At 35.1% G+C, this 1,153,433-nt stretch overlaps 13 protein-coding genes, 2 long non-coding RNA genes, 2 other non-coding genes and 1 pseudogene across 18 annotated transcripts; 13 read left to right on the plus strand and 5 right to left on the minus strand.

The window, feature by feature from the left end:
• The first annotated feature begins 41,154 nt into the window (after window positions 1-41,154).
• LOC123667480 (uncharacterized protein DDB_G0283357-like) lies at window positions 41,155-50,338 on the plus strand. Its single transcript, XM_045601374.1, has 5 exons — window positions 41,155-41,288; window positions 41,963-42,308; window positions 48,033-48,131; window positions 48,387-48,467; window positions 49,329-50,338. Exons 1-5 carry the CDS (start codon window positions 41,155-41,157, stop codon window positions 50,106-50,108), a joined length of 1,440 nt encoding a protein of 479 aa, XP_045457330.1. The 3' UTR covers window positions 50,109-50,338.
• Window positions 50,339-81,716: 31,378 nt separating this feature from the next.
• Trnaa-cgc lies at window positions 81,717-81,788 on the plus strand. The gene has a single exon. It is a non-coding gene; the product is annotated as a tRNA-Ala (tRNA).
• A 531-nt stretch (window positions 81,789-82,319) lies between these two features.
• Window positions 82,320-83,049, plus strand: LOC123667595. Its single transcript, XM_045601470.1, has one exon. It carries the CDS (start codon window positions 82,454-82,456, stop codon window positions 83,030-83,032), a length of 579 nt encoding a protein of 192 aa, XP_045457426.1. The 5' UTR covers window positions 82,320-82,453; the 3' UTR covers window positions 83,033-83,049.
• A 2,247-nt stretch (window positions 83,050-85,296) lies between these two features.
• LOC123667638 (lactoylglutathione lyase) lies at window positions 85,297-90,658 on the plus strand. Its single transcript, XM_045601498.1, has 5 exons — window positions 85,297-85,425; window positions 85,527-85,599; window positions 87,255-87,478; window positions 87,915-88,025; window positions 90,187-90,658. Exons 1-5 carry the CDS (start codon window positions 85,322-85,324, stop codon window positions 90,311-90,313), a joined length of 639 nt encoding a protein of 212 aa, XP_045457454.1. The 5' UTR covers window positions 85,297-85,321; the 3' UTR covers window positions 90,314-90,658.
• A 7,334-nt stretch (window positions 90,659-97,992) lies between these two features.
• On the plus strand, window positions 97,993-100,084 carry LOC123667482 (putative uncharacterized protein DDB_G0286901). Its single transcript, XM_045601376.1, has 2 exons — window positions 97,993-99,669; window positions 100,079-100,084. Exons 1-2 carry the CDS (start codon window positions 97,993-97,995, stop codon window positions 100,082-100,084), a joined length of 1,683 nt encoding a protein of 560 aa, XP_045457332.1.
• Window positions 100,085-107,176: 7,092 nt separating this feature from the next.
• LOC123667544 (probable ATP-dependent RNA helicase DHX35) lies at window positions 107,177-163,694 on the plus strand. Its single transcript, XM_045601425.1, has 16 exons — window positions 107,177-107,210; window positions 107,690-107,955; window positions 135,259-135,423; window positions 142,073-142,153; window positions 145,801-145,860; window positions 147,229-147,391; window positions 148,524-148,621; window positions 149,587-149,833; window positions 150,997-151,138; window positions 152,977-153,096; window positions 154,795-154,958; window positions 155,865-155,992; window positions 158,867-159,007; window positions 160,429-160,519; window positions 162,751-162,901; window positions 163,470-163,694. The coding sequence occupies exons 1-16, from the start codon at window positions 107,177-107,179 to the stop codon at window positions 163,582-163,584; spliced, it is 2,166 nt and encodes a 721-aa protein (XP_045457381.1). The 3' UTR covers window positions 163,585-163,694.
• On the plus strand, window positions 119,178-120,411 carry LOC123667545 (ceramide phosphoethanolamine synthase). Its single transcript, XM_045601426.1, has 2 exons — window positions 119,178-119,817; window positions 119,857-120,411. The coding sequence occupies exons 1-2, from the start codon at window positions 119,178-119,180 to the stop codon at window positions 120,291-120,293; spliced, it is 1,077 nt and encodes a 358-aa protein (XP_045457382.1). The 3' UTR covers window positions 120,294-120,411.
• Window positions 163,695-166,092: 2,398 nt separating the features above from the next.
• Window positions 166,093-166,164, plus strand: Trnaa-cgc. Its single transcript has one exon. It is a non-coding gene; the product is annotated as a tRNA-Ala (tRNA).
• Window positions 166,165-213,444: 47,280 nt separating this feature from the next.
• On the minus strand, window positions 213,445-748,162 carry LOC123667622. The gene is made up of 29 exons (XM_045601487.1): window positions 748,005-748,162; window positions 455,234-455,405; window positions 380,719-380,873; window positions 308,187-308,357; window positions 274,275-274,421; window positions 260,182-260,339; window positions 242,057-242,074; window positions 237,513-237,663; window positions 236,876-236,987; window positions 233,389-233,567; window positions 232,367-232,543; window positions 231,459-231,599; window positions 230,392-230,500; window positions 229,665-229,822; window positions 229,305-229,363; window positions 228,176-228,343; window positions 226,902-227,028; window positions 226,419-226,503; window positions 224,247-224,452; window positions 222,846-222,928; window positions 222,317-222,491; window positions 220,956-221,090; window positions 220,441-220,474; window positions 217,350-218,083; window positions 216,826-216,930; window positions 216,369-216,478; window positions 214,824-216,038; window positions 213,997-214,724; window positions 213,445-213,471 (listed from the first exon to the last, which is right to left on the minus strand). Exons 1-28 carry the CDS (start codon window positions 748,066-748,068, stop codon window positions 213,999-214,001), a joined length of 5,874 nt encoding a protein of 1,957 aa, XP_045457443.1. The 5' UTR covers window positions 748,069-748,162; the 3' UTR covers window positions 213,445-213,471; window positions 213,997-213,998.
• On the minus strand, window positions 315,154-315,689 carry LOC123667624. Its single transcript, XR_006745465.1, has 2 exons — window positions 315,658-315,689; window positions 315,154-315,374 (listed from the first exon to the last, which is right to left on the minus strand). It is a non-coding gene; the product is annotated as an uncharacterized LOC123667624 (long non-coding RNA).
• Window positions 429,557-429,675, minus strand: LOC123667657 (annotated as a pseudogene).
• A 56,860-nt stretch (window positions 748,163-805,022) lies between the features above and the next one.
• Window positions 805,023-808,607, plus strand: LOC123667483. The gene is made up of 2 exons (XM_045601377.1): window positions 805,023-807,342; window positions 808,210-808,607. Exons 1-2 carry the CDS (start codon window positions 805,023-805,025, stop codon window positions 808,605-808,607), a joined length of 2,718 nt encoding a protein of 905 aa, XP_045457333.1.
• Window positions 808,608-851,080: 42,473 nt separating this feature from the next.
• Window positions 851,081-856,285, minus strand: LOC123667484. The gene is made up of 2 exons (XM_045601378.1): window positions 856,102-856,285; window positions 851,081-855,639 (listed from the first exon to the last, which is right to left on the minus strand). The coding sequence occupies exons 1-2, from the start codon at window positions 856,283-856,285 to the stop codon at window positions 851,081-851,083; spliced, it is 4,743 nt and encodes a 1,580-aa protein (XP_045457334.1).
• A 48,154-nt stretch (window positions 856,286-904,439) lies between these two features.
• LOC123667566 lies at window positions 904,440-908,024 on the plus strand. The gene is made up of 2 exons (XM_045601446.1): window positions 904,440-907,353; window positions 907,627-908,024. The coding sequence occupies exons 1-2, from the start codon at window positions 904,440-904,442 to the stop codon at window positions 908,022-908,024; spliced, it is 3,312 nt and encodes a 1,103-aa protein (XP_045457402.1).
• A 3,653-nt stretch (window positions 908,025-911,677) lies between these two features.
• On the plus strand, window positions 911,678-923,371 carry LOC123667524. Its single transcript, XR_006745439.1, has 3 exons — window positions 911,678-911,760; window positions 919,849-919,851; window positions 923,358-923,371. It is a non-coding gene; the product is annotated as an uncharacterized LOC123667524 (long non-coding RNA).
• Window positions 923,372-1,107,024: 183,653 nt separating this feature from the next.
• LOC123667600 lies at window positions 1,107,025-1,110,375 on the plus strand. 2 transcript variants are annotated; one of them, XM_045601474.1, is made up of 4 exons: window positions 1,107,025-1,107,070; window positions 1,107,271-1,107,359; window positions 1,108,322-1,108,677; window positions 1,109,902-1,110,375. In XM_045601474.1, the coding sequence occupies exons 2-4, from the start codon at window positions 1,107,293-1,107,295 to the stop codon at window positions 1,110,169-1,110,171; spliced, it is 693 nt and encodes a 230-aa protein (XP_045457430.1). In that variant the 5' UTR covers window positions 1,107,025-1,107,070; window positions 1,107,271-1,107,292; the 3' UTR covers window positions 1,110,172-1,110,375. The 2 variants fall into 2 exon arrangements, with proteins under 2 accessions (XP_045457430.1, XP_045457429.1); XM_045601473.1 differs by lacking the exon at window positions 1,107,025-1,107,070 and having other exon boundaries at window positions 1,107,087-1,107,359.
• Window positions 1,110,376-1,115,775: 5,400 nt separating this feature from the next.
• On the minus strand, window positions 1,115,776-1,134,691 carry LOC123667567 (RNA-binding protein 25). Its single transcript, XM_045601447.1, has 18 exons — window positions 1,134,576-1,134,691; window positions 1,131,964-1,132,132; window positions 1,130,886-1,131,137; window positions 1,130,674-1,130,832; window positions 1,130,129-1,130,388; window positions 1,128,654-1,128,747; window positions 1,127,793-1,128,069; window positions 1,127,390-1,127,500; window positions 1,126,994-1,127,053; window positions 1,124,265-1,124,471; window positions 1,123,806-1,123,974; window positions 1,122,687-1,123,150; window positions 1,122,171-1,122,369; window positions 1,121,542-1,121,755; window positions 1,120,659-1,120,706; window positions 1,120,345-1,120,556; window positions 1,119,443-1,119,598; window positions 1,115,776-1,116,791 (listed from the first exon to the last, which is right to left on the minus strand). Exons 1-18 carry the CDS (start codon window positions 1,134,651-1,134,653, stop codon window positions 1,116,699-1,116,701), a joined length of 3,222 nt encoding a protein of 1,073 aa, XP_045457403.1. The 5' UTR covers window positions 1,134,654-1,134,691; the 3' UTR covers window positions 1,115,776-1,116,698.
• A 4,076-nt stretch (window positions 1,134,692-1,138,767) lies between these two features.
• On the plus strand, window positions 1,138,768-1,139,551 carry LOC123667568. Its single transcript, XM_045601449.1, has 2 exons — window positions 1,138,768-1,139,049; window positions 1,139,135-1,139,551. The coding sequence occupies exons 1-2, from the start codon at window positions 1,138,768-1,138,770 to the stop codon at window positions 1,139,549-1,139,551; spliced, it is 699 nt and encodes a 232-aa protein (XP_045457405.1).
• The last annotated feature ends 13,882 nt before the right edge of the window (window positions 1,139,552-1,153,433 follow it).

Consider the following 1,153,433-nt stretch of genomic DNA (forward strand, 5'->3'; position numbering starts at 1 on the left):
CAAGTCAACGTGCGTAAAGAAGTTTTTTTTAGTATATATATATATACATATATATATATAGATCTTACATAGGAGACGCAGATATAGCCGAGTTCAAAAAACTAAATAAAATATATAAGCACCTTACATTATCGTGAAGAGAGTAAAACATATCAACTCTATATCATATCATAAATTAACAAAATATATAACCCCCTTTATAGGTGTACCATATATTAATATATAAGAACCCCCACACAAGTTATATATAGTAATAAAACGTCTAAATAAAAGTGTGACAAAGCGCTGTTTACACTAGATTAACACCCAGGCGTGTGAAGTCGGGTGTGATAGGTTGTAAACAAACACATTTCTATTTTCAACCTTACCATCTATACGATAAGGTTGGAAGTAAAAGAGAAATCCTTATTAAGTTACATCGTGTATTTGTTAGTTCTGTAAATACAGTGATAAGGAAAATGTGTGTATTTTTATGTTTATCCGACTTTGTAAAAAGAAGAGTACGACGAGTAAATGAAAATATATTTTTGTAATTGATGCTACTGGTTTGATATGATAGGCCCTTTTTTATTTAACTGAAGTTATAATAAAAAAAAGAGTATAATACTGTTTATAATAATACTGTTTTCAAGCAGTGTTGTATTTCAATTGGTCAATAAGGTGACCAGAGCTCCTTGGGATTGGCGATAGAGTCTAACAATCTGCGCCAACGTGCCAGTCTGCTGTGAGATATGAGTGTAAATTATATATAATTTACTAGCTGACCCCGCAAACGTTGTTTTGCCAATGCCATCATTCCAGCCTATTGCAGTCCAAGCTGGACATAGGCCTCCACAAGTTCGCGTCAACAACATCTATTTTTCATATCCCTAAGTTATAAGGGAGGAAGGTTTAAGAGGATAATAACATATATAGCAAAACAACGTTTGCGGGGTCACTAGTTTACATACAATATTATTATATGCCACATATATATTATTTTATACTAATGTAAAGTGTCTAGTAATAAATTCAGTTAAAATAAAATTTGAAATATTCTCGACGATTGTACAAAGTAAATAAAATTCATATTATCAGATATAGGCTTGTTCGTGTTCAGCGCGCATCAATATCTGACATCAAATCAAAAGATAACATATTCAAGTAGGCTTTAAAAGCGCTTTTGAAACGATGATTTTATTTGACATATAGGTTATTAAAACATGATTTTCTATGATATATTTTAATTATAAAATTCCCGTGTTACAATAATCCTTCGAAACGGCTGGACCGATTTTTATGAAATTTTGTGTGCATATCGTGTGGGTCTGAGAATCGGCCAACGTCTATTTTTTATACCCCTAAGTTATAAAGGGGAGTCATTAATGGTTAATAACATATATGGCAACACAACGTTTGCGGGGTCAGCAGTATCTCTATATAATATATATATATATATATATATATGTATATAGTTGAGGCTATCACAGCATTTGTCAATAAAATTTTCATACTAAAATTATATTGAAATTATTAAGGATAATCAATAAGATAGTTAAGTATATTTAAGTATATATATATTCTTATATATAAAATAGAGTCAATATAATAAAATCACATATATTGCATACCATTTCTAAGCAACAAATTAAATTAACCTTTAAGTATGGACGTGGAGTCTCACAGGCTACTCGATGTTTTCGTTTTCCTAGTTTCACCTATTTGCCCTAACTCCCAGTGGTTGAGCAGCTCAGTAGCTTTTGTTTTAGTTGTAAAACTACCAACGGGAGAGGGGGTTGCGTCTTTCAATGAATATCACCTAAGTAATGACCATCAAAATATTGAGCGGAGCCTGTCAGGCTACACGTCCATTTTTTCCCTATGATATATTTTACAAGAGCGATTACGTTTGTATCAGATTTTGAAGTACAAAATGTCAAAAAACAATGAAGCCGGTAGTGCTAAATCAAAACGACCATCTACGAGTTCTGTTCAGGACCCTGTGAGAAAAAATTTTGTGCAGGAGATCCACTTTTGTGGTGAAGTGAGTTAGTTGTTATTAGCTTCGGATCAGTCTGACAATGAAGAGACTACTGAAGATTTTATTTTATATTGGAGTCTAAACTGATACAAAATCATGAAAGTGACAGTGATGATGACCAGGACCAAGACCAAGACATAGAAGAAGAATCTTGTAGTTATAGAGATAGCCTATGGTGTTGCTATATCGTGTCCTAGACTTGAGTGCCATGAATGCGTACATCTTATATAAGATGCACCAAACAAAAGCTGCGGAAAGAGATTTAAAAAATTAGTACATGTGCTTGTGGTGCCTTATGTGCAAAGACGTTTTATAAATACACGACTGCCAGAAGAGCTGAGGTTGACCATGACTCTAGTTTTAGGTATTTATATGGTTACAGAAGATGTCTAAGATCAAGAAACCAGTCAAGAAACCAGAAGAGCATATAAAATCTGTTCCACGAAAAAACATAGGATGATTTCCCATGTTTGTATTGGGTGCAACAAACCTGTGTGTCTCCAATGTTCTACACCTTTGTGCACTGACTGCCAATAAATTTACGTTATTTGACTGTTGTCAAAACTTTTTATATTTGTTATATGAAGTAGTTCTTTTGTGTTTTTGGTTTGTTGTACATTATATTTTGAGAAAAAAAGACTTATTTTGTTATAGGAATAAGTTTGGCTGCTTTTATTACCTAAAAATGTAACTTAAGTAGATTTCGACTGAAAAGAGTCATAATTTTAGATTTTTAATATTTCTATAATTTTTTAAACAAAATTTGATTATATAAGCACGTTATTTAATTGCTAAACTACATAACTTAATTATGTAATTAGTTTTAAAGCGATCTTATATCAAATTCCCCAAAAAAATGTGTGTGCATATAGGAGCCTGTGAGACTACACGTCCACAGTAGTGTTAAGAAAAAATGACGTCCATACTTAAAGGTTAATAGAATTAGTCGTTAAGGCACAACATAGACTTATAATTGAAATTAATCCACTGCTTCCATTTACCCTACTTTTTATTTTTATACCATTTACTTAACTTTCTATAATATAAAAAGAAAAAAGTAAAAATATTCTTCTTACTGTTAACTGAGAGATTACTTTCGAGGCCATTTTTGTAGGTATCCGATACGTGACCCGTATGACTGCTTGTCCCGCTCATACGCGTATACTAAGGTTAGATAAGTCAATAGAAGTTACTACAAAACTATGAAGAAATTTTCTTTTCCAGTGTCAGTTTCCAGTTTCCAGTGTCCTTCAAGTCGGTTGTCAATTCTTTATTAATCGATGATACCACCTACCACACATACATACTGTAGGACTTTTTTTTTATGTCACTAGGTCGGCAAACAAGCGTACGACTCACCTGATGGTAAGCGATTACCGTAGCTTATAGACGCCTGCAACACCAGAAGCATCGCAAGCGCGTTTCCGACCCAATCCCCAATCCCCAGGAGACTATAGACCCCCAGGGACTTATATAATTTCAACTAATATGATTTATTGGAACGAAGTTCCTTATGGGGCGTTGTGGAGGGGTACCCTAGCCGGCAAAAAACGTCCGTTAAGTTAAAAAAAGCGTGAGATATTTATGTATAGTCTACTCGTATGTATGATGGCTATACAGTGTCTAATGTACAGTCTACGTGATGAATGCTATTATTATTGCAGTTTGCTATTATTATTGTATCATTCGATAATTATTATATATTTTTATAAATCATTGTAAATAAAACAAAGGTGTTAAAATTATTTTTTTAGTTTTTTTTATTTTTTTTTTATTTTATCAATAAAAAATCATAATAAAAAATGTATAACGGCATAATTATTTTTCCTTATACCTCGAATAGAATTTGAAATTAATATTTTATAATAAAGAACTTCGTCCTATCTGGTGTCCCACGACAACAAGCGGTTTTTTTTTGAGAATCATGTTAAGCAACATTGACGTTAGAGATTTAAGCTGAGAGTGATTCCTTACAACGCTATTAACTGTTGATGCAAGATGTATGTATATACCAGCATTTACTATACCGCTATGTAGGTTTTTTTTATGTCACTAGGTCGGCAAACAAGCGTACGGCTCACCTGATGGTAAGCGATTACCGTAGCTTATAGACGCCTGCAACACCAGAAGCATCGCAAGCGCGTTACCGACCCAATCCTCAATCCCCCCAGGAGCTCTGGTCACCTTACTCACCAACAGGAACACAATACTGCTTGAAAATAGTGTTATTTTGCTGTGATCTTTTGTAAGGTCGAGGTACTACCCCAATCGGGCTGCTCCATATTTTGAGCAGGAAATTCCTGCTGTGCCCTACCTCAGGTCTGTACCTGAGGTAGGGCACAGCAGGAAAGCCTCAATTTATGTTTTTATATTTAATTATTATATTTTAGAGTTTTATTGCTTTAACTAGTTGTGTGCCGTGATTTCACCTTAATTTGAGACTAATTTACTAAGATATTTATAAACATAAACCAGCGCAAAGCGCGACATAGCGCGTCGTTTCGTTTGACTATCTCCTAAGTTATGATTACAAATTCAAAGCTATAAAAGATAAAGTTTTGGCTGACGCAGTATTTTTCATTCGTAAGGATACATATGCCTGACTGATAAAAATGCAATAACACCTTTCATGTTTGAGACCATTAATTCCTTGCAAGGCTATTTTAAAATTATGATATCTTCAAAGATATTCATTGAAGCGGATTGATGTGAAGGACGATTTTGTTCAAAAAGAAATACTTGTGATGATTTATAATATTATATTTTTTATAGATTAAATCACTTATGTCACGACAAATTTACTCCTTATCACTGTTACGTTAAGCTGTGGGCCTACGGCAGTAAAAAATATGGCCACCCCGTCTCTTCACGAGGGTGTCGTAAGAGGCGACTAAGGGATAACGCAGTTCCACTATCACCTTGGAACTTATATAACCATCCAACTGCAGGCTTTGAAATACATAGGCCGAAGACGGGCAGCTTCGTCGGTGTGACTAAGCCAGCCTTGCGGTCACCAACCCGCCTGCCCAGCGTCGTGACTATGGGCAAAACACATGAGTTCACGCCATTTTTGGCGCAAACTTGTGTAGGCCTATGTCCTGCGGTGGACTGCGATAGGCTGAAATGTACGGTTAAGTTTTCAAAGGAGTAAAATTCCTGTTGGGTTTCGAAACTGAGAGATATACTTTTTTGTGGAACAGTACAGTGACTTAACCTTCGACCTTTCTTCTAAATGACTGATGTATTCTTCATGTATTCTTCATGTATTCTTCATGTATTCTTCATGTTTGGCGTACATATAATTGTCTGTTCCTAAATTAGGCAACGTAATATACATGTCTGTAGTTAAAAAAATGTGTGTGTGTCAGCTCTGACACACGACTGGGGTTTTTTTCCTTCAGATCGACTGTAAAAATAGGCACAAAAAAGTCTTACTAGTCTAAGAAAAATATTAATACCATATCAAATGGTAAATAAACGAATCAAATAACGCAATCTACAAATTGGGTTGCGTTAGACGACGACGTTTTCTTAGTAATTTATCTTTCCGATAGATGGCGTTTCGAAAAACGTAACGAGGTCTTTCATTCATTCAGTAGATTTTACTCTTCGTATTTTTTTATACCGGGTTTTTTTATACCTTTTACGAAAATCGGTTTTTAAGGAGTATACTCGAAAATTTCTATAACCCAAAGCTTTGACCGCTGCCCCATTGTGTCGTCAAAAAAACATCATAAAACTATTAATTGATCATTAAGCTACCATTCTAAAACAATTATAAACCTGAAACAGTCATTAAATACTTACAAACTGAACCGTGATAATCGTTTCAAATAAGACTTGGAGCTCAGAAACCAAATCCAATTTCGGTAAAATCGTGAGACTTACATAAATGCGGCTTCTGCTGCTGATTGTTGAGTGATGGAAATTCATTCTATCGATATTATTTATATTTAAATATTTTTTAATGTTTCGGTTTTTTGATTCATGTGAGATAGTTTAGAAAATAAGTAATTCTTAAAAAATAATAAATAAAAGGTAATGGCGACTATAGTTCAAGTGTAGTTATGCGCTTTACGTGACAGCTTTGTCTACTGAGCCAAACTGCTATTGCCCTGATGTACAGTATGATAATGATCTAGGGAACGATGCCTATGCCCAGCAGTGGTATGCTACAGGGTGAATTCGAACAAAGACATAGAGATCCCTCCAAAAACATTTCTTATCATCAATTTATAAATGCATAATATAGTAGACGAACACTGAAGTTTTGGAGGTTTCTAATGTGATGTCGTAAATAGATTGTTTTGCGCTTACATTGCAAATGTTAATTTATATTTTATATTTAGTACCAGCATTGCACCCGTGCGTAGCAAGGGTGTGTCGCCAGTTATATAATATATAATAATAGTTTTATAATATTGGTTCATTTTTTTTATGTCACTAGGTCGGCAAACAAGCGTACGGCTCACCTGATGGTAAGCGATTATCGTAGCTTATAGACTAGTGTTGCCCAAATGCAAGAACAAGACGAGACTTAGCCAGTCTTGGTCTTGGTCTTGCGCCAATACACCTGGTCTTGGTCTTGGTCTTGGTCTTGCGCTCCCAGTCTTGGTCTTGGTCTTGGTTTTGCAGCAAGAGTCTTGCAAGTCTTGCAATTACCTATTAGTCTATTACTATTTATTAAAGTTTACTTTAAATCTTAGAAAAACGTATTAGAATTGGAACATTGTGAGCTTGAATTAACATAGCCATAGTAAAGATCAAGCAGATTAATAAATAACTGAAGATTTGATAAGAAATTCGAAAAATCAACTGACCTATATGTCGTTTTCCATGGAAGTAACTGTTTCTTAATAAACATTTATGATTTATAAGCTTACATTTGCTAAAACATGTAAAAAAACAAATTAATTACAAGGCTTTTTATTTTATTAGTAGGTAAGTACCTACGCTTTTTATATTATTTTATTAGTTTTGTAGAATTTTTTTACACGTTTCAAGTATATTTAAAAGTTTTATATTTTTAGTTTATATAAAAGTTATATATTTTTAGTTTATACAATATTTATTAAACGGGTGATATTTGAACACTTTTTGCTATTTTTCTTGTAAAAACTTAAGAAATATAATGACTAAATGTACAATAATAGTACCTAAGTAATTAGTTTAAAACCATATAAGTAATCAATATTATAATATATACTTACTAGAATGAATTAATATGACATCTACTACCTATCCTTACCATTTTATCCTAATCATAATACTACTTGCGTGATCAGTATAATGTATTCATTTTCATTCTAAGCACTCTGAAACTTATTTATTCTTTGGAACACCTGTAGGTACTCTTAAAATTCGAAATTATTTTGCATGAGTATACCTACGCCCTATGGCGGCAATCAAATAGTGTCAAATGTTATGATTTCGGCGTGGCGGCAACGATTGTTTTAGATTTCAAAAGAAGCCGCCGGCGCGTGTATCATAACCATGTACTTCCGAAAAGCGGCAAATTTCTTTGAGAAGTAAGTACAAAATCTTTGATGCCGCATTATCAAAGTGCCGATGGTTAAAACATAACTATGCATGCACTCAGTTTGATTTTAATAGATATTTTTTTATTCGCTATGTTTATGGTATTAGTCGTAATGCGCATAGGTCCAGTTTTTCATATTCTTTGATACAGTTTTTTGCGTCTCATAGAATTCCTAAGCGTACCTACCTATACACCAAACTGTTACACCTAACTACTCAGTGAAATAGCGCTAAGTCCTAGCTGCAAGACGCAAGAGTCTTGCAGGCTATGTCTTGTTCTTGCTCAAGTCTTGCACGGTCAGTCTTGGTCTTGGTCTTGCTAAAAATACGCGGTCTTGTTCTTGGTCTTGGTCTTGCAAAAACGCAAGAACAAGACCAAGACTGCAAGACCAAGACTGAATTTGGGCAACACTATTATAGACACCTGCAACACCAGAAGCATCGCAAGCGCGTTGCCGACCCAATCCCCAATCCCCCCAGGAGGATTCATATCATAAAATAATAATAGTTTGAATTAAATGTGTTGAGTAACTAACTAGGTGTACCGTAAAAGTTGTTGTTCACTTTGCAGAGTTATAGCTACAAAAAATAAATTTCTAGAATAAAAGTAGCCTAAGTTACTCCTTATTACATCAGCTATCTGCCAGTGAAAGTCCCATCAAAATCAGTCCAGCCGTTTCAGAAACTAGCCGGAACAAACAGACAGACAGACAAAAATTGTAAAAAATGTTATTTTGGTTAATGTACCGTGTATACATCCATATGCATTTAGTAAAAAGCGGTTATTTTAATATAACACACTCACAACAGACACTCCAATTTTATTAATTTTTATAAATAAAGAATTCCTTAATAAAGTAACTCGTTTCACTTAAGTTTTATTCATTTACTCATGATAAACAAAACCCTGCGAATGTGCAATAAATTCAAACCAGCGTGCAGTTAAGACACGGTTACTATTAAAATCTATTGTCTGGGTTTTAGACTGAAAATACAAAACACGAAGTTTCCTACCTTTATTTAAATGAAATTTATATATAATGCTTATAATAAAATTATAATTATGATCACGGTGTACAATGCGCGTATTATCATAGAATGTGGTGACTTAACTTTTTTTGTTGGAAATTGTTTGAAGTAAGCTTTGAAAGTATTTATTTTTTTCTATGCCGAAAAACAACGGTCACAAATTCTTAGTTACCCGTGCGTTCTTTGTGTACCTACCTAGGTATATCATGAAAATTTTCCTATCCACGTACGTTTTAATATCTATACTAATATTAATATCTATACTAATATTATAAAGAGGTAAAGTTTCTAACTTTGTTGTTTTATAGGGGGTGATCTTCAAATTTCGAAATTCAGTGAAAAATCTTATATATAAAATTCTCGAGTCACAATGTTAGTTACAATACACCTCCGAAACGGTTGGAGTGATTTTTATTAAATTTTGTGTGCATATCGGGTTGGTCTGAGAATCGCCCAACATCTATTTTTTATACAGCTGTTATATGGGAGGGAGGGGGGGATTAAGGGGCTTAATGACAAATATAAACAACGTTTGCGAGATCATCTAGTATCTTATAATATCTTATAACATTCACACACGGTCGTCTGTCCCTGTGATTAGCAACTTAATGCTTGTGTTACAGGTAACATCCGACTGTTAGACCTATTTTTTAAATATACATAATTACATACATATAATACATATATAAATATATAAATATAAATTGTACGCCCAGACTCAGGTGGGAATCGAACCCGCAACCCGGAACAGAAAGCAGTGCCACTACAAAATGCGCCAATGGGCTAGTTAAGGTTTTGTAATGTCACATCAATCTCTTTGAAATTATATAAATTTAACATTATTTATTTACTAACGATAAGTCATCGTACTTATAACACAATCTGAAATGTATTTAGACATACAATACACATATTAATATTTATTTATTTTCTTAAATATTTATGTGTATAAAGAAATTATAGACATTTTTCACAATACGATTTTTAAAAGTGAAATAATTAAATATGGAAATTTTAACAGCCACAGGTTCTCATCAAAATCAAAATCGATAATATCTTTATTCAAATAGGCTTCAAAAGCACTTTCAAATCGTCATTTTACAAATTAAAATTTTAATTATTTTTAAAAGTGAAGCTACCACCGGTTTCGAATGCAGATTCTGCAGAGAAGAATCAGGAAGAAACTCCGCAGTCACTCTTTTTGAAAAAAAAAAAGTATAAACTGTGTTTTTATACTTTGGTAATCTTTCATGAAGTACAGCGTCACTAATCATTACTGAATAAGTATTAATAAAAATCAGATATCATTACTAAGATATAACTGTATTTGGTGAATCCTTTTTTCGTGCTTGAGTAACTAAACTGATATTGAAGTAAATAGGTGACATTAAATTCCTACCATTAAAATTTATAATAAGTTTCTTAGACCATCACACGCTTCAGCCTGTAATATCCCACTACTGGGCATAGGCCTCTTTCCCCATCCAGGAGAAGGATCAGAGCTTAATCCACCACGCTGCTTCAATGCGGATTGGCGGATATATTCCCTACTATGAGTAACGATCGCTATCAGGACCATCACACAAAAACCATTAATTAAAGAAGACTAATATAAAATGTTTGATCGTTCGAGACAACTACTCACGTGTCATTTGGCTGAGGTAACAGAATTACGAGCTGACAAATAGACGGACATTATACGTAAGTCCCCTTAATGGGGACAGTTTACTCCGTAATGATGTTTTTTTCTACGTAGATTGATGTCACCCTTTATTCTCTTTTAGAATGCGGTTTGATTGGTTAAGCGAAGATATAGCTTTAAATTTTCACTTACCCGCCGTTCTTTAAAATCTCTAGATTGGATATCTCTAGATTGGAACGCATTCAGAAACGTTTTATGTGGCACCTTACTTTTAGATTTGGCTTAGCTTATAAAATACCGCATTATCGTGATAGATTGAGTCACTTTAATATGAACACTCTCGAAAGTCGAAGATGCTTGCTTGATAACCTGTTTCTGCATAAACTAATTAATGGTGTACTGGATTGTCCTGTTTTGCTTAGTTCTGTTTGCTTATCGGCACCTACTAAATGTCTACGTGTAAATAAACGAATGCTATTTTATTGTACCTCAGCTTGTTCTAACTTGGGCTATCAGGCACCTTTAAACAGGATGATGAGATCCTACAGCATTATTTCAAAAAATCTGGACATAGATATTTTTAACGACACAAATCTTAAATTTAAAATAATGATTAAATTGTATTTATCAGCAGTGATCAGAATTTAGTATTTTACAAATTATTTCTTTTTAATGTTTTGATTTCTTTTGTTCAATCTTTTAATGTAGTTAATTTAACTGTATAACACTATCTTAAGTTCTTGTCGTATGTATGTTATTTATGTGTGTTATTAGTGTATGTTACTCAAATTTAATGTAGTTATCACCTATAATTAAAGTTACACTCAGACTCTACTGTTATTGTATATGTACTTGAAATTTGGTGTATACTTTGTTGGTGTTCTATAAATAAATAAATAAATAAATAAATAAATAAATAAATATTTTTTGATATACTTATATTGAATTTTGGTAAAATATCGTAGAATCCATCGTCATGATACAATTGTTGATGTGATAACGTCTTATAAATCGATGAACACCGACAACACGCACGAAAAAGTATCACGTTCCGCCTGAGCCGCTCTGTTTCGGCCCAAACGTTAGCTTGTGACACATTTATCTCTCTTCTCGCGTGACGTCAGAGCTAGCAGTTCGAATAAATGTTAATTAATCCTAGTATTTAAGTTTTATCCACTTAACAAAACAAATCCACTGCTGGTTATAGGCATCTTTCCCCATGTAGAAGAAGGATCATAGCTTAATCCACCACGCTGCTCCAATGCGGGTTGACGGGTATATTCCCTACTATGAATAACGATCGCTATCAGGTGTACATACATCCGGGACCGACGACTTATCTTGCTCTCCAAGGCATGGTAGGGAGATCCCACAAGGATTGCACAAACACCCAGACCACGGCAAACATCTATATGGCCGAAATAATGGAGCTATAGTATAGCTTGTACATTAAAACTAAATCCTTTTCAGTCGCTGTGACGTTGAAATACGCAGAAGACAAAGTAATGCGAGATGAAAACAATTTAATACACGCCTTATAATATTAAAGCTGCGACGGATTTTATGTTATTTACAAGCCATAGCTGCAGTTATGTTTCCGTTACTTTACACATATGTACACTTACATACATACACGGTCGTCTGTTCCTAAGGTAACTTAATGCTTGTGTTTATGTTATAGTCGACTGTATATATAACTAAATGACACACTAGAGTACATACAGCTGGAAATTTCATGCTCAAAATATGGAGCACTCCGACTGGGGTAGTACCATCGACCTTACAGACGAGCAAAGCTAAATAACAATGTTTTAAAGCATCGTTGTGTTCCTGATGGTGAGTAAGGTGACCAGAGCTCCTGAGGGGAATTGAGGATAGGGTCGGCAACCCTTTTGCGATGTTTCTGGTGTTGCAGACAACTATAAACTACTGTAATCGCTTACCATCAGGTGATTGAGTCTCTTCAGTGTTGTGGGTTTGACTCCAGTAATTATAATATTAGTGTAATATCTATATACTTATTCTAAGTACTAGCTGCCCGGACAGATTTCGATGTGTCAAAAGTTAATAGTAATTTTTTTTTTTAAACCTTATGTGGGCCTTAAGGAACATACAAAAAATAAATAAGCCAAATGGATCGAGCCATTCTCGAGTTATGCGCTTAGCAACATTAATTTTCTTAATATTATTATTTTCAATAATTTAAGAATATATGAACGTGTGTGTATGTTAAAAAAGCATTACTTATTTTTGTGCTTTACTAAAACTATTCACATTCTCCAAAGAGTGAATTTTATAAAAGGCTTCAACTAGGAAGATATAAAATATTTAATAATCCTTCCTTATTAGTTGTTTGGATCTCAAATGGACGCCACAAAGGATGGGAGGAGGACCATGAGTGTTTACGTCCGAAATATTGAGGAAAATTTGAAATTTATCCTGTGTACGTTTCTTATTTACATTTTTTTCTATCTATAACTTAATGAACCTCCTTACTTCTCTGTAATCTAAAAAGTCTATTCTTTCTCTGTAAATATATCTTCAAAAAAAGAATTATTCGTTACTTAAATATGAAATTAAAAGGATGTATTTTTCCCAGTAATAACAAAAATACAAAGTAAAGCATATACCTTGATACACACACACCTGCACGAGTACACATTATCCTTTACAAGCACACACATTTATGAATATAAACACAAATACATACACATTAAAACATTTAACTTTACAAACACACCTCTAACAACAAAGGCGAAGATAGAATATAACCGTTTACGACTTTAGTATAGCGCTTATAAGTCGTGCAGATCGTAATAATTAAGTTATTAATATTAGTATAATCTTATTTTAGGCATATTAAGAATTAAATAATACTTTATTATGATATTGTATCAAAAAGCCGTTGGATTATCTCATGTTTTTATGTTACAGTCGACTACTATTTATGTTACTGTATATATACCAAAATGACACACTAGGTTACAGCAGGAAATGTAATGCTCAAAATATGGAGCAGCCCGACTCGGGTATTACCTAGACCTTACAGAAGATCACAGCAAAATAATACTGTTTTCAAGCAGTACTGTGTTTCTGTTGGTGAGTAAAGTGACCAGAACTCCTGAAGAGGGTCAAGGAGGCGCGAAAATGCGCTTCAGATGCTATTACTGTTGCTAGCGTCTGTAGGCCACGGTAACCGCTCACCATCAAGGGTACCTTACGCTTATTTGCGGACCTACTTCTATATAAAATAAATAAGTTTATTTTTAAAAAAAATTCTATCTCTTCTATGTATAACAAATACACTTATGACGTTTTACTTCAATACTAAGATGTTACAAAGACTAGCTCGAAGCCCTCCTACGATGTTTTCTCAACCGCCAACCATGAAATGATACGTTGTAAAACTTGTCAAACTCGCTTCCTTGGATTTCAAACCCTGATCTCCTGCTAAGAGGATTTATTCTTTCCGCTGGTGCGTCTTAACGCTCGCTGTAAACTATTCTGTCGTAACGTTGTCTGAAGTATAAGCTGTGCATTGGGTATTGATTGTGAATAATGTTATTTTATAGAATTTTTACTCTATTTATTTATTTATTTATTCTTAATGTACACCGAAATATAGACACATATAAAGAAAGGTACAACAATGTGTATGTACAAAGGCGATCTTATCGCTACATAGCGATTTCTTCCAGATAACCCTTGGGTACTGGACACGATACACTAGCAGCGGTTAGAAGTGTCCACTAATTAAGGAGGAAAAATCAGTAATAAATAGATAAAAACTACGATATGATAGACTTATATAATTATTAAAGAAAAAAAAACATATAAATAATATTATATATAAATAATATAATATATTATATATATTATAGATAGTGTTATTAATTTCTAGTGGTTATAGGCTCCCTATATATCAACTCTAGTTTATAGTCTAGTTTCTGACTACGAAAAGCTATATTATAATATATAGTACTTCAATGTTATTTAAATTTTACTAGTTTAGGAGTAAGCGGAGGAGTACTTAAGCCTTTTTTAATAACACAAATCGATTTCTTTTCTTTTTATTTTTCCATTTATTTTTCAACTCATATTTTTAATTTCTTTCCAAATTCGATTTTGGATTGTTTTGTTCTCTTTATCGTTTTTCTAGCCTTTTACACAAAAAAAAAAAAAACGTTCGACAAATATTCACATATCAAACCTTCTTATAAAAGGTATAGAGATTTACTTTTAAATGTACCCGGAATATTTCTGGAACAAGATTTTGTCTTTTGATACGATTATCAATACATATAATAAAAATGTAACGGATCGCTGTCTGTGCATTTAAGATATTAGAGAAAAAAATATTATTGGGACAACGTAAATAGCCCCCAAAACAATGATTGTCAAATTTTTTGTCTGTTTGTCTGTGCGTGTTTGCTCACTAATCTCAGAAACGGATTATCCAATTTGAATGTGGTTTTTATTAATATATTGTGGCAAGCTTAGCTTAACATTTAGTGTTTGTTTCGTGTCAATTGGTTCATAAATAAAAAAGTTATGCCTGTTTAAAGAATCACGTTGAATATGTAAAGTCACTAATCCATGTGAACGAAGTCGCGAGCACAGCTAGTATCAGAATAATATTTCTCGGAATCTTAGGATGGAAATATTTTTACTTGGAATATATTTTTGGTTAAGTAGAGTATTATTAAGTTATAAGTTGAAACGCTTTTTATTAATTAAATCACGCAATGATTTACACCAACGAATTTGTTAGAAAAATCAAAGCTTGCAAAATCACAACAGGAAACATTTAAGTTTTACTGCGCAAAATAAATGTCTCTTTTGTGGATTATGGTATTCACATCTATACTAATATTATAAAGCTGAAGAGTTTATCATCCTGCATGTCATGTCAATGTCTGTCTGTCTGTCTGTCTGTCTGTCTGTCTGTCTGTCTGTCTGTCTGTCCGTCTGTCCGTCCGTCCGTCCGTCCGTCCGTCCGTCCGTCCGTCCGTCCGTCCGTCTGTCTGTCTGTCTGTCTGTCTGTCTGTCTGTAGCAAAAAAAATTATATCTTAACACTGGGTACATTACTAACTTAGGTAATATACACAGTCGGTTCGGTAATATACATATCGAAAATTTCGCTCGAGCGGGTGCATCGTTCCATAGCTTAATTGGCTAGAGCGCCGACACGGTACGTCGGAGACGCGGGTTCGAACCCCGCTGGAGCGGTCAATTTTTGATATGATATTCAAAAATGTTTAGAATTCCTAATGTGGGTAACACAAAAATAAAAATCTTAGATATTAATATACACAGTGTTATGTGCAACCTTAACTTAGTTAAAATTTTGTACTAAAACATAGTTTATATATTATTTTTAAAAGTTTAACTGCGAAGTTTGTTGACGATTCTTCTCTGCAGAATCTACATTCCGAATCGGTGGTAGCTTCACTTTTAAAAATAATCATTTAGATATTTTATTGTAAAATTTCAATTTGTTAAATGACTATTTGAAAGAGCTTATGAATAAAGTTATTTTGATTTAAATTGACTTAACAAAATTTCGTATAGACATTTTAACACTTACCCTCAAATCCGCTGCATTCAAGACCTTTATGTACCCCGTCTATTTACGGAGCACAAAATCATAATATTTACTGCATTGTGCATGCATGACATTACATACGTGTGATATAAGCGGGAAATGCATTGGGTGCTTTGTATGCGGCGCTTGTTTCGTGAAACGGGCTTATTCTGATCACTATAATGTACAAGAAAATAGATTTTATTATCCTTAATATATTAATAATTGAAGTATACATTTTTTACGCACGCTTGACTTTGGGGTACTGTGTGGCTACGGTACTAAAGAATATAGCCACCCCCTCTCTTCCCGTGGGTGTCGTAAGAGGCGACTAAGGTATAACACAGTTCCGCTACCACCTTGGAACTTAAAAAGCCGACCGGTGGCAGAATAACCATCCAACTGCTGGCTTTGAAATGCACAGGCCGAGGGCGGGCGGCAGCGTCTTCGGTGCGACAAAGCCAGCCCTGCGTTCACTAACCCGCCTGCCCAGCGTGGTGACTATTGGCAAAACACATGAGTTCACGTTATTTTTGGCGTAAACTCGTGGAGGCCTATGTCCAGCAGTGGACTGTATAGGCTGTAATGATGACTTTGGGAGAAGCTTGCGAATGGGTGACGAGAGCGTTGCGAAAAGTGTGAATGGGCGAGGCGAACGAAAGTTGAGAGGGAGATAAGTTAGTGAAGATCGAAAGAGAGTTACGTTTCGTATATTACTGTAGGAGATAAAGAGGTTTTACTTCAGTCGTATGGTCTAAAACCCACTCCTTTTCATCCTTAGTTATCGTTTATCTTTTTGTGATTTTCATTTGTACTGTGGCGACATCTATCGCGCGACTATTTACTACGTAATTAGAGAAATCTGACGTATCATCGCGCCATCAGAGTTTTCAAAGTGATTGAGTATATATACAAGAACCAGACAACAACCGTCGGGACACAACACCGTCTGGTCGGAGGATCCTCCCTTTTCAGTGGTGGATACAAACCTTTTTCTGACAAACAACGAATACAAAAAAAAGAGTTATTCCATTTGGTGCAGTTGTTTTGAAGTTACTACTTATAGTTAGTCTAATTCTACAGATAGATCGGTGACGTTAAAATTTTCCGCAATTTTATAGAATATTATATATTCTCCCTATAAGAAGTTTCGCTTCGAAAATACGGCTGTATTCAATTAGCTGTGTCGTTAGTTTATTGTTATAATATGACTAGCCCGTTGGCGCAGTTTATAGTAACCCTGTTGTGTGCTTTCTGCTCCGAGGGTTGTGGGTTCGATTCCCACCTCGAGTCTGAGTGTAATATAAATATTTATTTATATATTTATATATGTAATATTTATAAGTATGTTTATCGAAAAAAAAGTAGCTATACCAGTCGGCTGTTACCTATAACACAAGCATTAAGTTGCTTACTTTAGGAACAGATGAACGTGTGTGTATTGTGTAGATATTTGTAGATATTTATATTATATTATATGTTGACTACAAAACATTGATTTACGAAGACGTTAAACACATGAAAATATAAATTAAAATAAATTTCAAACAATCTTGCTCCCAGAATAAGTCGTTTTCGAAGGATTTTCCCAGGTTTAAAGTTATTACGGGGTTAAATAGGCGTGCAGCGGGAACAAGTCCCTATCAGTTGAGTTTTAAGAGTTATTTTCAGTAAAATCGACTCAAGAGCCCTCGTGAGTCGTCTTGAAAAAATTTTGTGCAAACTCTAGTGAATTTAAATATGTATATTATTCAATCATTAGCGTTTAAATTTTTGAAATAATTTATGTAAATAATTTGTTTTAATGGACTGCTTTTTGTTAAAAGTTTTTGAGCTCAATCCGTGAAGGTGCTTTAATACTTGAAGTGTACAAAAATTTTAAAGAAAAAAGCAATTTCAAATTATTTCTGCGTAATTATTACCTTTTTACTATCAATTTAAAATATATATTAATTAAATATTAACAATTCCATTTACGTAAAGTTAAAAATATACATAAATCATATTATAAACTATACAGAACTGGAAAAAAAAGCTTGTGAAGCCTACTTAACTGTAATTTTTATAGTAGATAGTCTATTGAGGAAGGCTATATAGCCTTAGGCTGTTTGATATTTTAGTACATTTTTCCACTTATTAATGCTGGTGAAACCACAGCTATCAGAGAATATACTTATAAATATACTAGCTGACTCCGCAAACGTTGTTTTGTCATATATATTAATCCCCTTAATCCCCCCCTTATAACTTAGGAGTATGAAAAATAGATGTTGGCCGATTCTCAGACCTTTAGCTATGCACACAAAATTTCATAAAAATCTATCCACCCGTTTCGGAGGAGTGTGGTAACTTACTTTGTGACACGAGAATTTTATATATAAAATAAAGATCGCTAAACGCATAACTCGCTCTGTACCAAACCGGTAATTTTAATTTTATCTTGTGCTTTGTTAAAAATTTATATTAAATAAAAAAAATGTATATATAATAAGTATTCGATTAAATTCCATGCAATCGCTTGAATACACGAGAACAAATGGAGTGACGATAAAAATCTAATTTACAAACATCAGGGACGACGTACCAGCCGCTCGTCTACGAGCATATTCAAATTGTTGTTTATTCGATGTTGTTAGCTGTGATGTAGGATCACTGGATGAAACTGGTCTTGATTTTAGACTCCTGTTAGATTTGTAACGGTTTTTATATTACTCTCAAATGTTTACGCGAATTTCACTCATTATAATGAAACAACTTTTTTAGAAGACTCCCGTGACCATGGTTGCTGTAAAGTATCCGAAACGTCGGGCGTGAAAAAAACCTAATAAGCCACGATAAAATCTTAAAAAGTTGTTTCAATCTTAAATTATATCACAAAATATATTATGATTACTGCTGCATACGATAAAGCATTCTACTAAAACCGTCAGAATGACCAGAATCACTCTACATTACCGCACACGTTCTGGAACTTATTAAAACCAACACATAATACATTACAATAAAATCGGTTTCGGATACTTTACAGCAACCCAGATAACGGGAGACAGGACAGGCGATATAATTCGAAAAAGCTGTTTCATTATAATGAGTTCGCGTAAACATTAGAAAACAATTTAATTAAAGATTTTTAGATTTAATTAGATTTCCATAAAAAAAGCAAATCTTTTTATTTGATACTCGTTTGTAATTATAAATTGTATACACTAAAACACACCTATAAACACTAAACAGTAGACCAACGTGTTTTATGTAACTTTTTTTACATCGAATAAGAAATATATCAAACAGCCGACTTAGAATTTAAGGCTGTATGGCTATAATAAAGAATAAAAAAAAATTATCACATCCAGCATCTCTAGATTCATCTCATGTGGTTATGCCGAAGCACGTTTAACCTTTAAACTGCTTAGTTACTTTTACGAGACACCTTAGCTGCTATTTTTATGCGATTTTGTACAGAACGTCCCCTCCATACGTGTCTTGTTGGAGGAGTAGATACACGTATCCGTAAAATAAATATTTACTTTGATTAGCTGATTTTAAAAAATATATTTAACATTTTATAATTAAATAAAAAAAATTTAATTGTTTGGACGAATGTTATTATGTTGAAAGTGTTTCTGGAGCCAAGACACAGGAGCAAACGCTACTGAAAGCCTTTGACTGTACGATGTACAAATAATTTCTAATTTTGTAAAGAATTAAAAAATAGGACTCCATCTTTTTTTTAGTTTATCTTCATTTACGAATTCTTACGAATGTGTATAACTTGGTTAAAGTTGCTGTACTGAATGATTTTATCTCCATCACGAATACAACACGTTTTTCATTATAAAAAAAATCTAAAAACATGCCTTTTGATCGTCTTCGTCTATCGTTGATGGTAGGCGCGAAAACGCGCTGGCGGTCGCGGGTTGCACTGGCTGTTGCGCTGGCGGTCGTGGGTTCGACTCCCGCTCACGACAGACATATGTATCGACCATATAGATGTTAGTCGTGGTTTGAGCGTTGTGTTTGTTTATTGTGTGTGTCTCCGGACCCCCAACACAGGAGAAAATCCTGTGGGATCCGTTGAGTGTGAAGCGTTTATTAATTCTTAATTCTTTTTAACCGACTTCCAAAAAAGGAGGAGGTTCTCAATTCGACTGTATTTTTTTTTTTTTTTTTTTTTTTTTTTTTTTTTTTTTTTTTTTTTTTTTATGTATGTTACATCAGAACTTTTGACCAGATAGACCGATTTCGACAAATTTTGTTTTAATCGAAAGGTGGTGTGTGCCGATTGGTCCCATTTAAATTTATTTGAGATCTAACAACTACTTTTCGAATTATATCTAATAATGCGTTTTTACTTGACGCTTTTTTCGTCGACCTACGTTGTATTATACCACATAACTTTCTACTGGGTGTACCGATTTTGATAATTCTTTTTTTGTTGGAAATGGAATATCCCTAGTTTGGTACCATGATAAGGAAACCAGGATCTGATGATGGGATCCCAGAGAAATCGAGGGAAACTCTTGAAAATCCGCAATAACTTTTTACTGGGTGTATCGATTTTGATAATTTTTACTTTAATCGAAAGCTGATGTTTATCATGTGGTCACATATAAATTTTATCGAGATCTGATAACTACTTTTTGATTAATCTTTGATAACGCGTATTTACTTGACATTATTTTCGTCACCTTACGTTGTATTATACCTCATAACTTTTTACTGGGTGCACCGATTTTGACGTTTCTTATATAAATTAAAAGCTACTATTCGTCACGTGGTCCCATTCAAATTTAATTGAGATTTGATTCGTAATTTGTGAGTTATATCTAATATTGCGTATTTACTTGACGGTTTTTTCGTCACCCTACGTTGTATTATACGTTATATCTTTTTACTGGGTGCACTGATTTTGATCTTTTTTGTATAAATCAAAAGCTAATACTTGTCATGTCGTCCGTTTTAAATATGATTGAGATATAATGAGCAATTTTTGAGTAATCTTTGATGACACGTATTTACATGACGATGTTAAGACGACTGTGGTCATGTTCAATACTTTGCCACAACGCCATCTATCAAAATGTTATGAAATTACTTCGTTCACTATCGATCAAATTACAATATTCCACTAGAGTAGAGAGTAGCAGTTTATTCGTTATAAATATATTTGAGCTTTTAATTTTTGAGTTATTGCTAATACTGGGTATTTACTTGGCTATTTTACGTCGACCAAAGTTATATTAACCTCATTACTATTTTACTGGGTGGACCGATATCGATGTTCTTTTTTTAATCGATAGGTGGTGCTTGTCATGTGGTCCCATTTAAATATAATTGAGATTTGACTCGAACTTTTTGAGCTATATCTGATATGGCGTATTTACTTGACTGTTTTTGGAGTTTTCTCCTTAAGAATCGATTTTCATTTAAGGCCCCGGAATGAAAAAATTGAACAGTAAAATCTACTGAACGAATGACCTTGTTAGAGATGGCGTTCAGACGTTTTCTAATAACGCAATTAGGTTCCGATAGATGGCGTTATTGCATTCATTTATTTACAATTTGATATAGTAATAATATATTTCTTAGACTAGTAAGCCTTTTTGTGCCTATTTAGACAGTTGATCTGAAGGGGTAAACTCCAGTCGTGCATCGGAGCTGTGTGAAAACATGAACATTACATATTTTTAATAAAAAAGACATAAACCGTAATTCAATATAAATCCGCTTCAGCTAAAAAACCCGCCGTAATAAGCGATGTCAGCGCTTCGCGCGAATCGACGACGGGCCTTTTATGAAATTTCTGCCTACAATCGCTAACAAAATGTTAGAAATAACAGTAGGACATTATATAATTCTACAATTTTATAATGTCGCGTTATATGGAATACGAACAAAGTATTACTATTTTTTCGTCGATCTACGTTGTATTACTCTTCGATGTAATTGAAGTCGGTTTTTTTTTCGTTTGCGAGCAAACACAATTATTTCACTCATCATGTCATATAAGTTTGTAAGCTACCGCGATAACTACCAACACTTATTTATACGTGACTCAGTTGCCTGTGACCGTAAGGTGTACAACGTCGCCAAAATATCGGAAATTTCAATCAGTCCATTCAAATCAGATAAGTCCCGTACCTGTAAGTAAAAACTATTATTTTAGTACTAGTTTACACGATAAACATCACCTCCTGTCTAGCGTCATTGATAGCGTATTCTGAGACTTTACTTTTTTCTGAAAAGGAATAGATAACTTTGCCATTAATTAGTTCGCCATTCTGTACTTTAGTAATGCATTTAGCGATTTAGGATTAACGCAAAAAACTTTTTTACTCTAGTTTCATTATACTTCAATTTCCTCTTCCAGTTATCAACAACTCACTAAGTGAATATTTGTAGAGTATTATGTAGATCCGTGTTTGTGTTACCGTTAATCTCGTAACTGCTGGACCGGTGAGCAAATCCCACGCGAGCGAAATCACAATAAACAGCTTAGTTCATATTCCCATAGATTTTAAAGTGTTTATGTTGCTTTAGTTACTCAAAAAAACTACAAAAGCTTTATTATTTTAATTTTACAATGAGAAATAAAGAAAATTATTTATAAATTTCTCATTCTTTAAGTTTATTTTGAAAAAATTTAACGAATTTGAACAGTTTGTTACACTTCAAAAAATTACACGGTTACATTTTATACTTTCTGATCTTTTTAAGAAGATAAAAATTAATTGTTTGATAATATATCCTTTAAAAAATTAAACAGTTATGGTATGTAAACTTCTAAATACATCTGCTCACAATTGTGTTGAAATCATTAAATAATATAAAACAAAGTCGCTTCCCGCTCTCTGTATACTTAGATCTTTAAAACTACGCAACGGATTTGGTGCGGTTTTCTTTAGTAAATAGATTTTCAGAGGAAGATTTATCTAATATATAAAATTCTCGTGTCATGGTGTTAAACATTGAACTCCTCCGAAACGGCTCGACCGATTTTAATAAAATTTTGTGGGCATATCGGGTAGGTCTGAGAATCGGCCAACATCTATTTTTCATACCCCTAAGTTATAAGGGGGGATTAAGCGGGTTAATAACATATATGGCAAAGAAACGTTTGCGGGGTCAGCTAGTATATGTATATAATACATGCATAATGTAGTAGAGGAACACTGATAGTTTTTGCAACTGTGCGAAGCCGGGGCGGGTCACTTGCTATAATTTAAGTAAAAATGTCTTTATAATATAAATTTTACTACATCCCTTACGTATGCTTTTGTACAAATAAATTGAAAATCGATTTACAACTGGCATTGTAACCATATCGGCGAAGTAGCTAAAAATATCGTACACATTTTAAAAGTTGTTTAAAACTGCTTAAAACTTACTGACCCAAATTTAAAAGCGACACCTTTTGGTTGAGATCAATGTATAGAATCCTCTAAACTATTATAACTCATAGAAAAAATAATAAGAGAAAAAATATTACCCAAAAACATAGATCAAGTAAAAAAAGGTAGATAATGCGCGGCCTTTGTTGTTACTGAAGCCACAAAACTCGGCTCCTTCAAGTAAACACACGCGTTCACGCACACATATGCATCAAACTACGCTCATTTTCGTTAGTATCTCACGGGGCCTCGTACAGTAACTTTGCCTTCAAAATGCCGTTCTTATGTAATTAAATGGTGCAAAAACAGTACCAAAGTGAATAAAAAGTCTGAAGAAATATCGTTTCACACGTAAGTACATACAAAACTTTATATTTCTTGTCATTCCAAAATAATATTGAGGTTATTCGAAACTTATAATTTCGATGTTCCGAAATGACGTACCGAGGGAGTGTTACCAGTAATTTTTATTTCCATTAGCCCAAAATGCGGGTAAGTAAATTGTAGGCAATCATAGAAAAATAATTAAGTAGAAAGTGGACAACATTATTGTTTTTTTTTATCGTGTGATTTTTATGTTTTTCCTAAATTGAAGTCAAGTTAAATATGAATTTTTAACTCGTTTGTTTCTGTTTAAATTTGTGAATTAACTACTCATATTTTACTACTAAATATCATGGTTTCCAACGAATATTTTAATAGGAGATGAATGGGTAGCTGCTTTACGACTGAGCCGAAATGAACTACAACGACAGCCATCCTCATCTAGTTGGTTTGTTCAAACCATTTTGATAAAACTGACATGTACGATACAAAATGTTTCTATATGTGATAGCTTGTTATTAGCTTTTTTTTTATTCATATTCTGTATGAGGTATAGTTATAATAAGCTGTAAGCTATCCAAATAAAATAAAATAAAATAAAATAAAACGTTGACTTCGCAGAGTACCATCAAGTACATACTGCTACTTATTACTACGTATTTTAATGTTATATTTTTTGTTCTAGGACCTAGCGGATGAGTCTAAATCAGTCGTTAACCAAGATTCAATCTTTGATACACCTAGAAAACATAAACTAAGGGAAAAGTTAAAAAAAACAGGAACTCAAAGAAAAATAAAAAATGTAAAAATAAAATTTATTACAGCAAAGAGTTAGACGTCTTTAAAGCAGGAACTTGCCCCTCAGAGGAATCATCAATTACTTAAAAACGCAAATTTTCATCGACACAGATTTATATAATTAAATAAATCAAAACACGGCTACAATAGATTTATGTAACAATTTGAATCGAAAAAAGGAGTAAATATATTTAAAACTATAAACAGGTTTTTATTTCCACATACCCATTTTACCTATATTAAATTAATTGTTTAATTAAAATTTTAGGGACTTTTTTTAAAAAGTGTCAACACTTCACTCACTCACACATCTTTAAAAAAGTGGCTTCACTTTTCTGTTCTAGGTGCGTTATCTATTTTTTTTTACTTTATCTATGCCCAAAAAATATATATACAATAAACTATTATACGACAAAATCTAAAAGAACAGTCAAGACATAATAAAATGCAATTTTTATGAACGCTATACCGGCTTAGGTTGTATTTTGGGAAAGTGCCAAAATAATAATAGGCTTACTTATTCAGATGTAAAATGATCGACACACTCTTCGCTTTATAGGTCTTTCGAATTATTTGAGCATTTCTAAGTATGAGTGTATTGTGTGCTCGCAAATGGATAACTATGTATATGTAAGTGGACTGTATAGGCTGTAATGAAATGGATAAAAGTCAACCTCAGTTACATCGATCAATAAAATATAATGCAATTGTAGGTTGACGAAAATATATTCAAAGTTACTCAAAAAGTACTTGTCAGATCTCGATTATATTTAAATGGGACTACATGACACGCACCACTTTTTCATTAATAATTGTGTTTACTTGCAAAAAAAAAAATATCGACTTAAATTACATCGACATGTAAATACAACGTAAGTAGACGCAAATAAATAATAATTTCCGCGCTATCAAAGACTACTCGAAAAGTGTAAAGCTATTTATAAAAAACTAGCTGACCCGGCGAACTTCGTATCGCCTAACACAAAATTTATCGTATGGTATTAAAGTTCAAATTGACTTTTAAGTATTATCCCAAATCTTTTGAATGGGAGTATAGAAAAGTGTTGTTTTTAGACTTTTTCAGGAAATTAAAATTTTTTTTTTAGAATTTTTCTCTCCGTAAGAACCATCCTCGTACTTCAAGGAATATTTTTAAAAAAGAATTAGCGAAATCGGTCCAACCGTTCTCGAGTTTTGCGCTTAGCAACACATTCAGCGACTCATTTTTATATATAAAAAATAAACTGCTACTGCCCTCTAATGATTAATGTAGCTCACAACGTTATAGTAGATCCATAGTCCCAACTGAAGTAGTTTTATGAATGCCGATAGATGGCGTCGTCGTGCACATTCGCATAAATATGCGTCATCAAAGATTGCAAAAAGTGCTCATTATATCTCGATCAAATTTAAAAAGATCTACAAGACAAGCATTAGCTTTCAACTAAAACAAGAATCATCAAAATTGGTATACACAGTGAAAAGTTATGCGGTATAATACAACGTAGGTCGACGTAAAAATAGTCAAGCAAATACGCATAAGTACACTTAACTCGAAAAGTACTTGTCAGATCTCACTTTAAATGGGATCACATGACCCGCATCACCTTCCGATTAAAGATATCTTTGAAATTGGACCACCCAGTCAAAAGTTCTGAGGTAACATACATTTAAAAAAAATAGATTGAATTGAGAACCTGCTCCTTTGTTGGAAATCGATACCAAAAACTAAAACCTACCCCGTGTAGGAGAAGGATCAGAGCTTAATCCACCACGCTGCTCCAATGCGGTTTGGCGGATATATTCCCTACTATGAGTAACACTACCTAACAACTAGTTGTAACTAAAATAAATTTCATAAAGAAGATTTGTTACTTTCGTTCTTTAGGGAAATCTAATGCTATATGAATTACTCTCTTAATGTAAGTCTCTATTTATGTTACATGCGATATTTTATCACCTTAAGGGTCATCCATAAACTAGCCCTTCCCGACCCCCCTTCGAAGGGGTCAACGAAGCGTGACATCGTATGACAAGGTGTCCCCACCCCAAAATTTTGTGACATAACATTTCAAAATAATGTTATTATAATGTCGAAACTGATGTTTTAATTAAAAAAAATAACAATTTATATTTAATAGAAAATTGCAAAATATGTTACGTTACACTAGATATATGATCTCATAAGTGACTATCTGTGACAAGGACGGGGAAGGGGTCCAAAAGTCGTGAAATTCGTGTAACGTAATTATGGATAGCCCATAATAGAAAAATCTTTATAATGTTACCTGATAAATTGAACAATATAAATAAAGATTTTAATAATAGTTACAAAATTAGGAAGCTGTTTAGCAAGAAATAAAACAGGATTGGAAACTCTACTTGTCAGTCACATAATACACTCAGTGTATTGAAAAAAAATTAGCTTAAATGGAAAAGAGGCTGAAATCCCGATAAATGCCTAGTTTTATATAAGAATCCATTGGGTATTGAGTGTTAAGATGACCCAGTGGATAGACACGTACGATGTCGAGTTTTTCATATGCTAAATTTGCCTTTGAAATTCTACGATCGCTCGGCACTGAAAGACAACATTGTGAAAAAAAAAATCTGGTGTCGGAATAAATTGTGAGATAACTGAACCCACTAACCTAAATCAAAGCAGTGTGAAGCATTAAGCTTTTATAATATACTCAGTCAGTTCAGCCTATTGCAGTCCACCGCTGGACATAGGCCTTCGTAAGTTCGCGCCAGACATCCCGGTTTATCGCGATCCTCATCCAGCCTACACCGGCAATCTTACGTAGATCATCGGTCCAACAGGCCAGAGGACGTCCCACACTGCGTTTGCCAAGACGCGGTCTCCACTCCAGGACACGTCTGCTCCAACGGCCATCGGTCCTGCGACACAAATGACCAGCCCACTGCTTCAACTTGCTAATTCTGTAGGCTATGTCGGTTACTTTCGTTCTCTCGCGGAAAACTTGTGGACCAGTCCCTTCGTCAGTGTCCACGTCTCGGCTCCGTAGGTTAACACAGGCAGGACGCTTTAGTCGAAGACTTTTGTCTTTAAGCATTGCGTAATCTTCGAAGTGAAAATATAATTATAATATACTAATATAATATTATGAAACTGAAAAGTTTATTTGTTTATTTGTTTAAGCGTGCTAAATTCAGGAACTATTGGTTTCGATTTGTAAAATTATTTTTGTGTTAGATAGCCCATTTACTAAGAGAGGCTATAGGCTATCTTTTTCCTAAAATTCACACGGGTGAAACCGTGGAGCCCAGTTAGTCAATTATGAAACAAAGGTATAAGTAATTACTACCACTTAATGGTAGTATGTTAAAATATCCGGGATATATGATAAGAGTCGCTGAGGCATTGAGTTGACATATTTACTCCGAAATTTCAAAAGAACCCGTGACGATCGGTGTTAATGGGCCAAAAAGAAATTGTCTACAAAGGCTGTATAAAAGTCTAAATCCCGCAGCCACCTCAGTTATTTACCATACAACCGAGGTTGATATTTTTGGTCATTTATAATATTTCACAGCGATACCATCTATAATGCAAAGTTTATTGAGTAACTGACTTGCTTCCATTGTTTAAACTCTGGCGTTGTTCCATGTTCATTTGTTGTCTTGTAGGTCGGTTTATTACTTCCTTGTTTATTACTATTCGCTTTTTTAACAAATAGAATACAAATATAAATACTCTTTTTTGTACACGAACAGAGAAAATTTTTTACATCGAAAGGAAAATATAAACATGTACAAAAGGCGGTCTTATCGCTAAAAGAGCGATCTCTTCCAGGGAATCTCTACCATGAAATGGACATGACAAAAAATTAGACGGCATAGAGGTGTACCTACATACATAATTATATAGATTGTAATCATACAAGTAAATAACATACGACAGAAGAGAGAAAGGAACGGCTACAGTCATTGACAATAATATACATTTAGCAGTAAATTAATTTATAAACTTATAACGTGACTCATGAATTTAAATAATGTTTCTTTAGATAACTTTTAAAAGTTTTTTTTTTAAATATCAGATCAAAAATTGCCGTTCCAACGAGGATCGAACATGCATCTCCGAATGGGGCACAGAAGGAAAATTCCTGCTCAAAATATGGAGCAGCCCGACTGGGGTACTACCTCGACCTTACAGAAGATCACAGCTAAATAATACTGTTTTCAAGCAGTATTGTGTTCCTGTTGGTGAGTAAGGTGACCAGAGCTCCTGGGGGGATTGGGGATTTAGTCGGCAACGCGCTTGCGATGCTTCTGGTGTTGCAGGCGTCTATAAGCTACGGTAATCTTTTACCATCAGGTGAGCCGTACGCTTGTTTACTGACCTAGTGATATAAAAACTGACCGTGTCGATGCTCTAGTCAATTAAGCTATGGAACGATGTACCCATTGGGTCGAAATTTTTGATATGAAGATTTTACGGATCTAAACAACCGTGGCACCTTCTATAGTGAGTCCTTTTACAGAATTTGTAAGTATTCAAACTTTCATATAACAATGAAAATCTTTGACAGGAGACGCTACCATGCTATTTTTTATTCTTTTTTCTTCTTTTTTTAATATGCCTAATATTATTCTGTGACAGTCGATCTGCAGTCTTAAATATTAAATCAAAATTAAGTTGCTTTATTACAAACGTTTATAAACACTTGACAGCAATATCTAGAAAGAAAAAATTATAAGAAATAAATAATAAATCGCCTGTAGGATAAGCATATAATGCACGATGTTTAATAAAAGGCATGGACAATTCAGAGCCAGTGGATGTTAATTTTAACTTAAAAAAAAATCTTCTGTAAACTGCATTGACCACTTTACCACCAGATAAGCTCTCAGGTTCATAATTTTATAATAAATGACCATTTATAAAGTTTCGATCTAGAATATTCTCCGTCCATACATCACTTTCCGTGCAAATTGCTGAGTCATATTTGAATTGGGTTTAAGGATGCGAGATACCAAAGAGTCCGATAGTTTTGGAATAATTTATCACGTGATAGACAAAACCTATGCTTTATTATATTATAAATTATTTAATGTGTGAGAAAAATAATTGGATAGTTTGAGTGAAGATTATTTGATTTCACTTCAGCCTATCGCAGTTCACTGCGGGACATAGGCCTCCACAAGTTCGTGCCAAAAATAGCGTGAACTCATGTGTTTTGCCCACAGTCACCACGCTGGGCAGGCGGGTTGGTGACCGTAGGGCTGGCTTTATCGCACCTAAGATGCTTGCTACCCGTCTTCGGTCTGTGTATTTCAAAGCCAGCAGTTGGGTGGTTATCCAGCCATCGGTCGGCTTTTTAAGTTCCAAGGTGATAGTGGAACTGTTTTATCCCTTAGTCGCCTCTTACGACACCCACCGGAAGAGAGGGGGTGGCTATATTCTTTACTGCCGTAGCTACACGGCATATTATTTAATGTATAGGCTGTAAAACATAAAATGTCGGATACCATATTTGGTTTAGTATTCTAAACGAGGGCTACCTGTAGCTAAGTGTATTTTAGAAACATTTTTAAATTTAAAAGACTGCGGCAAGGATATTAAATTATCGTGGATCCCATCTCATTCAGATTTCATTGGTTCAATGTTGCAGATATTGGTGCGAAAATTGGTATTGTAGACGATATAACTGTGAACCGTGTGGAAAGAGTATTTTCATTAGTGATTAAAATGTATGTTTTGTGTGTGTTATGTGTAGTGTTTTTGTCATGCCGGTCAATGGGGCTGACACAGTTGCTAAACGACCAAAGCCTCTTTTATGAGTAAAGAAAAAAATCGTTTATGCACTAAGATGACAACGAAGAATTTGGTACGCCTGTAACACGAAGAGTGTTACAAGACCCTTAACAGTAGTTCCAGTTACCTTACTCGCCACAAGAACGCAATACTACTTGTGACTAATATTATTTGACTGTAGTGGTGAGATTTTTTCATTAGTGTTATTCTAAATTTTGAAAAATTTATTTCACGTTTCGCCAAGTCCAATGAACCTTGCATCAATTTCATCCCCTTTTACTTACACTAAATTTTGTCGACAAATATTATTTTCTTTTAAGCTTATTTTTGTTTTATTTACTCAGTGCTAAAGTAGCGCCGATGATTTATCCTGTCATGTAGAACGGAGATGGAACAAACCAAAAAAATAAGTTGAAAATAGATTATATTATTAATTATATTTAAATGACCAAAAAATCATGAGTGATCGACAACGGAAGTGTATATTTAGTGCAGACGGATCACGACGCGACGACACGACTTTTACATAACGGATTACGGTGGTTCGTGAACTTCCGTCTTAGAGTTCCGTAGTAAGAAAATCCCTTGTAAAGCGTTAAAGAAAAAAAAATGTTAAAGAAAATCAAAAAATGTGCAAACGAATCGTTTGTATCTACTATTTCAGAATCAAATTAAAACAGCTGTTACTACTTTACATACATATGTAGTTATTTTAATAAAATTAAAATCAATTGTTACTTTATTGAAAGAGGCTTTAAAAGCTCCTGCGAATCATCATCTTATAATTTTTTTTTTATTTTTTTTTTTATTTTTTTATTTTTTATTTTTTGTTAAAAGCGAATTTATAACGTATTCGGAATGTAGATTCTACAGAAAAGAATCGGCAAGAAACTCCGCATTTACTCTTAAAAAAAACTGTGTTTGATATAAAATTGGCAATATCTTGAATGAAATACAGCGCAACTAAAGCCAAATATTTTTATCATTTATATAATCTTGCTACGAATAACAAGCTTTAGCTTTTGATTTCGTTTAAAACAAACTTCAAAATTATTTTCGATAATCATACTGAACGTACGTCTCCACAAGTTCGCGCCAAAAATAGCGTGAACCCATGTGTTTTGCCCATAATCACCACGCTGGACAAGCGGGTTGGTGACCGCAGGGCTGGCTTTGTTGCACCGAAGACGCTGCTGCTCGTCTTCGGCCTGTATATTTAAAAGCCAGCAGTTAAATGGTTATCCCGCCATCGGTCGGCTTTATAAGTTCCAAGGTGGTAGTAGAACTGTGTTATCCCTTAGTCGCCTCTTACGACACCCACGAGAAGAGAGAGGTTGGCTATATTCTTTAATGCCATAGCCACACAGCATATTATTCACGATATAAGCAGTCAATTTTGAAATTAGAGGTTCCATCGAGGTCGCCTTTGTGCATAATATTGTTTTGCAAATTTTATTTTTAAAGATGTATGTTATGTTAGCTTGTAATATGCACAATAAAGTATATTTCTTCTTCTTCTTCTTCCATTTTTGTACGCAACGCTTTATTGTAAAATGATCTTTACTACAGTAGTTTGTATGTATATCAAAATCGAAAGCAGCCAGTTCTCAAGTGTTGCACTTTCAAACATTGACCTAATTTGTTATAATTATTTGTTTTCAGTATTTTGAATACAAATATTAGGGTAAATTATTTTCTTAAAAGAATATTTGTTGCTTAAATCCCGAACAAAAAATTTCGGCGGAACAATTACACAGTATAATGATAACTTCCGGTATATTTTAACAAAACGCTCGATTGCCTTAAGCCGTTTATTGATCCCTATTGTTAGATGTGTCTCAATGGGTCAAACTGGATTGAGTCGAAGTTAAGTAACAAGAAAATAAAATAATTAAAAAACCGAATTTCGTACAAGTTTCTTATATATTTTAAACATTTTATTCACGTCTACTGTGATAGGGAACAGCTGGTATATCTCACTCAAAAGTTGAGCAGCTGTCTATAATATAAACATGTGTAAATAAGTAATGAATATATTGTATATAATAAATTACATTAATTAATTATTTATAGACAAGTAAATAAGTAAATTATTACCAACACTAAACTGCCACGGCTGGTGGTCGAAAGTATAAATTATTATCTAGTCCGTTGACGCAGTTTGTAGTGGCCCTACTTTCTGTTCCGCGGGTTGCGGGTACGATTCCCGCCTGAGTCTGGGTGTACTATTTGTATTTATATATTTATATATGTATTGTTTCTATGTATATTTATCAAAAAAAATATAGTTATAACAGTCGTCTGTTACCTGTAACACAAGCATTAAGTTGATTACCATAGGAACAGACGACCGTGTGTGTGTTATAAGATATTTATTTATTTATTTATTATCCCTCGTGGCAAGTAATCCTGCAGATCCAGATCAGTTCCCGATGTTGAACGAGAAGATATACTGCTGGAACGGCCTCAGTATGAAATAGCAACCAGCAAAAAAAACTCTGATGTACGGTGTAGCCTACACCATTGAATTAGCCGTAGTTACTCCTTGAAAACTCCTCCCGAAGACGGGCAGCAGCGTCTTCGGTGCGACAAAGCCAGTACTGCGGTCACCAACCCGCCTGCCAAGCGTGGTGACTATGGGCAAAACACATGAGTTCACGTTATTTTTGGCGTCAACTTGTGGAGGCCTATGTCCAGCAGTGGACTGTATAGGCTGTAATGATTGATGATTGACTCCTTGGAAATAAAACCGCTAGCTAAACTTCATAAAGTTATAGAAAAACAGGCATATTTTGGTTCTTTGATCTCATCTGAAGTAGCACTCACGCTTGATTTTCAAAGTTAAAATCTGACTTTTTCATCAATGCTTAGTAATATTATTTGTAATATAACCCTAGAAACATAGGGTACTTTTCATACCAAAGTTCCCAAAAACTATATATTTATTTACACTTAAATTTACACCATAAAATACAATAACAAAAAACTAAACATGCTTATTAAAATGATAAACTATGAAGCGCAAGGGGGAACTATAGCTAGTTAGCCATTCCTTCGGAACAACCAGAAAAATCGAAACCAAGTAGAGCTGCAGTTTCAAGGTTGTATTCATATAAATACAATATATACATATGTACTTTTGTAATTTTGTACTAAAACACAGTTTTTATATTATTTTTAAAAAAAGTAACTGCGGAGTTTCTTGCCGGTTCTTCTCTGCAGAATCTATATTCCGAATCGGTGGTAGCTTTACTTTTACAAAAATAATAATTTATTTTTAAAGTTTTAATTTGTAAAATGACGATTCGAAAATGCCCTTGGAGCCTATTTGAATAGCTGTTTTTGATTTTGATTTTGATTAATAAACTGTTATTAATCTATACTAATGAGTCGGATTTTTTGTTCGATTATATTGCGAAAACTACTGAACTGATCGTAATAATACTTATACCATTAGATGTAGCGTATTTCGGAGAAGGTTTTAGTGTATGATATGTGAATGATTAGTTATCATGTAAAAAATTATGGACGGACAGAGGTCGCTAGTAAATTTATATAGCAACTACGCTGCGGGCGCACACAAATACGGTAAATTGGCAATTAGCATTTTAATTAATGCTTTAAAAATAAGAATTTTCCCATACCTTAGGGTAATTTGCGTGATTAAAAGTTGAAGGTTCTTCTAACTTAATACTTAACTTGGCTTTTCTGTTCATTTAGCTCTACCTCGCGGTTTTGCCTACGTAACGTTAAAAACTGATGGCGCTATAGTAATATCAAGAAAAAAAGTTCCCTATATAATGCTCTTGATCGCCAGCTTCGACATACTAAATTTTATTACAATTGGTTTAGAGTTGTTTTATTGAGTTTGCGATGGTTGCATCGAAATCAACGGCCCCACTAGGATTTCTTCCTGGAGGAGGGGGGGGGGTCAGAAACAATACACAAGCACATATGCCCAGGCTATACAGACACATGTATGGTCTATAATTCTATACAGTTGTTTGAGAGTGAGATATGGTTAAGTATCTTAGAGTTAGTTTTCTTGCGGCTATCGCCAACAGGACTTTATAAATCCATACAAACTTACAAAAGTTTAGCTTTATTATCTTAGTGAATATTGACAAGATACTAGTAACAACTTATCTCATTTTATATATGTAATTATCTTCGTTTCATAATGAATCCTTCTCATACAGGGATGAAGAAGCCTATGGTCAAAAGTGGGATTTTACACGCTTGAATACATGAATGGAAAACAAATGGCTTTTACACAGAAAATTATCAATTCATTATTTATATATCAGGTCGTAATTTGAGAATCGGCGTTTAATTTCTTTCAAACCAAGCCTAATATATTGAAAAAGAATAGTTGAGTTGGTTCGCAAACGAAAAAAAACCGACTTCAATTACATCGACAAGTAATACAACGTAAGTAGACGAAAAAATAGTAAATACGCATTATCAAAGATTACTCCAAAAGTTGTGATCAGATCTCGATCAAATTTAAATGTGACCGCATGATAAACAAGGTGTGATAAGCTGTATGGCTACGGCAGTAAGAATATAGCCAACCCCCTCTCTTCCCGTGGGTGTCGTAAGAGGCGACTAAGGGATAACACAGTTCCAATACCACCTTGGAACTTAAAAAGCCGACCGATGGCGGGATAACCATCCAACCGCTTGCTTTGAAATACACAGGCCAAGACGGGCAGCAGCGTCTGCGGTGCGAGAAAGCCAGCCCTGTGGTCACCAACCCGCCTGCCCAGCGTGGTGACTATGGGCAACACACATGAGTTCACGATATTTTTCGAGTGAACTTGTGGAGGCCTATGTCCAGCAGTAGACTGTAGTAGGCTGAAGTGAGTGAGTGAGATAAACATTAGCTTTCGATTAAATTAAAATTAAAAATCATCAAAATCGGTACACCCAGTAAAAAGTTATACGGTATAATACAGCGTAGGTCGACGAAAACAGCCTATTACAAACGAGTTTGCTGAACAATGTCGTGGATAAAATTTTAGAAAATTTGACTTGAATAGATTTGAAGATTAGCTCCTAATTTGATTATAATATCGCCTAAATTTTGCTTAAAAGCTAGTTCACTTTATAGGTGTAATTGTTCAACAATAAAAATAATAATTCTTATTTATTATCAAAAGATGCAACACGATTACAAAACTGGCAGCTTATTGTCGGCACAACGATAAAAGTCGTTGACAGAGACGCAATATACATTCAAAATCGAACAACCGCGCTAATAACAGCTGACAAAATTAGACGCCATCTTTTTTTATTATTACTTTTTTTGTAATTTATTTATTTTGTGCCAAGTTTTTTTTTATTTGGAATCTATGAAGTGATTTTTTTTTTGTGATAAAATATAATTTAGTGAATTATTGATATTGTGTTAATAGGGTTTAAAGGATATTTGAGTAAGTAAAAAATAAAATAACAATATTTTGACAATTTTTTTAAAGATTTTAAATATAGTGGTGATTTCTTTTGTTCGTCGTAATAAGACAATGTATATACCTACGAAATTTAAAAAAAAAAATTAAAGAGGAAGAAATTTGGTTAACATTTGGATGGAATTTAAAAAAAACCTCGTATAAAATGCGTTTCATTGATCCCATAAGGCAAGGAATGACAAACAAAATGTGTCGTAGTCCTAGCTTTTTTTCAAATTTTATTTAATATTTTCTTCATTATTATTTTTTAAATATTCTATCAATTTTATAATTACAATTTATTTATTTATGTTTAAAATTTTATTATAACTTGGATATCTTCAAATCAAGAGTGAATAGGCATCTTCTAGGCAAACGCGCACCATTTTAGGCTGCTCCTTCTCCACTTACCATCAGGTGAGATCGCAGTCAGGCGCTAGTCTATATGTTAAAAAATTGCCTAAGTTCGAACGAAGTAAATGTGGATGATGTGGATATATTTTATTGTATCTTGGGTTTAAAATTGTGTAATGTATGTGACGCCACTCTGCAGAATAGAGCTTAGTATTGTTTAAAATGTAACATCTTTGTCTACCTATTTTCGTAATACAGTGGATTTGAATCTAATTTATATATTATATCTTTCTTTATTTTCAAATGTGTTGCAAGCAAGTAAAAGAATGTTTCGAAGTGTAAATTATAAATTACATGGCTTTGAAAGCTTATTGAAGTAATGTAGGTAAATTGTCCTTATAATCAAGTTATTATGAAATAAGATACTAATTTAATTTTTACAGTATCAGTAAGCTTTAATTTTTTCTTATCTTATCTAGAGACACTTATAGTTTTAAAATAATTATTACAGAACTACTAATAATAAATTACTCAACTATAAATTGTAAGTAGCCCATTATCTTTTTTCTTTTTTACGTAACTAAACATCTTTGACACGTAGAAATAGCTTTAAAAGTCCTACTTTATTACGTACAAAAATATAAATAATTTCTAAATTAAATTAAATATTTTTAGACCTAGTCAAACGACTTACTCTGAATCAGCCAATACCTTACTTACACTCCGTAGCGTGCATTCCATATAGGCAGAAAGGCACTGCCTACCTTGTCATGTTACTAAAATTGATATATAAAACTACATACATTACATATTTTTGAAAAAGACATAAACCATAATTCAATTTAAATCCGCTTCAATTAAAAAACACGCCGTCATATATGCGATATCAGCGCTTCGCGCGAATCGACGACGGGACTTTTATGAAACTCATGCCTACAATCGCTAACAAAATGTTAGCAATGACAGTAGGACATTATACAATCCTACAATTTTATAATGTCGCGCGTCATATGGAATACGAACAAAGTATTGTGTTTTTAACATTGGTCGGTTTAACAGTGCGAGTAGGCACAGCCTAAGAATAACCTTTCAAATCAAATTGTTTTGAATTCGATACCTATGTTTGACACAAACGAAATTATCAGAGTGCCAGCCTTATGAGGTCACAGTCTATCCAGTAACTGATTGTATTTGTATGCCTGCATTATTATAAGTATAAATGCACTTTACGTGTCCAATAATTTACTTGTATGTTCTTGAAATTATCTAAAAGCTTCTATTCCAAATGGAAAATGGAAATAAATTAGGAAAAAATTGCGAGAAAGTAGGTGCAGTATGGCTAGTCATTTTTTTTTTGAAAGCCTACTCTGTCTAAAATCCTTAAGCACGCCTCTGCTTACACTTAACGTTTACATGGAGTAATTGACAGATAGTCAATACTCGAATATTTGAAGAGAACGCATCCGACATATTGAAATCTGAATCAAAGGTTACCAACGCTAATTTCACTTTTATCAAAATTGGTATGTAGATAACATTTGTCAATTGTTAATATAATGCGACAGTGAAACCGAAAAAAAAAAGGAATTTAAAAATTGCTTGAAGAAAATATAATGTACAATGTCGATAGCAAAATATCGTATAAATTAAAAATGTCAAATGTATCATCATTAAAGACATACAACAAATTATATACAACAAATTATCTCTTGTCTTCTGGTGGAAATTAGTACTAATATGTAACAATATGATTTACCTCCTTATATTAGTATATGGAAAAATTACCGATTTATGGATAATTAAGCTCTGCTTACTGTTCTTAAAATTAATGGTAATTATGACAAAATACCACAAAATACGCAATAATAATAACATTATCAAAAATTTCTTTACTATTACAATACGGTAACAATACGTATCCGCCATTTTCTCACGCATGATTGTTAGCTCGACAAAGCAATATGGCGGACTATCTGTGACAGGCCGTTCACACGAAACAATGATGCAATCACGGCGGTAAATACGATGTTTTTATAGTTTTTTATTCAATTTACACACATTTATACCGGTTTTGTGGCACGACGTATTACTTTTGTTTAATTAATTGAATACTTGCGTGTTAAATTAAAAATTACGTTGAATATCGCCCGCCATTTTGGAAGGGATTTTTAATTTAACGTTTAAATTTGTATTGATTTATTGAAGTAAAACTTCTTTACGCGTGACTTGGGGAGTAAGCTGTTGAATGCGTTACAAGAGCGTAATGAAAAGTGTGATCGGGCGCTGCGAACGGAAGTTGAGAGAGAGATAGAGAGAGTTGAGTTTCGTTTAATACTGTCATAGATCAAGTAAAAATTACTGATGATGAATTACTGGTGATCTAAAGCACACTCGTTTTCTTTTATTATTATATATATATATATCAATAGGTCGACAAACAAGCGTACGGCTCACCTGATGGTAAGAGATTACCGTAGCTTATAGACGCCTGCAACACCAGAAGCATCGCAAGCGCGTTGCCGACCCTATCCCCAATCCCCCAGGATCTCTGGTCTACTACCCCAGTCGGCTGCTCCAGATTTTGAGCAGGAAATTCCTGCTGTGCCCTACCTCAGTTATTTAACCAATTACTACTCAGTTAACTACTCAGTAAACTACTACTCAGCTAACTACTCAGTTATATAACGTATTTATACAGATAATTAAACATGAAGTCTGTTATAAACAAAACAGTAAACTTGTTTTACATAAAGTTAATCCATCAAAATAAGTAAAACGTAAATTACGTTCTCAAACAGGAGAGCATCTCATAAGAAATACAATTTCATCTGTCTGTCTGACAGACGGACAGACAAATTGCTTGATTCAGTAGTGATATATTACCTTTAAATTGTGTTAAAATGCTTTTTTAACTTTATTAGACTTCGAATAGGTATTTCTAGTGCTTTAACAATATTTATGTTTTACTAGTGTTTAAATGCGTTAGCTACGCCTTACGATTACACGATTACCATTTCTCGATGTATTAGGCCATATTTTAAATAGATTTTGTATCGGCGGTAGCTTCTTTTTAACCGACTTCCAAAAAAGGACGGGTTCTCAATTCAATTGTATTTTTTTTTATGTATGTATATTACTTCAGAGCTTTTGACTGGGTGGACCGATTTCGACAAAATTATTTTTAATCGAAAGGTGGTGTGTCATTTGGTCCTATTTAAATTTATTTGAGATCTAACAACTGCTTTTCGGGTTATATCTAATAATGCGTTTTTAGTTGACTATTTTTTTGTCGACCTACGTTGTATACCACATAACTTTTTACTGGGTGTACCGATTTTGATGATTTTTAATTTAATCAAAAGCTGATGTTTATCATGTCGTCACATTTAAATTTCATCGAGATCTGATTACAACTTTTTGAGTAATCTTTGATAACGCATATTTACTTATCTATTTATTCGTCTACCTACGTTGTATTACTTGTCGATGTAATTGAAGTCGATTTTTTTTCATTTGCGAACAAACACAATTATTTAACTTTAATTTATTAACAAACCCTTTTAAAAGTTAAGTTATCAAAGTGATTGTGTATATATACAAGAACTCGACAACAACCGTCGGGGCGTTAGCCCGCCAGACACAACACCCGTCTGGTTGGAGGATCCTTTGCAATGGCGGACGAGGAACTGAACACCTCGTTCCTCCACATCCCCAAACTAGTGACCCCGACGTGATTCTTCACACTCCCAAAAAGCAACTACTCGCACCGCTACACCAAAGCGGTTGTTATTACATACATACATATATACATACATACATACATATAATCACGCCTCTTTCCCGTAGGGGTAGGCAGAGACCACTTCTTTCGACTTGCTACGATCCTTACATACTTCTTTCGCTTCGTCCACTTTCATTATTCCCTTCATACATGCTCTTCGATTTAAGGTACTCTTGACCTGGCCTTTTTTCAAGACGTCCCTTATTTGGTCTCGGAACGTCCGCCTAAGTCTACCCCTTCCAACCCTTCTATCCACACTCGCTATATAAAAAAGTGTATACACTTTTTTCGTCATCGTCCATAGAGAGCCGGTTGTTATTAGTTAAAATATTAGTATAGATTACACAATATTAGTCATTACTTAAATTATACAAAGTTGAAACAATGTAAGCGCTTCGAAAAAATACAAACTCACTTTAAATAATTAAGGGTTTATTGTTTTTTTACTCCGCTCAACGTTTAATATGAACAACAATGGTACGCAGCAGATTAATAAATGTTCGATGGATTTACAAAAACATTGTTTTTGTATTATCCCTTCTTCATTATTATGTCGTTGTTTTTTTTTTTTAATTTTCGTTTTGTTTTAGAGAAATTTGAGTTTTGTCCGTCTTTTTGGAAGCTCGTTTGTCAATATCATATTAAGGAGCGCGGCGGTTACTAAATGCTACAAATCCGGTAAACCAATGGTTTGTAGATACTTCAACCTTTCCACTGCACCAGGTATCATTTCATGCCATGTAAATTTCTTTTGTTTTCTGTCTATTCCGCTGTCAAACTGCTTAAACAGTTTTGTGGGATTTTGTTATTACTGTTATTATAAAGTTACCTATTCGTTAATTACATAGTATAGAACAAAGTCGCTTCCCGCTGTCTGTATGATTAGATCTTTAAAACTACGCAACGGCTTTTGATGAGGTTTTCTTTAGTAAATAGAATGATTCCAGAGGAAGGTTTACATGTATACGCTTCAGCCTGTAATATCCCACTACTGGGCATAGGCCTCTTTCCCCATGTAGGGGAAGGATCAGAGCGCTGCTCCAATGCGGGTTGGCGGATATATTCCCTACTATGAGTAACAATCGCTATCAGGTGTATATGATAACAACCGGGACCGACGACTTAACGTGCTCTCCGAGGCACGGTGGGGATACCCACAAGGACTGTACAAACACCCAGACCACGGCAAACACCTGTATGGTCAATACAAATGTTTGTCACGTGCGGGGATCGAACCCGCAACCGCCAGCGCAACAGGTACACTGTGACCGTTGCGCCAACGCGCGTTTACATATATACATGCATTATATAGTAGAGGAACACTGATAGTTTTTGCAACCGTGCAAAGCCGGCGCGGGTCGATAGTTAGTAAATAAAATTAAAAAGACCTCTCTCACGTATTTATCACTAATATATAATAAAATAAAAGATTGAACATTTTTTTTCCAGAAACATAAATAATGCTCATCATACTCCTCCTGATAACTGGAGCCACAACTCAAGAGGAATCAACTCCAGCTAGCCTCCTTCGACCCAGGAATTTTAATTACCACCCATACCAGTTCTTACAGGAAAATGAAGTTAAACCAACCGAGTAAGTTACGAAGTTCTTCCATATTTTAAATGAGAATAAAAAAATAATAACTGATTTTTTAAATAACTAAATAATAATAGATAGGCGTAATATTGCAAAATTGGAACGTGACACTAGCTAAGGGGGTTTCATAAATATAATCTGCTGACAAGGACGGGGAAGGGGTAAAAAAAAACGTAAAATTCATGTTACGCTATTTATGGATGGCCGTTAGATGGCCGCTAACAACACAAAGGAATATATTCTCAACACCAATATACATCACTAATGTTCAATTTCCCACTAAACCTCCCGAAGATCTATTTTGAGCCGTTTGTCCAAGTTTAATACTATTTTCATTAAACAAGAGTCGTTAGCTGGGATGACTAAAAGTTTCGTTCATCTGTTGTATTGATAGCTTTTACTATGGATTTCTCATTAGCAACTGGTAATTATTAAATTATATTAAACATTTTGACTTATTATCTTATAAACAAAATTCTCGTGTCACACTGTTAGTTAAGATAGTCAACGGCTGGACCGATTTTTATGAAATTTTGTGTGCATATCGGGTAGGTCTGAGAATCGGCCAACATCTATTTTTCATACTCCTAAGTTAACGGGTGGGGGATTAAGGGGCTAATAACATAAATGGCAAAACAATCTAGTACTATCGTAATTCATATTACTTCCAGAAAAGGACCAGTCCTCTTCCCAAACGACGGACCACCACCACCAAGACGTCCCCTGGTGGTGACATCGCGACCACTGATCGAATCGATCATCAGAAGTGATCTAAACCCAAATCCACCAGAAACCAACAATTCCATCCCCCAACCTTCAGAAATAAATAACATCTTCAAACCATACGCAAATATTAACCAGAACTTCGGTCAAGATCTCTTTGACAAAGATATTCCAGATGCATTTAATAATGTTGAGTACCAAGCCAGTTCGTACCCAGGAGTACCTTATGCAGATAATTTGAAGAATGGAAGACGAAATGGATTTTATAGGAACAACGATTATATGGATTACGAGGTAAGTGCTGATATTGCTTACTCCATGGGATTTTTATGTTTATTATGGAAAGTGCCCATAACCCATTTTTGAATAGAAATAGCCTAATCAGCCTGTGTACTTCTTAAATCTGAGCATATATTCAGTTCCGTTAAGACTACCCGAACATCGAACATATATCGACTTAATTTTTAATAATTAACTACACCTCGCTACTTTACCGGCTTAATTTCCCTATCCCTTGGGAATATCAACGTACCAATTTTAATTATAATCAGTTCAGTAGTTTTCGAGTGAAAGAGCAACAAACATAGATTCAACAAACAAACATGAATTCTTAAAAAGTTTCACATTTATATGAGTGATAAAAAAATTTTTTTTTGTTAGTATATACTGGATACGTATCAATTATTGTTATTCTTGGGCTTAATGGCTTTCAGTTGTGCCAGGGGCACTGTCGATTTCGCCAATGTCACGTGGGATAGGAAAGACGCGAAGGACAATGATCCGTGTGGTTGATATTGTAAGCTACATTGATTATTGCAAACAGAAAAAAAAAAGTCTGACTTTTGTTGTTAAACCACAACCTGAAGCAGATAAAGTATCAAAACAATGCCAAGCTATCAATGAATTGATTACAAAAAACATTGTTTATATTTTGATAGGAGAAACTCAATCAAAATCAAAAACAACTTTATTCAAATAGGCTCCAAGAGCACTTTCGAATCGTCATTTTACAAATTAAAACTTTAAAAATAAATTATTATATTTGTAGAAGTGAAGCTACCACCGATTCGGAATGTAGATTCTGCAGAGAAGAATCGACAAGAAACTCCGCAGTTACTTGAAAAATAATATATAAACTGTGTTTTAGTACAAAATTAGTAACAAGTTGCATGAAATACAGCGTCACTACGTCCACACATCTTTATCAACTATGTAACCCTGCACCGAATGATAAGCTTTATCCATCATATATCATATAATTGACAAGCGCGAAGTCATGGACGATAGCTAGTTTAAAATATCATCATCATCATCATCATTTAAGCCTATTGCAGTCCACTGCTGGACATAGGCCTGCACAAGTTCGCGCCAAAAATGCGTGAACTCATGTGTGTTGCCCATAGTCACCACTCTGGGCAGGCGGTTTGGTGACCGCAGGGCTAGCTTTGTCGCACCGAAGACGCTGCTGCCCGTCTTCAGCCTGTGTCTTTCAAAGCCAGCGGTTAGATGTTCCAAGGTGGTAGTGGAACCTTGTTATCTCTTAGTCGCCTCTTACGACACTCACGGGAAGAGAGAGGGGGGCTATATTCTTTGGTGACGTAGCCACACAGCACCATATTTTGTATAGTTTAAAATATACAGATTTTCAACAAAGTTGTTACATACAAAAATACTCTAGGTTCTAATAAATCTTTATGAGAAATTTAAATTTTCGTAAATAAGCAAATATTCTAATAATTAAGCTCCATTGTGCAATAACTTCAAAGTTAATTATTATGTCTGATTCAAAAACAAGATCGTAATTAAGAGGCTTCGTGGGTTTTATTACAATTAATATCGATTAATAGACCTTAAATGGCGGTTATTAGAATAATAATTGAGAAATATTGCTGTATTAGCATCGCGTTTGTTAAATTTTGTACCAATTTGACAATAATAGCATCTCCCACCATAAATCTACCATAAATCAATGATTTATGGTATGAAAAGATAAACGACAAAATCATTGATCTACACTTTTCTTTTTATGGGACTTTAGCGATTGTCATTTATAAAGTCCCTACGTTATGTGATATGTTTCTTAATCTAACGGCTTATGCTGATACTAAATACTCAAAAACACAACTGATTTTATTAAAAACTAGCTGTCCCCGCGACTTCGTCCGCGTGGAATTCAACAAAAAAGTAATTGTTGATTTCGCAGTTATAAAATAAATAAATTACTAAAATAAAATTAGCCTAAGTTACTCCTTATGACATAAGCTATCTGCCAGTTAAAGTCCCTTCAAAATCGGTTCAGCCGTTTCAGAGATTAGTCGGAACAAACAGATGGACATATAAAATCATAAAAAATGTTATTTCGGTAAATGTACCGTGTATACACATCCATATGCATTTATTAAAAAGCCGCTATTTTAATATTACAAACGGACACACCAATTTTTTTTATTTGTATAGATTTATCAACTTTTCAAACTCGGAACATGACTTTTTTTACCTATAACTTTTTTATACGGGCTTTCTGTCGATTTAAGTCCAATCTGGTTAGTTAGACAAGAACTTTTTAACATTTTTTTTCTTTCTTTTTTTTAATAAATAATAATAATAATAAATGTCTACATAATACACATACGATCGTCTGTTCCTAAAGTAAGCAACTTAATGCTTGTGTTATAGGTAACAGCTAACTATAGTATAGGTATATTAAAAGTTACCGCCAGCTCTGTAACTTTACAACATATTGCATAGGCTCTCATAAATAACTTCTAGAAACCAATATGAATATGTCAATACGTCTATCCGTCTCAATAATTTCAACTTGAGGGCATATTGTTCTACTTCGAACAAAGTTCTGCCGGCAGGCTTGAGTGACAATCCATAGGGCTAAATAGGGCATCTTCCTTATTGTGGCTATCCAGCATGACTTGCCGTAGGGTGAGTTGGATACAAGTGAAGGGCCATGAAAAGAGCGGCATAAATTGTTAATAGCTATATAGTCAAGTACCGTTTAGTGTTGTAGGCCTTAATGCCAACGATTCCCGCTTGGATTCTTATTGGATATCCATACATATTTGTGTTATCATCACAGACTAGTGGCAGTAGTAGTAGAATTGTGGTAACTAGAATTTTTTAAGGTGGGCAAAACAAGTAAATGTAAATACTCGATTTGTAATCATCATCATCATGTACTGTGTGGCTACGGTACTAAAGAATATGGCCACCCCCTCTCTTCCCGTGGGTGTCGTAAGAGGCGACTGAGGGATAACACGGTTCCGCTACCACCTTGGAACTTAAAAAGCCGACCGGGTGGCGGAATAACCATCCGACTGCTGGCTTTGAAACACACAGGCCGAAGACGGGCAGCAGCGTCTTCGGTGCGACAAAGCCAGCCCTGCGGTCACCAACCCGCCTGCCCAGCGTGGTGACTATGGGCAAAACACACGAGGTCGCGCCATTTTTGGCGTAAACTTGTGGAGGACTATGTCCAGCAGTGGACTGTATAGGCTGTAATGATGAATCATCATCATCATCATTTCAGCCAATCACAGTCCACTGCTGGGCATAGGCCTCCACAAGTTCACGCCAAAAATGGCGCGACCTCGTGTGTTTTGCCCATAGTCACCACGCTGGGCAGGCGGGTTGGTGACCGTAGGTAGTAAACAATATAGCCACCCCCTCTCTTCCCGCCGGTGTCGTAAAACCCGACTAAGGGATGACACGGTTCCACTATCACCTTGGTACTTACAAAGCCGACCGATGGCAGGACAACCATCCAACGAGATCTGATAACTAATTTTTGAGTAATCTTTGATAACGCGTAGTTACTTGACTATTTTTTCGTCGATCTACGTTGTATTACTCGTCGATGTAATTGAAGTCGGTTCTTTTTTCGTTTGCGAGCAAACACAATTGTACATGTGACATTTGTATGTCACGTCCCTACTTCCCTACTAATATTATAAATGTGAATGTAAGTTTGTTTGTTACGCTTTCACGCGAAAACTACTTAATCGATCATCATGAAACTGTGTACACATATTCTTAGAGGTATTAGAAGTAACATAGGATAGTTTTTATTAAAAAAAATGCGGGCGAAGCTGGTGGTAAAAGCTAGTTTTAATATAAATTGAACGACTACTCTTTTCACTCACTCGCCGTTTTAATAGCTTCTTACGTCAAAACGATTCCCTGTTATTATTTTTTTTCCTTGCATTCGCCCTTATGGCAAATGATTGATTACATTTCATTGTGCAGGTGTTGCCTTGCGATAAATCCACAAGCGTTGTTTGTCATTCCGTAATTGTTCCATTTAAATATATATTTATGTTCGATCATAGCTCGATTATATTAGATTAATCATTCTTAATCATTTTTCTTTCTTATTTGCGCTGAAATAAATATTTGTTTGTGTTTCTAATGAGTCACTTTATAATATCTTAGAATTGTATGTATATATATACTTATATATATATATATATTGGTCAATGGTCAAAAGTGGGTATTATGCGTGTATACGTATAATTACAAAACTTTGGCGAAGCCTGTATGCGTACTTTATTACTTGACCGGAACATACATATATAATATAAAGAAAAAGAGTTTGTTTGTTACAGCGTGTCTTAAAATTAAATAATTTTGCTTTTCCATAAGAAAGATTATTTAAGAAGAGCAATGGAAAGAGAGAGAGGATAAACTTTATTTTACACTACTTAAAAAGGAATTTGCAGAAATTTCCCAAATATACAAACTTACTGCACAAAGGCGGTCTTATCGCTAAATCGTAATAATATCCTTAAATAAAATAATTAAATTACATGAAATAAGCTTGTATTACAAAACACTATTCGAAAAGGAGCAGCGTTAAAAGTAAGAAAGAAAAAAAGAAAATTTTTTTATTGGCCATTCACAGTTTACAAATACTGAAATTGAACACATGTACATTATAACAATATATAGGTATATATATTGGCCACAGCATCTATAGTAGATGATTGTTGCAGTGCTAGTGGGTTGGTAGGACCCCACATCGTCATTGATGGCTATAGAGCCCTATTGCGGCCCGGCATTTTTTGCCAGATCGATTGCACTCAAATTGCGAATCCGCTGGAGGAGATGACGCATAGCGCAGCTTTTTCTGCTTAATATTCTCGAGCCAGTCATATCACTCTATAAAAATATGACACAATAAAAAAGAAAAAAAAGGACAAGGAATTCATACAACTAGGTTACTGCCCCAACATTTTTAAACAAAGACTTTTTTTTCATTCTTTTGATTTAACTCTGACCTTTTTCCTACATTGAAGAAAAGGACTATTCCCAGGAGTGAGATGTTACAGGCTGAATCAAAAATCATCAAATTTCAAAAAATTACTTTTAACTTATAGCTCTCGAAAGACTTTATTAGACTGAACAATCCATAATTGTGTTTGCTCGCAAACGAATCGACAAGTAATACAACGTGACTACGATTTTCGAGGGTTTCCCTCGATTTCTCTGGGATTCCATCATCAGATCCTGGTTTCCTTATTATTGTACCACACTTGGACACTTCCTTTCCAACAAAAAAAGAATTATCAAAATCGATTCATAAACGACGAAGTTATCCCCGACCATACATTAAAAAAATATACGAGTATCTAATAATATATAAAATTCTCGTGTCATGGTGTTAAACATTGAACTCCTCCGAAACGGCTCGACCGATTTTAATAAAATTTTGTGGGCATATCGGGTAGGTCTGAGAATCGGTCAACATCTATTTTTCATACCCCTAAGTTATAAGGGGGGGAGATTAAGGGTGTTAATAACATATATGGCAAAACAACGTTTGCGGGGTCAGCTAGTAAGTATATATATACACGATTGAATTGAATAACCTCTTCCTTTTTTGTAGTGGGTTAAAAAGGAAATTTCCGTAATCGCACCACTAAATACAACAAATACTTCTTACTACTAACTTCCCAAATTTAAGATGTTAAAGGCAAAATATGTGTTTATAACTAAGTAAAATCTTTACAGGAACGAACGCCTCTCCCTCCTATATACGACGCGTTATCAGATCACGCTCAACAGAATCTGCTGAACTTGCAAAAACAAAAACTTTCAAACAACTTTCAGGTTCGTACAACATGATCTGAATTTATAATAAACATCGGCGGACTTAGTTTATAGATATACTTATAAATAACAATGGCTGATAATGGCCTTTGAGAGCATATTCTCTATGAAGCAAAACTTAGTAAGAACACTCGTACCATACACTTGATTGCTACCTTTATATAAAAATCTGTTCAAATCAAAATGTGCGTATTTTAATTCTTTTATTGATAATATAAATTGTATTAATCGTAATGTATGTTTATATATTTTCAGCTGAAAAAACCGAATTACGTAAACCATTATGAAAACAACGACGTATCCGATGAAAACCACAATCCCGAATACAGCGATGAGGTATCATTTTTGTAATTAACTAGACACACTTCGCGGTTATTCGCGCTTTGCGTTTTGATTTCAGAATTGTTAATGTTTTTTGGTAGTGCTTCGTTCCTACAGTGGTTTTTTCAAGTATCTCTAAGGTATTTTCTTAAATATCTGTTACAAAAATATTATTTATAATCTGATTAGTTATACCTAGTCTGCTTCGTAGAAGAAAAACTAGATTTAGAAACGACTGATCGTTTTTGAGGAGGACATAAATACACACCTATACATACACACACACTCACACACTCGCGCACACATCACACACTCACCTTTAAATTATCAACGATTCGTTTCAACTTTATTACAGTACAGTTGAAGTCTGTAGACTTCAATTTTGTCTACCGTTTGTAAGTATATTATAAGTATGCGTACAAACTCCTATTATTTATCGATAATTGTTTACTTGTGGGATAAAATCTTTGTTATCCTTACTACCAGGTGTTTCCACACAAAATTAATTTATGTGTGAATGTGCTTGGCCAAACGATGCATGCTGAGGTATGTAATCAAATCTTTAACTTCAAATATCTGAACTTTAAGTTACATTAAGATTATACTGATATCGTAATGGTTAGTGTATGTGAGTGTATGTGTGTGAGAGAGAGAGAGAAAGAGATAGAGATTAGAGCGATAGTCAAGAAGTTTATTGGTGAATGTCACACAAATTACACGCAAACATAACCACAAATCGAGGTATCTTGAATATAATTATTCGTAGTCGGTACGAAGTTTTAGAATTATTTGAGCCCATATATGTATATTAGGTATAATAAAGAATAACAGCTAAAGGATCAATCAAGTAATATTACAAAATAATTTGTTTTTCAGAATCAAAACTACGCTTTCTCTTACACGGTACGAGATCACAAAACTGGTGATGATTTCTCACATTCTCAACAGAGCAGTGGTTCAGCTACTAACGGAGAGTACAGGGTTCGACTACCTGACGGTAGAACACAAATAGTTTCGTACACTGCTGATGAAAACGGCTATAAGGCAGACGTGAGATACGATGATGAAAAACCAAAAACAGATTACTATAACACGAATAATAATTATAGAAATATTTATAACAATAATCCCGTTAACGGTAATGTTAACAAAAATAATAATCAAAATTATAATACAAATATAAACAATAACAAATACGAAATACCAGTTAAAGAAAATTTAGAACAATACAATTCCAAAGACTATTATGACTATTCCGCGGAATATAATAATAACTACCAACCTTACAAAACAAAATTCAATTTCAATCAAATTACAACCGCAGCTCCGGTTAGACCATCGTATGATGAAATCAAAGACTTATTCACTAGATCTCCGGTCCCAACTCCATTGTATACAGATACAGTGTCAAGTAATAGTCAAAATCTTAATTATGGTACTACAACAGAGAATGTAGTATTAATTGGTGGGAAAAATTTGTATAATTTTGAACCAAATCTTGTTGTAACAACACCGCGTCCCACTCATTTCGTTGCGTCAACTCCAGCGGCGTATTTGGCATCGACAATAGCAAGTTTAAGAGATCGTCTCACCGCAAAACCTATACTATCAAATAGTTTTATCAACAGAATTAATAAATATTTAACATTTAAATAATAGATGTTAATTTTAATTATTAATACAAAGTTATCTGATACAAGATATTTGTATACTTTAGTATTTAAGGCTATTATTTCATGAAATGTTCATTTGTATTATAACTTTTTTAATTAATTTTAATGAAAATTGTGTTGAATCAAAGTCAAAATTTACTTACAAATGAAATTAATTTAATAAAAAGTAAGAGTTAGTGCGTAAGGTGATGTAAATAATTTATTATTTTTTTAAGAAATAAAATATTTGTATTGAGTTTATTATTTTATTATATCCTCACATTTTTAGAGTAAAGAATATTATCTACTCGCTGATAGAGGTGATATCACAAAGTACGCGAAGTCTAGTGGCGTCAGCCAGCAATAAAGTTGTTATTACACCTTTTAGAACTCCGGCAAAAGCTTATATTATACTCGTAAACTTGCAAGCTTTTAAATCAACCCAAGAGCGGTGAATTAGCATTGTTCACAGCAACCAGCTGTTGCGCAATAAAGGTAGCCCGCTCTAACAACACGTGTATGGACTGTATGGTCCATACAGATACCTGTCGCAAATTCGTCTGGTTGTTTGGGTATCTGTATTTTCAGAAAGAGAATTCTGCATCTATGCGCTCTTTTTCCATCATAGTGACATAAAAAAAATATATATATGGGCTTGTGCACGTGCGCGTGTGTGTGTGTCCGTGTGTCTGTGAATGTGTTTTATAAACAAGTGTTGTGTTTATTTTATAATCGTTTATATATAATAGCGATAAATATATCGATACAGTTCCAGCAGGAGAGTAAACCGTAACAACCGTAATGCTAAACTCGAGCGAGCTAGTATCCATCAAGAAACTTGGCATACGTCTCGACGTAACGCGCCGGATCTAAACGCTAAATATCTGCGGTGGGGCGTCCTACACACGGATAGACCGACTGAGCGTCTTTTATTTTATATAAATATGAGTTATTTAAATATTATAATTGTATTTGCTCGCAAACGAAAACAAAACGACTTCAATTACATCGACAAGTAATGCAACGTCAGTAGACGAAAAAAAGTAACAAACACACTAGTCGTCACTACGATTTTCGAGGATTTCCCTCGATGTCTCTGGGATTCCATCATCAGGTCCTGGTTTCCTTATCATGGCAGCACACTTGGGATATCTCCTTTCCAACAAAAAAATAATTTTTAAAATCGGTTCATAAACAACGAAGCTATCCCCAAACATACATACATATATATATATATATATATATATATATATATATATATAGTCGAATTGCGTCTTCGGTGCGACAAAGCCAGTACTGCGGTCACCAACCCGCCTGCCCAGCGTGGTGACTATGGGCAAAACACGTGAGTTCACGTTATTTTTGGCGTAAACTTGTGGAGGCCTATGTCCAGCAGTGGACTGTATAGGCTGTAATAATAAAATAGTCGAATTGAGTAACCTCCTTTTTTTTGAAGTTGGTTAAAAAAATTATACCCTTCTAGTTCTGATTAGACATTGGGTAATTGTCCTGTTACATTGATGAGGGTAGTTACCGTATCTTGGTTGCAGTCTGCAGATACGATTCCTGCTCATGAGAGACTTTTGTATTTATACATATATTTTATTTTAGTGTGCTTGTATGTCCTTCTGATGAAAGGAAATAAAATTACGAATGAAGTCGCTTCAGTAATTCATTTATAAGCCTTACATTGAAAGGTTCCTAGCTTACAATTTAGTGTTAAGTATGTGTACACAATATATACAAAGGCCCAGATCACAACAATAATCTGTATCACCTGAATATAGTACAAGCAATTGTAATTAGCAGAGATTAAAACTAAAACCGCTAACACAACAAACAGCTACTGCGGTCACGTAAAATGCTAGTAATCGCTAGAAAACTACGCGTTAATCCCTAATTTAAGTAAATAGTGGTCAGTATTGTAGTGATAAAAGTATTGTATGGCATAATACTATTTGTTATTGAGGTAGGCCTCAGCAGGACATATTTCTCGTGAGATGTGGAGCAGCCCGAATGCGGTAGCATCTCAAGCTTAGAGAAGGTTACAGCTAAAGAATTCTGCTCTCAATTAGTATTACTGCGATGGCTAAGGTAGCCAGAGCTCCCGAAGCTACGTGTATCGACAGCGGGGGTAGAACCGGCAACGAAATGCTCCTGGTGTTACTGACCTCCATTAGCTACGGTAGCCGTGTCTTATGCAAGCTGTTTGTATACTTGGGTCCCGTCCAAGTCATTTCTAAAACTACCTTTCCGCGTGCATCTTCACCCATGTATGCTACACGGATTTAGCTGTTCCGTTTCCTCCCGTTAAATTATAACCTATTTTACGGTAGGTAGCCTTATGCTGGTAAAAGACTGCTTAAAATCGATCCACGAGCTTTTAAATTTATCCACTACAAACGGGAAATATCACTCTTATACTCTTTATAATAATAGGTAAATATATAAATGAAAATATAAATTATTTATTTATTTATTTATTTTTATTTATTTATTCTTTATTGTACACCACACAGAGTAATTTCATACAGAATTGTAAAGAAAAAAAAGTATAATGCACAATGAGGCGGCCTTATCGCTCGATAGCGATTTCTTCCAGGCAACCTTAGGGTTAGGATTAGAGGAAAAAAAAAGAAATAAGTAGGTGGTGCATAATAAACGTACATCAAACAAAATAAGATACAAATAATACAAATAAAATAAATATGATAAACTATTCAATATTCCTATAGGTATAAATATACACGTACATAACAATAAAATATAAGTACACGGTAAATAATACACACATACATATATACATACATACAAACATTTATACATATATATATATAATTAAGTCCTATTAAGAGACAGATAATGGTCTTTTACAAGTTTTTTAAATGAACCAATGCTTTGAGCTTTGCGAATGTGTAAGGGTTAAAGTATTCCACAAAATAATAGCCTGAACAGCAAATGAACCTCGATAATATTTGGTCTTATGTACAGGCATTCTAAGCGTAAGATTTCCAGACGAACGAAGTACTTTACTGTGATCTCCAACGAATTCAAATTTGTTCTTCAAGTATAGAGGACTAGTTGGTTTAAATAGTACACAATACAGAAGTGAGAGAATGTGTAAATTTCGGCGAAGACGGATAGGAAGCCACTTAAGCTTAGAGCGAAAATCCAAATATGAATCGGATTGCAACATTTTGAAGCCGCTCAAGTTTATTAAATTGATCTTCAGTTAGGTTGGTATAGCTTGCTATTAAAAATAAATAAATTTGTTAACGGAATTGCTTGTTATTTAAAAATAAATAAATTTGTTAACGGAAATTAATAGATAAAGCTTATTATTCGTTGCAGGATTACATAGTTGATAAAGATGTGTGGACGTAGTGACGCTGTATTTCATGCAACATGTTACTAATTTTGTCCTAAAACAGTTTATATATTATTTTCAAAAGAGTAACTGCGGAGTTTCTTGCCGATTATTCTCTGCAGATTGTACATTCCGAATCGGTGGTAGCTACACTTTTAAAAATTATTATCACTTTTATAGTTATAATTTTTAAAATGACGACTCGAAAGTGGTTTTATAGCCTATTTGAATAAAGTTATTTTAATTTGATTCGTGTTTTATATTCTCAAAAACCGTATGTAACGTGAGCAAGACTTGCTCTTAGGCTTGTTAGTCAAGTTACGGAGCGTGAGAGCTTACCAATTGTTGCCGTAACTGAATTTATATGTATTATCACATATGTGTGTTACATAACGTACTACTATGAAAAAATAACAAAAAATATATCGTCTCAATAAAGGAAAATGTGTTGTTTCTTATGAATATATACTGTTTGAAGTTTATAAGAGTTTAGACCTTAAGAATCAATTCTCATATAAGGGTTATAAGGCCCCCGGTATTAAAAAAATATGAGGATTAAAATCTATTGAACGAATGACCTAGTTACGTTTCTCTTAACGCCATCTATCGGAACTCAATGTTGCCGATAGATCTTAGATGATAGATGATGCTAGATAGACGATGTTATTTGATTCGTTTATTTACCATTTGATATGGTATTAATCTTTTTCTTAGACTAGTAAGACTTTTGTGCCTATTTAGACAGTCGATCTGAAGGAGTAAGCTACAGTCATGCGTCGGAGCTGACACACATACTTTTTTTGTTTTATAATAATAATAATAATTAATAAATATATACACAATACACACACGGTCGTCTGTTCCCAAAGTAAGCAACTTAATGCTTGTGTTATAGGTAACAGCCGACTGGTATAGCTACATTTTTTTTTCAATAAATATACTTATAAATAATACATATATAAATAAATAAATATATATATATATATATATATATATATATATATATATATATATATATATATATATATATATATTTATTATACATATATATATATATATATATATATTACACCCAGACTCGAGGTGGGAATCGAACCTACAACCCCCGGAGCAGAAAGCAGGGTCACAACAAACTGCGCCAACGGGCTAGTCACGTAGTATATAACTTGACACGTATTCAGATCGTGACTTCTTGATTCGATATCGCCAAAGAGTTATTATATTTAGAAATATTGCTTGATTTAATAATTATTAGGACATTTGTTTAAATAGTAATTTGTTTTAATAATAATAATGATAATTGAATATAATTATAAATAATAATAAGGGAATAAGATATCCCATTATTTCATGAAATATATTAGTAGGAGGCATGTATTATTTAACTAAAAGCATGAATTCAACTTTTAGATTTTTTGCTGTAAAAAAACACTTATTCCAGAATATTTAAACATTTTCCTTGAGGAAGGAGGAAACGAGAAAATGTGTAATATAATATTATATTATAATATTTAATTATACTAAATGTGTTCTCTTTAATCTTTAAAGTGAATTGTTTTCTTTATTTATGAAAAATTTAAGTGGTTTTCCATCTTGAAATTAATTCGTTTGTTATTGTAACACTATTCAGTTAAATTTTCATATTTCTATTGAAACAATTAAAATTGTTTATACGAAACCTATTTAAAGTAGAGGAATTCCGTCTATCTAGAGAATACGAGTATAACATAATTAAAACCTAAACTTGGTCTATAATATTTTTAACCGACTTCCAAAAAAGAAGGCGATTCTAAATTCGATTGTATCTTAAAACTTTTGACTGGGACCGATTTTGATGATTTTTGTTTTAATGAAATGGTAGTGTGCATGTCATGTGGTCACATTATAATATTTAATTGGAGATCTGACAAGTAATTTTCGAGTTATATCTAAAAATGCGTATCAGCTTGACTATTTTTTCGTCGACCTACGTTGTGTTATACCGCATAACACAAATAAATGTCATAAATTTATTAAACAAGTATTATTGTTAATCAATAATTGTATTTGCTCGCAAACGAAAAAAAACCGACTTGAATTACAGCGACAAATAATACAACGTAGGGAGACGAAAATATAGCGTAATAAAATAGTAGTATATAAGTAAATACGCGTTATCAATGATTACTCAAAAAGTAGTCATGATGATCAGATCTCGATGAAATTTAAATATGACCACACGATAAACATCAGCTTTCGACTAAATTAAAAATCATCAAAATCAGTATACCCAGTAAAAAGTTATGCGGTATAATACAACGTAGGTCGACGAAAAAATAGTCAAGTAAAAACGCATTATTAGATATAACTTGAAAAGTTATTGTTAGATCTCAAATGAATTTAAGTGGGACCAAATGACACACACTACCTTTCGATTTAAAAAAAAAATTGTCGAAATCGGTCCACCCGGTTAAAAGTTCTAAAGTAACATACATAAAATAAAATAAAAAATAGAGTCGAATTGAGAACCTCCTCCTTTTTTGGAAGTCGGTTAAAAACCTATCTTCCAACGAGAGAAAATAATATGTTTTAGGACCTTTAATTGCCTAATTCATTACGTAGCAGTAAACTCTTTGTGTTTTGTAACAATTATTAAAAAAAAAATTAATTCCCTGACTTTCAAATACTTATCGAGATATATCGAAAATCCTCTTCAAATAAAGTACCTACGTATATTTCAATAACTATATTTCTAAAAATACATTCTATATAAATAACAAAACAATTTATAACAGCAAAGGAAGTCTTATTACCGTTTTCAGTGCTTCAGAACGGAACCCAACAAAATTGCAAGTCTATATAGTTCCGCTGGAGATAAGGCACTCAGTGCGGTCTATGAGCTGTCGATTATTGCAAACGATTCTCATAGTAATGTGCTTTTTATTTATCGATAATTATTTTATATAATTAAATACGATTTAAATTTTTTATTTTGTTTGAGTCTTGTTTGCGTGTTATAAGTCTGTACCTGATTTTTAAAATACATTGTTGAAGCATCGTGCTCAACTTCACTCCACAACAGAGTTGCCTTTATATTTTGTCAGGCGTCAACTGATCAAATTAGTGACGGTGCTAATCATCGAGTCTTATTTCAACTTTCTTAAATCCCTAATTTTTTAGACTCCCTGCAAACACTTGCATTAATATAATAGATCACACTAAAAACTTAATTGGGATACCATTTTTAAAATCGTATAAAATAGTAATAAATAGATAACCTTAAACTGACATCGTGCCATTTTTGGATATTTACTTTGAATAGTGACGGAATGTAGATGTAATCCTTCAGGTTGTTAAGTCTAAGCAAAGTTTTTTTTATATCACTAGGTCGACAAACAAGCGTACGGCTCACCTGATGGTAAGAGATTACCATAGCTTATAGACGCCTGCAACACCAGAAGCATCGCAAGCGCGTTGCCGACCCAATCCCCCCCCCCCCCCAGGAGCTCTGGTCATCTTACTCAAAAACAGGAACACAATGCTGCTTGAAAACAATATTATTTAGCTGTGATCTTCTGTAAGGTCGAGGTACTACCCCAGTCGGGCTGCTCCATATTTTGAGCAGGAAATTCCTGCTATGCCCTACCTCGTTAAAGTTGTAAGAAAGTCTGCAAAGTTGTCCTACTCGTAATCATCTTACATATATGAAGTATAAATATTTAGCAATTTTATTACTAAATTTATATTTACTAAAATAAAGAACATTTAATTTTGTTTTTGCAATTTCAGTAAAATAAATATAAAGATATTTAATTAATAATAATACTTAAATAGTTATTTTTCTATTAAATCAATAGTAACATACAGTAACTACAAAGTATGATCACGTGTTCAAATACAAAGTTAATCAAAGTCACATTTTAAACAAAAGTCATGTAGCAAATTTTAAAACATAAAAATCGACATATATCGATAACCGAATCCATCGACATCGTGCCCTCACTAGAGACAGTGCATCACGTGTTCCGCTGACTCGGTTGGCGCGGAGCCAGCGCGCTACAATATGTACTGGGACAAAACCTTGAGGAATTTATTAGCCTCATTGACTTTCTTTTTGGTATAGCTTTAAAACTTCTTATAACGATACAATATAAATATATTTTAATTTTTAACAATCCTATGTACGAGAACAGCTAAATTTTTCTACAGCAATTATAAGTCATATATTTTTTTTAATTTACATTTAACTAAATAACCCTGTACTAAATCCTCTTTCTTGTCAGTTACTCATTTCTGATTGACTGAACATCACACTGCTGGGCTCGCCTCTTTCTTCATGTACAAGGATCGTAGCTTACTTCACTGTGTTAAGTCATTGTGGCTTTGCTGACGATTTCCTTACTCCTGGAAAAGAACGTTATAGTAACAATGAGATCCAACATAAATACTCTTCGAAGCTCCATAGAAAAACCTACAAGGACATATATTTCTGGTCTGACCAGCAACAAATCCAAATATCTGCCACGAGCGGGAACATGATCCGTTCCTGGTGCTGTTTAGTCAATTATCGCTACTTCTATATCAGACCTGCTGCCTAGAATTTCCATACCAGACTGGTAACAATAAAAATATATAAGATTCAAAATAACAAATACGCTGTTCGAATCTTGGATCACACTTAACATAAATATATTACTAAAAAGATTATCTTTATTCTCTACAAATAATAATATAATAATAAATATCTACACAATACACACACGGTCGTCTGTTCCTAAAGTAAGCAACTTAATGCTTGTGTTATAGGTAACAGCCGACTGGTATATAGCTACATATTTTTTTTTCTCTACAAATAAGAAAACATTTAAAATAATTACTCGTTTGAACCGCGACGAAACTTATTCCTCGCGAAGTTAACTTTACGCCTAAGCTGTTTTACTTCAGACTTATTTACGTTGTAGAGTAGATATCAGCAACGAGGATGTATGAAGTACTCGACGCACCACCAACCGTGCACACGGGTAAATGTACAAACACGCAGATGTGTGGTCGTGATGATGTATGGTCTGGCCATATACATGGGCCCAACCTAAATTTGAGATATTGGCCCAAAAAAAAATAATATCAACCTATTATACTGTGTTAAAAGATGAGAAGACACAACCACCTGTTTAATGGATTTGATTTGATCAAGACTATTATATATCATGTAGGGTAGGTCTCATATACTTGTAGGATTCACATTGGCCTCTACTGACAGGTGACGTAAAGTAATGACATTTGATGAATGTATTAAAATCAGAATTAAAAAAATAATAATTAATCAAAATCGAGTTTAAATTCTCTCAACTACACGCAGAATCGCTACAATTTTTACACCAAATTGGCGCCATCATCAGCGTGTATAATGCGTGTATAATGAACCTCTTATACAAATTATCTGGATATATATAAGTAAATAATTTTGCAAGCAAACGTAAAAACAAACTTTAATTATATCAACAAGTAATATAATTGTATTTGTTCGCAAACGAAAAAATAAACTGACTCCATTTACATGGACCAGTAGTCCAGTAATACAATGTAGGCCGACGAAACAATAGACAAGTAAATACGCATTATTAGAGATAAGTGAAATAGTTATTTATAACAATATTATGTTATATATGTATATTCACCAAAATATTCATTGTTTTGAAATAAATAGTAATAATCGCATTGTAAACACAAGAAAGAATAACAAAATTGTAACTCCAAGTTTCCGACTGCGCAAAGTAAACGTTTCCTTTCTGGGTCATGGTATTCGCATGTATAATAAAATCCCACAAACGATTTTGGAATTGTCACAAAATAAATTTACAGTTTTTATTAAAAAAAATAATAGATAAAGCTTATTACTCGGTGCAGAATTACATAGTTGACAAAGATGTATGGAGTTAGTGACGCTGTATTTTATGCAACATGTTACTAATTTTGTACTAAAACACAGTTTATATATTATTTTCAAAAGAGTAACTGCGGAGTTTCTTGCCGTTTTTTCTCTGCAGAATCTACATTCCGAATCGGTGGTAGCTTCACTTCTACAAATATAATAATTTATTTTTAAAGTTTTAATTTGTAAAATGAGGATTCGAAAGTGCTCTTGGAGGCTGTTTGAAAAAATCTGTTTTTGATTTTGATTTTAATTTTGAGTAATTATCAGATCTCCGTCATATTTTAATGGGACTAAAAGACAAGCACCACCTTTCGATTAAAACAAGAATCATCAAAATCGGTATACCCAACAAAATAAAATAGGTCAACGAAAAAGTAGTCAAGTAAATACGCATTATTAGACATAAGTTAAAAAGTAATTATCAGATCTCCATCATATTTAAATGGGACTACAAGACAAGCACCACCTTTCGATTAAAACAAGAATCATCAAGATCGGTATTGGGTATACCTATCAATTAATATTATAAATATGTAGGTTATGTTATTAAAGATAACTCGAAAATTTGTAATCAGATCTCGATGAAATTTAAATGTGACCACATGATAGACATCAGCTTTCGATTAAATTAAAAGTCATCAAAATCGCTACACCCAGTAAAAAGTTATGCGGTATAATACAACGTAGGTCGACGAAAACATAGTCAAGTAGAAACGCATTATTAGTTTTAACTCAAAAAGTAGTCGTTCGATCTCTCGTCTTTCGATTTTTTTTTTATCGAGTTCGGCCCATTCCGTCAAAAGTTCTGAAGTAACATACATAAAGCAAAATACAATCGAATTGAGAACGTCAAACTTTTTTGGAAGTCGGTTAAAAAGTAAGTTAAAAACACGTAAGAAATATTTACTCATAACATATTTTCTAATTCTGTATATCCAATATAATTTATTTAAAAATACTCCTTCGAATCCAATCTTAGTATATTTTTCTTTCTGTTTATCAAATGTCTTACATAAAAAGGCCCACTATAGCAAGAACGCTTCCATTAACCCTAAGTTTCTCCCCAGAGAGAGGATATTTGATGAGAAAAAACCATCCCAAGTATTGCTCGATTCACGAAAGGTAAGCCTTTTTTTCAGTTTAATTACTGCCTTTAGCTTTTTTATTATTCGAAGTGTTTTTGTTCTCTTGAGTTTTAATTCTAGAGGCTTTGACAAACTTTTTAGTGACAGTCGGATACCACAATCTATTTCTGATTTAAATTATAAGAGATATGATTAATAAATAGACTATTGAATATTCTAACGACAGTAAAAAATATATCGTAGCTTTTTACAGAACAAACAAAAGTTTCGATCTTTTGATGTGACAACGTCTAATAAATCGATGAACGCCGGCTGCATGCATCAAAAAGGATGACTCATTGTCCCGTAACGCTCATTATGCGCTTGGGCCGCATCTATCTCTCTTCCACTCGATTGGCCTATGCATCTGAGGAAATGTTTTCTTATGACGTTGTCACGTAAACCAACTTTACAGACAACTATTTTTTTTTTTAATACTTTAGGGTGGTACAAACAAGCGTTCAGCCCGCCCAGTGGATATCGTACCTTATAAAGGGAGCCAGGAGCATTTCAATCGCGTTGCCAACCTTACCACCGACTCTCCCCAGGAGCTCTTAGGTATTTGAGAGCAATGTTATTTGGCTGTGATCTTCTTTAAGCCTAACGTACTTCTCGAGTCGAGTTACTTTAAATTTGAAGATATTTAAAGCAATAAATCCTTGTATCCTTGCTCAATATTTTTTTTTAAACTTTGGTCATTAATTTAATATTCATTTATCTTCTAACAAAATGCCTTCTCCAAAACCTTCCATCTTCAAAACACATCGCGCTAATATATTCCACAAGTGTCGGCGCTCGAAGCTAAAATTGCTAATGAATTTTGGACAAAACAATTGCATTCGTGTTTTAGGTCCATTGTTTCCCTTGTTTACATAATACCTATATTATACTATGTGTAAGGTTTTAAGCCCGATCAATCAACCATACAGATAACACCTAAATATAACCGTTCTTAAGTCGTGTTATGTTCCTGTGATGAGTAAGTAACCAGAGTTCCAGTAGAGGTCGTAAATAAAGTCGGCAACGCGCTGCCAATGATCTTGATGTTGCAGGCGTTCACAGGTTACGGTATCCTCTTACCATCAGACACGCTCGTTTGCTTGATATTTCCTATTGTGCTTTACCTCATTTTTTTTATAAAAATGTATATCCACGGGCTTATAGTGCCCGTGCTTTTGTTATTCCATTTATTTATGTTCGTTATTAATCGATATATTGGTTCTTACAGCTGCAACCTTACATTAAGAAAACTAATTGGCTGACTAAACTAAGCTTAGTCTCTCTAAATCAGACGTGAGTCCACCGACCAAAAATTAAGAGTTACGCTAACTAAATTTACTTATATGTATTTTTTTTTCTACGTAAACGTGAGGGTAAGATTTGGAGCACCAAATGTTACCTTCTTCCAACGACACAAAATTAAACACAACGCTTCAGCCTGTAATATCCCACTACTGGGCACAGACCTCTTTTCCCGTGTAGGAGAAGGATCAGAGCTTAATCCACCACGCTGCTCCAATGCGGGTTGGCGGATATATTCCCTATTATGAGTAACGATCCCTATCAGATGTACTTGATAACAACCGGGACCGACGGCTTAACTTGCTCTCCGAGGCACGGTGGGGAGACCCACAAGGACTGCACAAATATCCAGACAACGGCAAACACCTGTATGGCCAATACAAATGTTTGTCATGTGCGGGGATCGAACCCGCAACTGTCAGCGCAACAGGTACACACAAACGTAAAAAAAAGGATTAGGAAGGAATTGGATCATGTGAAACGTTACCTATAACACCTACAGAACCTCCTCATTTAAAGGGACGTAATTAGGACTCGATTACCATATCTAGATAAAATAAACATGACAAACCACTCGGGCTGTCAAGAATTTATATATATATATATATTATAGAATATTCTTTAGACTGTGCTTAACAACTTCACAACCTCCTCAATCTAAATACTAGTATCCAGATATAATTGACATCCTATTCGCACGAAGCGTTTCTCACCCTAGTTCCTGACACGAATCACAAGAGTGTGAAACATCCTGCCAGCATCCGTGTTTCCTGTCACACATAACGAGCGTACCCTCGTGAGTATAGTGAAGATTCAACACGCTAGGTAATTCCAGACGCGTTCAATCCTGTCGATTTGCGAAATGAAAATTTTATATACAGATTGTTAAAAAAAAAAAAACACTCAATTAAAAATCATTACAACATTATATTACTCCTGCAACATTCGGTTAAAACAACGCAATTAAAAAATACGGTAAGTAGTACGTCTAATGACTAGATATAAGATACGGTTACGAGCTCCGCCATTTTGAGATCGCGGGCAAATGGCCGCCGTTACGGCGGGAAAATGTATTTGCTTTAGAAATTAAAAGACTGGGATTTTTATATCAATAAGTAACAGACGTTACTTTAATTTTATACCCGCTATCTCGTTGAATAAATTTTCTGTAAGTATTAAAAACAGATGAAAATATCGTAATATTTATTTCTTTTATGATATTACTTTTATAATTAACCTTTGATCTAATTTATTTTTAATGAAAATTAGAACAGTCGAATAAAGAGAATAATGGTTTTTTTTTGTTTGTAAGAAATCGATAAAGAAAACAAAATTTACTTAATTTTAATAATTATTACAATTTGATAAGGTACCTTCATCATCTGAAAAAAAATGATTTAGTTAATAATGAATTTTAGACAACTAAACAAATTACGTTATTATAATTGTGTTTGCTCGCAAACGAAAAAATAAACTGACTTCAATTACATCGACCAGTAGTCCACTAATACAACATAGGCCGACGAAACAATAGTCAAGTAAATACGCATTATTAGAGATAAGTCAAAAAGTAATTATCAGATCTCCATCATATTTAAATGGGACTAAAAGACAAGCATCACCTTTCGATTGAAATAAGAATCATCAAAATCGGTGTACCGAACAAAATAAAACAGGTCAACGAAAAAATAATTAAGTAATTACGCATTATCAGAGATAAGTCAAAAAGTACTCGTTAGATCTCGATGAAATTTCAATGAACACACGACAAATTCAGCTTTCGATTAAAGAGAATCATTAAAATCGGTTTGCTGTGTGGTTACGGCAATGAAGACTATAGCCACTCTCTCTCTTCCCGTGGGTGTCGTACGAGGCGACTAAGGGATAACACAGTTCCACTATCGCCTTGGAACTTAAAAAGCCAACCGATGGCGGGATAACCATGTAACTGCTGGGTTTGAAATACACAGGCCGTAGACGGGCAGCAGCGTCTTCGGTGCACAAAGCCAGCCCTGCGGTCACCAACCCGCCTGCCCAGCGTGATTGACTATGGGTAACACACATGAGTTCACACCATTTTTGGCGTCAACTTGTGGAGACCTATGTCCAGCAGAGGACTGTGATACACTGAAATGATGATGATGATGATTAAAATCGGTACATAGTAAAAAGTTATGAAGATGGAATCATCCTACAACGAAGTGCGACAAAAAAAGACAAAGAAATAAGCATTACTAGAGGGGGTGGCTATATTCTTAATGCCGTAACCACACAGACAAAATAACTACCAGAGAGAGAGGGAGAGTGAGAAAAGGAGAAAGAGAAAGATGAACTGAAATTAACTACTGAAGATAAAGACATGCTGTAAACGAGACCTCGTTAATATTGTTTGAAGAGCTCTTTTCATTTTCTACATTAATGCATTACATCCGTCTGAAGCCCTGTCCTCAGCAGCTTAATAATAAATAAGCATAAACTTCAAGTTTTCAGGAGAGTTTTTAGTTTTAAAGTTAATAATAATACTATGATATTATAAGTATTGTAAATATGTAGGTAGGTACTGTATAAAAATTTATTTCTTAGATTCAAAATAATTAGCAATAAAAAGATATCTATATATTAATACGTGAAGCAAAAACTTTGTAACCCTTTTTACGATAATTGCGCGGACGGCGGAGTATGAAATTTCGTACACTTATAGTTTACTAGCTGTGCCCGCGGCTTCGCCCGCGTTGAAATCAGTGTGACACAAAGTTTTCTCGGCAAACTTCCAGTGAAACTCTAATCATAATCGGCTTAGCCGTTTCGTAAGCTTTCTTCTTGAAGCCCTCTCTTCATTGGTGAAACCGCATGAAAATCCGTTCCGTAGATTTTGAGGGAATCGATCACATACACTTTTGATGACTTTGTTTTATAATACACTAACTGTTGCCCGCGACTACGTCCGCGTGAAGCGCGCGTCGCGTTTAACAAAATGGTTCGTTGAATCCGTCTGAATTGTGGTATGAAATAATGTAGTAATAATATAGTATTGTAGTGTAAATATGTTTAAAATATACTGCATGCAATTTAGTTTTTTAATATGGCTCTACGTAACTATATATACCACGGAATAGCGTAACGCACTCTCCTCCGTGACGACAGGGGTAAATAAAAAGTATCCTAGCAACGTAAAGGTTTAGATATTGTAAAAAATATATTTTTTTGTACTACTTATGAGTGATCAATATAAATGTTTCTTGAACACATAGGGTTGCAACGCGGTTATTTTGCTTTAAAACGACCTTGCTGTATATATTTCATACAAACTATTAACCCCAATTAAACCCCTTTAGCGGTGGAATATCGCAAAATCCATTCTTAGCGGACGTCTACTAATTATAATCTACCTCCCTGCCAAATTTCATCTTTGTCCATCCTGGATGAATGGACCAACCAGCAGTTTTTGAGTTATCGTGATCAGTGAGTCAGTGACCTTTCTCTTTTATATATATATATATATATATGTATATATATATATATATATATATATATATATATATATATATATTCCGATGCATTATTTGGACACCTCCTCACTATCAATAGAGTATACATTTTAAATTTCAAGTCTCTTACTTTAAAAACATAGGACTTTCATACAAACTTGCAACCCCCGTTTTACCCCCTTAGGGGTCGGGTTTCATAAAATTCGTTCCTAATAGATGTCTACGCCGTATAAGGAACCTATCTGCCAAATTTCAAGTTTTTAGGTGTTAAAGTTTCGGAGATTTCGTGATGAGTGAGTCAACCTACCATCCCCCGTTTTAACCCCAAAAAGAAATGGAATTCTAAAGATAAATTATTTGAATACCTTGTCACTATCTATAGAGCATAAATTTTAAAATTTCAAGTCTCTTCCTTCAAAAACATAGGACTTTCATACAAATTTCCAACCCCGTTTTATCCCCTTAAGGGTCGAGTTTCATAAAATCCGTTCTTAGCAAATGTCTGCGCTCTATAAAAAACGTGCCTGCCAAATTTCAAGTTTAAATCTGTTATAGTTTCGAAGATTTCGTGATGAGTTAGTCAACCTACCATCCCCCGTTTTAACCCCAAAAGGGAGTTGATTTCTAAAGATACATTATTTGAACACCTTCTCACTATCTATAGAGCATAAATTTTAAATTTCAAGTCTCTTCCTTTAAAAACATAGGACTTTCATACAAATTTCCAACCCCCGTTTTATCCCCTCAAGGGTCGAGTTTCATAAAATCCGTTCTTAGCAAATGTTTGCGCTTTATAAAAAACGTACCTGCCAAATTTCAAGTTTGAAGCTGTTATAGTTTCGAAGATTTCGTGATGAGTGAGTCAACCTACCATCCCCCCTTTATCCCCAAAAGGGAGTTGATTTCTAAAGATACATTATTTGAACACCTTCTCACTATCTATAGAGCATAAATTTTAATTTTCAAGTCTCTTCCTTCAAAAACATAGGACTTTTATACAAATTTCCAACCCCCGTTTAATCCCCTTAAGGGTCGAGTTTCATAAAATCCGTTCTTAGCAAATGTCTGCGCTTTATAAAAAACGTACCTGCCAAATTTCAAGTTTGAAGCTGTTATAGTTTCGAAGATTTCGTGATGAGTGAGTCAACCTACTATCCCCCGTTTTAACCCCAAAATGGAGTTGATTTCTAAACATACATTATTTGAACACCTTCTCACTATCTATAGAGCATAAATTTTAAAATTTCAAGTCTCTTCCTTCAAAAACATAGGACTTTCATACAAATTTCCAACCCCCGTTTTATCCCCTTAAGGGTCAAGTTTCATAAAATCCGTTCTTAGCAAATGTCTGCGCTCTATAAAAAACGTACCTGCCAAATTTCAAGTTTGAAGCTGTTATAGTTTCGGAGATTTCGTGATGAGCGAATCAACCTACCATCTCCCGTTATAACCCCAAAAGGGAGTTGATTTCTAAAGATACATTATTAAAACACCTTCTCACTATCTATAAAGCATACGTTTTAAATTTCAAGTCTCTAACTTCAAAAACATAGGACTTTCATACAAACTACCAACCCCCGTTTTACCCCCTTAGGGGTTGAGTTTCTTAAAATCTATTCTTAGCAGATGTTTATACCCTATAAGGAACCTACTTACTAAATTTGAAGTTTGTAGCTGTTATAGTTTTGGAGATTTCGTGATGAGCGAGTCAACCTACCATCTCCCGTTATAACCCCAAAAGGGAGTTGATTTCTGAAGATACATTATTTAGACACCTTCTCACTATCTATAAAACATACGTTTTAAATTTCAAGTCTCTTACTTCAAAAACATAAGTTTTTCATACAAACTACCAACCCTCGTTTTACCCTTTTACGGGGTCGAGTTTCGTAAAATCCGGTCTTAACAGATGTTTACGCCCTATAAGGAACCTACCTGCCAAATTTTAAGTTTGTGGCTGTTATAGTTTCGGAGATTTCGTGATCAGTGATTCAACCTACCATCCTCCGTTTTAACCCCAATAGGGAGTTGATTTCTAAAGATACATTATTTGTACACCTTTTCATCATCTATAGAGCATATATTTTAAATTTCAAGTCTCTTACTTCAAAAACATAGGACTTTCATTCAAACATCCAACCCCCGTTTTACCCCCTTAGGGGTCGAGTTTCGTAAAATCCATTCTTAGTGGTAGTTTACGCCCTATAAGGAGCCTACCTGCTACATTTCAAGTTTTTAGATGTTATAGTTTCGGAGATTTCGTGATTAGTGAGCCGACCTACTATCCCCCGTTTTAACCCAAAAAGGGGTTGATTTCTAAAGATACATTATTTGGACACCTTTTCACCATCTATCTATAGAGCTTACATTTTAAATTTCAAGTCTCTTACGTCAAAAACATGGGACTCTCATACAAACTTCCAACCCCCATTTTACCCCCTTAGGGGTTAAGTTTCATAAATTCCGTTCTTAGCGGATGTCTACTTCCTATAAGGAGCCTACCTGCCAAATTTCAAGTTTGTAGGTGTTATAGTTTCAGAGATTTCGTGATGAATGACCTTTCGCGTTTATATATATTATAGATATAGAGAAGGAGTGCAGAATGCGAATATTTTTTTTAATTATGCATAAAAATATATTAAATCAATAGAAAAAAACATTACACACACTACCATGTATTTGACACACACACGCATATTATACTCTTTTGTTGTTTGTCAAAGTCTGTAGTCAAAAAGAAAAATTTTAAAAAAGGTTCTTTATTTTCATAATTTTTCGGTTTTCTTTCATTTGAATTTTTAACTATGGTCGAATTTCGTCCTCTGGGCGACCACTAGTATTAATAAATATAAGAATAAACAAATTACTATAACACATTCCAAAACCCCAAGTACCTGTACCTGTTTTAGGGATTCGAAATCCCAAAAGTAACTTAAACAGAGACTAACAGCTATATGGCCTACATGAACAATTAGCATGAGCGTTGATGATGTTACTATGATATAGCGGAAAATTCCGTGCTCGAAATCAGTAGTGCATTAAATAATAATTTCAAGCAGTGTTGCGTTCCTGTTGGTGAGTAAGGTGACCAGAAGAAGCCCCTGGGGGAAATCGGAGATGAGGTCGGCAACACGCTTGCGATACTTCTGGTGTTACAGATATCTATAAGCTACGGTAACCGCTTACCATCAGGTGAGCCGCGTGCTTGTTTGCCGATCTAGTTGTAAGTATAAATAAATAAAATGATAAAATAAAAAAACGATAAAACAAAATTATTAATTAAAAATACCTAGACAATTTTGATCTTTATTTTTGAGAGGTCTCGGTAGATGAAAAACCATCATGGTAACTATTCAATTTTTAATAAGACCTTAAGTTAAAAAAAATCGAGCAGGCAACTACACTTATCCACGCTAATAAGAAAGTAATGACATTTACACCGTATCCCCGACTAACAAGACCCTTATATTAAACAACAACCCGGGTTTTATATGAAAACATTAAAAATCTATCGCCAATCGTAATCATTTCGTAAACAAAGGGAAGTGATCCGAGACGCTTATCTTGAAAATATCGGAAATTCGTAGGAAATCATTTTAAGATTATCTTATCAGATTTTTAACTGGTTGCGAAGAGACTAAAGCGTGTCATGCGTTTTTTTTTATGGTAATGCATATCTTCATCAATCATCTCTACTAATATTATAAAGCTGACGAGTTTTTTTTATATGTTTGTTTAAGCGCGCTAATCTCATGAAATACTGGTTGAAATTGATTTTTTTTTGCATTAGATATTCCATTTTCTATGAAAGGCTATAAAAATTTGACTGAGGTAGGGCACAGCAGAAAATTTCCTGCTTAAAGTCTGGAGCAGCCCGACTGGGGTAAAACAGCTAAATAATAGGTACTTTTTTCAACTAGTGTTGTGTTTTTGTGTATAGCAGAATCATCGAATTTACAAAAAGAGCTTATAGAACTAAAAGAGAGAAAATAATTATATTTATTTCTGATTTTTACTTTCAATTCTTTATAGTAATAAAAAGAGTTTAAGAGAGCAGCCCGACTGAGGTTATACCTCGACCTTACAGAAGATCACAGCTAAATAATACTGTTTTCAAGCAGTATTGTGTTCCTGTTGGTGAGTAAGGTGACCAGATCTCCTGGGTGGGATTGGGGATTGGGTCGGCAACGCGCTTGCGATGCTTCTGGTGTTACAGACGTCTATAAGCTACGGTAATCGCTTACCATCAGGCAGGCCGTACGCTTGTTTGCCGACCTAGTTAGTTATATAAAAAAATTTAAGCTATGTAATATTTTAGTTTTTTTTTCTCAAATTCATCATTACATCATCATAATAGCCTATATAGTCCACTGCTGGACATAGGCTTCCACAAGTGTACGCCAAAAATAACGTGAACTCATGTGTGTTGTCTATTGTCACCACGCTGGGCAGGCGGGTTGGTGACCGCAGTACTGGCTTTGTCGCACCGAAGACGCTGCTGTCCGTCTTCGGCCTGTGTATTTCAAAGCCAGCAGTTGGATGGTTATCCCGCCACCGGTCGGCTTTTTAAGTTCCAAGGTGGTAGGGGAACTGTGTTATCCCTTAGTCGCCTCTTACGACACCCACGGGAAGAGAGGGAGTGGCTATATTCTTTAGTACCGTAGCCACACAGTACGTAGTTTTCTCAAATTAATGCGTGTAAAACCACGGGGTACAACTTGTAATATTATATAACTAGCCTTCCGTCTGCGTTGTCGACCGTCTTTGACTATATCACTTCTCTTCTTCTCTCCCGGTCAAAGATATTTTAAATCCGCCCTGTAGTTTTATCCCTTACAAAAAAAAAATTACAAAAAATCAAATATTTTCTCTTTATAATATTAGTATTAATAGCTAAGTATAGTAGAATATACATTGATATACAAGTATTTTTTATTAAGTAACGAGCTGACCCGTGAAATTCGTACACCTATCAGTTCATCCATGAATATGACTTTTATTTTACTTTTATACAAAGCTTCGGTTAGAAAAAATCACAGTGATTGGGGCATAACGTTGACATATCACGCGTATTTGACGACGCGTTGGCGCAGAGGTCACAGCACCCTAGCGGTCGCTAATTCGCACATGACAAACATTTGTATGGGCTATATAGATGTTTGTCGTGGTCTGGGCATTTGTGCTTGTGTATTGTGTTCCGGAGCCCCTACAGGAAATAATCCTACTGGAGGCCGTGGAAAAGTGAAGCATTTATTTACATATTTCACACGTATTAAATTTTCTTTGACCGCTTAATTCCTAAAGCACAAAAAACAACCAACAAACCCTTCAACCTTGATGTCTTTCTAGAAACTTGTATCAAGATGCTTAATTAAAATTCAATCAGATATTTCTAGTTACAGATAATATTCTGAACATTTCAAATAACCTTACACAAAAAATACACGTGTATTTTTGGCGTGGCGATAGTCTAACTCTCTCGAATCTCACCAAGTATTACCAAGGAGTTAAGGAGCCAAAAACTTGCTAAAAACATCACATATTTTAATGGAAGACTTTATACCAAATCTGACACACTTTAGGATATTATATACAATTGAGGAGTGTAATTTATGGTTAAACGAAACTGTCGTTAAACGTTGTACTTCTTAAGTTAGATAAGTTAGGGTTACTTTTTTTTTTTTTTTTTGTTAAACGAAACTGTCGTTAAACGTACTTCTTAAGTTAAATCATCATTACAGCCTATACAGTCCACTGCTGGACATAGGCCTCCACAAGCTTACGCCAAAAATAACGTGAACTCATGTGTTTTGCCCATAGTCACCACGCTGGGCAGGCGGGTTGGTGACCGCAGTACTGGCTTTGTCGCACCGAAGACGCTTAAGTTAAATAGGTTAGGGTTATATTTTTTTTTTTTTTGTTAAACGAAACTCCTCGATTATACATATTTACCACACTTTATAAGCACAGCCAGTCACAAACGTCAAATAACTAAATAAATGAACGTACCAAATAGCATTACACATTCCATTTGCCTCGCAAACGCTGAATCTGTATCAAACAACGTTAACTGCACTTTGTGTTGTTCAATCAAACCTCCAGTCATATTCAAACGTTTAGTATTCGCTTTGTTACCTAGGTCTTGGTATCGGTTCTAGTTGAAATGTTTAATTATTAATTTAGCTAAAATTAATTGGTCATTTGTTGTAACTTACTTGGGTATTTATCAAGATTGACAGACACTTGAAGATGTACGGTTTTAACAATATGACGAATGATATGATAAATATAATTGTGTTTGCTCGCAAACGAAAAAAAACCGACTTCAGTTACATCGACAAGTAATACAACGTAAGTAGACGAAAAACATTGACAAACGCACTAGTCGTCACTACAATTTTCGAGGGTTTTCCTCGATTTCTCTGGAATTCCATCATCAGATCCTGGTTCCCTTATAATGGTACCATACTTGGGATATCTCCTTTCCAACAAAAAAGAATTATCAAAATCGGGTATACGACGAAGTTATCCCCGAACATACATTTAAAAAAATATGTATTACATCAGTTGCAATAGGCAGCCTTATCGCTAATATAGCGATCTCTATTCCAGGCAACCTTTGGGCAGAGGACTAACATAGAGAGGGTGAGATGGTGCGCAAACATTTTATGTAATAGGAATATTTATGTACATATACAGATACATACAAACAGACATACCCAGTTACCCACACATGTACGTATATTAATGTTTATAGTCGAAAATGTTTTTTTGTTTTTAATCGGCTGCCATAAAAGGAGGAGGCTTACTTTATTTATTAACCGTTTTCAAAAAAAGGAAGTTCACAATTCGACTGTATTTTTTTTTAATGTATGTTATTTCAGAACTTTTGATTGGGTGGACCGATTTCGACAAAAATGTTTTTTATCGAAAGGTGGTGTGCGTCATTTGGTCCCATTTAAATTTAATGAGATCTAAGAATTACTTTTCGAGTTATATCTAATAATGCGTTTTTACTTGACTATTTTTTCGTCGACCTACGTTGTATTATACCGTATAACTTTTTACTGGGTGTGCCGATTTTAATGATTTTTAATTAAATCGAAAGCTGATGTTGATTTATAATAATAATAATAATAATAATAATAATCCCCACCAGTTGGCTTGGCGACGACAGAGTCCCAAGGGACTCAGCATTCGTTGCCCGCCGCTGGTGGAGTACGTCGCATGAGATGGACACCGAAAATGAACGAGAGTGTCATGCGTGCGTACTATAGGGCTGTAGGACGTGAAACCGGGCGCACTGGCTACCGGGCAGTAATGCACCGCGAGTTCCTACTGCTTGAGCCTACGCTAACTGTTACGGAACAGAACCTGGCAGATCGAGCTCGGTACATCCAACGAAAGGGCATATTTGACGCCGCCGAGCTCGAACGATTTCGACGTGAGGCTGCTCCTGAAGTCGAACCCGTGTCCACGGTGCGCAACGAAGTGTCAACGCAACAAGAAGGCGTTTGTAGCGAAGCGCCTGTGGAGGTGATCACTGAGGGAGCAGTCGCCCAAAAAGTAGAACAGATGAGAGGGATCTTGCAAGAGGCGATTTCCGAGACTCGAGGCGCTCCTCTGGAATTGAGACCGCGACTCTCTCGCCTCCCCCTCAATGCCGCGACGCGGAATGCCATTGAGGCAGCCAACAGACTGTTACCTCCCTATTTGGAAGGCAGCCTCAGCTTGGAGGATACGGGTTCTATTCTCTTCGGCGCCGCTCTAGCGGTGCACCGCCTTGTCGGAGCCAAGACCCAGGAGTCTGGACGCGCTACTCATAAGAATAGCGACGTACCAGCCTGGAAGAGGAGAATATAACGCCGTATCAACCTGGCCAGGGCCCTCATTGGTAGGCTGCTAGCTTTCAGGTCGGGCAACACAAGGCCAAGGATTGTGCGCTCTGTTAGAATGGCCTTCAACGGGCTAGGCATCAGCCTCGATCAGCCTGACATAGCCGATAAACTAACGGAGCGCATCGACGGCCTGAAGCAGAGAATCGCGGCGTGGGGAAAGCGCATTCGCAGGTACTCTGAGAGAGTTGAGCGCTTTCGACAAAATCGCCTCTTCGTGAGTGATCAGAAAAGGTTCTATAGAAAGCTGGAGAACCCGATATCGGGCTCTGCTTCCCTAAAACCGAGTACGGTTGACCTCGTCGCCTTCTGGCGCAACATATGGTCAGGGGAGGTGGAGCACGAGGAGGGCCCTTGGATTGCGGCGGTTCAGGACGCATGTGCTAAAATCGAACCGATGAACCCAATCGCCATCTCTACGGAGGACGTCAGTGGTGCGGTCCGGCGGGCTCCGAACTGGAAAAGTCCGGGGGCCGACGGTCTGCATCACTACTGGCTGAAAGGGCTCTCGGTCTGCCATGCGACCTTGGCTCGACAATACCAAGAGGCAATAGATCGGAAGACACTCCCGAACCTTTTCACTACCGGGATCACTCACTTAGCTCCAAAGTCCACCAACACCGCAGATCCCACCAACTACCGCCCCATAACGTGTCTGACCTCCATCTACAAGACACTGACGTCCGTTCTGAGCTGTAAGATCTCACGACATATTGGGGAGTTTAATATCTTGTCTGCAGCTCAGAACGGATGTCGTGGAGGCGGTCGCGGTACAAAGAAGCTCCTTCTCATCGACTCCGTGGCGGGCCAGCTTGTCAGACGCAACCGTCGGAACTTTTCGGCCGCCTGGATCGACTACAAAAAGGCTTTCGACTCGGTACCTCATTCATGGCTCCTGAGGGTCCTCGAGCTGTACAAGATTGACGAGGCAGTTCGAGACTTCCTCGGAGTATGTATGGGGCAATGGAGCACGATCCTATGTCTCCAGGGCGAGCGACTGACGGGTGCGGATGACCCAATCAGGATACGGAGGGGTATTTTCCAGGGTGATTGCCTGAGTCCACTATGGTTCTGCTTGTCCATGAACCCTCTAAGCACCCTGCTGGAGCGTTCGGGGACAGGCTTTCAGTTCCGGAGAGGAGGTACTAAATTCTCCCACCTTCTTTACATGGACGACCTCAAATTGCTGGCACCTAACGCTGCACGCCTGCAGGAACTGCTGAAAATCACTACGGAGTTCAGCAGTTCCATCAGGGTGCAGCTTGGAGTGGATAAGTGTGCGGTCGTGCATGTGGACAGGGGTCAGGTGACTCAATCGTCGCAGCTTAGCCTCGAATTAACATCATTCAAGACCCTTTCCGAAGCTGAATCTTACCGGTATCTGGGCATGTCACAATGCATAGGGGTGAAGGAAGTGGACATGAAACAGGCAGTTTGTGAAATCTTTTTTCGACGGCTGACAAAAGTTCTTCGGAGCTACTTGTCTGGAGCCAACAAGGTCCGAGCCTATAACGCTTGGGTCATGCCCACTCTCCTGTACACCTTTGGCATACTCAGATGGACTCAGACCGAACTTGACGCCCTGGACAGAAGAGTCCGCACAACTATGACGCACCATCGCATGCACCACCCTAAGTCGTCGGTCATGAGACTGTACATCCCGCAGAAGTGTGGTGGTCGAGGCATGTTAAGCGCTAAGACTATGCATAACCGCGAGGTGTGCAGCCTCAGGGCCTACTTTGAAACGAGACGGGACAGCGCTTTGCATGGTGACGTTTCAATGTGTGACAAAGGACTAACCCCCCTAGCCTTGGCCAAAGAGAACTGGCAGAAACCGGTCGTACTGAGCACCTCTGACCGGGAGACCGTATGGATGGAGAAGGAACTGCATGGACGGTTCTACAAGGCGCTTCACGCACCACACGTGGACAGTAAGGCCTCCGTGCAGTGGCTGCGATTCGGCGACCTCTTTGGGGAAACCGAAGGTTTTGTCTGTGCAATACAAGATCGGGTGGTCAAGACGAACAACTACCGAAAGCACGTCCTGAAGGATGGCACTCCCGACTTCTGTCGAGCCTGTCGTCATCCCGGTGAGTCACTCAGGCATGTGCTTTCGGGTTGTTCCGCGCTTGCTAATACTGAGTATTTGCACAGACACAACCAAGTGGCCAAGATTCTCCACCAAGAGCTTGCTCTTATGTACGGTCTCCTGGAACAGAGGATGCCGTATTACCAATACTCACCGGTGCCAGTACTCGAACGCGACGGAGTCCGGCTCTACTGGGACCTGCCTATCGCCACAGACAGGACGATACTGGCGAACAAGCCTGATATCGTGGTGATGGACAGGGCACGGTCGAGGGTATTTTTAGTGGACATCACCGTCCCGCATGACGAGAACCTCGTGAAAGCCGAGACTGAGAAAAAACGTAAATATCTGGATCTGGCGCACGAGATTGTCGACATGTGGGGTGTGGGGTCCGCTGAAATAATCCCTATCGTAATATCTGCCAACGGTTTGATCCCGGTTAGCCTCGCTCACCATCTGAGGCAACTGGGGATCCGGGACGGTTCGCTCGCAGCCAGGATGCAGAAGGCGGTGTTACTTGACTCGGCTAGGATTGTCCGCCGGTTTCTCAGCCTACAGCCCTAACCCCCGGCCGTTTGATCTCCCTGCCGGGGCGTATTCCACCACCCGCTTATATTTATACATGTAAGTATAAGTAAATTTACTATATTATTTATATAAGTAGTTATTATAATATATGTATCTATTATGTATTGGGCGGGCGGAGTGACATTCAGTGAAATAATAATAATATTCTTTATTGCACACCATTAAAATATACAAACAAAAGTAGTATAATTAGAGGAAGATGTACAAAGGCGGTCTTATCGCTAAAAGAGCGATTTCTTCCAGACAACCTTTGGGTATAGGACAGCGCATAGAAAAGCGGTTAGGAAGTGTACAAATAATTGTTATAGAAATTATAATACATCACAATAGATTATAAAATTATACATACATATATACATACATACATATACTTACACACTTACATACATTCACATATAGACATATACTCATATATAAATATAAATAATTCATACATATTTATGTGATCCAAAGATGAAAAGATAATCATGGCGAATTTAGTGACAGATAGTGAGCCTTAAGATACTTTTTGAAGCTAAAGACTGATTGAGCTTGTCTTATAGAGAGAGGGAGAGAATTCCAGAGCTTAACAGTTGTTACGGAAAAGGAGTTGGCGTAGAACGAAGAAGTGTGATTTGGAATCTTATGAAGTAGATTTGAGTCAGATCGAAGAGACCGATCATGGGTGTCGCAGAGAAACGCAAAGCGTTCTTTGAGGTAGTGAGGTGTGTCACGATGGAATAATACACAATATAATAACGAGAGGATATGAGAATTCCTGTGAAGACGGATTGAGAGCCACTTGAGTTGCTTACGAAAGTTGGAGACATGGTCATATTTGCGGAGACCAAATATGAACCGTATGCAGAGATTCTGAAGACGCTCAAGCTTATTCAATTGCTCCTCGTTGAGGTCAGGATAACAAGTATCAGCATAGTCAAGAATTGGTAAAAGAAGTGACTGTGCTAACGCAATTTTAGTGGGCAGTGGAAGGAAATATTGAAGCCTTCGAAGTGATCCGACGGCTGCAAATAGCTTGCGGCTCAACTCGCTCATTTGAGGTACCCAAGAGAGATGGCTATCGAAAATGACTCCGAGATTTTTTACCTTGTCGCTGTAAGGAATAGTGGAATTATTAAAAATGACAGGTGGTATGTGTGACCAATTTATTCGGCTCACTAGTTTTGGACTACCAATAATAGTCACTTGACACTTTGATGGATTGATGTTTAATCCATATGAGTTGCACCAATTAAGTATGTTATCTAAGATTTTATTTTTGTGTTACCCACATTAGGAATCAATCAAAATGTTTAGAATCAAGTATGTTGTTTAAATCGCTATTTATTCTTTGAATACATGTTGGTAAGTCAATTAGTTTGGCGTGGGAGTAAATCTGGAGATCGTCTGCGTAAAGGTGGTAGGGAGAAGATATATAGGGACAGATTTATTATGTGGTCACATTCAAATTTTAACGAGATCTGATAACAACTTTTTGAGTAATCTTTGATAACGCGTATTAATTGACTATTTTTTCGTTTACCTACGTTGTTTTACTCGTCGTGTAATTGAAGTCGGTTTTTTTTCGTTTGCGAGCAAATCAATTATTTACTTATTTATTTATTTAATAAGAACCACCAACAGAATTACATGTTAAAAAAATTACAATAAATTATATGCTTAGGTATTAAATATATACTAGAGGTCGCACAGTGGTCGAAATTCGACAATAATTAAATTAAGTTTGAATATTATTAAGGTTCTGTTGTCAAAAACTATACTTCTATAATAATAAACAAAAGAGTATTATGCGTGTGTGTGTGTATGTCAAATATGTGTGTCAAAATTACACACAATACCATTAGTATGTGTAATGTTTTTTTATATGGATTTAATGTATTTTTTATGCGTAGTTATAAAGAAGTATTAGCATTCTGCACTCCTTCTCTATATAAACCATAAGTGTGCGAAATTTCATACTCCTCCGTCACAATTTTCGTAAAAAGGGGTACAAAGTTTTTGCTTCACGTAATAATATATAGATATAAATATAATTATACTTAAAGGCAGTTACAGCATGCGCTTTAGACAATTAAGTCGTTTACCTATTTTAAGAATTTCAAATATTTCAGAGGTTAAGAAAATAGTAACAACAGCTCTGGTGTGCGTGTAGTCACCTAAAACACCGAGGGCTTGCGGGTTCGATTCCCGCTTGTAATGGATATTTGTTTTTGTACAAATATCTATTTCCGGTTTGGATGTATGTCATTATGGGTCTCCCCACCGTGCCTCGGAGTGTACGTTAAGCCGTCGGTCCCGGTTGTTATCATGTACACCTGATAGCGATCGTTACTCATAGTAGGGAAAATATCCGCCAACCCCCAGTGGAGCACGTGGTGGATTAAGCTCCAATCCTTCTCTTACATGGGGAAAGAGGCCTATGCCCAGCTGTGGGATGTTACAGCCTCAAGCGTAACACCAAAAATGACTGTATCTATAACGCATTAAGTGAAGTGAAGTGAGATAAAACTCAATAATTTGATTCTACCTGTATTTATTTCTACTTGGTATAAAGTGAAAAACACTTTACTTATTTATTTCAAGGTCCTTAGTTCAGATATTACATAAATATAATTCTTACTAAAATGTCCAAAATGACTTGAAACCTCTATTGTTGACAAACCTTTAAAAACACGACTCATCTTAAGTTGGACCATCTTTATCCCCAAGCCATAATGAAAAAGATGGTAATGTTATATTGAAAATATGTATTTTACAAAGGTTGTATATCATAAATATTTCTAAATGTACCTTTATTTTTGAAATAAAAAGAAAGCGACGAATATTATTTTGTTCTCGCCTAAATACTTTCTTTTTTGCTTATTTTAGGTGTAAAATCGTTCATACAAAGTCGGGTCAGGTCATTTATTTATAATAGTAAAAGATAATATTAAAAATAAATCTATGTAGTTATAAATCTACATACCTATGTACGTTTTATCTGTCCCTTTTTTTACGTAATCGGTTCAATTCATTAAAACAGTTTACATCATGTGGTTGATTAGGGGAGAATTGGGTAATGGGAGTCAGCGGGCAATGGGAGTCACCCTTATTCCCACGAAACAGTACATGCGAGTGACGCGTAAACAGTGTCCTTACCATCCGCTCGGGCTCTTGGCGTAGCCCCGAACGACTCGCGCCAGTCAGCGCCCGCGCCACTGAGAAACTACCGTTTTTTGTTTTTGTGCTCCGCTGATGTAATTTTACGTCAATGCAAATTAGAAGGTAGATGTCGAATATCTTGCAGTATGTGATTAAGACATTTAGACGTACTTAGTTACACGTTCAAAATTTTGATATGCAATTCAGATTATATCAGTGTATTAAAGGTTTTTTTTTATTTTAATTTTTTTATCATTAGTATCGTTGTGGGTAATGAGAGTCAGGTGACTCTCATTACCCGCATGTGATCACTATTGTCCGCAAGTTTGCATGTTTGGTGTTGCTGCTAAAATAATAGTAATCCCTTTTTCAAATGCTCAGACAACGGCTGGATCAATGATCATCTTATTGTTGATACGTTTTAAATAGCACGCTAAGCCGTCTGCAGATGAAGCTATCCTTTTAATACTAGATGGTTATCTAGTATTAAAAGGATAGCTTCATCTGCATCTGCATCTGCATCTTCATGCTAGTCACATTTCTCTTTCCGTCTACGAATATTGCAAGTCCAATCACATTCATATGTTGTCTCTGCCACCACACACGTCTCAAAAAATGCAGGCCCTGGATGTTTATTTTTTGATTCGCTCAAAATGGCCTACAAAAATGAATGTGACTACTTTTTAAAAAGTCGGGTTGTAGAAAAGATAACCCCTTATGATAGGGGATATATTGATATATTAGGAAATCATTTAATAATGTTGTGTCTATTAGTAAAGGAGAATTGGGCCTTAGATCAACTGGAATATTTCCACTAAATCCTGAAGTATTCACTGAAGAATATTTCCTTGCTGCAGACATTCTCCAATCTGAGACCGTTGCTATCCAAGATTGCGATGAATCTCTCGCAGCTCCCAGTACGATTCCCAGCTCTTCAAAAGAAATTCACTCGCCAGTTCTGAGCACTTCAAAACAAATTTATTCACCAGCTCTTAGGATGTCTAACCAATTAGTATTCTCACCTGATTCTGAACCAGATGTTGCACCACCAGTTTCTGGCACACCAAACCAAATCAGTACTACATTGCATGATTTAATCAAGTTTCCAGAGAAAACACCTGTTATTAATACAAGACAGGGCCGAAAGAAGCAATACGCTACAATTTTAACTTCACCACCAATAAAAGAAACTCTGTCAGAGAAAGAAAATAATAAATTAAAGAAAAAAGGTGACAAAGGAAAAGAAAAGAGATGGAAAGGCAAAGGACGGGGAAAAAAAGACTAAAAATACAGAAGAAGGGTGCTGAAAAGGCAAAGCGCCAAGTATTACTAGAATCGAACGAAACTTCTGTACCAGATGTTGACACTGACAACTTATGCCAGGATGATGAGGATGACGAAACAATAGATGCTGGAAACAGATGTCTAGTATGCCATGAATCCGGAAGAAACAACGAGATGTGGTTCAGATGCACCTCGTGTGGGCTATTGGCTCACGCAAAGTGCACTGGTTGGAACTCAGCTGAAGGTTATGTTTGCGATATGTGCTAGATTTGCGTTGACTCCGATTCCCCCCAGGGATGATCACCATTACCCCTATGTCAGTGTAATGGGAGTCAAATCTTCTTTTTTTTCTTACTTTTATAATTTCCAGAGTTGATTGCTAAAGTGCCTGAAATTGGTCTCTAATGATAGTTCAATAAGTAAATTATGTTAAAGGGCGGTTGCAATAAATACTTATTTTTTAATTACAATTTTATTTGAATTCTCGCTTAAGTGACCCCCATTACCCTCTTTTACCCTAAGTAATTTTTTAGGGTCAAGAGAACTGATAGCAAGCCCGGAGAAAGATCTCACTCTGCTCAAAGCAACGTAAGCCTGACCTTTAGCAAATAGGTGACTGCTTAAATCAACAACTATTAGTTTTAATATAATGAAATTATTATTAAAATTATTTGTTTGTATTTGGTATTATTTATTTGTTATTGATTTTATTAATGTAATTGTAAATTGGTGTGACATTTATTAATTTTTATTTGTAATTTTAATTGTATGTTTTTTTTAACCATTGTATTTTATTAGAAAGGCTACACCCCGAAGTTGATCGTCGCCTAGGAGGCGAGTTTGGCATGGCATAGGCGTGAGAAAGAGCAAAGTCCACATTTTTTAAACTTTAATATTGTATTTCTTTATTAGTATTACGGTAATAATAATCATGATATACCTTTTTAAAATCCTTGTATTGTGCCCTTCAATTTGATACCCATATTGTATACCCATATGTAGAGTTCGAGAAAAAAAAATTTTTTTCATTAACTACAATGGCTTCGCGCAGCCGCCATGTTTGATTTTTTTTTAATGTCACCTATCTAAGAACACTTGGGCAGCTAAGACGAACCTAACGATACCTCAATTATGTAAATCCGTTCAGTGGTTCTGGAAATATGAGGTAGTAAAGAATATTACATACAAATATACATACATACAAGATACGCGCGAAAAACATCCTTCCTTGGCAGTCGGGTAAAAATATATGATAATTATATCTACCACTACGCGATCTTCCTATAACCCTATTTTCACAGTTATAAAAAATTAATAAAACCTATTTTCACAGTTATAAAAAAAAATAGTAATTCAAACTGTGTAAATACACTACTAAGAAATAAAATTATGGTATTTAATTTCACCTAACATCATATCAGGGGATGTAACTCAGTGGTAGAGTGTCTGCTTCGCATGCTGAAAGTCCTGGGTTCAAATCCCAGCATCTCCAAACCATTTTTTTTCAATTACTTTTTATATTGCATTTCTTTTTCATTACATTTTAATAATAATAACCATAACACACAGCTTTATGCGAAATCTTCATGTGTATAAATTATTGACCCAATATAACAAGGTGCGTTCTAAATACTCAATCTCTAAATCGACACTCCAAATTTATTTATAATATGTACCTATGTGTAACATATTTGTGTTATCTATTATGTATAAGTAGTTAATATCATTGTTTAATAAAATTTTATTTTTAAATTAATCAATCACTGAATGATGAGCAGTTTGTATGTTCGTAAATCGTTCTAAAACCTTTTATTTATTTCCATAAAGTTTCTGGGTGTATTTTTAAAAAAGTATTTTCATTTAAATACTTTTAATAAGCAATATATAATACATATTATAATTATATTATTATAGCATCATTTAGAGAATAAAAATATGGTGACGATCTACCTAATGAAAATAATCTGTAATTCTGTACACCTACGATTGACCTTCAGCATTTTTGTCGTAAACTCGTAAGGTTGGTAAAATTGCCGTTATGTCAGTTATGTTTACAAATTTTTATTTTTTATTTTTGGTGTCATTAATAATTTCGAACTTAAAATTGTATCCAATCAGCAGAATTTAAATAAAAACAAAAAAGAGAACTGTGATTGTATGAAATTTTCCTTAATACTTAAATTCAGTTTAACAGTTATGGACAATTATCAAAAACAACCTCTCAAGCTGTACATACAAGACATTTTCCGCGCCAAAAGAACCGAAGATAACAAATACGTATACGAACTTTTTAATATAAAGTTTAAAAATGTTATGATACACGGCGTAATCACTTCTCTATATAATACTACAAATAAGTCCTCTAATTTCGAAATAAGCGATCCCACTGGCTGTGTGCAAGTTTATTACGATTCAACGAAAAATAATTCTAATATATTTGATGACACTATAAAAGACCTTTTAAAAAGTTTCGCAGCAGTTTCTAGAAGCGGAGACGATAACGCACCCACAATGGCCGCCTTATTGAATTCTATAGAAAATAAGTATAAAAATCCGATTGATTTTGAAGAAGGATCTCATGTTAGCGTCGTTGGTGATATTTTTGTTGACGATTTTAGAAATGCTAGGATGGTGTCAGCATATCAGTGTAGAACTACATCAGTTGAAAGAGATATAGTTTGGTTGGAAGAATTAAGTTATTTATATGAAAAATATTATTTGAAGAACATAAAATAATAAATGATTGAACCTGTTTTAATATAGATTACTTTAATCAAAGAAATATACTTGAACAATTTTATAAAATATATTTTGTAACTTTTTAATGATTCTAGTGTATGAAAATATTGTTTATTAAAAGTTGGGTACTATTAAACAAATTTTTATAATTCTTTATACCTTATATTTGTTAAAAATCTACATTATCTGGTAACATATATGGTATCTTGTTGGTGCAACAAATAAATAAACATGCTGTTGATTTATTTTGTAAGATAGGGTATAAATTTCAACATTTTACAAAACTGAAAACAACCTGCGGGTCAGTTATTATAAATTTTGATTTGAGTAAAATTTACTCATGTCTGCAGAAGGCTATTAATTTAAACAAGTAGTAATTAGGTCAGTAATGAAGTCAGTCGGAATATCAAAACTAAAATTCTGATGTATTGGTGCAGTGGTGCAAAGATAAGTTTGTATAGGGCATACAGATATTTGTATGGGACGCTCGGATGCTTGTCCTGTTCTGGTCATTTGTATTGTGTTTCTGCACTTTGGACATATTTACAATCAATAGGAGCCGTTGAGTTTGAACAATTTATTTCTTATTTCTAATCTAGTAATGCAAAGTGCGCTGAGTAGAGTTAAATTAATTTGTAATTTAATTATTTCAATATGAGCGCGTTGCCAGTTATTGGCAAAATTTTGATGATTTTATCAAATAATTACGTTTTAAATTTTTGCTTTTTAAATATCGATGTAATCTATATCTATAATATATATAAAAGCGAAAGGTCACTCATCACGAAATCTCCGAAACTATAACACCTACAAACTTGAAATCTATAATCTATAATATATATAAAAAAAAGCGAAAGGTCACTCATCACGAAATCTCCGAAACTATAACACCTACAAACTTCAAATTTGGCAGGTAGGCTTCTTAAAGGACGTAGCATCCGCTAAGAACGGATTTTACGAAACTCGACCCCTAAGAGGGTAAAACGGGGGTTAGAAGTTTGTATGAAAGTCCTATGCTTTAGAAGTAAGAGACATGAAATTTAAAATGTATGCTCTATAGATGATGAAAAGGTGTCCAAATAATGTATCTTTCGAAATCAACTCCCTTTTGGGGTTAAAATGGGGGATGGTAGGTTGACTCACTCATCACGGAATCTCCGAAACTATAACAACCACAAACTTAAAGTTTGGCAGGTAGGTTCCTTATAGGGCGTAAACATCTGTTAAGACCGGATTTTACGAAAATCGACCCCTACGGTGGTAAAACGGGGGTTGGAAGTTTGTATGAAAGTCCTATGTTTTTGAAGTAAGAGACTTGAAATTTAAAATGTATGCTCTGTAGATGGTGAGACAAAGATGAAATTTGGCGGGGAGGTAGATTATAGTTAGTAGACGTCTACTAAGAACGGATTTTGCGATATTCCACTGCTAAGAGGGTTTAATTGGGGTTGATAGTTTGTATGAAACATATATACAGCAGCTATAAGTTTGCCTGATAGGTTATAATATTGCAGCCTGAAAATAAAACTAAGAATATGGTGTATAGAGAGGTTTTGTAAAAATAACTATTAAATTATACTAAATTGTGCCATTTAAAAAGTTGCTCACTGTGATAAGCCTTTCAAGTGACTGAAATAAAAAAATAATTTGCGTAAAACATCTTAATAGAAATTCATATCTTCATAACCACGCGGACGTAGTCACGGGCAACAGTTAGAGTATTATAAAACAAAGTCTCCAAAAGTGTATGTGATCAATTCCCTCAAAATCTACTGAATGGATTTTCATGCGGTTCAAGAGGAAGGTTTACGGAACGGCTAAGCCGATTTTGATGAGAGTTTCACTGGAAGTTTGCCGGGAAAACTTTGTGACAAACTGATTTCAACGTGGGCGAAGCCGCGGGCACAACTAGTAATATTATATATTTTACATTATAATTCAACTTGTTTGAATTGACCACTTTAAATTGTGGTGGTTTTTTTTAATCGAAAGAGATCTGACGAGTGCTTTCTGAGGTATCCCTAATAACGCGTATTTAATTGATTGTTTTTTTTTAAATGCAACTAGGTAGGCAAACAAGTGTGCGGCTCACCTGATAGTAAGCCAAGTATATGTATATATATTACAAATTTGTCGTTTCACAAAATTGTGTGTGAATTGTGAGTGTGAGTGATTTAAATATTATACAATACATAGTATTGTGCTGTGAACTGCTGTGACTGTATTAATGGCAAATGGCTTTTAATTGATGGCAGTTTTCTGCACTCAAAAGTCAAATTTGACAATATGTCATTTAAATCTACTTTGTCAATTCGCTTTATCAAACCTCTCTATAAGTTTTGTACCTTTTCTCCGGTTAATAAAGTTACTTATCTTGGACAAATCGTAAGGTAATTATGAAAATTGCACATCTAAAATACTAATAAATTTAATATCTTTTTTTTTTTAAATTAAAGTATAGAGGTTATGTCCTAATATTTATTGTTTTTAGAACTATGGCCAGCGAAGGTATTTCACCGCAAGAAATCGAATCATTATGCCAGACACCAAGTCCTACGACAAAGGTATATTAAAACTCAATACTAATGCAAACTTGACTATATTATATTAATAAGTAAATAACTTGACGAGCCCGTTGGCGCAGTTGATAGTGACCCTGCTTTCTGCTCCGGGTGTTGTGGGTTCGATTCCCACCCCGAGTCTGGGTGTAATATATATATTTATTTATATATGTATTATTTGTACGTATGTTTATAAAAAAATATATATGTAGCTATACCAGTCGGCTGTTACTACACAAGCATTAGTTTGCTTACCCTAGAAACAGACAACCTTGTGTGTATGTTGTAAAAAAAAAAAGAAAAATAACACCTTACACTCAATACCTTCAATAGGATTTTTTCCTGTGTCAAGGTTTATAATATCTTTGCCATGAGTGGGGATCGAAACTGCTGTGGCAAGCTTAACAACCAGTGCTGTGAATTCTATCCAACATGTCAATCTACTGGCATTCTTTAAAATTCCAGATATCTAACTTAAAATAATTTTTTCATTTTTTAAGTTAGTATTTCAATAAAAAAAATTAATACTAGTAATAAATTTTCACCAATAAACTGTAAAATAACTTTATATTCTTTTTTTACTAATTGGAATATATTATTATCAAACATAAAATATAAGCAATTATCTCAATTAACACTTTGTAGTGATAACCGTTTAACTTGAAGTCAATTGTGATAAGCTTATCAAAATGACAAGAGTCATAATGTAAGAAAACTGAATTTGTCTGAAACAATCAATGTATTTTTAAACAATTATATTTTACTAGCTATTTTGACACATTGAACACTGCCTTGATTGTTTAGTTTGTCTATCTGGGCCATGGGGGACACCATGTAGTCGACATACAATTTTTCCGTTGGTGTTGCGGGGGATACAACATGACTGCAAGCTAGAGTCAACTTAAAAATTATGTCATATAATGTAAGGAAAAATAAATAAGATCTTTAAGAATAGGTATAGTCATGCAATAAAAACTTATCATAAAAATTTCGTAAAAAACTTAAACTGGCCCGCCCCATGGACTAAACAAGTGAGGCCGAACTGGCTTAAGCAAATTAGTATGGCAATAATAAACAGAAAAAAAAATGAAATTATCTTGTAAAAGTCCCTGTAAAAGTGTTTTATGTCCATGGGCGACGGTAGCCGTTTAACATCAAATGGCTTCATCTGCTCGTTTGCCCCCATTCTTATAAAAAGTATGTTGAAAGCAGAAAGAAAATGATTAATAGGTAATTAAAATCTACTCCTCATTTACACATAATTACCAAAATTTTATATGCAAAAGTGATCTCTTTTAGTATTCAACATTAGTACATAAAATTTAAATTTCAAAAACGATGTATCTATATGAGCCGGCTGTTACTTAAAAAACAGGTATTAAATTGCCTAACTTAAGACTTACCTTAGAACGGAACAATGAACTATGAACGGACTATTATATATATATTGAATACTAGCTGTACCCTGCGCATGTTGGTACGCTTTTTTTTTGGTTGTACCAACTCAAAAACGTGTGCTCATGCACAACACTTTGCTGAAGATGAAACATGATCAAATGCATAGTTTACGATTCTATAAAGGACATACAGACAAACATTCATTTTTATATATATCGAATATGTCATTTGTCTAATCTCATGATAATAAAATTTTTCAGGACTTTATGTTCCAACAAACAATGTACCGCATCAAAGACCCAAGAAAGTCTATACCATTTTACACTGGAGTCTTAGGAATGACTCTGTTGAAACAATTACATTTCCCCGAGATGAAATTTTCTCTATTCTTCATGGGTTATGAAAATCCAGCCGAAGTACCGAAAGATGAAAAAGAAAGGACAGCTTGGGCTATGACTAGAAAAGCTACTTTGGAGTTGACGCAGTGAGTATTGCTATTAATAATTATTCAACTAGGTTGGCAAACATAATTATATCACACCTACGCTCAAGGCGGGAATCATTTTCTAACTGAGGTAGGGCACAGCAGGAATTTCCTGCTCAAAATCTGGAGCAGCCCGACTGGGGTAGTACCTCGACCTTACAGAACTCTTACTCGATCACAGTAAAATAATACTGTTTTCAAGCAGTATTGTGTTCCTGTTGGTGAGTAAGGTGACCAGAGTTCCTGGGGGGATTGGGAATTGGGTCGGCAACGCGCTTGCGATGCTTCTGGTGTTGCAGGCGTCTATAAGCTACGGTAATCGCTTACCATCAGGTGAGCCGTACGCTTGTTTACCGATCTAGTGACATAAAAAAAAATAAAAATAAAAAATAATTTATAACACATTTTACAAATATGTTTTTATTTTCTTTTCCAGTAATTGGGGTACAGAAAGCGATGATTCAACTTACCACAACGGTAATTCAGATCCCCGAGGCTTTGGACACATTGGTATACTGGTACCTGATGTTGACGAGGCTTGTAACAAGTAAGTTGTTATTTAAGTATAACTTCTTTACGCACGCTTGACTTGGAGAGTAAGCTGCTGAATGCGTGTCCAGAGCGTTACGAAAAATGTGATCCAGCGAGGCGAACGAAAGTTGAGAGGGAGATATAAGTTAGATGGAACTAAAGAAGTTTTACTAGCCCGTTGGCGCAGTTTGTAGTAACAATGCTTTCTGCTCCGGGAGTTGTGGGTTCGATTCCCACCCCGAGTCTGGGTGTAATATATATATTTATTTCTATATTTATATATGTATTATTTATAAGTATGTTTATCGAAAACAAATATGTAGCTATACCAGTCGGCTGTTACCTATAACACAAGCATTAAGTTGCTTACTTTAGGAACAGACGACCGTGTGTGTATTGTGTAGATATTTATTAACTTCAATCGTGTAGTCTAAAGCACATTCGTTTTTTTTTTATATATTTTTATTTATTCACTTGTGTACACTCAATCCTAACGCTATATAATACAATTTTTTATTTAAAGATCTGTTCCATCATTGTGGATAAAGGTTATCCTGCACATAAGTTACATTAACAGCAAGAGATAGAGAATAGGCTGTTAGGAACTCACGATTCAGCCTGTAACATCCCACCGCTGGGCATCTTTCTCCATGTAGGAGAAGAATCAAAGATTATTCCACAACACTTTCCCAATGCGAGTTAGCTGGGGGTTACTGGGGGTCGTGACCCCTTCCACTGACGACTTTCCTTCGAACGATGTCGCGCCATGTTGCTCTGTGGGTTGTGACGTGCAGTGCATCGTGGACTTTCGTGTCGAGTGCTGTGCGGATTTGATCCGACCAATACATCGGGCTCCGTCGTCAAGGTCTATTTCCTTCCACTTTGCCGGTGATAACAATCTTTTCCAAATTGCCACCTTCCCTTCGGGCAATGTGACCAAAGTGCTCAAGAATCCTCTGTAGGCAGGTAGTGGATAGCCTTTTCGTTACTTTGAGTTGTTTCAATGTCGATGCCTAGTTGGTCCTGCGTGCTGTCCACGGGATCTGGAGCATCCTTCTCCAGCGCCACATCTCGGAGGCATCAATGCGTTGCCGATCAGCTGCTTTAATTGTCCATGTCTCAGACGCATACAGAAATATCGAGAGGGCAAGTGCACGGACTACGTGGTGTGCTGTGTGGCTACGGCACTAAAGAATTTAGCCACCCCCTCTCTTCCCGTGGGTGTCGTAAGAGGCGACTAAGGGATAACAAGGTTCCACAACCACCTTGGAACTTAAGAAGCCGACCGATAGCGGGATAACCATCCAACTGCTGGCTTTGAAATACACAGGCCGAAGACGGGCAGCAGCGTCTTCGGTGCGACAAAGCCAGCCCTGCGGTCACCAACCCGCCTGCCCAGCGTGGTGACTATGGGCAAAACACATGAGTTCACGTTATTTTTGGCGTAAACTTGTGGAGACCTATGTCCAGCAGTGGACTGTATAGGCTGTAATGATGAAGTGCACGGACTAGACGTACTTTGGTTTAAATAGAAATGTGTCTATCCCTCCAAGTCCCACGCAGCTGAGACATTAAGAGTTAACAATATTATAGCAAAATTTATTACAATGTTGTTAACATTATAATTCGGCCGTTAGCAAATGTAGATAAAGACTAGGTCCTAACTGTAAATCTTTGCCCAAAATATCACTTCCGTTTCCTGCATATTTTGTGATTTGTTAAACCATTCTGATTATTATGAAAACTATTCTGTACAATCAACGTCAGTTAATATCAAGAAGAATAGGACAGATTGTGTTAAGGTAAACTGAAGTAGGGCACGGCAGGAAATTTCCTGCTCCAATATGGAGCAGCCTGATCTCGACCTTACAGAAGATCACAGCTAAATAATACTGCTTTCAAGCAGTGTTGTGTTCCTGTTGGTGAGTAAATTGACCAGAGCTCCTGGGGGGAATCAGGGATAGGGTCGGCAACACGCTAAGCAGCTACGGTAATCGCTTATCATCAGATGAGCCGTACGTTTGTTTGCTGACTTAGTAATATAAAAAATAGATGATTTTTTACGTTTGCGAGCAAACAAAATTATAATTAATTTTATATCAACTGTGCTGCTTGTACGTGATACTTCTAAATTGCATCTAAAAAGTTCTTATATTTATGATTTTTATAACTTTCAGATTCGAGCAACAAGGCGTTAAGTTTATAAAGAAACCGCAAGATGGAAAAATGAAAAGCCTCGCTTTCATACAAGACCCGGACGGCTACTGGATTGAAATATTCACTTCTAAAGTTGTAAATCAATAGATAAAAGTTTTATAAACGGATCAAAAAAATAACAATGTCAATAATAGTTTTTACCAACTTTGAAAGTTACTAAGTATTGCGGATTAATGAGATATCCATATTAATTTTAAGTTGATTTGAACCCATAATGTGTAGATGTTTTTTTGTCAACTTTGAAAAACATAAATATAGGTTACTTGGTTTCCTATTATATATCTATCAATTGTGATTTGATTTGAAACACTTGTGTATCAAAATAGCCCAAATAATCGTTGTTTACTACAGTAATAAAATAAAAACTTTTTAAGAAATTATTCGTAAGTAGAAATGTCTTAAATCAGGAAAAATATACAATTTTAACAATGATGTTTTTATATTATTTCAAGTTTTGTTTTGTATATAAAGGAAATAAAATGTTGAATTGTTTATTTTGACTTTTATTGCGGTCATTTCATTCAGCTAGTATTTGATACACATAGATTATTAAGCAACCTACAAATAAAATACAATACATTGTTAAAATTAATGTTATTAATTCATACATACAAGAGTACCTACAAAGTTATGCTTCAGACACAAGTCGTACGAAAAAATAATATGAGAATAAAGAAAAAGAAATACAAATGTGGAGACATAGATGAAGTAAAAAAAAGTAGATAATGCGCGGCCTTTGTTGTTAGTGAAGCCACAAAACTCGGCTCCTTCAAGTAAAGACACGCGCTCACGCACACATATGCATCAAACTACGCTCATTTTCGTTAGTATCTCACGAGGCCTCGTACAGTAACTTTGCCTATAAAATGCCGTTCTTTTGTAATTAAATGGTGCAAAAACAATACCAAAGTGAACAAAAAGTCTGAAGAAATATCGTTTCACACGTAAATACATACAAAACTTTATATTTTTTGTTATTCCAAAATAATATTGACGTTATTCGGAACTTATAATTTCTATGCCCCGAAATGACGTACCGAGGGAGTGCTACCAGTAATTTTTATTTCCATTAGCCCAAAATGCGGGTAAGTAAATTGTAGTCAATCATAGAAAAATAATTAAGTAGAAAGTGGACATCATTATTGTGTTTTTTTTATCGTGTGATTTTATGTTTTACCTAAATTGAAGTCAATATGAATTTTTAACTCGTTTTTGTCTGTTTAAATTTGTGAATTAACTACTCATATTTTACTACTAAATATCATGATTTTAGGTTTCCAACGAATATTTTAATAGGAGATAGATAGAATAGGTAGCTGCTGTGCGACTGAGCTGAAATGAACTACAACGACAGCCATCCTCATCTAGTGTGGTTTGTTCAAACCATTTTGATAAAGCTGACATGTACGGTACAAAACGTGGACTTCGCAGAGTACCATCACGTTTATACTACTACTTACTACTAGGTATTTTAATGTTGAATTTTTTGTTCTAGGACCTACCGGATGAGTCTTAAATTAGTCGTTAACCAAGATCTTTGATACACCTAGAAAACATAAACTAAGAGAAAAGTTAAAAAAACAGGAACTTTATTTTAAAAAAAAATGTAAAAAAATTAAATCATTACAGCAAAGAGTTAGACGTCTTTAAAACAGGAACTTGCCCTTCAGAGGAATCATCAATTACTTAAGAACGCAATTTTCATTGACACAGTATTATATAATTCATTAAATCAAAACATGGCTGCAATAGATTTATTTAACAATTTGAAACAAAAAAGGAGTAAATATATTTAAAACTATAAACAGATTTTTATTTTCGCATACCCATTTTACCTATATTAAATTAATTGTGTTTAATCCCATTTAATAAAATTTTCAGGGACTTTTTTTAAAAAGTGTCAACACTTCACTCACTCACACATATTTAAAAAAGTGGCTTCACTTTTTTGTTCTAAGTGCGTTATCTATTCTTTTTACTTGATCTATGTGTGGAGATTAAAATTAACAATACCATCAGAATAGTTAAAAAAAATTAATATGTCATAAAAATGCATGACAGTGGATAGAAATCATTAAAATTTTAACATGTCAAAATTAAAAAGAAAATACACATATGCAAAATTGAAATGTACATCATCATCATTTCAGCCTATCACAGTCCACTGCTGGACATAGGCTTCCACAAGTTTACGCCAAAAATGGCGTGAACTCCTGTGTGTTGACCATAGTCACCACGCTGGGCAGGGGGGCCGGTGACCGCAGGGCTGGCTTTGTCGCACCGAAGACGCTGCTGCCCGTTTTAGGCCTGTGTATATCAAAGCCAGCAGTTGGATGGTTATGCCACCATCAGTCGGCCTTTTACGTTCCAAGGTGGTAGTGGAACTGTGTTATTCCTTAGTCGCCGCTTGGCTCTTACGACACGCACGGGAAGAGAGGGGGTGGCTATATTGTTTTATGTCGTAACCAGACAAGATAATTTTTGAAATGATTAATGAAAATTGAAATGTACAATAATTGAAATTTAGAATCGTAGTAAAAAAATAACGAGTGTGCTTTAGACCACACAACCGGAATATAATTGTGTTTGCAGGCAAACGGAGAAAAACCGACTTCAATTATATCGACAACTAATACAACGAAGGTAGACGAAAAAATAGTCAAGTAATTACGCATTATCAAAGATTACTCCGAAAGTTGTAATCGGATCTCGATGAAATGTGACCACGTGATAAACATCGGCTTTCGATTAAATTAAAAATCATCAAAATGGGTACATCCAGTAAAAAGTTATGCGGATTGTCGAGAGTTTCCCTCGATTTCTCTGGGATCCCATCATCAGATCCTGGTTTCATTATCATAGTATTCTTTCCAACAAAAAAAGAATTATCAAAATCGGTTCATAAACGACGACCATACATAAATATATATATATACATACGGTCGAATTGAGTAACCTCCTCCTTTTTTTGAAGTCGGTTAAAAACACATATACATCGCAGATAGTTGATGTAATAAGGAGTAACTAAGGCTTCTTTTACTTTAGATTTTTTTTTATTATTATTTTATAACTGCGAACTGAATAATTATTATTTTGTTAAATTTCACGCGGACGAAGTAGCGGGCACAGCTAGTTTTAACATAAATTTACTGGAGATACGGTGTATTGACGAGGCTCAAGCAACTGAGAGCGAAATTAAGATAGATGGTGTGTGTGCGGGTCTTCCTGACAGGCCCGAAGGTCTGTCCGGGTACGGGCCTCGAGGTTACCCTCTTTACCCGGGCTTTCTTCTCCGGGGCTTCGCCTCCGGGGTCATATCATTTCAGCTCTATTGGGCCAGGGTCACAGTGCCCTTAGGGTCTTCCTCTTATTTAGGGTGTCTCATCTTGGATAGGTCTCTCCTTAATATTGGCCTTCTTTGTTATAGTGATGGGATGTCCTCCCCCGCGTCGTCCAAATCGTCGCCACCACTGTCCGCGCTGGGTCGGCTCGGCGGTGGTTGCAGGAGCTCGCGTGGTAGAGGACGCCCTTCTGGCGGTCTCGCATGTAGGGGTGCGATCCCGTGGAGGTGTACGCACGCGCCATTGTCCGCGCGAGCAAACATGGCGCGCTGTGCCACTATATGCTTCTCCACAGACACTAAAGATGGCGTGCGGAAATTAATAAATACTTTTTTATTTACTACATAAAGATAGATAATCAATGACAATACATATATAGCTTAATAACATCACTACTGTTTGAAATTTATTATTCTTGCTTTGCTTTATTTTCCATAAAAAGTAATTTGAAACATTTAGCATTTTTTGCATCATACACACGAAAACAAGGCTATGAGTTTATTTTTACAGTACGATTATAATAACCAAATTACACGCACTTATGTATATTTATCAAATTATGTACACTGTAATTTCACACCTATACAACAGACTAACTACACTATTCTATATTATCTATCTCAAATTCTTAATAACTTTTAAATACATACCTAGTAATGGAACTTTCTAGTTAACTATCTTTATTATTTATTATAAAAATTAGAAAATTGTTTGTTTGTTTAAACGCGCTAATCTTAGGAACTACTGGTTCGAATTGTGAAATTCTTTTTGTGTTGGATATATGCGGGTTGGCGGATATATTCCCTTATTATACTTATTATGTGTAACGATCGCTATCAGGTGTACAGTACACGATAACAATCGGGACCGACGGCTAAACGTGCTCTCCGAGTCCTTCTAGGGAGACCGACAAGGACTGCACAAATCCCCAAACCACGGCAAACATCTGTATGGCCAATACAAATGCTTATCATGTGCAGGAATCGAACCCGCAACTGCCAGCGCAACAGCCACAAACCAGTACTGTGACCACAGAGTATTATGGTATAAACAGGGCTGTGACCGTTGCGTCAACGCGTCGTCACGTTTTTTTTTTGACAGAAGAATTTTAATTATTTTAATATTCAAAAACAATACTTTAATGTTTTAGGCAAACCAAATCAAACAAGCGCAACCTCGGGCACGAATAATTGAACGCCTCCAATGTAACATTAAAAGTTTAAAACGTATGTAATTTGACATAATTGAGTAGGTATAAAATATTCAATGTTATAATAATCAATTTATAATAAATAAAAACGAATAACGCATTGTTTTATATTATAAACAATAATTAGACTTTACAAACAATTTCACACCTTATCGATATAATTAAATAAAACCACGCATGTTGGAGAATTCATTTCGAAAAGCGGCATTGTGTAGCAATGTTGCTGGCTTTGGTGTTGTTTTCTTGTGCCTCGTCACTTCTGGCGTTGAAAGATGAGGTAATTATTTCTTATCTATTTCATTTCAATTCGGCTAATTTATTTTTTGTATGTTCCTCAAACCCCACGGAAGGTTTATATACCAAAAAAAAAAAAAAAAAACTATTAACTTTTGACAGAATTAGTTCTGTCAAAAGTTAATAGTTTTTTTTCGTCGTTGTCCGGGCAGCTAGTTAATAATAAATACAGACCTTGTTCCATCTTCCGAACTATCAAACGTGAGGCTTTAATAATCGTTAGATTATCAACATTTTTACAATATTCAGCGCATTTTTTTTTAATTTTCATCCATAAGAACCTTCTTCAAAGTATTAAAAAACTTCGAACAAAAAATTTGCCAAATTTCTCCAGCTGTACTGGAGTTTTGGTCTTAGTAATACATTATTTAGCAATTAATTTTTGTATATATAGATTATTAATTAATTATATTATTTATATATTTTTTAAACAAATTCTTCAGTTGAACTAAAGCCAACCTTAAGTTTAAGTTTTTTGTTATCAGTTACAAACTTTGATTCTGATTTAATTATATCTAAAATTAATTATAAGACGTGCAGTGGAGCTTCGTGGTGGCAAAGACAGTTTTGAAAGGGGTGTTTGGAGGGAACAAACAAGATTTTAACAGGAAATAAATGGTTCTTCTATTTCGCTACTTTTGTCGTTACTAACTTTAGTTTTATCGAAAACTTTTATAGAAACGTAGGGACAGAATATTTGAATTTACATTGTTAATTTAGAATTAGTAATTATTGGAATGCTGGAAAATAATTTTTCTTGATATAAATTTTAGCTGTCGACATACCAGTTCGATAGTTTTGACTTGTTAAATTGATTTGAGTGCATAGATTGTACAAAACTGTTTTAGGTTGTCAAAACTGTATTCTGGTAGTGGTGTGTGCACTGGGCACTCACACACCGGCGATATCGGGTTCGATTTCCGCTCGGGATGGATATTTGTATTTTTACAAATATTCCTTTTCGGTCTGGTTGTATGTCCTTGTGGGTCTCCACACTTTACCTCGGAGAGCACGTTAAGCAGCTGGTGGTAACCGTTACTCATAGTAGGGAATATACCTGAAAATTCGCAGTGGAACAACGTGGTGGATTAAGCTCCGACCCTTTTCCTGCGTTGAGAAAGAGGCCTATGCCCAGCAGTGAGATGTTACAGGCTGAATCGTGATCGTGATCGTATATGGATAAATTTAATTAGCAAAAGTTATTTCAGGGAAATAACTTACCCTGTGTTATTAAATAATATCTTCATTCAATACACGACTTTTAATAATGTAAAAAAAAAACAGGTAATATCGCGTAGGAGACAAAAGTATGGACGTCAGGCCCGACACGCGACTGGAGGTTACTTTTCAAGAAAATTACCATGATATTTAAAATATATATTTATGTATTTCTCGTAACTTTCCCACTTTATTCATACCACGTTTTATAAACTTATTCTTAAAAAGAAAACATTAATAATACTTTACTTATTATTAATAATGATTTACTTAAGACTTTCTTCCACAGACCAACACTTTGTCTATACAAGATTCTCCAGTCCATCTACCTCTCGTTGACGTATCTTCCTTGCCAATAGAACCCCGGCAACCAATTAATGCAAGAAGCGAAGGAGTTCAGGTACATTACACTTGATACAATTATCTATCGTAAAGAACTTTTAGTTAAATAGGAAATGTCATGTTCAAAACGTCCAGCCTGATTGGGCTAGTACGTCAAACTTGCCAAAGAATAGTTACTGAAGCAGTGTTGTGTTCCTGTGATGAGTAAGCTGGCCAGGTCTCCTGGGAAGGAAGGTCAGGGGGTGTGTAAAATTATGCACATTTGTTGCTATTGTGTTGCGCGTCGCTTAGTTACAATTTGGTTATTTCAAAACTTCTAAATCGATTAATATAAACTCTTATACAATATATATATATATATATATATATATATATATATATATATATATATATATATATATATAGTATATCATTATCATTACAGCCTATAAAGTCTACTGCTGGACATAGGCCTCCACAAGTTTACGCCAAAAATAACGTGAACTCACGTGTTTTGCCCATAGTCACCACGCTGGGCAGGCGGGTTGGTGACCGCAGTACTGGCTTTGTCGCACCGAAGACGCTGCTGCCCGTCTTCGGCCTGTGTATTTCAAAGCCAGCAGTTGGATGGTTATCCCGCCATCGGTCGGCTTCTTAAGTTCCAAGGTGGTTGTGGAACCTTGTTATCCCTTAGTCGCCTCTTACGACACCCACGGGAAGAGAGGGGGTGGCTAAATTCTTTAGTGCCGTAGCCACACAGCACATCAATAGTATGCAATGAATATATTCAATGTAGGTTTCCAATAGATACGATTTCAAATAGCGTGTTTACCGTACATCGGTCTAGTGTAGTGGTACATGCACCGTGTGCCATGCCATATCATGGTATAAGGTATACAGGTAATAAGGCATATTTATTTAACACTAGCTACACGTACGCGGTTTTAACCGTTTGGATGATCGGCATTTGGCCCCTTTAAATATGGCCTATATCACGCATAATCAGTGATACGTATTTTCTGGTATATGAATTCCTAAAAATGCTCCAGTAGTTTTTTAATTTTCCATTACACAACAGCAAATAAAAAAATCTTTGCCTTTAGTGTGTACTTGTCATAAGCCACATTTTTAAAGAAAACCTTTTACAGATGTCACACGCATCATTACCAATATTGCGGAAAAGCGTAAGGGTACCGGAAAGCTGTCCAAATGTAGATATAATACTAAAACTAGTTAATTCACTGGAAAAATTGATACCGAAAAATAATAGACTTGTACATTTGAAACCTCGAATCCTTGAAAATGTATTGTCGATCCTTAAAAGTTTATTGCAAAGATTGCCGGATACCCAAATTAATAGCAATCCTTACACCAATTTAAATATGGAAAATAATAATCCGAATTACGCTAATTCGAAACTTATTGATAACAGCATTCAAATGAGGGAAAACAGAGTCTTGGAGACAAAACAAAAGAATGAACGCAGTAGTTCGACTTTTGAATGTCAAATTATTCTTCAACTTCTCGTCGATACTGTAAAAAATGCATACAATCAGATCAACGCATATTGTATCTCTAGCGGAAAATGTGACTTGACCAACGTTGCACCTTTAGCTAATGATCTGATTTCAAATAATGATGGGAGTTTACCGGGGCATCAAGCTATTAAACAAGTTTACAATACGATGAGTCTACATCAACATTATCACCATGGCTTGCATAATCACGCACATAGCTCCGAGGAAGATGAAAAACTACGACCCAATACCCTCGTTAACAATCAAACACCAAACGAATTAAATCATCTGCTGAAGAAAGAGGAATTATCAAACTTACACAATTTGTTGTTGCAAGAACTTATTAACAGCAATGCCAGGCCAGACGGTAGCCTTAGCAATGTAAACTCTCAAAATTTAAATGGTTTGGGATTGAATGAATTACTTATGCTTAATAATATCAGACCAGAAATTAATGATAACAACGTGGCTCCTCAAATACAAAATCCAAACATATTAAACAATGCACAAGGGTCAGATGATTTGACATTGCAGGAATTACTTTTACTGAATAACAATGTTAAATCAGATATTAACGATAACAACGCAAATTCTCAACTACAATATCTAAACACATTAAACAACGTACAGGGGTCAAATGATTTGACATTGCAGGAATTACTTTTACTGAATAACAATATCAGACCAGATATTAATGACAACAACGTGATTCCTCAAATAAAAAATCCAAACATATTAAACAAAGTACAGGGTTCAAATGATTTGACATTGCAGGAATTACTTTTACTGAATAACAATATCAGACCAGATATTAATGACAACAACGTGATTCCTCAAATAAAAAATCCAAACATATTAAACAAAGTACAGGGGTCAAATGATTTGACATTGCAGGAATTACTTTTACTGAATAACAATATCAGACCAGATATTAATGACAACAACGTGATTCCTCAAATAAAAAATCCAAGCATATTAAACAAAGTACAGGGGTCAAATGATTTAACATTGCAGGAATTACTTTTACTGAATAACAATATTAAACCAGATATTAACGAAAACAACGCAAATTCTCAAATACAATATCTTAACTCATTAAACAACATACAGGGGTCAAATGATTTGACATTGCAGGAACAACTTTTACTGAATAACAATATCAAACCAGATATTAACAATAACAACGCAAATTCTCAAATACAATATCTAAACACATTAAACGGCATACAGGGGTCAAATGGTTTGTCGATGCAAGAGTTACTTATGTTGAATAACAATATCAGACCAAACATTAACGAAAACAACGAAAATTCTCAAATACAAAGTCCAGACGTAATAAACAACATACAGGGATCAAATAGTTTGTCAATGGAAGAATTGCTTCATCTTAGTAAAAATTTTAAACCAGATCTTAATGGAATGAATCAATTACATAATCCAAACTTGATCGGGACACCGTCACAGTCAAATTACCGGGAATATCTACAACAGTTATTACTTAATACTTTAAACTCTCATTCAAACGAAGCTAACGTGGGACAAGTATCACAAAATCAGTTGAATAATTTATCTTTGCAACAGCTTTTGGCGTTGGAATCTCAGCTTGCAAGTCAAAATAATATTAATTCGCAAATATACGAAAGTTCTTTGAATGATAACAGCTTTAAAAATTATAATTATAAAATTTTGAAAGACATAATGTCAATTAAAAACAGTCCAGGTGCGAATATAAATGCAAATATCCTTGGGCCACTACGAAATAGAATTGACTCATCATTATTGTTGGGAGTTAATAACTTTACAGAGAACAATAATATTATCAATGGTGAACGCTCACTACACAGCGGAAGTCAATACATACTTAACAAACTTTTGCCCTCAAATGCTTATGCAAACCAGTGGAACCAACTTTCTTACTTGCTCTCTAAAAATGTAAACGGTTACGGACAAGACGTGAATATAAATAAAATGTACGACAGCTATCCTATTACTGACAATGCACATAATATCTATTCTTCTTTAAATAATTATATTCAGAATAATCAAGCAGGCTACATGCACAATTCATATCAAAATCAAATGGATACAGTTACGGCTAAAGTCGATTTACAAAAACAATCCGCTTATTATAATAAATATTTGTCCTCTAATAATATATTAGGAATTAATCAAGGTACTCAAGACAGTTTGTATCCCGGTATTTCAACGTCACCGAATAGTTACGTCAACCCGAATCTTATTAACACACTTGTTCCAAATAATGAGAAACATGTAAACTATGATAATCAATTATTAGTAAATTCGCCACAAACGCCGAGTGTATCCAATTTAGATAAATCGAAACTTGTACAAACAAATAACAAAATTATCGAACTAACGTACGTTCTGAAACGTCACAAGTACAATGAACAACCTTTATATTACGTGAAATATAGGATTCCTTACAACAAATTCCTCAATGATATGGAGAACCTAATTACCCAGAAACCGTATTTGAGAAATCAACAGAACAGATTATATTCCCAACTTATTAGTACTTCGAATATAATAGAAACTTCGAAAAATTTGATAGACGTGAATGCCGAAGATCTCGTTAAACTAACACATAACAACGGAACGCTTATGGACGCTAAAGTTGTAGAAGATCAAATTGGATTATCAGACGAACATCTGAAATTAATTCGTGATATGAATGCCGATTTGTCTCAGAGTAATCTGTCGAGTTCAAACGCAAGTATCTATAACTCGATGAATTTGGTAGATAAACTCATTGCATCGGCGAATCCAGCTACAATGGTAACCACTAAAAGTATCGCATCTCAAACCCCCGGAGCAGCAGCAGTAGCACCGAGTGGTATTTCTCTGAACGGAGTGGGTGTTAATTCACTATACAATTCAAACTCCGTCATAAATCCAAGTCTTAATTACAATTTAAACACCTATTCAAGTCCAAGTCTAAATTACAATTCTAACGATCTTTCAAAGTATAACATGAAATACAATTACAATACTTATGGTAAAACGATAAGTCCTGCCAATTATTATGTATCGCAAAGACCTTATATCAATCCCTTATATAGCCAAACCGTTGGATATGTATCGCCATATGCGACTAGAGTTGCCTATCAGCCATATCGGGGATAATTATTAAAAGCGTATAGTATATTAAAACCGGCTTACTATTACGGAGTACTTAAAAGTGATAATTGTCCTATATCTTCATTTATTTAACCGTTTGGAATAATGGCTTTCATTTTTCACCGATGACATTTATTTGTAACGGTACTATTTTTAACAACTTTCTTTTGATCAATCCGAAGATATTTTAAAATCTGTATGTTTTATCAGAAAAATAAATATCTTAAAACATATTGCTTGTTTTTTTTGTTTTTTTTTTTTATTACCTACTTATTATGCTATAATAAAAGTTGTCTAAAGCGTAAATGGTAATAACCATTTTGGTAAAAACCTTAACACTTGACATTATTTTTTACACCCATAGCTGTCAAAATTATTGCAAATCTATAAATTTTATAATCTTAACTTTAAAAACCAGAATTCTAATCCAAATCAAAGTGTTTTACAAAACTTTTAAATGTAAATGTCAAAAAACAGTTTTGTGGCATACACTTAAGAAAATCACACATTTTAAAAGTACCTATTAATTGGTTTAACATCTTGCTTACATTAATAAAGATTTAAAGGAGTTGATTCAACTTAATAAAAATAGTTTTTATGAAATATTTCACCAACAAGCGTTGGTCACGCTAAGTGTGAAAAAAACAAGCTACAAATAACAAGCGTGACACACTTGTTATTTTATTGTGTTACATAAAATCATCGAAATAAAATTTTCATTTTAGTATAAAGCCAGTTACGACTATAATGATACTTCTTTGTCTTTTGTATTTAATAATCTTCTAAACTAATATTATAAAGCTGAAAAGTTTGTTTTTTTACTTAAGCACGCTAATCTAAAAAAAATCTCTTTATGCTTGATAACCCATTTATCACCCATATAGCCAGATAACATAGGTGAAAGCACGGGACACAGCTAGTTAATAATAAATTAATAATACCTATACCAAAGAGAAAAGTGCCCGTAAGTTTTTCTTGAACTTAAAAAGAGAATTTAACATACTCGTAGTGTCTGTCCCATTTCACCATCATTTCACTCAGACTATTTACAAAGCTTAGGATTTTTGACCTCCACTTGAATATCCTACACTGCTAGTTTAAAAGATTTTCAAAGTGGATCAGAATTAGTATTAAGGTTAGTATTGCTGTTGACATACATCATATAAGGAATATGATTGGTTGATTGATTGGTTTAATGAGGAATATGATGGGAATATGTGTATAGACATATCGCACCTTCGGTGGAACAAGGGCGTATCTTACAAAAAATCGTAAAATGAGTTAAATATGCAGAAATGCCCAAAAAACACTCTAGTATCTAGTGGGACAAAGACTCCCATTAGATTCACTTTAAAAGTCCCTACACGGCAATAGTGTCTTTGTCATTTTGGATCGAATTGGTGGGCGTTTTGGCGCGACATCGTCTCATTGGTCAGTTGCGCCGTTGCCCCCGCGCGCAATGTTTTTATCTTGGAGCGCCAAAGCCGCGAAGGTAAATATGCCTTTTGATATTTGATATTCCTGGAGAGACAAAGTCATATTTAGCACACTTATGCCTTTTTCGCGAGCAAATGTTTGGAGAGACAAAGCCATTGCAACATTTGTGACTTTGTACTTCCAACATTTTTATTATTTTATAGTGTTATGAACAAATGTGGTGTTGTTATTCCAATACATGTTTTATAAAATAGGCATAAAAACAATTTATACTTTCTCATACCGAATTCCTTTCTAACTCTGAGTAGTTGATTACACTGTGACAAATATTTTTTTTTTAATTTTAAAATGGTGTTGCTGTTTAAACTCTGAAGCTTTATTCTAAGTTATACAGTTAAATTTTCAGGGAAAAATGGGATCCCGAAGTGGAAAAGTTTTGATGATGTTAAATGATGACAAAGACATTCAGAATATCGAAGAAATGCATGTGCCTCAAATTGATAGCATCCCAGCCACCTTCATTGAAGACCACCAAAATAAAAAAATCATCATCATCATCATCATACCAGCTCATGGACGCCCACTGCTGAGCATAAGCCTCCCCTAATGCTTTGGACGACGATCGGTCCTGCGTTGGTTCTTTTTTTTTTTGGCAGCGGGTCTTGAAGAACTTAGACACCACCGCACGGGCATTTTCCACCAGCCCGTCGTTGAGCTCGTCCACATATACGCAGTCGGCCAGGCGACAGGCCAAAGCGATTTGGAGTTCGAGTTGAAAGCTCTCGGGGTTTTGAATCTGAGCAGGCGCAGGTCGAAGCGCAGACCCTATCAGCCGACCCCTCTCAAACTTGACATCGGTATTCAATGTGCCTCGGACAAGTCGGTGATCACTTCCTGTTTTCACAGCATTGATCACTGAGACATCACTAAATATGTGCTTGTTCGTCGACATGATAAAGTCTATCTCGTTCCTGACGGTGCCGTCGGGACTCAACCAGGTCCATTTGCGCCGTTCCGGCTTCCTGAAGAAGGAGTTCATTATAAAGAGTCCCTCCTTCTCCATGAAGTCAGTCAGTAGCCAGTCCCGGGAGTTCCGTTGCTCGTATCCAAATTACTCCACTCACAACTCATCACCGCATCGTCTGCTTAGCTTCGCATTGAAGTCCCCCATCACAGCAGTGTAGTGGCATGTAGAGCTATGTATGGCTGTAGAGATTTCCTCATACATAGCTTCCACTTCGTCATATGGATGTGTCCAGGTCGGTGCGTAAACCTGTATGACCTTTAGCGAATATCGCTTGGATATTCTGAGTATAAGGTACGCCACCCTGCTCGACACTCTCCTGATGACGTCGATGTTGTTGACGAGAACCTTGCGGACGAGGAACCTGACACCACCCTGGGACTGTTGGTCACCCTCCCGATAGTACAGCAGGTTGCCAGACTTGAGACATCGAGTCCTTTCTCTCTCTTCGGACTTCAGATAAGCCTATAATATCCCAGCTCAACCTGCTGAGAGCTTCTTTCAACTCAATGAGCTTCGCGTCGGTCCGCAGCGTCCTAGCGTTATATGTTGCCAGGGCCAAGTCTCGTCGTTGGGTGTGGTGGCCTGGCTTCTGCCGGAGATTATAGCCTCCTGCCCCGCCGTTATCTAGGCCTCCACCGTAGCCAGGACTAGCGGGGCCGCCGGGGACTGGGGGACAATTTTTTGTCGTGTCTGCCATTTAGGGGGATTTGGCGTAATCGCCACGCTTGCTAGGCTGTGCTTAGAAGGCGCTGCTGCCCACCCTCTAGTGGTTTTTCCTCTATCGCCTCTTACGATACCCACGGGATGAGATGGGGTGAAATTACAGATACCTTTTTAAGGGATAGATCTCGTGCTACGTTATTCATTTGTTTTCTATGAAAGCATGGTTGCTATTATTATTTTAGTTTCTTAGATACCTACGTTTTCTTTTTTTCGTTTTTTTTTTTTTTTTTTTTTGTTAAATATTTACTGTAAAATGCCAAAGTGGTCTGTACAACAATAACTATGAAGATTGTTTGTAGTTTTATGTTTGTTAGTTTTGATTTGTTTAAGTGGAGTTAGTAAGTGAGTTTGATTTGTAAGAGTAAAGTAAAAACGGACTGATTACTATGGACAAAGATTTTATAACGTTAATATTGACGCTAATTTTAAAGGCAAATTCCAAAGAGTTTCGCTAGAGTTTTTTAAGATTTTTCAACAGAAGTTCTTAAAAAAGATGTTTAACTATAAAATAAAACATTTTTTGCAACAAATAAACTAGTTTCTATTATTCAAAATCTTTAAAACACGAACGATAAATATGGTCATAATTACAAAAAGATTTAAATGTTGGTGGAACAAAGGCATAAATGTACACCTTATTTTGAAAAAAATATTAATAGCAATTAACAAAAAATATTTGGCACTTGCAAACTACATGGCCATATTCACAAATAAAATAATAATTAAAAACAAAACAAAAAACCCGCCTGCGTGAAGAACAACTAATAGAAAATCAACTGAAAAAGCTGGAACAAGATAAAAATTCAATATGCACACAAAGTCAGCGAAATAAATAGAAACAATATCAAACATTTTGTGCTGTACATTTAAAATATATTAATACGGTAGTCCTTCGAAACTTTATACAACGTCGTAGATAATATGCAGTCGGAGGCATGAAATTGAAGGATAAGTCAAATCATTCTCTCTTTGTGCATGTCTCCGACTGCATGTTATGTACGATGTTGCATAAAGTTTCGAAGGACTACCGTATTAATATATTTTAAATGTACAGCACAAAATGTTTGATATTGTTTCTATTTATTTCGCTGACTTTGTGTGCATATTGAATTTTTATCTTGTTCCAGCTTTTTCAGTTGATTTTCCAATAGTTGTTCTTCACGCAGGCGGGTTTTTTGTTTTGTTTTTAATTATTATTTTATTTATGTCTTTTTAGTCAGACAAATTACGTAATCGGTTCAATTCATTAAAACAGTTTACATCATGTGGTTGATTAAGTAATTTTTTAGGGTCAAGAGAACTGATAGCAAGCCCGGAGAAAGATCTCACTCTGCTCAAAGCAACCTAAGCCTGACCTTTAGCAAATAGGTGAATGCTTAAGTCAACAACTATTAGTTTTAACATAATGAAATTATTATGAAAATTATTTGTTTGTATTTGGTATTATGTATTTGTTATTGATTTTATTAATGTAATCGTAAATTGGTGTGACATTATTTTATTAATTTTTATTTGTAATTTTAATTGTGTTTTTTTAACCATTGTATTTTATTAGAAAGCCTACACCCCGAAGTTGATCGTCGCCTAGGAGGCGAGTTTGGCATGGCATAGGCGTGGGAAAGAGCAAAGTCCACATTTTTTAAACTTTAATATTGTATTTCTTTATTAGTATTGCGGTAATAATAATCATGATATACCTTTTTAAAATCCTTGTATTGTGCCCTTCAATTCGATACCCATATTGTAGTATTCGAGAAAAAATTTTTTTTTTCATTAACTACAATGGCTTCGCGCAGCCGCCTTGTTTGATTTTTTTTTTAATGTCACCTATCTAAGAACACTTGGGCAGCTAAGACGAACCTAACGATACCTCAATTATGTAAATCCGTTCAGTGGTTCTGGAAATATGAGGTAGTAAAGAATATTACATACAAATATACATACATACAAGATACGCGCGAAAAACATAACCCTTCCTTGGCAGTCGGGTAATAAATAGGTCGTATTTCATACAAAGAACAAACACTTTGAAGCAGTACAAAGACGAATAATACGACTCGGAATGTAAAAAAAACTTTAAAATGGCTCTCCTGTAAAATTACAAAAAGTGGAGTTGAGCCCTTGTTCCACCGAACGTGCGATATGTCTAAAGAGTACAATGGGATGTGATGGCTTCAAGACTCAAGTGCTTTCTGATTTCAGTCCTCGACGAGACCGACATGGTTAAATACAAACCAGAAATAACATCAATACAAATATGTACCCCAAGCGGGGAAACGCAGCAACTGCCGGTTTTATTTCTGAGGGTCAAGCGGGGACTGCGGCTAGGCTTTATTTGTAACTGTTACAATAAAAAAAAATATATTCTAAACCTTATTAAAATTTATTTTTGTTGAGAAATAAATTAAACTGCAGAAAAATAAATACAAAAAAGTAAATGCACAAAGAAATAAGAAAATTGGATTACACGGCGAAATATATTTTTCTGATAGTTGGTAGCTTTTATAGAACCTGTCAAGGTATATTAAATAACATATTAGTAATCTGTGGAATAGTGAGAATGTTATGATTCTGAACAATACCTATTTTGCTTATATTCAATTTAATTTATTAAAGAAAATATAATAAAATAAATTACTATGAGACTAGTGTGATAAAATAGTGCTAAATAACAGTGCTGTGATTCATTTTCAAGGGACATTTTCGTAGAATTTAACGTTTAAAATGCTTTCACGAAAACCAGTGTTTTTAAAGCCCGGTAAGTGATTTAAAATATCTATTTAAAACATATTAAATTTATAATTTGTTATAAAATAGTATACGTTTTAATGAAATGATAAAATTTTATGAATAATATAGATTTACTTATATTACGAGGAACTTTGTCGCAAAATTTATAGGTTAACTATTTATTTTTTAAAAATATTATTAAAAAGAGACTTTTAAGTATATTAGAAGTACGTAAACTAGCGTAACTTCTAATTTATTTAAAAGTAGTAATTAGTTTTAGAAAAATTTGAATGAGACGCTTTTGAATTTTTTTTAATTATTAAGTAATCTCTCAATATTGTAATTTCGAGGTTCTCGATATTTTGGAGACGGTGCAGACGCATGAGACGGTATATGTGGGTGGCGAACATCAGATAAATTAATAATCATAATAAGTTCCTTTTAAACAATTAATAGTGATAGAGAACACTTAAAAACATAATATCTATAAAATATTTTAATTTTTAGGAGATGACACACTATACCCAGCAAAGAATAAAGATGGTGTCATAGAAACACTCGTCAATCCCAACATAGACTCAGCGCTATCTATCGACGGAGATTCTAAGACAAACTTTGTATACAATCGTTATCACCACCTACCACTCGAGGCTCAAAGGAAGAAGTTACCGGTGTTCCAGTACAGAAATCATATATTATATCTATTGGAAAAATATCAAACGTTGATTTTGATTGGTGAAACTGGATGCGGAAAGTCTACACAAGTTCCTCAGGTTAGTTATTGTTATTGATTTTTGTAGTTATACTGCTTTTGGCGCGTTAGGGAAACATTATGAGAGTAAATGTTAACGATGCATGTGCACACTGTCACGAAAAACCGACACCCTGAAGTTAGCTAGTAAATAAAGAAGAAGTGAAAGTGAAGTTATCTAGCCAATGAAGTATAACTTCTTACGTGCGTACATAAGTACACACAAATTTTTTTTTTTATTCATGTTGGGTTCAGAAGAACTTTTGAATCATCATCTTCAAGTATAATTATATTACTCTTGTAGAAGGTTAGAGTATAAAATACTGTAAATTAGTTTTCTGTAGAGATGTTTCCTTAATGAATTTGATACCTATATACGAGAGACTACCATTGGATTGATACATATAGCAACTGACAAATCTTATTACGAAAGGAACCCCTGTCGTATTAAAAATATTCTGTTTTTAAAATAATTATTTTTTTATTTTATTATTTTAATTCACAAAAGACAAATAATCCAGCAACTTATAATGTCCTATATAATGTCTTAGGATGCTGATTCGGAAAATAAATTTTGCTTAGAATAATAAGCTAAACTCGACTGTTAATTTATTACTTAGTAAATTGAGACTAATTAAATATTTTTTTAATAGAAAATAAATATATGCTATCTTACTGACCTTCATACTTTATATTCTTACTTTAATATATCTTAATACATAAAAAAAAACGAGTGTGCCTTAGACTACACGAATGAAGTAAAACTTACGAAGACAATTTTCGTTCGCTTCACCCGATCACACTTTTCGTAACGCTATCTTCACGCATTCACCAGCTAACTCCCCAAGTCAAGCGTGCGTAAAAGTTATGAGGTATAATACAACGCAGGTCGACGAAGAAATAGTCGAGAAAATACGCATTATTAGATATAACTTAAAAAATACTTGTTAGATTTCAATTAAATTTAAATGGAACCACATGACACGCACCACCTTTCGAAAAAAAAACCATCGAAGTGAGAACCTCCTCCTATTTTGGAAGTCGGCTAAAAATATAATCGTAACAAATTTTTTATTTCTTGTTGGCTTTGAAATACATAGGCCGAAGACGGGCAGCAGCGTCTCCGGTGCGACAAAGCCAGTACTGCGGTCACCAACCCGCCTGCCCAGCGTGGTGATTATGGGCAAAACACATAAGTTCACGTTATTTTTGGCGTAAAATTGTGGAGGCTTATGTCCAGCAGTGGACTGTATAGGCTGTAATGATGATGATGATGAAATTTCTTAGTAATTACTCTATTTGCCGCTAGATGGAGCCGTAGATAGATTATTCGTTTTTCTTTTAATTAAAATTTGTTACCTGTATTTTTAGAAATCGATGTGGTCCGCGGTTTCACACGCCTTAATTTGAGGAAAAAATAGCTAATACTTCTAGCATAATACTTCTTCGGTAAATGGGATATCCAACACAAAAAAAAAAAAAAAAAAAATTGAAACAAACAAACAAAATCTTTCGTTTTATAATATTAGTATAGATGATATAATATTAGTATGGCTGCTAACTGTATTTTAAAATAGGGTCTAAACAACAAACATCAATTATCTATAATATAAAAATGAGTCGCTGAATGTGTTGCTAAGCGCAAAACTCGAGAACGGTTGGACCGATTTCGCTAATTCTTTTTTTAAAATATTCCTTGAAGTACGAGGATGGTTCTTACGGAGAGAAAAATTAAAAAAAAAAAAAATTAAATTTCCTGAAAAAATCTAAAAACAACACTTCTCTATACTCCCATACAAAAGATTTGTGATAATACTTAAAAGTCAATTTGAACTTTAATATCATACGATAAAGTTTGTGTTAGGCGATACGAAGTTCGCCGGGTCAGCTAGTTTATTATAATTAGTTTACAATTATTAAGAGTTACAAAGGAATGTTACATGTTAATATAATTTCATACATACCGCTAAATACAAACGCTAAATTAATTACACTTCCTTTGTTATACCCTAGTTTGGTAATAAACAAATTGATAATTGTTATTGAGATATGAACCGCGTATTTGAAATAGTTACCACGCTATTTCTGTCTAACTCAACTCGAGTACCAATGACATGTAAATATTTCGTTTTACTTTTAACTTAAATAAAATAACACACACGGTCGTCTGTTCCCATGGTAAGCAACTTAATATGAATAATTAATATACTTATACAATAAATCTAATATATAAAAATCTCGTGTCGCGGTGTTTGTAGTTAAACTCCTCCGAAACGGCTTGACCGATTCTCATGAAATTTTGTGTGCATATTGGGTAGGTCTGAGAATCGAACAACTTCTATTTTTCATTCCCCTAAATGTTAAGGGTAGTCCACCCCTAATTTTTTTTTAATTTTTAGATGAATCATATATTTTTCATTTATTATGGTTTGGCGTTGAAAAATACATACAACCCTAAATTTTCACCCTTCTACCACCAACCAAAACTTCGCCAACGGGCATGTCAAAATCAGGAGCGAATCTTTTATAAAAAATAAAGTGACCTTTAAATTATACTTTAGGAACAAAATTTACAAGAACTTTCTACTCTAGTCCATATCAAGTAACGCAACTAAATCAAATAAGCCAAATCTTAGCCTTAAGAATTTTTTAATTTTTAAAGGGATTTTTTTTTTTATACAAAAAGGTCGACAATTGAGCGTACGGTAAGCGATTACCGTAGCTTATAGACGTCTGCAACACTATAAGCATCGCAAGCGCGTTGCCGACCCTATGCCCAATCCTCCCCGGAGCTCTGGGCACCGTACTCACCAACAGGAACACAAAACTGTTTGAAAGCAGTATTATTTAGCTGTGATCTTCTGTAAGGTCGACTCGCACTCGGGCTGCTCTATATACATATTGACAGGAAATTTCCTGCTATGCCAGCCTCAGTTGAAATCTAAATCTACTATGTAGGAATATAATATGTATGTATATGTATATGTATAATTTTATATTGTATTGTAATTTATTCTAATTTATAGAACAATTATTTGTACATTTCCTAAGCGATAAAACTGACTTTTTGTACATCTTCCTCTAATTGTACTATTTTTGTTTGTATCTTTTTATGGTGTACGATAAAGAAGATTATTATTATAATTCCACCAAGGGCCAGAGAGGTTTGCTACCTACATTTATAAAAAAGCTGCACTTCGTGTTTCTACCTGCGTAACATCCATACCTCGCTAATGTTGGGAACAAAAGTAGTGTTTACGTTGGATCTCCAGACCTACCTCCCAAGTTTCATTGCAATAAATGTATGAGTTTTTTTTTAAATATATAACGAGATCGGCAAACGAGCGTACGTACACCTGATGGTAAGCGATTACCGTAGCTTATAGACGCCTGCAACACCACCAGGAGCTTATATAGGTTATTTTCTTTAATTTCAAAGTACTTTCCTTTCGAGAAAAAATAGTTAACGTCTAGTTTAACTTTTGCGATTGTCTTTATCTATAATATTATTAGGATACAATTAATCTATCGTACTATCGACTGATGGCGGGATAACCATCCAACTGCTGGCTTTGAAATACACAGGCCAAAGACGGGCAGCAGCGTCTTCGGTGCGACAAAGCCAGCCCTGCGGTCACCAACTTGCCTGTCCAGCGTGGTGACTATGGACGAAACTTGTCCAGTAGTGGACTGCGAAAGGCTGCTGTGATGTGATCTTATTATTTATAATACGTGAAGCAAAAACTTTGTACCCCTTTTTACGAAAATTGCGCGGACGGAGGACTATAAATTTTTTGTACACTTATTGTTTAAATAGAGAAGGAGTTCAGAATGCCAATATTTTTTTATTAAATATTACGCATAAAATACATTACATCAATAAAAAAAAATTACACATACTACCATGTATTTGACAGACACACCCATATATACTCTTTTATTTATTGTTAATGTCAGTGGTAAAAATTGAGAATAGTTTATAGATTAACATTGTTTGTATTTACTGAATGACAAACATTATTAAATAAATTCATTTATTACAATAACTTATTATTTAATTTCGTTCGAATTTCGAACACTAGTTATATTAAATTATTTTAATACGAAAATGTTGAAAATGTTTTCGCTTCAGCCTGTAATATCCCACTACTGGGCATAGGCCTCTTTCCCCATGTAGGAGAAGGATCAGAGCTTAATCCACCACGCTGCTCCAATGCGGGTTAACGGAGTAACAATCGCTATCAGGTGTACATGATAACAACCGGGACCGACGGCTTAACGTGCTCTCCGAGGCACGGTGGGGAGACCCACTAGGACTGCAATGTTTGAAAATGTTTTAATCTATACACCTATATAATGATGAAGCACTATTTCCCTTGATCACGTCATCATGCGTGAACGGCTGGACCGATTTCGCTAATTCTTTTTTTGTTTTTAGCCGTCTTCAAAAAAGGAGGAGGTTACTCAATTCGATCGTTTATATACAGGGTGTGGCGTAAATAGTGGTCCACCGTTAAGGATTCGATAAACCAGGTAATTTACTATAACATATTACAATTTTATCCATTTTTACCCAAAGGTTCCGGAAATATTTTTATTTTTTATTTTTTTACGATATTTGTACCCCTTGTTACAAATTTGGTTGTAGTTTTAACAAATACCATTATTTTTTCATTTTGATTACTGGTAATTACTGCTGAACACTAGAGCTATCGTTAAATAACATGTTTTTAATATAAATTTAAGGCTTTTGAAGGAAAAAATTGGGTTTACTCTACTTTAAGCCCAAATTTTTAACATATCATGCTAATTCAAGAGCGATTTTTGTAAAAAAAATGTACTAAGCTGTCAGTGCCCATTCATTTAAAAATATGCCTACTAAATACCAATTTCAAAATGGTATCACAATAGCAGATCCTTTTGTTTAACAGAAAGATATACAATTTTAATTGAAGAAAGGAAGATTTTCATTAAAATACATTTTAAAATTTAGTTGCGTTAATACTTATGATTTTTGTAAAAAAAGTAACTACACTGTCAGTGCCTATTCATTTTAAAATATTCCTACTAAACACAGATTTTAAAACGATTTGCCATCCCATTAATAAAAAAAAATTATGGCAATTTTAATTGAAAAAGACTTAAAATAAAAATAAAAAATTACTACTGTTACAGAGTGATCTTGGCCTAACTTGTAAATTAGAACGAGGTATTAAAAAATAATTGTGTTTGCTCTCAAACGAAAAAAAAACCGACTTCAATTACATCGACGAGTAATACAACGTAGATCGACGAAAAAATAGTCAAGTATCTATGCGTTATCAAAGATTACTCAAAAAGTAGTTATCAGATCTCAATAAAATTTATATGTGACCACATGATAAACATTAGCTTTCGATTAAATTAAAAATTATTAAAATCGGTACACCCAGTAAAAAGTTATTGCGGATTTTCGAGAGTTTCCCTCGATTTCTCTGAGATCCCATCATCAGATCCTGGTTTTCTTATCATGGTACCAAACTAGGGATATCTCCTTTCCAACAAAAAAATAATAATCAAAATCGGTACATCCAGTAGAAAGTTATGCGGTATAATACACCGTAGGTCGACGAAAAAAGCGTCAAGTAAAAACGCATTATTAGATATAGCTCGAAAAGTAGTTGTTAGATCTCAAATAAATTTAAATGGGACCAATTGGCACACACCACCTTTCGATTAAAAAAAAATCTCGAAATCGGTCCACACGGTCAAAAGTTCTGATGTAACATACATTAAAAAAAAATACAGTCGAATTGAGAACCTCCTCCTTTTTTGGAAGTCGGTTAAAAACAAGTCATACTGTCATCGTTTATTATTATTCTTTGACATGATTACAAACACTGTATATTCGACGTTGCAGAGCATGTATAGCTGCGAATGGGGGCCATTTCGAGCATTTGGTGTAATTTTTACAGTGTTTGTAATCATGTCAAAGAATAATAATAAACGATGACAGTATGACTTGTTTTTTTTTTTAATACCTTGTTCTAATTTACAAGTTAGGCCAAGATCACTCTGTAACAGTAGTAATTTTTATTTTTATTTTAAGTCTTTTTCAATTAAAATTGCCATAATTTTTTTTATTAATGGGATGGCAAATCGTTTTAAAATCTGTGTTTAGTAGGAATATTTTAAAATGAATAGGCACTGACAGTGTAGTTACTTTTTTTACAAAAATCATAAGTATTGACGCAACTAAATTTTAAAATGTATTTTAATGAAAATCTTCCTGTCTTCAATTAAAATTGGATATCTTACTGTTAAACAAAAGGATCTGCTATTGTGATACCATTTTGAAATTGGTATTTAGTAGGCATATTTTTAAATGAATGGGCACTGACAGCTTAGTACATTTTTTTTACAAAAGTCGCTCTTGAATTAGCATGATATGTTAAAAATTTGGGCTTAAAGTAGAGTAAAACCAATTTTTTTCTTCAAAAGCCTCAAATTTATATTAAAAACATGTTATTTAACGATAGCTCTAGTGTTCAGCAGTAATTACCAGTAATCAAAATGAAAAAACAATGGTATTTGTTAAAACTACAACCAAATTTGTAACAAGTGGTACAAATATCGTAAAAAAATAAAAAATAAAAATATTTCCGGAACCTTTGGGTAAAAATGGATAAAATTGTAATATGTTATAGTAAATTACCTGGTTTATCGAATCCTTAACGGTGGACCACTATTTACGCCACACCCTGTATATATTTTTATATATGTTCGGGGATAACTTCGTCGTTTATGAACCGATTTTGATAATTCTTTTTTTTTTGTTGGAAAGGAGATATCCTAAGTGTGGTACCACGATAAGGAAACCAGGATCTGATGATGGGATGCCAGAGAAATTGAGGGAAACACTCGAAAATCCGCATAACTTTTTACTGGATGTACTTATTTTGATGATTTTTAATTTAATTGACAGCCGATGTTTATCATGTGGTCACATTTAAATTTCATCGAGATCTGATTATAACTTTTAGAGTAATCTTTAATAATGCGTATTTACTTGACTATTTTTTCGTCTACTTACGTTGTATTACTTGTCGATGTAATTGAAGTCGGTTTTTTTCGTTTGCATGCAAACAATTATTTATGTTTGTTATTGTCAGAAGGTTGTTAGTTATTGAAAGAAAAAAATTAGAAAATTTCGCAGAAAATTAGAAAATTTAAGAATACTTAACCATCATATAAAATTATTTCTAATCTATCCTTGGCACACAATATATACTTTTTAAGGTAAGCTTTTGACGTTTGACATAGAATTTACAGAAGATTGGAAGTGTAACACTTTTTTATTTATTTATTTTTAAATTAATTATACCAATTCGAATTCCATATTCATAGTCAAAACAGGACAAAGACTGTCGGGTCAGCTAGTGTCATACAATAAATTTAATTATTAGTCAATAAGGAAAGTCACGTTATGCATATCCTTATAAATGCCCTAGCTGCTGCCCGGGACATCGTCTGCGTGAACGCTATACAGCACCAAAAATACCTACCATTATACCTTTTAAAATAACATTCATTTACCCGTTTCTTCTTTACATTTCATATCTACAGAAAAATCTCATAGATGGCGCTGCTTTAAAATTGTCTTGTCTACTTATATTCATTTAATTATGTTTATCAGCTTAGTTACTTATATTGCGTGATTTTTATAGTGTGAAGCTAGCTTATATAGCATGGTTATTAACATAATAACAACAACATTCAAATATGCGTCGTTAGATTACACGTTGTTACAGAATGCGTTGAGGAAATAAAGGTTCACTGCTCGTCCCCGGTAGGTGATAGCATGATAATATATGTTGACCCGACTTCTTAATGATATTCGAACCAAATTTGAAGTTAATTCATGCGGTACTTTTTGAGTTTATCCCGGACATACATACAGACAAACAGACAAAAATTCTAAAAACTATATTTTTGGCTTCTGTATCGATTGTAGATCACACCCCAAGTATTCTTTTTAAAAAATATTCAATGTACAGTTTTGACTTTCCTACCATTTTATTATATGTATAGATATAGATATGTATAGATATCACACAGATGCGCAATTAATACTAACAACAAAAACTTTATCTTAATAAATGCCCCGCGGTTTTGCCCGCGTTAATTTGAGGAAAAAATAGCCTTACTCGATACTGGGCTGTCACACAAAATAATTTTTCGTTTCGAAGTAGTTGTAAGATTAGCTGTCAGCTTTATAATATTAGTATGGTTGTGATTCGCTAGCGAAAATTGTCGTATTTAATATAAAACGTTAGGTTATTATATAAATCTATCTGGGAGGTAGGTACTTGGGCACAGATAATCCCGGATAAAAGTAGCTTATATGTTGCTCCACAATCTCTTCTATTTTCTTGCAAAAGTCCCATAAAAATCAGTTTAGCCCTTCCGAAGATTAGCTCTGACTAACGGAAAGACAGACAGACAGACAGACAGACAAATTTTCTAAAATCGTTTGTTTGCGTTTTAATATCGTGTAAATAACTACATACTACAGACAACAGCACTTGAAAAAACACAGTTATTTTGAAAATCACTGTCAGACAGATAACTATATAGATATATACTTATATAGATTACTAGCTGACTCGGCAAACGTTGTCTTGCCCGCTAAAAACAAGGGTTGGTGGTAGAAGGATTAAATTTTAGGGTTTTATGTATTTTTCAACGCCAAATCATAATAAATAAAGAATAAATAATTCATCTAAAAATTAAAAAAAAAAAAAAAAATTGGCGTGGACTACCCTTAACATTTAGGGGGATGAAAAATAGATGTTGGTCGTTTCTCAGACCTACCCAATATCCACACAAAATTTCATAAGAATCGGTCAAGCCGTTTCGGAGGAGTTTAACTACAAACACCGCGACACGAGAATTTTATATATTAGACAATCCTTCTGTTCGTTTGTTTGTCAACTAAGTTTTCCTCGCCTCTGGACCGATTTTTTTAAAATTTCTTGTATACATCTGAATGGGTTAAAGGATGGTTTATGGTTAAACAATTAGACCCGGCAGGTGGCGCTGCTGTCGGTATATCAGCAATCAAATTTGCTAGTTGCTATTTCGGGCAGGACAGAGGCTTTCGACTCAGCTAGTTTCATATGAAAATTTGTCACAGGACAAATTACACAGTCTTATATAGTAGAATTATGAAATTATTATTTTTATTATTTGTATTTTAATAACATATGCATATATAATTAATTTAAGGTAAAATAATTCATTTAAGTCTATAAGGAAAATGGATTTAGTATTATCTTTAAAAATACATCTCCGTATTCTGTAATGTAATTTTAATTAAACATTTAATTAGCACTTAAATAATTAAATATTTAAATAAAACCGATTACGTTTTAATGAGTCATTAACTGCGACGCTAATTAATTTCATAATTTAATTTCCATTTATATTTTATTTCAACTAGGTACTGTGTGGCTACGGTACTAAAGAATATAGCTACCCCCTCTCTTCCCGTGGGTGTCGTAAGAGGCGACTAAGGGATAACACAGTTCCGCTACCACCTTGGAACTTAAAAAGCCGATCGGTGGCGGAATAACCATCCAACTGCTGGTTTTGAAATACACAGGCCGATGACGGGCAGCAGCGTCTTCGGTGCGACAAAGCCAGCCCTGCGGTCACCAACCCGCCTGCCCAGCGTGGTGACTATGGGCAAAATACATGAGTTCGCGCTATTTTTTGGCGTAAACTTGTGGAGGCCTATGTCCAGCAGTGGACTGTATAGGCTGTAATTATGATTTTATTTCAATTATGAATTCTGTTTTTTGTTTCACACACACACACACACACACACACACAAAAAAACGACATTTATTTACATAAATAAATAAATAATTAATATTATAATATACAAGAATTAATAATCATAGATCGACAAGTACAGTACTATGCAAATCATTAGGGATAAGAATAACTCAAAGTATTGCTAAAATTTAAATTAGACAATAGGTACGACAAAACTTCTTAATAAAAAAAATTATCTAAATCAACACACCTGTATAAAATTATGATCTAACACGTCAAAAAAAAAAAAAAAAAAAAAATACAGTCAAATCGAGAACCTTAAAATGAGAACACCATCAACGTAGGTTGAAAAAATTGTTCATTAAATATTTTTACATAGCATTATTTAGGGTAACTCAAAAAGTAGGTAATCGTCAGGTCTCTCTCAAATTTCCAATAAAAAAAAAAAAAAAACAATCATTAAAAGTTGTGAGGATTTTACTTGAAAATAATTACAGTCGACATAAAATTGTTTCTTTTCAATTCGATATTTTTTTTTTTATATCTTTATTAGGGACTTTTATACATATGTACACGACAGTCCTATACTATACTTATCCTGTATTAAAACTAACAATTTTAACATTTTTAAATAAACTAAATTATAATACTAAATTATTACTAGATCTTAACTTAATACTACTAAATACAAACTCTAGTATAGATTTGGCACATTGGGATGTTGGTTCAGACATGATCTGATTGAACAAGCCGACTTCCAATAAAAAAGTCGATTGTAAAACGCAGGTTTAGTATATTATTCAACAAAGTCAAAATTTGACAAACGTTAAGGCGGGAATCTTCCCCCGTCGTCCGACATTCCGTCTCCAGACGCGGCACCATGCGCACGCATGTTGCAGTCCCGACGCGCTCCACACTCGCGTTATGTAAACATTGCCTGCTGTTTGTGTTACACGTTTAAAATTTAAATAATAGTTACGTTCCCGACCAACCATTGTTCGATTACTGTTTTGATAAGACATCCGTCGGTCGCACTGATTCGATTAAACGGATCGTTTTACGTTCCGATGCGGTAAAAAACTCGTTTTTGTGTACCGAAATAAAGAATGTGCGAAGTGTGTATGTGATAAAATGTCCGTAACGAAGACTAAGTGGTGTGTTGAGATTTTTAAAATATATATACAAATAGAAACCATCGGTAGTTGATATTTTATTGTTAAAAATTTTCACGATAAAAAGCGAAACGCAAAGATTTCAGCGTTATTAATAGATTAGTGTTGTTTCGTAACCCACGCGTAACAAAACATCTGCGGTTATCGAGATGCTTTCGAGCTGACTGGAAGCCCTACGAGATCCATTGCACGCCCTCGGCTAAAGATAGCCAAGAATTAACCACATGCGTAAATCACCCTATATTTAATCAAAATGATGTGGCCTTCGTCACAAGCTAGTAAAATCCTAACGCTTCTCCTCGTAATCGTCGTCGTGTACTGTATTTATATGGACACGTTTCTATTTTTAAGGATAAAGAATTATAAGATTGATTTATTTGAACCCGTTCAAAATGCAACGACGCAGACGTCGACATTTCAGTCGGTGAAATCATCGAACTACGAAGATGTTACTTGGATACCTTGTAATATTAACCCTCTATGTCACCCGACTGTGAAAGCTCTGATGGTCGATCACATTAATCATTACATATACGGCCCGCTGTGCGCGATCGTCGATATAGGATTTAGCATATCAGAAAGAATGCTATTTCTGACGCCGAATATGATATCCCTGTTTCACGTATTCGTTGCATGCATTGGAGCGAAACTGTTGACATGTCAGAGTTTAGTAATACGTCGTGTTGCTATTGTTTTGTTCCAAATTAGAATGTTCTTGGACGATCTAGATGGGCACGTAGCTAGAGAGAGGAAGCACATAAAAGGGGAGAGGTCTGAAGTCGGGAGTTTGGGGTACTGGGTGGATGGTATATGTGATTTAGTGGGTGTAACAGCTATGATGATTGGTATTCTATTGTATTTAAAGACTAATCCTCCAAGACGGGGCTACAAAGGTACCCCGGTCAGCACCCTGCCCTATCATCAATTGAAAGAGATAAACTCAAGCGAGGATATTGAGAGAGATCACACAGCCGAAATAGGCATATCGTATAAGACAAAAGTGCCCCTGCAGAGGATAATTCAAGTGTTGGGTCTGTTTTCCGGTCAAATGGTGCTATCTTCGCTAGCTTGGAATAGGTATATAGATATATATCAGGATTTGTTGGAGAATTGCACGGAATACGATGTTGTTAGGCGGGAAGCAAGTTTCACTTCAAAAACGTTTTTCTTCGCTACGGGTCTCTGGAGGATAGTTAATCCACATAGTTATTTACATCTGTTATCTTTAGCGGTTTTCTGTGATAAGACTTGGTCGTTATTGAAGGCAGTGCATTACAGCGGCTACATTTGTTTGGTTGTAGCTGTCGCTACTTCTGAGTATTTGGTCGAAAATACAAGAACATTTGTCGTTAAAAGTATGGATGTCTGAACTCTTCCCTTGTTTTGGTTTATTTAAATTCTAACAAGTTATTGTTTAGTTGTGACTATCGACGCATCGTACTGTATATTTTATATCACGTTTAGTATTAAATTTAATTATTATTAAATTTATTTATATCATTGTTCCAAATAGTTAATAATTGTTGTGCGACATATTTTTTAAAGTAATTTTATTTTAATCTTTATATACATATAATGTAAGTTTACAACAAAATAGCGAATTATATCATCCAAAACGAGTCGTTAAATATCTGTGTAAAGTAACACGTACTCGTAAACGTGTACTCCTAAAAGTAAAGGTGTTAAGGCCGGCCGCAAGATAGGCATTTTTAACCGACTTCAAAAAATAAGAGGTTCTCAATTCGATTGTTTTTTTTTTGTATGTTACCTCAAAACTTTTGACTGTGTGGACCGATTTCGATGTTTTTTTTTTTTAAATCGAAAGTTGGGGTCATGTCATCCCATTTAAATTTAATTGAGATCTGATTGGTACAATAGTTTTTGAGTTATTTGTAATGATGCATATTTTATGACAATTATTTGACGATTTACATTCCAAACATTTGTAGAGACATACAGTTGTTTGCCGTGGTCTTGGCGTTTGTGCTTGTTATTGTGTTTCTGGACCCCCGACAGGAGTAAATCTTAGCGGGGGTCGTTGAGCGCGAGGCGTTTATTGTTTATTAATTATCAGAGTTGGAACCCAAAATATTGATATAATCATTAAATTCAACGTCAAGCTTTTGAATTTTTTTTGTAACAATTTGAACGAAAACGATAATTATACAACAAAATGCTATCATTAAATCCAACGTCAAGCTTTTGCAGAAAATGTAACAATTTGAACGAAAACGATAATTATGCAACAAATAATTCAAAATTTGATTTTAGTTACTCCAAAATCTAATTATCAAAATATAAGTGATAGAATAATAATTTTCTCTTCAAGGGGTGTTACTGCTTTCGTTTCGATATTTTGATGGAATTATCTACTATTTTATTGTAAACTTATTCAATATAATTCCTAAGTAAGTAATAGATATATTATATTTATATACATAAGACAAGGGTTATATGAAATGTAATCTGACAGTTATTTAATATAAATTAAATAGTTTTATAAATATTTATCGAATCTTAAAAAATTCTATTATAGAAAATGTCCATAAATCGTATAACTTCAAATATTCATGGGATCATAAATAATATATGTCTTTCTATAAATATATATATCGGAAACGGTTCGTATATTGAAATATTAGTGGAGATAGATTATTAAAACCGTCCGTAAGTTACTTTGGTCATAAGATATTATAATGGAAGTGGGATCATAATGAACGGATGGTCTCAATAATCTATCTATTTTACTTATTATCGATTGATTTTGAAAACGATTCGTATGTCGTAATTTTTTAGAAACTTTTATATGAAAAAAATTAATAAACGAATCGTTTATTTTTAATATAGGAACCGTTAAACCCTGATTGATATATTCATAAAACGGATCGTTCACCGTCATGTTAGCAAAACGAATCGTTTTATGAATATAGAAACGATATTTAGTAAGTAAAATCAAAAGTCTTCGAACCATCCGTAAGTCACTTTTGTCAGTTACCTTCCTAATTATTTTAATGCTACTTCCACGTACTGTACTGGTGTATTAATGTGATATTAGGGATTCTGTGCCAATACAATAAGGATATGGTTATATACGTTGCACCAAGATAATTAGATGCATCCTAGGCTATAAAAGGTATAAAAAGTAACAAGTGTCTATTAGGTTCTCTTTAACCGGTTTCCAATAGTTTCAAATAATTGTTGGACGTATAACGGTATCCAATAGATAAAAGTTAGTTTTTCATCATCATCAAATTAGCGTTAATCTGCCACTTAAAATTTCACGCAGTGGCGTGAGTTTTTTGCGTTTTGAAATTCGACAAAGGTAGAAAAATAATTTTAAAACTTAAAACTAGTAAATAATAATTGCTAAACAAAAATTAAATAAAAAATTGTATTATGATTACCAATCTAAACGTAGTTTATGGGATTATAAATTATAAACGGGATTAAAGATTATAAATTATAATTATCGACCCTATCGATCACAGCTAAGTAATACTGTTTTCAAATAGTGTTCTGTTCCTGTTGGTGGGTAAGGTGACCAGAGCCCGGTTACCATCAGGTGAGCCGTATGCTTGTTTGCCGACCTAGTTATTTATATAAAAAAAGCTTAGTACAATAATGAAAAATCAGCTATAAATAATGTTTCAATGTAACAAAGTACATACAAGGTAAGCGGAGGTCAGGTAGTTGGAGCGTTCACAGATACGCCTAGTGACGATTATGGGTGCAAAAAAACTTAGGTCAAGATTCCTTTATGGTGTAAATGTACCCTTATAGTATAGTATATTCGTTGGTTAAACTTCAATCAAAAAAACTTAACTCGATCGATGCCTTTATGGTATGATTGTACTGTTAAGGCCATATTGAATTTGGTTAACAAAATTTGACTTAGAGGAATACAGAAAAAAAAATATGGCAATAGATATTTTTTCTATATTAAAAATTTCATTTCTGAAAAAAGATAAGTTTTGTGCTATTCCAGATTATGACCTATATCTGGACCCTTTTTCATCCAAATCCGTTAAGCCGATCTTTCGTGATAATAACAAACGTATTATAGGTTGGCGACGGCAGCCATATAACAATTGCTACCGTGAGCCTTGCTCCCCTAATTATAAAGAAGAGAAACGCTCAAATTTCATACTCGAATGACAGTAATAAGATAGAGGTAATTAAAATACAAATAAAAAGGCGCCAATCATATAATCCCATCCTCTATAGCTTCAGTATAAAGATCATATGGATAGTGAACGCTACGTATTATAATTGTTTCAGAAATTCTGTCTGTACGAAAATCATCGCTTCTTAACCGTTACGATATAGTAATCGCTTTCAGTGCGTCACGATCTTTAGTAGACTGTTGATATTAAAGCATTGTGTTTATTTAAATATAACGTTCATTTTAAAATATCAGCGAATTTAGGTTAGCGTTATAAGTTGAATGTTTACATCTGGTTTCAATAGTAGATAGTGTTGTGACGTAAGCTTTATTCGAATTTAATTTATTGAAATCGCTAGTATATGGAGAATAGTTTAATGTTTTCGAATGGTTCGAATTGTGTATGTCTAATTTTAATCTTATCTAAGACCTACAAATCTTCTCGATTTCTTTTCATTAACCTACTAGCTGTGCCTGTGAATTCGTCCGCGTGGAATAAAAAAGAAACATTGTTCAGTTTGCAAGGTTACAAAAAAAAAAATCTAAAATAAAAGTCGCCTATTTACTCCTTGTTACATCAGCTATCTGTCGTGAAAGTCCCGTCAAAATCGGTCCAGCCGTTTCAGAGATAAGTCGGAACAAACAGACAGACAGACAGACAGAATTGTAAAAAATGTTATTTTGGTATACGTACCGTGTATACATCATGTTATTTTAATATTACAAACAGACACTCCAATTTTATTTATTTGTAAAGACGATCTCTCGATTAAGGCTTCCAAGTGGGTACATGCGATCAGCTTCAGGCGACCCAAAGATTTTTTACAAACAATGGGGTACGGTAACCAATTATCATTAGGCGAATAAATAAAGAAATAAATCAGCAACGCGTCTAATTATCTTGGTGCTTAAAATATGTAGGTATACCGCTAGGAAACCCGACTGATTTTCGCGTAGGGTGTGATTATAATGGTAAGGAATAAAGTTGCGTTATTTTTAAATATATAAGGCATTTGACTGCAACAATATATGCTATTGTCATGATTTAGAATATAAGGACGGTTTATGCAGAACTATTTTGCCCGAGTAACTCTCATATAAGGACGAAGTAAAATTTAAAAAAGGTTTAGTTTTTTTTTCATGTTTAACGTGATCTATACCACCTACAGAACCATTTGAAGGACCGCAGTTAGTTGTCGAACACCTTATATGTATAAAAACCGTTTGATTATATCCCGGTTTCTATATTCGAAAACGATTCGTTTTCCGAGTATAGGAACCAGGATACAGTTATAAAGTTGTAAATTATTGTATTATTTTTATATAATGTTGTTTTTTCATTTAATGTTTAAGTTGATAATTATTAAAAAATAATTTTAATAGGATACTTTTAATATTTATAAAATGAAATATGTTGGAGGGAAAGTATTATATTTTTACATAAAAAAAAAAAATCCATAAACCTTAAATTTTCAACAAACGTTTCATTTGTTAACATCATTGTATGTTGTTTTTTTTTAATGTGTGTAATAAAGTTAAAAGATAAGGAAATATTGTTTACTTATTTAAAAAAAGTGGTTATATTATATGTTATATACAATATATAAAATTATAATGCGTCTTATGTATTTTATTAATTTTATTAATTTTACAAAGTTGTATTTAATATAAAGATAAACTGTGATTGATATGTTTTGACGATGTTCTTATAATTTATTTATATGTTAAAAATAAGTATATGTACATTGATATATTAAATTGAAAAAAAAAACATGTAAGACAAATTAGTCGCTAGTTATTAAATCATGCGACAGTCGTAACATTCGTTATGTCGATATGTACACAGCCTTATAGTTTTTGATTGTTACGGGTATATGTATTTAAAAATAAAATGTTATAAATATTTTTTTTTCTATAAATTGACCTTTTTAACGATGCCAGTGATTCCGACCTTATTTTTTTATATTAAAAAAAGTTACGCACGGATGACTGTAGTTTTTTTTTTATGAACTTTTTTTTACAACCTTTTTTTTACATTTTTATTGTAAATAATATTTAGGGTGATTTTTTGATTGATGTCTGTGGCGTATCCACTTATATTCAGGCTTTTTATGTAGAAATAATAATGAAACGTCATTTCATTTTTATAAGTATATTTTTTGACAGATGTCAAGAATTTGTATTTCGAATTCTTTTTTATAATTGATATTTTAAATTGTATTAATTCTATTTCATATTTTGCTACGGCATGTTTCGTTGTATTGGAATTCTATTATTTATTTTGTTACGTGCACATCGTTTTATATATTACTAGCTGACCCCGCAAAAGTTTTGCCATATATGTTATTAAACCCCTTAATCCCCCCTTTATAACTTAGGGGTATGAAAAATAGATGTTGTCCAATTCTCAGACCTACCCGATATGCACACAAAATTTCATAAAGATTGGTCTAGCCGTTTCGGACGAGTATTTTAACTAACATTGTAACACGAGAATCTTTAATATAATATTATAAACAGTCGGTGAAGATATCGATATATTATATTTTATCTTTACTTAATCCGTTATAAAAGCGCATCTGCTAAATGTCGATATAGTTTTTATTTTTTTATTTTTTGCTAATAAAATGTGACTTTATCGACGCTGTGACATAACCGCTATTGTGCTTGTTCAAGCAATCCAGGAAAATTTTATTCATTTATTTATAGATTTTCAATAAAATCACATAGTTATTAAATGGGTAGCTGAACTGTGTTCTGCGATTACACTTTTAACTTGGCAGTATATCGTTGTGATCATCTTGTATTATTAAACTAATAGATTTAATTGATCTCAAAGACAAAGCTCAGACTTTACTAGTGGCGTTTTTTCTAACGTTTTTTATTAAATTATAAACGTCCAAAGCATGTGATTTCAAAAATGTTGACACAAGTAATTCTTAAATAAAAAATGATAAAAAAATAAATAAAAAATTATCAATTATCTACTTACTTCAAAAGTAAAGTATATTTTTTCATAATTTAACTATCGTAAAAGGGAAGTTACCACCGATTCAGAATGTAGGTTCAGCTGAGAAGTACCATTAACTGAGGTAGGGCACAGCAGGAAATTTCCTTCTCAAAACATGGAGTGGCCCGACTGGGGTAGTACCTCGAGCTTACAGAATATCACAGCTAAATAATACTGCTTTTGAGCAGTGTTGTGTTCCTGTTGGTGAGTAAGGTGACCAGAGCTCCTGGTGGGGATTGAGGGTAGGGTCGACAACGCACTTGCAATGCTTCTGGTGTTGCAGACGCCTATAAGCTACGGTAATTGCTTAAAATCAGGTGAGCCGTACGATTATTTGCCGACCTAGTTGTATAAAAAAAAACCATCAAGAAACTTCGTTGCTCTTTAAAAAAATCTTTGTTTTATTACCCGAGTAGAAATTTTTTCGTCTTCCTTAGAAGGACCGGACCAGGCATGCCTGATCAGGACTAGATAAGGCATGTAACGCAGATGATTGGTCTGGACCTGATCAGGATGAGATGAGATTTCCTGATCTGGACCTGATCAGGAAATCTCATCTCATCCTGATCAGCGGGTTCGGTTCGGTCCTTTTAAAAAACACGAATGTATATTTTTGAAAAAATTGTTTAACAAAAAAATATGGGAATTGATATAAATATGTATTAACATAATTATGATAATATTTATTTCCGTTTATTTTTTCCAATGTATTATTTATTTATGTCTTTACTTTAAATATTAATTATTTTTATTTATTTTTATGTTATTAATTAATTATTATTATTAATTAAATTTTATTTATTAACTTCTAATGATTAACTACTAACTACTATTTCCTATTACTTACGACTGCTCCACTGTGTAGAAATGGACTCCCTGCTAGATTGTCCTGATAACTGTATATATACTAAGTGCGCTTAAAAACATTAATAGCGCGATTCAGGCTCAGTTCGCGTCATTTCTTTCAGGCCATCCTGATCTGGACCGGACCAGGTCCTGATCCAGTATGCCTTACCATACTTGGTAAGATTTTACATCAGGCTAGCCTTGTCTGGACCGGACCTGGTCCTGATCCAGTATGCCTTACCATACTTGATTATATTTTACATCAGGCTATCCTTGTCTGGACCGGACCTGGTCCTGATCCACTATGCCTTACCATACTTGATTATATTTTATATCAGGCTATCCTTGTCTGGACCGGACCTGGTCCTGATAGAGCTTGCCGGATCAGGTATGCCTTATTCTATCCTGATCCGGTCCAGATACATGATCTGGTTGAGCCTGACCTTTTTTCTACTCGGGTATAAAATTAGTAACATCTTGCATGAAATTAAATTATTTATAAACGGGATATTTACCATGTTTGTTTTATTTTCATTTTGCTGACCTCGATATTTCGAAATTATCTACGAATGTCGTGTTCACGAGTCTCATACTTTTAGTAATAAAAATAATCATGTTAATTTAAAATCTTATATGAAACTAGCGACCACTCCCCGGCTTCGCACAGTTGCTAAAAATATCAGAGTTCCTCTAATATATTATGCATGTATTATACATATAAACCTTCTAGAATTACTCTATTTACTACCGCGTCAAAATCCGTTGCGTAGTTTTAAATATCTAAGCATACAGGCAGCGGGAAGCGACTTTGTTTTATACTATGTAATGATAATTATTAACAACTTAAATTACCATTTTTTTTTACTTCCAAATCCAGAAAAAGTTCCAAAGTTCCATCCGTACTGACTAGCCTGTTGGGGCAGTTTAAAGTCGCTTTGCGATTTGTCGCACGAGCGCAGCGAGGGCTCCTATAGTTCGAGGGTGCAATTGATGCTTACACCCGAGCTAACTATTCTGCTTTACATCTCGATTGTGAGGTAAGAAAAAAAAACCGGTATTACAAGAATAAAACATTTTATCATTAAAAAGAATCAAGTAAAGAACTTTTTAATTTTTTTTTCAAGATCGAAATTGAGTTTCGGCGTTCGATATTTAAAATTGATGACTATTATACTCACACGAAGACAAGGCTGAATAGCAAAGCGACCTCTTTGGTCATTGGGCTGAATGCATGATGTCTATTGGCAGTATGATGGTTAGATGAACGCGAACTTTTTGAAAGAAAGAAGTGTTTTTTTTTTAATTACTTACCGCCTTAGGGCTTTTCTAGCTACATTATTATCCTAGAGTGTTAATTAGTCACCTACAACTTACAAGCCCCATTTGGAGGTAATAAGAACCTACTTACCGAACATGAGAGATGTAAAATATATATAAATATATAAAAACACTGTTACATGCAGGTCTAATTAAAAAAACTAACTCTAGTTTTTAATATGATGTCATTTCCTCTACAAATGCATTGAGTGACATCATTTTTTTGTATCGCGAAGGGAGAGGGGACTGTAGAAGGTATTTGACCTCTTGTGGGCGAACCCAGATTCTTATTTCGACATACAACATTGAAGCAAGCTTAGAAAACAAACTTTGTTTTGCTGTTGTAAAACGTTGTTCTCTAAACAATTCAACTGCAAATATTATGTTGGTCTTCCAGTTTTGTGCAGTCGAGCTATATCTAATAATGCGTATTTACTTGATTATTTTTTAGTGTACCTATGTTGTGTTATACAGCATAACTTTTCACTGGGTATTCCTATTTTAATGATTCTTGTTTGAATCAAAGCTAATGCTTATCTGTTGTCCCATTTAAATCTGATCGAGATCTGGTGACCGTTTTTTTTAAGTCATCTTTTGATGATGCGTATTTACTAGACTATTTTTTGTTTATTTACGTTGTATTATTTGTCGATGTAATTGAAGTCGATTTTTTTTTCGTTTGCGAGCAAACACAAATATGATAGTAATAGTAAATTGAATACAACAGTGGCTTAGCGTGGTTTTTTGCCACCCGGGACCAACCGAAAATTTGCCGCCAATTCGTTAATTTTTTTTTTGTCCAAATTAATTTAACACACTCATTGCAAGCATCATTTTAAATATGTTCATTAACCACCTTCAATAAAGGAGGAGGTTCTCAATTCTACTTTATTATTATGTGTGTTATATTGCGGACGCAATTTTGAATTTTGAAAAAATATCGTGGTAATTTTGCCTTTCAAATCTGACCCCCCAGGCACCGCCTCCGCTACGCCACTGTATTACAAAATATACAAATAAATAATTCCATGTTACTTTGTATGTAATTTGTATACAGCTTCTCCGTCGTTTTGTATATAAATAATTTAATCACAAATGTATTACGTTACAAAGTACCACGTGTATGTACTGCGTAATATTCATAGTCCACGTGTGGAGCGAAATTTATAGCTGTTTCGTTATTTAGTAGATGTCCATTGTGATTTGATGGATTAGTGTGTTTGTAGTTTTTTATCATCATCCGCCAACCCCCATTGGAGTAGCGTGGTAGACTAAGCTCTGGTCCTTCTCCTGGGGATGGGGAAAGAGGGCTATGCCCAACAGTGGAACATTACAGGCTGAAGCGTTTACTTCAGTCGTGTGGTCTAAAGCACACTCGGTTTTGATAATCATTTTTGTCTTTGAATTCTGGTTACCTATTTGAAATTAAACGAAATGTGAAGATGTTTTTGAGATCTCTTAAAACGTGTATTGTAATGCTATTTACATATAATATACTTATCGACATAAAGTCGGTTTTCATTTTGTTTGAGAACAAATAATTATGATATAAAATAAAACAATATAAAACAATGTCGTCGTTTTAATGGCATAGAAAGACATGTGGTCCTAATATTAGACTTTTTTGTCTAAGAATAATATGGTCTCAAAGTCATAACTGTTGTCTCACGCTTCCAACACGTGATTTCAATGTGTGTATTTTCTAGCGGTTTTTATTCTGATTAAATCTACTCGTAGGTATACAATTCAAGGTCTAGAAAGTTGATTGATAAATAAGACAAAGGATTATTTTTTTATTTTTGATTTTGACATTTTATTATAGTTACTGTTGCTAGGCAGTTTCTGTTGTTGTTTTTTTTTTTTTAAATTATAACTCACGACATCCGTGAGCTCTTAGTTGCCCATGGCATTTGTAATACATAAAATATTGGTATTTTTTTTATTTTATTTAAGTGATATACTCACAGGCTTATTATGCCCGTGCTTTTGTTATTCCATTTTTTTCTTTTTTTTTTTTTTTTTGTTTAAACATGCATCGGTACTTCACCGCAACTTTAGAATCGTAGAAGAGTCTTAAAATTTCTAAAAGTCGACGCGAGTCCACTGATCAAGACTATTCTACATATTGCTTATTTATACATTTATATAGTAATTATTTTTATTATATTTACACTTATTTGCTAACTACAATATATGTAAACTTATTTTCTAGCCACAATATATGTACACTTATTAAAACTGTCTTGAATCGCTTATGTAGATTGGTTATATTCGGCTTATAAAAATATTACTTATGTTCGGAAATCGAACATTCGACCTACCACATCAGTCACTTGCTATGGCAACTGCGCTAAGGCGTTAGGATGCAATACGTATCCAATTAATATTACTAGGGGTCGCCCAGTGGCCGAAATTCGACCATAATTAATTTAAATTATATGTTCGAGCATTATTAAGATTCTGTTGTCAAAGTCTATCTAATATACATATAAAATTCTCGTGTCGCGGTGTTTGTAGTTAAACTCTTCCAAAACGGCTTGACCGATTCTCATGAAATTTTGTGTGCATATTGGGTAGGTCTGAGAATCGAACAACATCTATTTTTCATCCCCCTAAATGTTAAGGGTAGTTCGCCCCTATTTTCTTTTTAATTTTTAGATAAATTATCTATTTTTTAAATTATTATGATTTGGCGTTAAAAAATACATACACTCCTTAATTTACACCCTTCTACCACCAACCTCTATTTTTAAATAGAGTTTAGCGGCAAAACAAGTACTTCTATAATAATAAAGAAAAGAGTATAATATGCGTGTGTGTGTCAAATACATGGTAGTGTGTGTAATGTTTTTTTTATTGATTTAATGTATTTTTTATGCAAAATTGTCGCACCGAAGAGGCTGTTGCCCGTCTTTGGTTTGTTTATTTAAAAACCAGCAGCTGGATGGAAATCCCATCATCGGTCGGCTTTCTAAGTTCCAAGGTGGTAGTTGAACTGTTATCCCTTATTCGCCTCTTACGACACCCACGGGAAGAGGGAGGGTGGCTATATTCTTTGCTGCCGTAACAACAGCCTAGCGGCCAGCTCTGCGGTCACAATTAACCTAACAAAACTGCCATTTATTGAGAAATGGAAAAAAAATGTGTTTCGTGTTAATAGGGAGTTTCCAATAAAGTTTTTATACAACGATAACCGTAGCTTATAGACGCTTGCGACACTAGGGTCGCAAGCGCGTTGCCGACCCTACCCCTAATCCCCAACTGGAGCTCTGGTCATATTGCTCACCACAGGAACACAACACTGCTTGAAAGCAGCAGCAGAAGCAATTAACAATGTTCGAATTTAAAAGGTTCTTCAGCAAAACGATTAGTTTTTCGAATATAGAAACCCGACGAATATCTCACCTCAGCGGTACCAGCTGATTGAATTAAGAATGTCTAGATAATTGGAGACTGAGATGTCGTCATCCCAGTCATAATTATGTGATCAAATTAACCTGACAACATTGTCGCTTTAGATGACTAATTATTAACCGATTTGATAAAAAGAATATACGTTAATGTAATTTGATTAGCTCGTTTGTGCAGTTTGCAGTGAATCCTGCTTTCTAATCCAGGGGTTATAGGCTAAATCATAATCAAGAAACATCCTACTGCTGGACATAAATCTCTTTCACCATGTAGGAGAAGGATTGGAGCTTTATCCACCACGCTGCTACTACATTTCTTGATAACAACCGGGACCGAAAGATCCACAAGATCTAACAACCAGACCGGAAGTAAATATTTGTATAAACACCGAGAAATATCCGAGCGTGAATCGACCTCGCGACCGTCGGTATTTAGGCGCCGCCGACACGTCACACGCATCAATACACTAAAGCGGTCGTCAAGCGGTGAATTTATTTATAAATCTATGTATTAATCATGTAATCTACACGGACGAGTCGTGCATAAAACTATTTTTTTTATACAACTGAGTTGGCGAATAAGCGTACGGCTCACCTTGATTTCGGCTTCATTGAATATTTTATTCGACAAACTATGCCGGTTCAGTTTGTAACACCACACTAAGTATAGGCCTCTTTCTCCGTGTAGGAGAAGGACTGGAGCTTAATGTACCACGCTGTTCCGATGTGTCTTGTCGGGTATACGCGTTCCCAACGCGAAAAGATCGCTATATCTATCTTTGACTCGTTCGTTGGCGTACTTTGCAGTGACCCTGATTTCTGCTTCTTAGAGCATATGTATGGGTGTATTTATATAAGTACAATATGTATGTATTTATCGAAAAGATATGTATATCAGCCGGCTGTTATCTGTAACACAAGCATTAAGTTGCTTACCTTAGGTACAGAGGACCGTGTGTGAATTTTATAAGAAAAAAAAAAATATTGTATATTTTGTAAAACAGCGTAATACAGTCTACATTCATCATACAACTGATCATTGCCAGGAGAAAATTAATCTTACCAAATTATTATATCACTTGGCATGAAACGTACAATCTGGAAAGGCGAATAACCTGTTGACCTAAAAACAGATATTTTAATTTTGTCATCTATCGCTCACAAATTTGTAATTTTTTTTTAATTTTTACTATACAACTAGGATGGCAAACAAGCGTACCGCTTACATAATGGTAAGTGATTATCGTAGCTTATGGACCTTCCCTCCCCATCTGGCCACTATACTCACCACAGGAGCACAACACTACTGGAAAGTGTGTGTATTTTGCTGTGATCTTCTGTAAGGTGGAGGTTCTTCTCCAGATTTTGAGCATGCATACATCCCGCCCTTCCTCATTTATTGCTATATTATTTTTATTCTATCATTTTTCTAAATATTTTTAAAGAATATGAAGTAGCGCATGTCATCTGACTTCGAAAACAACAAATATCCGAAAACAAAGTCATGTTAATTCTTGCGCTTCCGCCTGTAATATCCCACTGCTAGGCATATGCTTCTTTCCACATGTAGGAGAAGGGTCAGAGCTTAATCGACTACGCTGCACCAATGCGGGTAGGCGGATATATTCCCTACTATGAGTAAAGATCGCTATCAAGTGTACATGATAAGAACTAGGATCGACGGCTTAACTTGCTCTCCGAGGCATCGTGGGGAGACCCACAAGGACTGCACAAACACCCAGACCACGGCAAACATCTGTATGGCCATAAACCAGTGCTGTATCGTTGCCGTTCCTTATTCTGTGAAAAATAAAAGTATGTATAAAATAATCATTTCAGCCTATCACAGTCCACTGCTGGACATAGGCCTCCACAAGTTCACGCCAAAAATGGCGTGAGCTCATCTGTGTTGCGCATAGTCACCACTCTGGCTCAGGGCTGGCTTTGTAGCACCGAAGACGCTGCTAACCGTCTTCGGCCTGTGTATTTTTCATTTCAAAGCCAGCAATTGATTATCCCGCCATCAGCTTTTTAAGTTGTTGTAGTGGAACTGTGTTATCCCATAATCGTCGCTTACGACATCCACATGAAGAGAGGATGGCTATATTCTTTACCGTAGCCACACAGCGAAAGTATAAAAATTCCTCTCGTATCTCAATAGGTCTGGACTTTATATATTGTTTCACATTCTTGACTATTCTCTCTATAATTTAATGGTGAAATCGACGTAACGTTGCGTAATTTTCTCGTCGCTAGCGTGTTTTATTGGTTTTTCCTATATTTAAAAATAATTGCTTCCACTGATAAGCGTAGAACGTGTCGGAAAAGTTCTTCCATATAATCAATCATAAATTATGTGGTTTTTAAAATATTTTGAAATCTATACTAATATTATAAAGCTGAAAAGTTTATTTGATTGTTGTGAGTGAAACCGGGGGGCGTATGAAATTATTTTCGAGCACGAAGATTCGTTATAGATAAGATTTGAGATTTTCGGGTTGGTTGGAATTGGGCATCTTTTTAGCATACCTGAGTACCCTCGTAACGTGAGACGCTCTCATCTAGATTCTATATTCTTTATATTTATCGAAGGCCCTGGCCTGGTCTTGATTCCCAAATATTGGTTAGTGTTCGTACAGTTCTTATTTTGAGCATATCCGTGAGATAAAAATATATTTGCTTGGCATAAATTTGTTGATACATTAGTTTAAACAAAAAAAAGCCACCCCATTATTTAATTATTATTAAAAACTTTGAAATAAGAGAGTGAGTTTATCTGAATTTTTATTTTTACCATCGTTTTGTTTACAATATTTTGACACTGATTATTGATTTTTACTCCAAGCCTGTCCTCAAGGACGAGTATTTCTCTTGAGATAGAGTAATGTCGCTACCATGAATTAAAAATTGAAATAACGTATCGCTTCAGCCTGTACTATCCCACTGCTGGGCATAGGCCTCTTTCTCCACGTAAGAGAAGAATCAGACCATGGCAAAAATCTGGATGGCCAATACAATGTTTGTCATTTGCGATGATCGAACCTGCAACCGACAGCGCAACAACCACAAACCAGTGCTGTGACCGTTGCGCCAACGCGTCGCCAAAGAGTCGTCGGCTGATATATATAACGTATATGATGTTTGTATTTTATGGGTATCTATACTATTTAAGGGATTGTGGACTATTTACTATTGACAAGAATTAGGTACATAGATGATACAAAGGGTTTATTTGTGGGAACTAGATGATGATCTAGAAAGTATGGTCTTTCGCGCCTTCGGCTTTTTTATTATGCAATTCGACAAATAAGGCATTTGCTATTGTGCCCACGTAAGAAGTTATACTTCATTGGCTGGCTAACTTCACGTTGCTAACTTCTTCTTAGTTGCCTAGCTAACAGGGCGTCGGTTTTTTGTGACGGTGTGTGCGCGCATCGTAAAAAATATATACTCTCATCATTTCCCTTAATGTGCCAAAAGAAGTATAACTTCAGAAACATTTGTTCTTTTGTTGCCATCAGTCCTGATTATTATCGGCAATATTTTGCAGATTTTAGTCGAAAAAATTGCCAAATCCATATCTTTGCAGTACGTCTACGAGATCGGTCACAAAGTATGCGTGACACAGCCGCGTGTCGCCGCAGCTCTGTCTCTTGCGTGCCGAGTGGCCGACGAGCGAAGCGTGCAACTTGGGGACGAGGTCGGTTATAGCGCCGCTATGACCAGCATGAGGAAGCCTGATACCGGTATTGTGGTGAGTAGAAAAGTGCATTACATTAAAGACGTATGGGCCTGGTGTACGCAGGATCTTTCTGTTGCTCCAGTAAGCGCATATGACAAACATTGGTTTAAGCCTTGCAATTGGCCATCTTCGGTGTGGTTTAGACGCTTTTTGACTTTCCTGACACGGGATTAGTCGTTGGTAATAGTAGACATTTGTGGTGATCAGAAAAATAGCATGTGTTCTAAAAATTAAGTAAACCCTGACAGCCAGCCCTATTTACAATTATTATAGGAATAATTCTGACTAACCCTTTGGCGTAGTTTGTTGTGGCCTTGCTTTCTACCCCGTAGGTGGCGGGTTCGATTCCCGACTGAGTCTTAGTGTAATATTTGTATTTATATATGTATGTTCTATTTCTATGTATATTAATCAAAAAATATCTCGCTATATCAGTCGGCTGCTACCTATAACACAAGGATTAAGTTGCTAACCTCAGGAACAGACGACCGTGTGTGTGTTATAAGATATTTATTACTTATTATTATTTATTACTGAGAATCTATTTCAGTTCTTTTGTATTAACTTGATTTTAGTTCAAACGTCAAAGCCAGCCAAGGGACGTCCTTTAGTATAATACCAATAAAATATAAAGTACCGTAAAACCAACAAAAGTTTTCCGGTATAACAACCTTCTTGGATACAGTTGATTAGATTTTGGTCTGTATATCTATGTACATAAAAATTCTAATCGCTTATCTTAACTTGATTATCATAACTAACTAATCGCTTATATAATAAGTTATTTTATTTTGATCTCTCTTGCACTGGAAATAAGGTGTATATAATATTATAAATAGTCTCAAGGGCTATAAGGCAAATGCACGTATTGTGGCCAGACTTTGAGCCGTAAAAACGAAACGTTACTGAGACGTAATCGATTTATTATTATGATGTGAACGAAAATAAATAATAATAAATAATAAATAATAAATGTTTATTTCATCAATAAGTTCATTCATTTGAGCCTATTTACCGGTTTCTGTGTAAAAAGTATATCTATCGTATAAGTTGCTGATAGACTACTTTCACGATTCCATCATGATTCAGTCTTTAACGTGGGATATTATCCCACTGCTGTGCATAGGCCTCTTTCCTCATGCAGGAAAAAGGTTGGAGCTTAATCCATCACTCTGCTCCACTTCATGTTGGCAGATGTCTGTGAGTAACGATCGCTATCAGGTATTCATGATAACAACCGGAACCGATAGCTTAACGTGCTCTTCTAGGGACGGTGGGTTAACGGGGGTAACTCACAAGGACAGACAAATAGACTGGAATGAAATATTTGTAGAAATACAAATATGCCAACCCGCATTGGAGCAGTGTGGTGGATTAAGCTCTGATCCTTCTCCTACATGGGGAAAGAGGCCTATTCCCAGTAGTGGGATATTACAGGCTGAAGCAACAAATATCCATCTCGAGCGGGAATCAAACCAGAAATCGTCGGTGAGTGAGCGCCGACACGGTGCACGCTCCACTACACTAGAGTGACGTCAGCCTCCATCAAGGTTGATCCGTATGATTTAGGCCCTGTCTAAATTTCCATTAACCGATATCAATTATAAAATTTATGTATCATATAAGTTACTGATAGGCTTTATTGGTTGCAGATATATTAGGGCATAAATTAGCGCCTGTTTCACTTTAAATAAGTTCACTTATTATAATATAATAATAAATACCTGATGATATTTTACTGAGGTCAAAATTAACTTTATTCAAATAGGCTTTAAAAGCACCATCGAATCGCCATTTTATAAATTAAAATTTTTAAATGCTTCTTAGTTTTTATAATTGTGTTTGCTGGCAAACGAAAAAAAAAACCGACTTCAATTACATCAATAAGTAATACAACGTAGGTAGACCAAAAAATAGTCAAGTAAATACGCATTATCAAAGATTACGCCATAAGTGGTAATCAGATATCAGCGAAATTTAAATGCAACCACATGATAAACATCGGCTTTCGATTAAATTAAAAATCATCAAAATCGACACACCCAGTAAGAAGTTATGCGGATTTTCGAGGGTTTCCCTCGATTTCTTTGGGATCCCATCATCAGATCCTGGTACCACACTTAGGATATCTCCTATCCAACAAAAAAAGAATTCTCAAAATCGGTTCATAAACGACAGAGTTATCTCCGAACATACATAATATATATACGGTCGAATTGAGTAACCGCCTCCTTTTTTGAAGTCGGTTAAAAAGTGAATCTACCACCGATTCTGAATCTAGATTCTGCAGAGAAGAATGGGCAAAAAACTCAGCAGTTCCTATTTTAAAAATAAAAAATAAACCGTGTTTTAGTACAAAATTAGTAACATGTTGCATGAAATACATCGTCACTAAGTCCACACATCTTTGTTTCAATTCGAATCAGTACTTCAAACAAACACAAAAAAATCATTAATTTTTTTAAATAGCTAATTATGTCCATGACCTTAGCTAGGTCATCGCATCGTCTTAAAAATACATTTTTTTCTTGTTAAAACTAGTTTTTTGTATTCAACCGTCACATAGATAAACTAATTTACATATTTAAGTATTGGGTTAGATTTATTGAACGTCTGTTGGCGTAATTTGCAGTCACTCTACTTTCCGCTTCCGGGTTTTTGCTTTGATTTCCATCGCAAATTGGGTCTTATATTTATTTATATATGTATTTTTGGGTAGTACCTCGTAGTGTGTTGAGGTAGGGCACAGCAGGAAATACCTCGCTCGAAATTTGGAACAGCCCGACTCGTAGTACCCCATTCTTGTAGAACAGGGGTACCCAAACTTATTTTGTCTACTGCCCACTAAGAGAATAAATTATTTTATAGTGTCCAGTTTGAGGAATCTTTTAATGAATATTAGTTGATGTTCACAAGTTGTAGTCGAGAATCCTTATAGATTAAATGACAAATCTCTACACAACGGCACCATTTTTTTCTAGGTCTCTTACCATTTAGTACTGCAGCGCCCACAAGGGGGCGTTATCGCCCACTTTGGGGAAACACTGTTGTAGAAGATCACAGTCAAATAACACTGCCCTCAAGCAGTGTTGTGTTCCTTTGGTAAGGTGGCCAGAGTTCCTGGATCGAGGGTAGAGTCGGCAACACGCTCGCGATGTTTCTAGTATATATTTAAAAAAGAATGTTGGGAGGTTAAATTTTTTTTTGTTGTGAATTTTTTCTACGTACGATTGCCTTGGGAATAAGCTGGTGAATGCGTGACGAGAGCGTTACGAAAAGTGTGATCAGGCGAGGCGAATGGAAGTTGAGAGTGAGATATAAGTTTAAGATTTAAGGAGAGAGAGAGTTACATTACGTAAGTTTTACTTCAGTCGTGTGGTCTAAAGCACACTCGTTTTTTGATAATTAATTCGTAGAGTTATTTTAAAACTATGATCTCTTCTAAGATATTCATTGAAATCAAATAATGTCAAGGACAGTTTTGTTCAAAATAAATATTTTTGACGAATAGGGTATTTATATGTTATATATAATGTATTATATACGTAGTTAACCTTCATTCATTTCCGTCATATTATATTTAGTTTTTGGGTAGGTTTAACCGTTAACCGAAGTTACGTAACGGAAGCCTTAAAAAAGAATATTTTTCCCGTTTTCGTAACATTTCTTATGAATGCTCAGCTCCTGTTGGATTTAGCGTGATGTTATATAGCCTATAGCCTTCCTCGATAAGTGGACTATTCAACAAAAAACGAATTATTCAATACAAATCAGCAATTCCTGAGATTAATCAAAGAAACAAACTCTTCAGCTTTATAATATTATCTTATCTATAATCTATAATCTATAATCTATAATATATATAAAAGCGAAAGGTCACTCACTCATCACGAAATCTCCGAAACTATAACACCTACAAACGAAATTTGGCAGGTAGGCTCCTTATAGGGCGTAGACATCCGCTAAGAACGGATTTTACAAAACTCGACCCCTAAGGGGGTAAAACGGGAGTTGCAAGTTTGTATGAAAGTCCTATGTTTTTGAAGTAAGAGACTTGAAATTTAAAATGTATACTCTATAGATAATGAGAAGGTGTCCAAATAATGCATCGTAATCTATATATCTATAATATAAAAATGAGTCGCTGAATGTGTTGCTAAGCGCAAAACTCGAGAACGGTTGGACCGATTTCGCTAATTCTTTTTTTAAAATATTCCTTGAAGTACGATGATGGTTCTTACGGAGAAAAAAATTAAAAAAAAAAATTTAAATTTCCTGAAAAAGTCAAAAAACAACACTTTTCTATACTCCCATACAAAAGATTTGTGATAATACTTAAAAGTCAATTTGAACTTTAATACCATACGATAAATTTTGTGTTAGGCGATACGAAGTTCGCCGGGTCAGCTAGTATATATATAAAAGAGAAAGGTCACTGACTCACTCATCACGAGAACTCAAAAACCGCTGGATGGTCCATCCATCCAGGATGGACAAAGATGAAATTTAGCAGGGAGGTAGATTATAGTTAGTAAACGTCCGCTAAGAACGGATTTTTTGATATTCCACTGCTAAGGGCATTTGATTGGGGTTGATAGTTTGTATGAAACATATACAGCAGCTATAACTTCGCCTGCTAGGTTATTTAAATTGGTATGCAGACTTTCTGTGGAATAAAAGCGAGAAGTATGACAAAGAGGACTAGCTTAAATAATATAATAACATTGTAAAAAAGGACTCCGAAAAATAAAAATCGAAGGCGTAGGACAACTAAAAAAAAAGGAAAAAAAAAAACTAGAGATAACTCCTTCAGATCGACTGTCTAAATAGGCACGAAAAAGGCTTACTAGTCTAAGAAAAAGATTAATACCGTATCAAATGGTAAATAAACGAATCAAATAACGCCATCTATCACGTTTAAAATTAATATCGGATTGATGGCGCTATCTAGCGGATGACGTTATTCGAAATCGCCGTCGTCTATCCGAACCCTATTCGGGTCCGATAGATGGCGTTGCGAGAAACGTAACGAGATCATTCGTTCAGTAGATTTTATTCGTCATATTTTTTTCATACCGGGGGCCTTATATGGAAATCGATTTTTGTAAAATGTGAAGTAAATTCCGGTGTCAAAACAATCGAAAGGTCAAAAGAAATCGACATTTTTAAGAAACTTTTCTATTAAAAATAGAACCGTCAAAATAACGCAACAATGACCTATTGTTATTTGGCCTTGTCTTAAATTTGTAGTGACGGGTTAGGTTTGTTGTAGGTATAGATTTAGTTGACATTTCAAACTTTTTTTTTTTTTGTTGATGTTAAGTGGTCGTCAGGATTCCTTGGTCATTGAACCTATAGAATGTTTAAAAATAGACGACGCGTTGGCGCAGCGGTTACATCACTGGCTGGTGAGCTGGCGATCGAGGTTTCGATCCTCGCTCACGACAGACATTTGTATACAGGCGTTTGTACTTGTGTGTTGTGTTTCCGGACCGCCGCAGGAGAAAATCCTACTGGGGGTCGTTGAGGTAGAAGGGTTTATATGAAGCGTTTTTCGTTGAAAGCAGTATTATTTAGCTATGATCTTCTGTACGGTCGCGGTACTTCCGGGAAAAATTCCGGGGAAATTTCATGTGGTGGGTTCAAGGGTGTTTGATTTCAGACGGGGAAATCAGTTAGTTGTTAGAAATACTTGTTTTTTTTTGTTTGTTTGCAATAAATAAACTCACAAACAGCTAGACCGATTATAACATAGGCTGTTTTAACGCAAGAAACGGAAAAGGCAAATCCTAGGTACCTAGTTTTGAATCTATAGCAAGTCAAAGATACGACGAGTCATGACTAATATTACAGAGAAAATTAGTAAACTTTATTTTGTCCAATCTGTATGTAAGCAACTATCATACAATTACGTACGTGCCTGTAATATATGTGTCATAAGCTATATAGAACTCACGGCTTTTCCCGTTTTAAGTTTACGGTTATGTTTATTTTTTTGCTAGCTGACCCCGCAAACGTTGTTTTGCCATATATGATATTAAACACACTTAATATCCCTTTTTGGAAAAATAATTTATCAAAAATTAAAAAAAAAATTGTGGTTGACTACCCTTAACATTTAGGGGGGTGAAAAATAGATGTTGTTCGACCTACCCAATATGCACACAAAATTTCATGAGAATCGGTCAAGCCGTTTCGGAGGAGTTTAACTACAAACACCGCGACACGAGAATTTTATATATTAGATTAATATTTTCAATAGCTGTGTGGTTACAGCAGTAAAGAATATAGCCACCCCCTCTCTTCCCGTGGTTGTCGTAAGAGGCGACTAAGGGATAACACAGTTCCACTACCAACTTAGAACTCAAAAAGCCGACCGATGGCGGGATGTCCATCCAAATGCTGGCTTTAAAATACACAGGCCGAAAACATCTTCCGTGCGACAAAGCTAGCCGTGCTGTCACTAACCTGCCTGCCCAGCGTGGTGACTATGGGCAACACACACGAGTTCACGCCATTTTTGGCGCGAACTTGTGGACGCCTATTTCCAGCAGTGGACTGCGATGGGCTGAAGTGAATATTTTCAATTGTTATAACACAAAAATAATTTTCCAAACTATTGTATTGTATTCTTTATTAATAATTTAATGTTTTATTACAGTTTATGACGGAGGGGGTTCTGCTTAGGGAGATGTTCGCATCCCCACTCCTTATGCAGTATACCTGCATCGTGCTTGATGAGGTAAAGTATAGACTTTATTATCTATCTTTACCGTAAGGGGTGATAGTAGGGGGATGACAGGGCTTATTACCCTTCATGTGTTCCAGTTTGATTCCGTTGCTTACCTCTAATAATACCATTTTTACTATACTAAATAAAACACTCCTGGATCACTTACACCTGTGCCGTAAAGTTAGGCCTTATTTTGTGTTTTTGTAGTGAATACATGAGTAGCTATTGGTATCACAGAAGGTCACGTCAAATGATGAAGGACCTTAAACGTTACAATTAAACTACAGCGCAAATAAGATACAGCAGTAATGCCATCTATTGGCCTTCGAAGTTAATTATCAACAGCAGTTTGTTTTTGCCATTTCATAAATATTTCTGTCGAAATATGCAGACCTCTTACGATACTTACGTCATTCGTCCAACTTTGCACGTTGGCGCAACGGTCACAGCACTGGTTTGTGCCGGTCGATCTCCGCACATGACAAACATTTGAATTGGCCATGCAGATGTTTGCCGTGGGCTGGATGTTTGTTAAGTCCTTGTGGGTTTCCCCACCGTGCGTCGGAGAGCACGTTAAGGCGTCGGTCCCGGTTGTTATCATGTACACCTCATAGCGATCGTTACTAATAATAGGGAATTTATCCGTCAACCTGTTTTGGTGCAGCGTGGTGGATCAAGCTCTGATCTGTCTCCTACATAGTGAAAGAGGCCTATACCAGTGGGATATTACAGGCTGAAGCGAGCGAGCGTCCCACTTGTCTTGTCCTGACCAATTTTTATAATAAAGGAGAGTGGCTGAAAATTATTCAACCACGATTTTCCACCGTGGTTGGTGTATAATCGAAGGAGAAATCATCGTTTCCTATCAAGCTCAATATGAATTTTGAAAACTCAATTCGCCAGACGGCTCATTAACTCAGTGCAAACTTCATATTGTTACATAAGATAATTGTGTTTGCAGGCAAACGAAGAAAAACCGGCTTCAATTATATCGACAAGTAATACAACGTAGGTAGACGAAAAATAGTCAAGTAAATACGCATTATCAAAGATTAATCCAAAAATTGTAATCAGATCTCGATGAAATTTAAATGTGACCACATGATAAACATCGGCTATCGATTAAATTAAAAATCATCAAAATCGGTACACCGAGTAAAAAGTTATGCGGATTTTCGAGAGTTTCTCTCGATTGCTCGGAGATCCCATCATCAGATCCTGGTTTCCTCATCATGGTACCAAACTAGGGATATCTCCTTTCCAACAAAAAAATAATTATCAAAATTTGTTCATAATCGATGGAGTTATCCCCGAACATACATAAAATATACATACGGTCGGATTGAGTAACCTCATCCTATTTTTGAAGTCGGTTAAAAAACACTGGGTAGTACTGTGGTAGTCTGTGATGTATCGTATTTTATAATTTAGCAATATTTTAATTGTCAATTGACTTTGCTACAATGACTTTCTGTTCTTTTTTCAAGTGTAATTTTTTTTCGATGTTCGTTTTGTGTGTGTACCGTATGGCGAAGTAAATGTTTTTATTTTATTAGCGTTTTTATCCACTACGCTATCTTAGACCAAGTATTTACTTTCCGCCTCAAAAGTGTATCTCCTAATAAGTTGACCCTAGTGATAGATTTTTAACTTCGCGGAACACTTGTTTCATAGAATCAGTAATTTCTCTCTGTTAATTTTATAACTGATAAGTGATAAGCGCAGTGGTCGATACAATGAGCCAATGTGCCTTTCGTCACGGGTGTTATTTTAACGTCGACGTTAAGGGGGTGATAGACGTGCGAACTTAAAATACGCGGTTTTAAGATCGCGTACTTACTCGGCTCGACATCGGTGACACACGTGAAGCTTACTCATTCTGTATTGCGATGTCGTCGACAGAAGAAGCTTTGTGTTACTTACGAATTGTATCGTATTACATTTTAAAACCCAAAAAAGACGAAGTTCTGAAATAATTCATTTTGAGTAATTTCTCAATCGAAATTAATAAAAATTACAAATACCTACACTACAAGCGTTGCGCGTTCACGGACTAGCGAAACATTTGTGTTTTAAAAAAACCGACTTACACAAGAATTTCATACAATTCTTGCGATTAAATTAGTTTAATCACTACTTAAATTTTAATTTTGTTTCGTGCAACTCGGCGTTAGACTATAAAACAGTCACGTAAATACGCATTATTAGATATAACCCAAAAACTACTTATTAGATCGCAATCAAATTTAAATGAAACCACACGACACACACTACTTTTTGATTAAAACAAAAATCATGGAAATCGGTCTACCGAGTCAAAAGTTCTAAGGTTCTGAATTAAATTGAGAACCTCCTTCTTTCGGTTAAAATTGGCGGCTCTCGGCTCGCAGTGCTGCCACACGCACGAGCGGAGGCGGGTTACGAGTAAAATTTCAAACTTGTTGTATCGCCAACGAATTTATTCGGCGGTTTTAAAGTACGCGTACTTAGGGTGACACGTCGTAAAAGGTCGTCGAGTCACAAGTTCGCGAACTTATTCGCACGTCTATCACCCCCTTTAGATGCGTTGAGACGTGTGCCATGACTTATGTACATTTTGATTTAATTTACAAGTAGCTTAAAGCCTATGTGTATAGCTCTTATCATGAATGAAAAAAAAAATATTGATTAAAGTTAATTAGTAGACGTCATAATTTTTTTTTATTTTTATACATTTTTAGGTTAGATTTTTTTTAAAATCAAAATGAGAAGGTATATGATATGCGTCTGGTCTTTTACCTAAATTGTTATAATATACCAGATGTATCATTTGGTTTCACATGTGCTCGTATGATAGAAACGTAAGATACGAACAAAAATAGTACAATTAGAGGAAGATGTACAAAGGCGGTCTTATCGCTAAAAGAGCGATTTTTTCCAGACAGTCTTTGGGTGTAGTAGGTTTGGGTCAGGTATTTTGTATAGCTACAATTTTCGGTTAGGTCGGCCAATTAATTACCAATTTTTACTAGCTGACTCTACAGACGGTGTTTTGCCATATATATTAATGTTACTAACTTATTAACTCCCTTAATCCCCCCCCCATTATAACTTAGGGGTATGAAAAATAGATGTTGGCCGATTCTCAGACCTACCCGATATGCACACAAAATTTCTTAAAAATCGGTCCAGCCGTTTCGGAGGAGTATTTTAACTAACATTTTGACACGAGAATTTTATATATAAGAATATTACATAACTACCAGCTGGAGAGAGATGGGGGAGGGGGTCTTACTTTTCCTAGCAATTAATCACGTGATGAAGATTTTGCGTGATTTGAAACTAAATAGACAAATACAAAGACACGACGAATTGTTAACGCTTCGACTCCCACATAAATACAACCCAATACAATAAATAGGTTGATTTTATAATAATAATAATACTACAAAATTTTAAGTCCATATTGGGTTAGTACAACAAAACAAATTTAAATTAAAAAATCAATAAGTAAAAATAAAAATAAATAAAGTAAAAGTAAAATTAAAAATCAAATATCAAAAAATTCAATAAATTCAAAAATTATGTGTATAGGGTGTTCAAAGATATAGGTCAAATCTTATATGACCTGAGGTTGTCTAGACAAACCTAGGAATTATACTACTTTATTGTTCCAGGTACACGAGCGTTCGCAGATGACTGATGTCCTGATGGGACTCTTAAAGAAGATTGCCAAGGTATTACACAGATGTAGATTATATAAACAAACTAGTTATTGTTCAAAGTAACTAATACTAGTAAAATTATTGAATAGCTAAAGCGTTTAACTGACGTCGGGCACAGCAGGAAATAACCTGCTCAAAATATGGAGCAGCCAGAAGATCACAGTACAGAAGATCACAGCTAAATAATACTGTTTTCAAGCAGTGTTGTGTTCATGCGATGAGTAAGGTGACCAGAGCTCCTGGGGGGGGAATCGCGGAACTTTTGTTCGGGTGAAATATAATGCTTGTCACGTGGTCCCTTTTAAATTTGATCGAGGTCTGACGACTACTTTTTGAGTGTAATCTTTGATAATGCGTATTTACTTGACTATTTTTTCGTCTACTTACGTTGTATTACTTGTCGATCTAATTGAAGTCGGTATTTCTTTCGTTTGCAAGCAAATACAATTATCTAAGAACAAATCATTACAATAAAACTGTTCCTATATATTTTTTATACATATTATAGTATTCCATCATAAGTAATAAAGTCTAAAATTGCTTCAACTTTCATTCTTTAGGCATTTGCTCTATCATCCTAAATTTCCTATTCATAGAAAAACAAACTTTCCCGTTTAAAGAATAAAGGTTAAAATCGTTTAAAAGTTTTATTCGTCTGACATTTTGTTTTCGTTTCCGTGCTACGATACTAGATGGCGTTAGACGTCGTTTAAATCGCGCTTACGTTAATCTTACAGAATAATATATAGCGAATCGTAAAGTTTTTTACGTTTGACATACAGACAAACAATCTAAAATATTTTTGGGTTGTAATACATCAGTAACATGTTGTATTACTTTTAATATTTTCGAACAAAGCATATTTTAGTTTGTATTTAAAAATTTAAGTGTCAGATAGTGAAGTTATAAAGTTTTGATTTACCGTTTCTTGATGGGTTATATATCGCATTTACTATACGAAATACTGATAGCTTATCAGCAGTATATAAATATAAAAAGGTCTTCAAAATTTCATTCAAAATCAAAAATTACTCGTCTCAAGGCTTTAACGCCGAGTTTTACGCCGAGTTGCACGAAACAAAATTAAAATGTAACTAGAGATTAAACTAATTTAATCACAAGAATTTCATACAATTCTTGCGATTAAATTAGTTTAATCATTACTTAAATTTTAATTTCTTTTCGTGCAACTCGGCGTAAGAGACTCAAATCGTCATCGAGTACATTCTAATAGAAATTTCGATCGAAATCGGTCAACATAGTAAAACGTTCTAAGGTAACGTACATAAAAAAAAATACTGTCGAATTGAGAACCTCCTCCTTTCTGGGAAGTCGGTTAAAAAGACAGTAAATAATGATTTGAATTCACTCATTTTACAGAAAAGGAAAAATCTAAAAATCATCATATCCTCAGCGACAATGGACGCGGGTTTCCTAAAGGACTATTTCGATTTAAATGAAAAGAGAGCTAGTAATAAAAGTTCGTCCGTCATTATGTCGATGCAAGGAAGGACGTACCCCATTGACGTATTTTACGTTGAAGGTAAATTTGAAATTTATCTAACAGTTATAATTAACTGTAACATTGTATACCTTTGAAGTAAAACTTCACGCTTGACTTGGGGACTAAGCTGGTGGATGCGTGATGAGAGCGTTACGGAAAGTGTGCTCGGGTTAGGCGAACGGAAGTTTAGAGGGAGATATAAGGTAGATGGATCTAAAGAAGTCTTACTTCAGTCGTGTGGTCTAAACGCTCGTTTTTTTTATTGTGATGCGACACAGTTAGAAACGTGTTTCTTACTGTTTCGTATCCAGAATTTTGTATGTGGCAAAAACCAGTAAATGTAGAAATCAATAAGTATAAAAAAAATTAATTCTTTCTAACTATTTAAATAATTTTGACGTTTTAGCTAAAATTTCCTCATTCAAAATCTAAATTACTACCTTCGAGTCGGGATGGGGCAAATGGTACACCCGTGGTAGGAAATGCTTGGGTTTTAACCCAGGACTTTACTTTTTAGACTCTCTACCACACATTCCAAGGTAGAATCTTTAAAGGTAGAATATATATTATTAATATTATAAAACTGAAAAGTTTGTTTGTTTGACCGAACTAATCTCAGAAACTACTATATTAAATTGAATAATTATTTTGTGTTAGATATCTCATGTATCGGGGAAGGCTATAGGCTATATTGTTTCTTAAATTAATGCAGGTGAAACTGCAGGGTATAACTAGTATATTCGCTTCAGCCTGTAATATCCCACTACTGGGCATAGGCCTCTTTCCCCATGCAGGAGAAGGATCAGAGATTAATCTGTTCCAATGCGGGTTGGCGGATATATTCCCTACTATGAGTAACGATCGCTATCAGGAGTACACGATAACAACCGGGACCGACGGCTTAACGTGCTCTCCGAGGCACGGTGGGGAGACCCACAAGGACTGCACAAACACCCCGACCACGGCAAACACCTGTATGGCCAATACAAATGTTTGTCATGTGCGGGGATCGAACCCGCAACCGCCAGCGCAACAGGTACAATCCATAGCTGTGACTGTTGCGCCAACGCGGCGTCTAAGTATAACTAGTATATGTTATATGGTATATTATGGTATGATATATATGGTATATAAAAGAATTGCATATTTACCTAAACTTCGTATTTTTCAGAGCCCGTACCAGACTACGTGAAGGCAACTGTCGACACAGTTATAAGGATACACGAAAACGAGCCGTTTGGTGATATATTAGCGTTTCTAACGTCACAAGTAAGTAATAAATAAATAACAAATAATTGTGTTTGCTCGCAAACATAAAAAAAACCGACTACAGTTACATCGACAAGTAATACAACGTAAGTAGACGAAAAAATAATGAAGTAAATACGCGTTATTAGATGTAACTTGGAAAGTACTTGTCAGATATCAATTAAATTTAAATGGGACCACATAACACGCATCACCTTTCGATAAAAAAATATATATTAAAATCGGTCCATCCAGTCAAAAGTTCTAAAGTATCACATATAAATAACAGTTCAACTGAATACGTCTTCCTTTTTTGAAGTTGGTTTAACTTCATTTTCATTAATTTTTTCCTAAAAATACAGAATTTTAAAATATAGATCGCTTATCATTTTGACTAGTCCGTTGGCGCAGTTTGTAGTTGCTGGTTCGATTACTGCTCGAGTCTGGGTGTAATATTCGTATTTATATATGTATTTTTCCTATGTATATTTATAAAAAAAATAATTAGTAATAACCGGCTGTTACCTATAACACAAGCATTAAGTTGCTTACCATAGGAACAGACGACCGTGTGTGTTATAGATATTTATTTATACTATTTACTATCTGACGTATAGTGATATTCAAGAGACAAAATGTGACATTCGTCTTATAAAACCCGATAACTTTATTCAGAAAACGTCTCGTTTCGCTAACGGATCGTTTATATACGTACACATGCATTAAATTTCAGACATGCTGTGCGTGTGATAAACCAAATAATCACAATAAACTTCAGAATTTGTGTCTATTCCTATATTCATAAAGGAAACGAATCGTTTGTGCTTTAGACCACACTAAAACTTAAAAACGTAACTGTCTCTCTTTCTATCTTCACTAATTTATACCTCCCTCTCAACTCCCGTTCGCCTCGCCCGATCACACTTTTCGTAACGCTCTCAAAGTAAGTCAAGCGTATATTAATATACAGTTCCCTATAATTCCAGGAAGAAATATTATCAGCCCTCAATACTCTAGAAGAATACGCGAGACAAAACAACGAAACGAATAAATACAGGAAGACATTTCCGAGCGGTATCAGCGCCGCGAACTTATCGATACTACCGATGTACGGAAGTCTACCGCATTACAAGCAAATCAAGGTGTTTCAGAGCGGGGACAGAAATGTGCGGAAGGTTGTACTGGCGACGAACATCGCTGAGACTAGTGTGACGATACATGGCGTTGTTTATGGTGAGTTGTTTATTTATGCATAGAACACCATGTATACATCAAAACAGATGTAATACATTTCAGAGTGATTTTAACAGATCATAAGGTACAAAGGGCGGTAAAGCGATCTCTTCCAGGCAACCTACGGGCAGAGTGAATATATTTACTTAAACACAAATCTTAATATATATATTTCTTGTGTGCGTGTGTGTGTCACTGAACTCCTCCTTGACGGCTGGATCGATTTTTATGAATTTTTTTGTGTGAGTTCAAGGGGATTCGAAGATGATTTAGATTCACAATTTTGTCCCCTGGAAAATGTTTATTTAACTAATTTTTCATTTATAAGTAGTTGTTTTGGAATGTTTTACATTTGATCCGGTAGACTGCGCTACCATCGCAGCATCAAATATTAAATATTATTCTATTTTAATTTCAGTTTGTCCCGACAGTTGGTGCCGTTAAAATCGAGAAAAATATTTGAAATTTTGTGTTATGGCAAAACAACGTTTGCGGGGTCAGCTAGTACACATACAATTACATACATACATACATAATATATAAGATAGTGTTTTACAATACGATAAGCTACAGTAAAAGATTAAAACGAAAAAAATCAAAGAATTAAACGAAAACAATTACTAACAATACTAAAAACTAACCACAATTAAGCTTAATTTACTGATAAATATAATTTAACCAACTTTTTAAGTTTAAAAATAGTGTTAAAAATAAAAAAAAAAGTGTATGTGTCAGCTCCAGCGCACGACCGGAGTTTATTCCTTCAGATCGACTGCCTAAATAGGCACAAAAAGGCTTACTAGTCTAAGGAAAAGATTAATACCATATCAAATGGTAAATAAACGAATCAAAAACGTAACGAGGCCATTCGTTAATAGATTTTACTCATATTTTTCATACTTCATACAAAACGAGGGACCGTTTAGTATGAAGTAGGATTTATTCCTGTGTCGGGGTCCGGAAACACAATACACAATTACAAACGCCCAAACCACGGCAAACATCTGCGTGACCAATTCAAATGTTCGTCATGCGCGGGGATCGAACCCGCAACCGCCAGCACAACAGCCACAAACCAGCGCTGTGACCGTTGCGCCAACGCGTTTCATATCGTTTGATATCGTTTGATATTTGTTTAATATTATTTTTTTTTCTTTGTGTAGTGGTAGACTGTGGCTTCCACAAGCTGCCCCACTTCGACCCCTCCGTGGGGGTGGAGAGTGTGTCTGTCTGCCCCATTTCAAGACACAACGCCACCCAGCGGGCCGGTCGGGCGGGTAGGACCAGCCCTGGGAAGTGTTATAGGTAATTATCAGTTATAATTGATTTACTAATTCAAATATACTTTATTGTACAACCAGAAACAATACATGTAACGTAGAAATATGCAAGAAAAAAAAAAAGAATTGTACAAAAGGCGGTCTTATCGCTAAAGAGCGATCTCTTCCTTTAGAAAAACGACATACTTAACCATACATACACTTAAATAGATATATTTGCAGGTATGAAACAACATATACATACATAAACATATATAAATAATAATAATAAAAAAAACTAATAGAAATTATGAATATATACGACAGAGAAATAAGTAACAGTATTATAATTATATTTATTGATATTATTTACCTATTAAGTTCCATTGGTTTTAGATAACACTATTTCACGGCCGACTATTTCCGATATCCAACAGATAAAAATTATTAATATATTATTCTTTTTTAACCATCGAACATTCGAATTTTACTATATTTTTGATATATCTTCGCAAATATGAATATAAGAATCGTCGTGATGAGGAGAAACCGGTCCTATTGGCTTATCTCACCTCCTGCCGTTAAAGTCTAGTCGTAACTTATTTGCAGGATAAACATTATCCAGACAACTAATGCAAGGACAAGGTCCAGAGAATGAGGCATAGAAACTAATAAAAACTGAAATGAACATAATAAGGCGTGAAAAATCGAAATCAAAATATACACATACAATTATACCGATTACATTAATTATTTTGTTTTTGTTTATAAAAAGTGATAAATTGTGAAGAAAGAGTATTTAGCTCCATCTAACTTATATTTCCCTATCAACTTAAGTTCGTCTCGCCCGATCACAGTTTTCGTAATGCTCCTTTTTTTTACGTGGGGAAAATCCATCATATACCCTCCCTCCAGATACGAGCGCGGGGCGCCGGAGGGTTATGTCAGACTCCTACTGACTAAAAACCACCACGTGTTAGCAGTCGTTCGCCTCGGTCGGGCGAGGTGGGGTCGCGCTAGCATTCGCCACCTCGCCCCGGCGGTAGGTCCGGACAAAGCCTCCGGGTTTCGGCACAATGGTGGGGTGGCCTCGCTCACAACAAGGCCACCCCTCAGAAGTGTGGGGCCGTGTCGTCCGGCCGGCCGAAGTCCCCCGACTATCGGCCGCCGACCCCACTATCACGAGGGGGGAGGAGGTGGGCAAACCGTCTCCCCCTTGCCCCCGTACGCCTGCGCCGGAGTGGGTCAGCGGAGACGTCATTCTCCCTGGCCCGCTCCGCGGCCTCCTTCTGCGTCATTACCTCTTCGCAAAAGGAGACCGCCGTCTGCCACGATCTCTCGCTTCAGATCATGGCTTGTACGACGCTCGGCAGTGAGAGATCGTGGCAGGCACTTACCGAAGCACCCGTGTCCGGAAAGTACCTGCACCAAACGGAAGGTCAGCGGCCCGAACCGCCGCCTCACCCAGTTCCGAAGGACCGGCCTGATCGCGTCCACCGTCCACTGCCCGGGGACCGGTGGGATCAGGTCCTCCGTCCTTTCGAAACGCTCTCCTCTAGCATTCACCAGCTTACTCCTCAACTCTCAAAGAAGTTTAACTTCAATAAGTTTGAAATGCTTTTGGGTTGACTTTTTATCAAGTATAAAATTTATGATTTTCATTTGAACTTAATAATAATAATAATAATAATACTCCTTATTGTACACCATTAAAAAACAAAATAAAATAATAACACAAAATGAAATTTGTACAAAGGCGGTCTTATCACAAACAACTTTTATGTCTAAGACGTGAACAATTAATTCGTATGGACTTTTGTGTATAATGTCAAAAATGTAAACAAAATATGTCTAGAATGTATTTTTTTTTAATATTTTCCACAGATTATACACAGAGGACGATTACGATAATTTACCGGAAAGCGTTCCGCCGGAAATGTGTAGAAGCGACCTGTCCGCTATGTTCTTACAGTTGAAAGCCTTAGGGATCCACAATTTACTGAGGTATTTATAAATTTACAATAATATCTTTTAATCATATATAACGAAATTAATATAATAAAATTAATGTAATAAAATTAATATGAAACAAAGTTACAATGCTAAAGGGTAAAGTACAAAAAATCCATTATCCAATCCATTAAACGGTGAATTTGAAGTAATTTTGATAACAAACCAGTGATTTTTCAAAAAAATTAAAAATTAAAAATCAAACTAACATCCTAAGAGACGATAAATCTTAAATATTTGTTTTATTCTTTTATGTATAATTTAAAAAAAAAAAAATACGATTTTAAATTTAAAAAAGTACTGTTTTTTTTACAAACTCACTGTTTATTTTATCCCATTAGAGGATCGATTTCGAAAAATTTGAAATGTATAAAAAGTTACCGTCATATATAAATATAAGTAAAGAAATGTGCTATTTTTGTTATTAAAACTAGCTGAGCGAAAGCATTCTAAAAAGCCTTCCTTGTTAGATTGATTTATCAAATACAAATGAATTTTTCTATTCGAACCAACAGTTCATGTGATTAGCGAGATGCTTTAAAATAATTATGTTTGTTCGCAAACGAAAAAAAAAAACCGACTTCAATTACATCGACAAGTAATAAAACGTAAGTAGACGAAAAAACAACAACGTTGTAACATTCCACTGCTGGGGATAGATATCTTTCTCCATTTAGGAGAAGGATTGGAGCTTAATCCACCACGCTGCTCCACTACAAGTTGGCGGATATGTTCCCTACTATGAGTAACGATCGCTATCAGGTGTACACGATAACAACCGGGACCGACGGCTTAACGTGCTCTCCGAGGCACGGTGGGGAGACCCACAAGGACATATATCACAACCGGAAAAAAATATTTGTACAAATATCCACCCCGAGCGGGAATCGAAGCCGCAAACCGTCGATGTTTCAGGCTACTCGCAACACTACACCATAGCGGTTATTGTTGGTTGTTATTTATGTATACACATACTAGCTGGGCCTGCGATTTCACCCTTGTTAATTTGAGGAAAAAAGTCTTCATTCTTCATAAAGCATACCTAACCTTCCTTTTTAAATAGTTTTAATTTTTAGTTGTTATCGCCGGTAGAGCAAGCAATTATCTATAAAATGGTATATAATTCACGTGGAGTAATTGTGAGAGTTTTGTCTAAAAAGGGAGGCAAACATCTTAACCTTAGCATATTAATATATATGATGACTAGCTGACCCCGCAAACGTTGTTTTGCCATATATGTTATTAACCCACTTAATCCCCCCCCCCCCCTCTTATAACTTAGGGGTATGAAAAATAGATGTTGGCCGATTCTTAGATCTATCCAATATGCACACAAAATTTCATGAGAATCGGTCAAGCCGTTTCGGAGGAGTCTAACTACAAATACCGCGATGCGAGAATTTTATATATTAGATTGGAGTTGATTCTTTAAGAAAGGGTAGAGAACATGAAATTATGTGAATAAAACTGATGCTAAGTGACATTTTAGCGTGTCTTTAGCTGTACTTAGGTATAAGTATGTGGGATTTATTTTTTTCGAATTGTCGAGTGCTGTTGGCCCTATCGGCCTTGATATCGGCCCGATATGCCCACAAAATTTTATTAAAATCGGTCGAGCCGTTTCGGAGGAGTTCAATGTTTAACATGATGACACGAGAATTTTATATATTAGAAGAGATTATATATTTACAGGTTTTCATTCCCGACTGCCCCTCCAGCTAAAAGCGTATTATCAAGTCTAGAAACTTTATACGCGCTAAAAGCTATCGACAAAGAAGGAAATTTGACCGATGTCGGAACCAAGATGGCGGAAGTGCCTCTCAAACCGATGCTGGCCAAAATGTTGTGTAATTGTGGTGAGTTTGTTTATTATTATTATTATTATTTAATTGAACAATAGACTCACTTACTGTGAGTATTTGGATCTTTTTAAGTTTCTTTTGTACAAAATTTGTCCCGATAACAGCAAACGATATTTGTGTTTGCTTGCAAACGAATAAAAAAGTGTGTGTGTGAGTTCTGACGTACGACCGGAGTTTACTCCTTCAGATCGACTGTCTAAATAGGCACAAAAAAGGCTTACTAGTCTAAGAATAAGATTAATACCATATCAAAGGATAGAAAAACGAATCAAATAACGCAATTAGGTTCCGATAGATGGCATTAACAAAAACGTAACGAGGTCATGAGGTTTTAGTAGATTTTACTCCTCATATTCTGCTCCATATTTTGAGCAGGAAATTCCTGCTGTGCCCTACCTCAGTTAAAAACCTACATTATATTACTCGTAGATGTAATTGATGTCGGTTTTTACAATCTACTCCTTAAGAATTGACTTAATTATATTATAAGGTAGATTTTTATACAAGGGTATGAAAAGAATCATTTCATTACAGCCTATACAGTCCACTGCTGGACATAGGCTTCCATAAGTTCGCGCCAAAAATGGCGTGAACTCATGTGTGTTGCCCATAGTCACCACGCTGGGCAGGCGGGTTGGTGACCGCAGTACTGGCTTTGTCGCACCGAAGACGCTGCTGCCCGTCTTCGGCCTGTGTGTTTCAAAGCCAGCAGTTGGATGGTTATCCCGCCACCGGTCGGCTTTTTAAGTTTCAAGATGGTAGTGGAACTGTGTTATTCCTTAGTCGCCTCTTACGACACCCACGGGAAGAGAGGGGGTGGCTAAATTCTTTAGTGCTGTAGCCACACAGCAGACAATAAATTTATAACAAATGAAATAATTAATTTTAATTGTTTTTTAGATGAATTCGGTTGTATAGATGAGATGCTGTCGATAGTGTCGATGCTTCAAGTCGACGGAGTCTTTAGTAAGCAAGCGACGGGTAAAGACAGTATCGCCTCCAGGATATCCAGGAGAAATAATTTTGAGGTATATATTTATAAAAAATGTATATGAACTAGCGGTCGTCGAAATTATAAGTCTGAACATTATGAAGGTTCTGTTGTCGAAGAAATACATTCCTATAATAATAAATAAAGGAGTGTAATATGTATGTTTGTGTCTGTCGTGAGTTTCTTTGAAACGATTACTGTGTTAATTTTAGTAATTCGTTATTGTAAATGTGTTATAAATAAAAAGTTTAATAAATAGTAGTATAATAAATAAAACAAACACAATGAAATGTTTTTTTAAGCGTAATTAAGATCGTTACATTTTAAGCCAAATTAGCGAGACGAGAAGCGTGGGTTTAACGTCCAGAGGCTTAGGGCGGATTGGTGGTCTGATCGACAAAGTTTCGTGTATTATTTCGTATTATTTATTAATTATATTTCCGTGAAAAAAGTTGTCATTGCTTTAAATTGTTATAAAATTTTATCAAATTTTAATTATATCGATCGTATATTGTATATATTCTTTATTGCACTTTAAAAAAAAATCATAATTACAAGTTTACAAAAAATGTTGGCAAGGGCGAACTTATCTCTGTAAGAGATCTCTACCAGTCTACCCATGGTGGTGAGAGAAAATGTTATCGCGGGACTCATAAGCGCATTTGTGATATAAAATACGTATATACTTAAATACTTACACAGTTACATGCACATATGCATGCGTACATACCCACATACATATCTACACATATACATACATAAATACATACACATATACATACATATATATATTGAGAGTACAACAATTATGAGAGATTCATAGCTTCGGAGAGAAGATGTTTCCTTAGCCTGTCCTTGAAAGCATAAATTGAAGTGCTGTCTTGGATTACTCTCGGTAGATGGTTCCAAAGTTTTGCAGCGCGTATTGTGAATGAATTGAGGAGGGAGTTGGTGTTATGTCTGGGGACTTCGAGCATCGATGTGATGCAAGACCTTCTAGATCGTGTTGGGGTAGGAGAAAGAAGGAAACGGGACCGAAGGTAGGAGGGAGCATTTTGGTCATGGAGTATGTTATAGACAAAAGAAAGGATGTGCATATACATACATAGGTTTGAAGTATCGTACACGTACGATAATTATTGTACACTTGGGATCACTGACCGTCGTGTGCTAGGTTTATATATATATATATATATATTCACATGTACACATATGTACACGTGTGTACATATGTGTACATGTGTACAGAGGCCCCGCAGCGCTCCGCACAGCGCCCCCACTCCCGCGGCGCTCAAGCCGAGCTGCGCTCTCGCCAGGAGACACCCTTAGGACGGGCGTTTGTCCACGAGCCTTCCCAGAGGCTCCTCTTCTTCGCGGCCGGTATCTGTTATACTTGCATTCATTAATATTTGATATATATTCATTACGACAATGAAACCGTAGTTCAGTTTTTTATCTGACGTTTATTTTTCTTTTTCCTCTTACATTCGTCACATAGCAAATCTAATACGAAAAGTTTAAATATAAATTATACAACGGTGTCTATAGTACCCGACCCCTCTCACCGGCGACGCTGTAAAGGCCGATAGCCAATAGCACTCGACAATTCGAAAAAAATAAATAAACAATACGGTGGCTCATCCCACATACTTAGTATAGCTAAAGACACGCTAAAATGCGTCAGGTTTTGACGTGACAACGTCTTATAAATTGGTTTGCCGGGTGACACTTCAAGAAACTGCGTTACGCTCCGCTCACGTTATGCGCTCACAATGAGAGCGAGTGAGAGGCACGCGTCCCTTCCACTCGGGCATGGTTAGCCCGCCTAAGAGCGAGAGAGACAGACATAAAAAGTGAATGAAATTCAGTGCGAGATTCTTTGTATAAATTAATGTTTTAAATATAATTCTTTGTATAAATAAATGTTTTAAATTGGTACTATTATTTCATCCTTCTTCCTACTATACGAATGAATATTCACATTAAAATTATTTTACCACTCAAAGTCGTTGTCACGTAAAACTTTCGCCCGTATACCGACTTTACAGGCAAACAATTTTTTTTTTTTACATATTTTATGTTTTATCCTTACTTAAAGAATCAACTCCAATCTTAATATATAAAATTCTCGTGTCTTGGTGTTTGTAGTTAAACTCCTCTGAAACGGCTTCTCATGAAATTTTGTGTACATACTGAGTAAGTCTGAGAATCGAACAACATCTATTTTTCATACCCCAAAGTTATAGAGAAGGTATTAAGGGCAATTAATAACACATATAGCAAAACAACATTTACGGGGTCAGCTAGTAATTATAAAAATAATATCAATTCAAAAAGTTGTTTTAATGACTAAAGTGCTTAGAATTTTTATTTTATTAAATTTAAATGTTTGTTAGTATTGAAATTATATGTAATTGTTATGCTTTATTCAAGTTAACTTCAAAATCACATTTAAATTTTACAATTTAAAATAAACAATGATTGTGTCACTGTATTATGCTCTAAGCTTGTTGAAATAAAATTTCTTAACACACGCCTGACTTAAGGAATAAGCTAATGAATGCGTAACGAGAGCGTTACGAAAAGTGTATTCGGGCGAAGCGAACAAAATTTGAAAGGGAAATATATAAGTTAGTGAAGATAGAAAAAAAGTTACGTATGTTTTACTTTAGTCGTATGCGTGGCCATCTGTGTCGCAGGACCGATGGTAGTTGGAGTAGACCTGGAGTGGAGACCGCGTCTTGGCAAACGCAGTGTGGGACGTCCTCCGGCCCGTTGGACCGACGATCTACGTCAGATTGCCGGTGTAGGTTGGATGAGGATTGCGAAAAACCGGGATGTCTGGCGCGAACTTGGCCTATGTCCAGCAGTGGTATGGTCTAAAGCACACACATTTTTTATATATTTTCAGGTAGCAGAGGGCGATATAATAATGTATTTAAACATAATGGATTCGTATTTAAAACTTCGCACTGATAACGAGAAACAAACGAAGAAAGCGAGTAAAGACTGGTGTCAAAGAATGTTTCTTAACTACAGAGTTATGGAAAAGGTATACCATTATAACACTAAAATAAATATGTATGTATACAATCAATCAATCAATCATTACAGCCTATACAGTCCACTGCTGGACATAGGCCTCCACAAGTTTACGCCAAACATAACGTGAACTCATGTGTTTTGCCCATAGTCACCACGCTGGGCAGGCGGGTTGGTGACCGCAGGGCTGGCTTTGTCGCCCCGAAGACGCTGCTGCCCGTCTTCGGCCTGTGTATTTCAAAGCCAGCAGTCGGATGGTTATCCCGCCATCGGTCGGCTTCTTAAGTTCCAAGGTGGTTGTGGAACCTTGTTATCCCTTAGTCGCCTCTTACGACACCAACGGGAAGAGAGGGGGTGGCTAAATTCTTTAGTGCCGTAGCCACACAGCACTGTATGTATACAATCGAGATTAATAATTTATTGCCACACTCTTGTATTCTACGTATCGAGATTTAAGTAAATATATATAACTCGTGTTTACTTCGTTCGATAATTGTAAAAATAAAAATCAATTAGTTCAATAAGTTAATTTCCTTGTTTACCTACATCGGTAATCTTTTCGCGATTCGTTTTTATATCATAATTATATAATATCGATGGCTCCTAAGTATACTGAGTCAACTCTACTTCTAATAACTTTATTTTTTTGTTACATAGGTAGATAGGAAATGAAGTAAATGTTATTAATATCTTAAAAAAATGAAATAGTCAAAAGTTGTCAGTTGACTCAGTATACTTAGGAGCCATCGATATGTGTATATTAACATATATTAATATTTGTATTGTGTAGATATTTATGCAACACGTTACTAATTTTGTACTAAAACACAGTTTATATATAATTTTCAAAAAAGTAACTGCGGAGTTTCTTGCCGATTCTTCTCTGCAGAATCTACATTCCGAATCGGTGGTAGCTTCACTTCTACAAATATAATAATTTATTTTTAAAGTTTTAATTTGTAAAATGACGATTCGAAAGTGCTCTTGGAGCCTATTTGAATAAAGCTGTTTTTGATTTTGATTTTGATTTATTTATAAAAATATATATATAAATTGTAAATTTTGGTAGTAAAAGTTTTAAATGAGATGATTATTTATTATTATATTTTTTTTTCCTTTTAATTGTCGGTTGAAAGTATTCACCGCAGGAACACAACACTGCTTGAAAGCAGTATTATTTCGCTGTGATCTTCTGTAAGATCAACGTACTTCCCAGTAACTTTAAATATTATCGCTTCAGCCTGTAATATCCCACTACTGGGTATAAGGCCTCTTTCCCCATGTAGGAGAAGGATCAGAGCTTAATCCACCACGCTGCTCCAATGCGGGTTGGCGGATATATTCCCTACTATAGTAATGATCACTATCAGGTGTACATGATATTTTTAAATGATAGTTTTTAAATATTATATCACAAGAAAATTATTACAGGCCGTTGAAATAAGAAATAGTCTGGAGAAACTAGTGAAAGAAAAATTTCTGATGAAGAATAAAGAATACGATGGTCCGGATTTAGGTTCAGGTGAATATATTATATTATATTTATTTTTTATATTATATTTCAAGGATAAAATAGCACGTTATTTATTTGTATCTATATAATAATAATAATAATAAATAACAATAAATATATAAAAAATACACACACGGTCGTCTGTTCCTAAGCTAGCAATTTATTGCTTGTGTTATAGGTGATACATTATTTTTTTTTTGATAAATAATCTATACATATAATAAAATGGTAGGAAAGTCAAAACTGTACATTGAATATTTTTTTAAAAGAATACTTGGGGTGTGATCTACAATCGATGCCGAAGCCAAAAATATGGTTTTTAGAATTTTTGTCTGTTTGTCTGTATCTATGTCCGGGATAAACTCAAAAAGTGCTGCATGGATTTACTTCAAATTTGGCACGAATATTATTAAGAAGTCGGGTCAACATATAGGCTACATATTATCACGCTATCACCTACGGGGAACGAGCAGTGAACCTTTATTTCTTCAACGCATTCTGTAACAACGTGTAATCCAACGACGCATCTTTGAATGTTGTTATTATGTTAATAACCATGCTATAAGCTAGCTTCACACTATAAATAAAGACATTCTGTAGTCTACTTAGTATCAACATTGCACCCGTGCGAAGCCGGGGCGGGTCGCTAGTACTTATATAAATACAAAGATCACACCCAGACTCGAGACAGAATCGAAACCACAACTCCCGGAGCAGAAAGTAGTGCTAATGAAAACTGCGCCAACGGGCTAGTCAGATATTTCTATATAAAATTCTCGTGTCATCATGTTAAACATTGAACTCCTCCGAAACGGCGACCGATTTTAATAAAATTTTGTGGGCATATCGGGTAGGTCTGAGAATCGGCCAACATCTATTTTTCATTCCCCTAAGTTTAAAAATGGGGGGGGGGGGGCTGGTTGAGGAAGTTACTAACATATATGGCAAAACAACGTTTGCGGGGTCAGCTAGTATCTATAATATACAATGTAATTTTATTTTTCTTAATACTGACTATTAAATAAAAACGCTCGCGATAAACGCGCAACTATCGTTTGTTTAATTGTCAAAATTGAAGAAATAGTAAACGTATTGTATTTATTGCTTATCGCTTGCTGTTTGTTTGCCTTCGAAGTTGATACTGAGCTGGTTTTATGAACAAATATCTTACTGAAAATAATAATAAATAACTTTATTGCACACAGTAACATATAACAATTACATAAGTATAAAGCTTAAAGGGAAAAAAAATAATAATTACGTCGCATGCAACGGGCGGTCTTATCACTAGATAGTGATCTCTTCCAGACAACCCACCAGAAAGGAGCTTGTTGAATTTAAGGGCTTGTGCAGCTTAAGAATATAATATAATCTATAGTTAAATAATAATCTTAGTGAAAACGTTAGTTTTGTTGTAATAATAGGAATGAATTAATTTTCGAGAAAGACTAAGCGTAAATCATTTTTAGTTAATTATTTATTTGTCATTTACTAGCTTGTGCCCGCGATTTCGTCTGCGTGGAACGGGTTCTTTGGGCTAACTGGGGAAACTCTCAAAACGAAAAAAAAACCGATTTCGAGACATTCTTCATTGGTTCTCCGCTCCTATTGATCTTAGCGTGATTATATATAGCCTATAGCCTTCATCGATAAATGGGCTATCTAACACTGAAATTTTTTTTCAAATCGGACCAATACTTTCTGAGATTAGCGCGTTCAAACAAACAAACAAATGCGTTTAAAAATTTGCAAATTAATTTTTATTTACCTGTTCACAACTTGATAGTTTAAAACGAACATAATTATCACAGAGTAATGTTTTTTTTTACTATTTTATTATAAAAACTATTTTTTATTTATTAATTCACTGTTTATAATAATTATGTACTGTTTGTTCTTACTTAACATATAATATGCTAATGTGTTTCTCGTAGGGAATATTATTTTTAACCGACTTCAACAAAAAGAAGGAGGTTCTCAATTCGATTGTATTGTTTTAATGTATGTTACGTCAGAACTTTTGACTGCGTGGACAGATTTTAATATTTTTGTTTTAATTGAAAAGTGGTGCGTGTCATATGGTCCCATTTAAATGTAATTGATATCTGACAAGTACTTTCCAAGTTATATCTATTTGTCGATGTAATGGAAGTCGGTTTTTTTTTCGTTTGCGAGAAAACACAATTACATAATGTATAATTCTAATATTTTTCCTATTTAACATAAGTGACACGTCTCAGGCAGGTGCACCCGGGTAATGAAGGCGGTAGTGTCCGGTCTATTCCCGCAGGCGGCCTTTTTGAACCCGGATAACACTTACCGGGGTATCCGGGGCGCCGTACTTCACATAAGTCCGGATAGTTGTTTGTATAACGTTCAACAACCTAAATGGTACGTATTGTTCTTAATACGTTTCTTCTATATTCTTCTTAAGGCTAAGCTATTGGCTATAAGCAACAACAAAAAAAAACAAAATTAAAATTGTACAGATAAAAAAAATTAAGATGGGTATCTCTTCTATATCTTATGGAAATATTAAGATATCGTAACAGAAAAAATTCCATGAGCGCCATTACTAGGCACTCATAGGACTGTCGACCTGCAGTCTGAAGTGATAAATCTTCAGTAGGATAAGCATAATTATAATGTACAATGTTTAATAAGTCATGTACACTTTTGAGTCTATGGATGTTTATTTGTATTTGTATAAATATTTCTTTCCGGTTGTGATGTCTGTCCCTGTGGGTTTCCCCACCGTGCCTCGGAGAGCACGTTAAGCCGTCGGTCCCGGTTGTTATCATGTACACCTGATAGCGATCGTTACTCATAGTAGGGAATATATCCGCCAACCCGCATTGGAGCAGCGTGGTGGATTAAGCTCTGACCCTTCTCCCGCATGGGGAAGAGACAGATGCCCAGCAGGATGTTACAGGCTGAATCGTGATGTTTATGTTTTCAGGGTTGTCTTCGCGAGTGTCCAGAGTTCCGGAGATAAGACATTCATGAGAGAAATGATGGTCATACAGAAAGACTGGCTTCTGGAAATCGCACCTCATTACTATAAAGAAACTTAAATAATATACATTATATTTATATGTAAAGTGTTTTCAGCTTATTTCTGTGATTTAGTCAATGAAACACAATTGAATTTCTCTGTAATAAAAGATTTATTGGTTTTATTTTACATGTTAAACTATGATTAACGTGAAATTAGTTAATAATAAGAAAACCTTAGGAAACGTACCTATACTACGTGATATGATCAAGGGGGTGGTCTTAGGTTTTGGTCACATAGTCAATAATCTCTAAGAAACTTGAGCCAAAATATATTTTTTTTATTTTCCGTTTGCAAAAAAATATTTAGAAATATGGCTATACTTCTGAATTACTACGTGAAAACTCGAGGGGGGGGGGGGGTCTTAGCAAATACTATGAGGGGGGGTCTTAGCAAATACTACGAGGGGGGGTCTTAGCAAATACTACGAGGGGGGGGGGTTGTAAAAACGGGTCACGTGGTTTGGGTACGTTCCCTTACATACCTGTAATAAAAGAAATGACACCTAAAATCACAATCAGATTAATTTTAGGAATTAATTTGATAAGACTGAGGAAACGTTTTTTTTTTGATTGATTATCTTTACCATAGATTACATTCGTTTATGTTTCGATGGTTTGTTGCGCGGGAAAATTTAAATTAAAGAAAATAATTTTCTGTACATAATGTGTGTAAATAAATGGATTTTGTTATAAAAAATATTGTTTTACTACTTTATTTTTATTAGGTAGGTAGTTTGAATTCGTAGATTTTTTTTAAATTTCGATATTTTGAAATTGGAGACCTATTTTATTTTATGGGTTTAGATTTTTATATATATAGATAATCGTGTTTGCTTAAAAACGAAAATAAAACCAACTTCAATATCACCGACAAGTAATACAACGTAAGTAGACGAAAAAATAGTCAAGTAAATACGCTTTATTAGAGATAATTCAAAAAGCAATCGTCAGATCTCAGTCAAATATAAATGAGATTACATGACAAGCACCAGCTATTGATCAGAAAATGAATAATCAAGATGCACACAGTAAAAAGTTATAATGTAACACACAAATAAATATAGTCGAATTGAGGACCTCCTATTTTAGAAATTGGTTAAAAAATTAGGCATATCAATTGTATTTCTTAATAATTAAATTAAAACTACATGGATAAAATGTTGCATACTAAATTTTTGATATAATGATTTTATATTCGGTCTAAGCGACCGTGGCGCTGTCTAGTGAGTTCAACTCGTAACTATTCAAAGTTTTATATTACAATGAAAATCCTTTGACAGGAGACGACACCGTGCTATTTTTAATTCGTACGATTTATTTTTGTGTTATCCACACATTAAGGAATCTATACTAATATTATAAAGAGGAAAGATTTGTTTGTTTGTTTGTTTCGAATAGGCTCCGAAACTACTAGACCGATTTGAAAAATTCTTTTACCATTTGAAGCCGACATTATCCCTGATGAACACAGGCTACTTTTTATCGCGTTATTTATTAACCAACATATTTTAATTTTTCTATCTTTGTAATTCAGTAACTAGCAACTGTCCGTCGTCGTAGCGTCTCGCTTGTTCTAAATAATTTTATATCAAATTTCGATCTAACGGGTACATTTCCACAGCTTAATTGGCTAAAAGCCAACACGGTCAATCGGAGATGCAGGTTCGATCCCCGCTGGAACGGTCGATTTTTGATATGATATTAAAAATTGTTTAGAATTCCCTAATGTGTGTTGAGTTGAGGAATAAATAAAATCGGCTTAACCTTTTCTTTCTAAACAAGATGATGTGAATATTTGTCCAGCTAATTAATATTTATCTATACTAATATTATAAAGAGGTAAAGTTTCTAACTTTGTTTGTATGATCCGATCACGAAAATTCTTTCACTGACAGAAAGCTACACTATTCAGGAGTGACATAGGCTATATTTTATTGTGATTGAACAAAAAATTCAGTTAAAATCTTATATCTAATCTTATCTAATCTTATATTCTTGTAAAAATAAAATACTCCTCCGAAACGGCTAGACTGTTTTTTTATGAAATTTATATCGGGTCTGAGAATCGGCCAACATCTATTTTTCATACAGCTAAGTTATATTAAGGGATTACGCGGGATTATTAGGGGATTACACGGGGTTAATAACATATATGGCAAAACAAAGTTTGCGGGGTCAGCTAGTTCTTATATAAAAACATAGAAGGCAGGAAATTCTTTCTGGTGAAGATTATGAACTTCAGAAGTGACAAAGGCTCTAGCCGGTGCCACACTAACTCCATCTAGTATTTGTGAGTCGAAACGTAAGCTAGGTTAGACCGTGTCTATGTACGGCTGAGTATACACGCTGCTTCTTAATAAACAATGCCGTATATTTTCCAGAGGCACATTAATGTAAAATACATTTACAATTTTCTTCAATGACTTTTTAAATTGGAGCATTTTTACATGTAAGGCTTACTACACCATTATTTTGCAATTTTCGGATTTTAAATCTAATAAAAAAATTCCGTATGCAAGTTATACGGGGATGTAACTCAGTGGTAGAGTGTCTGCTTCGCATGCTGAAAGTCCTGGGTTCAAATCCCAGCATCTCCAAATGTTAATTTTGTAATTTTTTCGTGGAAATAATAAGTTATATTTGATTAAATACTTTTTGGTAACAATCTATATGAATTAAAATTAATCATCGAAAGTTATGTAACTTCGAAAGTCGAACCAAAATCGAACATTTTTTTATTGTGTTCATTATAGGTTAGGGCAAGGTTTTTTAGGAAAACAAAATTGTGTACTTTAAACCACACGACTGAAGTAAAACTTATTTAACAATAGGTCTGCACTCTGTCTTAGATATACGAAACGTTATCTATCTATGAGATAAAGAGAGAAAGAAAATGTGTGTTCGAAACCTTTCTCTCTTGCTAGGTTCGCCTCGCCAATCACACTTGTCGTAACGATCCACCACGTATTCAGAAGTTTTACTTCAAAAAGTTTTATTGGGTTCACCCGTTACTATCAAAATTGTGTTTAGGTACTTGATAATATAGTTAAAAAACGTCTTAATAATAAATAAATCCATTCCACGTGGCTTAACAACATCTTAATTAAAATATTTAAATACAGTTTAATCGTCACGCGTCACGACGATATATCGTGGCGACAGGTTATCGCCGACATATGAAATTTTACATCCTTGATGTAATTAGATGTTTACTTTGATTTTATTTGTATATTTTCTTTATATTGTGAGCTAGACCTGCTTCCTGCAAAAATTAGACCTTAGATAAAATGCCTCTGTTACGTACTTATGTACAGTTTGCTAGAAGCATGAAAAAAAAAAATTTTCTAAGTTTTTTTTTGGTCACGAAGAAAGACTGAACTAACTGAGGTAGGGTATTTTTATTTTTTTTATAGTAAGAATGGGGGCAAACGTGCAGACGAAGCCATCTGATTAAACGGCTACCGTCGTCGCCCATGGACATCTGCAACATACGAGGAGTTGCAGGTGCGTTGCCGACCTTAGTAAGAAATATCCAGCTCTAAATCTGGAGCAGCTCGACTGTGGAAATACCTCGACCTTACAGAAGATCACAGCTAAATAATACTGTTTTCAAGCAGTGTTGTGTTCCTGTTGGTACGAGATCCCACTGCAAATTAGTGCATTCATCGAAGTTTTACTAAAAAATCAAATTTTTATGTATACCTATTTATGATTAGGAGAATATATATTGACCAAGATGCCTATCAAACTGTGGCCGCTAGTATTTACAAGTAAATTTTTGGTAAAAAGTTCCGTTCACTTGTGTTTTCAACATTCTGTAAAATCACGGCTGCCGTTGTGCACCTGGCCGCACCTCTTCGCAGCCAGGTGTAAACAGGTACGATTTCGATACGTTTCTACGTTCATAACGAACACATGATAAATATATCAAATTAAAGCTATTTTTTCTATTTATTATTATATATGGCTGCCTAATTAAATATGGCCACAGATAAGCGTTTCTGGTTGTTAAAAATTGTAAATACAGTCGACTCTCGTTAATTCAAACCTGCGATAATTCGAACATCTCTATAATTCAGTCATTATGAGTTCCCTACAAAATCTCTTTATATTTCGAACTAAATCAATACATTTTTATATACTCGACAATTCAAAGTTGCAGGGAGAAAGAAACAGAAAGCTTAGTACATTTCGAGACAAAAAAGTCAAACTTGTACATTCATGTATCATCAAACACGTTTTTATTATGATTAGTTTGACACACACTTCCGTACGAATTGGTTTGTTTAGTTATGTTTCAGTTACTGTTACTCTTTCGTTGTATACAGATTAAAAGTTTGTGTTAGTTATGAGTCCTAAAAAGTATAAATGTTTGACGATTGTTGAAAAGAAGAAGTTAATCGAAAAAGTAGAGCGAGGTGAAAAGAATGATGACTTTTGTCATTGTTAAAGAATAGCAGTTAATAAATTTGTATGTAATAACTGATCAACACTTAATAATTCGAAGTTTTATTTAATTTCTCTCAAAAATTTCGAAGCATTTGATATTTCAAACAGTCGATAGTTCGTAATATTTTTCGAGTCCCCTGAGTTTCGAATAACGAGAGTCGACTATTTAAACCCGTATTTATGTAACGGTGCGTACGCTTCGTTGTCGTAACGAGAGATGGCGTCATCGGTTCGAACTATCGAATAACGTTGTGAGTTACCCGTATTATCCACTAGAGGGCAGTGGAAATTTCTTTTTTATAAACAATATTGATGTTTCTTGTTTTAATCGTAAGTTAATGGTTGTCTTGTGGTCCCATTTCAATTTGATTGAGATCTGATGACTACTTTAGTAATTGAAGACGGTTTTTTTTCAATTTAATAATTCAATATTATTTATATTTATAAACAATAAATTGCCACTCTCCTCTAGTGGATTATACAGGTAGCTCACAATGTCATACGATTTACGTATCTGTACTAATAAATGGAGAGCCGGTTTTTTTGTTCTGTTATACTGCAAAAACTATAGAATTTTATAATCTATTGTGATGTATTCTAATTTCTATAACAATTATTTGTACACTTCCTAACCGCTTTTCTATACGCTGTCCTATACCCAAAGGTTGTCTGGAAGAAATCGCTCTTTTAGCGATAAGACCGCCTTTGTACATCTTCCTCTAATTACACTACTTTTGTTTGTATCTTATAATGGTGTGCAATAAAGAATATTATTATTATTATTAACCGCTTGAAATAATACCCACACCATAGGATGCAGCGCATCTCGGAAAAGGTTTCATATATTGGTGATTACTTATTGTGTAAAAAATATGAACGAACAGAGGTCGCTAGTATCAATATATATAGGGTCATTTATCATATATAATTATTATATAATTACATCCGCCAACCCGCATTGGAGCAGCGTGGTGGATTAAGCTTTGATCCTTCTCCTGCATGGGAAAGAGGCCTATGTTGTGGGATATTACAAGCTGAACCGTAATATAATTACATCTAATTACACATATATATATTTTTTTTACCCGGGTCCTATAGCCCGTGAACGGTACAAACCTTCAGCACCAATAATACCACAAGGATTACCAACCTCATATCTGCTATCGCTATGCTACATATATAACAGCGCGCCTCCTGGAACTCTGTTTACCTTAGTCATCAATTTTATATCAAAAGATAGTTTTTTTATAGTAACTGCGGAGTTACTTGTCGATTCTTCTTTGCAGAATCTCCATTCAATGGCGAATTGCTTTAACTGTTTAACACGACCCTACGGTATGGTGCAGAGTCCTTATATATTTCTTGCTGTGCTCTATTTGACAAATAATATAATTTTAAAGGTGTTCGCCCCCTAAAATATTCTGCCTACTTGTTCTAGGAAGTCAACATCTTAATCCTACTGAGGAGAATGAATTAAAATTCTAAACTGCGTCATTATTTTCAAAAGGTGTAAAAGCGAGGCTATTAGAATATATCAATCGTCAATAATTATTGAAATTGAAGTTATTTTGGATGTTTTTTAAGTATATAATATATGACTGGCTTTGAGAAATGAGATTTTCAGGATGAAACAAGAACTCAAACGAAAATAAGTATTGTTAAATAAAGTTCAAGTTACTTGCTAGACCTTATTTATGATCGCGGGCGGGGGCTAGATGTGGATTGCAGACTACTGATATATTTGGCACGAACATAGGAAGGCCTATGTGCAGCATAAGACTGCGATAAGATGAAGAGAAAGGAAAAAAAGACCTTGAAAAAAATAATGGTATATTAATCAGTTACTTGAAGTAAAGCAACGTAGCAAATATTACTTACATCTTTTCTTTCTTAAAAGAAGAGAAAGAAAGAAAAGAAGAGAAAGAGAAATTATTTTACGAGAACATTTCTTAACTCAAAAAATGTAAAATAGGTTTTCTCTTACGAATCCAAAGCCTATTTATTAACTAAACTAACACATTTATATCACACTTAAAATATATTATATATGAGTATAACTAATACTGGGAGGTTAATTATTATTTTATCAACACGTGTAAGGTCTCTGTTTATGTCAATCACAAACCTCCATCATGATACATTAGTGAGGCTGATCGTAAAATAAAGGTTACACGAGAGCAGTAAGTGTGAGTATTACTATTGTTCTGACTTCAGCTGTATATATATACTCTTTTTTTATTTGAAAAGACATTTCGGACGCGATCTTCCAAAAAAATTGTGGTCAAAGTTTGTAAATCCCTGAACGAGTTATTTCAATCAGATAAACTTTGACAGAGGACTATGTCTTAGAAACGGTAAAAGGAAACAAAAAAAAAATCTTATAGAATTTGTACAAATATCTCTCTAAAATCAACAAACAAACAATATAATTACACGATTAGACAACGCCCGTACCCATCGACTCATCACTCATCTCATCTTTTGACTTCTGATCTCTTAACATTTTTGAATATCATATCAAAAATTGGCCGCTCCAGCGGGATTCGAACCCGCGTCTCCGACTGACCGTGTCGGCGCTCTAGCCAATTAAGCTATGGAACCATGTATCCGCTAGAGCGAAATTTTTGATATGATGATTTTTACTTTCGGTTTAAGCGAACCGTGGCGCCGTCTATAGTGAGTTCTTTACAGAGACCCGTAACTATTCTGACCTCTTAATCGGATGCTGTGGCGGTGGGCGTGGCCATCACTCCTTTCAACTAACCCAATAAAAATATATTCCTTATATATACGACTGGCATTTTAATTAAAATATATAGCGGCAGATGTTGTCCGAACTTGCGAACTGTCAAAACGCATACAGTTAAAATGGAAAAAAAATTCTATATAATATAGGGGAAAACCGGGATGGATGCCTCACTTTTTGAAATAGCCACCTAATTTTAAAAATATAATTTTTATACGAATAATTTATATTAATGTAGCTAGCTTAATCCCTTATGTTGAATTATTACTATTTTTTTAACCTACCCAATGCAGATTAAGCAGAAATTAGCTTTTCGTGAACACTTTTTTTTGAGGATAGATGCCTACCTATATGGATAGTTGCCCCACCATGAAAATAGTGAGTAGGATAGATGCCCTTTAAACTGTGTTAATGAAAAACCCAAACCAAATGTTAGGTAGTTCTACTCCTAAAACATCGATTGTCTCAAAGAAACATGGGCCATAGTAATGAAAAACATTTTGTGTTTTTTTATATCTTTTAATTGTTATAATTAGAATATAATTTTTATATCACACAGATACTATACCTAATTAAATTTTTAAAGCTTTTGTTTAACTAAAATATAAATTCTTAAGTTTCAACATGAGATATATGTAGGTTTTCTATAATCCAAGAACATACTCAAGCTCGCATTCCTTCCTTTCTTTTATATTTTCGTGGCATAGCTCTGCTAGAATCAGTAAAACATCCAAAAATAAATATACGTAAATACATAAAAAATATAAAAGACACAAAAAAATTTAAACATATAAACTTACTCTGTATATGGTGAATGAAGGGATAGATGCCCCTAAGGACCTATACCTAACCTATACCTCAAAAAATCAGGACAACTATCCTTTGTGATTGGGATAGATGCCCACGTATTTTTTAAATAAATTATAAACAAAATAGCATCTATTTACAACTACTAAATGCAGACTATTCTATGCAGACTCAATGACCTAGTATATTGACGTGATAAAAAATATAACGGAATTTATTAATTATTAATTATAAAATTATACAACCTTAAATACTAACCTTGAAAATTTTGACGTGTTTGTGTTGACGTGTTTGCCACGGAGACACACACGAGCCAAACGCGTCCTTGCCACACGAATATCTGTGGATATCTGAGGTACGGGGTGACTTCGACTCCTACTTATACGATTAATTTTTATTTGTGAGTTCGGGATGTTCAGTTTTTAGAACATGAGGCATCTATCACACTGCGGCATCTATCCCGGTTTTACCATACGATAACTGAGATGAGGCACAGCGGGAAATATCCCGCTCCAAACCTGCAGCAGCGACTGGGGAAGTACCCTTACAGAAGACCACAGCTAAATAATACTGCTTTCAAGTAATGTTGTGTTCTTATGGTGATTAATTTGACCAGAGCTCCTGGGGGATTGGGGGTAGAGTCGAAAACGCGCTTGCGATGCTTGTGATATTGCAGTCGTTTTTTAATAAACGCTTGTTTGCTTACCTAGTTTTATTAAAAAAAGACGGTATATTAGTTTTTTTCACGTTAGCCGAAGAGCAAGAAATTTGTAGATATAATTAATAATTTCTGCTAAAAATTAGCGAAATTTTATCTAGAATAATTTTTATATCTTTTATTATAAAGTCAAGTTGACTATTGAAATTTATTTAAACAAATTATATTTATTTAAGGTTTATATCATCTGGTTCGATTGTGACTCGACAGTTTATACTTATTTTATTAACCATTTAAAATAGGAGGACGTTTTCAATTCGACTGTATTTTTGTAATAGTTTTACTGATTTAGTTAGGTGTTAAGTGTCATGTGGCACATCATCACACATATTAAGACGCTAAGGTTAAGACGTTTGCCTCCCTTTTAAGAAAAAACCCTCACAATTACTGCACATAAATTAAATATCATTTTATAGATAATTGCTTGCTCTACCGATATCAACAATTAAATAATTGTGTTTGCTCGCAAACGAAAAAAAAACCGACTTCAATTACATCGACAAGTAATACAACGTAGATCGACGAAAAAATAGTCAAGCAACTACGCGTTATCAAAAATTACTCAAAAAGTAGTTATCAGATCTCGATAAAATTTATATGTGACCACATGATAAACATCAGCTTTCGATTAAATTAAAAATTATCAAAATCGGTACACCCAGTCAAAAGTTATTACGGATTTTCGAGAGTTTCCCTCGATTTCTCTGGGATCCCATCATCAGAGCCTGGTTTCCTTATCACGGCACCAAACTAGGGATATCTCCTTTCCAACAAAAAAAAAAAAAAATTATCAAAATCGGTACATCCAGTAGAAAGTTATGCGGTATAATACAACGTAGGTCGACGAAAAAAGCGTCAAGTAAAAACGCATTATTAGATATAACTCGAAAAGTAGTTGTTAGATCTCAAATAAATTTAAATGGGACCAATTGGCACACATAACCTTTCGATTAAAACAAAATTCGTCGAAATCGGTCTACCCGGTCAAAAGTTCTGATGTAACATACATAAAAAAAAAAATACAGTCGAATTGAGAACCTCCTCCTTTTTTGGAAGTCGGTTAATAAAAATATTACCCGCCCCGCTTCGCACGGACGCAATGCTGATACTAAATACCTATCTAATATATAAAATTCTCGTGTCGAGGTGTTTGTAGTTAAACTCCTCCGAAACGGCTTGACCGATTCTCATGAAATTTTGTGTGCATATTGGGTAGGTTTGAGAATCGAACAACATCTATTTTTCATACCCCTAAGTTATGGGGGGGGGGTTAAAAGGTTAATAACGTAGGTATATGGTAAAACAACGTTTACGGGGTCAGCTAGTAAGATATAAAATAAATATTTACAATGGAAGCACAATAAAATGTGTTCATTTACGAGATCACATTAGAAAACTCTAAAACAAGCAGTGTTCCTCTACTATATTGTGCATGTATTATATACATACAAACCTTCCTCTGGAATCACTAAGAAACTAAATTAGTAAAGAAAACATACAGACAGCGGGAAGCGACTTTGTTTTATACTAAGTACCTAATGATGTAATATAAGAGTAGTCACGCGGATCACTTCTACTCGTAACATATGAAAACGTGAAAAGTTATACAAATAGTTGTTACACGTACGAAAATGTTATCTTAATATTTGTAGTTGACAAAAATGCGTTCACAAATAAAACTAAAAATGGAAACTATGTTAGTTTAAGCATTGTAATAGATCACGAGGATTAACTGATCAAACTCAGACTGATTATTTAAGAAGCTTGTCGGTAATAAAACATCGCGCTGTGACTTTTAAAATTAGACAAGATACTTTAAATATTAAGTAATCTGTTGCCAAGCAAACTCAACTCGTTTAAGATAAATAATAATGTTCAAAAATTACGAACGAGTGATGTGTATACTTTTTCATCAAACAGTATTTTCTAAGGAAAAAAACCGTTATCTTCGGACCACGTCCTAGTTTTACTAGGCAGTCACAGGACAAAAAAAAAACAACTCGTTACCCGCGTTACATTACAAACTTATTTACATACGCTTCACTTGGGGAGTTAGCCGGTGAATGCGTGATGAGAGAGTTACGAAAAGTGTGACCGTGACAGGCGAACGGCAGTTGAGAGAGAGAAACATTAGTTAGTAAGATAGAAAGAGAGAATTACGTTTCGTAAGTGTTACTTCAGTCGTGTGGTCTAAAGGACACTCGTTTTTTGGTAAAACTTCTTTACGCACGCCTGCCTTGGGGAGTAAGATGGTGAATTCGTGACGAGAGAGTTACGAAAAGTGTGATCGGGCGAGGCGAACGGCAGTTGAGAGGGAGATATAAGTTAGTGAAGATAGAAAGAGCGAGTTACGTTTCGTAAGTCTAACTTCAGTCGTGTGGTCTAAAGCACACTCGTTTATTTCTCTCTAGTTTCCTAGTTGGGTCATATTTTTTATTTTTCGACTGAAAAATATAGTTACTCAGAAGAAGACGTGTGATGGTTTTTTTTTATATATTTGAGTTTTTGTACATTATGTTTTTAAGTAGAATTATTAATAACCGTGCCTCGGAGAGCACGTTAAGCCGTCGATCCCGGTTGTTACCATGTACACCTGATAGCGATCGTTACTCATAGTAGGGAATATATCCGCCAACCCGCATTGGAGCTGCGTGGTGGATTAAGCTCTGATCCTTCTCCTACATGGGGAAAGAGGCCTATGCCCAGTAGTGGGATATTACAGGCTGAAGCGATTAATAACCTCTAAATTTTATTTTATTTAAATCTATATCTATTCTACTAAATTTAGAGCCGGTTTTTTTGTTTGTTTATACTGCGAAAAATTTTGAACCGGTCGGAATAATACTTATACCATAAGATGTAGCGTGTTTTGGAGAAGGTTTTAGTATGTATGATATGTTGGTGACTACTTATCGTAAAAAAAATATACATGGCAAAACAACGTTTGCCGGGTCAGCTAGTATCCTTATCCTTATAAATGTCTAAATATTCGAACATCGATAATTAAAACAGTTCAGGTTTACAGGCTTAAGTATAACTCTGGGTTGACTGGAAGAAATGGCTAAATAGCCATAAGTCCGCCCATTGTACTTCACAGTCTATTTTTTTTAAATGTGTTTATTGTTTAAAATGTAGTTGTGGTGTACAATAAAGTATAAATAAATAAATAGATAATATAACTCTACTAACTATATAACTGGTGGGCACAACTTTGACAATGAAGTGATCAGTAGACATCGTTCGATTTTCGATTTTTCGAGGCAGAATTTTAGAAGCTAAATAATCATATTAATTTATTGAATCACAGTACACACTGAAGAAGGAGTCAAAATATGTTAGAATGAAGACAGCGTTTACGTATGCGTTCTGGAAAACCCGATGACTTATCAGACAGTTGAAATAAGAAATAGGACGGATTTATTTAATGGTCTATGAGTAAGTTAACTGAGGTAGGGCACAGCAGGAAAATTCCTGCTAAAAATATGAAGCCGACCGACTTACAGAAGATCACAGTTAAATAATACTGAGGTCCTAGAGGGAATAGGAATAGGGTCGGCAACGCGCTTGTGATGCTTCTAGTGTTGCAGACGTCTATAAGCTACCGTATGCTTGTTTGTCGACTTAGTTGCATAAAAAAAGAAAAATAAAAAAAAAAACCTATGCTTAATAGTGTTGTATAGAGTATGGTTTGTATTGCCTTATCATTATTAATAATTTTATTTTTCTAGTGATTAAAATTGTCAACAAGCCGAAATCTTCAATCAAAAACGTTTGTCATATCGGAACAGGAATTCCGGACACGCATGAACAAAACTGTCTTATCGATGTGTATTAACCCTCGTAGTATCATTATTTAATATTCGATCGAGTTAATTAATTACAGGAAGTGTTATTGTGTATCATATAACGATATTTATCTATAGTTCCGTATGGATGATTCGTTTTCCTACCAACATTATGTGTTAAAAATTTAATCGCCTTAGTAAAGGTAATATAAATGATAAATATTAAGTTTTTAATTAATTTCATTAATGACCAAATCATATTTTCGATGTTTATAGTGTAAATATTATTGTATATAGTATATATATACTATAAATATGCTATTGAAATGGAGAGATTTTTTGTGGTTGATTTGCCGCCGCTTTTTTGTCGTTCAGTTCCTGGTGCTTTCACTTTTCCTGGCTATCGCTGGTAGAGTCTGGATGGGAATTGCGGAGAACCTGGATGTTTGGCGCGAACTTGGGGAGGCCTATGTCCAGAGTGGACTGCGATAGGTTGAAATGATGATGATGAAAATCTGGTCACCTTACTCACCATAGGAACACAACAAATAAATAAACAAGCGCATCACACTCAACGCCAAAGCAGTATTAGTTGGCTGTGATCTTCTATAAGGTTGAGGTGCTTCTGCAGCTGGGCTACTCTAAATTTTGAGTGGAATATTACTAGCTATACCCTACCACAATAATAATAAATAATAGAAGGATTCTGCTTAAACAAATAACATAGTGACTGATTTGATGAAAAATAAAAATCACATCATCACAGAAACCTTTCGCAGTCCACTACTGGACATATGCCTCTACCAAAAATGGCGTAAACTCATGTGTGTAGACGAGTTGGTGACCGCAGGGCTGGCTTTGTCGCACCGAAAACGCTGCTGCCCGTCTTCGGCCTGTGTATTTCAAAGCCAGCAGTTGGACGGTTATCCCGCCATCGGCCGGCTTTTTAAGTTCCAAGGTAGTAGTGGAACTGTGTTATTCCTTAGTGGCCTCTTACGACACCCACGGCAAGTGAGGGGGTTACTATATTCTTTGGTGCCGTAACCACACAGCAGAAAATAAAAATGAAAATTCACAATTTTAGCCTTCAGTTAACGTTGAAAAATGTCATCATGCAATCATTGTAATTTATTATACATAACATTTAACTGGCTTACTTTGACTTGATAAAATTAGTAGTTATAAGACATTGGAGTTCTCTAAAATCGAACCAAAGTTGTTATTCCTAATTAGCGCCGTTCAGGTAGGTATAAAGGAATCTGACATTGGTTCAATTGCACAAATAAAATAAATAATATAATTAATGTGTCACATTAATTATGTGTGATAAGAGGTGTGAGTTGGTTGGCTTGTTTTCATATTTATTAAGAGATGTGCTGTTTAAAATAGAAATATATTAATAGTTTTTAAACGTTAATTGGTATTTTTGTACTAATTAATTTGATCACACTTCTCTTAATGTTGTGCAATCCCAGCTATTTTTATAAATATATCTACAAAATTAGAAGTAGAGAAGCCTCATTTGAGTGGCAAGCTAAAAAAATAAGAAGAGGATAGAAATGGACGAGGATACTGAAACAGAATGTTGTCTTTCGACTATATCATTCGCCGTAAAGATTATACTAACTGGCCACTACTTCTCCCAAACTGTTATTTTGGATGCCTATTTTGCATTGATAAAACAGTGGCGAATCATCAAATCATCAATCGAAATAAATAAATAATAAATAAATAAATAGATATATAAATATATAAATAAATATTTATATAACACCCAGACTCGGGGTGGGAATCGAATCCACAACCCTCGGAGCAGAAAGCAGAGTCACTACAAACTGCGCCAACGGACTAGTCAATAACTTTACAAGAGTCGATTCTCAGTCCAAATCCGCCAGAAATCGTCAGCAACTGAGTACTAATAACAAGTTTATCCACTATATTGACAGCAATAATCATCATTTTTTTTTGTTTATTTATCTTTCTTTATATCTTTGGTATATTTTTGTACTTTAGGTATATATTTTTTTACTTAAATATTTATATTACATATCGTTCAAACGCCATCTTTAAATGTCAGTGAACAAACGTATGCGTTTTTTCAACTGGGGAGGGACATCACCCTTACAGATGATAACAGGTAAACAGCGCTACTCTCAAATAGTATAGTTCCCGTGGTGAGTAAGGTATGTTCGGCCACGCGCTGATAATGCTCCTGGTTTTGCTGGCGTATATAAGTTGTGGTATTCGCTTATCACCAGGAGAACCGTATGCTTGTTTGCCACCCTTGGAATAAACAAAACCGTCGAACACAAGGTTCTCTCTGTTAGTCTAACGGTCAAGACTTATGATTTAATTTTTTTACAGTACACACATTAGTATTACACTACTTAATTACATTTAGTAGTACACATTAGTACAGTCATTAGTATTGCAACTTCGGGTTTATTAGGTGATACACGGCTATTTAGGTTTTTCTATGAATTTCTACATATCTGATATATTAACGTGAAGACTCGCTGACCTCTTTAATGTCGCCATGTTAAGGGGATTTTGAAGAGAAGATTTCGCAAAATTTCCTAAGTGCCACTTAACCGGACTATATTTAGCAGTTGTCATGTCGCGGGACACAACTAGATATAGCATATTTCTATGTTTCTATAAAGGGCTGAGTTATATATATAAAGTTCGCGTGTCAAAATATTAATTACAATTTACCATACTCCTCCAAAATGCATATCGACTAGGTCTATGACTCGGCCTACATCTATTTTTCATACACCTAAATTTAGGGGTTAATGACATATATGACAAAACAACGTTTGGGGGGTCAGCTAGTATATCTACAACATTAAGTCCACCATATCGTCATTGATCGAACAAAAAGTGATAGCAATTAGTCTAACATTAATCTAGTACATAACAACAAAGGCAATGAGGATTTAATCGAAATCGATAATTTTTTTAAACGTCACAAAAAATAATTATCATCAACGGATTAAATTGACAAATGACACACATAGCGACATGATAATAACTGAATAATAATAGTGATTAATAATTAACGCTTCACATTCAACGGCCCCCAGTAGGATTAATTCCTGTGTCCGGAAGCACACACAATACACACGCACAAACGCCCAGACCACGACAAACATCCATATGTCCAATACAAATGTCTGTCGTAAGCGGGGATCGAACCCGCCAGCGCAACAGGCAGTGCTGTGACCGCTGCGCCAAAGCGACGTCGCATTAATATGTTAACATATTTTTAACCATTATTACCCTACCATACATTACCATACATTACCATATATTATTTGTAATGTGTGGCTATGGTACTAAAGAATATAGCCACCCCCTCTCCTCTCTTCTCGTGGGTGTCGTAAGAGGCGACTAAGGGATAACACAGTTCCGCTACCACCTTGGAACTTAAAAAGCCGACCGGTGGCGGGATAACCATCCAACTGCTGGCTTTGAAATACACAGGCCGAAGACGGGCAGCAGCGTCTTCGGTGCGACAAAGCCAGTACTGCGGTCACCAACCCGCCTGCCCAGCGTGGTGGCTATGGGCAAAACACATGAGTTCACGTTATTTTTGGCGTAAACTTGTGGAGGCCTATGTCCAGCAATGGACTGTATAGGCTGTAATGATATCGATTGTAGATCACACCCCAAGTATTCCTTTAAAAAAATATTCAATGTACAGTTTTGACTTTCCTACCATTTTATTATATGTATAGATTTAATTGTTTTCTTGGTTAATCTTTATTGTAAAATAAAATAAAATGAGGCTGCTTTAGACCACACGACTGAAGTAAAACTTCTTTAGTTGGCCCTACAATACTATACGAAACGTAACTCTCTTATTATCTTCACTAACTTATATCTCCCACATAACTTTCGTTCACCTCGCTCGATCACACTTTTCGTCACGCTCTCGTCCTGCATTCACCAGCTTACTCTCCAATTTAAGCGTACGTAAAGAAGTTTTACTTAAACAAAATCTTTGTATTTATAACTTTAAAAAAATGTGTACGAGTAATATGTTGATGCAATTTTTATCCAGAGAATCGATGTTGGAATTCAAAGGAGATAATTATGCTGCCATTATCTGTAAATAATTATTTAAGTTAAACATTGTAAACATGTATAGTAATTATGATTAAATATTTTAATTTAATTGTGGCCTTCGTCAAGGGTCTATACTTAGACCATTATTATTAACCTTTACATAAAGAATATAAAAACATTGGTCTGACGGGTGACTTAACTTATAATGTTTTATACGCAAATGATAAAAGTTTATTCTACTTTGGCCATTGTATGCATCTGGTAGTTTCGATCTCAAAAAGATTTGAGAGTATGAACGAATGGTTTTCTTCCATCTTGTTGACAATAAATACTAAAAAATTGATTACGGCATTGCAAATAAATAAAGAAGCCATTCATTAAAATAAATATGAAAAATAAAATATAATATATAAAAATATAATATTATAAGTATAAATAATATCAAAATAATTCCATTTACCGGCGCACTATGAGTTACAACGTTTTCTGTCACTGAACTTGTTTTAAACAACTCACTCATTGATTATTTAGTTGAAGTATGGGGCCCAGCTCGCAAAGCGTAACATACTGATAGAACAAATATCTTAACATTCCTTATTTCATTTTGATTATTTAAAAGAAACCGCTTAAATCAACAAAAGATTTAAAATTATCAACATCTGAGTATAACTCTTGTATTTTAGTACGAAAAATATTGAAAAAAGATTTCTATTCGTCAATATAATATCATGTTTCCGATATCTCAGACAAAACTATGGAAAAAATACCTTATTTACGAGGAACTCATACTATACAAGAAACTACCTAACATTATGAAAGAAATTAAATCCTCTGTTAAATTTCAAAACAAACCGAAGAAATGATCATCACTCACTTCAGCCTAGTCTACTGCTGGACATAGGCCTCTACAAGTTCGCGCCAAAAATGGCGTGAATTCCTGATATTTCTTGCTCAAAATATGGAGTAGCTCGACTAGGGTAGTACCTCGACCTTACAGAAGATCACAGCTAAATAATACTGCTTTGACGCAGTGTTCTGTTTGTATGGTGAGTAAGTGCCCAGAGCTCCTGGGGGAGATTTGGGGTAGGGTTGACAACGCGCTTGCGATGTTTTTGGTGTTTCAGGCGTCTATAAGCTACGATAATCGCTTACCATTAGGTGAGCAGTACGCTTGTTTGCCGCCTAGTTCTATATAAAAAAACAACACAGACTCTTTTCAATTTAGCTGAACAGCAAGAAGTTTGCACATATAAATAATAATTTCTGCTAAAAATTGGTCAAATTTTATCGTTAATAATGTTTATATAATGTGTTTTAAAATAACCACGGGTCAACTTGATTATAGAAATATTTTTGAACGAATTATTCTTTTAATACTTAAATTATCTAAATTCGACAGTTTTTACTTGTTTTATTAACTGACTTCAAAAAAAGGAGGAGGGTCTTAAAACGACTGTAATATTTTATGTATGTTACCTCAGAACTTATTATTAGGTGGACAGATTTTGATGATTTTTAAGGTGGTGCGTCATCATCATCATTTCAGCCTATCGCAGTCCATCGCTAGACATAGGCCTCCACAAGTTCGCGCCAAAAATAGCGTGAACTCATGTGTGTTGCCCATAGTTACCACGCTGGGCAGGCGGGTTGGTGACCGCAGGGCTGGATTTGTCGCGCCGAATACGCTGCTGCCCGTCATAGGCCTGTGTATTTCAAAGCCAGCAGTTGTATGGTTATCCCACCATCGGGTGGCCTTATAAGTTCCAAGGTGGTAGTGGAACTATGTCATCCCCATGTCGCCTCTTACGACTTCAACGGGAAGAGAGGTGGTAGCCACCCCCTCTAATATAGCCATATTCTTTACTGCCGTAACAACACAACAGACAGATGTATACACTAAACTGCACACTTAAGCAAAACATATATGTGAATAAAAATAAGTTAATTTAAAATCTAACTAACTTTTTAACTACCTTTGATAAAATAATAATATTTTTAAGTGCTACCTACTGATAGGCTTGAAGTCGGTGTCAAGCCAAATGTAACACTCACCGCGACCTTGAGCGGGGAGCTTTCGTCTAGAACAAGACAACCCAAACCTATTAGCAATTCCATTACAGTAATTTAAAAGTATTACCGGTTATCTGATAAAAAAATAAATGCTGCGTGGTTACGCCAGTAAAGAATATAGCCACCCCCTCTCTTCCCGTGGATATCGTAAGGCGACTAAGGGATAACACAGCTCTACTACCACCTTGGAACTTAAAAAGCCAACCGATGGCGGGATAACCATCCAACTACTGGCTTTAAAATATTCAGGTCGAAGACGGGCAGCGGCGTCTTCGGCGTGACAAAGCCAGCCCTGCGGTGACCAACCCGCCTGCCCAGCGTGGTGATTACGGGCAAAACACATGAGTTCACGCCATTTTTGGCGCGAACTATGTCCAGCAGTGGACTGCGAAAGGCTGAAGTGATATGTGAGTGACAAAAATATATAATATGCAATATATTATACAATAACTCGTTGCTTAAGGTATATTCGTTCATCTTAAAATCGCTGGAAATACCCTATTTATGTTTTATTTTTGTATCGAAAGCATTTTAAATTAATTTAAAATTGTAACAACATACAGAATTATATACATAGCCAAATAGTATGCCCTCGAGTAGTGTTTTATTCCTGTGGTGACTAAAGTAGCCAGAGTTGCTAGGGTTCCATACAGTTTGCTTGTTGCCAAGCTGGTATGATAAAAGAATTATAAATCCGCGTTATTGAGTTTGGAAAGATTAATCTTTTTTTAGTATAAAGGCCATCAAAAAATTTACGTCATTTGTTTAATTATTATATATGTAACGTATATTTAATTAGAATTTCTCGAAGAAAACAAGATATGTCAAGTTAATGACCATTTGATTGTTTTGTCTGATGAGTAAATCATTCGTAAACAATACGTTGATTTTATATTTATGTTCTGGTCAGACTTAATCTCACGTTGTCTCAAATACCTAATAGTGTGAAGACGAGATGTAAATATCCCGTTTTAAATAATTTTATTAAAGTTGTTATTCCTAATTAGCCGCCTCAGTTAATTAATTTACTCTGTGTGTGGTGTACAAAAAAGAGAATAAATAAGATAAATGTATTATTAATATTTACACAAAACGGTATACATCCATATCAGTCGGCGGTTGCCAACCATAGGAACAGCGAAAGACGACCGAGTTTGTACGTTAAGTGTATTTATTATTTATTAGCTCTTAAACATGATATAAACAATAAAAAAACCTGCCGAGTGCGAGATGGACTCGCGCACCGAGGGTTCCGTATAAACAAAATTATTAAAATATTTTTATTATATAATGTAACTAAAAATTTATGCTTTTCGCAATTTTTCCTTTATTTTTGCTACAAGACGTTGCTTCTTATTAAATTTTAAGATTCTGATATCACGGGAACGTTCACCCTGTGGGTTATGATTCCCTTGCGAGTGTCGAAAATTCGCAGCATAAACGGCTGTATCTTTTTTCACAACTCCAAGGGACAGCAGACCTGAAGTATTTGATATGAATTTCAGCTTAATACCTCCACGCGTTCCTGACAGACAGACGGACAACAAAGTGATTCAGGTTAAGGCAGGTTTAAGGTTTCCGTTTTTTTCTTTTGAGGTGCGGAACCCTAAAAAGTGTGTGTGTAACTTATCTACGCTCGTAAGAAGTTATACTTTATTGGCTAGCTAACTTCAAGTTGTTAAACATTTTTGAATATCATATCAAAAATTGACCGTTCCAGCGGGGATCGAACCTGCGTCGCCGACTGACCGTGTCGGCGCTCTAGCGAATTAAGCTATGGAACGATGTACCCGCTAGATCGAAATTTTTGATATGATGATTTTATTTTCGGTTTAAGCGAACCGTGGCGCCGCCTATAGTGAGTTCCTTACAGAAACCCGTAATTATTCAAAGTTTCATATTACAATGAAAATCTTTGACAGGAGACGACACCATGCTATTTTTAATATGTATGTACAATTTTATTTTTGTGTTACCCACACATTAGGAATTCTAAACGCTTTGCTTCAACCGAAAATAAAATCATCATATCAAAAATATCGATCTAGCGGGTACATCGTTCCATAGCTTAATGGGCTAGAGCGCTGACACGGTCAGTCGGAGACGCGGGTTCGAACCCCGCTGGAGCGGTCAATTTTTGATATTATATTCAAAAATCACGTTGCTAACTTCTTCTTCGTTGATTAGCTAACTTCAGGGTATCGGATTTTTTCGTGTCGTTGTGCGCGCGCATCGTAAACATTTACTCTCATCATTTTTCCCAACGCGCAAAAAGAAGTATAACTTCGATATTTCATAATATTTCAATCATAATTCAAACCGGAAACACAATTGAACCTATAAGGCACCGGTGTTTAGGCACCTACATGGCACACACACCACTACACCTGGCCAGTCGTTGTTGTTCCAATCTTTATCACTATTGGAAAGGATTACAAAAGATTATTATTATTGAAATATTAGTGCCCGTAGTGTATTGAAAGTCTTCAAAAAATACGGTACACAAAAAATAAAAGAACAAAATCAGGCGGTGGTGGGTTTTTACATCAATAGCGAATGGAACTCATATTGTTTCTTTTATTATTGTGAATCTACACAATAAGTTATAAAAAGGGTCTAACATCTATATATTAATACGGGAAGCAAAAACTTTGTACCCCTTTTTACGAAAATTGCGCGGACGGAGGAATATGAAATTTCGCACACTTATAGTTTATGTAAAGAAGGAGTGCAGAATGCTAATATTTTTTGAAAATTATGGTTAAAAAAATATATTAAATCAATGAAAAAACAAATTACACACACTACCATGTATTTGACACACACACACGCATATTATAATCTTTTGTTGATTGTCAAAATCTGTAGTCAAATTGAAAATTTAAAAAAAGGTTCTTTATTTTCATAATTTTTTGGTTTTCTTTAATTTGAGTTTTTAATTATGGTCGAATTTCGACCTCTGGGCGACCACTAGTATAATTAAAAGGGTCTGAATTTACCAACTTATTTAACAATCGCTTTACACAGTCTATAATAATTTATAAAATTATCAAATATTTACATTGAAGGGGAGTCTCCAACAATAATACACACATAATTGTGTTTGCTCGCTAACTAAAAAAAAAAAGACTTCAATTACATCGACAAGTAATACAACGTAAGTAGACGGAAAAATAATCAAGTAAATACGCGTTATCAAAGATTACTCAAAAAGTTATCATCAGACCTCGATCAAATTTAAATCAAACTACAAAACAAGCATCAGATTTCGACTAAAACAGGGATCATCAAAATCGGTACAACCAGTGAAAAGTTATGTGGTATAATAAAACGTAGATCGACGAAAAAATAGCCAAGTGACAACGCATTTATAAATATAACTTTAAAACTACTTGTCAGATCACAATTAAATTTAAATGAGACCACTACCTTGAGATTAAAGGACATCATCGTAATCGGTCCACCCGAGAAGATTCATAAAAAAAATGCAATCGAATTGAAAAACTTCTCCTGTTTTGGAAGTTGGTTAAAAAGCGTGAACACGCCTATGTAATAAATAAGAAAGTGTTTCATATTGTGATAGGAATATAGCGGTTTATAATAATGAAAATAAAAGCCGAAATCACCTGACTGTGGCAGCTCAAACACGGTAGATGGGCACTGATGACTATTCTGTCACTGCTAAAGCACGTGCCGCGAATGTGTTTCTCAGATAAGGGAAGAAACATACATATTATGCCCGACGCTTGTCTACCACGTTCATACACTAGTACAACGTGGTACGAGACAGACAAACGTACTTTTTTATAGTTGAGTGTTGAGTGCGGAAGGAATTTAAAAAATGGTGACGATTTGTTTATCACTGGTGAGATTTCTTATTTTTATTTTTATTTTACATTAATAGGCATATTTATAAAAATATTAAATTTTAAATATTTTTTGTAATAATAATAATATCATAATTGGTTTTATTAATAACCTCAATATAAAATACTATTATTATTAAATAATTAACTTATAATTTAATTTTAAAAGTTAAATGTATGCAGCATAAAATTGTTTAGTAGTTAAATAAAATTGAAATTTAATTTATAACAAATGATATAATATAAAAAGAAAATAATTTAAATGTTTTTAACTTTTATCGTTAAATTATTTTAGTTTATTTAAATCGATATTCTGAAAAAAAACCTTTTATTTAATTAAATTTTAAATTAAAAATCATTTACCAAACATATAATATTCGAAGTAAATAAATATAAAAAGAAAAAAAAAACTACGTTAATTAGGGTTATCAATTGTTTTTATTTAAATATGTGCCATTTTAGGCATGGGTCGCTTAATTATAATTATAAATATTACAATACCAAAAATAAACATGCTTAATGACATGACATCGGTACTCAATACTTCATTATAGTTTAAAAAAGGAAAAGGGGAGCCCTTTAGGAGGGCTCGGGATGTCCGTTCGTCCTAAGGGTGTCGTCTTAGCGAAATCGCACCTCAGCTTAGGATAAAATTGGTATGGAAGAAAGCGGGACTCCGAGCACTGTATCGAGGTACTAGTGGCCAGCTACGTGCCTAGGTGCATGCGAACCGTCGGAACGCGGGGAACTCGTATCCGCTAGCGGAGACGGTGTGTCGTGTGTGTCTTAGTGTACGGGGCATTTTAGGTCGTAATCCTATCGAAGAGTCGGTTAAAACGTGCATTGGACGTCTTAGTCGAGTCTGTAGTTCTTCTCTACCTTCGTATTTCCAAGCCTCTGCTGTAGCAGAGGCTTGGAAGGAGGGTTAGGGTAAATGCGCGCTCTCAAAATACACTGTATGATTATTTTGAGAGATTAAGTCTCGTATGATGCGCATGGCATCTGGCAGTTCTAGATGGTAAGAAAGAATGAAAGAAATCTTGTTTATTGGCCATTCACATAAACAGTTTACAAATGATAAAAGCGAACTGATTAATAATGTGCTGTGTGGCTACGGCACTAAAGAATTTAGCCACCCCCTCTCTTTCCGTGGGTGTCGTAAGAGGCGACTAAGGGATAACAAGGTTCCACAACTATCTTGGAACTTAAGAAGCCGACCGATGGCGGGATAACCATCCAACTGCTGGCTTTGAAATACACAGGCCGAAGACGGGCAGCAGCGTCTTCGGTGTGACAAAGCCAATACTGCGGTTACCAACCCGCCTGCCCAGCGTGGTGACTATGGGCAAAACACATGAGTTCACGTTATTTTTGGCGTAAACTTGTGGAGGCCTATGTCCAGCAGTGGACTGTATAGGCTGTAATGATGATGATGATTAATAAAATAAAAGATTACAATAAAAAAGAAAACAAGGATAAGGAACATAGGTAGAACTTGTATATCAAGCCTTTATACCAGACTTTGTCGAATGCTTTAATAACATCGAAGAAAAGAGCCACCGTTTTGAGGGTTCGGGACTTGGTGAGTCCCGCTAGGATATGCTCCGTTATACGGTGTACTGGTGGACGGAAAAAAGCTGAGCTCGGAATCGGAATTGCTCTTTGATGAGTGGAGGTCGCATTCGTTCTGTAACCTTGAGTCAGATGCAAGTCATTTTCTCAAAAACTTTTCCGAGTATATTGAAAAAACAGATGGGGCGATAGCTGCATTCCTGGGTTTGCCAGGTTCGAGGATAACTATCACAGTGGCTTCGAGCCACTAATCGGGGAACTAGCAAGGGCGTTGTAAATCATACCGAACACCATGATAAGCTGCTGGGGAAGGCATTTTAACGTCTTGTTTGTGATTCGGTCATTTTTCTCGTGGAGTTTTTTAAGGATCGATTCTACTTGTGCGTTTCGTCAGATGGCAGTGAAGCCGCCCTGAGTTCGAATTCCAGGTCCATCATTGAAAGGTGTCCGGGATCAGATGGCTCAGTGTTTGGAGTACATTGGCTCTCAAGGCACTCTGCCTTATCCGGGTCATCGAGGGGTGGGAGATTCGGTCTAATGGAGGGTAACATAGAGGCGATGGAATCGCTTCGGAGTCTGTTTCCACACATGATTGATTTGACCTGTAAGTGGTGTGTAACGGAGTGAGTTCTCCTTAGCATCTACCGTAGTAGTCATCCCTGAGTTCGGCAAATCGTGCCTTCACCCCCTCCCCCCTCTGTAGGGCACGGAATTCCCTCAGTTGTAGTCAGTCGATTATGAGTAATTGGGTCTGGTCTGTGTGCTTTTACGCCTAATTAGATCTCTTAACTCCTCCGGGAGCTGCCAACGCTCGCCTGGGCGGGTTTTTCTATCTGTCATAACAATATTTTTTATACGGCTAAGTCGGTAAACAAACGCACGGCCTTCTTGATGGTAACCGATTATCGTAGCTTATATACGCGTATAACACTAGAAGCATCGTAAATGCATTGATCACAACGCGTGATCGCGCACGCGGATTTCATGTCACTTGTTGTGCTATCTTTTCTTTGCGTTTTTTTGCCAGCCCTCCCCAGCAGCTCTGCCCGCTTGCTCGAGATTTTAAGCAGAATATTTCCCACTGTCTCTCATTGATATGAACACAATCAGTTCAAATTCTATCTAATGGGTACCAAAACTTGTAAATCATTCTTAAATTGGAAGCGGTAAAGTCCAATTACATTACGTTATCTTAAACTTTTAGTAATCCACGAACAAAGAGGATAAAACTGGCTTACTCCAGTATCAGTTAGTTCAGACTAGGTGAAAGTAATTTTATAAAATAAATACAAGTTGATTACCAGATCGAAATGTTACGTTATGTTGTAAACATAATTTAAATCTATACTATTCATAATATAGCAAAACATTACTTCGGCGTGGAATAATTGTGGATTGTCCGTTCAAGGTAACTTGCCGCTTTATATTCGGAATTACTTTATTATTATAGTATAAAAATTTTATGTAAAATTTCATTTCTATTATATTTCTTTTGACACATCAATAGTATAAGACACTAGTTTTCACGCTTCAGCCAGTAATATCCCACTACTGGGCATAGGCCTCTTTACCCATGTAGGAGAAGGATCAGAGCTTAATCCACCACACTGCTCCAATGCGGGTTGGCGGATATATTCCCTACTATGAGTAAGCTTAACGGGCTCTCCGAGGCACGGTGGGAAGACCCACAAGGGCTGCACAAACACCCAGACCACGGCAAACACCTGTATGGCCAATACAAATGTTTGTCATGTGCGCGGATCAAGCCCGCAACCGCCAGCGCAACAGGTACAATCCCTGGCTCTGAGCGTTGCGCCAACGCGGCGTCTATCACTAGTTTTATATATAACAATTTATCATCAATATAATAATTAGTACAAGAATAAAAAATGTGCTCTTAGCATTCTCTCAAAAACAATGTAATAGTACTGTAGTCTAGTTGCTATAAGGAAATAGCAATTAACAAAAGTATTTAAAAAATGTTATGCTGTGTGGTTACGGTAGTAAGAATATAGCCACCCCCTCTCTTCCCGTGGATGTCGTAAGGCGACTAAGGGATAACACAGTTCCGCTACCACCTTGGAACTTAAAAAGCCAACCGATGGCAGGATAACCATCCAACTGCTGGCTTTGAAATACACAGGCCGAAGACGGGCAGCAGCGTCTTCTGTGCGACGAAGCCAGCCCTGCGGGGTGACTATGGGCAAAACACATGAGTTCACGCCATTTTTGGTGAACTTGTGGATACCTATGTCCAGCAGTGGACTGTACTGGCTGAAGTGATGGTGATGATTAGAAAAAAAGTGAAGATAACCTATTTAGAAAGATTTATACTGACACCATAAAAGAGTAAATTTTAAGTAAAATACCTACATGTTTGGGTATATTGCGTGGAGATTATTTACAGAGATTATTATTTTTTATTTTTGAACTAACGATGGACGGATTGAGAGATAGCTGGATGGAAACAGCAAAATATAACGAGATGTATAAGCAAAAATATTATATATCTTGTTGTCATACATGTGTGTTAATCTATAATGTTAACTGTGTTTACTTGCGACATTTAATTTATTAATAACTAGCTGTGTTCGCGACTTCGTCTGCGTGGAATAGTGACTTTACATGTTCAACGTGATTCTTTAAATTGGCATAACTTTTTTATTTATCCGATTTAACCGATTAACGTGCAACTAACACTAAATGTTAAGCTAAGCCCGACTAGAAAAAAGGTCGGGCTCAACCAGATCATGTATCTGGACCGGATCAGGATACAATGAGGCATGCCGGATCCGGCAAGCTCTATCAGGACCAGGTCTGGTCCAGACAAGGATAACCTGATGTAAAATATAATCAAGTAGGGTAAGGCATACTGGATCAGGACCCGGTCCGGTCCAGATCAGGATAGCCTGATGTAAAATATAATCAAGTATGGTAAGGCATACTGGATCAGGACCCGGTCCGGTCCAGATCAGGATAGCCTGATGTAAAATATAATCAAGTATGGTAAGGCATACTGGATCAGGACCCGGTCCGGTCCAGATCAGGATAGCCTGAAAGAAATTACGCGAACTGAGCCTGAATCGCGCTATTAAAGTTTTTAAGCGCACTTAGTATATATACAGTTATTAGAACAGTCTAGCAAGGAGTCTATTTCTACACAGTGGAGCAGTCGTAAGTAATAGGAAATAGTAGTAGTTAAATATTAGAAGTTAAGAAATAAAATTTAATTAATAACGATTAATTAATAACATAAAAATAAATAAAAATAATTAATATCTAAAGTAAAAACACAAATAAATAATACATTGGAAAAAATAAACGGAAATAAATATCATAATAATAATGTTAAGTAACATTTATAATATCGTCGTTTTTTTTTTGTTAAACAATTTTTTCAAGAATATACATTCGTGTTTTTTAAAAGGACCGGACCGAACCGGCTGATCAGGATGAGATGAGATTTCCTGATCTGGACCTGATCAGGATGAGATAAGATTTCCTGATCGGGTCCAGACCAATCATCTGCGTTACATGCCTTATCTAATCCTGATCAGGCATGCCTGGTCCGGTCCTTCTCAGGAAGTCGAAAAAATTTCTACTCGGGAGCTTGGCACAATATATTAGTAAAAACCACATCTAAATCGGATAAACCGTTTCGAGATTAGCGTGCACAAACGCACAGAAAAAACAGACAAAAATTCTTACAATTTTTGTTTTGGGTGCTATTTGCGTCGATAAAGATCCAACAAACAATATTTTTTCTCATATATCTCAAATGTACAAACAGTGTTACGTTTTTATTATATGTATTGATCATTATAATTAGTGGCTTTAACTTTCAAAGCAGTGTGTTGTTAGATGGTTTTACATTTTATAATAATTTAAAAAAGTTTTAAGTTTTTATTTATATTGATTGAATATAAACTTTTTTATAAAGTTGATCTATACAAATAAATACAATTGGAGTGTCTGTTTGTAATATTAAAATAACCACTTTTAAATAAATGCATATGGATGTATACACGGTACATATATCAAAATAACATTTTTTACAATTTTTGTCTGTCTCTCTGTCTGTTTGTTCCAGCTAATCTCTGTAACGGTTGGACCGATTTTGACGGGACTTTATTAGCAGATAGCTGATGTAGTAAGGAGTAACTTAGGCTACTTTTATTTTAGAAATTTATTTATTTATTTATTTATTTATTTATTTTATAACTCTGCGAACTGAACATTAATGTTTTTGTTAAATTCCACGCGGACGAAGTCGCGGGCACGGCTAGTATAAAATAAAATGGGTTTTGAAAAAAATATATAGTTCAAAACAATTTTAAGCGATTTTATTCAAAATAGTGTCAGTATCGGTCAAAACGAAACGTTTTTTAATTGAAGTAATGTGACTTACATTTTTAACGTTTAGGCTAATTAAAATAGACGCAATATTGAAATTGTGGTGATTTTGTAAGTTTCGGTAGCTTTCTGAAATAATTCGGATGACTAATCTCAAAATTTTAGATATGTCTAGTAAACAAAATCAGAAAAAGGTCATTGAAACCGTCCGTATAAGTTTAATAAACATACATAGTTCCTCTATTACGAGTCATAGCGTCCCGACTAGAAAAAAAGGTCAGGCTCAACCAGATCATGTATCTGGACCGGATCAGAATAGAGTAAGGCATGCCAGACCCGGCAAGCTCTATCAGGACCAGGTCTGGTCCAGGCAAGGATAGCCTGATGTAAAATATAATCAAGTATGGTAAGGCATACTGGATCAGGATCCGGTCCGGTCCAGATAAGGACAGCCTGATGTAAAATATAATCAAGTATGGTAAGGCATACTGGATCAGGACCCGGTCCGGTCCAGATCAGGATAGCCTGATGTAAAATATTATCAAGTATGGTAAGGCATACTGGATCAGGACCCGGTCCGATCAGGATAGCCTGAAAGAAATTACGCGAACTGAGCCTGAATCGCGCTATCAATGTTTTTAAGCGTTTAGTATATATACAGTTATCAGGACAGTCTAGCAGGGAGTCCATTTCTACACAATAGAGCAGTCGTAAGTAGTAAGAAGTAGTTAATTAGTAGTTAATTATTAGAAGTTAATAAATAAAATTTAATTAATAACAATAGTTAATTAATAATATAAAAATAAATAAAAATAATAGATGTTTAAAGTAACAATATAAATAAATAATACGTTGTAAAAAATAAACGGAAATATCATAATAATTATGTTAAGTAACATATTTGTAATATCATTCGCTTTTTTTTTTATTAAACAATTTTTTCAAGAATATCTATTCGTGTTTTTTAAAAGGACCTGACCGAACCGGCTGATCAGGATGAGATGAGATTTCCTGATCTGGACCTGATCAGGAAATATGATCTCATCCTGATCAGGTCCAGACATATCTTCTGCGTTACATACCTTATCCGGTCCAGATCAGACACGCCCTGTCCGGTGCTTCTAAGGAAGACGAAAAAATTTCTACTCGGGGTTATGATTAGCCTAGCTTACTTTTAAGCAGTCTAGATTTCTAAATTTAAATTTTTAATGACCTACTTAGACACCTAGAGACTAGTAAAGACGTTATTACAACTAACAAACAAACAAACAAATCAAAAAATTCTCATATATGTATATAATATTGGTTTAGATAAAGATTTGTCGAGACGAATACGTAAGTCCGATTAATTTAATATTCTCTAAGATAGTTTATCTAAATTTATTTCCAGTGATAATATTACCGCGTGAGATAACAGTTTCTGCACGAGTATTATATTATCTGTACGTTTATTGACACGTTTTTATTACGTTGACTAAATTTTTAAGTCTAAAGAACATCAATTAGGATGCTAACACCACATTTTTGCACACACCTAGGTCGGCAAACAAGCATCTTATGATGATTATAGCGCCTGCACCCCAAGAAGTATCGCAAGCGCGTTGCTGACTCTATCCCCAGTCCTCCCCAGGAGCTCTGTTCACTTTACTTACCAAATGGACACGACACTGCTTGAAGGCGGTATTACTTAGCTGTGAACTTCTGTAAAGTCGAGGTACTTCCCCAGTTGGGTTGCTCCAGATTTCGTTACTGTAAAGTTATTACCAATATACAGTACAATCTATATGTGACATCCCCCCACCAGGGATAGCTATCTGCCGACATATTGTTACCCAGACGTATCAATATGTATATTATATTATATCAAATTTCGCACAGCAAATTTCGTATCGTTGTGCAATTGATTGAAGATAAAGATATGAGTATTGAGTACATAAAAACTACTATTGATTAAATTAAAAATTTACAAAACAATATAGCGTCTATCGTCCCCATATATGATTTTTATTCCCCCATACAAGTTTATATGAGACAATCTCGACTATAGGTATAAGATTTGATGCACTAAACATGTTAAGAAGCATTACCATCATCGTCATCATCATTACAGCCAATACAGTCCACTGCTGGACATAGGTCTCTGCATAACATAGGCTGGCTTTGTCGCACCGAAGACGCTGCTGCCCGTCTTCGGCCTGTGTATTTCAAAGCCAGCAGTTGGATGGTTATCCCGCCACCGGTCGGTTTAAGTTCCAAGGTTTTAACGGAACTGTGTTATCCCTTAGTCGCCTCTTACGACACCCACGGGAAGAGAGGGGGTGGCTATATTCTTTAGTACCGTAGCCACACAGTACATACCATCAATGGCTTCTATAATCGGATGGAAACATTAATGTTTCGAATAGAAAAATCTTAAACTTTGGTCTACATTAATTACGAAGAGGAACAAAGTAGTCATTAAGCAATAATAAACATTTCAAAAGTTTTTATTTACATAAGCTAATTTTAACTTGTAGCGCTTGTTCTCACTTGGTCCCATTTATATTTTTAAGAGTCCGTTAGGGCTTCGAAACCTTGAAACGAGGCGAACCAATAACTTTTATATTTATGAAAAGTTACTTACAAAGTCAACTGAAATCGTATGTATTTCAATGCATATAAATTAGAACGGGTAAAATATTTTAATCTTTTAAATTAAAATATCATTTACATTTTGAAAATTGGCAAAAAACGAAAATGATCATACATGTAAATGAAATATATGCGCTAGCGCAGTTGCTTTATGCATTTAAATATTTATACATAATAAATATCATTAAAATTTCTTATTTCAGACTTTTTAAAGATTTAATTATTTAGATAGGTAGTGTAAAACTATTTCTGTCAACATCTACGCTTCAGCCTGTAATATCCCACTACTGGGCATAGGCGTCTTTCCCCATGCAGGGAAGGATCCGAGCTTAATCCACCACGTTGCTCCAATGCGGGTCGGCAGATATATTCCCTACTATGAGTAACGATCGCTATCAGGTGTACATGATAACAACCGGGACCGACGGCTTAACGTGCTCTCAGAGGCACGGTGGGGAGACCCACTAGGACTGCACAAACACTAAGACCATCTTAACATTTAAATCTTAACATTTAAATTTTGTAAGCGATATAAACCTAAACTAATAATAGCATATTTAAAAATTTTATTGTTATGAAAATTTATTACCTGACAGTTGCACTTAAGTTAATTTTATTAAAACTTTCACTCATTATGTCAGAGGGCATTCACCCACACGTTAGTTAGTGCATATACATATTTAAATATAATTGTGTTTGCAGGCAAACGAAGAAAAACCGAATTCAATTATATCGACTAGTAATACAACGTAGGTAGACGAAAAAATAGTCAAGTAATTACGCATTATCAAAGATTACTCCAAAAGTTGTAATCAGATCTCGATGAAATTAAAATGTGATCACATGATAAACATCGGCTTTCGATTAAATTAAAAGTCATCAAAATCGGTACACCCAGTAAAAAGTTATGCGGATTTTCGAGATTTTCTCTCGATTTCTCTGGGATCCCATCATCAGATCCTGGTTTCCTTATCATAGTACCAAACTAGGGATATCTTCTTTCCAACAAACAAAAAAAAGAATTATCAAAATCGGAACATAAACGACGGAGTTATCTCCGAACATAAATAAAAAAAAAAATTACGGTCGAATGGAGTAACCTCCTCCTCTTTTTGAAGTTGGTTAAAAAAATATAAATATTTGACTTTGTATATCGTTCAAATACTAAGTATAATGTGTATTGAAAGAAAAGAATGAAAGAAAAATACACGTATTTGGGACATCACAAACATCGCGGAGACTTGACGACTAAGAATAAATAAATAAAAAATAAACAAGATAAATACAAAGTTAACTAAAAATAAAAAAGTATACAATACTAAATTATAATGAATAATTGTGTTGTGTAGCAAACGAAAAAAACGACTTCAATCACATAGACAAGTAATACAACGTAAGTAGACGAAAAATATTAACAAAAGCACTTGTCGTCACTACGATTTTCAAGGGTTACCTTCGATTTCTCTGATCATTAAATCATTAAATCCTGGTTTCCTTATCATGTTACCACCCTTGGGATATCTCCTTTCCAACAAAAAAAAAAGAATTATCAAAATCGGTTCATAAAAGACAACGTTATTCCCGAAAATACATTAAAAAAAACATATATACTTGTATATACGGTCGAATACAGTAACCTCCTTCTTTTTTGAAGTCGGTTAAAAATGTATTCTATTCTATTCTAAAAAGTAAAAAGAAAAAAAATATCTAAGAAAGAACAATTTATTGGTTATAATTATATGAATACAGACGTATTAATTAATCACCTGGCGATAACGTAGCCTTTGACTTGAGATTGTGATGGATAAGTTAAACACTAATTAATAATACGGAATTTTAATTAACTTATCTTTTTCAATTATATAATTAACAATCAAATTGACGTAACTGGAATTTCCTGGTGCAACATTGTTGTAAAAAAGGTTTCTCAGTTAAATCTGAAACAGAATCTCACTAATTAATTAATTAATTTATTTATTAATTTTATTATTTATTTACTAGGGATGGTACAAATTACAACAAAAGTTATGAAAAAATAAGATTGAAATATAATCATAAATGATGAAACGATAAAACCGAAAAAAAAATACAAATTTATGTTCAAATTAAATAATAATGAATTGAAACCGGGAAGCTTAAATTACAAACCATTAATGGTAGAGATGACATAATATTAAAAAATGTTAATAATAGTAAAGATTAATTATGTGAATATTTAAGAAAGATATACCAAAATATATTTTATAATTTTTTGGAGCCATTAAAAAATCTAAGCTAATTGTTTACTGTATGGGTAAAAAACTATTTTTAGATTATTAAAAATCAGTATAGGCAAAAGGCTTAGCTTGGCTAGGCTTTTTAAATAAACTCCTCCGAAACGGCTTGACCGATTCTCATGAAATTTCGTATGCATATTGCGTAGGTCTGAGAATCGAACAAAATCTATTTTTCATTCCCCTAAATGTTAAGGGTAGTCCACCACAATTTTTTTTATTTTTAGATAAATTATTTATTTTTTATGATTTGGCGTTGAAAAATACATACAACCCTAATTTTTCACCTTTCTACTACCAACCCCTATTTTTAAATAGCGTTACAAGACAACATTTGCCGAGTCAGCTAGTCTAATATACAAAATTCTCGTGTCGCGGTGTTTGTAGTTAAACTCCTCCGAAACAGCTTGACCGATTCTCATGAAATTTTGTGTGCATATCGGGTAAGTCTGAGAATCGGCCAACATCTATTTTTCATTCCCCTAAGTTATAGGGGGGGGGGGGTCTAGAAGGTTAATAAAATATATGGCAAAACAAAGTTTGCGGGGTCAGCTAGTATCATTATATAAAACATCGATCTGTGAGCTATAGGATAGGCACGGCTAACGTAAACATCGACCAATCTTCCACTAATTTGAACGCAATCAATATTTAATCCGGATGAAACAACGAACGCACTCAGTAAACAAATAAATTTGAAAAAAAAAACTACACGTAAGTAAATCCTTGAAAAAATATTATTAAAACCGATCTATCGTCACCCATATTATAATCAAATAAAATACATTTATTAATAAGGATTTCATTGAAATAGATTATTAACTTATCTAGTGATTAAAAAAATTTGATATGCATAGACAATCTGATAGCAGGGAAAGGCTATGTACGTTATTAAAGCCAGTTATAGTATACGTGCAAATCAGTGTATTTCAAATGTATCTTAACCATGGCCTTCTACTAATTTTATTGACTTCGGGCACAGGATATAATCCTGCTCATAATCTGGATCAGCCCGTTTGAGAAAGTACCTCGATCTTACAGAGGATCACAGCTAAATGATACTGCTTTCAGTGTGCAGGAGTGTTGTGTACCTGTAGTGAGTAAGGTAGGGAGGTTCGAGGGTAGCGTTGACAACACGCTTACGTTGCATCTGCTGCCCGAATAGAAATTTTTTCGTCTTTATTAGAAGGACCGGATCAGGCATGCCTGATCAGGACTAGATAAGACGTGTACCGCAGATGCTTTGTCTGGACCTGATCAGGATAAGATGAGATTTCCTTCGATCAGGAAATTTCATCCCATCCTGATCAACCGGTTCGGTCCGGTCCTTTTAAAACACACGAATGTATATTCTTGAAAAAAATTGTTTAATAAAAAAAAGCGAATTGATATTATAAATATGTTACTTAACATAATTTTTATGATATTTCTTTCCGTTTATTTTTTCCAAATTTATTATTTATTTATGTTTTTACTTTAAATATTAATTATTTTTATTTACTTTTGTTATTAATTAATTATTATGATTAATTAAATTTTATAGACAGTAGATGTGAATACCATAATCCACAAAAGAGACATTTATTTTGCGCAGTAAAACTTAAATGTTTCCTGTTGTGATTTTACAAGCTTTGATTTTTCTAACAAATTCGTTGGTGTAAATCATAGCGTGATTTAATTAATAAAAAGCGTTTCAACTAATAACTTAATAATAATAATCTACTTAACCAAAAATATATTCCAAGTAAAAATATTTCTATCCTAAGATTCCGAGAAATATTATTCTGATACTAGCTGTGCTCGCGACTTCGTCCACATGGAATAGTGACTTTACATATCAACGTGATTCTTTAAACAGGCATAACTTTTTTATTTATGAACCAATTGACACGAAACAAACACTACGGACACATTCAAATCGGATAACCCGTTTCTGAGATTAGCGAGCAAACACGCACAGTCAAACAGACAAAAATTTTGACAATCATTGTTTTGGGGGCTATTTACGTTGTCCCAATAATATTTTTTTCTCTAAAATCTTAAATGTACAGACAGCGATCCGTTACATTTTTATTATATGTACTGATAATCGTATCAAACGACAAAATCTTGTCCCAAAAATATTCCGGGTACATTTAAAAGTAAATCTCTATACCTTTTATAAGAAGGTTTGATATGTGAATATTTGTCGAACGTTTTTTTTGTGTAAAAGGCTAAAAAAACGATAAAGAAAACAAAATAATCCAAAATCGAATTTGGAAAGAAATTAAAAATACAAGTTGAAAAATTAATGGAAAAATAAAAAGAAAAGAAATCGATTTGTGTTATTAAAAAAGGCTTAAGTACTCCTCCGCTTACTCCTAAACTCGTAAAATTCAAATAACATTGAAGTACTACATATATCATTTAAGCTTAATTTTATAACTACTAATTAACTACTTCTTACTACTTACCACTGCTCCACTGTGTAGAAATGGACTCTCTGCTAGACTGTCCTGATAACTGTATATATACTAAGTGCGCTTAAAAACATTAATAGCGCAATTCAGGCTCAGTTCGCGTAATTTCTTTCAGGCTATCCTGATCTGGACCGGACCGGGTCCTGATCCAGTATGCATTACCATACTTGATAATATTTTACATTAGGCTATCCTGATCTGGACTGGACCGGGTCCTGATCCAGTATGCCTTACCATACTTGATAATATTTTACATCAGGCTATCCTGATCTGGACCGGACCGGGTCCTGATCCAGTATGTCTTACCATACTTGATTATATTTTACATCAGGCTGTCCTTGTCTGGACCAGACCTGGTCCTGATAGAGCTTGCTGGATCTGGCATGCCTCATTCTATCCTGATCCGGTCCAGATACATGATCTGGTTGAGCCTGACCTTTTTTACAGTCGGGTGTTGCACGCGTCTATAGGCCACGGTAACCGCTTACCATCAGGCGAGCTGTACGCTTGTTTCCCGAACCAGTCAGTTATATAAAAATATACCCCAAAAAGATCGCAGTGTGCACAATTACTATATTAACACGAGAGTAACCGCGATAATTGTCTAGTGTATCCAATGTTTGTCTTATATTTGTATCTGGACCATACAGGGGTCATTAATCATTGTTAGAATCGAAATATGAATCGCATATTATGTGATTAATTATAATTTATTGTATGAATGTTATCAATCGTTTGAAGATGGGAGATTTATTGTTCTGTAGTACTATTTACTATGATTCGATAAACGAAATTGGGACGTATTACAACTTTGGAACTTGAATAACAGCCTTTACGATCGGCGATTTGTTATTTTGTAAAGATAAGGTAGTTGGAGCGACATTGGCGTATTTTTAACCGAATTCCAGAAAAAAGAGGAGGTTCTTAATTCGATTGTATTTTTCTTATGTATGTGACCTCAGAAGTAATGACTGGGTGGACCAATTTCGATGATTTTTTTTAATCGAAAGGTAGTACGTATCACGTGATCCCATTGCAATTTAATTGAGATCTAACAAGTACTTTATGAGCTATATCTAATAATGCATAATGACGCTTCAGACTGTAATATCCCACAGCTGGGCATAGGTCTCTTTCCCGTCTAAGAGTAGGGTCAGAGCTAAATCCACCACGCTACTCCAGTGCAAGTTGGCGGATGTATTCCCTACTATGAGTAACGATCGCAATTAGGTGTACATGACAACAACCGGGACCGACGGCTTAGTGTGCTCTCCGAGGTACGGTGGGGAGACCCACAAGGACTGTACAAATACCCAGATTACAGCAAACATCTGTATGGCCAATACAAATGTTTGTCATGTGCGGGGATCGAACCCGCAACCGCAAGCGCAACAGGTACAAACCAGTGCTGTGACCTTTGCGCCAAATTATTTCGTGTACCTATGTTGTATTACTTGTCCGAAGTGATTGAAGCCATTTTTTTTGTTTGCGTGCAAACACAATTATCTTATTAATGGGATGTGTTAATTTTTTTGTATGTTTTGGTTATGATGAAATCTTTAGACGACAAAAAGTTAAAATATTAGTAATACAATATTCATAATCATTCTATCATTTGGGTTGTAATTTTGTTTTTAATGTTAACAATAGTTTATTAAACATTATACATATTTACAATTCACAACTTTCTACAAATCATGTCCGTCATTACCCCATTGAATCGCTATGCCGATTCTCTGGGCAAAAAATGCACCAGCCCTCTTGTCACCAGTGGAGGCAATAAGGCGAGGAGTTATCTAATTTAAATAATTTTTAGCACTGCTACTTCAAGGTCCAAGTGTTTCGACTGCAAACGGCCCACAGATGTAAATGTATATAAAAATCATGTAAAAATATATGTCTTATGTTTTTTTTTTATTGTAAAGGTAAAAAAATTACAAAAAGTTTAATACTTAACCTATAATAAACTTTCTTTCAATAACAAGTGGTATCCATTATAAAATTTACTTATTTAAAGGCTCTTGTGAGAAAAAAAATGAGGTCCGAATGAATATATGGATTATTAATATAATCTGTGATGATTTAGCACAGTAGGAAATTTCCTGCTCAAAATATGGAGCAGCCCGATTGAGGTAGTACCTCGACCTTACAGAAGATCACAGCTAAATTATACTGTTTTAAGCTGTGTTGTGTTCCTGTTGGTGAGTGAGGCGACCAGAGCTCCTGATGAGCTAATTATGATTTTGTCATTGCAGACGCCTTATAAGCTACGGTAATTATTTACTATCAGGTCAGCCATATCCAACAATCGAATTTATCTAAATCGAATAATAAGACAAGAAAATTGCCAAAGAGATTCATTTTTTCTCGAAGTCAGATACGTTTCGGTATTTAAGTGTCGAAAAAAAAAACTTCAATTCTTTATCAGTTTTTCGTCAATCAATTTTACGAAAATTCGATCACCTAAAATAAAGAGGACAAAATGGACTTAGAAACCTCCTTTCCTCAAAATCGGTTCATCTCAGTATCTTTAAGATAAGATATCTAATAAAATTGGCAGTTGTGACACTACGATGATGTCGATAGCGTCACAACTGACCCAGTATACAATGCAATGGTACTCACCATTCAAAACAAGATTGACCCAAATCAACATTATCATTCCCATTGTTTTATCAATTGTAATAAATATTATTGATTAGGTAATAGGTATTGTTCGGAAAACAGATTTAAATTATTTTCCTCGTGAACTTTGGAATATTTTGCTTGTATACCGCTTATCAGAAGTAAGTTAGCATTAGAGGTAATTTTTACGCGTTGATACTTTGGAGCTGATATGACTTGAGGTGATGAGCTAATTTTTAGAAATGTTGATTTTTGTGTCCTATTCATCAGTTGCGTAGCTGCGTAGTTGGGTAGTAAGACTTGAAAGTCTCTCTATAATAGACACAAATAGTGTAAACGTAAATGAACCCGTACGGTAGACGAAAGAGTTAGTATACTTACTGATGCTCATTACTTGTGAAAAATTTCAATCAGGCAAAAAACAAAGCTTAAAACTTTTCAAAGCACTTTTGTTAAATGATTTTAAACTATCAAAATTTTTGTAAACAAAAAAAATTAGGGTATTAAAGTCTAAATGCAAAAATTTGCAGGTGTTAATAAAAAATTTCTAACATAAGAAAGACATTGTTCCTCTTATTGTAAAAACATGACCTGTGTTGTGTCTAAACAAGCTTGATAACGAAAAATATCTTTAAAGATTTGTTGATTCTATTGTTTCTAAATTTCCCCTTGATAATAGAATTATATATATTTAGATATGACTGAAGAGATAACCAGAAGTAGGTGGTCACCCTGTTTCTCATTTAAAAATCTCATTGAGGTAGGTCATAGCAGTTATTGAGTTTTACCATGACACACAATATCCCGGTCAAAATCTGATGCAGCTCTATTGGTTAAGTATAGTAATCGGCGCGGATATCCAAAATCAAAATCAAAAACAACTTTATTAAAATAGGCTTAAAAAGTTTTTACAAAAAAGCAGAACTTACAACTAACACCTTAGCGTGTATGCATTTACATAATATTTCCATGTTATATATAACCTTTTCATTTAAACAAATTAAATGTATTTTTTTTGTTAACAGAAAAACACCGTAACGACACTTCTTGTACTCATATGGATATCAATGATGATCCACGAATCTAATGCTCGGCCGCCCTGGCTACAACCTGGAAGCGGGGTCTTCACTGAGTCAGCTGAGTGTCATACTGATGTAAGAAATATCATATATTGGACTATTCGTTTTAGCCTGTAATATCCAACTGCTGGGCATAGGCCTCTTTTCCCCATGTTGGAGAAGGATCAGAGCTTAATCCACCTTATACTACTATGATTAACGATCGCTATCAGGTGTACATGATAACAAACGGCATCGACGGCTTAACGTGCTCTCCGAGGCACGGTAGGGAGACCTACAATAACTGCAAAAACATTCAGAACATCTGTATGGCCAATACAAATGTTTGTCATGTGCGGGGATCGAACTCGCAACCGCCAGCGCAACAGCCAACAACCAATGCTGTGACCGTTGCGCCAACGCCTTGTATATTGGACTATATATTTCTTTTATAATATTATTATTGTATTGTCTTAGTTTGGCACACTAATATTGAAACTTTAGTAATACGTTTGTATTAAAACTTCTTTACGCACACTTGACTTGGGGAGGAAGCTGGTGAAAGCGTGACGAAAGCGTTACGAAAACTGTAATCAGGCGAGGCGAACGAAAGTTGAGAGGGAGATATAAATTAGTGAAGATAGAAAGAGTTACGTTTCCAGTTACGTTTCGTTTATTACTGTAGGGGCAGCTAATTTTTTTTTACTTCCGTCGTGTGCTCTAAAGCACCCTCGTTTTTTTAACCGACTTCAAAAAAGGAGGAGGTTACTCAATTCGACCGTGTATATATATATATATATATATATATATATATATATGTTCGGAGATAACTCCGTCGTTTGTGATTCTTGATAATTCTTTTTTTGTTGGAAAGGAGATATCTTTAGTTTGGTACCATGATAAGGAAACCAGGATCTGATGATGAGATCCCAGAGAAATCGAGGGAAACTCTCGGAAATCCGCATAACTTTTTACGGGGTGTACCGATTTTAATGAATTTTAATTTAATCGAAAACCGATGTTTATCATGTGGTCACATTTAAATTTCATCGAGATCTGATTACAACTTTTGGAGTAATCTTTGATAATGCGTATTTACTTGACTATTTTTTCGTCTACCTACGTTGTATTACTTGTCGATATAATTGAAGTCGGTTTTTCTTCGTTTGCCTGCAAACACAATTATTAATAAATTACATTAAATTAATTGTTATTTACTGTATAACACTTATTCTGTCTCATATATTTTTAGAAACTTGTCCAATATTGTTTCCAAACTTTATACTTGTAAATGAAAAACAAAAATAGTTTTACTCTTTTTACAGGACGAGCTTTTAGACTTATGCCAGAGGTGTGCCAAGCTGACTAAATCAAAACTAGCTTATCCAGCTTGCTGCTCAACCGACTTACAAGCACGAAAGTGGTGTTCCGACTACGTTTATTTTGGGAGGGGACAGTATGATTTTTACTTAATTTGAGACTTAATATAGCCTAAGAAACTAAAAGGTATAGGGCCACGCATGCAATGTCGAATTTGATAAAATAAAAAAAAAACTTTTAAGGGTGACCACACATTTTATGAATTCACGAATACAACAATAAAAACACAAAACCAACAATATAAGATTTAATATATGGCCTTCAAAAACTTCAAAAGTGAGCAAACGTCTTTTCCTATTTTTCTTACAATTTATACAAAATTTATTTGAAAAGTGGTTACCCAAATTTATATTTAAATGCTTTTGCATAGCAAATACGACGATAGCTTTAGATATATTTCTTTTAACTTTGTAAAGGTTCTAGATGTAAGTAAATATATTTGTGTTAAAATTGTTTTCCATGAAATGTATATACTGTGTATAGATTAGGTAATGTTATAATAAGCCATATTATTGTTAGTGTATTATAAATAATTGTGACAATATAAACGTTAAAATAGAGATTTATATTAACGTATTTATGAGCACTAGCATTCTATATATATATATATATATATATATATATATATATATATAGAATGCTAGTGCTCATATATATATATATAACCACCGTAGCTTATATATATATATATATATATATATATATATATATATATATATATATAAGCTACGGTGATCTCTTACCATCAGGTGAGCCGTGCGCTTGTTTGCCGACCTAGTTATATAAAATAATTGTGTTTGCTCGCAAACGAAAAAAAAACCGACTTCAATTACATCGACGAAAAATATATTCAAGTAAATACGCGTTATCAAAGATTACGCAAAAAATAGTTATCAGATCTCGATAAAATTTATATGTGACCACATGATAAACATCAGCTTTCGATTAAATCAAAAATTATCAAAATCGGTATACCCAGTAAAAAGTTATTGCGGATTTTCGAGAGTTTCCCTCGATTTCTCTGGGATCCCATCATTAGATCCTGGTTTCCTTATCATAGTACCAAACTAGGGATATCCTCTTTCCAGCAAAAAAAGAATTATTAAAATCGGTACATCCAGTAGAAAGTTATGCGGTATAATACAACGTAGGTCGACGAAAAAAGCGTCAAGTAAAAACGAATTATTAGATATAACTCGAAAAGTAGTTGTTAGATCTCAAATAAATTTAAATGGGACCAATTGACACACACCACCTTTCGATTAAAACAAAATTTGTCGAAATCGGTCCACCCGGTCAAAAGTTCTGATGTAACATACATAAAAAAAAATACAGTCGAATTGAGAACCTCCTCCTTTTTTGGAAGTCGGTTAAAAAAAAACCTTAGACTAACACAGATTAATTGATTAATTTAGCCTGTAACATCCCATTACTGAGTGGGAGAAGGACGGTGGTCTGTGACTAAATATACAAATTCATAAATCAAAACATTATTATATATGAAACACCAGCTTTAAACTTACACAATAATTGATTATTAACCAAAATTTTCAAAAGCTTTGCTATTTACATACGTAGTAATAGAATAAAACATTACTTATCTCAATGTCTGTGTAGATGTTTCCATGAAATATTTTTAGGGTAGGTGAGGTTTTTAAGGGTGGTGAAATATTTTTAAAGTAGTAGAAGAGAAAAGCATGTCTGTGATATTGTTAATTTAGGTTTTGTAAATGATTATGAACAAAAAATAAACGTTTTATTATAAATAATGTTTTTTTTTAACTTTTTTGATATTATAAGTATATAAACAAACGAATCTGAACAAAATAAAAAAAACCCGTGGCTTCACCATGCTGCTCCAATACAGGTAAACGAATAACTTTTTAACATATCGCATTCAGCCTGTAACATCCCATCGCTGGGCTTAGGCATTTTTCTGCATGTACGCTGCACCATGCTGATCCACGAGGGCTGATATATTACCTACTATGAGTAATAACCGCTATCAAATATTCATGATAACAACTGGGACCGATGGCTTAGCGCGGTCTCTGAGGCATGGTGGGGAGACTCATAAGGTCAGACATCCAAACTGGAAAGAGATATTTGTACAAATACCAATATCGTATATCGGAATTCAATCCGTATACCGTCGATGTTTTATGCGATTACTCGCACCCCTACACCAGAGCGGTTGTTGCATGAGTCATTGTTATCAGGTATCTATGATAATGACGGATTGAGTTTTTTTAGAGCTACGACAACAAATGGTGTCTTCGAATCTTTGTGGCTAATCTTCTAGAACGCAAACGCTACTGACGGCGACTGATGATTTAAGAAAACCGAATTTGTTTTAAAAAACTTTGTTATAGGTCTGCCAGTATAATTCCATTAAAGCAGGTACAAATATTTGCACAAACATATATCTGACCTGTAACCACTTGCACCTTTTGAACCTATTATCGTTGATTTGTGTATTCAAAGCAATTGGGAGATGTGCTAGCTGAAGCGGAGAACCCATCCTTGAGACCATGACAATGTTTGTTAGGCAATGTAGATTTCTTTGTCTGTGCGTTTATGTTGTCGATATTTCTAGACCTTTCTAGATATTCTACTAGACAAAGGGTGAACTTCAAGGGTGACAAAAAAACATGCCCCACATGATGTTAAGCAGTTACCGTAGCTTATGAAACACTAAAAGCATCGCAAACGTATTGCCGTCTTATTACCGACCCTCCCCCCCCACGAGCTCTGGTCACCTCCTTCACCACACTTGTGGGCAGGTTATTTAGACGCAATCTTCTCACCCAACTGGGCTACTAAAAATTTTTAGTACAATATTTCCTGTTACTACCTATGTATATCCTCTAAAATATCCTCTTCCAATGTGATATCCTCTAATTCAACAATGTTTGTTATTAAATATTTAATTATTATTATTTAACATTATTATTAAATTTTGAAATATATTTATATAAAAAGAAAAATAAAAATATTTAAAAATAATAAAATAGTTGTCCTCCGGTGGCAGCTTGAGGCCCAGGCCGCCGGTAGTTCAGGCTCCAGGCTGAGGAACCTCCTTACAATGCGGGCCGTTTCAAGCAACACTTGCTTTTGAATCCGACCCTTGATCCAACCGTCAAGCGAGAATTTCTTAAGGTGTTGGTCGAAACTCTTCGCTAATAAACCATTGACCGACACAACAATAGGAACAATTATTGTTGAGTCTACATTCCATATGCTGGTAATCTTGTGGGCAAGGTCTTACTTAATACTTACTTACTTATTTTTTCTTTTACCGTCTTTATGAGATTATTGTCATGTGCAACTGTTATGTCAACAATAATTATATATTATTATTATTATTATTATTATTATTCCAGTTATACTTCTTTTGGTGTGTTAAGGAATAAAATAATTTTTAACAAAAAAAAAACCGACTTCAAAAAGGAAAAGTCGGTGCCAAGTAAAACAATAACTACTCTAGTATATCTACTCGTAAGTTGTAGTCAGTTTTCTTTCATAATTTGTTTCATTGACTATTAGGTTGAATACTGTTATTATTCTGTTATTGTTTTGACATATCTAATAATATTTTTTGTACTTGTTTGTTGTGTGTGTGTGTTGTTTGTATTTGTTATTGTAGCCAGGTTGTTGTAGTATTTACTTGGCACCAACTTCAAAATTATAAAATATTTATTAAATCATTTCTGATTAACTAAATCAAAATACGAATTACTTTGTACTAAGTAAATTTATTTTTCACTTTTTAGTTTCCTTTTTGAAGTCGGTTTTTTTTTGTTAACAATTATTTTATTTTACAATTTTTAGTGATGGGTAGACCTAACAAGGATGCTTTTTCTCTTATGTCGGGGGTTCGAAAACATACACAATACACAAGCACAAACACCCAGATCATGACAAACATCTATATGGCCAATACAAATGTCTGTCGTGCGCGGAGATTGAACCCACTAACGCCAGCGCAACAGCCGGTGCTGTGACCGCTGCGCTAACGCGTCGACATACTATGAGTAAAGTTCACAATCAGGTGTACCTAATAACAACCGGGACTGACAGCCTAGCGTGTTCTCCGAGGCTAGGTTGGGAGAACTACAAGGATTAACAACTAGACCGAAAATAAATATTTGTATAAACATAAATATCCACTCCGAGCGGGAATTGAACCCGCGACCGTCGGTGTTTAGTCGCCACCGACACGGCACATGCACCATTATATCAAAGCGGTCGTCAAACAGCAGCTGTAAATTGTTGAGAAATTCCCTCGAGTGTTTATGGGCTCCATCATCAAACCTGGTCCTGCGACACAGATGATCACACAGCAGGTAATTGCTATAAATCGTTGAAAAGTTCCCTCGACTATTTTTCGTCTCCATCATCAGACTGAAATGGCACTTGTAACTCATATAGGTGCAAAGTTCTCATCAATAGAAACGAATTAAGTTCAAACAGCAGGTAATTGCTATAAGTCGTTGAAGAGTACCCTCGACTATCTTTCGTCTCCATCATCAGACTGAAATGGCACTTATAACTCATACAGGTGCAAAGTTCTCATCAATAAAAACGAATTAAGTTCAAAAAGCAGGTAATTGCTATAAATCGTTAAAGAGTTCCCTCGACTATCTTTCGTCTCCATCATCAGACTGAAATGGCACTTATAACTCATATATATGCAAAGTTCTCATCAATAGAAACGAATTAAGTTCAAACAGCAGGTAATTGCTATAAATCGTTAAAGAGTTCCCTCGACTATCTTTCGTCTCCATTATCAGACTGAAATGGCACTTATAACTCATATATATGCAAAGTTCTCATCAATAGAAACGAATTAAGTTCAAACAGCAGGTAATTGCTATAAATCGTTAAAGAGTTCCCTAGACTAACTTTTGTCTCCATCATCAGATTGTAATGGCACTTATAACTCATACAGGTGCAAAGTTCTCATCAATAAAAACGAATTAAGTTCAAAAAGCAGGTAATTGCTATAAATTGTTGAAGAGTTCCCTCGACTATCTTTCTTCTCCATCATCAGATCGACTCCAGACCTTTATTAAATAGTAGTGCTTTATAGTACTTAATGAACACGTGATTAAATTTACTAGTCACCCTTACGATTTTTGAAAGTTTCCCTCGATTTCTCTGGGATCCCATCGTCAGATCCTGGTTTCCTTATCATGGTACCAAACTAAGAATATCTCCTTTCCAACAAAAAAAGAATTATCCAAATCGGTTCATAAACGAAGAAGTTATCACCGAACATACATAAAAAAAAAAAAATATACGGTCGAATTGAGTAACCTCCTCCTTTTTTTTGAAGTCGGTTAAAAATGCACGCGCACGCCGTCACAAGAAACCGACATCCTGAAGTTAGTTAGTCAACGAAGAAGAAGTTAGCAACGTGAAGTTAGCTAGCCAATGAAGTATAGCTTCTTACGTGCGTGCATAAGTACACACGAACACTTTTTTTTTTAGTTGAGAATTGTAAATAAATACTATCTGACCCCGCAAACGTTGTTTTGCCATAACACAAAATTTCAAATATTTTTCTCGATTTGATCGCAGCACCAACTGTCGGGACAAACTGAAATTAAAATAGAATAATACTTAATATTTGATGCTGCGATGGTAGCGCAGTCTACCGGATCCAATGTAAAACATTCCATAACAACTACTTATAAATGAAAAATTAGTTAAATAAACATTTTCCAGTGGACCAAATTGTGAATCTAAATCATCCTCGAATCCCCTTGAATTCACACAAACAATTTCATCAAAATCCGTCCAGCCGTCTAGGAGGACTTCAGTGACATACACACGCACACAAGATATATATATATATGTAAAGATGTATAGTATTCTAAGATTTTGAAATAAATCTGTGGTATTATCTTCTTTAACATTATTTACTTTGTACTAAAATTATAAATATAATTTTGAAATTGTTGTGAGATTAAAATGAAACAATATGACAAAATCCATAAATTATTTATTAATACTATTTGACAATATTTTAACAAGTTACAATATGTACAAAATCTGTTACGTTTTATTTCCATCTACTTTCGTAAAGCGGATTGAATTGGACATTTATTTGATAGAATTTTAATTTAGTAATTAATTTTGTTAAAAAAATAATTTATGAATTAAAATAAAAGTTCAAAAATAAAAATAAAAAGTAGGAATAAAAATGTTAATGTTAAATTCAATCCGCATTTTTTAATTCTTATTGACTAATGTGCTCATTTTTAATAAAAAAGTTTAAGTTGAATGGAATTAAAAATACACGTTCTTTGTTAACAAGTCACAAATATTAGACAAAATGTTTTAAATCGTACAAAAATCGTTTTCATATTTTTTTTATTTACATTAGTAAAATAAATAAAAAAATTGTTAAGTCGCACAAAATGTTCGAAATGAACAATATTAAAATTAAATTAAAAAAAAAAACACCAAAAAATAAAACAATTCTTGCTCAGTACGCCTGAAACTGTTAAATTTTTTGACAGTTTGAAAATAAAAAATAACTTCAACGAAGCAATAAAAAATATAAATGCCGATTCGTCTACGGGCCGTTGTTTCGTATTTTGAACACTTCTACGTATCATTTACTTTTTTCCTACTACTTACTCGAAAATTTCAACTATACATATAATTATAATTTATACTAAATTTTTACAGAAATGGGTTCAGCTAAACACAAGTAGGTATAGAATTCCCGTTTGGACGGACGGTGATAGAATTAGCGGTGTTCCTACAAAAGCTTTGCTATTTTGTGAGAACTTTGTAAATATCAGATGGGAATATAAAAATTGAATGTGAAAAAAGAGAAGAAAAAAATTAGGTCTTTTAATGTAGTCTTGGGAACAAATTAAATATTTTTATTTTAAAAATGAAAATTAAAATTAAAAATTAAAATAAAAGCAATATAATAAACTGATTTTTATTAAATTAACAAAAACTTATTCCACATCTGAATTACAAAGAGTAAAATAATCAATTATTATTATATTTTAGCGGGCGTTATTATCGAGACTAATTTTTGGAACCGCGTAGTCTTAAATTATTTGTAATAAGAAAACTACAATTTATTTACAGCACTGAGTGTTCTGTACATTGGGGTCACGATTTTCTTTGTATGATTTTCACGTTTTCGTTTATAACCAGTCTTTATAAACACAATTCTTCGAGTTTTAGTGATATTATAATTATTATTGGCATTGTTAATTGTTATAATCATTTATATTTAGCTCATTTTTGGTCAGTAATTATAAGGCTTAGGCAAATTGTATTTCTTTAAAGGGTTTTAACTATATTTATTATTTTACATCAAACCAACGTTTTACTTTTTTTATTTTTATTGTTTATAGTGTATAAACCTACCTTATGGCTTGTGTATACCAGTGTTGATGGTAAATTTAAAAATGTTTTTCATCAAAAAAAAAAAAAAAAAAATACATCGCCGTAGATTTACGAATTTTACACTTTCTTTGATTAAGGAACTCTTTCGGATTTTATCGCGGTTTGTTAAGTTTTTTAAATGCCTGATGTTTCGGATACTTTACAGCAACCATGGTCACGGGACGACTAAACCGCGATAAAATACGAAAAAGTTGTTTCATTATATTGAGTGAAATTCGCGTACACATTAGAAAACAGTATTCCTTTAAAGAAATTCAATTCGAATTTAGTTTGTTAAATTTCAAATAATATATTCGAACAACCGTAACAATTATTAAACTTTTACTAAACTTTTAGTCGTTTTATTAATAATTAAGAACTTTTAAACAATTTGCTGTTTTTTTATTATTATTAAGAATCATAGCATATCCTCTTCGGGGTGTTCCTTCTCGTGTATTTCTTGGAGTTTCTGTTGATTTTTAATTTTCTTCATTTGAGCGTATATAGAAGCCGCTTTGTAGTTTATTGGCCCGTAATCTTTCATGTCAGCGTCTGCGTAGATGAACTGATCCTCTGGTCTGAAAGGCTGGAAAGAAATTTTTTATTAATAATAAATTATTAAAAAATTAAATATACAAGTGTACTTTATACTATCATTTAAACATAGGAAATTGAATATTTCAGTTTTACTATTACTTTTAATTTTTTGTCTACGCGATTCAGCTGTGATGTATATAGCATAAGAAATAAGTAAATAAAACAAATATCGTCGTTCCTACGGTAAGCAACTTAATGCTTGTGTTAAAGGTAACAGCCGACTGATATGTATAGCTAAATAAAAATATATAAATACAAATATCACACCCAGACTCTTGCGTGAATCGAAACCGCAGCCCGCGGAGCAGAAAGCAGGGCAGGATGTATTGTACGCTGGTTTATACATTTAGTTATATTACAGTATAGTACATTGTTAAATATATAGAATAAAAGCATATAATTAATGTAATTTTATTATGTTCATTTACGTCTCTTATTCAGCAGAATTTTTATAATTATAGATATTGTTATCTGGGTTTATTATTAATAGAAATACTAAAAATTATTGTTATTAAATGTTTAAAATAACTTTATTTATAACTCATGCATACTTCATATTACAAGTTTTTTTTTTTTAATTTTGAGTACGGTTATAATTTATTAAATTTTCAATTCGTATAAAAAATGAGTAACGCTTCATGACACGTTATGTTACATTGATAAATTTGGAACACAAAATTAAATGTACCGTACTTTTGTGTTACATTAAATTTAATCAATTCTAATACTATTTTTACGTACTATATTAGATTATAAAATACTTTTAAAAAAATATTTTTTTTATATAATTGTAATTATATATAAAACACAATCTGCCAAGCTATTAATAAAACTACATACAAATATATATATTATTACGTATATATAAAGAATAAATATCAGCGTTTGTTATAATTAAAAAGCAATATTAAAATTTGTAAAATATTATTAAATACGTCGCGAAGCATTAGCCACTAACAGTTAAATAATTATTAAAATATTACCTTTTTCTAAAAAATGTACGTGTTGCTCTTGGCAAAGCGTTCCTATGAACAGAAAGACAAACATAACGACACTGTCACATGCTGAGAATATTTAATTAATTTTGATAAAAGTTATTAAAATTCTGATCAAAAGTTTTAAGCTAGATATAATGTATCTATAAATTAATTTCGAATTTGCGTGAACATAACTGCGAAGAAAGCAAAGTAAAATTTTCAGACGTGCATTGTGGAATTTATTATACAAAAAATCTGCTGAACATCAGACGAAAATAGACAAAAAAGTACAATGTTGTGTTTGTTTTGACACACAAATAAAGTCAAGAGCCATATTTTTATAAATATAGACTTATATTGATGTTTTTTATTTCGTTTTTAATTAAAAATGTTTTTAATTAAAAAGGCACATGCTATAATTATTACGTTTTATAGTAAAAAACTATTTTTTTTTTACTTTTAAATATTTCGAAGATGAGATTCAGTCTGCAAGCACTGTGATTGTTAGAATATTATTTATATTGTTAGTTATTAAGAATTAAATAGTTATAACGAAAATTTTATTTGACTTACCTCTACACGTCGATCTCATTGAACTTCAGAGTCGCGTAGTCGCTTCTCTGTTGACTACTTTTTCTTTGGCTACTAGATACGTTACTTTTATGACTACTGTTAGTATCTTCATTAGGGTTATCGACGCTACCTATAGTATATGTATCGTACAAATGTCTATTTGAATTGACTGTATTCTTAAATTTTAAATTATGATTACCTAAAGCTAAATCTGCGTAAACTAATTTTTTATTTTTAGGTCTATCGTCTTTCGTATTAAAATTTGAATTGTAATTGTGTTCGGGACCTAGGTTTCTCGTCGAATTCGATATGTAGTTTCCTTTGAGTAGTTGCAAGTAGGATTTCCTTTCTGAATCGTTATATTCTGGTTCCGGGTAGTTGGGTTTCTCGTAGTTATCGTATACTCCTACGCATGATAGTTTTTCCCTTAGGCTTTCGGATTTCTTTAATCGATTCAATTTCTGACTGTGTTTTTCTCGTGTTCGGTTTAATGTTTTTGTGTAGTATTGTGTCTCTGGTGGCTGGTATATCATTGGACCTATCGTGTTGTTGTAGGAACGCTCTTGATCTACAGGAATTCTCTTATCTACCCTTATCGGTTGAAAGTAGCAGAAGCTGTGGTGTTTTTGCAATGGTATTTGAAAATTTTTCTTATTTTTTCCTTTCGAACTAAGATTCGTGAAATGATTTCGTTTTTGGAGATATTGCTGCTGTAGTATATTAGTATTCTGGAAATGAGAGGTTAGTTTGTTAGTACGTTATAACACATAATGTTATATGAAGTGATAAATGATAAGAAAAAACGAAAACATACAAAGCGTTTATACCTGAACGATCTCACTATCATTAGGTAAACTAATTTGTACAGAATTACTACGTTGAACTATTGTTCTTTTTGGTATTGGTTTTTCTGACAATTTTGGTATTTGTAATGTTTTATTTGGAACTATCACTTGTTTTTTTGTTGGTTTGACTTTGTTCAAACCTTGGTCATTTAACTGATTCACAACTGACTTAACTAACGACGTAGACGGTAACATTATGGGTGTAGTTCTTTTAGGTGTAGCTCCAATTATATTGGGCTTCGTAGTATTTCTCTCGTCATCTTTTTCTTGTTGTTCTTCAACAGAATTGTTGTCTGATACATCTTTGAGACTTATCGTTCTTTTTGGCACACTTAAAATATTACTAGTTTCATTTCTTTGGATTCTTGACTTTGATATGTTTTCTTCTGATTTTGATGGTCTTACAGGAGCATCGACTGTGTCAAATGATCTTGGATTCATTTTTATCAACGGCATTGATAGATTTACGTACACGTGATCAGATTTTGATGGCGATGTTAGCGGTGATAGTTTAGTTCTTGGAGCCGGTACTGGCCTATTCAATGAAGATGTTGAAGCTTTTATTTGATTGCTACTCTCTTCGCAAATTTGTATAGAATCGGTTAAATTTTCAAAGTGCTCTACGCCACTTATATTAGAATTGATTTTAAGGACTGGTGGAAAATTTTCGTAAATGTTATCTTCAGAATCTCTCTTATCGTTATCTGAATCTGAATTGTTTTTATTATTATTAATTTCAACAAAATTTTCTCCATATTCAGTATTAGGATAAAATCTTTCGATATTTCTTTTCCTTACGATTCTCATTGATTGAAATTTAGGCTTTGACTTCATATTCCTAGTATTCAATGAACTGAATTTCTTATTACTTTGTTCATCCGTTTCTTCAGTTATAGGTGGGAATTGCTTTAAATAAGATGTCGGCATTGGTGATAAATATGGATTCAATAAAACTGTTTGATGTAAAGGATACATTTGCTGTATTGGAGATAATACTGGTATTCCATAAGCTTGATATTGTGGAGTTGAAGGGGCTATAGGTGATATCGGAAAATTAATTGAATTCTGGACAAACGGCGGACAGACAACTCTTGGCGTGAACGATGGATTCGTAGTCAATTGCTTTTGTAAGGCTTCAATACCTTTCGTATTTTTTTGGTTAGTATCTACAACTCTAGGTTGTATCGCTTGCACAGGCTGTTATTCATGCCAAAACAAAACATGAAAAAAAAAAACAAATGCAAATTAATGATAGAAGCAAGAACATAAAATAAAAAGTTCATATCATAAGTATAAAATAAATTTAATTTAGTTAAAAGGAATTAAAAAAAAAACAGATGCTATTAAATACTGTAAGTATTTAGAAAGAAAAATTTGGTTTTGATGTTATGTGACTGTACTTTAATAAAAAACGTTGAAACATTCTTTGTCAATCAATCTCTAGCAAAAATAAAAATATTAATTTTTCTTTCTTTAATTTATTTAAAGGATAATGTTGAAAATTAATTGTACGTAATCAAGGCTTACTTTGTTTGGAGGTTGTTGGAGACCGTGGAACGGCAGGTTCTCGTAGAGTCCTGGGTTGTCCGTTCCTAAGTTGCCGTTCGCTGCATTATCTACGCCATTCGTAGGTGGGCCTGAAATATAAGACGAAATATTCTGAATAATTATATCAATAAAAAAAACATAGATAGATAAGGCTTCTTTTTAATCATGTTTTCTGATTTTTTTCTTCAGAAAATTACTTCGAAATACAATTAAGGTGATTTTACTTATATTAAGTAACCACAAAAATTGCTTAGTCCACAAATCGGGAGTATAAGCTTAGATCACAAATTTTGTATTAAAATTTATTTAAATATCAAAATAAAAAAATACACAGGTGTATAAAAAAGTGGAAATAATATAACTGTACTAATTTTTAAAAATAAAATTAAAGTCGGAAATAAAATTAAAAGAAGCGCAAACTCGTGCATGTACTCACTGTCACCTGGTTTCTTTCGTTTTCTTGTTTGCCTCTGCTGTTCTTTGATCGGTTCAATTTTACCATTCGTTGTGCATATTCTATCAGGTCTTTTAAACGATACAACTAAAAACATGCAAACAGTCAAACAATAAAAAAAAAAAAACGGCGAAAACAAAAAACGCAAGCAAAGCACATAAGCAATAAAATTTTGATTTACTCATGCAAAAGTATTAAAGAGAATTTGTCAAAGTATTTCAGTGCGCTGTAAAAACGAAATTAAATTTCACTCATGATTAAAATTATATCTGAAATGAAAGCAGTGCCTTAAATATATTCTGAAAGTGATGTGTGGTGTATGAGATGATATTTGTAAGTATGAAAGAAAACGTAAATTTTGAAATAATATAGAAAGAAATGGCCAATAAAGAAAAAAAAAATATGTAGGTAGATTTTAGCTCTTTGAAAATTTGGTCATCTATATAAATATTATCTCACACGTCTGTAACGTGGTGAATATACCATTAAATCTTTATAATATCTACCTCCTTCAGTGACAATGACGTTTGGTCTTTCGCTTTGAAAAAAAGATCTGATACTTCTTTTAGGTCCATAGCTCTTGTTTAAAGTCACTAATGATACGGCTCTTTTATTGGATTTATTTATTTTTTTATACTTCCCACTATCATCATCAGAAGAGTCACTTTTGCGTCTTAAGTTCTTTAGAATTCCTGTCACAACATTTTGTGTATTTTTTCTAGGTTTACCAGCCTTTTTGGAATAGTCGATTTTAGGTGGTGTTCTATTATCTTCATTTCTTGGTCTTTCTAACAACCCCAAGTTATTTTCATTGTTATTTTCATTTTGAACTCTATTTTGTAATCTTGCTTGATTTTTAGGACTAAGCGTATGATTAGAATTGACATGTACTAAAACTCCTGGTTTTAATGGCCATTTATTCGGCGTCACTACTGTTTGAACTTTATTTGTATCAACTTTAGGTTCAGATTTTTGATTTTCTGAATTTTCAATTTCATTATTAGCTTGTGTGTTAGCGTTATTTGCTTCTGGTTGTAAGTTACTAGCTTGCAAGTTACTTGTTGATCTCTCGTTGATTGTCATTTCTATGTTATGAGGGTAGCTCTGTGATTCAACTAGTCTAGTTCTATCTGGTGATTTCGGACTGAATGATAAATTTAAACGGGGCGATAAAGCGGGTAAAGCTTGCGATATAATAGATTGAGCTATAGACACTTCGTTTAGACAGCTACCATCCGGACTGTTTAAAAAAACATAAAAAAACAAACTATTGTTAGGGAGCTGATGATATTATGATTATTTTTATAAATATATTACACGTTATTCTGAATTTTTAATCTACTTAACAAGCTGATCCATCTCATATTTAATTGTGAAAACTGTTAGATAATTTTTTTAAAGATATGTTCGCTATTTGTAATCAAACACAAAAATCAAATGAAAATGATAATAATAGTAATATGAATAGATTACATACAATAAACAGATAGAGAGTAGAAAAATAAATAGAACAAAGTAAATAGATATATAAAACAAGAAGAATGCTTTCCGAAATTTCCATGCAGTGATAAAACTTGTTTTCGATAAACTACATTCAGTTTTAGTAACTACAAAAACACACATGTCAAATTGAGCAGCATTAATGCAATAGATGATAAAATAGCAGTAAACAATAAGAAAGCATTCTCCATCTATGAAGAATAGTTAATATTTGTTAGTAATGTATACCTGAAGTATTTATTGTCGTCAGTCTCAAAACATCTGGTGTTAGAGCGGTTAGGAACCTACGCAGGAATAAAAATTTATATAACAATATAATACCTAATAAAGTGTTAGACTGTATAGTATTATTTAGACATGCGATTAAAAATATAGGAAGTTAGAAAGCCCTAAAGGTATCTAAAGAGGCCATTGGTCCAAGCATTTGTATAAAACAGCCGAAAACTCAAACTGTATCACACAAGTCAAAATTTCTTGACATTAAATTACACAATAGGATAAGGATATATTTATAACTAAGTAAAAAAAAAGTATATGCCTATTTGACTGATTTTATGGTAGGGATTCATTTCAAATAGTTAATCCAATTCATTAATTTTTTCTATCGGTACACGTTTATTATACACAACGTCGACATAAATATGTATTTGTTTAAAAAAAAAATTAATGTTCGAAATTGGAATTATAGTTCGCAAAAATTAAAATAGTAAGCAAGGGTAAGGTCAACTATGAAGGTAGTTACTACTTTCACGAACCAAAAGTAAATACGGGGTGTAAAAAAGGGTTAGCATGGACGCGATGATGTAATCCAAAAAGTCAAGAAATTTTGATTCGTATGTCTTTAGCGACCTTATTGTCCTCGACCTTTATCAAGAGTGAAGCGCGGGAACTATTAGAGGCGACCTCGACGGAGGCATCGACAACGTGTGCCAAGAATCTGCACGGACCAATGGCGCTGAAAATTTTCATTACAAAACAAAGAAAGTTCAGTTTCTAAATCAAAAGAAATTGAAGACTATACTAAAAAGTTTAGAGGTGTAATGTTATAGATATATTATGGAAAATAAAGGAAAAATAAACTTCGAAAAATAAGTAACTATATAAGAACTTATGACGCCAAATTTTCATTTATTTCTCAAAACCTCAAAAAATAGGGATTCGAAACTTCCTTGTTCCTTTGGTATAATAAAGATAGTCATACCAATGATCTGGTCTTATAAACTTTTATCCAAAATTTTTACTTAAACTAAGTAACATGACAAAATATTGTCTCACTCCAGTTATTTTAGGAAACTTTGTTTTAAATTTTACATTTTAGTATCACGTATTTTATTAGGTTTTGCTAAAGTACTGGTAACTTTTTCTAGGCTTGTTCTTAAAATATTCACATCGTCGTTTCATCCTGACTTTTTCAGTCATTAGCAGGTTATATTAAACTAACATTAGATTACACTAACAAAGAGACAATTTAAGTACTTTGTGAGTGAGAGATTGGGAGTTTAATGTTTTTATTTCGATTACTTCCCGTACAAAGAATCAGTAAAAATTGTTACTCATTGTGAGAACGCTTAGATCATGAAATCTAATCCTGTTTTTATCTGTTCTTGTATTTAAAAAAAAAGACGAAATTTTGTAATGCAAAACGATGCGATATTACGGAAAGATATATTTCATACAACAATGTGCGTTATTCAAATCTTTAATTATTAAAATTTGAAGTCGATTGAGAAATATGTCATGTAATATAATGAAATGTCTTTATCAACCCAAAATTTTTATTTTACTCTACTTAATTTTGTACTTTTAAACACAGTATGTTGTAAATAAAATTCTTAAATAAATACATAAATACATAGATCTGAGGAAAGAAAGATATACAAGATTATTAAATATATATATTTGTTATATACATATAATATGTTCTTAAAACCAAATTATAATATAGTTTCTCAATTCGTCTATATTATAATTTGGTTATATGTCCATTTTTATTGTAATATATTACTAGTGGCAGGGATAAGGTTAGTCATTCTCATATATATGTAATATACTTTTATTCATAGGTACTTAGTAAAACTTTTATCTGAAGATACTTACTTTTCTCTCTCCTCAAGTTCGACTGGATTATTGTCTAGATTTTATGATATTAGTCCATGTTTAGTGTTAGCGGCAGCCACGAAAAAAAACAAAATTAAAATAAGTCAGTAATCTGATAAAAAATATGAAGTATTAGAAAAAAAAATATTTTAATGATATTTGTAATTAATAATGAGTATGACAAAACAAACGACAGCAACATAGAGAACACTTATTAGTTATATTTATGTTATGACCATGACTTGACCATAAATAGACATATCTGATATAAATTTTATGGACAAAATATTAAAGTCAAAAGTTTATTATACCTTCTTTATGAGAGATAAATAACTGAAATATTTTTAGATGTTTTGAATTTAGTTTCACGATATATCATTGCAGTAAAACATTATGTAAAACAATTTTTAAATACGTGGTCACTCTACACTATGTTACCCAAAACGTGGTCACTCTATTCATGGTCAAGGTCACGTTTGCAATCAAAGCAATGACCACAAAGGAAGTTAACTTACATTTAGACTTCGCTCGCATTCGTCTGCAAATGCAGATGATAATAATGCAAAGTATGACGGTGATGACTAGAACAGCAAGAACGATTCCTCCGATCAACATTAGTTTTTGTTGATCACGCCACCATACTTTAGTACCTGGTGGGAGTAAAAATGTGTGTGAGTCTTGGTCAGTAATAATTATAATATTTGGTGTATTTTGTAGAATTCATACCAAAATTCATACAAATATTGTAAATTTGATATATAGTATTAGAAAGGTTGAAGTAGCGATGTTAGTGTGGGCAAAAACATAATTATTCAATACGTTAGAGGTGATTATTTAGTAGGAGACTATTTGAGGTGAAAGAGACAGGCTTCACTAAATGACTACTCTAAAGTATCGTTTATATACCTACTACGTAAAGGTCTTATCGTGGATTTTAGGACAAAACATTACTCAAAGTGAGGTAACTCAATGAATTTTTGGATAATCGACTCTGTTTATGATCACAATACATAGAATAATACTATGCTAGACAACAACAATAACAACAACAATAACAATTTTACATTTTGGTAAGTAATGACACATTTGATGCAGTGTTACTTTTCAGTTCTCTATACTTACTATAATTTTCCAAGTTGGCTGCGTGAACAAAAATTGTCAATAGAGTAACAGTTTTCAAAAAACCAAAAGAACGAAAATGTCATTATGTATTTCTGTTACCTTTTAAATAGTTTAAGGTAAAATCTATTATTATAAAATTGTAAAGCTGACAATCATAAATGTAACAAAAAATCCGAAAAATATACACTCGACAAGAGAAAAGTTACTAGAAAATCTATTATATTATATTATTTATTAAGTTAAGTTGGTGTCAGGTAAGTACTTTTAGTTAGTAAGCTAAAACTCATTAAAAAAATTTTTTGATAGAGAACTACCTATAAAGTAATAGTCAGATATCCGTAACAAGAATTTGATAAACCTTATATGGATAATGTTTATATGTACAATGTAATTAGTACGAACTTTAACTAATATAAGAACGTAATAGCAATTTGAATATGATGAAACACAAAACATTGCATATAGATACTATTTTTGTGATATAATATTCACTCACCCATGACGTCCCGCTCGCAGGGCCGCGTGGCGCTCACGTTGTTGTTGGCGACGCACAGGTAGGTGCGCCGTGCGTGTATATATGTGTCTGCGTGTGTGTGTGTGTGTGTGTGTGTGTGTGTGTTTACTCACCCATGACGTCCCGCTCGCAGGGCCGTGAAGCACCCACGCTGTTGTTGGCGACGCACAGGTAGGTGCGGGTACGTGTGTATGTGTGTGCGTGAGTGTGTGTGTGTGTGCGTGTGTATGTTTCACTCACCCATGACGTCCCGCTCGCAGGGCCGTGAAGCGCCCACGCTGTTATTGGCGACGCACAGGTAGGTGCGCGCGCGTGCCGCGTTCGCAAGCCGTAGGAAGCTGTGCGCGCCGCTCTGCCACACACGCTCGTCCGTCAGGCTGTCATTGTCGTTCTTTAGGCGCCACGAGAACGACACCTGGGGTGAGAGAGCGGTGACGTGCTTACTATATACGTGTAGAGTATAGGAAATGACGAAAAGATGGCTAGGTTTTAGACAGTCGGGCACCGACTTACGGGGTTTTGGTTTTCGGGGTTAAGTGGAGGAGAAGGGGGAGGAGTGAGTTACCCTCTGGTAGAACTCCCACCGTGGGGGTGGTAGATCCCCCTCTCCACCCCAAACCCCATAAATCGTCACCCGATTGTCTATAAACTTGCCGAAAAATTAATAAACGGAAGTATATATATTTTTTGATTTGGTGAGTAGTGAAGGTCAAAGGTAAGTAAAGTAAACTCAATCTTAACTCAACTAATAGTCATAAATGAAACTTACCTCAGATGGGTTGGCGTACGCGGTGCATACCAAAACTTGGTCGCCTTCCATTTCAACTTGCTTTATTCCACATTCCGGTATAACTGTGGAATAATAATAAAAATAAATTAGTTAATTAAAACTTTTGATAAAAATAAATAAATTAAAAAAATCGTGCTAGTTAAGGAAATTTTTGTCATCTACATTATTTCAAAAATTTAACCTATGACGAAGCTTTAAAGATCTGTTTTTTTTTTTTTTTTTTAAATTAGTCATCTTTATAATTATAAAAATTTTAACTATGGAGAAATTTGAAAGAATGTTTGTTTTACAATCTATTTAAAATAGGAAAAAAAAAACTAGAAATTATATTTAATAAAATCAAGTCACAAGAAAAGAAATAGTATAAGTACAACAAAATATAAGAATAAATATATAATTTATAATTAATTAAATATTACAATGTAAAATAATTGTATAATTCTGAAATAAGAAAATAAAATAATGTGTGTGCGTGTGTGTGTGTGAAATTCACACACAGCAAAAGTGAAATTTCTGAAAAGTTGCACGAAGATAGGCCTTTGTGGTTTGTTCTATCGACGATGATCACGGTCTCATTAAGAAGGTCGTAAGCGCCATGCAAAACGCGTCACTTATGTGTTTTGAGCTGTAATATACTCTATCTCATTTTCTCCTTATGCATTTATGTGTTTTTTTCTTTATCATGACGCATTATCGTTTTATTGCATTTCAAAACACAGCGATTCTAAAGAAGTTTCACTTCAATAAAATCATATTCATTGAGGTAAGGCACACGTAAATGTCATATTTAAGAACTCTTCAACATTACAGAAGATTGCGGCTAAATAATGGGTCTTACGAAGTATTGAGTCATCATCATCATCATCATTCCAGCCTATTACAGTCCACTGCTGGACATAGGCTTCCACAAGTTCGCGCCAAAAATGCGTGAAATCATGTGTGTTGCCCATAGTCACCACGCTGGGCAGGCGGGTTGGTGGCCGCAGGGCTGGCTTTGTCGCACCTAAGACGCTGCTGCCCGTCTTAGGCCTGTGTGTTTCAAAGCCAGCGGTTAGATGGTTAACCCGCCATCGGTCGGGTTCTTAAGTTCCAAGGTGGTAGTGAAACCTTTTTATCCCTTAGTCGCCTCTTACGACACCCACAGGAAGAGAGGGGTGGCTATATTCTTTGGTGCCGTAGCCACACAGCACAGAAGAAGTACTGAGTAGGAAGTAGTAAGTAAGGTAGAGCTCCTGGGGGATTGGGGGTAAGGTCGGCAACACGCTTGCTATGTTTCTGGTATTGCAGGCGTGTATAGGTTTGTCGGGTACGCTTGTTTGCCAGCCTAGTTGTAATTAAAAAAAAAAAATTATAAATAAAAATAAATATAGCAGTACTCACACATGACGTCCAGCAGCACGGTGGTGTTGACGGCCCCGTGCCGGTTGTACGCCTCGCACACGTAGCGGCCCGCGTGCGAGCGCGCCGCGCGCCCGAGCAGCAGCGTGTTGGAGGACGACAGCGCCAGCGGGCTGTCGCCGTGCGCGCGCGCCGCGCTCTTGGTGGCGCCCTCGCGCCGCCACGAGTAGCTCGGCATCGGGAAGCCGCTGGGGGCAATGGTTACTTTTATTATACCCATATATTTATTATAACAAGGACTTATAATATATATATATATATATATATATATAATGTCTTAATTTATAATTATTCTTGTATATTATGGTAAACAGTAAAATCATAATTGCGTTGCTAACGGTAAATTAGACCGGTAGGTTAATAAACGGTCTAATTCTGAGTTCAGATAGGTTAGGGTTATTTTTATTATTATTTAAAATGAACGAAATGAATTATTATCATATAAAATGAACTAAAATATTGAATATTTTTCGTATATAACAGTAAATAAATTAAAATAAAATATATTTAAGTAAAAAACATAACACAAAACAAGGCTGTATGGTCTTAGACCTTTGCCTTTACAGTTATTTAAACAAAAACAATGAATTTATGCTTACATTGCTTTGGAGCGAAACGATAAGTGTCGCGCCATTTTTCATTAAAAGATCTATCTCGCAGTTATTAAACATCAGTTGTATCGTTTGTTAAAAAAGCGTGTGAAAACGTTAAATTAACGTGTGGAATATTTAAATCATGTGCGAAATGTGAAAATAACATTTGAAAGCTACGGAACGGAGCATGAGTAAAGTAAGTTGTATTGTTTGTTGATCTTGGAGTCGAGATCGTTTTTACGTACTCTTGTTTTAAAATAACTTGTGAAAATAACTTATGAAATGTGAAAATAACGTGTGAAATGTGAAAATAACGTGTGAAATGTGAAAATAACGTGTGAAATATAAAAGACAGCTTGTAAAATGTGAAAATTACGTGTAAAAGCTGCGAAATCCTTTTTCTAATCTCAAAACTTTAACCATGGATATCTCCATAACCATGGGGTTTCGAAGTGTGACAGTGGTACAGGGGGTAGCGTTCACCACCCCCTTCCCCCCACAATCCCGAAATTCGGTTTTACCTAATCTAAAGCTTTACCTATTAAATTATTTACAAACTAACATGAAAAGAGAAACAACATTTAAAGCTATTGTTTCACCAGTTCTTAATAATAACTATTATTTAAATATTTACAATTACAATATAATTCTCACAATCGTTTGATATGAAAAAAAGAGCTCCATAGCAACCAATTCATAGATCAAATATCCATCAAAGAACAATAACAAATTATGCTAATAGCTTAAATGAAGTGTCACGCACTTTGTTTACACACACACACATATATATATATCATATCAAAAAATAAAAAAATGAATGTTGCTAAGCGCATGACTCGATAATGGCTCGACCAATTCGGCTATTTTTTTTATGTTCCTTAAGGCCTAAGGAAGGTTTTAATACTAAAAATACATAAAAAAATAAAATAAAAAATAATAACAAATAACTTAATTTTTACTATTGACTTTTGAACAACGACAATTTATAACTTGTGCTATACAAATAAGAATAAAAGGCATGCTTCCACAAACTAAGTATGTCTTGAGTATATGAAAAGCTTAGAATCTTTTTTCATCTACTTTTTTTTCAATTAAATGTCCATATATGCTGAACTATTTCGATATTTAGTAGTTTAACGGTATTTATGGCTGTCTATACAAAATACGAATAATTTGATAATTTGATCATCAGACTTATTTACATCTCATCAGAGATTGTAATCCTAGCTAGTTATGCATGCACCTTAGACCTCCGTGTTAAATTAGTACGTGACTGTTCCGCTGATCTAGCATTGCTACCGGGCAGTTCATAGAATTAACCCCGTGAGACAAAACATAGATATTAATTAATTCTTGGACTTGTTTTGAAGAGACATGAATGTAATAATATACCTACTATGTAAGAATCAGAAATATAACAGCCTCCAAATCGGCATCATTCTCATTTTACTTTCTAAGTTTAAATATAAATAGTTATTTAAAAACCCCTTTGTCCAAAGGGAAAGTTTTTCCATTAGTTATTCCTATGTTAGTAAATATTAATAATATCATATTATCTTACTTTGCCGAGCAGACAACTTTAGCTGGTATTTCATTTTCAATAACAGACACGACGCTTGGCGTTACTGTTATGTTTTCAGGTTCATCTGAAATGAGAATAAAATTATAAAATACTGGATGAATAGATGAGATAATAATAACAAACGATTCACACTCAATTGCCACTAACTAGGATTTGGATTCTGAGCTGGAAGTCTAGTAACACAAAATAGGCAATAAACAACCAGACCACGTCAAATATCTCTACGATGTGAGTAACGATTGAACATGTGGTCAGCTAGCGCTGCACTACTGGGCTAAAGTGTCTTCAAAATCTAATTATGATATACATACACGTACACACTCAGATACACAGACGTAGTTGGGCGACGATCGGTATGTGTAGCGCGCCGAGGTCACACACAGACACATACACACACAAACACACACACACACACATAGACACACACACAATACACTGCACAGAGCACACGGCAGTACTCACACTCGACGGCGAACTTGGTGGTGGAGGCGACGGGCGGGCCGGCGTCGTTGCGCGACGAGCGGCACGTGTAGCGCGCAGAGTCTCCGCGCGACAGCACGCCGCCCGCCCACGCGGACATGTTCCAGTGCTGCAGGAAATCGAATGTTGGTCAGTTACAACTGAATTCACTGAACTCACTTCAAATCAGGGCGACTTTTAAATACAAAACTAGAGAGGCAAAGAGAGAAAGAGAGAAAGACGTTTTATCGCACAACGCCTCTTGCGAGAAAGAGAGAAATATATGTTTTAAATCTTCTTCGTTCTTATGTTTCTAGTTGAGTATTTTTCCATATTTATTTTTAAAAGACGGAAAATCGAGTACTCTTTCTTATCGTCGTATGAAGCCTGTGCCTACAACTTATTCTATGCTCAGAATTGACGAGAACTTAGCGATGAAACCTACTTATCTCGTAAAGATATATTAAAATATATTTTTATTCTGCAATCTGTAGAAAAAGTAATCCTTTGATGTGACAGTAACACGATACATTCGATAATGTTTTTAAATTAGTAAATATTGCCTACAAAGTCAGCAACATAATCAATATTTGTCAGATACCGTTAACCTTGAGGTTTTCGACCAATTAGACTAAAAATGTAGCAACATATTAGCTAGGCGCTAAAATAAAAAATGGCAGAAACACTGCAGCTCATTTTTTAAGATGAATGACTTTTCGAAATGAAAATTAAAGAATGTTGTGGATGATAATATTAATTCAGGAAACACAACGATTTTTTTTTTATATAACTAGGTCGGCAAACAAGCGTACGGCTCACCTGATGGTAAGCGATTACCGTAGCTTATGGACGATTGCAATTCCGAAAACATCGCAAGTGCGCTGCCAACCCTTCCCCCAATCAGGACCTCTGGTCATCTTACTCACTAACAGGAACACAACACTGCTTGAAGGTAGCATTATTTTGCTGTGATCTTCTGTAAGGTCGCGGTAGTCGGACTACTTCATATTTTGAGCAGGAAATTTTCTGCTGTATCCTACCTTAGTTAAAACCATTATTTAAACTTCACGCGAATGCCAGTTTGTAACAAATCATAATCTGTCAGGTGTGCATGGACATCTTAAAAATTTTAACTGAGAGAAAAATGGACCAATGACCTAATTAACCTAAATTTGATTTCTAAATGTTCTTTCGTTAATAAAGTACCTATTTGAATTATAATTATTTGTATAATTATAATTGACATAACAGGTCTTAAATTTACAAAATAAACTCACCAAAGTAGACTCAGTAGCTTCAAAGTCGTTCCTATTAACTTGGGGCTCTATCTTCCTCTCGACGACATAATATTTGTCTGTCTTTTCAGGATCGATACGCTGTCCATCCTTGAGCCATTCCACTGTGCACAATGGTGCACATTCTACTGTACATGATAGTGATATATTCTGAAAAAATAATGCGATTTTATTAGGTTTTGGTAACCAGATCATATAACAAACCAAATTTTTAAACTCGTTTAAAATTTCGGCTGTTTTAGTTTTTGACATCAGTATTTGTTATTAAATCACCTTGCTAATTACGCAATAATCATTTTATCGATGACACATCGACGGATATAGAAGTAAAGTGTTTTATCTCCAAGTCCTAGCATTTAATCTTCATAGATACTTCTTGACTATGGACTAAGCACATGAGTTCACGCCATTTTTGGTGCGAACTTGTGGGGCTATGTCCAGCTGCGATTGGGTGAAGTGAAGTGAGATACTTCTGTGGTCTGTACGCACCTACAGCAAGCAAATGGTACATGCCACACTAAATGTCAACAAAGAGTGCTTTTATATCATTACTCATATATTTTTTGTTCAATCTGGCCACAATTGGCGCACCACTCACACAGTCTTTCACGTACATGGCCATACAACCTCCGCTAGTTTCATCTTCAAGTTATTTTAAAGATAGATTATATATTTGGCTTAAAGGACCAACATTTCATTGTACGGAACTGATGTCATGTACAGTATAAATGCAATGTTAAGTACAAAATAACTAAACTCTAAGTACTGTTTTTCCATTGAATTTATTATATAATCGCTATGCCCGCGATTATCCACGTGGAATTTAACAAAAAAGTTATTGTTCTTTTCGCAGTTATAAAATAAATAAATTTCTAAAATAATATTAGCCTGAGTTACTCCTTATTACATCAGCTATCTACCAGTGAAAGTCCCGTTAAAATCAGTCTAGTCGCTTCAGAGAGTAGCCGGAAGAAACAAACAAACAGACAGACAGACAAAAATTGTAACATTGTAACTTACATTGTAACCGAAGCATAACAAATAGTTCGTTTCGCTTCAGCCTGTAATATCACAAAGTTGTGTTATAAATGTGCAAAAGCTAAATATTTACCTGTGATTTATACAAGGCACCGCTGTAGTGATTCATTGCGTATTTGAAACTTGGTGGAGCTGTAAAAGATATACCAGTATTTAGTCTGGTTAGAAAAAGAAAAAAAAAAATAGTAAGAATATTTTTTATTCCAATGTTTAGTTAAAATTTATAACATGTAACATGTGTCGTGTGTCGTGTGTGTAGTGTGCGGTACGTGTCACGTGTCGTGTGTGTAGTGTGCGGCGCGTGTCGTGTGTGGCACGTGTCGCGTGTCGTGTGTGTAGTGTGCGGCGCGTGTCGTGTGTGGCACGTGTCGCGTGTCGTGTGTGTAGTGTGCGGCACGTGTCGCGTGTCGCGTGTCGTATGTGCGGCACCCACCGAGCACGTCGACGGCGACGCTGGCGGGCGGTCCGTCCCCGCCGGCGCTGATGCCGCGGCACGTGAAGGTGGTGCGGTGGTCGAGCGTGACGGGGTCGATGGTCCAGTTGGCGGACACGATGTCGCTCACCGCGCGCCCGCCGCGCGTCCAGCGGAACCTGCGTGGCGTCATGCAATGGGTTAAACTCGAAGAATATGTCGCGTATCCGCAAACATACAAACTTTTATATTAGAAAATAATCAAACCGCATTTCATATTTTTATATTTGTATATAAATATTTGATAGATGTCAAAAATTTGTAATATTGAATTCTCCTTCATAATATATATATATATATATATATATATATATATATATATATATATATATATATATATTACATTGTATTATTTCATTTATATATTCTGCTACGTGAACATTGTTTTTGATTCTATTATTTTTAAATAAAATTGCTTCATTGGTTATCTATAGCCTGTAATATCCCGCCGCTGAGTATATGCCTTCTTCGGTAGGAAAAATGAATTACTAGACATTTATTTGAGACACAGGAAGATCCTTCTTTCTCCTCCCCTCTCATTCGTTCTTTTACAAAAAGATTACAATGACACTTAGTAAGAGTATGTTTTATTTCGTTTAACTTGAGATGAAATTCTCAACTCTACTCCCACCACTAGACCAGAGCGGTTGTTACATACAGTAACAACGAAAGTGTTGAAGTGTCATACCTGTGCGTCTCCGGTCGTCCCTTCTCTTGTATACTACAGCTGAGTACAAGAGACTTGCCCTTGATCACTCGCCACGGTGAGTAAGTTAATTTTGCTGGTCCTGGAGGGTCTATAAAAGAAATAGTTTTTTTCGTAAATAAACTATTACAATAAACTTCAAATTTCATGAGACACTACTGATGTAAAACAACTGGTCGACTCCTAAAGAACCTTAAAAGATTTGAAAGACGAAGGCGTAACTGCTACATTATTCTTCTTTAGGAGGATCATCACTTCAGCCTATCGCAGTCCACTGCTGGACATAGGCTTCCACAAGTACACCCCAAAAATGGCGTGAACTCGTGTTTTGCCCATAGTCACCACGATGGGCAGGCGGGTTGGTGACCGCAGGGCTGGCTTTGTCGCACCGAAAACGCTGCTGCCCGACTTCGGCCTGTGTATTTCAAAGCCAACAGTTGGATGGTTATTCCGCCATCTGTCGGCTCTTTAAGTTCCAAGGTGGTAGTGGGACTGTGTTTTCCCTTAGTCGCCTCTTACGACACCCACGGGAAGAGAGGGGGTGGCTATATTCTTTAATACCGTAACCACACAGAAAAGTATCTGTAAGCAGACTTTAGGAGGATATCATTTATTAATAAGCCAAAGTTTCCTCGACAGCAGTATTGTGTTCCTGTTGGTGAGTAAGGTGATCAGAGCTCCTGGGGGAATTGGGTATAGGGTCGACAACGCGCTTGCGATGCTTCTGGTGTTGCAGGCGTCTAACGGAAATCTCTTATCATCAGGTGAGCCGTTATATGCTATTATCTCACATCAGGATTTTTTTTAGACTTCATATGGTTCCCTTGAGATAAATTAATTGTCATAGTAACTCATTTAAAAAACAAACACCAATTATTCTTCAATTTATCTTTTTAAATAGCCTACATTTAATATTTTCAATTTAACTAAAAGATCTTACAATATATATAGAAGATAGAAGTCTGTAAGGATCGTAGCAAGTGGAAGTGGTCTCTTCCTACCCCTACGGGAAAGAGGCGTGATTATATGTATGTATGTATGTATCTTACAATTAACAACTAGCTCTGTCTTCTCGCTTTCGTTCCCCCAGCCGGCGTAGTTCTTCCCTTTACACGAGTAGTTCCCGTGGAAGCTCTTCGTAGTGTCTTGCAGGAGGAGCATCGATGGGTCTACTTCGTTGCAGAGAGTATCTGTGATGACATGTGTTTTAGTTTTTGAAAGAATAACGAAAGAATTTCTTATCGATTCTTTTCTGTAGACACAATATTTCAAAATGATGATTGCTTTATATTAATCAACTAGCCGTGCCCGCGACTTCGTTCGCGTAGAATTTAACAAAAAAGTAGTAACGTATTGTTCAGTTCGCAGTTATAAAATAAATACAATTTCTAAAATAAAAGTAGCCTAAGTTACTCCTTACTATATCAAGTGTCTGTAAGTGAAAGTTCCGCCAAAATCGGTCCAGTCGTTTCAGAGATTACCCAGAACAAACAGACAAACAGACACACAGACAGTCAGATAAAAATTGTAAAAAAATTTTTTTGGTATATGTACCGTGTATACATATCCGTATTTAGTAAAACATGGTTATTTTAATATTACAAACAGACACTCCAATTTTATTTATTTGTATCGATTAATTTTTAGAAAACAGGTATGTTTCTATTTTGTAAAATGATTTTAATTACTTAAAGGCGTACTTGAACAAAGTTAATTTGATTTTGAATTCACACATGTGCAAAAGATTTGAGGAGTTATCTGTTGCGCTCTAGATGTTATAAGTTCAACCAATTCTCTATGTATATTATAATTTTTAGTAACTTTATATGCTGTATTTATTTCAGCGCTGTGCAATAATAATATAAATTATTTTCGTTTTCATTCTTTAATTCCCAAAATGATATCCTAAACATAAGTCAGATCGCTAATACAGTAATTAATCAAGCGAATATCTCACCATCAGTTCCATTGCACTCGGGCAGATGCTTGAGTAATTCTCCATCGAGATACCACACGACCTCATCGAGTAAGGGAGGGTTACCGGCCGTCACCTCGCACGTCAGCGTCACGTTACGATGTTCTGTTTCAAGCACTGGGCTTACTGCACTCATCGTCAGCTTGACGACCGGCTTGTCTGGAAATTAAGGTTGGAATATTTTAGGAAAGTTTCTATATTTAGAAAACGATCCGTTTTTCTTATGGTTCCTATATTAAAAAATGATACGTTTTGCATATAGTTCTCATATTTTCAAAAAACTATTTGTATTGATATCGGTTTCTTTGACAAAAATCATTCGTTTTGCATGTGACTCTTATATTCATAACGGTACGTTTTGCGTATGGCTTTTTTATTTATCGTGCTTACGAAAAGTTTTCGAGAAAAATAAGTTCACGAAAGAAACACACTTTCATTTTGTAAGAATAATTATTACTTTTACTCAGATGTTAGATAAATATTGAGAGTTGATTAAGTTAATTAATTTAACAAGGGCAATACGAAATTATAACATAAGTAAAAAAAAAAAACCGACCAAGTGCTAGTCGGACTCGCGCACGGAGGGTTCCGTGCAAAAAATATTAAAAATATTTTTATTATTATAAGATGTAACTAAAAATTTATGCTTTTCGCAATTTTTCCTTTATCTGTGCTATAAGAGGTGGTTTCGTACCAAATTTCAAGATTCTGAGTTCACGGGAAGTACCCTGTAAGTTTTGATATCCTTTGCGAGTGTCAAAAATTTGATTGCGTTGGAAGTTTCATTTTTTCATAGCTCTAAGGGACAGTAGACCTGAGTATTTGTTATGAATTTCAGCTTGATATCTCCACGCGTTTCTGAGAAAAAGGATCTTGACAGACACACGGAACCCAAAGTGATCCTATAAGGGTTCCGTTTCTTTCTTTTGAGGTACGGAACCTTAAAAACTGTAAAACCAAAAAGTACTGATACAATTATATGTCAACTCAATGATAACACTTACAATACACATTGACACTAATAGTTTCATTAGTCGTTCCGTTCCCAACTGTGTTGGAAAGTAGTACCGTGTAGTTGCCCATGTCTTCTCCAGTGGCGTCCAGGATGATCAGGGAATGTTGGTCGATGGTACCGCCCTGGTAGTGAGAATTGGTGACGTTCACTTTTTTACCATCTTTGAACCTGTAATATTAAAGACAGGACCAACTTAAATAAGTAAGTTCAGTTCATCATCATCATCATCATCATCATCATCATCATCATCATCACTTCAGTCTATCGCAGTCCACTGCTAGACATAGGCCTCCACAAGTTCGCGCCGAAAATAGCGTGAACTCATGTGTGAACCAATAGTCACCACGTTGGGCAGATGGGTTGGTGACCGTGCGTATTGGTGAAGTTCAGTTAGCAGTGTTATTTTCCTGTGGTGAGTAAGGGTGACCAGCACTTGTGAGGAGGGTAGGAAGTAGGGTCGGTAACCTTGGAAGTTTGCGATGCTTCTAGTATTGCAAACGTCAACCATCAGGTGAACTGTAAGCTTACTTGCCGATCTAATTTTATTAAAAAAATAAATAAATCTGAAGACCAACTTTTGAGAGAATTTGTTGAAGTATAGCAGAAAATATCTGGCTGAAATCTGGCATAGACTGACTTAGAAAATACTTCAACCATACTGTAAACAGTCAAATAAATATTGCTCTCAATCAAGCTTGTACTCGTGTGATGAGTAAAATAGCCATTATTAGATTACTAATAAAAAAATTCGCTTTTATTTACTATCGCGTACTTAATATACATATCATATAACTTTCACGTGTTTTTCAAACATTGGAAAGTATTTTGGACATCAATACATGCGACATCATTTATAATTCTATTTGTCAAAAATATAGACGTCTGAAAGTAACGCCACTTGCTGAAAGAAAAAAAAAAAACGAAAACCTGTTTCACTGAAAATGAATAACGGTTTGAACGTGTTTGATAAAAAAGTAAAATTAGTCTAACGAATTTAAACCTACAAAGATCTCTTTCAATAAACATCAAAGAAAAGTAAATTCTGCTCAACATAATCGAAAGATTTCTCTTTAATTTGTAAGAATTTTCTGAAAGTAGGACACAATCCCGAAATTAAATACTTGCTCACATCAAAGACTGATAAACCAGATTGTATTTGAAAATTTTCGTTAAAACCATGATGAAGTTACTTCGGTATATTTCCTAAATACGAAAGATAGTACACGGGTCTTACGTAATTATCTTATATTGGTAAATAAATTTGAAAATTGACTCCTTGTAGGGAACTTAAAATATTATATTAATGGGTTCTCGCTTCAGCCTGTAATATCCCACTGCCGAGCATAGGGCTCTTTCCCCATGTAGGAGAAGGATCAGAGCTTAATCCACCACGCTGCTCCAATGTGGGTTGGCGGATATATTCCCTACTATGAGTAACGATCGCTATCAGGTGTACATGATAACAACCGGGACCGACGGCTTAACGTGCTCTCCGAGACACGGTGGGGAGACCCACAAGGACTGCACAAACACCCGAACTACAGTAAACATCTGTATGGCCAATACAAATATTTGTCATGTGTGGGAATCGCCAACGCGGCGTCCCTTAATGAGTTATATTGGTATATTTCAGCGAGTTATTACTATAAACGGAAGTAGGAATAGATCATATTTTTATATTAGTATATAATATTGTATGTAATTTAAGTATTATTACTCTAGAATCACAGTGCACTATTAAACTGCTAATTGTTTTTGCTGTACTGTATCACATAAATTGTATCTTTTTTTGTAAATAAATAAATAAGATAATCACAGTAACCTCTGACCTTTGACCTACATTTTTAAGTTAAAACCGTGACCTCTGATTTTTGACCTGTAACTTTCATTTTATACTAAATAAGCCACGCAGGGGAAGTTCTACAAGCTTAAAATAATGTCAAATTATTTGAAATTTGTTACTATTATACGCTTTACGGAAAAATTTATATGATCTATAATACAAAAACATTTTTGCTGCCATCGAATTTATTGTCTTAATTCTTTCTTCTTAATATCGAAAATACTTTGGCAAAATATCTCAAGTAAACAATAGATTATAATAAAATTCTAATTTCATACACGATAAACGACGCAGAATTTTCCACATCTTAACATAACGTAGAATATTTTTAACGTTTTATAATCCAGACTGTAATATAATTGTTTTATCAAAACACATAAGGAATCCTAAAACATAATAGGTTTACGTATTACGTTTCAACCGCGCGATAAATTAGATTCTTCATTCCCGTATTCATGGAGATTTCTTGATTTCAAACGAGACAAAACACGTGTATTAGATTTAGTAGAATACAAATGAGGTTAACATGGAAATTAATTCATCTATACAAATAAATAAAATTGTAGTGTCTGTTTGTAATATAACAATAAACGCTTTTTACTAAATGCATATGGATGTATACACGGTACATATACCAAAATAACATTTTTTACAATTTTGCCTGTCTATCTGTCTGTCTGTTTGTTTCGGCTAATTTCCGAAACGGCTCGGCCGATTTTGACGGGACTTTCACTGGCAGATAGCTGATGTAATAAGGAGTAATTTAGACTAATATTATTTAAGAAATTTATTTATTTTATAACTGAGAAAAAAACAATAACTTTATTGTTAAATTCCACGCGGACGAAGTTGCAGGCACAGCTAGTTGCTTATACGATTGTCGTAAGGTATCTTAATTTCGGTTTGTGTCAATCTAATTATATGTATGCTCTAATATTTTAAGGCAGTGTCTTGTCACAGTAATATCTTGCGTAAAATTTGGAGCAGCGTGACTAGTTTTTTTGTTTTTTTATACAGCTAGGTCGGCAAACAAGCGTACGGCTCACCTGATGATAAGCGATTACCATTAGACGCCTGCAACACTAAAAGCATCGCAAGCACGTTGTCGACCCCACTGTAAATCCCAAACAGGAGCTCTGGTCACCTTACCCACCAACAGGAACACAACACTGCTTGAAAGCAGTATTATTAAGCTGTGAACTTCTGTAAGGTTGAGGTACTTTCCCAGTCGGACTGCCCAAACTTTGAGCAAATTATTTTTATGTACTTCTAGGTTCAGCCGAGGTAGGAGATAGCAGGAATTACCCTGCTCAAAATCTGGAAAGTAAGTCGTGTCATGTTTCTGTGATGAGGAAGGTAGCCAGAGCTTTTGAGAATCTGTACCATCAGATGGACGGTAGGTTCGTGTACCATAGTTGTAAATGTAAAATCACGTAAATATTTATCACTTCAGCCTATCGCAGTCCACTGTTAGAAATAGGCTACCATAAGTTTGCGCCAAAAATGGCGTGAACTCATGTGTGTTGCCCATAATCATCACGCTGGGCAGGCGAGTTGGTGACCGTAGGGCTGGCTTTGTCACACCGAAGATGCTGACGTAATGTTAGCGCAGATTAAAATAATATCAACTTACCATACAACTTCAGTAAGTGATGACGGGTTGCTCTCGTATTCACTCTTGAGAAGGATCTTCTGACCCTCAACCACTGTGACGTTTGGTGGACCGACGTGAACGATTGGTGGGTCTGGAAATGAAATTTTTGGGTAATGCTTTTAAAGTGCACTTATTTTTTCACAATACTTAAAGTTATATTATAAAGAGTAAGTTTGAATGCACTAATATCAAGAACCACTAGTTCCAATTGAAAAAATATTTTTTCAATTGGAATGGTTGGATAGTCCAAATACCGAGAAAGGCTATCGCCGCTCTGCTATGTAATATTTTTTTATATTTTCCTTCGCTTCAGCCTGTAATATACCACTACTGGGCATAGGCCTCTTTCCCCATGTAGGAGAAGGATCAGAGCTTAATCCACCACGCTGCTCCAATACGGGTTGGCATAATTGTTATTTCTTTTGTGTTACATTATTGGAACATATTAACGTAGTGCATAATATATGTAAATCTGCAGAATATTTCAAAATAGCTAATTTAAGACCAGGGGGGAGTCTTTTGTGAACCTTATGTTTTAACTACTGCTTCTATTTTTTGTGTACATTCATTCAAATCGTTTCATACAAATACAGATAATATCATAAAATATACTTACACCAGATCTCCAGTTCAAGTGTGGCGTGTATGGGGTGATCCTTCGTCTCCAGCATGACGTCGTTCACCGCCTTGCAGATAAATTTTCTTCCATTTTCGTAACGCGTCGCTTCAAATGTTAGATTCGATTGCGTTTCGAAAGTCGTGTCGCTCTGAAATATTTTAAGATTTAAGAAAATATTACCTCTCTTACAAAATATTTTATAAATTTTTGTCCAGCCAGTATTTTCTCTAATTTTACTAAGATATGCATAATGTTCTATGATGTTGTGAATTAAATTATTTTGAGGGAATCTGCTTGAAAGGAATTGTAAGAGAAGAAAAGTGTTTTCTTAGTACCGTTTTAAAAAATATATTTTTTTACACAATAAACACACGGTCGTCTGTTCCTAAAGTCAGCAACTTAATGCTTGTGTGGTAACAGCCGACTGGTATATAGCTACATTATTTTTTCGATAAACATACAATCAAATTTCACACATTTCAAATTAATACTTCTATAAATATATAAATAAATATTTATATTACACCCAGACTCGGGGTGGGAATCGAACTCACAACCCTCGGAGCAGAAAGCAGGGTCACTACAAACTGCGCCAACGGGCTAGTCAATATATTGATTAAAGTTATTGTGAAGCTACCACAGATTTGAAATGGAAATCCTGCTGGAAGGTATCAGCTAAAAACTCGACGTACTCTTTATACGTCAATGGATTTAACGGTTCAGTATAAATCGCACTGTGTGGCTACGGTACTAAAGAATATAGCCACCCCCTCTGTTCCCGTGGGTATCGTAAGAGGCGACTAAGGGATAACACAGTTCCACTACCACCTTGGAACTTAAAGAGCCGACCGGTGGCGGGATAGCCACCCAACTGCTGGCTTTGAAATACACAGGCCGAAGACTGGCAGCAGCGTCTTCGGTGCGACAAAACCAACCCTGCGGTCACCAACCCGCCTGCCCAGCGTGGTGACTATGGGCAAACACATGAGTTCACGTTATTTTTGGCGTAAACTTGTGGAGGCCTATGTCCAGCAGTGGACTGTATAGGCTGTAGTGTTGATGACGAATGGTATAAATCGCAAAAATATCCGAAGAACGAAAGATGTTTGTCACTCATTCACATTGAAATAACAACATATCCCAAAAACCCAAAACTCCAACGGGACCTCATAAAAGACCATACGATTGTATAACAAAATTACGAATATTTCAAGCGAAAATAATAATCCACAAAGAGCAAAGTGTTCCTTTTAAATGTTTCTGACGTACATCAGTAACGAAAATAACCGTTTCAAAGTTACTATTTAATGGGTCTACAGTTTACGAAGTTGTTGTTATTAAAATTGTTAATTGCTCCCCCTTGAGGCTCTTAACAATTTCGAACTGTCAGTCTGTCTTCGCTGAGTTGTTGCGGATATAGAAATTGTGGACATGACAGATCTAAGAGGACTCTTTGATGGAATTTTCATTTGAACCTAATATTTGGTTTGATAAACGGGTAACTATATGTAGTTTATTGTAATATTAGTGCTGAAGTTAATAAGCTTCAGTCATATTTATCCGAGATCTTAAGTTTAGGATGTCTTTGTTGTTTTGATTACTAAGTAGGCCTTGATATTTCAAGTAACAGAGGTGTCATAAATTAATAATAAAGTGGGTATGGCCAGTGACGCAATGTGATGTGCTGATGTGCTAGGCGTTGCGAGTTTGTCTATAGACACAATTACCGTGAATTCGAGGTTTGTGTTTGTGATTTGTGTTTCTGGTCGACACAGGGCTTAAATCCTACTGGAAGCCATTAACTTTGAAGGTTATTTTTGTTAAAATCTTTGATATGAATGATTAACTGAGGTAGGGCACAGCAGGAATTTCCTGCTCAAAATATGGAGCAGCCCGACTGGGGTAGTACCTCGACCTTACAGAAGATCACAGCTAAATAATACTGTTTTTAAGTAGTATTGTGTTCCTGTTGGTGAGTAAGGTGACCAGAGCTCCTGGGGGGGTTGGGGATTGGGTCGGCAACGCGCTTGCGATGCTTCTGGTGTTGCAGGCGTCTATAAGCTACGGTAATCTCTTACCATCAGGTGAGCCGTACGCTTGTTTGCCGACCTAGTGACATAAAAAAAAATATCATTTGGTGAGAGGCGATAATACCTTTTTATTTTTGGCCAATCTCTTCCAGTGAACGTTATGAACGTTTATGCGTAAGTATTTTCATTTTAAATAAGAATTAATACATTATGCATATATTTAAAGATCTGATGGAGTTACGTCGTCTCTGTTTACAATAAATTAAGTTCTTGTTCGCTTCATTGAACTAAAGTTACACTGGGAAACGTTTTTGAAATTCCTTAAGAAATTGTTTTTTAATTTTGAGATATTAAAGCCTTAGACGTTCACGTAGATGTTTTAGATTTTAGAGATTCCTTGAGAGGCGTGGTATGAAAAATATGGGGTCACGGCTTTCTATATGTACTCGTGACAACAATTGACGCTGAAAACCGATGTTTTTTTAAAGAATCTAATATATAAAATTCACGTGTCGCGGTTTTTGTAGTTAAACTCCTCCGAAACGGCTTGACCGATTCTCATGAAATTTTGTGTGCATATTGAGTAGGTCTGAGAATCGAACAACATCTTTTTTTCATTCCCTTAAATGTTAAAGGTAGTCCAACCCTAATTTTTTTTTTTTAATTTTTAGATAAATTATTTATTTTTTATATTTTTTTATATTACAACATTAAAAAATACATAAAACCCTACATTTTCAATCCTCTACGATCAACCCCTATTTTTAAATAGCGTTTAGCAGCAAGACAATGTTTCCCGAGTCAGCTAGTAATTTAAGCTAAGGTTTAACATGTTTGCCTCCTTTTTTAGCCTCACAATTATGCCACATAAATTACTATAATTATATAATTTTATAGATAATTGCTTGCTCCACCGGCATCCACAACTAAAAATATTATAAAGGCTTTTGTTTTTGAAAATTAATTATTAAAATTATACATGTATACAATGTGACACAACGTCAGCATGATTGACGGTCAGTACGTTTTTGTTCAAATTCAAATCAGCTCACACATATTTGGGGATGGTGTATAAGGAACAGGGTGTTCAGTTCCTCGTCCGTCGTTGAAAAGGGAGGATCCTCCGACCAGACGGATGTTGTGTCTGGCGGGCTAACGCCCCAACGGTTGTTGTCGGGTTCTTGTATATATACTCAATCACTCTGATAACTTTGATAGCGCGATGTAGGATACGTCAGTTTTCTCTGGTTTGTATTTCGCGAGATAGATGTCACTACATATAAATACTTTTTTGTTATTTTGTAAAGTGATAATTATTATACTTATTTAGTGCGAATTATTCGCACGGGCATAGCTAGTTTTGTAGTATTTTGCCTATTCTTCAATGTGTATCGGTGATAACCTCTTATTAATCGTAACTAATTTACAAAACACTAAGATAATTAGAAAATTACTATTCAAAAGTAAAATAGCAACAGCTCTGGTGTAGTGGTTCGTGTAGGCGCCTAAAACACCGACGGTTTGTGGGTTCGATTCCCCGTCGGAACGAATATTTGTATTTGTACAAATATATCTTTCCGGTTTTGGATGTCTGCCCATGTGAATTTTCCTACCGTGCCTCGGAGAGCACGTTAAGCTGTCGGTCCCGGTTGTTATTATAAATTTCTGATAGCGATCGTTATCCGCAGTAGGGAATATATCTAACCCGCAGCGGAGCAGCGTGGTGGATTAAGCTTTAAGGAAGGAAGCTTACGCCCAGCAGTGGGATGTGACAGGCCGAATCGATTCAAATGTATATTTAAAACTACTCAAATAAATAAGTTTTTGATTTTAAAAAACTTCGGACTAGTAATCCTACTTAGTAAAGCTACTAGTATACTAACAAGAAAAAATCCTCTTACGTAACAGACAATTTCGTTACACTGAGGTACACTCAAAAGCTCATGCGAGTGTTATTTACTTTGACATTTGATGCTTGGAATACTCAGAATGTTTTTGGTTTTCTCTGTAATTTATCAACGGTTTATGTAACACCTAAAACTGAAGTATGTGAAGTATGGTAAATTTTCTTGGTAGATATTAACGCAAATTAGAGAATAGATATATTATCATCATTCATCATCATCATTACAGCCTATACAGTCTACTGATGGACATAGGCCTCCACAAGTTTACGCCAAAAATAACGTGAACTCATGTGTTTTGCCCATAATCACCACGCTGGGCAGGCGGGTTGGTGACCGCAGGGCTGGCTTTGTCGCACCGAAGACGCTGCTGCCCGTCTTCGACTTGTGTATTTCAAAGTCAGCAGTTGGATGGTTATCCCGCCACCGGTCGGCTTTTTAAGTTCCAACGTGGTAGCGGAACTGTGTTATTCCTTAGTCGCCTCTTACGACACCCACGGGAAGAGAGAGGGTGGCTATATTCTTTAGTACCGTAGCCACACAGTACCTACACATTATATATTATATGTATTTATAATCCAGAAAACATTTAAATTTTAGCACTCACCGATTCGTACTCCTTTTGCTGCTCGGAGGAACATGAAACAAAAGAAAAACGTCATATGAATATTATGTACCTATATATATATGTTTAATAACATCGCCTGTAAAACAATCAATATTAATACATAATTATAATAATAATAAAAACATATGATTTATATACTTTATTGCACTTAAAAAAGAATATACAGAAAATTATACGTATACTCGTAGTTGATGGCAAAGGTAAGGGCTAGGGTAAGCAAGGGCTTATCCTTAGAAGAGATCTCTTCCAGTCAACCAATGGTCATGAGAGAGTGTCATATAGCGGGCGGGGGTGGGGGGACACAGTGCCAGAAATAACGACGTAAAGAAAATAGTTACATAACTGTAATATATTACAAACTTACTAGTATAAATACATACAATTACATATACACAATACATATTACAAAGCTGAGAAGCTTCTTTGCTTTTCCTTCTCAGGAATCTCAGGAACTACTTGTTCGAATTGACAAATTATATTGTATTGGATAGCTCAGTTACCGAGGTAAGCTTTGGGATAACTCTTAGTACAAAAATCGTATAATAACAACCAGAAAATACTCTATACAAGAATCTACAAATAAAATAACAGCAGTATGTGTTAAGTCTCACGAAATGAAGAACTAATGTCAAGTAAGATGAAACGTGAGCACTTGGAGCTGATCTCTTCGAATTGGATTAATTATCTCTTAAGGCATAATTACTAAATCCACCTCCGTTCTGATTAGTGACACAATGGTGACGATTCTCATAATATTCTTAGGATTTCAATTAACGGTAAGCACATTCACTCGTCGAGATAAATGTTTGAGAGCATACGTAGAGATGGCAAGGTAATTTGTATATTGGGACGAAATTTGTCTTGATATTAATCTATGATATGTATATTTTTCAATACCCAATGATAATTTTTTTCTGGTCTTTTCCGTAAATGTGGAAACAGTTCTCTGGCTCTTTTGCTTTTAGCTGTGCTTTTTGCTCCAGGGTTTGTAGTTTTCATCTCAATCACTGGAATTATCATTCTTAATTTTCTGTTTTTTTGTCTACTACCACCATTTATTAATTTTGGAATTTTTTGAAATTTTTTGATTTTACTTTTACTTTATTCATTTTTTACTTATTGATTTTTTATATTAATTTTGTTTTGTTTTATTTTAAAATTTGTTTTGTTGTACTAATATGGACTTAAAATTTAGTCTGAAATAAAGTATTATTATTATTATATTTATTAAATTCCTACATTATTATTAATGTTACTTGATTTTTTTTATTTCTTGTTTGGTGTACAATAAAGTGTAAATAAATAAATAAGTCCGCCAATCCGCATTGGAGCAATGTGGTGGATTAAGCTCTGATCCTTTCTCCTACATGGGGAAAGAGGCCTATGCCCAGTAGTGGGATATTACAGGCTGAAGCGTATAAATAAATAAGTTGCCTACCTTAAAATATATGACCTTGTGTGTGCTTTTAACATATTGTTTTAATTACGTTCGTTATATTTTATAAAGTTTCGATTACTTTCGAATATTCTATCAAATATCGAAACGATACGGCTTAGTCATCGTTCCAAATTCGGTGTACAAGAGACCTTACAACAAAAACAGCCGTTTCGGAAGTCAACACAAATTTCCTGTTTCAAGGAATCCCGGATAGCGGCGAGTTCACTTAACACTAAAACTTAATTACAGGAGAATGAATTTGCGTGAGATATTCGAAATTAATTATGAATCACGAGTTATAATTACTGAAAGCGCGGTACAGCGTTAGTTGGTGTACATATTTTCAGAGCTAATTATATTTTAGTATGTAATTAACTTGATAATGTGTGAAGTGTTGCGTTTAAATTTGTTGTATTAATATTAGTCTTATAGTTACCTATTTGTTTAATACCGGAACAGTACAGAGATGGTGATACCGTTTTCTGAATTAATTATTCGCTTCAGCCTGTAATATCCCACTACTGGGCATAGGCCTCTTTCCCCATGTAGGTGAGGATCAGAGCTTAATCCACCACGCTGCTCCAAGTCGGGTCGGCGGATATATTCCCTACTATGAGTAACGATCGCTATCAGGTGTACATGATAATAACGGGACCTACGGCTTAAAGTGCTCTCAGAGGCACTGTGGGGAGACCCACAAGGACTGCACAAACACCCAGACCACGGCAAACACCTGTATGGCTAATACAAATGTTTGTCATGTGCGGGGATCGAACCCGCAACCGCCAGCGCAACAGGTACAATCTATGACTGTGACCGCTGCGCCAACGCGGCGTCTATCATTCATTAAATCATTTCATCATTCATCAAATTAATCATTCATTAATCATTAATTTCTGTTAATAATAAAAATAGCCTATAATCATCCTCGACAAATGGGCTATTTAATACAAAAAAAAAATTCCAATTGGAACCAATAGGTTCTAAGAGTAGCGCGTTTAAACAAACTTTTCATCTTTATAATATTAGTATAGATATTAGATACTGGTTAATTCTTGAAAATCAAAATCAAAATCAAAAATAGCTTTATTCAAATAGGCTCAAAGAGCACTTTCGAATCGTCATTTTACAAATTAAAACTTTATAAATAAATTACTATTTTTGTAAAAGTGAAGCTACCACCGATTCGGAATGTAGATTCTGCAGAGAAGAATCGGCAAGAAACTCCGCAGTTAGTCTTTTGAAAATAATATATAAACTGTGTTTTAGTACAAAATTAGAAACATGTTGAATGAAATACAGCGTCACTAAGTCCAGGCTTGCAGTACACCGCTCTTAAATAATAAAAAAATGTTCCAACAGCCTGAAAATATCACTTACAGAATATTGTATTGAGATATTTCAATGCTTTCAAGAAACTAATTGGTCGGAATTTCACTTTGGCCGAGTCTTTGTTACTTTTTCTTGTTATCTTGTTTAGTGAGGGGCAAGTGTCGATAGTTTTTTTATCGATGATATTATAATTTTTGTAGTTTATTCCTTAAGTAATGATAACTGAATGAATCCATACTATGAAAAATATGTGGAGAGTGAAATCGTTTGAAACAACTGACGCTAACGCTTTGCTACACTGACGCTCAGTGATGCTGAGAACCATTTATGAGTGACGTTTTGCAGCGCTTTTAGCTGTTTATGTAAGACTAACATCCCGCCCCGGATTCACACGGGTATTTAACAAAAATTTCAAAATAATAAATTTTCTATGCTTGTAGCCTATGTCACCTGCGGACATTGTAGCTTTCCACTAGTAAATTTTTCAAATCGGTTCTGTAGTTTTGGAGCCTATTCAATGTAAACAAACAATCATATCTTTCCTCTCTATAATAATTAGTGTAGATATAGGTGTAATAGTTATACCAACCTGTTTGTCATTTAATTAATAAGATGTAAGACAAATATTTTAACGTATATATTTCCTAATTTGTACAGTAATTTTGTTAACAAAAACAAAATATTTAAATTGTAACGATTAGGGAAAGATCAACGAATTTATATTAAAAGTGAACGTCGTGAACTTCGTGAACTAGGTACGTCGCTGCTCGGGCGCGCTATCCACTGCCCTTTCACACGGATGCCGGTGCTTTGGTTTATTCATTTTGTCAAGAGATGGCGCAATTCGTAACACAACCTTTACTACGATACGAATCGCAAGTGTGAATTTATGTTCTAACTTTAGAGTTTAATTAATTACAATTTGTTTAATTAAATAGAAAAATTTGAATATTTTAAATATCGTAGTAATCGTTCTTACGGAGTTATAAATAACAGTTCCGTGCTAGGTACAATTTTTTTTATTTTTTTTCAGTTGTTAATCTCGAATTAAATTAAAAAAAAATGTCAATGATAGTCAAAAAAATAAAAGAAGCAATCAAAAACATACCTTAATTCTCACTTGTATCATAGTTACATAGTTCCTCAAAGTACTGAATAATTTTCATTTAACCCATTTTTTTTAATGAGAGGAAAGCACTATTAGGGAAATTATGATTATCATGAAAAGAGAAACTAAGAATAAAAACTCTTTGGAAATATTTAAATATAACATTAAATCTAAAGCTTCCTTAGTATTCCTTCTCTTAGCGAAACTCTTGACTCTCAATTTCTTGATGTTCCAAAAAACTTAAATATCATCCATATTAATGCACAGAGTATTCCTGCTCACTATCCTGATATGTTGTCCTCTTTCCAAAATAATAATATTCATGCGATCTTGGTAAGTGAATCTTGGCTTAAGCCCTGCTTATCATCAGTTTCCTATTCCCTCCCAGGTTACGATTTAATCCGCAACGACCGTGTTGGGCGACCTGGAGGTGGCGTTGCCATCTACCTTCGCTCTCACATCTCCTTCAAAATCGTTAGCCAATCTACTTCCCACGATGGTATGGCCCAGATCACCTATTCTTAGAAATCCACCTGTCTAGTACAAAGCTCCTTCTGGGTGTTTATTATTACCCACCACCCGCTGTTGACTATTTTGCGTCCCTTGAAAATCTCTTAGAAGTACTTACACCACAGTATAGTCACACGGTAGTGATGGGTGATTTTAACACCTGCCTCCTTAAGCGAGACTACAGAGCTTCACGCCTACGCTCTCTTGTAAGCTCTGTAAGCATGCACATCCTTCCCTTGAACGCCACCCACACCCTACCCACATGCTCTCCATCTCTCCTTGATTTGATATTTGTCTCCTCTCCAGACTTTGTTGTTAAGCATGGACAGTGCCCGGCCGATGCATTCTCTTACCACGATCTTATTTTCCTTTCATATAAAATCAGACCACCAAAGGCAAAGTCGAGAATTCTTCTGCAGCGCAGTTTTGGGGGTATGGAGTTGAACCGCCTACGTGAGGATGCTGCTATGATTGACTGGTCAGCGTTGTTTAGCTCTTCTGGAGTGGATGAAAAGGTTGATATCTTTAACTCCTACCTGATACGCCTATACGATGTGCATGCTCCTGTTCGACCCGTGCGTATTAGACATCTGCCTGCTCCCTGGCTTACAACGGAAATTAAGTCATTACAACTTCTAAAGAACAAAGCAAAAGTCAGATATAAGGCCGACCCGAGCCCGTCGAACAAGGAGAAGTATAGAATATCTCGGAATCGCTGCAACAAGGCATTTAGGGATGCACAACGACGCCATATCCATACTTCTGTTTTAGAGGAAGCAGACTCTGTGAAAATTTGGAAATTCCTCAAATCACTAGGAGTTGGCAAAATCAAACAAAATATAGCTTCAAACTCATTTAACCTTAACCAACTTAATAAATATTTCACATCCTCTGTCAATATAGACTCTATCACTAAATCAAACACTCTCAATCAACTTTCTGCTATTAGGACTCCTTTGCTGTCATCATCTTTTACTTTCTCTCAATTGTCTGTATGTGATGTCAGGAAAAGCATATTAGCCGTTAATTCAGATGCCGTAGGATCTGATTCTATTAGCCGTAATATGATCATCCCTATCTTAGATTCCCTCCTGCCTGTTATAACTCATATCTTAAACGAATCCTTGTGTACCAATACCTTTCCTACCTGCTGGAAAGACGCTCAAATTATTCCTTTACCCAAGAAACCTAATTCCATGGCCTTTTCTGATCTCCGTCCAATATCAATCCTTCCTTTTTTGTCCAAAGTCTTAGAGCGTCTTGTCCATCAGCAGCTTTCACTGTTCCTGAACTCAAATAATCTCCTAAATCCTTATCAGTCCGGCTTCCGTAAAGGTCATAGTATGGCTACGGCTCTGGTCAAAATCACTGATGACATTCGATTAGCTATGGACGGACAGAATCTCACGGTATTGAGCCTGCTAGACTTTAGCAATGCGTTTAATACTGTCGATTTTGATATTCTACTGGCTATCTTGTGTTCTCTTGGCATATCTCCATCGGCAATTGGCTGGTTTCATAGTTACTTGTGTGGACGGCGGCAGCGTCTGCGTGTCGAAAATTCATTTTCAGACTGGTTAAACGTAATTGCCGGCGTTCCACAAGGTGGCGTGTTGTCTCCTCTCCTTTTTTCGATCTTCATAAACTCTCTCGGTCCTCACATATCTTCTCCCTATCACCTGTATGCAGACGATCTCCAAATTTACTCTCATGCAAAATTAGTGGACTTACCGACCTCCATAATTGAGTTGAATAATGACTTGGACAAAATTCATAGTTGGAGTAAATCATACGGTCTAAACGTCAATCCTTCCAAGTGTCAAGTCATTATTATCGGTAGTTCAAAACTAGTGTCTCGAATTGACTGGTCACTTATACCACCCGTCATTTTCAATAACACCGTGATTAATTACAGCGATAAAGTAAAAAACCTCGGTATAATTTTTGACAGTCACCTCTCGTGGACACATCAACTGAGTGAGTTAAGTCGCAAATTATTTGCAGCTATCGGATCCCTCCGTCGGCTTCAATATTTTCTTCCTATACCTACCAAAATTGCGTTAGCACAGTCACTCCTACTACCAATTCTTGACTATGCTGATATTTGTTACCTAGATCTTAAAGAGGAGCAGTTAAATAAGTTTGAGCGCCTCCAGAATCTCTGCATACGGTTCATATTTGGTCTTCGCAAATATGACCATGTCTCCGATTTTCGTAATCAACTCAAGTGGCTCCCTATTCGCTTTCGCAGGAATACTCACATCCTTTCTTTACTATATTGTGTACTTTTCCATCCAGATACACCGCTTTATCTAAAAAATCGCTTTGAGTTTCTCTGTGACACTCATGAGCGTTCCCTCAGGTCATCTTCAACCTTAACACTCAAAACTCCTTCCCATACTACTTCCTTTTATTCAAACTCCTTTTCTGTTAAAGCTGTACAACTTTGGAACTCTCTTCCTCTCTCTATAAGAAAAGCTCAATCTCTTGCTTGTTTTAAAAAATATCTTAAGGCGCATTTTTTGTCACTAAATACCTCATAAATATCATTATCAGCTCCATATATATATATATAATGTAGTATTTTGTTTATGTAGTATATATGTATATATTTATTCGCATATATGTATGTGTATGTATACTTTGTGTATGTGTATGTGTATATGTATATTTACTTCTGTTAATATCATACTGCTTGTTAGCATTATGCCAATTCTTTATCAACTGTTTGTACACTTTCCCTACCGCTTCTCTTTTTCTTCGCTATGTCCTATGCCCAAAGGTTGTCTGGAAGAAATCGCTCTTAGCGATAAGACCGCCTTTGTACATCTTTCTTTTCATGTATCACTTTTGTTCTAATGTTTCTTTGTGGTGTGCAATAAAGAGTATTTATTATTTATTATTAAATCTAATTAAACTCTTCAAAATAATACGAACTCATCTGTAAGCGCACACCGCAATTAAACCCATAAGATTACATGCGTGGGTGTAACAAAAATCTTTACAATTTATAACGTTTAATAACTTTACCACACATATATTAAAAACACGAAAGTTATCATTTTCATTCTTAATTAGGATTCAGTAGTGTTAAAATACGACGGATTATTTCGGTAATACTACGTAAAGTGAAGAAGAAAATGTGGAAGGTTAGATAGTGTTTCACTCAGTCAACCCAGAAAGGCTTAAGCCTGGCTAGACGAGTTGAATTAAACTAAATGATGTATCATCCCACTGCTGGGCTTTGGTGTCTCTTACCATGTAAGAGATGTGTTGGAGCTTAATCCACCCCACTGCTTCACTGTGGGTTGGGGATATATTCCCTACTATAAGTGATCGCTATATAAATCTGTTATATGATAACAACGTGGACCGATAGCTTAACGTAACGATGTAGTAACCTAACAACTTGTCACTTATATCCTACTGATATTATAAACGCGAAAGATTGTATGTATGTATGTATGGATGTTTGTTCCTTTTTCACGCAAAAACTACCGAATGGATTTTAATGAAAGTTTACAATAATATAGCTTATACATTAGAATAACACATATGCAATAATTTTTAAAGATATTGTGTGAATTGTACAAAATATAACGATGACTGCCAAGTAAGTCGGAAAAAAAACTGCCATCTGCGAGCTATTCTGGCGTACGCTGCAAAAACTGTAGAGTTTACACGTAAATAATGTATGAGAAAAATGTTTATCTTAGTTAGTCCTACAAAAAAGTCCGCGAAAGCTATCTATCTTTTATGACTAAGCCATTATCGCAAAAACAGTGAGCCATAATTACAATAAAAATGATAATATATTATTTCTAATACACATTTGGTAGTAATAAATTGATTTTTATGTCGCTGAACCAATTTTGATGAATTTTGGCATAAAGATAGATATTGAGAAGATAATAAGCTACTCGAAGTGGTTACTAATCCTGCGCAGACGAAGTCGCGGGTACCAGCTAGTAAAATTATATTTCTAGGGTAGGAAAGTTCCGCGGGTAGATTTCGGTTCTTTTTACGTTGGAAGGCCCATTTGCTGAGTAAGGCTGTACGCTATTTTTTGAAATTAACACATGTGAAACCGCGGGATACACCTAGTATTTAATACGGGTAAACCAAAAAACTACTGGAATTATTAAGGAAATTCTTTCAACAGTAGCATGATATATTATAAAATATAACAATAGGCTATATTTAAAAATATTATTATAAATTAAAAATATTATTATAAATATAGCCTATAACAATAGGCTATATTTATAATAATATTTTTTTGATGAGATTATATTTATCGATATAAAAATGTCGCATCACTATGACTTAATCCGATTACTATAGGCTGCATTTCAAGGCATTTTCGAGTCTCGAATGTTGTCTGTTTTTATAGAACTGATGCTGTGTTTCAACGTTTCCTTTTAAATTTGTATATCTTTTCCGTCATTAAAGTCGTTCCCTATGTTCAATTGTAGTGTATTCTTTACGGTTAGTTCATTATTAAATTCTTATTTTTTTTTACAACTAGGTCGGCAAACAAGCGTACGGCTCACCTGATGGTAAGTGATTACCGTAGCCTATATACGTCTGCAACCCACCCCCCAAGAGCTCTAGTCACCTTACTCATCAAAGGAAAACAACACAGCTTGAAAGCATTTGGGCTGCTCCAGATTTTGAGCAGGATATTTCATACTGCGCCTTTTTTACGTGGGGAAAATCCACATGGACACCCCTCCAGCGCAGGGGCACCAGAGAGGCTATGTTAGACTTTTAATGACCAAAAACCACCACGTGTGAGCAGTCACCCGCCTGGGTGCTGCGAGATGGGGTCGCACTAGCATTCGCCACCTTTCCTACTATGCACGGTAGCTATACCGTTTCTAAGCTACATTATTTTTTATATACCTTAAGGGCGGCAACCAGCATACAGTCCACATGATGGTGAGCGATTAACGTAGCCTATACAGCCTGCAAAACCAAAAGCATCGCAAGCACGTTGCCGACCCTACCTTTTTACAATATTATGTAGCGTAGATGAGAATGTATAAATTAATCAACACTTTCTTAAGAAATTATAATTTTGAACAAAATATCTCAGAGGGATAATTAATTAATTCTGATATTAGTTTTATACGAAGAAATTAATTTTTAGCGCTTGTGATTAATGACCTGAGTTGTGATTTGATTCTACGAGTACACTTAGGTCTTTTTAGACCTGTAATATGAATAAGTCTACATTTTCATTAATTGATTGATATAGTGACTGTTGCGTTGGATTGTACCTGTTGCGCTGGCGGTTGCGGGTTCGATCCCCGCACATGACAAAAAATTTGTATTGGCCATACAGGTGTTTGCAGTGGTCTGGGTGTTTGTGCAGTCCTTGTGGGTCTTCCCACCGTGCCTCGGAGAGCACGTTAAGCCGTCGGTCCCGGTTGTTATCATGTACACCTGATAGCGATCGTTACTCGTAGTAGGGAATATATCCGCCAACCCGCATTGGAGCAGTGTGGTGGATTAAGCTCTGATCCTTCTCCTACATGGGGAAAGAGGCCTATGCCTAGTAGTGGGATATTACAGGCTGAAGCGGTTGATACAGCTAGTAATATCCCACCGCTGGGAAAAGGCCCGTGTCGCTTTATATGTTCTCTTATAAAATGACAACCGATTACAATCACATGGACTAGTAATACAACGTAGGTAGATGAAAAAATAGTCAAGAAATATGTATTATCTATACAAGTAAATTAAATTGGATTGTCTGTTTTTAATATTAAAATAACCACTTTTTACTAAATGCAAATGGTTGTACACGGTACATATACCAAAATAACATTTTTTACAATTTCTGTCTGTCTGTCTGTCTGTTTGTTCCGGCCAATCTCTGAAACGGCTAGACTAATTTTAACGAAACTTTCACTGGCAGATAGCTGATGTAGTAAGGAATAACTAAGGCTACTTTTATTTTAGGAATTTATTTATTTCGAATAAAACAAAAATCATCGAAAGCATTCCACCCAGTAAGAAATTGCGAAGACACACACAAAAAAGTCGAATTGAGAACCTCCTCGTTTTTTACAAGTCGGTTAAAAATGAGAATTCCTAAATTAAGTATTATCAAAAAATTTAATAAAAGTGTTCAGATTTTAAGAAAGATTTTAAGCATTTTATACCCTGGGTAATTTCGTCTACAGTAAGTTTAATGTATGAAATTTCCCTCATAGGGTAAAGTGGGGTAAATTAGCACACGTCGATCAGTTCATCTCGAAGAACGTCGGTGACAGAATGAAAAATTGCACCGACCTAATTTACCGCGTTCGAGTTATAAAGAATATTGATGTGGCATAATTTATTAGGTACAAGGATTCTTTTGAAAGTTTTTTTGTCTTTTAATTTATATTAATTACGAAAATAAAATCGACTTTTACTTTTAGTTATTAAGATTTTTACTAACATTATTCGATTTTTTGTTGTCCGATTAATATATATTTTTATTTTGTTTTTATTTGTATCGACAAGTAATGTCTATACACAATAGTAGTGAAATTAAAATTTCAAGCGTTTGGACAATTCTTGTACGAAGATCGTTTAAAAAAAAAGAAACAATATTTTATCCGCGATGTATACAACGTACGTAGGCGAAAAAATAAATAATAAATAGATAAATATCTATAGCATACAACAGATTCCTAAGATCCGACCAAAAGAGTTTTTTTTCGATAAACTTACTTATAAATAATACATATATATATAAAAACTATATACATAAAATGTGTTTGTCTGTATGTCCTTTATAGAATCGTAAACTATGCATTTGATCATGTGTCAAAGTGTTGTGCATGAGACCACAAAGGTTTCTGAGTTGGTACGACCAAAAAAAGCATAGTAACGCGCGCAGGGTACAGCTAATATATACATATATATATATATATATATATATATATTAATATACATATATTTATTAAGCCCAGATGAGGGTGGGAGTCGAACTCATAACCCTAGGAGTAGAAAGCATAGTCATTGCACACTGTGCCATCAGGCCAGTCAAAGTGTATGTGAAAAAAAAAAGATTGTACGATACAATATTTTTTCAAAATTTGATATGTTACAGATTCTAAGTCATTAAGTCAAAACTATTTTTGTGCTATATTAATTTTATTTTAAGACCCTTTGTATTGTCTGTATATTGATTTTTGATTCAGCTTGCAACGAAGAAGTTGGAGCTTAGTTCACCACGTTGTCCCACTGCGTGTTGGCGGATATATTCCTACTATGAGTAAGTATCGCTATCGGTTATATTTAACAACCCACATTATTTGTGTATCCCGAACAAATATATATTTATTTATAACTTATCTAGCGTCTAATATATCGCTTCCAGTAATCTAAATAATGGGGTAGAAGATTCAATTTCCTGTACGGGGGGTGAGGGGGGCGTTAATTAAAGACAACCCACACGTCAGATTAATGTACTCATATTGAAAGGGGATATTTGGATAGTTTAAGATTATTTATATTAGCATTTTCGTCTTACCAATTGTAGTGACTTACGAATTTAATAGACGGAATTTTGCTAAATTCTTTTGTATATAGGTACGATTTTTTTGGGTTTTATTTGTGTTTTTTTTTATGTCACTAGGTCGACAAACAAGCGTACGGCTCACCTGATGGTAAGCGATTACCATAGCTTATAGACACCTGCAACATCAGAAGCATCGCAAGCGCGTTGCCGACCCAATCCCCAATCCCCCAGTAGCTCTGGTTACCTTACTCACCAACAGGAACACAATACTGCTTGAAAACAGTATTATTTTGCTGTGATCTTCTGTAAGGTCGAGGTACTACCCCAGTCGGGCTGCTCGATATTTTGAGCAGGAAATTCCTGCTGTGCCCTACCTGAGTAAAATTTTATTTTTTTATTGTATATATTTATACCAATTTCGTTTATTCTCTTTAGGGTTTCTTATCTTCGTAAGCGAATAAATCGGTTACACAATGTGGCAATAGAAAAAATTTTACCTATTTTTTTACAAACATTTATTTAGATTTTTTTTTAAAATATAACTAGGTCGGCAAACAAGCGTAGGGCTCACCTGATGGTAAGTGATTACCGTAGCTCATAAACATCTGCAACACCAGAAACATCACAAGCGCGTTGCCGACTCTACCTCCAATTCCCCCCAGGAGCTCTAGTCACCATACTCACGAACAGGAACACAACACTGCTTGAAAGCAATATTATTTAGATTACAGTATTATTTCGGTCACCAACCCGCCTGCCCAGCGTGGTGACTATGGGCAAAACACATGAGTTCACGTTATTTTTGGCGTAAACTTGTGGAGGCCTATGTCCAGCAGACTGCGATTGGTTCAAGTGAGTGGGTAAGAAATTTTCAAATATATATTATTAACACGTACCACACAAGAAACATTTATTTTGTTTATAAATCATACAAACAATCACAACGAGCAGGATCGAAGTCGCGAAGGTACCAATACGTCATTGCTTTTTTAATCATCGGATTATGACCATTACGTCAGCAAATCGTCACAAGTAAATAAAAAATAGAATTTTTCTTGCATTTCAACTAAAAAAAATACGTATCATTTATTTAATGGTTGAAATAAGACAGTAATATTTGGATAACTGTAATAAAGTATGGTTCGCGGAAAGACTACAAGAAAAACTGGAATCGGGCAATTTTCTCGGATCTTACACAAAAAAGACCTTATATTTTTATCGCAATCGTTAAGGTATAAGAGGTAGCGATAAATTTATTTTTTACGCATAAGTTATACGAACGATAAATTTAAATTGTATATTGCGAGATATTATCGAATAGATGTCAGACTGTACATGTACATTAACTGACGTTCTCAAAAAGTTACTCTCAAGATGATTTTTACAATTGTGTTTGCTCGCAAACGAAAAAAAAAAAACAATTTCAATCACATCGACAAGTAAACACAACGTAGGTAGACGAAAAAGTAGTCAAGTAAATACGCAATACTAGATATAACTCGGAAAGTATATGTCAGAGCTCAATTACATTTAAATGGGACCACATGATACGATACACCTTTTGTTTAAAAAAATCATCGAAATCGGTTCAACTAGTCAAAAGTTCTGAGGTAACACACATTTAAAAAAATAGTTCAATTAAAACTCCTTTTTAAATTTAAATACAGCGTGGTGACTATGGGCAAAACACATGAGTTCACGTTATTTTTGGCGTAAGCTTGTGGAGGCCTACGTCCAGCAATGGACTGTATAGGCTGTAATGATGATGGTGATGATGAAAACCTCCTTCTTTTTTGGAAGTCGATTAAAAATCGACGCCATACAAAACAAAATTTCTACCTACAAAGGAAATTTTGAAAAGCTAGATTTGCACATACTTTAAAAATATATTCAAACATCGCAACAGCTTGTAACTTGCTCGGTGACATTAAGTCGCGCAGCTTGGAGTAAATGAGAGAATGAATAACGAGCCGCAGTTAGAGAGATGTCCACGATTAAAATAAGCACACACAAGTTTGTTAAGGGAAATGTTACGTTTCTCTGTAACGGAATACTGTAGGCACTGTTTGTTTTTTTTTTTATTGAGGTTAAACTTCTTGGGCTTGACTTGGGGAGTAAGTTGGTGAATGCGTGACGAGAGCGTTGCGGAAAGTGTGATCGGGCGAGGTGAATAAAGCAAGAGAGAGAGGGGTGCGAACTCACATTTTCTTTCTCTCTTTCTCTCATAGTAACGTTTCCTATATCTAAGACACAGTGCAGGCCTATTGTACAGGCCTATCAATTGATAAAGGAGTTTCATTTCAGTCGTGTGGTCTAAAGCTCACTCGTTTTTTTAACTGACTTTAAAAAAAGGAGGAGGTTTATATATATATATATGTATATATATATATATATATATATATATATATATATATTATATTATATTTTAATGTATGTTCGGGGATAACTTCGTCGTTTATGAACTGATTTTGATAATTCTTTTTTTGTTGGAAAGGAGATATCCCTGGTGATACCATGATAAGGAAACCAGGATCTGACGATGAGATCCTAAAGAAATCGAGGGAAACTCTCAAAAATCCGCATAACTTTTTACTGGGTGTACCGATTTTGATGATTTTTAATTTAATCCAAAGCCGATGTTTATCATGTCACATTGAAATTTCATCGAGATCTGATTACAACTTTTGGAGTGATCTTTGATAATGCGTATTTACTTGACTATTTTTTCGTCTACCTACGTTGTATTACTTCTCGTTATAATTGAAGTCGGTTTTTCTTCGTTTGCCTGCAAACACAATTAATTTATTTTTATATTTTCCAACAATAAAATAACACTTAGAAAATAAATATTACTTAACCCAAAACAGTTATTGATATTACAGCATATATGCTTATATTTAGTAATTCGATTCGATAATAAGCCTTATGCCCAGCTGTGGGATATTACAGGCTGAATAGAGATCATGATATATTTGATAAAGGAGAAAAAAATTAAATAAAACACTTCTTTCGTACTTCACTTATTCCATCCCTTTAAGATAACGTTTGATAAAAGTATACTACGAACATAAAAAAATTGTTTTCAACTTGAGTTGACAGTGAAGGATGGCCGGTTCGGCTTTTAAGATATAATTTTAATTAAGTTGTTCGCACCTTAATTATGTGATAACTTATTCAACTTTGATTAAAACTTTAGGGACTTTTTAAAATTTAATTTGTATTTTAAAATATAGCCCATGTAAATAAAAAAATCTCCATAAATGCCGTAAAGCAACTTTGTGAATTTAGTTTTAAGCCTTCCAAGGAGGTTTTTTTTTAAGGAAAGAGGTTTTTGTCCAGTAGTGGGATATTACAGGCGTAATCGTGAAAACAAATAAATTACTTATTGATTTTAATGTTTTCTTATAAAATGACTTAAAGTTCGTTGTATTGGAAAGAAATATTTGTTAAATAATTTATAGAAAACTAAACCTATTGAGCAAACCGGCACAACTCACGGCTCCGTAAATGGGTTAGCCAACACAAAAATTACTTTTCAATTCGAACCAGCAGTTTTTGAGATTAGCGCAAAAAAAACGAAGCTCTTCAGCTTTATATTATTTGTATATATTAGGTTATTAGTTTGACAAAAAAATATGTGACAGAAAAACGCATTGACGGACATATTTATGTGTCAAACATCAAAAACACATACAACAAAACGTGCACAAATTGCCAGAATACAACAAACATAATAAAGCCTATACAAACATTCAGCAGGGATTGAACCCACGATTTCAAGATTAACTTTAAATTCCCGTGACAAAGACGCCATCTTGTAATTAAAAAAAAATTAAATAAAACGAAATTCTTCATTCTTTTAAAATTCATTATCACAGAATTACATAATTTAATCGCAGAATAAAGTATTAAAGTGCTTGATTAATTAATCAATTTAAATTAAATGACACGGTCCCGTGAGCAGCTATTCAGAAGGCCGGCGGGACCCAAATTTAATTATTTCAAATGCGTTTGTCTTTTACAGAAGTTTTAACATTTAAGACGTGATTTTTGCACACTTGCGTTTTAAGCGCGCGTTTTTTTTTTGACGCGTTTTATAATTTAAATTTGATTGTGTGTGTGTGAACATGTGATCCACCAACCAGTAGTGGAGCAGCATGGTGGATTAAGCTCGAATTTTTTTCTTACATGTAGAAAGGGGCCTATGCCTAGCTGTAGGATGTTACAAGCTGAATCGTGGTAGGGCACAGGAGAAAATTTCCTGTAGGGTAGTACCTCAACCGTACAGAAGACATAGCTAAATAACACTGTTTTCAACCAGTGTTGTGTTCCTGTTAGTGAGTAAAGTGACAAGGGCTCCTGGGGGAAACTAGGGTTGCAAGGGTTGCGTCTGCAACGCGCTTGCGATGCTTCTGGTATTGTAGACGTCTATAAGCTACGATAATCGCTTACTATCAGGTAAGCCGTACGCTTGTTTGCCGACCTAGTGATATAAAAAAAAAATACCCTGCTCAAAGTTTGGACAGTACGCTTGTTAATAGTTGGAGTTGTTTAATAAAAAAAAATAATAAATAATAAATAAATAAATAAATAATAAATAAATAAATAAATATCTACACAATACACACACGGTCGTCTGTTCCTAAAGTAAGCAACTTAATGCTTGTGTTATAGGTAACAGCCGACTGGTATATAGCTACATATATATTTTTTTTTTCGATAAACATACTTATAAATAATACATATATAAATATATAAATAAATATTTATATTACACCCAGACTCGGGGTGGGAATCGAACCCACAACCCTCGGAGCAGAAAGCAGGGTCACTACAAACTGCGCCAACGGGCTAGTCAAGTCAAATGAAATAAATAAAAAAACGCACGATTAAAATTTCAACGCCGATTCAACGGCAGTGCGTAAGTAAGCCACCTGCGTTAAAATGGTCGTCGATTTGTTCAAAACTTCAGCCCATTATTAATTAGTCACTCATTAAAGTTTAAATTGTTATTTTAATAGAACCCCGGTTGATTTTAAGCATTCCCTTCTTTTGTACAATTGTTTTAGTTTTAAACGCAAATTGGGAATTGATGAATATTTTATAGAATTAGACATTTTGTATGATGCGGCCTTACTTGTGTTTTTTAATCTTCGACTTTGAGTCATAATGTGTCGCTTTTTTACAACACTTTTTTTATTAGCTTGGGTTGTATGTATGTAATGGAATCTTTGAGCATCATTTTCTGAAGTTTGATTAATTTGAAACTTTGCACACGTATCAAGGACCGATGACAATGCCATGACATTCAATAACAGTTTCCCAATACCCTTATTAGGACCGCCAGGATTAATAAATTTTTTCGTGGATCCTCTGTAAGGAAGTAAAAGAGATAAAGCTAGCGCGCGATCATGCCTGTAGTTTCGGACTTATTCTTTCGCTCGAGCACTCGGCACAGGACAACGGAGGCAAATACATTTTCAGGGCTAGTTGCATTTTTACCTTGTTTATTCCTTACTAACTGTTTCCCGCCCGCTTCTCGTGGCGTAAGTTTGTGGCTTCGCTCCGCGCGGTACAGTTATTCTTTTATTGTTTATATTAATAATGGAAAACTATCACATGTCCGCAAATAATTAATTGAAAAATTGAACTAAAAATAAAAAATAATTTATAATAAGAAAATGACTAAAAAAAACCACGCTTTTATAGCTAATCGAAATAAAAATTAGAAAATAATTTTTAATTACAAAAAGTTTATATTACAGTAGTCGAAGATTGAACAATCAATCATAATTAATTACTTCAAAATAAAATTTATATTATTAAAAGAATAATTCAATTCAGAGTAAAAAGGGTGGGGTGCTAGATATATTAAACGTAACAATTATTCTACTTGCGTTGCTATCTATGTGTGAGGAGTTATAAAAACATAGTAAAAAAGTTATGAAAATATAGTAAAGTGCACCCCACGTTTTTTGTTAAGTATTTTTTTTTATTTAGCATTGTATTTTTTTAGTCATATTTTTTTATGTACGACATCTATTTCATAATCTTTTAATTTGCAACTTCTTGAAAAACCTAGTTTAAAAACATCGACATAGTTTAGCGCTAAACCTTACGTGTTATTGTGTTATAATAAATATTTTTAGCCAACATTTGACATTTTCATAAAAATATCAGTTCGGTTCAGGACTCACCTGAATATTTCGGTTCTCAGGAGTAAGTTTCTGCGTGCCGTTGAACCATTCGATGGTGGCTGCTGGTCGGGCGCCAGATACCTTGCACATTAGTGTCAGCAGCGTACCTTGCGTCGCGTGGTCCTTGATCCCGGATATGGCGATTTTGTTTGGTGGAACTGTGGAAGAAAATTATCATATTAGCATTTTTATCAGACTTTAAAAAGTTGTGATCAATTTGACGAGCAGATTGAAAATGTTGTGCTCAATTCGATTGTATTTTTTACACATGTTGCCTTATAACTTTTTACTAGGTGTAGCCATTTTGATGTTTTTTTTTAATTCGAAAACTAGTGTTGGCATTGTGGTTCTTTTTAATTTGAACGTGATCTGACAAGAAGTTGTTGAAATATCTCTATCTAGCTGTGTCCTGTGGTCTGGTCCACCCCCGTTAATTTCAAGAAAAACTTATTAAAATATTACTGTATAGCCCTTCCCCGGGAAATGGACTATCCAACATGAATAGATTTTTTTTAATTCGATTCAGTAATTCTTGAGTCTAGCAAACGCTAGCAAAGCTAACAAAAAAATATATTTCTTAAAGTTAAGTAAAACATTATAAAAACTGAGCTTTTCAGTATAACTATCTAAGCGTTAGATAACTCCATTATCAGTCAATATTTATTTTAATTTAACCACATTATTGAGCTGAAGGTTTTCCAGCGCATGCTCCCAACCCCGGTAGAAGCAATGGCCAAATTCACAGTGGCTTTAGCGGATACCGAGGCAAAGGTACCTTCTTCACCCTCTCGGACTCTTGGGGCTTAACTTTTTGTCACTTTACCAATAGTTAAAAAAATAAATACTTTCATTAGAACTTGGACCATAATAATTTATTGGTAATAAATACCTTATATGGAATACACAAGAAGAACTAAGAAGCGTTTATTAATACCGCTATCGATAGATAATCGAAAAACAATTGTATCATACCAACCAATATCATACGGTGTAAATATCAATTTGATCAATGAGTAGAATAATACTGCAGTCCACGTATGGTATATCAATTGCTAATAGTTTTTCAAGGCACAGCGGAATATAATGTGTCCAAAATAATTACTTGATTCACAGTTTATTTGTAACTGACTTAAAAAAAGAACGTTCACAATTAGGCACGGTTCATTGTGTGTGTTACCCTAGGAACTTTTGATTGGGTGGATCGATTTTGATGATTTTTTTTAAGGTGGTGAGTGTTATGTGGTCCCATTTAAATTTAATTGAGATGTGATAAGTTCTTTTTGAGTTATCACTAATTATGCGTATTTTTCATTTGACTATTTTCGTATACCATTAACTGAGGTAGGGCACAGCAGGAATATCCTGCTCAAAATCTGGAGCAGCCCGAGTGGGGTAGTACCTCGACCTTACAGAAGATCACAGCTAAATAATACTGATTTCAAGCAGTATTGTGTTCCTGTTGGTGAGTAAGGTGACCAAAGCTCCTAGGGATTGGGGATTGGGTCGGCAACGCGCTTGTGATGCCTTTGGTGTTGCTGGCATCTATAAGCTACGGTAATCTCTTACCATCAGGTGAGCCGTACGCTTGTTTGCCGACCTAGTGATACAAAAAAAAAAACCTCCGTGTATTATTGGTCGATGTAATTGAAGTCGGTTTTTTTACGAGCAAACATAATTATTATAAGTCAAGTAAATATATGAATAGTTTAAGAAACATAAAATCATAATATTATTTTGTTTATTCTTATTTAGCAGTTTTGATAGTCAATGATAAGATCAACGAGTCTTTGTAAATTAATTACATGAACATTTATAAAGTATGATGGTGATAAGGTTGAATGCGAATTTTCAATAAACATTTATAAGTTTGCAAATGTTTGCTTCTGGTCTACTTATACATCCTTGTAGGTCTCCCCACTATGTCTTGAAGAGCACGTATACCTATCTATTCTGAGTGATATTATAGGCCCTAAATAATGATTCTTACTAAGGTTAAGGAAATTATTCTCCGACAAACAGTAGAGCAACATGATGGATCCAACCCTTCTTATAAAGAGAGGTCTTAGCTCAACACACAGTCTCTTATACAGGCTGATACAGTATAGTTCATAAACATTTTATAATAAAAACATTCTGCCGCAAGACTCCGTAATATATCTGTATATCTGCAAAATAATATGTGCACATATCCTAGTTACATATTCTAAGTTGCTCCATATTCCAGTAACATCCAAAGTCAAAGCCAATCATATAGTAATTGACACGCCCAGACAATTATTTACGTTAGGTCTCTTCGAAGGACGCCTGGGGTCTAATACTTATAAAATAGGCATCGGTCCAAGTTATAAGATGTGAGAGTTTTTGATAATAATAATATCTAAAACTCTTTATTGTACATCAAGAGTGAGAAAAATTACAAAAATAAAAACAGGAGATAAGTAGAAAAGGCGGCCTTATCGCTAATGAGCGATCTTTTCCAGGCAATAATATAATAATTTAATGATCATTTAATATTTCACTGGAATAACTTGAAAATTCGTATGATTTTAATCGTTCGTTTTCGATTTATAATCGTTCATTTCTTTTTTTATTGGAACTTACTTTTATATTACTAACTTTAAACTAAAGTTTATAAACTTTTTAACTAAAGTTTATAAACTAATAATTTTATTCCATTCTCAATGTCATTGAAAAATGAGCTGCACAACAAATCGAAAAAAATATATACTAGAATATATAAAAGTCACAGAAATAAAAATTCAATTAAATAATTCTATTAATTCTACATGAATTACTAAAGAGCATATTTGCGACAATGTATGTAACATTAGTTGTTAAGTACAGCGACGCCCCTGACGTTAGCGCTTGAGCTTGTATTGTCGAGACTTGTATCCTCGTTTCGTTTTTGATGCCGTTTCTTCTTCTTTTATAATATACGTTATCAAATACAGTCCACTTAATTATTCATCCAGCACCGGGTAGCCAGTTTTACCTAACACAACGGACACAAGGCACTGGCCCCGAAAATAGCATTTTTTTTAATATTTAAAATTGTACGGTAGCCTATTATGACAGTAGTCAAGACACGCTTTTTATTTTTTTATTTTGGAGGATTGCCAATAGATGATACACAATTTTTTTATATAACTAGGTCGGCAAACAAGCGTACGGCTCATCTGATGGTAAGCGATTACCGTAGCTTATAGGCGCAGCACCAAAAACATTGCAAGCGCGTTGCTGACCCTATCCGCAATTCCCCCAAGACCTCTGATTACCTTACTCATCACTGGAACACAACACTGATTGAAAATAATAATATTTAGCTGTGATCTTCGGTAAGGTCGAGGTATTACTTCAGTCAGCCTGCTCTATATTTTCAACAGGAAATTTCCTGCTGCGTCCTATCTACCTCAGTAATTTTCATATGTAAAAGCTATCTGAATCGAAATCGCTAGTCACCCATCACTCAAACCACCCACAAAGCCATTGAATGTGATGATTGGCCCATTACTTACAGTGTAAGGGGTTCTGACCCACCCATATATCTCTTAAACAGGGTCGTAGTTAGCTTGTTTAATTAGATATTAATTTTATATGTATACTAGCTACTGCTCGCCACTTCGCCTGCATTGATTTCTTCTGCGTTGTTTTTTTGTATTATTACTTGAAAAAAAAATTCCTCATTAGTGCTCCGCTCCTATTAATCTTAGCATGATAATATATAGCCTATAGCCTTCATCGATAAATGATCTATCTAATACTGAAAGAATTTTTCAAAGCGGACCAGTAGCTCCTGAGATTAGCGCGTTCAAATAAACAAACTCTTCAGCTTTGTAATATCAGTATAGATACTCGTAGTATTCAGATAACCAAGGCAGTGATATTCAAACATTCATTTTTCATAAAAGATTCTTGACTTTAGTGTACAGATTCGAAATTAAGACTAATTTTCAAATTACTAGTTGTGGGATGAAATGAAACTATATAGAGTCTGTAAGGTTTAGATTTTAAATGGCAATTTAGTATAAAAATAATTAGCGCTAAGTTACTATAAAATATTCAAATTTTCATGAGCAACCAAATAATTAATTACAATAGAGACCTACAAACGTATAAATCTCCCTTAATTAGGTAATAATGGTTCAGCCAAATTAATGTTTTAGCCGAATTCCAAAAAAGGAGTATTGTAATTTTCTTACATATTATGTTACCTCAGTACTTTTGAGTGAGTGGGACCGATTTCGATGATTTTTTTTTTTTAAATCGAAGGATGGCACGTGTCACGTGGTGCTATTTAAATTTAATCGATATCTGATAACTACTTTTTGAGTCACCTTTGATAACGCGTATTTACTTGACTATTTTTTTTTTCATCTAGCTACGTTGTATTACTTGTCAATGTAATTGAAGTAGGTTTTTTTTCGTTGGTGAGCAAACAAATTTTTTTAAAAGTTATGATTAAATTATTGTAGTTAAATAAGACGACGCGTTGGCGCATCGGTCACATCGCTGGTTGTTGTGCTAGCGGTTGCGGGTTCGATCCCCCCCCCACATGACAATTATTTGTATTGGCTATACAGATATTTGTCGAACACAGGAGATAATCCTGCTGGGAGACGTTAGGTGTGAACCATTTATTTATTTATTTATTGAACAATTTATGTACACTAGGATTGCAAAAGGAAATAGCTCTTATAAACAATGCTGGTACAAAGGCACTACTTATCCCATGATGGAATCTCTTCCAGTAGTCCTGCCACAGGAAACTTCATAACAGTCGCAAAATTACATTTATTTATTTATTTTATATTAGCTACAAACTTCTGAATAGCGTTACTTTTATTCCTAAGATAAGCAATCCAATGCATGAGTTTCAGGTGAGTTACTAATATACACTCAAGATAGGAATTGAACTCGGAAACCGGGAAGCTGGTGTTACTTGGCTGTCACCAATCAACCTCCTTCGTGTATTCATTATATGCGGCAGTTTATTATTTATTAAAAAGTTAATTTAGTTTTTATCAGTTCATTCAGCTGATTACTATTCTTTTAACACCATTGATTGGCTGCTGTCTGGTTACGGCAGTAAAGAATACAGCCACCCCCTCTCTTCCCGTGGGTGTCGTAAGAGGCGACTAAGGGATAACACAGTTCCATTACCACCTTGGAACTTAAAAAGCCGACCGATGGCGGGATAACCACCTAACTGCTAGCTTTGAAATACACAGGCCGAAGACGGACAGCATCGTCTTTGGTGCGACAAAGCCAGTACTGCGGTCACCAACCAGCCTGGCCAGCGTGGTGACTATGGGCAACACACATGAGTTCACGCTATTTTTGGCGCGAACTTGTGGAGGTCTATGTCCAGCAGTGGATTGCAATAGGCTGCATTGATATAAATATACAAAATCCTAATAGAAACCCATCATTAAACATAGGCTGTATTAATATAATATTTATGATAGTATTTAAAATAAATTACCCTCAACAAACAGAAAATATAATAGGTTTATTCAATAACAACATTATTAAATAAATACACAAAATCCACCCCTGTAGAAATAAATAGTGCGGTCGCAGTATAAATCGAGAGTCGATATATCGATGCTTCTACCAAGTAATCGCTTTAACTCAACTAATGTCCTCTTGGCAAACTTTGTTATTTATTGTTTGTTTAAGCGGTTGTAATTTGTCTGGTATAATAGGGTTGCTGCTTTAATATATGATATTGCCTTTTCTTAGGATTATTTTGGAATTGTATAGTGCCTTAAGTAGCAGTTTGGTAAAATAGTTTTGATGTTCTTTTTTGGTAATGTGGCTTTCAAGTATATGTAATATTACTGTTGTTGATAAATTTTGTTAGCGTATTATGTACTTTCTTATACAAGTAGGTCGCCAAATAAACGGACCACTCACCTAAAAGTAATCGATTAACCGCAGCCTATAGACGCCTGCAACAATAGAGGCATCGCAAGTGCGTTGCTGATCCTACCCTCAATTGTTTCCAGGAGCTGTGGTCACCTTCCTCACAACAAGAACACTACACTGCTAGAAATCAGTATTATTTAGCTGATGATGTGATCTTCTGTAAGATTGAGGTAAAAGGTATAAGGTGAGGTTGTACGAAAACAATTATTAATCAAATATCTATGATACTTACTAGCTGACCCGGTAAACGTTGTCTTGCCGCTAAACGCTATTTTAAAATAGGGGTTGGTGGTAGAAGGGTGAAAATTTAGGGTTGTATGTATTTTTTAATGTTGTATCATAAAAAAATAGAAATTAAAAATTTTGTCTAAAAAATAAAATAAAAAATTTAGGGGTGGACTACCCCTAACATTTAGGGGGATGAAAAATAGATGTTGGCCGATTCTCATAGATACCGGATAAGCACAAAAAATTTCATCAAAATCGGTCAAGCCGTTTCGGAGGAGTATGGCAACGAAAACTGTGACACGAGAATTTTATATATTAGATAACCCAAAAAGTCTACTAAAATAAAATTAATATCTATTACGTGGTATATGAAGGCGGCAGCTTCTCAAAAACTATAATTAGCTAATTAAAAAATATTTTATACCTTCTAAAATAATTCAAGTCCATTACAGAAACAATTAAAATCTTAACCAGTCTAATTATTTCACGGTAAAACAGACAAATAAAACCCGTAACAACCCTCTGCAAGGGCTAAAGCAATGAAAAAAGATTGTAATTAACTTTGAAATCAATTTCTGTCTCTCAACCAGACCCTCGACCGTAGCTGAAATTACCAGACACGTATGACGTCACAGCATGATAACAATTAGGGTTGATTCCACCGATTGTGAATAAATATTTATCCAGAGACTTTAACAGGAGGCAGAATAGCCTACTAACAAGTGCCCCCTCAAAAAACTATAACGATTAGATTCAAATTTGCAAATAGAAATACTTTATAAATATAGTGAAATTCATTGGGTAAATAATTGTGTTTGCAGGCAAACGAAGAAAAATCGACTTCAATTATATCGACAAGTAATACAACGTAGGTAGACGAAAAAAATAGTCAAGTAAATACGGATTATCAAAGATTACTCTATCTAGGATTAAAAGTTGTAATCAGATCTCGATGAAATTTACATGTGACATTAAAAACATCGGCTTCCGATTGAATTAAAAATCATCAAAATCGATACACCCAGTAAAAAGTTATGGAGATTTTCGAAAGTTTCCCTCGATTTCTCTGGGATCCCATTATCAGATCCTGGTTTCCTTAGCATGGTACCAAACTAGGGATATCTCCTTTCCAACAAAAAAAGAATTATTAAAATCGTTTCATAAAAGACGGAGTTATCCCCGAACATACATAATATATATATATATATATATACGGTCCAATTGAGTAACCTCCTTCTTTTTTGAAGTCGGTTAAATAAGATATATATATCGAAAATTTATGTCAGTCAGTCAGTGAGTCAGTTCAGCTTATTGCAGTCCATTGCTGGACATAGGCCTCCGCAGTTCGCGCCAGACATCCTGTTCTTCCGCAATCCTCATCCAGCCTACACGATTAGTTAACTTAATTCGCTTAAAATTGTATTAGTCATAAATGGATCATCAACATAATGTTAAACGTAATATATTTATTATTTTATATATTCCTTATTATTTATATGTATATTATATGTATTTACATCCTTTACCACGCAATTTTATTTAAAGCTTAACTACAAGCACACTTGTGGTGCTTGTAGTTCTAATTAATTTTACGAAAGGTCAAGAGTTCATTTGAATGCTCTAATGTACATATTTATCAGACTAAAATAATTTATGTATTTATATATATTGACAAGTTAAACCCGTAACTTCGTTTGTGATTACTTGATGTATTTTTTACTATCATCAGTACCCATTTGAAAATAGTGTTAATTAATTTTAGATAAAAGTATCCAGTGTCATGTTAAAATCTTATTAAAATATCATTCAAATTCATTCGTTTAGTGAGATGTGCTTCTCAGACAAACATACATAAAATAATTGTGTTTGCTAGTAAAGAAAAAAATACTGACTTCAGTTCAGATTGATAAGTAATACAACGTAAAGTAGTCGAAAAAATATTTAATTAAATACACGTTATTATAGAGATAACTTAAAAGGTACTCATCATCGTCATCATCATCATTTCAGCCTATCACAGACCACTTGCTGGACATAGGCCTCCACAAGTTCACGCCAAAAATGGCGTGAAGTCATGTGTTTTGCCCATAGTCACCACGCTGGGCAGGCGAGTTGGTGACCGCAGAGCTGGCTTTGTCGCACGGAAGACGCTGCTGCCCGTCAATGGCCTGTGTATTTCAAAGCCAGCAGTTGGATGGTTATCCCGCCATCGATCAGCTTTTTTAAGTTCCAAGGTAGTAGTGGAACTGTGTTATCCCTTAGTCGTCTCTTACGACACCCACGGGAAGAGAAGGGGTGGCTAAATTCTTTAGTGCCGTAGCCACACAGCATATAAAAGGTATTTATCTGAACTCAATTAGATTTAAATGTAAGAGGTAATACTTGAATGACCCCCAAGCACATGACAATCATTCGAATAAAGAAGGAATCGTCAAAACAGAAATAATTGTGTTTACTCGCAAATGAAAATAAACCGACTTCAATTATATCGACAAGTAATACAACGTAAGTAGACGAAGAAAATTAACAAACGCATTAGTCGTCACTACGGTTTTCGAGGATCCCTCTCGATTTTTCTGGCATCGCATCATCAGATCCTGGTTTCCTTATCATGCTACCTCACTTGAAATAAAGGCAATATTTATCAACAAAAAAAATTATCAAAATCAAAATATATATATATATACGGTCGAATTGAGTAGCCTCCTTTTTTGAAGTCGGTAAAAATACAATCGAACCGAGAGAACCTCCTCCGTTTTCGAGGTCAGTTAAAATGAGGTCTAACACATTAGAGATATTTTCAGGTCTAAAAATTACACTAGTAAAATTCACGTGTCTGGTACAATACATACTTATATACAAAAAATTTGGTGACATTAAATTTATATACATTCAATAAAGTAGAGAAAATCGAATGAAACCGCGAGAAACGTCTAGTTTTATGTATTAAGCCATCACTTAGTTCACTAGTACACCGGTGGGCAATTTTCCGAGCCTACCCGGTAAATTGCGAGGCTGTACAGCTAATAAGTGGCAAGATAGTGTTTGATAGTGACGTACTGTGTGTAAGCTGTAATAATCATATCGATAAAACGGATTAATTATTTCATAAGATTATCAACTTTTGCTTTTTTTTTAATAAAAAGCGTGTGTGCTTATGTGCGCACGTAAGAAGCTATACTTAATTGGCTAGCTAACTTCACGTTGCTAACTTCTTCTTCGTTGACTAGCTAACTTCAGGGTGTCAGCTATTGTGACGGTATGCGCGTGCATCGTAAAATTTACTTTCATCATTTTTCCCTAATGCGCCAAAACAAATATAACTGCTAAAGTTTTTTCATTTTCATATATGTTGTTTGAATATAGACTAGTATTTAGGTTAAGAAAACTAATATATCAAAACTCTATTGATACAGTTTTAGTTACATTCATACTGAATTTGAAAATCATTTCAGAATATTTTCCAATTCCTTAGTGCACTAGTAACAGTAAAAGCTGTTATTTATGTATTTAACAATATTTCTGCGTAAAAAGCTATATACAAAATATATTTGTCATGGAGACTAACGTATAATGGGTGTGCTTATTTTCTTCCAGCACAACCAAAAAGGAACGGTTACAGACACAAATTAAAGTAGGTAGACGTACAATAAGAAAACATTAAATCATTGTTACATTAGCGTTCGCGAGTTTGACAACTAATATTCAACTAGTTAATACTTTATGCCGTAGATATAGGCATTTCTTATGATCAGAACGTTCACATGTTTGTATGGTAATATAATAACGAAAAAATAGATAGTAGGAAATCCAGAAAAACACACGATTCACGGTTCAGCCTACAACATCCCACTGCTGAGCATAAGTGTCTCTCTCCATGTAGGAGAAGGATTAAAGCCGAATCCATCACGCTACTATAAGTAACGATCGCTATCAGGTGTATATACCTAGTCCAGCCATAAGTTCTGTTACAAATAAAAAAGCATTTTTTTTAATGAAGTAATAATAAGTAATACTTTTAAAATAATTTACGTGTTCCAATTTCAAAATAATTAAAAAGTTGAAAAAAAGAAAAAAGTTTTTATCTAACAGTATTTATGGCCAGACTAGTTATATAACAACCGGGATCGATAGTTTAACGTGCTCTCCGAGGCACGATGGGTAGACCCACCAGGACATCCAAACGGGAAAGAAGTATTTCTAAATACAAATATCCATCCCGAGCGGGAATCGATTTCGCAAACCGCCAGTGTGTGGTAATCACAATAACGCATAAGCAACTTATTTACCAAACATTCCCACGGCTTTGGAAACAACGCATGTAGTCGTGATACGCGAATAGTCATGCATACACAAGTTAATTTGTCACCCTGTAAATAAATTGTATCGATAAAGTAACATCACTAACACATCAGGGGTCGGAAATTTTACCACCTTGCAATATCGACAGGACCGGGTCGGCCGTGGTAAAGTGGAGTGATAAATGAATTTGAGAAGTGACTACTTGGGTGTCACTCGTACATTGATATCGTGACATCACTTAAGATGATTTTATTTCTTTTTAAATGTGCCCATAGGGAGTTATGAAGTCATGTTGTTTGTAGGTTATTAGTTTTAAAGTTTTACAACCTTACTACGATATTCATTTTGGAAGTCGCGATATGTCGGGGACATTGCAGACGTTGCGATCACGGATGACTCTTTGTTTTAGGCTTTTGAAAACTAGCTAATTGCGAGTCGGTTCCAGCCATGATATAATATTTAAATGTAATTTAAGGAATTATTATTGACGGCTTCTTTATTTTAGATTATTTCACGTTTGTGCATGCTTCTGTACTTCATTGAAACACAAAGTATTTTTTTTTTTAATATTTATAGCCTTTCTCAGTACACAGGTTATTCAATGATAAAAAAAAATCAAATTGAATTGTGTAAGTATTTATAATGTATTATTGTAAATATTATTCTAATATTTAATTTTATTTAGATATGGTGACATTATTTTTTTTAAATGCTTTATTCTGATTGGTCAGTTGCCGTTTTCAAGATGTATCCGAAAAACTGTAGCGCCATAAAAATGATAAGTTGTAAGTGGTTTCTCCCCAGTTGGTATTAATTATTGTTTGAATGGGGAAGTTAGGAATTATTAATGAGTGGTGTGTGAAAGTGGGGAATAAGTGTTGCCAACTTTTTTAGTGTATGTTGGGATTTATTTACGAAATATTAGTCGAGCTCGACTGGGGATCTATCTCGACCTTGCAGAAGGTCATAGCTAAATAAGCTTTCAAGCAATGTTGTATTGCTATGGTGAGTAAGGTGACCAGAGCTCCTAGGGGAGGGATGTTGCTTGCCATCAGGTGAGACGTACGCTTGTTTGCCGATCTTGTTTTGTTTTTAAAAGAAATTTGAAAAAAGTACTATAAGTGAATTCATTTCAGCCTATCAAAGTCCACTGTTGGACATAGGTCTCCACAAGTTTGCGCCAAAAGTGGCGTGAACTCATTTGTATTTCCCATAGTCACCACGCTGGGCAGGCGGGTTGGTGACCGCAGGGCTGGCTTAGTCGCACCGAAGACACTGCTGCCCGTCTTCGGCTTGTGTATTTGAAAACCAGCAGTTGGGTGGTTATCCCGCCATCGGTCGGCTTTTTCAGTTCCAAGGTGGTAGTGGAACTGTGTTATCCCTTAGTCGCCTCTTACGACACCCACGGGAAGAGATGGGATGGCTATATAATTTACTGCTGTAGCCACACAACAGTGACACTATAAGTGAATATAAGTCTTATAATAATAATAATCGCGGTAATTCCAGTAGAATAAAAATTATTTATAGAGGAAGTATTTGTACAAATACAAGTATCCAATAAGTGCGAGAATTGGACCCGAGAACGCAGAAGGTTAGGTGACTACAAGCACCACTATACCAAAACAGTCGTCATACAAAAGTATTCTTACGCGCTTCAGCCTGTAATATCCCAGTCCTGGGCATACGCTTTTTTCTACATGTCAGAAGCATCAGTTCCAATGCGAGTTGGCGGATATATTGCCTACTATGAGTAACGATCACTATCAGATGTACATGATAACAAACGAGATCGATGGCTTAACGTGCTCTTCGAGGCACAGGACCTACAAGGACTGCAAAAACATTCAGAACATCTGTATGGCCAATACAAATGTTTATCATGTGAGGGGATCGAATCCGTAACCGCCAGCGCAACAGCCACAAACCAGTGCTGTGACCGTTGCGCTAACGCGTCGTCTTACAAAACATACTTATAAAGTATACTCAATTACTTTTTTTATATATGACCTTCATTTTTTATCTATCGTACAGCGAAGTTGGGGGAATTGATAGTTTTAAATATTTTCAATTTACTTCGCAAACACCATTTCCCACTATATCTGAAATCGGTTCGTGCGATACAAAAACAAACAATTTATACGTAGATGCGAAAAACATCGTTATTTTGTTTGTTTTTCATTCCTTGTTGTAAATATTTGTGATTTTTTTTGGTTTAATTTTCCTTTATATTTTACCGATTGATGGCGTTGAGAAATATTGTCTTAGTGTTATGATTGAAACGGATTATTTTTATGTGAAAAGTCTATATTAATTAGACATTTCGGCTTCGAAGAGCACTTAAAGACAACGGTGCCAGCTTTCATCAAAATCTTCTGATATCTTTTGCTACTTTTAATCGAAAATTTATCTTCAAATCTAAAGAGAACATTTTTAACTGAAGCTTTTACAATACTTCTAAGCAAAAAGGTTATTAATTTTTTTTCTGTAGCTTTTATTGAAATTTTCAGAGAGGAATTCTGAGTTGATTTTGTGTTTGAAAGCTAAGTTTTTCAATTTGTAGGCTGTTGCATACACTTCAGCCTATCGCAGTCCACTGCTGGACATAGGCCTCCCCAAGTTCGCGCCACACATCCCGGTCTTCCGCAATCCTTATCCAGCCTACACCGGCAATCTTACGTAGATCGTCGGTCCAACGGGCCGGAGGACGTCCCACACGCAGGACGCATTGCTCGAAAACTTTTGTCTTCAAGCATTGCGGAATCTTCGAAGTGATTCCGCAATGGCTGTTGCATACTACAATATAAACCATAAAAGTTGAACAACATTTATAAATCCGAATGAAATGACGTAAATCATCCAATATTTAAATGAAATGTAAATTAGTCCATTGTGAAAATCCTGAGGAAGGTTTTTCGTATAAACGTCATCCCAAGAGACATCACATAAATCATCAATAATCTATAAAAAAATGTATCAAAAAAACTCACCCCTTCTAAGAGTATTAGCTAAAATTGCTCCGAACCATCCTTATCGTCGTGTCCGAGGTAATTACCGTCATTAATAACTCACTATCAAGTTATGTTCTTAATGAAAATTTATTCCTTCGCGAAATTAAAACGGGCAAAAACGTAAAATATCACTAGTCTCGGGAAGTAAGAGAAATTAAGTGAAAAGTTTTTGAGGGGATTTAAAAAAGATTCGGTAAGATAATATTTGTTATGCTTGACTTAACACCTTTTATGTGGAATTATTTTTAACGGTTGCGACTTACAAATACAGGGTGTGTGATGGATAAGTAATCATAATATTTTATTTATATAGAAAATATATAAAACCTGTTTTCTAACACAAATAATTATATTATTGTAATGTGTATATGTATTGCTTGTAAGTATTAATGTGTAGGTATTTCTAAGTTTATTATGATATAGCTGCACCACACGATCTTCAAATAAATAATACTCAATCCTAATTCGGGTTTTCTAGAACAAATGGCTAACTAGCCATAAGACCGCCTCTTGACACATTCTTAAGTTGTCTGTATTATTATTATTTATTTGCATATTGTGGTGTACAATAAAGAGTAAATATATAAGTAAATAAATAAAAGAAAGACAACGGTTTTAACTTACCTTTGACATCCAACTTCACTCGTCGTAAGATAGGTTTGTCAAGGGCGGCCGAAGACACGTTGCATACCAGCTGCCCGGCCAGCTCCGTCCGTGTGACAGTGAGCGGCAGGACGTGTTGTAGTGACGATTGGTCGGTAATTGTACGAGCTGGAACAAGAGATATATGTTAACATAGGTACTTGTATCTAGAATATTTAAGACCGTGTTTTTTGTTTGACACTTTATCATATAATTATATAGTTGTGTTTGTTGTGGTGTACAACATACGCTTCAGCCTGTAATATCCCACAACTGGCCATATAAGCCTCTTTCGCCATGTAGAAGAAGGAACACAGCTTAATCCACAATGCTGCTCCAATGTGGATTAGTGGATATGTCGCGACATCTATCGCGCGAAATACGAACGACTACAAACTACGTAATTAGAGAAAAACTTACGTATGCTACATCGCGCTATCAGAGTTTTCAAAGTGATTAAGTATATATACAAGAACCCGACAACAACCGTCGGGGCGTTAATCCGTCAGACACAACACCCGTCTGGTTGGAGGATCCTCCCTTTGCGATGGCGGCCGAGAACTTCACAACCTATACCATCGCACTCCCAAAGATATATTCCCGACTATGAGTAACGATCGCTATCAGGTGTACATGATAACAACCGGGACCGATAGCTTTGTGTGATAAATACTAATTATCACAAATAAATATATGTACTCTCGTAATTGATATTTGTATTTACAAATATTTCTTTCCGGTTTCTGACCGTCCTTGTGGGTCTCCCCACCCTGCCTCGGAGAACACGTTAAACTGTTGGTCTCGGTTCGTCATAAATATCTAATAGTGATCGTTACCCATAGTAATCTAATAATGCGTTCTTACTTGACTATGTTTTCGTCGATCCACGTTGTATTATACCGCATAACTTTTTACTGGGTGTACCGATTTTGATGATTTTTAATTTATTCGAAAGCTGACGTTTATCAAGTGATCACATTTAAATTTCATCAAGATCTGATAACAACTTTTTGAGTAATCTTTGATAACGCGTAGTTACTTGACTATTTTTTTGTCTACCTACGTTGTATTACTTGTCGATGTAATTGAAGTCGGTTTCGTTTTCGTTTACGAGCAAATACAATTATATTTCTCAGTCTTATTTAATAATCAATTAAAATTAAAATAATATCTAAAAACTTTAATTTACAATGACTGTACAATAATTACTCTCTGATTAATATAAACAAATAATTCGAAACACGAAAATAGTTTAATCACTCAAAATAGAGTTACAATAGTGTTCTGTTAATTCCTCGTTAAAGTTCCGCCCCGTCATCGTCTTACTCGTTCATTATTATAACAGAAGGCTGGCGTGTTTACAGATTGTTATCTAAAGCAAATTCACGATCACTGAAACTTAACTAACATTTTACTGTGAGATTTATAATAATCTTATTATAGTTAACACACTGTATATCTTATTCTATTCTTTATTCTGATAATTGTAACAATGTATCGATGACAAACATAATATTTTAAAAAATCTTTTTAGACTAACATATACAGAGAGAATGAAATGACCGCATTTATTATTTTTTATGATAATTATTATTATTCTTTAATCACTTTATGCTCATATTTTTTACCAATTATATTCACATGTATAACCGATTATTTCTATAGCTTAAAGACATATTTTTACCCGACTGTCAAGGAAGGGTTATGTTTTTCGCGCGTATCTTGTATGTATGTATGTAATATTCTTTACTACCTCATATTTCCAGAACCACTGAACGGATTTACATTATCGTTAGGTTCGTCTTAGCTGCCCAAGTGTTCTTAGATAGGTGACATTAAAAAAAATCAAACATGGCGGCTGCACGAAGCCATTGTAGTTAATGAAAAAAAAATTTTGTATTAGTTTATAATATCATTTGTACTTTAGTATTATTACTTTAGAAACACAGTGCACTGTTAAACTGCTACTTGTTTTTGCTGCACTATTTATCAAATAAATCGTCTATATAAATATTTTTTTCTGTAAATAAATAAATAAATAAATATACGCGCACACTTCCGAACAATTGTACAAAACCAGATTATTTTTAATGTTTGTTTTTGTTAGGACAGAGTTTGTGTAAAAGAAAATTAATTAAAATATATATTAACAAAAAAAGTATGTCGTTATGATATTAAATGTCAGATATTAAATAATCATTAATTAATAAGTAGAATACAATTAATACAAAAACTCTTATCTGTTGTATATCATTATCCATCAAATAGCGTTATCCACAATTGAGTAAACACGCCCTTAATAAAATATAAAGTTAACACTAAATCAAGTAAAATAAATGAACATACATCTAGTAACATAACTACGAAATAAATCTAAACAAAATTAAATAACATTTTGTGATTTCCAAACTCCACGCTCTAAACTTTTTGGAAATTTACTGGCCCAGCAATTATTTTGTCGTTACAACTGTAAATACATACATATGTCTCGAGATAGTTTTACGTTTGAAATATATTATTTAAATTAAATGCCACTTGATGTATTTGAGTTTTGTATTGTTTCATTTGTTAAAGTTTTATTTACGTATGTCGTCGATATTATAATATTTGTCAACACTACCGCTGTCATACGCAATTAGAAAGGAATTTATAAACAACAGATGCAACGATCGCGCCACCTGGCACATCGTTCGATAGTCATCTACCCTCATTTATTATATTACTCGAATTATTCTGACGTGTACGAAACGAACGGTGCAACCGTCGCTAAGGCAGTCTTGGCTCTGGCTTGGCACGATACACTTGTTGTATCCTGCTAGTAGCTTAACCTAGACTCGTTCAATAATTAATTTGTGCAATCGAATTAGTTATTACCTATTACGATTAATTTGGCTAGGCGGGACGTATAACTCGAGCAGTGAAGGTGAGCGTTGATGCGCATTGCAAAGGGGGCCTCCTTAAACCTACACCTGGGTCGCAAGTCCTAGGCACTGCTCTGAGTTACTCCCTATGCCACACGATAGATTGGATCGGATCGCATTACAATTTTGTTATAATCATTTTAAGTACTACCTATATAGTATTGTAAAGAGTGTGAGTATAACCTACGCCCGCGCCCTGCAAATATAGAAAAGGACCTTCCAATCAGTCGAAAGACTACATCAGAAGTGGGATAAGATCCACCCCCACTTTCAAAATTTAACTAATTCAGTTAGTTACATTGAACGAAGAAATGTCTCTCTTCGCTTCTGGTGTGGAAGCTATTTCAGAAAATAGCTGAAGCTGAAGCATAGGCCCACCTCCTGACGATACATCTGTTTTTAGTGAGTGTGCAAGTTAGTTACAATATTTGGTGGTGATTAGTGGGTACATCGATCATCATTTTATTTTCTTTTATTAGTGGGTACATCGGTATTTTAGTTCTTTCCGTACGTTCTGTTGTATTCTAATCGATTAGTAAGCTGGTTGAAGGGGCCTCGTACGCCCGGGCCACGCTATGTTATGAAGGGATGAAGGGGCCTAGTACGCCCGACCCACAGTTAGAAAGCTGGTTGAAGGAGCCACGTACGCCCGGGCCAAGCTATGTTAGGAAGGGATGAAGGGAGCTAGTACGCCCGACCCGCTAGTGAATTACGGTCTCAGCGTTTTGGTCAGGAATAGCCGAACAGTTATTAATGTTACCCGTTACTGTTGTATAGGTCGGGAGTAGTAACGCCGAGTTGGCGGATGCACGACATGGACGCACGAGGTCGTGCGATTGTCAGGGTTGGCCGTATCAGCAATAGCACTGTCGTACGCAATTAGAAAGGAATTTATAAACAACAGATGCAACGATCGCGCCACCTAGCACATCGTTCGATAGTCATCTACCCTCATTTATTATATTAGTCGAGTTATTCTGACGTGTACGAAACGAACGGTGCAACCGCCGCTAAGGCAGTCTTGGCTCTGGCTTGGCACGATACACTTGTTGTATCCTGCTAGTAGCTTAACCTAGACTCGTTCAATAATTAATTTGTGCAAACGAATTAATTGTTATGTATTACGATTAATTTGCCTAGGCGAGGCGTATAGCTCGAGCAGTGAAGGTGAGCGTTGATACGTATCCCAAAGGAGATCTCCTTAAACCTACACCTGGGTCGCAAGTCCTAGGCACTGCTCTGAGTTACTCCCTATGCCACACGATAGATTGGATCGGATCGCATTACAATTTTGTTATAATCATTTTAAGTACTACCTATATAGTATTGTAAAGAGTGTGAGTATAACCTACGCCCGCGCCCTGCAAATATAGAAAAGGACCTTCCAATCAGTCGAAAGACTACATATTCATTTAAAACAAAACCTCGTACTTTATTTTTAACCGAATTCGACGAGGAGGTTCTCAATTCGATTGTATTTTTATTTATGTACGTTACCTCATAGCTTTTGACTGGGTTTATCGATTTCGATGTTGTTTTTAATCGAAAGATGTTGTGTGATGTATGGTCCTATTTAAATTTATTTGAGATCTAACTAGTCCTTTTCGAGCTATATCTAATAATGCCTATTTCCTTGACTTACTTTTACTGGATGTACCAATTTTGGTGATTCTTTATTTAATCGAAAGCTGGTGGTTGTAATGTGGTTTTAATTAAATTTTATTGATATCTGACGAGTACTCTCAGAATTATCTCTAGTAATGCATATTTACTTGATTATTTTTTTGTCTACCTACGTTGTATCACTGCTCGATGTAATTGAGTTATTTTTTTTTGTTTATTATTATTATTTTTTTATGTCACTAGGTCGGCAAACAAGCGTACGGCTCCGGTGGTAAGCGATTACCGTAGCTTATAGACGCCTGCAACACCAGAAGCATCGCAAGCGCGTTGCCGACCCAATCCCCAATCCCCCCAGGAGCTCTGGTCACCTTACTCACCAACAGGAACACAATACTGCTTGAAAACAGTATTATTTTGCTGTGATCTTCTGTAAGGTCGAGGTACTACCCCAGTCGGGCTGCTCCATATTTATTAGCAAACATAATTATATTTAATAAGATTTTTACCCTTGCCAACTTGCATTGCAATAAAAACGATCTAAGGAGCAATTAAAAATACACATTAGCGTTATAGAACAAAAAATTTGCAAATCTGTTACATTTTTATACTTATCCGTGTTTTTAAACGGTTTTATTTAGCTCACCCCGTTTGTTTTATTTTTTATTATTCTTGGGTCAAATTTAGTAATTCAAATTTCACCCTCTTCCTGTCAACCGATTAATCTGAAATTTTGTATACACTTTGGATTTTGGTGACAATACAATTATGTTTATTCATTATCATTATAAATTCAAGATGGCCGCCGCTACAAAATGGCGGATAATTTATGTTTTATTAATCCCATCAATATGGGTATCAAATGAAAGGGCTCGACAAGCATAATACAATATACTATAAAAAATTGAAATCCAAGATGGCGGCCGCTACAAAATGGCGGATAACGTAGGTTTTATAAATCCCATCAATATGGGTATCAAATGAAAGGGCTCAACAAGCAGAATACAATATACTATAAAAAATTGAAATACAAGATGGCGGCCGCTACAAAATGGCGGATAACGTAGGTTTTATCGATCCCATCAATATGGGTATCAAATGAAAGTGCTCAACCAGTATAATCAATGTACTATATAAAATTAAAATCCAAGATGGCGGCCTCTACAAAATGGCGGATAACTTAGGTTTTATCAATCCCATCAACATGGGTATCAAATGAAAGGTCTCAACAAGTAGAATACAATTTACTATGCAAAATTGAAATCTAAGCTGGCCGCCGCTACCAAATGTCTGATAACAATTTTTTATCAATCCCACCAATATGGTTATCAAATAAAAGGGCTTGACAAGAAGAATAGAGTGCACTATACAACCTCAATATTTAAGATGGGCCTTGCAATAATGAAGCACTAAATGAATTAAACAGAATGCGAAATAAAAACTAAAAACTAGAAAATAAAAATAGGTAAAAAAACTTTTTAAGTTAAACGATTTTATGTTAAACATACATTGCAATGTTTAAGATAAATGTACTAAAAACAAAAAAATAATAAAATAGATACAGTCGTGGGAATTATAAACATATGCATAGACTAGACTAAAATAAAACCGTGGGGCACGTCAATTGTCTACAAATTATCGACTTAATGTGCGATAGAAGAATCGTTTAATTCGTCGTTAAAATAGGCAGTTGGCCCGCAGACGGTGAGGAAATTACTTACTATTTTCTTGCTCATGGAAATTCCAATAGTTATACACTCCATGTAAATAAAAGAGATGTTTCAACTAGTTTATCGTTGGACATTCACACTGCTGGCTGGCGAGGGATCGTTTCACTGCTCGTAGTTTGTCTTTAATCGACAAAACATATGATAAAAGTACTACTCGCTCACCACTATGAAACCCTAAAACTCGCTTATAATCGAGCTTGCTAGCTTGTTTCCACATTCTAGTCTACTTATCACACGTCCATCGTTGTCAGTTGACAACTGCCTAATTATAGTGTAACATTACAAAACAAACATTTTAATCAACGATTGTAGACAATTGACGTGCCCCACGGTTTTATTTTAGTCTAGTCTATGCATATGTTTATAATTCCCACGACTGTATCTATTTTATTATTTTTTTGTTTTTAGTACATTTATCTTAAACATTGCAATGTATGTTTAACATAAAACCGTTTAACTTAAAAAGTTTTTTTACCTATTTTTATATTAAAAAGATAACCTCGCGAGCGTTTAGTGGAAATGTAACTTCAAAACAAACGAAGTATTGAAATTAACGAAACAACAATTTAAATAAACTTCTCACAACTCATCTGTGTAATTTATGTTCAATTTTAACCTTTTGATGTTCGTCATTTGTTTATTTTACGTTTATGTTACAAACTCTCTCTCCCTTTCATTACTTTGTAAGTAATAATTGTATTTGCTCGCAAACGAAAAAAAAACCGACTTCAATTACATCGACGAGTAATACAACATAAGTAGACGAAAAATCATGTACACTTGATAGCGATCGTTATTCATAGTAGGGAATATATCCGCCAACCCGCATTAGAGCAGCGTGGTGGATTAAGCTCTGATCCTTCTCCTACATGGGGAGAGGCCTATGCCCAGTAGTGGGATATTACAGGCTGAAGCGCGAGATGAAGCAATAGTCAAGTGAATACGCGTTATCAAAGATTACTCAAAAAGTAGTCATCGTATCTCAATCCATTTTAAATGAGATGACAAAAAAATTATCAGCTTCGATTATCAAAAGGAACATCAAAATTGGTAGGCCTAGTAAAAAGTTATGAGGTATAATTGTATGTAATCAAGTGGACGAAAAAATAAGCAAGTAAATGCGCATTATTAGATATAACTCAAAAACTACTAGTCAGATCTCAATTAAATTTAACTTTGCATTGGAGCAGCGTGGTGGAATAAGCTCTGATCCTTCTCCTACATGTGGAAAGAGGCCTATGCCCAGTAGTGGGATATTATAGGCTGAAGCGTAAGCGTAAATAAAGACCCGCTTGTAACTGCAGGTCATTCCTAGACTGGATCTTATCAAGGACAGTTAAACAGTGAGAAATTCGAAGTTGACAAGTTCGTTGCTGTAAATAGCTGTCTTTGCAAGTATTGTGGAGATTTATTTACTACCCACGTTTAACGTGAGACGATGCTAATACAAATATATACCGTGTGCAGGGATCGAACCTGCAACGGCAGCGTGACAGCCACCAGCTAGTGCTATGACCGCTGCGCTAACACGACGTTTTTTTTTTTTTTTTTTTATAGAAGATCACCTCCGACATGGGGATCGGAGTCCTTACTTAAGCTACTCGTTCATACCAGTTCTCGCATTTATTCTTCTCGTACTTTCATCCTGCATACTAATTTTCTTTCTTTCATTCTTCCACATTCACACACTGGGTGGGTTCCCATCTACGCTAGTCCTAATTTCTAATTTTGTTTCTTATTCTATTTTTTTTTTATTGCTAACACGACGTTAAACTCATATAGTTTATTTGTAGTGTAAGCGCATATTGTCCAACATATTTTTATGAAACGCCATTTTACGGGAACGTATTTTCCTTCCTTCTACTTTAGTATTTTTGTAATGTTATATTTTATAAAGTTGAAAATTTCGATTCGTATTTTTGAGCAAGCGTTAAGTATTATTGGATCGAGAGAAACAAGAGATGTGGTTTTAGAATGGATAGCTTCATGCAGTGGAGAATAGTGGATTTGGATTATAAGGTTATTTGGGGTGCGAGGAATAGGTTGTGAAGTTCTTCATCCACCCTCACGGTTGCTGCCCTAACGGTTGTTGTCAGGTTCTTGTATATATACTCAATCACTCTGATAACTTTGATAGCGCGATGTAGGATACGTCGGATTTCTCTAGTTTGTATTTCGCGAGATAGATGTCGCTACGCTTATATTTTTATTGAAGTAAAACTTCTCTACGCACGCTCGACTTGGGAAGTAAGCTGTGCTGGTGTTGACAGCGTTAGGAAAAGCTTGATCGGGTGAGGCGAATGGAAGTTGAGAGTGAGATGTAAGTTCGTAAAGATCGAAAGAGAAAGAGTTACGTTTCCTATATTACTGTAGAAGCAAAGAGGTTTTACTTCAGTCGTATGGTCTAAAGCGCACTCGTTTTTTTTTTCAATTCGCTTTTTATTTTCCATTCGAATTTCGTATAAAATTACCTAACATAATTTCAAAAAATAGACAATCTCGTTAAAATGTCATTTCATTTAAGTTTTAGTTTCACATTTCGTGAACAATGCTTACAAAATCATTTCGGTTCGTCAAAATTTAAATTTTGCTATTTATTAATACTTGTGATATTACAAGTGCGGTTAAATTAAAATATGAAATAAATTTTAACTGAATTAATTTGTAAATATTATAAGCACATATTTCATATGCACTGCATAAAACCATCCATTTGAAAGGAAAGTCGACGTACCTTCAGCCTTTCCTCGGACCGAATTCTCTTTATTCCTGAAGTGGCAAGTTTTGTGTGCATTTTTGCGAGAAATCTAAGTTTTACCACTCGGAATGGGTTCAAATTCAATAATTTATTCAGATATCCATAAAGAACTCTTTAAAACTTATCGAACTCTTTAACGGATTTCGAAAAATTGTTTGAAAAATTTTTTCGTTTCAATTTGAATTTTTTATATCTTTATTTCGTTCGAAAAATTTCGTGTATTCAATTTTTGTTTACTTTAAGTTTTATTTTCGTCCAGAAGGAAGAAGAAAAGAAAAGAGAAGTGTGAAATCTTTTCGACATATTGACAATAGGTATGTCCATATACTGTCTATAGCTATGAATTGTACAGACATATTGAAGAGTTATATTTTTACAGTATCCCAGGTTTAACAAGGGACATTAAATATACATGATGTCGAGGGAATCATATTTATTATTAATACTCTAAGTGTTAAGATGTTTGCCTTTCTTTTTAGAAAAAATCTCACAATCACTCCACATAAATTATATATACTTTTACAGATAATTGCTTGCTCTACCGGCATATACAACTAAAATATTTATTATTGCTTTTATTTTTGTCCATTAATTAATTATTAAAATTATATATATGTAGATATACATTGAGACACAACGTCAACATGATTGACGGTCGGTAAATTTTTTAATTATTTAGTGCGAATTATTCGCATATTGCTAGTAATAAATTAACTTGATTTTTTAGAAGATTGAATACTTTCAAGATTACGATAAATACACAGACAAACGACATGAGAAGGATAGAAAGATATACAACAGACATTACCCTTTTGTTCTATCAACTAGATACAATTTTTGGAACCTTTCATGATACCAATTAAGTTTTTATATTTCTGAATAGTTGAGGTATAGACAAATAAACTATATCCATGATAAAAATAGCTTCTTTTATATATAACTAGGTCGGCGAACGAGCGTACGGCTCATCTGATGGTAAGCGATTACCGTAGCTTATAGACGCCTACAACACCAGTAGCATCGCAAACGCATTGCCGACCCAATCCCCAATACCCCCATTAGCTCTGGTCACCTTATTCACTAAAAGGGACACAACACTGCTTGAAAACAATATTATTTAGCTGTGGTCTTCTGTAAGGTCGTGGTATTACTCCAGACGGGCTGCTGGCATATTTTGAGCAGGAAATTTCTTGCTGTTCCCTACCTCAGTTAGCTTCAGATGTATATTTCTGTATATATAGTTTGCAATAGTGAAAATTACTTCTGTAGTTGACTTAGCGAGGAATTACACAAAAACAGCGAACCGACGGAAGTGTAATAATAACGGTGAACTGTCTAAGACAACTTCGGACCAAGTTTCCGTCAACACGGCTAAAATCTCCACAAGTTTGTGAGCTTTGAGTGACATTCAAGTTACGAGAGATATGATGAATATGGGAAAATATTAAATCACGTTTAAATAATAAAGTTGGAAAGTTATTTGTTTCCACGAAATTATTTCGAGGTGTGTAAGGGAAATATTATTGCGTTAGATAGCCGGCTTTATGATGAAGATAATATAACTTTTTCAGAATCTAGTGAAGCCCAACAGGAAAAGTACTTTGACCTTACAGAAGATGATAGCTAAATAGTCTGCTTTCAGTGTTGTGTTCCTGAGGCGAGTAAGGTGACTAAAGCTCCTGGAGGGAATCGGAGGTTGGGTCGGTATGGAGTTTGCGCTTCTGGTTCAGGCGTCCATAAGCTACGGTATCTTACCATCAGGTGAGATATACGCTTGGTTGCCAACCTAGTTGTATAAAAAAACTATCTCAGCTTTACAAAAGATCGCAGCCAAATAATATTGATCTCAAATATAGAATTTCTGAGGTAAAAAACATACAAGTAGCTATGATATTTGAGGAGAGTCAGGAATAGAGTCAAAGTTACGCTATGATGCTTCTAATGTTATAAGCGTTTAAAGGCTATGGTAACCTGTCGCTATTGGGTCGTACGCTCAATTGTCACTGTAGTGGAAAAAAACAGGTTGAACGTTCATGTGTTTGCCAAAGTTTACCAGATTTAAGTTTGTCATTAATTGTCAAAGAAATAAAAATATTTTCTCCTACAAATATCTGACCTCTTCAACAGAACTAAGTTATATCTTCACTGAATCCTAGCTACTTATTTAAATGTCAATCTGTTTCGGTCTTTTCTATTTCTTATAATTTTAACATGCACGTTCTCGTTATAAGAACGTTATGTATTCCGCTACATCTTGGAATTCAGACCAGCCAGCAAATCTTCTATTAGACGCGGAATCTGGCGACAAAGCATGTGGTCTAGAACTCAATTACATGAGCTGCAAGTTCTCTAGTGAACCGCTAATATGCATATATATATCCCTGTGGAATAAATGTACGCTTCTCAATTCTATTAGTGCTTCATATTTCAATTTACTAACACATACATACACACTTGTACGTCCTTCTCATTTGTGTACAGACGTGTTCAAATTAATTCTAGACTGTATAAAGATATTAGACAAATTCATATCAAAAAAAGGTTTCTTTAAAAAATACAGTCATTAGCGCAGATGACAGCACTGATTGTTGCGATTATGTTCGCGGTTTACATCCTTGCTCATGACAAACAATGGTGTAGGTTATATAAATGTTAGTCGTAGTCTAGGCGTTCAATCATTACAGCCTATACAGTCCACTGCTGGACATAGGCCTCCACACGCTTACGCCAAAAATAACGTGAACTCATGTGTTTTGCCCATAGTCACCACGCTGGGCAGGCGGGTTAGTGACCGCAGTACTGGCTTTGTCGCACCGAAGACGCTGCTGCCCGTCTTCGGCCTGTGTATTTCAAAGCCAGCAGTTGGATGGTTATCCCGCCATCGGTCGGCTTCTTAAGTTCCAAGGTGGTTGTGGAACCTTGTTATCCCTTAGTCACCTCTTACGACACCCACGGGAAGAGGGGGTGGCTAAATTCTTTAGTGCCGTAGCCACACAGCAGTCTAGGCGTTTGTACCCATGTATTGTGTTTCCTAACCCCTAACACAGGAACGAATCCGAATAGGGACTTTGTGTGTTAGGCCTTTATTCATTTGTTTCAAAAAAAAAAAAAAAACGATAAAGTAACGAAACAAATATGGCGGTACCAATTTCGCAGGAGTTAGATTTAATTAGATATAAAAGTACAATTCAAGCTTGATGGTCGTGGCTGCCGGAACCATCTACAAAAGAATCAAGATATATTGACGAATGGGAAGGTCAGCGGTGAAATGGTATCTTTTGAGCGATTTGTCTCTGTCCTTTGCAGATAAAAGGGTGACGTACAACTATGGCGATATTTCCTTTTACCCTCAAATTGACAGAAATCGCTCCTCAGCATTAAAACCGCTTTTTACTTGTGTTATGTGACTGTATTTCTTTGTTTTGTAGTATTAAAAAAAAAATATACAAATAAATAAAATTGGAGTGTCTGTTTGTAATCATAAAATAACCGCTTTTTAGTGAATGGATATGGATGTATACAGGGTACATATACCAAAATAACACTTTTTAAAATGTTTTCTGTTTGTTCCGGCTAATCTCTGAAACGGTTGCTTTTCACGGAACTTTCACTGGCAGACAGCTGATATAATAAGAAGTAACTTAGGGTACTTTTATTTTAGAAATTTAGTTATTTCACTTTATAAAAAATTATTTAAAATTACGTAACATTAACAACGATTAATATTATGTAGTATATTATACGATTTACTATTATGTGTTTAATTAATAGCAAATAGTTATTGCGTGTGCCGTGTCGGCGCCTAAACACCGACGGTCGCGAGTTCGATTACTGCTCGGAGTGAATATTTCCGGTCTGGTTTTTAGTCCTTGTGGGTCTTCCCACCGTACCTTGGAGAGTACGCTAAGCTGGCGTGGTGAATTAAGCTCTGATTCTATCTGAGGCCTATGCCCAGCAGTGGGATATTACAGGCTGAAGCAAAGTTATATTATGTGATTTGATTTATCATATCTTACTTGTATCCGTCCAGTATATTAAACGTAATAACGATTAAATATAATTATAATGAATTTGAAAAAGCAAATAATAATATAGGACCTGGGTGACCGAGCTTAGCTCGGTATTTTTAGTAAATCGTGTTTTTTGAAAATCATATTTAAATACAAATTACATATTGATAAAATATGAATAATATTTTTCGATTTTATTTTTTTTAGAAAAAAAAAAGAAAAAAACGATAATCGATCTGGAATACGTGAGGATTCGAACCATGATCTTTTCGGCCGAGCGCGATCGGCCGATTTCCCCTGAGCTATTACAACTTTATTGACAGATGCGAAATTTACCTTCTTATTCTAACGATATTGTAGCCATTTTTTCATTGCCTAAAAACAGGGATAAAACGACATTTTCTAAAAATGAATCCTAGCTAGATTTATTTATCTCCCCCGTAATCCCCTGTATACTAAATTTCATGAAAATCGTTGGAGCCGTTTCCGAGATTCAGATTATATATATATATATACAAGAATTGCTCGTTTAATAGTATAAGATATCTAGAACAACATGGCTTACAACTTGCCTATATCTAGAAATTCGGTCTATTTCCGGATAACCATTTAGTAAGTAAACATGTTTGAAATTCTCAAAGCAAATATCTCGTCCACCCTAACAAATAAACATAAGTGGCTGCATTAGCTAATAACATTACTTTGCTTACTCTATATTGATTCTAATAAGCAATGTTGTATTAATTTTGCAGGTTCTAACATTGTTAATCTTACTATTACTAAAAATATTTAATAAAGCCCCATAAACTATTACTCGTTTCTTGAAAGTTTCTTCAATGAATTTAAAATGTATAATTCTATATTATCTATTCAAGAATGTATAATTCTATATTATCTATTCAAGAATGTATAATTATATATTATCTATTCAAGAATGTATAATTATATATTATCTATTCAAAAAGTAAAGAAAACTGAAGTCAAATAAGTAAGCCCTAGTTTTTCTGTAGCTATTGGCTTCCTCTATGAAAACGGAAAATGCAACCCTCATGCTGACCACAATCCTTAGATATGAGGGACTGACTCCACAGAGAGAAAGATGAAAACAAGTTAGAGCCAATTCTTTGTATATGTCTACAAAATCTTTCAGAAAGTCTTTGTTCAGAAAGTTTGAGCACTGACCCATAATAACTCAATCGTACGTGGACAAACTATCATCAATTAAAAAACATGAACTAATGGACTAAACTATGGATTGTGCCGGTTGCACTGGCGGTTGCGGGTTCGATCCCCGCACATGACATACAATTTGTATTGGCCATACAGGTGTTTGCCATGGTTTGGGTGTTTGTGCAGTCCTTGTGGGTCTCCCCACCGTGCCTCGGAGAGCACGTTAAACCTTTGGTCCCAGTTGTTATCATGTACATCTGATAGCGATCGTTACACATAGTAGAAAATATATCCGCCAACTCGCATTGGAGCAGCGTGGTGGATTAAGTTCTGATTCTTCTCCTACATGAGGCCATGAGTGCCTACATGAGGCTCTGTTCCAAAATACATGACACTATTTTCTCATGTACTATAATTCTATCCTGATAAAAGTTCTGACATGCCCTAAATTTGACCTTGAAAACTGTACTAACGAGTGCAACTAAGTCATTTGACGACGCGTTAGCGCAGCGGTCATAGCACTGGCTGTTACCCTGGCGGTCGCGAGCCCGATTCCTGCTCAAGACAGAGATTTGTATCAGCCAAATTATAGATGTTTGTCGTGATCTGAGCGTTGTGCTTGTGTATTATTGGTGGCCGTTGAGTGTGAAGCGTTTGTTTATTATTTATTTATTTATCTCTTCTCACTTTACCACAAAACATAAATAATTCCACAACCCGAAATAATATAAGGAAACTAAAATAACTGGCGACAAGGGAAATCAAACGGTCTTAATTTAATTAAAATTCATAATTAAATCGCCTCGGTGCTACTTTTATCGCGCGTGCATTGTGTTCATCTAATTATATCTGCAATACTAAAACTTAATGAGGCGAGTGAACTATTTAAAAATTAAATCTATACATATAATAAAATGGTAGGAAAGTCAAAAGTGTACATTGAATATTTTTTTAAAAGAATATTTGGGGTGTGATCTACAATCGATACCGAAGCCAAAAATATAGTTTTTAGAATTTTTGTCTGTTTGTCTGTATCTATGTCCGGGATAAACTCAAAAAGTACTGCATGGATTTACTTCAAATTTGGCACAAATATTATTAAGAAGTCGGGTCAACATATAGGCTACATAATATCACGCTATCGCCTACGGGGAACGAGCAGTGAACCTTTATTTCTTTAACGCATTCTGTAATAATGCGTAATCTAACGACGCATATTTGAATGTTGTTAATATGTTAAATAACCATGCTATAAGCTAGCTTCATACTATAAATAAAGACATTCTGTAGTAAATTTAGTATCAGTATTGCTCCCGTGCGAAGCTGGAGCGGGTCGCTAGTCTTAAATATAAAATTCTCGTGTCACAATATTAGTTACAATACTCCTCCGAAACGGCTGGACCGATTTTTATGAAATTTTGTGTGCATATCGGGTAGGTCTGAGAATCGGCCAACATCTATTTTTCATACACCTAAGTTATAGGAGGGGGTTAAAGGGGGTTAATAACATATATGGCAAAACAACGTTTGCGGGGTCAGCTAGTATATATATAACTTTTTAAAGTGACATACGACGAGTTGAACGAATAACGCCGAGTTTCACGAAACGAAATTAAAATTTAGGTAGTGATTAAACTAATTTAATCGCAAGAATTGTATGAAATTCTTGTGATTAAATTAGTTTAATCACTACTTAAATTTTAATTTTGTTTCGTGAAACTCGGCGATAACTATATACATATTCTATTGCTATAAAACGGGATATTCAGCAACTTTGTTGACACATTGTTGTTTTATGCAATTCGATGATGGGTCTTCCTTTCAAAGTATTTTCATTAAAAACGTAAGACTAGGTCACGTTCAAAATAACTTTCATATTTTTACTTGTCCTACATCCGTTTATTAAAAAATAAGATGTGTATCAGTCGGGCATTTTTGTTAAACCTTATAACATACACACACGGTCGTCTGTTCCCATGTTAAGGAACTTAATGTTTGTGTTATAGGTAACAGCCGACTGTTATAACTATTTTTTTTTATATAAATAAACATAGAAATAATACAAATAAATACATTGCTTAAAAAACGACTTTCTTATCATAGCTTATGAACAGACGACCGTGTGTATAATTCATATTTTATGTTTTATTTACAGTATAGTGATAATTTTTTTTTAAATATAATTGTAATATTTATTTATTTACAGTTACTCGACGTCAATGTTGCCATAATTATTAAGGCTTTTTTATTTTTTTAACTAGCAGCTGTAGCCGCGACTTCGTTCGCGTGGTATTTAAAAATAATTACTGTTCAGTTCGCAATGTTACAAAATAATTACATTTCTAATTTAAAAGTAGCCTATGTACTCCTTAATACATCAGCCATCCAGCCGTTTCAGAGATTAGCCGGAACAAACAGACAGACAGACAAAAATTGAAAAAAAATATATGTTATTTTGGTATATGTACCGTGTACACACCCATATGCATTTAGTAAAAAGCGGTTATTTTAATATTATAAACAGACACTCCAATTTTATTTCTTTGTATAAATAATTATAATGCTAAAATATATTTTATTATCTATGTATGTTTTTGATTATTGACCGTTGGCTCAGTTTGTAGTGCTGCTCTCTGTTCCGCGGGTTGCGGGTTCGATCTCCGTCTGAATCTGGGTGTAATATTTGTATTTATTTATGAATTATTTCTATGTATATTTATTATTAAAAAAAGCGTTATAATTGTTGGAGTTGCTTACCATAGTGTTACGAACACACAAAGTAACAATAGGAACAAACGACAGTGTGTGTGTGTTATAAAGTATTTATTTACTATTATAATATGAAAATTATTATCTGATAACGTGTAATAATTTTTATTTTTATCTAATTCCTAAAATACATTTATATGTACCAGTATAACTCTAAGCCATCTTTATTCATTATACAAATGGGACTCGGGGAAGCAGCAGAGTTTTCATTAAAATACTAAATCGCCAATGGCTCAGTATCTCTGCTTTTGTGATTTCATTCGAAGATGTAAAACTCTTAAATGGACGTTAGCTTATTGCAGTATTATTAAACAGAGGTTATTTGTTTTATTTATGCCAACAAATATCACGCATTGCGATGCGTAATGTTGAATGCGAAAATAATAATAATAATATTGATTGCGAAATCGAATACAAATGAATACTTTGAGATACCATAAAATATTTTTTTTAACTTTATTAATTAATCAAGTAACTACACAAGTTTGATGGTTATAAACAGTACCTAATACACTATTATTAGATAAATATAAAGGTATTTGTTATGGGTTTGTTTTTGCGGTCACCAAACCGCCAGCCCAGCGTGGTGGCTATGGTCAAAACTCACGAGTTCACTTAATTTTTGGCGCGAACTTGTGGAGGCCTATGTCCAGTAGTGACTATATTAGGCTGAAGCGATGAAAGGTATTTGATAAATTAAAGAAATTGTAAATAAAAAAGAAAATGTACTAATTTTGTTTGCTTGCATACCAGTAATTACAACGTAGATAGACGAAAAAATAGTCAAATAAAAAATCATTAAAAAATCATTATTAAAGATAAGTCAAAAAAGTACTCGTCAAATATTGATCAAATTTAAATAGGGCCATACGATAAGCGCTACCATTCGATTAAAAAAAGAATTTTTTTTATACCACTAGGTCGACAAACAAACATACGGCTCACCCGATGGTAAGAGATTACCGTAGCTTATAGACGCCTGCAACACCAGAAGCATCGCAAGCGCGTTGCCGACCCAATCCCCAATCCCCCCAGGAGCTCTGGTCACCTTACTCACCAACAGGAACACAATACTGCTTGAAAACAGTATTATTTAGCTGTGATCTTCTGTAAGGTCGAGGTACCCCCAGAGAAAGCGTATTTTACTTCTTAATGCTTTATTACAAAAAAATATTAATAATAGGTATTATAATTGTGTTTGCTCGCATACGAAAAAACCCGACTTCAATTACATCGACGAGTAATAAAACGTAAGTTGACGAAAAAAAAAAAAATAACAAACGCACTAGTCGTCACTACGATTTTCAAGGGTTTCCAATTCCAGTTTCTCTGGGGTTCCACCCTACCCCAGTCGGGCTGCTCCATATTTTGAATAGGAAATTCCTGCTGTGCCCTACCTCAGTTACTTATTAGAAGTTAGTTAGAATTATCAAAATCGGTCCACCCAGTAAAAAGTTATGAGCTAAAAAAAAAAAAATCGAATTGAGAATCTCCTTGTTATTCGAGGTTAGTTAAAAATAAATATAAATATACAAAAGTATTGGGTCCAAAGTTAAGAATTTATTTATATAATTCATGAACATGCCAGAAATGCTCAAAACACATCTAGCATTCCTATTTCCCCGTTCTCAACCAGTGTTAAGATTAGTCCCTGCATTGTATTTTATTTTCAGCGCTGACAATACTCGCTACTGATTAAAACGTTACTTTAAAACTTAAGGTTTCAACGTTTAATTAAAATCTCGTGTGTCTTTCACGTTGTTTCTTTTGTGTACGTGTTAATATCTTATGTTTGGAATAGTAATCGTGTTGTTTCTTTTGCTTTGAAGCATCTTTATTGTTAGATCTTTGTCTATTAGTTTTCTTATAAGATCTTATGTTTAGTAAAGGAATAAGTATGGAACAGTGAATAAAAGTTATAAATACTAAATGTAAAGAAAGGAAAGGGTATTTTATTTTTTAATACTTTATTACAAAAAAATATTAATAATAGGTATTATAATTGTGTTTGCTCGCATACGAAAAAAACCGACTTCAATTACATCGACAAGTATAAAACGTGAGTAGATGAAAAAAATTAACAAACGCACTAGTCGTCACTACGATTTTCGAGGTTTTTCATCGATTTCTCTGAGATTCCAAGCGACTCAGTTAAAAAATGCATGTCAATATTTATAAACACAATTGATACAGCTAGTTTTTGTTTTCACTCCGTCGATACGGATGGATCAACATTTATCGGAATGACATGAAAAATTCGAATTTAACCGCTTCAGACCGGCGCGAGTGACGACCGGCGGCTCTCAGAATTGTTTATTTTCATACGAATTTTATTTGACAACTGATTGACGCTTGTTGAAAATGAAATAAAAATACTCTTGATATACTCTTAGTTAGACATTCATCGTTTGGAATTGGATTCGGTTTATTTTATGCATAGTTTTCATTTTTTGACCTCATCATAGTCATGATTTGTTAGTTGTAATTGATAGAGGACAGACTTGCTTATGATGTCGCCAGATATTAGCAAATATTGTGCATTCTTAGGTTCTATGAGTATTTTTTTAATTTTTAAATAGGAATTTGTAACAGTTTTGATTTTTTTTTCGAAAATAAAATCAGACTTAACGCATACAAACTCGCAAACCTTCTAAGATGATAATTCTTGTGGTTAGCAGCCCACTGTTTTTTTTGTTTATTTATTTATTCAACAATTTATATACGTACAAAATTATAAACATAATATATTTGTCATGGAGACTCGCGTGTAATATAAGTTGTACTTATCCCTGTAAGAGATTTCTTTCAGCACACCCAAAAAGGAACGGTTACAGGTTAATTAAACTAGATAGACGTACAATAAGAAAACATTAAATAATTAATCAATATATATATTTGGTGTAAGCAGCCAATTTTTTACAATTCTTTGTTTCCGATTCACTAAACCATTTCATGTAACAAGACACTCTCACTATATGATATTAGTTGCACATAAAAAGCTCCAATCGTGACTGAAATCTACTCCTAAAAAAATTAAAAATTAAACCAATCAAATTATAATTAATTAAAAATATCAAAACTCTAAAATCAAAACATAAATGCACGTTCCTATCGATTCAGTAAATGATGGTACTACTATATCTATATCATAATTAAACAAAAAATTTATAAGCGCTTTAAGATGTCACTTTCAGTGTCACTAATTCAACTTTGTCTCAGACGATTTCACTCTTCATAGTTACCGCACGTTTTATATCGATCCTGAAAGACTGAATTCTAATTAAACCTTCCGATGTAGTGCAGTAAACAAAACAAAAACGTTACATTAAAAAATACCTTCTCATTCACTAAATTCTTGCCGCTCAAATTCGTTCTTCTTTTACGATATTTCACTTTCTGTAACAAAATGCTCAACTTTGTATATTTCTGCAGTGTAAGCATAATCTCTTACTCGTCCTTATTTAATTAAAGGCGTATTCCTAAAAACACTAACAACTTCTCGTTCGAATTCCCGTTTCCTGTTTTCAACATGCCGTGTTTGAATTTCGTTACTTTTCACGGTTTGCCCTCGATTTTTTTCTCCTCTTTTTTCCTATTGAGTAAACTGCGCAGAAAATATTCGATCCGAGAGACGAGGTTTCCGTGATATTTGATATTGCAACGATTCTTTTTGTTCGGAATTGTCCAGAACGAACGTTTTGTTTAGATACGGCGAAAGGTTTTAAAGAATTTCGTGTTTAATGTCGGAGATATTTTCATTGGAATGATTTTGGGCACGTTGATGGAATATTGTAAGACTTTTGATTGGTTAAAACTTTGTGTTTACGAGTATCAATGAATACCTTAAAAATTTTGATGATAAGGCATGGGATTGTATTAGGCTTGACCAGGCTATCTCTATATTCCGTCCTGTCTTCTGACAAAGTTCCAAATATTGTTAGAGATTGCATGTGATGATTCCGGCACACATCATTGTCTTTGAATTTTGTTTAATTTTTTGTATAACGACCTTAAACTTGCAAAAGAGTACCGACAATTTTTTCCTCCAGCTTTTTTTCCTCTCGACCATTAGGTTATATAAGGTAGTATCTTAAACGACAAAAAAAAAGAACTTACTCGTACTTCAATTTCTTTGTCGAGTAATACAACGTAATTAGACGTATATATAGTAAAGTAACTACGCGTTATCAAAAAATTACTCAAAAACTAGTCATTAGATCTAAATCAAATCGGGACTACAAAACAAGCATCAACTTTTGATTAATATAAGAGTCATCTATACCCAGTGAATAGTTATGCCGTATACGAAGTAAATCGACGAAAAAAAAGTAGCCTAATAAAAATGTGTTATTAGATATAACTCGAGAATTACTTGTTAGATCTCAATTAAGTTTCAATGAGATCACGTGACACGCACCACGTTTCAATCAAATCAAAAACAAATCAATCTAATTCAGAACCATCTCTTTTTTTGGGAATCGTTTAAACGTGAAAATCTTTAACAGCCAGACAAAAGATGTAAGGTAATTCAAGTTACAATAGATGGAGAAAACAGCCAGTTTATAGGTATTCACGTAATTTGACGCCGCGTTGGCGCAACGGTCACAGCTATGGATTGTGCCGGTTGCGCAGGCGGTTGCGGGTTCGATCCCCGCACATGACATACATTTGTATTGGCCATACAGGTGTTTGCCATGGTCTGGGTGTTTGTGCAGTCCTTGTGGGTCTCCCCACCGTGCCTCGGAGAGCACGTTAAGCCGTCGATCCCGGTTGTTATCATGTACACCTGATAGCGATCGTTACTCATAGTAGGGAATATATCCGCCAACCCGCATTGGAGCAGCGTGGTGGATTAAGCTCTGATCCTTCTCCTACACGGGGAAAGAGGCCTATGCCCAACAGTGGGATATTACAGGCTGAAGCGAACGTAATTTGTCATGTAGGTAAACAAAAAAGTAATATATTTAAAGATAATTCCAGTTTCCCCGATAAAGGAGCTCCGTCAAACGACTCTCACGTAAAAAACTTCGACAAAATCTGCATGTTAGGTAGCTTGGTGTAAATTTGAAAAGTTTTTAATTTCGTTCCGTTTAACGGTTCTACTTGAAGATTATTCGATGAATAATTTTTGATTATTGAAATGAAAAAAAATTACGCACGCTTGACTTGCGAAATAAGCCGGTGAACGCGTGATGAGAGCGTTACGAAAAGTGTGATCGGTACGGTGAATGGAAGTTTAGAGGGAGATGTAAGCTAGGCATCTATTAAATTAAGTAATGAAGTAAATGATTTCAAAGACTTTTTTAACCGACTTCAAAAAAGAAGGAGGTTACTTAATTCGACCAATGGGGATTACTTCGTCGTTTATGAACCGATTTTGATAGTTCTTTTTTGTTGAAAAGAAGATATCCTAAGTGTGGTACCACGATAAGGAAACCAGGATCTGATGATGGTATCCTAGAGAAATCGAGGGAATCCCTCAAAAATCCGCATAACTTTTTACTGGGTGTACTGATTTTGATGATTTTTAATTTAATCGAAAGCCGATGTTTTCCATGTGGTCACATTTAAATTTCATTGAGATCTGATTACCACTTTTGGCATAATCTTTGATAATGCATATTTACTTGACATTTTTTCGTTTACCTACATTGTATTACTTGTCGGTGTAATTGAAGTCGGTTTTCTTTTCGTTTGCCTGCAAACACAATTATTATTACTTTTTACAGCAAAAACTGCAGATTTGAAATAAACAAATGATTCAAAATAAAACAAACTAAAGGTTATCTTAGAAATGCTTCAATAGATGGAAATATGTTTATATATATAAAACACAAAGATTTAATCCCTTCAGTTCGATTTATTACATAACTTCGTAAGGAAATCTTAGAAAATAATCTTTTAGTATAATAATCTGGTACAATGATATAAAAGTCACGCAACTTGTATAAATACATATGTACTAGCTATACCCGTGCGAATAATTCGCATTAAATAATTATAATAATTATCACTTTACAAAATAACAAAAAAGTATTTATACGTGAGTTGATTTGAAATAGAACAAAAAAAATTACCAACCATCAATCATGATGACGTTTTGTTTTAAAATAAAAGGCGTCATATGTATAATTTGAATAATTAATTAAATTACAAAAACGAAAGTAATAATAAAATTTTTAGTTGTCGATGCCGGTAGAGCAAGCAATTATCTATAAAATGATTTATAATTTCTGTGGAGTAATTGTGAGGTTTTTCCTAAAAAGGGAGGTAAATATAACCTTTTAATATATATGATATTCATTATCTGATATCTGCTTTGACATGTGAACGCTGTGTCACCTACAAAGGTTACAGAATTAATTTGTATTTTCTATTACAAAAATGTTATCATGTGTGTACTGCTGGTGTCCTATTTAAATAAATAAATAAATAAATAGCCTTAGTATTATTTAAAGAAGATTAAGCGTCATCACCTTTACATAAAATTTAAAAGAAAATATGACATTTCAAAATAAATAAATCTAAGCCAACTGTTTACATTACGAACGAAATAAGCCACACTTTGATCTTAAACAAAGCTCACACCAAGCAAACGTGAAAAAGAATTCGCTCTCGACGGAGCTGTCAATATCTTTGTTTAAAGCATAAATAAAAATAGCTGGAAAAGCGTAAAGTGAAAAATGCTCAAAGATACTTCATATTTCGAGAATTCGAAGCGTATTTCTTCGAATTTTTAGATTTCCGTTAAAGTGACTGAAATATTTGTAGCGGTTGAACTGTTCGCCTTTTATGCGGTCTGCGATGTTGTTTTGACATGTTTTTTATTTGATTTTATGTCGAATATTTGCTAATTTGATATTATCTTTCACATATCTGTATAAATATCTAATATATAAAATTCTCGTGTCGCGGTGTTTGTAGTTAAACTCCTCCGAAACGGCTTGGCCGATTCTCATGAAATTTTGTGTGCATATTGGGTAGATCTGAGAATTGAACAACTTTTATTTTTTACCCCCTAAATGTTAAGGGTACCACCCCTAATTTTTTTTTAATTTTTAGATAAATTATTTATTTTTTATTTTATTATGATTTGACGTTGAAAAATACATACAACACTAAATTTTCACCCTAATACCACCAACCCCTATTTTTAAATACTGTTTAGGGGCAAGACAACGTTTACCGAGTCAGCTAGTTATCTGTATGAATAATATATTATAAAACTTGAATTGTTGTTTTGCGCACTCCCGGTACATTTTTACTAAACTATTTTCATTAAAAGTTACCGGGAAGAGATCTCTATAAGCGATAAGGCCGCCTTTGCATACTTTTTGTTTTCTATCTAATGTTTCTAAATTGTATCTTTCTTTTAAATATATATCTATCTATAAATAAAAATGTATCGCAGAAATACATACGCGCGCATAGTTACCGAACGACTGCATCGAATCGGAATTCGTTCCTTTTTCTGTATTTTTGAAGTTATACTTCTTTTCGTGCGTTAGGAAAAAACGCGCGCACCGTCACAACAAAACCGATGCCCTGAAGTTGCTAATCAACGAAGAAGTTTTTTTTTTTTGTTTTATGTCACTAGGTCGACAAACAAGCGTACGGCTCACCCGATGGTAAGCGATTACCGTAGCTTATAGACACCTGCAACACCAGAAGCATCGCAAGCGCGTTGCCGACCCAATCCCCAATCCCCCCAGGAGCTCTGGTCACCTTACTCACCAACAGGAACACAATAATGCTTGAAGACAGTATTATTTTGCTGTGATCTTCTGTAAGGTCGAGGTACTACCCCAGTCCATATTTTGAGCAGGCGGCTCCATATTTTGAGCAGGAAATTCCTGTTGTACCCTACCGAAGAAGTTAGCTACGTGAAGCTAGCTAGCCAATGAAGTATAACTTCTTACTTGCGTACATAAGTACACATACACAAACTTTTTTTTTCAATATTACAATACGATGCATTTCTGTAAATTTGGGTAACTGTTGTCTATGATAACAACCGGAACCGACAGCTTAACGTACTTTAACCTAGGCACGTTAGGAAGTCCTACAAGGACAGACGCCCAGACTGAAAATAAATAGACCTAACTTTACTACAAATGGTAAATAAACGAATCAAATAACGCCATCTATCGGAACCTTTTTGGGTTTCGGTAGATGGCGTTAACAAAAACGTGACGAAGTCATTCGTTCAGTTCATTTTACTCCTCATATTTTTTCCATACCGGGGTCCTTATATGCAAATCGATTCTTAACAAGTAAACTCCAAAAGATACAGAATATTACACAAATATGTCTTACGTATAACATTTGAGTAAAATTACCATATTTCAAAATTCAATATATAAAAATAGTATTAAGTAAACTACATTCCTATGGAACCACAGAGAGCGTTTTATATATTCATAGAAGTAATTCCAGATATCGCTTGAATAAAACGATCGTTTGTATTACAAACGTTTCGTTTCAAAATTGCATATACGGTCTCTTGGGAACGCGATAAGGCATGGTCTGGAATTATGAAAATCAAACCTATGTTTGACTCAAATTATTATAGTTAGGTCTCTTAAATACTTTTGGGTAAATTAATATTACATTATTAATAATTATTATTTTATTTATAAAGTTGCATTCGAAAATTAATATTTTCGATTCGCAAAATCATTCCTGATTTTTTTTTAATTTGCAAAATTACAAAATTTTAATTAAAACAATGTTACAAATACTAAAAAAGCAAAAAAAGTGTTAAAAGAAGCAAAGAGCGACAAATGAAACTTTGGGAAGATGAAGAAAGTGGCTGTTTCAATGTGGATGAGAATAGTGAGAGACAGATCAATGTGCAAAGCTTTAGAGGAGGCCTACGTTGAAGGACAAGCTGTTGTTTGAAACTATTATCGATAGTAAATTGATATAAAAATCCTATTATTTCTAAAAATCGTGGTACTGTAATAAAGGCTTATGTTATTTTATTTTTAATACTTAGGTGTCTAACCTTTAGAGTATTTATACAAAAATCACAAGATTATCAAAAGTTAACATAACATAACAATACACTTTATTGTACACCAAAAGAGAAATAATACATATTAGATTGATTTTTATATATCGCAGTCAACTGCTGGACAAAGAACTCCACAAGTTCGCGCCAAATATGGCGCGAGCTCGTGTGTGTTGCCCATAGTTACCACGCTGGGCAGCCGGGTTGACGGCCGCAGAGTTTGCTTTGTCGCACCGAAGACGCTGCTGCTCGTTTTCGGCCTGTGTATTTCAAAGCCATCAGTTGAATGATTATCCCGCTATCGGTCGGCCTTTTAAGTTGCAAGGTGGTAGTGGAACTGTGTTATCCCTTAGTCGCCTTTTACGATACCCACAGGAAGAGAGGGGTGGCTATATATATATATATATATATATATATATATATATATATATATATATATTATTTTATTTTTTTTGTTTAAAAAAATGAGAAGTAATAATAAGCTAATTGCTGAGTATTTAATGTTTGATCTAGTTTTTTATATTGTTTCAATTCACGCTGCATCTTCTGGTATAAGTATTATTCCGCTCGGTTCAGTAATTTTTGCATTATAACCGAAAAAAAACCGGCTTCCATTTTTTGGTATAGATATAATAGATTTACAGGATACCTCTGTGTATCGTGTTTGCTTTAATATGGTTTTTCATTTAGAAACGTAGTGTTTGATAAAATTTAAATTTAAATTTACCATAAATGTAATACAACTGCTAGCAAACAAAACATTATAAAAGCAAACAGAGGTTGAATCAACAATTAAAACAATGTTATATTAGCTAATAGGTTACCAATCAGTCAATTGCTCCTTCAATCGTGTAAATTTGATTTAATATTAAATGAATTACATTAAGATCTATCCGAGTTAAGAAAATAGTGACACTTCGCTGAAATTTAGTTTCACCCGACGACAAATCAAATCGTCCTAAATTGGTGCCCTTGTACAAAAGGGCTTACTTCAACTGATCAATTTGAACACGGCATTCTTATTTAGAACGATATACTATTTTTTGCGATTTTGACAATTGGCTGAAATTCAAAATCTTAGACAGACTAAAATAAAGAATGTGATAAGCATTTGAACATACAAAATAACCCTCATCGATAACCAAACTGCGAACCAGATGCATTTCGACGTGGCGCTGTACATCAGACGCGGTCGACGAATATAAAACACCTCGAATGTATTGGCAATACGATGCTAACATTTTAAAGATTCCACTTGACGACGCCGAGGAGACTTTTAGATAGGAATGATATTCTAAATTTATATGTACACTAGCTTTAGCACTTATAAAAAAAACTAAAATAAAATGAAACCTAAGTTACTCTATATTGCATCGCTATCTGCCAGTGAAAGTCCCGTCAAAATTGGTCCAGCCGTTTCAGAGATTAGTCGGAACAAACAGATAGACAAACAGACGTAAATTATAAAAAACGTCATCTTGGTATATGTACCGTGTATACATTCATATGAATTTAGTAAAAAGCGGTTATTTTAATATTACAAAGAGACACTCCAATTTTATTCATTTGTATAGATTACACTATAATATAAATAATGTGATATATATTAATACGCTAAGGTTAAGATGTTTGCCCCCCTTTTAAGAAAAAGCCTCACAATTACTCCACATAAATTATATATCATTTTATAGATAATTACTCTACCGGCGACAACAACTAAAAATTAGTTATTGATTTTATTTTGTAAATTAATTAATTATTAAAATTATATATATGTAGATATACATTGAGACACAACGTCAACATGATTGACGGTCGGTAAATTTTTTGTTTAATCAACTTACTTATAAATACTTTTTTATTATTTTGTAAAGTGATAATTATTATACTCATTTAGTACGAATTCTTCGCACGGGTATAGCTAGATATAATAAATGTCAAATCTTGATCAAATTTAAATAGAAACACGTAATGAATACCAATTTTCGATTCAGTAAAAATGAGGTAACACGTAAAAAACAGTCGAAATTAGTCCTTTTTTTAATCTGTATTTATAAAAATTCTGTCAACGATAAAGCCAACGCCTTTGTAGATTAAAATGTCCTCTGTGAAACTATGCATTACGTCCTACAGTAAATATTATGATTGTTAACATTTAAAACAGCCGAACTGGAGCATGAAACTGAAAATGTTTACCTCGGGGACGTAGGTTCGATTCCTATTTATTGTATCCGCACTGCCTCCGAATACAAAGTGTTGTTTATTGTCTGAACGGTTTTAAAACTTTATTTATTCACTGAAGTTTCGCTTGTGGAGTGATTTTTAGATATTGTTTTTGGGAGGTTTATTCTGTGTTCACTATTTTTAGACTCAGTAAAAAATGACTAGTAAATAATTTGATAGCGTTCATAGGCATCTTTATTTTATAACCATTGGACAGCTAAATCATAAAATAAAACTTAATTTTAAATATATAAGAATATTATAATCACACTATTATTCTATATTATTATATAGCCACCCCCTCTCTTCCCGTGGGTGTCGTAGGAGGCGACTGGGGTATAACACGGTTTCGCTACCACCTTGAAACTTAAAAAGCCGATCGATGGCGGGATGGCCATCCAACTGCTGGCTTTGAAATAAACAGGCCGAAGACGGGCAGCAGCGTCTTCGGTGCGACAAAGCCAGCCCTGCGGTCACCAACCCGCCTGCCCAGCGTGGTGACTATGGGCAGGGCACATGGGTTCACGTTATTTTTGGCGTAAACTTGTGGAGGCCTATGTCCAGCAGTGGACTGTATAGGCTGTAATGATGATGATGATGACTATTATTCTTAAGAGATCTGGACCTATACGGGACAAAAGTGATGCCACAATCTGCTCTTAACATATGTAAACTTGTCCAGAGTTTAGCGGCACATACAAACGATGAGGAAATCTGCATGAGTCACAGGATGGGTGAGACATGTATGTGTATCTACAGCCAAAGTGCGACGTAATGGATTAAGCCCCGGATCATTTCTTTAAAGGTTCGTTTGCACTTGGCTAGTAATTTAGTCGAGTAACGACCGCTTCATTGAGTGTTGGTGATGGTTTTATCATGGACATTTGCCGGGTACTTTTTACTTGGAGCGAATATTTTTCTTCTTTAGAAACATGCGTTCATGGTCTAGATTGTTTTTGTTTGCCTTGGTTTATATGGTAAGGCTACTTATTATATTCCTGCTAAGCAAGTAACGCTGCCACGCTTTTTATTATAAAAACTTAATAATCTCGCTCTTGGTAGAAAGCTTAACTAGAATATTTGGCAAAGTAAATTTTAAAACTCTCGTTTAAGAGATATGATCTTTGACCAGCTGTGGGAATCGTATAGTTCAATTTAATTCAGCCAGTCAGTTTGTAACTAGTACACACAACTGTCCGACATCTGTTTGCAATTTGGTAGTTGGGAATAGTACACAGGTAAGTGATAATTTAATGATTAATTAGACTTGAGGGATCGTTTTAGACTTGTTTAGACGTTGAAGAATTGATGAACTTCAGTTGAGCAACTTAGCACTTACATAAATTGTCAAACTTGACGATGTTAAACATTATTTACTGTTAGCTAAATTTATAAGTATTTTGTGGGTACTTTTATTTCATACAAATTGATGGCAGGAGGTCGTAAACTTAAAATAAAAAATGTCTATCAAATTTTTGTTAGACATTAACGATGAGATATTTTCAGGAAATCTAGATTCTAAAAACTAAAAAAACCTTGCTTTAGACTAAAGGATTACAGAATATAATGTAAAAAGTCTGAACGAGCCTTCACATAGAATAAGGGTTCTTTTTACGTTGGGCTGTTAAGGAAAGTGATTGTTCTTCAAAGAACTTAACAAGACCCTTTTGGCTTCACTCATAATTATAGTCTGATTAGTTGCCATTTCTTGATCTGTGATGTTTTAAAGGATACAAGTTACGCCATCTGGTTTTGTTTGCGTAATTTTTAATTCTCTGGTTTGTAGTTTAAAAGCTTTTTAATTATCAACATGGTATAATTTAGCCGCCTATTATTCTGAAAATGTCGCCTTTATAGTCGTAATATTGGTACGAACAACTTTCCTTAATAAACAGGCTGAGCAGTTTGAAATTAATTTTCGAAATTGTACCGATATTTTCTGATATTACCGTTCACACACAAACAACAAAAAAATCGGCCGTATATTATCAGTAACTGCATTCTCTATAGCTAAATATAAAAAGAAGGAAGAATTTATTGTTTCATATTAAAACATATATTGATGATTTTAAGTATATTTTGAATTACTTCTATTCTGCAAATAATCTTTCTATTAATGACTTTGATTACTAGTGCTGGATTATTGATCAAATTCTTATGGAACTTGTGGAAATATACCACTGCTGGATGAAAGCCTACATTGCATAAAAGCAAAATTGGTACAATAAAATTTCTGGTAGAATGCAATTTTTATAATAAGATGTTTAGAATAACAAACAGAACCAAGGATTTATTGATACTGTTGGTTAGTTCGTATACAAAGAAGTAGCATCGTTCTTACGTATTCGTTTGATTATTTCGTTGGTCTTGTTTGCAGTGAGACAGCCTTCTGATCCGGAGGCTGTAGGTTCGATTCCCGGTGTGATATATTTATTTATATAAATATTAGTTATATTTATTTATCGATAAAAAAAAAATTAGCTAACCAACTGTTACCTATAAAGCAAGCATTAGTTGCTTACATAAGAAACAGATCGTGTGTGTACGAATTACGATTAGGATTCAGCTAGTAACATCCCACTGCTGGGTATAGGCCTCTTTCTCCATATCGGAGAAAAATCACAGCTTAAGCGTCCACGTTGCTCCAATGTGGGTGTGTAATAATTCTACTCATATCGCGCGGTTCTCAGTGTGTTTTATACAGATATTTATTTATTATTATTATGCTTCAGCCTGTAATATCCCACTACTGGGCATAGGCCTCTTTCCCCATGTAGGAGAAGGATCAGAGCTTAATCCACCACGCTGCTCGAATGCGGGTTGGCGGAATTATTATATAATTATTATTAGTTACGCTTAAATGAATTTCACCAGTATCTCACAGTTTCACCACGATACCATACGACCCAAACCTAGAACAATATGCTCTATAATATATCACCTAAACAGCACGAATCAAATCAAATTCTCTATTGAATAGAGAACTGGCTGTGATTCGTAATTTATCGATAGATAACGCTTCTAGGTGAGCTAGTTAGATAACAAGGCATGCACATGGAACTAATTATATATCTGGTAATTAGAACAACCGTTCTGGTGTAGTGGCCCGAGTAGTCATCTAAAACACCGACGGTCGCGGGCTCAATCCCCCTCGGGATGTATTTCGAATAATTAATTCCGGTTTGGACGTCTATCTTTGTGGGTCTCCCCATCGTGTCTCGGAGAGCACGTTAATCCGTCGGTCCTGGTTGTTATTATAAATACCTGATAACGATCCTTACTTATAGTAGCCTTATCCGCCAGTACGCAGAGAAGCAGGTGTTGGATTAAGGTCCAATCCTTCTTCTACATGGAAAAAGAACCTATACCCAGTAGCGGAATGTTACTAGCATAATTGTATCGTATCGTAATTAGAATGGAATATCTAGGTACCGAAATTGCTGTATATTTGAAGATCGATTTTATTAGTTTATTTGATGTGCTGTTTGGATTCTAATTTTGGTAACGCATCACTTAAATACTTTCTAGATGAAATTATGTGCCCCAGGCAAGGAAATATCTATTACATAATCAAAACTGCCAAGAACAGGATAAATAATTTACGCTCTGTAGAGTCGACATTAGTGGGAATCAAACTGGCGACCTCATAATTTGAAAACTTTATGTGGTCATTACGTGATCATTCAAAATTAAATTTGATATTGTAGTGGGATAATTTTTAACTCACTTAAATTTTGTAAGAATCTCTTCATCATTATTTGTGATAAAGATTTTGATAGCTTAATAAAACGTGAATCATTACATATCAGAACGATCACAGATATAGCATAAAACATTTTAAAATACCGCATTCTGATATATTGGTAGAGTTCGATGCAGCGTGCAAAAAAGACGTAGAAATGTTAAAACACAAAATACAGGCGAAACAAAAGGGTATTTTCAGGTAAAACCGCAAAAGGAGCCTGTTCACATTTAATGGAAAAAAATATTCACGTCAGCGTTTGCAGAATTTCTAGAACATTTCTTTATTCTGATCATCATTTTCATTTAGCAAGCTATGGGTTGTGGTCTATTCTAACATCTTAAATTCTTTCCCACTTAAATTAATTTTATGGTTCTGTAAAAACTAATTATGAAAGATTTGTTTTCTTAAATAAGATAGTACTTAATAATTGATGAGACCTCTAATCTTGATAAACTGTTATACTTTTATTTTTATTTTTATACAAGTGATATAGATCCACGGGCTTTTGAACCCATGTCCTTTTTTATTCAAAAAACATGCAATTTTTATTTTTATATTTTTTTTATATCAAGGTAGGCGTTACTCAGTAACATCGCTGTTCAAGTTAGACTAACTTAATGTCTCTAAAAGAGACGTGAGTCCACCGACCGGTTCTTATTCTAATGAATGGTATAATTTATCTATGTTTTTATTATTATTATTATAGATTTTTTCCTTAATTATAATAATATACTTATGTCTAGCTTAATCTTACATTATTTACATGTGTAACGTTTACCTACTCCTCCCAAGCAAAGCAACCTATTGGAATTTTATTTTTAACGTTATACTAACTGTTATACGTTATGTAATGTAAAAATTGACCGTATACAGATATTATGTACTGCATGCAATTTTTACATATTTGGTAAGATCAAAAACGCCATGAGTTTGAAAGTATATTATGAAAAGAGCAAGTGAGAATTGGACTCCCGCGTAAATAATTGAGAATCATTGTCTAGTTCATGTTAATTAGTACTGAATAAAACGCGTTTATTCATTTATATTCAAAGTTCAGTGCCTAGAAAATACTTATTCGGCTCAAATTTTAAATATCATAATTATAAATTAAATACTGTCTTTTGCGAGATAATTTATAAAATTAAAGATACGGAGAGAGATCATACCTGATTTGACAAACATACGAAGAGACAGATCATTTTATAAAAAAAAAACAAGGCTAGTCTTCAGATTAAGACCCGTCAAATTAATTTTGTAACAAAATTATGCCAATAAACGGTCAAATTTGGAAAGTTAGATAGGTTAGGGTTATTTTTTTTTGTAAAGATTTTGAGCTTAGGTATGTTAGGTTATTTTTTTTATTCGACGGCTCTTAATCTGAAGACTGACGACCAAAAACAATTTGGTTTTTTGTCCTAAAATTTATCTCTTATATGACAGAAAATCGATTGGAAACTACTTAGTAGAAAGTTATTTTCCGATTAGCTTTTAGTTTAATCTTAAAAAATTAATTATGTACGTAAAATTATTTAGGAAATTTAGTATTTTAGAAAATAACAAATACCGTAAAGTAAAATAAATCAAACAAAATAATAATAATAATAATAATAATAATTCAAACTATTAAGTAAAATAAAAAAAATGTATCTTTATTTATTTTTGTCAACAGTATAAAATTACATAAATAATTTAAAAAAAGTTTTCTAGTAATTTTTTAGTTTTACAAACGTCATATTATACAGTCGTGTGACTGATATTACGTCACTTCCGTTATATATTTTTCTTACGGTTTTGGTATCACATTTTTTTCAGTTCGGTCGCCCAGCCAAATGACAAACCTGCCGTAAGGAACTTCGTTCCAAAAATAGTACAATCTAGTTCGGAATACACAATAAACGGGTTTTGCCTCAATTTTAAATGAAATAAGGTACTCACCATCCATTTTTTCCTTTCCATTGAAGTACCAAGTGACCTTCGGCTGTGGTTTCCCACCCAACACCAAGCAAGTGATATTGACCTTCGTCCTCTCTAGCAGAGGTCCGAAGACTGCGCCTTCAGATAGCACCAGACCGTCGCCAGTTCTGATTTCCACGGATTTAGGTTTAACTGGAACAAGAAAAAATGTTTTAATCTATAAATATTTATAAGTATTAACGAGAAATCTCAAATTTACGAAAATGAAAATTATATTATTAATTTAATCAATGTATTTAAATTATTCTGATTACAATCAACTTGAACAAGAAAAATCAAGCTATTGTTTTATCATTTCTTAAAAATCCTACATATGTAGGTTTTTTTCGGTTATTTTAAAAATGTAGATCTTGTTAAAATATAATATTATATATAATATTACTTTTTAACAACACGATTTACTATTCTTCAAATTTAATATTTATTGAAAGTATTAAAGTCACTTCAGCTTATCGTAGTCCTCCAAAAGTTCGCGCAAGACATTATGGCGCTATATATACACATTTGTTTTGTCCATAGTCACCAGGCTGGGCAAACGGGTTGGTGACCGTATGGTGCCTGCACCGCAGACGCTGCTGCCCGTCTTCGGCTTGTGTATTTCAAAACCAGCAGTTGGATGGTTATCCCGCCATCGGTCAGCTTTATAAGTTCCAGGGTGGTAGTGGAAATATTACAGTAACAAAATCCAAATATAAAAACATAGTAACTCCAATCAGAAAATTAACTGACGTATTTTCATTACAATTAAATTTGTATAATATTTTTAAAATAGCAAAAGCTCGTTAACGGGCTTAAAAGATTTAAGTGTACCTTGTCATTATTCTCCTCGTTTTGAAACGTACACTCGCGTGCATAAAGCTTGGATAGTTTTTTTACAAGCTTTAGTATGGAAATTTTAATTAGATGCTTAATTTGCTCACAACATATCTAGTACACTGTAATGATGTAACATTTTGTATCATTTTCTAGTTTACTGTTTTATTAATAATATGTAACTGTGTTTGTCGATATATGTTAATGAGCGTCGAGTTTATTTCAAATTGTATTTTATTTACAAAAGTCTTATTTATTTTATTGTTTGCTAATGTTTACGCGAATTTCACTCATTATATTGAAAAATTTTTTTCTATGAGGGTTTATTTTGTATGTTGAAATGCTTATCACATTCTCTATTTTACCTTGTTTAAGATTTTGAATTTCAGCTGATTGTCTAAATCATAAAAAAATATCTCTTCGATTTTTTTATTTTTATTATTATAATGTTTATTATGTTATGTTGTTATTATTATTGTTTATTATATAATATTTATAACAACTGTTTCGGATTTTATTGCGGCTTATTAAGTTTTTTAGATGCCCGACGTTTAGGATACTTTACAGCAACCATGGTCACGGAGGACTGTAGTGTCAGACGTCCTAAAGTTAGGAAGTTATTCGAAATATTTTAATTAGTCTACGCATAAATTTATTTGTATTATTTTTTTTATTAAGTTGAAGTTAGGTTTTATGAGGTTGAGGTAAATATATGTTTATTTGAAATATTCTAAAATAGATTGAATATATATTGTATTAAACATTTTTTTTATTCATTAAAATCGCCAAAGAATACTATGCCAATTGAGTTTAAGATATTTTCTTTATTTTTAAGCTATTTTTTAAACATATATTTACTATGAGCTTAATAAATCTATATATTTAATCAGCTGAAAAAGGTAGTAACAGGAATAACTAGGAATTTCTGTATTTGCATACCTGCAATAAATAATTGTATTTGCTCGCAAACGAAAAAAAAAAAACCGAGTTCAATTACATCGACAAGTAATATAACGTAGGTAGACGAAAAACTAGTCACATAAATACGCGTTATCAAAGATTACTCAAAAAGTTGTTATCAGATCTAATGGAATTTAAATGTAATCACATGATAAATAGGTATCAGCTTTCGATTAAATTCAAAATCATTAAAATCAGTACACCCAGTAAAAAGTTATGCGGTATAGTACAACGTCGACGAAAAAATAGTCAAGTAAAAACGCATTATTAGATATAACTCGACATGCACCACCTTTTGATTTAAAAAAAATTGTCGAAATCGGTCCATCCAGTCAAAAGTTCTGAAGTAAAATACATAAAAAAATACAATCGAATTGAGAACCTCCTCCTTTTTGGAAGTCGGTTAACAGCTCAGCAGAAAGTATGATCAATGCAAATACGCCAAAAAATAATACAAATTTAAACAGTTATGTGAAAGAATGTCCCTTTCCGTACAATCACGAGGTACTTAATGTCATTACTTGATTGCTCTGATTTTGTTTTACGTAATATTCATACTGATACGTTTTTTTAATAAATGATCATGATTTTTAATATTATTTGATTGTTTACGATCTTAATTTTATATTACCCGTTACGAGCGTAGAATTTTAATTGAAACTGTGAGCATTGATTGTGGGGATCTTTTTTGATTGAGTATTATTTGATATGTAAATGTGTACTGAATATGAGTTTGTTATACTGATAATTAAATTTGTATGTTTATTAATGTGATTATCTTTGACATCCTTTTTTTTACGTAGGGAAAATCCTTCATGGATAACCCTCCAGCGCGGTGGCGCCAGAGGGTTATGTCAGACTCCTACTGACTAAAAAACCACCACGTGTGAGCATATCCGCCTGGGTGGGGCGAGATGGAGTCGCGCTAGCATTCGCCACCTATGTTTGACATCCTAAGGTAAGCTAATGCCTATGTTTTCGTGATAGCCATTTTCGTAATTTTAATTTAATTTAATTTCAACAGTCAATTGATAGACATAATCGCACTTCATTATAGAAAATATATACTAAAATAATATATTATCTATAATCTGGTTGGAAATCAAACACGCAAACTTGGATCAGAAAGCAGGGTAAATGCTAACTGTGCAAACTAGACAGCTTTTGTACCTTCGAACGTATTTAAATACAAGATTTGGTCCACTGTATCACACTCAACAGCTTGGCAATACATAGTTATAATTTAATAATCTTTTCCTGTTAGTTTCAATATTTGACTTAAAGCTTTGAGATTTCTCAAGAGGTACGTACATATATCCCAAAGTAAATCGTCTATATATGGGTATAGAAAATAATTATGTTTGCTCGCAAACGAAAAAAAAAAACAGACTGAATAGTTACGGATTTCTGTAAAGAACTCACTATAGACGGCGCCACGGTTCGCTTAAACCGAATATAAAATCATCATATCGAGAATTTCGATCTAACGGGTAAATCGATCTATAGCTTTATTGGCTAGAGCACCGACACGGTCAGTCGGAGATGCAGGTTCGATCCCCGCTGGAACGATCGATTTTTGATATGATATAAAAAAATGTTTAGAATTCCCTAATGTGTGGGTAACACAAAAATAAAATCGTACAAATTAAAAAAAAAAAAACCGACCCCAATTACATCGACACGTAATACAACTTAAGTTGACGAAAGAATAATCAACAAATTATGCGTTATAGGGATAATTAAAAACCACTCAGCATATCTTTAAATTAAAACCGGATCATATGAAAAGTTTTTGGTTAAAAAAAGAGTTAACGAAATCGGTCCATACAGTAAAAAGCTATACGTAACATCCATAAAAAAATACAATTGAAATGAGACCTGCCCCTTTTTTGAAAGTCGTTTAATGAAAATGAAACATTCACATTGTATAATCTCTTTATAATATTAGTGTAGATTAATTTACAAAATTCTTTAACAATATACAAACTTTTTGATATAGGAAAAAAGTTGACAGAGTATAATAAAGTCGTAAAAAAAACTATTTATTGACACATCTGTCAAATCTCGCGCCAAATGAAATGTCACGCGGTAGCTGTCAATGTCTTTGCCTTTTTTTATGAAACCGTGACGAGGGACGTGAATAAGCGAAATAATGGATTTGTTATGTTTGTTTTTACTGATGACGTATAGACATATTTGTTTTGTATTGTCTTGTCTTTATATATACTGTTTTAGAATTATTGTATCTATAAAATATAAAATTTAGTAATTCTAAATAAATACTTGAAGGTTTATATTAAAATTATTGAGAATGTTACACCCTCATTTACTAATAATTATTTTAATTTATTGTTTTCATTTTGATTTTTTCAATTTGTATTAATTAAAACTAATATAAATATATTTATTACTTTAATTTAGTGAATATATATATAGTTATATTTTTTTATAATTTTCTTCAAAATTTTACTAGATTTCCTAATATATAATTTTACTAGAAAAAATAATATACTAACACATTCATTTCATTTACAAACGTGAATATGACTTATAAATTAATAAAAACCAATATTACACAAATCAATTTAAAAATAAAATAAAATTATAGATAAAAGTCATAAATTAAACGGAACGCACAAAATAGAATTATAGAAAAAAAAACAACGCAAATATTTTTACTCTATAAACAATCCGTCATAACGGTTATCTAAATTGGCGGGAAACCTGACATCGGTTGTCATCTGTCATGGCGCCCGTTTATTTGTTAGCGTTTCATAGTTTTGTTTCACTTGACGTTTTGAATTAATTTCGCCTCAAAAGTGAATTAGATTTGTTCAACTCGAAATAAATAATAACTGACGTTTGTGTGGATTTAGTGGTTTGTTAATATCTGTAACTAAGATTATTATATTATTTTAGCCATAAACATTGTGAGAAGTAAGTTAGTAAGTTTTAAACATTTGAATTGAGTTAAATATTACAAGTACTAGAAACCATAGATAAAATATCCATATTTAACATAGGAACATAGAGGAACAAATATCAGTAAAGACTATTAATCTACATCCTAAATCGTACTTTTGTTATCTTTATTACTTTAAGATTTAAGAAAAAAGTCTAACGCCGAGTTGCACGAAAAGAACTTAAAATTTAAGTAGTAATCCCAACAAACATTTTTGTCATATAATCAAACAATTATATGACTTTGAGTCTTATTAAAGTTATATTACAGTATTTTTTGTAACTCTACGTCATGTTATGGTGCATTATGTGTCCAAATAGACATATAGATTTTTTGTCGTATAACATTGTCGTATAGACGTTATTTCGACATTTCTTTACAATCGTCATATAATAGTGTCTATGAAGACATCTATAAAACTTGCATATACAACTTTTCGTCGTGTAAACGTTTTCGTAGTGTAAACGTCATAATACTATTAATTTTGTCATATAATTACCTTTTAAACATCTGCTAAACGAATAGTAATTGTTTACACGTAGTACTTGTAACCATTATATAATAAGTGTACTAGTGTAACTTGTATACATCCTAAAGTATTACAAAAATGATAATACAACCGTTATTTAATTAATACTCATATTAAAGGGTTATAATAACCTTGTAAACAACTTCCACCATTTTGAAATCAAAGTCATATTAAAATTTATTTACTTGTTTTGTACAACATGAATCGAAAAAATTGGAAAAGTATTAAAAGAAGTGGTGCATTCAAAAGAAAAGTTAAAAACAACTATCATTCGCTTCAAGCACGTACTTTCATACAAAGTAATAGAACTCAAGCTCAAGCTGTGACTGAGGCAAATAAGAAGGGTTCCGTATCACAGGTAAATGCAAGTTTAACCAAAATACTACAAGTGTACACCGCAGTTCATTTGCCGAAGTTCAGGACTCTTGTTCATATTCTGAAGTTGAAGACAGTTATTCAGCGTCCGAAAATGAAGACAATGCTTATCCTTTTGAAAATAAATTAAGTTAAATAAAGAGAATGATTAGAAATGGAAATCGGCCACTTCAGAAAATTGCTAATAGTAATAGAAAACTTAAGAAACGATACTACGAAGGATAGTTATGAACTATCCTTCGATGAAAAGTTACAAATATGGAAATAAATTCAAGACAGTGATTCAACTTGAAACCTTTATCCTCTCAACTGATAATGGAAATAAGTGGTTTTTGGCTAACAACAACCACCTTGTTGAATTGCGTTCTGCTACCTGCAACGAGGGATGTATTCAAATAAATGGAAATCTAATTTTAAACTTAAGGAACAATGTTTATGAAACGCCTATGAAATCTTCATATCTTAATATATTTATGATATATGAGGATGAAATTTCGAAAACTGAAGCCAAATATTATATTACTGATATACAAGTGTAAATTGGTTAGTGTTTCATACAACTCAAATATATATTATGTTCCGCTTATTCATACATTTAAGAAATAGGTAATAAAAAAGGTAGTAAAAATTGTTTAATTTTTTATTTATCCTCAAGAACGTTATTAATATTTCAAGTTAGTCAAAATGTAACACTTATTTGAAATCAAAATTAAGCGAAGCTTTGAAATATTGCTAGATTTGGAAAAACTGAAATCGCCTTTTGATCCATAAATGTAAATTAACAAACTAATACCTTCATTTGGTTTGCCATATTGAAACATCTTATGTAGCTAATAATCTCACAATAGATTATACAAAATTACTATACAACAGGCAACTTATAAATATTTCTTGAAAACTAATAATAAGACTTTAGTAAAAGTTTTAATCACGTTTAAACCCGTTAATGTGCGTTAATCGTTACAAACCTTCTTATATATATATTTTTTATATTCTTTTTATTACTTTTCTTTTACATTATCTTAATTATCTAATAACATCATCAAAAATTACAAAAAATAAAATGTCACAAAAAGAACATAGGTACAAAATCGCAACATAACAAATAATAAAATTTAAATTTGTAATCTTTTTGCTTGCTAAATAATTATATAATTTACAAGTGGAAGGTTTAGGTATCACACCTACCCACCTACCACATTATTGACTAATTACAATATTCGCATTCGTCTTCTGGAAAATGATTATAGATAGCAAAATACTTGCAGTCGGGGCACCAAAATAAACCATAACGTAATAAATTATTTACATTTTTGTCTGTTAAAACAAAATGTAACGGTCTATTTCCACGGGCTATCTGGAAACCACATCCATAACAACGAGAACAAAATATAAAATGAGTTAATGACCACGGCCATTTCAAATGTGCGCATATCATTTCGATGAAGTCCATCTTCGATAAAAACTTATCAACATCCGCATAAATATGGATCATAATTGTGGGGTTTACCTAAAAAAAAAGTATTATTCAGACTTAACTAAGTTATATGTCTCGTAAATTCTTCTGTCCTGAAAATATAAATTATTTGAAATAAGTTAGCTAGGCGTTTTATTATTTTATTATTGATCCCTAAATCAACTGTCATGGCGTACACATTTACAATATGTACGCAGTATATACGTCGGGAAGTTATATAGTTGTCATATAACGCAGTCACTTAATAAATTATTAATAAAAATATACGAAAACATTAAAATTTTAAAAGCGCATGAAAAATTTGTTACAAAGTTACCTCACATTAATCAGTAAATTTGATTGCACAATGGTTTGTAACTGATGAAATGGTTTTATCACATCAACAAAGTAAAAAATACAATATTTTAACTCAGCTGTCAAAAAAACTGCCAAATTCAATTAGTGTGTATTATGTTTATAATCTGTTACAATTTTTCATTCGTTCAATATAAAAGTATCATCTTTAAATGACAATAATACAACGAATACGTTAGATAAACGTCATATTGTGTGCTATTACTCGACACGAAGTCGAATACACGCCGCGACAGCTATCATTACATGACATGTAGTCAAATCGCCAACGTGTATATGACTCCTATGCGACTATATAGGTATTTATATGACTGTTACACGAAACTCTTAGCGCCTTAAGTTGAATAAAATGGGCCCTAATGCCGTCGAGTAAACGTTCTAATGTCGTTTATACGATTATACTAAATAACATTAAGTTGTCACCAAAACGTCTACTCAACGTCGTAAATGTTTGTTGGGAATTAAACTAATTTAACCGCAAGAATTGTATGAAATTCTTGTGATTAAATTAGTTTAATAAATAATATAATTAAGTAAGAAATTTGTGGAGGCCTATGTCACGCAGTGGACTGCGACAGCTGATGATGATGATGATGATGTGTAGGTAAAGTTACTATTTGACTAATTTTCTTATTCGTATCTTAAACACGGTATGTATACGTTGTTTTATTTAATGCTTTTCTTAGTGTTATATAATAAACAGGAGTCCTACTAGTCTAACAATAGCCATAAATATTGATACAAGTAAAAAACTAGTTTTTGTGAAAATTATATGAAAAATTTTAACATCTACGATTTGTATTGAAATTCAACATTCTCGAGTTGCAAAACTAATACTTTCAAGGAGATCATTTGAAATTATTCGTAAATTGTTACTGTTATTGAGGTCATAACGGCACTAAGTTCGTAACAAATCGCCCGTTATGTAAACAAAACTTCATCACTAAATCATACTCTCGATATTCAGGAAATATTTCGAATTTCGATAAAATTTCAACTTTTGTTAAAGTTCTGAGAGGAGTGAGTTATGTTGATTCTACATTGAAATGTCTTTTTACTTTCGAGCTAAATTTAACTCTACTGCATTAAAATAAGGTACATTTCACGTAAAACTTCCTTTAACCCGAATATTGCCTCTGGAGAAAACAAATTTGAAAACGTTTGAAGAGAGATGCGTTCCTTTTTTTTTCATTTTAAAGTTCTTAGGTCGAGTTGGTGTGTTCTGCGGATGTTTATTTTTGGGCGGTTTTTTTTTTTTTTTACTATTTACCAAATTGTTAACTTTTGTAAGTGCTTTTTTTTGTAAGTCTTGTATACTAAGAAGAATTGCGGTACCATGGTCGATACTTGTCAAGATCTTATTTATTTATTTATACTTTATTGTACACCACAACTACATTTTAAACAATAAACACATTTAAAGAAACATTTACAGACTGTGAAGTACAATGGGCGGATTTATGGCTATTTAGCCATTTCTTCCAGACAACCCAAGGATCTTTTGGAAACTACGCTAGAACGAGCAAAAGTTTACAAGTTTGTGAAGTGATTATATTTAAAACCATGTGTATTAATATATATTTTTAAATTAAGCTATCAGTTAGTTTAGACAATTGATTGATTATAGCTGTAGACCACAATGTAACAATGTAAGATGCAGAATGTGATGTAATTTTTGACCAGGTAAAGCTTAGGTAAGTAGCTTAGCTTAGGTTAGGTAGATTAGGTAAAACCGAATTTCGGGACCGTGGGGGGAAGGGGGGGGGGAGAGGGTGGGGCACGCTACCCCTGGTACCACTGTCACACCTCAGAACCCCATGGTTATGGAGATATCCATGGTTAAAGTTTTGAGGTTAGAAGAAGAATTTCGAAAGTTAGAGGAATGCTTGGCTCCGGCGCTGCGGGAAGTGCAGCCCTTTCGCCCTTGCGTGCGAAAGCACGCTCAGTCATGCTCCGTTCCACAGCGTCGCCGAAGGCGACCAGCCTCAGCCGCTCCTCTACGCATTCGTTCGCGCGCTTTCGCACGGCGGGCGAAGGCTGCCCTCCCTCCGCGCCTACGCGGCACAAAAAAAACACTCTAGGGGTAGGACAGACCAAGGCCACGTGGACAGTGGGGTGCTCCGATTCGGTTTTGGGTATTTTTCCAATTTCTAAACCTATATTCTAGCACGCAATGTTACTAATTTTATTAGAATATTATGTCTGAAGCGTTATTTTGTTTAAAAGTGTCGATTTGTCACAGTCAATACAAACAGTACGAGCTCAAAGGTATTATAATAGCTTTAAATTCTTCTTCTAACCTCAAAACTTTAACCATGGATATCTCCATAACCATGGGGTTTTGAGTTGTGATAGTGTTACCTTGTATAGATTCCCCTACATCCTCCACCCTCCACACCCAAAAACCCCATAATTCGGTTTTTCTAATTCGATTTTACCTAGTCTAGATCTTAGCCTTTGACCATTATTTTTTATAATAATTCTCAAGTAATAAAGTTGAAAGAGTTTAGAAAATAAATGAAACTATCAATATTATAGGTACACAATAATTTCCAGCTATTAACAACAGAAAATACTTTTTATTGTACACACAAAAAAATAATAACATTGATGACAAACATAGAAATATGTACAAATGCTAGAATCTCTTCAGAACAACCTTCTGGTACTTAGGACATGGAAAACTACCATCAATTTTTGACGTTTTGAGGATAAAATTTTGTCTGTTCCGTTTTCGTCCGTTAAAATATAGGCTTTGTCAATCAGTGATATCGTAGCATTCTCCATGTGACAGAACTTTTTAAATCAGTGTAGTAGTTTTTAAGATTATCTATTACTAGCTTTTACCCGCGACCTTGCTCGCATTGATTTTTTTTTTAATCAGTAGTATCCTATGTTACTTCTTATACTTCCAGGAATATGTGTACAAAGTTTCATGATGATCGGTTAAGTAGTTTTCGCGTGAAAGCGCAACAAACAAACTTACATTCACATTTACAATATTAGTAGGGATAAACATCACACCACGGTCACGATTCAGTAACATTTCACTGCTGGGCATAGGCCTCTTTCAACATATAAGAGAAGGATTGGAGCTTAATCCACTATTCAGCTTTAATGCGGGTAGACATTTCCTGCTGTACATAATATCCACAAATATAATATCCATCCCGAGCGGCAATTGAACCTGCAAACCGTTGGTGTTTTAGGCGCCTACACGCACCATAACAGAGCAGTTATTATTATAGATATCACAGTTGTGATGTTGACTGTACTTACTGAGAATATAAATAGAATATAACTGAGGTAGGGCACAGCAGGAATTTCCTGTTAAAAATATGGAGCAGTCCGACTGGGGTAATAGATGGGGGAGAATAATACTGTTTTCAAGCAGTATTGTGTTTCTGTTGGTGAGTAAGGTGACCAGAGCTCCTGGGGGGATTGGGGGTTGGGTCGGCAACGCGCTTGCGATGCTTCTGGTGTTGCAGGTGTCTATATGCTATGGTAATCGCTTAGGTGAGCCGTACGCTTGTTTGCTGACCTAGTGACAAATATATATATATATATATATATATATATATATATATATATATATATATATATATATATATATATATATATATATATATATATCAGTTACATAATAATACATGTATGTACAGCTTAGTATAGCTTTAGGAAAGTCTAGATTTTGTGAATTCAACTAAAACTACTTTTATCGTAATATTTATTCAAATTTAAACTCTAATTCAGAATGAGGGTATATTTACATAAATTTACGCCATATGTTCAGAATGTCCGTAATTACATTTTGGATTCTCTGCTTCACGTGTGGAGTAACAGTTATCTCGGAACTTTACATTATTTATAACTAACGATTTTGATAATGAGTTTATTGAAACTTTTTAATTACTAATTTAAAAATAATTTTAAAACGAAATTTTCGTTCATAAAACATTTTCCCTATTTTATTTTCTCATTTAATTAGGATTAAGCTGATAATACAATCTACCAAGCATTAAAAAAAATCATTAAAATTTTATTGAAGGTTTGAGGTAAGGAATATTAAAAATACATAGAGATATAAAAATTTTCTTTTTTCAAGTCAATTAAAACTTGATCACTATTAAAAAATTAGAATTAAACTACTTAAGATAACCAATTACATAGTCCTACGATTTGAAAGTATAACAAAAATGTAACTAAGCCCGTTAATAGTGATCTTTCTTCGTTCACAATAATCAGGAATACAATAAATCAATAAATAAATATCTCATAACATTCACACACAGTCGTCTGTTTCTAAGTTAAGAAACCTAATGCTTGTGTTATAGGTAACAGCCGGCTGATATACTTAGCTAAAAACCGACTTCAATTACATCTCCTAGTAATACAACGTAGGTAGACGAAAAAATAGTCAAGTAAATACGCATTATTATTCATTATCTCGATCAAATTTAAAAGGAAACATGTTACAAGTAGCAGCTTTCGAATAAAAAAAAAAAAAAGAATCAAAATCGGATTACCAATTAAAACGTAAAAATGGAATTATCTAAATCGGTTCATAAACGACGAAGTTATCCCCGAAGATATATACCTTAATATATATATATATATACAAATATTACACCAAGACTCAGGCAAAAAACGAACCCACAACAAATTGTCAAGTAAATACGCATTATTAGACATTTAAAAAAGTACTCATCAAATCGTAAAATTAAAATAGGATTACATAACAATCACTTCCTTCCACCTTCCGATTATAAAAATAATCACCGATATCGGCCTACCCAGTTAAAAGTTATGAGGCATCACATATAAAAAAGTGGGTTAAAAATTAATATACATCTACCTCTCATCCCATCTTCACAAAATTTCAATACACATTGGACCTTCAGCGAGAAGGGTTTACATTTCACTGACATTGTAATGTGACTTTTTTTCCGTTTAACCGGTTCTGACGTGGGAGACGTTTCAATTAATCGGAATAATGCGGTCATTGCGTGGGGGATATGTAAATAAAGATGTAACATTATGTCAACTACAGAGAAAGGGTTGAACAATAAGTATATTTATATAATATGTTAGCTGTAGTAATATTTAAAAAAAGAAAATTAACAAACGTAGATTAAAAAAACAATGTATAACAGACAGATATAATAAGAACTACTTTATTTTTTATTTTTATTTGTGGACACATTTTTGGTTAATGTTTTTGTTTGCAAATTTATTTATATTGTATTTATTTTAACTGTTTGTCTTCCTCAACAATAATTAATAAAAAAAAAAAAAAACTAATATTAACGATGCGCAGTCTAGTTTATGAATAGAAATCTATACTAATATTATAAAGCTAAAGTTCAAGAAGGCTTTGTTTGTTTGTTTTAACGCGCTAATCTAAGGAACTATTGGTCCAATTTGAAAAATTCTTTCAGGGTTAGATTGCCCATTTATTGAGGAAGGCTACATTTTGTTTTTAAAATCAACGCGTGTGAAACCGCTGGGAACAGCTTGTCACTACATAGTATAAAATAAAGTCGCTTTCTCTGTCCCTATGTATGCTTAAATCTTTAACACTACGCAACGGATTTTGATGCGGTTTTTTTTAATAGATAGAATGATTGAAGAGGAAGGTTTATATGTATAATACATGCATAATATAGTAGAGGAACACTGATAGTTTTTGTGACCGTGCGAAGCCGCGGCGGGTCGCTGGTAGCGAATAAATTATACTTTAAAAGATAATCTAGTTGTCTTAGTATAAAAATGGGAATAAGGTCTTACTTCCAAATCTTTTCTAAGAATATCTTTTTTACAATGCTTTGATTTTTATTTACGCTTCAGCTTGTAATATCCCACTACTGGGCACAAGCCTCTTTCCCCATGTAGGAGAAGGATCAGAGCTTAATCCACCACGCTGCTCCAATGCGTGTTGGCGGATATATTCCCTACTATGAGTAACGATCGCTATCAGGTGTACATGATAACAACCGGGACCGACAGCTTAATGTGCTCTCTGAGGCACGGTGGGGAGACCCACAAGCACTGCACAAACACCCAGACCACGGCAAATACCTTTATGGCCAGTACAAATGTTTTTATTTAAATTACAAATAAATCAAGACACGAGTGTCCGACTAATATCTCTAACACGTTTTGACGGACACATAGAGCGGCGCTCTGTTCTGCCAGAATAAATGTCATGAAAAGGCAGCAATTTCTGACAAACTTTTATACACACAGACATTTTATTTTATTACTCATGGCACTACTTTCAGAATAGTCAAGTGATACGCTTTATGTTAAGTGATTACACGAAACAGATAATGCAATATATGAAGTAACAGAAATAGATAAGGCGATGAAAGAAGTTATTGACATCCTCTTGATAACCATATCGCATTAATACATTTACTTTTTTAACCGACTTTAAAGAAGCAGAAAGTTTTTTATTCCACACACACAACAATAAACAGATATTTAATACACACACACGCATGTTTTTTTAAATGTTCTTTTTAACCGACATCAAAAAAGAAGGAGGTTACTCAATTCGACCGTATATATATTTTTTATGTATGTTCGGGGATAACTTCGTCGTTTATGAATCGATTTTGATAATTCTTTTTTTGTTGAAAAGGAGATATCTTAAGTTTGGTACCATGATAAGGAAACCAGGATCTGATGATGGAATCCTAGAGAAATCGAGGGAAACCCTTGAAAATCGTAGTGAAGACTAGCGTTTGTTAATTTTTCTATCTACTTACGTTGTTGTCGACAAGTAAGTCGATGTAATTGAAGTCGGTTTTTTTTTGGTTTGCGAACAAACACAATTATTATTACTTACTGTTATAATTTTAGGCCAAGAAATTATCTGCTACATTAGTGCAGCGAGAAGAAAGAAGCCCCAATCATTTTCCTACAGAGGAGAAGAGTTTTACTCAAGAAGAAAAGAGAAGATGAGAGAACTGCATCAAATTGATAATAAACGGTTCAGGAGTATATTGTCAATTTGCCACAAATATCTATCCTACCATATCTCCACCCTTACTTTATACATCTAAAATATTCATAACGGTAAGCAAAGATACACGCTAAAACATAATATTATCAGCACATAATAAAATACAAAGTCCTTAGTGTACAATATGGTATTATTGCATTTACAAGTTAAATTTCGAGCAGAAATCATACCACAAAATACCGTAGGAAGCGAGTTACTGGTCAAGCAGAACAATGCTGAATATTCATGTAAGCACATAATACCCAGGACATTCAGTAAACACTAGGTTTTCAGGCGGTCCGCCAAAACACATGCCACATATATTAGGTCTAGGATGCCCTGATAAGCCTATGACCTAATTTCGTTGCTCGGTTACGATCGGTTCAAAAGCAAAATTGATTTTAAAAATTCATTATTGGATTTGCGGTTAAATGCTCTAATATGTAAAGCACAAGTAAATGCATAAGCAGCGCTTACTTCATATCTCTCTGTTAACTTGTACGTCAAAACATGGAAGTTTATTTTCAAATAATTATTTTTAGATGAATGTTTTACTTTTATTGCACTAAAAGGGTCGCATAAATGCGTATCCTCAGCCTAATAGCAAGCGGATATCATATTATATGAACTCCTGCGACACGTAAAACTAAAGTAGGGTACACCAGATATCCTGCTCAAAATCTGGAGCAGCCTGACTAGGGATGTATTGACCTTACAGAAAGTCACAGCTAAATAATACTGCTTACACACGGTGTTGTGTTCCTGTGGTAGGTAAGGTGACCAGAGCTCCTGAGGGGATTGGGGGGTAGTGTCAGATACACGCTTTCGATGCTTCTGGTGTCGCAAGCTATTTGTAATCGCTTACAATTACAACAAACAACAAACAAGCGTACGTGAGCCGTACGCTTGTTTATCGACCTAGTTGTATTCCAAAAAATTGACCCTCTCGAAGAGCATTGGCTAACTTAACTACTACAGAACTTCTTTAAAAAGACAAAAAAAATTGTTCAGGAATATCCAAAGAAATTGAACGTCCATCAACAAAGGAAAACTTTAAACACGAAAGATAAAACGTAAACATACATTAACCGAGATAAAAACGAGACGGTATATTAAAATGGCCAGACCTCGTAAATTAAAATAATTTGCTCGGAGAATTTTTACGAGCTTCTTTATACCGAGCATAAATCAACATTTAATATGATTAGACCCGTTAGGTAAAGATAATATTTTAAGGTAAATATTGAGAATGTACATTGGCACTAAAGATTATAAAATAAATCTTTTAATGGTAGTTAATGGTCAATGGAAGAAGACTTCAAATGGTGTTTTTTTTTGGATATTGGGTTTAGAAAAAACTACTCAATTTGTAATTTTACTTAGTAATAACTAATAATAAATAGTGATAACTAGATAATTTGGTTTGTACTAACAATGACGATGTAATTCTTTACGTGTAAACCAAATTGTATTAAAACAGCTTTCAATACCCTATTTGGCTAAGCTAGAATAATGTGGGTTCTTAATCAGCCACTGTGCTCCACTGCGGGCTGATTGTATAATAATCGATAACTTCTATAGCTGCTGAACAGATTTTAGTAACTTTTATTACCCGACTGCCAAGGAAGGGTTATGTTTTTCGCGCATATCTTGTATGTATGTATGTTTGTATGTAATATTTTTTACTACCTCATATTTCCAGAACCACTGAACGGATTTACATAATTGAGGTATCGTTAGGTTCGTCTTCGTCCACATCGTCGACGACACACTTCGTCGTTCGTGACATTAAAAAAAATCAAACATGGCGGCTGCGCGAAGCCATTGTAGTTAATGAAAAAAATTTTTTTTTCTCGAATACTACAATATGGGTATCAAATTGAAGGGCACAATACAAGGATTTTAAAAAGGTATATCATGATTATTATTACCGTAATACTAATAAAGAAATACAATATTAAAGTTTAAAAAATGTGGACTATGCTCTTTCCCACGCCTATGCCATGCCAAACTCGCCTCCTAGGCGACGATCAACTTCGGGGTGTAGCCTTTCTAATAAAATACAATGGTTAAAAAAAACATACAATTAAAATTACAAATAAAAATTAATAAATGTCACACCAATTTACAATTACATTAATAAAATCAATAACAAATACATAATACCAAATACAATCAAATAATTTTAATAATAATTTCATTATATTAAAACTAATAGTTATTGACTTAAGCAGTCACCTATTTGCTAAAGGTCAGGCTTACGTTGCTTTGAGCAGAGTGAGATCTTTCTCCGGGCTTGCTATCAGTTCTCTTGACCCTAAAAAATTACTTAATCAACCACATGATGTAAACTGTTTTAATGAATTGAACCGATTACGTAATTTGTCTGACTAAAAAGACATAAATAAAATAATAATTTTAAAAAAATATATTTTTAAGATATTTTGATTTTGTTTTTTTTTTTTTATAGCACTAGGTCGGCAAACAAGCGTACGGCTCACCTGATGGTAAGAGATTACCGTAGCTTATACACGCCAGCAACACCAGAAGCATCGCAAGCGCGTTGCCGACCCAATCCCCAATCCCCCCAGGAGCTCTGGTCACCTTACTCACCAACAGGAACACAATACTGCTTGAAAACAGTATTATTTAGCTGTGGTCTTCTGTAAGGTCGAGGTACTACCCTAATTGGGCTGCTCCATATTTTGAGCAGGAAATTCCTGCTGTGCCCTACCTCAGTTTAAAAATCCAATTGCAACAGATACATAAATATATTTTTGTATATATTAACTTTACTTTGAGCTCATAAATAAATTTCATATAATCTATACTAATAAATCGCCGGTTTCTTTATTCGTTTATACTGCGAAAACTACTGAACCGATCGGAATAATACTTATACCATAAGATGCAGCGTGTTTCGGAGAAGGTTTTAATATATGTGATATGTTGGTGATTACTTATCGCGTAAAAAATATGTAAGGATAGAGGTCGCTAGTGTAGAATATATTACTATAGCATATGTTTATCTTAAAGTGTGTGCTGTGTGGCTACGGCACTAAAGAATTTAGCCACCCCCTCTCTTCCCGTAAGAGGCGACTAAGGGATAACAAGGTTCCACAACCACCTTGGAACTTAAGAAGCCGACCGATGGCGGGATAACCATCCAACTACTGGCTTTAAAGTACACATGCCGAAGACGGGCAGCAGCGTCTTCGGTGCGACAAAGCCAGTACTGCGGTCACCAACCCGCCTGCCTAGCGTGGTGACTATGGGCAAAACACATAAGTTAACGTTATTTTTGGCGTAAACTTGTGGAGGCCTATGTCCAGCAGTGGACTGTATAGGCTGTAATGATGATGTTTATCTTAAAGTATACATTATCCCTATCTTTCTACCTCTAACAACTCCAAGCTAGGATCCTTCAAATAATTATCCAAGTAACATACATACATAAAATTCAAACTTTACAAGTAACTAAAATAAACAATTTTATACACTCTAAAATGTTTTGTTCAATACATTTTTCTATTGTCCACGAATACGGACAGAAAATATTATTAAAGGAGTAAGTCTACGACAAAATTTTATGAACGAAGTTATTGGTACACCTTTTTCTTTTTATAAGTTTGGCTAGCCCGTTGACGCAGTTGTAGTGGCGCTGCTTCCCGTTCTGCGGGTTGCGGGTCTGATTCCCGTTTGAGTCTGGGTGTAATATTTGTATTTGTATTTATATATTTATATATGTATTATATCTAAGTATATTTAAAAAAAATAGTTATAAGAGTCGGGTGTTACCTGTAACATAAGCATTAAGTTGCTTATCATAAGAACAGACGACCGTATGTGTATGCTATATAATATTTATTTATTTATAGATAAGCGGTGGGTAATGGGTGTAGAAATCAACGATTAATAAGAACAAATAATAGATCTTAAAGTAACTTAGAATGCATACTATTTAACCGATATCAAGGGATCCTCTGAGAACTGAAATTAGCCGGAGAGGGTTCCGCTTGTTTATTATATGTACTTTATTACACGTAAATGGTGTACTTAGAAATCAATAAAAAAAATATGCTTTCTTCACGTAATACTTAAAGCCAAATAGCCTTATCTGCCATTCGACCTTAGGACAAAGTACGAGACACATTGTTGGGGTGAACGTAATCTATACAAATATATAAGAAATATAACTGGAGTGTCTGTTTGTAATATTTAAATAACCGCTTTTTACTATACATGATACATAGGTATACCGACCAAAATAAAATTTTTACAATTTTTGTCTGGTCTGTCTATCTGTCTGTTTGTTTCGGCTAATCTCCGAAAGTGCTGGACAGATTTTGACGGAACTTTCACTGCCAGATAGCTGATACAGTAAGGAGTAACTTAGACTGTTTTTATTTTAGAAATGTATTTATTTTATAACTCTGCGAACTGAACAATAACTATTTTGTTAAATTCCACGCGGACGAAGTCGCGGGCATAGTTAGTAAATAAATTTAAAAAAATTGTTTAAATTTTTTTTTAATTTCAACTGGTGCTCCGCTACTTCACCAGAATAGCTGCAGGTTTGAAAAGGAGAGCTTATGATATTTATAAGTAAAATTTATAAATCTGAAAAAGAATCTAAGACAAAGTGACGAAACTCATTTTATAGTCACCCTTTCTGTAATATGCTATATAAACATATCTCAAAGACTTTTTAGTAAGTATATTTGAGATAAACAAACATTACACGACAAAAGAACCACGTCTATGGAGTTAATAAACTAACTTCTGTAATTCTCTATTATAGTTAAGTTTTAAATTTCGAACAGCTCGAAATAATCCTAGCTAAAATTAACATTTCAGCGCAATAGGATGCACAATTTCAGAAACATTATTTCCACTATCTTCACAAATACAACAAAGCAATAAACAAATAAATTTAGTGCACAAATTTAGTGTTCAAATGTGACCTGTATTCGCGAATTGCTGGTATTTATTAAGTGCAGCTGCGGTACTGAGATAGTATTGAAATTAACATTGAAATAGATGATATAGCGATTACTGGATATGTTGAGCGTACTATTTTAATATATTTAACATTTTTTAAACCACTATTTTTGCTGTGTGGTTACGGCAATAAGAATATAGTCACCCCCTCTCTTTCCGTGGGTATCGTAACAGGCGACTAAGGGATAACACAGTTCCACTACCACCTTGGAACTTAAAAAGCCGACCGATGGCGGGATAACCATCCAACAGCTAACTTTGAAATACACATTACACAGGCCGAAGACAGGCAACAGTGTCTTCGGTGCAACAAAGTCAGTCCTGCGGTCACCAACCCGCCTGCCCAGCGTGGTGACTATGGACAAAACACATGAGTTCACGCCTTTTTTGGCGCGAACTTGTGGAGGACAAGTCCAGCAGTGGACTGTATTAGGCTGAAATGATCATGATGATGATTTTGGCAGACAAGAGTACATCTGATGGGAAGCGGATACCGTAGCCTATAGACGCCTGCAAAACATCGACAGTCTCTAAGAGCCCTGGCAATATTACTCATCACAGGAACGCAACATCACTTGAGAACTATATTATTTATCTGTGATCTTCTGTAAGATTGACGTACTCCTTCAGTCGGGTTGCTACAAATTTTAGGCAAGATACTTTTCACTGTTCCATAATTTAAAAAGCATAATTTTATATCTTTCAAAACTTTTGACTATTATACAGATCAAGTGGGTTTTAGTTCGAAGAATAAATTGCAGAAGTTATTAACTTAAAATTTAACGTTAAAATATTACGATGTTTCGAGTTTTAGGTCTTGGGAACTATTTTATCCGCTTAGAAGGTGATTTAAAATATTACTAACTTACTCCACTATCGTAATATTTCGAGAAGATAAAGTACTTTAAATCGCGAAAAAATTTAAAATGATGTGAATCGAAACTTTATTGGAAAGAAGAAATATACTTGAATTAAGAAATTACTGAGTAAATTCAAAAATATGGTTGTGAAGGCTCTTAAAATGAAATCTACATTAATATGATTCATCAATTTACTAATATCCTGCTCAAAATCTGGAGCAGTCCAACTGGAAAAGTTCTTCGACCTAACAGAAGGTCACAGATAAATAATATTGCTTTCAATAGTGTTGAGTTTCTGCGTCGAGTTAGATGACCAAAGCTACTGAAAGAATTGGCGATAGAGTTAGCAATGCTTGCGATACTATTAGTGTTGCAGGCGTCTATAATCTACGGTAATAGCTTACCATCAGATGAGCTATCTACTTGTTTGTCGACGTAATTATATAAAAAAAACTAATATTTTAATAAGGAATATCTAGAACACTATAATCTGCGTCGAACTAGGTAGAACAATGGCCAAAGCGTTGATTACAGCGTGATTATTTCCTGCTAATTAGGTCACTGTACCGAAAATTTCCACACATAACTAGCTGTACGAAAATTCGGTTAAAATTAATTTCATAACTATAACGTACTTATGAAGTTTATATGACACGGTTCCAACATTTGAACAATGTGTTGGAAGCTCGGTAATATATCGACGGTTTTAGAACCTTGTGTATTTACGACGTGAAATGCATTTTTCGATTTTATTTTTTAGTCTGAAAGTCTCTATTTTCGTATCTTTACTAGTCTGTGGATGTTTTGGAAAATGATAATTTTAATGATAATTATATATTTTGTTTTCATATTTTCTCGGCATAAGGTAACTGAGAAGGTGAAGGTTCTGAGGTTCTGAAGAACCAGCAGTTTCTTAGTTTAAGTCGATTGCTAAATTTTTTTTAGAAAAACTATAGAGAAAAAAATAATGAACTATAAGGAAAAAGTCCATATAGAAACCCATTGCTAATTAAAAAGACGGAGACGCCACAAAAAAACTATGCAATTAAATTGTTTCTCATTCCAGTATTTCATTTACCTTTGTTAAGCTTTTTCAACTTGCAGTTCCCAACTGTATATATGCAAATTTATCAAAACCAGCTCCAAAAGTCTTCGCATAATATACCTATTCATTTCTAAAAACCACCGAAACTACTTTTTCATTTTAAAATTGGAAAACGGAGTGAATCCGTAACGTGGAACTAGTTTGAAATTCAATAACAGGAAGCCGATGTAAAGTTTGACGTTTCCGGCCGCGGTCGGGTGAAGATGACGCCATCTTACTTCCGGATTGAAAAGTCAATGGTATGAAGATTTAGTGAAAAAATTCACTTCGATTTGAATTTGATTTATCTGGAACTTTTACATTTAAACCAAATTCCATTTTCGAATATCGTCACTATGGATGGTAATTTGGAAATTTTGTGTCCAAGGATTGGAAGAGTATTGCCGATTCTTAATAAATTAAATAATGTTCTACGTAATGTTGGTTAATGTTGGGTAAGACGTTGGATTCAAATAATGATCCAACGTCTCAGTATCAATTGTAAGCTTTGTAATGGAAATTACTTTTAAACTTGTGTGTAGATAGATAGGGATTCCTCTTACAGAAAAGTGCTCGAAGAATGAAGGGCAAAGTGTTTTCCAGCAGTAATTGTAAAAATTTAACTGAGGTAGGGCACAGTAGGAAGTTCCTGCTCAAAATCTGGAGCAGCCCAACTGGGGTAGTATACCTCGACCTTACAGAAGATCACAGCTAAATAATACTGCTTTCAAGCAGTATTGTGTTCCATCTTCCTATTTGTGTTTCCTGGTGAGTAATATGACCAGAGCTCCTGGAGGGGATTGGGGATCGGGTCGGTAGCGCGATGCGATGTTTCTGGTGTTGCAGGCGTCTATAAGCTACGGTAATCCCTTACCCATCAGGTGAGCCGTACGCTTGTTTGCCGACCTAGTGATATATAAAAAAATAACATATTTTTGAGAATTATTTAGTCTTCGAATTTTTCTTGATTGAAATCATACAGAATAGTTTCTTTACTACCAAAAATGAACTACATTTTATTTAAAATCGAGTTAAACACTGAAATTACTTTTAAGATAGGAACTGTCAAACGTTATATTTATTTTTTATTTATTGTTATAATATAACTCCGACACTTCATATATTTTTTCTTTTTTTTTTTAAATACCTTCACAATACACTCATGATCGTCTGTCCCTAAAGTAAACTTAAAGTTAACTTAACCTTTAAGTATGGACGTGGAGTCTCACAGGCTACTCGATGTTTTCGTTTTCCTAGTTTCACCTATTTGCCCTAACTCCCAGCGGTTGAGCGGCTCAGTAGCTTTTGTTTTAGTTGTAAAACTACCAACGAGAGAGGGGGTTGCGTCTTCCAATGAATATCACGTAAGTAATGACCATCAAAATATTGACCGGAGCCTGTCAGGCTACACGTCCATTTTTGCCCTATGATATGTTTTACAAGAGCGATTACGTTTGTATCAGATTTTGAAGTACAAAATGTCAAAAAACAATAAAGGCGGTAGTTCTAAATCAAAACGACCATCTACGAGTTCTGTTCAGGACCCTGTGAGAAAAAATTTTGTGCAGAAGATCCACTTTTGTGGTGAAGTGAGTTAGTTGTTATTAGCTTCGGATCAGTCTGACAACGAAGAGAGTACTGAAGATTTTTTTTTATATTGGAGTCCAAACTGATACAAAATCATGAAAATGACAGTGATGATAACCAGGACCAAGACCAAGACATAGGAGAAGAATCTTGTAGTTATAGAGATAGCCTAGTGTGCCAGATAGATATAGTGTTGCTATATCGTGTCCTAGACTTGAGTACCATGAATTCGTACATCTTATATAAGATGCATCAAACAAAAGCTGCGGAAAGAGATTTAAAAAATTAGTACATGTGCTTGTGGTGCCTTATGTGCAAAGACGTTTTATAAATACACGACTGCCAGGAGAGCTGCTTTTGACCATGACTCCAGTTTTAGGTATTTATATGGTTACAGAAGATGTCTAGGATCAAGAAACCAGTCAAGGAACCAGAAGAGCATATAAAATCTGTTCCACAAAAAAACATAGGATGATTATCCATGTTTGTATTGGGTGCAACAAACCTGTGTGTCTCCAATGTTCTAGACCTTTGTGCACTGACTGCCAAAAAATTTACGTTATTTGAGTGTTGTCAAAATTTTTTATATTTGTTATATGAAATAGTTCTTTTGTGTTTTTGGTTTGTCATACATTATATTTTGAGAAAAAAATACTTATTTTGTTATAGGAATAAGTTTGGCTGCTTTTATTACCTAAAAATGTAACCTAAGTAGATTTCGATTGAAAAGAGCCATAATTTTGGATTTTTAATATTTCTATAATTTTTTAAATAAAATATGATTATATAAGCACGTTATTTAATTGCTAAACTACATAACTATAATATGTAATTAGTTTTAAAGCGATCTTATATCAAATTCTCCAAAAAAAATCTGTGTATATATAGGAGCCTGTGAGACTACACGTCCACAGTAGTGTTAAGAAAAAATGACGTCCATACTTAAAGGTTAATGCTTGTGTTATAGGAACAGCCGACTAGTATAGCTACATATATATATTTTTTATAAACATACTTATAAATAATACCTATATATGTATATTCCACCCAGACTTGGGGCGGAATCGAACCCACAACCCCCGGAGCAGAAAGCAGGGTCACTACAAACTGCGCCAACTACCAACTAACGCTAGATAATAGATTATTTCTGTCTAAAATATACAGTTAAGATATACCTCATCGTGACAGTTAGACAAAGGATAATAAAAGGATAACGGAGTTTTAATAACAGATTTTAATTGAAGACTGTCTGGTCATAGAACTGCCTATAATAACATTTAAAACAGAAAAAAGCTTATTCAATTATATTCTACCAAATCAAACAAAAAACGAAATAAATAAAAATAAAGAGAAAGACATTGCCAGATAAACGAAATTATCTGTCAATAAAATCCACTTAGCTCGTCTACTGAACCTTAAAACTGTTCAATAATATCGTAAATATTTTTAATACTAGTTAAAGATTCTTTTTCACACACCATAAACTCCGTATACCTCAAAGATGCCAGTTCCACAAAGCTTCATAGGAGCGGTTTTAGTAATAGGGTCAGCAGTCCGTTGTTGTTGTTTTTGTTGTTGTTGTTGTTGTTGTTGTTGTTGTTGCCCGTTGTTAGTGTTGAATCCATAAACAACGGTATCTCCTTACCATCATGTAAACTATTGTTTATGTAATTTTATAGTAATTGTAAATATGCCCTTGGATAGAAAGGTCAAACCAGTGTATACCAAAAAGTATGAATGTAAATAAGCTTTAGTTAACATCAGAAAAAAATAATGGAACAGATCAATCATGGCGTCACGAGTACATTAGCTGCCTATTGTAAGCGAAAGGTTTTTATAATTTCGGTCGTTTGGACAAAAAAAATTGACACAATCATTTTCGTTGACCATAAAAACTCTATATAATTTAAGTGAGTCTTAGGTTACATATATGTATATAATTTTAGAAAATATCTAAATAAATAAATAAATATCTAGACAGTACACAAACGGTCGTCTGTTACTAATGTAAGCCACTTAATGCTTGTGTTATAGGTAACAACCGACTGGTATAGCTACATTTTTTTTTCGATAAACATACTTATAAATTATACGTATATTCAAATATAAATAAATATATATATAACGACCCCACTCGGGGTGGGAATTGAACCCACAACCTTCGGAGCAGAAAGCAGGGTCACTACAAATTGCGCAAACGGGTTAGTCCGAATATCTAGCAACTAATTTTTTTTTTCTTTATTTGGGAAACAAACGATACAATTAAATTCTTACAAAACACATTTATCAATATAGTTTCCACTATTAATAATAAACAGACATCTAATTTAAAAATTCGAAATTCAAAATTAATTAATAGAATATAAAGTGAAATACATTTACAAATAAAATACATTTAAAGTGTTATTTTAGATCCTAAACTTTTTTGATTTTCATGAACTATAGCAGATTTAAATTTTCGACTAGAATGCTTTTAAATATATGACAGTTGACAGACGGAAACTAAAAGCGAATGACATAACGCGGGACTGTTGTATTTAAAACTAGCTGTGCCCGCGACTTCGTCCGCTTTCCGCGTACAAAAAAAAGTTTTTGTTCAGTTCGCAGAGATATAAAATAAATCAATTTCTATAATTGTGTTTGCAGGCAAACGAAGAAAAACCGACTTCAATTTATACTGACAAGTAATACAACGTAGGTAGCCAAAAAAAAGTCAAGTAAATACGCATTATCAAAGATTACGCCCTAAGTTGTAATCAGATCTCGATGAAATTTAAATATGACCACATGATAATAAACATCGGCTTTCGATTAAATTAAAAATCATCAAAATCGGTACACCCAGTAAAAAGTTATACGGATTTTCGAGAGTTTCCTTCGATTTCTTTGGGATCCTATCATCAGACCCTGGTTTCCTTATCATGGTACCTATCTCCTTCCAAACAAAAAAAGAATTATCAAAGTCGGTCCATAAACGACGGAATTATCCCCGAACATACATAAAAAAAAATATATATATATACGGTCGAATTGAGTAACCTCCTCCTTTTTTTGAAGTCAGTTAAAAATAAAAGTAGCCTTAGTTACTCCTTATTACATCAGCTATCTGCCAGTGAAAGTCCCGTCAAAATCGGTCCAGCCGTTTCAGAGATTAGTCGGAACAAACAGATAGATAGGCAGACAAAAATTATAAATAAGGTTATTTTGGTATATATATCATGAATATATTGATATGCATTTGGTAAAAAGCGTTTATTTTAATCTTACAAACAGACACTCCAATTTTATTTATTTGTATAGATAATAAAATGTATTTTGTTCCATGATTTAAAACATAAAAACAATATACATAAAACTTATAAACATAAAAGCATATGCTAAAAAATAAATATTATATATAGTTATTGGTTTGATTGGCAGGGTTACAGCAGGAGATAATCTGAAGCCGCCCGACTGGCGAAGTACCCTAACCATACAAAATATCTCAGTCAAATGATACTGCACTTAAGTGCCCTATGAAAAAAATCACATAAAACATGGACAAATGCAGACCAGATTCTCATACGGAGTTATGAGAGCATAAGAGATCTCGTAGACTCATAACTCGGTATGAGAATTTGGTCTGCATTTGTCCATGTTTTATGAAATTTTTTCCATAGGGTGTGTCTGTGCTTTGTTTCTGTGGTAAGCAATGATCGTAAGATACAAGTCAGGCGGTCACAGGCTACAATATCAAAAATGAAGAACAAAGCCTTTTTCGATGATAACAATAAAAGGCGAAAAATTCTAAAATAAATCTTTAAACACCAATTTCACACGAAAATGACACAAAAGTCTCACATTCAAATGTTCTTAAGATAAATCTCATACATTTAAAGTCCGTGGAGAGCCAATAAAGATATCCTACCGTATCTCGAACGTGACTAAACGCAGTTCCGTTACGATATATCTCATGATCGGAACTAGCACATCAGTGTTGGGATACATCGATGTGTATTTGGCCTAGCGCCATCACTAGTGCTACAACATCCGTATTTATCGACAAGCCGGTGAATTATCGTGAAAGTATGTCGTCAGTAATTATGTAGCGTTTGTTTAATCGCGTCGCTAGATGGCGTTGTGTGCCAAGTGCATTGGACTTTAATTGTTTTGGGAATAATTGTTTTAGGATTGAATTGATTTTAATTCAATTAATATTTATTCATTTTGCTGAAAAAAATAATAATAATAAAATTAGTCAAACAGTACGCTTGTGCACGCAACAACTGGTAACTGGTTTAAAAAAAAATCCTTAATTCTCAGTCATCTTACTCGCCACAAGAACACAACACTGCTTGAAAGCAGCATTATTTAGCTGTGATCTTCAGATACGATCTTAATCATAAAGTCGAATTGACAATGAGTCGAATTAAAAATGACTTAAAACATATTTTCAAAGATCTCCAACACTTTTCTACTTGTACATATATTTTTACTGTCCTAAAAATTCGTAAAACTATTTATTTTTAAAAATTAAATTCTTTGAAGGTGAAAATTTTATTTAACGAAAAAGAAATAAATATAAAAGGAAAATAATATAAGCTTATATACTAGCTTATATACTAGCTTTGACCTGCAGTTTCGCTCGCATTGGATTTTTTTTTTAGTAAAAAGTATCCCATGTTACTTCTAATACCTCCAAAAATATGTGTACAAAGTTTCATGACGATCGGTTCAGTAGTTTTCGCGTGAAAGCGTAACAAACAAACTTACATTCACATTTATAATATTAGTAGGGAAGTAGGGATGTGTTTTAAGCGTTTGATTAAATGTGTGATATTTTATTTATTTTGAGACGTAAACAGCATAATACACACATAAATATATCAAACGCTAGCTCTGGTATGAACTGTATGGCATACACACAATATATTATATATAATTGTAGTCGTACGTTCCAATTTCAAATATTTCTATTTCAAGAAAATATTTCCACTACATTATCGATATTTTAAATTGGCAGCACTAGCGACGCCCTGCATCCGACAGATTTCCTACAAGCATACCTATGGAGTTTAGAATTTAAAATTTGAAAAATATAAGCCATTTCATTCAGATTTTCACTCCAGTTCGATGTGAGTTAACTGGAGGAGAAGAGGGAGGTTCTGGATTTGTCGTGTATTTTTGTCGCTGTACCATTTATGAAGTAAAACCTCTTTACGCATGTTTGACTTAAGTAAACTGGTGAATGCGTAGCGAGAACGTTATTAAAACCGTGATCGGGTGATGTGAACGGAAGTTGATACGGATATAACTTAGTAAGTTAGTAAGTGGTTTTATAAAGATAATAAATACTTGTTAATTTTATTTTAAATTTTTTTTTTTGTCAACTAGCCTAAAAATATTTATTTCCGATTGACGAAGTAAGTCGACTTTGATTTTTTTTTCTAAAATAAATGTATAAGTGTAAGCAATTGTCCTTAAAATCATTAAAAATACAAGCAATAATAGATTCTAATGTCATATTTTCGTATGGTAAGTAAAGTAGTAGTAGTTTATATATTATTTTCAAAAGAGTAACTGCGGAGTTTCTTGCCGATTCTTCTCTGCAGAATCTACATTCCGAATCGGTGATAGCTTTACTTTTACAAAAATGATAATTTATTTTTAAAGTTTTAATTTGTAAAATGACGATACGAAAGTGCTCTTGGAGCCTATTTGAATAAAGCTATTTTTGATTTTGATTTAAAAAAAATATAGTAATTTAATACATTTTTCGTACATAAAGTGTTTAAGTACATAACAACTAAATAGATTCCGACGCTTTTCGAGTTGTGAAAATTTTAAATGTAATTTAAACGTCCAACGAGTGAGACTTCGAATTTAAAGTTTTTTTATCAAATTGTCAAAACTTTGTCATGCCGTTCTCAGTGCTATGGATTTATGTAAAATACAATTTTGGGACAAAGGTATTATATTTAAATTTTTTTTGTAACATACCTAGGTGATATTTTGTAAACTAGATATAAGGAAAGGTCATAGTTATGAAAATAAGGATTTATATTTTCTGTAGTGTATGATGTAAAAAAATGTAATTTTATTATTGTGTTTAAGACAATGTATACGATATGGATCAAAATTACATAAATAATTATTTTCTAGGGAAAAAGACTATAATTATAATATAAAACATACGAAGACAATTAGTTTTTAACCGACTTCAAAAAAAGGAGGTGGTTACTCAATTCGACCGTATATATATTTTTTTATGTATGTTCGGGGATAACTCCGTCGTTTATGAACCGATTTTGATAATTCTTTTTTTGATGGAAAGGAGATATCCCTAGTTTGGCACCGTGATAAGGAAACCGGGATCTGATGATAGGATAACAGAAAAATCGAGGGAAACTCTTGAAAATCCACATAAATTTTCACTGGGTGTACCGATTGCGATGATTTTTAATTTAATCAAAAGCCGATGTTTATCATGTGGTCATATTTAAATTTCATCGAGATCTGATTACAACTTTTGGAGTAATCTTTGATAATGCGTATTTACTTGACTTTTTTTTGTCTACCTAAGTTGTATTACTTGTCCATATAATTGAAGTCGGTTTTTCTTCGTTTGCCTGCAAACACTATTAAGAAAGTTCTCGAACTTTATACAAATTCTGACTTCTTTCTCTACTTTTAACTGAAATAAATATTACAAATTCTCATGACAAACGAGTGAAAGAAAAACTTTTCAATTTTTCAGTAATTTTAACAATATTTAATAACAAGGTCTACAAAGAAAAATAATTAAAAAAAAACTTTGTGTTTTCAGATTGACAAATGAAATAAATATTTCTCTTTCCCTGGGTCACCTTCTCGAAATAGATTATATCTATAATTATATAAGATGTATATACTGTGATGGAGGACTATATATATATACTAGTACACTTAGAAAGCACTTAGAAACTTTCAAATGTTCGTTTATTAAATTTTAATCTAATCTAGATTTTACTAAAACAATAAAACATAGTAATTTTAGTCTTAATATCTTAATTATAACACCAAAAATGACTGTATAACGCTGTGAGACATTTAAGGAAACTTTGACTGTTAATAATCTTTATTGCAGACACAACCCATATTTTACTAAAAATAACTATCTCCCAAAGGCTTTGTTTGATTATTTGTTTGAACACGCTTATCTCAGGAATTACTGGATCGAATAATTTTTTTTTGTGTTGAACAGTCAATTTACCAAGGAGTGGCTATATGATATTTTAGTTTTTTTTTTTCTCAAATTAATGCAGTCGACACCGCGGGGCGCCGCTAATGTACAATAAACAGTCCATATCACTTAGTCTGCATTCAGTCTGTATCAACCCACTGGGTATAGGCCTCTTTCTCCATGTAGGAGAAGGAAAGGTTGGTGGATATGATCGCTACTTATGAGTAACGATCACTATCAGGTATTAATGATAACAACCGGGACCAACGGCTTAACATGCTTTCAAGTCAAGGTGTGGAGACCCACAAGGACAGACATCCGAATCGGAAAGAAATATTTGTACAAACATAAATATCCATAGCGGGAATCGAACCCGCAAACCGTCGGTGTTTTAGGCGATAGTCGATGTTATAGACCACTACACCAGAACGGTTGTTATCACTTAGTCTTAGCCTTACATATTTATTAAATCCTCTCTTACAAATACTAATACTTCTTTCAAATCAGAATAAAAATAAATAAAACAAGATCTATATTTCATTTTGTAAAGGAATTTCAACGTCTAGACCACTCGAATCGACAAAAAAATATATAACCAAAATGTCCACTCGTTAGAAATAACATTCCTAATGACGATCTTTGAATGCAGCGTCAAGTCAAAGCGTCTCTTATTGGAGTTTTTCAAATGCAAAGAATATCATTCCGAGACAATTATGATTCTGAAAAAAATGTCTCGGGTATTTTGTATTTTATATTTAACGTCTGGTAGCTTCTAACTTTAATCCGATTTGCACACCCTGTTAAAGGTTATTCATTAGTTTAATATGAAAGTAAGTCTGTTGGAACGAAGTTCCTTACGGTAGGCTTGAAATTTGGCTGGGCGATCGAACTGAAAAAAATGTGATACTAAAACCGTAAGAAAAATATATAACGGAAGTGACGTAATATCAGTCACACGACTGTATAATATGACGTTTGTAAAACTAAAATATTACTAGTAAACTTTTTTTAAATTATTTATGTTATTTTATACTGTCGACAAAAATTAATAAAGATATATGTTTTTTATTTATTTTTTAACCAACTTCCAAAAAAGGAGGAGGTTCTCAATTCGACTGTATTTTTTTTTTTATGTATGTTACATCAGAACTTTTGACCGGGTAGACCGATTTCGACAAATTTTGTTTTAATCGAAAGGTGGTATGTGCCAATTGGTCCCATTTAAATTTATTTGAGATCTAACAACTACTTTTCGAGCTATATCTAATAATGCGTTTTTACTTGACGCTTTTTTCGTCGACCTACGTTGTATTATACCACGTAACTTTCTACTGGATGTACCGATTTTGATAATTTTTAATTTAATCAAAAGCTGATGTTTATCATGTGGTCACATATAAATTTTATTGAGATCTGATAACTACTTTTTGAGTAATCTTTGATAACGCGTAGTTGCTTGACTATTTTTTCATCGAACTACGTTGTATTACTTGTCGATGTAATTGAAGTCGGTTTTTTTTCGTTTGCGAGCAAACACAATTATATTTCGGTTGTATCCTATTATTTGTTTTGTTGTTTTTCCTTTTTCATATAACTAGTTTGCCAAAAAAGCGTACGGCTCATCTGATGGTAAGCGATTACCGTAGTTTATAGACATCTGCAACACCAGAAGCATCGCAAGCACGTTACCTAATTCCCCCCAGGAGCTCTGGTCACCTTAGTCACCAACAGGAACACTATACTGCTTGAGATCAATATTACCTAGCTGTGATCCCAATGAGGCTGCTCCACATATTAAGCAGAAAATTTCCTGCTGTGAAATATTTATACGTTTGTTCTACTCAATTTAATTTTTAACCAATGGATATTCGTAATTGACCTTCATAATTGACCTTCATAATTATAGTTTTTTTTTTGTGCTGTGTAGCATCCGTAATAAATAAATAAATAATCAATAATCAATCGTTGAAATGCTGGATTGGACAATTTCGTGGAATTAATTCATTAAGAAATTTATCATTATTCATTAAGAAATATATTTTTATTATATATTTATTATATTATATTTATTTATATTTCTCAAGGCATAAACTATAGTTGCGTGCTGAAACAGAAACACGTGCTTTTTGAAATGAAACTTCATTAGAACCATGATTTGAAATACGATAAAAGGAAAAATGCATCACGCTTTGTATGGCGCTTACGACCTTTTTCACGAGACCGTCATCATCGTCGATAGAAATAATAGCAACGGTCTACTTTCCTATGACTTTTGGGGACATCCATTAATTACTTTTAACTGAGGTAGGGCACAGCAGGAATTTCCTGCTCAAAATATGGAGCAGCCCGACTGGGGTAGTACCTCGACCTTACAGAAGACCACAGCTAAATAATACTGTTTTCAAGCAGTATTGTGTTCCTGTTGGTGAGTAAGGTGACCAGAACTCCTGGGGGGATTGGGGATTGGGTCGGCAAAGCGCTTGCGATGCTTCTGGTGTTGCAGGTGTCTATAAGCTACGGTAATCGCTTACCATCAGGTGAGCCGTACGCTTGTTTGCCGACCTAGTGACATAAAAAAAAATTACGAAGCTCAGAATGGCGGGGGAAGGGGTCCAATGAAATCTCACCAAATATCATTTAAACCGAGGGGATAATCGAAAATCTCACCTCAACTTCAAAAAATATAAAATATTACAGATATTAAAAAATATATTTTGAGTGTACATTTTGCCCGTCAAAATAAATCTCATGGCTATTAAAATAATTGAGTTTTTGGTTTGAAGTTTATTTTATTTAAATTAATTAACTATAGTATAATTGAACAGTTTATTATTTCCCGTCAATCTTTATTATATTTAGCGTCAATCTCACGTAAGGGGAGGGAGGGGTCCAGGCAAATCTCACTAAATCTCACCTAAGGGCGGGAGGGGTCTAAACTGATCGAAAAATAGCTCACGTAATTAATGGATACCCCTTTCAGAAGTTTCACTTTTAGAAATTGTTCATTGCACATACACACACACTTTTTTAAAATTATTTTGGATTATTTTGTCTCACTCATGATATCATATAGGGAATATATCCGCCAACCCGCATTGGAGCAGCGTGGTGGATTAAGCTCTGATCCTTCTCCTATATGGAGAAAGAGGCCTATGCCCAGTAGTGGGATATTACAGGCTGAATATAATATAATGATATCATATTAATACTTTAAGAACACAGACGGTCTGCAATCAATAATGCCTCACGAAAATCTCCATAAAGTTCCGAAGATAAAACGTAGATTTATCATTCGATGCCAAATCCAGATAATGCAGGTCCATCAATATCCCATACGAAATCTATTTACAACGTGTGTCATAAAAAGGATACACTTTTCTGCATCAATATATGTATAATAAAAAGCTAGAGAAAAATTGTCTGTTTGTTTAACGTAATAATTTTAATTAAACAATGAAACAAGTGTATGGCTCATCTGAGTGTAAACGATTACTGTAGCTTATAAACGTCTGCAACACCAAAAACACACACACACTTCAGCCTAATACAGTCCACTCCTGGACATAGGCCTCCACAAGTTCACGCCGAAAATGGTGAACTCGTGTGTGTTGCTCATAGTCACCACGCTGGGCAGGCGGGTTGGTGACCGCGATCTGGCTTTGTCGCACCAAAGACGCTGCTGCCCGTCTTCGGTCTGTATATTTCAAGGCCAGCAGTTGGGTGGCTATCCAGGCATCGGTTGGCTTTTTAAGTTCCGAGGTGGTAGTGGAACTGTGTTATCCCTTCGTCGTCTCTTACGACAACCACGGGAAGAGAGGGGGTGCCTATATTCTTACTGCCGTAACCACACAGCAACACCAGAAGCATCTCCCCTCAGGAGTCACCTTCCTCACCACATTAACACAACACTGCTTGAATGTAGTTTTATCTAGCTGTAATCTTCTGTAACGTCACGGTTCTTCCCCAGTCGGGCTGCTCCATATCTTGAGTAGGGAATTTTCTGCTGTGCCTTACCTCAGTTAAATAAAATATAATTTAGACTAAATGACCCACAGGCTGACATACGTTGTCTTGTTGAACTGCCAAAGGCGTGAAATTCTAGTTATAATTACGTTTTCTAAATTGTTTAAATTTTCAGCTCAATTTCTTATACCCTGGGAATCTTCTACAAATAATAAAAAAAACTTCCAAAGAAAAACCTCATACACATTACACGAAATTTAAGCGTCATAAGCAATCGGTAACATGTACCAAAATTGAACACGAGTGAAATCACGAGACGCGTCTCCCATAGTAAACAACGAGAGCTCTTGGCATCAGCCCAGATGATAACAGTTCAAGATATTTTTCCAGCCGAGTCGTTGTTGAGATAATCACCGTAATGGCTCGGAGTAAATCCTTGGCTATACTTTTCTTGGCCGGTGATGTATTTGATTTCACTTTGTTGTTTTATTTTAGTTGATTGGTTATCGACTTTTGTGAATATTGCGGTGATAGCTTTGGTACTTTTAGCATTATTTTTTCTAAAATCAAAGATTAAAAGCATATTTTGTGTTATTAATTTTACGATTCTCTATTAAGTATGTTTATTTCTAGAAATAAGTCGGGCTTATTGGGACAAAAAAGAAAATTCAAAACAGATATGGTTCCTAAATAAATCTTGATTTACTGATATGGTCAGTAGGTCTACTTGATTGGAACGTTGTTTGTCAATACAACAAATATAGTCGATATCTATAGAAATAAATAAAATTATAGTGTCTGTTTGTAATATTAAAATAACCGCTTTTTACTAAATGCATATGGATGTATGCACGGTACATTTACCAAAATAACATTTTTTACAATTTTTGTCTGTCTGTCTGTTTGTCTGTCTATTTGTTTCGGCTAATATCGGAAAGGGCTGGGCCGATTTTGACGGAACTTTCACTGGCAAATAGCTGACGTAATAAGGGGTAACTTAGGCTTTTTTTTATATATAGACTAGCGCTTGACTGCGATCTTACCTGATGCCTTAAGTAAAGATGCAGCCTAAGGTGGTGCGCGCTTGCCTAAAAAATGCCTATTCACTCTTGATTTAACTAGGCTACGTTTATTCTAGAAATTTATTTATTTTATAACTCCGCGAACTGAAGATTTTTTTTATTCCATACGTACTGTTAGGATGCCGACCCTGTTTGTCTTTTTTAAAAAAAACTATACTACTTTACACCGCTAACTGCTTTATTCAAAAGATTGGACACAATGTTGGAAATTGACTTCCGAACTTTAATTGATGTCCGATCTACTCGGGGCTCTGAGTCTAACTGACTGTTTTTTAATAAAAATAATATTAACGAAGAAACAATATAATTCAATTGCTGAGTAATGATAAAACTATAGGAAAAATACAGTGTATAATATTAATGCTTATGAAGCTTTTACTGCGTTGTAAAATGGGATATAACAGCCCCCCCCTTTTGACTGAGCTTTTTCTAAATTAAGATGAAGCGAAGTTTCGAAATAGAAAAATCATTAGAGTTCAGAAGTCATTACAAAATATAGAAATAGAAAATAAAAATTATAGTAAAATATTGCAAAATAATTTTGTAACAGTATAAAAATTCGAACAGTTTTACAATTAAATCGTATAAAAGAGACAGAGTAAAATTTAACAAACAATTAGTATACAATTGAATAGTAAAATTGTATAAACATTACACAAAATTGTACAAAAAAAAATAGTAAATGTTAGTTTTTTTTATGAAATAGTAAAATTAGAAATTAAACTAAAATGTAAAACATGTATTAAACAAAAATAATGAATTTTGCAAATAACATAGTATGCTTAGCGAAATAGTAAAAATATAGCAATTAAATTTATTAGCTTATTAGCTTTATTAGCTTATTATAATATAACATTTGTTAAATAAGTAAAACAAGTCGTTTTACAAAAGATTTATGATTTAGTAGGATACATTGAAAAAAAATGATATAGTAGAAATAGTAAAATAGCATGACATAGAAATTAAAATTTTATAGTAATTAAAATTCATTTCTTAGTACTAACAAAGTACAACTTGAAAAATAAAATAAGACATGAATTAGTTATTAAGATTTCGTGCAGAGGAATAGTGAACCTTGCTTACAGTTTTATAAGGTTCATAATTGTTACAATTTGGTAATGATTTTACCGATTTATTATCTTCTTCAGAAGTTGACATATCAGTTATCTCAATTGAATTTGTAATTTTAGAACTATGTTTCGATGACTTTTTATTATGACACTGGTTAAATATTTGGATACAATATCTATCTTTACCTTGACGATTTCTGAAACATTTAAATAGTTTATAGGTTAAGAATAAAAATAGGAATACAATTAAAATATACGTAAATGCGGAATAGTATGAGCCATATTTAATAAAATGTGATTCATTTTGAAGATTATTTAATTCTAATTCTAAATTATTCAGCTGATGATTCGCGTATTTCAAAGAATCTAAATTAATTTTACTTAAAGAAATTGGCGTTAAATATGGTAAACTTTTATTAAATATGCTCTTTTTACAACAATCGTCTTTTGTTATATCGAAACTTATATCTATAGCTGATTTAACAGAAAATTGATACGTAATTGATGGCACTAGTTGAATAGTTTTAGAATAACCAATACAATTTTCAGTTAATTTGACAATGCCTGTGCCAATAATAGAATGATCAGTGATATCATCATTACATTTTATTATTAATTTATTAATATCAGATTGTACATAAATCCATCTGTTATTTTTTAATTTATGCCAAATATCGATTTGGCCGAATAATAACTTAGCGTTACATTCAGAAGGTAAAGAAAGAGTTACTTCTGTTAATAATTTCGATTCACAATTAGGATTAGTTATGCTAGACAATATAGTAATTTGTTCACAAATAGAATAGTTATTATTAATAAATTTACAATCATTTAAATCATTAAGCATAGCATAATGTATTCTATTGTCACTTAAAGCGGTATAAGAATCAGAAGGTTGGATAAGCGCAAAAGTTTGTACATGTGAGTCATCGTGAGGAGTCGGTAATGGGATATTTTTATAAACAGTGAACTTATCCGGTGTTATTAACGGAATTTGCAAACTGAAAACAATCTTATTGTTATAATAATATGAACTAAGTTTCGAAACATCAATCAATGAATGAATATTATGTATATTTAATTGAACTGGAAAGTCTAAGTGTTTGTTTATTTGATTAATATGTTTAGTTAATTCATTATAAAGACTTAAAGGGCTTATTACACTAGGGTGCAAAATATTTAACTTTGAGAATAAAATAGCGTTTACAGTTGTATCTAGCAAGTTAGAAATAGAAAGTAAGGAACTTTCAATTATATTTAGCAAATTATTTATCCTAGAAATATGAAGAAGCAAATTATTAGTTTTTGTAACTTGCGAAAATATTTCATTCATGTTATTAATTTGGTTATTTAATCTTAACTCATTTTGGTTTAATTTATAAATCGTGGCGTTAAAATTATTTATTGTCGATTTAATTATGTGAATATTATCTCGAAATAAATTGAATAATTCTGATTCACTTTTCCGACAAGATTCTATCGCGGCGTCGTATTTTCTCGCGTCATCTGCGTCTAGAGTACCAAAGAAAAATTTAAGGATTTCCCCTCCAAATTCTAGAGATCTTTTAACTTTATTTGACGATTGATTATTAATTATTATATGCTCTAAAGATTGCAGTTTAATGTAATTGTATTTTATTAAAATTTCAACGGGATTTGAAAAATCTTTACATTGAGAAAATTCGTCAGTATTTATTTTTGAACAAAGATTTAAGGTATCGTATAGTAAATTTTCAATTTTATTGAGATACGGATTTAAAGATATAAGGTCTATATATGTTATGACTTTCCAATAATCGTTATAAAAATTAATATTCGTAATAGGTTCAAAATAAATTCCAGGACTATGAGATATAGGAATGATACTTGATTCAGCGTGGCTTCGGCTTCCATAGCATAAAGCTCTGAAAAATTAAAAATGAATAATTTTAAGGTGCGGAAATGGCAGGCTTAATCTCGTTTGTGTGATATTTAATATGTTTACGACCTATTTGTATCGTTACATTATGTTTATTGTGTACTTTTATGATTTTGTATGGACCTTTCCATATCGGTGATAGAGCCTTACGGAGTCGGTGATGGTATTTTACATATACTGAGTCACCAGTTTTATATGAAATTTCGCGTGAACTATAATCATAATATTGTTTAGACTTTTCTTTGCTATTAATTATATTTTGAATAGCTTTTTCCCTACTAACACGCATTCGATATTGCAAAGATCGAATATATTCATTGTAAGTTGTATTGTTATTGGTTTCATATAGAGAATTAGGAATGTTAGGTTTATGACCATATAATAATTCATAAGGGGTGAAATTAGTAGTGCAATGAGGGGTAGTATTAATAGCTAGTATTGCGGTAAATAAATAGCAATGCCAATCGTTCTGGTTTTCGTTTACGAATGATTTTAAATATTCTTTTAATGTAGCATGTGTGCGTTCTAGAGCTCCATTTGTTTGTGGATGATAAGGTGTAGTAAATAAGGCTTTAACTTTTAGGATTTGAGTTAATTCTTTGAATAATTCAGACGTAAAACAAGTACCTAAATCCGTTAGAATTGTTTTAGGGAAACCGAAAAGGGACATAAAATGTACAAGATTTCTGGCTATTTCTTCACTGGTAGCCGTGACCATGGGATAGGCACTAGAAAATTTCGTTAAATCATCTTGTAGTGTAAGGATAAATTTAAATTTTTGATAACCTGCTTCAGGTAAGGGACCAACGATGTCGAGAGCTAAACGTTCAAATGGTCTTGTAGAAGTAGAAGTTATCTCCATTGGAGCCTTATTTGACATTCTTAATGGTTTATTAATTTGACATAATTGACATTTCTTTACGTAATCTACGATATCAGAGCGCATACCTTTCCAGTAATAGGCAGCTTTAATTCGATTATACATACGATTTGACCCTGGATGACCTGCAATAGGTGAGTCATGATTTTCTTTTAAAATTTTAGGAATTTCCACGGGAGTAGGATAAATTAGTTGGTTCTTATATATATGAATTTTAATATTAGTGTTATGGAAAATATAAGCAATCATGTTATATATTTTAATATAAGCTAGTTTAGAAAATGGATCTGAAAAGTCTGATAAAGCGAGATCTGTAGTATCAGGTTTCTCAATTATAATTTTATTTCTAAGTTTTATTAATAAATTGTAAATATCTTTAAATTTAGTTTCTTCATAATGATGAACTTTAGTAAACAGAAAATAGTAAGATTTATTTTTGTCGTTTACGCATTGAATTGTAAAAGGTTCGCGTTCAGAATTTAATAAGTCCTCGGGCTTTTCTAACTGCGCTAATATTTCTTCACAGTGAGGTATCGATGAGTCGAAATCTAAAGAGACGGGACACACAATGATTTTTTGTTTAGATAAATGTAATCCTTCTGTGCATTCCAATATTGTAGTATTCGAAGTAGAAAGTTTATTAGTAAATTGGTCCTTAAAATATTTTTCATAACTAGAATTATTTAAAGTGTTAATATTAATAACATTGACGGGACAGCGAGATAACGCATCGGCGTTAGAGTTAAGGCGACCTTGTTTATAAACGATTTCGTAATCATACTCTTCGAGTTTTAGGCGCCAACGAATGAGTCTACTACCGGGATCTTTAACGTTAAATAACCATACTAATGGTCTATGATCGGTGACAATTTTAAATTTGTTACCATAAAGATAGGGACGGAACGTCTTGACTGCGAATAAAATTGCTAAAAGTTCCTTTTCAGTGGTCGAATAATTACCTTCAGGACGATTTAAAGTACGTGACGCGTAAGCTATCGGCTTATCTTTACCTACAGGACCTTGGGATAAAACTGCACCTACGGCGTAATTACTTGCGTCCGTGGTTACGATAAACGGTTGAGAAAAATCTGGGTATTGAAGCAGCGGGGCATTGATTAATTTTCCTTTTAAAATATCGAAAGCGATCTGTTGTTCCTGAGACCAGTGAAAAGTTGCGTCTTTTTTTAATAAAGAAGTAAGTGGTTTAGTTAATTTGGAGAAATTTTCGATAAATCGGCGATAATAGCCTACTAGACCTAAGAAAGACTTAATTTCTTTAGGATTTTTAGGAACTGGGAATTGTGAAACGGCCTTTACTTTATCAGGATTTGGGGAAACACCTTTGTCGGTGATAATATGGCCAAGGTAAGTGACTTCGTGTCTTAGAAACTCGCATTTGTCTGGCTGAAGCTTTAAGTTAAATTGGCGAAATTTGTCGAATACAAGTTTTAATTTAATCATGTGATCTTGTAAATTTTGACTGTATATTATACAATCGTCTAAATAAATATAACAATGTAAGCCTTGTAACCCTGATAATACGGTATTCATTAGCCTTTGAAACGTGGCTGGGGCATTTTTTAACCCAAAAGGCATTCTAGTAAACTCGTAGTGTCCAGACATGCTTGAATTTGTGCTTATTGTGAATCCTGTTTTTGGAGCATCTTTGGGACATGTCTTTAACTGATGGAAGCCACTTGTAAGATCCAGAGTACTAAAATACTTGCAATGACCTAGTTGGTCAAGGATGTCGGTGATAAGAGGTAGTGGATAAGTTTCGGAAACGGTGACGTCATTAAGGCGACGGTAATCAATTACTATTCTCCACTTTTGTTTGCCAGAAGCATCCATCTTTTTCGGAACTACCCATACCGGGGCGCTCCACGGCGAAATAGAAGGTCGGATAATATCTTGGTCCAACATCTTTCGAATTTGGGAATCGACTTCCTCTTTATGGCACTCGGGAAACCGATAAGATTTGACATGAATAGGAGGTGCATCACCTGTATTAATAGTGTGTTCAATAGCATTCGTGAAGGTTAAGGGTTCACCGTCTATATGAAAAATATCTGTATATAAAGAACAACACTCTAAGAGAGCTTTTCGCTCTTCATCATTTAGATGTGAACAGCGTATAAGACTTAAAACCTTATTTGCACGATCAAATTTATTAGTCGAAATAGAATTAATATTAAAACAAGATTCCGAATCGAAACAATCACGTTCAATTGGCGTTAACGTTACATGATAATTCTTTACTTCAATATCGTTTTCAGTTGTATTTAAAATAGAAAGATTTATTTTCTTATTTGGTTTTACCTTTACTATACAATTAGCGACATAAACACCTTCACTTAAGGTGTGATTTAATACGAGAGCTTCATCGTTATGATATAAGTCGGGCGAGTAATTTGATACAGTGCACTCGATAACGGCTTCAGCACGAGCCGGAATGATATAAGTTGGCTGTGTATAGATAATCGGAATAGAATGATTCATTATTGTCATAAATTTAGAATAATAATTAATATTTGATTTAAAATAATTGCAAAAATCACTACCGATAATTCCATCATAATTATTTAAATTAATATTATCTTCTGTTACGTGAAATTTATATTTAAATATTTCGTTAGATATATTAAATTCCATTTGAAAAGTACCTAATGTTTCCACAGGATTTTCAGAACTGTTAATTCCTTTTAATTTGACAATTTCATTTGATAAATTTGGTATTTGTAATAGACAGGAACTTTTTATAATACTGATAGATGATCCTGTATCGACAAGGAAACACAACTTATTCGAGGCAAGTTTCGAATTTAAATAAATATGAGGTAAAGATACCTTTTTGCTATAATTATTAATTTCATAAATAAGTTTGGATTTGCAATTAGTATTTAAGTCACATGTATGTAACATAGTTTTAATATTAGAGTTAGTATTTTGGCAATTAATTTTACCACTAGAAATAGTAGAATTAAGTTCGTTTGATCGAGACATACATTTAGAGTTATTTAAGTTAGATTTGAATGATATATTCTTAGAGTTAGTAACATTTTGAGACTTATGATGATTAGTTTTGCCCTTAAAAATAGTAGGACTCGGCTCTTTTGGCTGAGATATAGATTTAGTAAAGTTAGTAGGATTCAACATTTTTAGTTGAAATTTAGATTTAATAGAGCTAGTAGGACTCAACGTTTTTGGTTGAGATTTAGATTTAGTAGAGTAAGTATGACTCAACACTTTTGGTTGAGATTTGGATTTAGTAGAGTTAGTAGGATTCAACATTTTTTGTTGAAATTTAGATTTAGTAGAATTAGTATGACTCAACACTTTTGGTTGAGATTTGGATTTAGTAGAGTTAGTAGGATTCAACATTTTTTGTTGAAATTTAGATTTAGTAGATTTAGTATGACTCAACACTTTTGGTTGAGATTTGGATTTAGTAGAGTTACTCGTAATAGGATTCAACATTTTGTGTTGAAATTTAGATTTAGTAAAATTAGTAGAAAAGTTAGAATATGGCGTGTCCTTATGACCTTGAATGGATTTTGGCAGACACGGAACCAAAATCCTTTTTAATTTAAATCTTCATGACGATTAATCGATTGAGAATCATTTATATAATTATGTGATTCGTTTTCACATGTATGTGCACCGGCAATATTAGAATTAGCATTTGACGTGTCATGTTGCACGTTGCTTGTATTCACACGGCGTTTCATATTAAATTGACGCTTGCGACATTCCAAGATCGTATGACCGACGTGTTTACAATAATTACACGTTTTATTATAAAATATATTAGAGTTTGTATTTAAATTATTTTTTGGATTTATGTGAAATAGTTTTCGCGAATATTTAGGCTCTTTATTTTTATAGCAATCTGAGGAACTATGTCCCATCTTATTACATAGTGAACACTGTTTCTGAGGTCTTGAATTAATTTTGTATAAATTAAATAATTTTTCCTCGTCAGTTGCGTATTGTATCGCATCACTGAGAGTTAGAGGGTTTTTACACCTGACGATATAAGAAATTGAAGGGTTAAGCCCTAATAAAAATGAATTTAAAGCAAGGTCTTCCATGGCAGCAATACGGCCAGGGAGCTCGCTCTCGTCCTTACAGCTATAATGGATATCTGAATGTATTCGCGTTAAAATTTGCTCTATCCTTAATGAATATTTAGTTACGTCTTCATTTGGCAATTGTTTAGAATGTTGTAAATCGGATAATAAATGAGTCGCATGTTTCTTTTCTCCGAATGTAGACCTTAGAAATGTTTTTAAGTCTGACCAATTTGAAAAATGTTTTAAACTGCATGCAACCTGAGCTTTACCTTCTAATTGCGATAATATGAATTTACATAAAATTTGTTGTTGGTCTGAATTAGCTAGTGACATCGCATTCTCACAATTAGTGAGAAATGCAGGGAGTGATTCTCTATCCCCACTATATGATTTTATAAATTTTGTTAAAAAGGATAATGTTATTTTTTCAGACATTTCGGTTCTTTTCAATGATTCCGCTTTAAGAGACATTAGCTTAAAATACTATTATGTATGCTGAGCTTATAATAGGACAAAAAAATTACAATAAGTACAATATGAATATATGAAATGCTTAAATCTTAAATTAAGTAGATTTAGAGTTTATACGATTTAGAACACTGATTTAGAACACTGATTTATAAAACTCTACTAATTTGAGCACTTTTAGCTCTTAAATTTTTTGATTTACTTATTAAGTTATAAATATCACAAAACACTTACAAGAAAACGGCAATACACACTCGCATGTCGTCGCGTGGGAACCGGTGTCGCGTTGCTGTGACGTCTCTCGTAACTGGAGCGGATGGAATTTTCTTGGTGTGGTGAGCTAGACCTGGAGACCCGGAGACTTGGAGCGGGCTCAGACGATATGCTGAGGCTGACCGTCGTCCTGGATGCAGTAGCTGGAGCGGGCTCACGCTTAAGAGCGGAGGCTGATCGTCGTCCTTTGAGCGGCTGGAGCGGGCTCACGCTTAAGAGCGGAGGCTTATCGTCGTCCTTTGTAGTTGACGCAGGCTTAACCTTTGGTCAAGGCTTACTGTCGGTCAAAAATTTAGGGTGGCTCTGTTCGGATACCAGCGTCTGTTGTTTGACTCTATGTCGTCAGACTTCTCTGGTATCCCACTTCTGACACCAATTTGTTAGGATGCCGACCCTGTTTGTCTTTTTAAAAAAAAACTATACTACTTTACACCGCTAACTGCTTTATTCAAAAGATTGGACACAATGTTGGAAATTGACTTCCGAACTTTAATTGATGTCCGATCTACTCGGGGCTCTGAGTCTAACTGACTGTTTTTTAATAAAAATAATATTAACGAAGAAACAATATAATTCAATTGCTGAGTAATGATAAAACTATAGGAAAAATACAGTGTATAATATTAATGCTTATGAAGCTTTTACTGCGTTGTAAAATGGGATATAACAGTACGAAGTCGCGGTCACAGCTAGTTTTAAATTATATTGATTCGCGTTAATCTTACTATTTCAATTAAAACAATTCTTTAATCTAGCAATACAGTTTTTGTTAAGTTTTAATTATATGAGATAAAGGTTTTCTTCATTATACCTTTCTATATTTTTATATTTTAAGATTAAAATATCCATCTCAAATTTCTCGGACTCTTTTAGGTACTTTTCAAAATTATATGAAAAATTTAATAATATTCCTAGTATTGGAAGTTTTAAATTTCCGTACTGAGTCGTATTTCACATTCAAGGGTGTGGTTTCCTATACATATTTATTTACGAAGTCTGGCCAGTATCCAGGGGAGGCGTGATGTTTGAAATCACAAGACATATCCGCAATTCCGACTAAAATAATGCCATTTTTCTTTGTAGCCGATTTTCTAGTTATTTGGGTTGGTTTCAAAGTATTCTTGGGTTTTAATTAAAACTGTCTTTTTGAAATCTCCTTATTAACATTTCTGGAATTTCCCAGGGTTTTTAGTTTGTTACCGATTATGACTGTGCAGTTTTAAATTAAGAAATGTGAAATTGCGGAGAACAAAATTTTTCAATTTTTTTTTTTGGTATATTAGCTGGCCGGACAGACTTTGTTCTGTCAAACGTTGATGGTGAAAATAATTTTTTAAACTTTTTTTTTAAGTATTAAAACCTTCCGTGGGCCTTACGGAACATACAACAAAATAAATTAGCCGAATTGTTCGAGCCATTTCGAGTTATGCGCTTAGCAACATTCATTTTTATTTATATAGATTAGTATATCGTTATAACGTAATGGATATTAAATCTTAATCTGTAAATTATCAAAAGCATTTTTTCGCAAAATAATTATGCCTTTTACTAAGATCCTTTAAAATTTTATTTTAGAATCATTAAAAAAATCCCGCTGGAGCGGTCAATTTTTGATATGATATTCAAAAATGTTTAGAATTCCTAATGTGAGGGTAACACAAAAATAAAATCGTACTTATCATTAAAAAAAATCGATAACAGATACATCAATTTTTTTTATCACGTCTCATAAAGCATATTAATTTAAAACGTAAGTCAAATTTACAGCTCTAAAAATATCAAACTATCGCGTAAATAAAAAAGAGTATAGACACGCCAACTAGCTCACCGTTACCCCAAAAACAATTTCATGCCTCAAAGTATATATTCACCTTCTGTATATAAGTTTATCTTCTGTATATAGTATATCCTCTATTGTTTCAAAAGTAAACATAGTTACGAAGAAAACCTTTAGCGAAATGATAAATAACATACATAAACTATATGTCATATTTTAATGGAAAAATTCCACACAGACTCGACTTTCAACTTCACGCCAAAATTTTTGTTTAGCTTTAAAAGAAATATCGCTAGAATAAACAAACAAGTTGGCCGTTGAAAGGGTATTCTGTTTTGTAAGATAAATGGCGGATTATGATAAAAAATTGACTTGTCTGGATGTTCTCAAAAGGAATAACTGACACATCTTTAATTTACGTTTGATGGGAATTATCTTTTGCATTTCGGCGCTATCTTTTTTAAATATATCTTTTAACTTTTGTTTTCTTAGCTTGTTTTTTATTTTTATTTTTGACCGACTTTAAAAAAAGGAGCAGGTTACTCAATTCAACCGTATATATATTTTTTTATGTATGTTCGGTGATAACTTCGTCGTTTATGAGCCGATTTCGATAATTGTTTTTTTGTTGGAAAGGAGATATCCTTAGTGTAGTGTGCAGATCTTGGATTCCTCATCATGATACATGATGAGGAAACCAAGATCTGATGGTGGGATTCTAGAGAAATCGAGGGAAACCCTCGAAAATCCCTAATAACTTTTTATTGGGTGTACCGATTTTGGTGATTTTTTATTTAATCGAAAGCCGATGTTTATCATGTGGTCACATTTAAATTTCGTTGATTAAATTACAACTTTTGGAGTAATCTTTGATAATGCTTATTTACTTGACTATTTTTTCGTCTACCTCTGTTGTATTACTTGTCGATATAATTGAAGTCGGTTTTTTTTTCGTTTGCCAGCAAACACAATTATTGTACAAGTAGAACAATTCAGTTCGATACAATTGTTTTGCTTTTTTGCTAAATGAAAAAGCAAGCATTGTGTTATGAGCCCCTATGTTATTAAGTAGTACATTGCGTTCTGTATAATACAGCTCACTCTCGGCTTCAATCCGGACACATTCCGTCAAAATGCGATGTATCTTCTATTCTTTCGCACTCTGCTATTTGATTTTTTTAATGTCTCGACCTGATTAGGAATAAGCACCATTATGCTATCAATCAAAGTGGGGAGTAGTCTAGTTGAACTGTAAGGTGTTTGACTCCAGTCTCTCTGAAGATCCTTGCGGCTTGATCAGTTATATATCGAGCATCTACTTCCCTAGCTACTTCTAGTTTTAACGCCCCAACGTATACATGACTGCAGAGTGTCCAGAAATGTGGTTCTTGGACCGCATGAACACCGGCTAAGCCTACAACCCTAGTATACAAGTTTGGAAGCGCTCTTTCGAATGTCACTGGAGTCCGTTGATTTAAAACACCACCAGAATCCATAACTAACGGGAACACACTCGCTAAAGAGCTATCGTTGGCGCAGTTTGTAGTAGCCTTGCTTTCTGCTCTGAGGGTTGCGGACTCGATTCCCGTCTGAGTCTGGGTGTAATATTTGTATTTATATATTTATATATGTAAAATTACTATGTTTATTTATTAAAAAAGTATTTAGCTATATCAGCTGGATGTTACCTATAACACAAGCACGAAGTTGCTTACCGTAAAAACAGACGACTGTGTGTGTATGTTATAAGATATTTATTTATTATCTATTTATATATGCTAAGATCTGTAGTATTCTATGATTCTGATATCATCAAGTTTTTTCACGTATCCGTATAAAACTCTGGACGTTGCTAATATTAGTCAACACTTATTCTCATTTTGCAAACTACCCTTACTTTGCAAAATTAATTCTTAACTTTTTTGGGATCTTAAGATGCTCCCCTAAAATGTTTCATAACTTCTTTCGGATCAATATTATTTTCATTAAAATAAGCTATTTAGGCTTATCGCAAAATTGAATCTAATATTATGACACACTTGACGTAGCTCCTGAGATCGGCGTGCTCGAAGAAAATAGGGTGATATTTTTTAAAACGATTCACACTTTCCGCTAAAATTTAAAATTAAACAATACCTAAAGTTCGTTTCTTTCTAAATCTACTTCTTTTATTTGTAGAATAGATTTGTAACGTTGTACAATTAACTATACGTGTGTTATATTTTATCTTTTTTTTTTCTATTTTATCTTAAATCTTTCCAAATTAATCAATCGCTTAATAATTGTGTTACGTAAACGAAAAACCGACTTCAATTACATCGACAAGCAATATAACGTAGGTAGAAACAACGACAAAATATGTAGTCAAGTTATCATATCTCCATTAATGAGACCACAAACATGACAAGCCACATTACAATAAAAAAAAAAACAAAAATATTTGTACGATTTTATTTTTGTGTTACCCACACATTAAGAATTTTTTTTTATTTTTTTTTTTTTAATATCATATCAAAAATCGACCGTTCCAGTGGGGATCAAATCCGCATTTCCAGCTGACCGTGTCGGTGCTCTAGCCAATTAAGCTATGGAACGATGTATTCGGTAGATCGAAATTTTTGATATGATGATTTTATATTCGGTTTAAGCGACCGTGGCAAAGAAATTTTTCCACCCAGTAAAACTTATAATACCACACAAAAAAAAATACGATTGAATTTATTTGCCATTTTTTCTGATACTAAAATTTTAAAACTCCGTGCGGTATTATTCGAAATTCTCTTCCATTCAGATAGGGCTAAGTACGTTTCGATTGTGTCTGAAATCTTAACATTTTTCACGGTTTGAGAGCAAAGGTATTTTTCTCAATGATTTTCGTATTACGCTTTCAAGAAAGGGTATACACTATATACTATATCACTGCTCTCAATTAATGTTGTGTTCCTGTGGTGAATAAGTCGGCCTGAGCTCCTGCAAACCTCTATAGGCTACGGCAAACGCTATTAGGTGGGCCACTAGCTTTCTGGCCTAGTCGTATAAGTAAAGCTACTTTTTATCCGGATATTAATGAATGATTAGGAATTACGCAGGTAAAGCCGCGAGGCACATCTAATTTTATTATAAAGTGTACAATAAAATTAAAATAAAAATAAAATTAAAATATGTTAATAAAATCAATCGTTGAACGTGTAGCTCAAAGCAAACCTCGTAAAGCTCCAGTCAGGGAAAAAATGGCAATTGTTTTAAGGTTTTCTAATATTTTTCGAATATCCTAAAGCAAAAATTAAGAAGATTAAAAAAATATGGAAATGTTACGATTATTTCAAATTAACACATATACAACTGATATCTTTATAGTAATATATTTCATACAGGAATATTTTTTTTTGCGCGTGCAAATGTGAGATGTCAGAGGTAACCGCACATTTCATGTGTAATCAGCCCGGTGTCGCTGTAACGTTTAGTACAAATCATAAGCGGTGGCGTTTACTTATAGCGAGTAACTTACCGTCTGTTGCAATTTTTGCTTGTTCCTCGTCTACTTGTATGCTAATAAAAAAAATAGAGAATCGAAAAAAGGTTGTATATATTATTCACGACTGGTATATTTTTTTATATTTACATACCGCACCTTCGGTGCAACAAAGTCACAACAGCTCATTTCTTAATTTTACAGGAGAGGACTTTTAATTTTATTTTTTCGCATTTACTTCCTCATTTCTGGATTACTATTTATGGCTTGGAATCTTTATAAAATTAATAGTTTACTTTCTTTGCTATAGTTTAAAAATCTTATATTGAATTATCAAAAAGTTCTAATAAAAGACATAAAAAAATAGTCCTGAATTGTGATTTTGTTGCACCGAAGGTGTGGAAGGCGTGTATTACACGTAATATTTTAGAGTGATTCGATGTTTATTAATTTTTTAAATTAAACAAAGGATACAGTAACATGACGAATTAAACACCTTCTTTATATATAAAATATATATTTGCTTGGCAGTGCAACATTTTCAGATTGATTTTATAGATATTTCAAAAAAAAAAAAAAAAAAAGTACACAAATAACAATTTTATTTTAGTTTTAAGTACGATATTTTTTTTTAAATTTTTATCACCTCCTTTGAACTCTATTAAGTTTTTTATATTGTTTTTTTAAAAGTATTTTTAGTTTATTAAATAAAACATTAAATTAATAATAAAAATTTCACCTTTATGCCTTGGACCACTCAGTGGTCATTGTGTGGGTCAACTCGAGTAATGTCACGTGAAATGAGACGTCCCGGCCATTCGAAGTGATGTGCTGACGTTTATCGACATTTGCCAACTTTTTTACTTAATATTTGAGTTTCATATGCAATTAAGTCCGTAGATATATATTCAACATTTAATTATATACCTATGAAGAAGATATAATGTGTAAGTTTTTGTTGCAGTTACAGGTGTAACTTTAATTTGGACCTGGTATTTTAATCGTTAAATTCCCCATCCGATTGCTAAAAAAATATAGTTATTTAATATGAAAAGTATATCTTTAATATATATGATGATATAATAATGAATATGATGTGATATAGGAGTATAGGTATGCAATTATGATATCTTATTTCAGCCTTAAAATAATTCAGCATTAATTGATATTTAAAAAATACAATTAAAAAAAATATTTTAAACAAGCTTTTACCATCGACTTTGCCCGCAAAGCTATTAAATAAGTATTAGAGAGAGATTTTATCTTCCACATTTTTTTTAATAAAAAGTATCCTATGTTACTTCTAGTACCTCCAAGAATATCTATACAAAGTTTCATGATGATCGGTTATATAGTTTTCGCGTGTAAGCGTAACAAACAAACTTATATTCACATTTATAATATTAGTAGGGATGTCTCAAAAGAATAATAAATATTACATTCATATTAAATTAATGATAATAAAATAAAATAGTTATAAAAAGAAAAATGTCTACATAAATGAAAATAATCAACTAACAATTTATCAAATATTAAAATTAGAATAAATTTACAATGACATAAGAACCTATTTTTTTTAAATATAAAACTAGGTCGGCAAACAAGCGCACGGGTCACCTGATGGTAAGCGATTACCGTTACTTATGTTTTGTCTTCAACACTTTCTATCCCCAATTCCTTTCTGAAGCTCTGGTCACCTTACTCACCACAAGAACCACAGAACAATACTACTTGTAAACAGCCTTATTTAGTCATGATCTTCTGTAAGATCGAGGTACTTCCCGGCCAGACTACTCCAGATTTTTAGCAGAAAATTTTTTGTTGTGCCCTGCCTTAGTATTTAATATCAATCTATTAAAAATATCATGTTGTAATTTATATTTACAAATCTCTCACATAGTAAATAAATACCCTTTGAAAAGACGCAGCTAATAAATGCAGTTGCAAGCTTACGTAACGGTAAAGGAAAGATCCAATTTCGAATTCCTTTTGACGCTGATACAGAATTTTTATAATACCTAATCTCTATATTTTACGAACGATTTATTTTCTATAAAAGGCTTTGGCGAGTTTTTTTAATAAACCCTTTTAGATTGACTTAAAATTTTACAGTGAAATAATTGATATTAGCGTGCGCAATGTACGCGCCTAAAAATCAACGGTATGCGGGTTCGATTCTCAGAATATATATTTGTATTTATACAAATATTTATTTCTGGTCTGTCCATGTAAGTCTCCCCGTCGCGCCTCGGGTAGCACCTTAAGTTATTATACACCTGATAGCGAACTTTAAATCATAGTAGGGGAATATATCTACAAACCCGCAATGGACTAGCATTGTGGATTAAGCTCGGATACTTCTCCAACACGGAGAAAGAGGCCGAAGTCCATCAGTGGAATCTTACAGACTGAATAGTGATTAAATTCTAAGTGTAAGCTTTATTAGTTATAATAGAAATAAATAATATTTACTGTATAATTTTCATTTATAAATTTAACATATTCTGTTGTATAACACTAGCTTTGCCCTGCCGTTTTATATGCGTTAATTTGAGAAAATAAGCCTTACAGCCTCTTTCGTTAAATGGGTTATCAAACACAAAGATTATTTTTAAATTCGAACCAGTAGCTGCTGAAACTTGTGTGTTTAAACATACAAACTTTCGGCTTTATTATATTAGTAAAGATCCAAAAAACTGTATGTAAACTGTAGTGCCGTTTGAATGTATATTTATATTCACTATATTCCCTTTTGCTCTTTTAAAGCGTAGTTATTGTACTTATGTTATAAGTAGCGTAGTTATTGTATATATGTATATGTATATAATAGTCATTATAAATCCTTACTAATATTATAAATGTGAATGTAAGTTTGTTTATATGTAAGATTTTTATTTTTGTGTTACCCACACATTAGGGATTCTAAACATTTTTGAAAATCATATCAAAAATTGACAGCTCCAGCGGGATTCGAACCCGCGTCTCCGACTGACCGTGTCGGCGCTCTAGACAATTAAGCTATGGAACGATGTACCCGCCAGAGCGAAATTCTTGATATGATGATTTTTATTTTCGGTTTAAGCGAACCGTGGCGCCGTCTATAGTGAGTTCTTTACAGAGACCCGTAACTATTCAAAGTTTCATATTACAATGAAAATCTTTGACAGGAGACGACACCATGCTATTCCTAATATGTACGATTTTTATTTTTGTGTTACCCACACATTAGGGATTCTAAACATTTTTGAAAATCATATCAAAAATTGCTTCCATAGCTTAATTGGCTAGAGCGCCGACACGGTCAGTCGGAGACGCGGGTTTGAATCCCGCTGGAGCGGTCAATTTTTGATATGATTTTCAAAAATGTAAGTTTGTTTGTTACGCTTTCACGCGAAAACTACTTAACCGATCATCACGGAACTTTGTACACATGTTTTCGGAGGTATTAGAGGTAAAATAGGATACTTTTTACTAAAAATAGTTTAGTGCAAGCGAAGCCGTAGGAAAAGCTACTATTTAATAAAGCATTTAAATCAAAAATATTAATAGAATTTTCATAGATTTGTACATCAAAATTTACTTGCAAATAGAATATGAAAACTTTACATTAATTAATTATAGATTTTTGGAATTGATGCATAAAAATAAGTCAGAAACAATCTGTAATAAACTAAATAATAAATAATAATCACAATGTGATGTGTAAGTGAATGAATTATAATTATGATGAAAAAATAAAGTTGTTAAGCATAAAATATAACTAGATTAGCGATTAAGCATTTACACATAAAAAATGTACGTATGTATATTATTAGATAATTTTTATTACCAACCATTATTTAAATAAATAAATAAACAATATTATTCCATCGATACCCATAAAACGTTCTGTTGATAAAGCACATCACTAGCACATAAGCCAAAAATTTAAAGCCATTACGACTTCTCATTGGATGCGGTAATTATTTCAAAAATGTTCATTGCTTCTATTTATTGACATGTTAATTTAGCTTTTAATCTTTTGTGAATAGAGTCGTTTTTAGATTAGACATATAAAGTATCTAGATCTTAGAGCATATTGAACTTATGACTTTTTGTCTTTCACTGGATACCTTTGAGATTCTAAGCTTCGCTGACTGATCAATGTACAGGTTTACTCGAAGTAAAACTTCTACGCAATAGGCCTGTACTGTGTCTTACATGTACGAAATGTAACTAACTAACTAACTAAACGCTATGAGAGAAAGAGGGAAAGAAAACGTGTGCTCGCATCTCTCTCTTGCTCCGTTCGCCTCACCCGATCACACTTTTCGTAACGCTTTCACGCATTCACCAGCTTACTCCTAAAGTCAAGCGTGTGCTAAGAAGTTTTACTTCAGTATCTATTCAAACACAAATTTTAAATAAAAAAAGAAAATTCCTTATTCATATGTAGTTTTAAAAACACTTAATGATTTCTCTTTTTTCTAATTAAAATTCGAAATGAATTGAATTAATAAAACGTGAAGCTACCACCGATTCAGAATGTAGATTCTGCAGAGATAAATCGATAAGAATTTCTGCAGTTACTCCTTTGAAAATCGTCAATAACTTTAATATGTCTTGCACCACATACCATTGTTCGTATTTGTGGCATGGTGGTCATATAACCAATACCATTCTAAGAAGACGAAAAAAAAGAACAAAAGAATGAAAAAATTCAAATGAAAATTAAAAGGAAAATATAATTGCAATTGTAAAGGTTTCCATTGAGAACAATAGGGCATTGTGCATGACCCAGATCTAGCACAATAGCCAGGAAACTTAGCTTAGCTAAGATCACTGTCTCAAATTGTAGCAGGGACATTTGTCTTACGAAACGTTCAGAGACCGGAATGCTGGCATTATGAAACACCTGCATTGAAAATTAATTATATACGAGTATAATATCTGTATGTTTCTTGATGTCAACCGCATTTATATAAAGATTACTGGTTTTGACACAGATATTTTTATACTTCTGTTGAAAAACTGAGAAAAAATTTCTAGGTTATAATTTCTTATATTGGAATGCTTTCACTTTTCGGTCATAACACGTGTTTCTAAGACGTTAAAATAATTATTGCTGTGTGGTGTCAGCCGAGCAGAATAGCACTACCCTATTTCTTTCCGTAGGGGTCGTAAAAGACGACCGCGGGATAAACCTGGCTCGAAATCATCAGGGTTCTGGAGAAGGAGAACTTCATTTGAAACCCGGAATGGGGTCTCCGTCAAGTATTCGTTGCATAGCTCTAAAATACGAAAGACTTTTGCAGCCGAACTGGTTCCACATGTATCGACTCGTCGTTCCTGTGGGCCTAGGCAGTGAGATCGAGAGGGTGGCGCAGAGCTTAGGCAACTCTGCGTTTACCTGAAGAGTGTCCTAGGCGACACAGTGTCTGTCTGACGCTGTCTAAATCGTCTGCAATAGACGGACTAAGGCCAATGATTGATTGAATATAATTATTAATATCTTAAAAACACGTGTCAATAAATATAAATATGATTATCAGTCATATTTAAGTCACATATATTTACTAAAATGAAACAAAATACATTAAATAATAGAGTTATTTTGAGGTTTAAAATTTATAATAATATTTTCGGGTGATAAAGCTTTTTATTTTATAAATATTTAAAACAATTCTGTCATATCACCAAACCACACAAATCAATACCGAACGGTGAGGTGGTTTAAACTTTTATAAATAATTCTGTTGGGTGAAACGGAAATAAGTCAAATGAAAAATAATATAAAATATTGAATGAAATGATTTATTTAGTTGACGGTGCATTTTTCATACGAATAGTGCACCGATGGATTGACTTTTTTTTTGAAAACCTAGCGAAGCGTCATTGTCGATGGTAATTTACAAGTTAATAAGGTTTAATTAATTAATTAAGTAGGGTTGATGGCTATCTATTGTGCCAGTAGGGCACGGTTGATTTCGCCGATGTCAAGTAGAATGGAGAAGAATTGTCGATGGTAGACGAGTGGCCATTTTGACACAAGCAGCCTTGGCAAGATGGCGTCCACTTAAAATTAAAATCAAAATCAACAAGTTTCAAAAGCACATTTGAATCGACGTTTTAAAAATTAAAATTATATTTGTCTTAATTAATTCTAGTTAAAAGTGAAGCTACCTCCGATTCGGAGTGTAGATTCTGTGGAGAAAAATCGGTAAGAAACTCCGCAGTCGTTCTTTAAAAAAAACTGTTTTTGTAACGAAGTTCCTTATGGCGCGTTGCGGAGGAATCCTAGCAGAAGGGCCCTAGCCGGCAAAAAACGTTAATAACGTAAAAAAAACAGCATAACATTTTTATGTATAGTCTATGAATGATGGCCATACGGTGTGTTAAAAATGAAAAACACACGCGTTTACTTAACTCGTAAGTATATTTCATATAATTTAAACTCGCCAATTTAAACTCACGAAATAACACAATCAGAAGTCTCTTAAGTAAGTCTGTGAAATGCCATATATGTGAAACAACGCCATCTATTATTAAATGACGGAACTAAATACATGAGCCTTTACTCGGGCGCACAACGCCATCTATTAGTAAATGAAGGAACTCAATACATTATTCTTTATGTCAAATCAATTTTAATCCTTTACTCAGTGTCTAACGTATAGTTTACGAAATGACTGTTATTATTATTGAAGTTTGCTGTTATTATTATTATATCGCTAATTATTATATATTTTTATAAATTATTGTAAATAGAATAATAATAATTTTGTTAAGTAGTTTTTTTGAGTTTTATTGAAAAAAATAATAATAATTCAAAATCTATACCCGAATAATTATTTTCTTTCTACCTCGAATAGAACTTTTTAATAATATTAAGGAATTTCGTTCCTATCTGGTGTCCCACGACACTGCACGGTTTTTTAACCGACTTCCAAAAAAGGAGGAGGTTCTCAATTCGACTGTATCTTTTTTTTTATGTATGTTACATCAGAACTTTTGACCGGGTAGACCGATTTCAACAAATTTTGTTTTAATCGAAAGGTGGTGTGTGCCAATTGGTCCCATTTAAATTTATTTGAGATCTAACAACTACTTTTCGAGTTATATCTAATAATGCGTTTTTACTTGACGCTTTTTTCGTCGACCTACGTTGTATTATACCACATAACTTTCTACTGGATGTACCGATTTTGATAATTCTTTTTTTGTTGGAAAGGGGATATTCCTAGTTTGGTACCATGGTAAGGAATTCAGAATCTAATGATGGGATCCTAGGAGTGATATAGGCTTTATTTTATTGTTATTGAACAAAAAATTAAGTGATAAAGAATAGTATATGTAAATAAATTCGGAGAAATGCGAGCGAGATGAAAACTTTACTATATATTGGCATCAATAATAATAATTAACGCCCAACGAAGTGGGAACGGGTTAGCTAGTTGGCAATATAACAATGTCCAGTAGGTTTTTTCCTGTGTAGGGGGTCCTGAAACTCACACAATACTATATAGCCAATACAAATGTCGGCCGTGAGCGGGGATCGAACCCGCGACCGCCAGCGCAACGGCCAGTACTGTGACTGCTGCGCCAACGCCTCGTCAATAGTCTATAGTTAAGTTTAAATAACCTTCAAAAGTAATCGCATCAGCCTGTAATATTCCACGGCTGGGCATAGGCCTCATGATGACATGATAACAACCGGGACCGACTGCTTAACGTGCTCTCCGAGGCACTGTGGGGAGACCCACAAGAGCTAACAACCAGACCGAAAAAAATATTTGTATACTTACAAATAATTACTCCGAGCGGGAACTAAACTCGCGGCCGTCGGTGTTTAGGCGCTGCAGACACGGCACACGCATCATTACACCAGAGGGGTCGTCAAAAGTAAAAGTAATATAGAATCGTAATTTTAAGAATTGTAATCAAATTACTAATTTATTTATAAACATAAAGTATATTTTACTATTGATTATATTACATTTTGAAAAAGAAAAGGCTTATAACATTTCCATCTGCAGTAGATGTATTTACAAAATGAATTCTTGACGATCTCGTTACAATTGATTTTAGGGTACTAATACAAAGAATGGTACCTATATCACGATGAACCTGTACAAAGTTTTAAATTATACCATAGTATATATAACTTTTATAATGAATCCAATTTCATATTGCAGAGTTTCTTTTACTATTATATCTAAATAAACAGACATTCTTAAAATTATAATATATATAGGCTATATTTCATTTCATTTTTAACCGACGCCCAAAAAAGGAGGAGGTTCTCCATTCGATTGTATTTTTTTTTTAATGTATGTTACATCAGAACTTTTGACTGGGCGGAACGATTTCGATTAAAAAAAATAAATGAAAGGTGGTGTGTGCCAATTGGTCCCATTTAAATTTATTTGAGATCTAACAACTACTTTTCGAGTTATATCTAATAATGCGTTTTTACTTGACGCTTTTTTCGTCGACCTACGTTGTATTATACCGCATAACTTTCTACTGGATGTACCGATTTTGATAATTCTTTTTTTGTTGGAAAGGGGATATTCCTAGTTTGGTACCATGGTAAGGAATTCAGAATCTAATGATGGGATCCTAGAGAAATAGAGGGAAACTCTCGAAAATCCGCAATAACTTTTTACTGGGTGTACCGATTTTGATAATTTTTAATTTAATCGAAAGCTGATGTTTATCATGTGGTCACATATAAATTTTATCGAGATCTGATAACTACTTTTTGAGTAATCTTTGATAACGCGTAGTTGCTTGACTATTTTTTCGTCGATCTACGTTGTATTACTTGTCGATGTAATTGAAGTCGGTTTTTTTTTCGTTTGCCTGCAAACACAATTATTATTATAAAATAGGTAATATATTGTATGAAATAACAGCTAATCTCGCTTGTGACGAATCGCTTAATGCTATATGAATTGCTATAAGCTTACTAAGAGAATTAATATAATTCTACGTTTAATTATTTTTTATTTAAAATTAACATCCATAGGTTCTAAAATGTACATGCCTTTTATTGAAAATCATGCATTATAATTATGCTTATCCTTCATACTCTTGGCGAGTCCTGCGACTGCCTATTAAAGTTAGAACGTGGTCCGACGCTGACGGTATTTTTCTGTTACAAAAAATAATATCTTCATATTTTTTACTGTTTTTATAAGAGTTTTTTTTTTATATTCACATACATGCTCTTTTACGAGTGTAAGAGTCATACATGCAAACGTAAATACACACACACATTATGCAATAAATTATTTTATCTCCGTATATATTACATACGATACCTACAGATGAGTGATATTTTTATATAAAATTTAAACTGACATGGTCGCTATAAACACATTGGATTTTACGGAACCCACTGCGACTAATATTCCGAAACTCCCAACACCTCGGCGTAGATGCTTGTTATGAGTCTCAAAATACCAATCACGCAACGTCCTGTAAGATCGAAAGTGATCTATTTATGTATAATTTTATGTTTATAAGAATAATCGTATTTTTTATCTTTACAGAAAATAAAAAATTACAACTGAAACTTGAAGAACAAATATCGATAACAGGCACCTAGCTATCACTTACATATTACTAGCTGACCCCACAAACGTTGTTTTGCCATATACTCGTATGTTATTAACCCCCATCCCCCCCCCCCGTATAACTTAGGAGTATGAAAATAGATGTTGGCCGATTCTCAGAACTACCCGATATTCACACAAAATTTCATAAAATGCGGTCCAGCCACTTCGGAGAAGTATGATAACTAACATTGTGACACGAGAATTTTATATATAAGATTAATATATTTTTGTATACAAACTTTCGTATAAAGCTGGTCATTTTCCTCTAACTATCCTTAAAGTTGCGTAAATCTTCTTTACTATACGCCTATGTCAATTATTATTTACTCAAAATGGCTAGAGAGTTAATGTCTATTACTCCCAATAAATTAGGCAAAAAAGTACCAACATAACTATTATTGTCATATTTATTTTAAAATTGCTTCGAATTCGATTTTCAAACGTCCAATTAACTCTTCCCGCATCTAATTACAGAAGTATTTATGAAGCCGTTAGAAAATGATGTCTTTGTCGTCTGTTATTATGTAAATAAGCGATGGACGGCAGTAGTTGAACACATTATTAATAACACGTCACACGTCTGTCTTTGATGACTGGTAATACTATGGTTGAAGCAGGGTTTTCAGTACTTATGATATTTTTTGTATAAGCTAAATCATATAGATTCTTTGTTTTTTATTATTATTAGTTATTTCCCTATATTTTTTTTTAAAGTTTACTACTTTAGAACCGATTTTGATATATGTACGCCGCATACATCCCCGGTATGAAGTAAATATGAAGAGTAAAATCTACTAACCGAATGACCGCGTTACGTTTTTGTTAACGCCATCTATCGGAACCCTATTGGGTTATTGGATTCGTTTATTTAACATTTTATAGTTGATTTAAAGAAGTAAACTCCAGTCATGCCTATAATTAAAATTAGTAGCCAGTAAATATTTCTCCTTACTAATTGATGATGAGGTTATTTTTTAGTCTAATTAACCTAATATACGAAAACATTTTAGGACTTATCAATTCGATTGTATTTTTTATCGCATATCGTTTTACTAGATGTATTGATTTTGTATTGCATTATATATTTGAAACCATATTAGGGCCCATCAGAGAAATTAGTCATGACTCCCTGGGTCGCCGTCATCGAAATCGATGAGGACGACTACTACATATTTGAAACCTGGTTGTTGCTGCTTGGAGTGGATCTGTTGAGAAGTTTTTAGTTATATATAGATACTAGCTTCTGCCCGCGACTTCTTCCGCGTGGAATAGAAACAATTCTGTCGTACATGATTTTTGCGAAACTATAACTGTTTACGTAGCGCACCCCGCGAAAGCTCCCAAAAAGAAAAAATTCCGATTTTGAAATATTCTTCATTGGTGCTCTACTCCTATTGGTCTTAGTGTGATGATATATAGCCTATAGCCTTTCTCGATAAGTGGGCTATCTCGTTGAAGCAAACAGACATACAAACTCTTCAGCTTTATAATATTAGTATTGATAAAATAGTGTGTTTTGTATTATAAAGTGGGCAAGTTGACTCGGAAATATTTCGAACATTTAAATATACAAAAACCATTCAATCCTCCTTATCAAACTAAAAGATATATACCAACCATCATTGTACGGGAAATTCCACTTCTTTGTATAAACATACTATTGGCAACCCTGAGCAAGGCAATTTTCACCCCATTTCGCAGAACACCCCTCACCTTTCTTATTCTGTTTAGACATAGTTATTTATAAAAAAATCTGTTTTTGTACGGAAAAATAATACAAAAAAAACTTGGCACCCAAGTAGTAACTAGCAGACCTATACAATTTTTTTTAAAGTGCCTATGTCAGGGTGACCAGAAATGTAAATTCAAAACAATTACATTTTTGAAATTACTTGCGTACTTGCAATTTGGTTTCTGTTTTCACATTTGACTTTCATCCCTATTCCAAAAACCATACCAAGAGGGCTGGTGAATTTTTTGCCCAGAGAATCGGCACAGCGATTCAACGGGGAAATGCTTCCAGCATTCTTGGCACCATTCCACGTGGACATAATTTATACCATAACTATTTGTAAATAATTAATTCTTAAGTCGTGAATTGAAATGTGTATAATATTTCAATAAATATAGAAGAATAGAATACATAATGTCCTAGCTTGCAAATCACATCGAAATTTTACTGAGTATCATAAAAAATCGTTTTATATATTTGTCATGTGATACACGAGCAAGATGGAAATACGGACGAAAATTAAAGAAGAAAACAGAATTATGGATTTTATATCAATTATACAATGTCTCTCAAAACCTTTTTTCCTCTTAAAAATTTGTTAGTAAAAATAAAATTCAATACGTAAAATCGTCCTCGTGACGATCCTGCCATACGTAACATTTCTAACTCCAATATAAATAACTCCACAAACACAGATAGTTAATAAAAGAAAACAAAACCAGCAAACACGACCTACATACCAATGCGAAATATTCGAATAAAAGGTCCAAAAAGGAATGGCAACGAAAATCCATCGTGCGAAAAGACAACAACTCACGATGTACATTGTGTTATGGTTATAACAAGGAAACGGATGTCCAGAACAACGCGCGCAATGTATGTGATGTATGATGTTTCGCACGATAACGTTAAAGTGAGTAAGTGGGTACCGGAAATACGGCACAACTACCCTCCACTTGGGCATGTAACGTATTATTTTACAAATAGGTACTCTTTCAGTTCTCTTTGGTTTGTTATTTTACTTAAGTTTTAAAGTACTTGAAACTTATTATTTTTCTTAATCTATACAAATAAATAAAATTGGAATGTATGTTTGTAAAATTAAAATAACCGCTTTTAACTAAATTCATAATTATGTGTGTATACACGCAACATATACAAAAATAACGTTTTTTAAAATTTTTGTCTGTCTGTCTGTCTGTTTGTTCTGTCTCTGTTTTTTTTCTATTACTTTTTGTAATTTAGCTTAACATAAAAAAAAATATAGATTACATTATGTAACTCAGTTTTTATTACAATAGATACTTGGAGTAAAGCGTATTAAAGAAATTCGAGATATGAAATGTAGTCAATCTAACATGATTTAAGAAAATATATCATGTTCTTGCAAATAATTTATTCTTTCATGACATACGAAAGAATGAAAAATTAAAGGACTTTTTTACAAAATACAGAAAACGACGTATAAAATTATATTAGTTAAACTCCTCCGAAGCGGCTTGACCGATTCTCATGAAACTTTGTGTGCATATCAGGTAGGTCTGAGAATCGAACAACATCTATTTTTCATCATCATTACAGCCTATACAGTCCACTGCTGGACATAGACCTCCACAAGTTTACGCCAAAAATAACGTGAACTCATGTGTGTTGCCCATAGTCACCACGCTGGGCAGGCGGGTTGGTGACCGCAGGGCTGGCTTTGTCGCACCGAAGACGCTGCTGCCCGTCTTCAGCCTGTGTATTTCAAAACCAGCAGTCGGATGGTTATCCCGCCACCGGTCGGCTTTTTAAGTTCCAAGGTGGTAGCGGAACCGTGTTATCCCTCAGTCGCCTCTTACGACACCCACGGGAAGAGAGGGGGTGGCCATATTCTTTAGTACCCTAGCCACACAGTACACACACACACACAGTACAGTAAAGTAGTATTATTTTTTCATCCCCCTAAGTTATAAGGGGGGGGGGGGATTCAGAAAGTTAATAAAATATTTGGCAAAACAACGTTTGCAGGGTCAGCTAGTAAATATATACAACGTTCACAGTTCGACAAAACAGAGCCACCTAGCGTGTATAGAAACTAAAATTTTATTATATTTTTATTAAAGTTAATATCGATAGTATTACGTTGCAAACTAATAACTAGATGGCGCTGGAACGGAAATCTATAAAGCCTTAGACTTTTTTTTAATTAGTTTTTTTCCAACGCTCATCATACAGATGTAACACTGAACTAAATGTTATACTGAAAATGAATAAATACTATCGAGAAACTTCTAAACGTTTTAATCTAACTTTTTTTTTAATTTTCAGGAAAAACGTACTTTCAATTCAACTCTTTCAGCGATTCCGAAGTTAGGCGGCGTTAAGGGGTGATATATTTCAGGAGTTTTTACTCAGCTTACTGTTAATTCAAGTTATGTTGTTTCTTTGTATCGCTTCAAATTTTTTTTTATATTTTTAACCGACTTTCAAAAAAGGAATAGGTTCTCAATTCGACTGTATTTTTTTTTTTTTTTTTTTTTTATGTATGTTACATCAGAACTTTTGACCGGGTAGACCGATTTCGACAAATTTTGTTTTAATCGAAAGGTGGTGTGTGCCAATTGGTCCCATTTAAATTTATTTGAGATCTAACAACTACTTTTCGAGTTATATCTAATAATGCGTTTTTACTTGACGCTTTTTTCGTCGACCTACGTTGTATTATACCACATAACTTTCTACTGGATGTACCGATTTTGATAATTCTTTTTTTTGTTGGAAAGGGGATATCCCTAGTTTGGTACCGTGATAAGGAAACCAGGATCTGATGATGGGATCCCAGAGAAATCGAGGGAAACTCTCGAAAATCCGTAATAACTTTTTACTGGGTATACCGATTTTGATAATTTTTAATTTAATCGAAAGCTGATGTTTATCATATGGTTACATATAAATTTTATCGAGATCTGATAACTACTTTTTGAGTAATCTTTGATAACGCGTAGTTGCTTGACTATTTTTTCGTCGATCTACGTTGTATTACTTGTCGATGTAATTGAAGTCGGTTTTTTTTTCGTTTGCGAGCAAACACAATTATATTTATAACGCATTGACGAAAATATTTGCCATATATTCCTTATTAAATAAATAGTATAATAAATCCCTTCAACGTCTTTGAATAGGACGCAAAACAGTGTTCTATTTAGCGGAGCAAACAAAACAGAAAAATATAGTCAAACAAAAACTAAAAAACAGTGAAATTTAATAGCAATGCCATAATTTGGAAATATTTGTTTGACTGTAAGTCTTTTTATGAGCAGGAATCGATCCCGTGACCATCGCAATACCATGTGGCGCTGTTCGGATTCAACCGTCAACCACGTTTCTGGAATACGAAGTTATGTTATTAATATTATATTATGTATTGTGCTGTGTGGCTACGGCACTAAAGAATTTAGCCACCCCCTCTCTTCCCGTGGGTGTCGTAAGAGGCGACTAAAGGATAACAAGGTTCCACAACCATCTTGGAACATAAGAAGCCGACCGATGGCGGGATAACCATCCAACTGCTGGCTTTGAAATACACAGGCCGAAGACGGGCAGCAGCGTCTTCGGTGCGACAAAGCCAATACTGCGGTCACCAATCCGCCTGCCTAGCGTGGTGACTATGGGCAAAACACATAAGTTCACGTTATTTTTGGCGTAAACTTGTGGAGGCCTATGTCCAGCAGTGGACTGTATAGGCTGTAATGATTGATGATAATGATATGTATTCTATTTTTTGTTATTATCTGTTGTATCTAAACAAGAACCACAGAGGAATCGCATAAAAAATAACAGCTTAGACATTACTAGATAAAAAAAAACTTAGATAGTAATCGAAGCATTAAAAGTCGATAAATATATTAACCTTTTAACGTTTTAAGTTCATTCTAAATCACCACGGGGTACATTTTACCCCATCTTATTTCAGCAATTATTTAGTTTCAGTAAAATTTACATTTGTATGTAAATTAGGAATATTCTCAATCAACCGGCAAAGGCGAGCCTTATTTGCTTAAGATGAGATTTTAATGTATTTCGGACGGCGTTATTTAATAACGATTGAATTAATTTACATTTTGTTATTACTTTATGAAGATTTAAGAACAGATTAATATTCTCGATTATTATTTTAAGCTAAAGGTCAAATTGGAAATGTTTTTGATAAACAAATAAAAAATAATAAATAAATGCGTAACGATGCTTATTGTGACACAGCACAACATCGACACAGCAAAAAACGAACAATATCTAATTAGAAATTTTAATGCTATCGATTGCTTTGTGTGACTTTTTGCTTGGCTATCGCTTTCGTAATCTTAAAGTACTTTTAAATTGATATTCTTTGTAATTATCCAATTGAACTGTAAACAACGCGAACCTAAAAAGATAAAGAATGAACAGTATTTTTATGGTTTTTATTAGCTTTGATTAACAAACACGTTGGTACATTCGACCCTAGTTTCCACTCCTGACCTAAAACTTAGTTTCCCAAGTCATTCCATCTCAAGTTTGCGTATAATGTATTTAAATTTATTTATTTTTCATTTATATTTTATTTTTACCAACCATTTTAGTTTATAGTCGACTAGATACAGACATTAAATTACTTATCTTAGGAGCAGAGGTAGTTACACAAAAAAATATAGTATTTTGTTCTAATAAAGACTCGTTTACTTAAAATTAATATTAATTTATGATAATGTATTGAAATAACTTGAAATTAATTCAACCTGAAAGCGCACTAGGTCTTGGAAAATCACCAGACCCTAATAAACGAAGGTATATTGGGTACTGACCGAGAATAATAAAGATAGACGTAATTTTAGGTCTAAATATAGGTAATAGAATTCCACCACTTAGCGGAAAAACCTTAATTTTAGCCTAAAGGTAGATTTTGTAAGCTTATTAGAATATTAATAATATGAAACTATAATTGACTGATGTCTGTAAATGAGAGACATTTAGAAAAATAATTGTATTTGCTCGCAAACGAAAAAAAAACCTGTCTACAATTACATCGACAATAAATACAACGTAGGTAGACGAAAAAATAGTTAAATAAATACGCGCTATCAAAAGATTACTCAAAAAGTTGTAATCAGATCACGATGAAATTTAGATGTGACCACATAATAAACATCGGTTTTCGATTGAATTAAAAATCATCAAAATCGCTACACCCAATAAAAAGTTATGCGGTATACTACAACGAAGTTCGACGAAAAAATAGTCAAGTAATAACGCATTATTAGATATAACCCGAAAAGTACTAATTAGATCTCAACTAAATTTAAATGGGACCAAATGACCCGCACTACCTTTCATTTATTTTTTTTAATCGAAATCGTTCCGCCCAGTCAAAAGTTCTGATGTAACATACATTAAAAAAAAAATACAATCGAATGGAGAACCTCCTCCTTTTTTGGGCGTCGGTTAAAAATGAAATGAAATATAGCCTATATATATTATAATTTTAAGAATGTCTGTTTATTTAGATATAATAGTAAAAGAAACTCTGCAATATGAAATTGGATTCATTATAAAAGTTATATATACTATGGTATAATTTAAAACTTTGTACAGGTTCATCGTGATATAGGTACCATTCTTTGTATTAGTACCCTAAAATCAATTGTAACGAGATCGTCAAGAATTCATTTTGTAAATACATCTACTGCAGATGGAAATGTTATAAGCCTTTTCTTTTTCAAAATGTAATATAATCAATAGTAAAATATACTTTATGTTTATAAATAAATTAGTAATTTGATTACAATTCTTAAAATTACGATTCTATATTACTTTTACTTTTGACGACCCCTCTGGTGTAATGATGCGTGTGCCGTGTCTGCAGCGCCTAAACACCGACGGCCGCGAGTTTAGTTCCCGCTCGGAGTAATTATTTGTAAGTATACAAATATTTTTTTCGGTCTGGTTGTTAGCTCTTGTGGGTCTCCCCACAGTGCCTCGGAGAGCACGTTAAGCAGTCGGTCCCGGTTGTTATCATGTCATCATGAGGCCTATGCCCAGCCGTGGAATATTACAGGCTGATGCGATTACTTTTGAAGGTTATTTAAACTTAACTATAGACTATTGACGAGGCGTTGGCGCAGCAGTCACAGTACTGGCCGTTGCGCTGGCGGTCGCGGGTTCGATCCCCGCTCACGGCCGACATTTGTATTGGCTATATAGTATTGTGTGAGTTTCAGGACCCCCTACACAGGAAAAAACCTACTGGACATTGTTATATTGCCAACTAGCTAACCCGTTCCCACTTCGTTGGGCGTTAATTATTATTATTGATGCCAATATATAGTAAAGTTTTCATCTCGCTCGCATTTCTCCGAATTTATTTACATATACTATTCTTTATCACTTAATTTTTTGTTCAATAACAATAAAATAAAGCCTATATCACTCCTAAATAGTGTAGTTTTCTGTTAGTGAAAGAATTTTCATGATCGGTTCAGTATTTGCGAAGATTACCCCCTACATACAAACAAAGTTAGAAAACTTTACCTCTTTATAATATGAGTATTGATAGAGGTAATTTAATTTCAAATTGATTTTATAACTCCTTTAGTTAATCGTGTGTGTCCTTGAATTAAATAGTTTCAATATATTAAAGCTATTACCCAAAACCCAATTCACACTAAGGCTGAATGATCATCTAAATATAGTATGGTATAGCTTTAAACTTTTTTAAGTCGAAATATATTCCAACTATTATAATTTTTAACATTAACTACTTTCGACTTTTTTATTATTATTATCGCACAGTGTTAGGTTATGTATTATTATTATTTATTATTATTTTTTTATGTTATTAGGTAAGTAATGTAACAACGAAATCTTAAACAATTACGGATATACAAATTTAGATAAGGATTAGAGTGATCAGGTTATTCATAATTTTTATTGTCTTATGTATTCCAATATTGTCCTAAACTTTCAAGTTTAATACTAGTGATGCGACAGATTTTTAACCGACTTTTAAAATACGAGAAGGTTTTCAATTCGAGTGTATTTTTTTGTGTGTTTTTCCTCATAACTCATTACATGGTATACCGATTTCGATGATTCCTTATTTTAATCGAAATGAAGTACTTGTCATGTAGTTCGATTTAAATTTAACTTCTTCTTCAGGTTGAAATGGCTTTCAATAGTGCCAAATGAGCACATATGATTTCGCCAATGTCACGTAGAATGGAGAATACATGAAGAAGATTGATCGGTGCGGTCGAGATTACAACATTCGTTAATTTACTTAAAAAGTATATAGGATTTAAATTTAATCGAGATCTGATTTCTTTTTGACTTGTCTTTAAAAATGCGTATTTATTAACTATTATTAGTCTACCTGCGTGGTAATGGTCAATGTAATTGATGTCGTTTGTTTTCGTTTGCGTGGTTAATCCTAAAAAATGAAGTTTAATATAGCATCAATTAGCGATATATACCTAATAGACAAATACCCTAATACCGCAGATTAATTACATTAATTGCCTCGTTTCGTCTGACAAAGGGCTACATGGACCGCAAAATCTATTTAAGGGTTAAACCATATTGCTTTTCTATAATTTACTTGTAATTTATCTATCGTGAGTTATTTATTTATTCAGATAGGGTTAAAAATACAGTTATGTAGAAGTAATTGTTTGTTTAGTTTTACTGTTTATTTTGATGACGGGAATAAGCGACTACGTGATAATGATACAATACAATACAATACAACACAAATATACTTTATTGTACAACCAAAAACAATACAAATAATATAAAAGAAAAAGAAACAAGCGAGAAATAATAATAATAATAACAAAAAAGGAATGTACAAAAGGCGGTGTTATCGCTAAAGAGCGACCTCTTCCAGACAACCTTTAGAAAAAGGACATGAATAAGAATGAAGCGGCATAGAGGTGTACTTTAAAATAATATATGTAAACACATATAATTATATAACATGATGAACAATGATTTATGAACAATGATTTGAAAGTGTTGGCGAGATCCGTTTTCATTTCGATATAAATGGATTTATTTGTATATAATAATACTAGTTTAATCCTGCTTAAATAAAGCCTATGCTACTCAGTGATAACAGTATTCTACTGGTGAAGTAATTTTTACTGTCATTTCAGTATTTTTTTCAGTTTATTTACGTTATTTATTTAACTTTGTACATTATTTAACTTCTTTAGATTAGTATTACAGTATTCTGATTCAGGATCAGCTTGCAAAATCCCACTATTGAGTATAGGCTTCTTTGACCATGCAGGAGAAGGGTCGATGCTTAATCTACCACGCTGGTCCTCTGCGGGTTGTCAGATATATTCCCTACTGTGAGTAGCGATCGCTAACAGATGTCTTTAATAGATAGCAACAATTATATTTAATTAAACCTTCTTTACGTTCGCTTGATTTAGGAAGTAAGATAGCGAATGCGTGAAGAGAGCGTTACGAAAAGTGTTATGGGGTGAGGTGCACATTTTCTTTCTTTCTTCCTCTTATAGCCCGCTACGTTTCGTATATCTAAGACTTTTACTTCAGTTGTGTGGTCTAAAGCACACTCGTTTTTTTATCATTCTATCTAAATTGATCATAATATAGAAAATTATATCAACGTTAACTAATGAAATATACATGAAATCATTAATAATATCATAACGAAACAATCTTGAGCTGTAACGAAACTCTAAACAAGCAATCAAATAAAATATACTATTTCTCTTCATGAAGTAAACGAGACAACAATATGAAATGTAAAAGAAAAGAAAGGGACAAAAAATAACGATGAAATCCCTTCGCTCCGAGCGGTATGAGCGCAATATCCTAGAAATGTGAAAATAGGGTTGCCGGTTGGGCTTTATCGACATTATATTATATCGATAATTTTATTTGGAGGGTCGTTTTGTTGTACAGTTTTGAGTTATTGCTTAACACTTGTGATGTATATTTGTAGCTAAATTTATATTTACTTGTTGTTTTAGTTGTTATAGTTAATTATTTAAATGTAAAAGAGATTTTTTCTCATTTCAATTTCAATTACTTCGGTATTGCTTTAGACGTAATAATTTACGTGTATTACTACAAAAGAGCCAATGTTTTATGCATGTTTTAAGCTTATTTTCAAAAGTTATTCTTTACAATAGTAAATTTAGCGTTGAAAACGTACTAGGAGACATATCACACACTATAATCAACGCTTAAAAAATAATGAACCCATTTTTTGTATTTTATAGCGGTTTATTAGGCGTTTAAGAACCTAACAAACCGCGACAAAATCCGAAAAAAAAAATTTCATGATAATGAGCAAATTCGCGTAATTAAACACTAGAAAACAATACTTAAAAAATACATACTTCAATTAATAGTCATAAAATATTTTAGAACTCACAACGAGAAAAGCAATAAGATTTGACACTTTCAAAATGTCATTTAAAAAAATCTACATTTAATTATAATACAATTATTATCGATATTTAAAACGAAATATCACAAATGAACATCACTAAAACGGTTTCGGTTCATTTCGATTGACTCAGCCACTTATGGTACGTGTTAGGAATTACCCCAGTATATAAAATGTCGGACCTCCTTCTGTTACAGAAATAAATATTATTTGTGCAGTGTTGTTTATTGTTTTTATGTTTTATTTCTTTGTCTTACTGTTTATATTTGATTAGTTGGAGATTGTTTAGTTAAAGCACTATGTATATAACAAAATATATTTAACTTTGTAATTGATATATATTTCATATTGTGACTAGCCCGTTGGCGCAGTTTGTAGTGACCTTGCTTCCTGTTCCGTGGATTGCGAATTCAAATCCCACCTGATCTGGATGTAAAATTTGTATTTATATATTTATATATGTATTATTTCTATGTAAATTAATCAAAAAAATACAGTTATAACGTGTTATAAGTGTGTTTGTTATAAGATATTTGTTTACTATCCTTATTATTTGTTACATACACTTAGGTCAAGAGTCGAACTCATAAATAAAATCCGCCAAAATGCTACTCACAAATAAAATAAAAAATACTTCATAACTGAAATTTAAATAGTTGAATGTGATCCAGTGATCCAGTACAATAAATTGCAAAAGCTTTAAATACACAATTACTTAACCAAATGAAATTAAACAGAATTTTAAACAAGCAAGCGAAATAATGAAAACCCGATCAATTAATTATGGACACGCTTAATTGATTCACATCAGTTTTATATTAACTTCTCTTGCGTATTAATATTATTATATTTTGTTTTAAAGATAGAAGCGGGTATTTCACTGTGTAGTTTTTTGGGCAGTGGCTTGTCGTGACAAAAAAACTGGTAAGGACACAGCAGCAACTGACAGAAGGTCACAGATAAATAATAGGTACATAATAATATAAGGTACAGGGCTAATATAGGTACAGGCAGGGCAGGGTTAATATACATTCAGGGCTGTTTACCTGTGGTGAGTGAGGTAACCTGGGCTAAACAGAACTCCTGGGATTGGTTCGGTAACGCGCTTGTGTATTCTTGGTATTACAGACATTTATATGCTACGGTAATCATTTACCATCAGGTGAGTCGTACGCTTGTTTGTCAACCTTGTTGTATTAAAAAATAAGGTATGTTCATATTCAGGTTTGAAGCATTAGTATGTCAAGTTCTAAGTATCCGTACTTTTTTCAGTGCAAATGAAAAAAAAAAAAACGTAAAAAGCTAAAAATATTAGGGGAAAACGTAAACTTTTTTGTTGTTCGAACTTTCCTGTGTCATGAAGGAGTATCGGAGTTTAAGTAAGAAAAATTTATATCTTTTTAAGAAATAGAAATTGAATGAGTTCGACATATATTCATCAGCACTAACTCTAAGATAGATTTTCCCAATTTTTTTTCCTAAATTTCTAATCTCCACAATCCCTTTATTTAACCCATAAAATACTATAATTTAATCATTCATTTTACCAGTAAATAAAATTTGACATGAGCCAAATATTTCATCTTTTCATCGACCCAAGTGGTTATAAAATCTTGGCGTTTTATTATCAGTGTTATCGTACTTCAGTCCGCAACAAGTTATTATTGGATAATATATTATATATCGTCGTAATTGGCGACTAAGGGATAACAAGCTTCCACTACCACCCTGGAACTTAAGAAGCCGACCGATGGCGGGATAACCATCCAACTGCTGGCTTTGAAATACACAGGCCGAAGACGGACAGCAGCGTCTTCTGTGCGACAAAGCCAGTACTGCGGTCACCAACTCGCCTGCCCAGCGTGGTGACTATGGGCAAAACACATGAGTTCACGTTATTTTTGGCGTAAGCTTGTGGAGGCCTATGTCCAGCAGTGGACTGCAATAGACTGGAATGATGATGATGATGATGATGATATTATATATATACTAGTGACCTCTGTCCGTCCATGATTTTATACACAATAAGTAATCACCAACATATCATACACCAAAACCTTCTCCGAAACACGCTGTATCTTATGTTATAAGTATTATTCCGATCGGTTCAGTAGTTTTCGCAGTATAACCGAACACAAAAACCGGCTCGCCATTTATTTGTATGGATTTCTTCATATGTATACATTTCTTTTTACAATTTAAAAAAAGGAGATGAAAATCGCTTAAAATTGACGAGCACCCGGTAGGTGATATTTCAGATGTCAGAAATTTTTATTTTAAGATTTATTCATATTTTTCATTTTGTATCCTATTTTGTCCTATTAACTCTATACACATTAGGTAACATTTCAGATATCAGAAATTTTTATTTTTAGATTTATTTATATTTTTAATTTTGTATCCTATTTTGTCCTATTAACTCTATACACAGTAGGTAACATTTCAGATATCAGAAATTTTTATTTTTAGATTTATTTATATTTTTAATTTTGTACCCTATATTGTCCTGTTAACTCTATACATAAAAGCACTTACTGTATGTGTGGAAATCAGTAACTTGAACAGTGTTGCAGTCTTCGCCAACTTGAAGGTAGGTGATCTCGCAGCGGTAGACGCCTTCATCGTCAGGCTGAACGTTGGTGATCACCAGCTCCGCATACGTCGCGTTCGTTTCGTGTGATATTGACATTCTGAAACGAAATTGTTGTTTTAAAATCTTTGAAACAATATTTAAAATGGGTTCAAATTGAATTAACATCATTTTGTAAAATTTTGGGATTAAAAGTGGCATTGGGTTCTACTATATATGTATATATAAAATTTTGTACCAAGCGCTTAAAATATTTATTTTATTTCAAATAGTAATTATAACACACTTATGCTTTATCAATATTTTGTTTTATAGAAGAAAAAAATATTGGTAAAAAATAAAGGTACAATTCACACTTTTACAATAAATTTATCTTGAAAGATATAACAAAAATTCTGTTACTCTCCGTCAATACAAAGTTATGAAAAAAAAAAACGAATGAAAGGCCAGTACGAATACGAAAACTTCAAACTCTCATTATTCAAGAATTACATCGAACAGCTCGAAATAAACAAGCAACATAACAGCAAAGTTAAACAAAATTTCAATTTCGACAAACAGCTACATAAATATATTTCATCGCACCAAAAAAATATATCCAGAAAGTTGATTAATTAAAAACGTTATTAGGTTCGCGCTTAATCCAAAGATTCGGAGTTTCATAATAAAATTTTACAAAGTTTCCATTTTTTTACAACATTTTTCACTCTGTTACTTTAATAATTTAGTAGATTGAGTCGAGTTAAGTTAATATATTTATTTTCTGATTAAAAAATATCGCTAACGTGTAATTAGCGTACAACTTGTATTTGTGACTTCAAAAAAGAGGGTGGTTCTCAATTCGATTGTTTTTAAGCTATTGCATAGCTTTTATCGCGGGCTTTGAGCGCGGCAACCGAATACCTAACCTAACCTAACACCCCCACTCCGCCTACCACGTAGCTCGGCCACGTGTATATGGTACGACTATACGAAGCTCGCACGGATCGAGACGAGCTGCTACATGTATTGAAGATAATAAATATATTTTAACCGATATCATCTTCTCATTTATTTAATAAAAAAAAAATGTTTTCTTATCGGTCACCACGCTCAAAACTTGAATTAATATCAAAGAAAAAAATACTGCATAAAAATAAATAAATAAATATATTGCATAAGTTGTTATGTGTGTTGGAACTTATAAGTGGGTCCACCGATTTGAGTGATTCCTTTACTAATCAAAAGGTGGTGCTTGTCATGTAGTTCCATTTAAACTTGATCGAGATCTGACGAGAACCTTTTGATTTATCTCTAATAAGGCGTGTTTGATTATTTTTTCGTCGACTTACGTTGTATTTGTTGTTTTTTTTTTTCGTTTTCGAGCAAACATAATTATGTCAACTGTTCGTACAGCTAAAACTTTTTTATCTATTTATTTAGACGATCAAACATTTTAAAATTAATTATAATTGATTTCATGTATTCGTAATTCAAACACTAACCTAACACCTAACATAACTTTTATTCGAACGCAAATTTCGAAAAACTAACATTTACTTGCCAAAAAAATACTTCCATATACGTTCTAAGTATAACGATGACGCGTTGGTGTAAAGGTCACGATCGACGGTGGGTTCGATACCCGCACATGAAAAACATTTCTATGAACCATACAGTTGTTTGCCGTGGTCTGAGTGTTTGTGCAGTCATTGTGGGTCACACCACCGTGTCTCGGAGAGCGCGTTAAGCCATCGGTCCCGGTTGTTATCATGTATACCTGATAGCTATCGTTACTCATAGTAGGGAATATAGCAGCGTGGTGGATTATCAGCGTGGTGAATTAAGCTCTGATCCTTCTCCTACATGGAGAAAGAGGCCTATGCCCAGCTGTGGGATATTACAGGCTAAAGCTCACGTTTGAAGTGTCAGAACCTTTAATTAAACGTGATTAATTTATTTCAAAAAATACGAAATATGCGAAAAAAATATGAAATATATGCTTTATTTACACACGCTACTTATTGTTTAAAAGCGGTCTATAATCAAATCGTTCGATGTTGCTCCCCAGAGCTTTCAGCGTTAACGAAAGCTCGTGCGCTCCGAACGTGCTTACAAATATCCAAACTTTTAGCTCAACTATGTCTAATAGTTTTAGAAGCGGACAGTTTGTAAATTTAAGTTAATTTTATGTTTTATTGAGTTCGTTGTGAACAGAATAATAGAAAATAGTTAAATGTTTTGGAATATTTTTTTAAATGGCAACTTATTTACACATTATTTAGTATATTATGCTATATATTAACTATTAAACTTCTCCAAAATAAATTAAAATATCTTCAATTGAGATATGCAGATTACAAAATTAGCTCAATCTATTGTTAAGTTAGTTTTAACTGAGGTGGGGGTACAGCGGGTAATATCCTGCTCAAAACCTGGAGCATCCCGACTGAGGAAGTACCTCGACCTTACAAAAGATCTCAGCTAAATAATACTGCTTCCAAGCAGTGTTGTGTTCCTCTGGTAAGTAAGGTGACCAGAATTCGTGATGGGATTGAGGGTAAGATCGGCAACGCGCTTGCGATGCTTCTGGTGTTGCAGACGTCTATAAGCTACGGTAATCGCTTACCATCATTCAAGCCGTACGCTCGTTGCCGACATAGTTATATAAAAAATACTCTATTCTACTGGTAAGACTTCAAGAAATATTGCATATGAAAAGTTTTTAGTTATTTCAAATAACTCATATTTATTTGACTATTTTTTTCAACTACCTACTAATATTGTTTGAGGTCGGTTTTTTCGTACGATAACATATTTTTTTGTGGAGGCCTATGTCCAGCAGTAGACTGTATAGGCTATAATGATGATGAACATATTTTTTTGGGATATCACATTTTGTACCGATTTTCAAATTTTCCATAAACAAATAATAAAATCGATAAAGAAATTAATATATAATCTAATTAAATAATTAAATCTAATCTAATTCAATAATTAAATCTAATTTTGCCTTTTTTTAATGTATATTTTTATTTCATATTTACTATTTGATTATTGCATTTTGTGATTACCTTTAAAAAGAAATACAATTAAACTTCTTTAATCAATTGTGTAAAATAATTCTTTTGTTTTTATTGTCGTAATTTCTGTTGGTAATCTTAATAAATAAATAAATAAATATATTTAATTTTTTTTTTTTTTAATAATTAATGCTAATCTTAAAGTTAAACGTCTGAAGCTCGTTTTCCAGTTATCTGTCTATCTCTGGCTTAGCCTAATAGCGATAGATTTTTGACACAATTTGTTGTCGTTGTCAATCAAAAGTAAGCAAAGTCAGAGATGGATAACTACGTGACATTGGCGAAATCATCTGTGCTCATTTGGCCCTATTGAAAGCCATTAATCAAGAAGAAGAAGAAGAAGAGATGGATATTTTTTTCTAATGTTTACGCAAATTTCACTCATTATAGTAAAACAACTTTTTCGGATAAGTAAAGTGTACGAGATACTACCCAGACGGGCCGCTCCATATTTTTAGCAGGAAAATTCCTGTTGTCCTTTACCTATATTAAATTTAAGTAAACAATGAAAATAACATATCAATATTAATATAGATTACTAGATTTAACTAAAAAAAATACAATAAGACACTTTAAAAACAACTCGGCTAACTTCAAAAAGTAATTCTACTGTCGAACTAAATATAATCCAGCGCATTATATAAATGGAAGATGGTATTACTTAACTACCATTCTCGTAAACAAGTCGGTTTATATTTCTAAGCGAGAAAATTCAAAACTTTTACGACACTCGACATAAAGACAGACACTTTATGATAGCTTTTAAATGGCTTATGGAGTGGAAAATAGTCATTTGTTTCAGACTTCATTTTTATAAGAAAAAAAACGCAATTCTGATCTCGTCGGTTGAATTTTACTTTAGCTGTATGTTACAGGTTATTTTTTTACAACAGTCGTGTTTTCGATTTGCGGTTTTTAACAGTTTAACGTTTTTATTTTTTTCGTTGCATCACGAATGTAATATTTTTATACGGTTTAATTAAAAAGGTCTCGATTGGAGTTGTTAAATAAAGTTTTTTTTTTTTTTTACCGGATATTATTAGTAAATTATAAGCTATTGCAGTTGTATAGATTGGTGCTTTTATAATTTGGTAATTTTATCCAATCTGCTGTGTGGTTACGGCAATAAAGAATATAGCCACTCCCTCTCTTTCCGTGGGTGTCGTAAAATCTTCGTTCCTATCTAGTTCTCCACGACACCACATGTTTTTTTTCTTGAATTTAGTTGTTCGATACATTTACTATACTTTTAAACTTGTAACTACATAATCCTACATCCTATCTACATAATCCGAAGAGACTATAATATATAATATAACTACAAATGTGTAGTTTTATATGAAGTATATCATTTTTGTTTAATAAAGATTTATTATTATTTTTATATTTTTATTCCTGACCCTCCTTGGGCGCTCTAGCCACCTTACCAAAGGAACACAAGCACAAGATTACTTTGAGAGCATTGCTATTTGACTGTTATCTGCTGTAAGTTTGAGTCGCGCTGCACGTTGCTCCAGATATTGAACAAGATTATTCCTGCCGTACCCTACCAAAATATTGAGATGATGTTACATAATTATATTTTACTATCTATACATATAATAAAACGGTAGGAAAGTCAAAACTGTACATTGAATATTTTTTTTTAAAGAATACTTGGGGTGTGATCTACAATCGATACCGAAGCCAAAAATATAGTTTTTAGAATTTTTGTCTGTTTGTCTGTTTGTCTGTATGCATGTCCGGGATAAACTCAAAAAGTACCGCTTGGATTTACTTCAAATTTGGCACGAATATGATTATGAAGTCGGGTCAACATATAGGCTACATATTATCACCTACCGGGAACGAGCAGTGAACCTTTATTTCCTCAACGCATTCTGTAACAACGTGTAATCTAACGACGTATATTTGAATGTTGTTGTTATTATGCTAATAACCATGCTATATCGGCTAGCTTAACACCATAAAAATCACGCAATGTAAGTAACTAAGCCGATAAACATAATTAAATGAATATAAGTAGACAAGACAATTTTGAAGCAGCGCCATCTATGAAATTTAGATTGTAGATATGAAATGTAAAGAAGAAACGGGTAAATTAATGTTATTTTAAAAGGTATAATCGTAGGTATTTTTGGTGCTGTATAGTGTTCACGCGGATGACGTCGCGGGCAGCAGCTAGTATACAATAATTGTGCTTTGACTGGCCCGTCGGCTCAGTTTGTAGTGGCCCCGCTTTCCGCTCCGGTTATGGGTTCGATTCTTTAGCCTGGGTGTAATATGCATATTTATTATACTCTCTAGTCACGGATTCACCAGCTTACTCCCCCAGTCAAGCATGTATAAAGAAGTTTTACTTCAATATTTCTGAGCTGTTATAGCTCTAGACTAAAGGTAACTAAATAGAGGTTTCTCGAGTACATGTAAATCTTCTTTCAGCAAATTTCGCTAGGTTGAGCTCGTTTGCATAATGTATTTATGCTCGCTGTGAGCTTGATATATACATTCTGAGCTAAAACCCGACACCGCTAAGACTGCTCTGCTATGAGAGATGATAGTCTTTTGAAATAAGCAGATCTTTGTTATAAGTAATGTGTGTTGATATAAGTTGGTATTTTGTTATTGTATATTTTTTAATAAAAGGTAGTGAAAATCATTTTCATGAAATAAAATGATTTTCCCTTTTGGAAGACAATAGCGTTTGTTACACTACTTATATATTGAGAAGCAGCTGTGGTCACTAGTGGGATTCATCATTAACGTTACTGAAAAAGTGCTGAGAAACCCAATTTAATTTTTTTTTTCTGGGCATCTATAAAAGAAGAAGACGAGTAGATAAAAGATCTATCTTCAATGAAGCTTAAAGAGCAGGACATTTGTTGACAGCAAGAGGATAATGAATGCCAAGATCTCCAAAGAAGAATATATATTTGTCCATAAGTGAGACGACCATGATAGAGTATTTTACAGGCCCATATAGGGACCCATAGCACTGACCACAATATTGGTATAATATCAATTTTATAAGACCATTAATCCCATTATTAACAGCATGTTTCCTTGAAAAGTAACATCGGAATTTTTTCCCGAAGTTATTCCGTGTACATATTCCTCGAGATCGGTAAGTGGGTCGCCGTAGTCAATTGGCGCGTAAAATCGCCGCCGGCCTGACTTTCCCAATTGTTCTCGTACCCAAAGTCCTGAACTTTGATTATTAGGGACGAATTTTTTCCTTCCCACTGGCGCTATGTTGATTTTACTTGACGAATTTTTTCGCAGGAGTTACAACGTTTTTGCAATTTTATATTTTTGATTTGATTAAATTTTATTTTATATTAATTAATTTGTGCAGATGATAAATAATGTTTTTAATTGGCTCTTGTCTATACAAACAAATAAAATTGGAGTGTCTGTTTATAATATTAAAATAACCGCTTTTTACTAAATGCATATGGATGTATACACGGTACATATACTAAAATAATATTTTTTACAATTTTTGTCTGTCTGTCTGTCTGTCTATCTGTCTGTCTATCTGTCTACCGGCCAATCTTTGAAACGGTCTGATCGATTTTGGCGGGACTTTCACTGGCAGATGTGGTATGATGAGCTGATGTAGTAAGGGGTAACTTAGGCTACTTTTATTTTAGAAATTCATTTATTTTATAACTCTGAGAACTAAACAATAACTTTTTTGTTAAATTCCACGCGGACGAAGTCGCGGGTACAGCTAATTGTAGAATAAGAACAAAGATAGTAGTAGTAAGAGTAGAATTCGTAAACTGACACGCAGAGAGTTTAAATATGAAGTGGAGTGTGGTAGCCTGTTAATGTTTACAGCACCAGGTGCATTGTGAGCCTACCACACTGGTTAACGCCAGGTTCATTGTGAGCCTACCACACTAATACAGGAACACAGAACTACTTGATGGCAGTGTTACTTCGTGATGATCTTCTGTAAGGTTGAAATGCTTCTCCAGACGGTCTGTTCTAGGTTTTGAGTAAACCAGCATTTCCAAAGTGGACAGCAGTCCACTACCTCAATAAACTTTGAAATATTTTGAAAAGACTTCAAAAAAGGAGGAGGTTACTCAGTTCGACCGCATATATGTATATATATTTTTTAATGTATATTCTGGGATAACTTCGTTGTTTACGAACCGATTTTGATAGTTGTTTGAAAGGATATACTCTAAGTGTGGTACCGTGATAAGGAAACCAGGATCTGATGATGGGATCCCAGAGAAATCAAGGGAAACACTCGAAAATCCGCATAACTTTTTACTGGGTGTTCCGATTTTGATGATTTTTAATTTAATCGAAATCCGATGCTTATCGTGTGGTCGCATTTAAATTTCTTCTTTAATTTAATCTTTGATAATGAGTATTTACTTGACTATTTTCGTATACCGTTGTATTACTTGTCGATGTAATTGAAGTTCGTTTTTTTTTTCGTTTGCCAGCAATTATTCAGGTATATTTAAGCAAAAAAACTAGACGTAAAAAAGACCAGAAGTTACAATGATTAAACGGCTTGGGTGAAGTTCTGAAATATGGTAATCCGCTGTGGGAGAACGTGGGGGATTAAGATCCAATCCATATCCTTAATAAGTGAAAAAGCTTCAGCTAAGCGGTAAGATATTATCGAGCTATTATAAGATTAAGTACTTTAAGATACATTTTTGAGCTTAAATCTTGTGACGTCATCCTTATTTTTCGTAAATTTTACAATGTAAAAACTAGTTTTTTTATTTAAATGCTAAAAAAACTAGCTTAAGCTCCAGTAGACTATCAGAGTAGTTCAAAGTTAAGAATCAAAGCAAGGGTAAGTCAATGAGCACTTCATATTCGTTGTAAGCAGAAACTTCTAGTATGACAAATAGCGAAAGTATATGTGGCTCACAGACCTTAAGTCATAATCGTGTTGGTATGTGTGTGTAAAGATTGTGTGGACTCAGTTACTATGTGTGCGTATCAAGAATTACAGTTGAAGTTATAGTTGTATAAAGTCTCTTTAAATAAGTTTTTGTAAGAAATGTAAGTTTTTTAGTTTCAAACACACACACACACACACACACACACACACACACGGTCGTCTGTTTCTATGGTGAGCAATATATAAATTTTCTATTTATATTTATAAATTACAACCAGATCCATGCAGGAATCGAACCCACGACCCCCGGAGTAGAAAGCAGGGCCACTACAAACCGTGCCTAGTCAGTAGTAGGGTAAAAGTACAGAAAATTTATACATTTGCATATTGCTAAGTATTTATGCTTTGTGTTATTAGACCACCAATAAAGGATGTCACGGTTATAATTTATACAGGTCGGTAAATAAGCGTACGGCTCACCAGATGGTAAGTGACTGCCGTAGGTTACAGATGCCTGCAACGCCAGAAGCATCGCAAGCGCGTCGCCAATCCTAACTCCAACCTCCCCTCCTCCAGGTGCTCTGGTCACATTGCTCAACACAGACGCACAACACTGCTTAGAAGCTGTAATATTTTGCCGTGATATTCTGTAAGGTCGAAGTATTTCCTCAGTCGGGCTGCTCCAGATTTTGAGCAGGATATTTCCTGCTGTGTCCCACCTCATTGGAAAGGGATTATGTATGAAAGCATCAAACCTTTTGAATCTCAGGGTAACCTTGTATTTCTTTCATATTTTTCCTACATTAATACATGTGAAGACTGGGTGTCTTAGTAGTTTATCATGACAATAAACACGAACGTATAGTGACGGTAAAACACGCATAAAATATTTTATCACGCCTTACTTTTATAACGTTAATATCTTTTATATAATTTTTTATTACCATAATCCAACTGCTGGGTTTTAAATACACAGGACAAAGACGGGCAGCAGCGTCTTCGGTGCGACAAAGACAGCCCTGCGGTCACCAACCCGCCTGCCCAGCGTGGTGACTATTGTCAAAACACAAGCAGCGCCATTTTTGGCGCGAACTTAGAGATGCCTATGTCCAGCAGTGGACTGCGTTAGACTGAAGTGATTACCATCATAATAAATTTGCGTGTTACTTAGAGAATCATTAATTAGTTTTTTGATCCGACTTCTGTATATCAAAGAACCTGTTTTATTAATGTAATACGTAGCAGAAAATATCCTTCTTCAAATTTATATTTGCCCGACTAGGTATTTCAACTTCACAGCAGATCACAGCAAAAATATAATGGTTTCAAGTAGTGTTGCGTTCCTGTGGTGAGTAAGGTCTCCAAACTTCTGCCCGACTAGGTAAGTTTCTCAACTTCACAGCAGATCACAGCAAAATTATAGTGGTCTCAGGTAGTGTTGCGTTCTTGTGGTGAGTAAGGTCTTCATATCTCCATACTTCTTGGGACTTGGGAAGGCTCAGAAATAAGGTCGTCAAGACGCTGGAAATTATTCTGGTGTAGCAGGCGTTTATCGCACTTTTCCACATTTGTGACAAAAATAGAAAACGTGGGATATTTTGTGCTTTTTTGTGTTTATAATTTTCATTAGCATAGGCCTCTTTCTCCATGTAGGAGAAGGATTGGAGCTAAATCCACCACGCTGCTTTAATGCGGGTTGGCGGATGTGTTCCCTACTATGAGTAACAATCGCTATCCCGTGTACACTAACAATCGGGACCTCCACTTAACGCGCTCTCCGAGGCACGGTGGGGGGAAAAACCAGACTGTAAATAAATATTTGTACAAACACATATATCCACTCCGAGCGGGCGACCCCACGACCGTCGGTGTTTTACCGTCGCCGATACGGTACACTCACCATTACACCAGAGCGATCGTATAGTTTAACATGTTAAGTACCTCCAATAATTATTACCTGCCTACAACAATCTATTACAACCAATATTTAAGAATTAGAATAATTGCTCAGTACTCAAATGGTCTAAGTAGTATCAAATTGTTGTGTCGTTGGTCTAGACCAGGCGTACTCAACCATTTTTTTATAGGGGCCACAAACACGTTTCAGTCACGGTGTCGCGGGCCGCAAGCAAAAACTATTTATGAACACTTTTTAAAACTTTTTTAAGGTCTGGTTTAGCGCTACACGCTATCCTTATTACATCTTCCTGATGAGAGTCTGTAAGTTTGTTTCATTGTAGTAATTACAATTTGTATCGTCTCAAATTTTTGATCCGAACGCCCGTTTTCTAGTGGACATAAAATTTAAATTGGTTTACAATAAATTGGTAACTTCAGGTGGGCCAACAACAAGAGCCCGGCGGGCCGCAGTTTGAGTATAACGGGTCTAGACATACACAACGCAAGTAAAAAGGCTCGGACCACGACAGCCATCTGTATGGCCAATACAAATATTTGTTATGAACAACCATTAATAAAATCCTTCATGAATTAATTTAAAAAACATATTGGGTTGTAAATTCTTTTGCTTTATGTAATAAAACTGTAGCTTAACACGTTTCTTGTTATTCAAAAACTATAAACAACATTAACAACTTTAAGTGTGTGGTCGGGTATGAGAGCGTACGACCTTAATAGATCCAGGTACAAATTTTATGACGCCCATAAAGCTGTCCCCATCTCCCCACAGCAGTTAACTGTTAATAATAAGTTTTACTAGCATTTAAATTATGTATAACTTATATACTAAATTATAAAGCTTGAAATACATATAGTGTTGATACATAGAAAAATATTATATATAATAATATTTTTTATTATGATACTCTCCACAAGATCACAGTATAGTCACACAGTAGTGATTCGAGGGCGGTATTATTTATCTGTGCCTTCTGTTGAAATGAGAGACTTCCCCAGATTTTGTACAATGTATTTCCTAATATATATCGTATAAAAAATCCTATAAAAAATGTTTAAATATTTCCTATTGTGCTCTATCTTCAATAAATTTACTACTCTTTATTTGATTATGAATGAATTTATTAAAATTAATTATTTTTTAATCTCATTCGAAATTTCCAATATTAAAGCGAACTTTGAACACTAAAATTTTTCACTACTATTGTATGTTTATATGTTTATATATAAAATTTCTTAAAAAAATGTTTAGAATTCCTAATGTGTGGGTGTAACACAAAAACAAAATCGTACATATTAAAAATAGCATCGTGTCGTCTCCTGTCAAAGATTTTCATTGTAATATGAAACTTTGAATAGTTACGTTACATTCTTGACCCGTACGGCCAAAGAATGGAACTCTCTACCAGCGTCTGTGTTTCCTGAAAGCTATGACCTGGGGATCTTTAAGTCGCGAGTGAATAGGTTACTTCTAGGTAAGCGTGCTCCATCTTAGACCGCATTTTCACTTATCATCAGGTGAAATAGCGGTCAAACGCCAGCCTATCTATGCATAAAAAAAAAAACGGGTTTCTGTAAAGAACTCGCTATAGACGGCGCCACGGTTCGCTTAAACCGAAAATAAAAATCATCATATCGAAAATTTCGATCTAGCGGGTACATTGTCCCATAGCTTAATCGGCTAGAGCGCCGACACGGTCAGTCGGAGACGCGGGTTCGAACCCCGCTGGAGCGGTCAATTTTTGTTATGATATTCAAAAAAAGTTTAGAATTACTAATGTGTGGGTAACACAAAAATAAAATCGTACATATAAAATTTCTTTCCAGTTTGGATGTCTCTCCTTGTGGGTCTCCCCATCGTGCCTCAGAGAGCACGTTAAGCTATCGGCCCCGGTTGTTAACATAAATACCTGATAGCGATCGTTACTCATAGCAGGGAACATGCCAACTCGCAGTGATTAAGCTCCAGTCCTTCTTCTGCATGGAGAAAGAGGCCTATGCCTAGCTGTGGGATATTACAGGCTGAATAAGTTATGCTTGTATATGTTTAATTATTAGACTATTTATCATAAATCTATTTCAAGTTGTAGACCTATGCTGACCCTAGACCATTTCTTTTGCCCCAAAGTTGCCTAGAAGAGCTTTTCAGCGAGAAGGCCGCCCTTTGCACCTAATGATAATTTATTAAAAATCTTTCTTTCTTTTCTGTGTATTATTTCTTTTTTTGGGTGTATAATAAAATGTTTCATTATGATTATTAATATTCTATTATATTTATAAAGATTAAGTATTAATCGAATTAGCGTAACGTTATTGAAACGAGTTAGTAGAAAACTAATGGACCACCTGCGTCCGTATCGATCACGCGTTATCTTGTTAACTTCGTATTTTTACTTCAGATAATAATTTTTATACATAAAAAATTACATTAATTTTATAAATAATGCATGTTGTATATTTTCGACCGTTGGGACGTCCTCCGGCCCGTTGGACCAACGATCTACGTAAGATTGCCGGTGGAGGCTGGATGAGGATTACGGAAAACCGGGATGTCTGGCGTGAACTTGGGGAGGCCTATGTCCAGCAGTGGACTGCAATAGGCTGAACTGATGAACAGATGATACTGCTGTACCAGCGTGTATCATATATTTATTTGTTACTAAGTACTTACTACTACCATACTAAGTACTAAGTTTGGTATAAGTACGATTCATCAGTCTTTAAATATTTATAAAAACATTATGAAGGTACTTTGTTATTATTAAAGAGACAAATACGAGACCACATGTGAAGGTAAGCAATTTTTAAGGATTCCGCCCCTAAGCTCACAGAAATCCAGATTAACACACATTCGGGCCGCGAGATCAGCGGTGCTTATAGAAACGCGAAAGCTTCTAAAAGGTCAAATGTGCATTGTTAGAGATAGCTCCGCAACGATTAATCAGATCTTGCTCAAATTTGAAGATTCTTCAAAATCAGTGCGCCTCATACAGTTTTGATGTAACACACATGAAAATAAAAACGAGCGTGCTTTAGATCACACGTCTGAAGTAAAACTTCTTTAGCCTTCAGAAACCCAGAAAGAGAGAAAGAAAAAGTGTGTTCGCACCTCGCTCTGTTGCCCCTACAGTAATGTACGAACCGTGCCTCACCCGAACACACTTTTCGTAACGCTCTCGTCACGCATTCACCAGCTTACTCGCCAAGTCAAGTGTTGTAATAAAGTGTAATAATGTAAATAAGTTTTGCTTCAAAATACAATCGAATTTAGAACTCCTTTTAACAGACTTCCAAAAAAGGAGGAGGTTCTCAGTTCGGCTGTATTTTTTTTTATGTATGTTACATCAGAACTTTTGACCGGGTGGACCGATTTCGACAATTTTTTTTAATCGAAAGGTGGTGTGTGTCAATTGGTCCCATTTAAATTTATTTGAGATCTAACAACTACTTTTTGAGTAATCTTTGATAACGCGTAGTTACTCGACGATTTTTTCGTCGACCTACGTTGTATTATACCACATAACTTTTTATTGAATGTACCGATTTTGATAATTCTTTTTTTGTTGGAAAGAAGATATTCCTAGTTTTGTAGCATGATAAGGAAACCAGGATTTGATGATGGGATCCCAGAGAAATCGAGGGAAACTCTCGAAAATCCGCATAACTTTTTACTGGGTGTACCGATTTTGATAATTTTTAATTTAATCAAAAGCTGATGTTTATCATGTGGTCACATTTAAATTTTATCGAGATCTGATAACTACTTTTTGAGTAATCTTTGATAACGCGTAGTTACTCGACTATTTTTTCGTCGATCTACGTTGTATTACTTGTCGATGTAACTGAAGTCGGTTTTTTTTTCGTTTGCCTGCAAACACAATTATTTGAAGTCAGGTTTTTAAAAACAAAAGAATGTTCATAATACTAATCGTAGTATGTCTCCGTCTGTTTGTAGTTTAAGTTTTTTTATACTAAAAGTATGGTCTAAATTTATTTGACGAGTAATAAAAACTTCGATTTCATGGCTCAACAATATAAACAAGCAGCTTTCAAGAGATTATCGTCTTAAGAATTACGTGTGTTTCGGCAGCGGGGTTTTTTTTTTTTTTTTAAGTAAATAAAGGACTTGTCACTTTGCCAAATCCTTTTAAAATTACACATTTTATATTAATTTTCGTTTTTTCATGAGTATAATTTATTTCATTATAATCTTTCACGTAACGTTGTATTTTATATTATTATCGAAATACTATCTCATACACACCAGCTGAGGGTAAGTTGAGACTATAATAGCGATTTTTAGTGGTGGGGAGTAATAGCGAATGCGACTTTATGGAGATTGGACGTACATATAAGCTGTTTACTATTGCGAGCCCAGATTTTTTTTAATAGAACTAGGTCGATTGTATTTCTGTAGCTTATAGACGTCTGCAATACCAGAAGTATCACAAGCGCGTTCCCGAACCTCTCCCCAATTCCCCACAGGATGTTTTCCTCTTCCATTCCTCTCTATTATTCGTCACTTCAGTGCTTACTCCTTTCTTTCTCATATCCTCACTCATACAATCCATCCATCGCTTTTTCGGTCTGCCGATCGCTCTTCGGCCTTCGACATTCATCCCTAACATTCTTTTACCAACATAGCGTTCATCCCTCCTCATTACATGCCCATACCACGCTAACCTATTGCTCCTCATTTTCTCTGTCACGGGTGCTACTTTCAAACTTCACCTTACCTTGGTCACCTTACTTATCAACAGGAATACAACAATGCCTGAAAGCAGTATTATTTATCTGTGATCTTCTGTAAGGTCGAGATACTACCCCTGGTGGGCAGCTCCATATTTTGAGCAAGAAATTTCCTGTTGTGCCGTAGCTCGATTAACAACCTTTAAGCAGACGGGTGAAGATCATGTCTAGTTCGGATCTGAGAGTAAAAAAAACTACAAAAGTAGTACCAAAAAGCTACAAAACGATAATCTAACAGTACTATAAGGTCACTTCAGCCTATCACAGTCATCGACATAGGCCTCCCCAAATTCACGCCAAAAATGGCGTAAACTCATGTGTTTTGCCCATAGTCACCACACTGGGCAGGCGATTGGTGACCGCAGGGCTGGTTTTGTCGCACCGAATGTGTATTTCAATGCCAGCAGTTGGATGGTTATCCCGCCATCGGTCGGCTTTTTAAGTTCCAAGGTGGTAGTGGAACTATGTAATCCCTTGGTCGCCTCTTACGACATCTGGGAGAAGAGAGGGGGTGGCTATATTCTTACTACCGTAACCAGAGCCAAAGACAAATCTATTCAAAAAAGGCTGATCTCAACACTGGCAGTAATAAATTATAACCCCTTGTTTTCAGAACGAATCTGTTTATGAATTATTATGCTTATTTAGAGGATTTATGCTATGTGAGTTATATAAATAATCATGTACAGACTCAATCAATCAATACATGGGAAAAAAATTATCTGACTCAACTAATCTGAAGCACTACTGAACACAATGCAAGCAAAATTGCATGGCAAAATCCACCTTACATACAAAAATATCCATTTTCAATCCATTCAAAATACAATAGGACTCTGGTATGTTCAAACATGCAAACAGTTAGGTACCTCTTTGTTCGCTTCAATGCGTGTGCACGTCTGTTCGTCCTGTTTGCTCTAACATAACCTCGAATGGTGCGTAAAGGCTCCCATTCGTGATCCAATTGTCGCAATGACTATGCGTCATGTTTGATTGTTATTCCATAATATGGTTTTGCGACTGTTAATCATTATCGTTAGTGTGAATCCGAAGTGGAAATGTGTGAAGTGAAAATGTGTGAAAATGAAGTGGAAAGTGGAAAAATAGGTTTTTTTGTGAATTTGACTCCCACTGGGAGTGAATGTTTACAGTTAAGAAAATTTGTGTCGTTTTAGTTTATTCATCATTATCATCATCATTACAGCCTATACAGTCCACTGCTGGACATAGGCCTCCACAAGTTTATGCCAAAAATAACGTGAACTCATGTGTTTTGCCCATAGTCACCACGCTGGGCAGGCGGGTTGGTGACCGCAGTACTGGCTTTGTCGCACCGAAGACGCTGCTGCCCGTCTTCGGCCTGTGTATTTCAAAGCCAGCAGTCGGATGGTTATCCCGCCATCGGTCGGCTTCTTAAGTTCCAAGGTGGTTGTGGAACCTTGTTATCCCTTAGTCGCCTCTTACGACACCCACGGGAAGAGAGGGGGTGGCTAAATTCTTTAGTGCCGTAGCCACACAGCACAGTTTTAGTTTATTACTTCGGGTCTAATTTTCGTGACTCCCAAAGGAAACCAATAGTTTTACTTAGCGAAATATATGTAGGTACGTGTTTTATTTCTGTTTTGTTGTTTTATTTGTGCTTGTTGGTATTATATTGCGGTTATCGCGTTGTCGCTCGATTCCCGCGCATAGTACTTTTGTATTGGCTATACAGATATTTGCCATGGTCTGTGTGTTTGTTCTTGTGTATTTTGTGTTATTTCCCCTACACTGATGTAATCTTAGTTGGGCCTGTTGAGTGTGAGTTGATTTATTTATTAACTATCGTGACCCCCAAAGGGCAACGAATATTGTTTGTTACTCAGCAAAATATAAGTATGTGTTTTCTTTTCAATTTTTGTATAACTTTATTACACACGATATATGGATGAAACATTACAACACAGATAATAAAATAAATATGCAATAATAGCCTTATTACAAAAAGCAACACACACACAGACTCAATCAGACCAGACTCAGACCCAGGAGTTACAATAATCACACATAACGAACGTGTATTGGTTGAAAAAACTCAAAATCGCCTTCATTACTTTTATTACGGAAATGATCATTCTACCATTAGTTGGATACTTTGAGATGTTCAGGTGAGATATACGCGGGCAGATAAATGCATATACTATTAGTATGATTACAGATCAAGTAGAACACATTGCTTTACATCAAAACAACGGCTAACGATAATAGAATGACTAACGAGGGAAGGGGTTGTACAAGGACTTTTAGGGGACGAGGATAATATTGGGCTAGGTATTAATGACAATTATTTATTACAATTAAACAAAATTCTTGGATTTTAACGCGGTTTATTGAGTTTTTTAGATGCCCGACGGAAGTCCTCCCGTGACCATGGTTGCTGTAAAGTATCCGAAACGTCAGGCATTTAAAAAACTTAATCAACCGCGATAGAATCCGAAAAAATTGTTTCATTATAAAGAGTGCAATTTGCGTAAACATTAGAAAACAATAATTATTTAATTATTATTGAAATAAAATCTACGTAACACGCATGAGGGTTCAAACGCTTGTATTTATTAGTTGAAATATTTCAGCTAAATCAAGTATTTCAAATTCATTGAAAAATGTAATGTAAAATTCTCGTGAAGTATGAGGGGTCAAACTCCTTCGAAATGGTTCGACCGATTCTTATGAAAATTTTTGTGCATATTCGGTAGGTCTGAGAATCGGTTGTAAACTATTTTTTATACCTCTAAGTTATAAGAGTGGCCAGCTCTAAGACATTTTTTTTTTTTCATTTTTTTGGCACATTTTTTTATTTTAATTTTATTATGATTTTTAATTGAGTTTAGCGGCAAAACAACGTTGGTCGGGTCAACTAGTAAATATATAATTTAATGTTGTTAACGCGAGTTTTTTTACACTATCAGCAATGATATACTGATTGTCAGATCCTTGTTATACGTCCAACCTCCATCAACTTGTCATAACTCGAAAAGAAGCCGAGCAAACATTTCTGCGGTTTCGTTCACAAGATCACGTAAAGTTGTTGATTTCGGAATTTATCACAAATATATGATAGTAGTCAACACTTCTATTCTATGACAAATTTTTATTTTACAATTACATATTTCAGTGTTAAATAAAAAAAGTTCGTCATAACGTGAATACACAATTAAGCGGCAGCAAAGTCAATGAAAATTACTACATTACAACATTAGATAGTACCTGATATATACAATACAAACTTAGGTAATGCCCAGCCAGTGTTATGCAATAATCTTAGATAATGACAATATATATTTACTCACAATATCAAGATCGAAACAGCTGTTCACAATAATTCTATTTATAAAAATACTAGCGACCCACCGCGGCTTCGCACGGTATCAAAAACTATCAGTGTTTCTTTACTATATTACGCATGTATTATAAATATAAACCTTCCTCTGGGATCGCTCTATTTCTAAAAAAACCGCATCAAAATCCGTTTCGTAGTTTTAAAGATCTAAGCATACAGACAGCGGGAAGCATTGTTTTATACTATGTAGATGGTGTGCGAAAATAGACGTTGAAACAAAAATATGATTAAGAAATTCTAATCACGTCATACGTCAACAAAGTGCGTCTGTCTTGTCACGAATGGACTACCCCTCTCCATTCCACCCACCGTCAATAGCAAACGTGACAAATCAAGATGTATCGTACACGATGTAACGATGTAACTTTGTGACACTATGGGGTAACATTAAGGTAGTGAGTTATAACTCCCTCGGCGTTACAATACGTAAAAATGGACTTGGTATATTAAAAGAAAAGAAAATGAAGAGACAAGAAATTTTGTGTGGCTTTGTTTGAATTAAATTTTATTTAAATGAATTTATTGTACCAGTTGATTCAAGGTACAATCTTTAAGTACTTTCGAAATATTGCGTTCAGCCTGTTAAATCCCACGGCTGGGCATAGGACTGTTCCTCCATGTAGAAGAAGGATCGAAGCTTAATACACCATGCTACTACACTGCGTGTTGGTGGATATGTTCCCTACTATGTGTAACGATCGCTATCAGGTATTTATGATAACAACCGGGACTGACGGCTTAACGTGCTCTCCGAGGCGCGCTGACGACACATATAAGGACATACATCCAAACCGAAAAGAAATATTTACAAGTACCATCCCGAGCAGCAATTGAACTCGCGAACCGTTTAGGCAACTACTCACACCCCTACACCAGAGCGGCTATTTAATTCCACATTAATTATATATTTGCTGTGTGGTTACGACAGTAAGAATGTAGCCACCCCCTCTCTTCTCGTGAGTGTCGTAAGAGGCGAATTAGGGATAACACAGTTCCACTACCACCTTGGAACATAAAAAGCCGACCGATGGCAAGATAACCATCCAACTGCTGGCTTTAAAATACACAGGCCGAAGATGGGCAGCAGCGTCTTAGGTGCGACAAAGCCTGACAAAGTCATGCGGTCACCAACCTGCCTGCCCAGCGTGGTGACTATGGGCAACACACATGAGTTCACGCACTCTTGGCCCGAACTTATTGGAAGCCTATCTCCTGCAGTGGACTGTATTAGGCTGAAGTGATGATGATCGAAACCATAGAAAACAACGCTGCTTAAAAACAGTATTATTTAGCTGTGATTTTCTGTAAGGTCGAGGTACTACTCCAGTTGGGTTGCTCCATATTTTGAGCAGGAAATTTCACGCTGTTCCCTACCTCAGTTGTTTACCTTCCCAGGTAAAAGTGAAGAATCCGACTCGAACTTGTCCAGATTTTCTTTGTAACACTTCCGTAAGTTTTTCGTCGATTCATCAGTTCGTTAATTGGTTTATTGACTTAACGTAACAATGTTCGCTAATAAGCGTGAGTTCCTCATTAACAGTTTTTTATCTCGTTAGCGTAATACTTCTTTGTATGCAAATTGAATTTATTTCAAGAAAAATTTAAATATTTTTGATTTTAAGACTTTTCCTTTGTTAACGTTATTAAAGTTTAAAGTCGCTCAACGTGCAATGGAACGGCGCTCTCTGGGGTCTCTTTCTAAGATATGATCAGAAATAAGACTATCTGTGAGAGAACAAAAGTAACCAACATAGACCTCGAAATTAGCAAGTTGAAGTGGCAGTAGGCTGGTCATCTGTATCGCAGGACCGATGGTCGCTGGAGCAGACGTGTTCTGGAGTGGAGACCGCGTGTCAGCAAATGCTGTGTGTGACGTCCTCCAAACCTCTAGATCGACAATTTACGTAACATTACCGATGGTGGCTGAATGGGGATTGTGGAAAACCGGGATGTTTGGCACGAACTTTGGGAGGCCTATGTCCAGTCAGTGGACTGCAAAAGCCCAAAATAGCCCGAAGTAATAATAAATACTATTTTAATAATGATAATCCAATAATTAATTAAGAATTCACAACAATCTCTGGCCAGTTTTTTCAGCAAAGCCAATATTCCAAACCCAGTAGTCGCTTTCTATATAATTTATTGTGATAGATTTAAAATAATTTCAACTCCCTTGAAAATGTATTAATAAGATTTTTGATACATCAAAAATCACCGATTATAACGTTGGCATAAAAAAATAAAAAATAATAATAAAAAAATATACTAATTCACAATAAACGATAGCTTTAACGTGTCATACTTTCTACTATCCAACATGCTCTTAAAACACTTGTAATCCAAAAACGGTTATCAGTCGCAAATAAATTCAAAACACCACATCACATTATACATTCATACATTCCCGTCCCACGGCAAATAAAGATAGATTGCTCTAGTCCTATAAAGAGAAGGGACGGAGGGACCTTTTTAAACTTGTTCAAATTACCTTTGGTCCAAAGTTTGTCTTGCGTTCATTAAACTACACGTGTTTATTAGAGCGGTGTATGAACGACTTGAAGTCCAAAGTAATTTTGTGGTCGTTTCGGAATTATATTTGCAAATACGGTGTTTATTTTGTCTTAACTAAACGGAAGTTAATCTGATAAATATTCGGGTTGTAACTCTTCTAGCGTTTAGGTGGTTGGATATAAATTTTCTGCATTGAATTTTGGGTTAGCAGATAATTTCCTTATCCAGTAAAGATCTTTATATGTTTTTGATAACAATAAGGTCCGTTTGTTGTCGGCCGAGTAGAATAGCATCACCCCTTTTCTTCCCGTGGTGGTCGTAAAAGGCGACCGAGGGATAAACCTGGCTTAAAATCCTCAGGGTCTTAGAGAAGGAAAACTTCATTTGAAACCCGGAATGGGGTCTCCGTCAAGCATTCGTGGCATAGCTCTAAAATATGAAAGATTCCTACAGCCGAACTGGCTGATATACGTATCGACTCGTCGTTCCTGTGGGCCTAACCAGTGAGGTCGAGAGGGTGGCGCAGAGCTTAGCCAACTCTGCGTTTTCCTGAAGAATGTCCTTGGTGACACAGTGTCTGTCTGACACTGTCTAAATCGTCTGCAATAGACGGACTAAGGCCAATGATGATGATGAAGGTCTGTGTATGTTACACCAACTAGCTGCTGCTTATTATATTGTATATAAAAGATATAGAAATAGAAAATAAAAGTATAATTCTTAATTCTATAATTAAAGTATAGTGAACTTACTTCATGTAGCTATTTGACTAACTTGTTGGCGCCGTTTGTAGTGGCCCTGCTTTCTGTTCCTTGGGTTGCGGGTTCGATTCCCGTCTGAGTCTGGGTGTAATATTTGTATTTATATATTTATATAGGTGTTTCTATGTATATTAAAAAAAAAAAAAAATTAGTTATAACAGTCGGGTGTTACCTGTAACACAAGCGTTAAGTTGCTTATCATAAGGACAGACGACTGTGTGTGATGCGATGTTATAAGATATTTATTTATTTATTTATTATTTCTTCAGTGCGTGTGTTTGTCACTAAACACCTCTTAAATGACTGAACCGATTTGCTTAAAATTTTCTACGTACATTTCAATGGGCCTATGAATGGTTTGAAAATACAATTGGACTCGGTAAATAGGCCTGCTATCGGTATGTCAGCACTCAAATTTGGTAGCTGTATTCCGGGCAGAATGTCTGTTAGGTTTGCTACTCTGCTAGTATAATTTAAATGTTAAGCTAATATTTTTTGTTTGTTGTTTGGATAACTTTAAATACAACGGAATAAATTTACCCCATTAATCCTAACCTGAAAACATAAAAAAATATTGAAAGCATCTTTCCCTCTTCACACGTAAAAGGTACTTCGACGTTTGCACCGTGATATAAAAAAGGCCGAGAAATTAATATTATTCCATCGGGAGTTTCAAAGAAAACACGTTTGTATCAATTAGGGCAAACTCTAGAGAGAGAAAATAAATCAATTCGTCTTGGAGACATTGAAAAACTGTCACATGCGGGAAAAAAATAAAATTTTGCCATTTCTTTGCGAATAACTAAGGTCGATGGCGTATGGTACAATGTATTAGGGATGTTTATTACATTCGTATTTTTTATAACAATGACGACGATTTTTTATATGTCAAATATATATTTCTACTTTTACCGACTTCAAACAAAAGAGGTGGTTCTCAATATTAATCTATTTATTTATTTATTTTTATATAAATTTAATCTAAAATAGACCAAAAGTTTTAGCACAATTTGAAAATTATTTTTTTCAGTCATTCATGTATACAATTTTTTTTAATTATTTTTTAACCGACTTCAAAAAAAGGAGGAGGTTACTCAATTCGACCGTATATATATATATATATATATATATATTTTTATGTATGTTCGGAGATAACTTCTTCGTTTATGAACCGATTTTGATAATTCTTTTTTTGTTGGAAAGGAGATATTCATAGTTTGGTACCATGATAAGGAAACCAGGATCTGATGATGGGATCCCAGAGATATCGAGGGAAACTTTCAAAAATCGTAAGGGTGACTAGTAAATTTAATCATGTTTTCATTAGGTACTATAAAGCACTACTATTTAATAAAGGTCTGGAGTCGATCTGATGATGGAGAAGAGAGATAGTCGAGGGAACTCTTTAACAATTTATAGCAATTACCTGCTTTTTGAACTTAATTCGTTTCTATTGATGAGAACTTTGCACCTGTATGAGTTATAAGTGCCATTACAGTCTGATGATGGAGACAAAAGTTAGTCGAGGGAACTCTTTAACGGTTTATAGCAATTAACTGCTGTTTGAACTTAATTCGTTTCCATTGATGAGAACTTTGCATATATATGAGTTATAAGTGCCATTTCAGTCTGATGATGGATACGAAAGATAGTCGAGGGAACTTTTCAACGATTTATAGCAATTACCTGCTGTGTGATCATCTGTGTCACAGGACCAGGTTTGATAATGGAGCCCATAAACACTCGAGGGAATTTCTCAACAATTTACAGCAGTTACCTTTTGCTGTTTGACGACCGCTTTGATATAATTGTGCATCTGCCGTGTCGGCGGCGCCTAAACACCGACGGTCGCGGGTTCTATTCCAGCTCTGAGTGGATATTTATGTTTATATAAATATTTATTTTTGGTCTAGTTGTTAATCCTTGTGGTTCCCCCAACCTAGCCTCGGAGAACATGCTAGGCTGTCAGTCCCGGTTGTTATTACGTACACCTGATAGCGAACTTTACTCATAGTATGTCGACGCGTTAGCGCAGCGGTCACAGCACCGGCTGTTGCGCTGGCGTTAGTGGGTTCAATCCCCGCGCACGACAGACATTTGTATTGGTCATATAGATGTTTGTCATGATCTGGGTGTTTGTGCTTGTGTATTGTGTATGTTTCCGAACCCCCGACATAAGAGAAAAAGCATACTTGTTACCCATACCCATCACTAAAAATTGTAAAATAAAATAATTTTTAACAAAAAAAAAACCGACTTCAAAAAGGAAACTAAAAAGTGAAAAATAAATTTACTTAATACAAAGTAATTCGTATTTTGATTTAGTTAATCAGAAATGATTAAATAAATATTTTATAATTTTGAAGTTGGTGCCAAGTAAATACTACAACAACCTGGCTACAATAACAAATACAAACAACACACACACAACAAACAAGTACAAAAAATATTATCTAATATGTCAAAACAATAACAGAATAATAACAGTATTCAACCTAATAGTCAATGAAACAAATTATGAAAGAAAACTGAATACAACTTATGAGTAGATACTAGAGTAGTTATGGTTTTACTTGGCACCGACTTCAAAATTATAAAATATTTATTTAATCATTTCTGATTAACTAAATCAAAATACGAATTACTTTGTACTAAGTAAATTTATTTTTCACTTTTTAGTTTCCTTTTTGAAGTCGGTTTTTTTTCTGTTAAAAATTATTTATTGTTAATCACCACTCTGGTGTTGTTGTGCGGTTGTTTTAATACTTTTTGGGAAGGATATTTGTATTAGTAAAAAAATATCTTACCGCTACTCATAGTAGGAATATAACAGCACGGGTGCGGTGCGTTAAGCTCCGAACCGTTTATATATGTATGTATATGTATGTATATGTTATGTATATATGTATATATTTTAATGTATGTTCGGGGATAACTTCGTCGTTTGTGAACCGATTTTGATACTTCTTGTTTTGTTGGAAAGGAGATATCTCATGTGTGGTACCATGATAAGGAAACCAGGATCTGATGATGGAATCCCAAAGAAATCGAAGGAAACCTTCGAATATCGCAGTGACGACTAGTGCGTTTGTTAATTTTTTCGTCTACTTACGATACTACTTACTTGTCGATGTAATTGAAGTCGGTTTTTATTTTTATCGTTTTCTTAAAAATATATTTTTAGACTTCTTCCCAGTTCTTATAATAAATAAAAATCGCTACCTCCTGTAATCAAACTCCCAAGACAGATTATACGCGGTATAAATCAACCGTCCTCGGGTAGGGCGGGTATGTAAATCCAAGGGCTGAGCTTAAGGGCTTGTGAGAATAGAACGCGTTTTGATATAAGGAATAGGTTTGTACACCACAAATTAAACTTTATATATTAATATATATTTAAAAGGCAGTTCAGCCTATTGTAGTCTGCTGGACATAGGCCTCCCCAAGTTCGCGCCAGACACTCCAGTTTTCCGCAATCCTCATCCAGCCTACACCAGGTATCTCACGTAGATAGTCGGTCCAACGGGCCGGAGGACGTCCCACACTGCGTTTGCCAATAAAATTATGTAAACATTTATTCGTAATCCAGAAATAGTTTAAAGGAAGGAAGGCCTTGGATATTAACATAGGAAATAGACCAAAAATTAATATAGTACTATGGCAAGCAAGCGTACGACCCATCTGATAGTATGCAGTTACCGTTGCCTTTGGATGCTTACAATACCTAAAGTTTGACGACTGCGTTGGTGACCCTACCCCCAACCTACCCCAGGAGCTCTGGTCACCTTACCCACCACAGAAACACAATAACACTTCAGAGCTGTGATATTCTGTAAGGTCGAGGTACTTCCCCAGTCGGGCTGCTCTCGATTTGGAGTACGATATTTCCTTTTGTACCCCCCTTTGGTAGTATTTTGCGCTTATCGGTAACAAAGAAAGGTACAAATCATTCCATATAACATTAGCATAGATAGGAATCACATATACACAAACAAACCGCGTATTCTGAAACCGCACCCTTAGCTAGTGTAAGAATTATGACACCCTTATCACACCGAGGGCTGGGAACTCGATTTAACCTAATCACGGGAGATTTATATTATAAGTGTCTTTAAAAGCTTGTCTATTATCCTTTAGATTTTGTACTCAAGTATTATAATTCGCTTTTATTCTTATATAATGAATGCGAAGTTTTTTTGATCATTCGCGAAAATTTTTAGACATAACAAATTGATCATAATAAAAAAGTGTGTGTGTCAGCTCCGATGCACGACTGGAGTTTACTCCTTCAGATCGACTGTCTAAATAGGCACGAAAAGGCTTACTAGTCTAAGAAAAAGATTAATGCCATATCAAATGGTAAATAAACAAACTAAATCCTGTTGGGTCCCGATAGATGGCGTTATTAGGAACGTAATGAGGTCATTCGTTGAGTAGATTCTACTCCTCATTTTTTTCATACCGGGGGCCATATATGAGAATCGATTCTTAAGGAGTCATCTCTGAAAAAGTTAGACCAACAGGATGGCAAACAAGAAAACGGTCGGCCTGATGGTAAGCGATTACCGTAGCCTTTGGACGCCTACACTACCAGCAGCATCATAATCCTGCTGCTGACCCATACCCTGATTCTCCCAGGAGCTCTGGCAACCTTTCCACAAGAACAAAATAATACTTGAAATTAGTATTAATTGGTTGTCTGATCTTTAGAACGACGCGTTGGTGAAACAGTCACAGCACTGGTTTGTGACTGTTGCGCTGGCGGTTACGGGTTCGATCCCTGCACATGACAAACATTTGTACTGGCCGTATACATTTTTGCCGTGGTCTGGGTGTTTGTGCAGTTCTTCTGGGTCTCCCCACCGTGCCTCGGAGAGCACGGTGCCGTCGGTCTCAGGTTATTATCATAGTAGGGAATGTATCCACCAACCCGCAGTGGGGCAGCGTAGTGGATTTAAAGCTCTGATCCTCCTCCTATAAGGGGAAAGAGGCTTATGCCCAGCAGTTGGATATCACAGGCTTAAGCGTGATCTTTATAAAGTTAAGGCACATACTTCCTCAAGTGACCTTCAAATTTTAAGCAATATATTTCCTAAATTTACCCCGCCATAGTATACAATGCTTATGAAAAGCCTTTAGATCATCAATTTTAAATTATGTATCATAGTTAACGAAAATCAAGTATTGGCTCGGTATATAAATTTCACCTCAAACCAAGAAACTAAACGGTAACTAACTAGACCCTTTATATAATATTCACGTAGTTTATCAAGTTCGTGTTACACCCTAGTTATACAATCCGCTGAGCAACGCTCATGCAGTTACTTCAACATTTTACAGCACTTTAAAGCGCTGCATTCTTAAGATAAAAGTTACTATATAAATAAATAAAAAAGATAACACGATTTTCATGTTAAAATATTTCCAAGCGTAAAGCGCTAAGTCGATTCGAACAACGATTCTCTCGTGGAACTTAAAATAGCGACGATGAAAAAATATATTGGGAAGTTTCGTCTGCCAAGTTTCGTCTTCTTTATGCATTGTGTCTTTGGACGTGTTACACCGATGTGTTTTTTATTATTATTTTTAAAATATTTTATTGCAAAACAAATGGACAAATTAATCGTATAACTATGTCTCGCAAATGAAAAAAACCGACTTCATTACATCGACAAGTAATACAACGTAAGTAGACGAAAAAAATTTACAAACGCACTAGTCGTCACTAAGATTTGCGGGGGTTCCCTTCGATTTCTCTTTGATTCCATCTTTAGATTCTAGTTTCCTTTTCATAGTACCACCCTGGAATAACTGCTTTCCAACAAAAAATGAATTATCAAAATCAGTTCATAAACGACGAAGCTATCCCCGAACATACATAATACATATATTTTATATATACATATACGGTCGAATTGAGTAACCTCCTCCTTTTTTGGAGTCGGCTAAAAACACATTACTTACTTACGTAATATTTCTATCGTTTTCTCAATTCGTTAACGTAAAACTACTCTCGAAGTAATTTTTTTTAAAGACTTGTTTTTTAATTAACAATTGATAATTATGTTTGCTTGTATAAAAGAAAAAAGGAACCTACTTCAATGACATCGACAAGTAATACAACGTAGGAAGAAGAAAAAATAGTCAAGTAAATACACATTAAATTAATCGAAGAATATTCAAAAAACCGTAATTAGATCTCAATCAAATTTAAATAACTCCACAAAACAAGTATCAGCTTTCGATCAAACTAAGAATCATCAAAATCGGTATACCAAGTGTCGACGAAAATATACACAAGTAAATACGCGTTATTAGAGATAATTTATAGAGTACTTGCCTCGATGAAATTTGGATGGATTTAATCAAATATGGATGGAATCAAAGATGGATAAATCAGTTAAATTCAAAAGTCAGATAATGCTCTAATAAATTTTATTTTAGTATTAAAAGTTACACGTCGGTGTAACAGTCAGCTACAAATGCTAAATAATACTCAGACGACGCGTACTTTAAGTGGGAGAAACTTTTGGAATCCAACTTTTCTTTTAATTTATTTGTAATCATTTAAACGCTCTCATTCCCTCTCCGCAATAATTGCTGATTGGGGATTAAAATTGCTTTGATTTTAATTATTCTCGTCCTTTTTTAAGATGTATTAGCGAAATAATTTAATTATACTATTACTATTTACGTCAACGGACGTTATCAATAATGTATCTATATGTAAGCGGGTAATTGACTTTAGTTACTGCTGTCTGATGTTTTTTTGCGCACTGTGTAGCTACGACAGTAATGAATATAGCCACCCCCTCTCTTCCCGTGGGTGTCGTAAGAGGCGACTAAGGGATAACACAGTTCCACTACCACCTTGGAACTTATAAAGTCGACCGATGGTGGGATAACCATGCAACTGCTGGCTTTGAAATACACAGACCGAAGACGGGCAGCAGCATCTTCGGTGCGACAAAGCTAGCCCTGTGGTTACCAACCCGCCTGCCCAGCGTGATGATTATGGGCAACACACATGAGCTCACGCAATGTTTGGCGCGAACGCGTGGAGGCCTATGTCCAGCAGTGGACTGTGATAGGTTGAAGTGATGAGTGATGGTGGTTGCTTTATTTATAACTTATATTTTTATGCATACTCTGTATCTATCATTTATTTGGTTTTGTAAACAAAATAAACCTAGCAAAAAAAATTGTAGGTTGCATTAGTAGATATTTACGATAACAGCTGGAACCCGACAGCTTAAGAGTGCTCTCAAAGGCACGAGGTGGGGAGATCCACACGACAGATATCCAAACCGAAAAGAAATATTTCTACAAAAACAAATATCCATCCCAAGCAAGAATCGAAATCGCAAATTGTCGATCTTTAAGCCCCTACATTCACCACTGCGCCAGAGCGGTTGTTATCGCTCGAGAACCAAAAATAAATTAACCATTAATTTCAAAGAAACAAGAAACTCAAGGTAGTTTTACATTTAGATTTCCCGTCCTTAGTTTAGATAACAAACCTTAATTAAAAGGTAAAACACTTTCTCACGGCTTATAATCATAATTATTTCATTCCTTATCACTTAAACGAATCGAAACTTTCCACAATTCCTCATTCTTATCAGTTTGATCCGGTTTTAACCGGCCTGAACAAGTTTCAACCGGTTTCAACTGTTAATTAGTAGGAAGTTTTTGCTTAATCCTTGAAAATTAACTTGCTTTTTGTTATGTGGTTTCGTGTAATTAAATGGGATTAGTTGTTTAGATTTAGTAATTTGATAAAGTTCTATTAACTATACGTGACTGAGTTTGTCCCAAAACTAATTATTTCTTTTTATTTTAGTTTCTTTTGTTTCGGAATCTCAAAAAGGGAGAAGGAAAACAGTAAAAAAATCTATAAAAATAAATAAAATTAGAATGTCTGTTTGTAATATCAAAACCGCTTTTTACCAAATGCATATGGATGTATTCACGGTACATATAGCAAAATGACATTTTATAAAAATTTTGTCAGTCAGTCTGTCTGTTTGTCTGTCTGTCTTTTTGTTCCGGCTGATCTCTGAAACGGCTGGACCGGTTTTTAAGGGACTTTCACTGGCAGATAGCTGACGTAGTAAGGAGTAACTTAAGCTACTTTTATTTACAAATTTATTTATTTTATAACTCTGCGAACTGAACAATAACTTTTTTGTTAAATTTTACGCGGATGAAGTCGCGAGCACAGCTAGTAATAAATAAAGGCAACATAACGTGTCCAGTATCTGTAAATTTCTTATAAATTTCCTAAAGTCAAATAGAAAGTAAAGTTGAAAACCTGATCATTCAGGCTCGGGTAAATTGATTGGAATTTCCGTAAGAATTAAGCATTAAGCGTCAGATTTCTCCATATTATTATTGTAAAAAAGGTGTGAATCACAAATCGTTTCATCAGTGTCTCTAGTTCCATTATGCCTTGATACCTGTTAACGCTGCAGTTTTTCTCATTGACAACCTAAGCATCCTCGTCTCGAAAGTCCTTACCCATACAGTGTTTTGTACTAATTACTGCAACTGATTACCTGTAACAAAACAAAATAAGTTTATATTAAAAAAAGCAGTTAAATCTATAAAATTATACTGTGATAAATAAATCGACAAGAAAATTTATTTTTGTTTAGTAAATTTTGTATTTCAGGTGTACTACACACATACACACTTCAGCCTATCGCAGTCCACTGCTGGGTATAGGCTTCCCTAGTTCGCACCAGACATTATGGAGCGAACTCGTGTGTTTTTCCTATAGTCACCACACTGGACAGGCGTGTTGGTGATTGCAAGGCTGGCTTTGTCGCACCGAAGACGCTGCTGCCCGTCTTCGACTTGTCTGTTTTAGGTAATTTTTTCTTAAATTACTATAAAAACTCTATTTTTAAATTGAATGTTAGAATGTATAATAGCTGTAGCTCTTTTAATTATGAAAAATTAAAAATGAAAGTTTTATAATTTTCTTTATATTAGTTAATAGGAGATCAACTAAGGTAAGGTTCAGCAGAAATTATCCTGTTCTAAATCTGGAGCAACGCAACTGGGGAAGTACCTCGACCTTACTGAAGATCACAGCTAAATTACACTACTCTCAAGCAATGTTATGTTACTGCGATGAGTAAGGTGACCAGAGCTCCTGGGGGAGGACTGGGTATAAGGTAAGCAGGTTAGGCAATTCGCTTTTGGAGTTGTAAACGTTTATAGGTAATCGCATACCATCAGGTGAGCCGTATAAGGTATGAATAAGAGCCTTAACCAGTGTCACTGTAAACTGCTCTGATGGATTATAGTAATAATAATACTCTTTATTGTACACCATTAAAAGAAACAAAAAAAAAAAAACATAAAATGAAAGATGTACAAAGGCGGTCTTATCGTTGAAAGGGCGATCTCTTCCAGACAACCTTTGAGTATAGGACACGAAATAGTAATTGCAGTTAGGAAGTAAACAAATAATTGGTGTGCGAATTAGAATATTTGAATAAAGTACAAATAGATAATATTGTTACGAACACACAATGAAACTAGCGCCATCTAGCGGCTAGTGAGTAAAGTCTCCAAAAGAGTCAGCAGGTCTTTCTCTCCAAATCTTTCGAGATAATACTTACATATATAAATACATAATAAATATATATTAATTATGTAAATCCATTTAGCGATAAGCAACTTAAAGAATAAAGCTCATTGATATGGAAGATATTATGCAGCAAATATGACCGGAAAGCACTCATAGAAACATCCCAACAATCATAATTTAGAACAATGATATTCATAGCTTAGTAATTAAATTGCAATACTGGGCTTTAAGAGAGCTTCCGAAGTGCATCATTAGTGTTATCCGACTTTCCGAACAAGTTCGAGCTTGTTAATACCGGTCTAAACTAAATAGTTTACAGCACTTCAACAACAATGTATAACAACATTTCAATGTACTTTCGTACAACGTATTTGTGCACTTTTAGTCTATAGTCTGCGCAGTAAAGTTTTGTTAAGTGTTGAAGTGTTAGGCTTTATTTGGACAAGGTGAGAAATTACTAGATAGATATTTATAATAGTCATCGATATTACATTTTATTAAATTACTAGCGACCCGTCCCGGCTTCGCACGGTTGCAAAAACTATCAGTGTTCTCTATATTATACATGTATTATACATATAAACCTTCCTCTGGAATCACTCTATTTACTAAAGAAAACCACATCAAAATCCGTTGCGAAGTTTTAAAGATCTAAGCATACAGACAGCGGGAAGTGACTTTGTTTTATATTATGTAATGATAAACAAACTTTGATAAAGCCTATAACATCCCATTGGGCATAGGCCATTGTCTCCATGTAGGAGAAGGAATCGGAACTTGAAACACCACGCTGCGAAACTGCGGGTTGACGAACATATAATCTACTATGAGTAACGATGGCTATCGGCTTATCAAACGCAACATATATGATGTATACAACGATTAACTAACTCATTAGCCGTTTAATTAAAAGCCTTGTTACCAAACGGTAGGTACGGCTAATTTGATCGGCTGAAAAATTAAGCCGACAGCTTATATGAAATTTAGCCTAGCCGTTAAACATGATGAGACAACTTTTATATTTTTTGGGTATTTCTATATTTTATCTAAAATTATTAATATTTATTTTGTTAAAGTTTAAATTTTGAATTTATTTATTTTATCAATAATCTACTAGTTCATGTGTAGCTAATTCCTATTTTTAACCGGCTTAAAAAAAAAACCTGAGGTTCTCAATTCGACCGTATTTTTTATGAATGCCTCTGATGAAATTACCCCAGAACTTTTGGACTGGGTTGAAGAAAAATGTTGCCTGTCATGTGGTCCCATATAAATTTAATTGAGATCTCACAAATACATTTTGAGTTATCGCGAAAAATGCGCATTTACTTGACTATTATCTCATCGATCTTCAATGTCTCATACCTCATAATTTTTTATTGGATGGACCGATTTCGATCATTCTTATTCCATTAAAATTTAATCGAGATCTGAGTAGTACTTTTTGGGTTATCTCTCATAATGCGTTTACTTGACTATTTTACGTGTACTTACGTTGTATTACTTGTCGATGTAATTGAAGTCAGTTTTTATTTTTCGTTTAGTTAATGATTCGTTGAGCATTTGATTAATGAGTCGTTAAGGTTTTTTTTCTGTTTTTCTTTTTTCTATGCCCAATGAATTGGGTTACTGCCTGTAACGTTAGGTGTGAGTAAACATGAATATTTTTTTGAGTATTATTTGTTAATCATATTTAGTACACAATATTTACCTAACCTCTTTTCCCGTAGGTGTCGTAGGAGGCGAAAAAGGGATAACACAGTTCCACTACCACCTTGGAACTTAAAAAGCCGATAGATGGCGGGATAACCATCCAAATTTTAACTTTGAAATACACAGGCCAAAGGCGGGCAGCAGCGTCTTCGGTGCGACAAAGCCAGCTGCGGTCAACGGCGTGGTGACTATGGGCAAAACACATGAGTTCACGCCTTTTTGGCGCGAACTTGTGGAGATCTATGTTCAGAAGTGGACTGCGATATGCTGATGTGTGTGTGTGTGTTTGTGTGTAAACAATATTTACCGAAGGAATTCCAAAGTAAAATTTAAAAATACGAAATCATACTGTAGTTAAAACAAAATTCAGTAAAAGATTATTTGCAAAATTACATCTGTCAGATGACAAAATTATCAAAAGAACTCATTTGTAAGTAAAAAGTTAAAAAGATTAATTTCACGGAGCCCTTTTGCGCTTCCTCGTCGACGTCCTCTTTTGTTTTCTAAGTAATTTATTTCTGTTTAATTATCTATTTTGTACTGAAAATATATAAATGGAGCAGTAATTCTATCTTTTAACTATATTTAATTAATTTAATGTTACGAAAACTACAACGCAATAACGCTGCTTGGAACATTTTTTTAAAAATAGCACCAAAAAATTACTTCCATAGTATGCGTACTTCTCTTCCTTTGTTTTTTTTTTATTTTTATTTTCATCTATATTTCGTTTGAGAATCTCGACAGGATCTACATTCTTTTTGTGTTGTTTTACTTTATAAATGTTTTCATAATTTCCTTAGTTTTTGATATAGGTTTATTTAAGTTCACCATAAACTATTTTTATGAAAATACCCTACATTGTTAATAGTAAATAAGTCGTAGAAATAACCGTTTAACAAATAATAAAATAATTCACGTACTTGTTTGATAATTTTATCATTAGTAATATATATGAGTTTCCAAGTTTTATTTCAGTCATCAACAAAAAAAAAATCAAAATCATAAATAACCTAATCAATAGATTTCAAAAGCTCTTTCGCATCGTCATTTCTCATTATCGGTTATTTTAATCTCATGACGAGTATCGTCTTCAATATTACAAAGTCCATCCCTAATCACTAAATTATCATCGACAAAATTATAAATTATTTAATATTTTTTGATCATTGTTTGAGTTTTGGAAAGATGCATTGAGCAGAAATAACGATGGCTATAAAATAAAACGGCAGTCATAAATGTTAACGCGGAAAAAACCAAAAGGAAAGTCTAGTACATTACGGAAACACCATATATCTTTATGTTCCAATAAAATAAAATAAAATGTTTATTTTTACTTTTATAGATAATATACGAATAATTGTTCTTCTGTTGGGATGCGAGTCGCCTTGAGATATTTGTAATTGTGAAATAATTGTTTGCTGGCAAACGAAAAAAATCGATTTAATTACATCGACAAGTATTACAACGTAAGTAGACGAAAAAAAATTAACAAACGCACTAGTCGTCACTGAGATTTTCGAAGGTTCCCCTTGATTTCTCTAGGATATCATTGTCGGATCTTGGGAACATCCTTGGGATATCTCCTTTCCAACAAAAAAAAAAAGAATCAGCAAAATCAGTTCATAAACGACAAATTTATCCGTGAACACACATTAAAGAATATCATCATCATCATATCAGCCTATCGATGTCCACTGCTGGACATAGCATAGCCTGCATAAGTTCGTGCCAAAAATGGCATGAACTCATGTCTTTTGCCTATAGTCACTACTCTGGGCAGGCGGGTTGGTAACCGCAGGGCTGGCTTTGTCGCACCGAAGATACTGCTGCCCGTCTTCGACCTGTGTATTTCAAAGCCAGTAGTTGGATGGTTATCCCGCCTTATAAAAAAAATGCCGCCGGATAAAAAAAAATATACGGTCGAATTGAGGAACGCCTACTTTTTTGTAGTTGGTTAAAAATGGTCTATGGTATAGTTTAATGACTTTATAGATCTACCAACGTGCTTCAGAGAGCACGTAAAACAGTCGGTACCGAATTGTTACCACGGATACTTGATAGCGATTGTTGACCGCAGTGAAGTAGTTTGTCGGACTTCGTTTATCATCCATGAGATGCAAATTATTTCTTATATAGAGAAAAGGCATTTATCCAGCAGTTGTACTCTTAAAGATTGATTCAGTTAAAAAGGTGATACAAATAAATATCTAACATCATTCGCATGTAAAAGATGATCTTTCACATGCTGAAAATAAAGAAAAAAATAGTGAAAAAATATAAATAAGAAATCACAAGAGACGAAATAACAGTCTATCAAAATATACGTAAAACATTAATATTTTCGATGATAGCCAATCACAAGACTTCGTAATAATGTAACCAAATTTTCCATCGATGATTTGAATAATTCATTCGGCACTTTCAGTAAAAATGACAAAAGATTTATCTCGCTGATTGGAGAATTTCCAAACAGAAAAAAAAATTTCCGATAAATCTCTTCGATTTTCCACGTTAGAGCATCGTACTCGTTTCAATGTAAAAACGATGGAAAAAAACCGTAAAAGCCTGAATTAGTATCCTCTGTAACAATAGTAATATGTTCTGCTGTATTGCCAATTAGCTGATGTATCGATTTTATGCTAATCGACGTAAAGAATTCTATTTCGCTTTTTATGCGGGTCTCATTTCGATGTACCATTTCATTGTGCCAATTAGATGTAAATTTTGTTCCTTTTTCCTTCAAAGGATCTGTTTCAGCTTAATATTTTAATCGATTATAATGTCGATACTGTGATTTTGTTAACTGTGCCCTAGTTTAATTCGTACAGCCATTTCAGAGTTCTAGGAAAGGTAAGATAATTTTAATACCGGAAATTATTTTTCAAATTTAGAATGAGATTAAAATGAAACGCCCGTTACGAATTTCGAATATTTAATCTTTTACAGCATAGATCATAGAATACATCATCTACAACCACAGATAAAATATGAATACTATTTATAGCTTTATTTTGATATAAGTAAAAAAGAGATAATTATTCTATATAATTTATGATGTTTAGAAGCACCTGCAGAAACATTTATTATTCTTGTGACGCTACAGTATAAAAATTTCAACTTCAAAGATTTTCATTGTAATATGAAACTTTGAATAGTTACGGGTCTCTGTAAAGAACTCACTATAGACGGCGCCACGGTTCGCTTAAACCGAAAATAAAAATCATCATATCAAAAATTTCGCTCTAGCGGGTACATCGTTCCATAGCTTAATTGGCTAGAGCGCCGACACGGTCAGTCGGAGACGCGGGTTCGAATCCCGCTGGAGCGGTCAATTTTTGATATGATATTCAAAAATGTTTAGAATTCCTAATGTGGGGGTAACACAAAAATAAAAATCGTAGGTATTAATAATAGCATGGTTCCGTCTCCTGTCAAAGATTTTCATTGTAATATGAAACTTTGAATAATTACGGGTCTCTGTAAAGAACTCACTATAGACGGCGCCACGGTTCGCTTAAACCGAAAATAAAAATCATCATATCAAACATTTCGCTCTAGCGGGTACATCGTTCCATAGCTTAATTGGCTAGAGCGCCAACACGGTCAGTCGGAGACGCGGGTTCGAATCCCGCTGGAGCGGTCAATTTTTGATATGATATTCAAAAATGTTTAAATTTCAACTTGTCAACTTTCACACTACAAATTCTTTAAAAAATTATTCTAGTGAAGTAACATGGCGGCCTTTTGTCTGTCAATGTAGAGCACTTGCAAAAAATTAAGTTATAAATAAAAAATAAAATCGTTTCATACTGGATAAATGAATAATGTGACAAACAATTAAAAATAATTGAGGGAGAGCACAGAAGGAAATATCTTACTCAAAATTTGGAGCAGCCCGACTGGGCTGGGGGAGTGTTATGTTCCTGTGGTTAGTAAGGTGACAAGAGCTCCTCATAATTTTTTTTTCAAAAAAACTTTTTTCTTCACAAAACATAACCAGATACCAGAGCTCCTGGGGGGAGGGAATTTGAGGGTAGGGTCAGCAGCGCGCTCGCAATGCTTGTGTTGTTGCTGGAAGTCTCATGAAATTTTACAATTGTTGCGGTCACACCGATTTGCTACAAAATATTTAATTATATTTACGCATAGCAACACATTTATATAAAAAAGTTATACTTAAAGCGAAAGCTAGGTTTGAAACAACGAAGGTCGAAAGTCAGCTTACCAATTTATAAAGTAATAAATTTCCTTTTTATTATTTAGAGATACTTGTTTTGGATTATCTCTATATCACATGTATGTTTATGTATGTATTTTAAGTGTATGCATATTTATGTATGTGTATATATTATTTTAATGTACACCTCTATGCTGCTTTAAATAAATAATAATAAAAATAAAAAAATAAAAAAAATAAATAAAAAAAAACAAAGCTATAAAATTAAATCGTTTCTCACATTCCCACGTACCTTAAACGTTTGCACCAAAGACGGGTGTATAATTCAGACGTACAAATTGAAATGTTCGTTCAGCCCTTACCACCTTCCTCACCTTATGCCATATCCATTAACCCCACCCTACCATCTATTTCCATCCATGTTCTCAATCTGCAGCTCGGCTATAATTTAATCTTCACTAACTAATAACTTACTTCGTTTTACCGGGCTTCAAAAAGAGTAGGAAGTATTCAATTTGACTGTATTTTTTATGTGTGTTATCTGACAACATTTTTTCGGGTGTACCGATTATGATGATATTTATTTTAATCGTAAGGTGATTATTGTCGTGTTGTTTCATTTGAATTTGAGCGAGATAGTATGAAGAGTACTTTTTGAATTTGTGACTATTCTTTGGACTACTTACATTGACGATGATCTCATAATATCCTTTTATTACAGGTGTGTAAAACTCGATTTGTCAGAGGGCCATAAATTAAATTTAGAATGTGTAGGCGGGCCAGATTTAAATAAAAAAAAATGTAGTGTGTGCATTTTAAAACTTCCGTAGAGGAATCGAGTGAAGTCATGATTATTCTTTCTGTGACACATTGCGATCGCGGGCCGTATCTTTGACAACCCTGTTTTATTACTTCAATATGACGTGTACATAATAATTACTTACCTTTTGTTCGTTAACAAATACATTTACAGACGCCGCGTTGGCGCAACGGTTACAGCCATGGATTGTTACCTGTTGCGCTGGCGGTTGCGGATTCGATCCCGCACATAACAAACATTTGTACTGGCCATACTTCCTTGTGGGTCTCCCCATCGTGCCTCGGAGAGCTCGTAAAGCCGTCGGTCACGGTTGTCATCATGTACACCTGATAGCGATCTTTATTCATAGTAGGGAATATATCCGCCAACCCGCATTGGAGCAGCGTGGTGGATTAAGCTCTGATCCTTCTCCTACATGGGGAAAGAGGCCTATGCCCAGTAGTGGAATATTACAGGCTGAAGCGTAAGTAAATTCAAGCTTATCTTTGTTAACTATATCCATCATATCATGAAAGTCCACATTTACCTTTTCCTGGAAAGCGAGCCTTGTTACACGAACAGGTGTTGATTCAGTTTCACTTGAAACCAGGTCTAGTTTGTTATTATGAGTAAATTGCTCTTGTCGAAATAACAACGTAGTTCTGACTTTATGTAAACGTAATTAGTATGTAAAATATTTTGTCTAAATAGGAACTATGTTTGTTTGGGTTAGTGAAAGTTGTTGATGAAGAAGAATTGAAGAAGATTTGAAGATTTTTTTCGTTTGCAAGTAAACACAATTATTAATCTTGAAGAGGTTACGATGATATAGATTGTGCTGAGAAAAGTCAGCAAGATCAGTTACTTAATTATGTATGTATGTTTGTATATATGTATTTATGTATGTATATATGTATGTATGTATCTATCTATGTATGTCCTTATATGTATATGTGTTTAAGTAAATATATTCAAACGTTTATGTCTCAATTTGTACACCTACAACTACATTACCATCTCCGCTGCCTCTAGGTTGCCTGGAAGAGATCGCTTTTCAGCGATAAGGCAGCCCTTTGTACCTGATGATACTCTGTTAAAATCAATCTGATATGTATCATTTCTGTATTGGTGTACAAACTGTATTGTTATGTTGTTTTTATGTTATTTACAATACAAAACCATCAAATGTTATTCCGCTTCAGCCTGTAATATCCCACAGCTGAGCATAGGCTTCTTTCCCCATGTAGGAGAAGGATCAGATCCACCACGCTGTTATAACGAAACGAAATTATCTTTTATCTTTTATCTCGAATTCCAGAAACGCTATGACAATTGACGACTTTCAATTCATTATCAGCGTCCTATTTCCTAATACGGTAATGCCCTTCATATAAATGCATGCTACGGACATGAGATAAAAGGGCAACCTATAAATCTTTATCAAAGTGAGTTATGTCTTAAGATCTGTCCCTCGAGGCTGTAGAGTACGCTTAAGAATATAAAATGAGGAATGCAAATTTTGTTTAGATGAATACGTGGTGGAAATTATATCGTTGATTGGAGAATTTTGTTAATTTTCGTGTATTTTTAACTGAGGTAGGATTACCTGCTCAAAATATGGAGCAGCTCGACTGGGGTAGTGCCTCGATCTTTCAGAAGGCCACAGCTAAATAATACTGTTTTCAAGCAGTATTGTATTCCTGTGATGAGTAATAAGACCTGAGCACCTGGAAGAAATTGAGGATAGGGTCGGCAATGCGCTTGCGATGCTTCTGGTGTTGCAGGCGTCTATAAACTACGGTAATCGATTACAATCAGGTGAGCCGTACGCTTGTTCGCCGACCTAGTTGTATATTTAAAAAGACATCGATTCTGTGTCAGTGGTTCAAAAAGCACAACCAATACAAGCACAAAACATGTGGGGGGGGGTCGAACCCGCGACGTCTACCACGTTACCCAGTTGCTCTGGCTACCTTATTCACCACAGGGAACTAATAGTATTTGAGAGCCTTGTCCCCAGATAATTTCGAGCAGGATGTTTCCTGCTATGCTCAACCTCATATATACTGAAGGTATAATTTATATAACAATATAAAAAGCCTAAACAATTCAAATGAAATCTTAAATGAAAATCATTTACAATCTGTTGCTACGAGCCTTCGAACTTAATTAAATATATCTGTGTGTGTGTTTACGTAATTTATTTGAAATAACATAAATTGAAAATGGACCTCATCTAACCGGACAGAGAATTATTTGGAAGCATTCATCCGAACCCCATACATAACATATTTAGATGGAAATTCTTAGTAAAATGTTTTTAAAAGTCTCGTCCATACATTACTCTGTGGTAATCACGTTTCCTTTTTATGTTGTTCCGGTCCAAACCCAGGGGTATAAATATGTTTATATGCCTATTGTAATGTAACACAACCTACAAGCGGCATACTTACACAACTCAAAATCAACTCAACAGAGAAGAATTTTTTTGCCATAAATTTTATAATATAAATTAATTTTGCATATTATTCTTAACTAGTATTTTTAAGGAAAATGGGATTATCAAAAACCAAAAAAAAAAATCTACTCGAGCCAGTAGCGCCTCAAATAAGAGCGTACAAGCAAACAAACATTTCACTAATATCTATAACACACTCACAAAATCGTATATTTACGGCAAGCAACTTAACGTTTGCGTTATGGGTAACAGCAGACCGTTATAACTAAATATACATATTGTTTATAAACGTACATAGAAAGAATACATATAAATATATAAATTATATATATACAATATTTTTTAAAGGATAACTGTTCAGTTACAACAGAGGCAACATTTCAATACGTTGATAGTTTATATCTAGCAAAATATTTTATTAAACAATGACGATTCATAAGTGCTTTTAAACTGACTTGAAATCTGCCTAAACTCGCTTTTATTCATTTGATTTTTCTGTTTTAATTTCTTGAAAAAAAAAAAAAAAAACAATCCCAGCAAATAAAAATTTATAAATTGAAAAAAGCATCATTTTATTATATTTACATTTAATAAAATTATGCTTTGCTTTTTTTGGAAACAAAAAAAAGGTTAAAACAATTTTGTTTTATTTATAAAAGTTCAATAAAAAATAGAAAAAAAAAATCATCAAAAGTGATGAAGCTGCACGCATGTCGTGATCCTGAAAGTCTAGCTTTATGAATTTATTGGGTCAAATTACACTCGAATGGTTAAGGTTTTAATAAATTTACTATAAATGATACCTTTGGTCGCGTTGACGTCTCGTTATTGTCTGAATATTTACAACGCTTTTTGTTTTTGACGGTAACGCTGTTCTCGATATAATATGGAGATATTAAGGTTAGTCGTGAATATTACTTATATAATATACTTGCTGACCCATCAAACGTTGTTTTGCCATAAATATTATTAACCCCCTTAATCCGCTCCCTTGTAACTTAGAGGTAAGAAAAATAGATGTTACCCAATATGCACACAATATTTCATAAAAATCGGTCCAGCCGTTTTGGAAGAGTATGGTAACTTTGATTGTGACAAGAGAGTTTTATATGTAAGACTAGACTATTAAAATTAAAAATAAATTCAAAAATAATTATCACAAATTATTTGACTATTGTAAAATAATACCATGATAAGATTAAGCTCACCTTATTAAGTGAAGATTTTTTTAACGACTGCTTAAAAGTATTAAAGAATTTAGACAATAGTAACTATATGTTACTGTTACCGAAATACAATAACTTGTACGATAAAAGAAAATTAAGGTATTTAATACCATTTTGTGATAATTATGGTATTATTGTATATCTATACAAATAAATAAAATTGGAATGTCTGTTTGTAATATTAAAATAACCGCTTTTTACTAAATGCAATATAAATATACACGGTACATATACCAAAATAACATTTTTTTTAAATTTTTGCCTGTCTGTCTGTTTGTTAGGGCTAATCTCTGAAACGGCTGGACCGATTTTAACGAGACTTTCACTGGCAGATAGCTGATGTAATAAGGATTTAACTTAGGCTACTTTTATTTTAGATTTTTAAAATTTATTTTATAACTCAGCGAACTGAACAATAACTTTTTGTTAAATTCCACGCGGACGAAGTCGCGGGCACAGCTAGTCTTATATATAAGATGAAAAACGAAAGCATTAGTCAAACATAACTTTCAAATTACATTTAAGCTTAACACTCTAATGGACCCTTACAAAAATTGGTTTTATAAAAATATAACACTTCCATATTTGTCACGTTGCTAAAATGTAAGCCTCTTTTAAAAGGTCAAGAGCCCCTGGAATTTACATAAAAAAATATATCCAAATTCCATACACTAAGTGGTTATGTCTACGTGCTTTTCCAATCACATTAACTTGAAAATATTATGTGATGTTTTGATCACGTGATAAAAATATGGTAAATATGTTATTGTGTACTTTGAGTAGAAATTGAACAATGAGCATTTCTGTTGAGATGTTTTATTTGGACTTTTGATGTTTCTGCATACACGTGTAATGTTGATTAAATATGAGAAACTGTTTTGAACCATTTACGTGATTTGAAAGATTTAGAAACGGCTCAAGATTTAGTGGAGAAAATTAGAGTCCTCTAAAATAACTTGATTCAAATAAATAAAAAAACAAGTGTGCTTTAGACCACACGACTGAAGTAAAACTACTTTAGTTGTCCTTATAATATACGAAACGTAACTCTCTCTCTTTCTATCTTCACTAACTTATATCTCCCTCTCAACTTCCGTACGCCTTGCCCGGTCACACTTTTCGTACCGCTCTCGTCACGTATTCACCAGATTACTCGCCAAGTCAAGCGTACGTAAAGAAATTATACTTCCAAAAAAAAAACTTGTACATGGTTACATATATGGTTTTCTTTATTAATTTATTCATATACATTTTCAAAGAGTTCACAAACGCTGTTTGCTATCATAATTTGACGAGAAAATTTATTTTATACAAGAAAGACCTTTGCCTAAACATTAAACATAGGATATTTTCAAGTTGTTTAATTTTAAATAAGTACATGTTTTTATACAAATAGGTTGGGAAAAAAACGTACGTCACAACTGATGGTAAGCGATTACCGTAGGTTACACAATATTATACAAGACGTGGCTACTTGGAGCGAACGTTGCTAATACATGGTGACTTTTATTGGTAAGGTTGTAGCTACCCTCATATGTTGTTGGTTTTTTACCGTACCCTATAGACGTTTGCAATACCAGAAGCCTCGCAAATGCTAGCTGACCATATACCCAATCCCCCCAGATCTGGTCACCTTACTCACCACAGGAACAGAACACTTCTTGAAAGAAATATTATAATGCTGTGATTTTATGTAAGATCGAGGTACTTCCCCAGTCGGTCTGTACCAGATTTTGACCAGGATATTTCATGCTGTACCTCAGCTGAGTACTTTTGTTTTTATATTGTTAATATAAATAAACTGTCGCATCATAACACATAATCATGTTTAAAAAAACCCCATAAAGTGTTAGTAAATGGTTCTTCAGTAAATCTGTGTAATATCTTCTGTATTCGTATCGCAGATAGGTATTTATTTAGGATTGCTTTCAGGACGATGGTTCAAGTGTTAAGGGGGTAGTGATTTTGAGAATATTTCAAATTCAAGTAATAATAAAAGTTTATTATTACGGTACTTAGTGAAATGAAACCTTCCTCCTTTGTTATGATTCAGGAGTCATAACAAATATTTATACGATTTTTAATTTTTTTTTTATATATAGATGCTATGACTATTTTATTACTGTTAATTTCGGTACTTAACTGTGTAGAAATCTATAAATTACAATACATAATAATACATCACATGTAAAAGAGAAAATAGGAAAGTTTGTGTGTTATCTCTGACAAGCAATTGGAGTGTTTTTCTTAAATATCTTTAACACACACACACACACACACACGATCGTCTGTTCCAAATTAATGTAAGCATTTTTATAAGTAACAGCCGACTGTTATATCTAAATATTTTTTTGATAATTATAATAGAAAATATACATAGAAGGAATACATGTATAAATACAAATATTACAAACAGACTTAGGTGGGAATCGAAGTCGCAATCCACGGAGCAGAAAACACAATAAACTGCGCCAACAGGCTAGTCAAAGATAAAGAAAGATTGCCGTGACATTTCAAACACACACTTACCCTATTCTCGCAAGAGATATTTCACAGTAAATTATCTTTCATTGCAGCTCAAATCACTGCAAGCGTTACTGTCTCACACAATTTTAGTACCCAAATTTTTTCATGTCACGTGCCTTATTTTCTACATAACTAGGTTGGCAAACAAACGTACGGCACACCTGATGGTAAGGAATTACCGTAGCTTATAGGCAACACCAGCAGTATCGCAAGTGCGTTGCCGACCTTATCCCCAATGCCCCCCAGAATCTGGTCACCATACTCACCGACAAGAACACAACACCGGTAGAAAGCAGTATTATTTAGCTGTGATCTTCTGTAAGTTCGAGGTACTACCCCAATCGGGCTGCTCCATGTTTTGAGCAGGAAGTTCCCCGCTGTGCCATTACTCAGTTATATCGTTTTTAAAAGAGTTAACTCCAAAAATTCTTAAACAGATCTCTTTTAACTTAGCCCACACCTCAATGTATTCTGGCTTGCCCTTAGGGCGACAATAAACACTGTCCGCGCCTAACAAAACTGTTTGGTCAACGCGTCCTGAATACGACCACGTGTTTATTCTGAAAGCGGTTAAAAAGATTTTTATATCCGGCGGAAGTCGGCCATGTTTTAGTTTATTGCTTTTATGTAAAACGTGATCTGCCTTTATATAAGCGAATATGCTGTTTAAATTCATGCGTTAGTAAGTAGTGTGATAAAATTCTACTCTGGTTTTTTTTATTTGTCCAAGCCTAGATTTCTTAGAAGGATTATATATATATATATATATATATATATATATATATATATATATATGTATATATATATATATATATGTGTGTGTGTGTGTGTGTGTGTGTGTGGTTGTGTGTGTGTCTGTGTTTAATGGACTTAAGAAGTAATAGTGCTAATGTAGGAAGTTTTTTTTATGTACTAAGTTGGTACTACTCCTTTTATTTTAAAATCTCCTGCACAAATTATCCTAATTTTTCATTCAGCTAAAACTTACAACTGGTCAGACTACAGCTGGTCAGATATTTATGTAAGAAAATTGTCGGGGTTAACCCATCATGCTGCTCCGCTACAGGTTGATAGATCTATTTCCAACTATTAGTAGCGATCACTATCAGGCAGATAGGAGATATTTAGCTGCGTGGCTACGACAGTAAAGAATATAGCCACCCCCTCTCTTCCCGTGGGTGTCGTAAGAGGCGACTAAGGGATAGCGTCTTCAGTGCGACAAAGCCAGCCCTATGGTCACTAACCCGACTGCTCAGTGTAGTGACTATGGGCAACACACACAAGTTAACACCATTTTTGGCGAGAAATTGTGGAGGCCTATGTTCAACAGTGGACTGCAGTAGGCTGAAATGACGATGATGATGATGATGATGACATAGGAGATCGCATCATATATACTATATATTCTGTTGTCAACACTGCAGCCTGCAATATCCCACTGCTGGGCATAGGCCTCTATTCCCCATGTAGGTGAAGGATCAAAGCTTAATCCACCACGCTGCTCCAATGCGGGTTGGCCGATATATTCCCTACTATGAGTAGCTGTTATATAGATACTATAAATCAAATGTTTTCAGTGAAAAATTACGAAAAAAAAAATTTTCTCGTTCTAGATATCATATTATTTCCTTGAAATTGGATTCAGATGCAATATTAACTTCATATTGCACACAGTGAAACCGTTTTGAAGATATCAAATTTCGTACTGACGCCGAGCAGTTGTATGTTTCATCATGGTGAAAATATTACGTTTTTAATTTTGAAATTTTTATTAGTGTCTGAATTTCGGAAATTGCTCATTTAACTTGTCGTGGACACAAGTTGGCTGAGGGGTGAAGGTAATAAAGTGCATCGTCTAAAACTGAAAGGAACACATCTCAGTTATTATCATCGTTGAAGTTTTAACTCTATGTATGTTAAAATTACCAACTTTTCAGGAAAGCGAAAAAGTATTTACTTTTGTAATATCATTGTGTTAATTGTTAATTATATTCTTTATTTGATAAGCTTTTTAAAATGACGACGAATTTGAATTTGTAAGACCACAATTTTTCTGACTCAGTCGACGATCCAATTTAAGAAGTGTCATGGGTGATAAAACATCAATTTTAACTTTCGTCTGAAAAACCTACCTTTATCTTCTATTCCTTTTTTTATAATTTAATCTTCAAGTAGACACCTAACACTAAACAGCTTTCGAATTTTATAATAACAGAATTTACTCTTCCTGAGTGCTCTCGAAGCGCACACAATATTCAAGCATAAACACCTGGACATACAGCAAACAGTGTACAAACGAGGTACGTCAAGGTAGATTTAGTATGACAAAGTTTTTAATTAATAATAATAATAATAATAATATATTTTTTATTGTACATCAAAATATAAACAACCAGTAGTAACTAAAAAAAAGATGTACAAAGTCGATCTTATCGCTGAAGAGCGATTTCTTCCAGATAACCCAGTGGGCACAGGATATGATATAGTAGTGACGGATAGGAAGTGTACAATATCCTTAAGGATGAATAAAAATAGTGTATGATAGATTCATTAATTCATACGCATACACATATACAAATATCCATACATAACTACTAGTTAAATATTTATTATTCATCTAAATTTTCACCTAAACAATCTGAAAGTTTTTGTAGTGGTTTAATTTAACCAATCATACGAATCGTTTCTATAATTTTACTAGATGACCCAGCAAACTTTGTTTTGCCATATATGTTATTAACCTCCTTAACGCCCCCCCCCCCCGTTCACAACGTAGGGGTATGAAAAATAAATGTTGGCCAATTTTCAGACCTACCCAATATGCACACAAAACTATAACCTATAACTTGACTATAACTTGATTTTAACAAGAAATATCTACCGCCTCTGAACTTTTTAATTACTATATTTTTCTAAAATTTGCAATAAAGTATTAAAAAACAATTTTTTAAATGATATTTTACAGCGCTAACTCCAACTATCAACGAATCTTTCATTTATAAAAACCTATTTTAATATCGCCTGTTCACCGGAAAATTCCGGTTCAATCCAAGTTATAACTGGTTGAAACTAGTGAGTACTGGTACATGTTAACGACTAATACTTTTTTCAACTCCACGCTGTTACGGTTTCATTTTTTGACGCTATCGCAATATGGAGTGAATTTTGGAAGCTTCAAATTGTTAAAAGCTTGAGGCTTTAATTTTTGTATTTAAACAATTTTTTTTTTCTAAATTCTATTTGTGACAAAAGGTAACGTCTTGAAAAATTTGATACGTCATATAAATAAAATCGTTTTGTGATATTTATATATTAATACGTGAAGCAAAAACTTTGTACTCCTTTTTACGAAAATTGCGCGGACGGAGGAGTATGATATTTCGCACACTTATAGTTTATATAGAGAAGGAGTGTAAAATGCTAATATTTTTTTAATTATGCAACAAAATACATTAAACCAATATATAAAAAAAACAATATACACACTACCATGTATTTGACACACTACCATCTATTCGATACATACACTATACTCTTTTGTTCATTATTATAGAAGTATAGTCTTTGATAACAGAACCTTAATAATTTTCAAACTTATAATTTTAATTAATTATGGTTGAATTTCGACCGCTGGGCGACCACTAGTTTCGCGGAAGTGCTTGCTCGCGTGCAGGCGAGCGAAGGAACACCCCAGAGGTTTTAGTCCGTGCGAATCGGACATACCCTCCAGCCCCCCCGGGCTGGAGGCATCCGTTAGGGATATTTACTGGGTCAACAAAAAAAAAAAAAAAAAACGACCACTAGTTTAAACAAATAGTCAATAAAGTAAATATGAAATTAAAATACAAGCATTTTAGACCAGAGAGATATATGTTATGGATTCTGTGCGCAAGATATGAGGGATTATATTATGGTGACCCGGGTGGCCGAGATAAGCTCGGTATTTTTAGTAAATCGTGTGTTTTTTGAAATCATATTTAAATACGAATTACATATTGATAAAATATTGATAATATTTTCCGATTTTACCGACATAGTAATAAAAAATATCAACTGGTTATTTAAATAAAAAATCACGAGTGCAATTAGAAAAAAAAGGAAAAAAATAATCGATCTGTAAATATGGGGATTTGAACCGTGGTCTTGTCGGTCGATCCCGACCGGCCCATTTCCCACCAAAGCTATCACAACTTTATTGACAAATCCGAAATTTACCTTCGTATTCTAACGATATTGTAGCCATTTTTTATTTATTAATAAAATGACATTTTTTAAAAATGAATCCTAGCTATATCGATTTATCGCACCCGAAATCCCCTGCATACTAAATTTCATGAAAATTGTTGGAGCCGTTTCCGAGATTCAGATTATATATATACAATAATTGCTCGTTTAATGGTATTAGATATGAAAATTTTAAACATTCTAGAGTGTTAAGGATTTCAAATCGGACCAGTGCTTCCTGAGATTAGCGCGTTCAAGCAAACAACCAACAAACTCTCCAGCTTTATAATATTAGTATAGATTGAAGAAAAACATTTAAGGTTTAAATAATTATAAACCTTTTAAAGGATATACATCACAAAGGACGTTAATATAATTAGAATTTACGAAGTTCTCGATTTTATTTACACAAAAAGTATTACAGGAGTAATAACAAATACTGAAGACACAATACACTTTAATACTCACAAGTGACAAAACAGTAAAAAACGGGCAAACAAAAATATATCCTATCGCAAGTGTTTAAAAACGATATTTATTGGCATCTATATATTTTCCCTTGAATCTTTCATTAATGTTTTTAAAAACTTAGTTTCACTCTTTGTCTGAAAATTTGTATAAAATGAAAATGTTGTTAAGTATAATAAGATAATGCTTATAAACAAGATACAAATGAGGAGATTAGAGGAAAAGTTAGTTAACAGTATGATACAATGAATAATAATATGTTCCAATTGTTCCATAATAACAAACAATGTTTTATATATGTTTTACAAACTGAAAAAACAAAAAACAAAAAGCCAACGTCACGCGATGTTCCCAGGTGGTCACCCATCCAAATACTGACCGTACCCGACGTTGCTTAACTTCGGTGATCGGACGAGAACCGGTGTATTCAACGTGGTAAGGACGTTTAAAAATTCGTGAATCGTGACGCCGTGACGCGTTTGATTGGTAAAAATTTTTCACCTCATGCACCTAAAGAAATTTCACTTCAAAATACAAATGGTGCTTTAAACTGTGATGAGATGAGTCCCATGACCGCTGGTGTAAAGAAGGTTACTCGTAATACTATACAAGATGTAAGATATTAATTAAGTTTAGCATAATTTTGGTCGGTGGACTCACGTCTGCATTAGGGATAGTAAGAAAGAATAATTAGTTCTCTTAATGTAAGCTGCAGTAGTGTAACAAGTAAACGATCAGTATTAAAACTAAAAATCGGAATAACAAAAGCACGGGCACTATAAGCCTGTGGACATAACTTTATATATAAAAAAAAATACTATACAAGAACGTTTGCAAGGCCTACAATAGTGTGAATAGGTATGAAGATAAAACGCTGTTCCACTAGATTTGTATCTAAATTTTCTTTCACTATTAGTTGCATATTCGAGCCTCTGAATTCTCCGATTCCATTGAAATGGTTCAACAGCTAAGCAATATTAAATTTAATTCTAGATAAGTCCGAATTCTTTGAATGTCAACGCTACGCCGTAGAATTTTCATCTACGTATTTTGTCTTTTTGTATATAAAAAATAAAAATGAATCCCTACTGGAAATAATATATTACGCGTATATCTTCGCATAAGTGACTGCATTAAATAGGATATTTTTTTTTGGTTACATGTAATTGGTCAGGTTTTTAAAAACGAAAAAAAAAACATCGACTTATTCGCGAAAAAACAATATGGCGGCACGAAATTTGCCCTGTCAAATAGTTTGTAATTAAAACTTTATTACAAAATCAAATCCCGAAGTGAAAAATTAAGAAAATTGAGCAGAAAATAGTAAAAATTCTAAATAAAAGTAACTATTATTTCACCTTCACGTGTTTAACAGTTCGTAAGACAGGTCATGTCAGGTCAGTCATCTGTCAGGTCAGTTATACAAATATATAATAAGGCTTCATATATATATATATATATATATATATCTATATCTATTAATTAGATCTTCAGAATTAAATTTTCCTTAACTTCTTATCTTCTATCTACTATTCTTTACCTTGAGCTTTTAAGGAAAGGTGAAGTATATAGCCAGTCAAACAATATAAATGGCAACATAGCCAGTCAAACAAAATAAAGTCTTATATATAAAATTCTCGTGTCACAATGTTAGTTACAATACTCCTCCAAAATGGCTGGACCAATTTTTATGCAATTTTGTATGCGTATCGGATAGGTCTGAACATCGGCCAATATCTATTTTTCATATCCCTAAGCTATAAGGGGGGATTAAGGGTTTTATAACATATATGACAAAACAACGTTTGCGAGGTCAGCTAGAATATACAAATATATACCATAATCCTTCTCCCATGTAGTCCCCAATTTGACTTTTACATAAATGATCATCGTCAGCATTCAAAATAGTTCGAGTAATTATCGTTTTGCTGCCAATTCTGCGGGTATCGGCGAATTCACTACCGACATTAGCGATCCCGTATTTCGCATTGCCAGGAAAATTTGCTTCGTGCGCTATCGCTTAATATCGAATCCACGATAATTATAATAGTCGGATTTTTTTTTTTTTATTTGATAGTTGTTAGATTGCCAAATACTATCGAAAGCGATTATTTGAAGTGGAAATTTTTACAAGAGGTCTATAGTTGGGAAGTTCTTAGTGACGTTTGTTTTTTATTATTATATGAATAATAAATAAATGAATTAATTAATTATGGTCAAAAGTCAAAGAAGCTGCTACGTTATACACCAATTTTCACTTTTACGGACTGCACATTGTTTGTATTCTGGGCGTCTATTTCTAGACCCATAATAAAGAATTATTAATTTAGTAGATAACTATCGCTTAGCTACGAATAAGCGTAATGTTTTATTAACCTTTTATTTATGAGAACCACTCTCGGAAATACCTATGTATGTACAATTTTAGAAGGAAAAGGGGGGTTTGACTTAGTATGACATTGTGACAAGGGGCGTGAAAAGGGACCAACATTTTGTGACAACACATTTCATATATAATAGGTATACCTAAATAATTAAAGTAATGAACTGTTGAAACTGATGTTTTCATTTAATAAATAAGAATATATATGTGTGAAATTGTACAATATGTGATGTCACACAAGGTAGTGTGTCATAAATGTGACCATCTGTGACAAGGACGGGGTCGAAAAATCGTGAAATTTGAGTCTCGTAATTTATGGATGGCACTTTAGCAGCCTTATTGTTAAATATCGATCTCTGCAAGTAAATCAATTTTCAGAGGACTTTGTTTTAGTAAGTATAGTATAGATGTACTTCTAATAAATAAAGCTAAACAATTACGTAATTCAACACAAGAAGATGAACATTATAGATCCTGTAAATTAAACAAACGTTTAATTTACAGGATATAATATTTTGATTCATAAATAATATGCTTAAATAGAATCATAATAATTAGAATAGGTATTGAATTTAATTTCGTAATTACTGGTTCTACACGAAATATAAATCAAAGCGTACAGAAGTACACTAATGGGAATGAGATTTAGGACAGCGCTATCGATGTCTACTTCTGAATTTTAGGCTTTTGTTAAAGCCTTCTAATAATGATGTATTTCAGCTTGTTCCACGATATTATCTAAGAAGGAAAATAATAAAGCGGTTAGTTTTTTTTCGAAATTATTAATGAAACTTTCAAATGTCGTCTTGTTATACTGTCCTTTAAAAAAAAGTGGTAGATTAACGTCTCCTAAGCTTTCTATTAGTTGGAAAAAGGGTTGTTGTTATAGTACTGGGATGTTAACAGGTGTAATATGACAAATATGTAATGCAGCGGTTCCCAAACTTATTTTGTCTACTGCCTACTTTGAGATCAATTATTTTATAGTGCCCCCATTTTTTCACCAACTTAAAAAAAAACCACTATAACTTCAAATTAATTTAATTATTGCGAGCTATATTAGCGGAGATTAAACATTAATTGTAAGCGAGACTTTTGCTATAACCCGCAAGAGTTAACTTGAAACCTGAGCGCAGTAGGTAGTACACAGCGGCACTTTATTAGACAGAATATCTTTTATTGAAAATAAAACAAACATAATCGATTCTAGTATAAAAATAATGTGAAGGATGATTTAAATCGCCCCCTAAGCCTCTACACAACGACACATTTTTTTTCTAGGTCTCTTACACTACTTAGGCCTGCAGCGCCCACAAGGGGGCGTTATTGCCAACTTTGGAAAAGGCTGGTGTAATGATTACTAATTGATTTGGCTGTATTTATAATACTGTTACTGATTTTTAACCGATTTTAATGATTCTTTTTTTAATCGAAAGGTTGTATTCATGACGTCCCATTTAATTTAATACGAAATCTGACATGTACTTTTCGAGTTATATCTCATCACGCGTATTTAATTGACTGTTTGTTCGTTGGACTACATTGTATTAGTTATCGATGTAATTAAAGTCGGTTTTTTTTTTCGTTTGCAAGCAACACACAATTATTATACACACTTTTTATATTAATATGTACCTACACATTTTTTTTAATTTTTAGTTAGGTACATTTCATTAATTTCGTTTCAGGATGTAGACGAATTTTTGAATGATGGCGAGCCTATGTATTACATTTGTCCCTCTGTTACTATGTAGCAAGTTTCGTCACAATAGGAGTAGGTGTTTTTGCTCGAATCAGCGACAAAAGTTCATGATATTGACCTGGCTCTTTGGCGTAGTTTGAAGTGACCATGCTTTCCGGTCTAGAGCTGTTTCACCGATTCGATATCCACCTCGAGTACACTCTTAAGTAAATATACATATTATAATATTTCATCATCATCATCATCATCATCACAGCCTGTTGCAGTCCACTGCTGGACATAGGCCTCCACAAGTTCAAGCCAAAAATGGCGTGAACTCATGTGTGTTGCCCATAGTCACCACGCTGGGCAGGCGGGTTGGTGATCGCAGGGCTGTTTTTGTCGCACCGAAGACGCTGCTGCCTGTCTTCGGCCTGTGTATTTCAAAGCCAGCAGTTGGATGGTTATCCCGCCATCGGTCGGCTTGTATAAGTTCCAAGGTGGTAGTGAAACTGTGTTATCCCTTAGTCGCCTCTTACCACCGGAAGAGAGGGGATGGCTATATTCTTTAATGCCGTAGCCACACAGCATAATTATAATATTTAGAAGTGTCATAGCTCGGCTTGCTATAACACAGACTTATAGAAAAGGTTAAGGACAGACGACCGTGAAAATATTTCGTATATTTAAACATATTATTTGTCAATACATCAAACTAAACAAAGTCGTCTGTCGTGAGGGTAGACACATTAATGTATATGTTTTAGTTGGCAGATAAAGACTAATGTTAGTACTGAAAATACTTTTAGATAACTATCATAAATAAATATCTTTATCAAACATGTTCGTCTGTTCCTAATTCAAGCAACTTAATGCTTGTGTTATAGGTAACAGCCAACTGGTACAGATTTTTTTTTTTCGATAAACATCGCGCAAACGGCGCAACGGTCACAGCACTGGTTTGTGGCTGTGCGCTGACAGTCGCGGGTTCGATCCCCGCACATGAAAAACATTTGTATTGGCAATACAGATGTTTGTCGTGGTCTGGGAGTTTGGGCAGTCCTTGTGGGTCCTCTTCTTCGTGCCTCGGAGAGCACGTCAACCTGTCGTTCCCGGCTGTTATCATGTACACCTGATAGCAATCGTTACTCAAAGTAGGGAATATATCCGTCAATCAGCATTAGAACATCGTGGTGGATTAAGCTCTGATCCTTCTCCTACATGGGGAAAGAGGCCTATGCTCAGAAATGGGTCATAACAGGCTGAAACATAGATAAAAAGTGATACTAAAATGTTAGATGTTCTGTCCATCAGGTACTGTGCTTAGTATATATAGCTTGCGGTAAATCCTAGCGTGTGGTAAATCCTAGGCTTGTATATAACAAGTTGGGTTCTCTTGATGAGATAATAAGTATAAACTAATTTATAAGAAATCGTTAAACAATATTTTGGTTTAAAACCTCTGTTAAATCTATATTAATAGATATGATAGATATATGAATTACTTAAATGTATATAGTGCACAAAAATTGGACTATTACTTTTTTGAGTTAATTTTTGGCAGGTTACTATAATTGAAGATAAAAAAAAAAATATATTCGAATTTCGTCAGGTTGGCTTTCAGATATAGCTTCCATGGGATAAAAAAAATTAAATATTCCAAAAAAAAAAACATGCTGATTTTTACAAAAAAAGTATGTCATCACGATGCTTACCGGGTCAGCTTGTATTATATAAAATCTCCATTGCTTCACTAACTTCTCAGTAGTTAGGTCACCATATAAACGAACATTCGAGAGAACGACTATCATAACCCCTAATTGTTATCGCTAACATTTTACGAAAGTTAACCAGCGTTACGCCTGCTTCCTTAACAGTTAGAGTTTCAAGTTAGTTTTAGCCGTGTTCCTGCTAATTAGCCAAGTTGTAATGTTTATTTTACTGGGTTATAGTTATGGTTATGCATTTTGAATTGTATTTGAGTTTTGAAATTTTTAACTGGCTTTCGAAAAATGAGGAGTTTCTCAATTCGACTGTATTTTTTTTAAATGTATGTTACCTCAGAACTTTTGACTGGGTTGACCGATGTTGGTTTTTTTAAATCGAAAGTCAATGCGTGTCATGTGGTGTATTATACACAATATTATAATGTATTGTTACTATAGAGAACAAAAAAAACTCGTATATTTTTGAGTTTTCTGTAAATCAATTTATCTGACTTTCATTTTGCCTATTAATCTATAATAATATATATAAAAGCGAAAGGTCACTCACTCATCACGAAATCTCCGAAACTATAAGACCTAAAGGCTTGAAATTTGGCAGGTAGGCTCCTTATAGGACGTAGACATCCGCTAAGAACGGATTTTACGAAACTCGACCCCTAAGGGGGTAAAACGGGGGTTGGATGTTTGGATGAAAGTCCTATGTTTTTGAAGTAAGAGACCTGAAATTTAAAATGTATGCTCTATAGATGATGAGAAGGCGTCCAAATAATGTATCTTTAGAAATCAACCCCTTTTTTGGGGTTAAAACGGGGATGGTAGGTTGACTCACTGATCACGAAATCTCCGAAACTATAACACCTACAAACTTGAAATTTGGCAGGAAAGTTTCTTATAGAGCGTAAACATCCGCTAAGAACGAATTTTACGAAAATCGACCCCTAAGGGGGTAAAACGGGGGTTGGAAGTTTGTATGTAAGTCCTATGTTTTTGAAGTAAGAGACCTGAAATTTAAAATTTATGTTCTATAGATGATGAAAAGGCGTCCAAATAATGTATCTTTAGAAATCAACCCCTTTTTGGGGTTGAAACGGGGGATGGTACGTTGACTCACTGATCACAAAATCTCCGAAACTATAACACCTACAAACTTGAAATTTGGCAGGAAAGCTCCTTATAGAGCGTAAACATCTGCTAAGAACGAATTTTACGAAAATCGACCCCTAAGGGGGTAAAACGGGGGATGGAAGTTTGTATGAAAGTCCTATGTTTTTGAAGTAAGAGACCTGAAATTTAAAATTTATGCTCTATAGATGATGAAAAGGCGTCCAAATAATGTTTCTTTAGAAATCAACCCCTTTTTGAGGTTAAAACGGGGGATGGTAGGTTGACTCACTGATCATGAAATCTCCGAAACTATAAGATCTACAGGCTTGAAATTTGGCAGGTAGGCTCCTTATAGGACGTAGACATCCGCTAAGAACGGATTTTACGAAACTCGACCTCTAAGGGGGTAAAACGGGGGGTTGAAAGTTTGTATGAAAGTCCTATGTTTTAGAAGTAAGAGACCTGAAATTTAAAATGTATGCTCTATAGATGATGAAAAGGCGTCTAAATAACGTATCTTTAGAAATCAACCCCTTTTTGGGGTTAAAACGGGGATGGTAGGTTGACTCACTGATCTCGAAATCTCCGAAACTATAACACCTACAAACTTGAAATTTGGCAGGTAGGCTCCTTATAAGACGTAGACATCCGCTAAGAACGGATTTTACGAAACTCAACCACTAAGGGGGTAAAACGGGGGTTGGAAGTTTGTATGAAAGTCCTATGTTTTTGAAGTAAGAGATTTGAAATTTAAAATGTATGCTCTATAGATGGTGAGAAAGTGTCCAAATAATGTATCTTTAGAAATCAACCCCTTTTTGGGGTTATAACGGGGGATGGTACGTTGACTCACTGTTCACGAAATCTCCGAAACTATGATACCTATAAACTTACAATTTGGCAGGAAGACTCCTTATAGGGCGTAGAGATCCGCTAAGAGCGGATTTTACGAAAATCGACCCCTAAGGGGGTAAAACGGGGGGCTGGAAGTTTGTATGAAAGTCCTATGTTTTAGGAGTAAAAGACTTGAAATTTAAAATGTATGCTCTATAGATGATGAGAAGGCGTACAAATAATGTATCTTTAGAAATCAACCCCTTTTTGGGGTTAAAACGGGGATGGTAGGTTGACTCACTGATCACGAAATCTCCGAAACTATAACACCTACAAACTTGAAATTTGGCAGGTAGGCTCCTTATAGGACGTAGACATCCGCTAAGAACGAATTTTACGAAACTCGACCCCTAAGGGGGTAAAACGGGGGTTGGAAGTTTGTATGAAAGTCCTATGTTTTTGAAGTAAGAGATTTGAAATTTAAAATGTATGCTCTATAGATGGTGAGAAAGTGTCCAAATACTGTATCTTTAGAAATCAACCCCTTTTTGGGGTTATAACGGGGGATGGTACGTTGACTCACTGATCACGAAATCTCCGAAACTATAATACCTATAAACTTGAAATTTGGCAGGAAGGCTCCTTATAGGGCGTAGAGATCCGCTAAGAACGGATTTTACGAAAATCGACCCCTAAGGGGGTAAAACGGGGGGTTGGAAGTTTGTATGAAAGTCCTATGTTTTAGGAGTAAAAGAAATTTAAAATGTATGCTCTATAGATAGCGAGAAGGTGTCCAAATAATGCATCGTAATCTATATTTATGAAAGAGAAAGGTCACTGACTCACTCATCACGAGAACTTAATAACCGCTGGATGATCCATCCATCCAGGATGGACAAAGATGAGGCAGAGAGGTAGATTATAGTTAGTTGATGTCCGCTAAGAACGGATTTTGCGATATTCCACCGCTAAGAGGGTTTAATTAGGGTTGATAGTTTGTATGAAACATATACAGCCTGAAAATAAAACTAAAAATGTGGTGTATAGAGAGGTTTTATAAAAATAACTATTAAATTATACTAAATTGTGCCTTTTAAAAAGTTACTCATTTTGATAAGCATTTCAAGTGACTGAAATAAAAAAATAATTTGCGTTAAACATCTTAATAGTAATGCATATCTTCATAACCACGCGGACGTAGTCGCAGGCGACAGTTAGTGTTTTATAAAACAAAGTCCCCAAAAGTATATGTGAAAGATTCCTTCAAAATCTACTGAACGGATTTTCATGCGATTTCACCAATGGAGAGAGGGCTTGGAGAGAAAGGTTTACGGAACGGCTAAGCCGATTTCGATAATAGTTTCACTGGAAGTTTGCCGGGAAAACTTTGTGACACACTGATTTCTACGCGGGCGAAGCCGCGGGCACGGCTAGTATCTTTATATAAACACACGAACACAATAACTTAAGCATACACATTAGCTTTTAACCTCACATTATAAAAAAAATACCTTATTTTATATTATATACCTACCTGTGCCCGCGACTTCGTCCGCGTGGAATTTAGCAAAAAGTTTTTGTTTAGTTCGCAGAGTTTATATCTTATATATAAAATTCTCGTGTCACAATGTGAATTAAAATACTCCTCCGAAACGGGTGAACACATTTTTATAAATTTTTGTGTGCATATCGGGTAGGCCTGAGAATCAGCTAACATTTTTCATAACCCTAAGTTATAATGGGAGGGATTAAGAGGGTTAATAACATATATGGCAAAAAAACGTTTGCAGGGTCAACTAGTAATAAATAAATTTCTCAAATGAAAGTAGCCTAAATTACTCCTTACTACATCAGCTATCTGCCAGTGAAAGTCCCATCAAAACCGGTCAAGCTGTTTCAGAGATTAGCCGGAACAAATAGACAGACAAAAATCGTAAAAAATGTTATTTTGATATGTACCGTGTATACATCCACATGAATATAATAAAAGCGAATATTTTAATATTACAAACAGACACTCCAATTTCATTGATTTGTATAGATAACTGTTAGACTAAGCCTACTTAAAAAGTAAAATTTTAAGAAACAACAAGAACTCAGGAATCTTAAAAGCCCAATACTTCATGTTGTTTAAATATTAACAAATTTTCAAGTTTTTTAACACTTTTCTACAACTTAATCGCAAACTATTCGAAGGTTTACTTAGTTTGAACGAATGGGTAAAATTCTTAGGAATTATCAAAGCTGATGATAAAGTTTATCTTGCGGATAAGTTGCTGTTAGTTTTATCGAAAAGATAAAAGGGTTCTTAAGGTCTGTTTCACCTTAGCTAATAAAATATAAGATTAGGGTTATCAGGTTGTATATATGAATCAACATGGAAAATGAGTATAAATGTTGAAACAAACGAGTGTGCTTTAGACCACAAGACTGAAGTACGAGTATAACTTCTTTAGCAATAGGCTTGAATAATAGGCCTGCACTGTGTCTTAGATACGAAACGTAGCTGGCTATGAGAGAAAGAGGGAAAGAAAATGTGTGCTCGCACCTCTCTTTCTTGGTCCGTTCGCCTCACCTGATCACACTTTTCGTAACGCTCTCGTCACACATTCACCAGATTACTGCCTAAGTCAAGCGTGCGTAAAGAATTTTACTTCAAAAATGAACAGTTACAAAAAGCAGTAGTTAAACATTTAAAGATCTATGTATTTGTTTGTGTTTTGTCGCTTGTCGTTTTGTTACTTTTTCCCTACATAGTGACCGGTCTTACCATCGATGTAGAATAAAACAGAATAAACTTTATTGCACACCACTCGGATTTTTTTTTACATAAAACAGTTATTTACACATAAAGACAGTATATACAAAGGCGGATCTCTTCCAGACAACCTTTAGAAATAGGAAAATATGCATTGAAAAGGTAGGTGCAGCAGCGCAATTCATGCGTTTCTACCCTCACTTTTTAGCTTTTTGTGACGATATCGTATAATGAACTATTGTATATTACCGACACGCTCGGCTAGAATTATTGTAAACTTATAGATATTTATAAATGTATTATTTCTAATGTATTTCTCATATAAGTAAATTGTTAATTCTTATGAGAATAAATATCTTTGACCTGAAAGAAAAATATATGATAATCTGTTATCTGTTGGATATCGTTTAACGTAAGATAGCTCAATCAGTAATCGGTCAAACAGGCATTAATACTAATATATCTACTATATATATATTATATAGACGCCGCGTTGGCGCAACGGTTACAGCCATGGATTGTACCTGTTGTGTTGGTGGTTGCGGGTTCGATCCCCGCACATGACAAACATTTGCATTGGCCATACAGGTGTTTGCCGTGGTCTGGGTGTTTGTGCAGTCCTTGTGGGTCTCCCCACCGTGCCTCGGAGAGCGCGTTAAGCCGTCGGTCCCGGTTGTTATCATATACACCTGATAGCGATCGTTACTCGTAGTAGGGAATATATCCGCCAACCCGCATTGGAGCAGCGTGGTAGGTTAAGCTCTGATCCTTCTCCTACATGGGGAAAGAGGCCTATGCCCAGTAGTGGGATATTACAGGCTGAAGCGTTATACAGCTTTTTAATATTCTATATTAAAGGCTGTAACGCCACGATACGTCTTACAAGATATGAGCTCTAACCTGAGGTAAAACAGCTGATAAGTATCAAAACTAAATGTGAGTGAAACTGTTGAATGTCTAGTATCAAATAAATCTTTTCTGCATCTATTTTGCACATAGCTTCCAAACGCCCGCAACAACTTCGTTTATTTTTTTGTGTAGTGCTACTGTTTGAGTAGTTACTACTGTCAAAACATTGTATATACGGAAGAAAATTTAAAAAATATAAATCGATAAATTCAATACTGGCAAAAAAAATACTGACAATGTGTAAACATATTTTGTATGAACTATTAAAATGTAACAAGTAGAAGGACAAAGTCGGAACTGTAATCCTCATAACTTGAAGAACTCGAGTTATATAAATTTAAATTCCACGTAGTTTTAATGTGTGGTGTAAGTTAGGAGCTCAGGCATTATTTTAGCACACCTATATATATATATATATATATATATATAGACAGTGTTCACAACCCGAACCAAGGCAGCTATCGTACCAGAGCCGTAGAATTATCGTATGTGGATCAAAATTTTCGTATCTGTCAAATTTGTGTCAATTTAGATCGATGTACGCTACTATCGAGGGAACTATCGAACATCGTAGTAGGCACGAAATTATCGCATGTACGATAATTTGATCGAACGGTTGCGAACACTGGTGTATTTCAGGGTTTTAGCATTTTTCTAAAAAGTAGTGTCACAGTGATATACACATTGGCGTTACGTAGCTACTATAGTTAGATAAGTCAAATCAAATCAAAAATAATTTTATTCAAATAGGCTTCAAAAGCACTTTCGAATCGTCATTATACAAATACAATTTTAAAGTGATTATTACTTTCATCCGCCAAACCGCATTGAAGTATCGTGGTAGATTAAGCTCTGATTCTTCTACTACACGGGGAAAAAGGGCTTAGCCCAGCGGTGGGATATTACAGGCTGAAGCGTATTATTTTCAAAAGTGAAGCTACCACCAATTCAGAATGCAAATTTTGCAGAGAAGAACCGGCAAGAAACTCCACAGCTACTCTTTTTTCAAAATAATATATAATGGATAAGGATATAATAAAGAGTCTTCAATTAATCACGTGATCTTTTTTGAAAACTTTTTGGACCCTCTACCGCCCTTGGTGATATTTGGCGAGGTTTTAAAAGAATCTTGCTATTTTGTTTGTTGTAACATACTGAATACGTGTTAATAAACGAACCAAATGAGTGTGGCCGTCGACAATGCGGTAAATTAACATTGTAGAGTTACACATGTAATGTATAAAGTATATAGTGTATTATAAAATAATAATGCATAGAGCATGTAGCACGAAAATAAAACATAGTCGTAAATAACTATCTTAATTATTAACCTAGATAAATATATACGTATATATAGGTATATGTATCTCACACGGTCAGTTTTGGACTCACCATCGAATTAGAGAAAATAAGCTTTAGTTCGCCATTTGAAGCCTACAGTGTTGAAAATAATACGCCTCAACGTTTTGAAAATAAAAATGTAAATAAAAAAGGCATGGGCACTTAAAAGCCCATGTTAAAACTTACGAACTAAAATATATAGAAAATAGTCGCAAAAAGCGTACTCCGTTTTATATCCGAAGCAAATATAATATTGTTACGAACACACAAAGAAACTAGCGCCATCTAGCGGCAACCATTGAAACCACACAAAGACAGCGATAGCATGAAACTCTCTACTCAATACTAGATGGCGTTAGAGGAACTACTGTGGAACTATATAGAAGTATAGTCTCGAAAACCGGGTACATGCGCGAACTTTCCAGAATAATCTGGGCCTCGTCTCGGCCGATATAAATAGCCGCAGGGAGGCGAGCGAGTTCAGTTCAGTTTGAGCGATCTTCGAGGCGACTTCAAAGTGAAAACTAGTGATCAAGAGTGGTACCAGCGAAACCTACGACATTGGCTACGACTGAGGACATTGTGAGTGCTTAGTGTTTGAACTTAGTGCTTAGTGTTTGAACCTAGTGCTTTGTGTTAGACCTAGTGCTAGTGAATAAAGTCTTGAAAAGAGTCAGCAGGTCTTTTTCTCCAAATCCTTCGAACCCTAACACGTAACAACTGGTGTCGGAAGTGAGATTTGGAGATGCCATTGACTCCGAGAGAAGACTTTAAGGACGTCAAGGGCGTCAGGACAAGGGCGCAACGAGCTGCGGAGGCCACACCTACTGGGGACCAAGCTCCGCCCACCGTGGACCAAGCCCCGCCCACTGACCCCGCCTATCATGCCCCGCCCACTGACCACGCCCATCAGGCCCCGCCCACTCGGGCGCAGGCCCCGCCCGCTCAGGCTCAGGCCCCGCCCACTCGGGCTCAGGGCCCGCCCGCTCAGGCTCAGGCCCCGCCCACTTTGTCTCAAGCTCCACCCACCGGACCCGCCCACCTTACCACGCCCACCAGCGACACCGTAGCTTCTACAGACTCTCAAGTGGCTCTTCAATTAGCAAGTTTAATTAAATTAATGGAACTGCAAAAGGCTGAAATTCGTGGTGCTTTGCAAGAATCACAAGAGCAACAAAAGGCTGAAATTCGTGCTTTGCAAGAATCACAAGAGCAACAAAAGGCTGAAATTCGTGGTGCTTTGCAAAAATCACAAGAGCAACATAAGGCTGAAATTCGTGGTGCTTTGCAAGAATTACAAGAGCAACAAAAAGAGCTCCAAGAAAAAACGCTAGGGGCTGTAAAAGATGTTAGTGACGCGGTGACTAAGCTTCGAAAAGATGTCGACGTAGTGGAAGAACGAGTTACCGGGTTAGGATTGGATGTTGAAAATATGAAAACCGGCCTCACTGAATTACAGAAGAAAGTAGTGCGCCTTGAAACCACGGGAGTCGCGATGTCTAGTGGAAGTACCGGAGTGGCGCAAGGACCGAGAGTGAAAGTGCCTCCGTACGACGGCACTAATCAGAAAAAGTTAAACCGCTTCTCGCTCATCACTCGTACCGCTTAACTTACGTGACCGCCGCACGATCACGTAGCAACATTATCAGCAAGTTAGTTAATCAAGTCACTAGAGTTCCCGTTACACGCTGGACAAATATTAGACGCTAGTTATTGTTGCCTTACTATTAAAAAGATTTTTTGACATCCTGATGTGCAAGCGAAAGCACGGAACGAGCGATAGAGAGGCACGATCGGTCCAAGCGTTCGCTTGTGACATATTTATCTCTTTTCGCGTGACGTCAGAGTAATAATAAATAATACTCATAAATTTATATGTATGTACTAGCGACCCGCTCCGGCTTCGCACGGGTATAAAATATAATTATAGCCTATGTCATTCACTGAAAAAATGATTAAAATCGATCTAGTAGTTTTGATTTATTCATTACTGCCCGTGACCCGCGCGCGTCAACTTTAGAGTAAAAGCCGGCCGGAACCGCCGCAAACGCTACGTCATGCAATTTTTAAATCTGTAATATCTTTGAAAATATTCATTTCAATCATATGCTGCAAAAAGCCATATAGATCTCTATTAAATCAACAATATATTTAAGGTATTATATAGTAAGGTATTATATATAGCGACTTTGTTTTATACTATGTAGTGATACACAATAGTACGGTACATAATTATACCAAAATAACATTTTAGTTGGTTTATCTGTCTGTCTGTAATCACTACATAGTATAAAACTAAGTCGCTTTCTCTGTCCCTATATCCCTATGTCCCTATGTATGCTTAAATCTTTAAAACTACGCAACGGATTTTGATACAGTTTCTTTTAATAGATAGAGTGATCAAAGAGGAACGTTTATATGTATAATAACATCCATCAATAGTGGAGAAATACTGTTACTTTTGAGGTTTCTAATGTGATGTCGTAAATAATTACATTTTTTCCGCTTACATTGCAAACGCAGGCTGAACCCTACAAGATTTATCAAAATAATGTACTAATTATTGTACAAATTGAAAAGTTCTACAGAAAACTTCGCTATGGTATATGTCTATCTCATATGGATATCCCACAATAACATTTTTTTGTCATTTACTTTTTACGACAAATAATGGCTAATTTTCGAAGCGATTTTAACCATTTTTTCAGTGAATGACATATATTTTATATCCGTGCGAAGCCGGAGCGGGCCGCTAGTTTTGTATAATTTTTATCTGTCTGTCTCTCTGTATGTCTGTCTATCTGTTTGTTCCGGCTAATCTCTGAAACGGCTGGACCGATTTTGACGGGACGGGAGTATCTTTTACTGTACATTTATTTTAATTTTATACCTGCGAACTGAACAATAACTATTTTGGTAAATTCCACGCGTACTAAGTCGCGGGCGCAGCTACTTCAGTGATAATAATTCAATTAAATTTTTAAAACCATGCAATTTTTCATCAATGTTTCTTTTTGACATTGCCACGTAAAAGTATCGTCCGTAGACCGACTTTACGGACAAACATTTTTTTCTTAAAAATATATCAAGAGAATTTTTTTTATTTAAAAAATTAATGAAGGTTTTAATATATGGGTCACTAGATGGCGTTAAAAACGTATAAAGGGTCTTCTTAAGGCCAGTAAAAACCATATGTATTATTTTTTATTTAACTATTATTTAAACAGAATTTTTGTCTATCTGTCTGTATATTTGCCCAAGCAATGTAATCATATTCTATACAACTAATCTTAATATATATAAATCTCGTGTCACAATGTTTGTCCTCAATGGACTCCTAAACCACTTAACCGATTATAATAAAATTCGCACACCATGTGCAGTTTGATCCAACTTGAAAGATAGGCTATATTTTATTTCGATATATGCAATTATTATATTTAAGAAAAAAAATAAGGCGATACGAAGTTTGCCAGGTCAGCTAGTATATATATATATATATATATATTAATTAAAATAAGTTTTCAATTTCTAATACCAATGTCTAAAAATATTTAAGCTATCGCTCGTAAGCATTAACCACATTTAAATATTCAACGTGATAAATTATAAATAACTATTGATGGAATCGAGCTGTAATTGGAAGAACAGCTCGTTTCAAATAAATGTTAAATCAGCTTTACCAATTACTGACTAATTCCATCAATTATTAGGTTTGAAGAACCAAAAATGGAGTCATGCTTTTTTAAATAACTAGGTCGACAAACAGCGTACGGCTCACCTAATGGTAAGCCATTAACGTTGTCTATAGAGGCAAGTCCAGAAGCATCGAAAGCACGTTGTCGACTCTACCCTCTATTGCCCCTGGCCACCATGCTCATCACAGGAACACAACACTGATTGAAAGCAATATTAATTGCTCCGTCTGTAATGTTGTTGATGACTTTTACCACATATTGATGGAATGTGCCCGGAACAAGGACATCAGAGATACATGTCCTTTTATTAATGAGTTGGAAAATGTAATACCATCGTTGCAGACCTACTCTCAGACTTGGCCCGAATGTTATATAAGTTAGTGGATAGGAGAACTTAAGTTGTGATTATGTGATTAATTAATCTACGTCTCCTAACCAGGGCGATATAATCGCCCTTGCGATAAAGCCCTTAAATCTGATTTAAAAAAGGAATATTATTTAGCTATGATATTTTGTAGATAAGCGAGTTTTTAATCTTTTTATCTTTATAGCATTATTTCTTAAAGAATAACTAGCCGTAACCTTTGCGTTTTGCTACACTTTTCTTTTTTTTCAGGTTGTACCAACTCAGAAACCTTTGTGGGCTCATACAGAACACTTTGCTGAAGATCATGGCATGATCAAATGCATAGTTAACGATTCTATCAAGGACATACAGACAAACATTCATTTATATATATAGATATAACAAAGATAATAAGGTAATTAAGCTTTTAAGCAAGAAAATTCACGAGGGAGACGGTCTTTTATAAGTATAAATGAATCTAGTCCATTATAAAATTCAAAGCAATCCTAGTCTGTAATTACAAATGCTAGTCGGAAAACCGGTGTTAATATTTTAAAAGCGTACGGCAAGTGGTTTCTAAATCTGTACGTTATTGGAATAATAATGAATATAGGTAAGATTTTTTTAACGTTATTCAAAAGATGTATGCTATAAATAGTCAAGTAAATACACGTTATCGGATATAACTCAAAAAGCGCTCATCAAATCTCAATCAAATTTAAATGTGACCATATGACAAGCATCAGCTTTTGATTAACAACGTTTTTATGAAGAATGTGGTAAATATATGTTAAAAGTTTTGACACACACATACACACATACAGGAAAAAACAAGTAAAAAGTTTATTTATGTGATGTATTTTGACCAAGTTTTGTATATATATAGTATAAAAATATACTTATATACATTTTACTTAACGTTTTGTTATACTTTTTAAAACATATTTGTGAATTTGTTAATTATAGGTAGTTTATTTTTGTCAGAAAGTTGTCTAAAGTATTTATTTTGTGCACTGAGTTATTTCGCTCATAAGCATATAATTAATAGATATTACGTATTCCTAAGAATTTTCTCCAAGACACAAATTCAGTACAAAGTGCAAGTTCTAACTTTCCAAAGTCATTATTATAAGTCATATGCAAAGCTACGAATCCGTAGACGTGCTACGAAATAGCTACGAACTACGCGGCAAAGTTCGTATGTGCAAATATGAAAACTGCCAACAGTAAAGTTTGTGTTCAAACCAACAAAATTATTGTATTACTTTATACATTATTGTGATAATTAGGAAAGTGTATTCATGTGATTTAGCATTTAAGGACTTTTTAAGTGTGTGTAAGCTTGTATGTTTGTTTGAGAATCTCAGCAGTGGGATGCTACAGGCTGAATCAATTACTATAAAATCTAATATTCGACGATTATTGAATGGATCATTGTATCATTAGATTCGTCAAGTAAAGCAATTGATATAATTATGATATGTACATATTTTCTATATTCTTATGCCCACACTCCTACTACTCTAAGGTTTCGTTCCGTTTTGTTGGAGTTGAATTTGTATCATGCTAATTAGTAGTTTTCAATGTCAAAAGAATTATTTTTAGGTAACTGTCATTATTGTCAATTTTAAACAAAAAATGCTTTGGTTAATATTATAACTGATCCAAACCAGTTTACGTGTTTCGACTTTATTGCTTACTTCCCATAAACAATATAATTTGTATAGATAACTTATTGGTAAAAATTTCCACAGAACAGACAAAAAATAGAACAGTTATAAATAACGGTAAACACGGTATTGGTATTTAATCGTGACATTTGATAACAAGTATAAATAACTAATGGAATTCGCACGTAATGGACACGCCATTTCGAACTCATTTTACATTCTATTAGTTTTACAACGATACAAGCTACGTATGCGTCACTAATAGCTCTTAGTACCTTGTAATAAAGTTTATTTCGCTCTAACAGAGTGTAATTTAAATTTGCATGACATTTATATCAGGGTTGTCGAACATGGTAGTTCTGAGACTTTATAGGTCCTGAATTGGCTTCAAGTTTAAAATGACCGGTTCTTTATTATGCATTTGAGTGTTTTTAATTTTAAATATAACGTCGTTTTAAATAAAGTTTATTTGATTTTATCATGTATGTGACTTAAAATTTAATTTTATCATAGTAGCATTAATTCGTACGAATTATTTTTGTGTTACCCACACATTAGGAAATTCTAAACTTTTTTTTAAATATCATATCATAAATCTACGGTTCCAGCGTGGATCGAACCTGCATCTCCGACTTACCGTGTCGGTGCTTTAGCCAATTAAGCTATGGAACGATCTAGCGGATCGAAATTTTTGATATGATGATTTTATATTCGGTCTAAGCGACCGTGGCGCCGTCTATAGTTTTTTTTTGCATATTTACCCATTAAAAATCATCAATACAAATAATTATTAGTAGAATCAACAAAAAATAACTAAGTCCTAAGTACCCTAAACAAAGTTCACTATAATTGGAACCTAATATAAAATTCCCGAACGACATGCCAGCCCTACCATTGACCGATATCAAAATAAATTATTCAAGGAATTAACCGCTTTATTGTTGAAGCAATAACGTCGGTATCTGCGTATCCATATTTAAGTTGACATTACCTGTTTGCATTTGGTATATATTTGCTGACCATGTATTGGTATTGTGTTACCTGAAACTTGCTAGCGGTGATTTCTTTTCAACTGACTTCCAAAAAAGGAAGAGGTTTTTAATTCGATTGTATTTTTTTAGGTATGTTACTTCAGGACTTTTGACTAGGTGGAGCAATTTTGTAGTATGTCATGTAGTCTCATTTGAATTTATTTGAGATTTAACAAGTGTTTTCGAGTCTAATCATTCGAATTAATTTGACTATATTTTTCGTCGACCTACGTTGTATTATACCGCATAAATGTTCACTGGGTGTATCAATTTTGATAATTTTTATTTCATTCGAAATAAGTATAATTAAAATATCCCTTACAATAATTTTATGATTCTAAGCTTTTAAGAATTACAAAAACACTATAAAGATATAAACTATTATTTTAAACTTCTTAAATTATTTTAGATTTCATGCCGATATTTAAGGACTTCACTGTCAAATATGATATAACTTGAGAACTTACGTTTCAGAGCTCATAGCTGGAATAACATTAGTTTGTACGACTTTATTATTGTGTTACCCACACATTAGGGAATTCTAAACATTTTTTTTTTTAAATATCATATCAAAAATCGACCGTTCCAGTGGGGATCGAACCTGCATCTCTGACTCCGACCGAGTCGGATATGATTTTACTTTATTTTGGAAACAAACGGTAGATAATAAAAAAATGTTTATAACATTAGTTTATATTTGTAAATCAAAATCAATAATAATGTATTTAAAATAGGCTTTAAAAGCACTTTCGAATCTTCATTTTACAAATTAAAATTTTAAAGTAATTATTATCGTTAAAAGTGAAGTTACCACCAATTCAGAAGAGTTTCTTCAGAGAAGAATCGGCAAGAAACTTTGCAGTGACCCTTTTGAAAATAATACATAAACTGTGTTTTGATACAAAATTAGAATTACCAAGAATTGAAATAGTCTCCATAAAGTTGTGTCAAAGATCTTCATTGTAAAATGAAACTTTGAATAGTTACGGGTTTCTGTAAAGAACTCACTATAGACGGCGCCACGGTTCTCTTAAACCGAATATAAAAATCGTCATATCAAAAATTTCGATCTAGCGAGTACATCGTTCCATAGCTTAATTGGCTAAAGCACCGACACGGTAAGTTGGAAATGCAGGTTCGATCCCCGCTGGAATGGTCGATTTTTGGTATGATATTAAAAAATGTTTTGTCTCCAGAAGTCAGATTTAGAACCCGTAGAACAAATCTTAGTAATATATTCTTTATTTTATATCGTTAAAAGATACAAAAATAAACAAAAGTAGTGCCATTAGAGGAAGGTCTACAAAGGCATACTTATCGCTAAAAGATCGATTTATTATTGACAACGTTTGGGTATAGGACAAGGCATAGAAAAGCAGTTAGGCAATGAACAAATAATTGTTGTATAAATTAGAATTAATTACAATAGCATGCAATAAATATTAAACATAAATGAGTTAGGGTACAGCAGGAATTTCCTGCTCAAAATATGGAGCAGGCCGACTGGGGCAGTACCTCGACCTTAAAGAAGATCACAGCTAAATAATATTGTTTTCAAGCAGTATTGTGTTCCTGTTGGTAAGTAAGGTGACCAGAGCTCCTGGGGGGATTGGGGATTGGGTCGGCAACGCGCTTGCGATGCTTCTGGTGTTGCAGGTGTCTATAAGCTACGGTAATCTCTTACCATCAGGTGAGCCATACGCCTGTTTGGCGACCTAGTGATATTAAAAAAAATGCAATAAATATTACATTATGAACATCTTCAGTTACTTGTATTAGTCCTTTTAAAAACTCAACCCTAGGATTCATTTCAAATCGTTTTACAACTTCTAAGTCTAACAGATCAAAATGGACAGATCCAAAAAATAAATTTTTGGTATCATCAAATAACAAATGAAGTCTTCAAACTGTTTTTCATTTAAGTAATGTGCTTTAAGCCTAAAAATAAAAACGTGTGTGTGTACTTATGCACGCACGTAAGAAGTTATACTTCATTGGCTCGCTAACTTCACGTTGCTAACTTCTTCTTTGTTGACCAGCTAACTTCAGGGTGTCAGATTTTTTCGTGACACGCAAATCATAAAAATTTACCCTCATAATTTTTGCCTAACGCGACAAAAGACTTATAACTTCAAAAAAAACTCAGACATCAAAGAATTGGACGTAAAGGCATAAATTTAACAGAACTGGAAGAGGTGAACATTTTATACATTTAAGCTATAACTAGCTGACCCCGCAAACTTTGTTTTGCCATATATGTTATTAATCCCCTTAATCCCCCCCCACTTATAGCTTGGGGGTATGAAAAATAGATGTTGGCCAATTCTAAAAGACCTACCCGATATGCACACAAAATTTCATAAAAAATCTGTCCACCCGTTTCGGAGGAGTATTTTAACTAACATTTGTGACACGAGAATTTTATAAATAAGATTACAACTATAATTAAACACAACTATAATTTTGTAACAATTTAAAAGTTTAACATTGTGACAACAGCATACCAAAGAGGTTTTCTATTTTATTTAATTTTTAGTAAATCCCTGACTTGAATTAAATTAGAATCATTTGGAAGTCGTCCAAATAATGATAAATCTACCTTAAGTACCAGAACTGACAAGGTTGGCTAGAAATTTGGTGAAACGCTCTAGTTGGTCTATTAGTCCGTAATAAGTATCACTGTATTATTAGGTTTATTTAAATGTTTCTGAGAACCAAACGCGTAATTGTAATAATATTATAAAGCTGAAGAATTTGTTTGTTCGAACGCGATGGTCTCAAGAACTACTGGCTCGAATTTAAATTTTTTTTTGTATCAGACACTCACTCACTTCAGCCTATCGCGGTCCACTGTTGGACATAGGCCTCCACAAGTTCGAGCCAAAAAATGGCGTGAACTCATGTGTGCTACCCGTAGTCACCACGCTGGGCTTGGTGACCGCAGGGCTGGCTCTGTCGCACCGAAGACGCTGCTGCCCGTCTTCGGCCTATGTATTTCAAAGCTAGCAGTTGCTTTTTGTGTCAGATAGTCCAATTATCTAGGAAGGCTTAGTAATTTTGCTGTTAGTTAAATTTCCTATAAATAACCATTGCTATATTTTCCTCGTTTCAAAGGAAAAATGTTTCTCTGACCGACAAGCGATATTTATGATTTTAAATGCGTATTCCATAATATATTTTAATTGCATATCCGCCAACCCGAAGTTGAGTAGTGTGTTGGATTAAGAACCGTTTTTCTCCTATATGGAGAAAGAGGCCCATGCCCAGTAGTGCGATGTAACAGGCTGAATCGTATCGTATTTATTGTACTTTTAAACTGAACTAGATTCGTATGATTTATTTTTGTGTTACCCACACATGAGAAAATTCTAAACAATTTTTAATATCATATCAAAAATCGACCGTTCCAGCGGGGATCGAACCTGCATCTCCAACTTACTACTTTAAACGGCGCCACGGTCGCTTAGACCGAATATAAAATCATCATATCAAAAGTTTCGATCTAGCGGTAACATCGTTCCATAGCTTAATTGGCTAAAGCACTGACACGGTAAGTCGGAGATGCAGGTTCGATCCCCGCTGGAACGGTCGATTTTTGATATAATATTAAAAATTAAACTAGAGTCTCTAAAAGTGATCTCTATCAGTCAACGCATGAACATATCAGGAAACTCAGAAAAGTTAAGATTTAATTCAATGTGACAAATCCCGAAAGTTAACGCAAGGAAAACCGCAAAGAATGTCCAGCCATTTTATTAAATACAACGAAAATAGCGTTCTTTCCATTTAAATAAAAAGAAATAAGTCAAAACAAGTCTCATATTACAGACATCAGTTCTCAAACAAAGCATCAAAGGTAATTTTGTCACGAAGTCATATTTTTTCGCACCTGTCCAAAAAACAATTACGAGACGAAACTTTTGAAATAAACTTACTTTTTAAATAAAATCTCATTGTCTGGCGAAATTTTGATGTTTGAAGTTGTATATTACGAAAATTTTAATTCAAAACACGCAATAACTTTACACTTTTGACTTACTACCTTTTACTCGCGGCTTCGCTCGCATTGAATTTTTTTTAATAACAAGTATCCTATGACGACGCGTTGGCGCAGCGGTCACAGCACTGACTGTTTTGCTGGCGGTTGCGGATTCGATCACTGCTCACGACAGATATTTGTATTGGCCATATAGATGTTTGTCGTGGTCTGGGTTTTGTGCTTGTGAATTGTGTCTGTTGTCGGAATCCCGACACAGGAGAAAATCCTACTGGGGGCTGTTGAGTGTAAAGCGTTGAATGTGAAAAGTTTATGATATTTCTAATACCCCCAAAAATATTTGTACAAAGTTTCATAATGATCGGTTAAGTAGTTTTTGAGCGTAACAATCAAACTTACATTCACATTTGTAATATTAGTAGGGATATCATAAAAAGATGCTTTTGGATAAAATGTAACGAAACGTGATATAAAATAACATGTTAAAAAAATTACGACCGACAGACCCGGTAGGGTTATAACACATGAGAAATTATCTTAGTACACTTTCAAAGTACCTTTTTAATAATTTTCGTGTACATATTATAAAAGAGGGTAGTTTTACGTTATACTTAAATTTCACGGCAGGTAGCGGAATAAATTATGTAAGTACATAATCTTTTTATACTCAGAAATTACTAGATTGTTCCTTGAAAATTTTATCCTGTTTAAATTTGTAATACCTTTATTGCAATCCACCATCGTGTGGCTGTATTGTGGGTTCATTGGTGTAGCGAAAAAGATCTTAGCCAGCAACTAATAGGTTTTATTGAGGTAGATAGAGCAGGAAATTACTTGCTTAAAGTTTGGAGCAGTCCGACTGTGGAAGTAACTCAACATTATAGACGATCACAGCTACATAGCACTGATCTTAAGTAGTGTTCTTTTTCTGTGATGAGTAAGATGACCAGAACACCTGGGGAGATTCGGGAGTAGAGACGACAACGCGCTTGTGATGCTTCTGGTTTTGAATAGGTTATGGTAACCGCTTATCACCAGGTGGGCCGCTTGTTTGCCAACCAGTTCACTTAAAACAAAATTTCTCGACGTGTAATCTTTAAGAAAAACACGTTAAATAAAGCATTTTACATTTGTACATTTTACACAAGATTTAGTGACATTAGTAGATATTTAATATTTTGAATTAAGACACATTATAATTAATGTAACATAACAGGTTGTAAATTACAAACATATTTATGACTGTGAATTCAAAGACAATCTCATGAGACATTTACATGATTCAAGTCAGGTTTAGAGCGCCTGTTTGAAATAAATAGCAATACGCAGATAGTTGTTTTATTGATTATTTTAATTAAGGCCCGTTTTAATTGAAAACCTAAAACATTTATCTTTGTAAATTAAATACGCTGTTTTATTATAAAACTAGACGATGAAAAGATTAATTTTTCGTTATAATTTTGTATTCTAAAACATTAATAATTTTAGAATTTATCAGAGTAACAACTGACTGCCCCCGACTCTTCTCGGCTGAATAAAGCTTTGACAGATATTTGTGTGCACATCAAGGTTTATTGTATAGATGTTAATTAAGTCTCCTTAATTTTTATGTTGTGTGGGCTACGGCAGTAAAATATATAGCCACGCCCTCTTTTCCCGTGGCTATCGTAAGAGGCGACTAAGGGGTAATACAATCCCACTACTACCTTGGAATTTATAAAGCCGACTGATAGTGGGATCCAACTGCTGGCTTTCAAATACATAGGTCGAAGACGGGCAGCAGCGTCTTCGGTGCAACAAAGCCAGCCATGCGGTCACTAAACCGCCTGCCCAGCGTAGTGACTATAGGTAACACATATGAGTTCACGCCATTTTTGACGCGAACTTGTGGAGGCCTGTGTCCAAAGTGGACTGCGATAGGCTGCAGTGATGATGATGATGTTAGTTTTTTTGCTACTGGGCAATTATCAATGAGTAAATTACTATACATTATCAGTACTAGGTATATATTAACTACCTGACCCCGCAAACGTTGTATTGCCATATATGTTGTTAACCCCCTTAATCCTCCGCCCTTATAACTTAGAGGTACAACAAATAGATGTTAGATTCTCAGACCTACCCAATGTACAAACAAAATTTCATAAAAATCGATTCGGCCGTTTCGGAGGAGTATGGTAACTAAGATTGTGACACGAGAATTTTATATATAAGAAGATTATATAATTATTATATAATTACTATATACGTACATATACATTAGTTTTCTTGCCATTGAATTTCATCAATACAATAGGCAATACAGGCGAAGTCGCAGGTCTACATAAGGCTTACTAATGTGATTTTTTTTGATGATAAGACCAGATTGGCACAGAAGCTTACAGCCAATTTGATGTTAAATGGTTATCGTAGCTTATATATTATTTAGCTGTGATCTTATGTAAGGTTGAGAGACTATACGACACGGGCTGCTCCAGAATTGAAGCAGGATATTTCCTGCTGCGCCCCATTGTTAACACTAATCATACCTGTCCATCATGTCTCCTTCAGGTCGGTTGATAGCTGCGTCTTTAGAGGCTGAGTACACGTACACTCTCGTATCAGCCTTGTACCATTTGATGCTGTGCATCTCGCCGCAAGATTTGCCATCTATTCGGCATCTCAACCGCGCTGTGTTACCAACGAGTGCCGATGCGTGATCTGTAAACAAAATTAATAATTAATTTCCTTTATAATCTTTCAACTCTGCGTTTTCCTGAAGAGTGTCCTAGGCGACACAGTGTCTGTCTGACACTATCTAAATCATCTGTAATAGACGGAGTAAAGCCAATGATGATGATAATCTTTACTAATATTACAAATCTAATGAGTATGTTTGTTTGATTACGCTAATTTTCAAAAACTACTGGTTCAAACTGAACAATTATTTTTGTGTTAGATACTAGTTTTACCAAGGGATGGGATAGAGTTTATAATATTTTAATACGTTTTTTTTAAAGCGGATGGAACCACGAACACGGTCAATTTTCCTATAATAATAGACAATTGAACGCATGTGTTTAAGAGAATAGACAACTGAGATGCAGTACCTATCTATACGTATAATAAAATGGTACGAAAGTCAAAACTGTACATTGAATATTTTTTTTAAAGAATACTTGGAGTGATATCTGCAATCGATACCGAAGCCAAAAATATAGTTTTTAGATTTTTTGTCTGTTTGTATGTTTTTCTGTTTGTCTGTATGTATGTCCGGGATAAACTCAAAAAGTACTGCACGGATTTACTTCAAATTTGGCACGAATATTATTAAGAAGTCGGGTCAACATATAGGCTACATATTATCACGCTATCATCTACGGGGAACGAGCAGTGACCCTTTATTTCTTCGAAACATTCTGTAACAACGTGTAATATTGAATGTTTTTGTTATTATGTTAATAACCATGCTATAAGCTAGCTTCACACTATAAATAAAGACATTCTGTAGTGTGTTTAGAATCATCATTGCACCCGTGCGAAGGTGGGCGGGTCACTGGTAAAAAAATATTTCTTTTTTATTTAGTACCTATACAGAAATTCCATGGTATATAAAAAGGGCTTACGAGCTCTCGTCACGCATTCACCAGCTTATTACCCTAGTTCACACTACCCAAAGAAGTTTTATTTAAAAATTGTGTGGATATAATTCACACTGCAGAAGTGAAACTTCCGAAAAGTCGTAGGCAGGTCGTTGCGATTTTTTCTATAAATGATGGTCTCGTAAAAAAGGTGGTAAGTTCCATGCAAAACGCGTCGCTTACACGTTTTGAGCTGTAATGTATTCTTTCTCATTCCCTCCTATACACACACCGACTTACACACCTTTATCGTGACGCATTTCGTTTCATAGAGTATCAAATTACGATTCTAAAGAAATTTCATTTTAAAAACAAGATTACGACGCGTTGGCGCAACGGTTACAGCCATGGATTGTCAGTACCTGTTGCGCTGGCGGTTGCAAGTTCGATACTCGCACATGAAAAACATTTGTATTGGCCATACAGATGTTTGCCGTGGTCGGGGTGTTTGTGCAGTCCTTATGGGTCTCTCCACCGTGCCTCGGAGAGCACGTTAAACCGTCGGTCCCGGTTGTTATCATGTACACATGATAGCGATCGTTACTCATAGTAGGGAATATATCCGCCAACCCGCATTGGAGCAGCGTGGTGGATTAAGCTCTGATCCTTCTCCTACATGGGGAAATTACAGTAGTGGGATATTACAGGCTGAAGCGTAAAACGAAGAACCAGTAATTTAATAGAGTAATTAATTTAGTAACTAAACGTGTTTGAATCATTTGAACAATTCAATGAAAAGTTAAGTGGGTTCCAATTTGTTAGATTATTTCGGACGAGTAACGCTCCAACCACACATTACTTACTGGGTCATCGGATAAACAAGTTCAAACTCACCACTTTGGTGAATTACATTACGTTTCTTAGGAAGTATTTGAGTAAAATAAATAAAATTGCCCTGGTGTAGTAGTGCGTAGTCGCCTAAAAACACCGACGGTTTGCGGATTCGATTCCTGCTCGGGATGGGTTCGGGATTTGTATTTGTACAAATATTTCTTTCCAAACTGGATATCTATTCTTGTGGGTCTCCTTACCGTACCTCGGAGAGCACGTTTAGCCGTCGATCCCGGTTGTTATCATAAATTACTGATAGTGATTTACTCATAATAGGATTTATATCCGCCAGTCCGCAGCGGAACAGCGTGATGGATTAAGCTCGTTCTACATAAGTCGGCTGTTACCTATAACACAAGCAACTTGATGCTTGTCTGAAAACACTCAGCTCAAAAGTACAAACATCCAGGCAAAAAGAAATATATTATGTATGTCCTATACAAACATGTTTAACGCGAGTGAATATAATTAAAAATATGTATTGCTTAATATTAAGTGATAAGTTATTTAATTATTTATTTATTTATTTATTTTTATTTATTTATTAATTATATTTAAGAGTGGAATAAAACTTGAAAAGGTAGTGTTTTGAAACATTTCAATCACAAAATTCAAGAAAAAAATAAGTCAATTCAGTCAAAAATTCAAAATGAAAATAATAATAATTTCAGAATGCAGTATTTCCTTAGTCTCGCTCTACCGCCCTTTTCAATTTCATTTTTTTAAACTTTATTTGCCGAAAAAAAAACATTAAAATTTATAACCTCCAAAAACAATACACAAAAGAACTCTTCATTAATATCACAGCTAATAACCAGATATAACTGGAATTTATTGAAAAAAAAAAAAAAAACAACAACATTATTTAAAGCAAACGGGTACAACATTGACCCGAAACGAATAATCCTGGGATTCCCGCCGATCCCGGAATGTCCCATTCAATTAAATAGTGGATCGGAGTTATTTAAAACATCGAAGCGAGTATTTGTTCCGGTAACTGCAGAAATGGATGGCATTTGTTTCGCATTGGCGCAGTATTGCTTCACCAATATTATATGGCTGTATTAGTGAAACAGTTGCGTCATCCGTGTTAATGTGTGTGTGGATTTTTATCAGTGTGTATATTTAAATGTGTGAAAATGATTTTTAAAAGCAAAATGTTCCAATCTGTATATATGTGTGTGTAGAGTGTGATAGTTATAATAAGTTTCTCTGTATGTGAATGTGTTTGATAAACGCAAATGTTCGAATAATTATCTATGTGCGTGTAGTAAGTGTGATATTTTAATAAGTTTTATGTATGTATAGGTGTTATGAAGTATGAAAATGTTTTGGTATATGAAATATAGTGAAAATATGTGTTAAGCGTTAATTCGAATAACTATCTATGTGTGTGTATTACGAGGATCTACTTAGCGAATTAATTTTTCGATGTATGAGAAATTATGAATATTTGTGATGTAACCATTAAAAATGTTGATTCATTTTGATTTATATTCGTTCAATACTTTTGTTTTTTTACGATCTTGTTGTAGTTTATTACGACGTAGTAAAATTCCTACGAACAAAGCTGATATTAATAGCTTTGATATGCACTTGTTTATATTAGGTGATCTTTGGAAGACCTTTGATAAATAATTAATCCATAATTTGAACAATTTATCCGTAATTACTTAGAAAACTATTTAACTGACTTTCCTATAGTTTTAAGTTATTTTAAAAGATATCTTATTTTATCGTGGTAAGTACAAGCAGGTACCGGTCACACAAATTAAATTAAATGCTTTGAGAAATAGATTAGGAGCAAGTTTTTTTATTGTGTCATTTATATTTCGCTTCAGCCTGTAATATCCCACTACTGGGCATAGGCCTCTTTCCCCGTGTAGGAGAAAGATCAGAGTTTAATCCACCACGCTGCTCCAATGCGGGTTGGCGGATATATTCCCTACTATAAGTAACGATCGCTATCAGGTGTACATGACAACAACCGGGACCGTTGGCTTAACGTGCTCTCCAAGGCACGGTAGGGAGACCCACAAGGACTACACAAACACCCAGACCACGGCAAACACCTGTATGGCCAATACAAATGTTTGTCATGTGCGGGGATCGAACCCGCAACCGCCAGCGCAACAGATACAATCCATGGCTGTGACCGTTGCGCCAACGCGGCGTCATTTATATTACTAGTATAGAAACCAAAAGAACCAGTAGCAGTAATATAGTGTACAAGAATGGTAAAACCAAGAGGCTCTGTTTTCTGAAGAGATTAAGATCTTAAAGTACCTAATAGGGAAGAGCCATTTAAAGCGACGATAATCACGGCGTTTCTAAGCGATTTGTACATATAAAAAGTTATTCAATATGTTTATGTTATATGTTATGTTTATTTTATATGTTTGTCCACGCACACACACCGCAGTTCTATCCGCTCTTTTAATCCATATTTGCAAAAAATATGCTAGGATTTTATTACTGTATCCGTCCATATTTTTCCAAATCACAAAAAAGATACTTTGACTGTAATAATATATGTATTCTCTAACGTTAATCCTATTTTATACTTAACTAGCGACCCGCTCCGGCTTCGCACGGGTATAAAATATAATTATAGCCTATGTCATTCACTGAAAAAATGATTAAAATCGATCCAGTAGTTTTGATTTATTCATAACTTTAACTTAACTTTAGAGTAAATGCCGGCCGGAACCGCCGCAAACGCTACGTCCTGCAATTTTTAAATCTGTAATATCTTTGAAAATATTCATTTAAATCATATGCTGTAAAAGGCCATATAGATCTATATTAAATCAACAATGTATTTAAGGTATTTAATTAGATAAGGATTAATGCTGTATTGGTTAAAATCGCATTGAAAATTTAAATAACATTTATTTGTCGCAAAAAGTAAATGACAAAAAAATGTTATTGTGGGATATCCATAAGAGATAAATATACACCATAGCGGAGTTTTCTGTAGACTTTTTCAATGTGTACAATACTTAGTACATTATTTTGATAAATCTCGTAGGGTTCAGGCTGCGTTGCGTCAAATGTAATTATTTACGACATCACATTAGAAACCTCAAAAATGACAGTATTTTTCCACTATTTAATGGATGTTATTATACATATAAACCTTCCTTTTCAATCACTCTATCTATTTAAAAAAACCGCATTAAAATCTGTTGTGTAGTTTTAAAGATTTAAGCATACATAGGGACATAGGTACATAGGGACAGAAAAAGCGACTTTGTTTTATACTATGTAGTGATTAGACCGTTATTTATATTATATATTATGTGTGTTCGGGGATAACTTTTTTTTTGGAAAGGAACTATCCCAGGTGCGGTACCATGATAAGGAAACGAGGATCTGATGGTGGAATCCAAGAGAAATCGAGGGAAACTCTTGAAAATCCGCATAACTTTTTACTGGGTGTAACGATTTTGATGATTTTTTATTTAATCAAAAACCGATGGTTATCGTATGCTCAGATTTAAATTTCATCGCGATCTGATTACAACTTTTACTTGACTATTTTTTCGTCTACTTACGTTGTATTACTTTTCGATGTAATTGTAGTCGGTTTTTTTCGTTTGCCAGTAAACACAATTATTTTCAAATCAGTTCACCGGACTATTAAAAACAAAAGAACAAGCAAACATCCCAAGAACTAATAAACTAAAGGCTTATACACATTCAACGAAACAAAGTTGTCTGTTGAAGTGTTTCACTAAATCTCATTACAACAGAATCAACAAGAAATCCAGTAGCGACGAAATTAAGCTGTTTCTGGAAATAAAATTACTCGTTGTTAAGTGTTAGTGTACGTGTGGTCCAATTTTTACTGGATTTAATGATAATGATATATATATATATATATATATATATATGCGTTTTTGTGTGTGTGTGTGTGTGTGTGTATGTGTACACGTGTCTTTGCGTCTGTGCGTTCTATTAAGTATAGTACTCCCCTAAACTAAATTAAGACACTGAAACTATTTAATACGATTTGTTATAAATTTGATTGTGGTTCATGGTCAGCATTAACATCCTAATGGTTACCGTTGAAAACTGCACTGGAATATTTTGACGAAATATATCTTTTTATTTTTAGTTTTTCTCTTAAGAAAATCTAATAGAAAAAAAGGGTCGTTGTCAATTCAACAATATGGTATAACTATTAACCTCTATCCGGTCAAAAATTTTAAATTCAAAACGCTAATCCCTTGTAACTTAACTCTTATCAATATAATAGGTCTTTACCTATAACATTGCCGCCGACATTAAGTATTATTCAAAGTAATTACCCATGGAATCAATGCATTTTTGCCAATGTAGTGGTAAAAAAGTGGAAGTCCGTAAGGTCAAGATCTGGTGAGTACGGTGGATGACGGAGAACTTCCAACCCCAGCTCTTGTAACTTGGAGACCGTCTTCTGTGCAGTATGAGATCGTGCGTTGTCGTGCAGGAGCAGTGGAGCCGAGTGATTGACCAAAGCCTGTGATGAATTACACCGGCACTAGACCACCAAACAGTTACCATCACATTCTTAGGGGTCATTTTTCGTTTAGGGCATTGTTTAAGTACTGAACCAGGATCTAACTAACTAGTTGAGCGCTTGCGATTGTCGAATAGAATCCATTTTTCGTCACAAGTAACAATGCGATTCAATATGCCTTCAATTGTGTGTCTGTTGAACAGTACAAGGCACGTCTCGACGCGTATTTCACGCTGGCGTCCATTCAATTCGTGAGGCACCCATTTGTCAAGCTTCTTTACCTTGCCAATTTGACGCCAATTGACCAATATTGTTTTAGTGCTAACTTCGAAAGCTGCTGCTAATTTAGCTGTAGTTTGAGAATCATCAGCCTCCACAATCACCTTTAATTCGTCATTGTTGACCAACGTTTTCGGCCGACCACGTGGTTAATTTCTTAGGTCAAAATTTCCGGAACGAAAGCGAGCAAACCAATAATGGGTGGTACGATCGTTAGTAGTGTTAGCACTTCAAACGTCGTTGATGTTGCGTGCCGCATCTGCCGCTTTACTACACGACGGAACTCATACTCCATAATCACTCGAATTTTTAACATGTCCATGATGACGAAAAACGTACAAATGTAAGTGCAATGCAACAGAACGCTGACCATTAAACAAATGACTAATTATAAAAAAATAATTCTATATTTTTAAAATAAAAATAGTTTGAAATACGAGTTCTAAGCGATTTTTTTTTTATTGTTTTCTAATGTTTCCCCGTCCCCCCGTGACCATGGTTGCTGTAAAGTATCCGAAACGTCGGGAATCAAAAGTTAATAATAAACCGCGATAAAATCCGAAAAAAGTTGTTTCATTAAATGATTTTTTTTTTAGTTTTGAAATAGCCAGTACGACGAAACAGCAATTTCCTAGGTAAAGACCTAATAGTTTGTTCTGGCCATGACATTTGACAAGCGATATTAGGACTAACTAACTAATAGCTGGTTACCCGCAACATTATACAAGATGTGGCTACTGAGCTGGAGCAAACGTTGGTAATACACTGTGACTTTAATCGGAGATATTTTTTTATATTATTCGGTATATCGCTAGTTGCAAACAAGCGCACGTCCCACCTGATGTTAAGCAGTTACCGTAGCTTATAGAGAGCTGAAACACCTGAAGCATCTCAAACACGTTGCCAAACCTGTTTCTGACCACAGGAACACAATACTCTTTGAGAGCAGAGTTATTTAGCTGAAATATTTTGTAAGGTTCAGGTACATCCCATGACGGAGTGCTCCGAATTTCCCCAATGAAATGGTTAACTTGTACTTGTAGGTACAAGCGTACAACTGGTTGAACCCTGAACCAATGAACCCAATGAAGGAATTTGTATGGGTCATACAAATAATTTAAATTTTCGTTTCTTGTTAAAATTACGGCAATACTTGGGACAAATTCTTCTCATATATAGTTTGCTAGCAATGTAATGTTTATTAGTTTTGAACGTAAAGTACATGCACAGAAGCAAACACACACACACACACACACACACACACACACACACACACACACACATATATATATATATAAATTTATGTGTTGTGAGTCGTAGATCAGATTCAAAAGTACAAAAGCTAACAAAACAATTATACACTTAATATTATATAATTGAAATAACACCCCACCACAATCTCACGTATACTCAAATACGACTTAATAAATAAACAAATCAATCCAATTCCTTATTTTCATCAAACGAAGTACTCCGTTCATAACATTACGTTCCCACCGCACGCGTGTTATTGAGTTAGCCGCACGTGTCTCGACAGACGGTTCTTGGATTAGTTCGCTTAATCCAAGACTTTCAAGGGATGTGACGAAAGAATACATGCAAAGATTACGTATTTCTTTATTACCGACTGAAAAATTTCGTAATATATCTTAGCGTATATGTTTAGATTGGTATTTAAATAATTATATTCAAATATTGTTACGAAAACTTTTAATTTTGTACGACTTTTTTATACAACTAGATCGGCTAATAAGCGTACGGCTCATCTGATGGTAAGCGATTGACGTAGCTTATAAACGTCTGCAACACCAGAAGCATCGCAAGCGCGTTGCCGACCCCCAATACCGCCAAGAGCTCTGGTCACTTTACTCACTATAGAAACCAAACACTGCTTGAAAGCAGTATTATTTATGTGTGATCTGTGATCTTTTGTACTGTCAAGTGTACAAGTTGTAAGTTGTGTCAAGGTACTTCCTTAGTCAGGCTAAACAGATCTTAGGCAGTACATTTCCTGTGACCTTCTTGTCATTTTGAAACTCTTCAAACTTTCGGTAACTCGTGCCTCATATCGTTTCTTAAGAAGTAAAATTCAAATGTAAACATAACTACGCAGTAAATTGAGAAATCAAACAAAATACCCTCCATAACTAAAGTAAGTAAGCTAACAAAGTGTACAAAGCCGCAAGCAGGAGCTAGTATAATATTAAGTAGGAAGAACGTGTCCTGACAGACGAAACTCGGCTAACAGCTCCTACTTGACAAACATTTCAGTCTAGTTAGACTTAGATTAGTCTTAAGAACTAACCATAAATGTTGTCAATGACATTTTAATCTATAAAAATAAATAAAATTGGAGTGTCTGTTTGTAATATTAAAGAAACCGCTTTTACTAAATGCATATGGAGTTATACACGGTAATTATACCAAAATAACATATTTTTTTTCAATTTTTGTCTCTCTGTCTGTCTCTTAGTTCCGATTAACCTCTATAATGGCTGGACCGATTTTAAAGGGTCTTTCACTGGCAGACAGCTGATGTAATAAGGAGTAACTTAGGTTACTTTTATTTTAGAAATCTATTTATTTTGTAAGTCTGCGAATTGAACAATAATTATTTTGTTAATTTTCACGCGAACGAAGTCGCAGGCACAGCTAGTTTGAAATAAGAAGCGATATACTGTTTTATTGACTTAATTCTTAATATTGATTTTTGAATCTGTTATTTTAGTAATGACTTTTGAATATTTATGTTATTTTAAGATAAAAAATATTATTTGCATGTGTTTTGATACACATATGCTTATGTGTGTGTTGTGTTGTGTAAGTACAGTAAGTAAAGTAATACAATATTGAGTTGTCTTGAATTTGTAAAAACTCATTATAATGAAACAACTTTTTCGGAGTTTTGGAAAAAAAAATCAGTGTTATTTTTTTTTTATGTCACTAGGTCGGCAAACAAGCGTACGGCTCACATGATGGTAAGCGATTACCGTAGCTTATAGACGCCTGCAACACCAGAAGCACCGCAAGCGCGTTGCCGACCAAATCCCCGATCCCCCCAGGAGCTCTGGTCACCTTATTCACCAACAGGAACACAATTCTGCTTGAAAACAGTATTATTTTGCTGCGATCTTCTGTAAGGTCGAAGTACTACCCCAGTCGGGCTGCTCCATATTTTGAGCAGGAAGTTCCTGCTGTGCGCTACCTCAGTTTAAGTAAGTAAGTTTAGTAAGTAAGTAAGTAAGTTTGTTAATTTAAGCATCGATAGTACACCAAATATTGTTCACATTATTTGTGCACTAATTTCACTTTTTGTCATATCAAAGAGAGTTTGCCTATACTGGTAATGGCATTACACTTCACATGGCATTTTACTCCCTTACATGTTTATTTCTTACACTTGACACTTCAGCCTAATATAGTCCACTGCTGAGCATAGGTCTCAATAAGTTTGCTCCAAAAATAGCGTGAACGAAAAGTGTTACTCGAAGTCATCACGCTGGGCAGGCATATTTATTTTTTAACGCTTACAAAAGTAAACATGTAAAAAAAAGCTTCTAAAACGTGTAACATTTTCAGAAAACTCGAAAACAACTCTGATTAATCATTATACCAAGCAGTTATATCGTAGATGCTAACTTATGATATTAGTAACGTCAGCAAAACAAACAGAAATAAAATATACTTTTTTTCTTAACAATAATTCTAATGAGGAATATCATAGAGAATCTTGTAATTATGCTTCGAAAGAAAATCTGATTTACATACATATGCATAATTGTCATGATTGGATCAACTATGAATTAATCAGTTGGTGGGTTGATCTTTTTTAACGGGCATTTAGATCTTTTGTCTGAGTATCACTTTGTATGTATTAATGTGTGTGGTGTGTGTGTGAGTGTGTGTGAGTGTATATATATATGTGTGCGCGTGCGTATTTGTGTAGAGTAAGAAATAAATATTTTGACAGAAATATTACTAGATCAACTATAGTTATAATGTACTTGTTCAAAGAAATTTATTGGCAATATTTGTATTATAGTAACCTATAATAGCATATTATAAATAATACACATAATTCAAACAATATGACTAAAAATAAGTTTTTGTAAATAATATCATAGCGATATATTAAATATAGGATAAATTATTTACAATTATATACACATGTACATATCAATACAAGGAAAATAAACACAAATAATAATAATAAAAAAATACGAAACCATGTCAACGCTGACTCTACCAAAACTTTGTTCATATATCTTTTAGAACGTGTAAAATTTCGTTACTGGCTACATTACCGGTAGATTAAAAGTTTTATCGCCGTGAAACTTGGAGCGTTTAAAACGTTTCTGCTAAATAGACATACAGCACGATAGGCTAATTAATATATAGTGCCGTGACTCGACGGTATATATCAGGGTCGTTAAGGATATTGGAATTTTGCGGATGGAATTTTTACGTGTTTTGCGAATGTAAGCGACCTGGGCGTGTGTGATGTTGAAAATGTGTATGAGTACATAAAGGCGGATTTTATTTTGTGTAGCTTGATAATATGTCATAAAATAATGTGGGTGATACGCTTCAACCTGAAGTATCCCACTGCTGGGCATAGGCCTCTCTCCATTTAGGAGAAAGCTTAATCCACCACGCTGCTTCACTGCTGGTTGGCGGATATATTCCCTACTATGAGTAACGATCGCTATCAAGTGTACATGATAACAACCAGGACTGACGGCTTAACGTGCTCTCAGAGGCACGGTGAGGAGACCTACGAGGACCGCACAAACACCCAGACCACGGCAAACATCTATATGTCAAATTCAAATGTTTGTCATGTGCGGGGATCGAACCAGCAACCGCCAGCGCAACAGCCACAAACCAGTGCTGCTACCGTTGCGCCAACGTATCGTCAACTATATAAAAATAATCTGGAACCGAATAATAACCAAATGAAACATCTAAAGACATCATTGCTACAAAATCCAATTTTCGAACATTAGATTTGTATCCTGAAATTAAATAAACAAAGGTCGACCTCTGTCCGGTCCCGGTCCGAGCCCGGAGGACTCCGGATCACAACCGTTACGTTGTTAAGCCCTTCACAATTACATCAGTATTACATTTACAACATTAGATATTCAATTTACATTTTGTTGAACGTGTTTATGAGATTTTATCAACTTTCTAGAGAGTTTTTGAATGATTGACTGATTTTTTACTGTCATTAATATCTGATAGCTGGGCTTAGGCTTTTACAAAATAAGCTTAGTCTTTATATCTTTAACATAATCTCAATTATCTCGTGCCAAACTATGATATAAAACATCTTAAAAAATTCTGTACGTAAAGTAATTTGTTTATCACAATTATTGAAAAAGTATAGACTGATGTCGGAAATAAATTATTGTTATCAGTAATTGCTTTATTATTATTAGTAACCAGTGTGGGACGCAGTGTGGGACGTCCTTCGGCCCACTTGACCGACGATCTATGTAAGATTGCCGGCGTAGGCTGGACGAGGATTGCGGAAAATCGAGATGTCTGGCGCGAACTTGGGGTGGTCTATGTCCAGCACGAGCAGCATATGGACTGCATAGACTGAAGTGAGTGTGAGACAGTAACCAAACATTTATTTTAGTATAATTTTGATTATTTATTGTAGTAATTGCTGTGTGGTTACGGTATTCCCGTGGGTGTCGTAAGAGGCGATTAAGGGATAACACAGTTCCACTACCACCTTGGAACTTCAAAAGCTGACCGATGGCGGGATAAGCATCCAACTGCAGGCTTTGAAATACACAGGCCGAAGACGGTGCGACAAAGCCAGCCCTGCGGTCACCAACCCGCCTGCCCAGCGTGGTGACTATGGGCAAAACACATGAGTTCACTCCATTTTTGGCGCGAACTTGTGCAGACCTATGTCCAGCTATGGACTGTAATAGGCTGAAATGATTGTAGTAATTATATTTAGAAAATATTTTGCGTTTTAGCGCCATGGATTATTTCCAATGTTTATAAACGTTCGAAGCGAAGGCGAATTAGCTTTGAAATATCCCTGCTATAGTCAAATATTCAAAATGAGGTACCCAGCAAAATCGTACAGAAACAAGTTTACAAATAAAACTAGTGAATTACTTGACGTCTTTGTTAATATACATTACGAGCGAAGTTGGACGCGGACTGACAGATTTGTAAAATGACAAAAGTTGCTCGCCTTTATAAAGTGTATTGTGTACTATAATGAAACTGGAGATTAATTTTTGTTTATTTTTTAAACGACTTCAGGACTTTCAAGGAGGAGGTGATCACTCACTTCAGATTATGCAGTCCACTGCTGGACATAGGCATCCCTAAGTTTGAAATCTTCATCACAAAACTTTTACGAGAGAAGCAGTAATCAATAATGTTAAAGTTTAAATAAAACCACGGAAGACATTAAGACCTAAAATATAAATAAAATAAAAAAAGAAATGGTAAGGGAAAGTCCTTTATAAATTAAGTAATTCGGGAGATTTGCTTTTGTAATACGCTTTTATTGGTTAAAATTTTATTTTCCGGTTAGACGCCCGCAAACTAATTGCAAATAAGGTTCATAATACAGATAAGTATCCCATAGTAGCCCGTCTCTTACACGGAGGCCTACGCCCAGTTGTGAGATGTTACAGGCTAATTTAGGCTGTAACAAAATTATAAAAAATGAAATAAACAACAACGTGGATACGTATGGTCTATTCCAAAAATTTGTCAAAAGAAAGAATTAAACTCAATCGTCAACAATAGTGATACAACTGAAAATCAAATGGATGATCTGCAGATTGGTTGGAATGAAACATAACATCTTCCAAAACATTTGAGAGGTGACTCAAGACCCAATAGTTAATCATTTCCATATCACCTCTTTCATATACTTTAAGATGATTCCGAGCAATAAATTCTGAGACACGACTCGTAAAACTTTTCAAACCCATATCTCCAAAAACGCCGAAGATGACCGACTTATGCCGAAAAACGCCTCGTAACTTTTCAGCGTAATTTCAGACAATTACAGACTTACAATTTTATGGAAGAACTTCTTTGGAATAATTCCTTTTTATTGCTCTAGTTTTTAAAAGGTCGATTGTGACATATTTATGAATGAGTTATTTGTAACTATGGGAAGCAAGTGGCTTGAAAAAGGTCGTTTAACTTTTGAATTGTTCCCCAAGTGCTGTTTGTCACCAATTATACGGTGGTGGTTCCAAACTAAATTTTCGGTCGCCAGAATTCCTCGAAGGGATAGATGGAGTAAACGATATAGTTGGGAGGACGAAATACACAATTTTATTTAAAATATTATGCAATTTCAAATTATAATACTTAAAGTTCTAAGTTTTCACTTCTATCGGCATCGGCATCTCTATAACTGCCATTTTTTTTACTATATCATGTCCTGTGCCCAAAGGTTATCTGGAAGAAATCGCTCTTCAGCGATAAGATCGCCTTTGTACATCTTTTTGTTGTAATTACTACTGTTTGTTTATATTTTGGTGTACAATAAAGTATATATTATTATTATTATTATTATATCTTTATTGTTACCAAATTTTATTAAATGCTTTTTAATGCTAAGAATATAAACGATATTGGCGACTACTTCAGCCTCAATATCATCCCTCAAAAAAAAACTTTTAATTATTTTACGTATATTAGATATATTACATTTTAAACGTAACAATAGGAAGTAACTGGTACACAATCGGCGTTGTTTCAAATACAAATTACAATTCCTATACCCTATAGGGTTATGTTTTATATTAGCCTATTAGCCGTGCCTCGTAGTTTCGCACACCTTAATTTGAAAAAATAATAAGAAAGGTATAGACTATCCAACACAAGAAGAATCTTTCAATTTATTATATATGTTATAGATAATCTTCCTAAATTAACAAACTTACGAAGATAAGAAAAAAATTGTATGAATTATAAAAATGTATGACCGTTTTTTGTGGTCTAACGCTCCAGCCTGTAATATCCCACTGCTGGGCATATGCCTCTTTCCCCATGTAGGAGAAGGATCAGAGCTTAATCCACCACGCTGCTCCAATGCGGGTTGGCGGATATATTGATATAATGATCTAACGCTAACAACTAAACAACAAAACATTAAATTCTAAAAAAGAGAACACACTATAAAACAAATCCCAAACAACTCGATAACAGCGCGTTAAGTTAATAAAAACAACGTTACAAAATAAACTAAAACTTATAATAACATGAACGTAACAAAAGCGAAATAAACTTTTACAAATCACATACAGATCCTCTTGCCGAAAGAGTTTTTATTAGATAACTTTGTTCATTTTCACGCGTAAGTTTCTTAGAGACTGACCCCTGAAACAAAGTTGTCATTGCTGCTTAATTAAACTTGCTTAAAGGTTTTTGAGTACGTACAGGTTTATAAATATACTAGCTGACCCACAAACGTTGTTTTGCCATATATTTTTATTAACCTTCTCAATCACCCCCCTTATATTAAGATTTTGAGTACGTACAGGTTTATAAATATACTAGCTGATCCACAAACGTTGTTTTGCCATATATTTTATTAACCTTCTCAATCTCCCCCCTTATATTAAGATTTTGAAACACCGCGACACGAGAATTTTATATTTTAGATGAATATATATATTTTTTATATAACTAGGTTGGCGAACAAGGCTGACATGATGGTAAGCAATTACCGTAGCTTATAGACGTCTGCAACACTAGAAACACCACAAGCGCATATCCGACCTACCCCGAATATATACCGCAGGAGGTTTGGTCACCTCACTCGCTACAAGTACACAACACTGCTTGAAAGAAGTATTGTTTAGCTGTGATCTTCTGTAAGATCGAGGTACTTCCCCAGTCGGGCTGCTCAAGATATTGACCAGGATATATTCAGCTGTTCCCTACCTTAGCGCATAATAATAATTATTAGGGTATAAAGTTTTTATAAACACATATAATACTATCTTTTATTAATAGGAATGCGGTTGGAAGTTATAATTCGTTTATTATTATTATTATTATTTTTTATGTCACTAGGTCGGCAAACAAGCGTACGGCTCATCTGATGGTAAGCGATTACCGTAGCTTATAGACACCTGCAACACCAGAAGCATCGCAAGCGCACTGCCGACCCAATCCCCAATCCCCCCAGGAGCTCTGGTCACCTTACTCACCAACAGGAACACAATACTGCTTGAAAACACTATTATTTAGCTGTGATCTTCTGTAAGGTCGAGGTACTACCCCAGTCGAGCTATTCCATATTTTGAGCAGGAAATTCCTGCTGTGCCCTAGCTCATTATGGAAGTTATAATTCGATTGTTGGGAATATACCCTAGTATAGCAGAAAGATATAGCTTGACTGGGGAAGTTTCAACCTCTAAATAATACTACTATCAAGCAGTGATGTGTTCCTGTGCTGAGTAAGGCGGCGAGCTCCTGGGAGGGGGGGGGGGGGGTCAGCGATACAGTCAGTAACTAGCATGCGTTGCTTCTGGTATTGTAAGCGTCCATAGATTGTCGTGACCACTTACCACCAGGCGTACGCTTTTTGATGTTCTGGTCGTATAAAAGAAAAAAATGTTTTTATGTCACTACATTTTCAATAGAATTTATCGCTTCAGCCTGTAATATCCCACTGCTGGGCATATGCCTGTTTGCCCATGTAGGAGAAAGATTTGGAGCTTATCCACCATGGTGCTCCAATGCGGGTTGGCGGATATATTCCCTACTATGAGTGACGATCGCTATCAGGTGTACATGATAACAACCGGGACCGACGGCTTAACGTGCTCTCCGAGGCACGGTGGGTAGATCTACAAGGACTGCACAAACGCCAAGACCACGGCAAACATCTGTATGGCAATACAAATGTTTGTGATGTGCGGGGATCGAACCCGCAACCGTCAGCACAACAGCCGCAAACCAGTGCTGTGACCGTTGCGTCAACGCGAACAGTACAATGAAATATATATCATATCAATAATAATCGTATTAAAATAATAATTCAAACAAAACTGCAGGATAAAACTAGCAAAATATATTCTTATGTTCACGTCGTGCGTGCACAATATTTGCGTGTTGGAGTTAATGTGCAAAAACTCATAAAGTGCTATGAAGTACGTAAAAAATAATTTAGTTCATAGTATATTATGAGCACTAAAAAATTTCTACCAAGGTCGAATAATTCAGTTGTACTGTGAAAAATGTGTTTAATACCGTTTTAGTCGACTTTAATTAAAGTTAACAATTAATTTTCTAGAAGCTTGAAGGTTAGAAGAAAACGAGATCGAAAGATTAAGAACAATTACTTGATTACCTCTAAAATAACGGAACATAAAATAGTTATATTAGTTTTAGACTAAAGTTAGACCTCTAAACCTTGGGCAAATCAAGAAATATTTAAGAAATTAACATCGTAAAAAGCGTATTGCCTTTTTACTGCCAAGTATAAAGTAAACTATAAAAAGAATCAAGATCAAATTTCTCATTAATGTTACTCTTATTATGAAGTAATTAATCCCTCAATACAGGTTCTAATTATTATTGTACTTTATATTTTATTTTATATTTAAAATAATTATAAATGAACATAAACTTTTTATAAATTTTTGAAGTGAAAACTTCTTAGGCGCACCGCACACACATTTTTTTTATAAGTTAGGCTGATCCGTCATGCTCTGAGCTGAAAGGCTCAATCGGGTGAACTCGGGACCGCCGAGTATACCCGAGCGAGAAACATACATTAACATTTAATTGACAATAAAAATGAATGAAAATCACTGTTATAGATAATGGGTGAAGTCACGTAAGACGCCATATTTAAAATTATGTTTGCTCGCAATCGAAAATAAAACCGACATAAATTTACACCGTCAAGTAATACGGCCTAGTCAGTCAAAAGGATCGATGAAACACGCTTTATTAGGTAGATATAGCTCAAAAAGTACGTACGATTACGCTCAAACATAAATGGGATCATACGACAATATAATAGAAAAAGAACCATCCAAATCAGTACATCCAGTAAAAAATTATGAGATCGCGGTATTTACACATAAAGTAGATCGAATATAGAACCTCCCCTTTTTTCAAAGTTGGTTAAAAGAGAAAATACCTTTAGTCAGAACAACTGGCATTTGCCAACAATCGCAACAATTCGTAAAACAATATCTCTTCCCGGAACAATAGCTCTTAACGTAAACGTCAAAACACCGCCAAACTTCCGAAACTAGTTACAAGCCAAAATGTCCGGAATATTATCCGCGTCATTACCGCCAGTACATAAATCGGCTAATACGAAGGCGAAACTTTTCGTCAGTCATCCGAAACGCAATATTATAGCCTAAGTATGCTTTTGATTTACCGCAGTTGAAAACAGTTTTTATAACGTTGTAAATAACAATATATCTCAACTTGTGAGGCATAAAAGTAAAAAATACACTTTCGTACTGGCTAGAACCAGTTGGAACCGGTTACAAGCAACTACAACTGGATAAAATGGAGTTATGATAAATTTTTGATTTATTAAGAAGTGGAAGCAGTCTATATTGATTGTTTTTTTTTTTATTTCTTCACTCTAATGATCTGATGATGACTGTGATTTATGTATGAACGTGGCTTCGCATTATTTATAATTTGTAATATGGAACTACTTAAATCAAATTGGAATAAGAATAATGATATCATATTTATCATGATATTCTTATTTATAATACCTTTCATTTACCAACATAAAATGAAGAGGCTACGTAAAATACGATAAAAAAGGATTACGAAATTTCTAAATTCCTAGGTAAATTTTTTTGTATATATTATATTGATGATTAGAGATATAATTTATTTATACTTTTAAGGTACACCATAAATACATTGATAGTCATACCTTGAAAATCCGATAGATTGTGAAGCGTTACAGGCGAACTAGCCTTTTTTTACGTGAGGAAAATCCAACATGGATAACCTCCGGCCAGCCGGCCTCCAGAGGGTATCGGGTATCAGTTAGAGGGTAGAGTTATGTCAGACTCCTACTTACTAAAAAAACCACCACGTGTGAGCAGTCGTCCTGGGTGGGGCTTGATGGGGACGCGCTAGCATTCGCCACCTTGCCCCGGGACAGGCCAAATAGCCTTGGCCAGATTAGACTAGCCTTAGCTAATTATATCATTTCCTCCAAACAACCAAAAAAACATTCTCAAGTTATTAATATATATATCAATTCTTGAATTGAATAAACAGTTGAATCTTATGCATTTAAAGATACATAAGAAATAACTCGTTGGCTGAACGTTGCCTGCGTTCGACGTATTGAAATATCACGAACACCGCAAACGCAGCGAACGAGCCCATTAAGTGATCGAATTGTTATTTATGTTGCAAACGCTTTGGTTTAATGGACTGGAGTTTGTGACTCTGTTATAGACTTTAGCAATTTCGTTTACCATAGACTATATTTGAAATGATTTCATCTTTATACTGACTAGTGGTCGCATAGTGGTCGATATTCGTTCATAATTAATTAAAATTATAAGTTTGAACATTATTAAGACATCTGCAACACCAGAAGCATCGCAAGCGCGTTGCCGACCCAATCCCCAATCCCCCTAGGAGCTCTGGTCATCTTACTCACCAACAGGAACACAATACTGCTTGAAAACAGTATTATTTAGCTGTGATCTTCTGTAAGGTCGAGGTACTACCCCAGTCGAGCTGCTCCATATTTTGACCAGGAAATTCCTGCTGTGCCCTACCTCAGTTCCTGCTAAATATCTGTATTACAAAAGATCACAGCTAAATAATATTACTTTCAAGCAGTGTTGTGTTTCTGTGGTAAGGTGGGCAGAGCTCATCGATTTATTTAACTGTCACCCTCTGTAAGGATTCTTCCCTTATGGGGTTGCTCTGAAACGGTGAGCCAGATATTTGCTACTGAGGCCTACCTTAATAAATTTTTGGCTACCTACACAATACAGGCAATGAGTATGAAATTTGCGCAATATATATTTAAATTACGAAAATGAACACTACACAAGCTTTGTATGTATTATTTGACTAGCCCTGTGCTGTGTGGTTACGGCACTAAAGAATTTAGCCACCCCATCTCTTCCCGTGGGTGTCGTAAGAGGCGACTAAGGGATAGCACAGTTCCACTACCACCTTGGAACTTGAAAGGCCGACCGATGGCGGGATAGCCATCCAACTGCTGGCTTTTTAAATGCACAGACCGAGGACGGGCAGCAGCGTCTTCGGTGCGACAAAGTCAGCCCTGCGGTCACCAACCCGCCTGCCCAGCGTGGTGACTACGGGCAAAAACCCCCATGAGTTCGAACCTAAAAATAAGGCCCTCAGTTCCCGGCAGCCCCACTATTCCCGGCTACGGCAGCGGCCGTGGTAACGGTGGGGTAGAGGGTGCTAAGAATCACCGGGGTACGGGAGGCTGCCATAGAAAAATATTCCTGGCTACGTATAATGGACGCACGCTACGGTTGGACCATCACCTCACCGAACTTGAGGTAGAACTTAGTCACATTAAGTGGAGCATACTGGGGTTGTCTGAAGTCCGAAGAGAGGGAGAGGACACGATGATCCTGGACTCCGGGCACTTGTTCTACTTCCGTGAAGGTGATGGGCTTTCCCAAGGTGGCGTCGGTTTTCTGGTTCACAAGACTCTCACTAACAACGTTGTGGAAGTCAGTAGTGTGTCGACCCGGGTAGCGTACCTTGTACTTAAGCTCACCGACAGGTACTCCCTGAAAGTGATACAGGTATATGCGCCGACCTCGGCACACTCTGACGATGAGGTCGAAGCCTTGTATGAAGATATTACAAGGGCCATACATGGCACTACTTCGACCTTCTACAGCGTTGTTATGGGAGACTTCAACGCTAAAGTGGGAGTACAAGGCCGCGACGGATCGAGCATCGGACCACACGGATTGGGGCACAGGAATCACAGGGGGCAGACGCTTGTCAACTTCCTCGAATCGGAGGGGCTCTTCTTGATGAACTCATTTTTTGAGAAGAAGCCCCAAAGGAGGTGGACATGGCAAAGCCCCGATACTGTGACGAGGAACGAGATAGATTTCATCATAGCGGATAAAAGGCATATATTCAGAGATGTCTCAGTGGTTAACAGGTTTAACACCGGCAGCGACCACCGGCTAGTACGGGGCACTCTGAATATATGTCTCTGAAAGGAGCGGACCCGCTTGATGAAATCTACTCTCCGACCTACGCTGCCCCAAATACTATGTGGCTCCGAGCAGTTTCAGTTGGAACTCCAAAACCGATTCGATTCGCTGGAAACTACTAGCGACGTGGACGAGATAACCGACAACGTGGTGAAGACGGTGTGTACACTGGGTCGCAGGCACTTTCCACCAACAAAGCCAACGAAGCAGTCCAAACTTTCTCCCGAAGCCTTGGATCTGATGCGGCAGAGGCGCGAGTTGCCGGCTGCTTCGCCAGAACAGAGGGCTCTTTCCAAGAGGGTACGGAAAATTATTCGCCGAGACCTCCGCTGCTCAAATACAAGAGAGGTTGCTACTCTGATTGAGCAGAATAGGGGGTCCAAAGTTTTCCAAAGACCATTGGGGAGAAGCCTTCTTGCGAAGCTTAAAACAGCAGATGGCAGAACCGTCTGCTCTCGCCCTCAGGTCCGAGAAGAGGTTGAGAATTTTTATGGACAGCTGTACTCGTCGAGCGCACGCAAGCCTGCGACTTGGGACACCGAAGATCCACGGGCACCATTGTTGCGCCATTATTCGGAGTGTATCCCGGACTTCGAAGAGGATGAGATTGGTGCAGCGCTCGGGCAGCTTAAAAACGGAAGGGCCCCGGGGGATGACGGAGTTACCACTGAACTCCTTAAAGCCGCAGGGCGACCTGTCCTGAAAGCCTTGGCAAGACTATTTAACGCCGTCATCCACCGAGGTACCACGCCGGAGGCGTGGTCCAGGAGTGTGGTGGTGCTGTTCTTTAAGAGAGGCGATAAGTCTCTGTTAAAGAATTACAGACCGATCTCACTTCTGAGCCACGTCTATAAGCTGTTTTCGAGGGTTGTTACGAATCGTCTCGCCAGAAGACTCGACGAATTCCAACCACCAGAGCAGGCTGGGTTTCGAAATGGCTACAGCACCGTGGACCACATCCATACTGTTCGGCAGATTATCCAAAAGACGGAAGAATATAATCAACCGCTGTGTATGGCATTTGTGGACTACGAGAAAGCCTTCGACTCCGTCGAGACCTGGGCTGTCCTGGACTCTCTGCAGAGATGTCATATCGACTGGCGATATATCGAGGTACTAAAATCTATGTACGACGCGGCGACGATGACCGTTCATGTCAATGACCAAAGAACAAGACCTATTTCCCTCCGGCGCGGGGTAAGACAGGGGGATGTAATATCACCGAAACTGTTTACCACTGCGCTAGAGGATGTTTTTAAGACCTTGAATTGGGGGGAACGGGGCATCAACGTCAACGGTGAATTCATCTCTCACCTTCGTTTCGCCGACGATATTGTCATCTTTGCGGAGACGCTGGATGAGTTAGGCCAAATGCTGGCCGGCCTAAACGAGTCCTCCCGACGTGTCGGTCTCTGTATGAACTTGGATAAGACGAAAGTTATGTTTAACAACCAAGTCATACCGATACCGGTATCGGTCGATGGTACCCTTCTCGAAGTTGTTCAGGATTATATTTACCTAGGCCATACTATCCAACTAGGCCGCAACAACTTCGAGAAGGAGGCCGATAGGAGGATTCGGTTGGGCTGGGCGGCGTTTGGCAGACTCCGTCGAGTCTTCACTTCGAAGATTCCGCAATGCTTGAAGACAAAAGTTTTCGAGCAATGCGTCCTGCCTGTGTTAACATACGGAGCCGAGACGTGGACACTGACCAAGGGACTGGTCCACAAGTTTAAAGTCGCACAACGTGCAATGGAACGGGCTATGCTTGGGCTCTCTCTCAAAGACAGGATTAGAAATGAGACTATCCGCGAGAGAACGAAAGTAACCGACATAGCCCACAGAATTAGCAAGTTGAAGTGGCAGTGGGCTGGTCATCTGTGTCGCAGGACCGATGGCCGTTGGAGTAGACGGGTCCTAGAGTGGAGACCGCGTCTTGGCAAACGCAGTGTGGGACGTCCTCCGGCCCGTTGGACCGACGATCTACGTAAGATTGCCGGTGTAGGCTGGATGAGGATTGCGGAAGACCGGGATGTGTGGCGCGAACTTGGGGAGGCCTATGTCCAGCAGTGGACTGCGATAGGCTGAAGTGAATTTGACTAGCCCATTGGCGCAGTTTGTAGTGACCCTGCTTTCTGCTCCGAGGGTTGAGGGTCCGATTCCTTATTTGACTAGCCCATTGGCGCATTTTTTTGGTGACCCTGCTCTCTGCTCCGAGGGTTGAGGGTCCGATTCCCACCCCGAGTCAGGGTGTAATATAAATAATTATTCATATATTTACATATGTATCATATTATGTATAAGTAAGTTTATTGAAAAAAATATGCAACTATACCAGTCGGTTGTTACCTATAACACAAGCATTAAGTTTGCTTACTTTAGGAACAGACGAATGTGTGTGTATTGTGTAGATATGTAGACATATTATTATTATTATAATTAAGATTAACAAAAGCTTATTAACTCTGCCCATGATCCTAATGCACATTTAATTTATTTTTCAACTACCCCCGTTTTAGATGTTATAATTTTATTAATTTTCCATATAAATCAAAGCAATTGTGTATATGTAGCTTAGAAATGAAATGTAGCATATGTGTTTTGATCCAATACCTCTCGCTAGTAAATACCTGTATGTATCTTCCATCGATTACCAAGTCAAAACCCCGCATGAAATTCAAATCATGCATTTGACACGACGATATTGACTGACGTATCTGCTTTCGGACACGTCTGAGTTTCTATTTGATTCACAAAAGTGATGCTTCTTTACTTACGTAGTTAAACGTTACGAGTTGAATGGAGCGATAATCATGTTACGATTTTATTAAAATTAAATAACATTTAACTTGCCCAATGGCGCTGTTTGTAGTGGCCCTGCTTTCTGCTCCGAGTATGGCATATGTATTGATTTACTTATATTTGTATTATTTATTACTAACCCAGTTGTATGTAAAAAAAGACATGAAGAATACAAATAAAACACCGCACTGGTGTAATAGTGTGAGTACTCGCTTAAAGTACCGACGGTTTGCGAGTTCGATTCCCGATTTTGATGAATATTTGTATTTGAACAAATATTTATTTCCGGTTTGGATGTCTGTCCTTGTGATGTGATGATGTAACCCACCTTGCTTTGAAGAATACGTTAAGCCGTCGACCTGTTAGTTATCACTTACTTTACTCATAGTAAGGAACATATCCGCCAACCCACAACGGAGAAGCGTGGTGGATTTAGCTCTAATCCATCTCCTACGTGCAGAAAGAGGCCTATGCCCAACAGTGGGATCTTAAAGGCTGAATGCGACAAATAAAACATATCGATAGTAAATAAACAGACAAATAACAATCGTTCAACGTCCCTACGCATCGTAATAACGAGGAACGAAATGCGATCGAACGCTACGATAAACGAACCGCTCGCCGTTCCAAAGGATTACTGAGTTCTTATTTATACTGCGGGAATTCTGATCGAAATAGGCCTGGATTGCAAAAATTCAAGTGTCTATCTATAACTTATCTATGTACAAATGGGTCAATTTCAAAGATATGCTTATAAGTAGTTAAGTAAAAGGACTGAAATAATGTAGATAATAATGTATATAAATAAAAATTAATCGCCAAAATGTATGTACGAGTACAACGTTTGAACGACTGCGTCGAATTGAAATTTTATTTCTTTTTTTACTTGAAATCTTATCATGCTATTATCTTGTTATCTATTTATGAATAAAAGTTTTGTGTTTTACACGAGCTGAACAAATAAAAGTGTAATCAAGAAATTTTACCTATAAGTTTTTTTTTTTTTTTTTTATGACAAATAGGCAGGCATTTGACCACAATCTCACCTGATGTTAAGTGACGATGCGGTCGAAGGTGGAGCATGCCTGCCTAATAACAGCCTATTCACTCTGGCCTTGAAGGCACCCAGATTGTATCGTTCGGGAAACACAGACGCGGGCAACGAGTTCCATTCCTTAGCTGTGCGCATCAGGAAAGTAGAGCCAAAGCGTTTTGTGCGCGTAGGTGGCATATCGATGACATAACGATCGACCGCGCCTAGTGTCCCGATGGCGGAAGGTTGTTGGGGGAATTAGATCGTGTAATTCCTTCGCACACTCACCGAAATATATTTTGTAGAACACCGACAGACGAGCTACCCTACGCCGATGATCGAGACTCTGCAACTTGGTGTCTGTCAGAGTAGGGTCACCTATGAGTCTCTTAGCTCGTTTTTCCACCGAGTCCAAAGTTGCCAGTTGGTATTTGGCGGATCCATCCCAAAGTATTTTCTTCCCGGGAGAGGGTTTTTTTCAGAGACTTTTGTCTACACAGACATGCCAGCCCCATCATACCCTAATTCCCACTATGTCTAAGAAATGAAAAAAGAATCATTGATGATGTAAGACCATATTAACTAACAAATTTGCTGCATCAGACAAGGATTCTGTTAACACAGATAAAAATGTACTGTTGGGCTTATCAATTAAAACACTTCACTTTTAAATATTTGATTTAATTTTGAGACACTAGGAAGTTACAATATTGCAATGTTAACACTTCAAGACGTAGTTATAAACTGAACAGATATTATTGAATTACAGTGAATTTATATTCTTCTTAAGGAAGTCATAATCACAACTATTTTAATAAGGAGCTCATTTTTGTATACTACACTCGCGTGCAACTGAATCGACTCAAGCCGTATATTGGTATATAAGTTTGATTTTTCGGAAAATGGCTTATCCGATTTTTGTAAAAGTTATTTTTATTCCAAAGACATATATTTTTTTTCATAAATATAGCCATTTTCAAATAAACAATGAAAAAACTTTTTAAATAAATACGGTCAAACATGAGCGTTACAGAAATTACCCATTGCGGTACCCATGAGTTGCGAGACTAAATCATGTATAAGAGCTCACGTGACCCATATTTCTTATCAATCACTCGTCAGACGTTGACAGGTACACATCTCCTTAAGCTCCCAGTATTTTAATCGCGATCCAATGGACACTACCTCAGAAGCAGCTGTCCAAGTTGTAGGTTTGTTGCAAGCGGGCCATAATCAAAGGCAAGTCGCTCGTAAACTTAACATGAGCCAATCAGCTGTTTCATGAGTATACAGAAGGTTTCAAGAGACTGGTGGCTTTGTTTGGAGACCACAAACCAATAGACACTGGAGCACATCTGAGACGGACGACCGCTTCATTGTCTCAACTTCGTTGAGAAATCGTTATCTCACGGGCGTTGATGTGCAACAGGAGCTCAGAAGGGTTCGAGGAGTGGCTGTCAGTCAGTGGCCAATTAGAAGACGGCTGAAGAAATCCAATTTAACTCCTAAACGGCCAGCCAGAGGCCCGAAACTGACCGCAGGTCACCGTCAAGCCCGACTTTAATTTACTCGTGAACACCTCAATTGGACTATTGAGCAATGGAGCTCCATCCTGTTCACTGATGAGAGCAGAATGTGTCTCCATGGCAATGACAGAAGAGACCGAGTATACAGGCGTCCAGGGGAACAGTTCTCGCAATGCTGTTTCGCTGAAACAGTAGCATATGGCGGTGGATCAGTCACGATATGGGCTGGAATATCATATGAAGGGAAGACCGAGCTTGTTCTCGTGGCTGGTGGTGGTCGGAGTGGTGGTTTAACAGCTCAAAAGTACGTGGAAAACATTCTCCTCGATCATGTTGTACCTTATGCAGGGTACATAGGAGAAGATTTTCTATTGATGCATGATAATACTCGGTGTCATACAGCAAGTGTTACTCGCCAGTTTCTTTAAGAGGTGCATATTGAGACGATGATGTGGGCAGCCCTCAGTCCTGATCTGAATTGCATTGAGCATTTATGGGATGAGCTCAAACGGAGGGTGCGAGCTAGAGATACGGCTCCATCAAGCATCGTCGAACTCAAAACTACACTAGAGGAAGAATGGAATACGATACCTCAAGATTTTATCAAAAAAGTGATAAAATCAATGAAAAATCGCATGCAAGCCGTTATAAAAGCTAGGGGAGGCAATACAAAGTATTAAAATTTTTAATTTTCTTTACTGCTATCAAAAATAATTTTTTTATCCATTATGTTGTTGTTTTCATTTTTCTTCATTTTTTATGCATTTCTGTCAAATTAAATTTTGTCAATAAATACTTAACCGATTTTTCTCATTAGGATAGCATTTTTTAAGAGAAAAGATTAGGCTTTCAAACAAAAAAAAGAACAAGAAAATCGGATAAGCCATTTTTCTAAAAATCGAACTCTTATACCAATATACGGCTTGAGTCGATTCAGTTGCACGCGAGTGTATATTCATAAAACCAACATGTACCCATATCAAATTAAAAGGCTTAGACTTTGGTATAATCGTAATATCATGGAGCGCTAACGGTTAAAGAGTTTCAGGTCATTAGCTGAAGTATTGACTGAATTGAATTTAAGGAACATATATAATGTCCCATTGTTGAGCAAACACATTATATCTTAAAGGCGTCCATCATAGATCTCCTCTGCTGATAACCTTATTTATTTATAAGCCTAGCCTAATCCCCAGCAGTAAATCCCAGTTGGGCTTATAAAAATAACGTAATTATAGTTTTTTTGATTTGATCGACTAGCCCGTAGGCGCAGGCCGTTGTAGTGGCCCTGCTTTCTGTTCTGAGGGTTGCGGGTTCGATTCCCGCCTGAGTCTGGGTGCAATATAATATTTGTATTTATACATGTAATATTTATAATATGTATATTTATCAAAAAAATATAGTTATACCAGTCGGCTGTTACCTATAACACAAGCATAAGTTGCTTACTTTAGGAACAGACGACCGCATGTGTGTTATAGATATTTATTTATTTATTATTTATTATTTGATTGTCCTTTTTATATATTCATTTAATTCATAAAATGAAATAAAATTCAAAATTATGTATAAAACTAATCCAAATATAATGAAATGCCAAAATTCAAGAACAAAAATTTCGTAAAAGTACGTCATATAAACATAAACGAAAAAATTTCATATAGTTTCGTTCATACGTTTAATATATTAAAACACGAGCACAAAAGAATTCCGTCCAATATCTCATTACTCAAGGGACAAAGCGTTTGTTTATATTTAGTCGGATTGCTTTTTAACCCTATAATTATAATATATGGACGCGTATCCTATGTCCATTTCGTTTCCATCCTCACAACTTTGTGTTATTTGGCAAGTTTTCTATTTTTCTTTTTAATGTTAAAATTTTTGTGTTTACGGTAGTGTAAAAATTTGTGTAGTGTAGCCATGGATTGTATCTCTTGCGCTGGCGGTTGCGGGTTCGATCCCCGCACATGACAAACATTTGTATTGGCTATACAGGTGTTTGCCGTGGTCTGGGGGTTTGTGCAGTCCTTGTGGGTCTCCCCACCGTGCCTCAGAGAGCACGTTAAGCCGTCGGTCTCGGTTGTTATCATGTACACCTGATAGCGATCGTTACTCATAGTAGGGAATATATGCGCCAACCTGCATTGGAGCAGCGTGGTGGATTAAGCTATGATCCTTCTCCTACATGGGGAAAGAGGCCTATGCCCAGTAGTGGTATATTACAGGCTGAAGCGTGTGAAATTGGAGGTTAAAATTCTTGTATTGTGAATGAATCGTTTGGAGATTCCTAACTATCTTCTAAAAAAAACGAGGAGGTTCTTAATTCGTCTGTATTTTTTTATGTATGTACCTCAGAACTTTTTAGTGGTTGGACCGATTTGTGCTTGTCTGACTGATGCTTGTCTTGTGGTCACATTTAAATATGATCGAGATCTGATGACTACTTTTGTAATTGAAGTCAATTTTTTTTCGTTTGCGAGCAAACACAATTATTTATAACTAGTAACTGCCCACGACTTCGTCCGTGTTGAATAGTTACTTGAAAAAAAAACCGCACCGCCGATTTTGAAACATTCTTCATTAGTGCTCCGCTTTTATTGATCTTAGCGTAATAATATATAGCCTATAGCCTTTCTCGATAAATGGGCTAACTAACACTGAAAGAATTTTTCAAAGCGGACCAGTAGTTCTCGAGATTAACGCGTTCAAAGAAACAAACAAAGAAACAAAGAAACTCTTCAGCTGTATAATATTAGTATAGATAATATTCAAGTTTATTTTTATTTAGCCTTTATATAGTGTTTCTAACTTTCATTGATTGAATATTTTAATGAAGCGTAAATAATATGCTAATTGGTAATAATTGTTTGCTAGCAAACGAAAAAAAAAACCGACTTCAGTAATTACATCGACAAGTAATACAACGTAGGTCGACGAAAAAATAGTCAATAGTCAATTAAATACGAGTTATCAAAGATTACTCAAAAACTAGTAATCAGATCTCGATAAAATTTAAATGTGACCACATGATAAAGATCATCTTTCGATTAAATTAAAAATCATCAAAATCGGTTCATCCAGTAAAAAGTTATGCGGTATAATACAACGTAGGTCGACGAAGAAATAGTCAAGTAAAAACGCATTATTAGATATAACTCGAAAAGTAGTTGTTAGACCTCAAATAAATTTAAATGGAACCAAATGACACACACCACCTTTTGATTAAAATTTTTTTTGTCGAAATCGGCCCACCAAGTCAAAAATTCTGAAGTAAAATGTCGAATTGCGAACCTCCTCCTTTTTTTGGAGTCGGTTAAAAATAAATATAAAATGTGTGTTGAATTTTTTTTATTGGTTTAACAATTCATTCTGTTTCCTTTGGATTTTAAATATTTTTACTCGACGCTCGCTCTGGTGTAGCGCGTGCCGTGTAGGTGCTTTGACGCTGGCGTTAGCGGATTTTTTTCCCGGAGTTTGTCCTCGTGGGTCCCGATGGTTATCATAGGCTATAATATATGCGCCAACCTGCAGCGAATCAACGTGGTGAATTTAGGTCGAACCTTTGTCCTACATGGAGACTGCCCAAGCCCAGCAGTGAGATGTTACAGGCTGAATCGCTCGATCTCTTAAATATGCTATTTAAATTAGTTTTTAATGAATCGAAGTAAAAGCAATATCATGAATTTATAAATTTAATTCAAGTGAAACCGTATAGGTACACTAGTATTCCTAAGACTAAAAATTTAATATAAAAAATGATGGATACTAAAAGATTGAGTGTGGAAACTGTTCGTACTCTTACAACGCGCGAATAATTTTCTACTTTCATTGACAGATAGGAAATGGCGGTCATACTCAGCGCACGTTTATATAGCACACTAGCTGTGCTCGCGACTTCGTCCGCGTGGAATAGTGAATTTACATTTTTAGCGTGATCCTTTAAATTGCCATAACTTTTTTATTTATTAACCGATTGACGTGAAACAAACAATATATGTTAAGCTAAGCTTGCCACAATATATTAATACAAACTACATCTAAATCGGATAAGCCTTTTCTGAGATTATCGTGCACAAACGCACAGACAAACAGAAAAAAATTCTGACAATCATTGTTTTGGGTGCAATTTGCATTGGTAAAGGTCCCAATATTTTTTCCCATTTAACCTAAAATATACAGACAGCGACTCGTTACATTTTTATTATATAGATTTATATGTTAGATATTTTCTAATTATCTTCAATATATATATTATAATAAATTGTGAAATACGCTTAACAGGATGATGGATTTAGTGACGCTGTATTTCATGCAAGAAAAAAATTCGTAGACAATAAAATAAAATCATTGACGTATTGTAAAAATGGTGGTCTTATCGCTAAGATTACAATCATTTACAGATAGGCTTCAGGTTATAAATAACATTGGATTCATTACAGCGTTAAGGAATATAAAATCCCACTGCTGGGTCATAAAAGCTTCAGCCTGTAATATCCCACAATTAAAATATATGGAACCACATAAAACCTACCAGCTTATTGATAAATAAAGAATCATCAAAAATGGGAAACTCAATAAAGTTATAAGGTAAGGAAACACATTAAATAAATACAATCAAATGAAGAGCCTACTTTTTTTTAAATCGATTCAAAATAAATATTTATTTGAATATTTTAAGAGTTTAGATAATATCCAAATATCTTCTGGTCTACTTTTAAATCCCCTCCCTGTCCAAGTGTTTCCATTAAAATACAAAGGAAAGTAACAAAACAAGATCCATCCTTCACGTCATTTCCGGAAGCGAGTAGAAATATGATGCAAGCGCCATTTTGAAATATAAATAATATTTTTATGTCCATTTACTCGGTTGGAGTTCGAGGGAATAACCATACGTTATTTTTTTATATTTTTAACAAATAAGAAATGAATAGAATAAACAAAATTAACTTGGCCATGTTCTGATTTAATTTCCTACTAAAAACGTTTAGTATTACGACCCCCTAAAAGTTTTTTTTTTTAGTATTTTTTGTTACAATTGTTAACGTTATCTGTAATAGTGAAAGTATCAAATTTAGAATTAGCAAGTTGAAGTGGCAGTGAGTAGGTCACGTATGTCGGAGGTAAGTACCTCAAGGACAAGTGTCCTGGACCGCGTCTACGCAAGTAATAAGTCGGACGCTCTATAAGATGGCAGCTGGACCAACAATTTGCGAAGATTGTAGACTGGATGAGGATTGTATATATTTTTTTTTTTTATGAATTATTAAGGCATATACTTTGTCATAATTTATAATAATACCTTAAAACTCGTGATGTACTAAACCTAGGTAACAGATAATACACAAAGAAAAAAGTTTTGACTTTAGTATAATATCTTAGCTACCGATCTCAGAATCTACCAGGTTGATTTTAAGCAAGATTATAGGCCATAATATAATTATAACGTAGATCGCCGGTGGGCGATGGATGAGGACTGCGGAGAACCAGGAAGTTTGGCGCGAATTTAGGGAGGTCCATATCCATCAGTAGACTGAAATAGACTGAAGCGAAGCGATAGGCTTTATTAAAACATGTATACATGTATCCAAAAATACAGGTGATAACTCGTAGTATTGTACTCTTTATAATATATAGTATATGGGAATGTGACATATTTCACAGTCAAGTATGTAAGTAAGGAATCTTCTGTCAAGGAAAAGGATACGAGACTTAATTCATTTTTCTGCTTCACTGCGGATTATAGCGTTGATGCCGGGTTTATCCCAAGCACCGAGTAATATCGCGGTATTCTCCTTTACTTGCTTCGAAATTTTCCTAAGCCGTGTTTATTTGTACTCTGTATTACCAATTTTTGTATTAAAACACAGTTTATATATTATTTTTAAAGGACTGCGCAATTTCTTGCCGATCCTTCTGTGCAGAATTTACATTCCGAATCTTTAAATATAATAATCATTTCAAAATTTTAATTAGTATGTGGCGACATCTATCACGCGAAATATGAACGACTACGAACTACGTAAATAGAGAAAAACTGACGTACGCTACATCGCGCTATCAGAGTTTTCAAAGTAATCAAGTATATACATAATTGTGTTTGCTCGCAAACGAAAAAAAAAACCGACTTCAATTACATCGACGAGTAGTACAACGTAGATCGACGAAAAAATAGTCAAGTAACTGCGTGTTATCAAAGATTACTCAAAAAGTAGTTATCAGATCTCAATAAAATTTATATGTGACCACATGACAAACATCAACTTTCGATTAAATTAAAAATTATTAAAATCGGTACACCCAGTAAAAAGTAATTGCGGATTTTCAAGAGTTTCCCTCGATTTCTCTGGGATCCCATCATCAGATCCTGGTTTCCTTATCATGGTACTAAACAAGGGATATCTTCTTTCTAACAAAAAAAGAATTATCAAAATCGGTACATCCAGTAGAAAGTTATGTGGTATAATACAACGTAGGTCGACGAAAAAAGCATCAAGTAAAAACGCATTATTAGATATAGCTCAAAAAGTAGTTGTTAGATCTCAAATAAATTTAAATGGGACAAATTGGCACACACCACCTTTCGATTAAAACAAAATTTGTCGAAATCGCTCCACCCAGTCAAAAGTTCTGATGTAACATACATAAAAAAAAAAATAAAAAAAAATACAGTCGAATTGAGAACCTCCTCCTTTTTTCGAAGTCGGTTAAAAATTATATTTATGCTATTTTGCTATTGATTTCATTATTTTTCATTTTGTTTGCCATTATTAAGCGCTTAACAACTCTAATAAAACAACAAATGGGAATATTTAAATGTATGAATATGTATTCATTTTAAAATTTATATTACCTACAATTTTTTACAATTATGAAACATATATGTCATGCACGACAGTATTACATAACCAACATTGGTTAAGCCTGTTCACTTAATCTTAATCTTGGCGCGTTAGGGAAAGATGAGAGTCGATTTTCAGGATGCGCGCGCACACCGTCACAAAAAAAACCGACACCCTAATGTTAGCTAGTCAAACTTCTTCTTCGTCGTCAGCTAACTAGTTAGCCAATGAAGTATAACCTCTTTCGTGCGTACATAAGTACACACACACACACACACACACTTTTTTCTTCCATAGCTTAATTGGCTAGAGCACCGACACGGTCAGTCGGAAATGCAGGTTCGGTCCCCGCTGGAACGATCGATTTTTGATATGATATTAAAAATGTTTAAAATAATGTATATTTGATACAGTTAAATTCATTACATAACATTACCATTTATCAATAAATTTTCCACTCGTAGGAGATCTGACCATGAGACGAACTTCACCCATCTGTTTAACGGATAAAAATAATTTTGTTTTTATTTCTATACTAGCTGTGCTCGCGACTTCGTTCGCGTGGAATTTAACAAAAAATTTATTTTTCAGTTCGCAGAGTTATAAAATAAATAAATTTCTAAAATAAAAGTAGCCTAAGTTAGACACTCCAATTTTATTTATTTGTATAGATATTAAAAACTAAATCACGAACAGCTGGCTAAAAAATTTCTACCACAAAGCAGATGGGTGAAGATCGTGTGTAGTTCAAATCTTAGACTATAATAATACATCCGTCAAGCTAATGCAAAATCACATGCACATTTTCAAAGTAAATACAAGCTCATTATTAAAAATAACATTCAACAAAGCGGGAATTTAAAATTCAAAGATGACTTCGTATAAAATGCGAACTTTACAAAGTTTACATTTTTCAGTGAACTGAAAGCAACTCGTATTAATCACGTCTCGCCGTATATTGAAGGGGATCGCTGATATTTCATTTCTACCGTCAGCATAATATGAGAATATTGAAATAAATAAATAATTGTATCTTTTACCTGTATGATTTCGTATGAAGTCTACACTTTATTTAAAATATTTTAATTTAAATATTTAGTACGCCTTAAAAATAGGTCATGGCCATAATATTGACATGTATTTGTACAAATTAGCATTGGCATATGCCATGTATATGCACCGTATCTGTTATTTTTTTATCATGTGCCGTTTGGTGTACGTGTGTATGTGTATATGGGTGTGTGTATGGATGTGTGCATGTGTGTAAGTGAGCATATAGAATAAAGAAATAAACTCCTATAGTAGGAATTTCTTTAATCTTGGAGCTCATAAAACACACACAAGCACAAACGCCCAGACTTCGCGATCGCCAGCACAACAGCCAGTGCTACAAATAATATGAAGTAACTTGATATACATTCAAATCAATATTTGCAATTTTGAATTTTAATGGCATTATCCTTCCAACAGTACATTGTAATCCTTAACATGCCTAATACGCAGTACGTAGCGAATTAAAACTTTCGCAACACGAAAACCCCTGCAGGGGTCAAATTTACACTCCTCTCAAACGCCTACGGTTGTTGTCAAATTTGAAGGAATTGTTATATTGTAACATTTTGTGTCGCTATTGTAATGTAAAATAACGAACTCGAAAAAAGTAGAGACTTTCTCCTATTTAACCATTAGCCTTGGGCAATAAATCAAAAGAAACTTAGTTGAAAGAGTGGAATTAATTTATTATGGCATTCCCGAGAGCTACTGATCCAATTCGACCAAGATTTTCTGTATTTGATTTGATATTACGTTAGGGTGATTTTTAATTTGAATGTAATTTTATAGTAATACATTATGAAAAATCGAACTTACTGTACGAACTATTTCACTTTAATTTAATCGGGACTTATTGAATATAATCCCGTGCTACAGAAGATCATGGCTAAATAATCGTCATCATTTCAGCCTATCGCAGTCCACTGCTGGACATAGGCTTCCACAAGTTCACCCCAAAAATGGCGTGAACTCGTGTTTTGCCCATACCACCACGTTGTCACCACGGTGGGCAGGCGCGTTGGTGATCGCAGAGCTGGCTTTGTCGCGCCAAAGACGCTGCTGCCCGTCTTCGGCCTGTGTATTTCAAAGCCTGCAGTTGGATGGTTATCCCGCCATCGGTCGGCTTTTTAAGTTCCAAGGTGCTAGTGGAACTGTGTTATCCCTTAGTCGCCTCTTACGACACCCACGGGAAGAGAGAGGGTGGCTATATTCTTTATTGCCGTAACCACACAGCAAGGCTAAATAATACTGCCCTCAAGTAGTGTTTTGTTTCTGTGATGGGTACGGTATCCATAGAGTCTGGGGAAGATCAGGGATATAGTCTGCAAAGAGACGGCAGTTCTCTTGGCAGATACCAACAGACGGACCAACGCTTGTTTGTCACCTTTATAATAAAAATGTAAATCAGTTTCCTTTCAACACTATCGTCTAACTCAGTACCACAATGTTAGCTCTATGATAACGTTCACTCTTATTAATACTCTAACAATACATTTCAATAAGATTCCCTCTCGTTAATGAAAAACCTGATTGACCGAGATCTAAAACGCTTTGATACTTAACAGTAGTGCGCTTCACATGATTTTGTATTTGCAGTTTATTTCATGATTTTCAGGAGGAAAATATCGTGAGAAAACGCACGTTTCTTTATAAATGTTTGTAACATCGTACAATTTTGGAGAGCTATGTACTTGTCGGTATTATCAAGTTGCCTGATAAGGAAACCAGGATCTGATGATAGAATCCCAGATAAATCGAGGAGAACTCTCGAAAACCGTAGTGACGACTAGTTCGTTTGTTAATTTTTTTCGTCTACTTGCATTGTATAGTAATATTCGATGTAATTGAAGTCGTTTTTTTTTTCGTTTGCTAGCAAATACAATTATGTATATTATACTTTAGAAATAGTATGTAATGTGGTTTAATTTTATTTAGAAAATACCTTATTAACAGTCCTCGATTAGAATTATAAAAATTAGATCTAGTTGAAGTTAATAACTCAAATCCATGGAAAAGATCGAAAAATTATATCAAAACTAAGTTAAAACTACATTTAGCTAACTCGACTGAAAAGTTTTGATGTTTCCAGCCAAGAAAATATCAGCTAATTTGTTTGAAATCCAGCCAACATCTGAAGTAAATGTTGTACCGCTGTTGAGGCTGAACGTTATAACTGATGCTTTTAGTACTTACTTATTTCCCAATCATTTAATAAAGCATTATTTAAAGTCTCTTGGAGACTTCATATCATCTTCATTATTTTAGCCTATCGCAGTCCACTGCTGGACATAGTTACTTTTAAGCATCTTTTGGATTTCACGAACCATGAAACAGATTATCAATAACTATTATAATTTCCAATAAACAATGTTTACATATGACTTATTTGCTCGCAAACGACAAAAACTATTATTATTAATAATAATGATTTACGTCGACAAGTAATACAACGTAGGTAGTCGAAAAAATAGTCAAGTAAATACGTATAATTAGAGATAGCCCAAAAAAAATCATCCGGTCTCGATCAAATTTAAACAGAACCACATGATAAGCACCAGCTATCGATAAAAAAATCTTCAAAGTCCGCATACCCAGTAAGAAGTTATGGAGTTTAATACATACATAAAAAAATTTCGGTTAGTCCAAAATGATTAAAATACATCTTCAGAACTTCATAGGCTATAAAACATATTTGAAATAACTATAATAACTTCCAATAAATAATGTAGAAAGAGAGACTAGACTAAAAACAGGTTACAAACTTGAAATTAACGTACGCATTATGTTACCTCGGAATCAAAAGTTCTGCAGAGCTCGTTAAATAAAACTTGGACCTTCTATTTTTACCCCTATTATATATAACAAGCTTTGAGCAGTGTTGGCAGTTTTTGTTTAAATTTAAAAAATATATCTACTACATCGTTTTTAAGCGTTGTATTTTACTGAATAGTAGAATAGTAGTAGAAAATAATAATGATGATTATTATGATGACGATGATGATGACGATTATGATTATGATGATGGTGATGATGATGATGATTATGGTGATTGTGATTGTGATTATGATGATGATGATGATTGTGATTATGATGATAATGATGATTATGATGATGATGATGATGATGAATTCGTTTGGTGTTTGACGGTGAAAATAATTTCGTTTTGAATCCAGTTTGTATTTTATCTACTAATAGAACATAGCATCAAATAGACGTATATACTTTATTTCCATATAAAAGAGATATCTAATTACACTAATAAGTACGTGGGAAATTTTTGCTTTGCTTGCTTCAGCCTGTAATATCCCACTGTTGGGCTCGTTCTTGTTGTGTGTGGGGGGGGGGGGGGGGGATTGGAGCTTAATTCATCACGCTGCTCCACTGCGGGGTGGCGGATATGTTCCCTACTATGAGTAACGATCGCTATTAGGTATCTTTGATAACAAGCAGGACCGACGGCCTTACATGCTCTCCGAGGCACGGTGGGGAGGCCCACAAAGACAGAAATCCAAACCACAAAGAAATATTTGTACAAATACAAATATCCATCCCAAGCGGGAATCGAACTAGCTAACCGTAAATGTATTAGTTGTTTTTTTTTTTTAATTTAAAAAACGGATCGTGTACTTACTAAGTTTCATAACATTGACATTATTATACAGACAGATATCTATACTCTATACATACAAATAAATAAAATTGGAGTGTCTGTTTGTAATATTACATATACCAAAATAACAATTTGCCATTTTTTGTCTGCCTGTCTGTCTGTCTGTTTGTTCCGGCTAAACTCTGAAACGGCTAGAACGATTTTAACGGGCTTTCACTGGCAGATAGATAGCTGATGTAGTAAGGAGTAACTTAGGCTATTTTTATTTTAGAAATTTATTTATTTTACAGCTTTGAGACCTGAATAATAACTTTTTAGTTAAATTCGTACGAAGTCGCGGGCACTGCTAGTATTAAATATTAGCCTATGAGAGTTCAATGTTGGACATAAGCCTTCCCATCTTCGCACCAACATCACGGTTATCCGCAACCCAGACCCGGTCTTATTGTTATTATGTTTTTATTTTAGAATCAATCTTATAATCCAACCACCATACTTGGCCACCAGTAAAGTATTTACACTAAAAAATTAAATCATAGCTTCTTACCTCAATTTAGACCAATTTTACTTTTACCCAAGTTTCGAAATGTCTACAATACTTCTTCCTTAAGTGCTTCCACTGTCAGTTTCAGAATACATTTACTATAATAGATACATGTAAAATATTCAACAGAAGATGTGCTTCGACAGCTGTGTTTTACTCTATCTATAGACTATCTTAGTGTTGAAGAATTTCTTTGTTCGATTATGGAATCTCGAAATCTGTTGGAATTATTAATAACTCTCCGTATTTAATAGCTTGTGTATTAAAAAGGCAGTAAACATGAAAGTCTAAATAAGTAACAAAAACTTCGACATGTCTGATAAAAACATTTTTTTTTATATCACTAGGTCGGAAAACAAGTGTACGGCTCACCTGGTGGTAAGAAATTACCGTAGCTTATAGACGCCTGCAACACCAGGAGCATCGCAAGCGCGTTGCCGACCCAATCCCTAATCCCCCCAGAAGCTCTGGTCACCTTACTCACCAACAGGAACACAATACTGCTTGAATGTCTGATAGTTATGTCTAATAGAATCAAAATCAAAAATAACTGTGTTCAAATAAGCTTCAAAAATACCATTAAATTGTCATCTTACAAATTAGAATGGTAACTATGGTTAAAAGTGGAGCTACCACCGATTCGGAATGTAGATTCTGCACAAAAGAATCGGCGAGAAAGTCTGCATTTACTGTAATACATTAAATAAATATCAAAACTAATCACAAATGAAACTGCTTATCTCATGCAAAGAAAAGTCATATCAAATTGACAAGTCCCAATATGTTTGTAAAAAAATCCTGACTCTGAAGAGGTGGAGGTACTTGTTTTCTATATCTAGTAATTTTACAATACCTTTATATTAATAGGGGGAGCCCCCCACCCCCTGCTTACGCTGAGATACGTTTCCTTATTTCCAATATTTTTTCTTCAATGAAAATAAAATGATGTTGCTTACATAAGAAAATGTTAAATGATTGACTGAGAAAATATTAGAATCATCAAGGATCACTAATATCGCTATAAACTCACCGAAAACGCGAAAACTTTATACATCCGAGGAACACAAATCAACTGGCTCGTTAACGGGTGAGCCGTCACGGGATCGAAACGATGACGTGGGAGATGACGTCACCGCTCGAGTAACGACCCTGACGATAATTTTGGGTCGCTTCAATTTCCCATACGAAAACTTGTGGAATATATCACTTCATATGATTTTTTCACACTAATATTATATTGATAGTTTTGTTGGGTTAAAATGTTAAGTGGTTGTAATAATTTTGTATATAGTAACTAATACTATATTTATAAACGGCATTAACATGTTTGTAATTCGTTATGTTTGGCTTAGAAGGATAGGTTAAATACTGCAAAATTATGTTTCTATAAAGATAAAAATGTACACGGTAGAGAGACTATCAAAATCAAATTGAAAATATATTTATAAGATTTTAAATTCACATGGTTATTTTTATTGCTAAAGTTATACTATAATTGTGTTTGGTAGCAAACGAAAAAAAAAACGACTTCAATTACATCGATAAGTAATACAACGTAGGTAGACGAAAAAATAGTCAAGTAAATACGCATTATCAGAGATTACTCCCAAAGTTGTAATCAGATCTCGATAAAATTTAAATGTGACCACATGATTAACATCGGCTCTCGATTAAATTAAAAATCATCAAAATCGGTACACCCAGTAAAAAGCAATGCGGATTTTCGAGGGTTTCCCTATATAATCTTTTATGTATATAATCTTTATTGTCCTTATAAATGCATTTTGTTGTGATTTTAATTATTAAATTTATTTTACACAGTGGTATAGCATGTTGTGACTGCCTATAAAAAGAAGTACAATGATCGTCGTTTCTGTTGGTTGTCCATAATATCTAAATAAATAAACTTTTGACTGGGTTGACCGATTTCGATGATATTTGTTTTAATCGAAAGATGATGTGTGTAATGTAGTCCCATTTAAATTTAATTGCGATCTAATAAGTAAAGTAATTTTTGAGTTTTATCTAATAATGCGTATTTACTTGACTATTTTTTCGTCGACCTACGTTGCGTTACTTGTCGATGTAATTGAAGTCGGTTTTTTTTTTCGTTTGCGAATCAACACAATTATTTTTGTTAAGCGTCTTATCATCCAAGTCAATCGTTTATTTCCAAACAAATCTTCCCCTTCGATTTAGTGTTGATCTACCTTAGTTTATATTTTCTTCCTAATTGTTCTATAAAGCTGTTATGATTGATGTACGTAAATTATGTTTGTGTTTACTTGTACTTTATTTCGAACTTTTCCTTTGTGTTTGTTTCGACAGTAATAAATGGTACGTTATTTATATTAAGGGCATTTGAATTGCTGATTATTTTGATACGTTCGTTACATTTGTTTAGGAAAAAATAGTGTTCTTTTTTTAAGTTTTATGTTATTTGTTATTTTATTTGTGTAATTCAACACACTTTTAGACATTTTTGTAGTCATAATACAAGCAAAATATCTTCGAATTAAAGGATAAAAAAATTTCAAATACGAAATAGACAATTCGGTATGTAATGTTTTTTTGTTATGTTGGTACAATTTAATTATTTTTTTTCAATTTTTTTTTTTTTTTTTTATGACAAATAGGCAGGCATTTGACCACAATCTCACCTGATGTTAAGTGACGATGCGGTCGAAGGTGGAGCATGCCTGCCTAATAACATTTTTAATAATAATTATTTTGTTGTGTTTGTTGTTGGTGCTGTGTGGCTACGGCACTAAAGAATTTAGCCACCCCCTCTCTTCCCGTGGGTGTCGTAAGAGGCGACTAAGGGATAACAAGGTTCCACAACCACCTTGGAACTTAAGAAGCCGACCGATGGCGGGATAACCATCCAACTGTTGGCTTTGAAATACACAGGCCGTCTTCGGTGCGACAAAGCCAGTACTGCGGTCACCAACCCGCCTGCCCAGCGTGGTGACTATGGGCAAAACACATGAGTTCACGTTATTTTTGGCGTAAACTTGTGAAGGCCTATGTCCAGCAGTGGACTGTATAGGCTGTAATGATGTAATGATTATTTTGTTGTCACATTAGTCTATGTACGTTTTAGAGTGTTGCGTCTATTTGTTAATACGATTGTAATGTACGATAAAAATATTGTACAATTCCAATTTAAGTGTATGACTAGTTATTAGTATTTAATTTAAAATGTTGTGAGTTTAGTCACTCAACTTATTTACTGCGCCGTCTCGCTTTCCTTTTGACTGGCGACAACCAATCAAAAACGAGTGCAGTCGGTAAAATATTCGGTGACGATGGATCATTCAATTACAAAAGTATGTAGCCAATAGTTGTCTACTTAGTAATTATATTATTTATTTACTTAGATTAAATTGAAACAGTTTATGCCAAGTTATTGGAATCAGTTCATTTCATCAAAAGACAAACGTTTGTGTTTTAATTGTGCTTCATTCTGCTGTCATCTAAATCACAAGTATTGACGACGCGTTGGCGCAGCGGTCACAGTACTGACTGTTGATCTGGCGGTCGCGGGTTCGATCCCCGCTCACGACAGATATTTTTATTGGCCATATAGATGTTTGTCGTGGTCTAGGCGTTTGTGCTTGTGTATTGTGTGTGTTTCCGGATCCCAAGGAGAAAATCCTACTGGGGGCCGTTGAGTATGAGGCGTTTATTTATTTATTATTGAGTTATTTGACTTAGAAAAAGACGAGCGTATCCACTCATTTAATACATTTATAAGATATCTACCATACCTATATGTTATTGAAGTAAAACTTCTTTGTTCGTTATACGTGCGCTTGACTTTGTTACGAAAAGTGTGATCGAGCGAGGCGAACGGAGCAAGAGAGAGAAGTGCAAGCACACATTTTCTCTCTCTTCCTCTCATAGCCAGTTATGTTTCGTATATCTAGCACACAGTGCTGGTCTATTGCTAAAGAAGTTTTTCTTAAGTCGTTTCGTTTGAAGCACGCTCATTTTTTTTAAATTATGTATTAAAGTTTCATTAGAAACCCTGTATCCTCACCCTGTATAATCAGCCCACTGAACCGTACCGACTTTACGGAATCGTTTAAGCAGGTTTGTAGAAATACGCGGGTCATTAATAACTGTCGCATTAAATTCAGGAGACGAACATATTTTCGGTGACGTAATTAATTGTAGTGGCGTTTAATTTAATTTGACAAATATTTCCACTCCAGACGCGTTGACTATTTTTGTGTGTTTATGTGTGTGCATGTCTAGATTTTCTTTTTAAAGAATTTATATATTACATAATAATTAATTCAATTGTTTTTTTGAGTTATTTAGATATCTCATACAATTAAAAAAGCGAATTAAATAGTTTTTATTTAAGGAATATATGAATTAGTAAGTTATATATACATGGCCGACTATTTTTGTGATATGCAAAATTAGGTGCCTTTTTTAAATAGCAAAATAAAATAAAATAAAATAAAAGTTACTTAAATAAAGTAGACTTCAAATGCACTTTTGAATCGTCATTTTAAAAATTAATAATTGTGTTTGCTCGCAAACGAAAAAAAACCGACTTCAATTACATCGACAAGTAATACAACGTAAGTAGACGAAAAAAAATAATAATAACAAATGCACTAGTCGTCATTACGATTTCTCTGGGATTCCATCATCAGATCCTGGTTTTCTTATCATTTTACCACACTTAGGATATCTTCTTTCCAACGAAAAAAGAATTATCAAAATCGATTCATAAACTACGAAGTTATCCCCGAACATACATCAATGCTACATACACACTTCAATACAATAAACGGAAAATATATCTTAATAAATATTAAAAATATTACTCCACGTTTAAAGTACCACTGAACAATGTCTCCAATAAAATCCACCAGGTACTCAATACCAAGATAGTGATCACACAAAAACACACTCCTATATCACATGAAATCAGTAAATTCTCACCAAGGCATTTTCCGCCATCATGAGGCAATCCCTATGAAGGATCGCCCTCTCAGCAGCGCGGGTGATTTGTGGACACATTTTTTTGTCCTACCCTCGATATCGTCATAAATTATCGGGAATTGCCACCGATATGTTGAAATGTGATTCGGAATATTAGTTTTCCTCTAGTTTTTTTTTTTTGTAATAGGTCATTTTAATTCGTATTAATTTTAGGTAATGTGTATAATAAAGTATATATGCCTGCGTCAACAAGCAATTTGCAGCAAACCTGCTTCCTGCGGGGGTTTTGGGTCACTCCCCTCTGAGACTGGGTGTAATAAATATTTATATATAAATTATTCATATTTAATACTTGTATACATATATAATCTGAATCTCGGAAACGGCTCCAACGATTTTTATGACTATGAAGTCTAGATATAGCTAGGATTCACTCTTAGAAAATGTCGTTTTATCCCTGTTTTTAGACAATGAAAAAATGGGTACAATATCGTTAGAATGCGAAGGCAAATTTCGCAAATGTCAATAAAGTTGTAATGCTTTAGGGGGAAATCGGCCGGTCGGGATCAACCGAGAAGATCACGGTTCGAATCCCCATGTTTTCAGATCGATTTTTTTTTTCCTTTTTTTTCTAATTGCACTCATGATTTTTTATTTAAATAACCAGTTCATATTTTTATTACTATGTCGGTAAAGTCGAAAAATATTATTCATATTTTATCAATATGTAATTCGTATTTAAATATGATTTCCAAAAACACGATTTACTAAAAATACCGAGCTTAGCTCTGTCACCCGGGTACTGTATATTTAATGGGAAAAAATAATAATCGCTACTCTGGTTCCGTAGTTATGCATACTGTAAAATATAAATATATATAATATAAAGTAAAATATTAATACTAACTGCCGCACCAATTAAAGACTGCACGTGCAAACGAATTATCGTTCTCGTGGATTTTTATTTTTATTTTAAATTAAAGCCTTATTAGTACGACACAACTCTAGTACTTACACGTTCAGAAAAGGTATCATGCAGAACGAGTCTATCAAAATAGCTCCTCCATTTAGCCAAAGTCAAATTTAAAAAAGGGCTAGGATATTTTTTCTGTGGAATTAATTATGTATTAAATGAAAACGAAAGCATAAACATTACCTTCGCTCCTCCAAATCTTCGCTCCAAATAAATTTCCAATATGGGAAGTAATTAATTTTAACGACGCTTATTTGCTTCAATACTAGACGAAGTATGAGGTAATCGCATTAAGTGTTTTCAACTTTGATACATTTTTTAATTGCACTAAATATCCTATTACTCAATGAAAATAATTACTCAAAATTTGAAGTTAAGAGTGTTAGTTTTGTTTGTACGTCGTTGATAGTGTAAAATTAATGAGTGCTTTCAAACAGTGTAGTCCTTCGATGGGTAAGGTGACTAGTACTCATGGGGATTGGGGGTAGTGTCAGCTACGCGTTTGCGATGCTTCTGGTATTCCAGGGTTCTATAGGCGACGGTAACTTACCACCAGTCGAGCCGTGGGCTTTGCCGACTTACTTGTTTAAAAAAAATAGCCTTCTAAATATTTATGATGCTAACATAATTCCTCGAGGCTTACAGCGCTGGTTTTATTTGTATTTTATGTAAAATGAAAATTAAAAATTACTTATAAAAGTATTGTGTATTTAATATATATACCTCTTAAGTATTCCAACCTCGTACAAGCTTAATTAAAAATGTTCAAAATCCAACCTAACTTTCACAAAACTATTTCTGCCTGTAGACCTAACACAACACCTTTTGAAGGTCTATGGAAGGACGTAGGTATTATTGGACCTGAAATTTCGTAGTTAGTGACTAGCTTACAAGGTATAAAGGTTCCTAATTTATTGTAATTTTCAAGGTCGTACGATGGAATAAAGGATACCCTCCTTATATAATTTATTCCTGAAATTAGTCCTAATAATATTATGACGCAGTGTGAGACGTCCTCCGTCCCTCTGGACCGACGATCTATGTAAGATTGCCGGTGGTGACTGGATGAGGATTGCTGAAAAACGAGATGTCTGGCGCATACTTGGGGAGGCCTATGTACAGCAGTTGACTGCAATAGGCTGAACTGACTGACTGACTGACTAAACTAAAAACGAATGTTTGTAAGGATGGACGAATGTATGTTTGCTACTCTCACGTGAATATTACTGCTCTGATTGTTATTAATCTCGTTAGGTAGATAGGTTAATTTCCAGAATAATACATAGGCTACTTTTATCCCGGAATTCCAAATGATAATAAAAATTATATAAAATTAACATATAATGTGACATTTTGTACAATTTACCACAAACCAATTATTACTGTGATTATAAATGATAATTAAATATATCTAACTTATGGTTTAGTTTTAATAATTAATGTTTATTTTTAAAATTAAAAAAATATAATTAATAAAATAAAATTTACACAATTACTAAACTATGTATATAAAAATATATGTATAAGTTATGACTGTAGAGGAAATGTCTACCAAAAATTAAAAGGAACTTCGTGCTGGCCGATAGTCCATAGACCCCTTACGTCATTTTCCGATTCTAGTATATGAAAACTACTGAGGTAGTATCGTTTGAAATTGTCTTTTCAAGGTTAAGACTAAAGTTGTCACGCGTTTTGTGTGTGCCATGATAATAGTTAAATTGTATTCGGATCTAAAATACAGAGACCAAAGCGTCATTATACAAATACAAATGATCATACATACTTAACATACCCACGGTCGTCTGTTCTCTTCAGATTTTTCTGAAGCAGGGTCATTGCAAACTGCATCAACAGGATAGCCATAGATTCACAATTAAGAAAAACACAAAGACGTACCATTAAAATGTAATATAATCAATAATATCTAATAGATTCCGCTAAGAAGCTCCCTAATGTTTCCACCACATTAATTCAATATGCAAATAGCTTGGTAAGCGAGGTATGTTCAGAGTTGCTCAAGTTTGCTCGCTTATGTTAGGCATTTGACAAAACTTCGTGAACGTGTAACTACGTCAATGGTTAGATAAACTTCCTAATTGAATTAATATTGTGAAAGCAAGCAATGATTAATGTCAACATTTGATCTTCGAGAAAGTTTTAACAAAGGATGTCTTGAAGAAATTGTCTTCATGTTGTGAGATGAACTTGAATATTTTCCTACTGAGAATTGTGACAAAGTTATATTAACATAATGATACTGGTGTAATGCTATTCTTCAACACAATTATTCGAAAATGTGACGAATAAACGAAAACTTCAATTTTTTTTCAAATAATTTGGTCTAGTGCGAACATAAAACTCATGAAGGATTCCACGGTGTGATGTTTAGAGCCTGTTTAATTTCTAGCTTCCGATAATGTTTATCTGACACATAATTTACTTTACAAAATTTTTTAGGATCACACTTTGCAAATAGAAAGGTGAGAGATAAATTGAAGTTTAATATGGAAAAAAAATATATTCTTATATATTAACTGAGATAAGCACAGCAGGAAATTTTCTGCTCAAAATATGGAGCAATCCAACTGGGGTAGTACTTCGACCTTACAGAAGATCACAGCTAAATAATACTGCTTTCAAGCAGTATGATGTACCCTGTTGGTAAGTAAGGTGACCAGAGCTCCTGGGTGGAATTGGGGGTAGAATCGGCAACGCGCTTGCTATTCTTCTGGTGTTGCAGACGTCACTTAGCCACGGTAATCGCTTACCATCAGATTAGCCAACCTACTTGTGTAGAAAAAAAAACCTTATACGTCAGATAGCTGTAGTTGCTGCAGTTATTAGTGAAACTGACCCTTAACAATTAATATTCCTCTAATCAATTATTTTAGCGTCTTCGGTGCGTCAAAGCCATCCCTGTGGTCACCAACCCGCCTGCCGAGCGTAGTGACTATGGGCAACACACACGAGTTCACACCATTTTCGGCGTGAACTTCTGGAGGCCTATGTCCAGCAGTGGACTGTGACAGGCTGAAATGATATTGATGATGATGATGATGATGATGATGATGATAATTTTAAATACAGCAAATAGGGCTGCATTTGGTTTTTAAAGTAAGGTAAGACTAATACTAATATAAGGCTGCTAATACACGATGTATGATTTCAAATCAGCCAGACATCAAAATTAATGTACATTTTAATTGAATGGGCACAGGTCCCGCACGTAATCCCTTGCGCTCTGTTAGGGAGATTAATTTCAAAACTGAAACGGTGTCTCGCTATAAGTGCCACTTTAGAGCTCTGAGTTACTAAATTTACGGTCACTTTTGTAATCACGAAATCGATGGTATGAATTTACACCAGAATAGCGTTCTTTTATGTTATATCACTAAATGACTGCGTGATTTTGTAGACATCTGTAGTCTCTGCTAATAATGACTAAAGATGAATAGTAGTGTCATATCACATCATATAGCCTATATATATCATTAGTCAATTATTACGCTACATGGCGCTAAAATTAATGTGAAAAATCGATAACAAGAATCTTGTTTTAAAAAAGGAACACTTTTTAGCTGTCGAATAAAATCTATCAAAAAAATATCTATTTTGTCATTCAATTTCTAACACATTTGTTATCCTATCATTAACCCGGTGTGAATGATGTGAGAGATTGTTACACCAGCTATTTGATGGGTGGGAGATACCCGAAACTTTATTGTTCAATTTTTTTATATTGTGGTCGTATAATCAACGTTTTTACCTAAGATATTATATTAATAATAGTGACCATTCAACAAGATAAGTAAATACAACACCATCATTAAATAAATAAAAAAACTGTTATTATCAAAGTATTTTAAATTACTTTAGCTTATTTTCGAATAAAAATGTAACAAAATTTTAACTTTTTTCGTAAGTTAAGATAAAAATAGTATCTTATAAATACGAAAAAAAGGAAAAACTAACTTAAACTTACACCTAAGAATTAGAATAATGTCCGCATATAAAAATAGCGTAAATATGTTTGGAAAATATTAGTTTCTCACATTTTAACAGCAGTTTTTTTCTGTTCTTTTGTCTTTTTTAAGTAAGTCTCTAAAATTGATGGTCCCCTAAGTGATGAGCAATCCTCTTTCATGTGTCTACGTATATCTCTCATTGCCTCCGGCGCAATAATAAACTCGACGCTGTACCTCATCCCTCTCACCCTTACATTCAACAATTGCAAAGAAAAGACCCGCATGGAAACAGTGAAGTTAAGTAGTTGCGTTTAAAAACTCGTTCTCGGGTATGACATACCCGACCTAACTATGCCGGGTTAAGCACGTAATTTATTCTGAATTAATATTTATATTACTAAAGTTGACTGAAATTGCGGTTTAGTGGTAGTATAACTATTTACTGAGTGGCTAGAACCCAATCGTACGGGCTTGAGGACTAGTCATCAAAGGAACTCACGATCAAAAGGAAATGTTGTTACAAGTCCGTAGTTGGTCACTATAAACTAACGTTTAGCTCATTTCTGTCAAATCAGAAGGGTTACATAAATATAGCATTTAAATAATTGGTTAGTAATTGTTTCAAATATGATAACCATTCGGGTTTACAAATTAATAATTGTGTCAAAGACATTTCTTAAGCATTTTCAAAGATCTCACGAAATAAGAGAAGAAATTCAAAATGTTTAGCAAATATGCCAACCAAAAAAAAAATATATATTAACGCTAAAACTTGCCTAGAATAAGTAACATAATTATGTAGACAAACGCCAATTTTTGTCAAGAGGTTTGGATATAGGCCTGAACGAGCTTTTGTCAGAAGAGACCTAGAGATCTTTACGCCTCTATGAGTAATCAATTGAATAAAACGTATAACAAAGTGACAGTTTTAAGTTAGTTCGATATGAACTACAAAAAATTATTCCTAGCTTGATTTATGAAAATAAATAAATATATATTCTTGAATATCAACCTTGTTACCAATATAATCGTGAAACTTTTGTACCTGAAATAGACATAAATGGATGTATTAAAAAGGCCAAACAGATAAATCTGAAAATATCACCAAAATGTCAGAAATATTTCAACTCGTTTCGAATGAAGCGGACAAGTTCAGACTTGCCTACAATTGAATGAAATTTTAATATTTTCTGTAAATGGAAAAGTTTTGATTGCTGCTGATGTCTGTTGATTGTGAAATATTTTCGCTTTTATGTCTATTTCTGTATTTATAGTATACAGGGTGATTTATAAACGGCTAAGCCTATTTCACCAACTGTGGATAACGATATTTGACGGATGATGATATTCAACCAGATAAAAGTTTTTGATGAATTATTCTTTTTCATCAATGAAATCCATTGTACTTATATGATATTTTTATTTGCAAAAATGAATCTAAAAGCTGTTTATTAATTGAAGCGCAACAGGTCCTAATAGTTTTTCTACCTGCTGCTGTTAAATTCTAATTTGTAACTTCTTTGCACGATAAATTTTATTCACAACTCATGAAACAAGACCTAAATGTTCGACGTGGTTCCATATACACTTATATTTTAATTTCGACTTTAACTATCATGGAGTACTAAATGTGTCTTTTTCGGAAAAAAATCTTGTGCTAAATAATTTTGAAAAACTTTGTGTATTTAGGAGGGGATTTTAGTGACATACATACATACATATATTTATCAATTATAACTTAAGGAGAGAGGTTGAATAAACTTTTAATTTCTCAACTTCTGAATAGAAGAAAATAAGTTTGTCCAGCAGTGGATTTATTCTACACATATAATACAGAAAATTTCTACAACATTATCTCCTGTAAATATTTAGTAAGTAAACACATATTCACATATGAATGGTTCGATATCATAAAATTTCCAACTTTAAAATGACATAGTAAATAGCCTGAAAATTCAGAATTCAAAATGGCTACATTGGCTACTTCAGCTATCGCCCTGTTATCTGTTTAATGAACTTACATTATCATCAGCTTTGGACGATTGTGGTAATTTAAATTTCGCACTTCATTATATAAAATATATTTCTACTGGGAAATATTGTTAAAAAATATTACGTTCAGTCTTTTCATTAAAAATATACCTACTAGTTTTCCACCCACGGCATTTTTTACCTTAATTCAGCTTGTAACATCCCACGGTTGGGCATAGGCCCATCTCCATGTTGGAAAAAGATTCGAACTTAATGCACCACGTTGCTCCTCCGCGGGTTGGTGGATATATTCTCTACTATGAATAACAACTGCAATCAGGTATTTTTGATAAAAACCGGAACCAACAGCTTAATAGGCTCTCCGAGGCAAAGTAGGAAGATAAGGACAGACATTCAAACCAGGAAAAATATTTTTACAAATACAAATATACATCCAGAGTGGGAATCGCGAACCGCCGGTGTCTATGCGCCGACACACATGCATGACTACATCAGAGCACGACTACATCAGAGCGGTTATTCATATGGATTATTTGCTGGCTGTTCTATTTTCTTCCGTTTTTGTGTTTGTTTATACAACTAGGTCGGCACTAGGTATATTAGCGTACATCTTGCAAAGGCAAGCGATTACCGTAGCTTATAGACGCCTGCAACACCAGACACTGCACACTATTCATGATTTTTTCATACCGCGCGTCAAGTAAACTTCAAAAATCAAATTTCCTCTTTACAAATTTGTATAGATACTGAAACTGCTTTTACAAAGTTGAGTACAAAGTTACTTATATGTGACAGAGTCTTGTAATGAAGTTTCCTCGGTACGCGTGGCAAATGAAGCATGTTTATTTTCTAAACATTTTTCATCCATGTTTCTCATACAATATCTTAGCTGTGTGAAATACCTTCCCGGCGTTCGTGTTTCCTTCCAATTATAACTTGGTAGACTTCTAGAGAAGCGTGAAAAGACATTTTCTAGACAAGCGCACTTCTACTTAAGCCTTATTTATACTTTTTTTATCAAAGTTTACTGTTTACTAGTGATCGCCCAAAAAAAAAAAATGAAAATGAAGAACCTTTTTTTAAATTGTTCACTTCAACTACAGACTTTGACAGTCAACAAAAGAGTATATAATATGCGTGTGTGTGTCAAAAATACATGTTAGTGTGTGTAATGTTTTTTTAATTGACTTAATATATTTTTATGCATAATTAAAAAAAAAATTAGCGTTCTGCACTTCTTCTCAATACAAACTATAAGTGTGCAAAATTTCATACTCCTCCGTTCGCGCAATTTTCGTAAAAAGCGGTATAAATGTTTTATTTCACGTATTAATATATAGAGTTAAAGTTTACTGTTTATTATGCGTGATTATTATGTGTTAATAACTAAATCTGGAATTGTCTGGCCTTAATTGTCAAATCAATAACATCCGATGAAAAACGAGGCTGTTCGAATATTAAATTTTTGACTTAAATACTTTTTTGATATTTATTGAACGCCTTCAAACGAAATCACCAGACCAAAAAGAAAATATCTTATTGAAGTTATCTCTGTATTATGATAAATTCACACAAATATACGGCACGATTTTGTTGAAGTATATTTTATCACCATACTAACACACTCATATTATATAAATCAAAGTTATACTACAAAACATTACTTTTAAAAGTTAGTTTCAATCGTGCTTAATACTTTGGGTATTGATTAAAAGCGACAATAATATAATTTATATTCTTTTTTTGGATTTTGATGCACATAGTGTAAAACGCAACATTAAAACTGCCAAAGCCAGTGCCAAATTTGATAAAATATTAAAGAACATATACATACATAAATATAGACTTGAACTAAAGCCTTACATCACCACCGAAACTCGGCGAAAATTCACACCCAACACGAGGGCTTAAAAAACATCGTCAAAGTAATCCCATGATCCTTGTCCTAATCAAATTTACTCCTGTGTAACCTTTAAATATTCCCTATGTGAAACAGAATCGAGGCTGTGATATAAGTCTTGCCGCCTAGCTTTGCACAAAACAAAGGTGCTCTTAGAACCGTCATCCACGAAGAAGGCACTTAGCCTCTGTTACAGACCTCTGTTGATCTTTTAAGTCGTCATGCGAAATTACTACTTCCTTCGCAAGGTATGAAGTTTCCAGGAAGAATTTTGAATTTAGACATTTTTTTTTTAGTTTAGACGAATTTTTTTTTTATTAAAATGTTTTGGTCGTACCAACGCTGTAACTTTTGTGGGCTCATGCGCAACACTTCTGAAGATTACATGATCAAATGCATAGTTTACAATTATTCTATAAAGGACATACAGACAAAATGAATATATATATATATATATATATATATACATCCTTTTATATATATTTATATTTCCTTTTCGATTAAAAAATATTTCCCAGACGATCTCATATTCCATTCAAATTTATGAATATATCTTTGTTTTAATAATTCTAGTTCGATATTCACGTTTCTATGAATTTCTATTTATATTGATACTTTGAAAGAAAAATCAAAGAGTATTAGCGATATTTCCTTTACCTTCGAGGTACTCCTATTATGTGGTTCTGGGAATCCACGTACGACTATATATTATAAATCAATATGCTAACTAAATAGAAATGAATCTAAATTCAATATGAAATTTCGTAAACAATAATTCAGTATTTTCATTTTGATCGCTTCAACAAATGAACTGATTGGATACGATTTTTAATACACGAACTAAATGAAAATATAGTTGTTATGGAAAATAATTGGCTATTCATTTAAAAGCACGTGATTAAAATACATAACAATATATTTAAATAACAAAGAAACGTGACAAAATGTACATCAAAATTACTTCGAAATATTAAGGCATTTATTTAAACTTAAACTAAAACATGAGGAAAGAGTCAAAACAACGTAAATAAATTTATTACGTTGAAAAAAAAATTACTTTTAAAAGTCACTATTACTCCAGCTCATTGATCTCCAGCATCGCACGTGTGACGCCTTCGAGCGCTCTCGATGAAGTGACAACCTCTCAACAGGCGCTTTGACGCTAACGACAGCGCGATCGATTAAAATGACAACGCTATTTTCAGCTACCCTCGATAACTGTCTTTTCTTTTTTAATTGTTATCAATAATATGTTTTTTTATTACTATAACAGTACTATATTTAAAATTATAAATAACAATTAATACACTATTCTATATAATTATTAGATAATCATTTAAAAAAATAACCGCTTGTTATATAAATTACCATGTGTGGTTTATTTCTTGATATTTTTTGTTGTATAGTTTATTAAAAATATTCGCTCTTGTTGATACTCGTATTCCTTAAATAAACTCTATTAGTGGTAGAAACTAAATGCTTACTATTTCATTGAGGTGAGCTTTACAAATAAACATAATAAATCTTGTAAACACTGCTACTGTATCGTATCCTATGTCCAAATGTTATCGAGAATAAATCGCTTATCAGGGATAAGACCGCCTTTGAACACCTATTCTGTATATTTTATATCCATATGTCTCTGTATTTTGATGCAAAATCACTACATAGTATAAAACAAAGTCGCTTTCTCTGTCCCTATGTATGCTTAAATCTTTAAAACTACGCAACGGATTTTGATGCGGTTTTTTTAATAGATAGAGTGATTAAAGAGGAAGGTTTATATGTACAATACATGCATAATATAGTAGAGGAATACTGGTAGTTTATGCAACCGTGCGAAGCCGGGGTGGGTCGCTAGTAAAGAATAAATAAATAAAAAGCACCTATTACACAATAGGACTCATTGTCTAGGATAAAATCATAATTATGTCTATCAAATACAAACACAATAACCCCACATGAGCATACACATACAAAAATAATTGTCATTACGGGAAAGTCACTAAAATTGACGCACATTTATATTTATATGTATTTACATAGCTATTATTTATTACTTCAATATATATCCGCGTTAAAGCCCATGAGATATCGACCAGAATCCGTAATAAAGGACTACCCAGTTGTGTCAGATTAAAACGCCGTAATCCAACGTGGTTACCGGATTAAGTCTGAACACACAACCGAAGTACTACAAGCTTGTATACATACAATGCTGGAATATATTCACCTGCGTACTAGTAACCGACTGTGTCTTCGTTCATGAAAATAATTCTATATGAAATATTAATTTTAAAAATATAATGTGCAAGGTAGTGGGACAGCTTCAAACCCATTCTCCTATTTTTTTATATACAATTAATTCTTTATTTCTTTTTTTTTTTAATAAACGCTTCACACTCAACGGATCCTCCAGTAGAATTTTCGCCTGTGTTGGGGGTCCAGAAACACACACAATACACAAACACAGCGCTCAGACCACGACTAACATCTATATGGTCGATATACATGTCTGATACGCGACCGCCAGCGCAGCAGCCAGTGCTATTACCGCTGCGCCAACGCGTCGTCATTATAATTCGGCAAAGAAGCGTACGGTTCACCTGATGGTAAGCGATTACCGTAATTTACACATCTGCTGCACTAGAAGCATCGCAAGCGCAATTCCCAAACTTAATTCACAGCAACATGACACTGCTGGAAAGCAATATCATTTAGCTGTGATCTTCTGTAAGTTCAAGGTACTTCCCCAGTTGGGCTGCTTTAGATTTTGAGCCAGATATATCCTGCTACGCCCTAACTTACTGATATCACTTATATTGGCGATATTCGCTCCACATTCAATAGACCTAAGGATGTAGATAATGTAGCTCTGTAAACAATGAAAGCCTGAAATCACATACTCATGACATAAGCACCAACATTTGTCATGAGTTGCCGGCAAATAAATTTTAGAAGTGGGCATTCCCAAGTATGGCATGAGGTTTTTTAGTTCAACATAAATCAGAAAACATTCCACAAAATTGTATAATTCTCAAATTTAAATTATTACTTTACAAAAGTTAAGTATATTATGGAAAATGAAATATTTAAATTAAATTAAATAAAACAAAATATACGACAGAAATAATTTCTTTTGAACGTTCAAAATTTCATTTACAATATTCATAATTACATCGAGCTATCAGCTCGTGACCACCACTGGTACAACAGTAAAATTTCGAGCCAAAAATAAAAGATAATATAATTATCGTCATAGTAATACTCGTTACACATAAATCCCACTCGTCTTACGCTCTTTTAACTTTTATTGATGCTTACAGCTACAGTTTTGCCACCGCAGCGATGTGCTGTTTTATAGCCTATTTTACGCACTTGTATTTTTTGGGAGCGAAATTCAGACTTTATTATGAAACAGGTATCTCTTTATCTTTGTTATGTTAAACTGTCATGCTCAACGACCTTAAGAGGGATAATGAAATGAAACGAAATGAAAATATTTAATTCAAAATAAGCCGAAAAAAGATTAAAGAGTCACGGTAGCAAAACAACTAACAATTTCAAACTTGCGACAATTTTTCATCAGGTATAACTAACTTAGTTAATGTACCCAGTTTCATAATAACTAACATTTTTTTATATTGGTCTAATTTCTAGTGTTTCGCATTGCTATTACCTCAATGGCCTAAATAAATACTAGATGTGCTCGTACCCCGAAGTTTCCAGGTTAATTTAATAAAAAAGAGTTACTAAAATATTATATTACAGCCTATAACATTCCTCGATAAATGGGCTATCTAATACCGAAATAATGTTCCAAATTGGACCAGTAGCCCCTTAGATTAGCGCGTTCAAACAAACAAACAAATAAACAATCTCTTCAGGTTTATAATATTAGTATATATTATAGCAAAATAACTTATCCTAAGGGATATAATCCCTTGTCAAGCGTCCTAAAACACACATGTAAAAGACAAACATCTAGGCTTATGACAAATATGTATCTTTATTGTCTGCTAAATGTTTGAGATAAGCAGCGACCGATCTCATGACTGCCAGAATAGTGGCCAGATGCTGCAATCACTGCACTTCTGCAAAATGTCATCAAAGTTGGGTTTAACAGCAAATATCTCACTGAAAATTTGGAGCAACTTGCCTGGGGAAATATTTTAAGCTTACAGAAGATCACAACTAAATCATACTGCTTTCAAGCAGTGTTTTGTTCCTGTGGTGAGTGAGGTGACCAGAACTCCTGGGGGGGATCTTGAGAGGAGTAGAGACGGCAATGCGCTTGGTATATTTCTGGTACTGCAGGCATCTATAAACTATTGCAACCGCTTGCCAGTAAGTGAGACCTACGCTTGTTTATCGACTTAATTTAATTTAAAAAAAAAGATTGTCAAAAAATGTCCCCAAATAGTGTTCACGTGATGATTTCAGACGTTCGTAGTAGAGCTTTTGAAGAGTGTCTAATATTGCATAGTAAAAGTGCTTGTTATATACCTAATAAAAGCAAGGCTTCCTATAAAAGTAGAGAGGAGTAATGCTTTTTACTAGCTTATCAAGTGTACAAACATAAATATCCATTTCGAGCGAAAACCGTACCCGCAAACCGCTGGTATTTGGGCACGGTATACGCTGCGCCAGAACAGTTCTTGAGTTTCAGAGCTTTTTTTCTTGATTCTCCACTAATTTTTACTTACAACAATAAAAAAGATAATATTATAAGATAAAGGCATTTATAAAATTCGGTTTTGCGTTGTGTATTGGAAAAAAAGTAAGATTTGGTAATAGTAAATTTGACACGATATTAATCTTTTTAAGCTTCAGCCTGTGATATCCCACGACTGGGCCTCTTTCCCCATGAACGAGAAGGATCGCTTAATCTGTGGGTTGGCGGATATATTCTCCACTATTAGTAATTATCGCTATCTATGTCATATCGATCATCACTTCAGCCTATGGCAGTTCACTGCTGGACATAGGCCTCCCCAAGTTCACGCTAGACATCCCGGTTTTTTGCAATCCTCATCCAGCCTACACCGGCAATCTTACGTAGATCGTCGGTCCAACGGACCGGAGGACGTCCCACACTGCATTTGCCAAGACGCGGTCTCAACTCCAGGACCCGTCCACTCCAACGGCCATCGGTCCTGCGACACAGATGACCAGCCCACTGCCACATCAAGTTGCTAATTCTGTGGGCTATGTCGATGTCTTATGTAATTAAATAATATCTTTTAAGGATATCATTTAATTAGATGTCTTGTAGTAAGTATGACTGAAAACCATCACACTTAGAACTCTTTATTACAATGTATTATATAACTATAAGTTGAATATCGTAAACGTTTTAATTCCATTTCATAATATTTACAATATCAAATTCCAGAACAAGTAGATAATGGAAAATAATGTCATTTCAGATCATCTCTTTTGCAATTAGTTTCGCTTCGATGAATGATTAAGACAATTATGAAACAAAGTGAAGTCAAAACGAAATCACACGCAAATGCCCTTCAGAAGTTACCTTCAAAGACTACCAAAATTATTACCAAAGATTTTTGGTGAAGTTTAAATTTAATTTTCCTTTGTAGTTACTGTTGCGTGAACTAAAATTGAATTTTCATGTTCCTTAGGTAGAACGATTGGTGATAGTTAAAACTGAGCTTTGTCATCAGCGTGCAAGGTTTAATTTAGATTGTAATCTAGATCGTCTTCATTGCAGTGTTGCATAAATCGATTAAGTGGTTCAACCTCGATTGTACAACATAGATTAGTTTAGGACTACGAAAATAGCTATTACTGTGATGAATACTGAAACTCTTTAACGAAATATTTTAATGAAAATTTGTTCAACACCTAGACCTAACTTCAAATAATTGAAAATTAAAAGTATATAAGGATAGGTCTTTCGAAATCAATTAAATTTTAAACCAACACGATATTAATTCTAAATACATATTTTAAAAATAATAATGCATTAGGTACCTGATGACGCGTTGCCGCAACGGTCACAGCACTGGTTTGCGGTTTTCGAGCTGGCGTTTGCGGTTTCGTTCCCCGCACATGACAACATTTGTATTGGCCATACAGTCTGGGTGTTTGTGCAGTCCTTGTGGGTCACCCCACTGTGCCTCGGAGAGCACGTTAAGCCGTCGGTACCGGTTGTTATCATGGAAAGAGGCCTATATGCCTAGACCAGCAGTGGGATATTAAAGGCTGAAGCGAAGCGACATGGAATATTAATTAAATATAGAAATCAAGAAATTCTATTAAAGTATTTTACAAATTTTACACATTAGCATTATAATTGTTACATTTTACAAATTACCATTGTAATTGTTTTAATGATTTAATAAAATTCAAAAATGAAGCTTCCACCGATTCGAAATGTAGGTCCTCGTAGATTTAACAGGGAAGAATCGGCAAGAAACTCCGAAGTTACTCCTTTAAATAAAACTGTGTTATCTTGTATTAAAGACATTAGACTGGTCCATCTTCAACATAATCTTGAACCGAATAATACGCTTTAGTACTGTAAGGCGAGTCTAGGAGATGAGTGAGTCAAACGACTGTTGCTATAAGACTGCCCACTTAAATAATAAATGGTTAAACATACATAGTATTTACATGTTTATACTATTACAGCGGTTTTTCTGCGAAATCCGTTTCGGACATAATTTCCAGCTGTCAATTAGTTTGTTACGCCGGCGTGGCGATCACGTTTTATCGCGTGACGTGCGTGGCGTGAGTCAATATATCTGGTTGCGACGTGTATCGACATGTCTGAACATGTGAATATTATATTAGACTATATTTAAATTTTAAGATACATTATGTCTATTGTGTTTACGGAAATGTGATTTGGTTTGCATATAAACAGTGATAATTACAAAAAAAATGTATACGAAATGTATACAAAGACGCCGTTTTGGAGCAATGGTCACAGCACTGGTTTGAGACTGTTTCTCTGGTGGTTGCGGGTTCGATCCCCGCAAATGACAAACATTTGTATTGGCCATACCAATATTTGCCGTGGTGTGGGTGTTTGTGCAGTCCTTGTGGATCTCACCACCGTGTCTCGGAGAACACATTAAGCCATCGGTCCCAGCTATTATCATGTACACCTGATAGCGATCGTTACTCATAGTAGAGAAAATATCCGCCAGCACGCAATGGAGCAGTGCCCAGTAGTGGGATATTACAGTCTGAAGCGTTCCATATCACACACATCCATATTACATCTGTAACAAACTTAGTAGATTCGAGAATCAAACAGTAAAATTCCACCAATCAAACAAGTCGATAGAAGACAATCGTTCCGATACCCGGTATCAAGCCATCACGCTGTCACGATGTTAATCACGTCGTTTGCGATCACAATGTCACGCTTGACATGCGGTGTCAGTTAGCATGTCACGGCACTATCAAGCTTCAGCTGTCACGAGTGCGTTGTTAATCAAGCGAGCTATGTCCTAATTACTATTGGATTGTTCAAACATTTTACTACAGGCATTCTGATGTTGTTTCAGCACTAAATCGAATTGGTATGAGTTAATGAGGCGTAATTTTTAATTTTTTATTGTTATAATAGGTTTTTATTTTAAATATTACTTATAATAACGTACGGCTCACATGATGGTAAGCGATTACCGTCGCTTATAGACGCGTGCAACACCAGAAGTATCTGAAGCACGTTGCCAACCCGACCCCCAATCCTTTCCAGGTGCTCTGGTCACCTTACTCATTACAGGAACTCAACACTGTTTAAGAGCAGTATTATTAAGCTACTATCTTGTCTAAGGTCGAGGTACTTCCCCAGTCGGGCTGCTCCAGATGTTTTATTTGATTTCATTATTATATTCACGTGTCACACTTATTTATTTAATTATTTCTTTAAGTATCTTAATCTAAAATTACAGATTCTGAACACATAAAGAGTCAGACATTTTAAAAATGTTCTGCATTTGACGTAGAGATACCGATTTCTCTTCATTTGAAGCGCTCTCCGGCCGAGAGGTGACCGGGATTTAATTAGGAATCGCGTTTTGATGTTCACTGGTGTTTGAAGTGTTTGTGGATAATTTTCACGTGAAATTTTCAACGTTTATTTGGTGTTTTGCGTTAATTAGTTTGTATGACTTTGCTTCTACTAATAGTACAAAATAAAATGTTATAGTAATATTAATTTTAAGTTTGAGTTTCTAATATTTTAAAAAGTATGTTAATAAATTGTAATAATGCTTCGCTTTAGCCTTCAATATCCCACTGCTGGGCGTGCTGCGTAGGCCTCTTTCCCCATGTAGGAAAAGTATCAGAGCTTAATCCGCCACGCTGCTCGAATGCGGGTTGACGGATATATTCCCTACTACGAGTAACGTAGTATTGAGTGTACATGATAACAACTGGAACCGATGGCTTAACGTGCTCTCCGAGGCACGGTGGGGCACAATTGTAATTTTAAGGATATATTTACAAAAGAAGCGATAACACGTTCGTGTTGTTGTCACAGCAACTTGCTAATGGCACCACTGATCGTGGTTTTGGTCGCCGTACACGACAAATATGTGTCTAAACTATCGACATATTCGTCGTGGTCCAGACCTTTGTGCTTGTGTATTGTGTATATTTCCTGACAACACGTCTATTTCTTTCATAGCTGTGTGCACTTTTGTGCCAAGATTACGCAAATATGCATTTGTATTTTCTTGTATATAACTTGTGTATGTGTGCGTTTATATATATAAAATATTCTCGTTGGACATATCAATTACTCACCAATGCCGTTGAAATGTTATTAGCATTTTTCTTACCTGAAATAAAAAAGGATATCATTAAAATTTAATTAAAATAAAATAATAATTATAAAATGTACACATTTATTTGCGTAATATAAACGTGTTTTTAAAATAAATAATTATAAAAGAATGACAATAAAAATTTACGAAATAGTAATGTAATTAGCTCGCTCTCTGCTTGGAGCTCCGTGTAAAGGAGAATATTCGAGGAATAAACAAAAGACGGTAGATCGGGCGAACGCCGTACAAGTGCTTTTATCTTGATACACACAAGCTGCAAGAAAGCGTTTGTATCATAATAGCGTTACAAGAATATTTTTGAAGTGATACTTTTTTAGGCGCATGAAGGTAAAATTTTTACGGATGAAACGCGTCACGGCGTCACGAATATGCCAAGCCAAGGAAGTTTCTGAAATTCAGGAATTCAAGGAAATTCTGACACATGATTGTTATATATATGATTGCATTTTGGCCATGAGTTGATATTTTCGATCGTCACACTAAAATAGGTGGCAATGCATCACATCAGCTGATCGCAATCCACTGCTGGACATAGGCCTCCCCATGTTCAGACTTAATATCCTGATTGTCCTTGTCCAGTAATGTATAAGAAGGTTACATTCATCTCAATTCCCATTTAGACTCCGTTTGCGCAGTTTGTAGTCACCCTGCTTTCTGTTACACGTTGCGTGTTCAATTCCCGCCTGACTCTGGATGTAATATTTGTATTTATATATGTATTATTTCTATGTATTTTTACAAAAAAAAAATAGCTATAACATTCAGCTGATACCTATAACTCAAGCATTAAGTTGGTTACCGTAGGATCGTACCGTAAAATGACTATGTTTGTTGGAAGATATTTATTTATCATTATTTTCATTATTAATAATTTATCCATACATAAAAGCACACACAAATACACAAACAAGCAAAACAAACTCGAACGCCTAAACTAGTAATACCTATAACATACCGAACAAACCCGCGTCCCGCTCTCAAATATGAAAATCGACAATAAAACAACATTTAATTATATAAAACTTTAGAAATACCGTATAGCGTTTGAAACACCTTTTTCAGACAGTATCTCACGTAAAGTATTACAGTCTGAACATCCGTACGTACCGTTATCTCAGTCGACGCCCGGAGCGTCACTTTCAACGGAATAACATTTTTGATAGTGTCATTTCTTCTCAGTCTCCTCTGGGACCGTTTCCAGATATATTTTATTGCATTCGTCTGTATTAGCATTTTCTGTTTTTTTTTTGTTCTATTTATTTTTTTTCTTGGTGACGAGAGAATAATGGAATTAATGGTATAAACTTTTGGTCATAAATTTTGATCTGGTGGGTTTTGGAGATATGGAAATTTTTAGAAGATTTGACTTAGTATGTAATGTTCTCATGTATGGTATCTAGAATACTGGATGGGTGGATGGATGTTATATTTAGAACACTGCCATTATTCTAATGAAAGTGTAATATGTATGATTTTAACAGGACTATTCCGATAGAAATCCTCTGCTAGAAATCACAGTAAGGTAGCCCTTATCTGTTATTAAATTGGTACGCTATGCATGTCTTTGTATTTTTTTGCTCTTTTAGTCCATTAATCATATTCACTAACTTGATACAATTAATAACAGAAAGCGGAATTAAACTTCGCAAATGCGACATTCCGAATTCATTTTAATTTCGAAATTCCATTTCCAAATTACAACAATTTTTCTCATTAACGAAAACACCTTCATAAATATAATTCCATTTACGTTTCAAATCTTTCTTAAGTTCGTCGTAAACTCTTTTGTTACTGACGGCAACAGTTTCATTTCAAACTTCGAAATTTGACTCCTGAAACTTATTCGTTAATATTGCCGGTCCTTTCATTATATGAAACTCAATAGAAAACATTTCGTTTTACTCCTCGTCTGTGCTAAACCCTTCTGTTCTAATTACTTCTGTATAAATAACTTCTATTTCTGTCTGTTTTCTAATTAATCACTTATCATTTCGACTAACCCGTTGGCATAGTTGGCAGTTCTCGTTCAGAGTCTGGGTGTAATTGTGCATTATTTACTTTAACTTATTTCGACTGTGTATAAATAGACGAGCTACTTTGTTATGCTCGTTCAGCATAATACCTTTCGTGAGCGCGTAAGAACGGCTACAATTTACAATAAAAACATTCCACAAGAAAAATAATTCGTTTTAATATGCGGTTCTTTAGTTGTATGCGGCAGTTATTATTAATATTTCAATTTATCGACGTTTTTAGGGCTGAGAAAAATTGTTCTGGACGGTTATGCAGAAGTATGTTGCCAGTTTAGCTCGTATATTAAGACAAAGTAAAATGTAAGAATGGGCTACGAATTTTATTTTCACGTGGAACATGATCTACAACACCTACAGAACCTCCTATATAAAGGAACGCAGTTAGAAATCGAACAGCCTGTATATATCCAAAAATAATAATGAAACTATATTGATCACTTGCTAAACAAGGGCTGAATTAGGAATAGACGACCGTCCGCGGCGAGGTGATGAATGTTAGCGCTACCCCATCTCGGCCCACCCAGTCGGACGACTGCTCACACGTGGTGGTTTTTTCGTCAGTAGGAGGCACTGGAGGGTATCCATGATGGATTTTACCCACGTAAAAAAGGAAAAGACGACCGCGTGTGAGCATTGAAGATATTTTTATATTTATTATTGGAGTTCATACGCGTGGCGACGCCGCGTTGGCGCAGCGGTCACAGCCATGGATTGTATCTGTTGCGCTGGCGGTTGTGGGTTCGATCCCTACACATGACAAACATTTGTATTGGTCATACAGGTGCTTGCCGTGGTCTGGGTGTTTGTGCAGTCCTAGTGGGTCTCCCCACCGTGACTCGGAGAGCACGTTAAGCCGTCGGTCCCGGTTGTTATCATGCACACCTGATAGCGATCGTTACTCATAGTAGGGAATATATCCGCCAACCCGCATTGGAGCAGCGTGGTGGATTAAACTCTGATCCTTTACTAAATGAAAGAAGGGAAAGAAGCCTATGCCTAGTAGTGGGATTATAACAGGCTGAAGCGATTGGAGTTCATCTATAACAGATGAACATAATACATATGAAAGTTGGACGCCTATTTTTCACGTTATAATTATTATCATTACTATAGAATTCGCGATGGAAATTGATGTATGTATATAGTTGAAAATGTAATGTACATATAGACAACACAAAAACTTACATTAAGACCACGGACAATGGATTTGAATACAGGAGTGAGTGTGTTTCAAAAGTTTTAATGCCCCTTACGAGTTTGCGTTTTTATATGCCACAGCTAACTCATATAAAAACTTTGGAGGCAGCATTAAAAACTTTTTCAAAATTTTCTACTCATAATCCTGATAGCATATTGATGAATTGTTAAAACTACATCAGTATTTCTTTAAAGCAACAAGATGTCTATTGACATGAGGCACAATAAAAAATATCGTCCTCAAAATCTGCAGCAACCTGACTTAAGAAGTAAGTTAATGTTACAAAAGATCACAGCCCAACGATCATCATCATCATCATTACAGCCTATACAGTCCACTGCTGAACATAGGCCTCCACAAGTTAACGCCAAAAATAACGTGAATTCATGTGTTTTGCCCATAGTCACCACGCTGGGCTGGCGGGTTGGTGACTGCAGGGCTGGCTTTGTCGCACCGAAGACGCTGCTGCCCGTCTTCGGCCTGTGTATTTCAAAGCCAGCAGTTGGATGGCTATCCCGCCACCGGTCAGCTTTTTAAGTTCCAAGGTGGTAGCGGAACTGTGTTATCCCTTTGTCGCCTCTTACGACACCCACGGGAAGAGAGGGGGTGGATATATTCTTTAGTACCGTAGCCACACAGTACCAACCCAACGATACTGCTCCTAATTAATATTGTGTTTCTGTGGTGATTAGGTAGTTAGAACTCCTGGGTAGATGCTATGTCGACAGTGATGGTACGGTCAACAACGTGCTTTAAGCATCCTCAAGCTACTGCCACTCACCATCAGGTGGACCATAGAAATTAAAGCTTAGTGCTGGACTAGCCCGTTGGCGCAGTTTGTAGTGACCCTGCTTTCTGCTCCGAGGGTTGTGGGTTCGATTCCCACACCGAGTCTGGGTGTATATAATATAAGTATGTTTATCGAAAAAAATATGTAGCTATACCAGTCGGCTGTTACCTATAACATAAGCATTAAGTTGCTTAATTTAGGAACAGACGACCGTGGGTGTATTGTAGATATTTATTTATCATTTATTATTATTAGATATTGGAACAAACCAAGCTTATTTTAAGCTCACCATCAACAAGTCTATTATCCTAGAAAGTAAATATCTTGAATCAAAATATTACATTGACAATTTCGTACAAACGAAAATACTCTTTATTTCAATTAACAAACGAGAAGAGAACACAGTTTAGAGTTGGTTAAAGCAGTATCCATTATCACGTACGTATTCACTATTTATATATTCAGTGTTAACTAAAGCAATCAAGTAAACACGGAGCTGAGTTTCAGCAGGTCAGCCATAAATCTCCGCTTCTGGAAAGACACTGTAATACTATATAAATGGTGTATGTGTTAAGCTTTTAGCGGTTCACTTTCATTGTTGGGCTTTTAATATGCTAATCTGAAAATCTAGAGATTTAATTTAAAATTTATCTTATATTTTAGAATGTCTGTTTTGTTCGTCTCGTGTATAGCACTTGATTTTGGATTGTGGCTGTTGCGCTGGTGGGTTTGGATTCAATCCCCGCATATGGCAAACATTTGTATTGGCCATACAGATGTTTGCCGTGGTCTGGGCGTTTGAGCTTATGTATATTGTGTTTTCGGACATAGGAGTTAACCTTAGTGGGAGACGTTAAGTGTAAGGCGTTTATTTGTTATTTATTTATAGATAGAATATTTCTATTATGTCAATGGTTATCATAATAAAGATTTTGGAATTGAAATATGAAAACTTTTCTTTTCTTTGCTAATAAACTATACAAAAATATACGTTCTTCAAGTGGGCTTCGAGAATACTTTAACTTAGTTAAATTCAGTTTTTGTTGTCATAAATTGCAATTAAGCTTTAGCTACCATCCATTTTAAATGTATTGTTAACTGTATTAACGATGATAAATTAATAAATAATTGTGTTTGCTGGCAAACGAAAAAAAAACCTACTTCAATTACATCGATAAGTAATACGACGTAAGTAGACGGAAAAAACTACAAACGCACTAGCCACCACTACGTTTTCGCAGTTTACCCTCGATTATTCTGGAATACCATCATCAAATCCTGGTTTCCTTATCACGGTACCATCTTTGAAATATTTCCTTTCCAAAAAAAAAAGAATCATCAAAATCAGTTCATAAACGACGAAGTTATCCGCGAACACAAACAAAAAAAAATATACGGTCGAATTGAAAAACCTCCTTTCCAAAATCTCTTTTGAAGTCAGTTAAAAATAAAAGTTGTCAAGAAACTAAAACATTGTAACCAACAAAACATCGGGATTTTATAACGTTCATGAAATTAATTTCAATATTACGGTAGTAATCTTCATCGTATTAAGGATTAGAAAACTCGTGACATATCAACGCTTAACACTAAGACATACATTTATACATACAGACATACATACATTTGATCAAATATTTCGGTTCCGTTTACATCTTTCTGATTCTTGCTATCTCATCTTTTTAATCTTGCGTTATTTTGTCGGGTCATACTGTATTTTAGCGTTGATTGATTTGATACTCTAACTTTTGGACTGAATTATCATTTGAACTTATCATTTTTTTTATTCGTACTCACATTCGAATTAGATCGATTGACGTTCAGTATTATTAAACGCTACAGGGTGATATTTTATAACTTTGTTTGACAAATAGTTTTTAGAAAGCAGAAATTATATATGCGGTTTATTTCAGTTAGAAATAAATTATTTAATTTGTAACGTTATCAAATGCTAAGTGAATGGTGATAATATTATGTTTGCTAGCAAACGAAAAAAAACCGACTTCAATTACATTCAAAAGTAATACAACGACGAAAAAATCAACAAACGTAACTACGATTTTCGTGGGTTGGCCTCGATTTCTCTGGGATCCCATCATCAGATCCTGGTTTCCTTACCATAATACTACACTTGGAATATCTCCTTTCCAACGAAAATAAATTATCAAAATCGGTTCATAAACGACGAAGTGATACCTGAACATACATTATACGAGTATATATACATACGGTCGAATTGAATAACCTCCTCCTTTTCAGTAAAAAAATGACCATTCCTTGTTTAATTTTGTTATAATTGTAATAAAAAATTTGATACTCAAATAGAATTAATTAATTTAAACTAGTATCAATTACTTTTAATAATATCTTTTTATATAAAACTTAATCTAATATATAAAATTCTCGTGTCGCGGTGTTTGTAGTGAAACTCCTCCGAAACCGCTTGACCGATTCTTATGAAATTTTGTGTGCATGTCGGGTAGGTCTGAGAATCGAACAACATCTATTTTTCATACCCCTAAGTTATAAGGGGGGAGGGTTAAAGGGGTTAATAAAATATCATGAAATTTTGTGTGCATTACGGGTAGGTCTCAGAATCGGCCAACATCTATTTTTCATTCCCCTAAGTTATGGGGGGGATTGAGAAGGTTAGTAAAATATACGGCAATACAACATTTGCGGCTAGTTAAATATAAATTCGTTTTTAAAACCTCTTACTTCGCTGTCTTGACTTATAAAATTATTATAGGACGATAATAATATTGACTTAGGACATAAAATATTCACCGTTATTAAACAAACAAACGGTACAAATGAAATTTTCAACACATTTTAAAAGAGAAAAGCGTCAAATGTTCCAGCTCGTGTTGCGGCATCCAAGATTCATCTCGCGTGCTGCAGTAAAGCGATCTCGCATTCATTGTTCTAGATCCATACAATAAAACTGTCACGAGACATTCATACATGTTTCATACATTTTATCAATAATGTTGTATTGTTTTCCTTGCATGGAATTGAATTGTATGCACCTGGTTGGTGAGTATTACAGAGCTACATGTAAAGTAAAGGGAATTAGGGGAAGAAGATAATTAGTTTTCCACGGGCTCAAAATGCCCATGCCGTAGTAAAACTATATCATTTTGGACGATGTATTGTTTAAGCCTCCGTTTGAAAATAACGAATTTAATAAAAAATGAATCATATAATTTTAGTAAAAAGTAAGCTTACGTACATAAAACTACATTCGAATTGATAGCCTACGTCGTTTTTGAAGTCGGTTACAAATATTTAAGATGAAAGAGCAATAAAAAAAAAAGTCTAACTATAAAACAAATGTAACTCGACATCTTTACATACATTCAAATAAGATTGTCTTGTTTGTTCGTTCGATGTTGGGGCGGTGCAAAGTATTCTATCGGATTCCTTATCAGAATCTGCTAGAACGATTTTTGATTTTTATAAATTATCCCTTGTTGATTTATTTAATTAGATTTTAGTGATTGAGTTATTTTTGTTTAAGTTTTTTTTTTTGTAAAAGTTACAATGAGACTCCTTGTAGGGCGTTTCCTTGTAGGACAAAAGTTCCTAAAATTAATAAAAAAAAAGATTTATTAAGCCCGATGGTGCAGTTTGCAGTGACCCTACTCTTGGTTGTGAGAACGATACCCGGTACGAATTTGGGTGTAAAATACGTATTTGTAATTATTAATATATGTTTTACTAGCTGTGCCCGCGACTTTGTCAGCGTGGAATTAAACAAAAAAGTTATTGTTCAGTTCGCAGAGTTATAATCTAAATAAATTTCTAAAATAAAAATAGCCTAAGGTACTCCTTATTACATCAGCTATCTGCCAGTGAAAGTCTCATCAAAATCGGTTCGGCTGTTTCAGAGATTAGCCGGAACAAACAATCAGACAGACAAATATTGTAAAAAAACGTTAATTTGGTATATGTACCGTGTATACATTCATATGCATTTAGTAAAAAGCGATTATTTTAAGATCACAAACAGACACTACAATTTTATTTATTTGCATAGATTTATATAAAAAATAGAGGAGGGAAATTGAGGGTAGGGTTGGCAACGCGCATGCAATGCTTCTGGTTCTGCAGGTGTCTATAGGCTACGGTAATCGCTTACCATCAGGTGAGCCGTACGCTTGTTTTCCGACCTAGTTGTATAAAAAAAAGTATAACAATAAAAATAATAGAATGATTAAACAACCAACACAAGCATAAAATTGCTGGCTCGTAATAATGACACGTTTCGCTTAGAAAAGCTGTACACATTTTTATAATGTAAGCATAAAACCACATTGTTACGTTCATAGCTAATAAAACTTCAAATCCAGAACATTCTTTGTTGAAAGATTACATATAACATTTCAATACATTGTAGTTTAAAGTGTAATCAATTTCACATATTCGTCACTTAAACATAAGAGTTAAACTTTGGACTAATCGACCAAAACCAACTTAAATCTATACTAATATTATAAAGAGGTAAAGTTTCTAACTTTTTTTGTATGTAGGGGGTAATCTTCGCAAATACTGATCTGATCACGTAAATTCTTTCACTAACAGAAAGCTACACTACTCAGGAGTGACATAGGCCATCTTTATTGTCATTGAACAAAAAATTCAGTGAAAAATCTTATATATAAAATTCTAGTGTCACAATGTTAGTTACAATACTGTCCCGAAATGGCTGGACTGATTTTTATGAAATTTTGTGTGGATATCGGGTAGGTCTTGAGAATCGGCCAACATCTATTTTTCATACCGCTGTTATAGTGTGGGGGGATTAAGGAGGGTTAATAACATATATGGCAAAACAACGTTTGCGGGGTCAGCTAGTATATATAAAAGAGGTTGTTCTTTAGTTCTTAAAAACCTTGAAAATGAGGAACCAATGTTTTTATGCTATACGAAAATAGGCTATTAATCATCACGATACTTGTAACTATATATTAAGAAATCATTAACACAAGCGGAACCGCGCCAAAATTCTAGTCAGCTACAACTTTGCGAATACATTAACTAAGTTTCAGCAATTCAAAAAGAAAACAATAAACAAAAAAAAAGTTTCCACAGTAGCCAAAATTACAAGTGCGAAATATTCACCAATTACGACACGAATCCTGGCCTTTACTAAAGGCCTGAAGTGGTGAAACTGGGGTCGAATAAAAAGCTAATTCTTCAAGGAAACGACATAACTCCGAGCCGCGAGTTTTCTTATTTACGACGTGGCACGGAAATCGTAAACCACGATGAAATATGCTACGATGTTACAGGGAAATCGTTTTTCTTACTGCTGGAAGTGCTCTGTTGGAGTGAAAATTTAATTTGCAAACTAATTTAAGTTACGAGCGCTTAGACATATATGACGCCATATAGAAATCATCTAATATATAAAATTCTCGTGTCGCGGTGTTTGTAGTTAAACTCCTCCGAAACGGCTTGACCGATTCTCATTAAATTTTGTGTGCATATCGGGTAGGTCTGAGAATCGAACAACATCTATTTTTCATTCCCCTAAGTTATAAGAGGGGGGGGGGGATTTGGAAAGTTTATAAAATATATGGCAAAACAACGTTTGTGGGGTCAGTTAGTACTTATACATAAATAAATAAATATATCACACCCAGACACAGGCGGGAATCGAACTCGCCATCCATGGAACATAAAGCAGGGCCACTACAAACTGCGCCGGGCTAGAGCGAGAATTATTGGATATAACTCTGCTGCATGATCATAGTACTCAGCAACTTTATTTAATTTTTATTTTTTATTTTTATTTCAACTTGGCACATCCAGCAATATCTATATATCTTCGCCATGGTTATATTTCCGACGAGTTATGACCGCAAAACTTTCAGTTTACGGCGTCGTCACCGCTTTCGCGCGGATCGCTCTGATTTGACGTATCTTAAAATGAATATAATTACACAATTTAATGAAACAATCTGTTCCATTATTATAATTATAATTTACGAACCGTTTATTTCGTAACAATAAGCGAATTTAACTAATACTACTTATTATATTATACGGATGTATGCTTCTAAGTTTGGCACTCCACGGAACTACAGAATGATTTTGAAAATCCATTCGTTGCTAGAAAACTTTAATATTCCTATGTATTATAGGCTATATTTCATTTCAGTTATAATATGTTTTAAATAAAAAAAATCGCAGAACAATTTTTTTAATATCATATCAAAAATCGACCGTTCCAGCGGGGATCGAACCTGCATCTCCGATTTACCGTGTCGGCGCTCTAGCCAATTAAGCTATGGAACGATGTACTCGCTAGATCGAAATTTTTTATATGATGACTTTATATTCGGTCTAAGCGACCGTGGCGCCGTCTATAGTACGAATAGTGAATTAATCTATAGTGCGTTCGGAGTAGCGGTACCAACACTTCTATACACTTTTGGTTTTGGACTCACCATCGAATTAGAGAAAATAAGCTTTAGTTCGTAATTTGAAGCATGCAATGTTGAAATTAATACGCCTCAACGCTTTGAAAATTAAAATGTAAATAAAAAAGGCACGGGCACTCAAGAGCCTATGGATGCTAAAACTTATATCTATTAAAAAAAGAAAAAAAAAACACTTCTATACACTATGTAGCCAGTCAGTTCCTAGTCGTACGAATTAAAATTGCAGAAATTAATTATGGTACTGGCTGTACCGCCAAAAAAACCTGCCTATTTAGCCTTCCTCGATATCCAACTCATCAAGAATTTTTCAATTATAACAACTAGTTCCTCAGCCTAAAATACCCACAAAAAAATTCAACTTTATAATATTAGCTGTAGTATTAACTTCTCTCTAAATCCACCCTTAAAGTAAAAAAAAACAGCCTTTAAGTGAAAAAAAACTACAGAAAAACAATCTCAAAATTTCAACACCCCATATTTGATTGCGGATAAAAACGAAATAAAATATGAAAGCGAAGAAGCTTTTATAATACGTGGATCAAATCCACACCCGATCCTGTATATTCCAATAAGTCACCTCTCTTTCACACCTGTACTTCTTCATATATATCCATCCCTTTCCCTCGGTAAGAGGCAAGAATTGAACCACAATGCGATTTGACTAAAAGCACCGATTTGTTTTGTATCGTGATGGATGCTTAAAATACATTGGAATAATTTCACTATATATGTAGGTGCTGCTTTGATTTTGCTCTGCTTTTCTGTCGCTAACACATTTATTAGGACTTCGACTATGTTATTTACTTAATAAATAATTTTAAAAGGATAGGTTAGGTTTAAATGATGACTTGTCATGTACAGAAGCCTATAACATGGATCATGACGTACGCTTAATGCACCTTTTTTATAGAAGAGGGGGCGGACAGTTGGCTCACTTGGTGGTGAAAGTGACTTTATAAAATTATATAAGTGAAATAAGTGCACCTTCGCCATGCTTGTGTGTGTGTGTGTGTGCGTGTGTGTGTGAATGTGTGTGTTAATCTATACCGATATCTTTGGAATTTCTAGTATTTTCCAACCCACTTTTTGGTTTAGTTGGTGAATCGAATCGGCTCAACTGAACTATTAAATTTTAGCTTAACATTTTTTTCATAGCAAATCATATTTATATACAAAATTGAAGTAACACCAACTTCGAAACAAGGCAACAACTTAAACGTGGAATATTCTCAGGAAATATGAAAGAAACAAGTCCTAACTTGAATTACATTAGCGACGCTCCCGTCAGTTCTCATACATTCGTCTTATGACGCCATCTTACATTACACGCTGGTACGTTACGAGTCATTTTCGATAAGGGAATCTTCACACTGAAGATGAAATGATGTCACTCCAAGTTTCTGCCTTTTTTAACGGACTTCAAAAGAGGAGGAGGTTACTCAATTCGACCGTATGTATATTATGTATGTTCGGGGACAACTTTGTCGTTTATGAACCGATTTTGATAATTCTTTTTTGTTAGAAAGGAGATATCCCTAGTTTGGTACCATGATAAGGAAACTAGAATCTGATGATGGGATTCCAGAGAAATCGAAGAAAACCCTTGAAAATCCGCATAACTTGCTTACTGGGTGTGCCCATATTCATGATTTTTAATTTAATCGAAAGCCTATATTTATCACGTGGTCACATTTGAATTTCATCGAGATCTGATTACAATTTTGGAGTAATCATTAATAATGCGTATTTACTTGACTATTTTTTCGTCTACCTACGTTGTATTACTTATCGAAGTAATTGAAGTCGATTTTGTTGTCGTTTGCCAGCAAACACAATTATTAGTTTAAGCCAAGATAAACGTTTCCTATGATATATTAGCACTGTCTCTTTTGCAGGACCGCAAAAACCGCTCTGGTGCTATACGTGTAACAAGAGAATTGAGACCCTGGCCCAATAGGGCCGAAAGGATGTGACCCGGAGACGAAGCCCCGGTGAAGAAAGCCCGGGTAAAGAGGGTAACCTCGAGGCCCGTACCCGGACAGACCCTCAGGTCTGTCAGGAAGACCCACACACGTGTAGTCACTTAAAACACCGACGGTTTGCGGGTTCGATTCCTGCTCGGAATGGATATTTGTATTTGTACAAATATTTCTTTCCGGTTTGAATGTCAGGATTTAATTAGTTCGGGATGATAAAGCTAGAAATAGCGTCTCAATTTATCGTGACTAACGGCGTATAACATGACTGTGTTTGGTTGAAACAAAAAAACCGTCTTCAATTACATTAACAGCTAATATTACATATATAGTCGGTAAAGCGGTTAATGAAACATGCATTACTAGTGATAACCCTAAAAGTATTCATCATGTCACGATCTAATTTAGAAAGAACCACACGAGAAGCACCTGCTTTGGAATGTAAAAAGAATCATATAAATTAATACAGCGATTACAAGAGTATGAGACACATAAAAGAATGCAGTGGATTACATGATGTTCTGTTTTTTTTTTTTTTTTTTTTTTTTTTTTTGGAGCCGATTAAAACTTAGTGCAACTATCACATTTACTATTTCAGGTGAATAGTAATATTAGCTGTCACATACAATATCGGAGGTACCAAAATGTCGAGGAAGGCTTCATAAAATTCTTCGTACAAAAAGATGAAAATTTTTGGACACCTGCCCACTGAATTACAAGCTGTAGTTTGACAACCTAAAAACTATCTTGCTTTGGGAGTAGCGGTGCCAAAACTTCTATATATTACTAGCTGACCCCGCAAACGTTGTTTTGCCATATACCTTATTAACCCCCTTAATCCCCCTACAACTTAGGGGTATGAAAAATAGATGTTATTCGATTCTCAGACCTACCAGATATGCACACAAAATTTCATGAGAATCAGTCAAGCCGTTTCGGAGGAGTTTAACTACAAACACCGCGACACGAGAATTTTATATATTAGATGAATCCAGTCAGTTCCTAGCGTTGCTGACACGCCATCGCCAGCTGCTTTTAACATGAAAGCAGAAACACTCTTACTTTTTTTTATGTCACAAATGTCTATGTTTAAAAATGTTAGTTCTGGAAATTTTGGAATTACCATTCCTTGTATAAGTAACAATATAAACTAGTGATCGCTCGTTGGTCGAAATTCGTTGATAATTAATTTAAATTATAGCTTTGACCATTATTATTTAACTGAGTTAGGACACAGCGACAAAATTTCCTGCTCAAAATATGGAGCAGCCTAACTGGGGTGGTAAGTACCTCGACCTTACAGAAGATCACAGCTAAACAATATTGCTTTCAAGCTGTGTTGGATTCCTGTTGGTGAGTAAGGCGACCAGAGCTACTGAGGGGGATTGGGGATTGGGTCGGCAACGTGCTTGCGATGCTTTTAGTGTAGCAGGCGTCTTTAGGCTACTTACTTACCACCATGTGGGTCATATGCTTAGTTGTGTATAAAAAAATAAGTATGATCCACGATAGGCTAGTAAGGATTTTTTTTCATCGTATATATGTGTACATATACGTTATAAGTCGAATTAACTCAATATTTTTTTTGCATAGGTCAGATAATAATAAAATCACTTTAAAAAAAAGTAAATTTCATTTGCTTTCGAAATATTGATAAATTCAAATAGGTTCGTGATGTGTTTAAAAATTCCGTTGATCACGTTTCGACAATTTTTAACAGGCCATGGTGGAATTTTAAGCTGTAAATGTTTTTATTTTTTTAATTTTGTGTAATTGGGGTTTTTTTATTGTGATCGTTAAAAGTTTCAGACTTTTATTATTTAAATTTGTATTTCAATTTTGCAAGCGCTTTATAACTCTCATTTGGATGATTAAGATTTTATATTTAGTGATCTTAGTACTCTTTTATCAGATATTGAAATTAAAATAAAAGAAAACGAGTGTGCTTTAGACTACACACTTGGAGTAAACCTTCTTTGGTTGCTCCTACAGTATTATACGAAATATAACTCTCTCTTTTTCTATTTTCACTAACTTACATCTCCTTCTTCCCCTCGTCCGATCGCACTTTTCCTAACGCCTTACCAAAGTTAACCAAAGTTGTTGATCTTTGATTCATGATCATTATTTGTGGTTGATTTTAAACTTATTAAGACAGTAAGATTAATATTTGTATTTACATATTTATATATGTATTATTTCCATGTATATTTATCCAAAAAAAATAGTTATAGAAGTCGGCCTTTACCTATAACACAAGCATTAAGTTGCTTACCATAGGAACAGACGACCGTGTGTGTATATTATATGATATTTTTTTATTTATATATTTATATTTATATATTGTAGATGAAGCTTTAAAAAGAATGATATATGTTTTAATTTACAAAAGATAACAATAAATTTCAACTATCTCAAATTAAAAATTAATTAATGAACATAAAAATGCACTTGTAAGAGAGTAATCAAGACGAAATCGCGACATTAAAAGAACCTAAAGTACCAATTTGTTGAAGCAGAATTTTGGGCGCATTTGGCAACTTATAGTATGACGTTCGCAGTGTTATAAATTGTTGCTTTTAGCCGAATTAAATCCGTAACGCTTTCAGAGATAAACGAGACACACACACAATGTGTATGGAATAGAAAAGGATAGATATACGTTCCCTGTTGCGGTTATAAATCTTATAGAGGGCGCCTAAAATGGTTTGTTTATTGTAGGCAGTTTGGAATGATGTCTTTTAATAACGCGTTGCTAGTAATAAAAGACCTCTGTTCTTTACGACAATGCAAAGAAAATGTTTAAGTGTCGTTTGTAAATGTATGGCAATAGAGGTCATTTTTCTATGCAATCGTTACAGTAATGGCGTCGTTGTAGTTTAAGTGTTTTAATATTGAGAGATGTATGTTCGTATAATGTGATACTCAAGTTTATGGGGAAGTGTTTGTTTCCATGTGAGTAATAAAACTGTGTTTGTATACGAATGAATTTTGTGACTCGTCGGGTAAATCGGCTAGGTTCGTGTTTTCTCGGTTTTTGCTCCGTGACGTTCTTCTCATATTTCCTTATTATCAATTATTTTATCATTAAGATACACGCAGATTCAGTTGATTGGATTTTATAATATTTTCATGTTGGAAGTATCTGCTTAGTAAGGTTATAGAATAAGCGATTATTACCCTATACTGTTCTCACTTCAGTAATTCTGGCTACACTACTCACCACAGCAATATGGTGTGTCAATACTTGATAGCAGATAGGGGTACTTCCCTATTTGAGCTACTCAAAATTTTGAGCCAGATATCTCCCACCTTATTTCAACAAAACAAAATACACATGATAAAATTATACTCATTTACAACGCATATAGTTAAATAATTTAATTAAATATGAAACGGGCCTTCTAACTTATTACGTTCTAGTACACTCAGGTAATATACAAATAGAAAATGATTTGATATTAAATAAAATTTTCGTTGTTATGTGAATCCTCCCTCGTACAAATCCAGTACATTATATACGGAAAAGATTTTTTCTTTATAAATCTCGGTATTTCATAACTGAATGAGGCTTCGTACCTTATGTACGTTTTAATGGAATTCTTGTAATATTTTGCGTTTTGTTTGATCTCTACCTATCCTTGGCCTTTCTATTGCACTCGAATTATTGTTTGCAATATCTAAAAAATATATTTATTTCGTTTTTCTGATCTATCGGTGGGCTTTATAAGTTCCAAGGTGGTAGTAGAACTGTGTTATCCCTTAGTCACCTCTTACGACACCCACGGGAAGAGAGGGGTAGCTATATTCTTGGCTACCGTAACCACACAGCGGCATTTAAATATAATCAAATTTACAAATCAAATCAAATTAGGGATACAGTTTCGCTACCACCTTGGAACTTAAAAAGCCGACCGGTAGCGGGATAACCATCCAACTGCTGGCTTTGAAATACACAGGCCGAAGACGGGCAGCAGCGTCTTCGGTGCAACAAAGCCAGCCCTGCGGTCACCAACCCGCCTGCTCAGCGTGGTGACTATGGGCAAAACACATGAGCTCACGTTATTTTTGGCGTAAACTTGTGGAGGCCTATGTCCAGCAGTGGACTGTATAGGCTCTAATGATGAAATTTATATTTGAAGTTAGAGTAGGTAGAGTTGATTTATAAATTCTAATAACAAATATAAAAGTCTGCGTTATGTACACGCTCGGTTAGCAGTAAATAAAATATAACGCATGAAATAACTCCTATATCCAGCAATAAATACAATATGAATCGTTATACGAGTAATGGCTAATGGTAAGTTTGTCAATCGAAAAACATTCTTATTTTTTATGCAATAAAGGCCAATATAGAATTGAAAAAGAATTATGATATTATGTCGAAACGTGTCGATGTTTTTATTTGTCGACGTAATTTATTTATTTGACGAATGTTTTTAATTACAAACATAAATAATTAAGAGGATTTGTATTAATTTAGAAAAGTAAATAAAATTAATTTTTCCTGTTTAATAATCCATTTAGATAAACAAGTGAATCTCGACGGAGGGTCGTGGGTTTTTGTTTGATTATACACATTTGTTTATTTAAGTTAACCAGAATTTAATATTATTTCTGACTTTCCGAACATTCTCGATGTTTTCGGTTTTTCTAAATTTTGTGTTTTCAAGCGTCCCTACATATTTTACAAGAATTATGATTATAGTTATTTGTTTATAAACATCATAACTATACTATTCATGGAATAGATTTTGAAAGAGAAATCTATAATTTTTAACATCTACTAACTATAAATTATTTTCCGGCCAAATATCGTTTTTATCCGTCGAGCGGTTTTTGAGGTTTGTGATTTGAGTGTATAGAGGGAATAACCTAAAAATTGTATGCATATAGATTCAGTCAAAATCTTTTGGGATTTCAGTTGTTGTTGGGCGCTTCAATTGCCGTATTTAATTGAAAAATGTTTACGCTTCAGCCTGTAGTATACCAATGCTGGGCATAGGCCTCTTTCCTCAAGTAGGAGAAGAATCAGAGCTTAATCCACCACGCTGCTCCAATGCGGGTTTTTTTTTATACAAGTGATATACATCCACGGGCTTTTGAACCCATGTCCTTTTTTATTCTAAAAACATGCAATTTTTATTATTATTTTTTTATTTCAAGATAGGCGTTACTTAGCAACGTCGCTGTTCAAGTTAGACTAACTTAATGTCTCCAAAAGAGACGCGAGTCCACCGACCGGTTCTTATTCTAATGTATGGTACAATTTATCTATGTTTTTTTATTATTATTATTATTATTTTTTTCTTTTTTTTTCCTTAAATAATATACTTATATCTAGCTTAATCTTACATTATTTACATGCGTAAACGTTTTCTTAAAAATATATATTTTAATATTAGCTATATGACCAATGCGGGTTAGCGGATGTGTACTATGAGTAACAATCGCCATCGGATATTTATGATAACAACCGAGGCCGATGGCTAAATGTGCTCTCCGAGGCACAGTGGGGAGACCCACAAAAGTTAAATGTAACGCTAACTATAGTTAATGTGAGAAAAAATTCCTTATACAAATATTTATAGATTAAAATATCTAATCAACAATTAACTACAAAGATCAGGTACCTGAAACTCATTAATATTCCGCTTGGTGTCTATGACAAAACTAATAATCCCATTCGATCGTCGAGTTTATTCAAATCTACGAAGCGATTTTGAAGAAAAATATAAACATTAATATTCCCGCGCCGTTATCTGGTTAACCGAACTTTAAAACGATTTCGAACGCTGGAAATTTTTCAAGTGAGTCCGCTTAAATCTTTTAAGCCGACCGAGTCCTATCACGAATTCGTCGGAGCCTTACAAAGCCGCCAAGTATTTACAGAACAGGCTTTGCGGTTACTGCCGATGGAAGTACAGTGGCAAGATATCGTTAAAAAATCTTTGGACATTTTTTTTCTTGCACGTGATCTTAGGACTGACCTTGTATTAATATTTAAAGGTAATTTTATACTGAGTTATATTATGATTATAATAATTGACTTATGTTAATCATGTTTTGGACAGATCAAGGAAGGCTATATAAACCTTTTTTTTCTATATGTATTTACTTTACTATAATTATTACTATTTTTATTTAACAGCACTTTTGTATAAAACTGTTTGATTTGTGTGATGTCCCGAATGAACGTGTTTCTTTCTTTCTTCTTTCTTTCTTTTTTCCATAAATAACACGTATGAAATAATGTATATAAAATTGTACCTAAATAAGGCATAAGTTATATTACATGACACCAAAAAGCTATTTACATAATATTTCTATCATATGAAATTCCCGGTATTGATGTACATTACCGCTTTTATGAAGAAGTTACTTCTGAAACAAATAAACTTTTAAGCAGTGGAGTGAAAACATGTAAATGTGATATTTTTCTATTATTTTCCTCGAAACTTTTCTAAGGATATAAGGATTATTTGCAGGAAGTATTGTATTAAACTTGGGAACAAGAGTTTTTGATATTTTGCATGTATATTTCATGACTGAGTACGACAATTTCGTGCAAACTTTTACGAGTTTTTCAACGATGATTTTTGTAACATTATTACTCCTTAGTTTATAATTATCAACAATATTTTCATATATATTTTTTTAGGATATTATGATAATTTCAACCCCTCTGGTATAGTTATGCATCATCACTTCATCATCACTTCAGCCTATTGCAGTCCACTACTGGACATAGGCCTCCACAAGTTCGGGTCAAAAATGATGTTAACTCATGTGTCAACTCAGGGTGGCTTTGTCACTGCTGACGCTGATGCCCTTCTTCGGCCTGTGTATTTCAAAACCAGCAGTTGGATGGTTATCCCGCGGCTTCATAAGTTTATATAAGTTATCGGCTTTATATGTTCCAAGGTAGTAGTGGAACTGTGTTATCCCTTAGCCGCCTCTTACGACACCCACGGGAAGAGAGGGAGATAGTTATGCATGTAGTGGATTAAAGACTGACTGCCGCATCCCAGCTCGGGGTGAACATTTGTGCTTGTACAAATAATACATCTAGCCCACATGGAGCAGCATAGTGACTTAAGCTCCAATTCTTCTCTTTCAGAAAGAGATTAACTGAGGTAGGGCACAGCAGGAATTTCCTGCTCAAAATATGGAGCAGCCCGACTGGGGAAGTACCTCGATCTTACAGAAGACCACAGCTAAATAATACTGTTTTCAAGCAGTATTGTGTTCCTGTTGGTGAGTAAGGTGACCAGAGCTCCTGGGGGGATTGGGGATTGGGTCGGCAACGCGCTTGCGATGCTTCTGGTGTTGCAGGCGTCTATAAGCTACGGTAATCGCTTACCATCAGGTGAGCCGTACGCTTGTTTGCCGACCTAGTGACATAAAAAAAAAAAAAAAAAAAAAAAGAAATCTATGCTCAGCAATGAAATCCTACAGTCAGACTCAATCAATCGAATTCTCATTACGAGCCCACTTGTGGTTTTCATTCCAACTTTGTAAGATTACAAGATGAAGACAATGTACAAGCACTTCAAGAGTGTATTAAAAATACTTAGCTTCGAAAATCTCGACGTCTTGAGAACAGTAAAACGGCAATCAGTTACAAATTAAACAAGACCACTAGACTCCTATAAAGTGGCAATAACGACCACTACTCGCTTTATGATCAAATAAAAGTACAATGTTCAGAACCTAGGTGCAATGAAAAGGTAATATACAATGTCTCTCGTTATGGGACCTACAAAGATATTTATTAGAATACCATATTCTACTGTAGAAAATTCTGCCTTTCATCTGAAGCATCAGCATGTAGAGTTCTAAGTTGTCTGTGGTTATTTCGTGAAATTATTTATCGGAATTTAAATTAGACTGACTTTTAATACGTACACTATAATTGAAAACAAGGTTTTGGACAGTTTTGGACTAGTTTACTAGAATTAGGTTTCTCACGCACATTATATTTAACACGCTTCAGCCTGTAATATCCCACTACTGGGCATAGGTCTCTTTCCCCATGCAGGAGAAGGATCAGAGCTTAACCCACCACGCTGTTCGAATGCGGGTTGGCGGATATATTCCCTACTATGAGTAACGATCGCTATCATGTGTACATAATAACAACCGGGACCGACGGCTTAACGTGCTCTCCGATGCACGGTGGGGAGACCCACAAGGACTGCACAAACACCCAGACCACGGCAAACACCTGTATGGCCAATACAAATGTTTGTCATGTGCGGGGATCGAACCCGCAACCGCCAGCGCAACAGGTACAATCCATGGCGGTTACACCGTTGCGCCAACGCGGCGTCTCTCACGCACATTATATTTAACACATTATGAATCTATCTTATCTATAACTTTTTTTTGTCATTGACTACTGTTATGTTCCCATGATAAATGGCAATGTAATAAAAGTACTATTATTGTATTACCCATATCTAATTTATAAATATATGTTAACTGTAATGCACATGTTTCTTGTATCTGTGCACTGAAGAAATCTATAAATTTTTGGTCGAAAAGTGAATTTATTATTATTTTTATTTTATGAATAAGTTTTAAATTTTGATCTATCACACTGCTTCACTGTTTATTAGCCGATAAATTTCAATATCAAGAGTAATAAATTAAGATAATTAGTTTTTTTTTTTATATACGGTATATAGGTTCATTCCTATAGACGCCTACAAAAACGGAAACATCGCAAGCGCGTTGCCAACCCTACCCTCAATACCCAGGAGCTCTGGTCACCTTACTCACCACAGGAACTCAAAACTGTTTGAAAGCAGTATTATTTAGTTGTGATCTGCTGTAAGGTCGAGGTACTTCGCCAGTCGGGGTGCCAGTAATCACATGTCATAGATTAAGTAAGGATCAGAGATGACAAACCAGACCAGAAGCAAATAATTTTATAAATAAATAATATAAGGCTGAAGAGTTTGTTTATTTGTTTAAACGAGTTACTCTCTAGAACTGGGGGTTCAAATTGAAACATTTTTTATTTATTGGATAGTCCATTTACCGAGGAAGACTATAGGCTTTATAGTACTTTAGTAGCTTGTTTTTTTAAATTAATACGAGTGAAAACATGGTGCACAGTTAGTAATTTTATAAATAAAACTAGCTGACCTCGCAAACGTTGTTTTGCCACAAATGTTATTAACCCCTTAATTAACACCCCCCCCCCCCCTTAAGCTTAGGAGGGTAAAAAATAGATGTTGTTTAATTCTCAGACCTACCCGATATGCACACAATCATGAGAATCAGTCGAGCCGTTTCGGAGGAGTTTAACTACAAACACCGCGACACGATAATTTCATATATTAGATAATCACTTCGGAGACAGCGACTAACCCATTACTGTTGTGAATGTAACTTTCGCATCATAAAACTAGAAGAGTCATCAAAAACAACATAATTGTACACAAAACGTAACAATGTAGTTTGTACAACATAAAACCGAACTAAAACGGGAATTTCATGATATTATCATATCTGAAACTTTGGTACCGAAAAGTGGCGGGAAAATATTATCATCATGTGAAATTTATATGAATTTTTAGTGGTATATGGTATTTTAGTGGAATAATTTTATAAGTTACAAGTGCATAGTTCAATAGGTGTATTATTGATAATGTTCGCTGAAGGAACTAAATGCCTTAGTACTTTTTTAGACGTAATATAGAAATGAAATGCATTTTTTTGTTGTTTTGAATTTTTTGGTTATTTTTGCGCTCGTATCAGCTCTGGCTATAGCTATCGCTATGGCATTAATAGTCAAAACAAAGCTTAAAACTGAGAAAATGAATTATGAGCTAAGAATTATTAAGCATGGTATATTAATTATTAACACTAAAAGCAACTTTATTATCGAAACCATTGTACAAGGATAAATTTGGCCTTAAATTGTATGTTTTTCGGACGCATAGCTTTAGATGTGCGGGAAAATGAACATTAACGTTGGTTATGGCGCCTTTGGACAAACAAAAAATATTTGACGGCCAGCGAAATGGCGTACGTATTTCGCTTGTAGGTTATAAAACAATACTTTGATTGCGGTGTAAGAGTTGTAACAATTTACTTTTTTATATTAACTACTAGCTGACCCGGCAAACGTTGTTTTGCCAATAAACTATAAACTATAAGTGTGCGGGGATTCACATAATAGAAAATAGGGGTTGATCGTAGAGAGGTGGAAAATTAAGAATAATATAATTTTTTTTATTCTAAGCCATGAAAAAATAAAAATAAAAATCTTGCCAAAAAAATTAAAGTTTATAATTAACAAATAAAATATAGGGGTTAAACGTAGAGGATTGAAAATTTGGGGTTGTATGTATTTCTTAATTTCGTATCATAAAAAAATAAAAAATAAATAATTGATCTAAAAATTACAAAACAAAAATTTAGGGGTGGACTACCCTTAACATTTAGGGGGATGAAAAATAGATGTTGTTCGATTCTCAGAACTACCCAATATGCACACAAAACTTCATGAGAATCGGTCAAGTCGTTTCAGATGAGTTTAACTACAAACACCGCGACACGAGAATTTTATATATTAGATATGTTTTTATTTACATTATACGGAGGATTTTTTTAAGGTTTTTAAAGAAAGAGCTCAGAAACTACTGGACCACAGGTACACCCAGTAAAAAGTTATGAAAAAACACACATTAAAATACAGTCACTTGACAATCTTATTTTTTGAAGTCGTTTCGATAGATCAATTTTAATAATTCTTGTCCTCTGAGAATGCTGCGTTATCACTTAACGATCTACTGTTTATTTATGTATTTATTTATAGAACAAACAGCTTATACATACAAATTTTATCACATAGCATACAACAAATAATATAGCCAAAACAGGTTTTCCTAAACTTCCTTTAAGAGGAATTATATGTATATATTTAATACCTTTGCATATAACTAATTGTATTTTTTTTAAACATGCAATTCTGTTGGTGGTTCTAATTAAATAAATAAAATAAATAAATTAACTAATTGGTATAATGGAAATAACATTGACAAAAAAAAAAGAAAATAACAGTCACAATCAGTACACAAAAAATGCTTGTAATAGAATTTTGTTGATGAGAAACAGTTAACTATCACTTAGCAATACACATACATATATAACATAGTAAAAATTTTAATAAGAAAATACGGATTAGCCAAAAATCGTATAATCAACGCGATTGACGCCGCGAGCGAATAGTTATGAATAAGGAACAAAACATTAAGATAGGATTAGATTCGCAAAAATTTTCTTTCACGTTTGGTATGGGAAACCATAAAAAATACTTTTTTTTATATTAAACAATTTATTATAGTAGCAGAACGCACACAATCGTTTCGGCGTCTAGGCAGGAAGAGGGAAGTAGTGTTGCCAGAGATAGCATATTTTAGTCTCTGATTCCATAGACCACACAAACAATATAATATTAACATTATTACAACTGTTTAATTTTTATGTTGGAATTTATTAATTTAACAACGTTAAGCCCTACTAAATTCACACAAACATCTCGACTGAGGATTAATTAACAAAAACTTTAGGTCCAAATACACAAACAAAACTCAAGTGTTCAGCAATTCAACTAAACCTGTTGTTAGGTTACACGTGAGCACTAGATAAACACTAGATTGAGTTTCCCTAACTGACAATGAGTTTAAAACTAATCTAGAATCAGACAGTATTTAATGAACTAAAATTACACCTACATTGTGTCCCGTCTGTTCATTTAAATTGCTTCGCTGAGGACAAAACGTAACAAAGTATGTTAATTCGTGTATACATATTGTAATGGTCGTTTTGTTGTATTGATGATTGGATTGAAATGTATTTCTTTGACCATAAATTACAGACAATTTGTAAATATATATTTTTTATGTATGTTCGGGGATAACTTTGTCGTTTATGAACCGATTTTTGTTGGAAAAGAGATATCCCAAGTGTAGTACCATGATAAAGAAACCAGGATCTGATGATGGGATCCTGGAGAAATCGAGGTAAACCCTCGAACATTGTAGTGACAACTGGTGCGTTTGTTAATTTGTTTCGTCTACTTACGCTGTATTCCGTTTTCCGTTTGCGAGCAAACACAATAATTTCGTCTATGTTATGTTACAGTTACGATCACAGAAATCTAAATAATACTGACTTATTATTTAGATTTCTGTGGTTAGGATGTAACTATAATTGATTTTTTTTTCGTTTGCACTCTATAATTTTCTCCTTGACATAATGGTTCCCAAACTTTTTTGCCAGAATTTCCCTGAAAACGGCTGGACCGAAAGAGCTTATAACTCCGTGAACTGAACAATAACCTTTTTGTTAAATTCCACGCGGACGAAGTCGCGGGCACAACTAGTTATATAATAAAAAAAAACCATTAAGTATTAAACATTTCACCAAAGAAAGTCTCGTAGAAAATTAATCAAAATATTATTTTTAAAGGAATAATACTCCCAACTTTAGTACACTTTCCACTGTAAGAGCGAACATGAAAATTAACTGATCTCCATTTTATTGTGAGAAATTAAACTAACTTCATAAGCTCTCGGTTAATTTTAATAAATTTAACAAGTTCTTAAACAAAATTGAATATTTTAATGTCTAAAATGCTAATTAAGTTTTTGGGGTTAAGAAGTTATTTAACACTTTAAGTGTCACGTTTTTGTAGTTTTATATTTGTGTAGTTATAAAGTAGTTTAGGCGCCGCGTTGGCGCAACGGTTACAGCCATGGATTGTACCTGTTGCGCTGGCGGTTGCGGGTTCGATCCCCGCACATGACAAACATTTGTATTGGCCATACAGGTGTTTGCCGTTGTCTGGGTGTTTGTGCAGCAAAAAATATTTAAATTTTGGTGTTACATTTTAAAGGTAAACAAACTAAACTAAAAAAAACAAAAATCTACAATACTCACAGTGCATTACGCGAGTTGTTTTTATATCCGTAAATATCGACTTGATCGTCAATTTATTCATAATTTTTGTAAACCAAAATCTATATTCAAACAACGTTTTGGTGTTAACTCAATAAAATTCGTTTTAGGCACAATTTTGCTAATATTTTAAGATTCCATATTTTTCGCTTAAATACATGTAATATAGTTATAGTGTTTATTCACAACTATACGTTTCACGTGGCCTCACTTGCGTTATGATATCTATGATATTTGGTGGTATTCAGAACATAAATATGGTATTTAAATAATACCTAAAATTAAATTTAGAAAAGTCTAACTTTAACTCTTACACTACACCTATACTAGCTTTTGCCCACAGTTTTGCTTAGTAGAAAGTTAAAATTCAATTTTTTTCATATAACTAGTTCGGCAAACAAGCGTACTCACCTGACGGTAAGCGATTACCGCAGCTTATAGACGTCTGCAACACCAGAAGCATCGCAAGCGCGTTGCCAACCTTATCCCTAATTCCCCCCAGGAGCTCTGGTCACCTTACTAACCAACAGGAACACAACACTGCTTGAAAAAGTATTATTTAACAGTGATCTTCTGTAAGATCGAGTTACTACCTCAGTCGGGCTGCTCCATATTTTGAACAGGAAATTTCCTGCTATGCCCAACCCCAGTTAATACAACTGCATACTGTCATAAGTTTGACTGAGTTTTTAGTATTATTAAGCAATGTTTGAATATCAATGCTTTTTTGCGGTAGATTATTGAACAGTTTACTTATTTGTCCAAATTGATTTGGTCGGAAATATGGTTGCTATTTGATGTCACGTTTGAAGGTTCAGCGATCTTTGTCAGACAATGTCGTCTTCAAAGATGAGTAATATATGAAGGCAATGAAAATTTGAAATACACATGATTTGTCAAATCATAAATATTGAGTTATTCATCAAGTAAGTTTAACTCGCCGTGCCTCGGAGAGCACGTTTAGTCGTCGGTCCCGGTTGTTATCATGTACATCTGATAGCGATCGTTACTCATAGTAGGGAATATATCCGCCAACCCGCAGTGGAGCAGCGTGGTGGATTAAGCTCTGATCCTTCTCCTACATGGGGAAAGAGGCCTATGCCCAGTAGTGGGATATTACAGGCTGAAGCGACGACGTTTTAACTTCAGATTTTTCAAGACATAATTATGTCCATAGATATCTTCAAGTGGGCATATTGCAGCAACTACAGAGTTAACAAATTTTTTTAAAGGCAATCATAGTTAATTTAGGTCACAAATTTAGTATCCATCAAACAAGTTATCCTAATGGAAAACAAAACCAACCATAAGCCTATTATGTACAAAAGTCTAAAAAGACAAAGATTTAGCAGACTATATTCTGCAACCAACTTGTTTCAGGCGCTATTCGTTTTGGCGTCGTGCCAATTGTGCTAGTTCGGTTTATTAGACCAGAGAAGGTGCTCCAAATATTTTTTAACTAAAAAGCCTTTGCAGTTTCACTTGGTTTGATTTCGATTTATATGGGTAGCATAATCAACCTCACACTCAAGCGCCTAGTAAGATTTACTTTTGGGTCAATCTGGAAATAGACACAATATACAAGCAGATATGGCCAGGCCACGACAAACAAATGTATGGCCTAAACAAATTTTTCTAATGAAAGAAGATTGAACCTTCAAATACCAACGCTACAAGCACACACAGAATTGTCATCACTGTCCCAACACCTCCTCAAACATTATAAGGACAACGCTGAGGTAGCCCAGTGGTAAGGACATATGACTATTTCCTACAGTAGGTAGCGCGTCTAAAACTGTCTACATTAAGTCTGGCATCTCTGTGGAACAGCACATATTACCACACATGTTACTATTTTTTTTCTATGTACTCAAAAAGGCTTTGTTATTTAATTGAAACTTTACAAAAAAAAAATTGTGGAACTTAAAAAGTATATTTGACTAGTCTGTTAATTAATCTATATAATTTTTTCTCCGTTGCACGGTGAGGAGACCCACGAGGACAGACATTAAAACGGGAAAGAAATTATACAAATACAAATATCCATCCCGAGCGGAAATCGAATCCGTAAACCGTCGGTCCTTTAGACTATTCGCACCATTACACCAGAGTGGTTGTTAGTTAGAATTACATATACACTCCTAAGATAAAATGTTTAGGCTTGTACAAATAAAAAATAAAGATACCGCAACAGAAAAATACCGTCAGCGTCGGACTACCGTCCTAACTTTACCAGCCAGTCACGGGACTGTCGATCTGCAGTCTTAAAAGATAAATCGTCTGTAGGATAAGCGTTATTATAATGCATGGTATTAACATAATTGTGTTCGCTCGCAAACGAAAAAAAAAACCGACTTCAATGACATCGACAAGTAATACAACGAGGGTAGACGAATAAATAGTCAACTAGCCTTTCTATCCTTTTTTTTTTGTAAATTTTGAAATGGCTAATCGAAATTATTAATGTTGTGGTGTATATGTTTTGTATATTTTATATTTTTAAAGACCTCAAGATTTTTGTTATTTCGCTGCAAATTATTTTGTTAAATGTATATTACTGTTATAACTATTAGTGGAAACTTGTTTGAAAAATGTGTTAGTAGTATGTAGTGTATAAATGTACTATTTATTTTGTTTGTTTCCTAATAAAAATGAAATAAAAATAAAAGAAATAACTACGCGATATCAAAGATTACTCAAAAAGCACTCATCAGATTTCAATTAAATTTTAATGAGACCACGTGACAAAGATATAATTTTGATTAAAATAAGAATTAATGAAATCGGTGCACCCAGTGAAAAGTTATGCAATATAATACAACGTAGGTCGACGAAAAAATTGTCAAGTAAATACTCATTATTAGATGTAACTCGAAACTACTTGTGAGATCTAAATTAAATTTAAACCACATGACACGAACCAACTTTCGATAAAAAGAAATCATCGAAGTCAGTCTTTCAGCCTACACGACACTAGGTCGGATCTAGTCAAAAGTTCTGAGGTACATCAGATCCTCATTCAATACATTAAAAAAAAAACATTTGAATATGTAATGCATTGAAAACATTCTCCTTTTTTGGGATTCCGTTAAAAATACTGTCATCGTCGGACCACATCCTAACTTTATCGATCTGTAGTCTTAAGTGATAAATCACCTGATAGATAAGCGTAATATAATATAAAAGATATGGGCATTTTAGAGCGCGTCATCCACAGGCATTATTCAATTTAAAATTAAAAAAAAAGAACTGCTAAGAAAATTATTACAAAATGAATAAACATTGTATTTAAGTTAAAGATTACACGAAAGGTGATTCGTTACTATGGACTATTTACAAGAAGACAATTTGAATACTTAATACATTTTAATATTCAGTAACAACACCTCAAAGTGTTCCTTCACCTTTCACCTTCACCTTCACGTTATTTTTGACGTAAACTTGTGGAGGCCTATGTCCAGCAGTGTATAGGCTGTAATGATGAACTGTAATGCACATGTTTCTTGTATCTGTACACTGAAGAAATCTATAAATTTTTGGTCGAAAAATGAATTTATTATTATTTTTATTTTATGAATAAGTTTTAAATTTTGATCTATCACACTGCTTCACTGTTTATTAGCCGATAAATTTCAATATCAAGAGTAATAAATTAAGATAATTAGTATTTTTTTTATATACCAATAGTAGGTTAATTCCTATAGACGCCTACAACAACGGAAACACCGCAAGCACGTTGCCATCCCTACCCTCAATACCTCTCCAGTAGCTCTGGTGACCTTACTCACCACAACTGAGATCTTATGTAAGGTACTTCGCCAGTCGGCTGCTCCAAGTTTTGAGCAAGATTCCAGCTGTGGCCTACCTCAGTTATCACGTGTTTTTGACACCAACCGATAGTATAGATAGAAGACAAACCAGTCCAGAAGCAAATAATTTTATAAATAAATAATATAAGGCTGAAGAGTTTGTTTATTTGTTTAAACGAGTTACTCTCTAGAACTGGGGGTTCAAATTGAAAAATATATTTTTTTGGATTGGATAGTCCAATTACCGAGGAAGTCTATAGGCTTTATATTACTTTAGTAGCTTGTTTTCTTAAATTAATACGAGTGAAAACATAGTGCACAGTTAGTAATTTTATAAATAACTAGCTGACCCAGCAAACTTTTTATGTGTTTTCTCGAAAATGAAAAACATCCGACTTCAATTTATAATGTAGTTTTATTTTAGCACAATTAACAATTGAGACGCCATCTTGACCACGCCTTGTTTTTATGCCTAGTGTTGTAACATCACACTAGTGACGTTACCTAATCATAACATCCTCCTTATTTTAAAAAAAATTAAATAATTATAATTTTACAGTTTGAGACTAAAAATTAAATAATTATAATTTTACAGTTTACAAAGAAATTACTTAACTCTTAACAATAAGTCTTGACAACAAAAAACTGTTTAAATAACTCAAAATAATATAGTTTTTGAACTAAATCTTTATCTACATAAATTCTAGACTTAACCAAATCAATCAGTCCTTCACAGTCATTGCTAAAAATGTTTGCTTAACGAAAGAAATATTAACTTACTTATTTAGTTATCAAAATGTAACCTTCTTGGTGGTCTTATGACTCTTCCAAACCTAGTGCGTATTTCAACTGGAGTTGTACGCTCTTCAATAGATGGTGCTACTGTTTGAGAATTATCGGATGTCTTGACAGTTAAACCTTTTTGACACATATCTTGAGATGCCGTTTGAGGTGACTGCGGAGGCTTCAAAATATGCTGTCTGTTTCTCCTTCCTATAAATCCATCTGACCCTTCAACAGTATAAGATCTAGGCTGATCACATTTGGACCTTATTGTACCTGTAATCCATGGACTATCTGGCATTTTCTTAAAATAAACTTCATCTCCTTCTTGTAGTTCCGGCAATGATTTAGTCTTTCTGTCATAGTAATTCTTCATTTTATTTTTATTTTCTTCCTTCTTTTTTATATATTGTTGAAAATTTACTATTCTTGGTAATAAGTTTTTTGTGACTGTTGGTAATTGTGTTCTAAGTGAACGTGACATTGATAATTGCGCTGGAGATGGTAGATTTCCTCTAGGTGTATTCCTGAATTGAAGTAAAGCCAGATATGGATCTGTCCCTGACTCTTCTGACTTGGTAAGAAAACGTTTATATATCTTTACTGCTGATTCTACCAAGCCATTTGACCTTGGTATGTAGGGGCTTGACGTATTATGATGTATTCCCCACTCCCAAATAAACTTCTTAAACTCTGCCGAATTAAATAGCGGCCCATTGTCAGAGAATAACTCAACTGGAATACCATGTCTGCTAAAGATACTTTTAAGACAAACAATTACTGTTTTGGCGTTAGTAGTGGTCAATGTCATTAGTTCAATATAATTTGAGTAATAATCTTGTACTACTATGTATTTTTTAGATTTATAATCCATAAAATCAACACCAACTTTTTCCCACGGAAATAAAGTAACATCATGTGGAAGAAGTGGTTCTGGAGCATTTGAGCTTCTATGTGACAAGCAAATATGACATGACTGAACAATATTTTTTATATCAGTTGACATAAATGGCCAAAATACATGTCCTCTAGCAAACGCTTTTGACCTTTCAATTCCCAGATGACCACTGTGTATTATTTTTAAAATGTCTGGCCTTAATTTTTTAGGTATGACTATACTGTTACTTCTGAAAATTAAATCATTTTCTGTATGTAAATCAAATCTATACTGCCAATACTCATGCAAATCTTGGTGAATTTGAGTTTTACTTGACGGCCATCCTTCTTTACAGTATTTTTTTAAAATTTGCAGACTTTCATCTTCATTAGTGCCATTGATTAACCACTGTAGACGTTCTGATGAGACTGGTAATGACTTAATCAGTAAATTTACATGAACAATAACATCTTCATCTAATTCATCCGAACTTGTTTCAGAAAGTGCCGCTCTTGACAAGGTATCAGCAATGTACATATGACTACCCTTTTTATAAACTACATTTAGATTATAGGGTTGTATTTTTAACATCATTCTTTGGAGACGCGTTGGAACCTCGACTAAAGACTTTTTAAACAACGTTATTAAAGGAGCATGGTCTGTCTCTACAGTTACAGTTTGTCCATATATAAATTGATGAAACCTAACGCAGGCAAAAACTATTGAATAAAGTTCTTTCTCTATCTGAGCCATTTTCTGTTGTGTCTCTGTTAAAGTTTTTGAAGCATAATATACTGGATGTTGATTTTGTAACAACACCGCTCCAACAGCACTCTTACTAGCATCACTTTGTAGAACAATAGGATCATGAACATTAAAATGTGACAACACTGGAACTTGACATATTAATTGCTTCAGACGAACAAAGGTTGTTTCATGATTGGCAGTCCACTGCCAATCAGTCGATTTTTTTAATAATTGACGTAGAACATCTGTCTCGCCTGCCATATTCTTAATAAAAGGACTTAAATAATTAAGCATGCCTAAAAATCTTTGTAAATCCTTTAAACAGGTAGGAGAGGGCATCTCTTTGATTGCTCTGACTTTGTCCGGATCAACTGTGATTCCATCCACTGAAAAAATATGACCCAGATATTTAATACTTTCCTTGACAAATGAACACTTTTCCTTATTAAACTTGACATTATATTTCTTTGCTCTTTTAAATACTATATTAAGACGCTCATTATGCTCTTGTAGTGTTTTACCACTTACTAATATATCATCGCTGTATACTGCCACCCCTGGTATGTCACCAAATATTTCAGTCATAATTCTGTGAAAATACTCAGGAGCACAGCTGACTCCATATGGAAGACGCTTAAAGCGGTATCGACCAAAAGGTGTATTGAAAGTTGTGAGGTAAGAACTCTTCTCACTCAATCTACACATCCAAAATCCGCTGCTCGCATCCAGGGTGGAGTAAAATCTTGCACCAGCCACCTTGGCACGGACCATGTCTACCGATAGAATAGGATAATGAGTCCTCTTAATTGCCTGATTTAAATTACGGGGGTCTAGACATACCCTTAATTGACCATTTTTTTTTTCTATTAAGATTAAAGAACTCACCCATTCAGTAGGCTCTGTGACCTTGGTAATTACATCCATTTTTTCCATCTTCTCAAGTTCTTGTTGAAGTCTATGATGTAATGCAAATGGTACCTTCCTCGGAGCATCGACTTTTGGCTTGACCTCCGGATTTGTACTTATGTGACACTCACCAGGAAGACAACCAAGACCGGTAAAAACAGAATTATTGTATTCAACAAGTTTATTTACATTTATATATTGTGACTGACTTGATTTTAATGAAAATGACTGTGATTGACTTTCTGTTACTTTAGGACATATTACTGAATCTAATTTTGAGTCATTTTGACTTATTTTAGAAAACGTTTTATTATTATCACACTCTGACATTTGCATGCTTGTAGTGTCTACACAGAAAACTCTTTTAACTAGTCCAATTTCTGAGCAAGTAAGTTTACCTAATACAGTTGGAGAATTCACATTTGCAATTATAAAATTAATTTGTTTTGACATATAGAGTTCATTAAGTTGAAATTTACACTCTAAGTTCTGTTGACCTAGTACCTCTAGACTATTACCAGTATATGACTTAATTTTTACATCAGTTTTAAACAATAAATTCTTTATATTAAGTGAATCATAAACAGTTTTTGACATAATATTGACATCACTACCTGTGTCAATAATACAATTTATTTGTGAATTATTTATATATAAATTAATTGTCCACTCACTTGACAAAGACTGGGATGACTGAATATGACCTATAAACAATTCATCTTGTTCTGCTTGTACCTGTTGCTTATTACTATCTGAATGTACATATCTTATTGACTTTGACTGAAATGACCGACAACAGACTGCAAAATGACCGACTTTTTCACATTTTCTGCACCTTATACCTAATGCTGGACACTTATAACGATGCACCTGACTACACCTTGTACAAACTTCCTGTCTTGACTGTTGACTATATTGACTGACGTTCCTTGAAGACTTTGATCTTGATTGTGACTGACTAGTATTATAAAAAATTGCACTTTGTTCTGCCGTCAATTCATCCGTTTGATGTCTGGAAGCAAGCATGGCCTTTGCCAACTCTAAGGCCTTATCAAGATCCAGCTTATCCTCCAGCAATAATTTTTCTCTGATATAATTGTATTTTTGATGCATATTACATATAAACATTATTTTAACTAGACGTTCTTGCAGCTATCCTAGTTCACAGTTTTGTGACCTTAATTTTAATGTACAAGCAAAATCGTCCAAGGTTTCAGTTTCACCCTGTTTGTATGTAAAAAAATTATGACATTCGTAAGTGAGGTTAACTTTTGGGGCAAAGTGATCTTGAAATAATTTTATAAGGTCGTCGTATGTTATGTTATCTTCGTCTTTTCCAAATGTATTAAATACATCAACACCCTTTTCACCTATGACATGCAAAAATAAAGCTACCTTTCTGCCATCACTCTCTTCATCCAAGCCTGATGCGCGTAGATAAAATTTGAAGGACTGCAGCCATTTTTTCCATTGCTGTGCGACGTTACCGTTCATCACCATGGGCTGCGGACTAGACATTCCAGAAAGTTTCTTCGGCTTTTGATTTTCATCAGACATGACTATGAATTTCGCAATGATTTAATGTAAAATGAATTAATGAATAAAAAGACACAGATCGCGAACCGCTTCTGACACCAGGTTTTATGTGTTTTCTCGAAAATGAAAAACATCCGACTTCAATTTATAATGTAGTTTTATTTTAGCACAATTAACAATTGAGACGCCATCTTGACCACGCCTTGTTTTTATGCCTAGTGTTGTAACATCACACTAGTGACGTTACCTAATCATAACAGTTTTGTCACAAATGTTATTAAACCCCTTTAAGCTTCATCATCATCGTCATAATCATTTCAGCCTATCACATTCCACTGCTGGACATAGGCCTCCAAAAGTTCACGCCAAAAATAGCGTGAACTCATGTGTTTTGCCCATAGTCACCACGCTGGACAGGCGGGTTGGTGACCCTTAAGCTTAAGGGGGTAAAAAATAGATGTTGTTCGATTCTCAGACCTACCCGATATGCACACAAAATTTTGTGAGAATCGGTCAAGCCGTTTCGGAGGAGTTTAACTACAAACACCGCGACACGAGAATTTTATATATTAGATAATCACTTCGGAGACAGCGTCTAACCCATTACTGTTGCGAATGTAACTTTCGCATCATAAAACTAGAGGAGTCATCAAAAACAACATAATTGTACACAAAACGTAACAATGTAGTTTGTACAACATAAAACCGAACTAAAACAGGAATTTCATGATATTATCATATCTGAAACTTTGGTACCGAAAAGTGGCGGGAAAATATTATCATCATGTGAAATTTATATGAATATTACTCTCCGGTGGAATCATTTTACAAGTTATAACTGCATAGTTCAATAGGTGTATTATTGATAGTCTTCATTGAAGGAACTAAATGCCTTAGTACTTTTTTAGACGTAATTTATAAATGAAATGCATTTTTTTGTTGTTTTGAATTTATTGGTTATTTTTGCGCTCGTATCAACTCTGGAGTATGTTTTATACGATACGTGTATCTTACATAACCTTCATCAATATATTTTCTAAAACAAATATGTAATCGATCTTGTAAAGTCTGATAACAAGGATGGTCGATATTTGATCAACAGTTTGATGAATGCAAGTCTGATAGGCAGCGCTCGAGGTATATCACAATTTTGTCTCTTAGTCTTCTATAATTGAAGAGAGAGAAAAAGGGGGGGGGTAGAGATTATGAATCCTTATAACTGATTATGAAATCTGGAGCAGCCTGATTGGGGAAGTTCCATGGAACTGGAAGGTCCAGACCTTGCAGAATATCACAGCCAACAAATACTGATTTCAAGCAGTGCTGTGTTCCTGTGGTGAGTAAGATGGCGAGAGCTCCTGGAGGGATTAGGGGTAGGTCGGCAACGCACTTGCGATGCTTGTAGTGTTGCAGGCGTCTATAGGCTACGGTAATCGCTAACATCAGGTGAGCTTTACACTTGTTTGCCGACCTAAAAAAAATATATTAAGAAAAATATTTTTATATGTAATTTTCAAAACGTAGAATTTTAATCAATATCTCATCAAAAAAAAAACCCGTTAGTATCTTTTGTCCAACATGTATTTAACTCATCATCGTCATCATCATCACAGCAGGCTTTCGCAGTCCACTACTGGATATAGGCCTCCACAAGTTCACGTCAAAAATGGCGTGAACTCATGTGTTTTGCCCATAGTCACTATGTATTTAACTGGTAGTTAATAATCTAAAATATGTCATTGATAGTCAAAACAAAGCTTAAAACTGGGAAAATGAATTATGAGCTAAGAATTACTAAGCATGGTATATTAATTCTTATGACTAAAAGCAACTTTATTATCAAGACCATTGTACAAAGATAAATTTGGCCTTAAATTGTGTTTTTCGGACGCATAGCTTTAGATGTGCGGGAAAATGAACATTAACGTTGGTTATGGCGCCTTTGGACAAACAAAAAATATTTGACGGCCAGCGAAATGGCGTACTTATTCGCTTGTAGGTTATGAAACACTACTTTGATTGTGGTGTAAGAGTTGTAGCAATTTACTTTTTATATTAACTACTAGCTGACCCGGCAAACGTTGTTTTGCCAATAAACTGTCTACTGTAAGTGTGCGGGGATTTAGTTAATAGAAAATAGGGGTTGATCGTAGAGAGGTGGAAAATTAAGAATGATATAAATAAAAATTATTCTGAGTCATGAAAAAATAAAAATGAAAAGCTTGCCAAAAAATTAAAGTTTATAGTTAATCGTAGAGGGTTGAAAATTTGGGGTTGTACGTATTTCTTAATTTCGTATCATAAAAAAATAAAAAATAAATAATTTATCTAAAAATAACAAAACAAAAATTTAGGAGGAAGTTTAACTACAAACACCGCGACACGAGAATCTTATATATTAGATATATTTTTATTTACATCATAAAGAGGATTTTTTTAAGGTTTCTAAAGAAAGAGTTCAGAAACTACTGGTCCAAAGGTACATCCAGTAAAAAGCTATGAAGAAACACACATCAAAATACAGTCAATTAACAATCTTATTACTTGAAGTCGTTTCGATAGATCTAGTTCAATTTTAATAATTCTTGTCCTCTGAGAATGCTGCGTTATCACTTAGCGATCTAGACTATTTGTTTATTTATGTATTTATTTATAGAACAAATTTATCACATAGCATACAACAAATAATATAGCCAAAACAGGTTTTCCTAAACATAACTAATGGAATGGAAATAACATTGACAAAAAAAAAAATAACAGTCACAATCAGTACACAAAAAATGCTTGTAATAGAATTTTGATGTTGAGAAACAGTTAAATATCACTTAGCAATACACATACATATATAACATAGTAAAAATTTTAATAAGAAAATACGGATTAGCCAAAAATCGTATAATCAACGCGGTTGACGCCGCGAGCGAATAGTTATGAATAAGGAACAAAACATCAAGGTAAGTATAAAAACATTAAGATAGTATTAGATTCGCAAAAATTTTCTTTCGCGTTAAGCCCTACTAAATACACACAAACATCTCGACTGAGGATTAATTAACAAAAACTTCGTCCAAATACACAAACAAAACTCAAGTGTTCAGCAATTCAACTAAAGCTGTTGTTAGGTTACACGTGAGCACTAGATAAACACTAGATTGAGTTTCCCTAACTGACAATGAGTTTAAAACTAATCTAGAATCAGATAGTATTTAATGAACTAAATTACACGTACAATGTGTCCCGTCTGTTCATTTAAATTGCTTCGCTGAGGACAAAACGTAACAAAGTATGTTAATTCGTGTATACACATTGTAATGGTCGTTTTGTTGTATTGATGATTGGATTGAAATGTATTGCTTGACCATAAATTACAGACAATTTGTATATATATATTTTTTATGTATGTTCGGGGATAACTTTGTCGTTTATGAACCGATTTTGATAATTCTTTTTTTGTTGGAAAGGAGATACCCCTAGTTTAGTACCATGGTAAGAAAACCAGGATCGGATGATAGAATCCTGGAGAAATCGAGGGAAACCCTCGAAAATCGTAGTGAAGACTGGTGCATTTGTTGATTTGTTTCGTCTACTTACGTCGTATTACTTGTAGATGTAATTGAAGTCGGTTTTTTCCGTTTGCGTGCAAACACAATTATTTCGTCTATGTTATGTTACAGTTACGATCACAGAATTCTAAATAATATTGACTTATTATTTAGATTTCTGTGGTTAGGATGTAACTATAATTGATTTTTTTTTCGTTTGCACTCTATTATTTTCTCCTTGACATAATGGTTCCCAAACTTTATTGCCAGGATTTCCCTTCCGACTAACACTCTCACCCTTTGCGTTGTTTTTGTATGAAATTTGTATGTTGGATAATTGTTTGCGATGTGTTTTTGTGTTAACACAAATATTCGTTGCTGGTTTGGTTTTTATGCGGTTTTTCACCGTGCCTCCGGAGCCCGTAAAGTCGTTAGTTCTAAAAATTATTCACCACGACGTGCGCCACAATATAATAGAGAGGTGACATAGCTCCAACTCTTTTTAAACATGGTTTAAACGCCCAGACTTTTACATGATTTTTCAGTTTATATAAACATCGAATTTTAGTCATATTTCTATGGTATGGGGTCTCGAAGACCCCAAGCTACTAATATTTCACAAGAAAATAAACATAAAAAATGTATTTATTATATCTATACAAATAAATAAAATTGGAGTGTCTGTTTATAATAATAATATAACCGCTTTTTACTAAATGCATAATATGGATGTATTCACGTTACATTTATCAAAATATTTTTTTTACAATGTTTGTCTGTCTCTCTGTTTGTTCCGACTAATCTTCAAAACGGCTGGACCGAAAAAGCTTATAACTCCGTGAACTGAACAATAACCTTTTTGTTAAATTCCACGCGGACGAAGTCGCGGGCACAACTAGTTATATAATAAAAAAAAACCATTAAGTATTAAACATTTCACCAAAGAAAGTCTCGTAGAAAATTAATCAAAATATTATTTTTAAAGGAATAATACTCCCAACTTTAGTACACTTTCCATTGTAAGAGCGAACATGAAAATTAACTGATCTCCATTTTATTGTGAGAAATTAAACTAACTTCATAAGCTCTCGGTTAATTTTAATAAATTTAACAAGTTCTTAAACAAAATTGAATATTTTAATGTCTAAAATGCTAATTAAGTTTTTGGGGTTAAGAAGTTATTTAACAGTTTAAGTGTCACGTTTTTGTAGTTGTTCAAAGTTATATTTTATAGCCTAATATAGTTCTGGATAAAGAAATTTACTTAAGGTATATAACATACAATTTAATATTATTTAATAAATAAATAACCGCCTCACACTCAATGGCACCCCATGCCCCATAGGAATTTTCTCTATGTATTATTATTGTCTTGTAAATACATACAACACACAAACAAAAACCACCCAGATCACGAAAATCATCTGTATGGCCAATATAAATGTTAATTAGTAGGGATCGAACCAGTGACTGCCATTGGCTATGGCCTATGACCGCTGAGCCGATGTGTCGTCATTTTAAAAATATCTTCAAATATCGACTCATCATCATCATCACAGCAGCCTTTCGCAGTCCACTATTGGACATAGGTCTCTACAAGTGCATACCAAAAATGGCGTGAACTCACGTGTTTTGCCCATAGTCATCACGCTGGGCAGGCGGGTTGGTGATCAAATATCGACTGCTAATATATAAATATAGATTTTTTTAAATAAATATTGGCGGCTGCGGGTTCGATCCCCGCACATGACAAACATTTGTATTGGCCATACAGGTGTTTGCCGTGGTCTGGGTGTTTGTACAGTCCTTGTGGGTCTCCCCACCGTGCCTCGGAGAGCACGTTAAGCCGTCAGTCCCGGTTGTTATCGTGTACACCTGATAGCGATCGTTACTCATAGTAGGGAATATATCCGCCAACCCGCAGTGGAGCAGCGTGGTGGATTAAGCTCTGATCCTTCTCCTACATGGGGAAAGAGGCCTATGCCCAGTAGTGGGATATTACAGGCTGAAGCGACGACGTTTTAACTTCAGATTTTTCAAGACATAATTATGTCCATAGATATCTTCAAGTGGACATATTGCAGCAACTACAAACAATTTTTTTTAAAGGCAATCATAGTTAATTTAGATTACAAATTTGCTTTCCATCAAACAAGTTATCCTAATGGAAAACAAAACCAACCATAAGCCTATTATGTACAAAAATCTAAAAAGACAAAGATTTAGCAGACTATATTCTGCAACCAACTTGTTTCAGGCGCTATTCGTTTTGGCGTCGTGCCAATTGTGCTAGTTCGGTTTATTAGACCAGAGAAGGTGCTCCAAATATTTTTTAACTAAAAAGCCTTTGCAGTTTCACTTGGTTTGATTTCGATTTATATGGGTAGCATAATCAACCTCACACTCAAGCGCCTAGTAAGATTTACTTTTGGGTCAATCTGGAAATAGACACAATATACAAGCAGATATGGCCAGGCCACGACAAACAAATGTATGGCCTAAACAAATTTTTCTAATGAAAGAAGATTGAACCTTCAAATACCAACGCTACAAGCACACACAGTATTGTTATCACTGTTCCAACACCTCCTCAAACATTATAAGGACAACGCTGAGGTAGCCCAGTGGTAAGGACATATGACTATTTCCTACAGTAGGTAGCGCGTCTAAAACTCTCTACATTAAGTCTGGCATCTCTGTGGAACAGCACATATTACTACACATGTTACTATTTTTTTTCTATGTACTCAAAAAGGGTTTGTTATTTAATTAAAACTTTGCAAAAAAAAATTGTGGAACTTAAAAAGTATATTTGACTAGTCTGTTAATTAATCTATATAATTTTTTCTCCGTTGCACGGTGAGGAGACCCACGTCAATGTCTGTCACATTAAAACGGGAAAGAAATTATACAAATACAAATATCCATCCCGAGCGGAAATCGAATCCGTAAACCGTCGGTCCTTTAGACTATTCGCACCATTACACCAGAGTGGTTGTTAGTTAGAATTACATATACACTCCTAAGATAAAATGTTTAGGCTTGTACAGATAAAAAATAAAGATACCGCAACAGAAAAATACCGTCAGCGTCGGACTACCGTCCTAACTTTACCAGCCAGTCACGGGACTGTCGATCTGCAGTCTTAAAAGATAAATCGTCTGTAGGATAAGCGTTATTATAATGCATGGTATTAACATAATTGTGTTCGCTCGCAAACGAAAAAAAAACCGACTTCAATGACATCGACAAGTAATACAACGAGGGTAGACGAATAAATAGTCAACTAGCCTTTCTATCCTTTTTTTTGTAAATTTTGAAATGGCTAATCGAAATTATTAATGTTGTGGTGTATATGTTTTGTATATTTTATATTTTTAAAGACCTCAAGATTTTTGTTATTTCGCTGCAAATTATTTTGTTAAATGTATATTACTGTTATAACTATTAGTGGAAACTTGTTTGAAAAATGTGTTAGTAGTATGTAGTGTATAAATGTACTATTTATTTTGTTTGTTTCCCAATAAAAATGAAATAAAAATAAAAGAAATAACTACGCGTTATCAAAGATTACTCAAAAAGCACTCATCAGATTTCAATTAAATTTTTATGAGACCACGTGACAAAGATATAATTTTGATTAAAATAAGAATTAATGAAATCGGTGCACCCAGTGAAAAGTTATGCAATATAATACAACGTAGGTCGACGAAAAAATTGTCAAGTAAATACTCATTATTAGATGTAACTCGAAACTACTTGTGAGATCTAAATTAAATTTAAACCACATGACACGAACCAACTTTCGATAAAAAGAAATCATCGAAGTCAGTCTTTCAGCCTACACGACACTAGGTCGGATCTAGTCAAAAGTTCTGAGGTACATCAGATCCTCATTCAATACATTAAAAAAAAACATTTGAATATGTAATGCATTGAAAACATTCTCCTTTTTTGGAATTCCGTTAAAAATACTGTCATCGTCGGACCACATCCTAACTTTATCGATCTGTAGTCTTAAGTGATAAATCACCTGATAGATAAGCGTAATATAATATAAAAGATATGGGCATTTTAGAGCCTGTCGTCCACAGGCATTATTCAATTTAAAATTAAAAAAAAAAGAACTGCTAAGAAAATTATTACAAAATAAATAAATAAATAAACATTGTATTTAAGTTAAAGATTACACGAAAGGTGATTCGTAACTATGTACTATTTACAAGAAGACAATTTGAATACTTAATACACTTTTAATATTCAGTAACAACACCCCGAAGTGAGTTAAAATGTAAAATAACACACAAATGTAATTTATATTGTAATTCCCCAACTTTGTAAACAAAGGATAATGTTTTTTTATGTAACTGGATCGGGACATTTGCAACACCAGAAGCATCACAAGCGCGTTGCCGACCCATTTCCCAGGAGCTCTGGTCACCTTACTCACCAACAGGAACACAACATTGTTTGAAAACAGTATTATTTAGCTGTGATCTTCTGCGAGGTCGAGGTACTACCCCAGTCGGGCTGCTCCATATTTTGAGCAGGAAATTTCTGCTGTGCCCTGCCTCAGTTAGAAAAGGACTTTCAGACCAGTATGTAGATTTGTTAGGATCTTGTTCAAATTTCGGAGCATCCCGAGTGGTCAAATACATCAATCTTACAGAAGATTAGAAATAATACTATACTCGGGTCGTTTGTGTGTTGTGGTACTGCGATAACTAAGGAGGCCAGAGTTCCTGGAGAGGATCGGGATCTGGCGACGCCTTGTATTGTATTTTTACGGTCACGTCCCCCCGTGACCACGGTTGCTGTAAAGTATCCGAAACCCTGGACAGCTAAAAAACTTAATAAACCGCGATAGAATCCAAAGAAGTTGTTTTATTGTAGAGAATTTTCAAATTGGATTTTTCGACAAGTAAAACAACATGTTAGTTTTCCAAATAACGAATAACATAAATGTTATCGAAACCCGTATAAATATTTTGAAACGAATGAATAATTCAATAAATTATTAAAATCATTCTCCGAACACTCGTATATGTTATAGAATTACGAGAATATTCGACTTTGATCTATGTCAATGATAGAATATTATATTGTAACATGTTATAAACGTATTTATCTAAGTAATTTCATTCAAATAAATATCACATTTCAATGAATTATATTAAAATATATTAATGTAATTTATTTTGACTAGCCCGTTGGCGCAGTTTGTAGTGACCCTGCTTTCTGCTCCGAGGGTTGTGGGTTCGATTCCCACCTCGAGTCTGGGTGTAATATAAATATTTATTTATATATTTATATATGTATTATTTATAAGTATGTTATCGAAAAAAAAAAATATGTAGCTATATACCAGTCGGCTGTTACCTATAACACAAGCATTAAGTTGCTTACTTTAGGAACAGACGACCGTGTGTGTATTGTGTAGATATTTATTTATTTATTTACTATTTATTTATTTTAATAATCATCATCATCATCATTCCAGCCTATTGCAGTCCACTGCTGGACATAGGCCTCCACAGGTTCGCGCCAAAAATGCGTGAACAAATGTGTATTGCCCATAGTCACCACGCACGGCTTTGTCGCACCTAAGACGCTGCTGCCCGTCTTCGGCCTGTGTGTTTCAAAGCCAGTGGTTAGATTAGGTTATCCTGCCATCGGTCGGCTTTTTAAGTTGCAAGATGGTAGTGGAACCTTGTTATCCCTTAGTCGCCTCTTACGACACCCACGGGAAGAGAGAGGTTGGCTATATTCTTTGGTGCCGTAGCCACACAGCAAAAAAATAAAATTGTAATTTATATCCTAATTATAAATTGTATTAGCATGGCAACATTTTTCTCTGACGACGCGTTATCGCTGTGGTCAAAAGCTGTCGCGCTAAGCATCACGTGTTAGATTCCCGCTCATGACAAAAATTTGTATTGGTTATTAACACGTGTTTGTGACGTCTGTGCTTGTGAGTCTTGGATTCTATTCTACTGGAGGTTAAATTAGAATCGTTTATTTTAACACAAAATAAAGTTTTATTGACGCTCATGGTCCAATTTTCACTCTTTTGTACTCCAGTTGATGAGCAAGGCAACAACTAAATAATACGGTTTTAATTGTCAAGCAGTATTGTGTTCCTGTTGGTGAGTTAAGTGACCAGAGCTCCCGGGGGAAATTGGGAATAGAGTCGGCAATGCACTTGCGATGCTTCTGGTGTTGCAGGCGTCTATAAGCTATGGTGATCCTTACCATCCAGTGTGCCGTACGCTTGTTTCGCGACAAGGTTACATAAAAAAATATTTTAAAGAATAATTTTTACATACAATCTTCAAAACATAAAAAAAATGTCTACTCCAAGCTGAAATTGAGACTACTACGATGAAGACTCTTCACAACTATACCGTTAGTTAGTAATTAATATTTTTTACTACAAAACACTCAAATGTATGAGCGACTCAGCCCTCAGAGTTTGTAAACTGCATCGTGATGCGGTAAAAAATCTCGAAAACTTCCACGTTCGAGACTTACGAGGCCTATTTTAATTTTTTAACTACATGTTCCTGTAACATTCGTTCACAAGTGCAATGAAAACTACATACATACATACATAAACATACTCATTAAATATTCTCAGGGAGTTAGTTGAAGATAAAGTTTATCCTGCAAATAAGTTCCGATTAGAGTTTAATAGGAGGAAGTAGAATAGGCCGTTAAAACCTTTTTCATGTCAATTAATAAACTATAGGCAACACACATGAGTTCACGTTATTTTTGGCGTTAACTTGTGGAGGCCTATGTCCAACAGTGGACTGTATAGGCTGTAATGATAATAAACTATGACTTAGATTTAATATTTACGATTAGACATATCTTATAGATATAAATCTTATATATATATATAACTGGCTTTTACCCGCGGCTTCGCCCGTATTAATTTTTTTTTTTTGAATAAAAAGTATTCTATGTTACTTCTAATACCTCTAAAAATATGTTTACAAAGTTTTGTAATGATCGATTTAGTAGTTTTCGCGTGAAAGCGTAACAAAAAAACTTACATTCACATTATTTTATAATACTAGATGACCCGGCGAACTTCGTATCGCCTAACACAAACTTTATCGTATGGTACTAAAGTTCAAATTGACTTTTAAGTATTATCACAAATCTTTTGTATGGGAGTATAGAAAAGTGTTGTTTTTAGACTTTTTCAGGAAATTTAAATTTTTTTTTTTTTAGAATTTTTCTCTCCGTAAGAACCATCCTCGTACTTCAAGGAATATTTAAAAAAAAGAATTAGCGAAATCGGTTCAACCGTTCTCGAGTTTTACGCTTAGCAACACATTCAGCGACTCATTTTTATATTATAGATTAGTAGGGATTCTCGTGTCACAATGTTAGTTATCATACTCCTCCGAAACGGGTGGACCGATTTTTATGAAATTTTGTATGCAGGTCTTGTGGGAGGTCTGAGAATCGGCCAGTCTATTTTCATACCCCTAAGTTACAAGGAGGGGTTGGGTTGAAGGGTTGATGACATATATAGCAAAACAACGTTTGCGGGGTCCGCCAGTACTAATATATATATTTATTAAAAGCTTTTATCTGATTACCGAGTCGTTTAAAAAATTCATTTAAATTATAAATTAATTAAATTATCGCGGAAATCATCATCATCATCATTTCAGCCTATTACAGTCCACTGCTGGACGTAGGCCTCCACAAGTTCCTGCCAAAATATGGCGTAAACTCATGCGTTTTGCCCATAGTCACCACGCTGGGCAGGCGTGTTGGTGACCGCAGGACTGGCTTTGTCGCACCGAAGACGCTGCTGCCCGTCTTCAGCCTGTGTATTTCAAAGTCAGCAGTTAGATGGTTATCCTGTCATCGGTCGGCTTTTTAAGTTCCAAGGTGATAGTGGAACTGTGTTATCTCTTAGTCGCCTCTTACGACACCCACGGGAAGAGAGGGGGTGGCAACACTCTTAACTACCGTAGCTACACAGCAGCGGAAATCTTGCAGCAATATCGCGACGATATAGTCATGGTTTTTATAGAACTACGTCGGCAAACAAGCGTACGACTCACTTGATGGTAAGCGATTACCGTACCTATAGACGCCAGCAACACCAGAAGCATCGCAAGCGCTTTGCCGACACTAACCTAACTTACCCCTAACCCCCCCAGGAGCTCTGGTCACCTTACTCGCCAAAGGAACACAACACTGCTTGAAAGCAGTGTTATTTAGCTGTGATCTTCTAAGGTAACGTCTAAGGTAACTTCTAAGGTAAGGTAAGGTCGACGTCCTTTTCCAGTTTTTTTTTTAATATATAATATATATCCACAGACTTATAATACCCTTACTTGAAAATCGTAGTGGCAACTAGTGCATTTGTTAATTTTTTTCAGCTACTTACTTTGTATTACTTGTCGATGTAATTGAAGTCGGTTTCTTTTCATTTCCTAGCAAACGCAATTATATATTACTTAACAATACAGATAAAAAAACATCCATGTATTGAATGAAGTAAAACACACATAATTACATAAAAAAATATACATTAAATTGTACACTCAACATAGAATCACAAAAGCATAAGAGAACATTAATAAATCCGAAGAGAATTTCAAACAAGAACTGACAATAATTCACGCAGCATTTTGTGTTCATTCGAATTCAAATCGTACAAAATTTCCATCTGAATTAAAACACTGAATATTTTTCATTCGTCCGCTGGAGAGTCGCGGACATTGTGATCAGTTGTACGCTGCTGTTATTAATTTATTTACAAACTCGTGTGTATTTTCTGAATGAGATGTATTTGTTAACCTTAGTTTTATGTGCATAGAAGTTGTATTGAAACACGTTTTTTTTAGTTTCGTATTTTGTATTTGGTTTTAACTGAAAATATATATAGAAAATTTATATTTACTATATATCAAATTCACATCTCATTTATAATTGTATGTCGTTTTATAAAAAAAAAAATATATGGGTTGACTGGAAGAGATCTCTCTCAGAAATAAGTTCGTCCTTGCCAACTTCCTATATTATAAAGACCATTGTAAAATTACTTAGTGCAATAAATTATATATGTGTGTGTGTGTGTGTGTCTGTGTGTGTGTGTGTGTGTATATAATAGACTTGACAGTATCACTGGAAAATAATTTCACATCAAAAATCAAAATCAGAAATACCTAACTTTATTCAAAGAGGCTTCAAAAGCACCTTCAGCTTGTCATTTTAGAAATTAAATTTTTAATTATTTTTAAAAGTGAAGCTACCACCGATTTGGAATGTAGATTCTGCAGAAAAGAATTCTTATTTGTAATTATGGCAATTAATATATAATATTTTTATCAACTTATATTCTATATAAAAAAATATATTAGTATCTCGTTACTGGGTTATATTAAATTAACTTTTACTACATCAAATAAAAGTTACCTATGTTGTGTGGTTAGGGCAGTAAAGAATATAGCCACCCCCTCACTTCCCGTGGGTGTCGTAAGAGACGACTAAGGGATAACACAGTTCTACTACCACCTTGGATATAAGACCGACCGATGGCGGGCTAGTTATAAAACTGCTGGCTTTAAAATACGGGCAGCAACTCGGGGAGGCCTATGTCCAGCAGTGGACTGCGGTAGGCTGAAGTGATGATGATGATGACATCCAAAAATACGAAAGTCATATCTATGTTATAAATATATTATCTATAATCTATATCTATAATAATATATATAAAAGCGAAAGGTCACTCACTCATCACGAAATCTCCGAAACTATAACACCTATAAACTTGAAATTTGACAAGTAGGCTCCTTATAGGTCGTAAACATCAGCTAAGAACGGATTTTACGAAACTCGACCCCTTAGGGGGTAAAACGGGGGTTGCAAGTTTGTATGAAAGTCCTATGTTTTTGAAGTAAGAAACTTGAAATTTAAAACGTAAGCTCTATGGATGATGAAAGGGTGTCCAAATAATGTATCTTTAAAATTCAACTCCTTTTGGGGTTAAAATGGGGGATCGTAGGGTGACTCACTGATCACGAAATCTCTGAAACTATAACACCTACAAACTTGAAATTTAGCAAGTAGGCTCCTTATAGAGCGTAAACATCCGCTAAGAATGAATATTATGAAACTCGACCCCTAGGAGGGTAAAACGGGGGTTGGAAGTTTGTATGAAAGTCCTATGTTTTAGAAGGAAGAGACTTGAAATTTAAAATGTATGCTCTATAGACGATGAGAAGGTGTCCAAATAACGTATCTTTAGAAATTAACTCCCTTTTGGGGTGAAAAAGGGGATAGTAGGTTGACTCACTCATCACGAAATCTCCGAAACTATAACAGATACAAACTTGAAATTTGACAGGTAGGTTTCTTATAGGACTTATATATTTGCTAAGAACTGATTTTATGAAACTCGACCCCTAAAGGATTGAAACGGGGGTTGGTAGTTTGAATGAAAGTCCTATGTTTTTGAAGTAAGAGACTTGAAATGTAAAATGTGTGCTCTATAGATGATGAGATGGTGTCCAAATAATGTATCTTTAGAAATCAACTCCCTTTTGGGGTTAAAATGGGGGATGGTAGGTTAACTCATTCATTACGAAATCTCCGAAACTATAACAGATACAAACTTGAAATTTGGCAGGTTATTTCCTTACAAGGCGTAGACATCTGCTAAGAACTGATTTTATGAAATTCAACCCTTAAAGGGGTAAAACGGGGGTTGGAAGTTTGTATAAAAGTCCTATGTTTTTGAAATAAACGACTTGAAATTTAAAATGTATGCCCTATAGATGGTGAGAAGGTGTCCAAATAATGTATCTTTAGAAATCAACTCCCTTTTGGGGTTAAAACGGGGGATAGTAGATTGACTCATTCATCACGAAATCTCCGAAACTATTTCCTTATAGGGCATAAACATCCGCTAAGAACAAATTTTACGAAACTCGACCCTTAAGGTGATAAAACGGGGGTTGGAAATTTGTATGAAAGTCAAAATATAAAATATTTTATTAAAAATATATTATGAAATTTAAAATATATTATGCTCTATAGATAGTGAGGAGGTTTCCAAATAATGCATCGTAATCTATATATATATAAAAGAGAAAGGTCACTGACTCACTTATCAAGAGAACCCAAAAATAGCTGGAGGGTCCATCCATCTAGGATGGATAAAGATGAAATTTGGCAGGGAGGTAGATAATAGTAGTAGAGTAGAGAGATTTTGCGATATTCCACCGCTAAGGGGTTGATAGTTTGTATGAAACATTTACAGCAGCTATAAGTTCGCCTGATAGGTTATTTATACTGCAGCCTGAAAATAAAACTAAAAATGTGGTGTATAGAGAGGTTTTATAATAACAAGTATTAAATTATACTAAATTGTGCCTATTAAAAAGTTACTCAGTGTGTGTGATAAGCATTTCAAGTGGCTGAAATAAAAAAAAAATGCGTTAAACGTATGTAATGCATATCTTCATAACCACGCGGACGTAGTCGCGGGCAACAGTTAGTGTATTATAAAACAAAGTCCCCAAAAGTGTGTATGATCGATTTCCTCAAAATATTCTAAACGGATTTTCATGCGGTTCAAGAGGAAGGTTTACGGAACGGCTAAGCCGATTTTAATGAGAGTTTCACTGGAAGTTTGCCGAGAAAACTTTGTGACACACTGATTTCAACGCGGGCGAAGCCGCGGGCACAGCTAGTATAATATATAACTATGATTGTTATAAAGCATCACACTATTATATTCAGTTGAGTGTTCCAAAGATTAGAAGTTGGTTGAAACTTTGTTACTCAGCGATAAGACCTTATTGTCTTTTGTTAAATATGTTTATGAAGTCATTTGTGTTAGAGCTTTACTTTGTATAAGAAGGGATATTATTACAATATTAACCGACTCAAAAAAAGAGAGTAGATTTTCAATTCGACTGTATTTTGTTATGCGTTAACTCATTACTTTTTACTGTATGGACCGATTTCGATGATTCTTTTTAACCGACTTCCAAAATAGGAGGAGGTTCTCAATTCGACTGTATTTTTTTTTATGTATGTTACATCAGAACTTTTGACCGGGTGGACCGATTTGACAATTTTTTTTTAATCGAAAGGTGGTGTATGTCAATTGGTCCCATTTAAATTTATCTGAGATCTAACAACTACTTTTCGAGTTATATCGAATAATGCGTTTTTACTTGACGCTTTTTTCGTCGACCTACGTTGTATTATACCGCATAACTTTCTACTGGATATACCGATTTAGATAATTCTTTTTTTGTTAGAAAGGGGATATCTCTAGTTTAGTACCATGATAAGGAAACTAGGATCTGATGATGGGATCCCAGAGAAATCGAGGGAAACTCTCGAAAATCCGCAATAACTTTTTACTGGGTATTTCGATTTTGATAATTTTTAATTTAATGAAAAGCTGATGTTCATCATGTGGTCACATTTAAATTTTATCGAGATCTGATAACTACTTTTTGAGTAATCTTTGATAACGCTTAGTTACTTGACTATTTTTTCGTCGATCTACGTTGTATTACTTGTCGATGTAATTGAAGTCGGTTTTTTTTTTCGTTTGCACGGAAACATAATTTTACATTTATTAAATTGTCGACACAAGAAAGTATAAATACAACGTTAGTAGTATTTTGTTTTATCGGTATTATAAATTATTAATAAATAAATAACTTTTTGAAGATGACTTTTCAGATAAAAAATGCAGTGCAGCGATTAATAATAATAATAATAATAATAATCATTTATTTCAGAAAAAATCCATAATAAAAATTAAATTAAATTAAATTAAATTAGGTGTTAGTAACAAATAGACTTCAAATAAAATAAAACAAAAAGAGGGTTAGTAACAATTACATTATATAAATTAAATTAAACTAAATTAAAATTTGTGGTTTCCGGTGAGACTCCCGTACTAAAAATAGTAGTCCGCAGCGGGAGCATGGAGCATTAATGAGGAATTACAAGAAGATGTCTAGTAGAAGCGGATCTATCGTAAGATTGTTTTTAAATAAATAAATGATGTGGTGTCATGAGACACCAGGTAGGAACGAAGTTCCTTCGGATAGTATAGAAGCAACACAATTTGAAAAAAAATGTTGAAATTAATATAGGTATATTTTCTAGTTCTTGATTTTTTTTTTTTTGATTTTGTTGGTTGGTTTTTAATTAAGTACATAAAAGTATTTACGAAATTTAGTATTTTAGAAAATAACAAATACCGTAAAATAAAATAAATCAAACAAAATAATAATAATAATAATTCAAACCATTCAAGTGAAATAAAAAAACACGTGTCTTTATTTATTTTTGTCGACAGTATAAAATTACATAAATAATTTAAAAAAAAGTTTACTAGTAATATTTCAGTTTTACAAACGTCATACAGTCGTGTGACTGATATAACGTCACTTCCGTTATATATTCTTCTTACGGTTTTAGTATAACATTTTTTTCAGTTCAGTCGTCCAGCCAAATGTCAAGCCTGCCGTAAGGAACATCGTTAAAAAATATATTGGATATTTTTAATACCCTTTTAGACCTTTCTGTGCACTTTCAGCTGTCAGTCCCGATTGTTATCATAGACACAATAGCGCTCGTTACTCATAGTAGGCAATATTTATCAACCTGCAGGGAAGCAGCGTGGCAAATCAGGCCCCGACAATTCTCAATGTTACAAGCTAAATATTTTATCTGTAAATCTTGTTCATTAGTCTGCTAGTATAAGCCTATGGTAAAATGAAAGCAAAGAGCTTTTTCAAGTCTTAAATGAATTCTCAGAATTGAATCCCACTAACAATTTGTATTATATAAATCTGCAACTCAAATATTTCTCAAGTATAAGGCATAAGAACTTAAAAGCTCTTAAGCCCTTCTAAGCTCTTCGAGGGAGGGTTATGTGCATGCCCTCACATGTGCAAACATGCGGATTTAATCGTTAAATTTATTTGCCTAGTCATATTGCAATGGGTTCGCTTTTCGAGTTCTCCGTAAACATACTAAAAGTGTTATTATTACTTTTATTACTTTTTATTAAGGAATTAAATATTTAAATCGTAGTTATATATATATATATATATATATATATATATATATATATATATAAAAAACGATATTGCTTTAGACCACACGACTTAGAATCTTAATTATAACTTAGATAGGGCCCAGCGTGAAAGATCCTGCTTAAAATTATGGAGCAGCCCTATTGGGGTGGTATCTCGACTTTTCAGAAGATCACAGCTAAATAAAACTGCTTTCAAGCAGTACTGTGTTCCTGTCGGTGTCGGGAATTGGGGATAGGGTCGGCAACGCGTTTGCGATGCTTCTGGTGTTGCAGGCGTCTATAAGCTACGGTAATCGCCTACATCAGGTCAGCCGTACACTTGTTTGCCGTCTTAGTTATATAAATAAAATTAAGCTGCCACCGGTGTACTAAACATGGTTCCCTATCAGAATGGTAGCTTGAAATCATGAAACCTTTTTCGACCAATCGGATTTATAATTTGTAATTCGAATTTTTTTTTAATTATTGAATTCCACGTAAACTCGCAATCGTCAGCTTTTATGAAAATGTAATTATTAAAACACTAAAACGATCTCAAATAAACATTAAAAAAGTCATAACTTACTCCACTAACAGATAAACTATATTTATTATTTGAAGAGTAAAATACTGCATTGTACACATCAGTCCCGCAACGTCAAAATGCTGAAAATAAATTGCATTGATGCATATTCCTCACTGTAACGGCAAAACTGTTTCGAACAAACATTACACATTCCAGCTTTTAGAACGATGTCCAAACTATTTCTACCCTCTATGCGGTTAATGTAAACCTACCTTATCCATTATCTCGTCAACTCTATAAACACCGTGGACGGTCTAAAAGACCGCACGTTCGAATTTAATTTTGTGGAATATATTTTTTATAATATTTATTGTTAAGGTTCATTTATTTTTAAATATAGAATTTTTTTACATAAAATATATTATTTTAGGATGTACTCGTTAATATTGTTAACATTGTTGCCTCGAGCTGAATACGGGAGGTACGCTTTTAACAAAACAAGTATATTTCTGTATTTTTTTATGTATTTTTTATAAAAATAAATATCTATATATGTCTATTCTTTTTGTAACGTTATGACTTTTTTTTTGAATTTTAGTTTCTTATTTAAAATAAATTTTTTTAATGGTCTTCGACAGTTTTCAACACAATAGTTGAACTGAAACAACAAAAAACTGCCCGACAAAGAATTTTATAAAGTCACGTACAATTATTTTGAATGATTAACGAGAAATAAAATACTTCATTTGGTAATCTTGAATGAAGTATACAAGCAAATGAAAAAATCTTCTCATATTCGCATGTGTATGTAATAGAAAGTTAATCTGGTGATCCAAACCTAACGAATATGAATCTAACACTTTTATTCAAGAAAATCGATAGTATTATAAAGCCAGAAGTATGGAGCCCTAAGCAAAAATAGCAATTTTGCAAGCAATAAACTAAATTATACGAAGTCATTGACATCACTTTAGCGTCTGTGCGTTAACTCCTATAGTATCTTAATTATGTAAAATGCAAGCCATATAATTGTGTTTGCAGGCAAACGAAGAAAAACCGACTTCAATATTATATAGACAAGTAATACAACGTAGGTAGATGGAAAAATAGTCAAGTAAATACGCATTATCAAAGATCACTTCAAAAGTTGTGATCAGATCTCAATGAAATTTAAATGTGACCACATGATAAACATCGGCTTTCGATGAAATTAAAAATCATTAAAATCGGAACACCCAGTAAAAAGTTGTGCGGATTTTCGAAAGTTTCCCTCGATTTCTCTGGGATTCCATCATCAGATCCTGGTTTCCTTATCATGGTACCAAATTAGGGATATCTTCTTTCCAGCAAAAAAAGAATTATCAAAATCGGTTCATAAACGAAGGAGTTATCCCCGAACATATATTAAAAAAAAATTAAAAAATATACGGTCGAATTGAGTAACCTCCTCCTTTTTTTGAAGTCGGTTAAAAATACATAAAAACTTAAATTAATTGACTTTTGAAAAAATTTCACTATTATTTCGAGCTCAACAAGCCAACATACAATGCACCAACTCACTAAATGCATGCTAATTGATATCCAAATCCCATCTCAATAGAAAAGGGGTGCAAGGAGCAATAAACATCCAATAAACAGGCGCTATCTCACAATATACACTCTAGGGCTTAAAAGTGGTATTCAGCTTGAATAGCCAAGTTTCAACCTTTCATTTACAACAGGAGAAAATACGGCCTCTCATTCAGTATTGAAATAGAGAATGGTTGTTAACGTTACGACTTAATTACGAAATTCAGGTTTTTCATGCTTTCACTAGCTGAAGTTGTTTTATATTTTATTCAACATTTTTTATCTAGATTGTTTTGAATTGAAATAAAATGTGCGACAAATTGTAGGATGTTACATTTGTGTCATGAATGAGTTATTGAAGGCTCAATTTTCTGTAGGTGTTTAAGTAACTAAGGTTATTTATAATATAACTAAATAATTGGATGTTTTTGGGTATGAACTACTAAAGTTATTATTTAAAATAAAAAAATACTACATTATAGTATATAACTATCAATAATAGTATAAAAATAATAATGAATAAAGAATACACTGGAGGGCTTTTAAGCTTGTTTTTTTTTATATATTTTGCATTATTCAATTATTTTACTCTTTTTTAAGGTTTTTGTGTGTAATAACTTATATGATAATGTATACTAAAGGTAAAATCGAGTTGAACTACAAGGGTACATAAAAATCATATCTAAGGCGTATAATTTAATGTCACTAGGTCGGCAAACAAGCTTACGGCTCACCTGATGGTAAGCGATTACCGTAGCTTATAGACACCTACAACACCAGAAGCATCGCAAGCGCGTTGCCGACCCAACCCCCAATCCCCTCAGGAGCTCTGGTCACCTTACTCACCAACAGGAACACAATACTGCTTGAAAACAGTATTATTTTGCTGTGATCTTCTGTAACCAACCCGCCTGCCCAGCGTGGTGACTATGGGCAAAACACATGAGTTCACGTTATTTTTGGCGTAAACTTGTGGAGGCCTATGTCCAGCAGTGGACTGTATAGGCTGTAATGATGATGATTCTGTAAGGTCGAGGTACTACCCCAGTCGGGCTGCTCCATATTTTGAGCAGGAAATTTCTGCTGTGCCCTATCTCAGTGGAATTATATATATATATATATATATATATATATATATATGTGTGTGTGTATGTATGTATAATTTATTATTGTGACCATTATAAATAACAAGTTATTAAATCTATGTATACTTTACTTAGTTAAAAAATGATGACAAATATTTCTTTTCACCGTATCATTGATTATTTAATATAATTTTACCACGCCCATCTATGAAAACATTTTAAAACTGGAAATAATATGTTTAGACAAATAAATACAGTAAATACACCCGTAATGAATGGATACATACAGAAAAGAAACTTCGAATGAGAGTTAAAACGAGCCTGGAATTTCTTATTTTTTTCAAGACTTGAATTTGTAATAGCCTCTTCTAAAATAATAGAGGGGGCCTTAAGTACCACTCACGATACGAGCCCGGTTGAATGCAGAGGGCACTTCAGTCCGGGTAGACATTTACGGGTTGACGGACGCCATTTTTATACAAATTTCAAATCGTCAGCCGTCTTAATTAGCGTTGAAGCTTGAAGCATGTCACATAATATCTTAGAAATTTTATATTTAAATAACTTCGTCTAGCGGGGGTATAAAATAAGATGGTATTACATGGAACAGCCGTGAAGACCCTTGAGATGTTTGTTACATTAGGTATTTTAAAATAAAAACAGTTTTATCAAAAAAGCATTCTTAGTTAATAACAAAATTTAGATTGCCTGCTTGTAAATTTATGATGCATTTTAGTATACATTTATTATTGTATTCAATATTATCTATAGAATAATACGTGAAGCAAAATCTTTGTAACCCTTTTGACGAAAATTGAGCGGCCGGGGGAGTATGAAATTTCGCACATTTATAGTTTTTTTAGAGAAGGAGTGCAGAATCCTAATTTTTTTTCAATTATGTATAAACATACATTAAATCAATAAAAAAAGAACATTAGGCGCATTACTATGTATTTGACACACACGCGTATATTACACTATTTTGCTTATTTTTATAGAAGTACAGTCATTGACAACAGAATCTTAATAATGTTCAAACTTATAATTTAAATTAATTATGGTCAAATTTTGATCACCGGACGACCACTAGTTATAAGTATAACAATATATAATTGAATTGTTTTGGAAAGGATAGAAAGACCATTCTGGGCATTATTTAGACTATTTTTTTTTACATACAAACTATACTTTCTATATAAATATAAATATCTACACAATACACACACGGTCGTCTGTTCCTAAAGTAAACAACTTAATGCTTGTGTTATAGGTAACAGCCGACTGGTATATAGCTACATATTTTTTTTTTTCGATAAACATACTTATAAATAATACATATATAAATATATAAATAAATATTTATATTACACCCAGACTCGGGGTGGGAATCGAACCCACAACCCTCGGAGCAGAAAGCAGGGTCACTACAAACTGCGCCAACGGGCTAGTCGAACAGTTGAACTATTGTAAGTTTTAAAATAAAGACCACGCTGTTTTAGAAATAACATACGATGTAACCGTATTGTAATTTTTAAAATTATTTTATAATATATGAATAAACTTATTTTTATTTATTTTTTATTTATTTATTCTTAATCTACACCAAAACATAGACACATATAAAGAAAGATACAATACAAGATGTACAAAGGCGATCTTATCGCTACATAGCGATTTCTTCCAGATAACCTCTGGGTACTGGACATGATACAGTAGCATGTAACAGTAGGAGAAGGTTTGACATATCGCACTAATTGCAGATTAACGGATAGTAAAAATAGTTACAATAGTTATGAGGTATCCTTGACAACGACTTATAATAACAAGAGACTTTCGATCACTCAAAACAACGATAAAAAGATCGAAAAGAATCAGACCAAGAAACAATAAATATATAAATACAAATATTCACAGCTAGAATATTCGAATCGAATGTTCCAGTAACTTTCGCATCACGAAGCAAGAGCAGTCATCATACACAAGCCAATATACACTTAGTTTGCATCAATAAGTATATCAGTCGCTCGAGTCATTTCACGCAGATCTCTTCAGCGGGTAAGGAAATTAAATCACATGACGTAAGGAACAAAAGACGTTTAATGTGACTCTCGGCGACGGATTCAATTTCACAGTTCCAAAATCCTGAATCCCTTCACGGTACACTGTTCTCGTTCGATTTGAAGGATTGTACTAATGTTATTTGATTGACCTTTTTATTTTTCTTTCTCTCTTTGGAGTATCCTTATGGAGTCTATAATCACTACTATATTGTAAACTATCTGAAAGAGTCTATAAATGTCGTAATTCTAGTCTAATGATAGTCTGCGGGTGTTTGGATATAATGTGTTTTTACACGACTTTTTTTACTTTTGATTACAAAACGATGTGTAGGCAAACCTAGCCGCTTATGAGAAATTAATGTCTCACGCTAAAAGGTCAGGGTTTAGTGATTGAAATGATTTAATTTTTTGAATCAACGTTTATGTACGAAATTTAGTCATCTGAACTTTATTAGGGACCCATTTTATTATTAAAAAATCTAATTCTTTTTATTAAAATTTTATTGAAAGAACAATTTTAAATTTCGAAATATTGGAACGTTTTACAAACGATAACACCAAGGTATTTTGTGATAGAGGTTCAAAGCCACGCGTAACACGAACACAAATACCCAATCGACAAACAGCAGTATATGGCCTGCATAATATTGACAGTTTCGGAGACAATTACCAAATGACAATTTGCAATACCAACATTTTCGATAAATATTATCTCTTGTTATATGTTGCTTGATATTGGTACAATCATCTGTACACTTTTGGTAATATTTTTGAAAACCGTTTAATAATAATTTATTTAGATGCTAGCAACTGCTCTATAGATCTTATTTCCACATATTTTCTTGATCTATCTGATTGATATAAGTTTGATATTAATTTATTAAAACTTTATTGCATACAAAAATATATCTCCCTTCCCGTGGTTATCGTAAGAGGCGACTAAGGGATAACACAGTTCCACTACCACCTTGGAACTTATAAAGTCGACCGATGGCGAGATAACCATCTAACTGCTGGGTTTGAAATACACAGACCGAAGGCGGGCAGCAGCGTCTTCGGTGCGATAAAGCCAGCTTTGCGGTCACCAACCCGTCTGCCCAGCGTGGTGACTATGGGGAAAACACATGAGTTCGGGCCATTTTTAGTGCGAACTTGTGAAGGCCCATGTCTGGTCATGGCTGATGTGTGCGTGTGTGTGTGTGCGCACAAAAAGAAAGATATAATTTAGAAACATAAGATACAAAACAAATAAGTATGAAAAAGCGGCCTTATCGCTTATACCGATCTCTTCCAGGCAACCTTTAATGAAAGTGGTTTACTAAAAATGTACCTGGAAGAGTGTGCTAACAACGCAAGTTTATTATACATACTAAATACAAGTTAAAATACTAAACATAGTTATATAATATAATATTACATCAAACGATATATACATATACATACATACACAGACGCAATAGTTTGATATTATAAATGTTTGTATACTAGTTTTTTTAAAGTGTCTTATGATTTTATTGACAGTTTTCGTTATGCAATGATTACCTATCAGTCATTTATTTATTACATTTGTGTCATTGTATACTTGTTATACTCATACATTTTCTTCTGTGTTGCTTAATTGACCACTAATTGTCCTATTTTTATTTAAATTATGATTTTTTTAAATAAATGGTACCATAAAGACACTACAATGTCAAAACTAAACTTACCCAAACTTTTGAAAACATTAAATTAAATAAGTTAAAGATAGAACTTAAAACATGATTGCGATGGCGTAAAATAAATTCTAAATTAATAGATTTCATTTTAGCGAATAAATAAATTAAATATATTTGAATACACCGTGGTTCAGAAGACATCTTAGTCAGAGTTGTTTAATGCAACCATTCCTAAAGAGAAATGCGAAGGGGAAATTGAATTTCACAACTGTAGGTAAATTTTGAAGTTGTTTTACATTTACTGAAAGCCAAGTTATTCGTCCCTTTTAGAGTGAAATGTTAAGATTCTTCAAAATAAAGTATTTTTGTGATGCAGTAACTGGACTTGGTGAATCTAAAATACTGTATAAATGTCCTACAGTTGGGCAAAACATCTTTCCCGACAGATTATGAGAATAGCTTAAACAGTATGCTGCCCCACTGCGGATTAGTCAATAATTTCCTTTTCAGGTGTATCAAATGTCAGCTATCAATAGCTTTATCTACTCTGATACAATTCCGCAAGGGAGCTGAAGTCAAAGAAGAAGAAGACCAACAACTTTAAAGTTCTCAACAGCGCTACTGACAAATCGACAAGGACCAAGCCAGATAAAAAAATACAAACATTCAATTAGGATTAGGCCATTATTTCAACACCACTTAATTGGATTATTTTGTCATTAATATTTAAAATTTCAACTTACGTCGACTATTATGAGTCAGTAGGATATTTTACTAAAGTCCTTTTTTAACTTTAAGGCTTATCATTTTTTTTTTCTAATTATGAAATATGTTTCATCACTAACTTTAGGAAAGATTGCTCAAACAATCTCAAGTAAATTGTTTTAGGGTCCCATAAAGAGGGTGCCAGAGAGAACTTTTTATTAAAGGGCATAACATCTGTGCGATTCGTCCATTAATTAAGCGGTCGTGTCTCACGAACTGCACTTTGTGACTGACACAACTTTCTCCATAAACAAGCTTCTTAATACAAAAGTATTTTCTAAAATCAACCATTAACATCAATAAGCTGAAAGACCTAGAAAGTAAATAGGTAATGTTAAACTGATGTAAGGCATAGCATTGGAACTTATAAAGCCGAACGATGGCGGGATAACCATCCAGCTGCTGGCTTTGAAATACACAGGCCGAAGACGGGCAGTAGCATCTTCGGTGCGACAAAGCCAGCCCTGCTGAGTGCATGCCTGCCTCAGCATGGTGACTATAGGCAACACACATGAGTTCACGCCATTTTTGGCGGGAACTTGTTGAGGCCTATGTCCAGCAGTGGACTGCAATAGGCTGAAATAATGATGATAATGAGGACATAGCAGGATATATCCGCTCCAAATCTGGAGCAACCCGACTGGGGAAGTATCTCGACCTTACAGAACCAGAAGAACACAGCTAAATAATAGATTAGTAGTTTTGCGTCCCAGTAGTGAGTAAGGTAAAAGATTCCTGGAGGGCAACGTTAGGGTTGACAACACTCTTGTGATTTTTTTTTATTCTTTTCTTTTTTAGGCTCTTACGATGCTCCTGGTGTTGCAAGCGTCTATAGGGTACGATAAACCCAAGACCTAGTTTTTATATATACATAAAAAACGTGACAAAAGGTTACATACTAAGAATATATTTATTGAAATGACTAGCAGTTTGTAGTGGCTCTACTACCTGCTCCGCGTGTTGCTGGTTCGATTCCCGCCTGAGTCTAGGTATAATATATGTATTTATATACATTACTTCCGGTTGATATAGCTATATACATTATTAGTATTTAGCTATATCAACCGGATGTTACCTATAACACAAGCATTAATTGCATACCATACGGACAGACGAGCATGTGTGTATGTTATAAGATATTTATTTATTATTGATTTAAAATAATATTAATATGTCACCAATATAAATGTCGTAAAACCCATTACTACATAAATACAAAATACAATTATTTCGCAGTGTTCTCGACGCGCGTCTGTCACACGCTTAACTATTTTATTTTATTTTTTTGATATGTCTTGCTGATAAAGTTCGTTATAGGATTTACAGTTAACTGGAGCATGTAAAGAGATACAATTATATACAAGATAATAATATTATGCTCTTTGTTGACTTATTAACAGACTTCAAAAAAGGAGTAAGTTACTCAATTCGACCGTATATATATATATATATATATATGTCTGTTCAGGGATAACTTCGTCGTTTATCAACTGATTTTGATAATTCTTTTTTTTTTATTGGAAAGGAGATATTCTAAGTGTGGCACCATGATAAGGAAACCAGGATCTGATGATGGGATTCTAGAGAAATCGAGGGAAACTCTCAAAAATCCGCATAACTTTTTACTGGGTGAACCGATTTTGATGATTTATAATTTAATCGAAAGTCGATGATTATTATGTGGTCTTATTTAAATTTCATCGAGACCTGATTACAACTTTTGAAGTAATCTTTGATAATGCGTATTTACTTGATTATTTTTTCACCAATTTCGTTGTATTACTTGTGGATGTAATTGAAGTCGGTTTTTTTTCGTTTGTCAGCAAACACAATTATTATTTTAAACAATGTTCTATATTCTTCTGTATTATTATATCGTCTGATTATATCTGAAATATTTTGAAGTGTTACCGTCATTCTTCTCACATAACAAAAGTATTTTACTTTTGATAGCGTATACCTACAGTTACATTTTTTTTATTTCACATACACAAGCGGTCTTCTGTTCCTAAGCTAAGCGACTTAATGCTTGTTGTAGGTAACAATCGGCGTATATAGCTACACATTTTTTTCGATAAATACACATCAATAATACCAACATAACTACACACATTTATCACACCCACACTCGAGGCAAAAATCCAGCCACAAACCCCAGGGTACAAATCAGGGTTACTGCAAACAATGTCAAAGGCTTAGTCAAAGTTACTGTTTAAATGTTTGAGTTATATGATCATTTTGCAGCTCATAATCTTTCATAATATCATCATCATCATCATCATTACAGCCTATACAGTCCACTGCTGGACATCGGCCTCCACAAGTTAACGCCAAAAATAACGTGAACTCATGTGTTTTGCCCATAGTCACCACGCTGGGCAGGCGGGTTGGTGACCGCAGTACTGGCTTTGTCGCACCGAAGACGCTGCTGCCCGTCTTCGGCCTGTGTATTTCAAAGCCAGCAGTTGGATGGTTATCCCGCCACCGGTCGGCTTTTAAAGTTCCAAGGTGGTAGTGGAACTGTGTTATCCCTTAGTCGCCTCTTACGACACCCACGGGAAAAGAGGGGGTGGCTATATTCTTTAGTACCGTAGCCACACAGTATCTCCATCTTTCATAATAGTAGATAAATTATTTTTTTGGGAAAGAAATAATAAGTCTGAGAAAATTTCGTTGAAATATAATAAACAAACTTCAGCTTCATTGTATTTCTTTAATATCTTGTTTCAAATTAAAGAAACAAATGAAAGAACAACAAAACTATGCACACATCGTTTCTAGACTTGCCAGTTGGTGCAGTTTGTAGTGGCCCTGCTTTCTGCTCCGCGGGCTATTTGTTCGATTCCAGGCTGAGTCACGGTGTAATGTTTTAATTATTTGTATATGTATTGTTTTTGAAAACATAGCTATAACAGTCGGCTGTTACCTATAACAGCATTAAGTTGCTTATATGTATGTATGCACTCTAATGGTCTTTTTACCGGTTATGACAGACACACAGACAATTCAAGGCAATTCATTAAATATCTATACATATAGTAAAATGGTAGGAAAGTCAAAACTGTACATTGAATATTTTTTTAAAAGAATACTTTGGGTGTGGTCTACAATCGATACCGAAGCCAAAAATATAGTTTTTAGAATTTTTGTCTGTTTGTCTGTATGTATGTCCGGGATAAACTCAAAAAATACCGCATGGATTTACTTCAAATTTGGCACGAATATTATTAAGAAGTCGGGTCAACATATTATCATGCTATCACCTACTGGGAACGAGCAGTGAACCTTTATTTCCTCAACGCATTCTGTAACAACGTGTAATCTAACGACGCATATTTGAATATTGTTGTTATTATTAAGAAGTCGGGTCAACATATAGGCTACATATTATCATGCTATCACCTACCGGGAACGAGCAGTGAACCTTTATTTCCTCAACGCATTCTGTAACAACGTGTAATCTAACGACGCATATTTGAATGTTGTTGTTATTATGTTAATAACCATGCTATATAAGCTAGCTTCACACTATAACAATCACGCAATATAAGTAACTAAGCCGATAAACATTTAATGGATATAAGTAGACAAGACAATTTTAAAGCAGCGCCATCTATAAGATTTTTCTGTAGATATGAAATGTAAAGAAGAAACGGGTAAATGAATGTTATTTTAAAAGGTATAATCGTAAATATTTTTGGTGCTGTATGGCGTTCACGCAGTCGACGTCACGAGCAGCACCTAGTAAATAAAATAAAATAAATCCCTATATACCCTATAAAATAAACCGATAATATAAAATGGAGTACATGCTGATTTCTTACGAATCTAAAAATTTACTTAAAATCTTTAAAAGAAAATACGATTGGTACATTTTTGAATCTCATTGCAAATTTTCACAAAAATAAAGTTTTATCCGTGTCCAAGAATTTCAGAGAGAATTTCGTCTTTTACTTGTTCGCGTCATACGAAAGGCACATTATTGGCTGCAGAATTTATTGCTCCCTACGTTACAAGTTCGCGTCAGCAGTTCGCTTAATAAAAGTGCACGTTGGGCGTTCAGGACTGTCTGCAGTGTGTTGAGTAACGCTACGGTTGAATTGCACCTGCGGGGGCGATGGCTAGGTGTTGTTATAACTACCTTCTGTTTTCATATGACGTTTATCACTATCGTACTTTGCTAAATGACTTTAAAATAGTAAAAGGTTGTCAATTCGACTGTATTTTTTTAATACTTTTTAAAACTTCGTAACTTTTTAATGGGTCTACCGATTTTGATGATTCTCTTTTTAATCGAAAAGTGCTTAGTGTTTGGCGTGTGGTTCATTTAAATCTGATCGAGATCTGACAAGCACTTTTTGGACTATCCCTGATTATGCGCATTAATTACACATTTTTCTTCAAGCAAACACAATTATATAATTCTGTGTTAAAGGCAGCAATCTAATGCAGAACTCAATAACTGATGTCCTTACGAGCTCTATGAGATACAGTAAGAACACATCCAGGTCAAAATCAAACATTTGTATAAATACAACTATTAGCCGCTAGCGCTACTCGAACCTACCACCTAATCTACAATCAGCGTTCATTTCTTACACCACACCCCACCCCACCCCACCACCCAAAACTGTTACTATCGATTCATAGAAAGCACATTTTAATCATATTTTTAACTGACTTCCGAAAAAGGAGGTGATTATCGATTCGATTGTCTTGTAAACCCATTTAAATTTGATTGAGCTCTGATGACTATTTTTTGAGTAATGTTTGGTAACGCGTATTTACTTGATTATTTTTTCGTCTACCTCGTTTGCGAGCAAACACCATTATTTAATATAGTTAACCCTGCAATGTCATTATAACTGTCAACCTGCAGTAGAGCAGCCCGGTGGATTAAGCAGACCTTAATCCACCGCGCCAATTAATTAACCCTTAACCTTTATGGAGTAAAAACTTGGACCAGCAGTGAAATTGAAAGAAAAGGCTGAATCATCATCATCACCACAGTTGTTATAATTTTTTGACACCAAACGACAGTAAGAAAAAAAAGCCAAATTTTTCTTGCTTCACAATAAAAGTTTTAGATGTATATTCTCTGCCCAGAAGTTTAGGCTATATTAGGAACATATCTGCGAATGTGTGCACAAATAAATATAAACCCACCCTCGGAACTTTCTCAAGACTAATACTATTACGTGACCTTGTGCTGCGACACCACAGGATTTACGCTTCGTCGCGCGCTCCTTGAAACGACTTTTATACATTACGATTAAATGTCGTATCAATTAAAATAGCGTAAAATGCGTAAAAATTAGAGTAATTTTCTGAAGACTTGTATTACGCGTGTTTTTATTTACATAATTTTAATCTAAGAATCCCTAAAAACTACTTAAATATTTTTTTCTGTATGTCAGTGTCTTGTATTTAGTTTAAATAGTGAATCAGTCGATAAATTATATTATGGGTTGTCTGGAAGAAATGGCTAATTAGCCATAAGTCCGCCCATTGTACTTCACTGTCTGTAACTATCTTTATGCTTTGTTTGTAATATATTTGTTGTGTACAATAAAATATAAAATAAAATAAAATAATAAATAAATTAAGAGTATATTTGTACCAAATAACAAAATAATACTAATATACAAAATACTAAATCACATACATACACAGATTATGTCGCTCTGGTTAAGAGACAGATTATTACATATATATATATAACTTACGTACTCTTATCCACTAACTTATACAGCATTCGGGCCATGTCTAAAAGTGAGTCAGCCAGAATACTATTACATCTTCCCAACTCATTAATAAAAGAACATCTATCTTCGATGTCCTTGTACTGGACACATACCATCAATATGATTCATTCATTATTAACAACATTACAAACGGAGCAATTCGTAGATAAGATTGCAACTTGAATAAATTTCAATTTTAAATTTAGTTCTTATTGTTTAGTTTTTAAACTTTAATGTACACCACAAATATATTACAATGAGCGGACTTGTGGCTAATTAGCCATTTCTTCCAGACAACCCAGACATAAAAAGGAAACTTATTATATAAATGTTTCGTATATTTAGGTGGATGTTTGAATAATAAAGCGTAAGGTGAAAGATAAATATTTCTAAAGGTCGTGGAAAAAAGCAGAAAATCCTTCAGGCGTTTTGTGTTAACTGTAAATTAAAACAAATATTTTAGTGAGGAGAGGAAAGTAACATTGAGACTTTTAAATGTAACTATTATTATGCTGAATTATCCGTTGTATTAAACGCCATAACCTCAAGATATATTTGTTCGAATTTAAAAATTATCTTAAATATCGAATAGCCTATTTATCAAGAATACCTATCGGCTATTTAACATCATGTTACGACAAGTAAAAGCGGAGTAATATTAAAAAAATTGTAGAAAAAAAACAGAAAGAGTGTTTTCTTTTGAAAACACAACACATGGAATAATAATAATAAAAAATCTACAATGACAAATCCGCGGGTAGCAGAAAGTATTTAATACATATCTTAAGCTCTTTATTATTTCAATGTGTCATATTTATTATTTTTAACATTTTCAGCCATTTGATAATTTTGTCATATCGTATCCGTACGACATTTTCATCGTGTCGTGAGGTGTAAATCGGGTCGTAACGGACGTGCGACAGCAGTAACCACGCGAAGGATTCACGGACGGATGATCAACGCCCTTTTATAAATATTTTTTACACTTTCAACGGTTTTTTGTCCTTAACGTTATTCTTTATTCGCTTTCATTGTTTCTTAAATATTTATATTTTTTGTTTTCGAAATTTGGTATCACTTTGTCTCAATGAAAATTAATTTAATTCATTAAAATTACGACTTAAAATGATCCAGTGGTTCTGATAATAATTGGGTTTGAATTTGACTGTATATTGCGCTAGCGGTCGCGGGTTCGATACCCGCACATGACAAATATTTGTATTGGCCATATAGTAGTCGTCGGGGTCTGGACATTTGCGCTTGTGTAGTGTTTGCGGACCCCTGACACAGGAGAAAAATCTACTGGGGGCCGTTGGGTGTGAAGTTATTTATTTTTGAATTAACTCTTTAAGGTCTTAAATTACCACGGTTCCTGTGACAATTAGATGACTAGACCGTAATTCCAACTCCATATGAGTAACAAGAACAGTTTTTAAAGCAGGCGTCCCTTGGCTCCTCGACTCTCTCACGCGGTGCATCGATATGAACGCTCGACACGCTCGGGTTGCGACGATATTCACATAAAGTTAAAAAAAATACCGTCAAGTGTGAGTCGGATTGAAGTTGGTAAATTTCGTACTGTTTAATTATACACTTTTGTTAACTTTCTTCTATATGGAGAAAGAGGCTTATGTCTAGCATGAGATATTGACTGAATGTAACATCCCACTGCTGGGCCTCTTTCTCCATGTAGAAGGATTGAAGCTTAATCCACCACGCTGCTCCACTGCGGGTTAGCGAATATGTCCTTCACAATGAGCTGCGATCGCTATAGGTAATATGAAAAACCGGAACCGATGGCTTAACATACTCTACGATGCACAGTGAGGAGACCCACAAGGATCGATATCCAAACTGGAAATAATTATTTGTAAAAAATACAAATATCCATCCCGAGCGGGAATCAAACCCGCAAACCTTCGGTATTTTAGGCGACTACTCGCATCGCTACATCAGAACGGTTGTTATAGTTGTTGTTATAAATACTATTGTAAGAATGCGGATATAAAAAGGTAACAGCTTTTTTTTTTGTTATTTATGCTCACACTTTTAATTATTACAAGCTGAACTAAATTAGTCTGTAAAGTGCCCAGAGCTCTTTTTTTATACAAAGATAGGCTTGCGTTTGACCACTATTTCACATGATGATAAGTGAAAATGCGGTCTAAGATGGAGCACGCTTAGCTAGAAGTAGCCTATGCACTCGCGACTTAAAGATCCCCAGGTTATAGTTTTCCGGAAACACAGACGCTGGTAGAGAGTTCCATTCTTTGGCCATACGGATCAAGAATGTACTAGCGAATTGCTTAGTTGCTTAGTGCTATAGGGGGAATGGCAACCAATTAAGGGAGCTGGTCAAAGAATGTCTCTTCATATGGAAGGAAGGTCTAAGTTCAATCTACAACGCTTCTCAACTACTGCATCAGATGTCTATTACATACGTTCTAAAGGAAGACGTGACGTGGTCTCTGAGACATTGACCAAACTCACAAAAACATACACCTGCCGTAGAAACAAATATTTCTATAAATACTAAAATCTGCTTCGAACAAGAATCGAATTCGCAATAGTGTTCAAACCACTAATCAAAAAGGAAATTGTTAGAGTCGAATGGATCGGTATAGGTATATGTATGTATTATTTTAAGTATGTTAATCAAAAAAAAAAAAAACTATGCCAGTCGGCTGTTACCTATAACACACGCATTAAGTTGCTTACTTTAGGAACAGACGATCGTGTGTTATTGTGTAGATATTTATTATTACTATTATCAACATTTGGTTACGGAATCCTAAAAAGCAACGATAATGATATAATTAACATTTTATGTGTAGATATAAAGATAGGGGTTCTTAAGACAACATACATATTGTAAATGTCGGTTTGTTTACTGTTCTTGTGACGCCATAATCATTGTGTATTACGAGTCCACAATATACTCAAGTATTTTCAATTAGCTGTATACCGCGGTTTTGCATGCGTCAATTTGAGGAAAACATATCATATAGCTTTCCTGGGTAAATGGGTAATCAGACACAAATATAAACAAATCAAAAAACTTTTCAGCTTTATAATATATCTAAGTATAGATAACCAGCTCGACCTTATCCACTTTATTTTAATTTAAAATTTAACAAAATAGTTATTGTTCAGTTCGCATAATAAAAAAAATCTAAAATAAAAGTAGTCTAAGTTACTCCTTATTACATCAGCTATCTGCCGGTGAAAGTCCCGTCAAAATCAGTCCAACCGTTTCAGAGATTAGCCGGAACAAACAGACAGACAGACAGACAAAAATTAAAAAAAAATATTATTATGGTATATGTACCGTAAGCAGTGGCGTGCATAAAGTTTTTAGACAAGGTAGGCAGTCAAAAAAAATTTGTAGAGCCACACTGCACCTACTTTCTCGCAATTTTTTCCTAATTTATTTTAATTTTGTTGGGAATAGCGGCTTTTAGATAATTTCAAGAACAGACACGTAAATTATTTCACACGTAAAGTGCATTTATAGTATTTATACTAATAATGCAGGCATACAAATACACGTACAGCAACCAACTGATACCTATTACACTTGGGTAACTCATGAGTGAATGTTAAACAAACGAAAAATTAAAAGTGAATTTTCACAATATTACTCTGTTGAATATTGCGATTACGCGACAAGAGACAATTTAATTTGACACGTTATTCTTAGGCAGTGCCTAATTTCGTTGTTAAACCGATCAATGTTAAAAACACAATACTTTGTTCGTATTCCGTATGACGCGCGCGACATTATAAAACTAGGATTATATAATGTCTTTACTGTCATTGCTCACATTTGTTATGCGATTATAGGCAGAAGTTTCATAAAAGGCCCGTCGTCGATGCGAACGAAGCGCTGGTTTTTTTTGAAGCGGATTTAAATTGCATTATGATTTATGTCTTTTTAAAAAATATGTTTTCAAAAATAATTGTAATGTTCATGTTTTATATATCATTTTTAGTAACATGCCAGGGTAGGCAGAACCTTTCTGCCTATATGAAATTCACGCTACCGACCGTAAGTATCGATCGATATTGAACTTAGTAAAATGCGGTTATTTTAATATTACAAACAGACACTCGAATCGTATTGATTTGTATAGATTAATTACTACAATGACTGACATACTCATAGTATTAAGAGTAGACTAATAGACAGAAAATAAGTTAAAGCGTAATTAAGTGTATTCTAGTAAATATTGTAAGTTATCAAACTTAGAAATCACTTACAATATTATAAGTTATAATTATGCGTGTGATTCATAAGTTTATTATCAGCGTCCTAGTGATTCCCACGGAACAAGTTCAGAATATCGATACGCTTCGTTTGACGTTCACATTCTCACCTACATAATTATTAGAAATAAGGTTATACTTTATCTTTTTAACCGACTATGAAAAATAGGGGTCTGTTCAGGTGTAAATTATTAATTTACTTTTTTATATTTATATACTAGATACATCTATTCATATCTTTGAGATTATAGACTGAATTTGTGATGTACTAATTAATTATTATTGTCGTTTCAAATGTTATAAGTCGAAAAGTTTGTTAACCAACCGACCAGTAGGTCGGAGTTGAATAAGTCTGTGTCGGATAGCCCAGTTACCGAAGAAGACTATAGGCTTTTTTTCTCTCAAGTAAACGCATGTGGAGCCGCAGGGTACAGCTAGCGTAAAATATACTGAAACAACTTGTAATTGTTGAAGCTTGAAGATATGTGAAAATTAATTATAGTGTAATGTGAAAGTTAATTATAGAGTATACACTCTATATTTTTTATAGATCTATGACTCAAATCAAAGAAAAAGTGAGTATGAAAATTACACGCCACAGTACAAATTGCTTAATTTTTACTATTTTTTCTTAAAATTTTTGCTTATTATATATCGACTTGAAGACTACAAGAAAAAAAAACTTTAATCATTTTCTTGATACAAGGGTAGAGACAAAGTGCAAAATAGTCTATTCCTTTCTCTTTCTCTCATACGACGAGTAATAGAGACAAACAATAAGTAACAGTTGGTAGTTTGAAAAATAAAACCATACCTGACTATTAAAGAAAGATGCACTTTTTATAGCAAAATATAAAAAGCAAAAAAAGCATCAACTCGACGTTTCAAAGGCTTCATATTATATTACAAAAACCAACGCAAGATGACCCTTTTATCTCGAGATAATAACGAAAATGACTTAAACGGGATACTCTATACGAGGTCTTTTGAACTGGTCCATAGCATGTGGTTAGCGTTCGTTGACTTGTACCGACGAAATCGAAAACAATAGTACTAAACAAGGAAATCGAAACAAAATATAAGCTAAGTTACTGGCGAAAACTACCTAATTTCGCTAACAACTAGGCATTACTCTAATGTAATGCTAAGTAAATTTGCACTCAAACTCGTCGTGATAGGACACAAAATACAGAAATACACTTTCTTAAAGTGCATTCGAAATCGCAATCACAAATTCGAACATTTCCATGTACTTTATTTGTATGAGCATAACGTTCAAATTTGTACAAATTACACAAAAATATCGACTAACAAAATGAACTCTATCTCTAAACAAATACTGCGCAATATTTGGAAAACTATTCGAAGTATAGACCAACGAAATTTGGGTATTCAAGGGATTATAGACTTTAGTGTGTAAAAATAAGATCTAATTTTGTTTGATAGTGCGAGTAATATACATAGCATTTAACGCTTCGTTGCATTTGATAATATTGTTATTGTATAGTTTCTCACGGATTTTGTGTCGCCATTTTGTGAGATCATAGCTATGGAATGGTGTTGTCTTCTTATAAATTTGGTTAGAATTTTTATAATTAAACGTTCTAACTTTGTTAATATTACTTAAAAATAATTTAAGTTAATTGGGGGGAATTGGGGGTAGAGTCGCTAATGCGCTTACGATGCTTCTGGTGTTGCAGGCGTCTATAAGCTATGGTAATCTCTTACCATCAGGTGAGCCGTACGCTTGTTTGCCGACCTTGTTGTATATGTATAGTTAAATTAACATATTAAAATTCTGACTCGGGCTGGGAATCGTATCAACAACCCCCGGAGCAGAAAGCAGGGTCATTGTACACTGCGCCATCGAGCTATAGGTACATAATTTTACGTAACTAATTTTTTTTGGACTAGATTGCCACAATAAATATTATATTACAATATTGTTATAAAAAACATGCAATTAATAAGTAAATATGAACCTATAGAACTTTATTTCTATAGATTCATATATATTTACTTATTAATTGCATTTTTTTTACATTTTTTTCCATAATAAATATCAGTATTATATCATCTTTTTTGGTGTATAAATAATTACAAGATACGAAAAAAAATCCGTAATAAAAGGTCCGTTTATATCTCCAGACATTTTTGTTCATCAATCAACCTGACTGCGACTTCCTTAGTCCTTTTTTCTCGCTTAATTGACATCTTTCCTCGGTTTTTGTCTCGCTCTAACGTATGGTACTCTGTAATGAGTGACAGAGATAAATTGTGCTTATACTTTCGGAAGTGTTGCATAATCTTGACCGTTTTGTTACTCGACAATATTTATAATACGTGTAAAACTTTATTACTGATATTTACTACTACTACAAATAAAAGAAATATGTAAAGATATAGCTAATGAATGCATGCAAATTGATGAATTTTCCTTCCATACCATATATATATATACCATACGATTTGGGGCGGGAATTTAATCCAAGACCCCAAAATGGAAAACAGAATCACGGCTTTGACTAGCCCGTTGGCGCAGTTTGTAGTGACCCTACTTTCTGCTCCGGGGGTTGTGGGTTCGATACCCACCCCAAGTCTCTGTGTAATATATATATTTATTTATATATATATTATTAATATGTATGTTTATCGAAAAAAAAAATGCAGCTATACCAGTCGGCTGTTACCTATAACACAAGCATGAAATTGCTTACTTTAGGAACAGATGATCGTGTGTGTATTGTATAGATATTTATTTATTTATTTACTCCAAGCTGCACCAACGGGCTGGTCTATCTCGAAAAAAATATATTTATTCAAAAATCCTTTTGCGAAGAGAAAGCTTCGTTATCATTGAGTAACATGGGCTATATTTTAACATAAAATGACGGAACAGCCAAAATCATAAAATCCGTGCAGTCGAAGACCTGTGAGAAGAGCTAGTAATGAATAATATAAAATATATGAGTATGGATTTTATTAAAAAACTGATACAAGGATTGTTAGCCTGTATTTATCTGTTTCATCAGAAACGCGGGTATTGTGATCGATTCTCCAGTCTGACCTACATTTTTAGGGCTGCCGATAGGCATTGTTTTCAGATATTTTTTTGAAGTAGTCTAAATTAAATACACTTAAATATCTAGGGCATTAGCTAATTTGGTTGAAATTAGATTTTTATTTTTATTTGGCTGGAGTTAATTTTTAGGGTAATACGGAATTAGTTTGATAAACAACAAGGTTTTGGTAGTTAATTTGATAAATTAGCTTATCGTCTACTAAAATAGAAATATTTTGGTATTTTACGTGGTATGTTTCGCTTAGAATCAAATAAAATGAAACTTATAATGACTGATACAAAAATTGAAACAACAAAAAAAAGTAAACAATTACAAAAAAAAAACATAAAAAGAATGAAAGTTCATTCAAGTATTCAAAATTCGAAATTTAATTTGAGTAAAGAACGCCCCAGCCCTACCAACTGCGGTCGCACACATCGCATCCCGTTACAGCTGAAAATATTCACATTCGCATCAGCAGCGCCAGAACTATTTGGGACATGGAATAATTCGATATAATTAGAAATTACACACTCACACATTCACAAAGACATGTATTTCCATACATTCGTGTACTCACACTCATAAATAAACACACACATAGACAGTCACGGTGCGTCAAAAGCAGTCGTTTTCGTTGAATGCGTTAATCGCTTGCATTAGATCAATCTAATCTAAAATCAGATTGATTTGTGCGTATAATGTAATATTAATATGAGAAATACGATTGGATATATGAGTTACTTCTATGGGTTAATTGCAATGAAATTTAGTAAGTATAAAACTCAAGTTCTAAAAAATGTAAAGGCGAATCTTAATATTTCTGAACTGGAAGATACGTTGAATTATTATTATTTACGTAAAAATATATATTTTATAAGTAATGGTGGATAATCAAAATCTCTCTGTCAATCTATCTCTCTCACTGACTCACACACACACACACACATACAAACACTCACACACAAAAACACACACTGACGCAAATTCTGAAAACTGTTTATAGAGAAGAGTTCGAGTAGAAATTAGAATTTTTAAACATTGCATTTATCTTTCTACCAATATAATTAACACAGATCAACTTATACAAATATTTGAATCATCTAGCTCTTGATCACGTCACAACGATAATGATTTGTGATAACATAAAGCTCCGAATATTTTGATTGGGTTTGGCGTTGCGCTTAACTGACTTCCGGAATGGATAATATCGTGCAAGTTATGTTTAGGTTAGTCTTATTATAGCAAAGAGTATTCATAGTTGAGAATTAGTCATTATTAATGCAAAGCAGGTCACATTTTTCCGCATTGGAGCAGCGTGGTGGATTAAGCTCTGATTCTTCTCCTACATCGGGAAAAAGGCCTATGTCCAGTAGTGGGACATTACAGGCTGAAGCGAGGTCACATTTGAGTTATCTATGTTAATACTTTTATAGTTTGTGCCTTTACTATACAATGTAAAAATAAGTATGTTTGCTCGAAAATGAAGTGTTATGTTCCTGTGGCGAGTAAGGTGATCAGAGCTCCTGGGGGGGGGGGGGGATATAGGGATATGGTCGGCAACGCAATTGCGATGCTGCTGGTGTTGCCGGTTTATAAGCTACGGTAATCGCTTACCATAAAGTTAGCCGTATGCTTTTTTACCGACCTAGTTGTTTAAAAAAAGAGAAAAAAATCTGACTTCAATTTTCGAAACGCAAGTAGTCGGAAAATAGTCAATGCGCATTATTGGAAATAACTCAAGAAGTGCTAGTCAGATCTCGATCAAATTTAAACAAATAAGACGTTATGACGTTATATTAGCTTTCGACTGAAAAAATTGCATCAAAATCGGTATACCCAGTTAAATATAAGAGGTAACGCACATAAAAAATCCAGTCGAATTGAGATCTCCCTCCCTTTTTAAGTCGGTTAATAAATATAAATATTTACTAGACTAACAATATGAAGTATATAAAATGCGCAAAGCACTCTATTTAAACGCAACGATTTTATAAGTTAATAAAGACAGAAAAAAAGGTTCGTTTATACCTCACGATATGAATAACAACGTAATTTCGATCGACATTTACGTACAGGCGCGCAACAATGTCGTACACATTGTTGTTGGCGATGTCCGCCATCGCTGTCGTAAACTCGTAAAGTCACAAGTGAAAAGTCTGAGTCGGTTTTGAATTTTACGGGTTCCATACTCATTTATTGCTTACTAGTTGTGCCCTGCGGTTTCACTAAGGTTAATGTCTGGAAAAACGTATTAAAATTTGATATAGCCTTCTTAGACGCCGCATTGACGCAACGGTCACAGCCATGGATTGTGTCGGTTGCGCTGACGGTTGCGGGTTCGATCCCCGCACATGATAAACATTTGTATTGGCCATACAGGTATGTGCCGTGGTCTGTGTGTTTGTGCAGTCCTTGTGGGTCTCCCCACCGTGCCACGGAGAGCACGTTAAGCCGTTATTCTCGGTTGTTATCATGTACACCAGATAGCGATCGTTACTCATAGTAGGGAATATATCTGCCAACCCGCATTAGAGCAGCATGGTGGATTAAGCTCTGATCCTTTTCCTACAGACCCTTCAAACAAACAACTGTTAAGCTTTATAATATTTATATAGATTTATTTTTAGAGAGTTAATTGAGATCTTAAATATTGAGAGTAATTAGACTAATTTAACTAATAGTACCGGGTTCAATCCGCTTGATGATAATCGTTTGATTCGATTATGTCTATTGTTACAATTTGTCAATAATTCCAAAGTTTAAACCGCAGTAAATCTTCGACTCTTCTTCTGTTTAGTAGGAGAGACCATAGAGAGAGAGAGAGAGAGGAGACCCAGGAGCTCTTTACCGCACTTGGCTTTGATCAACTATAAAGTCGAGATACTTCCCCCATTGGACTACTCCACAATTTTTGGGCTTGATATTTCCTGCTGTGTCCCGCCTCGAAAATTCATAATGTTCAAATTGTAAATTTGCACAAAATTTTTCTTTTACTTACTCTTATGAATATTGTGAGAATATCAACTTGTTTTAAAAACAAAATCATGAGATATTTGAATTTCGAAATATCGTTTTTTAATATCATATCAAAAATCGACCGTTCCAGCGGGGATCGAACCTGCATCTCCGACTGACCGTGTCGGTGCTCTAGCCAATTAAGCTATAGAACGATGTGCCCGTTAGATCGAAATTTTTGATGTGATGATTTTTATATTCGGTTTAAGCAAACCGTGGCGCCGTCTATAGTGAGTTCTTTACAGAAACCCGTAACTATTAAAGTTTCATATTACAATGAAAGTCAGTCGGAGATGCAGGTTCGATCCCCGCTGGAACGGTCGATTTTTGATATGATATTAAAAAATGTTTAAAATTTCCTAATGTGTGGGTAACACAAAAATAAAATCGTACAAATTCGAAATATCGCTTTTCATACGTTTAAGAAATAAAAAAATAGCATGAGTGCCAACTCAAGCGATGAAGCGCTGTCTTGGACAATCTTACATCAGCTTAAGTGCTATATCATCCCAATAAAAAAGAAGTCATAGGTCAGTTTTGGCAGTGCGAAGTTTATAGGCCGTCATAATCCGATCTTCTTTTATGGAACCCTAAAACTACGGTTTCAGTGAGACCGGACGTCCATTTTGTTCAGTGATAACACTTTTTCGCGCGAACTTACCCGACCGGAGTAATGTGTTGCGTTTTACGTCTGAGCGCTCTTAATGTGACGATGGCTGTATTTTTATTTATCTTTACATTGTAATGATGCTGTAGATGTTCGTTTGTGAGATGGTTTTTAACCCTCGACAAAAAGATGAGTGGTATTTGTTTCACGGATTCCTTTTGTATTTATCTGTTACATCGTACTTCTCAATTGAATGAACAGATTTTCATGTTTCGAAGATGACTTCATTGCGAATAATATCACACATCTTATATATATTTAGCGATGAGAAATGTGATAATCTATACTAATAAATAGAGAGCCGGTTTTTTGTTCGGTTGTATTACGAAAAGTACTGCACCGATCGGAATAACATTTATACCATAAGATGCAGAGTTTTCCGTAAAAGGTTTTAGTGTATGACATGTTGGGGATTACTTATTGTGTAAAAAATACGGATGGACAGAGATCGCTGGTATTTATTTATGTAAATGAAACACCGATATGTTAGTACGCGTAGAACTTTAGAAACACAACATCAAATTGCATAATTTTATTTTATTTGCATTTGTTATTGTCTGGATACATTAGTCTGAATACAGGTCGAAGACGCAGTGTCTTCGTCAGTAGAAGTCGTTCGTCAGTAGAAGAAGCAGTGTCTTCGGTGTCCTGTGGCTACCAACACGTTCTGAGCTCGCACCTCAATGTCTGGCGCGAACTTGAGGAAGAATTTTATTTTATTTGCATTTGTTATTGTCTGGATACTCAGTCTGAATACAGGTCGAAGACGGACAGCAGTGTCTTCGGTGTCCTGTGGCCACCAACCCGTTCTGAGCTCGCACCTTAATGTCTGGCGCGAACTTGAGGAAGTCTATGTCCAGCAGTGGACTGCGATAGGCTGAAGTGATGATGATGATGATTGTATGGACAAGGTTTTTGAAAAAGAAATTAAAAATAAACGAGATATATTCTGTTTTAAAACCAGTTTTTTCTTATACACCTGGGTAACCTTTAAAAATATGACTGCGTTGAGGTGGCCGGCTTAGCCAGCAGCAGCGGGTTAACACTAACAAACTAAAAAGAAATAATTCAATAAAAGTTTTCATTTCCTCCGAAGCGGAATCTTTATCGAAGTTACTTTTTCCACGTAATCTATTCCCTTACCCCATGTAATAAACCCCACGGTGGCAAATCTTTCAAACAAACTCTGAAGTTTGAACAGTAAATCACTGAACTAATACAAAAACTGTCTAAACTGACCTTTAGTCCAATCGAAGTTTACAAATCCAGGTGTGTTCCAAGCCTTTGATTTATAACCTACCAACCTAACAAATCACTACACCCTTTATAGCACAGCCGTAAATTATGAATATCTTGCACAATCGAGAAATTAATTCGTGCGGAATTCGGCTTTAAATTTATAGGTTAAAGTCGAAAATCGCTTAAAGTAATTTGGTATATTGGTGGCTGGGGTGTCGTTGTAACATGTAGTAGTTGGTTTACAGAACGTCGAGGAATCAATTTCATATCAATATCTTGGAGAGATGAATTGTCTAGTATCGGAAGATGTAAGAGGACCTAACAGGCTATTATTTGGCAGAACAGCTCAAAGCTGACCAAGATTCTTTAGAAAATCTAAACATACATATATGTGTATGTGTATGTGTGTGTGTGTGTGTGTGTGTGTGTGTGTGTGTGTGTGTATGTATGTATGTATCATAAAGATAAATAAACTTCGCTTACTCGCTTCTAAGAAATCACATCAAAGATATAGGCTATGAAACATCATGATATGTTACTTACAGAAACATGATGTAAACCATAGGAGTTATCTACCGAAGTATCATGTGATTTAAACTGTATTGCAAATATTGTTATAAGCCTTGTGCCATCAATCTCACAAATTATTGCAAAAAATGTTGTTTGAAATTGGATTCATCATTCTATCGCTATATGAGTTATGTACTGTGTCTAACAGCCTTAAAATAAACTTTTGCAAAGGGCTCGTGTCTTTTAAAGAATTATTTTTAACTAGCAGTACCCGTGCGAATAATTCGTACTTAATGAGTAAAAAGACGCCGCGTTGGCGCAACGGTCACAGCTATGGATTGTGCCTGTTGCGCTGGCGGTTGCGGGTTCGATCCCCGCACATGAAAAAACATTTGTATTGGCCATACAGGTGTTTGCCGTGGTCTGGGTGTTTGTGCAGTCCTTGTGGGTCTTCCCACCGTGCCTCGGAGAGCACGTTAAGCCGTCGGTCCCGGTTGTTATCATGTGCACTTGACAGCGATCGTTAGTCATAGTAGGGAATATATCCGCCAACCCGCATTGGAGCAGCGTGGTTGATTAAGCTCTGATCCTTCTCCTACATGGGGAAAGAGGCCTATGCCCAGTAGTGGGATATTACAGGCTGAAGCGTGATAAGTAAAAGTTTTTTCGACCGTCAATCGTGTTGACGTTGTTTCAAAACTAAAGCCGTCATATATACAATTTTAATAATTGATTAATTTACAAAAACAAAAGCAATAATACATTTTTTAGTTATTGACGCCGGTAGAATAAGCAATTATTTATAAAATAATATATTATTTGTGTGGAGTAATTGTGAGGTTTTTTCTAAAAAAGGGAGGTAAACATCTTAACCTTAGCGTATTAATGTATATGATTTTCTTTTAACTCACGAGCCCTTTCAGAGCCAGCACTATTTTGGATTTAAGACTTTCTGGTGTTGATTCTCGTCTTCTATCCTCTATCAATATCGGAATTCATATTAGAAAAAAGGAGTATCCTAGATTCTGGTTTTAAAAATTACTGATCGAATTCTCACTCAAAGATTATAAGGTTACATAGCTTTAAATAATCAAATAATGAAAGAAAAAAAAAACCAAACATTTGCATATTTTTTCTTTACGAAACCGTTTGACCGAGGATTTTTAATTTAATGATTTTATGGATATTTAAATATTTCGCAAATCATCACTATGAATAGGCTATAAAAAGTCACGCTACGACACAGGAACATTTTTATTTATTTATATATCACTTTACAAAGCACTACAAAGAAACATACACAGTAAACAACATACATTACAACACACAACGTATATTACAAAGAAAACAACAAGTTTTAGCTAAGTAAGTTTTAGTTTTAATTTTTTAGTAGCTTATTTTTAGTAGTAAATTTTAAGTAGTTTTAAGTAGTAGTAAGTTTTAAGTAGCTATAGGTTCACCAATCTAACAAATAGCGAAATCCAATCTTCCACATGATCTGATGAAATCTCAAGATACCACAAAAGAAATACACATCCAAAGGAACAAGCCAATACGACTCAAAAAATACTTGAAATCAATACTTGAACATATCGGGTAGCAGATCTCTTCAATAATGGCCGAATTACTCACAATACACGTGACAGTACAAAAGGCACAAATTAAACAGTGGAAACTGCACTACGCTGATTTACGTTTTTAATTAACAATTGTATTATTAATTACTCCGTGTACTTTCTGACCGTATGATTAAATAATTATTAATAATATCGATTCGTTGTGTACGCTTTTTGACACATAATCATTATATACTCCGTTATATATAAGGTACAAGCTGTGCCCTGCGGTTCGTGCGTTGATTTAAAGAAAAAACATACAAATTTATTTTTAAGTTTATTATTATTTCTTGTAAATTACTATTAAGCAAAATATTATCTCAATCTCTCATTGAAACGCGAAGACTATCTAATGGACAGGCCACGTGACTTAAAACTAAAAAATATTTGAGTCTAGTAAGAACAACTTATTATCGTTTATACAAATACGATGGTAATAAACGTTTACTCTGGCCCAAAGACGTATGTAACACCAGAAGAATCAAAAGCACATTGCGGACCCTTTTTTACGTGGGAAAAATCCTTCATGGATACCCTCCAGCGCGGGGGCGCCAGAGGGTTATGCCAGAATCCTACTGACTAAAAAACCACCACGTGTGTGCAGTCGTCCGCCTGGGTGGGGCGAGATGGGATCGCGCTAGCATTCGCCACCTATTGCGGACCCTACTATTATTGTCAATATAACTTATCCCAAGGAGATCTGGCTATCTTGTTCAACACAGGAACACAACACCACTTGACAGCAGTATTATTTAGCTGTGATCTTCTAAAAGGTTGATGTACTTTCCTTATCGGGCTGGTCCAGATTTTCCTTAAATTTTAGAAAGATATTGCTGTTCCTGTCTTGCACATAGTATGGAGAATATTGTATTGAATTTAAGATATCTTTGAAGGAGTCATGAGATGTGTATGTGTTATTTAATAAAAAACTGGAGAATATAATCAGCCACTGTGTACGGAATTTGTGGACTGCGATAAAACCTTCGACTCTGTTGAGACCTGGGCTGTCCTAGATTATCTTCAGGTCATATGGACACGCGATATATCGAGGTTTAGCCGCCCATTTCCAAGACCAGCGTAAAAGACCCGTTTTCTTTCGTCGCGGGATACGACAGGGAGTTTTAATATCACCTATGTCCAGCAGTGGACTGCGATAGGCCAAAGTAATGTAAGGAGCCAGTTATTGCTATGATAGAAATGTAGATTAAAAATTATAATTTAAAAGGTTTTAGCGATATATTAAACGCTTGAGTAGTGTTGTACCTTATTCTATCTTAAATTAATTTATTCTACAGTTACGCACCAACTCTTTACGTTACTCAATAATTTCTAAGTACTTTCGAAATTTCTTCCAAGAATTATTTCTTGAGATTTAGTAAGATTATGTATTTTGAATTTAATATAACCGTAATTTTTATTTAATACTAGACCTTCAAGAAAGATAATTCTTAACGCCGCGTTGGCGCAACGGTTAGTCATGGATTGTGTCTGTTGCGCTGGCGGTTGCGGGTTCGATCCCCGCACATGACAAACATTTGTATTGGCCATACAGGTGTTTGCCGTGGTCTGGGTGTTTGTGCAGTCCTTGTGGGTCTCCCCACCGTGCCTCGGAGAGCACGTTAAGCCGTCGGTCCCGGTTGTTATCATGTACACCTGATAGCGATCGTTACTCATAGTAGGGAATATATCCACCAACCCGCATTGGAGCAGCGTGGTGGATTAAGCTCTGATGCTTCTCCTACATGGGGAAAGAGGCCTATGCCCAGTAGTGGGATATTACAGGCTGAAGCGAAGAAAAGAGTGATTACGGCAGTAAAGAATATAGCCACCCCCTCTCTTCCCGTGGGTGTCGTAAGACGCGACTAAAGGATAACTCAGTTCCACTACCACCTTGGAACTTAAAAAGTCGACCGATGGCGGTATAACGGATAACCATCCAACTGCTGGCTTTGAAATACACAGGCCGAAGACGGACAGCAGCGTCTTAGATGCGACAAAGCCAGCCCTGCGGTCACCAACCCGCCTGCGCAGCGTGGTGCCTATGGGCAACACGCGTGAGTCTGCGGCATTGTTATGGAAATGGGGACCTTTTTAATTTGATAGCACACTTTTATTTTTTTATGTTACGCTGAAGTTAATTGTCGAATGATTTTTATGTCTTTATTTGTTTTTGATAATTACTACAATTAATTATAAGTGTTGGATTTAGTACTATTTCTTGGTAGAGGTCTGCAAAAATGTTGATTTTACAAATTTTTATTAACCTTGCAATGTTCGCGACTAGCATTTATATGATATAAAATTATATAACAATAAAATTCTGTACCACTTCAAAGCTTAGTTTCTTTTTAATGTTTAATACATTGAAATAAAAACTTTTTTTTAATATATCTACAAATAAACAAAATTGGAATGTCTGTTTGTGATATTGAAATAACTGATTTTTACTAAATGGATATGAATTTATACACGGTGCAAATACCAAAATAACATTTTTATAATTTTTGTCTGTCTGTCTGTCTGTTTGTTCCAGCCAATCTCTAAAACGGCTGGGCCGTTTTTACGGGACTTTCACTGACAGATAGTTGATGTAATAAGAAGTAACTTAGGCTAGTTTTATTTTATAACTCTGCGAACAGAAAAATAACTTTTTTGTTACATTCCACGCGGACGAAGTCGCGGGCATAGCTAGTTTTTTAAATAAACAATCAAGTACACACGTAAACATACCGATTAACATCAATAAAAATACCATTAAATTGCGTCTACAAGCAATTACGGCATCACAATGAAAGTACAACCCTACATGCATCACAGCAATTAGACAGGGGGAAAAACTGAACCGGTTCATTGTTCAGAGTTGATCATGCGGTTTCTGTTAATCACGATGTGCTAGTATTGGAGGAAAGCATGACTGGAGGGAAATAATAATTTCGAATACGCTTCAGACCAGGGGTATCACAACTTGGTTTATATTAGAGCTTCTGCTAATATTCCAAGTGCCAAAATAGTCTGAAATTTTATGTTCTTAACTATATTTTTAGCTAGAGTCTAGCTATTTCATTTCAATTCATTTATTATTTATTAATATGCCTAAGTTTAGATACTGAAGAACAGTTTTCTGCATCACAATGTCTATCGTTAAGTTTTGGCTGTCACGGGCCAGATTGATGACACTAGTTTTAAGCTATCACGGGCCTTATAGATGGTACTGGCGGCCTGAATTTTGACCCGCGGGCCGTAGTTTGAAGACCCCTGCTCTTGACAAAGAAATGACGATTTCATTTGTAGACAAATAAAATATGAAAAAATTTTTTTAGACAATGTAATATTTAATAAAATGTATGATAGATATACAGCCATGGATTGTACCTGTTGCGCTGGCGGTTGCGCGTTCGATCCCCGCATATGACAAACATTTGTATTGGCCATACAGGTGTTTGCCGTGGTCTGTGTGTTTGTGCAGTCCTTGTGGGTCTCCCCACCGTGCCTCGGAGAGCACGTTAAGCCGTCGGTCCCAGCTGTTATCATGTACACCTGATAGCGATCATTACTCATAGTAGGGAATATATCCGCCAACCCGCATTGGAGCAGCGTGGTGGAAGCTCTGATCCTTCTCCTACATGGGGAAAGAGGCCTATGCCCAGTAGTGGGACATTACAGGCTGAAGCGATGATAGATATAAAGTGTAAACTAAAATAATAAACAGTCCAACGATATTTTACTATAGATAAATGAATAAAAACTAAACCAAGCTGCATAGGCCGATAACTTTGCCTCTAATTGCATAATGCAATTGCCTCTATTCGTATACAGGTTCAAGAAGATGAATATAAAAAATGACTCCTATATACACACAAATAAGTTAATAATGGTACACGATATAAATTATAAAGTGTAATAAAGTAAATATAAATATGAACATGTGATCATTGAAATGAATGTATATATAAGAATTTTGATCACGTTGGAGCAAAGCAGGAAATATTATACTCAAAATTTAAAGCAGCCTGACTGGGGAAGTACCTCGACCTTACAGAAGATCACAGCTAAATAATACTCCTTTCAAGCAGTGTTGTGTTCCTGTGGTGAGTAAAGCGACCAGAGCTCCTGGGGAGGGCCCGTCCCCGCCGCCAGTAGCTCCAGGTTGGGGGGTAGAGTCGGCAACGCACTTGCGATTCTTTTCGTGTTACAGCCATCTGTAGGCTACGATAATCGCTTCCCATCACATAAGCCGTACGCTTGTTTGCCGACCAGGTCGTATAAAAATAAGAATTACTGAGTTATAAATATAAGAAAAGGTACAAATAAAATGACATATTAAGCGAACGTCAATCATTACTTTGTAAATTTTAATCATTTTTATAATAATAATTTTACGTTATGCAAGTTACTTACTTTTGTTAATCTTAAAACAATTTTTTTATCGTGTTGAGATGACGTATAAAATTCACAGCATTTACCTGGAAAGAGAAAAAAGTATTTAATATTAAAGTTTTACAAATGGTTTCAAAGTTGGTCATTTTCTTCATAAGTTTTTTCGCTACTTTTAGTATAAAAAATATATGTAGTACTAAATATTAAAACTAGTACTATTTGCCTCTAGAGTCTCACAGCAAGCAAAAGTTTGCATAATATTTTAAGACTACATTGAAACCAAACCACTTAAAAATAAAAATAATAAAATCAAACTTAAAATGGTTATATGTATTTATGTGTGTAGTGTATTTATATATTTTTATGTAAAACGTTCTGTAATTTTTAGTATAGTTAATATTGTTTGTAGTATGTAGTATGTGTATATGTATGCATGTATGTGTGTAAATTTGATTTTATTCTTGTTTTCTTTAAGTCTGTACACCCTTTCCGCTTGTTTCACATTATCTCCTCCAAGCTGGTTGTCTGGAAGAAATCGCTGTTTAGCGATAAGACCGCCTGTTGTACATTTCTTTTCTTGAATAGTTTAATAAATTGTAAACTTCTTTTTATGTGTACAATAAAGAGTAAATTATTATTATTATTATTATCCTGAATGTCACTCCGCCCACCCAATACATAATAGATACATATATTATAATAACTACTTATATAAATAATATAGTAAATTTACTTATACTTACATATATAAATATTAAGCGGGTGGAGGAATACGCCCCGGCAGGGAGATCAAACGGCCGGGGGTTAGGGCTGTAGGCTGAGAAACCGGCGGACAATCCTAGCCGAGTCAAGTAACACCGCCTTCTGCATCCTGGCTGCGAGCGAACCGTCCCGGATCCCCAGTTGCCTCAGATGGTGAGCGAGGCTAACCGGGATCAAACCGTTGGCAGATATTACGATAGGGATTATTTCAGCAGACCCCACACCCCACATGTCGACAATCTCGTGCGCCAGATCCAGATATTTACGTTTTTTCTCAGTCTCGGCTTTCACGAGGTTCTCGTCATGCGGGACGGTGATGTCCACTAAAAATACCCTCGACCGTGCCCTGTCCATCACCACGATATCAGGCTTGTTCGCCAGTATCGTCCTGTCTGTGGCGATAGGCAGGTCCCAGTAGAGCCGGACTCCGTTGCGTTCGAGTACTGGCACCGGTGAGTATTGGTAATACGGCATCCTCTGTTCCAGGAGACCGTACATAAGAGCAAGCTCTTGGTGGAGAATCTTGGCCACTTGGTTGTGTCTGTGCAAGTACTCAGTATTAGCAAGCGCGGAACAACCCGAAAGCACATGCCTGAGTGACTCACCGGGATGACGACAGGCTCGACAGAAGTCGGGAGTGCCATCCTTCAGGACGTGCTTTCGGTAGTTGTTCGTCTTGACGACTTGAAAGAGGTCGCCGAATCGCAGCCACTGCACGGAGGCCTTACTGTCCACGTGTGGTGCGTGAAGCGCCTTGTAGAACCGTCCATGCAGTTCCTTCTCCATCCATACGGTCTCCCGGTCAGAGGTGCTCAGTACGACCGGTTTCTGCCAGTTCTCTTTGGCCAAGGCTAGGGGGGTTAGTCCTTTGTCACACATTGAAACGTCACCATGCAAAGCGCTGTCCCGTCTCGTTTCAAAGTAGGCCCTGAGGCTGCACACCTCGCGGTTATGCATAGTCTTAGCGCTTAACATGCCTCGACCACCACACTTCCGCGGGATGTACAGTCTCATGACCGACGACTTAGGGTGATGCACGCGATGGTACGTCATAGTTGTGCGGACTCTTCTGTCCAGGGCGTCAAGTTCGGTCTGAGTCCATCTGAGTATGCCAAAGGTGTACAAGAGAGTGGGCATGACCCAAGCGTTATAGGCTCGGACCTTGTTGGCTCCAGACAAATAGCTCCGAAGAACTTTTGTCAGCCGTCCAAAAAAGATTTCACAAACTGCCTGTTTCATGTCCACTTCCTTCACCCCTATGCATTGTGACATACCCAAATACCGGTAAGATTCAGCTTCGGAAAGGGTCTTGAATGATGTTAATTCGAGACTAAGCTGCGACAATTGAGTCACCTGACCCCTGTCCACATGCACGACCGCACACTTATCCACTCCAAGCTGCATCCTGATGGAACTACTGAACTCCGTAGTGATTTTCAGCAGTTCCTGCAGGCGTGCAGCGTTAGGTGCCAGCAATTTGAGGTCGTCCATGTAGAGAAGGTGGGAGACTTTAGTACCTCCTCTCCGAAACTGAAAGCCTGTCCCCGAACGCTCCAGCAGGGTGCTTAGAGGGTTCAAGGACAAGCAGAACCATAGTGGACTCAGGCAATCACCCTGGAAAATACCCCTCCGTATCCTGATTGGGTCATCCGCACCCGTCAGTCGCTCGCCCTGGAGACATAGGATCGTGCTCCATTGCCCCATACATACTCCGAGGAAGTCTCGAACTGCCTGGTCAATCTTGTACAGCTCGAGGACCCTCAGGAGCCATGAATGAGGTACCGAGTCGAAAGCCTTTTTGTAGTCGATCCAGGCAGCCGAAAAGTTCCGACGGTTGCGTCTGACAAGCTGGCCCGCCACAGAGTCGATGAGAAGGAGCTCTTTTGTACCGCGACCGCCTCCACGACATCCGTTCTGAGCTGCAGACAAGATATTAAACTCACCAATATGTCGTGAGATCTTACAGCTCAGAACGGACGTTAGTGTCTTGTAGATGGAGGTCAGACACGTTATGGGGCGGTAGTTGGTGGGATCTGCGGTGTTGGTGGACTTAGGAGCTAAGTGAGTGATCCCGGTAGTGAAAAGGTTCGGGAGTGTCTTCCGATCTATTGCCTCTTGGTATTGTCGAGCCAAGGTCGCATGGCAGACCGAGAGCCCTTTCAGCCAGTAGTGATGCAGACCGTCGGCCCCCGGACTTTTCCAGTTCGGAGCCCGCCGGACCGCACCACTGACGTCCTCCGTAGAGATGGCGATTGGGTTCATCGGTTCGATTTTAGCACATGCGTCCTGAACCGCCGCAATCCAAGGGCCCTCCTCGTGCTCCACATCCCCTGACCATATGTTGCGCCAGAAGGCGACGAGGTCAACCGTATTCGGTTTTAGGGAAGCAGAGCCCGATATCGGGTTCTCCAGCTTTCTATAGAACCTTTTCTGATCTCTCACGAAGAGGCGATTTTGTCGAAAGCGCTCAACTCTCTCAGAGTACCTGCGAATGCGCTTTCCCTTTTTATTATTTTTATCCCTTTCCTTTTTATTATTATTATTATTATTAAAGTAGTAAAAAGTAAGTTGAGGGCCTGTACAATTGTGTTCATAAACTAAAAAAAATAATAGTCTAGATTAGGTCTTTTTGGTGTTTTTTGATAAATAAATAATTTAAAAATCCTAAATTTAATTAACAAATAACTTAACATCTATATAACTAAACATATGAAAACATTATCTTGTAACATTATAAAAATACCATATAATCTTGTCAGAGTTCACAGCAACGTCACACATCAAACACCTGATACCAAACTAAGGCCTGACAGTGATGGATCGGCTCGAGACTAAAGTTTTAGAGGAACTAGACAGATTACATGACGTAACACACAGCTTACACGACTAGCGGGGTATACCCTGTCAGAGAATTTTGGGAGGATTTTGAGCAATGGTTACCCAATTCGTGACTAAAATTAAAGATGGTCTAGTAAATTCTGCTGTGTGGCTACGGGTGCTGTGTGGCTACGGCACTAAAGAATTTAGCCACCCCCTCTCTTCCCGTGGGTGTCGTAAGAGGCGACTAAGGGATAACAAGGTTCCACTACCACCTTGGAACTTAAGAAGCCGACCGATGGCGGGATAACCATCCAACTGCTGGCTTTGAAATACACAGGCCGAAGACGGGCAGCAGCGTCTTCGGTGCGACAAAGCCAGTACTGCGGTCACCAACCCGCCTGCCCAGCGTGGTGACTATGGGCAAAACACATGAGTTCACGCTATTTTTGGCGTAAACTTGTGGAGGCCTATGTCCAGCAGTGGACTGTATAGGCTGTAATGATAGTAAATTCTGAGTGAATAAGTAACGAACTTAGAGAAGTTATGAAGAATTATCTCTTAAATCTTGGTAAGATTGAATTTAGCGGTAAATTTAAAAATAAATAAATTAATTAGCAGGTAAGTCAGTTAATCAATGTAAATCTGCTTATATAAGCATAATTTTCCTCAGAAATGATTTAAGTGTATTACAACTTCATAAGAAAGCCATTGTTACCATTTTTAAATGTTGTATAAAAAATTATTTCTTCGTGAGGAACATCATGATCCTTTCATTGAATCGGGACGTCACGGGAGCATGCGAAAGCGATACCGTGGCGACCCGCTTGTGCGCCGACCCGCCGTGCCGATGAAGGCACGGCTGGGTTTTAGTGGGTATTTTGGGTTTTTTACTCCAGGCCAGGAGTCCCGTCCCACACTCTCGCCGGCCTCGTCGACGGGGTGCGTAACAGAATTTCCCATTGAAAAAAAAGTCATTCAAAAGGTATGAGGGTATTCATTTTGTTGACCCACCTAGAAAAATATCGACATTTTAAATCTATTTTGCTATGTATACATAATATATATATATAATATACTATGGGCAAAACACATGAGTTCACGTTATTTTCGGCGTAAACTTGTGGAGGCCTATGTCCAGCAGTGGACTGTATAGACTGTAATGACGATGATGATAATGATGATGTAATTTAACACTTTTCTATAGACGACTCTTAAAAAATCCATATTCACATTAGCCCAAATCACTGTAAACACCTTGTCATTCCAAATAAACAATTGTCACAATTCCTACATTTCCGTCCGATTTCAAGAATTCCCCTCGGTTCGATTCGAAAAGTTAATCTTCGTATATATCCCAATTTAAACTTTATATATTAGTAATAAGGTTTGTATTACATTGAAAAGTTTCTAAAGCCATTGAAATACCTTTTAATTGAATATTCGCGTGTCCGAAAACCATTACGGATCGTTAATTGACTCTCGGGTTAATGATTTACCAATTGTTATTATTTTGGTTTTCTACGTTTTTAATAATTTCAACTTTAATATTTTATTTACAAGAATCAATTTTCGAATTATCGTTAAGGGATTGTAGTCCTGTCAGTTGCTTTGTTATTTCGTACAAAAAATAAGATTCACATTTAATTTGTTAAATGCAGAATGTTTAAAAGCTAATTGTTTTAATATTTATCATAATAAGGCAGTATATATATATACTATTACATTTGGTGCAATTTCAAAATTCTTTTCTATCTTAGAAATCATCAGATTGATTGAAGAATTTGGATTGTGTTTGATAGCTGGGTGTTGAACATGAATGAAATAGGTACGTACTCGTAGCAGAGTATAATGTGCTTATAACCTAGCTTGGAGTAATAGAGTCAAGGTCGTATCAAGGTGCTTAAAAAAAATAACCCTCAAAATTTTAAAATTTCATAAAAAATCTAGCTGAAACTAACATTGTGACACGAGAATTTTATATATAAGATTAGGACTAAATGTAGGATTTTTGTTTAAATTTCTTATCCCTAACTCGACCCCGCCCACTTTCCTGCAACCATATTATTTATCGTATATGATTTAATCAAAGTAAAACAGATAACGTTAACCAATCTGGCGAACTGTCAGTAATAAAAGATCATACACAAAATAAAAACTCGTAAATCCAATACAATGGGCAACTTTCCCAATACTTCACCGTGGGGGATATAAATTATAGAAAAAAATATGCCATAAATCATTCGCTACAGGCCTTTTTACGTCATTCCTCGCTGCTATACTTTTGTACGTGTTAGTAACATCGATGAATAGATTTACGACTACGTTCCAAAAGTTTCAGCTATCGTTAAATATATAGACATTTACACCATTTAATAATCCATTCTTAATTACTAACTTAGTGTATTATGTATGGTACTTTACAAATTAAAAATTATATTTGACTTTGGTAAATTAATTATAGCCAATGTTGAGCTACCACCGTTTCGGAGTATAGATTCTGAAGATAAGAATAAATGGCATGGCGATAGAAAATGGCAGTTACTCATTTATACTTTGATTCATTTCGCATCACATCACGTCACAAGCCTGTAACATCCCCATCGCTGGGCACATGCATCTTTCTCCATGTAGGAGAAGGCTTGGCGATCCACCACGCTGTTCCACTGCGGGTTGGCGGACATATTCCCTACTATGAGTAACGATCGCTATCAGGTGTACATGATAACAACCGGGACCGACGGCTTAACGTGCTCTCCGAGGCACGGTGGGGAGACAACACAATGACAGACATCCAAACCGGAAAAAAATATTTTTACAATTACAAATAATAAATAAATAAATAAATAAATATTTACACAATACACACACGGTCGTCTGTTCCTAAAGTAAGCAACTTAATGCTTGTGTTATAGGTAACAGCCGACTGGTATAGCTACATATTTTTTTTTTCGATAAACATACTTATAAATAATACATATATAAATATATAAATAAATATTTATATTACACCCAGACTCGGGGTGGGAATCAAACCCACAACCCTCGGAGCAGAAAGCAGGGTCACTACAAACTGCGCCAACGGGCTAGTCAAATATCCACCCCGAGTGAAAATCGAACCCACAAACCGTAGGTGTTTTGAGCGTCTACTTGCATCACTACACCAGAGTAGTGTTGATTTATTTAACAAAATGTAAATAAAAGGAAACGAATGGATGATATTCATATATGTTTAAAAATATCTCAGTTCTCAAACATAACCGCTGTAAATATCAGCGTGAAGTTGGCTGGTTATCGATTCAAAGGACGTCTCGTGGAAAGTGTACTTAAGAACTTCATAACCTCATTCTTTCATCGCTTATCATCGAAACGAGACAGCGCGGAAAGTGACGTATCTATAGATATTATTATATATCTTTTGTCAATTTGAACTTTTATAGTGTTGAATATTTGAAACCCATTTCTATGACAAGTAGCTTGGGAATCGGGGTTTTCTTAATTCTAGTGGTCGCCTGGTGATCGAAATTCGACCATAATTAAAAATTTAAATTAAAATAAAATAAAAAGAAAGGACCTTTTTAAAAAAAAATCAATTTGACGTCAGGCTTTAAAAATCAAGAAAATAGTATATATATGCGTATGTCTGTGTGTCAAATACATGGTAGTGTGTGTAATGATTTTTATTATTGATTTAATATGATTATTTTTATGCACAATTTAAAAAAAATATTAGCATTCCGCACGCCTCCTCCGTAAACTATAAGTGTGCGAAAGTTCATACTCCTCCGTCCGCGCAATTTTTGTAAAAAGGGGTACAAATTTTTTGCTTCACGTATTAATATATAGATAAGCATATTCATCACTACATTTCCATCAAACAATTTTCCGGATTGGTATTTAACTCTTATATATAAGAGTAATAATATTTAAAAGGTGGAAGTTTGAGAAGTACATGAACATAATTATTTTTTTCTGTTTCGAAAAAATTATACCAACATCAAGCAAATATTACAAGCCACAAATTAGCATAATCAAAGTCATTTATTGTTTATTATTTAAATAAAAACATTTAAGGGGTTCAATAATAAACGCAACGGTTTAACCACAAAACCACAACCATGGCAAACAATCGTTGACTGTCAAACATTATGTTGGAAGTAACAGGTCGAAACAATCAAAAATTATATTTGACTAGACTTATTCAACTTCACCTGCATTGTCATTCCTTTATGTGATAACTTGGACCCATAGAGATGATATCTTTTGACTAGATTGTCGCAGTTTGTAGTGACCCTGCTTTCTGCTCTGGCGTAGTCTGGTGTAGTGGTAAGTCTGGGTGTAATATATATATATATATATATATATTTATATATTATGTATTATTTATAAGTATGTTTATCGAAAAAAAGTAGCTGTATGGCTGTTACCTTTTTTTTTATATCACTGGGTCGGCAAACAAGCGTACGGCTCACCTGATGGTAAGCGATTACCGCAGCTTACACACCACCACCACACTACATACACCTGCAACACCAGAAGCATCGCAAGCGCGTTGCCGACGCAATCCCCAATCCCACCAGGAGCTCCGGTCACCTTACTCACCAACAGGAACACAATACTGCTTGAAAACAATATTATTTAGCTGTGATCTTCTGTAAGGTCGAGGTACTACTCCAGTCGGGCTGCTCCTTATTTTGAGCAGGAAATTCCTGCTGTGCCCTACCTCAGTTAAACCTACCTAGCACAAGTATTAAATTGCTTACTTTAGGAACAGACGACCGTGTGTGTATTGTGTATATACATTACATTGGATCACAATAATCAAAAACAAAACTGAACTTTGAAATAAGACAAGTATATTGTATTAATTGTTAAAAAAATAGTAAAAGATAAACTTATAATTATCGAAAGATCTGAACTCCTCAATTTTCAAGGTTCACGAAATCCAACTCACTCAGAACATTGTTCATATTTTGTTATATTAAGTAAATAAGACTTGAGTATATTTTCTGTAAAATATCACCTTTTCGGGGCTATCGTTACAAGTATCAAAAGCTGACGTCCTCTATCCCACTTGATAAATGATCCGGTATCCCAATATTGTAATTTCGCTCTTATCAGACAAGGCTTAAGGTTGAGATTTATTCGCATTTGAATACCAGGAAGCCTAAAATTGGCATCTATTTCCAAGACAATATACATTCCTTTAAATACAACACGGCATGTAAACTGTATTTCCGGAGGATAAGGCTGATTTTTGCGTGATCAAAACTGTGCAAACAACAGGTAATATTCAACTTTAATATCAAAAGATTAGAGTACTTATTACAATGTGCTAAGGCTCATTATATTTTTCCTCTTTGTCAACTTTTTTTTAAAATGCGTTCGTGGAAATTTTTATTTTATGATGTTGTTTTAAAGTTGATTTTTGAATAGATATAAATTTAAATTAGGCTCACACCGCGTAGAATTTACGGGATAATTTTTATTAAAGTATTCACATTTTTTTAAGTTCCTTAGACGTCTTGTTTAATTAGAAATTTCATATTTTTCATAAATCTAATTTTGTTAATTTGCAAAATCAAACGAATATCTAAAAAATTTGTTCACTGACTGATTACTTTTCTTTGAAGTTTGTTTTGTTTTTAAGATAAAGTTACGCCAATTAGTACATAATTAAAACAACTAGATATATAATAGACCCTATTGGTTTTGCTCGGAATTGTATTATTAGTGTAAGTGGTTGACATTTTTGTACAACTCAAATCCAGTCGTATCCATTTAAGAAAATTAGGCTTTACGACGTCACTACGCTTCAGCCTGTAATATCCCACTACTGGGCATAGGCCTCTTTCCCCATGTAAGAGAAGGATCAGAGCTTAATCCACCACGCTGCTCCAATGCGGGTTGGCGGCTATATTCCCTACTATGAGTAACGATCGCTATCAGGTGTACATGATAACAACCGGGACCGACGGCTTAACGTGCTCTCCGAGGCACGGTGGGGAGACCCACAAGGACTGCACAAACACCCAGAACATGGCAAACACCTGTATGGCCAAAACAAATGTTTGTCATATGCGGGGATCGAACCCGCAACCGCAAAGCGCAACAAGTACAATCCATGGCTGTAACCGTTGCGCCAACGCGGCGTCGTTACGACGTCACTGAATGACTCTAAAGAACTAAGAAATGTTGAGTCGAAAATATCTAAGATAGGTACAAGTATTAACATTAAATTAAAAAAAAAAGTGTTTGCTCGCAAACTAAATAAACCGATTTTTAAAATTAGTAAACAGCTATCATCAGCATGTGCGTTTCTCCTCAGATTATAATTTATCATACATTACACACAAGAAAACTTGAATGAGTGACGCGAGTACACTAAAACACAAAATTAAGAGCCATACGAAAATACCAGAACAATACAAAATTGAATAGCCATAAATACACTTAAGTATGTAACCCAATTTATTACTCGGGAACCCATTTCCTTCACAGTACGTCCGCGATCATGTAACTTGCCTCGTTAAGCGAGAAGGAAATCTGTAATCTTTTCATTTTTATTAAAACAAGAACCGACGTTTCCTTTATAATTGAATCAGTTTGATTGAAATGTTTTAAATGATTTTTAGCGTCAATTTGTTCTGAAGTCATTTTTGATTACGTTAATTTTTATTGAATTTTCATGACTACGGTAGAGTGTTAAGTGATGTACTAATTTAAGAGTAGACGTGTTCTGGAATTGAGACCACGTGTTGGCAAATGCAGTATGGGGTGCCCTCCGACCAGCTGGATCGATGAACTACATAAGATCGCTCGTGGGGGCCTAATGAGGACTGTGGAGAACTGGGAAGTTGGGCGCGAAATTGGGGAGGCTTACATCCAGTAGTGAACTGCGATAGACTAAAGCAAGCGATACTAATTTAGATAATAATTGATATCAAACAAATTCAGGAGTGCTAAGTAACAGATAAGTGACTACTTGCGATATCCGCAAGTATCCCACAACTGTGCAAAAGTTTCTTTTCCGTCAAACCAGAGCGAGTTTGAAGAAGTGAGGATTGGATGAATTTCGTTTACATTTCAAAATGGTTTATTGCTGATCAAATAGAAATTCGCCTACTAGGAATAACAATCGCTATAAGATACTTATGGTTAAAACTGAGACCAATGACCTTATTCTTTGAGACAGGTACCGTGGAGAGACAAAATGATTAGCATCCACTCTTCATCCACTCATCACATCTGATTTTAGTGGAACTTTCACACAACTATACCAGACAGGTTGTCAACAGCAACCACCCAAAACTTCGTTTGGGTAGGTTATAAGGAATATTTGATGTCTTTGCATCGTGACACGTCAAGTAGCGTTACTGAATGAGTCACAGTGTAACCCAATACGATAATTTAACAAAAAGTATCTGTATCTCTCTCTTAAAATTCTTGACACATACAAGTTTATTTATGAGACGTTTTTTTAACTATTGGAACATTTAAAGCAAACTTTACACTTGAATTGACTTTCAATCGACCTTGAAAGTTATTGTACCGGCATATTTGTGTTATGTTGTGACATACGACATCTAGTTATCTTTAAGGGCCTTCTTATTTCAGAACTACAATAGAAGCACTCCGCGTCTAAAGGACCTCTGATAAATTTTGTTCAGATATCTTGAATGTGCTTGTCTTTCAAATTTGTTTTACAAACAAACGCCATTATCATACCCTGACCTTTCAACTTGTTCCGTTATTAAAATTTGATTTTACCAACTTTTTCGTTTCTTTTCTCTGAACTAATTCAAATAAAATTTCGTCGAACTTTCGTTTGACTTGGGAGCAGAGACTATTAGGTCATAATTTTAAATCTGAGTTACTACAACTGAATATTCACGCAATAAATTTCTGTTTAAAATGTATGTTATAGTCTTGAGGGTAGAAAAAAATAAAATGACTGAATTTGGAAAATCTCTCTCGTGACAGCTTCACGGAAGTAACCACGATTTTGCAGTTTGATTACACTAATAAAGATTTTATTCTAAACTAGCTACTATCATTCTTTTCATTAAGACTATAAAGGCTGCTTCAGTTAGTTTAGTAATTTTGGCCAAATTCGTTTCATAATTATGTTTTATTAGAAATATCGATATCTGTTGGTATACTTTTAATATTTATTTATTGCTTTTCATTTCTTCATCTTATCTGCGTTGCAACGGAATTCTTCATAAGTTTTTATGCCACCAAAAACATTTTTTTTTGTTATAAAAACATCTCGTCAACAAAAAAACAACAACAATAAATAAAGCTAAATATACAAGTAATATAACAGAATAACATTAATAGTTTCAATTGTTAACTCATCACATTATATCTCAGTAACTTCAATCCTCTTAAAAACCTCAATCAAATCTAAATCAAATCCCAATTTGTATTTAAATCAACGCCACCCGCGGCCGCGACCACATCACATGGACCACGGTTTGAAATCCATTCGTTTTGCTTCGCTAATTCATCAAAGGTTGATGGTCGATTGTGGTCAGAATTATTGCTTTCCGCGGTCATTAATTCATAATCCCACAATTAAATCAAAATCAATGGTTGCTTTTGAAAATTTATGTGACATATTTACGTTTGATACAAATCTGGAATACTGTTATTATTTTGCTATATAATTTTGGGTTTATCTGCAACTGGATGTTGTTTACAAATGGCTTTATCGTTAGATTTATTGTGAACAATTAATACTGATTTAAGAAAATCTAAGGAAAAGACTTGTATATTTTTATTGATCCAGTTTTCATCAGCATCTGCATCAAGGCCACTGTTAGGTATAATCCTCTTCCTCAATACAGAAGAATTTATATGTTTGGTCTGCTTAAATATAGGCTAAAATTTTACAACCTAACTGAAGTAGCAAAGGCTTCCATAGCTGGCTGGTTAACTTGCTTTATAGGGAATAAATAAATATATTTAACTCACACAAACATACACATACACACACGGTTGTCTGTTCCTAAGTTAAGCAACTTAATGCTTCTGTTATAATATAATTATTATACTTTCTTACTCATTTATTTATTTTATTAAAAAATATCTAATTTATTTGAATATCTAATTTATTAATAACTATTCTGAAAAATATGAACCCAGACAAATAAAGCCACAAATAATTAGACAACGTAAACAAAATATTTTCCAAATAATAATCGAGAATTTAACATTTCAATATTTACAACTGAATATGCACTTTTGAAAACTCAAGCGAAAAGTAAAAAATACACTCAAAATATTTAAAACGCTAACATTAAATTGTTAGGAAAATTTTCGAACTGAATATTCTGAAAATACAAGAAATTCACCACTACATGTAAAATGTGTTAATAAATACCGAAATTGTTATATCCTTGTTCTGAATTTACAAAATTTAAATACGTACACATACTCTTTTATGGCATAACTATAAGGTCGAAAATTGACTGCTAGAACATTTTTTTGTTTTGTTCAAAACTAACCCACATTCGCTGGGTATAATTTTTAAAAGGTTTAATTATCAAAAACGGCTGCCAAATGTAAAAAGTTGCTCAAGTAAAGTTTTATGGACGGTTTAAAAGATGTAAATGAGTGAAGTTCGAAAATTCGTTGTTTTGGAAGAGAAGTTAAAACGTTGGAACATCGGAGATTAATTGCGTTCCCGCCTCGTTAATTCTTTCCTCCGATTCTTGAAAATTTGATTGATGTTTGCTAGTTTGAATACTTAGGAGTGTCGTTAAGAGGTTTAGATAGGCTTATTGCTTGTTTATTTATTATTATCATTATTCAGGTCTGTTGGGTTTTTTGGATGTCCGATGTTATCATGATTGCTGTAGAGTTGTCGAGCGTCTGGGAGATCTGGTCAGCCGCGTTGGGTTTGTAATGTAATGTTCTGTCATTGTAATTAGTTCCTTTTTATCAATCTTAGTGTTTGGCTCATAATTTAGTTTATAAGAAATTTTGTTATTTATACATAATGTAAACAGCACGTGGTATATATATACCTGTAGCTGATTTATATATTTTTATGTAATACGTTCTGTAATTTTTAGTATAGTTAATATTGTTTGTAGTATGTAGTATGTAGTATGTGTATATGTATGCATGTATGTGTGTATATTTGATTTTATTCTTGTTTTCTTTTATTTTAAGTCTGTACACCCTTTCCGCTTGTTTCACATTATCTCCTCCAAGCTGGTTGTCTGGAAGAGATCGCTGTTTAGCGATAAGACCGCCTGTTGTATATTTCTTTTCTTGAATAGTTTAATAAATTGTAAACTTCTTTTAATGTGTACAATAAAGAGTAAATTATTATTATTATTATTATGCAATTAGCACAAATAAATTAAATATTATGCTGTAGATGTAAGTAACATTGTAACTTACATCTACAGTAAATAAATAAATAAACACAGAATTAGTGGTTTTCAGTAGTGCTAAAATTGCACAGATTTCTAATTTAATATGGTACAAGAAATATTTTGTGATTTTTCCTGCAAGCATAATTCAGTTGCAATTTTGGGATAAAGGTACTCTATATAATTATTCAAGAAAATCACCTGTCTACCCGTGAAGTATTATCGCATTTTATTAATTTTACATGACCAACAAATCTCAGTAGGGTAGAAGTGTAGTGCTGTCAGCGAGATACTATATCCAAAGCTTCCACTACTCCAAGATTCTGAAGTTCTGAAGATTAAATATCGATAAATGGCTACACTATGTATACTAGCGCTATTTTCTTATAATTTACGGGTTAAGTAGGTCACATTGGTAGTAAGTACAAAATATTAGGTCATATCATTTTAAAGTATTTTTACCTTAAAATAGAAAATATTTGAAATTCTGTAGGCATAGAGGATTTAGTTTGTAATCTGCAATTATAGATAAATAAGTTAATCATCATCATCATCATCATCATCATCATTTCAGCCTATCACTGTCCACTGCTGGACATAGGCCTCCAAAAGTTCACGCCAAAAATAGCGTGAACTCATGTGTGCTGCTACAACTCATGTGTCATGCTGTGTGGCTACGGCATTAAAGAATATAGCCACCCCCTCTCTTCCCGTGGGTGTCGTAAGAGGCGACTAAGGGATAACACAGTTCCATTACCACCTTGGAACTTAAAAAGCCGACCGATGGCGGGATAACCATCCTACCGCTGGTTTTGAAATACACAGGCCGAAGACGGGCAGCAGCGTCTTCGGTGCGACAAAACCAGCCCTGCGGTCACCAACCCGCCTGCCCAGCGTGGTGACTATGGGCAAAACACATGAGTTCACGCTAATAAGTTAATACTATTAAAATTATTATCAAAAAATATTCAATTATATAAAAAGACTTCTAAAAATATACATGTTTAATTAACCACTTATTATTTATGAAAATAAAATGATCTTCCAAAAAAAGACACCGCTAAATCTACAATGTCTTCCGGGTAAATATTATTAAGTTCTAAGACGTTATTTCTGTTTGTTCATCGCAAAATTAACACAGATTTAGATCGGATTTACTTCACTTAAATAAAGTTAATATTTACTTTACTTTGTTATAACTTGTTAACGTTTATTTAATATTTCCATACAAGCGATTCTGTGTATTATTTTGATTGTATTTTTTTTTTTGTACGAAAGTAAATGATATTAAAGTTTTGAGAATTTTTCTGGTTTTATATTACGATAAAAATAATGTTAGGATGAAGATAAATAAAAATGAATATATTTATAATTCAGTTACTTATACTTTATGAAACATAGTAGATTAAAAAATTAGACTTGAATATTTTAATTTATGTTTTCCTAAAAAGATCTTTTGTATAATGGATATTTATTTTATTGGTTATTTTTTTTAATTATAATTATAGTTATGTTATCATTATTTTATATGTTAATTTGCGTTTACTTCGATACCTTATTGTATTTATCATTTATCAGATATACGCTAAGGTTAAGATGTTTACCTCTCGTTTTAGAAAAAGCCTCACAATTACTCCACATAAATTATATATCATTTTATAGATAAATACTCTACCGATGACAACAACTAAAAAATTTAAAATATTTAAAAAGGAAAGTTAGATATGCTTTATGATGAAGTAATGCTATTTTTTTTTCTCAAATCAACGTGGGAATCCGCGGAGCCCAACTAATTTGAATTGTTATTATTAAAGTATGAAATAACAGATTTTTTCGTATAGACATTTACTTATTTATTTATATACTAGCTGACCCCGCAAAACGTTGTTTTGGCATAACACAAAATTTCAAATATTTTTCTCAATTTGATCGCGGCACCAACTGTCGGGACTAACTGAAATTAAAATAGAATAATATTTAATATTTGATGCTGCGATGGTAGCGCAGTCCACCGGATCCAATGTAAAACATTCCAAAATTAACAACTACTTATAAATGAAAAATTAGTTAAATAAACATTTTCCAGTGGGCCAAATTGTGAATCTAAAACATCCTCAAATCCCCTTGAACTCACACAAAAAAATTCATCAAAATCCGTCCAGCCGTCTAGGAGGAGTTCAGTGACATACACACGCACACAAGAAATATATAAAGATTTATCAAGATACATGTAAGAATATAAAATACAATTACTAATAATTAGTGTAGTAATGTGCCACATAAATAAGAATGTTCGGATGATTTATTTAATTTTTTTTTTTATTTCGACGTGTATGTCGAAAAATGTTGTCTGTCTGTTCTTAGCACGTGAAGTTATAACTTTGGAGTCGACTCAGTCGATGCTTTGAACTGCTACAGGATGACTGAGTTAAAGGTAAGCCAGGGACGGTACCATTTCGATAATACAAGAGCGTTGCACGTCATTTTGACGTGAATTTGTAGATTTGTGACTATTATGATTTTTAATTATTAATTACTAGTTGAGGCCCACGGTTTCACTTGTGTAAATTTGAGAAAAATTCGCACTAAAATATTACATATTCTATAGTTTTTTTCAGGAAATGAACTATGAAATGACTACAAACTCCAAAATCAATTTTTAAATTAGTTTTTTTTAGATTTTAAACCTTCCGTGGGCCTCAAGGAACATACAAAAAAAAAAATGAATTGGTTGAGCCATTCTCGAGTTATGCGATTAGCAACATTCATTTTTATTTATATAGTTACGAGGATAGAAGGCCGTTTTGTGATTATTTACTAACTAATGATTTCTAGGTAAAGAAGATGTGTAAGAAGTAGTAATCTGTATGATTCTCTAAGAAATGAAGAATTCGCGATCACGTCCTTGGATCTTCAATTTTTGTTTCGATGATTAGTTAACAGTTAACACTTATTTTCTATAAACCGATACAATCTAAGATGATTTACTGCAACAGCGGGAGTATTTCAATCGCGTTGCCGACCCTACCCCTAACCAGGGAGGGTAGCTCTGGTCACCTTACTCACCACAGGAACACAACACTACTTGAAGCAGCGTTATTTAGCTGTGATCATTTATTAGGTTGCGGTACTTCCCCAGTCGGCCACAAATTATAATATAAGCAAAAAATTTCCTGCTGTGCTCAAAATAATTAAATTAGCTCTATCACCCACCATCAATATCATAATTTTAAAGCCTAATTTCCCGTTCATCATAAAATTTAATAAAACTTTGTAATCAATCATTTATAACCATGATTAATACCGTCTCTTTATTGCAATGTCAAAATCCGGACTATTACAATATTAGACCACGTAATGACATGCAATGTTGAAATAATGCAAGGAAATATAGTTCTTATCGCTACGTGATAATGGTGATATTCTTGTAAATATGTTTTTAATATTATGTCAATCATGATTAGGGAATGACGTTCGTGGATTATATATTATTAAAGAGACACGTGGCATATGTAACAGTTAATTACTTTTTTACAAGCTTTGTTTAACTTGGGGTGGAATTTTGCAACTCAATTTCGATGAATAAATCGTCAACCGTTTTATCTGAAATTTTGTATAGATATTAAGTTTGGATGACAATGCATGGTTATCTATGACATTCGAAATTTAACTGCGTAGATAAACAAAAAAAAAATTAAACAACTTGATATGACAGAAATAAATTTAAAAAAGTTTCAAACAAGCTCTTATATCAGAGAAATTGTATAATGACGTAATATGTTGATTATTATTTTTATTTTTATTTGGATATTGAAACGCCATCTACGGAAATTAAAATTTTAAATTTAATAATAATAATAATAATAATAATAACTTTATTTGCAAAACACACTGCTCCTAACATACACAATATATGCATATACATATAACATCAGAGGCAGGCATTACAGTCAAAGTCTTAGGTCTAATACATTATGTGAGTAATAAAAAAACAAAGAAAATAAAATAAAAAATAGATGATAAAAGAAGATAGTAGCGCGGCAACAGTGTGTCTCACAAAAAGGTGGGACCTCAGCTATTCTCAGGACTAAAAGCCCTGACACTGGTTTTTAGGACCACCATTCGTTTTCCCATTTTGGCGGCAATAGAAAAAAGGATAATTAAACATTAAAGCGAAATTAAAGTTAAACAAATATTAATTATTAATTATTTAGATAAATTTACGATTTTATTACCTGTAAAGTATTATGAAGCTAAATATTTTTTGTTGGAACGTAATTATTTACGGGTCTTCAGAGTCATTTTGTCATTTAAAGCGAAAGCAGGTGAAAAGGCGCGTGGTGTCTAGTCATCAACACAAATATAGCTAACAGATATCAAAGTAAAAAACAAATGAAAAGAGTAAAAGCCCTTCATAAAGCAATGCTTTATTTACCACAGTTTTAAGTACAGAATCGTAAATGAATTAAACCATTGACAGATTTCAATTAAAACATTCACCCAGTCAATCATTCATTCAATCGTACATTCACCTCGTTTTGACCGACGCGTGTCTAATTTAATTTGCTATCCGTACTCATCGATTAGGTTACTTTTCCACCAGATAAAAGAAGGCTTACTAAGCTATATCGTGCGATATTTTGGAATAGACAAATTAAAAATATTGAAGTATGAATTATTACTTAAATCATTTGGCTTCAGCCTATTGCAGTCTACTGCTGGACTTAAAGATCCCCAAGTTCGCGCCAAACTTCCCGGTTCTCCATAGTACTCATTCATCCCCCACCAACGATCTTACGTAAACCATCGGTACAGCACAGGTAAGGGCATCCCACACTGCATTTGCCTATACACCGTCTCTACTTCAGGGTACGTCTGCTTCAACAGCCATCGGTTATGTGACACAGGTGACCTGACCACTACCACTGCAACTTGTACGTGTACAAGGTACTGGTGGTAGCCTCCTGTAACCCGGTGACTTTTGCACCCTCCGTCCTACCGTTACTGAGATCACTGCCGTACCTGGGAACAGTGGGACTGTCGAGAACTAAGGGCTTAAGTGTCAGTATTTAAATTATTGTGATGTAGTGCCCATAGTCACAACGCTGGGCAAACGGGTTGGCGACTCCAGCGCTGGCTTTGTCGTATTGAAGACACTGCTGCCCACCTCCGATCTGTGTATTTATAAGTCAACCGGGGGTTGGCTATCTTACCACTTCACAGCTTCCACTGTTCGTAGTTGAACTTTATTATCCCTTATTCACCTCTTACGACACACACCAGAAGAGAGAGGGTGGCTAAATTCTTTTCTCTCGCAGCCACACAGCTAACTTACTTATTTATATGAGAAAAAAGTTATAATTTTAGTTCATCATTACAGCCTATACAGTCCACTGCTGGACATAGGCCTCCACAAGTTTACGCCAAAAATAGCGTGAACTCATGTGTTTTGCCCATAGTCTCCACGCTTGGCAAGCGGGTTGGTGACCGCAGGGCTGGCTTTGTCGCACCGAAGACGCTGCTGCCCGTCTTCGGCCTGTGTATTTCAAAGCCAGCAGTTGGATGGTTATCCCGCCATCGGTCGGCTCTTTAAGTTCCAAGGTGGTAGTGGTACTGTGTTATCCCTTAGTCGCCTTTTACGACACCCACGGGAAGAGAGGGGGTGGCTATATTCTTTAGTATCGTAGCCACACAGTACAGTACAGTAGTAATTTTAGTTATGTTAATGATTTTATTAATGTATTAATATAAGTTCTCTATGTAAAAATCTCATAAACTTCATGAAAACATGATCAATTGCAGACCAAATTCTCACACTATAGGGTTTCGCATTAAGAATGGTGGGTAATTTGTTTTACTTAATATAGATATTTATATTAAAGCAGATTAATAAGAGCATAATTTCGTAAATATTCGCATATAAATAATTATTAATCTTATTAATTATTATTATTATCTTTAGTCGCAGACATAAACTGCTAACACTGAAACGTTAAATTTTTTGAGTTATTAACAACGCTATAAAAAAAGAAATGAAAATCCTATTTCTAGATATATATCTTCAAATAGCGCAGCACATCAAATGAAATATCATCCTAACTCGACCAGTAATTGGATTAGGTTGAGCGTTATTGTAATAATATATGACGATTTTACGCTAATCTTTATTGAGGGAGATGTTCGCTACAATGTATTGTTAATTACGCAAATATTATCTTTTCAACGCGGTCGGTTATTTCTTGTTTTAACTGGTTTCAACCAGTATAAACAGGATTTTGTGTGTACATTTCATACGTTATGTTTTAATCGCTTATTTCAATATCTATATTTTGTGTGTATACAGGTTTAGTGGAATTCGTTACATTGAGCAGTAATTACAATTGCACATTTGTGTGTTTATGTATGGGAGATTTTAGATTATATGGCTTTAAGGGGAAGAGCGAAAAACATAAACTTTCATAGCGTTGAAATTGGTATGGAATTTTAGTATATCTGTATTCTGTAGTGTTCTTTTACTTCTTCTGTATAACATAAAAAAATAAACAAATAATATAAACATTATTAGTTTTTTTTTGTTGTACCCCTACACTACACTATACTTTCTTGCGCATACCAAGGTTGGCTGGTAGAAAATGCATTAGCTTTAAGCCCGCTTTTTGTACACACTTGTATTAGTGTTTTTATTGTACAATAATATAGTGGGATAACCATCCAACTGCTGGCTTTGAAATACACAGACTGTAGACAGGCAGCAGCGTCTTCAATACGACAAAGCCAGCCCTGCGGTCAACAACCCGCCTGCCCAGCGTGGTGACTATGGGCAAAACACATGAGTTCAGGCCATTTTTGGTTTGAATTTGTGGAGGCCTATGTCCAGTAGTGGACTGGGAAAGGTTGCTGTGATTGTACAATAAAGAATTTAAATAAATGAATAAATAACCAGCTAATTTCACTGATATAGTTATATGCTTGTATATAGGATTTTATGGGTCCATCAATCAGGCGTATTTTGTAACTTTTAAAATTTAATAATAAGAAAATGTAAAATACCATACATATTAATAATTCACAGCTTAAGAAATATCCAAGAATATTAACAAAAGTTTTCCGATGAATCGCAACACAGCATGACGCCGCGTTGGCGCAACAGTTACAGCCACGGATTGTACTTGTTGCGCTGGCGGTTGTGGGTTCGATCCCCGCACATGACAAACATTTGTATTGGCCATACAGGTGATTGCCGTGGTCTGGGTGTTGGTGCAGTCCTTGTGCGTCTCCCCACCGTGCCTCGGAGAGCACGTTAAGCCGTCGGTCCCGGTTGTTATCATGTACACCTGATAGCGATCGTTACTCATAGTAGGGAATATATCCGCCAACCCGCATTAGAGCAGCGTGGTAGATTAAGCTCTGATCCTTCTCCTACATGGGGAAAGAGGCCTATGCCCAGTAGTGGGATATTACAGGCTGAAGCGAAGTAATACAGCTGGATAAACAATGCACCAGCCCTCTTGTCTCCAGTAATAATAACCATCGGAGGCAATATAACAAAGAGTTAAATCTTTTAAAAGTTTCTTAGCACTGCTACTCCAAGGTCCAAGTATTTCGACTGCAAACGGCAACAAAATGTAATACGATTCATCCTGTAACATCCGATTGCTGGGCATAGGCATCTTTCTCATCATATGAGGCGGTTAAAGATGAGAAGGCAGATACAGGTTAATTTAAAATAATATTTTGATAACTAAAAGCCACTTTATTTAAGTCGGCTTGAGCATCACGTATAGTCTTGATACAAAACTGTTATTGAAAGCATTAATGTAAGTGGAAAAGAAAATGTAGCTACGAAAGCTTTTGCTGCTTTCTTAATTATATATATATTATATACTTGTATTTATGTTGTACTTACAGAAGAGTCATGTCCTCGAAAATTCTTTGACAAGCAAAATATCTATACAAATAAAAACGCATATAACTTTCAATAGACTGCATCGAATCGGACAATTTTTTTTTTCTGTAATCGTATTTGTCAAGACAAGGTTTGTATGAAAAACATATTTTTTACAATATGTACGATTTTATTTTTTGTGTTACCCACACATTAGGAATTCTAAGCATTTTTGAATATCATATCAAAAATTGACCGCTCCAGCGGGGTTCGAACCCACGTCTCCGACTGACCGTGTCGGCGCTCTAGGCAATTAAGCTATGGAACGATGTACCCGCTAGAGCGAAACTTTTGATATGTTGATTTTTATTTTCAGTTTAAGCGAACCGTGGCGCCGTCTATAGTGAGTTCTTTACAGAGACCCGTAACTATTCAAAGTTTTATATTACAATGAAAATCTTTGACAGGAGACGACACCATGCTATTTTTAATATGTACGATTTTATTTTTTGTGTTACCCACACATTAGGAATTCTAAACATTTTTGAATATCATATCAAAAATTGAAAAAAAAATTGATCATTTTGTTTGCTCACAAACGAAAAAAATACCGACTTCAATTACATCGACTAGTAATACAGCGTAGGTCGACGAAAAAATAGTCAAGTGAATACGTATAATGAAAGAGTACTGAAAAAGTAATCGTCAGATGCTAAAAGAAATATAGTAATTAAATATCAGTTACGATTCATCCTACTGCTGACAATTGAGAGTGGTTATTATATTTATCACCATAAATTTAAATGGTACCAAATGACACGCACCACCTTTCAATTAAAGTTTTTTTTTTTATCGAAATCGGTCCACCCAGTCAAAAGTTCTGAAGTAACATACATTAAAAAAAAATATAATCGAATTGAGAACCTCCTTTTTTGTTGGAAGTCGGTTAAAAAGATTAAACGCGTCAATAAAAATACTTAATTAAATGGCTTAAATTAAAATATAATACAAAAATTAATCCAAAAAATCGAGTATAAAGTTAAACTTAAGTGACATTTAAAAACAATGGTGATATTAATAGAGTTTTCAAGCCATTAATTAACTCCGTTTTACGTAAAAGTTTTTTATTATTTATAACTAGGTCGGCAAACAAGCGTACGGCTCATCTGACGGTAAGCGATTACCGTAGCTTATAGACGTCTGCAACACCAGAAGCATCGCAAGCGCGTTGCTGACCCTCTTCCCTATTCTTCCCAGGAGCTATGGTCACCTTAGTCACCAGCAGGAACACAATACTGCTTGACATCAGTATTATTTAGCTGTGATCTTCTGGAAGGTAATAATTACTTCCCCAGTTAAGCTGCTCCATATTTGATATGGAAATTTCCTGCTGCTTAAGTTCCAAGCATCTTACTGAACCGTTGCAGCGGTAAAGAGTTGAAATGACACAGTTTGTCATAGTTAAAGAGACATTTTTTCCCGTAACATATTGATTAATTTTAATGTTAATTTCCAATGTATTTGTTATTTATTTCTACCAAATGTGATTTAAAAAAAAAACGAGCGTGTTTTAGACCACATGACTGAAGTCAAACTTCTGCACTGTGTCTTACGAGTAGATATACGAAACGTAACTAGCTATGAGAGAAAGAGAGAAAGAAAATGTGCTTACCAGCTTACTCCAAGTCAAGCGTAAGAAATTTTACTTCAAAAAAATTTGCTTTAAAATAAATAATCTTTTACCTTGTTATAACAATGGTAACTTAAATAACATTTGCGTACATTTTAAGCATTATAATATTGAAATTTTAAAATTAGAATATACCAGTATATATTTAAAAACAAAGAACACAATAATAATTATAACTAATGAAACTCTTTGACATAAAATATTTTAGTGTACTTTATCTAAAATTAAAATACGTATTTTATTTTAAGACAAAATTGATATTAAAATTAAAATTTTTACTATTTTATGTTTTTAATTTGTATTTTATGTTATAAATAAATTTACATATTTTCGTTTTATTTTATAAAATAAATTAGAAAATTTTTAAATTTATTTATTTCACAAATCTCATACACGGTCTCTACGTCTAATGTTGAATAGAATATAAAAATAGTTAAGTTTATATATGAAAAATAACTTATGAAATATTGTACATAATGTCACGTACATTTATCAGAAAGTATTCTCAGTAAGTATTTCATAAATTGAAACATACCACGGATCGAAGATATCACAGTTTTCGTAAAGATCGAATGAATGAGTGAACGGGTATAGGAACTAATGACTATAGTAAATATGAATTTTTAATATATGACAGTAATAACATATATGTACCTTATTGTGTGCTGTAATAAAGATGTGTGGACTTGTGACGCTGTATTTTATGCAACATGTTACTAATTTTGTACTAAAATACAGTTTATATATTATTTTTCAAAAGAGTAACTGCGGAGTTTCTTGACGATTCTTCTCTGCAGAATCTACATTCCGAATCGGTGGTAGCTTTACTTGTACAAAAATAATAATTTATTTTTAAAAATTTTAATTTGTAAAATGACGATTCGAAAGTGCTCTTGGAGCCTATTTGAATAAAGCTGTTTTTGATTTTGATTTTGTAAAGGTAGGGTACAGCAGGATATATACTGCTGAAAGTCTGATATAGCCCGACAGGGGAATTACCGCGACCTTCCAGAAGATCAATGCTAAATAATACTGCTTTCAAGCAGCGCTGTGTTTCTGTGCTAAGTAAGGTGACCAGTAGTAGGTACCAGGGTTGGCAACGCGCTTACGATGCTTCTGGTGTTACAGGCGTCTATAAAATTTTTTTATATATGTCACTAGGTCGGCAAACAAGCTTACGGCTCACCTGATGGTAAGCCGTAGCCTATAGACACCTGCAACACCAGAAGCATCGCAAGCGCGTTGCCGACCCTGGTACCTACTACTGGTCACCTTACTTAGCACAGAAACACAGCGCTGCTTGAAAGCAGTATTATTTAGCATTGATCTTCTGGAAGGTCGGATGCCCCAATGTCTGGGGATTGCCCCAATCCCCCCAGGAGCTCTGGTCACCTTACTCACCAACAGGAACACAATACTGCTTGAAAACAGTATTATTTTGCTGTGATCTTCTGTAAGGTCGAGGTACTACCCCAGTCGGGCTGCTCCGTATTTTGAGCAGGAAATTCCTGCTGTGCCCTACCTCAGTTAAAATACGGTAATCTACCTTCAGGTAAGCCATACGTTTGTTTGCCGACATAGTTATATATGAAAAAAATTATTTGTACCAAAATATATTATGGCGAAAAAATAGCGTTGCGAAGTCAGCTAATTTGTACATAAAAATAGTTCATAATATTTCAAATACACATAAAGGTAACCATCGAACTGTATCAAAGAACTAATCACACATGAGTACAATCGCCGATTCGTTCGATCTTCACTTATTCATTTGGTCTATTCACAAAATGGTATAATGACAGCATTACCGAAATATTCCCTCCGTGATAGCTCGAGTGGAGCTACGAATATATTTTTATGAATAGATATTTGTAAAGAAATACTATTCTGTATGTGTGTTTCAGCTTTTACCCAAAATATATCTTTGAATAGACGAAATTCTGTAATGAAGCTGAAAAGCTGAGAAGCTTCTGGAAGCTTTGATGTTTAACAACTTGTTGGTCAAGTGATATGTTTTATTAAGAATATGTGTATTAAACAACGTTTGTATTATTTTAATAGGTTTTCGTTTTTTCGTTTTTACCAACTGTTTTTTTTTTCAATTCTACTGTATTTTTTTTTATATGTTACCTTATTACGTTTTACCAGGCGGACCAATACCGACGATTTTTTTTTTAAACAAAAGATGGTACATCTGGTTCCAATTAAATTTAACCGAGATTCGAAAAAAACTTTTCTCTTCGTCTCTAATAGTGTGTATTTACTTAACTATGTCTCCTGCTGTTTTACCTAGTTGATGTGATTGAAGTCCTTTTACTTTTCACTCATCATTTCAGCCTATCACAGTCCACTGCTGGAAATAGGCCTCCACAAGTTTACACTAAAAATGGTGTGAACTCATGTGTGTTGCCCATAGTGACCACGCTGGGCAGGCGAACATTACATTTACACGAATTTTAATCATTACAATGAAACATTTTTTTCGGATTTTATCACGGTTTATTAGCCAAATCAAACATTTTATTTACGACGTTGAGCGCCAAGCACTTTTTTTTTCAGTAAAGATCACGACACACTATTTAATTACGATTAAAATTGAATGAAGCTGATGGTGGTGGTGTTCAGTAATTAATAAGTTACATCACTAGTGTTTATAAAATAGACTTAGAACGTAACTGTTTGAGACGTTTCGTAATAATTAGAAATTGCATGCTACTGTAAAGTAAGCGCGAAAAGAATACTCCCAATGTATTCTATCATATTATCTAACGCGCCAAAAAACGTAAGTATGTTTAAAAAGAACTCTATGTTACTAATAATTCTTCTGTTTTTTTTTTTTTTTTTTTTAATAGTTACGATTTTATTTTTGTGTTACCCCACATTAGGAATTCTAAACATTTTTTAATATCATATCAAAAATCTTCTATTGTTTCTTACAGTTTCGTACCACCATTACGTGCTAGGATGTTTGTCAAACGTCAAAACGAGCCTTTTTTTTTGGTATCGCAGGGGAACCCATTTACGGGTGATATCCAGGACGCCCGGGTAGGCCTTCCTAGATCGGATGTCGGCTTCAGCACTTGAAGGTGCAGTACCGACCAAATGACGACTATAATTAATATCACCCAACTGAAACCTCAGATATAAAATATCTATAATATCACTATTTTTAGGCCGAAGACGGGCAGCAGCGTTTTCGGTGCGACAAAGCCAGTACTGCGGTCACCAACCCGCCTGCCCAGCGTGGTGACTATGGGCAAAACACATGAGTTCACGTTATTTTTGGCGTAAACTTGTGGAGGCCTATGTCCAGCAGTGGACTGTATAGGCTGTAATGATGATGAATATCACTATTTTTAGTTTACATTATAATTAAAGTTAGTCCAAATTTTATAAATTCAATAAAATAAACCTTTCATTGGTATAAACATAACTGTCTACCCAATTCATGCAATATCCGACCCGATGGATCTTACAATGTTTATTATCACTTTGTTTGACGATATTGTCACTGTTAATCACCCGCTAGTTGTAACCGGACGTCCCATATTCTGTCATAAAATGAACAGAATCTAATTTCTTTTTATAAGTAAAGTAGTAAAGAAAAAACTTAAAGTAATACTGCTGTGTTATAGACTATTTCATTTTGAAGCTAACCCAACCATCTCTCAACAAAACGAATAACAAAATAATAATAAACAAAACTTTTCCTCGACCAAAGAATTTTAAAATTAAATTTACCTAAGTTAAGTTGTTTTAGTTACGTCATAGTGCAAGTCAGAGACGCTTTGTTGAATCTTCGAGGTAAAGCAAGATAAACAGTCGAACAAGCACGATTAACCAGGACTGCGCTGCGCTTGCTCTAAGAGTCGCTTTTGTTTGTAGCGATTTTTATCAATAACAACAAAAATTATTAAGGAAGTGGACAGCAGGAAATACTCTACTTAAAAATTTGGAGCTGCCCGACTGAGGTAGTACGTTTTACAGAAAGTCATAGCTAAATAATACCGCTCTCAAGTAATAGTCCTCAAGTGTGTTTCTGTGGTAAGGTGGCCAGAGCTCCTGGAGAATCGAGCCTGGAAAGTCAGCAACGTTGCAGGCATCTATAACCTAAGGTAATCACTAACTTAACACGTTACTTAGATGAGAAATACGCTTGAGCTTATTAGTCGCTTTAATTGTATAAGAAAAAAGGAGAAACATAAAGATAAGAGTTCTTTATATCCACAATACAATGGTAGATAATTTGTCAATCATTGACAATATGAATGTATATATAAGAATGAAAAGAATGTATATATAATATATAAGGTATGAATTATCAATAATTTTAAGCTGAAGCAAAGGAGGAAGATAGGTAGTAGGATTGTGAAAATAGGAGGCATTTACTTTTCATATGGCTCCAAAAGATTATGTACGAGAACGAGGTACTATACAAGTTGATTACGTTATATCGGTCAACAAAAATAATCAAATAATCCCTAAAAATCGCAGAATATAATTTTATTTATTTCAGTATGGGTCTTTTATTATTATTTATTTATTATTATAACAAATTTCTCTATAATTGTAATGATATATTTTATTAAATAAAAAATCAGTCCAAAGTTCTGTTTAATTGAATAACAGTCAACATTTTGACAGCGCTGATTTTTTTGATAAACAATCAAACTACCCCTATTTTATCAGGGTGAAAGTTTCTTTCAAAGATTGGTGGTACAATTTATAACAGTATAGCTGTTTTATGAAATAACATGTAAACGAATAAAGCTGTACAACCACTAAAAAATTCTCCTCGACATAATTATAAAATAACTGTATAGAAAATACATTTAATTTTTACTATCATTAAAAGAGTCTATAACATCATTTGAATAGTAATAAATATAAATATAACTAGAATGGTGGACAATCGCTATCGATTGCCTATCTTAGTTGCTGCGCACTCGTATCCAAGCACTTTTTACCTACTGTGAATTTTTAAGAGAAAACTCTACCTTTATGGATAGCCAATTCTGTTTTTCCTAGTTCTCCTTTTTTTATTTAATTTTAATTTATTTATTTTATAACTACATCCACAGAATACGCATAACACATTATATCTAATCATTATTACATGCTTTTTTTTTAAATTTTTGAATACAAAGAATAAAAATGACTAATTTTTGAAAGTTGTTTTTTTTTTATAAAGTTCGAATAAAAGAAGCTAAGAGTATATCAAATTACCTAAAGTACTTCCTAGTTTGACAAGAGAAATAATCCCCCAAAATATATATCACTCCCAATAAAATATTAGCGAAATAATTCTATAAATCGCTACATCTTCTAACTTGTACCAACAAGAGAACTATCGTTATTTTAACTATAACCGAGGTACAGTCGGTATTACTGAGTCAGTTACTTTTGTCAGGTGTTTGATGCTCGATCGAAACTTTTTGATCCCCTCCGAAGGGCCGACTGAGGGTGACCCTTCTGAATTGTTACTATTATTGCTGACTACGCGTTTTCCAAGTAGTGCGTTTGTTTGAACTTTTTTGTTCTGATAATTGAAGAACTAGGGTATTTTGTTATAGAATGTTTAAAAAAAAATATATTGTAGACATTTTTCTTTTACAATTTATCTATACTACTTTGACTAGCCCGTTGACCCTAGTGCTTTCTTTTCGCGGGTTGCGGGTTCGATTCCGCCTGAGTCTGGGTGTAATATTTGTATTTATGTATTTTTATATGCACAATTTCTAAGTTTATTTATCAAAAATGTTTAGCTATAACAGTCAACTATTACAAGCATTAAGTTGCTTGCTTTAGGAATAAATGACTGTGTGTGTGTTAAAAATATCTATACTTATTATAAAAATAAAAATAGGTAAAAAAACTTTTTAAGTTAAACGGTTTTATGTTAAACATACATTGCAATGTTTAAGATAAATGTACTAAAAACCAAAAAATAATAAAATAGATACAGTCGTGGGAATTATAAACATATGCATAGACTAGACTAAAATAAAACCGTGGGGCACGTCAATTGTCTACAATCGTTGATTAAAATGTTTGTTTTGTAATGTTACACTATAATTAGGCAGTTGTTCAACCGACAACGATGGACGTGTGATAAGTAGGGCTAGAATGTGGAAACAAGCTAGCAAGCTCGATTATAAGCGAGTTTTAGGGTTTCATAGTGGTGAACGAGTAGTACTTTTATCATATGTTTTGTCGATTAAAGACAAACTACGAGCAGTGAAACGATTCCTCGCCAGCCAGCAGTGTGAATGTCCAACGATAAACTAGTTGAAACATCTCTTTTATTTACATGGAGTGTATAACTACTGGAATTTCCATGAGCAAGAAAATAGTAAGTAATTTCCTCACCGTCTGCGGGCCAACTGCCTATTTTAACGACGAATTAAACGATTCTTCTATCGCACATTAAGTCGATAATTTGTAGACAATTGACGTGCCCCACGGTTTTATTTTAGTCTAGTCTATGCATATGTTTATAATTCCCACGACTGTATCTATTTTATTATTTTTTGGTTTTTAGTACATTTATCTTAAACATTGCAATGTATGTTTAACATAAAACCGTTTAACTTAAAAAGTTTTTTTACCTATTTTTATTTTCTAGTTTTTAGTTTTTATTTCGCATTCTGTTTAATTCATTTAGTGCTTCATTATTGCAAGGCCCATCTTAAATATTGAGGTTGTATAGTGCACTGTATTCTTCTTGTCAAGCCCTTTTATTTGATACCCATATTGGTGGGATTGATAAAAAATTGTTATCAGACATTTGGTAGCGGCGGCCAGCTTAGATTTCAATTTTGCATAGTAAATTGTATTCTACTTGTTGAGACCTTTCATTTGATACCCATGTTGATGGGATTGATAAAACCTAAGTTATCCGCCATTTTGTAGAGGCCGCCATCTTGGATTTTAATTTTTTATAGTACATTGATTAAACTGGTTGAGCACTTTCATTTGATACCCATATTGATGGGATCGATAAAACCTACGTTATCCGCCATTTTGTAGCGGCCGCCATCTTGTATTTCAATTTTTTATAGTATATTGTATTCTGCTTGTTGAGCCCTTTCATTTGATACCCATATTGATGGGATTGATAAAACCTACGTTATCCGCCATTTTGTAGCGGCCGCCATCTTGGATTTCAATTTTTTATAGTATATTGTATTCTGCTTGTTGAGCCCTTTCATTTGATACCCATATTGATGGGATTAATAAAACATAAATTATCCGCCATTTTGTAGCGGCGGCCATCTTGAATTTATAATAATAATGAATAAACATAATTGTATTGTCACCAAAATCCAAAGTGTATACAAAATTTCAGATTAATCGGTTGACAGGAAGAGGGTGAAATTTGAATTACTAAATTTGACCCAAGAATAATAAATAAAAAATATAATTGTGTTTGCTCGCAAACGGAAAAAAAACCGACTTCAATTACATCGACAAGTAATACAACGTAGATCGACGAAAAAATAGTCAAGCAACTACGCGTTATCAAAGATTACTCAAAAAGTAGTTATCAGATCTCAATAAAATTTATATGTGACTACATGATAAACACCAGCTTTCGATTAAATTAAAAATTATCAAAATCGGTTCACCCAGTAAAAAGTTATTGCGGATTTTCGAGAGTTTCGCTCGATTTATCTGAGATCCCATCATCAGATCCTGGTTTTCTTATCATGGTACTAAACTAGGGATATCCCCTTTCCAACGAAAAAAGAATTATCAAAATCGGTACATCCAGTAGAAAGTTATGCGGTATAATACAACGCAGGTCGACGAAAAAAGCGTCAAGTAAAAACGCATTATTAGATATAACTCGAAAAGTAGTTGTTAGATCTCAAATAAATTTAAATGGGACCAATTGGCACACACCACCTTTCGATTAAAACAAAATTTGTCGAAATCGGTCTACCCGGTCAAAAGTTCTGATGTAACATACATAAAAAAAAAAAAAAAAAAAAAAAAAAAAAAAAATACAGTCGAATTGAGAACCTCCTCCTTTTTTGGAAGTCGGTTAAAAAAAACAAACGGGGTGAGCTAAATAAAACCGTTTAATAAGTCCCCCGGCCGCGTCTTTCTGTCCTCCTGTCTGTCCTCCTGTCTGTCTGAACGCGATAAACTCGAAAACTACTGAACGGATTTTTATACGGTTTTCAACAATAGAAAGAGTAATTCTTGAGGAAGGTTTAGGTATATAATTTATTATGCTTTTATGTAAATTAGCTGAAATACTGCGACAAATGTTGAAGAGGTCGCAAAAAATCTCGCCAAATGGGAACTTTCCACGCGAACGCCGCGTAAACTAGCAAAGATACAGTTAAGTAATGTACTAGAGAATTCAAAATCTATAAAAATGCTACAAAAAAGTCCGCGATAGCATATCTCTATCTCTTACGGTTGACTTACAATAACCACTTTTATGTTAACATTTTTAATTAAAAACATTACGTTATTTTCAAAGCTATTTTCTTTAGTTCGGTATTAATCCTTATCCAAATGAATATGTTAGTTAGCTTAGTCATTTAATGCAGATTAAAATTGCTCTTTACACTAAATCAATCAGATGAATAGTTTTTGAGATATCGTTGTTAGAAGTAATTAGTAGCGAAACATTTTTAATGCTTGGCGAGCATTGAGATTGAAGGTTTTATATATATTTTGTAAATAGAACACATTCCTATGACATATTATTTGACTCTGTAATTTTTCTAAGACTTATGTATGTTGGATAAGAAGTAAACACGGCTTAATATGTTATAAATAGTTTTATTTAATATATATTCCAACATTTGGTAGCAGAGCGTGGTTTGTAATTGTAGAAGCGAAAAGTTGAACGTAAACTCAAAAATAATCGAGTATGATGACGTCTACAAATTATCGGATTGAACCGTTGAAAAAGGATAACTACGATACGTGGTGCGTACAAGCTCAAGCCATCCTTATTAAAAATGAGTTGTGGAAATACGTAACAGGCGAAGTCGTCGATAAAAAACAGGACATGATGGCGAAGGCTGAGATATTACTTCTCATGTCACCTAATGAGCTAAAGCAAGTAAGTGGCTGCACTACTTCAAAAGAGGTGTGGGATAAGTTGAAGTCTATCCACCAAAGCTCTGGGCCTGCACGAAAAGCCGGTTTGTTAAAACAATTAGTTGTAAAAAAGATGACAGCACATGAAGATGTTCGGGATCACCTTAATAATTTCATGGATATTGTAGACAAATTACAAAACATGGAAGTAAGTATTCACCCAGAACTGCTGAGTATTATGATGCTTTATAGTTTACCAACCTCCTACGAAAACTTTAGAATAGCGATAGAATCGAGGGATGTTTTACCGAACCCTGAAGATTTAAAAATCAAAATCATTGAAGAGAGTGACGCTCGACAGAGTTGCACAAGCAGAGAGGTTGAAGGTGCATTTTATAATAAGAATAAAAAATATTCTAAAACGAATTCTACTGAACTAATATGTTTTAAATGCAAAAAGAAGGGGCATAAGGCATCTGAGTGCTGGTCGAAAGGTAAATTTATCAAAAGAAACGGAAAAGATTCTTCTGTTGAGAAGCCGAAAAGCTTCGGCATATTACCGACTTGTTTGCATAGCACAGCTAAAGAAAATAATAATAAATGGTGCTTAGATAGTGGGTGCTCATCCCATATGACAGGAGTGAAAGAGAATTTTTCTAATATACACGATGAAACAGGTTCTCTTAAACTAGCATCAAATAATCACACAGCAGATATAGCAGGTAAAGGAAAAGTTGAAATAAAAATAAAAAATATGCAGTATAACCTCCTTGATACATTGTATGTACCAGAATTATCAGTAAATCTACTATCTGTGGGAAAAATTACTGATAAAGGAAATACAGTTTTGTTTAATAAAAATAAAGCATTTATTATAGATAACAAAGGGGAGGTTTTAGTTACGGCTGTCAGAGAAAATGGACTCTATTATCTGCAAGTGGAAAATGTCAATAAAAATGTCATTGAAAATGCTAATTTAGTACCTGGAAAAGAAAATAATATTCTGAGATGGCACCGCAAACTTGGTCATATAAATGAAAGTGACTTAAAACTACTATCAAGGAATAAACTGCTGCGCGGATTAATAATTAACAATGATGAAAAATTAGGTAATTGCGAAACTTGTATTAAAGGGAAAATGACAGTTTTACCGTTTCATACACATGAAGCATTGAAATCTACGAGGTCTTTACAAATAATACACACTGATGTCTGTGGGCCTATGCGTTGTGAAACTATTGCTGGAAATAAATATTTCGTCACTTTTACCGATGATTTTACAAGATACGGTTACGTATATTTTATGAAAAATAAAAGTGAAGTATTGAATAAGTTTAAACAGTACAAGACCGAGGTAGAAAATCAAATGAAAGAAAAAATACAATTTTTACAGTCGGATAATGGAACCGAATATTGTAATAATGATTTTAATGAATTTTTAAAGGAACATGGTATTCAGAGAAGGCTGTCCGCGCCTTATACGCCTCAACAAAATGGTCTAAGTGAGAGGAAAAATAGATCACTACTCGACAAGGCTAGATGTTTATTAATTGAAGGTAATATCCCAGAATTCTTGTGGGCTGAAGCTATAAATACAGCGAATTATTTAATTAATAGAAGCCCGGCAAAAGCATTGAAAGGTGAGACGCCATATCAAAAATGGGCTGGTCGTATACCTTCAGGAAATCACCTACATGTTTTTGGTGCAAAGGCTTTTGTCCTCAATAAGAAAAGGAAGGGAAAATTTACACCCAAGGCAGAAGCAGGTATTTTTATGGGATATGCATCAAATGCCAAAGCATTCAGAATATATTTGCCTAAAAAGAAAGATGTTATTGTCAGTAGGGACGTGAAAGTTTTAGAAATGTTTTATTACGATAAACAAATTGATGTAGTAGAATTGGAACGTGAGGAACCAGAAATAAAAATAAATATTTTTGAAAACAATAAAGAAAAAGATTTAATTGCTGAAAAGGATGCTGAATATAACTTACCGGTCCTAGTAGAAAGAGAAATCAGAGAAAATGAGATAATGGATCAAAGTGTAGAGAACTCACATTCTGAACCCGAAATTTATGATTCATGTCCTGAAGAAGAACCAGATCAAATTATGCTTGACAGGCATGAAAGACCTAAAAGAATTAGAAAGCAACCAGATTGGTTTAAAAGCTATTTTTTAGGAGATGACTATGAAGAAGTTCTTTACAACAAACAAAGTAATGAGTATAATTATAGTTGTGACGAGGAAGCCTACTCAGAAATGGACGATGAGTGGCATGAAGCTATCAAGTCAGAAATGATGTCACATGTAAAAAATGGTACATGGAAAATTAAAGCTAAAGATAAAAGTAGAAATGTTATTGATTTTAAGATGATTCTGAAAGATAAAGGACAGAGAAAGAAAGCTCGCCTCGTAGCAAGGGGGTTTACCCAGAGACCTGGAATGGATTATAATGAGACATGGGCACCTGTTGCAAAGTTGAGTTCACTAAGATTACTACTAGCAGTAGCTGTAGAAGAAGATCTTTCGTTGAATCAGATGGATGTCACAACTGCATATTTAAATGGTGATTTGGATGAGGAAATTCAAATGAAAGTACCAGAATATTTAGAAAAATATTTAATTGAAATTATAAACGATGAAAGTAGCAATCAAAATTCAAACTTATTAGTTAAAGCAAAGAGAATGTTAGAAGACCTAAGGAATGTAAAAGGAGAAAAGGTCTGTGAATTAAAAAAGGCAATATATGGTTTGAAACAATCTGGAAGACAATGGTTCAAAAAGTTGGACACAGAATTAAAATCTTTTGGTTTCGAACCGTCACCGGCAGACCCTTGTATGTATTCTTTTAAAGAAGGAGGAGATAAAATATTAATTTGTCTTTACGTTGACGATTTAATGATTGCGTATACATCAGAAAAGAAGTTACAAAAGGTAAAGAATTTTCTCACAACAAAGTTTGATATGAAAGACTTGGGAAAACCATCTGAATTTTTAGGTATACAAGTTAATATAAAACAAGGAAAAATTAAGTTATCGCAAGAAAATTATATAAAGAAAGTTCTTTGTAAATACAAGATGGAGGAGTGTAAACCAGTAAGTACACCCATAGAAGCACGATTAAAATTAGATAAAAAAGAAAAGAAAGTAGAAAACTTGCCATATCAGAATTTGATTGGAACATTGATGTTTCTTGCTGTGGCTACCAGGCCAGATATAATGTTTGCTGTTAGTTATTTATCACAATTTAATAACTACTACGGTGAAGAACATTTTAAATGTGCGAAACGGGTACTAAGGTATCTAAAAGGAACTTTACAGCTCGGAATAATTTACGAGAAAACTGAATGTCCCATTTATGGATTTGCAGATGCAGATTGGGCATCGTGTACACTTGACAGACGATCCTACACAGGATATTGTTTCAAATTAGCTGGTGGATGCATTAGCTGGGAATCAAGGAAACAAAGAACAGTAGCCTTGTCTACAGCCGAGGCGGAGTACATGGCATTAACAGAAGCCGTAAAGGAGGCTATACATTTAAAAATGTTGTGGAATAGCATTGCCTGTAAGCAACAAAATAGTGTACTTATATATAGCGACAGTCAAGCGGCAATACAGATGTGCAAGAATGAAATTGTGAGCAATAGAACCAAGCATATTGATTTGAGAACGCATTTCATTCGACAGCACGTTAACGAGAAAACAGTTTATATTATTTATGTGAATACAGAGAGGATGGAAGCTGATATTTTAACTAAAGGGCTGCCATCCCAAAGATTGGAGAATCTGATCAATAGTCTAGGAATGCGTTAGGAGGAGTGAAGGTTTTATATATATTTTGTAAATAGAACACATTCCTATGACATATTATTTGACTCTGTAATTTTTCTAAGACTTATGTATGTTGGATAAGAAGTAAACACGGCTTAATATGTTATAAATAGTTTTATTTAATATATATTCCAACAGAGATGCCTACGGCGAGTCCATCCCCTCTGCCCCGCATCGCTCGACCGCCTGCTCAAGCTATATAAACCGGGCGATGTAGCGCGCGATCCGCCATAGTAAACAGACTTTGGTAGCAACTGAACGCATTGCGTATATCGACTGTCATCGGCTTACTACGGGTATTGCTGTTCGGCATTAAATCTTGCTATTGGTTCCTATTATTATGCTATTGTTAGTTTTAATTAATTATTTTCATACTTAGTAGGTGGTGTAAGAAACCTTTCAGTTTACTTTCTTCTTTTCGTTTGGTTATTTCGTTACTTTTTAAATAACCAAGTACCTTACTTTTCCGTACTTGGTTGCTATAAATAGATTTTTGTAAATAATTTTCGTGAGTCTATTTAAGTTCATGTATATTCCTTAATTAATTATTTTCATACTTAGTAGGTGGTGTAAGAAACCTTTCAGTTTACTTTCTTCTTTTCGTTTGGTTCTTTCGTTACTTTTTAAATAACCAAGTACTTTACTTTTCCGTACTTAGTTGTTATAAATAGATTTTTGTAAATAATTTTCGTGAGTCTATTTAAGTTCATGTATATTACTTTTTTGTTAATTGGGTGTTGTAGGGAAGTTGTTGTAAATAAATATTATTTAGATTCATTAAACTGTTTCTATTAAGTACCTCTTTATTCAATTTCTTATTAAACTTAGGTAGATAATCATGCCGAGAAGAAGGCCAAATATAGGACGCAGTACGTCTGCTGCTAAAAGACTTCGTTTGAATCGGAATAGTGAAAATAATGAAGCGAGAGAACTGCGTTTATCATTGGACCGTGAAAGACATATTTCGCAAAGACTGCGAGAGTCTTCTGCGGAACGTAACGCACGTTTGTCGTTGGATCGTGAAAGACATGTTTCACAAAGACTGCGCGAATCCTCTGCTGAACGTAACGTACGTTTGTCGTTGGACCGTGAAAGGTATGTTTCGCAAAGACTGCGTGAATCCTCGGCAGAACGTGATTTACGTTTGTCGTTGGATCGTGAAAGACATGTTTCACAAAAACTGCGTGAATCCTCTGCTGAACGTAACGTACGTTTGTCGTTGGACCGTGAAAGACATGTTTTACAAAGACTGCGCGAATCCTCTGCTGAACGTAACGTACGTTTGTCGTTGGATCGTGAAAGGTATGTTTCGCAAAGACTGCGCGAATCCTCGGCGGAACGTGATGTACGTTTGTCGTTAGATCGTGAAAGACATGTTTCACAAAGACTGCGTGAATCCTCTGCTGAACGTAACGTACGTTTGTCGTTGGACCGTGAAAGACATGTTTCACAAAGACTGCGCGAATCCTCTGCTGAACGTAACGTACGTTTGTCGTTGGACCGTGAAAGGTATGTTTCGCAAAGACTGCGCGAATCCTCGGCGGAACGTGATTTACGTTTGTCGTTGGATCGCGAAAGACATGTTTCTCAGAGGCTACGCGAATCCTCTGCTGAACGTAACCTACGTTTATCTTTAGATCGTGATAGACACAATGCTTTAATGGAAACTGAAACATCTGAGAGAAGACAACTCCGACTACAAAACGATCGTATTCGGCACATAAATTTTAGGAATAATATGCCAACTAATGGAACACAAAATAATAATAGATGGTCCAATAAAGAGTACTCGGCAATGAATTACAGTACAACAATTGATTATCAAAATTATCGTATCGTTTGTATAGGTTCTCCTTCCATTGTTTGTCAATACTGTTCGGCACTGAGATGGAAAGATGAGTCAAAAGGTTTATGTTGTTCAAATGGTAAGGTAAAATTAGATGAAATAGGTGCTCCACCTGAACCTTTAAATTCTCTACTTGATGAAAGTCATCCAAAGCATACAGAATTTATGCGTCATATTCGGCGGTATAATAATGCGTTCCAGATGACTTCATTCAAAAGTCAACGAGTAGTTGAAAACGGCTTCATGCCAACATTTAAAGTCCAGGGCCAGGTTTACCACCTTGCAAGTAGTCTTCTTCCACAAGTTCCTGACGACCATAAGTTTTTGCAGATATATTTTATTTCCGATCCTGAAGTTCAAGCAACGACTCGATGTAATATTAGTAATAGTAATTCAAGAACACCACTTGATAACTCTATAGTCAGGTCATTGCAAAACATGTTGCATTTGCATAATAGATACGTACAATCTTTTAAAACTGCAATGGAAAGTATCTCTCTCGATGTCCCAGATTACAATGTAGTAATTCATGCCAGCAGGGTACCTGACGGTGAACACCGTGGACGGTATAATGCTCCTTCTACCAGTGAAGTAGCAGTTGTCATTGCTGGACAACAATTTGACAAAAGGGATATCGTTCTTCGAAGCCGCGACGAAAATCTCCACAACATTTCCGAACTACATCGTTCATATGACAGTCTTCAATATCCATTGATGTTTTGTCGAGGTGAAGACGGATACACAATTGATATTCCCCAAGTTAATCCTTCTACAGGAGACAGAGTACAGAAGAAAGTTTCATGTATGAATTATTATTGCTATCGTTTAATGGAACGCCATAATCATTATAATGTTTTACTAAGGTACGGAATGTTACTGAATCAATATGTTGTAGATCAGTATGCTAAACTAGAATCAGAACGTTTAGCTTTTATACGAAATAACCAAACACAATTACGCGCAGAAAATTATATACACTTACAGGATGCTTTACATTCTAATGAACACACGACAAACAATATTGGGCAGCTGGTAATATTACCGTCATCTTTTACTGGCGGACCAAGATACTTACACGAAAAAACTCAAGATGCCATGACCTATGTCAGGAATTACGGGAAACCTGACCTCTTCATTACTATGACCTGTAATCCTAATTGGAAAGAAATAAAAGATAATCTGCATTCCACCGCAACACCTCAAGACCGATATGACATTTTAAATCGTGTGTTTCATTTAAAAGTACAAAAACTATTACACTTAATAAATAAGGTAAACGTATTTGGTCCGACACGCTGTCACATGTATACGGTGGAGTGGCAAAAACGTGGGCTGCCACATATACATTTGCTTTTGTGGCTGACAAATAAAATCAGGCCCGACCAAATTGACACAGTTATAACGGCAGAATTACCAGACCAAGACGAAGACCCAACATTGTATGACATCGTGGTAAGGAACATGATTCACGGACCCTGTGGAGCTTTAAACCCTAACTCGCCATGCATGCATGAGGGAAAATGTTCAAAAAAATTCCCAAAACCATATCAGAGTCAAACTTCAACTGGTGATGATGGCTATCCAAAGTATAGAAGATTATCACTAGAGGAAGGAGGACGCAAGGCTGCTATTCGTAATTACGAAATTGATAACAGATGGGTAGTGCCTTACAATAAACTATTATTAAAAATTTTCGAGGCGCATGTTAATGTAGAACTTTGCAGTTCCGTGAAATCAATAAAATATGTCACTAAATACATCAATAAAGGAAGTGACCAGGCTACGTTTAGTTTACATTCTACAAATGAAGTAGAACAATTTCAATCTGGCCGCTACATTTGTAGTTCTGAAGCACTATGGCGGATTATGTCCTTCAATATTCATGAAAGAGCACCAACTGTCACACACCTCGCTGTTCATTTAGAAAACGGACAGCGGGTGTATTTCACTGAAAATAATGTAAATGACATTGTGAATAATCCAAGAGATACTACTTTAACAGCGTTTTTCAAACTATGTGCAGAGGACGACTTCGCAAAAACTCTGACCTACGACAAGGTGCCTGCCTATTATACCTGGAATCAAAATACGAAAAAATTCCAACGACGAAAGCAGGGGGCGGTAGTTCTCGGGTACCCTGGCGTGAGAAAAACAGATGCTCTTGGAAGGGTGTACGTGGTACACCCTAATAATGCAGAATGTTTTCATTTGCGGTTGTTACTCCACGTTATAAAAGGCCCTACTTCGTTTAGAAGTCTCCGCACTTTTGAAGGTATAACTTACGACACATTCCAAGGGGCTTGCAAAGCTATGGGCCTCCTCGAAGATGACAGTCACTGGGAGAGTACGCTCTCTGAAGCAGCCATATGCTGTTCACCAAAATCACTTAGGTGCCTTTTTGCCATTATGATATCGTTCTGCCAAATCACGGACCCGCATCTTCTTTGGCAAAACTATCAGGAAAGTATGTCCGAAGATATACTGCAACGCAGACGACAAGAACTGTCATCAGATGATTTAGAGTACGACCAAAATATTTTTGATGAAGCTTTAAATGAATTAAATAAAGAGGTCGAATCTCTATCAGGTAAAAGTATAAAAGATTTTGGTTTTAACTTGCCGTTAAATTCAAATCTTTATGCAATGAACAACATCGAGGATTTACGAGAGACTGACTATGATTACACCCAACTCTTACAGACAATTCAAGATGAACATCGCTTAAATCCAGAACAAAAAATTGTTTACGACCAAATATTGTCATCAGTTAATAGTAATGAAGGGAAAATGTTCTTTCTAGATGCACCCGGGGGCACGGGTAAAACATTTATAATTAATTTATTATTAGCAAAAGTAAGGTCTGACAGAAAAATTGCTCTTGCCGTGGCGTCGTCCGGTATTGCAGCCACACTTTTGAAAGGCGGGCGAACTGCACATTCCACTTTCAAACTACCTTTAAAAATTTGCAGTGACGACGTCTCTAGCGTTTGTAACATCTCAAAACAGAGTAAAACAGGTAAATTAATGCAGGATTGTAGCTTGATTATTTGGGACGAAGCTTCCATGTCCCATAAAGCATCAGTTGAGGCATTAGACAGGACAATGCGCGATTTACGCAACAGAAATTGCCCAATGGGTGGCTGCACCGTTTTGTTTTCTGGAGACTTTCGTCAAATTTTGCCAGTCATAGCAAGAGGGACTAGAGCTGACGAAGTCAATGCATCACTCAAAAGATCTTATCTTTGGCCACATATTACAAAATGTGAACTTAATACAAATATGAGAATTTTGTCCTCCAGTGAAGACAATAAACAATTTTCAAATAACTTACTTCAAATAGGTAATGGTGCATTTCAATCCGGAAATGTTAAAATCAATCTTAGTAACCTATGTGCTTTGGTTCAAAATGTGGAAGAATTGGTTGAGACCGTATATCCCGATATTACTAATATAACTACAAAGACTTTATGTTGGTTTAAGGAAAGGGCTATATTGGCACCTACTAATGAACAGGTTGATAAAATTAATCATTTAATTATTTCCAAGTTTGAAGCACCATCACAGATATACTATTCAGTTGATACAGTTTTGGATACCGCAGAGGCATTATCCAACTGAATTTTTGAATTCTTTAGTTCCTCCCGGAATTCCTCCACACAAGTTAATATTAAAAGTGGGTTCACCAGTGATATTACTTAGAAATTTAAATCCCCCAAAATTGTGTAATGGCACGAGACTCAAAATAGTTAAATTAAAAAACTTTCTAATCGAATGCACTATTTTAACTGGCTGTGGTACTGGTGATACTGTTTTAATTCCCAGAATACCGATGATTCCCTCCGAATTACCCTTCCAATTCAAAAGACTGCAATTTCCAATCAAATTAGCCTTTGGTATTACTATTAATAAGGCACAAGGCCAAACTTTAAAAGTTGCAGGAATAGATTTAACTGATCAATGTTTTTCTCACGGCCAGTTATATGTTGCCCTTTCAAGGGTGACATGTAAAAATAATCTGTTTGTGTTTACTAACAATCCGTCAGAAGTAATGAACGTTGTGTATAAGGAAATATTTCAATAGAAATATTCCTTATACACAACGTTTCAAGTAAAAAGTATTCACTTTTAAATATCCGGTGCCTACCTTACAGCTTCATCATCAACAATGTGTAGATATCTTTGTCATCACATATACTTCTTTATCTATACCTAAAACACTGGATGTGTCTATAATATGCGAGGAGTTATTTCAATTACTCTAGGCTCCCATCACCACATCCTGACCTGGTTACTATAGGACCAGCTGCAATGTTTACTCTTTCAAACATAATAAGAATTATCCAAGTCGATACACTGGCCTCGAAGTAATAGGGAAACATAGTCATTATTGGGGAGTTTCGACGATGATATGATATACCTAATCATCGTATTTTTAAAAACAGACAAACAAGTTACACATAAAAATACCAAAATCGTCATAGGTTTGCCTATAATATTTAAGAAGTTCCTGCGATTTCACCAGGATCCCATCATCAGATCCTAACTGGACAATGGGACCACCTGCATACGCACCATATATTAAAAAACATCCCTACGAATTGAGAACCTCCTCCATTTTTGAAGTCCGAAATCCACACGGGCGAAGCTGCGGGCGGAAGCTATCTATATAAATAAAAATGAATGTTGTTAAGCGCATAACTCGAGAATGGCTCGGCTAATTTATTTTTTTGTATGTTCCTTAAGGCCCACGGAAGGTGTTAATACAAAAAAAAAATTTACTATTGACAGAACGAAGTCTGTCCGGGCAGCTAGTTAATATTATAAAGCTGAAAAGTTTGTTTGTTTGTTTGAGCGCGCTAATCGCAGGAGATACTGGTTCGAATTTTCCGAGGCAGGCAGGCTATATGTAATTTTTTCCTCAAATTATTGTGAAACCGCTGTTAGTAGAGTTTATATATTTATATATAAATATTTTTTTTAATATATATAGACTAGCGCTTGACTGCGATCTCACCTTATAGGCAGGTAAAGATGCAGCCTAAGATGGGTGCACGCTTGCCTCGAAGATGCCTATTCACTCTTGATTTGACGATACCCAACTTATAACTTTAAGCCTCGTGTATTTATGTTATTATATGTTACCGTAATAGCCTGAATATCTACTGGCTTGTTTTGATAAAAGACAGTAAATTACAAACATCGAAATCTGAGAAATCGGAGTGTAGAGTTTTGGATTTGCTTGAAAAAATAAAATTGTGTTATACTAATGATGCCGCGTTGGCGCAACGGTCACAGCCATGGATTGTACCCGTTGTACTGGCGGTTACCGGTTCGATCCCCGCACATGACAAACATTTGTATAGGATGTACAGGTGTTTGCCGTGGTCTGGGTGTTTGTGCAGTCCTTGTGGGTCTCCCCACCGTGCCTCGGAGAGCACGTTAAGCCGTCGGTCCCGGTTGTTATCATATACACCTGATAGCGATCATTACTCATAGTAGGGAATATATCCGCCAACCCGCATTGGAGCAGCGTGGTGGATTAAGCTCTGATCCTTCTCCTACATTGGGTAAGAGGCCTATGCCCAACAGTGGGATATTACAGGCTGAAGCGATACTAATGATACTTATATCAATTGAAAAATATATAAATAATGTTCAATGTCTTTACTAAAAACGGGATTATAAATTCCAGATTTCACTTGGGAAACCTAGAATTTATCAAAATATGGCAAGGGTTATAATAAGAAATACATAACAGGCTTTCGTTATTATTTTATGCCAACCCATTTTTGTCACAGACGGCCACGTTTATGAGAACCCCCTCCCCTTCCTAGTGTGACGTCACATATTCTGCAATCTGTTGCAGCATTATTTTTATTTTCCTTTAACTAACAAATAGATATATTATATTTTGAAATGTAATGTTACAAAATTTTGGACACCTTTTCACTTTTTGTCACACAATGTCACACATTGTGGACCCCTATTCCCCCATAAGGTGACTTTATTTATTATGCCCCATGGCTTGCAAAAGAAACTTAAATATGACTAGTTTTAATATATAACTTGAAATTATTACCACAGTTTTCATATCCTTAGCAAATCTTTAGTTGAAAAAGATGTTCATTCTTATCACGGCCCTATATTTCGTAGCTCGGTTACGTTGCAGCGTTATCTGCTACGTGCTACGAGCTACGGCTACATGTGCTACGGTAATATCAGATAAGTAATATGACCAAAAACAGTAATATTTATTGCATTTTCGGCCTTATTGTACATGGGGTAAGAGCTATAATGTAGCCGTTTTTAGTGTCACCTTGCTTGGCTTTAATAGTATTCGTGATAACAATGGAAGGTAATCTTTTTAGAGGGTTTTATGAGTTTTAAAATCATAGTAATATTATTTTTATTTTTGTTGTGTTATATCTTTTAGTAGTTCTCAACATACTAACTATAGGTTTACAAGTCAAGTATAAGTAATCATTTTAGATATTAATTGAAGTACCAAAAAACATAATGGATTATAAATTTAAATTAAGTTTTGTATAAAATATTTATTTAGTTAAGTGAATTCTCCAAATATTATCTTAGTTAAAAAATTGAAAAAAAATAATTCTTTCAAGTTGAATCAAACTGCACACGGTATGAAAATTTGATTAAAATCTGTTAAGTAGCTTAGGAGTCCATCTCGGACAAACAACGTAACGCGTGATTTATATATATTAAGACATTATATATTGTATTGTTATTATGTAAAAAATAAATTAATTAAGAAACTATTTTATTTGAAAAAAATATCGTCAAAAATAACTATTATAAAAACCTAGAAAATATTAAAAATTTATGTTAAATAAGCAGTAACTTAACTTACCCTAAGAGAAATAATCGTAAAAAATATCGTTGATCTCTATCATAGAGAGGCTTCACTTCAATTTCATCGTAATAAAGATTACACTTGAAGGTAGTCTGATATTAAAAAAAATACTTTTAATAATATTATAAGCTAGCTGAACCAACAGATATTGTTTGGTCTTGTGAACTAGCAAACGTGTGAAATTGAACGAGTAGCTACATTCTCTGAAATTTTACAATTAAAATTTCAGGGATCTGTCTCTGCAGGGATTGTTTCCGCATTCGATATTTTTTAATAATAAAATATAAAATAAATTATATGCTAGTTTTAAATTTTTTATCATTTTTTTTTTTTTTTGTTATAATATGTATAGCATATGTGTAGACAAAAACCTTCAGTATGAGAAAGTTTTATCAGAATCTTGGAAAAGCGTGCAACAAACGATAAGATACGCAACATCATATTTGAATCAAACGAAAGGCTTCGAAGCATATAAACCGCTTTTCTCTCCTTTAGTTTACTACGTCAGCAAACAAGCTTAAGGCCCATCTGGTAAGTGGTTATCGCTTAAAGATGCTTTTAACGCCAGAGGCATCGCGAGCATTTTACAGATTATTTCCTGACCCTCACTAGGAGCTTAGGCCACTTTACTTACCCTCAGGAACACAAAACTGCTTGAAAGTATTATTTAGTCGTGATCTTCTGTAAGGTCGAGGTACTACCCCAGTCGGGCTGCTCCATATTTTGAGCACGATATATACTTCTGTGTCCTACATCAACAAAACCATCTATCATGTCGCCTTAGTCAATTTCAATTACATTCGCTTCAGCCTGTAATATCCCACAGCTGGGCGTAGGCCTCTTTCCCCATGTAGAAGAAGAATCAGAGCTTAATCCACCACGCTGCTCCAATGCGAGTTGGCGAATATATTCCCTACTATGGGTAACGATCGCTATCATTTACATGATAATTATGTACATGATAACAACCGCGACCATTTTTTTTTTACATACAGTAATAAAAAGAAACAAACACAAATGGATATGGTATAAAAAGCCTTTTTTTATAAGGCAAAGCCATTCGGCGACCAAACGCATAATTTAGAAGATTTACGCTATTTCAGGGTTTTCTGGATGTTTTGTTGTAACACCTGGGATTCCTTCTTTGCTTGTATCAAGTTGACTTTCATTGAGCTGAATTCAATTAGTCTATTACCATTTTTTTAATTATTTGTGATATTTTGCGTTTCAGAAAGGCTGTATTTGGAAATTTCAAAAGTATAACTAACAGAATGGCCCAGTGTACAGTGGTCCTGCTCTCTGCTCCGAGGGACATGAGTTCGATTCACGATCCAAATCTAGATGTAATATAAACATTTATTACTACATACACTACGTATCTTTAGGGTCTGTGGATAAGTGTGAAACTACCGCTACAGCGCCCTCTATGTTAAACTTTCGCTGACGGTTGATTTAACTTCGTCAATACACGAATTGCATCTCCGATTAATCTACTCCAAAATATCGGCACCAGTACAGTCTTTATACATTAATTTTCCTACCTGGTCAAAATATGACCCAGTTTGTTCATTAAACATAAAAAGTGAACCCTTGACCGTCAATTTAAGATACGTAAATTAGAAACACTTCAGGCTTTTTATAAATTCATGTTCGGAAATAAATGGCAATAGCCTTTTAAACCCTTTCCGTCTGCCGGGATTTGAATCCATTACATTTTATTTTTTATCAAGGTCGATAAAAACCTCAGTACATTTTTATTTTAGACATTATATTGGTCTTAAGTGACCTTTACGCTGCTTGGGTTATTTATTACCTGTAAATCTATATATTTTTGTTACTAAAACAACAATATGCCACAACAAATAACATAATTGGATAAACATTCTGGAATTTGTAATATTAGGTCGGTGGACAAACGTTCCTTACTGAAGATCGCTTCAGCCTGTAATATCCCACTACTGGGCGTAGGCCTCTTTCCCCATGTAGGAGAAGGATCGGAGCTTAATCCACCATGCTGCTCCAATGTGGGTTGGTGGATATACCTACTATGAGTAACGATCGCTATCAGGTGTACATGATAACAACCGAGACCGACGGCTTAAAGTGCTCTCCGAAGCACGGTGGGGAGACCCACAAGGACTGCACAAACACCCAGACCACGGCAAACACCTGTATGGCCAATACAAATGTTTGTCACGTGCGGGGATCGAACCCGCAACCGTCAGCGCAACAGGTACAATCCATGGTTGTGACCGTTGCGCCAACGCGGTGTCACTTACTGAAGATCACAGCTAAATAACACTGTACTTAAGTAATGTTGTGTTCCTGTGGTGAGTATAGTGGCCATAGCTCTTGAGAAGGGTCGGGGGTAATGTCAGCAACGCGCTTGCTGTGCTTCTGGCGATGCAGGCGTCTACAGGCTACGGTAACCTTATAAACAGACTTTGGAATAAAAAAATATTCTAATATATAAAATTCTCGTGTCATGGTGTTAAACATTGAACTCCTCCGAAACGGCTCGACCGATTTTAATAAAATTTTGTGGGCATATCGGGTAGGTCTGAGAATCGGCCAAAATCTATTTTTCATACCCCTTAGTTATAAGGGGGGGGGGGGGGGGGGCGATTAAGCGGGTTAATAACACATGGCAAAGAAACGTTTGCGGGGTCAGCTAGTGTACTATAAAAATGTGTTTTACTCTAAATCTACTTAAAATTATGTAGAGATTCTATCACAACTTAGAAACACTTAAATTCGGTTTAAAGAAAATAACAATCTTATTTCTCACCTTTTATGAAAGCCTTCAATTTAATTCTCATTCTTCTCAGAAGATTAACGATTTGTCAAAGTTTGCTAATGTTCGTTTAGTTCTAATGAATTCTCGGACGTTGATTTTCTCGAGTTTTATTTTCGTTTTATTTCTGAGCGTTTTCAGTTTTATTTGAATATTTTTTTATGTTTATAAAGGTGTACAAAAATTAATTACAGTTAAGTTTTAGTTTCCTACTAGTTAAGTTAATAATATTCAGATCGACGATCGTTAACTTAGGTAAGGCACAGCAGGAATTTCCTGCTCAAAATATGGAGTAGCCCGACTGGGGTAGTACCTCAACCTTACAGAAGATCACAGCAAAATAATACTGTTTTCAAGCAGTATTGTGTTCCTGTTGGTGAGTAAGGTGACCAGAGCTCTTGGGGGGATTGGGGATTGGGTCGGCAACGCGCTTACGATGCTTCTGGTGTTGCAGGTGTCTATAAGCTACGGTAATCGCTTACCATCAGGTGAGCCGTACGCTTGTTTGCCGACCTAGTGACATAAAAAAAAACGTATGGACTAAAAAAAATATTCCCTCGTTGCGACACTTACGTAAGTGATTTTTTGCATTATTTAAATTTGATCATCTTTGTATATAAATTATGTCAAATACAAGTTTCCTGCTCAAAATCTGGAGCAGCCCGACTGGGGTAGTACCTCGACCTTACAGAAGATCACAGCTAAATAATACTGTTTTCAAGCTGTGGTGTGTTTCACCAGGAGATCTGGTCACCTTACTCACCAACTCTTGTTGGTATACACCCCACTTCTAGTGGGGAAAAAACGTTGAAGAGAATAAGGGACGGAAATTAAATACGACATCCTGTGATATTACAAGACTCGTAAGGCTTGCTACATCATTACAATAAATCTACAATGTAAAATTTAAATGTCTACAATAACCAAAAATTAACATTTATTTACATTTAATTGAAAGTATGCCATTTCAAAAGTGAATTCATAAAATTGAAGATTAAAAACTCAATTTTACCATTTCTTCTGGCCGATATATGATTTTAAGGGTCTATAAGTATTTAAAAAAAATGCACTTATATAGTTATTATTATATTTCGCCGTTACTTTTAAGATTTTTTTATAGTTTTGAAGAATTATTATTATTGCAAAAATTGCTTATTAATTTTTCTACGCAGGCAAAACTGCAGCCAACCGCTAGTTATACAACAAAAATGTCTCATAATTATTAAATATAACAGGAACACAAAAGAAACAAATCAACTACCTTCAAATTCCAAGTCGGTTAAACATCTGCAAGATAAATACAATAATCCTCTCAGACATGTACAGAAATCATCATCATTTTGTTCCCAATCATCTCAATTTAAAACATCACATTTCCATTCCATTTAACTGATCTACAAAACTCCCTTAAGATACAAAAAAAATGTATTCAGCGAAAACGACCCTAACTTAATCGCACCGCGTCAATCAATTCCGAACTTTATTCGAATAAAAATATAGTTTATATTAGTTTAACGGACCATTCACCTGGGTATATCGACAAGCATTCGGTATAAGGGACACGATAACGCAGTTTTATTGTAGGCGCTGCTATAAACATGATGTAGTGTGCCTGCCAAGCAGTTTATGACTATTTTATGTGAGGTCATAAAAGATATCGTAAACGCGTGTTGGATACAAGGCTGTCATTTTGGCGATGGTGTGAAAATTAATAAATTAATAATTGGAAAATATTTTCCTTGTAATACAGGTACGTAAAGTCTATTGCTATCTTTAAAAGAAGAAAACCTAATTCAAAACGTTTTCCAGATTATAATTATAAATTACGTTTACTCGCAAACGAACAAAAAAAAAAAAAAACATAGACAACCAATAATCCAACGTAGGTCGACGAAAAAATAGTCAAGTAAATACGCATTATTAGATATAAGTCAAAAAGCACTTATTAAATCTCCATTTAAATGGAACCACATACAAGCATCACCTTTCGAATAAAAGCGTCATCGAAATCAGTCCACCCAATCAGAAGTTATGAGGTTAATACACATAAAAATAAATAAATAATAAATATATAAATATCGTATTCGAATTGAGAATTTCATCGTTTTTTGAAGTCGGTTAGTGAAACTTTAAATCGAATGATATCGTAGTTTTTTCTGTTGTCTTTAAAAAGTAGTCCCTAAGACTTTTTCCTAAAATATCAATTATTTCAGGAGTTGATTAAAACTAGTAAAGTGGGATTCCTGGGAAATCAGGAACATTATTTTATTATAGGCATCAAAAGCTACGTTTGCCAATCTGGGATGTTCATTTTGCTCGTACAAATGGCTCCCAAACATCATGTCCAGTATTTTATAATAAGCTGTTCCCCGCGGTAACTCCCCCGTTATTTTGAAGAAAAAACGTAAATTCAAATATTATATAACTAAATGGACTATAAAACACAAAAAAGAATATTTGAATTCGAACCAGTAATTCCTGATATTAGCGCATTTGAAGAAACAAACAAACATTTTAGTTTTTTTTTTATATATACTCAATACACACACGGTCGTCTGTTCCTAAAGTAGGCAACTTAATGCTTGTGTTATAGGTAACAGCCGACTGGTATAGCTACTTATTTTTTTTTCGAGAAACATACTTATAAATAATACATATATAAAAATATAAATATATATATATTACACCCAGACTCGGAGTGGGAATCAAACCCACAACCCTCGGAGCAGTAAGCAGGGTCACTACAAACTGCGCCAACGAGCTAGTAGTTTATAATAGTACTAAAAATAGAGGATATAACAACATAATAATATTAAATGCAAAAGTGAAGAACTTTTTTTTAACTGAGGTAGGGCACAGCAGGAATTTCCTGCTCAAAATATGGAGCGGCCCGACTGGGGTAGTACCTCGACCTTACAGAATATCACAGCAAAATAATACTGTTTTCAAGCAGTATTGTGTTCCTGTTGGTGAGTAAGGTGACCAGAGCTCCTGGGGGGATTGGGATTGGGTCGGCAACGCGCTTGCGATGCTTCTGGTGTTGCAGGTGTCTATAAACTACGGTAGTCGCTTACCATCAGGTGAGCCGTACGCTTGTTTGCCGACCTAGTGACATAAAAAAAAAAAAAAAAGAAATGAATGATTGAATATAATCTGCTATAGTGAAGAAAGATGACGCAAGGAATTGGTTGCCATCGATCCAAATCGTAACTTAGAAGCTTGTGAAAAAACGACTCGATTTTCATTCCGTGAGCTTAGTTTTTCGAAAGCTTTTATCACAAATACAAGACATAAAACTGGGTTCAAGGTTTCAGTACTTTTACGACTTCGTTCAGTTTTCTAGAATAGAATAGAATTCTATTGAAAAAAAGAACATTGCTAATTCTCTTTTATTGTCCCCGAAAATAAAAATGGAATGATATAAGGTCGTATGTGATTCGCTAGATGTATCTGGTGGTTCTGTTCGTTTGATGTTACGATGCTGAGGATTAGTTGAGATTGATGTTTACAGCTCCCGTACTACGAGTCTGTGACGCTTTATAGTTCTAATACTGAACTTTTAGACGCTTGCTCTTATATATTTGTAGGTGTTTATTTTAGTGAAGATCTTCCACGAATAATATTGAGTCTATTAGGATTGTTTCTACCCCATGTACTTTCTTCTCGAACTTGGAGGACCTATGTCCAGCAGAACTCCGATAGGATGAAGTGATCTTTTCTGACCCTAATAGGGTACTCGATTAAGAGATTAAGAAAATGTTTAGCATTTAAATATATCGAAATTCAGATTGTAACTTAAACGTCGAATTAGTTTTCTTTTAAATTTAAAGGGCTTAACGTGCTCTCCGAGGCACAGTGGGGAGACCCACAAGTATAGACATCAAAACCTGAAAGGAATATTCGTACAAATACAAACATCAACCCGAGCGGGAATCAAACCCGCAAACCGGTGTTTCAGGCGACTATCTCACCACTACACCAGATCGGGGTTTGTCTCCAGCCTTTAAAGTAATTGATTATAATTAAAACATGAATGAACTTAAATAAAAGCATTTAATAAATATCTAGTTTAGAATTAATTTACACGGCACTTTATAAATTTTAGTGAATACGTAATTCTGGTTCGCTCATTAAAATAAGCCTTTGTTCGTTTACTAAGTTCATTCCGACATTAAACACAACAATTAATTTAAATGTGAACTTTTGATTAACGGCGATAGACCGCAATTTCAAATTGTGATATATATTATTAAATAATTGACGTGTTAGAAGGTCAACAGTTTTCTAAAGGTAATTATTTATATTATCATTACATAATAATAAAAAATAGCAATACCCGTGCGAATAATTCGCACTAAATAAGTAAAAACTTTACCGACCGTCAATCATGTTGACGTTGTTTCAAATTTAAGGCGCCATATATATAATTTTTATAATTAATTTATTTACAAAAATAAAAGCAATAATAAAGTTTTTAATTGTAGATGCTGGTAGAGCAAGCAATCCCTACTAATATTATAAATGTGAATGTAAGTTTGTTTGTTACGCTTTCACGCGAAAACTATTCAACCGATCATCATGAAACTTTCTACACATATTTTTGGGGGTATTAGAACTACTTACTTTACTGAGGTAGGGCACAGCAGGAATTTCCTGCTCAAAATATGGAGCAGCCCGACTGGGGTAGTACCTCGACCTTACAGAAGATCACAGCTAAATAATACTGGTTTCAGGCAGTATTGTGTTCCTGTTGGTGAGTAAGTTGACCAGAGCTCCTGGGGGGATTGGGGATTGGGTCGGCAACGCGCTTGCGATGCTCCTGGTGTTGCAGGTGTCTATAAGCTACGGTAATCGCTTACCATCAGGTGAGCCGTACGCTTGTTTGCCGACCTAGTGACATAAAAAAAAGTAACAAAGGATACTTTTTATTTAAAAATACATTCAGCGGCCTACAATACGCACACACTATACACGTACGCACTCACACAAACACACATACCCACAGACTAAAGTTAACTAAATTCAGCTTGTCACTAAAAATGAGAGTCGGTTTTATCTGTACCTACTAGTAAAAAAACGGATCCTTCTCAAAGGAAGTATTGAAACTCAATCCACCGCGAGGCTTCGCTTTCGAGTGGCGGATATTATTACATACTTCTGAATTCCTTCTGAGACTCGTCGCTCTTCTTGCGGTGTTTTAACTGACTTCAAAAAAAAGGAGGAGGTTCTCAATTCGACAGTATTATTTATATATCATTTTTTTTATCGAAAGGTGGTACTTGTCATGGGGTCCCAATTCAATTTAATCAATATCTGAACTAGTAGTTTTTGCTATCTCTAATAACGCGTATTTACTTGGCTGTTTTTTCGTCGATCTACGGTGTTTTACTGGTCGATGTAATTGAAGAAGCTTTTTTTTCATTTCATCATCATCATCATCATCATCATCATTTCAGCCTATCACAATCCACTGCTGGACATAGGCCTCCACAAGTTCACGCCAAAATGGCGTGAACTCTTGTGTTTTGCCCATAGTCACTACGCTGGGCAGGCGGGTTGGTGACCGCAGGGCTGGCCTTGTCGCACCGAAGACGCTGCTGCCCGTCTTCGGCCTGTGTATTTCAAAGCCAGCAGTTGGATGGTTATCCCGCCAGTTAAAGTTCCAAGGTGGTAGTGGAACTGTGTTATCCCTTAGTCGCCTCTTGCGACACCCACGGTAAGAGAGGGGATGGCCATATTCTAACTACCGTAGCCACACAGCAAAGTTTTCGTTTGCGAATAACCAATTAATTACTCTCGAGAACGAGATGAATTCTCAAAATATTATTTGGAAAAACTACAAACAACTTCTCAACAAACGGTTAATTAGAACGTCCACTTATTGAGGCGCCAATACTCTTATTACTGGAACGAATATTCAAGTAAAGTGATTTATTGTAAATCTTAAGGGAATTCGTTTTAAAAGCATTATTTCAAATTTTATTTCTTACCAAAGTTGACCCAAGTTCTTTTTTTGCAAAAGAAAAAGTACCCTAATCATCTTTTTGACGACCCTTTTGGGTAGAGTTCTATTATTGTTAATGTTAATTGGTACGGTACACCTGATGGTAAGCGATTACCACATCTTATAGAGGCCTGCAACACCAGAAGCATTGCAAATGTGTTGCCGACTCCGTCCCCAATTCCTCCCAGGAGTTGGTGATGTTTCGAAGATCACTTAAACCCATCTGTCTTGATTTTTGTATGAAACATAACGATCGTTACTCTTAGTCTAAAGCTTGCGCGTGGATAAATCTCTAAATCTTCTCATATATTGTAGCGGCCTATTCCCAGTAGTGGGACGTTGTGAAAAAAGTTTCACTTTTTTATAAACAAGACTTGCAATAAGACTGTTTTCACGTACACTTGTAAACGTGTCTACGAATGAACCACTATTTTATTTCGCTTCTACTTCAACAAGAAACAGACTGGATTGGATTTGAATACACAATAATAAGAACAAAAGTTAAAACTAAATGAGTATGCCTTTGTAAATCGTATTTTAATTTGAACCTTATTCTTTACACGATAACACACAAAACCTAACGACGCGCAGTTTATACAATTCTTTTTAACTCCGCAAGTCAGTTGAGAACAATTTCCTCTGATGTTCTGCTAGTGTGCGACTAGTTTTCGTTGGTCTACCCTTCCCCGATATAACTTAATAAATTAGACGATAATGGGTACGGTCGTCTTTATTGTAGCGTTCAATTTAATTTGGACGAATCGATGTTACCAATTTATAATGAGCTCCAGTTACCTCGTTTGTGTTACTGTTGTCGGTAAATAAAGGTTCTTAGTTTTGTGGTTTTACCGAGTTTTCTGTGTGGCTTCGGGGAATTCGACTGCAGTTGATATAGCACTTATGTCTTTAGTAATGTGAAGATATTATTTTTGTTTGTTTCATACTAACCTTTTAATCGTTAAACTGAATTTGAAATATAAAATTTTAAGCTAAATTAATAACACTTATGAGCTAGTTAAAGAGATTTAAGGCAGAGTTGTTAACTAGAAGACTAGAATTGTCAAATTTTTGGCGATGACTAGTATATCAAACACTAATCAGAATTAGATTAACACGGAAGAGTAGCCTGCATTTCGTCTCCAGAGTGCTATAAGAGGTCTTTAACCAGCAATAAGACAAATATAGAGGGTTTTAGTTAGATGATATCCATTGCACGGAGACTTCCAACTATTCTATATTGTAGAACACAGTTATGAATTACTAGTAAATATATTGTAATTATTTTTTATCTATAAATTTTTATTTCTATAGACTTCGAATCAGAGTAAAATTAATTTTATTTCCTTATAACCATCAACTCAAATCGTAAATTTATGGTTGTGGTTGGTACCACAATCAACATACGTTTGGACCGACAACTATTGAATATTGGGACGTATCAAAAACTTAGCTCTAGATACAAACCTGAGGCAATTCTGCCCATTGCAAAAAAAATCAGATGCACTAACCAAGCCACGTAAATAAAACGCTCCAAGAAGTAAATTACTATTTGGCATTTAATTTCCACTGGTCCTCGGCTCGCGCTAAATGGATTTTCAGACCTATTCAGAAGTGTTGTTTAAATTTTCTTCGAGTTTACGCCTTTCGAATGAACTTCGGAAACTAGGTGAGACTGAAGTGTCCCGGAAAATTACAACGGAATCGTGAATAGGAGGGGAATGTTTGAACGAAGCTGAGGTCTTTCTCTGACTTTTCTCTTGATCATGATCTCCTGATAATAATTTTTGACCGACTTCCAAAATAGGAGGAGGTTGGCAATGCGTCTGAATTTTTTTATGAATGTTACCTCAGAACTTTTGACTGGGTGGATCTTAATTTTTTGCTAATCAAAAGGTAGTGCTTCTCATGTGCTTTAACGTAAATTCGATTGAGATCTGACGACTACTTTTTGGATAATCTTTGATAACGCGTATTTGCTTTTCTACTTTTTCGTCGTAATTAAAATCGTTTATTTTTTCGTTTGCGAACAAACACAATTATTATTTATCAAATCACTTATAAAGCCGACCGATGGCGGGATAACCATCCAACTAATAGCTTTAAAATACACAGGCAGAAGATGGGCAGCAGCATCTTCGGTGCGACAAAGCCTGCCCTGCGGTCACCAACCCGCCTTCCCAGCGTGGTGACTATGGGCATCACGCCATTTTTGGCGCTGACTTGTGAAGGCCTATGTCCAGCAGTGCACTGCAATAAGCTGAAGTGATGAGTGATGATGATGATGAAATCATATCCAAACTATCATAATCATAATCTATTTTTGCAATAAACAAGATATTCATTTTCATAAATAAGGTTTTGTGAACGTAAAACAAAACTGAGACTTCCTATGACTTCCTATATCTTAGAACGGTGATGATCTTGCAGTTCAGAATTTTGATATCACTATCCGACTTTAAAAGAGTTGTAGAGTCGTTAGTTTTGAGAGTGTAAAATGTTTTTTTTTTACCTTATAACTTTTTATCGTGTACACCGATGTTTATGTTAATTTTTTTTTATACGAAGCTGGTTGGTAATTTTTGTGTGGTCCTGTTTAAATTAGAGCGAGATTGGACAAGTACTTTCAGAGTTGTTCTTAATAATGTATTTTAAACTATACCTGTTTTCCTTGTGTTTGATAAAGGTCTGAGAAAATTATTGTATAAAAAATTTTCTCTAAATTTTTTTGATTCGAAGACCAGATGTTTCAGTCAATTTGTATTATTTTAGTAGTAAATCAACATTCCATTTGCGACAAACAGACATGACAATTTTGTAAAGAGAAGAAATTTAAAATTTCAAATCCACCTACATCTATATTCTATTTCTCCGCCATATTAAAGTCTAGATTCTTAAAAATATACTTACCAAAAAAATAACAGTTCTAACTCAACGAACTAAATAAGAAATGATTTTATCGAAACAGAACTTTAAATATAATCAAAGAAAGAGTCTTTATAAAAACATTTTTCATGTTAATAAGTCGAGGTTTTTTTTCTGTAAAAACCATTTCTCGGTCGGATAATTCAGATCAAACAAATATTTTCTTTTCTTTACCGCCATTAATTATAATTCGAAATTGAATACGGCCGTTAGATGCTTTGTGTGATTTTATTTACTAATTGCTCCCGTTTCATAGCGACGATAACGTTCACTTCAATTACGATAATTTTCACATGAGTAGTTGAATAATTAATCATCACTTCAGCCTATGGCAGTCCACTGCTGGACATAGGCCTCCCCAAGTTCGCACCAGACATCCCAGTTTTCTGCAATCTTCATCGAGCCTACACCGGCAGTCTTACGTAGATCGTCAGTCCAACGGAGCGAAGGACGTCCCACAGTGCGTTTGCCAACGGCCATCGGTCCTGCGACACAGATGACCAGCCTACTGCCACTTCGACTTGCTAATTCAGTTGAATAATTAAATGTCATATAAATTGTAATAATAATAATAATAAATACTCTTTATTGTACACTACAAAGAAACGTTACAAAAAGGAATACATACGAAGAAAGTTATACAAAGGCGGTCTTATCGCTAAAAGCGATTTCTTCCAGACAACCTTAGGGTATAAGGACAGGGCGTATAAAATGAGAAGCGGTAGGGAAGTGTACAAATAGTTGATAAAGAATTGACATGGAGTTTACAAGTTATGTGATATAATATTAAGTAAATATATTACAGATAATACATATGACAACGCGTTGGCGCAGCGGCCACAGTACTGACTGTTGCGCTGGCGGTGGCGGATTCGATCCCCGGTCACGACAGATATTTGTATTGGCCATATAGATGTTTGTCGTGGTCTGGGCGTTTGTGCTTGTGTATTGTGTGTGTTTCCGGACCCCTGACACAGGAGAAAATCCTATTGGGGACCGTTGAGTGTGAAGCGTTTATTTGTTTATTATTTATTTGTTATATATACAAATATATATAAGCATAATATACATTTATATATGCACTACATATAAATTAGTTTATACATATACTATATACTTTACATACACAAATACTACGTAATTATATAAGATTATATTATAGTATTTAGTTAGTATTCGTAGCTAATGTCTAAATATCAAGCTCCGCAAAATGAAAAGAAAAACATAGTAAATATCCCGTTTTTGAATAATTTTAGCAATACGCAATAGCTTATATTTTACGTGATTGTTTCCACCAATCAGCCGAGTCCGCATTGAACTAAATCCATCTATTACATTCCACAGCGGGGCTTTACCTCTCTCCATATAGAAGGGTCCAATGTTAATACGTATCTCCACTGCGGTTTGGTTGACAATCTTCCTACCGTGAGTAATAATCGTTATCAGGTGTTTGCGATGACAAGCGGGTTCGAAAGCTTGACTTACTAAGACACTTTGTGGAGAACCAGAATGACAGCGGGAATCAAATCCACACCTAACAGTGCTTAGGCAATTACACACATCACTATAACAGAACGGTTCAAAGCTGTTCCAAAATATAATATAATGAGATGATTTAAAATCACCACTTTTCAATCATTAGTACAAATTAACAAATTTCAAGACACTTCTATATCTCATAAACTAGATGTGCCCAGCGATTTCATCAACGTTAATTTAAGAAAAAGTGGGAGTAAAATATTATATAGCCTAAAGCCTTCCTTGATAAAAGGTCTATCTAATACTGAAAGAACTTTTCAAATCGGACCCGTAGTTCCTGAGATTAGCGCGGTCAAGATAACAAACAAACTCTTCAGCTTTATGATATTTTTGATTCGAATTTTCGATTTCGTATAGCAAGTAAAATCACACAAAGTATATAGTCTATAATAAAAATACAATTTAGATAAAATAAGCTGCATCTGGGTAAAGGTAAAGCAGCGATCGCTGCATGTAGTCTAGCGAGGTGGCAGGTGTCGTTGGAACCATAATTTATGCCAGAGATTCTCGAGCCTTATTAATGATACCTACGTCGGAGTAAAATTTTGAAAAAAAATATATTAAACCACATTCTCGTCTGGCTTTAGGAGAGTATATTGTAATACATATTTACTTTTTTCAAATATTTACTTTAAATTTATTAGAGATATTTTACAAAGTATTTCAAAATCAAAATCAAAATCAAAAATGACTTTATTCAAATAGGCTTCTAAAACACCTTCGAATCATTCTATAAATGAAAATGTTTAAGTGATTATCATTTTTAAAATTGAAGCTCCCACCGATTCGGAATTTAAATTCTGCAGAGAAGAATCGGCAGAAACTGCGCAGTTACTTTTTTGAAAATAATATATAAACTGTGTTTTAGTACAAAATTATTAATATCTTGCATGATGTACGAAATATGGGGTCACGTTTGTACGATAGATAGCGGTTCTGAGTATCAATGTAGCGGTATGAGAGTTCAACTCATGTTGAATCAATGTTTTTATTTTTATGGCGGGTCTATCCACCCTGTCTCGAAGAGTACATAAAAATATCAGTCGCTGTTGTCATTTTCGCATGTGAAATATTACTCTTAGTTGAGAAAATTTTCAACTAACCACAGTGAAACAAAATTTTTTTTATGTCATCATCATTATCATTACAGCCTATACAGTCCACTGCTGGACATAGGCCTCCACAAGTTTACGCCACAAATAACGTGAACTCATGTGTTTTGCCCATAGTCACCACGCTGGGCAGGCGGGTTGGTGACCGCAGTACTGGCTTTGTCGCACCGAAGACGCTGCTGCCCGTCTTCGGCCTGTGTATTTCAAAGCCAGCAGTTGGATGGTTATCCCGCCATCGGTCGGCTTCTTAAGTTCCAAGGTGGTTGTGGAACCTTGTTATCCCTTAGTCGCCTCTTACGACACCCACGGGAAGAGAGGGGGTGGCTAAATTCTTTAGTGCCGTAGCCACACAGCACTTTTTTATGTCACTAGGTCGGCAAACAAGCGTACGGCTCACCTGATGGTAAGCGATTACCGTAGCTTATAGACACCTGCAACACCAGAAGCATCGCAAGCGCGTTGCCGACCCAATCCCCAATCCCCCAGGAGCTCTGGTCACCTTACTCACCAACAGGAACACAATACTGCTTGAAAACAGTATTATTTAGCTGAGATCTTCTGTAAGGTCGAGGTACTACCCCAGTCGGGCTACTCCATATTTTGAGCAGGAAATTCCTGCCGTGCCCTACCTCAGTTGAAGTAGTATTGTGTGTTTCAACCATTCGAAAATACGAAAAGACATTCTTGTCCAGCCCTTCTAGTCTTTATAGTAACAGATTTTTGGATCTAATCTCTCGCCTGATTTTCATAACCAAGTGGCAATATTACAGATCGTTGGTATTCTATAATGTCCCATATTGTTGGTTGAAACAAAATCATAAAGTTTAGGTGTAAACATCTAATATGTTAAACTACTCCTTTATAGTTTGATGGATACATCAGCAAAAATTAGTCCTGTACTCTTGATGTGTCTCTTCACATTTTATTCTTTTAAGATGAATTTCTACTGGAAAACGGGCTTTCACTAGTTATAACAAACGACTATTAAATGTTTCATGTAGATTTTATATTTGACCTCGAAACAGACAATCGTTCCCACGGCTCCGTAATCGTGATACGAAAATAGCGTGTACGTCTGTCTGTAGTAAATTATTGTTAGAAGAAAGTGGTCAGAATGAGTAATACTGGTAAATTCTTGAACAAGTATTGTATGATTTTATTTTTGTGTTACCCACACATTAGCAATTCTAGACATTTTTGAATATCATATCAAAAATTGACCGCTCCAGCGGGGATCGAACCCGCGCCTCCGACTGACCGTGTCGGCGCTCTAGCCAATTAAGCTATGGAACGATGTACCCGCTAGATCGAAATTTTTGATATGATGATTTTTATATTCGATTTAAGCGAACAAGTATTGTAGTTTCAAAGTTGATAGTATGTGTTGATTTTCTTTTGTTTTTTGTTAGAAATAAATAATATATTTGATTGACATACAAATAGGATCGTTTATACAAGCTACTAAATATTTTTAACCCTTAAATTCAAATATTACTTTGTGAGTGGGTATGACAAATGAAAATTTGTTATCATGAACAAAGTCACGAGTAAAGCTTGTTAATAATAAGTAAGAGTGTAGTGAGAACAACTTTAGGTCACTTAAGTTTAATTATTGAGATTCTTTGTGAAAAAAAATGCATAGCAATGACGTGTTACGTGTACTACTTTGAATATGTAGTCGTGGGTTTTTCAATTAAATTTGTATTCAATTCAAATAGTAAATATAAACTGTATTTTTAAATTATAATAAGATAATTTCATTTTTTTAAATTAATCTTTGAAACTGCAAATTCGTCTTTCATTTAAACGGGACCCAGTTACATAATACGGATCTAATTTTAAATGTTGTTGTAGGCAGAATGTTGTCTGTGGTTCGATTCCCGCCTGATTCTGGGTGTAATATGTGTAATATATATTCATATATGTATTATTTCTATGTATATTTATAGAAAAAAAAGTTATAACAGTCGTCTGCTACCTGTAACACAAGCATTAAGTTGCTTACCGTAGGAACAGACGACCGTGTGTGTAGTTATAATATATTTATTTATTTATTATTTTTCGTCGCCATGGCAACCTGTTCATTATCGTAAACCATTGCAGTAACTCTGAATCCTTATTGTTAGTCGAACTCACAAACAACCGGTAATTTCAATCAAATAACTTTATCAAACGTTAACGAATGAAAAAAAATTAAAAAATTGACTCCATACATCATCCATTAACTAAAAAAGCCCATGAAAATCCATCAAACAGTTAGTAAAAAGTGTAAAACCATAAAACCGTTCAGCCACCGAGCTCGCGCCAATCCCGAAAAGAATAACGTATTATTTACATTCCATTTCACGTAAAAATATATTTTTTAACAAATATCCGTTATTCAATTTATGGTGTCCATATTTCAAAATTAACCGTTGATTAAATTTTAATTGAAATGTATGCTAACCTTTTTTTTCGGTTGTTCATGTCGATTGAATATTGACTTACGGGTTTGATGTTTATGAATAAAATACCTGAAACAGAACAAAAATATCAATTGTTTTATGATGATTAAATTTGGACCAATTTTTAATGAAGTTATATACCAGAAGTTGCAGGTTTTTTATTTTATTTGTTTTTTCGTTCATATATCAAAGCGATGTCAATTTACTATAGTAAATATCAACAGATAGTTTATTGATAGAAAGTACACTCTGTTATCCTATATGTAATTATATATATAATGGTATAAGGTAATCACTTAGTGGTTCCAAAGAGGGTGAAAATTATTCATATGCAATAAAACTCATAATACAAACACAAATGTCTTGACGATGACAAAAAATTGTGTGACCTTGCTTAACCTTGTTGTAAATATGTTACTTCATCATCCTTTACTCGTATATGTTCTTCTAAGTCAAAATCATCAGAATCAAAAAGTGGGAAGTCACTGGATACAAAGGGTGCAGGATCAGACGGAGTCGACTGAAGGAGGACGAACATTAGGGAAGGCCTATCCAGCAGTGGATTCTAAGATTCGAAGTGCCTAACCTATAACCAAGTCCTAATCTACACATTCCCATTAAGATGAAAACATATATATTATTATTTGCGTCTTTTTAAGATCAGCGAGGGCATATATTGTTTGCTATTCATTTTCAAAGTAATTAGTTCTTATAGAGGAAAATTTGTGACCCCAAAACATCTGAATTTCCCAACAAAAATGTAAATTAGGTACGAGACTCTTACAAAGAGGCTAACGAGAGGTTTACAACTTTTTTTGAGGTCAGTACCTCACTGTGTTGCAGTGGTACAATTATTTTGTAACAATGTATGGTACACCTTGTCGTTCTTTTGGTTATTCGTGTGTTTTCTTTTCATTATATTTTGTGGCGCTAATTTTGTAATTTCATAATATATTGGTGTATATCTTTGATGAAGTCTTCTCTAAGTTATTCTCATTTAACTGAGGTTGGGCACAGCAGGGAATATCCTGTAGTCCATATAACGAACTGTGTCCCGGTTTTAACCCACGTTAGTTTGAAGAAACAATGTACTAAAACTTGTAATATGATCATCAAAATAAAGATGATTCATCATTCTTTATAATTTAAGTAGGTATATATTTTTAACATACAGTTAAACAAGTATGACATCCCGGTTTTCTTCATCATGCGTTTGCCAAGACGCGGTCTCCACTCCAAGACCCGTCTACTCCAACGGCCATCGGTCCTGCGACACAGATGATCAGCCCACTGCCACTTCAACTTGCTAATTCTGTGGGCTATGTCGCTTCTTTCGTAATACAAATAAACAAACAAATACACTGAATACAAATTTTGGTAGATTAAATGAACGAATTGACATTTTCTGTATATCATTAAAAGCTTATTAATACATTACTTTGCTCGGTCATAAGATAAAAGATCTTCACTCAGCTGTGGGACGTTAACGCACTGTCAAAACAGCATCACAAAGGCAACGAAAGTTATACCAGAAATCACGTACAAAAAAAAAACAGTAGAGTTGAGAACCTCGTCATTTTTTGAAGTCGGTTAAAACTAGTTTTCCATAAAACAATACAGTCACGTACACATTTTATCATTATATTTCAGCAATAAAATTTTATACGTATAATAAAATCTGGCCAAATGTGTTCACAATTTTTTTTATATCACGGATAGGATTTAAAACGTGTGTGTTTGTTTTTGTCAATCTTTTTTACAATGAAGAATCGTTTTTCAAGCTTCGTAGTGCTATGTCTTATTTCGAGATTTTGTCGATTTTTCTTAATAATTTTTTTTACGTTGACATGACTATAGCAGTTAGACAAGAAATATAGAACCATCCAATTGTTTCAATCGTTCGGAAACTCGTTGAGTACGTACATTCTTTTTTCATAAGATGCGTTTTTATATAAATACTAGCTGACTCAGCTAACGTTGTTTTGCCGCTAAAGGCTATTTAAAAATAGGGGTTGATGGTGTAAGTGTGAAAATTTAGGGTTGTATGTATTTTTCAACGCCAAATCATAATAAAATAAAAAATAAATAATCTATCTAAAAATTAAAAAAAAGTAGGGGTGGACTACCCTTAACATTTAGGGGTATGAAAAATAGATGCTGTTCAATTCTGAGACCTACCCAATATGCACACAAAATTTCATGGAAATCGATCAAGCCGTTTTGTAGGAGTTTAACTACAAACATCGCCGCACGAGAATTTTATATATTAGATAACAGCATGTAAGTACTGTGTAGTACAAACCTATTGTTTTTTATTATTAATTACTAAAAAAATAAATTATATTCAAAATAACGTTAAACGTGGACTTGAAACTCGTTTTATTAATATTTTAAAAGTAATATGCCCCATGCAAAAGTTTAATGCCCCATTACCTGTAATGCGCTGGGGCAGATATGTTTTAACTTTTCAAATAAAAAGACCAGAATGAACTTTTTGGTACTGTTTTATATGATGGAGGTTTTTTATTTGTCCCGTGTGATAAATATGATGTCAAATTTATGTAAATTGTAACAGATAGACTATTTAAGTAAGCGAATTTGTTGAACTTTTTATATTACACTTACGTATGGTAAATTCTAACTTTATACATATATATTATATATAAAGCTTGGTTGGCAAACAAACTTACGCCTCACCTGGTAAGCGATTACCGTAACTTATAGACGTCTGCAACACCAAAATCATCGCAAGCGCGTTGCCGACCCTATCTCCAATTCCCCCAGGATTTCTGGTCACCTTGCTAACCAACAGGAACACAACACTGCCTAAAAACAGTATTATTTAGCTGTGATCTCCTGTAAGGCCGAGGTACTATCCCAGTCGGCTTCATATTTTGAGCAGGAAATTTCCTGCTGTGTACCTTACAATATAAGTAAGAGAAGAATAGTTTATAACGAGCTAAGTATTTATTAGCTACTTCTGAAATGTGAACCTACCCTCACTTTGAAATTCCCATATTATAAGCATTAAAAGGATAAATAGTATGTGATTATCCCAAAATTACCCCATAAATAGAGTGTGGGGTAGAATTTCATCCGGCTTTTCAAAGAAAATAGTTTAAGACGCTATCTTTTAAGCTATTAAGCTGTGTAAATTACACAAATTACACTGAAACACGAATTTTAGCTATTTTAAAGCGATGCGAATGCTTTAACTCTACGTAAATTACTTTATTTTAGTTTAAAAATGCTGCAATTAGGATTAAAGTGGATTATTCTATGACTTCAGAAAAGCTATTATGTTCGACTGATTATGTTGATAGAGAATTTATTATACATACTTATTACTCCCTAAAATATGGGAATTTACAACGGCTATAAACCTTTTTTTACCCAGAGGAAATCCCTAACGGATGCCTACAACCCGGGGGAGCTGGAAGGTATGTCCGAGTCGCACGGACTAAAACCTCTGGGGTGTTCCTTCGACACGCCTGGGCGGAATCACAGGAACACAGTTGCACTTCCGCGATACCGCTAGCGATTGCCTTAAAAGCTCAACGCGAGGCCTAAAAACCTAATATATAAGTGATCATTTAGTTATAATTTAACACAACTTGTGTTAAATAAAAATAATAAATTTGATACATTGTAGTGTATTAGCTCATTATAGCGTATTATATTATATTAGCGTATATACATAAATCCTAAATGTAAGTATAAATTACGTGAGTAACATATTAATAAAGTAGTCTTACTAAAGCATTCGACATGGTTTGATTTCCATCTCCCATTACAACCTTTATAACATTTTTTAAAGCCTTTTAGTAATATGCAAATAGTAAAAAGATTTCGCCAATGTCACGTAGGATGGAGAATACAAAAGACATAGATTTATCAAACAAAAATACGGTAGAGATCAAAATCTTATCAAACAAAAAAAAGGAAAATCAGATTGAAGTTAACTGAATACAAATGAAATGAAAACAATCTATTTTAATTCAGTAAAAAATAATTCTTAAAAAATTACCTATTCTAGTTCATTCAAATATCTGCTTATAACAATTGTAACTTAAAATTAAATTCTTTTAATACAAAGTCTTTTGTCACAAAACTATAACCTAGAATAAACGAGCTAAGCACGATTCTTTTAAAAGCTAAACTAAAAGAGAAAGACACAACGAAAAAAGAAATGAATGCGATTATATCCGTTGTATAGAATCCACTTCCAGTCTCAATTGAATATTGGTAGAATAATGAAAAAGTCAAATGAAGTCTGCTAATTAAAGATAAAGTAAATTAATTGTATCCATACCTTTGATGAAGGCTTTCAATGCCTGTGGATTTTTTTAATTTGCTAATAGATGGCGCTGAACGGATTTAAATGGCGGTTAAATTCATAATATATCTAACATGTAATTAGCTTCAAATTTAATTAAAATTTATTTTAAAGTGAACTTATTAGTTTATGTTTATGTATGATTAATTATTAAGAAATAGTTTGTTCTTTAATTGTCGCTTCAGCCTGTAATATCCCACTACTGGGCATAACCCTATATCCCCATGTAGGAGAAGGATCAGAGCTTAATCCACCATGCTGCTCCAACGGGGGTTGGCGGATATATTCCCTACTATGAGTAACGATCTGTTATGCCTAGGTTTAATTCGCGGATAGTGCTGACGCCGCTATTTTAATTACTTTAAATATTTCATTTTCCATACGGTCGAGTCAGTTGCCGTTTACCATCCAGCGCGTCACTATACATATTTTTTATACAGAAAAGGAAAGTGAGGTGTTTTTAGGGACAGTTACTGTAAGTGTTTGGACTATTAAATAAACTTTATCAATATTTAACCAGTTGTGTGTCTATTCAAAAAGACTACCGGGAGGTGCCGCGTAACAATTGGTGTCAGAAGCGGGATGTCGTAAGTGGTTTTCTGTATAAAACCCTGACATCCGAACCCTGGCACCCAGGTACGTCATTAGACATTACACAAGGTCACAGGCCCCACGTTGCCGTGCCTACACCAGATATACGTCTCAGGCCCCACGAGCCGAGGCAGGTCCACCAAACACACGGAACTTCTAGCAGATCTACAGCCCCACGCTGCTGAGACTGCGTCCCAGCAGAAGAACCCTCACCAGGCAACCACACCATCATCTACATTTTACATACACGTCGCTATATTGCAACGTGACGCGTTAGCTGCAATACGACTCACAGAGCCACCACGTGTCCGAGTTCCGGCCCCGCAACGTCATCAACACGTGTCACGCTTCCCAGCAGATATGATCGCGCTTGCTGTTTCATTGTGAGTTTTCTATTTTACTAAAAGCCTAAAAGTGAATAAGTGCTAGTGATCAGTGATTCTTTCCCAGAAGATTAATATATCTTAACCTTTTTTTTTATAAACCTTAAATTTAGTAACAAGCTTAGTATATTTATAGAGTCACGTATATACAACTTCTACAAAAATCTATTTACATTTTTACTAAAATTACTGTTATTTTTAATTGAATGCCTCCTAAAAAGGAAAAGACTGTAATTGAGGAAGCTCGCTCTGATTCCGACAGCAATTATTCAGATCCATCTTTAAAGTTCTCAAAACCGAAAATGGCTGAGAAGATAACTCTATCTGTTCTTACCAAATTTATAAAACCTTATAATGGTGATCGCGAATCTTTGCCAGCTTTTCTCACAAACTGCGAAAATGCTATTTCTCTCGCAACCGCTGACCAGCAGAATGTGCTTTGTAAATACATTATATCACAGCTTGAAGGCAAGGCACAAATGGCTTGCTGTCTTAAAACATTTAATAAATGGTCCGAAATAAAATCATTTTTAAAAGTCTCGTTTGGTGAGAAAAAGCATTCCACGCATCTTTTAATTGATCTACAGAATTGTAAGCAAAATTCAACAGAAGATGTCACGCAATATTCATTAAGAATTGAGTCTTGTATAACACGATTACTATCTGATATACATTACAGCTGCGAAAACTCAAATGAGTTAATAGGAAGGTTAGCTGCTATGGAGGATTTGGCATTGAATACTTTTTTATTAGGGATTAATTCAAATTTATCACAAATTGTACGCTGTCGCAATCCCAAGACACTATCTGAGGCTATCACACTTGCTATTGAGGAAGAAAAGCTTTTAAACCTAACCAAAATTTCTCAACAACCTTCTAAATATTGTTCAATTTGCCACAGATCAGGTCATAAGACCTCTGTTTGTTTTAAAAACCAAAAACCTAATTTTACTAAATCTAACAATTTTCAAAAAACATTTCATCTACAAAATCCTCCAATTTTAAGTCGACCTTATAAACTTAATTCTAATTATAATAATAAATATTGTGTTTATTGTAAAAACAGGGGTCATGTTATAAACGAATGTCGCAAACGCGAATATAACAATAGCCGCCGCATACTGCAACCCGATTCTTCTCAGATTGCACAATGCGACGAAACGGGTTCACGTGCACCGAATAACGATTCACTCGTGCACCATTGTGATAATATTGATCGATGTAATAATTGTTTTAACGAAAACGATTTAAACAAAATCCGATTTCGGCCTCGTGCCAGTCGAAATCGTCGGCTATAAACGGCATAAACTCCATTTTCGATTCTCTATCATCTCAGCCTCCCCGCGAGGTAGGCCTGAGTCATATCATTTCGAATACTATTCCTATTCTTATAAATTAAATGCATCTCAGTCCTAGCCGCTGAGTCTCATTGAATCTCATAAATTAAATGCATCTCAGTCCCAGCCGCTGAGTCTCACTGAATCTCATAAATTAAATGCATCTCAGTCCTAGCCGCTGAGTCTCATTGAATCTCATAAATTAAATGCATCTCAGTCCCAGCCGCTGAGTCTCACTGAATCTCATAAATTAAATGCATCTCAGTCCTAGCCGCTGAGTCTCACTGAATCTCATAAATTAAATGCATCTCAGTCCTAGCCGCTGAGTCTCACTGAATCTCATAAATTAAATGCATCTCAGTCCTAGCCGCTGAGTCTCACTGAATCTCATAAATTAAATGCATCTCAGTCCTAGCCGCTGAGTCTCACTGAATCTCATAAATTAAATGCATCTCAGTCCTAGCCGCTGAGTCTCACTGAATCTCATAAATTAAATGCATCTCAGTCCCAGCCGCTGAGTCTCACTGAATCTTATAATAATAAGTCTCTTAAATCTCATAAAAAAATCTCAATCATTCTATACCAATGCACGCAATCACGCATTCTAACATAAATAAAGCCAGCACAATCGTAAAGTCAAGCTTAAATACTTTTAATTCTACTATTCGAAGACTAAACTAAAACGAAATTAAATTAAATTCCCATATAACTATACTAAATGATATTCTTTCTCAAGTTACAAAGCAAAATGATAACTTATACTACGTAACGCGAATAAATAGTCTTATCAATCTAATTGAAAGCTCCCTGATAACAATTTCTAATTCCTTAGACGTAATCCTTAATTCCATTTTATTTTCAAAAGCAAATATTTTACACCCTTCAGTTTTGAGCCCTTTTTACTTGTATAATGAATTAAAGATTCATAGTAATTTTATTGATAAGCGTACAGTTTTTCCTGTAGCTCTATCACTTGAAAACATTAACACAATAATCGATGTATCAAAGCTAACATGTTTCTATTATAACAAAAAGATTATTTTTATATTAGAAATACCATTAATATACCCAGAGAAATACATTGTTTACAAAAATATTCCTTTACCGATTCCACATGATAAAAATGCTAACACGTTTTCTTTAATGCAACCGACTAAAGCTTATATTGCAGTAACAGATGATAAGCTCAGTTACGTCTTGTTAGATAACTTAAACAATTGTAAGTTGATAAACGATGAGTATTCTATATGCCCTATGCTCAGCATTTATTCGAGTATAAATAATCCTTGTTGTGAAAGTAAATTGTTAACAGAAGTAGTCCTATCAATGTCACCTGAATGTAATCATAAACGTTTGTTTAGTAATGTCGATATTTGGCAAACGCTTAGTAATAATAAGTGGATCTTTGTTCAATCTAAACCATGCAAATTAACTGTTAAATGTAATGAAACTCTCAAATCGTAATGTATCCAATTTCTAAATAAATGTTTTTTATACTAATTCTAAATATTAAACTAATGTCTTAAGATTATCAATGTACTATCTCTTACACTATTCATTATACTAACTATTATACTAACTATTATACTCATTCTTATAATAAATAATAATCTTAACTCTAAGATAAACACACTTAGATACTTATAAAAGTTTGTTATGATTTTTTATTTATGAATTTTGGCAATTTTTGACAATTTTATAAATTTTATGATTTTTGTGAATTTTATTAAATTTATATTTTCTTTGAGAATTGTTTGTGTTTAGAATAGACTAACATTAGTCATATAAGTTAAAATGTTACTAACACATATGGATGAATTTTCTAAAACAAACTTATTATTATAATTATTTTATTATCATAATTTTATGATAAAATGTCAAATTCTTAATTATTGATGATAATATTAACATTGTTAAAATTTTAGCTAAGCAGCTCTCTTATTGTTTAATAATAAATTTTATTTTTTTAATTCCAATTAATTAATATTTTGGTAAAAATTGTAAAACGCTCATTTTCCTTTCTGACCTTTTCGATTTTAGTCGTGTCTCAATTCCGCTTCATCTTTAAAGATAAAGCTCCATCAAAAGGGGGGAGATGTTATGCCTAGGTTTAATTCGCGGATAGTGCTGACGCCGCTATTTTAATTACTTTAAATATTTCATTTTCCATACGGTCGAGTCAGTTGCCGTTTACCATCCAGCGCGTCACTATACATATTTTTTATACAGAAAAGGAAAGTGAGGTGTTTTTAGGGACAGTTACTGTAAGTGTTTGGACTATTAAATAAACTTTATCAATATTTAACCAGTTGTGTGTCTATTCAAAAAGACTACCGGGAGGTGCCGCGTAACAGATCGCTATCAGGTTTACATGATAACAACCGGGACCGACGGCTTGACGTGCTCTCCGAGGCGCGGTGGGGAGACCCACAAGGACTGCACAAACACCCAGACCACGGCAAAAACTGCTTTTGCTGTTTTAAAACTGTTTTTATGTTTAGTAATGTATATTAAATGTGAGAATAATTTCTATTTCTTTAGAGAATATTGTGGATGTGGAGTGTTACGTTTATTATATCAATAGCAACCGACTCGACATATATTATCCTGAGTTCTACGTAGCGTTTTTCTAAAGGTTTTCGAATTTCTGCACAATATTTCTAGTTCATTTGTTTTTATACGAAAAAATCTTCTACAACGTATTAAAAAACTAAAAAAAAATTAATAAAATTAATATTTGAAAAGGTATATAGATTGATATAATAATCGTAACCAACACGTGTAGCAGCGTGGTGGATTAGGCTTCAATCCTTATCCTACATGGAGAAAGAGGTCTATAGTCAGCAGTAGGATAAAACGCCTATCAAACAGCTGAGTCCATTGGGATTTACTTCTATGTCTAAAATTCGAAGACATACACAATACGTAAGTACAAACGACAGACCGCAGAAAACACTTATATGGCCTATACTAATTAATGCCATGACAAAATCTCATGAAAATTTATCAAAAGGCTTTATCCTTGGCACATAAAATAATAAGTATGATAAAAGAAAACAAATGATTGCTCAAAATCATCTTACGTCTAAGAGAGAGCGCAAGTCGATGTTAAGCGGCACAAATATAAAATCAATGATTTTTACAAGCCTTCGTTTTACTGACAGTGTATACACAAGAGACAAGAGTAAGCGTTTTGTAAGTTTATAAATATGATAAATAATCAAATATTAAAAAAAAAAAAACAAATTATCTAATAAACTGTAGTGGTTAAGCAAAATCTTTACTGAGTTGGGACACAGAAGAAAATATCGAACCTAGGTAGATCTTCTGTAAGGTCGTGGTCGACCTTGCAGAAGGTCACAGCTACTTTCAAGCAACATTGTGTTCACAGCTCATGGGGAGGATTAGAGGTAAGATCATCAACGCGCTTGCGATGGTTCTGGTGTTGCAGACGTCTATAACCTACGATAATCGCTTACCATCCGTTGAGCCGTATGCTTGTTTACCAACCTAGGTGTATAAGAAAGATATGAAATCATCCTAGGAATTGATGATGATTCTTGCGAGACACTTCCAAGTACCTGCAACAACGGGGATTTAAAAATCCATTTTTTCCCTGCTGTGAAACATTTACGGAAGCTGCATTATAGTGTTTTAATTCATAAAATGCATAAAATTTTGAAATATCTCACCGTTTACTCAATACTAATGATTGATTAGTATATGTTGAAGACCTTGAATTTATTCAAAATATAATTGGTGAATATCCCGCCGAATTACGTCAGCATCTGCATTCCGAAGGTATGTTCAAATTCATAACAATAAAAAAATGCATAAAAAAAATTCACTTGCGCGGCAACGTTCCTTGTCACTTGTACCACAATACCAGTAAGTAGCAAATGAGCGGTATTCGAAAGCACTCGTTTTTTTTTTTGTCTGAACGAATCAGCATTAGAACTGAGATGTGAGCGCCGTTAGGAATCCAATGGAAAATACTAAAGGAAAATTGTCTTAGAAATTTCATTTATATTAATATTACAACATTGTTGTTAGCTATAAAGTCTGCATTATACAAAGACGCCATTTTGATGATCTATCTTCTACTTTTGAAAACTTGATTTAAAATGTTGCATAATTAAAGCCACTAAGTTACATTGTATACTTTTCTTTAAAAAACATCTCACACCTTTTAGTGGCCACACATATAATAATTGTGTTTGCTCGCAAACGAAAAAACCGACTTCAATTACATCAACAAGTAATACAACGTAAGTAGACGAAAAAAAATTACAACTGCACTAGTCGTCAATATGATTTTTGAGGGTTTCCCTCAATTTCTCTGAGATTCCATCATCAGATCCTGGTTTCCTTATCATGCTACCACCCTTGAGATATCTTCCTTCCAACAAGAAGAAGAATTTTCATAGTCGGTTTATAGGCGACGAAGTTATCATCGAACATACATAAAAATATAATATATACGGTCGAATTGAGTAACCCCCTCCTTTTTTGAAGTCGGTTAAAAATATAGAATTTAATCCATAGATATTTCTTTACAAGCGAACTACGAAGATATATTCAAACCGATGAAAAACTTATAATGTACTAAAAAAGATCAATAGAAACACCCCTACCAGTTGGCTATAAATCTGAACCATCTAGAGATACAATCAAACATGTAAAAACACGAATGTTTCAGACCACACGAATGAAGAAAAACTTCTGCACAATAGGCCTGCACTGTGTCTTAGATATATAAAACTTAACTGGCTATGAGAGAAAGAGAGACAGAAAATGTATGCTCGCACCTCTCTCTCTTACACCGTTCACCTTGCCCGATCACACTTTTCGTAACGCTCTCGCCAGCACCAGCTTACTCCCCAAGTCAAGCGTGCGTAAAGAAGTTTGACTTCAAAAGTTTTCAACAAATTAGAACAACTGTTAATGAGAAAGTCAATCTCCGACAAACATACAAAATCAACATATCCAAACAAGATGAAACTTGCATAAAATTTTCAAATTTCACTGAATAGATTATTCGGCACAATTGGTCTTAAATCGCTTAATCAGAACGACAATATTACAAATCTCTAAAAATAAAACCAGCACATCACAGCTGGGTTCAATGAACCGAATTAGACCGAAGGTTACATAGGAAAAACAATGGAGTGAATTTTCCCATGAAACTTGCTTAAGACTCTCATATGTAACATACCAATCTAAATTAAACTTTAAACTCCTAAACTTATAAAACAAAATTGTATGCACATAAAACGTCTAATACTTGCAAGAGATTTTACACTCTTTTTTCATAAAAATACGAATCAAAATTGCTCGAAATGAGGGTAGTTCGATATTCTCCATTGTTTAAGATACAGCTAATGTGAATCTTTGTTTTAGAATTTAGAAAAAAAATTTGTAAAGTTCTCGTGATTTCCTCAATGTACGGAAATATAATTAATACGTTATATAACAGTAACAGTTGGGTAGTCTTTTATCTTAGTAAGATCATACAGCTTTACTCACACACTCTTCTTTTCCTACTACTACGATATACCTTACTATAACTATCTGTTTGCTTTAGACAAGGTTATCACTAAGAATATCAGTAACATAATTGCTAATATCAGGTGACATGTGACATAGATTAAAATTATTTAGTGCTTTATCCAACTAGGCTAAGTGCCGTGTGGCTATGGCATCAAAGAAGGAATCGGGAAGAGAGGGGGTGGCTATATTCTTTACTGCCGTAAGCAACAAATAAATAAATTTAAAAGCATTTTATTATTATTATTATTACTAAAAAGCAAATTTAAATACGTTGAGCGTTGACGGGAATACTTCACACGTGTACCAATATTCTCACCAAGGATTTCCTTTCAAAACTAATATAATATCAGCATGGAAAATCTTGGAGGCTCTCGCCTATGTACATATTGGTGTGTACAAAGTTTTACACTCTATAACCGTCAGTAGGTTAGGGGATTAGACCTCGCACGCAAACACTCGTATTGAGAAACGTTAGGGTGGTGTCGTGTGGCTTTCTGGAAGATATATATTCCTAGCCTATTTATACAATTATTTGAATCAAAGTGTTTTAGGGATTATTATTTTATTAAAGAATTTTATGTAATAAACCATATTAATAAAAAATAAAATAAAAAATAATGGTCCCAATTTTTATCATATACACCACATAGCAATCATTACTCATTGTAAGGAATATATCCGCCAACCAGCATTGGAACAGCGTGGTAGATTAAGCTCCGAACCTTCTCCTACACATGGAAAGAGGCCTATGCCCAGCAGTGGGATGTTACGGGCTGAATCGTGATCGGTATCCTGAGCGTGGAGCAGGTGGAGACAAACCAGATGCATTAAATTAAATCAATTTAATAATTGTGTTTGCAGGCAAACGAAGAAAAACCGACTTCAATTATATCGACAATTAATACAACGTAGGTAGACGAAAAAATGGTCAAACAAATACGCATTATCAAAGATTACTCCAAAATTTGTAATCAGATCTCGATGAAATTTAAATGTGACCACATGATAAACATCGGCTTTCGATTAAATTAAAAATTATCAAAATCGGTACACCCAGTAAAAAGTTATGCGGATTTTCGAGAGTTTCCCTCGATTCTTCTGGGATCTCATCATCAGATCCTGGTTTCCTTATCATGGTACCAAACTAGGGATATCACCTTTCCAACAAGAAAATAATTATCAAAATCGGCTCATAAATGACGGAGTTATCCCCGAACATACATAAAAAAATATATATACACAGTCGAATTGAGTAACCTCCTCCTTTTTTCGAAGTCGGTTAAAAAAATAATAGGTAACATAATATGAAATGTAAATGTTTTGAAAAACAACAATCAATACAAACACTTATTGTTTACTGGTGTGTGTAATAATAATAATAAAAAAAAAATAATAATAAAATGATTTATTGCCACATATATACAAGTTAAAATAACACGTTAAGTAAACATACATTAAAAAAAAACATGAAAACATAAGATACATTAAAACGTATTAAAATTTGACAAAATATAAAATATTAATAGGCAATAGGAAGTGGCTCAGCTTCAGCTGACACAGGACTAAAGTCCCATGCAGCGCTGTTTTCCAGCCGCTCCCTTCTCCCTGTGATACTGGGTGGGAATAAGCAGTGTGCTCCCCGGTTTCCGTACAATTTTGTAAATGTATCCAAAGCAGGACATTGACCAAAAACGATTGTAATATAAACAATAATATTATAACATGTAAAAAGTTACCCTTGCGTGAGCATGCATTTGTGTGTGCGTGTGTATGTGTATGTTTGTGTATGTGTGCTTGTATATGTAAAAATCATTTTTGGAAAAAAAAAATTCTCAGATCAAGCAGTTTCCAATGGGCATGACTCAGATTCTCCGCAGCAATTTGTCGATTGAGTAAAGCTTTTCGATACTTTGTCTTAAACATTTCAGTACATATAGAATTTTTATACATAAACTCGGTTATCGGTTCCGTGTTTTCAGCTGTTTTTTCCTGTGCACATATAATAAACGTATCATTAGGCCTAATACAGTACTTTTGCGACTTAATCTAATATATAAAATTCTCGTGTCGCGGTGTTTGTAGTTAAACTCCTCCGAAACGGCTTGACCGATTCTCATGAAATTTTATGTGCATATCGGGTAGGTCTGAGAATCGAACAACATCTATTTTTCATACCCCTAAGTTATGGGGGGGGGGGGGTTAAGAGGGGTAATGAAACATTATGAAATTTTGTGTGCATATCGGGTAGGTCTGAGAATCGGGCGACGTCTATTATTCATGCCCCTATGTTATAATAATGGGGGTGGGGGGGATTGAGAAGGTTAATAAAATATATGGCAAAACAACGTTTGCAGGGTCAGCTAGTATGTTTATAGATCTATTTTTCCGAAAACATGATATTGTGTCGAATGTTCGATGTTATAAAAGCGCTGAAAGCTATTAGAAGCGCTGATTGCTTTACTATTTCAGAGAGAATGTGAAATGAAAAAGAGAATAAATTTAATATTTGTACGCAGTTTGGTAATAGTAGTAATTCTAATTCAATCAGTCGTCAATGCGTTAAATGAAATATTTTTGGAGTAAAACCGGTGAACGCGTGACGAGAGCGTTACGAAAAGTGTGATCATGCGTGCGAACGAAAGTTGAGAGGAAGATATAAGTTAGTGAAAATAGAGAGAGAGAGTTACATTTCATATAGTAGGTACTGTAACTAGAGAAGTTTTACTTCATTCGTGTGTTCTAAAGCACAATTTTTTTAAGTTAAAACACACTATCAAAATAATGTATATAAAGAAAAATCTATTAGGATTTTTTTTTAATTTGAAATAATTGAAAATGTCACATAAATCTATCCGTCCGTACGTCACACTAAATTTCCCAGAAACAAAAATTGATATCGATTTAAAATTTGGCACTGTCGCCAATGTCGTTGACCGCTTGTTAATGTTATACTATTTTCTATTTTAGACTTTTCATAAAAAATTATTCATCGTTCAAATATCTAAAGACACACTTTAATTTTTCTTCTTATCTTCACGAAAGAGATTGTGATATTTTATATGATCAAAAGAAAAAATAAAACATGATTCATTTAACTCAATGGCTTTCTATACTCTTTTGAATAGATATTTTATAGTGATACCAGTATACTCCTATTATAAATAAAATATAATTAATATCTATAACATGCAATTTAATTCTAGTGTTATAGGTAACAGCTGACTGATACCATATCTATAGCTATCTAAAAAAAAAATCTATAGCTAAAAAAAAATATTAATAAATATGCATGAAAATAATAGAAATGTAAATACACAAATTACACCCAGACTCAAGCCGAGATCGAACTGGGCCACTACAAACTGCACTAGCGAGCTAGATCTATTATCGTTAATATGTAATGTGATGATGAATGTAGATGATGACTGCGACTGTAATACAGCTAACCAGATAGACAATGTACTGTGTTACGAATTGTTAAGCGCGTAAAGCTGAAATAATTATTAAGTTTCCTTAATGTTTCTGTGTATTTTTTTGCAGTTTACTCTATGAGAATCGATTTTTATATAAGGTATGAAAAAATATAAGGTATGAAAAAAATATAAGGTATGAAAAAAATATGAGGAGTAAAATGTACTGAACGAGTAACCTCGCTACGTTTTTGTGCGTCATCCATCGGAACCATATTGGGTTCTTGGGTTCCAATAGATGACTGTATTTGATTAGTTTATTTATCATTTAATATGGTACTAATCTTTTTCTTAGACTAGTACGCCTTTTTGTGCCTATTTAGACAGTCGATCTGAAGGAGTTCCTTTTTTCCATAGATACCTACAAAAACAAAAATATTATTTGAATTAGACCATTCACTCTAGAGTTTTGCGTGTAGCAAAACGATTAGCGTTTCACTTCTATTTATGCAAAGATGTATAAAATCATGCCTAACACTCAAACTCCATCCTTATCTTAAGCAATAACAAACATATACTTGCATTTTAGCGGCTTTGCGATCCTTAAGACGTATTCCGTTTACAGAGGATGGCTAAGAGTGTCATTTACGCGGATAAAATGAAAGGGACGGTTTAGAATAAGTAGGATAAGAGAAACGTGTGCGAATTCAATTTGGTAGCGTTATATAAAAAAAAAATGTAAAGCAAATGTTAGGTGACGGTTATTATTGTAAGGGATTTGTGGGAGTAAATGGGTTTCAGCACAAGGGGTTAATACATTGTATATAGAAGTTCGATCGATTCAGCCCGTCACATTCCACTTGGGCATATACTTCGTACTCCACGTAAGAAAAAGGTTGGAAGCTAAATCCGCCACGCTGCTCCACTTCGGGTTAGCAGATAACAACCTGTTTATATGATAACAACCGGGACGGATAGCTTAATATGCTCACCGAGGCACGGTAAGGAGACCCACAAGAACAGACCAGCAGACTGGAAAGAAATATTTGTTTAAATACAAATATCCACCCCGATTGGGAATTGAACCTCCAAACCACCGGTGTTTAGGCGGACATGGCACACACACGACTACATCTAAGCAATTGTTAATTCTAACTGATCCTTTTGTTTGTTATGTATTCTTACTTCGAATTAAATTTGACTAAAAAATTCAAACGCCAAAATTTAAACAAAAAATTAGGAAAAAATGTTTTTTTTTAAATCGCTATTTTATATTTATTTTAATGATTCAACTAGCGATACTTTCTTTTCTTTCCTTGAGTTGGATTTTTTAGAAAAAATGGCTTATAAGCCATAAATCCGCCCATCGTAGGTACTACATAATATTATTAATAAGTAATTAGTATATATATTGCTGTATGATTACGGCAGTAAAGAATATAGCCACCCTCTCTCATCTCGTGGGTGTTGTAAGAGGCGACTAAGGGATAACACAGTTCCATTACCACCTTGGAACTTAAAAAGCTGACTGATAGCGGGATAACCATCCAACTGCTAGCTTTAAAATACTCAGGCCGAAGACGGACAGCAGCGTCTTCGGCGCGACAAAGCCAACCCTGCGATCACCGACCCGCCTGCCCAGCGTAGTGACTATGGGCAATACACATAAGTTCGCGCTATTAAAGAATTATAATCTTATTCATCAAAAAAACAAGGCTTCATGCTATTTTATATGGATTATACTTCAAAGAATACAAAGTGTAAAACTTTTATTATTATTACATATTCATCTCAAACAAACACACAAACTGAAACTGCTTTAGTTGTTTAAATAGCAAAGCTGAACTCGAGCAAGCGTATCAAATTCGCGCCGTTACTCAAAAGCTTATGTTTACGAGAGATCTTGAAGAGTCTAGAAGGTTCTCGTAGACTCTATACGTTGTTTTTGAAAGAAATAATATTTTATATATTCGTTTTCAGTTTTATGGTTCTTTTATTTATCATAAAAAAAAACAAAAAATAAATATTAAAATATCAATAAAATGCTATAGAAAAGGCGTAGATATTTTTCTCTCAAATTTGGTTTCAATATGACTTTATAATGTTTTACCTGTTGATTGTTTAGCGGAATTTTCCACGAAATGCTGAGTTAAAACCTTTTAAGAGCTTTTGAAGAAAACTCTCGAGATAACCTAAAAAGGATTAAGGAACAATAGTTAAGTTTTAAAGAGAAACCTCATTTTAAAAACATTTTGAACTTAACAAGGCATGTGTCTTTTATGCTTTGACGTCTCACAGCTCAAAAAAAAAAACTCCACGCATAACATGAAACTGTTCACAGACACGTGAGAATTAATACACAAAGAGTCATATCTTGGAGCTTTAATTAGAACTGAAGCACCACAGTACACTTCAGCTACAAAACATTAAGACAATTATGTCGCAAGTCTGAACAATCACAAAACTAAAAGCCGTACTCACGACACTAAAAAAAACTAACCACATTTTTCTTAGACTTAACAGGTGATAAATATTTTCACCTTTTTCATTACAAAGAGCACTGAGTTCTAAGAACACTACGTTTTAATTGCCGTTTAAAGCAAGGACTGCTATGAAACATGCTCTCGAGAGCACGCAAGGTTTTCATGGAGCTCTTAAACGTTGCTCTCGAAAATGTACATATGTTTGTAACATTCATCGTGAGTGGTTTTTGTGATTGCAGATTCGGAAAAAACTGGTTTTACTAAATAAATTGATTTTAAAAATTGATTAAAATCAAATTAATAAAATATTTAATAGTTTTGTTCAGACGCCTGAAACACCAGACGCATCGCAAGCACGTTGCCGACCCTACCACCGAACCTCCCCAGGCTACATAAAAAAACATAAGCTTGTTTGTGTGAAACATTTTCTTAATATTTTAAAAGAGTGACTGTGTAGTTTAATCTTAATAATTGTTTACAGAATTTTCTGAATCGCGTGTAGCTTGATATTAACAAGAAATAATTTATTAAAAATCAAAATAATTATATTTTGTAATTGACGATTCAGACGTGCTTTTCACTTCAAGAAGACATGATTCGAAAAAAGACATTTTTGATTTTAGTTTTTGTGATAGATATCAAACACTTTTGAGTTACACAATATTTAAGTTAAAGAAACATATAAACAACAAATAACACTTCAAGTCGTAAGCAGCTACAAGAAAGTTTACTGTACTAATAAAAAATATTCGCATGAAACACTTTTATCAGCAATTAAAATATAAAATTACGTAGAATTACAGCGATTAAGCGACTAATACTTCAAACGAATCCGTAAAAGCATAAACTTCTTAACAATCACAAAGCAATTTTCTAACGTAATTGCAATTGCTAATGGCATTTCAATGTTGTTTTATACTTTAAAGGGTTTTAAACGGTTTAATAGTTAAGGTACAGAAAACAGAAAATAAAAAAATAGATTTTTATTTTTGAAACAATTTATAAATTGTAATTACTCTCTTACTGATTACGAAAAAATTGTCAATCAGGTGAGCCGTACGCTTGCCGACCTCACTGCCTATCGCAGTCCACTGCTGGACAAAGGCCTCGACAAGTTTACGCCAAAAATGGTGTGAACGTTTGCCTACTTAGTTATAATAATAAAAAAGCAGTAATACCAACAATCCACAAATAAATACACATAAGTTTCAAAATGACAAGCAAATAGACATTCATGAAATTTCGTTATGTGAATCTCGCAGCGATATGTAAATTTAAACGTACACATCAGATAATGTTATACCATATCACAACAAAAGGCATATGAATACAGCCATTGTATTGAATTGAATATTGTAAATGGGACATATTATAAGTGAAAATCTTTTTTAACTGTAGCAATGATAAGGTAATGTTTAGTAAATACAATTCATTCTATTTAAATGAGTTCAAGTCAAGAACAAATGTCACCGTGGGCTGATAAAGGATTCAGATATTTATTAGACCTACAAAGATATTTAAAAAATAAATCCAATGTGTTTTTATCCGTCAACCCGTTGTGGATCAGCGTGGTGGATTAAGCTCCAACCTTTCTCCTACATGGAGAAAGAGGTCTATGCCCAACAGTGGAATGTTACAGGCTGAATGCGTCATTTTCCTCTTGTAATCTTGAGAAAGCACTTTTTCTGCGAAACACTCATATTAATAACTTGTGAAAACTAAATTTGTGTTGAAAATACCCGCATTCGAGCAGCGTGGTGGATTAAGCTCTGATCCTTTTCCTGAATAGCGAAAGAGGCCTGTGCCCAACAGTGGGATATTACAGGCTGAAGCGTTGAAAATATTGGTGAAGTGCATTATGTAGGACTTCCATAAAGAAAAAAAATAACAAGTTCGACCTATAATACGTTACAACAAAATCACTATTAGAATTCAACAATTAGTATAACAAATTAACTAACTCCCCTACTCGGAGATACTCGTAAAATATCATGAAACCGAATAAAGAAAAAAAATATTGGAAACATTGCAAAAATTTAAACTCGATAACGCACAAAAGGGCACCATACATACATAATTATGTTGTATGCATTACATTTAAGAGAAGTAATTAATAAAAATAACAATTAAAACCGTCCACGATCCGCGGAGGGATAACATAACATGCGCTCAAATAAAAACATTGAACAGACTCTAGAGGCACTTACACTTTTTTAATAATTGAAAATTGAATACATATTCGATACACAAGTATTGAAAGTCAGCTTTGCCGCTGAAGCATATTCATACGAAGCTGACGAGTAACTAGGACCAAAAGCTGAATCAGTCAGAGAATGTTAGATGAACAAATCTTTATTAACCCTTCTCATAGACGGAGAAAAGGACCTAAATAAGGAGTGGAATGTTACAGGCTGAATCGTCTTTTGATTGACAAATCGAAAATCCATCGCAAGAAAGCGCTAGATGATAGAACGTTCAGCTTAAAGCAGCCTCCGGCATCTGAATATTAAACCGCTAATAAAAATCCGTACATCGCCGTTTCATTCAAGCACGTCTACTCGAAATGTCTAAATTTCAGCGAAAAACTGAAATATCGGTTGAACGTGAGCCACCGTACGACTCTATTGGTTTTTTTATTGAGTAATGATTGGTTTCTGTTATGGCATTTGGTAGGATCAGTGCGGTCGACGAATTTGAAATTGCACGTTAATTAAGATGCCTCTCGCAAAGCCGGTTTTTGCGGTATTTGTGTTTTGAAACGGAATGAAATTGTTCGGTGATTCCAATGCCTGTTATTGAGGGAAATTAATTATTTCAAGAATGATTATTATTATTGGTGTCAATAAAATACTATTTGATGGAAATTATAATTTAGAAAAATATTTTGAAGCATTTTGTATGAATCCGCCAAACTACAGTGGAGCTACGTGGTGGATTAAGCTCAAATTCTTCTAGTACACGGAGAAAGCCTATGCAGCAGTGGGATTTTATAGACTGAATTGTATCATATATTACATGGACGATTTTGTGTCTTAGGTTAAATAAGTTGTTACTTGCCATCGTGCTGTTTATAGTTTGATAAATAGTGGACTTATTCTAAAAATCGAGTTTATGTGATTTGCATAATTAATTTGTAGGAATCCATAATTCTGCGTCAAATTGTCGTAAAATTTTACTACAAAGAAACCTTTAATGACATCTAATCTGACAATTGATTAGAATCTATATATATAAAAAATAACTTAGTATTTTTGACACTGGTATTTTTGAAATATTTCCAAATAAATCAAACCTAAAGAAAAATTGAACAGACAGTAATATCAATTTAAATAAAGAGAACAAAAAAAATCACGTTTCTCCGAAACAAACCCTAATCGATGATTAGGAGAAAAAAATATGAAAATTAAATGAAAAAAATTCAATAATACCCGAATCAAAGCCATTACAAAGAACAACAACTCCACGTTAAATCCAATCAGTGATTTAGGAAATGAAGGTTCATTTTTGTCTTCTTTTTTCGATTGACCAAATAAAACTTTATTGATAGGATATAAGGTTCATTTTGTTCTACAGTTCCTAGGTAGTTTATAAATATGAACGTGTAAACAAAAGGCGTGGGGGCGATCGCGTGAATCAATTTTTCAATATCGACCTACGAAAAACGAAGAATGAAAAATTAAATGATCAAACGGTATGGTATGGAGTAAGCTTTTTTGATAATTTATGACAAATACACAACTAAATTACTTTTATACAACAAATTTTGTACAGGATAGCTAAACTATTAACTACACGCGAAAACTAATTTTAATGGTATGATAGAATTCAACTGAGATAGAAGATGGTGAGGAGGTATAGCAGAATATATCCTGCACGAAATCTGGAGCAGACAACTGAAGAAGTACGTCTACCTCATAGAAGATCCTAACTAAATAATGCTGCTTTCAAGCAGTGTCGTATTCCTGTGGTGAGTAAGGTAAGAGTTCCTGGCTTGCGAGAAGGGTTGGCAACGCTCTTGCGATTCTTCTGGCATTGCAAGCGTCTATAAGTTACGGTAATAACTTACTTGTCGCTAACTGTTCGCTTTTTTGTCGACCTAGACGTATGACCTGACTTTAAAAAAGGCTAACTTTATTATCACTAAAGATAATCGCAGTAAGTGATCCTTTGTTGTTGGAATTATGTACTATCTTACCACATTAAAGTCAAAATTGTGTTATGATATCTACGTATAGTTTTCTCAGTTCAGTCTCATCTTGGTGTGTTATCAATACTGACCTTATGCAATTAATGTATACAATGTAATTTTTTATTAGGATTCTCCCTTTGGATTAAGCTCCAATCTTTCTCCTACAAGGTTAAAGAGACCAATGCACAGCAGTTGATGTTACAGGCTTAATCGTTTCTTCTCTTTAAGTATTAGAAAATAGATCATAAATCAACAACGATAATTAAAAAAAAAGGACAAACATACATTACAAAGGTATAGAAACATACGTACACATAACAATAAGTGAATGTGATTGTATTTGAATTATTATTTTACTTTTTTTATCATCTATATAAACTGACATGTAATTTATCTTTTTATTTCTTTTTTTTTTGTTTTGTTTATTTTTTTGTTTAATTTTGACTGAATCTTAATTCTACTACTATTATTTATTTTATTTTATTTATTTTTTGTTTTTTCTTTGGTATATTTTTGTGCTTATTATTATGATCAATTGATGTAACTTGTTATTTTACTTTTATTTTTTTGAAATGTTAATTAATGTGACTTATTTGAAATGTTAATTAGTGTAAGTGGTAAATCCGTACAGATTAATTTTATGTAAAAGAAAAATAAATAAAAAAATAAATAGCGTATAGAAACAAATCATATATACCTATTAACACGCAAACGTTAAGATGTTTGTCTCCCTTTTCAGAAAAAAACCTAACCTAACCATTATTAATTAACCATTAACCATAATAAACCATTATTAATATTACATATAACACAGTTTTAATTTTGAAACAACGTCAAGATGATTGACGGTCGGTAAATTTTTTACTTATTTAGTGCGAATTATTCGCACTATTGCTAGTATTTAATAATAAATTAGTTAAAATCCGTTAGGTATCTTACGTATTTTTTTTATGTCACTAGGTCGGCAAACAAGCGTACGGCTCACCTGATGGTAAGCGATTACCGTAGCTTATAGACCTGCAACACCAGAAGCATCATCAGAAGCATCAACGCCAGACCCAATCCCCAATCCCCCCAGGAGCGTAATGGAACAAACCTAGGAAGCGTACGAAATCTGAAATAAAAATCATCAAACTTTATTATTTTTCATTATATTTCAATCGAAAACTTTGGAAAATGAAGTAGTTTAATAATTATTCAAGATTTAATAAAAAAATATTAAATAAAGTAAAGTTCAATTTTTTATCTTGAATATCTAATGAAAATAAATTATCAAAAAAAAACTGTTCTTGTATTACGGGATGAGAAAAATGCTTATTTAATTATGATTTTCGTTTGATAACATTTTCACATTAATTAAGGATAGGAATTTTATTCTTAATTGGGACTATACTTGAGATGCTCGCAATTAATCGACTTTTATATGAAGACTTAATTTTTATTCACTGGCATATAATCGCCTATAGCATCTCGCTGCTTGGTAAAACCCTATATCATCACATCTTCATCACTACAGCCTAATACAGTCCACTGCTGGACATAGGCCTTCATAAGTTCGCGCCAAAAATGGCGTGAACTCATGTGCCCATATGGGCAGGCGGGTTGGTGACCGCAGGGCTGGCTTTGTCGCACCTAAGACGCTGCTGCCCGTCTTCGCTGCGTATTTCAAAGCCAGCAGTTTCGGTCGGCTTTTTAAGTCCCAAGGTAGCAGTGCAACTGTGTTATTCATCGCCTCTTGCAACACCCACGGGATGAGAGGGGTGGCTATATTATTTACTGCCGTAGTCACACACCAAAACTGTTATACTCGTATGAAAATAAATAAACATATTTTAATATGAACACAACAACAACCTTAGATAAGCAACTTAATGCTATTATAGATAAAAGCATACATATAAAATAGCTATGTTACACCCATAATCGAAGCGGAAATGGAACTCACAACTCTCGGAGCAGAAAGCGGGATCACAGCAAACTGTGCCAAGCGGCTAGGTGGAGGATGTGATTAATTCGCTATTATATTCCACTTTAGTCAAGAAATATTTACTCACCAAGAGTTAATATCTTTTTGAGTATTTAAACAGATTTTTCAGCCTAATTATATCAAAATACAAAATTAATTTTTTATACAAACTATAGTCATAACATCGAAAAAAAAAAATCTAAAAAAATACTCCATCTATTCTCACTAAATAAAGGTCATTCTTCCCCAAATTAATTTTATTTGTATGAAAAACCTATATAAATTAACCCTGGGCCGTTTCTGATGTTCTCGATACCGCCTCCATTGTGACCGCGGAATAATGTTATCTGTCATAGACGTTTATATTCGTTGTTTAGGAAATACGGTAAATATTATGAATGGGAATTTTTTGGTGGATAATATAGGGGTTCGCTTATATTATGTTGATTCCAACTTAGTGAATTCGTTTATATATGTTTTAGTGTAATTATAAATATGTACGTCACTACTTCTAGTACTAATTTCCATGGTTTAAGATACGTAAACTGCTAAGTCATTTATTAATCATCAGAAAAAGAAGATAACAACTCCTTATAGAAGATAGAGATCAAATAAATTGCTCTCGAGCAATCTTAATTTCCTGGGGTAGTCGCAGCTCCTGCGGATGTGTTGAGTTGAAAAAGGGGGTAGGTTCGACAAAAGGTTAGCAATACTATTTGTATTTGATATCCTCCCATAACATAAAACATAAATAAACAAATAATCAGCGCACACTCTTTTAGTACCAGTAATATTTCCCAGAGATAAGCAAACTGCTTTGCATTTCGTACCGTAACTTACTCAAGATCTAGATAAAGTGAAATAAAATGACCTGCGTCAATGTCTTAAAATCAAGAAAACGATAAATATCGAAAAGATATCCCGAATTTTATCCCGCGAATGATTGAAACCGAGCGCCCTCCGTTACTTATCCCAACAATTTAGTGCTGATACAAACGTATTTAATATAAAAGCAATAGGGTTTCAAATCGCATATATTAACGTAAAAAAACCCTATTGTTTGACGTAAGAAAATCTTTGAAATTATCGTAAAATTGAATCAATCTTTACACCAATAACAATAAAGTTCAAATTCTAATGTCCCAATCGAGTTTAGGTCCGCCGTATCCAATCAAGTCTACCAAATTTTATTTGCGCTTCGCGTGTACTTTGTTACGAGGGTATTTAGGGTCTCTTTCGTTTGAAACTTCGTTAGGTAATATAGTTTTGAGAGAAATAGGTTGTTTCTTGTAAATTAGGTTACGTCTCTAGACAAAGGCCGGCGTTCAGGCTCTGGAGTAATTCGATATATTTACTATTTTTCGCCTTGATTTTATACGAAATTTATCAATGTCAGCGCTTTCATATGGCTTATATATACTTACATATTAAAAGGTCCTTATGAATATTATAATTAAGTCAACATAGCCAAATCAAACAAAACTAAGAAAGAAAAATAATATATTTTAAGCAAAAAATATAATAGTCAAGTAATTTCTTTTATATCAACGTTTGACCTTAAAAAGAATAAAAACTAAACAAAAAGCCGAAAAAACTTTATACGTTCGTAAGAATATTAAAGATAAAAAACACAATTTAGAAGTGAATAGCGTTACTAATGAATAATAATGAACTTAAGTTCACGATGATGTCACAGAAGTAATAAATTTAGAAACTAAAGACGTAATCGCAGATAATAGAGAGACAAAACATTAAGCGTATACATAATCCGTCCCTATAAAAACCCGCTGACGTCAAAGCCCTTATCTCCACGCCAATGATTCATTTCGACACGTTACAGTGTAATCTCTTCTACCCCTAAATTTGGTGTAGTTTCACTATAGAATGCTGAGTGAGTAATCATTTGTGAATGGTACGAGAAATATCTTTGGACTTTGATATTTGATATTTCTTTAATAATATTATTTTTGTTACTTGAAACGTTATGAACGTCTGAATTTATATTTATATATGTTAACTAGATAAATTTTTTAGGGTTTCGTGAAAATGGGACCCTTATAGTGTCCGTCTGTCTGTCAAGACTCTTTTTTTTTTCAGGAACGCGTGAAGGTAGCAAGCTAAAATTCATACGAAGTACTCAGGTCTACTGTCCTTTGGAGCTGTGCAAAAATTAAACTTCTAAGCCAATGCAATCAAAAGATACTTTATTACAGCTAGATACTAAATTTACAGCCGTTTATGCTGCAATTTTTCGACACTCACAAGGGAATTAAAACCTACAGGCTACTTCCCGTGAACTCAGAATCTTGAAATTCGGTACGAAGTCTTATAGCATGGATAAAGGAAAAATTGCAAAAAGCATACATTTTTAGTTGCATCATACACGAAAAATATTTTTAATAATTTTGTTTGTACGGAACCCTCGGCGCGCGAGTCCGACTCGCACTTGGCCGGCTTTTTAAGATAAATACTCACTGTATTAAAATAAAATCAGTATCAACTTTTGAATGTAGACTAAACACTGTCTCAAAAGTAAATAGAGATTGAAAAGTTGTAATTATTGATACTTTACACTTACTGAACCATAATAAGAGAAAATCTAGAATTGAGAGTCAATAAAAATCATTCAAGCATCTACATAGCCTATTTTAAAATGTAGAATCTGAGAAGGTATTTGACCCCCGTGTTTTAGGCCCCTAGCAGTATACCCTTGTTGAGTTCATTTATTTTATAGCTCAATTTCTACAAGCATTACTTTTGTAGCTTTCAGCTTTTGGGTATACTACGTTAAACAAAAATCATATCGAACCAATCCAATCAAATCTATCAATTATTCACAGAACAAATACTAATATGCTTCAAGCATAATAGATAATTTTCGTATACGTGCGTGATTCTAGTTATTCAATCGTTAACACGCATCGTTTAGCTGAAAATAACACCAACACGAAACAAATTATACGTAAAATACAAAACAAAACGAAATAAAATATTCTCGATGTTTCCACATATCTCTGGAATAAATGTACGGTTTTAGAACGCGTGGGAAGTCTTACAAGAGCGATGAATATGCAATACATTTGGTGTATATATTTCGAGCTAGACATACTCCCAGATCTACCTGCATTGAAGATGAATCATCAGACTAATTGATATTTATAGCAACAATGTGTGTATAAATCATTCATCGTTTTAACATAACTGTTTTAGGATGTAGCTCTCCAATATCTCGTTGATGGAACATCTTGTAGTTTATGTTTGAATTCGATTTGCTGTGTTCTGTGAGACTCTATGAATAATATTATAACTATTTGCCCTTTCAAATAAACCTTTATCCCAATATTTTAATACTTAAAAAAAATTAATTGTGTTTTTATTTTAAACTAGCGACCCGCCCTGGCTTCGCACGGTTGCAAAATATATCAGTGTTCCTCTACTATATTATACATATATTGTAATATGAACCTTCCTCTTGAATTTATTCTGTGTGCGTGCGTGTTACATCCTCTTGAATAATCTTATTAACTATTTACTAAAGAAAACCGCATCAAAATCTATTGCGTAGTTTTAAAAATCTAAGCGACTTTGTTTTATACTATGTAATGATTAAAAATACGATGTATTTTGCATACTGCTTCAGCTGCTTATGTATTAATGGTTAATTAGTTCACTTAACATCGGGTGAGATTGTGGTCAAATGCCTGCCTATTTGACATAAAAAAAAAAATTAAATAATTATAAGCAGTTAGTGAAAAAATATTTTAAATAAGATGTGTGATGGATGGATCTAAAATAACAAAGCTTAATATTAATCAATCTCTGATAAACTTGCTATCTAACAGAAGAAATTTAAATTAAGTTTATTTGAAGTGTTAATATAATTCTTAGATAAGCGTACCACCTAAAAAACCACTACTTAAGAAAAATCAATGCGAGTACGATTGCAGGAGACAACTAGTTTTTACGAAAACATGATAACCACGTGTAATTACGTATACACAGTTTAGAAGGTTGGGTCTTGAAACTTGAGATTTTTCACTTAGCTTCGCTTCAGCATAGAATGCCACTTAGAAAGGATTTCATCTAATTAGGTCCCTTAGGAGGTAGGCGGAGTGAATTTAACATAAGCTTTCGTAAATACTAATATATTACAGCAATCTTCAGCAAAATAAATTATTTTTAAAAGCAAATCTCCGACTTGGAAAATATTTGATGGTTATTCATTTATTGCTGATTTTAAAAAAATAACGGAGAGATCTAAAATTCTATTGATTATAGACGACGTGTTGGCGCAACGGTCACAGCAATGGTTTATAGCTGTTGCACTGGCGGTTCCGGGTTCGATCCCCGCACATGACTAACATTTTTATTGGCCATAGAGATGTTTGCCGTGGTTTGGGTGTTTGTGCATTCCTTGTGCGATAACGATCGTTACTTATAGTAAGGAATATTTCTGCCAACCTGCATTTGACCAGCGTGGTGATATAAGTTCTGATTCTTCTCCTACATAGGGAAAAAGGCCTATGCCCAGCAGTGGGATATTACGGACTGAAGCAATTGATGATATATTTTCAGAAATGTAGTGAGAACATTATTCTAAGTCCATCCATTGAAACTTCAATCATTTTTAGAAAATTTTAACTAGTTCCGATAAGAGTTCACCAACTAATTCCCTCGAGGTAATGTTAAAACCGAACGAGAACAAACCCGGCAAACACTCACAAACTTCGAAACTTGATTAAAGAAAACGCGAAGAGGAAGTAGTAAACAAAATATCAACTAACTTGAAACCGGTATCAGAGATAGTCCGACTTGTGAGAAGAAAAGTTCTGTGTGTAAATAAATGTCGAGACGATTTAACTCGGAGCTGTTTGAGTTCGGATTTATTCGGACTTACAAAGTAATTTGCGGATCTTCGCAAAAGTATTATTACAATTTATTGACTGAAGACGACATAATCGGTTCAGAGATGGCGAGGCTTAATCCGAAGACTAACAGAACTTCACTGCAAACTAATCAGATGTTAATTTGTTTGTTTGTATAAATTTCATAATACAAAAATGATTTTAAGAGGCTCTCACTTAGTTACAAGTACATCCAGTTGATGGATGGGCTATAATAGGTTATATCATTCACAAAAATGGAACTATAGCTATTATAAGTCTCGACCTCGACCTGACTCGATTAGCTTCGCTTACCAAAGCTTACCATTATTCATTAGCTTACCAAGTGTAGTCTAAATATTTAGCTGATTTTTATAAATTCTAAAGTTTCTACATCTGACATACAATCTACTACTACAACTACTTTCATTAAATGTATTTTATAAAAATAAAACTTAATTTGAATTAAATTGTTTAAATAAAATAAATAAATATAATAAATACTAGCTGACCTGGCAAACTTCGTATCGCCTTATTTTTTTTCTTAAATATAATAATTACATATATCAAAACAAAATATACCCTATCTTTCAAGTTGGATCAAACTGCACACGGTGTGCAAATTTGATTAAAGTCGGTTAAGTAGTTTAAGAGTTCATCGCGGACAAACATTGTGACACGAGATTTATATATATTAAGATAAATATTTAGCTTACTCACAAGATTGTCTGTTGCTAAAGCAACTTAATTCCTATGTTTTAGATAACATCCAACTAGTATAAATATTACCAACACCAAGACTCGGGATGGGGATCGAATCCATAACCCTTGGAGTAGAAACCTAAGCTGGGTCACTGCGTACAACATCCTCAAAGAACAACTCTTCAAATAATCGAAAAAATATAACAAAATCTTATAACATGAAGAAAAACTACGAAAATAATAATTTAAAACAAACTTTGCAATATTCAAAAGCAAAGAAATGAAGAAATATCGACCCCAGAGACCCGCTTCGTAAATCTAGATGCTAACACAGCCTAAAGATCCATTTAACTGTCATTCGGATAAAAGCGCTCGCAAAATTGGCTGTAAACAAAATGATCTTTTTGATGACGTTGTGAAGGGAAAGTTTTTACAAGTTATAGTCTTTTGAATTAGCCATGAATAACAAGGATACGGTTTTATTCATACTTAACAAACATAAATTACGTTCGTTTCATTACATATTTATTACCTATTCTGGTTGTAGTTTTTGAATATTTTTAGGCTGTGTGCCATTGTTTATGTATATAGTTTATTTTAATGATCAAAATTCATTTTTAAATAGAAAAAGCTGTCACTTGTGATTCAGTTCATTTAGTAATTTTTTTAACATACACGCACCGTCGTCTGTTCCTAAGTTAAGCGACTTAATGCTTGTGTTATAGGTAATAGCCGATTGTTATAGGTAAATGACGCCGCATTGGCGCAACGGTCACAGCCATGGATTGTGGCCTGTTACGCTGGCGGTTCCGGGTTCGATCCCCGCACGTGACATACATTTGTATTGGCCATACAAGTGTTTGCCGTGGTCTGGGTGTTTGTGCAGTGTTTGTGGGTCTCCCCACCGTGCCTCGGAGAGCACGTTAAGCCGTCGGTCCCGGTTGTTATCATGTACACCTGATAGCGATCGTTACTAATAGTAGGGAATATATCCGCCAACCCACATTGGAGCAGCGTGGTGGATTAAGCTCTGATCCTTCTCCTACATGGGGAAAGAGGCCTATGCCCAGTAGTAGGATATTACAGGCTGAAGCGTATAGGTAAATATTTTATTTTTATAAACATATATATAAATACAAATATTACACCCGGACCCAGGTTGAAATCGAACCCGCAACCGGGAACAGAAAGCACAGTCACTACGCCAACGGGCTAGTCACCGTGTTATCCTGTATGACATGCATGCATCAAAGAGAATGAATATTCCCATTTGTACATTTTTGTTGATGCTCTACTTCTATAACTTGTAACCTAATGTTATATAAACTAATAGCCTTTCTCGATAAATGGCCTTTGAAACTTTAAAATAAATTTTTAGCTCTTTCGTATTTGCATAGTTTAACGTTAATGGAAAGTCCGTTGATGCGAAGAACTAAACGCTTCCTCAGCTTTACATTATTACAATAAACTAGCAATACCCGTGCGAATAATTCGCACTAAATAAGTAAAAAAATTACCGACCGTTAATCATGTTGATCGATCACCAACCCGCCTGCCCAGCGTGATGACTATGGGCAAAACACATGAGTTCACGCCATTTTTGGCTCAAACTTGTGGAGGCCTATATCCAGTAGTGGACTGCGATAGGCTGATGTGATGATGATGATGTGATGAATCATGTTGACGTTGTTTCAAAATTAAAGTTGTTAAAAATGAATTAATTTACAAAAAAGCAATAATAATGTATTTAGTTGTGGACGCCGGTAGAGCAAGCAATTGTCTATAAAATTACATATAATTTATGTGGGATAATTGTGAGTTTTTTTCCAAAAAGGAAGGCAAACATTTTAACCTTAGCGTAGTAATATATAATAAATAAAATTGAAAACCAAATAAATTTAAATCGATGCATAACTATGATTGTAAAACGTTAACATTACCAGTTTCTAAGAACCGATAAAAAATTGTATAACATAGTTGGAACAAGAACAAACCAATTTTACTATTTCTCATTGGTATATACATTTTAACATAGTTTGTCTAAAAGCTACGTACGAACCGTTTTACTTTCATTTATAAAAGAATTTATTTATTAAGAAAGGGTGCAAGTTATGGACCCTTATACGTTGATTTCCAAAATTTATTACGAGTAATAAAAATGTTAATTAAAAACATTAAACATTTTGTAGATGTTATTAACGACTTACAAATATTTAATTATTTACTTTGAACTTTCTCTTTATACTCGTATATTATGTGTTTATAGGTGTTGATCATTATATATATATAACTACATCAGCAAACAAGCGACGGCTCACCTGATGGTAAGAGTTTACCGTAGACTGTACACATCTGCAATACCAGAAGCATCGCAAGCGTGTTGTTGACCCTATCGCTAATTCCCAAAAAGATTATTAAATCGATTTTTAATATTCATTAATAGTTTTTTTTCAGATATTAATCCTTGATCTAAGTTGAAATTGACTTTAATTTTTTTTAATATCATTTATTTAATTAAAATCTATTGAAAATATATTAAAAATCTATTGAATTACTTGATTATCAAACATACCCACGCAAACATCCAAAGCCTCTGATTTACTTTTTTAAACTTAATTTTAAGAGATAATTGGATAAAGGTGACCGTGATGCCAATATTATTCATACACTTTATTTCCCTAACATCTGTGGGCAGTAATGTTTTCGTGACATTAAAATAATTCCTATATCAATGAACATACGTTTACTTTTGTTCGACATTATTTTTATATTTTATTTGGAATGGTTAATTTTAAATGAAATGTCTGCTAGTTACATATAAATCATAATATAAAGTATATTAGTGGTGCCTCCTAAGTGCACCACTTTGACAAAGATATATAGCCAATTTTAGGTGGTAAAATTAAAATGTTCGTGGAAAACACTGACAAATTGGGTAGGTACTGTAAATTCTCATATTGCCCATACTATTTTAAAATATTGTCTTTTTGTCCCAAAATTAATGTACATTTTTCGCACAAGCCCAATTTGGAGCTTCCCAGGCCTGACCGGAAAAATCGATGCCACTTTAGAAAATTAATTGGAAAAAATTCTACTTTTGACTCTTAAAGAAAATTCGCAGGCTCAAGCTACTTTACCAATTAAAGATGGTGGACTCCTTGCCTTTCTTGCTTCTGTGCATTTAAAGGGTCAATGTTTTGACAGCTTAAAATTGAATTAATTCCAAAATATAGCTACAGGTGCAATATAAAACGGGAACTTTAAGTGTCCTAATGACGATATACAAAAACTTTTGGATATACCATTAGTTCACAATGCTCATATAAATTTGACGTTAAATTTTACAAGTGACAAAATTGTGCCAGGCTTCTAGCTGTATCAAATTAAGAGCCAGGTTACACGCGATGCCGTCAAAAACCTTGAGACATTTAAACAATGCAAGTTTTAGACTTGCTCTCAGTCTCTGGTTGGGAGCTCCACTGTGGTTTGAATACAGATTAGACTGAAGTGACTAAAATTTGTATATTTCAATGGGTTCAAGGTGTGGTGACACTGCTGTCGATATGTCAGCAATCAAATTTGGTATCTGCTATTCCGGGTAAGACAAGGTCTGCTCTGTCCGCTAGTATTTGTAGAAAATATATTTTGTAACACACTGTATAATACGATTGCATTGGTGTGAACATGACCACACTATTTTAAGGTAAATGACCTTTAGTATAAAACAAAATATCTTTTGAAGATTTTCTCTAAACTTTTTATCTTAAATTCTCAACGTTTTCTTTAGCTAAGAATCATTCGTCTTTATGTCTCAAATATTCCATCCAAGTAGCAGAATACTTTCCTGCTCTGAAGGGAAGAAACGAACGTTGATGTGTCACTTTACAGTTGATCGATGTCTGTTTCAAGGACTGCGAGGCAAGACAATATATCCTTAATACGTATGGGATAAGAAAGGCAAAATATAGTAATATAAAATACTACATTAATGACAGGTAAATCAAAATACAATATCAATTTTATAAATATTGTATGCGTATGTATAAATCTTTAATTTTTCTCAAATATAATTGGCTAGAATATTGTTTCTATTAATTTTTAACACTTCAAACTGAACGAAGATTAGTTGAATTGACTTAGTTGAACTGAGGTAGGGCACAGCTGGAAATCTCCTGCTCAAAATATGGAGCAGCCCAACTGGGGTAGTATCTCGACCTTACTGAAGATCACAGCGAAATAATACTATTTTCAAACAGTGTTGTATTCCTGTTGGTGAGTAAGGTGACCAGAACTCATGGGGGATTTGGGGATAGGGTTAGCAACGCGTTTGCGATGATTTTGGTGTTACAGACGTCTATAAGCTTCGGTAATCACTTACCATCAGATAAGCCATACGCTTCTTTGACAACCAAGTTATATATTTCAAAAAAGGATTAGTATGTCATAAAAAGTTTTATAACGAATAATGTCGGGATAATATACAGATATACAGAATTACAGTAACAAAAACTTTTATTTTATAGCTGTTTACTTCTTCAATAATCTAGTTAATATCACAGAACGCGTTAAACAGGCAAGTTAATTAAAATTTCCAGAACGTGATCTAGCAGATTAAAAACTTTTTAACTTCTTTAAATTTTATGCTATCGTTTCTAAGTTAAGAAATTAATGAAAATGAATTGTCAGTTGACAGATATTAAATTTCTAAGTATTCCGTAGATCATTTATCTTATGATTTTTGTACATTTAGTAGTTTGAGCAAGAAATAATATCGAAAAAATTTTATAATTCAATATCGCGACGAAAAATTCGATAGACAAGTTTCGAGCAATGCATTTATTCCGCGAGAACGTTCTCGTAATAAAAACGACGAATAAGACGAAATTTGTCCGATCAAAAAACTTCTGACTCTCTTTAGAGGATTTTCGGTAGATTATGTTGTAACGTTTTTATGGATTCCCGCGGGTTTATGACGGTATAAGAGATTCATTTAATATTACGTTGCGTTTTATTTCCACTTCCTTTCTTTTGTTTTTCTCGCATTCATTCTTTGAGCACACAATAGTGAGAATTATTTTTCTTAATCGAAAAATTAGTAAGTGAGTCTTCATTATTCCTTCGTTTATGAATCGTTCTGACTATAATATCTTTAAATTCGTTGAATTATATTTTTTATTAATTCTTATTTAATTCTAATTTATCATTTTATTTTATTTTTATATAACTAACATTAGCTAAAGTTTTAATCCAAAATATTTCATTTTTACGATACTTGTGTCTTCAATCAATCTTTTGGCTTTGCTATTCATGATTCTTTTGAGCCTAAACACAAGGAGATCTATATGAATCTTTTTAATCAACTATAAAACAAAGAGGTTGTATCTTAATTCCTTCGCTTCGCTTCAGCCTGTAATATCCCACTACTGGGTATAGGCCTCTTTCCCCATGTAGGAGAAGGATCAGAGCTTAATCCAACCACGCTGCTCCAATGCGGGTTGACGGATATATTCCCTACTATGAGTAACGATCGCTATCAGGTGTACATGATAACAACCGGGACCGACGGCTTAACGTGCTCTCCGAGGCACGGTGGGGAGACCCACAACACCCATACCATGACAAACACCTGTATGGCCAATACAAATGTTTTTCATCTTATTTCCTAGGTAATGCTTTTTGTATGTTCACTAAAATCTTTTTGAATTCGGTAACAATTTTAAAAGTCCTTCAACAGCTTGCATATGGCCAGTTTTTTGGTCACAAATCAGGGTGTAAAGATCAAACAAATATTCCTTTAAAATGTCTTATATAGTGCTCCATTACATATATTATATGTTCGTCGATTTTTTTCGAATAGTGCTGATAGTTATTTTTTGCAAAAAATTACTATTTTATTTGTTGAACTAAGCTGATCTTAATAATCCTGTGAACGTCCCACTCTATATAGAAGAGGATTTTTTTCAAAATATACAAAAAAACTTATATGAAACACAACACAGAATCATACATTCTTGAATCAAAGACAACATCAACTACCTCACCAAAAAATCTTATAGAAAAATAACCTCATAACGAAACCAACGAGTGTCGTTTCTAACACCTCTCTATCTTCAGCTTCGAGAAAGGACCAAGGGAATGGTTTTACGTTTATTTCTTTTATTTCACATTTCCAAACATCCCTATCAGTGAAATACAATAAAATGCTTTCCCCCACGTATCGGCCTTCAGATGTTTTATGAGCGTCCATTACTTAGAGATGGTGACGATCTTTTTATCGCCCTTTCTGAACGTGACCCTCGCCAATTCTCTCGCCCTCATAGCTCACGTGCTGTTATGGAATTATATTGAAATTATTGTGTTTGGTCAGTTTATACTTATTTTACTATTTACGTTTGTTCTTTGATTTTTGTTATTTATATATTTTTTATTATTTTATTAATTTTAGGGACTTTTCTCCTACACGGACACGCCAGTCCCATTAAAACTTTTACAAAATAATCGCAACATGCACAAAAAAAAAAAATTAAACAAAATACCTCAATTACTAAAATCTAATTAAATAAATCAACAAGGGATAATTTATAAAAATCAAATATCATTCTAGCAAATTCTGATAAGGGATCCGATAGAATACTTTGCACCGCTCCAACATCGATATAAATAATTTCATTCATTGAAACAAAAAATACGGTTAACATACACAATCGATCGTCTCTTTCTGAGATTGGGTACTTAATGGGTTTAAGTAACAATCGGCTGATACATAAACCTTTTTTAAATTTGATAAATCTACAAAAAATTTCGACAGACTAGATAAACTACAAGTGAATGACGAATATTTAGTTATTATTTCTGAATTCCATTGTCAGATTTGCGTAAGAACAAAAGCGAATACAATTTTTTTTTACGTTGCGACAAAGCCAGCTCTGCGGTCACCAACCCAACTGCCCAGCGTGATGACTATGGGCAACACACATGAGTTCACGCCATTTTTAGCGCGAACTTGTGGAGGCCTATGTCCAGCAGTGGACTGCAATAGGCTGAAATAATGATGATGATGTGAATCATATAACAAAAAAAAAATATTTTTAAAACTGTTACGCCCTTAAAAAATATACCATAGATACCAATATCAAAATAAGAAACCCAACCACCTGGAAATTATATTTACATCTTTACTCTAATTCTGTTTTCCAACTGTGGATCTGGCAGTCGTTTTTAGCTTATATTAAACAAGACTCAGCTCCGCCCACGGTAAATGTCAATTCATATCTAATAGGATGCGTTTGTAAAGTCGGTGACCTGTAATGCTAGATTATATTTAGCTTACAGACAGTCTTAGTACTAATTCAAACACCAAACTACGAGTACAATGTTAATGCTTTAGCGATAAGGCCACCGTTGTACATCTTATATTTTTTATACGATTTAAAATTAGCATGGTTTTTTCATTACTAATTTTTTTTTATTTTAATTTTTAATGTCGTGAACAAGACATTCGTAGATAATGTCGAAATATTATGCTTGCAATATGAAAATAAAAACATGATAAATATCCCGTGTTTGAATAATTTTAGAATCTTTTATATGTTGATATATAAATTGTTTTATGTGTTCAAAAAAGATTAAAAATAAATAAATAAATAAAATATTTTATTTTTTTTTTTATTCGTGTGTAAAATAAACTCGTTGATTCTTAAATTATTAATAATTAATACTTGTGTTTTAGGTAACATCAAATAAATTATATTAATTTATTTATTTGTATAATATAACTTGTAACTCGTAAAAAATTATGCATTTTTGTCATAGTAAACAATTAAACTCACTCCTATATTCAAGCGAATGTAATGTTCGTACGCAGAATATAATTGTCAGACCTACTGTATTGGAGCGGAAAAGAGGGTCATTGCGAACCCGTGGCCGTGGATAAGCTAATAACTTAAAAATAAGTATTGATGTAGCACGGCTTAAATTAAGTTGTAAGTTATTTTATTTTTAACTAATTTTAGTTAAGATAAAAATTATGTCCCTTGGAGGCGAAGTTGTTTTCCCTAGTATATTATAAAAATATAATAAAAACTACTATATAATACACAATTAATCATCGAATTGCATGTACGTGCATTACATCCGAACGACTGAACCAAATTCAGCATTTTTGACGTAACAACGTCTAACGATAAACGCCTCATTGTCCCGTTGCGCTCATTGTACGCTTGGGTTGCATCTTTCACTCGATTAGCCTAGGCGTCTGTGGAGATGTTTTGTTATGACGTTGTCACGTTAAACTATCGTTCGTAAACCGACTTTACAGACAACCAATTTTTTTATTTGTTAATGTCACGATAAGTGTCACGAAAGTTATTTAGCCTTTTATCGCACATTTGAATTAACTAACATAAGGAAGATAATATTATAACTTGAAAAGAGTGCAAAGGCGCCTTTTATATTTATCTCATACAGACAATCTCCTTACAAGTTTAGTACGAAATGAAATTAGAAAAAATCAATAAGTTCAATAAAAATATTATTATCATAAAATAATACTAATTATATAATCATTTGTAATTAAAACACAATTTCTTTAAAAGTGATGAACGAAAGTCTTCAAATATTAATTACAACTGACGTTTAAACATTGAAACACGTTTGAAATTGCATCATTGCCATCTATCTACATTCCGAATCAGTGATAGCTTCACATTTAAAAATAATTAATATTTTAATTTGTAAAATGACAATTTGAAAGTGCTATTAAAGCCTATTCGAATCAAGCTATTTTGATTTGATTCGATCACAGTCTTCCAAACGTAACTCCATACAATAGCCCACAAATACTCACTAAAATCGACGAACAATCAACGAAACGAAACAGTTATTTAATCCTCGAAATCATTAAAACGATCACAATAAATCCATGTCTAAATTGGATTCCGGATAACAAGACTTCGCAACGCATATATCCGGGCATTAGTGGGACAATATCGTTAGTCACCCCGGTCCCCAATTCGACTCCGGGTGAGGCAGACTGAGACAATTTGATTTGATCGACTAACACGTAATCTTTTAGGGGAGGGTTAGGGTGCGTATACACTTACAATGTTTTTTATTTTTATTTTTAGCCGCCAATTCTTACCAATAAGTTAACAACTGTGCTGAATTTCGTTTCTTTTTTAAGATTATTTTAAAAAACGCTATTTACATACTCCTGATACTTTATAAAAATTTTAAACAATATAATTTTAAATAATACACTGAAATTCAGCATATTGCTTCCCACTGCTGGACAAAGGCCTGTTACTCCATATAGGATAAGGCTTGAACCTTAATACACCACACTGCTCCACTGCGGGTCGGTGAAGCTTGGCGTTAGCTTTCTTTAAAAGCAAGTGATAATTCTTAGAAAAAAAAAAATAACAAAAAAAATGTCCTTATCCCAAATTTAAGTTTATTTAAAACTCTGAAGTCGATATAGTCACTAAAACATTATCACACACACATATAAATGTCAGAAACTTCCAGAACAAATTCACAAAGAAACATTCAACGCTTATAAAGTTCAATAACCTAAAAAACATATTCATTAAACTGTCTACCTTAGGAACAGACAACTATGTGTATATGTTACTAGTTCAGTTAATAGGCTATCCAATACAAAAATAATTTTTAATTTCGGGCCAGTATTTCTTGAGATTACCCCGTTTAAACAAGCAACTTGTCAATCAATAGATATGAAAACCAACGAGTGTCGGGCCACACGACTGAAGTAAAACTTACGAAACGTAACTCTCTCTCTTTCTATCTTCACTAACTTATATCTTCCTCTCAGCACTCTTTTCGTAACGCTCTCGTCACGCATTAGAGCTTACTCCCCGAGTCAAGCGCGCGTAAAAAAGTTTTACTTAAAAAATGTTCAACGAAACATTCACAATAAAATCACCCTATATATGCGTAATAACAACAATAATAATATTCTCGGCGATCAGTCATCAAATAATATCAACAAATACTCATAAGAACACGAAATAAGCAGCAATAATATTTTTATTGCTTATATTAGTATTCTGTTTGCAAGAACGCTTAGACCGTATTAAGAAAAAAATATTTTTTTATATTCTAGCCTAGACTAGGCGATACGCGCATCTTTGTCCGCTTTATTTATTGTACTAGTGTACTAAATTATATCGTTACAATTTCACTGAATTGTAATAATTACAATTCCAGACTTTGTATCAAGATTTAAAACAAAATTTCTAAAATGGTATTATGAAATGTGTATCTAATTCTAAGTAGGAATAATTTGAATGATGCCAGGATAGACATACTGACAGATAAACAAAAATTATAATAATAATCGTTTTTTTTACCCGTTTTTTTTTTCGTACCAAAATACTAAATAAAGTATTATTATTAGAGATTATATAGGTAAAGGTATCAGATGCCGCGTTGGCGCAACGGTTACAGCCGTGGATTGTACCTGTTGCGCTGGCGGTTGCGGGTTCGATCCCCGCACACGACAAACATTTGTATTGGCCATACAGGTGTTTGCCGTGGTCTGGGTGTTTGTGCAGTCCTAGTGGGTCTCCCCACCGTGCCTCGGAGAGCACGTTAAGCCGTCGGTTCCGGTTGTTATCATGTACACGAGCACTCATAGTAGGGAATATATCCGCCAACCCGCATTGGAGCAGCGTGGCGGATTAAGCTCTGATCCTTCTCGTACATGGTGAAAGAGGCTTATGCCCAGTAGTGGGATATTACAGGCTGAAGCGATAAAATATTAGTGTATACAGATTTTACTTATTAAGTTAATCTTGCTATAAGTAACTTATTACAAAAAGAACTCTTACGGTAAATTTTTTATCATGATTCGAGTAGTACAATAAAACTACTCGGATCCTAATGTATACATGTCATATTATTAAACGATCACGTTTTCCCTCGAAACAGTTAAATGAAATTTGTATAACCACATATCGAGTCTCTTTATTGCCTGTGTAAGACTTTCTTAGGTACCCAGTAATACGGGACACCACCCAGTACAGGAGCCCTTGCGACTTGTTTGTTAAAAAGTATCAATAAACTATTTTGTGTCTTTGTATTTTGTATATCAAAAAAAATTCCATTCAATTAGTTTGCTTCTATAAGTGGAAAGGATGGCTGATCAAATAAAAATGTAATACAGTCAATCACGTCCTAATTTATTCGACGAGTTGTTTTCTAGCAGTAATAGTAAAAACAATAAGAATATTTCAATAGAGACTCTCATAATAGTTCTTTAATGTTCGTTACAATAACAAGTAACACTCGCGACAAGTTTTTATATCATATTATGTAATGACTTTATAAGTAGATAGTAAAAAAAAAAAAGTAAAAATTTATTTCTTTCGTTTTAGCGCATTCAAATAAAGGCCTGTTTTTTAAAAAGTAGTTTTACTTATAATTTATTTTCCACTATCTTCAGTTTTCTTTATAAAAACAATCAATGTGCAAGCACCCTAACACTTGAGTTGAGAGCTGCAAAAACGTGGAACGATCCAATGACAGGGGTCGAAACACATTGTCGTTAATGAAAGCAGGATACAGTTGTTACAAACTCGATTCCTATTAAAATGCGAAGCTTTTGATTATTCTGAATAGATGCTGTAATAATATTACATGCACAATTAGGAATTTGCATTGATGAATTTTGATTGAGGTAGGGGGTCTAGCAGGAAATATTCTGCTTAAGATTTGAAGCACTCCAACTGATGAAGTACCTTACAGAAGATCAGAGCTCATGAAGAGGGACTTGGTAAGTGTCGACAACGCGTCATGACCAATTCCTGTCATTGAAGGTGACCATAAGCTACGGAAACCGCTAACCCCAAGGTTGGCAATACGCTTGTCACATCTGTAGTACAAATAATTGCGTTTGCTCGCAAACGAAAAAAAAACCGCCTTTAATTACATCGACAAGTAATACAACGTAAGTAGACGGAAAAATAGTCAAGTAAAAACGCGTTATCAAAGATTAATCAAAAAGTTGTCATCAGATATCGATCAAATTTAAATGAAACCACCTGACACGCACTACCTTTCGATTAAAACAAAAACCATTGAAATCGGTCCGCCCGTCCAAAGTCATGAGGTTTTTAAATAATATATGTAATTATTTAAAAAAAATACATTCGAATTGAGAGCCTCCCCCTTTTTTGGAAGTCGGTTAAAAGTGGATTTATGGTTTATTGGAATTAAAGGAACTTCGGTTTATATTCTTTTTATTAATTTTCCAAATCGACACGCTTATTTTTTAAATGTATTTTGTCTATATATATTCTTTATTGCGCTTTAAAAAAACATAATTACAAGTCATTTTTGCAAAGTGTTGGCAAGGGCGAACTTATCTCTGTAAGAGATCTCTACCAGTCTACCCGTGGTGGTGAGAAATAATGTTACCGCGGGACTCATAAGCGCAATTGTGATAAAGTGAAAAAAAAACCTGAACAAAAAGGTTAAAAATAATAAAAAAACCAAATACTTATTTTGCAATACATACATTCAAAATTAGTGATATAAAATACATATATACTTAACTACATACAGAGTTACTATATTTTTGAACTCAGACTGAAATTTTAAAAATAATATTAGACTTGATGAACTTTATTAATTAAAATAATTATTTTATTTAAAAAACGCATAAATAATGTGTTTTTATTTAAAAAAATAAATTTCGATTTATTCGAAACTAGTAAACAAATCGAAAATTTTGTGAAAAATATATAAATTTCAGGTAAATTACGAAATAACGGTGACATATCCTCCATCAATCCGCATTGCAGTACCGTAGTGAATTAAGCTGCAAATACTTTTTTAAATGACGGTCTTTGTTCTTTGAGAAATTCACAATTTGTAGCAATTTAATTAGATCGAATAGAATACTTGATCACATATAATGGGTAGGTTTAAAATGCATGTAGGTTTTAAAAAATTGATAGAAACATTAATATGGCCTAGAGTAAGGAATATGTATGAGTATATCACAGTGGAATGGCTATGACTTCCAAATATATCATATTTATTAGTAAAAAAAGATAATATTGCAAGGATAATATGGATGTTTCAGGAAATTTTGAAGACTTGTGTATCTACTACTCCATACTAGATTTAAATATAATAAAGATAAAATTGCCATAAAAAAATCTTTTCTATTTTAATTTTGCTGAGCTTAATATTTCGACATTATCTACGAATGTCTTCTTCACGAGACTAAAGTTTGCGGGTAGATCTTGATGACATTAAAAGTGTCCATAGTGGACTACCTCTTTTGCTGCGTAAACATTGGTTACCACTTCCATTGTCACTTTCACTTCTACTCGTACTATGATCCCTTATTTTACGTATACTCGACACTCGATCCCGTGTTCTACAGACGAAACTCACCGTATCGTAGATATGATATATCACAAATGGTAGATGATATCGAAATATCGAGTCGAGCACCGCAAAATAAAAATAAAAAATATGGTAAATAACCCGTTTTTGAATAATTTAAATAATAAAAATTTCCATGTTAATTTAAAATCTTATATAAAAAGAACCCTAATTAAAGAGTAGATGAGTAACAATCACTATCAGGTATTATTGATATCAACTGGAACCAGTAACTTAACGTGCTCTCCGAGGCACAGTGAGGAGACCCACAAGGGCAGATATCCAAACCCGAAAGAAATATTTGCACAAATACAAATATATATATATATATATATATATATATATATATATATATCTTGAGCGGAAATGGAATATTTGGTTGTTGAGAGACAAAAAAATGAGCTTTACTTTAAATATTTCATGGAAATAAAAAGAAAAATCTAAAACATTCCTTAAATATGAACACATTTTTCTCATATTTTCTAATTACTGAAAAAAATCTTATGAATCGATTCCAAGAAATCGCTCTTCATAATTACTATAAAATGAACAAAATTTTTCGTTGATGATTAAATCATTACAGCCTTTACAGTCCACTACTGGACATAAGCCTCCACAAGTTTACGCCAAAAATAGCGTGAACTCATGTGTTTTGCCCGTAGTCACCACGCTGGGCAGGCGGGTTGGTGACCGCAGGGCTGACTTTGTCGCACCAAAGACGCTGCTGCCCGTCTTCGGCCTGTATATTTCAAAGCCAGCAGTTGGATGGTTATCCCGCCATCGGTCGGCTTTTCAAGTTCCAAGGTGGTAGCGGAACTATGTTATCCCTTAGTCGCCTCTTACGACACCCACGGGAAGAGAGGGGGTGGCTATATTCTTTAGTACCGTAGCCACACAGTACAAATGATTAAATGCTTAGATCAAATGAAATGGAGTAATCAAATGTAACAGAGTATTGAATGATTCAAATTAGAATGATGATAGGTATTTCCAATTACGTCAATACAGTGTAATTAAATGCACAGGAGATGCAACACTAACACAAAGTGTTGTCAGGGACTGTCAGCTGTCTCTAACATAAACATGATCTAGACATCTGGAGGTCATTCAACTGTAATATGTTCTGACATATCTTACCCAAGAGATAAGACACGATCTTGAAGTATGATTGTATGATTAACCGTCCAAATTATATTGCCACAACAAAATTAATTTAAAACCTACTATAATACATATCGTGTACCAAATATGTAATAAACATTGCAAACTCTTATCTTTTAACAAATTCTATGTACAGAGTGAATACTTTAGCTGAGATATAAGATAAACAAGATTTAACATTAACATTTTGTAAATCTTACTGAAATTCTTATTTTTTTACTCCAATTCAAAAGTATACTCAACTTTTTCAAAAAATAATTTCCATATTAACAACATCAAAATTATGCGTTCTCACAACTAAACATCCAAATAATAATATCGACTCCGAAGCTATCAAAACATTGACTAAGAAAGCAACTAATTCCATTCGAGCCGACTAAACGCTGTCCAACGAATATTTATTATCTGACAGATTTGTTAAGGCTTTTAGGATTTGGACAGGCGGAAAATTCGACGTCACGCCAGTTTTAGTGGCCTATTCATTTAGATTCAGCCATTCGTGAAAGAGTTTTTAATGTTCATCCCGTAAATCTATTTGTGGAAGGGAACTCAAGTCGAAGTATACTTGAATGGGATTAGAATCCTTGAAGCCCTTTGGATATCGGGAATTGTTATGTTAATTTGACATTTCCTTGATTTTCTAGTTCAATTTCGACCTGTTTAATTGGAGAATTTTGTATACCTATAATATTCAATTTTATTTATATTTATGTGGTTGCAATACATAATGTTCTATATATTTGAATATAGCTTCATGTTTACTTTTATTCTATTAAAAAAAATATTAGAAATGCTTGTAAATTGTATGTTTCCGGACCCCCGACGTAGGAGTAAATTCTACTAAGGGGCCGTTGAATCTGAAGTGCTAAGCGTTTGTTAAAAATTATCTAATAGTAAATACATTTTTGAAGCTACATTGCGATATTACCTAAAAGTGAATGATGAAAAAACTTAAACAGTATAAAATTTAATATAACAAGTTGGTGATCAAGTTAGCCTTAGCCTTACAGATTATTGTCATAATTTTAGTGCTTATATATTTCTGTGTGTTCCAATCCAAAGCTCAGGGATAAAGTATCGTCTTAGATTAATCGGTAATCAAAATCCATAATAAATATATATTAATAAAATCTTGAATAGTATTAACCGGACTAAACTCAATCACGTGGAAACATATTTATTTCCTATCCCTATCATTGTTGTCTTGATACTTTATATGGGTACGAAGGTCATTCAATAGGTTTTAATCTGGACCCTAAGGATTATCCGGAGAAAGTTCGATTTCAATCCGTTTTTCCATCATACGCTTAACAAACGAATGTTGGAATGGAAAATCCAATTATTTTTTCTGAAGAAGCAAAACTTAGTTTAAGTAGTTCGAAAATCGTCTTAATCCAAAGTTTATTTACTTCGTTATAAGAAATGCTTAAACTGCGACATGGTTATTAAATAAATCGGAGTGAACACTATTAGGCTTTGCCTTCTTTTCTATTCATAAGGGAGGATAACGAGACAAAGCCACCGTCTGATGTCAAATGGCTACTATCGCTCATGGACATCTGTAACATTAGTGAAGTGTTACATGACACTTGATATCCCCGAAATAACAAGGCTTAGTAACAACCTCAGAAGGAAGATTAGCACAGTTTGCGTGTACACGGAAAAACTTAAATGTTTTGATTGTAAAGTTTGATTCAAGACATTCAAATTTTTTTAAAATAATTTTCGACACAGCATATTATTATGAAATCTCAATAAATTTAGGACTCTGAAAACCCAGAAACTCCAATCTGTACTTAATCTTGACATTTAAATTCAGTATCACATTTTACGCAGCGATTACGATCTGACCTCTGGAATCCATGAACAAAACAAGGTAAGTCAATAACCCTAAAATAATTTACCAAGAACAACGATCTCTATCAAATGTTAATGATAACAATCAACTTAAGTGCTCTCTGAGGCATGATGAGTTTCGATAATAAACATTCAGACTAGAAGCAATTATTTGTACAAATACAAGTATGTACGCGTTAACCCAAACCTGTCACTAGTAACAGCACTTTGGGTTATAATAACTACAACAGTAAGAAAGTTAGGCATATTTGTAACACATATAAAATGTAAAGTCGAAATGATGAAATCCATTATATAAAGACCACCTGCATCTCTCACCTGCTGTGTGGTTACGGCAGTATAGAATATAGCCACCCTCTCTCTTCCCGTAGGTGTCGCAAGAGGAGACTAAGGGATAACACAATTCAACTAACATCTTGGAACTTAAAAGGCCGACCGATGGCGGGATATCCATCCAACTGCTAGCTTTTAAATATACAGGCCGAAGACTGGCAGCAGCGTCTTTGGTGCGACAAAACTAGCCCTGCGGTCACCAATCCGCCTGCCCAGCGTGGTGACTATAGATTAAACACATAAGCTCACGCCATTTTTGCTGCGAACTTGGAGAGGCCTGTGTCCAGCAGTGGTCTGTGATAGGCTGAAGTGAAACGATTATACTAAGGGGAAGGAATTGATCACTTGATGGTATACGATTACCGTAGCTTATAACATATACCTACGGTAGACGTCTGCAACAACAAAAAATCTAAATCACATTGCTGACCTTTAAACCCGCCCCCTTCTGTTAACTGTGAGAGGATATTTGCCCTTATTATTCTTAAAAGTCTTTCCTCCTTTCCTCGGAAAATATGTTAAGTTTTGGCGCTGATATCGATTGTTCAAATAAGCACACAATGCACAGTAATAGTCTTGGCATAGTACTCATTTGTCAGATGTCTTTAATTTGACTCCAATCTCTCCATCCAATATCAGCCCTTAAAAGCATCTTCAGGAGATGTTTACCCAGTAGTGGGACTCACATAGCGTTTCGTTTAAGTTTAGCAAAAATTCACGAAAAATATAACGTTAGTATGATATAAATATTTAAAAATCATAATTTGTTTTTCTTTTGTCACATTGTTATTCTGAGTTCAAAGCTAAAACGCCCTTGGGACTTGTACGTAAAAATAAATCTTATTCGGTACGTACAACACACGTAACTGTGACTTTTATTTTATTTACAAAACAACATAATGTAACTTCGGCTACATACAAACGTGTTATTTAGAAGGAAAAAAATAGGAAATGTTCGTGAAAATGTGGACAAAGGTGCTTAATTCCATAAATTTCGTTAAAACCTGACAATGTTGTAAGCTCGGACCATTAAATTGAATTTCAACTGGTTGTGATTTTTCTGCAAGTACCAAATGTGTTTTAATTTCAAAGATACACCTCAACCCAATATTGAGGTGAGGCCACTCCAAAAAATTTTTTTTGAAAACTATCACACGACACTAAGCACACACGAAAAATTTTTTTTTGAAAACTATCACACGACTGGAGTTTACTCCTTCTGATCCACTGTCTAAATAGGCACAAAAAAGGCTTACTAGTCTAAGAAAAAGATTAGTACCATATCGATTCAAATAAAGCCATCTATAAATATAAATAGCGATATTAGATAACGTCTTAACGCCAACGTCTAAGCAAAAACGTAACGATGTCATTCGTTAAGTAGATTACACTCCTCGTATTTTTTCCAAACCACGAACCTTATGTGATAAAAAAATTATGTGGTGTCATTGGACACCAGGTAGGAACGAAGTTCCTTCGGATAATATAGAAGCACAATTTGAAAAAAAAATGTTGAATTTTATATATATTTTCTAGTTCTTATTTTTTTTTATTTTATTTTGTTGATTGGATTTTATTTAAGTACATTAAAGTATTTAGGAAATTTAGTATTTTAGAAATTTAGTATTTTAGAAAATAACAAATACCGTAAAATAAAATATCTCAAACAAAATAATAATAACAATAATAATTCAAACCATTAAGTGAAAAAAAAAAACATAATTACGTCTTTATTTATTTTTGTCGACAGTATAAAATCACATAAATAATTTAAAAAAAAAGTTTACTAGTAATATTTTAGTTTTACAAACGTCATATTATACAGTCGTGTGACTGATATTACGTCACTTCGGTTATATATTTTTCTTACGGTTTTAGTATCACATTTTTTTTCAGTTCGGTCGCCCAGCCGAATGTCAAGCCTGCCGTAAGGAACTTCGTTCCAATAATCGATTCTTAGTATAGTAAGTAACCTCCAAAAAGTAAACTACAAAAATTAGTAATATTGACTTGTAGGAACATACAAACAAGTCAGTAATAAATCGCAAAATTAAAACATCTCATCGTTATTCAACGCACGGACGGACAGTAAAAGATGAATATGAAAAATGTAATCGGCTGATATGAACTTAACCGCTGGTATTACGATTCGGGTTATACATACTAATACAGGGCGCGTTTGTATGTCTGTTCACACTATTTAAAAAAAAATTACATTTTGACAAACTATGTATTAGTCCATGCTATACATATATGTTATTGAAGATATTAATGATAATTTTGTAATTAATAAAAATTTTACACAAACGGTCGTCTGTTCCTATGGTAAAGCAAGTTGATGCTTGTCTTGTAGGTAGAAGCCAACTGTTATACCTAATTATTTTTTTAATAAATTAACATATAAATAATACATATATAACACTACAAAATAAGCCAACGCGCTAGCCAGCCCGTCCATAGGAAACAAGCGTACGGCCTATCTGATGGTAAGCGGTTGCCGTAGCTTTTTAACGCCTATTTTGTCGCGGTTTATTATGTTTTTAAATTGCCCGACATTTCGGATACTTTACAGCAACCACGGGAAGACTGATCATCTTACTCACCATAGGAACACAACACCATGGTCACGGGAGGACTGGTCATCTTACTCACCATAGGAACACAATATTGCTTGAAAGTAGTATTATTTAGCTGTTATCTTCTGTATGTTCAAGGTGCTTCCCCAATCGGGCTGCTTCAAATTTTGAGCAGGATATTTCCTGCATAAAAGAAATATAACATCTCCGGTAATAAGTTGGGAACCAGACCGCTGGTAGTTAAGGCTTCAGGCTGTAGATTCTCCTCAAAACCGGACCGTTTCAAGCAACAATGCCTTTGTATCCGAACCTATATGTATTATTAAATAAAATAAGTGCAGTAACGAGGCAAGCCTAGTATAACACGTGTCGTGTTTGCAACACAACGAAATTGCAGATAGCAGTGACGGTGTCACGTCATGACGTCACACGTTTATTAAATACGAAATGAGAAATGTGACATTACGCTTGGTAAAAAATTATATGTAAAAATATAATGAAACAAAAGGAAGCTTTTGATAGCCAGTGAATCGTAATCTGCTTATCTTTTGGCGTGTTTAAAAAAAGTATTTTTACTTTGAGTAAAACAAAAAACATGAAAGCAAAAAATAACAATGTGAACAAAATGATTCGATATCGGCGCCTCGCGACTCATTTACTAGTATTTTTGTCATATACGTCATTAGTTATTTGCACGAAATGGATGTTTGGTGAAGATAAAGGAACATCAAACATTCTCTTTTAGTAGAGTGGGCTAAATATATTATGCAACACCCTACGAAGCTCTTAGTTTTTACTAGGTGGAGCTGTGATTTTGGTTTTTTTAGCTTAGTTGGAAAATGATGAAATGAATGATGATGAAACATCAATCTCCAGTGAAGTTGTGGACTTAGCTTCAAAATATTCCAAGCCAGCTACCAAATTACATTAATTCATCGGGTTTCAAGAAAATGACAACCTTGTAAACTTTTGCCTAAATGGAAAGATATCAGGATATAGTGCAAAATTTGTGGAAATGTCTCCAATTGCAATTTATCTTCTGGTTTACGCAATATATCTTACAAACCCTTCTGATACCACGCCCTTCCTTCTTTAATTTATTTATTATTTATTTATTTATTTACTTATAAGGGATGGTACATAGCACAGAAAATTAGAAAACAAACTAGAATGAAATATAATCAAAAAGGCCAATTACGACCATCCATCCGTTTAAAATTTAAATTAACAAACGTGAAAAAATAAAATAAAAGGAAAAACACAAGAAACAAAAAAAAACATACTTGTTTTCATATTAAACCTATAAATACCCCTGGGAAGGATAATTTAAAAACAATTAACTCTATATGGAAGGAAATATAACATATATAATAATGATAACAATAATATTGAACATTGTATATATATTTATGAAATATATATAAATTATATATATTTAGTTGTAGTTTTGATTATTTTTTTTTTTAATATAAACATTAGCCAACAGAATAAATTCCAGCGTTGTTTACTTGACGTTTCTTCGAAATAATAACTTCAGATTAAAATATAAATAGCATCTTCTTATTAAGCTTTCAATAATTTTAATTAAACTTCTTTGATTATAATCTTGAGATATAATTCTTTCAAATTTTCCACGACAGTATATAAAAAAATAACTATTATTCAGATATAAAAATTAAATATGAACCTTTTAAGCGTAAACAAAGAGAACGCGATAAATTACTCGAAGGGAAGACCTTACGGTGTTATATAACACCCTCACAAACTGAGGCAGTCTCAGGGAGGTATTATCTTGAACCGAACGCAGTAATTTCGTGACACCCTCTACTACTAACCGCAAATTCTCTACTCATCGACAAGATAGCAACATTTAACATACATTAGCATAGAAGTATTTACTTATATATACTATAGTAATTATACTCGCGGTTTTGTTTATGATTAAATATTATCTATATACAGAATCGCACTTCGATAAAGATTCAACCTGTATAATCCCAATGCTTGGCAAAGGTCTCTTTCTCAATGTTCTAGAAGGATCACAGCTTATTACACTCGATTGCAAATTTGTGGATATTGGAATTGGACTTGTTAAAATATATATAAATAAAAATGAATGTTGCTAAGCGCATAACTCGAGAATGGCTCGACCGATTCTGCTAGTTAATTTTATGTTCCTTAAGGCCCACGAAAGGTCTTAAAACTAAAATATTAATAATTGTGTTTGCAGGCAAACGAAGACAAACCAACTTCAATTATATCGACAAGTAATACAATGTAGGTAGACGAAAAAATAGTCAAGTAAATACGCATTATCAAAGATTACTCCAAAAGTTGTTATCAGATCTTAATGAAATTTAAATGTGACCATATGATAAACATCGGCTTTTGATTCAATTAAAAATCGTTAAAATCGGTACACCCAGTAAAAAGCTATGCGAATTATCGAGAGTTTCCATCGATTTCTCTGGGATCCCATCATCAGATCCTGGTTTCCTTATCATGGTACCAAACTAGGGATATCTCCTTTCCAACAAAACAACAATTATTAAAATCGGTTCATAAACGACGGAGTTATTCCCGAACATACATAAAAAATATATATAGATGGTCGAATTGAGTAACCTCCCACTTTTTTTGAAGTCGGTTAAAATTAAAAAAAAAAACAATTTTTACTATTAACTTTTGAAGAAACGAAGTCTGTCCGGGCAGCTAGTATTACTATAAAAATGGATTTACGTGTTCTATTGCAGCAGATTAGCTTAATTTGTACGACTACTGTCGAATGAATCGTTTAAGTATTCCCATGTGATAAATATTTTTTTTCGCAGTTAGGTTTATTTCCTTCAAAAGGGGTTAGAGTAATGGGTTGTTATGGTGGTGATAAATGAGCTCGTGTGGTTTATTACAATTATTCTCGTATTCGTAACGTAGATTGCTCGCAAATATATTTTCCCCTCTCACTTTATTAGTCATTAGGACCTTTGTTTTTCATACCCTTATTCACGACGTACATATTTTGCTAGTGGAACCGAGTTATACGTAACTAGCATATCAAATCAAATCAAAATAGCTTTATTTAAATAGTCATCATCAAAAGCACCATCGAATCGCCATTTTACAAATTAAAATTTTAATTTTTGGTAAAAGTGAAGCTATCACCGATTCAGAATGTAGATACTGCAGAAAAGCATCGACAATATTTCTTTCTTGATCGTGAAATAATTTAACATAATTGAAACATGCGACTGTTTTTAAGTTAGAACTCTAGTAATACAATTGAAAATACTACTTTAAAATTAGTAATTCTTGTAGAAAATTCTCAAAGATGTCTGTATCCGCTATTCTTTTGTGAAACAGTGTTACGGATTAAACTTCAATACATGTCATTTATCATGTAGTTATTTTTATGGTATTTCTTTGTGGTTTATTTAGAAACGCAAAGCACCTATTTTTTAATTTTACGGTAGTTTTACATATATTAAAAATGAAAAATCAAGATTAACATCACAACACAACAAATCATTTTAAACTTTACATTTTCTCGTGATTAATACAACAGCCTCTATTTGTACAAGATCCTAAAGGACACATATGTTATCAGATTAAACGAAGAAATATCTTGGCCTTTGAATTATTCCCCATTACATACTACCCAGAGATCAAGTTATACTACGTGGAATGAACATATCTTACTGCGACTTCCGCCCTTACAATTCCTTAATACATTGAGCTTTTAATACACAATCAAAATAATAACAAATTCTACCCTCACGTTTTCATTCCTTATGCTAATATAAATAGAGGCGACAATTCCTTGGAAGATTTTCGCAGCAACTTTGAATGCCTTTGTCCTAGCACTTCGAAAGTATTTATTGGGGAACTGTAATCCGTATCTCAAGATTGATGGTGTCATTGAGATGGGATAGATTGGAAGTGTCCTTCAGAATTAAGTGTTCGCCGCAAGTAGCGCTGTCGATCCTGCGTATAATATGAGTGGACAGAAGACTTGTGCAAAACCGTTGAAAGGAAAATCAAGAGCCTTTTGAAACTATATAGGGCTGGGCTGTATCATTAGGAATCTGTTTATCTTATTCACTCTAGGGATTTAGAATAGTGTGAGTATATGTTTCTTTCTCTGTTTTCTGTCACGATTTAATGGTTTTTCGTTAATTAAATAGTTCTACTGATTAAAAACATCATATTTTTTCAAGTCCAATCTCGTGGCTTATACTAGTCCATGTTAAGAGATATCTTTTGGAGAAATTCTAAGTACTTACTTACGGTTCAGCCACTAATATCCCACTACTGGGCATAGGCCTCTTTCCTCATGTAGGAGAAGGATCAGAGCTTAATCCACCACGCTGCTCCAATGCGGGTTGGCGGATATATTCCCTACTATGAGTAACGATCGCTATCAGGTGTATATGATAACAACCGGGACCGACGGCTTAACGTGCTCTCCGAGGCACGGTGGGGAGACCCACAAGGACTGCACAAACAAATTCTAAGTACTTGTATACTCGTATTTGAGAAAAAGTAAGCAGCTCAGCGTATTACGCTCCAGTAATCTATATTTTGTCCAGCAGTGGGAAGTTATCAGACTTTGACACCACGGTGAATCTTAAGGCAATCTAAAAATTATTTAGTATTCAACTAATATATAAATGCCAAAGATTGTGAGAACATCCATTCATGTATGTATGTGTGTCTGTTACTCTTTCACGCAAAAAATACTTGACCAATTTTAATGAAACTCGGTACGCAGATAGATAGAAATCTAGAATAATACATAGGCTACTTTTCATCCCGACATTCTAATCGAATCGGAAATTATCTGGGTGAAGCCGCGTGGTGAAGCTAGTTATAGTATGTAGCTGTTAATATTCCTAGGTTAAACATCAATAATTATTTAGACTTGTAACTAAAAAAAACTCACAAACATGATTACAAAAAGTGTAGCTTAAATTCAGCCCCAACACAACTGTGTCGCCAATTTAACATATCTGAACATGTCCGACTTGTCTTTAAGTCGAGTTCATTAGCAAAATGTCACTCACTCGTGTAGTGCTCTCGATCGAGGTGCGATTTTTAGCCAGTTGCGAGTATTTTAGTTGCAAACTTTAGTTACTAAGCCGTGATTTGATGGTACAACAGATGTTTTTTTTCATCCATTCCCTTTTAAATTAGAAAATTAACTAAATATCTAATCAATATTAGCTCAACATTATGTTTAATTGTAAAATTTGTGAATTTTTCCGGAAACTATAACCACTAGTAAGTATAACAACAAGTTCTAAAAGGATTTTTTCACAGCGTGGCAGTTAAACTTCAACAGCGACGACTTCACATTAAAAACGGCTTATGACTAGTAATGACATGTTCATACGTTCTTATAATACATTGTACATAATATATGCCACAGAAACACATAAAAGCCGATAGGAACAAAGAGATTTTAAAGTAAAACTTCTTAGGTGCATGAGGGGTAAAATGTTTACGGATCAAACGCGTCACGGCGTCACGAGTCACGAATTTTGAAACTTCCCATACCACTTAATGAAACAACTTTTTTCGGATTTTATCGCGGTTTATTATTATCTTTTGATTCCCGACGTTTCGGATACTTTACAGCAACCATGGTCACGGGGTCCCCCCGTTGTTTCATTAAATGAGTAAAATTCCCATACCACGTTGAATACACCGGTTCTCGACCGATCACGTTAAGCAACGTCGGGCGCGGTCAGTATTTGGATGGGTGACCACCTGGGAACACCGCATGTTGATAGCTTTTTGTTTATGTTTTCAATTCGTTTTTTTTTTATTAGTTTGCCAAAGAAGTTTCACTTCTAACATGTGAACTTTGTACGCACGCAATTTAAGTATCGACTTTAATGAAAAATTACGCAACACTCGTACGAAAAATTCACCACAAAAAAACTGGCATATTTTAATAAAAAATTCACTTTTTAACATACCAATATTAAATCCACAACGAACGAAAGAAAAAAAGATAAATTACAAAGTAGATCGTATTATCGTGAAATTTTTATGCCAAAATTTTTTATTTAACAGAGACAAAACGTAATTTTTTTTCGCTCCTTTCACTTCATATACGAGAAATGTAATAATTCATCAACCTTAATGGATTGGCTTCATTACTCCTTAAGAGATCATTCCTTATTATTTGATTCCTTAAAAAAATATCTGTTCTTCATTCATTTAGAGCGAGAATAATTTCTCGCATTAATTTACCTCGCTTGCTCAGCTTAAGGTTAGGCGACTCAAGGGATTTCGGCGTCTGTAAGGGCAGATAACGACTCGCGACTCGATGAAATATTTTGACTTGAATTTACAGTGCGATAAAAAAATACGATGTTTCTGTGACCTTGTAATTTTCGTTTTATTATACACTTCAGATGTATGTGTTTTTGTAACGTCAGTATTTTCGCTTCGATAACACACATACACAAACATACAAATGTACACTCTGATACTATAGTGTCACGCTGCAGCTTAGGGCTGTATTTGTTTCATTTTGACTACCTTATGTTTCGTTTGGTTTTTTTTACTGTCTGTATTTTTAAGGGCTTTACGATTATTTTTACTTACACTATTTCCTTTTGTCTATGGATTATTCATATCTTTATTATCATTCATGTTTATGTACATAGAATTTCCTTGATTACAATGTATGTATGATACACTGGACAAAGCAAAATCCGTTAGGGAATATTTATCATTTATAATAATAAGCGATATTAAGACTTTTTAAACAGTAGCAACGTTTTGCTCTAAGGGTTATTTTTCCATAATTTTTTTGATTGGTGTATTTTTATTATTATAATCTGTGTCTAAAACATTTTTTTTTAATTGAAGTAAATTTCAAAATATCTGAAACTAGATGTGCACCGCGGTCTCACCTGCATTTATTTAAAAACAGAGGTACTACAATATGATATCGCCTATAGCCTTACTCGATAAATTGTCTATCTAACACTGAAGGAATTTTCCAAATCAGACTAGTAGTTCCTGAGATTAGCGCGTTCAAACAAACAAACAAACTCTTCAGCTTTTTATTATTAGTATAGATATAATCTAAGGATAGCTTCATGCAATACGCGCAACCGGTTTGATAAAACACACACACACACTATATATCTATATAATATATTATTTTCATGCCGAAGATATATAACACCTATAAAACCCCTCTCTAAGAGATAGTTCAAAGAAGCAAGACAATCCATATAATATTGTACAGAATTTAACAAAAAAATTTTTTTGAATCCAATCGCATCCCTCAAATACCTGAGACTATTTAACTTAAGATATTTAACGAAGTATGCTTTTATCTCTGATTGGCAAATTTCATTTTCTATCCATTTTTATAATAAAGATTAAACCCGTTCGACGGTTGATAGATATAATATGAAATTGTAGCTATAATATTAGTAACTAGCTGTGCCCGCAACTTCGTCCTCGTGGAATTTAACAAAATAATTACTTTTCAGTTCGCAGAGTTATAAAATAAATAATTTCTAGGTACAATAAAAGTAGCTTAAGTTATTCCTTATTACATTAGCTATCTGTCAGTGAAAGACCCATCAAAATACAAAAACAGACACCCCAATTTTATTTATTTGTATAGATTAAACTGTCACTATATGCAATATTTATTGCTAAAGGTGGGTAATATTTATTGCAAAAGGTGGGGGACTATTACAAGGGGAAATATAAGGACCACTTCTTTTATTTGTATTCTAATTTGATAACGCAAAAAAGTGTGTCGACTCTTCTACGTTTTATATTTTACAATTGTACTCATACGTTCTTTTTTTGTTGTAGAAAGGGCGATGTGGTGGTGCTAATCAGAGTATGATAGTAAGCTACCATCGGGCAGATCGTGGTAGCATGTTGACATCTACAATAGAAACATCACCGCCGACTCCTGATATCAGACAGCGCTCAACAAGTTGTGCCCCACCTCATAAGTATGAATGTACTCAAATTTTATTATTAAATTATTAAAAATAATATTGTAAAAGGAAAATTAAACATCTAACTAAATGAAGTTTGCTTCCAATTAGATTAATTTAATTTTGTCGTACTGGAATTTAATTACCAAAATCTGAAATTAACATAACGCGAAAAAATATAATACAGAAAGCTGGGTATAAATCTAATTAGATTTTGTTTTATGTAACATTTTATTTTAATACAGCATTGAAAATCAGTGTTGGGATCACAAAGTAACACTCAAAGTGACATATTCTTTGCATATTATTATTGTTATTGTTATATTTGTCTTCTTGCTATGTGTTATTTTATTGTGTTATATAAATATTTTTTTTTAATTTAAATTGTGTAGAATATTTATATTTGTGTATATGTACATCAAACTCATGGTTCTATCCACACATTTTTTTTATAGAACTAGGTCGGCATACAAGCGTACGGCTCAACTGGAGGTAAGCGATTACCATAGCCTATATATGCCTGCAACACAACAAGTATCGCAAGCGTGTTGTCGAACCTACCCCCATTCCCTCTAGGAGCTCTGGTCACCTTACTCACCACACTGCTTGTAAGCAGTACTTCTGCAAGGTGACTAGTACGCGGTTCTGTGGCTGAAAAAACACTTCCCCACTCGGAACAAGTCTAAACAATAACACCAAAACGGGTACTTTCTTTTTAACCGCTGTCAAAAAAGTAGCAGGATATCATTTCGGCAGTACAATAATTTTTTACATACATAATATTATACATTAATTTTTTTTTTCTTTGTAATACATCCTTAAATGTTTGCGGTATACTTTCTTATTATACTTTTATCATTATGCATTTTAATATTATTCAACTCAAACCCTCAACAGTAACCATGTCAATTTTCACCCATAATTTATAGTTCCATAAAAAAATACCCAACTTTAAACCATAATATTAAAACGTCAGTTTTGCCTTAACAGTAAATATTTAGTTCAAACATTGACACAGCAGTTTTGCTGATAAATGGCGTGATTTTGTAAACTATAATACATTTTAATAGGTGAAGCTTAAATGAGCATTATAGTAAATTACCCATTGTAATATTACCGAAGCGATAAATAACTGCACAAATTTTATCGTGATCCTATATTTCTTGTGTTTTGAATTTGATTAAACATGTTTTAACAAAATAGTCGCTTGTTGTTAGTGGTTGAGTTTATGTAATTGTATATTTATACTCGTAATTATTGTTTTTATGTGATTTATATTTATGTATTATAAGTCAACTTGCTAATTATGTGGGCTATGTCGGTCACTTATAGTTGTTGGCAAAGGCAGTGTGGGACGGCCTCCAGCCCACTAGACTGCCGATCTACGTAAGATTGCTGGTGGAGTCTGGATGAGGATTGCGGAAAACCAGGATGTCTCGCACGAACCTAGGGAGACCTTTGTCCAGCAGTGGACTACAATAGGCTGAACTGACTGACTGATCATGAACTAAACTGCCGTAGTTTTATGAATATTTGCTATGTTAGTAGCTATTAAGTTTATTATGCAAATTTTTTCAAGACTTCGAACTATATAAAAGAAAGAATTACAGGCTCATTTTATAAATCGTATATAGCATCAACTTAATAGAATTAGTAGCGTAGCTGTGGTTGAATAGTCTCCTCGATATAGAGAAAGTATTGAAGCTTAATCCATCCAAAGCATAAAAAGCTTTTTAGGATTTAAAGTTTAATCATCTAAAAAGTTTTTAATTTGAGTTAACGGAGGATCTCCCAATGGGGAAATCATTATCCTGAGAAATGATTGATATTAAATTACTATATATTATTACAACCATATCCGAATATTTCTACACATACAAATAATCGCTTTTAAATCAACTCATGATTGCCGTTGGTAAAACCTCTACTAGAAACACTTTTTTTTACGTGTGGAAAATCCATCGTGGATACCCTCCAGCGCGGGGCGCCAGAGGGTTATGTCAGACTCCTACTGACTAAAAAACCACCACGTGTGAGCAGTCGTCCACCTTGGTGGGGCGAGATGGGGTCGCGCTAGCATTCGCCAATTTGCCGCGGAACTCTACTAGAAACACTACACCAGCTTGTTTCAACTTCAAAATAAATAATAACTACATTCAAATATGGGTGGATGATGGAGTTCCCACTGAGCTCCTTAAAGCCGCAGGGCGACCTGTCCTAAAAGCCTTGGCAAGACTCTTTAACGCCGTCATCCACCGAGGTACCACCTTATTACACATACCGAGTGGTCCAGGAGTGTAGTGGTGCTGTTCTTTAAGAGAGGCGATAAGTCTCTGTTGAACAATTACAGACCGATCTCACTTCTGAGCCACGTCTATAAGCTGTTTTCGAGGGTTGTTACGAATCGTCTCGCCAGAAGACTCGACAAATTCCAACCACTAGAACAGGCTGGGTTTCGAAATAGCTGCAGCAGCGTGGACCACATCCATACTGTTCGGCAGATTATTCAAAAGACAGAAGAATATAATCAACCGCTGTGTATGGCATTTTCGGACTACGAGAAAGCCTTCGACTCTGTCGAGAACTGGGCTGTCCTGGACTCTCTGCAGAGATGTCATATCGACTGGCTATACATATTTCGAGATACTGAAATGTATGTACGACGCAGCGACGATGACTGTTAATGTCCAGAATCAGAGAACAGGACCTATTTCCCTCCGGCGTGGGGTAAGACAGGGAGATATATATAGGATAATATTACCGAAACTGTTTACCACTGCGCTGGAGGATGTCTTTAAGACCTTAGGTTGGGGAGAACGAGCCATTAACGTCAACGGTGAATTCATCTCTCACCTTCGTTTCGCCGACGATATTGTCATCTTTGCGGAGACGTTCGATGAGTTAGGCCAGATGCTGGCCGGCCCAAACGAGTCCTCCCAGCGTGTCGGTCTCTGTATGAACTTGGACAAAACGAAAGTTATGTTTTACAACCAAGTCATACCGAGACCGGTATCGGTCGATGGTACCCTTCTCGAAGTTGTTCAGGATTATATTTACCTAGGCCATACTATTCAACTAGGTCGCAACAACTTCGAGAAGGAAGCCGACAGGAGGATTCGGTTGGGCTGGGCGGCGTTTGGCAGAAGATTCCGCAATGTTTGAAGACAAAAGTCTTCGAGCAATGCGTCCTGCCTGTGTTAACATACGGAGCTGAGACGTCGACACTGACGAAGGCACTGGTCCACAAATTTAAAGTCGCTCAACGTGCAATAGAACGGGCTATGCTTGGGGTTTCTCTCAAAGATAGGATTAGAAATGAGACTATCCGCGAAAGAACGAGAGTAACCGACATAGCCCACAGAATTAATAAGTTGAAGTGGCAGTGGGCTGGTCATCTGTGTCATAGGACCGATGGCCGTTGGAGTAGACGGGTCCTAGAGTGGAGACCGCGTCTTGGCAAACGCAGTGTGGGACGTCCTCTGGCCCATTGGACCGACGATCTACGTAAGATTGCTGGTGTAGGCTGGATGAGGATTGCGGAAAACCGGGATGTTTGGCGCGAACTTGGGGAGGCCTATGTCCAGCAGTGGACTGCAATAGGCTGAGCTGCTGACTGAAAATTATATAATTATGTAGATATACATTGAGAAACAACGTCAACATGATTGACGGTCGGTAATTTTTTTGTTCAATTTCAAATCAACTCACGTATACATACTTTTTTGTTATTTTGTAAAGTGATCATTATTATACTTATTTAGTGAGAATTATTCGCACGGGTATAGCTATTTTAATTAATTAATACCTTTAATACTGATAATACGATTATTACGATATTTAAAACGTATTTCACTAATTTTAATAAAATTTAATATGTAATACTATTTAAATCAACATTTTACAAAATTATATTTTAATTCGTGAAACATGAAGCATTTCCTGAATACATGTTTGCGGTGCCACTGAGCTAACATTGTAATATACGAAAATTACTTATTACCCAACTCACTCATAAAATTTTATAATACAGCTATGCCCCGCGGTCGAGTGAGTCAATCTGAGAAAAATATTCTGTATCCTTCCTCGGGAAATGACCATCCACCACTATTTTTATATATAATTTTTCAATTCAAATTAGTAGTTCCTGCGATCAGTGCGTTTAAACAAACGAACTTTTTAGCTCTATAATAATAATAATATAATAATACTTTATTTCAGACTAAATTTTAAGTCCATATTGGGTTAGTACAACAAAACAATATTTAAAATAAAACAAAACAAAGTTAAATTAAAAAATCAATAAGTAAAAATAAAAATAAATAAAGTAAAAGTAAAATCAAAAATCGAAAATCAAAAAATTCAAAAAATTCAAAAATGGTGTTAGTAGACGAAAACAGAAAATTAAGAAAATAAAAATAAATAATATGAACTTATGAACTAGGTAACTATAGTTAAATAATATAAGCTTTATAATATTATATAGTATAGTATAGATTCGTAAAGATAATGTTGGTATTATAGGATTCAGAGCGGGAAAATCCCAGTATTGAAAGGAAACCGGAAAATCTAATTTCAGTCACGGTTCTTTCAGGATTTTTATTTTGATTACGCAATTCATACCAAAACGAACTAGATGCAAATTAGGTATCCACGTGATAAGATTAATAACGTGTCCTGAAGAAAAGTCTCTGATGCTAACAAATTAACGGTGTAACTGTGTCAACTAGCACTTCAAAAATCTCGCCAATGTATTACGTTAAAAATCAAGTAGGATTAAAATATCTATGTAGAGACGAAAGGATATCTAATAGACGACATTACAAACTGCCCGTCACTGATGAAGTCTATGAGTTGCAGTTAAAATACGGTGTAAAAAAAATCCACATAGGGACGGATCAGCGAAGAAGAAGACAATATCTCAATGAAAAAAACTCTGGCCCTGTTCAGAACCCTGAGTTTTGTAGCAGCAAGTTTAGCATTATACTCCAAATGACCTCGGAATCAGAACTCATTCGTAATGTAAGCCTTGAGGCTTATTTATTGAATATTAATTTGAATCGAAGGAAGACGAGTTGGTCTTCTCTACTGATTCCATCACATGCTAAAGGAGAAAAATCCAGCTTTAACGATATTATATTTATTATAAAGAGAATATAAACAAGTCAATCAACATAATTAAAATATTTGGTATCGTTCAGTACATTGCTTTAATTAATTAAATTCAGAGCGTCGTCGGTTAAAGGCCTGCGATACTAAGGACGCTTTGAGGTTTCCGAGTCTATCACAAGACCGTTCTAATATCGTTGCAGAGTAACCAAATTAGTTTGATTAAGTAAAGGTCGGGCCTTATGAAACCAGATGGACATATTAGTTGCTGTATTCTGAAGTCCTGTAACTGTGTTGAGGGTAAGTGGACAATGCGATGAGGGTAAGTGGAAAATTCTGTGATTTGATGGATATTTATAAAAGAAAACTATGATATACAATCTCTAAAATGTAATATCTAGAAATAATGGGCCATGGCTTTGCTAAGTTTAGGGAAGATTCGAAAAACAATTTATAAAAAAAAAAACAACAATATTAGTTTTGATTAAAACTGTTGAAGATAATTATCGAAAACCCTTAAAAGGTAATATTAAAAAGGAACACTAAAGTTTAACTTTACATAGAACTTAACTATAAAGTAATTATAGTTAAAAAATTATTATTATCTTTTATTACAGTAAAAGTGAGTACTTTTAGTATTAGATAAAATACTAAACTTAAAAAAATAAAATATTAAAAAAAATCACATTTCATCGATGATACCTATTTGTCAACTCATTTTTTAAGATTTATAATATTTAAATATTAAAATGCTCAAAATTAAATATCATGATCAGAATATAAAAAACTTTACTAAATATAGACCAAGAGTTAATTACGCTAATTGAATGGATATCTTGAAAACGAATACAGCGCAGATGTGTAGTAATATCTAATATTTCCAAATTAAAGAAAACAATAAGTAAGAACATTTCAGACAATTTTACAGATCTGTTTATATTATTATTCTTTATTGCACTTTAAAAAAAATCATAAATCATTTTTACAAGGATGTTGGCAAGGGCGAACTTATCTCTGTGAGAGATCTCTACCAGTCTACCCGTGATGGTGAGAGATGATGTTACCGCGGGACTCATAAGATCAAGAGTGATAAAGTAAAAAAAAACTAAACAATATATAGTATACTAGGGCTTGATATGTGTCAATAATGACATATGTCAAGTAAAATTTAGTACATAATATTGAGTTAGGAGGGATTATGTTTTTGTAACGAAGATAAATTAAACAAAATGAAAATAATAATAGTAACAGTCATCGCGTAGACTATACATTAGACTCTGTATAGCCATCATACATAGACTATACATTAAAATCTTACGCTTTTTTTTAACGTTATAGACGGTTTTTACCGGCTAGGGTACCCCTCCAAAATGCCCAATAAAGGACTTTGTACCAACAAAACATTTACATAAAACAACAAATCAGTACAACGGTCTTGTGATAATAATAAAAACGGGAAATTTATTACTTTGTATGTTTTTCTAAAGCTTATTTTAGGACCCAATAATTCGAAGTTTTAATTTTTGTTTTTTTTTTTTTTGATATATTTGTTTTATTTTTTGGAAAATGGTCCAAAAACAATTAAATTTCATAGTAATGAGTAAATAAAAAAAAAAACTTGTTGTTTGTGTTCTCTATAATTATAGGAGCTAATGATATTTTTGGCATGTTAAAGAGATTTCACACATTTTTTTCTTATTTATTTTTTTAGTCTATATAATATTAACGCTGTTATTCTTTCTGTGTAAAAACCGTCTGCGATTTGTTTGACGTCACAGATAAACGCGCTTCTTTGTTTCTTTCTTTCATTATAATTGTGGCGTATCCACATATATAAACTTTTTAAACGGTTTTATTTAGCTCACCCCGTTTGTTTTATTTATTATTTATTCTTGGGTCAAATTTAGTAATTCAAATTTCACCCTCTTCCTGTCAACCGATTAATCTGAAATTTTGTATACACTTTGGATTTTGGTGACAATACAATTATGTTTATTCATTATCATTATAAATTCAAGATGGCCGCCGCTACAAAATGGCGCATAATTTATGTTTTATTAATCCCATCAATATGGGTATCAAATGAAAGGGCTCAACAAGCAGAATACAATATACTATAAAAAATTGAAATCCAAGATGGCGGCCGCTACAAAATGGCGGATAACGTAGGTTTTATCAATCCCATCAATATGGGTATCAAATGAAAAGGCTCAACAAGCAGAATACAATATACTATAAAAAATTGAAATACAAGATGGCGGCCGCTACAAAATGGCGGATAATGTAGGTTTTATCGATCCCATCAATATGGGTATCAAATGAAAGTGCTCAACCAGTATAATCAATGTACTATATAAAATTAAAATCCAAGATGGCGGCCTATACAAAATGGCGGATAACTTAGGTTTTATCAATCCCATCAACATTGGTATCAAATGAAAGGTCTCAACAAGTAGAATACAATTTACTATGCAAAATTGAAATCTAAGCTGGCCGCCGCTACCAAATGTCTGATAACAATTTTTTATCAATCCCACTAATATGGGTATCAAATAAAAGGGCTTGACAAGAAGAATACAGTGCACTATACAACCTCAATATTTAAGATGGGCCTTGCAATAATGAAGCACTAAATGAATTAAACAGAATGCGAAATAAAAACTAAAAACTAGAAAATAAAAATAGGTAAAAAACTTTTTAAGTTAAACGGTTTTATGTTAAACATACATTGCAATGTTTAAGATAAATGTACTAAAAACCAAAAAATAATAAAATAGATACAGTCGTGGGAATTATAAACATATGCATAGACTAGACTAAAATAAAACCGTGGGGCACGTCAATTGTCTACAAATTATCGACTTAATGTGCGATAGAAGAATCGTTTAATTCGTCGTTAAAATAGGCAGTTGGCCCGCAGACGGTGAGGAAATTACTTACTATTTTCTTGCTCATGGAAATTCCAATAGTTACATACACTCCATGTAAATAAAAGAGATGTTTCAACTAGTTTATCGTTGGACATTCACACTGCTGGCTGGCGAGGAATCGTTTCACTGCTCGTAGTTTGTCTTTAATCGACAAAACATATGATAAAAGTACTACTCGCTCACCACTATGAAACCCTAAAACTCGCTTATAATCGAGCTTGCTAGCTTGTTTCCACATTCTAGCCCTACTTATCACACGTCCATCTTTGTCGGTTGAACAACTGCCTAATTATAGTGTAACATTACAAAACAAACATTTTAATCAACGATTGTAGACAATTGACGTGCCCCACGGTTTTATTTTAGTCTAGTCTATGCATATGTTTATAATTCCCACGACTGTATCTATTTTATTATTTTTTGGTTTTTAGTACATTTATCTTAAACATTGCAATGTATGTTTAACATAAAACCGTTTAACTTAAAAAGTTTTTTTACCTATTTTTATATGGAAATAATAATGAAACCTCATTTCGTGTTTTTTTTTTTTTTGTTTACAAAAATACTTTTTAATAGATGTCAAGTATTTGTATTTTGAATTCTTCTTTATAATTTATGTTTTACAATTTATTAATTCTATTTGTACGACGTACACGTCGTTTTGGAATTGCATTGTATAATTTGCTATGTGAACATTGTTTTTTATATTAATATTATTATTCCTTAATAAAGAGTCGGTGGAGATAGCGAAAATCTTATCATTACCTACTCGTAAACCGTTAAATAGCTCATTTGCTAAATAATGAAACAATATTTTGGATTTTATCGCGATTTATTAAGTTTTTTAAATGTCCGACATTTTTGATACTTTACAGCAACCATGGTCACGGAGGCATGGTCCTTCCGAAAATGTTGTTTCATTATTATGTTAATGTGATAGATGATAAATACACGCCAGATCTAATTTTTACCTTTTAAATAAGATATTGTTGCTGTTATCATATCAAACGTTGCTAGCGTCTTATCAGAGAGCAGCACTTAAGTTAAAACTATAAATCAACTAAAACCAAATAGTAAATCTTGTGCAGATGTAAAATTCGCTCAGAAGCACCCTCGTAAAGATGTCCTGCTGTCTTATAAATTGAGGTCACACTAGCGCTAGGGTGATTTACGGATGTAGTGAGAACGCTTGCGTGGGCCGCTGAGGCAAACGCGAACCGGCGCCAAGCCGAGTACGTCCCACATTTTTTTTTTGAGTACAAAAAATTAATCGAAAATTTCGAAAAAATTATTATGTATTCATTAAATTTCATGAATGTATTTACTTGACTGAATAAATTTCCGTTTGAAATAAGTTTTCAAAAATTAGTTCAAAATCCATTTTTCAACAAATAGGGCTATTGTTAATTAACAAAAAATTTTCCTACCTCCGCCTTCATTGCAAATAATAAAATTGTTTAAATAATTTTTCTATAAATTGTTCGCTTCTTGAGTCTCTTTTTACTATATCTCTCTTATACTCAATAGGATCGCGTTGCTAGTTTTCAAAAATTATGTATTTTATTTAAAACTAGCAGTGACCGCGACTTCGTTCGCGTAGAATTTAACAAAAAAGTTATTTTCCAGTTCGGAGAGTTATGATAAATACATTTCTAAAATTAAAGTAGCCTTAGTTACTCCTTATTACATCAGCTATCTGCCAGCGAAAGTCCCATCAAAATCGGTCCAGTCGTTTCAGAGATTAGCCGGAACAAGCCGACAGACAGACAAAAATTGTAAAAAATGTTATTTCGGTATATGTACCGTGTGTACATCCGTATGCATTTAGTAAAAAGCGGTTATTTTAATACTACGAACAGACACTCCAATTTTATTTATTTGTATAGATATATTTCCTAAGTAAAAAATATTAAAGGCAATTTATTATAATATTTCTTTTTACAAACAAACGAACTTTTCAGCCTTATAATATTAGTGTAGTTTGTAGTCCTTTAAGCACATAGAAGCTTAATTGACTAAGTATATTATACAATGAACGCTCTCACTTCTCCTTAATTAATATATGTACGTATTTGCTTTGTGAACGTTACATTTGAATGGGGTCTTGAGTGCGAAAATTCTAAGATTATACTCAAATATGAGATATTCGTCTCCGTTTTAATTCAATGATGTATTCGGTTGAAAAATTAGTTGCTTTGAGTGAAAGTATTGGTTGATGAAAGGAAGATGAAAGAGATTCTGGGATTAGAATCTTTTTTTATATATTTAACTAGCTGTTTCGGCAAACGTTGTCTTGCCGCTAAACGCTATTTAAAAATAGGCGTTGGTGGTAGAAGGGTGAAAATTTAGGGTTGTGTGTATTTTTCAACGCAAAATCATAATCAAATTAAAAATAAATAAGTTATCTAAAAATTAAAAAAAAAAATAGGGGTAGACTACCCTTAACATTTAGGGGGGTGAAAAATAGATGTTGTTCGATTCTCAAACTTACCCAATATGCAAACGAAATTTCATGAGAATCGGTCAAGCCGTTTCGGAGGAGTTTAACTACAAACACCGCGACACGAGAATTTTATATATTAGACTAGGTCGGGAAACAAGCGTACGACTCGCCTGATGGTAAGCGATTACCGTAGTTTATAGACAGACGCCTGCAACAGCAGAAGCATCGCAAGTGCGTTGCCGACCTTGCCCCTGACTCTCTCTAGGAACTCTGGTCACATTACTCACCAGAGATACACAATACTGCTTGAAACCAGTATTATTTAGCTGTCATCTAATTGACAAAGTACTTAAACTATATCAAAAACATGAAACATTACTGATTTTAATTAAATTACAAAATCCATTAATTTTTTTGTATACATACAAAGTAAGTATTTTTATTTAACCGAAATCAAAAAAGGACAAGGTTCTTAATTCGACGGTGTTTGGATATTGCCTCACCCCTTTTTTTAATTTTTTGATGATTATATTCGTAAACTGGTGTGTTTCATGTCCCGTTTTGTTTTATCATACTTGTCGACGTGAACTAAAGCTATTCAAACTATGGAACGATGTACTCGATAGATCGAAATAATTGGCTAGAAGCACCGACACGGTCAGTCGGAGATGCAGGTTCGATCCCCGCTGGAACGGTCGATTTCGATATGATATTTAAAAATGTTTAGAATTTCCTAATGTGTGGGTAATACAAAAATAAAATCGTACAAATTAAATAAAGCAATTACTAAGTCTTGACATAAGATACTTAATTTGATCCACGGTAAGCTCATGTTTATTTGGACTCATAGTTCCAGTTTATATAATTGAAAGCGATTGACGACACACAAATTTTCTCAACCAACGGTAACAACTAAAATTAATTGCACAATCTCAAGTTAAGTAAGATCAAATGATAATTACTAAAGCTATACATTTCTCATTAGATGAAATTCTTAAGATCGTAAATTCTAAGTAACAGTAACTGCGACACTGCTTGGTAATTTGGAACTTAAATACGTTAGGCGACGCGGGAAAAGCTTTGAAAATTCAGGATTTCCAGTGTCCCGTAATTTATGGGCTAGAAAAGTGTAAGGAGGTTATATATCACCTATGCTGAAGAGATAGGTAAGTTTTACGTCTATCTTCGGATGCATATTGCCGTTTTCGAATTTAAAATAGTTTTTGTAACTGAAAAAGTTATTCGAATGTAAAAATAACTTAGAAAAGTTTCGGTGGAACGATTACTTTAATGCGGAAAATGGAAAATTTGCAGTGTCAAAGTAGATTAAAAACACGGTAACATTTACTTAACTGTTATAAAGTACTTCGAGATTACTTTCTTTTGTAGTTACTTAAAAAGTTTGTATGATTTATAATATGCTATATTTATTATTGGAAAGTAAAAAGATATTGTACATAAGTTTTAAGATTCTAAATTATGCCTGATTATTTTGTACATAGATAAAAATGACTAGTCTAATGTGTTGCTAAGCCCAAAAAGAGCTGGAACAGCTACTTTAAAAAAGTGCAATACTTTGTAATAATTTAATTAGTTGAATAATAACAAAAACTACCCATCACGAAGTTGTGGAGGCCTATATCAGTGGACTACAATATGCTGAAAAGACTGACTGACCCATCAGTTGGACTTTTCTATCTTTAAACTTTTGTGATCATCTATATATACTAACAATCAATAACTATATCATTAGTAGACAATGACTTTTGCTACGGAAGTTATGAAAAGACATAATGTTACCAAATATTCAGACATCTTTGATTTTAATCCATGTTTAGTTCTCATATCAACCGTATACAAAATTAAGTAAAAAAAAGAGATTTTCCTAAAGTACTCTCGTGTATTTTATTTCCTAATTTGTATACGTTTATATTTCCTTAATGGAAAGAAATGGAATCTTTACTCGAAATTGGGAATGAAACATTAGAATAATTATCAACCGAAATTCGGAACGGGGAAAATAGAACAATGTTTTCTTTAATACCAGAAGAACGTGTTTCGAATTCACTTGAAGCCTTAAGCTTATTTTTCTCAAATGCAAATGAAGATCGGTCTTCTGGAGACATTGATGAAGTTAAATCGGATGTGAAAGAAATTAAAAGGAACGGGATAGAACAGCTTCTAATTTTAGGTGTGTTTTTGTTTTGGAAAAACTCGTTTAATTGTAGGCTTTTTTTTCGAATTTTCATTGTCTGTCGTGCTGACGGACAGGGAACGCCGAAATGAACGCAGGAATTATCCTAACATACAGATATTTATTGAATAGAAATATTTTACAAGGTATTTGAGCACTTTTCAACTTTACTCATATCGTTTCAGATATATATAGTGTATAATAATAAATACTCGTAATTATTATTCACTTTTCTCTTGATGATTTATTGAGATACCTCACAAAGAGCTGTGCTTTGTGAGATCGCACTTATCAATTTGAGGAAAAAAATAGCCTATAGCCTTCTTCGATAAATAGGCTATCCAACACAAAAATAATTTTTCAATTGGAACCAGAGTTGTTCCTGGGGTTAGCATGTTTAAACAAACAAACAATCAAATTAAATTTCCAGCTTTATAATATACTAGCTGTACCCGCGACTTCGTCCGTGTGGAATTTAACAAAAAAGTTATTGTTTAGTTCTCAGAGTTATAAAAAAAAATCTAAAATAACAGTAGCCTAAGTTCCTTATTACACCAGCTCTGTGCCAATGAAAGTCACGTCAAAATCGGTCCAGCCCTTTCAGAGAAGACGGAGCCGAAGTCGGAGCCGGAAGAGTGAGCCGCAATAAGCATACAGACAGATAGCCAGACAAAAATTTTAAAATATGATATTTTGGTATATGCATTTAGTAAAAAGCGGTTTTTTTTATATTACAAACAGACACTCCAATTTTATTTATTTGTATAGAAGTATAGATAACGCAGTTGAAGAATTCAGATAATGGATTTTCTATTCACAAGTAGTAAACAATTTTGTCTCATAAATATTACTGCAAAATGATATTGATATCCGTTTTACAAAGCAGGACCTAATAGATATGTTTGGAGAATCCTGGATTTTGATTTGTTTCAGGCATTCATTAAAAAGTTTGGAATACTTGCGTGTATTTTTTTTTTTTATGTCACTAAGTTGGCAAACAAGCGTACGGCTCACCTGATGGTAAGCGATTACCGTAGCTTATAGACACCTGCAACACCAGAAGCATCGCAAGCGCGTTGTCGACCCAATCCCCAATCCCCCCAGGAGCTCTGGTCACCTTACTCACCAGCAGGAACACAATACTGCTAGAAAACAGTATTATTTTGCTGTGATCTTCTGTAAGGTCGAGGTACTACCCCAGTCGGGCTGCTCCATATTTTGAGCAGGAAATTCCTGCTGTGCCCTACCTCAGTTAAATATGTAGTTTATATATCTATACAAATAATATAAAGCTGAAGAGTTTGTTTGTTTGTTTGAACACGCTAATCTCAGGAAGAACTGGTCCAATTCAAAAATTTCTTTCATTGTTAGATAGTCCATTTATTGAGGAAGGCTATAGGCTATATATCATCACGCTAAGACCAATAGAAGCGGAGCACCAATTAAGAATATTTCAAAATCATGTTTTTTTTTCCTTTTGAGAGCTTCCCCAGTTCAGTCAGTCAGTCAGTCAGTTAGTTCAGCCTTCCCCAGTTAGCCCAAAGAAACTATTCCACCCAGACGAAGTCGCAAACAGAAGCTAGTAGCTAAATAAAGCTGATGTCTGGCAAGTATGATATGACTATATTGGAAAAGCTTACATCTTGTTAAGATGTAAATTTCCTCAAAAGGTCAACGCTTCAGCCTGTAATATCCCACTACTGGCCATAGACCTCTTTCCCCGTGTAGGAGAAGGATCAGAGCTTAATCAACCACGCTGCTCCAATGCGGGTTGGTGGATATATTCCCTACTATGAGTAACGATCGCTATCAGGTGTACATGATAACAACCGGGACCGACGGCTTAACGTGCTCTCTGAGGCACGGTGGGGAGACCCATAAGGACTGCACAAGCACCCAGACCACGGCAAACACCTGTATGGCCAATACAAATGTTTGTCATATGCGGAGATTGAACCCGCAACCGCCAGCGCAACAGGTACAATCCATGATTGTAACCGTTGCGCCAACGCGGCTCAAAAGGTCAAATATGAAATTAATTATAATGTTACTTAATAAGAACTACTTGAATATATAGACTTAGCTAAAGTCAAATTCGCTGTCTCAATTGAAATAAACGCGATAGATATTTCGGTACATTTTCTTACAACTCTGCCTTATTAAAGATATTTGGCAAACGACTCCTTTGAAAATCAGAGTGTAACTAATTACTTTGGTTACACTCAAACTATAAATGTGAACATATTATATAAACATACACACAAGTTCGTCTGTTACCACCACAAGCGTTTTCGCAATTGCCTGAAAATAAACTTAAAGTTTGTATTCAAAAGGAACTATTAGCTAAAGATTATTATTTTTGCAGGATTACATAGATGGTTTTGTACGCCATAATTTTTTAATTTGTATACACCATAGAAAATAATTCTTCAAGATTCGTCTTTATTCCCTTCCGTCACAATCCTAATATAATTGTTTTGAACGTGAAATCGCCTACTTTTATTGGCTTTTCACAAATAGAAACCATTTCCTACTCGTCACACTATAGTTTTTGGTATCGATAATCCGCTTCGAACTAGATTTGACTAGATTGCACTGGAAAATAGGATCTAAATATTTTTAGTTATGTAACAGTGCTATAAAATTAATCTGTCTGTACAAATAAGAGACAGATCAGATTGACAAATTACTTTATAATAAAATTCTTAAGGATTTCGGAATTACAAAGTAGTCGTGTAATAGGAGGTGATTGGGGAATATAGGATTGTGAAATTTTATGTCGAAAGGATTTATTAAATTTTAATAATATGGAGATCGAAGCCAAATGTTTAGTCAGTGTGGGTGTTAGACGCCCACGGAACTTTTAACTTCATTGTGAAGTCTAACATTGGCGAAAAGCTGAAATAATTTCAAGCCTAAGTCTGAAATATTTAATCATAGTACTGTTGTATTTTCATAATCTGAAATATAATTATCGACTGTATTGATGGCTAAAAATACTGTGACCATTAAAAATAGTTCTTTATTTCTGTCAGATTATTTTAAAGTGGTGGATAGTGACACATAGTCGTTATTCACAAACTAACCACTTTTGAATCCTAGCCTACAATTATGGACAAGCCATTTACCTAATGTTCCAATCATTTCACAAAATCAAATTTGAAATGTATTATTTTATTTATCAACTAGCTGTGCCCGTGACTTTGTCCGCTTGGAATTGAACAAAAAAGTTATTGTTCTGTTCGCAGTGTTATAAAATAAATACATTTTTAAAATGAAAGTAGCCTTAGTTACTCTTTATTACATCAATTATCTGCTACTGAAAGTCATCATCAAAATCGGTACACCCAGTAAAAAGTTATGCGGATTTTCAAGGGTTTCCCTCGATTTCTCTGGGATCCCATCATCAGATCCTGGAATTCTTATCGCAATACCACACTTGGGATATCTCCTTTTTAACAAAAAAAGAATAATCAAAATCGGTTCATAAACGATGAAGTTATCCCCGAACATACATTAAAAAAAATATATACATATGTACGATCGAATTGAGTAACCTCCTCCTATTTTTAAGTCGGTTAAAATCGTTTATTTTACAAACAGAGTCTCCAATTTTATTTATTTGTTTAGATGTTTAGATAACTTTAAAATTTATTTGACGTCTATTTTTAATGACAACTAAGAAATAGTGGTCTTACATTAACATAACTAATATATGAATAAAATGAACATTACAATATAACCACAAAAATAATTGATTAAAATCAAAATACATTTTAGTCGATCGATAAAATATTTTGCAACCATTACCTTAATACACCGCGGAAATCGTAAAGCAAAATTGGGCAGTCATTTCACAAATTGCATTTGACCTGTACCCGGCGATATTAAATTTGTGAAAATTCCCACATTAGTGCGTAGCGCGAATATTTCATATTATTTAAATTCCCGCCATCTTGGGCAATCTTACGGTTGATTTATTTTTATATGAAGTAATTTCCTTCCGTTTCATATTGATTCATGAGTGGGGTGATTTCGAAGTCAATGTTAGGTGACGATTTTCTCATTTGCATAAATATAATTTATAATATTTGATATAAATTTCGTCGTATCGAATTCGTTTTTACTTTTTGTATCACAAAAGAAATTAGGTCACGAAAATAGCTTTTCTGATATTATCATATTTAAATTATTTCATACAAAGCATTGTATTGTAATTTGTTTTAGTCTGTTTTGGTGTCTGAATATTGTGAATGTACAATACCCAACTGTATTATTTGTAATAGTTGATCTTAAACTTTTTTTTTAAACTTTGTCGATAAATTTATTCCATTATTCTTGTCCCTTCAAGTACCTAATAAAACTCGCAAAAAGCAACCTTCTTGATATGGACATATCATAAAGAAATGGCAACATTTATGAAGTACAGGGTCTAAAATCTAGTATCGTTGGAGCCTTAGGGCCACGCCAAGATTCGTAGGATTCGTAGGATAAAATTTCGAAAAGGCAGACACTACAAGTCATATTGTACCCATCAAATTTATATAACCACTTCTATAAGTTCTATTTCATCTTGTCAGCAAGAAAATAGACATAAAACTTCCATTTTTGTAATTTAATGTTATTTATGTAAATATAAAATAATAATATATTGTTCTATGCTGTGTGGTTACGGCAGTAAGAATATAGCCACCCCCTCTCTTCCCGTGGGTATCATAAGAGGCGACTAAAGGATAACACAGTTCCACTACCACCTTGGAACTTAAAAAGCCAACCGATGGCGGGATAGCCACCCAACTGCTGGCTTTGAAATACACAGGCCGAAGATGGGCAGCAGCGTCTTCGGTGCGACAAAGTCAGCCCTGCGGTCACCAACCCGCCTGCCCAGCGTGATGACTATGGGCAACAAACATGAGTTTACGCCATTTTTTGGCGCGAACTTGTGGAGGCCCAGTCCATATCCAGCAGTGGACTGCAATAGGCTGAAATGATGATGATGATAAATATATATTTCTGTAAGTAAACAGTTAATTTTGAATTGTTTTTACTTGTGTGCACGAACTTTTATTTGACACCTAAACTTTGATAAGTTAAATAAAATGGTACGTTTAAAAACAAACTTAAATTGAATTTGTTTTCGAAATTTACTTTCAAAATTCAATTTACGAAACTTCTGAATAGTTCAAAGCGATTATCGATTAAGTTGCAGTTATTTTTCTGATAAAAATAAAGATATACATTTAATAAACATTTTGTTTTAAATGTATATAATTATATGGTGCTATGGGTTTTTTTAACCGACTTCCAAAAAGGAGATGGTTCTCAATTAGATTGTGTTTTTTTTAACATATGTTACCTCAGCACTTTTGAATGTGTGCGTGTTATGTTGTCCCATTCAAAATATAATTGAGTTCTGACAAGTACTAGTAAGTAATAATTAGCTGTGCCCGCGACTTCGTCCGCGTGGAATTTCGAAGAAATAGTTATTATTCAATCTTAGTTATAAAATTAAAAAAAAAAAACTAAAATAAAAGTAGCCTAAGTTACTCCTTATCACATCAGCTATCTGCGTGTGAAAATCCCATCAAAATCGGTCCAGGCGTTTCCGAGATTAGCCGGAACAAACAGACAAACAGACAAAAATTGTAAAAAATGTTATTTTGGTATATCTACCGTGTGTACATTCATATGCATTTAATAAAAAAATGTTTATTTTAATATTACAAACAGACACTCCAGTTTTATTTATTGGTATGGATGCGTATTTACTCGACTTTATTTTTCGTCGACCTGCGTTATATTACACTTCACAACTTTTCATTGGATGTACCGATTTTAATTATTCTCATTTTAATCAAAAGCTAATACTTTTCTCGTGGTTCCGTTTAAATTTGATTGAGAATGACGACTAATTTTTGAGTAATCTGTGATAACGAGCATTTACTTAACTATTATTTCGTCTTCTTACCTTGTATTACTTGTCGCTGTAATTGAAGTCGGTTTGTTTTTTCGTTAATGAGCAAACAAACAGTAAGCCTTTATTCATGAATCTCCAAGTCTCCACCTTCTCTTACATGCTTTAAATTAGCAACTTTTCTAAAAACGTCTCCACCCTGCCACTAACGCTTTTGTTTTACAAAGTCACCTTACCCTTACACTGAGTCCTCAAAGACTTTAGTTTTTTTTTTTAATGTCACTAGGTCGGCAAACAAGCGTACAGCTCACCTGATGGTAAGCGATTACCGTAGATTATAGACGTCTGCAACACCAGAAACATCGCAAGCGCGTTGCCGACCCAACCCCCAATCCCCCCAGGAGCTCTGGTCACCTTACTCACCAACAGGAACACAATACTGTTTGAAAACAGTATTATTTTGCTGTGATCTTCTGTAAGGTCGAGCTACTACCCCAGTCGGGCTGCTCCATATTTTGAGCAGGAAATTCCTGCTGTGCCCTACCTCAGTTTAAACGTTCAAGTTTCATCTTTATACATCACCTTGCCATTTCAACACCACAGAACATTAAAACAAGAAGCAAATTTAATGTTTATTAATATAGAAATCTACTAACATGTGCTATCATTCAAAACACTAATTACACCATTACTCAACATGATACCGAACTGACAATTATGCCAAACTCAGCATTCACTCTTTAAAACTAAACCATATCGTCCTAGACATAAGGTTTATAATCCCATATCATAACCCACGAGGTCACGAAGTTTCTAACTTCGAAGCATAATATTGTATTAGGATTAATGAAAGTTTCGAAGGCTTAGTGTATTATAATTGCGTTGATACTGGCTTCCGTCCCCGGTTCTACGTCCGCGGTGTTATTATTTATTATTTTAAGATGAAGTGTACTTTTTAATGCTAATACTCCATAATTTTTTATGTTTTATACATGTTTGTTGATTTCTTTTGTATTAGATCACACCTGTATTTGTAACATAGGGCGTTATTTATATTAGGGAATATATAGGCTAACCCGCAATGGAGCAGCGTGGTAGATTAAGCTCTGATACTTCTCCTACATAGAAAAAGTGGCCATTTTTACGTGGGGAAAATCCATCATGGGAAAACCACCACGTGTGAGCAGTCGTCCGCCTGGGTGGGGCGAGATGGGGTCGCACTAGCATTCGCCACCTCGCCCTGGTAAAGAAAGAGGCCTATGCCAAGCTGTGGGATGTAGATATTTATTTATTTATTTATTTAGGAAATGTAACAATGGTAATATTTTTCTAATGAAAAATTCTAAGCTTTCTAGCTAGTATATAAATTTATTGCAGATTAATTAACGACAATTTATCACCGGTCACTTGAATTTTTACGTGTCCTGGAGCGGAGACCGCGTGTTGGCAAACATAGTGTGGGATGTCCTCCGGTCAGTTGGACCGACGAGATCGTCGGTACGTAGATACGTAAGATTGCCGGTGGAGGCTGGATGAGGATTGCGGAAAATCGAGATGTCTGGCAAGAACTTATCATCGTCTATTTCTAGCAGTGGAGTGCAGAAGACTGAACTGACTGACTGACTTAGGTCTTCTTCGAACTACAAATAAACACTAACTACTCTCACAGAAATTAAAGATTCTTATGTATTTAAAATTAATAGCTATTCGCTACTACCTAACCAGACATTAAATTGACAGCAGCTTAGGAACAGATAACCGTCTATTTTATGTTAATAAATTTCTTTATTTCTTATTTGGATATGTTTATTTATTTGTTATCAAGGAAGCGCTCGATAGCCACACACACACAAACAACGAAGATGACGTAATCGATAAAATCAGAAAATCTTTAAATACTTACAAACTGTCTATAAGCATCGTAATACAAGTAGAACTGCTGACAAAGCCAGTTATATTATATTTATGAAATCACAAACGACAAATAATTAACTCAATGAACGAGCAAGATGAGAAAAACATCACAGCAAACAATCAGAGTCGTCTGTCCCAAATATGAGAAAGATAACAGAATGGGTATTAAAGGTGGATTGAAGGAACGTTATTGCCCTTAACAATATAATCAAGAATTAAGAGAGCTAATAATAGTATAAGAAGCTATGTAAGCCACGTGGCTTTGTTCGAATTTGTTGATAATGTTTATTGTCAAAACTACGGTTCTCTTTTCAAATCAAAATCAAAAACAGTTTTATTCAAACAGGCTCCAAGAGCACTTTCGAATCGTCATTTTAAAAATTAAAACTTTAAAAATAAATTATTATTTTTGTAAAAGTAAAGCTACCACCGATTCGGAATGTAGATTCTGCAGAGAAGAATCGGCAAGAAACTCCGCAGTTACTCTTTTGAAAATAATATATAAACTGTGTTTTAGTATAAAATTAGTAACATGTCGCATAAAATACAGCGTCACTAAGTCCATACATCTTTATCAACTGTGTATTCCTGCACCGAATAATAAGCTTTATCTATTTTTTTTTTTATAAAAACTTTAAATTTATGTTGAGACAAATCTAAAATTGTTTGTGGGATTTTATTATACATGCGAATACGATAACCCAAAAAGGAGACGGTTACTTTGCGCAGTCGAAAACTTGGAGTCACAATTTTGTTAATACCTCTAGAGTTGCAAACAAGTGTATGGCCCACTTGATGGTAAGCGGTTACCCTAGCCTTTGGTTACCTGCAACACCAGAAGCACGACAAGCACATTACCTACCTTACCCCTACTTTACCTCTAACCCTACCCCTGATCTTCAGGAGCTCTGACTACCTTACTAACTACTTTAGCGAATGAGCTACTTAAAGAATGAAGTAATAATATAAATCTTCGATATATCCAACGAATTTTTATTAAAGATAATAAAATCAAAAACAGCGTACTCGTAGCAAAATATATAATAGAATTAATACAATATAAAATATAAATTATAAATAAGAGTTAAAAATATAAGTTCTTGACATCTATCAAAATATCTAATATATAAAATTCTCGTGTCGCGGTGTTTGTAGTCGTCCGAAACGGCTCGACTCTCATGAAATTTTGTGTGCATATTGGGCAGGTCTGACAATCGAGCAACATCTATTTTTCATCCCTGAATTTTTTTTTTTTTAATTTTTAGATAACTTATTTATTTTTTATTTTATTATGATTTTGCGTTGAAAAATACATACAACCCTAAATTTTCACCCTTCTACCACCAACGCCTATTTTTAAAAAGCGTTTAGCGGCAAGACAACGTTTGCTGAGACAATTTTTGTGATACAAAATTAAAAAATACATACAACCCTAAATTTTCAACCCTCTACGATCAACCCCTATTTTTAAATAGCGTTTAGCGGTAAGACAACGTTTGCCGAGTCAGCTAGTAGTTTTATAAACTTGAGACCACACGACTGAAGTAAAACTTCTTAGCAATAGGCCTGCACTGTGTCTTAGATATACGAAACGTAACTGGCTATGAGAGAAAAAGAGAAAGAAAATGTGTGCTTGCATCTCTCTCTTTCTTAATCCGTTCACCTCACCCGATCACACTTTTAGTAACGCTCTTGTCACGCATTCGACTAACTCCCAAAGGCAGCCGTGTAAAGAAGTTTTACTTCAAAAATATAAATGGTGTTTGATTATTATTATGAAATAAATGAAGAATATAGCCACCCTTTCTCTTCCCGTGGGTGTCGTAAGAGGCGACTAAGAGATAACACAGTTCCACTTACACCTTGGAACTTAAAAAGCCGACCGATGGCGGGATAACCATCCAACTACTGGCAATGAAATACACAGGCCGTAGACGGGCAGCAGCGTCTTCGGTGCGACAAAGCCAGCTCTGCGGTCACCAACCCGCCTACCCAGCGTAGTGACTATGGGTAACACACATGAGCTCACACCATTTTTGGCGTGAACTTGTGGAGACCTATGTCCAGCAGTGGACTGTTATAGGCTAAAATGATGATGATGATGACGATGAAATAAAAAGTTTGTATATGTGTGGATACGCCACAACATAAGAACACAATTCTATTTAAGGATATTATTTGTTTGTGACCTTTTCAATGTGATATTCTGTAAGGTACTTCCACAGTCGCTGCTCCAGTTCTCAATAAAATTATATATCTATTAATACTTACATCACGACCAATTTAAAAAGTTGCAGGTTTAGTTTGCTTTATGACATTTCGTAATGGGTTGTGTCCCAACTGTACCGGAATAATTTATTAAAACTGTGATTTTTTCTCATATGTGTTTATATGTGGGCTCAAACCGATTCCTAATAAAACCAATATATTATATTCATGTAAAAATTGAAAGGAAATCCAATAAATTTTACCAAACTCCATCCGACCGTCAATTCGTTGAATAACATCAAAATATGCGTGAAGGATCGTTTGGTACACAACGTAATACTAGGACACCTAACTCAAATAAAAATATAGTACAATAAGCACTTACAATATTCGACGATGGTAATCTCGTTAGGCAGTTATTTTTCTACAAACATTTCTTCACACAGATAAATCTAAGAAAAGCAAATAAACTGGATTTTTGATCTCTTTGTATAGATCTCAAATGGAAAATATATGTAGTTATGACTATTTATGACCATTTTGGAGTATTGCTGATGAAAGGCATATTAATGCCAATATTTGTATGTTCCATTAACACTCGGAGCGTATCACTACATAGTATAAAACAGAGTCGCTTTCTCTGTCCCTATGTATGCTTAAATCTTTAAAACTACGAAACGGATTTTGATGCGGTTTTCTCTAATAGATAGAGTGATTAAAGAAAAGTGTTTATATGTATAATACATGCATAATATAGTAGAGGAATACTAGTAGTTTTTGCAACCGTGCGAAGCCGGGGTGGGTCGCTAGTAACAAATATATTACATTTTTATTGAATTCAAACTTCTTTAGAACTCGAATTAGACCTTATTAAACAAAAATGCGTCACAATAAAAACAGAAAGACATAAATGTATAGAACATAATGAGATAGAACACATTACTATTTAATACGCGTAAGCGAAGCGCTTTACTTTCAAACAGTGACATTCTGAAATATTTGTCAAATTGACACATCTTAAAGTTATTAGCCAAAGACTCGACACTCAATTTTTCATAGAGACGTGTAAAATGACTTGAGTATCAGAAAATGATATGATGGAATTTCTTATTCGAATTTTGATTATTTTTTTTATAAAATTTATTTGATCGGCTCATTCATTCATTATTTTGAAAAAAGAACAAAAATTGCTGACGGAAATATCCTTGTCTAACTCCGTAGTTTACCCACTTGTGTTGTGACGTCAGAGCCTTGCCATAAAAATCCTAAAAGCTTTTAAGCTCGAATAACTACGAATCCGAAAAAAAGTTTGATACCACAGAATATAAATCGTTCAAGTATGAAAGTAAATATTAGTTTTATTTAAAAATATCGAATTTACAAATCCTAGCGAAACATTCCGATTACGTGAGTAATTTACTTGTAAAATGTTTTTACTAAGGATCTGATACTTCGAACTAGACAGAACCTTCACCTTTTTAATTAATTAAAGCCTAGCCAGAATTTTTTCATTTTTTTTTTCGTTTTATTTTTATTACACTCAAATAGATATTGTTTGAGTGGTAATACGGTTGTTAGTAAATAAAACTGTAGTACTTATCGAATACTTATATTCTATACTAGCTGTGCCCGCGGCTTCGCCCGCGTTGAAATTAGTGTGTCACAAAGTTTTTCCGGCAAACTTCCAGTGAAACTCTCACCAAAATCGGCTTAGCCGCTCCATAAACTTTCCTCTTGCCAATGGTGGAGCCCTCTCTCGTATGGTGAAACCGCATGAAAATCCGTTCAGTAGATTTTGAAGGAATCGATCACATACACTTTTGGGGACTTTATTTTATAATACACTAACTATTGCCCGCGACTAAGTCCACGTGGTTATGAAGATATGCATTACTATTAAGATGTTTAACGCAAATTATTTTTTTATTTCAGTCACTTGAAATGCTTATCAAACTGAGTAACTTTTTAAAAGGCACAATTTAGCATAATTTAATAGTTATTTTTATAAAACCTTTCTAGACACCACATTTTTAGTTTTATTTTCAGGCTGTATATGTTTCATACAAACTATCAACCCCAATTAAACCCTCTTAGCGGTGGAATATCGTAAAATCCGTTCTTAGCGAACTTCTGCTAACTATTATCTACCTCCCTGCCAAATTTTATCTTTGTCCAACCTGGATGGATAGACCATCCAGCGGTTTTTGAGTTCTCGTGATGAGTGAGTTAGTGACCTATTTCTTTTATACATATAGATTACGATGCATTATTTGGACACCTCCTCACCATCTATAGAGCATATATTTTAAATTTCAAGCCTCTTAGTTCAAAAACAAAAGACTTTCATACAAACTTCCGATCCCCGTTGTATCCCCTTAGGGGTCGATTTTCGTAAAATCAGTTCTTAGCGGATGTCTACGCTTTATAAGAAACCTACCTACTAAATTTTAACTTTGTAGCTGTTATAGTTTCGGAGGTTTCGCGATGAGTGAGTCAACCTACCATCCCCCGTTTTAACTCCAAAAGAGAGTTGATTTCTAAAGATACATTATTTGGACACCTTCTCACCATCTAAAGAGTGAACATTTTAAATTTCAAGTCTCTTACTTCAAAAACATAGGGCATTCATACAAACTTCCAACCTCCGTTTTATCCCCTTAGGGGTCGAGTTTCGTATAATCAGTTCTTAGCAGATGTCTACATCCTTGGAACCTACCTGCAAAATTTCAAGTTTGTAGCTGTTATAGTTTCGGAGATTTCGTGATGAATGAGTCAACCTACCATCCCCCATTTTACCCCCAAAAGAGAGTTGATTTCTAAAGGTACATTATTTGGACACTTTTTCCTTATCTATAGACCATACATTATAAATTTCAAGTCTCTTACTTCAAAAACATAGGACTTTCATACAAACTTCCAACCCCCGTTTTACCCCCTTAGGGGTCGAGTTTCGTAAAATCCGTTCTTAGCGGATGTCTATGCACTATAAGAAACCTACTTGCTAAATTTCAAGTTTCTAGGTGTTATAGTTTCGGAGATTTCGTGATGAGTGAGTCAACCTACCATCCCCCGTTTTAACCCCAAAAGGGAGTTGATTTCTAAAGATACATTATTGGGACACCTTCTCACCATCTAAAGAGCGAACATTTTAAATTTCAAGTCTCTTACTACAAAAACATAGGACTTTCATACAAACTTCCAAACCCCGTTTTATCCCCTTAGGGATCGAGTTTCGTAAAATCAGTTCTTAGCGGATGTTTACGCCCTATAAGGAACCTATCTGCTAAATTTCAAGTTTGTAGCTGTTATAGTTCCGGAGATTTCGTGATGAGTGAATCAATCTACCATCCCCCGTTTTAACAAAAAAAGAGAGTTGCTTTCTAAAGATACATTATTTGGACACCTTTTCACCATCTAAAGAGCGAACATTTTAAATTTCAAGTCTCTTACTTCAAAAGCATGGGACTTTCATACAAACTTCCAACCCTCGTTTTACCCCCTCAAGGGTCGAATTTCGTAAAATCCGTTCTTAACAAATGTCTACACCCTAGATTTTGAGATTGAGATAGAGATTTTGTGATGAGTGAGTCAACCTACCATCCCCCGTTTTAACCCCAAAAGGTAGTTTATTTCTAAAGATACATTATTTGGACACCTTTTCATCATCTATAGAGCATACATTTTAAATTTCAAGTCTCTTACTTCAAAAACATAGGACTTTCATACAAACTTGCACCCCCCGTTTTCCCCCCTTAGGGGTCGAGCTTCGTAAAATCCGTTCTTAGCAGATGTCTACGTCCTATAAGGAGCCTTCCTGTGAAATTTCAAGTTTGGAGGTGTTATAGTTTCGGAGATTTTGTGATGAGTGGGTTAACCTACCATCCCCCGTTTTAACCCCAAAAGGTAGTTTATTTCTAAAGATATATTATTTGGACACCTTTTCATCATCTATAGAGCATAAATTTTAAATTTCAAGTCTCTTACGTCAAAAACATGGGACTCTCATACAAACTTCCAACCCCCGTTTTACCCCCTTAGGGGTCGAGTTTCGTAAAATCCGTTCTTAGCGGATGCCTAGGTCTTATAAAGAGCCTACCTGCCAAATTTCAAGTTTGTAGGTGTTATAGTTTCGGAGATTTCGTGATGAGTGAGTGACCTTTCGCTTTTATATATATAGAGATTTAAACTTTTAAAATTGTATTAACTGTCAAGACATATTAAAGAGAGACCATTACGAAAAAGTTAATTCATAAAAATGACAGATGACAGATGACAGTACGCGTCTAGATTAAATTTTAAAATTACCACAGATCACATAATTGAAGGTATTATATTAAGTTATATCTTGACGTGACAATGACGTCCAAAAAAAAAATACGGAGCAGACAAAGTAAAAATTAAATAATTCAATTGCCAAACAAAGCCGATCTATCAAGGGATATCAAAACGTGAGATATATTTTAGCAAATATACAAAATAAAAAATAAAGCGTATTATAGATAGCAATATAATAACAAACAAAATGATAAACGACATCTATAACTTTTAGTATTATCTATTGTAGCGGCACAATGAACCGCCCAGCTTGATTGATTGCTTTCGTCCATAACATAGCTTGGTATACCGATTTTTTTTCTATCTTGGTTTTTTGTTCGGAAAAATACTTTGAAAAACCTGACGAAGAATCAGATTTATGTGATAATTATTGTTGTTTTTTTTGTTATATAAAAGAAATCAGCTAAATTATGTAATCAATAGATATTGGTTCGTCCGTTATCTAATTAAATGTACCAATTTTTTTGTCTGATTTCATTTCAGTATTCGAATTTTTTTTTGATTATTATTGATGGATTTTTTATGTCATAAAAAGAAAAAAAATAGTAATATTAAAATATTAGTAGATTAGATAATTTTATTGAACTTATAAGCGTGACAAACAATATGTCTTTTGTGCAAAAACTTTTGAAGTTATACTTCTTTTGCGCGTCAGGGAAAAATTATGACAAACCGACACCCTGAAGTTAGCTAATCAACGAAGATGAAGTTAGCAACGTGAAGTTAGCTAGCCAATGAAGTATAAAATTTTACGTGCGTACATAAGTACACACACACTTTTTTATATGTTAGCTATAGCATTACAAGCAATATTTAATCTTCGTAGTAATTTGCAAAAGTAATAATTTTTGTAACTTAATTATTGAACGATGATACATCAAATACCATAACAATACTAGTTTTTTCCGTAATATCAAGACGGCCGTAATATATTCGTGATATTACATATTATGCAATCCCACAGGAACCATGCATTTTTTGAAGAAAGTGTACATGTCCCGGAAACCTGTGCAAAAATCATGTCGATATGCCCTGCGAATAACGAATCTATCCCACGGGAATCGTACACTTTTCCGGGTTAAAAGTAGCTTTACGCTATTCCAGTCCGAGAACTTGTAATTTGTGTGTATTGTTTGTGTGTCTGTGTGTTGTAATTCTGACTTTTTTTTTTCAGTCCTCTATCCGACTGTACTTTTTTGTGTTTTACTTCATAACTTTTTACTGGGTCGATCGATTTCGATTATTTTTTTAATTGAAAGGCGGTGTCTATTATTTGGCGTTAATTAAATTTGATCAAGATCTTACGGCTAATTTTTAAGTCATCTTTGTTGGTACGTATTTATTTATTTGACAATTGTTTCGTCTAACTACGTTTATAATACTTGTCAATGTAAATGAAGTCGGTTTTTTTTTTTCGTTTGCGAGTAAATACAATTATAATGTAAATGTTTTATTTCCTAATTTTATTACTAAAGGCAGACATAGACTGTCATTGTAATACTAATTATGGAGTCAAGTTTAAAATAAGAGTGGTTTATCTTAGCTTCTTTCAAATCTAATGATACAATTATAGAACACTATTGAGTTATATCCTGACTTAGTTCAAACAAAACAAAAAAAAAATCTGTTTTATTTATTTTTTAGCACATTTGACTCTATTTAAAAACCGGTCGAAACTGGTATCAACTGACTCATAACCAGCTGAAACCGGTTATAACCGCTCCGATCAGCATTTCAATAATACATTTAAACAGTAAATAATTAAAATCATACCTCTTTCAGCGAGTGCGGTCTGACAGACGACGATCAGCAGAACTGCCAAAATTTTCGACGACATTTTTGTACGTACACTCACTCACACCATTACAGAACGCACAACACAGATACACTTTGTACACTTCGATTTTTATTTCATTTCGTCACGCGTACCGCGGGATCTGCAACAAAAAAAAAAAAAAACTAGGTTTAATTTTCGTCTTTCATCCTAAAACTAAGAGTTATTATATACTTAGCTTATTGTTTTTTTGTGTGTTGATTATATTTTGATGTAATTTATATTTAACGGATTTAAAAAAACCAATTTCTCTATTCGACTGTTTTTTTTTTTACGCGCTTTACTTTATATACGACACTAAGGCAATATAACTGTTGTGATGTTACAACAACATGAATAACTTGAATATTTGAAATTTTAGTAAATTATTTTAATACTTTATACTTGACGACGCATTGGCACAACGGTCACAGTACTGGCTGTTGCGCTGACTGTCGTGGGTTTTATCCCGCTCACGACAGACATTCGTATTGTTTGTATCGGCCATATAGGTGTTTGTGGTAATCTGGGCGTTTGTGTTTGTGTATTGTGTGTGTATCCGGACCCCGGACACAGGAGAAAATCATACTGGGGGTCGTTGAAAAAAAAATACTTAGGACAGTGATAAGACGTCCCTTTCCGCCCCGTTATTATTATGAAGAATACAAAATATAAAGTCATATTTTTCCCCAGATACAATTCTCTCTGAGGAAATATCAAAATCTTTATTTTGTTCGTTTTCGAAGAACTGTCAAAGGTACGAAATAAAGATCGTCAAAAGCCGTCATTCGACAATTAGCAGCGAACAAATGACTCTTCCTCCGGATATTGTTAGTCAGCGTAGTTTGCTTTGAAGCGCTTTCGAAGCGCTGAGATTATTTGAAAAGTAAATTTCGTAGGAAAAATATATCTGTATATTTTAGGCTGACGTGATTTTTATAATTCGTTTTTATTTTAGCTTGAATAATATTTTAATCATATAGAAAACAGTCACAGCAGTGGATTGTGGCTGTTGCGCTGGCGGTTGCGGGTTCGATCCTCGCGCGTGACAAACAATTGTATTGGTCATACAAATGTTTGCCGTGGTCTGGGTGTCTGTGCAGTCCCTGTGGGCCTCCCCACGGTGCCTCGGAGAGCACGCTAAGCTGTCAGTACCGGATGTTATCATAAATACCTGATGGCGATCGTTACTCATAGTAGGGAATATACTCCCCAACCCGCAGTGGATCAGCGTGGTGGATTAAGCTTAAATCTTGCCCAACAGTGGAATGTTACAGGCTGAAAGCGTACGTTAGTATCGGGTCAATGACTGAGTTTTGTGAGTTTTACGGGATCGTATCGCTTTATATCTCTTTCAGACCTCACAAATAATAAATAAATAAATAAATAAATATCTACACAATACACACGGTCGTCTGTTCCTAAAGTAAGCAAATTAATGCTTGTGTTATAGGTAACAGCCGACTGGTATATAGCTACATATTTTTTTTCGATAAACATACTTATAAATAATACATATATAAATATATAAATAAATATTTATATTACACCCAGACTCGGGGTGAAATAGAGAAGTAGTGATATATTAAAATGTACGGTACGTCTAAAACTCAAATCTCATAAGAATGTTTAGCGGACGCAAATAGCGGCAGTGCGGCAGTAAGACTATTTTTTACTCGCCGTCACACCGACCAGATTTAATATTGCGTGAGTAACATTATATTACGAATTTTCTGTTGATGTAAATTGTTCATTCTGAGTTTAGTCGTATATTAAAGATGCGAAAGGTCACATCACGGAATCTTTAAAACTATTATGACTATGTAGTTGGAGTATGGCAGTATGGCAGTGGATTATGAGTACGTCAGCTCAAAAGTTTTTGAAGTAACACTTCGTTCGAGAACGTTACGAAAAGTGTGATCGAGTGAGGCGAACGGAGTGAGAGAGAGAGAGATAGAGGGGTGCGAGCACATATTTTCTCTTTCTCGTATAGCCAGTAACGTTTCGTATATTTAAGACAGAGTGTAGGCCTATTGTGCAGAAGTTTTACTTCAGCCGTGTGGTCTAAAGGACTTAGTATAAAACATCATTAAAAATGTTAATTTAATATTTTTATTGGAGCCTAAGTCTAAAGAAAAGACTAAGAGATATATTTTTATAAGACCCGTATTATGAAAGAACATGGCTACAAAGTTTGATAAAACAGTAAAGCTGAACTGTCAAAAATGATCACTTTAAAATGGGAATATTAAGTAAAAATTAAATGTTTTATTGGCGCTATAATTACCTTTACCGGTGTTTACAAATATTTTAAAGCCCGTTATTCGCTATTGAAAGTTTAATTCGGCGGTCTCGGTTCCATGAATGGAATTCGTCATGAAATGTGGTTTTATAATATCAATAACTAGCACGTCATAGTAGAGTCACTTCACACACTTCAGCCTATCGCAGTCCACTGCTGGACATAGGCCTCCACAAGTTCGCGACAAAATTGGCGTGAACTCATGTGTGTTGCCCATAGTCACCACGCTGGGTAAGCGGGTGGGTGACCTCAGAGCTGGCTTTGTCGCACTGAAGACGCCGCTGCCCGTCTTCGACCTGTGTATTTTAAAGCCAGCCCGTGGTTATCCCACCATCCATCGGCTTTATAAGTTTCAAGGTGGTAGTGGAACTGTGTTATCCCTTAGTCGCCGCTTACAACACCCACGGGAAAAGAGGGAGTGGCTATAGTCTTTACTGCCGTAGCCACACAACATAGTAGAGTAATATGGCGGAATTAGGTTTCAATTCTTACTATGTATAAAAGATAGCAGCATTTCTGTATGATTGATTATGAGTGTGTGTGGATGTTCGTTGATTCTAGAATTTCTAAAATACTTTTGTCTAATATATTAAGACATTGAGTATATTATCTCGAGAACAACTAAAGTAACTATAACTAATCCATTAACCAATAAGTAGTTAGTATCTATACATATAATAAAATGGTAGGAAAGTCAAAACTGAACATTGAATATTTTTTTAAAAGAATACTTGGGGTGTGATCTACAATTGATACCGAAGCCAAAAATATAGTTTTCAGAATTTTTGTCTGTTTGTCTGCATGTATGTGTGTCCGGGATAAACTCAAAAAGTACTGCATGGATTTACTTCAAATTTGCCACGAATTAATATTAAGAAGTCGGGTCAACATATAGGCTACATATTATCACGCTATCACCTACGGGGAACGAACAGTGAACCTTTATTTCTTCAACGCATTCTGTCATTCATAACGTGTAATCTAACGACGCATATTCGAATGTTGTTGTTATTGTGGTAATAACCATGCTATAAGCTAGCTTCATACTATAAATAAAGACATTCTATAGTATATTTAGTATCAGCATTGCACCCATCCGAAGCCGTGGCGGGTCACTAGTATTTTACAAAACGAGTATAGGTACGCCAAAATGTTAACAGATAAAATAAGCTGGTTTGTACGCCAATGTTTGGATTGGTTCTTCATTCTTTGACCTCTACTACTGACCATAGCACTAGTTGTCATCAAATGTATCTATTTTAGATAAATTTGACAAAAAAAAACTAACCAATGGGATAGTAAAGTGAAGTAAAAAAAGGCAAAGATGATTCAACCACTAAATTTACCAACAACATTTCTAAATTTGCTTACTAGAGTCGTTTTTTTTGGAAGAAACTTCAAACGCCTTGTAACAAAATCTATTGCCAAATAAATGGGACCAAATGACACACACCACCTTTCGATCAAAAGAAAATTTGTCGAAATCGCTCCACCCAGTCAAAAGTTCTGAAGTGACATACATAAAAAAAAATACAGTCGAATTGAGAACCTCCTCCTTTTTTGGAAGTCGGTTAAAAAAATGCATAAAATTATTCTAATAATATTTTGTATTTACATGTTTTTAAAGCACTTCGCTCTTCAAAGATTCTTCCCACTTTTCATTGTACGAGTTTAACCTTGAAATTTCGGTGAAATCTTTCGCATTCATATTACACTGTTTTGTGTTTAAGCCGCAGAACGGTCTGCGAGAATGCTTCTGTGGGGTGAACGTTAGCGAATTTTAATTAGCATTAATAAAACATTCCAAGTGCTTATAAAGACAGAAAATATGCAAAAAATCGACATAATTTCATGCCTCTAAATACTTTGTGCTTAAAAATAGGCCTTTTTTGTAAATGCTGGCAAAAATGTACAAAAAACAAATACGTAAAAGTAAAAACATATTTACAGAATAGATTCTGTTTAAAAATATATTTAATTTATTGTGTCGTCCGACACAAAAAGATTACAGAGATTGAAACAAAATTACAGAATGATTTATATCTTAAACGGGAATACATACAATGTCTGTTAACTGATTTCCGAAAAAGGAGGAGGTTCTCGATTCGACTGTATTTTTTAAGTATGTTACCTCAGAACTTTTTACTGGGTCGACCGATTTCGATGATTTTTTTTAATCAAAAGGGGTTGCTTTTTTTGTGGTCCAGTTTAAGTTTAATCAAGATTTGACAAATACTTTCAAGTTTTTTGTCGGCCTACGTTATATTATACTTCATAACTTTTCTCTGGATGTACCGATTTTTATGCTTCTTATTTCAATCGATAGCTGATACGTGTTTTGTGGTCCCATTTAAATTTCATCGAGATCCGATGACTTCTTTTGGAGTAACGATTGGTAATGCGTATTTACTTGACTATTTTTTAATCTACCTACGTTGTATGACTTGTCGATGTAATTGAAGTCGGCTTTTTTTCATTTCCGTGTAAACAAAATTAGTGTTAGTCATTTTAACTTCCTGATATCTGCACTATCTCTACATTAAACCGCAGAACTGAAACCTATATATTGCCTAAACTATTACTTTTATTTTACTGTTTTTTTTTTAAATACCTTAGATATAGAATGTAATATATATGGTTTAAATTAATACATCTTGTTTCTTACAAAAAAAAAGGGTATTTTCAACATAACACGGTCGTCTGCTGTGTGGTTACGGCAGTAAAGAATATAGCCACCCTGTCTCTTCCTGTGGGTGTCGTAAGATGCGACTAAGGGATAACAAAGTTCCATTACCACCTTGAAAATTAAAATATGGCGGGATAATAATCCAACAGCTGGCTTTGAAATACACAGCCAAGCCAGCTCTGCGGTCACCAAACCGCCTGCCCAGCGTGGTGACTATTAGCAAAACACATGAGCTCACGCCATTTTTGGCGCGAACTTGTGGAGGCCTATATCCAGCAGTGGACTTCGATAGGCTGAAGTGAGTGAGTGAGACGCGGTCATCTGTTACTAAGGTAAGCAATTTAATATCTATGTTTTTCATAACATATAAATAAAAATATAATCCTTAACATACATCTAAATCCAGGTCGGGTCAGTTTCGTTGCGAACGGTGCTAATAGGGTAGTCAAAATATAATATACATATTATATACTAAAGAATTTTCAAGTGTTAAAATGTTTCTATGATAATTTTCTCATTCAATTCTCGACCAGTGAGCTCGGATGATAAATAATAGAAACACGGACGAGCTGACCTACATATCCCTTAATATATTTCTGCTTAGAGAACGTCGTTTCGGTCGTGTACACACCGCTTTAAGGCCATCCTTGCGTTTTTAATGTTATTTATTTTATTGAAATTCCATTATGTTTCTTGAGATTTCATTGTATCTACATTACCAATGTAACATTCAAGATACATAAGATTAGGTACTCGTAGCTAACTATAATAGTGATTTTGTTCCGTTTTGGTGAACTTCAATTCGCTTTTAGTTATTTTTTTTTTATTTTATTAAATGTCAAGTAATTAAATCACAGATATATAACATAAGGATATAAATGTGCAATCTTATATATATACAAATAAATAAAATTGGAGTGTCTGGTTGTAATATTAAATCCTTGTGGGTCTCCCCACCGTGCCTCGGAAAGCACGTTAAGCCGTCGGTCCCGGTTGTTATCATGTACACCTGATTGCGATCGTTACTCATAGTAGGGAATATATCCGCCAACCCGCATTAGAGCAGCGTGGTGGATTAAGCTCTGATCCTTCTCCTACATGGGGAAAGAGGCCTATGCCCAGTAGTGGGATAATGATTTTTACTAAATGTAATTAAAAATGTAAGTTCAAATTTACAATAATGTATACCAAAATATTAGTCAAATATCAATAATAATAAAAAATTAAAGATCATTTCAACAAACGCGTCTGTTTGATCTCGTGACATTATGCGAATACATTTGTCAAGCGAGCCGAAGAGTTATTGTTAATAGTGACAGCCGCTATTGCTGATGACTGATTGCTATCGCTATTCGTTGTGTAACTGACGTCGGGCTAACATTAAACTTGCTTGCATTAAAACCATTATGGTGTTTATTTTTTTTTTATTTAACTAGATCGGCAAACAAGCGTACGGCTCACCTGACGGTAAGCGACCGTAGCTTATAGACGCCTGCAACACCAGAAGCATCGCAAGCGCGTTGCCGACTCTATCCCCAATCAGGAGCTCTGGTCGCCTTACTCACGATCAAACTCAATACTGCTTGAAAACAGTATTATTTAGCTGTGCTATTCTGTAAGGTCGAAGTATTACCTCAGTCAGGCTGCTCCATATTTTGAGCAGGAATTTTCCTGCTGTGCCCTACCTCAGTTAAGCAGGTGTAGTTGGAGTCTAAATACCGTTCAAGGTTTTGATTCCCGTGTTTCTTGATTTATTGTTCCCGTCAGTAATATCCCACTATTGCACAAAGACACTTTCTCCATGTATATAAGAAGGTTCGGAGCTCAAGCCGCCACGCGATCCATGCTCCGCTACTAAGATAACAATCATCAGATTTTTATATTTAACTGACTTCAGAAAAGGGAGGAGTTTTTAAGTGATTTTGATAATTTTTGTTTATACTCACAGCAATTAAAGTTTGAGTCAGATCTGACGAGTACATTTTCGTACTTAAATAAATAAATATCTACACAATACACACACGGTCGTCTGTTCCTAAAATAAGCAACTTAATGCTTGTGTTATAGGTAACAGCCGACTGGTATATAGCTATATATATATATATATATATATATATTTTCTTTTTTCGATACACATACTTATAAATAATACAAATATATAAATATATAAATAAATATTTATATTACAGCCAGACTCGGGGTGGGAATCGAACCCAAAACCCTCGGAGCAGAAAGCACAACTGCGCCAACGGGCTAGTCAAATGTCATCTTATCAATGTAAATTGAAGTACGTTTTTTTTTGGCTGAGAACAAAGAATCCCTACTAATATTATAAACGTGAGTGTAAGTTTGTTTGTAACGCTTTTACGCGAAAACTACTTAACCGATCATCATGAAACTTTGTACAAATATTCTTGGAGGTATTAGAAGTAACATAGGATAATTTGTATCAAAAAAAATTCAATGCGAGCGGAGCCGCGGGTAAGAGCTAGTTATTAATAAATGTGTTCATGGTTGTATAATTAAATTCTATGAAATCGTACACTATTGTATTTAATTATTTACAACTATACACATGAATACTTCGATATAATTAATTTCATCGAATAACTTAATGGCGCGTAAAATATAGACAGTGAATTAATTAATAGAATACACGATAATTATAATTTTATTATACACAAAATGCTACCAATGTTTCCTATTTAGACAATTGAAGGGAAAATGAAAAAAAAATATATAACACCTTCTTTGCTCTCTGTTAACTTTGTATCCATTGTTTTTTTTTTCACGTAGTCTGTTAATGTACAATTAAATGTTGAAATAGATAAAATAAAACGAAAAAAAAAATGTCAGTGTGTGTGTGTGCGTGCGATTCACACAATTGAAACTTGTAAAAAGTCGTATGAAGATACGATGACCACCGTCTCGTAAATAAGATCGTAAGCGCCGTGCAAAACACGTCGCTAAAACGTTTAGAGCAGTACTGTGTTCTATCTCACTCTCTCCTATACATATGTTTGTAACTATATCGTGACGCATTTTCGTTTCATCGAGTTTCAAATCACAGCGACTCCAAAGAAGTTTCACTTTTCAAGATTTATAAGACTGTTCATCGATGCTTTTACAATTACAATGAAATTTTAAAGTTTATATCAAAACTAGCTGACTCGATAAACGTTGTCTTGCCGCCTAACGCTATTTAAAATAGGGGTTGGTGGTAGAAGGGTGAAAATTTATGGTTGGATGTATTTTTCAACGCCACATCATAATAAAAAAAGAATAAATAATTTATCTAAAAATTAAAAAAAATAGGGGTGGACTACCCTTAACATTTAGGGGGATGAAAAATTGATGTTGTTCGATTCTTAGACCTACCCAATATGCACACAAAATTTCATGAGAATCGGTCTAGCCGTTTCGGAGGAGTTTAACTACAAACACCGCGACACGAGAATTTTATATATTAGAAGATATATATATATATATATATACATATTATATAGTAGATTCCTTCACTGGCATTAAGTTGCCTACCTTCAGATCGAACTGTATGTATTGTGTATGTGTGTGTGTTTGTTTGTTTATAATATTTATTCCCATACATAAAAATAAAATAAAATCGAATAACGTGAAAGGTATATTCGAAAGGTGTTAGACGATGAAGCAGATATTTCATCCCATCGGACGCTGTTAGTGTCGTCAGATCCCTCAACTCGTAATATTAAGTCCCTTTGTGAAATGTTTATATTACAAGTGAAAAGCTGAAGCGATTTACTGTAAAAATATTAAATATAAATAATAAAAACAAATAAATTTTGTTGAAATGATAATGAAAAATTAAAAGAAAAGAACAACAGAAAACTGTTTAAGTTTCAAGGTCGTTTTTTTAGGTATTAAAGTTTCTTCCAGTGGGTTATTCAGTTCGCGTAATTGTTGTTGCTTATTTAAGTTTTTCTGTTTTAGATATTGCTACTATGCAGCGACCGCTCTGGTCTAGTAGTGCATGTAGTCACCTAAAATGCCGACGGTTTGCAGGTTCGAATCCCGCTTGGAATGGGTATTTGTATTTATACAAATATTTCTTTCCGGTTTATATATCTGTCCTAGTGGGTCTTCCAACCGTACCTCGGAGAGCAGTTATGACCTCGGCCCTGGTTGTTATCATAAATACTTGATAGAGATCGTGAGGTACTCATAGTAGGAAAGATATCGTCCAACCCGCAATGGAGCAGCGTGGTAGATTAAGCTCCAATCCTTCTTCTACATGGAGATAAAGGCCTATGCCCAGCAGTACGATGTTACTGGTTGAATTTTATCTATGCAACTTCTGCAATATTTCAAGAAAATAAATACATTTACGCAGTTAATAGACATGGATACTTAAAAGTATTAATGATTACTCATATATTCATTTTAATAACACGTATTTCTTAGACTTTATGAAGAAAATTAGCTGTGCCCCGCGAATTCACACGCATTATTATGAGGAAAAAATTTGCCTATAGCCTACCTCAGTAAATGGGCTCCAATAGAATAAGGATATTCCAATTCGAAAAAGTGATTTTTGAGATTAGAATAATTATTTAATATATTTAATAATTAAATTTTAATAATTAAAAAAAAATAAATTCAACTAAATAAAAATGAATTATATTTTATTTTGAGTGTTAAGTAAAAATAATAATAATAAGAAGAAAACCAAAATTAAAGTTCTCATAACTTGAACCACAAGCAATATCGAGCATTTGACCGATCGTGTCACAGGTGCTCTGGAATTGTCTTTGGTTGCATTTCACGTTAAGCGGGGGCCTTATTAATTCCCTTGTTCTGGCGTTATTTACCTCCATTTTATTTGCTTATATTATTAAGAATATTTTTTGTTTATTATCGATACATAGGTAATGATAATATTATTAATGTTTTTGTCTATATAATATAGGATGTCTGGCGCGTACTTAGGGTGGCTTTTGTCCAGAAGTGGTCTGCAGTAGGCTGAATTGACTGACTGATTGACTATGTAAATATTACCAATTTTATAATAACACACAATTTTTTTAAAGAGACTGCGGAGTTTCTTGATGATTCATCATCATCATCATCATTTCAGCCTAATATAGTCCACTGCTGGACATAGGCCTTCACAAGTTCGCGCCATAAAAGGAGTGAACTCATGTGTTTTGCCCACAGTCACCACGCTGTGCAGGCGGGTTGATGACCGCAGGGCTGGCTGTTGCACCTAAGACGCTGCTGCCCGTCTTCAGCCTGTGTATTTCAAAGCCAGCAGTCGGATGGTTATCCCGCCATCGGTCGGCTTTATAAGATCCAAGGTGGTAGTGGAACTGTTTTATCCCTTGACGATTCGTCTCTGCAGAATATACTTTTCAAATCAGTGGTAGGTTCATATTTAATTGCGATTGATTCATTAATAAAAGTGTAATTAAAAAAATAAATTAAAATAAAATAAAAAAATTTAATTTTTTTAAACGATTCAAAATAGATTAGGAACCTATTTGAATGTAGAAATTTTTGAATCCGGTTTCGATTTTTGAATAAAAATTAATCACTGAAATATATGTATTTTATTACATTTGAACAACTACATTAATTTAATAATCCTTTTTCCTACTCGTTTTCATCAGGATAAACGAAAAAAACCGAAAATTTTATGATAGTACGAATTTAGTGTTGAAAACTTCTTTATGCACGTTTGACGGGAGTAAGCTGGTGAATACGAGAAGAGAGCGTTATAAAAAGTGTGATCGGGCGAGGCGAACGGAAGTTGAGGGGGAGATATGAAAGATGGAGCCAAAGAAGTTTTACTTCAGTCGTGTTGTCTAAAGCACGCTCGTTTTTGTCGTGACAACGTCTAATAATTCGATGAACGCTGGGCTCATGCACGAAAATGGATAACTCATTGTAGCGTTACGCTTACGATTGGCCGATGCGTCCGAGGAGATGTTTTATTATGACGTTGTCACGTTAAACTATCGCCCGTAAACCAACTTAACAGACAGCCATTTTTTTTTTAAATACGTATGTGTCCAAGCAATGCATCTTGAAAATATGGCAGAAAAATAGTTCAAACTCCAGTAGAATTAAAAACACACAAAGTTTATGCCATAGTTCAAAGAGGACTGTGCGTTTTATGAATGGGTATTATTATTCTAAGGTAAATAAAAAGTAGCTCATTTTTATAACGTAACATTTTGACATAACTTTTCAGTGTTTTTTTTTTTCCTTTTTTATAAATATCAAAAAGGCCGTCAGAGGGATTCATAACAAAGGCTATCACAAAGGTTCTATATGTATTTTAAACGGGGACGCAGTTTCTGAATGTGCACAACCACTGCGCCGTGTCTTTGTCTATGACTTTTTTAGGTCAAAGATTACAAATAAAAATTGTGAGAAAAGTTCGAACTATGAGTGAGCTTTTGACTGCACTGATTATGCTACTGGGCAGAATTTTCTACATACTGTTTGATTAAACCTACTTCACTCTGGTGTGTAGACCGTGTCAAACACCTGTGATTCCAGGTTCAATTCCCGCTCGGAATGGATATTTGTATATGTCCAAATAATTCTTTCCGATCTGGTCTAGTGAGTCTCCCTACCGTACCTCGGAGATTACGTTGAATTGTCGGTCCTGATTATCATCATAAGCACCTGATAGCGGTTGTTACTCGTAGTAGAGAATATGTCCATCAATCCGCAGTGGGGCAGCGAGTGGTGGAAGCTCCTAATCTTCTTCTGTATGAAGAGATATTCCTATGCCTATCAGTGGGATATTACAGGCTGAATCGTAAGATTCATTCCATTATCAATATGATGGAAAACAAAACTGCTATTAGGACATTAATGCATCTCATCATCACCACCAAACTAGAATGATGATCTTCATCATTTTAAAGTACTATAAAAAAATATAGTATTTTATCGGCAAACAAGCGTAAAGCTCAACTGATGGTAAGCGATTACAGTAGCTTATAGAAGCCCAAAACACCAAATGCATCGCAAGCGTGTTGCTGACCCTCCAACCCCGCTCTGGAGCTTTGGTCACCTTACTCACCACAGGAACACAACACCGCTTGAAAGCAGAGGCAGAGCACAGCAGGAAATTTCCTGCTCAAAATATGAAGCAGCCCAACTGGAGTAGTACCTCGACCTTACATAAGATCACAGCTTTCTGTTGGTGAGTAACGTGACCAGAGCTCCTGGGGAAATTAGAGATGGGATCGGCAACGCGTGTGCGATGCTTCCGATGTCGCAAACGTCTATAAGCTACGGTAATCGCCTACCATTAGGTGAGCCGTACGCTTGTTTACCGACCTAGTTATATAATAAAAAGCAGTATTATTTATCTGTGATCTTCTGTAAGGTCGAGGTACTTCCCCAGTCGGGCTATTTTCACCATGAATATTAATTATTTTCATTAGAGGACGTCACATATTAAATTGACAACATAAAGGCGAAGGTTCGACCCGAAGCAATTCTGAGGGTCTTATTAACTTCATTAATACTGTCCATGGTTCAAAATTAAATTCTGTCCGCGTATTGCGACTTATAATACAAGTTTATGATAGATTCAAATTTGTGCTTTATACTAGAGATGTACTGGTCAACACAGTTTTGATCACTTATTGCTATGGTCAAAAGAAGTGGTTATGATATTGTCGTTTGAAATTGTGTCGTGTCTATGTTTTTGGGTATAAGACTGTAGTAAGTAGAGGATAGTGGGGTATATCTTGCTCGAAATCCGGACCAGCTTGACTGAGGTAGCGCATCTAACTTATTGAGGTTCTTCGTCGCTGCGAGCTGGTCTTCGCTTCGGCCTGTAATATCCCACTACTGGGTATAGGGCTCTTTCCCCATGTAGGAGAAGAATCTTAATCCACCACGCTGCTCCGATGCGGATTGGCGGATATATTCCCTACTATGAGTAACGATCGCTATCAGGTGTACATGATAACAACCGGGACCGACGGCTTAACGTGCTCTCCGAGGCACGGTGGGGAGGCCCACAAGGACAGCTGGTCTTAGTTTGATGATATATAGCCTATATCCTTCCTCGATAAATGGGCTATCTAACACTGAAAGAATTTTCCAAATCGGACCAGTAGTTCTTGAGATTAGCGCGTTCAAACAAATAAACTCTTCAGCTTTATAATGTTAGTATAGATTAAGATATTACTTGAAGGCGAAACCGCAGGGAACGCGTAGTATAATATACGTAAATTGAGCACGGAATCGTATCGAGTTTAAAACTAATCAAGAAGTCAAACCAGGTACATTTAGTTAATATGCGATGATTAATGAAATATCTGTACTGTGTGCTTTGATGTTACTCCGCTTAACTTTTGTATGGATTCAGAATGTATGGATGTGTCTCTTTCTTATAATATAAATGCAATATTCTACAATGATATCAATGTTGTTTTAAAATCTGATATGTTATTATGTTGGCATCCCTTGTCTTTTTTTTTTAATCCTCATTAAAGTTAAGTAAGTTTTAGGTACAGATAAAGTTATTATATCTCTTACTTTTTTCTTTCTTGTCTTCGTTAAACAATAAGAAAAAAAACTTTAACTACTTGTCTAGCCTGTCTGCGCATTTTGTAGTACCATACTTTTTGCTCCAAGATTTGTGGATTCAATTATGATAATACATATACTATTTATATACTAGCTGACTCGGCAAATGTTGTCTTGCCGCTAATGGCTATTTAAAAATAGGGGTTGGTGGTAGAAGGGTAAAAATTTAGGGTTGTATTTATTTTTCAACGCCAAATCATAATAAAATAAATAATAAATAATTTGTCTAAAAATTAAAAAAAAATTAGGGGTGGACTACCCTTAACATTTAGGGGGATGAAAAATGGATGTTCGATTCTCAGACCTACCCAATATGCACACAAAATTTCATGAGAATCGGTCAAGCCGTTTCGGAGGAGTTTAACTACAAACACCGCGACACGAGAATTTTATATATTAGATGTATTATTTATATATATAGCTATATAATTATCTAAGATATATGTAGTTTTAAAGAATTCGTTTTCAAAAAGACAGTTTCACTTACATGAAAACAATGTGATAAAGGTAACAATACAAATAATCACCTTACAAGTTAGTACATAGTTCCAACAGAACAGAATATACTCTATGTGTTTTAATTACTCTAAAAATGTCTATTCTCAAAAATATATTTACAGATATAATTTACTTATTATTATTTATAATTTACTTATTTATTTATTCAAGGCTCATCAACGCAAGGTACACAGCAAACTATTTTAGCGTACGTACATTTTGGTACATTTTGTACTGTGTGACTACGGTACTAAAGAATATAGCCACCCCCTCTCTTCCCGTGGGTGTCGTAAGAGGCGACTAAGGGATAACGCAGTTCCGCTACCACCTTGGAACTTAAAAAGCCGACCAGTGGCGGGATAACCATCTGCTGGCTTTGAAATACACAGGCCGAAGACGGGCAGCAGCGTCTTCGGTGCAACAAAGCCAGCCCTGCGGTCACCAACCCGCCTGCCCAGCGTGGTGACTATGTCCAGCAGTGGACTATATAGGCTGTAATGATAATGATGATGATATTTTGGTAAAATGTTCGTGTACCCGCAATTACAAATGGGCACGGCATTTACAATACTGACGTTCGAATAATTAATCAAATAGTAATACATATTTTTACAATTAGTCACATTTAAATATAATTGTACAATAATGTTAGCAAATTTTCAAAACGTCGCATTTGTTATTTATATTAGTAAAATAAAGTTATTCTAGATTAAAAAGAATTTACAGTTTGGCTAACTTAATAATTTAACAATTTCTTAGGTCTTTAAGACAATCGCTTCATCGCTTCAGCCTGTAATATCCCACAACTGGGCATAGGCTTCTTTCCCTATGTAGGAGAAAGATCAGAGCTTAATCCACCACGCTGCTCCAATGCGGGTTGGCGGATATATTCCCTACTATGAATAACGATCGCTATCAGGTGTACATGATAACAACAACCGGGACCGACGGCTTAACGTGTTCTCCGAGGCATGGTGGGGAGACCCCCTAGGACTGCACAAACACCCAGACCACGGCAAACACCTGTATGGCCAATACGAATGTTTGTCATGTTCGGGGATCGAACCCGCAACCGCCAGCGCAACAGGCACAATCCATGGCTGTGACCGTTGCGCCAACGCGGCGTCCTTTAAGACAATGATTAAAAAAATTTAGAGACTTGATACTAAAATAGTACTTATATTTAGCTATATCAGTCGACTGTTACCTGTAAGTTGCTTTCCTTCCTAACAATCGATCAGCGTGTGTGTATGTGTGTGTGTGTGTTTGTGTGTGTGTATCTGTTTTAAAGATTATTTATTATTTATAAACATTTCAAACAAAAGCCTAGAGCAGACCAACCGGGAAAGAAAGTTAACCTTCAGAAGATCTTAGCCGAATAATACTGTCCTCGAACACTATGGCCTCAGTCCAATTCCTATAATAATCTTTCTCAACCAATATTTCAATGTAAGCACTCAAATCAATAATGCTTAGCAACAAAAAAAAAAAATAGAATGTGCTTTAGACCACACGACTGAAGTAATACTGTATCTTAGCTATGAGAGAAAAAAGAAAAAAATTAGTTCTGGCATTTCTCTCTCTTACTCCGTTCGCGTCGCTCGATCACACTTTTCGTAACGCTCTCATCACGCACCAGCTTACTCCTCGAGTCAAGCGTGTATACAGAAGGTTTACTTCAAAACACTAAATTCCCTCAACATTCAAAATATTTCCACGAATCACTTCTAGGTATAATTAAAGTCTGTATTTCGTGTAACGTTACAAATTATATCTCATAATTACCGACGTAAAGCTTATACTGTTTTTGTGTTCGTGTATGTTGCCTCGGTGTATATCAATTAGTGTAATCTATGCGAGCGTGTTCATCTCTTTCTTTATTTATTTTCTTATAATTTTCTTCTGAGTAATTTCAATTTCAAAAGAGTAGCCCGTTGGTGTAGTTTACAAACTGTGTTACTGTGTTAGTGGCCATGCTCTCTGCTCTGGAAGTTGTGAGTTCAATTCCCACTTGAATCTGGGTGTAATATATTTATAAGTAGATATTTATCTATATATTTGTCTAAACAAAAAAAATGTAGCTACGTAAGCCGGCTGTTGCCTATAACACAAGCATTAAGTTGCTTATCTTCGGAACAGACGACAGGGCTTACTAAAAAATTTAAATCGTACATTCATTTGCTGTGTGGTTACGGCAGTAAGGAATATAGCCACCACCTATCTGTCGTAAAAGGCGACTAAGGGATAACACAGTTCCACTACCACCTTGGAATTTAAAAAGTCAGGTAGCCATCCAACTGCTGTCTATGGAATATACAGGCCGAAGACGAGCAGCTTATCTTATTTCTCATATTTTGGGTAAAGAAATATTGAAAATTACAGGCTGAAACGTAAGCCTACTATTAGGAAAAGTAAAGCTACCACCGATTCGGAATATAAATTCTGCAGAGAAAAATCGGCAGATTCGAAATTCTGCAGTTACTCTTTTGAAAATAATATATATATACTGTGTTTTAATACAAAATTAGTAATATCTTGCAAGAAATACAGCGTCAATAAGTCCACACATCCTTATCAACTATGTAATCATTCACCGAATAATACGCTTTATCAATTATTCCCAAATCTACAAAAGCTAGAATGTTTTTGAGATAATACATTATAAAAAAAACTAAAACAACACTGTAAAAGGTTTTAGATTATAATTTATGTTTTTAAGGTTAAAATTTACAAAGGAAAAAAAGCTGGTTCAAACGTGAAACGTTTCAGAACAAAAATAAATAACATTATTTCATTATCAAAGCGTACGAATTACCTCACAATGCAACGAATCAACGCTTACAATATTAAAAAAGAAGTTATAGAAATTAAAAACTGCTTTGTTAGTTCACGTGAACTTTTTACAAAGGAAATTCGTTTAATTGTTTTTTTTAATGATTCCGTCTGTGTAGTCCGAGCTTTACTAAGCAAATATGTGATAACAAATATTTGTTTTGCAAGTTTCGCAAACGTACGAACTTCGCCGAGGTTTCCTCGAATTCTGTGTCGAAATAGAGGATGTTCCTTACCTTTGAGGTTTTACCTTTACCTTTACCTGTGGTGCTAAATTCACTCACGGTTTACACAACATCCTCCAACATGACGAAAATTATGTTCATTTTATTGAGGTGAAGTATTAAGAAGATATAAGACCTTTAGAATCGAGCATATTATATATCTTGTGTTGTATTAAGTTAGACGGATTAAAAGAAGAGAATGGTTAGAAGATAAAAAAAGAGAATAAAAAAAAACAATAGAAAAACCATTAAAATATCGTATCAGTTTTTTAAAGTCGATTACAAATTCGAAAATTAAAAATATATTCCAACACGTTCTTACAAAATTAAATCACCTACCCTCTAAAATAATTTATTTTAAATTAATATTTATTATAAAAAACCAGAAGGGAGAGACTTTATATAAAAATAAATGGACCGTAAGATTGCCCAAGATGGCGGGAATTTAAATAATATGAAATATTCGCGCTACGCACTAATGTGGGAATATTCACAAATTTAATATCGCCGGGTACAGGTCAAATGCAATTTGTGAAATGACTGCCCAATTTTGCTTTACGATTTCCGCGATGTATTATCTTAATGGATGCGAATATAAAACGATACAAGAAGCTTATTCGTGACTTGTATGTATTGTGATTATGTTTTTTGTCGATCTATCAATATCGATTATGACAAAGTGATGGATGTCTGTCACAACGACACATGTGCTTCACGGATAAACTATATACGGTAGAGTTTAATTTAACCTTTAAAGTTTTAAATCTCATTAATTTGTAAAGCTAACTAATTTATATAAACTCTATGTAGAGTTGTCATTACGAAGTATTGTTATTAGTTGATTTTCTTCCAAGAGTTACTTACATAACTAAATCAGCAAACAAGCGTACGGCTCACCTGAGGTAAGTGATTGCCGTAGCTTATAGACATCTGCAACACCAGAAACATCGCAAGCTCGTTGCCGAGTTTATCCCCAATGCCCCCCAGGAGCTCTGGTCACCTTACTCACCAACAGGAACAAGTGCTTGAAAAGAGTATTTATTTTTTTATTTAAATGTGTACGTTTCCTTACAAAATATGATATTAATACATTAGATAACGATAATTGAACCTGCAGATAAAAAAACATTTGTTTGGTCGTTCAAATATTTATTATTAGTGGAAAACACTGTGAATTTTTTATACCACAATGGTTAGTTTAAGCGTATGGTCCGCCTGATTATATTATTTATCAAGTTTACGCCAAAAATAACGTGAACTCGTGTGTTTTGCCCATAGTCACCACGCTGGGCAGGCGAGTTGATGACCGCAGTACTGGCTTTGTCGCACCGAAGACGCTGGTGATGCTGGTCTTTGGCCTGTGTATTTCAAAGTCAGCAGTTAGATGGTTATCCCGCCACCGGTCGAATATTATTTATGTTCGCAGATATTGTGATATTATGTGGACAACTGAACTACCAGAAGCATTGCAAGTGTGTTGTTGAGTCTAACCCCAACTCGGGGAGAGTAAAAGCTCTGATTACTTCAGTCACCACAGGAATACAACACTATTTGAGAACGATCTTACTAAGCTACGATCTTCTGTAAAATAGAGGCACATACCCAAATATATAAATAAAATAAATATTTACAACATACAGACACGGTCGTCTGTTACTAAAATAAGCAACTTAATGCTTGTGTTATAGGTAACAGCCGACTAGTATAGCTACATATATATTTTTTTTATAAACATACATATAAATAATACGTATATAAATAAATATATATATTACACCCAGACTTGGGATAGGAATCGAACACCCAAGCCCCTTAACACAAAGCAGGGTTACTACAAGCTGCGCCAACGGACTAGTCATCATTACAGCCTATACAGTCCACTGCTGGACATAGGCCTCCACAAGTTAACGCCAAAAATAACGTGGTAGCGGAACTGTGTTATCCCTTAGTCGCCTCTTACGACACCCACAGGAAGAGAGGGGGTGACTATATTCTTTAGTACCGTAGCCACACAGTACGGACGGACTAGTCGAATGTGGAAAATTCTGTGTTAGATATCCTTTATATATATGCGTTACCATCTTAAAAATTATCATCATATGTTGTAAATTCTAAAGCGTCACGTTAATTTTTGTAACCAACCTGTCAAAAACCGTATTTAATCACGTACACCATATGAGGAGAAAATTCAAGCAAGCGTGATCACCTGTAACACCATCTTTAAGTCATTGAAGATTTTAATAAAACATGACATATACAGACAAAGGATTTTGAACCTTTTTCAAAGGGAACAAGGAGAGTTTAATTTTATTATTACATAATTTATAGAATATTCTCGTAATTGTTTAGTGGATTATAAATAAGATGGACGCTTTAATTACAGCCGCTTCACCGTCTGCGGTCCTGCGACCGTGCGTTTTGAATAATTTAGGACCGAGTCCCATTCTGCATTATAATAAAGAATATTTTAGTAACGCCCAGTAAAATTTTCATTGGATTTCAAAGGCCTTTATATTATATAATTTAGAGATATATTCTCTCTTTCTTTCTCTATTTCTTTATTTCTCTTTCTCTCAAAACAAGCCCATATATAAATATATATTTGGCCACCATAAAATAAAAAGATATTAACTTCCTCAGTCCTCGAGTTTCTTATATGATACATTTAAGTAACACTCTTTAACATCTATTAAACCGAAATTCCTTTGCAAGAGACACCTAGTAACACAAGTGTTTTAAATGGAATTGAAAAATAGATTTTCTCGACTTGTTGTTTATCAATAGCTCAGGACTGTAGAATACATAATAGTTTTTGCTTGCAAATGAAATAAGAACGCCTTCAATTACTTCGACCAGTAATACAACGTGGTAGACGAAAAAATAGTCAAGTAAATACGCGTTATTTGAGATAACTCGAAAAGTAGTCGTCCATCATCATCATCTTCCTGTCCTTATCCCACTTATGTAAGGTCGGCACAACATGTTTTCCTCTTCCATTCCTCTCTATTATTCGTCACTTCAGCTATTACTCCTTTTTTTCTCATATCCTCACTCACACAATCCATCCATCGCTTTTTTGGTCTGCCGATCGCTCTTCGTCCTTCAACATTCATTCATTCATTCGAAAAGTACTCGTCCAATATCAATAAAATTTAAATAGAACGACATGTACCATCTTTTGATCAATCAACAATCATTATATTATCCGATAAAAAAATAATATAGTCGAATTGAGACCATCCTCCTTTGTTAAGTAGTTTTAAGTAGATTAAAAATAATACTAACCATACAGATAATTTATTTATTGTAATAAATATTCAGAAACGATATCCACCCTACGAAAAGTCACCTGGTTAAGCTCACGGGAGAACAATCCTTTTGCTAAGTTAATTTAAGCGGTATTATCACAATTACAATATCTCCAACATTAAACAGACCACATAATATCGGGTCTGGAGTTGGTCTTACAAAGGTATCGCAGTAATTTTATTATTATGAACGAAATATCTTAAGCTTCTATTCACAAATTATTTGTGAAACATGTGGTGGGTTGTTAACAAGTTTTGATGGTAAGCGATTAGCGTTTTAGACGCCTGCAACACCAGAAGCATCGCAAATGTGTTCCCGATCCTAAACTAAAACCCCCAAGGTACTCTGGTTACCTTACTCACCACAGGAACACAACACTGCTTCAAGGCAGTATTATTTAGTTGTGACCTTCTGTGAGGTCGAGGTACTTCCCCAGCCGGGCTGCTCCAGATTTTGAGTAGGACATTTTCTATTGTGCCTTGCATCAGTTAATGTTTTATCAGTAACTGGGATTTTTTCCAGATTCTTAGATATTATATTAGACAGTTGTGTAAATTTAGTATATTTTGGTAAAATGACATTTCGAAGCTTATTAGTCCTTGTTAAGAAAAAAATTAATGTGTCTGTTGGACTGTTGTCTACAAGGCTAATTGGTGATTGCTTTTGATAACAAAATTAGGATTATATATCTTACTTAAAGTACTGTGTGGCTACGGTACTAAAGAATATAGCCACCCCTCTCTTCCCGTGGATGTCGTAAGAGGCGACTAAGGGATAACACAGTTCCACTACCACCTTGGAACTTAAAGAGCCGACCGGTGGCGGGATAACCATCCAACTGCTGGCTTTGAAATACACAGGCCGAAAACGGGCAGCAGCGTCTTCGGTGCGACAAAGCCAGCCCTGCGGTCACCAACCCGCCTGCCCAGCGTGGTGACTATGGGCAAACCACATATTTTTGGCGTGAGCTTGTGGAGGCCTATGTCCAGCAGTGGACCGTATAGGCTGTAATGATGATAGATCTTACTTAAAGATAAAATGTTGATAAAATATTAAAATAAAATTTAAAAAAAAAATGAAACCGAGTATTTATATAGCGTATACACCAATTATTTTCAAAGAGGGAGTAAATTAAAACGTACAGTTTTGCAACATTGGTAACAATGGATTTTATTCCAACGCAACAGGAATCATGGATATTCGATGTATGTAAACCGATCAGTTTGCATACCGTTTAACCGCACACGTTAAATAGTCACGCGCGCCAATCGATAAACGTCTTTACACCTACGTGATAAATGTCCACAAAACCGCCGACCGAAAATAGTCGGTTTATAGTTGAAGTCGCGCCAAAAAATGATAGGCCAGAAGGCGAATGCAGAAATAGACTTTTTATGTTTTTGGTAAAAAAAAAATTACATCGGACTTCAAATTAGGTTAGTGCGAAGAAATAAATGGAACGCGTTTATTTTAATTGATGGAACGTGTTCACTATTTTTTATTTAATTTATTTATTTTTATTTTTATTTTAAAAACTATATCGCTTTTAACTGAAACACAGTTTTACTTTTAAAAATATATCTGCAACGGATTCAACTTGCATTAATTTTAATCGCTCATTCGCTGCTTCATTTTATTTTTCTGCGAACTAAATATGGTAAAAGAATATCCATTATTTTCTTTCAAAATTTAATCTTAATATATATAAATCTCGTGTCACAATGTTTGTCCTCAATGGACTCCTAAACTACTTAACCGATTTTAGTCAAATTTGCACACCGTGTGCAGTTTGATCCAACTTAAAAGATAGGCTATATTTTATTTTGATATATTATGTTATTATTATATTTCAGAAAAAAATAAGGTGATACGAAGTTCGCCAGGTCAGCTAGTTAATTTTATATAAACTAAAATGCTCAAAGAAAAGTAAGTTTGTCTGCGTGTGCCAGCTCCGACATGCGACTGGATTTTATTCGTTAAGAACGAATTCCGTCCTGTTTAAAAATTTAAATGTTCTATTAAAATCATCTAATTATAATTAATTAAAATTATAGAATTCTAAACAGAAAACATAAATTGTCGCTTTCAATTCGTATTTATCACTTCATCATCACTTCAGCCTAATACAGTCCACTTTTGGACATAGGCCTCCACAAGTTCGCGCCAAAAATGGTGTGAACTCGTGTTTTGCCCACAGTCACGCTGGGTAGGCGGGTTGGTGACCGCAGGGGTGGCTTTGTCGCAATTCGCTTTTTATTTTCAAGAATGTATATGTTGTCTACATTACTACACTCTCGTAGCCTGCCATATAACATTAGTTCTCACTATCACAGGTTGGCTGGAAGAGATATATTTTAGAGATGTCCACAGTTGCTAACTAAATTTGTATATGAATAACAGTATAAATATTAAATGCAATAAAGAATAATCTGTACCTCAAACGCCGGTATATCATAACGCCTATATCTGAACACAGCTAAAAGCACTATAAAGCATCTCGGCGTCACTAATCGTTAGCCACACTGGGTATCAGCTTCAATTATTTCACAAAATTTCACTGCCCATACATATTTTCATACCACGGTACTTTTTAATCGATTTCAAATAAGGAGGAGGTTACTCAATTCGACCGTAATATACCGTCGAGGATAACTTCATCGTTTATAAACCGATTTTGATAGTTATTTTTTTGTTGGAAAGTAGATATCGTAAGTGTGGTATCATCATAAGGGAACCAGGACTTGATGATGGGATCCCAGAGAATTCGAGAGAAACCCTCGAAAACTCGCATAGCTTTTTACTGGGTGTACCGATTTTGATGATTTTTAACTTAATCGAAAGCCGATGATTACCATGTGGTCACATTTAAATTTCATTGAGATCTGATTACAACTTTTCGAGTTATCTTTGATAATGCGTTTTTACTTGATTATTTTTTCGTCTACCTACGTTGTATTCTTGTCAATGTAATTGAAGTCGGTTTGTTTCCTTTGCGAGGAAACACAATTATACTCCATAATAAAGTATTATATAACAGTTTACTCCAAATTAACTCCTTAACGATAAGGAGTTAATGAGTAAACTGTAATATTATATTTTACGATAGAGATAAATTGAAACTTTAAAAGAAGTTAACATCCAGTATCTTTTTAATTATCAGGGATGAGCTTAAATAAAATCTTAGAGGACGATTCCAATCAAACAAAGCATCTGTTTTATTGAAAGAAAATTGACATTCGGTGCGGGAGATAAACAATATTGAACTCTATCGCTGCAACGTTAAAATCTATTATTATTTACTATAACGTATATTTGTAACTATAAAATTTTTCATTACAATCCGAGTTTCATTTTCGTGAGGCGTTTGTTTTTATGTCCTGGTGCAAGTGATAAACTTAATATGTATAAACAACAATAAATTCATTTTTTTTTTTTTCGTAATGTTGACATTTTTTTTTTTTGTATAATTTGTATCAGGAGCAAAACTATAAACTTTTAAATATTTATAAATACATAATTAAAGTAATAAAATTTAAAAATGGTCTTAATTAAAAAATTTAACAAAGAAATGTTAATAGGATAGAATGAACTGAAAGAGGTTATTTTTTTTCTATTTAAAGTAAATCAGGTCCGAACGGTCTTAACCGAGCGCTGTAGAAACTCGGTCTCAACTAATGAGTGCAATTAGTATAACGATGTAGTTTTAAACGTCGGCTTAATCTTAATTTCTTAAATATACCTAGTAATTGTGCAGTTTGAAGTTCCGTTGCGGAATTTTAAAGAATTTGATTAGTACAATTTTCATTAAATTGCCAAATCACATTGCGTTTAACGTACTAATTGAAACTCGAAATAATTAACATAAATTAATACTCAATTATTTGAAAATTTAATCTTAATAAACGATACAATAATGACTATTTAAAATTGTTGGCTTATTCTAAACATTTTTAAAAAATACAAAAAAAAATATTGTGTTTTTAATTTTAAATTAAGAAAATTCTATCAAAAAGTAACCTTAATACAAAAATTAAACCAACGATTATATTTTAATTTTATATTTTTTATTTTTACGCAACTAGGTCGGCAAACAAGCGTACGGCACATTTTATTGTAAGCGATCCTCCCAGAAGCTCTAGTCATCTTACACGCCACAATAAAACAAAACTGCTTACAACTAATATTATTTAACTGTGGTTTTCTGGTAAGTTGAAGTACTACAGTCAGGCTGCTCCAGATTTTTATCAGAATATTTTCTGCTGTGTCCTACCTCAGTTAGGAACCTCCGTTAAATATATAATACAAACGCTACACACAACGATTTCATAAAAACAACAAATAAATAAGTAATGCAACAATTTTGTGGTCCTGAAACAACACATAAACGGAAAATTTCGACCCGCTGAACAAGCTTTTACGAAATTTGAACTAAAAAAGTATCATTATTTTAAAAATAATAACATAATAAAATTTTAGTTTTAATTACCCGCTCCCGCTTGTAACATAAACCGCTATCTCCTCTGAGGTCATATCTGGAAGCTCGCCAATACCGAAGTGACCGTCGCAGCGGCCTCTAGCATTATTTTCACCATTTACTTACTTCGTTTATTACTCATAACTATTTTGGTTTGTGATATAGATGATTAAAATCATCAATCGCCTCTGGATGTGATGCTGTGTTTCCTTTTAGTCATAACAATATTATCTTAAAGTTTATTTGCTAGTCTCAGGGTTTACTGGTTCGAATTGAAAAATTATTTTTGTGTTGGATAGCTCATTTACCGAGGACGGCTAAAGGCTATTTTTCCTCAAATTAATTAACGCGGTTTAATCGCGATCTGTTACGATCTTGACGGGAAGAATGGGAGTGTTGCTAAATTCTAACGCCGGACACCAAACAACAAACTATATAAACTATAAAATATCACTCATTCATCATTCCAGCCTATTGCAGTCCACTGCTGGACATAGGCCTCCAAAAGTTCGCGCCAAAAATGCATGAACTCATGTGTGTTGCCCATAGTCACCACGCAGGGCTGGCTTTGTCGCACCGAAGAACGGGAAAGAGAGGGGGTGGCTAAATTCTTTGGTGCCGTAGCCCACACAGCACTCATTACAGCACTCATTACATCACTCATTACAATGAAATAACTTTTTTTACGCGGTTTATTAAGTTTTTTAAATGCCCGGCGTTTCGGATACTTTACAGCAAACAAGGTCACGGGAACTATCCAGAAAGTCCAGAGTGTCAAGTGAAAATAATTTACAAAATATTACGATTTATAATAAGGAAATAAAAGTCAAAATTGACAACTTATACCTACAACGCAATAACAATATTGTGTTGATTACAATTGCCAGTAAGTGCTTGATAACTGTTAAAGATAAACAGTCAAACTTATTGGCAAAATTCCATTAATAATATTATAAAAATGTGTGGCTTGGGTGTCGGTTTACTCCATACGAGGTATTTATGTCACACACTGCATTTATAATGAGTCACGGGTTCTAAAAGAGTATCTTTTGAGTTCCTTGCTGATTTCACTGCTAGCTTCTCATTAATTATAATTCATTTTAAATCGCAGACAGGCAGACAAATTAAAATGAAATCCGTAATAGTTTTTGGTGTCAGAATTGGTCGTTGTGAGTTTAATAATCTCTCAAACTATTATTTATTTTGGTGTTACCCACACAAGGGAATTCTAAACATTTTTTAATATCATATCAAAAATCGACCGTTCCAGCGGGGATCGAACACGCATCTCCGACCGAACGTGTCAGTGATATAGCCAATCAAGCTATGGAACGGTGTACCCGTTCGGTCGAAACTTTTGATAATATATGATGATTTTACGGTTCTAAGCGACCGTGGCGCCGTCTATAGTGAGTTCTTTTACAGAACTTGTAACTATTCAAAGTTTCATATTACAATGAAAATCTTTCACAGTAGACGACACCATTCTATTTTTAATTCTTATGATTTATTTTTATGGTGTGCTGTGTGGCTACGCAAGCTGTGTGGCTACGGCAACAAAGAATATAGCCAACCCCTCTCTTCCCATGGGTGTCGTAAGAGGTGACTAGGGGATAGCACAGTTCCGCTACCACCTTGGAACTTGTAAAGCGAAGGTAGGATAACCATCCAACTGCTGGCTTTGAAATACACTGGTCGAAGACGGGCAGCAGCTTCTTCGGTGCGACAAAGCCAGCCCTGCGGTCACCAGCCCGCCTGCCCAGCGAGGTGACTATGGGCAACACACATGAGTTCACGCCATTTTTGACGCAAATTTGTGGAGGCCTAAGTCCAACAGTGGACTGCGATAGGCTGAAGTGAGTGATTGATTTTTCTGGTATCCACACCTTAAGGAATTCTAAGCATTTTTTAAACTATCTTTCATAATAGAATTTGAACAGTTTTATTATAAGTAGCTTATTTCTATACTTACTATTCTATTGGTATCTTATAACGAACAATTTCACTCTCAAATGTAAAAACCTTGAATCTGTATGAAAGTCGTAATAGGTTAACTATTAGGATAAAATTAGGTTTACGATAAACATGAAATAAAGTCAAGGTCGGCGTAAAGGAGGATCGTTACTACACGTTCTGTGTGTCGTAAGTTTTTATTTTAAGACAACTATGAAGGGAATTTTATGGTATTTACTTTTAAGAATATTTATTAGTATAGAACATTTTTTTTATTTAGATTTCGTATCAAAAAATATTATATAACACTTTTATTTTTGTTATTTTTTATGTCGCTTCAGCCTGTAATATCCCACTACTGGGAATAGGCTTCTTTCCCCATGTAGGAGAAGGATCAGAGCTTAATCCACCACGCTGCTCCAATGCAGGTTGGCGGATATATTCCCTACTATGAGTAACGATCGCTATCAGGTGTACATGATAACAACCGGGACTGACGGCTTAACGTGCTCTCCGAGGCACGGTGGGGAGACCCACAAGGACTGCACAAACACCCAGACCACGGCAAACACCTACAATACAAGTGTTTGTCATGTTCGGGGATCGAACCCGCAACCGCCAGCGCAACGAGCACAACCCATAGCTGTGACCGCTGGGTTGGCGCAACGGTCACAGCTATGGATTGTCATTTTTTATATTTGGTTATAATTAAATAAATAATTAATTTTATTGTTGTATAATTATTCACACACATAAGTTCACGGTATTTTTGGCGCTAACTTGTGAATGCCCATGTCCAACAGGGGACTGCGAGAGGCTGATGTGAATTATTAACATAATTTAATTAAGAGACTACTATTAAAATGCATAATTAATTTAAAAAATTATTTTTTAACTACATATTATATATTAATTACGTATAAATATAAACGTATATATTTAAAATATATAAAGCTAGAGATAATTTTAACCGTGACGCATTTAAAAATAGGTAGAAATACAAATTATTCATTATTTTTATTATAATTATTACTATTCTTTAGCCACTTTATGTTAATTTTTTTACCAATTATATTCACACGTATAACCTATTATTTGTGTAGCGTAATGACGTATTTTTATATTAGTTTGTAATATCATATGTACTTTAGTATTATTACTTTAGAAACGCAGTGCACTGTTAAACTGTTAATTGTTTCTGCTGCACTGTATATCACATTAAATATATACTAGCTGGGCACCTGCGTTGATTTGAGGAAAAAAATAGCCTTCCTTCGTCCTAAAGCACACCAAACCTTCCTTTTTAAATAGTTTTAATTTTTTAGTTGTAGATGCCGGTAGAGCAAGCAATTATCTATAAAATGATATATAATTTATGTGGAGCAATTGTGAGGCTTTTTCTAAAAAGGGAGGCAAACATCTTAATCTCAGCGTATTAATATATATGATTTTTTTTCTGTAACGAAATAAATAAATAAAATAATATATCTTTCGTATGTTTCCTTTACATAAAATAAATCAAAATATTAACATAATTATAATAAGTCAATTAAACGACTAATTTATATTATTAACAAGAAACCTAGATCAAAATTTAAGATTTTTCTATAGGCAAATTATTTATACCTATATTAAATGCAAGTATGGTAACTTTTTTGAAATTTATATAAAGAAAAAATACTCAAACAAAATTATAGCAATAAATTACAATTAAATAGTTATATTAAGTCGTTAATTTTTCGCATCGCCTCCCGCGCTAAATAGGCACGTGAAAGTATTTATAGGCGCGCGGTCGACCCCGTTGTGGAAGAGGGACGGGTTTCGGGAAAGCATTGATTTTTGCGTTCAGTCATCAACCGACAATGTTCAATTATTAAATTTACAGAAATACCATTAAAAAGATTTTTATATTTAAATTTTTATTATAATTATTATTATTAATATACAAAAACTCAAATAATAACTGTATCTGCTTGCAAATAAAATTCCGAACGCCAATTATATCGACTAGCAACAACGTAGGTACACAAAAAATAGTCAAGTAAATACGCATTATTAGATATAACTCAAAAAGTAGTCATCGGATCTCGGATCAAATTTAAATATAACTACAAAACAAGCAACTACTTTCGATTAACATAAGAATAATCAAAATTGGTAAACACAGTGAAAAGTTATGTGGTTATATAATACAACATAGATCGACGAAAAAATAGTCAAGTAAATACGCATTATAAGATACTAGCTGACCCTGCAAACGTTGTTTTGCCATAACACAAAATTTCAAATATTTTTCTCAATTTGATCGCAGCACCAACTGTCGGGACAAACTGAAATTAAAATAGAATAATATTGAATATTTGATGCTGCGATGGTAGCGCAGTCTACCGGATCCAATGTAAAACATTCCAAAATTAACAACTACTTATAAATGAAAAATTAGTTAAATAAACATTTTCCAGTGGACCAAATTGTGAATCTAAACCATCCTCGAATCCCCTTGAACTCAGACAAAAAATTTCATCAAAATCCGTCCAGGATGAGTTCAGTGACATACACACGCACACAAGAAATATATATTTATAAGACACAACTCGAAAAGTACTGATCAGGTCTCAATGAAATTTAAATAGGACTACATGACAGGTATCAGTTTTTGATTTAAAAAAAATGCTTGACATTGGTCACTCAGTAAAAAGTTATGAGGTACAATACAACGTAGATCGACTGACTAAAAGCAGTTTACAAAAAAAAAGTACATAATCATGATATACCTTTTTAAAATCCTTGTATTGTGCCCTTCAATTTGATACCCATATTGTAGTATTCGTGAAAAAAAAGGTTTTTCATTAACTACAATGGCTTCGCGCAGCCGCCATGTTTGATTTTTTTTAATGACACCTATCTAAGAACACTTGGGCAGCTAAGACGAACCTAACGATACCTCAATTATGTAAATCCGTTCAGTGGTTTTGGAAATATGAGGTAGTAAAGAATATTACATACATACATACATACAAGATACGCGCGAAAAACATAACCCTTCCTTGGCAGTCGGGTAAAAAATAATCAACACACCGGTTACATAAACAAACAGAATGAAAAAAATATTCTTACATTGATTTTTATTCACGACGAAATACGATACAATATATCGGTGTAAAACTTTTATTCGAAGTTCCTGAGTATTTTACAAACAACGGTAAAGTTATAAGTTACTATTCACGAGTATATTTTGGTTCTTTATTTTTTTCTTATTTAACACACTAGCTGTTTTCCGCGGGTTTGTTCGCATCTTAATTAGTTCTATTTACAGATACGTGAATTTTAAATTTACCAGAATTAAAGATTACGTTAGTTAACAGATCTCCTTAGAGGTATTTTTTTTTAAATGTCGAAGTATGTATTTATTTGTTTTCAATTACTATTCCATAGTATTTTTTTCTCTGTAGACATGGTACATGAGAAGGTGGTTCTTCATAAGTTAAGTAATATAAATGTATACTGGTATTAATTCAGATTCTTAATGAATTTAAAAAGATAGCAGGAGACAACTGGACGTCAAAAGCCAAATATAGAAAACTTTGGAGTAAAATGGAGGAGGCCTTTACTCGAAAAGAAGTCCTTAATAGAAAAAGAATAACTACATCTGCATGATTTACTCACAAAATTATTTATTGTACATTAAAGATAAATAAATGGCTTAGTAATAATAATAATTATTATTATTATTATTATTATTATTATTATTATTAATTCATGTTATTCAAGTCATAGAATTATTTATACAGTAACTAGTTAATTACAAATGAAAATTCTAATCAATTCAGCTCCTTAGTTAACAGAATTGTCTCTTTGCTGACGAACTAAAGACTAAACGAGTGCCCTTCAAGTTTAAAATATCATATGATATAAATTTTACTATGAACTTTACCTAAAGTAAGACAATTATTGGTAGAAATTTTCTTCTTCTGATTAAAATGGCTTTCAATAGTGCCTAATGAGCACAGATGATTTCGCCAATGTCACGTAGAAAGGTAGAAATTTTCATCTAAATGAATAAAATAACATTTTTTTGGTAGTTTTTTATGCTATCAAGTAATCGAAGTCAGTAAAAATTATCAACAAAAGCGATGCTGGAATAGGATAATAGGAATCTTTGAAATTGTTGATAAAATATATAGTAAATATAGCATAGGTAATAATAATAAAAGATTTGTCTAGCAAAAAATTCGAAAATATTGTAGACATTTTCTATATTTGAAAAAAAAGGTTTATACCCGCCTTCTGTTACATAAGACGCATTAACTGACCTTAAGAACAGATCATATGTATTTGTCAAAAATCACTGACAATCTGCAACACGAACCAACAGATTACGAGAAACATAATTTACAACGCTACGAAAATATCATAACGATTGGTAAGACCCAATAATATCGTTTTCACAACGCTATGGTATTCGCGCCATGACATCATGCCGTCGAAATAAAGCGAGGACAACCCTAGTGATATCGTGATGCCATAGTTAAAGCTATATTTACTGTTCAAAGCTTATTTCGAATATATTGATTTCGATATGATTGGAAATAAAAGAAGATATATAATAAGAAAAGGTGCCTCTCTAACTTCCTCCGTTCGCCTCGTCCGATCACAGTATTCGTAACGCTCTCGTCACGCATTTACCAGCTTACTCCCCAAGTCAAACGTGCATAAAAAAGTTTTACTTCCAAAAAAACTAAATAGGAGTAAACTCCGAAAAAAAATTATTTCTTAAGAATTGAGTACCATAATGCAACGCCTATAAAAAGATCTGCATGTAACTAATAAAGTATTCCCGATGGAAAGCTCACACTTGACCCGATTGTGCCGGAAATAATTTTTATACCGAAGTGTATTATTTTTAAACGCAGAGGCGTTCTGACGTAACGCTGTCTTTTTCAACTCTCGCTAACTTTGCAGTTAAATGTTTCATTCGTGAGCCTATGTCCTAAATGCGTATTGATGACAATTAAAATTATTTATTAAAGAATTAATAATAGTAATAATAAAAATAATAATAATAATTAACATTTATTCACACTCACACACATACATCGATATACAGACAAGACAAAAAAATTACAATATAACAATTGTATTAAAATATAACTATACAGATAGTATGACAAATAATTACATTGGAAACAATGAACATAATATACAACCAAAATAAAGCACAACAAAATTAAAATATATATATATATGTATAAAATTAATAATTTTATAATTAATTTATTTCGGAAAAAAATGTTTATTTATTTTGATTTTTTTTTTATTTATTGAAAGGTGATGCGTGTCATGTTATTTAAATTTAATTGAGATCTGAGAAGTACTTCACGAGCTATATCTAATAATGCGTATTTACTTGACTATTTTTTCGTCCATCTATGTTGTATTATAACGCATAACTTTTCACTGGGTATACCGATTTTGATGAATCTTGATTTAATCGAAAGCTGATGCTTATTTTGTAGTCCCGTTTAAATTTGATCGAGATCTGATCAGTAATTTTTGAGTAATATTCGATAATGCGTTGTATTACTTGTCGTTGTAATTGAAGACGTTTTTTTTTCGTTTGCGAGTAAACATAATTATATGTAATATAATCTTAGTAAATAGTAGAGATTCGTATTATGGTAAATATTGTTGGTTTTCTAAATACATAAAACATACATAAAGATAGTCACCAGTTAGTCACAAGCCAGACTGAGTGAGAGGGCTTGTTTCAGCTCGAGTTCTTAACGAGCGGAGCGGGTTCGGTGTCAGTTGGCGCGATTTTTGTTGCTCTTGTTTTAATTTTTTATACGACTCAATCAAATTGACGACGCGTCGGCGCAGCGGTCACAGTACTGACTGTTGCGCTGGCGGTCGTGTTCGATCCCCGCTCACGACAGATATTTGTATTAGCCATATAGATGTTTGTCGTGGTCTGGGCGTTTGTGCATGTGTATTGTGTGTGTTTCCGGACCCCCGACACAGGAGAAAATCCTACTGGGGGCCGTTGAGTGTGAAACATTTATTTATTTATTTAAGCTTAGCATTTCGTCACTTTACTTTTTGCTGAAGCTTGGTATTATATAAATCACGAAGCGTAAAATTCGAGATCGGCTGAACCATTTAGGCAAATTATTTCTCTTTAAGGATTCCTAATGTTGTAACGGGTTCTAACGAAATGTAAAACTTAAGAACAATTTAGAATACAATTTTTATTTCACTCGCTAGAAAGTTCGCGAAACAGGACGTTTAGTAAATAATATGTCAATAATAAGTAATTAATAATTGGTCATGCTGTAAGTATTTAGAGTCGTGTTAAGTAATGTGTATTGTGTTAATGTGTAGATTACAGATAGTATTAATATGTTTGTTAAAGACATAAGCATAAGTCAGACGTGTGCCTAATATTATATTACCGTTTAATATTGCTTGATAAAAATAAATTATAATTGTAATTTGAAACAGAAAGACTTAGGATATATTGAATATTAAAACATTAATCTAAAGTGTTACTTATTTTTAATTTTAAATAATTTTAATTTTATTAAATTAAAATAAAATCAGTTGCTAAATTAAAAAACAAAATTTTAAGCTAAAAGCTAAAATGTTTATGTTTCGCTTTGAAACTTTACTTATATGATACAGTAGCTCCTTTACATTTTCATGTTGAGACTTTTATTGGTGTACTAGCTGTGCCCGCGACTTCATCCGCGTGGAATTTAACAAAAAAGTCATTATTCAGTTCGCAGAGTTAAAAATGAATGAATTTCTAAAATAAAAGTAGCGTAAGTTACTCCTTACTACATCAGCTATCTGCCAGTGAAAGTTTCGTCAAAATCGATTCAGCCGTATCAGAGATTAGCCGGAAAGAACCGGCAGACAGATAGAGAAAAGTTGTAAAATGTCATTTTGGTATAAGTACCGTGATACCTCCATATGCATTTAGTAAAAAGCGATTATTTTAATATCACAAACAGACACTCCAATTTTATATATTTGTATAGATAAATATTATACTTTACTTGAAATTGTGATTGAAATTCTTGTGTTTTAAAACTCTCGCTAGCAGATTTTCGTGACATTTTTTTTTATTTCATTATTTATTATATTCTTTATTGCACTTAAATAAGAAACAAGTATAAATCATATTTACAAAGCAACTTGGCAAGAGCGAACTTATCTCTAGAAGAGATCTCTTCCAGTCTACCCATATTGGTGTGAATTGATGTTATCAGGGGGCACAGTAGTGAAAGAGTGATTAATAATAATTATAAATTTATAAACTTATTCAATATTAATAATATAATAGTCTCGGAGAGCACGTTACGCCGTCGGTCCCGGTTGTTATCATATATACCTGATAGCGATCGTTACTCATAGTAGGGAACACATCCGCCAACCCGCATTGGAGCAGCGTGGTGGATTAAGCTCTGATCCTTCTCCTCCATGGGAAAAGAGGCCTATGCCCAGTAGTGGGATATTACAGGCTGAAGCGAATATAATAGTCTGTTCCTACGGTAAGCAACTTAATGCTTAAGTTATAGGTAACAGCCGACTGTTATAACTAATTATTTTTTATAAATATACATAAAAATAATACATAAATAAAGATAAATATTACACTCAGACTTAGGCGGAAATCGAATACGCACGTGCGAAGCAGAAATCGGGGCCACTGTAATCTGCACCATAGGGCTAATCAAAATATGAAACTTTTTAATTATCTTGAAAGATTTGGAGGTTCGCGCGAATCGAGTGTATTAACTAGACGTCATTTGCTAATTGTCAATCTTACTTAAACTTCCTTTTAATGAAAAGGGTATTAAAAGTTATTCTGTACAATTTTTATTATAAAAGCTGACTCCGTGAACTTCGTACCATAGAGACGAGTTGATATTCCAAAATATATCGATTGCTCTTTTGATTTTCTTTTAAATGAACCTTACAACCGTAAGCGCTTCAGCCTGTAATATCCCACTGTTGGGCATAGGCCTCTTTCCCCATGTAGGAGAAGGATCAGAGCTTAATCCACCACGCTGCTCCAATGCGGGTTGGCGGATATATTTCCTACTATGAGTAACGATCGCCATCAGGTGTATATGATAACAACCGGGACCGACGGCTTAACGTGCTCTCCGAGGCACGGTGGGGAGACCCACAAGGACTGCACAAACACCCAGACCACGGCAAACACCTGTATGGCCAATACAAATGTTTGTCATGTGCGGGGATCGAACCCGCAACCGCCAGCACAACGGGTACAATCCATGGCTGTGACCGCTACGCCAACGCGGCGTCTAACAACCGTAACAATGAACAAAAAAAATAATTAAGGTACAATCGTTTGGAAGAGCTTAAATTCCGTTTTTTATTCATATTACATTCACACATAAGTACAATTACATATAAGGGTGAAAAAAAATTTTGAGTTAAGAATTATTATATGCCTTATTGAAATTGTCGGTAAATACGAACAATGGCGTCATCTGTTTCAACGGAAAAAAAAATTAAAACTCTATTGTCCTATCTTCTTAGCTGAAAATTAAAAAAAAATAAAAACACAGAAAGACTCATTTAAAACTAAATACAGTTCGCACACTTAATACCCATTCTTTCATTTTCACGTTATAATACGAGCGACTTTAAAAGCTCATATCTTCTCTGTAAATTCCACTAAAGTTATACTTTTAAAACGGTCAGGTATTAAGTTAAAGTGGAGCGGATACGCTTCGCTATACTTGACCTAAATGCCGCTTGCACTCGGGCCACACATACACGCTCTAAGGAATGTGGCCTTTATTATAATGAGTAAAAATGCGTTGAAATAATATTTTTGAAGTTTCTTTTATTCTTATGATAACTATTTTGTGTGTATTTATATCAATATTTATATTGATTCTTCTATTAAGAGTACATTCCGAATTGTTGGCTGCTTCAAATTGACTCAAATTAACTAAGGTAGGGGACAGCAGTTGTTTTCCTGATCAAAATATGGAGCAGTCCGACTGGGGTAGTACCTCGACTTTACAGAAGATTACGCTAAAAATACTACTTGAAAGCAGTGTTGTGTTCCGGTTGGTGAGCAACATGACCTCCTTGGGAGGATTGGGGATAGGGTCGGCAACGCGTTACGATGCTAGGTGTTGCAGGCGTCTGTAAGCTACGGTAATCGCTTACCATCAGGTGAGCCGTATGCATGTTTGCCGATATCCGATATCTGAATATATAAAAAAATATAAAAAATAATACAATCATAATTTGTAAAATGGCTATTCAGAAGTGATTTTAACGTCTACTTAAATATTATATTTTAGAATTCTGAGCACATTAACGTGTTCTGTTCGCGTGAATTGTTCTGTTTTCATCCAAACAAGCGTATGGCTCACTTGATGGTAAGCGATTACCGTAGCTTATAGTCGCCTGCAACACCAGAAGCATCGCAAGCTCATTGCCGACCCAACAACCAACTCTTCATAGAATGGCAACATTACCACAGGACACAACACCACTTAACAGCAGTGTCATTTAGCTGTGATATTCTGTAAGGTCGAAGTGCTTGCCAAATTTAGGTTTGTGTTTCTAGTATGTATTATCCGTTATACGAAAGAAGTTATAGTAATATTGCATATAAGAGAATTTACATATTTTCTATACTAATACAAGCTGACTCGGCAAACGTTGTCTTGCCGCTAAACACTATTTAAAAATAGGGGTTGGTGGTAGAAGGGTGAAAATTTTGGGTTGTATGTATTTTTCAACGCCAAATCATAATAAAATATAAAATAAACAATTAATCTAAAAATTAAAAAAAATAGGGGTGGACTAACCTTAACATTTAGGGGGTGAAAAGTAGATATTGTTCGATTCTCAGACCTACCCAATATGCACACAAAATTTCATGAGAATCGGTCATGCCGTTCCGACACGAGAATTTTATATAGTAGATTATAAATCTGAAAAGTTTGTTCTTTTTTTAAAACGCGCTTATCTCAGGAACTACTGTTTTTTTTTTTTTTGTTAGATAGGCCAATTTGCCATGGAAGGCTACATTTGACTTTTTTCTCAAATTAACACGTGTGAAACGTTTGAAATAATAGTTGCTGGCAAACGAAAAAACTGACTTCAATTACATCGACAAGTAATACAACGTAGGTAGACGAAAAAAAATTAACAAACGCACTTGTCGTCACTAAGATTTTCGAAGGTTCCTCTCGATTTCTCTGGAATGCCATCATCAGTCATCAATACAAATAAAATAAAAATAAAAATAAAAAATATATACGGTCGAATTGAGAAATCCTTTTTTTTAGTCGGTTAAAAAATTGCCTTCTTTTACTTTTTTGTTATTCTTAAATCACTCCGTCGCTCCTGTTGACGCACGTTATGTGTATTTATAATTAAAAAAGGTTTTCTGTTTATATTTTCTCGAAATATTTTTCCTTTAAAAGATTGTATTATTCCATGCCTTGTTTGTTTTTTAATATATAACTAGGTCGGCAAACAAGCGTACTGCTCACCTGATGATAAACGATTACTATAGCTTATAGACGCCGGCAGCACCCGAAGCATCGCAAACGCTTTGCCGACACAAGATAGGATTAGAAATGAGACTATCCGCGAGAGAACGAAAGTAACCGACATAGCCCACAGAATTAGCAAGTTGAAGTGGCAGTGGGCTGGTCATCTGTGTCGCAGGACCGATGGCTGTTGGAGTAGACGGGTCCTGGAGTGGAGACCGCGTCTTGGCAAACGCAGTGTGGGACGTCCTCCGGCTCATTGGACCGACGATCTACGTAAGATTGCCGGTGTAGGCTGGATGAGGATTGCGAAAAACCGGGATGTCTGGCGCGAACTTGGTGAGCCCTATGTCCAGCAGTGGACTATCATAGGCTGAAGTGATGATGATGATGATATAGACTAATTAAACTAGTACATATATATACGTACATATAATTAATAAAATAACAGATTCATATTCATCAACGATTATGTAATAATTTAAAAAAAATACTTCAAAGTATTACAGGCAATAATTGTATTTGTTCAAAAAAACCGACCGACCGTACCGACCGACCGTTTGTTGAAAAAAACCGACTTCAATTACATCGACAAGTAATACAACGTAAGTAGACGAAAAAAATTAACAAACGCACCTCGTCACTACGATTTTCGAGAGTTTCCCTCGATTTCTCTAGGATTCCAACATCAGATCCTGGTTTCCTTATCATGGTACCACACTTAGGATATCTCGTATATAGCGTGGTGGAATAAGCTCTGATCCTTCTCCTACATGGGGAAAGAAGCCTATGCCCAGTAGTGGGATATTACGGGCTGAAGGGAACGAGCGACGAGCGAGGTTTCAATCTATTGAATCATCTAATCTGTTGAATGAAGCTGAACAGTGAAACAACTAAGTATGTAAACGGTAAAAAAAACGTCATCTCTTTTCGTGTCTGGAATTCTTTACCCTTGCATTATTAGACGTGTACAATCGCTTTCTATTTTGAAAAAGGCTGTCAGGAAGCATTTTCTTAATATTCAACGTGAATATATATATATATATATAGTTTATGTATGTGTTTATGTATGTGTTTATGTATGTATGTAATAAGTAAATATATTCACACCTTTAGGTCACAATTTGTACACCTACACCGTCAAAATACCATCTCCTCTGCCCCTAGGTTGCCTGGAAGAGATCGCTTTTCAGCGATAAGGCCGCCCTTTGTACCTTATGATACTCTGTTAAAATCTGATATGATGTATTATTTCTGTATTGGTGTACAATAAAGTATATTGTTATGTATTTTAAGTAAAGAGATTTGATATGAAATAAAATATAATAATAAATGATTTTTTGTAAAAATGACTTGTAATTATGATTTTTTTTAAAGTGCAATAAAGAATATATAAATTTCATTATTCACCGCTAACACAATGTACAAATATAAATCATCGGTCCCTTTAATTCACGCCGTCATGGACGCCATAACAACGTTTGTCTAACATAAACGTTACAGTATATGATTAACCAAAAAACCTATTCAATATTATAAAGCTGAAGAGTTTGTTTGTTTGTTTGAACGCGCTAATCTCAGGAACTACTGGTCCGATCTGAAAAATTATTTCAGTGCAAGGTAGCCGTATCGAGGAAGGCTATAGGCTATATATAGTTACGCTAAGACCAATAGGAGCACCAATGAAGAATGTTTCAAAATCAGGATATTTTGAGAGCTTCCGCTGCGTGCGCTGCGTAAACAGTTAAAGTTTCGCAAAACGCTTACGATGCTTCTGGTGTTGCAGGATTTTAGAAGCTGCGGTGTCCGCTTACCATCAAGTACACGCATATATATTAATTTAATCATCATCACAGCCTCTACAGTCCACTGCTGGACACAGGCCTCCACAAATTTACGTCAAAAATAACGTGAACTCATGTGTGTTTTGCCCATAGTAACACGCTGGGCAGGTGGGTTGGTGACCGCAGTACTGGATTGTCGCGCCGAAGACGCTGCTGTCCGTCTTCGGCCTGTGTATTTCAAAGCCAGCAGTTGGATGGTTATCCCGCCACCGGTCGGCTTTAGGTTGCAAGGTGCTAGCGGAACTGTGTTATCCCTTAGTCGCACTCTTACGACACCCACGGGAAGAGAAGGAGTTAATTTAATATCAAAAAATATTGAAGTAAAATCGAACGAAACGGCGCGTAATGCATAGTTTCAAACAGTTTACAATGCGAATCGTTTTCAAAGCGTATAAATCTCGTTCTGACCTAAATTTCTAAATTAAAAATTCTGTTTACACCATCAAAATATTTGACTTCGGAAGTTCGGTTTTCATTTGTATTCCGATGAAAAATATTAGCGTTATTTTTTTTTCATCGCTTTTTTTTGTATTCTATTATTGAGTGTGTTTTATTACTACTAGCCCGTTGGCGCAGTTTGTAGTGGCCTTGTTTTCTATTCCGTGGGATTGCGGGTTCGATTCCCACCTGTGTTTGGGTGTACTATTTATATATTTATATTTGTATTATTTTTACATTATGTCTTTGTATTATGGTCACCAACCCGCCTGCCCAGCGTGGTGACTATGGGCAAAACACACGAGTTCAAGCCATTTTTGGCGTGAACTTGTAGAGGCCTATGTCCAGTAGTGGACTGCGAAAGGCTGCTGTGATGATGATGTGATTTTTATGTGTATTTATCAAAAAAAAATTGGTTATAAGAGTCGGCTGTTACCTATAACATAAGCATTAACCTTACCATAGAAACAGACAACCGTGTGTGTGTATTATAAGATATTTATTTATCTTTATTAATTTATTAGAGATTGTCATAATTTCAAAACTGTCTTATGTCGTGCCGTACACTATTACATAATTCAGTCCTTCTCAAACTTTTCAACTAACTTCGAAATAAGAAGGAGGTCCGTAATACGACAGTATTATTCTTTTACGTATGCTTCTCATAACTTTTTTTAAAATGTGTAAAAATTTTGACGACTACACTAGCATTGGTTAGATATTATCATTTATTACTGCTACTGTATGGTCATGCAGTACCGTATTACTAAATCGATAAAAAAATGTATTCAAATAGGCTTTAAAAGCACTTTGAATCGTCATTTTACAAATTATAATTTTAATTTATATATAAATACGTGAAACAAAAACTTTGTACCCATTTTTACGATAATTGCGGAGGCGGTATGAAATTTCGAACACTTATAGTTTATATAGAGAATGCAGAATGATAATATTTTTTTAAATTATGTATAAAATATACATTAAATCAACAAAAAACATACACACGCATTTATACTCTTTTGTTTTTTTTATGTTACTAGGTCGGCAAACAAGCGTACGGCTCACCTGATGGTAAGCGATTACCGTAGCTTATAGACGCCTGCAACACCAGAAGCATCGCAAGCGCGTTGCCGACCCAATCCCCAATCCCCCCAGGAGCTCTGGTCACCTTACTCACCAACAGGAACACAATACTGCTTGAAAACAGTATTATTTTGCTGTGATCTTCTTGTAAGGTCGAGGTACTACCCCAGTTGGGCTGCTCCATATTTTGAGCAGGAAATTCCTGCTGTGCCCTACCTCAGTGAAAATTGAAAAGTGAAAAGTTTATTATTATAGAAGTAACTATATAGTCTTTGACAACAGATTAATAATGTTTAAACTTATAATTTAAATTAATTATAGTCGAATTTCGACCACTTTGCGACCGCTAGTTATTTTAAAAAAAAAAGCAGCTACCACCGGTACGGAATGCAGATTCTGCAGAGAAGTGCCGTGGTGTCACTAAGCTCACACATTGTTATCATTTACGTAATACTGCATAATGAGCTTTAGTTATTAATTTCATTTTAATACAAACTTTAAATTTATTCTCAGACAATTTCAATATCGTTTGTGGAATTTTATTATACATGAATCTTGGGGTTACAAATTTGGTATTCCTTAAAGTGCTTATTGATATGATATGATATATGATATTAATATTGTTTTGAATATATTTATAAACTAGCTGCCCGGACAGACTTCATTCTGTCAAAAGTTAGTAGTAAAAATATTTTTTTACTATTAAAACCCTCCCTGGGACTTCCGGAACATACAAAAACTGAATTAGCCGAATCGGTCGAGCCCTTCTCGAATGCGCTTAGCAACTTCATTTTTATTTATATACTCGTTGATATATTAAACATAAACAGAGCTTCCTTTTTTGCAAATTTGCTTCCAATGCTTTATTGAAATTAAATATATTTTTTATTAATCCATACTAATAAAACATATAAAGCTTACGCTATAAATCAATATGCAACCTCTGAAGCAGCGAACGAAGCATAGCTAAGTGCATTTCCTTTCACGAATACCTACTGAAGTTCGTTCAAAGTTTCTAACTTGTTTTTAATATTAAAATATCGGTAAGTAATAGTATCACGTGTAACTTTTACATGTTCGTTATAAGTTGATGAAGTTGATTACCTTCACATTACCATGTGTGCTCATGTGTGTGTGTGTGTGTGTGTGTGTGTGTGTGTGCGTGCGTGTATGTGTGTGTGTGTGTGTGTGTGTGTGTGCGAGCGTTTGTGAATAAATAAATTTAAGGAGCGTACGATATATTCTAAAATACTTAATTTCAGTTAGTTGTGTAAGTGTTTGGCGCAACGGTCACAGCACTGGTTTGTGGCTGTTGTGCTGGCGGTTGCGGGTTCAATCTCCGCATAATACAGATGTTAGCACCGTTCTGGGTGTTCGTTCAATTCTTTTGGGTCTCTCCACCGTTTCTCGGAGAGCACGTTAAGCCGTCGGTCCTGGTTGTTATCATGTACACCTGATAGCGATCCTTACTCATAGTAGGGAATATATTCGCCAACCCGCATTGGAGCAGCGTGGTGAATTAAGCTCTGATCCTTCTCCTACATGGGGAAAGAGGCCTATGCCCAGCAGTGTTCACGGCAATTATTATCACTTTAATAATATACGGAACTTACCGTGGCTGTCATTTTGAAATTCCCGATTTATCAGCAACGTTGCAGACGTAGGTTGCTTATAAGATTAGCGCGTTTAAACAAACAAACAAACTTTTCATCATTTATTTTATTTATTTTCTGTATTATAAAAAGTCTGAACAACAAATTTTCAAGTGCTATCAATAAAAAGAAACCCGCTTTTCTAGCACAAAACACTTATTACACTTTCAGTAATTTCTAGGTCGACGGAAGTTATAATACTTCGGAAATCATAATGCATGTTGTAAAACTAAATGAAATACCACATTATACTCATAATAGAATACTGAACAATTTGTCCGTCCGCTCGTTAGAAACCCGAAAAAAACTCTCGCCTGAAACTTTAAATACTCTTTACTCAATGATATTTTTATGAAATCAAAATCATATATCTACGATTTTATTTTTGTGTTACCCACACATTAGGAATTCTAAACATTTTTGAATATTATATCAAAAATTGACCGCTCCAGCGGCGTTCGAACCCGCGTCTCTGACTGACCGTGTCGACCGACACGATCAGTCGGTCAATTTTTGAAATGATATTCAAAAATGATCAAAATCATAATTAACTTTATTTTAAATAGGTCTCTAAAGCATCTTTGAATTGTCATTTTGCTATGGTTAAAAGTGAAGCTACCACCGATTCGGAATGTAAATTCCGAAGAGAAGAATGGGCAAGAAATTTCGCAGTAATTACTTAAAAAACTGTAATAAAAAATTATAATATTTTATTTTATATATAATTTTACATGAATTATATTCTCTTACTAAAAGAATGGTACTTTAGCTGAGTCATCGATTAGTAACTTTTTCTCAATTTGCTATTAGACCTTTGTTAGTTAGAACATTACCGAACTAAAATATAAACGTGCTACTTATAAACACTTAACTGTATAGAATACTTCCTACACAAAAGTATCCGTAAAATATCACAGGTGTAAATATAAATGGCAACACATAAATAACTATGGATCGGTTAAATTTTATTATGATTAATGTTGCCAGGTTAAAACGGAATGACTGCGCGTTCTCTTTGGTACGGAATAATTATTTTTTAAGGAAAGAAAACAGATATTTTAACAGATAAAAGAAAAGGTGTTTTCGGGTCTGTTGCGAGACCTAAATTCGTAATTTATGGTTGAGAATATTTTAAAGGTATTTTTGTGTTTTTGTTTTAAAATATTTGTTAAAATTATATAATATATTTGTAGTTGTAGGATAATCGTTTGGGTTTGTGTTTCTGTACCTCTCATACACACACACACACACACACACACCTATGTACCTGTTTCATCAAATCAAAACATACCTTATTCAAGTAGACTTCGACTTCCGTGCGAATAATTTGCACCAATACATAATTTTAATAATTAAAAATAAAATATAATTTTAATAATTAATTAATTTACAAAAAAAGCACTAATAATTTTTTATTTGTGGATGCCGGTAGAGCAAGCAATTATCTATAAAATGATATATAATTTATGTGGATTAATTGTGAGGTTTTTTCTCAAAAGGGAGGCAAACATCTTAACTTTAGCGTATTAATATATATTATTTTATTAATCTGTAATAAATTAATCATAGTTAATGTTAAATTATTCGAAATGTAAATTAAGATATCTATACTAATGTTATTAAGCTTTTCAGCTTTCAGTTTGTTTCATTAATCTTATGGACTACTTCGAAGGCTATAGGCTATATTTTCCTCTCCAATTAATGAGTATGAAATCGCAACGCACAGATAGTGTATGAATTAGACAGGAATCTAGCACATACTCTTTTAAAAAACTCAATCATTACAAATTTAGTCTTCTTTGGTTGAAATACAGCGCCTCTAAAACCACACATCTTTATCATTGACATCCTAGACATTCAACTCGGTTTTACCCGAAATAATCGTTCATAAATAACACCCAAGTTCCTTCATAAAAAAGTGTGTGTCAGCTCCGACGCACGACTGGAGTTTACTCCTTCAGATCGACTGTCTAAATAGGTATAAAAAGGCTTACTAGTCTATGAAAAAGATTAATACCATATCAAATGGTAAATAAACGAATCGAATAACACCATATATCTAGCTATATATCATATAGTTTATACCTTCAAAAAAGTTGTCTTGGGATTGCTGAGGGATTAATTAATTATAAGTGATTTTTGTGTTTGCTGTTTATGTTTGTTTTTTAACTTACTAAATCTATTTTTAATTATACTCATCTGTATCTCAATTCGAAGATATAATATTTTAATAATACTAGTGTTACATTTTTTTTAGTGCATGTTGTGACAACTTAAAATCTTGCGCATTTAAGCTTAATTGTAGTACCTATAGTTTTTATGTGAAAATTATAATGTAGCAACTATTGTTTGTCCAAATGAAATAAATAAATAAATAAATAAATAAATAAATAAAATAAATATATCTATCCATATGTATCTGGTTTTAAGAAAAATGTAACGAGGTCAGTAGATTGTACTCTTCATATTTTTTCCGTACGGGGCCTTAGACTATCCGCGAGAGAACGAAAGTAACCGACATAGGCCACAGAATTAGCAAGTTGAAGTGGCAGTGGGCTGGCCATCTGTGCCGCTGTGGAGTGGAGACCGCGTTTTGGTAAACGCAGTGTGGGACGTCCTCCGGCCCGTCGGACCGACGATTTACGTAAGATTGCCGGTGTAGGCTGGATGAGGATTGCGGAAAACCGGGATGTCTGGCGCGCACTTGGGGAGGCATATGCCCAGCAGTGGACTGCGATAGGCTGAGCTGACTGACTGACTGACTGACGGGAGTCTTATATGAAAATAGCTTCTTAGTAAACTTCAAAAAGGAATATTCTAATGATTTTTAATTCAACAATTTAAAAGTGCACAAACAAAATTTCATCTCGTATTAGTACAGATTGACGTATGTATGTTAATTTCTAAATCGGTCCAGACACAGAATCCATTCTTACTGTGTTTATCTCCAGCGAGATGAACTGTAAACATGTGTATTTTAAAATTTTATTTAAATATTAATCGACCTTCAACCATCTTAATATCATATCCTACTCGTAGCTAAAGCTTTTCGTACTAAAACTAGTTATGTCTTGCGGTTTTACTCGAATTATTTGCGATTTAATGAGAACATCTGGATAAAATATAGCCTATGTCCTCCATAGCCATATTCTTCGCACAACCATGGTTGCTGTAAAGTACCCGAAACGTCGGGCATGTAAAAAACTTAATAAACCGCGATAAAATCCGAAAAAGTTGTGGAATTATAATAGCCTATGTGTTACTCTAGGTTTTTAGCTATCTACATACCAAGTTTTATTGCAATCGGTTCGTTGGTTGTTATTGAGTCACGAAAATCGATACAAACTTATGAAAGAAAATTGGTAAAAAAATATAGAATCTTTATAAATATTAAATATGATAATATACAGAAACGTAAGCGCATTCATCACAATATTGATGGGGTAGATAATTGTGTTAAAAAACCGACTTCAATTATATCGACAAGTAATACGAGTACAACGTAGGGAGACGAAATAATAGTCAAGTAAATACGCATTATCAAAGATTACTGCAAAAGTTTTAATCAGATCTCGACGAAATTTAAATGTGACCACATGATAAACATCGGCTTTCGATTAAATTAAAAATAATCAAAATCGGTATACCCAGTAAAAAGTTATGCGGATTTTCGAGAACTTCCCCCATTTCTCTGGGGTCCCATCATCAGATCCTGGTTTCCTTATCATGGTACTACACCAGAGATATCTCCTTTCCAACAAAAAAAGTATCATCAAAATCGGTTCATCGACGTTTATACGACGAAGTTATCCCCGAACATACATAAGTTTATAGTATATACATATATACGGTCGAATTGAGTAACCTCTTCATTTTTTTGAAGTCATTAAAACAATAATTAATATTTTATAGCACACACACACGGTCGTCTGTTCCAACGGTAGGCAACATAATGATTGTGTATGTAAATGGAAATAATAAATATATAAATACAAATATTACACCCAGATGGGCATCGAACAAACAACTAAAGGCTAAGTCTTACAAATTATATTATTACTTTCAAAAGTGAATCCAGCACCGTGTGATGTAGTGATACATCAAACAAGCTATCCCTAGTGCTACTTCCAAACAAGAAAGCTTTTAGTAACGCGTTCAACTTTTCAATTATTTTTTTCCATTACATTACGAACATACTTTTTCTGTTAGAAACTTTTATTTTTATTATTAACATAACGTTTTTATAACAATTATCTTAACATTTATTATAAGGCTCGAAGTTTTGTTTGTTCAACGCGATAATCTCAGGAGCTCCTGGTTCGAATTGAAAAAAAAATATATTTTTTGTTGGATAGCCCAAATAGGCTATAAAAATTTAATGATTGCAGTTACTAGTTTAAAAATTTTAAGTATAAAGGCTATTTTTTTTCTCAAATTAGCGCGTCTGAAACTTGCCTGGCACGGCTAGTATTGAATAAAGCTTAAATATTACGCATACGCATTCAGCCTGTAACATACCACTATTGGGCACAGACCTCTTTCTTTGTACAGGAAAAGGGCTGGAGCTTTACCACGTTGCTACAATGCGGGTTGGCGGATATGTTCCCTACTATGAGTAACGATCGCTATCAGGTAACTATATCAGTAACACTCGGGAGCCACGGCTTAACGTACTCTCCGAGGCACGGGCGACTCACAAGGACAGACAAACAAACCGGAAAGAAATATTTTTACAAGTAAAAATATCCATCCTCAGTGGGAATCGAACCCGCAAATGTCGGTGTTTTAGGCAACTGCTCACACCACTACACCAGAACGGTTGTTAATAAAAATAAATTACATAACAAGCAAAATAACTGCTGATTCACATATATAAAAGAAAACCTAAAATTTATGTACAAAAATAATACAATCGAATTGAAATCCTCCTCCTTTTTTGGAAGTCGGTTAAAAATATATAACGGTTTCAGAAACCTATTCAAATGTAAAAAGCTTTTAAAATAAAGAAAGACATTACTCTTCATTCATCTAAAGAATATTTATTTCCAGTACCAAAGTCAACCTTAAGAATCCAAGAATCCAATGTTTTTCTTTGCTCAAGTTTAAATCATTTATAACGTAGTAACATCTTATTTACAGGTATCATCTCTATAATAATTGTGACTTCAATTACATCGACAAGTAATACAACGTAGGTCGACGAAAAAATAGTCAAGTAAAAACGCATTATTAGATATAACTCGAAAATAACTTGTTAGATCTTAAATAAATTTAAATGGGACCAATTGATACACACCACTTTTCGATTTTTTTTTTTTATCGAAATCGGTCCACCCCGTCACAAGTTCTGAAGTAACATACATTTAAAAAAATACAAACGAATTGAGGACCTCCTCCTTTTTTGGGATTCGCTTAAAAAACAAGCGTTTTCATCTAAAAAACAGATAGACATGTTCACATATAACAATTTTGAACATGCTTATAAAAATATATTATAGTTATAATGTATATTAGATACGGAATATAATAATATGTGCGAAAAACAATTTACGTTACCAAAATATATTTGCTGTGAGATATTTTTTCGATATTGCTTATAACGTAGAGCGAAGTGCGCGTAAAAATAGCGAAGTTATTCATATTAAAATATATTACTATAATATGTTTAAGCGTAAAAACCTTTATATAATTAATTAGTACATCACTGAGTTAAAGTGTATTAAAATGGACGGCGTAATTAAACATTCTGCAATAACAAAATATGTACCTACAAAAATTGTATAGTATTTTCATTCAAATGATTTTATAATATAAATATTCGCAGTATTTTATCCGAACACAAGTTTACGTAAATCCGTCATTAGCATGTGGGAATCTTATTTATACGCGTGGGAAAACGTAAATAAATACCAAGAAAAAATAAAAAAAAATAAACTTACATTATATATTACCATCCAAAATATAACAACACACACATCAATTGTATTCCATCATAGCACAAAGTAAATCACTCCCGTTATTAAACACACAAAATATTCACCGAGTTATATTGTACGTAATTTTTTTGTTCATACACGCGACACGCCCGCTCCGTGCAACGGTCGAACCGATACTGAAGCTTCGCGCCCGGCCCGGGCTGTGTGGGTGTGTGTATTCATGTATACAAGGGTTGTTTTTTATATGTGTGCGTACTCTTCAGGTCAACAGAATTCGGTAAAGACAAGCTTGAAGTACCATGCCCTACATTATGGTTCCTTTAACTATAATGGTTGCGTTTTTAGTATTTACATACTAGCTTTATTTTTTTTTTTCTATCATATTACAACCAAATTCTACAGTGAAGGTATTAATCAAGGTCATGATTTGAAGTTCCGATTTCCAAGGTGAGCTTTTATTTTCAAGCGTTTATTACCGACTTCCGAAAAAGGAGGACGTTCTCAATTTGATTGAATTTTTTTAATGTATGTTATTTCAGAACTTTTGACTGAGTGGACCGATTTCGATAAAAAAAATTATCGAAAGGTTGTGTGTGCCATTTGGTTTAATTTAAATTTATTTGAGACGTAACAACTACTTTTCGAGTTATATCTAATATTACGTTTTTACTTGACTATTTTTTCGTCGACCTACGTTGTATTATACCGCATAACTTTTTACTGGGTGTACCGATTTTGATGATTTATAATTTAATCGAAAGCTGGTATTTATCATGTGGACACAAATAAATTTAATCGAGATCTGATTAAAACTTTTTGAGTAATCTTCTTTAATGCGTATTTACTTGACTATTTTTTCGTCTACCTACGTTGTATTATTTGTCGATGTAATTTGTGAGTTTTTTTTTTTTTTTCGTTTACGAGCAAACACAATTATCTTATATAAGTTTATTTTGACGATGTTTTTTTTAATAAGTATATTTATGAAATACATATATATTATAGATATATTTGTATATAGAGGTTTGTAAAATAATTTTAAGCATATAACTATAAAACAACGAAACTAATTTTACTAAAAACTATCACTGCAGCTTATGGCAGTCCACTGCTGGACATATGCCCCCACAAGCTTGCGTCTAAAATGGCGCGAACTCATGTATTGCCCATAGTCGCTGGGCAGGCGGGTTGGTGACCGCTAGGCTGGCTTTGTCGCACCGAAGACGCTGGTGCCCGCCTTCAGCCTGTGTGTTTCAAAGCCAGCGGTTAAATGGTTATCCTGCCATCGGTCGGCTTCTTAAGTTCCAAGGTGGTAGTGAAACCTTATTATCCCTTAGTCGCATCTTACGACACTATGTGGTGGCTATATTCTTTAGTGCCGTAGCCACACAGCACACAGCATTTATAAATAAATATTTATGTTACACCCAGACTCGGGGCGGGAATCGAACCCACAACCCCCGGAGCAGAAAGCAGGGTCACTACAAACTGCGCCATCGGGCTAGTCATAAGGAATATTATCTATACTAATATTACAGAGCTAAAGAGTTGGTTCTCGGTTTGTTTGTTTAAACGCTCTAATCTCAAGAATTGATTTTAATCGAAAAAATATTTTGTGTTCGATTTTTCATTTACAGAAGAAGAAGGCTATAGGCTATATTTTCCTCAAATTAATTAATATTATATATAGACCCACTTTCTCCCACTTCGTTACTCATTAGTTTCACCTCGACTCACTTTCACGAGACATTTAATATTGACACCTTCCCTTTATGGCGGAAACAATGGCTTTTGTTGTTACTTAATAAAGTCGGGGAGAAGAGAACTCGAAGATGTCATTCTATTTGACAAGCTTATAAAAGGACAATTCTAATCCACGCTTCTGAAGTTTTTAACCGACTTCAAAAAAGGAGGAGGTTTCTCAATTCGACTGAATATATTTTCTTATGTGTGTTCGCAGATAACTTCGTCGTTTATGAACCGATTTAGCAAATTCTTTTTTTTTTGGAAAGAAGATATCCTAAGAATATTAGTATGATTAGGAAACTGGGATCTGATGGTGGCATCACAAAGAAATCGAGGGGAACTTCGAAAATCGTAGTGGAGACTAAGTGCGTTTGTTAATTTTTTTCGTCTACCTACGTTGTATTACTTGTCGATGTAATTGAAGTCGGTTTTTTTCGTTTGCTAGCAAACATAATTATTAAATTATTTACCATATAACGAGCCGCTTTGATTTAAGTATTAAGTGTATTTATATTAGGAATTATGATTAGCTTCACTATTGTTAATAGAAAAAAAAAATCTTTTATATAAAAATGTCTCGTGTCACAATGTTAGTTACCTTACTCCTCTAAAACGGCTAGACCGATTTTTATAAAATTTTGTGTACAAATCGGGTAGATCTAAGAATCGGGTAACATTTATTTTTCATGCCCCTATGTTTCAAAGTGGGTGGGGTTAATAATATATATGACGAAACAACGTTTGCGGGGTAAATATATTTTTAATTAATATACCTGTATACAGCTGCCAATCCAGTAGTTATTCCAAGAAAATAATAGACAACCAAAAGTATTAGTAAAAGTAAGGCTTCAAGCCTATTTGAATAAAGTAACCTTTTTATTAGATGTGATTCGATTTGTACCAGATGTCCTCACTTGATAACGACAGGATAAAATACTTATATATTCAGTGAACAAGTTACACCAAGTCCGAACAAGTATATCTGTCTCTGTTACGGATCGAGGCAGGTCAGATATATTTTCATTCCGTTACTAAGTTAAGGTGGACTTGTAAGTCCTGTTTAATTATTGGAATAAAGTTCCTTATGGGGCGGTGAGCAAGGGTGCCCTGGCCGGCAATAAACGTCGGTGACGTTAAAAAAAAACTTCGAAACAAAAAATTCTTGATGTTTTTAATTTTTGTTACAATTTCAAAGCCTAACAAATAATACTTTAGCCTAGGTTTTATCTAATATATAAAATTCTCGTGTCGCGATGTTTGTAGTTAAACTCCTCCGAAACGGCTTGACGGATTCTCATGAAATTTTGTGTGCAGATAGGTCTGAGAATCGAACAACATCTAATTTTCATACCCCTAAGATATGGGGGGGGGGGGTTAAGAGGGTTAATAAAATATTATGAGATTTTGTGTGCATATCGGGTAGGTCTGATAATCGGCCAACATCTATTTTTCATTCCCCTAAGTTATGAGGGGGAATGAGAAGGTTAATAAAATATATGTCAAAACAACGTTTGCGGGGTCAGCTAGTATGTTGTAAAATCCAAGTCATCTTATAGTCAACTATTATTAGAATACAGCATATTTTTTTTCCCATTCGGTCACACATCAGCGCACGCGCCCGCCATCTGCCTATTATCGCAGGCTAAAAACATCCCGTACACTAAAATGTAATAGATGCAGTATACCGATAGCGTGTCGTTGTTTTAATTTAGACTGTGGCATTAACGGCTCCTGAGCACCTGTTGTGACGTCATGTGTCAGGTGCGGGGAGATAGACATATATCGCTGTCTCTTCTTGACACCTGTCTCTTAGGTATACTGTTAATTATTATAAATAAATATATTATGTTTTTAATATTTTTTATTTATTGTAGTAAAACTTCTGTACGCACTCTTGACTTGGGGAGTAAGCTGGTAACCGTATGTTTGTTTTTCGACCTAGCTGTTTAGAAAAAAAATGTACAAAATATTACCGTGATTACAGATTCATCTCCACCATAACTCATGTGTTATCAGTTCGCGCTATAATGTTTGGCGCGAACTTGGAGAGTTCTATGTCCAGCGGTGAACTGCGATAGGCTGAAGTGATGATGATGATGTCCATTATAAGAAGCTCTCTATTTTCGACACCTGTAGGACTTTAAAACAAATAAACTCAGTCACAATAACGATTATAAGCAATAACAACTTCGTAAAGTGTCGTATTAGGGACCTTTTACACGCGACAAATCACAAAAAAAAAAACTTTCTAAGCCCTACTCGAAATAACGCCAATTTTTTATTTATTTATTAAAAATGAAATAAATTCAAGTTAATATCTATGTATGTTTTTAATCTACTTAATAAAGAAGGAGGCTATCAATTCGGCTGTACTTTTTTTAAATATGTCACCCCATAACTTCTGATTGGGTTGACTGATATTTAATCAAAAGGTGGCTTGTCCCATTAAATTTTAAATTTTGTTTGAGCTATCTCTAATAATACGCATGTTCTTGATTGTTTTTTCATCTATCTACGTCGTATTACTTGTTTATGTGACTTTTAAAAGTCGGTTTACTACGTACCGTACGAGTATAATTATTAAGTTACTACCCTAATGGGTTATTCGGAGCCATCCAAAAATTACGTCAAAGGTTAAGGGGGGGTCGACGAAGTGCGACACATGCGAAATAATTGTGAAAACACAAAAATATAAATAATATTAATATCAAAACTGATCTTTTAATTTAATAATTAAGAATTTATAAGTGAAAGCTTGAAATTTGTAACGACACACTATACATAGGGGTCTAATAAATGTGACAAACTGTGACAAAGACGGGGGAAGGGGCCGAATATAGTGAAATACGTGTGTCGTAATTTATGGATTGCCCCTTATATCCTACTGGGCTAGGCGTTCATTTATTTACTAACGAGAAACATTAATTTGGCTTAAATTTACAAGCTATCAGCAAAAGTCAATAAAGTTGACGGTAAGTGAGAAGGCTCTCTTATACACATAGAATATTCATAGAGTCAGAATTAAACTATCCGACGTTAACAACGTAAACGAGGATTAACATTTCAAATAGCTTCAATATTTCTTATATTTCACGTTTTAATTAATATTTTATAATTTACGATACTTCGTTAAATGAATAATTTAATGAAGGTAGATGAATGTCTCGTCGAAGTCAGTCGGTCGAATGGGATTTTGTGAAAGAGATCTCAAGAGACATTAGAGTCTAGACTAGAATTAATATCTAACAGATTCAGCCTGTACTCCACTGCTGCTCATAGTTATCTTTGTCTGTGCAGGAGACGAGTCGGAGCTTAACCCACCACGATTCTACACAGCGGGATTGCGAATATATTGAAATGAAATTTGAAATTTATTAAACAGAAACAGAAAATATTTTTACAATTTCAGACATATATATGTTGTGGTTACGTTATAAAATACAGATAAAACAGTATATATGTAAGGAAGCTCTATTTCTAATCTATTCGTTACGTTTTTCCTTAACCCTTTAATCATATTAATTTCTTTTTAAGTGCTCGCTTATACTATAAAGAACCTTATTGGTGTCTTTTAAGACTCTTGGATTCATAGACTTTATGTGCTTATTTATTTTGTATATGCTTATTTTAAATATTTAATTATATATCTGTACACTGTACTTTAAACCCCTGCCGCCTAAAGTAGGAAAGTCCTGTATCTTAGGCAGGCAGTGATTCCTCCAGTAATTATAGCACAAGTTAGATATATGCATGTTTGGTGTTTTGGCTTATTATACAAACATATTTTTTACATACTGTTATGAACCAAATGTAGCAACACTAAACTACTATATTATCTATGACAGTTAGTATAGTTTACGAAATGGTTTTATCTATGAGCTGTCATTCGTCACCTTTTGAATTTAAAAATTTGCATCGTTTTTTCCGGTCTCCGTATAAAAGTTACGCTTTTGTTTGTACTTGTTCGTTCTCGCGAAAAATTATCGCCTTTTGTTGATCGAACCATCCTTTGTTGTTTGAAGTAATTTAATTGTTAATAGCAAATTGTATTCCTTGTATTCCTTGTTGAATTATTGTGAAAAACGTGAGGGAACTACGCCGAACAACGGCCATTTTGATTGCTGGTTCCTGCTTCAGCCCGCCACTTCAGTTAAGTATAATTGATTAGCATTAGACGTAATGATTGGCCAATTATAGTTTGATGTTAATTAAGTTATACCTGGCGAGGCTTCACCGAACAGTATTCAGTGAAACTAAGGTAGGATTTTTATTTAAGACATTGAGTGTTAGCTCTGCGTACTGCAGACAATTGTTCGTCCCGTTCGTACCTGAGATCACGCTTCCACTCGTTTTCAATATACTCCAGGTCGGACGTATCAAGTTTTGGTAGCAGAGCGTGGTTAACTTATTGTTGCTCAGTTTATTATATTGTATGAATAAGTTAGGTCACAATTTGTTTAATTCTTTCTTTATTAAAATATTATATTTAGATACTTAAGGTCTAATATTTGGATTTGAGTTAATAACAGCTGTTGTCTTATGCTTTATTGAAGGTTAATTTCTTATAAATACTCTTGTTTGTTAGTATAAGATTAGAAATAGCTGTTTAAATGGGTATTTATCAGTAAATTCATTAATTTGTTGAGTAAATTGTGTTATTGCTTTGAATCTAGTTTGTTGAAATATTAGATTAAAAAACTTAGTTTTAATTTTTTCTTGTATTATTACTGAAGTTATTTAAGATTTGATACTTGATTTCAATTCAGTGATAGCAGTTGTTTCATTGGAATTAATTTGATTATTGTTTGTTGTTACTGTTGTTATATCTGTGCCTTTGAAGATGACTTCGACCGCGGTCACCATGGTCCGTGAATCTTGTTCAGGAATCACAGCTCAACTGAGATGGTTCAGTTCAGCGGTCGCCTTGGTGAATAGGGAAGACCGCACGGAGGCCTTAATAGACAGGTACGAGAAATGCCCGGCTCGACTTGAACAGGTCGAGACTCTGTACCAGCGCCTCCTTCTGCACCTTGACGATGTGCCAATGGAGTCGCTTCCGAAGGAGCGACGGGAGCAAGTCCACGAGGACTACGTCTAAATTTTGGGCCTCGCCGATGAAATCTCCCAACGCGCCCGGGAGATCTTAGCCTCGCGCGCCGGAGTACCGCCTACAAGGGCCTCTTTGAAGACTCCCGTGGGCCTTTTGACCCGACTGCCTAACCTGGATCTCCCCCATTTCGATGGTCGACTCGACGCGTGGATGGGTTTCATCGGCCTGTTCGAAAGCCTTGTGGACTCTAGGGAGGATTTGAGCCTGTCCCAAAAGCTGGCCTACCTGCTCTCAGTGCTGGATGGAGAGGCAAGAGAATTGGTGCAGCACCTCCCGATTTGTGAAGGGAGCTATGCGGTCGCGCGGTCATTACTCACCAAGCGCTACCAAAACCAGCGCTGTCTGGCCGATGCTCATATCGACCAGATAATGGACATTCCTGTCGTGAGTAATACCGCCCAGTTGAGGACCAAGATGCTTAACCCCCTCGTTGCAGCTACCAATGCTCTTAGCCGCTTGGGCCTGCCGGTTGACCAGTCGTCATACTGGTTGGTGCGTATTATGCTCAAGCGGTTGCCGGTGTCCCTGAGAGCACGTTTTGAACAGGCGCACACTAGGGATGAGGCATCTCCTCTCCCTAGTTATGAGCAATTGTTGGCGTTCCTGGCGAATGAGTGTCGCATGGGCGACGTTATGGATGCGCCGGTGGGACTATCAAGCTCCGGACCCACCAACAAACGGCGCACTGCTCAAATGGCGCCAAAGGGAAGGGCGTCCCCCCGCTTTGCAGTCGCGCAGGCGGCGCGACCGGTCTGCCGGTTCTGTAAGTCCCGGGGGCACCGAACGATGCAGTGCCCGGACTTTGTAGCGTTGCATGTGGCCTCTCGTAGGCGGATTGCTAAGGCCCGAGGCTGGTGTTTCTCCTGCCTGGGGGACCACTTTCAGCGCGCTTGCCCCGACATGCACCCGTGTCCTGTTTGTGGAGGGCAACATTTAAAGGTGCTGTGCGCCAACGCAAATGGCCGCCGCGACCACCCGGGGTCGCCTTCGGGCGGGTATGAGAGCGGACACCGGGCTCAGTCCCGCAATTTGGAGTCCGGCTCACCTCCCCCCCGCCACGCAGATTGTGCTGCTGTGGATCGCCGACATGATTCGGCGCGCAGCCCCACGGGCGGGTATGGAAGGGGGCCTCGGGTTCAATCCCGCACCTTTGTGCCCCGTTCGCCCTCACCGCACCCTCGTGACCTATCACGGTCACCTCCAGTCATTTACCACGATTACCGTGACGCACGTCCGGTACGATTGCCGTCCCCCCCTCTGGCGGAGCGTCCCCGTTTGGAGCCGCGCAACCCTCAGTACGGACGCTCCCGGCGCTACGAACCGCCGACTATGGCTCGTGGCAGTCGCCATCGAGAGGAGGGCGAGTTTAAACCACTCCCTCGTTTTGACGTGCCGTCCCGGGACAGCGGCGATAGATCGCCGCCACGCCAACATTAGGATGTTGGCGTCTGCCCCCGCTATGCACCACCCCCTTTTGAGACCGTCCTCTTGCCCACGGCCTATGTCCGGGTCTGGGGACGGACGGGCGCCTCGGTTGTAGTCCGAGCAATATTGGACACAGGCTCACAAGGGTGCATAGCCTCGTCTTGGTTGGTGGGGCAGACTGGCCTGAATATTAAAAAGTATTCAGATGTAATAAGAGGTGTCGGGAACGCCCCTGTAACCACGGTTGAGGGCCACGTTTCGTTTGAGTTCTCGCCTTCAAATTCTCCACGCCCGACGCTGAGATCGTCGGCCATTGTGATGGAGAACATCTTGGGCAGTCACCCGCAAGTTCGGTTGTCTGCGGATGCGGTAAAATTGACCGCCGATTTGGACTTGGCTGACCCTAAATTCGACCTACCTGGCACGGTCGATTTGTTGCTTGGCGCCGATGTACTGGGCAAAATATTACTCGGTAAGGATCGTGTTTTGCAGCCAGGTGGCTTAGTAGCCCTCCGGACCATATTTGGGTTCGCATTGATGGGGCCTGTATTGAGGGCTCCCCCTCTTGCTGAACCTGGAACGGCTTTGATGGTGGGCTCCGCCCTCTCTGACGCCGTGCAGAGATTTTGGGAAGTGGAAGAGCCACCACAAGCACCCCGCTCTGATCCGGAACACGAGGAGTGTGAACGGTTCTACAAGAGCAACACCAGTTATCTTCGTTCTGGCCGGATCATGACAAGATTGCCATTTCTTGCCGTACGACCGCCCCTTGGCGACTCGCGGCCTACTGCAGAGAAGCGTTTGTTGGCAATGGAACGCCGCATGAGCAGGGACCCGCTACTCAAAGAGAAGTATATTGACTTCATGCGGGAGTATGAAGATTTGGGACACATGTCTGTGTCAAAATTTGATTGGCGCTCGATGGAGCATTTTTTCCTCCCACATCATGCTGTGATAAAGCCGTCAAGTGGCAAGCTGCGCACAGTATTTGATGGTTCTGCGCAGACCACATCGGGAGTGTCCTTGAACCAGTGTCTTCATTCTGGTCCCAAATTGCTTAAGGACCTTTGTGACGTCATCACGCGGTTTCGGCGTCACCAATTCGTTTTCGTAGCTGACATCAAGATGATGTTCAGGCAAACGGTAATCCACCCTGATGATCGTCGATACCAGCTGATATTGTGGCGGGAAAACCCGCAAGATCCCATACTTGTCTACGAACTCAACACGAACACATACGGGCTGCGGTCTAGCCCCTTTTTGGCCATACGTTCGCTTTGGGAGCTCGCAGATCGAGAGCGTATGTCGTTTCCTCGCGCAGCCGCCATTTTGAAGGAGGACCTATATGTTGATGACATATGCACTGGTGCGTCCACGGAGAGAGAGGCTCTCCTTTTGCGTGACGAATTGATTGGCATCCTAGCCTCCGCAGGATATGAATTGCGTAAATGGATCTCCAACTTACCTGCGCTCTTGGATGGGCTACCTGATGACCACCAGCAGGATCCTCACCTATTTGAGAACCGTGACAATCCTACCATGATGACAGTCCTTGGAATACAGTACAGACCAGTCCAGGACATCTTCACGTTCAACGTCGATATGGATTCGCCTCGCACTTGGACGAAACGGCTGGTTCTGTCGACTGTCGCGAGAACGTTTGATCCCAATGGTTGGATATGCCCAGTCATATTCTGGGCCAAATGCTTCCTGCAGAGACTTTGGACTGCAGGTCTTGGATGGGACGAGCCACTCCGCGAAGCTATTTTGAAGGACTGGCTCCTGTTTGCTTCCTCATTGCCTGCTATCAATATGATATCGTTGCCCCGTGCTATGCTTCCACCAGGGAAGCATACAGCGTCCCTTCATGGGTTTTCGGACGCTTCGGAACGTGGGTACGCAGCAGCCGTATATTTGCGCACCGTGACCATGGATGGTCAAGTGAAGGTGTCATTGGTCATGGCGAAGAGCAAGGTCGCGCCTCTTCGAACTACCTTGACAATTCCCAAGCTAGAGTTGTCAGGGGCGGCCCTTCTTGCTCGCCTCTTGAATCACGTCATGTCCACCTTGTGCCCGTCAGTTAACATTGAGACAGTCTATGCATGGACTGACAGTCAAATTGTTCTGTGTTGGCTGAAGGCGTCAGTCCACACCTTAGAGGTGTTTGTAGCAAATCGAGTCTCTCAGATTCAGAAATCGGAGACCTCGTTGATTTGGAGGCATGTGCCTGGCGAAGCCAACCCTGCTGATTGTGCGTCACGGGGATGTATGGCTCCCCTTTTGGTTGAGCACTCCCTGTGGTGGGGACCAGAGTGGTTGACTAGGTCAGAGCCTAATTGGCCGCGAACACCGGCCTTGGATACTGTCGCATTGCCTGGTTTGCGAACGCTTGCTATTGAACGGCAGGACCGTCCGTTCGACCCAGACTTCCTATTAAATCGCTACAGCTCATTGGACAAATTGTTGTGTGTCACCGCTTGGATAAAGCGCTTCATAAATAATTGTAGACACCCACAGAACAAATGTTTGGAGGCGTTCTTATCGCCACAAGAGCTCCAGGATGCTCTTTTTCATTGGGTTCGCTCTGTGCAAGAAGAGAACTTTGAAAATGAGATTGATATTTTGAGAAAAGGCAAATGTAAGCTGTCTGGAGCCATTTGCAAACTGAACCCCTTTTTGGACAGTGCGGGTCTTTTGCGAGTCGGAGGGCGTCTAAGGAACGCAAACCTCCCGTATGGAGCTCGTCATCCCCTCCTGTTGCCCAAAAGTGGCCACTTAGTGAGTTTGTTAGTGACTGATCGTCACATCAAGAACTCCCACGCCGGCTGTAATGCCTTATTGGCCATTTTACAACGAGAATTTTGGATTTTATCGGCCCGAAGGACGATCCGTAGTGTGGTCTTTCGCTGCATGTCTTGTTATAGACTCAAGGCCTCTACCATGCAGCCTATCATGGGTGACCTGCCGTCGGATCGGGTCACAGAGACAAGGCCCTTTGCTGGAGTTGGGACGGACTTTGCAGGTCCCTTTTCGGTTAAGACCTCGACCCTCAGGAACAGTAAAACGGTCAAGTCCTACCTGTGCGTCTTTGTTTGCCTGTCCACCAAGGCGGTACACTTAGAACTAGTCTCAGCCCTCTCGACAGAGGCCTTTGTTGCGACGTTAGATAGATTCGTGTCACGACGAGGACTACCGTCCTTGATTCGGTCGGATTGCGGCACCAACTTCAAAGGCACAAATAACTATTTAAAAGAGATATATGAATTTTTGGCGTCTAATGAGACTGAGATTGCGTCTAGACTAGCTAGTCGCAGAATAACTTGGAAGTTCAGTCCCGCGTCATGCCCCCACTGGGGAGGAATTTTTGAAAGTGTTGTAAAGGTTGCCAAAACACATTTGCGACGAGTAATTGGCGAGTCCGTATTAACATTTGAGGAGCTCGCAACTGTGTTTTGCAAAATTGAAGCCATGTTGAATTCACGCCCGTTGTGCCCGATCTCTTCAGACCCTAACGATTTGGAAGCCCTCACACCGGGCCATTTTTTGATTGGACGGCCGCTGAACGCCCTGCCGGAATACCCCTATGTTGATGTGAAACTCAATCGTCTCTCGCGGTTTGAATTGATCCAACAACTCACTCAGAGCTTTTGGAAACGTTGGAATTTGGAATATTTGCATATTCTCCAGCAGCGCGTTAAGTGGACTGACAAGACTGATCCACCGCATGTTGGTGACCTCGTTCTGGTTAAGGACGCTAACTCACCGCCACTGTGTTGGCGCAGAGGGCGCATTCTTAACCTCGTCTTTGGAGCAGATGGAGTGCCCCGTTTTGCTGAGGTTCGGGTGGACGGTTCTGTTCTGAAGAGAGCGGTATCAACCTTGTCACGACTGCCAATTGATTAGCGGCCAGGTAGTCCTGGCCGAGGCGGGTAGATGTTATGAACCAAATGTAGCAACACTAAACTACTATATTATCTATGACAGTTAGTATAGTTTACGAAATGGTTTTATCTATGAGCTGTCATTCGTCACCTTTTGAATTTAAAAATTTGCATCGTTTTTTCCGGTCTCCGTATAAAAGTTACGCTTTTGTTTGTACTTGTTCGTTCTCGCGAAAAATTATCGCCTTTTGTTGATCGAACCATCCTTTGTTGTTTGAAGTAATTTAATTGTTAATAGCAAATTGTATTCCTTGTATTCCTTGTTGAATTATTGTGAAAAACGTGAGGGAACTACGCCGAACAACGGCCATTTTGATTGCTGGTTCCTGCTTCAGCCCGCCACTTCAGTTAAGTATAATTGATTAGCATTAGACGTAATGATTGGCCAATTATAGTTTGATGTTAATTAAGTTATACCTGGCGAGGCTTCACCGAACAGTATTCAGTGAAACTAAGGTAGGATTTTTATTTAAGACATTGAGTGTTAGCTCTGCGTACTGCAGACAATTGTTCGTCCCGTTCGTACCTGAGATCACGCTTCCACTCGTTTTCAATATACTCCAGGTCGGACGTATCACATACATATATTTTTTTTTTCACTATTATAAATACCAATCGGTATCAGGTGTATATTATAATAGATGGGATCGTCTGTTTAACTTGTACTACGAGGCACGGTGATGAGAAACATATGAACAGACTAAACGCGAAAGAATTGTTTGTACAAACACAAATATCCATCCCAAGCGGGAACCAAACCCGTGATCGCCGGTGCTTAAGTCCCGCATAAGCACACGCACCACTGCACCAGATCCATGATATGATTTTAAAATATTATAGGGTAATTTAAAATTTTCCGTCAACCTACAACGCAGTAACGTAAATGATTAAGCTCCAACACTTATTCTATATATGAAGTACCCGCTATAGATACATTTGCCGTCTGATTCATTTCACTCGCTCACAGTAAAAACTTAACCCTCTAAAGATTTTTTAATATCATATCAAAAATCGACCGTTCCAGCGGGGATCGAACCTGCATCTCCACGGTCAAGCCACGGTCGCTTAGACCGAATAGAAAATCATCATTTCAAAAATTTCGATCTAGCAGGTACATCGTTCCATAGCTTAATTGGCTAAAGCACCAACACGGAGTTGCACGTTCGATCGCCGCTGGAACGGTCGATATTTGATATGATATTAAAAAATGTTTAGAATTTCCTAATGTGTGGGTATCTAAAACAAAAATAAAATCATACAAACTCACCCTCTTTCCCACACAGTCGGTTAAATAAATGAATAGAGAAAATATAGGCATTATATCCTGCAGAAACATGCGCATTATTAAATACAGTTTCAAATGGAAATGTGGTAGAAACGGACATGTCATGTGGACAGAACGCGCCTTTGAATCCTGGGAATATATCAGTGGCCTTCTTCAAACGCTTCAACAATGATATATCAAAACATTTTCTTAGTATATGAAATCTCAGATTCGGATTAATTTGAACTGAGTAATTGATAGTCGATAGTATGATATTATAGATATATGAATAGTAGATAGTAAGTTGCCAGAGATTCGGAATGGAGACTGCAGAGAAGAATCGGTAAGGAACTCCGCAGTTATCATTTTTACAAATGTGTGTGTGTGTGTGCAATGCACCCACACTGTCACACATACAATTGTAAAAATCGATTTGATCATCGTATCGTGAAGAAGGTCGTAAACGCCATGCAAAGCACGTCGCTTACGAGTTTTAAGCAGTAATGTGTTCCATTTCATTATTTTCTAGACATTTATGTGTTTCTTACTTTATTGTGACGCATTTTCGTTTCACAAAGTTTCATATCACAACGATACTAAACTAAGTTTCAAAAAATTTTCAAGAAAAATGTCTATTAATTGTGAATTGAAATGTGTTAAAAAAGATGAAAGACAAACTAGGAATGAAGTCGCGGGTAGAGCTTTATTATTATTATTACGGATATAATAACTCTAAACTCTCTCAGATGCACCGCACGGCTACGTAATACCTTCAAAATTAACATTCACTTGATTACTGTCACAGAACTGAGTGCTTTGGAATTGGCATGTAGGTAGTAGAGTATTAAAAAAAAATTTGAAATAATTTTGATCATATTTTAAATAAATGACGTACAGCTGAGAATTAATCAATGTTGAAATATAATATAAGGCAATAAAGTACCTTTTAAAATTGTCTCAATTTGTAAGTAACCTTTTTCCGAATAAATATTAACACATTTAAAAGAATATAATAGAAAAACAATACAAAATAAAGTGATTCAATGTTGATTCACTATTAGGGTTCCGTAACCAAATGGTATAACGGGACTCAAAAAAAAAACTCCGCTGTCCGTCCGTCAGTCCATCTATCTGTCACCAGGCTGTATCTCATGAATCGTGATAGACTGGGAATTTTCACATATAATGTAGTTCTGTTGCCGCTATAGTAAGAAAGACTAAAAACAGAATAAAATAAATATTTAAGTGGTCTTCGATACAACAAACGTGATTTTTTGCTCGTTTTTGCTCGATATTGATAACAAAAACAGGTAGACACTTGAATATTCACAGAATACTTAGTTATACATTCACTTTATAAATAAATAATTAAATTAAAATAAAACAAATACTTAAGGGGGCCACTTATAATACCTTATAGAGTGCTACATGAGTCTATAAGATACGGTAACCACTTACCATCAGGTGAGCCTTACGCATGTTTTCCGGCCTCGCTGTATAAAAAAAGTTTTGCGTAATGAAATCAAATCAATGTTGCGCTTGATATCATTTCCATATAACAAAACTCTGTGCTTTTGATAGTTTGAACACGTAAAGGCTATTTGTGGTTATTATTGTCGAATGTAATATAATAGCTCTTTATTATTACTTATTTTTTATTTTATTTTTTTAGTAAATATAAGCGACACTCAACGGCCCTCACTAGGACTTTTTCCTGTGAAAGGGATCAGGAAACACGCAATACACAAGCATACACGACCAGACAACATCAAATTTCTGTATGGCCCATACAAATGTTTACCATGTGCGGGGATCGAACCCGCGACCACCAACGCAACAGTCTCAAGCCAGCGCCGTGATTACTGCGCTAACGCATCGTATAAATATTATTATAATGTAATAAATCAATATACAGAATATTGTGTATTACGGTATATATTGGTTTATTGCATCCGTTTTATATGAAGTCTGAAAATAGATATAAACCAAATGAAAGTCCACTTTATTTAAGAAGGCTTTATCGCACTTTAAAATCAAATCATACTTGTTTCAATTAATTAATTTTGATTAAAGTAAAACTATAGTATTTAGCCACACTTTAATTATTTTTTGTTAAATTATATTGTCAATGGTATAGAATTTGATAATTTATTACGATTATAGCCGTGCGAAAAATAATTTAATTATGTTTTCGAGAAATTAAAAAAAGAAACAAAGAAAAAAAAATTAGTAGCCTTTTTGGTTTACAAATTATAAAAATTAAGTAGAAAATAATTTAAAAAAATGACAAAATATAATTATAATAATAGAAACATAAAAGAATACAATTAACATAAAATAATTTTTAACAAAAAAAAAAAACCGACTTCAAACAGGAAACTAAAAAGTGAAAAATAAATTTACTTAGTACAAAGTAATTCGTATTTTGATTTAGTTAATCAGAAATGATTAAATAAATATTTTATAATTTTGAAGTCGGTGCCAAGTAAAACAATAACTACTCTAGTATCTACTCGTAAGTTGTATTCAGTTTTCTTTCATAATTTGTTTCATTGACTATTAGGTTGAATACTGTTATTATTCTGTTATTGTTTTGACATATCTAATAATATTTTTTATACTTGTTTGTTGTGTGTGTGTTGTTTGTATTTGTTATTGTAGCCAGGTTGTTGTAGTATTTACTTGGCACCAACTTCAAAATTATAAAATATTTATTTAATCATTTCTGATTAACTAAATCAAAATACGAATTACTTTGTACTAAGTAAATTTATTTTTCACTTTTTAGTTTCCTGTTTGAAGTCGGTTTTTTTTTTTTGTTAAAAATTATTTTATTTTACAATTTTTAGTGATGGGTAGACCTAACATGGATGCTTTTTCTCTTGTGTCGGGGGTCCGGAAACATACACAATACACAAGCACAAACACCCAGACAATGACAAACATCTATATGGCCAATACAAATGTCTGTCGTGCGCGGAGATTGAATCCACTAACGCCAGCGCAACAGCCGGTGCTGTGACCGCTGCGCTAACGCGTCGACATACTATGAGTAAAGTACGCTATCAGGTGAACGTAATAACAACCGGGACTGACAGCCTAGCGTGTTCTCTGAGGCTAGGTTGGGAGAACCACAAGGATTAACAACTAGACCGAAAATAAATATTTGTATAAACATAAATATCCACTCCGAGCGGGAATAGAACCCGCGACCGTCGGTGTTTAGGCGCCGCCGACACGGTACATGCACCATTATATCAAAGCGGTCGTCAAACAGCAAAAGGTAACTGTTGTAAATTGTTGAGAAATTCCCTCGAGTGTTTATGGGCTCCATCATCAAACCTGGTCCTGCGACACATATGATCACACAGCAGGTAATTGCTATAAATCGTTGAAAAGTTCCCTCGACTATCTTTCGTCTCCATCATCAGACTTTTATGGCACTTGTAACTCATATAAGTGCAAAGTTCTCATCAATAGAAACGAATTAAGTTCAAACAGCAGGTAATTGCTATAAATCATTGAAGAGTTCCCTCGACTATCTTTCGTCTCCATCATCAGACTGAAATGGCACTTATAACTCATACATATGCAAAGTTCTCATCAATAGAAACGAATTAAGTTCAAACAGCAGGTAATTGCTATAAATCGTTAAAGAGTTCCCTCGGCTATCTTTTGTCTCCATCATCAGACTGTAATGGCACTTATAACTCATACATATGCAAAGTTCTCATCAATAGAAACGAATTAAGTTCAAACAGCAGGTAATTGCTATAAATTGTTGAAGAGTTCCCTCGACTATCTTTCTTCTCCATCATCAGATCGACTCCAGACCTTTATTAAATAGTAGTGCTTTATAGTACTTAATGAAAACATGATTAAATTTACTAGTCACCCTTACGATTTTTGAAAGTTTCCCTCGATTTCTCTGGGATCCCATCATCAGATCCTGGTTTCCTTGTCATGGTACCAAATTATGAATATCTCCTTTCAAACAAAAAAAGAATTATCAAAATCGGTTCATAAACGAAGAAGTTATCCCCGAACATACATAAAAAAAAAATATATATATACGGTCGAATTGAGTAACCTCCTTCTTTTTTTGAAGTCGGTTAAAAAGGATAGGTAGCAAGTACAAAAAAAGCAAACAGCTGGAAAAGACGAACTAGGTTTCTGCCTCAGCATTGTTTTTAACAGCAAGATTTGTTTCCAAAACGCTGTTTTTCTGGCAGAACCTATACCCCAGTTACTTGAAACTGTTTACAGTAAGAATGATAACAATATAAGCAGACAATAATAACAACCTTTACGCCATAGATCAAGTTTTTTTTTTTTTACTTCATCTATGCTTTTCACATAGAAGTAAGAAGTAACAGAAGTCGTAGCAGAAAAGAATAAGATCCTAAAAAACAATTAAATATATACTTAATTAAAAATAAGTATAAAGGCGAAAAAAAAAGAAAAAAAAATAGAATAAGTATAAACTTAAACAACAACGTGTTAAATACAATAAAATTAAATTAAAAGCCTTTATGTGATATGGAGGTACTCTGAATACACACATGCATATTTTGAACATCATACACACACTAACACACAAATAGTTTCTCTAAGTTTTTCGTCTGCCAACTAAAAATAAAACCATATTATTCATCTCTTCAAAGTCGTCGAACAAAAAGTACAAAATCACAGCGACTCTCGCGCACGCCTCACTACTGACCCACCAATCACGAGCGAGTATCGAAAGGCATTTTAATGACGTCATTGGAGGCCGGGCGTGATTGTATGAATCTTAAGCTTGTGTGATTGAGGGACTTATTGTATGAGTTTGAAAGACTCTTTTGTTAATTTTTGTGTATTTAATTTAGTATTTAAATACTTTATTTATTTTATTTATTTATTTATTCTTAATGTACACCAAAATACAGACACATACAAAGAAAGACACAATACAAGATGTACAAAGGCGATCTTATCGCTAAATAGCGATTTCTTCCAGATAACCTTTGGGAACTGGACACGATACAGTAGCAGCGGTTAGAAGTGTGCACAAATTAAGGAGGAAAAATCAATAATAAATAGATAAAAACTACGATATGATAGACTTACATAATTATTAAAGAAAAAAAAAAAACATATAAATAAGTAAATATTTTAGTGTATACTATATAAAATACATATACACACACATAAACATACATACATACATACACATATAAAAATATATACATATATACACACACACACATAAATATATACATATATGTACACAAAGTAAACTACAAATCGCGACAGTTATGACTTAATGAGCGACATATAATGCTTTTTAAGGCGTTGCTTGAAGCAAGCTTGTGTTGGAGCTTGTTTTATTGAAAGCGGAAGAGAGTTCCAACTTTATTATTTATTTCTTTTATACATACTTAGAAGTTATTGTGTGATCAATAAATAATTAGTTTTTTGAAAAATTGTGATCACAAGAAACCTGGTTTTATTTTCGAAAAAGAGGAAAAACACATAGCGATTTCTTTTCTAGTTTTTGTAAAAAATAAAAATAATGGTTTTAAGGTTAGATTTTCTCAACCGATATTGTATGAGATATACCTAAAACAAGGTGAAAATCTCTTTTAGACATAAGCTGATATGTCTTTATATATATACATATACATATAAACTTTCCTTCTTCAATCACTCTATCTATTTAAAAAAACCGCATCAAAATCCGTTGCGTAGTTTTAAAGATTTAAGCATACATAGGGACAGAGAAAGCGACTTTGTTTTATACTATGTAGTGATAAATATATCTGAGCTTTTAATTTTTGAGTTATCGCTAATAATGGGTATTTACTTGGCTATTTTACGTCGACCAACGTTATATTTACCTCATAACTATTTTACTGGATGGACTGATTTTGATGTTTCTTTTTTTTAACTAAAAGGTGGTGCTTGTCATGTGGTCCTTTTAAATACAATTGAGATTTGACTAGGGAGCATTTTTTCTTAGACAGTCGATCTGAAGGAGTAAACTCCAGTCGTGCGTCGGAGCTGACACACGCACTTTTTTTTCGTCACCCTACGTTGTATTACTTGTCGATGTAGGTAATTCAAGTCAGTTTTTTTTTCGTTTGCGAGCAAACATAATTATTTATTTATATATGATGTTCGGCTTCTGTACTTTCCTTAAAGGGAACAAAAAATTTTCGCAAAGACGGGGTGTTCTTCATTTACTTTGTTATCATCTACGAGCGTCTCTGATATAATATGATATGAATGAAATCTTAATATATAAACATATTTCTTCTCGGCGTGTGATTGCCACTGAACTCCTCCTAAATATGGCTGAACCGATTTGTTTAAAATTTTGTACGTATATTTCTATGGGCTTATAAATGGTTTGAAAATACAATCGGACTGGTTAGATGGCGCTGATATCGATATGTCAGCAATCAAATTTGGTAGCTATATTCCGGGCAGGCCGACGTCTACCGGTTCCGCTAGTAGGTATATACAAATACATTTCTAAGTCATTTTTTTTTTGTTATTATAGCGTTTAAATAAATGAAATATTAGAAATTGTACTCTTGTTTTTAAATGGAATTAGCTGTACATTCTATAAATATTACTTTTTTCCCAAGAATAATATAATATAATCTCGGTCAGATCATCACTATAATAAAAGTCAACAGATTAACGTGTTATCTGAGGCACGATGGATACAAGAACAAACTCTCTCTCGTTCTCGCAATCAGCAATTTTCCAATTACAACATTATACAATATAAAAATATTATCTATCAGATCGTGCTGTGTGGCTACGGCACTAAAGAATTTAGCCACCCCCTCTCTTCCCGTGGGTGTCGTAAGAGGCGACTAAGGGATAACAAGGTTCCACAACCACCTTGGAACTTAAGAAGCCGACCGATGGCGGAATAACCATCTAACCGCTGGCTTTGAAACACACAGGCCGAAGATGGGCAGCAGCGTCTTCGGTGCGACAAAGCCAGTACTGCGGTCACCAACCCGCCTGCCCAGCGTGGTGACTATGGGCAACACACATGAGTTCACGCATTTTTGGCGCCAACTTGTGGAGGCCTATGTCCAGCAGTGGACTGCAATAGGCTGGAATGATGACGATGATGATGATCTATCAGATAAAAATAACTGTGCTAGTATTTAGGGCACAGCAGGAATTCCCTGCTCAAAATATGGAGCAGCACGACCGGGGTAGTACCTCGACCTTACAGAAGATCACAGCTAAATAATATTGCTTTCAAGCAGTATTGTGTTCCTGTTGGTGAGTCAGGTGACCAGAGCTCGTGGGGGGATTGGGGATTGGGTCAGCATCGCGCTTGCAATACTTCTGGTATTGCGTCTATAAACTACGGTAATCTCTTACCATTAGGTGAGCCGTACGCTTGTTTGCCGAACTAGTGATATATAAAAAAAAAAAAAAAAAAAAAAACAATTATGTACAAAATTAATTATCGCTAAAGAGCGATTTCTCTCATACAACCTTTTTAGAATAAGGACATGAATAAGAATATAGAAATATAGAAATTTTTATTTTAACTCAGTTCGAGTTTGTTGAGATGCGATAGGTATGCTATTCTAGGTATTATACAAATACAAATCAAAAAAACTCTGATTTTAAACATAACACTGAACGAATTCAACATTACCAAGAAAATCCGAGCAAATCCAACCAAATCACTAGTAAGAAATAAACCAACGATAATCAGAACAAAACGGAGGCACAAAGACGCCCAGTCCCTTTGTAATCTTAAACAACACTCGACATTTGCATTACGATAAGATTCCGAACAAGATTTACTTCTGTTTCTTGAGATTTCGCTTGTTACTGGAATTCTTGACAACGCTAGTTATGAAGTGAGTTATGATCTGTATACTTTTACCTGAGTAGAGCGACGTTATATAAGCTGGCATTATTTTTGCCTATTTCGCAGCAGGAAGATGTTTAAAACCCTTTCGCTGCTTACTATCACTACATAGTATATAATTGTGTTTGCTCGCAAACGAAAAAAAAACCGACTTCAATTACATCGACCAGTAATACAACGTAGATCGACGAAAAAATAGTCAAGCAACTACCCGTTATTAAAGATTACTCAAAAAGTAGTTATCAGATCTCGATTAAATTTATATGTGACCACATGATAAGCGTCAACTTTCGATTAAATTAAAAATTATCAAAATCGGTACATCCAGTAAAAAGTTATTACGGATTTTCGAGAGTTTCCCTCGATTCCTCTGGGATCCCATCATCAGATCCTAGTTTCCTTATCACGGTACCAAACTAGGGATATCCCCTTTCCAACAAAAAAAGAATTATCAAAATCGGTACATCCAGTAGAAAGTTATGCGGTATAATACGACGTAGGTCGACGAAAAAAGCGTCAAGTAAAAACATATTATTCGATATAACTCGAAAAGTAGTTGTTAGATCTCAAATAAATTTAAATGAGACCAATTGGCACACACCACCTTTCGATTAAAACAAAATTTGTCGAAATCGGTCCAGGCGGGCCAAAGTTCTGATGTAACATACATAAAAAAAAAAAAAAAAAAAAAAGCAGTCGAATTGAGAACCTCCTCCTTTTTTGGAAGTCGGTTAAAAACGAAGTCACTTCCCGCTGTCTGTATGCAGATCTTTAAAACTACACAACGGGTTTTGATGCGGTTTTCTTTAATAAATAGAACGATTCTAGAGGAAGGTAATAATAATAATAAAAACTCTTTATTGTACACCAAGAGTGAGCAAAATTACAAAAAATAAAAACAGGAGATATGTACAAAAGGCGGCCTTATCGCTAATGAGCGATCTCTTCCAGGCAACCTTTGGGCAGAGGAAATGGTATATATATAGATGATTTAAGTGTACACTTTTACCTAAACATATACAATATATTTAGACAAATAAGCAATGCAAAAAAATATAAACTAAAATAAAGTATATGTACGTACATGGCATATATCTATAAGTGGAAAGTTGTAATAGACATACATAGACGTATATGTAGTAAATGAATTATTGTGATAAGATTTAAAGTGAGGACAGGAGATAATATTTGACTAGATAGAAGGATTAAAATTGAAGGAAATAGTGTTTCACCGACTTTTTGAAAATTGGAAGGGATTCAACGCGTCTAATGGGCAAAGGTAGGGAGTTCCAAAGCCGAGCAGCTTGGACAATAAATGATTTACATCAAGGTTTACCTATAAAACATGCATAATATAGTAGAGGAATACTGATAGTTTTAGAGGTTTCTAATGTGATGTCGTAATTAAACACATTTTTTGCGTTTGCATTGCAAATATTTATTTTATATTTTATATTTAGTATTAGCATTGCACCCGTGCGAAGCCGGGGCGGATCGCTTGTTAAAAATAAATTAACAGCTGAAGCCTTTTCTTCCATAAAGAATTATATGAATAATAAAGATGGATTTAGTGACGCTGTATTTCATACAAAATATTGTATAAAAACTAGCTAACCCAGCTTTGTTTTGTCATATATGTTATAACCCCCATTAATCCCCCCCCCCTTATAATGTAGGGGTATGAAAAATAGATGTTGGCCGATTCTCAGACGTCTACCTATGCACGCAAAATTTCATTAATATCTGTTCACCCGTTTCGGAGTATGGTAACTAACATTGTAACACAAGAATTTTATATATAAAATACATTTTTTTTAAATAATTGTGGAGTTCCTTGCCGATTCTTCTCTTCAGAATCTACATTCCGAATTGGAGGTAGTTTTACATTCAACCATGAGTAATTTAATTTATAAAATGTCGTTTTAAAGGTTCCTTTAAAGCTTATTTTAATAAAATTATTTTTGATTGATCTTGATTCAAAAAGTTAGTCCTTTTCAAAATGAATCACCAAATTCAAACCATACTTACGACTATTTAAAAGTATATTAAATTGATTTATATCAATATATACACGTATATATTATGTATATATTTATGTATGTTTACTAAAACTATTTAAAACATTTTAAATGCATTAATTTAATAAATGTGCCAACGAAAAAAGTAGATAAAAAAATTAACAAAGCGCTACGATTTTCAAAGGTTCCCGTCGATTTATCTGTGATACCATCTACAGATCCCAGTTTCCTAATCACGGTACTATTCTTGGCGCGATGAGCTCAAAGACCGTCCACTCGCCGCCATTCACTATAATTATGAGGGTGGTAAGCTCACTTGCCCACTTTGTGCAAGGGAGCTTACAACAAAAATTGGCTATATAAGCCATCTCCGTACGCACCAGCGCCTAGCCCTATAAGGGTCGAAGTGGTCACCACTATACTATTCTTGGGATATCTCCCTCCCAACAAAAAAAGAATCATCAAAATCGGTTTATTAATAACAAAGTTATTCACGAACATATAAAAAAATATATACGGTTGATCCGTCTCTATGTAGGAGAAGAAATTACAATAACAACCGGGACCAAATGCTGAAGGTCCTCTCTAAGGTATGGTGGGGAGACCCACAAGGACAGACATCGTAACTGGAAAGTAATATTAGTAAAAAAACAAATATCCATCTTGAGCGGGAATCAAATCCACAAACGTTTAATAATAAATAAATATATAAAAAGTTTTTTAGGTTTCTTTTAGTTTGTCTTTAGTATCAATATTGATTTAATTTTAATCTACATTATTGTACATGTTCTCATCAGAATTATTTATCTATACCCTAATCCATTTCAAGCACTAGAAATATTTTTTGTAATTATATCTTCAACATCTGCAAACCCGCTTTGGTGCAGTAAGGTGGATTAAGCTCTGATCCTTCTCCTACGTGGGGAGAGAGGCCTATGCCCAGCAGTGAGATATTAAAGGCGGGTACGTCTTCAACAAACAAACATTTTCAAAAAGATAAAATCAAAGTAATCATTACATCGTAGTATAATTATTAAACGCAAAGTCATCGAGGTTATTAGAAAATCTTCAAATAAACCAACAGAACGAAACTTTAATTATGCTTATTCAAGCGCTATTAAGTCAAAGTCGGGAAGTTGAGGTCGACCGACCGTCGCTCTCCGCTGAGACAATTTTATACCGGAATAGTTTTCTTAGATCACAAAGAAGTTGGTAAGAATAATTATTATCTTCGTATCGAATATAATCAGATGGTAGACTGGAGTCTAATACTGAAGTATTGTGCTGTACTTTTATGATAAAACTGTACGTTTAAGATAACTCGGAAGATGTTTAAACTTTCTAAGGACAAAGTTGTTGTGAAATTACAAATGACGCTATTGAATGTTTCAATTGCCTAATTTTATATTTCTTAAGCTAGCTATGCTCGCGACTTCGTCCGCGCGGAATTAAACAAAATGTTGTTCAGTTCGCAGAATTACTAAATAAATAAATTTCTAAAATAGCCTAAGTTACTCCTTATTGCATCAGCTATCTGCCAGTGAAAGTCCCGTCAAAATCGGTCCCACCATTTCAGAGATTAGCCGGAACAAAGAGACAGACAGACAGACAGACGGACAGACAAAAATTCATATCAAATACTTGAGTCTACTGTCCCTGGGAGCTGTGTAAAAAATCAAACTTCTAAGTCAATGCAATCAAAACATACAGCCGTTTTTGCTGCAAATTTTCGACACTCGCTAGGGAATCAAAACCTACAGGGTACTTCCCGTGAACGCAGAATCTTGAAATTTGGTACGAAGCAACATCGTATATGACAGATAAAAGAAAAATTGCGAAAAGCATAAATTTTTAGCTATATATGCTAATATAGACTAGCGCTTGACTGCGATCTCACCTAAGGGCAAGTGAAGATGCAGCCTAAGATAGTGCGCACTTGCTTAGAAGATGCCTATTAGGTCTTGATTTGAAGATACCCAAGTTGTAATTATTTGGAAAAACTGAAGCCGAAAGGGCATTCCAAATTTTTATGGTGTGTATTAAGAAAGAGGAAGCAAAACGCTTTGTGCAAGTTCGTGGGATTTCAACCAGGTTGCGGTGCAGACTCATGCGATGCCATGTGGTTCGGTGGTAAAATGGTGATGGTGGAACCAAGTTGTATAATTCTTGAGCACACTCTCCGAAATATATTCTGTAAAATACAGACAGACAGGCAACCACTGGTCTTTCTCATTCATCGAGAAAGAGGCTTATGCCCAGCAGTGGTATATTACAGGTTGAAACGTAAATACCTTAAGAAAAACATATTTCGAAACTTACTTGAACAAGACAGGCAAGCTGTAACCCAATAACTATATCTGACGACATCCGCAGAGGATTAATTTTAAAGTGAGTTCAATGATCCCTCGGTAATACGGCGATAATGAACATCTTAATTATGTAAATGTGTCTGATAATCTTATGTAAACGTAATTATCTATAATATTAGTACATAACTTCACTTGTGTTGATAGCGGTTTGTTTAATGTTGTACGATTAATTTAAACGATAATCCATCCGTACGTAAATTACGTAACATTTATTTCCCCTCCTTTATCCTTGTCATAGATAGTCACATCTGTGAGACCCCCCTTACCTAGTACGTCACACATTTTGCAATTTTACGCCCATAAATTCTTGTTTACTAAATAAAAACATCAGTTTCGACATTATTTTTATTTTCATTAAACTAACGATTAGATATATTGTATTTTTTAACCGAATTCAAAAAAGAAGGGGGTTACTCAATTCGAACGTATATATATATATATATTATGTATGTTCGGGGATAACTCCGTCGTTTATGAACCGATTTTGATAATTCTTTTTTTGTTGGAAAAGAGATATCCCTGGTTTCGTACCATGATAAGGGAACCAGGATCTGATGATAGGATCCTAGAGAAATTCGCATAACTTTTTACTGGGTTAACCGATTTTGTTGATTTTTAATTTAATCGAAAGCCTATGTTTATAATGTGGTCACATTTAAATTTCATCGATATCTTATTACAACTTTTGGAGTTATCTTTGATAATGCGTATTACTTGACTATTTTTTCGTCTACCTACGTTGTATTACTTGCCGATATAATTGAAGTCGGTTTTTTTAACCGACTTCCAAAAAAGGAGGAGGTTCTCAATTCGACTGTATTTTTTTTTTTTTTTTTTTTTTTTTTTTATGTATGTTACATCAGAACTTTTGACCAGGTAGACCGATTTCGACAAATTTTGTTTTAATCGAAAGGTGGTGTGTGCCGATTGGTCCCATTTAAATTTATTTGAGATCTAACAACTACTTTTCGAATTATATCTAATAATGCGTTTTTACTTGACGCTTTTTTCGTCGACCTACGTTGTATTATACCACATAACTTTCTACTGGGTGTACCGATTTTGATAATTCTTTTTTTGTTGGAAAGGGGATATCCCTAGTTTGGTACCATGATAAGGAAACTAGGATCTGATGATGGAATTCCAGAGAAATCGAGAGAAACTCTTGAAAATCCGCAATAACTTTTTACTGGGTATACCGACTTGGATAACTTGGCGTTGTGGCAAAGTATTGAACATGACCACAGTCGTCTTAACATCGTCATGTAAATACGTGTCATCAAAGATTACTCAAAAATTGCTCATTATATCTCAATCATATTTAAAACGGACGACATGACAAGTATTAGCTTTTGATTTATACAAAAAAGATCAAAATCAGTGCACCCAATAAAAAGATATAACGTATAATACAACGTAGGGTGACGAAAAAACCGTCAAGTAAATACGCAATATTAGATATAACTCACAAATTACGAATCAAATCTCAATTAAATTTGAATGGGACCACGTGACGAATAGTAGCTTTTAATTTATATAAGAAACGTCAAAATCGGTGCACCCAGTAAAAAGTTATGAGGTATAATACAACGTAAGGTGACGAAAATAATGTCAAGTAAATACGCGTTATCAAAGATTAATCAAAAAGTAGTTATCAGATCTCAGAGCTGATATTTATCATGTGGTCACATATAAATTTTATTGAGATCTGATAACTACTTTTTGAGTAATCTTTGATAACGCGTAGTTACTTGACTATTTTTTCGTCGATCTACGTTGTATTACTCGTCGATGTAATTGAAGTCGGTTTTTTTTTCGTTTGCGAGCAAACACAATTATTATGTTTGTTTAATTTGTAAATGTGTGGTTAATTTGTACCAGTCGATCCTGATTAGCGCGCTTAACAAACATAGATAAATAAATTAACTATACAAATAAAATATAACATTATATTAGTATTAACTTTTTATACAATTAAGTCGGCAAATAAGCGTACGACTCACCTGATGGTAAAGCGAATACCGTAGGTCATAGACGCCTGCAACACTAGAAGTATCGTAAGAGCGTTGCCGACTCTACCCCCAATTCCCTCCAGGAGCTCTCGTCACCTTGCCACAGGAACACAACGCTACTTTATACCAATTAACATTACTTATCTATGATCTTCTATAAGACTTTTGACGAGCCCGTTGGCGCAGTTTGTAGTGACCCTGCTTTCTGTTCCGAGTGTTGTGGGTTCGATTCCCACCCCGAGTCTGGGTGTAATATAAATATTTATTTATATATTTATATATGTATTATTTATAAGTATGTTTATCGAAAAAAAAATATGTAGCTATATACCAGTCGGCTGTTACCTATAACACAAGCATTAAGTTGCTTACTTTAGAAACAGACGACCGTGTGTGTATTGTGTAGATATTTATTTATTTATTTATTTATTTATAAGTACTAATAAAATACAGCCTGAAAACGTCTAAATTCTGTATAGTATAGCTTTTTTTCTTTATTTATTTTTACGAGGAACATCGTAAAAAGCATACACCTTTAATTAGCAGTACGGAACACTGCAGGTGCAACTGGTAACCGTGTTTATTTTATTTTAAAATATTATATTTAGCAAACTGAAAACATTGAACGAAATGTATGAAATGTTTCGGCGGAACGGGTCACGTACGTTTATTTCATTCATTGTGATTTTCATTCTATTAGAGAACGTATTATTATTTGACTTTATGATAGAAATAATATTTTATAATATTTATTAATAAAAAATAATAAAAGGAAAACAAATACAAAATTATATTAAAAAAATAGCAACGTAAATTTGAGTTTTCTGGAAGAAATGTTACATATTCGCCCATTGTACTACACGATGAGAAACTTAAAGCTACGCCTAATAATCTATACTAATAATAATAATTATTATATATATTGTGTGGCTACAGTAGTAAAGAATGATTTCGATGCGGTTTTTTTTTCTTTAATAAATAGAGTGATTCCAGGGGTAGATTTATATGTATATTACAGCCACCCCCTCTCTTCCCGTGGGTGTCGTAAGAGGCGACTAAGGGATAAGACAGTTCCACTACCACCTTGGAACTTGAAAAGCCAACCGATGGCGGGATAACCATCAAACTGCTGTTTTGAAATACACAGGCCGGGGACGGGCAGCAGCGTCTTCGGTGCGACAAAGCCAGCCCTGCGGTCACCAACCCGCCTGCCCAGCGTGGTGACTATGGGCAAAACACACGAATTCTCGCCATTTTTAGCGTGAACTTATGGAAGCCTATGTCCAGCAGTGGACTGTGATCGGCAGAAATGATGATGATGATGATGATATATATTTAACTACACCGCGGGCAGAACCGTGGAGCGCAGCTAGTGTATTTATTTATTTATTCTTAATGTACACCGAAATACAGACACATATAAAGAAAGATACAATACAAGATGTACAAAGGCGATCTTATCGCTAAATAGCGATTTCTTCCAGATAACCTTTGGGTACTGGACACGATACAATAGCAGCGGCTAGAAGTGTGCACATATTAAGGAGGAGAAATCAATAATAAATAATATATCTAACTAAAAATACGAGGCATTATCAGACATACGTAGGATAAACTACGATATGATAGACATGTACACATGTTGTGGTCAATAAAGTATAAGTAAACATAATTGTGTTTGCTCGCAAACGAAAAAAAAACCGACTTCAATTACATCGACAAGTAGGTAATACAACGTAGATCGACGAAAAAATAGTCAAGCAACTACGCGTTATCAAAGATTACTCAAAAAGTAGTTATCAGATCTCGATAAAATTTATATGTGACCACATGATAAACATCAGCTTTCGATTAACTTAAAAATTATGAAAATCGGTACACCCAGTAAAAAGTTATTACGGATTTTCGAGAGTTTCCCTCAATTTCTCTTTGATTCCATCATCAGATCCTGGTTTCCTTACCACGGTAACAAACTAGGGATATCCCCTTTCCAAAAAAAAAAGAATTATCAAAATCAGTACATCCAGTAGAAAGTAAATAAAATAAAAAATAAAAATAAAAAAGCCTTTTATTTCTTGCGTCATTTCATTACAGATTTTTGACTAAAATTATTGCATTAAAATTGTTGAAAAAATTTAATAACATTATCAGACTGAAAATAAACAAACTATGATATAATGACAAATTATTAAAAAACTATTGTTGTAAAAAAAAATTAATTAATAATTGATTTTTTTTAATATCACATTTATGAATAATTTTTGTCTGATTGACTTTATAATATCTATTTGTCAAGGTATTTACATTACACTCATAATTGTCAATAAAGCTAATAATTTTATTAATAATTCAAATTCAAAAAAAATAAAAAATATTTGTTAAGATATTTATATTACATTCATAATTGTCAATATAGCATATAATTAATAACTCAAATTCAAAAATATTTGTCAAGGTTTACATTACATTCATAATTAAATAAAATAACACTCAATAACTCAATTTAAAATAAATATCAGTCAATGCAAATAAAAATCAGAATAAATAAATTTAGAATTTAGAAATATATAGTTGAGATGCAAGAACCCCTCTCAGGTAAAGGCCTCCTCCAGAGAATGCCACGTGTCTCTATCTTTAGCTATGTTTAGCCAGTCTCGGCCTGCGGTGTGTGTTAAGTCGTTAGCCCATCTCGTAAGTGGTCTTCCTACTCTTCTGTAGCCTTGCGGACCTGTCCACTCTGTAACTCGCTTCGTCCATCTTTCGTCAGTTAATCTAGATACATGTCCAGCCCATTTCCATTTTAATTTCATAGCGAAATTTAATGCGTCGATCACTTCTGACTTCTCTCTAATAATTGTGTGCCTTATTTTCTTCATTTTTCTGATCTTTAACATGCTTCTTTCCATGGCTCTCTGAGTTGTTTTAATTTTATGTTTGGCTTTAGATGTAAATTTCCATGTTTGACATGCATAGGTTAAAGAAGGCAGAAGACATGTATTCATTATTTTTCTTCGCTCTTTTCTCGTTTTATTTTTACAGGTGGTCCTATGCTCTCCAATTGTACTCTGCTTTCCAGTAGAAAGTAACGCGGTATAATACAACGTAGGTCGACGAAAAAAGCGTCAAGTAAAAACGCATTATTAGATATAACTCGAAAAGTAGTTGTTAGATCTCAAATAAATTTAAATGGGACCAATTGGCACACACCACGTTTCGATTAAAACAAAATTTGTCGAAATCGGTCTACCCGGTCAAAAGTTCTGATGTAACATACATTAAAAAAAAATACAGTCGAATTGAGAACCTCCACCTTTTTTGGAAGTCGGTTAAAAAAATATATTAATTATATACTTACAAATATACCTATTCATAAAGAAATTATTATATTCCCATTAAGTTTATTAAATGCGGTTATTATTAAAATTTATATGCTTATTTAATCGACCGCAGGCAGCATTTATTTCTTCGTTTTGACCTCTTTAATATAAATAGGATATTTGTTTATTTACCGTTTAATTTAAGTAGGATATTTACTAGGGTGAATATTTGAAGATAGACATATTCAGGATTTGTAAATTAAGGTCAAATATTTCTTTCAATTACAACTTTTATTGATTTAACCTAAAGTTTATAGTGCAGATTAACGAAATAAATCAAGCGCACACAGTATTTGAAATGATATATAGGTCTGAATCTAAAGCTGAAAATTTCCGTCGAACGGTGATGAGATATAAAACATACGGTAATTAGTATATAAAAAGGGTAATTATGCTTCGTGATTGGTAGTTAGAAATAAAGTGAATAATATACTTGAATCACATATTTATTAATTATTTAGGTGACAGTAAATGATTTCAAACTTAGCTATATAGCGACGTGATTGAATAATAATAATTAGTCAAAAATAAAGCGGTTTTCCCAAAAATTTATAATACTTTCTGTCTAGTAATTGAAATAAAATCAACTAAGACACTAGTTCAAAACTCGGTGAAATTGAAGTTAGACGATGAGATCTTATATAAAAATTTAAAAAATATATTATCCATCATATATATAACTGCAGTATGAAGTTCTAGCTCTTGCCTACTTCCTCCAAAGTGGAAAGCTTGAACCTCCGACCCATATTTCAAAGCATAGTTCTCACTGAAATCTATGTGAATGATAGCTTCATTGCCCTTGAGATGTTCCTTCAGATCTTTTACTGCAGCAAATTGCCACCTGCGTGTTCCTTCATGTTTCAGAAATATAGGAATTATATTTTCTAATTCTGCAATAGCTTATCTAGCAATAGCTATCTTTTTAGTTTTCTCTACGCCTTTAACTACGTAAGTGCTTATCGAGTTTTCCCATTTTTTGAATGATACTGGATCTTCGTTATCAACTTTATTTTTGCACAAATTACACCGTTCAAGTAAACATTCAGTTTTTGAGCAACATAGACAAATAGACAATAGTCAATGTAATGACAATAATCAATCAATACAATGTTGCTCAAAAATTGAATGTTAATACTAATTAATAAATTAAGTTGCTAGAATTGTTGTATTTAATTATCTTTTTTTGTGCAATGTTTGAATCAAAAGATCTATGTTTGCATGAAGTTTGCAGAGACACGTATCTCTTTGATTTAGATTAAATATAAGTACTCAAAATGGTCTATGTTTACAAAAGTAAGGGTAACTTACCTTGCGAAATTCAGTTTCAAAAATTTTGTGAAGTTTTGTTATTGTATCTAACAAATACCGCTTTTGCTTTCTCTCTTTCTTTTTTGTAATAAATTTTTTTTATGCCTGAGGTCGCCCTAGAAACGACGTCGCGATCAAAAAATAATTGAATGTCTTCTTTTAGTTTCTCATATTTAACATTTCTTTGGTTAATTTTATTTATCTCTCGCACTCGAAATCTATTAGTTTCAGATAAAATCTTGAGATCTTTCAAAATTAGCTTATTACTAATGACAGCATCACTAAATTCTCTTTTTTCTTTCTTCAATTTTTTATTTTTGTAATTTGCTTCTAACGTATTTCTCATTGCTTCTCCAAATAATTTTTTTTTTCTTTGCTTCTTCTACTTTGGTTTTGTCTCTAACTAGTGCTGTTACTTTAGAATTAGGACTTTGCAGTCGTTTTTTTCAGTCTTATAATTATTTTCCTATACGCATTATTTTTTCGTTGCAGGGATTCTAATTGTGATTTGTAAATTTAGTCTTTTTTTGTATTATGTAGCGCATCTTCCTTAGTTTTTATCTCAAGTTATTGACTAATGTTTCGTGTAGATCTTTAGATCTAGATGATTGTGGCCCATTTCCACAAATTGAGTTTTGTCTTCTGGGTGTTTTTTCAATATTATTTCCATTATTTTCACTTTCACTGGGACTTTCACTTGTATATTTAACTCCTTCCTTCATTAATTTCTTTTTTTGAAAATGCTTTTTAAAGTTCTCTCTCCATTTCTTCCTTTGTAGCCTTCTAGCTCGTGGCGGTATTCTGTATTTGTCAAAAGTTTTTTCTGTTCTCTTCGTTTTTTGTATCGCTGACGTTCTTTTTCATTTTTAAGTGCATATAAAATAGGTTCAGCTTGGATTTTAGCGTATCGTTTCCGACGCGCGATTTTAGCCTTAGCCAATGTTTCCTCTTTCGATTGCTGTTTCTTCCGAGGCATTTTTACTCTGATAAATATATGTATACATATTAGTGGTCTGCTGTATGGCTATGGCACTAAAGAATTTAGCCACCCCCTCTTTTCCCGTGGGTGTCGTAAGAGGCGACTAAGGGATAACAAGGTTCCACTACATCCTTGGAACTTAAGAAGCCGACCGATGGCGGGATAATCATCTAACCGCTGGCTTTGAAATACACGGGCCGAAACGGGCAGTAGCGTCTTAGGTGCAACAAAGCCAGTCTTGCGGTCACCAACTCGCCCGCCCAGCGCGGTGACTATGGGCTAAACACATGAGCTCACGCATTTTTGGCGTGAACTTGTGGAGGTCTGTGTCCAGCGGTGGACTGCAATAGGCTGAAATGATGATATGTTAGTGGTAGGTGGGTAATCTGTTAGTAGGTTTTTTTGTTGCGAAAGTGCGAGTTCATACCGGAAGATCAACAATGGGTCACGCGTTGGTAGTAAGAATTCTACCTTGGGCTGGACTAACGGAGTAAGAAGATTCAATATAATAAGAGACCAGCATATGCTGGTGCCAATTACCATTTTAAATTGCTCATTACCATTCGCCAAAATACGAACGGGAAAAACGGTAATTATATAAACGGTAATTAGATATTTGTATACTTCTTCACATTATACGTTCTTTCTAGAACTTAAAAAATTAGAAACATAATGAACTCAAAGAGTACCCTATGGCGACTGTTACAATGCATAAAAATGTTAAGTAAAAATATTAGACTTACAAGGGAAATCTCGAACGGTAAGGAGATTTTTTTTTGCCAAACACAATTTCTGGGCGATTAAGGTAGGCTAGAGTTGGCGCCAAAACACTTTTTGATGTGTTACCCGCACGAGTCGAGAGGCAGAACTGAGCGCAACCACCGAGTTCTCTACAGATAGCAATTTACCCTATGCAGAAAAAAATTACCCTCCGACTGTATGAACAAACGGTAGTGAGTCGGAAGTGTTGGGACAATTTTCAAAGTCGTCACAAATTGCCTAAAAGTATTCTTTAATATGTATAATTTTGATAATTGGTAAAACATGTTGTGTACTATTTAAATAACTTCCTAAAAATACGATCTTTAGAGTATTTTTATAACTTCAAGAGCATGAACTGCTAAAATTTGGAGATTGGGACACGAATGGTGATGAGATTTGAGGAACGTTTACGAACATAACTAAGCTATTTATAACAATAGGAATATATTATGTACATCTGTATATAGTGCTGCAACTATATTTTATGTGAAATGAAAAAAAACGTAACTTTATATTAACTAAGTAGTTATTTATGGAGGGCCGCGTGATATGCACATCTCAAAATAATCACCCACTACATACCGATGGATATCTGGCTAATAGAGAAAGCCTCTATATTTATGATATGTAAATAAAATGTTCTGAGCGACATTTTTACTAGGATACATCTTATTTTTGGAAGTCATAGAAAAATTGGTAAAACAATTTTTGTGTTTATATTTTTATTATTGTTTATAGATTGAAAAATACTTTTAATTTGATATATTTCTAATATATAAAATTCTCGTGTCATGATGTTAAACATTGAACTCCTCCGAAACGGCTCGACCGATTTTAATAAAATTTTGTGGGCATATCGGGTAGGTCTGAGAATCGATCAACATCTATTTTTCATACCCCTAAGTTATAAGGGGGGGGGGATTAAGCAGGTTAATAAGATATATGGCGAAGCAACGTTTGCGGGGTCAGCTAATATATATATATTATACAATCTGAATCTCGAAAATGGCTCCAACGATTTTCATGAAATTTAGAATGCAGGGGATTTAGGGTAGCTAGGATTAATTTTTAGGCAGGTAGCTAAAAATTTAACAAATCGACTGAAAATCCGACTTCAAATACATCGAAAAGTATTATTAATACAACGTAGCTATACGAAAAAATTGTCAAGTAAATACGCATCTACATACAAATAAATAAAATTGGAGTGTCTGTTTGTAATGTTAAAATAACCGCTTATTACTATAATGTATACACGGTACATATACCGAACATAACATTTTTTACAGTTTTTGTCTGTCTGTCTGTTTGTTCACCTAATCTCTGATGCGGCTGGACCAATTTTGACGGGACTTTCACTAGCAGATAGCTGATGTAATAAGGAGTAACTAAGGCTACTTTTACTTTAGAAATTTATTTATTTTGTAACTCTGCGAACTGAACAATGACCTTTTTGTTAAATTCCACGCAGACGAAATCGCGGGCACAGCTAGTTATAACACATAACTCGATAAATACTTGTCAGATGTTGATTTAATTTAAATAGGACCGGTCCCAGTCAAAAGTTCTGAGACTCTACATAAAAAAATACATATCTAATTGAGAACAGCCTTTAATGAAAGTCGGTTATAAATATATTATCACTTTCTTACAAGAGTCCTTGCGCATCAACTTTACGGTTTGAGACGGTTTTTCTCCCTATACGGCATTAAGAATATAGCCACCCACTCCACCTTACCTCACCTTGGAACTTAAAAAGCCGACCGATGGCGTGATAACCATCCAACTGCTGGCTTTGAAATACACAGGTCGAAGACGGACAGCAGCGTCTTCGGCGCGACAAAGCCTGCCCAGCGACTATGGGCAAAATACATGAGTTCACTCCATTTTTGGCGCGCACTTGTGGAGGCCTATGTCCAGCAGTGGACTGGAATAGGCTGAAATGATTCTTCACACCGCGTACATTATATATTTTTTTCTACCCTAAACTCCTATATAAAATCCTAATACAACAAATAGTTTACATTCAGCCCGCTACTTAGTAACCTATACAGCGGCAGTACGTGACTCACATAACATCCACCACCTAAGCCCTGTCTAGAATACATTTAGGCACAATTTTGATGGGACCAGATTTAAGCGACCTTTTAAGTCTAAACTTGTGGTACAATTTACTTGAATGTGTCTTAAATAGACCTTAATTTTAGACCTTTATCGGATGAAAGCTATAAGTGTATTAACTAAAATAGAAATTATATGAATATAATTTTGTTGAAGTTGGAAAACGCAGAATATACCTTGCTGAAAATTTGGAGCAATCTGACTGTGGAGGTATCTCATCATTGCATAAGTAAGGGTCGTTCTATAGTTTCGCAACGCGCTTGCGATGGTTCAAATGTTGCATGCCTCTATAGGCTACGGTAATCGCTTACCATCAGCTGAGCGATGCGTTTGTTTGTATAATGAAGTATACGGTAAACAAAAATGATCAGACGCATAACGTAAATTTGTTCACCACTCTAGTCAATATAAATAAAACGTTTGTCCGGGCTAATCTCCGAAACCAGGCCAATTTCAATGAAATTATGCACAGATATGTTACTTTATCCAACTTAAAATATAGGCTATATTTTATTTCGATAATGACCACGACGCACAAGTTAAAATATTAAAAAAATATAGCGAATGGTATACACACACATAAAACCTTATACTTTAGAACATACACTATCAAAGTACGCACACAAGCACACATAGATATATCTGAAATCAGAATCCGTCCAATGATACACATATCATAAGAGACACTACAGGAATAAGACATGCTCTAACAAGTGAAACATTCAAGACGGGCTCAAAGTTCAACCGCATTGTTAGCGAGGATCAGAACTGCAGTTAGAAAAGTTAAGGGAAGTTTAGGAGACAAACGATACAAGTACATAGACTTGGGAGTCTGCTTTTGATATTATGTTTGTTAGATTGGGTCGATTGATGTCAAATATGTTATTATATTAATAATTTTATTGAAAAAAGTGTGTGTGTACTTATGTACGCACTTAGGAAGTTATACTTCATTGGCTAGCTAACTTCATGTTGCTAATTTCTTCTTCGTTGACTAGCTAACTTCAGGGTGTCGGTTTTTTGGGATGGTGTATGCGCGCATCGTAAAAATTTCTTAAAATCGTAAATTTTTCCTTAACGCGCCAAAAGAAGTATAATTTCAAAAAAGGAATTCTGATTACATCTACAAGTAATACTAGTATGTAAAGAAAAAATGGTTCTAGAAAATTCTAGATTTTTAAAAAAGATATCGACCAAAGATATAGGAGTACACGACATGCACCAGCCTTCGATTATAAGAATCATCAAACGGTACATCTAGTAAAAAGGTATTGAGGTAACACAGAAAGAAAAACATTCGAATTTAGAACATCCCCTTTTCATGAGATTTGTCGAATAAACAGATAAGTTATCATCATATCATACAGCCTATACAGTCCACTGCTGGATATAGGCCTCCACAAGTTTACGCTAAAAATAACGTGAACTCATGTGTGTTGCCCATAGTCACCACGCTGGGCAGGCGGGTTGGTGGCCGCAGGGCTGGCTTTGTTGCACCGAAGACGCTGCTGCCCGTCTCCGGCCTGTGTGTTTGAAAGCCAGCAGTTTGATGGTTATCCCGCCATCGATCGACTTTTTAAGTTCCAAGGTGGTAGTCGCCTCTTACGACACCCACGGAAAGAGAGGGGGTGGCTATATTCTTTAGTACCGTAGCCACACAGTACATAGTAGATAAGTTATACCTAAACCCATATACAGCACCTATGAACAATTGGATTCGACCAAAATGTCTCTCTTTAATATTCCAAATTCAAATACCTAAGTCTGGAACATTCATTACAGGAATGCACCAGTATATATATGAACATAATTTTGCCTAAAACGAACTCGATTCCAATAGACCAGTACATTCCTCTCCTATCGTATTTCAAAACAACATTGTTACACGAATATGCATCAAATTCCATTAATTATAAAATAATTTTTAACAAAAAAAAAACCGACTTCAAAAAGGAAACTAAAAAGTGAAAAATAAATTTACTTAGTACAAAGTAATTCGTATTTTGATTTAGTTAATTAGAAATGATTAAATAAATATTTTATAATTTTGAAGTCTTTGCCAAGTAAAACAATAACTTCTCTAGTATCTACTCATAAGTTATATTCAGTTTTCTTTCATAATTTGTTTCATTGACTATTAGGTTGAATACTGTTATTATTCTTTTATTGTTTTGACATATCTAATAATATTTTTTGTGCTTGTTTGTTGTGTGTGTGTTGTTTGTATTTGTTATTGTAGCCAGGTTGTTGTAGTATTTACTTGGCACCAACTTCAAAATTATAAAATATTTATTTAATCATTTCTAATTAACTAAATCAAAATACGAATTACTTTGTACTAAGTAAATTTATTTTTCACTTTTTAGTTTCCTTTTTGAAGTCGGTTTTTTTTTTGTTAAAAATTATTTTATTTTACAATTTTTAGTGATGGGTAGACCTAACAAGGATGCTTTTTCTCTTATGTCGAGGGTTCGGAAACATACACAATACACAAGCACAAACACCCAGATCATGACAAACATCTATATGGCCAATACAAATGTCTGTCGTGCGCGGGGATTGAACCCACTAACGCCAGCGCAACAGCCGGTGCTGTGACCGCTGCGCTAACGCGTCGACATACTATGAGTAAAGTTCGCTATCAGGTGTACGTAATAACAACCGGGACTGACAGCCTAGCGTGTTCTCCGAGGCTAGGTTGGGAGAACCACAAGGATTAACAACTAGACTAAAAACAAAATATTTATATAAACATAAATATCCACTCCGAGCTGGAATAGAACCCGCGACCATCGGTGTTTAGGCGCCGCCGACACGGCACATGCACCATTATATCAAAGCGGTCGTCAAACAGCAAAAGGTAACTGCTGTAAATTGTTGAGAAATTCCCTCGAGTGTTTATGGGCTCTATCATCAAACCTGGTCCTGCGACACAGATGATCACACAGGAGGTAATTGCTTTAAATCGTTAAAAAGTTCCCTCGACTATCTTTCGTCTCCATCATCAGACTTTAATGGCACTTGTAACTCATATAGGTGCAAAGTTCTCATCAATAGAAACGAATTAAGTTCAAACAGCAGGTAATTGCTATAAGTCGTTGAAGAGTACCCTCGACTATCTTTCGTCTCCATCATCAGACTGAAATGGTACTTATAACTCATATATATGAAAAGTTCTCATCAATAGAAACGAATTAAGTTCAAACAGCAGGTAATTGCTATAAGTCGTTGAAGAGTACCCTCGACTATCTTTCGTCTCCATCATCAGACTGAAATGGCACTTATAACTCATACAGGTGCAAAGTTCTCATCAATAGAAACGAATTAAGTTCAAAAAGCAGGTAATTGCTATAAATTGTTGAAGAGTTCCCTCGACTATCTTTCTTCTCCATCATCAGATCGACGCCAGACCTTTATTAAATAGTAGTGCTTTATAGTACTTAATGAAAACATGATTAAATTTACTAGTCACCCTTACGATTTTTGAAAGTTTCCCTCGATTTCTCTGGGATCCCATCATCAGATCCTGGTTTCCTTATCATGGTACCAAACTATGAATATCTCCTTTCCAACAAAAAAGAATTATCAAAATCGGTTCATAAACGAAGAAGTTATCTCCGAACATACATAAAAAAAAAAAAAAATATATATACGGTCGAATTGAGTAACCTCCTCCTTTTTTTGAAGTCGGTTAACAAAATCTACATCAATGTTATAATTACGATAACTATCTTTGGTTAGTCTTTCATATGTAACTGATGGAATTTGTTGCATTTTCAATATAGATCAGGGTAGAGAATTAAAAGTTTAAGGATTATATTTTACTAGCTGACCGAACAGACTTCGTTCTGTCCATAGGTCCATACCAAAAGGTAATAGTAGTTTTATTTATTTATTTGTATTAAAACCTTCCGTTGGCCTTAAGGTACTTACAAAAAAAATCAGCCGAATTAGTTGAGCCATCTTCGAGTTATGCACTTAGTAACATTCATTTTTATTTATAGATTTAGATGAAAATAAAATATGTGTACTATTTTTTTTAAATAAAATAATCAAAATAAGCTTACATCTTATAAAAGAAGGTTATTAAAAGGTAAAGATTCGATTTAAAAGCTTCGAAATCAATGGGTCCAAGTAGAATATACATCCAATTACAGTTTCCAAAAACACTCCTACATTAACAACTTGACTACGACAAATATTTGTATGGTATATACAAACGAATATTTTCCAAATAAATCCTAATGAAATTTTGTTTTATAACCAAGCCTTAAAAATTTATAATAACAAAATAAGTATTCACCGAGTCTTCCTGATTCTCCTCATCTGAATGTACGTTACGGAACTTCACATTAAACTATTAAAGACTAACTATTGGTCGCCCAGTGGTTAAAATTCGATCATAATAAGTTTAAGCATTGTTAAGGTTCTGTTGTCAAGGATTATACTTCTTTAATATAATATTAAACAAAAGTGTATATATGCGTGTGTGTGTGTGTGTCAAATACATGATAGTGTGTGTAATGTGTTTTTTTTTTAAATTTATGTAATGTATTCTAAAGCATAATTAAAAAAATATATTAGCATTATCTACTCTTTCTCTATATAAACTATAAGTGTCTGAAATTTTGTACTCCTCCCTCCGCGTAATTTTCGTAAAAAGGGGTACAAAGTTTTTGCTTCACGTATTAATTTTTACGGTCACCAACCCGCCTGCCCAGCGTTGTGACTATGGACAACACACATAAGTTTACGCCATTTTTGGCGCGAACTTGTGGAGGCCTGTGTCCAGCAGTGGATTGCAATAGGCTGTAGTGATGAGTGATGATGGTGATATTAATTTCAATTTGAAAAATAATAATTCAAACGTATATTTGAAGTTTTCATTGCTTGAAATCAATTTTGCTAAATCAGATTATCAAATATTATCATCTTGTATTTACGTGTTTGAACCATTTCGGCTCGAACAATATAGGCCACTTCCCAAGTTGCGAGAGGTAATAACGTAGAGGACACAACATCGCTGTTTATGATCCAACCCGAACTCGATGTCGACTTGGCTCATATTGTAGAGTAATGGCTAAACTTAAGATCGCTTTACGTAAATATCTATTTACAGTAATAAGTTTCCGTTCACTTAACTCCTATCCAGGTCACACCAATAAATTAAATATTATCACAGTTTAGTTCCACGCCTTATGGTCAAAGTTGCTTCGCCTATAAACGGACAAAATTTGATTCGATACAGCCATAAAATATATGGGTTTATTAGTGTATTTTATGGCATCGTTGAATAGTTTAATTAACCGACTTCCAAAAATGGAGGAGCTTCTCAATTCGAATGTATTTTTTTTTATGTCTGTTACTTCAGAACTTTTGACTGGGTGGACCGATTTCGACAAATTTTCTTTTGGTCGAGAGGTGATGCGTGTCATTTGGTCCCATTTAAATTTATTTGAGATCTAACAGCTACTTTTCGAGTTATATTTAATAATGCGTTTTTACTTGACGCTTTTTTCATCGACTTACGTTGTATTTTACCACATAACTTTTTATTGGATGTACCGATTTTGATAATTCTTTTTTTGTTGGAAAGGAGATATCCTTAGTTTGGTACGGTGATAAAGAAACTAGGATTTGATGATAGGATCCCAGAGAAATTGAGGAAAACTCTCGAAAATCCGCATAACTTTTTACTGGGTGTACCGATTTTGATAATTTTTAATTTAATCAAAAGCTGATGTTTATCATGTGGTCACATTTAAATTTTATCGAGATATGATTACAACTTTTGGAGTAATCTTTGATAATGCGTATTTACTTGGCTATTTGTTTCGTCTACCTGCGTTGTATTACTTGTCGATATATTTGAAGTCTTTTTTTTTTCGTATGCGAGCAAACACAATTATTGTATTAATACTCCATGTTACTTTTTTCTGATACGAAATTCACGTTTTGTAAAGTTTCTATCTTGATAAATTGTTCACCTAACTCACCATAGGAACACATCACTGTTTGACAGCTGTATTATTTTACTGTGGTCTTTTGTAAAAATAAGATACATTCCTTATTTCCCTATTCATTCCCAATCATCCCATTCTAGATTTTCAGTAAAACGTTTTTAGGCACGCTCCACCTCACTTATAATTATGTATAATAGGAGTTAAAATATATTCTAATGTAAATATTACATTTCCTTAAACTAAACAAAACACTCCTAACGACTTAATTATGTGTTGTTTGGTTTTAACTGTGTGATAACCAGCCCCTCCAGTATGAAACAGGGCTGAATCAAAAAGTCAATATAAATCTACCTCGTAGCATAATACTGATGTAATTTTTAATTCTTACAGAACAATATAACATTCTCAATCATAACAGCCCTCAGTCAGTATTCCGAACTGTTCAGTTAGGTGGAGTGCTATTGCGGAATATCGTTCAATTTAATTGGTAACGTGGAGTGGTCGCCTGTTCGTGCGCGTTGTGGAAACGGGACGTTACAATACCGGACAACTAAACAACATGTATGTTCTGTTCATCTAACTCTATGTAATTAGACATAGATATATTTTGGAGATTACTCCTTAACAATCGATTTTCATATAAATCCCCCGGTATGAATAAAATATGAAGGAGTAAAATCAACTGAACGAATGACCTCGTTACGTTTCTCGTAACGCCATCTATCATCCAACGACGAAATTTTCTAATAACGCCATCTATCGGAACCCTCTTGGTTTAGGTTAGATGGTGTTATTTGATTTGTTTATTTACCATTCGATTTTATTTTATTAATCTTTTTTTTAGACTAGTAAGCCTTTTGTGAGTCTAATATGACAAAACTAAGACAATAAGAAGTAAGAGGCGACTAAGGGATAACACAGTTCCACTACCACCTTGGAACTTGAAAAGCCGACCGATGGCGGAATAACCATCAAACTGCTGGTTTTGAAATACACAGGCCGAAGACGGGCAGCAGTGTCTTCGGTGCGACAAAGCCAGCCCTGCGGTCACGAACCCGCCTACCCAGTGTGGTGACTATGGGCAAAACACATGAGTTTACGCCATTTTTGGCATTAAAAAAAAACAATGTAACAGTCATTATACTATATTGTTAATTAAAATTTATATTAGCAAATACAATAGATCCGACCTCTCAACTCAGAACGAGTAAAAATAAAATCACAGAACAATCGAGAGATAAAAGTGAAACAGGAAGTTTGAAGAGCTAAATGTTGCTCTGTCTGGAACTTGTACTTATTTTGTTTTTAATCCATTAGTACTCTTTTAAATGTCTTTTAAAATTGTTTTGTTCTTTGATACACTAGTGAAATGCCTAATTAAAATCTTGACTTGAGTTAAGACTCAGATGGCTTGAGTTAGGACTCAATGGGAACCTGTGACGATACCATTTTTTTTAATACTAGGTTGGCAAACAAGCGTACGACTAACCTGATGATAAGCGGTTACCGTAACTTATAGACGCCTGCAACACAAGAAATTCTAGTCCTATTATTGTGTTACAAAACTTCATCCCATGGTCAGGAAAACGAGAATAAATCGTGAGAATCGATATTTTGTACCCAGAAATATATGCTAAATTCCTGACACGTGTATATCAATGAAAGAGTTTGGCAGATTACACTCTGAGCTTTCTTAATTCTATAAAAATCCAAGCATAGATACTAAAGTGGAGTACTAAATTGGTTGAATGGATATGGACGAAAGGTAATATTAATAAATTCTTCATTTCCATTAAAAAATAAATAAAATAAATGAATCTTTATTTCAGGTAACAAATGACCCATCTTTATTTCAGGTAACAAATAGTAACAATAGTAACCCATAGTAACAACTCTACTGTGTGGCTACGGTAGTAAAGAATATAGTCTCTTCACGTGGGTGTCGTAAGTGGCGACTACTAATACGATAACACAGCCACTACCACCTTGAAACTTGAAAAGCCGACCGATGGCGGGATAACCATCAAACTGCTGGTTTTGAAATACACAGGCCGAAGATGGGCAGCAGCGTCTTCGGTGCGACAAAACCAGCCCTGCGGTCACCAACCCGCCTGCCCAGCGTGGTGACTATGGGCAAAACACATGAGTTTACGCCATTTTTGGCACGAACTTGTGGAGGCCTGTGGCCAGCAGTGGACTGTGATAGGCTGAAATGATGATGATGAGTAACAATTCTTCTTACAACTGAGAAGTACATCGAGAAATTTACAAAAAATTCTGTAGGTACTTAGTGAATGCAAGTGCGAAGTGTTTGGTTAAAAATTAATCTCATACTCCATTCATCGGTATAGAAAAACGCCGACAGAAACTTTCATGCTAATTCACAGGTTTTGCGAAATACAGTTCAGTTATTAAATAATTGTGGAATGAGGTTGACAATGATATGATTATATTATTTTCGAAAAAACAGCAATATTTGACTTTGGTAATACAAATCTCTATTATGGCGTATCTTTGCTTCTGTTGTTTGTTTCCCCTCCTCCACCCTCTGTACAGGATTTCATCCTATTGGGAGCCGTTGAGTGCGAGGAGGTAATTAATTTACTCTTGCGTCATTTCTATGTAAAAAGTGCTTAGAGTAAATAGCGACTTTTTATATGTATGCTTGTAAAATTGTCTGGTTATTCTTCTCCTACGTGGAGAAAGAGGCTTATGCCCAGCAGTGGAATATTACAGGCAGAATTCGTTATAAAATTGTTAGGTGGTAATTATGCGTATGTTTTATATATAAAGTATATATATATTTTTAGTATACTAATTAATTTTACGATACTCATTATAATATAGGAAGTTGGCCAGGGCGAACTTATTTCTAAAAGAGATCGCTGCCAGTCAACCCATGGTAGTGAGAGATGTGGAATAGAAGATTAAAAAATACCTAAATTACATACACTACATATAAATAATTATACTCACATATATCTACATACATAGATACATAAAAACATACATATACTACATATATACATCTCATACCTCTGTACTGATTATATAGAATAATATGCTTAAAACACAAACAGTCATCTCTTCCAGCGTAGCGACAGAATACCTGTGTTAGTCGATTCAGATCGCCACTTTTTTTTATAATTTTATTTTTATGCAAAATATTATTTAGCTGTAATATTTTTTAAGGTTGAAGTTTTTTGGCTACTCCAGGCTTAAGTTAAATAATTCCTACTGTGCCTTAGATAAAAAATAAAAATAAAAACAGAAATAATAAATAAATTTGACTAGCCCGTTGACGCAGTTTGTAGTGACCCTGATTTCAGCTCCGGGGGTTGTGGGTTCGATTCCCACCCCGAGTCTGCGTGTCATTATAATAGCATTATTTATAAGTATGTTTATCGAAAAAAAAAAGATATGTAGCTGTATCAGTCGGCTGTTACCTGTAAGACTGTAACACAAGCATTAAGTTGCTTACTTTAGGAACAGATGACCGTGTGTGTATGTTGTAAATACAAAAATATATTACACCCAAACACTTAAATCGAATCAATAACCCCGGCAGCAAAGAGCGACGTCGTTATAAATAAACAGGCTAGTCATTATTACTATCATCATAAACACATATATAATAATATCCTTCATTATAAACGAAAATACGAAAACACACAGTAATAAAAAGCAGAGATAAACAAAGACGATCTTATCGCTGAACAAGATGATAGTGTACCTAAATATCATAATATAACAGGGATAAATGCCATAGAACCGGGGTATAGTCTCAAACGCTGTATCTGCGAGTAAATCCATCCCACAACGAGCGTCGGCCTAATTGATTCGAGACAGGAATTTGTGGCGGACGGTGAAGCGTTCTAGATCGAAAAGATAATTAGCTTCATATCCATTATGGCTGAATTTAGTCCAGAACATTCTACATTTCCTTTCTAAATTTCTAAGTTGTGTTATTTCCAAAAATTTTGAAATTCGTTAGTGTTAATTTTAGTGAAATTGACGACGCTTTGGCGCAACGGTCACAGCACTGGTTTGTTTTTTTTTTTTTTTTTTATACCAATATGTCGACAAACAAGCGTACGGCTCACCTGATGGTAAGCGATTACTGTAGCTTATAGACGTCTGCAACACCAGAGGCATCGCAAGCGCGTTGCCGACCCAATCCCCAACTGTGACGATTGCGGATTCGATCTCCACACATGACAAATACTTGTATTGGCCATACAGATGTTTGCCGTGGTCTGGGTGTTTGTGCAGTCCTTGTGGGTCTCCCCATCGTGACTCGGAGAGCACGTTAAGCCGTCGGTCGCGGTTGTTATCATGTACACCTGATAGCAATCGTTACTCATAGTAATAAATATATCCGCCAGCCCGCATTGGAGCAGCGTGGTGGATTAATCTCTGATCCTTATAATAAAAATCTCATTCCCAATATATAAACAATTTATAGTCGAGACATGGTATTAACAATATGTAGGGTAGTATTAAAATATATATACACGAGTTAACAGAAATATAGGCAACTGGAAGTGTCTTGTTGAGGAGTTATTTTATCTTTATTATATTCATTTTTATTGATTTTTATTTATCATATGTATATAATTTTAGTATTTTTTTTTTATAATTTTATATATTAGATATTTTCTAGTTCTTGATTTTTTTTAATTTTGTTGATTGGTTTTTTATTAAGTACATAAAAGTATTTAGGAAATTTAGTATTATAGAAAATAACAAATACCGTAAAATAAAATAATTCAAACAAAATAATAATGATAATTCAAACTATTAAGTGAATTAAAAAAACATATGGCTTTATTTATTTTTGTCGACAGTATAAAATTACATAAATAATTAAAAAAAAACGTTTACTTGTAATGTTTTAGTTTTACAAACGTCATATTATACAGTTGTGTGACAGATATTACGTCACTTCCGTTATATATTTTTCTTACGGTTTTAGTATCACATTTTTTTCAGTTCGCTCGCCCAGCCAAATATGTGCCTGCCGTAAGGAACTTCGTTCCAATAAACGCGGTTGAAGCCGCGGAGCACAGCTAGTCTAAAAAATAGGCCTAGACTCTTTAAAGCCATGGTCTCTACCCACTAGTCTAGTCTAGTCTCTACCCCCCTTATGGTCTAGTGGTCATCCACAGCTTTTAACGCCTCTCCTGCATGATTTACTTTGTTCGAAAAGGGCTTCAATATAACACTGTAGTTTCTATTTGTGTTAAGGCTATTACGTCTGTTGTACGTGACGAGGGGTCCTGTGTAGAGTACAGCCATTTATTGCTCTATATATGCCTTATTTTCCATCGCTTCTAACTTGTAGCTTATTTTATTATTATCGGGCTACTGTAAGAACAAGGTTTTTCAAGCATCTTCTGTAAGGTACACGCTACGCAAATATATATTCAAACTGCTTTTATTATTGTATCTAGGTTTTGTTTTATGGTAGTAATCGAAAGCTATGGCTGTAAAAAATCACGCTGTGTTTTATAGGAGTGACTGAATGAAAAGATCAAGTACCTAATTATATAACTGAATGTAACTCGCGGAGCTGGATTGTGTTTTATTGTCAGTTTTAGAAAGTATGGCTTGCCCTAAATGCAATGATAACTTCGAGTCCCTAAAACAATCCATACGATTGGCAGTGAAGAATTTTACCTTTTTTTTATTTCAATAGTTCGACAAACAAGCGTACGGCTCACTTGTTGGTAAGAGATTGCCGTAGCTTATAGACGCCTGCAATACCAGAAGCATCGCAAGCGCGTTGCCGACTCAATCCCCAATCCCCCAGGAGCTCTGGTCACCTTACTCATCAACAGGAACACAATACTGCTTGAAAACAGTATTATTTAGCTGTGATCTTCTGTAAGGTCGAGGTACTACCCCAGTCGGGCTGCTCCATATTTTGAGCAGGAAATTCCTGCTGTGCCCTACCTCAGTAAACCTTGGAAAACCTTGGAAACCTTGGAAAGAGTGCGTGCTTCTATTGATAACTGGTCTCGACGTTTAGCGGACTGTATTGCAGCCAATGGAGACCACTTCGAATAAGCTTTATATATTTTTAATAGTTTTATATTAGTGTATTAAAATAACACACTGTAATAGTAATAAATGTTACGCGTAATAGATTTTTTTTTCTTTGTAACAATATTTAGCGCAAGAATATGTATTTGTGATTTTTAAGTACTTTTTTTATAATTTTCTCAATATTTTTATATACAAACCTTGTTATGACAATAACAAATACAGTGAAAAAAGAACAGGCTAACCAAAATATAAATGTATGTCATGTATATTATTGCTAGTTGAACCCATAATGATAAGGAAATGAGTCATTGAGCTCGGTCACCGGATGCTTTGTTTCTTTTATCTCATATTCGACGACCGTTATGACGTAGTGGTCCGAAAGTACCTTATCGCTGGCTCGACACCCGCTCCCGCTTCTGAAATATTTGTAGTTGTCTGGACGTCTTTTTATGTTATTATCATGCGACTACCAACAATGGTTCCTCTTAGTAAAAAATTATCTGCTAATCCGCAGTATAACAGCCGCTCTTATAGTCACCTAAAACACTGACAGTTAGCGAGTTCGATTCCCGCTTGGGATATATATTTGCACAAATATTTCTTTCCGGTGGATATCTGTGCCTTGTGGATCTACCCAAACCTAAAGAGGCCTATGCCCAGCAGTGGTATGTTACAGGTTGAATTCGTAATGACACAGTATAACGGCGCAGTGGGTTAAGCTCTTACTCCTCTCTTATATCGAGACATTTGCCCAGCTGTGGGACCCTTGCAAACTGTTTCAGTTCAATGAATAATTTGAAATCTAATAAAATATACTTTTACAAATTAGTATGCTGTATCTGTGACGTACTAAAGTGTTTCACATTTATACATCGGCGTGTATGGGGCCTCCAATCGTGGCGTCAATAAGGCAACGTCATATGCTTGTTGCGTCATGAGCACTCAAAACTGCTTATTTCTTTATTTAATTTTGTCGAGAAAAAACAAATTTTTCGTATTACGGACAATTTTATTAAAGTCAATGTAATTTAATTTTCTTTTTGAATGAATAAACACTGCATTCCATCTATAATAAGTGCTATAAATAGTCACGAAAAGATAACGTTCTGAATCGCACTATCGAAGTTTTTACATATGATTCGTATATATACGACCATCGGTATTGTGTAAGTGGTCCTCCCATAAGCTATCACGATTTTCTGACTCTGTGATTGCTACCTTCCTAAGGGGGGGATCCAATGGGGTTCAGCTACTAAATTAAAAGTGGCTCTGAACATACCTTTCCAAATATCCCCTTACCCTTCAAACATCCGACTACATCCAAACCCTTACAGTATAACTTTCTCCCTAAAGGGCAGTTCAGTAGTTGGACCGCCATCTGTGATTGCCCTTCTCCTAAGGTGGGTTTTCAAACGTGATCACCGATAGCTCGCTGATGATGTTGAGAAATAGGTTTAATTTCCTCATCGTGACGCGGGGCTCGAGTGGGAAATAGGTTTCAGACAACGGTCACTAGCCACGGTGTAGCGAGGTCTGATCCATGGAACGCTTGGGCTTGGATGTCGGGGTAGCCTGTGGGAGGCACCGCAACTGAATGTTGCCTGAGCTTAAAATCATAAAAATCCCCTGACCTTAAAATAAAATCATAAAAATAAAAAACCAAACAAACCTTTTGATCTAAATTGCGTGTAAACGTTATCTAATATAGAAAATTCTCGTGTCGCGGTGTTTGTAGTTAAACTCCTCTGAAACGGCTTGACCGATTCTCATGAAATTTTGTGTGCATATTGGGTAGGTCTGTTCATAGTTTCTCAATAGTTTTTTGGTATAAAAAGTATTTAATGAAAAGTATTTTATACCCCTAAGTTAAGCACAACAACGTTTGCGGTATCAGCTAGCAACATTATAATAAACATACATACAAATATCTACTTCTAATACTTATAGAAAATACATAAATAAATAAAAAAAACTATGTGGTGTCATGGCACACCAGGTAGGAACGAAGTCCCTTCGGATAGTATAGAAGCAACACAATTTGAAAAAAAATGTTGAATTTTTTTATATATTTTCTAGTTCTTTGTTTTTAATTAAGTACATAAAAGTATTTAGGAAATTTAGTATTATAGAAAATAAAATTTACCGTAAAGTAAAATAAATCAAACGGAATAATAATAATAATAATAATTCAAACTATTAAGTGAAATAAAAAAAAACATGTCTTTATTTATTTTTGTCGACAGTATAAAATTACATAAATAATTTTAAAAAAAGTTTACTAGTAATATTATACAGTCGTGTGACTCATATTACGTCACTTCCGTTATATATTTTTCTTATGGTTTTAGTATCACATTTTTTTCAGTTCGGTCGCCCAGCCAAACGTCAAGCCTGCCGTAAGGAACTTTGTTCCAATTATTAGATAAATTTTAGTGTATAGTGATTGACGTCGCGTTGGCGCAACGGTCACAGTCATGGATTGTACCTTTTACGCTGGCGGTTGCGGGTTCGATCCCCGCACATGACAAACATTTGTATTGGCCATACAGGTGTTTGCCGTGCCGTGCCGTGTCTGGGTGTTTGTGCAGTCCTTGTGGTCTTCCCACCGTGTCTCGGAGAGCACGTTAAGCCGTCGGTCCCGGTTGTTATCATGTACACCTGATAGCGATCGTTACTCATAGTAGGGAATATATCCGCCAACCCGCATTGGAGCAGCGTGGTAGATTAAGCTCTGATCCTTCTCCTACATGGGGAAAGAGGCCTATGCCCAGTAGTGGGATATTACAGGCTGAAGCGTATAGTGATTATTATAAATCTATTTTAATGACGTAGTTGTTCAGTATTAATTTCATCAACATTCGAAACTTCTGGGATTTTCCCAACATAGACTTATTAAACCCTTCTTTGCGTCGCCCAGTTGGTTAAAAATAATGCCAGCCTGGTTTCAACCTTACCAAGTCACGGTTAGCTAGTATAGTTTACACCTAAATATATGTAATATTTATAATTCAACTGTAAAATGACACATTAGAATCTATTCCAGTAGGGTAAATAATCACCAGTTTCGCTAATAGTAAAATTGCTCAACGCCCTGGGAACACTTAGCGGAATGAACGCGTGCAAAAATGCAACACTAACGACACCTATGAATAATAAATAGCTGTTTCGTAGCAATTTCACTTAATTACCCTAATTGTGTATAATTTGATGTTTTCCATTTTTGTATAAATAAAAACGACGTTTCCAGTGGCTTTTGATTTGGTTTTGGGAAACGACGGAATGCGATGCGTGGCGATGCGACTTGATGCGACTTACAATAAGAATAAATCTCTACTAATACTATAAATGCGTCAGAGAGTTTGTTTGTTACACTTTCACTGTTCAACGCTTTGAATTTTATATTGAATGGAAAGTCAAAGATCTTGGCGATTTCGATCAATAAGTATTGTAATATACCGAGTCGCGCTGAAAATGTGTCGCGCCGAAAACGCACGCAAGCTTAGTTATAAATTGTCTGCTAAAATACACTACCGTAAAAGAGTAGCGAGTGAAAAAACTTTATTTTACTTTCTTGGTACGGAACACTATTTGTACAAGAATATGCTCGTACTTAACCTAACTTTCAAAGTATCAAAATATTGTTTTATAACACGCAATGTTAATAATCGTAATTACATTCTATGAAAGGTATATGTAATTTTAAATAATGTTACACTTGTAATATAATAAATCAACTTTTTCGGATTTTATCGCGAGTTATTAAGTTTTTTAAATGCTCACTGCTTCGAATACTTTACAGCAAACATGGTCACGAGAGGACTGAGGTGTCAGACGGCCTAACGTTACAAAGTTATTACACTTACATTTAAAATACCCTAATTTTTATATAGGTTAAGCAAACGTCGTTGTATGATGTGCGAAAAGTTTTGCTTGCGTGTTCTGTGATCTAGATTTAAGTGTCTTGTCTGAAGGTCTTCCCACTGTGAATTGAATGCTAGCTAGTTGTTATCATGTAAATTGATAAACAAGCTTGAACGACTTGTGAAACTGAGCACTTGGGGACTCGAGGGTAAGGTCGGTGATGCGCTTGCAACGCTTCTGGTGTTGATAGTATAGGTTATGGTAATCGCTTACCATAATGTAGGTCGTACGCTTGTTTGCCGACCTAGTATATAAAACTATTAATGATAATTGCGACATATCTATACATACATATATAATAACTAGCTGACCTGGCGAACTTCGTATCACCTTTTTTTCTGAAATATAATAATAACATAATATATCAAAATAAAATATAGCCTATCTTTTAAGTTGGATCAAACTGCACACGGTGTGCAAATTTGACTAAAATCGGTTAAGTAGTTTAGGAGTCCATTGAGGACAAACATTGTGACACGAGATTTATATATATTAAGATGTTGCGTGTCCATTGATTATCGCTTCTCTACCTTATGGCTAAGACCAAGTTAATAAAGTTAGTTGTCCATAGATTAAAAGAAATAAAAACCTATCATACACAAAGTTCTTGGAAACTTCACTGATTTCAGTTATTGTAATTAGTCATAATATAATAATATAATATAAAATTGTATATTTAGCAAATAAAAAATAAAATATATCATTAAATTTAATACATTTCGTTTCTCTCAGTTCGCTGTTAAATACCTACATTGATTATACGGATTATTGGCCATTCCGATCATAACTCCGCGCCCGCTGTGTTCGTACATTTCTCACCGACACACCCACCTTACATATCTCAGTTATCTCATAACTGTATTTGTGTATTACCTAATTTATCTGATCGGATCTAGTTTTGGTTGAATTAGTTCATCTATATCTATACTAATAAACAAAATTGCAGTGTCTGTTTGTTATATTAAAATAACCGCTTTTTACTAAATGCATATGGATGTATACATGGTACATATACCAAAATGATATTTTATAAAATTTTTGTCTCTCTGTCTAACTGTTTGTTCCAGCTAATCTCTGAAACGGCTGGACCGATTTTGAAGGGACTTTCACTGGCAGATAGCTGACGGAGTAAGGAGTAACTTAAGCTACTTTTATAACTCTTCGAACTGAACAGTAACTTCACGAAGTCACGTTCACAGCTAGTATTTATATAATTAATGAGAAAATGATGACTCTATAGTGTTATGACTCTATTCATTTTTCTATGTGGCAGGTTTGGGTTAGGTGGGTTACTCCTTGGTTTCCGAGGTGGTGAATGCTAGCACGACCCTACACACAAGTGGCTATTTGTGCTTGTAGAAATATTTGTGTCCGGTCTGGGTGTGTCCATGTGAATTGTTGGTCGATCTCAGCTGTTATCGTGTTCAGATGCTGGCCATCTTGTTGTAGGGAAATTGTCTATAATCCTGTAATGGTAGGTGTTCAATTGAATAAGGTTGATATTTGCTTGCGGCGATTGGTTTTAAGAAAACGACGTGTAGTTTGAATGCAAGTTTATTTGCGACTGATTTGACAATCATTCATCATAGTGGACTGTACAAATGCACGCATAGATAGTTTCTCTATAAACATGTCTATAGGTATACAACACAAAATTTTAATCTGTTTGGACATTCCGCCCGCCAAAGAACATAGTTCTTTAAACTACATATTAACAAAACAATCCAACTCTATCTAATATCTAATCTATATTCTAACAAAAATGAGAAATACCTATGCATGAACCAATACATAACAAGTGCAAACACAAACGTAAACTCAAACACAGGTAATAAGTGTTTACTGTAAACAAAAACTCTTAAGAAATAAAATCAAAATACTTATGCGTAAACTTAAAACATACCTAAGTGTAAATATAAACGCAAACTTAAAACATAATAAGTGTTAACTGTAAATACAAACTCTTAAGAAATTCTTAATAAAAACAATTTAAGTAATCGAATAACAGCCTGACCAAGTATCCCTGTTAATTGCAGTAAATAAATACTTAATACATTAAATCAACGCAAAACGCGTTCGTTTCAGCCGACAACGCATTTAAATTAGTTATATCGACAACAAACCGGTTTTACAGATACATGATTAGAATATAACTAGATATAGCAATACAGGAGCATAGCTCAACTGCACTTAACAACACAGGTGAAGAGTAGGCTTGGAAAAATGCATCATAGTACAAGATAATATATATATATATATATTTTTTTTTTTTTTTTTTATTCCTTAAGGTCTAACAAAAATACAATATAGGTAAATACAAAAAAATATCCAAATTAGTCGAACCATTCTCGAAAATGCCATTAGCAACATTCATTTTTATTTATATAAATAGATATATTTCATTTTGTTAAAATACAAATTTTACTCACTGGACGCCTATATTCTCCTGTTTTACATCTTACGGATACGACACGGGTTACATTATCGGGTCCAGGATATTTTTTAACAATCTTACCAAGTAACCATTTAGCTGGTGGTACATTGTCTTCCTTCATAACAACAATATCGCCTATTTCTGGTTCATCACGCTTAGTGTTCCACTTATACCTCTGATTTAAGTTAACTAGATATTCCTTATACCACCTATTCCAGAAATCTGTTACAATTTTTTGCGTTAAGCGCCATCTATCCAAACCAACAACATTAGAATTAGTGTAATCCTCATCTGCAATATTTAGCAGAGGTTCGCCTACCAAGAAGTGGCCTGGTGTCAAGGGTAAAGGATCATTTGGGTCATCGCTTAACAAAGAAATCGGTCTCGAGTTTAAACACGCCTCCACCTGCGCCAGGACAGTCGACATTTCTTCGTAAGTAAGCGTACTATTCCCTACTACTTTTTTCAAATGGGTTTTTGTGCCACGCACCGAGGATTCCCATAGCCCACCAAAGTTAGGCGAGTGGGGAGGAATATAATGCCAGTTGGTTCTTTCTAGAGAAAGTAGCTCTGCTATTTCTCCAGGAAGAGAAGATTTGGCACTATTAAACATTTCTAGCATTTGCTTATCGGCGCCAACAAAATTAGTGCCATTGTCACTGTATATATCCTGACAATGGCCTCTACGAGCAGTAAATCTCCTAAACGCAGCAATAAAACCCTTTGCAGTCATATCAGTTACTGCTTCTAAATGGACTGCTCGTGTAACCATACACACGAATATGCAAATGTAACCTTTATAAGACTTAGCTCCTCGGCCTGGTGAAAATCTTAGTAAGACAGGACCACAGTAATCAACACCAGAAGATTTGAATGGCTTACTGGGTTTCAACCGTGCCTCGGGAAGCAGGCCCATTATAGGAGTAGTCTTCTTTGTTGAGTATCTCAGACAAATAGTGCATTCTCTAAAATATTTTTTAACACGTTCCTTAGCACGTAAGATCCAGTACTTGGTTCTTATTAAGTTTAACATAGCCTGTGGGCCACCGTGCAATGTTTTGGTATGAGCATCCGCAATTAAAACCTTGGTAAAATGATGTTTACCAGGCATAATTATCGGGTGCTTCATGTCATAGCACGCGTCCGATTGTGCTATGCGTCCACTTACTCTTAATATCCCTTTTTGGTCCAAAAAGGGACAAAGAGATCGTAATTTACTCTTTTTAGGCACACATCCTTCAGTCTTTAACTGTTTTATCTCAAATAAAAATTCGCACTCCTGAACTTGTTTAATGCATCCTAATAAGGTTTCGTTCATTTCACTTGATGTGATATATTTAGGTAATTTAGGTCTATTTTCTTTCTTTAATTTATAATTTAAAACTCGTCTACAATAGGAAACAATTTTTAATAATTTATTCAAAGATGAATATTTTGACCAAATAAAATTTTCCTCAATGTGAGATAAAACGGTTAAAGACTTGATTCGTTCCTCTTCGTGTGTGTCGAATTGTATGCTCTCTGTTTTTACAGTAGCCTCTGATAACCATTGCGGCCCTCTCCACCACAACGTATGCTCTCTCAACTCTTTGGGTTGCAGACCACGCGAAGCACAATCCGCGGGGTTTGTCTCGGAAGAGACATGACTCCACTGCTGATAATCCATTATATTCAATATGGTGGACACTCTGTTGCTAACAAATGTAGCCCATCGACTTGATCCTCCTTGGAGCCATGCTAACACTATGGTGGAGTCGGTCCATCCATAGAGATGTTTCTTAGGAATATCTAAAACTTGTGATACTTCACAAATAAGCTTGGCTGCTAAAGTGGCACCACACAATTCAAGTCGGGGTATAGTAATTTCTTTGACGATCGGGGCAACTCGTGTCTTCGCGGCCAGTAAATGTACGTACACTCTATTTGATCTATCAATCACTCGTATGTAAACTGCTGCCGCAAAGGCTGTTTTTGAAGAATCTGAAAATACATGTAACTCTCTCTTGCACTCTTTTGTAAAATTTAACCATCTAGGTATTTTGAGCTTCTTCAAATCCACTAACTCTTGTCTGTATTTTAGCCATTCATCATGTAATTCGTCCGTCAAACTTTCATCCCACTCCAAACCAGACTTCCACAGTTTCTGAATTAAAATCTTAGCATTAACTACCACTGGAGCAATCCAACCTAATGGGTCATACAATCTCGCTACTTCCGATAATACTTGTCTTTTAGTGACTAAATCCTTAGGTTCAGGTAAGTCTACTACGTATTCAAAATTATCATTCTTCCTATTCCAACTCAATCCTAACACCTTGATTAAATCATTTAATTTAATAATTTGCCTTTCACTTGTCTCAATTTTTCCAATCTGTTCTAAAAACCTTTCATTATTACTGTTCCATTTCTGTAACTCAAAACCTCCACTCCTCATTAACTCATTCATCTCCTCATAAATTTTGATTACCTCACTAACCGTATCAGAACCAGTCATCAAATCATCCATATAGTAGCCCTGTTTTGTTATTGCCGAAGCTAATGGATACCTTTTCTGTTCTAACTCAGCAAGTCTGTGCAAAACCTTGACCGCTAGATATGGCGCGCATGCTGTACCGAACGTTAAACGTAACAATTTGTAACGTTGTATAGGCTCGGACGGGTCGAATCTCCAGACAATTCTCTGAAAATCTGTGTCCTTGTCCGCCACTCTCACCATTCGATACATTTTGACAATATCGGCTACGATACAGATTTTATGATGACGCCATCTCATCAAGATGTGCCTTAAATCTTGTTGTAACCTTGGCCCAACAAGAAGCTCGTCATTTAGTGATACACCGTTGTCACCTTTGCTTGAAGCGTCAAAGACGACTCTCACCTTGGTAGTGTCTTTATCTTCTCTCACCACAGCGTGGTGAGGAAGATAGACAGCCTTTGATTTCTGCAACTCACTCTCAGAAACCATTCTCATGTGATTCATACTCAAGTACTCACTCATAACCTTATTATATTCTTCTCTCAATTTTAAATCTTTCGATAACTTTCTCTCTAACCTTTCTAACCTATTCACAGCTCTCACTTCTGTATTACCATATTGACACTTAGGATCGTCCGTTGCAAAAGGCAATCTCACTATAAATCTCCCTTCGTCATCTCTCACTGTAGTTGAATCAAACAAATCTTCACATACTTTCTCGCTATTAGTCATCTCTTTCTTTATTAAATTAGGCTCATTTTCCATTTCCCAAAACCTTTTAAGTAACTCATCCTCTTTCATATGTATGTGCATGCTAATGAGATTATCTTTTGCCAACGTTCGATCTCCCTTTGACATTCTTCCTGACAAAATCCATCCAAACACTGTGTTTTGTGCTATTAAATTACAATCAGGATGCTTCATAACGCCATCGAGTAATATTTCGCTATAAACCTCTGCACCTAACAGAATATCAATCTTACCTGGCGTCGAGTATGTAGGATCCGCTAAAGGAAGCTTATCAATTTCTAACCATTTAGAAACTAGACTCACGTTGGTAGAAGGAAGCAGTGACGTTAATGAATGCAACACATAAGCATTAACTAGGATGTAACTAGCTGTATTATGACGTGATTCCAAGCGAAGTGTAACCGTGTTTTTTATCTTCATACGACCATTCCCCAGCCCTGACACCCAGCCACTTACCGGTTTACGTACAAGACCCAATAACTGCACAGTTGACTCAGACACAAAAGATGCTTGTGACCCTTGATCAAGTAAAGCGCGAATTATGTATTTAAAACCGTTAGAATGGAATACCTTAACCTTCGCCGTCGCAAGTAGCACGCAGTCGGGTTGTAGCTCTCCTCTAGAAAATGCAGTAGTTATGTGTGTGTCACCTCGCGTCGTATTCGCCCTCTCCTGCTGTGGTTCACTCGACGACACTGCGGCTGCCTGTTCCAGGTTACTGGCTGGCTCCTGGTTCTCTCTCTCAAAGTGTAGCATCGTGTGATGTCTTCTCCCACATTTCTTGCAGCTGAACGACTGACGACACTTAACAACCGCATGAGTTGGTGCCAGACAATTAAAACACAATTTGCTAGTTTGAACAAAGTCTTGTCTTTGCTTAGGTGTCATAAGGCTAAAACGCTTGCACTGGTTGAGATAATGAATTTCATGACACATCGGACACTCTTGTTTAGCTTTTGACTTCTCCTTTTCCTTCTCTAATGACGCGTGAAAAGATTTCGACTTAGCAGCTGACCTTGATGGTTGCGCAGCGCGGTTACCATTTGTATCTATCATTTCTAATGTCCTAAATCTGTACTCTAAATAATCCCTCAATTGTATCCAAGTGGGCAACTCATCACATTTCATATTTAACTGCTGTTCCCATTGTTTGACAGATTCCGTATCCAATTTTGAGACGACTAAGTAAACGACAGACGCGTTAGCGTAACTGGATTCAGTGCTAATGCCTAAGTTCTCCAAAGACTTAAGACAAGTAGATGTCGTATCCAACAAACTCCTAATTGCATTGGCTGATTCTGTTTGAATTTTCTTTGTGCTAAATAAAGTCCTCATAACAGCATTACAGTTATAACGCTTATTATTGTATCGCCGAACTAACTGCTTCCATGCTTCCTCATAATTTGCATCAGTCGTTGAAAAATTACTAAGTAAATTTAACGCTTCTCCACTTAAATTAGACTTTAAGTAATGTAATTTTTGTACCGATGAAATATTCTTATTTTTGTGTATTAATGAGGAAAACATATCGTAAAAGGTTGGCCAGTCTTCATATCTGCCTTGAAAAGTAGGTAATTGTATGCGAGGTAGTTTTATATCACTACAATTATTGTTCGCGCCTTTGTAAACTGCTGGGCTAGGTAATTCGGATACTGACGGCAAAAAAGGTTGCAAAGCTTCTAGTAAACTCGATTTATACTGCACATATAGCTCCTCAAACATCTCATATTTTCCTTCGGTAAAATATGTTTCCTTCTTACCTTTCGCCCTTGCAACTACCTCCTTGTGTCCGTCTTTAAAATCTTTAAATAGTTGCTCTAACAACTCCAATCTCGTTTCTAAGTACTGACGCTTAATTCTTTCTTTTGAAGTTTTCTTGAAATTTCTCTCAGCCTTAATCAAATTATCAAACAACTCATCTTGTAACGAAAGAAGCGCCTCCATTGTAAAAACAAATAAACTCGCACAGCAATCACAGCAAAATACTTCGATCGATCACTTGTTTTAATTAATTAGTTCTCGTAAAGTAACAGTTTATTTTAATCTCTTTAAACACTCACTCAAAGTACTGTTATAATGATTTACACCAAAAGTCACCTTATAACTTTTAAATAAATAACAAATTCACATCAATCGATTTCACTGTAATAATTCGCTTTTTTAAAAACAAACTTTTATAAAACTATAACTTGAATAATTATTAACAACAAGTAAAAACGTTTTATACGACTCCCTATCGCACACAAGTTATATTCTTTTGTTCTCGCGGGTCGGCCGGGCTCGATGCTTCTTAATACGATCCGGTTCGAATATGGACCAAATGTTCAATTGAATAAGGTTGATATTTGCTTGCGGCGATTGGTTTTAAGAAAACGACGTGTAGTTTGAATGCAAGTTTATTTGCGACTGATTTGACAATCATTCATCATAGTGGACTGTACAAATGCACGCATAGATAGTTTCTCTATAAACATGTCTATAGGTATACAACACAAAATTTTAATCTGTTTGGACAGTAGGCGTGTATGTTCAAGCTTTGATCCTTTTATTGGAGAACTTTGCCCAACAGTTGGAAGCTTACAGAACCATTGATTCATTCGCTCTTTTATTTTATTACAAAATAAATGATAAAGGTTCAATGCGGGCGCGTTTCAAAAATGTTTCTGGAAAGATTTCAATTAGGTCTACTAAGTTTTATTTCTAAGACACTCGACCCTGACCTGAAAAGGTTGCGATATCTTCGTTCAATATACAGTTGTTAAAGTTTTAATAAATAATATCGACGGGTCCTACGTATAAGGGCCAATGTAACAATTTAAGCATTTTCATTTTTTTGTTTTAAATGCTTCCTTTTAGTCTAGTTAACAAATTGCGCTTAAAAAAATACAAATTTGTAGGTGCAAATGCTATTTTTTTCTGTAGTAAAAGGGCTTATCTAACATAATTTTAAACGTATAAAGGCTAAAAAGTTATTCGAGACTTGTACGCGGGGGAAATCCCGCGTCTTTGTTTACTTCAACGGCCGATCAGTCAGTTGAGCGCTTCTACGACACACAGAACTATGTCGCGCTGCAATAATAATTAACCATTTTTTTTCTAGTTTTATGTGTGTTATAAGATCTAACTTATGCAACATGACTTCGAAATATAATTCTAAATACAGCAGAAGTCAGAATTTAGTCAACTTAGCAATTGGTAATGTAAATAATAGTAACTCGAGTGAGGAACTTGATTACAAAAACGACGAAAATAAACAAACCGAACTTTGTAAGTATTTCATTATTTTACAGTATTTTCGTATGTTAATAACATTGATATTTACGTAATGCATAGTTAATTATTGTACATATAATTAAAAAAAAATCCTGTATTCTGGATAAAAGGGCCAATGTGGTACTTTGGCCCTTATACTAGTTTTATTTTAAAAACAGACACATAGGCCATATATTTTTATTTTTAAATTACTTGATTTGTGTTATTTTATTTACCAGTCTTGTACACCGTTAGGGATTAAAGTGGCTTACGCCGAGTTGCACGAAACAAAATTAAAATTAAAGTAGAGATTAAACTAATTTAATCACAAGAATTTCATACAATTCTTGCGATTAAATTAGTTTAATCACTACTTAAATTTTAATTTCTTTTCATGCAACTCGGCGTTAGTGTTTATTAAGTAATAGCTACATTACTACATAGTGTACACATAGATTTTTTTTTCAGCTTCTCCGTTATCATTTGAAGTTGATGAGATATTTAAGAATTATAGCAATCTCAATTTGTTGCAAGACATATTTGATGACGACGAAGAGTTAAATCAAAGCCAAGAGCTAATTCAAAAAACAATCGAGCCCGATCTTCAAGATATATGTAGCGAACATACTCCTATGCCGTCACCAAATGGCAGTATCAATCTTTTTGGTGATGAAGATCCAATCCCATCAGTTGTATCTTTGCTAACGGATGGCAATGTATCCTCTCCGATTTCACAATACTCATCCGGAGAGGTTTCTGTTCCATTAAGTTCCAGGAAAAGAAAATTTACAAAAAAAAAGAGACAGCGGAAGGTAGCGAGAAAAATTTTGTCCTGAATGGATAGATTCAAAGAGAAAAAAACTGAAAAATACGGGAAAGTCATACTAAAGTCGAAATGGTAAGTTAAGATTTGGAAAAAACTGGGAGAACCATGTCAAAACGAAAGTAGATAATAGAGGTAGGCATAGTAACCATAAAACATCTATAGACCCAGAAATGATCAAAAGTATTTGTGATCACGTCAACTCATTCGAACCGGTTGATTCACACTATTGTCGTAAAGAAAGTAATAAGCTTTATTTAGACGGATCATTAAGTTTTACTCGAATGTTTAATTTATATAAAGAGTGGTTTGATGCAACTAAGTATGGTACCAAGTGTGAGTCATTAAGGCAGTATAGAGATGTGGTAAATAAAAATATCAATCTGTCATTTCACAAACCCAAAAAGGATCAATTTCATGTCTGTATATCTTATAAAAATAGTCCAATAACTCCGGATATAAAAGAAAACTTTGAAAATCATATCAAGAATAAAAATGTGTGTCGAGCTTTAAAACAGGAATATAAACATTACGCACAAAATAATCCTAAAACATTTTGTGCTACATTTAATTTACAAAAACTGTTGCTGGCTCCTAGTGGTGGAATTAGTTTATTTTATTATTGTAAGCGTTTGAAAGTTCATAATTTATCCGTGTTTGATATTGGAAATTTGGTCAGTACCTGCTATTTGTGGAATGAACAAATAGCTATGAAAGGCTCAAACGAAATAGCTAGCTGTATTTACGATATTATTAAACTTAAGACTAAAGAAGGCTGTGATGACTTTAGATTTTGGTCAGATAATTGTACTGGCCAAAATAGAAATAGGATAATGTTTTTTATGTACATCTATGCAGCTAACCAGTTAAGTATTGATATTAAACATACTTTCTTTGAAAAGGGACATACACAAAATGAAGGTGATTCCATTCATGCCACAATTGAGAAAGCTTCAAGACATAAGAATATTTATACACCATCAGAGTGGAGTTCACTAATAAGATGGGCTAAAGCAAAAGGAGCTCCTTATAATGTTATAGATGTAGCTCAAAGCATGGTTTTCGACTTTAAAAAGATGCAAGCAAGTGTTTGTAAAACAACTGGACTAAAAATTCAGAAGGACAAAAAGTGCCTTGGTCTAAAATCAAACAAGTTCGGGTCAGTAAGCATGAACCATACATCCTGTTTTACAAATTGGATCTATCTGAAGATGCTTTAGAAAACCGCATTGACATTTCTAATGTTTCTGTTAGGACAAGACGACAAATTGCTGACAGATCGGAAATACCTTTAAAATTATGTTATAATCAGTTATTACCAATTCATCCATCCAAAAAAAAAAAGATTTAATTGATTTATGTCGAAAAAATATTATTCCACCAGTTTATCATACGTATTACGAAAATTTGGTTGTATCTAATGATAATTCAATGATTATTACCAGTGATAATGATGACAACGAGTGATTTTGTTTTGTTTTTTGATGTTTATTTTTTGTTAATTTTTATTTTATTATTTATTCCTCTTAGATCGTGTACTAAAAATCTCTAATTGTGTTTTAATAAGTTTTGATTTTATGCAAAAGTATAATTTGTTATTTCTTTTAATATTATTTTACTTAACTTTAATTATCAGTTTAGTTTGAGGTATCTATAATTAAAAAAATGATAATAATCATAAGTTTGTTGACTTCCAACGTGGTTTTGGGAGGGTTTTAACATTAATTGTTGATTATTTGATAGCCATTCTCTTAAAAAACTTCGATAATTCCATAGAAAAAAAAAAAAAAAAAGCCTAATTGTTTTATTTGTTTCTATTTTTGTGACCTAACTGAGGGTTAAGAATATTATGTGACCAAATAAGACAACGTATAAGTGCCAATGTGAAATATGTCATAAAAGAATTACATTATTATCATTTATTTAGCTTATTTATTTATTTTAAATATTTTCCATAAATATTAGTAGGTTCAAAATTTTAAAATACACATTCTTTTAAAATTTGTTTTTGCCGAGTAGATCGACCAAAATGACTCATTGGCCTTTTTATTATTATTTTTTCAATATAATCAAAGTAAAAAAAGTCGCGTATATAGGCATATCTACAATAACTAAAAAACCAATAATATACAATTAAATCTATCTAGTTAGAAAAATGAACATTAGGTGTCATAGTAACTATGCAAAATTTCAATAACATAAGTTGAAGCAGTTAAAAATTATATCAAATTGAAACTTTGAGAGCCTGTATTGAAAAGTTGTCAATTTTCACATTGGCCCTTATACGTAGGACCCGTCGATATCTTTTGTGAGTTTCACGTATTTTTACAAAGAAATTTGTTAAAAATAATATGTTTTTGCTTCTGCTATTTTAAATTAATGTAGACATACGTATTTTAATTAATATTATGCACAAAATTTAAAAATCGGTAAAAAAAATTGGAAAATGTATAAAATACTTCTATTGACAATTAAAACCATTTATTACTCAACTTCAAAAAAGGAGTAGGTACTAGTTTCTTCAGAACTTCTTACTCGATGGAGCTATTTCGATGATTTTTTAATTGAAGGCTGGAGCTTATCGTATAGTCCAATTTAGGATTAAGATCTGATAAATACTTTTAAGTTATATCTAATAACGCGTATTTACTTTAACCATTTTTTCGTCTACCTACGTTATATTCCTGATCGTTGTCATGAGATCGATTAAAATTGTTTTTTTTCGTTTGCCAGCAAACACAATTATTTCAGATATATCTCTATTTATTTTAACACCCCAGAGGTTTTAGTCCGTGCGAATCGGACACTCCCTCCAGCTCCCCCTGGGCTGGAGGCATCCGATAGGGATTTCCTCTGGGTCAAAAAAAAGGCATATCTCTATCGTTGGTATAAAGGTGAATACTCTGTACCATATTGCCTCATTTGCACTTTTACTGCCTGCACTATTATGTAGTTACGTTTTGAAGTGTTCCCCGCTTCACCGCTGAAGACAATTTCGTGCAATAACCGTTATCTAACCGCTAATTTGCAAAAACGGAATTACCAAAGGCGTTCTCTTTTGAAGTAGATTATAGTAACGTATTGGCCAAAAGCCTAACACCTCACCCTTTTGCAGTCCACTGCTGGACATAGGTCTCTCCCAAGTTCGCGCTTTTGCTTTGGTTATACCCTATAAGCAAAACAACTTCAAATATAAATTTAAGCTTGTTTGTATATGTCTGTATATTTATTTAAAAAAAGTTGGAAACGTAAATTAATTAATTAATTTATTATTTATACGTCTATGTATGTCTATTACAACTTTCCATTTATATATGCGATATACGTACATATATTTTATTTTTATTTTTTTATTTTTACATTATTTATTTATCTAAATATATTGTATATGTTTAGGTAAAAGTGTACACTTAAACCATCTCCATATATACCATTTCCTCTGCCCAAAGGTTGCCTGGAACAGATCGTTCATTAGCGATAAGGCCGCCTTTTGTACTTATCTCCTGTTTTTATTTTTTGTAATTTTGCTCATTCTTGGTGTACAATAAATAGTTTTTGTTACTATTATTATTATAATTGAATAACATTTATAAGAAGATCAAATTACAGACTGTCAATATACGTCTTAATGAGTCAAAATCAAAATCAAAAACAGCTTTATTCAAATAGGCCCCAAGAGCACTTTCGAATCGTCATTTTACAAATTAAAACTTTAAAAATAAATTATTATATTTGTAGAAGTAAAGCTACCACCGATTCGGAATGTAGATTCTGCAGAGAAGAATCAGCAGAATCGCAGTTAGGTACTCTTTTGAAAAATAATAGATATATAAACTGTGCTTTATTACAAAATTAGTAACGTGTTACATAAAATACAGCGTCACTAAGTCCACACATCTTTATCAACTATGTAACCCTGCGCCTAATAATAAGCTTTATCTATTATTATTTTTTTAATAAAAACAGTACAACAGGAAATGCATTGCTAAAAATTTGCAGCAGTCTAACTAGTGAAGTATAAATATCAGCTAAACATGTAAGTATCAAGATATCGAGAGTAACAAACAAAGAATTGGAATAACAAAAGCACGGGCATTATAATCCCGTGGATATATATTGTTATATAAAAAAATATCAGCTAAACAATATTACCCTCAAGTAGTGTTGAGCTTTTGTGGTGTCCTAGGTAGACAGAGCTCTTGGGGACACTGTTTTGACAGTGGGTGTAGGGTGGGAAACGCGCTTGCAATATTTTTTTTCTTTTTTTTTATAAATAATAAATAACGCTTCAGCCTGTAATATCCCACTACTGGGCATAGGCCTTTTCCCCATGTAGGAGAAGGATCGGAGCTTAATCCACCACGCTGCTCCAATGCGGGTTGGTGGATATATTCCTTACTATGAGTAACGATCGCTATCAGGTGTACATGATAACAACCGGGACCGACGGCTTAACGTGCTGTCCGAAGCACGGTGGGGAGAACCATAAGGACTGCACAAACACCCAGACCACGGCAAACGCCTGTATGGCCAATACAAACGTTTGACAGACACGTGGCTAGTTCAAACACGGGACAATCAAAATGTTTACTATCTGGGCTACATTTTAGAATGATAAATTTTAATTGCGACTAGCAACCCGGATTGGTTATGTGTGAGTTCAGTTTCCTGAAGTAGATAACGAGTTCACGCTTAGAAAAAAACGAGTGTGCTTTAGACCACACTGAACTGAAGTAAAACTTACGAAACCTATAACTTTCTATCTTCACTAACTTATATCTTCCGTTCGCCTCGCCCGATTACATTTTTCGTAACGCTCTCGTCACGCATTCACCAGCTTACTCCTCAAGTCAAGCGTGCACAAAGAAGTTTTACTTCAAAAATGTGATAACATTTGAACCCATAATCATTTAATGAACCATCGTACACATTACACAAAATAATTGTGTTTACTTGCAAACGAAAAAAAACCGACTTCAATTACATCGACAAGTAATACAACGTAAGTACACGAAAAAAAAAAATCCTAACGCACTAGTTGTCACTACGATTTTCGTGGGTTTCCCTCTTTTCTCTGGGATTCCATCATCAGATCCTGGTTTCCTTATCATGGTACCACACTTGGGATATCTCCTTTCCAAAAAAAAAGTATCAAAATCGGTTCATAAAACGATGAACGATGAACGGTGGTCGATTTTTGATATGATATTAAATAATTGTGTTTGCTCACAAACGAAAAAAAAACCGACTTCAATTATATCGACGAGTAATACAACGTAGATCGACGAAAAAATAGTCAAGCAACTACGCGTTATCAAAGATTACTCAAAAAGTAGTTATCAGATCTCGATAAAATTTATATGTGACCACATGATAAACATCAGCTTTTGATTAAATTAAAAATTATCAAAATCGGTACACCCCGTAAAAAGTTATTACGGATTTTCGAGAGTTTCCCTCGATTTCTCTGGGATCCCATCATCAAATCCTGGTTTCCTTATCATGATACCAAACTAGGGATATCTCCTTTCCAACAAAAAAAGAATTATCAAAATCGATACATTCAGTAGAAAGTTATGCGGTATAATACAACGTAGGTCGACGAAAAAAGCGTCAAGTAAAAACGCATTATTAGATATAACTCAAAAAGTATTTGTTAGATCTCAAATAAATTTAAATGGGACCAATTGGCACACACCACCTTTCGATTAAATCAAAATTTGTCGAAATCGGTATACCCGGTCAAAAGTTCTGATGTAACATACATAAAAAAAAAAAAATACAGTCGAATTGAGAACCTCCTCCTTTTTTGGAAGTCGGTTAAAAATGTTTAGAATTTCCTAATGTGTGAATAACACAAAAATAAAATCGAACAAAATAAACGATGAAGTTATCCCCCAAACATACGTAAAACATATATATTATATTCGAATTGAGAAACCTCCTCCTTTTTTGAAATCGGTTAAAAATATGGTGAAACAAAGATTTGACTTTGCATCAGAATATAAATCGCTTAGTTACTAGTTCTCCGCTTTCATACTAAATTAAGCAAAGTACTTTCATCCTTACAGCCTATACAGTCCACTGCTGGACATAGGCCTCCACAAGTTTACGCCAAAAATAACGTGAACTCATGTGTTTTGCCCATAGTCACCACGCTGGGCAGGCGGGTTGGTGACCGCAGTACTGGCTTTGTCGCACCGAAGACGCTGCTGCCCGTCTTCGGCCTGTGTATTTCAAAGCCAGCAGTTGGATGGTTATCCCGCCATCCAACTGCCGCAGCAAAGTACTTTGACCAACCATAATTGAAAATACATGTTTAAAATCAATTTCGTATCAAATTTAATTGAGATTGATGAATCAATACACGATTTAAATGTCAGTAATAAAATCCATTTGAGTATTAATTACTTTGACAAGCCCAGAGTGTTTGTGTATTTACTGAAATAACCATTTCGATATAAAGTTTTTTTAGTTATTTTTTGTTATGGACTAGCTTTGAGTACAGTACAGTAAAGAAATAACTATAAATATTGTATCAAATAATTTGTATAAAATTTAAATAATAGTATTTTTTTTTCATTCTCTCTGAAAGTAAATTTAAAGTAATATAAATACTTTATAATTAGAAGAATAATAAAGAATAAGAAATCGTGGCGCTATTTAAAGTTGTCTGTATGATAGTAGATTCTTTGTAAACATTTACTTTTTTCTTTGTAAATTAGATTGGATATTGATATAGTGTGAAAAAAAAAATGTGTTGGTTGCTGATTAAAAAATAAACTTTTTTTTTTCAATTTGTATTGTCTAAGACAAACTTAAAAACAGATACAGGTCAGCCGTTGTGCGGGTATAACGTACATACACATTACATTACAGCCTATAAAGTCCCCTGCTGGACATAGGCCTCCACAAGTTTACGCCAAAAATAACGTGAACTCATGTGTTTTGCCCCTAGTCACCACGCTGGGCAGGCGGGTTGGTGACCGCAGGGCTGGCTTTGTCGTACCGAAGACGCTGCTGCCCGTCTTCGGCCTGCGTATTTTAAAGCCAACAGTTCCAAGGTGGTGGCGGAACTGTGTTATCCCTTAGTCGCCTCTTACGACACCCACGGGAACAGAGGGGGTGGCTATATTCTTCAGTACCGTAGCCACACAGTACAGTAGTAGGTATAACGTACAAAAATACTGAATAAGCTAATTTAGTATTTAGTTTATTTAGATGTGTCCTTTATCTAAACAAAACGTGTATGAGTTCCGACGCACGACTGGAGTTTACTCCTTCAGATCGACTGTCTAAGTAGGCACAAAAAGGCTTACTAGTCTAAGGAAATAAATACTATATCAAATGGTAAATAAACGAATCAAATGACAAAAACGTAACGTGGTCATTCGTTCAGTAAATACCAGGCAATGGCCTTATACGAAAATCGATTCTCCTCTCTCCAATAAGAAAATCTACATCAATACTAGAAACTTCTGCCTCTTGAATATCTGTTAACGTAACTACAAGTATCTTGACAGAATGACCACTTCATCAGAGCTCTTTGCTCTGTAGCGGAGAATTTCCAGACTGCAACACACGTACAGTACACCCCCCTTTATTGTAACCACATTTACAATAAATTAATCATTTGTTTGCAATCATCAGTTGCGATTCCACGGCCATTAGCGTTGATAATTGTGTCAACTAAATTAAACTTCTGTTTGCGCGGTTCGAAGGCAAATTTAGAATTATTTACAGCAAATATTCCGCAATGCAGCCAATCAGGGGCCCTGATTGAATGCGGTCATTTATATCATGGTAGATTCATGGTATCGTTTATTCAACTTCTAGTTGAGGTATTGCAACTTGAAAATGTTTTTCGTTGAGATTTTGAAGTTCGATTCGGTTGGACTGAATGGTCTGGTTAGATGGAACATTTTTTAATATCAAGTTCGAATTGTTGCATAAGACGAATTGGTATTCCTTGGCACGTAAAGTTACCTGTTCATTTTTAAACGAATTCCAAAAAGAGGAGGTTTCTCAATTCGACTGTATATATTTTTTTAAGTGTGTTCGCGGATAACTTCGTCGTTTATGAACCGATTTTGTTTTCTTTTTTTTTTTTTTGTTAGGAAGAAGATTTTTTTTTATGTCACTTGGTCGGCAAACAAGCGTACGGCTCACCTGATGGTAAGCGATTACCGTAGCTTATAGACGCCTGCAACACCAGAAGCATCACAAGCGCGTTGCCGACCTAATCCCCAATCCCCCAGGAGCTCTGGTCTCCTTACTCACCAACAGGAACACAATACTGCTTGAAAACAGTATTATTTTGCTGTGATCTTCTGTAAGGTCGAGGTACTACCCCAGTCGGGCTGCTCCATATTTTGAGCAGGAAATTCCTGCTGTGCCCTACCTCAGTTAAATTCCAAAAATGGTACCATGGCAAAGAAACAAGGATCTGATGATGGTATTCCGGAGATATCGAGTGGAATCTTCGAAAATCATAGTGGCGACAAGTGCGTTTGTTAATTTTCTTCGTCTACTTACGTCGTATTACTTGTCGTTGTAATTGAAGCCGGTATTTTTCGTTTGCTAGAAAACAATTATATATTCATCAAGGAAAGTGTAAATCATATTTTCATTCCTATAATCATCAGATTTAGATATTTTTTGTTTAATTGAAGACCCCGATATTGAGGAATTGTCCAAGGAATATTAATCAATAGCTATACAAATAAACGCTTTACAGAACACAGGCCTCAGTAAGATGAAATTCCTGTGTTTGGAGTCCAGACATACATATCAGACACAAATGCACAATAATATACAATAACACGTTAATAGCCCTAATTAAGTCTACACTACCTCGCGGTTCGATCCGTTTAATTACCGATAGCATGGGAATGTCAGGATAAGTAATTGCCTACATGTTTGCACCGCCACTTATATGCGTATCAAGTTTCATTACAATTGGTTCACTTGAATCCATCAGCCCTGCAAACTTTCGCATTAATATAACTAGTAGTTGCCCAGAGGTCGAAATTTGACCATCATTAAAAATTTAAATTAAAGAAAATAAAAAAATAATGAAAATAAAGAACCTTTTAAAAAAAAATCAATTTGACTACAGACTTTGACAATCAACAAAAAAGTATGATAAACGTGTGTGTGGCAAATATATGGTAGTGTGTGTTATGTTTTTTTTTTAAATGTAATTTTGTGCATAGTTAAAAAAAATATGAATATTCTGCACTCATCCTATATAAACCATAAGTGTGCGAAATTTCACACTCCTCATCATTTCAGCCTCTCACAGTCCACTGCTGGACATAGGCCTCCACAAGTTCGTGCCGAAAATGGCGTAAACTCACGTGTTTTACCCATAGTGACCACGCTGGGCGGCGGGTTGGTGACCGATTCGTTGTAACATACTCCTCAGTCGGCGTAATTTTCGTAAAAAGGGATACAAAGTTTTTGCTTCACGAATTAATATATAGATATCAAGAACAACATTACACCTAGCCTTATATGTAAATTAGAACCACAAACTATTACAAGAATAACCTTTCGAAATGAACCGTCAACAAGTCTAAACTCAATTGGAAGCGAGGCCAATTAACATCAGATAGATGTTCCAATTAAAATATCAACGGTTTTAGAACAAATCTATTGATTCTTGTGGATGGCGATAAGCGGATTTGTACATGTTACACGAGCGCCAGTGTCACTGATGCAATAGTAGCAGTACTTTAAAATACAATTAAATTACTTATTTTTAACCAACTTCAAAAAAGGAGGAGGTTTCTCAATTCGACCGTATATATATTTTTTTATGTATGTTCGGGGATCACTTTGTCGTTTATGAACCGATTTTGATAATTCTTTTTTTGTTAGGAAAGAGATCCCAAAAGTGGTATAAGGAAAACAGTATCCGATGATGGCATCCCCAAAAAATCGAGGGGAACCTTCGAAAATCGTAATGACGACTAGGACGTTTGTTAATTTTTTTCGTCTACTTACGTTTTATTACTTGTCGATGTAATTGAAGTCGGTTGTTTTCGTTTGCTAGCAAACACAATTATAGCGTTACGAAAAGTGTGATCGGGCGAGGCGAACGAAAATTGACAGGGATTTATAAATTAGTAATGATAGAAAGAGAGAGTGACGTTTTGTAAATTTTACTTCAGTCGTGTAGTCTGAAGAACACTCGTTATTTTTTCTCTACACAATTAAAGCAAACGCTGGCCTGTATGTCTTAGAAAATTGAACAACCTTTTTCTTCTTCTGGTCTAAGTAAATATGTTCCCAAAATAGCATCTAATTTCAAAATCTACATATATTCAAACTTTACCAAACGCCAAAACAAACGCCTCCAAATCTAAATTATTAATCTTAGAAGCCAATAACTACATTCACCTCTTGAAAGATTTAAAACCAATTCCGCAATACCTATAAAACATTAAAATCAACGTCGAACCACAGCCCCGTCTGTTAGCAGTTATAAAACAAATACTTTATCACATCAATACTGCACTGACTATTCACAGATAACTTCCTATATAAAATCATATTTCATTTTCAATACATTTCGCCTCTAATACCGCGAATATCCCAAGCGTAGAACAGAAACAAAAGCCAATGAGAATCGTGACGTAATTGACATGTCGGTTTGATATCCGTCCCTTTCTAAAACTATAAGAAAGAAAGAGATGAAGCTAGCAAAAAGAGATTATGCAATAAAGAACACGGTTATTAGGTGCAATGCAGTCGGTAAAGCTCAAAATTGATTGCACAATTGTGTACCACTCATTTCGAGCATTTTTAGGTATAAGGTTTTAAAATAGAATTTCTGGATTGGAAATATCGGGGATTAAAATGTGAAAAACGTATACATTGAACGAGTCTGTATTGTTTGTTTTAAAGAGATTATTATTTGTTTGTCAATAAGCGAACTCGGTTCGCGGTTCCCGAGTAAAATACCGAACTTATCAAGAAAGATACTTTAATAATGTTTCATTGAAGGGTCATAAAACGAATTTTATTTTTTTGTCTTTATAGATAAACTAAACGTTTTCAAGTGTCACTTTTGTATTTAGAATTCTTACTGACATCTATTGCCCTGTAAATATAAGTTAGCGGTTAAATTCTAAAACATAAGATATAAAACAGGAGGTGTTTTGTGCTTCAGCCTGTAATATCCCACTACTGGGCATAGGCCTCTTTCTCCTTGTACGAGAAGGATCAGAGCTTTTTTTGTAGTTACGTCACTCAGAACTTTTGATTGGTTGGACCGATTTCGATGATTTTTCTAATTGAAAGGTAGTGCGTGTCGTGTGGTCCCATTTAAATTTAATCGAGATCTGAATATCTTTTTGAGTAATCTTTGATAACGCGTATTTACTTGATTATTTTTTCGTCTACCTACGTTGTATTACTTGTCGATGTAATTGAAGTAGGTATTTTTTTCGTTTACGAGTAATTCATTTAATAACATGAAAATTTTCAACCTGACCACTGATAAAACTGTGTATATTCATTGTTTGCAACTTTGTGAAACTAGTAATTTGATGCAAGTCATATTTTGAATTTTTTTTTGTAGTACCAGGGCAACCAAGCGTAGCTTCCAGGTAAGCGTTCATAAAAGGATTACCATAATTTTTTTATGTTTGGCCTAGGACCAGAACCTGGAGCTTCAAGCACCTTACCCACCCTCGCTGTTTACGTAGCATGTCTCCTGAACCTCCTATGACAAAACATTATGTATTAATATAAGTACTAATGTGTATATTATTGATTGCATGGAAATAAAACAAAATAACACATTACTACACCAAGAAATAATGGTAAATATTTCTAATATTAAAATTATGACATTTCAAAAAATAACCTCGTCTCTAATTTTAAGATTACTTTTAAAGCTTACAAATTAATTCAAAATGAATTACAAGAGGTTAAATTAAAACATAGACATCGTGTTTTGTCTTGGAAATTTTTCATTTCCCTCCAAAGGCGTCGGGGGGACAAAGCCTTTAGAACGGCTACTGAAATTACGGACTGCGTTTAATTCTTTAAAAAAAATTAGTTGACGTATAATTTTTGTCGGTTTACTGTTTAATTTGACAGTTGACGTGTTGTCATCTGCGTTTATTTAGATAAATATTCCTCAATAATAAAACTATCAAGGTTAGTTGTTATTATTGACCATGCGTTATAATTGGTAAAAACGATAAAATAAAAAAACAAACACATGGTTTTAATTTATTTTAACTAACATTAGTATGAGACAAAGATATTTTTACGTCTGACCGGACGAAAATCGCCGCGTTGGCGGTTGCGGGTTCGATCCCCGCACATGACAAACGTTTGTATCGGCCATACAGGTGTTTGCCGTGGTCTGGGTGTTTGTGCAGTCCTTGTGAGTCTCCCCACCGTGCCTCGGACAGCATGTCAAGCCGTCAGTCCCGGTTGTTATCATGTACACCTGATAGCGATCGTTACTCATAGTAGGGAATATATCCGCCAACCCGCATTGGAACAGAGTGGTGGATTAAGCTCTGATCCTTCTCCTATATGGGGAAAGTGGCCTATACCCAGACCTATACCCAGTAGTGGGATGTTAAAGGCTGAAGCGGACAAAATTCGAATACACAAACTGAACAGTTTATTATACAACAGAGTCTGTGTAACATCTAAAAGTGTAACAAGGCACACAACCGCCTGCCCACCGTCGTGACTATGGGCAACACAAATGAGTTCACGCCATTTTTAGCACAAGCTTGTGGAGGCCTATGTCCAACAGTGGACTGCGATAGGCTGAAATGATGATGATGATGAGTTAAGGTATTATTCTTCGACTTATTATTACTGGGTATCAGAACCTTCTCATTTTCTATTAAAAAAATGTCTAGCAATATCTAAACCTTCTATCATCAATGTAACGGAATAAAATAACACATTTTGTAAATTTATTCAATTTCGAAACGTTCCCTGTGAATGGACATGACGATATTAATGTAATTATGGTCGCATGAGTCGTGCTGCGGTTGAACTTGTGGCATACGTTTAGTGTGGTCCATGTTACAGCGGTCCATGTTACATGTCATGCAAAAAAACAGATTCGATGACAGAACGCTTACTTGCATAAGTAAGCAGATTGTCTACAAAAATAAGGATCAAAGCAATATAAAACTATAATCGTATCCCTTCTGTAAAAAACTTGAAGTTCTGTGTTAAAGAAGATAAAACTAGGATCTTCGAAAACGAAAAAAATATTTTTAACTTAAAGCGAGAGTGACGTTTTGTTATTATTGAAATGAGGGTAGTTTGATAAAAATTTAAAATAAGGCAGTCAAATGCGAAGGAATAAGTTTTAGGGTCCAATTCTCTTTTTGCAAGATTATGTAAGACGATTAATTGTTTTAGTGATAGCATTGATTTAAGCCGTAATTCTCCATCAACATTTCACAAGTCCATGTTGATTGCTTAGTAAAATATCTGCTTATCTCTTACGATAAATATCTTCCTTGTTTGTAGTTAGTGTATTCAACTTTACGTATATTTTTAAATTTCTTTTTTGTTAATATATATTTAGTCAAGTTATTAGGTATTATTACATTCACTGGCTTATCCACATTGTTATTTCTTATTTGAATTTAGAGTTTGCTTTTAAGTCATTGTTATAATAATATAATTATATGAATGTATGTTGTATATATTTTGTGCTTGTGTAAGCAATTGTTTGTGAACCTTAAGAAAAAATAAAAAAGTGTGTGTGTAGTGTGTGTGTGTGTGTGTATGTTTGTGTGGACTTATGTACGCACGTTAGAAGTTATACTTCATTGGCTAGCTAATTTCACGTTGCTAGCTTCTTCTTCTTGAGTAGCTAACTTCAGGGTATAGGTTTTTTGTGAAGGAGTGTACGCATCGTAAAATTTACTGTCATCATTTTTCCCTAACGCGCCTACGCCTCTTTCCCCATGTAGGAGAAGGATCAGAGCTTAATCCGCCACGCTGCTCCAATGCGGCTTGGCGGATATATTCCCTACTATGAGTAACGATCGCTATCAGGTGTACATGATAACAACCGGGACCGACGGCTTAACGTGCTCTCCGAGGCACGGTGTCCGGTGTTACTGTCATCATTTTTCCCTAACGCGCTTAATGAAGTATAACTACAAAAATATATAAACTACATAAATAAGAATTTGATCCGGATAAAAGCCATAACATAAAAACCAAGAATTTGATTTTGATCCTAAATTATCACGTTATTCTATTGCAAATCGGAAGATATACATATCTCAAAATTGCTCCCGTAATACGTGCATATATATATTGCTCTAAGGCCTGAGATGAATTTTAAATGAAAATCTAGCACTAGGAAATTCATTGGTCCAAATTCAGATATAAATTTGCAACTGTCTGTAAGATATACGTGGCCTGTTTTATATATTTGTTATGCATACGTTACTAAAAGCTGATAAATGCAGAAACTGATTTGTTTTCTGATGCTGTTTATTATTTAATTGTCGCAATCTATAATCTATAAAACTTCTAACCCAAGTCCACGAACAAAGAAGTCTATTTTATTTTTTAAGTGTTACTTCTTTCAGCGCATGAGGATAAAATTTTTACGGATGAAACGTACGAAGATGTGCAAAATTTTGATGAAACGGCAACGTTTTTGTCTAACAACAGAGCCACCTAGCGTGCAGTATAGAAACTACAGAAGTTGTTACATTATTCATTATTGTTTGTTTTCTAATTTCTTACATTTCACATATTTTATGATAAATTTGAAAATAATTAGGAAGCTCTAATTTGAACTGTTTACGGAAACTAGCGTGATATTTTGTGATCGGTTGGTTACCGTGATCTTTTAATTAAAATAAAAAAATCTATTTTGTTTTTTGTAGGTAGAGCCACATAGCGTGTACTATAGAAATTACAAAGGTCATATACATTTATATCGATAGTAATACATTGCAAACTAACTAGATGGCGCTAAGAAGTTTCACTTCTGACATGTGTACTTTGCACGCACGCACTTTTTTTGTAATTTACAAATTTACAAATTTAAAAATTATCATAATTCATTAAAGTAAGGCAGGGCTCATCCGCAAAAAAAAAACTAAATTCAGGGCTGTCCAACTGGGGAAGCACCTCAAATAAAGAACAGCAGAAAAACAACCTTACAGAAGATAATACTTTTTTTTTATGTCACTAGGTCGGCAAACAAGCGTACGGCTCACCTGATGGTAAGCGATTACCGTAGCTTATAGACGCCTGCAACACCAGAAGCATCGCAAGCGCGTTACCGACCCAATCCCCCATCCCCCGAGGCGCTCTGGTCACCTTACTCACCAACAGAAACACAATACTGCTTGAAAACAGTATTATTGAGCTGTGATCTTCTGTAAGGTCGAGGTACTACCCCAGTCGGGCTGCTCCATATTTTGAGCAGAAAATTCCTGCTCTGCCCTACCTCAGTTAAATACTGCTCACCGTTCAGCCATACGCTTGATTGTCGTTTTTATACATAAAAAAGAAAGTCACAGAATCAGAAGTAACATAGGGTATAAAAAATCACGCCATGACCCACAATAAAACAGTGACCATAAACTTCAAGTACCCACGATATGAATGTATATTATTTTGTTCTCAAGTTCAAATGTACGGCGTCTGTCTACAAACAGGGTTTACTCCGGCCATCGCTCAATTTCCGATTTTCCGCGCCGATTGTTTGGTTGACAATAAAAGCACTGCACAATCAAATGATTCACCACTTCGACTAAATAAGGAAATTATTTTTTTACCACTTCAATTCAATGAATGTATTTTTCGATTGGTTCGTGTCGTTAAATTATTTTACACTTGAGTTTATATAGGGTTCTTTTTCGTGAAATTTTTTTTAGAATAATCGAAAAAATCCTCGATTTTTAGGGTTCTGTACCTCAAAATGAAACAGCGGAACCCTTTGTATTGTATTGTATTGTTTTGGGCTCGGTTTTCCGCATTTAGACACAAAGGTGGTCCGTTATGCGTGACAACAACGGAACCCTTATAGGATAACTTTGTTGTCCGTCTGTCTGTCAAGGCCCTTTTTCTCAGGAACGCGTGGAGGTATCAAGCTGAAACTCATATCAAATACACAAGTCTGCTGTCCCTTGGAGCTGTGAAAAATCAAACTTCAAAAGCAACGCAATCAAAAGATAGAGCCTTTTATGCTGCAAATTCTACTAGCCCGTTGGCGCAGTTTGTAGTGACCCTGCTTTCTGCTCCGAGGGTTGTGGGTTCGATTCCCACCCCGAGTCTGGGTTTAATATAAATACTTATTTATATATTTATATATGTATTATTTATAAGTATGTTTATCGAAAAAAAATGTAGCTATATACCAGTTGGCTGTAACCTATAACACAAGCATTAAGTTGCTTACTTTAGGAACAGACGACCGTGTGTGTATTGTGTAGATATTTACTTATTTATTTAAATTTTTGACACTCGTAAGGGAATAAAAAACTTATAGGGTACTTCCTTTGAACTCAGAATCTTGAAATTTGGTACAAAGCAACGACTTATAGCACAGATAAAGGAAAATTGTAAAAAGCATACATTTTTAATCACATCATATAATAAAAATATTTTTAATAATTTGGTTTGTACGGAACCCGCGGTGCGCAAGTCCGACTCACACTTGGTCGAGTTTTTTATTAATATTATTAATTATAAGTTGAAAACATTTAAAAAGTATTCGTGTTTAAAAGTGCAATTATTACTTCATAAATTCTCCTCTCCTTAATCTGCGTGCTCTATTCTCCTACGTGGAGAAAGAGGCTTATGTCCAGTAGTAGAATATTACAGGCTGTACGTGTGAAACAATTGTAGTTAAGTCGTATTATACACAGTATTTAATTTTTCAATTCCTAATAATAGTTTAGACTCACTAAGTCCAAATTTTCAATAATTATTATTCGCTCATCCTCTAAAGTTCAATTTTTTTTTAATATTTGTAGTTATACTGATGTATTTTTTTCCAAATATAAATTCAATGGTCAATTGGATTTTTTTTATTGACGTAAGTAGAAACTGATTTTTTTTTTATGACGTGTTTTAATATCGATTGCTTATCTATAATCTATAATATATATAAAAGCGAAAGGTCACTCACTCATCACGAAATCTCCGAAACTATAACACCTACAAACTTGAAATTTGGCAGGTAGGCTCCTTATAGAGCGTAGACGTCCGCTAAGAACGGATTTTATGAAACTCGACCCCTAAGGGGGTAAAACGGGGGTTGCAAGTTTGTATGAAAGTCCTATGTTTTTGAAGTAAGATACCTGAAATTTTAAATGTATGCTCTATAGATGATGAGAAGACGTCCAAATAATGTATCTTTAGAAATCAACCCCTTTTTGGGGTTAAAACGGGGGATGGTAGGTTGACTCACTGATCACGAAATCTCCGAAACTATAACACCTACAAACTTGAAATTTGGCAGGAAAGCTCCTTATAGGGCGTAAACATCCAATAAGAACAGATTTTACGAAACTCGACCCCTAAGGGGGTAAAACGGGGGTTGGAAGTTTGTATGAAAGTCCTATGTTTTTGAAGTAAGAGACCTGAAATTTAAAATGCATGCTCTATAGATGACGAAAAGGCGTCCAAATAATGTATCTTTAGAATCAAACCCTTTTTGGGGTTAAAACGGGGGATGGTAGGTTGACTCACTGATCACGAAATCTCCGAAACTATAACAGCTATAAACTTGAAATTTGGCAGGAAGGCTCCTTATAGGGCGTAGAGATCCGCTAAGAACGAATTTTGCGAAAATCGACCCCTAAGGGGGTAAAACGGGGGGTTGGAAGTTTGTATGAAAGTCCGATGTTTTAGAAGTAAAAGACTTGAAATTTAAAATGTATGCTCTATAGATGATGAGAAGGCGTCCAAATAATGTATCTTTAGAAATCAACTTCCTTTTGGGGTTAAAACGGGGGATGGTGGGTTGACTTACTCATCACGAAATCTCCGAAACTATAACAGCTACAATTTTGAAAATTGGCAAGTAGGTTCCTTATAGGGCATATACATTTGCTAAGAACGAATTTTATGAAACTCGACCCCTAAAGTGATAAAACGGGGGTTGGAAGTTTGTATGAAAGTCCTATGTTTTTGAAGTAAGAGACTTGAAATTTAAAATGCATGCTCTATAGATGATGAAAAGGCGTCCAAATAATGTATCTTTAGAAATCAACCCCTTTTTGGGGTTAAAACGGGGGTAGGTAGGTTGACTCACTGATCACGAAATCTCCGAAACTATAACAGCTATAAACTTGAAATTTGGCAGGAAGGCTCCTTATAGAGCGTAGAGATCCGCTAAGAACGGATTTTGCGAAACTCGATCCCTAAGGGGGTTAAACGGGGGGTTGGAAGTTTGTATGAAAGTCCTATGTTTTAGAAGTAAAAGACTTGAAATTTAAAATGTATGCTCTATAGATAGCGAGAAGGTGTCCAAATAATGCACCGTAATCTATATATATATAAAGGAGAAAGGTCACTGACTCACTCATCACGAGAACTTAATAACCGCTGGATGGTCCATCCATCCAGGATGGACAAAGATGAGGCAGGGAGGTAGATTATAGTTAGTTGACGTCCGCTAAGAACGGATTATGCGATATTCCACCGCTAAGAGGGTTTAATTAAGGTTGATAGTTTGTATGAAACATATACAGCCTGAAAATAAAACTAAAAATGTGGTGTATAGAGAGGTTTTATAAAAATAACTATTAAATTATACTAAATTGTGCCTTTTAAAAAGTTACTCAGTTTGATAAGCATTTCAAGTGATTGAAATAAAAAAAATATTTGCGTTAAACATCTTAATAGTAATGCATATCTTCATAACCACGCGGACGTAGTCGCAGGCGACAGTTAGCGTATTATAAAACAAAGTCCCCAAAAGTATATGTGATGGATTCCTTCAAAATCTACAGAACGGATTTTCATGCGATTTCACCAATGGAGAGAGAGCTTGGAGAGAGAAAGGTTTACGGAACGGCTAAGCCGATTTCGATAATAGTTTCACTGGAAGTTTGCCGGGAAAACTTTGTGACGCACTGATTTCTACGCGGGCGAAGCCGCGGGCACAGCTAGTCTATAATATATATAAACGCGAAAGGTCATTCATCACGAAATCTCCGAAACTATAACACCTACAAACTTGAAATTTGGCAAGTAGGCTCCTTATAGGACGTAGACATCCACTAAGAACGGATTTTACGAAACTCAACCCCTAAGGGGGTAAAATGGGGGTTCGAAGTTTGTATGAGAGTCCCACGTTTTTGACGTAAGAGACTAGAAATTTAAAATGTAAGCTCTATAGATATATGGTGAAAAGGTGTCCAAATAATGTATCTTTAGAAATCAACCCCTTTTTGGGTTAAAACGGGGGATGGTAGGTTTACTCACTCATCACGAAATCTCCGAAACTATAACACCTACAAACTTGAAATTTGGCAGATAGGCTTCTTATAGGGCGTAGACATTCGCTAAGAACGGGTTTTACAAAACTCGACCCCTAAGGGGGTAAAACGGGGTTAGGAAGTTTGTATGAAAGTCCTATGTTTTTGAAATAAGAGACTTGAAATTTAAAATGTATGCTCTATAGATGGTGAGAAGGTGTCCGAATAATGTATATTTAGAAATCAACTCCCTTTTGGGGTTAAAACGGGGAATGGTAGGTTGATTCACTCATCACGAAATCTCCGAAACTATAATACCTACAAACTTGAAATTTGGCAGGTACGTTTCTTATAGGGCGTATACATTTGCTAAGAACGAATTTTATGAAACTCTACCCCTATGGGGATAAAACGGGGGTTGGAAGTTTGTATGAAAGTCTTATGTTTTTGGAGGAAGAGACTTGAAATTTAAAATGTATGCTCTATAGATAGTGAGAAGGTGTTCAAATAATGTATCTTTAGAAATCAACTTCCTTTTGGGGTTAAAACGGGGGATGGTGGGTTGACTTACTCATCACGAAATCTCCGAAACTATAACAGCTACAATTTTGAAAATTGGCAAGTAGGTTCCTTATAGGGCATATACATTTGCTAAGAACGAATTTTATGAAACTCGACCCCTAAAGTGATAAAACGGGGGTTGGAAGTTTGTATGAAAGTCCTATGTTTTTGAAGTAAGAGACTTGAAATTTAAAATGTATGCTCTATAGATGTTGAGAAGGTGTTCAAATAATGTATCTTTAGAAATCAACTCCCTTTTGGGGTTAAAATGGGGTATGGTAGGTTGACTCACTCATCACGAAATCTCTGAAACTATAACAGCTACAAACTTGAAATTTTGCAGATAGGTTCCTTATAGGGCATATACATTTGCTAAGATCGAATTTTATGAAACTCGACCCCTAAAGTGATAAAACGGGGGTTGGAAGTTTGTATGAAAGTCCTATGTTTTTGAAGTAAGAGACTTGAAATTTAAAATGTATGCTCTATAGATGTTGAGAAGGTGTTTAAATAATGTATCTTTAGAAATCAACTCCCTTTTGGGGTTAAAATGGGGTATGGTAGGTTGACTCACTCATCACGAAATCTCTGAAACTATAACAGCTACAAACTTGAAATTTTGCAGATAGGTTCCTTATAGGGCGTAAACATCCGCTGAGAACGGATTTTACGAAACTCGATCCATAAGGGGATAAAACGGGGGTTGGAAGTTTATATGAAAGTCATATGTTATTAAGGTAAGAGACTTGAAATTTAAAATGTATGCTCTATAGATGGCAAGGAAGTGTCCAAATAATACATCGTAATCTATATATATATAAGAGAAAGGTCACTGATTGACATCACGAGAACTCAAAAACCGCTGGATGGTCCATCCATCCAAGATGGACAAAGATGAAATTTGGCAGGGGGTAGATTATAGTTAGTAGACGTCCGCTAAGAACGAATTTTGCGATATTCCATCGCTAAGGGGGTTTAATTGGGGTTAATAGTTTGTATGAAGCATATACAGTAGCAACAAGTTCGCCTGATAGGTTATTCATACTGCAGCCTGAAAATAAAACTAAAAATGTGGTGTATAGAGAGGTTTTATAAAAATAACTATTAAATTATACGAAATTGTGCCTTTGAAAAAGTTACTCAGAGTGATAAGCATTTCAAGTGACTGAAATAAAAAAATAATTTGCGTTAAGCATCTTAATAGTAATGCATAATTATCTTCATAACCACGCGGACGTAGTCGCGGGCAACAGTTAGTGTATTATAAAACAAAGTTCCCAAAAGCGTATGTGACCGATTCCCTCAAAATCTACTTAACGGATTTTCATGCGGTTTCACAAATGGAGAGAGGGCTTCAAGAGGAAGGTTTACGGAACGGTAAAGCCGATTTTGATGAGAGTTTCACTGGAAGTTTGCCGGGAAAACTTTGTGACAAACTGATTTCAACGCGGGCGAAGCCGCGGGCACAGCTAGTTCTATATAAGGGTAGGCACCCTCTTATCTTTGCTACGAAAGTATACATAGACACGGCCAAATATAAACTAAAAAATCTTTATGAGCGGACTTAAAAGAGTTATCTATAATATTAATACGTAAAGAAAAAGTTTTGTTTTTTTACGAAAATTAACGAAATGAAATTAATTAAGGAATGCAGAATGCTAATATTTTTTTAAATTATGCATATAAATATATTAAATCAATAAAAAATATTACACACACTACCATGTATTTGACACACACACGCATATTGTACTCTTTTGTTGATTATCAAAGTCTGTAGTCAAAATGAAAAGTGTTAAAAAAGGTTCTTTATTTTCATAATTATTTTGTTTTCTTTAATTTTAATTGTCAATTATGGTCGAATTATGACCTCTGGGCGACTAGTGAATAAAAATACCTCATATTTGATTTGAAGCATGTTAAATGATAGGAAAAGTTAGGCTATAATAAAATATCAAAGGCATGTTACCGACATTACCAAAGGTATCGTTAGAAGATTTACTAACTGTGTAACTTTGTTCTGATATTAATTAATTAATTTACGAATAGCTCGCTAAACTGTTACTGAACTTATATACTGATTTCGTGGAATTACTTTGTGTTCCTATTCGCTTGAAACAATTTATCTATAAAATTAAATATTAATATAATTCTATAATATAAAATTTAATTGTCTTTTTGCTGCAATTATAGTGGAAACATAGGATAGGAGTAGTGATTTTTGCTTCTAGTAAATCTTTCAAAGGTACTCGTATAGTCTTTATGTGACTAGGTCCGAGAGACAGTAATTTATCACCCATACTTTTTACCCGACTTCGACAAAGCCAAAAGGAGGGTTATAATTTTAGCAGTCTATATATGTCTCAAATTATTCACATTTAGACAAATATGATATCATTAGAAGCGTCTTAATTGTCCGCTGGTTATAGCTTATATGGTGTCACATTGTTTTAAATGTGGCGCCATCTACAAGGACATAAAGTAACATAATAATTTTTTGTCGTAGTCTGATTACAACCAGTTTTTAAATTTTGTCTTTTACCTTGTTTCATCATCATTACAGCCTATACAGTCCACTGCTGGACATAGGTCTCCACATGTTTACGCCAAAAATAACGTGAACTAAAGTGTTTTGCCCATAGTCACCACGCTAGGCAGGCGGGTTGGTGACTGCAAGGTTGGCTTTGTCGCACCGAAGACGCTGCTGCCCGTCTTTGGCCTGTGTATTTCAAAGCCAGCTGTTGGATGGTTATCCCGCCACCGGTCGACTTTTTAAGTTCCAAGGTGGTAGCTGTGGAACTGTGTTATCCCTTAATCGCCTCTTACGACACCGGTGGGAAGAGAGGGGGTGGCTATATTCTTTAGTACCGTAGCCACACAGTACTACGGTACCTTGTTTAAAACTCAATTATATGTAAATAAAAAACATGATCTTGTCTAAGATATTTCTTAATTACGATGAGACATAAAGCTTCTTGTATTATTTGAGAGGCACTGAAATCTTAACACAATAATGTGCATCACAGTGTACGTGTGATGTCGTCCAAACATCGTGCTTCTCACACTCGCTAGTAAACAACTCTCAAAATTGATCACTGAGATCGAACAACGCGGCGATTTCATTCAATTTCGTACGATGCCATCTCCACTGAGCAAATATTTGTCAAATTAATACGATTTAAAAAAAAATTTGATCGATTTATAGATGATACAGATGTGTGGACTTCGTGACGCTGTATTTCATGCAACTTTCGAATCGGTGGTAGCTTCACTTTTAAAAATAAAAGAATCACTTAAAAATTTTAATTTGTAAAATAACGATTCGAAAGTTCTTTTAAGCCTATTTGAGTAAACCTATTTTGATTTGATTTTATATATTATATCAATATACGCGGAAGTTATAGAATTGTACTCGTTATATAAAAAATTACTTCGATTTTCATCGAAAAGTTACAAAATGAGAACATAATAAGCGTGGGTAGTCGAAAAAATTGTCAATTTAATACGCATTATTGGGGATAATTTTAGTACATTCTTGATCCGTACAGCCAAAGAACTCCCTACCAGCGTCTGTGTTTCCGGAAAGCTATGACCTGGGGATCTTTAAGTCGCGAGTGAATAGGTTACTTCTAGCTAAGTGTGCTCCATCTTAAACCGCATTTTCACTTATCATCAGGTGAAATAGCGGTCAAACACCAGCCTATCTATGTATAAAAAAATAGATGTCGCATCAAATTCATTCAAATTTAAAAGCACTAGCTTTAGAATACAAAATAATCATCAAAACCGATCCACTCAGTAATAAGTTATGAGGTAACTCGTATAACAAAATACAACCAAATTAAGAACCTCTTCCCTTTTTTTAAATTCAGTTAAAAATTATAGTCATTTCCGGGGTTTTGAACACTTGAGTGTTTTGTTGAAATAAAGCGCTTGTCTTCTCATTCAGGCCTATTCTAAGTTTTAAATACTTTTCAAAAGTTAATTATCACTTATTTTAAGTGAAATAGTTTAACGGTCGCGAGTGATCGCTCGTCTGAACTTGTCACGGCTTTATTCATTACTACAAAACTATTCAAGGACGAACAAAATTATAAAATAAAGTGTATAAAATTTCATCCTAAAGTTATAAACATTTAGTTCTATAAATAATATAAATATACTAGCTGTACCTCGCTATTTATCGGCTTTAATATTAAGAAAATTATAACCTATAACCTGTATCTGTAAATAGGCTATCAAACCAAGAACCTTACAGAAGATCACAGCTAAATAATACTGTTTTTATGCAGTATTGTGTTCCTGTTGATGAGTAGGGTGACCAGAGCTCCTGGGGGGGATTGGGTCAGCAACGCGCTTGCGATGCTTCTGGTGTTGCAGGCGTCTATAAGCTACGGTAATCGCTTACCATCAGGTGAGCCGTATGCTTGTTTGTCGACCTAGTGGTATAAAAAAAAAGAAGAATTTTTCACACTAACTTCCCATCTTTATAATATTAGTATAGATAATGGCCCACTCAAACTCACACTCAACGGCGCCTACAAGAAGTTTCTCATGTGTCAGGAATCACTAATAATAAACACACAAGCAAAATCACCCATACCACGACAAGCATATGACCGATACAAATGTTTTTCATAAGCGGGGATCGAAGCCACGACAACGCAACAACCAGTACTGTGGTTGCTGTGCCGACATGTCACCTGAATTCACCTTTTTATTTTCAGGGGTGACTAAGATGGCCAAAGCTTTGAGGAAGGCTAATCAGTTGGGATTGACAATATACTTGCTAAGCTTCTGATGTTGCAGGCGTTTATAGGCTACGGTAATCGCTTGCCATCAGTTAGGCAGTACGCTTTTTTTGCTGCCTTTGTAGTATAAAAAATCCATAAAGTTTATTCTTCGAATCACATCAGTTACAGATTTAACCAATTTTTGTTGTTGTTGTGAAAAACAACAAAGAGTTTTCGTACGTTTGTTTTCTTTAGCGATAATGATGCTCCAAGACTAGTATATTTAAATTTATTCAAATGTTAAACAACGCTTTGACGTGATTTCGTTTCATGAGAAAAAATGAAACCAGGTTTCACGAGGTCGTGACGATTATATTATCGCTAGCAAAAATTCGGTTCTGAATTTTTCAGATATAATGTACGTATCCTTTGGGACTAATGTCCGTATTTAAACATTTATTTGTTTCCGGTTTCTCTCAACTCTGTAAATCTTTTACTTCATAGGGTCAAGAATTCATTGTTTGAAATACATGTTTTTTATACAACTAGGTCGGCAAAGAAGCGTACGATTTATACACCTGGATGGTAAGGAACTACTGTAGCCTAAAGATGCCTGAGTCACCAGAGCCAACGCAAGCGTACCTAGATGGTAAGGGATGCCTGAGAGGATGCCAGAGGCAACGCGAGCGTATTGCCAACCCTAGACCCCTCCCCTCCCCAGGGACTCTGGTCTGGTACTTCCCCAGTTAGACTATTTTAGATCTTAAGCAGGATATTTTTGCTATGACCCTCCTCACATTTTATTTGCTGTATATCTAAGAGAATAATTAAGGTTAGATCAATCATATTGTAAGTGTCAAAAGTTAGGATATGCGGGGACCAAGAACAAATCACACATAACTATGACCTTGTCCGCGGTGTATTATTTTTATTACTTTTTTTTTAGCTAAGTATAATGTTATTCATTGTTATATAGCTATGTTTTTGTTGTTGACATCAAAAAAAAAGAAAAAAAAAATGACAACAACAAAAACATAGCCATATAACAATTGTTGTTGTCATTTCGTATCATTTATGTTACGGGGGTGACATAATCACTAAGTGATTAAACTCCCATTAAATAAAAGATTAAAAAAAAAACCCACCTTAGTTAAAATATAATATTATAATTTATCATAACAAAGTAGTTACTGCTTCATTTCTGCAAAATCTGACACACACCAACATTAAAACTATGTATGCAATTATACACACACATTAATACTTACAAAGTGACGATAAAAACACACACTAAGTCGTCCCGATATAACTCAAACCCTCTCCACACCGACATAAATTCGAATCGTAAAACTAATAATATTCCAATACTCAAAAATATTTTATGAATAATACAAATGAATATTACGTCTCTCAAAACGTTTTCCCGTATTATAATAATACATAAAGCATAACCACAAATACACGGATCAAAAATACGATCAGGCCCTTTGTCCCCGAATCGCTTAGGGATGAATATTTAAAATATTGCCGACACCTACATATATATCAAGATTTACTGCGAAAATATCGTCGGCTGAATATTTTGGTGTCACGTTTCTTATATTTTTTTGTGAGGTTGGTAGTATATTTTTTACATTTCCGATCTAAAGAACTCTACACTCCCGATATATTAGGAAAAATGGAAATGTGTGTATGTGTGTGTCTGTGTGTGTTTGTATATTCAAACCTCAACCACTAACAAATATCCACGTGGTCTATACAAATATTTAATCATCATTACAGACTATACAGTCCACTGCTGGACATAGGCCTCCACAAGTTTACGCCAAAAATAACGTGAACTCATGTGTTTTGCCCATAGTCACCACTTAGTTACCGTTATCACCGTTAGGGATATCTCCTTTCCAACAAAAAAAGAATCATCAAAATCGGTTCATATGCGACTAAGTTATCCGCGAACACACTACATCTACGGTCGAGTTACATTTAATTTAAAGATAAATTAAATGTAATGCTAAACCTGTCACTGACTGTACATCGGTTTCCTTATTTCCTCAGATACAGAACGAGGGCTCGATGCGACACAGTGCCTTAATGTATGTTTATTGTCTTATGATGTATCATTCTGTATGGTGTTATAATGTTGATTCATTACTTGGGACCTTGTCATAGAATAAAAATAAATTTGAAACGACAATGTAACTGAAATATTTAATTTTCATAATCGTTTCCTGTTTAAGGACATGAGAGCATTTCACTACGGGGCAAAGCCTATATTTGTAATCGCTTTAGCCTATAACATCCCACTACTGGGCATAGACCTCTTTCCCCACGTAGGAGAAGGATCAGAGCTTAATCCACCACGCTGCTCAAATGCGGGTTGGCGATTATATTCTCTACTATGAGTAACGATCGCTATCGGGTGTACAATATAACAATCGGGACCAACAGTTTAACACGCTCTACAAGGCACAGTGGGGAGACCCACAAGGACTAACGACCAGACCGGAAATAATATTTGTATAAACACAAATATCCACTCCGAGTAAGAATCGAACCCGCGACCGTCGGTGTTAAGGCGCACGCACCGTTACACCAGAGCGGTCTATATATTTCTAAAAATAGGGGTAATTGATAGTTGGGGTAACAACAAGGAATCCCTTACAAAGTATCAGGTTTTCTAACGATTTTCCTACATCCAGAGGCCTATGCCCAGCAGTGGGGTTTTACAGGCTGAATGCAACAATTTTCCTGCACTGCCAAGAAGGAGATGAGATTTCTCAGATGAATGATGGAATATGTACTGTGAACACATTATGTATTCACAGTACATATTTCACTGAGGTAGGGCACAGCAGGAATTTCCTGCTCAAAATATGGAGCAGCCCGACTGGGGTAGTATCTTGACCTTACAGAAGATCACAGCAAAATAATACTGTTTTCAAGCAGTATTGTGTTCCTGTTGGTGAGTAAGGTGACCAGAGCTCCTGGGGGGATTGGGGATTGGGTCGGCAACGCGCTTGCGATGTTTCTGGTGTTGCAAGCGTCTATAAGCTACGGTAATCTCTTACCATCAGGTGAGCAGTACGCTTGTTTGCCGACCTAGTGATATAAAAAAAAATATTGAAATATATTTGGAAAAAAGTTTAGTTTCATACTAAACTATTATTAATACTAACCTATTACTAATCTTGTATACTCTCTTACCATTATATTTGGGAAGATTGTAATCTAGCTAAAGAGTTATCTACACATTCGATTACCGTTCTGTTTGATCACGGAAGTGTTGCTGCAACTTAAAGACGAACTCGCGTCGGCGTCGCTCGGTTTAGTTCACGCCATCGCGTGCTCGAACTACTAAAACTAATCCACTCCCTTCTTTCAAAACATTACTTGAACGTATGAACTTATCAATTACGTTTATATGCTCAACTATATTATGTGGGAACTTAATCCAAAGCTTATTCGACAACGCTTTTTTTTTCGGAGTTAGTATTACTAGGTATCGACTTTGACAGCGTCACCGGGATGGCCGGGTACTGAGACCCAGCCGTGATGAAGGAGAGCTCAAGATGTTCGTTCGTCCTAAAAGTGTCTCCTAGTGAGATCTCATCTCGGCTCAGAACGGAGTCAATATGCATGATGTTGCACAGATACAGTTGCACTTGCGGTCGCGGGTTCTGTACACGCACATGACAAATATTTGTATAGGCCATACCGATATTTGTAGTGGTCTGGTGAGTTTTTGAATACCAATACAGGAGAAAATCCTACTGGCGGCTGTTGAGTGTGAAACGTTTATTAGATGATGATGATGATAAAAAATTGTGCTAATGCGGCTTACATTACATGATATGGAGACTTTTCAAACTTTTGTCTTAAACGAAGCCTAAAATATAGATGGCGCTGTGCGTAATTTTTACCCACAGAGTTCAAAATATGGCGCTTAAGAGCGTTATTAAATGATAATAAATCGAAGTTTAGACCAAAATGAGACGATATAAATGGCAAAAAGCATACTCTTATATAGTTTTTTTATAGATTCATTCAAATAGGCTTCAAAAGCCCTTTCGAATCGTCATTTTACAAATTAGAAGTTATTAGTTATTAGTTATTTAAAAAAAAAATAATTTATTAATTGTTTAATTTAATTTGTTAAAAGTGACGCTACCACCGATTCGGAATGTAGATTCTGCAGAGAAGAATCGGCAAGAAACTCCGCAGTTATTCTTTGAAAAACAAACTGTGTTTTAATACAAAATTGGTAATATCTTATATACCTACATGAAATATAACGTCACTAACGTAACGTAAATAATACCAAATACAAATCATCATCATCATCACATCAGCCTTTCGCAGTCCTTTGCTGGACATAGGCCTCTACAAGCTCACGCCAAAAATGGCGTGAACTCATGTGATTTGCCTATAGTCACGGGCAGGCGGGTTGTTGACCAAAACAAATAAATAATTTTAAACAAATAATTTCACTAAATTAAAATTAAAAATTCGATAAGGATATTACAGATTCAAAATCACGATTATAAAGTTTCCAAGCATATGTACCCCAGAGTACATATTACATATACTTTCAAGATTCAATAACTCAAAACAAATCGCATCATACTGCAGTCATTCATTAGAATCCATTTAAATTGGTACGAAATTCCAATTTTGTCGGTAACAATTTAATAACGATTGTTTTCAGCTCGTAAAAGCGGGTGTGTTTGACAATTAGCCTACGGGCGGACAGGAAAAACAACTAACTTCAGAAAAACCAGCAAAAGTAACTCAGCGAGATTTTTTCATCAGATTAGCCAATGTTTATCCTTCCTTTGTACGGCAGCTTGAAGCGTTACATTATCGAATTAGATTTTCCTAATGATAATATTTTCTTTACCGGTTAAGTAAATGTAGGTAATACTGACTCATTAAGAATTAGGTAATATTTCTAAATCGTTTAAGTAGGTTCCGTTTATCACTTGAGATAATTTCTGAAAATTATTGTATGGTAAATAAATAATTGTGTTTGCTCGCAAACGAAAAAAAAACCGACTTCAATTACATCGACGAGTAATACAACGTAGATCGACGAAAAAATAGTCAAGTAACTACCCGTTATCAAAGATTAATCAAAAAGTAGTTATCGGATCTCGATAAAATTTATATGTGACCATATGATAAACATCAGCTTTCGATTAAATCTGGGGGCACGGTAGTGCCCCCGCCAAGACGAAACAAAAAAAAAAAAAAAAAAAAAAAACGAAAAGCACTACCTATCTTTTCTCGAAGTGCTTCGTCGTTTTTTTGAACCCTCATAACTTGGGTTTGGATTATACTAGATAAACAAAATTCTGGGGATATGATGTCAACAGTGGACTTATTAAACATATAAAGTTTCAATTGCATAGCTCTTATACTTTAGATTTTATTGATATCTAAAAAACCCCGATTTCGTCACTCACTGATGATCATCAAAATTCATAGAGTACTTCCTGAAGTCCCAGAAAGCTGAAACTTGGTATGTAAGCTAGTATTAGTACACAAACAACAAAAAAATTCTAAAACTTGGAACTTTTACCCCCCAACCCCTTAAACTAGGAGATGGAAGTTTGTATGAGACTTCCGCAAATTTTGATGCTAGAGGTCTGAAAATTGATATAGGGACTCCTTGTTATTAATAATAATAATAAAATACATAAAAAAATAAAAATCGGTTATTAGTTTATGTCGAAAATTTACATTTTGTAATTTTGGTATTTAAGTTTTGGCGGAGATCACCGTTTGCATATCAGTTCAACATAAAATCAAAAACAGCGTGCTTAAACCGAATATGGTGAAGATTGGATGATATTTATGGTATAAAATGTGTCGGAGGTAAAATGCAACTATAATATTGTCATAAGCAACTTACAAAAAGAAGTGAAATCCCACCAAAAACATTTTCATGTAAAATGTTGCCAAGACGAGATCATATGGCTCGCACTGTCAAAAAGTTATCAGATCTCTTGTAGAGCCAAGCTTCTAACTCTACACGCCCTAACTCTACAAGCCCTAACTTCACAAACTCTACACCTTAGTCAAAATATGTGGCTTGGCCGTTTCGTTACTACCGGCTGCCGATGTTGTAGATGACGACTTTCCTCTCTCATTTATATAAATATATTTTCTCTTTTTATTTTTATTTGTATTATATGTATATCAATTATTCTTCTTCTTTTTATTTTTTCTTTAATAGAACTATTGTATGACAGAAAAGTAAAAAACAGTGACGGTAGCGAAACGGCCAAGCCGCATATTTTGACTAAGGTGTAGAGTTTGTGAAGTTAGGGCTTGTAGAGTTAGGGCGTGTAGAGTTAGAAGCTTGGCTCTACAAGAGATCTGATAACTTTTTGACAGTGCGAGCCATATGATCTCGTCTTGGCAACATTTTACATGAAAATGTTTTTGGTGGGATTAAAAATTATCAAAATTAGTATACCCAGTAAAAAGTTGTTGCGGATTTTCGAGAATTTCCCTCGATTTCTCTGGGATACCATCATCAGATCCTGGTTTCCTTGTTATGGTGCTAAACTAGGGATATCCTCTTTCCAACAAAAAAAGAATTATCAAAATCGGTACATCTAGTAGAAAGTTATGCGGTATAATACAACGTAGGTCGATGAAAAAAGCGTCAAGTAAAAACGCATTATTAGATATAGCTCGAAAAGTAGTTGTTAGATCTCAAATAAATTTAAATGGGACCAATTGGCACACACCACCTTTCGATTAAAAGAAAATTTGTCGAAATCGCTCCACCCAGTCAAAAGTTCTGATGTAACATACATAAAAAAAAAAAAAAAATACAGTCGAATTGAGAACCTCCTCCTTTTTTGGAAGTCGGTTAAAAATAGAACAAAACGTTTTCTTCGTTTAGATATTGATGCCTTACAATGTCCCTTTTACGGTTCATTCTTCCAAATAGATTCTAAGTCTAGTCTAGAAAGTATATTATCTATATAATGAAAATGAATGTTGCTATTATGTACTTAATAAGATAGGATTAGTTATATAATACATTAATAAAAATTTAAAAAAAGAGAAAAATGGATAAAAGATTTTCTAAGTACACCAAAAAGTGCCTACTAACAATAACATAGGATAAGTGTACATTGTAAGTAGCAAATAAGTATACATATATTGTAGTTAACAAATAAGTGTAAATATAATAAAAATAATAACAATAAAAAAAAAAACAATATGTAGAATAGTCTTGGTCAGTGGACTCGCGTCGATTTTTAAAGATTTAAAGATTCTAAGTTTTCTAAAGTTGCAGTAAATTACCGCTGCATGTTTTAAAAGAAAAAAATTAAAAAATATGGAATAACAAAAGCTCGGGCATTATAAGCCTGTGGATATATCACTTACATAAAAAAGCGCATAATTCATTAATAAATAAATTTTTATTTAATAACTTTTACTATCTACTTATAAAGTCATTTACTAAAAAAAAATATAGAATCACGCACGACCGATATACGAGTAGTTTTCATAAAATAAACAATAGTAACTTTTATATTTTCCTGCATTTCAATAAATAAGTCATCATATTTTTCTGTCTTTTTGCGTCCTATCTTTTTGACGATTGAATGCGAATCATAAACACAAAACTTTGAATATTTCAAAGCACAACTTTAATGTAACTCAAAATAAATAATACTTAGTTTAAAACGAAGTTATCCAGTAAGTAAATAAAATTGTTCTACGAAAACTTTTACTTGAAACATTTTTACCCAACTGTGCTGCAGACATTACTAACTCAACTTCATTTCCTGTACCTAATATTCTATTTACCGAGAAAAGAATTGTTTATTCCGAGGAACTCAAACTATTGTTCAAAACTTGGTCAATTCTTAAGAGTGTGAATACAAAAACACTTCTACAGCTTAGACGTCTTGACCCAGATGCCACTACATTGTGCATTTCGTCTTTTGCGCGTTTTAATATTAAAATAAGATTTTTATATTGCACTGAATCAGTCTGTAAATGCCTAACTACTGCGCAAGCCATTTTTTATTCACATAATTTTGACACTAACATACATCGAAAACGACGAATGGGTGCAGCGGTCACAGCACCGGCTGCTTGCGAGCGAAGGTTCGATCCTCACTCATGACAAACATTTGGATTAGCATATTTTCACAGTCACAATAAATAGACTACCCACTGGCGCAGTTTGTAACTGCTTCCTATCTTGTTTTTGTTTGTAATTGCCATCTTCAGTCCAAGTGTAATATTTGTATTATTTTGATGTATATTTATAAAAAAAATATTTAGCTATAATAATATTCAGCTGTTACCTATAACACAAGCATTAAGTTGCTTACCGTTGGAAAAGACAACCGTGTGTGTATGTCATAAGATAGTACTGTTATTATTTGATAATTCTACTTTCGGCAACGACTAACTGCAATTATGATTTCGAAAGTCTAAAAATATGTCGGCGATATTGTAGGTACCATTGTCACGGGTGACTTGCCGGTATCGGTAGGTTGAAAATGACAATTGCGGTAAGTAATATATATATATATATATATATATATATATATATATATATATATTTAATTAGCATGGTTATTTTTTTGCTTAAATTATTCAAAAACGGGATATTTACCGACTTTAGACTCTGAGACTCGTGAACAAGACATTCGTAGTTAATGTAGAAATATCATTCATTCGTTCATTCATTTCAGCCTATCGCAGTCCACTGATGGACATAGACCTACACAAGTTCGCGCCGAAAATGGCGTGAACTCGTGTGTTTTTCTCATAGTCACAACGCTGGGCAGGCGTGTTGGTGACCGCAGGGCTGGCTCTGTCGCACGGAAGACGCTGCTGCCCATCTTCGGCCTGTGTATTTCAAAGCCAGCAATTGAATGGTTATTCCGCCATCGGTCCGCTTTTTAAGTTCCAAGTTGGTAGTGGAACTGTGTTATCCCTTAGTCGCCTCTTACGACACCCCCGGGAAGAGAGGGGGTGGCTATATTCTTTGCTGCCGTAACCACACAGCGGAAATATCGAACTTCGTAAAATGAAAATAAAGAACATGGTAAATATCCTATTTTTTAATAGTTTTAGCACAATAAAAAATATTTAAGAATACAAAAAGTGTATTAATAAAACTGGTTTAGTTGTAAACAAATCTTTTTCTCACCCTGTAGTAGTGTATCTGTACTAGTCTTCCACACTTGAAACATGATAGTAAAATTTACTGCATTGTTGACGTGTTAGCTCATTTTACTCTCGATTTACTATCAACTATTTCGACGTAAGCTTACGTTCAAACCAATGGATGAATTGACAATATAACGTCAAGTGCTCGAATAAGTCACTCTCGAAAGTCACATCGTAATAAAATTTCGTTTTCAACTGTTCGCTGTCGTAAAACGTTCCGAAAATTTTCGATTTTTACATCCTTGTACGAAATAAACTGTAAATTCAGATTTCGATGAATTCAATTTTACTGTCTCCAGAATATTTACTACTGTTTTTATTTTGACGTATTTTTGGATACAATTATGCGTTTTGTACGAGTATAATTCGGAAAAAACACAAGCTGTGTATAATTTTGTATATTTTAATGTTATTTATTAATACAATTTTTACGACAAGTAACTTTTTTCGCAATTAAATTTCAAAATAGTTTTAACATTTTTTAAAACAATTGTATCAGTTAGTTCACGATACATATATTAATTTGTTATTTACCTGTACTAATAAAGTTAAAAAATTAAGTTATTAAATAAATAAATATCATATAACATACACATATGGTCGTCTGTTCCTATGATAAGCAACTTAATGCTTGTGTTACAGGTAACAGCCGACTGTTATAACTATTTTTTTAAATAAATATACATAGGAATAAGACATATAATTAAGTATAAATAAATATATATAAATAAATATACATATTACACCCAGACTCAGGTGGGAATCGAACCCGCAACCCGCGAAACAGAAAGCAGGATCACTACACACTGCGCCTACGGGCTAGTCATTATTAAAAAGTAAATAATTAGAACAGATATTTATCTACTAAACAGATTTTTATGGTAATCTGAGAGAAAGAGTATATATTGTAATTAATTATATGGGCTAAACTTGCGTTGTTGATTGCGACTACTACCGACATATTTTTCTTATGCTACTTTTATTAAAGGTTGCTGGAAGAGATCGCTATAAGAGATAAGGCCGCCTTTGCATACATTATTTGTTTTTGTATCAAATCGTTCTAAAATGTATCTTCTTTTTTGTGGGTGCAATAAAGTTTAATAAATAAATAAATAAAGAGAGAAAGACAATGTGTGCTCACAAACACACCTCTCTTGCTCCGTTCGCCTCGCCCGATCACACTTTTCGTAACGCTCTCGTCACAAATATACCAGCTTACCCCCTAAGTTGAAGTCAAACTTCCTTACGAATGTTTGATGCGTAAAGAAATCTTACTTCAAAAATATATAAACCATCTTCAAAAATATATAAATCATCCACTTATTATCCCCTATCACGTTAACAACACAAAAATATCATTGCAAATAGTTGACTCAATTTGCAAACTTTAATATCAGAAAAATACCAAATCCAATAATAAATCATATCCCCCCAACGCAATTTCTACTCGATATAAGCACTACTTAAGCGTTAAAGATCCATAAACGCCGTGACTAATGTAATAGGACGGGACCCTTATACGTAGTGTTAGATCGAGCAATACAGAAGATTGGATATAGCTTCGGATAGCCATTTGGGTACTTCATTAGGTCTAAATTAATCTGAGTAATGTCTCAAACTACCCTCACTCCGTCTCTCGTTTGAGATAACAAGGTACTATTGGATCACGGAGTCATTTCGAAGTCACCTCAAATTATCTTCGTAATTATTTTTTGCTTGTCATAAAATTCGCTTTTTTTTCAGCACATTAAAACTACTTTCTTACTCCGCAAGTTCGCGCCAGAAATGGAGTGAGCTAATGTGTTTTGCCCATAGTCACCACGCTGGGCAGGCGGGTTGGTGACCTCATGGCTGGCTTTGTCACACCGAAGTCGCTGCTGCCCGTCTTCGGCCTGTCTATTTCAAAGCCAGCAGTTGGGTTATGGTAATAAATATTCACTTCTGTTAGAATATTAATATTTAGTTTTTAAGCTGTGTAACTAGTTCTTGTAGTCTGTGCTATTACACTGATTTTTCTACTCTGTACTAACAATGCAAGATGTCGGTGCTTAAGTTTTCAAGTGTTGTTTTAAATATATAATGTAACAAAGAAAATAAAAATGTTTTAATTAAGTGAGTTGCGTGGGGGCCTAACAACCTAAATATGCAGATCCAGTAGATAAATCACATAAATTCTCACATCCACGGACCTCTGTTCATTGTTCTGATCTTTTTCGTACTGTTTAAAGAAGAAATTAAAATTTATCAAAATGGACGTCATGAACTAGCACTCGTCGGCCCCGAGAAACAGAAGTTATTTTTCAATGTTTGAATTCATTCCGAAAGTATTATATTAAACTAATATTAAAAATGTCGAGTATAGAAGTTTATCCGCAACTTTGTGAAGGGAGTAAGTTTAGTAATTGGAAATTTAGATTAAATATTTTATTTGAAGAAAAAGGTATCGAGTACTTATTAAAAGGAAAGAAAGAAGATAATTTAAAAAAGGACACTTATAAAAAGGATGATGCTAAGGGAAGATTGATAATTATAAACTGCTTAAATGATAAATTTTTGGAAGTAGTGAAACCAGCAACCAGTGCATTAGAAATGTTAAAACTATTAAGTGGAGTATTTGAAAGAAGAAGCACATTTAACAAAGTATTACTCAAAAAGAAACTCATTACTTTGAAACATCAATTCTCAAATAAACTTCAGGATCATTTAATTACCTTTGAAAATATAATTAATGAATTAGAAGGTGGAGGTGCAAGGATAGAGGAATTAGATAAGGTGGAGCACCTGTTTATAACATTACCTAAGGAGTATGATACCATAATAAATACACTGGAATCCCTCGACAAGGAATTAAATTATGAATTTGTAAAGTGTAGATTACTCGATTTAGAAAATAAATTAAAAGAAAATAGTATCAAGGAGAAAACTGAAAATATGTTTATTACAAACACAGCCATTATTTGCTTTAAATGTAAACGTAGAGGACACAAATCTTTTCAGTGTGATTTAAATAATAATCTTACTAACAATGATATCAAGCAAGGAACCGCTCATAATAATAGTAAAATGAATAGGGGAAGAGTACTTAACAATAATTTTTTTAATAGAGGGTATAATAACAATAATAGAGGAAGAGGTTACAATAGTCAGATTTATCAAGGAAGAGGTTATAATAATAATTATATGAATCGTGGTCACAGATATAATAATAACTACATAAATCAAGTTAGAGGTTACAATAATAATTATATGAACAGAGGAAGAGGATGGCACCATAATTTTTCTAGACAAGCAAACACCACAGAAGAATCTAATTTACAGGAGGAAAATAAAAGTACATTTGTTGCATTAACTTTGGAAAAGGAATTTAAAGAAAGCAATGACATCTTATTTATAATAGACTCTGGGGCATCGCATCATTTTATACAAGAAAAATATGAAAAGTACATGTATGACATACAATTATTAGATGAGCCGATGAAGATTAAAATAGCTAATGGTCAATTTTTAATTGCTAACAAAAAAGGGAAATTAGAAGGAATTTACATGAATAAAATTATAGTTATCAATGGAATAATAGTACCAGAAATTTCACATAATTTGATATCAGTTTCTAAATTAATGGAAAAGGGTATGACAATAATAATTAAACAAGAACAAATGAAAATATATACTAATGATACATATAATAATACACATCATATTTATAAAGAAGGAAAATTATTTACTATGAGGATAAAATATAAAATTGTAAGAAATGAAGAAGATCCAGATGTACAGTATGAAAACTCACAAAAAATAATACCAGAGCAAAAAGAAACAGATATAGTAGAGCCAGTGACAACTACTAGAAGTGGGAGACAAATTAAAGTTCCGAACCATCTTAAAGATTACCATCTTAATTTTCAGGCATATTGTTTTTACAGCGAAGATGACCCAGTTACTTATGATGAAGCTATAGAAAAGGGATGGTCATCATCAATTAACATGGAATTAGAAGCATTGAAAGGAATGAATACGTGGACAGAAACTAAATTACCAAACGGAAAACAAGCAATTGAAGCTAAATGGATATTTAAAACAAAAGAAAATGGTATAAAAAAGGCAAGATTAGTTGCAAAAGGATTTCAGATAAAAGAAAATGATGAATTTGGAAACAATAACTATACACCAGTAGCAAGAACATCAACAGTGAGATTTACCCTAGCACAAGCAGTACAAAATTCTTGGCCAATAAGACAATTAGATGTACCAACAGCATACTTAAATGGAATATTAGAATCAGAAATATACTTGAGACCACCGGAAGGAGTAGAAGTTACTGATGGAAATGTTTTAAAGCTTAATAGAGGATTATATGGACTGAGAGAAAGTGGAAAATGTTGGAACAAGAGATTAAATAATTATCTAGAGGAAAAAGGGTTTGAAAGATCGAGAAATGATTTTTGTTTATATAAAAATAGCATGAAAAACATTTGGCTAGTACTCTATGTAGATGACATATTAATTACCGGTGATAAAAATAATTTGTTAGAAACTATAAGAGATTTGAAACAGGAGTTTAAGGCAAAAGATATGGGTGAAGTTGAATTATTCTTGGGAATGGAAATAACAAGGACAATCGACACACTAAAAATCACACAGACTAGACAGATAGATAAAATGCTTAAAAAATTTGGAATGGAACATTGCAATGCTACAGAAACACCTATGACAAAAGGTTATCAAGTTAATAAAGATGATGAAATAATACAGGACATACCGTTTAGGCAATTGGTTGGAGGACTTATGTTCATATCTACAATTTCCCGACCTGATATATCTTATGCAACATCTTTTCTATCACAATATTTAGAAAAACCCACTAAAGACTTATGGAAACAAGGAAAAAGAATACTACGATATTTAAAAGGTACTAGGACACACGGACTAATATATTATAAAAATGATAATAAATGTATTGAAACATATTCAGACGCAGACTGGGCTGGAAATAAAGACGACAGGAAGAGTGTAAGTGGATCAGTAACAATGTACAATGGAAACATTATATCATGGCTATCAAGAAAACAAAATTGTGTTGCGCTATCGACAGCTGAAGCTGAATACATAGCTGCTACAGTGAGTGTATGTGACTTAATCAATGTGAAAGGACTGTTTATGAACTTTAATAGTGTACAAAACAGTGATGTGCAAAGTATTTTATATATGGACAATATAGGTGCTATAGAACTATCTAAATCTTATGAAAACAGTAAACGTGCAAAACATATTGATATTAAATTACATTTTATAAAAGACCTTCATAATAAGGGAGAATTTGAGATAAAATATGTATCATCAAAAAATAACTATGCAGATTTATTTACTAAAAGTTTAACCAAGGAACATTTCATATGTTTGCGTTCAGCACTAAGCATAAACTAAATTGTATTTGTCAAATTAAGTTGAAATGTAATGTAATAAATATCTTAACTAAAAGTAATATTATTGTAAACTTCATTAAAATTTAAAATTAAGATAATTGTGTTAAGTTAAAGATTTTGGGTTAAATTGAGATATAGGTGTACTAATAATAATTATTGTTAATTTACTTATTCAGAATTACTGATTAAAATTTTGTTGTTAAGAAGTTTTGTTGTTAACTTAAGATATTGTTTGTATAACTTGTAACAGGACAATCCATTTTAGTGTTGTAATTATTCAATAGTTTAAAAATAAGTTTGTTGCGATTTTCACTAATTTCATTACATAAAATTACTAAAAATCGAGGGAGAATGTTAGAATATTAATATTTAGTTTTTAAGCTGTGTAACTAGTTCTTGTAGTCTGTGCTATTACACTGATTTTTCTACTCTGTACTAACAATGCAAGATGTCGGTGCTTAAGTTTTCAAGTGTTGTTTTAAATATATAATGTAACAAAGAAAATAAAAATGTTTTAATTAAGTGAGTTGCGTGGGGGCCTAACAACCTAAATATGCAGATCCAGTAGATAAATCACATAAATTCTCACAACTTCAGCCTGTAATATCCCACTGCTAGCTATAAGCCTCTTTCCCCATGTAGAAGAAAAAAAATTAAATGTTATCCATGCTCGTTATTGATATATGTACTAAGGACCTTACTGTATACCTAATGTATTTATTATAACAATGTAAAAATATGTATATTGTTAGTATGCGTAAATAAATAAATAAAATAAATAAATAAATAGAAGAAGAATCAGAGCTTAATCCATTACGCTTCTCCAATACGGGTTGGCGGATACATTACCTACTATGAGTAACGATCGCTATCAGGTGTACGTGATAACAACTGGGACCGACAATCAACGTGCTCTCCGAGGCACGGTGGGGAGACCCACAAGGACTGCACAAATACCCCGACCACATCAAACGTATGTATGGCCAATACAAATGTTTGTCATGTACGGGGATCGAACCCGCAACCGCCAGCACAATAGCCACAAACCAATGCTGTTGCCGTTGCGCCAACGCGTCGTCTAAAGTTATTACTGGTTCGAAATACAAAACGACGAACATAACTAACCTTACTCCGCTGTCAACAGTCGCGCGTGGCGCGCTCAATCCATACAAATATTAAACCGATTTCGTAGATTTTTTTAAAATGCGATCTTTAAAATTAAAAAAATCGATTCATCACTAATAATGCATATTTACTTCACTATTTTTTCGTCTACTTATGTTGTATTACTGGTCGATGTAGATAATTGAAGTTTTTTTTTCGTTTGCGATTAAATACTATAATTACGTTATAGCCATTGATGGTAATAATTAATATTAAGAGATTATCAATATTTAAGCAAATAAGATGACAATGTTTTTAATATTTGTAACTTTAAAATAAAGTTAGCTGTGTTTCAAATAATATCTCTTTTTCAAATTTATTAAAAATAAGCTTTGATTGACGAATTGTCCCAGAATTGTTATGCAGATAATTAACCTTGTACACTAAATTATCAACTATTTTAGACTTGATTAGAATAAAGGTCAGTTAAAGGTCGCAAAAAGGTTTTAGAAAAGCCATTTATCGCTAAGATGACATTTAGACAACAATACCTATATACAAAATATTACTAACATAATTAAAGCACAATTTTGAACTTACGTCTTACAATATTATTTTTATTTTATTTTGTAGAAATAAATGTAAGAGGTTGATACGAACGAGAGGCATTCAATGAAACCACATATAGTACACACATACCATTCCAGCTATATACAATCCACCTATAGCCTATAGCCGCCGCCTCTTGTCCCGTGTGTGTCGTAAGAGGCAACTAAGGGATAAGAATGTTCGTATATTAGTTTGGAACAGTGGAAGCCGAGCGATGATGGAATAACCATACAGACCTGAGACTGGCAGCAGCGTCTTCGGTGCGATAAAGCCAGCCTTGCGGTCACCAACCTAGCGTGCCCGAATGCCCTGCGTGGTAACTATGGGCAATAATTGTGTTTGCTCGCAAACGAAAAAAAAACCGACTTCAATTACATCGACAAGTAATATAACGTAGATCGACGAATCGAAACTCGACGAAATAGTCAAGCAACCACGCGTTATCAAAGATTACTCAAAAAGTAGTTATCAGATCTCGATAAAATTTATATGTGACCACATGATAAACATCAGCTTTCGATTAAATTAAAAATTATCAAAATCGGTACACCCAGTAAAAAGTTATTACGGATTTTTGAGAGTTTCCCTCGATTCCTCTGGGATCCCATCATCAGATCCTAGTTTCCTTATCACAGTACCAAACTAGGGATATCCCCTTTCCAACAAAAAAAAGAATTATCAAAATCGGTACATCCAGTAGAAAGTTATGCGGTATAATACAACGTAGGTCGGCGAAAAAAGCGTCAAGTGAAAACACATTATTAGATATAACTCGAAAAGTAGTTGTTAGATCTCAAATAAATTTAAATGGGACCAATTGGCACACACCACCTTTCGATTAAAACAAAATTTGTCGAAATCGGTCTACCCGGTCAAAAGTTCTGATGTAACATACATAAAAAAAAAAAAAAAAAAAAAAAAAAAAAATACAGTCGAATTGAGAACCTCCTCCTTTTTTGGAAGTCGGTTAAAAATCATGAGTACACGCCATAAATTTCCGCCTTCAGTTCCCGGTAGATCGACTATTCTCGGCTACATAAGATAGCCGATGGAGGCTGTAAAACCGCGAAGTTAAGCGTAAATTTAGCCTATGTCCAGCAGTGGACTACGATAGGCTGAAGTGACGCACTCGTATAAGTAAAGTTCAAGCCTATCATGTATCTAAACTATCGCTTCTATTGGACAAATTTTTTGAACATAGCTTTAAAATGCCATGTAGCATATATGGTTTTATTTGTTGCCTTTCTGTATGATTGAAAACATAATCATAACATTATAACTGCGTGTATGCGTGTAAATATTACTAAATTTACATATTCAATTTATCATACACAATAAATTCATGATTATAATTGTAGAAGGCCGGAAGGGTTCGAGTTAACAATGGTAAGGGTCACATCCCACATCCACCAATAATACAAATAGGTTCGGACTGACGCGTTATCTTATCGCTGGCCAGCGAAGCCTTTCTTTTGCGGTATTTTAACCAACTTTTTAAAAAAAGAGAAGGTTCTCAATTCGACTGTATTTTGTAACTTTTTACTGAGAGGACCGACTTCGATGATTCTTTATTAAATCAATAGGTAGTTTATTAAACATTATATATATTTACAATTCACAACTTAAGAACTAAATATTTACAGATAGTTTTGGTATAAATCATGTCCGCGTGGAATTGTGCCAAGAATGCTGGCAGCATTTCCCCGTTGAATCGCTTTGCCGATTCTCTGGGCAAAAAATGCACCAGCCCTCTTGTCACCCGTGGAGGCAATAAGGCGTGGAGTTATTTCATTTAAAATTTTTTTAGCACCACTACTCCAAGGTCCAAGTATTTCGACTGCAAACGGCACAAAAATGATTATATATATATGTTATGAACCAAATGTAGCAACACTAAACTATTATATTATCTATGACAGTTAGTATAGTTTACGAAATGGTTTTAATCTATGAGCTGTCATTCGTCACCTTTTTGAATTTAAAATTTGCATCGTTTTCCGGTCTCCGTATAAAAGTTACGCTTTTGTTTGTACTTGTTCGTTCTCGCGAAAAATTATCGCCTTTTGTTGATCGAACCATCCTTTGTTGTTTGAAGTAATTTAATTGTTAATAGCAAATTGTATTCCTTGTATTCCTTGTTGAATTATTGTGAAAAACGTGAGGGAACTACGCCGAACAACGGCCATTTTGATTGCTGGTTCCTGCTTCAGCCCGCCACTTCAGTTAAGTATAATTGATTAGCATTAGACGTAATGATTGGCCAATTATAGTTTGATGTTAATTAAGTTATACCTGGCGAGGCTTCACCGAACAGTATTCAGTGAAACTAAGGTAGGATTTTTATTTAAGACATTAAGTGTTAGCTCTGCGTACTGCAGACAAGTGTTCGTCCCGTTCGTACCTGAGATCACGCTTCCACTCGTTTTTAATATACTCCAGGTCGGACGTAACAAGTTTTGGTAGCAGAGCGTGGTTAACTTATTGTTGCTCAGTTTATTATATTGTATGAATAAGTTAGGTCACAATTTGTTTAATTCTTTCTTTATTAAAATATTATATTTAGATACTTAAGGTCTAATATTTGGATTTGAGTTAATAACAGCTGTTATCTTATGCTTTATTGAAGGTTAATTTCTTATAAATACCCTTGTTTGTTAGTATAAGATTAGAAATAGCTGTTTAAATGGGTATTTATCAGTAAATTCATTAATTTGTTGAGTAAATTATGTTATTGCTTTGAATCTAGTTTGTTGAAATATTAGATTAAAAAACTTAGTTTTAATTTTTTCTTGTATTATTACTGAAGTTATTTAAGATTTGATACTTGATTTCAATTCAGTGATAGCAGTTGTTTCATTGGAATTAATTTGATTATTGTTTGTTGTTACTGTTGTTATATCTGTGCCTTTGAAGATGACTTCGACCGCGGTCACCATGGTCCGTGAATCTTGTTCAGGAATCACAGCTCAACTGAGATGGTTCAGTTCAGCGGTCGCCTTGGTGAATAGGGAAGACCGCACGGAGGCCTTAATAGACAGGTACGAGAAATGCCCGGCTCGACTTGAACAGGTCGAGACTCTGTACCAGCGCCTCCTTCTGCACCTTGACGATGTGCCAATGGAGTCGCTTCCGAAGGAGCGACGGGAGCAAGTCCACGAGGACTACGTCCAAATTTTGGGCCTCGCCGATGAAATCTCCCAACGCGCCCGGGAGATCTTAGCCTCGCGCGCCGGAGTACCGCCTACAAGGGCCTCTTTGAAGACTCCCGTGGGCCTTTTGACCCGACTGCCTAACCTGGATCTCCCCCATTTCGATGGTCGACTCGACGCGTGGATGGGTTTCATCGGCCTGTTCGAAAGCCTTGTGGACTCTAGGGAGGATTTGAGCCTGTCCCAAAAGCTGGCCTACCTGCTCTCAGTGCTGGATGGAGAGGCAAGAGAATTGGTGCAGCACCTCCCGATTTGTGAAGGGAGCTATGCGGTCGCGCGGTCATTACTCACCAAGCGCTACCAAAACCAGCGCTGTCTGGCCGATGCTCATATCGACCAGATAATGGACATTCCTGTCGTGAGTAATACCGCCCAGTTGAGGACCAAGATGCTTAACCCCCTCGTTGCAGCTACCAATGCTCTTAGCCGCTTGGGCCTGCCGGTTGACCAGTCGTCATACTGGTTGGTGCGTATTATGCTCAAGCGGTTGCCGGTGTCCCTGAGAGCACGTTTTGAACAGGCGCACACTAGGGATGAGGCATCTCCTCTCCCTAGTTATGAGCAATTGTTGGCGTTCCTGGAGAATGAGTGTCGCATGGGCGACGTTATGGATGCGCCGGTGGGACTATCAAGCTCCGGACCCACCAACAAACGGCGCACTGCTCAAATGGCGCCAAAGGGAAGGGCGTCCCCCCGCTTTGCAGTCGCGCAGGCTGCGCGACCGGTCTGCCGGTTCTGTAAGTCCCGGGGGCACCGAACGATGCAGTGCCCGGACTTTGTAGCGTTGCATGTGGCCTCTCGTAGGCGGATTGCTAAGGCCCGAGGCTGGTGTTTCTCCTGCCTGGGGGACCACTTTCAGCGCGCTTGCCCCGACATGCACCCGTGTCCTGTTTGTGGAGGGCAACATTTAAAGGTGCTGTGCGCCAACGCAAATGGCCGCCGCGACCACCCGGGGTCGCCTTCGGGCGGGTATGAGAGCGGACACCGGGCTCAGTCCCGCAATTTGGAGTCCGGCTCACCTCCCCCCCGCCACGCAGATTGTGCTGCTGTGGATCGCCGACATGATTCGGCGCGCAGCCCCACGGGCGGGTATGGAAGGGGGCCTCGGGTTCAATCCCGCACCTTTGTGCCCCGTTCGCCCTCACCGCACCCTCGTGACCAATCACGGTCACCTCCAGTCATTTACCACGATTACCGTGACGCACGTCCGGTACGATTGCCGTCCCCCCCTCTGGCGGAGCGTCCCCGTTTGGAGCCGCGCAACCCTCAGTACGGACGCTCCCGGCGCTACGAACCGCCGACTATGGCTCGTGGCAGTCGCCATCGACAGGAGGGCGAGTTTAAACCACTCCCTCGTTTTGACGTGCCGTCCCGGGACAGCGGCGATAGATCGCCGCCACGCCAACATTAGGATGTTGGCGTCTGCCCCCGCTATGCACCACCCCCTTTTGAGACCGTCCTCTTGCCCACGGCCTATGTCCGGGTCTGGGGACGGACGGGCGCCTCGGTTGTAGTCCGAGCAATATTGGACACAGGCTCACAAGGGTGCATAGCCTCGTCTTGGTTGGTGGGGCAGACTGGCCTGAATATTAAAAAGTATTCAGATGTAATAAGAGGTGTCGGGAACGCCCCTGTAACCACGGTTGAGGGCCACGTTTCGTTTGAGTTCTCGCCTTCAAATTCTCCACGCCCGACGCTGAGATCGTCGGCCATTGTGATGGAGAACATCTTGGGCAGTCACCCGCAAGTTCGGTTGTCTGCGGATGCGGTAAAATTGTCCGCCGATTTGGACTTGGCTGACCCTAAATTCGACCTACCTGGCACGGTCGATTTGTTGCTTGGCGCCGATGTACTAGGCAAAATATTACTCGGTAAGGATCGTGTTTTGCAGCCAGGTGGCTTAGTAGCCCTCCGGACCATATTTGGGTTCGCATTGATGGGGCCTGTATTGAGGGCTCCCCCTCCTGCTGAACCTGGAACGGCTTTGATGGTGGGCTCCGCCCTCTCTGACGCCGTGCAGAGATTTTGGGAAGTGGAAGAGCCACCACAAGCACCCCGCTCTGATCCGGAACACGAGGAGTGTGAACGGTTCTACAAGAGCAACACCAGTTATCTTCGTTCTGGCCGGATCATGACAAGATTGCCATTTCTTGCCGTACGACCGCCCCTTGGCGACTCGCGGCCTACTGCAGAGAAGCGTTTGTTGGCAATGGAACGCCGCATGAGCAGGGACCCGCTACTCAAAGAGAAGTATATTGACTTCATGCGGGAGTATGAAGATTTGGGACACATGTCTGTGTCAAAATTTGATTGGCGCTCGATGGAGCATTTTTTCCTCCCACATCATGCTGTGATAAAGCCGTCAAGTGGCAAGCTGCGCACAGTATTTGATGGTTCTGCGCAGACCACATCGGGAGTGTCCTTGAACCAGTGTCTTCATTCTGGTCCCAAATTGCTTAAGGACCTTTGTGACGTCATCACGCGGTTTCGGCGTCACCAATTCGTTTTCGTAGCTGACATCAAGATGATGTTCAGGCAAACGGTAATCCACCCTGATGATCGTCGATACCAGCTGATATTGTGGCGGGAAAACCCGCAAGATCCCATACTTGTCTACGAACTCAACACGAACACATACGGGCTGCGGTCTAGCCCCTTTTTGGCCATACGTTCGCTTTGGGAGCTCGCAGATCGAGAGCGTATGTCGTTTCCTCGCGCAGCCGCCATTTTGAAGGAGGACCTATATGTTGATGACATATGCACTGGTGCGTCCACGGAGAGAGAGGCTCTCCTTTTGCGTGACGAATTGATTGGCATCCTAGCCTCCGCAGGATATGAATTGCGTAAATGGATCTCCAACTTACCTGCGCTCTTGGATGGGCTACCTGATGACCACCAGCAGGATCCTCACCTATTTGAGAACCGTGACAATCCTACCATGATGACAGTCCTTGGAATACAGTACAGACCAGTCCAGGACATCTTCACGTTCAACGTCGATTTGGATTCGCCTCGCACTTGGACGAAACGGCTGGTTCTGTCGACTGTCGCGAGAACGTTTGATCCCAATGGTTGGATATGCCCAGTCATATTCTGGGCCAAATGCTTCCTGCAGAGACTTTGGACTGCAGGTCTTGGATGGGACGAGCCACTCCGCGAAGCTATTTTGAAGGACTGGCTCCTGTTTGCTTCCTCATTGCCTGCTATCAATATGATATCGTTGCCCCGTGCTATGCTTCCACCAGGGAAGCATACAGCGTCCCTTCATGGGTTTTCGGACGCTTCGGAACGTGGGTACGCAGCAGCCGTATATTTGCGCACCGTGACCATGGATGGTCAAGTGAAGGTGTCATTGGTCATGGCGAAGAGCAAGGTCGCGCCTCTTCGAACTACCTTGACAATTCCCAAGCTAGAGTTGTCAGGGGCGGCCCTTCTTGCTCGCCTCTTGAATCACGTCATGTCCACCTTGTGCCCGTCAGTTAACATTGAGACAGTCTATGCATGGACTGACAGTCAAATTGTCCTATGTTGGCTGAAGACGTCAGTCCACACCTTAGAGGTGTTTGTTGCAAATCGGGTCTCTCAGATCCAGAAATCGGAAACCCCGTTAATCTGGAGGCATGTGCCTGGCGAAGTCAACCCTGCTGATTGCGCATCACGGGGATGTATGGCCCCCTTTTTGGTTGAGCACTCCCTGTGGTGGGGACCTGAGTGGTTGACCAGGTCAGAATCTAATTGGCCGCGAACACCGGCCTTGGATACTGTCACATTGCCTGGGTTGCGAACCCTTGCGATTGAACGGCGGGACCATCCGTTCGACCCAGATTTCCTAATGAATCGCTACAGCTCATTAGACAAATTACTGGGGGTCACCGCTTGGATCAAGCGCTTCACCAGAAATTGTAGACACCCACAGAACAAATGCTTGGAGGCGTTCTTATCGCCACAAGAGCTCCAGGATGCTCTTCTTCATTGGGTTCGTTCTGTGCAAGAAGAGAACTTTGAAAATGAGATTGATATTTTGAGAAAAGGCAAATGTAAGCTGTCTGGAGCCATTTGCAAACTGAACCCCTTTTTGGACAGTGCGGGTCTTTTGCGAGTCGGAGGGCGTCTAAGGAACGCAAACCTCCCGTATGGAGCTCGTCATCCCCTCCTGTTGCCCAAAAGTGGCCACTTAGTGAGTTTGTTAGTGACTGATCGTCACATCAAGAACTCCCACGCCGGCTGTAATGCCTTATTGGCCATTTTACAACGAGAATTTTGGATTTTATCGGCCCGAAGGACGATCCGTAGTGTGGTCTTTCGCTGCATGTCTTGTTATAGACTCAAGGCCTCTACCATGCAGCCTATCATGGGTGACCTGCCGTCAGATCGGGTCACAGAGGCAAGGCCCTTTGCTGGAGTTGGGACGGACTTTGCAGGTCCCTTTTCGGTTAAGACCTCGACCCTCAGGAACAGTAAAACGGTCAAGTCCTACCTGTGCGTCTTTGTTTGCCTGTCCACCAAGGCGGTACACTTAGAACTAGTCTCAGCCCTCTCGACAGAGGCCTTTGTTGCGACGTTAGATAGATTCGTGTCACGACGAGGACTACCGTCCTTGATTCGGTCGGATTGCGGCACCAACTTCAAAGGCACAAATAACTATTTAAAAGAGATATATGAATTTTTGGCGTCTAATGAGACTGAGATTGCGTCTAGACTAGCTAGTCGCAGAATAACTTGGAAGTTCAGTCCCGCGTCATGCCCCCACTGGGGAGGAATTTTTGAAAGTGTTGTAAAGGTTGCCAAAACACATTTGCGACGAGTAATTGGCGAGTCCGTATTAACATTTGAGGAGCTCGCAACTGTGTTTTGCAAAATTGAAGCCATGTTGAATTCACGCCCGTTGTGCCCGATCTCTTCAGACCCTAACGATTTGGAAGCCCTCACACCGGGCCATTTTTTGATTGGACGGCCGCTGAACGCCCTGCCGGAATACCCCTATGTTGATGTGAAACTCAATCGTCTCTCGCGGTTTGAATTGATCCAACAACTCACTCAGAGCTTTTGGAAACGTTGGAATTTGGAATATTTGCATATTCTCCAGCAGCGCGTTAAGTGGACTGACAAGACTGATCCACCGCATGTTGGTGACCTCGTTCTGGTTAAGGACGCTAACTCACCGCCACTGTGTTGGCGCAGAGGGCGCATTCTTAACCTCGTCTTTGGAGCGGATGGAGTGCCCCGTTTTGCTGAGGTTCGGGTGGACGGTTCTGTTCTGAAGAGAGCGGTATCAACCTTGTCACGACTGCCAATTGATTAGCGGCCAGGTAGTCCTGGCCGAGGCGGGTAGATGTTATGAACCAAATGTAGCAACACTAAACTATTATATTATCTATGACAGTTAGTATAGTTTACGAAATGGTTTTTATCTATGAGCTGTCATTCGTCACCTTTTTGAATTTAAAATTTGCATCGTTTTCCGGTCTCCGTATAAAAGTTACGCTTTTGTTTGTACTTGTTCGTTCTCGCGAAAAATTATCGCCTTTTGTTGATCGAACCATCCTTTGTTGTTTGAAGTAATTTAATTGTTAATAGCAAATTGTATTCCTTGTATTCCTTGTTGAATTATTGTGAAAAACGTGAGGGAACTACGCCGAACAACGGCCATTTTGATTGCTGGTTCCTGCTTCAGCCCGCCACTTCAGTTAAGTATAATTGATTAGCATTAGACGTAATGATTGGCCAATTATAGTTTGATGTTAATTAAGTTATACCTGGCGAGGCTTCACCGAACAGTATTCAGTGAAACTAAGGTAGGATTTTTATTTAAGACATTAAGTGTTAGCTCTGCGTACTGCAGACAAGTGTTCGTCCCGTTCGTACCTGAGATCACGCTTCCACTCGTTTTTAATATACTCCAGGTCGGACGTAACAATATATATATCGAAAGATGATGCCCTATTTGTAGTTTTATTAAAATTTTAAGTAATTTTTGATAATACGTATTTACTTGACTATTTATTTTTTGAGCAAACACTATTATTTTAAATCGCAGCAGGGTTTTTTCTCGAGTTGATTTTGGTTAGTTTTAGTAAAATTATCTTGATTAGTTAGATTAATTTCTCACGGATTTTGACATTTTTTTGTTTGATTCTATATTTAGTTAAACAATAAGTGTCTGTACATTGAAGTTATTTAAATATATTTTTTTTTTGGTATCATCAATACAAAGGCAATAATATTGATATTATTATGATTCTTTATTTTTTTTTTTTGTCTGTATCTAAGCTGCGTATTACACAGAAACTAATGAATAAATTGAGAATAATTAACAAACTTTTTAACAGGCTTCTTTGAAGCAAATATAGTCGAGTGAAAAGTTTGTATTATGTAAACCTGTGTAATTTAGCGACTCTCATACTAAGGTTTCTTCACGGTAACTAGTGGTTCTTTTTTACTACTTTGGTTTTCTAATAATTCACTTGTATCGTAATAATATTCCAATGAATTACCATGTGCTGTGTGGTTACGGCACTAAAGAATTTAGCCACCCCCTCTCTTCCCGTGGGTGTCGTAAGAGGCGACTAAGGGATAACAAGGTTCCACAACCACCTTGGAACTTAAGAAGCCGACCGATGGCGGGATAACCATCCAACTGCTGGCTTTGAAATACACAGGCCGAAGACGGGCAGCAGCGTCTTCGGTGCGACAAAGCCTTGCGGTCACCAACCCGCCTGCCCAGCGTGGTGACTATGGGCAAAACACATGAGTTCACGTTATTTTTGGCGTAAACTTGTGGAGGCCTATGTCCAGCAGTGGACTGTATAGGCTGTAATGATGAATTACCATTTATAACCAAAAACCGAGTAGTGAGACCGGATAGGAACGAAGTTCCTTATTATGAAATATTAATTTCAAGTTCAATTCAAGGTATAAAGAAATTAATTATTCGGGTCTACATTTTTTATTATGATTTTTTATCGATATAAATTAAAAAAAAAACTACTTTAAAAATTATCTTAACACCTTTATTTTATTAACAATCATTTATAAAAATATATAATAATTATCGAATGATATAATAATAATAGCAAACTGCAGTAATAAAAACAGTCATCACGTAGCGTAGACTATACCTATGACCCTGCTTTCTGCTCCGGGGGTTATGGGTTCGATTCCCACCCCGAGTCTGGGTGTAATAAATATATTTCCTTATATATGAATTTAAATAATATGTTATGTATATGTGTATGAATATCAAAAAATATGTAGCTATACCAGTCGGCTGTTACCTATAACACAAGCATTAAGTTGTTTACTTTAGCAACAGACGACCGTGTGCGTATTGTGTATATATTTATTTATTTATTTATTTATACATTAGACACTTTATAGCCATCATACATAGACTTTACATAAATACCTTACGCTTTTTTTAACGTTACGGACGTTTTTTGCCCGTAAGGGTACTTACCGCAACGCCTCATAAATAAACTTCGTTCCAAAAACTCAGAAACAAACTTGAATTATTTGAAAATTACTCTCTGACCATTATGGGATACGATTAAGACTATCAAAGTCAAAATCATCCCGGCCAAACCTATCCTTACCATTCCTCGCCGAAGTTCCCAAATCCTTTTCCGGAGGATCTCGACTCGAAATCATAATAAATATCAATTACGTCGACACGAAAACCCATTAACCCACATGTAATACCGATTCAGTGGATAAACCAATAAGGCCGAGGGTCCTGATCCACGTAACACAATCACGGGCGATTAGCGGGCCGTAATGCGACATTACACACGTAATCCGCTGCGCAAGATGATCCGGCAGCCAAGCAAGTGTTGGCTTTAATAGTTTGTTTCGTCATATTATACTTAATGAAATTTGAACCTAGTGTAATGAATCATTTATTTTCAACTAAGCATAAAGGTACGCAAATAAATCTTTGCTCAGAATTAGGACGGACGCGACTGGGAAGACACGACGAGTTTACGTTAAAGCTAGGAGCTGAATAGCACTGTTCTCAAGACGTGTTAGAACTTCGGGGGAACCCTCCCCCGAAGTTCAATCAATCAAATCAATCAATCAAAAATAAGTTTATTTAAATAGGCTTCAAAAACACCTACGTTATTTTATAAAAAAATTATGTGGTGTCATGGGACACCAGGTAGGAACGAAGTTCCTTCGGATAGTATAGAAGCAACAGAATTAAAAAAAAATTGTTCAATTTTATATATATTTTCTAGTACTTGATTTTTTTTTTTTAATTTTTAATTTTGTTGTTTGGTCTTTTATAGTGGTGTTTTTTGTAAAGGTTTTATTTCATGTTATGAATATTTCTGAATATCAATTTCACCCTGAACACTTTTAACGCTATCCCATTTAATATAAAATAACTTTGCCTTTTATAAAGGTGCTCCATTATTTATTTATTTTTTTCATAATTCTGTACCTCTGCTAATTATTAACAAAAATATTCAATATATTATCATGTTTTGAAATAATTTCAACAATATTTGAATATAAAATGAATCTTACTCTCATCTATGGCTTATTAGTATTGTTCATTCATTTGCTCTTTGTGCCACTTTATTATTACACTATCTAATTTTCTGTGATCGATTTACGTATTAACGCCATATTTGTTTACCATTTACGAGACTTCTAAAAAAGGAATATACAAATAGATACTACACCCCAACGATAGCTATTTTAATTCATTATTTTACCAAAAAACGCCAAACATTTATAGCGTTAATGTTAAATGAGTTCGGTTTTACATACGTCGTATTATAGCCGTGTGACTGATATTACGTCACTTCCGTTATGTATTTTTCTTACGGTTTTAGTCTCACATTTTTCTCAGTTCGGTCGCCCAGCCAAATTTCAAGCATGCCGTAAGGAACTTCGTTCCAATAAAATTTTTAAAGTAATTACTATTTATAATATATATTACGCACATATGTACACCTTTCAAATTGTTACACACATAAACTTTCTTATATTGTATCATTCAATTTGTGAATCCAAAAAATAATAAAAAATAAAAAGTGAAGCTACCACCGATTCGGAATGTAGATTCTGCAGAGAAGAATCGACAAGAAACTCCACAGTTACTCTTTTGAAAATAATATATAAACCGTGTTTTAGTACAAAACTATTATGGTGTTAGATTCGACAACGTGCTTGCAGTATCCCTACCACCAAGCACACCGTACGCTAATTTGCCACTATGATAATTACATTACATAGCATAAAAAAAAGTCGCTTCTCACTGTCTGTATGCTTAGTTCTGTAAAACTACGCAACGGATTTTGATGCGGTTTTCTTTAGTAAATAGAGTTATTCCAGAGGAAGGTTTATGTGTATAATGCATAATATAGTAGAGGAACACTGATAGTTTTTGCAACCGCACGAAGCCGGGGCGGGTCGCTAGTAAAAAATGAACATTAATCTTTGACGATTTGACATTCCTTATTGTTCAAATATTTTATTTTGTAATAACAAAATTATTCTGCCATATCGCCCATGACTATTAAAAACGTCGGATGTGAAAAACAGCAACTTTACAGGAGAGCGATTCAAAGTGTAAATTGCGTGTATCTTTTTACTCATTATAAGCAGGGTCATGAAATTTTAGAGTAATGCTGTACAGGCTATTTTTATTTTGGATAATATTATTACTAGCCGGTATTTAATGTGTAAATATGAGAAAAGTCACTTGTTACATTTTTAACGGGTTAAGACTAATACTGATTTGTCAGAAGTACCACAACCGACATTGTTGCTTGTACGAAATTGATGATTGCTTGTCGGAAGTTCCATTTACGTCATTGTTCATTGTTAGTATTTATAACAAATGTATGTCGTATGTAAATATTACTAAAAAATAAACACCAAAAATTTAAAAAAGTGAATATATTTATTTAGAAATAACAAAGAAAAGTTTGTTGAATAAAGGAAATCGTCAAAATAAATACAAAATATTTTTTTTTGACTTAAATAACTCAACCACCCTCTCACCCTAGCCCTCTTCCCGGGGGTGTCGTAAGAGGCGACTAGGGATAACATAGTTCCACTACTACCTTGGAACTAACAAAGCCGACCGATGGCGGGATAACCATCCAACTGCTGGCTTTGAAATACACAGGCCGAAGACGGGCAGCAGCGTCTTTGGTGCGACAAAGCCAGCCCTGCGGTCACCAACTCCCTGCCCAGCGTGGTGACTATGGGCAAAACACACGAGTTCACATTTTTGGCGTGAACTTATGGATGCCTATGTCCAGCAATAGACTGTGATCGGCTGAGATGATGAAATAACTCAACAAATATTTACAGCTTTTGTTTTTTTTAAAAGTAATATTCAGATTAACTAAATCAAATCAATCTTCTTATTGAAAATCAACAATTGGTGGCATAACTAAAATCCACTAAACAAAACACAAAATCTTCTATAATAATTATCTAGATTTAATAAGACACTTGAGTAGTAATCAAAGATTTGGTTAAATCTAAGACTTATATTAATATGTTTTAGATTAATCAATGAAAATCAGTCTTCTTCATCCAAGAAGATTCCTTCCGATACATTATAGAATTCTAATAAAAATTGTGATATCTTTTGGGGATTAGTCACTTAAATGCGTCCTAAAAATTATATTTATATTAAATTCTGTAAAAACTGTGTCATAACTGTTATATATTTCATATGTGTCCAGTGTAATTAATATAATTCAAAGCAAGGATTTAAAATCCAATATTTCTGGAGTTGTTATCACTTTAACTTCATTAGGTTCACCTTCAGCTTTGGCCCAGCGAACGAGACAGCACCATTCCTCTGGTATATAATATAGCATCTTGCGTTCACTACGCGCTCGATGATTGAATGCACACTATCCCCTTCATTTTGAGTATGACCCTTCTCCATGAAACAGTGAGTAATCGTGACTCCAAATTCTTTTACTGCAAGCAAGTATAGAGAAAAAACTTTCCTTCCGTTCCTGTTCTGACCCGGGCTATATTCGGACCAAAATTTCTGCCTAGACTATATGCGTTTTCTTATATATATATTGATAAAGTCATCCTGAAACTTCATTTGCACAACGTTTTGCAATAGCTTCGTGGCACATAAAACATGTAGCTATTTTGTTAGACAAATTATAGAACGTAAAGTTTAAGGTAGACAATTTCATTTTGTAGTAAAACACGCTTACATAGTACTGTGGTGTTATCAAAACTTTTTCAAAATCAAAAGTAGCTGCTAATACTTCTTCATTCGACTTAGCTTCATCTTTATCTACTGATTACTTTTCATTTGTAGGTAATTCTTTACTTTCGTATATGTGTGACAAGTATCACAGAGATCTTTTTTTAGGCTTATGATAGCCAATATTAAAATTTGCGTAAAGTATATTCCTATTTATTTGCTTTGTCACTATGTTTTTTTAGAATCAAATAATTCCGTGTATATGCTATACATTCGAGAAGCACTATCCACACCTTCTAAATATAGTTTCTTTGAATTTTTGCTAACACAATATGATACAATCAATGAAAACGATTTGACATCATCACACACACTTCTCGTCATCTCTTTATCTATAATTCAGTTCTTGTGCTAATGTTTGCCACGTTGATCTACTAAAACTGAAATTCGTTCCTCAAATTTTTTCAATTATGTAGTGAGATGATGCGCTTACCTGCAGATATTGTAGTTAAGAACATTACATACTATAACTTTTTATGGTCTGGATGGAAATAATAAAATTTTATAACCATACTTAGTAGTTATTGAGGTAAGGCACAGCAAGAAATATCCTGCTCAAAATATGGAGCAGTCCGACTAGGGTAGTACCTCGACCTTACAGAAGATCAAAGCTAAATAGCGCTGCTTTCAAGCAGTTTCGTGTTCCTGTTAGTGAGTAGGTTGCAGACGTCTTTAAGCTACGGTAATCGCTTACCACCAAGTGAGCCTTACGCTTGTTGGGTGATCTAGTTATATATTTAAAAAAAATGAGTTCACTCATCTTGAAAAATTCTCGGTATTAGAAACTCAATAGGAAATAATAAAAAAAAAACAGTTAAAATTAACTATTTTATATGTTTGGGTGTTATATTTGGTACTAAAGACATTTTAAGTCATCTGCATAACCTCAAAGAACTTCAAATGTAATATATCCGACATTTAATTAATTAAAAAAAAACGTTGAAAACGTCGGATATGGTACTACCGACATTGAATCCATTTGATAAACCGATAAACAACGTCAGATGTGGTACTAATGACATTTAACTCATATTGTAAACCGATTAACAACGTCGGATATGGTACTAACGACATTTAACTCCTTTCAAAAACCGGTTACAAAGTTGGATGAGGTACATCCTACAATTTTAAATTACTTACTGTAAATGTCTCGTGTAATTTCTATTATCTATTATTAAATTTGCAAAAGTATTAAACTATGAACTTTATTGTTAGAAATCGTAAAAGTAATATAATAAGTAAAAATTAATACCTGTTTCTCACTAGGTTTTGCTTTGCTCAAAATGTTTTCATCGGCATTTTTACTTCTACTACTATGTTTTTGTTTACCACGTCCAGTAGCTAGTTTGATTAAACGTGCTTATCTACTAGACATTGTGAACGGTGTTATAAAGTAAAGGATTAACAATAAAATGTCCTAAAAACACAAGTGTCATAGCAACATCAGTTAGTCCCGCTAACATAGTCTGAAGTGGGAGATCGTGCGCAATCACCCGCTCCTGTGCACCGCTAACAACGTTGGTAGTTATCATCTGACATTGTTAGCGAGCTAGCCAGGTAATATCCGACATTTTTAAATTAAGTAATTCAAAAACTATGCATAAAATAAAAATTTTCTCTTCAGCTGATGATAGACTTGGTAATTTGGGAACGTTTTATGAAATAAACAAAAAAATGCAATTTTGCAGTTCCGACTATGTTAATAGTCACTAGCGATATATATGTGACAAAGCCAGCCCTGCGGTCACCAACCCGCCTGCCCAGCGTGGTGACTATGGGCAACACACATGAGTTCGCGCTATTTTTGGCGTGAACTTGTGGAGGCCTGTGTCCTGCAGTGGATTGTGATAGACTGAAATGATGCTGATGCTGATATATATGTATTACAAGTACGCCTATATCCATACCACTAATCTTAATGTTCTCCGCAACTCGATTGGAAGATATCGTTATTTAGCGATAAGGCCAGCAATTGTGCATAATCGTACATTGGAGTAAATCTTATGTTTTTGTTTTACACTTAATACATTATTTTCGATATAAACTTACAAAATAAATAATCAACTACAAAATGAAATATCGACTAGCCCGATGACGCAGTGTGAAGTGACTCTCCTTTTTGCTCCGAAGGTTGTGGGTTCGATTCCCGTCCCGAATCTAGGTTTAATAATATGTATTTATTTATATATTTAGTATTTATAAGAAAGTTCATCAAAAAAGCTATGTCGGCGGTCGTGTTAAGAACAGGCGAACGAGTGTGATAAAAATATTTTTGAGGATGAGCGGATGAAATGATGATTGTTAGTAGTAATTTCCAGCTCAATATATTTTAAGCTTGTTCAAAATAATATCTAGGAATCTATTGTATATAAATAAAAACGAACGGGTGCATCATTGAGGTTTTTTATCTTATATACGATTAGGTTTCCATAGGAACTCTGGCCTACTCAACATAGGAACACAACACTATTTGAAAACAGTAGGTACTTGACAGCAAGAGAGTCGTGTGAAAAGTTTCATACAAGTATGGCTCTTGAGGAAAACATTATCTGAGAAATCAAACAAAGAAGTGGCTTATTGTTGGAAAACAGATTGCCATGAAGCAGAAGATAAAAAAAAATTGAAAACAGTATTATTTAGCTGTGATCTTATTTGAGCTTGAGGTGTTCCAATACGGGCTGCTCCAGATTTTGAGCAGGACATATCCTTCTGTGCACTACCTGAATACGCCATCGGTCGGCTTTATAAGTTCCAAGGTGGTAATGGAACTGTGTTGTCCCTTAGTCGCTATATTCTTTGGTGCCGTAGCCACACAGCACAAACATACATATCAATAATACATAATTATATAAATAAACATAAATACCATACCTAAACTCAGCGTGTGAATCGAACCTACAACCCCCGGAGCAGAAATCAGGGTCAAACAAACTTCGCCAACGGGCTAGTCAAATGATAAATAATATTTGACATAATTATGTTTGCTCGCAAACGAAACAAAAACCGACTTCAATTACATCGACAAGTGATACAACGTAATTAGACGAACTTATCAAGATAATAGGTATATTATTAAGTATGTTTGGAAGTGTGAGGAATCACGTCGGGGTCACCAGTTTGGGGTTGCGAGGAATAGGTTGTGAAGTTCTCGTCCGCCATCGCAAAGGGAGGATCCTCCGGCCAGACGGAAGTTGTGTCTGGTGGGCTACTGGCCCCACGGATATTGTCGGGATCTTGTATATATACTCAATCACTTTGATAACTTTGATAGCGCTATGTAGGATACGTCAGTTTTTCTCTAGTTTGTATGCCGCGCGATAGATGTCGCTACATATAAATTAAAAAAGTACTCCTCACATCTCGATAAAATTTAAATGAGACCATATCACAAGCACCAGCTTCCGAATAATAAAAGGACCATCGAAATCTGTAAACACGGTATAAAGCTGCGAGGTAACAAACTTAGAAAGTCATTCAGTCGAATTAAGAACCTCCATTTTCGAAGTCGGTTAGTAACGGTTTATTTTATACAATAAAATGTAATAAGATACACGACAATACTTCTGGGATTGGAATTGGTAAACAATATTTAACGAGTAACCTCTCTCGTAACGGTATTAGCCGTAGCAGACTATCAGTGTGGACATCTGCCGAATCCCATATAAAAAATCCCCAGAGCCGACGCGAAAATGTCGTATCTCAGATTTCGAAGTAACAAGAGTACGTTATAAATTATAGGCATTTTTTAAAACGGTAACTAACGTGGATTTTTCCTCGGAAAAGTTTTTTTGGCTCTGGTTGGGAAAACTGTAGTTCTAACATATTTTCTATTTTTAAACGACTTCAAAAAAAGATGAGGTTCCGAATTTGGCTGTATTTTTTATGTATGGTGGATGTGGATGTTTCATGACAGAAAAAATTTTGATGATTTTTTTTATCGAAAGGCAGTGCATGTCACCCATCATTTCAGCCTATTACAGTCTACTGCTATACATAGGCCTCCACAAGTCCGTGCCAAAAATGGAGTGAACTCATGGTTGGTTGTCACCATCCATTTCAATTTAATTGAGATCTAACGAGTACCTTTTGAGTTATCTCTAATAATGCGTATTTACTTAACTTTTTTTTTGTAACTACTTGGCACCGACTTCAAAATTATAAAATATTTATTTAACCATTTCTGATTAACTAAATCAAAATACGAATTACTTTGTACTAAGTAAATTTATTTTTCACTTTTTAGTTTCCTTTTTGAAGTCGGTTTTGTCTTTTATACATAAATGAAGAATAAAAAACAAACCTTAAATTTAATTTCAGAGACGGTTACAAAGTAATCTATATATTAATACGTGAAGCAAAAACTTTGTACCGCTTTTTACGAAATTTGCGCGGACGGAGGACTATGAAATTTCGTACACTTATAGTTTATACAGAGAAGGAGTGCGAATGCAATTTTTTTTTTTGATTGTGGAAAAAAATACATTAAATCAAAAAAAAAATACACACACTATCATGTACTTGACACACACACGCATATTTCATCTTTTTCCTAGTGTTCTAACTTATAATTTAAATTAATTGTGGTCGAATTTCGACCACTAGGCGACCACTAGTATTGTTTAAATGATTTAATAGCTTATAATCTTCACACTAAGACGTTTTTCAGAATAGACTGAAAACATCACACTAGGATAGATCAACAGCGATTAAAACGGTTCTGTTTCATGGAATAAATATCAACTTAAAAATAAAAAATAAAATATTCAAACATAATGCTATTTAATTTTAGACTTGTGATTATTCATATTTTAACGTTCATTTTATTTATTTATTCAATAATCTTTGTCTACTTTTGTTTTCGAAGTGAAAACTTCTTTTGATGCAACTCACACACATTATTTCGTAGGTAGTAAGTTAGGCTGATCCGTCACGCTCTGAGGTGAAAGGCTCGATCGGGTGAACTCGGGACCACCGAGTGTGAGAGAGAAAAATACAGACAGCTGCTCTTCGCTGCTGAACGGTGAGAGGTTCCATCTGGTAACTCGGGACTTATTGCGTTATTGCGGTTGCCAATGAAGTTTTCACTACTTTTTTTGTTTACTATATTGTTGTTACAGACATCCCATGTAAGATTTCTTACAACACTTCCTACAACATGGATAATTCGTCCTTTTTGACATTTTAAGCCCAGCGTATTTCATATCTCTATCAAATGTATCTGTAGACTTATTATTTTTATATTTTGTTATATTTGCACACTCTATATACTCTTCATCGAAATCTGAGCCTGTATTCTTTTCTTTACAGTATTTTTTGTCTTTAAATATTTTCTGCTTCTTTCTCTTACCTTTGTATCCGAATCTGGGACACTTTTCATACTTGCCTGATGATAATAATCCTTTCTTGTAAAGGCTATATTGTTTCAATCTCTCTTTCTCCTTTTCTCTCTTATCGATCCACTCGTTGAGTTGCTTCTGCATCTTAACGCGATTGCTCATCATTTCCCTCCATTTTGCTTCTGTTATTTTTTTCGGTCTTAAAATCGATTCGAAATCAAAGGCATCATTTTTTGATTTTCGTTTTTTGTCTTTTATTAAATTTCTTCTATTTGTTAAATCTGAATAGTTTATTGCTTTATGAGAATCATCCGTTACAGATTCGTTTTCTTTCATTAAATGTTCTTTTAGTTCGTACATGTATTTGATGCCAAGGACAGCGTCAGTGTCATTTGATTTTTGTAAAGATCTAACGCTAGCGTCTATCGCTTCGTTGATTTGCTTGAAAAGTTCGTTTTTTTCACGTTCAAGTTGTTTTATTTTCTCGTCCGTCTCAGTAACATTTGTAGCACTTATTAATTGAAAAATAATATTAGCGAGTAAAGTTTTTGCTAACATTTTGTTAAATATTGAAAGAAAATCAACTCGCGACGGTCAAACTACAAAATACAATAAAAGTTTGCATAATAAACTATAACGATTGCTGACTTCTGACGATTTATATGTATAGGAAATAACATTTTTATGAATATGAAATATTTATTTCGAATAAGTTCTATTGCATAGTTTACGACTTTGAGAAAACTAATAATTTTATTCTTTGCCAGACGAAACTCACCTTTAAAATTTTTGTTTGTGTCTTTTTATAAAGTTTCAGTCGAACCCAATCATGATTTATGGAACCAAGTTTATATTTTTTTTATAATTTCCTTTTGTACTCTTTTTTAATTTAAATAGCAAAATTAAATATATAAGTCCCTATATAGAGTATATATAAGTGAAAGCATTAAATTAAGTTACATATACTAAATAAAACTTGTGAGATATAGACATCACTTCAGCCTCCAGAAATGGCGCGAACTTGTGTGTATTGCCCATAGTCAACACGCTGGGCAGGTGGGTTGGTGACCGCAGGGCTGGCTTTGTCGCACCGAAGACGCTGCTGCCCGTCTTCGGCCTGTGTATTTGAAAGAATAGTAATATTTTAGGCTTATTTGTATTGTACCCATCTTACGCCTAAACTAGTATGGAGAGTTGCAGTGACTGGTACAGGCTATGAAAATAAGGATTTTCATTGCCACTTTAAGACGTAATTCCATATAGTATTATGGTAGAGTCTGTTCTATATATTATTATTCATTGTCCCTATTTAGATCATAAAAATTAAAAAAAAGTATGTATTAATTTCCGAATGCCATCTTTAGGGTCTGTGGATAGCGTGTAGTTGCTGGATAGCCCTCTATCTATCTTTCGCTCCCGGTTGCTGTAGCCTCCATAATACACTGATTAAACCTCAGATAAATCTCCTACTTTAAAGTAACGTCATCAGTACAGAGTCAATGTGTATAACAAACACATTTTAGTGCACCACACAATGTTGCAAGTTACTGAAAACATACTTTGAGGCTCACTAGTTCTTATACAATTGTTTACCAAGTAAATGTTCAAGATGGTAATCACGGTGTTCTGTAGTTCTAAAGGTTTCCCTTTTTAATTTCAACCCCGAGCGCCATGAACAGGGTCGGACGTCATTTAACTAATCAGAGGGAATCACTCCGCGCTAACGAAGTGTTTTTTATATTTTTATCTGTGTTCACTGTCGACGCTCTGGTCTTTTGTCCGCTACTACTGTTTTCGAAATAAAAATTATTCAAACATTTATATTTTTATGAAAAATGTCTATTATGTACGACGATATTATAGCTGATACTGCGATCCCTGGTATTCTCCATCTTTCGATAAGGGGTAAATTGTGCGAAATTGGGCGCTTAAGTATTTATAGTAACAATAGTTTTTATTTTATTTACAATTCCACGTTATAAATACACAGCTTCTGAGTACGCTGACATGATTTTTGTTTACGGAGAATGCCACGGCAATGCTAATTTAGCAATACAGAAATACCGGGAGAGATATAGGAACACCCGTATTTGTCCAACCGATAGTTCGCACTTCCCGTATGGGTGGCTAAATAAATGTTGATTTTTAAGAAACACGTTAAGGATTCCTTTCTTATGATGGAGACGATAGAATGTTATATGGTACAATTTCTTTTTTTTTTTTAATCTTTTTGTTCATATGTATGTTTGTGTTTTTATCGTTTCACTTTATTTTTCATTCTAGGTAGATTCTGGCCGAATTATCAGCAACGAGGTTCTATGGAATCGATGCCACAAAATCCCGATCAAGCAAGAAATTACTCAGCGGAAGTGGAAGTGGATAGGACACACCCTCCGAAGACCAGAGGACAGCGCTGCCAGGGTCGTGTTCACGTGGAGGCCGCGCGGGAGCAGGAGGCGGGGCCGGCCGGCGCAAACGTGGCAGCGGACTATCGACGCCGAGCTGCGGCGGCTTAGTTGGAGGGATGTGGAGCGGGAGACACAGGACAGGAACAGATGGAGACGTCTCACGGGTAGGTATTCCTATGTAGGTATACTATGAGTAACGATCGTTATCAGGTGTACATGATAACACCCGGGACCGACGGCTTAACGTGCCCTCCGAGGCACGGTGGGGAGACCCACAAGACCCACTGCACAAACACACAGACCACGGCAAACACCTGCATGGCCAATACAAATGTTTCTCATGTGCGGAGATCGAACGAAATCGAGATTTACTAGCCGATTCATCATAATTAGGAAGCATTTTCGGAAGTTCTTCCCGTAAGGGGTTGAAAAAGAGAAAGAGAATACGAGAGAATATACATATGCTTTATAAATGGTTTCTAAATTAATGTAAGGTTCAAAACTAAGTGTTTTAATGGCCTCCCCTGAAAATATAACCAAGAAAGCCGCGGGTGAAAGCTAATGGATTTACAATTTTAAAATTCCACGTGTTTTATTCTATTGTCGATCTCGCTTCTCAAGAACTTTCTAGACGACCAGAAGTAGTGGTAATGGCTGCCATTACGGTGATGACCGCCCTTATCAGCTCTCACAATGTTATGGTTGTTTTTTACTTTGTCCTCTTCCCATTGTCAATGCTTCTATCGGCTTCCTACGATAACGCTCTCATATTAATTAGAGTATCAAGACTTTAAGTAAAGAAATCGCTTTGGTTTAACTTCTCTCGCAGAATCTCTATTTTAATTTCTGTAGAACAAATCGGAATGAAAACTTTTAGAGATTAAGTTGATCTTAAGGTTGAGAATTAAGTTGAAATTTGTATCTTCTTTTTTTTTTAATATCTACACAATACACACACGGTCATCTGTTCCTAAAGTAAGCAACTTAATGCGTGTGTTACAGGTAACAGCCGACTGGTATAGCTACATTTTTTTTTCGATAAACATATTTATAAATAATACATATATAAATATATATATATATATATATATATTACACCCAGACTTGTAATGGGAATCGAACACCCAACCCCCGGAGCAGAAAGCAGGGTCACTACAAACTGCGTCAACGGGCTAGTCTGTTGTTCTTATTTTTACAGGAAATATATATTATTTTCGAAATACAGTTTTCCGACAATTTACCCAACCTACCACGAGTCAATTTACGTGTAACATCTATAAATCGTAAAAAATTAATCTGATAAATAGGAAACGTACATTATTTATATATATGACTAGCTGTGCCCGCGGCTTCGCCCGCGTAGAAATCAGTGTGTCACAAAGTTTTCCTGGCAAACTTCCAGTGAAACTATTATCGAAATCGGCTTAGCCGTTCCGTAAACCTTTCTCTCCAAGCCCTCTCTCCATTGGTGAAATCGCATGAAAATCCGTTCAGTAGAGTTTGAAGGAATCTTTCACATATACTTTTGGCGACTTTGTTTTATAATACACTAACTGTCGCCTGCGACTACATCCGCGTGGTTATGAAAATATGCATTACTATTAAGATGTTTAACGCAAATTATTTTTTTATTTCAGTCGCTTGAAATGCTTATCAAACTTAGTAACTTTTTAAAAGGCATAATTTAGTATAATTTAATAGTTATTTTTATAAAACCTCTCTATACACCACATTTTTAGTTTTATTTTCAGGCTGTATATGTTTCATACAAACTATCAACCCTAATTAAACCCTCTTAGCGGTGGAATATCGCAAAATCCGTTCTTAGCGGACGTCAACTAACTATAATCTACCTCCCTGCCTCATCTTTGTCCATCCTGGATGGATGGACCATCCAGCGGTTATTAAGTTCTCGTGATGAGTGAGTCAGTGGCCTTTCTCTTTTATAAATATAGATTACGATGCATTATTTGGACACCTTCTCGCTATCTATAGAGCATACATTTTAAATTTCTTTTACTCCTAAAACATAGGACTTTCATACAAACTTCCAACCCCCCGTTTTACCCCTTAGGGGTTGATTTTCGTAAAATCCGTTCTTAGCGGATCTTTACGCCCTATAAGGAGCCTTCCTGCCAAATTTCAAGTTTGTAGGTATTATAGTTTCGGAGATTTCGTGATCAGTGAGTCAACGTACCATCCCCCGTTCTAACCCCAAAAAGGGGTTGATTTCTAAAGATACATTATTTGGACACTTTCTCACCATCTATAGAGCATACATTTTAAATTTCAAATCTCTTACTTCAAAAACATAGGACTTTCATACAAACTTCCAACCCCCGTTTTACCCCCTTAGGGGTCGATTTTCGTAAAATTCGTTCTTAGCGGATGTTTACGCTCTATAAGGAGCTTTCCTGCCAAATTTCAAGTTTGTAGGTGTTATAGTTTCGGAGATTTCGTGATCAGTGAGTGACCTTTCGCTTTTATATATATTATAGATTATAGATATGATATAAACTGAGGTAGGCACAGCAGGAATTTCCTGCTCAAAATATGGAGCAGCCCGACTGGGGTAGTACCTCGACCTTACAGAAGATCACAGCAAAATAATACTGTTTTAATTGTCAAGCAGTATTGTGTTCCTGTTGGTGAGTAAGGTGACCAGAGCTCCTGGGGGGATTGGGTATTGGGTCGGCAACGCGCTTGCGGTACTTCTGGTGTTGCAGACGTCTATAAGCTACGGTATCGCTTACCATCAGGTGAGCCGTACGCTTGTTTGCCGACCTAGTGATATATAAAAAATTACCAAATTTAAAGACCAAATGACAGAAAGCACTGTTCATTTAACTTGACGCCAGTAAACAATAAGAGTTTGCTCCAGAAAAAGTTTCGTTGTCACTATACAAGCTATTAACCTTATTGTGTGACTGATCTTGAGATTTTCTCGTACATAAAATATACATTCATAGTTCGAGATCGTTTTAAAAGTAATGAGTCTTATAATTGCCTTAATCAATGGCGAATATTCTACATGTTTGATCAAATTTGAAACTAAAACTAAAATTGTTGTGTCTATAAAAGTGTTTATATCATATTCACTGGTAATACAGAGTGTGAATATCTCTATTTCCATGTAAATATCACTATCAAGGTGCCAAAGGACGATTATTATTTGAGGTATTAAATACACACGTGTTATTGCTTCTGTTCATGGCTAATTATTACATCGTATATGTTCTCTATTAAGTATTGAGTTCTTCCTCTCTTTGGAACGAAGTTCCTTACGGGGCGTTGCGGAGGGATACCCTAGCCGGCAAAAATCGTCCGTAACGTTAAAAAAAGCATAAAATTTTAATATATAGTTTATACATGATAGCTTTAAAGTGTCCAATGTTTAGTCTACGTGATAACTGTTATTATTATTGCAGTTTGCTATTATTATTGTACGCTTATGCTTCGGCCTGTAATATCCCACAGCTGGGCATAGGCTCTTTCCCCATGTAGGAGAAGGATCAGAGCTTAATCATATTATTCGATAATTATTATACATATAAGACATTAGTTGATTACTTAAAATTGGAATCGAAAATTATACAATGTATTGCTCTGAAAAAACAAAGATTTTATTATACAATTTATCTTTATACATTATGATACAAAAATAAATTATAAAAACCCTTAACCTAGCGGAAAAAACAAAGAAACGACATTTAAAGCTATTTACCAATTCCTATACATAAAATTAAAATTAAATATTTATTTTATATGCGACTTTTATGGAGTGTCAAAAATCTTTTTATAAAACAATACATATTACTACTGCTATAGAAAAAAAGGTTCTATACAAATATACAAACTCAAAGGAATATATTCCTTTATATATATTTTTATAAATCATTGTAAATAAAATAAAGGTGTTAAGATAATTTTCTAAAATAATTTTTTTGTATACTCGTAATTGTATACCCGAATAGAATTAATTTAATATTTTATAATAAAGAACTTCGTTCCTATCTGATTTCCCACGACACCACACGGTTCGTTTTTGAACTGTCAAAAATTATTAAATAAATGTGTAGAAAGACGTGATATTTTTTGTCAGACGTACATATATGTAGACGATATTTTGTGTCAGATATCGTCAGACTAATAATATCATAATGTATCCAAAAAGTACTTTTGTATTTATTACTTATTTATACTAATACTTAACTCAATACTATACTTACTTTATACTTATTTGGGGCGTTGGGGAACAATGAGAGTAAATTTTTACGTTACGCGCGCACACCGCCACAAATAACCGATACCCTGAATTTAGCTAGTTAACTTTGTAATAAAACAGATCTAGTGAGCTGACGGTGGGAGATGGACGTTTTTGCCTGTGTCGACACATTTCCTTGTAATGCCTAAACAACACAAAAATTCGTCACATATCCAAAATCTGCCATTTGTAGTACAATCATGGGAGCCTTAGAGCAGCAGTAAAAAAATCTAAGAGCATGGATTTGACAGTTTTTGTCCAAAGAATAGACACTGTGATTCAACGGGAAGATACTGCAAGCATTCTTGGCACCTTTCCACGTGGATCGGATTAATATCATAATTATCTGTAAATAATTCGTTTTGAAATTTATTTAGCTACCGAGCTTCGTGATTTTTTTAAATATATGTTCATTTATAAAAACCTTATCCTGATCATAACAAATATAAAAATTAAAAGGAATTATCGAATTTGGTGTCGTCATTTAGAAGCACGTAAATACGTTTCAACGATCTATTTTTAACCGACTTCAACAAATGAGGAGGTTACTCAATTCGACCTATATAATTTTTTTTTTATGTGTATTCGGGGATAACTTCATCTTTTATAAACCGATTTTGATAATTCTTTTTTGTTGGAAAAGAAATATCCCAAGTGTAGTGCTATGATGAGGAAACCGGGATCTGATGATGAAATCCCAGAGAAATCGAGGGAAACCCTCGAAAATCGTAGTGACCACTAGTGCGTTTGTTAATATTTTCCGTCTACTTGCATTGTATTACTTGTCGATGTAATTGAAGTCGGTGTTTTTCGTTTGCGAGTAAACACAATTATCTATACTAATATTATAAAGAGGTAAAGTTTATAATTTTGTTTGTATGTAGGGGGTAATCTTCACAAATACTGATCCGATCATGAAAATTCTTTAACTAACAGAAAGCTACACTATCCAGGAGTGACACGGGCTATATTTTATTATAATTGAACAAAAAATTCAGTAAATAAGAAAAAGATTAAAATATAATATCAAAATGGTAAATAAACTAGCGCCATCTATCGCTATTAGAAAACAATTTATTAGTCTTTCGATGTTATTAATTTAGTCTTATTTTAGTCTATCGACGACGTTTTCTCGATTTTTGATAGATGGCGTTGGAGCAACATATTATTTAAGTGCTATAAAATTTGTTTTTTAAAGTATATTATTTGGTTAATATAATAATAATTAACGCCCAACGTAGTGGGCACGGGTCGGCAAGTTATCTATAAATTTATCTAAAAATAGATGTATTATACTCGTAGACATTACGCTTAAATGTGACACTGCTTTTTGCGTGTTTAAAGTGTAACACTTAGCTGTATTGTAGCTTAAATATATAAAAGATAAAAGACGTGTTTTTATAAAACCTCACAAATAAAAAAAATTGTATTATATTTCCTCGGAACGAGTAGAAACATGAAATAAAAAACCGAGTTGTTTTTGTTGCGACGAGGGTACAGCGGGAGATCGTGACGTAATTACTGTTGTTATATTATGTAAATCTGTAGGCTATTGATTGATAGCAATTCGTGCCATTTATAGGTATATATGCCAGATCTGTAACCCACTATATTGTCATTTCAGTAAAAGTGACTTGAGACGTTCATTCCTAATATTGACTCGTTAAAATTTCATTACATATAAGGTATATATATATATTAGATTATTAGAAAAGACCATGAGCGTCTGTACCCTTGGGCCAAAAAGGTCATGGCCCAGGGCGGCATTCTGCAAGGAGCGGCGCTCTTACTAGGGATGTGAAAAATAATTAATTTGACAAGAATCGATAATTATTTACCTTAATCGATTTGTACCTAAAAACAGAAGGTCAGCTGAAACCTCAAAACATATATTGTTAGTTATGCGGAATAGGCGACCATAAAAAAAAGGTCCTCCGAAAAATACCAAAATAAATCGACAATTTTAATAATTGATTTGTTTTGCAAATAAAATAATCAATTTCTCCGAAAAGTTAAAATCGGCCCTAATACATACATCATACGATGACTGCCTTTCCCCTTATTTTATGGGCCGGCAGGCTTTAGTGACCCGGGGCGCTAAATCTTAAAATACGCCACTGAAAAACGATAGCTTGTCAACAAAAAAAGACTGACGGAACTAAATGCAATAATAAGTAAAAATTTTAATATGTACGATTTTATTTTTGTGTTACCCACACATTAGGAATTCTAAACATTTTTGAATATCATATCAAAAATTGACCGCTCCAGCGGGGTTCGAACCCGCGTCTCCGACTGACCGTGTCGGCGCTCTAGCCAATTAAGCTATGGAACGATGTACCCGCTAGAGCGAAACCCCGCTGGAGCGGTCAATTTTTGATATGATATTCAAAAATATTTAAAAATTTTAACATAATTTTACACTTGGTTAGAAACTAGCTTTCGTGTTTCGTGCACATAACCAATTGCTTTACACATAAGAACGGTGCTCGAGTCGAGATGAAGTGTAGTGAAACGAGCATAAAAGCTAAGCTTAGCTCGGCAGTGGTATGTTTAGCCAGTACGTTTGTTTGCTTACACAAACACATACCTCGAGTGCCTTTACAGCCTGTTCTCTAGCGATTAAAGGCTACGATATCGTTTGATGCAGAACACTGTAAAGGTTTAGATCTATTGGAAGACTATGGTTACAAAGATATGAATATTTTTATTAATATATTATTATATATTGCCAGACTTTAAAATGGAGATGGACGGGGCATATGATAAGAGAGACAAACGACAAATGGACAAAAATGATAACGGAGTGGTATCCTAGGAGTGAAAAAAGAAACAAAGGGCGACAAATGAAACGTTGGAAAGATGACCTGAAGAAGGTGGCTGGACCAGTGTGGATGAGAATGGCGAGAGACAGATCAATGTGGAAAAAATTAGAGGAGGCCTATGTCGAAGGACAAGCTGTTTGAAACCGATTGTCGATAACAAATTAATAAAATAATGTTATTATTTCTTAAAATTGTGGAACAGTAATAAAGGCTTATTTTATTTTATTTTTATTATACATTGTCAACAATTTCAAACACTCTAACACATAGTGTTTTCGATCAAAACAGTTTTTAGCATTTTATAATCCGTCGAGTGGAGATTTAGGAAAGAGATGGATTTTATCGTTTCACTTTAAATAAAATAATAATAGAAGATCTAATAAATATGTTGCAGTTCATCGATCTCTTTTACGTAACAAAGATATTGTAAGGTACTAGGGAACAAGACGAGGTACGCTCTCATACCTCCACAAAGTCATTAAACTCCTGAAGATCGCTACCAACTTCGATCACTGGCCGGCTCTTGTGGCGAAACTCAGATATAAAGTTCTTGGTAATATAACAACGGAATCAGATAACAAATATTTGTATAAAATATAGCAGTTATTGAAGTTACATTTCTTTTGGGGCGTTAGGGAAGAATGATGAGAGTAAATGTTTACGATACGCGCGCACACCGTCACAAATAGGCGACACCTTGAAGTTAGCTAGTCAACGAAGAAGCAGTTAGCGACGCGAAGTTAGCCAATGAAGCATAACTTCTTACATGCGTATTTTTAGACGATCTAATTGTTTTGTTATTCTACGCGATGTTTAACGTGATTTATTCAAGAAATTAGGTTTTTTTGGTATTACTAAAGAAACAACAGCTTAATGCAGTGATTATTGAATTTGCTTTGGTAGTGGTTGCTGGTTCGATTAGCAAACGTAACTAATGTTTGTATGGACCGTATAGAAAGATGATTGTTGTCTAGGCGTTCTTATCATTATCTCACGTATTTTTAGATTCTCATCTACAAGGTTCTAAGTCTCTATCCTATTTTTCTATTAGCAGGCCCCAAATCACTAAAGTAACTACTTCAATGTATGAACGCGTTTCCGAAGTTATCCCTGCTTTCAACAAAGCTTATCGTTCGTGGTCTGGTCTACAATTGATTTACAACGAATCTTGAGCAGTTTTACGTAAAATTATACAACAACAAAACAGACAAGTATGTTAGTTAAATTGGAACGCAACCATTTTTATTTATTTATTTATTTATTTTATTTATTACTTCTTGCATACATATAATCAAACACTTTTACGTAGTAAAAAAAAAGAAGAAAAAAAAAAACAACAGAACAGAAATAAAATTAAACAATAGGTAATAGTACATAATAGTACATAATAGGTAACATTTTTAGTTCAATATTTTGCCATAAGGTGGCGCTATGTATCGTCTTTCCATGTCCTAATCTCTCTGTCCTTTCCATTGCTTGCCGCTCGCTGTGTAATCGCCATTGTACATTCATTAAAGAAGTTTCACCCTATCTGAGCCCTCTGCTGAGCTCTTGGTGTTCTTTATGTGCACGTACAAAACTGGATCAATTGTTAATATTAACTTTGCCTTCGTTTTGGCGTCATCAATCGGCTTTACATCGAAATCTGCCGTTGGTTTGATGTACTTGTCCATACCTTCAAGTACCAACAAGCTTTCGGCCGCAAAACACCACTCATCGTAATTCTCCCTGCCTTTTAATTTCGGCACACTAGCAATATAGTTCATTGTCGTGTTTCTGCGATACAGCTTACACAATTTATCTATTTTAAATTATAAAATAACTGATAAACCGGTAGAAAGCCCATAACCTATTGAAACACGTAGTTGGTTCGCAACAGACTAAAAATATTTATTTATGCCTTGGATACTGTACATTTTGATACAACATCATAACAATTATAAATTAGTGCTTTCATTACCACAACCACGCAATTTCCCTACAAAATAGATATAAAGCATAGATTCAAAAACAATTATCAATAAATAAATAAATAATATTAAGAAATCCACGCAACAGTCGCGACACGAATGGCCGCCTTAATCCGCATTAGCGAGAGCCGACCGTCCAGATGTAATTGACAAGAATCCGTAATCCCATTAATATCTCTTCACGAATCTCGAAATTTTTTCCATTAAGACCAATTAATATTAACGAATGGTCGTTTTTAATTAATCCTCAGTATTAAATCTCTATTATTCGTTGGGACTTCGAAGAGACCATCTCGTGAGCTATTTTAATTTGTCTGTTGACTTCATTATATTTAATTATCTTTACTATAAATATCTTTTTAGACTCTGACTCGTTCACCTGTGCCATTGAGGCGCATGGGACTGGAAGATTTGTAGATCACTGCATAGTTACTGAATCGGCGTGTAATTTAATAATTGCCTGGAGATCTCATACGACATTCATTGTTCTGACTACTTTCCACTCGTGATTGAGTTTGGGTTGAATTATATTGTGCTTTAGTTTGTTACCAAAAATAAAACATGCAATAAAGTTCTAAAGTTAATAAAATTCTCCTTAAATCAATTCCTTAATTTGTTTTTAATGTTATTAAAATTGTTTATCGCAGATATTATGACACTATTTAACATTATGCATTTATTTTAAAGATTATTTTTTATATCACTAGGTCGGCAAACAAGCGTACGGCTCACCTGATTGGTAAGCGATTACCGTAGCTTATAGACGCTTGCAACACCAGAAGCATCGCAAGCGCGTTGCCGACCCAATCCCCAATCCCCGAGGAGCTCTATTACATTTATTATTTTACATATTATATATGTATAATCATGTTTGTAATTGCATGTGACGGCTGTACTAAGTAGATGATTTCCTTTTTTATGCATATTTTTCACTACATTGCTTCACTTCTTGATAAGTATGGTAGATATTTTCATTTAAAGCGACCTCATTTTTCCCAATTATTGCTTTTCCAAGTTCCATAGTCCTATTTGTAAAGTTCAAGAATCATAAGTAATCATTACGTTGAACTTTTGTTCTTTTGTTAGTTTTCAATTGGCGAGTCGTTTGCGTAACTAAACTCTTTAAGCGTATTCAGTATTGACTCAAGGGTTACAAAGAACTCGCTTTACGAGGTGCCGCTAATTCCTGTAAACCGTTTTTGTGTAAGTTTGAGTCTTTTACGAAGGATTTCGTTGTATTATTCGGAAAGTTTTTTGGACAAGTTTCTTGGAGTACTTCAATTTATTAAATTAAATTAGTCAGACAGTCAGTCAATCAATTCAGCCTATTAAAGTCCTAGGCTTGACCTAGAACTCCCCAAGTTCGCGCCAGACATCCCGATTTTCCTCAATCCTCATCCAGCTTACACCGGCAATCTTACGAAAAATAAATTAAGGCTTAAAACATATTCAATAAATATACTCATAACGTTTTAAAATATACAGCATTTTTTTTTACTTCCTTGATAGGGATTTGTCAGTTTTTTTTTTAATTTATCAGACACTTATGTAAATTTGACACTGCTACCCTCATAGGTATAAATAATAAAAAAATTGCGCTTAATAGCCAGTCTCCACATTGTATACAGCATTTTGGTTTCCGCTGACAGAGAGCTAGCCAGAAAGACCTTGACCCCTTGTCATAATTATCGCTTCAGCCTGTAATATCCCACTACTGGGCATAGGCCTCTTTCCCCATGTAAGAGAAGGATCATAGCTTAATCCACCACGCTGCTCCAGTGCGGGTTGGCGCATATATATCCCTACTATGAGTAACGATCGCTATCAGGTGTAAATGATAACAACCGGGACCGACGGCTTAACGTGCTCTCCGAGGCACGGTGGGGAGATCCGCAAGATCTGCAAAAACACCCAGACCACGGCAAACACCTGCATGGCCAAGAAAAATGTTTGTCATGTGCGGGGATCGAACCCGTGAACAAATTGATAACGATAGCAATAAGTTCCTATCCAAAACTTTTGCTATAGCACTTATTCACAATTTTACTAAAACACGTCTGCCATCACATATAAGAAAAAATCGCTGAACTTAAACCTCACGTTCAATATTCCCAAACCTCTTCCGAGCGACAATCACAGTCAATTACATCAATATTTATACAATTATCCACAATGGAGCTTCGTTGGCTATTGACGTTTTGGACTGCTCCTAATATAAGGAAGGTTTCAGACGAAATGCGGTTACGCTGCGTAAACGCAACCGCATACTTTTAAGTATATATTTAAGATGTTGAAATAGAATACAGTAGGAAATATATTGCTCATAATTTGGAGTAGCTTGACTGGGGAAGTACCTTACAAAAAACTGCAGACAAATAGTGCTGCTCTGAAATAGTGATATTTTTCTCAGCTGAGTAAGGTAGCCAGAGCTCCGGGAGATTGTAAAGTATAAGATTTGGCAATGCTCTTGCAATGTTTTTAGTGTTGCAGGTGTTCATATTGCTTTGTAGTACAAAAATAAAACGATCTTAGTAGCCCCTAATTTCTTTTTATGGTAATTGGAAATATTACTACGAATTATCACTGTGATCCTTATAACGAATTGTTAAGTTAGCGGTAGCGATAAAGGCCAAATTTTATGACTTTTTTTGTAGAATATTTATGTTTCTTGGTTAATATTTATGTTTTTTTTTTTCACTGTTGTGTTTCAAAAATACGGAACAGAATCTACGTATGAGTATCGTTAAGCATGATACGGTTTTCAATATATTTTGATTTATTACAAAAATAAAAGGAATCATTGATTTATTGACTAAAAGATTTAATAGCTTTAAGTTGCGCCAATGCGTACGTAATATGATCATTTTCACAGTCTAATGATTTTATTACCAGCTATTTTTATTTATTTTTAACTAAAACAGTAACTTTATGCAACATTCTCTACTAAATGCGGAAATACACCGTTTCCCGCATTCAGTATGAGGAGCCTCTAATAATGATTTGTTGATATAGCATCTGGAATGACATGGAGAGTACTTTATACGTATCTGGCAACGTACTCGAACTTGATAGCCTATATGTATTTAAGGCCATAATAGAACATGATAGATATCAAATAGCTCTTTAACGGGCTGTATTACAGAATAAAGTATTATTACTATCATTATTTTAGTTTTAATGATTGATTCCGTAACCGTCGTTGTTTAGGTGTCTCGACCACCAGACTAGTTATTTAAAGTTTGTATTAAAGAAATTAATATTATATAATAATTTATTTTTAAAGATTTAATTTGTAAAATGACGATTCAAAAGTGCTCTTGGAGCCTATTTGAATAAAGCTGTTTTTGATTTTGATTTTTGATTTTTGAATGGCAAAAGATTCTAGTATTATATAAATGATAAATATGTGTGGACTTGGTGACGCCGTATCTAATGTAAGATATTACTAACTTTGTATAAAAATACAGCTTTGTATATTATTTTGAAAAAAATAACTGCGGAACGTTTCTTGTCGGTTCTTCTCTGCAGAATCTATATTCTGGACCGACGCTAGCTTCACTTTTAAAAATAATATATTTTTTTTTTATGTCACTAGGTCGGCAAACAAGCGTACGGCTCACCTGATGGTAAGCGACTACCGCAGCCTATAGACACTTGCAACACCAGAAGCATCGCAAGCGCGTTGCCGACCCTATCCCCAATCCCCCCAGGAGCTCCAAAGGAGCTTTAATTTGTAAAATGACGATTCGAAGGTACTTTTGAAGTCTATTTGAATAAAAATATTTTTGATTTTGATTTTGTAGTCAACATGTGTCTACGAGTATAATGCCTTTTTTGTGTTAGGAAGAAGGAAAACAAAATTTTCCACAAGTCAGAAAATCAGATCATCGTTCTAGGTTGGTGGTGTGACTGGCACAGATTCTAATTTGGGTCTAATATCCATATTTATATCTACAAATATTTTTTCTAGTCACCGTGTAAGTTCTCTTATGTTTTCCCACTGAGCCTCAAAGAACACTTGAGGTCGACATACCAGGACAAACTTAGGTAAGACAAATTTTCATCCCATAACTTTTTTAAAATATATTTTATATATTAATGGTTAGCAAACAAGCGTACGGCTCACCTGATGGTAAGCGATTACCATAGCTTATACACGTCTGCAACACCAGAAGCATCCCAAGCGCGTTCCCAACCCTATCCCGATTCTCCCCAGGAGCTCTGGTCACCTTACTCACCAACAGGAACACAACACTGCTTGAAAACAGTATTATTTAGCGGTGATCTTCTGTAAGGTCGAGGTACTACCCCAGTTGAGCTGCTCCATATTTTGAGCAGGAATTTCCAGCTGTGCCCTACCTCAGTTAAAATATTATTGACTATTTGTACTATTGACACAATCACCTCCAAGCGCAGGAAATTAGCGCATTAATTAAATGAATGTTGCTAAGAAACACAAGTTCGATAGTTAGTTCTTTAACCGCACTTTAATTGCATTCTCGGTGTCCTCAGCTGTTCGTTAAGGTATAATTGACTTTTTAATTTATTCTCTCAATACTCCGCTCCGAACGCTTTTCAGGAATTAGTAATTTGAATATATTTTAAAAGGGTTTTAATTCTAAGCTTCTCTATTATATCGTGTTGGCGTAATTTTAGTTATATTCTGGCTCCACGGTTTCACTCACTTTAATTTGAAAAAAATAACCTTACTTTAAAAAATTGGGCTATCGACCACGAAAATATTTTTTGAATTAAAAGCAGTAGTTCCCGAGATTCACGAGTTTAAACAAACAAACTTTTCAGCATCATATTGTAAGTATAGATGTGTCGATTTTTTTTATTTCAAATACAAATTCCGGTATAAGAAGTAGCCTATATGGTGCTCCACAAACTCCTCTATTTTCTAATGAAAGTCCATTAAAATCGGTTCAGCCGTTCCGAAGATTAGCCCTTACAAATAGAAAGAAAGTCAGACATACAGACAGACAGAAAGACAAAAATTTTGAAATCGTATCTTTGTGTTCCGTGCATTTGCACCGACGGCGGACCGACGGCTTAACGTGCTCTCCGAGGAACGGTGGGGAGACCCACAAGGACTGCAGAAACACCCAGACCACGGCAAACATAATTATGTATGGCCAATACAAAGATTTAAGGATCGAACCCGCAACCGCCAGCGCACAGCCAAAAACTATTAATGTGACGCTTTAGGAGTCTGATCCTGTATGATGTAAAAATTGAAATTATTTAAGACTATCAATTGAAAACAAATAAACATACAATTGTATACATCTGAAACTAAATGCCAAATGTGTGTAAAGGGATAGAGATGAAATACAAATTTTAAGGGAGACGATAACAAGCACGTAGCGGAGATGAAACAGGCGGTGTAAAACAATCATCGCGTTCACAATTTGCATTATTCAATTCGGTTAGACCGTGCGCGCACTACGGTGGGGTTCTGTGCGTTTTCAATTTAACTCGGAAAGGATTAAATGTAATTGGACTGTTTTCATTTTTGTGTTTCCGAGGGTTATCATTTATGTTGTAATTAACGAAGTTTATCAGAACGTTAAAATATTGAATGAATTATAATTGTTTGGTCGCGCTCTAACTAACCTGAGACCAATTATACTAAATTCATTCCTATTTTCAATAGTTTCATTATGGTTTGTAAAAGGTTCTAATATAATGAGAAATCGAGGAAATTACGAAAAAAATTAAAAAAAAATTAACGAATATTGATGATTCCTGCACTTGACAGTAGGCAAGATAGTGTGGATCGTGTTTCCTAGTTCTACTTATATTATAATTGTAAAGTTTGTGAGGATAGATGTATGTATGTACCTATGTGTTAGTTACTCTTTTTACCGGACCGATTTTAATGAAATTTATTACGTAGATAGCCGAAGATTTAAAATAACACATAGGTTACTTTATATTGCGACATTTTTTCGGGATCGAAAATTATGCGGTTTGGAACCGTGCGGGGCGACTAGTATCTACAATAAACTGTCAAGTAATGTGTAATAGGAACCATTTCATCATACAAAATTAATTTATTTTAAAAAATTTACTCCTTTTTATTATTTCATAAAAAATTTAATTTAATAGAATTTGATAAAATAGTAATAAATCAATTTTTAATTGTATTTTCTTCAAAGTAAAATATAATAATTAAAAATATGCTAATATTTTGTTTTAGCAAACGTAGTTTAAAATTGAATACAAAAGTGACACAAACGTACGGAGTTACTAACATAAAGTACAAACTTATTTATGCGATTTTTTCCATTGCGGTTTAAAAAACGCACCGCGAACACTACACATCGCACTGTTCTACCTCTAACGCTTCCCTCCGCACCATTGTGTAGAATATTTGATAAGGTATAACCGTATGCGTTTACGTCATTTATAGCTGTTTATGGGAATTTGAACGTCTGATTCTCGTGTTGACACTATGATAATGTTATATTTGTTGTTTTACACTACAAAACATATGGTTTAATAATAAACATGACAGGCAAATAAATTTTAATTATATCGCAACGTGAGACGTGCAGATTAGAGATCTCTTACATGGTGCGGATATTAGATATAAATATATATCTCTACACAATACACACATGGTAGTCTGTTCCTAAAGTAAGCATCTAAATGCTTGTGTTATAGGTAACAGCCGACTGGTTTAGCTACATTTTTTTTCGATAAACATACTTATAAATAATACATATATAGATATATATATATGTTACACCCAGATTCGAGGTGATATGCTAAATGTTATATCATATACCTACCTATAATGAAAACTTTGCTTTAAATAAATCAAAATGACTTTATTCAAATAGGCGTAAATCAAATCAATCAATCAAAGTGTTTTTTTTTCTCTAATGAACATAATTCCAAAAATGGTAAAACCGCAGCACAACAACTACATATAATGTATAAAATCAAATCAAAATAGCTTCAAAATGGCATCAGAGGCACTTTCGAATCGTCATTTTAAAAATTAAAATTTTAAGTAAATATTATTTTTAAAAGTGAAGCTACCACCGATTCGTAATGTAAATTCTGCAGAGAAGAATCGGGAAAAAACTCTGCAGTTACTCTTTTGAAAATAATATATAAACTGTGTTTTAGTACAAAATTAGTTTATTTTGCATGGAATACAGCATCACTAACTTCAAAAGCATTTTAGGTTCGTCATTGAACTATAAAATATCAGTTCATGTTAAATATTAAATATATTTAATAAACATATATAATTTAATCGAAATTCGATCATAATTAATTTAAATTCTAAGATTGAACAAAGGAGTATATGTATGTATATGCATGTCTTTGTCAAATACATAGTAGTGTGTGAATTTTTTTTTTATTTATTGATTTAATTTAATGTATTTTATGTATAATTAAAAAATATTAATATTCTGCACTCCTTCTCTATATAAACTATAAGTGTGCGAAATTTCACACTCCTCCGTCTGCGTAATTTTCGTAAAAAGTGGTACAAAGTTTTTGCTTCACGTATTAATATATAGATTAAAAATTAAAGAGTTATTAACAATAATATTGTTTTATTTTATACAATCAAGAACTACTCTAGTAAGGCAATCCATTAATTTTAATACAATTAAAAGTACATTGACAGCATTAAATGCAAAATTTAATTTTGAAATAACTAATAGCAATTACTTTGACAATTTAATTATTTGACATATTAGTAACATGACATTCAAAGGCTTATGCCACTTAACACTAGTGGGTGATAATCTCCCACAGAGGGGCGTTGCACTTAAATCTTCCCTCCGTTTCAAATATGAACTACTAATTAATAATTTAATAATCACCGAGGTAGGGCACAGTAGGTAACATCATACTTAAAATTTGGAGCAGATTGACTTGGGAAGTATCGTGACCTTAATTCCAAGTAGTTTTATATTCCTGTGGTGAAAAAAAAAATCATATAACGCACACACACGGTTGTCTATTCCTGTGGTAAGCTAATTATATAATTATAGGTCACAGCTAACGGATATAGTCATTTTAACCGACTTCCAAAAAAGGAGGAGGTTCTCAATTCGACTGTATTTTTTTTATGTATGTTACTTCAGAACTTTTGACTGGGTGGACTGATTTCGACAATTTTTTTTAATCAAAAGGTTATGTGTGTCATTCGGTCGCATTTAAATTTATTTGAGATCTTACAAGTACTTTTCGAGCTATCTAGTCTAGTCTAATAATGCGCTTTTACTTGATGCTTTTTTCGTCGACCTACGTTGTATTATACCGCATAACTTTCTACTGGATGTACCGATTTTAATAATTCTTTTTTTGTTGGAAAGTATATATCTCTAGTTTGATACCATGATAAGGGAACCATGATCTGATGATGGAATCCCAGAGATATCGAGGGAAACGAAAATCCTCAATAACTTTTTACTGGGTGTAGCGATTTTGATAACTTTTAATTTAATCAAAAGCTGATGTTTATCATGTGATTATATATAAATTTTATTGAGATCTGACAACTACTTTTTGAGTAATCTTTGATAACGCGTAGTTACTTGACTATTTTTTCTCGATCTACGTTGTTTTACTACGATGTAATTGAAGTTGCTTTTTTTTCGTTTGCGAGCAACACAATTATTTTATTAATGTGGGAAACGGAACGTAAGTGTGAGTAAAAGAGAGAGTATGTAAGTATGAGAGAGTGAGATATAGTAAAAGGAAGTGTCGCCATACTGATTTGAGCGAGTGTACGAGCGGTAGTAAACGGTTAGCTTAGTATTTTGTGTTTCACTCTGAGCAATAATTCCCACATAAATATACATAGAAATAATACATATATAAATACAAAACACCCAGACTCCGGCGGGAATCGGAGCCGCAACCCGCGTAGTAGAAAGCAGGCCCACTAGAAATTGCTCCAACAGAATAGTCTAGTAAATTAAGTTAGCCAGAGCTCTGTGGAAGGTCAGGGATAGGAACGTGATCGCGTTTACAATACTCCTAGTTTGTGGCGTCCATGAGCTACGGTATCGACGATATCAGGGAAAAAAATGAAAGCAATATTTCGGTTATATGAATTTTAAACTAGTTCCACTATTAAACTGAATGAAGAGTACCAATCCGTTTCTCCCACTGTCGGGAAAACATTTTTCTCAGTACTATGAAATGTATTGAATAATCATCTGTCACTGTTCCACTCCGGCGTGATGAATATTCATACCTCTCAATTTCTCCTGAGACAAACATACTTGTTAAATCCCTAAACTTTGTTTAGGATCTATAAAGGGTGCTTCTGATCCCACGTCTGTCCCTTTAATGGGAAATGTTTTAACCGACTTCGAAATAAGGAAAACGTTAGGTGCCAAATTCGATTGTGGATTTTTGTGTGTTGCCTACATTTTGATGATTATATCTTTATCCGAAGCTATTTCGAAGGCTGTTAATTTTTTTTGGAACGAAGTTCCTTACGGCAGGCTTGTCATTTGGCTGGGCGACCGAACTGATAAAAATGTGATACTAAAACCGTAAGAAAAATATATAACGGAAGTGACGTAATATCAGTCACACGACTGTATAATATGACGTTTGTAAAACTAAAATATTACTGTAAACTTTTTTTTTAATTATTTATGTAATTTTATACTAACGACAAAAAATTTTTTGAATTATTATTATGATTATTATTCTTATTTGTTTGATTTATTTTATTTTATGGTATTTGTTATTTTCTAAAATACTAAATTTCCTAAATACTTTTATGTATTTAATTAAAAACCAATCAACAAAATTAAAAAAAAAATCAAGAACTAGAAAATATATATAAAATTCAACATTTTTTATCAAATTGTGTTGCTTCCATACTATCCGAAGGAACTTCGTTCCTACCTAGTGTCCCATGACACCACATTTTTACTTGAAATTATCACCCACAGGCTCTGAATATAGCATTATTGTAATACTATATTAACAACATCCATTATCCTTCAGGAGATTTATCACATAGGACTACAGATCTATCTTAACTAATATTATAAAGCTGATAAGCTTGTTTGTTTGTTTAAATGTGATAATCTCAGGAACTACTGGTTTGATTGAATTTTTTTTTGTGTTGCATAGCCCATTTACCAAGAATAGGCTATTTTTTCCTCAAATTAACCCGTGTTAAACTGCGGGACACAACAAGTATCAGATAAAGCTTGGACGTGGTACGACGCTGACTGTATCTCTTTATTGTTAATTTTTCAAACAACTAAGTCGGCAAACAAGCGTACGTCTCACCTGATGGTAAGCGATTACCGTAGCTTATAGACGTCTGTAAGACCAGAAGCATCGCAAGCACCCTACCCTCTATCCCCCACCATGTTAATCACGGGAACATAACACTGGTTGAAAGCAATATTATATGGCTATGATATTTCGTAGATAAGCCAGCTTTTTATCTTTTTATCTCTGTTGAATTATTTCTTGTAGAATAACTAATTGTACCCTGCGCGCTACACTTTTTTTGGTCATACCATCTCAGAAACGTTTGTGGGCTCATTCACAACACTTTGCTGAAGATCATGACATGATGAAATGCATAGTTTACGATTCTATAAAGGGCATACAGACAAACATTCATTTTTACACAATACTGCTTGAAAGTATTATTATTTAGTTGTGATCTTCTGTACTGTCCAGGCACTTCCTCAGTCGGGCTGCTCCAGAATTTGAGCAGAATACTTCCTTTCCTTACCTCAGTTAAATTTATAAACTATAATCATTTTTTTTTTATTCTACACATATTTCTATTATTTTACGTACCTATAGCCTGGGGTGGTAAAAACTTTGTATCAGTTTATTGTATGCAACAAAGTTTTAAATATATAAATAAATAAATAATTTCAAATAAAAATAAATCTATTATCTAAAGTTATTTTAACATATAACCCCTTCCTTTAATCCTATCACCGTCAACTCTCATTGTTAGGCAGTCAACTTCGAAACCTTTAAACGTGAATCCGCAATCCGGAATAGCATATGATAATACAATCTCAGACGCCGGAGATGAAACAGTCAGCGACGTGAAACAATCGCCCGCTGAATCAAATGCTTTGTTCCGATGCCTAAAACAATGCACATAGAGCTATATATTATTTACTCGCAAACAAATAAAACCAACTATCACAAGTACACCGTTGGTAGTCGAAATAAATAATCAATTAAATACGCATTATTACTCAAAAAGTACTTGTCATATCTCGATCATTCGAATGAAGAAAAAATTGCTTTAGGAATAGACGACCGTGTATGTCTGTGTGTTTTAAATATATTTATTATTATTAACTGTACCCTGTATAGGGGGAAATTTCTTCGCTTTTATAGACAAAGATTTATCTTTGTTTATAGATCTGTAGGTGTAATAAAGGTTTTGACTAGCTGTTTAGTACTGTAATAAAATGTATGTTTTTAACTGACTTCCAAAAGAGGAGGAGGTTCTCAATTCGACTGTATTTTTATTTTATGTATGTTACATCAGAACTTTTGACCGGGTGGACCGATTTCGACAATTTTTTTTTAATACATACGTTTGGATATATATACATATATCCAAACGTTCGTATTTCTCATATTAATATTACATTATACGCACAAATCAATCTGATTTTAGATTAGATTGATCTAATGCAAGCGATTAGCGCATTCAACGAAAACGACTGCTTTTGACGCACCATGACTGTCTATGTGTGTGTTTATTTATAAGTGTGAGTACACGAATGTATGGAAATACATGTGTTTGTGAATGTGTTAGTGTGTAATTTCTAATTATATCGAATTATTCCATGTCCCAAATAGTTCTGGCGCTGCTGATGCGAATGTGAATATTTTCAGCTGTAACGGGATGCGATGTGTGCGACCGCAGTTGGTAGGGCTGGGTCGTTCTTTACTCAAATTAGATTTCGAATTTCGAATTTTGAATACTTGAATGAATTTTCACTCTTTTTAACCGACTTCCAAAAAAGGAGGAGGTTCTCAATTCAACTGTATTTTTTTTTTTATGTATGTTACATCAGAACTTTTGACCGGGTGGACCGATTTCAACAAATTTTGTTTTAATCGAAAGGTGGTGTGTGTCAATTGGTCCCATTTAAATTTATTTGAGATCTAACAACTACTTTTCAAGTTATATCTAATAATGCGTTTTTACTTGACGCTTTTTTCGTCAACCTACGTTGTATTATACCGCATAACTTTCTACTGAATGTACCGATTTTGATAATTATTTATTTGTTGGAAAGGGGATATCCCTAGTTTGGTACCGTGATAAGAAAACTAGGATCTGATGATGGGATCCCAGAGAAATCGAGGGAAACTCTCGAAAATCCGCAATAACTTTTTACCGGGTGTATCGATTTTGATAATTTATAATTTAATCGAAAGCTGGTGTTTATCGTGTGGTCACATATAAATTTTATCGAGATCTGATAAGTACTTTTTGAGTAATCTTTGATAACGCGTAGTTACTTGACAATTTTTTCGTCGATCTACGTTGTATTACTCTTCGATGTAATTGAAGTCGGTTTTTTTTTCGTTTTATTTTATATAATTCATAACATTGAAGCCGTTTAACGTAATATTGCTACTCAACGATTAGATGCATTTTAATCGCGCTATCGTTTGGGTCTACGGTTTTGATATATACGTTTCCATATAATTATTAATGTTACCTCCCAGAGGGCTCCCCTTCTTCCTTCGGGGCCGGTGTGCATAGTACTCGACCCCTCTCACCGGTAACGCTGTAAAGGTCGATAGGGCCAACAGCACCCACGGTTGTAGAATTCGAATTTTTTTTTTATAAATAGAGTACTTCCAACTTAAATCGCCGAATTTTAATGTTAATCTCGTAGATTTGGACGGTTTTATTGGTAGGTTGTACCAGGTACCACTAGCTTATTATTGAGGCTTGCAGTGACCCTGTCTCTTCCATTTGTTATTGGTTTGATTCACGAAAATTCAAACTTAGCACTAACTCCACGAAAATTCAATTAAGAAAGACATCGCTACGAAACAAAAGTATTACATTGTTTAAGTCTTTAGTCAACTTTAAAGTAAAATCAAGACAAAGACGTTCCTCATTCGCGTTCATATTTTCGAGTTTAATAAGGTTATTTAACGTCGAAGCAATGAAGCTGTTTTGAGAGATATAGGAGTAAAGTCGGAGTTTAATAATCATAAAGATTAAACTATATTTCGCAGGTACGCCGCAGCACACCGCTTGTAAATCAGAGAGCGCCTACCATCGCGTCGTCTTGGCTGTAAAATGTTCCGTAACTTTGGGCGTCCGCTTGACAAGATATCTTGGAGGTTTTTTTAGATATTTTGCCTTAAATTTGATCCAAAATTCAATATCTGGAGTTGATTTAAGAAGATTTTTAGTAAGTTTTGCAAAGTCAAAACAAATTTTTGAAAATCCCATTAAATTAAAATCCTATACTCCTTCTGTTGTGAAGGGGGATGCTGATAATAATTCTCTCAGCTAAATGCTAGTTACCTGAATGTTATTTACGCATACGCTTCAGCCAGTAATATCCCACTACTGGGCATAGGCCTCTTTCCCCATGTAGGAGAAGGATCAGAGCTTAATCCACCACGCTGCTCCAATGCGGGTTGGCGGATATATTCCCTACTATAAGTAACGATCGCTATCAGGTGCACATGATAACAACCGGTACCGACGGCTTAACGTGCTCTCCGAGGCACGGTGGGGAGACCCACAAGGACTGCACAAACACCCAGACCACGACAAACACCTGTATGGCCAATACAAATGTTTTTCATGTGCATATGTGTCATTACGCATACGAAATACTAATTTAAGGTCATGAGACCTTAAAACGAAATAATAATTTTATATACTGTTTAAGTATTTTCTTCTAAGTCGTTTTATTTAAGTATGTCTTGGTGCTTTGTTTTTTTCAATAATACTGACGACCATTTATGTGTACTTCAAGCAAAGGCTTCATTGACGGATTCCATTATGGTTGCATATTTGATATGAGCATAGCGAATGTTTCCATTGGTACTATAAGATGGTGTTGTTCCCCAACATTCATCGATTCGTCAAGCCCTCGATTCCGTTTATCTTAAAAACCTAATAATGATGGTTACTTTTGTTAGATTATTTATCAGTCTAACTGAAGAAGCACCTTGGAGCTCCTCAAAACTTTTTGTATAAAGATGATTCTTTTAAACACAATAAGTAAATAGTATAAATTAGTAATAGTATAATGGTAAATAGTAAAAATAAATAAATAAAAAATCATTGATTTCTAAAATCTCTAGTATAATTCATCACCGAGTCTTCCCAGTATGTAGTCAGAGACACTTGTATTGGAAATGACTAAAGAGGAATAGTATAAAGAAACATTAAAATCGATGCTCCCTGTAAAAAGTTATGACGTATAATACGAAGTAGGGTAATAAAAAACTGTCACTTAAATAGGCATTATTAAAGATTAGAAGTAGTAGTAGAAAGTAGTTATCAGATCTCAAAAAAATTTAGATGGAACTACATATCAAATATTAGCTTTTAATTGAAGTAAGAATCATCAAAATCGGTATAATACAACGTAGGTTAACGAAAAATAGTTAAGTAAATACGCATTATTAGATATTACTCAAAGAGTACCTATCAAATCTCGATTAAATTTAAATGGGACTACAGGACATTCAACTTCTTTCGATTAAAAAATGTTCATCGAAATCGGCCCACCCAGTCAAAAGTTCAAGGATAAATTTTATTTAAAAAAAATATTGAATTGAGAACCTCCTCCTTTTTTGGAAGTCGGCTAAAAGACAATCAACAAACTCGTCAAATCGGTACGGCGCTTCCAGTAAAAGCTATGAGGTAACATACATAAAAAATGCAGTCGAATTGAGACTCTCCTACATTATTCAAAGTCTGTTAAAATGACAACCACGGTTAATCCTATGCAAGTTAAAGTATTACTAAAACAAACTTAAAAAGGTACATTGAAATTTTTTAGTTTATATATATATATAAGTATTTTTTTTTTTTTTTATTTAGACGTCGGGTTATGAAAGCAAGTCACAAACCGTTGTAATAATTACAAAGCCGTGTCGCCCCGATGTAAACGCGCTCCAGTTCATTTGCTATTCATACTTTGTTTCTTACGCTGTGACAGTAACAGCTTATGGCGAACGTCGCTCGTTAACCCTTCACTCGGTCCCGCCCTCGATGTATCGACTCAATTCATTTATGAGTTCATTTACTGTTTGATTATGCTCATATATTAATTCATTTATACTCATATATTAATTCATATATATACATTCATATACATATTGAGTAAAAGATTAATATTGATTTGATATAATAATGTATTTAGTTCCTCCATTTACTTATATGGTTTCTTTTTAATTTGTTCGAGATCTGAATATTACTTTTTGAGTTTTCCCTAATCATGCGTATTTAATTCTATTTTTTTACTATCTACACATAGTAATCGATAATTTCCTCCTAAAAAAACACATTTGTAATATTACTTTCTACAGCGTCAGAGTATCCTTAAAAGAATACGAGGTATCATCAGTGTGACTTATTCAGATGCTAAAATTATATTGGTTATAATACAACATATGTGTATGAAAAACTCAAGTAACTTTCAGTATTTGAGAGGGTCGAAGTTTTTATTAAAAAAAAAATCTTAAAATTAAGTTTCACCAGCTTTCGTAGCTCGTAGCACGTCGTAGCACGTTACCAATTTCGAGCGTAGTGTATCAAGACTATAAGATGCTACGTATTTCTTTTGTTTATTTGACTTTTGCAAAAGGATAGCAAATTTAGAATTATGCACTTTTTTTATATCACTAGGTCGGCAAACAAGCGTACGGCTCACCTGATGGTAAGAGATTACCGTAGCCTATAGACGCCTGCAACACCAGAAGCATCGCAAGCGCGTTGCCGACCCAATCCCCAATCCCCCCAGGAGCTCTACAAGTCTTACTACTCTTAAGTCTTACTGTGAAAAAATCGTTAGTAGAGGCACAATCTATTGAAAAGTATGACCTTCTTAGTCTCAAATTAATTTAAGTTGCTTATTTAAAATTGTATTATAAGTTATTTGTTTCAAGTTTTCTGGTTCTTCAACTCGAATAAGAGAACTGCAGATCGCCCACGTAGTTTCCACACAATACATCTAGTTAAAACTAATAATATTTATCATCATTGCAAAAAGATCTTGCTAATGATCAAATTTGTTCGACAAAGTTACAGTTACTACACTCAACAAACAAACACATACACACATCAAAACCAAATCTCGATGTAAACTGTCTTAAGAGTGTATGCTACCTCAAATTGCTTATTTTCCACTCGGCAGGATGTCCATATCTTTCAAACTACTGAATATTTAAGTTTGAAATTTATGTATGGTAAAGTTCAGGATATAAACTATCTTTCATATGTTTCGAAAACACGATTCCATAAAATTTTCTCGATACAAAAAAATCGCAAAGTTATCTCTATTTTTGTATTAAAACCTTAATATCTCAGTAAATATAGAAGTTACGGACTTGAGATTACGCATGGTAATTAAAATAAGAATGAAGAACATTTTATATGTTACGTTTTTTAAAAAATAACTATTGGTAATGTTTGTGTTGAGAAAATACATATAATTCGCGCGATGAACAACCAAGCGCTTTCAATTCTCATGTGTTTTAGTACGGGTGAAATCTGAATTCGAGCTGAGGTAGTGTACCCCCTTAATCGTAATGACAATCTATCACATCAAACGCGTTAGCAATTTTGAAGATGAAGTCCAATTATTCCTATCAAATATTTAAATTAACTTAAAAGTCTCAAAACAAGTATATCGCTAACAAGATGCTAAGATACGGCAGAAGACAGAAAAAAATTAAGCTTACCTAACCTTACAGTTGCATTCCCCTGACAACGGTAAAAGAATTCCAGAAAAACTACGAACTCACTTTGCAAAAGGGTCAACTGTCCGTGGAACGGTTCCTTTGTCTCCACTTTGAGACCTTGTCGAAGTAAATGGCGGAATGAATGCTGTTTTACTTTTGAATTTCATCTCATTGTTACAGATCTTTCAATGAAATGTTTAACTACTCGGAAATGATTGTGCCTGACTGATCAAAAGTGAGTGTTGTGTTTTAAATTATTTTATGTATGTTTGTTATTTTGATTTTTTATATAAATATACAAGATCTTACCCTAATTCACTGACTGACGGATACCACATCGCCAAGCGTAAACTATTAAAGTTAGACACTTGAACTTAGTAATATTTTAGAAATCCTCACTCTAAGGGGGTAAAAAGGGGTAAGAAATTTGTGTGGAAAGTCCGTAATTTATAATAGTTAGAATAATGAGTTTGCTGCAATACAATTAAGTGCTTTTTTGTAAATATAGTAATTTTATACGTTACCACACCTGCGTAAAACAGCTAATCAGTCAGTCAGTAAATCAGTCTTTTAGTCATATTAAGGTTACACTTTTTTTTACGTGCGGAAAATGCATCATGGATACCCTCCAACGCGAGGACGCCAGAGGGTTATGTCAGACTCCTACTGACTAAAAAACCACCATGTGTGAGCAGTCGTCCGCCTGGGTGGGGCGAGATGGGATCGCGTCGGTCGACGAAACCTCCAGGCCACGGCAGAATGGCGGAGGTGGCTCGCTCACAACAACCCTCAGACATGTGGAATCATGTCGTCCGGCCGGCCGATAGTCGGGGGACTTCAGGCGACGCCACTGTCACGAGGGGGGGAGGAGGTAGGCAAACCATCTCCTTCTTGCCCCCGTACGTCTGCGCCGGAGTGGGTCAGCGGAGACGTCATTCTCCCTGGCCCGCTTCGCGGCCTCCTTACGCGTCATTACCTCTTCCCAGAAGGAGACCGCCGCCTACCACGATCTCGTCGACGTCGAGCATGGCTTTTACGATGCTCGGCAGTGAGAGATCCCATCAAACTCACTGTAGCTAGGTATAAGAAATTTAATTTATTCGACACTTTTATATACGCTTACGCTTCAACCTGTATTATCCCACTGCTGGGTAAAGGCCTCTTTCTCCATGTAGGAGAACGATTAGAGCTTAATCCACCACACTGCTCCAATGCGGGTTCTGTAAGGTCGAGGTACTATCCCAGCCGGACTGCTCCATATTTTGAGCAGTAAATTTCATGGTGTACCTTAGTTAAGGTTACACTATGTACATTATAAATACACGTGTAGTTTTATATTGTTTCATATACTACAACATTTTATTATTTCGTCTTATTAGAGAAAATAACGACACCACTATATATTTCCTACAAATAATATTTTCTCTATATTTTTTTACATTTTTTGCCGATTCTTTCAAACTACGGTCCAATTGACATGGAAAACGATAGTGAACTTTTATGCAAACGATTGAAAGAGATAAAAGGAAACGAACTGTTCGCTTGAAACAATTGTACATCCGAAAATGGCATCATTATCCTCTTCGTATGTGTAAGCTATCCTCCCATGAAACCGAGCATTTCTGTAATTGGAGATCTTTCTTTTGTAAAAAAAACCATGTGGTGTCGTGGGACACCAGATATGAACGAAGTTCCTTATTATAAAATATTAATTTCAAGTTCTATTCAAACTATAAAGGAATTATTCGGTAATACATTTTTTATTTATTATTATCATTATTTATATATTTTACATATTTTTTATTTTATTATCGAACGATATAATAATAATAGGAAACTGGAATAATAATAACAGTCATCACGTGGACTATAAATGAGACATGATATATATAGCCATGATATATGGACTATAACTAAAAAAACTTACGCTTTTTCTAACGTTACTAGCGTTTTTTGCTGGCTAGGACTCCCCTCCGCAACGCCAATAAGGAACTTGGTTCCAAAACAAAAATATGTGTTCACATACATAATCGTCTGTCCCTAAGGTAAGTAACTTAATGAATTTTTTATACTGTTATGGTGGAAAAGAATGATACGATCTACTTGATGGTAAGCGGATACAGTAGTTTATGGATGTTTTTTATAATCAGGAGGGTTTTTCAAGCATATAGCCGACACTCCATGTGAGCTCTGACTACCTTATACACCACAAGAACACAACACTAATTGGCTGTAATATTTAGCTGTGATCGTCTTCAAGGTTGAGGTAGGTACTTCCCCAGGACAGCTGCAAATGTTGGACAAAATTTTCTGATGTGCCCTACCTTACTATAACATTTAATGTATTTTAAATCGTTGTTGTTACAACATCATGTATTTCTGCAGTATATATACCATTTTTAACACACGCGGTCGTCTGTTACGGTAAGCGACTTAATGCTTGTGATATAGGTAACAGCCGACTGATATAGCATTTTTTGAAGTAAAGCTTCTTTACGTACGCTTGACTTGGGGATTAAGCTCGTGACTGCGTGACGAGAGCGTTACGAAAAGTGTGATCGGGTGAGGCGAACGGAAGTTAAGAGGGAGATATAAGTTAGTAAAGAGAGTTACGTTTGATATATTACTATAGTGGCAACTAAAGAATTTTTACTTCAGTCGTGTGGTCTAAAGCACACTAGTTTATGTTGTATAAAGTTACATATAAATAATACATATACAAATAAATGCATGCCCAGACTCGGGATGCGAATGGAACACACAACCCTCAGAATAAAAAGGCACCCTGCACCATTGGGCTAGTATCTTAAATTACTTGATGAGTGTAGGTAGGACACAGCTACCGCAATGATACTTTCCTACCTAATGATAAAAAATACATACAAGTTTTGAATACCTGTGTTTTAAAATATGATTCATGTAAGGTCTGTTTAAAGGGAAGTGGCGAAATTGAAACAAATCGAGAACGACGCGACGTCGGTTTTGGAACTTTGAACAAAGGTGTCTGCGATAGTGTTGTATCTAGCTGTTATCGATAATATTTATTTATTTTTATTAAATTTCCTATTTTTCACGCCAGGTTATATTTTTGAAAGTATAACAATGTTTGAATTTAACATTTTGTTGATAAAATGTACGTGAGTTTTTAGAAACAAAAATAATTTTACCCATAATCCCCCTTATTAACCTTAAAAATCTTTTTTTTTCGTGTGTTTTTGACAAAGCATAGCGTCGTTATAGGCGTCTTGATTTACGAATGTGTACTTTTTAGCTCTTTTAGCAAATGCTAAAATATTGGATGTTTCTTATTGTTTTTACTAAACAAATATACTACAGTATGTGTTTTGTTAATTTGCTAAGCAGGTAAAGTAAATAAAATAAAAAACTTTTCTGTCAACTTATCGATATATGTCGCATCCCTAGCTCTTAACCAGTTTAGCGACACAGTTAGTGCGTGCACAGCGCCTCGCTTGCGGAAATCAAACAATCGATGGTTGGTTATGTTTGTTTTATTTCCATTCCTTTCTTACATACCATCTATAAACATGCTAGACAAGGACAGGTATAGCGGGGGAAGAATGGCGGCAAAACATTACGAGCAGTAATTGTTTCTTGTGAACAATTTGTTATACAAATTTGCGGTTCGTTGTAATTGAACAATGGATTATTTGTTTGTTTGATTGATAGAGGCTTATATTTTTAATTCGTAATAAATTGAGTTTCTTATTTCGAATTGATTGTTTTCTTTTAATGTTTGTAGATGTTTCCTTTATTTTAAGATTGATCGTTCTGTAAGGAGGTTGGATGTAGGTCAAGGATTCCTAAAAGAAAAAAAAAATTGTTTTCTTCAAGTATTATTATGAAGTGTCTATTTCACGTGATTTGCTGAGGTTGTTTTGATCTTCTACTATTTATATTATTATCTAGATATAGAAAATAGCACTAACTCTAATTAAATGCATATCTTGTTCAAAATCTGTAGCAACCCCTTTGCGGAAGTACTTCCACCTTACAGAAGATCACGGCTAAATAACAGTGCTCTCGAATTGTGTTCTATTCATGTGGTGAGTAAGGTGGGCAAAGTTCCTGGGTAGGTAAGATTATGTTTAATCTTTATGCTCAAGATGAATCGCTATGATTTAGACTTTAATTACATTACATGACGATAATATTTATAATAGTGTTTGTTATGTATCTAGTATGTAAATAATAATGTAGAAATAATTTACTAATATTTTATTATAATTTGTAACAGGAATTGACACAATAAGAACAGAATCAACCGACATATATTAAATTATTTGACATAAAGCAAGTTAGTTTATTTCCGCTTCTCAAACTCGGAACGTCACACCAAATAGTGATGTCTACTAACAGTGTTATTTTGTACGATTTTATTTTTGTGTTACCCACATATTAGGAAATTCTAAACATTTTTTTTATATCATATCAAAAATCGACCGTTCCAGCGGGGATCGAACCTGCATCTCCGACTGACCGTGTCGGTGCTCTAGCCAATTAATCTATGGACCGATGTATCCGCTAGATCGAAATTTTTGATATGATGATTTTACATTCGGCCTAAGCGACCGTGGCCCCGTCTATAGTGAGTTTTCGATCTCGAAATCAAAATCGAGATAGAAAATTTCGATCTAGCGGGTACATCGGTCCATAGCTTAATTGACTAGAGCACCGACACGGTCAGTCGGAGATGCAGGTTCGATCCCCGCTGGAACGGTCGATTTTTGATATGATATTAAAAAATGTTTAGAATACTGTTTTTTTTTTTAATTTCAGGAGCTACAGGTTCGAATTGAAAAATTTTTTTTGTGTTGGATAGTCCTTTTACCGAGGAAGACTATTTAACCGACTTCCAAAAAAGGAGGAGGTTCTCAATTCGACCGTATTTTTTTTTTTATGTATGTTACATCAGAACTTTTGACCGTGTGGACCGATTTCGACAATTTTTTTTTTAATCGAAAGGTGGTGTATGTCAATTGGTCCCATTTAAATTTATTTGAGATCTAACAACTACTTTTCGAGTTATATCTAATAATGCGTTTTTCCTTGACGCTTTTTTCGTCGACCTACGTTGTAGTATACCATATAACTTTCTACTGGGTGTACCGATTTTGATATTTCTTTTTTTGTTGGAAAGAAGATATCCCTAGTTTAGTACCATGATAAGGAAACCAGGATCTAATGATGGGATCCCAGAGAAATCGAGGGAACTTCTTGAAAATCCGCAATAACTTTTTACTGGGTGTACCGATTTTAATAATTTTTAATTTAATCGAAAGCTGATGTTTGTCACGTGGTCACATATAAATTTTATTGAGATCTGATAACTACTTTTTGAGTAATCTTTGATAACGCGTAGTTACTTGACTATTTTTTCGTCGATCTACGTTGTATTACTCGTCGATATAATTGAAGTCGGTTTTTTTTCGTTTGCGAGCAAACACAATTATTTTTCTTCAAATTCAGGAACTTTATATACCTAACAATAAAACAAACTAATAAAAAAACATACACACTTAATACATACATACACACTTCATATATTAAATATCCACGATTTTTTTTTTACAATGATGTTTAACATAATGTACTTAACAAGTAACGCCTAAATTAAAAAATATATATAAAAATATCATTCATTCGAGTTCTAAATTAACTTTACATAAAAACGGTAAATAAATCACTTATTGCATTTTTGAAGAAAAACTTCTTTACGCACACTTGACTTATAGAGTAGTGTATACGTGACGAGAGCGTTACGAAAAGTGTGATCGAAGCTAATGGGCGTTGAGAAGGAGATATAAGTTAGGGAAGATAAAAAGAGAGAGTTATGTTTTTTATATTACTGTACGGGAAAAGAAGTTTTACTGTAGTGGTCTAAAGCACACTCTTTTTTTGTTTGTAATGGGTATTACATGCATAAATATAAAACACGCTTCAAATCATGACCCTAAAAATGACGTCAAAACATATTACATGACACTACTTCAGCACTACAAACAAGTCTAGAACTCCATCGATATACTAGACTCACTTCTCAATTTATACGAATTATATGAAGCAGAGCATCACGTTGCAGACACGGTGCAGATAATAAATGAAGGCGTTATTCTTGCTAATGCATTAAATTTATTCACATTTATAATTTAAATGAAATTAAATCTTAAAGCTATATCTATAAAGTCGATATTACTATAGCTAGTGGTAATGTAACACGTGGATCTAAAGAGTGGGTCACGTTCATAAGAGATGGCGGTGATGAGCTGTAAACATTTGTTTGCGAATAATCTTGATTAAATTGAAGATGGTATTATTAAAGTGCAGAATAGTGTTGCAAGTATATAGAAATGTCCAATGTGTATGATAGTAAAGAAAGACTGATGGTTAATAGTTTACGTTCATAAGCTCCCCTTTCCGTATCCCTTTTTTTAATAATCAATGTTTATGGTAAAATTCATGTATTAGGAATTTTTTTAACACTGATTAAGCTGATCAAATCTATATTATATTTTAATGAAAAATTAAAAAAATGTGTGTATACTTATGTTCGCGTGTAGAATGTCATCTTTCATTGGCTAGCTAACTTCACGTTGCTAATTTCTTAGTCTTCTGTCTCTAGAATATTGCATGGAGTAATAAGCTATTGATTAAAGTCAAAGAAATTTTTATTTTAAATAATATAATATTGCTAATTTCGCTTCAGCCTGTTATACCCCACTGCTGGACATAGGCCTCTTTCCCCATGAAGGAGAAGAATCACAGCACAATCCATAATGCAGTAAATTGATACTTTGCTAATTTGTAATCCCTAAATTTTTTTCATATCGTTGTACAAAATAATATTTTATTTCAGAGAATAAAAATATGCTATTATTATTTTAAATTTCTGTTAATCGCGGATGCACGGATGGGACGACGGAAACGTGAAAGGCGCGAGGCGGGAATATCGTCAAACAAATATCGTCGCCGACGACGTTTGTCCCATCCATGATTCCGCTGCGTATGCGCGTCACTCCGTTCGCTTCCAGAGAACTAAAGTAGGGAAACACGTGCATCCGCCGGGGCGAGGTGGCGAATGCTAGCGCGTCCCCATCTCGCCCCACCAAGGCAGATGACTGCTCACACGTGGTGGTTTTTAGTCAATAGGAGTCTGAGATAACCCTCTTGCGCGGAGGGAGGGTATCCATTATCGGTTAAAAAAAGGGAAACACGTATTTATCTACTGTTACCGAGTTACCGTCACGGTGCGTGTTCAATAACAAGCCCCGCCAGTGTATAACCACTTTCCGTACCCGTCTTGTCTACGTTCTAACGCTGTCCCGTGCACGTTAGTATACAGCGATCTTAAGCTTGTTAAACCAAATCTAAGTCACTTGACCATTTTACAATGATCATCATCATCATCATCATTTCAGCCTATTGCAGTCCACTGTGTTGCCCATAGTCACCACGCTGGGCAGGCGGGCTTGTGACCGCGGGGCTTTGTCGCACCGAAGACGCTGCTGCCCGTCTTCAGCCTGTGTATTTCAAAGCCAGCAGTTGGATGGCTATCCCGCCATCGGTCAGCTTTATAAGCTCCAAGGTAAGTGGAACCATGTTATCCCTTAATCGCCTCTTACGACATCCACGGGAAGAGAGGGGGTGGCTTTATTATTTAATGCCGTAGCCACACAGCAACAATAATAGACAAATTACACGTATTGCTAAGTCGTCTTGCTATTAATTTAAATTATTAAGATTTGTGTTGTTATTAAGTGCTATTCGCTATCAAATCGAGTTCAGTTCCAGAAACCCCAACTTTGTGTGTAATTTTGAATAATTTGGTGTTTAGTTTTACAAGAAATTTAACAAAAAAGTTTTAAAACTGTCGGTGGTATTAATTTCAAATATTAGTTACTGTGTTTGTGCGAGGGTATTTCGTGTGCCTTTTGTGCAAATTATAAGAGTTCATTGACATCTTTGCTGCAGTTGAATTTTTATCGTTATAACTAATCAGTAATTTTAGCATCTTTCATAACGCTCGCTTTGGCGTATCGTGCGGAGCGCGACACGACCGTTCGATAGTGTCTGGGTTCAAACCTCTACTGCTCGTGAGACAAAATTTTGTTGTTTTTGGCTTTATATCGTCTTTTTTATTTTATTTTTTATTCTTCTATATTTTTTTTTTTCGCATTTATTATAAATAAAATTATAATATGGCCGAATGCGCCGGTTGTCCCGAACCACTAGATGAAAATTTGTCACTACGGTGCAGTCATTGTAAGGATAGATATCATGTCATTTGCACGAGAATTTCAATGCAGGATTTCACTTTTATGACATCTGAATCCAAAAATGTATGGATTTGTGATTTATGCCGGTGTAAACTGCCCAAGGATAGGGATAATTCGAACACTCCAGTACGCGGTTCCCCGGTACCAATGGAGTTTGTTACTCAACGCGTCAAGAGTCGTGCCACTTGCTCTTGTTTATCAGCCAGCAGTATACGGGATATAATTAGAGAGGAGTTGCGCAATGTTATTAAGAACGATTTGAACCCTAAAATTCTAGAAATTCAAAACGTAATTACTTCTTTCGAAATGTCGTTGTCATCTTTCAATCAAGATCTTGAGAGAATTAAGGTTGACCATGCTGCACAATCTGCTAAGTTGGACTCAATGATTAAGGAGAATGACACATTACGTAGTACGAACCTGTCTTTATCAACTCGTCTTATGCAGGTTGAACAGCAAACACGAGCCTCTAACATTGAAATACAGTGCGTTCCAGAGAACAAGCATGAAAATCTTGTTAATACAGTGCAGCAATTGGGAAAAATTATTAAGTGTCCTATTGCCGATCAAAATATACATTTTTGCGCTCGACTAGCAAAACTGAATGCTAAAAGTCCTCGACCGCGAGCTATTTTAGTAAAATTTAGTAGCCCTAGGCTGCGTGACGAATTCATAGCGGCCACGATAAAATTCAATAAAAATAATCCGAACGACAAACTCAATACTAGTCACTTGGGTATTGCAAGCACAAAGAAAACACCAATTTATATAGTTGAAAACCTTACTCCAGAAGGAAAAGCTCTTCATGCTGCGGCGCGGATAAAAGCGAAGGAGCTAGGATTCAGATTTGTGTGGGTTCGCGACGGTAAAATTTTTGTCAGGAAAAGTGAGGGCACAAGTTACGTGTATATTCGCAATCATGAGACTTTGAGTAATTTGTCATAAGGTGCCGCTAATTTTGACTATTATATTTTTTTTTTCACAGGGCACTCTAGGTAGTGTTTCTGTTTATTATCAAAACGTGAGAGGGTTAAGAACAAAAACCTTAAGTTTATTTAACAATGTAATTTGCAGCTCATATGATGTGATTATTATGGTCGAAACGTGGTTGAATGATGGCGTTTTCGATTCGGAAGTTTTTGATGATCGTTATATAGTGTATAGACGCGATCGTGAAAGTAGTGGGTTTCATGCCTCTAAGAACGGTGGTGGCGTGCTAATTGCAGTATCGAAACAATTTCATTCTACACGACACTACAACCTTGAATCCGATTGCGAGGATCTCTGGGTTTCTATAGAGTTTAATAAAGATCACAGTTGCTCGGAGAAGGTATACATATGCGCAGTTTATATTCCTCCCCCCGTACAAAAACATATATTAAAATGCTTTATTGATAACTCAAATCGGGTCTTGGAATCACTTGATGGCCGCACTCTTATAGCGGGTGACTTCAATCTCAGTAGTATTAGTTGGTCACAAGAACCTCAGGGTCATCTTTCAGCAGCTCTCTCTAACAGTCTTTTACAGAATATGTTATTGGATTTTCTATCTTGTAATGACCTAAGCCAGTTCAACAATATACTAAATATTAAAAATAAAATCTTAGATCTAATTCTTTGCGACAATCCAATTCGTGATGTTTCTCCCTGTATTGATCCGTTGACTTCTCTCGATCCCCTTCACCCCCCATTAATTTTTTCATTGAATTTTAATAAATCTTCAACCTTGCCATTTAACTGTAATGTAACAAAATTTTGTTTTCATAAGGCTGACTACGAAAATATAAAAATTGCTCTCAATGAGGTCAACTGGAAGGAGATCTTAAGCATTTGCCCTTCTGTAGATGAAATGGTTGACAAATTCTACGAGCAGATTCGAATTTTAATCAAAAAATTTGTGCCTAAGTCTAAACCTCGCAGTAGTCGCTACCCGGTCTGGTTCACTCCATGTGTTATTAACTGCATCAAAGAAAAGTATAAATACAGATTGAGGTTGCGCAAATATAATAATCCTCGCGATAAACTAACTTTCGACCTTTTAAAAAGAAGATGCGATAAGCTGTTGTCATCTGCTTACGCAAAATACTTGGATGGACTTGAAGCATCCTTAAAATCTAATCCAAAACTAATCTGGTCATTTTTAAAACATAAGAGGGGTAAGAGTTCTTACCCTTCAAAAATGAAACTGGGTAATAAAGTCGCGGTCAACGGAACGGATATTTGTAATTTGTTCGCGAGGCACTTTTCTTTGGTTTACGGTAATGATACGAAAACAACATTTTCATCATCAAATATGGTCCCAGTGTGTAGTAATAATTTTCCCATTTTACTATCTTTTTCTGTGGACGAAGTTTATAAAGTGTTAAAAAGACTTGACCCTTCTAAGGCGGCTGGTGCAGATGGTATTCCATCTGTTTTTGTCTCTAATTGCGCTAGTTCTTTGGCTTTACCGCTAACATTAATTATTAACACTTCGCTTCATACCTGCACATATCCAGCTTTGTGGAGGGAGGCATTGGTTTTGCCATTGTTTAAGAGCGGGGATAGAGAGGAGGTCAAAAATTACAGACCCATCTCTATCATTTCAGTTTTCGCTAAGGCCTTTGAATTGCTCATCTGCCCGATTATGACATGGCATTTCAAACATCATGTAGCAGAGGAGCAACACGGGTTTGTGAGGGCTCGTTCAACAACCACGAATCTTGTTTCCTTTGTTGAGGACATTACTGAGGCTCTTGATGATGGCAAATCCGTGGATGCAATATACACTGATCTCAGTAAGGCCTTCGACAAGGTTGATCATGTCGTTTTAATGAACAAACTAAAAAGCATCGGCATAGAGGGACCACTGTTGGCTTGGTTCCAATCATACCTCACAAACAGAACATCGACTGTTGTCGTTAATGGTTATGCTTCTTTTCGATTTGCCGCTCGTACAGGTGTACCTCAAGGTTCCCATTTAGGGCCTTTATTATTTAACATATTCATTAACGATATCAGTAGCTGTTTCACCAATTCGAATTGTTATTTATTTGCTGACGATCTTAAGGTATTTAGACCAGTTTGTTCCAATGCTGATGCTTTACTTTTGCAGGGTGACTTGGACAGATTGGTATTATGGTGTCAGAGCAATGGCATGGTCCTTAATACGGATAAGTGCCAGGTTATTTCTTTCTCGAGAAAGAAAACCACGCTTGGAAGGTCTTACTTTATCGAGGGTAGCATTTTATCAGAGGTGTCTCATGTGCGCGATTTGGGGATAGTGCTTGATGATCGACTCCGTTTCCACGTTCATATTAACAATATTGTCAGCAAAAGCCTTAAGACCCTTGGCTTTATAATCCGCAATTGTAAAGATTTCAAAAACGCCCAGACAAAAATTACTATTTACTCAGCCCTAGTTCGCAGCAACTTGGAGTATGGTAGTGTCGTGTGGAATCCTTATTACGATATCTACTGTAAAAGAATTGAAAAGGTACAGAAAAGATTCTTACAGCACCTCTCCTTTTATCATGATATACCTAGGTCGCTCAATAGTTACGAGGAAAAACTAAAGTATTTTAAACTTCCACCACTTGTGAATCGAAGACGTCTCCACGATCTTGTGTTTCTGCACAAGTTGGTGAATGGTGTCATTGACAGTTCTTACTTATTAAATAAATTAAACTTTCATGCCCCTTCAAGAGCAGCAAGACCATCTTCATTTGCTCCATTTGTTGAAAAATTCACCCGGACTCGTCAGGGACGCCATTCACCAATTAACAGGCTGATGATGAGTTATAATTCGCTTTACAAATCGAATTGCAGAAAAAACATTGAAAAAAAGGTAAAACAACCCGATCCTAATGTTTCTATTGACATTTTTTCGAGTAACTTATCAATATTTAAATATATAATAGCTGATGGTTTTTTTTAATTGCATGACATAATTCCTTAATGTTTTTTTTTATTCTCTAATTATTATACATCATTTTTTTTTAATTTATGTGAATAGATTTTCAATTATCAACTTTAGATTGTACTATTTAGTTTTATAATAACTGCGATTTATTCATTAATGTTAATTTAATTTTACTATCAAATCATATTAAATTGTTTTTCATTTCAACTGTATGGTCAATTGATCGGGACTTTATTTTATTATGTTAGAATTGTTTTTTAATGTATTTTAATTAATATCGTTTGTTATAACAATCTTTATGTATACGTGCTTAAATTAATAGAATGCGTGTAACACCTATAATTAAGATAACGCTTAGCTTTTAAGATACTTTGTTTATGATTATATCTGTCTATTGTCAGTGTCTATCTTGTTGGTGTTAAATAAATAAATAAATAAATAAATAAATAAATAAATAAATTGTACTTCATAATTTTAAAGCAGTAAAATATCTAATTAAGATGAATAGAGAAATCCTTAATTAACAGCTATAAAACGCCACAAAAACATACACAAAAAGACAACACACTATATTAATATATAAAGTTCATTAGATTAATCGATGTAAATATTGAAGTACCAAAAAAATACAAAATAAAACTGAATGTAACAAATGGGTCTCACCTATCAAAAAAGAATCAGAACATAACAAATCAACGTCTAATATTAACATCCTAACAAATAATATAAGCCAAAAATTATTACAAGCTGCAGTTCCTCACGAATTTATTACAGCCCTCATTTAACTCGCTCGCCTTATTAATGTGTGAACATCTTTAGGTCGTCCCGATTTCCTGGTTCTTTCACGGCATCTTACCGAATATTGCCACTGACAATGTGTTACAATCTAATTTCAACTCTATTGCTATGACCATAACATTCAAAATGAGGACGCGTCACCCGATTTCCTAGTTCTTTCGGGGTATCTTACCGAATATTGTCACTGACAATCTATTTCAATCTAATTTTAACTCTATTTGTATCGAACTACGGTTCAAAATAGTTTGTGAATAAGTACCATGTGATATTTTTATATATTGTTATTACCGAGTCCGTTCAATCTAATTTCAATTCAAAAACTTGGAATTAAGGCTCAAAATGGTTTGCATTTAAGTGTCACGTGATCTTTCTTAATATTGTTACTACGAATCTATTACAATTTAATTTCTACTCTATTTTATATAGAAATAAGTTTCAAAATCGTTTGTGTTTAAAGGTAAATTTTCAGTGAGAAAATTGTAAAGGTCGTGTGTTTAGGTTTTCTGATAAGAATTTAGTGTTATGGTGTATAATAAAGTATTTGTATGTACGTAGTTATGTAAATGTCCGGGAACGAGTGTTTGATAGCGAGATCGGATACCCTCGTCCTTTGATAAGGGATTTCTTTTATTTTGAAGGGAACTTGTGCCGTTGCTGGCTTTCGGATACTGGGATAGAATCTAAAAAATGTTAGCGAACCCTTTTTCTTGAGCTCTTAATGTATTATTGTGATGGTATCATTGTAAAACCATCGGTAATTTACGTTCAGTCGCGGATATATCTTTTATAACTGCATATATACCGGACGACAGGATCGAATTTAGTTAAAAAGTCAGTTATACATTTTTAAATTGAATAACTTTATGTAAAATTCTTATATCATTACTCATTACTGTCGGAACAAGATTTTTATTAAAAATATATACTCACGTAAATAAATGGCAGTATAAATTTTTCCTACTAAGCTTAAATAAATTTATTCGTAATAATTTTCGAAAGGAATTTTGTCTAACAATACATAATTATATAGATGTTTTTGCCCATAGTCACCACGCTGGGCAGGCGGGTTGGTGACCGCAGGGCTGACTTTGTTGCACCGAAGACGCTACTGCCCGTCTTCGGTCTGTGTATTTAAAAAGCCATCTGCAGGATGGCTATCCCGCCATCGGTCGGCTTCTCTAGTTCCATGGTGGTATTAGAACTTTGCTATCCCTTAGTCGCCTCTTACGACACCTACGGGATGAGAGGGGGTGGCAAAATTCTATAGTGCCGTAGCCACACAGCAATGGAACGGGCTATGCTTGGGGTTTCTCTCAAAGATAGGATTAGAAATGAGACTATCAGCGAGAGAACGAAAGTAACCGACATAGCCCACAGAACTAGCAAGTTGAAGTGGCAGTGGGCTGGTCACCTGTGTCGCAGAACCGATGGCCGTTGGAGCAGACGGGTCCTGGAGTGGAGACCGCGACCACACGACACGGGAGTAAATCCCACTGGAGGCCGTTGTGTGTGAAACGATTTTTATTTGCTATGTATGTATGTTTTTGAGGAATATATTTCTGGTAAAGTAAAAAATTTACGTCTTCGGAATATTCTCGAACTTTACGAAAATTTCTTAATATGTTCCGTTCGGGTTTCGTTCAGATTTTGTTTCAACTTCCTTAGTAACCAAACCAAAACATTGTAATATTAAAACATCAGAATGTAACAATTAATTTTATTCAACAAATTGTCGACATAAACACAGTCCTTAGATATAATATTAGTCCTTAATCCCGCCCGCTAATCCATTAAATTATTCCAACCTTCATACAACTATCGCCTCTATGTCGTGAGAAATAAATCTCAAAATAGCTTTGTTTAATTTCGATCGTTATCACCGCGTTCGTCCGTACTTAGCTAATGAGATGATAAAGTCCAATTAATATGATTACCTAATTAAGGAGAATCGAGGGACTTGTTAATAATAGCTCCTTTCATGTTACGAAATTAAATGGGTAGGAGACGGACAGACGATACCTGGCTTATATATCACATAATACTCACATAAATATCATTATATGAAAGTCTATATTCATTCAGCACATAACATTCAATATCATATTATAAATCAACCAATATGCTGTGTGCTTACGGCATTAAGAATATAGCCACTCCCTCTCTTCCCGTGGATGTTGTAAGAGGCGACTAAGGGATAGCACAGTTCCACTACCGCCTAGGAACTTAAAAAGCCGACCGATGGCGGGATAACCATCTAACTGCTGGGTTTGAAATACACAGGCCGAAGACGCAGTAGCGTCTCCGGTGCGATAAATCCAGCCCTGCGGTCACTAACCCACCTGCCCAGCGTGGTGACTATGGGCAAAACACATGAGTTCATTCCATTTTTGGCGCGAACTTGTGGAGGCCTATGTCCAGCAGTGGACTATATTAGGCTAAAGTGATGATGATGATGATGAGTGATGCTAACATCCAACTGTTGGGTATAGGCCTATTTCTCCATGTAGGAGAAGGATTGGAGGATATAGGTAAACAACTAAATTGAATTGCCTTTTTTATGCTTCAGAGGCAAAAATCGCATTCTGCCTAGAAGGAAGGGCAAAACCTCAATCTTATAGAAGATGAATAATACTGCTTTCAGTGATGAGTAAGATGGCCAGTTCTTCGGAGAGCGATAGGGTATACGAACGGTAATGCGCTTGCAAAACTTCTAGTTTTGCTGATGTCCATAGGCTACGGTATCCACTTACTATCAGGTAGATTTGAAAAAAAGGAATCATTTTCCATCCAACTTAAACAGTAGATAGTTGTAAATTCGACCATATTTTTTTTAGGTGTTGCCTCATATTTTTTTATTAGATGTTCCAATTTTGATGATTAATGTGTATTTAATTGACAATTTTTTAGACTATCTACGTTGTATTACTTTTCGTCGTAAATGAAGTCGGTTTTTTTTAATTTGAGCAAGAAATCAATTATTTGAGCGCAAGCATACACTCCGATAACAGCCGCTCTGGTGTAGTGTTGCGAGTAGTCGCCTAAAACACCGACGGTTTGCGAGTTCGATTCCCACTTGGAATGGATATTTGTATTTGTTCAAATATCTCTGTCCGGTTGTGTTGTCTGTCCTTGTGGGTCTCCCCACCGTGCCTCGGAGAACACGTTAAGCCATCGGTCCCGGTCGTTACTCATACATTACAGCCTATACAGTCCACTGCTGGATATAGGCCTCCAAAAGTTTACGCCAAAAATAACATGAACTCATGTGTTTTGCGTTACTCATAGTAGGAGACATATCCGTCAACCCGCAGTGGAGTATCATGGCCGATTAAACTCTTAATCCTTCTCCTATGTGGAGAAAGAGGCCAATACCCAGCAGTGGGATGTTGCAGGCTGAGTGCATTCGTAGAGATAGTTTTATCACAGATATAAATTTAATTTATTATAAAAACCTGGCGACCTACATTCTTTCGCTCTATACATCGTTTAGATAAAGTCCCCTCATTATGTCCAATAGCAATGCTGACAATTTCGTCTCCCACCCTCGTCTCACCCTATAAATTTACATTAGCTAGAAAGAGACGGAATATTTCTTTTAAGGAAGAAGAAATTTCGCCTTATCTTCAGGTTACAGGTTACTTTGGGTACCTTTTTGTTTTGTTTTTGTAACTGAGATCTGTATTTTTGTACTATAAGCAGTTTCCTCTCATATGGAACACCCGAGTTATAATTAAAAATGTGCTTTAAATTGGTATAATGTAAAGTTCATTTTGAAATGCTGGTAGCACCATATGATCGGGTATAAAATTATATTTGTAACAAATAATAAACATTGCTTACATTAGATATAAAATAATTTTTAACAAAAAAAACCGACTTCAAAAAGGAAACTAAAAAGTGAAAAATAAATTTACTTAGTACAAAGTATTGTTTTGACATATCTTATAATATTTTTTGTACTTGTTTGTTGTGTGTGTGTTGTTTGTATTTGTTATTGTAGCCAGGTTGTTGTAGTATTTACTTGGCACCGACTTCAAAATTATAAAATATTTATTTAATCATTTCTGATTAACTAAATCAAAATACGAATTACTTTGTACTAAGTAAATTTATTTTTCACTTTTTAGTTTCCTTTTTGAAGTCGGTTTTTTTTTGTTAAAAATTATTTTATTTTACAATTTTTAGTGATGGGTAGACCTAACAAGGATGCTTATTCTCTTATGTCGGGAGTTCGGAAACATACACAATACACAAGCACAAACACCCAGAACCAGAACCCAACACCAGACCCCAGAACATCTATATGGCCAATACAAATGTCTGTCGTGCGCGGGGATTGAACCCACTAACGCCAGCGCAACAGCCGGTGCTGTGACCGCTGCGCTAACGCGTCGACATACTATGAGTAAAGTTCGCTACCAGGTGTACGTAATAACAACCGGGACTGACAGCCTAGCGTGTTCTCCGAGGCTAGGTTGGGAGAACCACAAGGATTAACAACTAGACCAAAAATAAATATTTATATAAACATAAATATCCACTCCGAGCGGGAATAGAACCCGCGACCGTCGGTGTTTAGGTGCCGCCGACACGGCACATGCACAATTATATCAAAGCGATCGTCAAACAGCAAAAGGTAACTGCTGTAAATTGTTGAGAAATTCCCTCGAGTGTTTATGGGCTCCACCATCAAACCTGGTCCTGCGACACAGATGATCCTTCGAAAAGTTCCTTCGACTATCTTTTGTCTCCATCATCAGACTTTAATGGCACTTGTAACTCATATAGGTGCAAAGTTCTCATCAATAGAAACGAATTAAGTTCAAACAGCAGGTAATTGCTATAAATCGTTAAAGAGTTCCCTTGACTAACTTTTGTCTCCATCATCAGACTGTAATGGCACTTATAACTCATACAGGTGCAAAGTTCTCATCAACAGAAACGAATTAAGTTCAAAAAGCAGGAAATTGCTATAAATTGTTGAAGAGTTCCCTCGACCAACTTTCTTCTCCATCATCAGATCGACTCCAAACCTTTATTAAATAGTAGTGCTTTATAGTACTTAATGAAAACATGATTAAATTTACTAGTCACCCTTACAATTTTTGAAAGTTTCCCTCGATTTCTCTGGGATCCCATCATCAGATCCTGGTTTCCTTATCATGGTACCAAACTATGAATATCTCCTTTCCAACAAAAAAAGAATTACCAAAATCGGTTCATAAACGAAGAAGTTATCTCCGAACATACATAAAATATATATATATATATATATATATATACGGTCGAATTGAGTAACCTCCTCCTTTTTTTGAAGTCGGTTAAAAATACAACAATATTTGATCAATTTCAAAGCTAAATGAAAAAATTAAATTTGTGGTGTCACCACTCACCAATCGGACGCACACTCAGTATCGTTGAGACATCTGTTATTTATATGTATACTAGCTGACCTGGGGCTTGCTTTTTTTTTCGTAAATATAATAATTATATATGACGGAATAAAATATAGCCTATATTTTAAGTTGAACAAAGTTACACATATGTGTAAAAGTTCATGATGATAATAGATCCAGTAGTGTCGAAGGAACATCGTGACACGAGATTTATATATATATATATATATGTGTGTGTGTGTGTGTGTGTGTGTGTGTGTGTGTGTGTGTGTGTGTGTATACAATATACATACATATGTATATATTACATACTATATGTTAATACAAAAATGAAGTATATCAGTCGACCATTACCCATAACATAGGAACTAAGGTGTTTATCATAGTATCACATAGCTTATATTTAAATATTCTCGTACGACCGTGTCATAACAACTTCACTATAATGGTTCTATTAGTTTACAGAGAACGCTATCTCGGTCACTAATATTATAATTGATTTGAATACATGAAAACAAAATTATATCAACTATATCAAATTCATAAAGAATTCGTTTGTTTTTTTTTTTTTAAATCAAATCTGTCATACAAACGTTGCAATTAACGAAAATTACGTAAAAAAAAAACAAAAATCGAGAAAATAAATCAAGTCCCAACTGATTTTCACGTCATTACACAAACGACATATATACGCAGGTTTGACTCGGGGAGTAAGCTGTATGGTGAATGCGTGACGAGAGCGTTATGAAAAGTGTGATTGAAAGAAAGATTCCGACTGCGTAAAGTAATCGTCTTCTTTCTAAGCTATGGTATTCGCATGTATAATAAAATCCCACAAACGATTTTGCAATTGTCTCAACACAAAAAAGTATGTATTAAAATTATCTACTAGCTCTATTCGATGACAATACAAATATGTGGACTTAGTAGCGCTGTATTTCGCGCAAGATTAACATACAAATTTTGTATTAAAACAGTTTATTATTATTATTCACACTCAACAACTCCTGCTAGAATTACTTCTGTGACAGGGTTCCAGACATACACACGCAACTCACAAGCACAAACGTCCAGACCACGGCAAACACCTGTATTTCATGCAAAATATTACTAATTTTGTACTAAAATGCATTTTATATGCACCTTTATGCTGCTGCACTTTTAAAGAAGTAACTAGGGAGTTTCTTGCCGATTCTTCTCTGCAGAACCACATTCCGAATCGATGGTAGCTTCACTTTTAAAAATATTAATCACTTTTAAAATTTTAATTTATTAAATGACGATTCGAAAGTGCTTTTGAAGCCAATTTGAATAAAGTTATTTTGATTTCATTTATTTTAATTTGATTAGATTTGTCGTCTGGCTCAATTTAAATTTTAATAGAGATCTGAAAATGGCTTTTTTAGTCAAATCTAATAACGCCTATTTACATAACTTTTCTTTCGCCCACCTACGTTGTATTACTTGTCGGTCATCGGTGTAATTGAATTCGGTCTTTTTTCGTTTGCGAGTAAACACAATTATGTACACCAATATTATAATCTCTGTTTCGCGGTCGATAGAGCCAGGGTAATGGAGCCAACATATGCCCGGAAAACACGAAGTACTTCATTTTTTTTTTCGAAGTGTAGAGTACTGTTGGCCTTAGCGGCTTTTGCAGCGTCACCGGTGAGAGGGGCCGGATACTAGACACCGGCCGCGGAGGAAGAAGGGGAGCCCTCTGGGAGGGCTCGGAGGGAAAATGTACGCCGTAAGGTGGCCGTAAAGCTGTCTCCTTGCGAGATCGCACCTCGGCTTAGAGCGTCGTCGGAGTGGAGGAGGCGCTATGCGGAGCGCTGAGACGGCTTACGGACGGTCAGCTACGCGCATAGGCGCGTGCAAGCCGTCAGAACGCGGGGACCTCGCCCTCGGCGGCGGGGGCGGTGTGTGTGTGTCTTGTGTGTGGTGGTGTATATGGCGCTAAGCGCCGTGGTCCTATCGTCAGGGTTGGTTTTATTAAAAATCGGTAATTACAAAACCGAACGTTAGCATATTCAAACATAGGACAGCGCGAACTATTCTAACAGATAACTAAATATAATGATTTCCAAATTCCAATTATACGTACCGCCAGCCAAGGACTAACTAGTCCTTCGAACCACACATTTAAATTATTTTATGCATACTATATTATAAAGAATAAGAAACTTAAGGTAACAATGGTTTTATATATTTAAAAAAATATATAAAATAATATTATATAATAAACTCTTCTGTTGGTTCAACTGAAAATACAGGCAAATAAATAATAAATTGACAAAATATGTCAAATTAAATCGTCCAATTTATAAATATCAGCGCTGAAAGTATTTACACGTTATTTTATATGAGTTTTTTTGAGGCGCTTCTAGCTTTAATTGGAGAACGTAAATTAAAACTTGAGTATAAATATGAAACTACCCTCAATTTGACGCTTGAGTAATTTGACGTAATTTTGACATTCAACAATCCGTTGTAGTGGTAAAAGTGGCCTTCATCATTACATTACAGCCTATACAGTCCACTGCTGGACATAGGCCTCCACAAGTTTACGCCAAAAATAACGTGAACTCATGTGCTTTGCCCATAGTCACCACGCTGGGCAGGCGGGTTGGTGACCGCAGTACTGGCTTTGTCGCCTAATAGTGCAGTTATAATATAAGTAATATAATAATAGTTAAGCATAAGTGGCCTTAATGCTGGCGATTACCGGTTCAGTTCCTCCTCAGGGCAGATCTTTGTAATGATGAAGTTATTATTTTTGGTCTGTGTTTGGGATTAATTTTTCTTACGTACCGGGCAGCCAACAAGTATACAGCTTTCTGATGGTATGCTGTTACCGTAGCTTATAGATGCCTGCGTCACCAGAAGCATCGCCAGCGCTTTGCCGACCCTTTTTTTAAAGCGAGGAAATAGCCCCACCGGAGATATATCGGCGTCTCCTTCTCCCTGGTCGTCTCCAGCGGAGCGGTTCCGCGTGGATGTTGACTTCGCGCTGCCACTCCGAAGCTGGAAGGACGCTACGGCCATCCAGTACCTCTCGCTGCCAAGCATGGAACGGACGACAGCGAGAGGTCTCCGCCTACGATGGCTATCAGGACCTGACGCTAGGGTCCCCCAAGTTTTGCATTACTCTAGAGTGTGATGCGTGTTAGCGCGTTGCTTACCCCCTACACTGAGTTTTGGCTACTCTTTACACCTTACTGAAAGCAGTACTATTGATCTTTGACCTTCTGTAAGGTTGAGATGCTTCCCCAGACGAGCTACTCCCGATTTTGATGAAGACCTGCTACCTTACCACAATTAAAAATTCATCCTTGGTCTCCCAACTGCCCTTCGATGAGTACGTAAAGCTGTCAATCCCAGTTGTTATCATAAACACCAGATGGTAATCGTTACCCATAGTAGGGACATTATGTGCCAATATATACCACGTATGGAAAGAAGCCTATGTTTACCAGTGAGACGTGTTGTGATTTTTATCAATAATATAAAAAAATATTGTTCCTGTCCCTGTTCAAATGTATGATTAATTATGATTTCTTTTAAAATATTATATGAATGAAGACACTCAATTTATTTCTTGCGCGATCTCGCTTTCCTGTTGACTTGCGAACCAATCAGAATCGAGCGCGCGGGGAATGTTGTTGATATGGAGGACGAGATTAATTCGATTACCAGAGCAAGAAGCCAACGGAAGTCTCCTCAGTGATTGTATTAGTTAATAATAAAATAATAAATATTAAAATCTGTTATGAGTAACCAAAAGTTTCATTTCTCCAAAGACGGTACATGTTGAAACTAAACATAAGCGTTTCATAGAACTCAACCGAACAATAACGATAAAGCGTCACCAATTGAGCGGTTTCCGTAACCGTAAACAATATTAACGGTATTACTCGAGCGTCCCTTGTCTGCTGTATTGTAAAATATTTTCTTTGAAAGACCCCTATTACGTTATATTTGTCATTATCGACACTTTCTTTAGAAAGTACGTTTTTAACCTACTTCAAAAATGAGATGAATGATGATTTTTTTATGTATGTTACTTCAGAAGTTTTGGCTTGGTGAAGCGATTTCGACAAATTTTCTTTTGATCGAAAGGTGGTGTGTGTCATTTGGTCCCATTTAAATTTATTTGAGATCTAACAACTACTTTTCGAGTTATATCTAATAATGCGTTTTTACTTGACGCTTTTTCGTCGACCTACGTTGTATTATACCGCATAACTTTCTACTGGATGTACCGATTTTGATAATTCTTTTTTGTTGAAAAGGGGATATCCCTAGTTTGGTACCATGATAAGAAAACCAGGATCTGATGATGGAATCGCAGAGAAATCGAGAGAAACTCTCAAAATCCGCAATAACTTTTAACTGGGTGTACCGATTTTGATAATTTTTAATTTAATCGAAAGCTGGTGTTTATCATGTGGTAACATATAAATTTTATCGAGATCTGATAACTACTTTTTGAGTAATCTTTGATAACGCGTAGTTACTTGACTATTTTTTCGTTCTCCGTTGTATTACTTGTCGATGTAATTAAAGTCGGTTTCTTTTTCGTTTACAAGCAAACACAATTATTGGCCTACTGCTTTAACAAATGTATTGTTTTTTTTTTTCAAATATGTACAAGCAAAATATATATATATATCGTTATATATGTAAGAATGCATGAGAAGTATATATTAATTAAATTTTTACTAGGGAAAATTGGATAAAAATTGGTTCAGTAGCTTCGGAGTTTATCGCATCGTGACACGAATTTGTATATAAGTATATAGATTTATGAAATTGATGAAGTATGAAGTATACGAATGAAGTATAAAACATTTTGTAATTTTTAAACACGTCTGTGGATAGATCTTATTAAATTAATACCTTAACTCACTATTGATGAGAACCATTATTGACACAAACGTTACTAAACTGTTTTGAACGAAACATAAAGTTATAGTTTCATATGAAAATAAACATTTTCACAGTATGTTCACAGCATGGAAATTTCCAGTAACATGGATTCAGTTAGCCGATGCATGGAAAAAAAGGACGATGTTTGCATCTGAATGCGCTCGAATGGGGACGTCGCATTGTTTCAGCCAATCCCGAATGATTTCAATTTTGAAGTTCGTTTCGACCACACGAACACACACCGTTAGGATTTATTTGGACACACACATATGAAACTTATTTTTTTTTTTATATCACTAGGTCGGCCAACAAGCGTACGGCTCACCTGATGGTAAGCGATTACCGTAGCTTATAGACGCCTACAACACCAGAAGCATCGAAAGCGCATTGCCAACCTAATCCCCAATCCCCCCCAGGAGCTTTGGTCACCTTACTCACCAACAGGAACACAATACTGCTTGTATTGTAAACAGTATTATTTAGCTGTGGTCTTCTGTAAGGTCGAGGTCTACCCCAGTCGGGCTGCCCCAGTCGTATCTCAATTAAATTTTTGTAACAACATTGGCATTTATAATTATCAGTACGTATTTTTGAAGTTTACCCCTTAATAATTGATTTTCATATAAGGTCCCCGCTATGAAAAAAAGGAGTAAAATCTACTGAACGTACCTCGTTACGTTTTGTGTGCAACCTATTCTGCGCACCTTTCACTTTTCGAGGGATACGCGTCGTTGTCGTAACGCCATCTATCGGAACTCAATAGGGTAGCATTTACATTTACAGTTAGCTCAATACGGTTCCGATAGATGGCGTTATTAGAAATTAGTAAATAGAATAAAATATAGTTAGGTGTTACCGACCCCCCACCATCAAGACTCTATAGTTGGGTGTTACCGACCCCCTACCATTAAGACTCTATAGTTGGGTGTTACCGACCCCCCACCATCACTCTGTATAAAGCGATAGCCGTTCTAGGAATGGTCTTTCTGCTTCTCGGCTCCGGTGGTGTTCGACGTGACTTGTGTAGTGTAATAGTGATAATTGGATCTAAATCGGCGTATTATTTGTAAGTACAATCTTGCATAACGATCTGGTGATTTATTTTGTAAATAATTAGATTCTAACTGAGGGTATTTTTGTTAGCTATCTTTAATTTGATTTTAAATAAATAATTGTTAAGTTGTTGTTTTTTTTTAATACTTTCCACTCCTGAATACTAAATATATATACATTATTTAGGTATTTTCTTTGATTCGTTTACTTACCATTTGGTATGGTATTAATATTTTTCTTAGACTAGTAAGCCTTTTTTGTGCTTATTTAGACAGTCGATCTGATGATGGACGAAACTCCAGTGGTGCATCGGAACTGACACACACTTTTTTTTTCTTAGATGTATCGATTTTTCTAAACCGAATTAAAAAGGAGGTGGATCTGTACGGAACACTCGGAGCGCGAGTCCGACTCGCACTTGGCCGTTTTTTTTTTTCATTTCTGTTCATTTTTTGATCAAATATCTTTTTATTTCTTTGTCTGCTCTAATGCAAGTTGATGGATATATTATGCCTAACGATCGCTATCAATTATTTATGATAACAACCGGAACCGACAGCTTAACGTGCTCTTCGAGGCACGGTGAAGACCCAAAAGACGCAATCAATATTTGCACTAGCGTTAATTTAAAATTGTATTAACTTATATTTTTTCTAATAAATATTACCAATAAAATTTTTATTATAATAGCTAATATTTTCAACAAAAGCTTCTTCAGTAAAAACACATTATACTCCGTCCTAAGCCTTTGGTCTAATACTTTCTATTTACTATAACCCTATCTTGTAATACCTAATAACATTCTAATGTCTTTTGGGTTATACCTACGAGTACGTATATACTTTTTTATTAGCGTCCTTTATCAGTTGTGTATGTGGAATATATTATTATTTATATCTATACAAATAAATAAAATTGGAGTGTCTGTTTGTAATATTAAAATAACCGCTTTTTACTGCATATGGATGTATACACGGTACATATACTAAAATAACATTTTTTTAATAATTTTTGTCTGTCTGTCTGTCTGTTTGTTCCGGCTAATCTCTGAAACAGCAGAACCGATTTTGATGGGACTTTCACTGGCAAATAACTGATGTAATAAGGAGTAACTTAGGCTGCTTTTATTTTAGAAATTTAATTAATTTATAACACTGCGAACTGAAAAATAACTTTTTTGTTAAATCCCACGCGGACGAAGTCGCGGGCACAGCTAGTTAAGCCATAAAATTAACGAAAAAAATAACATACAATATGAATAATAATTGTGTTAGCTTGCAAACGAAAAAAAAACTGTCTTCAAATACATCGACAAGTAACACAACGTAGGTAGACATAAAAATTATTAATTATATTATTATTATTAATTAGTCAATATTATTACGCGTTATAAAAGTACACATTAGTTCTCGATCAAGTTTAAATGGAACTACATCACAGGCACCTTCTTTCGATAAAAATAAGAATGATTCAAGTCGACCGACAGAAGTTCTAAGGTAACAACTGACATCAAAAATTACAGCTGAATTGAGAACATCCTCCTTTTTTGTAAGTCGGTTAAAAATAATTCGCTTAGTTAAACATCGTTTAATGTGTGGTACTTTTTTTATTTTATTAATATTTACATACTAGCCCTGCCTGCCAGTTCGCCTGCGTGGAATTAAAAAAAATATAGTTCAGTTTGCGGAGTTATAAAATAAATTTCTAAAAAGTAGCCTAAGTTACTCTGTATTAAATCAGCTATCTGCCAGTGAAAGTGGCGTCAAAATCAGTCCAGTCGTTTCGGAGATTAGCCGGAACAAACAGACAGACAGACAAAAATTGAAAAAAATGTTACATAGGTATATTCACCACGTATATAATTATCCACATGAATTTATTAAAAAGCGGCTGTTTTAATATTACAAACAGACACTCCAATTAATAAATTCATAAATATAAATAAATAAATAAATATCTTATAACATACACACACGGTCGTCTGTTCCTATGACAAGCAACTTAATGCTTGTATTACAGGTAACAGACGACTATTGTAACTATTTTTTTTTTTTTTTTGATAAATATACAAAGAAATAATACATATATAAGTACAAATATTACACCCAGACTCAGGCGGGAATTGAACCCGCCTCCCACAGAACAGAAAGCAAGGCCACTACAAACGGCGCCAACGGGCTGATAAATTTTATTTATTTGCATAGATTTGTCTGTATTACGTAACTATATCCATGGTATCTGGGAAATAGTGAAAGGCGTTAAAATCAATCTAACAACAAGATTATGTACAAGTTTTATCATTTAAAAAGATATTTCAAGAAATGCATTAATAACAGAACTAGACACATACATAGAAATACTATATTTGGCTTCAAGATCAAATATTTACATAATTAACTATTATTAAAAGTAAATCAAATTGGTTTAGTCTAAACAAAATAAACCCATGTTGATTACTCGTCCATTCATTCGGAAAGCACATTATCCACATGTAAAATTCCATCGTATCGGAAAAGCGAGATAGAAAAACGTAACCCGAGCAAGAAATACCAAATCAATTTACATAAAAGGCCCAGAAAATCCTCGAAAGACGATTCCTTTTATAGATAAAATCGAATAAATATCCTTGTATTTGATCCCGACCGTACGAATCAACACTTTTACTTTCCGACCATCTCGATGCCGGCCACGTGCGCTCGAGAGGTATCTGTAACTACATGGGTAATTAAACGTACATTTTTATTCAAGGAGCGTACAGGCTTACCTCTTGTTTCGACGCTAAATCGAGATAATGCCTCGCTACGATGAGTTTGTATCCTTTCTTCGAGAAGTTTTTTCTTACTTTACGAGTTCAGCGCTGTTGATTGTTTGGTTAGTTTTTCCCTGGCTTTTGTTTTTATTGTTTAACTTGACGTTGTTTGTGGATTTGCTTGTGTATGTGATACATAGACATGAATATTTTCTTGAGTGTATGCAATCACGAACCATAGTCTATGTGCGGGATTGAAACACGTTATCTAATAATAGTATAGAATATTTATAAAATAAATAAATTATTATCTAATATATAAAATTCTCGTGTCGCGGTGTTTGTGGTTAAACTCCTTCGAAACGGCTTGACCGATTCTCATGAAATTTTGTGTGCATATTTGGTAGGTCTGAGAATCGAACAACATCTATTTTTCATCCCTAAATGTTAAGGGTAGTCCACCCCTAAATTTTTTACTTTTAGATAAATTATTTATTTTTTATTTAATTTTGATTAGGCGTTGAAAAATACATACGATCCTAAATTTTCACCCTTCTACCACCAATGCCTATTTTTAAATAACGTTTAGCGGCAAGACAACGTTTGCCGAGACAGCTAGTTATATTTATAAAAAGTATGGAAATAAATAATTTCGCGTTTTACTTCATGAACTAAATTGCGTATTTTTGTTATTTATCTATTAATACTTTATGGTATATAAATAAATAGAAATATAGTATTTAATATAATTGGAAAATAGCTTCTTATTATTTAGTACAATATGTGGTTTTATGGCTAGTATAATATGGCTAGCAACGCGATATTACATTGTACAATTTGTGTACATCAGTTTACAGTAAAATTTTACTTTAAAAACTAAAAAAAATTATATCAGGGAGCTTACATACAAGAGCTAGTACCAAAACTCAATAATAGATGGCGGTGTAGGGAATTAAATCGCGCCAACGTTTCGTTTCTTGTGAGCAGATACGTCAGCGGCGAGGTTCAACTAGATTGAGGTTAACGTAATTCAGAGATATTACGAAATTTTTGAAATCCGTGTCTAATCTCTGACGCGGAATCTCAATGTCAATAGCCTATTTTTATCACCATGAAGTTGTGAAACAATTCGTCACTACGTGAGCTATTGTAGTCTTAGATCAAATTCACTCAAGTTGAAAAACAAACAATATTTAATGAATGGAAGTATGTAGATAGAACTTTTCTTTTTTAATTTTAAGTAGATCTTGAAAGGGATTTATATCAAATGATCAAACTCTCGCAGTAATAAGGAACGGTCTTATAATAACGCATATTTATTTGACATTCTTTCGTCCACCTACTTTGTATCATAATTGAAGTCGGCTTTTATTTGTTTGCGAGCTGAAGGATTCGTTTAAAAAGTACCTAATTAAAATAGGTAATTTGCTTCTGGTTTCGGTAAGGACTTTTTTAATATTGAACGTTCTGTCTCGGGTGCTTGATATATTAAATGTAACAATTATTCTACTTGCAACTATCTATGTGCGGAGAGTTATAAAAACATAGTAAAAAGTTATGAAAATATAGTAAAATGCACCCCACCTTTTTTACTCTGAATTGAATTATTCTCTTAATAACTTAAATTTTATTATAATTTTATTTTGAAGTAATTAATTATGATTGATTGTTCGATCTTCTACTACTGTAATATAAACTCTTTGTAATCAAAAATTATTTTCTAATTTTTAGTTCGATTGGCTATAAAAGCGTGGTTACTTAGTTTTTTTAAACTATAATTTATTTTTATCTTCACTAACTTCTATCCCCCTCTCAAATTCCGTTCGCCCCGCCCGTTCACACCAGCTCACTCACCAAGTCAACCGTGAGTAAAAAAGTTTTACTTCGAAAACTGTAAAATGATTAATAACAACTTATCAAGGGGCTCTGCATACAAGAATTAGTACCAAAACCCAATAACAGATGGCGGTGTACGGAATTAAATCTCGCCAACGTTTCGTTTTTTGTACAGCACATAGGTCAGCGGCGAGTATAATAACCTTGTTATTTCTGACTTTACTAATTTTTGAAATCCGTGTCGTCTCTGACGCGGAATCTTAAATTCTTTTAATGATTGATAAGATAATTCTTCACAAAACGTGAATTTTTGCAGTCTTAGATCTTAAACACAAATCAAATTCACTTGAGTTGATAAACAAATTCGACTTAAATATAATTATCATCAGGATCTGACATATTGTGACAATATTTTAATATGTATGGAAGTAACTAGTTGACTAGTCTGTTGGCGCAGTGTGTAGTGACCGTGCTTTCTGCTCTGGGGGTCGTGGGTTCGATTCCTACCGCGAGTCTGGGTGTAATAAATATCATCATTACAGCCTATCACAGTCCACTGCTAGACATGGCCTCCACAAGTTTACGCGAAAAATGGCGTGAACTCATGTGTTTTGCCCATAGTCACCACGCTGGGCAGGCGGGTTGGTGACCGCAGGGCTGGCTTTGTCGCACCGAAGACGCTGCTGCCCGTCTTCGGCCTGTGTATTTTAAAGCCAGCAGTTGGATGGTTATCCCGCCACCGGTCGGCTTTTTAAGTTCCAAGGTGGTAGTGGAACGGTGTTATCCCTTAGTCGCCTCTTACGACACCCACGAGAAGAGAGGGGGTGGCTATTTTCTTTAGTACCGTAGCCACACAGTACAAATAATAATATATAATAATAGTAATAAATATATTTATTTTTTATTATTATTTTATAAGTAGGTTTGTCGAAAAAAAAATGTAGCTATACCAGTCGGCTGTTATCTATAATACAAGCATTAAGTTGCTTACTTTAGGAACAGATGACCGTGTGTGTATGTTGTAAATATTATTATTATTATTTATATATTATAACGTCTTATAATATATATATATATATATTTATGTCACTAGGTCGGCAAACAAGCGTACGGCACACCTGATGGTAAACGATTACCGTAGCTTATAGACGCCTGCAACACCAGAAGTATCGCAAGCGCGTTGCCGACCCAATCCCCAATCCCCCCAGGAGCTCTGGTCACCTTACTCACCAACAGGAACACAATACTGCTTGAAAACAGTATTATTTTGCTCTGATCTTCTGTAAGGTCGAGGTACTACCCCAGTCGGGCTGCTCCATATTTTGAGCAGGAAATTCCTGCTGTGCCCTACCTCAGTTAAAATATAATATAATATATATAATATTTATAATAACGCGTATTTATGTGACAATTTTTTCGTCTATATCCACTTTGTATCAATATACCTAATTGAAGTCAGTTTTTATTCGTTTGCGAGCTGAAAGATTAGTTAGGAAGAGTAATTACGATAATTTGCTGCTGATTTAGATGAAGTCTTTTTAATAAGGAAAGAACTGTCTCGAAAAACGTGTAACAAAAATAAAATAATAAATTAAAACATGAAGGTTAATCAAAAAAGTGACAAGTGCATATATAATAGCAATATTTTGAGATTGAGAGTGATTGCTCTTCAAAAGCTGACAGGCGCTCAAATACGATCAAATACAAAAGAGTTTATTGATTATAAAAAGTTTTAACAAACAAGTCACAAGCGCCCTTGTACTGGGGGGTAACCCATGTTACTGGGCACCCCGCTCATCCACCGAGTATTACAATATTAACCAATATCACACAATATAAAAAAATTAAATTAAATTCGTGTGTGTTTAAGTGCGTGCTTGCGTGCGATTTCGATGAACTTTTAACCCTGGCATCATTCGAGCCTAACCTTTATTGTTGGTTTTTGTGTGATGAAGATTCTACAAACCCTTCAACTCATACACCTCAGATAATTATGTTGTACAACGAATACCTACGATTTTATTTTTGTGTTACCCCCACATCAGGAATTCTAAACATTTTTGAATATCATATCAAAAATTGACCGCTCCAGCGGGATTCGAACCCGCGTCTCCGACTGACCGTGTCGGCGCTCTAGCCAATTAAGCTATGGAACGATGTACCCGCTAGAGCGAAACTTTTGATATGATGATTTTTGTTTTCGGTTTAAGCGAACCGTGGCGCCGTCTATAGTGAGTTCTTTACAGAGACCCGTAACTATTCAAAGTTTCATATTACAATGAAAATCTTTGACAGGAGACGACACCATGCTATTATTAATACCTACGATTTTATTTTTGTGTTACCCCCACATCAGGAATTCTAAACATTTTTGAATATCATATCAAAAATTGACCGCTCCAGCGGGATTCGAACCCGCGTCTCCGACTGACCGTGTCGGCGCTCTAGCCAATTAAGCTATGGAACGATGCACCCGCTCGAGCGAAATTTTCGATATGATAATTTTTAATTTTCGGTTTAAGCGAACCGTGGCGCCGTCTATAGTGAGCTCTTTACAGAAACCCGTAACTATTCAAAGTATCATATTACAATGAAAATCTTTGACAGGAGACGACACCGTGCTATTTTTAATATCTAAGATTTTTATTTTTGTGTTACCCACGTTTATTTATTTATTTATTTATTCTTTATTGTACACCACACAGAGTAATTTCATACAGAATTGTAAAGAAAAAAAAAAGTATAATGCACAATGAGGCGGCCTTTCGCTCGATAGCGATTTCTTCCAGGCAACCTTAGGGTTAGGATTAGAGAAAAAAAAAAGAAATAAGTAGGTGGTGTATAATAAACGTACATCAAACAAAATAAGATACAAATAATACAAATAAAATATATATGATAAACTATTCAATATTCCTATAGGTATAAATATACACGTACATAACAATAAGATATAAGTACACGGTAAATAATACACACATACATATATACATACATACAAACATTTATACATATATATATATATATATATATATATATATATATATATATGTATATATATATATATATATATATATATATATATATATATATATGTATATATATATACGTTAGGAATTCTAAACATTTTGAATATCATATCAAAAATTGACCGCTCCAGCGGGGTTCGAACCCGCGTCTCCGACTTACCGTGTCGGTCGGCCGGTCGTATTTTTGAATCGCGAGCGGTCAATTTTTGATATGATATTCAAAAATGTTTAGAATTCCTGATGTGGGGGTAACACAAAAATAAAATCGTAGGTATTAATAATAGCATGGTGTCGTCTCCTGTCAAAGATTTTCATTGTAATATGAAACTTTGAATAGTTACGGGTCTCTGTAAAGAACTCACTATAGACGGCGCCACGGTTCGCTTAAACCGAAAATAAAAATCATCATATCAAAAGTTTCGCTCTAGCGGGTACATCGTTCCATAGCTTAATTGGCTAGAGCGCCGACACGGTCAGTCGGAGACGCGGGTTCGAATCCCGCTGGAGCGGTCAATTTTTGATATGATATTCAAAAATGTTTAGAATTCCTGATGTGGGGGTAACACAAAAATAAAATCGTAGGTATTAATAATAGCATGGTGTCGTCTCCTGTCAAAGATTTTCATTGTAATATGAAACTTTGAATAGTTACGGGTCTCTGTAAAGAACTCACTATAGACGGCGCCACGGTTCGCTTAAACCGAAAATAAAAATCATCATATCAAAAGTTTCGCTCTAGCGGTTACATCGTTCCATAGCTTAATTGGCTAGAGCGCCGACACGGTCAGTCGGAGACGCGGGTTCGAATCCTGCTGGAGCGGTCAATTTTTGATATGATATTCAAAAATGATTGTACAACGAAAATAAAAGGCGGTGTCGACACATTCGATCAGATGGGTCCTAACTGTCTTGGTCTAGCAAGACTAATAGATGACCAATGATAATGAACAATGTTTTAAATATAGCTTTTGTCCTGTAGCTTTTGCTGTTTTTGTTTGTATTGATTGACATTCACAGTATTTTACGATTAAACTTTACAGATTGCATGACAAAATTATCCACTGAAACGTAAAATATACACTGTGTAGCGAGATCGAGATTCCAAATTGCTACTTCATACACTCTTAAGAGGCTGATGAAGAGCCTGCAGCTAAAGTACAACATCACTGTGGCTTATGGTGGAATAAAAAGAACTTCGCAGATGACGTGTATCGGTGTATAAAGTGTAAAAAGACCGCGTGTGATGAGCATAAAAAGGTGTTTCCAACAACTGTTTGTAATTATTGATTTTTCCAGTAATTATAATACACACAGCAGTCCACTGCTGGACATAGGCCTCCACAAATTCGCACCAAAAATGGCGTGAACTCATGTGTTTTGCCCATAGTTACCACGCTGGGCAGGCGGGTTGGTGACCGCAGGGCTGGCTTTGTCGCACCGAAGACGCTGCTGCCTATTTTCGGCCTGTGTATTTCAAAGCTAGCCGTTGGATGGTTATCCCGCCATCGGTCGGCTTTTTAAGTTCCAAGGTTGTAGTGGAACTGTGATATCTCTTAGTCCCCTCTTACGACATCCACGGGAAGAGAGGGGGTGGCTATATTCTTTGGTGCCGTAGCCACACAGCAAACAGCAAAGTGCTACAAATATCATCTATTTTTTTTAGAAAAAATAAAATAAAATGTGGTTCCTCATCATCCCTAATAATGTTTACTTGACGATTTTTTCAACTACCTACGTTGTATTACTTGTCGATATAAGTTGAAGTTGTTTTTTCCGTTACCCAGGAAATACAATTATTACGATTATTAACTGTGCTAATTAAATCTCTCGACAACGTTCAGTCTTACCTTGAGAAGAAATCAATAAAGAAGGGTCACAATTTATTTTAATTTGCGTCCGAACTTTGAATGATGTTTTAAGTATTATACATATTTACAATACAACAAAGAAATAGTTTTGTGTGACATTATAGTACAACGCGTCGGCGCAACGGTCACAGCACTGGTTTGTGGATGTTGCACTGGCACACGACAAACATTTGTATTGGTCATACTGCCATACAGGTGTTTGCCGTGGTCTAGGTGTTTGTGCAGTCCTTGTGGGTCTCCCCACCGTGCCTCGGATAGCACGTTACGCTGTCGGTCCCGGTTGTTATCATGTACACCTGATAGCGATCGTTACTCATAGTAGGGAATATATCCGTCAACCCGCATTGGAGCAGCGTGGTGGATTAAGCTTTGATCCTTCTCCTACATGGGGAAAGAGGCCTATGCCCAGTAGTGGGATATTACAGGCTGAAGCGTAAAGTGTAATAATACTGATCCCAAATCAGTCTTGTGGCGAATAAAGTAGCCAACGCGCTTGCTGTTCTTCTGATGTTAAGGCGTCCATAGATTATGGTCTCAACATACCATCAGACGGATCGTAAGATCGTTTGCCACCTTTACCGTATAAACAATAATTGTGTTTGCTCGCAAACGAAAAAAAAACCGACTTCAATTACATCGACAAGTAATACAACGTAGATCGACGAAAAAATAGTCAAGCAACTACGCGTTATCAAAGATTACTCAAAAAGTAGTTATCAGATCTCGATAAAATTTATATGTGACCACATGATAAACATCAGCTTTCGATTAAATTAAAAATTATCAAATTCGGTACACCCAGTAAAAAGTTATTACGGATTTTCAAAAGTTTCCCTCGATTTCTCTGGGATCCCATCATCAGATCCTGGTTTCCTTATCACGGTACCAAACTAGGGATATTCCCTTTCCAACAAAAAAAGAATTATCAAAATCGGTACATCCAGTAGAAAGTTATGCGGTATAATACAAAGTAGGTCGACGAAAAAAGCGTCAAGTAAAAACGCATTATTAGATATAACTCGAAAAGTAGTTGTTAGATCTCAAATAAATTTAAATGGGACCAATTGGCACACACAACCTTTCGATTAAAATAAAATTTGTCGAAATCGGTCTACCCAGTCAAAAGTTCTGATGTAACATACATAATAATTGTGTTTGCTCGCAAACGAAAAAAAAACCGACTTCAATTACATCGAAGAGTAATACAACGTAGATCGACGAAAAAATAGTAAGTAATACTTTGTTCGTATTCCATATAACGCGACATTATAAAATTGTAGAATTATATAATGTTCTACTGTTATTTCTAACATTTTGTTAGCGATTGTAGGCAGAAATTTCATAAAAGGCCCGTCGTCGATTCGCGCGAAGCGCTGACATCGCTTATTACGGCGGGTTTTTTAGTTGAAGCGGATTTATATTGAATTACGGTTTATGTCTTTTTTATTAAAAATATGTAATGTTCATGTTTTCACACAGCTCCGATGCACGACTGGAGTTTACCCCTTCAGATCAACTGTCTAAATAGGCACAAAAAGGCTTACTAGTCTAAGAAATATATTATTACTATATCAAATTGTAAATAAATGAATGCAATAACGCCATCTATCGGAACCTAATTGCGTTATTAGAAAACGTCTGAACGCCATCTCTAACAAGGTCATTCGTTCAGTAGATTTTACTGTTCAATTTTTTCATTCCGGGGCCTTAAATGAAAATCGATTCTTAAGGAGAAAACTCCAAAAACAGTCAAGTAAATACGCCATATCAGATATAGCTCAAAAAGTTCGAGTCAAATCTCAATTATATTTAAATGGGACCACATGACAAGCACCACCTATCGATTAAAAAAAGAATCATCGATATCGGTCCACCCAGTAAAATAGTAATGAGGTTAATATAACGTTGGTCGACGTAAAATAGCCAAGTAAATACCCAGTATTAGCGATAACTCAAAAATTAAAAGCTCAAATATATTTATAACGAATAAACTGCTACTCTCTACTCTAGTGGAATATTGTAATTTGATCGATAGTGAACGAAGTAATTTCATTACATTTTGATAGATGGCGTTGTGGCAAAGTATTGAACATGACCACAGTCGTCTTAACATCGTCATGTAAATACGTGTCATCGAAGATTACTCAAAAATTGCTCATTATATCTCAATCATATTTAAAACGGACGACTTGACAAGTATTAGCTTTTGATTTATACAAAAAAGATCGAAATCAGTGCACCCAGTAAAAAGATATAACGTATAATACAACGTAGGGTGACGAAAAAACCGTCAAGTAAATACGCAATATTAGATATAACTCACAAATTACGAATCAAATCTCAATTAAATTTGAATGGGACCACGTGACGAATAGTAGCTTTTAATTTATATAAGAAACGTCAAAATCGGTGCACCCAGTAAAAAGTTATGAGGTATATAATACAACGTAAGGTGACGAAAATAATGTCAAGTAAATACGCGTTATCAAAGATTAATCAAAAAGTAGTTATCAGATCTCGATAAAATTTATATGTGACCACATGATAAACATCAGCTTTCGATTAAAGTAAAAATTATCAAAATCGATACACCCAGTAAAAAGTTATTGCGGATTTTCAAGAGTTTCCCTCGATTTCTCTGGGATCCCATCATCAGATCCTGGTTTCCTTATCATGGTACCAAACTAAGGATATCCTCTTTCCAACAAAAAAAGAATTATCAAAATCGGTACACCCAGTAGAAAGTTATGTGGTATAATACAACGTAGGTCGACTAAAAAAGCGTCAAGTAAAAACGCATTATTAGATATAATTCGAAAAGTAGTTGTTAGATCTCAAATAAATTTAAATGGGACCAATCGGCACACACCACCTTTCGATTAAAACAAAATTCGTCGAAATCGGTCTACCCGGTCAAAAGTTCTGATGTAACATACATAAAAAAAAAAAAAAAAAAAAAAAAAAAAAAAAATACAGTCGAATTGAGAACCTCCTCCTTTTTTGGAAGTCGGTTAAAAAAAAAAAAAAAAATACAGTCGAATTGAGAACCTCCTCCTTTTTTGGAAGTCGGTTAAAAAAGTCAAGTTGTGTTATATTCAAGTACCCTTACCCTTTTTTAAATAAATGAAACATAGTCTTGAAGCGTTATCAGCGAGCAGACACAGTTATTTACGAACAAAGCCGGCGAAATGCGGCGGAATTGATAGCGTGCATCCATTCAGAGCTAAGCGACCGACGCGTCATCTGTAATGGAATCTTTTTTAAATTAACAGCTTCCCTGGAGATCTTCCACGAGAAATAGAGTTTTTAAATAATCCGTGGAAGTGGTGAACAATAATAGAGAACAGTGAGTAGACCTAATGTTTATTTATTTATTTAATTAGAACCACCAACAGAATTGCATGTTTAAAAAATTTACAATTAGATATATGCAAAGGTATTAAGTATATACATATAATTCCTCTTAAAGGTAGTTACAGCATGCGCTTTAGACAATTGAATGTTGAAATTTATGGAGTGCCGGAAATAAATAATGAAAATAAAATGAAATAAATAAAATAAATTAAATTTTATTGATAACATCAATAAACACTGATTACATGAGATAAAATATAATATATAAAGTAAAATAAAAAAATATGGTGTCACCAATCGGACGCCCACTTAGTAACGTTGAGACATCGTTGCCCCAACACTGATTTTCAGCGAGCACTTATTCTGTATATATTAAAAAAATCTGTATTCTATTTAAATAATAACATGGACATAAATTCCGTTACGAGAGTAGCTCGAAAAAGAATAAAGAAAAGAAAAGAAATAAGATAATAAGAAATCTAAATCAATTATAGTGCGGTTTCTGAGACGGCGGAAAAAAAGACGATTACTTACAACTCGTTCGTAAACTTAGGTTAAATTATAATGACTTGGGTTTCAATCCTAATAATGATCCCATTACGATTTTCAATAAATCACTCTTACTTTCACTTGAGAAGCAAAAGAAAAATTCGCTTACTAACTTGAAGTGTTTTTATTTTGAAATATACTAGACTGTGTTTTTGTTTCGGACCAATGTATTTTAACCGACTTCCAAAAAAGGAAGATGTTTTCAATTCGATTGTTTTTTTTTTGTGTATGTTACCTCAGAACTTTTGACTGGGTGGACCGATTTCGATGATTTTAAATTAACGTGGTTATTATTATTATTATTTTTTATTTATTGGATAATCCAACAGTTGATACATAGCTTATTTTAGTTAAAGTATAATATAACAATTACTAGAACCAAAATAGGATTACACAGTTTGTTTAAGTATATTATTTAACAAATTAGAAGACATCTCGTATTATGAGCGTTTGTAAAAAAATAAATTATGAATCTAACTGAGTTGTGTGTGTTTGTATGTGTGTATGTGTAAAATTGTTTTTGTCATGTTGAACAAATCTATTTCTGAATAAAACTCATTATATGTGATGACTATACGGCTAAGGATAGAATTACGTGCATAGTTTGTATCTAATTTAGGTGTATAAAATAGTTCTGTGTGACGGGTACGACGATTGGGCACTTTAAAATATAAAGCAGTGACTAAGTCGTTACAATCAATATGTCCAGCCAGTATATCGTATAACATAAACATATCACATTGCCGACGTCTGATTTCTAAAGCTTCCATTTTATAATGTTTACAGGTTTCTGTATAATTTTTATATTCAGTAAAATCTACAAAACACAGAAATTTTAGAAAATGTTTTTGTATCGCTTCTATTTTACCTTTGTACTTTGCATAATTTGGTGACCATATGCTACAGCAGTACTCCAAAACACTTCGAACGTATGAAAAATATAACATTTTTATGGAATCAACATCAGTAAATGTTTTGCATACACGTTTAATATAGCCTAATTGTTTATAAGCTTTGTCAGTTATAATTTCTATATGTTCTGTCATCAGTAATTTATGATCTAACTGAATTCCAAGATCTCTCACCGAATTTATCTTTTCAATAGGATTATTATCAATGTAGTAGACAAATTCAATATTTTTTGCTTTCCTTAAAAATGTTATATTTACTGTTTTTTTAATGTTGACGAATATTTTATTTTCTTTATAGAAATTGAAAAGATTATTTAAGTCATGCTGCAATTCCACACAGTCCGAAATTTTATTTATAGCCTTATAGATTTTCTTATCGTCTGCAAATAGTAAGAAACGAGAATATTTGAAACATTTATATGTGTGGTTTTAATTACTAAAATTATTCAAAAACAGGATATTTACCACTACATGTGGTGCTGATATTTAAATCAGATTACACACTATTTGGTTACAACAATTTTATTCCTAGACAAACCCTTTAAATATACTAAAAAAGTTCGTTCAAGTAAACTTTTAACAATTTTATAAGTATTATGAACTAGTTCTGCCCGCAACTTCGTCCGCGTGGAATTAACTAAAAAGTTATTGTTCAGTTCGCAGTTATAAAATAAATACATTTCTAAAATAAAAGTAGCCTAAGTAACTCTTTATTACATCAGCTATCTGCCAATGAAAGTCCCGTCAAAATCGGTCCAGCCGTTTCAGAGATTAGCCGGAACAAACAGACAGACAGACAAAAATTGTAAAAAAATATTATTTCGGTATATGTACCGTGCATACATCCATATGCTTTTAGTAAAAAGCGGTTATTTTGATAATACAAACAGACACTCTAATTTTATTTATTTGTATAGATATATATTAAAAATATTCTAACATAAGTAGGTTTCAAAGAACGATTTATAGTAATTTCGCTCGTTAACTTAATTGAATTATTCTTGTTTGTCTCGACGTACTGCACGCTCCTCCAATTAAAAGTTACAGTCTCCAGATTACTCTGAGGTAGACTTTGAAGGCTTGGAGTGTTGTTGGAGATGCTGCAGACATCTTACGACATTCTTATACTTTAGTTTATATTGACGTCGCTTTTTTATATGATTATAAGGATGTTTAAAGGTACAATTTTTAAGAATACTGTTAAATCAAGGTTAAACAGAAACTGCCAAGTTATTTAAGACTAGCGACTCGCCCCGGCTTCGCACGGGTGCAATGCTGATACTAAATATACTACAGAATGTCTTTATTTACAGCCCGACTAGAAAAAAGGTCAGGCTCAACCAGATCATGTATCTGGACCGGATCAGGATAGAATGAGGCATGCCAGATCCGGCAAGCTCTATCAGGACCAGGTCTGATCCAGACAAGGATAGCCTGATGTAAAATGTAATCAAGTATGGTAAGGCATACTGGATCAGGACCCGGTCCGGTCCAGATCAGGAAAGCCTGATGTAAAATATAATCAAGTATGGTAAGGCATACTGGATCAGGACCCAGTCCGGTCCAGATCAGGATAGCCCGATGTAAAATATAATCAAGTATGGTAAGGCATGCTGGATCAGGACCCAGTCCGGTCCAGATCAGGATAGCCTGAAAGAAATTATGCGAGCTGAGCCTGAATCGCGCTATTAACCCTCCGTTGGTCGCGTGGGGTCTTTGAAAGCCCAGGTGTTACAGAAATGTAAAATGTTAACATTTAAAACCATCTCAACGATTCAATATTTTGGGTACCCTCCTAATTTGGATTATACTTGCTGCGTATTACTGCTAACTTCAGTTCGCACGTAAGTGCGGTGAGATACAAACGTGTTTTGTGCGTACGGGCTTTGAAAGACCCCACGCGACTAACCGCGTAAGTAAAATTGAATTGATTTTTTTAGTTTAGATTTCTTTTGTAACATATTTTTATGTTATTTTAAACTTTATTAACTGGTAAAACGGACGAAGAACGACAACGTCATATATCAAGCTGGTTAGATGATGAAAATAACGATGTTTACGGTGGTAGTGATGATGAAGATGGTGAAGGCGGTATATATCCGGATAAAAGGAGTAAGCATAACACTGATTCTGAGCGGAAATGTGAAGATGAATCTACAGAACAACATGAGGTATCTCGGGACGAACTGCTTGAGAATTGGGAATCTTTGCCTGAACATCGTCAGGTTCTCGGATCGTTGGACGAACAGCATGTGGTTTTGGAATCGAATGAACAACACATAGATTTGAAAAGTTCGTATAGAGATGGTGATGAAGAGCCCTTGATAAATATATCGTCACAAAACTTTTTCATTGTCAAAAAGAGGGAGAGAAATGGCACCTACAAAATAATTTTCAAATTGAGGAAGACACCTTTGCATTCATTGTCCAAGACCAACAGATCGAAAATTCAAATCTGTTTAACATTATTGTAAAGGTAACATATGCCCAACACATATTAAAACTCTATACACTGACTTGATAATCGGTAAAAAAATGACTGACTTCAATTGGTAAAAGTTTATGGTTTTTTTTTTGTGGTGTTTTCCAAATTTTACGTAACTGTCTTTGTTATTTTAGTGTAATTGTATATAGATTTATTAAAAGGAGAAGTTCCTGCATTTAGTTACATTAAAACATTTTTTTTTTGTGATTGTGATCTCAAGGAGAGAAATTTAGGTTCCTACTTTTAGATTGTAAGTTGAAGGCAGAAATAAAGGAATATTTTTACGTAACTCGTTGTAGTTTTATTGTAATTAGGTTAATTACCAATAATTCGCTAAGAGAATTAAGAAAATTTAATTAGATAGTTGTTTTTTAGGCTGTTTATTTTTGGGGTCTTCAGAGACCCTACGCGACCAACCACGTAAACAAAAAATGCGCGACTGACCGAAGATTAATATTTTTAAGCGCACGTAGTATATATACAGTTATCAGGACAGTCTAACAGGGAGTCCATTTCTACACAGTGGAGTAGTCGTAAGTAATAGGAAATAGTTAATTAGTATTAATTATTAGAAGTTATAAATAAAATGTAATTAATAATAACATTTAATTAATGACATAAAAATAAATAAAAATAATTAATGTTTAAGGTAAAAACATAAATAAATAATACATTGGAAAAAATAAACGAAAATAAATATCATAATAATTATGTTAAGTAATATATTTATAATATCAATTGGCTTTTTTTTAGTCAAACAATTTTTCCAAGAATATACATTCGTGTTTTTTAAAAGGACCGGACCGAACCGGCTGATCAGGATGAGATGAGTTTTTCTGATCGGGTCCAGATCAGGAAATCTCATCTCATCCAGATCAGGTCCAGACCAATCATCTGCGTTACATGCCTTATCTAGTCCTGATCAGGCATGCCTGGTCCGGTCCTTCTAAGGAAGACGAAAAAATTTCTACTCGGGAGTGTGAAGCTAGCTTATAGCATGGTTATTAACATAATAACAACAACATTCAAATATGCGTCGTTAGATTACACGTTGTAACAGAATGCGTTGAAGAAATAAAGGTTCACTGCTCGTTCCCCGTAGGTGATAGCGTGATAATATGTAGCCTATATGTTAACCCGAATTCTTAATAATATTCGTGCCAAATTTGAAGTAAATCCATGCAGTACTTTTTGAGTTTATCCCGGACACACATACATGCAGACAAACAGCAAAAATTCTGAAAACTATATTTTTGGCTTCGGTATCGATTGTAGATCACACCCCAAGTATTCTTTAAAAAAAATATTCAATGTACAGTATTGACTTCCCTACCATTTTATTATATGTATAGATAAGGGCAAAATCTTATAAATTCAGCTTGTAAAACTTCACTGCTGGGCGAAGACTTCTTGCTCCATGTATATAGGAGAAGAGTACCTGTCCAAAAAAAATTCTGCATGAAATTGAAGGATAAGTCAAATCATTCTCTCTTTGTGCATGTCTCCGACTGCATGTTATGTACGACGTTGCATAAAGTTTCGAAGGATTACCGTATTAATATATTTTAAATGTACAGCACAAAATGTTTGATATTGTTTCTATTTATTTCGCTGACTTTGTGTGCATATTGAATTTTTATCTTGTTCCAGCTTTTTCAGTTGATTTTCTATTAGTTTTTCTTCACGCAGGCGGGTTTTTTGTTTTTTTTTTTTTAATTATTATTTTATTTATTTATTGATAAACATTTACCTTATTTATTTTAATTTTATTTTACTAAGCAACACAAAAGCGTTATGAATACAATAGTATGATACAATAGAATGAATATGGCCTGATACGGATTACACTAATATGAACAACTTAATTATTATAAAATACTGATTTTAACTGAGGTAGGGCACAGCAGGAATTTCCTGCTCAAAATATGGAGCAGCCCGACTGGGGTAGTACCTCGACCTTACAGAAGATCACAGCAAAATAATACTGTTTTCAAGCAGTATTGTGTTCCTGTTGGCGAGTAAGGTGACCAGAGCTCCTGGGGGGGATTGGGGATTGGATCGATAACGCGCTTGCGATGCTTCTGGTGTTGCAGGCGTCTATAAGCTACGGTAATCGCTAACCATCACGTGAGCCGTACGCTTGTTTGCCGACCTAGTGACATAAAAAAAATACTAATTAGTTTTAAGAACTATGTCAAACAAGTAACTGTTACAATACAGACATTAAAAGTTGTACAAACTGAAACAACAAAATTTTTCTTTCTTTCTTTCCTCTTTTATAAAAACCAAAGAATTCTTAAAAAGACCCTTTATACGAGACACAGCGTGTACCTTATTACGGTGTAATTGTGAACATTTCGTGCACTAACAAGTGGGGACATGTTCAAACGAGTCACTCTACCAAATCTCTCCTTGTTATCAACTTACATAAGACATGTTTGAAAAATGTGTATGTAACCTTACCCTTAGTACCTTGTACGTAGTATATGATAAAATTATTAGTGAAACTAATTACCTTTCTTAGGATCGTTGTGATTTGAAAGTCGATGAAACGAAAATGGGTCACGATAAAGAAAACAAATACTTCAATGTATAGAATAGAATGAAATATAATACATTACACAGTATTTTATATACTCTCCTCATTTTTGACGTGTAAAGTATATCTAAAAAATAATTGTATTTGTTCACAAACGAAAAAACCCGACTTCGACTACATCGACAAGTAATACAATGTAAGTAGACGAAAAAAAATTAGCAAACGCAGTAGTCGTCACTACGATTTTTGAGGGTTTCCCTCGATTTCTCTGGTATCCCATCATCAGATCCTGGTTTCCTTTCCTTTATCACCGCCCCACACTTAGAATATCTCCTTTTTAACAAAAAAAGAATTATCAAAATCGGTTCATAAACGACGAAGTTATCGACGAACGAATTTGGGGCCGATGGATATTACCAAATATTATTACATTCTTAATTTGAATAAACTTTTTCATTGAGGTGAAACTTCAAGAGACAATGAAATAGAATACATTAACTTCCTTCCTACGACTTTTTAGAACTTTCACTTCTACCGTCTGTTAATTACACACACACACACACACTACTTTTCGTTACATTTGTTATGGGATAACATCAGACCTTCCAAACTCCTCAACGTTCATCCAAACTGACCAGTCAAACCTAATTCTTACTATGTATAAATAAAACATACATAAACGTCCCCTCCACTCTACTTTATTGTCCAGGCACATTTGCAAGTCAAGCGACTAACGTACGAGATTCCTCACACAAAATACTTGAGGAGATACTCTGCCATGATAAACTATATGTTTATTATAATTTTCCATTTCAAATTGCACATTTCTGCTGAACATGTTTATACTTGCGACTTTGTCTTCGACTCTGTGTATTCACAAAATGAAAATTAAAAATATATTTATTCACGCTTTTTAACCGACTTCACAAAAAGGACGAGGTTACTCAATTCGACCGTATATATATATATATATATATATATATATATATATATATATATATATATATTTATTTTTTTTATGTATGTTCGGGGATAACCCCGTCGTTTATGAACCGATATTGATAATTCTTTTTTTTGTTGGAAAGGAGATATCCCTAGTTTGGTACCATGATAAGGAAACCAGGATTTGATAATGGGATCTCAGAGAAATCGAGGGAAACTCGAAAATCCGAAATTTTTACTAGGTGTACCGATTTTGATGATTTTTAATTTAATTGAAAGCTGATGTTTATCATGTGGTCACATTTAAATTTCATCGAGATCTGATTACTACTTTTTGAGTAATCTTTGATAATGCGTATTTACTTGACTATTTTTTCGTCTACCTACGTTGTATTACTCGTCGATATAATTGAAGTCGGTTTTTCTTCGTTTGCCAGCAAACACAATTATACACGCTTCGTAAGCGCTTTAAATCGTCATTTTATTCACCGCGGTTTCACACGCGCTAATTTAAAATAAAATGTATTAAAATATCATAAGTATAGCCGATATTCAATTATGATATATCGTCTTCCTCGGCCATCCTCGGGAAATATACAATATGAAAAAAAAAATCCATTCGAATCCCAGGAACTACTCCTGGGATTAGCACGTGTAAACAAACAGACAAACTTTTGCAGCTTTATAACATTAATATAGATTTGTCTTTAATAAATAAAGCATATTTATAGTTTTTGTACAAGCGAGGTTTTCGTGGTACTTAAATTACAAAGTATAATGTATGTGTTATGTATTGGCGAATTAATTAAAAAAAGTTGTAATCTTGTACACCTGATAGCGATCGTTACTCATAGTAGGGAATATATCCGCCAAACCGCATTGGGAGAATGCACATCACCTACATGGGGAAGGAGGCCTATGCCCAGCAGTGGGATATTACAGGCTGAAGCGTATTTATCTAAGTTTTAACCTGTTGAAATGCGGTTACGTTTAATAAAATATTGTCATCTGGAAATGCAACGATTAATAATTCGTCTCCACAAATAGTATTGAAGAAGCCATAACGAAGTAGGAAAATAAAGGGTTATCCGCGGAGGCGATTCATTCACTCCGACTGGATTTGATAAACATGGGACGTCGTCGGTATAATGCAGGCACTGCCGCTGCGGACTGCGGACTTAGCACTGTAACACTGTATATATTTATATAGGCTGAAGAGCGCGCATAAGCATAAATAAAGTATGGTAAATGTTAAGCTACCATAGATTCGGAACACGAATTCTGCAGTGTCACATCTCCAAGGAACAAAACTGTCAACCGCTACAAGTTTAGTCATTAGTAAAAATTCTAATTTGTAAGATTCGAAGACGATTCGAAGGTGCTTTTGAAGCCTATTTGATAACGATATTTTTAATTTTGACTTTAAAAAATCAAAGTTATTTTTGTACAATATTTAGGTAGCCCAATATATATAAAATATTACGATTCACTCTCTAACATATCACCACTCCCACCCCTCTAACAGGCCTCTTTCTCCATGGAGGAGAAGAATTGGAGCTTAACCTTGCCTTACCCTCGCTCTTGCCACTCCGAGTTGGTAGATATATATAAAAGATAGTTTACGGGTGCAGTTTTGCAGCCAACATAACAAATATGAACTGTAACCAATGAAAAGATGCTTTTTATGAATTCAACTTTTAAATCATAAAACAAAAATCAATCACACTTCTTTTTTATACAATATCCAAGTCACATGAACGATAACGTCGACTCAGCCTAGTATAATTGTCTCTCACACACACACACACACACCAGATAATACTCTCAACTAAAATAAGACCCGGCGCGTTGTATTCAAAGGAAAAATGAGAGGTAGCACACATACTTAGAATTAGTAAAAATACAATATATATGGTGAGCGTACAATCGCTTATATTGTGCCTCGACTTAGTAACAACGTACCCTTAGATTTGTGCAAAAATATTCCAAATAGAAATTTTATAACTAAATTAAAACAACTTTACTTAAACATTTCGTGTTAAAAATTATTGAAGCCGTCAGCAGTTTTGCTTTATAACTATTAATATATGACACTTGTTACAGCACTGCAAATTTATAACGTCTTCTTCTTCTTCTTGTATAATGGCTTCCGTGAGGATTTGCCAATGTCAGAGTGAGTCTATGGTTTTATGTTTAGGGTAAATGCTCTGCTATGAATATTGTTGCAGTCTTTTAACAATAGCGATTCTCGGCGACTGAGTGTGACTCGTCCCCGGCAGGCGCTCAGTTGGAAGTAATCATTTAGTTTCATTCCATCGCTGTGACGTGAGGTGTGTCGCGTCACAAGGACCTGAATACGTTTTTCATTTAATGTTTGTTAATGGCATTGCGTTAATACTATTATACAAATTTGTTTTGCTCTCGTGGCGTTGTTTTGTTTTTTTTTTACCGATTTCAAGAAAGGATGAAGTTTTTTAATGTTTACGCGAATTTTACTCTACTACTACTTTAGTTCTTAATTCGATTGTACTTTTTTATGTGTTTATTTACCTGAAAACGTTTGTCTGAGTGGACCGATTTCGATGATTATTTTTTTGGTGTGTATCATGTCGTACCATTTAAACTTAATTGCGACTTAACAAGTACTTTTCGAGCTATATCTAATAATGCGTATTTACTGTACCATCTTTTCGTCCTCGTTGCATTAAACCGCATAACTTTTCATTGTGTTTATCGATTTTGATGATTATTATTTTAATTGAAAGCTAATGCACGTCTTATAGTTCCATTTAAATTCATCTTATCAGGTATCTCTGATGAGAACCGAGACCGACAGCTGATCGTGCTCTCTGAACCACGGTGGGGAGACCCACCCACATGGAGTGACACCTAGACCAGAACAAAATTTTTAGAAATACGGGCCCAAATTAATCAAAATTGAGCAGTAAATATAAGCTAATATAAAAGTTACAATGCAAATTACACATGAGCATGTAAGATTGGTTTTTATAAAACTAAGTACGTCTCGTTGTTCGTTAACGCGCTCCGAGGGACCGTCCGTTGCGAATTAGAAGTGCTGCTTCAATTTCATGCTCAACCAACTTGCTTCGTAACTTCGAGATTGTCACGTGTACATAGGTTTTTGAGCTAAACTGATGTTATACGATATAGCTTTTAATTGTTAGTTAACTGTTACTTTTCAAGTTTATCGATAATAAGAATTTATAATTTATGTTAACGTATGTGGGCGTGTATGTGTGTGTGTGTGTGTGTGTGGGTGTGCGTGCGTACACATATAATTAAATACCCTGATCATAAACTTAACTGGAAGCTTACTTAGAATTTTTGGTGATAGAACCTTAAGAGGAGAAATATCATACTTGCTTAACAGCCAACCCAATGATATCCAACAAGAGACTAATAAAAATGTATTTAAGTATAAATTACGCAGATCCCTTGTTTAAATTAAAATGTATAATATATGGAGACTACTGATTTCGCAATAAAACTGATTAAGGGGCTACACTACCTCAGCTCGAATTCAGATTTCATCCGTACTAAATAAATACACATGAGAATTGAGAGCGCTTGGTTGTTCATCGCGCGAATTATATGTATTTTCTCCCCACAAACATTATCAATAGTTATTTTTTAAAAACGCAACATATAAATGTTCTCCATACTTATTTCAATTACCATGCTTAATCTCAAGTCCATAACTTCTATATTTACTGAGATATTAAGGTTTTAATACAAAAATAGAGGTAACTTTGCGATTTTTTTGTGTCGAGAAAATTTTATGGAATCGTGTTTTCGAAACATACAAAAGATAGTTTATGTCCTGAACTTTACTATACATAAATTTCACACTTAAATATTCAGTAGTTTGGAAGATATGGACATCCTGCCAAGTGGAAAATAAGTAATTTGAAGTAGCATACACTCTTAAACAGTTTCGCGGAACTTTTTTGTATACATTATGATTTAATTGTTTACTAGTTGATAAATGAATAAATAAATAAAAAATAATACATATTACGTCACCATGGCTTATCAACTTACGTAAACACCTTATAATGATCATAGTTCTTTACGTCGAATTATTCACAGCTCGTTTGGCATAGCGTGACATCTGCTATCTTCCCAAACATCTTCCCAACTTATTTTCTACATGAAGTAGGGGGCTTTTTTAACCGACTTCCAAAAAAGGAGGAGGTTCTCAATTCGACTGTATACATCAGAACTTTTGACCGGGTAGACCGATTTCGACAAATTTTGTTTTAATCGAAAGGTGGTGTGTGCCAATTGGTCCCATTTAAATTTATTTGAGATCTAACAACTACTTTTCGAGTTATATCTAATAATGCGTTTTTACTTGACGCTTTTTTCGTCGACCTACGTTGTATTATACCGCATAACTTTCTACTGGATGTACCGATTTTGATAATTCTTTTTTTGTTGGAAAGGGGATATCCCAAGTTTGGTACCGTTATAAGGAAACCAGGATCTGATGATGGGATCCTAGAGAAATCGAGGGAAACTCTCGAAAATTCGTAATAACTTTTTACTGGGTGTACCGATTTTGATAATTTTTAATATAATCGAAAGCTGATGTTTATCATGTGGTCACATATAAATTTTATCAAGATCTGATAACTACTTTTTGAGTTATCTTTGATAACGCGTAGTTACTTGACTATTTTTTCGTCAATCTACGTTGTATTACTCGTCGATGAAATTGAAGTCGGTTTTTTTTTCGTTTGTGAGCAAACACAATTATCACAACATTTGGTCCAAGTCATGGTATATTTAGAAGATGTTTCATTTAAATTTAGTTAAATGTTAATTGAATCTGCTAATAGTATCTACCTTTAATGAAGGTGGAAATATTTTTATCAAAATGTTCATATATAATACAACGTAGATCGACGAAAAAATAGTAATACTTTGTTCGTATTCCATATAACGCGACATTATAAAATTGTAGAATTATATAATGTTCTACTGTTATTTCTAACATTTTGTTAGCGATTGTAGGCAGAAATTTCATAAAAGGCCTCGCTTATTACGGCGGGTTTTTTAGTTGAAGCGGATTTATATTGAATTACGGTTTATGTCTTTTTTATTAAAAATATGTAATGTTCATGTTTTCACACAGCTCCGATGCACGACTGGAGTTTACCCCTTCAGATCAACTGTCTAAATAGGCACAAAAAGGCTTACTAGTCTAAGAAATATATTATTACTATATCAAATTGTAAATAAATTAATGCAATAACGCCATCTATCGGAACCTAATTGCGTTATTAGAAAACGTCTGAACGCCATCTCTAACAAGGTCATTCGTTCAGTAGATTTTACTGTTCAATTTTTTCATTCCGGGGCCTTAAATGAAAATCGATTCTTAAGGAGAAAACTCCAAAAACAGTCAAGTAAATACGCCATATCAGATATAGCTCAAAAAGTTCGAGTCAAATCTCAATTATATTTAAATGGGACCACATGACAAGCACCACCTATCGATTAAAAAAAGAATCATCGATATCGGTCCACCCAGTAAAATAGTAATGAGGTTAATATAACGTTGGTCGACGTAAAATAGCCAAGTAAATACCCAGTATTAGCGATAACTCAAAAATTAAAAGCTCAAATATATTTATAACGAATAAACTGCTACTCTCTACTCTAGTGGAATATTGTAATTTGATCGATAGTGAACGAAGTAATTTCATAACATTTTGATAGATGGCGTTGTGGCAAAGTATTGAACATGACCACAGTCGTCTTAACATCGTCATATAAATACGTGTCATCAAAGATTAATCAAAAAGTAGTTATCAGATTTCGATAAAATTTATATGTGACCACATGATAAACATCAGCTTTCGATTAAAGTAAAAATTATCAAAATCGATACACCCAGTAAAAAGTTATTGCGGATTTTCAAGAGTTTCTCTCGATTTCTCTGGGATCCCATCATCAGATCCTGGTTTCCTTATCATGGTACCAAACTAGGGATATCCCCTTTCCAACAAAAAAAGAATTATCAAAATCGGTACACCCAGTAGAAAGTTATGTGGTATAATACAACGTAGGTCGACGAAAAAAGCGTCAAGTAAAAACGCATTATTAGATATAATTCGAAAAGTAGTTGTTAGATCTCAAATAAATTTAAATGGGACCAATCGGCACACACCACCTTTCGATTAAAACAAAATTTGTCGAAATCGGTCTACCTGGTCAAAAGTTCTGATGTAACATACATAAAAAAAAAAAAAAAAAAAAAAAAAAAAAAAAAAAAAAAAAAATACAGTCGAATTGAGAACCTCCTCCTTTTTTGGAAGTCGGTTAATAAAATTAACATAAGCTCCGATAATTTTCCTCATTATAAAGTATATCTTAATTTTACGACGACAACGAAAGAAAAGCAACAAAATCGTTTGAGCTGTTCTCTAGTGAAAACATCTGACAGATTATAATTTATGTATGTGTGTATGTGCTATGTATGTAGGTCTGTTGTATTTGTGTGCACGTATATGCATTTGTATGATCTATTTACCATTTATTAACCAAAACAACACACAGAAAAAGACGTGTGGCACTCGGGGACTGCCGCGGTAAAGCTATTGCATAGCATTTTGTATCAATTTATGCAATTATAATTATTTATTTATTTTATTTATGCAGTATTTCTTTTTCTTTGATATTAATTCAAGTTACACGCTTTGAGCGTGGTGACCGATAAGAAAACAAATTTTTTTCTTTTATTAAATAAATAAAAAGTTAATATTGTTTAAAATATTTTTATTATTTTACAATACATGTGGGTTTTATTATCTTACAGTAGCTGTTGGTTATTCAGGAATATTTATCATTGAAACTATAGGTTTATGATAACTGAAATAAGAAACATAAGTTTGCGACTTAACGCACGCACACAACGCCGTGTCGAAGATTGCCGAACTGAAACGACGTTAGACGATGCACGGCCTTCAAGCCACAGCTCCGTGCCCGTCGGAGTGGGGAGCGTGAGGGTTTTTTCGTTACGGAATTTCTGGATTCGGTCCCCGCGCTGAAGGCCCGCGATAGAAGCTATGCAATAGCTTAAATATAATAAAAAATACAGCTATTATTCTTAAAAATGTTCGTAATAATAAAAACAATACATCATTGAAGACGATCACACGACGCATGACAGCGAAGACTCAACCGAAAAAAAACGATTTTAATTACATCGACAAGTAATACAACGTAAGTAGACGGAAAATTAGTCAAGTGAATATGCGTTTCGAAGATTCCACAATACTTGAAGACAAAAATCTTCGAGCAATCCGTCCTGCCTGGAACGGGCTTTGCTTGGGATTTCCCTCAAAGATAGGATTAGAAATGAGACTATCCGCGAAAGACCGAAAATAACCGACATAGCCCACAGAATTAGCAAGTTGAAGTGGCAGTGGGCTGGTCAGCTGTGTTGCGTGACCGATGGCCGATGAAGCAGACGTGTCTTGGAGTGAAGACCGCGTCTTGGCAAATATAGTCTGGGACATCCTTCAGCTTGCTGGATCGACGATCTAAGTAAAATTACCGGTGTAAACTAGATGATGATTATGGAAGTCCGAGATGTCTGGCGCGAACTTGGGAAGACCTATGTCCAAAAGTAGACTGCAATAAGCTGAACGGATACTGACTGACTGACTGAATAAATACAAGACCAGCCACCTATCAGACCGCGCCCTTATTCGCAAGTCTAATAATGATTACAATCAACAAAATACACAAAATAAACTACCAGACAAACATGTATTATGAAGGTAGATCGAAGATGTAACTGATATCCCGAAAGCCATTTTTTACAATCATAGTGTCTACCTATCATCAAAAGCATTACTTAACATTAACCCACACACCGAAACACATCAAACAATGAACCAAAGTCACAAGACAAAGATCAAAGCATCATACAAAGTCGTAAAAAGTCAACTCACAAACAATCCCCTCGACGACGAACTCCGAACTACGCCGACACTCAACACCGAACAATTTCCATAGAATTAATAGAGAACGGCTGTTTATTCTCAAATTAATTTCCATTTAAACCTTTCAATAATAATTCGTATTCAAATTTGTGTTCCAATTAAATTAACTTTCAATCGATGCAGATATTGGGGAACTTGACTTGTTCCTGTGACTATCTTCGTCAGAACATTTCAGATACTGAACTGAACTAAGTCATTCTCTATTTTTATTATAATTACGACATCACAACGTTCGAAATAACTTTAAAAAAACAAAGGGTCATTGACGACGAACAACCAATGTACACAACCAAATAAATAAATAAAACTTGAGAATATTAACTGTCTATGCGAATAGTTAATTAGCGAAACAAATACACACACACACACACGCAAACACGACCAGACACGAGCGAACACACAGAAACATACACACATATTCATACACTTTATAATATAATTTAGACGTCATCAGAATAATTTTTGTATTTCTTACTAGTGGTCGCCCAGAGGTCGAAGTTCGACCATAATTAAAAATTAAAATTAAGGAAAACCAAAAAAATAATGAAAACAAAGAACCTTTTTTAAAACTTTTCAATTTAACTACAGACTTTGACAATCAACAAAATATGCGTGTGTGTGTCAAATACCCGTAAATAATACACCGTGCCTCGGAGAGCACATTAAGCCGTCGGTCCCGGTTGTTATCATCTACGCCTGATAGCGATCGTTACTCATAGTAGGGAATATATCCGCCAACCCGCATTGGAGCAGCGTGATGGATTGAGCTCTGATCCTTCCCCAACATGGGGAAAGAGGCCTATGCCCAGTAGTGGAATATTACAGGCTGAAGCTTGTCAAATACATGGTAGTGTGTTTAATTTTTCATTTATTGATTTAATACATTTTTTATGCATAAGTTTAAAAAAAATATTAATATTCTGCGCTCCTTCGAGGCTCCTTCTCTATATAAACTATAAGTGTGCGAAATTTCAAACTCCTCCGTACGCGCAATTTTCGTAAAAAGGGCTACAAAGTTTTTGCTTCACGTATTAATTGATATAGTCTACCGACTTAAATAGTGTTTTAATAAGGAAGGAAGTAAAACAAACTCTGACATTCCAATAACGAAGTAAGGCCAAGTAGAATATCAACCTCAAATGATATCACATCAGTAAATAAGACGCTTTGACCAGACACGTACCTGAATTCGACAGAAGAGTCATTGTCAATTAGAATTCAACGCCAAAGGGAACATTGCCTCCATTCTCTTCGAAACTGGCAATTAATGCAGCTATTTACTTGGTTGCTAGCCGGACTGACTTACAGGCCCTAATCTGAACGAGCGACTCTGGTTGAAGCGTTTACGCAATAGTCCCCTCTATTGTTACTGAATCAAGGACTGTAATCCTATTACACGAATTGATAGCGATTGACGTGTACGGTAGACCTAGAAAAAACAAAAGCATTTGATTTTAGTCTTTACACGTAGAAGAGTAAGGTTATAATTATGTGGCAAGCTTGTGACAAAGGACGGGTTGTAAATGTCGATGTTAGCAGACTTGCTACAGGACGTCATGTTATCAGGCGAACTGCCACGGTGATGCATATCGTAGTGTTTGGTCCAAAAGGATAAGAATGAGTTCGAGTTATGGCTTATGAAATTTTAAATTAACATTACTGGTAAACAAGATTTAGTTTTGCTCTATTTTTTTAAAATTTGGAATTTTTTACGTTTGAATTAGACTAAGTTTTTCGATTTAATACGCAAATTTCAATGTATTTAAGTTTCTTTTGACTTTATTATGTTTTCTGTTTATTATGGAAAGTTGGCACTGAATAAAATTCAACAAAGTTTTTTAGACAATTTGTTCGACAAACTGCCGGCTTATGAGATTTCCGCTGGTCTGAGTTGGATATCTGATTTTCTTTTAGAACGGTCGTTAACGGACGAACAACGGGTTTTTAATGCTGGCGTAATGTAGGGATTTGTTCTCCCGGAATATTCTCCTTGCCTTATATTTAAGATCTACTAAAACTCATCATTTCATTCTATCATTGTGTACTCAGTTGACGTACTGTCACGAAAAGATATTAATCTCAAGAAATTCTGAATCGCTTGAGAAAAAATGGTCTTAGCTTTGCACGTTTACTTTACGTTCAAGAAAGTGTTTGAATAAGGTAACATAAGTTTGTTAAAATTAGTTCTATTGAGAAAAAAGGGTAGAAATTACTTTCACAGTACATTGTTTCACAGTACTTTGTACCAATGTACTCAACATGACTAGCCCGTTGGCGCAGTTTGTAGTGACCCTGCTTTCTGCTCCGAGGGTTGTGGGTTCGATTCCCACCCCGAGTCTGGGTGTAATATAAATATTTATTTATATATTTATATATGTATTATTTATAAGTATGTTTATCGAAAAAAAAATATGTAGCTATATACCAGTCGGCTGTTACCTATAACACAAGCATTAAGTTGCTTACTTTAGGAACAGACGACCGTGTGTGTATTGTGTAGATATTTATTATTTATTGGTCGGTATCCTCTCCTATTAATTGCTAGCTGCACCTACAATTTCGTCCACGATTTCTTTCCATTAAACTGATTCTTTTCATTAAACCCTTAAAATAAAGTAAGTAGTAAGCCTAACGGTAGTCGTTCTTTTCATAAGAAGCATCGCAAGCGCAAACGCATTTCCGACCCTACCTCTAATCCCCCCAAGAGCTCTGGTCACCTTACTCACCACAGGAATACAACACTGCTTAAAGGCAAGATTTTGAGCAAGATCTTTCCTGCTGTGTCCTATCTTAGTTATATGATTTGAACAGTGATCCCTTAGGCCATCAAATGCACTGGCTTCATTAAATATCCGATGAAAATTTTGGTCACGAATCGCTGAATCACTCATTTTTTCAGACTTCTTATTTACTAAGAATAACCTTGTCCATCTTTGAACATCGTACCACAGAATGATATGACATCTAGAGCAGCGGTATCAATTTAGTCGATATCCTAACAAATATACAGTAAGTACTGCATCATCATACTAATCAGTTAAATTCCAACAAATTCAAATTTTTCTCATCTTCGTCACTATGATTTTCAATCAAACTACGTCAGATGACATAAAAATGATAAATTACAAACAGATTTAAATATGAGTATAAAAAAGCACCATTAACATTAATATAATCTTAAACGCTATTAGCGCCAGGCTCCAATGAGCCAGTAACGCTCTCTGTAAAAGCTCAGTAAAAACTCCTAAGAATTCCTCCATTCGCACCTTTTAAGCACATAGATAAGATCGTAATAATCATCAAATTTTTATCTTCGAAGTAATTTAACTTTTGTGAAAGAAATTGTTATTCGGTGCTTAATTATTTATGGACACCTCATTTGCCTTGAACGAATTCATAATACTTACGATAATGAGTATTTGTATTTGAAAATAAAAGTAGCATACATTTTAAATAGAGCACGTGGCATTTGACTAAAGAATTTAAGTCAAGGACATCAACCAAATATATTAGGCCTAGTGCATTTTTGTGTGCCTAAAGTGGACGCGCGGCGGACGGCGGAGGCATTCTGCGTGCCATCCGCTAGATCTGATTTGCTCAAGAATGCCGTCTGTGCCATGCCGTGAGCCACATCAGCTTTACGGCTGCTGAATAAAATTCTAATACATGTAGATTTATTTTCTAATAAATGTAAAAATCACAGAAGTTGTTCCGAAGGCCATTGAAGGTTTCTCTTTCAATAATATTAAAAATATTGTTTACTTATCGCATCGTATTCGTGTAACTATAATGATGTTATAAATGTAAGTTGATATAATATTTAAATGTCTGGACTATTGAAAATAGCGGTAGCTGTTTCAAGGGTTCGTATATTAAATTATTATCTTGATGAGCATAGAGATGTTCTTGTGGGAAACTTGTATAAAATTAAGTAGAAGATATTAGTTTTATACTTACAAAAAATCCGTCACATAGACGCCGTAGTTTAGGCAGAAGATAGATATAGAGAACAAATTTTTGCGATATATTTTTGTAGCCAATTTCTCAGCGCATGCTTCCAACACAGGTAGAAGCAATGACCAAATATAGAAATATTTTTATAAAATGATGAAGGTCTGGTCATCGCGAGCGTTGCAGATATTTTATTTCAATCAATCAATCACAGCAGCCTTTCGCAGTCCACTACTGGACATAGGACTCCACAAGTTCACGCAAAAAATGGCGTGAACTCATGTATTTTGCCCATAGACACCACGCAGGGCTGGCTGTTTTATTTACACGTAAAAAATTAACAACGGGGTGAAGCTCCAATTATTCTTTGAAAATTCTAGAAAATATAAACAAGTAATTACAATCAGTAGATTGAAGAAACAGAACACTCTTTGATCCATAAAATTAATTCAATTTTATTGTCAATTAAAATCAAACGAATTCTGAATCAAACTATTTACCAATTAGATCACGAGACGAACATTAAGAGCTCGCAAAATAAAATGATTTACATAAAATAGTAATAAAATAGTCGAACGTAAAAACTTAATAAGATATTCAGCGAGAGACGGCGAGGAGAAGTAAAGCAATGTATTCGCAATTATCAAAGCGGGCAGATTTACATTTTTAACAATTCCAATTAAGACGCAATTTGCAATTGATGAGAGAAGTTTTGTAACTATTTAGCATTCCTTGGAATATTTTTTTTAATCATCCAGATCGTAATGACATCTTGTCACCGATATTTAGTCCTTAAATGTCGGACTACCAGCTCTTACGGCCAGCTTCAATATTTTATCTATCTCTGAATTTGCTTACTGGTGATAGAATTTTGACGTAAGCTAGCTGTATAAATTCTGTGACCTATTGCCAGTAAGCAAAACCAGAGTTAGATCGATTATAAAAAACGGCCGTTAGTTAACTATGATAAACTTGTCGCCAAATCTTTGTTTCGGCTTATTTAAGTTGAGGGTTTTTTTACACATGAAAGGTAAAAACTTATTTACCCTTCATTTGTTATCGTTACAAATGAAGGGTAAATAAACTCCTTTATAGTTCACTCTTGTCAATATGTTCACTGCTTGCAAATTGAACAATAAACGAAAAACAGCCCAATCCGTACAAGATAACAATTGGAAAGAAGCAAAAAATGATACCCTTAAAATAAATCAGAACATTCACTACGAAAATCAGCTCGTTACGGTACTATTCAATATCCTGCAATTGTTACAAAACGAGGTCAAATATTACGGAATACCGATAATTTGCCAGAAAATCTCATTACAGCGAAACACGACACGACTGAACTCTTTGTTGTCGAACGTTTTCTGATAATTGGGACTGTTCAGTTAACATTTTACATTAAAGGATAATTCAAATGGAAAAACGTCATATATGTAACAAATCAGTACAACGATATTGTTCGTTTGTGGAATCTTTTCAATGATTTTAAACTTTGACACTGAGGAAACATCTGCAGTAATAAAAATAAATCGCCAAAAGTATTTACGCGCATAATTTCTTCACAACTGCTCCGATACCTAGGAATATTTTTTTTATTCGATAAAGTCGGAACAAGATTTGTATGTTGAGACAGCTATTAAAACATATTTAATATTGTATATGTATTTTCATATGCTGTGTGGTTACGGCATTAAAGAATATAGCCACCCCCTCTCTTCCCGTGGGTGTCGTAAGAGGCGACTAAGGGATAACACAGTGCCACTACCACCTTGGAACTTAAATAGCCGACCGATGGCGCGATAAACATCCAACTTCTGGCTTTGAAATACACAGGCCGAAGACGGGCAGCAGCGTCTTCGGTGCGACAAAGCCAGCTCTGCGGTCACCAACCCGCCTGGTGACTATGGGCAAAACACATGAGTTCACGCCGTTTTTGGCGTGAACTTGTGGAGGCCTATGTCCAGTAGTGGAGTGCGAAAGGCTGATGTGATTCATATACCATTTTCTTGGAATTCTAGTAAGGAATCATTGTAGTCATTTTAAATACATTTTCTCACATATATTTTACTATAATTAATTAATATTTATTATACAATTATATACTTTGACTAGCCTGTTAGCGCAGTTTGTAGTGGCTTTGCTATCTGCTACGCGGGTTTGGGTTCGACTGCCTGAGTCTGAATGTAATATTTTTATTTATATATTTATGTGTGTATTATTTTCATGTATATTAATAAATACCTTAGGAACAGACGACCTTGTTAATTTTTTTTTTATTTTTTCGTTTTCAGTTTTGTGAGAATACAATTTTATTTCGATAATTTACAATATTATACACTTTATTTTGCAATTCCACGTGAATACGATTTATACTGAACTTCAATCTATTCAGCCTGTCACATCCCACTGCTGGGCAAAGGGCTTTTTCTCCATGTAGGATAGTAGATAGTAGGATTGGACCTTAATCAACCACGCTGCTTAACTGCGAGATGGCGGATATATTCATTAATATTGACAATATTATATACTAGCGACCCGCCCCGGCTTCGCACGGGTGCAATACTGATACTAAATATACTACAGAATATCTTTATTTATAGTGTGAAGCTAGCTTTATAGCAAGGTTATTAACATAATAACAACAACATTTAAATATGCGTCGATAGATTACACGTTGTTACAGAATGCGTTGAGGAAATAAAGGTTTACTGCTCGTTCCCCGTAGGTGATAGCGTGATAATATGTAGCCTATATGTTGACCCAACTTCTTAATAATATTTGTGCCAAATTTGAACTAAATCCATGCTTTACTTTTTGAGTTTATCCCGGACAAAAAATAAAATAAAAAAAATAAAAATTCTAAAAACTATATTTTTGGCTTCGGTGTCGGTTGTAGATCACACCCCGAGTATTTTTTTAAAAAAATATTCAATATACACTTTTGACTTTCCTACCATTTTATTATATCTATAGATTTTGAATACATACACACTTGGTCGTCTGTTCCTAAGATCGGCAAATATATACTAGTCAAAATCATATTTTACCCAAATTTACAAAACAATCATCTGCGTCTCTCGTGAGCAAAATAGCGAATACTTGTATTACTACGAGACCGGACCGAACTTTCTGGGTTAATACGTTACAACGTGTAATTTGGAAACTACGTCGAGTAGAAAACTTCATCTTACGAAATAATTGTAATTACCCTTCACTTGTATTTTCCTTTACAAGTTAAAGGTAACTTACTATATTTATGGAAGTTAATTACCACCATGAACCCTTTATAGGTTATTGTATCAACAAGTAATACAACATAGATGAAACAATTGTCAAGTAAATACGCTACAAAATGTTGTTTTATAGCCTATAATTAATTAATGCAACAAGAAAATAACATCAAAATAGATATATAAATATTACTTGCTTACACTAAAAATCTTATTCTAAAATTACTGCATCATCAGAGGTCTCAGGGCTTCAGTAGAATGTAAAACAGTCGTAAATTAGTCTACCCGTCTATCGGCAGTGTCTGCGACGTCCAGACCTATTAATTAGGAGCAGGTGAGAACTTCCGATAGTACCATTTGGGGGGCGTTTCCAGTAGCTAATATTAATTCCATATATTAATACGTGTAGCAAAAACTTTGTAGCCCTTTTTACAAAAAATGGCGGACGGAGGAATATGAAATTTCGTACACTTATAGTTTATATAGAAAAAGAGTGCAGAATGTTAATATTTTTTTTTAAACTTATGCATAAAAAATGTATTAAATCAATAAATGAAACATTAAACACCATGTATTTGACACGCTTCAGCCTGTAATATTCCACTACTGGGCATAGGCCTCTTTCCCCATGTTGGGGAAGGATCAGAGCTTAATCCATCACGCTGCTCCAATGCGGGTTGGCGGATATATTCCCTACTATGAGTAACGATAGCTATCAATTTTTTTTTTAAATTATGCATAAAAAATACATTAAATCAATAAAAAAAAAATATTACACACTACCATGTGTTTGACACACACGCGTCAACGGATGGATGGATATTTTTATTTGTACAAATGTTTCTTTCTGGTTTGAACGTCTTTATGGGCCTCCCCACCATGCTTCGGAAAGCACGTAAGGCAATCAGTCCCGGTTGTTATCATAAATACCTGATAGCGATCGTTACTCATGGTAGGAACATTAACATATCCGTGGTGGAGCAGCCTAGTGGATTAAGCTCCAATCCTTCTCCTACATAAAGAAAGAGGCCTATGCCCTACAGTGGGATGTGACTGGCGGAATGCAGATGTACACACCAACCAAATTCATTCAAAGTAACGTACATATTATATATCTCCATACATAACAAATCTCCATACATTCTTTAAAGTTTCCACACCAGCAAGAGTTTTGATGTAATTAGCACCATCCGCGTCGATCGGAGAATATTATATGAATAATTTACTATAGTAGAAACTAAAGCGACCCAGTTCATAGTTCGAAAATTGAAGTATGTACGGAAAACTTAGTCGAAGACGATCAAGACGTACCTCGCTGATTTCATTATGATACTGAGAAAATATTTGAAGATATAAAAATAATTATGTTTGCTCGCAAACGAAAAAAAACCGACTTCAATTACATCGACTAGTAATACAACGTAGATCGACGAAAAAATACTCAAGCAACTACGCGTTATCAAAGATTACTCAAAAATCAGATCAGATCTCGATAAAATTTATATGTGACCACATGATAAACATCAGCTTTTGATTAAATTAAAAATGGTCAAAATCGGTACAGCCAGTAAAAAGTTGTGCGGATTTTCAAGAGTTTCCCTCGATTTCTCTGGGATCCCATCATTAAATCCTGGTTTCCTGGTTTTAACATACATTAAAAAAAATACAGTCGAATTGAGAACCTCCTCCTTTTTTGGAAGTCGGTTAAAAAAATAAAGAAAGGCAAAGTATTACAAAACCGACTTTCATTCAGCATTATGCCGGAGTTCAGAAACTACCAGCGCTGGTCTTTCGCGCGGCCCGAGACTGAAGACAATAGGAAATCACAAGCTAGTTACTGAGTAATAAGGTCGAAGTTAAGGTAGGGAATAAAAGGCAAATCATCTTGGCTTCTATCTCACTCACTCACGGGACAAAGTTCAGCTATGATACTTACTTCAACCTGTAATATCCCAATACTGGGCATAGGCCTCTTTCCCCATGTAGGAGAAGGATCAGAGCTTAAGCCTCCACGCTGCTGCTGGCGGATATATTCCCTACCATGAGTAACGATCGCAATCAGATATACATAATAAAAACCGGGACCAACAGCTTAACGAGCTCTCCGAGGCACGGTGGGGAGACCCACAAGTACTGCACAAATACCCAGACCACGGCAAACATCTGTATGGCCAATACAAACATCTCTCATGGACGGGGATCGAACCTACAACCGCCAGCGCAACAGCCACAAACCAGTGCTGTGACCGTTGCGCCAACGCTATGGTACTCGTATCTGGTTAATACATGTGCCTGGACCTATATCTATGGTGCCTCTAGAAGCTAGTAAAGCTGTTGGTCCCGGTATGTTATCATAGAAACCGGATAAAAATCGTGTATATCGTACAGATGTCACATATAGAGCATGTATCGTGCAGTCGTATACTTATCACCCGCAAACTTCCAGTATCATTGTACGGTAGATAAGCTCCAATCCTTTTGCTGTATGAAAGGATAGGCCTTTACCAAGTAGTGGTCTTTTTAACCGACTTAAAAAAAGGAGGAGGTTACTCAATTCGACCGTACATATATATATATATATATATATATATATATATATATATATATATATATATATATATATATATATATACATGTTCGGGGATAACTTTGTTGTTTATTAACCGATTTTGATAATTGTTTTTTTTTCTTGGAAAGGAGATATCCTAAGTGTGGTGCCATGATAAGGATACCAGGATCTGATGATTGGATCCCAGAGAAATCGAGGGAAACTCTCGAAAATCCGCATAACTTTTTACTGAGTGTACTGATTTTGATGATTTTTAATTTAATCGAAAGCCGATGTTTATTATGTGGTCACATTTAAATTTCATCGAGATCTGATTACAACTTTTGGAGTAATCTTTGATAATGCGTAATTACTTGACTATTTTTACGTCTACCTACATTGTATTACTTGTCGATGTAATTAAAGTCGGTTTTTCTTCGTTTGCCTGCAAACACAATTATTAAATATTGATTCAGATGTAATGAAGATAAAACAAAGAAATTATAAAAAAAATAAATCAATATTAACAATAAATGACATAGAAATGTTTGTTGTATTTCGGACAAATGTGAAAAGATATGTTAGTAAACATCCCACGTTAGTTGGTCTATAATAAGAAACTAAGTAGATCAATAAGTAAATATAAAGCATGTGATATGTAGCGCTATATTTAACTCATTCTGTATTCATAGATTGTAATGAAACAAACGAAATACACCACATTGTATAAAACAGAAGAGAATTCCTCGGTATGGAGGCAAATTAATTAATTATCAAAGATACGTGTCAGGAATCATGCCTTCGACGAAATTGTATTGTGACTTCAATTCGTTCGCCTAGTAATCGAAACGTGTAGGGTTTCCTAGCGTTATTTCGTATTTTTTTTTTTGACTTTGTCGATGACCAATTATTACAAATGTTTGTCATATGAATTTCTTAAGTCTTTGTGAAATTCTACACTTCGTAATTAAGAAATATATATTTTAGTCCTCAGAAAGTTCTACGTTACTTGAAACCCGAGTATAAATTTTGAGAAACATCAACTTTGCTTTTACATAGATGCCTGTTTAGTTAAAAGTTACTTTAAGAAACTTCTAGATTGATTGATTAGGAATTTTTAATATTGTTCTAGTAAGATTAACACTATTATTCTATATATTAATACGGGAAGTAAAAACTTTGTGCCCCTTTTTACGGAGGATTGTGAAATTTCGCAACTTAAAAGTACATTAAATCAATAAAAAAAAAACACTACACACACTACCATGTATTCGACACACACGCGCATATTATACTCTATTGTTGATTGTCAAAGTCTGAAGTCAAATTGAAAATTTTATAAAATAAAATAATTTTTAACAAAAAAAAAACCGACTTCAAAAAGGAAACTAAAAAGTGAAAAATAAATTTACTTAGTACAAAGTAATTCGTATTTTGATTTAGTTAATCAGAAATGATTAAATAAATATTTTATAATTTTGAAGTTGGTTTTTTTTTTGTTAAAAATTATTTTATTTTACAATTTTTAGTGATGGGTAGACCTAACAAGGATGCTTTTTCTGTTATGTTGGGGGTTCGGAAACATACACAATACACAAGTACAAACACCCAGATCATGACAAACATCTTATATGGCCAATACAAATGTCTGTCGTGCGCGGGGATTGAACCCACTAACGCCAACGCAACAGCCGGTGCTGTGACCGCTGCGCTAACGCGTCGACATACTATGAGTAAAGTTCGCTATCAGGTGTACGTAATAACAACCGGGACTGACAGCCTAGCGTGTTCTCCGAGGCTAGGTTGGGAGATCCACAAAGATTAACAACTAGACCGAAAATAAATATTTGTATAAACATAAATATCCACTTCGAGCGGGAATAGAACCCGCGACCGTCGGTGTTTAGGCGCCGCCGACACGGCACATGCACCATTATATCAAAGCGGTCGTCAAACAGCAAAAGGTAACTGCTGTAAATTGTTGAGAAATTCTCTCGAGTGTTTATGGGCTCCATCATCAAACCTAGTCCTGCGACACAGATGATCACACAGCAGGTAATTGCTATAAATCGTTGAAAAGTTCCCTCGACTATCTTTCATCTCCATCATCAGACTTTAATGGCACTTGTAACTCATATAGGTGCAAAGTTCTCATCAATAGAAACGAATTAAGTTCAAACAGCAGGTAATTGCTATAAGTCGTTGAAGAGTACCCTCGACTATCTTTCGTCTCCATCATCAGACTGAAATGCCACTTATAATTCATATATATGCAAAGTTCTCATCAATAGAAACGAATTAAGTTCAAACAGCAGGTAATTGCTATAAATCGTTAAAGAGTTCCCTCGACTAACTTTTGTCTCCATCATCAGACTGTAATGGCACTTATAACTCATACAGGTGCAAAGTTCTCATCAACAGAAACGAATTAAGTTCAAACAGCAGGTAATTGCTATAAATTGTTGAAGAGTTCCCTCGACTATCTTTCTTCTCCATCATCAGATCGACTCCAGACCTTTATTAAATAGTAGTGCTTTATAGTGCTTAATGAAAACATGATTAAAATTACTAGTCACCCTTACGATTTTTGAAAGTTTCCCTCGATTTCTCTGGGATCCCATCATCAGATCCTGGTTTCCTTATCATGGTACCAAACTATGAATATCTCCTTTCCAACAAAAAAAGAATTATCAAAATCGGTTCATAAACGAAGAAGTTATCCCCGAACATACATAAAAAAAAAAATATATATATATATATATACGGTCGAATTGAGTAACCTCCTCCTTTTTTTGAAGTCGGTTAAAAAAAGGTTGTTTATTTTCATTATTTTTCTGTTTTCTTAATTTAAATTTTTAATTATTATCGAATTTCAACCTTTGAGTGACCACTAGTCTCTATTAAAAAGTAACGTACGCGGGTGATTGACAGCTAGTTTTTAAAAAAAAGCATCACCCATCAATAAATATTTTTAAATACTGGCTGTACCCGCGACTTAATCCGCGTGGAATTTAACAAAAAAGTTATCGTCCAGTTGGTAGAGTTATATAATAAAAAAAAATCTAAAATAAAAGTAGCCTAAGTTACTCCTTATTTCATCAGCTCTGCCATTAAAAGTCCCGTCAAAATCGGTCCAGCCGTTTCAAGGATTAGCCCTAACAAACAGACAGACAGAAAGAAAGACAAAAATTGTAATAAAAATTATTTTGGTATATTTACCGTGTATACATCAATATGCATTTAGTAAAATGCTGCTATTTTAATATTACAAACATACACTCCAATTTTATTTATTTGTATAGATTATCGGAAAATATATTTTACAAAATAAAACATTATCTTTTATTTGATATTATCGCTAGGCTTGTTATAAACACTAGGATTGTATAAGGAGTCTGATGTTTTCTGCGCGTAGTCCGCCATGTCGCGCTTCAGTAGCTGGTAAAAAAGACGGATCCGCGGGTGAACGGCTACCTTGAAGGTCTTCAATTTGTTAATTATTTCTTCTACCTGGAATAAAAGCAAATATTTATCAGAAGGTATTCTCATTTCTGAAATAACAAAATATAAAGAAAGAAAGAAAAAAGAAAGAAAAAACGCTCTTAACCTACTTAATATTAAAAATTATGTATGTAATCTTTTGTAGATATAGTGTAACTTTGAATTCTGAACAACTCGTGGCAAACTAATGAAAAGTAAAAATTGTAGAATTCTTGTGAGGAAAATCGCTTCTCCTTAATACAGATAGCTCAGCTACCTAGCTAGGAGAAGTAGAGATCATAATAGTAATTACTTTCGAATTACACCTAGAAACTAATTATTCCTTTTTTGTTACTTTTTACTTGAATATGTTGTGTGAATACGGAAATAAAAATAAAATAAAATTTACATATTAAACTATCGTGTGCCTCAGGAATGCGCCAAATTGGTTCGGTACGACATTAGTCAGATTACCATCCATCATCAATATCAGAAGAATATCAATTTCAGAAGGTTTACATGACAACATAACCCGATTGACGACAATTTTGACCATTCCAGCAGTGTCATTATGAAGTTTTAATAGCAATTAAATACATCTGGGTATCTGGTAGACTTACCATAGTGTATTTTCATGTTTATAAGCAATGTAATACGAATAATTGAAAAACAGACCTACGTATTCCTTGAAGCTCGACTGTTTTAACCGACTTCCAAAAAAGGAGGAGGTTCTCAATTCGATTGTATTTTTTTTAATGTATGTCACATCAGAACTTTTGACTAGGTGAATCGATTTCAATAAATTTTATTTCAATTGAAAGGTGTTACGTTTTTTGTGGTCCCATTTAAATTTAATTGAGATGTGACAAGTACTTTTAGAGTTATTTCTAATAATGCATATTTACTTGACAATTTTTTCGTCGATCTACGTCGTATTAAACCGCGCTAAGCTTTTCGATTTTGATGATTCTTACTTTAATTGAAAGCTAATGCTTGTCATTTACTTTAAATTTGATCGAGATCTGATGACTACTTTTGGAGTAATCTTTGATAATGCGTATTTACTTGACTATTTTTTTTTTTGTCTACCTACGTTGTATTACTTGTCGATGTAATTGAAGTCGGTTTTTTTTCGTTTGCCAGGAAACATAATTATTTCTGAAGAAATTTAGATGAATGATGATGAATTTAGATGCAAAATTGTCAAGCAAATACGCATTATCGAAGATTACTCCAAAAGTTGTTAAAAAAGTTATGCGGATTTTCGAAAGTTCCCCTCGATTTCTCTGGGATCCAATCATCATATCCTGGTTTCCTTATTATAAAACCACACTTAGGATATCTCCTTTCCAACAAAAAAAGAATTATCAAAATCGGTTCATAAACGACGAAGTTATCCCCAAACATACTTTTAAAATATATATATGTATATATTTTTATAATTTTATACGGTCGAATTAGTAACCTCCTCCTAACTAAACTAAAGTAACCTATTTCAAAAAATGAAGTCGGTTACTAACAAAAATAAATAAATACAATCCATAAGATGTTATATCCTAGATTTACCTCGATACACCCAACAAGATTAATACTAATACCCACTTCAGCAAAAGATGAGAAACGTTAGCGTGTTGATAGCAGTGAATCACGCGACACACAATGATATAATACGAACATTTTCAAAATATTATCAAGTGTATATTGTTAAACCAATCATAGCGCGCGGTTACATGTATGCGTGTGCGTGTAAACAGGCATCTTTGATTTGTGGGACAGTGAAGCGTCAGTCGTCATTCGAGCAGCACGTGTTCTCATCTCTTTGTCTTGTAATTACGGTCAAGAAAAAAAATAGGTCAATATTTTGTGCTACAATGTTTCTGTATTGTTTTCAGGAAAGTAATAAAAGTAATAGACATTACATTAATACACTTGACTGAACCTCTTCAATTCAATATTTTAATATCATATGGATTTTTTTTATACATACTCTGGCCATATGTTTTCTCATTTTCTTTGTAACGCTAAAAAGTTTTGTGTATCGTCAAGTATGTACGTCGTGTTCATATGTACTTACTAAAATGAAATTAGTCAATGGTCAATATTTCTTTTAATATCTAACAAACACTGACGGTCGTCTGTTCCTAAGCTAAGCAACTTAACGATTATGTCATAGATAACATACGACTGCTATAGATATCTTTTTCAATACACATATAAATAATACATACAAATAAATACATATATATTACTCCAATAGTCAAGCAGAGAGCAAGTTCACTACATACTGCGTCAAAATTGCTAACAATAATAACACAACTGTTTGTTACAATAAGCTTTATTCATTTTAAGTCCTTCAAGTTCCGTTGAATCTAAATAAATAAGTAACTTACGTGCGTACCGAGATCCTTGTTGTCGCCGAGTTTACTGAAGTCCTTCTCAAGACCGAAGATGTGCGTGCATTCCTGAAAGAATTATCAAATATTCATTACTATACGCCACGGTAATCGCTTACCATCAGGTGAACCGTACGCTTGTTTCTCGACCTAGTTATAATATATAAATATATTTTTATATAACTAGTTCGGTAAACAACCGTAAGACCCACCCGATGGCAAGCGACTACCGTAGCTAATAGACTCCTGTAAACCTAGAAGCATCGCAAGCGCGTTGCCGACCCAATCCCCAATCCCCCCAGGAGCTCTGGTCACCTTATTCACCAACAGGAACACAATACTGCTTGAAAACAGTATTATTTAGCTGTGATCTTCTGTAAAGTCAAGGTACTACCCCAGTCGGGCTGCTCCAGATTTTGAGCAGGAAGTTCCTGCTGTGCCCTACCTCAGTTATATAAAAAATCTCCTAGTAAATGTGGATTGTGTATGTTTTCCATGCGACACACATTATTCACATGCTACTAAAAAGTATTTAGTTCGAAGCATTTATTTTTCCTAAAATAAATAAAAATAGCACAAAATATAAACTAATTTAACAATAAGGTTTTCTTCCTCTGCATCAATGATGTTGGCAGAGATTTTGTACTTAAATTTCGTCTCAAGGCTGTGGAGACAAACGTGAGAAAAACTACACGTGTGATGCTAAACTTTAACATACAGTAGATTCCTTAATGTATATTGTACTAGCGAACCGCCCCGACTTCGCACCAGTGAAACCTCTAAAATTATCAGTGTTTCTCTACAATATTATACATATAAACGTTCCTCTGGAATCTATTTTTCTATTTAAAAAAACCGCATCAAAACCCGTTACGCAGTTTTAAAGATCTATGCTTAGGCATACATAGGAACAGACAGACGGGAAGCGACTTTGTTTTATATTACATATATAGTGATATCTATACTGATACTAGCTGTGGAACCCGACGTTGCTCGGGTAAAATATTTCGTATGTTCAGTGGCATAAGGAGTTCACAGATACCAAGATACTACAAATTCCTATCTCGGATATATAAAAATCTATTTACCATTAAATATAAGACGTATATAAAGCACATAAATACACTACTACTAATAGTTACGGGTTTCTGTAAAGAACTCGTTATAGACGGCGCCACGGTTCACTTAAACCGAATATAAAAATCATCATATCAAAAGTTTCGATCTAGCGGGTACATCGTTCCATAGCTTAATTGGCTAGAGCGCCGACACGGTCAGTCGGAGACGCGGGTTCGATCCCCGCTGGAGCGGTCAATTTTCGATATGATATCTAAAATGTTCACATAAATACAATTAACTAATTAGTTAATTTAAATAATTAAAAATGAAAAAAATAATATCTTAATCAAGTATTAATATGTATTTACGTAAATGTAAAAAGCATAGCTTGATTAATACAAAAAAAAAATCTTCGCTTCTCTTAATACATAACGTTATTGATTCATACACATGTTAGGTATCAAAAAAAACTTGGCACCTTAAAATTGTTGTCACCCAATTGAAACAGTATCCGTATAACAGAACAAGAGAGACCTAAAAACGTTTAAATACTTAAATCATATAAAGTTAGGAGAGATGGATCAGAGCTTAATCCACCACGATGCTCCACTTGAGGTTAGCGGATACATTCCCGACTATGAGTAAAGATGGCTATTAGGTATCTATGACAATAACCGGGGCCAACAGCTTAACGTACTCTCCGAGCCACAGTGGGGAGACCCACAAGGACAGAACAAAACCGGAAATAAATATTTGTATAAACACAAGTACCTATTCCGAGCGGGATTCAGCGACCATCTGTGCTTAGACGTCGCCAAGCACACACACCATTCACAGACGAATCACAGGAGTGGTCGTCATATAACATTAATAAAATATTACTTCAGAAAGTGAGGCTACTACACTGTGCAGTTTGTATCCATTCAAATCATTCTTTTGTCTATTCCAAAGTTTATTCAGTACAATATTTCATGTCCTTACAATTAAGGATCTACAACGAATGTCAATGTCAATATTTTCATTTAACGACTACTCGTTCTAACTTTCGAAGTACACCCTAAATTATAATTGCTACAACCGAAACAAAGGCCAAACTTCACTCTATAAAACTTCCCCTCCGACCTTGAGAGCTACGAAATTACGCAGTTTGTACGACGTTAAAAGTCTACAACTAACACAAGTTCGTTTATCGATAATCTAACAGGATTTTAATGAAATTTTGTTTCACTGAGAAACAACTTTCTTCGCTGCACGAGTGATTGGCAATGAGAGTAGGAAGCTAGGGATGGAAAAGAGAACGAGAGATATCTTCAAACTCACATAGAGTGGCAGTGAACTAAAGTAGCCATTTTGTGCTATTGACTTTGGAGGTTATATCACGAAAGGTGCACACTCGCTCTTGTCAACACAGACACAGAAATAACAAATACACAAAAATTCATGCACGCACGCAAAACCATACGACGATTTACCTTGCATAGATATTACCTTTTTGTCTCAGTGCGATCAGTATGCTAAGTGGTCTGGGGTGGTGCGAGACTGATGACCTGTAATACAGGTATTTTACACCTAGCATAGGCATCAGACTCACATCAACATTAGCGAGGTTCGATTTTGGGCGAACGATAGCTATTTTTGACGAACGTATTAAAAGTACTTTAATTATTAATGTAAATGAATAAAGAACATGTACAATAAAAATGTAAGCCTGTGATTTGCTATAACTGTAAAATTGTTTTTTTTTCTGTGTAATGTACGCTGTATGTTGTAATGTATTTTGTTTTCTATGTATGTTTCTGTGTATGTTACGAAACGCTCTACGCCGGGATTTGCTGACATGAGTTTGCTTCGAAACATTCCCACGTCTCGCATCGGTAGCCGGCGCTTGTTACGAAACTTTCCCACCATGGCATCGCACCTGAGCATCGCTCCTGGGCACCGTGTGAAACGACCCAACATGAAGAACCCAAAACAACCCGATGCTCCGACTGAGCGATCTTTAATTTTAAGTCACTCTTGTTTCTCACATCGAACAATTGTCACGTGTAATTAATTAATTAATTATAATTTAGTTATAATAAACTAGCTGACCCGGCGAACTTCGTATCGCCTGATACAAACTTTATTGTATGGTATTAAAGTTCAAATTGACTTTTAAGTATTATCACAAATCTTTTGTATGGGAGTATAGAAAAGTGTTGTTTTTAGACTTTTTCAGGAAATTTAAATTTTTTTTTTTTTAGAATTTTTCTCTCCGTAAGAACCATCCTCGTACTTCAAGGAACATTTTAAAAAAAGAATTAGCGAAATCGATCCAACCGTTCTCGAGTTTTGCGCTTAGCAACACATTCAGCGACTCATTTTTATATTATAGATTTAATTTTAAGTAAAACTTTGCTTTTTTTGCAACCTTCGGCTGTCGCTTTTATAATTTGTAGTGCTTTGTAAAGTGTTAAATAAATAAATAAAAAATAAATAGATTTAGCCTTCAACATCACACTCCTGGGCATCTTTCTCCGTGTAGAAGAAGAGTCGGAGCTTATTCAACAACCTTGAAAAGAACACACACCCACACAAATAAGTACAAAATAAACTCACCGTACACGTGAATATAGCAACACAAAATGTCAGTAGAAACATTCTCTAATCGCGAGAACGTTCTTTATGACTTAATACAACGTAAAATTAATTACGCGCCTTATCGACTCCGTTCGTTCTTTGATAATCGCTTCGCCTCGCCTCGTGTTCCTAACTCGTTTGATTAACATATTCACTTTTCTACTAAATGAATAAATCTATACCTTGGTTTACTTTCGATATTTTAAAAATTTCCCTTTATACAGACAGACAGGCAACAAAGAAAAGCACAGGCTATTGCTTAAGTACTGATTAAGGAATACCCTAGATAAATGTATCAGAAATGTTTCGATTTGCGGAATTTATCCAGTTACAGTTGTACCATCTAAATGACCTGACAGACATTTCTTGTCTTGTATATAGTTCTAGTTCGTGCTTATCAAGAAATTTTGTGAATTTAGTGATTTGTTTTTATTATTTAGACGACGCGTTAGCGCAGCGGTCACCGCACTGTCTGTTGCGGTGGCGGTCGCGGGTTCGATCCCCGCTCACGACAGACATTTGTTTTGGCCATATAGATGTTTTTCGTGGTCTGGGCGTTTGTGCTCGTGTATTGTGTATGTTTCCGGAGCCCCAACACAGGATATACTTCTACTAACGTTGAGTGTGAAGCGTTCATTATTTATTATTATTTATATAGGAAACATTATTAACAAAGTACAAAATAAAATATCACATATATTTTATCGATATTTTACATTCAAAACTACCCAGAACGACTTTTCTGGTACATATTTTAGAACATTTCATTTTAAACAATCCTTTTTTTAAATAGCTAACAGAACAAATAAATAAATAAATAAATATCTTATTAACATACACACACGATCGTCTGTTCCTATGGTAAGCAACTTAATGCTTGTGTTAACAGATAAGATCCGACTGTTAAAACTATTTTTTTTTATAAATATACATAGAAATAATACATATATAAATATATAAATACACATATTACACCCAGACTCAGGTGGAAATCGAACCGAAACCGCGGAACAGAAAGCACTACAAACTGCGCCAACGGGCTAGTCAATAATGAAGATTTATCAGAGACATGTGGCAAATAATACTTTACTAAATAGATTACTGTGTAAAGGTAAATAGCTATAAAAGACAATGGAGTCCACATCTTAACCTAAACAATAATAGGATATGAGGTTAGGGTACTAGGGTAACATAGTACTGTAGGAACTAAGCAGTACAACCTATAGTTCTAGGTTGAAGAAGTGTTCCTAAGCACGTATGTGTAAGTGTATGTGTAACGGGTGAAGAAGCGCCGTGAGGTCATTACGCAATCTATTATGGCGGCGATTAAGTCCGCGCCTCACTGTCGGCACCTTGTGAAACACTTGGATTCCGGCGTAATGTATAAGCGATACGGTTTTGTTGCATTTTTAAGCGACTTCAAAAAAAGGAGGAGGTTACTCAATTCGACCGTATAATATATATATATATATATAATAATTAATATATATATATGTATAATATATATATATATATATATATATATATATATATATATATATTATGTATGTTCGGGGATAACTCCGGCGTTTATGAACCGATTTAGATAATTCTTTTTTTGTTGGAAAGGAGATAGCCCTAGTTTGGTACCATGCTAAGGAAACAAGGATCTTATGATGGAATCCTAGAAAAATCGAGGGAAACTCTCGAAAATCCGGCATAGCTTTTTACTGGGTGTACCGATTTTGATGATCTTTAATTTAATCAAAAGTCGATGCTTATCATGTGGTCACATTTAAATTTCATTGCAACTACGCCGAAATATCGGAGCCTCAAATATAAAAAGATACATGGTGTAAATCCCGAAGAAACGAATTCAAATAATGTTAACAGCCATGGAAATTTAAAACAATATATTACAGAAGATCTTGTCCAATACAATAATTTCAGGTTGTATTGTGAGTTGTGACAATACTTAAAATCAATTCACTTATTTAAAAACGTACACAAGAAATGTCAAAATTTAAGTTGACAATATGCACTGCATGGAGGTTTCTTTAATTTTAATATCTACCCTCAAACGCTATCTTTTGAAATCTGACTTATTAGTCTCTGAACAACGCCCTCTCTGATTTTTTTTTTCTATCCAAGACACGTGTTATTAGAATACCTTCTTATAAACATCTTCGAATAATAACCGGTAGTAATCCACATAAAAACATTTCATACTAATTTTATCTATGGGCATATTATCGAGTTAAATTCCCTTGAACCAGACCCGGTCCCTCAGCAGTATCACAAAGCGATCTAGCGCGATCAGCCTGCAATTAAGACGGCGCTACCGTCTACCCGCACTCGCCGCTCCGATCCGATAAAAGGCTATTACACAACTTGCCACGCCTCCCTGACCCACTCGCCTGAGACATAGACGCCAGACACGAGCTACTTGTATATGAAGGTTCTCGATTACTTACAATTGTGTTTGCTCGCAAATGAAAAAAAAACGACTTCAATTACATCGGCAAGTAATACAACGTAGATCGACGAAAAAATGGTCAAGTAAATACGCGTTATCAAAGATTACTCAAAAAGTAGTAATCAGATCTCGATAAAATTTAAATGTGACCACATGATAAACATCAGCTTTCGATTAAATTAAAAATTATCAAATTCGGTACACCCAGTAAAAAGTTGTGCGGATTTTCGAGAGTTTCCCTCGATTTCTCTGGGATCCCATCATCAAATCCTGGTTTCCTTACCGTGGTACCAAACTAGAGATATCTCCTTTCCAACAAAAAAGAATTATCGATATCGGTACATCCAGTAGAAAGTTATGCGGTATAATACAACGTAGGTCGACGAAAAAAGCGTCAAGTAAAAACGCATTATTAGATATAACTCGAAAAGTAGTTGTTAGATCTCAAATAAATTTAAATGGGACCAATTGACACACACCACCTTTCGATTAAAAAAAAATTGTCGAAATCGGTCATCATCATCATCTCATCATCATCTTCCTGCCCTTATCCCACTTATGTAGGGTCGGCACAACATGTTTTCCTCTTCCATTCCTCTCTATTATTCGTCACTTCAGTGCTTACTCCTTTCTTTCTCATATCCTCACTCACACAATCCATCCATCGCTTTTTCGGTCTGCCGATCGCTCTTCGTCCTTCGACATTCATCCCTAACATTCTTTTACCGACATAGCAGTCATCCCTCCTCATTACATGCCCATACCACGCTAACCTATTGCTCCTCATTTTCTCTGTCACGGGTGCTACTTTCAAACTTCCCCTTATATACTCATTTCTAATCCGATCTTTCCTCGTTACTCCACACATCCATCTTAGCATTCTCATCTCGGCTGCGTGCACTCTTCTTTCATCCGTCACTTTTGTTGCCCAACATTCCGATCCATACATTACGACAGGTCTTATGATCGTTTTATAGATTTTCCCCTTAAGTTTAAGGGGCATTCGTGGATCACAAGCTGTTCCAGAGACCTGTCGCCATTTCATCCCATTGTCGAAATCGGTCCACACGGTTAAAAGTTCTGATTTAACATACATCAAAAAAAAATACAGTCGAATTGAGAACCTCCTCCTTTTTTGGAAGTCGGTTAAAAATTAGTAATGCTCGTATCTGGCAAGAAATACAGCGTCACTAAGTCCACATATCTTAATAATCTCTGTAATCCAGCACCAAAAATTAGGCTTTAGTTATTAATTTATTTTTAATATAAACTTTCAATGTATATTGAATTATTGAGATAATTGCAAAATCGTTTGTGGGATTTTGTTATACATGCAAATACCATAACCCAGAAAGGAGACGTTTACTTTGCGTCACCTTTGTGTGCACCTTTTGGATTTATGGAACTTTTGACTTCATATTATTTATTGTGCCTGCTGGATTATTGTGATTATTAAAAGAGATTTGGTAAATTAAAGCTAATTATGTAAAAAAATTGTTTGCCTGTAAAGTTAGTTTACGGACGATAGTTTAACGTGACAACGTCATAACAAACCATCTCCTCGGACGCACAGACCAATCGAGTGGGAGAGAGATAGATGCGGCGCAAGCGTACAATGAGCGTAACTTGATCACGATCGCTTGAGACAGATATTTGGATTTGTACAAATATATAATTATACAGGTGTTTATCATTGTTTGGCATGTTGTGCCTTGACAACACGTAGCGACGTTTATCGTACACTCTTGAGAGCTTAGTCCCTTATAATAGAAGCAGTTTGTCACTAAAGAGACTTTTCCCAGCTCTGAGAAATAGGTTCAGTTCATATCAAATAAAATTGATGTGTCTCTTGTAGTCAAAATTGGATTAAATTCATTACGCCCGCTTGGCGATCACACATTGAGTTTCCTAACTTTGGAATAGTTGACTATGTCAATCAATCATCATTACAGCCTATACAGTCCACTGCTGGACATAGGCCTGCACAAGTTTACGCCAAAAATAACGTGAACCTATTTTGTTTTGCCCATAGTCACCACGCTGGGCAGGCGGGTTGGTGACCGCAGTACTGGCTTTGTCGCACCGAAGACGCTGCTGCCCGTCTTCGGCCTGTGTATTTCAAAGCCAGCAGTCGGATGGTTATCCCGCCATCGGTCGGCTTCTTAAGTTCCAAGGTGGTTGTGGAACCTTGTTATCCCTTAGTCGCCTCTTACGACACCCACGGGAACAGAGGGGGTGGCTAAATTCTTTAGTGCCGTAGCCACACAGCAGTTTACTATGTACTATATATGTATTTGTATGAAACAACTTTATCGGATTTTATCGTGGTTTATTAAGTTTTTTAGATGCCCGACGTGAGGTAATCCCGTGGCCATGGGTGTTGTAAAGTATCCGATATAATACTATATGATACATGATATCCGATTGTAATGATTGCAACTCGCGTAAACATTAAAAAACCATGTTGTATGTAAACGAAATCTCACAAAGTCTGCAGGCGTTTGGCCAGCAGTATAAAATTTACAGTCTAGTGGAGGACTATTTTCTATCGAGTTTGTTTAAATTGAAACTAAACGTGTCTACAAATTTACAAAGTAACGATTGTTATTTCTGCAACTCTCTCTACACTACGGACAAAGAATAACAATACAGAACGGTCATTTTATAATATTCCCAATAATTTAGCATATTCTATATTTGTAATTGCATAATCTTGTTATAGTATTTATTGCAGAATTTATTTATAAATATGTGAAACCATTTGATTTTTCTATTGAGGTAGGCACATGCAGTAAATAACTTGATAAAATTTTGAAGCAGCTCGACTGGCAGCCTTACAGAAGATCACAGCCACGTTATACTAAAACACCCATCGAATAAAGTATTATCGAATCCAGTAGGAAATCATATGAGAAACCGCGCAGGTCACCTATATACATATATTTCTAATGCATTTCCACCTGCATAGACAGTTCGTCGATAGATATTTCTTGGCTAAATAGCAACAAACCGACCGATGGCGGGATAACCAACTGCTGGCTTTGAAATACTCAGGCCAAATACAGCAGCGTCTTCGGTGCGACAAAGCCAGCCCTGCGGTCACCAACCCGCCTGCTCAGCATGGTGACTATGGGTAACACACATGAGTTCACGCCATTTTTAGTGCAAACTTGTGAAGGCCTATGTCCAGCAGTGGACTGTATTAATTGCGAAAAAAAAGCAAAAGATTCTTTAATTCCTTCTTAAATAACGAACAGATTAAATCAACGCATTCTCAAATTCTTTTCGGCTACAAAACTGTTCGCATTCTTTGCTAAAGCCGATAAAATCTACAAGTTCTAGTTCGATAGAACACGAGCGGAGAAAATTTACATAAGTTATCAGGCGCCCAATCTTCACGCCACGCGCTGCGGCCGCCCTTCGGAATTGTTCAAGTATCATTCATTTGAAATTATCTTAAGATCTTTTACAAAGATTTTAGCAATTCGATGGTATCATTTCATGGTCCAGCGGTGTATTTTAAAACAGTTTTTTTTTTTGAAGAGTAACTGAGGATTTTTGTTTTCCTAGTCCATTTACCGAGAATGAATATATATTATATAATATTTTAGTACGTCTTTTTCTTATAAAATATAAAAAAAACTGCTAGTTTTAAACAAAACATAAAACTGTCCTAAACGATCATTGAAATGTAAAAGATAATATTAGATAACCTATCAATAGTTTCGAAACAGGAGCAAATTGTTTTATGACCATAAAACATTCAGGGCCACAAACAATAAATCAGAATTAGGCGTATTTTTATTTCCATATTGATACTTTTTATCATTTCACTCTTTCTAATGTCATATTGTAACAAAGCTCAAATACAAAAACAATCTAACAACAAAGAGGGAACTTTTTCCGCTTATTTTTTGCGTCTAAATACAACTCTTAAATCTCTCCCAGTCATGCCCATTTGAATCAATGCGGGACAATTAGGACATTTCTGTGGCAAAAAATCGCGACTCATCCAGAGATGAACAACGTTTACACGATAACGTACCGACCGTATTCCTATTTGTCACTGGAGTGGCAGACAAATGGTTAGCGGTTACCATAGTCTAGATTTTTGACAACATTTTTATGGAGCTTACGTCAAAATTCTATATCCAATAAGCAAAGTCAGAAAACTGGCCGTAGGTGCATAACAAGTCCGTTATCGACTCTTTACCGGACCTGCTTTGACCTTACTAACCACAGGAACACAATACTACATGAAAGCAGTATTATTTGTCTGTATCTTGTTTATTGTTTATATATATATATGTGTGTGTGTGTTTAACTGAGGTAGGGCACAGCAGGAATTTCCTGCTCAAAATATGGAGCAGCCCGACTGGGGTAGTACCTCGACCTCACAGAAGACCACAGCTAAATAATACTGTTTTCAAGCAGTATTGTGTTCCTGTTGGTGAGTAAGGTGACCAGAGCTCCTGGGGGGATTGGGGATTGGGTGGCAACGCGCTTGCGATGCTTCTGGAGTTGCAGGCGTCTATAAGCTACGGTAATCTCTTACCATTAGGTGAGCCGTACGCTTGTTTGCCGAACTAGTGATATAAAAAAAATAATCTAAGTCGGCAAACAAGCAGAAGGCTCGCCTGATAGTAAGCAAATACCGTAGCCTATAGACATCTGCAATAACAGAAGCATTGCAAGCGCGTTGCCGACCCTATCCCCAACTCCCTGGGAGTTATTTTCAAGTTAATTCCATTTTAATTTGATGCGTTTCGCATCGCAGATGATATTTATTTACGATATTTATATATACACAAGGGCACCCGCACATGAACACACACACACACACACACACACACACACACACACACACACACAAAATCAGTAATTAGTAAATTTGATTGCTTTGTTGATATATTTTTTTAAATAAATGGTAAATAAACTCGTAACGATATCGTATGAACGCGCTCCAGGCGCCTGAAGTAGAAATAGGCAGCGAACAGGGAAAGGGCGGTCGAGGAGGGCCGGGCTGTATTCGCTCGTCAAGGCGTTTTTATGTAAATAACCGCTTTTGTGCAGAACTCGTGGAACGGACGTCTCGTATCGCTGATCGGATACTCGGAGATCACTCCGTTCTGCGTGTATCGTGTGCCTAATGGTCGCGCGCTCAATGTCGACTAGATTCCTTTTTTGTTAACAAACACACATGAGTTGAAGTCAATAGAAATAAGCCTAAGCTAGAGATTGTTTGAAAAAACAACTAAATATTTTTGAATACCATATCAAAAATTGACCGCTCCAGCGGGGTTCGAACCCGCGTCTCCGACTGACCGAGTCGATCGATATGATATTCAAAAATGTTTAGAATTCCTAATGTGTGGGTAACACAAAAATAAAATCGTAGATATTAAAACAACTAAAGTTATGTTATTTCATTGTACAATATTATATTAACGACTAGATGTGCACCGCGGTTTCACACGCATTGATTTGAGGAAAAAAATGCCTATAGTCTTTCTCGGTAAGTATACACGAAATCTAACACGAAAACAATTTTCAATTTGAACAAATAGTTCCTAATATAAACGCGTTTAAACAAACGAACTTTTCAGCTATATAATATTAATGTAGATAAAGATGGCAAGTTCTGCTCCAGGGGTTGTGGGTTCGATTCCCACCCTGAGTCTAGGTTTAATATATCTACATACTATGTTTATCGAATAAAAATATGTAGCTATAACAGTCGCCTGTTGCCTGTAACACAAGCATTAAGTTGCTTACCATACGAACAGGCGACAATGTCTGTGTGCTAGAGATGTTTATTGTGTATCGAAGTAAAACTTCTTCACACGCCCTTGACTTGCAGAATAAGCTGGTGAATGTGTGACGAGAGCGTTATGAAAAGTGTGATCGGGCGAGGTGAACAGAAGTTGAGAGGCAGATATGAGTTAGACGGAGCTAAAGAAGCCTTACTTAAGTCGAATGGTTAAGGCACACTCGTTTTTTAGTGTCATCTTCCTATCTGGCAAATAATCGTAGATATAAAATAACAAAATGTAAAAATCTTAAAGAGATCTGCAATATATTTAGTTCGAATGTGCAAACTTCCAAAGAACCCGTAATCCTCCGAGATAGCGTTATCTCGCGCCACGCACCGGTGAAAACCTCCGACGACCGCCCACTGCAGATTATCTCTGAGATAGTTCTAAAATTACGTACCTACGTGGTCTGTTTAGATTGCTTCTTTAACTAACATTTGCCACACGAAGACAATATATATCTATACATATAATAAAATGGTAGGAAAGTCAAAACTGTACATTGAATATTTTTTCAAAAGAATACTTGGGGTGTGATCTACAATCGATACCGAAGCCAAAAATATAGTTTTTAGAATTTTTGTCTGTTTGGCTGTTTATCTGTATATATATCCGGGATAAACTCAAAAAGTACCGCGTGGATTTACTCCAAATTTGGCACGAATATTATTAAGAAGTCGGGTCAACATATAGGCTACGAATTATCACGCTATCACCTACGGGGAACGAGCAGCCCGAGTAGAAATTTTTTCGACTTCCTGAGAAGGACCGTACCAGGCATGCCTGATCAGGATTAGATAAGGCATGTAACGCAGATGATTGGTCTGGACCCGATCAGGAAATCTTATCTCATCCTGATCAGGTCCAGATCAGGAAATCTCATCTCATCCTGATCAGCCGGTTCGGTCCGGTCCTTTTAAAAAACACGAATGTATATTCTTGAAAAAATTGTTTGTCAAAAAAAAAAAAAAACGACGATATTATAAATGTTACTTAACATAATTATTATGATATTTATTTCCGTTTATTTTTTCCAATGTATTATTTATTTGTGTTTTTACTTTAGATATTAATTATTTTTATTTATTTTTATGTTATTACTTAATTAATTACTATTAATTAAATTTTATTTCTTAACTTCTAATATTTAACTACTAATTAACTATTTCCTATTACTTACGACTGCTCCACTGTGTAGAAATGGACTCCTTGCTAGACTGTCCTAATAACTGTATATATACTAAGTGCGCTTAAAAACTTTAATAGCGCGATTCAGCTATCCTGATCTGGACCGGACCGGGTCCTGATCCAGTATGCCTTACCATACTTGATTATATTTTACATCAGGCTATTCTGATCTGGACCGGACCGGGTCCTGATCCAGTATGCCTTACCATACTTGATTATATTTTACATCAGGCTATCCTGATCTGGACCGGACCGGGTCCTGATCCAGTATGCCTTACCCTACTTGATTATATTTTACATCAGGTTATCCTTGTCTGGACCAGACCTGGTCCTGATAGAGCTTGCCGGATCCGGCATGCCTCATTGTATCCTGATCCGGTCCAGATACATGATCTGGTTGAGCCTGGCCTTTTTTCTAGTCGGGAGTGAACCTTTATTTCTTCAACGCTTTTTGCAACAACGTGTAATCTAACGACGCATATTTGAATGTCGTTGTTATTATGTTAATAACCATGCTATAAGCTAGCTTCATACTATAAATAAAAACATTCTGTAGTATATTTAGTATCCACATTGCACCCGTGCGAAGCCGGGGCGGGTCGCTAGTAAATAATATATATATATATATATTATTTATTGCTGTGTCCATTTGTTATAAGTAATCTTTGACGGTTTGCAGGAAAGTGGACATAAGGTGCCAATCAAACCACTAATTGCAAATTCATGCGACGTTTCGATCCTTTATTGGACCATCATCAGGCATCTAAAAATACATACAAACATTGAAGAAAGCTGCACAACTAATTAATCCATACAACAACAAAACAAAGAGAACTGAACCATCAGTACCTTTACATATAGCAGTCAATAGACATCTCCTTATTAAAGTTCTTTTACTATGTAAGATTCCAAATCCAAATACATTGGTCCCATTTAAATTTATTTGAGATCTAACAACTATATAAAATTTATATGTGACCACATGACAAACATCAGCTTTCGATTAAATTAAAAATTATTAAAATCGGTACACCCAGTAAAAAGTTATTGCGAATTTTCAAGAAGTTCCCTCGATTTCTCTGGGATCCCATCATCAGATCCTGGTTTCCTTATCATGGTACTAAACTAAGGATATCCTTCAAAGATTTACTAATCTTGGGATATCTCCTTTCTAACAAAAAAAGAATTATCAAAATCGGTATATCCAGTAGAAAGTTATGCGGTAAAGCGTCAAGTAAAAACGCATTATTAGATATAACTCGAAAAGTAGTTGTTAGATCTCAAATAAATTTAAATGGGACCAATTGACACACACCACCTTTCAATTAAAAGAAAATTTGTCGAAATCGGTCCACACGGGCAAAAGTTCTGATGTAACACACATAAAAAAAAAAAAATACAGTTGAATTGAGAACCTCCTCCTTTTTTGGAAGTCGGTTAAAAAACTGCATACTATCAGTGTACTAACTACGGATTGAAAAACTATAATTACTGCAATCAATGATGTCAATAATGACATCCGTGTAGAGTGACGTGTTTTCGGCCGGTAACAAAAGGATTAAAGTTAAAACTAATTAAAGAATGTAATTTAATATTAACAAATAAAGACATACAAGATGTATTGATTCTACTACATGTGAGGTAAAGTTTGGATTCAAAGATTATATATATATTATTTCGACTCTGAAACTGCTTTTTCCTAAAGAGTGTCCTAGGCGACACAGATATTATTTTTATATGCCTGATAGCGATAGTTACTCATAGTAGGGAATATATCCGCCAACCCGCATTGGAACAGCGTGGTGGATTAAGCTTCTCCTACATGAAGAAAGGGGCCTATACCCAGCAGTATGCAGCAGTAGTGGGATATTACAGGCTGGAGTGTATGTAGAGTAACGATTCAAAGGTGCCTTTAAAGCCTTCTTAAATAAAGTATTTTTTTTTCTTTTTATTTTGCATCAAACATACTTTGCTAAGTGACAGATCTTTAGCAATTTGGCAACCTACTTACTTAAATTCTTCGTTAATTAATTTTCCCTAGTTCATAACACCAGGACTATGCTTGTAGCTTCAATGTATACACAAAGACAATTCTCATATTTCCTCCGCTTCAGTCACAATCTATTAGGTCCTGGTTCACCCCTTGCAGATACCGCTATTTGATGGTATCCGACATCGAATTACCATCGAATCCCACTGTTGTTTTCTAATGTTTACGCGAATTCCGCTCATTATAATGAAACAAGTTTTTGGACTAGTGTCCTTTCGTGACCATGGTTGCTGTGAAGTATCCGAAACGTCGGACATCTAAAAAATATAATAATCCACGATAAAATCCTAAAAAACGGTTTGATTATAATGAATTATTCTGGAAGCCGACCGATGGCGGAATAACCATCCAACTGCTGGTTTTGAAATACACAGGCCGAAGACGGGCAGCATCGTCTTCGGTGCGACAAAGCCTGACCAGCGTGGTGACTATGGGCATCACTCGTGAACTTGTGGCGGCCTATGTCTACTAGTGGACTGCGATAGGCTGAAATGATGATGATGATGATAATTCTGTATTAATGAGATATTTCTGTTCCCAATGTAAATCAAAAAGTTTGTTTATTAATTAAACAGGTCTTCATAGCCTATTCTACTTAAACTTATTAGCAGGATAAATTTATCTACCACCAGTGTAACGGGCCCCTAGTCTCAGTCTCCGAGCGTCTGGATCGCTCTCGAAGCTCTAAATCCGCAGATAAGGGTCAACAAGGAACTAAACCCCGTCCTCTGCATCTTGTGTTTACTTTAGATTCAGCTGATTCCTTGATACAAGAGTACATTTTGCTTTTTTTATTTAATCCCGTTAATTTTATAAAATCAGTTTATTGATAATAATTTTAATAATAATAATCATTTATTTGCATGAACATGGTATTGTAGTTGGCAATCGATTTATATCATTGAATTAGTTATACATTATAAATATATCGCTTCAGCCTGTAATATCCCACTATTGGGCATAGGCCTCTTTCCCCATGTAGGAGAAGGAGCTTGTGTCAGTGTCAGAGCTTAATCCACCACGCTGCTCTAATGCAGGTTGGCGGATATATTCCCTGCTATGAGTAACGATCGTTATCAGGTGTACATGATAACAACCGGGACCGACGGCTTAACGTGCTCTCCGAGGCACGGTAGGGAGACCCACTAGGACTGCACAAACACCCAGACCACGGCAAACACCTGTATGGCTAATACAAATGTTTGTCATGTGTGGGGATCGAACCCGCAACCGCCAGCGCAACAAGTACAATCCATGGCTGTGACCGCTGCGCCAACGCGGCGTCAAATAATATAAATATATGATATATATTTACTTACTAAAAGTATCTGGTTAATGTTACAATAATTGAAACGTATATTATAGTCATGTTTAATTAGTGTGAGTCAAAGTAATGATGGTTTGATTGGTATTCGTTGTTAATTGTTTTTGATCCAATTATCGCTACAAAGAGAGATTTTCAGAGACTTATTTTAGTAAAGTTGGAGAAGGAATTATTTTGTAAGTCAAATCAGAATAAAAAACTGAAGTTTCAGGTGTGCTTGGTGACTAAACCTCAGCTGCCTAACAAAACAATGTACTCAGGCAATGGAGTAGTGTAATATATTGTGTAGTTATATATAACTGTAGTATATATAAGAAATTATATCGATAAAAACCTATAACACGAGAATTAAGATGCTTACCTTAGAACAGACGACCGTGTGTGTGTGTGTGTGTGTGTGTGTGTGTGTTTGTGTGTGTTATAAGATATTTATATATATTAATTTATTAATATTTATTTAAATAATAATAAATTTACAATGAAAAATAAATAATATCTTAATAATAAATTTATTATTAACAAATTATAAAAATACGTAGGACATTAAGTCGATATCTATTGATATAAATAATAAATTTATAATGAAAAATAAATAATATCTTAATAATTAATTAATAAATAATACGTAGCACATTAAGTCGATATCTATTGATGTAAATAATAAATTTATAACGAAAAATAAATAATGTCTTAATAATTAATTAATAAATAATACGTAGCACATTAAGTCGATATCAATATTCTTACATAACCCCTGAACAAAAGTTCAGTGTATTAGAATAGAGAAGACATATTCAATCAATGTTCTAAATGGATGGAATTAATGAACGAATGATGAATGGACAATCCGGAATAAATTGTACGACCGTGACTCGCCGGAGCGGTCAACAGTGACCCGGAGTTGATAGCGGTGCCCAAAAATAAGTTTCGAATTGATTTTTTGTGGATAGAATTTACTTAAATAATAAAACAATAAGCGCTTTAAACTCAACTGCCACAAACATACAATACACAAACGCCCAGACCACGATAAACATCTGTATGGCAAATACAAATTTTGTTATGTGAGGGGATCGGACCCGCGACCACTAGCGCAATACTCTGTGCTGTAACCGCTGCGCCAACGCGTCGTCAGACTTATAGAAACAATTGATTGTCTAAAGTCGGTTTATGGACGATAGTTTTACGTGATAACGTCTTACAGAAATACTGATGAAAAATTACATTTAATATATTAAAATTCTCGTGTCGCAGTGTTTGTAGTTAAACTCCTCCGAACGGCTTGACCGATTCTCATGAAATTTTGTGTGCATATTGGGTAGGTCTGAGAATCGAACAACATCCATTTTTCACACCCCTAAGTTATAAGGAGTGTTAAGAGGGTTAATAAAATATAATGAAATTTTGTGTGCATATCGGGTAGGTCTGAGAATCGGCCAACATCTATTTTTCATTCCCCTAAGTTATAGGGGGGTGGGGTGAGAAGATTAATAAAATATATGGCAAACAACGTTTGCGGGGTCAGCTAGTAGTTTTATAAATTGAATTGAATTATTATCACTGAATTATTTCAAACTGCCATCTGACGTCACACGAGAAGAGTGATAAATGTGTCACAAGCCAACGTTTGGGCCGATCGTGCCTCTCTATCGCTTGTTCCGCGCTATCGCTTGCATGCTCAGACTCAGGCGGAACGTGACACTATTTCGTGCCTGCAGCCGGCGTTCATCGATTTATAAGAAGTCATCACGTCAAAGTATGCGGCAATCAAAGCTAAATACTAAGACGTATAATAATCAAATCGATGAAATCAAATCAAATCAATAAAATAATTTTTAACAAAAAAAAAACCGACTTCAAACAGGAAACTAAAAAGTGAAAAATAAATTTACTTAGTACAAAGTAATTCGTATTTTGATTTAGTTGATCAGAAATGATTAAATAAATATTTTATAATTTTGAAGTCGGTGCCAAGTAAAACAATAACTACTCTAGTATCTACTCATAAGTTGTATTCAGTTTTCTTTCATAATTTGTTTCATTGACTATTAGGTTGAATACTGTTATTGTTCTGTTATTGTTTTGACATATCTAATAATATTTTTTGTACTTGTTTGTTGTGTGTGTGTTGTTTGTATTTGTTATTGTAGCCAGGTTGTATTTGTATTGTATTTACTTGGCACCAACTTCAAAATTATAAAATATTTATTTAATCATTTCTGATCAACTAAATCAAAATACGAATTACTTTGTACTAAGTAAATTTATTTTTCACTTTTTAGTTTCCTGTTTGAAGTCGGTTTTTTTTTTGTTAAAAATTATTTTATTTTACAATTTTTAGTGATGGGTAGACCTAACAAGGATGCTTTTTCTCTTGTGTCGGGGGACCGGAAACATACACAATACACAAGCACAAACACCCAGACAGTGACAAACATCTATATGGCCAATACAAATATCTGTCATGCGCGGGGATTGAACCCACTAACGCCAGCGCAACAGCCGGTGCTGTGACCGCTGCGCTAACGCGTCGACATACTATGAGTAAAGTTCGCTATCAGGTGTACGTAATAACAACCGGGACTGACAGCCTAGCGTGTTCTCTGAGGCTAGGTTGGGAGAACCACAAGGATCAACAACTAGACCGAAAATAAATATTTGTATAAACATAAATATCCACTCCGAGCGGGAATAGAACCCGCGACCGTCAGTGTTTAGGCGCCGCCGACACGGCACATGCACCATTATATCAAAGCGGTCGTCAAACAGCAAAAGGTAACTGCTGTAAATTGTTGAGAAATTCCCTCGAGTGTTTATGGGCTCCATCATCAAACCTGGTCCTGCGACACAGATGATCACACAGCAGGTAATTGCTATAAATCGCTGAAAAGTTCCCTCGACTATCTTTCGTCTCCATCATCAGACTGAAATGGCACTTATAACTCATACATATGCAAAGTTCTCATCAATACAAACGAATTAAGTTCAAACAGCAGGTAATTGCTATAAGTCGTTGAAGAGTTCCCTCGACTATATTTCGTCTCCATCATCAGACTGAAATGGCACTTATAACTCATACATATGCAAAGTTCTCATCAATACAAACGAATTAAGTTCAAACAGCAGGTAATTGCTATAAATCGTTAAAGAGTTCCCTCGACTATCTTTTGTCTCCATCATCAGACTGTAATGGCACTTACAATTCATACAAGCGCAAATTTCTCATCAATAGAAACGAATTAAGTTCAAAAACCAGGTAATTGCTATAAATTGTTGAGGAGTTCCCTCTACTATCTTTCTTCTCCATCATCAGATCGACTCCAGACCTTTATTAAATAGTAGTGCTTTATAATAGTTAATGAAAACATGATTAAATTTACTAGTCACCCTTACGTTTTTTGAAAGTTTCCCTCGATTTCTCTGGGATCCCATCATCAGATCCTGGTTTCCTTATCATGGTACCAAACTATGGATATCTCCTTTCCAACAAAAAAAGAATTATCAAAATCGGTTCATAAACGAAGAAGTTATCCCCGAACATACATAAAAAAAAAAAAAAAAATATATACGGTCGAATTGAGTAACCTCCTCCTTTTTTTGAAGTCGGTTAAAAATCAAATTGATTGTCTTAAATGCTGCACTTAGCAGGAAAGTCTGCTATGTCGATAATAACAAACATCGGTCTCGAGTTACTAGTGTGTTGTTTTAATGATGACTAGTTCCACACTAATAAGTGCAACATGTGAAAGGCATATAATCACTAACGACCGTTTTCAAAACTCCATCTCTAGCTTTGCCTGCTGGCGATAGTTTTTGTAACCAAGTTCCTTACGGCAGGCTTGACATTTGGCTGGGCGACCGAACTGAAAAAAATGTGATACTAAAACCGTAAGAAAAATATATAACGGAAGTGACGTAATATCAGTCACACGACCGATATTACGTTTATATAGTTTTATTTATATAGTTTAGTTTTATAATCTAATATTATTTTGTTAAAATATTACTAGTAAACTTTTTTTTAAATTATTTATATAATTTTATACTGTCGACAAAAATAAATAAAGACACATGTTTTTTTTATTTCACTTAATAGTTTGAATTATTATTATTATTATTATTATTTTGTTTGATTTTTTCTTATTTTACGGTATTTGTTATCTTCTAAAATACTAAATTTCTTAAATACTTTTATGTACTTAATTAAAAACCAATCAACAAAAGTAAAAAAATCATATACTAGAAAATATATATAAAATTTAACATTTTTTTTTCAAATTGTGTTGCTTCTATACTATTCGAAGGAACTTCGTTCCTACCTGGTGTCCCATGACACCATTAATTTTTTACACAATTTGTATAAAATTTAAATCAAATTTCTATTTCTACTAAGCGTGTTCTGAGATAGATAGAATATAGAAACTGTCTGTTAGTTAATATATTGGTTCAATGATTTCAAAAAGAGAAAAATAAACAGCGACGTTACAAATTTAGTGCACTGCGAACTTTAGACTGAAAAGTAAAAGATGACGTCATGTTGAAAAAACACATGACACAATACATCTCAGACGACATGTGGGTAGCCACCAGTCCCCCCGTGACCATGGTTGCTGTAAAGTACCCGAAACGTCGGGCATCTAAAAAACTTAATAAACCGCGATAAAATTCGAAAAATTTGTTTCATTATAATTCAACAAAATGGTTACTACAGCTCAGAAAACCAATTATTTCACCACTTTTGCCATTAAGCAGAGCATTTATTTGGCAAATAATATAATAGACATTCAATTCAATCATTTTCAAAATATACAGTAACTAAATACGCGTCAATTGCATTCTCTCGGCCTTAGGTATCTCCCAAATACATACCTCTAATAATTTCATTTCAACATATGTAATATCCAAAGCATTCATTTGATCGAAAATTGCCAAACAACTAGTACTAATTACATTCATATCGACAAATCAGAATTTCATGTACAAGCCAACCGTTAAATAGAATATTATATTATACATTACTAGCTATACCCTGCAGTTTCACTTGCATAAATTTGAGGAAAATACGTTCTAGAATGTTCTATAGCCTATAAACTTCCTCGATAAACCTGTCCAAAACAATAAGAATGTTTCAATTAGAACCCGTACCTCCTGAAATTAGCGCGTTAAAACAAACAAACTCTACCGCTTTCTATTATTAGTATCATCATTGGCCTTAGTCCGTCTATTGCTGACGATTTAGATAGTGTCAGACGGAGACTGTGTCGCCTGGGACACTCTTCAGGAAGACGCAGAGTCGCCTAAGCTCTTCGCCACGCTCTTGACCTTACTGCCTAGGCCCACAGGAACGACGAGTCGATACGTGTGGAGCCAGTTCGGCTGTAGGAGTCTTTCGCGTTTTTAGAGCTATGCCACGAATGCTTGACGGAGACCCCATTTCGGGTTCCAAATGAAGTTTTCCTTCTCCAAGGACCCTGATGATTTTGAGCCAGGTTTATCCCTCGGTCGCCTTTTACGACCCCCACGGGAATAAAGGGGGTGGTGCTATTCTACTTTGCCGACACCACACGGCTTATTATTATTAGTATAGACGATTGATATCTCTATAATTGAAACTATTATTATATTAGTATTCATCAAATTCAGTTTTCAAAGCACAGAAACATAGCACGTTGGAATAACTCTTTTGTGCTATTCATTTTTCTATTTTTGACGCCCGATTAATCAGTTTCTTCAAGACGGCAAAAATTTTTATACAAATAAAAAAGTTGAAACCTAATTTACGAATTTCGTTTCTTTATTTTATTACACAATTGTTTCAAAAGTTACAGGAATTATTTGACAGCAAATCACACGCTCGGGATCTCGGACTACTTCACTCACCACAGGAATACAGCAATTCTTAAGAGCACTATTGTTTTTCTGTGATACTTTGTAAGGCGATGTACTTCCTCAGCCGTGTTATCTATAATCTATAATCTATAATAATATATATAAAAGCGAAAGGTCACTCACTCATCACGAAATCTCCGAAACTATAACACCTACAAACTTGAAATTTGGCAGGTAGGCTCCTTATAAGACGTAGGCATCCGCTAAGAACGGATTTTACGAAACTCGACCCCTAAAGGGGTAAAACGGGGGTTGGAAGTTTGTATGAAAGTCCTATGTTTTTGAAGTAAGAGACTTGAAATTTAAAATGTAAGCTCTATAGATGGTGAAAAGGTGTCCAAATAATGTATCTTTAGAAATTAACTCCCTTTTGGGGTTAAAACGGGAGATGGTAGGCTGACGCACTCATCGCGAAATCTCCGAAACTATAATAGCTACAAACTTGAAACTTGGCAGGAAGGCTCCTTATAGGGCGTAGACATCCGCTAAGAACGGATTTTACAAAATTCGACCCTTAAAGGGGTTAAACGGGGGTTGAAAGTTTGTGTGAAGGTCCCATGTTTTTGAAGTAAGAGACTTGAAATTTAAAATGTATGCCTTATAGATGATGAGAAGGCATCCAAATAATGTGTCTTTAGAAATCAACTCCCTTTTGGGGTTCAAACGGGTTTACTCACTCATCACGAAATCTCCGATACTATATCACCTACAAACTTGAAATTTGGCAAATAGGCTCCTTTGAGGGAGTAAACATTCGTTAAGAATGGGTTTTACGAAATTCGACCCCTAAAGGGGTAAAAAGGGGGTTGGAAGTTTGTATGAAAGTCCTATGTTTTTGAAGTAAGAGACTTGAAATTTAAAATGTTCGCTCTTTAGATAGTGAGAAGGTGTCCAAATAATGTATCTTTAGAAGTCAACTCCTTTTTGGGGTTAAAACGGGAAATGGTAAGTTGACTCCCTCATTACGATATCTCCGAAACTATAACAGCTAAAAACTTGAAATTTGGCAGGTCGGTTCCTTATAGACCTTAAACATCCGCTAAGAGCTGATTTTATGAAACTCGACCCTTAAAGGGATAAAACGGGGAATGGAAGTTTGTATGAAAGTCCTATGTTTTTGAAGTAAGAGACTTGAAATTTAAAATGTATGCTCTATAGATGGTAGAAAGGTGACCAAATAATGTATCTTTAGAAATCAACTTTCTTTTGGAGTTAAAACGGGGGATGTTAGGTTGACACACCCATCACGAAACTTCCGAAACTATAACAGCTACAAACTTGAAATTTGGCAGGTAGGTTCCTTATGGGGCGTAAACATCCGCTAAGAACTGATTTTATGAAAACGCCTTTAGGAGTCGTCTAAAGGGATAAAACGGGGGTCGGAAGTTTGTATGAAAGTTTTATGTTTTTGAAGTAAGAGACTTGAAATTTAAAATATATGCTCTATAGATGGTGAGGAGGTGTCCAAATAATGCATCGTAATCTCAGACGTCCGCTAAGAACGGATTTTACGATATTCCATCGCTAAGGTGGTTTAATTGGGGTTGATAATTTGTATGAAACATATACAGCAGCTATAAGTTCGCCTGATAGGTTATTTATCCTGCAGCCTGAAAATAAAACTAAAAATGTGGTGTATAGAGAGGTTTTATAAAAATAACTATTAAATTATACTAAATTGTGCCTTTTAAAAAGTTACTCAGTTGATAAGCATTTCAAGTGACTGAAATAAAAAAATAATTTGCGTTAAACGTCTTAATAGTAATACATATCTTCATAACCACGAGGACGTAATCGCGGGCAACAGTTAGTACAGTTTGTATTATAAACAAAGTCCCCAAAAGTGTATGTGATCGATTCGCTCAAAACTTACTGAACAGATTTTCATGTGTTTTCACCATTGTAGAGGGCTCCACCATTGGCAAGAGGAAAGTTTACGGAACGGCTAAGCCGATTTTGATGAGAATTTCACTGGAAGTTTGCCGGCAAAACTTTGTGACACACTAATTTCAACGCGGGCGAAGCCGCGGGCACAGCTAGTAACACAATAAATGTATTTGACTCTCGAATAAAATACATACATTTATCCCCTTTATTCTTTACCATCTACAAGTAATTACATCAAATCATTACTTCTAATTCAGTACTTAGAAATCTTCCTCTACAAGTAATAAATGCCTTAGAGATAGAAAAATTCGATTAATTTTACTGACTAGTACCTTTAAATTATAACAATGGCTGTCGAGCCTTTTGTAACAAATTGTACGATTATAGCAACGAAGTGGCGACGACTGACAAATCGGATGCAATCATTATATACGGACAAATATTAGCGGAGCTTCGAGCGTCGCTGGACGCGATCGACATGCATGTGTGATATATTGTTGCAGATGTGTTATACTTTTTTGAAGTGAAAACTTCATTTGGCGCACCGCATGCACATTGTTTCATAGGTAGTAAGTTAAGCTGATCCGTCACGCTCTGAGGTGAAAGGCTCGATCGGGTGAACTCGGGAACGCCGAGTATACCCGAACGAGAAAGATACAGTCAGCTGCTCTTCGCTGTTGCGCCGCTGTGTTTAGTATATTCACAATAAAGTTTTCACTTCTGCCGTGTGGTCTTGAGCACACTCGGCAGACAAGCGTAAGGCATTACCGTACCTTTAGACGCCTACAACACCAGAAGCATCGCAATCGCGTTGCCAACCCTACTGACTAGAAACTAAAAAAACAACCTATAATAAAATAAAAATTTTAACCAAAGTAAATTTGTAAAATCTACATTTACAACTAAAACTATTGATTTTACGAATGTATTCCTAAATCAAGATGATTCAATATACCAAACAATCAGTTACCGTGTGTCTGTGACAGAAACAGCATATTACCGCTCACGTGTGTTGTGTAGGGTAACTGAAAAAGCGCGAGTTTTGCAGGATAATAAATTATTTAAAACAATTTTGTAGCATATAGGCATTATAAATTTTTAAACTTTCATGGTCAGGAATACTATAATTTACAAGTAAAATGAAATGAAATTTATTATTTACGCATTATTACGAATAACTAAAAAATGAGTCATCAAATGTCGCTCAAATTTAAATGAATTCACACACCAAGCACAATAAGCTTTCAAATAGAAAAAGATTCACCAGAATTAGTACATAAAGCAAAATGTTTTGAGATAATACACATATTATAAAAAAGGATAAAGAAAAAACGGGCCAACAGAACACGTTGATATAACTACATTTCACAAAAAAATACAGAAACCCGTTCACTAATAACATAAAATAAAAAGTGTGTGTGTGTGTGTGTGTGTGTGTGTGTGTGTGTGTGTGTTTATGTACGCACGTAAGAAGGTATACTACGTTGACTAGCTAACTTCAGAGTGCCCAGTGCGCGTTTTGTTTTAATCCGTCTCGCAATAACGGTTTTGTATGGGAAATTCGGGATTTCAACCTAGTTCTCGCGCTTGCCGCTAGATGGCTCTGTATCGATTGTATCGTATACTATTCTTTATCGTCTAGGCTGCAACGTTTAAATTCCCATACAAAATAATATTCACGTATAAACGCGTTTCTGCCATGTTTCTGTGAATAAAACTCGCACTAGGCACTCAGGATTTCGGTTTTTTTCGTGACGGTGTGCGCGCGCGCCTTAAAAATTGACTCTTATAATTTTTCACTACCGCGTCAAAACAAGTATAACTTCGAAGACATACCATTATATTATGACTCCCTTTCCCATATCTTCAATACTAATGTTCACAGTAGTTGTTACATTCAGTAATATTGCATTAGACGGTGATTGGTCCGCGCCCGCGGCTTTCGTTACTGCGGACGCGGGTTTACGCCTTGACAGCGGTGTACTGACATCTATTGCGTACATATATTATGTTCTATACAAGTTAGTTTTAACTTCAATAATTGTGTTTGTTCGCAAACGAAAAAAAAACGACTTCAATTACATCGACGAGTAATACAGACTAGTCCGTTGGCGCAGTTTTTAGTGCCCTACTTTCTGTTCCGCGGGTTACAGGTTTGATTCCCTCCTAAGTCTAGGTGTAATATGTGTATTTTTATATTTATATGACGCCGCGTTGGCGCAACGGTTACAGCCATGGATTGTATCTGTCGCGTTGGCGGTTGCGGGTTCGATCCCCGCACATGACAAACATTTGTATTGGCCATAAAGGTAATTGCCGTAGTCTGGGTGTTTGTGCACTCCTTGTGGGTCTCCCCACCGTGCCTCGGAGAGCACGTTAACTCGTCGGTCCCGGTTGTCATCATGTACACTTGATAGCGATCGTTACTCGTAGTAGGGAATATATCCATTATCCGCCAACCCGCAATGGAGCAGCGTGGTGGATTAAGCTCTGATCCTTCTCCTAAATGGGGAAAGAGGCCTATGCCCAGTAGTGGGATATTACAGGCTGAAGCGTATATTTATACATGTATTATTTCTATATACATTTATCAAAAAAAATTAAATTTAACAGTCGGCTGTTACCTATAGCACAAGCATTAAGTTGCTTATTGTAGGAACAGACGATTGGGTACGTATGGTATAATACCTATTTATTTATTTATTTAATACAACGCAAGTAGATGAAAAATAGTCAAGTAAATGCGACTTATCAAATATTACTTAAAAAGTAGTCATCATATCAGAGAGATGAAAAGTTATGCGGTATAATCGTAGGGGTCGATGAAAAAATAGTCAAGTAAATACGCAAACTAGCAATGTGACAAATATGTGTCAACAAACACTCACACATTTCAATTATAATCCTCGAAATACAAATCTAATATTTATTGCTTCATAAGTTAATATCTTTATGTCAACTCTACGCACGTAATACCAACATGTACACCTACCCTCACCGTTCATATTACACTACACAATATCACACCTTATTTCTATTAGGATTAGGAACAATATCGTTTGAATAAATTAACTTTTGCGTGTGTATTACTCATATAAACAGCATAGCAGTGATACACTGTAACACAAATTGATAGAATCAAGTTTGGTTCCTATGAAAATGCGTTAAGAGTCGTTATTGGTTGGTGTTGTTTCGGTTTAATAGATAACGTGTCTAATTAATATAGGTAATTAGGTTCATTTGAAATTTATACTCCGTTGCTTGGACTCGCCGCGACAGAGACTGCTCAAACAATTAATTAATTGTACCTGTATATTGTATTCATTAGAATAATAGATTCGATTCGATGAGCGCAACGCGTGTACGCGTACAGCACGCGGGCCTCTGTTTGTTTGTGTGTATGTGTGTGTGTGTATGTGAGTATAAAAATGCTAATTATTTTATTAACGTTACAATTATACTATAACCGTTGACCGAGTAACACGTATATATTGATAGAACATCTCTCCTCACTGCTTATAACAATACGGTCAAGAAAAATACAAAAAATACAAAAACATTCATATGCATACAAAATGTGATTGATTACCATTACGATCCATGTTTATATTTTATGTTTATTTTTGGTAAAGATTGACTCTCATTAAAATTGACTCTCATCAAAACAAGAGTGTTAAAAAGGACTATTTCATGACTACATTTTTCATTTGTACAAACGATATGTAATTATAGAATCCGAAAAACCTCACTTTTTTCCTTAAATACTACAACATTCTGTAACATATTCAATCAGCACATGCAAAACGATACGAAAAAAACTTACGTACATTTAAAATGGTTCCAAAAGTTTAGGCATTCTTCGAAAATCTTCGAGAATTACCATGACAGTAAACTGACTTGAGCTAAGACTGTTAGTTACGGCAAGACGGTGGCTTTCTAGGTCTCATCTGTCCGGGAATAATTTATTGGTCCATGACACCTAGGTACCCGAGCACGACGCTTACCTCATGTTAGCTAAATGATGATAAAATGTTAGGTCGCCTTCAGACTCAGCTGAATTGCTTGACGAAATTTACTATATAATGTTATGGAATAAAATTTGATCTCAAAAAAATTGGTTGTCTGTAAAGTTGGTTTACGGACGATAGTTTAACGCGACAACGTCATAACAAAACATCTCCTCGAACTACAATGAGCGTAACGCTACAATGAGTCATCCTTTTTCGTGCATACAGCCGGCGTTCATCTATTTATTAGACGTTGTCACGTCAATAGCAAGTAATGATTTTAGATTACATATATGAAGCTAATTTATACTCAGTATGATATTGGTTCTATTTCTGGTTTGATCTGGTCTCAATACCAGATGATGTTACGTAGGTATCGACGTGTCATGCCAACTGTAGTTGTGTCATACTAAATGTTTAGTTTCTTGCCATTTCTTGCTCAAATACTTTATAGTTATTTTTAATATCTTGCTCACAATCTGAGGGAGTCCGTTTGGGGAAGTACTTCGACCTTGAAGATGACCACAGCTAAATAATACTGCTTTCAAATATTGTTTTTCTGTCATGAGTAAAGTAGTCAGAGCTACTGGATAGAGTAGAGTCTAGGATCAGCAATACCTTTGATGTTATGACTATGATGCTTCATGCTCTTAATGTTGCAATCGTCCATAGGCTTCTATGATCTACATCAGTTGTACCGTATGCTGATCTATAACCATTATTGTATAATAATAGTGTTTGCTCGCAAATGAAAAAACCAACTTCGATTAAATCGACAAGTAATACAACGTAGGTAGACGAAGAAATAGTCAAGTATATACGCGTTATCAAAGATTACTCAAAAATTAATCGTCAGATCTCTATCAAATTCAAACAGAACTATAATACAAGCATCAGCTTTTGATTAAAATAACAATCATCAAAATCGATAGTCCCAGTGAAAAGTTATACGGTATACAGCGTGTGTCAACGAAAAAATAATCAAGCGTATTTAACGCATCGAAATCGTACCACCCAGTAAAAAGTTCTGAAGTGACATAAATAAAAAAAAAACAATTGAATTAAGAGCCTACTCCTTTTTGGAAATCGACTGAAAGTAGATAGCTCTGTAATAATCTTAAGCCTTAATAATGTGTGACCCGTCGCTAACTCGATTTGTAGGGGACAGGAAGAAACGTATTAATTAAAATGAAACTTACGATAATAATTCAGCGATCAACGAACCAAATCTACGATTAGATATATGTAGTGTTACACAACTTTCAGTTCGATCGTAATTATTCCCGTAAATGTTGATTGCAGCCGATGGCATCGACGCTACGCGATCAACTATTTGATTGCCTTTCAGAATAAATACTTCACGATAGATATGTTCGAAAAGTAATTAGTGTGATCAAATGTGTGCAGGTTCACACTTATTACCGGTAGCGCGAATTGCATTACAAGAGATTATAACACTGTGAATAAATAATAGTGAAAAAAACTACTAAGCACGTTTTTTTAAATAAACCAAAGTAAAAAAGGAATAATCTTATCAAACTGTATTGTCGTCAGTCCTCGATAAATTAAAAAAAAAGATTAAGTGTATCAAAATGAAGTCCAAAAGAGTTGATTACTAACAAACATACAGGTGACACTAATAAAAAGCTTGTAAAAATAATTGTGTTAGCTCGCAAACGAAAAAAAAACCGACTTCAATTACATCGACGAGTAATACAACGTAGATCGACGAAAAAATAATCAAGTAACTACGCGTTATCAAAGATTACTCAAAAAGTAGTTATCAGATCTCGATAAAATTTATAATGTGACCACATAACAAACATCAGCTTTCGATTAAATCAAAAATTATCAAAATCGGTACACCCAATAAAAAGTTATTGCGGATTTTCGAGAGTTTCCCTCGATTTCTCTGAGATCCCATCATCAGATCCTGGTTTCCTTATCATGGTACCAAACTAGGGATATCTACTTTCTATTTAGAATTATCAAAATCGGTACATCTAGTAGAAAGTTATGCGGTATAATACAACGTAGATCGACGAAAAAAGCGTCAAGTAAAAACGCATTATTAGATATAAACTCGAAAAGTAGTTGTTAGATCTCAAATAAATTTAAATGAGACCAATTGACATACACCACCTTTCGATTAAAACAAAATTTGTCGAAATTGGTCCACCCGGTCAAAAGTTCTGATGTTTACATTAAAAAAAAACAGTCGAATTGAGAACCTCCTCATTTTTTGGAAGTTGGTTAAAAAAGAAGGAGTCACACAGTAACTCCAGTCACACAGCAAAAATGCTTTTATATTTGACACCTTTCCAGTTCCTGTATTTAGAAAACTTTTTGCTTACGAGCTGTTAAATTTCAAACATAACTTTTTTAAATAATTAACTAAACTATACACGCGTGATTGCTTACTCACTGAAATAAAGTCTTATACTCGTTGTACTCAAACGAATGCGGTTCTTTTATAATAATGTAATGTCAGTCTGCGTACACTCTGAATCGAGCATAAATATACACTTGCCGTTAAATAAATGGTACACGACTTGAATAGATGAACAAGAGATATCATGCACAACTCACCATGCTCAGCAGGAACGTAAGACGGAGTGGTTCTTGATAATATTGTTGCGACTCTTAGAATATATGCCGGCCGGCCACGTTTTATGCATGAATAGTCCACTAATCACGCCACACACAAACTTTAATCCAGAGGGAATATATTTAAAACAGTCATTTAAGTCAGTTTTTACTGAGGTAGGGCACAACAGGAATTTCCTGCTCAAAATCTGGAGCAGCCCGACTGGGGTAGTACCTCGAGCTTACAGAAGATCACAGCTAAATAATACTGCTTCCTAGCAGTGTTATGTTCCTGTTGGTGAGTAAGGTGACCAAAGCTCCTGGGGGGATTGGAGATTGGGTCGGCAACGCGCTTGCGATGCTTCTGGTGTTGCAGGCGTCTATAAGCTACGGTAATCTCTTACCATCAGGTGAGCCGTACGCTCGTTCGCCGACCCAGTGATATAAAAAAAAGTCAGGTTTAATTTTCAGTTTCAACGGCCGCAATAACGACGCGCACGCGTTAGCGGTTAGATGACAGCTACTGTAGTTGTTGGCCGCCGCGGGCGCTGCTTTCTTCGTGACGTTCGATTGCGCATGCGCGCCGGTGGTTCGGGCGCTCTCATTGGTCAAATACACAAGCATGAACCATTTAAGACGACATTTTGACATTTCATTGGTTGAATTAATAAGCGCGCGGAAAGTTAAAAATTATAGAACATTTAACGTTGAAAACGGAAGACTCGTAATATCTAGATTTTGGAATTCCTTTTTTTTATATAACTCGGCAAACAAGCGTACGACTCAAGCATCGCAAGTGCGTTGCCGACCCCATCCCCAGTTCTCCCCAGGAGCAACATCGTACAACTCGTAAGAGTTTTTATTAAAAGGCCTTACCTGTAAAAAAACAAGTAATAAGACACCCATCGTAATTATCATTACCATCTCAGTTCCCAATAAACATTAAACGTAACGTTACAAATTGGTCCCTGAGGGAAATAGCAATTTAAACAATTAAAAACAACGTTTATTCGCTGACTGTATAATATTAATTCAATTAGAGAAAAATATTCAAAATGTCCGTCTGTGGCATCCTAAGCGACGTCATGGGACGGAGCGTCGTCCCCGCAACATAAAGCTACGCCAGTGTTTGGCAGAGCATCCGATGCGAGCTGCCAAGACGCCACGGGCTCGGTTAAGACCGACATATCTCAAGTAAGGTATTTATCTTTGAAATACAACTGGACAAACATTGAGACTTACCGTCTTTGCATTGCCGTGAGTTTGCATCAGTGTGAAGGTAGAACCACGAAATTTATTCAAACGTTAAGATTATTTAATCAGCGTTCATACAAAGTGTGTTTTGTTTACACAAATAGATTTACACTGCAAACCAAATACCTAATTATTGTATATAACGACTCGTTGGCGCCGTGACCCTGCTTTCTGCTCCGCAATTTGTGGGTTCGATTTCCACCATGAGTCACGAGAAAAAAAATATGCAGCTGTACCAGTCGCCTGTTACCTATACAAGCATTAAGTTGCTTACTTTATGACCAGACGACTGTGTGTATATTGTAGATATTCATTTATTTATTACTAGCTGCCCGAACAGACTTCGTTATGTCAAAAGTTAATAGTATTTTCTTTTTTAACCGACTTCCAAAAAAGAAGGAGGTTCTCAATTCGACTATATATTTTTTTTATGTATGTTACATCAGAACTTTTGACCGTGTGGACCGATTTCGACAATTTTTTTTTAATCGAAAGGTGGTGTGTGTCAATTGGTCCCATTTAAATTTATTTGAGATCTAACAACTAATTTTCGAGTTTATATCTAATAATGCGTTTTTACTTGACGCTTTTTTCATCGACCTACGTTGTATTATACCGCATAACTTTCTACTGGATGTACTGATTTTGATAATTATTTTTTCGTTGGAAAGGAGATATCCCAAGCTTAGTACCATGATAAGGAAACCAGGATCTGATGATGGGATCCCAGAGAAATCGAGGAAAACTCTTGAAAATCCGTAATAACTTTTTACTGGGTGTACCGATTTTGATAATTCTTTTTTTGTCGGAAAGCAGATATTTCTTGTTTAGTACCATGATAAGAAAACCAGGATCTGATGATGCGATCCCAGAGAAATCGAGGGAAACTCTTGAAAATCCGCAATAACTTTTTACTGGGTATACCGATTTTAATAATTTTTAATTTAATCGAAAGCTGATATTTGTCATGTGGCATTGACATATAAATTTTATTGAGATCTGATAACTACTTTTTGAGTAATCTTTGATAACGCGTAGCTACTTGACTATTTTTTCGTCGATCTACGTTGTATTACTCGTCGATGTAATTGAAGTCGGTTTTTTTTCGTTTGCGAGCAAACACAATTATGTATTAAAACCTTGCGCGGACTTTGACAAAATAAATTAGCCGACTTGGTCGAGTCATTCTCGAGTTATTCGCTTAGCAACATTCATTTTTATTTATATAGATTTTACAAAAGTATCTCATCGAAATTGACGCAAAATGAAAATATGACCATATCCCCGACTGTATTAGACTTATAATGTGATAAAATTTACTTTCAGTAATGTTTTGAACATCTATTACGACTTAAAGGTTGTGAACTAGATAAAATAGCTTTCGTATTTTAGCTAATAACTGAACTTAGGCGTAAACCTTAAAAAAACACAATTCAAATATAATTAAACATTTTACTCAGAGAACGATCTACTACTACCATACTTTTAACGTATTGTCATAAGGTATGAGACACTATGAATCAAATCCTACTAAGTCATTTCTTCCTGCTCCATCCTAAGATTTCGCCTAGTCTCCTATAGAACCTGGATCGACAAATTGCAAGCTGTTTCATTGAAATAAAAAATAAAAACTATTATTATTATTATTTAGCCAAGTAAAAACTATAATTATAAGTTTCTGCCAGACAGCGAACAATCAATAATAAATTTGATGTTAATTTCCAAACTAATGTGATTCATTACCCGTCTGTACATCAATAAATAAATCATAATATTGTTACTGGGCATAGGCCTCTTTCCCCATGTAGGAGAAGGATCAGAGCTTAATCCACCACGCTGCTCCAATGCGTGTTGGCGGATATATTCCCTATTATGAGTAACGATCGCTATCAGGTGTACATGATAACAACCGGGACCGACGGCTTAACGTGCTCTCCGAGGCACGGTGGGGAGACCCACAAGGACTGCACAAACACCCAGACCACGGCAAACACCTGTATGGCCAATACAAATGTTTGTCATGTGCGGGGATCGAACCCGCAACCGCCAGCGCAACAGGTACAATCCATGGCTGTGACCGTTGCGCCAACGCGGCGTCACGGCGGCGTATTGTTATTTGTGTCAACATACTGTCAGTAAAATCTATTGGTAAGTATTAAATATATTCCGTTTTACATATACTGTTTATTGGACAAGATCATCAAATCTCTTGGGTCGCCCCAGTTGCCTGTAAACTATCTAACCAGTGTTGATATTTAACTCGAGTGCAGTCGCGGGGGATATCTAGTTAAACGTAAATAGGTCAACACCGGCGGTGTTGGTGTTGAAATGAAATATTCAATATAAACTAGAAAACTACAAGAGACATCTCGCTCGATGTATAGTGTTGTGATTTTTGTTAATATGATAAAAATATTGTATTATTCCAGCTCCAATGCCTGATTATTATTTTTTTAATCTATACATATAATAAAATGGTAGGAAAGTCAAAACTGTACATTGAATATTTTTTTTAAAAAATACTCGGGGTGTGATCTACAATCGACACCGAAGTCAAAAATATAGTTTTTAGAATTTTTGTCTGTTTGTCTGTATGTATGTCCGGGATAAACTCAAAAAGTACTTCATGGATTTACTTCAAATTTGGCACGAATATTATTAAGAAGTCGGGTCAACATATAGGCTACATATTCATATAGGCATTATCACGCTATCACCTACGGGGAACGAACAGTGAACCTTATTTCTTCAATACGTTCTGTAACAACGTGTAATCTAACGACGCATATTGGAATGTTATTGTTATTGTGTTAATAATCATCCTATAAGCTAGCTGCACACTATAAATAAAGACATTCTGTAGTATATTTAGTATCAGCATTGCACCCGTGCGAAGCCGGGGCGGGTCGCTACTAATGTATAAAGCACGCGCAATCGAGCAGTGTGGCGAAGTTACGTTTGAAACTATAATATGAAATGAAGTTTATACCCAGGTGTGCGTCGTCTATAGAATGTTACATTAGAAATGCAATTAAATGCAGTAGCCACGTCAAACTAATTAACAGGACACTCGTTAGAACTTATATAAAACTAGCTGCACTTGCAACTTCGTTCGCGATTACACATTTTGACTTTCAATCTACCCGTAAAGGGACCCCAACGGAATCTTACCGCATTTTGGGGGAGAAAGTAAGTTTAATACGCTGCTTGATAGGCGATCTGTATCTAAAACAGCATTTTTATATAGATTTTGATAGTTTTTGTAACATAGTTGTAATACTCCATTTGTATTTTAATTTGTTTTTTTTTTGTCTAAGCTTGCTTTAAATTGCTTTATTTTGAAAAAAAAAAGTATTTTTAACCGACTTCCAAAAAAGGAGGAGGTTCTCAATTCGACTGTATTTTTTTCTTTTTTTTGTGTATGTTACATCAGAACTTTTGACCGTGTCGACCGATTTCGAAATATTATACCGCATAACTTTCTACTGGATGTACCGATTTTGATAATTCTTTTATTGTTGAAAAAGGAGATATCCCTAGTTTAGTACCATGAGAAGGAAACCAGGATCTGATGATGGGATCCCAGAGAAATCGCGGGAAACTCTTGAAAATCCACAATAACTTTTTACTGGCTGTACCGATTTTGATAATTCTTTTTTTGTTGGAAAGAAGATATCCCTAGCTTAGTACCATGATAAGGAAACCAGGATCTGATGATGGGATCCCAGAGAAATCGAGGGAACTTCTTGAAAATCCGCAATAACTTTTTACTGGGTGTACCGATTTCATAATTTTTAATTTAATCGAAAGCTGATGTTTGTCATGTGGTCACATATAAATTTTATTGAGATTTAATTACTACTTTTTACTTTAACTGATTATAAAGAAACAATTTTTTCTGATTTTATCGGAAACAGCGTTATCGGTCACGAGAGGACCAGGGTTGCTGTAAAGTATCCAAAACGTCGGGCATCTAAAAAACTTAATAAACCGCGATAAAATCCGACAAAGTTGTTTCGTTACAATGAGTGAAATTTGCGTGAACATTAGAAAACAATAACTGAATTGAACTTATTATAGTTTCGTTATAGTATTATTCGTTGAGTTAATGTAATATCTAAGTAAAAGACATGATATTACCAGAATTTAATATAGAAGTATGTATACAAATTATTTCATAGTATAACTTCCGTCTTGCAAGGAACGTAAGGAAAAATAAAAATATATTTTCTAAACACGATGGCGGTAACATCTCGTTGAGAGCGCACGTGGCGCACGGGTATGCTAAACAACTACTCAAATAGTCTCGGAAAAACTCCATCTGAGATTGAAGATTATGCTAATATCATCTTAACGCTTTAGAACTCAAGTGTTTCTGTGCTACGTAAACATTAGATAAACACCGGTTCATATAAGTAGGTTTTGTTGATATTTGAAATGTTAAAGTTTTAAAATTCAGTTTATCAAAATTCTATCAAATAAAAGGGCATATAAATTAAACATGAAAATACACTTAAAAAGAATATTTCTTAAAGTAACACGAACGTATGTAGATCTAATATCTAGTTCAGAACAACATTATGTAAATGCAAGCCTAAATAAACGCTATTAAAATTACTGTACAAAGCACCCTGTATATTGTTGACGCTACGAGCCCTCGAGCGCGATAGCACTAAATACAAGAGTATATGATAGTGTGCGATAGTGCATGATAGTGTATGATATTGTATAATAGTGTACAATAGTGTAGAGATACTTCCACGCTGTTTGCTTGAGATCAAAATTGAATATTGTGTTTATGAAATGCTGACGCAAATGTTGATACTGATGGTAATATTTTGGGTTTCCGTTTCTGTATTTAGGGGTATTAAATTTGTACGTACTAATTATTATGTCATTAATTTGTACTGTGCGTGTTGTAAATGAAAATTCAAGAATTCAGAAGATTTTCGTCAATATATTGGTTACAATTATAATTAAATTACAATCCTAATGCAGCCTACACCGGCCATCTTACGTAGATCGTCGGTCCAGCGGGCCGAAGGACAACACAACTCATATTAAATAAATAAATAAATAAATGCTTCACACTCAACTAGGATTATTGCCTGTTTCGGAGGTCCGGAAACACACACAATACACAAGCACGAACGCCCACCCTACGATAAATATCTATATGGCCATCCTATGGCCAAATATTTGTCGTTACCGAGGATCGAACCCGCGACCGCCAGTGCAACAGCCAGTGCTGTGACCGCTGCGCTAACTCTTCTTCTATATATATATATATATATATATATATATATATATATAGAACATATCTCAGCGCAACAGCACTGCTAATCAACAGCTATATCAACCTCAGTGTCCCTATTTCTATTATCTCCCCTCCACTGCGCCAGATGGCAGACCCACAACTATATTGTTTCGATATAAGATTTTAAGCCTTCATGTTTACTATAAATACTTTGAATCCTAGGGAACTTACCTCGATATATGTTTTGAAACTCCCGATACCTAATAATAACCCCCTATCGACCCCCCAGGCTCTCGTCATCATGGCGCTTGCAACGACGCCGAAGTATCGGGTCTTTCAAAATATTAATCGCGGTAAGTTCCAAAGTATATTATTTCATCTTTTGTTGCACCTCTTTCGATTGCAAAAATAGTAATTTTATGTAAAACATTATTCCAAATCCCACCCTCCCGCACGGCAACACCCCCCCCCCCACGGCAGATGAAACACGGCTCCGATACGTGATACAGATTTTATTTCATCCAGCCTTGTGAGTTCGCGTCTCCAGCGCTCCGGAAATGATACTGTCGTCTGCATTCATACCATATTCTTTCACTTTCCAATACTTGGAATATACAAGTATTATATTTACTAAATATACATTACATACAACATACAACATATATTCCATTGGAAATAAATGATACAATCTGTGTTTAACAAATAGGAACATAGAGGGCGCTGCCAGGCGCTTATCCATAGACCCAAAAGATAATGTTTAAATATGGATGTAATTTATTTTATATAGAGCAAACTTACATAAAGCAACCATATACTCGTACATATAACAGTAGGTCAGTAACTACAAACTTAAAAGCGAGTGAAACCACAATAAGAAACGGGTATTTTTGTTTAGCAATTTTACACGTTTTGTCAACCATAAAGTTACATTATAGGCAAGTTGAGTTTATTCGCTTACAACACTAAATAGAAAAAGAAGCTAATAATTAAGAAAAAGGTGCTTATTGACGCGATGCCTAAAAGTTGACACTAATATTTTTATATTAAGACTGACATACACCGTTCCGTTATTCTGAAACAGCAAATTGATTTTTTCAAATAAAATTCCTTACATAAATCGCAAGTAGCGCTAACCAACCTCTTGTACTACGCTACTCTCACGAACGGGACCTAATTCCTCCGTAACAATTGCATGAGCGTCGACACGCGAGCTAAGTGCCAGATTTTGTTATTGACTGGAAACCTAGATTACTGTTTACAGTGAGTCGGTCGTGCTGGAACTAGGGTTGCCAGATGGCCGGGAAATCCGGGATTATCCCGGAATTACGTATCTTCTCCCGTGTCCAGGAATTATGATTGATTGTCCCGGATTCCGAATACTACTAGTTTTCTAGCGATTTACAAAAAATATTATCATTTTTCGTATATTTTTTAACCGAACGAATTCATAATCCTTGAATTGTTCCGGAAATGCTAGAATCTGGCAACCCTAGTTGGAACCGAAATTAGCTCGTTTTGTTTCTTTACATTTCTACTGAAACTGTTAATTTACTATGACAATGGCAAATTTCATTCTACTGTGATACTATGATGCTAACGGCTGAGTTTGCCTCGGTTGAAAATAGAAAAAAAGTTATCATCATCATCATTACAGCCTATACAGTCCACTGCTAGACATCGGCCTCCACAAGTTTACGCCAAAAATAACGTGAACTCATGTGTTTTGCCCATAGTCACCACGCTGGGCCGGCGGGTTGGTGATCGCAGGGCTGGCTTTGTCGCACCGAAGACGCTGCTGCCCGTCAAAGCCAGCAGTTGGATGGTTATCCCGCCATCGGTCGGCTTTTCAAGTTCCAAGGTGGTAACGGAACTGTGTTATCCCTTAGTCGCCTCTTACGACACCCACGAGAAGAGAGGGGGTGGCTATATTCTTTAGTACCGTAGCCACACAGTACAAATAAAAGCGCGTGCGTACAAAGTACATGTCAGAAGTGAAACTTCTTTGGCAAACTAATTTCTAAATCTCGTTTATTTTTATACAAATCTAAAGCTTTAGATTTCCGTTACAGCGCCATCTAGTTAGTTTGCAATGTAATACTATCGATATTAACGTAACAACCTTTGTAGTTTATATAGTACACGCTAGGTGGCTCTACCTACCAAAAACAACATTAACTGTTGTTCGACAAAAACGTTACCGTTTCGTCAAATCGTTGCCGTTTCATCCGTAAAAATTGTACCCTCATACGCCTAAAGAAATTTCACTTCAAAAAAATCCGCAAGATGAAATATACCGATGCATGCATAAAGACCTCGCTAGGTGTATAGTAGTAGCTGATAAAAAAATGCCGCTTCTTACCTCAATATGACCATATTATCATAATTGTTTGCACGCAAACGAAAAAAAAACCGACTTCAATTACATCGACGAGTAATACAACGTAGATCGACGAAAATATAGTCAAGTAACTACACGTTATCAAAGATTACTCAAAAAGTAGTTATCAGATCTCAATAAAATTTATATGTGACCACATGACAAACATCAGCTTTCGATTAAATTAAAAATTATTAAAATCGGTACACCCAGTAAAAAGTTATTGGGGATTTTCATACATAAAAAAAAGTCGAATTGAGAACCTCCTCCTTTTTTGGAAGTCGGTTAAAAAGCAAAGCACAACAGACAAAGTACATTATGTATCAATAAATTTGATATTCCATGATTTAACTTGCATTTATTTATTTATTTAATTTATTGCTAAATTTATAAATTGTTACGAGGTACTGATCAGTTTCGTAACAACTTCTCTTACGGAATTGCTATTTATAACTGTGTGAGCACGCAAACGAAAAAAAAATATTTAAATAATAATAAAAAATATCTTGATCAAATGTAAATTGGACCACACGACAAGCAACAACTTTCGATTATAAAGAATCATCAAAATCGGTACACCTAATAAAAAGTTATGGAGGTACAAGACAAATACAGTTGAACTGAGAACCTCTCCCATTTTTATTTGGTCAAATACTACCTCATCTTAATATAACGGTAAGTATATGCTATTTATAGTATACAATAAAAAATAAATATTTGTATCGTATTAAAAAGTGTGTCAACACTTTTTAATACGATACAAATACAGATTTTTCGAACTCGGTTAAAAATCGGTGAACGCTTCCCATTACCTATGAAATAATATTTAATCGACTTGAAAGTGTTTTTAAGTATATTTAAATAAAACTTATTTCGCTTTGAATAAATTTTTAAAGGTCGCTTATCCAAACACTTCTACTACACTAGTATAATTCCACAAAATTACATTTTACTAGTCAATATTAAAATGCATTACCGACGTAGAGCGTATCATAAAAACGTAGCACGTAGCAGTGCTACGATCAGCTACGATTAACATGCTACGGTGATCCGACGTCGTAGCACTTGCTCTATATAATGTTTGAATTTGAATTAATTATATCTTCAAGATGTCTCCAATATATGTTTAATGAACAATAAAATTAAATGAAAAATAAATTATTCTAATACGGAACGTATTGGAACTATCTTTCCGTTAGAGGCGATGCTAGAAATCAATTTTTCACGTGTTCGTTACCATAACGGCTAGGAGCTGGAACTACTCTACCCAAACTTTATATTATATCTCGACTTACACTATCTATAGCTTATCTGAAAAATATTATAGCCGTTGACTGTAATAAACTTCTACGATATATTTCTAGGTTCAGTAGTAGCACAAAGTTTAAAAAACTTAATATGATAGACATTCTAATTTTAGTTAAAAACTAACTGTGACCCGTTGTTTCGCCCGCTTTAATTTGAGGAAAAAGTGAATAAAATATTATATAGCCTAAGTCTTATAATAAAAAAAAAACAACTTAACTTTTCTGATTCGCTCGCTTCAGCTTTTTGCATTCCACTGCTAAACGTAAGCCTTCCCAAATTCACTCCAAATTTCCTGGTTCTCCGCAGTCCTCAAGCAACCCCAACCGGGGATTTTACGTTAATCGTCGAGCCAGCGGACTGGAAGGCGTCCCACACTGCGTTTGCCAACACACGGTTCAGCTCCAGAAAAGGTCTGCTCCAATGGCCATTGATCCTCTGTGATTATCAGCATGCAAATGGGCTTCGAACACAAATGCTATCGCTTTTATGTAGGTCGTTAAGTTATCTTTCAGGTAAGATAGTTTAGTTGTATTGAAACAAGATAAGCAATATTTGGATTGAACTATTGAATCGAGAATCTAATAGTATTTTGGCAAAACCAGAATATAGATCTGCAAAAAGAAATTTACAAATTGGTGGATGAAATTTTATCAATGGGGTCTCAAGATATTATAATGTAACTGTAATAATTAACGTGTATTGTAACTGTGCGACGTAGTCACCGTTACAGTAAAGCCCTTTAAAAAAGAGAAAAAAAAAGTTTAAAGTTTAAAATGAGAAGAATAGATAAATATTTAAATCTTTTAAAATTTATTTTTCCATTATAAACGTATAAGCTAAAAAAAAATCTAATGTCTCAAAAATTGCAGTCATTTTTAGTTTTTAAATTGGTTTTAAAGCATAAATCACACTTCTATAAAATCCCATCTTCTGGCTTAAATCAGATATACTTCTAATAATCACCTCTTGTCGCCCACCTTACAGCATCATCATCATCATCATCCCAGCCTATTGCAGTCCACTGCTGGACAAATGGCAATGGCCTCCACAAGTTCGCGCCAAAAATGTGCGAACTCATGTGTTTTGCCCATAGTCACCACGCTGGGCAGGCGGGTTGGTGACCGCAGGGCTGGCTTATCCCGCCACCGGTCGGCTTCTTAAGTTCCAAGATGGTAGTGGAACCTTGTTATCCATTAGTCGCCTCTTACGATACCCACGGGAAGAGAGGGGGTGGCTATATTCTTTGGTGCCCTAGCCACACAGCACGCCCACCTAACAGTTTAGTGCGAATGTAGTTCTTATTTTTATAAACATACAGCTTAAATTACCTTCAAGTACATACTGGCCGCACACGTGGAACATATACGCAAGGAAATTACAACTGATCATGAAGATAAAAAGTATACCTGGTATGGTCATAAACGACATAACAAACTGTCCTTGTTGATGAAGTGTAGGAGTTAGAGTTTAAATTTGAAAGACACCTACCAAGGTCCAAACAATATTCCAGATATGTAGGTACAGATCTGCGTGTTGCAAAGAAGAAGCTAAGGCCCCAATGCAAAACATTGTCTGGTCCAGTTCAGTGCCGTCAGCTGTTTAGCAGCCAGTTTGGAATTACTCTCTAAATGAACACGGCATAAGACCTCATTCATAATGGAAACCTCAAGGATCTCCATATTCGGAGAGATGTTTTAAAAATGCTGAGCTACTGTGAAGGGAAGTTTGCTAGCGACAAATAATGCTCAAACTTGTTTCTTCATTTCCACTTCCATCGCAATAATTTCTTCTCATCGATCCATTATATGTGCTATAACAAATAGTAACGGATATTAGGCTAATTAACTTTTGTGAAATTCTATAATTAATGAGGTTCCGAGCAGCTAATAGTTCGACTTTCTGTCTGTATTCTCGTCGTCCATACGTGTTTCTTTTAAAATAGTCACAAATGTGCTTAAATTCATTAAGTAAGCGTACTAATAAAATTAAATTACCTAAACGTAAGTGTCTGCTTATCAGTTCCTCGAGGACCTCTTTATTTTAACGAGGAGAGCTCGGAGAATGTAACGTTATGTTGATGGGCTACTGTATCAGGTACACACTAGAATTACCTCTAGAATCATTCGCGAATAAGTTGAGTAATAATGTGTTGTCATTTGAATGTTTATAAAATATGAATAAAATTTTTGCAAGGTATGTTTAATTGAGTTAGAACACAGCAGATATATCTTACATGATATTTCGAAGGAGTCAGTCTATCTAAGTACTCCATCCATATCAAAGATCACTGATAAATAGTACCGTTGTCAAGAAGTCTTTGTTCCTGTGGTGAATGAGGTAATTAGAGCTCCTGGGGATGGTTGGGAACAAAGTTCGCAAGGTGCTAGCGATACAGCTGTGTGGCTACGTCATTAAAGAAAATAGGCACCTTCTTTTTTCCCGTGGCTGTCGTAAGAGGCGACTAAGGGACGCAGTTCCACTACCACCTTTGAACTTAAAAACCCGACCGATGGCGGGACAACCATCCAATTGCTGGCTTTGAAAGACCCAGGTCGAAGACGGGCAGCAGCGTCTTCGGTTCGACAAAGCTAGCCCTGTGGTCACCAACCCGCCTGCCCAGCGTGGTGACTATGGGCAACACAAATGAGCTCACGTCATTTTTGGCGCGAACTTGAGAGGCCTATGTCCAGCAATGGACTGCGATAGGTTGAAGTGTTGAGCAATACATGCGTTGCAGGCGTCTATAGGGTGGTATGGTTACCACCATAGTGGTATAAAAAATACAAGTATTGGACAGTTCTTTGACATAATACATCAATCAATCTTCTTCTTATATATAAAAATGAATCGCAAAATGTGTTGCTAAGCGCAAAACTCGAGAACGGTTGGACCAATTTCGCTAATTCTTTTTTAAAAATGTTCTTTGAAATACGAGGATGGTTCTTACGGAGAGAAAAATTCTAAAAAAAAAAAAATTTAAATTTCCTGAAAAAGTCTAAAAACAACACTTTTCTATACTCCCTTACAAAAGATTTGTGATAATACTTAAAAGTCACTGTTAGGCGATACGAAGTTCGCCGGGTCAGCTAGTACTGAAATAAAGTTAAAGAACAAATCTGTTCCAATCAACATTACGTTCATCAAACGCATTACATAATTTGATACATCTGATCAAACACGACGTACCGTATTTCACGGCGTCATGTCTTCACAAATTAATGGATAATGTATCTTACAATTCACATGGGACCAAACAATACCATTCTGTGGCTGTGAATCTTGACACTGTAATCGGGATAATATTAACATATATTCAGCGCCAACTATTGACTGATTGAGAAGCTTATTTCTATAGTAATAGAGCGCCATCTATCGCAGTACAGGTTAGCAGGAAACTATATGATAAACATAAAAGTTAGTTAACGTTCATTATTGTTCAAAAACTAAATACGCTCACATAATACGATAAGATTCAGCTTATAATATCCCACTGCTTGGCATAGGCCTCTTTCTTTAACTAGGGACGGATCGGAACTTAATCCACCAAGATGCTCCACAGCGGATTCACTTCAGCCTATGGCAGTCCGCTGCTGGACATAGGCCTCCCCAAGTTCGCCCCAGACATCCCGGTTTTCTGCAATCCTCATCCAGCCTACACCGGCAATCTTACGTAGATCGTCGGTCCAACGCGCCGGAGGACGTCCCACACTGCGTTTGCCAAGACGCGGTCTCCACTCCAGGACCCGTCTACTCCAACGGCCATCGGTCTTGTGACACAGATGACCAGCCCACTGCCACTTCAACTTGCTAATTCTGTGGGCTATGCCGGTTACTTTCCTTCTCTCGCGGATAGTCTCATTTCTAATCCTATCTTTGAGAGAAACCCCAAGCATAGCCCGTTCCATTGCACGTTGAGCGACTTTAATATGTGGACCAGTCCCAGTTCCACTGCGGATTGGTAGATATAAACTCAAAATAATATACATAACCACACAGACATTAATAAAATGTTCATCTTCATTATATTAACAGTACACGAATAGCGCAAAATATATTGATTACATAAGCGTATAGAACATTTTAAATGATATATTCAGTATCAAGCAAAGCGCATCACAGATTCCGCGCCGAAGTTCAGCCGAAGCCTCATCGCTCATTTTGTTGAGTGCCATTCATGTTTAATGCGATGCCTCTGAGGTTCGTGCGGTTCCCACTACATGTTATATCAATACTTTTGATATAAATAGACCAAAATTTACGAATTATCATGCGAATTCACTTATGTTATATATGTATTACTTAAATATAAATGTGTTGAAAGTATGATTAATATGTGTTAAGATTATTTTCAGGTGTTTTCTTAACCCCAAATGTTGGAAATGGCTTTACTTGCTTTCTGAATAACAAATGAAAGATCTATAAGAGCTAGACTTGAAATAGATATTTCTATAAAAAAAATCCATATTGGTACATAAAAGCCCCACAAACTACTTTATCATAACGCTTATATATTATATATTATTGATATTATATTTATATATAATATATTTTATCGGCCTTCGTACTAATATTTGCTTGTGGCCTCGACTTTCAATTTGACGATATATTTTTTTCAGAAGTTGTGCGTGACCTACATTTCTCCGAACTATCGTAGCGCTATGTTAAGGAAGTTTTCATATGTTTTACAATAAGACAATGTTCTCAAATTTAACTCTGTAACTTATATTATCATATACTATTAAACGAGCAATTCTTGTATATATATAAAACCTGAATACGGAAACGGCTCCAACGATTTTCATGAAATTTAGTATGCTGTGTGGCTACGGCACTAAAGAATTTAGCCACCCCCTCTCTTCCCGTGGGTGTCGTAAGAGGCTAAGGGATAACACAGTTTCGCTACCACCTTGGAACTTAAGAAACCGACCGATGGCGGGATAACCATCCAACTGCTAGCTTTGAAATACACAGGCCGAAGACGGGCAGCAGCGTCTTCGGTGCGACAAAGCCAGAACTGCGATCACCAACCCGCCCAGCGTGGTGACTATGGGCAAAACACATGAGTTTACGCCATTTTTGGCACGAACTTGTGGAGGCCTGTGTCCAGCAGTGGACTGTATAGGCTGTAATGATGATTAGATGCAGGGGATTTCGGGGGAGATAAATAAATCTAGCTAGGATTTATTTTAAGAAAATGTCGTTTTATCCCAGTTTTTAGACAATGAAAAAATATCGTTAGAATACAAAGGTAAATTTTGCAAAAGTTGTAATAGCTCAGGTGGGAAATCGGCCGGTCGCGATCGATGGAAAAGACCCTGGTTTAAATCCTCGATCGATTCTTATTTTTTTTTTATAATTGCACTCGTTATTTTTTATTTAGTAATGAATGTAAAATCGAAAAATATTATTTATATTTTATCATTATTATTTTTTTATTTGATTTTTTATATATATTTATATTTTTTATCATTGTCGGTAAAAAAAAATATTATTCATATTTTATAAATATGTAATTCGTATTAAATATGATTTCCAAAAAACACGATTTACTAAAAATACCGAGCTAAGTTCGGTCACCCAGGTACTAAACGTCTAACCACGACATAACCTGTACCGAAACAAGCGGGCTGCCGCACGATATTTCCTTCACGATGGAACGTGATAAGAATGTTAAAACTATATCTATTACTAAAAAAACGCCTCATCCATACAATAAAAATAGACGCCACACGTAAATTAATATGATTACAATCCTATTATATCTCTACAATGTGAAGAAAAATATATGTAAATTATCCATTGACAGAAACAAACTACTGCTCCGCAAGTTACAAAAGTAACTTCACAACTCGTACACAACCTTACAATACAATGCAATTTAATGAAAAATTATAACAACGACCATTTAATAAGCATCGAACACCGCAGCGCTGCGGAGTCCTGCGAAAGTTCGCCGCTACGTTGTAACTGTATTATGAACGACGAGTATCAGCGAATAACTCGAGTTCAGAACAAAACGACGCAATAAATAAACGCGACCGCCATCGGTTCGGATAATTGTAACAGCAATGAACGCGCCGTAACCAGCACGATTCGGATTGAATTACAGCGTGGGCGGAGTCGCGTTCACGACTGTGTATTTGATACTTTTTTTTATGTCACTAGGTCAGCAAACAAGCGTACGGCTCACCTGATGGTAAGCGATTACCGTAGCTTATAGACGCCTGCAACACCAGTAGCATCGCAAGCGCGTTGCCGACCCAATCCCCAATCCCTCCAGAAGCTCTGGTCACCTTACTCACCAACAGGAACACAATACTGCTTGAAAACAGTATTATTTTGCTGTGGTCTTCTGTAAGGTCGAGCTACTACCCCAGTCGGGCTGCTTCATATTTTGAGCAGGAAATTCCTGCTGTGCCCTACCTCAGTTTGGAGAATTCACTTTGGAGACTAAGGTGTGTCGAAATTGAAGTCTCGATCAGACGGTAATGAAAAGTGATTTGGTAAAACGGTAATTGTAATGCTTCTGGAATGTTGTGGTAACCACAATAGTATTAAATTACTTTGTTTAGTTTTTATCTAAATAATATTATATTTATTTAAATAGAGAATCTTTTATGACTTGATTTATTGATATTTGTTTTTATCAAGGATTGCATTTTAGATAAATATCATACAGAATTTGCTTTGCATTCACAATTAGGGAATCATTAAAATTAAATTTTAGTTCGATAAAAATCTGTTTAATTTATTTAAATTAGAAATTTGGTTTTTTGGTAAACACAAGCACCCTATACATTTCTTTTATACCAAAATTGTAAATGTCTGATATGATTTATTTTTTTAATGTTTTCATTATATTATTTCACGAAAAAAAAAAACAGAAACATTCAACATAAAATCCTCTACAAAACAATTACAATACAAAATAACATCCAAGCAAAATTACAATTTTAATATAAATATATACAGTGTTACAGTGCTAAGTCCGCAGTCCGCAGCGGCAGTGCCTGCATTATACCGACGACGTCCCATGTTTACCAAATCCAGTCGGAGTGAATGAATCGCCTCCGCGGATAACCCTTTATTTTCCTACTTCGTTATGGCTTCTTCAATACTATTTGTGGAAGCGAATTATTTATCGTTGCATTTGCAGATGACAATATTTAATAAACGTAAACTGCATTTCAACAAGTTAAAACTTAGATAAATAAGCTTCAGCGTGTAATATCCCACTACTGGGCATAGGCTTCTTTCCCCATGTAGGAGAAGGATCAGAGCTTAATCCACCACGCTGCTCCAATGCAGGTTGGCGGATATATTCCCTACTATGAGTAACGATCGCTATCAGGTGTGCATGATAACAACCGGGACCGATAGCTTACGTGCTAAACGTGCCACATGTCTACACCCTTAAACCAAAATAAACGCATTCGTATACCAGCACCATCTGTCGACACTTATAAAAAACCTAAATGTAATGCTCTTATCGCCTACGGCCTAATGACCGATATCGACAAATGAGACGTCATTAGGTTCGAAAAAATCATCCGGATATCATTGGAATGACGCTATCTTCATAAACAACTTCGTTTTCATAGTAGAGAACAACCCTGTTTAATACTAAATTACCCGAAAATTTGTTAATTTATTCGTGATTTCATCAAACGTATAACTTTCGTTGCTAGACAAAGATCTCTTTTTACCCGACTGCAAAGTAAATTTTATGTTTTTAACGAGTATCTTGTATGTAACATTCTTTAGTACCTCATATCTCCAGAATCGCTGAACGGATTTACATAATTGAGGTATCGTTAGATTTGTCTTAGATGTCCAAGTATTCTAAAACAGGTGAAGTTAAAAAAAATAAACATGGCAGCTGTGCAAAGCCTTTACAGTTAATGAAATAAAATCTTTGTTTCGAATGCTACAATATGGCTATCAAACTAAAGGGCTCGATACAAGGATATCAAAAAGGTATATCATGATTATTATTATCGTAATACTAATAAAGCCGACCGATTGCGGGATAACCATCCAACTGCCGGGTTTGAAATACACGGCCGGAAGACAGGCAGCAGCGTCTTCGGTGCGACAAAGCCAGCCCTGCGGTCACCAACCCGCATGCCCAGCGTGGTGACTATGGAAACACACGAGTTCACGTCATTTTTGGCGCGAACTTGTGGAGGCCTATGTCCAGCAGTTGACTGCAATAGGCCGAAGTGAATACTAATAAAAAAATACAATAATTAAGTTTATAAAATGGTGACTTTGCTCTTTCTCATGCCTGTGCCAAGCGAGCTGCGAGCCGCGCTTCTTTTTCGCCTCCCGAGCGAACTTTAGAAACTCCTCCGTTTTTTCTCGTCGTTAAAAAATTAGATGTAAACTCTTTTAATAAATTGAACCGATGACGTAATTTGTCTAACTAAAAAGACATAAATAAAATAATAATTAAAAAAATAAAAACAAAAAAACCGCTTCGTGAAGAACAATTAATAGAAAACCAACTGAAAAAGCTGGAACAAGATAAAAATTCAATACATTTTTTTACCTAAAAAAACACGGCCTCAAAATGCCCGTGCCTTTTGTTATTCATGCATGCATTATAATAATAACACAGATGATTTTTCATTATTAATATTACTACAGATCGACAGTTCTGTGACTGCTTAGTAAAACTAGGACGTGGTCCGACGCTGACGGTTTTCTAACATAATTGTGTTTGCTCGCAAACGAAAAAAAAACCGACTTCAATTACATCGAAGAGTAATACAACGTAGATCGACGAAAAAATAGTAATACTTTGTTCGTATTCCATATAACGCGACATTATAAAATTGTAGAATTATATAATGTTCTACTGTTATTTCTAACATTTTGTTAGCGATTGTAGGCAGAAATTTCATAAAAGGCCCGTCGTCGATTCGCGCGAAGCGCTGACATCGCTTATTACGGCGGGTTTTTTAGTTGAAGCGGATTTATATTGAATTACGGTTTATGTCTTTTTTATTAAAAATATGTAATGTTCATGTTTTCACACAGCTCCGATGCACGACTGGAGTTTACCCCTTCAGATCAACTGTCTAAATAGGCACAAAAAGGCTTACTAGTCTAAGAAATATATTATTACTATATCAAATTGTAAATAAATGAATGCAATAACGCCATCTATCGGAACCTAATTGCGTTATTAGAAAACGTCTGAACGCCATCTCTAACAAGGTCATTCGTTCAGTAGATTTTACTGTTCAATTTTTTCATTCCGGGGCCTTAAATGAAAATCGATTCTTAAGGAGAAAACTCCACAAACAGTCAAGTAAATACGCCATATCAGATATAGCTCAAAAAGTTCGAGTCAAATCTCAATTATATTTAAATGGGACCACATGACAAGCACCACCTATCGATTAAAAAAAGAATCATCGATATCGGTCCACCCAGTAAAATAGTAATGAGGTTAATATAACGTTAGTCGACGTAAAATAGCCAAGTAAATACCCAGTATTAGCGATAACTCAAAAATTAAAAGCTCAAATATATTTATAACGAATAAACTGCTACTCTCTACTCTAGTTGAATATTGTAATTTGATCGATAGTGAACGAAGTAATTTCATTACATTTTGATAGATGGCGTTGTGGCAAAGTATTGAACATGACCACAGTCGTCTTAACATCGTCATGTAAATACGTGTCATCAAAGATTACTCAAAAATTGCTCATTATATCTCAATCATATTTAAAACGAACGACATGACAAGTATTAGCTTTTGATTTATACAAAAAAGATCAAAATCAGTGCACCCAGTAAAAAGATATAACGTATAATACAACGTAGGGTGACGAAAAAACCGTCAAGTAAATACGCAATATTAGATATAACTCACAAATTACGAATCAAATCTCAATTAAATTTGAATGGGACCACGTGACGAATAGTAGCTTTTAATTTATATAAGAAACGTCAAAATCGGTGCACCCAGTAAAAAGTTATGAGGTATAATACAACGTAAGGTGACGAAAATAATGTCAAGTAAATACGCGTTATCAAAGATTAATCAAAAAGTAGTTATCAGATCTCGATAAAATTTATATGTGACCATATGATAAACATCAGCTTTCGATTAAAGTAAAAATTATCAAAATCGGTACACCCAGTAAAAAGTTATTGCGGATTTTCAAGAGTTTCTCTCGATTTCTCTGGGATCCCATCATCAGATCCTGGTTTCCTTATCATGGTACCAAACTAGGGATATCCCCTTTCCAACAAAAAAAGAATTATCAAAATCGGTACACCCAGTAGAAAGTTATGTGGTATAATACAACGTAGGTCGACGAAAAAAGCGTCAAGTAAAAACGCATTATTAGATATAATTCGAAAAGTAGTTGTTAGATCTCAAATAAATTTAAATGGGACCAATCGGCACACACCACCTTTCGATTAAAACAAAATTTGTCGAAATCGGTCTACCTGGTCAAAAGTTCTGATGTAACATACATAAAAAAAAAAAAAAAAAAAAAAAAAAAAAATACAGTCGAATTGAGAACCTCCTCCTTTTTTGGAAGTCGGTTAAAAATACAAATTCAATATTTACACAAAGCCAGCGAAATAAAGTTACATACACGTCTATCGATAATGTAATGGATCAAGAAGATGCGGTCCATTAGCCACAGGAGTTTCATAATTCTTTGAACCCGAGTGGCCTCCCCCCACATTCCCTCAAGTTAAAAAAAGGTGCCCCAATAATTTTACTTAGAAATCTTAAACCACCAAATATACGTAACGGGACCCGACTTCAAGTCAAACTTTTGCGTAACAACGTGATCGTAGCAATAGTTTTGACTGGTCCAGCATTTGATCAAACAGTGCTTATACCTCGCATCCCAATGATTCCAAATGATTTATGTTTTAATTTTAAAAGAATCCGATTTCCCGTTAAGTGATCTTTTGCAGTAACAATTAATAAATCACAGGGGCAAACATAAATATGTAGGAATCGATTTACGTCAAGACTACTTTTCACACGGCAAACTATACCTATGTCGCATTGTCAAGATTGGGTTGCGGAGAAAATCAGTATGTTCTTCTGCCACAAGAAAATATAACTAAAAATATCATTTACGTAGAAGTACTTATAAATATATTAATTTAAAAACTTCTGAATTGCGATAATAATAACAGAAGTTGACGTGGACGAAGTCGCGGGCAACAGCTAGTTATTTTAATATAATATATAAATTTATACTTAGTAACTGAATTTCATGATATATCTTACAGACACGTCTGGAATGTTCTGGTGAGTATAATCAAGTAAATTTTGTTCAACTTGACAAATTTTCTTAGTTCGGCAAAACTGTCGTACTTGGTAAGAAGTTGAGATTATCTTATTATTAGAACGATCAGACAGCGTCCTTGACGAGGTCACTTCACGATCGATCGCTTGGTCGATCTTCACGAATTATTCTTTATAACTAGGAATTTAGTATTTTTTGTGTGTTTATTACTTTTTATACACAACTAGGTCAGCAAACAAGCGTATGGCTCACTTGATGGTAAGTGATTACCGTAACTAAGCTAGTAGACGTCTGTAACACCAGGATCATCATCAGCGCTTTAACGTCTCTACCCCTGACCCTCTCCAGTGGCTCTAGTTACCGTACTCACCATAGGAACAGAATACTGTTTCAAAGCAGTATTTAGGTGTGATCTTCTGTAAGGTCGCGGTACTTCCCCAATCGGGCTGCTCCAGATTTTGAGCAGTACATTTTCTGCCGCGCCCTACCTCAGTTAACACTTCGCAAGACAACGTACTTAGGGTATACTAGTAGACGATAAAAATAAACATTTTTGAATATCATATCAAAAATTGACCGCTCCAGCGGGATTCGAACCCGCGTCTTCGACATACCGTGTCGACGCTCTTAGCCAATTAAGCTATGGAACGATATACTCGCTAGAGCGAAACTTTTGATATGATGATTTTTACTTTCGGTTTAAGCGAACCGTGGCGCCGTCTATAGTGAGTTCTTTACAGAGACTCGTAACTATTCAAAGTTTCATATTACAATGAAAATCTTTGACAGGAGACGACACCATGCTATTTTTAATATGTACGATTTTTATTTTTGTGTTACCCACAATTAGATGACCAATTACAATTAATTACCCACAATTGATATGATATTCAAAAATGTTTAGAATTCCTAATTGTGGGTAACACAAAAATAAAAATCGTACATATGATAAAAATAAATTTCCTTTACGCCTACATTACATATCTTTATTGAACAGAACGAACTTAAAAATCACGTTCTACATTTAAAAAAGAACGATTCTCACATTCATCGTGCGCTATCGAACGAACTGAACAAAAAGTCCGGGCTGACCGATGAATGGTTTAAAATTCGAACCTATTAGTTGCATCCCAGCGACGCAGTCGAACTGCCTTTGTAGTCGAACACGTAGTCACAATAGCGTCTCAGACAATGAGGCCGGTCGCAGGGAATTAGGGTGGTGAATAATTCACTAGCTATTGACCGATTCTGTATAAACTAGATTGTGGAGTCGATTGTGAAATGACACGAGATGTGTCGCATACATTTATAAGACATATTGTTAAGCCAGGCTGGTAATAAAGCTGTTCGCTGTTATCTAAAGGCAAAAAAGTTACTACGATTATAAGTGATTTAATTCTAACTTTATTCAATTCATTTCCGTGAATATATTTGTAAATTAAATCTATTATATAAAGAATTTTTTAATGATTAACGTTATGCCAAAACAATTAATAATAAATAAAATTGATTAATCATCTACATGGTGCCTTTTTTATCTAACTTATTCGATGTTTACGCTACCATCTTTATTTTAATGTTACTAACTATTCTAATACTTGTAATAAATTTTGGGAATGTAACTAGCGTAAGCCAGGTTTAAATATATATAAGCTAAAGATTGTAAATAAATAATATGCCACATAATTTATTCCTTCCACCTTGTTTTCTAAGTAAATAATATTGTAGTTCAATACATGGAAACCCACCATTGGGCGAAAGAAGATGAAAGACAGAAAAATAAAGTATGAGGAATGGAAGTACGAGCAGGATAAAAGCTAGAACTGGCATGAATGAGTCAAGTAAAAACACTCCTGACTGTTAGAGTTGTGGTTTAAAAAAAAACTAGCTTAATACTATATATATTAAAAAAAAAAGTCGAACCACATATATACTACATGCATATTCTAAGTCATGTACAAAAATCAGATAAATAGAAGCTATAGTTTAATCAAAGGATAGACTTACTTCTGAACCGAAAATTCTGTATATAGATAATTATTTATGTTAAAGGTTTATAGTCATTAATATTTTAATCTATCATTCATAGATAACAATGTGTACAACAGCGCAAGTTACATCAGTAAAGCTCTCAATAATTCATTGACAATCTCGATCAAGTTAACTGTTAATAGAAGCTTATCACATTTCTGAATAAAGATGAAATGCAAACTCAATTGATGCGGTATTCAAAGCGAAAATTCCTTATCCATTCCATATCCAATTTGGCTAAAGTGTGGCTTAATGCAAACCAAGGTACGACCAAGGTGATATGTAAAAACTGACTATATTTTTATTTTTATTTTATATATAATTAGGTCGGCAAACAAGTATACAGCTCACCTGATGGTAAGCGATTATCGTAGCCTATAGACGCCTACAACACCAAAAGCATAACGTTGCCGACTCTACCCCCATTCCCCCCAGGAGCTAAATAATCCTAATAAGAAATGGAGTACCTTCGTATTAGAATTTTTATCTTCTGTGAGAAAAAGTACATTGTTGTACAATAATTAGTGTTTTGTTTGGTTGTGATTATTATTTTCATCATCCATAATGTCACAAAACAAAGATTGAGGCTAAACATGGAACTGGCCAGCTAACGAACGTGGCTGTAAATGCCAATAAATAAGCTTCTTAAGCTGTGGTTCTTCTTTGTTTTTATTAAAAATTATCCTTTACATATGTCAAAAATTCTTGAAAAACGATACTAAAAACAATTCTAAGAAAGGAATTGTTTTATAAGTTCATTGTTTTCTTCAACCCTCGCGTACATCTAAATCAATAAATTTATCTCAAATTTTTAATCCAGACGCTCTTGTTTCTTTCTTCCAAGTCTTTGTTAACAGATCTCTTATCAAAGTCTTTGTCTCGAAACGTATCAAGAGATTAAACAGAAAAGGCTTATTATTTTTTATCTCCCTCACGAGCACTCGCCCGATATAACTTCATTTCACGGAAACTTTCATCTCGAAACATTACCTCTCGTACGGTTTCGTCAAACGTTCATTAATTGGTTTTAGAAATTCCGCATACGATAAACGGCTGTATTAAAACGTAACAACAATAAAGTTTAAGACATTACAGGCTGGTCCGGCGAACTTCGCGTCATTTTCATGATGTCATGAATAGATCGTTTTTTTAACCAGCAAAAAAACGGAGGAGGGTCGTTGACGCGTATATTTTTTTTATATATGATCACGCATAAGTTTTTACAGGGTAGTCCGATTTTGATAATTCTTTTTTTATTGGAAAAAATATACCTCGAAGTTGGTCCTATTTACAGAAACCCGTAACTAAGAAACACAAAATATAAAGAGCTCACTATAGACGGCGCCACGGTTCGCTTAAACCGAAATTAAAAATTATCATATCGAAAATTTCGCTCGAGCGGGTGCATCGTTCCATAGCTTAATTGGCTAGAGCGCCGACACGGTAAGTCGGAGACGCGGGTTCGAACCCCGCTGGAGCGGTCAATTTTTGATATGATATTCAAAAATGTTTAGAGGATTATTGCTACAAAAAAATATGAAATAGAAAAATTTTAACAAAAATTTAAGCCGCCGAAAAAACTGAAAAGCAAAAAATAATAAACCTTTTTTATTTAACCTTAATAACTAACTTCTTAAAGTAATGAAACTATATGTAAATATATTTATTTTTTATTTTATTTTATTTTTTATTTATTTATAAATAAAGTAAATAGTAAATATATAAATAATATAAAGTAATAAGTAAATTACTTAGCTATACTTACATTAGTTTAGGAACTTAGCTATTAAGGTTAATTAAAAACTCAACTATTTACAAAAATATATACTTAGATATAGTTTCATTACTTTAAGAAGTTAGTTATTAAGGTTAAATAAATAAAGTTTATTATTTTTTGTTTTTCAGTCTTTATAGAAGTGAAACTTATTTAGAATCATTGTAATTTGAAACTTGATGAAACGAAAATACGTTACGATAAAGAAACAAACACTTAAATGTATAGGAGAGAATGAGATGGAATTCATTAATACTCAAAACGCGTTAGCGAAGCATAGCACTTGTACTAGACCAAGTATGTACAAAAATAGGGAAAAAATAATTGATAGTACAGTACAGATTAATAAACACTCAACGGGCCGGTTTCCCGGTTTTATTTACAGTGAACGTGTTAATGTAAACAAAGTGTCTCGTCACTCTGTAAAGCGCATTAGGACGCATAATTGCCTCCTTTGTGTGACGCTGAGAGTACGCGAATAATTAAGACGCGGGAGTGTCACAGCGTACTCGTGAACGATATGTTGAACATTATGTGAAGAAAGTGTTTTGTGATTGTTTACATATTTATATGATCTTTGTCAAGGTTTGAAGTAAGACAGCCAACCGGGAGTGGATCAGCGTGGTGGATTTTTTTTTTAATGTAACTAGGTCGGCAAACAAGCGTACGGCTCACCTGATGGTTAGCGATTACCGTAGCTTATAGACGCCTGCAACACCAGAAGCATCGCAAGCGTGTTGCTGACCCAATCCCCAATCCCCCCAGGAGTTCTGGTCACCTTACTCACCAACAGATCACAATACTGCTTGAAAACAGTATTATTTTGCTGTGATCTTCTGTAAGGTCGAGGTACTACCCCAGTCGGGCTGCTCCATATTTTGAGCAAAAATCCTTCTCCGACATGGAGGAAGAAGCCTACGCCCAGTAGTGGGATGTTACAGACTAAACCGTAGAAGTAATATACATAAAACACCTCTAGTATAGTTATTCGCGATTTTATCCTCGACGATATTCGATGAATCGATGCAGTAACATTATTCGGACTGATGCACTGACGGTCGCGAGTGCGACACTTCCAGTGACAAATACTTGTATAAACCATACAGGTGTCTGCCGCGGTCTGGACGCTTGTACTTGTGGGTTCCGTGTGTATTTCTGAAACCCTGACACAGAAGTAATTCTAGCAGAAGTTGTTGAGTGTGAGGCGTTTATTTATTTAAATAGTAGGCAACAAGAAAGTACACTTCAGCCTGTAATATCCCACTGCTGGGCACCAAGACCACGGCATAAATCTGTATGGCCAATACAAATGTATTTCATGCATCACCCGCAACCGTCAGCAGCCACAAACCAGTGTTGTGACCGTTGCGCCAATTTTTGTTGATTTTGTTTATTTTAGCAAAAGTTTTACTAATGGATGGCAGGAATGAAATGTTGTTAAAAGTAGCAAAACTTTACCATATATTAATCTATTATACACTATTTTTTTTATTCATCCTTAAGGATATTGTACACTTCCTATCCGTCACTACTATATCATGTCCTGTGCCCAAAGGTTATCTGGAAGAAATCGCTCTTCAGCGATAAGATCGCCTTTGTACATCTTTTTTTTGTAATTACTACTGTTTGTTTATATTTTGGTGTACAATAAAGAATATATTATTATTATTATTATTATTATATATTAACAAATCTGGAAAATAACCCACTTTGATACCATTGTTAAAAATCAAAGCTTTTGTTATATTAAGAGTCTTAAATGATTTTAGAATATCTAATGAATAAACCTACGTGAACGAAATATCAACATAACATTTATATAATTAGCACACAATAATACAATTAAGTACAGAGACTTCGTTTCACCCCGTAACGTAATCTAACCTTAGAACTGCGTCTCAAAGACAGTGAACCTTTGTCCGATGAAACTCCGGAGACAATGGAATAGTTGCGAAGACGGACAAAACAACTATTTCGATTGCTCGAGACCACACGAGCTCGACCGCTCGCTTCGCTGTGTGCAGATGTATAGAAAATTTAGATTGGATTCCGTCTTGACCCCTGTGAGCACAGAGATAATTGAAGGCTTTATATTGTATGCAGAGTATTCTTTATTAACTTAGTAAATACAGCCAAACAAAACACAGCCAAAACTATCTAATATATAAAATTCTCGTGTCTTTGTTTGTAGGTAAACTCCTCCGAAACGGCTTGACTAATTCTCATGAAATTTTGTGTGCATATTGTGTAAGTCTGAGAATCGAACATCTATTTTTCATACCCCTAAGTTATAGGGATTAAGGGGGTTAACAGCATATATGGCAAAAGACGTTTGCGGGGTCAGCTAGTACGTTTTATAAAAGTTACCGAGAATCAGAACAAGAGTACATTTTTAATTCAAAAAAATCAATGAATCATCGTATAACTTGACAAGAAAGTGATGTCTTCTAAAAATAAAGACAAATCGAATTCGAACAAGTTGCCGTCAGGAGTGATTGTTGTTACTTCATAAAGTTTAGAGGTTGCTATTCTCGAACGAGTTTCGAAGATCATTCTCAATTCGGTTTTAATTTAAAGTCACTCTGAAATAGCTTCGTCTAATACTCGCGAGGACTAATCAATAATTCTTACAATATTATCAACGAGACGAGACGTGTTACTGGAGCTGTACACTCATACACTGTGATTTAATATACAATATGATATTAAGTTTATATTGATTCTTTTTATTCTTAGGCTTAGGACTATTGCGCTGGCGGTTCCGGGTTCGATCCCCACACAATTCGATGGCTCCTAAGTATACTGAGTCAACACTACTTCTAATAACTTTATTTTTTTGTTACATAGGTAGATAGGAAATGAAGTAAATGTTATTAATATCTTAAAAAAATCAAATAGTCAAAAGTTGTCAGTTGACTCAGTATACTTAGGAGCCATCGACATGTCATACATTTGTACTGGCCATACAGATGTTGACCGTAATCTGTGCATTTGTGCTTGTATATTATGCGTGTCTAGGCCCCCAACACAGGAGTTAATCAATATATAATATATTATATAATAATTAAAAATACTAAACCGTTCAAAGCATCAGCTTAATCCGACATTGTTACTAATCTTTGGTGAGCTTCAATAACCTATCTGTCGCTGACATTTATAACGATTACGTAACATAAATAAAATTTTTACGCGATTCGTTTAAAAGTTACGTCCAAACCCTATCTCTCGTAATCTAAATCAGATATTGATTATTGAAGTCCCCTATAATTAGTATTTAATCATGCCCTGCTTTACAAAATCAAAATCAAACAACTCTGTTCAAATAGGACCCAAGAGCACTTTCGTATCGTCATTTTACAAATTAAAACTTTGAAAATCAATAATATTTGTAGAAGTAAAGCTACCACCGATTCGGAATGTAGATTCTGCAGAGAAGAATCGGCAAGAAACTCCGCAGTTACTCTTTTGAAAATGATATATATATACTGTGTTTTAGCCCCAAATTAGTAATATCTTACACGAAATACAGCGTCACGTCAGCGTTTTCACAAACACTATACCTATACCTATTATATATACCTTTTATATAGGTAACATGAAAAACCTTGGTACAACAAGCACACGAACGAGTTTACGTGGATGCGATAAATCCACTCCCCGCGGGACCTCGGAAAGGGAATACCAAAATATTGGCAGCCATTAATGGTTTGTACACACAATAAAATAAAACGCAATTTTATATAGGAAGGTATTTACGTTAGGGCTAATTACATGGGCGTACCCTAGTGGGGCAAGGTGGGGATGGGGGGCTAATAAATATATTTTTTAAGAAAATTTTATTTCGATTTGACAAAACCCTCTAAGCTATTATTTGAAGTGCTGATAGTGAAGGTATCATTTTTAATTTTTAGCACTTATTGAGTTTTTACGTGTATTTGTTTTTGCCTACCCTTACAAAACTCTGAATACGTCCATAGCTAATTAGTAAGTCGACACCTTTGAACTTTTTATTTTACCATACAGTCAATATTGTTTCACGAGTTTTGTGTGTATTCACAGTTCCATACATCGAATAAACTATCGATATTAGTCAAAGGAATATCTTTAAGCTACAGAATTATTTAAAAATAATTTAGTAACAGTACAAAAAGGTTTTCACAATTTTGTTAAATTGTATTTATAACTTAAGGCGTTTTAAAACGAACTTAAAATTGACAAAATTAAGAACTGTGCTGTTTACTACACTTTATTGTACGTTGTTAAAACAATTATTTTAAAAGCATTTTAATTAACAGTTCGTCAATTTTCTTTATTAATAATCATCTTGATAACGAATTTCGCCAAATAATGAAATAAATATTTCTCCACGCTTTTATTCCGTGTAATTAACTTGAAATTGACATTTTTATTAAATTTAAACCTTTATTCAAATTCAAAATAAATTTAGCGTTAGTTTATATCAGCGAGAGGAAATTTTGAAATAACATCGGCAGTCAAACGCCGAGGCGAGGAGAGCCGGCTAGGTAAATACTACGTAATGCCTTCAAGTTCCAGCCTATTAACATAATTATCATAACTCGACGCTATTTTAATTCGTCTGTAATTATAAGCATTATTTCAGCATTATTTTTCATTGTATTAAGCCTAACGATTTTGTTTTACTTCAAGGGGATTTATAACTAAGGCCTGGTTTATATATAAATGTTTGAACAAATTTCAAAACGGTAATTGTTCAGTTTCTTCACCTCGTCCTCGTCCCCGGTAGATCGCGTTCTCAGTCGGTAGTGAAGTAGTAAAAAGTAAAATGCTTTCGATAAGTGATAAGTTTCTCGGTTACTGAGGTAGGGCACGGCAATAAATGTCCTGCTCGAAATATGGAGCAGCCCGACTGGGGCAGTACCTCGACCTTACAGAAGATCACAGCAAAATAATACTGTTTTCAAGCAGTTGTGTTCCTGTGGTGAGTAAGGTGAACAGAGCTCCTGTAGGGATTTTGGGGGTAGGTTCGGTAACGCGCTTGCGATGCCTCTGGTGTTGCAGGCGTCTATAAGCTACGGTAATCGCTTACCATCAGGTGAGCCGTACGCTTGTTTGCCGAACTAGCTATGTATAAAGAAGAATTTATTTTCTCTTTGTCTATGTATTTTTGTTGAGGAATTGACAAGTTCCTACCAAATGAACTCACGTACATTATCTTAAAATTGTAACTCAACTGAAAAGCCGCTCGATTAAACTTCACACGTACACCGTGTAGGCCTTAATGTCTATGTCATCGCTTACTATGTAAAATACTTGCTTAGGTTCAAGATGTTTGACTAGCCCGCTGGTGCAGTCTGTAGTGACTCTGATTTCTGCTCCAGGGGTTATAGTTTCGATTCCCGCCCTGATGCTTACCATATACACCGATACACTACCAGAGGTGAGATATAGTTATAAATTTATCGAAAAAAAAATATGTAGCTGTATCAGTCTCGTGTTACCTATACACAAGGATTAAGTTGCCCTAGGAACAGACGATCGTGTGTAAACGACATAGGTAATTATTTATTCATAACATTGCCAATAATTTTACGTAAAAGACTTACTTTTAAGTTTTACAGATAATAGCACCACCTCAATAGAACACGTATAAAGCATGATACTTAATAGATATCTTTTAAGTATCGATAGTACTAGTCGCCAGTCGGTGGTATCTACTCTTTGCGTGGACAGTTTCCATAATCAGCTTCAGTAGAACACAATAACTAAACGTCGTGTTGAAACTCTTTGAGACTTGAATAAAACAGCTGCTTGACTTAGCTAAACCTATCTTTTAATAATGGGTAGACTGGTAGAGAGCTCTTATAGAGATAAATTCGTCCTTGCCAACATTTTTTATAAAGATGATGTATATCTAATTATGATTTATAATATGACGTCACAGGAGACCGAAGAGCTGGCAGCTACTTCGGACAAAGAATTAGTCTAGCTATTCAAAGGGGGAACGCTGCCAGTATCTTCGGAACCTTGCCTAAAGGGACTCCTTTTAATAATATTTTTTAATTGTTATATTATGTATATATATATATATATACTTAAGGTTTTTTAGTTTAATGTTATTTATCTAATTATCATTATTATATTATGATTTTAAAGTGCAATAAAGAATATTTATATATATATATATATATATATATATATATATATATATATCGATGAGTGAATTCCTACAATATCTAAAACCTCAAATATTATGCAGAACTTAAATAAACAAATCTATAAAATACGAGGCGAAAAAAATTCCGTTTACCCTCCCACAAACATACAGACTGTTACAGAGTAAAGAAAGTAATTAAAACTATGTTGTAATTTACAAGTTACACAATTTTCTAAGAATTTATTTTTAATGTATATTCCAGAATGATTTCGCAGTGGTCGCTAAAGGAGTGTGAATTACACACACGCTTGCCTCGGACCGCACTGAGAGCGTGAATTTATTTCTGTATTGAGGAGCGGAGTAGCGACAGCAAGAAGTGACTTTTTAAAATATTAATAACTAACTGTGCTCGCGACTTCGTCCGCGCGGAATTTGACAAAAAAGTAATTGTTCACTTCGCAGAGCTATAAAATATATAAATTTCTCAAATAAAAGTAGCCTGAATCACTCCTTACTACATCAGTTATCTGTCAGTCCCATTAAAATCGGTCTTGCCGTTTCAGAGATTAGCCGGAACAAACAGACAGACAGACAGAGAGACAAAAATTGTAAAAATGTTATTTTGGTATATATACCGCGTATAAATTCATATACATTTAGTAATAAGCGGTTATTTTAATAGTACAAACAGACACTCCAATTTTATTTATTTTTATAAATTAATATGTAAAAAAAATCCGACTTAGATCGATTTTGTTAGGTCAATACGTAAGCAAAATTAATTCAATAAATTGAATTATTGACGTAAAACTTCTTTACGCACGCTTGTTTTGGGGTGTAAGCTGGTGAATGCGTGACGAGAGCGTTACGAAAAGTGTGATCGGACGAAGCGAAGGAAAGTTGAGAGAGAGATATAAGTTAATGAAGATACATACATACATACATACATACATACATACATACATACATACATACATACATACATACATACATACATACATACATACATACATACATACATACATACATACATACATACATACATACATACATACATACATACATACATACATACATACATACATACATACATACATACATACATACATACATACATACATACATACATACATACATACATACATACATACATACATACATACATACATACATACATACATACATACATACATACATACATACATACATACATACATACATACATACATACATACATACATACATACATACATACATACATACATACATACATACATACATACATACATACATACATACATACATACATACATACATACATACATACATACATACATACATACATACATACATACATACATACATACATACATACATACATACATACATACATACATACATACATACATACATACATACATACATACATACATACATACATACATACATACATACATACATACATACATACATACATACATACATACATACATACATACATACATACATACATACATACATACATACATACATACATACATACATACATACATACATACATACATACATACATACATACATACATACATACATACATACATACATACATACATACATACATACATACATACATACATACATACATACATACATACATACATACATACATACATACATACATACATACATACATACATACATACATACATACATACATACATACATACATACATACATACATACATACATACATACATACATACATACATACATACATACATACATACATACATACATACATACATACATACATACATACATACATACATACATACATACATACATACATACATACATACATACATACATACATACATACATACATACATACATACATACATACATACATACATACATACATACATACATATAATCACGCCTCTTTCCCGTAGGGGTAAGCAGAGACCACTTTTTTCCACTTGCTACGATCCTTACATGCTTCTTTCGCTTCGTCCACTCTCATTATTCCCTTCATACATGCTCTTCGGTTTAGGGTACTCTTGACCTGGCCTTTTTTCAAGACGTCCCTTGGGCTCGGAACGTCCGCCTAGGTCTACCCCTTCCAATCCTTCCCTCCACACTTGCCTTAGTGAAGATAGAAAGAGAAAGAGGTGCGTTTCGCATATTACTGTGGGGGCAAATAAAGAAGTTTCAACTTCAGTCGTGTGGTCTGTAAAACTGTATTAACATGTCTCATCTACTAAATCATATCAAAAATTAAAAAAAAATGTACTGAACTTGAGTGGATGAATAAAATCGATTTTAACGCTTTAAAATTTTAAGTAGATGGATATATGTATAGAAAACATATGACTCAAAATTGTGAATAAAAAATGCACATTACGATAATTTAAACGCACGTACTAGGAATTCAGAAAGATATTAAAATAAATATTTTCAAACTTCAAATATGACTGTTATATATTATACAAACTACTTTTTCTTTTTGCTAATAACTACAACAAAAGGATTACCTCTTACATTTAGATAGTTTCACCGCTTACCGTAAACGCTATCTCGCTTCTGACGGTATCCAGTGGATAACATTTTACGTAATATTCTTTTTCATCATCGAAATCTTTACTTGTGGAATATCTATTCGCTATGCATCTAAAAATCCTTATTAAAACGAGTGTGCCTTAGACCACACGACTGATGTAAGACTTATTTAGCAATAACACAATAGGCCTGCACTGTGTCTTAGATATACGAAACGAAACTGGCTATGAGAGAAAGAGAGAAAGAAAATGTGTGCTCGCACCTTTCTCTTGCTCCGTTTCGCCTCACCCGATCACACTTTTCGTATCGCTTTCGTCACGAAATCACCAGCTTACTCCCCAAGTCAAGCGTTCGTAAAAAGTTTTACTACAAAAAGGCTTGGTCTTTTTTGCCACCGGCTGTTAAAGGCTATTCGTAACTTATGTCCAGAATAAAAGCTTATCCAAGACCGGCAAAATTCCCGTTTAGTTATTAAAATATCAAATTATTGCAGCTATTGAAAGGCATGTGTGAAAAAAACAAGGGATCAAAATTATTCTAAACTCCATATGAAGCGGCCGTATCGCGAGCCGAGGTACCAGGCGAGCAGCTCCGAGCGGGAGGTCTCGTATAAATACATATATATTATTTCGAGGCTGTCTATTAGCATATTATTACATTCGCTGTTTTTCCACGCGCTCTCTCTGATTTGATTACCATAGTGCTGCACTCTTATGAATATTAAACCCGCGGGATCTGCGTATTATCGCTGTAGTCAAAGTGAATACAGTCAAATGCGAGAGGAATGAATTAAATTCGACTGTTTTTTAATCGCGATTTCCATCAACAGGGACAAAGTTTTATATCGGAGCGATACGCGAACCATTGCTATCATTTTATGGTAATGAAAAGTGATTCAAATGCTAAAAACTACAGTCGGTGAAACGTTCGGGAGTTTCTTTTTTTATTTTTTATCTCGATTTTTATTTTAATTAACGCTAGTAAATTGAATATCATCAATTTTATTTTCTGTGAATATTTACTGAAAAGAAAATAAGAGAAAAAAAAAACAATTAAATGGAATTATATCATAAAAGACGCCGCGTTGGCGCAGCGGTTACAGCCATGGATTGTACCTGTTGCGCTGGCGGTGGCGGGTTCGATCCCCGCACGTGACAAACATTTGTATTGGCCATACAGGTGTTTGCCGTGGTCTGGGTGTTTGTGCAGTCCTAGTGAGTCCTGGTGGGGACACCGTGCCTCGGAGAGCACGTTAAGCCGTCGGTCCCGGTTGTTATCATGTACACCTGATAGCGATCGTTACTCATAGTAGGGAATATATCCGCCAACCCGCATTGGAGCAGCGTGGTGGATTAAGCTCTGATCCTTCTCCTACATGGGGAAAGAGGCCTATGCCCAGTTGTGGGATATTCACGCTGTAGCGTAGTGTTATACAACTTTGTATCTCTACTCTCCATAAAAAATAAAAAAGATATTTCTCAACTCGTGCTAAATAAAGGACATAATAATCTTCAAATTACATTTCATTAATACTGTAATTGTATTTACAATTTCAGCGGATTTTATTATGAATACGAACGGAAAGGCGCCACCGTCTGAATAGCGCTAAGTAAATTAAAATAGTGCTACAGTTGGCGACTCAGCTCAATACTATTTTAACTCTTAAAAACATGCGCAAAAGGTTAAAATTTGTACGAAGATCGTCCTAAAACATAGTCATATGGTAATAATATTAGAAGTACTGAACCCTGAGTCTCTATGACACAAATGGTAACGAGCGGTGTGTGACGTCATAACGAGGTCTAAACGAAATATTACATTTTTATAAGCGAAAATTGTGGATAGAATACTGTTAGAGCTTATAATATATTTGTTTCTTGAGTAACACTTTCATAGAGTAATTTAAATTTTAACTATAAGTCTTCCACGGCTACGCTCGGATACAAAGCGCAATTCACTTATAAAGAACACACACACATACACACACACACACACACACACACACACACAGAGAGAGAGAGATATATATATATTTAGTGAATAAGTAAACCGAATATATACATATTTCATTTTCCTTTTGTTGTAAACAAACTTTTACAGGTAACTGTCAAATTGGAAGTTACAGACTCCGGCCATTTGTGACTTAGAAACACTGAGCAGCAGAGACTTTTAATTAGACTTTTAATAAGCAAGTGATATTTTGATATACCCTTCATACGTACAAAGCGCTTCGGATCATCTTGGAATTGGGTAGTACCTGTAATGATAGTTGTAAGTTATGATTGAAATAAAAAATAAATAAATAAAACTTTTTAATGCGCACGGCCAAGGAGTGGAATTCCCTGCCGGCGTCTATATTTCCGAGTTCATACAACCCGAACATGCTTAAAGCGCGAGTGAACAAGCTCCTTCTGGGCGAGCTCGCTCCATCTTCGACCTCGTCTCTACTCTAGAGCTGGACTAGGGTCAAGAGTAAGCTCATAATATAATTTAAAAAAAAGCGCACTTAGACATCATCTCCTATTTCCTTTACTTTTCCTATTGTCATTTATTGTCTTGATTTGTATCTCTAGATTTTAATATTTGCAAACACCATCTTTTAGAGTCTGAAGGACATAGCCTTCTTTTTCCGAGTAGGAGAAGCATTTGACCTTAATCCACCACGCTTCTCCTCTGCGGGTTGATGGATATATTTCCTAATATGAGTAACGATGGCTATAAGTTATTTATGATAACACCGGGACCGACTGCTTGACGTGCTCTAAGGGGCATAGTAAAGAGAATATTTGTGAGGAGTAAATATTTTTTTTTATGTCACTAGGTCGGCAAACAAGCGTACGGCTCACCTGATGATAAGCGATTACTGTAGCTTATAGACGCCTGCAACACCAGAAGCATCGCAAACGCGTTGCCGACCCAATCCCCAATCTCCCCAGGAGCTCTGGTCACCTTACTCACCAACAGGAACACAATACTGCTTGAAAACAGTATTATTTTGCTGTGATCTTCTGTAAGATCGAGGTACTACCCTAGACGGGCTGCTCCATATTTTGAGCAGGAAATTCCTGCTGTGCCCTACCTTAGTTAAATATTTGGACATCTGCAAATATCCATCTGACTTTGAAATACACAGGCCGAAGACGGGCAGCAGCGTCTTTGGTGCGACAAAGCCAGCCCTGCGGTCACCGACCCGCCTGCCCAGCGTGGTGACTATGGGCAAAACACATGAGTTCATGCCAGTTTTGGCGTGAACTTGTGGAGGCCTATGTCCAGTAGTGGACTGCAAATGGCTGCTGTGATGAAATATCCATCGTAGTGGACTGCAAATGGCTGCTGTGATGAAATATCCATCCCGAAAGGGGGATGACAATGGCACATGCACCAGTACACCGGAGCGATTGTTGTTGAAGAAGTATTAGTACAGAACACCATTTTCAATACTGCTAGAGTGGTAGAGAAGCTTACGAGCCGCCGAATGGTAAACGAATATTTTATGGATACCTACAACATCAGAAGTATTGCAAACCTGGTGTCAACTTCAAACCCGACCCTCCCAAGAGCTCTCACTTACTCTAGAACACAACCACCTGAGTATGGTATTTTTAGCTGTGATCTAAGTTGTAAGGTACTTCTCCAGTCGAGCTGCTCTGAAATTATAAGCAGGGTACAGGACAGTTTCTGTAGTGTCCTGCCTTAATGTACCCTTTCCGTTACCATTGGCCTTAGTCCGTCTATTGCAGACGATTTAGACAGTGTAAGTCGGACAATGTGTCGCCTGGAATACTCTTCAGGAAAACGCAGAGTTGCCTAAGCTCTGCGCCACCCTCTCGACCTCACTGGCTAGGCCCACAGGAACGACGAGTCGATACGTGTGAAGCCAGTTCGACTGCAGGAGTTTTTCGCATTTTAGAGCTATGCCACGAATGCTTGACGGAGACCCCATTCCGGGTTTCAAAATGAAGTTTTTCTTCTCCAGGATCCTGATGATTTTGGGCCAGGTTTATCCTTCGGTCGTCTTTTACGACCCCCACGGGAAGAAAAGGTGTGGTGCTATTCTACTCGTCCGACACCACACAGCAAACCGTTTTTCCGTTACCGCCCTCAGTATAATAAATGCTAAATCAACTAACGCTATATTTTGCATTAATAATTGTTTTTGCAGGCAAACGAAGAAAAACCGACTTCAATTATATCGACAAGTATTACAATGTAGATAGACGAAAAAATAGTCAAGTAAATACGCATTATCAAAGATTACTCAAAAAGTTGTAATCAGATCTCGATGAAATTTAAATGTGACCACATGATAAACATCGGCTTTCGATTAAATTAAAAATCATTAAAATCGGTACACCCAGTAAAAAGTTATGCGGATTTTCGAGAGTTTCCCTCGATTTCTCTGGGATCCCATCATCAGATCCTGGTTTTCTTATCATGGTACCAAACTAGGGATATCTCCTTTCCAACAAAAAAAGAATTATCAAAATCGGTTTATAAACGACGGAGTTATCCCCGAACATACATTAAAATATATATATATATTATACGGTCGAATTGAGTAACCTCCTCCTTTTTTTGAAGTCAGTTAAAAAATTAAACAACCTTATCTTGTTGATAAAATTAGTGAATATAAAATAAGTTTATGGTAAGGAACTTATTCACTGATGAAAATAGTGTACGTATGATTTACAAGAATTGTTTTTACTTATTTGTTTTATTCTGCTGACGGTACGAACATCTGAGGGTCTCTGTATACGTTTCCTTCAAATTACTCACATGCGTCTCTACTACAGGTCGCGCCGTACCCGTTAACATACGACACGATACGATACGACGTATGACTGATTAACTTCGATACACAGGATAACAGCAGGAAATATTCCGCTCAAAATCTCTCTGACTTTAAACCTACAGTTTCCTGAAGTTCCCTGAAGTTCCCTTCTTTTGCTAAAATTTAACATGACCATTAATTTTAGGTAAGCTATAATTCAAGTGTACTAAAGAAAGAAAGTAAAACGATATCGTCTGAAAGCAAGTGCAATCCTAAACTACAGTAAGAGCAGACAGCAGAGTCGCCCCTTGTCCCGGGTGTCGTGGACTCACACCTCGTTCACGCTCCGCAGCCAGGCCTAACGAGTGTCGCCAGCTGTACGAGGAACTATCCCGCGCCCTTTGCGAGCCGCTCGAGCCTGCCAAATTAAAACATTCACATATTTGATAGAAACCAAACGTTATATTTCTCAAGCGCCCTCCGCACGCGACGCACTCGACATTTGTTCATTTTAATAAGTATTTTATTAAAACTAAATACTTTAAACGTTGAATCGCAATTTTTTTTTTATTTTTTTTCCATTATGAATAATTTCAGCGTGTACTTTAGATTTTTAAACTTACATAAAACATCCGAGCCTTTTTAATCATAAGCTCGAAATGTTTTTTTAAAGAAAATACACGTATTTCTTTTTATCATTTATTATTCGCATTGAAATATATTTTTTTAACATTAAACATTGTAAGTAAACTCTGACCAAATTTATTATATAGGATATAATAGGCTTTCTTAACCGATTTCAAAAAAGGAGGACGTTCTCAATTCGACTGTATTTTTTTTATGTTACCTCAGAACTTTTGACTAGGTGGACCAATTTCGATGACTCTTTTAACCGACTTCCAAAAAAGGAGAAGGTTCTCAATTCGACTGTATTTTTTTTTATGTATGTTACATCAGAACTTTTGACCGGGTGGACCGAATTCGACAATTTTTTTTTAATCGAATGGTGGTATGCGTCAATTGGTCCCATTTAAATTTATTTGAGATCTAACAACTACTGTTCGAGTTATATCTAATAATGCGTTTTTACTTGACGCTTTTTTCGTCGACCTACGTTGTATTATACCGCATAACTTTCTACTGGATGTACCGATTTTGATAATTCTTTTTTTGTTGGAAAGGGGATATCCCTAGTTTGGTACCGTGATAAGGAAACCAGGATCTGATGATGGGATCCCAGAGAAATCAAGGGAAACTCTCGAAAATCCGTAATAACTTTTTACTGGGTGTACCGATTTTGATAATTTTTAATTTAATCGAAAGCTGGTATTTATCATGTGGTCACATATAAATTTTATCAAGATCTGATAACTACTTTTTGAGTTATCTTTGATAACGCGTAGTTACTTGAGTATTTTTTCGTCGATCTACGTTGTATTACTCGTCGATGAAATTGAAGTCGGTTTTTTTTTCGTTTGTGAGCAAACACAATTATTTAATAGAAAGCTAATACTTGTCAGGCGGTCTCATTTCGATTTAATATCGGATACGTACTTTTTGAATTATCTTTAATAATGCGTATTTACTTGTTTTATTTTTCGTCTACAACGTTACCTACGTTGTATTACTGGTCGATGTAATTGAAGTTGGTTTTTACAGTCAGCCACATTTAAAAATAAAAATAGGTAAAAAAACTTTTTAAGTTAAACGGTTTTATGTTAAACATACATTGCAATGTTTAAGATAAATGTACTAAAAACCAAAAAATAATAAAATAGATACAGTCGTGGGAATTATAAACATATGCATAGACTAGACTAAAATAAAACCGTGGGGCACGTCATTTGTCTACAATCGTTGATTAAAATGTTTGTTTTGTAATGTTACACTATAATAAGGCAGTTGTTCAACCGACAACGATGGACGTGTGATAAGTAGGGCTAGAATGTGGAAACAAGCTAGCAAGCTCGATTATAAGCGAGTTTTAGGGTTTCATAGTGGTGAGCGAGTAGTACTTTTATCATATGTTTTGTCGATTAAAGACAAACTACGAGCAGTGAAACGATTCCTCGCCAGCCAGCAGTGTGAATGTCCAACGATAAACTAGTTGAAACATCTCTTTTATTTACATGGAGTGTATAACTATTGGAGTTTCCATGAGCAAGAAAATAGTAAGTAATTTCCTCACCGTCTGCGGGCCAACTGCCTATTTTAATGACGAATTAAACGATTCTTCTATCGCACATTAAGTCGATAATTTGTAGACAATTGACGTGCCCCACGGTTTTATTTTAGTCTAGTCTATGCATATGTTTATAATTCCCACGACTGTATCTATTTTATTATTTTTTGGTTTTTAGTACATTTATCTTAAACATTGCAATGTATGTTTAACATAAAACCGTTTAACTTAAAAAGTTTTTTTACCTATTTTTATTTTCTAGTTTTTAGTTTTTATTTCGCATTCTGTTTAATTCATTTAGTGCTTCATTATTGCAAGGCCCATCTTAAATATTGAGGTTGTATAGTGCACTGTATTCTTCTTGTCAAGCCCTTTTATTTGATACCCATATTGGTGGGATTGATAAAAAATTGTTATCAGACATTTGGTAGCGGCGGCCAGCTTAGATTTCAATTTTGCATAGTAAATTGTATTCTACTTGTTGAGACCTTTCATTTGATACCCATGTTGATGGGATTGATGAAACCTAAGTTATCCGCCATTTTGTAGAGGCCGCCATCTTGGATTTTAATTTTATATAGTACATTGATTATACTGGTTGAGCACTTTCATTTGATACCCATATTGATGGGATCGATAAAACCTACGTTATCCGCCATTTTGTAGCGGCCGCCATCTTGGATTTCAATTTTTTATAGTATATTGTATTCTGCTTGTTGAGCCCTTTCATTTGATACCCATATTGATGGGATTAATAAAACATAAATTATCCGCCATTTTGTAGCGGCGGCCATCTTGAATTTATAATGATAATGAATAAACATAATTGTATTGTCACCAAAATCCAAAGTGTATACAAAATTTCAGATTAATCGGTTGACAGGAAGAGGGTGAAATTTGAATTACTAAATTTGACCCAAGAATAATAAAAAATAAAACAAACGGGGTGAGATAAATAAAACCGTTTAAAAATACATTCGATTTGAGATCTTTTTACTTTTTTGACAGTCGGTTAAAAAGTACCCTCCCAAACAAAAACATTATAATTTCCTATTTAAACTATTTAAAAGTATTAAAAACGGTGAATACAGAATCGCCTTTTTTTCAAATCGGTCAATAAGTAGCTATTAGATTGTTTAGACGCCATGCGAAGATAATCTTGTACCAAAACTTATAATTTAAGAACTTAAATAAACGTATATTAATATTTTTTCAACCGACTTCAAAAAAGGTTACTCAATTCAACCGTATATATATATTATTTTATTTATTTATTTTTTTTTTTTTTTTTAATGTATGTGCAGGGATATTTTCGTCGTTTATGAACCGATTTTGATAATCCTTTTTTTATTGGAAAGGAGATATCGTAAGTGTGGTATCATGATAAGGAAACCAGGATCTGATGACGGGCACCCAGAGAAATCGAGGGAAACTCTCAAACATCCGCATAACTTTTTACTGGGTGTACCGATTTTGATGATTTTCAATTTAATGATTACAACTTTTGGAGTAATCTTGATAATGCGTATTTACTTGACTATTTTTTCGTCTACTTACGTTGTATTACTTGTCGATATAATTGAAGTCGGTTTTTTTTTTCGCTTGCCTGCACAATTACTACTTTTGCACTTTGACAAATGTAGTTCTAGCCAAATTGATTCAAGAGAAATAGAACACAGCAGAAAGTATTATTTATGTACTGTGTGGCTACGGTACTAAAGAATATAGCCATCCCCTCTCTTCCCGTAGGTGTCGTAAGAGGCGACTAAGGGATAACACAGTTCCGCTACCAGCTTGGAACTTAAAAAGCCGACCGATGGCGGGATAACCATCCAACTGCTGGCTTTGAAATACACAGGCCGAAGACGGGCAGCAGCGTCTTCAGTGCGACAAAGCCAGTACTGCGGTCACCAACCCGCCTGCCCAGCGTGGTGACTATGGGCAAAACACATGAGTTCACGTTATTTTTGGCGTAAACTTGTGGAGGCCTATGTCCAGCAGTGGACTGTATAAGCTGTAATGATGATAATGATGAGAAAGTATTATATAGTAGTTGAAAGTAGAACGTATTATATAACACAGCAGAGTGTATATATTGAAGTAGGACTCAGTAGGAAAGATCTTGCTCAAAATCTGGAGCAGCATCAACTTGTAAGAATACGTCGCGCTGTATTGACCGCAGGGGTAAATTGCTAACCATGAAGCGGACCTTGCTTTAGACTTTAGATTAACAAGGTCACCATTGTGGTATTTAAAAAAATCAAAACTATTTTTATTATTGTATACATCGGTTTTATCTGTCAATATTTGTAAATGAAATAGCAATTAGTTCTTCTAAACAGAATGTGATGTTAATTGCTAATTGATTTAGTAATCTTTGTTAGCCATAACTTGCTAATAGAAAACTACCATGTTTGAATATATTTGTAGTTTCTTTCTTGTCACTGCGACTCCTTTTCGTCTCATAAATCATACACGCCACCAGACAGCAAAAGAACTTTCCAAATCGGTCTCAAGACTGACTATTATATGATGTAATTTAGTTAAGAAAATAAGGCTATATTCCGGGATCGGTATTGTGGGTCAACCAGTATCCCAAAGAATTCACAATTTTTCACCATATTCGCCAACGAATAAATAATTTATTTAAAACTAAGCCGCTGGTCAATCGGCTGGCCATTTCAACAACTTTCCAGAACTTTCGTTTCGAAGTTCGAAATTAGTCAAAACACAAACCTCTGGTATCAAAAGGCCGCCCCGGGGCACTTCGCCGCTGCGGACCGAACCGCAGTATTAAATAAATTCCCGTACTGTTAGCAGGATTAAAGTTACATATTTGTACCGCTTATACTAATATTATGAAGATAAAAGTTAAATGAATTTTATATTTACGTATTTTCAAAATGAAACCCAATTAATATGTATTTACAGGCAAGATAAATTATACGAATGATACCGTGAAACGAAATAAAGGTTCGTTTTATTCAATTCGAGCCGACCTCGTGAACTTCATACTGCCATATTTGTTTCATAAATGTATCGTTTTTTTTTTATTCGAAAATTTTGAAGATTCCTTTCATGCAAAGGTCCTGACATAGCGAACACGGAAAAAACGAGTGTGCTTTAACCACACGACTGAAGTAAAATTTCTGCACAATAGGCCTGCACTGTGTCTTAGATATACGAAACGTAACTGGCTATGAGAGAAAGAGAGAAAGGAAATGTGTGCCCGTACCTCTCTCTTGCTCCGTTTGTCTCACCCGATCACACGTTTCGTAACGCTCTCGTCGTCGATTCACCAGCTTACTTCCTAAGTCAAGCGTGCGAAGAGAAGAAAAAAGAAGTTTTACTTCAAAACAAAATAATTATTCCATGTCGTGCAGTCGCACGAAGGTTATAAGATTAAGGAAGGTTGCGTGCATATTATTTATATTTGGTGATTCATTTTTATTCATATAAATTATATTTAATCCGCGTATTTTCCGATAGTTAAAATACAAAGGTAATAATTCTTAATGTTGTGAAGAGTGAGGGGTTAAGCGGGGCGCGTGTGTTCGCGGGCAGCGGACGTAATGGCGACTTAATGACTACATGACGAACGAGACATGAGCTGTAACGGGAATTTGTATACTTGAACGAATATGGGCATTTTTGAAGTTAGGCTTCTTTACGCACGCTTGACTTGAGAAGTAAACTGGGGAGTGCGTGACGAGTGATTTACGAAAAGTGTGATAAGGGGAACGGAAGTTGAAAGGAGGATATAAGTTTAGGTTCTTGTAGGGGGATTTCCGTTTTGTAAGTTTTACTTCAGTCGTGTGGTCTAAAGCACACGGGATTTCACCCATTTCAATCCATCAGGTATCTCGCTAACGTCACTAAATAAATTCCTCGTTTGACCGTTCATTTGAAAATTAATCAATACCTTATTTCAAAGAAAAGAAATGAAATATACAATCGCTCGTAACTCACACCAATGCTCTAAGTGTTTCTCGAAACACCTCCGTGTAATGAGCGCTAGTTTTTGCGTTCGACTTCCATCACGTTGTTTCCACCGATGTGCTTGTGTGTCGACGCGTGCGAGCTCATAACTAGGCTTCAACGAATTATTTTTTATGAACGAAAACGCTCTTATAACTTTTTTGAAGCGAAACTTCTTTAAGCGCATGAGAGTAAAATTTTTACGGATGAAACGCAATAATAATAATATTAGCGTCACGAAGATGTGCAACGTTTTCATGAAACGGCAACGTTTTTGTCGATGGCGCTGGAACGGAAATCTAAAGCTTTACATTTGTATAAATAAAACGAGACTTAAATATTAGTTTGCCCAAGAAGTTTCACTTCTGACATGTGTAATTTATACACGCGCACTTCTTATTTATAGCATACATACACGGTCGTCTGTTTGTGCGGTAAGCAAGTTAATGCTTGTGTTATAGGTAACAGCCGACTGGATATAGTTAGTTTTTTTTTCGATAAAAACATATAAATAATACGTATACGTAATATATACATATAACACTCCCAGACTCGAGGCGGGAATCGAACCCCTGAACCCCAGGAGCAGAAAGCAGACAGTTTAAGCACTGCAAACTGCACCAACGAGCTAATCTTAATGTAATGAAAAACGGAAACTCTCTGGTACACAGAGTTAAGGTTTGTGAGATTATCTGTATGTTTGTAGGGGCTAACATTTGGGACAACTGAACAGATATTGTAAATTAATTGCTTAAATGCCTATAATATAAAAAAAAACCTATCCATTTCATCATCATCATCATTACAGCCTATCACGGTCCACTGCTGGACATAGGCCTCCACAAGTTTACGCCAAAAATGGCGTGAACTCATGTGTTTTGCCCATAGTCACCACGCTGGGCAGGCGGGTTGGTGACCGCAGGCCTGGCTTTGTCGCACCGAAGACGCTGCTGCCCGTCTTCGGCCTGTGTATTTCAAAGCAGTTGGATGGTTATCCCGCCACCGGTCGGCTTTTTAAGTTCCAAGGTGGTAGTAGAACTATGTTATCCCTTAGTCGCCTCTTACGACACCCACGGGAAGAGAGGGGGTAGCTATATTCTTTAGTACCGTAGCCACACAGTACACCGTGTACTGTGTGGCTATCCATTTATCCATCAATAAATCCAACTTAGCCACCAATTGCTTAATTAATATTAATAGGATATTATTACATTATCACAATTACATTAATATATCGATACGCGTACATTAATTAATTGATAACGCAGCTCCAGTGGCAGGAAATCCTATATCACAGATCAGGAAACACACGAAACAGATAATTTTCTTAACTAGAAGAAACACGTGGACTTTACAAGCATTTGTCAAGAGGTATCGATCATCGATATCATCAACACGATAACTTCATATTTTGAATAGTTTCTAATTAGCTGTTAATTAATAGCAATTATATGTCTTCTCCTTAATACAGATAGCTCAGCTACCTAGCTAGGAGAAGTAGAGATCATACTTAGTAATTACTTTCGAATTACACCTAGAAACTAATTGTTCCTTTTTTGTTACTTGTTACTTGAATATGTTGTGTGAATACGGAAATAAATAAATATAACGAAGTTTTCTTGGTCCAACTACTACACGCGCAAATTTTATCAGTTACATACTACTCACACATACGAACATTCCATACAAACACGCAAATACAAATACTTTGTATCTTCGGATAAAATCCAAAGCAAGAAGCGCAAGTGAGTGGATGAAGGAGATCTCATATTTACATAAGTTATTAGAACAATTACCTCGTCCTCGGGGCGCTGGGAAATCACTTGAATATTGAAATTGGCTCAATAAATATTCAAGTGGAGTGCGTTGAAACGTTTTTAATCATCTTAATCGTTGTCCCAGAGGCTTGTTCCGATAAAGCCTGACCCAGATTAGGTGAAGTAATGCGATTAAAGGAATTAAAAATTCGTTCACAATTTCTTATATTTAATTTTATCATTTGTACAGTTATTTGTTTTTCTAATATGTACTTGAAATATCCTAATATTTACTTGATATCGGTTTTTAGTTAATATGATCCTTCTCCTACATGAGGAAAAAAGCATATGCCCAGCAGTGGGATATACAGGTTGAATCTTTACTTTTAGCTAATATACCGTTCAAAGTTCTGACAGCGTCAATCCAACTGTTTTGAGTAATAGTTGAAACAGAAATAAATTATTACCCTTTTTAGTGTCACTCCAGTTCTTCTACTTAAAAGACAACTCTTTCAATTTATTTAAACAATCGTGTTAATTAGAAAAAGTACATGGACTAAATCTTCCTTATTATAAGCTGCACGTAATAAAACTCCATCGTTTAAAAAAAGCAAATTAATTTCGAATTTAATGACATATCGATTTCTGGGAAATGAGCAATAAAGTCGAACACTCGCTTCGAAGAAACGAACTGGTGGTTTATTTGCATTCATTAGCGCGCACGTGCTCGCCGGTCTAGCTCCAGCTCGAGCTAATGATTTGAGTGCACCCCCCCTCCCCCCTACCCGCGGCAGTATCATTTATTGTTATTGGGGAAGGTTGGGAGAGATGGCAATTTGGTAAGTGTCCCCATTCAGTAATCAGTCGCGGTTTACGATCGAACAGAAATTAGAATCATGTTTTACCGCCGTTACATTAGCTCAGATTGCGATTTTTAATATCATGTTAAAGTCATTCTAAGCAGTAAACTTACATTTAGGGTTCTTTATAATACCGTTACCAAGCTACTCGTGGCTAAAGTATTGGAAAACGTTAAAAAAAGTCTTTTACCATCTAGTAGTATCTGAATGGCAAAAAGAAGGGGATTGGTTCGTGTGGCGTACCCTGGGGAAGGCTTCCGGCGAGCAGTGGACTGTGATAGGCTGATGATAAGGATGACTTGCTTTTACAGTTATGACAGATTCATAGTACATAAATGTCAATACTATCAACAGTTTTACTAATACGAAACTAAATACAATAGTTAAATGTATGAAAACTTCAGCCTTAATAGTACAACTCTGTTTTCTTCATCCTTCAGCCACACACACAGCCCACTGCTGGACACAGGCCTCCATAAGTCCACGCCAAAAATGGCGTGAACTTATGTGTGTTTCCCATAGTCACCATGCTGGGCAGGCGGGTTGGTGACCGCAGGGCTGGCTTTATCGCACCGAAAATGCTGCTGCCCGTCTTCGGTCTGAGTATTTCAAAGCCAGTAGTTGGATGGTTATCAAACCATCGGTCAGCTTTATAAGTTCCAAGGTGGTAGTGAAACTGCGTTATCCCTTAGTCGCCTCTTACGACACCCACGGAAAGAGAGGGGGTGGCTATAATCTTGAATGCTGTAGCCACACAGCTTCTGTTTTCTTAAATTTCTAGAAAATGTCTACTCTTTTTCCACAGGAACACCAACGGTAATCGCGCATCAACGTACCGAACGTAATTATCAGAGTTACAGTGATGATTGTAATAGCTCAGTTCTTCTTATTGTTTTGTAATTTGTAGATTAACTAATATAGGGGATTATAGCAAAGATTGAGGAAAGAAATTGCAACTAAATTCACCACGCTGCGGCATTGCTCTTTGCTGAATAATTTTCCATCGTTGAGCAACGATCGCTAACAGGTGTCTATAATCACAGCAGGGATTGATGATGTTATGTGCTCCCAAGACGATAAGGGACTCGAACGAAAATACTCCTACGCTAGAAACAAATATACGACCAAAAACAGCCCGAGCGAGAAATCGATTTCACTAGTTTACACGAAAATGGTTTCCAAAAGTTTTACAAACTTATGCAAGAGTCATTCCGATGTTTTTAGATTCCGCCGCTAAAATCAGTAAAATTTAGTTGATTTTTTACTAGGAAATATATTACTTCCGCGAATAAAAAAAAAATAAAATAATTTTTAACAAAAAAAAACCGACTTCAAAAAGGAAACTAAAAAGTGAAAAATAAATTTACTTAGTACAAAGTAATTCGTATTTTGATTTAGTTAATCAGAAATGATTAAATAAATATTTTATAATTTTGAAGTCGGTGCCAAGTAAAACAATAACTACTCTAGTATCTACTCGTAAGTTGTATTCAGTTTTCTTTCATAATTTGTTTCATTGACTATTAGGTTGAATACTGTTATTATTCTGTTATTGTTTTGACATATCTAATAACATTTTTTGGACTTGTTTGTTGTCTGTGTGTTGTTTGTATTTGTTATTGTAGCCAGGTTGTTGTAGTATTTACTTGGCACCAACTTCAAAATTATAAAATATTTATTTAATCATTACTGATTAACTAAATCAAAATACGAATTACTTTGTACTAAGTAAATTTATTTTTCACTTTTTAGTTTCCTTTTTGAAGTCGGTTTTTTTTTGTTAAAAATTATTTTATTTTACAATTTTTAGTGATGGGTAGACCCTAACAAGGATGCTTTTTCTCTTATGTCGGGGGTTCGGCAACATACACAATACACAAGCACAAACACCCAGATCATGACAAACATCTATATGGCCAATACAAATGTCTGTCGTGCGCGGGGATTGAACCCACTAACGCCAGCGCAACAGCCGGTGCTGTGACCGCTGCGCTCACGCGTCGACATACTATGAGTAAAGTTCGCTATCAGGTGTACGTAATAACAACCGGGACTGATAATCGTTGAAAAGTTCCCTAAACTATCTTTCGTCTCCATCATCAGACTTTAATGGCACTTGTAACTCATATAGGTGCAAAGTTCTCATCAATAGAAACGAATTAAGTTTAAACAGCAGGTAATTGCTATAAGTCGTTGAAGAGTACCCTCGACTATCTTTCATCTCCATCATCAGACTGAAATGGCACTTATAACTCATATATATGCAAATTTCTCATCAACAGAAACGAATTAAGTTCAAACAGCAGGTAATTGCTATAAATCGTTAAAGAGTTCCCTCGACTAACTTTTGTCTCCATCATCAGACTGTAATGGCACTTATAACTCATACAGGTGCAAAGTTCTCATCAATAACAACGAATTAAGTTCAAAAAGCAGGTAATTGCTATAAATTGTTGAAGAGTTCCCTCGACTATCTTTCTTCTCCATCATCAGATCGACTCCAGACCTTTATTAAATAGTAGTGCTTTATAGTACTTAATGAAAACATGATTAAATTTACTAGTCACCCTTACGATTTTTGAAAGTTTCCCTCGATTTCTCTGGGATCCCATCATCAGACCCTGGTTTCCTTATCATGGTACCAAACTATGAATATCTCCTTTCCAACAAAAAAAGAATTATCAAAATCGGTTCATAAACGAAGAAGTTATCTCCGAACATACATAAAAAAAATATATATATATACGGTCGAATTGAGTAACCTCCTCCTTTTTCTGAAGTCGGTTAAAAACAAAATAAAACCAACTCTATGGGAAACTAATCAATTCGATCCTAAGTTCTCAAAACACAGCCAGCAATTCTATAACTACTATATGAAAGGAATTTTCATCTAATATATAAAATTCTTGTGTAGCGATGTTTGTAGTTAAACTCCTCCGAAACGGCTTGACCGATTCTCATGAAATTTTGTGTGCATATTGGGTAGGTCTGAGAATCGAACAACATCTATTTTTCATCCCCCTAAATGTTAAGAGTAATCTACCCCAATTTTTTTTTTTTTTTAATTTTTAGATAAATTATTTATTTTTTATTTTATTATGATTTGGCGTTGAAAAATACATACAACCCTAAATTTTCACCCTTCTACCACCAATCCTTATATTTAAATAGCGCTTAGCGGCAAGATAACGTCTGCCGAGTCAGCTAGTATTAATGTAAGAATTAGCAATAAACCCCAACGAAACAGAAAGTTAAGTTACAAAACATCTAATTTCGTAAAGGCTGTTCCCGTGGCGCTCGACTAGCGATATCGAGATGGATGTACGCTTTGACATGCAAAGTAATTTCTTTAACACGTACTGATGACATCGTCACCGCCTCGTCGCTTTGTCGCCTCGCGCGAACCTTCACCGAGATCACAACGTAATGACCAAGGAACAAACTGAAAGCTTATTCAAATCATCGAAAATAAGAAGACCTTTACTTGCTTGAAAGAAAAGGAACAGAAAGTTACGGATTTTGAATTTTTCCCTGCTGGACATAGACCTCCCCAAGTTGCTGCAAACATTCCAGTTCTCTGCAGTCCTCATCCAACCTCCATCGGTGATCTTACGTAAATCGTGGGTCTATTTCTCGGTCAGATCGATCTCAAATCTGATCATATCTTTAAGAGAGACTCCCACCAATGCCCTTTCCATAACACGTTAAGTGACTTTAAGCTTTTGGACTAATCTCGTCGTCAGTGTCCACGTCTCAGGATCATGTCAAACTGTTACACTCATCACATCATCACAGCAGCCTTTCGCAGTACACTACTGGACATGGCCTCCACAAGTTCACGCCAAAAATGGCGTGAACTCATGTGTTTTGCAAATAGTCACCACGCTGGGCAGGCGGGTTGGTGAGTGCAGGGCTGGCTTTGTCGCACCGAAAATGCTGCTGCCCGTCTTCGCTCTGAGTATTTCAAAGCCAACAGTTGTTATCCCGCCATCGGTCGGCTTTTTAAGTTCCAAGGTGGGAGTGGAACTGTGTTATCCCTTAGTCGCCTCTTACGATACCCACGGGAAGAGAGGGGGTGGCTAAATTCTATAGTGCCGTAGCCACACAGCACTGCAAACTGTTACACTATTGGCGACTTATTCATTAGATTTTCAAAATAATAATCTATCACACAGTACTTGTAATACAATTTTACGAAATTGGCCGAATTATTATCAAGATTGTTTTAGATCATGGCGCCGCGTATACTTTTTTTTTCTATTAATGGAACACTAAAATATCATTCTATAACTTTACTTCTACTTGAACGTTAACTTATGTCTCAGAATCTTCCGCTCGTCGCTCCTAACTCACTCCGCACTCGCCCCCAATACTCAGTGACCTTCATTCTCAAACGCCTTTGAAGTTCACAGCGAGCGCCGGCTCTGTGACGAACACTATCGAAGTTATGATTTCACGTCTCGACGCGCTCACGCCCGACGCGAGAGGTGCGAGTATTTGCGTTGAATTGTTTTGATTTCACTCACTTTCACTTACTTTGCAAATTACAATACATCTTTCCAAAGCCTGTCTATTTTTTTTTACTTCAAAGGTGGCAAACAAGGATACTGCCGGTAAGCGGATACCGTAACCTATGGACGCCTGCATAACCGGAGGATTGCAAACAGGTTGCTGATCCTATCCCCGAAACTTGCCAGGCGCACCTTACTCATCACAGGAACACAACAGAACTTGAGAGCAGTATTATTTAGCTATGCTTCTGCAAGGATGAGATACTTCCTCAGGCTGCTCTAAATTAGGATCATATTGTGCCCTACCTCAGTCAAAAATAGTTTGTCCAACAATGTCGTAAAACTAAACAGAATACAAATATTCGCTCGAATTTCTTCCTAATGTAAAAGAAATGTCTCATAACAGTTCTATTATCATTCTTATGAAATTGTTAATCAGGGCGTAATCTTCGCCGTCTCTTCTTTTAATCTGTTCGCCTCTCTGCGATTGATTAAACGAGCAGCTTTTATTGAAACTTGAACAATTCTCAAGACGAATAAGCTAAATAGTTACTAGAAGTTAAGTCACTGAGTCACGCATTATTAGTTTTATAAAACTAAACCTATTTCTGTCTCTCTGTATGTATGTCTCTATGGACACATTAAGCAACTGTAATCGAATGATTGGCTAACAAATCTAGAAATTTAAAAGTATGTCAACTTATTATTTTCAAAAGATGAACGTTTGATGTGCTATGCGAAGAAAAAAAGTAAATTTCGTAATCACAGCTATATCGACAGCTACAATAATCTGGCCAGAATGATTAATTATAATTATTTATTTGCATAATTTATTGTGCTTGGTTTTTAGTTTACTTTTAGATTTCATATTTTTTTAATATACGTAAAAATTATTAAACGTTTAGCGACGCTGTGTTTGATGCGAGATATGACTTAATTTATAAAGACTGACTATTTTTTAATTGCTAATTTCTTGCCAAAACTGCTCTGCAGAATCTACATTCCGAATTGGGTATAGCGTAACTTCAACTATAATTAATTAATTTAAATATAATTCAATTTCTGAAATGATGATTCAAAAGTTCTTTTAAGCCTACTTGATTAAACTAGTACCCATATGATTTTTGACAGACATTAAATTCCCTGTCTTAGATGATCGCATGACCTATATTAATGATATTAATTTATTTTAGTTAACGTGGTTCAAAGTCCCGAGACTAAGTACTAAAAAAGGTCTTTTTTATAAAATTAATTTTTATTCATCAACATAGTCTCTTCCAAGAGCGATACAGTCCTTCCAACGCTTTTCTAACTTTTCTATCCCATGTGTGTAGAACGATTTGTCTTTGGCTTCAAAATAAGCCTCCGTTGCTGCGATAATTTCACTATTTGAGTCAAATTTCTTACCCTGAAGCATTTTTTTGAGGTCTGCAAACAGCCAGTAATTGCTGGGGGCCAAGTCTGGCGAATACGGGGGATGAGGAAGCAATTCGAAGCCCAATTCGTTAATTTTGGCCATCGTTCTCACGGACTTGTGACAAGGCGCGTTGTCCTGGTGAAACACCACTTTCTTTTTGTTCATGTGAGGCCGTTTATCCGCAATTTCGTACTTCAATCGCTCCAATAAGCACATGTAATAGTCACTATTTATATTTTGCCCCTTTTCAAGGTAGTCGATGAAAAGTATTCCATGCGCATCCCAAAATATAGACGCCATAACCTTACCGGCCGATTTCTGAGTCTTTGGACGCTTCGGGCGGCTTTCACCAGCCGCTCTCCACTCCGCTGCCTGCCGATTGGATTCCGGAGTGAAATGGAATATCCAGGTTTCATCCATTGTTACATACCGACGTAAAAAATCCTTTTTATTATGATTCATCAGCATCAAACATCGCTCTGAGTCATTGATACGTTGTTCCTTTTGATTAGTTGTAAGCAAACGCGGCACCCACTTAGAAAAAAGCTTTTTCATGGCCAAATTTTTATGTAAAATAGTGAAAACACTACCAGCTGAAATCTTCACTATCTCGGCTATCTCTCGCACTTTTACCTTCCGATCTTCCAATACGATTTTGAGGACTTGGTTAATATTTTCTTGAGTCACTGCTTCATTTGGACGACCTGAGCGTTCCCCATCATTGGTGTCCATGCGACCGCGTTTGAAGTCGGCATACCACCGACAAATGGTTGCTTTAGAGGGAGCTGATCCTGCATAACATTTTATAAGCCATTGCTGTGCTTCAACGGTATTTTTTCCCATTAAAAAACAATGTTTTATCAACACGCGAAACTCGTTTTTTTCCATTGTATCGAAATTACAACCGTAGCGTCACTTAAATGTTTCAAAATCAATAATTTTATTGTTCCATTTTTAAAAATTTGACACATATTCTTGTATTGATAGCCAGTACTTTTTAAAAATCAAAAGAGTTTTTAATATATGCGCCATTTCCAGGTTAGTCTCGGGACTTATTGAACGATCTAGTATAATGAACAGCGATATTGAAAGTCTATTTAGTCGACAGCAGCAAAATATATCTGCAACACACAATGTTCGCACGTGTTGCACGTCCTCGCAGCGGCCATTGTTGGAGCCATTTGGGTCGCTGCGGGACAAATGAATGCTCTTTATAATTATAAAGACGGGCCTCCATTGTTAATAATTACGGCCGAGAAAACCCGTCGTAAATTATCTCAGTCCGCTCGGGCTTGTGAGGCAGTGTCTTTGTGCCTGTAATTACGTCTGTATTAATGCTTAAGTGTATTTTATACCTTTGAAAACTATAAGGTGATTCCAGAACCTTCCAAATCAATAAAAGTTACACAACCACTTAATACAATTGTTAAAGTTAATTTAATTTTACTCAAACATAATTTATTACCTAATTCTTAAAATAGCAACTAATATCTAGAAATAAACATAAGTATTAAAACTGTGAACAAAATCAAAATCAAAAATAGCTTTATTCAAATAGGCTCCAAGAGCACTTTCGAATCGTCATTTTACAAATTAAAACTTTAAAAATAAATTATTATTTTTGTAAAAGTGAAGCTACCACCGATTCGGAATGTAGATTCTGCAGAGAAGAATCGGCAAGAAACCCCCGCCTTAACCTGAAACCTTAAATACTTTTAGAATTTTCCAGAAATATAACTGGTCTTATATATCTAAGTATAATAATAAGCACTCCTTTATAGAAAAGTAATTTTGAAAACTGTTTTTAGAAGATATTTTAAAATATATACAAAAAGAAATCAGTATAATCATTTTCGCAGAAAATACTTCGACATTTCGATCAGTTGCTACGTGCATGTGTTTGGGTAATGCAAACAAGACCTTTAATGTTTATTAATATCCTCACATTCGAGTACTCTCTGAATATCGAGACTCCGGCCTCTTAAGAACTTGTGCGTAACTTTCCATTTCGAGTTGAGACTAAATTATTCGAGTTTGAGACTTAAGAAAAAGGCCTCGTCCTAAACAATTTATAAGGGTTCTCGTATTTTATTTACTGGACCCTAAAACTAAAATCTCTAAACTTGGTCACAGCGACCTGCGCAGGCAATCGTGGTATTTATTGCCTTGTCTCTGGGTTAGTTTTAGCGTAGTTGTATGAGTAAGACCAGGAATTAGCTGGCCGATGTGATCGCTAGTGTGAGCTACATGTGAACCTGAACAGAGGTATAATCGAATCTGTTTGAGGTTGACTTCGGGTCGACTCGTTTTTTATTGAGTCTATCAAACGAGCATTACAACGAGACACCCTCTTTTTATATTTGCTTATACTACAAGCCTTAGAATTTCCTAATTCTCCTTGAAATATTATTCATTATAATTTGGCGACTTATTCATTATATTATATGTATTGTCTACAAAAAAATATAAATTTATTATGCTTCTAGTGTTGCAGGCATCTTTAAGCTACGGTAATCGCTTACCATCAGGTGAGCCGTACGCTTGTTTACCGACCGAGTTGGATTTAAAAAAAAAAAAACCTGTATTGAAGATGACGATGGGTTTGACCGCGGTCCGTATGTGTCCTGGATTTCCCCATCATCACTCAGAGAGCACTTCAAGCATCGGTCCGCTTAACGGTCGTTAAGTAAATAACCCGCTACCTCACAGCAAATGAGCATATTGAAATACATAAAATACAATTACATAAGAACATTAGATTTATTTAAATACAAACATTATTATATATTATTATTATTATTATTTATACATTATTATTATATATTTAATGTTAATCTCAATACATCAGTACACCTTCATATTGTGTTGACTTACTGATAGAAACCAAATTCAATTTATACTATTAAACGTTTGTATCTTGCAGCGATAAAAGCGGTGTTAAATGGACTCCGGGCGCTCTGTTGTTGCAAACAACACTCGCCGAGTTTCGAGCAGGCAATTGTTTCAGCTTGTACGCGTTAGCCGCATGAGCGCCGGGCTTGAAAGTTTACCATATTTTTAGCTCATCTATACTAAAATAAAGAATGAGAGCCTCCATTAAAAGACGTGTACTAAATACAACGCAGTTCTTTAGCCCCTAAAAAACTTAAATAAATTTCTTCCAAAAGTCTTACCTTGTGATATATTCCTGTTTAGTTTGTATAAATAGTTACTGAATACAACAGCAGCGTCTTCGGTGTGACAAAGCCAGCCCTGCGGTCACCAACCCGCCTGCCCAGCGTGGTGACTATGGGCAAAACACATGAGTTCACGTTATTTTTGGCGTAAACTTGTGGAGGCCTATGTCCAGTAGTGGAGTGTATAGGCTGTAATGATGATAATGATGAATGATGAATACAACACTAGTTAACGATCTGTACTACTTGCTACGAATTGTTTCTTTTTGTTAATAATGCTCACACTTAAACGTTAAACGTAGTATTCGTAGACGCTGCATATTGGATAGCTTCTCGAACATCTAGCAAACAACATACAGCCGCCTATTGGTGAGCGGTTACCTTGATGGATCGGTACCCTTATTTTAACATAAGAAAAAACCTCATGGATACCACTCCGGTAAGGGGATACCAGAATGGTTATGTTAGACTCTTACTGGCTAAAAATCCAACTTGTGAGCAGACCTAGATGGGGTGAGATGGGGTCGCCCTAGCATCCACCACCGAATACATCGGAAACCTTAGCCAACCCAAACCCACAGAATAGCACAACATATCCTCAGAAACTTTAGCTACCTTAATCACCACAAAAACGTAACATTAATAGGCTGAGGTATTCCGTTAAGTAGAGAACTTCTCCAGGTGGGCTGCTTCAGATCTTGAGCTATGGTATTTACTGCTGTACTCTACCTCAATACATATTTGTCTTTCGACCATTATCCCTTTATCCCCTTGAAATAAGTTAATATTAAATTACAACAAATACTTTTCTTTTTCTATCAATTTTATTTTTCCAATAAAACTTAGAAAGCCTTTCTTACAAATATTAACTGCCGTAAGAATAAATCATCATAAGCCCGGCATGAAAATTGTCAGCATTTATGTCATAAAATTCAAACTCTATAATCTATCATAATTTCACGAATCCTTTCCCGACGATTTTTTCCCTTTCTCTTTTTTTAACAGTATGTAAAAAAGTACGAAAAAGTCGATAAGAATACGTTTTTATCAATTCGAAAGACAAAGCCATCGTGTAATTGCTTGTTATCTCAAGACGCAGTCCTCCATCACTCTTAATCCCGCCGTATAAGGGACCTAATCGCGAGCGGCTGGCACGTTGCCATCAGCTCGATTATTTAAAATCGCTTCCTAATGAATTTCCAAATATTCTAACTGTTTAATTTATTAAGTGCTAAACGTATTTGTTGCCAATAAATAAGTATAATCGTGCAATTCGTTAGTGCATCGGGTTTTGGTTGGCTAAGTTGGTAATTTTCTGAAAGTTTCTCCGACATCGCTCGCGATGTTAACGGAAACGCGATCTTTTCTCTACTGTTACAGAAGGTGTGTGTTGTTTATGCTAGTTTTAATTAAAACTTTGAACGTGATAGAAAAAGAGTTGCCTTTACCTGTAATAAAAGTGAAAAGTGTGTTTGTTAACAAACAAGTTTGTTGGAGACAACCGGTTCATCCTTTTGGACTTTAAAAAGCTTGTTGGCAAAAATCATATTCGTAGTTTAAGGCTTTATACATATAGCGTAAAGTTAAAATTGTTTCAAGTGAACGTATGAAATTTTGCAGTAACTGCTATTTTACAAGGTGTACCCGCACGTACGAGTATAAGAAACGGCCATTTTTTAACGTCTCTAAATCAAAACTTTCAAGGCAATTAAATAATAACCAAACTACAATGAAACAGCGTGACGAATTAAGATGTAACCCTTCTCGTACTTAGAACAGACGACTTACCCTTCAGTAGAATATATATGTAAATACACGTGTGACAATTTTTTCTATACGTATGTAAACGAAACTGCTTAACAGTACGATAATTCTTTACTAATCCACAAAAACTAATACCCTCATTCATCTGAGCTCGTGACCAAATGTTGTCCATTTGTAGAGCAATTTTTATCACCCTCCTCTCCTCACCCCCTCCTCGTCCTCGGCCGCACCACTCCGGTCCCCAAAGAGACAAGCGCTGTATCGTTTGAATGATATACGCGACAATTCGGACGCTCGTACTCGTTCTGATTTAGTGCACAAACAGGACGAAACGGCCCGCAGTGTAGACCAGAATAATAGATTACAAATTTAGTATGTTTTTATGTATAAAGCCTCAATCAGAAATCAAAATTTGAGTAGGTTACAAAAGCTATTTTGATTCGGTTATTTTATAAGGATTAGGCTTGTTTGCAGTTGATGATTTTTTATAGTTACTATGAAACTACCGCCGATTCGGAATGCAGATTCTGCAGTGAAGAATCGGTAAGAAACTCTAAAGTTACTATTTAATGTACAGTCAGTTTATAGTAAGACATCGCTACTAAAACTTTGCTACTGATATAGTCTAGTACAGAGTTATATGCAATTGTAAAAGCCTTTGTAAGATTTTTCTGTACATATATTTATATCATAAAAATATTTACCTTTCACGAGGCCAAACTTGTAGTTACAATTTTATCATTCCCTATCGTAATTTTTATGTGCCCAAGTTGCTATTACTACTGAGAATACTTAGATCTCGTAAATTCGAGGACGTACCGCTGACATTCGTAATTTGTAAGAGCTAAGGTGTTCCAAATTGTATCGGAGTCAGCGACAAAGGTGAACTTCGTCGGATAATTGTCATTCTATTGTACGGAGCAGGGAACAGCTTACTAGAGTGATTTGTGTGTCACTCGTCTGTATAGTCTAGTCTAGGCCATAGGTTCCCAACCTTTTATGAACTACAGTTCCTCTTACAAGAAAACTAAATTCCAACGCCCACACCTAATAGTTAATTATATCAATTATATTTGTCTATCTATTATATATTAATAATAAGTCCAAAGTTATTCAAAGTTATTTGAAAGGTATGTCGAGCACACATTTCGACTAGCCCGTTGGCGCAGTTTGTAGTGACCCTGATTTCTGCTCCGAGGGTTGTGGGTTCGATTCCCACCCCAAGTTTGGGTGTAATATAAATATTTATTTATATATTTATTTATATATTTATATATGTATTATTTATAAGTATGTTTATTGAAAAAAAAATGTAGCTATACCAGTCGGCTGTTGCCTATAACACAAGCATTAAGTTGCTTACTTTAGGAACAGACGACCGTGTGTATATTGTGTAGATATTTATTTATTTATTATTTATGTTGTCTATCTGCGTTTCAAATTAAGTTTTTCGCAATTTTTTTCTCAGGGTCAGGGGTAGGATTGGCAACGCGCTTACGATTCTTCTGCTAATGCAGGCGTCTATAGGCTACGGTAACTGCTTACCATCAGCTGAGCCGTAAGCTTGATTCCAAGCCTTATAGTAAAAAAATACCTATCAAGTATCAGTATCAGACAAGAGCAGCAGACTGACGCAGCTCGTGTTTTACGTAACTTGAACATTTATGTATAAAATATGAAATAAAATATTTGTGGCTTATCGCTTGTTTATAGTTCTGTATTAAAATTAAATTGCGTCGTTCTTGTGTTTCCTCTTCGCAACTCGCTGCACTTCGTAATATTATTAAGTAAACATGGCCCTGTAAATATAGGGAAATTATTTATATTTTTATTTTTATTGAATATCATAAAATGTGACTTAGTGCTTATTACAATTTTAGTGTTTGTCTAGAACAGTCCTAGCTCGTACATACCTGAAGGTACAGAACAGACGGCTTACTTGACAATGATAAATATAAAATAATCTGTGTAATGTATATTTCATGAGATCGAGTGCTCGATGGCGGACTATGGTGCTAGTGGTACCCGTATTACTGTTGGTTGCGGTACTTGTCTCTGCTTATGATGACAGCACAGGTAATAAATATACGTATAGCATTTATATTAGCGCGCTAATAATATCGTAATCACATTTATTTCATATTAAACTATTCTGAGGTAGGTCGCTGCAGGATATGTCCCGCCGTAATTAAAAAGTGTAAATTTTGATTAGCCCGACTGAGAATGTTCTTCAACCTTGTAGAAAATCACAAATAAATAATAATGCTTTCGAGTACTGTTGTGATCTTGTGGTTAGTAAGGTGGCTAGAGCTCCTGAAGAAGGTCGAGAGTAAAGATGGCAACACGCTTGCGATGCTTCTGGTGTTGCAGGCGTTTATAGAATACGGTAACCGCTTACCGTCAGGTGAGCCTTATGTTTGCTTGTTGATTTAGCCGTATAAAAAAGTATAAGCCATTTGTTTGTTAGCTATAGATCCTACTAGCGACCCGCCCCGGCTTCGCATGGGTGCAATGCTGATACTAAATATACTACAGAATGTCTTTATTTATAGTGTGAAGCTAGCTTATAGCATGGTTATTAACATAATAACAACAACATTCAAATATGCGTCGTTAGATTACACGTTGTTACAGAATGCGTTGAAGAAATAAAGGTTCACTGCTCGTTCCCCGTAGGTGATAGCGTGATAATATGTAGCCTATATGTTGACCCGACTTCTTAATAATATTCGTGTCAAATTTGAAGTAAATCCATGCAGTACCTTTTGAGTTTATCCCGGACATACATACAGACATACAGACAAACAGACAAAAATTGTAAAAACTATATATTTGGCTTCGGTATCGATTGTAGATCACACCCCAAGTATTCTTTAAAAAAATATTCAATGTACAGTTTTGACTTTTCTACCAATTTATTATATGTATAGATAAACAGTTTAACTAATGTCTTAGTAGCAGTAGTATTAGTTACAACTAAGCATTAATCGAGATCCTGCGATAAAAATAATTGCGTTTAAAACTAATTTAATCAACAGAACTCACGCCAGAAGAAGATGAATCCAAATTATTAGCGAAATCGATACGTCTAAAGCTAATGCAAGATAATTACGATTATTCACGTGAAGATATTAACAACACTGTAACTGAAAATATAAATAAGAATGCGCGTAGAAAAAAGAAAACTAGAAAAAACTTCTACGTATCAGAGCTAGCTGTTGATGAAAAAGATGAAAAGGAAAATATTGTCTCTAAAGCAAACAAAAATAAGAAAGTTAACAAAAATGCTGATCATGTCATGTCGAAGAAAGACCTTCTGTATTATATCGACGACGAACGCTTTGATACAGAAAAATCAGGAACCAAGTCGACAGTCAAATATAAGTTTTTAAAGGTAACAATAATTAGATATTAATTATTTTTGTCGCGTCTTCGGTGCGACAAAGCCAGCCCTGCGGTCACCAATCCGCCTGCCCAAGGCTATGGGCAACACGAAAACGAGATTTTAAAGTGAAAACTTCCTTAGCCGTGTTAAGTAATTTTCGGTAGGAGAAAATCTTATACATTCGCGTCACCGACATGCTCACGACTGGCGCACGCGCAGCGGCCATGTGCTGTGCGCTTTAAACGCTTTTTGGATGAGTGAATTCGCATTCGCGTCACCGACATGCAAATTTTAATACTAAAAATTGTAACTTTTCACTTCTATCAGCAGACTCTCATCATTACAGCCTATACAGTCCGCTGCTGGACATAGGCCTCCACAAGTTTACGCCAAAAATAACGTGAACTCATGTGTTTTGCCCATAGTCACCACGCTGGGCAGGCGGGTTGGTGACCGCAGTACTGGCTTTGTCGCACCGAAGACGCTGCTGCCCGTCTTCGGCCTGTGTATTTCAAAGCCAGCAGTTGGATGGTTATCCCGCCATCGGTCGGCTTCTTAAGTTCCAAGGTGGTTGTGGAACCTTGTTATCCCTTAGTCGCCTCTTACGATACCCACGGGAAGAGAGGGGGAAGCGGGAAGAGACTCTAATCTACCAATTTTTTAACCGACTTCAAAAAAAGGAGGAGATTACTCAATTCGACCTATATTTTTTTTATGTATGTTCGGGGATAACTCCGTCATTTATGAACCGATTTCGATAGTTCTTTTTTTGATAGAAAGTAGATATTCCAGGTGTGGTACCATGATAAGGAAACCAGGATCTGATGATGGGATGATGGGAAATCGAGGGAAACTCTTAAACATCCGCATAACTTTTTACTGGGTGTACCGATTTTAGTGATTTTTTATTTAATCGAAAGCCGATGTTTATCATGTGGTCATATTTAAATTTTATCGAGATCTGATTACAACTTTGAAGTAATCTTTGATAGTGCGTATTTACTTGACAATTTTTTGTCTACTTACGTTGTATTACTTGTCGATATAATTGAAGTCGGTTTTTCTTCGTTTAAATAAAATAATTGTATTTGCAGGCGCAAATACAATTATTTTAATAATATTCCGTGAATATATTATTTTGTCGTCATTAAACAACGATGAATTGCTATCATAGAACTTTCGTTTTAGAACAATCACATCCATAGATATTGTTACAACAATACTTTCTTATAGGATAGACGCCAATATCGAAGAAGTGGTCAAGCACGTCTCATCCAAGAGGAAAACAAGGAAGGGGTAGCCATAGTTAACCTTGATAAAGGTCCCTTCCCGGAACTTAGGCTTCCAAACTCGAGGAGACAATACATGCACGATCGCGGAGACGCTATGATTGATGACGAGGAAGTCCCCCCGCCGACTGTGAACACTAGTGACCCTGAGGCAGCAGCCGACGACATTGATAACCAAACAGCAACAGGAGCTAGCATATTAACAACAATTTGAAATAATTATTCTTCTATTGACAATTGAAAAAGATCGTAAAAATAAACAGTACAAAAAAAAATACGTTTTCTTTTTTGAATAACGATTCTTGTATTGAAGTACACGTAGGGTACGTGTGATAAACATTTTGAGCGTAATACTTTTTAATGTATAAACACTATTTTTAAGCTAAAAAGAGTGTAGGTAATTATAGATTGAAATAAACATCGTTTTTTATTTTTTCAACAGTCGAAATGTTTTCAGTTTAATTATTTTTACCTATATTTATCGTTTTGACATGACAAAGTAGCAACTTTTTACATAAACATTTCAATATTACAACAACCACTCTGTTGTAGGGGTGCGTGTGCCGTGTATGCGCCTACACACCGACTGTTTGCGGGTTCGATTTCACTTTCGCATTGGATTCATTTCATTTTCGCATGGGATGGATATTTGTTTTAACAAATATTTCTTTCCAGTTTGGATACCTGTCCTCGTGGGTTTCCCCACCGTGCATCTTAGCACTCGACCACGTTAAGCTGTCGGTCCCTGTTATCATAAAAACCTGATAGCGTTAGATCGTTACTCATAGTAGGTAATATTTCCGCCAACCTGCAGTGGAACAGCGTGGTGGATTAAGCTTTGATTCTTCTCCTACAAGGTAAAAGAGGCATATGCCAAACAGTGAGATGTTACAAGCTTAATCGTGATTTCAATGTTGTATCTAATTATTGTATACTTCTAGTTAAAATAAACGAAACCTACAAACTCCATATCAAAACACCAGTTCAATTTAAAACTTGTGAAACCCTGAATGTTTGTCGAAATAATAAAACCAACAAGTTCGGAGTCGTAAAATTGAAGAAAAAAATGCCGACACATTTCGACGACTAAATTAATATTTTTATAAAAAAGTTTCTCGTGACGAGTCGTACCGAATCAGCGGCGGTGGACGAAGGCATTTTATAGTTCAGCGGGTATTGCTAAAGTGCTCGTTTGCCTCTCCTGCCCTGCGTTTTATTATACTCTGTTCACTAACAATAAAATTTTATTACTTTGATTTATTTTTCTAGAAACTTATTTGTTATGTTTTAATATTGGGCAATATGATCGCTTACAATTTCCTCGTCTTAACATTCGTTACATATTGCGAAGCGAAACCGGATCCCGGCGATAACCATCTAGGTTTGTTCTTAAAGATTTTTTGTTGTTTAAAAGTTTCGAATGTTTTATTTACAATATTAAAGTGTTTACTTTAGCAGGAAACTTCACAACAGTAAGCAATATTAACTTTGTCGAGGTAATAAAGCAAGATCTTAAACGAAATAATGACGACTACAAGGAAATGACTCCAGATACTAAAACTCGAGATGTAGCCACAAATCAGAAACCAAAAATTATAAAGAAAGGTTACAGAAGAAATGCGGACGATACTTACCAAGAATACGATTACAGAGAAACGACGGCATCTTTCACAGATTCGGGATATATCTTTAAAAGTCATACCAATGAAAGTCGAATAGTTCCAACCGCAAACAAACAACAGTCAGTGCTTAGAAATCAAAACAGGTTTGATGTCAGCGGCAAAATACTATCAACAAAAAAAAACTTCTCCTTCACGTCTTCGATGAAGAACTTGAAAACGAAAAAATATCAGTCCGTTGGAATCCCAAAGTTTGTTAAGAAGAATAAAATACAAAATTTCAAGCAATTCATGAAAAAGAATGAAGGTTTATTTAAAAATTTCGTTAGCAACAAAATAGCGGCACAGACGGAGACAACAACCACGGGTGTGTTGAGACAAATGTTAAAGAACAAGAATAATCACGAACTATTCAAACCGAAGCCTCTGGGCAAAGGTGTAAAGAAAATTCAAAGAACCGAAAACAACGACGACGGCGAGCTGCCGAGCCCAGAGTTACTGGATATGGCACCAGCTAAAGGAGGACGCATACATAAGCAAAGAGAAAAGGTATGGAAAATTAATAGATAGTAGAAAAAAGCATTTAATATGGTACTGTTACCACTTCCCTTTTACCCATTTCTATCTCGTCGTTTTAAACAAAGTCATGCAACTGAACGATTTAGGATTATTTATTATTTTTACTGGTACAGGTTCTACTAGGTAGTACTTATGCCTTAATCCTAATCTCTTACGATTAAGTATAATAAAATAACTTATCATTCATTAGTTTGCTTTAAATATATCAACGAAAAGCTTACCTGATCTTTTCAATTCATTTTAAGACAACAATTAATTACGACTGACTCCACGCCTTAGGTATAAATTTATTCAGCGGAATATTTTATCATTTCTTGTCATAGGTACAACTACCGAATGTTACTGAATGAACCGAAGCTTACAATCATCTCTTGGTACTACTTAGAGCATACTGTGGTAAAGCACAAAATGACAAGTGTTGGTGTTCTAATTCAAGTAAAAGTTCTTTACGCACGCTTGACTTACGACGCTGGTGAATAGGTGACAAAAGTGTGATCGGGCGCGGCGTACGGAAGTTGAGAGGGATATATAAATTAGTGAAGATAGCAAAGTCAAAATCAAAATCAAAAATAGCTTTGTTCAAATAGGCTCCAAGAGCACTTTCGAATCGTCATTTTGCAAATTAAAACTTTAAAAATAAATTATTATTTTTGTAAAAGTGAAGCTACCACCGATTTGGAATGTAGATTCTGCAGAGAAGAATCGGAAAGAAACTCCGCAGTTACTCTTGTGAAAGTAATATAAACTGTGTTTTAGTACAAAATTAGAAACATGTTGCATGAAATACAGAGTCCACACATCTTTATCGACTATGTAATCCTGCACCGAGTAATAAGCTTTATCTATTAATTTTTTTTTAATAAAAACTTTTAAATTTATGTTGTGACCAAAGTTTTACTTTAGTCGTGTGGTGCTAAGCAGGCTCGTTTTTTACGACGTATACAATGTTGGCTACAATCCTTTAACTTTCTGTCCCGCAGGGCCGGTTGTGCCACCGCCACGTTCTAATGCCGGAGGGCCCGAAGTACGACAGCCGCGGGCGCTGGTACGTGCCGGCGCACGAGCTGGTCGCCGGCCGCCCCTACCCCGCCACTAGGAAGCCTAGACTACTGTTGCCGCGCTGCTGTAATTGTTGCAAGAAATCCGTGCTGGGCTGCGAGTGACCTGGTTCTACACATTTAGTACGAAAAACTCTTAATTTCGTCACCTAAACCACTCCTTTTTATGAAATTAAAATTATTTAACATTTTTTAAATGAATAGTAACAATTTTATTAGAACTGAAACGTTCAACAACAATTCGTAAACTTAAGACGAAGAGAGAAGGTCCTTTATACAGCATCCACCTGCCGTTACTATTGTCAAAATTGGTACACACGTAAACAAAAATTAAAAGAGGCCAGAACCAGACAAGACGGCGCACTAGTACCCGTCTACCAGATTAAGTCACTCTTAGCGCCTCGAAAACTTATTCATAGAACTTTCAATAGGATAAAAATAAATATTAGGTTTTAAATGTAAAACCGAATATTTGTCACGAACGTACTCTTTAGCTTAAGAGCTCGTCCCGAACAAACCCGCCCCAACACAACAACCAAAACAATTTAAAGAATGATTATAATTACCATTTTTAAATTTATATTTACAAATATAACATATTAGGATTTCTAAACATTTTTGAATATCATATCAAAAATTGACCGCTCCAGCGGGATTCGAACCCGCGTCTCCGACTGATCGTGTCGGCGCTCTAGCCAATTAAGCTATGTGATGATTTTCATATTCGGTTTAAGCGAACCGTGGCGCCGTCTATAGTGAGTTCTTTACAGAGACCCGTAACTATTCAAAGTTTCATATTACAATGAAAATCTTTGACAGGAGACGACACCATGCTATTTTTAATATGTACGATTTTATTTTTGTGTTATCTAAACATTTTTGAATATCATATCAAAAATTGACCGCTCCAGCGGGGATCGATGATATGATATTCAAAAATGTTTAGAATTCCTAATGTGTGGGTAACACAAAAATAAAATCGTACATATTAAATATAACATAGTTTACTGTATTGAAAGTTATTAGGATAATCCCTTACAGAGACGACAAGGTACGATAAAATAAAAGACATACATATTGACAATATTATATTTTGTATTACCTCGTAATCGTTACAACGCCTCTCTTTCTCTCAATCTCTCTCTCTTCCACTCACGCACGCACAAGCACACACGCACCGTTGTATTACATCGTAATAATTTACAAAACAAGTCGCGCGTTCGTCCGTGTGAAGTATAACAACACACGCACGGACTGTATCACATTGTATGTACAAAAGTCGCTATATTATTCGTACGTCGCACTTATAAGTTTAATCCATACTTATCGGGTAATCTTCACAAACTCGACTCTCGCTGTTAAACGTCCATCTCTCACGATATTTCAATACTTAAATAAAATGAAAATAATACGCCTTGTATGATTAAAAACGATATTTTTTTCTAATAACACTGCAGTATAATTTACACATTTAACTAAAATATTCTATGAATTTATTGCGAAAAATATTAGCTTCGAAAGCGTTTTATTTATACTTTTTACATTTTTTTTTTTTTTTTTCATTTTGTATAGAAATAGCTGAATGTGTCGGTAATATCTTTTTCCTATTTGTAAACTGTATAAAATTGCAAAACAAAAGCAAGTCTTAATTACATTTTATGAAATGTTTCGCTCCTGGACTCCACATATAGTATATAGTCATATTAATTCTCATACCTCCCGCTCTAACTTTCTTTATTTACAAAGTCTTTACCGTCTAGACGTTCCTTGCTAGAGCTAGAAGTTATTTGTTGCATTTATCACTTTAATATAAGTTTATTAATACAAAAGTAATTGATATTCTGTCTCTTTCATATATTGTACATGATGGGGACGCGTGAAAGGGACAGGACATCGATTAGCAAGATGTAACAGTCAAAAATGTCTGCCGTAACAACAGATTTAATCTAGAAAGGAAAGATATAATTGAAAAACCATTTAATACACAACGTAGAAACGATTGAGATTTCAACAAGGTTCTTTAACCTCCTTGTAAACAATTATAAACTTAAAAAATATTTTTGCAAAACATACACACAGTTGTAGATAAATGTGGAAAAAAATACGAAAACACGTCTCAGACTGTTGTGTTTTTATAGTCACAAAATAAGAGGCCCGTTTGGACATATGCCCTAGAACGTAACTTGGTACGAAACTGTATGAAACAATAAAAGAATTGTTAATAACATAGTGTTTTGAAAAATAAGTACATTTTTTGGCACGTTAAATAATATGATAGAATACATTGGGAGTATTATTTTCGCGCTTGCTTTACAATAGCATGCAATTTCTAATTATTACGAAACGTCTCAGAAACAGTTTCGTTCTAAGTCCTTTTTCTAAACACTAGTGCTGTAACTAATTACTGAATATAATCAGCTTCATTCGATTTTAATCGTAATTGGATATTGTGTCGTGATCTTTACTGAAAAAAAAAATGGCGCTCAAAGCCGTAAATAAAATGTTTGATTGGCTAATAAACCACATTAGAAGCAATATAAAAATATATAAAATAAAGACAAATTGACCGTTTGTACCATTTCATGTGTGTATTATTTCAAATTACTATATTATAATTATAGTCAAATGCACTTTAAATTACATAATCAAATCGATCGAATACTCATACAAACTTGAATCGATTTATCGCGAGTATCGAATACCGAGTCGTATGGTTAATTCGCTAATTACATCTCGATGACATATGTCAAAACGGGCCTCTTATTGTGACGACTATTGTCCTAGAAATGACAGCAGTTTTGGACAATATAATGAGGACATCTAGTACTGATGACAATACGTATCACACAAAGTTTTGTATTCATTGAAGTTAAATAGAAATTATTTTATGTCATTAAGCAATTCGTTTCTAGTTTCCTTTACGTGAAAAAATTTATAATTAGTCAAAAACATTTAACAATTTTATTTATTCAAGCTACCGCGGTTTTTAATTTAACAAGTTATTTTGGACAATTCGATGTTTTTGATATTAGGAACACTGCAATATTGAAAACTATCGATTACAAACTATCGAGTTTCATTTCACTTATATCGGGATGCAGATATTTGTTATTGTTGTAGCGCTCTAGATAAAAGAGCGGCTCCTTTGTCAGGCAATGGTGACGAACTATGAAATATTAGTTGTATCATTGTTATATGTTTAGAAAAATGTTCTCTGAAAATCTTTTTAAAATACAGTGACATTTATAAAAAAAAAAATATGTTGAGGTATCATAGCGGCAATCTCAGAAGAAATGATGCGCTCACTGAAGACTGACACTGCGAACGCCATCGGTCTCTTCTACACGCGGCTGATCTTACAAGCAGACAGAGATAAATGTTTCAATGAGTAGGAAATAATGTTATTTGAAATCCTCCATCAATGACGGTTCACTAGGATTTCTGCATTACATTTAACACTAAGAGACGGTATGCAGGAGACACGTCTACTTGTGCAGCCCGGCGCGCTTGGCCTCCAGCTCGTAGATGAGCAGGCGCCACATCTTGACCACGAACACCTCGGCCTCCTCGTCCAGCACCTGAAGGCGAAGTGGCGGTCAGGGCACTGGCAGACAGACACACATACGCACACTCACACTTACAACACACGTACACTCGCACGCTCACACGCTCGCACACGCACGTGCGGGTACACTTACGACACACACTCGCACGCTCACACGCTCGCACACGCACGTGCAGGTACACTTACGACACACGCTCGCACGCTCACACGCTCGCACACACACTCACCATCTGCACGTCGTCCAGGATGCCCTGCGGCGCGGAGCACACACACACGCACGTGCGGGTTCACTTACGACACACACTCGCACGCTCACACGCTCGCACACGCACGTGCAGGTACACTTACGACACACGCTCGCACGCTCACACGCTCGCACACGCACGTGCAGGTACACTTACGACACACACTCGCACGCTCACACGCTCGCACACGCACGTGCAGGTACACTTACGACACACGCTCGCACGCTCACACGCTCGCACACACACTCACCATCTGCACGTCGTCCAGGATGCCCTGCGGCGCGGAGCACACACACACACACGCACGTGCAGGTACACTTACGACACACGCTCGCACGCTCACACGCTCGCACACACACTCACCATCTGCACGTCGTCCAGGATGCCCTGCGGCGCGGAGCACACACACACACACGCACGTGCGGGTACACTTACGACACACGCTCGCACGCTCACACGCTCGCACACACACTCACCATCTGCACGTCGTCCAGGATGCCCTGCGGCGCGGAGCACACACACACACACGCACGTGCGGGTACACTTACGACACACGCTCGCACGCTCACACGCTCGCACACACACTCACCATCTGCACGTCGTCCAGGATGCCCTGCGGCGCGGAGCACACACACACGCACGTGCGGGTTCACTTACGACACACACTCGCACGCTCACATGCTCGCACACGCACGTGCAGGTACACTTACGACACACGCTCGCACGCTCACACGCTCGCACGCTCACACGCTCGCACACGCACGTGCAGGTACACTTACGACACACACTCGCACGCTCACACGCTCGCACACGCACGTGCAGGTACACTTACGACACACGCTCGCACGCTCACACGCTCGCACACACACTCACCATCTGCACGTCGTCCAGGATGCCCTGCGGCGCGGAGCACACACACACACACGCACGTGCGGGTACACTTACGACACACGCTCGCACACACACTCACCATCTGCACGTCGTCCAGGATGCCCTGCGGCGCGGAGCACACACACACACACGCACGTGCGGGTACACTTACGACACACGCTCGCACGCTCACACGCTCGCACACACACTCACCATCTGCACGTCGTCCAGGATGCCCTGCGGCGCGGAGCACACACACACGCACGTGCGGGTTCACTTACGACACACACTCGCACGCTCACACGCTCGCACACGCACGTGCAGGTACACTTACGACACACGCTCGCACGCTCACACGCTCGCACACGCACGTGCAGGTACACTTACGACACACACTCGCACGCTCACACGCTCGCACACGCACGTGCAGGTACACTTACGACACACGCTCGCACGCTCACACGCTCGCACACACACTCACCATCTGCACGTCGTCCAGGATGCCCTGCGGCGCGGAGCACACACACACACACACGCACGTGCGGGTACACTTACGACACACGCTCGCACGCTCACACGCTCGCACGCTCACACGCTCGCACACACACTCACCATCTGCACGTCGTCCAGGATGCCCTGCGGCGCGGAGCACACACACACACACGCACGTGCGGGTACACTTACGACACACGCTCGCACGCTCACACGCTCGCACGCTCACACGCTCGCACACACACTCACCATCTGCACGTCGTCCAGGATGCCCTGCGGCGCGGAGCACACACACACACACGCACGTGCGGGTACACTTACGACACACGCTCGCACGCTCACACGCTCGCACACACACTCACCATCTGCACGTCGTCCAGGATGCCCTGCGGCGCGGAGCACACACACACACACGCACGTGCGGGTACACTTACGACACACGCTCGCACACACACTCACCATCTGCACGTCGTCCAGGATGCCCTGCGGCGCGGAGCACACACACACACACGCACGTGCGGGTACACTTACGACACACGCTCGCACACACACTCACCATCTGCACGTCGTCCAGGATGCCCTGCGGCGCGGAGCACACACACACACACGCACGTGCGGGTACACTTACGACACACACTCGCACGCTCACACGCTCGCACACACACTCACCATCTGCACGTCGTCCAGGATGCCCTGCGGCGCGGAGCACACACACACACACGCACGTGCGGGTACACTTACGACACACGCTCGCACGCTCACACGCTCGCACACACACTCACCATCTGCACGTCGTCCAGGATGCCCTGCGACGCGGAGCACACACACACACACGCACGTGCGGGTACACTTACGACACACGCTCGCACGCTCACACGCTCGCACACGCACGTGCGGGTACACTTACGACACACGCTCGCACGCTCACACGCTCGCACACACACTCACCATCTGCACGTCGTCCAGGATGCCCTGCGGCGCGGAGCACACACACACGCACGTGCGGGTACACTTACGACACACGCTCGCACGCTCACACGCTCGCACACACACTCACCATCTGCACGTCGTCCAGGATGCCCTGCGGCGCGGAGCCGGCCAGCACCTTGCTGCAGATGAAGTCGACGAGCGTGGGCTCCGGCTCGCCGATGTACTCGATGATCTTCTTGTTGATCCACGGCCGGATCTTCTTCTCCATCAGCGTGTTATCAATCTGAAAAGCGTTGGTATTTTGATGAACAAATTGTTTTTCCAATCAAATAACATTTAATGCCAAACCACCACATCAATACGCAAACATGTCACTTTTTTGTCCAAAACCGATACTTGAGGTAATTTGGCCAAAACTTTTTTTACATAACAAGGGAGGTTTGCTCCCTTGTTATGTAAAAAAAGAAGAAGAAAGAGCGTACGAAGCTATCTGGTGTTAAATGGCTGCCGTTGCTTGGACACCTACAATAATCGGAGTTGCATGGGCGTTGCCAGCCTTTAGGGAAATAATATCTGTACATTCGACCCTTGCAAAATGTCCAATTATAGCGTTAAGGGAAACCTTAGGAGGAAGATTGTACATTTGTGTGTGGTGTTGTACCACGTCGACATACTGTACCATATTTAACACAGCGCACACAGGAGCACAGAGCACAGCAGGAAATTTCCTGCTCAAAATATGGAGCAGCCCGACTGGGGTAGTAGTAGTAACTAAACCTTACAGAAGATATTCCTGAAGGTATTCCTGATAGTAAGGTGACCAGAGCTCCTGGGGGGGAATTGGGGATAGGGTCGGCAACGCGCTTGCAATGCTGCTGGTGTTGCAGACGTCTATAAGACAGTAAGGTACGGTACTTTGCTACCACTAGGTCTAAGCCATTTATAAGGTGAGGATCGTCGTCGAACTGCCCAACTTCAGCAGTCAATTTTCAATTTTTTTTACAGATACAAAAAATTCTTTACACATACCTGATCAGTATCAAGCTGATACTGGAAAAGCTGTTCCTTCTGTGTGGGTATCTTATCAATAAGACTCTTGATGTGTTTCCGTTTCTCCTCTGCACATTTACTGTCCTTCTCGCCTTTTTCCTTCTCCTTTTCCCCCTTCTCATTCTTCTCACTCTTCTCACCTCGATCACTGCTCTCACTTTTCTTTTTCTCTTTTTCCCTTTTGTCTTTACCTGAAATTATTTATTATTCAAAATTATATAATTAAATTTAATTAACACACCTTATAAATGGATCTTCATAATTTTACTCTCTTTTAATGAGTTAATACTCACGCACAGGTTCTTCATCTTCCGTGAAAGCGGCGTGTACGCGTCGCTCTACTGTAAATAGCAACATGCAAATTTTAGGTCTTAGCATTTTAAGTTTAAGCATCAGTGTAATTGCTTGTAGTTAAATTGTTAGATATAATAATTTCAGCCTACTGCAGTCTACTATTGGACATAGGCCTCCACAAGTTCGCGCTAAAAATGGCGTGAACTCATGTGTGTTTCCCATAGACACCACGCTAGGCAGGCGGGTTTGTGACCGCCCGTCTTCGGCCTGTGTATTTCAAAGCCAGCAGTCGGATGGTTATCTCACCATCGGTGGTAGTGGAATTGTGTTATCCCTTGGTCATTATTATATCATATTAGTTCATATATATAGTCATATTATTTAGTTAAGTTAGATATAATATATGCTTAAAATAATAAAATTAGCGAGTTTGTAACGTGTGTGTATGGGACTATGTGTGCGTTTATATATGTGCGCATGTAGACTAAAGAATTTAGCCACCCCCTCTCTTCCCGTTGGTGTCGTAAGAGGCGACTAAGGGATAACAAGGTTCCACAACCACCTTGGAACTTAAGAAGCCGACCGATGGCGGGATAACCGTCCAACTGCTGACTTTGAAATACACAGGCCGAAGACGGGCAGTAGCGTCTTCGGTGCGACAAAGCCAGCCCTGCGGTCACCAACCCGCTTGCCCAGCTTGGTGACTAGGGGCAAAACAAATGAGTTGACGTTATTTTTGGCGTAAACTTGTGGAGGCCTATGTCCAGCAGTGGACTGTATAGGCTGTAATGATGTATAAGACTATGTGTGCGTGCGTGTGTATGCGCGTGTTTGACCACGTGTGCGTGTCACTGTGTATGTCGGTGTGTGTGAGCGCGTTACCGCGGTGCGCGTCGGCGGGGCTGGTGCGCGCGGGGCTGTGGCGCGCGCGGAAGCTGATGCTGATGGGCGAGCTGCCGGCGCTGGCGGGCTCGGCCTGCGGACAGAGCGGGGTGAGAGGCGCGCGGGGCGGGGCGGGGGGCGGCGCCTGTGGGCGGGGGCTTACGTGGTAGCGCTCGGCGGACGGCGGGCGCGGCGGGGTGCTGCCGCCGTCGCTCTGTGGGAGTGATGTGAATGTTAATTATTTAGAAAGAAAAATTATAATGTGCAAGATGGTGCTCAGCTATCGTTCCAGTGTAGTACGTGTAGTCGCCTAAAACTGTTTAGGTCTGCAGGTTCGATTCCCGCTCGGGAAGGATATTTGTATCTGTACAAACGTTTAGGTAAGCGTGTTCCATCTTAGACCGCGTTTTCACTTATCATCAGGTGAAATAGCGGTCAAACGCCAGCCTATGTATAAAAAGATAAAAAAAAACATTTCTTCCCGGTTTCGATGTTTATCTACGTGGGTCTCCCCACCGTGCCTCGGAGAGCACGTTGACCGTCGGTCCCGGCCGTTATCGTAACTACCCGATAGCGATCGTAACTCGCAGCATTGTATACATCCGTGTTGTGTGCGAGTGTGTACGCACCGGCGCGGGCGCGTGCGGCGGGTGCGGCGGCGTGTCGGGCGCGCGGCGGCGGTGGCGGCGGCGGCGCGCGCCGGGGGCGGGCGGGGTCAGCGAGCCGTCGCCGGAGCCCGCCCCCGCCCCCGCACCCGCCGTCGTCTCCGCCCCCACCTCCGCCTCCGACGACTGCGCGCCGTCCTCGGCCGCCGGCTCGCAGCCGCCGCTGGGGAGCAACACGGTCATCGTCAGTCGTGGCGTATTTACATTATACACTTACTGTGCCGAAGTTTAATTTGGCTCAAAACGGGGCATTGGTTTTTTTTTAATCGGTTCACAAATTGAATGATAAAAAAGTTTAGTGTGGAAACAATTTAAAAGGCGTAAAATGTTCATTCTGAATACAGTGAACATATACATGCAATTTTGACATGTTCAGCTTAATTATAGAAAATTACACTCTATTAAATTATTCTATGAACAATATTCTTGGCCGTGACCAAAGAGCCATTGAAAATATCATTCAATCATCTGCTCTCGCGCGCGCGCTGCTCCCGCTCGCGCGCCTCGCGCCGCGCCTGCTCGCGCTGGTCCACCGGCAGGCCGGGCGGTACGTATGGGAACGGTCGGCACCTGTCGTCCGAGTCGATGGGCTCGGCCTCGGTGGGCAGCTCGCGCGAGGCCTGCGCGCGCAGGTAGCGCTCGCGCGCGCGCTGCTCCCGCTCGCGCGCCTCGCGCCGCGCCTGCTCGCGCTGGCGCGCGCGCTGCAGCTCGCGCTCGCGCTGCTGCTCGCGCTGCAGCGAGGCGTCCACGAGCAGGCGCGGGCGGTACAGCGCGTCGCGGGCCGCGCGCGCGCGCTCGTAGTCGGCGCAGGCGGCGGGGTCGTCGGCCGCGCGCGAGCCGAACACGTGCGCGCGCAGCTGCTCCAGCTCCTCCTGCTCGCGCGTGCGCTCGCGCGCGTCGGCCTCGGCCTCGCGCACGCGCGTCCCGAGGCGCCGCTGCAGCTCCTTGCGATTTCAAATTTCAATATTAATGCTTGCGCACACCGCCGAACGTCGGCCCTAAATTAATTTAGAGGTAAAAATCCGTTTTAAAACAAACTTTTATTTGAATCTTTATTAAAAATCTGATTTGAAAGATTTGAGTACTTGTATTTCTCTATTTAATTTACCTATCGTATAAATTGTATGTAATGACTTTATAAAGTATATTTTTATTTTTGACTTCTTAGTTATCACTGGAAAGTTTCTCAGTGTATTAAAAACTGTTATTATAGCTGAACTACAACAGTTGCACAAAATAGTTAGTCCGCCGTATTGGATTTAGACTGACATCACTTTATTCAAATTATTCTTAGCAAACCCTTTCATTTGATACCCATATTGTAGAAGTGCATTAAAAATACCTAGTTTGCCATCTTAGATAAGCCGCCATGTTGAATTTATAATGACGTCACAAAGTTAACCATGCATTGTCATCCAAATTGAACTAGTATACAAAATTTCAGCTCAATTAGTTGAAGATATCTACTTCTAAATTGAGTTGCAAAATTTCACCCAAACTTAAATACGTACATACATTGCAAGATAAATAAAAGCTAGTATAAATGAAGGTGACGAAAACGTAAATCGATTACGTCCGGAGTCCGGAGGGCGTCGTTACCTTGCCGCGGTAGTACTTGTGGTCGTCGCGCTCGTCGTCGTAGTCCTCGAGGAACTGCTTCAGGCGCTTGGCCTCGCGCTCGCGCTCCTCCTCGCGACACCGCTCTCGTTCCTTCTCGCGCTCGTACTCCTTCGCCTTGCGGCGCTCTCGACTCTCCCAGTTGCGTAGCCTGGAACCGAGCGACGGATATGGTTATTTTTTTTAAGGTTTATGGTAATAGTACAAAAAAACGAAACATTATATTTTTAAAAATTTAGAATATTTAAAAATATAAAAAAAAAATGCAAAAACACATCAAACAGGCGTACAGAGCACCTGATGGTGAATTAGGATATATTCTACCGTGCCCAATAAATAAAATAAAAATAGCTAGAACAAACTACACTAAATATATGACTAATACAAAACGTACACTCGTAGACCGACAACTACATACCCCCCCCCCCCCCCCGCACTCACCGCTCCTGGTAGGCGGCCTCCTTCTCCCGCGCCTTCTTCTCCAGCCTCTTCTTGTCGCGCGCCTCCTCCTCTATCTCCTTCTCTCGGCGCGCGTCCGCCTCGCTCCGACCCCGCGACCTGTCTCTGTCCCTGTCCCTCTCCCGCTCTCTATCTCGCTCTCGCTCCCGGGAACGTTCCCGATCGCGCTCGCGTTCTCTCTCACGTTCTCTGTTCAAATTATTCGTTCATATATTATAGGTTATAAATTACATTTATTAAAATTAAACAGGAAAAAGCGGTTAACTCTTTCAGTACAACTGCGGCGGGCGCATAATTCCGTTAAGCTACAACTACTACAGTGTGCAGTTGAACTGTTGAGAAAGACGTAGCATTTAACCCAACACATCTTAAAGCCGACCTCTGTCACAATGACCGTGTGTAAATAGCGACGCGAAAATTACCGGCCAAATTGAAAGTATTAATCAACAAATGCACACATAGAATAGTGTACAGTATAAGTAGATAAGGAACACCTGCATGACGGCTTTATAAACAGTCAGAAATAAGAAGCGTTAGTAGTAGGAATGTGAAATATAAACGATTTTTACTAAGCGATTACAGTTATCTCTGAAACGGCTGGACCGCAGACTGGACTGGCAGATATAGCTGATGTAATAAGGAGTAACTTAGACTACTTTTATTTTAGTTTTTTTTTTTTTTTTTATTTTATAACTGCTTACTGAACAATAACTATTTTGTTAAATCCACGCGAACGAAGTCGCGGGCACAGCTAATATGAACATAATATGATAAATCGTTTTTTTATTAATCGATTTTTTGTAAAAGAAAATAAACATTCCATTATTTTTGTAGCCAAAGGTACCTAAAAAAGGCATCCAAAATAAATTCCAGCTAAGTTTTCTTTAATCAATTATTTTATTTATCGATTATTATCTAATAATAAAATCGAATACTGTTAATCGAAATGTCACATCCCTAGTTACTAACCAAACGTTAGTGTACTGGCAATTCATCGCAGAATATTGACAGCAGCAGTACAGTGAAGACACTCTGACGGAAATACTCTAACTTTGGCAATTCCTATAGCAGTCCAATTATAAAAGAAGAAGAAGAAGACTAGAGAAGCAAAAGGCCATCCATCAATTTAGTCACAAGAATTTCACTTTTTAAGCCCTAGCCACACTATGTCATACAATGTGACACCATTACCCCCCCCCCCCCTTAACGTGTGACGTAATTTACATATGAGCCACAAGTCATACCCGGCCGCGGCGCGTAAGTCATTCTGGATCTGAGCGCGTGTGCGGATGTACGGGTGGATGTGCAGCGGCAGCACGGAGCACATCACCGGTTAGCGGACACTGCTCAGTAAACTTGCTTGATTTGTTATCACTTTTGAGTCTATGGATGTTATTTTTTTTTTTTTTTGTTTGATAAACAAATATTGTACAAGGGTTCCATACAAATATAAATATAATTTCAGAATAGAACTGCACGAAAAACTAAAAAATAATTAATGCACACGTGGACTTCTCACTTCTTCCAATCTAACTCTCACTGCGAATGCATTTTAGGCAAGAAAAATCACAGAAATTGTTGTTATCGCTCGCGAGGGCAGTGCACGACCATTCGTACGACACTATAAAATCACGCGATTATCGATAGTCAGTTTACGAGCGGCGATAACGACAGCGGCACAATAATTGCAACACGGCTGCCAGCAGTCATTCATTACTCAATTGCTATCGAAATACTCTTAACATTTATATCGAGGTTTCTTTTTATAAATAAGTAAAATACTTTTCGTCTCTCTAACAAATTGATCTTTAACGCGCTGAATTGATGCTATAGGCGCAAAACATTATCCTAGGGAGTTTAAATTAGACCAATAACGGGCAAGATGGAATGGAGATGAATCCGAACATTCTCCATATCTCACTAGATGTAAGTGACACACATCTCATTAGATGTAACCGGCGCACATCTCACTAGATGTAACCAACACACATCTCGCTAGATGTAACAAGCACATCTCACTAGATGTAATTGACACATCTCACTAGATGTAACCAACACATCTCACTAGATGTAACCAACACATCTCACTAAATGTAAAGGCCACACATCTCACTAGATGTAGCCGACACACATATCACTAGATGTATCCGACACATCTCACTACATGTAACCGGCACACATCTCACTGGATGTAACCGACACATCTCACTAGATGTAATCGACGCACATCTCACTATAGTGCGTTCAACGAAAAGAGATACGAGACATAAACAAACCAAATGTTAAGTCATTCGCCTATGCAGGCTTTTGTAACCTCTTAACTTATACAAATTTTTAAAATGTAAAATAAATTTATATTTTGATAATTACTATTTAAAAAGTATTAAATCTTATAATAATTATATTACCCGAACGAACAAGTAGTTATTCTTAAATGTATATTTATTTTTTCTATGTATCGCTTCAGGACACGGTTTGAAATAAGAATAAATAAGTGTAAAAACAAAGGGCCGTCCGAATGTTTTCAAACCCAGCTATAGTCTCATTTGACCTTGCCCGTACCGAGAGCCGTGCAGCAGATAGCAAATAAACCAGATAGAAAGAGATAGACTGTATTGTTTGTTCCGTCGTCGCTGGGCATTGTTTACGTCCGGTATCTCCTTTCCTTAATCGCACTATACGTGTAACCGATAGTAGCGGCGCACACGTACCTCTCTCTCTCTCGCTCCCGCTCGCGAGCTTCGCGCTCTCTTTCTCGCTCGCGCAGCTCTCTGAAAATATAAAACTTTTACATTTGATAAACATTTGATATTAGAATCAATTTGCATTTAATAATCAGAATATCATGGTAATAATCCCAACAGTGACCAAGATTTATTTTAATTTTTTTGACGACTCAGTACTGTCCGTTGCGCTTGCAATCGCAGGTTCAATCCGCGCTTGTGTTAAATATATATACAAGTAGTCCTCGACTTACGTCGTTTCGAGTTACGTCGTTTCAAGTTACGTCGAACAATGTTTTGAGGCATAGGAGGATTCAGTTGTTAACAGAGAAGTTAACTGAATTAGGTCTATATTACATCCATCTCTAATGCTAACGAACTCACCTCTCCCGTTCCCGCTCTCTCTCCCTCTCCCTCTCTCTCTCCCGCTCCCGCTCCTCCCGTTCCCGCTCCCTTTCCCTCTCCTTCTCCCGCTCCTCGCGTTTATCTTTGTTCCTACATAATAATGACAAAATTATTAAAAACCATACACACATGGAACAGACAGATAAAACAACTGAAGGCTTCCTTAAAATGTAATCCATTAGAGGCCAAAACTGAATACTTAAGCGGTGGACCAAGTGAACGAAACAGACTTAAAATTAGACACAAACATAATTCGGTAAATTAATATTATTTTAATGTCGTTTTAAAGTGCTTTTAAAGCCTGATTGAATGAAGTATATTTTATTTTGATTTAGACCGGGTCGGCCAGCCTATAGACTCTAGACCTAGAGGCAGTACCTACCGCGAGTGGCTCCTGCGCCGCCGACCGTCCTTGTCCCGCTCGCGCTCGCGCTCCCGCTCCCGCTCGCGGTCCCGGTCCCGCTCCCGGTCCCGGTCCCGGTCCCGGTCTCGGTCTCGGTCCCGCTCCCGCTCCCGCTCCCGCTCGCGCTCCTTGTCCCGCTCCTTGTCCTTATCCCTGTCCTTGTCCTTGTCGCGGTCGCGCTCCGGCTTGTCGTCCTTGGGGTCCCGCTTGCGCCGCACCACCACGTCCGCCTCCTCCTGCAAGGCGAGACGCGTCACTCACACCCCCACGAGAGCCATCGGGTCAAACGTACAGATTGCAAGCTAGGCCTCCAGTCGGTAACGGATCTGTCGGTCGTGGCTCACCCGCAGGATTCAACGCGACTGCGGATCCGAATCGTTCGCGTCCCGAACGCGTCTCGAGCATCGGTGCGCTCTACGATCGCGGACGACCCGACTGGAAGAGACGAAATCTATGCAACAATAGTAAACATTCGAGCACAAGTAGATAGAAAGGGCGTTTACGCTGGTGGAGCCGCCGCACGAGGCCCCGGCGCGCGGCGGCCAGACTTACGCCGGCCGCAGTCGCGCGGCGCCTCTCCAGTGTGGCCGCAGCGCCGGCGCGCCGCTCGCCGCCACTCACCACGGCGGGCGAGCGGCGGGCGCCGTCCGTCGACACCTCTCACTTCACTGACCTCTAACAATGTGGCTCACAGTCTAGGTTAGCTCGAGTCGAGAGATGTCGAGGGATCGATCGCCGAAATAAAAAAATAATAATACATATGTTCGTTAAATGTATATCGTGTGTCTTGTGTATCGACGTTGAATGGTAGACTGAAAACGATATGAAAGTCCAGACTACAGCGCGTGTTGATGACATCGGCGAGCGCCGGCGTGGAGACACTGAATGTTTTAGCCGCCACGTCGAGTTCGCGTTTCGTTATCATTGACATACACTAAAATAAATACAAATACAATCAATCGAGTTTTAGTCATATTTTTATTAGAGATAAAGATGAATAAAACATTCAGTGACAAAGCGGTTAGAATGATATTAGAAAAAAAAAAAACAAAATGTGTATGAACTCTACTTATTAATGAAATAATAAAAACAATATGTTATACATGAAAAATACTAATATTTAATATACATACAATTGAAAATAATAAATAGCCTCCGTCGCCTCACTGACACGCCTCCGCGCACGACACGCGACTGGGAACTAACGACTGTACTGTGGCCGGAGAGTGCTGGGCGCCCAGAGGGGTCACTGCTCGGGGGGCTGTGGCAGGGGAAGCTGGCTAGCAACTGAATCTATGAGCTTAAATTGACTAAACTGCTCCTTTTTATCATTTAGATTTAAAAGATTTTCGAAAATGGAACCCTCAAAGTGGTGAAATAAAGAAAAACATTTTTGTGGAAGTCTGGCAGTTTAAGGCCAGAAATAAATATAACATGAATACGGCAAATAAAAATTTGATCCCTAAGGGGGATAAAATATAGACACGGATGTTATTGTTGAAGCTACTCATAATTATGATAATCTAGCACTTTTAGAATTAAGTTTAATAGTAATAATAAATATTTAAAAGTTTTTAAAAACAACCCCTTTAGGGGGACGAAAGTAATGTTTAAAAAAAACATCATTGTAACGATGGAGGAAGATAAAAGTTATCTCTCCGCCCCGCGACGCACAGGAGAAAATGCGCCCTTTAGGGGGACGAAAGTAATGTCTAAAGAAAGCATCGTTGTAACGATGGAAGAGAATCACAGAGTTATCTCTCTGCCCCGCGGCACACACGAGAGAATGTACCCTTTAGGGGGACGAAATGAAAATTTGATTAGAACATCGTCGTAACGATGGACAATGGTCTCGGAGCTCTCAGGCTGACGGCCCACGTGTCTATTCTATCATTAAATTTCACGTGCGGTGTTTACACAGGAGTGACAAATGCAAGTTTGGAAGGGACATCGTTACGACACAGCGGCCCCAGAGCTCCCCGGCCCGAGGGCTAGGGACGCGGTGCGCGTGCGCGGGCCGCCGCCGCCGCCGCCGCACCTACCGCAGAGCGAGCCTGAGTCGCGCGCCCGCCGAAACATATTTTTCAATGCATCTCAAAAATACTAGTCCTTCCTCGTGCTAGTCTGACGTATTTTCTAACGTCAGTCTAATTGTCTGTCGCGCTTCTTTTTTGTTTCGATACCCTTACATTATTAACAGATTACTAATATGCATAGAGCATAGGGGGTCAATAAGTAATTTTTTATATGAAGCTAATAAATGCTAATTCCCTTTTGTGGTACCCCGACACACCTGTCGGGTTCTTGTCACGTCACGGTGGAAATTCTATTTTATTTTCATAAACATGACGTTGAAGCACGCTTTCTTCTCTGGCGGGCGAGGGCTCGCGTCGCGTACTCTGAGAGCGGAGGGACGGGGAGGGGGGTGGGGCGGGGAGGGAGCAGAGCGAGTCGGCGAGTGGCCTTACCTTCATGCTCTCGCGGAACTTGCCAATCTCCCGGTGGATGACGTCTCGCTTCTCCTCCGAGATATCGGCCTCCTCCAGCACGCGCGCCGTCTTGGATATCGCTTCCTCTGCAATACAGACCTATCTGAATTTCTGTCACGCGCTCCACTAGCTTCCATTATGAAGCCGTCAATTCTCGAATGGTCAAACTTTACTTTTGACTAAAAACTATTACAAGCAAAATTCTTTGCCATTCTATTTTAGAATTAGTGAGAACAGTTTCACTGATTGTATTGTACACATAACCCAATGGAAAATTCTTTCAAAAAAACTAAGAAAAACCTCCTTAGAGTTCAGTTGAGTGGAGCAAGAGAACGCGAGCTCGGTTGTATGTATTGAGTGTCGGCGCTCACCCTTCTGCAGCAGCTCGTAGTTGTTGATGTCGTCCTGGTAGTCGCGGTACAGCTGCTGCAGGCGGCGCTCGGCCGCGTCGTCCAGCGCGCGCTGCGCCGCGTCCAGCCAGCCCTCGCCCTCCGCGCCCTCCGCCTCGCCCAGCCGCGAGCGCTGCTCCGCTGCACACAGGCACGGTCAGTCAGTCACGCACAGTCAGTCGGCACACACGCACACTCGCACACACACACGCCGCACTCACTCTTGTAGGTGTCGACCAGCGCCTGCATCTTGCCGTCCGTGCGCGCCAGCAGCTGCTTGTCGGCCAGCGGCCGCTCGTGCAGCAGCCGCACGCAGCGCAGCGCCGGCTCGGGGCCCGCGAACTCGCAGAAGCCGAACGTGCTGACGCGCTTCCACGACACCACGGCGCCGCACGCGCCCAGCATGGCGCGGATCATGGCGTCCGGCGCGCGGCTCGAGATGTTGCCTGGCGGGGAGAGCTCGCGTTTAATGTGCTTGCGGGTAGATCTCTACGAGTCCAACTTGCACGGTTCTGCCGTACAAACATATCGCCCCGATCGGGCATTTACATGACATTTTACACTAGTTGCACAATTTATTAGCTACATAAAATCTGTTCACGTATCATCATCATCATACAGCACGTACGCGAGCTCATTTGTGGCAATTAAATATTACAAAATATATTTAAACTAACATTTTTTTTTTTAATTTAATATAGAAATTATGCCTATGACAAAGAAGCTAGACCCAGGCCGTTTTTAAAAAACATGAAATCAGCATTGCTGACGTCACGAATGTCAAGATTTAGATTGCTATCCATCCTCGAAGGTATGAAATAAAACACAGAAGATATTCTTCTTTGATTTATTCCAAGAGGTCCGATTGCTTCGACGGCTCAAACAAGAATAATACCGGCAGGCGGTCGGCCTTTTATAACAAAATTGGGTGGGGGCACTATTCACTCAACAGCACCTATTTAATGACGGTAAAATATTTCAGACTAATCTAACATCTATAGAATTCACTAAATATTTAAAGGTTTTGAAACAGACCATATTTTTAATGTGTAAAAACGTTTATACTCAAAACTGTTTTTTTTTTTTTTATAGAAATGCCATATGGCCTGTTTTACTGACTGCCTACGTCATATTTATTTCTCAATATAATGAAAGTCATTAAACCTAAGCCTCTTTCTCCGTTTAAGAGAACGGAAGCTGAAGTGATATAATATGAGATACGCTTTTGTTCATTAGTAAACTGTAATGGGAAGTGTACATCATTGTACTAACCTATAAACACAGTGACAGGTGGACCTTCTTCTTTAGCGCCATTGGCCGGTCTGGTCTGGTTGAGTCGTGGGGCAGGCTTTGCTTGTGTGGGCTGTGCAGGGGCGGGCAACAAAGCCGAACGCCCACTGTTTGGCACTGTACTGCCAGCTCCATACGCTCCGACCATTACCTGCAGCAAAAGAATAATATTTTTTACTGTGATCTTTGTAAGGTTGACTTACTTTCACAGTGGGGCTGCTTAAAATCTTAAACAAGATATTTTCTGCTGTGCTCTTCCACGAAAGAAAATTATTAATTTGATGAAGAGCAACAAATATTATACAATATTAATTAATTATGTATATCAATTGGGTATCATAGTGAATCATCTTCACAGCACATACTCTACTTTAGGGCACAGCAGGAATTTCCTGCTCAAAATATGGAGCAGCCCGACCGGGGTAGTACCTCGACCTTACAGAAGATCACAGCTAAATAATACTGTTACTCAAGCAGTATTGTGTTCCTGTTGGTGAGTAAGGTGACCAGAGCTCCTGGGGGGATTGGGGATTGGGTCGGCAACGCGCTTGCGATGCTTCTGGTGTTGCAGGCGTCTATAAGCTACGGTAATCGCTTACCATCAGGTGAGCCGTACACTTGTTTGCCGACCTAGTTATATTAAAAAAAAACATACTACAGACTATGATTAAAATCTTTAAAGTTTCATACAATACAAGTGACTAACACATTTTATTATATGAGTTTTCTCACTAGAAATATGAATTATAATTACATTTAACTAAATTTAAACTTAATATCTTCAATGAGATACCAGTTTCATTTAACATATCTAATTCAAACAGCCATTTAATAATTTACAAACATTTTTACAATTTGCCAAAATATATAAGTACAACATAAATGTAAATTGATTAATTAAAATATATAATATTTTGAATGTAACATTTTCTCACTATGCAATGTATTAGATATAAATACTCATATAATCTTACACACTTGAACTCATACTATATTTTTAAAGGAGATGGATACGATTCCATACATTCTTGGGCCAAAATATAATGAAATGAAAATGGTATATAAATAGGTAATATAATGGTATCAATTAATGCATTTAGGCTTATTGATCCCTCGCTGAAAATTATCTATATTTTGGCTATCTGAGAGTGGAGTTATTAGACTTTTTGTAAAAGTGAGGTTATGTTACAATGTCTATAAAAAACCCGATCACTAAGTTCTTGTAGCATTAATGTTTGTTATATTTAGTAAAGACTGTTTGAAAATTCATTACAAATATTGAGATACACTTAAAACCATAAATAAATATCAGGAATGGACTTAGAATGCATCGGAAAACAGTAAACACGAAACGAGTGACGGTCACAGTATTACTGACTACTGTTAGTCAGCTGTCAAAGTTGTCATTAAAAATATGATTTATTTTAAATCGATACAAAATCGATAATCATTTTGGTTTATCAAATATTAATTGATATTTTCGATATTAATGTAACTTTATTTAAATGTTCTTTATTGTTTACAGCTTTAATTGTGCATCTAAATATCTTGAGTTAATTAACTAGTGCAAACATTTTCTTTTTGAATTCTGTAATCGATTATACCCAAAAAATTTGATGAAAACTATCTTTCTCAATTTTCTCCGCTTCTAGATTCAGAATTGAGCTGATATTTTATATTTTAAAATAAAAAAATATGACCAATTTTTTAAACAATATCTCTACTCATTACATTTTGGCCCAAAAGTCCCCATCTCCTTTAAATATAATATAAAATCTTAGACCATTGACCAAGGTATCATGTTGAAATAACCGGAAGCGTGCCTTCCCTCTCCTACAGTGCAGCAAACATTTTTGTATTTTAAAACTATTGCTTAATTGGCTCCATGCTAAAACTTTTTTAAATATAGGTGTTTTAAAAATGTACTAACAAGACCAATAGGTAGTAATATCTACTTTATTTTAAAATAAAGAATTATTAGTTGACAGAATGGTTACTGGATTCAAAAAAATGGATAAATAAATAAATTATAGTTTTAAAACTTCGGATACAGATGCAACTGTTAGTTGGCAGCGGCAGTCAAAAAAATATTGACTGTTTTGTGTATAGGAAAAACAATGCACAAATTTGTTAAAGTTAATTACTGCTATTATTTTAGTGTAGTTTGTGCGTAAATTGAACTCTAGCAATATATTTATGAAATAATAAAAACTATAAAATTTATTGGATCATATTGCATAGTATTACTCAATGCCAAAATCTTTGCCAAGTAAGACAAATGCTATATCACTATGTTTACCAGTTTCAAAACTTTCAGTGTGAGTAGATGATAGATGTTTCGTGAAGTATGAGAAAAACTGTTTTCAGTATGAGAAAAATTGTTTGAGATATTTCTCGTTACGCAGTGAGTATACTTATTGGAAGCTGGCACATTGACAATGTCAATGTCAGCGGAGAACACTCGAAACTCTTGTGGTACTCCACTGCATCGGAACACCGTTTTAGCTGCTTAACACGCACATACCTTATATTGCTATAAAAAACACGCAAGCTTCCAAAGACATAGGTTAAACGGTTAGGTGTGACGATCTTACGTGAGTAGCCATTGGCATAGTGACAACGCCGGGTGCAATTCCGTATGGCACGAGAGGCGGGCGAGGCGGGAAAGACATCGCACCTCAAACCCAACAGGCACACAATCAGAAAATCATGAACTCTTCAACGGTTTACAACGTAACACGCGTACACTTTGAATTTTAAAACAATATATAGTTTAGGATAACAACTATTACTTATAATACATTTAATTTATTATTTTACGTGTATAAACATAAACTAACTAAATAAATACAACATTTAATATAAAAACGCTCATGTTCCACCGACACCGAGATTACAAATCAAATCGGCCATGTTTTCCAGACTGTGCAGTGTGCACAGATAATCACAGATATACAAACGAAATGATGGATACAAGCATGATACAAGAATGGAATGATAGATAGATAAAACAAAATACATTTGAGAGCAGGTTTGGAAAGTTGGTATATCGTTAAAACTTAAAAATTCGGTAGCGTTAATTTGTCTAGGCAAATATAATGTTTCATATAGAATAACGACACCTTAAAGAACGTCATTTTTTTAGCCAATATATTTATACCGTTACCGTTAAGAGCCATTTCATCATTTTTCACTCTGCAAGCTTAAGTAAATTTGGTCGCATAGCGCGAGTCGTACGAGCCGCGTGATCTTTGTATAGTATAGTGTGACAACCAAAAAACCATCTTGATCATTTTCTAATGTATAATTAAAAATAATAACTATGGTACCTATTAAGTTTTTTCATAGAACAACACGGAGGGAGTAGCTATGACGTTTTTTAGCGATACAAAACTGTCTGTCATTTTTTGCGGGGGAAAATTACACTCATGCACAATTTATCTTATTCCCACACAAAAATAATCGTCTGTCACTAGGAAACTCACACATACTAAATTAAAAACACATTCTGTGTCATCTATCTATATATATACATATATACATATATATAAAAGCGAAAGGTCACTCATCACGAAATCTCCGAAACTATAACACCTACAAATTTGAAATTTGGCAGGTAGGCTCCTTATGAGACGCAGACATCCGCTAAGAACGGATTTTATGAAATTCGACACCTAAGAGGGTAAAACGGGGGTTGGAAGTTTGTACGAAAGTCCTATGTTTTTGAAGTAAGAGAGTTGAAATTTAAAATGTAAGCTCTATAGATGGTAAAAAGGTGTCCAAATAATGTATCTTTAGAAATCAACTCCTTTTTGGGGTCAAAACGGGGGATCGTAGGTAGACTTACTCATCACGAAATTTCCGAAACTATAACACCTAAAACCATGAAATTTGGCAAGTAGGCATAGAGCAACACGGAGGGGAGTAGCCTTTGCGTCTGCTACCGATACAAAACTTTCTGTCATTTTTTACGGGGGGAAATTACACACATGCACACTTTATCTAATTCCCACACAAAAATAATCGTCTGTCACTACGAAACTCACACATACTAAATTAAAATCACACTTACATTTTTCACACACACATAGATACATTCTGTGTCATTACAGTATAATGACACACCGCAACTACACTGACAAGTTGCCTACAGCCGTGGTTGTAACAACTGTCGATATCCATTATCGATAAATTCAAGTACTCGGTTAGGGAAATAAGGTTTTTAAAATGATACAAAGGTAAGATGTTATTATAAAAATAGACTTAATTTATTATATACTACAAATCAAACATCTTCATGTAAAATAAACGATTATAAAGAGTAAAGATTTGATTGTTTGTTTGTTAGCATTGAATAGGCTCCGAAACTACTGGACCGATTCAAAAAATTATTTCACCGTTGAGAAGCTACACTATCCTTGAGCGACATAGGTTATACTATATTTTCAAAAATATTAGGGATCCTTACTAAAACTCCAATAATGTAACCCAAGGGATAAAAAAATAACCTAAAAAATTCCTTACATTGCGTACGCTGCAAAAACTAATGATAATAGAAATACATAATGTAGTAAGACTTTGTACAACACATCATTATCTACAATAATTGTATTTGCTCTCAAACGAAATCAAAACTGACTTCAATTACATCGACAAGTAATACAATATACATAATATATACGCGTTATCAAAGGTTACTCAAAATGTTGTTATCAGATCTCGATGAAATTTAAACGCGACCACATGATAAACATCAGCTTTCTGTTAATTTAAAAATCATCAAAATCGGTTCACCCAGTCAAAAGTTCTGAAGTAACATACATAAAAAAATACAGTCAGATTGAGAACCTCCCCTTTTTGGAAATCAGTTAAAAAGTGTCGCGACAGCCTATGTCTAACTATTATAATTATGTCACAATACGTTTGGTGCAACGTTGTTGTGCCAAACAATGCCAGTCTACAATAAACGATTTAAAGTTAACAAACATTTTGAGGAGTTGATGATGTACACGGTGATGTCAACGAATCGGGAGTAGGGAGCGTAACACTAATGGCATCATAAGACGATAGCTTGCCATCTGCTAGATTGAATGATTCGTTAATGACTCTGAAAGGATGGACATTGTTAATTTTCAAAGTTGATAAATCTAACTACTATGACTGAACAACAATATATTGACGAAGGGAAATAAATTAATAATGACTTAGGCTTTTAGTTTTTACTCAATTTCAAAATTAAAGGAAGCTTATTGGGACATAAAAAAAAAAACAATATTTTTTTGTAACGGTTTTTGTACTTTTAACTTGTTGCCAACGCTGAGGATTAAAAAGAGCCTAATTTGCGACTTGTCACCCAAACTTAAAAAAAGGAGCGTATCCATGAAAAAAATCGCCCAATTCACGACAAATCGCCCCATCTGGCAAGTCTGTACCGTAGCTTATAGACGCCTGCAACACCAGAAGCATCGCAAGCACGTTGCCGACCCAATCCCCCCAGGAGCTCTGGTCACCTTACTCACCAACAGGAACACAATACTGCTTGAAAACAGTATTATTTTGCTGTGATCTTCTGTAAGGTCGAGGTACTACTCCAGTCGGGCTGCTCCATATTTTGAGCAGGAAATTTCTGCTGTGCCCCACCTCAGTTAAGTAAATTTTTATTCATCATTCCAGCCTATTGCAATCCACTGCTGGACATAGGCCTCCACAAGTTCGCGCCAAAAATGCGTGAACTCATGTGTGTTGCCCATAGTCACCACGCTGGGAAGGCGAGTTGGTGACCGCAGGGCTGGCTTTGTCGCACCTAAGACGCTGCTGGTTATCGCGCCATCGGTCGGCTTCTTAAGTTTCAAGATGGTAGTGGAACCTTGTTATCCCTTAGTCGCCTCTTACGACACCCACGGGAAGAGAGGGGGTAGCTATATTCTTTGGCACCGTAGCCACACAGCACGCCACCACAAAATTTTTTATTTACTATTAATTAATATTTAGTAAATTTGACGTGGCAGATCTCTTTTTGCAGCAAAAAACAGAACAAGTTGGCATTTTTTGAAGGACGTTGATTCAATCGCGCAACTAGATTTAGTCTAGTGATCAGTGCGGTTGCAACTAGTTTTGTTGCACCCATATGACCATTTGGACTTAAACTTTGACAGAGAGGAACGCCTGTACATGGCTACTCTCCTCCGTGTTGCTCTTTGAGTTTTTTAAGTTTATGACATAAATAAAATAGCATTTTATTATGCCCCAGAAAATCTGTGTGTGAATGTTAGTTGCATAGTTTGGGATGAAAGTAGACCATCAAATTTTGCCGGTTTTAATTTTTTTATAAACTCTATGACACCGACAAACATATTAATTAACAAACAACGAGACAAAACAGGTTTAAGTGCCTATTTGTATTGATAATTTGAGAAAAAAAAATTAATTATACATTTCTTTACAGAAATTATCATTGTATCATTTTAAAGTCATTTTAGTAATATGTTTTTATTTTTATGAAATTATCAAATGCGGTTTATCACACTATTCCAACAGGCGCTTGGCACGTGTGAGTGAAAGAGACGGCTGCGCAGAATCTGGCGTGGAACTTACCTCTAAGAGCGCTGGCGCTCGACTGATTTACTGGGCTTAATGCGTGGTATGGTAATATACACTCGCGTGCAACTGAATCGACTCAAGCCGTATATTGGTATATAAGTTTGATTTTTCGGAAAATGGCTTATCCGATTTCTGCAAAACTTTTTTTTTCCAGACTTAAGCTCCCAGTATTTTAATCGCAATCCAATGGACACTACCTCAGAAGCAGTGGTCCAAGTTGTAGGTTTGTTGCAAGCGGGCCATAATCAAAGGCAAGTCGCTCGTAAACTTAACATGAGCCAATCAGCTGTTTCACGAGTATACAGAAGGTTTCAAGAGACTGGTGGCTTTGTTCGAAGACCACAAACCAATAGACACCGCAGCACATCTGAGACGGACGACCGCTTCACTGTCTCAGCTTCGTTAAGAAATCGTTATCTCACGGACGTTGATGTGCAACAGGAGCTCAGAAGGGTTCGAGGAGTGGTTGTCAGTCAGTGGTCAATTAGAAGATGGCTGAAGAAATCCAATTTAACTCCTAAACGGCCAGCCAGACGCCCGAAACTGACCGCAGGTCACCGTCAAGCCCGACTTTAATTTGCTCGTGAACACCTCAATTGGACTATTGAGCAAATGGAGCTCCATCCTGTTCACTGACGAGAGCAGAATGTGTCTCCATGGCAATGACAGAAGAGACCGAGTATACAGGCGTCCAGGGGAACGGTTCTCGCAATGCTGTTTCGCTGAAACAGTATCATATGGCGGTGGTTCAGTCATAGTGTGGGCTGGAATATCATATGAAGGGAAGACCGAGCTTGTTTTCGTGCCTAGTGGTGGTCGAAGTGATGGTCTAACAGCTCAAAAGTACGTGGGAAACATTCTCCTCGATCATGTTGTACCTTATGCAGGATATATAGGAGAAGATTTTCTATTAATCCATGATAATGCTCGGTGCCATACAGCAAGTGTTACACGCCAGTTTCTTCAATAGGTGCATATTGAGACGATGATGTGGCCAGCCCTTAGTCCTCATCTGAATTGCATTGAACATTTATGGGATGAGCTCAAAACGGAGGGTGCGAGCTAGAGATACGGCTCCATCAAGCATCGTCGGGCTCAAAACCACGCTAGAGGAAGAATGGAATACGATACCTCAAGATATTATCAAAAAAGTGATTAAATCGATGAAAAATCGCATGCAAGCCATTATAAAAGCTAGGGGAGGCAATACAAAGCATTGAAAATTTTAATTTTCTTTACTTCTATCAAAAATATTTTTTTTATTCATTATGTTGTTGTTTTCATTTTTTTTCACTTTTTATGCATTTGTGTTAAATTATATTTTATCAATAAATAGTCAACCGATTTTTCTTATTAGGATAGCTTTTTTAAGAGAAAAGATTAGGCTTTCAAACAAAAAAAAAACAAGAAAATCGGATAAGCCATTAACCTAAAAATCGAACTTTTATACCAATATACGGCTTGAGTCGATTAAGTTGCATGCGAGTGTATACTATGTACTATCTTTTTATTCTTTAATAGAAAATGTATTAAAATAATTACATATTTTATTTATTTTTTTGTATTCCTAAATGATGTAAGTTAAATTTGATGAAGATAGTCGTTAAAATTTCTGAGTTTTCTAAAAAAAACATCGCTTTTAAAATTGTACTTATTTGGAAAATATTTGTAAATTGAAAATTTTATTACGGATTAACGGAGATACAAATGGAAAAAAATCTGTATTATGTATCAACAAAATTGTATTGCATACATAACCATATTTTTATACAGTACTAGCTGTGCCCGCTGCTTCGCCCGCGTTGAAGTCAGTATGTCACAAAGTTTTCCCGGCAAACTTCCAGTGAAACTCTCATCAAAATTCATGCAAACATGCAAAACATCACCTACTTGCCAAATTTCAAGTTTTTAGGTGTTATAGTTTCGGAGATTTCGTGATGAGTGAGTCAACCTACCATCTCCCGTTTTAGCCCCAAAAGGGAGTTGATTTCTAAAAATACATTATTTGGACACCTTTTCATCATCTATAGAGTATTACATTTTAAATTTCAAGTCTCTTACTTCTAAAACATAGGACTTTCATACAAACTTCCAACCCCCGTTTTACCCTTGACCTTTCGCTTTTATATATGTATAGATAGATGTATAGATTACACTTCAACAACACTTCAGCCTATCGCAGTCCACTGCTGGACATAGGCCTCCCCAAGTTCGCGCCAGACATCCCGGTCTAAGGTAGTATTAAGGTAGAGGTTATTGAAAAATAGGAATTTAAATTATACATTTCGACCGTTTACCCAGGAAGGCGGCTGATGAAAAGGTTAATAATTTTGTAAACACAATATAAATCATAATCCGATCTACTATCTTACTTCAACAAAGGTTGCTCTATTATATTTCAAAATTATAAATTACATTATTGCATCCAATACTGAGATTAACGACGTCAAAATATTACAATTTCGCGGATTGTTACCGATTTTTAAACGACTTCCAAAAAAGGAGGAGGTTCTCAATTCGACTGTATTTTTTTAACCGACTTCCAAAAAAGGAGGAGGTTCTCAATTCGACTGTATTTTTTTTTATGTATGTTACATCAGAACTAATCATAGTTTGTAATCTAAACTATCCATAGTTTAGTACCATGATAAGAAAACCAGGATCTGATGTTGGTATCTTAGAGAAATCGAGGGAAACTCTTGAAAATCCGCAATAACTTTTTACTGGGTGTACCGATTTTGATAATTTATTTTTTATTGGAAAGAAGATATCCCTAGTTTAGTAGCATGATAAGGAAACCAGGATCTCATGATGGGATCCTAGAGAAATCGAGGGAAACTCTTGAAAATCCGCAATAACTTTTTACTGGGTGTACCGATTTTGATAATTTTTAATTTTATCGAAAGCTGATGTTTGTCATGTGGTCACAAATAAATTTTATTGAGATCTGATCACTACTTTTTAAGTAATCTTTGATAACGCGTAGTTACTTGACTATTTTTTCGTCGATTTACGTTGTATTACTCGTCGATGTAATTGAAGTCGGTTTTTTTTTTGTTTGCGAGCAAACACAATTATATTTATGTATGTTCCATCAGAACTTTTGACTGGGTGGAGCGATTTCGACAAATTTTATTTTAATCAAAAGGTGGTGTGTGTCAATTGGCCCCATTTAAATTTATTTGAGATCTAACAACTACTTTTCGAGCTATATCTAATGATGCGATTTTACTTGACGTTTTTTTCGTCGACCTACGTTGTATTATACCGCATAAGTTTCTACTGGATGTACCAATTTTGATAATTCTTTTTTTGTTGGAAAGGAGTTATCCCAAGTTTAATATCATGATAAGGAAACCAGGTTCTGATGATGGGATCCCAGAGAAATCGATAGAAATTCTTGAAAATCCGCAATAACTTTTTACTGGGTATACCGATTTTGATAATCCTTTTTTTGTTGGAAAGAAGATATCCCTAGTTTAGTACCGTGATAAGGAAACCAGGATCTGATGATAGGATCCCAGAGAAATCGAGGGAACTTCTTGAAAATCCGCAATAACTTTTTACTGGGTGTACCGATTTTAATAATTTTTAATTTAATCGGAAACTGATGTTTGTCATGTGCTTCACCCTGTAATATCCCACTACTGGGCATAGGCCTCTTTCCCCGTGTAGGAGAAGGATCAGAGCTTAATCCACCACGCTGCTCCAATGCGGGTTGGCGGATATATTCCGTACTATGAGTAACGATTGCTATCAGGTGTACATGATAACAACCGGGACCGACGGCTTAACGTGCTCTCCGAGGCACGGTGGGGATACCCACAAGGACTACACCAACACCCAAACCGTCCGTTTTTTCGTCGATCTTCGTTGTATGTTGTCGTCGATGTAATTGAAGTCGGTTATTTTTTTCGTTTGCGAGCAAACACAATTATTGTAAAATAGCTCTTAATTACAACCGCTACCTATAAAGATAACAAAATTATTAGGCTCGTAGAATGCATAAAAGAGACAGATTAGATTTGTAATTAAGTGCCGTCTTTATTGGTTTTTAAATTAGTTAATTACAAAAAATTAGTTACGTACAATCCCGGTGAGAAATTTATGGGGTTGGGGGGAAAGGAGGGTGTGGGGGGTGGGAGGGAGTGTGGGTTTCTCACCCCCCCCGACAACTATTTTCGTGTAAACCCCGTTGTTATAGAGATATCGTGGTTGAAGTTTTGAGGTTCAATTTTTAAATCGGAAAAAATTAACCTACCACCTTTAAGGTTAGAGTAGCGCTTAGCTCCAGCGCTGCGGGAAGTGCAGCCCTTTCGCACGGCGGGCGAGGGCTGCCCTCCCTCCACGCCTCCGGCTTAAAAAAAACACTAGGGGTAGGGCAGACCAAGACCACGTGGACAGTGGGGTGCTCCGATTCGGTTTTGGGTATTTTTCGAATTTCTATACCTATATTCTAGCACGCAATGTTACTAATTTTATTAGAATATTATGTCTGACGCGTTATTTTGTTTAAAAGTGTCTATTTGTCAGTCGTTAAAGGTCAGTTCGTATCGTATTTTGATCTTGCAATAAAGATCGTTTTTACGTAAATTTGTTCGAAAATAACGCGTGATAGTCGCAGTACGGAGCATGAGTACACTTACTGCAGTACCGGAATTAAGGTAGTAGAAGAAATAACAAAAATTTAACCTCCCAAAATAAATCTACCTGTAATGTACATTAGCCTTAAATTATTACCGAATGCACCTTGCTAATGCTGTGTGGCTACGGCATCAAAGAATATAGCCACCCCCTCTCTTCCCGTGGGTGTCGTAAGAGGCGACTAAGGGATTTAACAGTTCCACTACTACCTTGGAACTTAAAAAGCCGACCGATGGCGGGATAACCATCTAACTGCTAGCTTTGAAATACACAGGCCGAAGACGGGCAGCAGCGTCTTCGGTGGTACAAAGCCAGCCCTGTGGTCACCAACCCGCCTGCCCAGCGTGGTGACTATGGGCAACACACTTGTGGAGGCCTATGTCTAGCAGAAAACTGCAATAGGCTGTAACGATGATGATGATGATGATGCACCTTGCTTCTTTAGTGTGCACATTTGTGTCTTTTTATTGAAAACAAATAATATGAAAAAATTTGCTGTTTGTTATATTTTTTATTGAAACAATCTCGTTGAATAAGTTTTTTTTTTATTTTTACTACCAACTGAGTTCAAGTATTGGGAAACCAAACCCAATGAAAGTCAATCTAACACTACGTTTATTAGGAATAGTTTAAGTATATTTAGGCAGAAGTACCTACAGACGTAATCCGCGTTAGGCTAACAGCAATTTCATAAGAAATCCGCATCAGGCAAACAAGTGGTGCAGTAGTGGTTAGGAAGAAAAGGTTATTAGTTTGCAAGACAATTGCAGACAGACAATCATATTGCTGAATGTGCGGTACCCGTATAATTTATACTAATATTTTTTTTATGTCATTAGGTCGGCCAACAAGCGTACGGCTCACCTGATGGTAGGCGATTACCGTAGCTTATAGACACCTGCAACACCAGAAGCATCGCAAGCGCGTTGCCGACCCAATCCCCATTCCCCCCTGGAGCTCTGGTCACCTTACTCACCAACAGGAAAACAATACTGCTTGAAAACAGTATTATTTAGCTGTGGTCTTCTGTAAGGTCGAGGTACTACCCCAGTCGGGCTGCTCCATATTTTGAGCAGGAAATTCCTGCTGTGCCCTACCTCAGATATACTTATAAAGAGGTGAAGTTTCTAACTTTGTGAGTTTGTAGGTGGTAATCTTTACAAATACTGATCCAATCATGAACATTTTTTCACTAACAGAAAGCTACACTATTCAGGAGTGATATAAGCTGACTTTATTGTTACTGAAAAAAATTCCGTGAAAAATAATAGTTTATGTAAATGACCGACTTGGTGAACGAAAACTTTACTATTTATTTGTAGTGCATTTGTTAATTTTTTTCATCTACTTATCTACGTTATATTACTTGTCGATGTAATTGAAGTGGGTTTTTTAACCGACTTCCAAAAAAGGAGGAGGTTCTCAATTCGACTGTATTTTTTTTTTATGTATGTTACATCAGAACTTTTGACCGTGTGGACCGATTTCGACAAGTGTTTTTTTAATCGAAAGGTGGTGTGTGCCAATTGGTCCCATTTCAATTTATTTGAGATCTAACAACTACTTTTTGAGTTATATGTAATAATGCGTTTTTACTTGACGCTTTTTTCGTCGACCTACGTTGTATTATACCGCATAACTTTCTACTGGATGTACCGATTTTGATAATCCTTTTTTTGTTAGAAAGGAGATATCCCTAGCTTAGTACCAAGATAAGAAAATCAGGATCTGATGATGGGATCCCAGAGAAATCGAGGGAAACTCTTGAAAATCCGCAATAACTTTTTACGGGGTGTACCGATTTTGATAATTCTTTTTTTGTTGGAAAGGAGATATCCCTAGTTTAGTACCATGATAAGGAAACCAGGACCTGATGATGGGATCCCAGAGAAATCGAGGGAAACTCTTGAAAATCCACAATAACTTTTTACTGGGTGTACCGATTTTAATAATTTTTAATTTAATCGAAAGCCGATGTTTGTCATGTGGTCACATATAAATTTTATTGAGATCTGATCACTACTTTTTGAGTAATCTTTGATAACGCGTAGTTACTTGACTATTTTTTCGTCGATCTACGTTGTATTACTCGTCGATGTAATTGAAGTCGGTTTTTTTTTCGTTTGCGAGAAAACACAATTATTTCGTTTGCAAGCTAACGCAATTATTTTTCAATCTTCTTGACTTAAATAACTGTTTTTTTTTTGTGTTTGATGTGCCAATGTTAAGTGTACCATGAAATCTCATGTCTTTTACTATAAAATATATAATAATATTCTTTATTGCACACCATTAAAAGATACAAACAGAAGTAGTATAATTAGAGGAAGATGTACAAAGGCGGTCTTATCGCTAAAAGAGCGTTTTCTTCCAGACAACCTTTGGGTATAGGACAGCGCATAGAAAAGCGGTTAGGAAGTGTACAAATAATTGTTATAGAAATTAGAATAAATTACAATATAATATAAAAAAAATATATATATATTTTATAATGGACTATCTCAAGTATTTAAAAAATTACTTTAATAGATAATTACAACAGTCTAACTTGAACATCTACTTAAATTATTTGTAATTTTAAAATTCAAAAGGAAGTAAATAAATTCAACAAAGGGTAACTGTAACATAAATACAAAATATTTATTATACAATATTTTATTAACTTCATCGAATATTTGTACAACATTTATAAATATATCAAAATATTATCTATGTACAAAATTGCTACTATATTTTAAATAATATATTAAACACTATAATCAAATGTCACTCAAAGAGTCAACGGAGTCAACCACAGAAAGTAAATCACAAATCAAAAAAAAAAAACATTACCATGCCAAGAAATATTTATAAAAAATTGACAGATATGTAACAGATGTGAAACATATAAATATTTACAAGTGCCTTTGCAACAGTAACTGAAAACAACATCAAAATATAATGATTCTCAACTTAGGTACCGCCAGGTACGCTTGTTTGCCGACCTAGTTATAAAAAAAAATGTGTCGACTTGTTAATTCCCGCCAAAAACCTTTTTTTTTTTTTTGTTTAATTTCCATTAGAACTTGTGGACATTTAAATGCTTCACATCTAAATACGAAAATATTATATGAAATGAAATAACGGCTCGAAAAATCTGATTAGAAAAGATTTTTTTTATATATAATAAGTACAATTTCATGATATTTGTTATCAAGGCATAAGCGGTAACAACTGGTAATAATCTAATAGAGATACACTACAAATGTTCACTCTATGTATGGGCATGTCTTACAAACTAAATATAATATATACATTTTGTACACAAAGGGCCCGGTTCACCACTTGTGAATAGCACTATTTGATGCATGACGATACGAGTAGACTTTGACAGCGGGAGGTAAAATAGGCCAGTAGGACCTGTTTCTCCTCAAATAATAAACTATAAGTTTAATATATGCGAATAGAAGTATCTCGTAAATACAGTAGAATTCGATGGTAAATAAAGAATAATGAATTGATTAATTGATTGGTTTAATGGCTTTCAGTTGTGCCAGAGAAGCACGGTTGATTTCGCCAATGTCACGTAGAGTGGAGAACACACGTAGGAGATTGATTGATCGGTGCAGTTGAGATAACAGTCTCAATTTAATTTTGAAAACAGGCAAAATAATAAGACTTTCATTGTTACACCATAACCTAAAACAACACAAACATTTAATGTTAGACTAAGACAACCACTGTTAGTAACTAAACTGTTACAAACTAATTACACTAGGACAAAGAATAATGAATCAAAAACTTTTTATTGTCTGACGCTGTCATCCGTCAAATAGCGTTATCCACAACTGATGAAACAGGAACTAATTGTCGGTTAAGGTTACCCAGGCGACTTTATTCAAGAGATTAGCTTTAAATTAACAAAATTATGACAAATGTTCAATATCTAAGTGCTCATTGTCTAAGTGTTCAATATCTAAGAACAAGCATTCATTTGGTGATTATTATCTAATGTTGTTTTTGAGTCACTTTATATATCTTTTTTTTATTTAATCTTTCTCACTCTACGATTTTTTTTTATCCTTCGTACTATTTGATACATTTACAGACCCTGACGTTATATTTAAAATGATGTGTTGAAATAAAACAAACAATTGAGTTCAATTGAACTTTAAGTATTAAAAGGCAAATTGTGATAAAAAGTTGTGCAGATTTTAAAGCAAGGAATAACATTATTCGAGCTCCGGTTCTACTATATGTAGTGTGTTGCAGGCTACCGGCTATGTGACCACCAGCCATGTGATAAATTCCCATCTTTGCATCTTCATTAGATCAGTTTCAACATTCAAAATAATTTCAACATTTGTCCTCAACTGTTTTTAATCGTCATAATCATCTATCCGCGGCTCCTCAATAGAAATATCACACAGGACCGTATTTACAAGCTGTATCACTCAAACGAGGCCCCAAAGCTTGAGAGACCCTATTTTTAGTTGTACAAATCCCCTCAAGATATTGTCACATGGATCAGGTACCGCTGATTTAAAATCAACGCTTTATTATGTCTATCAATGAAAACAAAATAAGACTAGACTTATCTTTGTACATTAAAAAATATTACATACATTTTTTATTTATAATCATAAGTAAATAAGTTACGACAATATACAATATTATAGAATTTTAGACGATCTTCTCATACAGGATGCTCATAAATATGAGAACTATTTACTTTTTATATTTGCGAGTGGAACGCATGAGACGTTCTGAATAATAGTCATCTTGTTCACGACTAATACGTACGTACTGCTATGTATACATATAGAAGATGCCAAGTACATTATCAGAGCGAGTTGGGCAGATGTTCTGTCAGTGGTCGCGTAATCGAGTCGTACAATGATTAGTGTTGGAAACGTTATGGATAATGAAATACCAGAATATCTCCACTCGCCACGAGATTACGGTTACAATAATTTTATAGGGTCAAGGCTGATTTTAGAGTCATGCTGACCGAACACTGACTGTCTGCGATGGCGGCCGAAATGTATGATTTTTTAGGGAGAGTTTTTGAATAACGCATTTTTACTAAGTCGTTTGTGAACGCTGACTGTCACACGCCTATGACTTCATTGAGCGTTCAAAAATGTTTAGAATTCCTAATGTGTGGGTAACACAAAAATAAAATCGCACATATTAAAAATAGCATAGTGTCGTCTCCTGTCAAAGATTTTCATTGTAATATGAAACTTTGAATAGTTACGGGTCTCTGTAAAGAACTCACTATAGACGGCGCCACGGTTCGCTTAAACCGAAAATAAAAATCATCATATCAAAAACTTCGCTCTAGCGGGTACATCGTTCCATAGCTTAATTGGCTAGAGCGCCGGCACGGTCAGTTGGAGACGCGGGTTCGAACCCCGCTGGAGCGGTCCATTTTTGATATGATATTCAAAAATGTTCATTGAGCGTTTTAGTACCGAACCGAGCGGACACTTAATTAGTGCATTTTGGATTTTTTCGCATCACTACAATACTAAAACGTCTCGATGAGTTATGCGTTGAGTTCGCAGCGTAACTCTAAAATCGGCCTCCCAGATGCTATAGAAGAGGCTGGCCACCGCAGGCAGCCGGCGCTAGTTGTGACCTCTCTTCACGAAGAAGAAGAACATGAAAGACAAACGAACGCTAGAGCTCCTTCTTCTCATCCCCGCCGTCCTTTTGGGCGCCGGGCCCCAGCTCACGGCAGCCGGCGCCAGTTGTGATCTAACACTACTAAGAAGGAAAAAAGGAAACGAACGCTAGAGCTCCTTCTTCTCGTCCTCGCCGCCCCCCGGGGCGCCGGGCCCCAGCTCGCGGCCGGCCAGCTGCGCGCCGCGGCGCCGGCCCAGCAGGCGCGCGGCCGCGTAGCCCAGCGCGGAGCCGGCCAGCGCGGCGGCGGCGCCCGCCTTGGCGCCCAGCAGCAGCCCCGCCGGGCCGCCCGCCAGCGCGCCCGCCAGCGCGCCGCCCGCGCCCCACGCGCCCGCCCTCAGCCTGCCGGACCGCGGCATCTATGTCTCAGTCGTGTAACAGCACTTGTATCGTTTGTTAAGAACCGCGTCAAAACGATTAATTAACGTCTGAAATGTTAATATCTAGTACGAAATGTGAATATAACGTGTGAAAGCTACGGAACTAAGCATGGTAACGTTAACGATTGTTGATCTTACAGTCGACATCGTTTTTAGCCGACTTCCAAAAAAGGAGGAGGTTCTCAATTCGACTGTATTTTTTTTTATGTATGTTACATCAGAACTTTTGACCGTGTGGACCGATTTCGACAATTTTTTTTAAACGAAAGGTGGTGTGTGCCAATTGGTCCCATTTAAATTTATTTGAGATCTAACAGCTACTTTTCGAGTTATATCTAATAATGCTTTTTTATTTGACGCTTTTTTCGTCCACCTACGTTGTATTATAACGCATAACTTTCTACTGGATATACCGATTTTGATCATTCTTTTTTTGTTAGAAAGAAGATATCCCTAGTTTAGTACCATGATAAGAAAACCAGCATCTGATGATAAGATCCTCAGGAAGAAAAACTCTTGAAAATCCGCAATAACTTTTTACTGGGTGTACCGATTCTATTAATTTTTAATTTAATCGAAAACTGATGTTTATCATGCGGTCACATATAAATTTTACTGAGATCTGATAACTAAGTAATTTTTGAGTAATCTTTGATAACGCGTAGTTACTTGACTATTTTTTCATCGATCTACGTTGTATTACTCGTCGATATAATTGAAATCGGTTTTTTTTCGTTTGCGAGCAACACAATTATCACGTACTCCTGTTCAAAAATAACTCATTAAAGTTGCAAAACGGCGCATGGATAGCACTCCCTGCAGCGCCACAGCTAAGGTGGAGTCAGACGCGTAGCTCAAAGGTATTATAATAGCTTTAAATTATTCCTCTAATCTCAAAACTTTAACCATAGATATCTCCGTAACCATGGGGTTTCGAAGTGTGGCAGTGTTACCTAGTAGCTCCTCCTACACCCTCCACTCCTAAAAACCCCATAATTCGGTCGTACTTAATCTAAAGCATGAACCATACTTGTTTTTCATTGGCTTGAATCTGCAAAAATTATTGTAATTTGTTGCATTTGCGAGAGATTTTACTTTGCTGCTTTAATTTGAAGAAACGTGCAGATGAAACGCAAATAATGCTTATAGAACCTTACAGTGACAATATTCAAAGTCAATAATGTCAATAAAATTCATTCGTTTCAAAAGTGGTTAGTTTAGTGTTGACAAAAAAACAAAACATAGCCCAAGGAGTCTAAAAAATCCGACAACAAGAAACTGGACACAATAGCCGATGAAAGTCAGATTTAAATACAAATGAAGCTTGCATAATAATCACTAGTAGTGACACAATAAACAATTTCACTGAAGCTGAAAGTCGTAGAACAGCGACTTTTCACTGGTGTACAACTGCTTCAAAAGCAGAAAAAAGATAAATGAAAATAGTATAGGGATATATATCATGTAAAAATGTTGTGAAGAAAAAAATATTACGCCAAGCTCTTCAATCGTTGTGATTAACTCCAGTATCGACACTAAAACCAAATATCTACGTTTTGAAGATAATGTTGTGCATTTGGTAGGACCGCAGGGGTTTTGTTTATTATGATCTGCTAAAACCTGGTGATCCCATTATAGGCATTTGTTATAAATTGTACTTGGCTTACGATAAAAGTGACCAGTGTACGAGGAATGACAAGACAAAGCTATTTTCTTAAATGATAGCGTTCAGACTCATATTACGTATTGTTATGTTTACGGCATTTAGTGAAAAATTATTAAATAGCGGATATGGCGGGAAATTTTGCCATTCACGATTTGTTTTCCGGACATGACTCTTTAGGGTTAGTGGTCGTTCCAATGAGTGCAACATAGTTTAGCAGATCAACAGTTCACTGCTTTCGGTGAAATTGAAAGAAAAAGATATTAATATTCGGATGGCTTTAAAAGATGGAATAATTTTGGAAATAGAATTCGAAAATTAAGTGAAAGATGGGGGAAAGTAGTAGCCTTTATCGGATATTATTTTGATTAATCAGTTAATTTACGTTGTTTTCGAGTAAATACATTTTTACGCCAAAAAAAAAACGGACTGTATTAATTTGTAAACTCAATAATATAATAGAATGATAGTTTGATAGCATTGACATCGAAACTTCATGTCATAATTGTTTTATCGAGAAATATTAAGATAATTGTGCTGTGCGGCTACGGCACTAAAGAATTTAGCCACCCCCTCTCTTCCCGTGGGTGTCGTAAGAGGCGACTAAGGGATAACAAGGTTCCACAACCACCTTGGAACTTAAGAAGCCGACCGATAGCGGGATAACCATCCAACTGCTGGCTTTGAAATACACAGGCCGAAGACGGGCAGCAGCGTCTTCGGTGCGACAAAGCCAGAGTACTGCGGTCACCAACCCGCCTGCCCAGCGTGGTGACTATGGGCAAAACACATGAGTTCATGTTATTTTTGGCGTCAACTTGTGGAGGCCTATGTCCAGCAGTGGACTGTATAGGCTGTAATGATTGATGATTGATTCAGATAAATGATTTTAAAATACCACTGCGCTTAGTAGTGCGTTATCTACAAACACAGAGCTTACTTCTCGCTAAGAGCCAGGTCTTCCCGCGCCGCTTGCACATTGTCGGCGCTTGTGTCTACGTTGGCAGCCACTACTTCCACCTGCAAGAAACAACAGTATTCACATGTTTTAAGGGTCCAATTTAAGATAAATGAATTGTTAAAAAACATGTTCACATTATGCGATCACACTACAAACACATTGCCGTTAATAGTCACTTCAGTCTATCGCAGTCCACTGCTGGACATAGGCCTCCCCAAGTTCGCGCCACACATCCCGGTCTTCCGCAATCCTCATCCAGCCTACACCGGCAATCTGACGTAGATCGTCGGTCCAACGGGCCGGAGGACGTCCCACACTGCGTTTGCCAAGACGCGGTCTCCACTCTAGAACCCGTCTACTCCAACGGCCATCGCCGGCCAGCCTCTCGCTGCTGCACGCTCTCGCTGCTGCACACTCTCTGCTGCACACTCTCGCTGCACTCACCTGCTCGCGCTGCGCCAGCGCCGCGGCCTGCACGTGCTGCCAGGCGTCGTGCAAGGCCCGCACCTCGGCTTGCAGCTCGCGCCAGCCGCGCAGCACGGCTTCACGCTCGCGTAGCTCTAGATCCTGCACACGCAATTACTGACTTGTAACATCTTTTTGAACTTATCCGCGGTTGGGTACTATCTACATTGTTGAACTATACAAAGTTCGATAGGAACCCATTAAAGCTCGCTCAGAGCGGGAGCCGATACCACAAACTGCGCGAGCGGGCTGGTTATTTAAACAGTGCTACGACTACCTCTTTTAGAAGCAGACTGGGGGAAGATCCTAAACCTTACAAAAGATCACAGCTAAATAATACTGATCTCGAGAAGTCAAGTAGTGTTGTATTCCTGTGGTAAGTTGGCCAGAAGTCCTGAAGAGGCTTGGAGGTAGGGTCGGCATTCGGCAACGCATTTGCTCCTGGCGTTGCAGGCGTCTATAGACAACGGTAACCGTTTACCATCACGTGGGCCGTACGCTTGTTTTCCACTTTAGTCGTATAAAAAATGTTCGATACCACAATCATTGATCACACAAATTACGATAAGTCACCCATGAAAGCTCGCTCGCAACGGGAGTCAAATCTACAAACCCGGGAGCAGAAAGCGGGGTCAATGCAAACTGCGAAAACTCTAGTCAAAAAAATAACCCGAAGCCGACCTGCTCGTCCACCTGCAGCTGCGCCTGCTGCGGCTCGGCGAGCACGCCCACGGAGTCCGTGGACATCGCGCTGCTTGCGAGCGGCGCCGCCTCGCCCGGGCTTGGGATCGATATCGGGGACGAATCTGTTCCAGACCAACTCGGTTACCGTGTCGTACTAGATCAAATTACTTCTCTTCACTCATAATATTTTTAATAACAGCACTAAGTGCTTTTTTAATATTACAATCTATTCGTTACTGTGGCGTAGCGTGGTGGGCGGCGTGTGCATGGTCGCAGGCGGCACACGAAAGGACAAAATCGCCACGATATTTTTAATTCATAAAAAATAATTCCAAATCGCGTCTGCAATGTATCACACATAAAAAAAAACAGTAGATTTTTTTTAAAA

The sequence above is a fragment of the Melitaea cinxia genome, chromosome 28 (genome assembly GCF_905220565.1).
Source record: "Melitaea cinxia chromosome 28, ilMelCinx1.1, whole genome shotgun sequence".
NCBI lineage: Eukaryota > Metazoa > Arthropoda > Insecta > Lepidoptera > Nymphalidae > Melitaea > Melitaea cinxia.

Excerpts from the sequence above, each read along its gene's own strand:
- LOC123667568 (XM_045601449.1), top strand. The coding sequence starts at position 1,138,768 with ATGGACACTACCTCAGAAGCAGTGGTCCAAGTTGTAGGTTTGTTGCAA. Across the intron at positions 1,139,050-1,139,134 it reads GAAGGGTTCGAGGAGTGGTT|GTCACCGTCAAGCCCGACTT; the intron begins GTCAGTCAGTGG and ends AACTGACCGCAG.
- LOC123667545 (XM_045601426.1), top strand. The coding sequence starts at position 119,178 with ATGATGTGGCCTTCGTCACAAGCTAGTAAAATCCTAACGCTTCTCCTC. Across the intron at positions 119,818-119,856 it reads TCCAAGACGGGGCTACAAAG|AGATAAACTCAAGCGAGGAT; the intron begins GTACCCCGGTCA and ends ATCAATTGAAAG.
- LOC123667544 (XM_045601425.1), top strand. The coding sequence starts at position 107,177 with ATGCTTTCACGAAAACCAGTGTTTTTAAAGCCCG. Across the intron at positions 145,861-147,228 it reads TCTTAAAGAAGATTGCCAAG|AAAAGGAAAAATCTAAAAAT; the intron begins GTATTACACAGA and ends CTCATTTTACAG. Across the intron at positions 159,008-160,428 it reads ACTACAGAGTTATGGAAAAG|GCCGTTGAAATAAGAAATAG; the intron begins GTATACCATTAT and ends AAATTATTACAG.
- LOC123667567 (XM_045601447.1), bottom strand. The coding sequence starts at position 1,134,653 with ATGTCTTTCCCGCCTCGCCCGCCTCTCGTGCCATACGGAATTGCACCC. Across the intron at positions 1,128,748-1,130,128 it reads ATAAAATAGAATTTCCACCG|TGTATGTCAATGATAACGAA; the intron begins TGACGTGACAAG and ends TATTTATTTTAG. Across the intron at positions 1,123,975-1,124,264 it reads GAGGCCGCCTACCAGGAGCG|GCTACGCAACTGGGAGAGTC; the intron begins GTGAGTGCGGGG and ends GCTCGGTTCCAG.
- LOC123667595 (XM_045601470.1), top strand. The coding sequence starts at position 82,454 with ATGAAATTTTCCTTAATACTTAAATTCAGTTTAACAGTTATGGACAAT.
- LOC123667638 (XM_045601498.1), top strand. The coding sequence starts at position 85,322 with ATGTCATTTAAATCTACTTTGTCAATTCGCTTTATCAAACCTCTCTAT. Across the intron at positions 85,426-85,526 it reads TATCTTGGACAAATCGTAAG|AACTATGGCCAGCGAAGGTA; the intron begins GTAATTATGAAA and ends TATTGTTTTTAG. Across the intron at positions 88,026-90,186 it reads GTTGACGAGGCTTGTAACAA|ATTCGAGCAACAAGGCGTTA; the intron begins GTAAGTTGTTAT and ends TATAACTTTCAG.
- LOC123667480 (XM_045601374.1), top strand. The coding sequence starts at position 41,155 with ATGCTCATCATACTCCTCCTGATAACTGGAGCCACAACTCAAGAGGAA. Across the intron at positions 41,289-41,962 it reads AATGAAGTTAAACCAACCGA|AAAAGGACCAGTCCTCTTCC; the intron begins GTAAGTTACGAA and ends TATTACTTCCAG. Across the intron at positions 48,468-49,328 it reads ATCCCGAATACAGCGATGAG|AATCAAAACTACGCTTTCTC; the intron begins GTATCATTTTTG and ends TTTGTTTTTCAG.
- LOC123667482 (XM_045601376.1), top strand. The coding sequence starts at position 97,993 with ATGGAAAATAATAATCCGAATTACGCTAATTCGAAACTTATTGATAAC.
- LOC123667600 (XM_045601473.1), top strand. The coding sequence starts at position 1,107,266 with ATGAGATCGAGTGCTCGATGGCGGACTATGGTGCTAGTGGTACCCGTA. Across the intron at positions 1,107,360-1,108,321 it reads TGCTTATGATGACAGCACAG|AACTCACGCCAGAAGAAGAT; the intron begins GTAATAAATATA and ends TTTAATCAACAG. Across the intron at positions 1,108,678-1,109,901 it reads TCAAATATAAGTTTTTAAAG|GATAGACGCCAATATCGAAG; the intron begins GTAACAATAATT and ends ACTTTCTTATAG.
- LOC123667484 (XM_045601378.1), bottom strand. The coding sequence starts at position 856,285 with ATGGAGGCGCTTCTTTCGTTACAAGATGAGTTGTTTGATAATTTGATT. Across the intron at positions 855,640-856,101 it reads GGTAGTTGCAAGGGCGAAAG|AATCAGCCAATGCAATTAGG; the intron begins GTAAGAAGGAAA and ends AAATTCAAACAG.
- LOC123667622 (XM_045601487.1), bottom strand. The coding sequence starts at position 748,068 with ATGTCGTCGAAAATTTTGGCAGTTCTGCTGATCGTCGTCTGTCAGACC. Across the intron at positions 274,422-308,186 it reads TGGAAAGGAAAAAATGGATG|CTCGTACAATTACCGACCAA; the intron begins GTGAGTACCTTA and ends CTCTTGTTCCAG. Across the intron at positions 224,453-226,418 it reads AAAGTTGTCTGCTCGGCAAA|CGGCTTCCCGATGCCGAGCT; the intron begins GTAAGATAATAT and ends CATTGCCCCCAG.
- LOC123667483 (XM_045601377.1), top strand. The coding sequence starts at position 805,023 with ATGGAGAACATCTTGGGCAGTCACCCGCAAGTTCGGTTGTCTGCGGAT. Across the intron at positions 807,343-808,209 it reads TATTTTGAGAAAAGGCAAAT|ACCCTAACGATTTGGAAGCC; the intron begins GTAAGCTGTCTG and ends CGATCTCTTCAG.
- LOC123667566 (XM_045601446.1), top strand. The coding sequence starts at position 904,440 with ATGGAGAACATCTTGGGCAGTCACCCGCAAGTTCGGTTGTCTGCGGAT. Across the intron at positions 907,354-907,626 it reads TTGCGGCACCAACTTCAAAG|ACCCTAACGATTTGGAAGCC; the intron begins GCACAAATAACT and ends CGATCTCTTCAG.